This window comes from Sarcophilus harrisii, chromosome 4 (assembly GCF_902635505.1).
Source record: "Sarcophilus harrisii chromosome 4, mSarHar1.11, whole genome shotgun sequence".
NCBI classification, from domain to species: Eukaryota; Metazoa; Chordata; class Mammalia; order Dasyuromorphia; family Dasyuridae; genus Sarcophilus; species Sarcophilus harrisii.
The window spans coordinates 309,036,537-310,067,950 of record NC_045429.1 but is presented as its reverse complement, the minus strand read 5'-3'; the positions used below and the strand labels follow the sequence as shown (position 1 = coordinate 310,067,950).

General features: G+C 34.6%; 5 protein-coding genes, 2 long non-coding RNA genes, 1 other non-coding gene and 1 pseudogene across 8 annotated transcripts in view; 5 read left to right on the top strand and 4 right to left on the bottom strand.

The window, feature by feature from the left end:
- Nucleotides 1-8,424: 8,424 nt before the first annotated feature.
- Nucleotides 8,425-34,052, bottom strand: APOH (apolipoprotein H). The gene is made up of 8 exons (XM_003768575.4): nucleotides 33,948-34,052; nucleotides 23,523-23,699; nucleotides 22,730-22,826; nucleotides 22,092-22,168; nucleotides 18,013-18,201; nucleotides 14,720-14,899; nucleotides 12,246-12,443; nucleotides 8,425-8,544 (listed from the first exon to the last, which is right to left on the bottom strand). The coding sequence occupies exons 1-8, from the start codon at nucleotides 34,009-34,011 to the stop codon at nucleotides 8,489-8,491; spliced, it is 1,038 nt and encodes a 345-aa protein (XP_003768623.1). The 5' UTR covers nucleotides 34,012-34,052; the 3' UTR covers nucleotides 8,425-8,488.
- A 38,294-nt stretch (nucleotides 34,053-72,346) lies between these two features.
- LOC111720557 lies at nucleotides 72,347-87,496 on the top strand. The gene is made up of 3 exons (XR_002770197.2): nucleotides 72,347-72,637; nucleotides 81,438-81,534; nucleotides 86,495-87,496. It is a non-coding gene; the product is annotated as an uncharacterized LOC111720557 (long non-coding RNA).
- A 27,926-nt stretch (nucleotides 87,497-115,422) lies between these two features.
- Nucleotides 115,423-581,923, top strand: PRKCA (protein kinase C alpha). Its single transcript, XM_031965668.1, has 17 exons — nucleotides 115,423-115,595; nucleotides 118,647-118,678; nucleotides 341,839-341,921; nucleotides 450,947-451,058; nucleotides 453,466-453,594; nucleotides 507,327-507,483; nucleotides 509,633-509,767; nucleotides 510,034-510,130; nucleotides 528,754-528,897; nucleotides 532,881-533,054; nucleotides 539,411-539,502; nucleotides 541,586-541,648; nucleotides 543,168-543,306; nucleotides 557,528-557,608; nucleotides 566,474-566,581; nucleotides 568,000-568,140; nucleotides 577,563-581,923. The coding sequence occupies exons 1-17, from the start codon at nucleotides 115,423-115,425 to the stop codon at nucleotides 577,725-577,727; spliced, it is 2,025 nt and encodes a 674-aa protein (XP_031821528.1). The 3' UTR covers nucleotides 577,728-581,923.
- On the top strand, nucleotides 574,353-574,456 carry LOC111720558. The gene has a single exon (XR_002770198.1). It is a non-coding gene; the product is annotated as a U6 spliceosomal RNA (small nuclear RNA).
- A 120,996-nt stretch (nucleotides 581,924-702,919) lies between the features above and the next one.
- LOC111720556 lies at nucleotides 702,920-703,527 on the bottom strand (annotated as a pseudogene).
- Nucleotides 703,528-743,735: 40,208 nt separating this feature from the next.
- On the bottom strand, nucleotides 743,736-780,662 carry LOC116423261. The gene is made up of 3 exons (XR_004233796.1): nucleotides 780,583-780,662; nucleotides 744,820-744,971; nucleotides 743,736-744,174 (listed from the first exon to the last, which is right to left on the bottom strand). It is a non-coding gene; the product is annotated as an uncharacterized LOC116423261 (long non-coding RNA).
- On the top strand, nucleotides 778,648-881,542 carry CACNG4 (calcium voltage-gated channel auxiliary subunit gamma 4). Its single transcript, XM_031965667.1, has 4 exons — nucleotides 778,648-779,838; nucleotides 860,382-860,465; nucleotides 876,805-876,945; nucleotides 880,400-881,542. Exons 1-4 carry the CDS (start codon nucleotides 779,616-779,618, stop codon nucleotides 880,936-880,938), a joined length of 987 nt encoding a protein of 328 aa, XP_031821527.1. The 5' UTR covers nucleotides 778,648-779,615; the 3' UTR covers nucleotides 880,939-881,542.
- An 18,803-nt stretch (nucleotides 881,543-900,345) lies between these two features.
- CACNG1 (calcium voltage-gated channel auxiliary subunit gamma 1) lies at nucleotides 900,346-920,552 on the top strand. Its single transcript, XM_003768573.3, has 5 exons — nucleotides 900,346-900,819; nucleotides 901,168-901,643; nucleotides 914,005-914,079; nucleotides 916,009-916,146; nucleotides 918,843-920,552. The coding sequence occupies exons 2-5, from the start codon at nucleotides 901,409-901,411 to the stop codon at nucleotides 919,067-919,069; spliced, it is 675 nt and encodes a 224-aa protein (XP_003768621.1). The 5' UTR covers nucleotides 900,346-900,819; nucleotides 901,168-901,408; the 3' UTR covers nucleotides 919,070-920,552.
- A 21,124-nt stretch (nucleotides 920,553-941,676) lies between these two features.
- Nucleotides 941,677-1,031,414, bottom strand: part of HELZ (helicase with zinc finger) — a 118,490-nt gene continuing 28,752 nt past the window's right edge. Inside the window, exons 7-18 of the mRNA XM_031968638.1 lie at nucleotides 1,030,677-1,030,860; nucleotides 1,028,186-1,028,414; nucleotides 1,013,711-1,013,915; nucleotides 997,245-997,296; nucleotides 996,282-996,472; nucleotides 994,037-994,244; nucleotides 991,571-991,647; nucleotides 986,387-986,954; nucleotides 985,689-985,923; nucleotides 982,704-983,217; nucleotides 951,758-952,010; nucleotides 941,677-945,908 (exon numbers count right to left, since the gene is read on the bottom strand). Of these exons, the coding sequence (XP_031824498.1) occupies nucleotides 945,577-945,908; nucleotides 951,758-952,010; nucleotides 982,704-983,217; nucleotides 985,689-985,923; nucleotides 986,387-986,954; nucleotides 991,571-991,647; nucleotides 994,037-994,244; nucleotides 996,282-996,472; nucleotides 997,245-997,296; nucleotides 1,013,711-1,013,915; nucleotides 1,028,186-1,028,414; nucleotides 1,030,677-1,030,860 (3,048 nt within the window). The 3' untranslated portion in view covers nucleotides 941,677-945,576. The remainder of the gene's footprint in view (nucleotides 945,909-951,757; nucleotides 952,011-982,703; nucleotides 983,218-985,688; nucleotides 985,924-986,386; nucleotides 986,955-991,570; nucleotides 991,648-994,036; nucleotides 994,245-996,281; nucleotides 996,473-997,244; nucleotides 997,297-1,013,710; nucleotides 1,013,916-1,028,185; nucleotides 1,028,415-1,030,676; nucleotides 1,030,861-1,031,414) is intronic.

Genomic DNA, 1,031,414 nt, shown 5'->3' with positions numbered 1-1,031,414 from the left:
CTGTGTTTTAATTTACTAACTTGAAAACATTATACTGAAAAGAAGCTCATAGGGGAACAGATGGCCAAAGAGATCTGTAATACAGAAAGAAAAGTTAAGACTCCCTTTTTTTTTTTAAGGATTATTTTCAATCTGACCAAAGGCAAACTCAATAAACATTTCTATTAGCTGAATTAATCAAAGACCTTTCCTTCCTCTTAATCTGCTATTTATTCTACTTCAGTAAATAGTGCTTCCTAGATTGGTTATGCCTCTTCAATTACAATCTAGTTACAATCTAGTTAAGCCTCCAATAAGGGGGAAAAATTAATATAGGCAATGTTTTTCTAGAAGTATGATTAAGTACTGATAAGGTTTTCTTCATTCAGAATTTGGAAAGGGTTTCAGATTGGAGGAGTATTGCTTAATCTTTATGAAATATTTGTACAAACAAAACTAATGCAGACAAGATTAGAAGGGAAGCAATAAACTAAGAAAACATTTTTACAGTCAAAAGTTCTGATAAAGGCCTCGTTTCCAAAATATAGAGAGAATTGACTCTAATTTATAAGAAATCAAACCATTCTCCAATTGATAAGTGTTCAAAGGATATGAACAGACAATTCTCAGATGAAGAAATTGAAACTATTTCTAGCCATATGAAATGCTCCAAGTCATTATTAATTAGAGACATGCAAAATTAAGACAACTCTGAGATACCACTACACACCTGTCAGATTGGCTAGAACAGGAAAAGATAATGAGGAATGTTGGAGAGGATGTGGGAAAACTGGGACACTGATACATTGTTGGTGGAATTGTGACTACATCCAGCCATTCTGGAGAGCAAGTTGGAAATATGCTCAAAAAGTTATCAAACTGTGTATACCCTTTGATCCACCAGTGTTACTACTGGGCTTATATCCCAAAGAGATCTTAAAGAAGGGAAAGGGACCTGTATGTGCAAGAATGTTTGTGGCAGCCCTCTTTGTAGTGGCCAGAAACTAGAAACTGAGCAGATGCCCCTCAATTGGAGAATGGCTGAATAAATTGTGGTATATGAATGTTATGGAATATTATTATTCTGTAAGAAATGACAAGCAGGATAATTTCAGAAAGGCCTGGAGAGACTTACATGAACTGATGCTGAGTGAAATGAGCAGCACCAGGAGATCATTATATACTTCCACAACAATACTATATGATGATCAGTTCTGATGGACATGGCTCTCTTCAACAATGAAATGAATCAAATCAGTTCCAATATTTTTGTCCGCCTGCATTTTTGATTTCCTTCACAGGTTAATTGTACATTATTTCAAAGTCCGATTCTTGTGCAGCAAAACAACTGTATGGACATATATACATATATTGTATTTAACATATACTTTAACATATTTAACATATATTGGTCTACCTGCCATCTGGGGGAGGGAGTTGGGGGGAAGTAGGAAAAAAATTGGAACAAAAGGTTTTGCAAATGTCAATGCTGAAAAATTACCCATGCATATATCTTGCAAATAAAAACTATAAATAAAAAAAGAAAAAACTTTATGAAATAGGGAGTGTTTATGTTGGACAGGGAAGAAAAAGGAGGTATGCTTCCATAATGACCAAAGACAATTCCTTAATTTCCATTGGCTAAAATTGTTTTCAGCATTTATGGGAATAAAGAGAAAGTACTATTGAGTCAATGAAATTGACAGGCTGAATACTTGATAAGAAAAGTGAACATTTTAGTATTCCATGGATCTTATTGATTAATTTTTTTTTGATAATTTGTATTGTTAATGCAAGGAAAATGAAAATAAATTGTCCAAAGGCAGAAGTCTATGAACTTTAAATCTTTAAGAAAAGGAGCTTTTCATGGTTCTGATAACTACATTAGAGGGCAACATTAATAAAGGTCAATTATAGGTGAAAAATATGATCTTTGACCCCAGAGCTTTCTTTAGAAAATGTGTTCTAAATTCTGCAAAAATTAGGATGACAAGGGAAATGAATAGCAGGAGTGAAGATGGTAGCAATCTCCATGGTTCAGGTTGGATGAAAATATTTTTCAAATGAAAAGAAGATTCAAAGCAGAATCAAGTAACTTTGAATTCAGTAGTGCATTGGCATTAAAGTAATAAAAAAAAAAAAAGTTGATGTTTAAAACTAATGTTAGCAAGAAGAATGGTATGAAGTATAGCCTATGTTATTCAAGTACTTTTTCTATTTTTGCTGTTCAGTCAATGCTGGTCTCTAATCCAATTCACTTATGTATTACCTCCTTGATATCAAGTTCTTCCCCAAGAATAAAGGACAAACAGGAAATCACTACCACTATCTTCCAGGGAGTCACTTACTCCAAAAACAAGTCTGATTACAGGGGGTGGGGGGAGGGAGGAACAATAAAGGGGGGTAGTAAATTATTAACAAGGAACTTGATCAGTCTCTGGGGGAAAAACTAAATAAACTAATGAATCATTACAGCAATGAATATTATCTAATGGAGTCAGTTCAAAGTAGATATTTTATATCTTCCCATCATCCTTTTTCCAGTTCTATTTTCATGAACAGATGCTATGACTACTCCAATTTTCCCCACAAATTTCACCAGTTTTCTGTTCAGGTCTACATGGTAGAGTTTTAGGAAAAACTCAGCTAAAAACCTGTCGGCTATGATTCTGCCCAAAAGGAAGAGTCTAATTTTACTGGAAACCCATACAATTATTGGTTATGAGGAGCTGGAGATTGTGGACATACATCTAATCCACCAAACCCATTTCTTTTTAAAAGATATCCATTGCTGTGCTGGACAGGCAGAGGGTTTTTAAAGGCTGCCTTTATCATATTCTTTCCTAAAAGGCTTTTGAAATATGTGTTGAATAAGGACATGTTTGACTATTAGGCAATAAGAATGTTAGTAAAATTGTTTTGGGACATTTGGGAATCCTTTGGTCTTAGAAAAATTTAGGACTTCCCTAAAAGTCCACTTGTCCATTTCCCCACCTATTTGTTCAGAGCCACCAGAATCTTTGTGTTTAGATTTTAGGTATTATCAAAATGAATCTCATTAAAATTGAATGTTTGAATTGCAAGATTTGGGTTAGGGAGTAGGGGTGGATATTAGAAGCCATATGTTTGAATCATTCTGTCTTGGAAAGTGGATTAGGTACCAAAAGAATAAGTGACTCTAGATATTGGTAACTTACTATTGTACTAGAATGTCTTTAATGGTTTCATAGGAATATTAGTTTCTATTGAGAATTGGGGGAGGGGAGAGAAGGAAGACCACCTGGAAAAGGGATACTGTTGCTCAGATAAAAAGTGGATAGGAAAACTCCTTTTTTTGGTCTCAGTTATGGTGGCTGATAAAAGATGAGTATATTGTGGGCATAAATACTATACATTATTCAATGTTATTTGAATTTGCTTTAATATTATCACTGCTTGGTGGCAGAGACCCAAAGGAGAACCCATTTTTCTGGGGTATTAATGCTCATCATTATATTGATAGTTTAATATTTATTGGGCTGAATGAATCCATGATGGCAGAGGCCCCACTTTGAGTGAAAGATAATATGAGGGACAAAGGGTAAGAGATAAACTCTGAGAAAATATAGTATCCAACCCATTTAATTAAGTTTTGGAGATTATATGAGATGGGAAGAGCCCAGATGATTTCAGATATAATCTGTAATAAGCTTTTTGACTCATCAAATTTTGAAGAACTTATATTGCCAATGTGGACGTTTAGTTGGTCCTCATTTACCAGACTCACAAATCTAATACTTTCAAGTGTTAGGGACTAGAGCAAGCTATACAGCCTTGGAAGTTTTAAGGGGAGCTGGCTAACCATCTCTTTCTTTGGATCCTTATGATCTTGTGGGACTTATATTTTGGGAAGTCTCTGTTCATAGGAACCAGACTTAAAGAAATCTTGGACAGGTAGCAAAGAATTTCTTTTTCTAAAATGGAACACTATTTAAGTAATTTATTTCCTTCTCTGTTCATCTGGGCAATTTATATTTTTGTATCCATTTTGGTTAGATTATCAGATTTGTTGCCACACAGTTGGACAAAAAAACCTCCTAATTATTGTTTTCCTTCTTCCATCCCTCTTTTTCATTGGTGATAAGTTCACCCTTTTCATTTTTGATGTTGGTGATTTGCTTTTTTTTCCTTTCCTTTTTCTAATCAAATTAATGACTGATCATCTCTAATCCTTTTTATGATTCCATCCTGTGGGGAGTTACCCAGGCCCCAAGGTTTCTAACTTCCCACTTACCTGAGAAAATAGTTCCCTTTTGTTGACATGCTTTCTCTTTTCTTGAATGGTGTGGACAATTTTTTTTTTCTGGAAAGGATTTGAGGGACTAATGGGTAGAACCACTGGGAGGAATTTTGCTTTTTAATAATGAGGGAAATAAAAGAAACTTCTTACAGTTATGGCAAATTAACTTACTTGGAAATAATTTTGAGCCGCTGAATGAAGGTGAGGGTGAGAGAGAGGAATTATTATTAATATAATAATCCATTTTAAATTAAGTTAATTAATTAATTTTAATTTAATTTATCTTTCTCTCTTTCCTAATTCACAGACCAGCCCCTATGACTCAGTTTGCCTCTAAAGGACATAACTGATAGAAGAGATTGCCCAAGAATTTTATTTAGGTGAATTCTAGCCCCAAAACATTAAATCCATGTCCTTATAGCCTTCCATTTATATTTAGGAAGACCCAACTCATGAAAGAGGAAACGAAGCAGAGTAGACTCGGTAGAGATGGATTCTTTTGTCCAAATTGCTGATGGAAGCTGAATTTCATGATCAACCCTTGTTCTTAGCAAGAAGAGCTTTCTGTGAGGCAGCTCAGTGGTACAGTGGAGAGAGCACCAGCCCAGAAGTCAGGAAGACCTAAGTTCAAATTTGACCTCAGACACTTAACAATTCCTCGATGTATGACCCTGGGCAAGTAACTTAACCCTAATTGCCTCAGCAAAAGAAAAAAAAAAGAGCTTACTGCTTTCAGCCCAACTCTTTATTTAAAGCCTACCCTTTCATTAATTGCTCACCAATTAGGGTTGATTTTCACAGAGGCACCCCCTTTTTCAAAGGTATTTAAGTATTTAGCTATCTCATGGTTTTTTCTTTGGTTACTGAGAAAAATTAATAACCATTAATTTATTAATTATCAACTAGCCTGATTAAGAAATTGACTATCAATTTCCCAGAAACTCTGTCTGTAAGGTTTTTTATTCCTCTCAGGAGTACTCATGCAATTATAAAAAAGAGGGTAACTCTTTTCTAGAAGTCTCTAAAAGAACAAATTTGGAACGCCTTCCTAATAGTGTTTTGGAGGAGAGGGATGTCTTGGCTAGTGGACTGACACTTAATGGTTGTTATTATGAGGTGAACCTGATGTTCCTCATACTGCTACTGGCTAACATTGTTTATATTTCAGAAGACTTTTATGAATTCCCTTTTCTATCATTCAGCCACTATTTAGCAGAAAATTCTTTATGTTTGCATTTTGTGCTTCCTCCATTTTCTACCATTGTTTTTACCATTATTTTAGTGGTGAGTAATTCCCTAGAAAATTGTAGAAACCTTAACAGCAATGAGTGGTTTGTGATAGAAATTGTACTAGTTTTGTGTGGGCATCAAGTGGGATGCAGGGGCAAGTGCTGGGAAGAAGCAGTCTGCTTGTTCCTAAGTGTATGTACTATTCCTTCTGCTGCTATAGCCATTGCCAAGCCTTTTCCTCTTTCTTTTTCCTTTCATCCCTTTCCCTCCTTGGAAGGAAAGAAAGAGGGAAGGAAGGAAGGAAGAAAGGAAGGAGGGAAGGAAGGAAGGAAGAAAAGAAGGAAGGAAGGAAGGAAGGAAGGAAGGAAGGAAGGAAGGAAGGAAGGAAGGAAGGAAGGAAGGAGGGAGGGAAGGAAGGAAGGAAGGAAGGAAGGAAGGAAGGAAGGAGGGAGGGAGGAGGGAGGGAAGGAAGGAAGGAAGGAAGGAAGGAAGGAAGGAAGGAAGAAAGGAAGGAAGGAAGAAGAAGGAAGGAAGTAAAGAAGGAAGGAAGGAAAGAAGGAAGGAAGGAAAGAAGGAAGGAAGGAAAGATGGAAGGAAGGAAAGAAGGAAGGAAGGAAAGATGGAAGGAAGGAAGGAAGGAAGGAAAGAAGGAAGGAAAGAGGGAGGGAGAGAGGGAAGGAGGAAGGGAGAGAAGGGAGGTATGGAGGGAAAAAAGGAAAAAAGGAAAGGAGGAAGGAGGGAAGGATGGAGGAAAGGGAGGGAGGGAGGTAAGGAAAGAAGAGGGATAGAAGAAGGAAAGAAGGGAAGGATGGAAGAAGGAAAGAAGGGAAGGATGGGAGGGAGGAAGGAAGGATGGAGGGAAGGAGGGAGAAAGGAAGGAAGAAAGAGAAGGAAGGGAGAGAGGGAGGGAGAGAGAAATGGCACAAGCATTTATTAAGCATCTACTAAACATTGCATTGTGCTAAGTGCTTTGCACATTTAACAACCCTTTAAAATAGGTGATGTTATTATTCCCATTTTACAGCTGAAAAAACTGAGAAATACAGAGGTTAAATAACTGATACAGGGGTTACATGAGGCAACATCTGAGGCCAGATTTGAATTCAGATCTTCTGACTCCAAGCCCAGTGCTCTCTTCACTTCATCTGCATCTAGAAAGTTAGCATTCTGCACATCAGGGAACAGCTCAGACAAGAAGTACTAGGTTGAAGAGCCAGGAGACCCTCTGACTTCCTTGCTACTTGAAATTTTAAAAGGATGCAGCCAAAGAATATAGCTGAGTTCCTATGGAGTTACATTTTTTATCCTTTTTAAATTTGATGTTTATCTGTTAAAAAAATTTTTTTCTCAGTATGTAAGGTGGCATTTATTTTATTTTATGGTTTTATTAAATAAATGTAATTCTTCCCTTGTTATCATGGAATTTTTGTAGAGTGAATGCTGGTGAGCAGGAATTATCCAGATTTTCCCAAGGTTTTGAAGTTTTTCTGACCTTGGAAAGAACTTTTTGAGGAGAAATCTGCTAGATAATTGGAAAAAAAAAAAAAGGGACTTGCACACTGCCTTCCTTGGTCCCCTTTTAATCTGCATGAAATATGAAACCGAGTCTTGCCTCCATGATAGGAATTAGAAAAAGCAAAAAAAAAAAAAAAAAACAGATCTTCTAGCAAAGTGATACATGTAACCAAGGCATGAAGTTGAGGGAGAGCAGTGATCCAATCAGCCATCAGGAAAGGCTGAAGCAGACTGTTGACCATAGCTAAAATATAGAGCTGACCACGAACTACAACTATGGTGGTTAATAAGAGGTGCAAGACCTAGTCCACAGCATATTACAAACCCAACTAACCCCCCAACCCCCCCCCACCCCCGCTCCAACCTTTGCCTCCTCCTGGAACTATCCTGGGAAGCTCTGTTTACCTATTGAAGCACTTTTTTCTCATCCAAGAAGAGAGAAAGAGCTTCAAACCCACCCACTGAAGTCATCACAAGCAGCAAGTGAAAACCTGTTTATTTTAAATGCTTATTTGTATTTCTGTGTTGTTACAGCAACTCTTAAAGAATATGGGCATTAATAATGATTTTAGTCCAAGGCAATAAGTGCTCTGAGATTGGAAGTGGGAACACTAACCCGAAAAAGAAAAGAGATTTTCCTCAGATCAGGCAGAAGTGATGATGAGTCAAATAGAAAATTTCTTCAATTTTACTCATCTCTGAGCCTAGCCATATGCCTGATTGCTCTTAAACTTGGAGAAAAACTTAACCTATAAACAAACCATCAGCAGTGACAGCATGGTGTTCTTTGTTCAAGTACCACTCTGTACTTAGCAGCCAGCCATCTCCATCCTGGTTACATACAAAATGATCCCCAAACTTGTTCAGTCTTATTATAGAGTAGGACTTCTGTGAAGATGACAGAGTAGAGGAATAGAACAAAGAATACAATTTAATTCTATTAAACTCAAACTCTGTCATTGTCCTTTTCAAGAACAAAAGACAAATAGTAACAACAAAGCCAAACTAACTTGGTCTGTTGTTTATAAGTTAATATATCTTAATGATAATTATTTCTGTTACCTCACAGTAATTGAAATATAAACTCTACAAAAGAAAAGAATAATTCATTCAATTTGGATTTAATCAAGGCCTAGCCATCCTATTTACTATTTACTAGATTCATAGAGAATCACACCAAAAAATGAGAGGTAAGGTAATTGCATAGATAATTCAAGTTCCAAGACATTTATGTTTTATTTATCTATGTCTTTGTGCAGTGATGGAATGATGCTGAGGAATTGAACTGAACTGACAAATGGCTCCATACTTTACCACTATGAAAATGATGGTGTTCCAGATGTATGTGTCACTTAATTATGAGGACATTAAGTTATGAGAAGGAAAAATTTGAGAAGAGCTGAAAGAATGCAACAGAGACCTTAGTTTTCTTTCATCTTTAATTTTAAGAGACACAAATATTTCATTTTGAATTTATAAACAACTTCAGCATGGTTGTTTACTTGCTGCATCTGATTTCCAAAAAGCCCAAGAACTGTGTTCTGTTGAAAGAAAAGGAGAAAATGTGATCACCCTAAGTGATATTTGCAGTTCTTAAGAGAGCTTACTAACAAAATCAAACAAATACATAATATACATATATAAATCTATTAAATATATAGCTACATATGTTTAATTTACACAAAATGATTTTGATTCCTGAATGAAGGTATTTTGTTTGAAGTTTAAATAAAGAGAGAAAAAATGTCACAAATGGTTTTATAGTTTCAGGATACAAAATAAGCAGATCTAGATAACTTTGAGAACTAGAACTTAAACATACACATATACACAGGTGTACACACACATACACATGTACATAGTGTCCCAAAATTCTTAGTTCAATTTAAAATTGTAGCTTGCCATAAGACTTTTGGGATACTTTGTGTGTACATAAGCGCATATGTATATATCCACAATTTAGATCTACAATTTCATCAGTGTAAACAAGTCAAAGTGCATAAACTTCATCCACTAATGTAGATTAAGTATTTTTCTGTAATTTACTATATTATAGAGTTGCCTTGGTGCTCTGAGGAATGTCTGTGATCACACAGGGTGTATATAAAAGAGAAAAGACTTGAACCCATTTCTTCCTGATTCAAGGGCAACCTATTAGCTACTACCACATGTTGTCTTTCATCCAGATACATGATCATCATTATAATGATCTGTCTAAAGGCTATGTTAGAAGCCTGAAAAAACTGCATCTATGTAAGCACTATGGATTATTTAAAGGATTCTGTCCATTTCTTATTTTCTTCTTATTATTTCTATTTGGGCTCTTAATGCCTTAGATTTGTCATTCTTAGTTAGATGTAATATCCCTCCCCATCCCACCTCCACCTTAAAGCCATATTATATAATGAATAGTATCAATTCATTCCAAATTAGGCCTTAGATAGATTATTTGTTAATATGATGCTGGAGCTAGTTTTTTCCTAGCTCAAAAGAGTTGATTGTTGATTGTCCAGATTTAAGAAAGTGAGGGAGAAAATGCTAATAATGCAGATTAAAATTAAAAGTGTGTCATGCATATATTTTCCCCCAGATACATGTTTTTTTTTTTACATTTCCCAGCATGCTCATGGTATATTCCAACCTCATGTCTATCTTTCAATAAGAAAATCAAGAAAATGTCCTTACATAAAACTTATTCCTCTTAGCTCTTCCCCTATGTCACCCCCTAGAAAGCAGATTCTAGTACAGAACTGCAACAATAAGAAATGGGCAGAATCCTTTAAAAACCCAAAATATGATTTTTTAAAAGCCATGTTTGTCAAATTTCCAGAAGACATAAAGCTAGGAGAGATTCTGAATGACAAAATCCCAATGATGCTGATTGACTACAACTTTGAGCAAACTTAGAACTAGTAAAATGAAATGTAATACAGATAAATGTATAATCTTGCTTTTTAAAAAATGGCTTCTTTATTAGAACATGGAGGTGATGTGATGATACAGCAAATCAGAAAAAAAAAAAAACTTTGAGAATTTCACTGAACTGAAAACTCAATATTAATTAATAGAATGATATGGCAGTAAAATGCAAACGTGATAGACACAATTCCCCCCAGATTTGTGGTTACATTTGTGAAGGGTATTTTTCAGCAAATAGAAAGGGTCAATGACTTATAGGGGAGGGAAGATGTGAAGAACATTCCTAAAGCCAATGTGTTTTGGACGCAAATCATGAAGACACACTTCTGACTCGAAGCCCAGCTTTCCCAACCATTTCACCAAAAGGGTCTCACAGTATGAGGTTAAATGACATTAACAGAGTCATGTCTAAAACTGAAAAATGATAGTCTCCTTATTCTCTGCTCTATTCAGGTCACATCTGATCTATGGCATTCAGTTTTAGAGGTCACAATGTAGAAAAGATATTTATTTAAAAGTTAAAAAGATTCCAGAGGAAGACAAGATTGCAAAGGGGTATGTGGTGTTTAATCAAAGGAAAGGGGGACATTGAACCTAAAGAAGAGAAGACTTAGGAGGTGTACATGCATCTTCACATATATGAAAATCTATCCTGGATAGATTAAATTTATCTTTGTTCTTAGAGAGAAGAACTTGGGAGTTTTGAGTAGAATTTACAAAAAGTTTTTCTTTTAAAATAAAATTACAAAAAAGGCAAATGTAAGCTTGACAAGAGGAAAACTTTGTAACAGAGCCATCCAAAAATAAAATAAGCTGCCCTGGGAGGAGATAGATTGCCCCTCAATGGAAGCCTTCAAAAGGAGCTGATCACTTGGTAGGTATTTTAGAATCCTTTTTCAGGTATGATTTGGACTACATGACTTTTTGAATCCTTTTCAACTTTGAGATCCTATGATTTTCCATCTTTGAAACAGCAAGCATGTGTTAACAGCAGAGATAGCTCTAAGTGAAGTTTATTTTGTACTTCCTAGGGTAAACAAGAGCAGCAGAGGTAAGAGGAAAGAAGCTCTCACTTCTTTTTCCCTGTCCAGCTGCTTCTCATCACCCGATCTCCCTTACTCCTGTCTTTTTACAAGTCCAGTGGCATATAAAAAACATTTAATAACCAACTCTTTTTAAAAAAATGTAAAAATATAATTTTGATACACTTTTAAGTTTAATATGGATAATTACCATTTTCTTCACTATTATCTTAAATCTAGATAAATCAACAAAACAATAAATTTGTAGCACATGCCCATTTCTTTTTTGTTGTTTGTTTTGTGTTTGTTTTTTTTTCTGAGGCAACTGGGTTAAGTGACTTGCCCAGGAAAGCTAGGAAGTATTAAGTGTCTGAGGTCAGATTTGAACTCAGGTCCTCCTGACTTCAGGGCTGGTGCTCTATCCACTGCCCCACCTAGCTGCCCCACCCATTTCTGAAATGTGAATGTTCACATTAAAAATTTAACAATTCGCTTTGGTTTCAACATTCATTCTCCTATCCAAAGTCCAAATTGCATTTGCTTCCATAAACAGACACATTATATACACTTTCTTAGAATTTGAAGATAGGACTATTAACATGCCAAGGGTCCTTGTCATCCCTATAGGAAGATATAAACAAAGTGCTATGGCTGAAACAACTTATTCCCAAAGGACAAAACCACAAAACTGGATATTTCACGTGTAAAAAACACATCTCCTTGAGACTCTAAAAATCATTCCCATTTTCCTTCTCTCTCCTTTTTCTTGCATACTAAACATGCATTTGTGCACATGTATAAACACAAATATACAAATAGTCATCTTTTTTAAACGTCTTTTTTACTGCACCTTTTAAAGAATTTTAGAAAAGAGATGTTTCTGAAGATTAGCTTGTCTTGGGCCCTAGACCAGGGGTCCTCAAATTATGGCCCACGCAGGCCAGATGCTGCAGCTGAGAACGATTATCCCCCTCACCCAGGGCTATGAAGTTTCTTTATTTAAAGGCCCACAAGACAGTTTTTGTTTTTACTATAGTCTGGCCCTCCAACAGTCTGAGGGACAGTGAACTGGTCCCCTATTTAAAAAGTTTGAGAACCCCTGCCCTAGACCCCAAACATTTGCATTGTTTCCCCTCCCCCGTCCCACTACATACTTACTCCCTTATCCCAAACATTGGATTACAATGAAAATAAGAAAAGAAAAAATAAGTTATCACTAATGTACTATGGTTAGGGAAAAGAAGAAATAAACACTGGATAATTTGTGATTTCTTCCTTAAAGCTTAAATTTTTGAACTCACCTTTGAAGCACTTGGGAATTTCAATATTTCCATCTAGGCACTGAGCATCCTCAGTGTAACTGCATTTCCTTTCTTTATTTTTACAGAAGAAACTAATAACTTCACCATGCAAAATTCCATTCTTAAGATTATCTTGGATGGTCACCTTCTGTCCTTTGTATAACACAGTAGCTTTTTTCACAGGAATTTTACAAGATGCTGGAAGAAATAATATTTGTGAATAATTTTCAGTCAAATTAAAGAAAGTATGGTGAAAATTTCCCTTAGAGAGGTCATATATTATGAGTCAATCCATGAAGTACATTGGAGAAAGTATTGAATTCAGTGTCATTAAGAATTTCAGTAATATTCTTATTATTTTCCTCCAATGAAGTTAACCTTTAGGAAGTCATAGCACCAGAAATACAAAACTTAAAATGGACATAGTGTCTGCATTCAAAGAGCTTATTTACATTTTAGTAGAGAAGTAAGATGTACTAAATAATAACACAAGTTAAAATGTGTTTAATATATAATAAAATACTCAAATGGATCAACTATTCATCAATATGAAAGATTCTTCCAATGATTACATTGCAACTCATAAACACCTTTTTTCTGCTGAAAATAAATGCTCAAGGTCTTTCTTCATTTCTTTTGTCATAATGAACAAAGGCTAGAATACTTTAATTGGCCACTTCCTATCATAAATTTCTTATGGTTTTGTTTAGTAAAAATGCCAAAATTGATATATTTTATCCCTGCCAATAGCATATATATTAACTGATCATTTGACAAGAATCTAACATTTAGAGTAAAAATAATTTAAATTAAAAATTAATTTAATTTTTAGTCATTTCAGTAGTGTTTGACTCTCCATGACCTCATTTAGGGATTTTCTTGGCAGAGATACTAGAGTGATCTGCCTTTTTCTTCTTCCATTCATTTTGCAAAAGAGTAACTGAAGCAAATAGCTAATAAGTGTCTGAGGCTAGATTTGGACTCATAAAGATGAATCTGACTGATTCTAAGCCTAGTGCTCTATCCACTTTGCTACCTATCTGCCCTTAAAATGTATAGAGGATCTAAAAACTGTTTTCTTCTTAATATCTTCTGGATCTTCCCTATCACCCTGCTACCATTATTGCTGATGAGAAAGACTGGAGACATAGAAAATTAAAAGCCAGTTTTAATTTTTGTTTTCATAGGTTGTGATAGCTGACAAAAATTCATCAGTCACCAAACAGCTGGTTTCTCTGTGTTGTGCTCCTTCATAATTAGTTTTACTTTGCTGTCAGAGGGATAATTAAAGACTTTTTAGCATGGAATAACCTCTCAACCCTTATATGAAGCCACAACCTCCAAGACCCATAGTTGTTGTTTAGTCATTTTTCAACTCATTATGCATCCTTTTGGGTTTTCTTGGCAAAAATATTAATTAGAGTGGTCTGCCATTTCCTTTTCCAGCTCATGTTACAGATTAGGAAACTGAGACAAGTGACTTCTCAGGGTCACATAACTAGAAAGTGTCTGATAACTAGAAAGTGTCTGATGCCAGTTTTGAACTCAGGAAGAGTAGTTTTTTTTGACTATAGGTTTGGCACTCTATCCACTGTAATATCTAGCTACCCCTGTACCATAGTACATACAAACGGAGATGAATCTATTGAAAAAGTTATGTGACCACTGTAGGAAACTATTACCAATACTTTCAGGAAAGAGAAGGGTCTTAAGTTCATGCTACATATGGATCAATGAAAGATACTGAGGATGTTTAACATGGAGGAAAGACTTTTAGGAAAAATAACTATGTTCAGATATTTTTAAAAAATTACATAGAAAAAGGAACAAAAAATATTGGCCCCAAGAAGAGAATGAGAAAATATATCTTCTTCTTTTCATTAAATAGGTAGAGATTGAGTACAGAACATATCAGACATAGTCACCATAGTTTTGTGTAACTATTATTCTTTGTTTTAAGGGAAGGATCTGTGAGGGAAGAGAGAGTGAATGAGAGGAACATCTGGAAATGACTGTGATATAAAAAAAAAGTGTATATAAAAATAATATGGATTAGTCTTGTTCTTCTTGGCTTAAGAGAGAAAATACTTCCTAACAATTTGTATGAATTGGGAAAAAAAGGCAAATTTAAAGTTGATATAAGGAAAAACTTTTTCTCTAAGCAAAAGAGAGATGATCAACTGCGGGGAAAGTTTCTTGTTCAATTGTGGGTTGAATAAGTTGAGCTCTGAGGTTCCTACCAACCCTGACTCTGTTTTAATGACTCTGTGTTTATGCTACCAACTCTTATTCCAAGCAAATTTCCTAAATATGAGGCTATCTCATACACTTATGAAATATGAATACTTGTGCATGGGATAGTAACTTTTATGGCATGACTATGGTATGGATCATAGTACCAATAATGAGACATGTAAAGATAATCCTTCAGATAAATTCAAAGAATTCCCATAATGCAAAATACATTTTCATACCTTTACATGTTGGCGATGCAGACCATGTTCCAAATTTTCCACATTCTACTTCTTCTGGTCCATCTAGAACATATGTTTCATGGCAGCCATAAATGGCTTTGTCCTTATAAAAAAGAGCATGATTTGCAGGATAGTTTACAAATCCATTATCTGGTCTTGTTGGAAAAGGACATTTTACCTCTGAAAACATATACCCAGAAAGATTTGTTAAAGAGAAAGAAATAACAAAGCAATTGTGGTTTATAATGAATGATCAGTAGCATCAGTTTTAAATTTAATTCTTTACTATATCCAGCACTATTCTGGCAAATGTTTAACAATCAGCTCTGTGAGAGAAGAAAACTAAGCATGGCACAATTTTACATTTCATCTGCATTATTAGCATTTTTCCATCACTTTCTTATGAATAGCCAATCAACAAGACAATAAATGAAAGCCTGATTTGCTGACTTATGAAGTATGAATGCTTGTATTAGAAATTTGATAATTGACTCTCATGAACCCATGTGAACTGATTCTAGCATAGTGCTGACTACACAGCATTGAAATTTCTGAAAAAGTAATTTAATTTCTTAGTATCTCAGTCTGCCAAATTTAAAAGCAAAAAATAATTTATTTTCTTTCCTCTTCAGGGCCCCTAATGATTTTATTTTAAAAACATTTAAAAATCTGTGATGATTATTAACCATCTGTCAAACCAGTTGAACTTTGAGATAATTACCAGTAATTTTTACAAATTATATATAGCTCCTAACAATCATTGTGGCACTTTTTTTTTCAAAAGAAAATAATCACATCCTGCCTCTCTTGAATGTGAAAATAAAAAATAAGATAGGTCTAAACATATCCCCCCAATATACCCACAACATCATTAGTTAATTTAGAAATAACAGGACAAGAGTTTGCGATACTAGACTCATTCTAAGAGTCCTGCAGTAAAGTACATAGAAAAGTTGTCCTTTTTTGCCCCGCTTCCATCAAGATCAGCCTTCAGCAACATCTGATACACATTTAGCCAATTGGTTTCTTTATTGGCGTTGGTCCTTATAAACACGTCTCATATCTAAAGCTATTTTTGGTCTGAAATCATTAGGTGGTTTTTTTTTTTCACAATAAATTATTACGAAATAGTTTAACTTTTCTTAGACATAAAAACATGTGCTTCAAAGTTCCACCAAGACTTCACTCCATTTCAGTCATACATAGAAATGAACTTAGATAAGATTTCTTCATTTTGTACAAACATTTCACTTCCATAATTAGAAATTCTGACATTCCCTTAACCATAATCTCCTCTCACTCCACCTCTTTCCTACTTCACTCCTCCTCCAGCTGTTCTTAACCCTAATTGAGACATCTAATCCCTTAGTAGTTCCTGAGGCCATTGCCTCAATCTGACATTACTTCCATCTTGCTCTAACTGAAAACCAATAATTAGTCATTTCAGCTCTACATTGTCTTCTCTTGAATTCTTTGGTCCCTTTCTGTTCTGTTCTTGCTAAATTTCAACTATGGATTTACTCTCATTTTATGTCTCCCCTACTCCTGTTCAAGAGCAATTTAACACTGATGAAGAAGGCCTTATGTATTGACTGGATTACCCAATGAATCTCAACTGGCCCTCACTACAGCAATATAATCCTTTATTCCTCCTAAATTGATTCATGGTTCACTCCCCATTGAAGGTATTTCAAACCTTTTCCTTCCCCAAGCTTCTGGCATTTCCCCCAATCCTCTCAGTTGAAAACCTTATTTATTAAAAAAAAATAAAAAAATAAAAAAAAAACAAAAAACAAAACAAACAAACAAAAAAAAAGAAACCTTATTTATTACTTTACTGAGAAAATTGTTTTTTTTCCCACGAGCTCCATGTTCCATTTTTACTTCCAAACCTCTTGATATCATCTCCCATTTTTCCTCCTTTTTTCTATTCTCTGAGAGTTAGCCCTTCCCTTTTCTAAGGTGAATCTCTCTCTGTCTTTACTTGATCCTGTTCTCTCCCTTCTCTACAGATTGTATCTTCAGTTATTAACTATCCCCACATACTTTGAATCTTCCCCTATCAACTAGTTACTTCCCTCTTACTTTCAAACTTGCACAAGCATCCCTTATTCTTAAGAACAAAACAAAACAAAAACATTTCAGTTTAAAAACAAACTGCTAAATGAAGCCAACTATATTCCCTGCCTCCATTTTCTCTCCTTCTACTTCTCAACTCCTTACATCTGGTTTCCAAAGTCATCAACTCAACTGAAATTGCTCTCTTCAAAGTTATCAATGATTCTTAATTATCAGTCTCCCACTTTCCTCCTTCATTATCTATCTGCCATATTTAATGATTCTTAATTATCAGTCTCACACTTTCCTCCTCCATTATCTATCTGCCATATTTAACATTGTTAAACACATTTTTTTTTTCCCTGTACACTACTATTTTCTCTCTGAGTTTTTCTGATTCTAACTTTCTTCTGGTTTGCCTCTTACCTAAATGATTATTCTTTTTCAGTCTTCTTTACTTATTTCTAACTGCATTACTCAAGTTTTTGTCTTGAGCCCCTTTTTCTTCTTCTTCTTCTTTACTCTATCTCAGCCACTTCATTAGTTGTCATAGGTCTAAATATTCTCTCTATGGGGCAGCTAGTTGGTGTAGTGGATAGAGCACCAGTCCTAAAGTCAGGTAGACCTGAGTTCAAATCGGATCTCAGACACTTAACACTTCATGGCTGTGTGACCCTGGCAAGTCACTTAACCCCAACTGCCTCAGCAATATATATATGCAAATTACTTCTAAATCTCCAAATAATTCTATGCAAATTACTTCCAAATCTATATATCCTGCCTTAATCTCTCTCCTCAGCTTCAGTCCTATCAATTGTACATTGGACATTTCAAAAGAATGCCTGGAGACATCTTAAACTCACAGTGTTTTAAACTCCATTGTTTTCCTGATTAAAACCCCTCTCATATATATTAGATGATACCATCATCCTTCTAGGAACTCAAATTCATAACTCTGGATTATCCTGGATTCCTCAACTTCCGTCACTATACATGTCCAATCAGTTGCCAAACTTTTCAGTTTGCCAAATCTATACCATAATATATGGTAGTATATTATGCTACCATAATATACATCTCTTGCAACTGTTTAGGTAGGTGGTGGTGAGTGTTGACAACTAGTTCTCTTAAAATGTATGATATATATTTTATGTATGATATATAATGCCCTAAATATTAAACATTTTAAATATTTTAATCAATTTAATTGTGTTAAAATTAATTGTTGCACTTACCTCGGCATTCTGGTAGTTCAGTCCAATTCCCATGTTCTGTGCATCTGATCGTGTCATTCCCAAACATTGCATAATGGGGCAAACAGTCAAAGACTGCTGTGTCTTGATAGGAGGAACTGTTTTCAACTGATGACTTAAGCAGTTTAAGTGTTGCAAAATTAGGTATGGATGGTGGAGGACAAATTATAGCTGAAAAAAAGAAAGTATAACAATTTTTAAATGATTAATTGAATCTTAAACCCTGATCCTTTCAAAAAAGCAAAACTAGAAATAAAGGGGGAAAAGTAACATGCTGATGTTGAGAGAAAAAAATTTCAAACTGCAAGCTAAAATTGGTTTTTAAAGTACTATAAAAGTTTTAAGATTAATTAAGAGAAATTTTAAAAATACAAACTAGGTTTAATAATGTCCACTGGACAACAACCCTGATGCCTTAGTTTCCTCATCTGTAAAGTGAGTTGGAGAAGGAAATGACAAGCTACTCTAGCAGCTTTGCCAAGAAAACCCCAAATGGAGTCAGGAAGAATCAAATAAATGAGACCTGTTTGTCATGAGCTTTAGTGGAATCAATATAGCAACATTTACCAAATGAAAAAAAAATTTTGAGGACATCATTTAGATACTTTAAGAGAAAAATCCCTTATTCTTAATTCAATGATTTGATGTATTTATGTTAAAACTGAAAGAGCTTTTTTACCCTTAAAAATCCGAATATGTATATTTCACTTTATATAATTTCTAAAACATGTTTTCTTCAAATCACATTATTTCAAAATCATAAAATCTAAGAGTTAGATGAAATTCTATCATCCAATATTTTACCTATTCCTCCAATCTCATGTCATCTACAAAACTTATAAGAATACCACCTATGCTTTCAACAAAGTCAGCAATAAAAATATTGAGTACTACAAAATCAAGGAATGATCCCAGAGCATTCCTTAAGATTTCTTCCAAGACATGAATTCACTGTGTCTTAAAAGTCTAGTCATTTAACCAATTCCCAATTCATGTTAAGTGTATTATTGCATAGTCCACATATCTACATCTTATTCACAAAAATTAATGTGAATAAAATCTTTGAAAAAGCTATGAACAACAGAAACTTTCAGTTCTTCTCTCCCTCTCTTCTTTAGTTGCTATATTTGGCTGCTAATTTCAACATTTAAATGAAACTCTTCTCTCCAAAATTAATGATCTTTTAATTGCCAAATCAGATGGCCTTTTCTCAGTTCTCATTCTCCTTGACCTCTCCATCTTCTAATATGGATGATCACCTTCTTCTCTTTGATATTCTCTTTAGGTTTGGGAGGATGCTTTGTTGCTGTTTTATCATTTTTCAATTGTCATTTGGGGTTTTCCAGGCAAAGATACTGGAGTAGTTTATCATTTCCTTCTCTATTCATTTTACAGATGAAGAAACTGAGGTATATAGGGCTCAGTGACTTACTCAGGGTCACATAACTAATAAGTGCCTGAGGCCAAATTTCAACTCAGGCCTCCTCAGGCCATTGCAGTAGCCTCTGCACCACCTAGCTACATGTTAGGAACACTACTCTTTCCTACTTCTCCACCTAACTATATGACTGCCCCTTCTTACTTTCTTTTATTGTATCTTCAACCAAATCATGTCCATTAAATGTGGTGTCCTGAATCCTGAGTCCTCTTTTCATTTCCCTCTATATTATTTCATTTGGTGATCTCATCAGCTCCCATGGAATCAATTATCATTTCTGATGATTCTCAAATAACCTCTCTGCTAATTTTCATTCTCACCTTTCCACTACTTATTGCATATCTCTACCTGGATGTCCTGTAGACATTTTAAACTTAATATGTCCAAAACTGAATTCATTATTTTTCCTTGAAACTTTCCTCTCTTCCTAACTTCCTTACTATCTTTGAGGATACCACCCTCCTGAGTCACCCAGGCGCAAAACCTAGATATCATCTTCAACTCCTCCCTCTCTTACCCATCATAGCCAATGTTACCAAGGATTGTCAATTTCACCTTTATAATATCTTTCAAATCCATCCTCATCTCTCTGACACTGCCACCAATCTGATGCAGTCCCTCATCATTCCACACCTGGATTGCTGCAAAGCCTTCTAATTAGTCTCTCTGCCCTAAATCCATTCTTCACTCAGTTGCCAAAGTGATTTTCCTAAAGTCCAAGTCTGATCAAGTCACACTCTCCCTTCTTTGCCTTCCCCTCCATCAACTCCCATAGCTACCTATCACTTTTCAGGATCAAATAAGTAAACATCTCTTACATTCAAAATCCTTTAAAATTTGCCCTCCATATCTTTCCAGTCACTTTTATCTTTTGGTGTCTTTGGTATCTTTACCTTCTATCTTTTAACACCCACACCACATACACTTTGATCTAGTGTTACAGACCTTGTTATTCTTCAAAGAAAAGCATTTCCTCTTCTACCTTAAGGCATTTTCACTGAGTTTTTCCCCCATACCTAAAACTTCCTTTCCTTATCTCCTCTTGATTTCAAGTCTCACCTAAATCCTATCTTCTACAGAAAGCCTTTGCCGATTCTCCCTTAATTCTACTGTCTTCTTTTTGTTGTTTATTTCTAATTCATTCTGTATATAGTTTGTTTGTATATAGATAATGCTCTCTTCTCCATTAGAGATCCTGGAGAGAGGGACTCTTTTGTCTTTCTCTGTATCACCATCACTTAGCACAGTGGTTGGCACATGGCAAGCATACTAATGCTTATGATATGCTAGGGTCAGGGTTAGAATAGTTACTTAATATAACTGACAATGTACGAATGAGACTGTCAAATGTTTTGCTTGAAATTAAAATATAGGCAGTCTCCTGATTTATGCAACTATCTCCCCCAAAAAGGAAATGTTTTCATACAATCTCTTTGTCACATATATATTGATCCTTAGGAGTTATATCTTACCTTTCTAAATTCTCACTAATTATCCCATTAGAAATACATTCTAAAATTTTGCCAGGAATCAAAATCCAGGCCTGTTTACAGCTGACCAAAGTTTACCAATTTGAGTTGCCTTAGGTGAGTTGGTCATTTCAAAAATTCAAATGCAGATCATTTTGAAAAGTGAATAGTAAAACTCTAATTGATCTATTTTATAAGTCTGGAATTTAGTATATCAGGTTTTTTGGGTTTTTTAAAACTCCTGAAATTAATGCAGCTTTCTACTTCCCTTAGTTGAGATAGACCTCATCTAACAGAGAATAATAACAGTAATGAAGATGGATTTATATAGTGCTTAAGGTTTGCAAAGCACTTTACATGTGTTATTTATTTTCCCATGGTAGCCTTATGAATTAGGTGCTTTTATTATCATCTTTTTACAAATGAAGACATTTAGACTGAAAGAAGTTGGATGTTTTGTTTGGAATCACACAAGAAATGTTTAAGGAACGGGGGAAATTGGGTCTTTCTGACTCCAAATCTAGCACTCTACCACACCAGTGGTTCTCAAGTTTTTGTTCTCAGCATCTTTATACTATTAAAAATTATTGGGGTAGCTAGGTGGTACAGTGTATAGAGCACCAGCCTTGAAGTCAGCAGGACCTAAGTTCAAATCTGACCTCAGACACTTAACACTTCCTGGCTGTGTGATCCTGGGCAAATCACTTAACCCCAATTGCCTCAGTTATCCACAGTTTTTATGTTGGTTATATTTATAGATATTTATCATATTAAAAATAAAAAATAATTTTGAATTTGTAAACCTTTTAAAAGGGTTCCAGAGGAAACCCAGGATTTTCTGGACCACACTTTGAGAATTCCTGCACTCTACCACCTAAATACTTGAGATGTTCCTCACATCCTAATTTTCCTAATTACATAGCATCAACTCCTATTTTAAAAAAAAACTGTAAAAAAAATTGTAGAAATATTGAAAGTATCAGCCATGATACTTTGGTAGTCACCAGTTCTAACAAACAGTTTCTCTATTCCACACTAAGTAAAAATCCAGATGTACAGAATTTTTTCATTGATGGCTCCAAAGGGATGGTTTTATACTCTTCTGAGCCATGAAGGGAGAATTCAGGAGAACTTTCCCCAAAATAAGTGCTTACGAGAGCAGTTAGGTAAGGGATGGCTCCATTTTCCATCTTCCATGCACTTAACAGAATCAGTTCCATTGAGATAAAACCTGAAAAGGGAGAAATCATTGTATTGTTGATTGAAATAACTTATTACGGAGCATAAATGTTACTGAGACTTTGGAATTACATTCTTATGTTGTTTCAAGGTTTTAATTCTCTCTTCCAGAAAGTAGTAAGTAAATCAAAAATAGGAAAAATTGAGCAATTATGCTTAGATTTGGCCAATCTTCTTATCTCTATTCTGTAGTACAGTAGAGAAACTACAATTTTTTGCATTCAGCAAAGAATCTGTAATCATTATTATCCTGTTTTTAAAAAATACAGCAAAAAAAGAGGCAAAAAAAGAAGCCCAACAGCAAAGGATGATTAACCAAAACTAGACGGTCAGAAGAAATTTAATTCAGAACACTTGATATGTTTTTTCTCTAGTTGAAGGGTATAGAAATGAACTTTTTAACTAATTAATTCCACAAGATTCAAATACTGCCTCTGCTACTTGCCGTTTCTGTGTCTATGAACCTCAATTTCCCCATCTTTAAAATAAGGGAATTGGATAAGATAACCTCTAATGCCCCTTTCAACAAATCTCTCTAGATGAAAAGTCTTACCCTTTATTGCAAGTAAAGTTGATAGAATTAGGGTATTGAAAGGCTGTATAGCTCACAGCTCCATTTTGTAAAATTCCAGCAAAAGGACATACTCTGGCTGTAATTTGAAAATGACAAAAATTAATATATTTTCATGGAATTTTCCCATAAAACAAAGCTAATATATAAGTAATTTTTAAAGTTATTACAAGGTAGATTCAACTGATCAACAAAAGATCATATAACCAAATTATCTGATCACAGAACAATTTATATTGTAACTTTTGAGTTCTTAGTTATTGACCGAGATAGTGTACATGCATTATCTAAAATATTGGACTTTCTCAACTGCCTAATATTTCTGCATTGCATAGACAACCTAAGGAATTATTTTTAGCTCTTAGACGTAATAAGGATGAACAACAATTCAAAAGTTGCAGACCTGTTTCAAGTATATAAACTCTCATTTCATAAGCAAAATGGTATAGTATTGCCTCAGTAACTTTCTGTCTTTTACTCTTTGACATTTAGTTGAATTTAAGGTACTATTTTTTTAAAGTTCTTATTTGTGTTTTCCCCTCCTGTTATTTTGTGTAACAAAATCTTGTCTCTAAGTCAACTATACCTCCATTATTTCCAAATAAACCCTTGTTTCTTTCTTCTAAATTTTTCCCCTAGTTCTTGTTCGTTGTTACTCCTTCAACATTTGTAGCATTAATTGTGTCCTAACATCCCCATAGAAGCCATTATTAATCCTATAAATTCCCCTACATTCCAGTTGGGGAAAGATGATAAAACTAAAGAGTTGACTTACGTTTACATTTCAGGGAGTTGATGGGCCAAAATCCAGTGAGAGGGCATGTAAATCTTCTCATTCCTGTTTGTGCCACATAGCCAGGTTTGCAAGAATACACAATGGTTTCCCCTGGCTCATAGCTGAATTTTAATGGAACAACTATGGAAAATGGTATCTCCGGTGGCCTGGGACAAGCTGAAACAAAGTAAGGAAAGAGGATTTTCATTCTCAAAGAAGACCATATCAAGGAGGGGATTCCGTGACATGCAAGTGAATTGGGTTTAAGGGGAGCTGTGAAAGGTCACCTGCCTCACTTTCCCCTCCAGAGCCATCTGGATCCAGTGGTCAGATACAGATCAGGATGCCTGGAGATGGTCCTGGATGCAACAGGAGACCTTGGTCTTTTTAACTAAAGTCTTCAACAGATCTCCCTTTGACTGAGACTACCTATTCAGTCAAGGATAGGTAGAAATTGCAGTAGAGTCTCCCCTTTCACCTAGACCAAATAAATCTAAATGAATGTATATGTGTGTGTGTGTGTGTGTGTGTGTGTGTGTGTGTATACATATACATATATATATATATATATATATATATATAAAACTAAGAAACTTTTGCTCAGTCATTTTGATTGTTTCCAATTCTTTGTGACCCCATTTGGGATTTTCTTGGCAAACATACTAGAGTGATTTGTCATTTTCTTCTTCAGACGACGAAACTGAGACAAATAGGCTTAAATGACTTGTCCAGGATTACTCAACTAATAACTATCTGAGGCTAGACTGGAACACAGAAAGATGACTTCTCCTGACTCCAGGCTCAGCATTCTAACCATTACACTAGCACCCATTTGCCCTTATCTTCCTAGGAAACTAGGAACATTAAAATGAGAGTAAAATGTGAGTAATTCAAATGAACAATCTTGATTCTAAAAAAGAGATGAGAAAATACACCTCCATTCTTTTGATAGAGAGGACTATGGAAATTGAATGTATGCTATAAGCAGTGAGGAAATAGATGATTTATTTTTTAAAATGGATATGGAAAGATTTAGAACTGATACAGAATGAAGCAAATAGAACCAAGAGAATACTTTTTTTTAACATAATTATAAAAATGAACACAATTAAGGATGTTTATAAACTGTGAAGAATGAAGTAAGCAGAACTAGAAAAAATTATACAATAACAACAAGTATGGTATTGAACAAGCTGTAAATCCATATGATCAACATAATAACCTGAAAAAGAAATATATTATGTCCATAAAAATAAAAAATTTAGAATGCAGACTGAGATACACATGTTTTTGTAAACAATCATTAAGGGATTTATTTTGCTTGATCATTTGTTACAAAAATTCATTTTGTTTTTCCCAAATGGGTTAGAGAAAGAGAAAAATAGAATTCTGCATAAAAAATTATAAAAGAGAGATGGCACCACAATTGTTAAGTGTTGAATGTACTTTCAAATAAGATCAATGTATTATTAGCTTTACTTAATTGTTTTATTTTGTTACAAGAAACAAAGAAAGTAATCTCTAAGTGTAATGTAAAAACAAAACACAGAAAAACAAACAAAAATGGTGATAGAATATTGCACACATTGAAAAGCTTAATCATGATGTAAGATTGTTATTCTTTTTAAATTTCTTTGTTATTAGCATAGGGTTAATACAGAAAACGAAATACAGAAATGACTAATCTAAAATACATATTATAGTATATATAAATACCAAGCTTCACAATCATTCTATTAGCTTTCTTTTACCCAAAGCTCAAAGTTGGAGAGGAAAAAAGAAAAGGGGATGTGAGTTTTTGTTTGCAGCTAAATAATTGAGATATGGAAGGGTTTCCCCATAGGCACAGTGCTTTTAGGGAAGATTTAAAAGTTCTGAGAAACATTTATACCTTCCTTGGGGAAAAAAAAAAAAGAATGTATACTTCAAACATTAAATGAACATTCTTAATTACATCTTTATGTTGTAGTAAGGTCCAAATCCATGATTAGTAAAACAAATCTCACAATATACTAAGTTTAGGAAAGAAAAACAAACTTAATCTAGGAAAAATATCTTAGAAAGCACTATACTTATTTTAACTTATCAATCATTTACTAAGTACCTAGTCTGTGCTAAGCCCTAGGATACTAAGAAAAATTAGTTTCTGTCCTCCAGAAGCTTACAATCTAGTACAGGAGAAAAATAATTAGAGAATTCATCTTCCAATCAACTGAGAAATAATAATGTATACTTAAGTCACATGACACTATGTAAAAGTAATGTAACATGGCTATCACTAAGGAAATTATTTTTGGGGGGGATTTGTTAATTTAAGACAATTTCAAATGCCTTTATCTCATTTGATCAAGGCAACTATTTAAGACTGTAAGTTGCAAAATAGTTGCTATTCTGCATTGGTGGAAGCAATCTTTTCTATGGGAATTCCCTAGATCAATGAAATCACAGATCCAGGCCTATCTTTCCTCCCCTAATCCCCAAAAGTAGATATTTGATATTTAAATCTATATTGTTCTTGAAAATAGGAACTTATAAAGATATATAAAGATGCTTCCAACTAAGCTTAACTACTAACAGAGATCTGGGGATATTAGAGTGTGAGTTCAGGGCAGGAAAGGCAATTATTAGTCTGAGAACTGTTAAAAACCTTCCCTTTGTCCACATAGGTATAGAGGATATTTGGGAACTTCTGTTCAGTGGAACCTGGTAGGAGCCAAGGTCCTATAGCTACATAACTGGAAGCACCTTAACAATATTCATTTAGCTCTTGATCGTAAATTTTCCAGAAAACTGGAAAAAAAAAAGGTAGCAAAATTTAATAAAATTTGCTTCAAGACTCTAAAAGAATTTACTTTTGGATGTCAGTGCTAAAATGAAGGAGATAGGGAAAGATGAGAGAAGTGGTCTTTTAGAATTCGGAACATGGAAGCAGCCAGATTAGAAAGGGAAGAGAGAAACATGAAGGCTTGAACCAGATTTGTGCTGGAACCAGCTCAAACCAGTTGGGAATAGCTAAATATTACATTTTCAGTGTGAGTATTTATACCTTGTAAATCAGTAATGCTACAATTAGAATTTGATTTCTTGTTTTGTTGATTGTAAAGACTTTAAGATATTGATGGAGAAAATGTTAATAATGCAGATTAAATTTGAAAGTGTGTCCTGCTTACATTTTTCTGGCCAGACTATCAATAGTTGAATATTTATCAACATATCCCTACCTGAAACCCAGAGGGAATAACTGAGGAAGATTCCTTTCTTACTGAAAGTTTGTAGGAGACAATCTCCCAGCCTATAACCAGGAGAAGGAGAGAAGGGAAGGGAAAATGAAGAAAGAAAAGGGAGAATTATTAAACTCCTGCTATATGCACAATATTGTGCTAAGTACCTTAAAATATTTTTTTTTGATCCTTACAACAGTTCTGAGATGTAGGCAATATTATTATCACCATTTTACATTTCAAGAATCTGAGGCAGACAGTTTTGCCCAAGTTTACACAACTTGTAACTCTGAGTAAACTGAATTTAAATGAGGCAGAGCTGTGTAAAGTCTCCATATTCACTTTCTCTTCTGGAGCTACTTGGGCCCACTGGCAAGATATAGATCAGGATGACTAGAAATGGCCCCAATAAAGTGGGAAATCTTGGCCTTTTTAAGTTAATATCTTTAACAGATCTCAGTCTGACTGAAGAAATATACATTTAGTGATTAAGGCTAGGTAAGAAATGAGGCAGAGAATGGTTTCTTTTACATAGTTTAAAAAAAAAACAATCTGACAGAGAAGACCCTCAGAATTTCTGGACAAAACAGAAAAAAATGGCTACTTACATTCACTCCAAGCTAATCAGGGCCCAAACAATGACCAAGTAGGGCTTGGTCTAGGATCTGTTGCTTGCCAAACAATGAGAACCAGATCATTTGAATTTAAGGAATGGTCTTAAGAAAGTAATCATGTTCAGCTTCAAGAATGAAAGACAAATAACTTTTGTGAGAAGTAGTAGGAGCTACCTCACTGGCCAGTCAGTCAATTTAGCTCCTCACTTCCTCCCTTTTTCCCTCCCTCTCTCCTTCCATCCCTTCCTTTCTCCCTTTCTAATTTCCTTCCTACTTCCTTCCTTCCTTCTCTTCCTTTCTTTTTATCCTTTCTTTTCTTTCTTCTTTCCTTTCTCTTCCCTCTGTCTATATAGGGTATCATACTCTTACCTGAGGGTCCCCTGCACAAAGGAAAATAAGTCTTAATGACTGAAACCTTGAAAGATATCAGGGTTTAAGGGCTAGGACATGTCTTAAACCTAAATCATTCTGGTTTTCATTGGCTAACAACAGGTCCCTACTTGAACATTGTTTGGGCTCTGATTGACTTAGAATGAATGTAAATAGCAATTTTTTTTTTTTTGTCCAGAAACTCTGAGGATTTTTCCCTCCCAAATTGATTTTTTTTTGACTAGGTAAAAGAGATCATTCTCTGCCTCATTTCTTATCTATCCTTAATCACTGAATGGGCATTGCCTCAGTCAAACTGAGAACTGTTAAAGATCTGAGTTTAAAAAGTCCAAGGTCTCCCTCTGCATCCAGGGCTTTCTTCAAGTCATTCTGATCTATATTTTGCCATTGGACCCAGATGGCTCCAGAGGAGAAAGTGAGGATGATAACCTTACACAGCCCTTCCTCACTTCAATTCACTTGTATATCATGGTGATGGGATGAATCCTGAAACTGTCATTGACTTTTGGGGTGAACCCTGAAATTCTCCTGACAGGAACCCACCCTTTGGGGCAGTTAAGTGGTTTCATTAAGATTGGCCCAGGATCACTCCCTACTTAGCTCAAACTTAAGTGGTCTCATTCTACTGGAAATCTAGGCCTGGGGGCAGTGACAACATTGAAGTAATTTCATTCAATTGAAACTTCAGTTTCAGATTTCCTATTTAAAAGGCAATTTGGGGGTTCATTTCTTTGCAGAGGCCCAAAGTAGGACCATGGTATGCCAAGGAACCTCTCTTTGGCATAGCTGCCTGTCAGGACTCTGCATGCTGTGAAGACATTTTCTTCTCATTGCTAATCCCTCTTTATCTCTCTGTCAGAATTTCTCTGCTAGGACCTTTATCTCTCTGTCAGGACCCTGCCAATGAAAAGTCTGTCTCCTACCAAAAACTGATTTCTTAGTGCCAATAAACTTCCTTTTGCCAGTCTAATATTTTGGGTTTGTGAATTCTTTCATGCTGGACCTGAGCCAACCAAAGAGGGGTTCCCACTACTCTCTGAACTTCCACTAACCTCATCATTTGGTTCTCTGACCGGGAATGACCACATCAATGACATCACCTTCATGATATCATGGTCCTTTTCGAAAACGAAAGACAAACAATTTTCTGAGGAAGAACTTGAATTCTTCCTGACTCTCAGCCCAACCCATTATGATATCTAAATGCCACTAGGTAGATAAGGTATGTAGAATGAAGGGAGCTTATTCAGGGTTACACTTTAAAGGTCTTGCCTAAATCCTAGCCTCTCATACCCCATAATTCAGAGCTCAGTGTGGTAGAGTAGGAAAAAATACCCTGACAACTCTAAATCCTGTGGTAAGTAGATTTCAGAGGATCAAAGCAAAATAGCTATGGCCAGTCAAATTCACAGCAACAGAGCTAGAATTCATATTCATCAGTTAAAATCAGGCAGAAGTTAAACAGGGGGAAACCCAAATAGAGAATATTTACTCACTTTTACAGAGTGTTAAAATTTACAAAGGACTTTTCCCATATCAATTTTGTGAATTTGAAGGAGTATAGTTTCTAGAGGAAATAGCACTAGAGAGCTTCCCCTGCCCTTAGAGTGCTTCTGTTCTAACAATTTGTCAAAGATGGTTTTGGAATCTGTGATCCCAAGGCATGCCATCCCCACCCCCTATCCCTCAACCTTGAAGTGCTAGTATTCTGGCAATCTGTTTGTCAATGATTGTAAAAGTTCTCTGGCCTAAGAATATAATAAGAAGAAAAAATATTTCTTCCTTTAGATGTTAGGGAAGATTTATCAGAGATCCTGAGGCCCTCTGACCTTAGAATGCTATTATTCTAACTATCTGTCTATCAATGATTTTAAAGTCTTCTGGCTTCAGGATAGTTCTAGATTTCCTAGCCAGTGATAACCAAATTCCTGAAACCACTTCTCAGTTCTATCTCGAGGCCATAAAATTAGCATATCAATGATACGAAGAACTGGATAAATATGACTCCTTTCTCTTGGTTCTTTGCTACATTCTTTTGGAACTTAGCCCACTTCAATTGGCATCACATTTCCAATAAATTTTGCCCCTGACTTGGATATGGGTTCAAGCCTGCAAATTTTTTGAGACACCTGGTGATACCAGAATGCAGCCCCCAACCTCTTTGGGTCCCTTCCCAATCTCAACAAGCTGAGCAGTAAAAGTATGAGAATTTTACAAATAAGAAAACTGAAGTCCAAATAGGTTATGTGATCTGTTCTTGATCATATACTAGTGCTTAAACACAGGCCTTCTAGCTCCAAGATCAGTGCAGACCCAGTGTTCCATAGTTAATATGAAGAATTAAGATTAAATTGATAGAATTTGATTTACTCTAAATGACGTAGCTATTCTCAGCAGTACAGTGATCCAATACCGAACTTATGATGAAAAATGCTATCCATCTCCAGAGAAAGAACTGGTGTTGTCTGAATATAGATTTAAGCATGTTTTTTTCTTAACTTTATTTTTCTTGAGGTTTGTTGTTTATTTTTTTTGTTTGTTTGTTTGTTTTTAGTTTGTTTTATTTCACATCATGACTAATATGGCAATGACGCCATATATATAACCTGTATTGAATTGTTTACCTTCTCAATGGGAGAAGGGGGAGAGGAAAGAGGAAAGGAGAGATAGAATTTGGAATTCAAAGTTAAAAACAAATGTTAAAAATTGTTCTTACGTGTAACTAGGGGAAAATAAAATACCAAATAAATTCACCCCATCACCCCCCAAAAATAATTTGTTTGTGGAAGGCAACTTAAAGGTTTAATACCTTCATTTTATAAAAGAGAAAAGAGTTAGCCAGAGAAGTTAAATTGATATGACTTACTTTCTTCTCCCATTTGTAAGAATCTATTATCAGATAATTCCCAGAATATATAGAAAAGAACTCTTTAGCAGCCCCCATTCCCCATCCCCCAGCCTCTGGATATCTTAACCTTTTGAGATTTTTATTAGCATATCTTTAGTGAGTATTTAGACCAAGTCTGTTAGATCAGGCTCCTGATTTCTCCCTCTGAGTTTCTGTTTTTATTTTTCTAGACTCCCTGAGAAATCTTTAAGGATAAATTTATCCTATAAAAGATCTGCTTATAATGAAGATCTTTGCTAAGTTCTCTTCAAGAGTAAGTCCACTATGATATACTCTCTTTCTCTTCCTCATAGTGCCTTCCTTTTAATGGTGCTATTCTCCCTATATGCTTTCTATTTCATATTTACCATTCCTGGTGTCTATTGTATGCCTTCATTTTGTTTGTAACCCCTTCCCTTATATAAATCTACCTTTTGTCAATTTGTCACATGTTCATTTCAAACTAGGTATTGCTGTTCAAGCTACATCAAAATGATTTGCCCAGAGTCATATGGTAAAGGACAAAAGTGGGAATTCAACTCAAAATATTCAAAATTTAGCTGACTTATGGTACTTTTCTATCTGTTATTGATAACCTTTCCCTTATGCATATCTTGTACTGATTTTACATCTTCCTTGAAATATTTTTAAAGTTAGTATTTTATTGTAAGGGAGCAAGAGATATAATAGAATAGTATTCTATTATAAGGTGGGGCAGGGCACCAAGGATGCTCCTCTGTGCTCCTCTTATTATTGGTTAACTGGTGTTTAGGAAGTCTCAGAAATCTAAAGGGGGTAGTAGGAGCAAGAAATGTGAAATTGGCAGCAGTGACCAGGAAACCCATCATACCACACACCTCCAAAACTATCCTCTTCTTCTTACTATCACAGGAGCCTGAAATTCCCTAAGAATTCATTGCTTTAGTTTGAGGGCATGTTCCCAAATAATCCCTCATAAAAATGCATGCATACCTTGGAAGTGTCCCATACTATTCCTTTATCAACTATAAGTACCTCAGCTTGAATTAATTATTTATAAGGTAGAGGAAAACCTTAAAATGATGAATAAACTTTGACTGGAGACAAAGAAGGAAACACACATTACAATATGTAGTTATTGAAAAGAGGGATCAAGCTAAGTGACACAGGAATGAGCTATCATCAGGACTTAAGGGAAAAAAACCAAGGGAACAGAGTAAGTCACAGTGGAAAATGAGAGAAGAACCTAAAATCTATTCTCTATAATTATAGCATTGCCTAGGGCAACTTAAATCCAATTTACTTACATGACATCACATAGTCATCTTGGAGAACAAAGGACAAACAACAACTTCTTGAGTATGAAATGCATCATTGACAAGAAACATAACTTCCTCCCTCCCTTCTTCCCTCTCTCCTTTTCTCCCCATTCCTTTCTCTTCTATGCCTTCCATTCCTTTCATTTTGTCCTCCCTCCCTCCCTCCTCCTTTTTTTTCTTCTCCTCTCCTTCCCTTTCCCTTCTCCTTTCCCTTTCCCTTTCTGCAGATCCTCTGCCCAAAGGAAAATAAATTTTTATTTCTGAAACCTTCCAAGATATCTTGGGATTTATAGTCTAGATTTCTTTCTTAAAGATCATGCCTTAAACTCAAATCACTCATTTCTTATTTATTGGCCAGCAAACAGTCCCAAGCCAAGCCCTACTTGGTCATTTTTTGGGTCCTGATTGCCTCAGAGTGAATGTAAATAGCCATTATTTCTGTTTTGGACAGAAACTCTGAGAGTCCTTCTCAGATTGATTTTTTTTTTTAACTAGGTCCAAAAGGTCCATGTTTTGCTTCATTTCTTTCTTACCTAGTCTTAATCACTGAATGGATATTGCCTCAACCAAACTGAGATCTGTTGAAGACTGTAACTTAAAAAAAAAAAATCAACATCTTTCACTGTATCCAAGGTCACTTTTAGTCCTTTTGATCTTTATCTGGCACTGGACCCAAATGACTTTGGAGGAGAAAGTGAGGCAGGTGATCTTGCACAGTTGTCCCTCACTTAAATCCAATTTACTTGCATATCAAGGCATCATCTCCCTGATATCATGGTCCTCTTCAAGAATGAAAGACAAACAACAACAACAACAACAACAAGCCAGCCTTATCATTAGCTCTTTCATCAGTCTCCCTAATACTTTTACAATAATATCAACAGAAAACAGTCTAAAGATTGAAAGAAAGCTGATTTGGACATCAGAGGTTGTTGTTGTTCAGTAATCTCTGTCTTTGCATGACCCTATGTACTTTGTCCATGATATGTTCTTGGCAAAGATACTGTGATTTGTCATTTCTTTCTTGGTGAGTCCCCATTTTATAGATGAGGAGCCAAGACAAATAAGAGATTAAGTGACTTATCCAGGGTCACACAGCTAGTAACTGCCTGAGGTCATATTTGAACTCAGATATTCCTTACTTTAGGTCCAGTGCTCTATCTATTGCACTTGGCTAGATATCAGAAAAGCTCAGTTCAAATCTTTAGTCTTGACACTTACCTCTGTTAATTTTAACAAATAATTACCTCTCTAGTTTTCCTTATTTGTAAAAGGAGGATATTGATAGCTTCTAAGTACATTTCCAGCTCTAAAATTATGATCCTGTGAATTTTATAGAGAGAGGTAAGAACATCTTTAATACTAGAAGGAAGCCACCTTCCTAAAAATGAGGAATTATTGATGAGGTAAATAAGGTCCTAAGTTTGTATTACCAAAAGAAAACCTTCATCAGAGAGGACAGATTTGGAATGCAATCACTAAGTATAATAATAACAATAAATCATTTGTATAAGTGCTTTTAAAGTTTGTATTTTACAAATATTATCTCATTTTATACTCACAACAACTTTGAAAGGTAAATGCTGTTATCACCCTCATTTTGCAAATGAGAAAACTGAGGCAGAGAGATGTTAAAAGACTTGCCCAGGATCATACAACCAACAATTTTCTGAGACTAGATTTAAATTATCATTAGTTTTAAATTCTAGCATGTCTGTAAATATTTTCTTAAAAAATACTAGTGTTTTAAGGGCTTATTAAGTCATTAATATAGTGAATTTCCATTAGAAAACATGTTTGTTATTATATAAATCTGTATATAACAATTCTCAAATTATATTTACAGCTATATATTATAAAATCCTAATGTTGCATGGAATTCTATGACATGAATACTAGATATATCTCCTAACACCAGTATTATAAAGGGACTTATCAATTTTCTTGAACCTTTGCAAGTACTAAATGGTTGTATGTATTAATTATTTTGCAAATGAAAAAAAAGAAATACTTACTCCGTCCTGCAATCACACAATGGCAAAGAAAGCTCACTAACAGGGCTAACACAGGAGAAATCATGATGACGGATTCTCACACAAGCAATTTTGATTGACTTCTCTCTGTTAAAAAGAAAGATACAAACCAGAAATGCTTAAATATTAACTATTTTCATTTACTTTGTTCTTTGTAAATAGAAGATAAAGTATCAAGATTTGGAACCAACTCAAATGTCTAGTATTCTCCAATGATTTACAGTAGTTTCATTGTGAAATCTTTGTTACTATTTTCTCTGTTTTGGTGACATCTTTGATTTTGACATTAACTATTTATTCTACATATATTCTGATAATTCTCAAATATGCTTATTTAGGACAGATGTTTCATTCTATTTTTTATTTTCATGTTTCTCAGGTTCATGCAAAAGCATCATGCTAGTGTGGGAAAAATGTATATTGTTCTGGTAGTTGAGATCCAGTTTCTAGTTTAGGTTCTACTTCTAACTAGGTCATCTTGATTAAATCACAAAGTTTCTCATTTCTGTAATTGATTAAATGAAAATTGAACTGAATGATCTTCAAAGTCCATCTTAATTTTAAGATCCTACAGGATATCTCTACTTAAACATTTAACTGCCACTTGAAACTTTACATAATAATTACTAATATTTATATATTAACACATACATTTACATATAACTTGTTTTATAGAAATTATCTCATCTTAAACTGATGTTTTTTCCCCACTAAATGATCAACCCTTCCCAATTTTTTTTCCATTTTTGTCAACATATACCCTAGTCTTCCAGGTTCCTTAGGCTTAAAACTCTGGAGTCATCCTTAGCTCCTCTTTCTCCACATATGCATCATTAAATCTCAACAAATTCCTACTGGTCTCTCTTCAACATTTTTGAGAATAAAATTCTGTCTTTTCCTTATTGTTATTTAATAATAATTTAATAATTGATTGTATATATGATTATAAATAACAACTAATGAAATAACTTAATAATAAGAGAGAGGAGAAAAAAAAAAAACATATGTTTAACTGAGGTTTGAGTAGAGTGTTTGCAGTTGGCTCTGCCTGATTCCTTTTCTGGGCACTTTGAGGGATGTAAGAGAAATCCTTTTATTAATCACTGAGCAGGAGTTGTGCATTTTAAAAAGAGAGAGAGTCTACCCCTATCACACTCTTCCTTTGGCCTTGCAAGCAGCTTTGTGTAGCTCAGAAGCTTCCTTAGAAAAGTAGATTAAGAAGAGCTCTCCTTTTGCCCCACTTTGGCCACCCTCAGCTGTGAGAATTTGGCAGCTAAAGGACATCTACCTATGAGAACTTGAGTCCAGGTCTCAAAGCCCTAACTATCTCTGTTTTTGTTTCTGTCTTGAGTTTAAGTAACTATACATAATCCTTGAGATGGATGTGAATAGGCTTGGAGTTGGCTTTAGAAGCTTGAGAACCGGGAAAGGGACCTGTATGTGCACGAATGTTTGTGGCAGCCCTTTTTGTAGTGGCTAGAAACTGGAAACTGAATGGATGTCCATCAGTTGGAGAATGGCTGAATAAATTGTGGTATATGAAAATTATGGAATATTACTGTTCTGTAAGAAATGACCAACAGGATGATTTCAGAAAGGCCTGGAGAGACTTACACGAACTGATGCTGAGTGAAATGAGCAGGACCAGGAGATCATTATATACTTCAACAACAATACTAGATGATGACTAGTCCTGATGGATCAGGCCATCCTCAGCAACAAGATCAACCAAATCATTTCTAATGGAGCAGTAATGAACTGAACTAACTATACCCAGAAAAAGAACTCTGGGAGATGACTAAAAACCATTACATTGAATTCCCAGTCCCTATATTTATGCACACCTGCATCTTTGATTTCCTTCACAAGCTAATTGTACAATAATTCAGAGTCTGATTCTTTTTGTACAGCAAAATAATGTTTTGGTCATGTATACTTATTGTGTATCTAAGTTATATTTTAATATATTTAACATCTACTGGTCATCCTGCCATTTAGGGGAGGGGGTGGGAGGGGTAAGAGGTGAAAAATTGGAACAAGAGGTTTGGCAATTGTTAATGCTGTAAAGTTACCCATGTATATATCCTGTAAATTAAAGGCTTAAAAAAAAAAAAAAAAAAAAAAAAAAAAAAAAAAAGAAGCTTGAGAACCTAAGTGTTCCAGATTCCATGTTAGAGCTACTTGGAGGGAGAAGGAATTTTGTATCAAAGAAGAATACCAACCACTCCCCCAAAAAAGGAAAAACCTAACCTCTGACCTGACTGACCAGGAGACATGACATTAAAGATAATGCAGAGCTGAGGTGAAATCTAACAGTGTTACCATGCTCCCCAAAAGTGCTTCTTGGGTTTTTAAATTGTGTTTATTTTATTCTGAACTTAAGAAATAAACCAAGCATTTTCATAGCATAGTAGAATTTTTTAGAAAAAAAGATAATTGACATGAAACTGCAAATCCACTTGCCTTTCTTTTTAAATATAAAATAAGTTATCATGTAACATTTTTCTTCTAAACCCCCCCCCCATGGAGATGACTACCATCAGACATAAATATGTGTATGTATGTATACACAGACATATGCATACCAAAACATATATATAATTATTGCATACATAGTTCTATTTATCAGTTCTTTCTTTGAATGCAGATAGCATCTTCCTTCATAGGTTCTTTGTACTTAATTTGTATTTATAATTGTTGAAATGACTTGTTTGCTCAGAATTTTTCCTAAAACAATACTGCTATTACTGTATACAATATTCTCTTGGTTCTGCTCATTATTTCATGCAAGTATATCCATGTTTTTCTAAGATCATTGAGTTTATCATTTTTTATAGGGCAGTAGTATTGTATCATGATCATATACCACAACTTGTTCAGCAACTCTCTAATTAATGGGCATTCTGATGAGAAGTTTCTACCTCCTGGGAGAATATAACAATAATTTTTCATGAACCCTGATTTTCTGTCTTTTCTGCCAAAGTATGCTTATGAGCATTTTGCATTTATCATTTTCTTTGTGAGTAGCAAATAAATAGCTGTTCCACACCCAATTCAGTCTTTTGTTCCTAGGAGCAATTATCATTAGATATAGCTAGACAGTGACTTGAAGGAGAAATTGGATGAATTGATAGTGTTGTCTGATAGGCAAATTGTGCTAATGAACCATTCCTAATTCTATCCATTACTTCATGGTTGGACCCCCTCAAAATTTCCTTAAGCAATAGTTGTTTGAGAGATCAGTATTAAAATTCGAGTGGATATCCCTAGATAAATGTTTTTATCATTAGACTCTTTTTTTTTTTTGAAGAGTATCATCTAAACATTAGAAAGAATTCCAATTTTTTTTTTTTACAATGAGTTTGGGATGTATTATTAAATCTAATTTGAATGGTAGATACATATTTTATTTTTAGTGTTCAACAATGAACTAATGCTAACATTAACCTGAGACTAATATTAAATAGTCATTGTAAACTAAAATCTGAAGAAAGTCTTCTGCCATAATGACAATAATATGATTCTCTTGACCAGTCAGGAAATGTAAAAATACTAATTTGAAAAATACTGTGAAGGTATATTCACAGCTAAATAGCTACATTCTGATGTTAAAGATATTGATTCCAAAAATCTAGTATAAATTGCAATATAGATAATTAATGAAATGTGTATTATTATATACATATATGTGTGTATCTGTATATATATATATGTGTGTGTGTGTATATATATAGATAAATACACGTATATGTATATATGTTTAGCTCCCCATAAAATTTCTCTTCCCAGTGCATTTTGTGAGAGATTTTACAAGTATTTCCTTGTCCTAATTTCTAGATGAAATATTGATTATAGGTTCAAGGTCTCTACCTGATTTGTATGTTAGACATCCTATTTCTAGAACTATGTAAGGTCATTAACTTTCTTATTTACTTTACAAGCAAAGACTTTGACCACAAAATTAAACATTTAGTAACATTTTAGGTTGTTTTAAAAGTAGGTTCATGCTTGTTGGGAACTAGATCAATATCTACATGTATTCAAAGAAGAATATATCTACTTTTCTGCCTCTAATAGCAAAGTCTGACAATTGAAAACTATTTGCACATTTATAATTAGATCAAAAAATGGACTTATTTAATGTGCTACCTTTATAAAAATCCACAGGTGACCTTGTCATCACTAATGATATTTTACTGAGATCCATTGCTTAAAACTATAGCATCTTCTATCAAAGACATTGAGGATGTATATTATGATATAGTATTTTTCTAGAAAGGACTACCACAAATTCTTTTTGTCCATCTACCTTTTCATTAGAAAGGACACATATCTCTTATATGTCTTCATCTCTCCATTCACACAGCCTTGGCACAGGTCCTTATCATTACCTCTTTCTTGGATTATTACAATATTTTTACAATAATTACTAATTCATTATTAATAATTATTACAAAAGCCTTCTGGTTTGTCTCCTTATCTCAAGTCCTTTACTCCTCCAGATCATCTTCCACTTTACTGACAAAAAGTTATTTTCCTAAAGTTACTCATAATGTGGTCTCTTTATAATCTTCTTATGATTTAACCCTTATCCCCAAACTATATGTTCTTTGAACTTGGCACTCCATCTTAAGGCTCTAAGCCTTTCTCTGGCTTTGTCTCATGCCTGGGAATAGCTTCTCTGCTCACTTTCACTTACTAGCTTCCCTAGCTTCTTTCAAAATTCAGTCCAAATCCCAGTTCCTGCAGAAGGGCTTTCTCAAAGGCAGTCTCCTTCACCTCCAACTGTTAATACTATCTCTCTCAGATTACCTTGTATTTACATAATTTACCTCTGTACTTTACTTGTATATGACTAATGACCTGCATCTTATATACCTATTAGAATGTAAACTTCTTGAGGGCTGGGACTATGTTTCTTTGAATCTACAGTGTTTTTTTTTAAAAAAAATGGTTTTTTTTTTCTGGTTATACAAGTACATTAATTTTTAAATACACATTTCTTAATGAATCGTGTTGGGAGAGAAAAGTCAGAACAAAAGGGAAAACCATAAAAGAAAAAAAAAAACAAAAAAAAAGTGATGTGTTGATTTACATTCATTATCCATACTTCTCTCTCTGGATACAGATGGCAAATTTGTTGGATTGCCTTAGATCACTGAACCGCTAGGAAGAACCAAGTCTTTCATAGTTGATCACTACACAATCTTGCTGTTACTGTGTACAATATATTCTTGGTTTTGCTTGTTTTGGTCAGCAAATCAATTCTTGTAAATCTTTCCAGGCCTTGCTAAAATTGGCTTGTTAATCAGTTTTTTATAGAACAATAGTATTCTATTCCTTTCATAAACTGTAAATTATGCAGCCATTCCCCAATTGATGGTCATCTATTCATTTTTTAATTCTTAGCCACTACAAAAAAGAGCTGCTCCAAACATTTCTGCACACATGGGTACTTTTTCCTTCTTTATGATTTCCTTGGAATACAGACCCAGTAATCACACTGTTGCATCAAAAGGTATGTACAGTTTTATAGTCCTTTGGGAATAGTTCCAAATCACTCTCCAGACTAGTTGGATCATTCTACAGTGCTTAACACAGTGCCCGGCACATAGCAAGTGCTAAATATATGCTTATTGACTGAGTGCCTCACAAAGAGAAGCTCTCCTTCCTCCCAATTCCAGACACTTGATTTTTTTGGTTTTAACATGCTTTCTCCTTAAGCTTCCCCTCTGCATGTAATGGAGTTAATTCCTCAGTCAAAATATCCTTTGTAAAACCAACATAATGTTATTCCTCAAATTGGGTGCTCTTTTAAAAAAATTTCCTAAGTGATGTCATTCCAGCTTGTCAGTTGCATTGTTTTCCTGAATGGTATCACACATCAGGACACTAAGATAAGTGTAATGGCACATCTTGCTTATATATTAAAATATAACCATGTCATTTAAAATAACTGTTGATATTTTAATATTTGGAAATCTGTCTGCCAAGGGAAAGTCAGGAACTATATAAGCAAAACTACAAAACACTTTCCACACAAATAAAGTCTGATTTAAGCAACTGGAAAAATATCAAGTGCTCTTAGATAGGTCTAGTAAACATAATAAAGATGAAAATACTATCTAAACTAATCTATTTCTTTAATGCTATACCAATCAAACTCCCAAGAAACTATTTTACTGACCTAGGAAAAGTAACAACAAAATTCATCTGGAATAACAAAAAGTCAATAATTTCAAAGGAATTAATGAAAAGAAAAGCAAATGAAGGTGGCCTAGCTGTACCAGATCTAAAACTATATTATTAAGCAGCGGTCATCAAAACCATTTGGTACTGGTTAAGAAATAGATAAGTTGATCAATGGAATAGGTTAGGTTCACAGGACAAAATAGTCAATGACTATAGCAATCTAGTATTCAACAAACCCAAAGATCCCAGCTTTTGGGATAAGAATTCACTATTTGACAAAAACTGCTGGGAAAAATTGGAAACTAGTATGGCAGAAAGTAAGCATAGACCCACACCTAACACCGTATACCAAAATCAGGTCAAAATGGGTTCATGATCTAGATAGCATAAAGAATGATATTATAAACAAACCAGAAGAACATAGGATAGTTTACCTCTCAGATCTGTGGAGGAGGAAGGAATTTGTGGCCAAAGAAGAATCAGAGATCGTTACTGATCACAAAATAGATAATTTTGATTATATTAAGTTTAAAAGTTTCTGTACAAACAAAACTAATGCAGACAATATTGGAAGGGAAGAAATTAACTGGGAAAATATTTTTATAGTCAAAGGTTCTGATAAAGGCCTCATTTCCAAAATATAATTGACTGAAATTTATAATTCAAGCCATTCTCCAATTGATAAATGGATATGAACAGACAATTTTCAAATGAAGAAATTGAAACTTTGTAGTCACATGAAAAGGTGCTCTAAATCACTATTGATCAGAGAAATGCAAACTAAGACAATTCTGAGATACCATTACACACCTGTTTGATTGGCTAATATGACAGGAAACGATAATGACCAATGTTGGAGAGGATGTGGGAAAATTGGGACACTGATACATTGTTGATGGACCTGTGAATGGATCCAATCAGGATCCAACTATTCTGGAGAGCAGTTTGGAACTATGCTCAAAAAATTCTCAAACTGTGCATACCTTTGATCCAACAGTGTTTCTACTGGGATTGTATCCCAAAGAGATCTTAAAGGAGGGAAGAGGACTCACATGTGCAAAAATGTTTGTGGCTGCCTTCTTTGTGGTGGCAAGAAACTAGAAACTGAGTGGATACCCATCAATTGGAGAGTGGCTGAATAAGTTATGGTATATGAATGCTGTGGAATATTATTTTTCTGTAAGTAACAGCCAGCAGGATTATTTTAGAAAGGCTTGGAGAAACCTACGTGAACTGATGCTAAGTGAAATGAACAGAACCAGGAGATCACTATACATGGCAACAAGAAGACTATACAAGGATCAATTCTGATGGATGTGGCTCTCTTCAACAATGAGATGATTCAAACCAGTTCCACTTGTTCAGTGATGAAGAGAGACATCTACACCCAGAGAGAGAACCATGGGAACAGAGTATGGAATACAACATTCTCACTCTCTATGTTGTTATTTGCTTGTATTTTGTTTTCTTTCTCAGTTTTTCTTTTTCTTCCTTCTTGATCTGATTTTTCTTGTGCGGCAAAACAACTATATAAAGATGTATAGATATATTGGATTTAACATGTATTTTAACATATTTAACATGTATTGGACTACCTGCCAGCTAGGGAAGGGGGTGGGGAGAAGGAGGGGAAAATTTGGAACAAAAGGTTTTGCAAGGGGCAATGTTAGAAAAATTACCTATGCATATGTTTTGTAAATAAAAAAATTTAATTGAAAAAAATCAATTCACAACTATAAGATGATTAGATAAATTTTTCTAGAGAAAAAATATGCTTTGGGGAAGGAAACAAGGTATTAGTGAAATATCAATTTAATATAAATCATTCTTGTGAAATGAATTTTTTTTAAAGCTAATGGAGTCCTGAAATGCTTCAAGATTTTAGAGGGAAAAAAGTATTTTAGGACATCAGTGCTTTATCCTTCTCAGACCACAGATGGAATGTTGTTGTACGCAATTCTGCTTGCCACAGTTGAATGAAAAGGACAATGAAAATTGCAGTATATCTATAAGAAAGCAGCTCTGATGGTGAAGGGTACCATGTTATACCAGAATAAATGGAAGGAACTGGGAATTTTTATCCTAATGAAAAGAAGATTGGGGGAAAGTGGAATCAAATATTTGAAGGACTATCATGTGAAAAATAATTACATTTCTTTTATCTAAGTGTAGTGCAAAGATCTAGGAACAATAGGTAAAAATTGCAAAAAGGCAAATCTGTGCTGGATCTCAGGAAAAACTTCCTAACAAGTAAAACTGTCCAAAAGTGAAACAACTCCCTAAAGGTGATGCTTGACACTCACTGGAAGTCAAAAAAAACAAGGACTGAATTTCTATTTGTCTGGTATGTTATTTGGGGGATTAGGTCAGGGATGTGCTGAAGTCAACTTGGTTGGCTAATGAGAGCTGATTATTAAATTTTCCATGAGCATATTTAAACCTGGAAAACTTGCAAATGCTGCAAATCATGCTCTGATTGTTTTGTTGGCTATTTAGGTTTAAGAAGTGATGGAGAGTATGTTACTCCAGATAAAATTAAAAGCATACTCTATATATCTTTATTTTATAAAGTCAGTTTTTAAATATTTACCTTTTCCTCTAACTCCTAGATGCTGTGATTCTGTGAAATAAATATGTAAATGTCAAAAAAATAAAATATAATATAACATGTCCATTGATTTATTGATTCATCTAAGATGTGGGGGACTTCTGTTGCTATATTAATTGAGAGGAGGTAGATCGCCAATTGCCTTACACTATAATCAGATACACTATTATACTTGGTTCATGTGTTAATTTTGCTGAAATTTTTTTTCACATTTTCTTTATTCTTTTTTTATAAGGTATGGGTTATTGAGTGGAGTAGAAGCAATATTGGAAATGAAAGTGATACAAAAACAAACAATTATAATAAAAAATTTTTTCTAAAAGAATGACTATGTCAAAAACCAAGTGATAATGTAAGAAAAGGAGATTAGATCAGGATTTATTGATTAATTTAATAAATCTACCAGTCATCTTGATGAGATGACAGGATATAGACTTTTGTCTGAAGGACACCTATACTATAACTTATTCAGGGAGGATACAGGAAACTGTGTCCTTAGGGGCTTTGGCAACTTTTAAGATAATTGGCAGAGAAGCAAGATCTTGCTGAAATGGCCAACTTTTTTCTTCAGTAGTACATAAAAGTAAGTTTTGATACAATCCAACCCTTTTTCTTTACCTGTGTTTTTTTTTTTTTTTTTAAATTTTTGGACTTCCAGAGATAAGTGCAGCAAATGGAAGGGTTAGAAAGAAGAATTCTCCATTCTCCAACTCTTCTGTGAGCAGAATATGGTAGCTCACAGAAAAAATAAGAGAAGAGTGGCCTCTATATATCCAGGTTAAGATTGAGCATTGCATTCAAGGACCCTAAATTGCTATCTGCTTTCTGCTTTTATTTTTCTTTTTTTTTTTTTTTTTTTTTTTTTTTTGAGAATAGGTCAGAAGCTAGTAATATATTGAGAATGGGAATTTCTAGTTATGGAGATTATCTAGGGATTGCTCTCAAGTTCAAACATTCCTAAATTCTAAAATTTCCAAGAAATCGAGAATTTCTAAGTTTCAGGAGGCCATCTAGGGGAAGAGAGTTTCCTTAACAGTGCATACATTGGAAAAGAAAAGCATCCTTATTAGAGAATTTCCCTAAAGGACAAAAGCTGTGCTGTAAAAGTCCAGGAAATCTGGATCTCATTAATCTTTCATGAAAGATGCTGTAAATTTCTCAAACAGCATAGTCTAAAGTTAATGGCAACTATTTACTCAAAAAGTCTCACACAGTGTCTTTAGTTTCTTAGGGTTCTGTATTTGCACTGGGATATGTGTGATTCCTCAAGGCAACTAGGTTAGTCACGTAGTGACTAACATGGCCTTCAGGAACCCACCAAGTTGAAGAGGCCTTAATTGTACTTGGATGACATTTTTTATGCTCTTAGATGACTAGGCTCAGGGAAACCAGAGCCAATTAGGTCCTGTTTCTTTGTTAGGGAAAACTTATCCCTGACACCAAAGAGAAGCAGGAAGGATGGCCCTAACCCAGTTTGCAGGTGAAAAGCTAGAAGATAGTAGTTCTATCACAATTTGGGGAGAAACCTGAATATAAGCCACACCCAAACTTTATTCATATTTCTCAAAGTTATCTTCCAATAAAATGTGAGCTCCTTAAGAGGAGGAAAATTTTTGCCTTTCTTTTTATCCCTAGTCCTTGGCAGAATGCCAAAAAAAAAAAAAAAAAGTATTTAATAAATGTTTGTTGATTTGACTTGACTTGGAATGGGGATAATGAATAAAAGAGATCTGATCCTTTGGAGTTGAGCCCCATATTAATTCTAGTCTTCCTGTCTTTGGAGGAAAGCTGACCTTAAGCAATGGGCAACTATTGAAATAGGCAAAAAAAAAAAAAAAAAAGATATGAAATATAACAACAATAATAAAATTGTTATGTAAATTTATAAGCTATCATTAAAGTAGCAAATTTATTTTCCTGAATGCTAATATTAACAAGAGAAAAATTAATGACTTATAGAAATCACACAGAGAAAATTGGGAATTATGTTTAATTGTATTGTTATATTTAAAGTTCAATTTGTAATAAAATCAATTGAAGGTACAAAGTGAGGAGATTTGGCTGGAAGGCAATTTGTTTGAAAAATAGCTGAAGGCTTTTTTGCTGAACACAAGCTAACTATGAAGTAACAATGTGATATGTTCTTAAAACTCTAATATAATTTTGAGCCACATTAATGGAACTATAACTTCCTAGGCATTAAATTGTGCTACTCTAATTCTGTGAGAAATAATTCACTTAGACCCCTATTCTATTCCAATCATTATTAATCAATTTCATATGATTCCATAGGGGTAGTGATTATACATTTTGCATATTAGCCCCTAGAGCTGTGATCTGCAGATTTTAAATTCACTTAGACTTTAGCTAACTAGAGGCACTCCACCCTTGTTTTTCTTATCATGGTGACTAAGTCCAGTGTGGCAGAGTATATTCAATTACAGGGGAAAAAATACTTTTAAGAGCATCTATAGGTAAGGGTATGATATCCATATAGGGTATGGATAGGGAGGAAGAGGAAGGGAGAAAGGGAAGGAGGAAGGAAGGGAGGGAGGGAGAAAAAGAGGAAAGGAGAGGAAGGGAGGGAGGGAAAGAAAGAGGGAGAAAGGGAGCAAGGAAGGGAGGGAGGGAAAGAAAAAGGGAGGGAAGGAGAGAGGGAGGGAGGAAGTCTTCCAATTGACCAATTCCAGTTTGTGGGCCAGCTTATTCACAGAGGTTGTTGTTTTCCTTCATTCTCAAAGAGAATGAAGACATCAGGGAGCTGATGCCATAACATGCAACTGAATTGGATGTAAGTGTGGGAGCCTTTTCAAGGTTACTTGCCTCACTTTCCCCTCCAGAGCATCTGAGTCCAGTAGCAAGATATAGATCAAGACAACTAGAGATGGTCTGGATGCAGTAGGAGACTTTGGCCTTTTTAAGCTCAGATCAAATGTAAATAGCAGTCCTTTCTGCTTTGACCAGAAACCTTAAGGATCTTCCCCTCCTAGATTTATTTATTTATTTAGAATTCTCTTTTTGGACTAGGTGAAAGAGGAGATTCTTTGCCTCAATTGCTACCCAGCCTCCATCACTGAATGGGTAAGGCCTCAGTCAAAATCCTGTTGAAGACTTTAGCTAAGACTTTCATTAGAGCAGATCAGGGACCCTCTAATGAAGTACAATTGGCTGAGCTCTGCCTCAGTCTCTTCTACTTTAGTTTGAACAATTTTAATACCCACAATACATTATTATAATATAGAAGCGATGCTGAGTTATATATTGAAGAAAGCAAATTAATACTGCTTCTACCAAAAGATTCAACAATGAACCCAGGGATAGAGAAAATATGCCTTCTAAATACTAATTTAGCTAAGTTCAGAGAGACTTATCCTCAGATTGTTTTCAGAGTAACAACTTTTTCAGCAACAACATTTTTTAGAGACCTATTGCTAATATAAATGTTAATCTGTTGATGAAGAGAAAAAAGAAAAATGATAACTTTATTCTATATTTAAGAGGAATGCAACTTGTACATAATAGATAAGCAATTTCATTTGAAATTATCTTTTTTTATTATGCTATGTTATGGAAATGCTTGTTTTATCCCATAAATTTAAAAAAATATGGGGGAAAAGATAAACTAGACTGTATCTGAAAGAAGGTGGCGAATTTTGTATTTATTATCCTATGAGAAGGAAAAAGACCATGTTATATGATTCCTGACTGCCTTCTTGAAAAATGGCAATAGCTGTTGCCTGTACTTAACCTGGTACAAGATTCTTCATTCTTAAAGGTCATTTGGTGGGACACATAGCTCATAATAAGTAGAAATAAAATTAATGTTAATGTTGATGATTATTTTCCCTTACCCACACTGTTAGTCTGTTAATCAAAAAATATTTATTAAGCAATTACTGTGTTCCAGATACTTTGCTACAAATGTTGGGGATACAAAGAAAGATAAAGGATGGTCTTCACTGTCAAGAAAGTCAGTTTAATGGGGAAGACAACATGTAAACAGCTATGTATAAATAAGTTATGTATGGAATAAAATGGGAATAATCACTAGAGGGAAAAATTAAGAGGGATCAAGCAAGGCTTCCTGTAGAATATGGGTTAACTGGCTCAATAGAGCCATGTCTTTTTCAATTATCACCTCTTCTACTATACACAAGAGAGCCTGTTAAATATGGAACTATGTACTAAACTAAGAACAAGTTTCATCATTGCTTACTCATGCTTAGTAAATTCAAGAGTTCAACACCTATCTCTGGAAAGGTATATTCAAACCAACAAAAACTTGAAAAAGTAATCAACTTTCTCACAGGTACTAGAGACCACACTTATAGCCATAGATGTGAGTTCAAAAACTGTCTTTGCTTTCTAGTAGCTTTGCAATCTTGGATAAGTCATTCCTTTCTGGGTGCCATTTTCTTTTTCAGTCTATTTAAAATGAATTTTGAATATGAATAGATGAAAAATTAGTGGAATAGAACTGTATATTGAGGAGATGTACTTTTACAAGTTAACCTGAGAACTAGAGTGAGACATGAAATAACTTTAGTGAGAATCAATGGAGAAATAAAAAGAAATGTTTTCAGGAAAATATATTTCAGACCACTTTGGCAGGAGGAATTATACAAGGTGTTCTGGGAACAATCACAAATGTGGTAATGACTAGTGATATTTCAGTAATGAGCAACTTCAACAATTTGGATATCTGCCTAAACTCTTTCTCTGCCAACAGCTGTATCATGAATACATGTGACTTGCTTTAATGGTTAGTTTAAACTTTAAAAGATAGAGGAAGTAACAAAGGCAATTGTTATTCTGAAGTTAATGCTGACCAACAAGCTGGGCCTAAAATAGAAATCGTGGGAAATTTGGGAGCAAGTGAATACTCCATCATAGAATCAGGAAAGAAATGGAGAAAAAAAGTGTTTATAAATCTGTTGTATGCTCTTGATTTGAAAAAACATATTCTATAGTATTCAGATAATAAATAGGAAGAATCTCATGGTTTAATTTTTTCAGGTTAAGCCAGAGCGCATTTTTCCAAAAAAAAAAAAAAAAGGCAAACATTCCCCTGATTTTCTAAAACAGGGAAGAGGGTAGAGTCTGCAAATGAGCCAATAAGCTTGACTTTTATTCCTTGGCAACACTCCAGAACATGGCAATTATTTAAGTAATGATTTTTGAACACTTAAAAATGGAAAACATAGACCAAAAGACCACATGGATTCCTCAAGAAGAGATCATGTCCTTTCTGGGAACCTTTACCTGTCCTTTGCAGTCTTTCTTTTTCATTTTCTAAACCATTATGGTATATGTTTTCTGACTACTTTTATCCCCTTAAGACTTACAGGATCAAGGAATTCCTTGTCAAGAAGCAGAAAGGAAGATGTTCCACCACATCAGTGAATCTGTAGGACAACTGTGAAGAATATCAAGAACAACTTAAAGAGACATTAGAAGGTTAATAAAGAATAGTTGCTATAATGACATATGTATTATCCTGTAAGTCCAAATTTTTTACTGCGCCATCCCTGATAAGTAAATGATGCTCTACTCTCTATATAGAAACTATTTACTTAGGTGCAGAAATAAAGAAAAATCTGTCATTAAAGAGAATGATCTTACTATTTTATTGTCATATGCTATACTAAAAAGTTAACTAATAAATAAGTACTTGACTTCCTTTTTTTTTTTTTTTTTTTTTTTTTTTAAAGAACAGTCCAAGTAAGACCAAACTAAAGATGAACAAGTTTGGTACACCAGGGGCGTCAACTTTTCTGTGTTTCATGAATTGTTTGGTAGTGTGGTGAAACTTATATACCCCTTTTCAAAAAACTGCTTTTTAAATGCATTAAATGAAATACATAAGTTGCAAAGAAAACCAATCATATTGAAGTATGATTTTGAAATAAATATATTTAAAAGTTCATGGCCCTCTGGCCAAACACTCCTATTAGATATTTAGTATTCCCAAGTTTCTTCAAAGTGTTAGAAAGGTCTGTCATCTATTTTTATGGATCAGATGAAATAATGTGTGCTACATCATAGTAGAATTAGATGAACACAAAATTGGTTGAATTGTCTGATCTCTAATAATAGGTCAAGGTCAACTTAGAGAGTGGTGTCTACTGTCCATAGCCCAGTGTCAATTTGTTTATAGGTAGCCTAAATGAAGTCACAGAAAGCATTTTTGTCAAATTTTCAGCTGACAATTATCTAATTAACATATCAAAAAAACAATCTAGATGCAAAAAGATATTGCCAGGCTACTATGATGACTTTTTTTCCTTAATCTATAATTTCATTATTGTAGGGAATTCCCAGTGAAAATCAAATTAGCAACTAATCTGAAACTTCTTAAAGAATTCTAAGCAGTAGATGTCAAAGATAAGACTTGTACCCAATTCTTCCTGGCTCCAAGTCCATCTCCATCAACTATGCTACATGATAATCAATTTAGAATGAAATAAATAGGAAGTTCTATACCTGGGTTCTCAAAATGCAATAAATTTCTTAAGTATTAGATAAGAAGCATGTGAAAGACCTATGAAAAACATTGGAAGTTAATAGTCTGCAAGCTTGATACCCAAAATGCTACTGTTTAAAGCTCAGAACATTATAGTGATCAGAATGAGAGAAATAATGCTTATGTCATAGTCCTGGTCAGTACTAATTTTAGTTCTAGATATCACATTTATTCAAGAACATTTATAAATTGTAATGTTTTCAGAGGACAGTAATGACTATAGTAAGAGAAAGATCAGATTATTTGTCAGCACATTTTATGTAGAAGGGATGCTTGGTCAGTTATAAGTTGGGTAAGAAGGACTCAGAACACTCAATTCTTAGAATCTATGGTCTGTAAAATAGTTCAGACTAGATTATTTTTCAGATTCTTTCAGGTTTAGATCTTATGATTTATCTCTCTTAAACAAAAGTACAAGACACTAGTTCAAGATGAAAAACAAAATACAAAAATGCCAACAAAACAGGACAAAAGGAGAATGGCTCCAAGATGCTATAAGAACCAAATGCCAGTTTTCCTAGTGCTTGATCTCTCAATGGCATGGATAGGTAGTTCTATAAGAATTCCCCAATGGGTGAAAAGGGGCCAGATTCTTTATAATCTATTTTCCCAAGCATCTGGAGTTAGTTCTCATGTTTATTATGCCATTGCATAAGAGCAGCTTCCCAATTAGAAAGCTGCATGTGTAGAATACATAGTCCTTGTATTAAATTCTATGAATGCCCCATGACAAATGGATAATCTTTTTTGTCAGTATGACACTTTACTGTGGTTTGTGGAAAAACCATCTTCCAAGCAGATAAAAATTTGCTCTTCTTCCATAGTAATTGTTGTTCAATATTTTATAAGGATCCCCTGTTGTGGCTAGCATATACCTATTAATACCTTATTTTGCAATAATAATAATAGTCTTCCACAAAAAAAGGGAGTACTATCCAAGGCAATTCCAATAAACTTTGGATAGAAAAATGCCATCTGCATCCAGAAAGAAAACTATGGAGATTGAATGTAAATCAACACATGTTATGTTTACTTCTTTTTTCTGTTTTTTTCCTCTCCTTTTTGTTCTGATTTTTCTTTCTCAACATGATTCATAAAGAAATGTGTATTTTAAAAGTTAAAAACATGTATAACTAGAAAAAATAGAACAATAAATAGGAGGAAAACAGAAAAAAAAGGATCACTGAAAACAATTTGCATCTTCTGCTTCTTGCTACCATACAGCCTGCCTTTGAAATTGTCATGAATGATTGCTTTCATAGGTCATTAAGTATAACCTACACTTTGTCCCCCAGACAAGCCTGCCTATGTACACAAAACTGAACCACCTTTGAGACTTTCTCCTTTCTGATCATCTTCTCTTTTCATATCTGATCATTAACTTTGAACTAATTACATTATCCATCCCTGAAAGATTTATAGTCAAACTTAATCTTCCATTCCTGGGCAAGTAATCTTAATCTCTTTGAGCTTGTTTTCTCATCTGAGAAATGAGAATATCAATTTGCCTATTACCAAAAAAAAAAAAAAAAGTAAGCTATCTTAAAATAATATGTAAATACTATTTATCATCATCACTAACAACTAAAGGAATTGAGGATGCTTCATCTAGAGAACAACAACAAAAAAAGAAGCAAGGATGTAAAAGCTGTTTTTTATTTTTCTTCAAATAGATCCATCTTATAGAAAGTACAAGAATTTAGCTCTGTGTTGCTCCAAGGGGCAGATTAGAGATCAAATGGTGGAAAATCACAAGGCAGATTAGGTCAACCTGAAGATCACTGTAGTAGCCAAAGGCACCCAACAAGAGAAGGAGTTGCTAAATGAAATCACTGAAATCTTGAAACAGAGATTGAATACCACCTCATCTGAAATATTGGAAATTCATGTATTGGGTAAAAGGTTGACATGATGACCTCTAGGGTCTTCTCAAAACTCTAAGATTCTATCATTCAAACTCCCCACCCCTTAGTTTTTTTGTTCATTTCATATGAATTAGTCTGTTTCTACTCTCTGAGAGCTCTATGTGCTATATTTCATCCCTCCTTTAAGGGCTTGGAGAAGGGAATGGCATCTCTTATCTCTGTCATTTGCTCAAGCTGCTCTCAATTGTTTCTCCAAGTAAATCTGTTCCATTTAATCACTTAATAGTTAGAGTAACTTTTCCTAAAGAATATTTACTTCAAAGGTATAAGAGTAAACATACAAATATTTCTTTTAATGCCTCAGGGCATAATCTTACTGCTCTCCCTCTTCTACTATCTCAGTTTCCATGCTGAGGAAAGGGCTAAATTCACAGTTTGGTTCAATTCAATTCCTATATAACAAACCTAGTTCAAATCCAAAGCCTCACCTTGAGCTAGTGTCATGTGACCCTGGCTTCTCAGGATTTCTGTTGGCTTGGCTACAACATCTAACCTGCACTGTAACATCTGGCCTGGAGCTCTCAGGTTGAGTACTCCACTCCCTGCACTTAAAACTGAAAAAAGACAAAGGAAATCAGCCAAAACTCAAGGACTATTTCTTAGAACTATGTTGTGATATGGGAGCCACCTGTCAGTGTCTTCTGGAGGTCTAACTCAGACCTGTAGAATGGATCTCTTCATGTCAGAGGAGGAGGAGGAGGAGGAGGAGGAAGAAAAGAAGGAGGAGGAGGAGGAGGAGGAGGAGGAGGAGGAAGAAAAGGAGGAGGAGGAGGAGGAGGAGGAGGAGGAGGAGGAGGAGGAGGAGGAGGAGGAGGATGCAAGGAGACTGAGAGGCAATTGAGTTCTCTGACTTCTCTCCTCTTCCCTCTTGCCTCTAATTTATTTCATTCCCTATCTACAAGGAACATCTGTGTACTTCCTTGTACTTCCTACTTCCTTGTAAGTAAAGGCTGCTTTGCAACTCCTTCAAGAGTTATGATTCACAGCTGTGAAGGCTCTCAGAGAATTGGCCTGCCCCTTCACTTAGGCATGATCCTTAACAGGACCACATGGCCTAGAATAGAGAAAAGCAAAGGGAAATGGCCCTTAGGCCCTGTTCCTTTACCAGATGGTATCACCAGCTGGGAATGACTGAGTCCTTCACTCCTGGATTCTACAATCTCAGTGGGGTTGTTTAAAAATGAAGTCAATTCCAGCTATGTAGTCAAAGGAAAGAGGTTACTCCCAACCATTGAGTAAAATAATGCTTTCAAAAAAAAATTGGGCCCTAAAATAAAATAAAATTGATTTTTAAAAAGAATCATATCTTCTGTGATTTTGATTCTAGTAGATTTAACTCCTTTTTTGGTCATATGTGTTCTTGATAATTCATATAAGTACAATAAAGATATAAAATATAGATATAAATACTTATATGACATACATATAGATATAAATACTTATACAATATAACAATAGTAAAAATGAGCCAATTTTAGAGTCAGAAAAGTATGCATCCTGCCTCTGAGGCATATTGACTGTGTGATTCTAGGCAAGTCACATAAACTCCCAGAGCCCCAGGCAACTCTCTAAGATTCTTAGTTTCCTCATTTCTATTATGAGAGTGTCAAGCAGTGGAATATAGAGGAAAGGATATTAATTTTAGAGTCAGAAGCTCTAGGTTCAAATCCTCTCTTCTTTCTATTATGTAATATCCCAAAAGCCTTAATGCTCTTTGAAGCTATTAAAGCATAAAAATGTGCTAAAACTTTTAGAACTTCTTATATTTTGTATAGTTTTGGGTAAATTACTTAGCTTTTATGGATCTCAGTTACCGCATATAAAAGAAGAATATTAGACTGCATAGCCTTTCTCAACTCTGAGTTCTAATGCCTTCCCTCTCCTATTTACATTATATATTTCATACTATGTATAACGTTATATATAATATACATGTATAGGTATATTCATACATCTGTATATATGTATATAATACATGTGTGTTATATACACACATACACACACATATATACATACACACACAATATTGTTTGCATATATTTATATGCTTGTTGTCTCCTTCATTAGACTGAAAGGTCTTGAGAACATGAATTTTCTTTTGCCTTTTTTTAATATCACCAACACAGTGTAGTACTTAGTAGGCATTTGCTAAATGTTTATTGACTGTCTTACTGATTGGTTAAGTCCTAAAGGTAACACTCTGTATGGAGTTCTGATTTAGAATCAGAAAGACCTACATTCAAATTTTATTTCAGACTCTTATTAGCTGTATGATCCTGAAGAAGTCACTTAATTTCAGTCTATCTTAATTTTTGCATCTATCAAATGAGGATAATAGCATATACTTCCCATGGTTTTTCTGATTATAAAATGAAATAATATCTGTGAAGAACTTTGCAAAACTTAAAGCACCATATAAATATTAACTATCATCATCATTATCTTTTTATAATATACCTTTTCATATTTTTCATTACCTACCAACCCACTAAACCCACACTGAATAGAAACAAATAGATAATAGAGATATACATACATGTACATACATTTTATACACATATGTATTTGTGTGTATGTGTATATGTATATATCTATATACACAAGCAAAGCCAATCAACACACTGGACATTTCTAAGAACACATGTCTATTTTTTGTACTTCAAATTCACCACTTTTCTTTGAAAAAGATAAAATTTCTCATCTATTTTTTTTGAAGTCATGATTAAGTACTGCCTTGTCACTTTTGAGGTATTTCAGAGTTTTTTCTCCTCTACTTCTAATCATATAAATTATTATCTTGCTCTGTTTAGTTCAATCTCTATTAGTTCCCTCCAAAATTATATTTCTTTGAATCGGTCATATCTTCACTTTTTATGGTACAATAAAATTCCATTATATATATATATATATATATATATTTGTTCAGCCATTCTTCTGTGCTACAATATTTATTTTATGCATATAGATTCTTTCCTTCTGTCCTTGACCTCCTTGAGCTATATGCCTAACAGTATTAGCATATATAGTTTAGTGACTTTTTTTGGTATGATTCCATCTTGTTTTCAAGAATGGTTGAACCAACTGACATACAGCTTTGTACCTGTCTTCCCATAGCCTCTCCAATGATTGATATTTTCCTCTTTTTTTCATCTTTTCACACTTTTTCCAGTGTGATGGAGGATAGGTTGGAACCTCAGGTTTTTTTTTATTTAAATTTCTCTTAGTGAAATTAGAACATTTGTTCATATATTTATTGATAGCTTAAATTTCTTCTTTTGAAAATGGTCAGTTCATATCCTTTGATGACTGATTGAAGAATGACTTCACTATATGTATGTACTAAATCTTATCTTGTATATTAGATCTTTAAAGAATTTTTAGATCACATTCCCTTGAATGGGTAGGAACTTCTACAGGGTAGTCAGTTACACTCAGATACAACAGAACATTCCTATTTAATGTGTTTCTGAAAGTTTCCTTCCGTGAACACCAGATGGCAGAAGAGACCCTTCAATCTATGCCTTCGTTAGACAATCTCTAAACTGAGACAACCTAACTAAATTCTTAAAGGCTAATTACCAGGTCATTTCTAGGTGATTCAATTTTTAGCAATTTTAACTCTCAAAGTCTGCACTATCACAGAAGCTTGCAATACTTATTTGTGGAAACGACATCCATGTCATTTATATTTATAAGATAAACATAAAAATACTATTCTAGATTTTGGGATACAAAGAGAAATATAAAATGCTCTAAAGCAATTTGCAATCAATTGGAATTAGGGGGAGGGAAGACAGGCACACAAATAACTAATGTGTAAGAAAGAATGATATAATGTCAAAGAAATACAAGAAAAATATTCAGAAAAAGATGAAAGGGGAGAAACCACTTTTATTAGGGTTAAAGGGGTCATGGAAAACTTTATGGAAGAAATGACATCTGAGTTGGGCCTTGAAAGAAAGAAAGGACATCAACAAATGGAATTGTGGTTGAGAGACTCAGACTTAGCACAATGACTAATTATGCCCCACTAGGTAAAGCCTATGGGGCTGCTGATCTTTTCCAATCTCTGTCCTTTATACTACATATAGTTGACTCTGGATGTATTGCTGTATTCTCAGTGGGGGACTATGTTCTCTGTGCTTTAATTCTACCCCACACCTTGGACTCCTGAGTCAACAATTCTATTTTCGGCTCTAGGCTATGGGGGGGGGGGGGGGGGGGGGGGGAGGAAGTAAAAGTGACAGTACAAACAGAAATCAGATATCAAATATACGATTTTATTCCTTTACAGAAAGGGAATTGCTGAATAATAAAGAATCATAACCCTTTGATTAACCTTTGAAGAACTGTAAAATAATTACAACCTCTGGATAACTTTCATCAAAACATTTTTTAAAATCAGCTTATTCATTAGTTTGTTTATAATTTGCTTTCATTAAACATACTCTGATCAGTGTCTAGTGAAAGCTCCTTGCTTTCTGATGGTTTTTCTATTTGTGGGTCACTTTTCTCTTCATAGACTGTCCACTGATATCTTTGCCAGTGTTGCTAATAATGTTGCAAGTGCTCCAATAGCTTACTTTGCTTAACCCAATTCTGTGTGTGTGTGTGTGTGTGTGTGTGTGTGTGTGTGACTGTGTATGTGTGAGAGAGAGAAAGAGAGAGAGAGAGAGAGAGAGAGATTGAGAGAGAAGGAAATGGTAGTGCCAGTTGCCTTTGGATATTTTGTTTTTTTCCCTTTCTTTTTATCTCTAGAACTTAATGCAGTGTCGGACACTCAGTAGTTGACTTGACTTGATAAAATATTACTTTACCTACATTTTTTCAATCAAGCATCTTCCATCCATACTTCCAAATTGTTTAATGTGGCTTGAAAGATATAATTATAGAAATAATCTTGTTTGATGACTTCTAGATTAAACATCAGTTCAAGTGCAAAAAAAAAGGGAATGTATCTTGCCAGTACTGATCACCACCATTATAGTGAAGATCCAGGAAGAATCCAAGTTGAAGAAAGATTGTCTGTGAATAGTTAGGCCCTTCAAATGCTCCTGTTTGCTGAAGAGATTATGGAGATTGCATTAAGCTCTATGTCATGGCAGAGCTCCTGAAAAAATATTGTAACTACCCAGAAGAGTTTAGCCTGACCATCTTTACAGGAAAATTCAAGTAGATGAAGGATGTCATATTTTAAACAAACTATAGAATTCATTCATCATTGTTTATACATATAGAATACATTAACAAGATGAACCTAGAATTGAACAGGAAGAAGAATAAATGAAAAACAAAACAAAACATAGTTCTTTGCCTTTTTCTGAAAACTGTACAAAATTCTGGGGGTATAAATACAAAAAAATGAGATAGTCCCTTACCTCAAGTAGTTTACATTCTAATGAAGGAAGATGACACATATAAAAGAATACTAGTCAGAGAAGGGAGTTTTGGTCCAGGGAATAAAAGTGATGGGTATGGATTCAAAATACAGTCTTTTTTTTTCAGTTCATAAGGAACTGCTAGTGATTTATTATATCTGAGTTTTTTTAAGATTTTATTTAAGTCCTTCACTTCTTGTTTATCTTATTGTTAAATTTGCTAGTTTTAAGAGGGTCTCATTGAATTATTACATTATATTTTTCTTTCTATTTATCCCTATAAATTCATTAACTTTTTCTTTAAATATTAGATACTATGCCATTCAGTGCATATATGTTAAGTATTGCTATTAATTAATTGTCTATAATGCCTTTTAGCATAATATAATTGCCCTATCTTTTAAAATTGTTTATTTTTACTGAGAGAAGAATTCAGGCTTCTTAGTAGATTTATAGCACACAGAATGCCTACCTGTTGTGCTTTCCTACTATGGATTTGTTCTAGTAGATTGTCAGAGTGCTGTAGTGGTGCTATCTCCTTTTCTAGTTCTAGTCTATAGTGTGACTGTGCTAGGGTGCCTGATCTATTCTTTAGTCTTTTTAGAAGCTAAGCATTCATTTCCTCATTCTATCTCCTTGTGCAGTGAGCTGTAGGGCCTCATGCTGTCCCATTACCCTGAAAGAATAGTGCTAAAGGTCCTACTGATTTTAGGTCTCAGCTTGAAGCATTAGCTTTTTCCTTCTCTGCCTTATCTATGCTCAAAATGCTCACAGGCAATCTTTTTGTGAATGAATGAATTAACAAATGAAAAAGACATTTATTAAGTTCTCACTATGGACCAAACACTGTACCAAATACTGAAGATATAATGGAAAATGAGACAGACCCTGCTCTGAAGAACCTTACACATTGATTAAAGGAGATAACACATAAAACAGAATATAGAAGATAATAGATAGAAAGGCCTGGAAATCTTAAGGGCACAGCAGCAGATTAAATGGCTAGGCCCAAGAGTAATTAGAGTGCTAGATGGGTGAGATGAGATAGTTTAGTAGTCTGGGAAGATGGTAAATTCCAGAAGACTTTGAAATGAAATGACAAGGTCAGATTTGGTGGTACATCCCAGTAATCTCTAGAAAAGTTAAAGCTAATGGATCACTAGGGCTTAAGAATTCTAAGCTACAGTGAGTTAATTTGATTGGGTGTCCATACTGGGATCAGCATCAGTATGGTAAGCTTCTAGGAGAGGACTCCACCAACCTGCTTAAGAAGAGAGGAGCCCATAAAGGTTAAAAAAAAAAATAGAGGATGAAATAAAAAGATGCTTCTTCCTAAATTCATATCTGGCCTCAGGCACTTGTGTGACCGTGGGCAAGTCACTTAACCATATTTACCTGTTTCCTCATCTGTAATGGAGAAGAAAATTGCAAACCACTCCATTATCTTTGTCAAGAAAATCCCAAATGGGAGTAGGAAGAGTCAGACACTATTAAATGACTGAGCAACAACGTGGAGGCACTAGGGAAATAGAAAAGTTCACTAAAAGGAAACTAATTACTGAGAAACTTAAAAAGCAATGAATGTCCCTTAGGACAAATGGACAAATGCAACTTATCCTCCATGTCAGATTGGTAGAGAACTACAATGGAATATTGTATACACTGTCAGACAGGATTGCTATTTTGCTCACTTATTTTGCTTTATCACAAGGAGATGTTTAAAATAAAAATTAAAAGCATCATTAAGTCATATTTTAAAAAATAAAATCTCTGCTAAAAAGAGCTCTACTTAATCTTTTAAATTATGGTAAGCAGAAAAAAAAATAAATTGTGGTAAGTGATATGTAGGGATTTTAAGTGTTGAATTTCATGATTCTGGGAGGCTTAGTTATTTAAATCATAGTTTTGCTGTTGTTGTTTTCTTTTTTTTTGGTAAGACCATCAGGGTTGAATGACTTGTCCAAGGTCACACAGCTAGTACATGTCAGGTGTCTAAGTTTGAATTTGAACTCAGGTCCTCCTAACTACAGGCCTAGCGTTCTATCCACTGTACCACCTAGCTGCCTCACCAAACTTATTTAAACTAATGTTTAAAGTTTGCTGCTTAAAATTTTTTTAACTAATTTTGGATAGAGTCATAGATTTAGAGCTAAAAAAGCTGTTCATAAGCATCTAGACTGCCTAAATCATAATATTTTTTGTAATCTATTTGCCCATGATTGAGGTGTCAGAGTTGTAACTGGGAATTTTTGCCATCAGACAAGAAGCAGTAATCACATCCTGAATTTATAAAGGTTATAAGGAAAGAGCAGTGCAGAAACGTTGTATCACTGGGGAGTCTGCTGTCACCAGGAGGTGGAGAAGTGGCAGAGCAGAGTTGGCATATGTAGGAACTCATCTGAGATATTACCATGAAGGGAGTATAGAAAATGAGAGAATTCTTCTGCCTTTCTGTGTTTCTGCTAGTGCTTAGGATAGTGCCTGACACACAGTAGGAGCTTAATAAAAATTTATTGACTAATTAATACCTTAACTAATTATTGCTAATGAAAAGATTTCTGGCATGGTGGATAGAGAGGAGCCTTGGCTTTAACACACATCAGATATATGAACCTGGGAAAATCATTTACTTTCTCAGTGTCCTGAATGATTTTCTGATATTATTAATTACAAAACAAATGTACATCTGCTTTGATGAGAGGGATTTGAGAATTTCACCAATAAAATCACTGATAAAGACACTGACATTTCTAAGTAAATGCTAAGTTCAGGAGTTATTGAAAAACTGGAAATGCTATGCTATTAGCAAACCCTTGCAAATGTTGGTGCCCTTGGGAAAAACTTGTTTTGAATTGATGCTGTGATTCAGTTCTGTGGCCATGTCAAATAGGATACCTGGACTAACTGAGATAAATAGAGTTCCAATCCTTAAGGGAAAGAGCTGGTGGATAGAATTTACAGGATTGAGCAGGAACACAGCATAAGAAAAAAAAAAAAAGACAATGTTAGAAACTCTATGGTCAATGTGGTCTGAGGCAACACAGTAACTTCTATTTCATCTCACATCATTGGGGAATAGGGTGTTCCACATAAATTAATTATACTGATAATTGAAAATCAGTGCTTTAAACAGCAATTAAAAATTTAAAAACCAATTGTGCATAGGTTCATAGATTTAGAGCTGGGAGAGTTCTGAGATCATTTGGCCCAATCTGAAATGTTTCTAAAATATATCACACACCTCCTTGCCTTATTTATACTGAACAAACCTTTTCTCAAGGTTATCATGACTCAAAGTCACAATTACACACATCAATTGTTATATTATGCTGCAAGACAGTGCTGCCTTTAGAACTATGGAGATGTAAAGAAATGTTTGTCTCTACACTAAATATTCCTCCAATTTCTATAATTTGGGGTTTTTGTGCGTTCATCTATCCATTACCATTTTTTTTACAATTCATCACCTTACCCATAGGTTGTTAACTGTCACTTTTCATTATCAATGTCTCTGCTTCTAGAACTTCTTATAATTTGTTATTTTAATTTATTGTGGGCTAAGAAGCCACTTTATCCAGATTGTCTAAATTGTGTACAAAATATGAATAAATAAGTACCAAGTAAAAAGATAGGTTTCTATATGAATAAAGTAAAAGGACTTTGTGATATCCAGTTTGATGACTCAGAAGTCTTTTTTTTTTTTTTGCCTGATTGAAAAGCCTTAGCTATGTTACAAATAGGTAAGGTTGTCTAATTAGTGTTATGGACAAATGGGATGCTATTGTAGGCAAATGACAGTCTGGAAATTCAAAACCGGCAAAATGCTGGATAATGTCATGAGTCCAGACAAAAGATGATATTACTGAGGTCAGTATCATTAAAGATCAAGTAAAAGACAAAGCCAGGCAGGACAAAATCAAAGTAAACTCAAACAAGAAGTTATCGCAAAAGTATATTTCTATATTACACACGTGTTTACATATAACTACAAATCAGGTTGATATTTGTTGTTGTTATTTAGTCGTGTCTGACTCTGTGATCCCATTTGAGGTTTTCCTTACAAAGATATTAGAGTAGTTTGCCATTTCCTTTTCCAGATCATTTACACATAAGGAAACTGAAATAAGTAGGTTAAGTGACTTGCCCAAGATCACAGCTAGTAAGTGTCTGAGGACAGATTTTGTAATGCCAAAGAAACTGAGCAAGACAGAAGTTAGAGACCAATTCAATAGTTTATTAAATGGAGAGAGATACTGGGATCAGATGGATCTTGGTCCCACGGGTGGATGAGACTATCATCTCAAAGAATCCAGCCCTGAGTATTGGAACAGCAAGCTTTTTTATAGTATAACAAGAACAGTGACATAATGGGGGAGATAGCTAGGTGAGGATAACCTAATGGTGGGGGAGCCCCTAGGATGACACAATGGAGGGATGTTACTGATATTCTAATGACATCTAAAATGGGTAAACCTTTATCCTGTCAAACATTAAGAAGGAATGCCTATAACCTAAAGATATAAAACCTTCATCTCATCAACCATTTAAGAGGAAATGATTATAGCCTGGGGTTTTGGGACAGAGCAACTGAGGTAGACCTTTATCTCATCAAACATTAAGAGGCAAAGGTTATAACCTGAGGCAGAATAACTAAATAGGACAATTGGAGAAACTGGGTCACAACATTAAAAGGGAACTTTGGTACAACAATTTGAAGTCAGGAACATGAGTTTTCCTGTCTTAGGCCCCAAACTCTAACCACTTCATCATCTAGTTGTCCATCAAATTGGCATACTCAGTTTTAAGTAAATTTAATCAACTAAAGTGCAGTCTTATCTTGTTGAGATGGAAAGCTTTCTTCATTAGGTGAAAAAACTTCAGCATCCAGGATTGTTGGCACTGGTATGTTCTCAGATTGGAATGTGAATATCAGAGGTTCTTACTTACATGAACTGATACTAAGTGAAGTGAGTAGAAACAAAAGAACATTATACATAGCAACAACAAAATTATGTGATGAGCAACTATGATGGACTTGGCTCTTTACAACAATGAGGTGATTCAAGCCAATTCTTATAATCATGATGGAAAGAGTCATCCACATCCAGAGAGAGGCCTATGGAGACTGAATGTGGATAAAAGCATCTTTGTTGTTGTTGTTATTGTTTGTTTGCTTGTGTGTGTGTTTTCTTCTTTTGATTTGATTTTTCTTATATAACATGACAAATGTGGAAATATGTTTAGAAAAATTGCACATGTTTAATCTATATTGGATTACATGCTTTCTTGGGGATGGGGAAAGGTGGAAGGGAAGGAGAAAAATTTTGAACACAAAGTTTTGCAAGAGCGAATGTTGAAAACTTTGCATGTATTTTCAAAAATAAAAAGCTATTTTAATTATAAAAAATAAAAATAAAAATGCTTTGGACAAAAAGACCCTTCCTCACTTTTTAGTGCTATCCTACAAAACATTATTCTATGTTTTCTTTCTATATACTTGTGACAGTCATCATGGAAGAGTAGCTTTGTTATCAGAAATATTTGAATTCAAGTCCTGCCTCTAATCCACACTGGCTGTGTAATGACTATGCTATTTATTTAATCTCTTAGTATCCCAGGCAAATAAAACAAACTTAAAATAAATACTGACCTACATTGATACAGATAGTCTCCTGATGGGGAGATTCTATGCCAATGAAATTTACATGTATTTTTAATTTATTTGTGCATATGTTGTTTCCTACCAACAAAATATAATCTCTTTGAAGTGAGAGACTGTTTTCATTTTTTGTTTTAATATACCAGTCACTTACCATAGTGTCTGGCACACAGTAAATGCTTAACAAATACTTGTGGAATTAAATTAAAATGAATTGAATTGAATTGATGGAGCATATTCTGAGGTTAGTAATTCAGGCCCTTGCCTACTTGTCACTGATAGTCTAAATTCTCTTAGTGGCAGGAAGAATCCTGAGATAAGCCTGGAAAACAAAGGGGATGATGAACTAGACTGTGAAATCTGCCACTGATGTGTTTCCACCAACAATGTAAGCAGACATCTGTTTCTGCTATGTCTTCCCCCTTCTCTTATGACTAATTCATCCCTCCAGCTCATTTCCCATAGTCCTACTAGCCTAATCCTAGCCATACACGTGCACCATCATACACAATAAGCACCATTATCCAGCTACTTCCCTTTACACTTTCATCCCTCTTTATCTCCGTTTCATTTCCTGTAGTCTCTCCTCTCCTCTGTCCACCCATTCTACTGTGCTTTGGAAACTGTCTTATTGGTAACAAATTCCTTTTCATTCTGATTTTTTTTCTTCCTGTACACCTTTCATCTACTAATATGAAGTGATATTCAACCTTCCCCTGAAGACTACATATCTTAGCTTCCTTTTTAAATGTAGGCCTTATCTTGCCTTTCTAATACCATCACACAGAACTAGCATACAGAAGCACTTGATTTCAAAGTTGGAAGAGATCTCTCAGTCCATCTTGTCCAACTTGTAACTGAAAATGTAGTCTTCTACCAACCTATTCCTTGCTTCTCACTGTCACTCTCAGACTCTTGTCCCGATACCATTCTTTAACAATCCTTCTTTTTAATTTATTTATTCATTCATTTATTTTTCAATTTATTGGTTTGTTTGTTTATTTTTAGCATTTGTTAAAAATAATTTGAGTTCCAAATTTTCTCTTTCCCCTTCCCCACCACTGAAAAGGCAAGCAATATCATATTAATTATACATTGAAGTCATGCAAAATATATTTTCATATTAACCATGTTGCAAAAAAAAATACAATAAAAAATTAAGAAACATAAAGTAAAATGAAAAATATATGCTTCAATCTGCACTCAGAATTTTCTCTCTGACATAGGTAGCATTTTTCATCAAAGGTTCTTTGGAATTGTCTAGGAATAATGATCCAATATAATGATCCTAAATAATGATCCTAATAATAATGATCATTATTTTGATCAAAGTAGCTGTCTTTCACAGTTGATCATTATTATAATATTACTATTACTCTGTTCTCTTGGTTCTGCTCATTTCACTTTGCATCAGTTCATGTAAGTCTTTCTAGGTTTTTCTGAAATCATCCTGCTTGGTCATTTCTTATAGTGCAATGGTATTCTATAATAATCATACATTACCACAACAACACATCCTTTGAAATCCATACTCTGGTGCTGTGTTATCCCTCCCAATCTTTGTTACTGTCATCTACTGATTACCTTCCTGGTCATTCTTTTACTTTTCTTTATTTTACTGATTGACTCACTTTTGCTCATCTTCCCATGTCTTCCCTTTCAGAGACTTTGATTCACTCACCCCATCTTTTCAGTATGTTAACCTCATATTTTATTGGACTTCTTGACTCCTATGACCTTCACTATCATCATAGTTCAGTCACTCACAAATCACTTGAAATTATTTCACCTCCAAGATCTTGAACTCTGAAATTCCTTAATCACCTATTCCTTTATTTCTTCCATGTATATTCTTTATTCTAATCATAATCCTTGGTGCCTTCATTCTTCCCTACTCTCCTAAGTCTTCAATGCTCTCTGATCTCATTTTCTTCCTTCTTCAGTCTTGACTCTATGGTCAGACATTTCAATAATGCCTTTTTCTCTCCTCTTGAATCCCTTATCCAGTCAACATCTCATCATTTTTCCATTGCGCTAACTCTCAACCCTAGCTAATTCCTTCCACTTGCCTCCTCTATTCCTGCACATGAGTTGCCAAGTGCCATTAAAAGAAATCATGAAATTATACTAACAGGGACAATTAGAAATGTATATTATCTAACTTCAGTGGACTTTCAATGATAGACAGCAATTTTTTTCTATCTTTCATTGATATTCTACTGTACTTCCAAAATGACTACTAAAACCTTCCTTTCCCTTCCTCCAATTCCCAGCTTTACCCATAGTTATTATTATTAGCAGAAAACTTCATCTCCTGTTTGACTAAAATGACTGCAGTCTTGCAACCTGTACTCTCTGAACTTCCACTTTTTATTCTTTTAAAGGTCTCAATGCTTTGGCTAATCCAGAAATTTGCTCTTCATGTCCATGTATATATTTACTTATTTTTCTTGCCTACTCAATGAGCAGGAGAGGATGAAGGGGGAGGGAGAGAATTTGGAATAGAAAAAAATTGAATAAAATTAAAAACACTACAAATTTTTTAATGTTTTCAAAAGCACAAGTCTGCTCATGTCACTTCCTATTTAATACCTTGAAGATCAAATATAAAATCCTCTGTCTGGTTTTTGAAATTCTTCATAATCAAACTTCTTCCTACCTTTCCAGTCTTCTACTTTAGTTCCTTCCCTGTACTCAATCTGGAGTGTCACTGGAATCCTTACTGTTCCTTTAACAACCTCTTGATTCTGTGAATTTTCACCACCTATACCCATACCAAAAATTCTCTCTCCTTGTCTCTGCCTCTTGGTTTCTCTGGTTTTCTCCTTAATGTTAGAATCTTCCTTCTGTTGATTATCACCAATTTATGCTGTGTGTATACATACATATGTACATACAAATGTGTGTATATACATATATGTGTATACATATTTTATACATACATATGTGTGTGTGTGTATTCTTTCTTTGTATCCCTAGTGCAGGGGTAGAGTCATGATTTCCTAAAAGAAGAAAACTATACAATTGAACTCATCTTTGTAACTCATAAGATAGCTTCATAATTTCATAACATAATAGACCTATGAAATGCTAAATCCTGGACTTAATTCATAAAAAGCCATAAGGACTCTTTTCTTCAGTATAAGGAGACTGACCACAAGGTCTGCAGAAACTAGGATTGGGCAGTGGTATTCAAAGTAGAGCATTATAGTACAAAGGGAGAAGTTACACTCCAGCTCAAAGGAAGCCTCAGACTTATACTGGAGTGCCATCAGATCCATACCTGGGTACTGCAGTGGGGACAAGTGCTAACTGGCAGCTTTGTTGCCCACTATCCAATTCTAGGAACACATACCTAGAGCAAAGTAGGAAGGGGACCTGTGCATAGTGGAATGAGGGATCGTTTTTCCTAGGTATGGAGGCCCTGGGCAATAAACCAAGAAAAGAGAAAGTTAGGAAACTAGAAACAGCAATGGTATGGGTCAGACCCTAAGCAGGACTTCACTTCCAGCAGCTAGCCCAGTCTGCAGAAGCATAAGCAAGGCAAGAAACCAAAACCAAAGGAGAACCTAATAGTTCTGCCACTTTGAACCAACAGAGCTTTCCATCTGGATGATAAAGGTAAAGTCTACTCTTGCACAGACCTAGACCAGTTTAGGAACTTGTATCTCTGGTACTTAATACTGTGTCTAGAACATAGTGAGAACTTAATAAATGCTTGTTGACTTGATGCCTTCTCCTTCCCTTTAATCCCAATAGTCCAGATGAAGAAGTTTTACAACTTCTTGCTAAAGTTAATTACTCTAAAGTGAAGTGAGCAGAACAACATTGTACAAAATACGAACATTGTAATGATCAACTGTGAAAGACTTAGCTACTTTAATCAATAAAAGGATCCAAGACAGTTTTAAAGGATTCATCATGAAAAATGCTATTTCTTGACCAACAGGATGATTTCAGAAAGGCCTGGAGAGACTTACACGAACTGATGCTGAGTGAAATGAGCAGGACCAGGAGATCATTATATACTTCAACAACAATACTATATGATGACCAGTTCTGATGGACCAGGCCATCCTCAGCAACGAGATCAACCAAATAATTTCTAATGGAGCAGTAATGAACTGAACTAGCTATGCCCAGAAAAAGAATTCTGGGAGATGACTAAAAACCATTACATTGAATTCCCAATCCCTATATTTATGCACACCTGCATTTTTGATTTCCTTCACAAGCTAATTGTACAATATTTCAGAGTCTGATTCTTTTTGTACAGCAAAATAACGTTTTGGTCATGTATACTTATTGTGTATCTAATTTATATTTTAATATATTTAACATCTACTGGTCATCCTGCCATCTAGGGAGGGGGGGGGGGGGTAAGAGGTGAAAAATTGGAACAAGAGGTTTGGCAATTGTTAATGCTGTAAAGTTACCCATGTATATATCCTGTAAATAAAAGGCTATTAAATAAAAAAAAAAAATGCTATTTCTAGAAAAAGAACTAGTGAACTCTGAGCATACATTTTTCACTTTATTTTTCTTGTTGTTTTTTTTTCCAGTGTTTCTAATATGGAAATGTTTTGTATATCATCTCAAGCAGGGAGAAGATACTGAGGGCATGGAGAGAATTTGGAATTAAATGAATGTTAGAATAAGTAAAGCATAACTATTTTAAAAATAAAATAAAATTAATGTTTCCACATATATACCTTTAATTGCATTTTGTTCAGGTTCCTCTATCTCAGAGATATTCATTATTTAATTTTCTCTCTCTACTAGCCACTTTTTAGGATCATAGTTTTGGAATAGGAAAGGATCTTAGTGGTAACATAACCCATGGCTACCATTTTACAAACTGAAAACTAGAGAGGCTAAATGTTTTACTCAAAGTTACATCCTATATTACATATTATAAATAACAGAGCCTGGATTCAAATTCAGTTCCTTTGACTCCAGATCCAAGGAATTTTCCTTATCTCTCCTTGGCATTTGACACATTGGATCATCACTCTTTCTTTAATAATACCCCAATGGATCCATGACCTCATCAGTCATTATGTTGTCTTGAATGATGCAGATCACATTCCATCCAGATTTATTCCCACCCAATCTGTAGGAATCTTGTCCATGTCTTCACATGAGTTTACCACAGGCAATCCACCTAACATGTTGGAAGCCTTTCTTTTTCTTTCTGGGAGAAGTTTGGAGTCATTAAAGAGGCATTACAATTTCTGAAAAATAATACAACAGGCTTCACATCTTAGTAAGTATTCTACGCAGGTTATTTTGCTATCTGTCCTAACATATCTTAATAATCCTCATTCCTTTACTTTCAACTTCTTGCTCTAGAGCAAAAACCAAAAAATGTTCCCTCCCCCCCAAAAAAAAACAATGTAAAAAGCTATTATTATTTCTGAAAGGGCACCTCAATCACCAAGTACTCAGCTGTACTTGGAACCTCTATAAAAATTGACCATATATTAGTATATAAAAATTTCACATACAAATACATAAAAAGAGAAACATTACATAAATACTATACTGATTACAATACCTTGAAAATTTAACCAATAAAGATCATGGTGGGGGGGAGATTAAAAGTAATGTTAAATTATTGGTGGGTCAAAGATTGGTAATTTCATCAAAGAAAATTAATGAGATATGCCAACAATTTTGAGATATAGTTAAAAAAAAACACATATGAAGAATTTTAAAAATAACTTTAAACACTTTTATAAACAGAAGAAAAGAAATAAATGAATTAAGAAAACTAAAAAGGAAAAAGGGAAAAAGGAAAAAAAAACACAGATAAAAAGCCAAAATAGAAATTCTGAAAAGCAAAGAAGATATCAATAAAATTTAAAGTAGAAAAAAATATTGAATTAGCAAAAAAAAAAAAAAAAAAAAAAAAAGCTAGGAATCTAGCTTTTTTTTTTTTTTTTAATCAAAAACATTTTAAATAGAGAAAAAACATTTTTAAAGTGAGAAAATAAAAAATTTTGGAGCAAAAATAAAAAGAATTCAGAAACTGTGAAAAAAAATGATTTTATTACAAACTATTATGCCCAGTTATATGACAATCAATTAACAACTTAAGCGATAAAATATATTGATTCTTTAAAACCTAGGAACATCTTTATGAACTGATGTAAAATGAAGGGACTAGAACCAGAAGGATCATTTTTTAAAAAGTAAATTATTAATGATATCTCATATTTTTCATATCACACACCTTTCTTCTGTAAACCTTTCTCTTACCCATAGAGGGGCATACCTTATAACAATGAATAAAAGAAAAAAAAAAGTATTAGAAAAGATTCAGCAAAACCAGCGTACACACTAGGGAAAAAAAAATCATCTGGTGCCATATGTAATGTTCCACATCAATAAGAGTTCCTCTTCCATAAAAGATCTGGGGGAAGTGTCTATACATCTATCCATCTATCTTAATGCATTCAGTCAGAGTGTGTGTGTGTATATGTGTATCTTTTTGGAGGCCAAACTTGGCTTTTACAATTTCACAACACTGTTTCAATTCTTTTGTGGGTATTATATCCATTTATATTATTGTTTTCATTTATTATAGTTAGCCTTTCTCAGATTCTCTGTAACCATCATGTTTATACTTTCTTAAAACAGAGTAAAATTCCATTATGTTTAGATACCACAATGTATTTAGTTTTTCTGTTTCCATTTCTTTGCAACTGTAATAAGTGCTGCTATAAATATTTTTGTATACATAAGAGTTTTTTCCACTACCCTCCCTGATCTCTGTGGGGCAAATTTCTAAAAGTATTATCTCTAGATTAAAGCGTATGAATGCTTTAGTCACTTTCTTTGCATAATTACAAATTGCTTTACAAAATGCTTATACCAATTCATAGCTCCACTAATGATGACATAATACTCTTTTCCTCCTACAATTTTTCTAAAATTGACTATTCTTATGGGTGAAGAGGGTTATTTCTATAGTTGTTTAAGTATCTTAGGTATAAAATTCTTATAAGTATATTTGATATGAAGATTTTCCCCAATAGACTACTTATCTTCTTATACTAGATACCTTAATTTTTTTGTTTTTTAATTTCATACAACAAAAATATTTGTTATTTAATATCACATTATGATATATTGCATCATATTTTCATATATTTATATTATTTTGAGAAAAACCACCCCATTATTTTTGCCAAGAAAAAATCCTAAACAGGATCATAAAGAGTTAAACATGATTGAAATGATTGAACATCAACAAAAACAATATTCATTTGAATTTATTGTAGAATGTAGTTTAAAATATTGGTTTAAACCCAATTTCTGCCAAACAATTTTCCAGTTTCCAAACAGATCTTATTAGTCAGTCAGTAAACATTAATTAAGCACCTATTATTATCAAAGAGAGAACTCTTTCCAGATAATGTGTTTTTAAAATATATTGAATTTAAATATTTGTTTCTTCCATTCCTAGTCTGTTCTGTTGATCTACTTTTAAATTTTTTAACCAGTACCAAATGATTTTGATGATTGTCGTTTTATAATATACTTTGAAATCTGGAAGTATGTGTCTGTCTTTTCACAGCAATGATTATTCCTTTTCTAATTTCAAAATTATAAACCTTTTCTAATTTGTGCAAAGTAAGGAGACAATTATTTTCCTCAGTATTCTTTTGTTCCCAAGAAAAGCATATTTACAGTGAGAATAACAAATAAAATCAAATTTGAAAGAAGAGAACCGAAAAGAAAACAAGAAAAAAAAAGGGCAGGAAGGGGAGAAGGGAGGAAGGGAGGAAGAGAGGAAGGAAGGGAAGGAGGGAGGAAGGAAGGGAAGAAGGAAGGAAGAGAGGAAGGAAGGGAGTAAGGGAGGGAGGGAGGGAGTGTAATGCCAAAGAAACTGATCAAGACAGAGGTTAAAGACCAATTCAATAATTTATTAAATGGAGAGAGATACTGGGATCACATGGATCTTGGTCCCACGGGTGGATGAGACTATCATCTTAAAGAATCCAGCCTTGAGTACTGGGACAGCAAGCTTTTTTATAGTATAACAAGAACAGTGACATATTGGGGGAGGTACCTAGGTGGGGATAACCTAATGGTGGGGGAGGCCCCTAGGATGACACAATGGAGGGAGGTTACTGATATTCTAATATCATCTAAACCTTTATCCTGTCAAACATTAAGAAGGAATGTCTATAACCTAAAGATATAAAACCTTCATCCCATCAACCATTTAAGAGGGAATGATTATAGCCTGGAGTTTGGGGGCAGAGCAACTGAGGTAGACCTTTATCTCATCAAACATTAAGAGGGAAAGGTTACAACCTGAGGCAGAATAACTAAATAGGACAATTGGAGAAACTGGGTCAGGACATTAAAAAGGGAACTTTGGCACAACAGGAGGAAGGAAGGGAAGAAGGAAGGAAGAGCAGGGGGAAGGGAGGAAGAGAAGAAAGGGAGGAAGGGAGAGAGAGAAGGAGGGAGGGAGGAAGAGAGGGAGGGAGGGAGGGAGGGAGGAAGAGAGGGAAGGAGGGAGGGAGCAAAAAGAAGGAAGGAACAAGAATTTACTAAGATTTTACTATATGCTAGACATAGTGCTAAATGCTAGAAACATAAACAAACAAATAAAAACAAAAAAAAAGTCTATGCTTCTGAAGAGTTTATATTGTAAAAGAGACAATAAGACATTAAAAGGAACAGAAAAGTGGAGAGATAACAGGACAAAAAGGTACTCCTGTGGAGCTAAAACTGCTGAGAAGGAGATAGAAAAGTATAGATAAGTGAAATAAATCCAGGAGTGAAATGAAAATGACTTGGGCACCTCATGAAATTGTACTGAGACCTAGGACACACCAAAAAGAAAGATCACTGGAGAAAGACATCTCTACTGTGAAAAAGGCTGCTGCTAAGTGGGAAAATATGTATAAAGAAAAGGTAAGTAGGATGGAGAATGAATTCAAGTTGTCCTAGATAAATTGGGTTGGGCTGGCTAGAGGCAAAGAGTAGTCTCTTTAATGAGAGAAAATGACAGTCAACAAAAGATGAGGTCATATATTTATTTGCTACATACATAAAATTGTTGTTTCTTCTTTATTCTTGAAGACTACCAATGACATCAGGAAGGTCATGAGTTGCAAAAGAATTGGATTTAAGTAAGGGAAGACTGTGCAAAGTTATCAGCCCTCACTCTTTCCTCTGGAGCCATGTGGGTCCAGTGGCAAGATATAGATCTGGATGAGTGGAGATGGGCCTAGACATCTTAGTCTTTTTAAGCTAAAGTCTTTCACACATAAGAAATGATTAACACAAAGGCTTGCAAGAAACAAACATTTACAAATTACATTTGCCAGAAACAAACTTAATCAAAGCATCAATTACTATTATTATTCTGTCCCAGAAAGTTCATGTGTAAAACTTCATCAGAACATAAAAAATTCTGGAATCTGCAGAGTAACCATGACTATTTTCATCTTGGTTCTACACTCTCCAAACAATTTCAGGTCCATGTTGAACGAAATGAGGAGAGTTCTTTCAAGACAGTTGTGAAAATCGAGTAAGGCTTCATCTGTTTCCAAGTTTGAGTAGTCTTGAAGGACTTTAAACATTAAGTCAAGGGCATACTTAAGTCTCCTCCCTGCTATCCTCCTAAGGGTAGTATCCTCCCCTTGTTATCCTCCTATGACATCAGTGTCTTTCTGTTTAGGTCAAATATGGGCAACTATGTACTTATTGGTCAAGTTCAATTTCTTGGGTAGTTCCTGCATTTAGAATGTAAGATCCTCAACCAATAAGGATGAGGGTCAGTGTTGGGAGGGGGTATTTGTGTTAGGGATAAAAAAGTGTTGACTCTGCCCCCTACAGTGCCTACTCCCTTTGATTGTCTGCTCAATGGGTGGGATGCCTGATTCTGGCAAGAATGTATAATAAATTTTGTTTTACTTCTAGAGATCTCTCCAGCTTTTTTTATTAAATGCTGTCTGAACCACACAATGTCTCCTGGTAAAATTGAACAAATTTGGGTTTAACTTCTTGTTAATGATTATCTTATCTAAATACTCTAGAAGAGTTAATGGGGACTCCTGCCCTTTCCCAGCAGCCAACTCCAAATGGAAGAATTCCGGGGCTCCTGATCTCTCAAATTGACAACATCTTCAACCTAGACAAGACCTTTTCAGAAAAGATATTTCCCTAAAATCAGAAAAGAGAACAAAACAGCAACCTTAAACTTGGGCTCAAGTATTTCTGAAGGAAACCATGCTTTACATGCTCACAGCTGCATGGACATAGTGGTGGAGAAAAGGACAAGTCCTCTCCCCCCAGTCCTTTATAGGAAGCAATTCCAAGTAGATCTGACCCAGTCCATCTTGCTCAGGAGATAATAATGAAGGTAGGATCATTCTTTTAAATATTCATCGAGTTGTCAGTTCTTCCTAATCAGTGGTTAATAAGGAGGTTTTTCATAACCCCAAATTAACAAGTCCTCTCAGCTCTGTGTCACATGGTAACCCAGGAGTAAAAATGACCGCTTTTTTGAATATTCAGATATGACTCCAATTTTATTTGCATTAAGTAAATGGATAATCAGAGTGAAAATTCTTACTATCCTTAGAGAAGAACAATTGACAGCATACTGCCCTGTAATACATTGCTAGATATGTTTAATTTTGCTGATAAGAAAGACCAATTCTCATCTAAAATTGTTTAGTCTAATCTTCTGAGAAATTCATTATTGCTTCAGGCTTTGTTTATTGTTATTGTTTTAATCTCTAGTCTAATATGCTTGTCCCCTTAATTATATTATGTCTTCCCTCCTGGGAAGGTTTAAAAAAAAATGTTATCTAGTGTCTCTACTGAATCTGTATCCCAAAGAGATCATAAAAAAAGGAAAATAACCCACATGGGCAAAAATGTTTATAGCAGCCCTTTTTGTAGTGGCAAGGAACTGAATGACAAGTGAATGCCCATCGGTTGGGAAATGGCTAAATAAGTTATGGTATATTAATGTAATAGAATATTGTTTTATGAGAAATGATGAGCAGACTGACTCCAGAAAAGCTAGGAAAGACTTAGATGAGCTGATGCTGAGCAAGTGAGTAAAATCAGGGGAACATTGTACCCAGCAACAGGATTATGCGATGATTAGCTGTGAGAGACTTGGATCTTTTCAACAATGAGGATCTTTTCAAGGCAATTCCAATAGGCTTGGGATGAAAAGAGCCATCTGCATTCATATTTTGGTTTTGGTTTTTGCTTGTTTGCTTGGTTTATTTTTCTTTCTCATGTTTCTTTTTTTTCCTTTTTTGATCTGATTTTTCTTGTGCAGCATGACAAATATGGAAATATGTTTAGAAGAACTGCACATTTAATTTATGTAGGATTGCTTATTGTCTAGAGGAAGGAGAGAGGGAGGAAGAGAGAAAAATTTAAAACACAAGGTTTTACAAAGGTGAATGCTGAAAACTCTCTTTGCATGTTTTGGGAAAAATAAAATGTAATTAAAGAAAAAAGAAAGAATGCTATCTGTAATCTTTCCATAAAAATAGAGAAATAAGAGATTTCTCTTGGTCCCATATCCTTTTGGAAATAAGGTCATACACAGCTTAATCTTTGCAAGGCTCTCTATTTTCCTGAAATTCAAACAACTCAGTCCTTATTCTTTTTGGTTACAAGATAATTTGTTTTTTCTTTTGATATTTTTTTACTTAAATGATTTTTTTTTTCGGTTTGAGCAGTACAATTTTATTTATAGTACCCAGTTTCACCTTAGCCTGGATAAAAGGGAATTCATGATCTAAAAAAATGCTCAAACCGTAATAGCCTTCATTTTGCAATGTAATGTTCTGGCTATTTGCCTTACATTAAAAGCAAATTTTCCTGAAAAATGTAAAAATGAATAAAACAATTCAAGATACGACCTGTGGCTACCCCTGGAAAGTATCTTGTACATATTTATTTGGTTTGTATGCTATTCAGTGAAGCCCTAACACCTTCACAAGTTTTTCACAATGGTAAATTTGGTAGGGAAGGCTATCTTTTTGTCATTTATAGAATGACAGATTTAGAGTTAGTAGAAGCATTACGAGCCCCCTAATTCAACTCCATCACCTTATTGATGATAAAATGGAGGTCCAGAATGGGGTGTTGACTTGTCTATGTTCTCACAGGTAGTAAACAGCATTCAAGTTTTATGTTCTTTTAAAATATATATATTTCATTCCCTCCCCAATCACATGTTATAATATAACCCTTTATAAAAAGTTTTGAGTCCCAAATTTTACTTTTTCTCCCCTCCTCACCCCCTAAAACAGTAAATAGCCAATCACATATGGCTTATATATGTGCAATCATATAAAACATTTCCATATTAATCATTTTGTACAGAAGAACTCTCATAAAAGAAAAAGAATGAAAGAAAGAAGATAAAAAAATACACTACAGTCTGTATTCAAACAATATCAGTTCTTTCTGTGGAGGCAGATAGTATGCTTCATTATTAGTTTTTTGGGATTGTCTTGGATAATTGCATTGATGAGAATTGCTAAGTTATTCATAGTTCTTCATCAGTCCCAGTTTGAAAGGGACATCAGAAGTCATCTATTTCAAATTGTAGTTGGATGTGAATACCCTCAACAGCATACCAGAAAAGAATTCATCCAGCTTTGACTCAAAGATTTCCTGTGAGAGAAAACTTATTACTTCTCAGAGTTTCCCATTCCATATTTGGGCAGATTAGTTTTTTATTATACCAAGCCTAAAGTCCTTCCTCCAACTTCTATTCATTGCTCAGTGGTTGTGCTCTGTGGGCATAAGAACAACAAGTCTAATTTCTCTAACAGCCTTTCAAATATTAGAGACACCACATCTCATTCCCCTAACTCCCTCAATCTTCTATTTTATGGGCTAAGCAACCACAATTCTTTTTTTTTTTTTAATTCCCTTTTATTTATTTATTTTTATTATTAAAGCTTATTGTCAAAATTTATGCATGGATATTTTTCAACATTAACCCTTGCAAAACCTTGTGTTTCAATTTTCCCTCTCCTCCCCATATGGCAAGTAATCCAATATGTTAAACTTGGTAGAAATATATATATATATATATTTTTTGGGTTTATTGCAGGGTTAATTTTTTTTTTTTTTATTTAATAGCCTTTTATTTACAGGATATATGCATGGGTAACTTTACAGCATTAACAATTGCCAAACCTCTTGTTCCAATTTTTCACCTCTTACCCCCCCACCCCCTCCCCTAGATGGCAGGATGACCAGTAGATGTTAAATATATTAAAATATAAATTAGATACACAATAAGTATACATGACCAAAACGTTATTTTGCTGTACAAAAAGAATCAGACGGTAGAAATATATGTTAAATTCAATATATGCATACATATTTATATAATTATCTTGCTGCACAAGGAAAATCAAATCAAACAGGAAAAAATGAGAAAAAAATATAATACAAACAAATAACAAAAAGAGTGAATATGCTATGTTGTGAACCACACTCAATTACTACACTCCTCTCTCTGGGTATAGATGGGGCTCTCTTCATCACAAGATCATTGGAACTGGTCTGAATCATCTCATTATTGAAGACAGCCATGTCCATTAGAATTGATCATTGTATAATCTTCTTGTTGCCATGTACAATGATCTCTTGGTTCTGTTCATTTCATTTAGCATCAATTCATGTCAGTCTCTTCAGGCCTCTCTGAACTCATTCTGCTGTCATTTCTTACAGAACAATAATAACTCCATAACATTCATATACCAGAACTTATTCAGTCATTCTCCAACTGATGGGCATCCTCTCAGTTTCCAGTTTCTTGCCATTACAAAAAGGGGTGCCACAAACATTTTTGCACATGCAACCACAATTATTTTACTTAATCCTCATATGGCATGAATTCAAGGTCTCAATGGTCAAGGTTCACCATTCTTGAACAGCAAAAAAAAATTTCAAAAAAGTGATACTGAATTGCTATTTTTCATATGAAAGCTATACTCTAAAATGATAAATAAAACTGATAAATAGAAAACATTTTATATGCACTATACAGCATAGTATCTAAATATTTCAAGGAGAAAAAAAGATACCAAAATTGATATAGATAAGAACCTAGAAAGGATCTTCCTATGAGACTAATTTATCTAAATCAATTAGAGACAAAACAGAAAAAGAAAATTTTAAGACTAATATCCCATTTGATGTGAAAATGTTAAATAAAATGTAAGCAAAAAATGTACAACAGCATATCAAAATGGTTGTTCACTGAGACCACACTATAGCATGAAATCAGGGGTTAGTTCAATATTAGGCAAATTACAAACATAATGTAACCCCATTAATAAAAAATTAAAATTACATGATTATATCAAAAGGTGCAGAAAAATCTTTTGACAAAGTGTAACACCTATTCTTGTTAAAAACAATAAAAATTATTGAAATAAAGAAACTTTTCCTTATCAGGGTAATTGATATCTATCAAAAACCAAGAGTCAATTTATATATAATGGAGAAATGTTGGATGCCTTTCTATAAAATCAAGGGATAGAGCAAGGATGGCCATGATGATCACTAATGTGTGATATATTACTAGAAATGCTTGTTTTAGCATTACTGCAAGAAAAAAAAATTGAAGAAATAATCATAGGTTTAAAAAAAGTTTTTTGTTTTTTGGGTTTTTTTTTTTTTGCAGAAGATAAAGTAATCTACTTAGAAAACCCAAAACATGAAGTAAATCCACACAAATCAGGAATTTTTCCTGGATATTTTGAATGAAACTCAGTAGGAAGAAATAGAAAGAGGAATTCAATTTAAAAGAATAACCATATATAAACTATTTGGAAGTTCACCAACTAAGGCACAAATAGTGAATACATGAATACAACTATGTAACATTCTTTACAGAAATAAAGATATACCTAAATAATTGGAGAGATATTCATTGTTCACAATTAGGCCATGCCAGTATAAGAAAAATAACTTTACTGAAATTTATCCATTTGGTGTCATATTAATTTATCAAAGAATTAGTTTGTTGAGCTAGAAAATATAATAGCAAAATTAATTGGAGCAATAAAAGAACAAGAATCTTAAGGGCAATGATGGGGTTAAAAGTCAGAAAAAAAGAGTCTATCACTACCAGATCTCAAACTATATTACATCACAGTAATTATCAGATCTATTTGATTTTTTTTTAAAGAAGAAGAGATCATTGAAACAGATTAGGTCCACAATATGCAAAAAATAAACATAATAGAATTTGAGGAAAGTCTCATATTCAACAAAATTTCCTGGGAAGATTGTAGAATAATCTGTCACAAAATAGGTTCAGGCCAACATGTCACATCACATACTATAATAATTTCCAAATGGACATATGACCTGCTTATGAAAAGTCACATCATGGACACATTAGAGGAATAAATGAAAGAAATATCTTTGTAACTAGAACGAAGAAAAGGCTCTTGAACAAACAAAAGAGAAAAGACTGGAGGGAATAAAATTGATACTTTTGAGTACATAAAACTGTAAAAGACTTTGTACAAATAAAATTAATGTGGTTAAAATCAGAAGGGAAATGGTTAACTGGGGGAAATTATTTGTAGTAAGTTTCTCTGATAAATGCCTAATATCCAAGATATATTGAGGATTGACTTAAATATATAAGAACAAGAACCAAAAAGATAAATAGTCAAAAGAGATGAATAGGCAATTCTCAAAGGAAGAATTCCAAGCTATCAACAGTCATATAAAAATACTTCAAATTATAATACTGGGAGAAATACAAATTAAAACAAACTCTGAGGTCCCATCTCACACCCATGAGATTGGGAAAAATGACCAAAAAAAAAAAGGAATATAACAATTATTAAAGAGAATGTGAGGGTACAGGCACACTAATGCATTAGTGGAGCTGTGAAGTAGATTAAATCATTCTGGAAAATAACTTGAAACTACATTCTAAAGTTTCTAGACTGTTTATATCTAACCCATAGATATTGCTACTAGGCATCATGATGAATCAGTACCATTCTAGGAAGAAGAAAGTCTTTCCTGTCCATCTAGTTCCTATATTCAGATCCTAGGAAAATTTACTTCATAGACTAAATTATTTTAGACTTAATTCCATAAAATGACAGGAAAAAATAATGATGATTGTTGGAGGGGATGTGGGAAAACTGGGACATTGATTCATTGTTGGTGGAGTTGTGAACGAATCCAACCATTTTGGAGAGTAGTTTTGGAACTATGCTCAAAAAGTTATCAAACTGTGCATACCCTTTGATCCAGCAGTGTTACTACTGGGATTATATCCCAAAGAGATTATAAAGAAGGGAAAGGGACCTGTATGTGCACGAATGTTTGTGGCAGCCCTTTTTGTAGTGGCTAGAAACTGGAAACTGAATGGATGTCCATCAGTTGGAGAATGGCTGAATAAATTGTGGTATATGAAAATTATGGAATATTACTGTTCTGTAAGAAATGACCAACAGGATGATTTCAGAAAGGCCTGGAGAGACTTACACGAACTGATGCTGAGTGAAATGAGCAGGACCAGGAGATCATTATATACTTCAACAACAATACTAGATGATGACCAGTTCTGATGGATCAGGCCATCCTCAGCAACGAGATCAACCAAATCATTTCTAATGGAGCAGTAATGAACTGAACTAGCTATACCCAGAAAAAGAACTCTGGGAGATGACTAAAAACCATTACATTGAATTCCCAATCCCTATATTTATGCACACCTGCATTTTTGATTTCCTTCACAAGCTAATTGTACAATAATTCAGAGTCTGATTCTTTTTGTACAGCAAAATAATGTTTTGGTCATGTATACTTATTATGTATCTAAGTTATATTTTAATATATTTAACATCTACTGGTCATCCTGCCATTTAGGGGAGGGGGTGGGGGGGTAAGAGGTGAAAAATTGGAACAAGAGGTTTGGCAATTGTTAATGCTGTAAAGTTACCCATGTATATATCCTGTAAATAAAAGGCTATTAAATTAAAAAAAAAAAAAAATAGACTTAATTCCAACTGACTGGCTTTCAGTCAACCTAGAATCTCAAAGCCCTTGCTCCTCAAAGGATATTCTCCAGATACTCCAAAGAAATGGATTAGGGCCCTTCAATGGAGGATCACTTCTAGTAAAGTTCAGATTACATTTTAAGGCTCAAGATACAAAGGTGTGGTATTTTAGATTGTAGTTTGTTTTCTAAGGATCCAGGAATATTGAAATTTTCTGTATAATTTGCTTTTACTTGTAAGAAAGAGAATGATTTACCAGAGTAAGGCTAAGTTCCTAAATGAAAATGGGAGCTGGTCCTGACCCAGGTCTCGTGGAAGAAAGGGTTATACCTGAAGCAGAGGATTCTAAAAGGGAAAAAAAAAATTGGCATCATCCTTCTTATTGGATTCTTGGAGGGTGGGGGTTGTTCCGATTATTGGGCCTCAGAATAATCAAAAGGATGTGGAACAAGACAAGTCTTGGTATTAACTCAGACTCCAGAATAGGTTGTATCCAAGAGGCATATGACTTCTTAGTTACTTTGCTATAGATTGCCCTGAACCATAGTAAGGATTGACAATTATACCAGAAGTGTCATAATCTCTTCTGTGACTCTGATGCTCTTGGCACTGCTCCTGATCATTATCAGCACTTTACATTGGAAAATCAACTGTGAACTGCCCCTCACATCCCTCACCAGATGGTCCAGATGGTTAAAATGCTTCCAAAGGTGGGGGTGGATGGGAAGGAAGTGGAGGGAGAGGCTGGGATTTGTGGCCTTAGCTCTCCTCTCTATTTGTTCACTTTAGTACCGAGTTCCTTCATGGACAATTTCATTCCTTGAGGGCTTTTCTTTCTGCTTTTATTTTTTAACATGAACTAAGTTTCTTCTTCTATGGAGCCTATACTGGACATCTTCTGTCCCCAAGATCAAAGTTGTCCAATAAGTCTTAATACCATTTAAGAGGAAGAAAACCTCCCAGAAAACTTCCTGGGCCTTACCATTAAAGACAAGGTGCAATATATACTAAGTCACATATCTTAGGCTAGTTTTCCCCTTAAGAGTCACTGAAATCATTTTTTGATACTTCATTGATCCAGGGAATAAAGATTTGAACCAGTGAGATAGCTTCCCAATTATAAAACCATAGATTAAGTAAAATCTCCTATTTTGATTGCTCCTAATTGATTGAACCTCATTTCTTGGGAGTGTCGGAAGTAGAGGGAATAAGGACTTATGTTGTACCTACAATATACCAGGTATTGTAGGTATTATGTTGAGTTTTGTGCTACAAATTTGTATTTTATATATATGCATTATACATATTTATATTGTAAATATGTTTGACTCTCACAGCAAGCTTGTGAAATAAGTGTTGTTATTTTTCTACCTTTTACGGTTGAAGAAACTGAGTCAAATAGAGGTTGTGTGACTTTTAGAGTCACCTAGTATCTGAGGCCAAATTTGAACTCAAGTTCACCTGACTCCAACCTGACTTTACTACTTCACCTGGATACCTGTGGTGTAGTGTCATTCTTCCAACTTGGAGTCAGGAGAACTGTTATCTTATCTACACTTACTAGCTGTGTAACATTGGACAAATCATACAACCTCCTTAGTTTCAATTTCCTAAAGGCATAACTAATAGTTTCCCTGACCACTCTAGGGAATTGTTAAAAGGTTTGAATAAGGTAATGTATTGTACTGGGGTCTTTTTATGGAATATATGAGGAAGGCACAAGATGTTAAGTTTTTAATGCTAAGGTTTATTCAAGCACATATCCAAAGGATATTCATAGCAAAAAGGAGTTTATAGTCTCTCAGCAGCTTACTGAAGCCCAGCTTTCAGGTCTCACAGAGACAGCTGATAGACTGAACCTCAGTAAAGCAACTTGTACAACATGGAAGTCTTTTTGAGTCTGAGAAGTCTTTGAATAGAAATTTTTAGTTTTATAATTCTTGTCCCCAAGCCACACCAGACCAATTAAATAGTTATAGTTATTTTTGAAGCTGTTTATATACTTTTATGATATGGTAAATTCTGGATGTCTTCTGGGATATATAATGAGAGCAAGTCTTTTGCAAGTCTTTTGTAACTATAAAGTGCAATATCAATTAATCAATAAGTAATTACTAAATACCTGTTTTGTGTTAGGTACTGTGTCTGGCAGAAGACATTATGGGAAGTCCTCCTTCAATATCGAAAGTGTCTCACCACATATATTCTCTATCCAAAAGCTCCAAATGCTTTGGTAATGCTTATTATTTCCTATTGTTGATTTGTATATTTGTGGGGCTCTATCCTACATTTGTGGGAATGAATGGATAATGTTCTATTACAAACCTTCTTTCTATGATGTTTTGTTGTATGATTTAACATTCAACTAGTTATATCTTCTGCCTGACTAGAGGAAAAAGTAATTGCATTGGTGTCAAGTCATAAGATTTCTTTTTGGAGTCATAGACTTGCTTGACAGAGGGATAGGTATTCTGAGGACACCCACATTTGAGAAGAGGTACAAAACTGTTAGCCACAAAAACAAAATCAATTCATTATTTTTTTTTGTTCCAGCACATATACAGTACCTCACACATATCATCATCTCTTATAAGTGTACTTCTTCCATATTTGACATTACTTTATCAAATTATAGCCCCCTATATCTCCATCCCTTCCACTGTCTCAGCCCTCCAAAACTTCTTTCTTCACTAAAAGCTCCCATTGCTCCATCTCTCCATGCTTTCCTAGATCATTACTTCTTCTCTGGACTTAATCTCCTCCCTTGAAAATCTTGATTGTTTAGCCAATTCAACTTTATCCTTGATTGATTTCTTTGTTTCCTTGTCCTATGGACACTTAACCTTTTCCAGTAATTTTGGATTATTCCCATCATTCACCTTCTCTACTCTTTTTGTACTGCTTCAGAACAATGCTAGAGGAAATTATACAAGTATATTGATTAGGCATGTCCTAGTTATTTCCTATGATTCTTTTTACTCTTCCCAGAATGATTTTCTATTGTGCTTCCTTCTGCAATCTTAAAAGACCTTTACTTGACCTTGTCATTCTCCCAAGCTATCAACATATACATCATTCATAAGCAAATTCTTTGATTGACTGTATATGGAAGACCAGTAATCCACATGACCTCCTAAGTATGTAGAAGAGACAATGGCTTAATCCTCTAAATTTAGCTTTGCTTCTATGGCTTTTGCCTACCCAATAATTTACGTGGGAGAAGAGAAATGGTTTTGGAGTAGAGAAAACTAGGGGACTTTGTAACTTCAAAGTCCTTGATAGCCTAGTTGCATGGATGATGACTAGCTATATGTAACTCTTAAGAGAACACAATCAGGAATGGTAGAGAATGCTCATGTTTGGATTATAGCTGGAAAGGACCTTAAGGGTTATATTTTATAACTCCTTCATCTTATACATGAGGAAAGTGGTGTCCAAGGTGACACAGACAATAAATATCAGAGGTCTGATCAGAATTCAGGTTTTCTGATTCAGAAGATTGTGCCACACCACCTTTATAAACAGAGACTGGAGTTTAGAGACCACAAGGCAATTCAAAAAATAGAAGTGAGCCAGCAAGGCACTAGCTATATAGCTAGCAATATTGATGATCTTTGTCCTAAATAGCTTAGTGCTTGGAAAATAGAATGAGGCCTTGTAGCCAAGACTCTAAAGCCAAGGATGAGAATCTCTGTAGCCAGGTCACTCTTTAATGGAAAAAGCAGAAAGGCCTTTTTCTCTGCCCTTCCTCCAGTCATGTAGGAAGTTTTTTTTCTGGTCCTGGTGCTGAAATAAAAGAAAGCCTTGTGTTTTTTTCTAAATAACTGAGGATGGCAGAGACTGCTTTTCTCTTGAGGAAGAGCTAACACTATAGCCAAGAACTTTAGCTAAAGTCAAAAACTAGAAAAAGAGAGAGAAGATTTACAGCCACCTGCCAAGTGGAGTCATGCCTGGCATCATCCAATGGAAACTATGAATTTAGTGGAACAGCAACTGGCAAAGACAATATGACCAATGGAGACAGTCATGCAATGGCCCCACCTGTTAGAGCTTCGTGATGACTTCACCAGAAGATAACAGGGACTTTGCAGCACTAGAGGCATGAATTTTCCATATATTAATGTGCTCTAGTCCCGTAATTTCCCTTTGTGCACTCTTTATGGCATGTTCCATATGTATAACCACCTTTCCTATAGTTACTACGTGTATTTGTATGAATATATTTGGTTTTATGGACTTTTTCTTCTTCTTACTCTACTATATTAGTAAATGTCTTTGCTTGTAACTGGATGACTCTTAAAAGTATTTGTTGTAGTTGTTGAGTTGTTTCAGTTCAGTCTGACTCTCTGTGACCCCATTAGGTGCCTTTTTGGCAAAGATACTGGAGAGTTTTGTCATTTCCCTTTCCCTCTCATTTTACAGATGAGGAATTGAGACTAACAGAATAAGTGACTTGCTTGCAAAAGTACTAAGTATCTCAGGTAGAATTTGAATTCAAGTCCTCCTGATTCTAGCTGGAGTGCTATCCACTGAGCTGTCTAACTTTCCATTAAAGGCAAATTCATTATTAAGGAACTCATAAACTACAGTTTTGATTAAATATGGATCATGAAGAACATAAGGTTAGAGTAGCCTTTTTCTGGGAGACACAACCTGCTACTTGAGGGGTGTACTTCTAAATGTTTCACTAGAAGAAGCTATCTAGGGGCAGCTAGATAGTGCAATGGATGGAACACCAGCCTTTAAGTTAAGAAAACCTGAGTTCAAATCCAGCCTCAGACACTTAGTAGCTGCATGATCCTGAGCAAGTCACTTAACCCCAATTGCCTAGCCAAAAAATAAGGGGGAAAAAAACCTATCTATTCAATGTCTCCATTTTCTCATCTCTCACTCATCTGTCAGCTTCTTCTAGTGTCCTTTTCCAAGACCACTGGGGATGTCCTTATTGCTAACTATGCCAGATATTTTGACCTCTCTGAAGCTTTTGACTTTGTTAATCTCATTTTCTCAGTTATTCTCCTGTATGATTTTTTTGGTAACATCTCTCTCTTGGATTACCTACTACCTGTCCAAATGTATTTTTTAAGTTTCCTTTGCACAATCATGCTCTAATATTGTCCCACCTGTTATGTGTAGTCTGACAGCAGAATTTTGTCCTGGGCTTTTTCCTCTTTTTTATTTGTGACAGATAATTTATACCTTTCCATCTCTCCCATTCACTTTCTCCTAGGACATTGCTCTCTTCACACCTTAATTTAATTTAATTTTTTAGATATTATCCTTTCATATTCAATTCACAATTGTGTTCTCTGTGTATATATATATATGTGTGTGTGTATGTGTGTAAATATATATATACATACATACATACATACATATATACTTTCTCTAATTATCCTAATAATAAGAAAGTTCTTATGAGTTACAAGTATTAACCAAATTGAGACCTTATGATTTCCTTTTCCTGATTATCCTCCTATGCTTCTCCTGAATCTGTACTTCAAGGTCAAATTTTCCATTCAGCTCTATTATTTTCATCAAAATACTTTCACTGACTTTTCCACCTTTTTCACTCCTATTTCACTGACTTTCCACCTTTTCCTCTGAAAGATCATACTTAGTTTTGCTAGGCAGATAATACTTGCTTGTAATCCTAACTCTTTTGCTCTCTGGAATATCATTTTTCAAACCCTGTAGTCATTTAATGTAGCAGCTGCTAAAACTTATATTATTTTGTTTGCAAATTTTTCTCCTTTACCTGGGAGTTCCAGAATTTGGCTATAATATTCCTAGGAGTTTTCATCTTGGGATCTATTTTTGGAAGTAATCAGTGAATTCTTTCAATTTCTATTTTACTCAAGTGTTCTACAATATCAGGACAGTTTTCCTTGATAATTTCTTGCAAGATGATGTCTAGGCAGTTTTTTGGATCATGGCTTTTAGGTAGACCAATAATTTTAAAATTATCTCTCCTTGTCAGTTGTTTTTCCTATGAGATATTTCACATTGTTTTCTATTTTTTTTCATTCTTTTGGTTTTGTTTGAATGTTTCTTGATTTCTTATAAAATTATCAGCTTTCATTTGTTCAAACCTAATTTCTAAGGAATTATTTTCCTCACTGTGCTTTTATATCTCCTTTTCCATTTGACCAACTTTGCTTTTTTAAGGCTTTCTGCTATTTAGCTTTGTACAATTCCTTTTGCATCGCTCTCATTTCTCTTCCCAATTTTTCCTCTACTCCCCTTACTGGATTTTCAATATCCATTTTGAGCTCTTCCATGGACTGAGACCAATTCCTATATTTCCTGGAGACTTTGGATGTAGGAGCTTTGACTTTGTTATCTTTTTCTGAGTATGTGTTTTGATAAAAGAGAGAGAGAAAAAGAAAATGATGTATCTAATGGAAACAATTACAGATATGACCAAATTCTTGCAATTAATGGGGTAATGAAAATAATAATGGTAGTCAGTAGTAGAGTCATGAATAGGTGAACTTATATTAATATAGCAAATACTTATTTGCTGTTTTTCTTAATTCAATGGGCTGCACTGCTATCTATTGAAAGAAAATGTCATCAGCCCATAGTATTTATTTACTTCTAAAAGTTTCCCCTGAGAAACCTTATCCCAACAAAATAACATTCAATAATTTTAATTGAATAAGCCTGACCACAATCAAAGAAACTTAATGTCACATGTTTGGAATAATTGTAGAGCCCTGGAGACCTTTCCATATTATAAACATATTTGCTACTTCGCATTATATTTTCATTTCACAATTGAATTATCTTCTGAAAGTCCTTTTTCAGATGACTAGAGTCTCTTATGTTTATTCTTTTGAACTTTAATAAACCTGTAATAGACTCTACATTTTATATTTATTGTGACCTCTACTTAAACCACTCATGAGCTCTTGATAGTAGCTCCATTTATGGGGTATGGATTTGTTATTGTTAATGCAACACTGAAATAATAATGTTATTCACATTTAACACCTCTGTGGCATATTTTAACAGATTTTTATGATACCTTGCTAAATGATTTACACTAACCCTACTCAAAAAAAGAGAAAGGAAGGAAAGAAAAGAGGAAAAAAAGAAGTTATAAACTAAATCATAACAATTTCCTCTTTTTTCAGTGTTGGTGAAGTTGGAAGGTAAAATTTAATTTCCTTCTGTTCTCTCTCCCCCAGTTCAACTAGCATGACCCAAGTGAACAACAGATTGAGATGACAAGTGCTGGAAAAGATCCCTCCTTTCTCACCAACTACAGCTCTTGCCCACACCCTGCTCTCTACACTTAGCCCTCCATCATGGAAAAATGTCCTTTTCCCAAGAGAAGTAGAAATAAGAAAATTAGTAGCCTACAATACAAAATTATGTATGACTAAAGTAGGATATGATCACAAAAATTGAAATAGAAAGACACTTCTTGCCTCCTCATGCTTCACTATGGGTGATTTTTAGCCAGATAAGCATTCTTTCATTTTTCAGAGACCACTCAAAAATCTAGCAGATGGTGCCATTTGGAAAGGAATTGTTCCATTTTACATATGGTGCTTGTAATCCTGCTACTGTTAATTAAGCTCATAGGTTCATAGATTTCAGTTTGGAAGGACTTGAGAGATCATGTAATCCAACCCACAAGTTTTCATATGAGGAAACTAAACTCAGAGAAAGAAATGGTTTACCTAAGGTCACATGCATACTAACAAAGTCTAGAGTCTAAGTACTAATTGTCATGTGTCAATATTATAAAGTTCAGGGTAGGAATTACAAAGACAAAGGTACAGCTGCCCAGATATTTAATCTTGATATGCTAAGTTCAGTACAAGTTAGATTAAAATGTTAAAGGATGAATTCCTACACTGGCAGTCCAAAGTACTGTCTGTCCTCAAGATCACATTGTAACATGCGTAGCAAATTTTTTTTAAGAACAAATTAAATTTACAAATGAAAGCTTTAGGATTATACCAAATGCATGGAAACAACTTTTTCTACTGGTCAAAATATAGCACTGTTTTTACTTCTGGAAGTGATGTGTAAATAAAAACAGGAATGATATCTAGAGGGATGAAGAAGAATGATCCTGACTATTTAGTTTTTCTTTCTGGTTCAAATTCAATTTAGACTATTCTAAAAAGGTTCAAAAATATTATGGAATATTATTGTTCTATAAGAAATGACCAGTAGGATGATTTCAGAGAGGATTGCAGAGACTTACATGAACTGATGCTAAGTGAAATGAGCAGGACCAGCAGATCATCATGCACTTCAACAACAAAAGATGATCAATTCTGATGCATGGGTAGTTCTCTTCAACACTGAGATGATCCAAATTAGTTCCAATTGTTCAGTAATAAAGAGAACCAGCTACACCCATGGAAAGAACTATGGGAAATGAGGGTGGACCACAACATAACATTTCCACTCTTTCTGTTATTGTCTGTTTGCATTCTTGTTTTCCTTCTCAGATTATTTTTACCTTCTTTCTAAATCTGATTTTTCTTGTGCAGCAAGATAACTGTATAAATATGTATACATATAGTGTATTTAACATATACTTCAACAGATTTAACATGTATTGGACTACCTATCATCTAGGGGAGGAGATGGAGGGAAGGAGGGGAAAGTTGAAACAGAAGGTTTTGCAAGGGTCCATGTTGAAAAATTACCCATGCATATGTTTTGTAAATAAAAAGCTAAAATAAAAAAAAATTTAAAGTTCAAAAAGTATGTAACCATAAACTAGTAGGTTATCTATAACCAAGGGAGTTTTGATCTCTAATCAGATATAGAGGTTAAAAAAATAAAAAGAAAGCTCTAATCTTAACTCAGGTTGGATAGGTGGGTGTGGTGACCATGACAAAATAGTTATCAGCTTATGTTTATCAAGAAAAAATTCTAATCTTTATATTCTATCAGAAAAAAAGCTGAGATGGTTCAGATGATCCTGGAAAGATAGGCCCATAAGAAAGCAGGATGGAGCAATGCTTAACAGACTATCCCGGAGTCACCCAACCACTACTTGGCTGAGACCAATAAGGACAAGCAAAGTATGCTATATCTGAGAGTGACGGGACCAGGGACAAAAGCAAAAAAAGCAATGCTTCAGTGGTAACCACATATACAACAGTCAATATAAAAAGAGAAGAAAGAAGATGATGAAACCAGCAGGGCCCAATAAAACAACTTACTCATTAAGAAAATCCAGTGAAAACAGCCTATCTTAACATGGAGGGTGGGGGTGGGGGAGAGGAGGTAATCCATATCATCAGAGGTGTCAATTGTTTCTGCACACCAGTCCTCACCTATGACCCTATTTTGTTCCATTTCTATATATATTATTCTCCTCACTGATGATGTACATATCTATTCTTTAAATTAAAAGAGGTAATATTCTATTGCAAATATTCTTACTATACTCTTTCATTACATATCTGGGCTTTGCACTAATTGTGTTATCTATCTGACTAGAGAAAACATAAATATATTGGTACAGGATTATGCACTATAACTTTCAGTGAATATGGATATATAGAGAGTATCTTGAACTTGGGATGGGTATTATGGAGGCCCCATGTGAGAGAGGAGGATGGTTTAGATGCTACTAAAGAATAAAAAAATTTGCTGAGTAATTATAATGACCAATGATGAAATCAGAGAAGAGATGGGGATGTTTTACCTCCTCTCCTTCAGCAAAGAAGTAGAAGATTTTATATTTGTATTTCATTCACTTAAAATCACAGTTCTAATTGGATTTCACTATTTTCTTTGTTTTAAGAAAGGTTTACTTGAAGGTAATGGGTTGGATTGCAGGTGAAAGTGATATATCCAGAAAAGATAAAATGTATTTGGAATAAATTTGTGGCAGAAAGATCCCGAGAGAGAACTTGACTTGATGGAAAGATCTCAAGAGCAAACTATGGAGACTGAATGTAGATCAAAGGATAGTATTTTCACCTTTTTGTTGTTGTTTGTTTACTTTTTTTCACATTTTCATCTGATTTTTCTTGCATAGCATGACCAATACAGAAACATGTTTAGAAGAATTGCACATATTTAATCTATATTGGATTGCTTGCTGTCTAGGAGAGAAGGGAGAGAGGGAGAAAAATTTGGAACACAAGGTTTTGCAAAGATGAATGTTGAAAACTATCTTTACATGTATTTGGAAAAATAAAATACTATTTTAAAAATTTATTTGGAAAAAAATGAAATTTCAAAACATAAGAAAATCATCTAATTCAGTTCTTTGAATTATATAAATGAATGTATTTCATGATTACATTTATTTAATAATACATCTTGTTATTATATCTCATATCTAAAAGCAAAGATTGAGGTGCATATTTATCTAGAAAAGAACAAAAGCAAGCACTCTCAATAAATTTCCCCTGAAGGCTACCTAAAATGGTATCTGAAACTGACTGACAAGTGGGATTTACAATATGGCAAACTTCACATTCATAAAAAAAAATGGCCATGCAGATACAGTTCTTTCTGCAATTTATTCAGTCTAGGAGGCAAGTCTATCAACTAACCATTTCAGCATATAATGGGATCTACAGTTTAAAAAAAAAAAAAGTCCTTGAAATTGTCCTTGAAAATATTTGTATTTCTATTCTGTGGATCTCTCTCTCTCTCTCTCTCTCTCTCTCTCTCACACACACACACACACACACACACACACACATCTGTAAAACTAATTTAATTTTAACTAGAACATTTAAACTAGCAATTATATGGACAGTAAGTACTTATAAATCTATAATTATTACAAAACAAGTCATCATAACATATACCTCTATAAGACACTTGTCTAATAATTAGCACCAAATCCTCTCTGAAATTCAGAGATTGGATTGCTTATTTGTTTATTTGTTTGTTTTGGCTTAGAAATGTCAACAAATGTTGATAAGTATGTCTGACAGAAGTAGCACTGATTAATATGTAACCATTTGGCAGTAACTATGTCGGTATTGTCTAAATGTACTGTCTACACATATAAAAATAACTGTTGACCCACAATTAATCAGTAGGGTCTACAATTGGAGTTGTTTTCCCAGGGTAATGATGGATAAGATTTTAGTCATGCCCATGGTGTCATTGGAATTGGGTTGTAAAACTAATGACAGGCACCTGAAAGATGGCCAGGCAGGGTCAAATACACCACTTGTATCTGTGGAATCTTCACTGACACTACCCTAAAATTGACTGTTAACCATTTTAATAAATTAGATTGACACTATGGAAAAGTAACAGAAAAAAATTCATCATGAATTACATAAATTTTAGTGGCTAAAAGAAAATGCTTCTGTAGAATGAATCTTCTGCTAATTGATGGAAAACACATAAAATTGTAACAATGTCAATATATCAGTTACATGCCTGAATGAAAATGTACTTGCTAATTTTGAGCTTAGTACCTCCTCCTCTTCTTCCTCTGATCTAAAGATTGTTTTTTTTTTTAACTTCAATAATGCTAGATGGCTAGTGCAAAACCTTATATGAAAAATGTGTGAAATGTATAATGAGGATTGTATTGCTTGCCTTCTCAATGGGTGGGGGAGGAGCTGAAGGGAGGAAATGAATCTAGAACCAAAAATAAAAATTTAAAAACAAAAAGAAAAATGTGAATAATCCAATTCTAGTGGAAAACAGTTTTGCTATTCCTCTGGGCTAAATTAGGATAGCTTGATTCAAGTTCTGGTCAGCTAGCAGCCTTTGGGCACCTAAAATCTGTTATTCAAATGCTTTGCTGTTATTGTTTAGTCAGGTCCAACCCTATATGATTCATTTGGGATTTTCTTGGCAAAGGTACTGAAGTAGTTTCCTTCACCTCATTTTATGATGAGGAAACTGAGGCAAACAAGGTTAAATAACTTGTTCAAAGTCACCCAGCTCATATTTGAAGCCAGATTTGAACTTAGGAAGTTGAGATTTCCTGATGTCAGCCCTGGTACTACATTCATTGAACCACCTAGCTGTCCACTCAGATTTTTAGGGAAAGAGTTCTTGGTTTCTAATGACAGAAATTGTGGTTACTTTAACTCTCTCTGCCTTAAATATCTTCATTTATTAAAATAGCAATTGAAAAAAATACCTTCAATACTTTCTTCACAAGGTTGCTAGGAGGGACAAATCAGGTGATGCACATAAAGTTCTTATAAAGCTTAAATAAGCATGGACTATCATCATCGTTGTTGTTGATGATGGTTTGTGGAACCCTGCAGGTAATAGGTAAAAGAACAATTAATAATAATAACTAACATTTGTAAAAGCACTTTACAGATCTTAAATCTCATTTGATCATTACAGTTCTGGAAGGTAAGTGCTATAATTATCGTCATTTTATAGATAAGGAAACTGAGTCAGAGGTCAAGTAATTTGCCTACAGTCACACAACTAGTCAGTATTTAGGACCAATTTGAACTCATCTTTCTGACTCCAGGTACAGGACTGTACCACCTAGCTAAATTGGCAGCTTTTCTAACAACATGATAATGGAGGAAGGTAGTTTTATATGCATGAATAATTATTTACAGTTATCATTCATTTTTTTCATTTAAAAAAGAGATTTCTGGGTTTGGATGGGTCATTTGAATAATGTGCAATAGTAATATGTCTGAAACAAATCACTAGGTGACTTAAGAGGGAATTTTTTAAATAAGTAGACAAAGTTAAATTTCTGTATGTAAAAAGCACCCTTATTTTTTTTTAATAAAAATATCATCTTGAGACTCATTTTATGTGGATAATATGTCTGTAATTGATAGCAGTTCTATTTTTTTTCTTTTTAACAAATTGATGTTATATTAAGTAAATATAACCTAGAAAATCAAATAAATTAGTCTACTAATTACAACTGGATTTGGAATCAGAAAATCTGGGTTCAAAAAATCTTCATCTGCAAAATGAGGAGACTGGATTAGTTGATCTCTAAGATCCCCCTCCAATTCAAAATCTTATAAATATGTGATGATGAGTCCTGATTCTATCCCTGAGATCCCTTGAGTAGAGATTTACCAAGTTAAGAAAAATATTGAGACAAATATTCAGATAATTCAAAAGAAGTGGACAAAAGAATCAAAACTATGTGGGGAGAGGAAGTGAAGGGAGGAAGGGGAGACTATGATTGAATTTAGAATATCTTTACCTCAATGATAAAAATGCTATCACCAGAGAGATATGTAAAGGAAAAGAAGATAGACAGGTCATATAATGAGCAGAAGGAATAATTAAGTCCACATAATGTCAATAGGTCTAGAAGAAGGCCTTCAGAATGTTGGGGGTGGGGTATATGGGATGTTTATGAACAGACATGAATGAGTCACATAGTATGAAAACAGGTCAGTGAGCTGCAGATTATACTGTAACAGAACCACTATCAATGTTCCTTCTCCTCTGACACATGGTTTAGGCTATTTTATCCCTGAAAGATAACAAAATGGTTCCCGTAACTTAATTGGTCCAAATGGCTAAGGTTTAAATACTACCTCTAGCATTTGGCCAAACCGAGGTGCTTCAGCTAAGTATACAAAAAGGCTTATTATTCACATGAAGTCAGGGTCCTTCAGATTTGATGAATGTCCCAATTTTGTAAGATACACATATCTTACCCTGCTGATCAGATTTATGGTTCCAGTTCCATTAGAGGTATATGGGAGGATAATAAGAGCATTTCTAAGACAAATGCTGCAGAATCTTTTGAAAATATCCTTTCACCTTTGCCATATAGAAATACCAAATGTGTCTCCCTTGGAAAGGGCTTGAATGCTAGATAAAGCTTCCTTTTTCCTTCTATTATGGGAACAACTAGAAGAATTCCTCTTGGGAGTCTACTTCTAGATCTAATGATGAGGATGAAACAACTACACTGGATCAAACAACTGAAGCTAAATTTTTATTTGTAAACTCTAGTATCATAACCACTTACAACAACTGTATGTAATAGACAAAAGTACTGAAAATTATATGATAGGTATATATTGATGTCTGATTAGGGAACAGTAGTTTTACTCAGAGATTCTATATAATGCCCTTATTCAATGATTTAAAAACATTAAAAATAATATTTCCTTGAGAAAGTATTGATTATATTTTGTGTTCCAGATTTTCAAGAAACAGACTTTTAGCATTATAATTCTTGCCACATTTAAAAAAAAAAAAAACCAATGTAATGGGAAGGGATGAAAAACCCAGTTTTAATGTTTATTTGTGTTTCCCCCCTCCAGGCAATTGGGGTTAAGTGACTTGCCCAAGGTCATAGAGCTGCTAAATGGTAAGTGTCTGAGACTGGATTTGAATTCAGGTCTTCCTGACATGAGGATCAATGCTGTATTCATTGTACTATCTATCTGTCCTTAAAACTCATTTTTATGGCAACAGATTGGCACATGTCAGACCATTGTGGGATGATGAAAAGGGTTCTGGATTTGACAGCTGAAGGCTTGAGTTCAATTTCTGGATCTGCCATATACAATATGGGTGATCCAAAGTGAGTCATTTCATCTTTTTAGGTCAAAGCCTTCTCACCTATAAAAGGAACAGTTGTTCTAATGGTACCCTATTTAAATCTATGATCCTATCATCTTTCCCTCACAAATAATTTAAATTGAGCTAATTTTTTTTGTGAATGCAAAAATCTCACATTACAGCTTAACTCCTAATCTATTCCTTTTGCTAGTGTGTGTATCAAAATTAGGAAAGAAAAAAAAAAGTAATATCTCCATGTGAATACAGATATATAACAAAATGACATATCTTGTGTTGCAAAGTGAAATAATTTGTACACAAAGATGCATTACATATATCAGCAACATTTTTACAAAATAGTTGTGAAAACACGTGTGTGCGTGTGTGTGTGTGTGTGTGTGTGTGTGTGTATGGGGCAAGCTTATTACTCCACTCCCACATTTGTTTCTGAAGGACTTCAATACCATATTTATGCTATGATCTCATCTTACAAACTTCTTTAGTGCCTGGGGCCTCCTTCCTCTGGTATCATTGCCCTTTTACTCATTGGTGAGTTCCTTTCAAGATTCACATTTTATCAAGGGACCCAGGCATGCCAAACTTCCTTTACATCCTGACTGTGCTTCTGATTTTCCAGATTTCAACATTATGCACCCATGATGGGTACCTTTAGCCAACCTCTGGCTTTTCAACTCTCTGTGATTTGTCTTACCACTTTCTTGACAGTGAAGGGTGACTTTCTTTTTGCTTATGTATGTATTCCGAGTGTTTTGCATGGTGTCTGGCACATAGTTAAGTGCATAATACATGCTTTCTGCCTAACTACTTATCATTTTAAATCTATTCTCCCAGCCTCATCTATAAAAGGGACATAATAATTACACCTACTTGTTACAGTTATTTTGAAGATAAAATGAGATATCTTTGCTGTTTATTGATGTTAAATTAATATGTAGATGCTAGTTATCATCATCATCTTTACTATTATATTAATTGGGGAAAACCTTTGCAGATAGATTCTCTCAAAAAATATATCATTTCCAAAATAATAGCAGTTCTTCAATTGTTAAATGGTCAAAGGATAAAAATAGCTAGTTCTCAGGGAAAGAAATACAACTTACCTAAAAAAAAAAAAAAAAAAACTACCTGTAACAAATGAAAAAGAAAATGCTCCAAATCACAAATAACTAGAGAAAAGCAAATTAAATCCACTCTCAGGTTCTACCTTTTGTGTCAGATTATCAAAGTTGGAAAATGAAAATTTTTTTTCAGAAAACAGATATATTGATGGAAGGAAAAAAATAAATGCTTGAAAACTGAAGATAATAATAATAATAAATAGCTTTAAAATAGCTTTCTCATTCTTGAAGTTATATTGCTATTTGGTTTCAATCATAGATTATTCACCTTAGATACACTTTTTTCCTTGCTATTTTTCACCCATGACACCCTGTCTTTTTTTTTTTTTAAGTTCAGAATACATTTTTATTTTATTTTATTTTTTATTTAATAGCCTTTTATTTACAGGTTATATGTATGGGTAACATTACAGTATTAACAATTGCCAAACCTCTTGTTCCAATTTTTCGCCTCTTACCCTCCCCACCCCCTCCCCCAGATGGCAGGATGACCAGTAGATGTTAAATATATTAAAATATAAATTAGATACACAATAAGTATACATGACCAAACTGTTGTTTTGCTGTACAAAAAGAATTAGACTCTGAAATACTGTACAATTAGCTTGTGAAGGAAATCAAAAATGCAGGTGGGTATAAATATAGGGATTGGGAATTCAATGTAATGGTTTTTAGTCATCTCCCAGAGTTCTTTCTCTGGGCGTAGCTGGTTCAGTTCATTACTGCTCCATTGAAAATGATTTGGTTGATCTCATTGCTGAGGATGGCCAGGTCCATCAGAACTGGTCATCAGACAGAAGCAGCTACACCCAAAGAAAGAACACTAGGAAATGAATGTAAACTGCTTGCATTTTTGTTCTTTTTCCCAGGTTATTTATACCTTCTAAAGCCAATTCTCCCTGAGCAACAAGAAAACTGTTCAGTTCTGCACACATATATTGTATCCAAGATCTACTGTAATCTATTTAACATGTATAGGACTGATTGCCATCTTTGGGGAGAGGGCGGAGGGAGGGAGGGGAAAAATCGGAACAGAAGTGAGTGCAAGGGATAATGTTGTAAAAAATTACCCTGACATAGGTTCTGTCAATAAAAAGTTATTAAAAAAAAAAAAAAGAACTGGTCATCATATAGTATTGTTGTTGAAGTATATAATGATGTCCTGGTCCTGCTCGTTTCACTCAGCATCAGTTCCCATGACACCCTGTCTTTTGCCTCTCTTCATTTTCACTTGCTATCACCTATGTCTGGAATGCTCTCATTCCTCATCTCTGTGCCATTTAGTTTCCTTGACTTCTTTGGGACTGTTTTTGCTTTTCTTTGTATTCATAAACATTAATAATTTCATTAATTACCTGACATAGTAAGCGTATAAGTGCTTTTTTGATTGACTGCCTGATGTTGTGGGGTTGTGTTGTTTATTTTATTCATATAAAAATACTAACTCAAAAGGAAATTTAAGTGTGGTAGAAGGAAAAAAAAAACCACTTTCTAACATTGAAAGAAATGCAAAAGAAAGGATGGCCTCAGGAGATTGTTGGTATATCCCTTAATTAAACTTTTCAAGCAAAGTGTTGCTATTATATTTATCTGGTACACTGTAAAAGAGATTATCTGTTAGACTGGATAGATGTCATTGAGTCCCATTCAGCTTTGACATTCTGTGAATTCAAGTTTGGGGGAGCGATCGTGAAGATTTGGCAAATAATTTCTATCTTCACCTATGTCTTTTAGAATATCTAGCTCCATTCAGTATCCTGCTCAGCTGCCACTTCCTACCTGAGATCTCTCTTGATTCTCTTCCTGAACCTTATCCATTTCTCGTAGCATTTAATATCAAGCCCCAATACTTTGTCTATATTTTGTATATAGTATAAAGATACAAGTGGCAAGTTCTAAGTCCCCTACATGGCACACAAGGTAATGTACTGGACCTGGAGTTAAGTAGATATGAGTTTAAATCTGACTTCAGATATTTACTAGCTGTTACTCTGAACAAATCATTTAATCTTTGTTTACCTTAGTTTTCTCAATTCTAAAATTATAATATTAATGTCTACTTCCTGGGGTTGTAAAAATTGAAGGAGATAATATTTGTGAATATATTAGACAGTATCTGGCACATAATAGGTAATTAAGAAATGCTTATTTCTTTCCCGCCCTTCATCACTCCTCTTTCCTCCCTACTTCCTTCCTTCCTTCCTTCCTTCCTTCCTTCCTTCCTTCCTTCCTTCCTTCCTTCCTTCCTTCCTTCCTTCCTTCCTTCCTTTTCTCTTTCCTTCTGCCATACTGAAAAGGTTTGGACAGACCCGAGTATGTATTTTTAAGGAACAACTTAAACAACTATAGAGAGGCATATTACCAGTAAGATGGTCACACAGTGAATTTTTTTTAACCATGGCAACCCATGAAACAAAGCAAAATAAGAATAGTCCTCAGTCCTATGTGGCCTAATTCTGCTTCTACTGAGACGGTATCAAGATGTCAAAAAAGATAACTATGTGACTAATAGATAGAGTGGACCTGAGTCACTAAACCTGAATTCAAATCTGGCCTCAGATTTGTCCTAGATCTGTGACAAGTCAATTAACCTCTGTGTTTCAGTTTCCTCAACTATAAAATAATATTATCTTTTTGCCAGGAATGATTATAAAAATTAAAGGAAATATCTGTAAAGTACTTAGAACAAGGACTGGAACATAGTAGGTAATTGTTTGTTTCCTTCTGTCCACTTTTCTTTCCTTTATTCTTCTTCACTTGCAGCTGATAGTACAGTAAAATTGACCAGACCAATTTAGTAACTCGGGTTTAAGACTGGAATAAAATGGTGCACTTATAGACCATTTAAAGTAAGTAAAAGGACTCTTACTTAGAAGAGAACAAATTTCAGTAGATATCTAAATAACTGAAGTCTCCCATCAGTACTATATTTTGCTTCTATGCCATTCTTGTGATGTTTCCTAACCCTTCACCCCTCCCCAAAACTTCTTCCAAAGCCCAGCAGGAGACAGAGAAAAAGATTTCTCCTTTTCTCCCAAGTGAAAAATGGCACCTCACAGGGGAACGAATCATTCTTCCGGAAACACAGAACCTAGCAAAGAGCAAAGTTAATAGAGTCAAATTGAATTGTAAAAGGGAGTAGACCTAGGGGTCCCATTAAACACCATTCTTAGCGAAGGAGTTGAATACAGGAAAGAAAAATATGAGGACATTATAATATGAGAAAAGACATTGGAAACCCTAAGTGCTGGAGGAGTAAATTGTCTTTGCCATAATCAATTCCTATGTGTTTGCTTATTTGTATTCTTAAATTTCCCACTGATAGTATGAGTATTTGTGGTTACATATGCCATAGGGAGGAAATGTTTCTTACTATTGGTCACGCTATGCCTCTGCTTTGAACCAATGTGGGTAACTGGCTGACCGTTACAGGAACATGTATTGGTTGGGGCTTTTGAATTATAATTTTAGTCTTGAAAACCAATGTTGTACTTCAGCCTGAAGTAGTTATTCCCTTAAAAACCTAGACCATAAATTGAAGTGGTAACTTCAAAGAGAGAACTACATTGTGAAGGTTGTCCAGGATCTCCATCTGGCAGCTTTGTGAGGCTCCAGTGGAAAATTTAGTATTTCTTATTTTCTTTTGTTTTCAGACTGTAATTAGGCAATTAATAATCTGTTATATGTACTTAACAAGTCATACCTATTGTTTTGAGGTAACTTTTGCATAGTTGAATACTAAAGTGCTACTTTCATTGTATCATTATGTCCTCACCATTATGAACAGTATGGATGTCACATCCTTAAGATATCTTAGAAGGTGCAATCTTTAGGATATATATATAGCAATTCACTTACAGAATATTATGAAGGTTCATCCAGTTAATTTGACATTCTTTTCTTTTGAATATATCTAAAACAAACAAAAAACTTAAAAATTCCCTAATCACCTTCAAAACTTAATCCTCTTTTTTTTTCTTTTTTGAGTTTCACACCTTTTTGGGAATTTTCTGAGATTAGAGAGTTTTTAATATTTTATTTGAAAGGGAGAGATTTACTGGGACCAAATGGATCCATGATTTGGTCCCAGGGCTAAATGAGACTATCATCTCCAAGAACCCAGCCTCCAGCCAGAATCCAGCCAGCATCCAGCAGCCAATGCAAGTTCTCAATGACATATTTATACACAGTAGCTAAACAAAGACGGGGGAGGGGGGGGGGAGAGGGGGGGGAGGAGGGAGCAGGGGGGAGGGGTGGAGAGAAGGAATCTCCAGGAAGGAACCATCAACTCGGCTCTGACAGGTTGGGGGATAGGGTCATAAAGTCTAACAAGCTGGGAATGAAGAAAGTGTCTGATTACAGACAGAAAGTCTAGATTCCCCCTTTTGAGTTTACACATTGACAATTTATAACCTTAGAGCAAATAGCCTTGAGTTTTATCAGTCTTCATGAACCAGAGGAGGGGTTTGCAATTAAGGGGACTGAGGCAGAACATTTAGGGAAACTGAGGCAGGACCAATTAGGAAGACTGAGGCAGAACAATTTAGGGGAACTGAGTCAGGACAATAAAAGAAAACTGTGGCACAACATCTAGAAAGATCTAACTGCTCCAGAATTTTGTGTTGGGCCACCCTTTTTTTTTTTCTGAAGCTCATTCCCTTGCTCCCCTTTCTTTTCTTTATTGTCTTTGGATTGGGGTAGCATTCTATAAGCATCAAGATAGTCAGTAGCTAATGAGAATTGTATAAAACATTATTTGCTTTATTTAATTTGTATAACTATTTTTGTGGAGGTAATGTTATCTCTAGGTCAATTGTTTATGTTACACTTGCAATCTTTATTCTGTTCTATTTGAGATTATCCCAATCTTCATGCTCTGGAGGATTATCCTACAAGTATGTCACATAGACTCCACTTAGATTTTTTTTATTTTTGTATGAGTTACTTGGGATGCCCTTGAAAGGAAAATACTTAAATTTCCCCAAATAATCAGTTGGGAGTCTGAACAAATGTGCCAAAATTAATTCAGCTGATTTTCTAAGGAACTACAAATATTTAACTGATAAAAGAATGAAAAGAAAAAAAAGAATACATAGGAAGTAGAAATACTTCTACTTCTTCTTTTTTTTTTATTTAACAGCTTTTTATTTACAGGTTATATGTATGGGTAACTTTACAGCATTAACAATTGCCAAACCTCTTGTTCCAATTTTTCACCTCTTACCCCCTCCCCCCTCCCCCAGATGGCAGGATGACCAGTAGATGTTAAATATATTAATATATAAATTAGATACACAATAAGTATACATGACCAAACTGTTGTTTTGCTGTACAAAAAGAATCAGACTCTGAAATATTGTACAATTAGCCTGTGAAGGAAATCAAAAATGCAGGTGGGCATGAATATAGGGATTGGGAATTCAATGTAATGGTTTTTAGTCATCTCCCAGAGTTCTTTCTCTGGGCGTAGCTGGTTCAGTTCATTACTGTTCCATTAGAAATGATTTGGTTGATCTCGTTGCTGAGGATGGCCTGATCCATCAGAACTGGTCATCATCTAGTATTGTTGTTGAAGTATATAATGATCTCCTGGTCCTGCTCGTTTCACTCAGCATCAGTTCGTGTAAGTCTCTCCAGGCCTTTCTGAAATCATCCTGTTGGTTATTTCTTACAGAACAATAATATTCCATAATATTCATATACCACAATTTATTCAGCCATTCTCCAGCTGATGGGCATCCACTCAGTTTCCAGTTTCTAGCCACTATAAAGAGGGCTGCCACAAATATTTGTGCACATACAGGTCCCTTTCCCTTCTTTATGATCTCTTTGGGATATAAGCCCAGTAATACTTCTACTTCTAAAGCACTCCTTTAGTACTTTACTCCTTTAATATAAGTGAAGAGGTTTCTGAATAAAATCTGATAAAATTATAGGACAGGTAGCCATTAAAAGCTATACCTTTGGTGGCCTTTAAAAGATAGACTTGCTGGTTCTGAAATCAATTGTGATAGGGAGAACTCTGTCAGTTGAAGTCATCCTTGAAAATTAAAAAATGATTGTCCAAAGGGCTATCAAATTGTGCATACCCTTTGCTCCAGCAGTGTCTCTACTGCTGTATCCCAAAAAGATCATTAAAAAAAGGAAAGAACCTACATAGGCAAAAATGTTTATAGCAGACCTTTTTGTAGTGGTGAGGAACTGGACACTGAGTTGATGCCCATCAGTTGGGGAATAGCTGAATAAGTTATTGTATATGAATGATATGAAATATTATTGTTCTATAAGAAATGATCAATAGGGATGATTTCAGAAAGGCCTAGAGAGACTTAACATGAACTGATGCTAAGTGAAGTGAGTAGAACCAAGAGAAGATTGTACACAGCAACAACAAGATTATGGAATGATTAATTCTGATGGATGATCAATTCTAATGGACATGACTCTTTTCCACAATGAGATGAGTCAGGCCAATTCCAATAGATTTGTGATGGAGAGAACCATCTGCATCCAGAAAGAGGACTGAATGTGGATCACAACATAGTATTTTCATCTTTTTTGTTACTGTTTGCTTGCTTTTTGTTTATTTTCTCATTTTTGATCTGCTATTTCTTGTGCAGCATGATAAATGTGGAAATATGTACAGAAGAACTGTACATATTTAACATATATTATATTGCTTGCTGTCCAGGGGGGAAAGGAGGGAGAAAAAATTTGTAACACAAAGTTTTGCAAGGGTGAATGTTGAAAACTATCTTTGCATATATTTTGAAAACAAAATCTATTATTTTTTTTTAATAAAAGAAAGAAAATTTAAAAGTAAGCTTGCCATGGAAGAAGAACCACATTCCTGAGTAATTACTGTTCACATTTTACCTTGTATCTCTTTTAGATTAAGGGTTGGTATAAAAGAGAGAGAAAAAAGTTCTTGCTCCCCTATCAACAACCCATATTGTAGGAAAAGACTTCGCTCAATAGGAGAGGCTATCTCAAAAGAAATCAGACATAGAAGTATAGCTAGAGCTGAGTTGAGTTGTAAAAAAGAGCAGGTCCAGGGAACCCAGCTGAGTGATACCATAACTATGATAAACACATCAGAACCTTGCTAAAGGTGTGGGTTGCCTTGGTAACATTCATTCCCCACTTATGCCTCTGAAGTATTGTAGTCTATATGTGTGCTCCCTCTTTCCAGTATTATAGGTATTCATGGGATACAGGTTTTATTAGGAGAATGTTTTATTATGTTCATTCATCCAATGTCTCTTCAATAAATACCATTGTCTTGAGCTAATTGTGCCATCTAACCATTAAGGATGAATGTAACTTTATAGTTTGGGGTGTGAACACCCACATGGTACCTTTTGACGCCTCTGGGTTCCTTAAGTTCAGAGATAGTCCCTGAAAGGATGAGTTTAAAATAAAGGCGTCGGATAAGTATCCTTTAAGCTTAACTTCTAGTTTTAAATCTATGAATCGTTTGCAGCCAGTAGATGTTTCCATAGACAGCAGAATTTGGTTAAAGGAAGGATTTAGCCCTCCCAGCAGAAAGGGTAGAGTTGAATCTCTCCCTCTCTCCCTCCCTCTCCCCCACACTTTCCTCCTTCCTCTCCCGCTCCTCCTTCTGCTTCTTCTTCCTCTTTGTGGCCTTGCCTTTTGGGAAGAACTTTGATTTTGTCCCCACCTGCCCCTTCCTTTCATCTCTACTTCTTTTTCTTGCCTTAAAAGCAACCTGACCTGCTATTGATGTAGTAAAAGTGGTAAACTTGAGCTTTTGGTCCATGGCAATAATCTGGCAGGTTCATGTATTTGTTCTTCTCCCCTGCTATTTTATGGAGTTATGTAAAATATTAAAAATAATGAGCCCCTAGGTGATCTCTCATTGCCAGGCTAGAAATAAAATTTCTCAGCTGATTAAATTTTAGGTAGCCAAATAGCCACTCACTCCAGTGTTTCATATTCTTCTAATCTAGCTACCCAAACATTTTCCAGCAAAGAATTTCATTCAGAATGAAATTAAAATCATATCATCTTTATCTAGAGAAAAAAAGCCATCATTAAAATAAAAATTGAAAGTAAACAAAATTTCAGAGAATAGCAATATGCTTTAAAATAAGCAATATTTGTTTGTGAAACAGTAACAAAGCAGAGGAGAAACTGGAGAGTGAAGAAAGTCACTAGTTCTGATAGCCTCATAGGCCAGGCTCTTTCCAAGAAGATTCTTCCATAAGTGAATTAGTGATTAAAGAAAGGTTACAATTAGTTAGTCTTATCCTTGTAAAAGAGCAAATGCACCCCAGTTGACTGACTTCCAAAAATAAGAAAAGTCTTTAAACTATAAGCTTGTGAGTTAGCCTAGAATTTTTCATTCTGAAATGGATCAATAAAGAGATGGTTGGCAAACATCTAATAATAGAAACAGTCATTACAAAGAACCAGCTTGATTTCAATAAGAACAGGTCATTTACTAGAATAAACTAATTTGCTTTCTTTTTTGATAAGATTACTAAACTAGTAGAAGATAGAAATATAATGGATATAGTTTTCCTAGATTTTAACAAAGTTTTTGATAAAGCACTTCATACCTATCATTCTTATGGATGAAGCAACATTGATTAGACTATTACACAATTTAAAAGATTCAGAATTGATGGGATGACAGGACTGAAAGAAGAGTTGTTAATGGCTCAAAATCAGTATCTATGCTTGACCCTGTGCTGTTTGATATTTTTATCATTGTCTTGGGAAAAAGTATAGATGATATGCTCATCTTATTTGCAGACAAAACAATTTGTTATTCTGTTGTTGTTTTTAAAGGAACAAAAGCTCCCAAAATAGAGAGGTCATAATCCCAATCTGTACTGCTCTCAACAGATTTCATATAAATAATCAAGTGCTGGTTATTGTGACTTAAGAACATTGAAAGACTGGAGAGTAACCAGAAGAGGCAACCAGGTAGTCTGAGACCAGATCTGAACTTACGAATTTGAATCTTCTTGATTCTCAGTGCTTTATCAACTATACCACATAGTTGTGTTAATGTCTCCTTTTAGCAATTGTCTAACTTTGTTGACTCCATTTCCTTTCCTCTTTCTCACTCCTCAGTTTTCTGTGATCTGCCTTATCTTTGCTCATCATCCAAGTGAAATTTCTCTCTCCAAAGTTATCAAATAAATAGATAAATGAAATAGCAACCAAGTTACTAAGGATTTATTAATTTCTAAATCAGATGATCTTTTCCAAGATCTCAGCCTCTTGCATTTGATTCTATTGATCACTCTTTTCCTGGATACTTTCTTTTCTCTGGATTTTCATGTATATGTAACACCAAATTTGTGTGTGTGTGTGTGTGTGTGTGTGTGTGTGTACACACATGCCCCTTAAGCTCCAGTTTCTTCCTTAAGTTTCATTCCTATATCACCAATTTCTTCTTAGACATTTTGAATTGACAGTCCCAGGGACATCTTAAACATAATATCTCCTAAACTAAATCTTTCTTTTTAGATCCTTCTTTCTTCTGTCTTTTCCTTTTTCTTTTAAAATCCCCAGCATTCTTCCAGTTTCCTTGTTTGATAATTTTGTAAATGCCCTTAACTTTTCATTTGCTTTCATTCTATTGCCAAAGTATATTATCTGCTTTTATATCATTTCATATGTACCAGTCTTCTGACCCTTAGCTCAAGCATTCATCAACTTGTGTTTAGATTATGGCAATTATCTTCCTAATTATTATCCAAGCTTCACGTCTGTTACTACTCCAGTCTATCCTATGTACTATTGCCAAAATAATTTTGTTTAAATACAAATTTGACCACATGACATCTCAGTCAATCCATTCTGGAGACTTCATATTTGCCTCCAGATAAAATATAATCTCTACTATTTAGATGTAGAGCTTTTCAGCTCCACTGGGCATTATTCTCTCTCTTACCGTCTAGACAAATTGGACTTTTTTCTTTCTGTTCCTCACATAGTATTCCATTTTCCATCTCTGCGCCATGGTACTAGTCATCCCAAATGTCCAGAAAGTACTCTTTACTCATCTCTGCCTCATTGAATTTCTCTCCTCTTTTAAGATGCAATTCAGAGTACTATCTTCTATGTGAAATCTTTCCTGGTCCCCCCCAACTACTAATGGTCTTATTTTTGAACTATATTATATTTATTTACATTATGTATAATTATAATTATTCACTTTGAATTCATGATGCACATATTACTAATGGTCTTATTTTTGAACTATATTATATTTATCTACATTATGTATAATTATAATTATTCACTTTGAATTCATGATGCACATATTTATATATGTGCTTGTTATGTTGCAGTATCATTTCCCTTTGGTTAGGATTGTTTTGTTCTTTATACTTGTATCCCTAGGACCAAGCATAGTGCATGATACATGGTAGGGATTTAATAAATTCTTATAGATATGGACAAAAGGTATACTTTGGTCTGGGTTTGCAGGCTTGCATCCTGAAAACTCCATTTTAAGTATTCCTTATGGAGCAAAAATAAATAGCTCATTGTTATTTTAATATTAAAATTTCTGATTTATATATGTCAGCCTTTAATTTTATGTATTAACATTTTAATATATCAGGGTCCATTGGGACTTTGTTCCCTCAGAGTCTTAGTTGCTTTTAATCTTTCCTTTTTTTTTTTCTACCACTTATTGCCTGGGCCTCCCTTTACAGCTATACCTCTGCTTCTCCTCAGGGATGGTCCTGTACAGGCACTTCAGGAAGAGGGAAGGAAAGATAGATCTTTTAACTTTTACTACTTTTATGATGGTTTCAAATGAAGAGAAGGTAGAGAGTAGGATATTTTTCTTCCCCCATGCTCCAAGTGATTTTTTTCCTCATTCTCTAGCCATAACAGATTTTTTTAAAATATATTTTAGCACCTTTTTTCCCCCCTCTGGTTTATTAGGGCTTGTTTCCATTGATTTCCTTGGCTGCACATCTAGACCCATATCTTCACTATTCCCCCCTCCACCTAGAAATTTTCTTCTGCCTATAATTTAATACCCTTTTCCCAGTATACAATTATAAAATTCAGAGATGGAAAAGATCTTAGTTGTTATTTAAATAAATCTCCTAATTTATGCTTGAAAGGACTGAGTTGCTGAGGTAAAATTATTTGCCCAAGGTAAAATAGTAAGTTAGTTGCTGAACTGGAACTGGGAAAAAGTTGTTTTCTGATTCCTAATTCATTCCTCTTTTTATTATAACATATTCTTTTCCTTTGTCTTAGTACCCAGAACTATAAATATTCTGGACAGTGTAAAAGTGGTGTTAATTCCTCTATCCCACTTAAAAAGTAAATGACAAGATGCTCTATCTAGATATTTTGATTAGAGGAGATCATATTACAGTTGTTCACTGTGTGAATTAAACCAGGAATATCACAGTGAATCAATCATAGATTTTAGACTAAGACAAATCCTTTATAGATTTCGATGTTTTTGAAAGCCATTGGATGGATTACAGTGGCATTACATAGGAATTTTTTTTTTGAATTGGTTAATATCACAAGAAACTTGTATAAAATCAGCAAGCTAGTTGGAATAAAGAATTCTGACAAATGTTATGGTCAGAAGACAGCAGTTCTGGCCTGAACTTATTCCCTGAGTAAGAATTGCTTGGTAGGATGGAGGTTGTTAGTCTCCTTTTCTGCCATCCATTTCCTCTTGCTAGAGAACAACATCTTAAACTTCAGAGGACCAAAATGGGGGGGAGGAGGGAGGGAGGGAGATTGTGTTTGTTTTTGTTGTTGGGTTTTCTTTCTTTCTTTCTTTTTTAATGGGCATTCTAGCAGTGTCCCTGTAATAGCAACAGATAGTGGCAGTGTTTCTTTACATTGGGAACTGAGAACAGAATTGATAAGATGAAGAAAAGTAGATGTAAGCCTCCATAATGAACCTAGCAGAAAAACTATGTTATACTTACGGGACAACATATGAAGAATTTAAGCAAAGGATGTTTAGCAGTCAGGAGTTCTAAACTTCTACCTACTTTTCCCCAGACTGTATATATAATTGCGGAAGATTATATCTGCAACTTGTGAGAGGTATTCTATGCCTTCTGTTGGGTTGGCCACATTGTTCAAATGCCAAATGAAATCTTGCCAAAAAGATTATTTTATTGAGAATTCACATATGGCAAGTGTTCATAAGATGGTCAGAAAAAGAGAGACAAGGACACTTTCAAGGTTTATCAAGAACTTTAGAATTGATTGTATGACATGGGAGACATGTCATTTGTATTTGTATTTGACTATTTGTATTTGACCTGTGACAAAGCATTCTGAGCTTGTATTGGTCTACTCAGCCACAGTCAGACATGCTATGCTTCGATTCTAACATAGCGATGTCATTTTGGTCCTCTAAGTAAGGGAAGGACTACATTTTATTCTACTGTCTTAGTAAATAATCCTTTCTGAAAGCTCATTGTCTGATATTTATGTTTTTTAAATTTTTTTAATGTTAATTGATATTTTATGGTTAACTAATATTCAAGGGAGATGTATACTACTTGGAATTCATGAGCTATAGTACTAGAAAACAATTATCCATGAACCTTCAGGTGTATTTCTAGTATTTGGGGGTGATAGTAGTAGATGAGCTTCAGGGACTCATTATACCAGTGTGAATGGGGTTGGGGTTTAGTTTCAGAGCTAACTGTATCTATGTGTGACTTTGGTCTTTCATTACAAAGCTCTGAAAAAGAGAAACTGTAATTAATTCAGAATTCAACAATAAGTTGACTGAGTAATTCTTTCTACAAGGCAAACTTTTAGGTACCCGTAATACAAAGAACAAAACGAAAAGCAATCCCAGCCCTAAAGGCTGCATTTTTCTCTAGTAGTGGAGTGTGTGTGTGTGTGTCAGACACACACACACACATATATATATATATATGCATGCATGTGCCACTTGTGTAAATACGCATGCATGTGCCACTTGTGAACATAAAAAGAAACTAGATAACTTGAGAAAGGGAGAACTCTACCAGCCAGGCAAATTAGGAAAGGCTGAACAGGAGTTGATCCTTTAAAGAGGTTTTGAGAAGCAGATATAAATAAGGAAGGATTACATTCAGGAATATAGGATAACCTGTGCAAAATTATGAAAGTGGGAAATGGAATGCCTAGTTCAATAAATAGATCTATTTGACTGGAATATAGAATGGAAAGATGACTAATGTGAAATAAGAATGGTAAAATAGGCAGGTAGGTGGCACAGTGGATAGAATGCAGGACCTGGAGTCAAAAATATCTGAATTCAAATCTGGCCTCAGAAATTTAAGTCACGTGAATATGCATAAGCATCTATAAAATAGCTGGCAAACCATTCCAGTATCTCTGCTAAGAAAACCTCCAAAAGGGTCATAAAGAGTGGGACCTAACTAGAAAACAGCTAAAAGATATCTTATTCTAGAAATACATTATGAAGGACTTTAAATACCAACCTAAGTAGTTTGTAGTTTTATTCTCAAAGCAAATCTCTCCACCTCTCAGGATCTCTGGAAAATGAGAAGGTTGGATATATTGACCCCCAGAGTCCTTCCCATCTAGCATTTCAGATATTGGGAGCTGCTGTAGATTTGAATAGATAAGGGCTATGGTCACAATAGTGTTTTAGGAAAATCACTTAGGCAATTCTTTGATGGATGAATTGGAAAGAGACTAGAAATAGTAAGACCAAAAACAAAACAACAACAACAACAACAACAACAACAAAAAAAACCCCAAACCAAACCAAAACAACAGCAACATAAAAAATAAAACAAAACAACTAAACAGGGTATTGCAATTGTGCAGGTAAGAGGTGATAAGACCCTGAATTAGAGTGATGACTGTGAGTGAATTGAAGGAGTTGGATGAAAAATAAAATGGAGAGATATTTGGTGGAGAGATAGATTGGAGTTGGGGAGTGGGAATAGAAGATAATGAATTTCATTTTAGATGCATAATGGGTATCTAGATGTAGATGGCCAGCCAGTGATTATGGAATGAAGTTCAGGAGAGATTAATACTGTATGTATATACAAGGTAAACGAAAAGTTTTAAGACATTTAAACTTTACTAGCTTAAGTCTACATTAGGATTTTTGGGATACTCTAGGTAGATTTTGGGGTTACCAAAAGAGAGATAATTGAACTTATAGAGGCTGAGATAATCTCTAAAATCATATGTGTATAGAGAAAAGGGAAACAAAAGGTGGAAAGGGAAACAGGTGAGCCATTCCTAGGATCAAACACAGGAAGAAACAAGGACCGATAAGACTTATGAAGTTGCTGAATGTTTATGCTGGCATGACAACCTTACCATCTTTAGCACTTAAACTCCTAGAGACAATGTCTCAACTTTTCAAGTAGAGCAAGTCCTGCCTATTTCTAGGTCAAAAGATCTCCCTCAGTGACTTGATCCTGGAGAATGAATAGGTATGCACTATCTGACTCTCAATGACCCCAGTTGGGATTTTCATAGCAAAGATATTGGAGGAGTCTGCCATTTCCTTCTCCAACTTATTTAATACATAAGTAAACTGAGACAAACAGGGTTAAAAGAGTTGTTCAGGGTCATATGGCCATTGCTTTCCAGAATGACTGTACCAATTCACAATTCCACCAATCAGTGCAATTAATGTCTTCCTGTAATCCCTCCAACATTTGCTATTTTCCTTTTCTAAAAACAGTTTTGCCAACCTGAGATGGAATCTCAGAGTTGCCTTAATTTGGATTTCTCTAATTATTAGTTATTATTTTCATGTGGCTATTGAGATTTAAAATTTTTGTCTATTATGTCCTTTGACCATTGAGCAATTTATCAACAGCTTTTATTCTTATAAATTTGAATGTCAGCTATACATCTTGGAAATAGGTCTTTTATTAAAGAAACTGGCTGCATAGATTTTCCTTATAGTTAACTGTTTTATTCCCATCTAATCTTCTTGCATTGCATTTGTTTATGTAAAACCTTTTTAAAATTATGTAATTTCTTCAAACCCATTTTCTTATGCTTTTTCTCCATTTGTTTCCCATTCCCTCTTTAAAATTGAGAAGAGGGGTGTGGAATATGAGTGTCAGCACCAAAGCTCTTTGCTTGTTGTAAAGTTTCCACTTCCTTTCCCTATTTTCTTTCTTTTACCTTAATGATAGGCTCTTGCTACTTCCTTCCTTCCTTCCTTCCTTCCTTCCTTCCTTCCTTCCTTCCTTCCTTCCTTCCTTCCTTCCTTCCTTCCTTCCTTTCTTCCTTTCCCTCCCCCTGCCCCATTTCTCTTGAAACCCATTTTCATGATTCCCCTACTGAACTTTAGGTTTGTTTTACTTATGACTAAACTATCCCTATCTCTAATATTTCTCATCCTCTCATTTTTTCTTTCCCCTTTGTCCTATTTTGTTTCCCCATTAAGTGAAATAATTTTATACCAAATTCTTGTGTGTGTGTGTGTGTGTGTGTGTGTGTGTGTTTCTTTTTCTTTGACTAGTTCAGATGAAAGTGAGGTTCAAATGATACTTGCTTTTGTCATCATTTTTATAGACTTTTACTTGCATACTATCCAAGTATATTAGATGACCCATTCTCTCATTCTTAGTATATCCTTTTCCATCTCTTTCCTTTCCTCTTTTAAGATAATAAAAACATAATAATCTTCCCACTCTAGATCAGACCCTTCATTTTATTTTTTGCTGAGGCAATTGGGGTTAAGTGACTTGCCCAGGGTCACACAGCTAGGAAGTGTTAAGTGTCTAAGGTCAAATTTGAACTCAGGTCCTCCTGACTTCAGGGCTGGTGCTCTATCCATTGTGCCAGACCCTTTATTTTATTTGACACTAGGGATCTTAGGGTTCTGAGGGAAGATTTGTATCCTTTCTTTTTGTTCAGTCTTTGTTTTTGAAGAGGACCAATGGCATCACAATTATGGGATAAAATAGGTGAAAGGTGATATCTTGATTTGCCCATGAATTGGCTTTAAGTGAAGCAATGTTGCATAAATTCTTCAGTTTCAACTTCTCTTTCATGGTCATCAAAGTCTAGTGATAACACAAAAACTCAAGATGATTATTAATGGCCCCATGATGTAGTGGATGATCTTGCTGTCTTTGATGCCTGACTAAACTCTTAGTGTTCCATAGCACATGTTTCAGCTGCCTTCATGGCCCTTGGAACAAACTGTTCTCATCCCTTACTCTTCATTAGAATGAAAATATTTTGTCCATATAAAGTAGTTTTTGATTGCTCATTTGCATTTCCACACATGTATGTATATGTGTGTGTGTATATACACACACAGACACACACAGACACTATTGCTGGATTAGTTCCAAGTTCTGGGCACTGAGTCCCCAGAGCCGGCCCCTCTGGGAAACTACAAGCTGTTACATTCCATTCTACAGCGCATGACACATTATAGCTACAATTCTATCTCTTCTTTGAACCCTTAGAGCAATTATCTCCTACTACTTATTTGCCATTTAACTCTTGTTATCTGAGCTGTGACTAAGGGAAGGCATTATAGGCCTCGGAAATAATGTCCAGAATGGAAGGTCTGTTTTTAATATTACTTTTTATACACATGCCACAAAAATATTAGTTGAAGATCTAAGGAGGTGTGTTTAGCCTAAAAAAAGAAAAGATTAAGAATGGATTGATAATTGTTTTAAAATATTTAGAGGGCAATGCTGAGAAAAACTGACTTGTTCTATTTGGTTATAGATACAGAACAAGGAGAAGTGAGTGGAAATTAGAAAGAAGTAGATTTAAGTTCAGTTATAAAGGACATTTCCAAAGGGGAGAAATGTCCAAAAGTAAAACAGAATGTTGGAAAGTGATCAGTTCCTTTCATTGGAGGTCTCCAAATGAATGCTGAATGATTACTGGTTTGGGAATTTGTAAGAGAATTCTTCTTCAATCATTGAGCCACTGAATTTCCTTAACAACTCTGAAATTTCATGACTGATTTAGACAAATTTTCTTCCTCATTGCCAGTAATCCTAATGATGGCATTGGCAATGGATTCTTGTTTGTCATTAGTTTTCTCTAGCTCCTTTTAATTAATCCAGGAGAGAAAGAAGACCTATATTCTTTCAGGATGTGTTTGTCAATCTATACTTTGAATCTGAGGAAATTAATCCAAGTAAAAAATGGAGAAGTCTATTTTCTGCATCTATTTCTATATCATCAAAAAAAAAACTATCAAATTTTCAACAGGAGATTATTTACTATTATTTCCCTGTAGAATCTTTGCACGTAGTTAGTACCCACTATTGTCACACAATTTTATTTGGTGATTTGCAAATGTTGTGGTTCTACCCTGTACCAGGATGTTCTACATTAATTAACATTGGAATGCAAAATTATTTTCTAAATTTAGAATCTGGAATCTTTTATTAAACAAAGGCAGTCTATCAAGATTGTACCTAAATTATCATACATGTAGTATAATAATTAACTGGGATTACTCATTGAAAAATATACACACACTTTAATCACTGTCAAAAGTAGCGATCTTCAAGCCTTTCAATAATGTATTGTCAGTAAAATAAGAAATTTAAAGCATTCATTTTATATGTTTATATTTACTTATTGATGAACTAATGACAGCTCTGTGTTAATAATTATGCATATGACACTATATATACATATATATAGTATACATATATATTTTTTAATATACAGATGAAATAATTGATGTTAGAGTCAATAGACAGCCAGTAGAGTTCATTCAGTGCAGAACTGATCCGGTGACATATTTCTTTGTTGTTGGATTGTGTGAGACTCTTTGAGACCTCATTTGTAGTTTTCTTGGCAAAGATACAGGAGTGGTTTGCCATTTCCTTCTTCAGCTCATTTTACAGATGAAGAAATGGAGGGAAATAGTGTTAATCGACTTGCCCAGTATCACACAGTAAGCAAGTTTCTGAGGCCAGATTTGAATTCTGGAAGATGAATCTTCCTGATTCCAGGTCAGGCATTTTAGCCACTAAAGCACCTATGTACCCCTACAGACATGTTTTAGGAATATCATTTTTTTGCTGTGTGATTGATTGGAGTAGGGAAAGAATTTCAGTAGGGAGACCAATTAAAAGGTTAGTGCAATAATGCCTATTTGAAATGATTCGGGCTTGAATGAAGGAAGTGGCTGTCAGAGTATAGACAAGGGGATGAATAGAAGAGAATGTATAGAGGTAGAATTGAAAGGGTTTGGCAAAATAGGATAGAGTGAGGGAAAGTCAGAAGTCAAGGATGACAGGTTTTAAATTTAACATGAGTTACTGTAAAATTGGAGATATCCTTTAGAGAAATAAGGAAGTTCTTAGAAAGAGTGGGTTTGGGGGAAAGATGAGGGAACATGATCAGTGATGTAAATTAAACGCTATTTATTTCTGTTCATTCTGTGCTACTCATTTTGTCCTTCTGAAAATGAAAAGCAAGATGGGATGACAGCTTTTATTCACCAACCCCAGAGTACTTTCTAGAACATAAAATTCATAAAGGGTGCCTGAGGCAACCTGAAGGTAGACAGGACAAATCCAATAGGGTGAGGAAATTTTGCCTGTGGGTAGTAGTGCTGGTTGCCTAGTCAGGGTTTGGTTATAACTGTCTCCATGGGACTGATGACCATCAGAGGAGACCATCAAGAAGTTGGAACAGAGTAGAAGAGTGTTGGGCAATATGAGTGAAGAAAAGTGTGGAATTGTGTTGGAGACTAACTTTGCAATTAGGTCACAGGGCAAGACCTATCATCTCCTCTTCCAATTAGTTATCCTTTAAAATTATGCCACAGACCTAAGGGTCTGTAGTTTACTGAGAACTCTTACTTTGGAGACTAATTGAGCTAAAGAACCAATGAGATATCTATATCCTTCCTCTTCTTTCCATTTTTTGTATAGTACCCTAATAAATGAGTTGTAGCTGAGAAGTTTAATATTCAATTATTTTAAATGAATACTTTAGCTCTCATATGTATGGTGCATTCTGCAAGAGAACATGAACAAAACTAGAAATTGAAATACCTTGTATGATACTACAGAGAAATACAAACATGAATAATGAACCCTGGTATTGATATGCCAGCTCGACCCATTCTTATATGATAATGAAGGAGGAAGTATTGAAATATTTGCAAGCAGTGTGTATTACTGAGATATTCACATAGAGACAGAAATAGGAGAAAAGGAGAAGGGAATAAGTTTTTTATATAGCACCTACTATGTGCCAGGGAATGTGCTAAGCACTTTATATTTTCTAATTTGATCCTCACAATAACTCAGCAAGTTAGATGTTGACAGAATGAGACAGATGAGCAGGCAAGTACATACACATACACAGAGAAGGATTGAAAGTAGAGTTGCATATCTACTAATCCTGGGAGTATACATTGTCTCAAGAAAGATTGGTATTACTTAGTACGGTGTACTTAGTACGGGGTAGTCAAGTCCAACACACAATTAAGTAAGTAGCTGCGTGATTTTAGACAAGTCCCTCATTCTTTCAAGACCGTAGTTTCCCCATCTCTAACATCGGGGAATTGGAACATAATCTTCAAAGTCCTTCCAAGCCCCAACATAAAAAGCAGAAAACTCTGGAGAAGGAAGAAGGAAAAGCCGAAAGAAATGGAGAAAAGAGGATAAGGATAAGGCAGAGAAAGAAAAAGAGGAGTAAACGAAAAAGACGGATAGATCCGCCCCCCTTCCAGCTCCTTTGCTTCCTCCTCTTCTTCTTTTTCTTCTTCTTCCTCCTCCTTCTACTCCCCCCCCCACTCCCTTCCTCCTCCTCTTGCAAATTCTGTCTGCCCCCACGCCCCCAACCCCACCCCCCTTTCCGGGCTGCGGTGAAAACATGGAGACTCTGAATCCGCCCCATGACTAACTCCTGCACCGCGGAGGAGCTGGGACACACACACACACACACACACACACACACACACACACACACACACTCACTCTCTCTCTCTCTCTCTCACACACACACACACACACTCTCTCTCTCTCTCTCTCTCTCTCTCTCACACTCTGGGCATGCTCAGTCGACGGGGCCGGTTCAGGCTGCTGCCACCACCACCGCCACCAGCAGGAGCAGCAGGAGCAGCAGCAGCAGTAGCAGCAGCTATAGCAGCAGCAGCCCCGCCGCTACCCCGGCCGCCGCTGCTGAGTCGGAAGCCTGTACAGAGCAAACCCGGCTATCAGTTAGAGTGGGGATCGTGAGAGCGCGCGCGCAGAGAGGCTGCTCCGAGTCCGGCACCTGGGGCTCCTCGCAGCCGGAGTAGCAGGAGCAGCAGGAGCGGCGGCACCGGGAACAGCAGCAACAGCAGCAGCAGTCCTAGTCGCGCCGGATCGAACACAGTCAGCTTTTCTACAGCCAGGACCTCCTAGTCCCCCACCTGGCCCCAGGACTCCTGCCCTTCCTTCTTCCCGGGGAGGGGAGGGAAGGTGTCCTGCACCTCTTGTTCCCCTCCAGCTTCCCCAGGGGAGGCAGGTGGTGGCTTGGGGGGGACCATGGCCGACGTTTTCCCGGCCAATGACTCTACCACGTCTCAGGACGTGGCCAACCGTTTTGCCCGCAAAGGGGCGCTAAGGCAGAAGAACGTGCATGAAGTCAAGGACCACAAATTCATCGCCCGCTTCTTCAAGCAGCCCACCTTCTGCAGCCATTGCACTGACTTCATCTGGTAGGCTCACGCCCCAGTTGGGCTGGGGTCGGAAAGAGTGGCGGGCGGGGGAGGGGGGAGGTATGAAGTAAAGGCGGGGCGCGATGGGGGGGGGGAGGGTGGTGGTAGAGAGAGACATTGGCACGGACTCACCAACATACCCCAAGGTACCCGTGGGCAGTTGTACTTTCACACCTATGCACACTCAACGCCCTGGAACTCAGTTGACACGCCCATGCACACGCACTCGCACTCTTGGACTCCTCAGGGAAAGCTGAAAAAACAGTAATGTGTACAGAGAGAGAGAGAGAGAGAGAGAGAGAGAGAGAGAGAAGGAGAGAGAGAGAGAGGCTGATCCGCCCACAGAGCTTAGGTGGCGGAGAAACACCAATGGATACTAAAACTAAAAAATACAAACACACCCACACCTACTCTCATTCACTTTACTGACACCCCCTCCATGCGGTGACAGACCCACTGGAAGGGTCTACACTGACACTGTCTTCTTGGCATTCTCTGAAGCTATGAAATAGAGGCTGGCACTGCCCGGTACTGACATTTACACACACACAAACACACAAATAGATGCTGATAAATTCAAGCTTCTCCTTTACTACACGCGCACATTTGCTCAAGGAGTGGAGCAATAATATGTGGCTATGGGAACCAAGAGAAAAAAAAATTAAGAGCCTAAAGGAGAAGAGTTTTCCCGATCTTGTAGGGAGAACCTCACACAGGAGAAACTGAGGAGTTGCTGCAACTGTGCTGTCACTCATTCCAAGCCTCCTCTTTGCCAGAGGGCGTGTGTTGACTGTGTGTGTGCGCCTTTCCTTTCAGCTTACACTCCACTGAACCTTGTGCCCCCGCCTACTGTAGCTTATAACTGCTGGGCACAGAAAGACTTAGACTTTTTTGAGTAAGCAAGTAGAGAGAAAGAAAGAGCAGCAAACTGTTGCAAGCATGTGGTGGGGGAAGGAGGTGCAATTAAAACAGCAGGCAAAGGGCAGGAGGCATTTAAAATAGATCCTGTCAACACAAGATTAGTATTGAAGGTCTGTAAATGAGAAAGTATTTATCTAAGAAAAATGCTATACAGAATAAAGGCATCTGATAGTTATTTAAAACTAAACAAATAGTCAATTGGACATAAGATTGTTAGGTCGAGGAAAGTAGTTCTTCCTTGCTGGCCCCTTCCAAATTGGTACTTTGTACACCTTTTGCTGCTTCTTCTTCATAAATGTAGATAGTCTGCAATAGTTTACTAAATGTAGTTCCTTAGATCCCAGGCCCTTTTAAAAGGCCTACCTTCAAACTACAACCTAACTCCAGTCAACTGTTTTGTGTAGGCATCTTGTATCCAAGAGGTAAAATTATAGTAGCTCATTGTAAATCTATCATTATTGGATAATTGGCTCAAATTCATGAGTTGGTGCTGTCATCCTTCTAAAAAGAATAGCACTTTTTTATTTTAAAGAAATCTGATCAGAAATTATAAATGAAGTAGTTATACTAATGGGATGAGTAGTTATAGTTGTGAATATATGAAATAATTTAGAGCATCACTGCAAATGAAGACAACAAACACTTTAAGGGGATGCTTTCTATCACCTTTAAATAGGTGTTTTTCACCTACTTCAGGGCTCTTAATGTTTCATTTTTATTAAATTCTTTAAAAATAGAACTCTGGTGCTTAGTTCTTGAGGAAGCTGATAAGTTGAAAGACTGAATTCCAAGATACGTCATTTAGTTTACATGTTTATAGTATCAGAGACCAACGAAACAAAACTCCTCCAGGTTGAGAGGCAAGGTGAGATGGACAATAAATTATCCAGGCAATCAATTCAAGCAATTTCCCTACCCCTAGTGTTACTTCAATTATCTAGATGTTTGTGATAAAACTCTTTAATTTTCTTTTCTTTTTGCATCCATTCATCCTCCCTTCCTCACCTTTCCTTCCTTCCTTCCTTTTTTCCCTCCCCTTCCTCCCCTTCCTTCATTCCTTCTTCTTTCCCTCCCTCCCTCCCTTTTTCTCTCTCTCCCTCCCTTCCTTCCTTCCTTCCTTCCTCCTTCCCTCCCTCCCTTCTCTCCTTCCTTCCTTCCTTCCTTCCCTCCCTCCCTCCCTTCTTTCCTTCCCCCTTTTTCTTCTTTTTGGTTTTATGTCTGGATAATTGCTTCAGTTTCTACCTTCTCTTATACTAGTATAGTCCAGTAATATTTTTTCATTATAATTTAATTTATAATTTCTGCTTTTACCAGAGTTTTTGTTTGTCTTGAAGTAGTGAACTTTAATATTTATATATAGTGTATCATATTAGAAAACATTGTAAACTATTCTGCATTTCCGAACTACTTTTGATTCATTTATTTTGGGAGAGAAATGCTTTGCAACTTAATATCTATTTTTAGTTGCTTTTATCCTGAAACAATTTTACTCTGGATAGATATCTAGTGATTCCTTAAAAAACAAGTTTATATAAGATTAACTGAGTAAATACTAAATGATTACTCATCTCAAATACAAACAACAGATACAATTATTTATTTATAAAGTTGGGCTCTTAAAGTCAAAATTAAATCTTAAGTTTGCTTTCACAAGTTCTAGGCATTGGGAAGTCAGTATATCTTAAATAAACTTTTAGCAGTGTGATAGGTATGGTTAAGCTGTTGTTTATAGAGGGAGAAAAAAGCTATTAACTCTTTACTGATAAAGAATAGAATTACTTTCTGTTCCAGAAGGTATACTTTGGAAACAAACAGTTGTACAGTTTTTAATGTCACAGCTGTAACCTTTTGAAAGCTGAAGATCAACATTAGAAGTATGCAAAGCTGAAAACTGTAACACTGTAAAATGTTTATGTAGTGTAGGCCCAGAGTAGTTTGTGGAAATATTTTTTCAAAATTGAATCTATAGATGTGGCAATCCGAGCATTCAACTCCCTGAAATGTATTTTTGCTTTAAGATCAGAGGACTTTAAATTTGTAAGAATAGTCTGTCCCTTGTTTTCCTTGAATATTATTATCCAACACAAAATTTCCTAAGAGATTTTATTCTTTCTGTTTTTTTTTTTTCAGGGGGTTTGGGAAACAAGGTTTCCAGTGCCAAGGTAAGTGATGTGGTTTTCTTAGCTAGATATGTGTATATTCTGTTGGATTTTGTTTTTAAATCTAGGAGAAATGATGAAACGTAGGCTATGAAATAAGTACATCAGCCAGTCAATGTATATATCATCAACTTTTTCCTTGAAGAAAAATTATATGGCTGTCGAATTGGTATTTGGTTCTTACCAAAAAAATTTACAGAAATCAATAGCTGCTAATTCCATACAGGACAGCATTTCTTCCTCTTTTAAAAAGGAATAAAAAACTTTTTGCATTTTTTTTTATGGAATGTTCTTGTCAGAAACTACTGTCTGTGTGTGGGTGTTTAGGAAAATGGATCCACTTCATATTCATATGGCTTTTCTTTCCTGTACTTCTTTGTTTTTCATCATTATCTGTTTTACCTATGCACTGAGTTGTACTGATTGCAATTCATTTTTGGTGACACAGAGTTCCTGTGTCAAATTTTTAAAAATCCATTTTAAAATTGTATGCACATTTGACAGTGCATTGTTTTTAAATGGATTTTTAAAAAGTTGCCTGTAGGCAACCGATCCCTATCCAGATTCAAGTTTGTTCTTACTAACATAATGCAGCAGCTGGAACTTAAAAAATTATGATGCAGCACTTCTATTTTCCTTAAATACTTATCAAATAATATAATGCCTTTTCATGAAGAAGAAATGCATTCCTTTGGGAATGTGCTTTTGATTAGATAGCATTAAATTCATAAAAATTTTTACTTTTTCCAAGTTTCCATACCCCACAGAGTGTCATTTCTGGTACCTAATAATAATGATAAAAGTAATGAGCCTTTACAAAGAACTTTAAGGTTTGTCAAGCATGATCCAAATATTATCCCATTTGATTGTCAAAAAACCCCTATAAAGCAGGTGCTATTATCTTTTAACAGATAAGGTAATTTAGACTAAGGGGTTTATTTAACTTGTCCAAAGTCACACAGTTAGTAAGTGTCTGAGGAGATATTGCTCTAAGGTCTTCTAGCCTCGAAGCACAATGCCCCACCTGCTATTCAGTTAGTTGCCTTTACCTGATATGAATTATGTATGCTTTAAGGTTTTATTAGCCCACCCTCTGTCTGCTTCCTTTATCAAACATTTCATGGCGTTTTATGAAACAAGAAACCAAATATTCCTATTCAGTATATCAGTTTTTATAAGCTATGTATTAAATGCTTTTGACAATTCAGAAGAGGACAGAGTGTTTTATTAACTTGTTAAATTTAATATACTCTTAAAAAAACAAACAGCATTGTAGAAATTCACAATTTCCTAGATTAATCTTGTTTTTTTGAGAGGTATTTATAGCATAGTGGATAGATAACTGTACTATATATACTTCCTGGGTGACCCTGGACAATTCACTTAACTTTGAAGTGCTTTAGGAAATTCTATAAAACATAAATTTCCAGAGTAACTTCAGAATGGCAATGGTAGAGAGATTTACCTAGATGAATGAAATTATGGAGCTAGAAAAGAAAAATCCCATTTTTTTTTTATTCTTTGATAAATTGATATATTTGCTCAATGATATTAAAATTAATAATACAAAAATTCAAAAATGAAATAGTAAAGATAAAAAATATTTTATCATCTGAAAAGTGTTAATATTATTCTCTTCATTAAGCAAATTATTGAAGGCAGCTATAACAAAACAAATAGTATATTTTCTTTTTTAAAATTTAATTTTTTCATAGTACTATTTTCATTATTAGTTACATTTTTAAAATTCCATGATAAAGTGAGCCCATTTCTTATATTCACTCTATAATACCAGTTTATATTTGAGTATTCCCTTATGTGATTATTCCCTAATATCTTCATTCTCTTACAAGAACATTTTTTTTTTATCCTGATGAATGGGACAGCTAGGTGGTACAGTGGTTAGAGCACCAGCCCTAAAGTCAGAAGGACCTGATTTCAAATCTGGCCTCAGACACTTAACACTTCCTAGCTGTGTGACCCTGGACAAGTTACTTAACCCCAGTTGCCTCAGGGGGAAAAAAAAGTGCTAGCGAATGAATTTTTGGGGGGAATTAACAATTAAGTATACATCTAGGCAATTTTTTTTTAAGAAAGGGGAGAATAACAATTAGGTACTATGCTACTCTCTTGGTGTAGATTAAAGGAAGAAAAGAAGAGACAACCATTTTCTTAAGTCATAGACTCTGACTTTAATATCAGAGTTGTGGCTTTTTTGCATGGAATGATTTGGGAGAATCAAAGTGCTGAACTTAGCCTGTTTTGAATCAGCTGCATCTCATTCAATGAAATGTAATAATAAGTTTCCATGGTATGGACCTGGGATTTAGTTGGATCTCTTGGGCACCTTGTTAAGAGAACAATTAGTGGAGTAGATTATGGACTATTGTAGTCTCTGCTTTTCACGTCTAAACTGAGCATAGCTATCAGAGACTTGCTTTAAAAAAATGCTTTCCTATTTAGAGAAATTCAGTCTGTAGTTTTTGGATCCCTTCTAAGATCCTGAATTCCCTTTATGAGTGTTTAATCTGGGAAATCGAAAAGAACCTCATTAGAATGTTGTTTTATCTATAGGACTGCGTTATAATGCAACTGTAATGCTTGTATTAGGAAATTATTTTGTGTACAAGTGTAGCTTATGGCAAGCTTTATAAATGAAAATCTGGATTGACAAAACAGTTAAATTTGGGAGGAATTACTTGCTTCATACAAATATTCTTTATTTTGATAAGAATTACCACATCAGTTCTTTAAATTAAGAAGTTCTCTCCTGCATTTAAACTAATCTTTGCTTTGAGCATGACTTTTCGGCATGACACCTATAGCATGTAAAGTGAGGCACAATTGTTTTTAATATAGAATTATTAGTCATTTCATCTCCTCACTCTGTGTGGGTCTCTTTCTGTCTCTGTCTCTGTTTCTTTTTCTTACACACACACACACACACACACACACACACAGATACGATTTTAATCATGTTGAGGACTTGTGAATGTAGTATTTTCCTATAGTGATACAGAAAAAACAATTCCTTTCTACCTCTAGCCTTAGCTATGTAGGAACACAGAGGTTAAGTGTGACTTGCTCATGGTAACATAGCCTGTATGTTTCATTCTGAGGACTTAAATCCAGGTCTTCTTGATTCTCAGGTTGTCTATCTATTAAATCACAGTGTTTCTCATATCATTATGTAATTTATATTTTGGGGGAGAATAGTGGCTAGAGAGTAAACCTTGTAGTCAGAAAGACTTGATTCACATTAATTTTCCATGCATGTACTATTTATAAAACCCTGGGGAAGTCACAGCCTTCCAGTGTGCCTGTCAACTTTCTTAAACTTTAAATTGCAGAACAACTAATCAGCCAATCAGCATTATTAAGCTTTTATATTGGGCACTGTGCTAAGCACTAGGAATATAAAGAAAGAGAAATAAAATCTTTACTCTTTGGGAGTTTACAATCTAATAGGGGAGACGAAATTCAAATAACTATATACCAAGATATATACAGGATAAATAGAAGATAATCTCCAAGGAAGGCACTAGCAATAAGGAGAACTAGGAAAAGTTTTTTTAGTAGAATTTGGGATTTCAACTGAGACTTTAAGAAAACCAGGAAGTGGAGACAAAGAAAGATAGAATTCCTAACAGTTAGGAACAGTGGTAAATCTGAGTTGTTGAAGGAAGAATCCTTACTTGGAATTCCTTACATAAGTAAAATCTTAGGTCCATATTCCTATCCCCCCAGTTACGAATACACATTTAAATGTTACATAATACACAATACAACAAATCAATAGTACACATATGAAATATAACCAGTATTTAAATAGAAACTCAGGGATGATCCAATTAATCCCTGTATCCTTGTCCACAAAATGAGGAGACTAAACCATAAAATTTAGTTTTTATTACCCAATGAAAGCTAAACAGTAGTTAAGAGGATAGTAGTTGAAGAAAGAATAGAATTTTAATCCTTAAAACTGACTTCATAATTTATGGCATTTTAGAGAGTAAGCCCATGTAGTAAGGGAGAAGTATTATCTTTCAGAAGCCTGAAATATTCTTTCCTCATTTCCTTTCTTTAAATAATACAAAAGTGGAAGCTGGAAAATTTTTCCATAATTCTAGTTAATAAATTACTCCAATTGGTTTCATAACAATTCAACCTAATGAAATTTACCCAGTATTCTAATTTATATTGTAGCACAGGTGTACAGCACTGAAAACTAATCTCCCCTGTGCAGCTCACACAGGAGGATCCTGTTGTGAGATGCTTACTATGTGAAAAAAGAGAAATGAAGAGCAATTGACTTAGGAAGTAGGGAGTCAGTGAGTTTTAGACACTGATGAAATGAAATATTTTTTTTGAAGTACTTTCCAAAGGTAAACTATGTGCCTCATTAGAATTAAAATCAGCCCTGTAATATGCTCATTTTGTCATATTTTGATTTTGGTACAGTTCAGAAATCTCAGTAGGCTCTTTTATTTATTTATATTACTTAATTCTCCAAACATTTCTGTGAAGCTGGTAAATTATACAAGTAAATGTCCCATCATTCATTGAAGAACAGAGGTATGGTGAAGGTGGATGACTTGTCTAGGAGGGTTATGATGCAGATAGAACTGACGTTTAGGAACCCTGTCACTATACTGTTATATTTGGTCCTAAAGTATCTTAAGAGTAGTTGTCACAACACAGTACTGTATGTTATAATTTATGCTCAAATTACTGGGTTATTTTCTTCTTTCCTCCTGAGCCAGCATGGTTGAAATAATATGATCTGCTTACTCTCATGTTTGGAAAAGGGAATGAGCCAACTCTACTTTCTCCTCTTCAGGGTTAGTAATACCAAAAGCTGTCTCTAGTTACACAGGATAGAAAAAAAAAAAAAAAAAAAACTCTGAAAATATAGCCTGATTATTGGATATGCATAGTTGCAACTTGTAAAGATCACTGCTATCTATTAGTTTGCTTTAGCTGGGAATTGTTATTTTGTCTTTTTTTTATTTCTTTGTCCCCTTATTTAAAATTATAACTATTCATTTAAACAAATATTTATCAGGTATCTAGATGGAGGACAAGCCAAAAGTCCCCACCTTGAAAGAATTTCCATTGTCCAATTAAGGTCCAATTAATTGCTTTGCCAGGGTCCATTTGACTTGGACTTCTTTACATGTCCAAAAGGGGATGTAAACTAACTGCCTCATGTGAAAATCTTTAAGAACAGGTATCCATCTTTCTAGAATATTTTACTTTAGACTTTAGCAAACTGTGGCAATATATGATACTATTCTTTAATTTTTTTTCATTGATTTTTTTTTTGTATCACCAGAATTTCTCTCATTATCCCCCCTCTTCTTTTTCCCAGAGAGCAATCCCATATAACTAAACTATTTTTAAAGAAAAAAAAAGTATAAAGACCTGATCAACACATCAAAATAGTATGAAAATATATACAACGTGTCATACTGCAGCATAACTGTGAACCTACTAGCTCAGCAAAGGTATAGGATGGGAGTTGTTTCTTATTTTTCTTCTTTGGGTTCGTATTTGTTTGTTGCATTTTTTTCCCTCAGTATTTTATTTTTTCCAAATACATGTAAAGATAGATTTCAAATTCATTTTTGCAAGATTTTGAGTTCCAAATCCCCCCCTTCCCTTTTACTTCCTCTTCCCCAAGACAATAAGCAATCTGATATAGATTATACATGTATAGTTATTTTAAACATTTTCCATATTTGTCACGTTGTGAAAGAAAAACCAGAATAAAAATGAAAAACCACAAAAGAAAAAGCAAACAGCAACAACAAAAGAAGATGAAAATAGTATGCTGCTATTTGCATTCACTCTCCATAGCTCTTTCTGTGAATAGGGATGGCATTTTCCATCTCAAGTTTATTGGAATTGTTTTGGATTACTGTATTGCCAAGAAGAGCTAAATCCATCATAATTGATCCCAGTTTGCTCACCTCCCTCAACTTCAGTTCATGTAAGTCTTTCCAGGCTTTTCAGAAATCACCCTGCTCATTATTTTTTATAGAATAATATTCCATTACATTCATATGCCATAACTTTTTAAACCATTCCCTAATTTATGGGCATTCATTCAATTTCCAATTCCTTTCATTACAAAAATATAGCTTTTATAAACATTTTTGTACATGTGTGTCCTTCCCCCTCTTTTATGACCTTTTTGGAATACAGACCCAGTATTGACACTACTGAATCAAAGGGTATGCACAGTTTTATAGCCCTTTGGGGATAGTTCCAAACTGCTCTCCAGAATGACTAGATCAGTGCATAACTCCAATTTGTTAGGATTTTTAATACTCTTTTTATTGTAATGACATTACTTTTATATTGTTTTAGTCGTTGTGTATGTTGTTTTCTTGGCTTTGCTTACTTCTCACTGTTATGTAAATCATGTAAATCTTTCTATGCTTTTCTGTATATATAATATTTATCATTTCTTATAGCAAAGTATTATTCCATGTACCATATTCATTCATTGAATTCATTCATGTACCATGATTAATTTAGTCTTTTCCCAATCAATGGACATCTACTTTGTTTCTAATTCTTCACTACCACAAGAAGTAATTCTTTGAACATCTTGGTGTTTAGAAGAAATTTTCAATTAGCTTCTTGGAATGTAAGCCTAGAAGTACAATCTCTAGTTGAAAGAACAAAAACATTTCATCCTATTTATAAAAATAAATTTGCGTAATTCCAAAGCTTTCCATCAACAATGTGAAGTGAAATACTATGACACTGTATAGAATAGTCCCACAACCCCTCCAATATTTATTATTTCCACATTTTATCATCTTTTGTCAATTTACTAGATATGAGGTAAAATCTTGGGATTATTGTTATTTGTATTTTATTACTAATCATTTGGAATATTCTTTCAAAAGCTTGCTTGCAAACATTTTGCAATTCTTTTGAGAACTGTTCATATCTGTGAACCACATATCCATTGGAGAATAGATTTTGATCTTTTGTATAAATATATTAGTTTATGAATCTTGTTTTGCAAACCCCTATCAGAGAAATTTGATACAAAGATTTCTTCCCTTATCCTGAGGCATTAATTTTGTGTGTGTGAAGACTTTTCAGTTTCATGTAATCAGTATTTATTTTATATTTTGTAATTGTTTCTATCTCCTGTTTGCATCTAATCATATTAGTGCATAGTGTATGATTTGCTTCTTTGCTGATTTTTCAATGGTATGATGTTTAATATCACGGTCACATAACTATTTAGAATTTATTGTGAATTATATTACAAGATGTGCGTCTAACTTTAACTTTTTCCATACTGCTTTCAAGTTTTTCCTGCAGTTTTTTTTTTTTTAAATCAAATATGGAGTTCTTGCTAGCTCTCCCTTTCTAGTTGTTGAGAGGAAAATTCTTTGTTTAGACTTTCACTGATTAAGGGAGTAAAACTTTGGGTAAAGAGAATTAAAAGAAGTTTATTGTAAATGGATCAAGGTAGCAACACCTTGATAGGTTAATCGTTATAAATTAGTGATGGCTAAGAAATGGATCCAACTTTTATTGATAACTTTCATAATGGAAATAAAGATAATTAAGATTGGTCCACATCAGTGAAGAAGTTAGGCCCTTGCATCTCAGTTTCTCCCCAAGGCAGAAGTATGTGACAATTTCCAGATACAAATGGGTAGGGGCGATTTGATTAAGTGACAAGTATCAGGGGACTGCCTCCCCTCAACAAGCATATTTGGAAATGTGTCACTAAGTCAGCAGAACTTTTTTGTCTCCTCCCTCCCACTTAATAGTATTTTATTTTTTTCAATTACAAGTAAAGATAGTTTTCAACATTCATTTTTGTAAGATTTTGAGTTCTAAATTTTTCCTTCCTCCCTCCCTATTCCCCAAGAAAATAAGTAATCTAACATAGATGTACATATTTTTATGTACATGTATAATAATTTTAAACATATTTCCATATTAGTCATGTGTTGTGAAAGAAAAATCAGAAAAAAAAAACATGAGAAGGAAAAAAAAGGTGAAAAACTATGATTCCATCTACATTCAGTCTCTGTAGTTCTTTCTCTAGATATTGGTGGCATTTTTCATCACAAATTTATTGAAATTGTCTTGGATCACTGTATTGCTGAGAACAGCATAACTTTCAATACAGCCTTTTTACACATTGTACTTTATATACCTCCCCACATAGTCTGAGATTCTGATATTGGACTTTTTGCTGTTTCTCAAATACAATATTCTTGTCTCTTGACTCCTGGCATTTTCAGTGAATGTTTGCCATGCATGGAATGCTCTCCCTCATTTCAACCTCCTGGCTTTTCAGGCCTCCTTCAAGTCAAATATAATCCTACTTTCTACAGAGAGTCTTTCTTAATCTCCCTTAATTCTATTGCCATCCCTCTGTTGATTATTTACAATTTATCCTGTATCTAACATGTTCGAATTTATCTGCTTATTGGTTTCTCTATTAGACTGAGCTCCTTAAGAGCAGAGACCATGATTTTTCTTTTTATTCCATTTAGTAAATTGCTGGGCACAAAGTAAGCTTAACTGACTTTTCTGAGTAAACTAGATTTTCTGGTTTAATAAATATGGTTTTGAGTCTCAAAATTTCTGATTTTTTTCTCTTTTTCTGTTGATCAGCCGCATTATTTTCAATCAATACCAGGTTGTTTTATTTTTTTTTTTGAGAAATGTTATTTTTCCTTTGTCTCTATCCCATTTCATTATTTCTCTTGTTTTAAGTTGTTTATTTTTCCAAATTAATTATGTTATTTCATTGAGTTCTGTAGTTTGATTGTTTGGTAGGATTACAAATGTAAATTAACTTTTGCAGGATTGTCATTTTTATTCTATTGAGACAGGCTAATGGTGAGCTTTGTATATTCTTCCAGATATTTAAGTTGTTCATTATTTATTTAAGAATCACTTTATAAATTAAGCTATGCAAGTATTTTGTGTGCTTTGGCAGATTGATCCTTAAATACTTCACACATTTTGTAGCTATTTGTAAGGGAATTTCCCTTCCTATTATTGTTTCTTGGATTTGGGATGTGTGTTTGCATACAAATGGCCATAAGTTGTGTGAACAAATTTTGTCCCCTACAACTATACTGAAACTACTATTTCAATTACTGTTTTTACTTCTTTCCTATGATTTTTTAAATAAGCTATCATGCCATTAGCAAACAAGAATAGTTTTATCTCTTCTTTACTAATCTCGGTACCTGTAATGTCTTTCTTGTCTTTCACTATTGTTAGCCTGTATTGAATAATAGTGGGGGGAATGGGCAATTTTTACTTTTACTCATTTATTTAAAAAGCTTGAAGAAAGAGGTACTCCCAAGTCATTGAACATTTTACAAAGGAGGAGATTTACTTTTCTCTTAACACAACAAGGATATTCAACAGATATAGTGGCATTCATCTTCATCTAAGAAAAAGGAGATTCTTTGCCTCAATTGTTACCTAGCCTTAATACTGAATGGTTACAGCTTCAGTCAAACTAAGATCTGTTGAAGACATTAGTTTAAAAAAGCCAAGGTCTCCCCTTTCATCCAGGACCATCTCTCCAGTTGTTCTGATCTATATTGCCACTGGATCCAGATGGTTCTAGAGGGGAAACTGAGACTGGTGACCTTGCACAGTTCTCCCCCACTTAAATCCAATTCACTTGCATGTCATGTCATCACATGGTCTTCTTCAAGAATGAAGGACAAACAACAACAACAAGAATCTGGACTATCAATCATCTAGGTATGATGGCTCAAATAGTTTCAAGAGTTCACTTAATCTTTGAGATGACAACTATATGCTTTGGGGACATTTTATACCTGCAGACCAGGAAACTGCATCAGAGAAGCTGGGGCCAATAAGGTTTTTGTAGAGGGAGGAAGCTGTTTCAAGGAAGTATATTGAAAGGTTTCCTCTATGCCTATAATTTGTAGGACTTTTGAGTATAAACACGTGTTGTACATTGTCAAAGAACTTTTTCTCACCTAGTGAGATTATTATGTAGCTTTTATTACTATGATGATTATTTTCCTAATGTTGAATCATTATTGCATTCTTTGTACATGTTTAACTTGATCATAATGAATGTGGATAAATTTTGAGTATTTCGAAAATTTTATTAAATTTTAAAAAAATTGATATTTGTTAATAATATTGGTTTGTTGTTTTCCTTCTGTATTTTAATCTTCTCTAATGTTAGAACTATATTTATCAAGATTAGTACTTTCTTTTTCAATTTTTAAAAGAATACCTTTTATAGTACTAGTATTAACTACTCTTTTAAAAGTTTGATGGAATTTTAAAATTCCATTAGGATCCAGAGTTTTTTCTTTATTAGTTCATTTGCTGCTAGATTTATTCATTTTTGGTCACTATTGGTAAATGGTCTTGTTTATTTTAGTGTTTCTCTTTTAAAAAATCTTAGTCAAATAGCCTCTGGAATAGCAGGTTGAAACCAACATTTGACAATGGAAATTCCTTCAAAGTTGTGATTCTTTCTTGTTTGTCCTGTACCTAGGTACCTAGTAAATATTTGTTGAATTAAATTGTGATTATAGTAAATATAGATGAAGAAAATGAACAAAATCATAAAGCCAAGATAAAATAAAGTATAGATAAGTTAAACTTTAAAAGTTCTAATTTCTCCACAATCTCTCTTGATAAGACTTTTTTTCTATTCACACAGTCCCCACTCTAGTTCACATCTTTTTTTTTTTTTAACCTTTTTCTTCCTCCTTCCTAATTGATCTCCTTTTTCTCAAATTTCTTCCCATTAACTTCCAGAGAGATTTTCCTAAACAGTAGTTTTGAGTCTCCTGCTCAGGAAACTTGATTGGTTACTTATTACTTCTAGAATAAAATATAAACTTTTTTATTTGGTTTTTAAAGCTCTTTACAACTTGTTCCTTTATGTCTTTCTAGTCTTCTTACTCTTGATTTTTTTGTATACACTCTGTGGTTTAGTCTGTATACACAGAGGTCTGCTTATTATTCCTTGAACAAGACCCTTCATATTTTGTCTTCTTTCTTTTATATTAATGTGAGCCTGGGATACTTTATTTCCACATCTTCATTTCTTACAATCCTTGGCTTCCTTCTAGTGTCAGATCAAATACCACTTAATTGCTGGAAGCCTGGCCTGGTCTCTTCCTCTTCTAGTGCTTTTCCTTCTGAGGTAATGTGCCCTGTATATATCTTGTCTGGAATAGGATGTGTGGGGTGTTCAAGGAGGACTAGCACCTCTGGAGTGAGGATGTGCCAAGTCCTTTTCAGGACTACTCATTTATTTTTGATATCTACCTGGCCTGCACTTTCACCTGACTTAAAGAAACTGTGGCATGCTCAGTAGCCACACACTGTGATAAATCATCTCAGCAAACAGGCTAACCAAGAGTAACCAAGAAGCATCAAACCTCATCCACAACATCCTGGGCTATTACCAGTCGTTTTGACTTTTGTCTTGCCTCTGAACTTCATAACTCTGGAGGACAGATTGAGGCTGACAACTTGGTGCAACTCGGCTTCACTTAAATTCCATTCACTCATGAGTCAAATCACCCTATGATGTCATTGGTCCCTTTGAAAATGATGGATAAAAAAAATAACGTCTTGAATATTTCTCTTTATGTAAATAGTTTTCTTAGTGATAATGTAAACTCTTTTAAGACTAAAAATTTTTTTCTCCTTTTTTTGCATACCCAGTGCTTAACACAGTGACTGGCTGATAGTAAGCATTTAATAAAAGCTTGTTATCTGATTTATTAAGTGATTGAAGCAAAACCAGTATATAGAAACTATTTTTTTCTGTTATTTTCACTTAACATTATTTGATCTAAACAATTCTAGGCATAACTATAGTCTGTGTTCTTTGTGGTTTTTGGAGTTGTATAGAATTAACCATATATTCCCTTATCTTATGACATTTGTGTTTTCAATTTTTGAAGATTACAAATAGCATCATTTAGAAACACTTTTATGTAAAATATGTCTTTTCTTCTGAGTTATTTCCTTGGGGTATAATACCTAAAATGGAAATACTATGTCAAGTTTTATTGCTCTTATTGCATATTGTTATATCTTCTCCAGAAAGATTGGAGAAACTTATAAGGACACTAAGTATATATAAGAATGTTTCCCCATATTTTCAGTAATGTTAGGTTTTTATTATTTTTTTATATATTTACTTTTTGTATTTTTTTCATTGATAGTGAGGGTGTATGTATATATGTATATACACATTATACATATACACCAGACACATACACACACATATGCAGCTAGGTGACACGGTAGATAAAGTTCTGACCTGGAGTCAGGGAGACCTGAATTCAAATATGGCTTCATATCCTTATTAGCTATGTGATTCTATTCAAGTTATCTAACCCTTTTTGCCTCAGTTATATTAAGTCCAAGCTAGCTCTCTGGAGGCCTCAGGATCAGCCAGAGTCAGGATAAGTAAAAAGTCTTTAGTTTTTAGAGGGAGCAGTGAAAGAAGCAGGCAAACTGCCAGGAGTTTTGTCAAAGACCTCTTCTCAATTCTGGAATCCAGAATCTCCACCTTTTTCCTCCTAATTCTGCCCTCCAAGTGAGTTCTCCCCTCTCTTATCCCACCCTCTAATACTTGCCTAAGGTTATCTTAACATCAAACATTGAGCCAGCACCTATGGTGAGAAGAGCCATTTTTCCAAACATATGCTAATAGAGTATTGTCTCATATGAATAGGTAATTAGCCTTAAGTGCTCCGTTGTTTGATTCAAGTACACCTTTTCATAGTTTCAGCCCTTTACACAGTTACTCATCCATAACATGGACTGGAGAAGGAAATGGCAAACCACTCCAGTCTACTTGATGAGAAAAGTCCAGATGGGGTCACAAAGTCAGTCAGATATGACTGAAAAATGACTCAACAACAAACTATCTAGCTACACACTTACACATACACACACACACACACACACACACACACACACAGAAGCCCAGAAATTGTCTTATGTTTTTGAGTTATCTTTACATGTTTTTGGATAATATACTTTTCTAGTATTGAATTATCTACAAATTTGTTTTCATTTTTATATTGATTTTATTGTATTTAATTAAAATTAATTTTTTAACACATCTAATGATTTTTGTCTTTGAATATCAGTTTATTGCTTCTATAGCTGGGATATGTATTTTCCTGTTTTTATTGACAGTTTGGTTTCAAGGTACAAATTTAGAGGATCATGTTAGTGAGTCAAAATTGTGTGTTTCCCTACATTACCACTAATATGGTCAAAACAGTTTATACCTCTGAAACTTCAACACTTTCATATTCTATCTTTCTCTAGAGAGCCCCCCCCCTCCCCCCACTCAGTTTGCTGCTGTTGGGAAGGTCATTGATGATGGTGGCTCCATTCATAGTATGGGCTATCTTTTCTGGATAGGTCAGTCTCTTGCCAGGACGGACCACCATGTTTCTTGTCTGCCTGACTGACTCATAAAGCATGCCTCCTCACAAATCTCTGCTGGATAAGTAGACTGATAGACCCCTGGACTTGCTCTTTCATGGACAGCTGTAGGTAACTCATCTTAAGTTTGGTGGCTATTACTGTACTTTTTTTTTTAGCTATGGTAGGTATTTCTTTTTTTTTTTTTTTTTTCTTTTTTGAAAGGGCAGAGATCCTTGGTTTAAGATTTGCAAAAGTATCTCTAATTCCACTCTCAGGACTTCAGATCTAAAATTTATCACCTCTGGTCTATTAGTTAATAAACATTTATTACATATCTACTATCTTCCAGGCACTTTACTGAGCACTGGGGAAACGAAAAAAGGCAGAAGACTATCTCTTTTCTCAGAGAACTCAGTTTAGGTGGGGGAGACATTATGTAAACAACTATACTATATAAGAAAAGGATCTGTAAATTGTAAAAATTCAATTGAGGCAAGACTGTAGAATTAAGAGAAATCAAAAAGGCTTCCTATAGAAGGTGAAGTTTCACCTGAAACTTGAAAGAAGCCAGGAAAACCAGAAGATGGGAATGAGGAAGGGGATTTTTGAGGAAAAGCCAGTGAGATGGGAGATGGGGTGTCTTATTCAAGGAACAGTAAGAATGCCAATGTTCCTGGATTTTAGAGAATTTACAAAGTGATATAAGATGTAAGAAGCCTGGGAAAAGGAGGGAGAAGCTACGTTATGAAAGATTTTGAATGCCAAAGAGGATATTATTTTTGATTCTGTAGATGATAGGGACTCGCTGGATTTTCAGCTGAGTTACCTTTCCCTAATTTCCGTGTGCCATCTTCTTAATTTACAGAGATAATTTTGAGAGCCTGATGCCCAAATCTTTCTGTCAGATATTCACTTGAGTGGCTGGGGAAAGGCTACTGTAACTAAACCCTAGGAGAAAATTGTATCTTTGTTTCTTTTGGCCCTTTTCATATGCACATGAGCTACTTAAAACCTCCCTCTCTTTGTGGAGGAAGAAAATGCTTCAATTATGCCTAAAAGGGCCTACTTTTAAAATCTCTTTTTCTCTCTATTTCTTGTGACTTTTGACTTTACTGAAATTTAAAAGGAAAACATTCTCATACTTGTTTATTTTAACAAATAAACAAGATTCTTCATATTTACTTCTTTTGATCCCTATGATGGCTGTTGCCATGTGTGGTGGCAGTAGTAATACAAGTTTTTTTTTCTTCTTTTCTTTTTTCCTGCTGTTACCTAATTACCCCAACAACTTTTATTAAATACTGATTCATTTCCCCGCTGTATTGCTTCTGGTTTGTTATATATTAAATTGGTAATAATATTTTGACTTCATTTCTGTAGTGTCTTTTAGTCTACAGATTAATCATTCAGCTTTACTATCTCATGGTTCAAATAATTTTCATTGATATGTATTAAAAATCTGGCAGGGTGAGGTGACCATTATCATTAATTTCAAAATGTCATTCTATCTCATTTTTCTCTCTGAATTTCATTATAAATTTATCAATATAAATCATCTATCTTCTTCAAATTGAGACTGAGGTGATTTTTTAATCTTATTAAGAATTCTGATACAAAGTACAGTAAAAGACCATGGATCAGTAAATAAAACATGGCTTTTGGCTACTTTATAAGTGCTGCTACCATTAAAACAGATTCATTCACCAATTTAAACAAAGTGGTCAAAGAAAAGAAGACACTTTTTTTGATATGGGATGAAAAAATAAGGTTAGTTTTTAATAACTATGCCTCACCAAGCTAATAGAAATTTACCATTTTATTTTATATTATATATAACCAAGAGCTTAAAACTGATTGCCAAGTAACAAAGAGAATAGGTATCATCTCAGCCCTGCTGATTTGGATATTTACAAATATGTGGCAGGAAGAAAATTTTGTTTCACAGGGACAAATAAGGATAATGCTATGATTAGTAAGTTGGAAGTGACTTAAATTTGTTTATGGAAATTCATTTGAAGAACAGACAGTTTAAAGAAGAACATATCAGAGTTTCAAGAGGCAAATGTTTGGTTTTCCAAAACTTAGATTATTTTGCTAACACAAAAATGCTATTATGAGTATTTTGTTAAACATTTGATCTTTGTTTCTCTTTGATTTCCTTGTAATAAGGTACTAAATATTTTTGATCTTTTTAGTATGATTCCAAATTTTTTTCAAAATGGTGGGACCAATTCAGATCACTCCACTGTGGAGTGTGCCTCTTTTCTCAACTTTCAACAACATTTACTATTCCCATCTTCTATCATATTTGCCATTATACTGAATGTGTGGTAAAATCCCATTCTGTTTTGATTTGCATTCATCTTGTTATTAGTAATCTGGGGCTATCTTTCATATGGTTGTTATACAATACTACTGAGAACTTTTTTCATATATTATAATAGCTTATTGGTTAGGGAATGGCTATTGCAAGCTCTTAATTTTTAATATTTGTTTTCAATGAAATTGAAAAAAAAAGTTTATTTTTTATTTTAACCTGAATTGTCAGTCTTGTCACATTTTAATTTTAGAAGTTTGCAATAGCTATCACTGCTGTAATCATGTCTTCCTGTCTCCCTTCTCCCCCTCCCCCCTTTTAAATCATAAGAAGGTAAAATGGATTTTGCAGTTTTCTGTTTCATACTGGATTATATATTGCATTGATCATATTATAAATAGAAGTGAAGTCTTAAAGACTATCTTCAATTGATCTCTGATTAAAGGGATTGGATAAAATTGGTTCAGGGGAAGCTCTCAGTATTCAAATTTTGACTGATTGTGTCTTTTTTTGGTTACTTCATACATTTCTAAATTTTTATTCTTACTCTTCTCTTTGTAGTCTTCCCGAATGACTCCCAATTACAAGATAGAAACTGTTATATGAAAGTGAAGCTATAGATCTTGAAAGCATTTTCTGAGGATATAACAAGCTCTTTGGTTGTGATTGTTTATAGATTAGGCTAGGCCTGAAAAAACTGCTTAGTTCTAAACTGGAAAATTTAAACAAATAAAATTCTGTTAGGAAATAGCTAATTCTGCCATCAGAGAGTTGATAATATGTATAAAATCAATTAGCTGTTCTTGACTTTTATTACCAATTCAATTCACGGGCACTGACCTGGATTCAGGATCTCACTAGGATTCCATCATGGCAAAAGTCAAGTGTTTAAGGAGCATTTATTATTTAGGAAGGTAAGCAGATAATCTCAGAAAATATAAATCTTCTCCAGATAAATATGTACACTGAGTCCTGAATTCAATAGGAAAAGCAGAACAAGTTGAATTGTCCTTGACGTGCTATATGGAGTTTTGGAATGACCAAAATCTTCTAACTGAAGAATAGCCCTTTATATTAATGATTTGCTTAGGTTATATGATTGTGATTCATGAAAAACTACTGTCTTGGAAGAATTAAAATTGAAGATTATCCAAAGAGTTTGGGAAAGAGAGGTGTGTATATAGGGTATATATAATTAACTACCAGCCAGGAATTGTGTATGATTGGCAGTGAGCTAGTCTTGTCGCATGAGTAAGGTAACCAGAGAATAACCCACCTACCATGAAAGATTTTTAGGAGGAAATAGTAAGAATCACAAGATAAGAAAATTTGGATTAGTCTCAACCTGCATCAAAGAAGTGAAATATATTGATGAAGTCTCATCCAGCCTAATACCAATTCAGTTATGCTGTGGATCAATTCAGACATAGAGTTTCCCTCTTACTGAGACAGACAAAAGAAAAACACTTTTATGTTAGGTATTTTCATTGTCCCCCAATAGTGTTTCAATGATTAGATTCTATTCCTATCTACTTTACCTTTTACCTTGTTCTCAAAAGACTTAAATTTTATCTTTAACTTTATGTTTCGTTATGTTGTAGGATTTATACAGAACAGCTGCCTCTCTGGGTCTATTTTGCCCCCCTTTTTTTCTTTTACAAATTAATTAATGAGGAAAATTGCCTTTTTGAAAGCCAAAAATGAGGTTCATTGGAGTTCTCTTTTATGAGAGCTTTTGCTTCCTCAGTGGAGGTTGGGTTCAGTTATAAAAAAGTTCATTCTCATAACATTTCCGATTTGTTCATAACTCCAAAGACAATTTAATTTTTTAAAAAAACACATTTGTATTGATGCATTTTGTTTTATGTTACTGTAGTTTCTCCTCTGTCCCCCTAGAGAGTCAGAGTCATTCTGTGTTAACAAATAGTATTTTTAAAAGCCTCCTCTTCTCTGTCTCCACCCTCCCTCCCCCAAAGAAAAAGAAGATGGAAAAAAATCAGTATAACTCATCAATATATTGAAAAAATTTTAAACATGCGCAAAGTTTAACCAACACTTGTGAATCTCCAACTTAGGACTAGGGTGGGAGTGTCTTCTCATATCTCTTCTTTCAAGCCATGCTTATTCTTTATACTTTCATAGCATTCACTTTTTATTTTTCTCCTGTTCTTTACACTTACAGTGTTGTAGTCATAGTGTATATTATTTTTTTCATCCTGCATTATTTCAGTGTAGTTTCCTATGTTTCTTTGTATTCATCATGTTCCATAATTTTTTATAGCACAATAATATTCTATTACATTCATGTGTCATTCCCTAGTTGAAAGGCATTTACTTTGTTTCCAATTCTTTGTTATCACAAAAAAGTGTTTCTACAAATATTTTTATGTATATAAACACTTTCTTCTTATTAGTAGCCTTCTTAGAATGTATACCTCATGAAGGGAGCTCTCTCTCTCTCTCTCTCTCTCTCTCACATACACACACTCTCTGACTTTATTGGGAAAGCTTTGGAATGCCCTCAAAGAAGCTCTCCCCTGAGACCTGCTCCAGGAAATCAAGATAAAGTGGTTTCATTCTGTTATCTGGGTGGGACTGTTTGAGCCCAGAACCACTCCTACTTAGCCCTAGCTGGAGATGAGATTTCTATCCAACTCTATTGAATTGGAAATTAGCCTAGAGACATTCAATTCCAAGATTTTCTATTCTGATTCCAGTTCAAACTGCTCCCAGCCCCCACCAATAGCTACCCCCAGCTTCTAGCCAAGGTTTCAATTATAAAATGGGGCAGCTGGGCTCAGTCCTTTGCAACAGAGGACCTCAAAGCAGGAATCATGCCAGGCCAAGGGACCTCCCTTGAGGGACTCTCTGCCTACTTAAAAAGACATTCTCTTTCAGTATTACTCCCTCTTTATCTTTCTCACCTATTTCCCTAACAAGACCTTATTCACCTTTCTGTTGGGATTTCTCTCCTAGAGGATTTCTCCGCTAGATCTTTAACAATAAACTTCTTTTGCCAGTTTAACTTTTTAGGCTCATACAAACAACCTGTGTTGCCAGAAGGGGGTTCCTACAACTCCCTGCCCCAAATCTCATCATTTTTGGCTCCCTCACCGGGAATCAGGAGAGCTGAACCTCATCAAACCTAGTAATGAAATCTGTGGGTCAAAAAGGATAGACATTTTAATTATTTTATTTTCATAACACCTCAACTTTTAAAATTCTAATTAGTTGAATTAGAATATCTTGACTTAGAAACCTGTACTGAATGGCCATTCTATTTAAAATTTGGCTTTTAAAGTTAATATACGTATTTTCCCCATGGATTAGCTCATTTGCTAACATTTGGTTGCTATTGAATATCAATTTTCCAGTAATTAAAAAAAGTACATTAGGTTGTGATGTTATGCCTTTTATCATTGAAATGATAAATCAAATTGCATTTGTCTTTCTCATCAACATTGAAGAAAAGATCTACTTTCCCTCTTTTAGGAATGTGCTTCTTTGATACTTTGCCAAGAATCTCTTGAATATAATGAAGCTTGGGAATCATAATTATAGCATTTACTCATGTTATTTAGAAGGCGAGGGACTTAATAATAAGGGAAATATTGAAATAACTAGAGGGGATATGATAAACTTAAGAAATTTGCTCATATTATCAGAATTTGTATAGACAAAAATAGTAAAGAACATTTATAAATAGATATTAGAATTATGAGACAATGTGGTGTTTTGAATAGAAGGCTGGACTTGGAATAAGCGATTCATGTATTCTAGAACTCCTGCCTTTGGCACATATTAATGGGGTTCACTTATACACTCAGTGTCCCAGGTAATTCTCTAATAATTTTAAGTGATTAATGATTTTCACGCCCAGAATAAAGCTTTATTTTTTTTTAAAATCATATCTTACTTTTTGAGAGTTGTATTTTAATTTATTAAATTTTATTTTCTCTGCTATTATATTGGGGAACTTGGTTCCATCCTTCTCTGTGGAATTTATACTCAAGCTGATAATATAACTCTACAACTATATCTCTAATATCTAGTATAGTCCTCTCCACATAGTACATTTTAATAAATGTTTGTTGAATAGAATTGAATCAATTTGGAAGAACTTCATGAACTTTCTTCTGAGTTAAAGTGGTGCTTCTATCTGGTTTACACATTTACAGAAATGAATTAGGTTATCTCCTGAGTATATAGTTGGGTTTATATAAGAGGTCTTTAGGTAAAACCTTTTACAAATGCCTCATTATACAAGTTCATTAAATTTGCATTCCAGTTCTTAGACAAGTATAATTTCTAATGCTATTTCCCCTCCAATTGAAATCAAGTTTTTCTATTTAAGATTAGATTGGGTTAGTCTGAGTAACATAACATATTTTCCAATTTTTCTTCAGCTTCAGTTGAAGTTGTGACCTTTGAGAAAGATCCAAGGAAATTGCTCACTGAGGGAAAATAATTAGGCACATTGATTTCCTAAAAGATTGAGAACTTGTTTTGCTATTTTGTGCTCTGCTATTCATAGTGAATGAAGCCTTCATGAAAACAAGAAAAACACTACCTGTACATCTATATTTAGGAAATATGAAAACTTTATGCCATTTATTTTTTCCTAAAAAATTGTGACTGAACTGAATTTATGTAAATTAAATCATATTTTTATTTCATTATGGGACCTTAATGTGCAAAATGGTCCTGTTGTGAATCTTTTATAAAACTAATAAATATTTGTAATTTTTTTTTTTTGCATAAAAATCTTCATACACAGGGTTTGCTTAAAGTGTTACACCTATATTTTATGGAGAGAAATCTAAATTCTTTATAGTTTGACGCTTTTTAAATAAAAATTGGAATGTCTCAGCATGGTATTAAGACACCTTGAATTGTTTTTTAAATGAGATTTTAAAATTTAGCTTTATATTTTTACATTAACATATTTCTTAAAAATTATTTTCCTTCCTAAATTCATCACTAATTACGTATGGATTAAATGTGAGGGATTGATGATTACTTTAGATTTTAAAACAAATTCATTTTGAAATCAAGGGCTGATAATTGGCATTCTTTTTTCCCCGTTGCCTAACTGTACAACAAAGCACCCCAACACCTGCTGATATTGAGCTGTGTCTTGGCTTATTTTATACACATTAACTTGAAAAGTAGCATTTTAGAAAAGATTAATTATTGTGCTGGCACTGGAATAGCAACTACTCTAATTTTGCTGAAGCCTAAAATGCAATTTAGATAAAAGGTGAAGGTTGCAGAGATTGAAGTGTAAGTCTTGTTTTCTGGAATTGTAAACTTTCTAGGTTTTTTTTTTCCTCATTTAAAATTATTCTTTCAATATCATTTCTGTTCATATTCCTTATTTTCAAATATCATATGTATATATATATAAAGCCCAGGGCCTTCAGAGAATTGATTTTTCATAGGATTTCTTTCAAGACCTAGCCTAAGTAATTAGGCAACACATTGGAAAAAATATAGGAGTCAGGAAGACCTGAGTTTAATTCTCAGGTTCTATCTGAGACACTTCAATCTCAGACACTTACTAGCTGTCTTGGTCTCTGCCTCACTCTCCTCATTTGTAAAAGGCAAATAATAATGTCCTATAAATATGCTAACTATTATTATTATTAAGAGTACTCTCTACTACTAGGATTGTTTACATGGAACAGTGGAAGAAATATCAGTGGTGTTTCCTAAGGATTCCCTGCAGTCTTTGAATGCCAGATTTGACTCTAGTTTGCATTTATTTGGGACTAATAGAGGCAGTTTTAAAGTCATTGGGGGTTTTAAGTTCCTTGTAAAGAAAGACTTTCTAAAAATCATACCTTTTCATAAATGGATAGGAAACTGCTTCAGGAGATAGTTGTTCTTCTAGAAAGTTTGATGACCACTTTCTGGATATAATATAATAAGGGCACTTTTGGTTAGGTAGATATGGAATGACATAGCTTCTTAGAAAAATTATAAAAAGGGTAGCATGCAGAAAAATATACATATATAATACATCTGTTTTAGCCAAATTCAATGTTAGAGTCTGGGAACACAATTTTATATTCTTGGCCTTGAATACAAAATTAGCTAATAATAAATAGTTCTGATTCTGAGGGCCCTTCTAAGTCTGAAATGATATCACCAAGACCAAATCTTGGCTTTTCCAATAATTAGATGTGACCTTGAGCAAATCACTTCCACTGAGCCCCAGAGGAGGTTTAGTTTTTATCAATAAAATGATTGGACTAGATCTGGTCTTCCTGTTCTATGATTCCTAGAAACTAGTCTTACTAGATTTTATGTCAGGGGGAAAGGAATTTGTTTTGTTTTTTTATTTGCCAATCTGATAAAATTTGTTCATATCACAAAAGAAAAACTTTTAGCTACTAAAGTTAGCCTGGGAAGCTCATCCACCAGAATGTCAGGACTTCGCGCAAGATGGAATTAAGATATACTCCCAATTCTGTTGTTTCTGTTCACTGTGTGACACTCTGGCCTCATTTACTTCTTTTTCAAAAGGGGGAGATTGGGACTAGATCATAGATATTAGATCTAATCTAAATTATTAACATTTTGGTGAATCTATATTTACATATGTTTTTCCTTACTTAGCAGTGTAAAGAAGATAATCTGTATAAATTGCTTAGGTGAAACCATATTTGCCTTGTAATTTTCTTATGAATTAATTCATAGACACCTTATATTGCCTTACATAACCAGGACTGGTTTTATGCATATGTTGACTTGGTAGGTCTTCCCATTGTGCAATATGAACAGCACAAAAATTCTCCTTACCCTTTAAAATACCTCTTCCCAATTTCTTCTTCTTTTCTCTTACCCTATGTTGATGTTTGAAATTTATATATTATTTATATTTTTGGATTAAGAAGTTGAAAATGATGTTAAAAAGTGCAAATCTTATCTTTAAGGTATAACTTTTAACTATTATTAACCATTAAAACCTTGCTATGTCAGGTAGGGATGGTTAGGTGGCACAATGGGTATAGCATCAATCCTAGGACCAAGAAAAGTTTTTTTTTTCATAAGTTCAAATCTGGATTCAGATATTTACTAGCTATGTGACCCTGGAACAAGTAATTTAATTCTGTTTGCTTCAGTTTCTTCATCTGTCAAAAGAGCTGGAGAAGGAAATGGCAAACCACTCTAGTACCTTTGCCGAGAAAACCTTAAATGGAGTCATGAAGACATAACAATGTTAGAATAAGTAGAGGTAAAAATTGGTTGAGGTAGGAGATGGAATGCTATCCTTAAAATCTTCAAGAATATATTCAAAGAATGATAGACCCAAAGCTTGAAAGGTCAGAAGATATTTAGTCAATCTTCCTCATTTTTCAGATGATGAAACTGAGGCCCTGAGGAATTGTGATTTATTGGTAGTCCTGCTAAAAGAAGGATTTGGATATAGGTCCTTTGACTCCAGAGCCTGTTGTTTTAAGGGTACCTTGTTGCATTTTGTAAACAACTTCAAGGCGCAACTTCTTAATGTCCCAATAAATTCTCTTAAGACTGTAACTATAAGCCACAGAATAGTTGTTGTGCCTTAAAGACTAATGAAATATTAGATTTTTCCTCTCCCCCTTAAAAAAAGTTAGGTAATAATTTTCTTGAAAGCAGAGAGCATATTCATTTTTGAAATTGTTGTTTTGCATTTCTTGAATTTGGTACCAGGATTATATGTTTCAGTGGATCTGTTTTCACGAATGTGCTATTTAAACCTTCTCCTTTTTGTCCATGTTTTTATATTTATCTTCCAGAGAGGTTCTATCTGAGGACTAGAGGACTTCCTCTTGGCCTTTAGTGCAGCCTTTAGACTTCTTACCACATACAATGATATTCTTTATACTACTATAGTTTTATGCACTCATCATATATCTCTCTATTATTGTCCTTTTGTTTACCTACAACATTGATTCTTTGGAGAAGATGACATTCCAAAAATCACTTCTATATAGAATTGCATAAGGGAACATTTGGTGGTGATAGTTGTTGTTTGGCCTTTGTACTTGAAGAAGACTAATGACATCACAATGTTGGGGTCAGAGTACAGTATGTTCGATTGGGTCAGATTAGTTCAGTATGAGTTCAAAAGGATCTACCACAGGTTGGTCAAAATAGTTTGTTTGAATATTTGGAATAAAGAAGTCCCTAGGTAGGACTTGAAACCAGGTTTTCTTAGCTTAGTGCATATAACTGCAGCAGAATATATGCTATCTTTTTTTTTTTTTTTTTTTGCTGACACAATTGGGGTTAAGTGACTTGCCCAGGGTCACACAATTAGGATGTGTTAAGTTTCTTAGACCAGATTTGATTCAGGCCCTCCTGACTTCAGGGCTGGTGCTCTATCCATTGTGCCACCTAGCTGCCCCTGTGTGCTGTCTTTTTAAGAGAGACCAAGCTTAGTTCTAATTCTAACATGATATCCAGTAGAAACTGGCTAATGTTTCATTGACTTCTTTTTAGGATTTCAAAATTCAGACTCCATAGATTATTGAGAAAATATAGATAGGGTAGCCTAATCTTTTCCTACAAGTTGAAAGGCACTGGTGGAGTAGATTTATAATTGGATTTCTGGGTGAGAAGGTCTAGGATTCAGGTCCTGTGATTTCATAACTGAGATTTAGTGTGGCAAAAGACAAATGCCACTGTGTTCAATATCAGTAGCTGACTTTGGGTATGTCAGTTAAATTCTCTGTGCTTCTCTGTAAAATGAGGTGATTGACTTAGCCTAAGGTCTCCTCCACTCTCAAATTCTTTTCTCCAGTAGCAGTGTGATTTGATGGGCAAGCTGTGGGGTAGCTTGCATGTTTTACACTTCTGGAGACAATTTGTTATAAGATGGGGGATGAAAATGATGTAATTCATGAAATAGAAGGGCTGTGGAGAGAAAGTGAATCCCAGTGTTTTCCAGGAGCAAGCTGTTCTTTGGGTATTCAGTTTCCTACAAGAATACTTGAGATTAAAAGCTTGTTGACTAGACAGGAACAGAGGTCAAGGAATATTTTGACATTTTGAGAATTTCATTTAGTAGCACATCTTGCCCATGCTTTTCATGAACTGTTGTGCCACAGTTTCCTTTTATTGTCCTGCCTCAGTTTCCCTAATTGTTCTACCTCAGTTTCCCTGAATTGTTCTGTCTCAATCCCCCTGGTTGTAACCCCTTCCTGACTATTATGACTGATACAACTTAGGTCTGACTAGGGTCATAAACTATAAATGTTTAATGTCACATTCTAGTTCAGACATTCTGGTTCCTAATTCCTCCTAAGTTATCAGAATTTATGGTCCTCACCCCACACCCTGTCAAAACCAGATTGATGGTCCGTTCTTGGAAATTCCTGCATTCATCAATGTTTGGACTCTACCCCTTGTCTTTGTCTCCCCTGATCTTAGAGTCATATATATAACTCATTGGAATCTCACATTTGAGGCTGGATTCTTGGATGAAAGTCCAATTCAGCCCTGGAAGCAGAATGGATTCTGCTCTGTCTCCAGACTATCTCTCCCCTCTCAGAAACCCAAATAAAATATTAAAAACTCTCTAATCTCTATCTTGCCTCAATTTCTCCAACATTACAGAACCTAACTTGTTAAACCAGAGATATAAACATTTGGAAGATTTTATATGTTACTAAAAAAAGGCAGGGAGACATATTGAAAGAAAAAGAAAGGGGACCAATATTATAAGAAAGATTGATATTTTAAAATCTATGAAATAGGTTTTTGAAAGCATTCAGCTTTTTTCGGTTTCAAATCCAAACACATTAGGAACATTAAAATGTGTTTGCTTGCTCAATAGTTACTATGTTTGGCTTATTTAATTTAAAAGTATCCCACATTTAGATAATAATTGAAAATATATTAATTGCATTTACTTTTAAATTTCCATTTTGAATGAAGTTATAACCTCATTGAATATTCAGGGATCGGACTTTTATTGGTTTGTAATTTATTTGTGAAAAACAAACAAAAAGGATTGAGCATAAAATACCTGATCTGTATTCTAATATAAAGAAAATTATTTGTTATAGTTTTCACATTTATTTTGGATAAGGAAAACCTGAGTTAAAATCCATCTTCAGACACTTTACTAGCTGTTGTGATTCTGTGCAAGTCATTTAGCCTCTGCCTCAGTTTCTGTATCTGTAAAATAAGCATCATAATAACACTTAACTTTCCAGTGTTGTAAGGATCAAATGATCTGAGTAGGGATGATAATTAAACATATGAGAGTAAAAGTGATCACTACAGGAAGGGGAAAAAGAAGACTCAGGACAAGATCTTGGGGAATTCCCTATGATTTGTTTGACAATTAAGATCTGAGAAGCAGGCTTTGAAAACTAATATTAGAAAGACAAATTAAGTACTCTGTCTATAAAGAAAGACCTTAGTGCTTCATACTTGCTAGTAACATGAATAAATACAGCACTTTTTTTCCTCTAAAAATGTGCCTAAAGTGAAAACAGATTCCCTCATCTATTTTTTAAATGTTAAATTTTGCAGTACCTCAATGTCAATAAGAAAACATTTACTTCTTGCTTCTTTTTTTTGGGGGGGGGGGGAGGGGTTGTGGAGGTGGGGGAGGACCAGCCCAGATTGTCAGAAGCTAGTACAAATACATTTTGTTAAATGGGACTTTATGAGAATTCTAGTTTTTTACCAAGTAGTTTTGTGGGCAAGAAGGTGTTGTTTTCTGTATGCTATTAGAATTCTAAACACAGCCATTTGTTTGTCTAAACCTCACCCACATGACAGTACACACAGTCTTTTTAGTTCTAGTCTTTTAATGTTCTACATGATAAACATTCTCTTTTGTCCATAAGATGAAGAACTAAATTGTGGTTGTGGTAGAGTTATTCTGGTATGTTGGAACATCTGTTTTGTGTGGATGTATGTGGATGTGGATATGTGCTTTGTGAGAATGAAGGGTAAGGAGAACCATGCAAGGGTTCTTTTATTAGTTCTTTTCCTACTTAAAAAATTAATCCATCCATATTTCCTGAGTGCTGACTATACACAGAACCTAGTAGTAGACACTGGGTGTTTTATCAGCTTGTTGATTGGATATACCAGGAAGAGAGTATATAAAATAAACAAAGAGAACACTTTTACCAAGAAACATTTACAAATACAAATTGTTTTTCAGTTGTGTCCAACTCTTCATGATCTCATTTGAAAATTTCATAGCAAAAATACTGGAGTAGTTTGCCATTTCCTTCTCATTTCACAGATGAGGAAACTGAAGCAAGCAGGGTTAATTGACTTGCCCAAGGTCACCTTGCTAGTAAGTGCTTGAGGTAAGATTTGAACTTATGAAGATGAGTTGAAAGATTTTAGGCATGGCATTCTATACACTATGCCCCCTAGAGGCCTAAATAAAGGTTAGCACAGTATAAGTTAAGGAAAGAGGGTGAAAACAGTACTATACTGGATATTATTTTGTCTTTGTGTCTTTGATCACTTCCCCTTTGGGAGCAGCTTTGTTCTTGTTAGTAAAACTAAGGGACTGGATTCATAGTGTATCTAACTGACATTGGATTTGGAATCCCAGGAATTGATTTCAAACCTTGGTTCCCCTGCTTCATGCTTTTGTACCTTTGGTTAAGATACTTCCCTTATCTGGGTTTCAGCTGTCTCCTTTATAAAATGAGGGAATTAGTCAAGGTCCTCTTCAAGGTTCCTTCTAGGCATAATGTTTTGTAATTTGGAGTCCTCTTTGATGGCAGATTAAGAGCTAGGAAGTTCTTTTAAAATGTCATTATTCAGGGTGGGCTTTTTTGTAATAGATTCTATTATTTAGTTTCTTTTTTGTTTTCATAGTCTGGCTTTGTGTTCATTTTATGCGTGCAATTTCTTCTTAAATTTTCCTCATTCAGTCTCACATGGTGACATATGGATGTCTTCTTTTCTCCCATGATGGCTACAGACTTGTAAGAATAATATGAGATAATGAAAAATTATTCCTAAAGATAAATTCATTGGAGCACAGAATCTTGCATACAGCAGAAACTTAATAAATATTTATTGAAATTGACACAGACGTTTTGTAAGTTTCAGGGAAAAAAATCAGTGTTACTATATATTAGCAACTGGACAGAATGAGATAATTATTATTATAATGGTAATAATAAATAGCCAACATTTACTAACATTTATTATGTCCCAGGCACTGTGTTAAGCATTTTGCAATGATTATCTCATTTGATTCTCACAAAAAACCTGAAGCAGGTACTACTATAATCATTTTATAGATGAGGAAATTGAGGCAAACTGAGATTACATGACTTGCTCAGGATCACACAGCTAGTAAATGTCTGAGATCAGATTTGAACTCAAGTTTTTCTGACTTCAGGAAGAGCTGGCTTAACATGATGATAATAATAGTAATAACTGTAACTAGCATTTACATAGTACTTTCTATGTCCCAGGCACTGTGCTAAGTGCTTTACAATTATTAATTCATTTGATCCTCACAAGCATGGGAGATTAGGTATTATTACTATTGTCCCCATTTTACAGTTAGGGGAAACTGAGGTTATATGACTTGCCTAGGATCACATAACTAGTAAGTGTTTGATGCCACATTTGAATTCAGCTCTTCATGGAAGAATTCTTTAGGAAGAGATGCTTTAAAATAAAATTGAATTTCTGGGTTAATCTTTTGTAATAACAAATCAATAGTGACTAAATGTTATATGTTCTGAATTCTTCCTGATCACAGGTTAGTGGTTTTATATATGGTTCACTTTTTATAAATTCAGTATGATTTAAACCTGGTGTTTTTGGTGTTTAGAGTCTTCCACTTGTGCAAAGGCCTTAGATAGTGATCAGTTCCAAATAAAACATCATACTCAGTTTTTATCTTGCATTTGTTCTTATCTTTGTCCTACATTTGTTCTCCTAGAATATATAAATAAATAAATGTATGTGTTGTTGAAATAATGATATTGGCCTTATTCTTATTGCTATATGGTTTAGTAAGGATAGTATAAAATATTATGCATAGAATTCTACCAACTAGGCTAGATATTATGGTTTTGATAACCATTATTCCAGAAAGTGTCTGGGAACAACAAACAAGGAAGAGGCGAAAGGAATTGAGGGAAAAGTTGTCAAGATTTGTTGAAAACATTCTTTAATTATAGATTTTCTTATGGTCTCACGAGCTATGAAGACTTCATTCAGATTTTGTTTACAGGGCAGCATACTGTTGTTTGGCAGGAATCCTAGCTGCACAAATTTGACCTCTAAAATACTTTCCATTCCCATCTCCCACCCTTTTGTCCTTCCTCTCCTCTCCACTCCCACTTTTTTAATCTAGCCTTTGGTTGGAGACATTTATTTATTTATTTGCTGATTTATTTATATTACCATTTCTGTTAAGGTCTATCCAAAATACTCCCACAACGTGTGAGGTGCTCTTGTGTGTTTTAAGTTTATTTAAGCAAAAAGCATTATTAAAAAACTATTAATCTTGTGACAAGCCTACAAAAGCTTAGTTAGCTAACATGCTGCCATTAGCAGAATCCATAAAGAATGCACACTGCTCATGGAGGGGAAAGAAATTGTTTCAGTTTATTTTCACCATACATAGATTTCTTCAATGCTTTACATCATTATTATCTGCAAAATTAGTTTCTATACATTTTTGAAAGTGGAAATTCCTTTTCTTGGATTTCCTATTATAAAACTCTAAATAATTTTTAGCACATTTGAACTAGAAATTGTTATTCCCTCAAATTATTCATAGTAGATTATAGGAAGCCACATCTGTAAAAACATGCACTTTTAATTTCCTGTGTTATATCCTGGAAATATTCTATGATATTATGAAACAAGTACAGTCAAGTCTAACAAACTCTAGATTTGGGAAGTTTTGAGAGGGGAAGCATGTTAATGATTTTTATTCAGTGAAAAGTTGGTTCTATACTAAAATGCTCTTTTTGAGGAGCACCTTATTCTAAAATATCTTCCATTTACTGTGTAAATATCTTTTACTTCAAAGAAGGTGTTGTGCTCCATGAGCAAAGGAGCACAAAGGAACTGTGAAATACACAAATTTAGACATCTCCATCCCAAATGTTCAAATGGACTATTTGTGCCCAACCTATGGTAGAGTCTTTTAAGCTCATATTGGATTGATTAGCCATAGTTGAACATACCGTACCTTCACTCCAATATTGTAATATCATTGGCCCTCTTCAAGTACAAAGGATGACCTATAATAGTAACAACATCTTTTTTTTTTCCTCTCCCCCATTAGAATGTGAACTTTTTAAGGGCAGGGACTGTTTTTGTCCTTTATGTTCCCAGTACTTGCTAATGGTTAATAAATGAGTGTTGAGTGATTCGAATGGAGCATTACTCTTATAACTTAACTGCAAGATTTGAGGTACCTTGTTCAGCTCATCTTTTTTGAGCTGCTTAGATCAATTCCACCCAATTTAACCAGAGTGACTGCTTGTATAGTTTTTATATCCTTGCTTATTTTGTCCCATAAAGTCAGCAGCAGATATGTGCCTGCTATATGCTACATATTCATTTTTTTCTGTGAATAGCCCAACAACATTTTTCATTTGTATTCAGAAGTATGTCAGTTGGGGAAGCTTGGGGGACATGTGAAGTCAAATGTATATAATACACGTTTTGTCTTTGAATAACTCATGGTACCTCATATACCTTGTATAGCCTCAGTATTTCAAACTAATATCATAAGCTGTGTGCATGTTTCCTTCATCAAAATATTTTGAGATTCCTTTTTCAGTGATCATTTATATTCTAGCATGTGTGCATATATGAAATGGAATTATTTTGATGATTTGATCCAGTGTGAAAAGTTTGGAAAAGATTTCATATGGTGAGTTCCAAATTCTCAGACATGAGTTTTAGCACTTTCTGTGGTTTCTATAGTTAAATATATTTCTTAGGTATATATTCTCAAGTCTAAAATATAAAGGCATAGATTTTTACTTGTTTTAATGGATATCACTACAGCACTAAAATAACATTGTTTTTCCCCTATTGAAAGCTAGGAAAATAGATAATTTCTTAAATATACATGTAATATCTTAAATATACACATACACATATATATATCATATGTAACTTTTACATGTATGTATATATTTATGATATTTCTATTTATAAACATTATCTATCTATTTATGTTTATATCAGCACATCATATAAACTAGGTAGCTTTCAGTCAATTCTTTAGTTTAACCTTGAGGAAGACAAAAATGGACTTAAATATTAAATTTCATTATTTGTGAGGGTTTTTTGTTTTTTGTTTTTGATGAGGTGAAGCCTCTGTACATGAGGTTTTATGAGACATACTGAATTCTATATAACAATGATGGGTATCAATCCTTTTCGTCATTAGTCTCAAATGTATTAATGTGACCCAAGTCAAAAAAAGAGAATGGGTTATTTCTTTTCTTAGTTCTGAGGCTTTTTCTCACCTAAAATACTTCTTAGGAAACTGGCATTAGTTTGTCTACTCAGCAATTGAATAGTGACTAAACTGTGACATATCAATGCAATAGAATACCTTTATGCCATGGTAAATGACAGATACACTAAAATCTAGAAAAAATCAAAAGAAAGAATGAGAAAATAAAGAATATGAAAAAAAATACAATGATTAGTTCTACATAGCACATGGTGATAGCAAAAACTTCTTGTGAATAAACAAATAAAAGATGATTAAAGGGAAACATAGAAACATTTGTAATACTACAATTGTTTTGTTACCATTTATAATTCCCTCCTTCATCCAAATAAAAAGTTATTTTATATTGGATTTATTCTGTGCCTAGGAGGTGCTTGATAAATGTTTGTGAAATGTTTCTTGAATTGAAAAGTTTACTGTTATCAAAATGTGTCCTTAGTTATTTTTAAAATGACCTATTGCATTTTATCATTTCATCAGCAAGAGAGAAAAACAGATTAGCAGGGAAATATTTGATTGAGATATAGTTTGCTAAGTTAGAATGTCCTAGAAATGATTCAGAAACCCATTTAAAAATATTTTAACACAATCCTAGTGTTATTGCACTCAACCTGGGTATTTTTTATTTGGAAGATGTAAAAGTAAGGTGGATTTAAAAGCTTTTAAGGGGATGATATGATCATAATCCATATTACATTGACATAAATTATGCAAGATTTAGATCTAAAGCAAAAGTAGACTAGCTCAGTTACTTGAACATAGCAATCTTTTAATAAATGTCAGTTTGAATTGGGAAAAAAAATGTGGATGGTTACTTCCCTTGTAATGAAATCAGACAGTTGATCAGTTATTTATATGGTCCAAACATCCCAAATCATCAGAAGACTTAGAAGATAAATGCTTTTTCTTGTCTTTTGAGTCTCTGATCCTGGGTGGGTAGTTTCTTCCTCTTTTTTGACTAGTTTCCTCTTTTTTTGAAGTCTGTCAAGCTTCCGTTATTGACTCTTCTTTTTGTTAGTGACTGCATAAATTAGTGAAGAAGAGACAATACTAGATGAATAATATAGTGACTTTTGATAATTCTGGGGAGAAATTGAGAGAATTATTTTATAATAGAATTCAATTCAATAAGCATTTATTAAGTGCACATTACATGCAAAACACTATGTTGTATGCTGAAGATAGAAAATATTTCAATTATCTATAAAAATGATCAGTTTGGATTAAAGGATCTTTAGGGTTCCTATTAATTGCTATTCTTTTTAAATATATCACAAAAGAAAATAGGATTTGTTGGTATAACTTGTTCTGGCTTCTCTCATCCTGTTTTTTTTTTTTTTTAAGTGACAATAATCAGTTTACAAATATTTATTAAGCACTTGCTATGTCCCAGGTGTTGTGCTAATGCCGAACTTTTGCAGAAAAACAAAAAACAAAAATAACAACAACAATAAAAAACAACAAGAACAACCAAAAAACAATTCCGTGCTTTCAAGGAGCTAGCTTATAATCTAATGGTGGAGACAATAGGCAAACAATTATATTACCATATATATATAATAAATAAGCAATAATTTCAGAAGAAAGGAGCTAAGATTAAGGACTTCTTCAGAAGGTGGGACTTTAGTTAAGATTTGAAGGGAATCAGGAAAACTTGAAGATTTTGATAAAGAGAGAGAAAATTCCAGGCCAGTGAAAATGCTTGGAATTGAAGGCTAGAGTAAAAGATGGAGTATTTTGTTTGTGGAAAAACAAGGCCCGTGTCACTGGTCCCCATGATGGTACATGATGGTGAGTAAAGTGTAAAAAAAATTGGAAATATAATGAGTCAATTTCTAAAGGGCTTTAAAGGCCAAACAGATGATTTTACCTTTGATTGTGGAAGTAATAATTAGCTGGAGTTTTGTGTGTGTGTGTGTGTGTGTGTGTGTGTGTGTGTATGACATGATCAGGCATGCACTTTAGGAAGTTTTGTTTGAAGCTGAGTGGAGGAGAGTGAACAGAGATTTGAAAAAAGGAGACCAACCAGCAGACTATTGCACTTGTTGAAATGTAGAATAATGAGATTCTGCACCAGTGTGGTAGATGTTTCAGAGAATAAAAAGGGGATATATATGTAAGAGATGCTACCAAGATATAAACACCAGGTCTTGGCAACTGATTAGATTTTGGGAGTGAGTGAGAATGAGAAGTCAAGGTTGTAAATCTGGATGATTGGTAGAATGCGTTAACACTTAACAGTAATAAGAAAATTAGGAAGAGGGGATTTTTTTTGAGGAAAGATAATGAGTTCAGTCTTGGACTTGTGGAATTTAAAATAAAGGACATACCTTTTGAGATATCCAATAGGCAATTGGAGATGTATGACCCAAGGTCAGGAAAAAAGTAAGAGCTGGACAAGTAGATCATGGGAACAGATGAAATTATCAAATTAAATGGAAGGGAAGAGTAAAAAGTATCCAGGATAGGGCCTTGGAGGTACCTCTATAGCAAAGGAGACTGAGAAGAGCAGTCCAGCAGTTAAGAGGTGAATCAGGAAAGAGGTAAAGTAGGGTCATGAAAAGCATGATAGAAGAGGGTGTCAAAGAAAAGAAAGTGATCAGCACGATAAAAGACTGTAGAAAGATCCAAAGGGATGAGGATTAAGAAAAGATCATTGGATATGGCAATTAAGAGATCATTGATAACTTTGGAGAGAGCAGTTTCAGTTTATTCATGAGTTTCAGAAGCCACATTGTTCGTCACTTTTTAAAAACTAATCATTATATATTTATTTTTTCAGATAAGATTAATGTTGATCTTTGACAAAAATCTAGATTTACTAAATCTAAATCTGTTCTCTATTTCCACTGTCAATTCTAATCCCTTCCTTAATTATAAAAATAATCCATCAAGTTTTCTCAATTCTCTGCTCAAGTCCCTCAAGTCTCCATTCTTTAACTCACTTGCCAAACTAATCTTCCTCTCAATGTCGTTGCTCTATTTAGTTGCTGGATTTTAAAGTAGAACTTGAATGACTAAGGATATAGGTGGCTACTGGGTTTTATATTTATCAGATACATGAACATATGTAGAAAGTAAAGGAGTACAGTCAATGGGTAAACAATGTAAATGCCAAACACTCTTCACTAGTAGCCAAGAAAGGACAAATCCTTTTATCTGTTGTTATGTATCTTGGCCTTTTCCTTATTGTGTATAATATGTACAGTAACTAATATATAGTAGGTGTTATATAAATGCTTACTCTCTTCTCCTCTCCCCCAAAAGATAACCAAACATGGGAGTCTGATATTCTGTGACAATGTTTGCTGAATAAGTGGTTCAGGCACTGAGGAATTACACTATTAAGGAAGAGTAATGCTGAGAGCCTTTAAATGGGAATTCTTGGAGTTAGATACAAGTCCCAGTTCTCACTAACTAGTTGGGAGGTTCTGACCAAATCATTTCCCTTTCTCTCTAGTCCTTAGATTTTTCATTTATAATATGAAAGGAGTTAGATTAAATGAACTCTAAGATCCCTTTAACTATAGTACACTGAAGTTCTATCATTGTAATTTAGCAACTCCTTTTATCATAGATTAAAGGTAAACTTTAGCCCAGTGTACTCTGGATAATGATTTTGTATCAGAGGCTGGTTCAAATGAATGTATTTTAAAGATATGCATTTAGTCTGTAAGTTGCCTTTTATGTTGTACATTTTTGGTAAGTTGATTTTCCATATATTTATTTTAAAACTCCTCCAGGAGAGGGCTGTATGCATGCATGCATAGATATGTTTCACCTTGGGTAGATTTACAAGTTGTCAGAAACTACTTGTAAGTGGTTAAATATAAGAATGAAGGAAAAGAAAGAAGAAAGAAAGGAGATGAGCTCTATTTCTGGTTAATTTAGAGCAAGCTATTAATTATCCTGTTTCCATGAAAACTGAGGGCTGGAGGGACAGTTACATGGTGTAGTGAATGAAACATTAGCCTTGATGTCAGGAGGACCTTGAGTTCAAATTCTGCTTTAGATAACTAATACTTATTAGGTTTATGACCCTGGGCAAGTCACTTAACCCTAATTACCTTGCAAAGAAAAAAAAAAGAAAAGAGAGGCATGGCTTCTTAGTTAGGTTTGGATAAAACAACACAGAGCAAGTTCCAGTATAAGTTCTTTCATCATAATATTCATTATAAAGACTATTTCTTTGACTAGTTATCCTTTCCTATATTTGATTCCTCTCTACCTAACTTTTCTCATCTAGTCACTTAATACATTCTGTGAATTCTATCTCTGAAATATCTCTTGAATTTCTGTTCTCTATTTCCACTGTCAATTCTAATCCCTTCCTTAATTATAAAAATAATCCATCAAGTTTTCTCAATTCTCTGCTCAAGTCCCTCAAGTCTCCATTCTTTAACTCACTTGCCAAACTAATCTTCCTCTCAATGTCGTTGCTCTATTCAGAAAAAAAAAAATATTCTGAACTCCTCCACAGCCTGGAACTCCCTGACCTTTCCAACCTTATGACGTATTTTTTTCCTTCAGTATAGTCTACGTTGCAGCCAGATAAGACAACTTGTGGCTTCTTGAACATCCCTTGAACCTTTCCTCTGTTAGCTCACCCTGCCCTAATAATCTTCTCTTCTGACTGTTGAATTCCAATCCATCTTTCAATGCCAATTCATATGCAGGTTTCTCTGATCTCCACATTTAACAATGTTCAACCTTTCACTTCTCATAGAAATTTATTTGCAATTCTGTAATACCCAAATGACTTATTAGTTTGTATCATAGTTATCAGTCAATGCATCATACCTTCCTACTTTAAAGTCTATGAAAACAAGGATTTTGCCCTATAATTTTTTTTTCTCTTCTTCTTCCTTCCAATGCCTAGCCTTAGGTGCTTATACCTTAAGTATTTAATAAATATTTGTTGAATTATCTAAATAGAGAAGGAAATAGCAAGCTGATCTAGAATCTTTGCTTAAGAAAAGTTGGACATGACTTAGCCAACTGAACAAAACCTTAACGATGTAAAAGATAATTGAGTCTAATTGGTTTAATTACATAATGATGCTTAAAATTTTTTCTTTGTCTTCTGTAAGGAAATAAAAAAAATTTCTGTTGATACGTATTTTCTCCCAATTAGAATTTAAGTAGCTCTTAATTTATGAATGTCTGAAATACTTTCATTTATAATACGTACACATATATATGTATAAACATATGTGTGTATATATATTTATATATGTGCAATAATGCCCTTTCCTTTCCTAACAATGCAGACTTTCTCTTCCTCTTTATTTTCTGCAAGTAGATACTTTCTATAACCACATTTCATCCTACTGTCTATCAGAACTCTTAATATTGCTTTTCTTTTCCTTATCTCCTTTTCTATTTCTTACATCAATCTTGTGTCAGGGAGAGGTAGGTATATGGAACTAGGGAGGACAGGAAGAGGAAGGAAAAGCAAAAACCACCTCCAGCATTCCTTTATGATCACTTCTCCACAAAACACAGAAACAACAAACTCTCACTGGTCAGCTAGTCTAACCCATACTTTAGGGCTGGGCTGAAACAGAAGATATTTAATTCTTTTTTCTATGGAACAACCTTCTTTTGGAGCTTGCCCCCTCAGTAGTCTGTATTGTGGATGATAGGAGGAGGGAAGATAACTATGTCTAAATGCTTCTGTTCAGAACTCCTGCTTTATTCTTCCTCTCTCCTATACTGTCTCCACCATTCCTCCAGCTTTTACTCACTGAAATATCCTCAGCATATCCCAGTATTGTACAATTTCAGCAATTTAGTTTGCAGACATCAGGGCAGTACCTAATATTGGAGAAACTAGAGGGAAAATCCTATCCTGTCATTCCTTACATTTTGACTTTTTAATAGTGAGGTCTATCGTATAAGATGAGGCTTATTATGTGAAGGGAGAAAAGGTAGGAAGGAAAATTCCATCCCATTACTATTCTTACTGTCTTGTAAATCATTCCCTTTGCCTCTGCTTATTATTACCAACTAGTATTCACTTTAATGGACCCATTTTCTCACCACTCTTCCTATGAGAAACTATTTCAGGGCACAGAAATGCTGTTCAGTAACCTGAAGTCAGAGAAAATCCTGTTACTGTTTAACAAATGCTGAGGAGTCTTTTAGTAGCTGCCCTGATGTTCTATGGAGAATGTATTGGCACCCCTAGTTGGAATTTTTGATAACATTTTATAATACTAAATATAAAATGGTGGTTGTTTCTATATGGCAGTTACCTCATTTATAAACTGAGATAAGGTAGAATCATATGGCCTCTGATAGCCCTTCCAATCTTATGATCCTGGTGTAAAGGGGACCAAAATATGGAATGTGTTCAGAGTTGTCATTTCTGGTTCCAATCAAAGATGTTTATGGGCTCAGTAATTGGGTATATATGAGATAATGACTTTTCTGGTTGCTTTTATCTGTAAGTTATCACAGGATTGAAAAAGCTTGGTGTTGATATGCCCTGATAAATCTTGGATAGTTCCTGACTTCAATACCTTTCTCTGAGATGGTGACAGAGGAGTCAGGTATAACATCATTTAAAAAAAGAGATTTATTTTGGCTCACTTTCTTTCTTTGACTCTTTTTGTGGGGTGTGTGTGTGTGTTAAGTAGAGATCTACTTTCACACAAGAAGCCCCTGGACTTCTTGTAAAGGGAAGAATGAATAGATAGAGCTCTTTTTCCTCCTCCCATGGAAACTCATATGGATCATGGACTTAACTAGGAGAGTTTGTGTCTGAACACTTGACTGCCTTTTCTGCTTTATGTTTTCTTGTTAAGTGATTAAATATTGTTCTTGAAGTTGGACTAGTTTGGGAATCTAATCAGCATCTATTTCTAGACAACCAACTTGTAAATAATATATTTGGATCATAATTCATTTATAAATTGAGGACTGCTGGAAGAGTATATAGACTCTAGATAATTTTGAAAGCTTGGTCTTCATAATGCCCTTGTATGCTAGACATATATAATTCCTATCTAGAAGACTGAATAAATCAAAATATATGGCTTGCTGAAGATGATGAATACTCATACCTGGGAGTTCTCATTCCTGTCTTAATCTGAAAAGACATGTTTGAATCATGGCCTGTGTGGTGTTGAAACTGTAAGGTATCTTAGAGATCATAGGATCAGAGGATTTAGAATTGATGGACAAGTTGAAAATTAGAGGGAAAGAAAGTAACTTGCTCACGTTCACAAAGTAAATAGTTAAAATTTTTCTTGTGTGTGATTTAGAATTCCAGATTTTCCCCATAAAACTATATAATACTAGAGCTAAAGCTAGCTCCAGTAAGTGACTTGCTGGAAGTCAAAATGGATAGTAAGTTGGCAAAACTGAGACTTGAAATCAGGTCTTCTGACTCTAAAACAAACACTCTTCTAATTTTCCCATTTTGCCTCTCCTCTTTTCACCACCTACAATTGCTCTATTCTGGGCCTTTGGTTTCTTTGGGAATTGGGTGTCTTTTCATCACCTTTATTCCATTTTTACCTTTGGTATTTAACTTTCCCTTTCTTTAGATAGAAGCATACTTTGAAAAAAATGCTATTATTGGTACTGTCTTGGCATAATAATAATAATAAATAGTGAGGTGGTTTCTGATAAGAACTTTAGATAGCACTTTAAGGTTTGCAAAGCACTTTATGTGTTATCTTATTTGATTCTCAAAACAACCCTAGACATAGGTGTTATTATCTTCATTTTATGGATGAAAAAAATGGAAACTGGCCAATCACATACGCAGAATTCAAAGTGAGTCTTCCTGATTCCATATTTAGCACTCTATTCACTGCACTACCTGTCTCCTAACCATGCTTCTTAATAGGAATTAGCATTATGTAGTGCGTAGAGTTCTGGATGTGGAATCAGCAGATGTGGCTCCAAATCTCAGCTTTGTCACATGCTATCCATTTTGATGTTGAGTAAATTGCTTTCAGGGCCTTGGTTTCTTCATTTGTAAAATGATGAGGTTGCATCAGATGATAGTTGATATCCCTTCTAGTTCTCAAGCTTTGATTGTCTGACCTCATTGCATGGTAAGTTATAGAACATCTTTTCAGAATGATTTAGTACAAGAAAATTAATCTTGGCTATGAACCATTTTCTGGCTATTATAAACACAGATAGCCACCCAGCATCACTTTGTTAAATTGTTATTCTAGAAGAGAGGAGGAGAAGAGCAAAGGATGAACTAATGAACATCTGCTAGGGTCATTTTACCCCTTCTATTAGTTTCCTGACTTCTAGGATTATGTTCATTTGCAGAACTGTGTAATGAGGCACATCTGCTAGTCTAGGGATATAGCCACCCCATTTTACTTCCCACCCCCAGTCACTTTAAATGAAGTCTTTTCCTAAGTTTTCACCAGAACAAAATTTTCTAATTGATATGAAATGTATCAAGTTTTGGTAGTTTTCTGAGGTTACTGAGAAAGAAAAAAACAGCATATTTTGTGATATGGACAATAACCCTCCTTTCTCCCCTTCCCCCCCAAAAAAAAGATGTTTTTGTAATTTTAATTGCCTCTTCCTGGCAGAAACTTCATACAGCTGTTTCTCAGAGACCCTGAAGAAGTTATTTATGGTAAGCAATTTGTGTAGTTAGCAACAGATTTCAATAGGCTACCATATTTTCACATTTGGAATTGTATTTCTGACTTTTAAGACTATATATATATATATATATATATATATATATATATATACATACATTTTGTAATTCTTGGTGCAGATGCTTTGTTTTATGGTTTGTAGGCTGGTCTTGCAAACCATTTACAGTTGAAATGTTGTAAAGGGCTTAATTTCTCTTTCTGATAATTCTCAGACATTGAATACCATCCAAATCTTTCTTTCTCATAGTCCCATTTAACTCTAGTTAATTTGTGATTTTTACAAAACCTTTTCCTTGAATAAAATATTAACAAACTATTAATTAACTTACTTGACAAAAACTGATTCTCAAAGATATATTTTGATGGTAGCTTAATTTTAATTTTCTGCCTGTGCTCAACATGTGTTGGAATGAAAGTAATATACTCCATTGGCATGCTTTTGTCAAAAGAATAAAAGGAAGAATCAATAATATCTTGGCTTGACTTCTCATGGTAACCTTATGTAGATGAGATGAGCGTCCCAAAGTATGAGCAAGCACAAATGCATTGTAATCTGCATTATTGGAAGAAATACGCTAATGGAAACAATCAAAATTTAAGTATTATACTTAATAGTTCATAATAGAAATATATGTGATTTCTTATAGCTTTTGCTACAACTTAAAAATATAGCTAAAAAAGTAAGCTCAGTTCCTTTCCTATTCACTTTCTGTATTTAGTTTTTTATTAAATAGATATTTTGATATCTACTATGAGTTCTGGGTATTGATAGATAAAAATTTAGATAACACCGTAGAGGGAGACACAAAATTTAAATAATTATAATAGCTAGCATATATATAGTGTTTTATGGTTTGAAAAGCATTTTTATTAATATTATCTCATTTTATTCTTACATTCTCCCTCTTGGAACATACTAATGTGACAATTGCTTAATGATTACAATATACATGTATATGTGGGATTTTTACAAAATTACAAAACACTTTCCACATAAATTATCTCATGTAAGCCTCAAGAGCAGGTAGTTCAACTATTATTTCCCCCATTTTATAGTTAATGAACTTAGGGTTGAGAGATGTTGATTGATGTGGTCAATGTGACACTGCTAGGAAATTGCAGTCTAGAACTCAGGTCTTCCAAGTCCTAGGGTCTTTCCACAATCTATGCTATCTTACTTTTTTATTTTGGTACTAGTGGTATTATGAGATGAATCAATCAGTGAAGAAGTATTTACTAAGTGTTTAGAGTAGAAACTTTTAAAACAAATTGTTGATTTATTTCATTGATTCACTATTCTCTGTGAGTACCTTTTTTTTCAGTTGTCCAGCAGTGAGTGACAATATTTCATGAAAGATTACCTGAAGGGATTGAAATGGTTTATGGAAACAACTTTGTATTAGCATAGACTTTCTAACTAAAAAGTCACTGAAAATATGCTAAAATAACCAAATGCTAAGAGCTTTGTTCATGAACCTTTCAAATGCATTTCATCATATAACCTGGGTAAAAGGCAACAACCTACACACAAATCATCATTTTTATTTTGTGAATTTAAACTGTTAGTTATAACTATATGTTTGCTTTCCCAGTTCCAAAGATTAACCATACATATCTTTTTTGAATGACAGTATGGATTAGTTTTATGTTACATATGCCTTCATTTTCTCATGTGTTGGATGCATTAACTCTTTTGTAGAGATGACTTAAAAATAATAGTTAAACTTCAGAAACAAAATAAACAAGACAGAAGGTTTGAATTAGTCTGGCAATCAAAACTGGCCTTTTGGTTATTATGTATGATTTCAGTAATAGGCAAAAAATCACAAAGACTTGTAAGAATGGCTTGTTTGTGAGTGAATTGGCTATTAGTGTCATACTAGAAAATCCTTGTGTTGGAACTTTTGGATTTACTTTATCAGAACTTGGCACAAATATTGGTTTCTGTTTTAAATAGGAGGCTCCTGTAGTTAGCATGAACTCAGGACTTCGACAAAAATTGTTTCAGTAGAAATATACAGTGTAAGAACAATTCCATAATAATGAAAGGGATATAAACAACATTTAGAAGATATGGAAAAGAATGGAAATATTAGACTTTGGTGTTGAATTCTTTGTGTTCACTGAAAAATAAAGAATAAAACCTCACAGTTTCATAATTCTAGATTTCTGTTCAACAGTCTTTGGGGGTGGATCCAAGACAAAGGCCCATTTTAATTCTTAGGCTTTAAGACATGAGTTTTTGATAATTTTTTATGTTTGGTAGTCTGGTAAACCCTATGAACCTCTTAGAATTTTTATAAATGGATAAAATAAAATGCACAGGTTATAAAGGAAACAAATGATATTTAATTATAATTATCTAAATATTTTTTTAAAGAGTCCAAAGCCCCCAGATCAATAACTTCTATTCTATAGTTTGAAGGAGTCATCCAATTCAACTCTTTCATTTGACTAATAATGAAAAAGATGGGACCCAAAAAAGGCCTTATGTAACTGGTAGATGATTTCAGTTCCAAACTCAGTTTACTTCTTACTATACCGACTATTAATTTACATAGTTCAAGATAAAGATGATTATTTTGCCTTCTCCTTTTCAACAACATAATATGACGGCATTTATATTGGGCTAGGGATGCTTTTTTGGGAATGCAATTATTTATTGTTTTTATTTTTTTTAAAAAAAGGGAAAGAACATTGGAATTGGAGTCAGACAATCCAGGTTTCAGTCCTTGATTCTTAATTTGCTATGCAACCTGGATCATGACCTCCCTGAGCCTAATTTTTTTCCTTTTAATAATGTTTTATTTTTTCACCAGTTAAATGTAAAAATGATTTTTTAAAAATACATTAAAAATTTGTTTCAGTTCCAAATTTTCTCTTTCTCTTCTTCCCTTCTCCTCTCCTTGAGACAGTAACAGTTTTATATAGATTATACCTCTTCAGTAATACAAAACATATTATCATATCAATTGTGTTGTGAAGGAAGACAGACTATAAAGGGAAAAATCCCTTGGAAAAATAGAGAATGTTTAGTATGCTTCAGTCTGCTTTTGGACTCCATCAAATTCTTTCTTTGGTGGTGAATATCATTTTTCAGCATGAGTCCTTTGGAACTGTCTTGAATCATTGCATTGCTGAGAATAACTAAGTCATTCACCACTGATCATGGTACAAAATGCTATTATAATGTATAGTGTTCTTCTGGTTCTGCTCACTTCATTTTGTTTCAGTTCATATAAGTCTTTCTAGTTTTTTTCCTCCTGAAATCCACTAGCTAATTACTTCTTATTATACTACTTATTATATATATGATTATATATAATCATACTGAGACTAGCTTTAAATGACCAAGCTATACAGCATCCAGGTCTATCTCCAGTTGTCTTGATCTATATCTTGCCACTGGACCTAGTTAGTTCTGGAGGAGAAAGTAAGGCAGTCGATCTTGCACAGTCTCTTACTTAAATCCAATGCACTTCCATCTTCAACTCTCTGATGTCATGGTCCTCTTCAAGAATAAAGGACAAACAACAATAACCATTACAATCACATACAATAACTTGTTTAGCCATTCATCAATTGATGGTCATCTCCTCAATTTCCAATTCTTTGCCACTATAAAAAACCACTATAAATATCTTTTGTATAATTGGTCCCTCCCTTTATTTCTTTGAAATACAAACCTAGTAGTGGTGTTACTAGATCAAAGATATGCACAGTTTTATATTTATTTGGGCAAAGTTCCAAATTACTCTCCAAAATGGTTAGATCAGTTCACAACTCTATCAACAATCTCAATTTTTCCACATCTCCTCCAACATTTATTATTTTCCTTTTTCAACATATTAGATGATCTGATAGGTATAAGATATTGCAGAGTTTCTTGTCTCTAATTTGCATTTCTCTGATTAAGAGTGATTTAGAATATTTTTTCAAATATTGTACATAGCTTTGATTTCTTCATCTGAAAACTGCCTGTTCATGTCCTTTAACAATTTATCAATTGGGAAATGACTTGTATTCTTATAAATTTGAATCAGTTTTCTATGTATTTTAGAAATGAGACTGTTTTTTTCATATACAAATTGAGAATAGTGATTTTACTGCCTATTTCACCTGTAGTTGTGAGGAAATTATAAGTTATTGTTATAGACAAGTAGAGGGAAGATAGAGTTACCTGAAGATGGAGAGTGACCCTTGGAATTTTCAACAATTAATAGGAGCCAATGGGAAACATCACGAGAATCAAGATATTAAGCAGTCATGCAGAAGGGAGGAATGAGAATCTTGTTAAGGAATATCAGTGAATCCTATTTCCAAAAATTGTAATGTGAATGGCAGAAGTTAAGAAGTATGGAGAGAGGAAGGGGGGAGAGAGTCTCCTATTAAAGTGAGTGGTTCTGCAGGGATGAAGAATTTAAGTTTCAAGATAAGAATTAGTTACTTTGTGATTTATTTTTATCTCTAATATATCTGTGGTAGTATTCTTTGATTCTACTGATAAGCTGTGTTGTTACAAATCAGGGTAAAAAAAAACCTCTCAGTTGAACTTTGGAGGTTCTCTATTTCTTTTTCCCAGAGTTTTTGCATTTTTGCTTTGTTGGTCCTCTTCTTCCCAGGCTTTACATCAGGATCCCTGCTAACTATCTATTTTTTATTCTGATTTAGGGAAGTTCTGTATAGTAACTGTTATATGGTAGGCTTGGATGATTTTTAATTGGGTAAATGGCTCTCAGTACCAATTTACTATACACGTAGTATCTAAGAACTAACTAACTATTCAACTGTTTTACCCATCATGATAATCTTTAACTTTTCATGGACATCATTCTTTAGGCACACATTCTAATCTGGATCAGATTTTTAAAAGATGAATTTTGAGTGCCTTTGTGCTTTTTCTTCCTCTGGAATAGAAGACAGAATTGTATAATAAGTAAGCACGTGGCTTCCATGTATATTAGTATTTACTTGTATTTTATATGTAGCTATACACAGCATTTATATTAGAAATAGGCTATATTCTGAGATGAATTTTGCACATCCGTAATTAAAGGAAAATATTAATGATGTGTAGTATTTTAGAAACATTATTAGACACAAAGTTTGCATATTTCAATTTTAAATAGTAATCTTATATAAAGAACTGTTCCAATAACAGAGGAATTGTAAGTAGCAGTGGCTACAAATAATCCACAAGGTATTTTCTCATGTTTAGCATAATATTTATTTTTGGGGAGTTTAAGATTGAATTTGACCCTGTTATCTTTTTAAAAAATAACAGTTTTTCTTCATTTTGCAGGTATAGTCTGACTTTTACTTATTAAAAAAAAGTTTTGTTACTGTTTTCTTTAAAGGAACCTGTAAATAACTGTGCCTATTAACTAGAGTTATGTGTTCAAGTGGAGGGAGGATTTAAAGAGTTTTTAAATTTACTACAAAAAAAAAGATTTCTAGTGGTTTTTTTTTTTTAAATACTATGTTTTAAGGAATTCAAAGTAACTATAGGGAAATATAGATGATCATCTAAGTTAGAAGGATATGTTTTTAATAATTGCATTTAGTTGAAAGCTAACTTGTCAAAAGCTTGAATGCTTGTTTCATCTCTCGTGTATTAGGCATAATGCATTCTCAAAAATACCAATTATATTATATGATAATGAAATTTTTTGTAAATAAAAAGAGAATTAAGGAAATTGATTGAAAATAATGATAAAATTTATATTATTCACCTATATGATATAATAAAATTGGAAGCACGTTATCGATTAATGGTGTCCTTAGTTCCAAGCCACATCACTGAAGGACAATTCATATATGCATACACATACATAAACACATATTTTACATATAGATGTATATGTATATATGATATACAATTATATAACAATCTCATATGATACATGTCATGTAAATATAGTATATATTTTTTCTATGTAATATATATTCTAGATGCTATGTTCTATATATTATAGGAACATAAGAAACACACCAACTTGAAACACAAGTAGAGAAAATAAGAAATAAATTGATGAACTATTAAAATCTTAAGAAGGAAATGTTAAAGACCATGAGAAAATTAAGAAGCTTTGCCTACTTTTCTGAAGCAAGCTTCACAATTTATATCTAATAACTAAATAGATAATAAAAATAACTCCAACATCTAAATGTTAATCAAAGGGGAAAAGGAGATATTTAAACTAGAATTTCATAAAGCTCTTTTAAAAATTGACAGCATGAATCCAACTAGCAAACCTGTTATACCATCACAGAATAATTTTCAAGAGTTAATATCTGTTGTAACCATCATAAACAAATTAAGTCATACAGTATTTTATAAAATATATGAAAAATTTCAGAACCTGTAATAATACTTGTTAACACAATAAGACCCAAAGGGGAAAAGGTGGAACTAACGTGATATACCTCTAAAGTCATGTCAAACACTTCTATGGAAAAAGTAACTTCAGAGAGCCATTAAATATATATCGAAAGGCATTGGAAGACTATATTAAGATTTAGTTAAAGGGCAGTTACATGACTCGGTGGATAAAACAGTGATCTTGGAGTTAGGAGGACCTTAGTTCAAATCTTGTAGCAGACATAACACTTGCTAGTGTGTGACCCTGAGCAAGTCATTTAACCCTAATTGCCTCATTTCCTCCCTGCAAAAAATAACTATCTGGTACATGTTTTCTATTAGAAAATTTTGATGCCATAATATGTGCTAAAGACAACAATAAAGAAACATGCAGATTGGAATTGAGGAAATAAAACCATACCAGAAATTCTAGGTATCAGTAATCAAAAATTGAAAATAAAAGACAAAAGGATGATGATTCAACAAATAAAAGTAGCATCAAGATCAAAATAAAGAATTCAACATCAATAGTGTCTTGAGAAGCAAAGAACCTGAAAGGAGTAGAGAGAAAATAAAAATTTATTTAGTGCCTACTATGTTCTAGGCCCTGAAGTAAGTTCTTTTACAAGTACCATCTCATTGGATCCTCACAATTCTGCAAGGTAAGTGCTATTATTAGCCCCTTTTACAGTTGAGGGAAATGTGGCAAACACAGGTTAAGTGACTTCTCCAGCGTTAGAGTAAATTTCTCTGGCTGAATTTGCACTCTTCTTCCTGATTCTGGATCCAGCATGGCATTCATGTACCATACAAAATAAAAAGATGAGAAAAATTTCTGGTCATTTATAGGCAGCAAAGACAAAAAAGAAAATTTGCATATTATGACAGAATGGTTTCATCAATGAATACGACTTGAATTCTAGTTTCTCTGCAAAACTGGGAAGTAGTTTCAGATAAGCTCCATGATATTAACTTGAAAATTTTGCAGTAGTACATGAATTATTAGCGAAATAGTTAACCATTTTCCCCTCTGATGCAAACTTTGCCTTATCTTTCTTAACAGAAAATATCATGTATTTATTAATCATGGATGATAACACAAGGGACCCCTCCAAATCTAGGCTAGAGACATTGCATACTTTATATAAAATATTTACAGCTTATATTGCTCAAAAGTTAATATATATCAAAACCTCAATATTTTCCCTGAGAAGTAAAAGTATGCTAGAAAAGTCCCAAGAGTTTAATGGGGAACCTAGTATAAATGTAGTAATTATTAAATAACTACTTGAAAAATGTTCTAACATTTATGCCCTTTATTATTGCAAAACCTTCATCATTCATAACTTACCCATATACTACAAACAAAATCCATGCATAGTTAGAATGAGTACTTTTGATAGCCACATAGAAAAGTGTTATTTATAAGATTTTGCCAACACAAAAATATTAACTAAATTGATTTTTTAAGTGACATTTTCTATAGAGACATTTTGAATTCTTTATAGTTTGACTAGTCTGAAACCCGTTATCTCTTGTGAATAGAGCTGAGCATGGTTTTCAAAACAGGGGAGTTTTTCCAAAATATTTCCTTAGTCAGTATACATATATGACTTCAAGCAATATGGTTCTGCGGAAAAAAAAAAAATAATTATTTCATCAGATATGAACTTTGTATAGTGACATTATAATGTCATTTGGATTTGATAAGTATACAGTTTTTCATGTTATCTGGAAAGAAGAGACTGTTTGAGATTGAATTCAGGAGTTAAACAGAACTAAGGAATGAAGGCAATAATCATTTATATCTTGTTCTTTATATATGACCCATTGAGCATAAGGCTATCAAGGAGAAAACTGATGTTGGGTGTTCTAAGAAACTGACTGGTTTCCTAAATTTAAAGTTTAATGGGAAGAACATATTTAGAATAATTAACACCTACACTGTATCATTCTTAACTTATTTTTTGTCATGGTATAATGAACCATGATAGATCTAAAAGGTGTCTAAACAAAACTATTACAAATTACAAAACATTTCTCATGTAAAACAGCGGTAGAGAAATTGACACAAAAATACTTCTGCAACAAATAGTCCTCAACTTCACAAATTTGACAAAAAATATATAGTTTTAGATTTGTTAAATAAGGCCACAATGTTTATCTCAAGATGGAGCCCATTACATAATATCCAAGAGTGGAATTCAAAAGTCTTTTCAAAAAGTGATAACTTAACTCTAATTGCCTCAGAAAAAAAAAGTGACATCTTGATTAATTCAATTAACAATATGCCTACTAAGAAAACTTGAACAAATGGCTGTATCATATAGATTGGTTATTGAAAGATATTTGTGACAGTCATTTGAAGTCAAATAATTTTCCCCCAGAAATTATAGAAAGGTTATCTTTAAAGATCCAGAATGTATTGAAGGTTTTGAATGACGTAGCAGAAATTTAATTAGACAGAATTTAGACTATACCCCTTATTTACAGATGAGAAAAATGAGATTTAGAGAGGAGAAGAAAATGCTTCAAAGTCATACAGCTGGTTTTTCTTGGTTTTGTGTATCTATCTATCTATCTATCTATATCTATATATCTATCTGTGACTATTCTCTCAAGACAGTTAGATTTTGCATAGTGGACTAACTTAATAACTATTCACATATACAAACATTAATAGAATGTAATAGAAATTTTGGATCAGATGATAACTGTACTCACATATATAAATAATTATTTAATAACTTGTTCAAGGACAGAGACAATGTCTTTATTTATTTCTCGAAGTCTTGGCAATGTAATAACAATGTAATAGTCCTGAATGAAAAGGAGACCATAAACATTTACTTATTTGGTTGGTTGGTTCTTTAAAAATGTTTTATTAATGCTTTTTGTTTTAACATTACACTCATTTCTGGATAACTTCCTTTCCTTCTCTTTTCTCCCTGCCCTATGTCACATAGTTAAAGAACCCTTCTCTCTAACTAGGAAAAACAATTAAACAAGATGATTGGTTACTTCTTTATTTTACTCCATGATAACAAGAGGAAATATTAAGAAATTATGAAAAAAGAGGTTGGTTAAACCAAAAGACATTAAGAAAACTGCATTGTAATTAAATTACTAGAATGCTTTAATAAAGCATTCTGTGACCTCTGGTCTGAATAATTTTCAAGGAAGGGTTGATATGTGCTCTTTTGGCAAATTTAGGTTCATAAACTTGGGAATATTGGTACTGAAACAGATGACTTTTGTAAAGAGCTTTTAAAGGGCTCCATTATTTCCCATAACTTGTCTTGGCTTAGTGCTTAGGGTGTGCCTCCGTAAAGGTAATTCAATAAATATTTACCATTAGTGATATCCTTGACTGTTAATAGCTAAATGGATTGAATTTTTCCTTATTATCTTTGGGAAAGACAAGGGATCAATATACATTACACTAGGTATTAGTTAAAGATAGACTTACTAAAACCTAACCTATTCTTTGAGGCCCAGTTCAGGAGTCACCTTTTCTTAGAAAATGTCTTTTTTTCACTTTTGCCTTATCAGTTTCCACAGCTCATGTATTATCTTTTTTTTGATCTCCCTTCTCTCTTCTCCCTAATTCTTAGTGTTTTCTGACTCTTAAAATTATGTTTTTGTATTATTTTGCTTATGTTTTATGTTTATTTATTTATTTGCTGTTGTAACTCTTCAGTAGACCTCCTTGAAGTCAGGATCAGTTTCACTTTGTCTTTGTATTCCCATCACCTAGTACTATATACTATGCATTTGTTGTTTCTATCCTTTATGATTTTTCATGACACCATTTGGGATCTTCTTGGTAAGGACACTACTGTTTTACCAATTCTTTCTCAGTTCATTTTACAGTTGAGGAAACAGAATTAAGTGAGTTGCTGAGGATAACATAGTTAAAATTATCTGAGGCCAAATTTTAATTTAGGGAGATGGGTCTTCCTGATTCAAGGCCTGGAGGTCTTTCCATTGCACCATCCAGCCAACTATTCTATGCATAGCAGATACTTATTGTTGACCTGAACTCTTTCTTCTCTAAATTCCTGTTGTTCTTTTTAATCACTTCCAGGGAACTTCCTTTACACACACACACATATGATTGCTTGTCCATTGCTGGAACAATAATAAGCATTTCCAAGGACTCAACTCAAGTTTCTTTAAGAGTTTACTTCCAAGTAATAGTGATGATGATAATGATAATAATAATAAATAGCAAATAGCTTTATATAATGGCTTTAAACTGAATTAAGGTTCTTAGCATACCCTATATAGTGTTTTAAAGTTTGCCAATCTCTTTACATATATTATTCTACTTGATTTAATATACTCTCCATAAAACCTATTGAAAGGTCTGGCTCTTTCCCTTTTAATATCTTTTCTCTTTTTTATCTCCTATTTTCCTCAAGAAGCTATAATTTAGAACAAAAACATTCCCTTTTTGTTTGTGGCATTCATTGAGCAAACACTTATAGAATTACAGACTTTTAGCGCTAGAAGGGATTTTAGAGATCTCTTCATTTTATATGCAAGGAAACTGAGGTTTGGAGATAGTCCTGTTTTTATTTTTATTTTTTTATTTTTTTTTAAATAGCCTTTTATTTAGAGGATATATGCATGGGTAACTTTACAACATTAACAATTGCCAAACCTCTTGTTCCAATTTTTTACCTCTTACCCCCCCACCCCCTCCCCCAGATGACAGGATGACCAGTAGATGTTAAATACATTAAAATACAAATTAGGTACACAATAAGTATACATGACCAAAACGTTATTTTGCTGTACAAAAAGAATCAGACTCTGAAATATTGTACAATTAGCTAGTGAAGGAAATCAAAAATGCATGTGTGCATAAATATAGGGATTGGGAATTCAATGTAATGGTTTTTAGTCATCTCCCAGAGTTCTTTTTCTGGGCATAGCTGGTTCAGTTCATTACTGTTCCATTGGAAATGATTTGGTTGATCTCCTTGCTGAGGATGGCCAGGTCCATCAGAACTGGTCATCATATAGTATTGTTGTTGAAGTATATAATGATCTCCTGGTCCTGCTCGTTTCACTCAGCATCAGTTCGTGTAAGTCTCTCCAGGCCTTTCTGAAATCATCCTGTTGGTCATTTCTTACAGAACAGTAATATTCCATAATATTCATATACCACAATTTATTCAGCCATTCTCCAACTGATGGACATCCATTCAGTTTCCAGTTTCTAGCCACTACAAAAAGGGCTGCCACAAACATTCGTGCACATACAGGTCCCTTTCCCTTCTTTATAATCTCTTTGGGATATAATCCCAGTAGTAACACTGCTGGATCAAAGGGTATGCACAGTTTGATAACTTTTTGAGCATAGTTCCAAACTACTCTCCAAAATGGTTGGATTCGTTCACAACTCCACCAACAATGCATCAATGTCCCAGTTTTCCCGCATCCCCTCCAACAATCATCATTATTTTTTCCTGTCATCTTAGCCAATCTGACAGGTGTGTAGTGGTATCTTAGAGTTGTCTTAATTTGCATTTCTCTGATTAATAATGACTTGGAGCATCTTTTCATATGACTAGAAATAGTTTCAATTTCTTCATCTGAGAATTGTCTGTTCATATCCTTTGACCATTTTTCAATTGGAGAATGGCTTGATTTTTTATAAATTAGAGTTAATTCTCTATATATTTTGGAAATGAGGCCTTTATCAGAACCTTTGACTGTAAAAATATTTTCCCAGTTTATTGCTTCCCTTCTAATCTTGTCTGCATTAGTTTTGTTTGTACAAAAACTTTTCAGTTTGGTATAATTGAAATTTTCTATTTTGTGATCAGTAATGATCTCTAGTTCTTCTTTGGTCATAAAGACCTTCCCCTTCCACAGGTCTGAGAGGTAAACTATCCTGTGTTCCTCTAATTTATTAATAATTTCATTCTTTATGCCTAGGTCATGAACCCATTTTGACCTTATCTTGGTGTACGGTGTTAAGTATGGATCAATGCCTAGTTTCTGCCATATTAGTTTCCAATTTTCCCAGCAATTTTTATCAAACAGTAAGTTCTTATCCCAAAAGCTGGGATCTTTGGGTTTGTCAAAGACTAGGTTGCTATATTTGTTGGATAGTCCTGTTTTTAATTTTAAAAATTGGATTGGAGGGTGGGTATAAATCAAATCTTTTTTTTCCAGAATAATTTTTAAAAGGTGTGTGTTGGGATATGTTTACTGCTGTGTGGCCATTTACTGATTCTTTAATATGGGGTATGGCCTTTGGTAGCAAAAAAAAAACCCCTCCCCAGTTTTATAGATACCTTCTATCCCTAATGTTCAATTGATGTGGTGACTTGCTGGTACTGCTGGCTTCTGGATGTGTCTCCTGACCTCCTTTAGCATTCATTCAGGTCTATATATATATATATAAACGCATATGCATTTGTATATATATATATACATGTGTATGTATGTGTGAGTACACACACACATGGTTTCTAATATGTGTTTTTTTCTATTACATATGTAGATCCAAGAGAGAATTTGGAAGTCAATCCCAATCTCACATTTTAAGATTGGGAAACAGACTCCAAGGGATTAAGTGAGTTCTTCAAGAACACATTGTTAGCTTCTAGTGAGCAGTAACCTGTTATAATTTAGAGTAGCCTATTATATATTTCTGTTTCCCTCCATGCCTTTACTTAGCAGTGAAGGAGTGGAATATTTCCGTGCTAAACAAACACAGTTTACGTAGCACCCTTTGTATAAACCAAGAGGGGAATGAACATACTTCTTAGTATCATTAGAATCATTTTTGTAATCCAGATATATCTTATCTCACTGCCAGCTTCCCATAGGAATTTTTATTGTCTTTTTTTTTTTTTTTTTTTACTTTAGAAACAGTATATTTATTAATAATTACAGAGATTTAGAGCTGGAAAGAACTTTAGACTTTGGTGTTAAGAACCAACTTACAGGTTGTTTGGAATTTATTTCCTTGTGACCTATTAGTCTAGAAATTGAAATACTTTCTTATATCTTTGTTATATCCTTTTTGAGGGGTCATAAATGAATGAGAACATTTTTTTAGGAAGTTTGGATCATTGAAGCAATCATTTATATTCAGTCTATCTAATTAATAAACAATTATCTGTTTCCTGTGGAATTTTGCTTTAAAGACTTAATTTGATAATCATGTATACATTCACTTAACTGATTAGTTTGATTAAAGAATTTATCTTGTTTTTTGGCCATTCTTCTATCAGGATAGTCTAGTCATTTTTGTATTACTGTAGAGTACACTCTCTGATGCAACTTCCAAATACTTTAATGTTGATGGATAATGATACAAGATAAGAGTTGGTTACTAAGAAGAGACTGATTATCCTAACTTCCTGAGATTGTTGTCAACTCACTTTCCCTTTCTTAGGGAATTTAATTTATATTTATAAGAGATTATGCTGGAACAATTTATATACCCTTTGGCTTTTGAAAAGAACAGTGTTATAGGATTTAGCTTTGGAATGGACTTTAAAAATCATGCAAACCAGAGTCCTCAAATTACTGAGGAAGAAACTGAGTTCCAGAGGGAATAAGTGACACGCCCAGAGTCACACAGGTAGTAACAAAAGTGAAATTTGAACTCCTTTACACTGACTTTAAATAATATGTTTTTGCCATTACACTGTATTTAAAAATGCATTGGCCTGAACTGTTGCTAGAAAAATTTCTAGTTGTCACACATAAAGTTAAGGTTTTATTATTTATGTTAAATAATGATAAGACAGCTAAAATGACACTAATTAGAATCCTTGGATATTCCAAGATACATTGCAGTTGTAGGATTTATATTTAACCATGGAAATGTTGTATGAATGTACGTATGTATATCTTTTTAGAATGGTAGGTTGAGTTAATCTTACCATGCTGTTTCTCATCTATGAGATGAGAATCATAAATACGATTAATGACCTGAGAAGGAAAGTTTAAAGTGATTAGTCAGTTTAAGTGATAAGAAATGTAAAGTATTTTCAAGTGTTAAAATGTTGAATACATTTAACTTATTATATTTTAATGATTGTTAGCCATTGTCACTTATGAAGTGAGCATATATGACACTTAAGCAAGGAAGGCACATATTCAGGTTTGTGAAATACAATGTAATAAGAGAAAGAAAGATGCCTAATTTGTAAACACACACACACACACACACACACACACACACACACGTTTTTGAGGCAGTTTCATTTCCCAAAATTCTGATTAGTCTAATTATATTTTTGCTTTTACAAAAACTTATTAACATGTATATGACAGACAGCATTTCAGGTGTGTGACCAGGAGGAAGAGTGCGGAGTGGTGAGTAAGCCTTCATGGAAATCAAATGAGAGGGAATGGTGTATTTGAAGGCAATGGGAATAGGAATTGGGCTATTTCTGTTCTGGGATTAGATCTTCCACAAAGCCAAGTTACTTCACCTTTCTGAGTCTGTTTTCTCATCTATAAAAGAAAAGGATTGCAATAGATAATCTCTCAGGTCCCTTATACTTCCAAGATTTTACCATATTATATATAATTCATGAGATGGCTAATGAAAATTTGTGTAGTGTTTTAAAACACTTTGAGCATTAGTCACTAGCAGAGTTGGAAAAAAAAATGCATTATGGATGAATTTTTGACCTCCCAGGCAGTCACTGTGCTTATGAGTACTTTAAATGTAATATTCAGCTTAAATAAATATCTGGGATTTAGGTCAAAGGTTTAGCACTCTCTCTTTTAAAGTGTTTAGAGGAGCTAAACACTGTACAAAACACTACAAAGATAAAGTGCCTGCCCTAAAAGCTTGCACTCAAAGTGGAATGCTTTAACCTTCAATTAAAGTTAGTTTGAGAATTCTTTTCCTTTTAGCTTCTAGAACACTGTTGTTCCCATAGGAAGAAATCATCTGATGGCTAGTGAAATAGGCATAAAGAAGAAATACTATTCCTTCCTCCCACTTAAATTCTGTAATATGATTTTTCTCTTGAGACCATTCCATTTGAGACAGAAGATAAATTTTACTTTTTGCAATTGCTGGATGCATCAGGCAGTTTGCAGACTACTTAGGAAAGTGCTAGAAAATAATTAGCTCAAATGTAGATGCTGTAGGAAAGTTGTACCAGTATACTTGATTGCTGTTCTCCAGCTTGGGATTATCAGTAAATTATATTATCCTTTGCTTCTTGCCTGCTTCTCAATTTTAATTTTCATGTCCATTCATTCATTCCTTCATTCACCTACCATTTATTCAATGCCTACTGATTGTTAGATATTTTGGTAGCTGTTGTGGATGAAAAACCTCTTTGAGGATCCCTGTCCTCAGAACTCCTCATTCTGTTTGAGAGGAAGCAAAATATTTTAAGAAATCATCTTGAAATATTCATACAATATTAAAGTAATATTGGGCAGAAGGGCATTAAAAATTGGTGACTTCAGGGTAGGTCTCTTGCAGAAGGTATCACATTCTGAGTACTTTTTTCTAATATTTGAGTCAGGAAGTTCTTCATGTAAGGGGTTCTGTGTTCTTTGGTCCGTCTCCTCGTACATTTCTTGTGTTTTTTCCATCTTAATCTTATTCCAAAACCCATTCTTCACTGTCGATATGACATCAATCATCCTGTTTCTCGCCCCTTTCATGACTACAGTTCTTGAGAAAGGCACTTGCAATTGGTACCTCCATTTCCTTTGTGTTCCCTCTCTCTTTGACTTCACACTAGTTGTTTGAAATGCCTGTAATGCTCTCTCTCCTCACCATTCGCCTTAGTTTTCCTGGTTCAACTCAGAGGCCTTCTGTAGGAACCTTTTATTCTTTTCCTCCCCCAGTTGCTGATTCCTTCCCCTTTTGGATTACTTTTCATCTATTCTATGTCTTATAATTACCTAGTTATTTTCAGGCTGTCTCTCCAATTAAAATGTTAGCTCTTTTAAAGCAGGGACTATTTTTGCCTTTCTTTCTATCTCCACAACTTATCCTAGAACATAAGAAATGCTTAAATGTTTGCTAACTGACTTACTGAACTCTAATCCTTTTACCCTTCTGTACTTTTTTAGGACATTACCTTGTTCTTGTTTTTATTAACTACTCTGTCACATTTGACACAGATGACTATAGTTTCCTTCAAGATGTTGTCTCTTTTCTGGATTTTCTTTTTTTTTTTTTTTTTTCAAATCAAAGCTATTTTTAGCTTTGAAAAATAAGCATGAAATATTCTTTTACTATGACGTGTAAAACTTGAAAAGAAAATATTTTAAATTAATTTTTTATATCTTGTCTACCAATCTATCAGGCCTATATGTTATTAGAGTCTACATTACCAGTTATAGGAAACATAGTTCTAACAATCATGTATGATTGTCTGAGGTATAGGAATTTAAGCCAAAAAGACAAAGACCTATCATTCTTTCTGAATGGTTGAGATGGGACACATACTTTTCTTTGGTTATGTGTGATTAGAGAAGAGAGGAGTGAAGTTGCTATATTATTGATATGTTTGTATTATAATTTATCATATTATCTGAATTATGTCTACAATATCTGTGGAATCCCAGTATCTTGAGGCTTTATACTATGTTATTACCCTGTTCTTTGAATTTTTTAAAAAATAATTTTTGTTATATGTGAATTTGACAAATACCAACAAATATGAGTATTTCCACATATAAAGAGGAACAGTAAAAGACCTTGTAAAACTAAATTGCCATTATGTAGTTTTTTAAAAGATATGATAAATTCAGTATTTTAGTTCCAAATTGTCCTATTTCTCTAGTTCCTCCTGAACATTCTTCTACTTTTTCTATAAATTTAAAAAATGACTCACTTATGTTATCGTTCCTTTTGTGCATCACTACTGATAAACTTATATGTTCCTACTGTCTTCCTCCCAGTTACAAATAAAACATTCTCAAAGCAAATGAGCTCCATTTAAATCTAAGTTGTTTTTCTTTATTGTAGATATTGTACAAAATAGTTCTCTTTGTTCATCTCATGCAGCATCATGTCTTTCCAGTTTTTTCTGTATCTTTTTTTTTTTTGTCATTTCTTATAAAACTATAGTAATAATATTCCATTGCATTCATAAACTATCATTTGTTTATCAGTTTACATCCAGGTACCTTTTTAGTTTCCAGTGCTTTGTACAACAAAAAAAGTTTTTTATGAATATCTTCTTTTTTTATATATTTCTGGGTAATGAACTTAGTAGTACTATCACCAAATAAAAGAATATGCATAAGTTAATGACATTTTTGGGCATAGTTCCCAAATTGCTTTTCAGAATGGCTGATCCAATGTATAATTTCACTAACAAGATATTAGTTGTACTGGATATTCCTATATCCTCTATAACAATTGTCATTTTTTTTTTTTTTTTTTTTTTAGATCTTTGACAGTTTAGGGAATGTGAGGCAGAATCTCAAAGTTATTTTAAATTGCAATTCTCATATATTTGGAGTTGTTCCTTCTTGTGGTTGTTGGAGAACTGATTGTTCCCAACTTTTAAACATTTATCTGATAGGGAAATGGCTTTTGTTTGTTTAAATTTGAATCAGTTCTCTAGATGCCTTTGATATTAAACTAAGTTAGAGAAATGTGTTTTGTTTTGATTGTTGATTTGGTTATTTTCCAATTAGCTGTTTCCCTTCTATTTGTCATATTGATTTTTCAATATTATATGATAAAAACGGTAGTTTTTAGTTACTCTGTTCATATCTATAGTAAATAGTGTGCTGGGTCTGGAGACAGGAAGACCAAAATTCAAATCCAGCCTAAATTACTTACTTTGGCACATAATTTAACTTTTGCCTCCCTCAATTTCTACAACTGTAAAATGGGAATAACAAATTATGTAATATTTGTACTAAGTACAAATGCACTTTGTACATTGCCTAATATATATTAGCTATTATATAATATTTTCCTCCTAATAAATTTTAGTTGGAATTGTTAAAGGCTTTTACAAGAAATCAGGGGAAAAGCAAAAAAGTTAATTTTCAGCACTATTATTTAATTTAGTATAATTCTAGAAATTATATTTGCATTATATAACAATAAGAAGGAAAAGAAGTTACAGAAACAATCATAGGCAAAGAAAAACAAAATTTCTCCATTTTGAAGATATGACGCTCTTTTAAAAAAAAGAAAAAGAAACCCTAAAATTCCAACTAAAATTTATTAGGAGGAAAATATTATATAGTACCTAATATGTATTAGGCAATGTACAAAGTGCATTTGTACTTAGTACAAATATTACATAATTTATTATTCCCATTTTACAGTTGTAGAAATTGAGGCAGGCAAAAGTTAAATTATGTGCCAAAGTAATTTATTTTTGGAATTTTAGGGTTTCTTTTTCTTTTTTTTTAAAGAGCATCATATCATCTTCAAAATGGAGTAATTTTGTTTTTCTTTGCCTATGATTTTCTATAACTTCTTTTCCTCATTGTTATATAATGCAAATATAATTTCTAGAATTATACTAAATAATAATGCTGAAAATTAACATTTTTGCTTTTCCCCTTATTTTCTTGAAATTGGATCTTTATTTTTTATATATTCTTTTTTTTTTTCATTTTTGATGTTGGTAATTTGGTTTTCATTTCTTTCTCAGATTAGTTAATCTATTTTATTATTGCATACCTAGTTCTTAGCATCCTTATTGTTCGTTTTTTTTTTTTGGGGGGGGGAGTGATAATTATGTTTATAGGAATACATTTTCTTTACAGAAATATTTTGTCTACATCTCAAAAGTTTTGCTGTTATCTCCTTTGTCATTTTCTTTGATTCAATTATCAATGTCTGTCTTCTGTGTTTTATTTTTTGATGTAATTTGTTTACATAATTTACTTCCACTTCAATTGGAGTTTTTTTTTTTTCTAAAAGCTCCTTATTAATTGTAATTTTGTTGCATTGTAGTTTGTAAAGGGTTACTATTTTTTTTATTTCTTTCCATCTTTTCCTTCCTTCCCTCCTTCCCTCCCTTCCTCCTTCCCTCTTTTTCTCCCTCCCTCCTTTCCTTCCTTCCCTCCCTCCTTTCCCTCCCTCCCTCCCTCCCCCCTCTCTCCCTTCCTTCCTTCCTTCCTTCCTTCCTTCCTTCCTTCCTTCCTTCCTTCCTTCCTTCCTTCCTTCCTTCTTTCCTTCCTTCCCTCCATCCTTCCGTCCATCCTTCCCTCCCTCCTTCCCTTCCTGTGGTATTAAGTGACTTGCCCAGGGTAATCCAGCTAGAAAGTGTTAAGTGGCTAAGGTCAGATTTGAACAAAGGTCCTCCTGACTTCAGAGCTGGTGCTCTCCACTACACCAACTATTTGCCCCTTTTTTCATTTCTTTGTCAAGTTTTTTTATGCCTAGCTTATGGTCATTTTTTTTATAAAGGTACTATGAATTGCTGAGCATTACATATACTTTCTCTTATTCTTATTTAATAATTACCAGACATTTAATATATTCAGCTTAAAAAAAAATCTTATCAAGGTTTTCAACTTCTTTTTTATCTTTTTTAAAGCTTTATCTAGTAAAAGGAAGTACACATTGAAATCCCTAATATTATGGCTTTATTTTCTCCCTATAGTTCATTTCTTTTATCTACCAAGATGCCATTTTGTTCAGTGCACATACATACATGCACATATATAATTTGATATTATTTCATTTGGGGGGGGGTGTGTACATTTAAGAATAATTCACTTTCTCTGTTTATTTTTTCTATTGCCTTATCTAAGGTCATGAATGCTATTCCTAATTTGGGGGGTTTAATAACACATAAGAAATTCAGCTTCTTCCCTTCATTTTAACTCTGTGAATCTTTCACTTGTGCTTCTTGTAAACAAGATACTGTTGGAATTATTTCTTATCCATTTTGCTAGCCTTTTTTGTGGGTGTAAGGTCATCCCATTTACATTCACAGTTATGATAGCTAATTGTGTATTGCTCTCCATCACATATCACTATACTTGCCGCCACCCCCCCCCCTTTGTCCTTTGTCTTGAGTAAAAGAGAACTTCTTTGTTTAGCTATTAAAATCCTTCAGTACCTGTCCCCAAACTCTCTTTCAGTTTCATTGTGCTTCACTTTTCTTCTTGTTCTCTTTAATCTAGCTAAACTATCTTTCTGTTTTTTGAAACACAGCACTCCATTGTCATCTCTGTGTTTTTGTACTGGCAATTTTCTAAGCCTAGGATGTTACCCTTTGCTCACTTTTACACACTTGTCTTTACTGAAGTCACAGTTCAAGCACCAACTTCTACATGAAATCTTTAGTGAACCAATTGATAGTGCTTTTATTGATAATTACTTAACAGCATCTCATAAAATGTTATTTTGACACACTCTCAATCTGCATTTTTTTAATATTTTCTCTATCACTTTCTTTAGTCTAGACAATAAAACACCACCACCAAATAAAGCCCTTATTTGTAGCTTTTGGCAATTTCTGAAATATACATACACCCAATATTTAACAGTTAGCTCTCCTAAGCCCATACAAGCTGCACTCTGTATATATCTGTAAGTAACTCTAATTTTGCATTTATTCACTTTACATATATAATATTCACATATATGATATGTAAAATATATATACAAATATATTATACATGTGTCTAAAACATACCATAAGCTAAAAGTTGATTGTTTCATTCTTTGAATTTTTATCTATAGTGCCTAGCCTAGTGCTTACATAGACTGTTCTTAAGAAATATTTAGTTGATTAACTGATCTTGCTTTTGGCTGAGAATGAACTGTATATGCTCATTAACTGAAAGAAAAATATTTGGATTCCTCAAAGCTGCTGACGTTCTCCTCACATACCCAGTTTTGATTGAGTGTTTGGTGTCTCTTATTTTTAGGGTCTCCATTAATGTCTCCATTGTGTGAAACGTGAAAACTGAAACAGAGCTTCCAATGGAATCTTAGGGCTTTTAAGCAATGGTATCTTAAAAGTCCTTTTTTATTCTTGAGTTATATAGGCCAAAAAAGAAATCCACTGTGAGAAAAGATAGGTGGGTGTGAGGCGGGAAGAGGAGAGGGGGAGGTAGGGAACCTAATTGCAATGTAAAAAGATCTTCTAAGTAAAGCACCTGAGTGTATTTGCAGCTATGCTTTTTCAGGTAGTGGAGGGAGTCTTCTTACAGTCAGCCTTGTTAAGTGTGATGTAACACATTTGAGACATGGTACTTATTTTCCATTTGTGAATAGGTTGTAGCATTAATAGGGGTCCCAGCTTATTATCAAGTCAGTAGTTATTCTTGAATTGCACTGAATTCCCTGGGAGAAGGCAAGTCCTTAGATACATTTTGTGTTCCTCTGGTAGTGGTGTGAGTGTGTGGTGGCCGGATGAGCAGCTGTTGGGTCAGCAAGATACTAAAAATAAACATAAATAAATTATTCTGCTATAAGATCAAAGTTTATGATCCTGTAGTAGATGGAAGGAGCGTAGATGGTACAATGAATAGAGCAATAGGCTTGGAATCAGGAAGACTCATCTTTCTGAGTTCAAATGTAGTTTCAGACACTTACTAGCTGTGTGACTAAGCAAATAGTTTAACCCTCTTTGCTCAGTTTCTTCATCTGTAAAGTGAGCAGAAGAAGGAAATGGCAAACCACTCCAGTCTCTTTGGTAAGAAAACTGCAAATGGGATCATGAAGAATCAGACATGGCTGAAATGGAACAACAACCAGTTGAAGTTGACTTGTCTTCTTTCAAGTCCTTTAATTATGTACCTATCTTATGACACTCACTGCTGTCTTCTAGTAGAGCCATATATATTCCTTATCTCCTCAACTTGACTCTAAGTTCTCTGAGAGCTAAGATTGTGCCTTGTGTAACTCTCTTTCTCTTAAAGGGATGCACATATTGGATGGGCACTTTATAGATGCTTACTATTTCATTGACTACATTTGATAATCATTCTTGGAAAGAAGCTAGCAAGATTTTGCCACAGTGGCAGTTTCCTTTTCTTCTTGGGATATAATTGACTATTTTGAGCTGTCCTTAGTATAATTAGGACATCAAGGATCTAACAGTTGAGGATCTGCTTATCGTATTTGGTTAGAGTTTTGGTCTCAGAGTCAGGAAATCGTTTGCTTGTTTTAAATGTGTATGACTCTTCATGACCCTATTTTGGGATTTTCTTGGCAAAGATACCGTATTGGTTTGCCATTTCTTTCTCCAGTTCCTTTTATAGATGAGGAAACTGAGGTAAACAGGGTTCAATGACTTGCTGAGAGTGCAACAGTTAGTAAATGTCTGAGGGTAGATTTGAACTTTGGTTTTCCTGAATCCAAGGTCATACCGGGCCACCTAGCTGCCTCCAGGAATCTGGAAAATTTGGATTTAAATTCTGACACTTCCTGGTGTATGACTGGTCAAACTATTTAAACTCTCTGAGCTTCTCATCATTAAAATGGGAATTAAAGTCTATAACCACTTTCCTCTCAGGATTGTTGTGAAGGTCAAATGTGACATATGAAATGTTTCACAAGTTTTAGAATATCATATACATATCAATCAATTTTATTAATAGTAATAAATGCTAAACAAATTTTCTTGCTGCTATATTTGTTATTTATTTTAATTCTATGAGATCCTTTCTCAGCTTCAAAATTTAGAAATAAAATCTTTTACCAGAAATTCCATAACAAGATTCATAAATTATTAAATTTCCTAACTATTCCAGGTGTGTATTTGGTAGTAGAAGTAATATATTCTGAAGTGGAGCATTTTATATAATTTTAACAAGATGCTAACATCAGCAGTATATCATACCTTGTCAGGTATTTCAGCTAAGCAAGACTACGCTATTGTGATTATAAATAAAATTGTTGTATGGATAATCTACTTCACTAGATAGGAAATTCTAAATAATTGAATAGAAAGTTTTGTTGGCAACACTCAGTAAAATAAAAATTGTTTTGACAGAATGTCAGTGAGAAGTGCCTTTGGATTCTAGTGTCCCCATTGAATTTGTGTTTATAGAGTGAAGGTATTTTCAAACCACTTCTCCATCTCACTATGAGATTTAGGATATTTTCTCTGTTAAGTAAATCACGGAGTTAAAAGTATTTTATAGGGTACATTTAAGTAATCTGCTTTTAACCTATGATAGACATTTGAAAATTTCAATGAATATTATACACTAGCAAAAATAACTTGTTACAATGTCGTTGATTTCATTTTTATAACACACTTTCAAGGGATATATTAAACAGCTGGGTAGTTATTATTGCTAGGAGGAATTATTGTATTAAACTAATCAAACTCTCTGGTAAAAGGGATATGTCCTAGATTTAAAATTTGAAATCCTTTCATTAGGAGCAGGTCAAGCAGATATGCACATTGTGGTGGAGCTTAATCATTTTTGATGGCTCACTTTTATCATTTTCCTCCCATTTGTATAATTGCTTGTGTTCACCACTTTTCTGGGTTACTTTGCTTAATTTGTACTACAGGTATCCTTTTCTTTACAAAGTAGATGTATTTTATCTCATTTAATCAAAGTAATTTTTATTTTCCCAAGGACATATGACAAAGTGAGATGATTCTTATAGACTACGTAGGAAAGAGTTAAAATTCCTGGAGAATGATAGATTTTGAAGTGTTTTTGCAAACACTTTGAGGTTTTTTTTCTCCCCAATATTTTGAAACACACCGTTTTTAGCAATCCCCCCCCCCCCTTCCTTCATCCTCATCTGTTGCCTGCTCTTTTCTTCCTTCTATGTTTTTCTCTAGTTCACAGGAATTTTTCTTATCATTGAGAATTCCTCAACTCCATACTTAAAGGTTATTGGGCTTAATTTCCTGCCTATTCTTTTGCTTTTTATATTTATGATGTCAGATATAAACATCACTTTGTCAATAGAAATCTATTTCTAAAACTTGATATGATTTCACTTGATAATGTCTTCAAAATTGGGATCTCAGGTTCAGTAAAATAAGTTGCTTTTCTAAGTTAAAAAACCAGCCCTCTAAGTTAGATGTTTTATAAAATGTATTGGCTAAACATAGCAAATCCCTCTATTGAGCAATTTCCCTTCAACTTGTGCTAAAGCTGGGATGGAGAATTCTTTTAAATTTCAATCAAATTTCAATACTAAAGGCTTTTTCCTTCTAAAACTGCTTGATAGAATGCAAAGCTGTTTTTGAGCCATTCTATTCCAAAACAAGCCACCCACCCAAAATAATTACCTTTTTATCATTAAGGTGTTAATTTCAAACATGGAAAATAAAAAATAATTCACTTCATGTGGATTATAATTCTCTTAACATCTTTCTGTCACAGTGTAACCTTGGTATGAAATCAATTGCCCCCATGTGAATTTTTGCTTCATACAGAACTGAATATATTCTCTATCCTTACTTATATGCCCTGTCTGCTCACTTACCTAATCAGTTTAAGCTCTTTTCTCTTAGACCATTAATTCTATTTCACCAGAAGAAAGACAGCTTGATAAGAGCATTATGTCCCAGAGCTCTAAAAAGATATTACCATGCTGTTTTCTTTGTTGGGGGAAAAAAAAAAAAAAACATGATTAAGCAGAAACTTCACCTTTTTGCTTTTTTTTTTTTTTTTTTTTTTTTTTTTTTTTTTTGCATTATTTTTGGTGTGTTTTCAAAATGTATTGAGGGTGTAAACAGAATTTCCATCTTATTCTCATTGTGCTTCATGACTGTTCTTTTAATTATTTCCACCTTTATAAATATTTCATTTAGTTTTGCTAATAAGAACTTTTAAAATTTATTAGCTCATTATTTGTACTAAAAGTTAAAGGTAATAAAATGAATAAGGATCAAACAGATTCTTCATGGATAAATAGGATTTCTTGAAATTATATTAAACATTTTTAAGCACCTATGATTTTAAATTCAGAATAAGTACATCTTATAAATTATATTTATTAGCCATAATGGTACCACATATTTTTGAGAATATATAATATAGGTTGATAGATATGTATAATTCAGTAGTTTCATTAGAATTAGAATTACAATTGGAATCATTTCCACTTCTACTCTTTATGAGTTGCCAACATCCATTCATTTAAAGCAACTGTAGGGTATTGTAGGAAAAGATTAAAATAGTGAGGTTTTTTTCCTAGTGATTTATCAGCAAGTTTTTAGGATTTTCAAAAGTGTTTTATGCATTGTCACTACTGGTCCACTACTGAAAGATTTCTTAACTTACACTTCATACTTTAATAAAGTGTGCCTTTGGTATTTTAGAGGAAAAAAAAAACTGATATTATATGAATTTCATTTTAATTCTAACACTTACAAAGAGTTAACCTCATAGCTAGGCAGAATAGGTGGCTGCTTAGATGTCTAATTTGATGGTTGCAAGACAGTCTTAGTTATCTCTCTGAAAAAAAAAAAAAACCCACCCCACTTCCTTATTAATGTATGAAATTCTGCCATTACTTATTTGTTCCTTTGTGGTAACTGCTGTCCTTGTGAAAAGTTTAGATCACTAAAAATTTCTTTATATTTGCCTTTGTAATTATTATAACATTTAAACAAAGCATGTTTCTTAGGCTGTTAAAATTATTTTGTGCTCTCTAAGATTATAAAAAAGGGTGGGGTCTAGTCTTTTAGGGTGATTTTGGGTCTAGTCTTGTTCTTAGGAGAGTGGATTTTCAACCTTCCCTGTGTAGCTACCTTGCCATGTGAATCATAGTAAATCATATCTTATATTTAAAATTTGAAGATTGGGCCACATGATCATTGTTGAGAATCCCTAGTCTATTATGGTAGGTAGATAGGGAGGATGCTAGCACAAAATGAAAAAAGTTACCATGGATTATGTAAACATGAATAATAGTTTATAAAAACTTTCTTGAAATCATATCTACTACTCAGAATAATGATGATGATAATAATAACAATAAAAATAGCATTTACATAGTACTTAATATGTGCCGTACACTATGGTCTAAGTGCTTCACAAGTATTGTCTCATTTGATTCTCACAACAATCCTGTGAGACTATTCTTTTTCATTTGAGACAACTGAGTCAAACAGAAGCAAAATGATTTGTTTATGGTCAAACATCAATTAAGTGTGTGAAGCCCAATTTGAACGGAGGCATTCCTGTCTCTATAGAGTTCTATCTATTGTGCAGTCTAGCTGTGACTGTGATATTGCTCAAGCATTTACTGAAAATAAATTTTCTATTAAATCTTGAATTCATGGTAGTAGGACAGATAATTTGTAAGCAGAAGAAGCAGGATTATTAGAAATGGCATACCATTTAATATAAAGACTAAAGGTTAGAGATTTTAGAGGAGAACTGATGTAATAGGAAAAGAACTAGACTAAGACTCAAGTTCCAATTCAGCATTTGTCATTTAACTTATCTGAAACTGTATCTTCATCTTCATCTATAAAATGGGGATGGTACTTGAACTATGTATCTTATAAGCTTTTTGTTATTTCCAAATAAGATGTATATGAAAATTCTATGTAATTTTAAAATTCCATATAAATACCAGCTATTAATAACTGTTATTTCATGATACTCATTTCCCCCCTTTCCTTCCCCCAAGGATTAGAGATAGAAATGGTCCTGGAACAAGTTGCTTAACTACTAGTTTTTGATATTTAATGTCTGGTCAGTTCTTGTACTGTAGATAAAATAACTGTTCGATATTATCAAAAAGTATTGGATGCAAATTTATCTTCTGTAAAATTCATCCCTGAAAATATCTTTGGGGCACTTTCTATAGCAGATAAGACAATGGAGATCCATTCTTTATCCTATTCCCACATGGTTTTCATTTTTTCTACTTAAGGTATCTATATTTTGAAAGCTTTTTATTGTCCCTAACTTAGAAACTTAAAAGTATTTGGTATGGTGATATCTATTAAAACATTATTCTTTCTTTTTTTAAATTAAAGCTTTTTATTTTTAAAACATTTGCATGAAAAATTCTTCAACATTAGCCCTTGCAAACCCCTGTGTTCCAATTTTCCCCCACCTCTTCTTCCATGCCTTCCCCTAGATGGCAACTGCAATATATATTAAATATGGTAGAAATATATATTAAATCCAATATATGTATACATATTTATATAATTATCATGCCGCACAAGAAAAAAAGAGAAGCAAAATAAAATGCAAGCAAACAACAAAAAGAGTGAAAATGCTATGTGTTGACCCACACTCAGTTCCCACAGTCCTTTTTCTGGGTATAGATAGCTCTCTTCATCACTGAACAATTAGAACTTGTCCCGTCTATCGGGACTCAGTTATTCGTGGGGAACCGAGGGGGACCCAGCCTGAAAGAGAAGCGGGAAGGAGGAGGGAGACAGCATACGGTTGAAGCAAGTCTCATTTATTGCTGGAAACAGCTCAAGTTATATAGGGTGGAGCTAGGTGTGATACTTGAGGACAAAAGCTGGCAGGGGAGAGTGAAGCTATGTGCGTTGCTTGGGAGAAAAGGTATGGGAGGGGGCTACAGGAGGGAACAGATGTTCCGGGAGGAGAAGGAAGGACATCCTGTGGTTATTGTTCTTATCTGAGTTTCCAGGGTCATTACGCCAGGAGACATCTCTGTGGCTGACACAATACCATAGATATATGTTCTGAAGTGCGGGGTTGTTCCGCTTTCCTGGCCATTTGGCCGCCATCTGTTGCTTGATGCAAGGTCTGCAGTCTGGTAATTTTCCATGACTGTGGTCCGGTCACCAACAAGAACTGATTTGAATCATCTCATTGTTGAAGAGAGCCGTATCCATCAGAATTAATTGTCATATAATCTTGTTGTTGCCATGTATAATGATCTCCTGATTCTGTTCATTTCACTTAACATCAGTTTATATAACTCTCTCCAGACCTCTCTGTAATCATCCTGTTGGTTGTAAAACATTATTCTTTAAAAATTTGTGAATTAATTTTATGGCAGGACAGTTGTAGACAATAGTTCTGTTATTTTATTTTTTACTCGGGAAATAATTCTATTTGATAAGAACTATTAGAAAAATTGGAAGGCACTTTGGCAGAAATAAGACTAGACTGTTATGATCCTTACAAGGTGCTAAGTCACTGGAATTGATAGGCACTTTGAGAGATTCAAAAGTCAGGCTTCAGTCAAGAGATTTACAAGTTGGGAGAGATTTACAAGTCAGAATTCAGTTGGGAGATTCACAAATCCAGGAGATTCACAAGTCAGAAGGACAAGCCCACTAAAGGACAAGCCCACTAGAGGAGGAGCCCACTAGAGGAGGCAAGACAGATTCATTCCAACTTCTACTTTTCTGCTGGCTGGAGGCTTTGGAGTCAGAGAAAGCTAGAGGTTGAAGTTGGCAGAAGCAAAGGACAAGCAACAGGAGCTCTTGGAACCAAGGAGAGAGATAGGCCTCTAAGAAAGTTAACTGGGCTATTTTGGAAGAGACAATAAAGGACTGGATTTTAATCCCTGGCTTTATTTGAGGTGATTATTATCCTGAACTGAAACAAAGGCTGCCTCCAGAAGTCCCCAAGAAACCTGCTCCCAGAGAATGATTATACTTAAGAGAAGAGAACATTACATTTTGGCACCTGAACATGGGACCAAGAACCTTCATCTGTGACCCAGAAATTAGGGTGAGTACAACAAGGAAACTTTGTTAAAGAGCTAAAGTAATATTTCAGCTGAAATGGGACAGATGTTTAGAAAACAGCCTTCTCTTCAAGGAAAATGTGTATAGAACATTGTCAGAGTCATGAAAAGCCAAGGTTTGATTATAATTTGGGAACAGAGATCACTGAATTTTTAGAAACTGTACAGTACACATTTCCTTGGTTCTCTATAGAAAAAGAATTGGAGTGGAAATTAGTAGGAGGGCAATTTTGTCAATCCTATAATGATAATGGACCTGACTCAATTTCCAAAGACACACTTAATACATTAATTTAATACAACTAGCTTTAGGAAATTATATAAGTGTTAGAATAAGGAAAAAGAAAGAACAGGAAGGGGAGGTGCCAAATAAACTAGGTCAAAAAATGAAAGACAGGATGTATCTGATTTTATAAATGCATACCCTGTAATTGAAGAGATTGACACTTCAGGTCAAAAAAGGAGAAGATACAATCCTTTTGATCTGGAAAAAATTAAGGATTTGAAAAAGGGTTGCACTCTTTATGGTGCTACATCATCTTATGTTAAGATGTTACTAGATAATTTGGCTTATGAAATCCTGACCCCTAGTGATTGGAAATCCATCGCAAGGATATGTTTAGAACCTGGACAAAATTTATTGTGGCTTTTGGAATATCATAAATCATGTAGGATTCAAGTCAGATGCAATAGGCAAACAGGAGTTAATGTACAAATCACTTTTGACCAACTAGTAGGTGAAGGTCAGTATGGAGAGAATTCAGAACAGATTAATTATCCCATAACAGTGGATGAGCAAATTTCTAAGGCTGCAATAAAAGCTTGGGGTTCCCTCCCCGGACAAAAAGATGAAGTTAAAACCTTCACAAAAATAGAGCAAGGTCTTAATGAACTCTTTTCAGATTTTGTGGGACATTTGCAAACAGCTGTCACAAGAACCATTGGAGAAAATTCAGCTACAGAAATAATGACCAGACATCTGGCTAAGGAAAATGCTAATGAGGTTTGCAAAAGAATTATATGGAGACTACACAAAGATGCTCCTTTAGAGGAAATCATAAGACGCTGTGCCACAGTGGGCACAAATACTTATTATACCCAGACTATGATGAACATGGGAAGACAGGGTCCCTCTTGGCAAGGGACTTCTAGAGAAAATTGTTGGATGTTTTCAGTTTGGAAAACTAGGACATCTGAGAGACCAGTGTAGATATAGAGATAGAGTGAGATGACAGGCTGAGAGAGAACCCAAAACCCCATGTCCAAAATGAAACCAATGCTTCCACTGAGCCTCTGAAAGTAGATTAACCCAGGGAAATGAGAGGTAGGGCCGAGCCCCAATATATCACACAAAAGACAAATGGGGCATAATGGCAGCTGAGTATACACCCAGAGAGTCTTTAGAAGATCAGGACTCTGATGTGATCAACCAGCAAAAAAGCAAGCAGATGGCAGAAAGGGATTACAACTTGGGAGAATACAGGCTTTTTAAATCAACAGGGCAGTGTCCACTGCAAACAGCCCCAATGTAATTGCCAAATGATGAGAAGAAAACCCCAAAGTGGCAAATAGAAGGGAATTAGATAGGTTAACTGCCTGAGAGTGAGGGTTTGCTTGAATTCCTACAGATGGAGAAGGAAACAGATGAGTGGCAATGAGCATCTGGAGAGAGACAGAAAAGGAGAATAACTTCAAAACAAAGGAGAAGACCTAAGAAACATCTGACACTGAAAGAGCATGACTGATAATGAGACTGTTGCAGGACTTGAAAACTAGCAGGAATCATTGAATTCCCTAACACAAGATAAGACTGTTGCAGGACTTGAAAACCAGCAGGAATCATTGGATTCCCTAATACAAGATGAGACTATTGCAGGACTTCAAAGCTTGCAGGAATAATTGGATTCCTGGCACATGAACTAATGGACAATGGATTCCTTTTCGACTATTTGTAGGACTTATGGACATATATAAATTCTCATGTTGATTCATATTTTTTGCTACATCACTACTAGCCTGTGTTATATTGCTATCTGCTTGTGTAATTTATGTAATTATCTGTAATACCTCCCATATTGATGGATTTATGTATACCTGTTTCAAGTGAGCCCCTTTGGAAACCTGCTAATCTGATTTGATTTCCCAATTCCTTTGGTGTTTTCATCTCCCTTCCTGAGAAGTCAGGGAGGGTGTAACCACCTCCTTTTTATGGTGTTTTCACTTCTTTTTTGAGCAATCAGGGAAGGTGTGATCACCTTCCTTCTTGGGGTTCTCACCTCCTTCAGAAGTCAGTGAGGTCATGACCACCAATGTTCAAAATCAAAAGAAAGCCGGAAATGTTATGATTCTTACAAAGTACTAAGTCACTGGAATTGATAGGCACTTCAAGAGATTCACAAGTCAGGATTCATTTGGGAGATTCACAAGTTTGGGAGATTCACAAGTCAGGATTCGCCGGAAAGGTTATGATTCTTACAAAGTACTAAGTCACTGGAATTGATAGGCACTTCAAGAGATTCACAAGTCTGGGAGATTCACAAGTCAGGATTCAGTCAGGAGATTCACAAGGCCAGGAGATTCACAAGTCAGAAGGTCAAGCCCACTAGAGGAGGAACCCACTCTTGGAGGCAAGACAGGTTCATTCCAACTTCTACCTTTCTGCTGGCTGGAGGCTTTGGAATCAAAGAACACTAGAAGCTGAAGTTGGCAGAAACAAAGGACAAGCAACAGGAGTTCCTGGAACCAAGGAGAGGCATAGACCTCTAAGAAAGTGAACCGAGCTATTTTGGAAGAGACAATAAAGGATTGGACTTTAATCCCTGGCTGCATTTGAGGTGATTATTACTCTGAACTAAAACAAAGGCTGCCTCCAGAAATCCCCCTCCCCCCCAGAAACCTGCTCCCAGAAAACGATTATACTTAGGAGAACATTACTCTAGACAAATATCGTATACCATATTCTACAATAAATTAAAAAACATATATTACTTGAATACTAAAGATTATGCTATTTAAAAATTAAAAGATAAACATCATATAAAAGATAAACATCATACAGCATTCAAAGCTGTAGTTTTTTTTTTTTTTTTAACCACATAATGAAAAGAGACAATTACAAATAACAAAATAAATAACTTTGGTTACATGAAACTGAAACACTTTTGCACAATCAAAATTAATTCATTCAGGATGTCAATCAAGGAAAAAATCTTTATTTCAAATATCTCTGTGATAAAGTTTTGGTATCCAAGATACCAAGTGACAACTAACAGAAATATGCAAGACCAAATTCCACTCTACAATACAAAAGTGATCAAAGGATATGAACCAATAAATCTCAAAAGAATAATTGCAAACTATTAACAACCATAATGAAAGAATCTCCCAAATCACTAATACTAAGAGAAATGGAAATCAAAACAACCCTGAAATTTGACCTCACACCCAACAAATTGTCAAAGATAATAAAAGAAGGCAATAATTAAAGTTGAAGAAAGTAAAGAGAAAGAACCATTAATACACCCAAATGTTGGTGGATTAGGGCAATCATTCTGAAAAACAATTTAGAATGATGCAAATAAAATGACTAAAATATCTATGTCCTTTGACTCTGAGATTTCATTGCTTATCATGTACACCAAGGAGATTAACTGACAAAAAGACAAATGTCCTTTACCAAAATGTTTATAACAGAAGTTTTGTTGTAGAAAAGAACTAGAACCAAAGTAGATGTTAATTCATTGGCTTAAAAAAAAAAGGTGATACATAAATGTAGTGGAATATTGCTGTACTTGATTAGAAATAAAGAACAAAATAAATACAGAGAAGCAGCAAAAGACTTACATGAACTGATACAAGTAAACAAAAATAGGAAGACAATATATAATTAAATTATTTCTTCTTGATTTATTTTCCAGATTACTGGTTTTTCTTCAAAGATAATTTACATTTTCTTCTACTTTTCAGTCTTTTGACTTTGTGTTATTAATTCTTGATGTCTCATGGAGTGCTTGACTTCTATTTAAGGAGTTGTTTTCTTGAGTATGATTTTATATCTCTAAGTGGATAATTTTTTTTTTTAATAATTTTCCCTTTTTTTTTTTTTTTTTTTTTTTTTAATTATAGTAGCACTTTATGGTGAAGTTTTTTTTTTTTTTTTTAATTTCTCATTTTTTCAGCCTACTTTTTGATTTTGACTTTTATGTTAGTGTTGGATTCTGTTTGTTCTGGGGGTTGAAAGGATTGTCTGGCCTGAGTGTTTGTCTTTTTATTTCTTATGGCTTTCAAAGTTCATTCTGGAGTTCTTCAAGTTTTAGTGCTTCCAAAATGGGTTGGGAGAAGTATATTTACTGTCTTCCTTATCTGAGCTCTATGTTTAGGAACAGATTTTGGTCTATTGACTTGTATGTAGTTAAATTTCAACAGATTGTTACTGGATTCAGACACTGTTAGCCTCTTACAATATTTTACAATGAAAGATTAAAAACCACAGAATAATTGAAGATGAATATTTCACAGTTTTAAATAACAAGCCTAATAATTGCTACCTGTATTCAAAGTCCAGATTTTTTTATCTTCACAAAAGAGGTGATAAAAGAGTTTGAGGAATACCTCTTCTCTTTTCAGTTTTTCAGAAAGAATAAAGTTTTCCTTTAAAAAAAGTGAATGGTTTTGACATTCAGACGAAGATTGATAAAAGCATTTTTTTTAGTGCTTTAAGATTGCCAAGCACTTTACAAATGTTATCTCACATCATTCTCACAACAAATCTGATAGATAGATGTCATTGTTATCCTCATTTTATAGTTGAGGAAACTGAGACAGACAGAAATTATGTGATTTTTCATATGTTGACAGGCATAGCTTGTAAGTGTTTGAACTCAGATCTTCCTAATTCAAATTCCAATACTGTATTCTCTGTGCAACAGAAAAATGACCACTGAACACTTGAAGTTAAGTAATACATATGAGATTTTTCCCCCTAAAAGGGGAAGTATTTGCATTTTTTGAGTAAGAAGTTATTATTTGTTTTCCAAGGATTGATGATTTGGATCACTTAGTAACTTTTAATGATTGGCCATTCAAAGATAATTATTAAAAGGAAAGATAAATACTGGTGCTAGGTGAGTTCTTCTTGAGGCAAATACTTTGTTAATCTGTCACTTGTAAAATCTATTAACTATTGTTTCTGATGATTCATTTGGAGACAAATGATAACTGCCAAAAGGAATTTAAAAAGCATTGCTAAAAACTATGAAGTCTTGGGAAACAAACTATATATCTTAGTAGCGCTCAGGCTATTTGCCCTTGCTTTCAATCACAGAGTAGGGACCCAAAAGGGAAAGAGTTTGGGAAATGAAGTAGTTAAAAAAATAGTATTTGAGAACATGATTTGGATTTGTGGACCATAACTTAAAAATATAAAAATGATGCATATCTGGCCAGGGATGGACCCTACCTAATAAGGTCTGGCAAAAAAGGAAGTATTCATCTGGACTCTTACAAATTATTTTTTTTTAATTTATAATTGAAGCAGAAAGGAGAAAAATTCTTATGGATATCTATCTAACTAGAAAGTGGTTCTCTTTTCTTAGGACACTTTTATAATCTTAAAGTTATTGAGGACCCCAAAGAACTTTTGTTTATATAGATCATATCTGTCGATATTTATCATGTTACAAATTAAAACTGATAATTTACAAAATCATCTAAGATATCAATAAATCCAATAACATGGTTAGGGGAAATTAACTATATTTTCTAAAACAAAGAAAAATAGAAAAGTGATATTTTACATTTTTGTAAATCTGTTCGATGTCTTAGTATAAGTTGGCTTTCCAAAATTTCTTCTGTATTCAGTCTGTTATGATATATTGTTTTGGTTGAAGTTTATGAAAAAATATAGCCTCATACAGATATGCAGTTAGAAAAAAGAAGGATGTTTTAATAGGTAAATAGTATTTTATTTTAATGAAAATAGTTTGACCTCTTGCACTTCCTAAAAGAATCTTGGGGATTCCTAGGGTTCCATGGATGACCCTATTATGACTACTGAACAAAAACATAATACAAAATAGTTTCATTGTGGAAGGAAGAATAACAATACATAGAAAGAAAGGAATTCTTAGGAGGTAAAACCAAGAAAAACCTAGCAATGATTCAGACAGATTTCTCAATATAAATGCACAAAATATAAGTAAAATTTGAATTGCTGTCACTGAAACTTTATGAGATCCCATGCTTGATGTATTCCTTTGGAGAGGTTTACCATTTTTTCCCTAAGGAACAACATAGATCAAAAAGGAAGATACTATTTTAAGAAGAAATATGAAGAATGTCAGGAACCATAGCATTAAACATCATGAAGAGCATTTGGGTGAAGATAATGGATTGAGAAACAGAAACACTATTATTATTTGAGGATTTTACGGATTACCTGGAGAAATAGGAAATGAGGATTTCATAATGAGCTTGGTAGAGAAACATAGCATATATTGTGATGAGGGACATCACTTATCTCATCCTGTATTGGAATTCTTTCTCTGCCAAAAACAGAGTAGTTAGTAACTTCATGACTTAATGATATATTTTTTTTTCTATAGAGATTAGAGGGGGCAACTGGGGGAATCAGATTCTGGATCGGATTTTTTTCCTTTAACAAGGAAAAATGGTTATTAAAGTGGGAAATAATGGGAATTTAGGAATGGAGGAACTACACCATTTTAGAAAAACTTGGAACATGCATCTCAGATACTTGGAGAGCAGCTTTTGAAGGGTTCTTCATAGTTAGCATTTATAGAAACCCATGCCTTAAATTCTACAGGGCAAATCAGTTCAGGAGAGAGGAAAAACTATAGAATGAAATTTTATTTCTCTTGCTATTCTTCTTGGAGGGAGAGAGAAACAGGAGGAAGGTGGTCAAGATTATAGTGCAGATAGGTGGATGGTTGAACACAAAAAGAATATATATGCCCTGTGTTGAGGGACATTTTTTTTTATTATAATAAATTTTTATTGACAGAACCCATGCCAGGGTAATTTTTTACAACATTATCCCTTGCACTCACTGCTGTTCCAATTTTTTCCCTCTCTCCCTCCACCCTCTCCCCTAGATGGCAAGCAGTCCTATATATGTTAAATATGTTGCAGTATATCCTAGATACAATATATGTGTTCAGAACTGAACAGTTCTCTTGTTGCACAGGGAGAATTGGATTCAGAAGGTAGAAATAACCCAGGAAGAAAAACAAAAATGCAAACAGTTTACATTCATTTCCCAGTGTTCTTTCTTTGGGTGTAGCTGCTTCTGTCCATTCTTGATCAACTGAAACTGAGTTAGGTTTCTTTGTCAAAGAAATCCACTTCCATCAGAATACATCCTTTGAAGGACATTTTAATCAGTGTTCATAGAATCATAAATTTACATCTGGAAGGTATGCCAGAGGATATCTAGCCCCACATTCTCATTTTACAGATGAAGAAACCGATGTTCAGAGAAATTAATGAACTGCAGGTTTATCAAATTTACAGATGACATAGAGCTAGGAAGGATGATTAATATATTGAGTGTCAAAGAGTCAGGAATGGGAAAGGTCCTGATTTGCCAGAATGTGGAACTGAATTTAAGAAGATGAAACGCTACAAATCTCACACTTTGATTCATAAAATCAATTTCACAGAGAGAGTAGATGGGAGACTCACGATTGAAGTTCTTTGGAAAAGATCTTATGATTTTTGTAGATTTAGTGTTAATTATGATTCAGTGTGATTAATCAGTGCATTAGTATAGGTACAGTATTCAGGACATAAAAAGATTTATTCCTTATCTGCTTTATCCTGATTACAACTCATCTGGGCTACCCTGGTCAGTTTTGAGTGCCATGTTTTAGGAAGGGTGTTGGTGACTGGAAAGCATCTAGAATATGGACACCAAGATGTTGAAAGGTTATCAAGATCATGTCAAATAAGAATCAGCTTAAGGAACTAGGGATATTGAACTGAGAGAAAGGAACACAGAGGGAAGATGTGGCATTATTTCTTTTTCTATTTTCAAGTATTTGAAAAGAAGAATTTGGGTTTTTCTTTATTTTTTTCTGCCTCACAAAAAAAAAAACAAAACAATTAGGAGACATGAATGCAAATTGTAGAAAGACAGATTTAGGGAAGATAAAGAAAAACTTCCTAAAAATGAGATCTATTCAATTATGGAATATATTGCCTCATGGAGTGAGTTTTCTCTTGATAAAGAGGATAACCATTTGAAATGTAAAGGGAATTTTATTTAGTTGAACTAAATTGATGAGGTTTGGCACAGGACAGGGAGTTATGGGAACCCCCTTCTGGCCGGCGCAGGTCCTTCGTAAATGAACTGACAAACCCGGAAAGTTAGACTGCCAAAAGAAGTTTATTGGCACTTGGCATTGGGAAGTTAGCCTTTGCTAAGAAGACTGACTTCCAAGTGGCAAGGTCCTGGCAGAAAAGTAAAAGGTTTAGCAGAAAAAAAAGTTTCTAGCAGAGAAATCCCAATAGAGAGGTAAAGAAGGGTAAGGTCCTGTTAGGGAAATGTGTGAGAAAGACAAAGAAAGGTTAAAGCTGAAAAGAAAATGTCTTTTCAGTGGACTATGCCAAGGGAAGTTCCTTGGCCAGGCAGGATTCTTGCTTTTGCCCTCTCTGCAAGGAATGAGCCCCAAGTTGCCTCTTTTTGTAATTGAAACTTTGGCTAGAGGCTGGGGGAGCAGTTCGAGTTGAAATCAGACAGATTTTCAGAATTGAATAGAAATTTTCCATTTGAATGAGTGTCCTTGGACTAATCTCAAATTGTAGATTTCAATAGAGATCGAAATGTAGATCTCCAGCTTGGACTAAGTAGGAGTAGTCTTGGACTCCACTAGTCCCACCGAGATAACAGAATGAAACCACTTTATCTTTATCTCCCCCCCCCCCCCCCCCCTTTTTTTTTCCAGTCTTTCAGGGGAGAGCTTCTCTGAGGGAGTTTCTCAAGTGTTCTCCCCAAAGTCCAAAAGAGAGAGAGTGAGAGTTTCGGGGTTTCCCTTGTCAAAATGACCTGTGAAGTTCCTCTAACTTTTAGATTCTGTGATCCTGCCCAATAGTGAAGATTTTATTTTCATTTTCAGTTTTTTTTTTTTTTTTTTTTTTTTTAGCATTATCTGACTGTTCACGACCACATTGGTAGTTTGCTTGCTTGTTTGTTTTCTATTTGGGCAAAGTTACTGGAGTGGTTTGCCATTTTTGTCTCCACTTCATTTTTACAGATGACAAAACTATGGGGAACTGGTTAAGTGACTTCCCCAGGGCCACATAGTTAATAAGGTGTGAGAATTGAGGGTTCAGAGATCCCCTGGTCAATGTCGCAGATTCTTTGTGAAAGAATTCACAAACCTGAAGTAGCAAAAGTGGTTTTTATATGCTAAGAAGACAGCTTTCTTAGTAAGCAAAATCCTGTTAGGATATTTTTGCAAAAGTCTGGGCACATAGGCTTTGATTCCATGGAGCCAGGAGCCAATTTCCAGATGAATGAGGGACTAATTTTGAACTCAGTAGAGGACACTGACCAAGTCTCAGGCCGAGATTTCCAATTGAATGAGATTACTTATCTGGGAGTTTCCCCTATATGAGGGTGGGGCTCCTTCCAGAGGCTGGGAGGGTTTGAGACCCAGGACCACCCTCCCCCCAAAGATTCTTTTCCAACCTTTCTCCCCACAAAGATTAAAGAGACAGTTTATATCATATCTGTAGCCATATTTGAACTCCGGAAGATGAGTCTTTGTGATTTTAGACTTAATTTGTGGTTTTAGTTAACTTTACTAACCAAAGGGGCAAAAAACAGAAACAAGGAAATATAAAATTGCATCTTATTGAAATTATGTGTTTTTGTGTTTTTTGTTTAGTGTTAAACTTAATAGACACCAAATATAAATATTTCCCTATGCAAAGTGGAACAGAAAAAGAAGATTGCACATAAGAGTAAATTATAGATTATTTGCTTTCTCTTTTGAGTCAATAACCAATCAAATGTATCTTTCAGATCCCTTCAAGCTTATCTGTTTCCTTCACTCATTCTGTTTCCTTCTGTGCATTGAATTTTTTTTTTTTTTGCTACAGTGATCCATTCTTTTTTTTTTTCTTTTGACTTCTGTCATACTAACCCCCTCTCTTCCCAGTTTTCCATTTAAAAAACAAAGATAGAAAATTCTTATTACAAACATGCATAGTAAAACAAAAACAAATTACCATAAAGGCTGTATTTGAAAATGTGTGTATTCAGACTGCATTTGCATTTTGTGTAGGATGAACTCCTTTCTAATATGAGTGAATCATTATTGACCCGATAAAGGATGTTATTCTGTGAAAAGGCTACTTTGTACCTAGTAAAGTATGTAAAACTTATTTGTACAGATTGCTGAGCAGCCAGGAGAGACCATGAGCTTGTCCTTGGGGCATCAAATACCCAAATGTTTTTTCCCACCTACTAATTTGCATCAACCAGTAGAAAAAGGTTTAGATTTCTTTTTAAATTGGGGAACTTAATCCCAGAAGTATTGTAATGGAACTTTGCTTTGTTATGGCCTTATTTGCCAAAATGAAGATTAATGAAAATACACTCAAGAGTTACCATATTTGAGAGTAAGGTCTCTCATCCAGGGGACCCTGTTCTTCATTAGGAAAATTTGTCAAAAGGGAAGACTTTTGGAATGACTGCTCTTTCCTGAATGCTGTTATGCCTAAGAGCTGAATTATGATAATTTCTGCTAGCTTTAGGTGGTGATCCCTATTTTTTAGAAATGCATAGCAGTGTTACCTTTGAAGATTAGAGTTGAGCATGAAGCTGGAAGTGGTAGAGACTGCAGCTTCCTTTTGGGGACCAAGATCAGGGATCTCCTTGGAATTGTGTGCTCACTCTCTGAAGAAAAGACACAATTTAGCAGCAGGGCAATCTTCCCAGCACAGATGCCAGGCACAATTGGGAACAGGTCAAGGCTTCATGGGAAGTAGAAAAATCTTGAGTTGTTTCTTTCTTAGAGGCATCTTGTAATGCCAGAGAAACTGAGGCAAGATAGAGATTAGAGACTTTTAATATTTTATTTGAAAGGGAGAGATTTACTGGGACCAAATGGACCCATGGTTTGGTCCCAGGACTGAATGAGACTATCATGTCCAAGAATCCAGCATCCAGCAGGGAATGTGAGATTCCCATGAAATATATATACATGCGTTTCCAAGCTATCAATCAGTTTCTGACAGGGTAGAGGGAGGCACTGGACATTTTGATAAGTTGGGATCAAGAAGAGCAATGACAGATTGGAGGGAGGCATGGGACATTCTGATAAGTAGGGAAGGTCTGGGGACATGATGTCTAAGATAGAAGATCTTCTTCCTTAGCTGGATCATGATGATTAGGAGGGAGTGGTGGTGTTGCAGGATTGAGCAGAACAATTAGGAACTGAGGCAGAACAATTCAGGGAAACTGAGGCAGGACAATAAAAGGGAACTGTGGCACAACATTCTTTACATATGTTCTCTAATATGTACCTAATTACCACTGTACTATGTTTAAAACTTTTTCACTGATGTGTATTTATAAGACACTATATCCCAGATTTATGGGAGGTGGAAATGTTATTATAGCATCTTAATAAATTATTTTATTTTGAGCTAATTGTATTTGCTGGCTTATTTTTAAGCTTATCATTGAAGGTTTATGAGTTGTGTGATTAGAAGTTTGGTACTTGCAGGTAACCCAAGTAATAGCTTTTCTTTGGGGACCCTAACCCACAAGTTCTAAGTGCAAATTGAGGTAATATTCCAGAGGAGTGGCAGTCTATGTTTTTCACTTTCTGAAACAGATTGAGTTATTACTTTAAAAAAAAATCCCTTTTTGTATGTGTGACTATACCCCTTATATTAATAGAGAAAAATATAAAGCTGTTGATTTAGTAGGTTTATGTATAAATGCAGACTTAAGTTCCAAAGAAAATCTACTCTGATATTCTATGCAACTAAACATTTCATCTGCTCTTGCATTTACATGTTTATCTTAAGGTGTTCAAAAAACACATTTTAAAGGCTATTTAAAATAAATGTATCATTTTAAATCCTGCTTGAACAGATATATGACAGGAATTTATTGACATAGTTTTCTAAACTTCATTTTTAAATCTCAAATTCATATTCTGCAACTAGCAGAAGTCTGTTAAACTGCTAACCCATGCTTAGAAGTCTCATTTTCTTTTTTTTAAGTGCAATTTTGTTGAATTAGTTTAAATTTTTTTTATTTATATTTTTGTCTTTTCAACACTTTTGTTTCTTAATATAACCCTTTTAAAACCATTGTTCATCAAAATTAACTAATGTATCTTTAATGTGTATATAGTACATGCAGGATACCTATATGTTCCTCCCTTTTCAAATAAGAGAGAGAAGTAGATTCTCATATTTATTCCTTAGAGTCTGGCTTGGTCATTGTAATTCACGATATTCGGTTTCAATTTTTTTTCCAATTTTTTTTTTCATTCAGATTTTTGGACTCCTCTTCCAACTTAATTCATTTTGCATCAGTTCTTTTCCGTATTTGTTTCTTAATATTTCATTATACCATGAATCACAACATGTCTGATCATTCCCCAAATAAAGGATAGCTATTTGTGTCCCATTCTTTGCCATTGCAAAAAAAAAAAAAAAAAAAAAGTACCACAAGAAATTTTCTGTTATATAGGGGACTTTATTTTAATCTTTGATTTGTTGGAGTATATCCTTACTAAGGATCAGGAACTGAGTGTGGACCACAACATAGCATCCTCACTCTGTTTTGTTTGCCTGCATTTTGTTTTCTTTTTCATTTTTTTTGCTTCCTTCTTGATCTTATTTTTCTTGTGCAACTTGAAACTGTATAAATATGTATACATGTATTGTATTTAACATATCTAACATGTATTGGACTACCTGCCAGCTAGATGAGGGGGTGGGGGAAAGGAGGGGAAAATTTGGAATAAAAGGTTTTGTAAGGTTCAATGTTGAAAAATTACCCATGCATATGTTTTGTCAATAAAAAGCTTTAATAAAAATAAATAAATAATTTTTTTAAAGGAAGGGAAAAAATGGTTGGATCAATTCATGTATCTACCAACAATATATGATGCTGTTTAATTTTTTTAAAAAAACCTTTCTTATGAAAGTTCATGTAGTCATTTTCATGATAATTAAAGAATTTTAATATATTTAGTTGGCATCTTATTTGTTTATTTTTGTAAAGGAAGTATTAAGAAATGCTCTTACAGGGGCAGCTAGGTGGTGCAGTAGATAGAGCACCAGCCCTGAAGTCAGGAGGACTTGAGTTCAAATCTGCCTTCAGACACTTAATATTTCCCAGCTGTGTGACTCTGGGCAAGTCACTTAACCCCAATTGCCTCAGCCAAAAAAAAAAAAAAAAAGAAAAGAAAGAAAAAGAAAGAAAGAAAATAAATGCTCCTACAATCTTCAATTGGTTATGAAGAAATTCCTGAATTAATTTGAAAGGATTATAGAGTCTTAGATGAAGGCAATTAGCACTGCCCAGTAACCTGTCATCAATGTATTGACTAGCTGCAATTACAACTATAATCCTTGAACCTGTATTTAAAAAAAAAAAAAAAAAAAAAAAAGCAAACCAACTACATTTGAGTAGAGGCAGCTCTCACAGTATAGTGAATTATAGAGGAAGAATCCTGAGATTGCTTCTTTTGCTTTTTAAACAAGGTGGGTGGGGAAGGAGATTTCTATTCCCTTTCGTCCCCTCTCCAGAAATGGCACCTTGCAGCAGGATCACATGAGTTTGTCCATGTCTCAAAAATAAACAATGGCATATTTACAATTATGTGCCATTTTCTCCTCTCATTCATTAATATGGTTGAGAGATTCTGAGATTTTTTTTTAAGGGAGTCAAGCCTACTGGGAGTCCAGCTTTGTAGTAGAATTGAGTGAGCTAGGAAGAGCTGTTGGCAGATTGGTACTTGGAGCTGGCATTTTCTTCAGGAAATGGCAGATCCCAGAGGAAGACTTCTGCTGATTACAGGGTGTGGGTCCCAGTTTTTTTTCAAAAGTGCATAGCAATACTGTTAAGCACAGGAGCCAGTTGAACAAGTAAGCAGTGAAAGCACCATGTAGGAGATAATTTGAGATTTAGATGGGCAGAGTGCACTGAATCTTGGGTTGTTATTCTTTGGGAGAACCTGACCTGGAAATTTGAGTTGGGAATCTAATCTAGAAAGGGGCACTATTTAATAACCACTAGATCATAAATTGGATAAAGGACTAGACCTATAACTTCATTGATATAGGAACTCTCAGGTGAGAAAATTCCTTTCATCAGTTCAGGTTAACAGCTCCTTTACATCTTATAGTCATAGAGTCATTTAGTTGACTTGACCACGGTCATACAGCCACTATGAGAAGAATTTGAACTTAAGTCTTCTAAGCTTGAGGGCTAACTCTCTATCCATTTTTTTTTTTTATATTGACTCCCCAAGCTCTCAGTTTCTCTGCTAAATTGTAAACTTCTTGAAGACAGAGATATTGTTATTCACCAAGATGAAATGAAGGATTTACTCAAACAAATGGCTTTCATTTGTCAGTAATAGAATTCATTGAGTCTACAATAATTCTCTAGAAAACTACAATTGATCATATTTTCACACAGTTTTCAGGAGGAATTGAGGGAATTGAATGGAATGAAATCAACAGTTTTATATTAAAATACACAATAATGTAAAAATATGACATTCCTTTGGCTTATATATTTCTTGGTTTTTTTTCTCCTCACATATAATAGGTAATTGATTTCTAATCCTTCACCCGTCTACCCTTGAAGATAATGTAAATAGAAAATATGTCTGGAAAATAAGATTTTTTTTGCTTCATATTTTATTATGAGTTTTTGGTTTCTGTATACTTTCACTTATTAAATTGATTTGCTGATACTTGAAAACTGGGGAGAATAAAACAAATCAAATTTTAAAAAGTAAATTTGATCTTTATAAAAAGTGTTAACCTACTAAAGCATGGTGTGTGTTATTGGAGAAACTTTTTAGAATGATACCAGTTTCAACCAACAGAAGCCATAGTATACTTGAAGATTGTTCACTTTAAGAGAACCTAATATGTGAAACCTAGACTTACACAAAAGACAATGAAAGAGTGATTATCCATTTTACAAAGTGATTCTTTACTCTAGAAAAAAGACCACACTGCATGTTTACTTTAGATTGGTCTTTAAAGATCCTTTCCAACTCAAAATTGTAGTCTTCTGATTAAGTAATTGTTTACCCAGTGGGAAATAAACAGGATTTTATTGACAACAAAATTAGTTGAACATATTTTAAGAATAAAGATCAATTCTATTCAACAAATATTTATTAAGGGCTTAATGTATATAGAGCACTATGCTAGGCAATAGGTGATGAGCAATGTAAAGAGCACAGATGTTCTCTCTTGTTAAATTTCACAGTCATGTATTTTAGAATATGTACATCATGGGATGAGACACAGTGTATTGGAGAAATTTATGGTGGTAAAGCACTTATGTATTTCTATATCTGTAGCAGATTCTTCATCCTGGACATATGGACTTACAAAAATCTTTTCCTTCACATAAGCCATCATAGGAGCTCCCACTTTTAGCTAAGATTTATCTCTCTTTTGAATTGCAAGATTGCTATTTAGTGGAATACTAAAGTACATCTTCCCATTGTTGAAGAATACATGGACAGTTGAATGGCTAAGTAGTAGTATGGCTAGAGTGTCATACCTGGAATCAGGAAGATTCATTTTCTTGAATTCAAATCTGCCTTTAGATACTAGCTATGTGTTCCTGGGTAAGTCACTTTGATCCTGTTTGCTTCAGTTTCCTCATTTGTAAAATGAGCTGGAGAAGTAAATGGCAAATCAGTCTAGAATCTTTGCCAAGAAAACCCCAAAAGGGTTATGAAGAGTCAGATATGATAAAAAAAAATGACTGAAATGAGTATTTAGCATTATAAATAATGTCAGTGCATCAAATAGTATAGAGGAGTATCAATGTTGGCATGAAACAAGCATTGAAAGAATTCTGTCATAAATCATTTTTATTTAGTTAATGGCACTAATGTACTTCTCTGATATCAGCATGATAAGGGAAAATCTTCATGCCTATGATCCTCTCTGTTCTCATTCATTTCTACCTTTTAGCTTACCTGGCTTCCATTAGATCTCACTTATAATGTCACTCTCTGCAAGAATCTTAGTGCCTTTTCTGTAAAACTGCTCCTAGTTTATGCTGTCTTGTTTATAGGTAGCTATTCACAAATTGTTTTCTCCATTAGACTGTGAGCTATTTGAGAGCAAGGACTCTGTTTTTCTTTTTTCTTTTCTTTTCTATCTTCAGTTAAGCTTAGTGCCTGGAACATAATAGGCACTTAATAATTGCCTGTTGACTAATTAGCCAATTACACATTAATAGCTTCCTTGGGATGTCATGTAGATGATGTACTGAATCGTTTGGAGCATTTTTCTGACTTAAAAGAAATTTTGGTTTTGAAATTTTGCCTTTCTTTCTTTCTTCTTCTTCTTCTTTTTTTTTTTTGGTGAGGCATTGGGGTTAAGTGCCTTGCCCAGGGTCACATAGCTAGGAAATCGTTCATGTCTGAGGCCAGATTTGAACTTGGGTCCTCCTGATGTCAGAGCTGGTGCTCTATCCACCATACCACCTAGTTACCCCATTGAATACTTTCAAAGTTAGCATTTCTTGCTCTAGTTGTTTTGATTCCTTGATCTCACCTTCTCTTGAAGGTAAAATTAATTAGTCATTATCAAATGACTATTTCTTATACCTTTAGATGCAGATGTATAACTCTGCTTTAGATACATTAGGATTACATCATTAAGAATTTTTCTAAATATGCTTGGAAAATAATGGAAGTATTAAACCTGAGCTCGACTGTTAAAGTTGAAAGGAAACTCTAACCCAAGTCCCTCACTTTATAAAATATCAGAGAGGTTAGAACTGCTTGTCCAAGATCACAAAACTGTTTACTAGTGGAAACAGAATTAGAAATCATAGTATTTTGTGCTCTTTCTGCTGGACAATGTCTGTCTAAAAATGCTTGGAGAATGAGTTTTTCTGTATTGTGACTTTTTTCTAGGTATAGCTAAGGGTTTTTTTGTTTAGTTGTTCAGTTATGTTCAACTCTATGTTTCCAAGGACTATAGCACACCAGGCCCTTCTATCTTCCACTATCTCTTGAAGTCTGTCCAAGATCATGTTCATTGTTCCCATGACACTATCCATTTCATAATCTGCCACCTGCTTTTCCTTTTGTTTTCAATCTTTAACCAATATCAGAATCTTTTCCAATGAGTCCCATCTTCTCATTCTGTGGGCAAAGTATTTAAACTTCAGCTTCATATTTAACATTCCAGTGAGTCATCTCAATTGATTTCTTCAGGTATTGGCTGACTTGAACTCCTTGCTATTCAAAGGACTCTCCAAAGTCTTCTCCAGCACTACAATTTGAAAATATTGATTCTGTGGTGCTCAGATAGTTCAACTTTTACAGCCATATAAAAAACTTTTAAGAATTAAAAAAAAAAAAACTTTGATATGGAACTTTTTCCAGAATATTGTCATACTTATTTGAAGCTTTAAATAGAATGTCTTGAATGTAATTTAACTTTTTATGAATCAGTCATATTATGAATATCATTATGCTCTAGAAGAATTTTTGCAAGGCCTGTTGAAGGTTATAGCTCTCTTTTGCTTGTGTGCTAAATGATTCCAGGGTGCTATGCATTTTAAGTTCTTGAATCTTTTTAAAAAATAGATTGTCTTTTGTTTTTGCTATCAAACTGTAATTTCTCTATTACTAGTATGCATACTTTTAACAGGCCCTTTCTTTACTTCTAGATTGTACTTTCTAATTTTGTCATTTTGGAAACCAGGTAAACAAGTAAAGAACTATTTGTGAAATAATAGTAATTATATCATTAGGAAGGCTTTGTTTCACATTTTGATTGTTCAGATGTCATTTTTGCTTGTTTTCTATTTCATCACTCTGTTCTACATGAACTGTATCCTCCCCGCCCCCCCTCTATTTTTCTAATTAGCCCCTGAAGTATTTTACTTAAATAAAATTAAGGCTTAGCTCAATTAGTTGAAAATAAAGGTCCTTATAAATATTTATAAAAGGCATACATTGTTGCATACAAATTTAAAGCATGGTAAGTCATAAAATCATTCATCAAGGAAACTAGAATCAAATTATATTTTAACTTTTATTCAAACTAGCATTTATATATGACTTCTAAGGTTTTCAAAGCACTTTGCAAATATTCTCATTCTATCCCCAAGAAATAGATGCTATTATTTCCCCCATTTTATAGATGAGTAAAGTGAGATACACATGACTTGCCAGAGTCCCATAGCTAGTAAATACATGAAGTAGGATTTCAAGTCAAGTTATTCTGACTCCCAGTCCAGCAGTCTATCCACTGTGTCACCAAGCTGCTTACTACCCTTTCCATTTTGCCTACAAAAATAAAGCATCTCTTATTACGTTTGGTTTCTTCCTTACCTTTTTCCTTCTATAGTTGAAAAAAATTGTAGAAGGAACCAAAACTTCTGTGCTGACCTATTTTGTTCTTAAGAGATGACATGTCATCACAGCTAGAACAAGGCATATTTTGTCTATAAAGCTATTGGAACCAGACAAATGTTTTCCTTCAAAAAAGATTCCAGAACTTTGAGGCTTGTTTAGCAAGATTATCAATAAAAGAAAAAAAAAAAAAGACTCTTAAGGTTTGTCCTGTTTGGGCCTGTCAAGTTCCTACTTTTTATCAGGTTTGCTAACTCTTCATTGCCAATTTTTAGTCACATATGAACTTTGAAATCTAGGTTCTTGTGTAGTCATTTTTTCTATTGATCCAATTAACTCATATAATTTGACTATTGTGGTCTTCAACTTTGTCCTTAATGATCCAGCTGAAGACCTATTATATTATTTCTCAAAGTCTATTTAGTTGCAAACAAGTATACTATATCATACTAATCATTGATAGTATTCTTTAATACTGATAACAGGAATATAACAAGTTATGGACATATGCAAATATCCTTTTTCCTCATTTGAACTAAAGTCACCTCAAACCTGAAGAGTCCAAAATTGAATTCATCAACTCTTCCCCCAAACCTGTATTTAATCTATCTGTATCTGCAAATTTCATTATAGAGTTGTAGGATTTAATATTGGAAGAGTCTTTAGAAAATTTAGTCAAACAATTACATTTTACAGATGAAGAAGCCAAGATCCCAAGAGATTATGTGATAATATAGGTATAAAATTACTTGGGAAAATTTGGAGAAGGCACCCAATAATTTTCCAGAGTTTTTTTAGAGATATTTGAATACACACATACATATAAATGTGTGTGTGTGTGTGTGTGCATGTGTGCATAATTCAGGTATGAATTAAGTGACATGTCCAGGATGACATAACTAGTATCAGAAACCAGGAGAATTCAGATCTTCCTGTCCCCGTATCCAGCATTCTATCTACTGCACCAAACACTTGGCTGCCTCTGCAGCTTTTTTTCTTCTTCTTTTCCCCACTTACATGTAAAACATGTAGGGTTTTTTTGGGGGGAGGGGGAGTTCACATGTACATTCATTTTTTACACTTTTCTATATGAATTATATTGGGAGGGTAGAGTCAGAACAAAGGGGGGAAATCACAAGAAAAAAAGACAAGAAAAAAAAGTGAACATAGCATGTATTGATTTACATTCAGTTTCCATAGTTCTCTCTCTGAGTGTGGACAGTATTTTTCATCTAAAGTTTATTGGAATTGCCTTGGATCACTGAACCCTGTGAGAAGAACCAAGTCTATCATAGTTGCTCATCACATAATCTTGCTATTGCTGTGTTCAGTTTTTCTGGTTCCACATGTTTCACTCAGCATCACTTCATGTAAATCTTTCCAGGCCTTTGTAAAATCAGCCTGTGCTTCATTTTTATAGAACAATAATGTTCCATTATATTCATATACCATAACTTAGCCATTCCACAATTGATGGGCATCTGCTCATTTTATATTTCTTTGTCACAACATAAAGAGCTACCAAAAAATAGTTTTGCACACACAGATTCTTTTCCCTCTTTTATGATTTCTTTGGCTTACAGAGCCAGTAGTGACATTGCTGGATCCAAGGATATGCACAATTTGATAATTCTTTGGGCATAATTCTCCAGAATGGTTGGATCATTTCACAACTCCACCAACTATGCATTAGTGTTCCAGTTTTCCCACATCCCCTCCAACATTTATCATCATCTTTTCCTGTTGTCCTACTAAATCTGCTAGGTGTGAGATAATACCTCAGAGTTGTTTTATTTTGCATTTCCCTAATCAATAGGTCTCTCCAACTGTTAAAACTATGAAGTATATGACTTGTTTTGCTGCTAGCCCAGAAATTTAGTTACAGGAATTTTTACTTTATTCACAATTAAAGCATCTCATTCCAATTAAATTCATAAATTTAAGAACTTATAAAGTTCATATTTGCCTATATAAGTATCTACAAAGAAGTGTTTATATAAACCTTTCTTCATTCCATTGTCTTTGTAGAATTTTAAAAATGATTATTATAACGCTAACACTAACCATCAACACAACAAATTGAACTTAATTTGTAGCAATTGAAATGGAAATAAATAAATTTTTGGATATAAAATAGCAGAACTTTAAAGTCATCTCTTCTCCAAATCTCCAATATAATTTTTTTTTTGGATTTTTTTTCATTTATTTGCCATTTGGCTCCTAGTGAATACTTTTTTTTTTTTCTGGTTTTGTTTTTTCCCATCTAAATATCTTTTCCTATTTCTTCATATATTAATATCTATGTGTGTGTGTGTGTATCATATCATACTCTCCCCATTACACCATGACAATTCAATCATTTCTCCATTGTGAGATATTTAAATTGTTTCCAATTTCTTGCAATTCTAAATAATATTGCTTCAAAATATTTAAATTGATAGTTCTTTCAAAAATCTTTCTTGGATTATGATTATTTTATAACTTCTATTAGATGTCAATCTTGCTTTCAAAAAATTATGTTGGGGCATATGGTAGATAGCACACCAGCCCTGAAGTCAGGAGGACCAGAGTTCAAATCTGGACTCAGACATGAGTTGTGTGACCCTGGGCAAGTCACTTAACCCCAGTTGCTTCAGGGGGGAAAATCATGTTAAGATGTAAATCAATCTTTAAAGAATTAGTATAACCAGTTTTTTTTTCTTTTTAATAACTGGCAACATTAAGTTTGGTTAGTTAAATTATTTTTGTTAATTTGATATGTGTGAGGGAGGTCTTCAAAGTTGTTCTAATTTGTACTTTTTAAATATTAGTAAGATTGAACATTTTCCCCAAATAGTTAAGAATTTGTATTTTCTTTTTTCAAAATTTGTACATTCATATCATTTGACCATGATGGACTCAGGAGTTACCTTCATAAATTTTAACATTTCCTTATATATTTTAGATGTCAAGATTTTACCTTTACTTAACATAAATATTTCTCTATTTGTTCTTTTTTATTGTTCTTTTTTGTTGGACAAATATTTTATTTTGTTATAATTTAGGATATCTTTTTCTTAATAATCGTTTCCCTTTTTTTAGTAAAAAGAAAAGTCAATTGAAATGTAAATATCTTTAGGAAAACTCCCAAGCAAAGGGGTGGAGCTCTGGAACTAGCTGGGTACACAGGAAACCTCAGCTTGAACCACAAGAACTTTCACCTCCTGGACAGCAGACAGTGGGGGAGTTGGGTATCTGAGTCAGTGAAAACTGAGGCAACCTCTCCTCATAAGGAATGCCACATCCATCTGTGCTGCAAAGACTTAGCCCTGCCTGGGTGAGAAGGAACCAGTATACTGACTGAGTGAAGAAGCCATAGGGCAGGAAAGCTGTTGGCTGCAGGCACTAACTGGAGGGTGGAGTTCTTGGTTTGGGTTCCAGGTCAGAAGACAGAACTGAAGAGAAACCAGAGGCACTATTCTTACCCACCCCAGGACTAGAGGTGATTACACCCAATTCTCATTAAAAAAAAAAAAAAAAAAAGACCAGACAAAGAAGAAAGAACCTGACTAAAGAGTTACTATGGGAATAGGGAATACCAGGGTTTTTTTTTATAGAGGAGGACATTGAAGTCAAAATAATCTCCCCTACCCCAAAGAGTAACATTACATGGCTACTTGCCCAGAAATAATTCATAAAAGAAAACTTTAAAAATCAAATGAGAAAAATTGAGGAAGGACTTTAAGAAAAACCTACCCAAGAAAAACAAGATGATAAAAAGTAAGTCAACCAAGTAGAAGGGAAGAACCAGAGTCTTAAAGAAGAAAAAATGATTCTTTGAAAACTAAAATTAGGTAAAGGGAAATCAGTGAAGATATAAGAGACCAAGGAATGGCAAAAAAAAAAAAAAAAAAAAATTAACAAAATGAAAAAATTAAAGAGAATGTGAAACATAAGAAAAACAACAGATCTGGAGAACAAATCAAGAAAAAAAAAACCATAAGAATAATTGGAAAACCTGAAATCTGTAAACAAAAAAAAAAAGAACCTTGAAATCATAAAGGAAGAAATAGTCAAAGGAAATTGTTTTGAAGTAATAGAATAAGAGGGAAAAGTAGGAAGAGAAAAAAAATCCACCTATCAACAACTCAAAGAGATCCTACAAGGAAAACACATATGAACATATTTGTTAATTTCAAAACCCCCAGATCAAAGAGAAAATTTTACAAGAAACAAACAACAACAAAAACCAATTCAAATGTTCTGGAGTTACAATTAGAATTGAAGAGGTTTTAGCAACAGCTTCAATAAAAGATAACAGGTCTTGGAATATTATGTATTGACAATCAAAAGAACCAGTCCTACAGCTGAAAATATTACACCCAACAAGACTAAGTATAATAACGGGAAAAAATGAACATTCAGTGATCTTGTAACTTTTTAAGATTTTTGTCTCAAAAAATTTGAATTCAGTAGGAAATTTAACATATAAGAGTCAACATCAAAAGCTAATTTCAGGGGATTCAATAAGGGCAAATTATATAAGTGGAAATGTAAACTATATATCTAAGATTGACTTCAGTAATTGGGTAATCCAAAAGAAAGGGTAGAGTAGAACTGGGTGTGATGTGGTTGCAAAATGCAAAATTGTCTAAGAAAAAGTAAAAATTGTAATTATGCTCTACACATGTATACATGCTATACACAAACATACACATGTGGTGCAGAGGAAAAACTGACATAGAGGAATTACATGGGAGAGGAAGGCTAGTAATTCTGAAAATTTATTTACATCGGGAATAGATTAATAGAGAACAATACAATATATACCCAAAAAAAAGGTATAGTACCCTCCAAAATCTACAAAGAAATAAGGGGGAGAGGTAATAGGATAAGGTGGGCTATAGAAGAGTGTATAGATTTATACCGGTTGGATAAGGAGTGGAAATTAATGGGAAAGGGATAAAGAGAGAGGGAAAAGGTAAGAAAGAAGATAAGGAAGGGATCTATGTATTGGAGGGAGTTAAGTAATAACGAGACAAGTAAAGGTATAGAACTAAAATAGAAAAGTTATCAGGGATAGGAAATGAGAGATACACAAACAAAATATCAATGATCAGGAGTTGAATTTATTAGGAAAAAAAGTAGGCTAGTAATCATTGATCCTAAAGTCAAACTTTAAAATTCAGTAAGAGAAATCTACATTATATGTCAGCCATATTAATGTTTTAGATGCATGTCTGTGTATGTTTTATATACATATGTGTGTGTATATTATACATATAGATGCATATATATAGACATGTATGTGTATGTATGGGGTTTTATGTGTATGTATAGATATTTATATGGGTATGTATACAAAAATATATTCATGCCTAATTGCAGCCTGCTTGAGGGAGATGGGGGTAGGAGAAAGAAAGAGGGGAAAAAAGGAATAAAATTAAAAGTACATCATGGAGAACAAAAGAAAACCTACAAAGAAACAAAGAAAAAATGGGCATTTATAAGTAAATTACATATGTTTCCAAAAATATGTTATTATATATGCTTTCTTGAAATGGAAATGTATTGTATTGTTACATATTTTGAATTCTCTCCAATGTTCTGCTGGGCATATAAAAATGTTTTTGTCCCTCTTTTTCTATCTTCCTTTTTCTATTTTATTTTTGTATTTACATCTTAAATAAGCAACTTTTTTTTTTTAAAGAAAGGAATCTTTGTCTGGTTTTTATTTTTATGTAGATTTATAAAGGAGCAAGATTTTCTTTATGTTTGGTTGACTATCTGGTATTTTTATTCCATTGATCTATTTCTTGTTTTGTTTTGTTTTTATAGATTGTTTATACTTGCCTAATTAAAATGTAATCACTATGAAGCATTATGTTTTCACAGACTGATAAAATTTCTTATAAGATGATAGAGTCATTTTCTTTTCTACTTGAGTAAACCTGGAAGAGATTAATGTGAACATTCAATGATTCAATATAGGATTTGGTTGCATGGAGTTGTTTTGCTTTGTTTTGTTAAGTTTAAGCAAATAATTATGAGGCAAAATGTGAAATAGGAGAATGAGAGTATGAAAGGAAATAGGCTTACATAATAAGAAGAAAAACCTTGACAAAATTTGATGAATTTAAATTAGCAGCTCTGTTTTGTTCTCCTGGAAAATAAGGTTTCTAGTTTATCCCCACCCCTGCTTCTTTCAGTATTTCTAATGCGTATCTTTTGTGAGTAAGAAAAATTACCATTGACTCATTCAGTGTCAAAAATCTGGGGCTCCTATGATCTCTAAGACCTTCTAGTCCAATGCTCTCAGTTTATAAATGAGACAACTGAGGACCAGGGAGGTTAAGTTTCCAAGGTCACACAGATTTGAAGCCAGCTCTTTTGTCTTCAAGGCCTTTTTTCTTTCCATCATAACATTTGGGTGCTTAATACTTAAAAGAAAACCTTATGAATTGGGAGAAACTTCTGGCTAAAGATACTCAAGAAAACCTTCCCAGCAAGCAAAGTTGTAGATAAATTCATTATTCAAGTTGTTAAATTATTTGAGAGGATTATTTAGGATCTCTCCCCCCCCCCCACCCCCCCATGTCTGCCTTTATGTAATAACAATTTTCACTTCAAATGATCTTTTCAGGTTCTTACCCACCTCCCTCTTTTCTGTGTTTAGATAATTATGGTGTCAGGGGGGGAAAAGTAAAATCTTTTGAAAACATTGCTTTCAAGATGCCAAAAGCAAAGCATATGTAGCAGCTGCAATTTGCAAATAATGTGAAAGTTTAGCAAATTTTTAATGCTGAGGACACAAAATCTGATAAAAAAAAAAAAAAGAAACAAGAGTGGTTCTGTTTTTGTTTTTTTCCAGAGAAAGAAAGAAAACAGCTTGCTACTTTAGAGACATTCAGGCAGAAATACCTGGGATGATAGCCAAGAATGCCTAGACTTGGAACCTGAGCTAAGGAAAAACCCTGGTCACTAGTGGATTAACAATAATAACAACACAAAACCTTAGTGAGAACTGGGAGGACAGATGAGAAATACAGGTTTAGAAGGGAGGTGTTACATAGGAACACATGGGTGAGATACAGTAAAACTTCTTTGCTATATAAATACCTGAAGCGACCTTTTCAAAATATATTTTTAGTTCAAAATTTTAGAAATTTAATACTTTGATATTCAAGAGCTTTATGCATCTTTTATCTACCTCTGAATTCTCTAATTCAGTTCAGTGCTCCAGTTAAGTTCTTGAGTAGCTGCCTCTTTTTAAAGACAGCCTTTAAACAAGAGAGTCTAGAAACCTCCAAGATCTGTATTCCTTTTCTAGTAAAGTAACTATTTTGCAAAAAGCCTTGTTTAGTTCATCTCAGAATAACAGGTATGAATTGAGAAGGACCTGGTATTTATAAAATGCCATATTACCACAACATCTCCATTTTACAAATGACTGAATTAATAAAACTAAATTGAAAGAATGATTAGTTTCCCCAAAACTTGATGAAAACTATGATTAAGAATAGAATTAAGGTATTTTGATCCCTAATCCAGTGCTTTTTATACTAAACCATGTGTTTGGATTTCTTTTTCTCTCATGGCAGTACTAGAACTTATTTCATGTATATAGTATTAGAAATTTTGCTTTTAAATTATTATAGATGAATGGATAATGGCCATTGGAAAGAAGTTCATCATAACAAATAAGGAAATCTAGAAAATAGTTTTCTTTATTTATTGTAAGATGTCACTTACAAAGAGATAATGATAAAAAGTTGTATTCAAAGACCCCAGCTTTTGGGATAAGAATTCACTATTTGATAAAAAATGCTGGGAAAATTGGAAACTAGTGTGACAGAAACTAGGCATTGACCCACACTTAACACCGAATACCAAGATAAGGTCAAAATGGGTTCATGATCTAGACCTAAAGAATGAGATTATAAATAAATTAGAAGAACAATAGGATAATTTACCTCTCAATCCTGTGGAGGAGAAAGGAATTTGTGACCAAAGAAGAACTAGAGATCATTATTGATCACAAAATAGAAAATTTTGATTATATTAAGTTAAAAAGTTTTTGTACAGACAAGATTAGAAGGGAAGCAATAAACTGGGAAACATTTTTACATTCAGAGGTTCTGATAAAGGCCTCATTTCCAAAATATATAGAGAAATTGACTCAAATTTATAAGAAATTAAGCTATTCTCTAATTGATAAATGATCAAAGGATATGAACAGACAATTTTCAGATGAAGGAATTGAAACTATTTCTAGTCATATGAAAAGGTGTTCCAAATCATTCTCTGCAAATCAGAGAAATGCAAATTAAGACAACTCTGAGAAACCACTACACCTCTCAGTTTGGCTAAGATGACAGGAAAAGATAATGACGATTGTTGGAGAGGATATGGGAAAACAGGGACACTGATAGATTATTGGTGGAATTGTGAATGAATCCAACCATTTTGGAGAGCAATTTGGAACTATGCTCAAAAAGTTATCAAACTGTGCATATCCTTTGATCCAGCAGTGTTTCTGGGCTTATATCCCAAAGAGATCTTAAAGAAGGAAAAGAGGCTCACATGTGCAAAAATGTTTATAGCAGCCCTTTTTATAGTGGCTAGAAACTGGAAATTGAATGGATGCCCATCAATTGGAGAATGGCTGAATAAATTGTGGCATATGAATGTTATGGAATATTATTATTCTATAAGAAATGACCAGCAGGATGATTTCAGAGAAGCTTAAAGAGGTTTATATGAATTGATGCTAAGTAAAGTAAGCAGAATCAGGAGATCATTATACACAGCAACAATATACACAGCAACAACAAGACATCTATCTGATGGATGTGGATCTCTTCAACAATAAGATGATTCAGACCAGTTCCAATTGTTCAGTAAAGAAGAGAATTAGCTACCCCCAGGGAGAGAACTATGGGGAAATGAGTGTGGACCACAACAAAACACTTCTACTCTTTCTGTTATTGTTTGCTTGCATTTTTGTTTTCCTTCTCAGGTTTTTTTTCTTTCTTTCTAGATCCGATTTTTCTTGTGCAGCAAGATGTTTGTGATTAAAATGTAGTGTTATTTTTGGTTTTCTAGGAGTCTTGGAGCAGTCTTCATTTCATTAGGATAATCACCATGAGAATAGCCAGGTGTTAAAGTCTTTCAAATCCTTTATTATCTCCTTCACAATCTAGTTTCCTTACTTGGGGCCCAGGGTAGCTTTCTCAGAGGCCTTCCAGTCTTGGTTTCAGAGGAGAAGCTAAGGAGGAGAGCCCTGCCACCACGGAGTGTGAGATGGGATGAATGAATCTCTCTAAGTCACAGTCACAGCCACCACAAAGGTAGACAATGGAATGAATGTGACTCTCAGTCCCAGGGCTTGTGCTTCAGGCTCCAGCCACCATGAAGGTAGACAATGGAATGAATGTGGCTGAATTTGTCCCAACTTATATGTTCCCTTATAATTACATTATTATAGGTGTGAATCTTGTAGAACTGTATTAAGTACTAAGTATATGTACTGAACTAGGGAACTATTAAGCACCATGCTAAACTAGATAGCCATTGTATTTATCACTTCCAATGACTTAGAACCTTGTAAGAATCCTTGTTTCAAGTACACAGTTCTGGCCCATAACAGCAAGATAACCATATATATATATATATATATATATATACACACACACATATATATTAGATTTAACATATTTAATATGTATTGGACTACCTGCCATCTAGGGGAGGAGGTGAGGGGAAGGAGGGGAAAAGTTGAAACAGAAGGTTTTGCAAGGGTCAATGTTGAAAAATTACCTGTGCATATGTTTTGTAAATAAAAAGTTATAATAATAAAATAAAATAAATCAATGATAAAGTTGGATCAATTTTGTGAAACAGACATACCTCAGAGTCTATCCTTTAAACCTGTCCTCTCATTTTAATGACCTAGAAAAAATAACAACAAAGTTCATATGGAAAAACAAAAGGTCAAGAATTTCAAGGGAATTAATGAAAAAAAAATCAAATGATGGTGGCTTAGCTGTACCAGATCTAAAATTATATTATAGAGCAGCAGTTACCAAAACTATTTGGTATTGGCTAAGGAATAGATTAGTTGATCAGTGGAATAGAGTAGGTTCAAGGGATAAAACAGTCAACAAATATAGCAACCTAGTCTTTGACAAACCCAAAGATCCCAGCTTTTGGGATAAGAACTTACTGTTTGATAAAAATTGCTGGGAAAATTGGAAACTAATATGGCAGAAACTAGGCATTGATCCATACTTAACGCCGTACACCAAGATAAGGTCAAAATGGGTTCATGACCTAGGCATAAAGAATGAAATCATTAATAAATTAGAGGAACATAGGATAGTTTACATCTCAGACCTGTGGAAGGGGAAGGTCTTTATGACCAAAGCAGAACTAGAGATCATTACTGACCACAAAATAGAAAATTTTGATTATACCAAACTGAAAAGTTTTTGTACAAACAAATCTAATGCAGACAAGATTAGAAGGGAACCAATAAACTGGGAAAATATTTTTACAGTCAAAGGTTCTGATAAAGGCCTCATTTCCAAAATATATAGAGAATTAACTCTAATTTATAAAAAATCAAGCCATTCTCCAATTGAAAAATGGTCAAAGGATATGAACAGACAATTCTCAGATGAAGAAATTGAAACTATTTCTAGTCATATGAAAAGATGCTCCAAGTCATTATTAATCAGAGAAATGCAAATTAAGACAACTCTAAGATACCACTACACACCAGTCAGAGTGGCTAAGATGACAGGAAAAAATAATGATGATTGTTGGAGGGGATGTGGGAAAACTGGGACATTGATTCATTGTTGGTGGAGTTGTGAACGAATCCAACCATTTTGGAGAGTAGTTTGGAACTATGCTCAAAAGTTATCAAACTGTGCATACCCTTTGATCCAGCAGTGTTACTACTGGGATTATATCCCAAAGAGATTATAAAGAAGGAAAGGGACCTGTATGTCACGAATGTTTGTGGCAGCCCTTTTGTAGTGGCTAGAAACTGAAACTGAATGGATGTCCATCAGTTGGAGAATGGCTGAATAAATTGTGGTATATGAAAATTATGGAATATTACTGTTCTGTAAGAAATGACCAACAGGATGATTTCAGAAAGGCCTGGAGAGACTTACACGAACTGATGCTGAGTGAAATGAGCAGGACCAGGAGATCATTATATACTTCAACAACAATACTAGATGATGACCAGTTCTGATGGATCAGGCCATCCTCAGCAACAAGATCAACCAAATCATTTCTAATGGAGCAGTAATGAACTGAACCAGCTATACCCAGAAAAAGAACTCTGGGAGATGACTAAAAACCATTACATTGAATTCCCAATCCCTATATTTATGCACACCTGCATTTTTGATTTCCTTCACAAGCTAATTGTACAATAATTCAGAGTCTGATTCTTTTTGTACAGCAAAATAATGTTTTGGTCATGTATACTTATTATGTATCTAAGTTATATTTTAATATATTTAACATCTACTGGTAAAAAAAAAAAAAAAAAAAAAAATAATAAACCTGTCCTCTCCCCTCCTAAGTGACTTCATCATTTCTAGTGGATTTAATTATCATATAAAGGTTGTTGATTCTCAGATATATTTATTTAGCCCTAGCCTTTCATTCTTCTATATTTTTCCCATTTGTCTACCTATTAAACATTTCAAATGAAGTGAACTATAAGTATTACATACTCAATGTGTTCAAAATGAATTATGTTTTCTCTCCCAAATCCACAGCTCTTCTAAGCTTCTTTATTTCTACATAGACTATCACTTTCCTGTTAGGTTTGTAGCCTGAGTATTATCAGACTTCTCATCAATCCTCACCCTATATATACATATACGTACAGTTGACAAATTTTGTAGTTTGTATTTCCATGACATCTTTCTCATCTATCCATTCATATGGCCTATCATCCTATTTCAGTCTTTCATTAACTCTGGTGTGGAAACTGCAGTAGCCTTTTCTTGATCTCTTTGTCACAAGTCTCTCCCCATTCCAATTTATCTTCTGTAGTAAAATGACTTCCCTAAAGCTCAACCTTGACCATGTCACACTCCTACTGAGATAATGCTATTAGCTTTTAGAATAAAATTTGAACTCCCCCATTTAGCTTTTAAAACCCTTTATGTCATGGCCCCCATCTCCTCATCCAACCATGCTATGCATGTGTTAGTAAACAACACTCTTCTCAAATGTTATGCTATTGTCAGGCAGCCCTCTTACTGTTCTTCACATCCTATTTCCTATCTTATAGATATCCTTTTTTGTACAGTTATTTTAATGCTCTTTCCATTTGGTTGGTTGTCCTTTGAAAATAGGAACTGTCTTGCTTTTCTTTGCATCCTTAGATTTTAGCCTAATACTTGACACATAATAGGAACTTAATAAATGCTTGACTACTTAATTATTCTTTAGCAGTTTCCGTGGGGCATCAAGCCCATAGTTATCTGATTGAATTGAATCATTTGGAGCATTTTACTGGATTTTATTTGTAGTTTAAATGCAATCAGTAATTGCTTATTGAATGACTGACTTATGTTTTTGCAGACTGTCCTCCAGATCTGGAATATACCTTACCTTTGTCTATTAGAATTACTTATTATTCTACAGATGGCTCTTGTTACCTTCTGCATGAAGCCTCTCCTCTCCCCCAGAATTCCCCAACCCAATTTTTTCCTCTCAGCTAGACTATATTATTCTTGAACTCTGTGACAGTTGTATTTTAGTCTTTGGAAATAAACTTTAGCCTGGTGCTGGCTCATGGTAGGCATTTATTAAATGCCTGTTGATTGATTAGTTTTAATGATTACATTTTCTATTCAGTACCTAATGTTTGTTGGATGAATATGAAACACTGAACAAGACTGAGTTCATTAGGTACTGTTATAATAGTGGTAATAAAGTGAGGCACAGGCAATTAGAGATCAAGATAGTGAAATAAAGAGCTAATTGTATGTTGTGGACTAAGTGTGTTTTCAAATGATTCTTTTTAAAGGATTCCAGAATGAAATCATTATTTTCCCATTTCCTACAGAATATGACAAAATCAACATTTGTTATTAATGTTTGTGGATTATTGCTAACAAATAATATATTTTTATACTTTTTTTTATTTTATCCTGATCTGAATTTTTGGTAAATAGCATTAAAAATTTATTAGCTTTGACAATCAAGAAGCAAGATGGTTCAGTGTTTGGGAGTATGACCATGTAAAAAATTATGTGATCTTGGGCAAAATGGGGAGCACATATAAATCACAGATCTAGACCTCTTTCTTGGGTAAAAACAACAATGACCAAAAAAAAAAAAAACAAAAACAAAAAACCAAAACCCACAACATGCCGAAAGATGGATAGTTGATCTAGATTCTCACAGTCAACCATGAAGCTAGCAATAGAATTTTAGCTTCCTGGGCTTTCACTAATAAGGTTAAAAATAAATTGTAAATGGATTGTGTGACCAACCTAAAATTCAGATATATCTAAAATCATATTAAAAGTGAATTTTAATCCAGGTGATGTATATTGGATTTAAGAGTTTCTTTTCTCTTTCTGACTCCTTCATTATACAGGGAGAACAAAACTGGAAATATCTATTGATTGAATGACACCAAATTGTGTACTTAGAAAATGATTGGCTCATTCTATGTAATAATAATGTATTTATTAATTATTTTTGAAAATTGTGGTTGTTCTGTGTGTATATGTACTTGTATTCATGTGGGGGAGTGTGTGCACTTGTGTAATGTGGAACATTAACAGCCCATAGTGGGTGCTGACTCTTTTGAATTTAAGATTTGGTTAGAGGGGGTGGGGGAAATCACAAATTATGTGTCATGTCAAGAATAGCAGTTTCTCATGACTATGACTCACAATTTATACCTGTTCACTGCATGTTCTCCATTTGACTTTATGGTTCTCATGTTTTTTTGTTTTTTTTTAACCATAAGATCACAGAATTAAAGTGATAACATCATAAAATGCATATAGTCCTACTCCCTCACTTTACAAATGAGGAAATTGAAGCTGAGAGGTGAATGGATTTACCCAAGTTTACCTAAAGAAGAACTAGGATACAAATCCAGGTTCTGGATCTCTAAATTCCAGATGCTTATGGATGTACAAAGATAATTTGTTAAAGTAGAAATATATTCTAAGTAATTGTACATATTTCAAAGGTTACATTTATATATTTGCTATATTTTCAAGTAAATCACTTAGTTTATTCATGTCAAAAACTAAGAACTAAGTGTTTATTGGTAAATACTGACAAGTCATCCAGCTCTATAATTTCTTTGTGCTATTTGTGACACAAATCAAAAACTGTGAGCAGGGGATTTCTAGTCTTGAGATGCCAAGAATATTCTGTTTCCTATATTTTCCTGAAATGTTTTTGGGCTAGGGGTTTAATTTAGGAGTTTTAAATGTTTGTGTAAGTTGTGACACTGAACACTTGTATCTGTAAATGGACTATGGATGTAGAAAATAGAGGAGAGAAAGAATGGTGAATCTGCCCTTACTTTGGAAAACACTTTCTTTTTAGTAGGAGAAACACTATTGTCAAAAACCAATGTTTAATTGAACACCTAATGTATGGAGAAAGTGTATGGAGTAGAATGCTTTTGAAAAACCATTGCTTGTTAATTGAAAATTTGAGAGAAAAAGAAAGATCATAGGGCTTAGAAGTGAATGAAACCTTTGAGATCAGCTCACTCCTTTTGCAGATGACTATAAGTCTATATTTTACAAGAAAACTTTTAAAAAATGACATGACTTACCTACAGTCTCCCAAATTACAAGAAAAAATGGGAATTATTGTTAGTTAAAATATGTAATGCATTTTATACCTAGCAAATTACTTTTTCACCAAATTATGTCAGTCTTGGCTGAAAAATTTTTATCTCTTAGAAATATAGCATCACAGAATTTTAGATTTGGAAGGGACTTTTATGGTCATTTAATTCAACCTGAAGAACTCCACTAAAATGTAATCCTCAAGTGATCATTTAGCATTCTTCACTTGCATATCTCCAAGTGAGGGAGAACCCAATAAGCACATTTCATTTTCTGATAGTTCTAATTGTTAGGAAATTTTCCCTGTTATTAAACTCAAATTTGTGCTTTGGATTTTTCACCCTATATACCTGGTCCCTCCCCTCTGCAGCCAAATAGAACAAGACTAAACCTTTTCCTATATGGTAACCCTTTAGGTATTTGAAGATATCTGTCATAAGTCTCCTGTAATTTCTCTTCTATCTTATCTTTATCTCATCCTTAAATTGCTCATCATATAGTAAATACTCAAGACCCTTCAACATCTTGATTATCTGCTTCTGTATGTTTTTCATCTTATCAACAGCATCCTAAATGTCTTGCCATTGACTGCACATGCATTGCATATATCAGGTTGCTTGCCTTATTGATGGAAATGGGGGAGGGGAAGGAGAGTGAGAGAGAATTAGGAACATAAGAATTTTTAAGAATGAATGGTAACATGTTTTACATGTAATTGGAGAAAAATAAAGTGTTAAATTATATCTCCCTGTTTTATTTAGGCTAGAAATGTAGTTGCCTTTCATAGGTATGATTCCACTGCTGATAGAGATGGAAGTTTTTACATGCTATGTTTAGTAGTTAGTCCCTCCTTAGGCAGCCTGATGGCCTGTTACTCTCAGGTTTCACCATTTTGGAACTAAGTTTAATGTGAACACTGCATCAATTTTAGTCTTAATAATCCACTAACTTTACTTTCCCCACTAGCAGATACTACAGGAATATACTACTACATCCAGCCAGATTTAGACTTGTTATATGGGCTCGAGTTCTATCTTCACTATTTAATACTAGTTACGTTCAGCTTAGTTTAACCTGTTTGAACCTGTTTTCTCATGTATACGTCAGATAATAATATGTAAATTACCAACCTAGGAAATTTTCAAGATTCTTATTCATAGTCTATATCAAAGTTTATATCAAATGTGAATTGCTATGATTTTATTGACCAAATCTAAATATTTATGTGATTCCACAAATTCTTGATAGATTTTATTGATAGGGATTGTCCCTGTCACAATGTAGATTGCAACTCCTATCCATCCATTTATTCTGCAAAATCACCCTCAAATTGTACTGGGGTCTCTCTGATTTTGTGTGGATAACAATGGAAGGTGCTAACCATCCTTTAGTTGTTTTTGTTTGTTTGTTTGTTTGTTTAACTATGTATGTGACTGGTCCATATATTTTTCTTATGATAGCTGTATGTGATTTGTATACATTTCTATGTATTTCTGGCTGAAACCTCTACAAGAGCAGCAGATGCTTCTCTATTGACTTAGGATATCTGCATAGTCTTAGAAATTTCAATAGCAATCCTTAATGGGTAAGAAGAACAATTATTTCAGTATTTCTTATAACTATATGTATCTTTTGGTCTTTGTTTTTCCTCTTAGACACCTGACTTCAAGTTATTATCTTGGGGATTTCCTGTTATCAGATTAGCAACAGACACACAATGGGCTTTGGAAATTTGTAATAATAGATAAAGGCAGAGGTTTTCACCTTTATGTCTGATCCTTTAACTTTCTGATAAAGCCTATGGATCTCTTCACAGAATAATGTTTTGTTTTCTACATTCATAATTGAAAGGCATACTAAATTTCACTTGAATGTTAGTGAAACTAAAGATGTAATTTCAGGACCTCCACCCCTACCCCATTTATATTCAGAGATCCCTGTAATCAATCCACAGACCCCATAGATTTCAGGTTAAGAATTTTTGCCTTAGTGATGTTTTGCTCCTTCTCCCATCAAAATTTTGTATTGTATAATGCTCAAAAACTTATTCTCTCTGCTTTATGTTATCTCTGTTGAATACTTTGATCTTGAAAAGCCATAGTTCTATTTTCTTTTTCTTAAGAAGCCTCAAAAAGCCAAGATGTACTCTCTTCTGCTTTACTATGCATATCTGTTATTCTGAAGCCTTTGCATAATGGTAGTTCTTATAAAATGCTGTGGTGATAATGAGTCCATTGTGTAGTTCTCCCATGGTGAAATTGATGAGAATTGGGAGTTTAGAGTTGTGATTAAAATTTTCTACTTAGTTGTTCCAACACAATGTGCTAGAATAAGATGCGAAAGGTTACTTCCTGAATGTTTAATGTTACCTGACATTTGAATGCGTGCAGGTAAAACCTGCTGAATGAGCAAGCTAAGATTCATTTTGCTGACTGACATTGGATTTAGAGGAAGCTTGGAAACATTTTCCCCTTTCATTTTGCTATTAGGTTGACAGTGGGTGGGGGTGGGGCAGGAACGAGTGAAATCCTGAGTTATGATGGAGCATGATTTCTAAGACAGTTATTAAATGAGCTGGTTTACTTATTGTGGTGACTCTGGTGAGTACAGGGTTATGGCAGCCTTTAACATATGTTAGATTTTTGTGTATTGTTGGAAAGGGGAGGAAAAGAATGGGGAATAAACTCAAGATGAGGGAGGCCACTAGAAATGAGATACAGCAGAAAGAACAGACTGGAGTGAGAAAACCTGGGTTCCAAACTTAAGCTCTGCTGTGTGGTTATCTGTATGATTCTGGGATTGTCAGTTTTTTTCTGTCTTACTTTAGAGAGTTGGATAATAACCTCTAAGGTCTCATTCAGCCCTAAATCTATGGTGCTTTGCTATCCAACAAACTGAGGTTGCACCCGGACTGAAAGAGAACTTATGACTACTTGATGCAGGAAGTAAAATACTTTTTAAAAAAATTCTTAGAAACTTCAATAGCAATCCTAAAATGGGTAAGAAGAACAATTATTTCAGTATTTCTTATAACTATATATATCTTTTGGTCTTTGTTCACTTCTACATGAAGCATCCATTTCCTCTGTAAAATTATCCTCAAATTGTACTGGGGTCTCTTTGATTTTGGGTGGATAACAATGGAAGAGGCTAACCATACTTTAGTTGGTTTTTTTGTTTGTTTTGTTTGTTTCATTTCTATATTATAAATATTATGTCATTCTCACTCCATAAAATTTCATACAACAAAATCAAACAGTAAAGTAAAACTAATAATATCATGTAAGTTTATGTGACAATTTATACCTGTAGCATCCAGCTATTTCTTTATTTTAAAAAATAACAGAAATTAATTTTCTTTCCTATCCCCATCTAAAAATATAAAAGCAAAATTCTTGGAACAAACATGCATAGTCAATCAGAACAAGTTTCCTGAAAGGTAGTATATTCCCCCAAAATATGTTCCTTAATTGGTAGAGCAAATGGTGCAGTGGATAGAATACCAGATCTGGAGAAAGGTCCGAATTTGTTCATTTTTATACTATTGATATTATAGTATATATTGTTCTTTTGGTTCTGGCTAACTCTGAATTAGTTCATTTAAATCTATGTCTTTTAAAATCATCCTGCATGAGGAAACTCCCTCTATCAATTCAGGTCACACCCTCTCTGCAATTTATGGATTTTCCTAGGTCACATACCTAGTATATGACATAATAGGGTCTTTAATGCTAGTCTTCCTGCCTTAAGAGATCACCTTTCACTTTGAAGACTTTAGTTAATTAGAATAAGAGACCTTCTGTTATTTAATAACATATACAGGCTAGCACTAATACAGTCATTAGGGACAGATGCTGGGGGGGGGGGGGTGTAAAGATATACAAAAGATTATAATATCACTATATTGTAATTATATAGGTGATGTAATGGTGGAGAAACTGAGGCAAAATAGAGATTAGAGAGTTTTTAATATTTTATTTGGATTTCTGAGAGGGAGAGTGTGTGCTGGGGACATGTTGCCCCCAATGCTGATGTCCAAACCATCCAGCAGCAAATGTGAGGTCAATGACATATATATGACTCTAAGCTACGTAGACAAAGGGTGGAGGGGGGGGGGGAGAGAGGGAGGGGAAGGGAGGTGGAGTCCAAACTCTGGTGAGTGGGAATCTCTAGGCAGGGACCATCAATCTGGTTTTGACAGGTTGGGGGTAGGACCATAAATTCTTACAAATTGGGAGGACTTAGGTGTCCAACTAGAGCCAGGAAGTCTGAAACTTAGAGTTATAAACAATGCCAATTAGGTATCTGAGATAGGACATCTAGAGTCTTATCTTCTGGAATGTCAGATCTCCAAAACCCTAATTATCTCAGTTCTAATGAGCAGAAAAGGGGCAACCTTTTTTTATAATGAGCAACCAGGGAAACTGAGGCAGGACAATAAAAGGGAACTATGGCACAACAGTGGGAGCTATATACCTTCTACTTTTTCTTGATATTTATTATAGTTAGATTTCACTGATTTATAAAATTTTAGGGGTTGGGCTATAGGGCTTGTGGCTACAGAGTAAACTTGTACAATTTGTACTACTCTAGGCCAAGGTTAACTCTCATTTTGCCACCACTGTTCTTTGACATTAAATAAAATTGGTTTATGGAGCATGTTTTATGATTCTCTTTTACTGTTTTCACTCATGATTTTTTCTGGTTAGATTTTGGCCTGCTGTTCTTCTGACATATTTCAAGAAACATATCACATTTTAAGAGTCTGACTATTTTATCATGTGTTCATCTAATGTTTGTACTGCCCCAATAGCTCTTTTCTAAAATTTCATTTCTAGTGTAACAATTTTATAGTCTCTGTATATATAATTGGATATACACGCTATCAGATTTTATTATATGTTCATGGATAGTGACATCCATTGAGAAAAAAGCTAAGAAAAAACTTTGCCTGGAGTAGTATAAAATTGTGCATGGTGTACTTTATTTTCCAAATTATATTTTCTTAAGATTTTCTCAAATTCTATACTCTGGGGTGTTCCTAGTCATTATAAAAATGATCATATTCATACTTTTGCCTGCCTAGTCATCTCAGGCTGCAATTGCAAAATGGGTCATAAAAATAATTTACAGAAGAGCTAAAGATCTCTGAGCCAATAAGTATCCAAAGAGGAGAAAGGAAGGATGTACTCTTTTTAAAACAAACATTTTTATAAAGGGGGGAAAAATTCAAGCAGATGTTTTTCTGAAGTATCAAAAAAAACCATTAATGGATAAGAGGAATTGTAAGTTCAATGAATTATAGAACCCTTTCTCTTTGTGGTGAATTTGTGCTTACCATCTTTTAAAGATTTTATTTTAACAGAATGGTTCATCCTCAGTCTACTGTCTCATAAACAGTGACTAAAGACAATTTAACAGCATTTTTGTTTTTTAGGTAAAATCTTAAACAAACAAGCAAAACCGTAAAATTCTTAATTTTAAATGGTGATTCCCAATCATCAAGAGTCAAGTAATAGCACCATTCTAGAAAAGTTCTAGAAAAGTTATATTATCAGAAATCACCCATGTTGGAGGCAGCCTGCAAAGAACATTATTTTTGAAGTCAGAGGACCTGCTCTCTACAATGTACTTTGATCTATCTATTCTCATGGCCCTTATAGACAGTCATAGTGGTCTAGCTCTCTCATCATCAGGATCCGTTCTCTTCACCTTAAAGGCTGCCTAATTAGCATTTTAGAACCTGAGTCTGCCCCTTCCCCATTATCATTCAACCAGTCTTATATTCTCCACTCTTGCTTCCATGGTTTGAGTTCAAATCTTGGCCATGCTTAAACCCCTTAACTAAGTGTCAAGGCAAGAGTGGATCACCGTGACCCCCTTTTATTCCCTTTGTAAGATCCCCTTGTGTGGCCAAATCCATGGCTCCACTCTTTACCCATGAATCAACCTTTCTGAAAATGTTCTTTCTTCTGTCTGAACTGTTTCTAGCCATGAATATGTGCTGAATAAACCTGATTATTTTGCCTGTCTCTTATTCGCATTTTAAGCAGCTTCCTACTTAATAATCAATAAGCATTTATTAAGTACCTATTATATTCTAGGCACTGAGCTCAAGTACCTCATGGAAATTCTTCATGATGTGCCTGACCTTTGGCTCTCTTTCAGATAATTCTATGCTCTTCTGATCATCTTAAGCACAAGCACTCCTTTCAATAATTAATATTTATGTGACTATGGGCAAAACAGTCATTCTCCCTCAGCCTTAGTTTCCTCATCTGTAAAATGAAAGTTGTGGATTAGATGGTCTCTCAGGTCTTTTATAGTTCTCAATCTTGATTTTCTTTCCCTATGATCTACCTTCACATTGAACATCAAATAGAGCCAGTAATAAGAAGCCAACCCAGGGACTATTAGTACATTCATTTGAGTAAACAGGTCTGTTCAGGGGAGGAAAAACAGTGTTCTTAATGCATCTGAAGGATAAAACTTCACTGCTGATGACCACTACTAAAATCTGAACTGAGAGTAAAAAATTATTTCCAATTTGGGAAGCAGATCAGCCAAAAATTATTAATATATGTCTTTCTCATATTTCTCCCTATGCATCTCAGTGGCACTGAACTTCACCAAGCTTGTTATAATACCCATGAGTTATGTCTTGCTATACAGTAAAATATGGAAATATAGCTTTCAAGATAGTACATGAGAGGAAACTCTTCAATCCTAATTCCTAATTCTTTTTGAAGCGGATTGTGGTCCCTTTAAGAAACTGTATTTCCTATTGATCTGTGATCCCTTTCAGATTCTCAGCCCCTCCTGGGGAAGGCATATCCTCCCTAGATAAGTTATCTTCCCAGGATGCCAGGGCCTTTGATTTAATTAGAAATCCTGGTCAAAAAGCACCCCTTTGAAGTGTTGTTAAGTCCGATAGGAGATCTGGGCTGTCCTGCTCAGGTTGTCATAGCCCCCACTGGGTCTGATCTACTCAGGCTATCCTAGCCCCTACTGGGTTTGACCTGCTCAGGTTGTCCCAGTTCCCACCAAAACACCCAATATAATAGTTTCCATCAACTAAAGTCTTTGCAGATGAACCTTGGTAGCTCCCTTTACTGCCAGGACCTTCTGTCCACTGAAAACTACATTCTCAGTGCAAAACTCCATTTTCCATAGATCTGCCACTATAGAAGTCAGTGTTTTGGTAAACTGATCTGAAGTTTATTGTTAAACTTTCATTTTGTAACTAATATTCGGGAATGAGTGAATTCTTTCACTCCAAAAACCTGTAGCCGATTTATAGGGGATTCTTAACAACTCTCTTATAGCCACTAATTTAGACCACTCAAACAGCATCATTTCTAGGTTGTCAAATTCATTTTCAATAAACTTAAAAAGTCCTCAAAGAACAATTCTTTCAAGGAATCTAAACTTTTTGAGGTTAAAAAAATCGATATTTAAACACAGTAATAGGAACAAAGGTGCATACTCACCTCATTTTATTCATTTATTTAGTGATTGCAAAAAAAAATAGATCTTTGGCTTTCCTACTTCCCCACTTTTTGATAGTTTGTTATTTTGTCACAGTTCTTATTTCTGAATTGATACTTTCAATTGGAATGATAATTTAGAGGAATTTATGATACCTAGATTTTTATACTATACCATTTAGGCAAATAGAGGAGGGGAAAATGCATAAAGGGCATTCAGAAAAACAAAAACAATATGTCTTTAATTATAGATTGATAGTGTCCAAGACTGATAAGAAACGTAATAGTCTTATGAAGTCAGCAAACATTTATTAAGTGCTTATTGTGTGCCAAAGCACTGTTCCAAGTGCTACATATGTGAAAAAAAGGCAAAAACATACCCTCCCCTATAGGAGTTCACAGTCTAATGGGAGAGACAATATGTAAATAATGATGCCTAAATTATACATATATAATATGTAATAAAATGGAGATAATCCCAGAGGGAAGGCACTGAAATTATATGGGGTCTGGGAAAGACTTCTTACAATAGGTGAAATTTTGAATGAATCCTAAAGTAAGCCAGGGAAAGCAGGAGGTAGAGAGAAGGAGGGAGAGCATTTCAGACCTGGGTGACAGTAAAAAAAAATCAGATTTAAAAGATGGAGTGTCTTGTGTTAGGCAGTGCTATTGGTGAAGAGTTTGTGGAAGAGATTAAGATATAAATAATCCTGAAAAATAGGAAGGAGTCATTTTATGAAACATTTAAAAAGCAAAAGAGAGGATTTTAAAGTTTTGATTTTGGGAGATGATAGGAGCCATGGGAGTTATTGAAGAGAGGGTATTTGTCCTTCATTTTCAAAGAGGACATCACTATGTTAAAATTGAGTTACAGTGTGGCCTACTGTGGCTAATCAGACCGATGAGATTAGATTCAGGGACCCAAAATGATGAAATTAGGGTTCCTGGTGGTCAGGGAGTTAAATGATGAGGTTAGTAGCAGGTTCCGGGTTCAGAGAGCTAATTGAAGAGGTTTGGCTCCCCTAAATCCCCTTTGGATTTGGCACAAGATAGGGAGTTTTGGGAACTCCCTTCTGGCAGCGTAGAGATCCTGCGTAAAGGAATTTATGAACCCGAAAAGCTAGACTGATAAAAAGAAGTTTATTATTTATTATTGGGAAGCCAGCCTTTGCTGGGTATGAATAGAAAGGCTGAATTCCTTAGTGGTAAGTTCTCAACAGGGGAGTAAAGTAGTGGAGGCATCCTGGAAGAGAGCTAGAGAATTTCTAACAGAGAAATCCCAACAGAGAGGTATAAAGTTTTATGAAAGAAATAGGTGAGGGAGATAAAGAGAGGGTAATGCTGAAAGAGAATATTATTTCAGGGGGCAGAGGTTTCCTTGGCAGAGCATGGTATAGCATGGCATGATATGGCATAGCATGGCATGTTAGGTCCTCTGCAAGGACTGAAGTTAAAACTGGCTCATTTTATAAGCCAAGGCTTCAAGCCTTGGCTTCGGGGCTGGTCAATGCAGCTTGAGCTGGAATTGAATAGAATTGAATGAGTCTTTCTTTAATTCAATAGGGTTGGAATTCTCCAGCTCTGGACTCAATTAGCCCCACCTACCTAACAGAATGAAGCTGTTTGTCCTTGGGCAGGGTCTTTTACAGAGGTCAGGATTCAAGGAGAATTTGTCCGGCAAGGAGTTTCAAGTGCTTTACCTCATGGCTCATTCCCAAAGTCAGAGAAAGAGAAAGAATTTCGGGGCTCCCCTCATCAAGATCACTAAGAGCTTGGAATGCTCTGCCACAGGTTGGACACAAATAGTTCATATGAACATTTGGGGTAGCTTCTCTAGTTTTGTATATTTTGCATTTCCTTTGTGCTAATTCAATTCTGATTTGCTGCTAGAGCACAGAACCTTTTCTGATGAGGGTATGCCATGCTGGATGATCCTGTGCCAATATCTCTCATGTCATACAATCAGTTCTTTAGAGATGCTTTTGGCATCCAACGATGTGACCAGCTCAACAGATTTGTGCTCCCTGAACTGGAATCAGAATTCTTGGCAGTTTAGTTCAAGAAAGGACCTTAGTATCTGATATCCTGCCAGGTGATCTTCAGAATCCTCCTAAGACAATTCAAATGGAAGCTTTTCAGTTTCCTGGCATGGAGTTGGTATATTGTCCAAGTTTCACAGGAATATGACAACGAGGTCAGCCCAATGGTTCTGTACACCTTCAGGTCTGTAGTCAGTCCAGTACCTCTTTTCTCCCACACTTTTCTTTGAAGCCTCCCATATGCTGGCAATGCATATGTCAATCTTATTATCAATGTGGACATCCCTGGAAATTATACTGCCAGAGTGACATGATTAGATATGTATTTTCTGAAGTTCACCTAGATAGTTTAATAAAAGATGAACTACAGAGTTAGGAGAGACTTGAATTAGACAGAACAACCAGAAGGCTATTATAATACTTTAGGTTGTGAGGTTACAAGGCTTGCACCAGGGTGGTTGCATTGTCTGGGAGAAAAGGGGGAGTATAAGAGAAATGTTGCCAAATTAGAAGATATAGAATTTAATTACAGATTGGAAATATGATGATGGGACAGAATGAGGAGTTAGGGATGACATGACACCTAGGTTGTGGTCCTGGATGACTAGGAGAATAGTGGTACTCTCTACAGACATGTCGAAATTAGGAAGAATGAATGAACTTAATGAATTAACAAATTTATTGATTGTCTACTATGTATCAGATATTATACTAAGGGTTATACAGAATGAAACAATCCAGTTTCAAAGAGCTTACATTCTAATAGAGGACACAAGAAGTACATTTAAAATATACAAACATGAAGATAAAGTGTATATTTGTGACTAGCCAGTACAAAGATACAAAGATAAGAGATAGTTTTCTTTGAACAAAAACTTCAAATTTATCATATTAGAGGCAGTTCCCAGTTACCAAATGCTCTGTATTCCAGAAGTTTGATAATTTGGACACTTTTAATATAGAGGCAGTATTCTTTTTTTGTCTCTTCTAAATAATATATTTAAAAAATTATATGCAAAGCACTTTTTAACATTCATTTATGAAACATTTTGAATTCCCAATTCTCTTCTTTTTGAGTTCCTAATTCTCTTCTTCCCTCTCTCTCCTCCCATCCCCCTAAGAGAGCAAGTAGTTTGAAATGATTTATACATGTTCAGGCATATGAAACATATTTCCATGTTAGTCATGTTGCAAAATAAAATAAAGAAAAAACCCACAAAAAAGCAAAAAAACAAACAAAAAAGAAAAACAAAAAACAAAAACCAATATGCTTTGATTTGTATTCAGACATTCATCAGTTCTTTTCTCTGGAGGTGGATTGCAGTTTTTATTATAAGCTATTCAGAATTGTCTAGTAGGATTTTTTTTATTTCTGAGAATAGATGTCATTCACAGTTGGTCATTGTACAATATTGTTACTGTGCATGATATTTTCTTGGTTCTGTTCATTGCACTTTACATGAAACCTTATCTAATCCAACCTATAGCTGAAATGAAACCACATTGGAATATATGCTTAAAGACTTCCAATGAGGGGGAATCCATGACCTCTTGAAGAAGTTTATTCCATCTTTTCAATTCAATTTAATTCAGTTCTTTTTAATTCAATAAGCATTAATTGAGCACTTAATATATACTATGTGCTGTATATATCAGCACAGAAAAAGAAATACTTCCTACCCCAAAAAAAGCTTAGAATCTATTGAAAGGAACACATGCTCTTAGAATTAAACACAAAATATATACAAAGTAATATTTTTCAGGATAAAAGTCTAGTGTGAAGGACAATAGTGTAATAGTGTAAAAGGACAAAACAGACGATTAGAGTTTAGTGGGAGAGGGATACTAGAGACATGAGGCATACATTAGTGGATAAGAGAGACAAGAGAATTATCTTTAGAGAAGGGACTTTGGCTTGGGCAACATTGTATTGTCACACCCTTCAAAGAAACAGTGGTATTATTGACTTGGGACTGATTCCCTGAGCAAGAGTCAAAAAATATTTGCATCGGGTTGAAAGAAGTGGGGGAGGAAGTGTACATGCTTCACTTGGCAGGGAAAATGAGAATAATCTGTCTTGTTCAAGGAAGAGTTTGGGAGATTGGAAGAACCTTGGGGGTCTGGTAAGGCATCTGTGAAGTAGTCACCCTCCTATCAATTTTGGAGAGTTCTAATATTAGGAATTTTTCCTGAGATTAAGGATGAATTTGCCTTTTTGCAAATTTGCCTCTGATTGCTTTTGAATCGTCCTTTTGGATCATTTTAAAAACAATATTAGCAACAACATTCTAATCCCTCTTCTACAAGGTAGCATGTAAAATACCTGAAGATAGCTATCAAGTTCCTCCCACCCCCCAGCTATATATCCCCAGTTTCTTCAAATGATCCTCACACTATATAGACTGGACATACTTCATTATCATGGTTTCTTCTGGATTCTTTCCATTTTTATCCATATCCTTCTTAAACTATGAAAATCAGAATTCAACACAGTATCCCAGATTTGGTTGAACAAATACAGAATGATTACTCTCTCCGTATTCTTGGAAGTTGTACATCTTAATGCAGACGAAAATTACATTAGCTCCTATGGCTGATATTTCACCTTGCTATCTGTGGTAAGCCCATAATCAACAGACCTTTTGCAAATTGTTGTCTACCCATGCCTCTTCTATTATTTTTTTTTTTTTTTTGATCTGTTATACTATCTAGAGTCAGCCTAATGCTCTAGTCTATAAAGATCTTTTTTGGATCCTAATTAAATGTTCATTAACTACTTCCTTAATGGTCCATTCTAATATTTCCCCAGAGACTTCTGTATTATTTATAGATTATATTCTCTCCTCTTTCTTGAAAATGGGGATATTTTGTTCTTTTAGTCTTATGATTTCTCTTCCATTCACCATTTTATTTCAATGGCATTTACAGTGGCTCATTGAACACATCTATAGCATCTTTCCCCTACCTGCTAGTGCTCTCTCAAAAATACTTTGTATCCCTTTTTATGTGTTTTTTTTTTAATGTCCTTGTATGTTTGTGTTGTCTCTGTTAGAATATAAGCTCCTTGGAGTTAGGGATGGTTTCGCTTTTGTCTTTGTATACTCAGCATAGTGCCTAGCACATATTACATACTTAATAAATGCTTGTTTATTGATTGATTGATTGCATTACATGTTACATTTGTTTAGTCATTTTCCAGTTCAGAACTCATCTTCTTTCCATTTTTTTTTCTTTTATAAATGATTTGCCACATGTACACGTCGTGTGATATGTGTGTGCATGTGTGTGACTGTGTGTGTGTGAGAATAGTTGTATTAAGCATATAGGACTACAAGGACATCTAGTAAAGATAGGGTTGAGGAAATCCCAGAAAGGAGCCTAAGTTCAAGGAAATTGGGCTAGGGTTGTAAAGAATAGAGGATAAACTAGTTCAGAGAATTTAGATGGAGGTAAGAAAAAAGCATTGGAGTTGCTCTTGCAGTTATCTGTAACCAAGAGGATGGACCTGGACTCAGAGAGAAAAGAACATCATATTTCCTGTGAATAAGGAGGCTAAAAAAGTAGCTCAGCTTTGGACTGAGTGGAAAATAAGAATAAATTAGGTAGCAAAGGAATGACCCAAAGGATTGTATTACAAAAGGAATCAGGATACCAGAGTTAGAGCTGGAAAAGTCTGAGTGATATTTTAAGTGGTATCAGTCTAATTAAGTAATGTGAGATGATGAACCTGTAACTTACTTATTCAGAAGATAGCTTGCCACTGAAATTCCCACATTTTGAAGTAAAATATTTAGAACTTTAAAATGGCTTGATTATATATATTGTCCTTCAGTGGATAGTACTATTTAGTACTAGGGGTGAGTGGGGGTGGGATTTGTGTGGAATGTCAGGAAAAGTCAAATTAGAAGACGTTTAGGGTAATAATCCTTTAGGAAAATTACCCCTATCCCAACCCAGTGGTGACTTAGAAAGTTGCCCAATATAGCAACTGTGTTTGATCTTTATGTGATCTTGGGCAAATATTTTCATGTCTCTGATCCTCAGTTTACTTCTGTGTAATGTGTAATGAAACACATTAAATAGCTCCTTCATCTCACTGAAATCTTTTATATGATATCAAAATGTCATTTCTATTCAGTGAGTGTAAAGTTCTGAATTTTTTTAATTTTATGAATGTGTATCTTCAGATATCTGCAGAAGATATAGAGACTGAAAACTTTAAGCCTGAATCCAAAAGTCAAATTGCATTAGTGGATGAAAGAAAAACATGTTGAGTATAGTGGTATTGAGAATAAAACTGTGGCTGATATATTTAGATACTGCCATCCTGATATCAAAATTAAAATTTTAAAATTTCTTCAAATCAAAGAACATCTATGAAAAACCTGCCTTCAATAAACAAATCTGAAAAGTATCCTAACAAATCCAAAAAGTGTTAAGAAAATGCAAGATCCATCATTCTAAGGCAGCTATAGAAAGATGAATACATTCTTACCAAAAAGAGGAAGAAGAGTGATAGACATTCTTAGAACACATAGTAATAGGTTTTAAAAAATCCACAAAAATACTTTTGGAACAAGCAGAAATTATTTCACTATTTAATTGATTTAAAATATTCTGAATTAGTAAACATTTCTATATGCTTAAAATGTTAGAAGCAAAGTTAATAATTTGCATATAATTAGGATAGAAAAATTGAATTGCATATGAAATTGTCAATATTATATACAATTTACTTTTCTTTTAAGATGTCTTTTAAAAGTCTTGCTTGTCTATGATTCCTTTTGGTCTTCTGTTTTCAATTGTGTATTCAGAAAATGTTTCAAAACCCTCTTATTTCTTTTCCTTTTCTTTAAAAAAAGTAACAGTTATATGCCCTCCAACAGAGGTTCTTCTTCAAATCTCATTGAAAAATAAATCTTTAAGATTTTTGCATAGTCATGCAAAGTAGATCATTATATTGGCCATGCCATTTTTATGTTATGTCTTGAATTTTCTTTTCTGTCTGGAAGTGGAGAGCATGCAGTCCTCTGGAAGTATGTTTGGTCATTGTATTGATCATAGTTTTTAAGTTTTTGAAAGCTGATAAGTATTTACAAAATTGTTATTGTATACATTATTCTTTTTATTCTGCTCACTTTATGCCAGATCATACAAGTCTTCCAAGTTTTTCTGAAACTATCCCTATTTCCTATAGTGCAACATTATTATTCCATTACATACTTTGTTCCTCCATTCCCTAGCTGATGGACACTTCCTTAGTTTTCAGTTCTATACCACTACAAAAATGTAATTTTTGTACATATGGTCCTTTTCTACTTTCTTTGATCTCTTTGGGTTATTGACTTGGTAGTATTGATGGGTCAAAGGGAATGTGAAGGTTAATGTTTTTTTTTTTTAATACAGTTCTAAATTGCTTTTCAGAATGACTGAACCAGTTAATAGCTCCATCAACAACATAGTTTTATATTTGTTTTTTTAATACCCCTCTAAATAGTTGTCATCATTGTTTTACTTATGCATATAATCAAGTAATTTTAATTTACATTATCTAAATATTAGTGATTTGGATTTTTTATATGGTTGTTGATAATTAGTATTCCTTTGAAATCCACCAGTTTATAGCCCTTGATCATATATCTGTTGGAGAAAGGCTCTTATTTTTATAACTTTAAAACTGTTCCTAAAGTTTATATATCTCAGATATTAAATCTTTATCAGAAAAACTTGCTGCAAAGATTTCTCCATCTCCCTCTCCCAGTAACTGCAATTTCTTTTTCTTTTTTAATTAACTCTTTCTTTTCTAATTTTAACAGTATTTGTTTTATTTGTGTAAAAGCTTTAAAATTTTATATGATCAAAATTGTCCATTTTAGTTTTTTTTTTTTTTTTTTTAATTCTCTTTGACCCTTGTTTGGTTGTGAATTTTTACCTTGTCCATATTGGTGAAAGATATTCTTTACTTATTTTATTTTTGAACTCTTTTTTTTTTTTTGTAAGTTATTTATTTATTTAGAACTTACCTTTGTATTATATTTCCTAAGCACTTTCAAAGCCTGATAACAGATACACACATTGGATTTTAAAATGGTTTAGCTCTTGGATTTAGCATTTGAAAGAATTGCAATCCAAGAATGTAATCCAAAGTCTCTCTATGCATTACAACTACATTAACTCAAACAATGATAGGCTGACAAGAGAAATGTAAAAGAAGTGGTTGAGTTATGGATTTGTTTATGGAAATGGAGGGGTTGGGATACAATAGCATTTCAAGACTTGGTGTTTGCCACCACAGATTACTGGAAGATAATTAAGGAGCCCAGATTTAATGATTTAGGTAGATTATTCAAGGAAACAATAAAAATTGCAACACATCCTTAAAGGTTGTGAAAACAATATTAATGTATATTTAGCAAGATATGACATCAGATGCTCATTATCTTTTATAAACTAAGAGATAAATTACCATATTACAGATATAGTCCTCAAAATATCCTTGAGAACTCAACCACTAAACTGTACTGGAATCAGAGCATTACTACAGGAACTGTTGCCCACAATTACCTGTACATAATATTGCTCTATAACTGTTGTCCTGCTTTTTAGAATTTCTTAAATTGGGGTGACAAAACGTACCATGCTTTCTAGAGCCCCCACGCCGGGGTGATTAAAATATACCTTCCTAGTGGAGAAGTAATGAGGTGGGACTCCTGAGGATGGTGGAAAAATAGTCATTTATTTCAAGGGTTTTCCCCTTTTTATAATGTAACTATAACAACACTACACATATGGGACCACATAAACAACTTGCTATTGTATGTACTTTGCCACCAGGTATCATTCTGCTTCAATCTCCACACAGGTTGTCACTGCCCCCTGACTTCTCAGGAAGGCCAGAGCCGTTAGGGGAAATAGGAACCTGAAGCAGACTTTGTTAGCAGGTTCCCTCTAGGCTGAAGGGTCTTATACCTCTCCCAGGGTTTCCCCACTGACTGTGACCCTCTACATATAACAATTTAAGAATTATTTTTTATACCAAATGCTAATTATTTCTAAGTTGTATGGGACAAAAAAAAATTCAAAATATTGAAAAGCAACAGAACAAAATAAAATCCTTTTGGAATAGAATTGAGATACCTATCTCCTCCATATTCTGTAATAGGAGTTAAATTTTACCTAGGATACTTTCAGTGAGTCTACAGTCCGGCTTCTTAAACTGTGATTTAAGATTCCATATGGTATCTCACAATTGAATATGGTGATTGCAAGTTATGATTTACTCTCAGTAAATGTTTGATCTGTATACTCATTTTATATAGCTATATACTTTGGGTTGCCTAAAACATTTCTTGGGTGAAAGGGTAGAAAAACATTAAGAATTCCTGGTTGTTAGAACAACACATACAGTTAGGTCAATAGCCATTTCTGAAGTCTTTTATCTCCTGATTGCTGTTTGATCATCTGTACTTAAGGAAAGAAACAGAGCAGAGAAGGTAGTCAGAGGTCCAAGTCTAAAGCTTGTATGTTCAAAACCATCATAATTGCTATTGAACAAATATTGAAATTAAAAATAATGTGTGTGTGTGCGTGTATGAATGAATGAGAGAGACAGACAAATAAATCAGTGAGATAGAGAGAGAGAGAGAGAGAGAGAGAGAGAGACATAGAAACATAGACACAGACCTAGAGATACACACAGAGAAAGGAAACTATAAGTTCTGAAGAAAGGAAAAACAAAAAGACAGAATCATTCCTTTTATTTTATTTTTACTTTTTAAATTTTATTTTCAGTTCCATTTTCTTTCCTTCTTTTTTTCTTCTCCCTAACCCTTGGAGAAGGTAAAAAATATAAAATCCAAAAGAAACATGGAATCATGTAAAACAAATTTCTGCATTAACTATATTCAGAGGAGCAAAAAAAGAAAAGGAAAGAATGAAAAAAATTGTATACTACAGTCTGCATTCTCAGTCCATTAGTTCTTTATCTAGTGGTGGGTAAGATTTTTCATCATGAACTGTTTGGATCATTGTGTTGATCAGAATTATTAGGAATCATTCCTTTTAATTGAATTTTCCTGCTTTAGTGATCAATACCCTTTATTGATGTGTTCTTTTTTTTTTTTTTACATCATTTTAGTTGACCCAGTATCTTTCTATTTTCAGTTTTCATAGTCATTTCATATATCTAATAGTATTTTTAAAAGACAAAAAAAGGATAAAAGTTAGGATAGTCATTCAGTACATTAAAGAAAACATGTGCAATGTGTAACACCTGTGGATTTCCCACCTCCACAAAGGGGTAAGTGGGGGTGGGGTCCTGTGATTTCTTCATTTTATTCATGCTTGATCTTTAAAAGTTTTGTTATATTAACCTTTGATTTTTTTTATAGATCTCTCCAGACATTTCTATATTCATCATATACATTGTTTTTCAAAGTATAGTAATACTGGATTCCATTCACATGTCATGATTTGTTTAGCCATTCCCCATTTGATAGATAACCATTCTTTGTTTCCAATTGTTAGCTATTATAAATTGTGCTGCTATAAATATTTTGGTGTATATGTGAAGTTGTTTTTTTTTTTTTTTTTTTTTCCCTTTTTAATAGCCTCTTTACAGTGTAAGTCCAATAATGGAGTCTCTGGTTTGAAAGCTCTGGACATTTTAGTCACTTTATTTGCATAATTCCAAATTGTTTTTTTCTGAGTTGTTAAACCATTTCACAGCTCGAGCAACAATATATTACTGTGCTTATAATTCCATAGCTCCTTCAGCATTGATTATTGCCATATTTTGTCATTTTTGTCAATTTTGCAAAGTTTGAGGTGAAACTTCAGGGTTATTTTGATTTGCATTTTTCTTACTATGTGTAATTTGATGGATCCTTTCATGTGATTATGAATACTTTGTAAATTTTTTTTTGAGAGGTGTTCATATCCTTTGACCAGTTATTTATTGGAGAATGATTATTGTATGTATATATATGTATATTTATATAAAATGTATGTGTTATATTTTAACACATTTAACATATATTGAATTGCTTGTCATCTAGGGGAGGGGGTGAGGGGAAGGGGGAGAAAATCTGAAACACAAGGCTATGCAAGGGTCAATGTTGTCAAATATCCATGCATATGTTTTGAAAATAAAAAGCTTTATTAAAAAAGAAATGTATATTTAAAAAGTTAATATACGTGTATAACCAGAAAAAATAAAAAATAATAAAAATGTATGTGTGTATATCTTGGCTACAAAACCCTTATGAAAGAAATGTGTGTGTGTGTGTGTGTGTGTGTGTGTGTACGTGTGTGTGTGTGTGTGTATCTATCATTTCCATTCTCCCCCATTTATGTAGCACTTCCCTTTTAATTCTAGACAATACATTATATTTTAGTACTTGCCCTTTGCTACTGTCATGGGGGCCAAGGAATTGTTGCTATCCTAAAGTAGTATCAAGCCTTTTGGCTCGGGCCTATTTACTACTCAATCCCTCCTGGAAAGAGCTATAGTAAAAATATCATCCTAAAGGGCTTGTTACCAAGAATAATACTTATGTTATCAGAAGAAGATCAACTTTTGGCATATTTTATGGGAATCTCAGCCACAAATTGGTAGATTTTGTTAGGGAGACTATTTATTTGAAAACTACAACAATAAAAAATAACAACAAAAAGAAATCAGTGACTTTTGTGCAATTAAAGAGAAATTAAAATCTGTGTACCAGAATGAATAATTATTGCATCTAATTTTCAGCAGACCCAGAAGATTAAAAATATTAATAAATTAAATTCTAAAATGCAGTGTTATTTTATGTGTAGTTGGAGTTGTTATTTATTTATTTTTTTGCTAGGGGGGAGTGAGATAACAAATCTGGGATATGTAACTTGCAAATTGAATTGTCTAAGACCTGCTGTGATGTTTCAGAACCTCCCTTTTAAAAAATGGACATCAATGCAAGAAGCACACATACTGTGTTCTTTAGAAGAACGGATTAGTTCAAAAGTTGTCCTAGGAATCATGCTAATTTTTCTGTTCAAAAACATTTCAAACTAACACTTACCCTTCTAGATGTCTTTTTTTCCTAACTGCAACCTTTGAACCTCCCCCTCTCCAACCTCTTTTCCATTCACACTGACTATTCATAAGCATTATAATTGACTAGAAGACACCTTTCCTTGTACAAATCAGTGGATGTTTAATAATGATACTTGATTATTATTCACAAGATGGAAATAGTTCTGAAGAATTTCACCTTTATCTATAGGTAGATCTGTTCTTAAATACTCCTAAAAATGCAGGTATTCTTTTTTTGGTTCCTCCAGGGAAAACATTTTTATTAATATATTCTAGTATTACACAAAATACAAGTTTTTCAAATTCAGTACTTCCTGGTGGAATTTTAGACCTTGCTCACTGTTGGCTAGGTGGTTCTTAGCAAATCACTTAATCTCTCACAGTTTCTTAATTTCCAAAATGGAAGGTGATTACATCTACCATACAGAATGGGGGGATTAAAAAAGATAATCCTTGTAACTATGTGCTTGTTTACTATTTTTATTTTTATTCTTCATACAATTTTCTTTATTTTAATTTGAAATTTTCTGAAGCAATTAATTTCAATGAGATGTTAAAGAGAATTACAAATGGAAATAATATTTTTAAAGCTAGAACAGATTTTCATAAGAGATCATTACATTGCCTCAAACTGAGATGTTATATCCTGCCTGGTTCTGAGTTTTATGTGAGTCTTTGCTAATTTTATTTTAGTTTTTTAATTATTTTAAGAGAGTGGACAGACAGCTATCTTTGGTTTCTGAATGAATTGTGTTCCAATTTGCCCATATTAGAAATGACTACTGTTAAATCATTTAACCACTCAGTCCTCTAGGTAATTCTCTCATTATAGTTGCAGAAAAGAGGAAAAGGTATTGAGTGATAATTTATAGTGATTTTCTTTTACTAATAAAGTACCAGGCCAAATCCCTCTTCCTGTTCCTTTTCAACTTCTTAGTGAGCCTGAGAAGCAAATCGCTGAAATATTTTCATTGCTTTATTTCAGAAGATGTCTGCTGTCTCTGTGATGTTAAACTGCTAAATTGTGTCCAGCTGTCCCTTCTCGTGGAACACATAGAGCTCATTTATACTTTCTACTGGATCTTCTAGCATCCAGTGATCTTTCTAATACTGAATAAATATTCTTTAGTAATAGGAATGAGGCACAAAGTAGTTGTCTCAGTCTCAAAATTAAGGTTAGAGATTTTTAGTGCTTAAATAGAATGTTATATTTCTGTTAAAGTTTGTAATGGAATGATTCAATTTCTGTTCTATTGGAAAGAAAGATGAATTTCCACTTATAGATAGTAATGTCAGAATGAAAGGATGGAGAAATCCTGGCTAAATTTTCTCTTCATTAGCAATTGTCTCTTGAAAAACTCAAGCATTTTGGTGGGATAATTGAATGCACTTTGTGATTTAGTGCCTATTTTAAATGTGGCTGAATTCCAGTCTTTTGGCTTTAAAACTCTTCTTTTAAACTATTATTATCATTAGTTTGGAGGAGGAAGGGAATGTGTTATTTCTACCTCCTTTAAAAAAAATGTCGATTCCTTTCACTTTTCCTGTCAGCTGTCAGCTTTAAATGAACATTTCAAGTTTTCTTTGACTTGTATCGAAATAAAGGCCAAATGATGAAGGTTGGTAGCAATTAATTGGAGTTTTTTATTAATTGTCCCCAAGCAATCTCAAGTTCTAATATAGAAATCTAAAAATATAAGAAAAAGAGATGGTTTTTCCTGTATTTAAGTATATTGATTCCTTAAATAGTAGATTTCTTTTAAAAAAATAGAACTGAATTAAAGATGTTCATTCTTTGTGTCTTTACCCACTTTAATAAGACTAATATTTGACTCTAACAAGGCAGTTTATTTGATTGTATTCTCTAAAAATTCTTGGGGAAAAGAAATTTCACTAACCCCATATACAAATAGTAAAAAGATGACATAAAGCAAAAGACCTTGTCTTTTCCAGATTATACTTCTGATTTTCCAGATATTCTCTCCCATGCCTTAGAAACCTTATACTGGAAGTTCACTTCACCTGGATTTCTCACACTGGTGCCTTCTGTCTCTGCATTTTTGACTATGATTGTCTGGTTCTTTCTAGCACTTGCATTTAGAATAAAACTTTCAGGTTAGTCAACTCTCCAGGTTGTGCTGATGACTCTGTAGACTTTCTCTACTTCTTCCTTCTTCCAATGAAATTTAAACCCCTTAAGGGCAGAGATTCATTTTGCTTGTATTTGTATATACTTATACCTATATACATATGAATGAACACACACAGATGTCTGTATGTATAGTACCAGGCAAATAAATCTATAGTATATATACATACACACACACATATATATATATATATATATATATATACTGTAGATTTATATATGTTATGTGAACTCAAAACTTGTTAAATATATATGCAAACAAACTTAAAAGATCAGATAAACCAGATGTGTGTGTGTGTGTGTGTGTGTGTGTGTATATATATATATATATATATATATATATATATATATATATATTTTTTTTTTTTTTTTTTTCCCCATTCAAAATAAGAAAAAGAACATGGCAAAATGTCATTCTGGCATGAGTTCTTTGAAAGAATTTGGGGATTTCAGCACCATCAGGTACAGTCTTTCCTCTCCAAATGTCCCATTTGGTCCTGGAAAGTAGAAGCATCTTCAGATTTTACTGCTTCTGTGTCCTTCTTGAGGTTATTCAAGTCACCATTCTGACTTTGGATCACCATATCCATAAACCCAGTCAGCATCTTTGAAGGCTTTATCCTAGGAATATTATAAATTTTGTTTTTCTTTCTTACTTAGTATCTATGAAACATTATTTGGAGGTATCCAAAAAAGCATTTGATGATGTGTGGTTTGACCACATTATATGGTCTAGGAATCATCTACATTGATGAATATGAACTCAACTCCTAAGATTGAAGAGAATAATTGAAATAATTTAGTGTTGTCATTTCAATTATATATATTTTTCATTATTCTTATTGTTCTTTACTAATTTTTATCTTTGGATAAGTGTAGAGGGGCTGAAACTCTGAATCAGACAAGAGAGCGCTTAAGGTTATCTATTCTATATGAGACAATGGCTCTATTACCATATATTTGGATGATGGCTCTCCTCACCATTGGTGCTTGCTGAATGTTTGTAGTAAGATAATCTTAGGCAAGAATTGGAGGGCGAAGGGAGAGAAGTGAGAGGGAGTTGGTGGCAGGAAGAGGAGGAGAGAGGCTGGAGACTCCAGACTCCAGAATCCAGGATATAGCTTTGGCAAGCCGCATGGCAGCTTGCCTGCCTCCTTCATTTCTCCCCCTAAAGACCAAGGACTTTGAGTTATCTTGACTCTGGCTGACCCTGACCCTCCAGGCAGCTAGCCCATACTTTGTAGATAAGTTGCTACTCTCCATAGTTATGTATATGGAACTGATTCAGGGATAACTCTCCATATCAAAAACAAGTCTTTTCCTGTCAGGTAAAATGTTATATTTTACTGTTTATGAAATTATTCAGTTCTCACTATGTCTTCCACCTCTAATTTATTTTTTAAAGCAAAGTATTCATATTATCAAGGCATTACACTTCTTTGAATTCTCTAAAACATCCTTCTTTCTAAATTGTTTGTCTGTTTATTTCTTCCTATTCTCTTTTCATTATCTTTGCCCTGAAGTCACCAAGTATCAGAGTATTTATTGATTTTCAGAGGTCTGACCAAAGCCTTTGGCATACCTAAATGGCATGATGGATAGAGGATTGGTCCCAGAGTTAGGAAAACCCGAGTTCAGATGTGACCTTGAGCACTTATTAGCTGGGTGATCCTTGGCCAATCAGTTAATCCATTTCCCTCAATTTTCTTATTTGTAAAATGACCCAGAAAATGAAATGGCAGACCATTCTACTATTATTGCCAAGAAAACCCTAATTTGAGTCACAAAGAGTCAAAAGAACTGAAATTACTAAACAACAGCATCCTTAAGGTCTTTGTAAAATTCTTCTACAACTCAATACAACTTAATGTATAAACTGTAATTAATTTTATAGTGGTCTTTTTGCAGTTATTATTAGGACTGTGATACATGACAATCAAGTGTCCCATGAAATGTGTTTCTTTTTGATTTTGGAGGTGCAACTCCCTCTCCCTCACACCAACTCTTAACTTTACTTCTCCAAGGAGTACTTGTGAACTATCCTTTAATTTATTTATCTATAACTTTTTCCTCTGATTTACTTATGGAAAAATGATAAGATTAATATGATTTAGCTTCTCTAGCTATATGTCAATTTGTTTGTCTTTGGACAAAGATTTCACAAGTCACAAAGATTTAGTCTGACAAGTCAAATGAAGTTTAATTGATGATCTAAAACTTCAATTCTTAGTATCCTCCATTCATTTTCTCACCACTGTTACACCATCAGTGATGAAGTAGTTTTAGAATGCTTACAAAGTGATGTCAGTTGCCTAATTTAGCATGGTACTTAGCAAATTCTCTAGCTCACTAATGTATTTAAGTACTCATTGGAGTTCAACTTTTGGGAGATTCACAAGTCAGTATTCATTATGAGATTCACAAGTCAGAAACCCACAATCCCACTCTCTCGGAGGAGGAGTCAACCTTTGAATTCACACCTCTAAAAGAGCATAAAAAGGAGCTGAGTTTGTGAAGTGGGTCAGTTCAGAAGAAGGTCACTCTTGGAGGCGGAACCAGATTCATTCATCCCATCTCACACCACCGTGGTGGCAGGCTCTCCTTCTTCGCTTCTCCACTGAAAGATAGGCCTCTAAAAAAGCTACCCGGGCTGAAGGAAAAAGATAAGACTTGGAAGGAGAAAATAAACATTTTGATTTTATCAACTGGCTTTATTTGGGGGGATTGTTACTTGGAACCAAAACTAAGGCTGCCTCCAGAAAACCTCCCCAAAAAACCTGCCCAGAGAGAATGATCATATTATAAAAAAGATGAGAACACCACAAAGTAGAATGCAGTTGGACAGGACAAAGGGTTCCCCCACTCATACCATGACCACAATTACCAATTCATCACCAAGTGGTGATTCTCTCAATATTTACTTAGGCTCATTTTCAGAAAGATTTGTCCCTTTCTAGGACCACACTCAAGCTTCTCCTGCATGGTAGAATCTTCTAGAGTTTACTAAATAGCTTTTGAGAACCCAGGATTACAGAGAAGGAAGTTGAAGGAAACTCACTTTTTATCCATCTTATAATGCTCATATCAAATAATGCTGCTCTTGTGAAGTACTTCCTAGGCTAAAGTCCAAGAAAATTTGACATTTGTGTAATCCCTTTTTAAAAGGAAACAAAGTACAAAGTAGAATAATAATACGTTGTAAAACAGGAAGAGTTTTCTCTTCCCCAAGTTTGACAAGTTTCCCTTTAGATTTATAAACTTATTTCCCTTTACCTGTATCTCCATCCACCTGCCATTCAGCCAAGTACTTTATAATGTACTTATCATGTAACATTGAGCATTATTATAGCAAATTAATTGTATTTTTCATCTTCTCCTTTTAATACATTGTAAGCTCCAAGATGCAGTTTAGAGCATTAAACTTAATATCTTTTTCAGTGCATTTCAATTATTTTGATAATGAGAGAATGGTAACTGGGGCTAACTTTGTTGTCATTCTCTATCTTTTAAAAATATTTCCCCCCAGTTACATTTAAAACAATTACTTAGATCTACTCTTAAAAAAACAAAAACAAAAAAAAACCTCAAGACAAATAAAGTTGAGAGACAGAAACACAGAATGAGAGAGAGAGAGAGAGAAGAGAGGGAGGAGTAGAGAGAGAGAGAGAGAGAGCATGCTTCAATTTGTATTCAGACACAATTCTTTCTCTGAGTCTGGAAAGAATTTTTCATAAGTCCTAAAGAGTAGTCATGAATTGTTTATTGCTAAGAATATCAGTCATTCAAAGCCAATCATTTTAATATTGCTATTACTTTGGACATAGTACATTTTGCTTTGCTTTTATTCATGGAGCCTCTGAGAAGAGAGATACTATAAATATTTTTATGTATTTAGATTCTTTTCCTTTTAAAAAAAATCTCTTTTGGGATTCATGCTGAGTAGTGGTATTATTAGGTAAAAGATATGCATAATTTTATATCCATTGAGCATAGTTTATATCTTTTAATCATTTATCTATTGGGACATAGCTTTTATTTTTTATAAATTTAACTCAGTTCCCTATGTATTAGAGAAATGAGACTTTATCAGAGAAACTTGCTTTAAAATTTTTTAAAATTACTATTGCTGACTGTATTTCCCCCTATTTATTCTATTTTCTCTCTACTTTCACCTTATTCTCCTCAAAAGTGTTTTGCTACTGACCACTCTGTTCCCCAATATGCCCTCTTTTCTCACTCTCTCCCCTTCTTATATCCCCTTCCTCTCCTACTTTTCTACAAAGTAGGAGTGGGTAATTATTTTCTTTTTGAGTCAGTTCTGATGAGAGTAAGATTCTTTATTCATCTTTTCCTCTTCCTCGTCCACTCTACTTTAAAAGCTTTTTCTTGCTTCTTTTATGGCAGATAATTTATAGTATTCCACTTCTCTTTTTCCTCTTTTCCCCAGTGCATCTCTCTTTCACCCCTTAATTTTTATTTTTTTAGATATTATCACTTCATATTCAACTCACACTTGTATTCTCTGTTTATAGATACTTCTGTCATAATAATGAGAAAGTTCTAAAAAGTTACAACCTCCTTAAGTCCCTTATATCACTTTCCTGATTATCTCCTTATGCTTCTTCTGAGTCCTGTATTTTAAAATCAAATTTTCTATTCAGCTGTAAGCTTAAAAATCCTGTATTTCATTGAATTTACACCTTTCCCCTGAAGGATTACATTTGGTTTTGTTGGATAGGTAATTCTTACTTGTGATTCTAGCTCCATTGCTCTTTGGAATATCTTATTCCAAGCCCTTTGACCCTTTAAATATAGAAGCTCATAAATCTTCTGTTACCCTGACTGTAGCTTCATTTACAATTATGTTGGATATATTTTTTTTTGGAATGCTTTCCATATTTCCTCCTTGATCTGGGAATTCCAGAATTTGGTTATAATATTCCTGCGAGTTTTCATTGTGTGATCTCTTTTCATTTTGTGACTTCTTTTAGGAGGTGATTGGTGTAGTCTTTCAATTTCTATTGTACCTCTGGTTCTAGACTATCAAGACAATTTTCCTTGATAATTTCTTGAAAGATGATGTCATTGCTCACTTTTTGTTCATCATGACTTTCAAGTAGACCAATAATTTTAAAATTATCTCTCCTGGATCTATTTTCCAGGTCAGTTTTGTATCTCCTTTCCCACTTCGGAAATTTTGCTTTTTAAGGCATTCTTCTCCTCATTAGCTTTTTGCAGTTCTTTTTGCACCACTCTCAGTTCTCTTCCTAATTTTTCCCCGATAGCTCTTATTTGATTTTCAAAATCTCTTTTGAGCTCTTCCATAGTCTGAGACCAATTCTCATTTTTCTTGTCTATAGGAAGTTTGACTTTATCTTCTTCTCAGTGTGTGTTTTGGTATTCCTTGTTGCCAATCATACTTTCTGTGGTCAGAATCTTTTTCTGATGCCTGCTCATTTTCCTAGCCTGTTACTTGGTTTTTAATTCTTTGTTAAAGTAGACTTTGTTTCCAGGGCGGGGAGGGTGCAGTTACACAAGACCAATGTTCAGAGATGCTACTAGTGACTTGACCCCAAGTACTCTTTTCTGCCCTGGAACTGTTAGGGATGTCACTGCCTATCTATAGCTATAAGATCTAGTGCAAAGGCATTAGAGTCCTTTATCAGTGCTAGTAAAAAGACCTCCTATGAGCTGAGGCCTTGGGAAACTGCCCATCTACTCTTGATATACGGGTTTCCCAAATCCCTCTCACCCTACTGACAAATCTTTCCTGCTGAACTTCCAAGTTATCTTTGGTGTCTCTGGGTTGAGGGGTCTAGAAACTGTCAATGCTGCTGCTGATTGAAAGGTCCTTAAGCACATTCCTGCTTTGCTGGCATTAGTGCCTGGACTGGAGCCAGGGTCAGGACTGAATTAGCACTACCTGCCCTGGGACTACGTGCTGGGTTTCAGACCTTTGCTGCTAACCTTTTAAGTCGTCATCAGCTGGAAAATTGTTCTATTCAATCTTTTTGTATGTTCTATCACTCAAAAAAAAAAAAATTTGAGTCATTATTTAAAGGAAGTTGGAGTGATTTGGGGGGAAAGTGTGGTGAGTTTCTGCCTTTACTCTCCAATCTTGGCTTCACCTCCCTAGTCTTTACTCTTTTTCCAATATGGCACTCTCTCTCCCTTCCTCTATGACTTTATGTTTACCATCACCCATGCTTTGAATGTGCTCTCCTTCTTGCCTAACTATCTTTTATAGAGATCTTTAAATTTTGTTATTTCACTAGAATTTCAGCATTTTGAGATTAGAGATTGTTCTGCATGGAATATATATGTATAGGAATATATAGAAAGATATGTTTTCCTAGGAACTAGAACAATGCCTTAATATATACTTATTGGTTAGTTTATTAAAAATGAGGCCCAAGTTGGTGGTTTGTTACTCATATGAACCTAAGCTTCTATTATTGGTAGTAACCCCATGAGTTCTTTTACAACTTATCAACATTATTAGAAAAACAGGCCAAAGTATGTGACCTCCTAACCATGAAGTGACATTATCTTTACAAAGAATATTGACTGGTAAGAAAGCTTTCAAGATAATCATTATATGTGGCTTCTAGATATTTCCTATTACTTTTATAATGAATAGCACAGACCTGTTTTGTTTTCTTTAGTTTTTTCTTTTATGTTGTGTGGAATTGAATTTAGTATGTTTTGCTCTGCTGCCTATCTGGAATTATTTCCAGAATATTTATTGAAATATTGGGGTATTTTCAGAATTGTAGTTTTTATATCATCTTCTAATAGTTCGGTCTCATATGATTTATGTTATTTTTTCTTCTATTTTCTCCTTTTTAGTTGTTGAGTCTATGAGTATTTTTTATGCTTTGGTTGAGTACTTGTAGTAAATCTTTCAGTTAGTTGCGATTTTTGTTATTGATGAGTTCTACACTGATAGAATTATCTAAATAAGATTAGAGATTCTTTCAGGAAAGGAACCTTATCTTATTTAGATTTTTGTTTCCCCCAGGCCTAGTATGGTGCATTGCTCATAATAGAAAATTATATAATACGTAATAATTATGTAAACATAATTATAAGTATCATGGAATACTAGAAAAGAAATAACTAAAAAATCTGGGATCTAATCTTGTCTCTAACACTTACTGATATCACTTTCTTGATCAAATTACTGGAATTCTCTGAGCTAAACATCTGCAAAATGGGATAATAATGACTATAATTATTTCATTGGGTTACAAAATAAATGCCTTCAAGCCTTTAATGTAAAATAAAGCCGGGAATTATTTTCTCCACTATTCCACAAATTTTATCAGGGACTGTTTCTTATCTAAACTTTACACCTCTCCCAAAGACATGGAAAAGTCAAATATGTGCTTAATTAATTCAGCGTTTCTTAACTTCCCCCTCCCCCCCCCCCCCCCCCCCCCCCCCCCCCCCGTATATGGAGTATACATATGCTTACATATGTATACAGTATATGCTTAATTAATTTAAAAGTTCTTCACTTTTTTTACGTCATATACTCTTTGATGGTTTAGTGAAGGCTATGGATGTCTCAAGAATGACCTTAATGTGTAAAATAAAATGCTTATGACAATAAAGGAAACTAATGATAACAAAATGCAATTATGAATATATCTAAAAAAAATTTTCTCAGACACTAGGTTAAGAACCACTGATTTAATGAATGAAATTGCTGAAAAAATTGAGGCTAACATTTAATTCCATTTTTTTTTTTCAAAATTTTACTGGGTAAAAGAATTGTTTCTTAAAGGGTTTTGTAGTTGTAATTACAATGTTTGTTGGATCATGGAATAAATTAGAGTTCATTTTAACTGTATTCAGGTGTTAAGTTACCAAGAGAAACTTATTTAATTTAGGTTCTAAATTTTCCCTTTCCTATTTTTCTCTGAATTCCTAAGATAATTGTCTTACTTTGGACAAAGAAGTATTAAAGTGCATTCTGTTTTAAAATTCATTTGAAAAATATCTCACTATTGCTCAGGAAAGTTATCTTTTAATATTAATGGTTAATATCATCTTTATACTTTAGTTTCTCAAATATAACTTGGTGAATTAGCTAGCAAACATTAATATTTGCAGTGTGTCTGGCTCTGTTGAGCATTAATGGAGGAAGTAGTATGGGAGAAGAGATATGAGTGTAGGATCCATGGCTTCTGTCTTTAAGAAATTTACAATCTCAGTAGGAGTTATAAGAGGAAGAAACAGGAAACAATTAGAAATTGATACAATCCAATGTATAATTTTAAGCGTATGTTACATACTGGAAACAATGGGAATTCAGAGGAATGAGAAAAGGGTCATGTGGGGGTAGAAGTTATGATTCATAGTTCACAAAAAACATTGTAATTGGTGTTATGTGAAACCAAGAGCCATTCTTCATATTGATTTTATTTTCAGTAGTTTTATTTGCTTATTAATAGTGACAAGTAGGAATTGTTGATTTTGGTTGCAGCAGCCTTTCCTTTTGGAATAGTTCCTAAAGCTGCTTCTATAGAATCATTGCAAAATGTACAGTGACTTTTGAACTTCATTTCCCTCCCCTTACCTTATGAACTCTTAGACATAAATCTACAAGTGTCTGATCTACTAGATTAAAGGTCATTTTCAAGAGTTAAAGAGTTTTACATTGTTACATACTTGGTAGAAAGACTGACAAAGAGTTCTATGCTTAACTTTTCAAAATTAAGGGTAAAATAGTTACATAAGACCAATGTAAGCAAGAAAGAAAGGACTGATACAATCTTAAGACCTGAATAGAGATTCATGACAAGTGCTTTTATTTTTTAATTCTTGACATTTTGTGAAAAAATAATTAGATACTCTACCAAACAGCCTTTGCAGTTCCTTCCAATTCTAAATCATTAATCATATGATCCATTATAAGTGGAGGGTGAAACTTTCTTCATATAAATATCAGAAAGTTAGGCAAAATACCGTTTTCTTTGGCTATACTTATTTTTTTTGGAAGGGGGAATGGTGGAAATAGACACAAACATTACAGAGAGAGAGAGAAGAGAGAGAGAGAGAGAGAGAGAGAGAGAGAGAGAGAGAGAGAAAGCGCTGACTTTTTTTTTAGTGGAACGTTTCCTGAATATTATTATCTTCAGTATCATGAAAACAACATTTATAGTCCCAGCCAGACTGGTTGACTTCCAGTTCCTAAATTTGACATTGTCTCCTGCCTGTGCAACATCCTCCCATCAATCCCTGGTGCCTGGCATTCACTCCATAGTCATTGCTTCCTCTTAAAATTCCTAGCATACCTAGTTCCAGCTTAGCTCCATGTACCTTTCTATACAAGCTTTTGGGTTCCTGTAGGTAATAGTTCACCTATTGTATATTCCCTACACCTTCCCCCTCCTCTCCCTACTTATGAATTCCTTGAAGTCGGACACTTTTTTTCATTCTTATCTATCAGTGAAGACTTTCACAAGTGGTGCCTTGTATAACATAGACAGTTACGTGTTAATTTGTTTTGAATTGCATAAAGTTCTGACCTCAACATTTATATCAGTTTTCTGAAGGAAAAATAATAGACCTTTCTCCTCTCACTTATAGTCATTGTTTTTGAAAAATTGTTATATTTTCTATTGCAGTAATAAATATTATTTTTCAAGTTTCTAAGTCCTTCTCTTTTCCAGTGACTATAGCATTCTTATGGAGAAATAATGGATCTCATTTGAGAGGTCTTTTATCTTTCACATGCATTTGATATATACATTTTCATTTTTTGCCCCCTTTCCTGAAATGGATAATTGACAGGTCATTAGAAAGCACTGTCTTTTTTAAAAGCTGAAGAACACAGGTTCTAAAAGGCTGGGCAGGGATTTGTGCATTGATGTCATAGCTGTCAGAACCATAGATGATTGTAAGGAGGATATTCTCAATTATGTATTATTACAATTGACACTGACACTAATTCACTTTATATGCTCTTTGTGTAGATGGGATGATGACACACAGCATAATACCAATTTGCTAAAAGAGGTGTCCTTATCAAAATAGTCTATCAAAGACAACCTTAGTTCAGATGACTCTTTTTGAGGGATAAACTTAATTTATACCCCAAAAGAAGAATTTTTTAGTAGGCAATAGATTTCATTCATATATTTCAGTGTTTAAAGGCCTAATTGTGTGAGTTTGTTACATAAATTTCCCAGACTCATATGATATCGGAGCTGGGAGGAAATATTAAATATATCTCTAGGCTTTTGATTATATGTAATCACTTATCTTTGGATATTTTGTACACTTGTGTGAACTTTTGACATTTTAGTAAATTCTTATTAGATAATCTGCTGTTTGAAGAAGAGTTTTATTTTTTCTTGGGGAATGTTAAAAGTTAAAACATATTCCCTAATTTTTTTTTAAGATTGCATCCTGATAGGGGGTAATAAAACGATAATGATAATTCCAATAAGAAGTGACATTTATATAGAACTTTACTGCAAAGCATTTTATGTATATTGTTTCATTTGAGCTTCCCAGACACCCTGTGAGGGCAGGTATAATATAGCAATATGTAAGTGAATAAGAAAAGAATAAAAAAGCATCACATAAGATTATTTTTCACTGAGAAAGCAGTAACTGGTGGAAGTATTAGGGAAGGTTCTATGGAGGAGGCGGTCTCATGTCCATCTATATTATAATTATCCTGAGGGCAAGCATGGTCTTTTTATGTTTTGTTTTACTTAATACAGTATTCTGCTCACAGGAGATTATTAAATGTTTATTGACTTATTGAAAATGATGAGGAAGTGTAGGCCCACGCATCATATACGTAATTAGTGGGACATATAATTATCTAATTATGTGCCTTTGTAGTAACATAATCTTTTTGAATCCCTACACATCAGGAATTTAAATTAATATGAAGGGTGTCAAGCATTTTAAAATTATATCATAATCTTTTGTAATTAGACAATATGAACAATGGATAATACCGTTGGTTGAGTTTGTGTGGATATTGCTTGTTGAAGGTTTATTTGGTTTGTCGTGGATGGAACCTATTTTATAGGTTCTATCTAAAGATAAACCAATATTAGATATATTTGAGAAGTTCACTGACATATATTCATAATCATCCTTCATTTTTCCCTGTAGAGTTTATTTAGATTGTATTTCTGTAAATTTATTATCATTCAAAGATTTTTAAACAATTCTTTCTTCTTCTTCCCTTCCTTCCTTCCTTCCTTCCTTGCTTCCTTCCTTCCTTCCTTCCTCTCTCCCTCCCTCTCTCTTTTCTTTCTTTCTTTCTTTCTTTCTTTCTTTCTTTCTTTCTTTCTTTCTTTCTTTCTTTCTTTCTTTCTTTCTTTCTTTCTTTCTTTTCTTTCTTCCTTACTTTTTTTCTTCCTTTCTTTCTTCTCCTCTTCGCCTTTTCCTCCTCTTCCTCTTTTCTTTTCCTCCTCTTCCTTCTCCCTCTTCTTCTTTCTCCTTCTTTTTCTGTCCTTTCATTAAGTCTCCTACGCAACTTTGGTCTCTGAGCTCCAGTTATTTTATGATGATAATACTCTTTTTTTTTAAATTTAAGCTTTTTATTTTTAAAATATATATATGGATAATTTTCAACATTCACTCTTGCAAAACCTTATGTTTCAAATTTTTTACCTCCCTTTTCCTCACTCCTTTCTTTAGATGTGCAATTCTTCTATACATATAATAATCTTTTAAAGGTTGAATTTGTCAGTTGTATAGTGGACAGCAATAACCAAATAGTGCAATGCCAGTCAGAGTGATGATTAAAGATTCAGGAGATGTCTTACAGAAGATGCAGGAGATATTAAAACTATTGTGAAGGCCAAGTAGGAAAACTGTGATGCTGGTGAAATTAGCTCTGGTGATAGCATTGGTTGGGTTGGCAACTTAGTTAGCATGATGCAACTGTTTCTAAGCAGCTAAAAGAAATAGGCAGAGTAGCATAAGGTTGTATGTGGGTGCTACTTAAAAAGAATGATCTGTCTGACATTGAGGTTAGCAGAGTGAGTGATATTCCTTTGTGATGTAGCACCACAAGAAGGTGTAATAATAAGAAATAAACCAGAAAAAAAGCACATATTTGAAAAGATTCAGTGCACTTAGTATTGACCACAAAATTGACAGGTAGCATTTATGTTTAATTATGTGATACTACTATATGAGAACAAAATAGATTTTACCAGTTAAAGGGAAAGGATTAATAATGCATTTTGTTTGTCAAGAGTGACCTTAGTTACATAGCCCATAACAATGTAGGGCCAATCAGAGTAGGGGAATTGTATAGATATAACTTCATCCCTAAGACTGACTTAGATGAATTATAAAAGATGAAATCAAGGATGTACTACAATATCTAAATGACTAAAATAAAATCTTCATCTGGTAACAAAACAAATAATAAAATCACCAATGTCTCAAACATTTATTAAAAGTAGATAGACAGATTTAGGCTGGAATTCTGAAAAGTCTTTTTGAATTTGATGGTATGTATTCAACTAGCATAGCAATTATATCAAAAGAGAATTTTTGTTAAAAGCAGGATGAGTTAGAGGGATATCTATGCTAAACATGTGAAGAATTTACCTAGTAGGATGGGCTGATTAGCATGATTTGTTCTAAGGATATAAAAGTGACTAAAGCAGATTCTGTGGCATCTGAGACACCAAGATCATCCAGTATATTCTGAACCATTATCAGTCATCTTGATTTTTGTCTTGCCATTGAACTTAAATGATGTAAGAAGAGAGAGTAAAGCTGATGACTTTATGTAATCCTGCCTTACTTACATCAAGACATCACTGGTAATATCATTGATCCTCTTCAAAAATGAAGGATGAACAACTTGACTACAGTAAATAGTATCATCTTGGGGAAAAAACCAATGAGTCTTTTTACTTGTACCTCATCAGTATGCTTCTCTGACTGGATGGTTGTATTATAAATTCCTTTGTTTAATGAGAATGGGCAGGACAGACATTTAAGATATCTCCATTTCCCACCAGGCTGTACTCACTTTGGACTTCTCCACCATAACTCTACTCTCTCTACATTCTTTTCAGCTTTCTTTTTTATGTTATTTCCCTCATTAGATTATAAGCTACTTGGACAGGGGAGGAGCAGGGAGTGTCTCATTTATTTATGTATTTCTGATTTTAATTCTTAGCACAGTGCCTGGAACATAATAGGCACTTAACAAATATTTATTGAGTACTGATTATTGATCACAACTTCCCAGAGATGTAAACATGATAACTTGTTATCAGTTCACTAATTATTGAACTTGATTATCCCAAAGTACCATAACTTTATACTATCTTGACTTGTTATTGACAAATGTTTGATGCATTTTTATATGTATGACATGTTCAATAAATATATAAAACATAGCCAAGTATAGCCATAATGCTAGTATATTTGATATCCACTGTAAAGAATAATTGATATAAAATGTTGGTATCTTTAAGGGAATTAGTTTAAGTCTATTAGAGTTTTTCTTAGCCTTAAAATCAAGAGTGGAATGGATGATGTACCCATCATTTATATACTGATTGTTTATTTGGTTGTGTAAATGCAGAGGTTTATGATGGCACTATAGGATCGGGTTATTTTCATTAGAAATTAAAGAATGATAACCCTTAAAAGCCCTGAATTTAGTGATTATTGTATATTATGCAAGAAAAAGGTAAAAACTGTACATTATTATGAGCTATAAAATTTAGCGTCTGCAGAATACTCAACAAGACATTACTTATTGACTGGAATTCTTTATCAGAAGCTTTCTATCATTTTGTATTACTAGGTAACAATTTCCCTTAATAAAAACACAGACCTTAAATATACCCTTAAGAACTTATCCTCTAAGTTATTTTGGAACTGTAGCATTGTTGCACACTGAATTGTTGCCTATAATTATTCAGACATAATATTGATCCATAAAAACTTAAGAATGATGTTTTAATTAATGCCATCATGCCAAATATTCATAATCTCCAAGCCATGTGGAATAAAAAGCTTTAATTCCTAAGAGAAGAGTCAAAAATTATATGACAACATCCTGAGGTACATGTTCCTATTATTTTATTTTGTACTAGAGTTGTACTGAGTAAACCTTTCAGTGAGTATTCAGAGATGAGCTTCTAATATTTCCATCTAATTACCAAAATCAGTTATTTTATTTGTTGATAGCATTCATAGAAAATGAAATGTAAGAGAATGATCTCAGTAAAATGATTTATCCCATTCCATTGAACTAGATGCAAAGAATGCTTTTTTAAAATTAAAATAATAAACTCAGATTTATATTATAATTTAAAGTTTTTACAATGTTTTATATTCATTTTCTTAATTTTGTCAGTTATTTTGCAAAGTAACACCTATTATCCCCAGCTTACATAAGAAGAAATTGAGTCTCATTGCTGGTAAGAATCTAAGGCAGGAAACAGACCTTGTTTTTTCCTAGCTCTAAAACCAAGCCTCTGTCACAGTGTCTTTCTACAAATATTTATTTATTAATTGACTGCTGTAGGGAATATTCAGTTGGGTTTGGAAAAGAGAAGAATTCAAAGTTCTTGTTTCCTTTCTGTAGTTTATAAGTAAAACTCTAGGAACTTAAGTTTGGTATATTGTATCAAACTCTATTTTGAATATATTCATTATATTCCTCCTATAAACTATCCTTACATAGCGAAATATATTTATGAGGAAATAGACTCTATACTTTGATGCTAGAATAAAAAATTACAGAAACACAGAATTTCACCCTCATCAATCAGTTGGAGGTGAGTAGTTAAATTCCTGTTTTCTACTAAGATTTGTTTGAGTGGGAAGCAAAATGTTCAAAAGTTTATAAGTGACTGAGAAAGCTGTTTTAGAAGGAGCAATGACGAAACTTTTGTTATTTTCAATTGTGTCAGAGTTTTTGTGACTCCATTTGGGTTTTTCTTAGTAAAGATACTAGAATAGCTTACCATTTCCTTCTCCAGCTTATTTTACCAACTTATTAAGTGGCTTGGCCAGGGACACACATCTAGGAAGTATCTGAGGTCACATTTGAACTCAGTTCTTCCTGTTTTCAGACCCAGCACATCTACTCTTATGACAAGGCTATTGAAGGTAAAAAGGAAGGCTGAAAAATGATTGACCAGTCATCTGCAGAGCAGTGTTCAATGGATTTAATGCTCTGCCAAGATGCTTTAAATCTTAAGCAAAGGAAATTTAATAAACAAATGACTATGAATATTCAACTTACTGCTAATTTTTTGATGTTTGAACATTCATTTCACTGGATAAGACAGTGGTGCATTTCTGAGCTACCTACTGCAGTATGCAAGAAATATGCCTAAGGGTATTATAAGATGAATAATTTAATTAATAAATACTTATTTAATAATTTATTTAATATGTAAGGCACTATCCTAGGCACTGAGATACAAAGATGAAAATGACAAGACCTTGTCATAAAAGTTATAGTCTATTAGAGGAGAAATGATACTTGACACAAGTAATCATTATACAGGATAGAATGCAATAACAACTGAGGTATTATATGAAAAGAGGAGTGAGGAGAGAATAATTTTAGTTGGATAATGGTGAGGAAAGAGGTCGTATGTGAATTTTAATTTTAAGTTAAAGGATTTTAGAAGTAGTATATATTAGGGAAAGAATTTCAGGTATCATAGGAATTGACATCTCCAAACAACTGATATATCAAGGAAAGAGGAAAGAGTCACAAACCTTATTTCAAGGTTTCTGAAGTTCTATGATTGTGAAGGTAGTGGTGTCATTTGATAATTATGAAAATGGAAGGAGGGACAGGACTAAAGTTACAAGTAATGTTGAGGGTTTTTTTAAAATTATTATTACTATTATATTGATTTTAAAGTGCCAGAAAGGTATTCATATGGAAATATTCAGAATGTTTTTAGTGATATGAAAGCTGGAGCTTAGTTGATATTAAACAGAGACAGATGAAAGTAATTTTCAAAGAGGTGATAATTGAAGCTAGTGGAATGGATGGAATCACTAAGAGAATTTGTGGAAAGTAGAGAAAATAGTGGACAGAGTTTTTCAACCTAGTGAATGGGATAAAGAAGTGGCCCAGGAATGGTCATGATGTAACTAAAAGAAAAAGAATATTTTGATAAAAGAGATTATCAGAAAAAATTGTTGGTGGTGGTGATTGTTGGGGTCAAATGCAATAAAAAAGTTGAGATGAGAAGTAAGAAAAGGCTACAGGACTTTAAAAATTAGGTCAGTGACAGCTTTGGGGAAAGGTTAATTACAATAGAATTGTAAGGCCTTAAACTAGATTGCATAGTTATAACCTGTGTGCATGGTGAAGTAGTAGAACCAGCAAGTATAGACTATTTTATAAAAAAACAATAAATGAGATAAAAGAGAAAGCATGATTTTGTTAGAAATGATAAGGTCAAATCAAAGGATTTTTAGTATATTGGAGAGCTGAGCTTTTTCAGCCATTAAGGATGAAACCAATAGTGACAGGTAAAAGAGAAAAATAAGAAGAAAAACAAAAAAAGGTCAGTTAGGGAGACATTGATAGAGGAAATTCCTGGAAGAAACTGGTGAGAATGGGGTCATCAGTCTAGGAGAAAAAAAATATAACTCAAAACCTATGTCCTCATCAATTTTCTTTTCTTTCCCCCCATTCCAGTCTAGGTACCTTTGCATTGATTGTTCCCCTTGTCTTTGAAGAACTCACTAGTTACCTTTCTCTATGAGTCTTTGTTTATTTTCTATGTTCAGCTTTAAGCAACACCTGTATGAGGGTTTTCCCCCCAAAGTACTTTGTACAACATCCATCTATCATTTATCTATATGTATGTATGTATATATAATGCAAGCTGCTGGAGGGAACAATTGTTTTCACCCTGTATTTGCTGTAGATAATAGATGGTAAGTTAGAAGAATCTCAATAAATGCTTGATTCACAGATTTAGATCTGGAAGGGACCATTGAAGCCTTATGTCAAATCCTATATTTTACGATTGAAGTAACTGAGGCCCAGAGAAATTTAATGATAGTTCTCCTACCTCTAGCTCTACAAATCCCCAAAAGCTAGAACTTGAATAAGGTCAAGACCTAATGTGTTTTCTATGTTGTTTTGCTCATCTTTGGAAATATGAACTGCATACAAGCAGGTGTTTTTAAAAAATGCTGGAGTATGTGAGTGGAATTATCAGCTATACCTGTTCACAGGTAGGTGGGGGAAGGGGTTTTTGGAAAATTGTCTCTCAGTTGTCATTCAAGAAGGGATGGAAGAACCCATGTTTATTTGCAGGGAAGGTAAAGGAGAAAAGACCTCTCTCTTAACATCTTCCCATCAGTATTCCCTTATGCTCTATCCCTATTTTCATATTCCTTCCTACTCTTGGCATTCATCACTGGCCACCCATGCTGTGCTACATGAGTTCTTGCTGCCAAACATGTCTAGAAAATTGTTTTACTATCAACAAAATAACTGAATTATACATAATACAATATCACCTTTTTTCCAAAACCTTTTACATATCAGTGTGAGTGCACCTTTGATGTCTAAAAATTTAGAAGCCAAAAAAGAAAAAAGAAAGAAAAAGAAATTTAGAAGCCAAATGTTTAACTATAGACATGTTTTTAAAAGCCCTGCATAATTGAAACTATAATTTGACATGAAATAGAGTCAATACTTATTTGGAAAGTACCATGATTGGAAGGATTTCCTATGGACTTGCCTTTTCAAAGGACAATTTATACTCAATTTGTGTAATGCTGTTACTGAATTGCCAAATAAATCTTATTTCTTCAGTAGAATGCCTTTGGTAATTATCACAGTGATCTATAAAGAATTCAGAAGGGCTGCATGAAAGGGCCAATTTACAGACACTTGCTCAAATTGTAATGACTAACTTGGCTCAAAGGTTGGTTCTAACATCTTGATGTCTGAGATTAATTCATTAAGGGACAATATTGCAGAGGACAAAATGTAGAAAAGCAAATATACAACCATGATGTGTTTGTATCAAAGGTCATTTGAAAATGATTCATAGGCTTTTTTTTTCTTGCAAAGATCAAGGATTGACTTTTTTGTTATTGTTGACTTACTGTATTTTTTTAACTAAAGCTTTTTTATTTTCAAAACATATGGATAGATAATTTTAAACATTCACCCTTAAAAAGCCTTGTGTTCCAATTTTTTTCCCTTCCTTATCCCCCTCTCCTCTAGATGGCAAGTAATCCAATATATGTTAAACATGTGCAATTCTTGTATACCTATACCCACAATTATCATGTTGCACAAGAAAAATCAGATCAAAAAGGGAAAAAAAATGGGGTAAAAAAACGAAATATAAGCAAACAAGAACAAAAGAAGTAAAAATACTATGTTGTAATTCAGTCAGTCCCCAAAGTCCTCTTTCTGAGTGCAGATGGCTCTCTTCATCACAAAACCATTGGAACTGGTCTGAATCACCTCACTGTTGAAAAGAGACATGTCTGTTAGAACTGATCATCATATAATCTTTCTATTTCTGTGTACGATGTTCTCTTGGTTTTTCACTTAACAATTGTTCATGGAAGTCTCTACAGGCCTCTCTAAAATCATCCTGCTGATCATTTCTTATAGAACAATAACATTGCATAATATTCATATACCATAATTTATTTAGCCATTCTCCAATTTACAGGCAGCCTGTTAAGGACCATGCCTAAATGAAGGGGCAGGTCAATTCTCTGAGAGCCTCCACAGCTGTGAATCATAACACTTAAAAGGAGTTGCAAAGTAGCCTTCACTAATGCAGATAGATGTTCCTTTTGGATTGGGAATGAAATAAATTGGAGGCAAGAGAGAAGAGGAGAGAAGTCAGAGAATACAGCTGCTTCTCAGTCTCCTTATATCATCATCATCATCATTATCATCATCTTCGTCATCCTCTCACACAAAGAGATCCATTCTACAGGTCTGAGTTAAACCTTCAGCATCCACTGGCAGGTGGTTCCCGTATTATAATACAATATCAAAATCACAGGATTAGGGAACTCAGAGTTTCATTCTAAATATGTTGAGGACTAGGGAGATGGAGCACCTTGCCTAAGGTCCCACAGGAAGTATGAAATGGAGAGATTTGAACTCAAGTCTTCTAAAAGCAAGGATAAATTGCATAGTAACAGAGAGCCACAAAAAAAGACAAGGGAGAAGGACAAGAGTGAAGAAGGCAGGGGACTCATGAGCATGGTCAAGGATGGAGTGTCTATTTCAAGTCCTCTCAGCCCTTACATACCTTAGTATGATTACATCATTACAGCACATTAAGTATGTGCCAACTAGAGAACCATTATATCATCACATCACACTGAGCAAATGCTAACTATAAGTACCCTAATATTGATATGTAAATGCCTCTCTTTACTGTAAGTCTCCTTTGCTTCAGGTAGAATACAAGTGGTCACACCCTCCTTGACAGTCTTAGGAAGGGTGAAAACACCAAAGGGAAGTGGGGAAACAAACCAGACATTGTCAACATGTTCCCTCTGGTCTTATACCTTACCCAGAGCTCCCCCATTATCTGTGGCTCTCTACAGCAGCCCCTCAGTTTCCAGTTTCTTGCCACTACAAAAAGGGATGGTACAAACATTTTTTCACATGTGGGTCCTTTTCCCCTTTTTTATGACCTCTTTGGGATCCAAGTTCAGTAGAGACATTGATAGATTAAAGGGTATGCACAGTTTGATAGCCCTTTGGGAATAGTTCCAAATTGTTCTCCAGAATTGTTGGATTAGTTTACAACTCCACCAATAATGTATTATTGTCCCAGTTTTCTCACATCTCCTCTCACATTCATCATTATGTTTTCCTGTCATCTCAGCCAATCTGAGAAGTATGTAGTAGTACCTCAGAGTTGTCTTAATTTGCATTTCTCTAATCGATAGTGATTTAGAGTATTTTTTTCATATAACTATAAATGGTTTTAATGTCTTCATCTGAAAATTTTCTGATCATATCCTTTGACATTTATAAATTGGAGAATGGCTTGAATTCTTATAAATTTGAGTTAATTCTCTATATATTTTAGAAAAGAGGGCTTTGTCAGAATCCTTGCATATAAAATTTCCCCCCAGTTTATTGCTTCCTTTCTAATCTTTTTCATTTTGGTTTTGTTTGTACAAAAATTTTTTAACTTAATATAATCAAAAAAATATTTTGCATTCTAGTTCTTTGTTGGCCACAAATGTCTTCCTTCTCCACAGATCTGAGAGGTAGACTATTCTTTGTTCTTCTAATTTGTTTTTAGTATTATTCTTTATGTCTAAATCATGAATCTATTTTGACCTTATCTTAATATAGAATGTTAGGTATAGATCAATGCCTAGTTTCTACCATACTAATTTTCAATTTTCTCAGCATTTTTTTTTTTTTGGTCAAATAGGGAGTTATTATCCCAGAAGCTGGGGTGTGGGGGTTTATCAAACACTATATTTCTATAGTCATTGACTATTGTGTCTTGTGAACCTAACCTACTTTATTGATTAACTACTTTATTTCTTAGCCAGTAACAAATAGTTTTGAATATTACTGCTTTATAATACACTTATATATTGTTTTTGAATATTATTGTTTTATAATACAAGTTTTATGTCTGGTACAGGTAGATCACCTTCATTTGCATTTTTTCCCCTATTGAATCCATTGAAATTATTGACTTTTTGTTCTTTCAGATGAACTTTTAAAATTTTTATCTAGTCTGTGAAAATAGTAGATTGATTTAGGTAGAACTGTCATTTTTATTTTATTAGCTCAGTCTATCCATGAGCACTTGATATTCTTCCAGTTGATTAGATCTGACTTGTTTTATTTGGAAAGTGTTCATATATTCCTGACTTTTTCTTGGCAGGTAGACTCCCAAATATTTTATATTATCTGTAGTAATTTAAAATGGAATTTCTCTTAGTATTTCTTGCTGCCAGACTTTGTTGATAACATAGAAATGCTCATGGCTTATGCGGATTTATTTTATATCCTGCAACTATACTAAAATTTTTAATTGTTTCTAGTAGTTTTTTAGTTGATTCTCTAAGTGTACTTATTATCTGCAGAGAGTGATAATGTTCCTTATTACCTTTAATTTTTTTTTCTAATTCTAATTTTTTCTAATTTCTTTAATTTCTTTTTCTTCTTTTATTGCTAACATTTGTAAATTAATGTTGAATAGTAATGGTGATAATGGGCAACCTTATTTCATCCCTGATCTTATTGAGAATGGTTCCAGTTTATCCCCATTATATATAATGTTTTCTGATGGTTTTAAATAGATACTTGTGATTACTTTAAGGAAAACATCATCTATTCCTATACTCTAGCGTTTTTAATAGGAATGAGTGTTGGATTTTGTCAAATGATTTTTCTGTATCTTTTGAGACAATCATATGATTTTTATTAGTTTGGTTATTGATATAGGCAATTATGCTAATAGTTTTCTTAATATTGAAGCAGCCCTGAACTCCTGGTATAAATCATACTTGGTCATAGTATATTTTCCTGGGTGTAACTTGTAATCTCTAATATTTAATTAAGATTTTTGCATCAGTATTCATTAGGAAATTGATCTATAATTTTCTTTCTCTGTTTTGACTCTCCTGATTTATGACATCATATTTGTGTCATAAAAGGAATTTGGTAGGACTCTTCCTTTCCCTATTTTTCCAGATAGTTTGCATGGTGTTGGAATTAATTTTTCTTTAAATGCTTGGTAGAATTCACATGTAAATCCATCTGGCCCTGGAGATTTTTTCTTAGGGAGTTGATTAATAGCTTGTTCAATTTCTTTTTCCAAAATGGGACTATTTACGTAATTTATTTCCTCCTCTGTTAATCTGGGCAATCCATAATTTTGTAGGTATTCATCCATTTCACTTAGATTGTTAGATTTATTGGCATATAGTTGGGCAAAATAGTTCGTAATTATTGCTCTAATTTCCTCTTTATTAATGGAAAGTTCACCCTTTTCATTTTTATACTAACAATTTGATTTTCTTTTCTTTTTCTAATCAAACTAACTAAAGGTTTATCTTTTTTTTTTTCATGAAACCAACTCTTAATTTTATTAGTTCAATTTTTTTTTTACTTTTAATTTTATTAATCTTTTATTTTCAGAATTTCAAATTTGTTATTTAATTGGAGGGTTTTGATTTGCTCTTTTTCTAGCTATTTCAGTTGTATGCTCAATTCATTGACCTCTTTTTCATGCAACTAAGCTTCTAGAAATATAAAACTCCTAAGAACTCCTTTGGCTGCATCCCCTAACTTTGGTATGTTGTCTTATTATTGTTGTATTCTCTTAGATGAATTTCTTGATTATATCTTCAATTTGTTGTTTCACCCACTCATTTTTTAGGATTAGATTATTTAGTTTCCAATCAAAGGAATGATTTTAAATGTGAAGATGTTAGACAAAGGATAAGACAATTTCTACCAGCTGTCTTCACTGTCTGGAATGCAATACAAAAGATCAAAGAATTAAAGAGATAGAAGAGATCTTAAGAGGCCAGCTAGTTGAGCTCTTTCATCTAATTTTTCCCCCCCTGAGGCAATTGGGGTTAAAGTGACTGGCCCAGGGTCACACAGCTAGGAAGTGTTGTGTTTGAGGCTAGATTTGAACTCGGATCCTCCTGACTTCAGGACTGGTGATTATCTACTCCGCTACCACATAGCTCTCCCCTTTCATCCAATTTTAAAATTTTTATTTTGTAAATTTTGTATTTAAACATCATCAAACCAAAAGAGGATCTCTTTAAAAAAAAAAAAGTGTTTCTCCAAATATATATAAAATCTCTTCACATATACAGTAAATTTTACCTGCAGCTTTGAAAGCATTCTTACTTGACTTTGATTCTTTCTGACTGTCCTTCTGTTTCATTTACATTTTAAAAAAAGATTCCTCAGTAGAACATAGTGACTCATACCCATAATCCTTGCTACTAGCTAGGAGACTGGAGCTGGTGGATTACTTGAGTTTGCAAATTCTTAGGTGCAGTAGGGTTAAAGTCAATAGGGTGTTTCCACTAAGTCAGGCACCAATATGTTGGGTCCCTGAGAATGAAAGTTTGTCCAAGATAAGCAAACCAACCTAGTTTGGGAATTGAGTTGGGTGAAACTTCCATTTCTATTATTAATGGTAATAGTCTTATCAGTTTATTGTACTTCTAGATTTAAAGAGATAGGAAGACCAAGCCCTAAAAAACAAAAGATATTTCAACCATCATTTCATTTTCCATTTTGCTATTATACCTCTTATTACTTTTGTATTGTACTCTACTTTCTGATGCTGGGGAAAAGGAAAAAAAAAAGAAAAACAAATATAAAGAATGAAGCAAAACAAATTCCGATATCAGTCATGTGAGAAAATATATATCTTATTCTGTGTTATGAATTTATTACTTTTTTTTCAAGAGATGGGAAATATGCTTAATTACCTGTTCTTTGGAGTCACCTAACATTTTCATTTTAAAGATGAGGAAACTGAGTGTCATGTAACTTAAAGAATTTGCTCAGTTATCCAGGTCACCTTCAGCTTTTAAAATATATATGTAATCATAGACTTGGAGCTGGAACAAACTTCCTTAGTATTCTACAGAATGAGAAACAAAGCTTATTGAATAACCCATATCAGAGATACAAAGTTTAGCATGTACTTGTTCTCTTTGTCTTGTGGATTAGATATTTCCTGCTGTTAGTGGACAAGTTTCTTGAGAAAATGCAGTAATATATCTTCTTTTGAGATTGAACTCAATGATTATGTCTTCTATGAGACTTCTACAATTGCAATACTTTCAATTTTCTCTTAATAAAGTGCTTGTACTTATTTACATACTTATTGTATCACCTTTTTTCCTCTCCTTTTCCCATTCTATTCTCCACATACTAGAAGGCAAACAAAATTATTTTGTACCCTAGGGGCAAGCCAGTGGCAAGGAATGCCTAATACCTACTTAGTTTGTACTATTTCTTTATGATAATGCTGTATTAGTTTTCTAGATATTATTCAAAGCTCTAATCTACAACATGGTCCCCTACCTCACATAGGTTTTTTGGTTTGACAGCCTTACTAATTTATCATTTCAAACGAATTTTAACCTGGGATCTGTGAATTTTTTTTTAATGTCTGACAATTGTAATTTTTTTGTTTAGTGAAACAATCAGGGCTAAGTAACTATATTTCAATATAGTTGGTTTTCTTTGTAATTATATGCATTTTATTTTATGAATTTAAAAACATTCTTTAGAGAAGGGAGCCAAAGAGTTCACCAGACTGGCAAAGGAGACCTTGACACATAAGAAAGATTTAAACCTCCTTATTTAGAGTTTAGCTTCTTAAACTGTGGTGTACATATAGGGTCACATAACTAAATGCTAGAGTCACAAAACTATGATTTATTATCAGTAAATGTTTGATTTGTATACCTATTTTACATATCTTTATCCCTGGAGTCACATAAACATTTCTTGTGCTAAAAGGGGTCATAAGTGAAAAATGTTAAAAAAAAAAAAAAAAAAAAAAAAAAAAAAAAAAACAAATAAAAAAAAGAAAAAAGCCAACCTTATTTAGAGTACCCTTTGCCACCTGACTGGAAGAGGGAAAATTTGAAGAAAATTGGCAATAAATTGGGGTACACTAGGGACAGAGGAGAAAAAGGTGAAAGGAGTATATTCAAGGCCTGAGTAGCAAGGTAGGATGATAGTGTAATGCTGGAGAAACTGAAGCAAGATAGAGATTAGAGAGTTTTTAATATTTTATTTGAAAGAGAGAGATTGTGCTGTAGTCATGCTTCCCCCAGGGCTGTCCAAATCATCCAACAGCATGAATTATATATACAGGTGGCTCAGCTATAGGGGTAGACAGAGGCAGGAGCAAAGTCAGAGCACTGAGAGGGGGAACTGACTATCCATCTGGTTCTGACAGGATGGGGGGAGGCACATTCTGATAAGATGGGATCAAGAAGAACAATGACAGGATTGGGGGGGGGGTAGGACTATAAATTCTAATAAACTGGGAGTTAAGACCAGCTTAGAGGCAGGAAGTCTAGACTTCCCCTTATCTTGAGCTTACACATAGATAATGTATAACTTTAGAGTAAGTAGCCCTGAGTTATATCAGTCTTAATGAACCAGAGAAGGGGGTGTTGCAACTAAAAGGATTGAGGCAGAACTAATTGTTCTGGGAAACTGAGGCAAGACACTTAGGGAAACTGAGGCAGGACAATAAAAAGGAACTGTGGCACAACAATAGCATAAAACTTAAATAATGGGGCATTTTTTTCTGATTAAAAAATGAAAAAAAATTAGCATCACAGTTAAACACACTTTTATAAATGACATTTTATATAATGCCCCATAGATATTGAAAAACTGAGTTTATTTCAATATTAGTAGTTTAAAAAAATTAGTGTTGTCAGTTTTTTTAGGAATTATACTTAGGATTATACTTCAGAAATCATTTAATGTATACTAAATCATTTGTTCCTTTTTTGGATGATATGCAGCCTGGTAAGGATAAGTTATCTCAGAATTACCAAACTTTTTTTTCCTCCTTTATTTCCTTCAAGTTTTCATTGATTTCAGAACATTCTACTTGGTTTATAGTTTTTTTTTCCTATAATAGTATGTAATTTCCTTCATTGGAAACTAACCTGTCCCCCCCCCCCCCCCTCTGTAAATCCTTCAAACAAATGAGTTTATATCTGGGTTGTATGTCAGAGGAGTAAAAGTCAAGATTTCTTATAAATAGATGCTAAGGCCTAGAATTCCTCCTCAAAGAACAGCTTTCTAAGTATCAGAATAGGATATTTCTGATATTGTGTGCTGAAACAGGAAAGGATTTTAAAATGAACTGGTTCAGGTATTCCATTAGAAATGTATTTGTATATTTAGAGGTAATTTTCTTTCTACTCAGTTATGATTTGATAGTGTAGAACAGAGGTATCAAATTGGTAGCTGGGGGGATGCTGGCCAGGACCAGATTAAAATATTATTGGAAAATAGTGAACATAATAGATAAAAACCACAATAAAACATAGATAATATTAAAATGTGGTTTTCTGAGTCAATATGCATCCCACAGGGAGCCTTACAGCTTAGAGGAGTGACACTGAGAAATTGCAATGGTAATTTTAACAATTGAAAAATTATTCTTCCCATCAAAAGAAAGTTAAAAGAAGCCCTCTTTTTTGAAAGGGAAAGAATATATCAGAGCTTTAATTTATTATTGTTAATTAGTTTTGTTTATCATTCATATTAATTAGGCTCTATTGAAGGCAACCATCAAAAGCAAATATACCTTCTCTTAGAATTACAGAATTTCAAAACTACAAAGCACCTTTGGAAACTATTTAGATCAAAGGTTCTTAGTAATTTTTTTGTCACAGACTGCTTTGGTTGTCTGGTGCAGAGTATAGTCTCCTGTCTCTGGGTGTTTTAGAATAAATAAATTCTGGGGGCAGAGCCTAGAAAGAAGAGTAGAAGTGAGTACTCAACTCCAAATTTTAAATAATGCCTTCAAAATAATCCTATCTTAGAAGGAAAATGAATGAGACTTAAATGGACTGTGTAAGGAAAAATCCCCAAGACCAGATGGATTTGCAAGTGAATTGTACCAAACATTTAAGGAACATTTAACCTTGATATTATATAAACTATTTTTAAAAATAAGTAAACTATGAATTTTACCAGATTCCTTTTATGATACAGATGCGGTTTTAATACCTAAACCAAAGAAAGTAAAAATAGAGAAAGAAAACTGTAGATCAGACTATCAAAGTGAAATTTAAAAATAAAATATTAGTAGGGAAATTATAGCACTATATCACAAAGATCATACAATATGACCAGTGGGACTACTGGTTCACTATTAGGAAAACTGTTAGCATAATTGCCTATAACAATAAAAAAAAAATCATATGATTATATCAATTGATGTAGACAACTGACAGCATAGGAATCAATGAAGCCTTTCTTAAAATGCTGTTTTATCTATTTAATACCATCAGTGTCATCTGTAATAGAAATAAGCTAAAATATTTCCCAATAAGATCAGGGGTGAAGCAAGGATGTCATCCATTATCACCATTATTATCAATACTGTATTAAAAATGCTAGGTAAAAATAAATAAATAAATAAATGAAAAAGAAATTTGAAGAAATAATATTGGCAGTGAGGAAGAAGAACTGTTACTCTTTTTAGATGACATGATGCTAGACTTGGAGAATCTTTGAGAGTCAACTAAAAATTAGTTGAAACACTGAACAACTTTAACAAAGTTGCATAATATAAAACAGAAAATTGTTGTATAGAAAGTTGGCCACAGAGGAGAACTTGAATTTAAAACCTGTCACTATTACTACCTTTGTGATCAAGTTAACTTCTTCAGACCAAGTAATCTCTTCAGGCCTTGGAATCCTTAGCTCTCTAAGGCTTAGCTGAAATACCAGTTCCAACACAATGCCTTTCATGATCAATGTCTCCCTCATCTATCCACTTACCCTAATTTCCTTTTCATTTATTGTCTACAAATTTTGTATTCAGAGAGCAAATGTTTTATTGCATATAAAAACCTGGTCTTGAATTCAGGAATGCTTGAGTTCAAGTTCTGTCTCAAACATATAGTAGTTATTGGGATCTTGGACAAGTCACTTAACTTCTAATGTTCCAGAACACTCTATAATTCTATAGATTACACCAATAGGAATTGCTTAAACTAATGAAATAAAAAAATATATATTTTGGGTTTTTTTGTATTTCTTTATGTGTGTATATATATATTTAATACTTATTGTTTCCTCAATAAAATGTAAGCTTCTTGAGGGCAGTGACTTTTTTAGTTTATGATTTCACCTTTCACGGATCCTGACATATAGTAGATGCTTAATAAATATTTATTTAATTGAGTTTCTAATTGATGAAAAAGACAATCCATCTCTGTCTACCTCTCCATATATTTTTCAAAATTTTCCAGGAGCCAGGATATTAAAGTTTGGAAAAAGTGCAGTTCAATTGGTCAATCCTAATACCATGGTTTAATTAATGTCCGTTACTGAAGCTCTTTTTCTGGTCAAGCTTGCACCTTGTCAGAAGAGAATAAAATCTATCCCATGATTTAATGTAGAAGGTTGACAGAAGGAAATTTGAAGACAGGAGAAATGAAAATTTAATTGTATTTATGCAAAGAGACTGCTCTTAGGAGTGGGGCTTTGGCCCCAGGCTTCTAATGAAGTCACGATCAGTTTTAATTGCCATCATTTGAAAATTCATAGCAGTTTCTGTGTCACTAATGAGTAGTTTTCAGAATACTTATTTTTTCTTCCCATAACTATGTTCATTTATTTACGGCTTTTTTTTTTCTTATTGGAAGGAAAATTACAGTGTGCTCAATTATACCGAAATTCCTTAAGGTCTATTCTGTATGTTCTTTCATCCTATTCTTGTATAATATGAATATTGTCCTTCCCTGCATTATAGTTAGATATTTGTTAGTGGCTAGGTATTTGTTAGTGGCTAATACATTTGATGTGGTTCTGCTTTTTATTCTTTCTATCCTTTCATAATTCAGTTCTTTTTCATCCTACCCCCCACCTTAATGGTTAGCTATCTGATTTTAATACAATTTGAAACACATAAAAAGGACCCCAAATACCATCTAAGGTTAACTATCCTAAATGTCCATTTCTTATTCTGTGAATAGCTTTCTTCCCCTTCACATCATCTCTGTTGGGATAAGATCAATTTAAAAATGCAAAAACAGATAATTAAAGAATTGATCTTTTCTCCAAGAGAGTACTAAGGGGACTTAAAAGCTGGTATCACTAACAGAGTACTTTTACCCCTGCAAAAAATAAAAAAGTGGATTGTCCCTTTTCTTCATAGTAATGCCTCTGGTCTTTAAGGGTCTTTTTTTTTTTTTCTGGATAAGAGATTAATAGTTATGGGTCACGACCAAATTCAAACCAGGAAATTTTAGTTTAAGGCCCATTGCTGGGTTGGGCTTTGTGTGGATATCACCAAGGTAGAAGTGCACTTTCCAAAGTCAAAGTTTCAACTCCCTTAGTAGGAGAAACTTGATGTCCCACCAAAATCCAATGAAAACCAGAAGTAACTATTATAGATGGTTCTTTGCCATCCATTTAGTCTGATGGGCTGGCCACATTGAATGCGTAAGTTTTACCTAAAAGACTATTTTACGAAGAACTCACACAAGGCAAACTTTCAAATAGATGTCAGAAGAAATGATTCAAAAATACTTTCAAGATCTCAGAAAAATATTGGAATTTTTTTGTGTAATATGGGAAAGATAGGCAGAGGACCTCCTAGCTTGATTTATATGCCTGCATGAAAGAAGCCACTACGAGCAAAGCAGAATTGTAATAGCTCAAAATAAACATGATATGTGCAAATTTAGAGAAATCTTCACTCCTGGTTTATATTGATCTGATCAGCCACAGTTAGAGACACTATACCTTGACCTCAACATTTTGATGTCATTTTGGTTTTCTCTGAGCAAGGAACAACTATAACTGAGTTCTTAGATTTCTGATTTTTCTTGACCTGTGGGAGTTCTATTATCCTTTTCTTTTCTTTTCTTTTCTTTTTTAAAGAAACTTATAATAGACAGGATTCTTGATCAGATATTAAAGGATACTAAAAGTTCATCCATGTTTGTCTTTGCCTACAGGGAAATTATTTGATTTTCATTGCTCCCTGTGGAAGTCCCTAATCCTAACCCATCAAGATAATAATTAAATTACACTGAAAATAGCTCATAACAGTTGAACCTTTACTAGCTAGAATAATTGGGCAGTGCGTCATTCTGTATGGATAAATTATATAAATAGTGGAACATTGTCAAAACCTTTAAGCAACAAAATTTAGTAAAAATCAAAATACACTGTTTTGGATAGAAATCTTTCCAAAATATTGTACACATTTTCCTGCCTCCCAAATAGAATATACTGACTATAATTTGACCTTTTCTTAATGACTCAGGGTCATTATTCTGACTCTTTTATTTAGCTTTTAAAGCCTTTCACAACCTGGTCCTGATCTATCTTTATAGTGTATTTATCCTTTATCCTTACTATCTGTCATTTTTCCCATATTTTATTCCCCTTCTTAGACTCTTTCATGCTGATATCACAAGGCATGCATATTTTAAAAAACAATTACTGATTGTACTATGTGGCTTTTCTGACAAATGGCCATTTTTGCTTTGGTTATTTATGATAAATAACTCAAAAATTCCAGCTTCATTGATAACTGTATATTCATTTCTACCAAATATGTCTTAAATGAGCATATAATGTTTGATATACTATTTATTTAACTCTTTTGAGCTCTTCAGTATGAGAAGATAATGAAGATAAAAAGAGGGAGGAATAAATAATGTCTGTGCCATTGAGAGGCTATAAAAGATAAAACTCATGTGAAATAAACAAACAAAATGGCATAAGTACAAAATAACATAGAGATCAGAACTTTTAAGTGTTTGATGTTGGACTTTGGTTTAATCAGACTGATCTGAGGAATTAAGTGAGGCTTCTTTCAGTTAGGTGAGTTTTGCAGTGATTCTTGAAAAGAGAAATGAGTGTATTTTGATGGGGAAGTAGAGATTATTCCATACAGTGGAAATGGATGTGCAAAGATTTATTTGAGGAGTTTTTAAGTTTGATACATGACTGCTAGGGAAATGGTATCTTGAGCCCAAAATACTTCTCTTCCTAAGTTCAAAACTGACCTCTGACACTTACTAGCTGAGTGACCCTGAGCAAATTACTTAACCCTCTTTGCCTCAGATGTAAAATAAATTGTAGATGATAATGGTAATATCTTTGCTAAGAAAACCCCAAATAGGGTCACAAAGAATTAGATATGACTGAAAATAATCAAACAACAACTTAAATTGAGTATAATATGTGGAAAAGAATGTGCCTAGGTTTCTTCGTTATATTCTGCATGCAACAGGACTTTTGCTAATTCACCCATAGAAATTACTATTCAAGTTGAGATATTGGTATTATTCTTTAGGCATCTTGGGGACATAATAAGCCTTCAGCTTGCTACTTGATTTATTACTTTATTAATTTACTCACGTTGGATTTAGAGGCAATCAAGCTACATGTTCTGATAATGCCTCATAAATTATCATGAATAAAGATAATATCAAATTTATTGGTTAACTCTGGACTTTATCAAGACTAGAGATACCTTTTTTCTATAAACTATGTTTTATCTTTTCATCCTAAATCCTAGTCTCATATAGATTTAGAAAAACATCAATGTTACTGCTTAAATGACTTAAAAGAAATAGATATTATAAAGAAATAAATCATTATTTTAATATTAAATCAGCAAAGAGAAAGGTCACAGGCAGTCTCTTCTCATCTACTATTAATGACTTTTTAATTCTGAAATCACATTAAAATAATTCAGTTCTTTCTGGGATGGTAGTTAAATTCTGTTCTCAGGAGGAATTTTTCAAAGAATAAAAGAAAATTTTTTTTTTCAAAATGCTTTTTCATATTTTCTCCACAACAGTTAATTTACTCATTGTCTCAAAAAAAAAAAGTTATTTTATTTTTTCCTCTGTATACTCTACAGTTTTTCAGTCATAAAAGCTAGTCTCTTTTCAAGATTCTTATTCCTTCTTCCTTTAAAAAAAAAAACCAAAAACTTTAGAATATTCTGTGGGAGGGAGTGTTTAAATTGAGGATACAGTGGCTTTTCAAGTAGATTATTCTGGCAAATGTTTGGAGGATGACCTGAAGGGAGTGAGACTAGCTAGAAGGCAGTGTGGTATAAATGGAAAGAATGTTGGATGTGGAATCAGGCCAGAAATGGATTTGAATTCCACCTCTCACAGTAGCTGTATAACTACTGGATAGTCATTCTCTTTGCCTCTGGTTCTTCCTTTGTAAAATGTACCTAAAAATACCTTTCTTACAGGATTATTATGGGGATCAAATGAAGATAATGCATGTTAACATTTTTGTGAACCTTTAATTCAGAAGTGGTTAAATTTGGGGGGGTAACTTTCATATCATCATTATCCTCAATCAGTGTTATATGTAGTAAAATTATGCAGAGAAATGCATAGAGAAGAGGTTTGGATGGGATTTCTACGTAAATAAAACATTTGTTATTGCTAATAATTATCATGAGGATAATGCTGTTATGGTCATTTAGACAAGAAGACCTTTTTATGTTTGCTGCCTCTTTTACAAATGTTTTCAGTCATGTCTGATTCTTTATGACCCCATTTGGGATTTTCTTGGCAAAGGTATAGGAATGGTTTGCCATTTCCTTCTCCAGCTCACTTTACAGATGAGGAACTGAGGCAAATAGGGTTAAGTGACTTGTACAGGGTTAGATAGCTAGTGTCTAAGGTCAGATTTGAACTCAGGAAGATGAATCTTTCTGGTTCGAAGTACAGTGTTTTTATACAATGCGCCATCTATCTGCCCACTTCCTGCTTCTAATTCCTTGTCTCTCTATTTCTCAATCCTTTGCACAACATTCTCAGCTGGAACTATTTTCTTCAAAATTCACAGAATCATAAGATTATAAATTTAGAGCTGGAATGGGCCTAAGGAAATTAGAGACCGTTTAATTCAACTTTTTCATTTTACAGATGAGGAAACTGAGGTCAGAGGTTTAGGGATTTGCCCAGGATCACAAAATTAGGATTTTGAACCCAGTTATTTTTTATTCCAAATCCAGCATCATATTCATTATTCAATGCTGCTTTTTTATAGCCAATTCAATTTTTTTTTTCTCTTTCATCTCTCTCTTGTAACATTTGTCACTGGGTTTTTGTGACACTTCTCCATTTTACTTTTTCCCCCTCCCATCTGTTCTTTGCTGATTCATCATCTATATCCTGCGCCCTCAGTGTGATTGCCAAATCTCTGTCCTGGACCCTCATATTTTCTACCTTGATACCTTTTGTCTTGGTGATATACATGGCTCTGATAGATTCTTTAGGACATAGCTTGATGAATTTCAGTGTTAAGTATTCTATAATCCAAATCTGGGAGATAGAATCTTGCTCTTTATATTCCTTCTCCCCCATTCATTTATACTTTTTGATGTCATGCTATCATATGTTTCAACTTATAGCCTCTTCTTTATTCAACCCCCACATATTTAGTCATTCCTGCATCTCATTCATATCTCTTTTCCAGCGAGGTACTTAATTCCAAGATGTTATTGAATATTGAAGAAGTTGACCTAGAGGTTTTATACTCTGCACTCTTTAGTTTGTTTCAGGACACTTCTTTCAACTTCTACTTCTGTGAGGGTCATTTCAAGATATTGGAAAAATTTTCCCTTTTTGCTGACTGAACCCATTTTCCACTAGTTTGTCTTTGATCTGATTCTCTTCTTTTGATCCATGTTCTTTTTTCTCACCCACCATTCCAGAGTCCAGGGGCAAAATACAAAAGCATTATTATTTCCCCCATCAAGTGATATTTGTTATTACTTGAGTTCTCCCATCCAAACCTCTTCTAAATTGTCATTTCTCTGCATAATCTTACTACATATAACATTGATTGAGGATAATGTTGATATGAAAGTTCCCCCCAAATTTAATCACTTCTGAATTAAACACCAAGAAGAAAGCATATTTCCATATTCAAATAGGACAGAAGAAAAGACATGTAAAAACATACACTTTTATTATAGATCAGATTGCTTTCATGTATATAATAAATTTAACGTTACCTTCAAACTTGTCTGGCTTTTCTGTTTCCATTTGAATTTCCTCTATCTTTTCTGTGTTCATTTTAAAAGATGCTTTAATGACCTTATTTCTTTTTCCCCCTTTTCATGGCAATATTATCAAAAACTCCTCTCCCTCTGTTCCCCCAATTAAAAAAAGAAAGATAAAAACAGTTCTTATAACAAATAAAGTTAGTCAAACAAACCAAACCACAGATTTATCATGTTCAAAAGTGTGTCTCATTCTGTATCTTGAGTCTACTCTTCTTCCTAGAAGTAGATAGAATGCTCAGTTTTGTGTTTGGTCATCCCATTGAAATATTACTTCACTCTTCCTTTTTACTTTTTAATAATTTTTCTAATTATACCTTTTAGTCTTTCATATCTTGGTCCCATTGTGATATTTGCTCTTTGATTTGTTATTGTCTCTCAATGGGAATTTTCAAAAAACAAAAATCAAATAATAAAAACTGCTTCTCTTTTCATTTATGTCCTTATTTAGTCCTAGCTACATGAAAAAAAAAATACTTTTTAGTCATTTATTACCAACTGAAAGTATTTTAGTTCAAGAACCTCTGGGTTCTTTGCAATTAATAAGAATTCTTTCCCTAACATTTGAATATAAGTGGATGTGTGTCTGTGTGGATGTGTGTATTTGAAAAAAAAATACCTTTTTTTTCCTTTGATTTCTTATAACTACAGAATAATCTATTGATTTTCCTGAGAAATTTTAAGGATTTAAAAGGTTTTTTTGTTTGTTTGTTTGGTTGGTTGGTTGTTTTTCATTTTGATGTTTTAATTCTAATTTTGTCTTTCCTGGTGCTTCAGTGCTTCAAGCTGGAAGTTTCTTTTTATAATTTATCTGTGAATTCTCTCACTTTGAATTTTGCCTCTTAAGTTTTCTGGGTATTTTTTGTTTGTTTTTGTGGAGTAGGCTCTTCACTTGAATCCTAATTTCCCTCCAGAAATCCTACAGTATTTATATTATATTTTGTAATCCTTTGAAGTAAAGTGGGTTTTTTTTGGGGAGGGAGTGGTAGAACTCTTATTTTCTTCTAATTTTGATTCCTTTATCTTCCTTAAAAAGCTTTTACCATCTTTACTAATTACTCTGTCAATTTTTCTGTGCCGTCTGTACTGCTAGTCCTTTTTCTTCAAAAGACACAGACCTATCCTGGTCCTGATTCTCTCAGACTCCTAGGACTGAGAGAGTCTGTTTCTTCTAAAGGGTGGGAATGGCTATTGAGAATGCTGCTCCAGCATGATTTTGGCTTCTTATAGTAGTCAGTATGCTTCACCAATTCCATTTTTCTGGAATCCCCTGTCTATGCTGTAATTGACTTAAATACTTGGCCTGCTTACCTGGGATTGCTCAAGAACAGGTGAGTGAATCTGTAGGGTGAGGGAGAATGAGAAGTCAAGGAAGATTCTGACTGTGAGAACAGTGAGAGGCTGGGGGCAGAAATAAAATGAATGGATAAGTAGATTGTCAGGAGTTTTTGTTTTTTTTTTTCCCTATGAGATTTAACTTGACATTTCTTTTACTTTAGCCTTTTCTTGACTTTTCTTAGGGTTTGGTGAGTTTTTTTGTTTTTTTTGCATATGGTGAGCTTTTAACTTGTATTTGCTATGGTTCAACCAGAAAGGTGTTGGCAATAATTTAGATGTGAGATGATTCACAAGGATAGTAATGCTGCTGAGGAGAGACATGGACTTCTACAAAAGATGTTTCAAAGTTAGAAGTGACAGAATGTGACAACAGATTGAGAGAAAATGAGAAATTGAGGATAAGACCTAGGTTTTGAGCCCAAATGACTTAAAATGGGTGGTACCCTGTCAGTTTAGGGAAGTTAGGAAGAGAAGAGTTTTGAAGGGAATTTTTGGACATGCTGATTGTAAGATTAATATTGGATATACAGGTGAGATATCTAATAGTCATTTGGAGATGGAAATGGAGACTGGAAATTTGAAGACTTGTTAGGGCTGAACAAATCTGTGGAAATGACAGTTGAAATCTTTGGTGCCAATAAAATCACCAAGGGAAATAGTATAAAGGGACAAGAGAAAATTGTTAAACACCAAGATATGGGGGATCCCTGCCCCTTGTTAGTAGGTGTGAACTGAATGAAAGAAAATGAGAAGTAGTCAGACAAGTACAAGGAAAACCAAGAGAAAGTAATGCTAAAAAAAAAAAAAAAAACTAGATAGAAGAGAATATCCAGAATAGGGAGATTGATGATATCAAAGGCTGCAGAAAAATCAAGAATAAGAATTGAAAAAAAAAATTGATTTTGGCAATTAGACATTATTAATAACATTGAAAATAGCAGTTTCCATTGAGTGATGAAATCAGAAGCCAGACTGCAGAGTGAAAGTGTGAAAATGAGTAAGAAGAATTTATGATTTTTGTAGGTTTGTTTTATATATTGCTACGGAAGTTATTGTTTCAATTTTAAAATATTTTTCAATGATAAAATATGGTGTCACTTATGGAAAGTCCTCTTTGCATATGTGTGTGTGTGTGTGTGTGTGTGTGTGTGTGTATGTTCCCTTAAATTTTATTCTTTTATCATTGCTATAGTTATTTCTAGAACTATCATGAAATAATGGCTATAGTAGGTATCCCTAGTCTCAATGGACAATCCCTGGTGTTTCTTTTTCCATTACAGATAACTCTAGTTATTTGTTTTAGAAATATACTATCTATCAAGATAACAATAGGTTCATTTATTCCTATGCTTTCTATTTTTTTTTTTTTAACACAAAGGTATTTACTTTTTGTCCAAAAAAAAATATCTGCAACTATGGTATGAAGGACACCTGTTTTATATAGACTAATCTGGTCCTTTAAGAGTATACAGAGGCTTTTTGGCTTCCTTTCTGTGTGAGACATAAAAGGGCTAGCTTAGGGGAATCAGAAACTTTATCTAACCTTTTGCTGCCTTTCTGGGAATGCTTTCCCTGTTGTGTAGATTTTGTAGGAGAAACTCAATGTTGTTTTAGTCTAACTTATTGATTCTTTTCACCCTCAATTAATAAACTTTTTGCTTATAATTTTTGTGTTCTTGATGTGATATGTTGTATTTTAATCTTTGACCCTAAATTATTTGGCTTGTCTACCATTGGCATGCCCTAGAATAATTGAGTATCCATCAGAAGTACTTTTGCAATGGAAACTTGGTTAAATTATTTTTTTTTCCCAAATGAAAGAAGAATAATATGGAATTAAAGGAAATTGCAGAATATCCAGAAATAGAATCTTGGTTTCCTTTATCAAAAGATTGTTTGAGATATAAAGTACAGTGATGTAAAGGGAAAGGACCAATTGACCTTATTGAAGTGGGTTGTAGTCCCTTTAAGAAACTGTATTTCCCTGTCAATAAAAAGTTATTATAATAATAAAAAAGAAAGAAAGAAAAGAAAACTAACTAAATAAATAAATACAGGGTATTGACAGCAAGACAGGCCTTTATTCTGAACCAAAAAAAAAAAAAAAAAGAAACTGTATTTCCTATTAATCTGTGATTCTTTTCAGATTCCCAGCCCCTCCTGGCTGAGGCATATCTCCCAGACAAGCTGTCTTTCCTGGATCCCAGAGCCTTTGATTCACAAATCCTGCTCAAAAAGCATCCCTTTAAATTCCATAGGAGATCCAGACTTGTCCCAGCCCCCACTGGATCTGAGCTAACTTAGGGTCTCCCAGCCCTCACTGGTTCTGATCTGCTCAGCTTCCCAACTCCCACCAAAGACACTCAATATAATAAGCTTCCATCAACTGAAATCTTTGCAGATGGACCTCGGTAGCTCACTCAGCTGCCAGGACGTTCTGTCCACTGAAAACTGCATTCTCAGTGCAAAACTTCATTTTCTATAGATCTGCCACTATAGAAGTCAGTGTTTTGGTAAACTGATTGCTAGCTAACAATAAACTTTCATTTTGCAACTAATATTCGGGAATGAGTGAATTCTTTCACTCCTAAAACCTGCAGCTGATTTCATGGGGATTCTTAATAACTCTCTTATAGCCACTAACCTCTAGACCACCAGGAATCTAACCACTCTAAATCTCATCATTATGAACTGTTATGATATTGAAAGTTGTATTGCCAGGGCAAGTTAATTGTAAATAAATTTTTCTTATTTATTAGACTACTAGAGGGAGAGGTAAATGAGCTTCAAATTTTTAAAGTTCATGACAAGAAGTGTTTAATGAATTTGTTAATTACCCGGGTGTAGAGAGAAATACCTGTGGGAGTTGGAACAAGATAATTGTCCTAGAGGTTTTCTGGAAAAGTAAGCTGAATCCAGGAACAATTTAAAAGCAAAGAAAAACCAGAATGAAGAAGATGGGAATATATGGCAGGAGTAAAAGAACTTTGTGTATATTTCTTTTTACTACCCTTTTGATTTTTACTTCCAGGAGAATAAATAACTCTATGCTGAGAAATTTGAGCTGTCACAAGCAAAATTTAAATAACAGTGCAATGAATTAACAAAAGAATGACTAATGAGGGTATTGTTTAATGGAGGCAATTCATTTGCAGGATTCCATCTTCTAGGGGGAGCTTAAAGATAAAATAAGCCCCCCCCCAAAAAAAAAATTCAGCTTAATCATTTGGAGGTTCCAGATAAGAACTGCTTTTTATCACTTTTCAGGTCAATAAAATGATAGAAATAAATGCTCTCTTTGACCAGTTTATAGATGGAGTACAGGAAATAAATTAGGGTGATAATCTTTGGTGGAATGAATATATATTCAGGAATTTGTCCTTCTTTTGTGTTTGATAAAGTTGACAATTGAAACAGGACAAATTTGGTTAGAATTCACATCATTCCCAACAATGGCTGCACCACATCAGTATAAGGTATTTGCATAAACCTAATTTATTCTAGTTTTCTATTCTCTTTTCCTAGCAGTTTTTGTTAAAGAGTGTTTGGGGGTTTGTCAAACACTATGCTACTAAGCGTCTTTGTGTCACTAAATTATATACTTAATTTGTTCCATCTCTATTTTGGTAATTTATTACTTTATAGTATACCTTGAAATTTGCCCTATTAGGTACTCTTTTTTTTGTCCCTATTTTTAATCATTATTTTCCTAAAAATCTTGACCTTTTGTTCCTGTAGATAAATGTTATGTTTTCTCTACTTTTTAAAAGTAATTCATTAGGAGTTTGTTTTGTGTGGCTCAGAATGGTGAGTGATCATCATTTAATAAAATGCTGGAGATATCTCTAGGAGCAAAACAAAAATTTATTGCATATTCTCAGAAGTGTGTGTCCCTCTAGCAAGCAATTGAAAAGAGGAGGTGCTTTTTGGGACAGGTTTACACTTTAAATAGTCCCTAATGCAAACACCCCTCCCACCACAGAACATCATTCTCATTGGCTGAGAGTCTTATATTCTAAATACAGGAACATCCCACGAAATTGAACTTGGCCAATAGTAGTTGCCCATATTTGATTGAAGTAGGGAGAAAATGATGTCATGGGAGGAAAGCAGGAAGGGGACTTAGGTATGCCTTTGAGTCAATGATCGAGGACCTTCAGACCTACTCCAACTCTAAAGTAGATGAATTTTCACTTGATTTGCACAACTATTTTGAGAGATCTCACCCCATCAACTTCAGTTTGTTATGATACTGAAGAATTAAAGTACTTTAATTTCATATTGTAATTTTTATTATATTGACTTGCATTTTCATGACAGTGTTTTGTAGATATGGTCTTGTATAGACCACATAGATTCAGATTCCCAAGTATTTTACATGTTTCATAGTTACTTTGAAAATTCTCATTGATTCCTAATAGAATTTTGGGGGATAATATGTAGAAATATTAATAATTTATAGATTTATTTTGTGTCTTTCAACTTTGCTGAAGTTATTTCAATTAATTTCAAGTTTACTCTCCATAGTTCTCTAAATATACTATTATATTGAAAGGCATAAACTCAGTCAAGAACTCTCATAACAATGGACTGTGTCCTAAGTGTGACTTGAAACTTTTCAGTAACAAGTTGAGCTATAGCTAAAAGCTGCAGGTGTTAGACCATTTCCTTCCTGTCCCCCTCCACATCTTAATTAGCACTTAAGTACTCAGTGAGTAAAGAGTTTGTTATTTTCTAGTACTCTTTTGTTTCTGGGATAGATTTATATTTAGGATATAAGCCTGGACTCCCTGAGAATAGGAGAAAAGGCTAGGGTTAGGTCTGGTTTGGGTCCATATAATCTTGTGTTTTGCACTTTGCACTCTTCTACTGATACCTTGTTTTGGGAGTGGCTCTTTTTCATGAGATCATAATAAATCTTTTTTTTCCCCTTTTTTACTTTGAGAATCTCTGATTTTAATTTGGGTGAAGGTTGCTGTACCATACAATATGGGGGGCTCATTCTGGGATATTTCCTGTTTGTGAGGAGGTCTCTCTCATACCAAATCTTTGGGCAGGTGCCTTCTAAAGAGTTCTCTGGTGGGCTTAATTTGCTTGACACTATCTTTCAGTCAATTAACTTGAGTTAGTCAATAGTATTTTTAAGTAGGCCTAATTTGCATGATGAAAAGCCTTCTGAAGGCTTATAGAAAAAGCTGCAAAAGGAAAAAAAAAATTCTCTCTGGGATTTTCTGTGCTTTTCCCTCTTGGAGAGGCTGGTGAAATCTGTCCTGGATAGCTGCTGGTGGAATCTGTCCCTGGCTGGCCTGGATTTTTCTGGGGTTTGCTCTGATGCCCCAACATCTTTGACATGTCCCACCCCCATTTCTGGCATGGATAATGATCTAGTCATTGGGCCACACACCTGTATCTGGACACGTGGGTCCAAATTTCTCCAACCCTCTCCCCCAGGGTTCTAAAGTTTGCCAAATTCTTAAAGCCCTGTAGATGTACTTGAAAGGGCAGTTTTCTGCCACCTTAAAATGTGGAACTGTGTGTGTTTAAATTGGAATTCTGATTCTGAAATTGTATGCAATAATTAGAACTAACTAGTGCATGCTAAAATTATGAACTTGCTTATTCTGATATGACTTTCTATATCATGGCGGGATATAGCTTTCCTCTTAAAGCTATATCCCGTTGTAAATTTAGGGAGATTCTGAGAACAGTGGTTTGTCTTTATTCCTTTGAATGTGGTTAATACCTGAACATGTTTTGATACAGATTTGTTACTGAGCATCTTAAAAGTAAAATGATTTCTGTAATATTGAATTTAAAGCCCATCTACTTGATTTGAAGATAAGTTGTGAACTTTTTAGGATGAATGTCTTACTGTGACCAGTGTAGGATTATAGTCCTTACTTATTTAGGATATGTGAACCTTGAGAGCTAATTCACTTTAAGTTTTGATTAATGATACTTGTTATTAGAGATAAAATTGCTTGGGTCTATAACTGATATTATTTGGAGTTTTGAATTCAGGTCTGATGATCATCAAGTTAGTAATCCACCATCTGAAATGAATATGCCATAAGCTACTCAGAGGAATCTGATGCTGAATTGTTATAGGTAGATATTAGTGAATTGAGAGGACAACCTTGGCCTCTGCTTAAGTTGGGATCCTTCTGACTCAGTTCCCCAGTGATGTTCCTTTAAATAAGAACCCACTTAATTATTCCTGAATCTGGCTATAAGATGGAATTGTTAATCTAAGGAAGGATGCTTTTTCTTGTCATGTATGTGCCCTTAAACTGAGGCCTGAAGAACCAGTTTTTGATTATAATCATGCCCCTCCTTTTTCCTTTTATAGCAAATTTTTATAATCAGGGCAAGTGTTCAGTAGAAGCTATGAACATAATTCAAGTATATAAGATGTTGCAGTTTCCTCTCTGAAAATATGTGGTCATTATATCCTAAATAAGTAGGTGAATATTTGGCCTACTTATCTGTTACTAGATAAATTTCTGTGTGTTTCTTTTAGCATTTCTGTTGCTGCTGACTTCTAGGGTGTCTTTATGTGTGAAGAATTACTCATTCTAATTACTGGGGACACAAATGGTTTGGGTGATAGATGGCTCCAGATGAGAGTTAGGAGTACAGAATTTATATGCTGAATAGGTTTATTAGACTCCAGGCCATGGTCAAAATAATTACTAACCAGACAACAAAGGCACTGTGTTTGTTATCAGACCAGGGCACTTAGATTAGGGAAGCAATACTCCAGCATAAATTGGTATTAGACTTCTTGTTGGCTGAAGAAGGTAGAGTTTGTGAGAAATTAATTTTTTGCTTTGTGAAAATTGATGATAATGGACAGGTAGTGAAGTAAATTGCCAAAGATATCAGAAAATTGGCCCATCTTCCATTCTAGACCTGATCCTCACTGATGTGATCTATGGTGTAGGGTTTGTCACCAAATGATGGCAGACACCAAAAGTTGGGATTTGGTCATGTGAAGGTAAGGGGAATAGGTTACAGATAAAGTGAAGGGATATAATAGACACCAGGAATGGTAAATATAATAAAATAGAATTGGGAAAGCATATGAAAGACAAGTTCCTCAGTGGAACTCACAATTTTCTGGTATTAAGGGAGTACCCCATGAGGTTGGAGCATTCCCTTAGCTGGCAGGCTAAATCCTGAAAGGTATTCAGCACCCTAAAAATGTTAGGAGGAAAAATGGGGTTGGAAAGTATAGTGGAGTTAAGGGAGATAATATGTGGCATAGGGGAAAGAAAAAGATACAACACGGCAGAGTGCAGTAGTGGGCTGACCCAAAGGAAGGTTACAGCCATGAGATGGCCCACAAATAGGTTTTATAAGGAAAAAATTAACCTCAGGGACATGACTGGGATTTCCACAGAGGATGAGTCTCAAGAGCTTGACATAACTTGGACTTCTGACACTGCATTACTTTTAGAGAGTGGGACCAAGGAAATAAACTGATCTCTATTATCAGAGCCTTTTTCCTGCTTGCCTAAAGGATTAATTTTTATCAATTCCTCTACTAACCTTGATTGATGACCTCTTGATGATCTTGGTCTGGAAACAGCTGGTGGAAGCAGGTTTTTTGATTCCTACTGATAGCTTTATGTGGAGTCATACTACTCCCTGTTTTGCCTCCTCTGTGTGATAAACCTTATCACAAGGGTAATACAGACATCACTGGTCAAGATAGTAAAGATTGAACAACCTGAAGGAGAGGTCCAGATGGACTTGGAGTTTTAAAAGAACAAAGATGGATGCCAGTTTAAAAAAAAAAAAAAAAAAAAAAAAAAAAAAAAGGACAAACCAGGTCTAGAGAGTTTGGAGGCTGAAAACAAAATAGTTGAGGAAATGTTATAAAGAATGGTGTAAGAGGTCTTCAGACATTAATAGAGGAGGATAAACTAAATGAAGACCTCTCTTAAGAATATGTCTTGACCTGTGCCCTAATGTCACTTAACAATAACAAGTTGAGCTATAGTTAAAAGGTGCAGGTGTTCTGAACATTTCCCTCATGCTCTCTCCCTTAATTAGCATTTAAGTACTTAATGGGCAAAGAGTTTGTTATTTACTAGACAATGGGAGAAAAGGGGAGGGGTGGGAGTTGGGAAGACTTCTGGTTAGGATCTATATAATCTTGTGCTTTGTGATTTGGGCTTTGCACTTCTCTACTGACATCTTGTCTTTTGGGAGTTGCCTTTTCTCATGAGATCATATTAAATCCATTTTTGCTTTTTTTACCTTGAGAGTTTCTGATTTTAATTTGGGTAAAGTTCACTGTCCCACACAATTATCATCTGTGAAAAAATAATAATTCTCTTCCAAATTTATTTGTTTATTGCTCCAGTTTTCTTGTCTTATTTCTATAGATCTAATTTCTAGCACTATATAAAATAATAGTGATGATAAAGATCATTGTTTTACTTCAATCTTATTGGAAAAGATTCTAATTTGTCCCCATTAGATAGAATAATGATTTTTAGTTTTAGTCGTTTACTACTATCATGTTAAGGAAAGGTCCATTTGTTCCTAATTTCATTATATTTTGCTCAATTTATTTTGAATCCTTTCTTAAAATGAGGCAAGAAGGTAGAACCATTTATAGCACCTCTACCCGAAGTCAAGAAGTACTGAGTTCACATATGGCCTCAGAGTCTTACTACTTTACTTACTAATTAATTTCTATGAATTTATAGCATCAATTTCCCATTAATAATAGTCAGATATCATATCTGACTTTCCTAAAATTCTAATCAGTTTCTTAACTTCTCCTTTGGTAATTCAAAGACTTAAGATCCCTGATTAACACAGTGTCCAATCATGATTCCAGAAGACAGATGAAGGATGTTACCTACATATTCACAGAATTGTTAGACTTTGTGTTTGAAATGAAACATTTTTGGGAGGGATATGACCAGTTCAGAAATTTATATTGCAAGTTAATATTTTGCTTATCAAAAATTATTACTAGGATAAAATCTTCTGTTGTTACTTCTTTATTCTCCTTTCTCTTTGTTCTATATTTCTTATTCTAATTCTAATTTCATTTTTAAACATGTATTTTAATTATTTTCTTCTAGCTACTTTTGGAGTTTTTGTGACCAAGTCATTCTTTTTTGCTTAGGCTGTGCTTGTACTTGCTTTGCAGTTATCTTGGGTACTTCTTTGGCCTTTCTTAACCCAAAGTATTTTTTCCCTCTAAAATTTTCTTTTCTCTCCAGCCTCAATTCTTTCATGGTATTTTGTGCCTATGCCTGGTTTCTTTCCTTCCCTCCCTTTTTAAAAGTCCTATTTGGTTTTTTCCCCTCCATGGTCTAGATTATACAGCTACTTATTATCTAGGAAGCTTATTGGATAAGAACATGTATTACTGAAATTTGGCCTCTTATCCTTTAGTGTGACCTCTTGGGATTGGCTTTGAACTGTTACTGTTCTGACAGACCTTTGTATTACACTGCTTGTGTGTGTGTGTGTGTGTGTGTGTGTGTGTGTGTATATTTCTCAATTTCAGTTTTTTTTTTCATAACCATTTTTCTTTTTCACAACAAAATTCCTGGTAGAAGCATGGTTTTATATGTGACTGAAATGATTTATAAATCTAAAGACATTGTCCAGCCAATCATTTTCTTCCAACAAATGTGACTACTTTTATCAAAAAAAATTTTTGATTTTCATATCAATGTATAGATTTTTTCAATAGGTTAGAAAACATGAATAAAAGAGAGATCCATAAAATAATGAATATGTGCCTAACTTTTCCTTATAGGATTAGTTTGAGGATATTGTTCAATAAGAACCCTGTTTTGAAGCAAGTAATTTTGAACCCCCACTTATACCTATTTCTTTTTTTAACCTTCTAATCTGTTAGATGAGATAAAAATGCCTATTTATTTCATGTTCTTATAGTTTTTTAATTCAATGAAATGGAATTAAAGATAGATGAACTCAGTTCCCCCTTCTCTTCCCCTTCCCCCTCCCCTAGTGTTTGTTTAGTTTTCTAAAAATATTTCATTTGTTGGTTCTTTCTAAGAACTGACTCACAGCTAAAAATATTTTAAACAGGTTCTCCTTAGATTTGGATACCATAAATATGTGTCAAGGTATTTTATAACCACTTTCCAGTCTATTTCATGCAACACTGCTGTAATTCAATTTTACAGCTTGTATGTAAAATGTTAAGAGGAAAATACATATACAAATAGAAACATCAGTATTTTCCCCAAAAAGATAATTTAAATCACCTTCTTAGAAATGTAGAGAATAAAATAAATTCCATTTCCTTGTGTTTCTTATGCACTGGGTTAAAAAATAAAGTTTTATCATTACATAACACAATATAGAGATATACAGAGATATAGGAAGGCCCTTTCACCTTTTTCATGGACCCTCTTCTCATGTAAAAGATAGTCATGAGCTAGACACAGATAGTTTGAGTTGTTCATTGTTGAAGGGAATGTTCATTTTGAAATCCCAAATCAGGGTGTATGTCCTATGAGGGTAGACATAATTTTTGTTCTTTAATAAAGAAACATTGTCTTTTTTAGTATCTTTTTGTATTAGCAACAGTAATACTAAAATTAATAATATTTTTAAAGTAGTTTGAGTGAGTCATAATTTTGATTTAATACCTATGTGATTTTAGGAAAGTTACTTAACTTCGTGGGGTATTTTCAGTTTCTTCCATTAAAATAATGGTACTGAATAAGGTGATCCTTAAGCTGTGTTTTAACTCTAAATATGCAATCATATGACATATTAAATATACCTCATTCATTCTTAAAAATGAATGGTGAAGGAGATTAGTTAACAGTAACTCTAAAACTCCAGTGCATTTTTAAAAATCTCATTGACATGGGCATTCATTTGATTGTTGCTAATTGGGATTCTACTATATCTGTCCATCCTATGTGACTCTTGTATACATTTTCCCAAAATTTCAAAATCTGATCTTAGGATTTTTTCTCATATTACATAGAAATGTAATTATATATTTTATAATTTTCAAAAGATCATTAAATTTAGAGTGTTGTAGCAATTTCATTTAGTTAAGAGATGACTCATAATCGACCCCTGTTTTTGGCAGGTTGAGAAAGTACATGTAGAGAGAAGGTTTTGTCTTGGTAATAGGACAGGATGTCAGAGTGATGTGAGATGAGGGGGTTGGAAAAAGATGGAGTGAAACAACTTCTATAGGAATATAGAGTTCCAAGAGGCAGAACCCTGGAGAACCCATAGTAAAATATTTGGCCCAAGAAGGCTAGTGATCCTCTTCTTCCTTGGGCAACTAAATTGGAGATAGAGTGGTATAAATCATTTACCAAAATTAGACTTTCTCTTTCAGTCTTCTCTCAGTTGCTAGCTTCTTTGATCTCTTCCATTCTCTTCTTTTCACTGGGAAAATATAGAAATTACCATCTTTTCATTGTTTACTCATGACATTAGAAGAGATGTAAGATGTATGGTTGTGAGAATTGGACTATATGGAAACCTGAATGTTACAGAATTGGCACTTTTGAATTATGATATGGGAGAGGACTTTTGAAAGTCCCATACATAGCAAGGAGGTCAAAACAGTCAATACTTAAAGAAATTAATTCATGCCATTCACTGGAAGGTCAAATACTGAAGCTAAAGCTTAAATACTTTTTCCATATAAGGAGAAGATGGGACTCTTGGGAAGAGATCCTGGTGTTGGGAAAGATTGAAGGCAAAAGAAAATGGGAATGATAAAGAATAAGATGGATAGATAATATCATGCAAATAATGGACATGAACTTGCACAGACTTTGAGAGATAATGAAGAATAGAGAGCCTATAAGCTCTGGTCCTTGGGGTCACAAAGCGTCAGATATGACTGGAGAACTACAAACAAAAAGCATACATTCCTATCTATTCCCCTGTGCAGTCACCTTTCCAGTTTGTGATTCCATCTTACAAAATACACCTCTTCATCTGTTGATGAAATGAGGATTTCCATGGTATTTAATTTCTGTTTTTTCACCTTCACTTCAGCTAATTGGTTCTTACTAATGCACTTTTATTGTCAATGTGTTTTCATTCTGTTATAAAATTAATAGTTTTTGATCTTATATTTTTAAGATGTCTAGAAGTCCATGATATTGATGATGGTGGTAAAGGAGAACAAGTGCAGTTTTCTACTAATTTGCTTTTTGGCAAAAAACACCATGTTTTGTTGTTTGTAAAAACAAAAACAAAAACAAAAAAATACATTTCATATATTTGACCTTAAGGAAATTTCAAAAGACAGAAAAAGGGAATCGGTATTGCTGAGCTTGAAATGTTTCTAAAGCAGGGTGTTTTTGTCCTCCCACCCACATACCCTGGAAATCCCATAATTAGCATGACTGCATTCTTTGGCTGATGTACTAAAAACCACCACCAAAATGTACTTGTACATTATGTATGTCTTTTTCCTAAATAAAATGTTTGTCATTCCTTAGATTTATTAAGGAGGCTGCTAACTGTGACCTTTTTTTTCCCTCCTGAGACCAAATTCCTTCCCAATATCAAAGAAACACATTGAAACAAAATACAAGAATACAAGGCCTATTACAAAAATAAATATTTTTTAAAAGATTATGACTGCTTCAGAATGATGAAATCTACCTTTATTCCAAAGCACTGGATATCTAGTATGTCAAAACCAAAGCTAAAATATCATTCCAGACCCCAGAAACTAAAGAAAATTCTTCCTGAGCACATAATTTGGAAAGGATTCCCTCTTCTCCCCTTTTTTCTTGTTTGGGCGAGGTTATTATTTTGACCAAAGTGATTTGACTTTACTAAATTTATCCCTTACAATATAATGAAAAAAATTTTAAAGTGTTTGCTATATTTAAAGTTTTTTTCCCCCAATACTATTCCAGATTTTCTTTTTTTTTTTTTAATTTGATTTTTATGGATTTTTTTTACACTGACTAAAATTTCCTGTGTCCTTACAACTCCCTATTCCTAAAGTATTATCCCAAAGAATTTTGAGAGACAGAGAAAAGAGAGAGGTGACCAAGGAGAGAGAGGAGAGTGAGAGAGAGAGAGAAAGAAGAGAGTGAGAGAGAAGAGAGGAGAGAGAGAGAGAAAGAGAGAGAGAGAGAGAGAGAGAGAGAGAGAGAGAGAGAGAGAGAGAAAGAAAGAAAAACAGACAGAGATAGAGACAGAGAAGGGAGGTAGAGAAGAGAGAGAAAGGAAAAGAAACCCATCACTGTCAATCAAAACATCAAAAAAAGACTTCCCCTATGGTCTGTTTTGTACCTTTACCACCAAGTGTGTCTTGGAGGTATCTTAAAAATCTCTTTGGGGATCAAGCTTGATAATTGTAATCTTGCCAATTTCAATTTTGTCCTGTTGTAGTAGTTACTATCCTTCCTTTTAGTTTGCTAGAGTCCTGTATATTGTTTTTCTAGTTCTTTTTTTACTTTTACTTTGCATCTGCTCACATTAGTCTTTCTATACTTCTCTGTTTGTCATAGTCATTATTTCTTATAGAACAGAAGTTTTCAATTTCATTCATGTACTATTTGTTGAGCCATCTCCCAATCAATGGACTTCTAATTGTTTATAGAAAGGATTTCTGATTAGTTTCTCTTAGCTACAGTTACAAATTAGGATTGTATCAGCAAGATTCAAGTGGGGGAAAAACACATTGCTATTTATATGGTTTTGATATGAAGTCTTTCATTAGATATAATCCTTGAATTCCTTATGAAATCATAATTTTAGCTGGCTCTGCTTCATAGTACTGAGGGAGAGAATATTTAGAAAGAACTGTTCCCTGATTGCGGAAGCTACTTCCACTTTCTATTCAAAGACTGTTTCTGTATCTAAAAATGAACTTAAGACCCATCTGTTTGCTGATGCATTAGAAAAACCCTTAAAAATGGGAGTGTCATATTCTATAAAGCTTCCTATGTTTTAATGTTATATTGCATGATTTTTATGGTTTTATTTCTTCTTATAATAAAGTAGGATATAGTTATTTGAAAACAAGCAAATTGTCTTCCATGTCAACTGTTGGGTAAAATTTGGTTTTATATTTCTACTTAACCTGTTCTTATCAACTTCCATCTCTAAACATAAAAGTTGAATGTGAGGTTTAAAGAAAGCAATTAATTCACTTTGAAATTGCCTTTCATCTTGTGCTTTGCATCTATGATCAGGTTTTACTGGCCTCTAATTTCCTTTAAGCCTAAGGTAATGTTTCCTTCCTTATGAAAACTTTCCTAATTCCGTGAATAGTTACCTTTCCTTCCCCCAGTTATCTTGTATTTGTTTTGAACCTAACTACTTTTGTTCACTTTTCTTTTAATTATATTGTAACTTCCTTGAGAGTAAGAACTTTGTATTTCTTGCACCTAACAATGTACGTGGCATATAGTAGTTACTAAATGCTTGATCAATTTGTTTGGTTAGAAAAGCTTAAATACAATAAGTGTTAAATTCGTACTTAGTGTAAAGCAATTAGAGAGCTGCAAAGATACAAACCATCCTCAAAGCACACAGTCTAATGAGAGTGGGGTAAGGAATGATGGGCACACAGACACACACACACACACACACACACACAAATAGTGTGATACAAAGTTTGAGTTCAAAGGAGTAATCTAAATAAAGTGCTCTGAGAAATAGAAGAAATATTCACTTTATTTCAGTATAAAAATTCTTGAAGGCAATGGAATCTCTGCTTAATCTTAAAGGAAAAAAAAGGCTTACAATGAGCAGAGTACATTATGAGCATAGAGGATATTGAGATTTGGGATCACATTCTTTGGATAATGACTTCTGCACATAAGTAGGAGTGGTAGAGGGTATTAAAAAATTAAAGAAACAAGTTTAATTTGGTTGGGACATGGAATGTTTTAAAAACAAGAGGGAGATGATGTTAAGATGACTAGGAATCATTTTATGCAGGATCTTATATGCTTATTTAAGGTATTTCCATTTTATATATCATCAATGAATTGCTGATTGAAGTTTTAGAACAGAGAAGTGACATTACATTATTTGGGGACTTTTGGAAGATTCACAAAAGAGTGAAGAGACTGGAAGCAAGAAAACTAGTTAGCATATGCTATCATAGTTTGGAGGCTTGGTGATAGAATAAAGAGAAAATAAAAATGAACTATTTGTTTCTTAGATTTGATTGGATTGTACTGGATTGGATTCTTGAATCTCTGGAGTTTATTGAGTAGGGAATTAACTGTGATAGCCTCCTTGAGGATAAATTGAAATGAATGGAGACTTGAGACAGGAAGGTATTAGAATTAAGAATTCTAGATTAGAATTAAGAATTATAATTAAGAATTAAGAATTAGAATTAAGGAATTAGGATGGTATTAGAGTGGTCCAAATAACAGATATTAAAGGCCTTGACTCAGGAACAGGGAACAGGTAAATGAGATACTATAGAGATAAAACTATAAGAATTAGAAGTAGAGTGAGTAGAAGTAGAATGTGTAGAGTGAGGGAGTAAGTAGGCAAGCATGATACCAATGTTGTAAATTTGAGTGACTGGAAAAATGGTGGAATTCTCACATTAATTGGGAAATTTAGAAGGTTCAATTTTTTTGGTCAGAGAAAGACAATATAATGACATTAATGATGCAAATCATAATATATCCTTACTTGCTGATTCTTTGTGATTAACAAAAATAAAAAGAGGAGATAAGTAGAGGAAAATAGGTCACCCACTGGAGCCAGTGTTGGACTTAAGAGTCCAAGAGTCTTGAGTTCAAATTCTGCTTTAAAAACTTTCCTAGCTGTGTGGTCTCTCAGCCCGAGTTTCCTCATCTATAAAATGGGGATAATAATAGCAATTATCTTCTGGGGTTATTGTGTCATAAAATTCTTTGCCAACCTTAAAGTACTTCTTAAGTGCTGTTACTTGGCAGTCACTCTTTTAAAATCATAACTTTGCCTTAGAGAGGTGTCTGCATCAACCAAGAGTTTGGGGGATAGAGAGGAGGAAGAGGCTACAATTAAGTTTTTAGCCTTAATAGCTTAAAATTACCCAAAGGGGAGCAGCTAGATGGTGCAGTGAATGGAGCACCAGCCCTGAAGTCAGGAGGACCTGAGTTCAAATCTGCATCCAGACACTTAACACTTCCTAGCTGTGTGACCCTGGGCAAGTCACTTAACCTAATTTCCTCAGCAAATAATAATAATAATAATAAAAACAATAATAATAATAAAACTACCCAAAAGCTTCTGGGACAAACACACACACACACACATGCGCACGCACACACACACACACACACACACACATATGCAAACAGATATCTTAAATGTATGCTCGTGCTTTTCTCAAATAGAATCTAAACTCTGAAAGCATAAACTGTTTCATTGCTGTTTTTGTACTCAATAGCACATACCATGATTATAAAATACTAGATATTATAAGGTGACCTATATGACTTAGGGAAAACAGAAGTAATTTTTCTTGCTGACCTATTACCTAAGCTTTTTTGAAGCTAGTTATATTTTTTCCACTCGGTGATAAATTTACTACTTTTACAATTTATAGTTTCTTTTGTTTGCTTTGAAATTACCTCTTTTAAACTTCTGCCTCCTAATTCTTGCACACTGCTATTTGGTGAAGAAATCTGTATTCATTCTCTCTTTACTCTCTATAACAGCTTTCTGTGTTGTGTGGTATTGTAAAAATAGTATTGGAGATTCCAAGGATTGTATATTAAAAAATTTCATATGAAGTTGATAATCTTGAAAGGTCCTCATCTTTAGCACTCTCAGTATGACAGTATTGTATGTGTGTGTGTAATTTACATCACCAAGGAAACATTAATATGTATGTTATATTGTTATAAATTATTTGCTGTTTGTACTCATCAGAAATAATGGCAAAACAAAAAAGGAAAGCATTGTTCTATTAGAAAGGCAGTTATATAGTGGGTTTTAGAAGCCAGAAGATTTGAATTCAAATGCCAGCCTGCCACTTGCTATCTATATGAAACTGGGCTATGGAAGGGAGAGTGAGGCTGAAGACTTTGTGTGATTCTGCCTGGCTTAAATAAATTTCAAGTGCAAGTCAAGACATCACCTCATGTTATCATTTTCCCCTTCCAAAATGAATGACAAACAACAACAATTTGAGCAAGCTGATTAACTTTTGGGCTTCAGCTGATTCATCTGTAAAACTAAGAGGCTAGGGATTGAATAAATAAACCCTAAGGTTCCTATCTACTCTGTAGTATGCTGATTATATTTCAGAGTAAAGATTTACTACAGAGATCATCTACCACTTCATCCATTTTATAGATCAGTAAGACATGATGTAAATTGACTTACTCAAAGAAATACAGCTAGTTTTCAATAAATTAGAATCTGAGAATTTCCACACTTTGGCTTAATTTTAGGAGGTATAGATCCTTTCCCCCTTTTCCATAAATATATTTATTTTGTTTAGAGAAATCCATACACATAGTTAAAATACATTGAAATGTTCCATTTTCACAATATATGTAAATATATGTATGTCCCCGTAAGTGATAGATAAAAAAATTCCATGCTGAAGTAAATGGTGAATCATCTCCAACACTCTGGATCTGACATAAACAATAGATACTGTAATATGTTGAGAATCTTTAAATAAATGTACTAAATGCAAGTAATTCTGTAATATGAGTTGGATATCCATTATAAAGTTTCATCAATAATATAAAATTCCACTTTATACAAAATTACAGGTTGAATATGCATTTGCACAAACAACTATGAGAGTAAACTGAGTCACTAGTGGGAAGAAAAGCAACTAGTTATAAATTGCTCCTATTCCTTTTTTAAATTTAAGGAAAATGAGGTCAAAAGAAAGAAAATGACTGTGCTCAAGTGAAGTATAATGATTTATTCAATATTTAGTGATGAGGTCTTAGTGAGAAAAAGCCTAATAAGATAAGATAAGATTATAATACTTCATAAGGCAAGTAGGGAAGGGCATTGAGGGGATCAGTCCCACCTTAGGGACTCCTATCCTCCTCCCCCACCTTGGGAAACTCCATCTTATTGTATCCAATCAGAAATGTATCTATCCATCTAATCTTTGCTAAGCCACCCATGGTTCCCTCATCCATACTTCACCTCCTCCCCTGTGCCTGATGATGTCCTTCTCTTTGTTTTTTTTTTTTTAATAATAGCTTTTTATTTTTCAAAATACATATAAAGATAGTTTTCAACATTCACCCTTGCAAAACCTTGTGCTCCAAATTTTTCTCTCCCCCCTCCCCCCACGGTCCCCTAGATAGTAATTCAACATAGATTAAACATGTACAATTCTTCTAAACAGATTTCCACATTTATCATGTATAATTAATTATTTTAAGGTGCTAAGTCCATTTTAGAGTTAGCCCATCAATCACTATTCCCTTTGAGATTAGTCAGCTAAACTTCTCTGTGGATTTAGCCTGCCTGTTAATGGCATACTCTCACTTCATAATGGCATATTCCTTTCTCCTCCTTCAAAGTTCCACTGGGGAACTTGTCTTTTTTCTTGTTTTTAATTTTTTTCTTTTCTTTTTAAATTTATTTTTTTAACACACAATCCCTTATGAATCATATTGAGAGAGAAAAATCAGAGCAAAAGGCGGGGGAAAAAAAAAAAAACCAATGGGAGAAATAAAATAAAAAAAAAAAAAGAAAGAAAAAAGAAATGAACATAGCATGTACTGATTTACATTCATTCTCCTTAGTTCTATGCACAATTTTATAGCCTTTTGGAAATGGTTCCAGATTGCTTTCCAGAATGGTTGGATCATTTCACAACTCCACCAACTAGCGTTTCAATTTTCCCACATCCCCTCCAACATTGCTCATTATCTTTTCCTGCCATCTTAGCCATTCTGAGAGGTATGAAGTAGTATCTCAGAGGTGTTTTAATTTTCATTTCTCTAATCAATAGTGATTTAGAACATTTTTTACATTACTATAGATAGCTTTAATTTTGTTATCTGAAAATTGTCAGTTCATATCTGTTGACTATCAATTGGGGAATGATTTGCATTCTTATAAAACTGACACATTTCTTTACATATTTTAGAAATGAGACCTTTATCAGAAATACTAGCTGAAAAGATATTTTTTTCCTAGCTTTGTACTTCCCTTTTAATCTTATCTATGTTGGTTTTGTTTGTGTAAAAAATTTTTAATTTAATGTAATCAAAGTTATCCATTTTACCATTCATAATTTTCTCTAGTTGTTCTTTAGTCAAAAAGTCTTCCCTTCTCCAAAGATCTGATAGATAAATTATCCCTTGTTCTCCTAATTTGCTTATGGCATCAACCTTTTTGTCCAAATCGTGTATTCATTTTGATCTTATTTTGTATGTGGGCTATGAGATGTAGGGGGTATGCTGAATTTTTGACATATTACTTTCCAGTTCCCCAGCAACTTTTGTGAAATACTGAGTTCTTATCCTAGAAACTGGAGTTTTGGGGTTTATTAAACACTAGATTGCTATAGGTCTTGATTACTGTGTCGTGTGTATTTGATCTAGTCCAGTGATCAATTACTCTGTTTCTTAATAAGTACCAACTGGTTTTGATGACTGCTGTTTTATAATATAGTTTTAGATTTGGTACTGCTAAACCACCATCCTTTATATTTTATTTCATTAATTCCCTTGATATACTTGATCTTTTGTTCTTTCAGATGAATTTTGTTATTATTTTTTCTAGTTCTATAAAAATAATAATTTGGTCGTTTGGTTAATATGGCACTGAGTAAGTCAATTTAGGCAGAATTGTTATTTTTATTATATTAGTTGGCCCAGCCATGAACAACTGATATTTTTCCACTTGTTTAGATATGACTTTGTCTAAATTTCTTTTTTTTTAATAATAAATAAAAAATATAAATGTCTTTATTTGTGTGAGAAGTGTTTTGTAATTGTCTTCATACAGTTTCTAGGTTTGTCTGAGCAGATTGACCTCCAACTAATTTATTTTGTCTATAGTAATTTTAAATAGCATTTTTTCCCCATCTCTTACTGATGGGCTTTGTCAGTGATATATAGAAATGTTGATGATTTTGCTAAAGCTATGAATTGTTTCCAGTAGATTTTTGGATGATTTTCTAGATATATCATCATATCATCTGCAAAGAGCAATAGCTTTAATTTCCTTTTCGCCTATTCTAATTCCTGTATTTCTATTTCTTTTCTTACTGCTAAAGCCAACATTTCAAGTACAATGTTGAATAATAATGGTGATAATGGGCACCCTTGTTTCACCCCTAATCTTATTGGGAATGTGTCCAGCTTCTCTCCATTATAAATAAGGCTTGCTATAGGTTTAAGATAGTTACTCCTTATTATTTTAAGGCAAATTCCCTTTATTCCTATGATCTCTAGTGTTTTGAATAGGGATGGCTGCTGTATTTTGTCACAAGCCTTTTCTGCATTTATTGAAACTATCAAATTATTTCTGTTGGTTTTGTTATCTATATAGCTGATTATAGTGATAGTTTCCCTATTATTGAATCAGCCTTGCATTCCTGGTATAAACCCCACTTGGCTATAGTGTATTATCCTGTTGATAAAAGTTGCTGTAATCTCTTGGTTAATGTTTTATTTAAAATTTGTGCATCAATATTCATTAGGGAGATTGGGCTGTAATTTTCTTTCTCTTTTCACTCTTCCTGGTTTAGGTAACACTGCCATATTTGAGTCACAGAAGGAATTTGTCAGGACTCCTTCTTTACCTGTTTTTCCAGAGAGTTTATTGGAATATTGGAATTAACTGAAATTTGGTAGAGTTCACTTGTCTATCCATCTGACTTTGGAGATATTTTCTTGAGAGTTTGTTAATGATTTGTCCAATATCTTTTCCTAAAATGGAACTATTAAGTAGTTTATTTCCTCTTCTGTTAACCTGGGAAATTTATATTTGTGTAAATATTCATCCATTTGGCTAGATTGTCAGGCTTGCTTCCATACAATTGGACAAAATAGTTCCCAATTATTGCTTTAATTCTTTTTCATTGGTGGTAAGTTCATCTTTTTGATGCTGGGTGATTTGGTTTTTTCTTTCCTTTTTCTGATCAAATCAAGCAAAGTTTTATTTATTTTGTTGGGTTTTTTTTTTTCTCATAAAACTAAATCTTAGTTTTACTTATTAGTTCAATAGTTTTCTTAGTTTCTATTTTATTAATCTTTCCTTTGACTTTCAAGATTTCTAATTTGGCATGTAATTGGAGATTTTTAATTTGTTCTTGTAGCTTTTTTAGTTGCATGCCTAATTCATTCATCTCCTCTTTCTCTATTTTATTTATGTAGTTATTTAGAGATATAAAATTTCCCCTAAGAACTGCTTTGGCTGTATCCCATAAGTTTTGGCATGTTACCTCATTATTGTTATTCACTTGAATGAAATTTTGGATTGTTTCTGTGATTTGTTGTTTGACCCACTCATTCTTTAGAATTAGATTATTTAATTTCCAGTTGGTTTTTAGTGTATCTTTCCCTTAAGCTTTATTGAATATAATTTTTATTGCATTGTTGTCTGAAAAGGAAGCATTGACTATTTCTGCCTTTCTGCATTTGATTGTGAGGTTTTTATGCCCTAATACATGGTTTTATGTCCTAATTCATTTTTGTGTAGGTGCCATGTACTGCTGAGAAAAAGGGATATTCCTTTCTGTCCCTATTCAGTTTTCTCTAGGGGGTTGTCATAGTTATGTTTTCTAGGATCCTATTAACCTCCCTATTTTCTTTCTTGTTTATTATGTGGTTAGATTTGTCTGATTCTGAGAGGGGAGGGCTGAGGTTCTCCACTAGAATAGTTTTGATGTCTATTTCTTCCTGTAACTGGCTTAAAATCGTCTCTAGATATTTGGGTGCTCTACCATTTGGTACATACACATTTATTATCTTTACCACATCATTATTTATGTTACCCCATTATCAAGATTACTTTCTTTCATTTTCTCTTGTAATGAGATCTATTTTTTACTTTTGCTTTATCTGAGATCAGAATTACTCCCCCTGCTTTTATTATTTCAGCTGAAGCATAATCAAATGTGTTCTAGCCTTTTACCTTTACTCAGTATGTGACTTTCTGTGTCAAATGTGTTTCTTGTAAACAACATATTGTAGGATTCTGTTTTTAATCTACATTGTTATTCATTTCCATTTTATGGGACTGTTCATCCCATTCACATTCACAGATATGATTACTAGCTCTGTATTTCTTTCCATCCTATTTTCTCTCCTGTATATGCTTTTGTTCTCTTTCTACCCTGTCCTTAGTTGTATCGCTATATGTTAAACATGTTAAAAATATATGTTAGATCCAGTATGTATAAACATATTTATGCAATTCTGTTGCTGCAGAAGAAAAATCAAATAAAAAAAAAAAAGAAAGTAAATAAGTAAGAAAACAAAATGCAAGCAAATAACACTAAAAAGAGTGAGAATGCTATGTTGTGATCCATATTCAGTTCCTATAGTCCTCTCTCTGAGTGTATATGGCTCTCTTCATCACAATAATAATCTTGTGATTATTGAAACTGGCATCAATCATCTCATTGTTGGAAAGAGTCATGTTTATCAGAATTGATTGTCATATAATATTGATGTTGTTGTATACAGTGATCTCCTGGTTCTGCTCATTTAACTTAGCATTGGTTCATGTAATTCTCTCCAGGCCTTTCTAAAATTATCTTCCTGATCATTTCTTATAGGACAATAATATTTCATAAAATTCATATACCATAACTTATTCAGCCATTCTCCAAGGGATGGGCATCTACTCAGTTTCCAGTTTCTTGCTACTACGAAAAGGGCTGCCACAATTTTCTTGCACATGTGGGTCCCTTTCCTTTCTTTAAGATCTCTTTGGTATATAGGCCCAATAGAAATACTGCTGAGTTAAAGGGTATGCACAGTTTGATAACTTTTTGAGCATAGTTTCACATTGCTTTCCAGAATGGCTGGATTGTTATAGTTATTGACTATTTTGTCCTGTGATCCTAATGTATTCCACTGATCAACTACTCTATTTCTTAACCAGTTCCAAATAGTTTTAATGACTGCAGCTTTATAATATAGTTTTAGGTCTGGCACAGCTCTACCGCCTTCATTAGCATTTTTTTTCATCAATTCCCTTAAAAATTCCTGACCTTTTGTTCTTCCAGATGAACTTTGTTACTATTTTTTTCTAGAGCGGTAAAATAATTTTGGGGGAGTTTGATTGATATGGCACTAAATAAGTAGATTAATTTAAGTAGTATTGTCATTTTTATTATATTTGTTTGATTTACCCACGAGCACTTGATATTTTTCCAAATGATTAAATCTGACTTTATTTGTGTGGGAAGTGTCTTGTAGTTGTGTTCATATAGTTCCTGACTTTTCCTTGGCAGACAGATTCCCAAATATTTTATACTATTGACAATTATTTTGAATAGAATTTCTTTTTGTGTCTCTTCCTGCTGGACTTTGTTGGGAATATATAAAAAATACTGATGATTTATGTGGATTTATTTTGTATCCTTCAATGTTGATAAAGTTGTGAATTGTTTCCTAATAATAATAATAGTTTTCCTAACCTTGAACCAGCCCTACTTTCCTGGTATAAATACTACTTGATAATAGTGTATTATCCTGGTTATGACTTTATGTAATCTTGTTGCTAATATTTTATTTAAGATTTTTGCATCAATATTCATTAGGGAAATTGGTTTATAATTTTCTTTCTCTGTGTTCACCCTTTCTGGTTTAGCTATCAGCACCATATCTATATCATAAAAGGAATTTGGTAGGACTCCTTCTTTCCCTATTTTTTCAAATAGTTTATATAGTATTGGAATTAATTGTTCTTTGAATGTTGGGTAGAATTTACATGTAAATCCATCTGGCCGTGGTGATTTTTTCTTAGGGAATTGATTAATAACTTATTCTATTTCTTTTTCTAAAGTAAGACTATTTAAATAATTTATTTCCTCTTTCGTTAAACTGGGCAATCTATATTTTTGTAGATATTCCTCCATTTCATTTAGACATCAAATTGATTAGCAGATAGTTGGACAAAATAACTCCTAATTATTACTCTGATTTCCTCTTCATTGGTGGAAAATTCTCCCTTTTCATTTTTGAGACTAATAATTTGATTTTCTTCTTTCCTTTTATTAATCAAATTAATTAAAAGTTTATCTATTTTCGTGTTGGGTTTTTTTTTTTTTTTTTGGGGGGGGGGGTTTCACTCATTTTTTTTTTTAAACTAGAGGTATGCTCAATTCAAAGGAGTGACAGGATTCTTCCAGGGCTCAGTGGTTTGCAATTTTCCTTTTGTAGCAAACCTGCCAAACCATCTGCTTGCAAACAGGACAGAGTAGCCTAAGAGATTCATAGAAGATTCCCAAGTGCATAGAAGCTGCAATGCTCTGTCTCCCTGCCCCAGCTTCTTGCTCTGTCTCCCTGTGCTGAAGTCTGGACTTGGCATAATGTCTCCATCCCTGTTTGAAACAGACCTGTTCTGAAGTTCTTCCATGGTGTCTTCTGGGAATGTATTGTACTCCAAATATTTGTGGGTTCTTTGACTCCAAAATCAGTTTAGAGGTTTTATCTGCTGTTGGTTTGAGCAAGGTCAGAGAATGTCACAGAAAGTTGTGTCTGCTCCCAGCCGTCTTGGCTCTGTCACCCTGCTGTTTCAACAGATGGAGTTCTTAAGAGTTACAGATTTCATTTTCCCATCTAGGGAAGTAAACATTTTGATCTTCAAATAATATATATTTTTCTTGTTTACCTTTCTATGCTTTTCTTGAGTAAATTATGTGTTTATTTTTGTTTGTTTTTTTTTTCCAATAGAAATTATTGAAAGTATCTTACTTCATTGAAGTTCCATCTCTTCCCATGAAAGCTGATTTTGAATCCCTCTGGGTAGTTAATTCTTGTTTGTAACACTAGATTCTTTGCCTTCTGGAATATGGTATTCCAGGCCCTCCAAACCTTTATTGTACAAGCTGCCAGATCCTTGATAATTCTGCCTGTTGCCCCTTGATATTTGAATTGTTTTTGTCTGGTAGCTTGCAGTATTTTTTCCTTGACATTGTAATTTTGGAGTTTTGCAACAATATTTTCTGGAATTTTCCTTTTGAAATCTCTTTGTAGAGGTGATCATGGATTCTTTCAATCAATATTTCACCCTCTGTTTCTAGAATACTGGGGCAATTCTTCTTAATGATCTCTTGTGGAATGCTATTCAGGCTCCTTTTCTTTTGGTAATGGCCTTCAGGTAGGCATATATTTAAAAATTGTTTCTTCTGGATCTATTTTCCAGGTTCATTGTTTTTCCAGTGAGTTTTTTCTTCCATTTTTTCATCTTTTTAGTATGTTTGACTGATTCTTGCTGTCTCATGTTATGGGCCAGAAATATAAAATTGAAACAAGGATTCTTACAAGGTGTTAAGTCAGTGGAATTGATGAGACAATAGTGATCTAGTTTAGCATAGTGATTAATAGTTCTCCAAGTTCAGTATGATTGATTTAATCTTACAACAAATAATGGTTTCCTAGTGATATAATGATAGATTTATACTCAGTGTAGAGCATATAAACTGAGAGAAATTCAGCCAAGGGAGGCAGAGACAGATTCATTCCATCATCCATCTTTATGGTGGCTGGAGGCTAAAGCACAAACCCTTGGTGTCACTTCATCTCACACCAATGTGGTGACCAATCCTCCTGCACTTTCTCCAGTGAAACCAAGTCCATGCTGAGGGCCACAAGAAAGCTAGCTGAGTACCAGATGAAGGAGAAAATAAAGACTTTTGGACTTTAACACCTGGTGATTAATCTACTAAAAAGAAGACTGCTCCAAGACCTCCAGAAAATCAAGGAGAATACTTCATTTTGTCACTTGAACTGGGACTAAGAACCTTCATCTGTAACCCAGAAATTAGGATAAGTACAAAAATGGACAAGAAGGAAACTTTGTAAAGGGCTAAACTAGTGCTTCAGCTGAAATGGGACAAATGTTTTGAAAACAGCCTTCTTTTCCACATCACGGAAAATGTGTTGAAAACATAGTTAAACTCATTAAAAGCCAAGGTTTGATTGTAACTTGGGAGCAGATCATTGAACTTTTGGAAACGTTAAAATACACATCCCCTTGATTCTCTAAGGAAAAAGAATTAGCTCTAGATGATTGGAAATTAGTAGTACAACTAAGTAAATATTACAATGATAATGGTACCATTTTAATTCATAAAGAAACATTTTATACATATAACTTAATACAATTGGCTTTAGGAAATTATTCAAGTATTAGAATAAGAAAAAAGAAGAAAGAGGAGGAGGGGGAGGTTACAGACAAACTAGGTAAAAAGGATGAAAAATTAGACAAGAATTGAGTCAAGTACAATTTTGATGAAATTAAGGAGTGTGGTGCTTCACATCAGGAGCCATTAGGGCATTTCCCATCCACCTCAATTAACCTTCATGGGTAGAGGGAGAAGGAGGAGGGAGAGGGGCAGTAACACCATCAGCTCCACCCATGCAGGAGCTTTGTTCACTTCCTATGACACGATTACAAAAAGCACTAGTTAAAGCTTAAAAAGAAGGACAGGATATATCTGATTTCATAGATCCATACCCTGTGATTGAAGAATTTGATTCTTCAGGTCAAGCCAGGAGAAGATACACTCCTTTAGATCTAGAAATTATTAAAGATTTTTAAAAAGGGGTTACTTTGTCTTATGTTAAGATGATATAAGAGAATTTGGCTTATGAAATTTTAACCCCTAGTGATTGGAAATCTATAGCAAGGACATGTTTAGAACGTGGACAAAACTTGTTGTGTCTTTTGGAGTATAGTAAACTATGTAGAATACAAGCCCAACGAAATAGACAAACTGGAGTTAATATACAGATCACCTTTAACCAATTAGCAGGTAAAGGTCAGTATGCAGATACTTCAATATAGATTAATTACCGTTTGATAGCATATGAGCAAATTGCTACTGCTGTTATCAAAGCATGGGGCTTCCTCCCAGAAAAAGGTAGAAGGGAAGCCTTCATGAAAATAGAGCAAGGTCCAAATGAACTCTTTGCTGATTTTGTGTGATGTCTGCAAACAAACAGCTGTCATACGAACAATTGGAGAAAAAGCAGCTACAGGAATAATGATCAAACAACATGCTAGAGAAAATGCTAGTGAGATTTGTAGAAGAATTATTCTGGCACTACACAAGGATGCTCCTTTAGAGGAAATCATAAAACACTGTTCTTTAGTGGGCACAAATGCCTTTTATACCCAAGCTATGATACAAAATATTGGAAGACAGGATCCCTTTTGGGACTTCTAGAGAGACTCATCAATGCTTTCAGTGTGGTAAAGTATGGCATCTGAAAGCTCAATGTAGGCATAAAGATAGAGTGAGAAAATAGGGTGAGAGAAGACCCCAAGACCTTATATTCAAAATGCAATAACGGCTTCCACTGGGACTCAGATTGTATATTGACACAGGGAAATTAGAGGGGGGGCCCAGCTCCAACACTTCAAACAAAAAATAGGTGGGGTATGATGGCAGCTGAGATTACATACAGAGATTCTATAGAACTTCAATACTCTTACATGATCGATCAGCCAAAAAGCAATCAGATAGGAGAAAGGGATTACAATTGGGGAGAATACAGGTTTTTTAACCCAACAGAAGGGCAGTGTCCAGTGCAAATAGCTCTAATGTAATTGCCAGGTGATGAGGAGAGATCTAGAAAGTGGTGAATGGAAGGGACTAGATAGGTTAATTGCTTGGGGAGAAAGGGTTTGCTTTTATTTCTACAGATGAAGGAATCAGATTGGTGCCAACAAACACCTGGAGAGAGACAAAAAAAGAGAAAAACCTTGAAACAAAGGAGAAGACCTAAGAAATATCTGACACTGAAAGAGCATGGCTGATAATGAGACTGTTACAGAACTTCAAAACCCACACGAATCATTGGATTCCAAAAGATAAAAAATTGTTGATAAGACTGATGTAGGACTTCAAAATCTGTAGGAATCATTGTATTGCACACAAAATGAGACTATTGCAGGACTTCAAAACTTGTAGAAATCACTGAATTCTCAGATGCATGAAGTAATGGACAATAAATTGGTTTTGGACTATTTCTAGGACTTATGGACATGTATAATTCCTCATGTTGATTCATGTTTTTTGTTATATCACTACTAGCCTGTGTTACTATATGCTTATGTAATACCTCTCATGTTGATGGATTTATGTTTACCTGTTTCAAGTGAGACCTTTCAGAAACCCGTTAATGTGGTTTGATTCCCCATTTTCTTTTGGTTTTCATCTCTCTTCCTGAGACATCAGGGAGGGCATGATCACCTCCTTTTTTGGTGTTTTCACCCTTTTGGGGGGAGTCAGGAAAGGCATGATCACCTCCTTTTTGGGTTCTCTACTCCCTGAAAAGTCAGGGAGGGCATGACCTCCTGTGTTCTAAAACAAAAGAAAGTGGGAGATGTTATGGGCCAGAACTTTGAACTTGAGACAATAAAGACTTTTGGACTTTAAAACCTGGCTATTCTTGTGGTGATTAATCTATTGAAAAGAAGGCTGCTCCAAGAATGCCAAAAAATCAACGTGAATACTACAGTCTTACAAAGTCATTAGTTTCCATATACTCTCTTCTAATTTTTAATGTGTGATTTTCTTCAGTTAGCTTTTGTATCTATTTTCCATTTGGTTAATCCTACTGTTGAAGGAGTTGTTTTCTTCAGACCATTTTTTTTTTCTTTCATTTTCCAAGCTGTTGAATCTTTCATATGCATACCTCTCATTTCCTCTCTTTCTTTTTTTTCTTATATCTCTCTTGTTTGTTTTATGAGCACTTCCTAGAAGCCTCTTTGGGCTTGAAGCCAATTTGTATCATTCTCTGAGATTTCTTCTGTGGATATTTTATCCCAGTCTGACTTGGTGTTTTGCATTTCCCCGTGACCATAGTAGCTTTCTATGGTCAAGGTTCTTTTTTGTTTCTTGCTCATTTTCTTTACTTTTTTTTTTTTTTTGGGGGGGGGTGGTATTTATTCTTTTTTATTTTTATGGTTTAAAATTTGCTCCTGGGGTAAAGAGGGTTCTGGCCCAAGCTTCCTGTGCAGCTTTGAACCTTGGCTTTGAGAACAGAGGCCCCTTTGTTTTTACAGGGGGTAGCTTTGCTTGGTCTTTTCAGGAAACAACCTGGTTTTCCCAGAGTTTGCCTTCTGAGCTGGAATTTGAAGCTGTCTCACTGACTTGCTCCTCTACTGAGCTAGGACTGAGTGTCTCAGCTGCTGAATTGCTGTGATTTCCCAAAGTCATCTGATTAGGACTGAACATCCTTTTTACCACAGTGATACTGACCCTTCTTGAAGTTTTTCCAGTCAATCTTGAGGTGAAGAATGTTTTCATTCCATCCAACTCAGTTCAGAGGCTTGCTTTCATGTGGTTTTCAAGGTAAACTAAGAGATCCCAAGTAGCTTCCTGAATTTACTCTGCCATCTTGTCTCCACTGCTCTGAAAGTAACATCTTTCCTTGTTAAATGGTAAAATCTTTTCCCATGCTAATTATATGCTTTCCTGAATCTACTTCATATTTACCCCTCCTGTTGTATATTTTACTTCTTCATTTTGTCTGTAACCTATACTCACAAATAAAGTTTCCTTTTGGCAAAGGGAATTCTATAACGAATTCTTCACAAGTGCCTTGAACCTTGTATTTCAAACTAGGAATTATTTCCCCAACCTTTTGAATAGGATCGCCTGAATCAGACATGAGAGTTTGGAGAGAGAGTTTCATTTTAAAGTGACAAATGACAAAAATTAATGTAATGAAGAAATACGTCAGCATGTGCCATCTTATGTTTGGATGTTTCACATATATTTCCAATTCTAAATTCTTCTCCTTGATTCAGTCTCCATTTGTACTTGACAGGACCTCCTCAATTTGGTTATCTTGTTATTTAACATATGTTAACTTATACTTACTATAAATATGTACATAAGATATCTATTTAAAATTTGCCATCATTCTAACTTTCTATTCCAGAAATAAAATATTTCTTTTTCTCATAATATACTTACTAAGTTCTCTTTCTTACTTCTGGACTGGTTGACTCTTTCCTTTTTCATAGTGTTAGAGCAGGAAGCCCTAATTTAGAAACATTCCTTCTACTTGTGATTTCTGTTACCCTTGACTTAGATTTCTAAGGCCTCAAATTTTGCATCACTGAATTGAGGTGTTTGGATAAGGTGAAATGTTTAATGTTCTTGATGGATCCCACATTTTATTAAAATAACATTATGAGAATTTTTATTTGTCATATAGGACACACAAAATAAAGAAACCTTAGGTGTCATCTGCTTAAATTCTTTGATTTTACAAATGAGGAAACACTAACCTAGAGAGGTGAGATAGATTCATTCAAGTTCATAACAACAAATAAATGGGAGTGTAGAAAGTTATGTTGATTCAGTCACCCATTTTGTCCAGCCTTACTTATCCACCAGTGTTAGGAGACTTCCTGGGAGGAGTGGAGGAAGGAGACATCATCTCTACAAATTCTTGTTATCATGCTTTTTGTCATATACCCTTACTTACAAATTCTTACTACTATGGCCAGGAACAGAGATTCTAGGGCTCTCAACCTCTTTTATTGAGGTGAACCTCTATGAATGTTCTTAAAGTTACTTATAAAAACTGTCTCCATCTTAAAACCATTGCTGATCTTTAGTGAAAGGCTTTAAATGTGTTGTCATCTTGGATTACTTATGATAAAATCCTTTTAATTCTCTTTGCACAGTTTTGCCTCCTTAATCAGGGTGAAATCCCAAATGAATTTTCCTTTCTACAGCAGAATTTTACTCCAAGTGAAGTATTCTTTCTACTTCCCTTTCTCACTAATCCCTTTTAGAATGTAAATTACTTGCAAGCTAGGATTGCTTGTTTCCCTGTTTTACTTATCACAATGCCTGTCACACAGCATACTTAATAAATATTTATTGATTTTTCACTGCAGATAGTGACTTCTCCTTGCTTACTGTGTATGAAATAGAAATTTCCTAATCTAGAATTCTCACTCTTACATTATCTTACCCTCTCTGTAACATCTAACTATATTCTTATTTTGTCCTTATCCAAAACTTCTACCTTAGTTTTGCTTCCTCCTTGTTTCTCCCTTCCTAAATTTGACACATCCCATTCTCATTACAGAGTGTGCTCAGAGAACTTTTTCTCCTCTACAAATCCATTTCTTATATTCTAAGGAAAATTTGCTTAAAGCTTACCTCTTCAAGAGAGCTTTTGATTATTGTTTGTATCTGATTTTTTTATTTTTAAAATTTCAAATAAGGTTTCTTTTTCAGAATCACTTTTTCCACCCCATAACAAGTTTCTTATCACACTGAAAAGATTCCCCACCATGTAGTCGTCATATCAATTCCAATGTTTCGCTTTAAAAAATTGGGAAGGGTGAGTTACATCCTCCATAGGTTCTGTATTGTTACATAATGAAACACATTGTTCTAAGCAATTCAGTGGAAGAGTTTATTAATATAGCAACATGTATCAGAACACACTTTTGTTTGTTTTTAAACTAGGTATTTTGCAGCAGACATTGATAGATAATATTGGAAATAGTGACATATTCAGTATTTCTAGTGTAAATAAATTGGAACAAAGTTGAACTAGAATGGATGAAAATATATCAAAGAAATGATTGGAATTTTAGGCTTTAGTCCATTTGTTTCAGGCATGCATTACAAGTGACACAAAAAAAGTTCTTGTTTAGGTATGAATAAAACTAACTACTTTACTGATTGGGCAGCTAAGTGACCATGTATTTAGAATGCCTACTAGGCTTGGAATCAGAAAGATTCATCTTCCTGAATTCAAATCCATTTCCAGACATATATTACCTGGGCAAATCATTCAATCCTGTTTGCCACAATTTCCTCATCTGTGAAATGAGATGGAGGAGGAAATGGCAAACCATTCCAGTATCTTTGCCAAGAAAACCCCAAATGGGGTCACAGAGAGTCAGAAATGATTGAAAAACAACACTTTATTACTACAGAGTACAATTCTGAAGTCTTAGCACAAGAATTCATAATAGAAAGGGTCATGGGACTAGCAAAATGGTGGATTAGTTACTTTCTCCAGATCCCTTTTAACATCTCTAACCATACATCTTAATATCAATTATGTGCCATACTTAGAATAATTGAAGTCAAAGAAAATGAACTTTAGGAAGTTAAATCCTTATGAATCAATAACTATAGAACTCTTATTTTTAAATCTTTCAGTTAGCCATCCTTCTACCTGTCATGGAAGATAGAGAAATTGACTTGAATCTGAAAGTCTTGAGTTCAAACTTGGCATCTGAACCTTACTGAGCCTGGACAAGTCAATTAATCTCCATTTATTTCAGTTTCTTCTTCTATAAAAAGGTGACAACAATAGTAGTACCTATTTCAGAGTTAATGTAAAGATAAAATGAGATGATATTTATAAACTATTTTTCAAACCTTAAAGAGCTATATAAATTCTAGCTATTGCTACTATTAGTAGTATTACTACATTCTGCAGAGACTGTAAGGAAATACTTCTTATTCTCTCCTCATCCTTCAACAAGCAATGGACATTGCCATGTGGTATGGAGAGGAAGGAGGAGTCTGATATGAGATCAGAATATTTGGTTTACCAACATTACTTTCAGATTCAAGACTCTTAATTGATTCCATTATATATTCTTTATTTATCTCATGGTTAATCGGTTTTTTTTCCCCTTAAACAAGGAGAGAGCAACATTAAATTTGATGTAAAAATAAAGATTAGCACCAGGGAAATGAAGATGAAGGTAGAGTAACAGGAAAAGTAAAGGTGGGAAAGGAGAATTAAAGCACCAGAGCCAAGACCCAATTACAACTACTTTTCCATATATGAATCAATGTAATTTGGAGGCAAAATACTAAAAATTTACATATATGAGGGAGAGAGAAGTGGAAAGTAGCATGAAATAGTTGTTATACTTCTACCAAATCCTTAGGCCAACAACTAAGTCATAATGATTTTAAGTTTCTTAGCAGTAACATAACTATAGGAGAATGGTAAGGATGGCAGAAGAGATTGAATCTAGGAGACTCAATCCTACAAGAAAGAATGTCCTATTGCAGAATACTTCCATATTGTAATATAATGTGTGTGCTTGTGGTGGGTTCAGCTTGCAGAAAGCTGATAGCTACCTTCTAGAAGAAAGTATTTTGTCTTTGTGGACAATGATCTAGCTCAGGAGGAAAATTATCTTCCTAGTGTTATTAGGCCCCCATTGTGTTCAAAAATACATGACCTTAGTGATGTGTTGTGATGGCTTTTAGGAAGGGAAATGATCAAAGTCCAAGTTCCCTTATAAATTATTAGCTTCACTTAGCAGTAGCATATCTAAAACTATATTATAAAGTGAGGATCTAAAAAACAATTTATACTGACTAAAAAATAGTATGCCAGATTAGTGGAATAAATTAGGTGAACAAATCACAGTAGTTAATAACTATAGTTATTCTACTGTTTGATAAATCCAAAGACTCTAGTTTGGAAAACTAAGAAATATTATGATGAAAACTAGATATAGACCAATATTTCACACTCTATACCAAGATAAGTCAAAATGGGTACATGATTTAGATATAAAGAATGACACTGGGAACAGCTAGGTAGCTCAGTGGATAGAGCACAAGTCTTGAAGTCAGGAGGGCCTAAGTTCAAATCTGGCCTCAAACAGTTAACACTTCCTAGCTATGTGACCCTGGGCAAGTCACTTAACCCCAATTGCCTGAGCAAAAAATAAAATAAAATAAAATGAAGAATGATACCTTAAACAAATTAGGAGAGCAAGGAATAGTTTACTTGTCAGACTTATGGAGAAGGGAAGGATTTATAACCAAACAAGAGATACAAAACATTATGAAATGGCTAATTTTTATTATACTAACTGAAGAAACTTTTGCAAAACAAAGCCAATGCAGCCAAGATTAGAAGGAAAGCAAAAAGCTGGAACAGTGGTTTACTGTCAATGTTTCTAATAAAGGTTTCATATTTAAAATATAGAGAACTGAGTCAAATTTATAAGAATACAAGTCATTCCTCAATTGATAAATAATCAAAGAATATAAACAGGCAGTTTTCGGGGAAAAAAATTAAAACAATCTATAGTCATTGATTAGAGAAATTCAAATTAAAACAACTCTGACATACTATTTCATAGCTTTCAGAGGGGCTAATATGATAGAAAAGGAAAGTGATAAATGTTGGAAAGAATGTGGAAAAAATGGAACATTAATGCATTGTTAGTAGAATTGTGAACTGATCTAACCATTCTGTAATGGTTAATAATTTGGAACTATGTCACAAGAGCTATAAAAACTGTGAATATTTGATGAAGCAATAGTATTATTAGGTTTGTATCCCAAAGAGATTAAAAAGGGGGAAATGATCCATATATACAAAAGTATTTGTTGCAGCTCTTTTTGTGGTGGCCAAAAATTGGAAATCAAGAGAATGTTCATTAATAGGAGAATGGCTGAACAAACAAGAGTAGGCAGATATCAGAAAAACCTGGAAAGATTTACATGAACTGATACTTAGTGAAGTGAGCAGCACCAAGAGAACATTGTACACAGTAATAAAATTATGTGATGATTTACTGTGATAGACCTAGCTCCTCTCAGCAATGCAATTATCTTAGATAATTCTGAAAGGCTTGGGACAAAAAAATGCTATCCACATCCCATGCCAGAATTCAGGAAGGCAGAAGATAATTCCTAAATGCTTCTGTAAGAAAGAGAGAGTTAATTTAATTTTATGATAAATAGAAACATAATAGACTTCATTCATCATTTGGTCGTAGTTATTCAAATGAATTTACTTTTCTAAGTTTCTTTTGACTCTTGTGTTTGAATTTTAAAGTTTTTAATCAAACCAAATGAATACTTTTTTGAAACAACAATGTTGCAAAGACAAATAATTTAGAAAAACTTAAGAATGTTGATTAATAAATATGATTCATTACTCCAGAGGACAGTTAATGAAGCATTCTCTAGACACATAATTCCAGTCTGAAAGGGTAAAGTCAAGATGAAAAATGAATGAGATTTTTAAAAGATAGGGATAATGTAAGGTATTTGTTTTGCTCAATTATGACTACATACATACATACATATATATTTAATAAAGCTTTTTATTTTCAAGACATATGTATAGATAATTTGATGATAATGACCCTTGCTTAGCTTTGTGTTTCAGATTTTCTCCTCCTTCTACCCACCCCCCCTCCCCTAGATGGCAAGCAATTCAATATCTGTTAAATTTGTTAAAATATATGTTAAATTCAATATGTTTAATCATATTTATACAATTCTGTTGCACACATACAAAAAAAGGATCAAAAAAAGAAACTAAATGAGTAAGAAAACAAACTACAAGCGAACAACAACAAAAAGAGGGAGAATATTATGTTGTGATCCACACTCAGTTCCCACAGTCCTCTCTCTGGGTGCAGATGGCTCTCTTCTTCACAAGATCATTGGAACTGGCATCAATCGTCTTATTATTGGAAAAAGTCATGTTCATCCGAATTGATTGTCATATAATATTGATGTTGCCATGTACAATGATCTCCTGGTTCTGCTCAATTCACTTAGCATCAGTTCATGTAAGTCTCTCCAGGCCTTTCTAAAATTATTCTCCTGATTTTTTGTTATAGAGCAATAATATTCCATAACATTCATGTACCATAACTTATTCAGTCATTCTTCAGCTGATTCATCCACTTGGATTTTAGTTTCTTGCCATTATGAAAAGGGTTGCCACAAACATTTTCACATATATATTAATATTTTGTTTTTAAATTATTGGAAATAGAGGAGTGAGTGGAATATACATTCTTAATAATTAAAAAATCACAGAATTTTTAGTCAGTTCTCTTCTTTTCATCAAAAATTCTAGAAAGTCTTCTGATTTTTTTCAAGATCCTTTCCCTTCTCCTCATAAGTTTTAATCAGTAAATGATTATTGTTTGTAAGCTTTCTATCTTTTGGAATATTGTATTTCCAGGTTTTCTCTCCTTTATTTTACCTCTAGTTGTACTTTAACTCTTAAACTTTAACTCTTAAACTTTAACTCTTAAAGGCTTAGTTTGCCTTTCTTTGTTTATTGAACTTTTTTTTCTTTCTGACTTTTTTTTTCAGTGTTTTTTCATTGTCTTGGGAGCTCTGAATTTTAATTGTATCCTTCTTAGGAGTTTTAGGTTATTCTCCTCATCCCTGAGATAATAATTGTATAAGAATACTTTACTTTGATTTTCCCCCCTTTAGATGTAGTATTGTTCCATTTTGTTGTCTTTTAGAGAGGAAGGAACAGGGAAAGGGAAAAGGAAAGGATGCTGGGATATTGGGGATATTTTTCACAATTTCATCATACAAAAGTAATAAAATGCATTATACAATTTTTTGGTTTGGTCATGTTTTTCAGGAACAGTAATGATTCTTGAATTCTCTCTGAGATATGCTTTATAGGTCAATTGATAGATGATATTTTTAATTTTTTTCTATTTTAAAAATATTTTTTACTTTGTTCTAATATTTCTTGTTGTCTCTGGGTGGCATTGAATTCTGATTGCCCAATTTAATTTTTTTTAAGTGTCTCCTATTTATGTAAGATTTTTTACCTTCTGTTCTATGCTATTTATTCTCTTGGGTTTTTTTCCTCCATAGCTCTTATTTCCATTCTAATTCTATTTTTACCCCTTCCTTTATTTATTTCATCTATTTTTGTAATCTTTTGGCCAAACCATTCTTCTCCCCCCCCCCCCCCCCCACATGAAAATTGTATTTCATCTGGCTTTATTTCAACTTCTCTTAACGTATAGCTATTTCCTCCCTTCCCCTCATTTGTTCATATTTCATCTTAGTATGTCCCATCTCCCGGCACATATATATGCTTTGACTTGTCCTGGCTTCTCTTTTGCTTATTGACATATCTAGCTTCTAGTCATTCTCTTTTCTAATTCTGGGGCTTGATGGATATATTCATACTGATTTCTAATTATTTTAAGAAATTTGGAAGAGCTGGGATCCTCTACAACTTTTCACACCTCCTTTTCATCGTAGTAGTCGTTGCCCTCCTCCTCCTCCTCCTCCTCCTCCTCCTCCTCTTTCTCCTCCTCCTCCCTCTCTCTTTCTCTCTGTCTCTTCCTTCCTTCTTCTTTCTTCTTCTATTAAGTGACTTGTCCAGGGTCTCACAATTGGGATTTGTTAAAGTGTCTGAGATCAGATTTGAACTCAAGTCCTCCTAACTTCAGGGCTAGTGCTCTATCCACTGCGCCACCTAGCTGCCCCCATAATCTTCTTAATGAGAAATGTGAGGTGAATCATATTGATGGTGAGTCATATTGATAGGACAGTGTTTTGATAACTAATACCTGGGGGTGCTTAGTCTTGATAGCTTGATCACTTCTTCATTAGAAGCAGGTTGTACAAGTATGGGGATGAGGGGGATGATAGCTGAAGTTATAAAGGCCCTATGGTGCCTTGATTGTCTAGTTGCTGCACTCTTTGACTTAGCAGCGGGATTAAAATATGAAAGAGAACACTTGAAAATTAAGAGGTCATCAGGTCTAGTGGTGGAAGTTGGGGGGTAGGAAATGGATACACACTAGCACCATAGAGCCATGTGATTTCTTGGTAATAAATGGGAGAAAGGTTTTTTTGTAATACTCATGCAACAATATAATAGATGCTCTAATGGGTTTGATTCATCATGGCATTTGAGGGGACTTGTCATATTGACTTCTCTTTTTAAGAACTGAGAAGCAATCATGCCAGATCCTGTCTGACTACACTATTTGTTTCAGTAAAAAATTAAATGTAGTGTAAGAGCTACTCAGGGGCAGCTAGATGGTACAGTAGATAGAGAGTCAGGCCTGGAGTCAGGAAGACATCCTCCTAATTTCAAATCTGGTCTCAAATAATTACTAGTTGTGGGGCCCAGAGCAAGTTATTTAATCTTATTTTACTCAGTTTCCTCATCTATCAAATGAGTAGAAGAAGGAAATGGCAAACCATTGTAGTATTTCTGCCAAGAAAGCCCAAATGAGATCACAAAGTGTCAGACATGATAGAACAACAAAAGAAAACTCTCAGAAACTAAATGTATGAGCATGGTTTTTCTTTACTGAGGTGCAAAGTATATAATACCTAATTAAATAGGAAGGATATATAGTCAGTACAACATTCTATATCTTTCTTTCCTTCTTTGACAGGAATTCTTAACCTGGAGTCTACCTGCAAAAATCTATGCATAAATTTCAGAGAGTATTTGAATTTGGATATAAATATATATATATATTTTCACTTCCTTCTGACTGAAATTTATTTTTCCTTCAGTTATGAATATAATCAATAAATCACAATAGTATTATACTTCATCAGACTATCAAAGGGATCCGTGACACAAAAGAAGACACATGATGATACCACATGAAGGAAGCCTGTAAATCAAGGAGCTCCATTCACATCTGAATAGAAATAAAGAGTAGGAAGGGCACTCATTTTCTTCAGTAGTCTTACTGTATCAGGAGACATACAGTTTGAGTTATGTTATATGCATTTGGAGATGAAAAATTAGAGGTCAGCAGAAAGGTAAGGGACTAGATTAGTAGATTTAAGTATTACCATTGTAGAGTTTATAATGAAATCCATGGGAGCTGAGATACCAAAGGCAAATAGTATAGAGAGAAAAGAGAAGAAGAACCTGCAGAGACCACTATATGAAACTCTCTATTATTGGATGTGACCTGGTTGAATATTCAGCAAAGGATACTAAGGAAAGCACTGATAGGTTAAGTGAGTATTAATAACTTTTGAGAGATCAATTTTATTTGAACAAATGACATACCTAAAGTTCTAAGTCCATCCACTGTGTCTCCAGGCTTAAGACTAGTAAACACAAACATTAAGTAACCAAGAGACTTAAGCTATTTCTGTGGTAGGTTTAGGATTATCATATGAATTAGTAGGACCAATAAATGTAAGATTTCCCAATTTTATACCTCACCATATTTGCTCCACTTCAGTGTTTTCAGAATACCCTTATGTTTTTGTGAATATAGTTAATTCAGATGAATGCTAAACTTGGAAATCAGTAAAACATGAACAAATTTTTGCCTGGGTATCTTCCTAGTTGGAGGTGATAAATAAAGTCTTAGGTATCCATACATTACATTAAATTACATGGACTCAAAAAGCATATTTTTACTTGAGTTATTTCAGCCCCGATCTAATAGAGTAGTAACAGGCTTTTTTTGTTTGTTTGTTCTAATTAGTACCAGACAAATGGATGAGGCTTCATATATACATGTTGAATTTTAATATCCCCAATTAATAATTATGATTTGTGAAGTTCATTTTCACTCTATCTTCTCTCCTCTTGCACTCTACTTTTTCTTTTTCTTCTCTTTTATTTCTCCCTCCCTCTTTCTCTTTCTTTTTTTCTTTTTTCTTTCCTACATCCCCAAATCTTTCTCTCTACATCTGTATCTTCTTCCACCTCCTCTGTACCACAGATTACACATTTGTTCCTCCTTTGGGAATAACTGTGCCAGATAAAGATATTATGCAATAATTACAAAATTCACAGAATCATAGAAATTCTCAAGTATTTAGAAGACATTAAATCCATTCTCTTCATTCTGTAGAGGGGAGAAAGCAAGGTTGACTTTATTGAATCCTTGTTTGCTTGGGAGTGCAAGTGTATTTTATATTCTCTAATGTCTTAAAATTTTACTTAGAATATTTTGTGTCACTGATTCTAATATATGTAAGTGTGTATGTAACATAGACATATATATTTTATTTTTAGGTTTAAGTAATCCTTTTAATAAATCAATCAACAAGCATTTAATGAGTATCTACGATGAGTCAATAATTGTTCTAAATCCTGGTGATACCAGACCAAAAATGAAGCAATTCCTGCCCTCAGGTAGTTTACTTTCTATCCAGAGAGTATTATTTCTGAAAGTATCTATCTACTCAGAGAATAGACAATATATACACATGCTTACATACATCCACACTGAATATATAAATATATACACATTATAAATATACATACATTATAAAATACATATATATATATATATATATATATATATATATATATATATATATATATATATAGAATAAATGCAAAATCAATACCAGGTAGTATAGAGTGAGAGGATATTAATTAGGAAGGACTAGAATATGGCTTCAGTTAAGTTTTAAAGAAAAAATAAGATTCTAAGAGGCAGAGATGAGAAAAGCACTCCAGGCAAGAGAAAAATCCATAGTGAGACATGGAGATGGAACATCATGTGTGAAGGGGAAAAGTCCAATAAGTATGGACTATAGTTAGTGAAGAGAGAGGTGGGGGTGGGGGTGGGGAGGGAAGAGAGAAGGCTTGAAGATATATGTGAAATTGAATCAATATATTTTCTAATATCTTTTACTTAGTATATTCAAGGTACTATAACATGATGAAATCATATTTAACATTCATATAGCACTTTAAGGCTTGTATTCACTTTATATATGTATTATTTCATTTAATCCTCACAACCTTTTGAGGTAGATGCTGTTATTTTATAGATGACATTTTATACATGTGGAGCTGAGGCTAGATTAAATGGCTTTCTCTGAGTCATACAATATTAGAGAAATAATTTGAAGTGAAGTTTTCAAGTCTTCAAGTCCAGCATTCTGTTCACCATGCTCTCTAGATGAATAAATATAGAGTAAATAGACATGTGAAGAAAGGAAAAGACATAGATAGCTTGTACTTGAATTCTATGTCTTGAATTTCTGATCCCTTAGTATTTCATGCAGCATCTTGCCTGACAGGCACTTAATAAATATTTATCTAATTGAATTCATGAATCCAATACAAAGTAGGGAACTGTTATAGTTTACAAGGCATAAAGACAGTAATGCTTAGTGAGTGAACCAATGTCCCTGATAAATTTAGGAGCTCTAAACACTTTGCTTTGTGATCCTATAGGCCATCTAAACTACCACTATCATTTAACACTTAAGAAAACTGAGTTCTAAGGAAGTTATGTTACTTGCTCATTGGCAGTAAACATTAAAGTTGACATTTATTACCAGTGTTCTGCAGAGAAAACATGCTAGAAAGAGGTAATTCTTTAACCAAAAATTCTAGAACAAGGAAAGTATTCATTTAGTCGTTTCTCCATACTATCTAGCAAAATTATTTAAGCAATAATCTAAACATAATTTTAGAAAACGGGACAAATCCAGTTATGAAATTTCAAATGAACGAATGAATGCAAAACCATTTTTGTGCCTAACATTGGGCTAAATATTGTTGAAATAGATACAAGTAAGACTGACTCTGACCTCGAGAAACTTATATTCTGATAGGGGGACACAATAGATAAAGGTGGGAAATGGAAGGAAGTTTCTATGGGCTAGAATTCTGAAAAACTTGTTTAAGACATATTGTTATCCTTATCTAATAGGTGGAAAGGAACTGAATTATCCTCAATATGAAATAGTGAAAACTTCAACAAATAGTTCAACAAATTCAAGGCCACTTTAAGTCATGGTCAGGTAATAAGACTGATAGCATTCTAAGTGCTGGGGTCTTCACTAGCAGAATCCACTTTTTCTTAGATGTAAAGGAATTTGAATCTTACTAGGCTGGCAGCTACAATGACTATATTGTAGAGAGTATCATAGACCTTAGACTTATCTCCAGGGCAACAGTTCAGTTGATTCATCTGGTAAGGATTATTTGTGATAAATTTAGAGGGTTTCTTTTTTCCTTGTTGTCTCCTTGTGCTGGAGTTTATTTTTAGTACTTATGCTTTTGTCTGTTTGTATAGAGATAAATTCACCCCTGAAGTCTTTGTTTGCACCTGCTTACAGAAATAAAAGCTTTTATGGGACAGGTCTAAAGTAAAATGTCATTTCCTTTCCTACCTGTTCTAGAACATTGCATTTTGAAAGATCCAGATGAGTTTCTGCAAAGAATAAACCACATTGAGTTGAAACAGAGGCAAACTTGAACTTTCTCATCCAGTAGAACACATTACAAGGCAGAACATGTTTCTCTACCTGAATTTGCCTTCTGGTTACCTTGCTTTGGATGCCAAAATTCCATTGGATAAAAGGTGAAATGAATGAATGGTGTCTTTTTGTTTTTGTTTCCAAGAGTGCTAAAGTAGCTTTATTCGCATTGGTACATCTTACTGGAATCTTTTTTTCCTCCCTGAAGCCATTGAGGTTAAGTGACTTGCCCAGAGTCACACAATCTTATTGGAATCGTTAGAAGTTTGGAGCCTAAGTTCAGGGGTTAAAAAAATGATGAAGAAAATAGAATTTTTTTTTTCCTACAAAAAAAGGAATATAATCAATAGTTCAGAATTGTAGTTTGTTTGAATTTTACAAACTAGATTCCATATTGAGGAATTCTCAATAATCATGTATTTTTTGGCTCATTCTTCCTCCCAGAGTTTCTCCTGGATACAGTAATGATTGGTTCATTTTGCCAGCATCATTCAAAGTTTATCTTGAGAATATTAGAATTTTTCTTATTTATAGGATTTATTACAAAGGGAAAAAGAAATTTCAGCTATATACAATACCATACCAAATGCAATAATTTGATGAGCAAGGGGCAGATTTAATTTTATCAAAAATGCACATATAAGCAAAGTCTAATATTCTGAGAAGAAACTTGGAATTGATTCTTACTTCTGATACTCATTAACTAAGGATTCAAGGTAACTTATTTAATCTCTCAGCATCCCTCATTTACCTCTTAGGAAACTCACAAAGTCTATAAGTTTAAAAAAATATATTTTTATGGTATATTTTGGTTTTTTAATATTGTATAACTTTCCTTATATATATCCCTTCCTTTTCCATCAAGACAGTTATCTCTTATAATAAAAGATGTTTAAAAAAGAGAGAGGGGAGAAATCTGATTAATACATTGAAAACATCTGATATTAAATATCATGTTTCATACCTCAATACTCCCTACTTGTGTAAACAAGTAAAAGAAGCTATGTTGAAGACTGAGTTACAGTTGAGATTTTGATCTGTATTTGTGGTGGGGGTTTCTGTTTCTGGAATTCACTACAATGGTGAAATCATAGGTTTAGATTTTTTAAAAAAACTAATTTTTTTTTTTTTTTTTTTTTACTTTTTAGACAACAATAAACTTCCTAAATTCCAAATCTTAGAATCAGAGTTTTAGAATTATAGAATGCCTTCAGTGAAAGGGACTTAAAGGGTCATCACATCATATGCTCTCAAATTGATGAACAGGAATCACTTAAATCCAAATCTCTGCCTTGACTTTGAAGAGATAGGATCATTGAAACCTTATCATCCATGTACACTGCATATAAATCCTCAAATATAAATCCAAGAAAATGTGGATAAGAGGATATTCAATTTTTTTTATGCATACATCCTTATTATTATTATTTTAAACAAAGAAAATCTAAGCTGAAGATCCAGAAATTCATTTGCTGTTTAACCAGAGACTCAGTGACTAAACCTCAGTGAAAATTAACATTATTTTTAAGTTATTTCATCATTTCTGATTTCCTAACTTTTCATTCCTATTCCTGCTAATCCAACAAATTTTCCCAGAGGCAAAACCAAAATGCCTTCAAGAACTGATAAAAAGCAAAGTGTTTGAGTTTAATTTCATACCAACCCAGAGCAACCCTATGCATTGGAAAGAGTGCTCCATTTGGAATTGGAGTAGTTGGGTTTAAATTATACCTCTCTACCTTGTGTGATCATGGACAAGGTGTGTTTTTGGACATTTCCTTATCTGTAAAATTAAGGTAGAGCAGGGGATAGAGTACTTGTCCAGGAGTCAGGAAGTCAGTCTTCCTGAATTTGAACTTAACCTCAGACACTTATTAGCTAAGTGACCCTGGGCAAGTCACTAAATTCTGTTTGCTTTAGTTTCCTTATCTGTAGAATGTATTGGAGAAAGAAATGGCAAACCACTTCAGTGTTTCTGACTAAAAAAAATTCCAGAGTCACAGAGTGTTGGACCAGACTGGAAATGACTTGATACTGTAAAGCTGGAGAAACTGAGGCAAGATAGAGATTATAGAGTATTTAATAATTTATTTGAAAGGGAGAGATTTACTGGCACCAAATGGATCCATGGTTTGGTCCCAGGGCTGAATGAGATTATTGTCTCCAAGAATCTAGGAAACAATGCGAGTTCTCAATGATATATATATATATATATATATATATATATATATATATATATATATATATCTCAGATATAGGGGATAGACCAAGGCAGGGGTGGAGTCAGGGTACTGAGAGTGGGAACATGGGATTAACAATCTGGTTCTGACTGGGTGAGGGGAGCTATGAGGACATCTGATAATTGGGATTACAAAATGGGGAGAGGCACCCAACATTCTGATGATGTCTAAGATAGAAGGTCTTTATCCTTATCTGGATCATCAAGATAAGGAGGGAAGAGCAATGTTGCAGGATTGAGCAGAACAATTCAGGAAAACTGAGGCAGGACAATTTAGGGAAACTGAGGCAAAACAATTAGGGAAACTGAATCAGGACAATAAAAGAGAACTGGCACAACAATACAACAATGACAAAAAATGAAACAATTGGAAAAGATAGTCTCTTCAAGCTCTAAATCTTTCATAATATCATCCATGCTATTCAGTCTCTCCCATTCTTGATTATTTTCTTCTCTGATTTCTGTGACTTTGCATTCTCATTGTTCTTCTAAATCTATAACCATTGCTCTTTTTTTTTTTTTTTTTTTTTTTTTTACTGGTACCTCTAAGTTTATATTCCCTTAGACTTTGATCTACAATGTCTTCTTTACCTTCTCTTGTTTGGTGATCTTATATTTTTTCTTGGGTTCAATAGTCATCTGTTTTCAGCTATTTCCAAAATTCATATCTGTACTTTGGATTTTTTCCCATATTTCCAGTTTTACACTATTAGATCATTAGTTACTTGAGAGCAGAATTTGATATGTATCTCTTCTTCTAATTTATACTCTATGCACAATGCTTGACTCATAACAATAAGTGAGGAAAACCCCAAGGAGATCCAAAATGAGTATATAATTGATGAGGTCTCGATTTAGGGAACCAAAATGAGATTAGGGTTTCTGGTGGTCAGGGAGTTAAATGATAAGGTCTAGTGGCAGGTTCAAGGAACCAAATGGAGAGATTTGGCTCCCCTGCACCCCCTTGGGATTTGGTGCAAGGGTAGGGAGTTTTGGGGGAACTCCCTTCTGGCGGTGGAGAGATTCTCTGTAAAGGAATTTACAGACACGAAAACCTAGATTGATAAAAAAAGGTTTATTACAAGAATTGGGAAGTAAGGTTTGAAATCCTGACAGAGAGGCATGAAGTCTGGTGAGGGAAATAGGTGAGGGTAAAGAGAAGGTGGCACTGGAAAAGAATATTCCAATAGACAGAGGCTCCTTGGCATAGTTGGCATGTTTGGAACCTCTGCAAAGAGAGGATTTTAGATTGGCTCTTTTATAAGCCTTGGCTACAAGCTGGGAGTTGCTCTTGATGGGGCTGGGTACAGCTTGAGTTGAATTGAATAGAAGATCTTCATTTGAATAGAGTTGGAATTATTTAGCTCTGGACTCAACCAGCCCCACCTAGATAAACTACTTTATCTGATTCCCTGGGGCGGTCTCTCACTGAGGCTGGGTTGAAGGAGATTTTCTCCTTCTAGGATTTTTAGAGCTTCAGGGTCCCCTCTTCACAATGAAGCAGGAATTAAGATATATCTGAGGACAATATTATTGGTACAACAGTAATTGGTATAACTATATATATATATATATATATATATATATATATATAAATTAATTATATATATAATATATATATTATATATATTAATTAATTATATATATTAATTAATTAAGGAACTAGAAACAAAGTCGGTGTCTATCATTTTGAAGAATGGCTTAAAAAGTGATATATATATCATTATATATATATATATATCATACATATATATATATATATCACTATATATATATATATCACATATATATATCACATATATATATATCACTATATATATATATCACATATATATATATCACTATATATATATATCACATATATATATATATCACATATATATATATATATATATATCACTTTTTAAGCCATTCTTCAAAATGATAGACACCGACTTTGTTTCTAGTTCCTTAATTACCACTACACCATTGATCTCAACATTTAGGGATATTTCTATCTTTTATTCCCTTGTATTTTGATCCCCTACTTGTGGGATCTCTGGAATCCCACTACATAAATAGTAGTGATTTTTCTTGCAAAATTCCCAATTGCTTCCTAAAGTTATTGGATCAATTCACAAATTCCAACAATAGGGCATTAGTTATCAGTGAGGCACAAGGGTCCAACATTACCACAGCATCCCTATCTACCTTCTTTCATTTTGTTCTCTTTACCATGTATTCTAAGATAGCCATCATCTAAAGGTATAACCTATAAAAATTATCCTTCTTGGTTTTTCTTAAATATCAAAAGGGCAAAAAAAAATTGATAAACATATAGAGCTCTCTAATTGAATATTTATAAATGCAGATGAGATTACTGTTTCATAACTTATAGTATGGTTCCCTAAGTAGATATATTTCTATCTAAAATGAACTTAAACAGAGAGTCAGATTTCTTTTGTGCAGCTTAAGCTACATTTTGTAGTTCCTAAGTTATGTGTGCAGAATAGAATCCAGGTTGGCATTACTAATTCCCATTTGTATTTCATGACCATCATTGCCCTTCCTTTTTTTTTTTTTTTTTTAAAGAAATATGTTCTAGAATGATGTGACTGAAAAATCAGAAGGTAGAGAATAACAGAGGCTTCATTACTTAGGAAAGAAAATGAGCGGACATTAATAGGATCAACAATTAGATAATGCTTTTGTAGGATGTATAAAATTCATTTTTTCCTCCATTATTCTATTTCTTCTTCATAAGATCAGTTTTAGAGGTATAGAGAATATTAGGAGTCATTTAAGTTATTCCCTTCCTTGTTTTGCATCTCCTTCTGTACCCATTAAATCATGTGAATATAATGGAGATCTTTGAACTCAAGGAATTGATGGGGTATGGGGTTTGAGTCCCCCAAATATTTTGAGATTTCAGGCTGGTGTGAGGTTTCTTAAAAGAATTTGTAGGCTTGGACCATCTCCAAATCAAGAGGCAAAGATTTTTATGCTACTGATAGCCAAATAAGTTACTGGAGAACTTCCTTCCATAAAACTAGCAGTTCCTAATGAACCTGTTATTGTGATGCTTAGTAGTATAACCTCAGGGATTAATGGCTATAACCTGACCTCTGATTGGACACTGTGTCTATGGGCTTATGATAATTTTGTCAATGCAAGGAATTCCACTTGGAATTCAAGGAGGGCCCATTGCTACAAGACCCTTTTATAGACCACAAAAGGGCCCACTTAAGGACAAAATGATCCTATCATTCCTCCTCCTTGCTTGTCTCCTGGAATAGGTTAGCCTTCTGATTGTCTACAATAATTTATGCCCTCTTCTGTTAATGTTACTCTCTATGGCTCACCTAGCTACTAAAGCCCTGGGGTATTTTCCCTGGGGGCTTATTCACCCCAACAGAATGAATTCTTTTTTGTTGAATCCCTAGTTCCTAACAGATTGCCTTGTACCATATGTTAACAAAAATTTCTTAGGCACTCTGGAAAGGACTGGGGAGACAAAGAAAGTGAAAAACAATGGCCTTTGTTTTTCAAAGGAGTTCAGAGTCTAATGTTGTCCAATTGTTCATTTTTTTCAGTCATGTCCAACTCTTTGTGATCCCATCTGGGATTTTCTTGGCAAAAATAGTGGAATGGTTTGTCATTTCCTTCTCCAGCTCATTTTATAGAAGAGGAAACTGAGGCAAACAAGTTTAAGTGGCTTACTCAAGGTGATATAGCTTATAAGCTTCTTAGGTGGGATTTGAACTCAAGAAGATGAACCTTCCTGACTCTAGGCCCAACTGTCTATCCACTATACCACTCTTCAGAATTTAACAAGGAAAATAATATAAAAACAAGTGTTTGCAAACAGCATAAATTGGAGATGATCTCTGAGGTAAAGCACTAAGAAAATTAAGGAAAACTGAGAAGAGTTTCTTGAAGAATATAGGACTTCAGCTGAGGCTTGAAGAAAATCAAGTGTTTATTAAATGTTTATTCAAGTGAATATTACTAAAGATTTCATATTGTGAAGAATATTCATAAGTAATATGGATTAGCTTAACTGGATTGGTTTTAAATTCCCTAATGTTCAGATGGAGAAGTTTGGGAATGTTTGAGAGGATAATCTTGTAAAGCAGGGAATATTGGGGGAGAACAGACTTGGAAGGGGACGTGGCATATTCGTTCCTGGGGTTTTTAATTAATATTTTGGGTCCTGCTAGCTGGGAAGAGAGACAAAGAAAGGAAGAGAAGAATACATTCAATATGAAATGCTGTGAATTGTGAATTAGGAGTGCTGATAGTACTGAGGTTTGGAAGGGATCCCAAAAGTTTGGGGGTCACAGATGGATGTTGTGAGGTGTTTCAAAAGAATTTGCAGGCTTGAACTTATATCCAATACAAAAGGCAAAATTTATTGTAATTGTATACCAATAAATATATTGGTCTAAATTCCAAGCGAATTTAGCAAATAAACAGAAACAAGGAGACCCATTTATCTATTTCTTCATGTTCATTGATATGCTCATTTTGTGGCCCAGAGATAAAACCAAGGAGTGGTCTCTGAAATTTGGTAATCACTTATAGTGTACTTTCGTGAGCCCCCAAGTTGAGGTACCAAAATGTACTATGCTTTCAAGAGCCCCCATGACAAGGTGCCAAAATATACCATACAGACCTACTCTCTGGAGGATATTGGGACCAGCCTGAGTCCTTGGTCTTAGTGGAGGAGTGATGAAACAAAGACCCATGAGGACGGTCAAAGATGGAGTTCTTTTATTTCAAGTCCTTTCAGCCCCTAAATATCTGAGAACAATTACATTACTACAGCACACTGAGCATATGCTGTCAGCACCCTGCTATTTAATATGTAAATGCCTCTTTTATTGTATCTCCATTTCAAGTGGAACAGTTTGTCATACCCCTTCCCTCTCCCCTACCCCCAATTTCTCAGGAAGGGGGAGATGTCCAGTGAGGAGATGAGAGCCAAACCAGACAATGTCAGCAGGTTTTCTTTGGGCTGAAGGGTCTTATATCTCATCGAGAGTTCTCCCACTGTTTGTGGCTCTCTACAATCACTGACCAACAAACAGACAGTAATGTTTATTGACAGACAGATTGTTAGAACAGCAGTATTCTTAGGTGGAGGGGGGAACCTCAGGGTCACAGATTCCAAAGTCAGAGGACTTTAGAGTCACTGAGAGGTTGTTAGAATAGAAGCCCCCTAAGGTCAGGAAACCTTTAAATTATTGCTGTCTCTCCTAGGAGTTATATTATATCAACAGGAAGAGAAGGACACATTTCAATATGAAATGCTTTGAATTGTGAATAAGGTTTACTGTCTGGATTTTGCCTGTCTTGGTAAACTGATCATGAAACTTGGCATGGAATCAATGTGTTGTATTGTGGGGGGGGGGGGGGGGGGGGGGGGGGGGGGGGGGGGGGGGGGGGGAGGAGAAAGGATGAGTTTGGTAGTTCATTTATGCATGATTACTCATTATAGCATATTTTTAGGACCAATTTACAACTTATTTGTATTATTAAACTCCCCTTGGATTTTTAATTTGACTCAAGAAACTCTTATAGGGCCAGAATAGATGTCTTAAAATTCTTAGCTGTTTCCAAAGCTTATGTCCTGGCATAATTTCAGCACATTAATTTTTTTGTCCTTGACTGGCATGCAAATTTTATTTATTTTTGATAGTATTTTATTTTTTCCAAATATATGCAAAGATAGTTTTCAACATTCACATTTGTATTCCAAATTTTTCTTCTCCAAGATAGCAAGCAATCTGATGTAGCTTAAATGTATACAATTCTTCTAAATAGATTTCCATGTTATGCTGTGCAAGAAAAATCAGATGAAAAGGGGGTAAACACAAGAAAGGAAAAAACAAACAAACAACAATAAAAAGGTAAAAATATACCTTTATCCATATTCAGGCTTCATAGTTCTCTCACTGGATACAGTTAGCATTTTCCATCTGATGTCTATTGGAATGGAGTGAAATTTAAAAAGAATAAATAACAAGAGTCTTAAATGAACAGTCTATTTGAATGAATAAGAAAAGGACCACATAATGTGAACTTGTTATTGTGTTATAATAATGGAAAATACCTTTCCTCTCCCATCTTGTTCATATTGTGTTCAATACTATAAAATTACCTGATAGATAAACCAGGATCTAATGTAGTGAGATTTTTGAGGGAAAGGAGGAAAAATTAATACAGTCTTCTCTATGGAGTAGGCACTGAAATATTTATTGAATTTATTTCAGTTTTGAAACTAATTTTAAATTTATCTTTTGGATACTTGTTATTGTTTTTACAATGAATGTGGTTACAATAGTAATTTCTATAGCATCATAAGATTCAAAAAAGTATTTTCTTTAGAAAGGAATTAGCATAAGTAATATTATTTTCATTTTTAAAGATTATGAAAATAATTCAAAGAAGTGACTTGTTAAGGTCACATGATTACACATTTTGCATTCTGGATATGAACTCCAGCATTTTGATTCCAGATCCATTATAATGTGTCCACAACGGTACAAAGTATTGAAGACCTAGATTCTGGTTCTAATTCTGATACTTATGGGCTGTGTGTTATCTTGGGAAAGTCATACAGAGTTCCAGAATTATAGATTTCCAGCTGAAAGAGACTTTAGTGATTATATGGTTCAATTCTTATGGGAAATGAAATTCCATTACATTCATCTGCCAGAATCAGTGCAGCTATTCCCCAGTTGATGAACATCTATTTTGTTTCTAGTTCTTTTTAACAAAAAAAAAAAATGTTCTTTTATAAATATTTTTGTACATATGAGTTCTTTCCCTCTGTCCTTGACCTCCTTACAACCAATGCTTAAAAGTAGTGTTTGTTGCTGGGTCAAGTGGTATAAGAAACTTAGTAACCATTTGGTTATGGTTTCAAATTTTTTCTGGAATAGTTGAATCAATCAGCTTCATCAATAGTATGCTTATCTGTTCTGACTTCTATCACCTCCACCCAATTATTATTATTTTCCTCGTCATTTTTGTCCATCTGAGATATATATATATATATATATATATATATATATATATATGTATGATAGGACCATAGAATTGTTTTAATTTCAACCAGTCAACTAGCATTTATTAATGGCCCTATGCAATAAGCATTGTGCAAGGGATTAAAAAAAAAAAGACAAGGCAGTCTTTCACTCAAGAAGTATTTGCATTACTCTTTTTATTAGTAAAATGGTACATTTAAAAAATATGCTTGTTGATAGCTTCAGCTTTTTCATGTAAGAATGACCATTTATTTCCTTTAACTATAAAGTTTCCTGTTTTTATATATACTGTTATATAATAAATGACAATGATAATATATTAGAATGATATATAAATCAAAATAGTATTATATGGAAAGTATTATGTATGTGTATCAATTTTATAGATGTTGAATTTTAGAATGTATTAGATTTGTTAAACATTACTCAAAATTAATATTTATCTTATTATAACTGCATTTAGGCAGTTTTTATAAAGATACTGATAAAGACACAGTTTATAGTGAAAGATTCCTATCCTGCTAAAAATTCACAGATTTTATTTTTTTTCCAAAATTCTATTTGAGTTTGTTTTCTTTATCTTTTAGTTAGCTTTGTCAGTGTCTGAAAGAGATCTACTAAACTTCCCATCAATTAGTACTTTGGGGCCTATTTCCTCCCCCATTTTAACTTCTTTTTCCATTGGATATGTAGAAGGTATGCTAATGTGTGTGTGTATATATGTGTGTGTGTGTGTATATACACGCACACAAACATTATATATATATATATATATATATATATATATATATATATATAATATTTCACAATTGTGGTATCTTTAAGCATATGTCTTTGCTTATCTTGCTTTATTATATTTATTTGTACCATTACTTTGTCAGAGGTCATGATTGCCAACCTTGCTTGAATTTACCTGTTGTGCAATGTCTTATGCTATCTTCTCAAGTTAAGTATATGAATCTACAAGTTTAAAATGTATTTCTAATAAACATTTTTATAAACATTATTCTTATAAATGTTTTTTGTTTCTACTTTATGATAAATTCTCCCTCTTCCATGAGTGAATTTTCCAATTCAAATTCATGATTGCGATTGTGATACTTTTTTGGGGTTATATCCTATTGTAATGTTTCTTTGCTTCTTGCACTCTCTCCTTTTAATAGGAAAAAAGGTGGTGAAAGAAGGGAATTAACAACAGATCTGGCTCTCAGTAATTGCTATGGCTTAATGCTACTCCTAGATATCGCAGTGTGATAGGTTAGGCAGAGTTAAAGCAAGTAACAAAGGGGAAAAGAAAAATAAAACTTAAAATGAGATTAATTAAACCCCAAAAGAGAATCAACATCAAAATTTCTGTCCAAATCTCAGTAAGAGAAAAGAAGATAGGATAAAAAATGAATTGTACTTTTGAAGTAACCAAAATTTAAGAATTCAACAATAGGAAATTAAATGTCAAAATCCAGTTCATTGTAACTCTTTTCCCAAAATAACAAAATGTTGAATTTAAAGTTGTAAAAAATTAAATAAAATGAATAAAAAGAAACTTAAGAAATAAAAATTCAGAAAGAAAACACAAATAACTTGTTTTGTAAAATTGGCATTTCTATGCAACAAAATGCAAGAAATTCTGCTTTTCATAAAAAAGCATGAAGAAATAGAATGATTTTTAAGGTCCTAAGCCATAAAAGAAAATGAATTAAAATATCCCATATTGTAATGCCGGAGAAACTGAACAAGACAGAGATTAGAGACCAACTTAATAGTTTATTAAATGGAGAGATATACTGGGACCAAATGGATCCATCGTTGGTCCCAGGGCTGAATGAGACTATTGACTCAAAGAATCCAACCCTGAGTATCAGGACAGTAAGATTTTTATAGGATAACAAGAACAATGACATAATGGGGGAGGTACCTAGATGGGGATAACCTAATGGGGGGAGGCACCTAGGATGACACAATAGAGGGCGGTACTGGAGAGGTTACTGATATTCTAATGATGTGTAAAATGGATATACCTTTATCATGTCAAACATTAAAAAGGAATGATTATAGCCTAGAGATATAAAACCTTTATCTCTTCAACCATTTAAGAGGGAATGATTATAGTCTGGGGTTTTGGGGCAGAGCAACTGAGGTATATCTCTCTCTCATCATGATAAGTCTCATCAAACATTAAGAGGGAAAGGTTATAACCTGAGGCAGAGTAACTAAATAGGACAATTAGGGAAAAGAGGTCAGGACATTAAAAGGGAACTTTAGCACAACAATATGAGATTCTCATTTAGCACTCTTATCACCAGTGTGGATTGGTTGCAAGTGAGGAAGGAAGTTAGCTACTGCATTCTGATTGACCATCCCCTTTTACTGTTTATATCATTGATCTTTTCTAGATATTTCCTTCCTCTTCCCACTTTGGTGACTTATTCTCTAAATAAGTCTTAGAGAGTATTCTCTAAATATTTCTGTTTGTTTTATACCTTGCAAAAAGTTTGTTTTACCATGCGTGGAAGGAAATAATATGGAAAGCCTTTATGAATGTCCTTAGCACAACCATATAAAACCACATAGCTATTTTTTAAGAGCCCTGGTTTTAGTCCAAGAGAAGGATAGAGATCTAGATCTGTGTGGCTTGACTTTTCTCTCTTTGGGGAAATTTATATAGTATTAAAATCTTCTCTCTGAGATAGCTCCTAAGCCTCTGCAAGGGAGTTGGAGCAGGGGGAAAATACTGCTTGCTCTTGACAATTTAGACAGAAAGGATCTGTCCTTTCTGTCCCTTTGGCTTTCATCTGTGTACCTTGTCCTTACTACCTTGCAATTCTCTTTTCAAAAATAATGAAGCACCCAGATCAGAAGGAGTTATGATCAATTGAATTTTATCTAGCTGGAAAATTCAAACTAATTATAACTTTAAAGAACAAAGGTAAGGTTTAGAATAGGAACTCCTCTCAACTAGGCAGGGTAGGGATGAAAGGGAGAAGAGGGACAGATAAGGGGGATGAAGATAAGGGAGAAGAAGGAGTAGAAAAAAGGAAGAAGGGAAAGAGAGACAGAGAGAGAGGGAAGGAAGGAAGGAAGCAAAGAAGGAAGGAAGAAAGGAAAAAGATGAAGGGAGAGAGGGAGGGAGAAAGTATCAAGTGGGGGAGAAAATGTCATCATTCTTCTTGGCCAAATATTGCAATCTCTAATTTCTTGTCTCAGCCCCAGAGGTCTTCATAGATTAGAGCCTTTATCCTAATATCTTTCCCACAACCCAAAAGGGAAATCCAATCTTTCTGATTTCCACAAAGATTTTTCCAAAATCTGAAACCTCTGAGTCCATTTCTCACAATTTACAAATTACTTTTTTCTTCTTAGTGTAATGCTGAAGAAACTGAGCAAGACAGAGGTTAGAGACCAATTTAATAGTTTATTCAATGGAAAGACATCAAAAGGGAACTGTGGCACAACACTAGGACAAGAAGAAAACACTAAGGGAGTAGCAGGCTGTCTTCTGGCTATAGGTCATAATAAGCCAAAAAAAATTATGTTCCAACTAGCAGAACTTTGTTCTCATTGTACATTTTTGTTTGTCACAGAGATTCCAGAGGTTACCATAATTTGCCTGTTTCATTTAGAGGGACTTAAAAGTAATTTTTCACAAGTTAAATGTAGATAACTCCTAAGTCTTTGTTTTTAGCCCTGAGTTCTCCCCAGTCTTTGGTGCCCATTTATAATTGGTAGTCTTTTTTACCTTGTTGCCCTGTCAGTTCTTCTGTCTCTTTTCAAAAACTGAGCTAACAGTTCATGTTGTTGTTGTTGTTGAGTCATTTTCAGTTATGCCTATCTTTTGGGAAAAGATACTGAACTGGTTTGCCATTTCCTTCTCGAGGTCATTTTACATCTGAGGCAACTGAGGCAAACAGCGTTAAATGACTTGCCCAGAGCCATACAGCCAATAAGTGTATGAGATCAGATTTGTACTCAGAAAGATCAGATTTCCTGACTCCAGGCAGGGTGCTTTATCTACTGCAGCCCCTAACAAATCTATACTTTTCCACTAAATAAACATTTCTCTGACTTCCCTATTTCATGTAATGATACCAATGGACTCCCAATATAGAATCTGCCAATTCTTAATTCCATACCTTCATAGTTTTTCATGTACAAGTAGTTACCCTCACTTGTCATTGTTATCACCACCTGGAAAAAAACGTACATTAAAAAGACCAAAGTCACCCAGTGTAACTGTGGCCTTGGCCAATTGTCTTGATTTTTGTTTAAATCATTAGACTGCTATGACTGGGGAAGAGAGTAAGACTGATAACTTTGCCTAGCTCAGCCTCATTTAAATCCAATTCACATGCAAGTCACCCTCATGATGTCATTGGTACTCTTTGAGAATGAAAGATGAATAATATTACCTTCCTTCTTCCCTACCTCTTAATTTTTTTTGTTTTTTCTCTTCTCCTATATCCTACTTACTCCTTCTTTTTCTGAAATAAATAGGGCATTTTATCTTCCACTTTCTTTGCTCTTTCCCCCTTTACCCTGATTCTTTATCTTGTTCTTTTCACTGCCTTCCTTGTTCTCTTCTCTTCCTTTCACTTTCTCTTATCTTCTCCTCCTTTCCTTTTCTTCCTTCTTTCACACTCACTCTGTCCTGTCCTGTTTTATCCCATTTCAGGTCCTCATTACCAATGGCTACTTTTCCCCTCATGTATCTCCCCCTTCAATTCATTCTATGTATTTCTTGTAGAAAAATTTTCCTAAAGCATAGCTGTGATCCTGTGTGTATGTGTGTGTGTGTGATTACTTAATTGGTAATCTGGTACAATCTATGAAATTCCTTTTCAAATAATTTTAAGTCCATAGAATAAAATATGTGAGATTACAAGGGATGCCAGTTATATTGAAACATTTATTTTTAAAAAATTTATGAAATGAAAATTTATTTTTCAAAAGTTTAAAAAGATTAAGAACTTTTAGTTTATAGAATAATGTCTAAATTCTTTAAATTAGTATTCAAGGTCTTCCAAATTCTGGCTCTAGTCTCCTATTACAGTCTTCTCTTTCACTCTCTTATATGAGTCTTCTCTTCTAGCTAAGCTGATTTCTTTGCCATTCATCAAATAAATCTTCATTGTTTTGCCCTAGTACTTTTTGTATATTCTATTATTCTCATCTAAAATGCCCTCTTTATCTGGTAATAATAATAGCTACCATTTATATAGTTTAAAGGTTTGCAAAATGCTCTATATCCATTATCTCACAGTATCCCTGTGAGGGAACTACTGCTAGCCATGAAATAATTAGGAGGATGCTAGAATTTTAAAAATTTTTATTTGTTTTTTTCCTGAACTTAAGAAATGAAACAAGTATTTCCATAATATAGTAGAATAGAAAAAAGATGGTTGTATATGAAACTGAAAATCTATTATATACAACTTGTTGTTTCTTTTAAATATATAATAAAGTTATATTACTTTCTTTTTTTTTCTTCCCTTGTCTTTTCTACTTTAGAGATGGCTACCATTAGGCACAAATGTGTGCAGTGTGTATATATGTATGTAAAATCTTTCTATACATATTTCTGTTTTTCAATTCTTTCTCTGGGTGAAGATAGCATCTTCTTTTATATGTCCTTTGTAGTTAATTTGGGTATTTATAGTCAATATGACTTAGTCACTTAAAAGTTTTTCTTGAAACACTCTTCGTTGCTCTTCATTATTTTGTGTAACACCATCCATGTTTTCTAAGATCATTGAGCTCATCATTTCTTTTTTTTTCACATAGCTTTTTATTGATACAACATATGCATGGGTAATTTTTCAACATTGACCTTTGCAAAAACTTCTGTTCCAACTTTTCCCCTCCTTCCCTCCACTCTCTCCCCTAGATGGCAGGTAGTCTCATACATGTTAAATATGTTAAAGTATATGTTAAATATATATATAGATATTTACATAGTTATTTTGCTGCACAAGAAAAATCGGATTTAGAAAAAAGGTAAAAATAACCTGAGAAGAAAAACAAAAGTGCAAGCAAACAATAACAGAAAGAATGGAAATGCTATGTTGTGGTCTACACTCATTTCTCAGTGTTCTTTCACTGGGTGTCACTGGTTCTGTCCATTTCTAATCAATTGGAACTGATTTGGATCCTCTCATTCAGAACTGATCCTCATATAATGTTGTTGAAGTGTATAATGATCTCCTGATTCTGCTCATTTCACTTAGCATCAGTTCATGTAAGTCTCTCCAAACCTCTCTGTATTAATCCTGCTGGTCATTTCTTATAGAACAATAATATTCCATAACATTCATATACTACAATTTATTCAGCCATTCTCCAATTCATGGGCATCCTTTCAATTTCCAATTTCTAGCCACTATGAAAAGGGCTGCCACAAACATTTTTGCACATACACCTGTATGTACCCTTTCCCTTCTTTACTATGTCTTTGGGATATAAGCCCAGTAGTAATACTGCTGGATCAAAGGGGTTGCACAGTTTGATAACTTTTTGAGTATAGTTCCAAATTGCTCTCCAGAATTGTTGGATCCATTCACAACTCCTCTAACAATGCATCAGTGTCCCAGTTTTCCCACATTCCCTGCAACATTTGTCATTATCTTTTCCTGTCATCTTGAGCTCATCATTTCTTATACCACAGTAGTGTTTCATCATAATCATAAGGCATTAGATTAGGAAAGGGTTCTTATAGCAGATGTGATTTTAGTTAAGCCTTGAAGGTGAAGTTAAGCCTGAAGAAAATCAGAAGGTAAAGGAGAGAGAACATTCCATGCATGGGGAACTGTCAATGAAAATGCCTGGAGTTAGGAAATAGAATGTCTTGGTCAAAGAAAAGCAAGAAAGGCAAGTACAGTTAGATCAAAGAGAATGTATGTGGAGATTATGGATGAGAGATAGGAGGTACAAGATTTAAGAAGACTGGAAAGATGGGGAGTTTATGCATGGATGTAGATGACAAGTAGAACATTTTGTATTGGATTGTGGAAGTGATTGGAAGCCACTAAAGATTATTGACTATGGGAGTGACATGGTCACACCTATACTTTAGAAAGGTCACTTTGATAGTTGATGAAAAGATGAACTGAAATGTAAAGAGATTTGTAACATGGAGATCAATGAAAAGGATATTACAATATCCCATGTTTATGGTGATGAAGGCCTGCATTGTGATGGTGGCAATGTCAGAAGAAAGGAGGCATGCTTGAGAGATATTACAAAGATGAAATCAACAGGCTTTGGCAACTGTCATGCAGGGTGAGCATGAGAAATCACCGATAACACTTAAGTTTTAAGCCTATGGGACATGGAAGATACTGGTGCCCACAATAGTAATAGGGAAGTTTGGAAGAATAGAGGATCTGAAGAGAAAGAATATGAATTTAGTTTTAGATATATTGCATTTTAAAATGTCCATAACACATCTAATTCAAAATGTCTAGTGGGTAGTGGGAAATGTATCTGGAGGACCACAGAGATTTTAGGACCAAATTTGTAGATTTTTAGAATCATCAGCAAGGTGATAATAATTGGATCCATGAATAATGATGAGATAACCAAGTAAAGTAGTATAGAGGGAGAAAGAAGAGGAGCTAGGACAGAGCCTATGAGATGCTGATGATAAGTTGCCATCTCCTTAATGAAGATCCAGCAAAAGATACTGAGTAGAAATGTAAAAGGTAGGAGGAAAGTGTTGTCACAAAACCTAGAGAGAAGAGAGTATCAAGAAGAGGGTAATAAATAGGTTTAACTCTTCTGTGGCTGACATTCCCAAGATAAAATTGAAATAGTGTTTACTCCAAGAAGTGCACTTCTACTATGTCTCATTGCTTATCAAACGTTGACCCCCTTCTTCAGATTCCTGTGCAAACCTTACTTCTTCCCAAAACATGGTGATTATTGACCTATGGTATGATTTTGATTCTGTATAATGTTTTCCCTCCTTTTTATTTTTCTTCATTTCCTTTGAAATTCACATATTTTGTTTTTCTAAATACATTTGAAATTATTTTGTTTATCTCTACAAAGTAACCCTTTGCTAATTTGACAAAGTATTAATTCTTTTAATTAATTCTGTTAATATTACTTTTTATGACATTGCCCTGTTCCAGTCATTAGCACCAAATATGACCAATTATTTAAACTGTCGATAATTTTATTTAATAGGATTTTGAAATTGTATCTATACAGGCTTTGAGTGTGTTTTAGAAGGTTAACTTCAGATATTTTTTCAAGTTGTAATTATTCTGAAAGGGACTTCTTTTTCTATCATTTCTTCTTGGATTTTGTTATTATCTATAGGATTTGATGGTTGTGTTCTGCAACTTTACTGAAGTTATTAATTGTTTAATTTTTTGCAGAATTTCTAGAATTTACTATGTAGAAATAGAAATGATTTTTGTCTCTTCTTTGCCTAGATTGTAAGGTCATTGAGAGCAGGCACTCTCTTTTGTGTCTTTTTGTATCCCCAGTGCTGAACACAGTTCACATAGTTGGCATTTAATAATTATTAATAATTAATATGCTCATGTATGTATTTATTTTCTCATTGCTATTGCTAGTATTTTCTGAGCTGTGTCAAGTAACAGCAAAGAATAGCAGCATCCTAGTTTTATTCTTATGTTTATTGGTGACATTTCTAGTGTTTTTCCCAATTGCAGATAATGCTAGCTAATTTTAGGTATTTTTTTCTAATCATATTAAAATTATCCTTTAGTTCCTGCTATAAAAGTCAATGAAGTCATTCTAAAGAATAAAATGGCTTAAGAGAATAAGGCTGAAATCATTGAAATAATTTTTGGGTAATTCAAATAAAAAACAACCACCACAAACCAGTGTTGAAAGAGTTTGGATAAGTTGCTACACCATGCAAACCAGGCATCTGTGTCCAACTGAATTATTGTTGTATCCCTGCTGAATATCTTTTCCATGTTATTGTAAAGTAAAGCTTTTGTTAATTATTAGATGATCTGTAAATATCTCATTTCATTCCATTTCCAAAATTAAATCATCTGATATGCTAGTCAGCATAGATTCAGAATTTAATCTTTGAAAAGATTTTTGTTCAAATAAATATTGTACTTTGTTAAAACCTCTTCCTGCATTCATTAATATAATAATGTATTTTTATTTCAATGTGGTTACTTATGCTAATTATTTTCTAGGTTTTGAGCCATCATTGCTTTCCTAATATAAATAAAGATTGCTCATATTTAAGCAGTTTGGTCATATTAATGAAAACTTTTTACTAGAACTTAAGAAAATTGATTCGTAATATTCACTATTACCATCCATCTGTTATAATTCTCTTTCTTTGTTTTGTCACTTCTTATTTTTAGGTCCCAATATAAGCACTACATGAATGATATATAAAAAAGAATTATGGAAATTTAGAAGAAAATAAAATTCAGTATGATAAAGTGGAAAATACTTTGAATCTGGAGTGTGTTGAGCTTAGTCAAGTCTCTTAAATTCTCTTAGTCTTCTAGTCAAATAAGAAGAATTAGTCTTCTTATTTGCAGGATATTGGATTTTTTTTGAAAGTTTTTTTTTGAAATCTTCTGATTTCAAACTTCTTTACCTAGTGACATTTATAGTTTATTAGCAGCAAAAAGTGTTACTTGGTTTTGAAGTAGGTGATTGCCCCAATGCTTTCTAGGATATGTAGATTTCCCTTTAATTGGTCAATATCAAACACAAATAAGTAGATTCTAATTTTATGAAACATTCTGTTCACATTTTAAAATTTGGTAGTGCAAAATATTGTATATTGTTAACAATTATATAGCAGATATTTGGTAATCATTTTGAGATAGCATATCAAAACAATGTTTATTGTGATTTTTGAACTTGGTCAAATTTTAGCTATCTTATGCTTTACAAAGGAATAAATCAATTAATATTTATTTATTAAGTGTCTCCTATATTCCAAATATTGTGCTAAGCAGTAGGGATTTTAAAAAAATAGTTCTTGCCATCTTGGAATTCACAATCTAATGGTGGAGACAATATGCAAATAAGTACATATACAAAGCAAGCTTTATACAGATAACTATAGAAATGTCATTAGAATTAAAAGGGGTTGGGCAAGGCTTCTTGTAGAAGATGTTATTTTAATTGGGACTTAGAGGTCAGTAGTGAGAATAGAAAACGATAGTGTTCCAGGCGTGGGGAACAGCCAAAGAAAATCTTAGAGCTGAGAGATGGAATGTTTTGTTCATGGAACAGCAAGGAAACTAGTATTACTGATGGATGTACTGATATACATCAGAGACCATGGTAGAAGATAATGATTAGGTAGGAGAGGTCTAAGTTATGAAGGATTTTGAATGCCAAGAAAGCATTTTGTATTTATTTTCTGATGGCAAGCTTCTGGAGTTTTTTGAGTAGGAGAGTGACATGACTTGACCAGACTTGTGCTAAAATCACATTAGTGATTGAATGGAGGATAGATTGGAGTAAGGAAAGATTTGTCAGGCAGATCTACCAGTAAGTTATTGCAGTCATCAAGGTATGAGGTGATGAGGGAGTGCATAAGAGTGACAAATGTCAAAGGAGAAAATGGGAAGTATTTGAGAGATGTTGTAAAGGTGAAATCTAAAGCCTTGGCAAGAGCTTGGATATGGATAATGAAAGTGAGGTGTCCAGATAACTTAAGGTTGTGAGCCTTGGAGAATAAGAGGAGCTCTTTATAGCAATAGAGAAGTTAGATTTGGGGTAAGAATTTAGGGGGAAAGATAATGGGTTCAGTTTTGGATACATTGAGTTTAAGATGTCTACTGGATATTCAGTACAAGATGTTTGGAAGTCAGTTGGAGATATAAGATTAGATATCACCAGAGAGATTGGGTTAAGAAAGATAGATTTGAGAATTACCAACATATAGTAATTTTATCTTTTGGAGCTGTTGGGATCACCAGATGGAGTATTGTAGAGAGAAAAGCAAAGTTCTGAGAGAGCTCCGCACCTATAGTTAATGAAGATCTAGCAAAGGAGACAGAAAAGGATCAGTCAGATAAGTAGGAGGAAAACCAGGAGAGATGATATCCTGGAAACCTAGAGAGAAAGGAGTATCAGGAAGGAGAGAATAATCAATTTGTGTCAGAGGCTACAGAGAGGTTAAGGAACATGAGTATTGAGAAAATTTATTTGAATTTGGCAACTAAAATCATTAGTAACATTTGAGAAAGTAGTTATGTTAAAATGATATGGTTGAAAGCCAGATTTTAAAGGATGAAGAAGATAGTGAGAAGAGAGAAGCAGGGAGGACAGGGAAATTGTGTCATCAAGAGAGAGTCATGTTTCAGTAAGAGCTAGTAGATGGAAGGAGTGGGAGAGGAATAGATTTAAGATGGAGGAAAGTTTGTTGTATATGGAATTCTTCAGAGGGCATATCTGGAATAAGACATTGACAATAGGTGACCCATTAAGTACCTTCCAACTTTGAGATTCTTCAAAGATGTTGTATCATTAAAAAAAAAATGAATCTAGCCATATTGTGAACTTTTAATGTGCATATTCCTCCTCTCTATCCATAATTGACATTTATATACATAATCTGTATGTAACTTATAGTCCTAGAAAATTTGTAGGTCTTTAATAGGTTAAATGACCTCTCATTTGGAATGTATCAGAGGTAGAGTTTGACCTTGTCCTCCAATCATACCTTTTGGAAAATAGCATGGAACATAACATGCTTTCGTTTTATATTGCTGGGTTGGTGACAATGACTTCCTTAAGTACAAGAAGTGTAACTCTTTTATTTGTAAGATACATGTGTTATTTTGTTGTTGTTCAGTCATTTTAGTCATATCCTACTATCCATGACCCCATTTGAGGTTTTCTTGGTAAAGCCACTGGAGTGATTTGCCATCTCCTTCTTCAGCTAATTTTACAGTGGAGAAAACTGAGGGAAACAGAATTAAGTTACTTGTCCAGGGTCATACAGCTAGTAAATATCTGAGGCCAGTTTTGAATTGAGGTCTTCCTGACTCCAATCCAACACTCTATTCATTGACCCACTTAGCTACTTATTACAAGGTATATACATATATCTACACACCCACACCCACATGTATATATTTGTGGGTATGGGTGGACATACACACATGTAGAGAGATTATGATGATAACTCATTTACAAAGCACTTAAAACTTTGCAGTTAAATTATCTGATTTGAGCCTCAGAATAACCATTATGGCATAGATATTATGTTTATTATTTTTATGAATTTATTGGTGAGGAAACTAAGGCTCAGATGTATTACCTAACTTGTTTATGGTGATAGCTAATGTTATACAATCACTGAAGTTTAAAATTTATTGAAGTTGGAGATACATCTATATTTAATTCAGTAGTGAATACTACAAGTCTTTGAATGAATGCCATATGATTACTTTTTAAAGCATTCCATTTATAGTCGAATTAAATTTGTTTGAGCAAGTGAAAACCTTCTCTAATTGTGGTTTTATTTTCTCTTTACCAGTTTGCTGTTTTGTTGTTCACAAGAGGTGCCATGAATTTGTCACTTTCTCTTGTCCGGGTGCAGATAAAGGGCCTGACACTGATGTAAGTATGTGCAGTTGTCTGCTGGCTTATATGCTCTTTGTCTGACAATTTTTACAATGTTTCTTTGGCCATTTTTGCAGTGATGATACTTTTATATAACATTAGGTTGTATCAAGTAATAGGTTAATGACACAGTTTAAAATGACTGTCATTTTGGTGCATAAGTTACTATGTAGAGTTTGTCCTATTCTTTGAAATACATGTAATTTCCCCTGTAAACATATTGATAAGTCATAAATGAAACATAAATCTGGCATCATTTCACTTCAAATGGCTTATTGAATAATGAGTCTTTTATTGCACTCCATAGATGTAATAAAATGTTGCTTGTTTGTTTCCTGTGATGCTTGATGCCTTTTCATTATGCATTATAAATTCCCCTGTTGAATAAAATAATTTAACATCTGTTAATAAGAACAGTACTTTCAGAAGCTTTCTTTGTCTGAACATATAATGTAGTTTATTTATGCCCTAATTTTACTCTGTCTTTACCATTGTCTTCTTGCTTTTCTCAGTTGTTCTAGAAATGGAATATATTGGTCAAAATATAAAAACATAATGGGAATATTAACATCTAAAAAGTGTTAGAGAAAGAGTATAAAAATAAAAGTGACAGAATGGATTTAAGGAGTTTAAAAACAAAAAACCCAGGTGTTGCAATAGCGTTGTACTCATTTGTTGCCCAACTCCCTGAACAGGCCTTAGTTAGCATAAGAGAAGGTTGAAAAAGATGAGATGGAATAGGCTACTAGACAACTCATTGGAAGATGAATCCTCTGAGATGCTTCTCTGTAACCATTTCCTCTGTCATGGTTCATGGGTATTTATTTTGTGCTATGTTAAATTTTATGACAAGTCAAAACCAAACACAAAAGATTCTTAAATGCCTCGTCACTTATTTCCATTCTTTTGATTAAAATGGATTGATAATCTCTTTTCAAATATTCAGTTCAAATCTTTTTTGAACTATGTGGTTGAAATGAATCATTATTTTGCCACTTTTTCCTCTCAAGCTTTCACCTTTTTTCAATTATCTTTTCATTCTAGTTATGGCTAATTATTTTTCAAGAAAAACAAATTTTCAAGAAAAAAGAAAAAGCATTTGGAAGTTCTTTCTTCTGTTTTCACATAAACAGTGATAGAATTTAATGGTGACCTGCTGAGAAGGGGCTACAGTACAGAATACACAACAGATGAGACTATGTAGAATGCTGGACTATTAGCCTTGTCCTTTTGGTCTCATAGTCTCATAAAACTTTCATTTGGCCTTTTTCTACTCTTTTTTTTCCTTTCTTGTTTTATGCTAAACATTTGCAGCTAAAGGGCTAAGAAGAAGAATGTGTTGAAATATTATTTATCCTACAAATCCTACATCTCTTCTACCCCTTTACTTATTTATTATTTACCTATCAATTTCTGGTCTTTTCTTCCTTTCATTTTTCTCTATCCTTTTTTACTTCTTTTTTCCTCTTTTATTTCTCACTTTTTTTTTCTCCCTGATACTGGAAATGCATAGTTTCCATGATCATGGTGGTAGGAAAAGAAAGAGAGAAATAGATATATCTCACTGAGTTTATGTGAGATTCCCTTTCTTTTTATCTCCTTCAAATATTTCTTAATTTCTTTAATAATAATTTAAAAAGAAATCTGTTATTCAGTTTTTTGAATTATCTGTGTTCTTGTTCTCTTAATCATTTATTCATTTAATAAGCATTTGTTAAGTGCCTAATATATGCCAGGCACTTGCTAGGAATTAAGAATACAAAAACAAACACAAAAAAGAAATACTTTGTGCCTTTTAAGTTTACATGCTATCAGGTAATACAGTATGTACATAGAAGAAATACATACAAAATATAAACAAGTTAATTTCTAATGAGGGGCTGGGAAGGATTAAAAGCAAGATGAGCTTTCTGTGGAAGGTGGCATTTGATCTGATAGTTGAAGGAAGCTATTGTATTGTTTTGTGTTTTTTTTTTTTTTTAATATAAAAGATGAGGCAACTCAAAAGATGATGGTACCTGATATTGCAAACCTGGTAATCTAGAACTATGATTGTATCTTCAACAGAAATAGGCAAGTTAGGAAGAAGAAAGAATTAGAGGTAGCTAGAAGAGAATGACTTCTCTTTTCAGCATGTAGTAGTTCTATTAAATCTCTTCATATTTTCTAAGTCATTCTTGATTGTAGAGCTTAAAACTAGATATAAAGGTAATGAAAATTGGAGTAGTACCAAATAGAATGGGATGTATTTTGTGTGTGGCCTTTGGTTTTGATGTGCTCTTATTTTTACTTCCTTCTCAAGGAAGTACTTGTAGTCAAGGACTTTTTAAAGCATCTTAATAAAAGAGCAAATTGATAGTAGTGAACAGTTACACTTGCATTTACTTCTTTCAAAAAGAAGTTGATAGAAAATTTCTTTATGTTCAATAAAATTACTTTACATGTAGCTAGTTTTTATCTGTCATACAGTGAAGCTGAAATGTTTTAAGGAATACATTTTTTGCCTTTTAATCCTCTGAGTTAAAAGATCTATGGGTGTGTGTGTGTGTGTGTGTGTGTGTATTTACAGTAAATGGATCAGGTTCCTCTTTCTCTAACTAAACATTAATTTTACTTGTCATGTGAATTTCTTCAGAGACTCATAAGAAGGCATGAATTGGTTGCCTTGCAATACAGATAATGTTGCTGAGGAGTATTTTTTAGATATTTCAAGATGAGAGGCACTAAGGGGTTTCTCTTTTTTTTTTTTTTTTTTGTCCTCTTCAGTTCAAGATGGAGAGGACCTTGGAGACCATTTAGTGCACTCCATTCATTTTACAAGTGAGGAAACTGAATCCCAAAGAAAATAAACATCTGTGATTTGTGAAACAAATGTGTGTTCTGCTTTTTGTAGGAAAATGATAGTATTTATTTCTTGTTTCATTTACTCCATAGTTATTAAGTGCCTCCTATGTATATGGCATAATGATAGATGTTGAAGGCCATTTGCCTTCATGTTAACTGCAATTTAGCAAGTCAGTTGGGAGGTAAAATGCATAAACATGAAAAGTTAAAGAATACTAATATTTTGTATTACACTCAAGGCAGCTTGTGCTTTCATGTAGCACTTATTACTTTCAAAAGTATTAAATGTCCCAATTATTTTGATAGGAATAAATTCTATTTATATTAATTTATTTGATCCTCACAACAGTAGTGAATGTCATAAGTCAATCTATGATTAAATGACAAATGAGCAACAGAGACACCAACGTGCCATCAAATGATGGAGACATTGGTAGAGGTAGAACTAGGAAACTTGAATTCAGTTATCAGCTCTAATGTTTAATTTAGTGATCCTAGGCAAGCTATTTAACTTTGACATATCTTAATTTATTTTGTAAAATAGAGCTGCAAACACCTCTCTCATTACCTCATAGATACGTTGTAAGCAATAGATGACAAAAATCTTAAACTGCTTTTTAAGTATTGAGATATTATTCTTCTTACTTATGCAGTATTATTTTACACAAATAACATCTGACTGAGTCAGGAGAGTACTGAAATTTATACCTGAAACTTATTGGTTAAAAGGTTTTTGAATGAGGTATGAGCAGGTATTTAAATATCTCTAAACCTCCTTTTCTTCATTTGTAGGGATGGTAGCCATTCCTTATAAACAAAAAGAAAGAAAAAACAATGTTTAGCAAAGCCAACAATGCCATGTTTAATCCCCATTATTCTCAATCGCTGTGAAGAAAGGAAGATATTCTCATATTTCTTCTTCAGAGTCAAGCGTAGTTATTAGACATACAATGATTTTTATTAAAATCCATTGTCTAATCTATGAGCATCTACTTTGTGAATTCTTTTCTTCTATAGAAAAATGCTGTCATAACTATTTTGGTTTATATTGTACTTTTCCTTCAATCCTTGACTTCCTTTTTTTAAGAGCAGTAAAATCTCTTGATCAGTGGAAGTAAACATTTTAGCCAATTTCTCATCATAATGACAAATTGCTTTTCAGAATGGTTAAACAAATTCATCACTTTATAACAGTGTATTAATATGTCAGTCTTCTCACAATACCTCTTAGGTGTGAAGTGAAAATCCAGAGTTGTTTTGACTGGCATTCCTCTTATTATTAGTCTTTCTTATTTATTCATTGAGGTTTGACTTTTGGTCTTTATATATATGGTTTTTTTTTGTTTGTTTGTTTGTTTTTGTACACAGATACGTCATCCCTTTTGTTTTTTGACACACTTTAATTTTATTATTTACAGGACAGAACATTGAACCCAAATGTAATTAATATCTCATTTATTCATTGGAATTTGGTTTGAACTTACAGATACAGACAGTGTGTCTTTTTGTCTATTTTGGTTGCTTGAATTTGCAAAATTTTGTACTTCATAGAATAATTTTAGAATAATAAGAATGATTTTGTGAAGGAAGAGAGTCATAACTCTACGTGAAGATTTGGATAAAACTTGCTTTTTATAGTTTAAATTCACTTAATTAAAAATTAAAAATCAAAAATGCCTCTTTATTGCTAAATCTCCTCTATACTGAATTACATAGTGGAAGAACTATTTCCTATAGGAGAAGGGCCTATTATTATATTGCAGTTAAATGATTATAGCAAAGAGTTAAAAGTACTCTTAAAATCTTATTTTTTCAATTATATAGTAGTGATAGGCAGAGGGTAAACTGATGGGAAGTGTTCTGTGCCATTTTTCTTCATTGTAGATAGTTTTTAAGTGGCTCTTTGTTTAATGTGTATAGTTTCAGACTTCTGGATAAGAATAGCTGAGTGAAAGATGAAAGGGGAAGGAAAAAAGGGCAAGTGCTGTCTTTTGCAACTATGGATAGAATAGTTCTTTGATCAAACAAGGTGTTAAAAGGATGATTAAAAATAAACAATTTTGATCTTGAAACATATATAAATTTCATACAAACAAAATCAATTTGGTCAAAATTAGAAGGTAAAAGCTCTTTGTCATTTTTCTAATGAAGGTCTGATGTTCAAGATATAAATCGGGGAACTGATTTAAATACCTAAGATCATGAGCCATTCCCCCATAGAAAAATGGTAAAAGGAGATTAAAAAAAAAAAAAACTGTCTTCAAAAAGAAAAAAAAATAAAACTATTAATAATCATATGAAAAATTGTTTCAAATCACTGATAAGAAAAATACTAATTAAAACAATTTTGAGGGTTTTTTTAAACCTCATTCCTATTAGATTGACAAAGATTACAAAAAAAAAAAAAAAAGAAATGATAGTTTTTAAAAGAGAAGTGGGAAAATAGACACCCTAATTCATTGTTGGTAGAGTTGTGAAATTGTCCAGCAAATCTGGAAAGCAATTTGGAACTATACCCCTAAAGTACTAAAATGTCCTTTAATTCAGTGATAAAATACTGTTATACTTATTCTCTAGAGAATTTTAAAAGGGGGTATAAGGAGAAGCAGTACTTTTGGTTGTTCCCATAAATTGGAGATTGAATGAAAAATTTGAAAATGAATGAAAAAATAACCAAAGAAATCATGAAAATCCATAAGAAATGACCAAAAAAAAAAAAATAATGATTCAGAAGAAAAAAGAAACCTGTTGGTGGTACTTTCATGAACTGATATAAATTGTAGTGTGCATAACCAACAGTTTTAAGAACTAATATACTTCCCTGTTCTAAACTATATGTGGTAAGTGAATTCCAATTGTTTTTCTCCAGGCCACTGAGGAATGATAGAGCATTATACCAATATATAGACTGATGATGCTTGTGATTATAAACTTAATGTGTCATCTGTATAACTAGAACCTCTTCCATTGATGAATAGCATTAGAAGGTTCCATTCATTCACATTGGATATTTTAGATTTTAATAAATATGAAGTATTCATATTATAACAATTGCCCCTTAAATATTGCTTTTCAAGGTGTTTTTATTTAAGCATTTATCTGATCCTCGTATCAGTCCTGTGAAATGAGTATGTATAGGTCTTGTCATCCCTATTTTATAGAATAGGATACTGAAGTCTCAGAAGTTATTTACTTGTTCATATTTATGAAATAGTAAGTTCCAATGACAGAATTTGAGATCTTTTTGATTGGTGGTCCACCATTCAATCCATAAGCCATATTGCTTATTAAATGCCTACCATGTGGAAGCCTCTCCTTGGACTGGCAGTATAGTCAATTGGAAATCTTTGCTTGTCCTCAAGAAGTTTGCAAAGAAATTTAAACTTCTTGATCAAACTAATAGGTAATTACTACAAAGAGAAAACAAATGCAAAATTTCAGGAAAAAGTATAGGAGAGAGATTAGAACATAAAATTAGTAGTTAAGTCATATTTTTGATTCCTTTCTCCATACTTACCTTTCAGTATAACCATTAATTAAGTATCTTCCCATAATTTTCTCCTTTGTAAACCTAGATGAAAGATGATGTGGAATAGTAGTAGATGAGGGCTAATCTTGCAGTCAGGGAGACAGAATCAGAATATGAACATTAGAAAGGATTTCAATTACCAGGCTTGTTTCTGACCAAAGTAATCCCTGCTATGACATACTTGAAAGTTTTTATCCAGTCTTTATTTGAATATCAACTAGGTGAGGAGACCCACCTATTTCTATTTCAAGGAAGCCCATTGTACTTTTGAACAGCTCCAATTGTTAGGAAGTTGGAGTTTTTTTGCTTCTTCTTCCCTTCCCCCCCCCCCCCCCCACTTTCTCCAGCATCAAGCCTCAATCAACTTCCACTTTTTGCTCCTATTTCTGTCCTCTGGAGCCAAATAGAATTCTAATCCCCCTTTCACATTACAATTCCTTAAATAGCTGAACATAAGTACTACTTCTCCTGTGAGTCTTCTCTTTTTCAGAATAAAATATAACCTATTCTTGTTTTGGATTCATCACTTATTGATTAGACATTTTGAACATAGGCATCTATAGCATAGATGCCTTCTCAAACTCAGGATATTCAATACAGAACTTACTATCTCTCTGTCCCTTCCTCCCTATATATATCCCTCCTTCAAACCTATCTATTGCTGTCGAGGTTATCACATCTTTACAATCATCCATATTTGCAACCTTGGTTTCATCTTCCACTCCCCACTTTCCCATCCCACATAACTTGTCAGCTGCCATATCTTGTCATTTATATCTCCAAAATAACTCTTATACACTGTTCTTCTCTCACATAGCCATCACCTTGCTTCATGGCTTAATCATCTTTTATAATAGCCTGCTAATGGACTTCCAGCTCTAAGCTACTTCTTACTCAACTCTTACTCAACTCCACAGAGCCATTAAAATGATTTTCTTAAAGTGTAGGTCTGACAATGGCCTCTCTCCACTTGATAAATGCCAGTGACTTCTTATATTCCCTAGGCTGGAAGAGAAACTCTTCCATTTGGCATTTAAAGCTCTTAACAATCCGGCTTCTTCTGACCTCTTTTGTCTCCTTACACATTGCTCTCCTCCCTTAAATCTAGAGTTTAGTAATACTTGTCTATTCTATACTTGAGGCTATTTCTCATGCATGATCTTCCAGCTTCTTTTTTTGTACCTTTCCATTGCAATTATTATTGTTCTCTATCCCCCATGATTAAAATATTCTCTTTTCTCATGTCAACTTCTTGGAGACTTTGATTTCCTTTAAGACAACCCAAATATCACCTTCCACAAGAGGATTTGCCTGGGCTCTTAAACTCCTAGAATCTTTTCATTTATGGTTATTTTTTGTGTGTTTTGTATGTATCTTGTATATACATATTATCCCTCTGGTAGAATATAAACTCCTTGTGGATACACTGCTTTTTGTCTTAATATCCCTAGTTTAATCCTTAGCACATTGTTGCTATTCAGTGGTGTCTTGCTCTTCCTTACCTCATTTGGGGTTTTCTTGGCCAAGATACTGGAGTGGTTTGCCACTTCATTCTCTAACTCATTTTACAGATAAGAAAACTGAGGCAAACCAAATTGAGTGATTTTACCAGTCACACAGCTAGTAAGTGTCAGAGGACAGATTTGAACTCAGGTCTTTGTGATTCCAGGTCTGGCATTTTATCCATCATATCACCTAGGTGCCTAGGCACTTAAATGGTGCTTAGTCAATTCTTGTTACTTAGTTGATTGATTAGTTGACTTATGACCCTTTACCTTCCTTGTTGCCTTCTTCTGGTCACTCTACAATTTATCAATGTCTTTTTAAAATTGTGGCATTCATATTACTGAGCATATTATTAAAGACAAACCAGACTACAGAGAGACTATATCCTATCCTTTGTGGAAACTGTGCCTTTCAGTGCAAGTTAACCCAGACTATATTACCTTTTTCTGGCTACTGTATCACACTGCTGAGTTACAAAAGCCTTAAATTCATTAAAACCCCTTGATCTTTTTTTTTTTTTTTTAAGAACATCTGTTGTTTAATCATGTCTCTCCCGTTTTGTATATATGAAGTTGAGTTTTCTTTTTTGTACATAATTGTAAAAAATGGTTTAAATTCTGTCTCTGATACATAACATGGGCTTAAAATTTAACTTCCTAAGGACTCAGGAAACTATATAAAACTATATTATTGAAGACTTAGCAATCTATATTAGTAGGTATAAGTTTCTACAGTTTCTTAATCAGGTCTAAATTTCCACTTTACTCCCCTTCTTCTCCCCCACCACCTCACTGGAGATGATTGCCAGATGTGTGCAAAATTTATCCATATTATGACAGATTCTAAAGGAAATAGCATTCTAGTCCTTGAAAAGTTTATAATTTTCATAGGATTTTTGTGGGAAAGGAAAATGACTTGATATACAAAAATGATGATACTGACATCAACATTGTTTTTCCATGTTGTATAACATGTTTGCAATAAATAGACTTGAAAAGTCAGTTTGTACATTTCTTGTTATCTGCATTTACAGTTCCCAAGCCTTTGAAAGCAAAATGCAGAACCAAAAAATGCTCTTCTTCACCCACTCCCCTTCCACCCACCAACAACAAAAAGAACACTTTGGGATGCTTTTTCAAGGGTTCCCATGGGGTAATAATAAGAGTGTGCAATTTTCATACTTGAAAATGATATTTCCTGTGGAGGAGAGGGATTTTAGGTTTCTAGATATTAAGCTGTATCATGACTCACTTGTTCTTAAATAGGTTGTTCTCCAATTTACTAAAATAAATCACAAAAGACTGAGGTAGTTTAAGCTAGCAGAGGATTTCATACAACTGATTTTAAAATTAGAAAGGCAAGGCTTCTCTCTATTGCCTTTGCCAAGATTTTAGGGCTTAGTAGTATTTAGATAATTTATTTTAATCTATTTTTAAAAATTAAAAATCAGTGATTTAGAATAATTTCTACTGGAAATAATGGAAAAGAAAATGGCATTTTGGAAATGGGGAATACAAATCATGTAGAAATACCATGCCTATTTTAGGTTTCAAGGAATGCTTAAAATATATTCTTAGATCGATCTCTCGATCTCTCTCTCTCTCTCTCTCTCTCTTTCTTTCCCCTTATATAAGTAAGTTTCATTTTGTATGAATTGTGTATTATATAATATAAATTGTATTTTATAAATATGAAAATTATAGATAATAAAATTATTTTATAAATTATTTCAATAGAATAGATTCTATATTGAAAATTATACTTCCATATATCTATATTTTATTTAATACTTAAACAACTTGAAGAGATTAAATAAGTAATTTTCACAAAAAAGCCTTCTTTACTTGTGAGATATAAATTAGTTGATATAAAAACTTTTTAAAACGACAACTTCCAGGATAATTCCTAGTTTCAGTTTATATTTAACTTTGTTCTAATATTTGGCCTAGAATTTAGAAAGGATCTTAATGATGATGGTCATTTTACAGACGAGGAAACTGACTCCTGGAGTGGTTAAGTAACTTTCTTAAGGTCGAATAAGTGGTTCCTGATATAACTAGTTTTCAAATATAGCTTCTTTGCCATCAGATCTGATATTCTTCCTCTTGTACTCTCATCTAGTTTTTATAAATGAAAACAACAGAGACCAAGGCAGTAGCCTCCTCTGCTTAAAAACCTTTAGTTTTACCTCTAAACAAATATGAATTCCTTAGCCTGACATTTCATTATCTGTCTCCAAAGTAATTTTCCAGTTTTACATTTCTATACTTTCCTTAGGCATGACAAATTGGATTATTCTTTATGTGCCTTTATACATACCATTCCCCATGTTTGGAATGGAATCCCCTCCACATTTCTTTCTTTCCTTTTTTCCCCTAAATTCTTCCAACCTTTCAAGATGCATCTCAGTTCTCATGTATTCTTTGAAACTTTACCTGATTTCCAGGTTTTTGTTTTATTTTATTTTTTTTGGTTTGTTTTTGTCATGTAAATCATATCCAAATCTTCATGGCCTCATTTGGGGTCTTTTTGGCAATGATAATGGAGTAGTTTACTTTTCTTTCTCCAATTCATTTTCCCCCCTGAGGCAATTGGGGTTAAGTGACTTGTCCAGGGTCACACAGCTAGGAAGTGGTAAGTATTTGAGTCACATTTGAACTCAGGTCCTCCTGACTTCAGGGCTGGTGTTCTATCTACTGAGCTGTCTATTTTGCCCTGCTCCCTCCCGTTAAAATGAGCTGCCCCTCATTTTACAGAAGCAAACAATGAAGCAAATAGGATTATGTAATCTACCCAGAGACACATAGATAGGAAGTGTCTGAGGCTGGATTTGAACTCAGGAAGATAGTCTTCCTGATTCCATGCCTGATGCTCCATGTATTACCACCTAGCTGATTTTCTTCACCCAAAAGTAATTTAACTTATTCAGCTCTCTTATAATACCATATCCCTCTAACATTATATTTAGGTATGTGTTGATAATCCTTTTCTGATACCTTATTATGACATGGAGATGTCTCAGTATGGAAAGAGTATACAACCCAAGAATACACAAACCTTTTGTGTACTCACTAATCAGTAAGCTTTTTGAAGGTAGTAATCATAGCTTTAGACCATATTATGTTGATACACACACACACACACACACACACACAAACACACATGCAGATGCACACACATATATAGAAGTTCTGTCCCCTGTAGTTTTGTGTTATATGTGGTAATTTGCCTAATGAATGTTTGTTGAATTAAAATGATAATAATTGTACCAATATTTATTTAGCACCTATTATGTTCCAAGCACCATACTAAGTATTAGATAAGTAGTATAATTATTAATAACCACATTTTATAGAGAGGGAAATAGGTTCCGTGACTTGCTTAAGGTCATACTGTTATAAAGTGAAAAACTAGGTCTAACGCCTTCAGGTTCAATATCCATTCATTCTAGTAATCTGCTTCAGTTTTTACTCCTGACATATTTCTATCCTTTTCTTGTCAAAATGCTGTTTCAGTTGTGAAAAATATCCTTGATACTTCTTTCTCAGTGTACTTGTGGGTTTAACTAAGATTATGTATGTAAAGAGTTTGTAAACTTTAAAGTGTTATGGCAGTATCACTTGTTAATGTTATTTTTATTGCTTGAGCAATCTCCCAGTTATCCCTGACTTTGAGGAGATAATAGTCTGCTTAGGCCCTGTGACAAATGGGATTTCATGGGATCACAGAGCTGGAAAGAAACATAGAGATCATTGCATACATTCCTCTGATTTTACAGATGTGAAAGAAAAAATCTTTACAAGAAAGATTAATTGACTTACCCAGGGAAATTGACAAAAGGGAGGATGTCCACAGAGAAGGGTGAATGAAATGGTGAGAAGTCTGAAAATAGTGTTGTAAACAGAGGAACATTTGATGGAATGAGAAAATTTTCTCCAAGAGAAGGGGGGAAAAAAAAACAGGGAGGGGGCATGGCTTGAGGAAAGTTACTTTTAAATAGGAGAGAGAGGCAGCTAGGTGGCACAGTGATTAGAGCATCACCCCTGAAGTCAGGAGGACCTGAGTTAAAATCTGGTCTCATACACTTAACACTTCCTAGCTGTGTGATCCTGGGCAAGTTACTTAACCCCAATTGCCTCAGCAAAAATAAATAGATAAATAGATAGATAGACAGAAAGAGCATTTATTAAGTGTTTGCTATGTGCCAGGTACTATGTATACTAAGTTCTGGGAACCTAAATACAAGCAAAAAGAAAAAGAATCCCTGCCCTCTAGGGGTTTACATTCTTTTTTAAAAATAGTATTTTATTTTTCCAAACACATGCAAAGATAGTTTATAACATTCCCTTCTGCAAAACTTTGTGTTCCAAATTTTTCTACCTCCCACTACCCTTTTCCCTTTTCCAAGACAGTAAAAGTCCAATATAGGTTAAACATGTGATTCTTCTAAATATATTTAAGAGCTTATATTCTAATGTGGGGAAATATAACTTAAAAGAGACCCAAAAGGCAAGGGAAGGAGGAAGGATGGCACTTAGTGGGGTTCTTTAAATACTGAAGAACTATTATAGAAAAGGGATTAGATATTCAATATGCCTTTAGAGTGCAGAATTATACCTTTAGAGGCATGACAAAAGTATAGAGAATAGATTTTAGATTCAATATAACAAAGAGCTTTTAAATAATCAGAACATTATGAAAATGAAAGCTGTTAATTTCTGGGCATTTGAAGTGCTCAAAGATTGGATAATCACCTTAAATAATTTAAAGAAGAATGTTATCTTGGGTGGAAGTTTGAACTAGGTGACCTCTAAGTTCCCTTTCAACTATGAATCTATATTTTTTGTTTATGTCTATATGCAATTATGTAAAAACACATATGTTTGTGTATATAAACAAATATTTTTAGAAACTCGATGTCTAGTGAGATTCTACTTGACTTAAATATCAGAAATACACATGGTCCCTATTTTTATTTTATTGACATGTTGTTTTAAATGATATTACTTTTGAACTAAACCATGCTGTTTCCCCATCAATGTGTGGTTACTTAATAGAGGATAAACAAAACAGCCTTTGTGGGGGTGTCATTTAATTGAGATGCCCAACTTCTGTGCTTGTGACAAGGTTGCACATTATCCACAACTCTGTTTTTGAGAAATACTTCAAACATTTTGACCTCTTGCTAAGCATTTATATTCTCTGTTGTTGATCATGATATAAAATATAAAATAGCCAGAAGGCTTGGCTTCAGTGCACATCAATTAGGTGACCACATTCTTCTTTTGTTCACTTGTTAATTTAGAGAGGAGTCGAAGAATAAAGAACATTTTAACAATGCCTTGGTATGTATGTAGGTGAAATAACTTTATCTACAGGTGAAGGGGGAACACCTTCCAAATAGTTATTGAGGTTGACATACCAATTATTTTTTTTTCTTAAGCAAGAAATCTGTCTATTTATTCTTAAGCAGAGGATAAAAGGAAAGAATCCTAGATGGAAATTTTGCATTTTAGTGAGAAGCAACATGAATAGTTCAATTTTTTAAATCTATTATTTCTACCATAGCCATATGAGAGAAAGACAAATGCAAAGAGACTATGAACATTGACCTAATCTAGAGCAGTAAAGAAAAAAAAAAACTTCCTTTCTCTCACATAATGCTTGTTGTATTATATTGTCTTATAATAAATAAAATCATAAATAAAGAAATGTTTTAAATGGTGATGGTATATTTTAAAAGAAGCTTCCGAGAGCTACTAATATCTTCTTTTTTTAAATAAGAGAAAATAAGCATGAAACTCTAGAGTTTATTTTCAATTTTAGGTTTTATCTTTTAAATAAACATGACTTACTTTCTATATTTTGGGGCCTTTAGCTATCTGCAAAAAGCTTAAGCTGACTACTGGCTAGCTTCTAAAGAGAGTTGATGAACCTGTTAACCTAATTTTAAACCTCCTTAAAATTGTCAGATGCAGGGTATTTATAGTATTCTGAATCAGTACCACAAAATTCACAATATGAATTTTAAAATAGTTACATAATTAGAGAATATGTTGACAAAAGAGGCTATGTAACTCCTCAAAATCCTATATCCAGAATGAATGTTTTAAGTTTAATTTGGTATATATTCTGCTTTGGTAATTATTTCTTTTTTTGAAAAAATTATTTTTTTTTGATGGCTTTTATTTTTACATCACCTTCATTTCCCAATCTTTCACAGTCACAGAAGGCTGGAAATAGGCGATGGTAGGGGATTTTACAAGAGGGTGAGGATTATTGAATAATAAAAGTTGCACTGGAGATAAACCCTGTGTTTGATTATTTGGTGACCAGTCTTCCCACCATCTGATTATTGAGTGAAGTCATTTCATGGCCCTTTTGGGGCATGGCTCACCCTCTTTAGAAACCACTGATATAAATGATGATTATCTGGGGTGAAAGGGTGTAGAAAGAGTGTATCTTTTACCAGAGAAAGAAGTACCTTCACCTTAGGTGTCAAGGATTTTGTGTCTATTCCTACTATGCCAACTTCCCAAACTTCCAGGAAGCTCAGGTAGCCATATCTCCTTCCCATTTTGGTTCAATTCAATTCAACAAATATATATATTAAATAGTTACGGTATGCAAGGCATCATTCTAGTTGCTGAAGATACAAAGACAAAAACAGAAAGAGTCTTTCCTCTGTAAAAGTTTATATCTTAATGAGAATATATGGCATCTATTACAAATATGCAAATAATTATAACAAAAATAACTCACTAATTTATAGGCTTTCAATTTTGCAAAACATTTTTCATAATGTGATCGCATTTGAATACAGATTTGTGTTAAATGATTCCAAGATAGAAAACCGGTTGAAGGTATAAGGAAAGACATTGTGTAGAGGATGACTGATTAGAATGGTTCTAGCTAGAATGGTTCTGTTAGTGGAGAGGCAGAGGAATTGGCTTTAAGGTTTTCTGCTAGGCAACTTTACAGCAAATTACTTCTCCCCCAATCTTCATTCACAATTAGATGATTAGATGATCATTCTTGGTTTTCATTACAACTATATTGAAACACTCATGGTTTATGAATATTCTTTATTTCCTGCTTCTTTATGGAAATTATTATTCATCTCAGTTAGTGTCTTCATAGATTATTTGGGGAAGATAATTTCCCACATCAGTCCTATGAATGACAAGCTATAGTCTGTGAATGAGAAATGACCTATTCTAATACCTTCCTTATTAAAAAGGCAAGCAGGACTTAGAGGGGCACCTGTTTCATCCATACACTCAGTAATTTATTTTAAATTCTACCTTCTCTTTCGTTAAAAATCCATTTACATCTTATATTGATTTCTACATTGCTAATATGGCTCAGGCTTAATTTAGAAGACTAGTATTTAGAACAAAGTTTCTTAAATTGTGAATGATGTAACTGAATATGGTTACATGTAACTGAGAAATGTGGTAACAGTTAAATGATATCAAATATTTCTCCAAGATTAAATTCTCCATATAAAATCAAAAAAGTATATCTATCTCAGTAGTATGCAAATTTGTTTTCATCTTTAATAATAATTATTTGTGTGCCAAAGAACTACTTTAAAATAAATTTCATGATTTATTATCAGTAAATGTTTGATTTATATATCTATTATATATATGTATATATTATTTATAGAAGACAGTCAATAATAATAGGTTATTCAGATAAACTTATTCCTTCTAAAGTGTTAGCCATGACTCCTTTCATGTAATGTATATATGATATATACATTATTTTTATACCTGTGTAATGCGTGATGCTGGCTAAAATATTTGTGTTTTCTTAAAAAAAATCTCTTATGGAGGGGCACTGATAGAATTTCAAGTGCTGTGGGCTATATACAAGGAGGAGATAGTTCCAATTAGGACAGTCTTTTACAAAAGATCAGAGGGAGAGATATCTCAGAGTTCATCTAATTAAGCAGTTCTACACTAAGAATCTATTCTATAACATATCCCAAATGTTTCATTTGATCTCTACTTAAAAGTTCATTGAAGGTGAATCTAATATTTTTTTTTTTTTGAATCTAATATTTGCTACCAGTTTATTCTACCTTTAGATAGTTCCAGTTGTTAAAAATGTTTCCATGCATTGGACCTTGCATTTAAAGACAGCAAGGTGGCACCATGCATAGAATTCTAGGCTGGAGTCCAGGATCTGACTTTAAATTTTGTCTCATACATCCTAGCTTTGTAATCCTTGCAACTCACTTAATCTCTTTCAGTCTTATTTTTTTCCTTTGGATAATGAGGGGCCTGGACTTAATAGCCTATAAGGAGTTGTCTTTTTTTTTTTTCCCCATCTCTAAATCTGCGATCCTAAGGTCTCATGTCCTGAATTGTAGCTCTTTGCAACCTATCTTTTGTTCCCTCAAAACACAACACATAAGTAAATGTTTATTGTGCCTAGCTAAAAGATAGTAACCAGTTTTTAAAGTGTATGGCAACAGACATGCTAGAGGATTAACATTATCTGAAAGGTGAGCAAACAAGAGCAGTTCAGTATCATAATCAAATAAAACAAGCTGTTTAAGGACAAAAATCTCATTAATATGCTACAAGAAATTAAGAATGAATAAATAGTAAATAATACATATAAATGACTACAATCAATATTATCTTTAATAAAGTCAAATCAGTTCTTTCTGAAATTGTCTGGACGAAGAACTAACTGAATCTTAGAAAAAAGAGTTTTGGGCCCTGTTGGAAGATTTCCAGATCTGTAACCCATAACTTCTCTGGCAATGAGACAGATAATCCCAGGACCTTAGTGTTAGAAACACAAACTCTTGTTTATCTCCCTGTCCCACCTCATTTTTAGGATTTTCCTCTGTCTTCTCTCCTACTGGGAGGAGGAATTATCCATCTTCCCATTCTTTTACTGCCTTCCCGTTTGGAACTAGACCACGTAGTCACTTTCATCTAATCTTTGTAGAGAATATATGGGTAAGTTTGGGGATTCTAAAACATAGAGAAGACAAACTAACTGTGACTCTAGAATTTCCCTTATCCCTTCTGTCAACAGCTAGGTCATACACAGCTGTTCTTTGTGGGCTCTGAGGGAACCTTTACTGTAATCTCTTTCACTGATGAGCTAGAAAGGCAGTTAGATCCTTTTTATTATGGATATAAGACTTGCTTTCCTATCTAAAATTCATTGTGGGGAGATTTTTTTGGGAAGGGAGTTGGTAATGGACACTACTCATTACCAAAAATCAGACTGTCAAAGAAATCTCTTTGTAATAAAAGTTACATGCTAAGCTCTCCATGAGTATTACTAATTATATATGAGCCCTTCAAAAGAATGTCTCAGAAAGGGTTAGACTGGCTTTAAAATTTCTTCAGATTTTAAGATTCTATGATCCTTGACATATCGTGCCACAAACATTTGGCCCCAAATGATGAACTCAAAACCTCTCTCTTCCCCTAATTTCTGTTATTTTAATTATGTCATCATCATGCCCAATTCAATCAGATTAAAAATCTCAGCATTACCTCTGATTGTTCCTTTTCCCTCATTCCAAATATTTGATCACTTAATATCTTTGATTGTTTTTGCCTACCCAATGCCTTGTTCATTCTCCTCTCAATTCATCCTGCAACTGTATAACTTCAGACTTTTCACTTTTCATCTGGACTCTTATAGTAGTCTTTTTATCTGTCCTCTTCATAATACGTTTTACACCATAGCACATGAGTCATCATATCTGTGACTGGCTCTGATCAAACATCTTCCCCTGTTCCATTACTATCTAGCAAATAAAGTATAAGCTTCTGATTCAGGCATTGAAAGTGAAAACTCGATTACATCCCACTCATCCAGTTTTCTTAGTTCATGCTGCTCTTATTCACATATTGCATTTTCTAGTTACACTGAAGTACTCCACTGCCTTCTCTGGTCTTTATACCTTTGCTCCTGCACGTGCATGCAAAGGACTCCTTGCTTTTCATCTATTTTTGTTGAATGCTATCTCTTCCTTTAAAACTTGGTGTTAAAGAAGGACTAATGCCTCTGGTATGAAGGCTTGCCAAGCACTTTTTCAGGGCTGTTCATTCATCTTTAGTGTCCAGCTTTCACCCAATTCTCATCTATGACTCACAAAATTATAGCATGCACATTGCTCATACCAGGGTAAAACCATCTTGGCAGACTAAATCATTTTAAAGGTAACCAACAGACTTCAAACCCATTGGTGAGTTAGAAGGGATGTCTACGCCAAAAATGTAAAGATTTTCCCTGGCAGAATGGGTGAATGAGAATAATTCAACATCCATGAAAGAGGCTGATGTAGGTATTGTAGAGCACTTAGAACTTAGTCAGATGTAGAAGATGCCAAAGTCATCCACTGCATCCTGGATCACCTCTAGTCATCATCTTTACTTTTGTCTTGGTACAGGACTTCTATGACTTGGGAGGAAAAAGTGAGGTTATTGACTTTGTACAATTCCAACCCATTTAAATCCATTACACACAAGTCAAGGCATTACTCTGTGACATCCTATGACTCTGTGACTCCTCCATGACTGGGTCTCCTGACTCTCCATGAAGTCCTGATTCCCATCCAATAAAAAAATACCTCTTCCTTCTTTTATATTTTATAACACTTTACCTTATCTCTTATATTTATTCTATTCTCCCTTATATTTATGCACATATCTACACTTGAATCTTTTTTCTACCTATTAATATCTATGAGATCTTGGGCAAAATACTTGACTTATTTGGGTATAGTTCCCTTATTTCTAATTTAAGTATTTTGTGCTATATGACTTTAAAGATTCCAAGCTTTAAATCTATGATTTTAAACTTTGTATTACAAAGCACATTGCTTTGTACATAGAAGATAGCTCATTGACTGAATGAATTATTCTAAAACAAATGTTTATGTTTTTTATAAGAATTGAAAATCAACCCTTAGATTCATTTAGTAGTGTTAAGAATGTTTACAACCAAATAAGCCCAGAAGCCCTAGAAGTGAAGTATAAATTAAAGAAACACATGGAAGGAACATTTTATACCACACTGGCTTCCATTCATCAAGAAATATCTTTCTCATTTGAAGGATCTGAATATTTTATAAATCTAACTGCCTTATAAACAACCTCTTATTTAATGTTGTTGTTCATCCATATTCTCTTTGTGACCCCATTTGAGATTTTTTTGGCATAACTACTGGAGTGGTTTGCCATTTCCTTCTCCAGTTCATTTTACAGATGAAGAAACTGAAACAAACTGGATTAAGTGACTTGCCCAGAGTCACACAGCTGGCAAATATCATAGGCTGGATTAAATTTAGGTATTCCTGACTCCAAGTCTAATACACTATCCACTGTTCATAAACAAAACAAAATGAAACCCTCATAACAAAACAAAGCAAGTCAGTTTCAAGATTTGGCCTAAAAATTAGAGTCAGAATACTAGCCCTGTTGGTTAGTTATGAAAATAATATACAAAGCTAAATAAACTAAATTATATGTTGTAGAGGACATGTCAATGAAAACAGGGACTATGGAAACATCTAGTCCAATTCATTCATTTTATAGGTGGGCAAACTGAAGCTGAGAGAGACACAGACAGAGAAACAGGGATACTGAGATAGACAAACAAAGACACACACAGAGACATAAGGAATGGAAGAGAGAAAATGATGTAAGTTCAAAAATCTAGCTAGTAGGATAATTAAAACTGGAAACCAGGTTTCCTTTTTGTCAATCTAATTCCTTTCTCTACCAAATTATCTCTTCTACTAATAGAGAAAGTATTGTTCTACAAACATAAAGCTTGAAATGCATAATTGAAACTTTAAAAAAAATCTCTCAAATGAAGATAAAAATTTTTGATTTTCTCTATTTCCTTTGATGGTTGTAAGGAAAAGTTATTTGTAAATCTTAGGACTCTATAAAAATGCTATGTTGCATAACATTGAATGCAGACATAGAAGACATACTTGGAAAACTTATGGCTAGCCACTGATAATATAATGATTAATGGGAAGCTAATATAATAGCTGGGAAAACTGAAGTTCAAAAAAATCATGACAAACCAAAGGAATGATCTTAAATGAAATTTAACATGAATAAAGTTTACACTTAGATTTAAAAAATAATCTGTGTAAGAATCCTGTCTTAACAGTGGAAAAGAGAAGGATATGGTTGCCACACACACAAAAAAAGAAAGCAATTTTAGTCTGCATTAGTGGAATTAGAGTAATACAACTAAAGGGCAGCTAGATGGCACAGCTTAGATGGGTAGATTGTTGGGTTTAGAATCAGAAGGACTCTTAGGATCATAGCCCTAGTGATCCCTGAGTCTGGTAGTTCCTAATATACTCCTTTAGTGATCTAGTAGAATCTATGGACATCATCTCAGAATCATGTTTTTAAATGAATAGAATAAAAAATATAGGATTACAAAGAAAAATAATCACAATGAAATAGTTACCTATATCTATCTGTATAGACATGGATGAAATAATGAAGAGCAAAATGAACAGAACCAAAGAGATCATTGTTTATAGTAATAGCAATATTGTTTCAAGAACAACTTTGGGTGATTATGTCATTCTGACAATTATAAATACCCAGATTAGTTGTTTTCCCAAATTATATGTAAATACAGCCTGCAATATAAAGTTTTAGAGAGCACTGGTTTACAAATTTAAGCTGGGAAATGTAAATCATATTGGCTGCTATCAACAGAATCAAACAAGATAAAATTTTATCTCAATCAGGGCAAAGCATGCAACACACTACAAATGATGGTACTGAAAAGAGCTGTGAATAATGTAGATAACTTTTCTTTAGTTCTTCTTAATAAATATACTATTACAGAAAAAAGAAGTTAATTATAATTTTACAAGTAGTTCAAACTTCTTGAGTTTTTAAACAAACAAATCTAGCCACTTTTCCTTCTTATTTTTAGCACTAATTAGCTCTAGCTCTAGCTCTAGCTCTTCTTTTTCAACCTTCCCCTCTTTCTCTTCCTTTTATAAGAAAGAGGACAACAACCACAAAGCATTTATATATCCCTTTAAAATTTACAAATTATGTTAAAATTATCTCATTTGATCCTCATAACAACCATAGGAGATAGGGTCTATTAGAATCCTCATTGCATGGATGAGAAAACAAGGCAAAGGTTAGATAACTTGGTGAGAGTCACATGTTGCACTCTCTCTCTCTTGTTTTTCTCTTGTTCTCTCTCACTCTCTCTATTTCTCTTCTCTCTCTCTTGAGTTTTCTGTTTCCTTCTTGCCTACTCTCTTTTTCCCCTCCATTTCTATTTCACTCCATCTTCTTTTCTATCTCTCAAACCCAAAAGAGTCTCATACTTAAAGGAGAAATGCCTTCTTTATTTCAATGCTTCCCTACCAAAATCTGTCAACTCTTTGGACATGTGGGAGGAATGAGAGTTAGGGATTGAGGATGCCCTGACACTAAAATTATGAATCTGGGTACCTGGAAGGATGGTGATTAACCTTGAGATGAATGAACAAATTTGGTAAAGGGATAAGTTTAGAAAGAAATATAAAGTAATGAGATAACCCATTAATGCCTGCTCTTCCTGTATGACTCCCAAATTATAAGTTTGAATGAGGTTCTTATTTATCAGAATGGGTTTCTAAATGCCCCAAATTACAGTATTCTTACTCTGTATATTGATTGCTGTCACTGTGAAGTATTCAGGCCCAGGCTATTGAATTTTCCAATAGCACCTACTGTGATTGTTATTGAGTAGAGCAGCAAAAATGGATAAAGGAAATTGGGTGAGGTAGTGGAGGAAATTAGGAGATTTCAAAACCAAAGAAACTGGTGGAGTAGGCTAATGGGTGAAGAAAAATAAGTCTCATTTGAATGTGATTGTAAATAAGTACTCTTACCTGTCTATCTTTAGAACCTAATCCTATACCTGGATATAGGAGGTACAAAATAAATGCTTGCATTGAGAAAGAAAGTTGAAGGAGTTAAAATAATTTCTCCATTGCCTTCAGCACTCTTTCCACTGCATAATGTTGCATTGGACAAATGAAAGGGAATATTAACCTGTAAAAGTGGAAGTGGTAGAACAAATAATAGAATGGAAGTGAAATGATGGAATATTCTGAACTTAGAATTCCAGTTTCTTACTGTACTTTTCATTTGCCTTTCCAGGTAAAATGGGGTTGGAAAAGTCGTCATGTTTTCAGATCAATTATCCTAAGATAAAATCCCTCATGATTCATCCATACTGAGTGATAAAGTGAGGACCATATAATCACACAGTGCTTCTTTCATATCTTTGAAATTGTCATTGGTTCTCAAGTTGTAGTTCATGTTTTGGTGAGTGTCTAGGTAAAATCCCTCTGTGGTAATATTCCCAGTTTTGAGTTTTGAGCTCTGAGTTCCTATGCCTCATGGTGAGTTAAAAACTTGCCTATGTATATGTTAATGTCTATAGACATTATAGGAGGATTCAGCTCCATGAGGCTAGTGAATGTTTCCTTTTTGAATTTACTATGAGAGTGAGATTGGCAATCTGATGGAATTTATAGTTCAGCCTCACTGCTGCCAAGTGAACATTTTTTCTTTTGCTTTTATCTACCATTCCAGCTTGAAGACATGCTGAGAATGAACTGAGTCAAAGTAGAAGTGGAATTCTTTATGTCATTTCTGAACATAGATGTAAATAATGCTGATGACGTCTTTTGATTTGGGAAGATGAAGCCAGGATCATTCACTTTTAGTAGTTATTAGAAAATTAATATTTTTCCTTGTCTCTTCTTTTGAATTGTTTACTTTGCAGTGAGCACATTTTAATTAGAAGACTTGAATTTCAATCTCAATTGTTTTGAAACTAGTAAAAACTGTTAAAACTCAAGAGGAGGGCATTCTTTATACTTTTTTTTGATGAGAGAGATGAGAAGAATGGCAGATGTATGAATATATTTAAATTTAGCCGGAAGACATTAGTATATCAATCTTGTTAATATATGCCAATTTGAATGACAGAATGAGCATCAGCTGTTTGGTGGTAAATATTAAGTATTAATGAAATTTTTTCAGGTTCCTAGAAAAAAGAAAATCCTTAAAATGTTTGGGCAGTAGGAAATCCTGACAGAAGAATTTTATTCAGTAGTGGATAAAGCTGTACCCCCAAAAACAAAATAGAGTATTGTTGTAGCATGTGCCTTGTTTTCATATGGAAACAAGGCACATGCTACAACAATCTAAAACAATACTACAACAATCTGACTTTCAACTTCCATTAGTAAGAAAATGAAAAGTATTTTCTTGGTATTCTTTGTTCAAGAAAAAGCGAGAGATGCCTTCAACAAAAAGATTTCTTTCCAAACACCAGAGAAGAGTATTTTAATCCATTTACCTGAACTGCTCCTTCAATATTCCACTATGTGTGCCATAAACATTAGACAGGGTTGCCAGAAATACTCTTTAAACATGTTTAAATTTCTTTGCAACTATAGTCTTTAAAATGTTAATATTATGCTCAGTGTTCATAGAAGAAACATTGATATAAAGAGTTAAAGGCCAACCTAGAAACCTAGGTTTTGCATGCTACATCTAATTGTGGGTAAAAAATTAAAAAAAAAATTTAGATTTTTTCCAAGGAATATGAGAAACCTCAATGGCAAACCTCCCAGTATCATAAGCTTAATTGATTACTCAGATTTTTGTTGGTAATTAGAATTTTTTTAGTAACAGTGTTCTGCAGAACTACTTTTTGTTGGGGCTTTTACTACTGGGGGGAGAAACTTGAGGAAACCTACCATCACATAAACCAATGACTTTTTAATGAATTTATCTTTGCAATGGGAAATCAACAAAACCATTTATTTATTTATTATTTTGTATATGTGTGTGTGTGTTGTGTGTGTGTGTGTGTGTATAATTTTTATTAAATATATTTATTATACATTTACTATTTTAATTGGAATTTGGTTTTATAGTCAGCCACATTATGACCATTCCTATCCTTGGCCCCTTCCATTTTAATTGCATTAAGAAAGCACTGAGTTGTATCATGAGTTTTGCATGGATTATATGAATAAGGCTTAACTATAGGGAGTAGAATACTGTGGAATCACCTTCTAATATTGTCAGAGACAAAATTAATATCTGTGTTGTAGGATAAGCATGTTATATCAAATAATTAATGTGTAGTTGCTTTATGGCATATGTGCCAGTTCACACAATAATACTCAAATCCATTTAATAGCAACTCACATTTTAATGGATTCTGTGTAATTAGTTGGATATTAGGCTTCCTGACCAGAGGGAAGAAGGGCCTGATAAATGATAATACCAAATTGCAGTTTATATGCTTTTCTAATGCTTTTTTATTTTTATATCAATATGAATTGGTTTTAAAGTTTCTTAGAGGAATAAGTGAAATGTATGAATAACTTGGCATATTCTTGTTTAGTAACAATATGTTTTTAATTTCTAATCTTCTGCAGCGATTGTTATAGTTTGGGGCCCATAATATAAATTGGAGAGGTTTGATTTCCCCAGAAGTGAGCTTTGTTCAACCTTATGAGTCTAGAAGCTAAACAATGCTTAGTTTCTATCAAGAGAACTCAGTGAAACATCTCTTATTCCTTAGGTGGATTTTACTCCTACATCATTTAGTTCCCTTCCCTGTGCACAATGTTCCATTTCTAAATACATCAGAGTAAATTTCCAAGAGGATAAAACCAGATTTTTTTTTGTTTGTTGGCAAGAAGTTTTTGCTAATAGTCCAATCCTGGTAAGGGTTTGAAACCCTTATCCCAGTATCATTGCCTTGTGTCTCTCACCTTCATCTTCATTTAGAATTAACTGAGTACCTAAATTTTCAGGGGAAAAATTTTTTAAAAAGAATACTTCCATTATAAGTTAGGTGTTTTACTCTTCTGCTCACTATAAAGCAGTAGTCCTCTATCATGAGTTTATTTTTTTTAATTAATATTACATGTATAATTATTTGTTCATTTCTTCTCAGGTTTGTTCAAGTTTTTCATTTGTTGTTAATACTATCATTTTATTGATTTTTTTTTTCCTCCCAGTTTCCCCTGCTTCAGAATGGAATTGGCCTGGTCTTGTATGCCAGAAGCCTCATGTTCTTTTCTTAATTTTCTAGCTTTGACACTTATTCTTGTAGGTCTTTACAATGGGCCCTGACATTTCCCTTTTATATAAAGCAGGAGTCTATATTACTGCCTTTTGACAGATATTGTGAGGATGGATTCCCCTGAACTGTTCAACAATTGCAAGTTGAATTGGTTTGAAGGCATGGCTTTTCCTGAGTTATGAATCTATGTGGTAAAAGAGATATTTTCTTTTATCTGAAATATGAATCTACAAAGGCAGCCATTCCTGTTCTCAAGAAACTCACAGTCTAATTGGGGAGACAATATGCAAACAACATTTACATGCAGAATAACTAAGAAAATTAACAAAGAGAAGGCATTAGAATTGAGAGAGTTGAGAGTGGGAAAAGGCTTTCAATAAAATATGAGATTTTAGCAGGGACTTGAAACTGGCATAGTCAGACTTGTTCTTTGGGAAGATGGCGTTAGTAGCAGTTGGAATGGGGTAAGAAGAAATGTATGGCAGGCACATCAATCAGCAGGTTATTGCTGTAGTCCGGTAGGGTCTATGCTAGGGTAATGTAGAGTTAGAGAAGAAAATGAAGCAAATAGGTGAGATTGCAAGATAAACACAATTCCATTGTCTGTGAAAAGACTGGTTTCACCCATGGATACCTTTAGAAAAGCCTTCAGAAAAAGTTCAAGGTAAGAACAACTTTGTTCAGGTGAGGGCAGAAAGTGTTTTCTTTTTCTCAAACCTCAGTCATTCTATCTTACAGTAGAACTAATCACCAAGTTGGAGACATGACATCCAGCAGTCAAAATTTTTAGAGTTAATGGTTTGAGAGAGGGAGTAAAGACACCTTCTATACACAGCCATAATCACAGAAATATGGCTTTCATTTCATTCAGCTGCAAAGAATGCATAATCTCTCAGCCCAGAATTTGCTTTAGATTCAAGAACACTAGTCCTATAAGTTACAAGTTGCCCTTCAAAGATACTGCCAAAAGGAGTGAAAGGTGAGTGAGTGAGTGTCTACATGTATGCCCCTCAGATATGCTTCCCTACCTGTACTCTAAGTTTGGGTTGTATATTTTGTGTGAGGATATAATCCAGATTTTATATGTAGTATATTTTGTAACTAAAATACTTTGCCATTTTAGCAAAGGCCTTTACTTTGAGTTAGCTTTCTATACAGGCTGATTAACTAAAGTAAATTAATTAGGAATTGTGGGTAATTGGATTGGGGTATAGTTTTAGGAAACCCATGGGCTATTTTAATATCTGTGGGAATCATCACCTTGCTTTGAACCCAACCAACAAACCTGTAAATTGACAAATTTAGGAGATGCACTAGCATAGTTACATGTAGATCTCCCAACAGAATAGCCAGTCCTGTACCCTGAATTCATTATTTACATTTAATCAAGCAATAAACATTTATTAAATACTGGCTGTGTCCTGGACACTAGAAAACTATCTCTGCCCTCAAGGAGCTTCCATTCTAATGGATTTAGTAGATTGTAGTTCATTCTTTATAGATAAGATTGACATCTATGTCTTTGTTCTTCAAGTAGGTCAATGTAAGATTTCCTGGCTTTCCCTTCCATCCTTTTTCAGGGATCTGTGTGTTTATCAGGATATTTTCATTACTTTGTAAATTCTGACTGGCCAGAATTTTAATGATCCACTTCTGAACTTAATCACCAAATAGGACCTCTTCTTGTCTGTTTTTAATTAGTTTTCTCTTTGGTAGAATTGAATCCCCTTCAGGAGTGTTATAGGGCTTGGAGTATGAGTCACAATTTGTTCTTCTACATCCTTTTGCCCATCCAAGGTATTTAGTCTGGCACTCATTAGTCTAGTCGATCATACCTTTCAATGTGGGCAGGGATACCAGTGATTTCTTCATTGTTGGCTTGTGCCCTTGGCAAAGAGAGCAACTGTGGCATTTTTCCCCTAGGTTCCCTGTGGAAAAAACGGACTATTGTCTGCCGGGAAAGCAGTTTTTGGTGGCAAAGACATTTTTGTGACAGCAAAGGGAATTCATTCCATTATAGAGGCTGTTGGAAATGATAGTACTGACAAACAGGCTTTTCCAGTGTTGAAAATTGTTGCTTGTTGCTTGAAGATTAGTGTAATCTGCAGTGCAGAATCAAGGCCTTTGTAAAGCTGTCCCCTTCCCTCTTGCTGTTTCTTTTCCTTCTGTTTGGCCTTGCCCCATCACTACCAGTCTAATTCCTCTAAGAATGGATATTGTTATTCTTTGGTAAAGCTTGTTCTCGCGAAACCTCATCAAGCACAGCCAAGTTCATTAGAGGCAAAGGAATAACGTCACCAAGCATTGTGTATATGGGAGTTTATTGGGCAGTGGCATTCTTATGAACCAGAGTTTTTTCCCTGTCAGACCCTAAAATGGAGAAATTAAGTGACTTGCCTCAGTTCACACAACCAGAAAGTTAGCTGAAGCTGTTTTTAAACTCATCTTCCTTACTCCATTCCCAGTGCCTCATCCTGTTTATTATGTAGTTGTTTCATTTCATAGAGTGAAACCTTTGAAATAATGAAGATCAAAAAATGGAATTAAAAGACCATCCATGAATGACATCCACATGAAATTAGCCATCAGTATGTTAATAAATAAAAATTGGAGTTTATTATAGAAATGAAGAGTTGAATTGAGAAGAGTTCTACTTAATAGTACATGTATATCTGACAGAGATAATTAAAACTGTTCAGTATGCCATTTTTTGGTTTCAAAATTTACCATCTACCAAATACTTAGGAGGGCAGCTAAGTGGTGCCATAATACACTGGGGGCTGGGCCTCAGGAACTAACTTAGTAATATGACCCTGGGTAAGTCACCATGTTTTCCTTAGTTTCCTCATCTGTCAATTGAATTGGAAAAGGAAATAAAAAACCACTCTAGTATCCTTGACAAGAAACCTCAAGTGGACTCAGGAAATGATTCAAATAAATCTGAACAACAAAAATACTTAAGATCAAAGGATTAGAATTTTATACCAGATGCTGAGTGAGGTGAGCAGAGCCAGGAGAACATTGTGCACAGTAACAATAGGATTATGTGATGATCATCTGTGATGGACTTGGCTCTTCTCAGCAATCTACTGATTCAAACTTGGGGTGGAATATGTTCCAATAGACTTGGGATGGAAAATGCCGTTTACACCTAGACAAAGAACTATGAAGACTGAATGTGGATCAAAGCGTGGTATTTTTGCCTTTTTGTTGTTGTTTGTTTGCTTGTTTTTTTCCCCTTTCTTATGTTTTTTTTTTTTTTCTTTTGATCCGAATTTTTTTTTTTTTTTTTTGCTCAACACGATAATATGGAAATATGTGAAGAAGAATTGCACTTATTTGACCTATATCAGATTGTTTGCCATCTTGGTGAGGGGAGTAAAGGGAGAAAAATCTGTAACACAAAGTTTTGAGAAGGTAAAAGTTGAAAACTATCTTTGCATGTATTAGCAAAAATAAAATACCATAAAAATAACAAAAAAAAAAGAAAAAAAGGATGTGAGCAAGCAAAAAGAAAAAAAAAAAAGAATTTTATACCAGAAACTATTTTGCATAGATTTATAAACAACCAATCTGCATATTAACCAATATCTTTGAGAATTGAACAAATCTATCGAAATGAAACTGGAGTATTACTGAAGATAATTGGTGGTACCAAGCTGTGCTTTTAGGAAGGTAATAGAAATTCACTTATGCTTCACCCATAATCAACTGAACATAATACATGATTTGTGACTATATTTGTGATGACTTATTGACAAATCTCAGGATTTACCACTTTGGCATAATTCAGAAACCTTGAGTGTTCTTTTAGTCCTTTTACCAGTCCCAAAACAGTGGCAGAATGGCAGGGTACTATGTCAATTGAAGGAAAGACAGATCCCAAATCACTTATTGTTAGTTTTCCTTTTGAAGTAAGCAGTGTGTATTCTGTCAATGGACTTCCTCTGTTGAGGTGGGAAAATTGATGGGGAGTGCTCTTTAAACCCTGGAGTCAGGAATACTCATCTTTCTGAGTTTAAATCTAGCTCTAGACATTTTCCAGCTGTCTTGGGCAAGTCACTTAACCTGTTTGCCTCAGTTTTTTTCATCTGTCAAATGAATTGGAGAAGGAAATGTCAAACCACTTCAATATCTCTGCTATGAAAAACCCAAATGTGGTCATGAAGACTCAGATGTGACTGAAAATACCTGCAATCTCTAGCTCGAGATTCAACATTTTTCCCACTCAACTACACTACTTGAAATTGTCCAAAAATTGATTTTTGTGCATCTTTACAAATATCTTTTTCCCTTGATGTTTAACTCCTTACTATGTTCAATATTCTGTATTCTAAAATTTGCTGATTAATCTTTATAAATTACAGAGCCAGCTGTGTCTGATTATCGAATTTCAATTTAGAAAGTAGATTAAATAAACTTGCACATTTGTGATTATTACATCTGTATTTTATAATCTTCCCTACTATAAAATATGAAGTTGGGAGTGAAGAATTAGAAAATAACACTAATTTTATAGACTCAAGGGAGTACTTTTATAGATTCCTCAGGCTATGATTTATTATTACCAACAATAATAATTCATAATTATCTAGAGCTTTGCTATTTACAAGTTACTTGACCTCTTGTGTATGGTTCTTCTCCATTAGGATTAAATTATAGTATAGGAGAATTTAAGCTAAATATAATGATGAATTATCTTTCCATAAAAGGTTTTAAATAGTGGAAAGGGTGGTTAAGGGTGGGGGCGCTATCTTTGGAGGGCTTTATTAATCAAGAGTGTCATGTGAAATGGTTTATGTATGGTTCTGCATAAAGATGAAAAACTTCTCAATATTTCTTCTTCCACAAATCAAATTTCATTTAGATAAGGCCTGTGCAACACTATTCTTTAGGAAAACCATTCCATTTTCAGGTTTCTGTGGGTATTTCCATTGCTTTGAAAAATTCATTCACTTAATAAGCATTTATTGAGTGCTTACTGTGCACTAATAATTTGTGCTGAATATTACAGGTACAAAGACAAAAAGAAGATAGAAGAAACAATAAGCACATAAATAAGTTTGTACAAGATATATACAAAGTAAATACATTTTTTGTTGGGGAATGAAATTAGAATATTAAGTGGAAAGCTATCAGTAAAAGCTCCTGAAGGTGGTGGTACTAAGCTGTGCTTTTAGGAAGGTAATAGAAATGCACTCAACCATAATATATGATGCAACAGATTTCACAGAATAGGAAGAATTTTTTTAGGAATGAGGGATAAGTATAGAATGGGAAGATAAATGTCAAGGATATGGACAAAGTATTGAGGAGGGAGATAATTGTCAGGAGTGGAAGATAAGTGTCAAAGAATTGAGGTAAAAACTGAGTGAAGAAATAATTATCAGGAACAGGAAATAGCATCAAGGATTTGGATAAGTATCAGAGATGTGGAGATGGATAAGGAATGGAGGAGAGGAAAGGACAGAGAAGGAAGACAGTGTCCAAAATAAAATGTTAATAACAGAGAGACAAGTGTTAGAGATGGATGATAAATTTCAAGGATAGGAAAAATATCAGAACAGAATGAAGCAAACACATCTAGAAAAATTGTACAATGAATCCAATAATGTAGATTTTTAAAAGCCTAAAACACAGTACAGTATTATTATGAAAAGCAAACTTATTCCAAAACTTCTGATGAGAAAATGCACCTTCCCTTTATTGATGGTTAGGAAATTAGAGGGGTGGAACTGGGGATGTACACTGTCAGATTCAGTTGACTTGGTGGGTTGTGCTGAAGGTCTTTCATTCCTTCTTCCCTCTCATCTCTCCCTCCTCTCTCTCATCTCTCCTTCCTTTTCTATTTTCCTTACACAAACTCATTTCCCCCCAAAATCTTCCAGTCTTTCCAACTTTCTTATTACTGTCAGTGATATCACCATCTTCTCACACACCTAGAGTTCTCAACATTAGTCTCATCCTTGATTTCTCATTTTCAGTCAGGCTATAATTCCAGTATTTCCATTACAACATCTCTTATATATATGACCCCTTTTCTTCACCTATATAGTTGCCACAACAAACCATGTCCTGATTATTTCACACTTTTTTATTGCTATAGACTTATGCTTTTTCTTCCTGCCTTAAGTCTCTCCTCACATCAGTTTATTCTTCATGCGGTTGCCAGAATTATTTTCCTAAAGCAAAGTTCTTACTATGTCCCTCCCTCACCCCTTCTCATTAACCTCTAGTGATTCCCTGTTGTGTCCAGGCTCAAATATAAAGTCTATTCTTTACAATTTGGCCCCATTTTACCTTGCCAGTATTGTATTGCCTTATGCTTTACTCTCATCTATACACTTTCTAATTCAATTATATTTTATTTATTGTTCCTCACATACAATTTGCATCACCCTAACTTTGAACAGATTTTCCCTTATGCTAGAATACTCTGTCTCCTCATCTTTGCCCCCTTTTTTTTCCTTCTAGGTAGCTAGATGGTGCAATGAATATCAGGAAGACCTGAGTTCAAATCCTACCTTTTAGATATTTAGTTAGCTGTATAGACTCTGGGCAATCCACTTAACCTTTCTATGCCTAAAGTTCTTCATCTATAAAATAGGGATAATACTAACATATAACTCACAGAGTTCTTTTTAGGAGTAAATGAACATGCAAATTTTAAAAACCTTAACACATGTAGACATAGCTTAATCACATAACATGTAAACCTTATGTAAATGTACAATTGGCTCAAAAACTACTTTCTTCAGGAGACATTTCTGAATCCCCTAGTTGTGATAGCCTCTCCATCTAAAGGAATAAGTATAAAGACAAAGTCTGATCCCAAAGAAAAGATATGAATTGATATCTCCCTGTATTCCTTTCCAGAGATAGGATGTTCACAGGTTTGAAACATTTCAAATACTGTTCAGTGTTTTTTTACATATTGATCAATTTTTGCTGAATTTTTTTCTCTTTCACTTTTTGTTTTACATTTAAATAAATATCCCTTGTTTTTCTCTATCACTTTTTCTTTTATATTTGAAAAAATATTCCTGATTCTCTGGGAAGAAAACAGATTCAGGGAAAATTTAGGCAATGTAAAACAAATTATATGAATATAATTTTTCTTTTTAAGTGACATTGACATTAGAAATCTCATACATGATTGACTAGTAAGGGTGAGAAATAATTTTGACATTTTTCTACAGCTCTTCTCATGTTGTGGTGGAAAGAAAACTGAACTGGGTATCAAGAGACCTGAGTTTCTTTTGACATTAGATAAATCACTAAATCTCTGTCAGTTCCTTCCTAATAATGTGGAACATAGACTAGATATCAGCATCTGCTAATGGAACTTCATAATTTCTCATCTAGATCATTGTCTATTAAAATTAAGATTTAAAAAAATTAAGTGTAACTGGCTGGCATCACCAATTTATTGTCAAAATTCAATTTTTCTACATTGCTTCTAACTTTTAAAGTCTGTGGAATATATTGACATAAAGATTGGATGACAACAAATGTTAAAAGTTTTCTCTCTTGGGAACCCCAGAAAAGCAAATTTCTGAATCTGCCCCCAGTGGCAGCCTGAATGCTGCTATTTTAGCTCTGATGAGGAGGCAGTTTGAAAAAAACCTTCAAAAATAAATACTCTGATTCATCATTGTTGTTAAAGTTTTCCAATTCTCAGAGCCAACATGGAGCAGCTGAAACAAAGGGCAGTATTCAGTGGAGGATCAGCCCATAATCACTTAGCTGGGAAGCATTGGTGAGAAGACTATTTGGTGAGGAGGTGGAGAGGAAGCAAGTTTAATGCAAAACCTGGAATAGCACTGACCTTGAAAATGTAGTATGGACAACAAGGTTGAGTGAAGAGTGGAACTAGAAATCTAAGTATTGATTTTTTTTTTTTTTTGAAGAGAGACAAATTTCAATACTGAGGAACTAGGAAATATGTGAATTAAACAGAATTTTTTGTTACTACTGTTTTACTTTTTTTTGGTCAATTTATCAAGCATCCAAAATATGAAGGGAGTCCTAATGTTTAGGTTAGTTGTAGTTTGTGCTGTTGTCTTAAAAAGCATATCTATTTTGATAATTATTGCCATATTATCTAGGTATATTGTTTCTCTTCTTACTTGTCTTTTGCCTGACATAGAGATTATTTATTCTCTCTACTAATCAGGTACTAGAGACCAATTGATTATAAGGACTCTCACACTATAGGCTATTTTGCCATATCCATCCTTCCATTTATCTATTCATGATGTTGCAAATATCTGCAAATATACAGTGTAGAGATGTATGGAGAGAAAGGTATGATCCCTATTCTCAGGAAACTAATGGTTTGGGGGGAAATGAATTATGAATAATAACAATAATAAATATTTAGAACTTACCGTGTGCTAAGTGCTGCATATACTAAACAGAAATGGACAACTTGTACTTTCAATAATCTTGCAATTCTAATGGAAGATTCAGGGATGAGGAATTCTGGGTAGAAAGTTATAGAAATAGTGTGTAGAGTCACAGGGGAAAGGGCTGACACACTTTTTCAAGTGGTAGTGTTTGTATTGATTTGATTGTATCTATGGAAGTAGAAAGTAGATGTGGAAATATGGAAGGGGGAATAGGGAGACTTGTTAATAAAGGCTTGGTATATAAAAAGGAATAAAATGGGTTTCTTGTGGATTCGTCAATTTATTCTTGTCTGTAAGTTGAAGTTCATTCTGAATTTCTAGTGAAACATGTTTCCTGTAGTGTTCCTGGACTTCTGATACAATTTGTCATGGTCTAGGATTAAACAATTTACACCTTTGTCTAGAGAAGAATTCATTGTCCTATAATGTAGGGTAAAGTTTTCTCCTGAAAGTTTACAAACTACTGGAAGGCAAGAACTGTCTTCTTTCATCTTTGTACCTTTGGTATCAAGCATATAATAAAAATTCTATTCTAACAAATAGAATAATAATGGTACTAGTGACTATAAGTCACAGGAAGGTATTGATGAACAGTGCAGGGTAACCATAAGAAATAATGTCATCCCTAATTTTATTCTAGGAAATGAGAAAATCAAGGAGTTATTAAAATTTGAAGAGACAAAAGCTGAATGATCTAAGACACTGAAACTTTTCACTTAGTGCAAACTCTAGAAATTCTATCTAAAACTGAAATGGATGACAGGGGTAACAGTAATGACTTAAATGGTTTTGAAAAGAAAATATAACTTTTATCTAGCACTTTATGGTTTGTAAATTGTTCCTCATAACAATCCTTTGATTCCCCTTTAATAGTTGAGGAAATTGATGTTCAATGAAGTTAAGGGACTGCCCAAGATCACATATGTAGTATTTCTCTGAAGCTGGATTCAAACTTAGATATTTCTGAATCCAAGTCCATCACTCAATGCACTGCATGATTGGGTCACCTTTGAAAAAAAGAAATGGGCCTAATTAACACCGAAATTTTGAAAACCCAATTTTTTTGAGTTTGACAGCATGAATCCATCTGACAGAACAACTTCACCAAAGCAAAGTAATTTTTTTTCTTAAAAAAAAAAAAAGCTGGCATTTGCTATAATCACCATGAATGAAGTCATTATTCCATAATATTTGACAGAAAGTGTAAAAATATTTCAAGTTTTGCTTACAAGAGTACAGGCAGCAGATACTGCCATGGAAAAACCATGGAAGAAAGAATGGAACTCTAAATCCATACATCAAACACTCCCATAGCCAAAGTGACTCGAGAGAGCAAAATAATTATTGGAAAGGAATTGTAAGATTAAATCAGTATCTCATTGGTTATACACAGTAGAAAACCAGAAAGTCATATCACCCAATTAAAGGATTTATAATTCTATGTAATCATCACTCAGAGTAACTTCTGCAATGGAAACTGTCTCTCCTGAAGAGTCTTATGTTTTGTAGCCCTGAGATATTGTTACTTGTTATCCATTGGTACAAGTCAGTATGTGTCAGAAGAAAGTATTGAATACAGGTATTTTTTTTTTCTCAGTAGTTTTTTAATTTTTTCCAAATACACCTAAAGATAGTTTTCACCATTAGTTGTTATTAAGACTTTGTTTTCCAAATTTTTCTTCCTCCGTTACCTCCCCAAGACAACAAGCAATCTGCTATAGATTAGATATTTGCACTCCTTTTAAACATAATTCCATATCTGTCATGTAGTGCAAGAAAAATCAAAGTGAAAAAGCCATGAGAAACAAAAACAAGCAAACAAAAAAAGTGAAAACAGTATGCTTCAAACTACAATAAGTCTCTATTGTTCTCTCTCTGGATGTGGATGGCATTATCCACCCCAAGTCTGTTGAAATTATCTTGAATCGTCACATTAACGATCCATCCCACTTGATTATCACATAATCTTGCTCTTACTGTGGAGAATGTTCTCTTGTAAACACAGATATTTCTGACTCTAAACCTACTACTCTTCCATATCACATTGCCCTTCATTTTTATTATTGTTATGATGAACACATAGTTATAGCTGCATGTGTGTGCGCATATATATGAATATTCTATATTACATATGAACATGATAAATAATTAAGAGGCTAGTTGTTACTAAATAAGAAAGCAAAAGTTTCCTCACATTATGACACACATTTCTGTGACTGTTGCAGAATAAAATATGCACAGTGCAAATTTGTAATTAAGTTTTAAAAATACTTATAATTCCATTAATTGTTACTAGAATATGATTTGAAGCAGTGCCAACTAGATGTCACAGTATTAAACTTGTATTGTTAATTCATAAAGCATTCCTTTGGTCCAGTTGCAGTTTTTAAGGAACATTCTGTAAATACTTGTTCTTTGAGAAATTAACATAAAAATTATTTGGGGGAATTAAGAAAGACTTCGCATAGAAGCTGGTATCTTGTTTGTTCCCTCAGGAAAACTAGAGGTTTTATAAAGTAGAGTTTGTATATTCCAGTCATCAAGAACAGATGGCATGCCCTAGCTGAGGACTAGTTTATCTGGACCATAGAGTATGTGAATAAGCATAAGGTGTTATAAGGCTGGAAAGGTAATTTGAATCCAAGTTATAAAAGATGTTAAATGTCAAACAGTAGTTTATATTTGGTCCTAAAATTAAATGGACTAATTAGAGTTTTTTGAGTAGAAGATTGACATGGTAATGCTTTCATTTAGTTAATGATTTGGAGGTTTTGTGGAGGATCAAATGGAGAGAATTAAGACTTGAGGCAGGAATACCAATTAAAAGGGTATTACAGTCATCAGTGAGTATGTGTTTAAGCATATGCTACATATTAAGCCTTGTGTGAAATGCCAGATCAGAGTGATGAGGGCTATGTTTCATGAGTGGAGAGAAAGCACTTTTCAGTGACGTTGATGTGATATTAGGGCTAGAAATAACAAGATTTGGCAACCTCTAGGATATAGGAAATAATGAAGAGTAAAGAATTGAGAATGACACCAAGAGTTTAAATCTATGTAACTGACAGGTTAATGGTGCCCTTGACCAGTAGTTTAGTTCAGAAAATGGGTAATTTAAATGGTAATTGGTGTATTTAGCTATATTTAGTGGGTATAGAAATACAAATTCTAATTTAGTTTATGACATTTAAAAATCTAGATAAATTTAAGTTTTTTGGCTTTTCTATGTTGATATTTCTTTATACTTGATATACCATTTTTTCTTATTGCTTGTATACAATTGAATTCAGAATGTAAAAGTCAAATCAGTAAGATATTTTAAAAGTGATTGACTAGAAAACTGTAATCTCTATTAAATACCTTAGGATGAAGCTTAGAGCAAAATGCTTCTGTGTCACCTGCAGGCACACATATGAAAAATGAATTGAGCTGTAATATTTTAGAGGTATTTTAGAAGCCTCAAATTTCTATAATTGCTTCTCTTCTGTAATTAACACAATGTTTCAAAAAAGCTTTGCTTTTTAAAGTATCATTTGCTAACTTCTGGTTTTTGGAACACCACATTCTGACCCATGCTTATTGGATGAGATGCAGACATCTTAGTCTGAAAGGTAAGACCAGAGATGTGTTGGTAAATACTTAACAAATTGAATCCCTGAAGGGGGGAGAATTATAGTCTGCAATTTTAAATTTAATCTGCATTGTCAACATTTTCTTTTTCATTTATTTAAGTCAAGAAATTGATAAAACAGTAAATCAAGCCCTGATTTGCAGCATTTGCCAATTTCCAAGATTTGAATACACGCAATGAAAATTTAACAATTGGCTCCCAAGTCATAGAGCGGGCTTCAGCACACTTCCCTAAAGCCCATGCAATTTGACTTCAACCTACTTCCCCTCTCCCTCTCATCCCACCCCCTCAAATTCCCCTTTATAGCTCAATTTCAGTATACCTATTCCTCAATATCACCTTGAACATTCTTGTCTTTCTGTCTCCTTACATTATATATTAATGCCTATAATATAAAAATTCCCCATCTTTGCACCTTAAAGTCCTTTTCATTTAAGACCCACTTAGCTAAAATTCCCCCCTAAAGCTGACCATAATACCTAAGCAAAAGTGATTTCTCTCTTCCAGTTTTCATACAATCTTTTGCCTGACTAATTTGCAAGCTTCAAAAAACAAATGTAAAACTTGAGGGGGTGTCTTTTCATGTTTCTTCCTTGGGACAAAGCTTGAGTTGTTATAATTTTACCCTGTAAAGTTTTCGTTGTTTTGTTGTTCTTCCCCAATTACATTGTTGTAATAATTGTATATATTGTTTTTGCAGTTCTGCACAATTCACTTTACATTATTTAATAGCAATCTTCACATACCTTCCTATATTCTTCCTATATTCATGCCTTCATTAGAGATCTTCTCTATTCCTTCTTTTCATTGTTTCCCTCAATTATTTTTTTTCTCTAAATAAATTTGGAGCATTTTTGTCTAGCTTTAGAAAGTATCCCTTTGGTACTTTGTTACAATGATAATTATAGTGATATAATACAATAGTAGTTATAATAATTATCAAATAACAACAAACCTGAAGTAATTTAGATAGCATTGCCATTTTTTTTTTCTTTTGGCAATGATTCAGTTGTGATCACTGTGTATTCCTCCAGTTAAATTTTCTAATTTATTTGAGGAGGATTTGTTATTATGAAATATACCTTGGGTGTGATTTGGTACATGCATTCCCAGATATTTTCTAATTATTTTAAATGGAATTTTCCTTACTATTTTTCTTGAATTTGGTTATAATTGTATAGAAATGTTGTTATTTTGAATTTGGTTTTGTTGGTTTATTGTTGCTTTTAGTTTGTGTCTTGATATTTGAAGTTATGTATTTGTATCCTGATTCTGTAGTTCTAGTCCCAGATGCTTTGCTGCATTTACAGCCTTTTCTAACATGATCATCAACAAACAGGAATAGAGCTGTGTCATTTTTGAATTTTATATATCTTAGTCATATTTGATCCTGACTGTAGTTCTTGGTACTTTAACACTTTATTTCTGGATGCTTGCAATAACTTTATTTTATTTTATTTTATTTGTAATATTTGGGGTTTTGTTTTGATATTCCTAGACATTTTCATTTTGGTGCTTCTTTAAGGAGGTAATATGTGAATTATTCTTATCTTTACCTTCTGGTTTTAATATAGAAATCTTTTTTTTTTTTTGATTTATCAAAAAGTGTTTCTCAGATTTCTTATTTGGCAATGAGTTTCATTTGGTTCTCTTATGATCCTTCCTTGATCTTTTTGTAGTTCTCAGATTTTATTTCCCTAAATTTTCTTCTTTTTAAAATTTTTTTGACTTTATTCTATTTTTTCTTGTTTTCCTAGGAATCACTGAGATGTGTTCCTCCATTCTCTTTTTTTAGGCAGCAGGTTTAAATCTATTTTCTGGACTAAAATAATTCTGCTTTCTTTTTTTCCCTCCCAAACTCATATCTCATTTCTAATTTTATTTTTATTTTTTCCTTAATTTCTTCCAGCAAACCTTGTAATCCTTCTGGATAACCTATCTTTTCTCTAGACTCTGCTTATAGTTGTTGATCATTCTTTTTTTTTTTCCCTGAGTTTAACTCTGGGGGTTTCTAATAAACTATAATGTTTCTCTATAATATTCATTTTGTCTTCTGTTTAATCATATCTCACCCTTAGTTTTTGGTTTTTGATTTTGTAGTTGGACCAGTACTATCTGACACTGTTAGATGGGTTGAGTAGACCTTGTTTTATCTTCTTATTATAGGTTATATAATATTGAACTACTCTTTACTCCAATCATTTAATTCTTTTTCTCTTACTTTCCTGATGGATATCTAGTGGTTAATATAACTTTGGACAGTTTTTGCTTTTTTCTACTTACAATGTTCCCTGTTTGAAATTGATTTCATTGCCTGTTTTCACAGCCTTGACAATTTCTATTGTGATGATGGAAATTATAGTGACCTCAGGTCTCCTTTAAAGCCCATCATCTGGTATCTAGATGTTATCATCATCTCTTTTTACTTATTTTGGCTCCAGGTGCCATAAGAAGTATATGACCAGGTTTCATCTCATTTTGCATTCATCTATAGTCCCTTTTTCTGTCTCCTGCTTCTATTCTAACATGCTAGCGCCAACATTAGTGTTTAGAATCATAATTATTAGAATTCATGCTGACTTGTTCTCTCTTTTCCCAGTCACCCACTTAAAGCCTTGTTGGGCATCAAGTCTTTGAGATCTCACTCTGGATCAGAGAACTGTTGAGAGTTTCCATAAAGGACAGTTATATATATATATATATATATATATATATATATATATATATATATATATATTAAATAGCCGTGTGCTCCTGAAAAATGAACATCTCCTTTACACCAAGTGATTCATTCACTCATTCAACAGCCTATTGTTTCCAGGTTTATTATTTATATCTCACATTACCTGGAAAAGGAAATGGCACTAGAGAAAGAAGTGGCAAACTGGTGTCTCTGCCAAGAAAACTCCCAAATGTGTTCATGAAGAGTCAGGCATGAGTGGACAACATAACTCATATTACTCTACACATTCTATCTTCCAATTAACTGGTTTCCTGTTGTTCCCTGTGTACAACATTCTTTTATCCCCTACCTCTGTTCTTTTCCATGGATTGGGTTATATCTAGAATTCATTCTTTCCTCTGTTTGTCCTAGAAATCCTAGCTCTCTTCAAAGCTAAGCTCAAATAACATCTTCTATAGGTAGGTTCTAGTTGCTAAAGCCCTCTTCCATTAAATTACTCTGAGTGTGTAGGTATTTATGTGTGTGTATGTGTTTATATATCTATAGACAGATAAACAAATCGATAGATATACATATGTATATGCATATATACATATATATGTTATAAAATACAATTATATAAATATTGCTCCTACTATGAATGGTTGATTATTGAATGGATTTGAAGTCTCATGGTACACATTGCTGCTAAGGGATCTTGTCTTGGGAGAAGCTAGCAACAAGGGTCAAACAGTCTTTATGCCCTTCAGTTAAAGTGACATCTTCCCTTCAAGATATTGATACTTTTCCTTTTTTCCTTAACAGCCTCTCTCTCTAGCTTCAAAAGGGAAGGTTATATTTATGCATATTAATGATCTAACACTAATATTTTTCTAAGGAGTATAAAATCATCACATGACCATTATTTTCCTCTACTTTGCTTCACAGATATAATTTCAAATACCTACTTTGAAGAGATTAGCAGTGTTTTGTGTTTCATTTTGTAAACTTGGCAAATGATTTAAAATGCCATGAAATGCTTCCTTTTAAATATTGTTCCCATTTCAGTTTCCAATTACATCCAAGAAATTTCTAAGCAGCATTGTAACTGCATGGCTTGTTTTCTCCTTTAATATTCTTTGAAAGGATATGTAAGCTTTTGGAGAGCTACTCCATCCAGACTTTTCTCATTTGAGTCAGCAAAAAGCATTTTGGATTTTTTCCCTTTTTTTCACTTCCATTACCACAGTTAGTAAACTGCTATTTTGAACAACCATTTTAGTTTTTTCCTTCATGGAAAAACTTTCAAAAATGCACACCACACCCTATTTTCTATACCCAAATGTTTCTTAAGGTAAGGCTTTGTGTAGTCTAAAAATTCAAAAAGACTGTTTTTATTCTCTTAGCTACAAACATATTGCTAATCTTTCATTTCCAATACTAGATTTAGGGGTTGTTGTTTTTTTTCTCAATCATTTTGCGAAATTATTTTTATCACTTTCCCCCAGAATAGGAAGTTGTATGAGAAGGAAGGAATTAACTCATCTCTCTTCAAAGGTAAATCTACAGACAGTTGTTGAGTCTGATTGAGGTAATAATCATTTGCTTATTTGCTCATTCATGTGAAAGATAATTTCTTTTTTAAAAAAATTAATAGTATTTTGTATTTCCAAATACATGCAACAACATTCATCTTTGCAAATCCTTGTTTCTAATTTTTTCTCCTTCTCTCTCTCCCACCACCCTTCCCAAGGCAGCAAGCAATCTCTTATAGGTTAAACATGTTTAATTCTTCTAAGCATATTTCCATATTCATTATGTTGCTCAAGAAAAATCAGATCAAATGGGGGAAAAACATGAGAAAAGAAAAAAAAATCAAACAGGAACAACAAAAGGCGAAAATACTATGCATTTATCCACATTCAGTCTCCATAGTTCTTTCTGGATGTGGATGGCATTTTCTATCACAAGTCTATGGAATTGCCTTAAATCATCTCTTTGTTGAAAAGAGCCAAGTACATCACAGTTGATCACATAATCTTGTGGCTACTATATTCAGTGTTCTTTTGGTTCTGCTCAGAAAGATAATTTCTTAGGGACAGATTATCTGTTAGTATTCAGGCCCCTTGAACTTTGATCTGGAAACAATGTTTCATCAGTGGTTGGAATGCTGAATTTTGAGTCTCTCCTGGGACTAAATTCTATATTTGTCATTTATTGCCTTATGTCATCATGGGCATTTAATTCAAATAATTATCTTTATTTTTTCATTGGTAAAATAAGGTTAATTATCCTTGTATTGTCAGCCTCACAAGGTTGTTGCAAAAAAAGTTCTTTGAAATCCTTAATGTTTTACATCAGAATAACTTGTTACTAACAAAGGTATATCTGTTTAATCTGTTAGTATTAACTATCCCCAGAAGAGCATTTATTAAGCATTTGTCTCTAGATGATATTGTATTACTTAAATATTCACCCCAGAAGGGTCTATGATCTTGTTGAATTGTTTATTCTCTCAGTGCATATAACACCTAACCTGTTCATGTCCACCCATTCCATGGGACAGTGACTGGCACTGATTTGATAAATGCTTTTTGATGGACTGAATCATTAAGTTTGTCACAGGGTTTGCCCCACCATGCTGAGTGACAGTCTCTTTTTCATTTATATCAGAATACCAGTTAAATAATACCTATGGTCTGTCCCTCAATTTTCTCTCACTCTCTGAAGTGAGCAGATTCAAGAGAACATTTTACACAGTAATATCAAGATTATATAGTGATCAATTGTGATGGATTTGGCTCTTCTCAGAAATGTTGCAGTCCAAGACAGTTTCAATAGCCTTGGGATAGAAAGAGTCATTCACATCCAGAGAGAGAACTATGGAGATTGAATATAGATCAAAGGATAGTATTGTTATCTTTTTTGTTTGCTTGGTATTTTTTTCCTTAATCATGCTTTTTCTCACCTGATTTTTCTTGTACAACAAGACAAATATAGAATTATCTTTAAAAAAAAAAAAAAAAACTGCATGTATTTAACCTGTATTAGATTGCTTGCTGTTTTGGGTAGGGAGAAAAAATTGGACCACAGGGTCTTGCAGGAATGAATATTGAAGACTACTTTTAAATGTATTTGGAAAAATAAAATACTATTAATTTTTTTAAATTCTCTCATTCTCACTGTGGTGAAAATAGACCTGTTTGTTCCCACTGTGTACTTCTCCATTGTCATTTTTGTGATCGTCATTTTTAGTTCTTTAAATATTATAGAATTCCATGACTTTACCACAGCAGTAGTAAAAGTATAGCACTCAAAAAACAACTTTGCAGATTTCTGGAAGTAATCCTACATACTCTTTTTTTTTTTTTTTTCCTTTTCAATGTTATATCTAACTCATCCAGTTGTAGTTCTTGTCCAAAATATACGTATATACACATCTGAATATATGTTAGACTAGTTGTATATAATCTAATAAATCTATTTAGGAACTCCAGGATCTCACTGACCTGGCTCTTTCTGCTAGTGGTACAATTAAAAACTCATCTTGTGTGGGTATCCAGGACGAAATATTAATAACTTAGTGGCCACACTTAATTAGCCTTTGTAACCTTTAGTTAGCTGAAACCATCTTATTTGATTTTAATTATAGAAGGATAATTTGGAGCAGGAGAACCTTAGTTCAAATACTGGATCTGCTATCACAGTATTTCTGTGACCTTGGGAGAAGAAAAACACTCAATCCACCCACAAATGCCAACACTAACACCATCTGCCAAAAAAACTGCTACCAATTAGGCAGGCAAGCTAGCCTAAGTGAAGCAGACACAAAACATCCTGAAAGCAGTTTAGGAAGTGCTATGAAAAAGGTAAGTCAAAGTATCACTCCTTGGATCAATTAGAAATCTCCTCCACCCCCACCTTGCTTGACTACCAGTCCTGTTTCCAACCTGACTGCCACCTAAACACACACACACACACACACACACACACACATACACCATTGATCAGAGGAGCAATCTTTGTATAGATTTCATATGGCATCTGCCTCTACAGGTGCTACAATCCTTCCTGCCTCCTCCTCCATTATAGCTATTGAAGACTTGGAAAGGAAAATTCTCATCACCAAATTCTTTAATACTTTATTGTTTAATGTCAGAAATGGGTGAGTGTATATGTTTTATCAATGGAAATGACATTAAAGAATCATCATATGATTCATATGCTTTGTTGCTTAAACCTAAAAATTACTCACTAGGCTTTTCCATCTGATTTGTACTTGAGACCTTAGAAAAGAAACTCTTGCTTTTCTGTTTCCTATGCATTTTCACTGCTTCACTTCCAAAAGCTGCTTAACCTCTCTGTTGTTTAACCCTTCAATTACCTCATTAAAAAATGAAAGGGTTGTACTAGATGACTTCTGAGGTTTCATCCAGCTCCCAATCTGACATCCTATAGTAAATTAACAAACATTTATTGTCACTTTTATGAGCCACTGCGTCACAGGCACTATGACAAATATTGAGGATGAAAACAGAAAAATGAAGTAATCCTTGAACTCAAGGAGCTTATAGGGGAAGCAAAATGTACACTATCTATAAAAGTCAATATTAGGCAACATTTTGGCAGGCCTGAGGAAGGCCTTGGAGTCAGGAAAGGTCTCATTCTAGGTAGCATTTGAGTTGTGCTTCAAAGGGATTTGGGAAATCTTAAGAGGCAAAAGTGAAAAGTGAGAACATCCTAAGCATAGGATCTAGTTTGTGCAAAGATTTGGGGGCCTGAAATGAAATGTGGTATGTGAGGAACAGCAAAAAAAGGTCAGTTTGGTTGGAGCTTAGAGTACGTGACTGGAAATTATAATAGCATGGTAGAATAGCAAAAAAGATCATTGCACAACAAACTGAAAATCTATTATGTACAACATCCTATTGTTTTTAAATATACAATAAAGTTATCATGTAATTTTTTTCTTCCATCACTCCACCCCCATTGTCCTAGAAATAAGAAATAGTATATAATAAACAAGCCTAGAAAGGTAGGTTAATCTATAAAGGGTTTTTAATCTATGAAGGAAACCAGTTTATATGTGATCTTAAAGGCTATAAATAGAAAGCCACTGGAACTTCTTGATATGGATAATAACATGACCCATTATATAAAGAATGTTTTGGAAAGGGGAGAGATGAGATGAGACAGGAAGACTTGAGGAAGAAAAATAATAGAGTGGATAGAGTGTTAGACTTCAGTGAGGAAGCCCTGGGTTTAAATCACAATTCAGTTCCTTACCAGCTGTGTGACTTTGAACAAGTTAATTATCTTCTTTGGGCCTCATGAGGTTCCTCATTTATAAAATAAGTTGGTTGGAGTAGATAGCTTCTAAGATATCTTCCAGCTCTGAATCTGTGATTTTATAATCAAGTAGAAGATGAATGCACTAGGCTAGCTGAGAAAAGATTATATGAATTCATAAAGATGATTTACTAAGACATAGAGTAGTATGTGTATTGGCCACTGTTAAAATCAGACACTTGCAGTTTTGCATGAGAATGATTAATGTGACTAAATGTGAAGACCTCATTAGCACCCTGCATACTTTAGAATCAGCTGGAATCAGGAGAAGCAAAAGTCCTTGGTCTTTATTCTTGGTTTTTAGGGGTAAAAGTGAAAGGAATGGACACAGCATCTCTATAACTTTCCTTCTCCACCTCCACCGCCCAAGTCCTTCCCACAATTCTCTGTATACACCAAAAAATTGAACCAGCACAGAATAGTGGGAAGGGCCATTTTCCAAGCATATGCTTATAGAGTATTATCCAATCAGTAATTAGCCTTAAATGCTTGGTTGTCCAATCTCAGTGCATCAACTCAAGAGTTTCAGCCCTTTACAACTAAGAAATTCACCTTAAATGCTAGTAGCTGCAAATTTCTATTATATACATTCAGTCATATACATAAAATGTATGTTTGAGTTTCACCTTCATTCTAGCTGTCATAGCCACTAGTGTGGATAGAAGTTTAGAAACTTCTATTTTTAATATTTACAACCATTTCTCTCTCCTCTTTCTGTTAATAAGTGCATAAGACATAAAACTGCCTAAAGGAAGCCTGGAGGAACATAGGGAACTTAAATCAAATTATTGATGGTTTTGAAACTTAATGATTTCTATTATAGTTTTTAATATGTAAATACTACTGTGGAAAATATGTTGACAATTCCTTTTGGAGGAGAGTATACTCTCCCAAATGATCACAGGTCAACTTAATAATGGATTAGAAGGACAGCTGTGTGGTATAGAGTATAATCTTTCTCTTGATCAATTAGGTCATCCATTCTAGGTCAATGCAATTTATTCCATAAAGACAGACACTATTAAAGATTAGATTTTTTTTTCCCTTATTTACTCTTGGTTTTGTTTTGTTTTTACCAGCTGAGAATAGTTGTGGCATAGTTAGACAAGATATATAGATATACGTAGAGTACTTTTTTAGGGAACTTAAGTAAAATTGGATTGGTTCCCCCCCCCCCAAAAAAAAAAGACCTAAGCAAAAAGACATCTGAGTAATTACTTTAAAAATTTATAAAGATTTGATGAATTCTCAAAATTGCTAAACTGACTTTTTATTTTTTTTTATTTTTATTTTTTAACTAGAGATCATTACTGATCACAAAATATAAACTGACTTTTTAAAAAAGTTTACCAGCCATTGAGTCCATCAGCAAATATTAGTGTATTTCTCTTTTAGCAAAAAGTTGCTGATTTTAACAAAAAGGAATGAGAATTAGGGGTGTTATTCTATATTTTCTCTGCCTATCTTACTGGATTGTTGTAGGGATAGTGTTTGATAATTATAAAGTTTCAAATAAATGTGTATTAAAAGTAATATAACTTGAATTTTCATTTCTAGCTTGATATCCTCAAATTGGTAGCCGTCTTCAAGGAAAAATGGTTGTTGTTATGTTATCTGGTCATGTGGATATCAACAATTTAGATAATATAAATTATAATACAAATAAATTAAATCAATGGCATGGAAAGAACTCCTCAAAATTCCTGATTCGCCATTGAAATGGTTTAATTCTGGAAAAAATGAAGACAAAATATTCGAAGGATTAATATTTAGTAACATTACTGGTTTGAGTGTTGCACACTACAGTCTGGTAGGTGATGTAGGATATAGCAACGGAATGATAGGAGGTTACTTCATTTTTAGAGCTAGACTACCTCAGTCTTTCTAAATCCAATTCAGCAACAGATCTGTGATATAATAAATGTTGCTGCCTATTCATTGGGATAAATAACCTCCTGTGGATTCTCCTCCTGGAGTATTCCTCCTTTTTTTTCTGTAAGTAATCCACTGGGTATATATTCGGTATGCTGATAAATTGAATGAAAACAACTGGGACACAGGACTTATCCATTAATAATCCTTCTATTGTAGATGTCATCCTAGTTATTAGTGCTCAGTACTGATAAAATTATTGGCAAAATTTTGTCAATCAGTGTGAAACATTCCATATTTTTATGCTAGTGCCTTTTCTCCATGGATTATCCTCTATTTATCTTTTACATAGCTTATTTGTACATATATGTTTTTAGCATTGTTTCCCTCATTAGAAGCATGAGCTTCTTGAGATCAAGAGCCATTTTTTGCCTTCTTCCTATCCTCAGTATTTAGCACAATGCCAGGGACATAGTAAGTACTTAATAAATGCATAGTGATTGCCTCTCTGTTTTTCTTGTACTTTGTAAATACTAAATGTAACTCTAGATTGCATTTATTTAGAATTGAGAAAAGTAGCTTTGGGGTTTGTATAACATGAGACTTTTTTTTTTTTTTTTTAACAGCTTTTTATTTACAAGATATATGCATGGGTAATTTTTCAGCATTGACAATTGCAAAACCTTTTGTTCCAACTTTTCCCCTCCTTCCCCTCACCCCTTCCCCCAGATGGCAGGTTGACCAATACATGTTAAATATGTTAAAGTATAAATTAAATACATATATGTATACATGTCCATATAATTATTTTGCTGTACAAAAAGAATCAGGCTTTGAAATAGTGTACAATTAATTAGCCTATGAAGGAAATAAAAAATGCAGGTGGACAAAAATAGAGGGATTGGGAATTCTATGTAGTGGTTCATATTCATCTCCCAGAGTTCTTTCCCTGGGTGTAGCTGGTTCAATTCATTACTGCTCTATTGGAACTGATTTGGTTCATCTCATTGTTGAAGAGGCCCACGTCCATCACAATTGATCATCATAGAGTACTGTTGTTGAAGTACATAATGATCTCCTGGTCCTGCTCATCTCACTCAGCATCAGTTCATGTAATTTTATTTATTCAGCCATTCTCCAATTGATGGGCATCCACTCAGTTTCCAGTTTCTGACCACTACAAAGAGGGCTGCCATAAAATGAGACTTAAAATGAGAACTGAACGAGATGAGGTGAAATCTTTCAAGACAGTTGTGAAAATCAAGTAAGGCTTCATCTATTTCAGAGTTGGAGTAGGCCTGAAGGACTCTGAACCTTGATTCAAGGGCATACCTACGTCCCCTTCCTGCTAACCTCCCATGACGTCATTTTCTCCCTATTTCAGTTAAATAAGGGCAAACTATGTACTTATTGGTCAAGTTCATTTTCTTGGGTAATTCCTGCATTTAGAATGTAAGATCCTCAACCAATGAGGATGAGGGTCAGTGGTGGGAGGAAGTATTTGCGTTAGGGATTAAAAGTGTTAACCCTGCCCCAGAAAGTGCTTCTTCCCTTTGACTGTCTGCTGGACTGGTGGGACCCCCTTCTCGGGAGAATGTATAATTGACTTTGCTTTTCCCCATGACATCTCTCCAGCTTTTTTTATTAAATGGTGACCCCTCACCATTTCTGAACCACACAGAACTGTCTCAATTAGAATGATTTACTTTATGAAGTATGGTTTTCCTAAACTAAAAATTTTAAGCTAAGGATGCATGGCCATTTATTGGTGTGTTATAGATTGAATAATTGATCTGGTACAGTTTAGTTGAAGTGACTATTGTGGGCCTTTTTAATTCTGAAGAACTGGACTCTGCCTTCAGGAGATCAGTCATAGTTCCAAAAGAATCTTGTAGCATCATTCAAAGTTAGTTCCACTTCCCTCCCCCTTTGTTGGTATATTAGATCACCCTTTCCTGCTTCACCCAGCTTTTCCAGTAAGTTTTCCCATTACTGACTCAGCCTAACCCTGCTGAGGTTTAAAGAAATAATGAGATCATTGCCTGAGGCAGTTTGCTTGCACATTGTGAGAGTTGCTCTTTTTCTTAAAACATATCATTTTAAATGATTCTTAAGTCAGTTAAATCAGGCTGACAATTATTTGCTGAGTAGTGACAGAGGAGACAAACTGAAATGATAACTCTCACTTGCTATTTAAATGATTCAATCAAAATTAATGAAATATCTTTTGTGTACCCACTAACTGAAGCTTAAAATACAGGTACAGAGCTTATTAGATGTACCATAATGAAAAAATCCAGCTTCACTAGCAGTGTATGAAAGTATAATTGAGTAAAACTAGATGCTGCTTTGACTTTTACTTATGATTCTAGTGGCCCCATATAGACAGCACATTGACAGGAGGTTTGAAAATATCTTTTTCGCTGTTGAAAGAAAGTTACTTCCACAAGAGAAAACAACCTTTATGTTGTCATTCAGCATGGTGAACTAGATTTATTTTTAAGGCTTTATCCATAGGCATTCTTTATTTTACTTCAGAAGAAATATGTTAGTTATGCTGCTGCTAGCCAAACCCTGAAGCCATTGTCCTGAGGAACAAGGGATACCTGTCAACTTCTTCCTGCACTTCCTGTACTCTTCACCATAACCAACAATACCACATATAACTGCTACAAAGAGGCAGATAAGCCAGTAACAATGTACTTGGAGGGAGAGGGAGAGATAGATAGATAGATAGATAGGGAGAGAGAGAGAGGGAAGGAGGGAGGGAGGAAGGAAGGAAAAAAAGAAGGAAGAAAAGAAACAAAGAAAAAAATTGATACAGCAAGCAATTATAATACATGCTAAGCACTGGGGATAGAGAAAGGAGTGTATAATAGTGGTCACAATTAGGCAAATGAGGTTTGATGATATACTAATGTGGGTCCCCTGTTCTAATCATACTATTTATGGACTGACAAAATCTTGATTGCTTTTATATCTCATTAAGGTTTTCTATTTGTAACCTTCCTTAATATTAGTGAGACTCAAAAACATGTCTATTAGTGATCCAAGGGGTTTGGGAAAGATTTAAAAGGATTTGTTGTATAAAAATATTTAAATTTTATCAGAAAATTTCCTTTAATTTTTTTCCCCTGGAATAGATTGCACAAAGTTGAAGTGAAGTCCTCTTTTCAGTGAGCTTTTGGGAAAGGGATAGGATGCTAATAAAAGTTTAAAAAACAGTCCTCAGAGAAAGGATTCCCTGGCATAGCCTGCTGCACTAAAAATGTCCTTACCAATAATTATACTTTGTGGTAAGAAATATTTAGTGAAATTATGTCAGTAACCAGAAGCAGTCTATGTGTTATGGGCATTTATGTCATGTCAAGAGAACATTGCCTCAAAATATGTCCCATAATGCTAGATTACCCACCCATACACATGCCATGGAAGACCTAGACACCATATGTATAAGATGAGAAGGCATGGATGTGTTGTGATATAGATCATTAAATGGCGTTTTCACATCCATGAAATCCCAGATCCATTGAGATATGGAATTGTGTGCTGAATGCCAAAAACTATTTGCTTCCTTTGTCTTGAATGGTATATTAAGCACAATTTACTGCTAAAATGAAACAAGGTGTAATGGTGTGCATCTTTAATCCTTGCTGCTAAGAGAAGCTGGTGGACCACTTAGAGCTAAAAAGTTCTGAGCTACAGGGGATGAAGGGAATCAGTATGTCTGCACTAAGTCTAGCAGAAATATAGAGAGCTGAAGACTTCTGGGAACCAAGATGGCAGAATAAGCAGTAAATCAAATCAATGTTACATCTTTCATATTCACCTCCAAACAAATATGAAATAGAACCCCAAAACAAATCCTGAAACAGTAGAAACAGCAAAAAGATGAGGTAAAACCAAGTAACTTGGAAAATCAGCAACAAAAGCTTGTCTCTCTCAAGTAAAGGGGGAGCTTTGTCCAAGACAAGAAGCATTTGAGCAAACCATCTACAAGCCTCATCTCAACAAATAGATCCTGAGCTCCAGTTTGGTGGAGCAAGTGAATGCCAGCAGCAGGACACCCCGCAAGCCTCCTACTCTAGCTCCAAGAATCATTACATACTTCAGTGTAGCCTTGGGCAAACTGGCATCCTCCAACAGCATGCTTAAACACAGACAGGGCAATCAGTTAGAATTCAATTCTATGGATACCTAAGCAAAAAGGCAGTCACCAGACACCAGAGATATAGTTGCTTGAGTAGCCCTGGGGAAATGCAGAAACATTCCACCAGCCTCTGTACATTCCAGATAATAGCACTAAAACACCTGCTCAATACCAGGTAAGCTGCAAGACCTGTATGGCCTCCAGTAACATCAGTCATCTACTCCAACCTCTCCGAGCAGCACCAGACACTGGTTACAGTGGGTTTCAGGGTAGCAACCAGTACAACACCACAATGCCCCTTCACTCTGGGAACAGAGTTCAAATTTAAAAAAAAAGAAAAAAGGTTAAAAAAAAAAAAAAAAAAGATAAGCAAACAACAACAAAAAGATTCTGACCATAGAAAGTTTTTGTAGTGAGAGGGAAGTTCAAGACACAAACTGAGAAGAAGATGACAATGTCAAAACACGTATGGACAAAACCCCAAAGAAAAATCAGAAGTGGTTTCAAGCCCAGAAGGAATTTATGGAAGAGATCCTTTTTAAACTCAAAAAAGATTTTAAAAAACCACTGAAGAAAAAAAAAAAAAAACTTTTTAAAATGTATAATCGGCCAAATGAAAAGGAAGTAAAAAAGCCAATTATGAAAAACAGCCCCTAAAATGTTAGAATTGGGCAAGTGCAAGCTAACGACTCTTTTGAGACATCAAGAATCAATCAAAGAAATTCAAAAGAATGAAAAAGTAGAAGAAAATGTAAAATACCCTATTGGAAAAAACAACTGACCTAGAAAACAGAGACAATATCAGAATCATTGGACTGTCTGAAAGCCATAATCAAAAGGAAAACCTGGACAGTATCTTTTGAAAAATTATCAAGGAAAACTGCCCTGATATTTTAGAACCAGAGGGAAAAAATGGCATTGAGAAAATCCACGAATCATTTCAGTAAAGAGATGCCAAATCAAAACATTACATTACATTACAGAACATTACAACCAAATCACAGAACTATCAGGTCAATGAAAAAATACATCAAGTGTCCAGAAAGAAACAAGTTTAAATATTGGGGAGCTACAATCAATATTACACAAGACTTAGCAGTGCAACATTAAAAACTAGAGGTTATAGAACAAAACATTCCCGAAGGCAAAGGAGCTTGGATAGTAAACAACTCGGTGAAATTGAGCCTAATACTCAAAGGAAAAAAAAATAGTCATTCAATGAAATAGAAGGATTTCAAGTTTTTGTAAGAAGACCAGAATTGAAACAAAAGGTAGGAGAAGCCTTCAAAGGTAAAAAGAGGAAAAAAACTCCCCAAAACATAAGAGATTCAATGGATCTGAACTACTTACATCCCTACATAGGAAGAGACTACTTGTAGTTCCTAAAAGTCATACAACTAGTTGTACAGCTAGAAGGGATACACACACACACACACACACACACACACACACGATATAAATATAAGGTAAATTTCAGGGAATTTCATAAAAAAAGCATAAGGGATGAGTAAAAGGAGTACATTGGGTACAGAAGGAATGGAGAGGTAGAATGGAATAAAATATTTCACACAAAGAAGCACAAAAACCTATTACAGTAGAGCCAAAAATCAGGAAGTGGGCAACAAGGATTGCTTGAACCTTACTTTTGTCAGTATTTGCTCAAAGAAGGAACAATATGCACAAACAATTAAATAGAGACATCTATTTTTTTAAACAAGAAAGTAAGAACAGAAGTGACAGAAGAGAGGGTGGACTGGTAGAGTAGGGTGGACAGAAATAAAACACTGTCTAAAAGGGAAAGGATGAAAAGAGAAAGTGACAAGCAGGAGAGAAAATAGAAGAGAGGGAAATACACAGTAATCATAACTGTGAATGTGAATGAGATGAAATATCCCATAAAAAAAGAAACAGCAAAATGGATCAACAATCAAAATCCCACAATATGTTGTTTACAAGAAACACACTTGAAGCAAAGACATACGAGCATAAAGGAAAGGAGCTGGAATCGAATCTATTACGCTTTAATTGAAGTTTTTTTTTGTTTTGTTTTGTTTTGTTTTTTATAAAAAAAAGCAGGAGTAATAATCCTGATCTCAGGCAAAGCAAAAGCAAAAATAAACCTAGTTAAAAGAGATAAGGAAGGAAACTATCTTGCTAAAATGCATGATAGACAATGAAGTGATATTAATACTAAAATATATGTGCATCAAGTAGTATAACATCCAAATTCCTTTTTAAATTATTTAAAAATTAAATTAACCCTTGCAAAACCTTGTGTTACAAAATTTTCTCCCTCCCTTTCTCCCACCTCCTCCCCTAGATGGCTAGTAATCCAATATATAACATCCAAATTCTTAAAGCAGTTAAGTGAATTATAGATTCATGACCAAACGAGAGATAGAGACCATTTTGAAAAATAAAGTAGCTAATTTTGATTATTAAATTAAAAAGCTTTTAGACAAAAAAATCCAATGCAGCTAAGATTAAAAGGAAAACAGAATGCTGGAAAACAGACTTTATAGTATATAGAGACCTATATAAGGTCTCATTTCTCAAATATATATAGAATATATAAAGAACTGAGTCAAATTTATAAGAATAGACACCATTCCCCAATTGATAGTCAAAGGATATGAACCAATGAAAAAATCAGTTATCTACAAGCATATGAGGAAGTACTATACTTTTGATCAGAGAATTGGAAATTATTACAATTGTCATGTGAAAATAAAATGATAATATGAAAAAGGATTTGGGAAAATGAGTGGAGTTGTGAACTGATCCAACCATTCTGGAAAGCAATTTGTAATTATGCTCAAGGGGCAATCAAACTATGCATACCCTTTGATCCTGTAATACCAATATTAAGTCTGTATCCCAAAGAGATCTCAAAAAAAGAGAAAGGACCTACAAATGCAAAAAATATTTATAGCAGTCCTTTTCAGGGTGGCAAGATATTGGAAACTGAAAACATGCCTATCAATGGGGTAATGGCTGAACAAGCTGTGGTATATAAATGGAATGGGATACTGTTATGCAATAAAGAATCATGAACAGGTTGATTTCAGAAAAACCTGCAAGACTTGTATGAGTCAATGCAAAGTGAAGTGAAAACATTGAACACAGTATCAGTAACATTGTGGGATGTGGGATGCTTCAGGTCTTCTCAGCAACACAAGTACAAAGGACTCACAAAGAAAAATAAAGAACTGATAGGTTCTGAATGCAGATTGAAGCATACTTTTTTCAACTATTTTACTCCTTTTCATGTTTTTTTTTTTCATTTTTATATGTCTTTTCTTTCACAACTGTGATTAATATGGAAATATATTTTACATGATAGTACATGTATAATCTAAATCAAATTGCCTAACATTTTCAGAAGATAGGAGAGGAGAAAAAGATGGAGAAAAATTCGGAACTCTAAATCATGTAAAAACTTCTGATTCATGCCCCAAATAGCCATATTCATTTTGGATTTCTTTGATTTCTCTGGCTACACTAATTTTGATTTTTCCAATTGTATCTTCAATTTATTTGCCTTTTCTATAATACTTTGTATATTGTCTTTCCCCATTGGATTATAAGCCTCCTAAAGACAAGGGATCATCCTTCTTCTTTTTTTTTTTTTTTCATTTGTTTCCTAGGGCTTGACTATGATGCCTGATAAAAAGTAGATAATTTATAAATGTTTATTGATAAGTGATTATTGATATGTCTATTGTGAATTCTCAAGAGTAGATAATAAAGGAAAGAAAAAGAGCAATGGCAGCTAAGTGACACAGTGGATAGAGAGCTGGGCCTGACATCAGGAAGACCTGTGTTCAAATCTAGCTTCAGATCCTGGGCAAGTAACTTAACTCTGTTTGCCTCCGTTTCTTTATCTGAAAAATGAACTAGAGGAGGAAATGCCAAACTACTCTAGTATCTTTGCCAAGAAAACTCCAAGTAGCATCTTCTTTTACAACATGACTAATATAGTAATATGTTTTACATGATTGAACATGTTTAACATATTATATTGCTTACTGTTTATGGGAGAGAGAAGGTAAGAATGGAGGGAAAAAATTTGGAATTAAAAAATTAAATGAATGTTAAAATTGTTTTTACATGACATTGTGCATCAATATTATTTTTAAAATAAAAATGAGTATGTTAGACTGAAAAAAAGCAAATCTCAAATGGAATCATGAAAAATTGGACATGCCTGAACAACAACAACATTATGAGGAAAGAATAGAGTGCATATAGATTCTGTTTCATTTTATTTTATTTTGAGGCTAGTTCTCCCTATATTGCCTTGATAAGAAGCACAGCAGCAAGTACAGAAGCTTTAAGCTAGCTTTTAATAATGTAGCTGTAATTTGGAGCTTAGAAAATTGGATCAGGAAGGAAGTCATTGATGAAGAAAAACAAAGACTCCACAGAAGCCTCTTATTTCTGTAAAGACATTTTTTCCAAGGTTCAAACACTTAAGAAAATGATTGTTTTGTGGGTTATATTTTAACTTGGTAGAATGATCTTGTGATTTTTTTTTTTTGAAAAAAAATAAGATGATTTAAATACTCACAATATTTTAAATCAAGTGATTCAAAACAATGCATCTCTTATTAATGGGGGAAAGGAGAAACATAAAGAATGTGGACAAGAATGTCCTTACCTGCGGCATGCTAAAAACAGTATAGAATGTACCTAAACAAAATTGGATAGGTGGCATTGGCACTATCAACACCATGATGCTTTCCTTCCTACTTGACTTTCTAACAAACTTCTAGTAAAGTATAATATGGTGGTGGCAACAGGCTTGGGACATTTTACCAGGTAATAAATATTATTATATTTACATTATCATAGCACGGCCAATTCTACCTATTGCAATCTCTCTTACATGAGTTATAGTTTGGCTGTCAGTTAATAGTATTATCTGCTTGTCTTTCTCTCTGTCATTTCTAAAGCTGTTACTTCCAAATGTACGCAGATGTTCTCAGTGTTTTTAGTGTAATGGCATATTGAATTAACTACACTTTCTTGTATAGTCTTAATCCATTTAAAAATTTATTCTCTACTGGATAATATAGTGGATGGACTATTTGATTTTTGATCTGGAGCACCTAGGCTTAGATACTACCTTTGACACTTAATAGAGATGAAAAAGTGAGCAAGTTATAATTTCTCAGAACCCCCTGCACAAAAGGACCTAGCAATATCTATAGCAGTGATCACACAAGGCTTTTGTAAAACACAAATGAGATAATATATTTAGAGCACTTTACCAACTGTAAAACTTTTTAAAATGTCATTTGTTGTTATTATTGCCCATATTTTTGATTGAGATAATACTCACCATGGATTCTATGAGAAATAATTAAGGAATTAATTAATAAGGTACCCAAATTAGAAATAATTTTTAATTTTTTCCTATCTTCACCATTTTAATTACCCAGAATAGGAAGATTTGTCTTTTTTTCCTAAACTTTACCAAGTACAAAATGTTTTTTTTTCTTTGCAAACAAAATAATTGAATACTACACTGAATAAGGTGATATCAAAAAGATAATATTAAGGGCAACTAAGTGACACAATAGATAGAGCACCAGCCCTAAAGTCAAGAGGACCCGAGTTCAAATATGACCTCAGACACTTAATACTTCCTAGCTGTGTGACCCTGAACAAGTCACAATCCCAACTGCCTTAGAAAAACAACAATAATAATAATAGTACTAGATTAGATAACTTTAATTTATAACTTTCCATATAGGAGGGACTAGCTTCTGCTTCTTTTTGTATACTTAGGTGTTAATTGCCTAGAACATAATAATAAATTAATAATGCTTAATAAACAATAATACATTTATAATTAATAATAAATCATTATAGTTATGTTATGCTCAATAATTGCCATTTTAATAAATGATCATAAATGAAGTGGGTGTTCATAAATGATTAATATAGCATAGTGGAAAGAGCCCCAGACATCGTCAGATGAGCTGATTTCAATCAATTTTGGCTTCAGTGCCCTCTATTTGTATGAATTTTTGTTGTTCAGTTGTTTCAGTCCTTCCTGACTCTCTGACCCATTTTGGAGTTGTCTTGACAAATACATTGCAGTGGCTTTCTACTTCCTTTCCCAGTTCATTTTACAGATGAGGTACTGATGCAAACAGAGGTCAGTGACTTCCTCAGGGTCACTCAGAGATTCTCAGAGGCCAGAATTGAAGAAGATAAATTTTCTTGATTCTAAGACCATTGCAATATGCACCTCACTTCCCTATGCTGTATTACAAGGGCAAATTACCCTGTCTTCATCTTAGTCTTTTTATAATTACAATAAGAAATAACAGTTTATTAAAATGGTTATTTTTTAGCTTTTAGTTGGATACTTCCAAACCAGTATGATGGTTAGATTTTGAGTCCTCAGATGACATTCATAAATGCTTAAAGAAGGCATGCTACTCTTATGAGATGAATATGGACCTAATAATTTAACAAAGGAAAGATAAAATAAAAGGGGGAATGACAGACCAATATCCTTAATGAATATCAAGTCAAAAATTTTAATACAATCTTTTGTGAAAATGTATTTTCCATGAAATCATTCATTATGATCAAGTTACATTTATTCCAGGGATTCAAGGATGGTTCAACATTAGGCATATGATTGTTCATATTAAAAAAATCCAAATTTGCAGTATTATCTTAATAAATGCATAAAAAATAAAACTTGACATAGTACTTACATTCATTTGTATTTATAACAACAACAATAACCATACAGGAATAGAAAGATCTCTTTTAACATAATAAAATTATATATTTATAAACATCAGATGCAATGGGATATAATAAGCATTTAGGTAGGCCAATGGCTAGCACATGGCACTTTGAATAAGGAAGATTTAAGTTAAAATTAGCCTCAGATGCTTAATAGCTGTGTGACGTGAGCAAGTCACACAAAATTGTTGTGGAGATAAATGTTTTAACAAGTAAAGCATTTTGAAAACTTTAAAGAATTATTTAACTGCTAAGTGGCATTATGATTATGATGATGCATTGTATGTTTCCCCAATAAATATAGAAAAAATGCATGAATATCCTTTCTTTCTACTATTGCTTGGTAGTTCTAGAATATTCAAAATAAGACAAGAGAAAAAATTAAAGGCATAAATATAAACATGGATGAAAAAAAAAACTATCCCAATTGGCAGATAACATGATGATTTACTTTTTAAAAAGTCTAGAGAATTAATAAAGAAACTAATTGAAGTAAGGAATAATTATCACTAAGATGAAAAAAAGTGATGAAATAAATATGGGCCTTGAAACTGTAATTTGAAATGATTGGATTCCCAAGTGTTAAAGTCCATGGTTCTTCCTTTAGCATGTAATTTGTTTTTATCTAGAAATATTTTAAAATTAATTTTTGCACTATTTCTGGGCCTGGTTATATTCTCACTTTTGTTATTCAGAGAAGAGAAAAATGATATCCTTGTACAATATGATCAGGCTTGAAAATTCATTTGATTTGGTTGTCTAGCAAATCAATGTATAAATTAATGTTTTCAGGACTTCAATAGAGAACATGTATAGTAGCAAAGAGATAATGTAATTTTTATTCTATTGAGTTATGAACCCAAGTCAATCTCCTTGTTTACAGCTGTGCTTCTTATAAAAGATCCCTATTGTTTCAAAAATCATTCTTAAGTTTTTATTACCAGTGGGAACTGATCATATTGCTATTTTGATGTAATGTTCTTTTTGGTTTTCTGGAGGTCTTGGAGCAGCTTTCTTTTCAGTTCAGTAATCACCACAAGAATAGCCAAGTGTTAAAATCCAAAAGTCTTTATTGTCTCCTACCCCTGGGGCTCAGCTAGCTTTCTCTAGGCCTTCAGACAGGACTTGGTTTCAGTGGAGAAAATGCAGGAGGACAGGCCACCACGATGGTGTGAAATGAAGTGAGTCTGAATTTGTTCTTCAGCCTCCAGTCACCACAAAGGTAGACCATGAAATGAATCTGTCTCTGCCTCCTTTGGCTGAGTTTTTCTCCGTTTATATGCTCTATAATGAGTATAAACCAATCATTATATCACTAGGAAACCATTATTTGTTGTAAGATTAAATCAATTATACTGAACTTAGAGAACTATTAATAACCATGCTAAAATAGATAACCATTGTCTCTTCAATTCCACTGAGTTAGCACCTTGTAAGAATCCTTGTTTCAAGTTCAGAGTTCTGACCCATAACATTTTGATATAATCTTTCTATAGTTATTTGACTCTTATTTCCAATCAGTTTCTTAGACTTTAATCCTTCTTCTACAACATCTCTCATATACATCCCTTTCTCTTCATTTGTGACTTGAATTATACAATAGTTTTCTAATTGGACTGTCCCTTCTTTGAGTTTCTCTCTTCAGACTAATCCTCAAATAGATCTGATCATGTCCACTCAAAATTTTTCAGTTTTCCTTTTATGTCTAGGATGAAATACAAAATCCAAAGGTTTTGCCACTTAAACCAAACATAATAAATCCTACTTACCTTTCCAGCATTATTTTATAGTATTCTTCTTCACATCCTCTCCATTCCAATCAGACTGGTCTCCACTGGTATTGTATTTCCTTTATTGACATTGTAGAGGAATGTATTTTCAAACAATTTATAGTTAAGGACTAGTCTTTCTGAAAGGAAGAGAAATAAAAGAAAACAATGTCATGAAAAATCCAAAGTGACTAGCAGCATCAAATCCATCTGAGAAGTCAGAAGGGTGTTGTGCCGGACCATAGAGGGGATGAAAGGGAATAATAAGTAAAGCTGAATAAGTTGATGCCAGTTTTTTTTTAAAATGCCAGCCAGTTTATATCTTCTCTGAGATAATAGGGAACCACTGGAATTTATTGAATGGGTTATTGAATGACCTGTCCTTTGGGAAAATGCCTTTGATATTTGTTTTGGAGGAGGGATTGGAGTGGGTTTAGAGTTGAGGCAAAGGGACCAATTAAGCACTGCTGAACATATTCTATTAGCAATAAAGACATCTCAGTTTTCCCTAGATCCTGATGAAGTAAATATTCTGCTTCATTTGCGCTATTGAGTGTATAACAAACTTAGTTTATTACTTTTCCACTTGAAGATAAAAGGATCATAGCTTCCTTTGTGAAGCAGGGAGCCTCTATTCAGTTATCCCCTTCTGAAACATGTCACAATTTTCAATTCTATGGCCTTTCACTTCCAATTAGTATCAATTCTTCCTCTTGCAATATGTCATTTTGACATATCCTCTATGCAGAGCTCAGATATCAATAATTTTTCCCTTTAGTTTCATAGTCAACTTCTAATTACCTACACTAAACCTACCTTTTTAGATGGGGTGAAATGAAATAGATAGCAGGGTTTTTGTATACCCTACTGAAGGATCAGTCTGAGTGGAAAATTCTTCATCTCTCATATTTGTTACCAAGTCAGCCAATTATCTTTGTTAATGTATTTAACCCCTCTCCCTCCATAAAAGAATAACATAAAATAAAAGCAATAAAAGCACCCTAAGTCCGCAAAGAGAGATGATTGAGATTGCTGTGGTTCTAGAAACAGTCCTAACAGGAATGTTCTGCTAGAAATTTCTTAACTATATGAGACGTCAATAAACCGGAAGAATCAAGTTCATTCCCTCTCAAGTTCCCTTTCTGCATCTCTAACTGCTAGCCAGAGGCTTCTATTTGCATATTTCATAGGTATCTCATATTTAAAATGTCCAGGAAAGAACTTAGTATTTTTTACCTCTAAGCCTATTCTATCCAGTGCTCTAGTTAGTCACCCAGGCTTATAAGCAAGGAGTAATTCCTGACTTTTTTTTACAGTCTCATCCCATCCTAACATCCAGTAAGTTGCTAAGTCTTGTCATTCCCTTTTCTCAACATCTCTGAGATCTATCCCCTTCTTTCCACACACATGATCACCACTCTAATTCCAACCCTGTTCATCTCTCACCTGAACTATTGCAATCACCTCCTAATTGGTCTCTTTAACCATTCCCTCCCATCCTGACTTGAAATTAGTTCCAAATGGATACTTGAAGCACACAGGTCTGAACTTGCCATTTCCCTGATCTAAGACCTTTAGTACTTCCCCATTTCCTTCCTTTTATTTAATGATCTTCACAATCTGGGATACATTTCTTGGATCCTAGTCACAAACTTAATGCTCCATCCTAAGCAATCCTATTTGCTACTCTGAGGATACAAGATTCCATGTCTGCTTTCTCTGAAATGCTTTCTCTCCTGACCTCTGTATTTTGGAATTCGTAGGTGCTTTTTAAGGCTCATCTCAAAGGGTAAAATGTTCAAATAACCTTTCCTAATTCTACTACTTGCTAGGCCAAACCCTACCCACCATTACTTTTAATTTATTTTATTTGTCGATATGATTGATTCTGTATTCGGGTCAGGGAGGTAGGGCAGTGGATGGTTCTAGACCTGGAGTTAGTAAGACCTGAATTCAGTTCCAGCCTGATACTTACTAAGTCTTTGATCTTAGTCAAAACATTTGGACTCTCTTTGTCTCAAGTGCCCCTTCTATGAAACGGGGATAATGATAGCTCTTACCTCTCAAGGTTGTTATAAAGATTTGTTTAGAGAATATTTATAAACAGCAAGATGCCTGACATATAGCAAGTATTTTAAAAATAATGGCTATTTGCTATTATTATTATTTCTTGTATTTATCATTTAGGAACATGTTATTTCTCTCCTTTCTTAGAAAATTGTAGCTCCTTGAGAGTAAGGACTATTTTGTCTGTTTCCCCAGCACCTATTTTGTTGTCTGGTTTATTTATTTTTATATCTAAATCATCTCTAGCTTTATCTCTGTCTCTTTATACATAGACATATGAATGTATACATATATGTGTGTGTGTGTATGTATGTGTGTTTAGCCTGAATTTTTTATTTAATTGATATTGGAACATGCCTCATGAGAAACTACCTCTACCTCTGGTTATATAGACCTGCACTGCATGTTTTAGTGTTGAGATTTTGTGCAAATAAATCATGTTTCATTTTAAAATATTTTTGTTCTTTCCTTCTGTCATAGCCATGAAAATCTATCACATGAAGCCTGTAAGATGTAAAATATAGACAGCAAAGTATTTTTCTTTTTTCCTCCTTCAGATGTGTCCTTCACTTAGGACATTACTTACATACAATATCCAAATGGATAAATAAATATTGAAGAAACTCAATTATTACAGTGAGCAAAGTACATCCCTATAGTAATTAGAGTTGTTATACTTTCCTAACTTAAAACAGCCAGTGAAAACTGGCAGCATAAAAACTCCTTGCAATAGATTGTCTGTGCTTGAAGTCTTATGAAATAAATATTGAATGTTAGTAATACTTTAGCTCACTATGAATGATGCTCTACAATATTTGGTGGTGGAAAGTAATTAAAATATTATCTTGTAAAACTGTTATGCAGAAGAAAACATTATTGATGTCCCTCTGCTTTAAATATTTTGAAAACATTCCAAAATGAATTTTTGCTATGTTTGTGATCAAAACAGTTACATCACAGCAACTGTATATTTGTACAGTTTAAAGTTTTGACAAGTTATTTAATCAGATTCTTGTAATTCTTGTTCTTCAGTTTTAAACTAGATTGGTCATTGGTTTATCTCCGTCTTTTTCTTCCATGAAAACTCAGGTAATGTCTTCTGTGTCCAGACAGCTTTTTCTTATTATTTTTATATTGAAGAAATAACTAATGAAATATAATAACATGCCTTTTGGGATGTTATTTGCAATGCCCCAGAGAATACATAGTCAATTGTGCTCCCCCTTCCCCTCCTGAAGCAATTGGAGTTAAGTGACTTGCTCAGGGTCACAGAGCTAGGAAGTGTTAAGTATCTGAGGCTATATTTGAACTCAGGTCCTCCTAACGTCAAGGCTGGTTTTATATCCTGCGCCACCTAGCTGCCCCTCAATTGTGCTTTTTTAAAGAGTTTTTTGCTCCATAATTTTTGTGCTTCCTTTTCTATTTGGCCAATATTGTTTGTTTGTTTTTTTTTAACATATTGTTTTCTTCAGTATTTTTGTATGCCCCCCCCTTTTTTTTTTTTACCAAGCTATTAAGTCTCATCTCATAATTTTTCTTGCATCATTCTCAATTCTTTTCACAGTTTTTTTTTTTTTTCTTTTCCATTCATCTCTTTCTTTACTTCTTCCAGAAAATCTTTTAGGGTTGGGTTCAATTAGCATTTTTCTTTGAATTTGTTGTTGTTGTTATTGCTGTTTTCACATTGTTATCTCCTTCTGAGTTCTTATCTTGGTCTTCCTTGAAACTGGAATAGGTTTTTATAGTCAAATTCCTTTGTTGTTAGTTGCTCATTTTCCCAATATACTTCTTGATTTGGAACTTTATGTTAATATTGGACTCACTCACCTAGAAGTGGGGAAACACTATCCCAAGCTTCAGGGTTTTTTATGCTGCTGTTTTCAGAGTTGGTTCTGAAATTTGAAAGTTTTCAATGCTTCCAAGGTGGCATTTTCCTGGGAGAAGTGTGGTCTCTGCTCTTCTGGTTTTTACTTTGGTCTTTACCCAGGAATAGCCCTTTGTTCTTTATAGACACGAATGCTAGACCTCCTCTTTGCCTTGGAACTATGACTGGGATCCCTGTTCCTTTATGACCAACCACCAAAACTTCTCACTATCCTAGAACTGTGACTCAGAACTGTGAATGGGCAATATAGTTGACAAATCAGAAGTAAATTTATCAAGGAATCTGATTTAAAAAAAAAAAAAACACTTTATCAAACCTGACTAGTGATTGGGAGGTTATTTTGCTAATTAATATTCCTAGAAGAAAATATTTTGTGGCTCTAATGTCCCTTAAATTGACAATATCATTTCCATTCCTTCTATTTTAGATATTCTGTCACAATAGTTTCGGTTAGTTTTTCTATAGGTTTTTTCCAGGGAAAGAGTACTTGTCGCTTACCTCCTTAAAAAAGTAATTAGTTCATAGCATATTATTGCCCTGTGATTTGACAATCTTTTATTAGTCCATTTGAAATTAGGTCTATATGTCTTCAAACTAGTCAGTGATCTGATTATTATTTTTTTAATGGACCAGAACTAGCATCTTCAACTGTTTGCAAATATTCTGGTATTTAGATTCAGGTTTTCATCAGCTGGACAATTAAATTAATGTAAAATTTATAAATTCATCTTGGAAGTTTAAAATGCACATCTAAGAGTCTGTCCTGGAAACTGGACACATGAGTCCTTAAAAGTTCGGAGACTTGCATTCCTATCTAAATTAACCTCACTTGTTCTTAAACCTTTAAACCCTTAAAAGGAGAAATAGCATACATATACTATATCTTGCTTTCACTCTGAGGTTTTTCACCCAGATTATTTCCAGATCTTTGATAACAGAGAGTAGGAATGAGACATAAATCAATAAACTGTCATTCCTTAACTGCTAATTAGGATCTGGAGAATGCTAGTAGAATGTTTGCTAGAAAAGCGCATGAGAGATGGCATTAGAGATGTCTGCCAAGGTAAATGCAGATTTGAGTTCTAACATCCTCAATCCCTATGTATCTATATATTGTCTTTCCAATTTCATCAATATGAGAGAATATCTTTTTAAGTGAAATATTTATTGAAAATTCTCCTACTTTTTGTTATATGCTGTAAAGGCAGTTTATTAGAGGTTTTTCAGTTATGAGTTTGGTGCAGTTACAAACTCTTATTTGTGAAGCACAGTCATGGTTAACTTATATGACATATGGAAATAGAACATTCCACATAAGCGTATTTTCTATGTTCTTGAAACTTGTCCTTAAATTCCCAAAGTTTGTAATTTACACATTTTTAAAATAATCCTTAAAATGTGTAATGTATTTCAATCTCCTTAAACAAAGCTAAATATGTATATTTTGGTTTGTAAAATGATAGTTTTTGAGCATTTTATATAATTATATTTATCCCTATCCCCAAAGAATCCTTCTTTATAATAAAAAAATTAATCAAAACCAAATGATAGCTTATGCCATATTCTACATCTGCAATTATTCTCTCTCCTGCAAACAAGATTGATCTTTAAATTTGAGTTTGAGTTTGTCTATCTTTTAGTATCATATGTCTGTTTTTGCCAGGTTTTACAAGAGGGATGTTTCACACCCTAAATCCCTAATTAATTTAACTAATAAATATGATATCCATCTGAGATTGTCCCTTTATTGGAGTTATAGACTCAATCAAATGTATAATCTAGGCATCTCTATTTAGTCAATGAGAGGTATAAACTCAGTATGAGGTGTGAAATGTTTCCAGACATTGATGAAAGAAAATCAAAAATGTATTGGGATTGTTTAAAAGAATCAGACACACTTTTCGGGCTGTGGATATTGAAAAAAAAAAAAGTCAACTCGTTGTAAACATTCTAGCAACTGCTTGTTGAAAGCTTAGAGAAGTTTACCTTTGGGCAGGAGAAGATGAACAAGCCCACAGGATTTCTTCCTTCTCCCAAAGATCATGTAAGATATTATCCTGATGTCATTGGTCCACTTTGAGAATGAAGGATGAACAACAATGTCATTCCACATCTGAAAGAGGACAAACTAAAGAGAGTGAAGAAAGGCAGTTTCAGGGAGGTGTCATTGTCCTGAAAAGAAGGAATGTTTCTGTCTTTCTCCTTTGTGTCACCTAATACTTATTGCTTCCTGTTTCTAGCTAGCTTTCCTTACTTTCAGAATTGTTGTATGTGATATGCTTGTTTCTGGGAAAACAGTTAACTACAGTTATTAAAATTATTTATAAAGTAAGAGTATGCAAATAGACATTGAATGAGGACCTGAGGCACATTTGAAAAAAGTAAATGTGCTTTACTACAGTCTTTCTGACAGCTGTTTTAGCTTTTTTTGTTTTGTTTTGTTTTGTTTTGTTTTGTTTTTGTTTTTGCTTTCACATTTTCTGGTTGAATTGCTGATGATAGAGATTTTTAGATAAATGACTTCTGGAAAAATTGAGTGTTACTAGGAGCATAAATATAATTTTTAGAAAATCAATTCTTTGGAATTATTTCAAGACAGAACTCTTTATACATACATACATATATATATATATAGAGAGAGAGAGAGAGAGAGAGAGAGAGAGAGAGAGAAAGTACATAAAATGATGACTATTTTGAAGTACAAATTGGCTTTTTTTCTACATTAGAGCTTATTTTTATTCACAGTTTTAATTTTAAACATTAATTATTAAATTTTGAAATACTTTGGCCAAGGAGGAGATTCTAGTTTTCCTCCAACTCTCACATGTAGATTGACAAAAAGAATAGCAGGGAAGTGTTAGTTTCCTTAGGGGAGATTTTCTCAAACTATTGGATCTTTCTTTGATAAATTTAAAAAATGAGTTCATTGATTAAAATCAGAGGTTATAAAATTTTACTGAAAATATGCTATTAAAAACAATGTCACTGAATGTCCGAAGGAAAAAAAAACAACAGAATTTCTTGATTTCTACTATATGTTTAGGCAGGTTTTTCGAATAAAATTAAAATCCATAAAAAAAAAATCCTAGCTTCAAATAAGTTATATGCTTGAGATACCTCTTACTCCTTAAATGAAGAAATAATAGTATATTCTAATTATCTCTGTTTGTCCTTCCCTTACATTTTCTATGGATCTAAGCCTAGACTTTACACTTGTATAGTAATTGAGATTTGTCTTTAGCAAATTACCACATTTGGGAACTACTTTCCCCTGTATTTCATTGTCCCTTTCATGATATGCTAACTAAGACTTGGGACTTTCCATTTGATATTCCTCTGCTACTTCAAGATTATATGGAAATCTCCACATCGAATCTCCCTGGTCTTTATACCTTATCTCTTCCTTATCTAGGCTTTCTGTGTATTCCAAAGTGACAGTTATCTAACCTGCAGTTACCTATGTTCAATCCAGGATGTACTCTTCTCTAAGAAAGGACTCTGTCTCAAGTAAACCTGAAATAAGTCTGTTAACAAATCACATAGGAGATTTAGGATTGTTGCTCTCACTCTCTAGTCCCAAAGAATATTTCTTTAAAACAACAACAACAACAACAACAACAACTTGGGAGATGGTTAATTACTAGGATTCCTAAAAAGAGAATGAAAGTTTCTTTCTAGAATAGTTATTCAATAACATGAAATGCTAAGCCATCACTTTTATTACATATAAATGGGAAGTAGGGAAGATTCCTAAAAAAAATTATAGGACTGGTAGAGATAGATGTCCCTTTCCACTGTTTGAGGAGCAACTCACTTCTTCTGAACAGCCCAGTCAAAGCTTGGGTTTTCAAGGTCTGAGAGCCTATCATAGTCATCTCCTATTCCAGAAGAGGCTCAGTTGCTAGAAATACTTCTTGCTGCCACTTAACATCTGAGAATTTCCAACCTCTTAAATTGATGAAGTAGACATCAAGGCTAGAAATGCCTATCTCTAGTGATTGCTCTTTAGTCATCTGGTCTCAGGGAAAGAAAATACAATGCCAAAGCTCACAGAAAATTGAGGTCTGGTCTTCAGCTTATCTAGGCAAACTCATATTCTGATGCCTGTGAATGGAGCTGCCGTTGCTGCTGGGAGGAAGGAAGAAGGGAGAAAAATTGCCTCTCCTACAACAGGAAGTTCAATGGAGAACTGGTTGAGTCCCAAATGATATGTTCAGGCATTCTGGGTTTGATAGTAATAATTTTTATAACTTTAATTAGAAGAAATGGCCTTTTGATATCAATTGATCCTATGATAAATTTAAAGAAAGCACCACTTTTTTTTTTTTTTTTAAACTGTTGGACTGCCTGGAGTTAGAGAGCTCTGAAATATGAATTCATCATAGAAGCTGATTGTATTCCACAGTACGAAAAACACTTTTTAATCACCCCAAGGATCTGGTTAATTCAAAGTACCTTTTCTGACAACCAAATGGATCTCATTGAGAATATTTTTACTTTGGACATCTCTACCAAGTTTTTCTCACAAGTCAGCAACTGTTCTCTTTAAATTTATTTCTTAAGTCCATGTTCCCTCTAGAATCTCTATTTATGCACAAATGATTATCCCTTATTATTACCAATTTCTACAATCATTTTGCATCTCATTTTTTCTTTGTGCTAGTGGGGAATATAGAAAATTCCCTATCCCTTCTCCAAAGAAACTTCCTTGAGGTAAGAGAAATAATATGTGTACACGTAGGATGATTAGCATACAGGGGATGAATTTTTACTTGTAAAGTGGTAGAAACAGAAAGTCACAATTTTGTTGCTGTTGTCATATCTTTTTTTTTTATTATTTATGTTAAATTCTTGTTGGCACGGTTTAGAATTTTCTTGACAAATATACTAGAATAACTTGGCATTTACTGTTCCAATTCATTTTACAAATGAGGAAACTAAGGCAAATAGTTAAGTGATTTGCTCAGGATCACACTGCTAGAAAGGTGTCTGAGGCCAGATTTGAACTCAGGAAGATGAGTCTTTCTGATTCTAGGCCCAACATTTATTCACTGCATGAATTCAAATTTCACCTCTGATTTTAATTGTCTCATATGTAAGATGATCTAGATGACCTCCATGGTCTCTTCTAGCTCCATATTTATGATGTTATAATCTCATGTTCATAAAATGCAATGTTTGATGTGTGCTTATTTCTCCATAAATTGTCTTTATAAGTAGCTTATGTGATTCTAATTTTTGGCCTCTTTTCATAGAGAAATCCAGGGATTTTCTTTTTTTTATAATCAAAAATGAGCTGGAGACTGTACTAGAAAAGTAGATAAATGGCAAACATGATATATTTATTTTGTGAATCTTTTTGCATCCCTAGTCATCTGGCAGAGCTCTGGCAGAGCCTTTCCAATATAGTATTCAGCTCATTAAATTTGGTAGGAGGGGAGGAGGAGTGGAAAAGAATGAAAAGCATTAAGGAAATCACCCCAAATATTGTGGTCTCTTGATAAGCTTTTTAAGTTAAGTCTTACCAACCAACTCATACTGACCTAGAGAAGAAAAATAAAATATTTTCCTATAAGTTTAAGTAGATATGTTGATGGCATTCCCTCAAATACCTTAACCTTTTAGTCCCTTGATCTGCTCAACTCCTACAAACTACTGCTCTACTTAATCTCAGATACATATCTGATCACCCATAAGCACTCTATTTTTTTTTCATTAAAAAATTTCAATTCAGTTTTATTTTTTTAATAATTGGTTATTTAATTTTTTTCTTCCATTCCATTCCCTCCCCCATACACATTAGAAAAAGAGGAAAAAGGGGGCAGGTAGGTGGCACAGTAGATAGAGCACCATCCTTGAAGTCAGGAGGATCTTAGGCATTTAATACTTCCTTGCTGTGTGACCCTGGGCAAGTTACTTAACCCTAATTCCTCTCAACAGGGAGGGAAGAAGAAGAAGAAAAAACTCTTTGTAAGCAAATGTACATAAAAACCCCCGAAATTCCCATATTGGCTATTTTTAAAAATTCACCTGTTATTCTGCGTATTAGACATACTTCAGACACAAAATCATCTTGTTGTTAGAATCAGAATCCTCATATCTTAGACCAAATCATGGCAACTCAAGGACCCAGCCCAGGAAACAAAGACCCAGATGTCACATCTAGTGTAGCCATGACCTAATCTGCAGGAAGTATCTTTAAGAAGCTTAATCCTGTCTTCTTCACTAACATCTGATAGAGACTGGATGGAACCTCTGCCATTTATTCATAGGACCCAAATAAACCCTATTATATATCTATTCTGTGGCTAACAAACACATCTCTTACTCCTTCAATTCCAGATATACTGGAAAAAAATCCCTCTTTTCTCATCATTTCTATTTCTCAAATTCTCATTTATCATTCTGATATTACCATTCTGATATTCCTTTCAAGTCCTGTTTTAGTTCTGCCAATCTCTTCCAATGTGCTCTCCGGAATTCCTTTATCATTAATAAGATTCTCATCATTTTAGACTTCTCATATCCTTCCATCTTTCAGGACCCACTAACTTAGGACTGATATTCAGACCTGAAACTAAAGTCTGAGCTTAAAGACATCAGTTTGGGTATACTTTGTGTTTAGTTTTTACCAAATGTAGTTAATAGACCTCCCTCCTGCTTGCAAAAGGTACTTAATATGCAAGATTGGTATCAGCTACGGGGCAGTTTTTACTTCACCTATCTCATAAAATAAATAAGATTGAAAAGGCTTGCAGGCATGAATCAGAAAAATAAAGGAAATATTAAATAATTAGTCCACTGGATTCATTAGTTTTTGCTTAGAAGAAAAAAGATATTTCAAGACTACTGAACCTCTACTTTTTTTTCTTTTAGGTATGCGTAGAACATTTCCTTATTGTATACAGCCAGGGGATTTTATTTTTAATGTTTTAAGGTGAATTTTTATTGAACAATGAGTACTTTTTAATCACCAAACTGAAGAAATAGACTTAATTTTGAAAAGTTAATAACTACACTTTAATTAAAAATATAAACTTTTAAAAATCAGACATAGAATGCCAATTATTTTGGAGACATTAGCTTATGCCTGCGCACATCCTGAATCCCTTGCTTGCATAATTATATTCTCTACTGACTTGGGGCCTATATCATCTGTGCAACTCACTGCAATATCATGGAAAGTTGGCAAGATCCAAAATCTCATGAAATGACTTTATTCCTTCAACATCAAGATAATTTTCTTCTTGAATATGAATGTATTTAAGAATTTCTACCTCTGTGAGGCTATTCCTTGAGCTCAGGAACTCAAACTTGGGATTAGCCAAGAGGTAACCCCCAAGTCTGTAGCTGTTCCTTTTGAGAATCAATAATTTCTGATTTTTTCCCAGAAAAGGAAATACAAGTAGAAGACAACCAGGTACTGAAGGTCCAGAATCTCTGAGTTTAGATAATTCTGGTCAAGTATAGTCCACTTATTACCATGTAGCTCCCAAATTTCCAACCATTTTAGAGGCAATCCCAGGTATCATGCCCTCTTCCATTAGAAGTCCCTTTCTGAAAAAAGTACAGTTCCTCTTACATCATCAAGTTGATTGGAGGATGTTGATCATCACTGATTTATTTTTAGCAAAGGTCAAATTTTCTGGAATCTTCTCATTTCCCCCATAAATGCCTGAGAGAAACTCCAGTGAAGGGAATAGGAATACCATGGAAGACCTGTTGCCAGATTCCCTTATTGCCTGATGGTTTCAGAGTTTAGTATGGTGATTAATAGTTCTGTTAAGTTCAATATGATTGATTTAATCTTACAACAAATAATGGTTTCCTAGTGATATAATGATTGGTTTATACTCAGTGTGGAGCATATAAGCAGGGACTGAGAGCCAAGAAGAAAGCGGATTGGAGGCAGGAGCTCAAGCTCTCAGAGCCAAGGAAAGAGAGATTCAATTCCATCTTCCTTAGCCTTGTGGTAGCTGGCCTGTCCTCTTGCATTTTCTCCACTGAAACCAAGTCCCCTTTGAAGGCCAGGAGAAAGCTAGCTGAGCCCCAGGCAAAGGAGACAATAAAGAATTTTGGATTTTAACACATGGCTATTCTTGTGATGATTAATCTGCTGAAAGGAAGGTTGCTCCAAGACCTCTAGAAAACCACCAAGAACATTACAATTTGGTTTCCTTGGCATTGACAATATAATTCCCAAGATCCAAGAAAACAATTTCCCAATGTTAAGGATGGGGAAGAATTAAAATTTTAATTAAAATCAAGTAATGCTTTTCTACTGCAGACAAGACTGCATTTCTTGTGCATTGCAGCAATATTGTGTAGATAAAATTGAGCCACAGAATTACTTATGAAGACTTACTGATTCACATTGATTAATACAGAACTAATACTGAAACCTTAATAACATTCTTATCAAGGGAATTAATATTTATGCAAATGTATGTTAAAGACGATTTTCAAATCTACTACCTCCAATTCCAATACTGTGTAGTCTCCTTGAAAGTTAGTGAGCCTACGGCTGTTTTGGAAAGTAGCAGAGAAGAGATTTAGAGGAATTTAACACAATTGTTGGACATAATTATTAATCAGTTCATTCGATAAACATTCATTAAGCACCTATGATCTGCCGGATATTGTTCTAAATGCTGGAGATACAAAAAAAGGCAAAAAACAGCTCTCATGGAACTTATTATGATATGTACAAATTATTAGGGGAATTTTAATCATCACTCATCCTATGTAAAGACAGAACTTTGTAAACAATAAGTTATTTATCCTTTGAGTATCCCTGTATTATAATCACTTTTACATGTGATTTCTTTTAAAAAATTTTTTTTTTGTTTATAGTTTGTGAAATAAAATAAGCATTTTCATAGTATAGTAGAACAATAAAAAGATGATTGCTCATGAAATTATAATTCTATTATGTACAACTTATTATTCCTTTTAAATATATAATAAATTTATTATGTAAATTTCTTTTTCTTCCCTCCCACACCTTAAAGAAACCATTAGACACAAATATGTATGTAAATATGTAAAATCATTCTATATATACTTCTGTTTATTAGTTCTTTCTCCAGATGCAGATGTCATCTTCCTTCATATATTCTTTATAATTAATTTTGGTATTTATAATAGTAAATATGACTAAGTCACTCAAAGCTGTTCTTAAAACTGTACTGCTATTATTGTATACAACATTCTCTTGGTTTTTCATTGGAGGGGGAAAATTGCTACAAAGTTTGCAACAAATTCAGAACAGGAAGGGGTTTATTTGGAGAATTCTGATGTATGTGGCTTCCCTCACTATTTATAACTGCATATAAGTTACCCATATTCATACCTAAGTCTTTGGTGTAATAAAGATATGAGCTTTCAATGCTACTGATGGATGTACTAGGGACTGTTCCTGCTTTGCCATTTGTTTTCTTTTTTAACGCTTTGTAATTAGTTGGCAGGTGCTCAGCTGATCATTCATCCCTTAGGGCTTGCTGAGTGTAATTTTACTGTCTAGTAGGCACTTGCTGGCATATTTTCCACTTTGTACCTTTTCCACTGATTGTTGTTCCTTTGAGCTGAATAAATGCAAGTTTAAAAAAAGCAAGCAAGAGAGCGCAGAGAAAGTCAGAACTATAATTTGGTTGTTTAAGGTTCAATTGGTCATGTTTTTCCTATTCCCTCCTGTCTTCTCCAAACTGTTTTTAAACCCAGGCTTTGTTCTGCATCATGCCCCTGTGACATTAAATCAGCTCCCACACTTTTTTCCCCTGTTCATTTCAGTGGAATCAGTATTATCAAAGATAGGAAATGTGATAAGGGAAAAACATTTTGTGCTTGAAGATTTTTCGTTTCCTCACATACTTTCAAGGCATTTTTGGAGTAGAAATATGAAGATATAGATTTTCTTTTGCTTTGCTTTTTAAGAAAAGAAAAAGGACCAAGGATTTAAGAAAGAGTGCATCTTAGCTATCCTTTTGTAATGAAAGATGTATCAGTATTGACTCTGCTGTGCCTGACACAAAGATCCTGGTAAAACTTTGTTTGAACACTAGAACATTTACAGTGTTTCCCTTACTATCCTGGTGACATACCTGTTTTCCAAGAATCAGAATATCCAAGTTCACAATAATTTCTTGCCAGAAGATTGAACATAAAAAGTCTCAATGGAGATGCCCTACTAAGGTATGGGAAGTTTGTAATCCATATCTATGGAAGAAGTACCCATACTGATAAAATCATCGATTCTTAAAGTCTGTAATCATTCAAACTAATAAACTAGTATTATTCTTTATAAACCTATCCCTTCTTAGATCAGTATAAAATGATTTCCAAGAGCCCAACTGAACTGACAAAAATTAACTCCTAAATCTTCTGATACTAAGGACCAACTCATGGTCCTGTGCTGGTCCCACTGAAGTATAAACAAATCATGAGATCCCTCTGTCTTTATTGTAGTTTTTTAACTCCAGGGATCTTCCTGGAAGATATGGGAGAATATAGTTGAATCTCTAAAGGAAGCCTAAAGAATTTTGGTGAGGTGTTAGTCATATATATTCAACATGAGCAGACGGATTGTGTTACTCTTCTAATTCTCATTCTGTTTGTCAACAAGTTTTTGTAACTCCAAACTGACCTGGAAGAAAAAGAAAAGAGCTATCTCTCCCTCACAGTTTTGATCCTTTAACATTGTGTTCCTTCATTTAGAATTTTTAATTGATTTTTTGTTTTACATTACTCTCCTTTATGAATATCTTCTAATCCTTCAAGTCCTGTGTTAAAAAATTTAAAAGATAAGGAATATCTTTAGATTTTTATTAGCCTATTATCATTTTAGAGAGTATGGTTGTAACCTTCCTATGGGTGCATTTAGTACATTTTGTTTCAGCTTCTATGAGCTGATATCTGAAGTCTTGCGATGATTTCACTTGTCTAGTTTCCTAGCAACTTATTTCCTACAAATAAAGCCTTCCATTAATGAACCCTCATTTCCTCAATAGTGACATATAAAAATGAACTGCTCATGAGAGTTTTTGACTCTCATATTATTTGGGCTTAAAATTAAACAATAGTATATAAAGCCCCGGGCAGTTTTTAAGATATATGAACTGAATGAAATTGTCTTGGGTTATATACATCTCTTAGATCTCTTAGATTTAGAATCCTAGATTTGAAAGCCCTGGTGAGAAGGTACGGAAATTCCTCAGGGCCACATAGGTTAGGAAGTAAATGGCAGAGTCGTATTTAGGAACATTGTCCCATACTGACTCCCATTAATAAAGGGCTGATTGATAGTATAGTGGCAGTTCTGGCAAGTGTAATTAATTTTCATTACCATCTGTATGAGTAAGCTACTTAGTTTTTTTTTTTTTTAAAGCTACTTAGTTTTTTTTTACACATCAATTTTCCCTCTTTGTAACATGATCTTTATGATACTACACTCCAATGTTAAGAGAAGATGGGAGTTCAAATCCTGCTCCAGATACTATGTGACTTTGAACAAATCACTAATCTCTCTGGGTAAATTTTCCTCATCTTTAAAAGGAGAGGGCTAGATCAGATGCCTCCAGGTCCCTTCCAGCTCTAAATCTGGAGTCATTTATTCCTTTGTGGGGTGATACTATCCAGGTAAGGACTGACGCAAGTACTAATGACACATGTGCCATCTAGTGGCCCAATAAGGGGATTTACACTGTGGACATAGTAGAGCACTGCAGTCAAAATCAAGACAGTGTCTTTTGGATGAAATCATCTCTGAAGCCATGTGAATCATTTTAGAAGAAAGAAACCAATGTGGTCCTCTAGTTTTTAATTTTCTTGTCCTTAATCTTCTTGTTCCTCCTTCCCACTTAAATCCTGTCTTTTTTTTTCCCTTCAGTTTTCCATTTTAAAATGTTCTTTTACAAAACTGAATGATAGACAAACTGAGATATTTTGACAAAAATAACCTGGGAATTCCATTATTGAAGACCCTGACTAGAAAAGAACTGACAATGCCAGATTTTAGTAGGCAGAATTAGAAATTGCCAATAGGAACCCAATCTTGCACATAATAATTCTTGTCTGGTCTGGTAATTTGTATTATGTAATATGTAAGCATTTGTTTTTGTTGTAGATTTTCTTCATAAAAACATTTTTAGTGTTTAGGAGCAGTGATTTTATTCGTATTCCAGTGGAATGTACATCCATTGAAGGCAGGACCTATTTCAATTTTGTTCTGGTCTGCCCAATACTCAGCAATAAGAAGCTACTTTGGTTTATTGAGAAGACATAGTCAAATCTATGCTTAGGGAAATCATTTTGGCAGCAGTGATCTGGGTGTGGTGGAGGGAGTCTCTATTGGGGAGAAACTTGAGGCAAAATGACCAAAATGACCAAATAACTTTTCCAATAATTTAGATAAGAAGTATTGTGAGCTTAGTGTGTAAAGTTTTGGTTATGTAGAGAGAAGGGGTTGGATGCCAGAGATGTTGTGGAGATTTTGATGGCAATATTTGACAACTGATTGAATAGATAGTGTGAAGGACTATGAACAGTTGCGAATAATGCTAAACTTAGGAGCCTGGGAAATTGAAAAAATGGTTGCCTTCAGTAGAAGTCTCAGAGATTGGGGTTGGGGGGTTGGAAGGAAAGGCAAATTGATATGTTTTGCAGTTTTTGCAAATTGAATTTAAGATGCCCCAGCATCCATTTTGAAAAGCCTTATAGGTATTTGGTGATAGGGAATTGGAAGGTTAGAGGAGAGATTAGGGGTGTAAATATAGATCTGACAGCATAGAAATGAAAACAAAAACTATGTTATATGACAGAATATGATATTTGTGTTCAGAACTCTAGCCTTCTAATTAATGTTAATGAATGGGTGTTGAGAAGTAAAGAGAGTAAAGTAAGAATGCCCTCCTATTTATGACCTAAAAAGCAGTAGAATTTGGGAATTCCACCCCCACAAATGACACTTCTGTGCTCATAATTTATCTCATTCTTTCTCAGACATCTGTTATGGATACAGATCTTTCTTTTACACTCACTTTTGGCATACACCCAAAGACAAGTCGATAACTAGCATTGAGCACCACAAAACATACCCTGAGGCAAGCAGTACCAAAACTGCCCACAAATCAATTTTAAAACTCAAAAATACTTCAGGGAGGAAAAAAAAAAACAGAAAAAATACTTTGGGGAAAGGAAACCAGATTTCAAGCCCTCATAGGACTCCCCCAAAAAATAAAAATAAAAAGATTATTAACTTTCTTTGTGTCATGGACCTTTTGGCAGTTTGGGCAAACTCATAGACCCCTCCTCAGAATGTTTGTTGCCTATATTCATAATTGAACAAAATGATATCAAATTAGAGATTAGACAAGATAAATGGTGTAATTTTCTTTTATTATTATTAATTCATCCAAGTCATGGACTTTCTCCAGGTTCAGAACTCCATCCCTGGGGGATGGGAAAGAAATAGAGATTTTGTCCACAGTTAGAGTTGGTGGACTAAGGAGTTCCCCTATGATGGGACTGGAAGCAGGTAACTTTCTATTTTCCTTGGAGGCTATTAGTCATCTTGACCTATATCTTGCCACTGGACTCCAAATGACTGGAGAGAAAGTGTGGCTGATGATTTTGCTCAGCCCTGCTTCACTTAAATTCAATTCACTTGCAAGTCAAAACATTAGTCTCCTGATGTCATTAGTCGTCTTTAAAATCAAAGAACAAACAGCAATGACAAAAACAATACTATTTTAGTTTTTCTTGTTAACTAAATGCTAACCTTATGTATTTCTACATAAAGAAAGTTGAAAATGTTGTGATTACTTTCTAAATACTGGTGCCCTGGGCCAGTCCTGTTATCTAATAATATATGCAAAGCATTTTATAAACTTTAAAGCATAAATGAATTGTAATTATTGTTAATATTATAATTATGGTTGCCCCACAAACTAGAAGGGCAAATAGATGGTACAATGGATAGAGAGCAAGGCCTATAGTTAGGAAGATGAGACTTCAAATGTGGCCTTAGACATTTACTAGCAGTTTGACTCTGAGTAAATTATTATTTGCTTCAGTTTCCTCATCTACAAAATGATCCAGAGGAGGAAATGGCAAATCACTCCAGTATCTCTGCCAAGAAAACCTCAAGTGAAATCACAATGAGGTAGATATAACTTAAAAGACTGAATTTAAAAGACTGAATTAATTTTCATAGCAGAATAGTGATTTTAACTTAAATGCCCACCTTTGCCCTGTAGAGTCAGCTTTTCCCCTTTCAATCTCATGTTCCTAGTGAAGGAGATGGGACAGAAGAGGAACAAGTTATGTTGTTCCATTATTAAAGTGAACCAAAATAAAGGAAGTATATGTGTGAAGTGTTTTGAGGCTATTGATGAAATCAGATGTGTTTAATGTAAAAGAGTTTATTGATTAGACTTGGACCACAACTCATCTCTCTTCTGTTACTAAAGTTGTTGTCCAGCCTTTCTTTGCCTTACTTCACATAGTCTTATTACTTTTCATAAATAAAACCACTATAGTTTGTGCAGTGGATTTACAATGAAAGGGCTTTGATCTCCTCTTCCCACCCTCAATTTAACTAGATGTCCTGTGTACCTTCTGGATTTTGAATTTTCTATAGAGAAATAGAATTTAATTGCTCCTGCTATCTTGTTTCTGTAAAATTATTTCTTGATTTTATCCAGAAGATGATAAACAGTATGTGTAACAACTGGGGAGGAAAATCAAAAGATGTGGATTCAGCCGATTGATTTTTAATTAAAAATATTAATTGAGTAGTGCATTTCATCTGGAGACAGAATAATTTAGAACTGTAGATTAACCCTATTCCTTGAACTCTGTCTTAGAGTTAAATAATATTCTTACTTAACTATTTTTTTTTTTTATATGGCCAGAGATGGGTGAGAAAGGACTCAGAGGCAAGAATAATTGAAGTCTAGATTAAACAATTAAAGGTTGAAATGTCAGGAGTTAGTCAGAATTAGATTTTAAAAATATATTTTATCAGGATAGCTTTAACTTCTAATTAATGTTATGTCTCTCTAAAGTTATTTTACATGTTTTAAAATAATATATTTATTTTTAAAGGAGCTTATTGTTGTTATCAGTAAGTACAAAATCCATTATTTCATTTTGCTTCACTTTTCGAAATGTTTATTTTCAATCAAATGTAAAATGTTTTAAGGTTCTTGAGTGATATAATTTTGAGGTCAGGTTTTCTTAGAATATCTTAAGTGGAATATAACAAACTCCTTGGGAGATTCCATTTTTTTTATTATAATAATTTTTTATTGACAGAACCCATGCCAGGGTAATTTTTTACAACATTATCCCTTGCACTCACTTCTGTTCCGATTTTTCCCCTCTCTCCCTCCACCCCCTCCCCTAGATGGCAAGCAGTCCTATATATGTTGAATATGTCACAGTATATCCTAGATACAATATATGTGTGCAGAACCAAACAGTTCTCTTGTTGCACAGGAAGAATTGGATTCAGAAGGTAAAAGTAACCTGGGAAGAAAGACAAAAATGCAAACAGTTTACATTCATTTCCCAGTGTTCTTTCTTTGGGTGTAGCTGCTTCGGTCCATCATTGATCAATTGAAACTGAATTAGGTCTCTTTGTCAAAGAAATCCACTTCCATCAGAATACATCTTCATACAGTATCATTGTTGAAATATATAATGATCTCCTGGTTCTGCTCATTTCACTTAGCATCAGTTCATGTAAGTCTCTCCAAGTCTTTCTGTATTCTTCCTGCTGGTAATTTCTTACAGAACAATAATATTCCATAACATTCACATACCACAATTTACCCAATCATTCTCCAATTGATGGGCATCCATTCATTTTCCAGTTTCTAGCCACTACAAACTGGGCTGCCACAAACATTTTGGCACATACAGGTCCCTTTCCCTTCTTTAGTAGGGAGATTCCATTTTTAGGCATTTGGGTTAAAAAAGCTAAGAAAAATATCTGTGAGTCTGTACTATCTGTTGGTTTCAGGGAGAAAACAAGTCCTGACTTTTTAAACTACCAGGATTGTGCCTGAAGCATGTCAAAGATTCGTTTGTCAAGTGTCAAGAACACACTATTTTATTAGAATTGCTAAGGACCAAATGATTCTACTTGCATACTTTTTTGTTTAACCAGATGGACTTCCCAACAAAGATCATCTTATTTCAGCCTCACAATTCTTTTTTTGGGGAAAAAAGGCTTAAAGATGAATTGTTAGGTCTTCAAAATCAGAAAATTGCATTTTCTGGATAAGCAGCTAGAGCAAGGATTCGTAACCTTTTTTTTGTGTTATTAACCTCCTTTCGACAGTGAAAACTGTTCTCAGAATAATATTTTTCAAGGCAAAAAAAAAAAATACCTAGGAAACTGCTATATTGAAACAAAGATTTTTTTTTCCTATTCAAGTTTGCAGATCCCATGGAATCTTTCTCTGAACCCTGAAAATCCACAGCCCCTAGGGCCTAGAACTCCCAACCTCAAGAATTGCTAAGATCACTTCCATCTTTTGGATTTTGTGACCTCTTAATGCAAGAATAAGGGACTAATTATTTCCCAGGCTTCTGTTCTATTTTTGAACAAATGGCCTTTTCATTGAATGGTTTTTATAAGATGCAGTTTCATAAGATAATGACAGTAGCTCTTCTGGCCATGATATTCTTACAAGAAATGGATGACTTGAAAGGCTGTGATTGTAAGAATCATTTTATGCCATTGTCAAAGCTAAAACGTTTAGTAACTCCAAATTCTCTAATGTTTATCTCTCTAAACCAGTGTGCTTTAGAATTGAGGTGATGGCTGTTTCATCAGTGGAAAGAGGTTTGGGAAGATTTGTTTTTCCATAAGTTCCTCCCTTACTCTGTCCCTGTTTGAAGCAGTTGTTGTTCTGTTCTGAATCACATACTGCATTTATAATGTGATTTAATTTTGAGGTCTGGATTCCTTGTGGTATTTCTTATTTCCCTGATGACTGTTCTCTCAACAGTGGTGCACTTTTACTCGGCTTCCAGGCATGCAATTAGCTGTGATGGGTCAAATTTTGCAGTTCTCAATCCAGCAAAACTCTTAGTAACTACATAGGTTTTTTGCAAAAGCCCAAATTAAATAAAATTTTTCCTTCTTTGGGCTACAGTTCCTGCTAACTAGGATTTTTGTTATCACCAAAAGTCCATTTCTCTCATCTTTCCCCCTTGCATCTCTAAGACATTATTTGAAAAGAATTATTGTATGTAGAGTTAATCAGCAAAGTCAGTTCCATGCAAGTGTGTGTGTATATATATATATATATATATATTTTTTTTTTAAATTCTCTTTACAATTATGAGCTTAATCTTCAAATAACATTTAATGATGTATGAAACTGAGCTTACATGCAATTTGGCTTTTAAAATGTATATTAAATTTAATGAGTAAAAATGATATTTTTACCCCTGAATTTCTTTTTTTTTTCCTATTTATTTTTAAAGTGTGTTTGTTTGTTTTTATATTTGTTTGTTTTTGGTGCATTTCTTTTGGTATCTATGTCACTTTGTACTTTCTTAACTATTTCCCCCACTCTTATAGAATCCCTCTTTGGAAACAATGAGTATAGTCAAGAGAAGTAAAACATCACCCATATTTGAAAATATGTGCTCATTCAGTACCTCTGAATCCATTACCTCTATGCTAAGAGGTAAGGAGGCACACTTCATCTTATAAAGTCATTAATTGATTCATCGTTGCATTGATCACAGTTTTGGAGTTTATGTAAACTGTTTTTCTAGTTAGTCTTATTTAACTCTAAATCAGGTCATATAATTTTTCTCAAGTTTCTCTAAATTACTATTTCTCATTAGTGGGCTAATGTTCTAAAATATTTACAGAACAAAATTTAAGGTTTCCCCCAAAAGACTATTTCTAATATGGTGCTGCAAAATAAAGGGCTATTATGAATATTTTCACATTTCCCTCAAACTATACATAGTTTAGGCCTTGGTCCAAATTTTTTTCTATAGCTCACAGTTCAACTCACAGAACATTAGTGTTCCTTCCCTTTTAGAATAAATACGTTTTTCAAGTCTTTTCTCATCTTTGTGAATTTGATAGGTATTGAGAGGGAATTTCAGAGTTTGAAACATTCCTGTGGTTTTTATCAGAATTATTTCATGCAAGGATTTTTTTTTTTTTTTACTAAGTTGCTGTTTCCTTTTAAATTCTAGCTGCACTGATGTTGGCTATACAAATAGTTTTCAATTTTATGTAATTGAAAAAGCCAGTTTTAATTATCATAGTCATCTTTATGCCTTGTTTACATAAGAATTTTTATTCTCTCCTCAGTTATAAAAAAATATTGCCATGTTCTTCCTCCTAATTATTCATAAGATATTTTGTATTTATATGTCCTCATTTGTAAATTATTGTGCTATATAGTATAAGTGGGTTATCTAAATCTAATTTTCCAAATTTTAAGCCTAAATCTATTGTACATATTTCCCAGATTTTGTTCTTACTTGTTGAGTTTATCATTGTTACTATGTTTCACTGCTTCTGTCTTTTTTGTTTGTTTGTTTGTTTTACCTAACTCTTGCTATTAATTACTTTTTCTATTTTTAAACATGGCCAACTAGTTTTGAACATTACTGCTTTACAGTGGAATTTGAGTGGTTAAAGCCCCTTTTTTGCTGCTTTTTTTTTTTATTATTTCTTTTTAGATTCTTCACTTTTTGTTCTTCCATATGAATCTTGATATTAGTTTGTCTGGATTTTTATATGATACCCTGGTAGTTTTATAGTTTTGTTACTAAACTTGTAAATTAATTTAAGTAGAATTATTATTTTAATTACCTTGTCACCATAGGTAATTTATATCCTTCCAATTATTTAAGCATTTACCGGAATGTTTTGTAGTTGTATTCATAAAAGTTCTGAGTATGTTGATAAATTGATTCAAATATTTTATAGATTCTGATATTATCTGAATATATTTTTATGTCTTTCTCTTGCTTGGTTTTATAACCTAATTTATAGAAATACTAATGTTTTGTTGGTTTATTTTACATTATTTTACAAGATATTTTCTTGTAGTTAGTGCTTTAAATAATTTTAATTGAATTAGGATTCTCTCAGCAGTTAATTGAATTTAGGATTCTCTAAAAAAAAAGTTATACACCTGCAAATAAGATAGTTTCATTTCCTCTCTTCCTAAGCTTAATCTTTCAATTTCTTTTTCTTCTCTTATAATTAATATTTCTCGAACTATGTCAAATAAAAGTACTGGGAGTAAACTTCACTATTTTAGGCCTGATCTTAATGGAAAACTCTTAAATGTTTCTTCTTTATAGAAAATGCTATTTCTTGGTTTCATATACTTTTTTTCTTGTATTAAGAAAAAAGTGCTTATTTCCATGTTTTTTAGTGTTTTAAAAGCTCTAAAATTTTGAACAGAACTTGTCAGCCATGATTTTATAGCTCAGCAAATTTACAAAGTACAGTAGTCAAAAGTGCTGAACTTAAAACCAGGAGTTATGTGGGTTTGAATCCTCCTTCCAGAATATATGTTTCTGTATGGATATGGATCTACATATAAAGACATATGCAGCTGATATATCAATGAACAATTTACTTAATACATCTCAAAGTGCCCTCATTTGTTAAAAAAAAAAAAGGCAATGATGATATTACCTAATTGCAGAGTTTTTATGAAGAACAAATAAGATAATATAAATAAAAGAAAAATACAAATTTCAACAATTATTATTACAAGTACTGAATTGATATTCAAGCTAACTCAATCTAACTAGTCCATTCAGGCTTTCATACTTTTTTTAAAAAATAAGTTGAATAAATTGTCTTCTTACTTTACCAGTAGCTTAGCCATAGCATGGTTACAGAGAGAAATTTGTAATTGAGGTACATAAATTGCATTAGAAAATGATGTTTTTCTTTAGCTGTCTGCTGTAAGTTTTTTTTTATAAGAATAAAATTAAGAGTTGCTTTGAAACATGGCTTATGTATGAGCACAGAAATATGTGCTGAAACCCATCACAAGTTACATACCATTTCTGTTGATTTATAGCATAACTCCATGCTACTTAATTTATACCAATTGATTTGGAAGGTGGTAAAATGCCAAAACATGCAAAAAAGGCATTCCTGCTTAATGTTTCTAAATGATATTTTGAAAACACAATATTAGATGAAACAATATTGCCAGTGATGGTTCTATAAACAGAAGATTCTCCAATGATATTTATAAGTGGGGCTTAAATACTAATTTCTCTTCATCTCTTACCATTCTGTCAAATGATGTGATAGCAGGTTTTAATGATGCTAAAGTAAGGTTTGGTTATAAATTACCAGATACTGAAATATTATTTTGCTATGGGCAACATTTTATGGCTATAGATCATTTACATCATAGATCATATGTCCATCATACAAATGAATATAGATTTTGAGATATATCTGTCATACTTAAATAAGTATTCATACTAATTTTCATTTGGAGAATATTAAGTTAACAAAGGCCTGTGATTTAAAGCTAAAAGGAAACTTATAAAAAATTTTAATCCAATCGCCTGTTTCACAAGTTAAGTTATTAGGGCTAAGATTTGAACTGTTGTCCTATGATTTCAAATTTACTCCTTTTCTTCCTTGTTAAATTGTCTCTAATGCTCTTTAGCATGTGTGCAGAAAAAATGCAATTACAGGCCACTTCTACTAATTTATGGCATTGTTAATGAAGGATTTGCTAGTTACTGAGACTGTACTTTGTACACAATTTTAAAAAATATAATTTAGAAATGCATTTGTCAAATTAAGGATAGTGAGTCTATTTGTCTTTAGCTAAGTTATATGGAAATTCAAAAGATAAGTATCTTAATTTGTGGTATTGTGAATCTTTAAAAAATGCTTTTCCTTAGTTAAACAGTTGAAGGAAATTATCCATTCTAAGTTTAAATGATCATAATTTTTGTTTGTTTTTTTAGTTACAGACATTTTAAAACTACAGAGCCTGTACAATCATGTCTCTTCATTTTGATTCTTCTGTAGACATATATGCAGTACTTACAGTCTATTCTTTTGAAATTAACATCATCAACTTATGAATTACACTGATGTACATAAGGGTAGATTGTAGAAAGTGTGTTTGTATTTTAAGAATGAAATCAACAATCTTATCCTCAATTCTAATTCGCATTTATGTTGATGTAGATGACTAAAACAGCTGCCTTCTTCACCTCAATAATTAGGACATCAGCAACCCATGAAACATATTTTACACAATTAAACAAGACTCCCTCACAAAGAGAGAATCTTGAAGCCTATTGCTGGTTTACCTAAAAATTGAAACAAAAATAATAAAGTAATAGTAGTAAGGAAGCAAAAATTATATGCAAAATCACAAACTGTAGATGAAGATGTATATTAATCACTGCCAGCAAAGCTCTTCAACCTGTTAAACTCCAAATAAAATCATGTGCTAGATGTAGAATAATTGCAGGTAAATTCATAATAAGAAAGAATAACCCTTAGGTAAGTTTATGAATTAGTAAAAGAGAACTTTAATATTTAGATGACTCATTCAATCTCTCTGTTCTTCTATCCTCATTTTTATGTGATATATTGAGTCCAAAGTCACCGAAGTACTGGACACTCACTCAGCTACTGAAGGGACTCTACTTAAATATCTCTTCTCCTCAGATTTCCACAAGAAATAGCAAATGCAGGATCTGCCCACTATGAATACAACTTAGAATAAAGAAGGAATTGAGAGTACTGAAAATGGGAGAATATAAGTGGCTACCTTGCAACTTGGAATCAGCACCAAGCTAAGACTGATTCTTTACCTTAGAGTTTACTCAGAGCATAAATCTAAGCCTGTAAACTTATTGTCTCCAAATCCGAAGAGATTGAAGAGCCTTTAGCCTTCCTGTCTATCCTCAGTGATTTGCAGCAGTAGAAAAAAAGGAGGGAGAATAAAGTGAGAAAGGAGGAAATAGAAGAAAAAGACTGAAACCTCAAAGATAACCAAGAGGAAAAAGCCTCAACAAAAGTTCAATACACTAAATGAATTAGCATACCCTAAAAGCCAGAAGGAAAAATGAATAAATCCAAAGAGAAACTAAAGCACAATTAATAAACATTATACCATGAAGAAAAGTAAATAATGTCTATGGAAAGGAAATCCTTTAGGTTCTTCCATAGATTGTGGAATCACAAAAATAAATCTCAGAATGGTTCAAAAATAACTAAAACTCAAAAAAGAATAATTTAGGAATAAATATAGGTCAGGAATAAGTGTTCTTAACACAAAAACAAAGTGATTAATGCAGAACTGAAAACAATTAGCAGAGTATGAAAATATTGAAAAATTACTTTTAAAATATGTAAAAAAGATGAATTACATTTAGAACCCCCAAATGTAGAATTTAGGCAAAAGAAAGCCAAAGATAATCATTAAAAGTACAAATGGATTTTATACAGTCCTTAAGAGTCAATGAAAAGATCCTGTTCCCTGTAAAAAACATAGCATCTCAAAAGACTTAAATCAAATCATGCATGGATTAAAAAAAGTTATGTAAGAAAATTGTTTTAAACTGAAAATGGGCAAAGCACCAATCAAGAAAATCCATAGATTAATGCTGCAATAAACAAATAACATTTGAGCACTTCAAATAAAGTATAAAAAATGTAGTGATGAAATTAAGAAAATTTAATGATGACAAATTATGTTATCAGTTTGTAGAAAATTCTTTAAATATAAATAAAGACAATTAAAATCACATAGGATTATTCTAAAATTACAAGAAATTGGAGAAGAAAATGGAATATTATATTCTCAAAGACAATGGATCTCAAACATTCAAACAAAAATGAAACTTCTTATAAAACTTACAGGAATTATCAACAGAGAAAAAACAATAAACCTGGAGTAGATTTTTGATTGACAAACACCCCTTACAAAAGAATATGAAATGTAAATAAGTTCAATTATTAAGAAAAGATTAAACAAGAAAACTAATTATTTTATGGTTTTATATATGTATATTTAATGGAACCAAAAAGAGAAAGACTGATCTATGGAAAGAAAGAACAAGAGGGACAATTAAGGTATAAAAAGATCTAAAAAGCAAATGCTTTCAAGGGAACTTGCAAACTCAGGAAAAGCAAGGGTAGTATAAATTAAATTACTTAACATCCCCTTCCCTCAGGTAAATCAACGCCTTTTGTGTGAGGAACTAACAGTGGATAATTGCAGAAATGGGAGAGAAGAAGGAACTTTAAATGTGACTAGAATAAATAATTTAGTAAAACAAATAAATGACAAAATATATTTTCAGTTTGTTGCATCAAGAAACATCTCAAAGGAGATGTGTTCCCAAAGAAGGGACACAATTTTTCTTTCTCATTCTCCATGGTATAGGATATAGAATCATAAAATGTTAATATAAAAAGGGACCTTACAAAAATCTAGTCCAAGTCCTCAATTTTATGAATGAAAAAACTGACATACATAAATGGAAAATGACTTTTCTAGGGTCACAGAGCTAGTTAGTGGCAGAAGTAGTACTAATTTATTAGGCTAGTTAATAGTTTAAACTAACACATTTATCATATTGAAGTTCATGGCTTCTGTACTTACTTAACTTTGCATCAAATAATAACCAAAAATTTATTTTTTTACATACATTTAAAAAAAAAAGACAAATGTTTTTGGAAAGAAATAAAAATACCATAATGAAAGGTAATATAATTAGGAACAAATTAATTTTTTCTGAGGTTTAAAAGAGAACTTTCTATAACAAGGCTATCTGGAGAAAATCAAGTTTCTCCATTTATATTTCTGAGTAATCTTGATATATTTATTTTTTTAAAGCTTCTGAAAAGAATAATGAGAGAATAATATGAAATGCTAATACTCAGTATTTTATTGATAAAATGAGTACCTAAGTTTAAAAAAAGTAGATGAATGTTAAAAGAACTTGCATCATAAGTGTGATGGATAAAGAAGAATTAACTTATTTTTAAAATGGATAATCTGGTCAATGTCCTTTTTCTATGCTTTGCTAGATATGACTTGCTTTTCCTCATGATGGTTAACTGTATGTGGTTTTTTTTTTTTTTCTAAAGTTTTAGGTTCATTTTAAGATAGAGTTTTGTTTTTTTAGAAAAGTAACAGCTAGATTCTCTTCCAAGTGTTTCATGTTGTTAATTTACTTAATCTTGATCCATAACATCAAATGATGCCATTGTCACATCTTAAAATTAAAACTGAAAATGAATGTAATAATGAACTAAGAGAAATGGATCAAGGAAAATGAATTGTAGTTTGCTTTCTTATTTTAACTTTTCAGATGTATTAATTTTATGGGATGTCTGAGGGAGAAATATGACTTATTTGAACAGAAAATATATTTCATCATAGATATGTTGTATGTGTGTATGATCCATAAAAAGTTTACACTGATGAAGTTAGACTTAGATTTTCAAAGTATATGCCACAAGACCAAATCTAGTGATGAACATCTGGATCATTTTTCCAAGAACTAGTTAAACTAAAAAGAGGATCACTGAAAGGTTGCTTTAAGCTGAAGAAATTTCTTTTAACCACAATTTTATAGGTCTATAGAGCACATATTACCAAAAAGAGTACATATATGAATGAAATCATGGTTCTCTGATGTTTTGAAGTATATGTTTGTATGTGTCCAAAGCAGGGAGCCATATTATTAACAATAAGAAGGGGAGGGAGGGGGGAAACCACTTATAAAGAGCATATTTGGAACAAACATTCATTGATTTTCCATGAGAACACAACCAATATGTGTTCCTGTCATAATTAAAAATCTATTCCCATTTCTCCCTTGTTTCCCAATTTGGGGTAATAATAGTCTGCTGCCTGGCATCCAAAAAGAATGAACCAGATGATCTTTTAAAGTCTCTTCCAATTCTGATATTAAAATAAGACAGTGTAATGTTTGAGAAGAATCAGAGCCTGATTTTATCTTTAATCATAGAAAAATTTAACTTCAAGCCTATAAGTCAACATTAAAATTTCTCTTAGATTCAGTCAGTAAACATTTATTAAATATTTACTCTGTGCTATACATGATGTTAATTGTTGGTGGTGAAAACATAGATAAAAAACAATATTTGTCCTCAAACAGCTCACATTATGATGAAGGAAGAAAACATGAAAACAATAATCTACAAATATGATATATAAAAAGTAGAGAGATATAAAGATATATAATATATAAAGTAGAGGGTATATAAAAAGTTAGAGATGCCACGGTAAGTACTATTATTCACAAGGACATAAATGGATAAATAATTTTCAGTGGGACATTTTGTAATGAAAAATTTTCTCCAAATGGACACAGTATATAGTTGTTATTATTTTTTTAAGCTTTAGGCATCTACCAGTTTCATGATTCTCTAATAAAGATTAGAATCAAATAAGTAATAAAAGTCTCTAGTGTTGAGACATGGCTTATGCTTCACAATAAAATGATTTTTGACTCAAGGGATTATATGTTTTGGAAAATGTTCAAGATTCACACATAATAATATGATGTATACATACCTGGATTCAATAAAGCTTGGCAAGGAACCAGATAACTTTTGCTCAGCACCAATGGATCCTAAAACGAGAATGTTTTGCTATAATCCCTTTCTTAATTTCCAGAATGTATAGATCCAAGTTCTAAGTTCTAAAAAAATCAATAATTGTAATTTCAATATAATTGACTTCCTTTGTAATCTCAAGCATTTTAAGGAAGAGAGGGAGAAAGAGAAAGAAAGAGACAGGGAGAAAGAGAGAGGCAGAGAGAAAGAGAGAGAGAGAGAAACAGAGAGCAAGGAGAAGAAGAAGAAAAAAAAGAAGATCAACAAAATTGACATGTATTTTTTATGTCCTTTGAGCTCTGTAAGACTGGCATATGGCATCTTCTCATATCTCCTCTTTGGGAATCATGCAGTTTGAAACTTTTACTGAATTCATTATGAAATTACTGAGTGGCCTAAGAGGAGTGTAATGGGAATCAGGCCAAATGAAATTGCTCCTAGACATCACAATCTGCTCCTTAGCAGCTTAGAAAATGAAGCCTAACCTGCAGACAAACAAGACTTAGCTTTTGATTTACAAAATAACTCTGTAAGGGAACAGGAACTTCACATATCAAAGGCAATAAATTCTGAACAGCCAGTAACCAAGATCTATCAATAAACCAGTGGTCTAGGAGTTATGAAAGAAGGAACGATAGAAATAAAGAGAAAGTACAGACCTCTCCCTTTCCACATTGCAGCTCCTTTGATGTGTTGAGATTGAACCAAACCAATCAATAACTTTTTTATTTCAACCAGCAAAATCAGCTATGTAAAGGTTTGTAGATTCTTTATTAGTGTCATAAATAATATGCTGGCAAAATGATAAACAAGGCTGTCAGTTATTTTATAACCTGACCCTTGTTTGTTGATGGGGTTTCTCTTCTCTTGACATTTTCATAACTTCTCTTGGACCCTCCCTTCTTTTAAAACCAGGCTATCATTGATAAAGATTGCCTACTTTGTTGTCAATTACTTAGTTCCTGGCCTGTTCCTAACTCATTTTGATGCCCAAAGATATCCTATTGCATGTTCCTCACTTTCAGACCAGGAAAAAAGGTGTGAAGAAATGAAATTACCTATCAAAGATCACACAGGTAGGTAAGTAGAAGTGAAGAGTTAGGATTTCAGCTTGCCTGTAAGTTTAGTATATCTATGTGAGTGCTTTTACTACTGATTATACCACCTTCCCAGGGAGTAATAAGGGAAGTTAGCATTAGGACTTCATGACATTATTTGAAAGAATTGGTTCCAACTAAATAGAACTTTTATTTTCCTCCTGGGAGCAGGGAATGTTGAGTTTTAGAAAAACACTGTAGAATGACTGGCAATTTCACATCAGCTATTTTCCTCATGGGAAGTTTTACAAAATATCCATTAAGTCTTGGGCATATTTGTCATTAGAGGGGCATAATGTACTTCATAGATTATAAGCATTGTCTTTATCCAAGAAATAGAAGGTTTCATCTATTCTTCAGTGCCAGAGAGCAATTAGTTAGCAAAGTGAGGATTGGGGGCACAGGATTCTGAAACCAAGCACAGAAGCCAACTAATATCTTCTGAAATTAGATGAGTAGAAAAATTTCTGCTCAAAAGTCTCAAGGCAAAAATCTATTGAAAAGATGTTTTTAAATGAAATTGGTTGTTGTCATCTTTGATCACCTTTGTGTAAAATGCTTTATATTTTTCTTGCTTTTCTTCCTGTCAGTCCAATAGGTCATAAAGAGACTTAGAGATAATTTGTTTTGCCACATAAATTTAATGTCACAAATGACATGGTTATTACTTTAATGTAGGGTGAAGCATCTCAGAATACTGATTTCTTGTAACTTTTCCCCATATCAGTGTAATTGTGAAGCAGTCATTTAAATAGCTATAATTCCAACATATATAATACAGTTTCATAAACGAGTCTGTCTAACTGTAAGCAGCAAGAGAGGGATAATGCAGTCTTCAGTTAATATGCCTCCCTTGTTTAACTATGTTTCCATATTATTTTAATAGAAAAAAGCAGAATTATCCATTTTACTTCTTCACAAATCAGTTAAAAATATAATGAAACAGACTCAAACTAAAAAGCTAATGTGTTCACATATTCATTTAGTAGAAATAGCTATTTTCTTGAAAATATCAGAAATTCACTTTTTTCTGTAAAGAATCCCAGAACTACAACATTCTAAAAGAGGAAATTGGAAGGGTAATGGATACAAAATTCATTCTGAAATTCTTAGATTGTGAGAATTCTTAATCTCCCTCTTGTCCTTTTATTAGATTTTTTCTGCCCTAGGTTTATCATATTAATAACACTGACAGAACTCCAGGGATTGAGATAATTATCTAGTCAGGTAAGACTAAAACCTGTCCTCCTTGTTTGAGTGAAATAAGATGAGATTGAGACAGATAGTTGATGGGAATGAAAGTAGGAGAAGTGTTAGGAAGTTTAAAATTGTTACCAGGATAGTGACCACCTAAATTATCTTCCATAAAATATGCTATCTGCTGAATAAAGTCTGAATTCCTTTGTCCAGCATTTTAAGGCTTCTGAGATTTGGACATACCTATCACTCCAGTTTCATCTTCCCTTGGTGAAATAGGTTACTTGCTATTCTTTGATTTCTCCAATATCCTCTGAAAAAACACTTTATACCTTTTCTACCTGCTTTTCCATATCCTCGGAATGTTCTATCCTTCAAGTACCATCTGTTTAATTGCTATCCTTTTTCCATGGCCAAACGCAAATTATATATTTTTTTTTATTTGTTTTCTCTGATTCCACCACCAGGCAATGAACCTTCTTTTCTCAGGACTCCTCCTATAGCATTTCAACTATACATCTCTTTTCACATTTTTCTTGTTAGAATTATTTCTGAACATATCTGCCGTAGTAGACTATAAGCTCTGTAAAGTTAGGGACTGCTATAACCTATTTTTTTTCATAGACATTTAGTAAATATGGCCACTTAACTTCTATTTTTCTTCATAGACATTTAGTAAATATGGCCACTTGACTTCATCTTCTATCTTCAGGGGAAACAAGTAAATATTTCAATTATTGAAAGTCAGTATTTTCTAGATCAGTGGTTCTCAAAGTGTGGTCTAGAGTATCCTGGGGATCTTGGAAACCCTTTTAGAGTGTCTACAAATTCAAAATTAGTTTTTATTTGTAATATGGTAAATATCTATAAATATAGTCCACAAAAGCAAAAACTTTTCAGACAGATGCTTACTAATTTTTAATAGTAAGAAGATCCTGAGAACAAAAGTTTAAGAACTATTATCCTGGTTCAAAATATTACTATAGTCTGCCTTGTTTATTATGCTATCAGTTCAAGAAGAAGTGTTTGAAACATTTGTTCTAACAGAAGCCTTGACTTTCTTAATTACACATTCCATGGTTTGGAAGGGGAAAAAAAATTCATCTTGCATTTAACAAAATATCCTTTAGGCATGGAATTTGCCTTCCACCACATAATCTGAAAATAGCTCTAAAGTTTCATGGTCAGACTTTTCCCTCTGGTAATAGCATAAAAATAAGCTTTTATCCATTAATCAGGGCAAATTTAGCTCCAGTCTCTTTCATTAAGTCAATTTTGGTCTGTGATATTCCTTCTAAGAATCATTAACCTCTTACAATCTACCTATGCAACCATATTGTCATATTTGTATCCCAGTCTCATCGTTAAACTAATTGTTGCTCTAGAAAGGAAACTTTCTTGAATTAATCCTTGGATTAGTTAAAACTTGGAGTTTAACAGTTCGAAGTTCAAAGTTGGTAAAGCTTTTAACATGACATTTAGTTCATACCAAGTAATCTTGACTATGGGATTCAGAACAAAACAATTTTGGGTTTTGAGAAAATATGAAATAATATTTCCTATGATTTCCTTTAATCTTTATAGTTCATTTATAATTCTATATAGATAGAATCATAGACTACTTAAGATATTTTCATTCTAAGCTGATCAAAACTAAGATTTTTTTCAGTGAAGAACATATGTTTTTTCTTCAGGGACTTTTAGTTTTTGTTTTCCTCACAATCTCTGGTAAGCAAGAGTCTATTTTCTTTTTAAAACCTAGAATTTTTTTAGCTTATACCCATCCCTTATCTTAGCTAATGAACTTTCAAGCATGTGAGCCTTTTGCTCCTTACAAGAGGGAGTGTCCCTCTCTCTTTTTAAGCTGGTTTCCTTTGAAAAGCATTTAAGTGTGTGCTGCAGGTGCTATCTGGCTATAGAAGAACGGTGAGTAAGCAAGTACCGCAGTGAAGAAAGTGTATCCTCATCATCAAACATTTATTGATCACCAATAAGATGGACTTCTTAGAATAAAAGATGCATGAGCTGTGAAGTATGTGCTTGCATTAGTACTTCCTTTTGGAGAATTCACCAAAAGCACAGATGATGGATTAAAAACCTGTAGCCTATATGTAAGCTTCAACTCTGACCACTCAAAACTCCTTGAAGAAATATTCGTATGATCTAAAATGACTGGAGGTCAATGATGTTCAGAAGTATTTTGTTATATTAAAACTTAGGAGGAATTTGCAGTTAGTTTTCTTTACTATTTCTTCCCTTCTCACCTCATTCACTCCCCCCATTATCACTGCAAGAAAAATTATATAAAGAAGTATCCATAAGTTATTAAAAATCTATTTATATCATTCCAGCTTCTTGACATTTATTAATGGATTTTTGTTTTTTTTTTTATTGTAATCAATGTATATTTACTAACTGTTAAAATTTTCCTTTTTTGTATTCAGATTTCCATGTATCATTATAGTTTAGATGTTTATTATATGGTTAATGATAAAGATATGCATCATATTTATAGATGACACATGTTAGAAGATTCTGAATTGTTGGTTAATTTCCACATTTTTTTATACTTTAGCAAATAGCACTTCTAGCAATCATTCAGAAGTATTTACTAAGTATCTACTGTGTGCTAGGTGTAGAATTTAGGCATGGGAAATACGAATACAAAATTGAAACAGTCCTTACTTTCAATAAGCTTGCATTCTATTTTAAGAGATATATACTTACATATGTATTTATATATATATAAGATAAGTACAAGGTAATTTAAGTATTACTTTTCATTAACAGTTGATGAAATCATGAAAGGCTTCGTTTAGTGCTTGAAATGACTTTTTAAAAAATTTATTTTGATAGTATATCATTTTCCCAATTACATGTAAAGATGATTTTCAACATTCATTTTTGTAAGATTTTTGAGTTCCAAATTTTTTCCTACTTCCCCAACACAGCAAGCAATCTGATTTAGGTTATACATACACACACACACACACACACACACACACATATATATAAAATCACTTTTAACATTTCTATACTAGTTGTGAGTTATGCTGTGAAAGAAAAATAAAAGAACAAAAGGGGAAAATCTCAATAACAAAATACAAAAAAAGTGAAAATGGTATACTTCAGTCCATATTCAGTCTTTTCTTTCTCTGGCTGCAAGTGGCATTTTCCATCCAAAATATACTGGAATTGTTTTGGATCACTGTATTGCTGAGAAGAGAAGTCTATTATAGATGATCATCACATCATCTTGCTGTTTTTCTAGTTCTGCTCACTTCACATAGCATCACTTCATGTAAATCCAGACTTTTCTTAAATAAGCCTTCTCATCATTCCTTATAGCACAATAATATTTCATTACATTCATATACTACAATTTATTCAGCTATTCCCAAATTCAGGGGTTTCCTCTCAATTTCTAGCTCCTTGCTACCATTAAAAAGAGCTAGTACAAACATTTTTGCTTATGTGGATCCTTTCCCCTCTTTTATGATCTCATTGGGATACAGATCCAGTAGTGGCTGGATCAAAGGTTATGAAGAATTTTATAGCTGTTTTGGCTGAACCGAATCTTTAAGGAGTAAGGTATTCCATGAGGAGGTGGTGAGGAAGGAAAGCATTATAGGCATGGGAGTGAGTAGTATAAAGGCATAGCATGAGAAATTAATATATGGTGACATGTAGATTACTGAAAGGAGAATAATTTCTAATGACACTAGAAATATAGACTGGAGGCAAGTTGGGAAGGACTTTAAAAGCAAAACATAAGTTTATATTTTATCCTAGATTCAATAGGGAGATGAAGTTCATTGAGTATCAGAATAAGGAGGTTAGACTTCTGCTTAAGGAAAATCACTTAGGCAGTTATGATAAAGATTATTTGAAATAGGGAGTGACTTGATACAGGAAAATTTAATTTGGAGGCTATTGTAATAATCTTGGTGAAAGGGGTTGAGGGCCTGAACTAAGGCATTTATTCTGTGAGCAGTGAAAAAGGAACAGATAAGGGAGATACTGTGGAAACTGAAATGATAAGATTTTGCAACTGATTGGATATGTAGGTTAGGGAGAATAAGAAGTTGAATATGACACCATAATTTGAGAGATTGGAAGGATGCTGCTATCTTTGAGAAAAGTAGGAAAGTTCAAAAGAGAAGTGAGTTTTACAGAAAAGAATGAAGAACACTTAAACAAACTGTGATACATGAATATAATAGAATATTACTGTTGATAAGAAATTATGAACATGATGAAGCATGGAAAGATTTACTTTCAATAATAGTGAAATAAGCAAAGACAAAAAAACCAATAAGAGCAAGCCCAAACCATAGCATATTCAATGATTTTATCAGTGTTAATGGAAAGAACAATGCACATGAAAAACAAAAAGTGAATACTATAAGCATAACTCAAAAGAAGAGATATGAAAAGATAGCCTCAGCTCACTCCTTTGCAAAAAATGATATCCACAAATATTTTATATTGCATTTTTAAAGTATTTACAGTGTATTCATCACTTATCATGATTTTGAGAGCCAGGGTGTTTAAAAATACTAAATTTTGGATGGGATGCCTTTGTGGAGTCAAAGGAGGAACAATGAAGGAAACCATAGTGATATATTTATTTATTTATTTATTTTGCTGGGAGCAATTGGGGTAAGTGACTTGCCCAGAGTCACATAGCTGGGAAGTGTTAAGTGTCTGAGGCCAGATTTGAACTCACAGTCTTCCTGACTTCAGAGCTGAGATAGAGATCCACTGCACCATCTAGCTGCCCCAACCATAGTGATATTTAAAAAGCCATCAATAAAACGTATTTTCAAAGATAATAAGTTCTGTTTGGACATATTAAATTTAAAATGTCTATATTGTGGATTGTCCAATAGAAAATTGATGATGGAGTCAGATAAATAGATCTGGGAATCATCTACAAAGAAATGATAATTAAATTGATAAACACTGACAAGTCATCAAATGAAAGTATATGTAGAGGGAAAAAAACTTCCACAAAATCTTGGGGTATACCCTCATTCAGGCAGTTTGATATAGATGATGAACCAGCAAAGTAAGCTGAGAAGGAGCAGTTAGCTATGTAGGAGGACAATGAGAAGAGAGTAATTTCATCAAACACAGAGAAGAGAGTACCTGGTGAGAAAATGTTATCCCCACTGTCAAATGTTGCTACAGCAACACCAAATGAGAATTTTAAAAAGATGACAATGGTGTATGGGGATGTGTGGGAAAAGGCTATTAGGTTTTATCAATTAAGAGATCATTGGTAAATTTGGAAAGAAGCATTTCATCTGAGTGATGAGGCTGAATCCAGAATGTCAAAGGCTAAGAAGCAGATGAGAGAAGAGGTAATGTATGCAATGAGTATAGACAGTATTTTCAGGGAGTTTAGCTATGAAAGAAGGAAGAAATGACTTAAGCAATGATTTAAGATTAAAAGTGTAGTAAATTCAGGTTTGTTTTTAGTCTGCAGGTAAAGGACCATTAGATAAAAAAGATTAAAGATTAGAGAGGACAGATGGGATGATTAGGGCTATAATGTAGAAAAAATGAGAGGTTTAAGTGCACATGTATGTCGACTGGCCTTTGTAAGGAAGGTCATTATCAGACCAAAAAAGGGGAAGAAAGGAGAGGATGATATCAAGGGATTTTAAAATGAAGAAGGCAAAATATCTTTGTATAAGTATTTTCCTTTAGGAGTATATCTTTTATATTCCCCAAAGGGAAATAATTGTTGTTACATGTCTCCAGATTGATGCACATGAAAATTGAAATGATATAAGTTGCCACCAGCATAGCTACACCAATTTTGAAGACCTTAAGGACTTTCCATTTAAATTTGTGTAGTCATTATATGTGTAATTTTTTTTTTTGTTTGTTTACTTGAATTCACATAAACTCTTCCCATACTTCTCTTTACTCACATCAGCTAAGAGTGACTGAACAGATAGGTTTAAAGATGAGAGTAGTTCATAACAATTAGGATTGGTTAAAAGTGTATGGACTACTTTAAAAAGTAATGAGTTTCTCCTCCTGGCAGGTTTTCAGACTGATAACCAATTATACTCATAATGGGTGGACTAGATGACCATTATGGTACCTTCAAATTCTGTGATTCAAACAAGGGTGGTATCATGCTGCCAAATCATTTAATCTAAGGAAAACTAGATACCATAAGCAAAGTTTTCCAACTAGAGATAACTAGGAAAGAAGAACAGCATCCTGGAGCCAAGAAATTACTTGACAGAGAAATCACTGACAGCAAGAAACAGGAGATAAGAACTATCATAACCTTAATTTTCATGCCTAGAGCCCTGTGGTCTTGGAACTATTCTTCTGAATGTGCTTTTCAAGGTTATGCAATTCATTTCTGGCAGGGCTAATCTACAGCTGACTTTCAATGTAAAGACAACTCATTTAGTTTGGTTTCCTTTCTTGTGGTTCATCTTTCATTGAATCTATAACCCATTCAAACATTGATTTAATAGACATACTACTTTTTTTTAATAAATAACATCTTTCCTAGAGTTGTTGTGAGGATCAAATGAGATGATGTTTTTTTAAAGTAATTAGCAAAGTGCTTGATATATAGAGGGTACTTTATAAATGTTAGTTATTATTATACCTTCCTAATACCAAAGTATGTGCTGATTCACTGTTTCAAGTCATTGAAATAGTTCAGAACTGACACCTACTCTCTTCTTAAAGTCCTAAATTAATGTTAGTATTAACTTGAACTGAATCCCCAACAAGTTGCAAAATAAATTCCCAGAATTATGCAGCAAAATGATTTTTTCTTACCATTGTTGCTATCCCTTGTAGAGCAAGCCCTGATAAATAAGTGATTAGCAGGAAATTTTGGCCTAATGAGTAGGGAATTTTTAGGGAGGCACAGAGTAAGAACAAAAGTTTGATCTGAGCCAGTTAAGACCTGATTGACTCTAAAATCTTTCTGGGAATGAAAACCAGCTGGGCTCGAACTTAGAAGCATGTTCCAACTACTTTCAGAATTAGTTACTTTCTCCTTGGATGGGGGCCAGTTTCATAGGCTGGCAACTTCCATTAGTAGTACAGCTCAGCTTTGAGCTCTGCACTTCAATGTAACAGTGCTAGCAAAGGGTCATCATTCTCTTAGGAAGTATCTGATGAGGGGAAGCTTTAGTAGCATACAAGATGTTGATTAGTTAGTTTGGAAATAGCTGAAAAAGCAATGACCACTCACAGTGGGGAGATGTAATACTGACTGGGCCATCCCAAACAGATTGGTCTAGAAAAGAAATGGGGGCTGAGATGTGGAGGATTCTGACAAAGGAGTTAGAAAAAGTGAGATTAGGAAACAAGAAGCAGAGTCAACATGGAAACAATGTTTTAAAAGCTTAAGACATTTCTTGTCTTGACTTCAGAAATTTTCACTGGCTATCCACCAGGCTCTCCTAACCTTCACCTCCTGGTTTCTTTTGCTTCCTTCCAGTCACAACTAAAATTTCACATCCAAAAGAAGGCTTTCTCAATCCTTCCTAAAGCTAGTGTCTTGATTCTATTGGTTATTTCAAAATTATTATATGTGTAGCTTGTTTGTTATATAGCTGTTTACATGTTGTTTTTCCTTTAGATTGTGAGCTCCTTGAGAAAAGAGACTTGTGTCCCTGCCCTTTGTCTTTCTTTCTATCCTTAGCAACTATTATAGTAGCTGGCACTATGAATGTATTTGTAGCATGGATGCACGATAGGAAAACTGTATGCAATTGCTTTCATTTAAGGAAGATTGATTAGAATACCCAAGCTTGTGTGATGTACTTTTTTGTCTCCATGCTGCCCACACCCACCTTTACTTTTACTGATTACCTGACCTATGGAAACCTCCTAACATCACTACCAAAATCTGCCTTTATCAAAATTTAAATTGGATTTTGCTAGTTGAAAAAGTTATTCCCCAATAGTGGTCCAACATGGATGGAATGACAGCTTAGAGTTGTCTTAATTTGTCTAATTTTAATTGCTTGCCAAAATAGCATGTTACTTAGAGAATTTTAGAGTTGGGCAGAACATAGCTAATCTAATTCGGATGAGAAAAAGAGAGACCAAGAAAGGGAAAAAGGATTGTTGAGGTTTTTTTCCTAGTGGTCTGTTTTACTTCTCTGACTACTCATCTAATGGAATCTGTGTATAAACTTTAGATGTTCATGTCAGGTTTCATGTATTTAGTATAATAAGCCACTGGAAAGGGTTGAAGTTTAGGGCTAGTAATGGAGTACACATTATTGTTCACATTCTATTTAGAGAGTCTTGATGGATTATTAAACTATAGCAACTCTCAGAGATTAAATACTGAATTTTAGGAGTTGTAATCTGTAGCAATGGAAGGAACACCCTTGCCAATAAAATTTCAACTTCTTGTAGAAAAATTTAATCAATTATGTATATTTTTTATTTTCCCCATTCTGTTGTATTTCTTTTATTATATTTTATTCTACAAATCTTTATAAAAACTTTTATATATTCAAACTATTTTATACATTCAACTGTTAAAATATGTACTAGCTTAATAAAGTTAAAGTCTAAAACTTCAATGGTTCAATATCAACATAATAGCACCTTTAAGTCATTTGAGCACATTTAAGTCATAAGAGGGAGAAGGAAAGGGAGAGAGAGAGAGTGAATCCTCCATTAAGCATTTCTTATGTAAAAAGCCTTGTAATAAGTGATAGGGATGCTAATAAAAGTAAATAAAACAATATTTACTCTTAAGAGATTTCTATTCCAATGTCAGAAGACATCTCATAAAGACAAGCTACACAGTTGAAGGAGGGCTGAGGATGTGTAAAGAAAAGTCTGTAAAGTGATCATGATCTGGGTTCTTTGTGCATGGTCCAAGCAAAGGAGTCCTCAGGGAAGATATTTTTCTGGGCCATGAAAGCAGGTTAGTAAGAAAATATATAAATTGCAGCACTGAATATAAAAAAGGCTGTATCAGTTGGGCAGGGTACAAATGCAAATAGTACTGCATAGTAAAAAAACAAAAGCAAAAAAATGAACATGAAGAATACAAAGTATGGGAAGACATATGTACTTCTACAAGGTCAAGTAAAAGAGAACTAAGAAAACATTATATATTGTTGCCATAATGATGGAAATGGAAAAAGTAACATTATAGAATCAAATGTGAATGCTATTTCAGTATGCTTTGTCTGCTGGTTGAATTTAGGACATCAAAACTTTGTAGATTTTTTTTGTCTATTTTGTTTGCCTTTTAAAACCAATTTTCTCAAAAAGATATTTGAAAACCATCAATTCTGTTAAAAGTCCTTCCCCCCCCTTTACTTATATAATTTCCTTCCTTTTTTTTGAATGCTATCTAGATAGATATGTTAATTATGATATAAAAATAAAATATATTAACTCTTTCTCTCTCTATATATATATATACATATATATACACACACACATATATATATATATGACCATTACATATATATAGCATCACCTAAATTTCCTCATGTTTCTACTCCTCCCAAAGAGCCATCTATTTTTTTCAAAGGAAGAAGAGGGGAAAATGCCAAATATATGTAATGTTTCACACTCATGTGTCATGACTTCTGCAAAGAGTGAAAGGAAATGATCTCACATATTTTCTTTATGACTAAACTTGGTGGCAAAAAAAGGAAGGAAGGAAGAAGGAAACTACCTCATCCCCCTTGCTTCTTTTCTAATGTTAGTTGCATTGTCTTGTGTATGTGAAAACTTTTTTTAAAAATTTAAAATTAAATTTTATTTTAATTTAAGATCTGCAGTCCCTCTCCATTGAGAAACTAAGGAAACAAAATTTTAATTAATTTTGTAGTCAAAATCATTCATGTAATCTTCTTTGATCTTTTAAATACTATTTTATTTTTCCAAATACATGCCAAGCTAGTTTTCAATATTCTCTTGTGCAAAACCTTTTATTTCAAATTTTTTCTCTCTCCCTTCCTCCCCCTCCAAGATAGCAAATAATTTGATATAGGTTAAACATGCTGCATAAGAAATATATCAAAAGGGGGAAAAACCATGAGAAAGGAAAAAACAACCAAGCAAACAATAGTAACAAAAGGTAAAAATACTATGCTTTGATCCACATTCAATCTCCATAGTCATCTCTCTCTAGATTAGAGGGCACTTTCCATCACAAGTCTATTGGAATTGTCTTGGATCACCTCATTATTGAAAAGAACCAAATCCATCACAGTTCTTCTTAAACTATGATCATTATATAATCTTGTAAATTGTACAATTGTATATACAATGTTTTCTTGGATCTTATCACTTCACTTGGCATCAGTTCATTTAAGTCTTTCCAGGTTTTTCTGAAATCAACTGCTCATTTTATGATCTTTCTATCTCTTTTCTATCTCTTTTTTACTCATAAACTCTATCCATAGACCTGAATGGTAATTACTTCCTTACTCCTCTAATTTCTTTATGATATGATATTTTAAACTAAGCCAATTATATATTTGGAGTCTATCTTGGTCTAATTTCTTCCTGATTTCTTTCCAGTTTTCCCAATAGTTTTTCTCACATGGTGAACACTTATCCCAGTAGATTTGATATACTGAATACTAGGCTGCTAGGTCTGTTTGCCTTTCTATATATTGTATATTTAACAGGTTCTTCTGATCATGCTATTTTTTAAACTGGTTCTAAAAGACAATTCTAATCTTGAGAACTATCTGTTTATATCCGTTGACCATGTCTCTATATTTAGGTGGCATATAATCTATCTCATATCAAAAAATAAAGAAGGCCAAACTACCAAAAATTATTTTATAGAACCAAAAATAATAACAAAATTCATCTGGAAGAACAAAAGGTTAAGAAGGAATCAGGAAGGAGGGGGGAGTATGAAGGAAAGCAGCCTAGCAGTGTGTCTATCTCAAATATCTGAAGACTTTCCCTGGCAGAATGACTGATAAGAATAATTTGTTCTAACGGCCATGAAAGTGGCTAAAGCAGGTATTTTGGAATGCTTAGAACTTGATCAGGCATTAAAGACACCAAGTTCATCCATTGCATCCTGGACCATTTCCAGTTGTCTTGATTTTTGTTCTGACATTAAACTTCAATGACTTTGGATGAGGGAGTGAAGCTGATAATTTTGCACAACTGCATCATTTAAATCTAATTCATGCACAAATCAAGACAAGACTGATGATGCTATTGGTCCTCTTTGAAAACAAAGAATGGACAAAAACCACCAATGTGGTTCCAAAGTGGTAATCATCAAAAAGGGAAATTAGATGGCACAGTGGATAGAGTTCTGCACCTAGTGTCAGGAAGAGTCATATTTCTGAGTTCAAATCCATCTTCAGACATTTACTAGAAGTGTGACCTTGGGCAAGTCACTTAATCCTGTTTGCCTCAGTTTCCTTATTTGTAAAGTGAACTAGAGAAGGAAATTATAAACCATTCCAGTATCTTTGCCAAGAAAATCCCAAAAAGTAAGAGGAGAATGAAACATATATTTAGAAATGAAGATGATATAAAAATAAAAGACATCAATAACAATTTTTTTAAATAAAATTTTTAATGTATTGAACAACTTGGATTTTGGTGGCAATAGATTAATCCAGATGGTTCAGAGATTACTTGAGGGTAAGAGTTTTATTTGGCAGTCAAAGTTTCAGAATTTATTTCTAAGGGAATTTGACAGAATGACAGCCCTGGAAGGCTCCCCACAGAATGTGGAGACCAGGAACACATGGAATATAATAAATAATTTGCCCAATTTCTTGCCAACTTCTCACCAATCTTGCCACCTACAATACCTAAATTTCCTTAGTCCTATATATCCATTTAAGGTGTAAGTCATTGTCATCATTCCTAATGAAGTGGGGAACCATAGACTTTTTTTTTTTTAAACCAGGATAATAACTGAGTTTATTCTTTAGAAGACAGATGACTTCTCATTGAAGCTATTGTCTTCTGCTTGGATCAAGAAAATTGGAACCTGCTATTTTTGCAGAGCTCTGAGTAAAAAAGGGTTCCAGGGCTGTACTCCGGACTCTGGTCCAGAATTTTACACAGTATAGTGTTGATTGCTTTTATTTTTCCCCTGTAACTCTAAAATCCTTACCTACAGGAACCATAAAAATGCTGAATTGCTCAGACAAGTGAAGCTTTATTAGAAGCTTATGAAAAATGAAGTATTATGCCTGACCACAGCTTGGGGCAATGTTCCACATGTCAAAACTGAGGTATCTTTTCTGGGCTAGTATGGAAGATGTCTGGAAATGCTTACCTTTATGCTTCTAATTAATTGCAAGAATTCCAGATGGATATTTTTCTTAATATGGTTTATCAGCTGTTTATATCTTGCTTCTAGAGAGTTGTTTGCTGTTTTGCCATGACATTTCCCCAGCACATTGTGAATAGATTTTTTTATGTTTCCAGCACATTGCTCAGGAGAAACCACTCTATCCTTAAAGTATTTAACAATATAGTTGACAACTGTGTCTTTTTTGGAAGGCGAGATGCAGACAATAGCAATGCATCTGACCATTATTCTTAGAAACTTTGCCTGATAGCCTGGTAAACTAGAAATAAAAATCTGCTTGGTTTCTTTTTAATAGGTAGTACAAGTGCATGCCATAGCTTTCCTCTAAGAACAAATAATCTCATTAGGAAGGTGTTAATTCTCTCAAGCCTCAAGGTGATATTTAGAAGGTATTCTAATAAGGCACCCAAGAAATCTAACTTATTAGTTTTAAGTCACACATTTGTCAACATCTGTTTTGTTGTGAACTGAGTGTTCTTATGTGCTAAGTTCTTATTTGCCAGTAATTACAAAAGTGACCCAACAGTATTTTAGCATTTACATAATCCATGATCTCTTTGGTGTCCAGCAATTGCAGCTCTTTCATAACATCTCATATTAGAGATTGTTCCAAAAGTCTTAATGTAGCTAAATTCCACTAAGATTTTGGAAACCCTTTGTTGAATGTGATTCTCAGGGACTTTTTGGAACACTCCTCCGATGGCTTAAACATCCATCCATTGGCTTAAAAACTTTGCTTTGGTTCCATTGCATTTCATGGGTAATCTATGTAGCACAAAGCCTGTTTTGTCTCTTACCTTCTCCAGTTACTACATGATTAGCCTACCCAGGCATCTATGTATTTAATGATATGTTCTATATAACTTCATGTCCTCATAACACTTAGATAGGCATGTACTTAGAGAATAAGTCATCTCCTTAACTAACTTCTTTCATCTTCTTTGTTTTTTATGTTTGAGAGTACATATATGTGGCTAGACTAATCTCTTTCTTTTAAATGATAATATCTGTGTCAATATAAGGCACGTGATTATGCATTCTCTTGTCATCCTAGTCATATACAGGGTGTTTCAAAAGTCTTAGATCAGTATTAAGCTATTTAAAGCACTAAGACTTTGGGGCCACCCTTTATAAATAGCATGTTTAAGATACCTCATAATACTTTAAAAGTGAATTCCTGGGAATGTTTAAGACAGAATGCTGTTTTAACTGTCAACATCAGTAAATTATAGGATCATAGGAATTAGGGCAAGAAGTTGTAACTCAAGTCACTCAAGTAATGAACTGCCAAATTAGGATTTGAACTAATTTCTTCTGTCCAAATCCATTGTGTTTTTTCCTGTTTTTCCCCCCTATTATATCACACTGTCTACCTCTTTATTATTACTATCTCTGTTAAAAATTTAGGACTTAATTTATTTGAAGGAAATTAGGCTTTATGATCTGACTTTAATCTCCCATCCAATTCTAGAATCCCTCATACAGTATTTCTTGTAGATGATCATCTATTCTTTGTTGGGCTATACTTTCCTAGAGGGATTTTACTATCTAATAAGGCAATTGGTATCTTTTGGGGAGAGTTTTAGTTATTCATTATTCTGCAGAAACTATGTTCCCTTGTAGATTTATACAAATATTTGAGCACATCTGTCAGACCTCTTCCTAAGTCATCCCTCCTCCCAGGTAAACATAATCAGGTTCTTCAAGTGTTTGCTTTCTTAGCATTAAGGTTGCCTTTCTTCTGATACTCAGTAGTTTGTTTTTATAACTCTTAGAATATAGTACATAAAATTGAACACAAAATTCCAAATGTGGTTTGACTAGTACAGAGTATAATTTCTATCTTTCCCTAGAACTACTCAGTAATCCAAGATTTAGTATGTCAGAGTAGTTGAAGCCCCTCATCACTATACTAGTTTCCCTCTGCCCATTTTGCAATTTGTATTAAGAAAACACTTTCAGAATCTTCAACTTTGCCAAGCAGTCTGAGAAATTGTTGTTATTTCATTTCAGTCATGTTTGATTGTGTGACCCTATTTGGGGTTTTCTTGGCAATGATACTGGAGTGGTTTGCCATTTCCTACTCTAGCTCATTATATAGATAAGAAAATTGAGGTTAATGGGGTTAAGTGATTTACCAAGGATGACACAACTAGTAAGTGCCAGATTTGAACTCAGGAAAATGAATCTTTTTGATTGTGCAGCCCCAGGAGTCTATCCATTGTGCCACATAACTTCCCACTCTATAGGATATTACAATATTATTTGTGTTTCTCTCTCTTTTTATTCTAATCCAAATTCAAATCCATCTATCATACTTTCACAGTCTATGGCACGGTGTGTGTGTGTTTGTAATACATACATATATATACATACACATATGTGTGTGTCCATTTATTTGTGTATATATTCTTTTTTTCTGATGAATTTTATCTTGTCATTTCAATTATCCCACCCACAGAATAAATCCTTCATGTGACAAAGAAAAATAATTAAGTAATAATATTCAATATAGTGAGCACAACTGACAATGTATATTGTCCTTGTAGACCTATACCGGTCTGTAAAGCTGGGAGTGGTGATGGTGGTGGTGTATCATTATCTGTTCCTTGGGAACTCTTTTGGACCTTGATTATTCATAATTTAGCTTCCCTTTAGAGAGATTTCCATGTACATTGTTGTGTTCTTTGTAAATATCACTCTTATAGGTTCTTATCTTACTTTATTTAAATTCATATACATTTTCCTGTTTCTCTGAATTCCTCCTAATCACCATTTCTTATTATGCAATAATATTCCATCATCAATCAATTGATCAGCAAGATTTTTTTTTAATATCTATTTTTGCCAATCATGGTGCTGAGTGATTAAATAGTCCCTGCTCTAAAAGAGTTTGCTTTTTAGCTGAACAAATGAACGAGCATTGATGAAACACTTAGTAAATCCAAAGCACTGGGCTCACAAAATGCAAAGTATGATAGTTCCTACCCTCAGAGAGCTCACTTTCTAATGGTGGAGATGACACAAAAAAATTGAAAGGTCCCATAATCCACAGGAGAAAGTAGAAAAGCACATTGAGAGACAAAAAAAAAATCAAGGTGATTTCAGGCAAGAAGATTGTAGTAGGAGCTGGGGGAAGGGTGGATTTGAGGGAAGACTCTTAAGTAAAAGTTATTTGAGCTGAGCTTTAAAGGAAACTGAAGATCCTAGTAGGTAGCAGTGATGAGGAAATATATTCTAGCTATGAAGGATGAAAAGTTCAAAAGCATGGAATTGGGAGATGGAATGTCTATCATAGTAGTCTAAATTAGAAATGATAAGGGCCTGAACAAGGGTAGTGGATTTTGTGAGTATAGAGCATAGGATGGATACAAGAAATATTTTGGATAGTGAATCAATAAGTCTTGCAAATTGGTTGAATATTGGGAAAGGAGCCAGATTGCAAACCTGAGTAACTGGAAGGATGGTGGTACCCTCATTAGGAAAGGTGAAATTTGGAAAAGGTGATTTTGGAGCAGGCCAAATACTTATTTGAACAGGTTGAGTTTGAGATGCCTATAGGACATCTACATGGAAATGTCCAGTAAAATGTTGGTAATGCAGAATTGTGTAGCTCAAGAGAAAGAGGAGGGAGATATAGAAAGAATTGAATCAATCATTTGTGTAGAAAAGATAATTGAATTCATGAGAACTGATTAGATTAATGTTAGAGAAAATATAGAAATATAATACAGAACATTAGGAAATAACTCCAAGTTAGAAAGATGTACATGGATTGTGAATCAGCAAAGTACATAATCTCAAGGGGTATGAGATCCAAGAAAGAACAGTGTCCAGAGACTAATGTAATAGGATATAGAATAAGAGATGATGACAAGAGAGTTGTAAGAAATAAAGAAGGGAGTAAAGTAAAATATATAGAGGTATATTGCCTTCATTTTCTTAGTACCACATGAGCCAATGTGCTATTCTTAGATCAGAAGTCCAAGTATTGATTTCTGGAGGTCCATAAACTTGAATGGGGAAAAAAATTCCAATTTTGTTTTCCCTAATCTCTGACAAAATTTTCTTCAATTATGAATTTAGGCAAGAAATAATTTTCTGAGACAAGATCCATAAGCTTCACCAGACTGTAAAGAGGTAGGGCATGATACACACACAAAAACTTAAGACTCCTTGGTTTGCAGGGTGAAGAAGGGGGTGGGATGAACGGCTTTAGGAAAGAAGAAAAAGTTTGTAATAGGAATATGATAAAGACCAGTTATGAGGGATAGCGGCAGCGATGGAATAAATGAATTGCCTTGTGCCAATGAAGGCCCAGTTGAGATGAGACAGTCCAAATCTGTTACTAACCATATTATGAGACTTTTTCTACCATCATTTAGTAGCATGTGATTAGGTGGAGAAGAGGTTTGACTTCATTGTCTTTCATAGCCATTATTCAATCCATTACCCAGTCTTTTATTTTTTTTTTGTCTAGTCTTCTTAAGACTACTTCCACAGCATCTTTTACATCTATATCCTTCTCACATTTCAGGTCTTCTCAAAGGTCACTACTCTTTTTTAAGTCTTTGTCACTTCTCTCCTAAATTATAGCAATATCTTCCTAATTGGTCTTCAAGCCTTAAAACTCTCCTGTCTTCTACTAATCCTTCATATAGATGCTAAAGTAGTAACTCTAATGTATACATCTGAGCACATTGCTCTCTTTTCTTAAAATCTATATTGGTAGAGAGAGTTTCTATATTGGTTAAATCACAATTTTAGACCAAACAAACAAAATCATTAATTAATGACCAAATATATGTCATTTTAGTTAAGTTACAAGAAATTGCATGTTGAGGCAGATTGTGGACTGTGTATGCAATATTATTTTCATTTGCTGGAATAGGTCAACTGTTATGAATGGACATAATGGAACATGCCTACAAAGAAAGGGAAAAATAAAATAGAAGCATTTAATAAATAGTACAATGAAATCTGAAAAATTGAACTTACCACAATAGTATTCTGAAGAAGGAAAAGAAAGTAAGTGATAACACTTTAGCAAATAATGGATTTGTGTGAAAGTGGCACATTGTTCACTTGATTATGTTCAAAAAGAGGAAAGTAAATATAATTTCATTAAATTGGATGGTACTTGTGTTTTTTTTTTTTTTTTTCTCATTAGGACCCCAGAAGTAAGCACAAGTTTAAAATCCACACATATGGAAGCCCTACTTTTTGTGATCACTGTGGCTCACTGCTTTATGGACTTCTACATCAAGGAATGAAATGTGACAGTAAGTTTTCCTTTTATATACAAGGTATTTCTTGGATAATGAAGTCACAAAACAATGAATTTTTCAAGAGAAATTATTTTATTTGCTGGTTGTATGTTTCCCTGAGAATATTAAGTTATAAAGAGCATATTTATTAAGTGGTTAAGATATTCAATGGAGCAGCTAGATGATTCAATGGATGGAGCACTGGGCTTGGAATCAAGAAGATTCCATATTTGAACTTTATAAGTTCAAATATGACCTCAGTCACACTTAGCTGTGTGACCCTGGACAAGTCATAACTCTATTTGTCTCTGTTCCTCATCTCTAAAATGAGCTGCAAAGGAAATAGCAAACCACTCTAGTATCTTTTCCAAGAAAACCCCAAATGGGATCATGAAGAATCAGATATGACTGAAACAACCTAAAAACAATAGAATATGCAAAGATAATACTGATCAAGAAGGGACTAAAAAAATAGAGCTCACCATATTGATAATAAATGTAGTATGGTCACCTGATAGACTTCCACCCTACTGCTGCTCAGAACCACTGAGTTGAAGCAATCCACCAGGTTCATCTTTCCCCATAGTAGGGATTACAAGTGTACGTCTTTATTCTTGGCTTTTAATGTTTTCCTACTGGTTCAAGCTACTTGGAACATGCCAGAAATAATTAGCAAATCACAAAATTAAAAATATATATTCTCTGCTGAGATACAGATGCAGAATGTTTTCTGAGATAAGCAGGATCCTTTGCACTTTACTGATAAGGCTGAGCCTTTTTCCTATATATTTAAATTTCTATTTTTTGACATTGTTAATATAGAAAGTGAGCTCTTGGTGTAAACCAAACTGAAAAGGGCAGAAACTCTGGTGCTTTGGACTTAAAATTTATTAAATTAATTTGTTAAATTTGTATTTATATATATGAAGATTTATTTATATATTTATATATGAATTTTTTTTAAGCCAAATAATAGATCTTTCTCAGAAAACATGATATCGTATTTGAAAACAAATCAAAAACATCTGTGATTCAGGAATATGATAGTCCTTCCAGGTTGTCTCTCCACCAGCATAGATCTCAACCCCTTTATGCCTTTGTAGATGGGTACATTAGTTGCTAAGTCCTCTGTTCCCCCAATATTAATCTCCTCATGATAAGTTTTCTAATCATGAACCTCTCAAAGCTTAGTTGGGCTAGCCATCATAAAGATTTTTCCCAACTTTGTACTGCTTACCAGAGATTTTATTTCATGTTTCCTCCAAAATTTGATGAAGTTTTTGAGGAAGCTTCATAGCAGAGTTTTAAACCTTGGATGCTAATTTGAGAGTAAACTTCATTATGTGTATATCCACATATTTAACAATTTTAAATTCCACATTTCTTTTCAGTTGAATTCTCCAAATAGTTATTATATGTTTTCAGGTATGATACTGATTCAAAGACTGAAAAGCTGTAATATATAATGAAAATGTAAAGAAAAATGTAATATTCTTTGTCCTCAAGGAAGTTATAGTCTATGAAAAAATATTACATGTACAAACACAAAAATATATGATACAAGGTGGAATGTGATGGGGCAAAGTAGAATCTCAGAAGGAAAGAAAAAGTATACTTAAAAATTCATGGAGAGTAAGATCATTTTCACCTAGGACACATTTGGGAAATTTTCATAATGCTAGTTTCTCCTAATCTTTTTGAAGGAAATGAAAGATGGAAGTAGATTGTATAAATGCACAAAGGAGAGAAAGTACATGGTTATAGAAGATTACATAACATTAATTCTTTTTGACTAAAATGTAAAAGATACATTATCTGAAGGAGAATAATTTAAAGTTAGAATAGAAAGGTAAGCTCAAACTAGATCGTGGAGGATTTGAAATGTCAAATTAATAATTTTTCATTGATGGAATTAGGGTGGGATTCCATAGCAGGAAATATTCTCCTTTTAAATAATTTGAATGTCATTTACATAGTTACATATATTATTAATCTGTCTGTACTCTTTATTCTGCTACCCAAGTTAGTTTTGTACTCCTAACAGCTATCAATGTTGATAGTCCATAAAATAGTGTCCAATTGAAAATTAAGATTATTTTATGAGATAATACTAGAGGAGTTTAAATCACAAACCTGACATTTGGTGTCCTGTGAGTTCCAATTATTAACTCTTCCTAGGATTCATAGCAGTATTTTTTTTTTGTAAACTCCAAAAATATATTGGGCATATATTATAAGATTTATCACACAGATGATTCCAGGAATTATAAAAGATTCTTCCTACAAGTCTGTTATATGAACAAAGACATTAAAACAATTTTCAAGTTGGAAGAAAACTAATTTGTCACTTCTATTCAGAAATGAGAACACTGTGAATATTGTAATAATGCTCCTCATATATATTTCTTTCTTAAATTTACAGCCTGTGATATGAATGTTCACAAACAATGTGTAATAAATGTTCCAAGCCTCTGTGGAATGGACCATACAGAAAAAAGAGGACGAATTTATCTGAAAGCAGAAGTCACAGCTGAAAAACTACATGTCACAGGTAAGACATAGGCAGAATTGCCTATAACTTAATGGGGATATGTGATCAGCACATTTGTCTTTCAGTTTTGTTTATGAATTAAAATATTTTCCAAAAGGGATATTGGACATATTCTACTCATTAATTTAATATTTCAGAAGTAGTGATAATTAACACATATTTGTGGAATTAAATTGAAATGAATCAAATCGAATTGAGTTCACTCAAAATCAAGAAAGATTTCCCCATGCCTGGAATGCACTCCTTATCTCTACCTCTGGGAATCCTTAACTCTCTTATGGGCTCAATTCAATTGCCACCTACTACTTAAGACCTTTCTTGATATTCCCATTTGTTATTGTCTCCTCTAAAATTACTTTGTATTTACTTTCCACATATTTTGTAATTATTTTCTTGCTTGTTCTCCCAGTAGACTGAAGTTACTTCTTTGAGAGCAGGGTTTGTTGTATGCCCATGTGGTAGGTTCCTAATAGATGCTTACTGATTTTAATTAAAAAAAGGAAAAATTGTGTGAACCAATTGCTAAAGTCCCTGCAGAGGAAACTTTTCTTAGAAAAACCTGAACTTTCTGATGGTTATGCATCAAAATTGCAATTTAGTAAATAGACTTTAGGACATTAAGAAATGAAATATATATACAAATACATACATACATATATATGCACACACACATGTGTATATGTATATTCTTTAACAAATACTATTTCATGTGATATTACAGAGATTCTCAAACACATGGATTGTATAGGATAATAGAGATAATTTAATCAGAGGAGGCCTAGATTCTATTCCTACCTCTCCCACTAAGTAGTTAGATGACAGTGTGAAGTCACCTCACTAGGTTTTTGCTTCCTCTGCTATAAAATGAGAGGCTTGTACCAAGGAACACCAAAGCTCCTTTTAGGTTGGAAACCCTATGGATCTGTGATGTGCTAATAATAATCATAATCATACCAACAACATTAACAAAGAAGATTTCTTATTTCATTGCTGTAAGGATTTCCTGAGAGGAATCTGAAAATTTGCCTGAAAGATTTGTGTGGGGCACCAAGAGGCTGAGAGATTTCAATGGCCACACAGCCAGCACTTGTTGCACTTGCCACTTAAACACAGGGCTCCCTGACTACAATTCCACCAATGTCTTTTTACTCTATACTACCTTTACATAGATTTTTTTTTTTCCCTCTTGTCCATTAGTAGCAGATCTCTTTTATGTTTTGGACACCTTTATTTTTCTCACAGCCGGCCCATGTGAACTTTTGACTTTGTTTCCAAAGAGAATTTGATCCAGTGGAGAACTAAAGACACTGCTTTCATGAAATACACTCTGTGCTCAAGGCACATGTCTATTGAACAGTGAGTGTACTTTGGTTAATAGCTTCTTTAATATTTGAACGTCTCAAAAGACCTGTAAGTACACTGTGTGTGTTTCCTTTTTACTCTCAGCCCTCTCTCCATCTGAGTAGATTGTTTTAGGAGTTAGTATGACCTAAAATTTTCACCCCCCAATAGCCAGCTTTCTGATAATACATCTATCTACACTTACTTAAGCCTGGCCTTAGACTACCTTAAGCCCATCCTCAAAGCCTACATGGACTACCTCAGTTTTTCCTCTACTAGCATAATGTTCAGACACCCAAGGTCACCCCAATCATCACTATGAAACATTGAAGGGGATATTGAGTCAATTGCCTCCCAGCTCTGTTATCTTTGCCATGGATTGAGGGCAGGAGGAAATTGGGTACATCTTCTTGGTAAAGCCTTACTAGGAGAGAAACAACTCCCTTTACACTTAAAAGTAGTTTTTCATGCACAACAAGAGAGTTGGAAGGGTTAACAGAAGTTTTAATCACAAAGCTTCAGGTAAGATAGTTCATATCTAGCCTAGTCTCAGCAGAGAGACCCTGCTTTGGATTTCATGACCCTTGTGCTGGTTTCTCTTCCTACCTCTTGTAGGCACAGTTTAAGTGATGCACTTAAACTCTAGTTAGTACTTTAACATTTTAGATCTTTTTAAATGCAAATTGTGAGATATTAACACCATTGGAGGGACTCTTATCGCTTCAGGGAGCAAAGATTTAAGTGAAACTAAGAATGCTAAAATTCAAAATGAACATCAGATAAAATAATTTATCTAACTATTCAAGTGGACAGCATCTATAGAAACCTAAATAAAGGTCATTTGGGTCCCAAATGTATTTTTTAGAGGTAGGTGGACAGTCCATGAGGACAACTAGGTGGTTCAGCCGTTAGAGCACCAATTCTGGAGTTAGGAGATCCTGAATTCAAATCCAGCCTCAGATGCTGAAGTGTGAAATCCTGGGCCAGTCACTTAACTCTGTTTGTCTCAGTTTCCTTACCAACAAAATAAGCTGGAGAAGAAAATGGCAAACAACTCCAGGATCTTTGCCAAGAAAACTCCCAATGGCATCATAAGGAGTTAGATATAGCTGAAAGGACTCAACAACAAAACAGTTCATGTGAAGGGACTTCTCATTCCTTTTTTGTATATAAGCGTATCTCACACTGTTATTTTTTGGAATAACTTCTATCATGCAGAGAACTAATAATACTGGGGCAACCTAATCTGTCACTGGGTTTCTATGCTCTAAAAGAATTATCAGTTTCACTTTCTTTTGGAATAACCAACAGTTGATACTACAATGGAAAATAATCAGTTCAGAGTTCCTGGGACTGTGTCTCAGGTTATTTCTAGCTAGAAAAGTATACTTTCTTCCCATGATAACTGCTTTCCTCACACTTTCCCTCACACTGCCCATAGTTGATTTGACCTTGGTACTGTCACTGTCTCATATCCCACTTCATTTCAAACCATTTTGGGACTAAACCCACAAGGGCTGCAACTGAGAAGATAGATGGTCCTTCAAGAGATGAATCATGAGTGCATGAAAAACTACATGGGCCTGGGGCAGTGTGAGGGGAAATATTTCTAATTGCAGCTCTGATTGATCCTTTTTCTAAAATTTTTTCACTTGTGAATTTCATGTTAGCTGAGAGAACCAATAGTCTCTCTGATCTTGTAGACAAATAAATTGTCTTGTATAGAGAAGCATGAGTTAAAAATTCTGAGCTTTCTGAGCCTGCCCAGACCTAACAAACTATTTTTGACTGCTCATGCTTTTATCCCTTCTATTTTCTAAATCCTGAAGTGTAAAACACTTCAAAATACATTATCTGCTACTTTATTAGGGTCAATTTGCTGTACCTTGGATCAGCCCTGATTAAAGAAAGCAGGTATAAATGGAAAAGTAATAGAAAAAGTCCGTGGTAATGGGACTCCGGTCCTGCAGGAGTGAATGCTAGTTGACTACACATTTTTGTTAATTGTCTTGGCATCCAAAAGCTTTGGATTATTGTTGGCGTGGTTACAAACATCACAGGTGGATTGTCAAGCTCTAATTCCATGGTTCATGTGGTATCCCACAGGCAGACAAAAGACACAAATGATGAAGCAAATGAACTATTTAGTTTTCATCTCTTTTTGGTTATGTTTCTGAATATGGGGTGAAGTGGGTGGGAGAACTGCACACACTGGACTTTCTACTCATTTCCACTCATCATAATAACAGCAACCTTATGGTGCTATCTGAATTTTCTAATCTTGTCTATTACTGCCAAGGGCCTTGACAGTTTTTCAGAATCATATCAAAGTGAACAGATGGATTAGGACTGCATATATAACTGAGAGAAATTGTGAGGCATATTTCAAAGGTCAAAATCCATATTGAATGTACTAATGTTATCTATGGTGAAAGCTAATTTATGACCTGAAATCATCTTAAAGGAAGATAGTTTTCATTCATTAGGTTGTCCATGCACTTTTAAAACAGGAAAAAAAAAGCTAATGTTATTTTTAGGACAACCACTAGAGTTTGTAGTGGGAAGAATATCTACCACAATCCCCTCTCTCTGTGCCCAATCGTGCACTGGCCTGGCTTTTCCCTGTTCAGATAAAGTTAGATTTTCTTTAAAAGACATTGAAAGTGCTTTAGAGACTTGATTAGTTCAGGGAAGTAAGACTCAGGCTATTGATATAAATTCCTGGTTGTCAGAATGAAAGCTAACATAGGGAGTGGTCAGGCAGGATCTTCCTGGAGCTTCAAGCAGAAAGATGAGCTGCATGACAAAATAGGATACCTTGTTTATCTGGATCAAGTTTGTTACCTCAATAAATATTCTTACCCTGTTCTGAATGCCCTTCTTTTGATCTCCTTAAGTAAACTTCCTTTGGTTTGCTGTTAGATTGTATCTATAATTTTTTTGAATATCAGACTGGTTTATTTTCCCAGTTGACCACTTCCCTTCTCATCTCATTAATTTTATTCATGAAAAAAATTTTCAATTTCATGCATTAACATTATCTATTTTATTATTTATAGTCACTTCTTTTTTGGTTAAGGATTCACTCCTTGCCTGTAGCTGGGAAATTGTACAATTGACTTTTCTTTATTTGTTGATACGGAGCTTTAATATTGAAGAAAAATATCAATTTATAATTTTATTGTGAAATGTGATATAGAATTTTGATCCAAAACTAATTCTTCAAGACTACTTTTGAATTGTTCCATCTATTCTTATCATATAGGGAGTTCTTTTCCACGTAATTAATGTTAGAGTTTTCTAAAACACTGGGTTATTGAATTCAGTTATTTTTGATTCTTCCTTATCAAGTCTTTTTTAATGATCTGTTTTTCTGTTGGTTTGTTTGTTTTTAGAACTAGCACTACATGGTTTTGATGTTTATTCTTCATATTATAGTTTGATGTCTGGTCATCCCCTCCCCCCCTTCATTCCTAACTTTTTTCATTATTTTTCTTGTTAGTCTACATGAATGGTGTCAACCTTGAATAGAAATAGGGGCCACTAAGCCATACATAGAGATCCTTGGGGTGACTTAATTAGTTTTAAAATGCAATTTAATCTGTTTTATTATATTTTATATATTTTAAAAATTATTTCCCAATTATAGTTTTTGGGGGTGAGGCAATCAGGGTTAAGTGATTTGCCCAGGTAACAGAGCTAGTAAGTGTCAACTGTTAGAGGCTGAACTCTGGTACTGATTCTAGGATCTGTGTTTTATCCACTGTATTACTTACTTACCTCCCACACCCCTAAATTACATTTTAAAGTGTTTGAAGGCCATGTGTTTGGTTCTTCTGGTCTATCTATGTCTTTTATTCCTGCAGATTAATTTATTCTTATCTTCTCTAGTTCTGCAAAATGAATCTTTGATAGTTTGGTATTGATTGGAGCTAAATCCATAAGTTAACTTGGATAGTATTGTCATTTTTGCTATATTAAGACTCACAACCATAAGAACTAATCATCCAATTATTTAAATTGTTCTTTATTTCTTTAATTAATTATTAATACTAATAATTAGTATTAAATACTAATACCTACAAGTATTTAGGTAAATTAACTGCACGATATTGTATGGATTTTGTAGTTATCTTAAATGAGATTTCCCTTTCTATTATTGTCTCTTAATTTCGTTATTACTATGTAGAAATGCTGTTAATTTTGGTAGTTTATGACATATCCTGCAACTTGATTGAAACTATTCATTATCCCACTACATGGATGATTGGGAGGAATTCACTCTATAAACCATAAAGCCATTATTACTATTACTATAATTACCTAGTACTAATCTTGGTTTTGCCATTCCAATTTGCTTCCTCCCCATGTCATGCATACTCTGAGGATTGTTTGTAGAAAAAATAATTGGAACTTTCAGTCAAGTTCAACAATTAACCAAGCACTGGTTTGAAGTCAGAATACTTGAGTTTGAATCACTTATTATTAGATCCCTTGTTATACTCAAGTTTATAAGAAGACTAAGCTTGATCCTGGAAAAGAGTTGAGAAAATTAAACTCTCTCTTTTCATTGAAGAATTTCAGAATTGTGAATGTGAAATATTGGATGTACTGTCAGATATAGTCCGTGGGTTTGCTAGCTTCACTAAGCTTTCCCCCTCTTCTTCTTTATATTTTTATTAGAAAGAATGGCTAAGTAGATATGGAGGAATTGATATATTTTTACATGTGTGTAATAATAAAAAAGATAGTGACAAAAAATAAGATAATCTTTAAGAAAAACAAAAAAAAAAAAGAATGTGATAACCAGTTGAAGCTGCCAGGAAGAAGAATTGGACTTATTTGGAGATAACTTACTAACATGGGATCTTGGGTTGAGATCAAATATATATGATGTGGCTGTTCTAATCCATTTGCTTGAGAAACATCTCTGTCGTGGGCGCAAAATAGCACTGAATTTAGAGTCAGAGAACAGGCATTCTAATTCTGGCTCATCAATTCCATCCCTAGGAGATTTCATTAAGTAACATCTCTCTCTGCTCCACTTCCCTTGTTTGTAAAGTGAGAGCAATGGAGTAGATAATCTCTAAAGCCTAATCTAGCTATAAATTGTATGATTCCTCAACTTTATCTATCCAGCACAGGAATTTTATCATTTTCTTTTTAGTTAAAAAAAATTCAGCTTAAATAATTTGTTCTACTGCATTAAAAGGATTCTTGTTTTCAGATAATTCTTACTTCTTACTTCTCCAAGTGTTTCTGCATCCTAGTGAAAAGCTCCATCTTTAGTGAAAATGACAGATAATCATAAGTAGTTATTCTGCATCTCAAACCTGATTTTTTTTGGTGGCTCTGGAACTAATACATGGACTTGAAATTCAGCTTTGCTAATAGTAATTATCTTGCTTCTAAACCTAGTTGACCCACTTGATTTGCTGACCTTTTCTACAGAGAATGATAAAGCTGACTGAATAGGACTTGCAATAACTTAACCTGCTAGTGGATGAGTACCTATGCCTTGGTGTTCCATATTATGAGTTAATAGCTGCCTGGGGAAGCAAAATGCCTCTTACTCTGTGAGTCACTTAGGAACTTGTCAATGACTCTTTTTTCCCATATGACCCTGGACAAAATTAATAAATAAGCACAAAAACATTTATGCAGCATTGCACTGTGGATATGAAGATAATAAAAAATTAAGTCCCTGCCCTAAAGAAGTTTACATTCTAAAGGGAAAGAGGGGAGAAAAGGCAAAGGAAAGGAGTTTTGTTCTAAGGAAGTAGGAAAAGGTAAGAGCAATGTGGAATGTCAAGAGTAAATAGCTGGATTGTATATGAAGTTGAAACATGATTTGGACTAGCTGACATATATATATATAGACTACATGATCTACTGTGCACACAGTCACCCATCAGTCAGTTTAGGCATTAGAATAGACATTCCAAACCCAAATGGATTCAGAAAAAAAAAACAAACAAAAACAAAACAGTTATGGAGGTCCAGTTCTCAAGTCCTTTGTGCAGATTGCTGGGCCAAATGGTGAGAAATGAGTCAATAATACCAGGCAAAAGGTGAAGTGAACTGGGTAAATTGTTTGATAGGATATAAAATTAAAACATGGTGAAAGCCAATATATATGTACACACACATACATACATACATACATGTATACACACATTTGTGTGTGTGTGTGTGTGTATCTACCACTGGTGGCAGCAATATAAAATTTTTATAATATGTAAATGCAGGTGAATACATATAGCATATACATATGCATATATTTATAGGGGGAGATGTGGCTACTGTTAAACCATCCAAATGTTATAGGCTTATAGATTCTTGAGGTCAGGGACCCTATTCCATCTATTCAGGTATCTTGCTTAGTATTTAGTACAATGTTTGTCTTATCAGGTATGCTTTGTACATTTGTAGATCACTCGACTATAGCTTGCAATATCAGTGATTGTTTCTTTCTGTGGTTGCCTGATGTCTCTGTACCCTTGACTCACTGAATGGGTTTGTCATTGCTGCTGATATTTCCTGGCAGTCCAGAGTTGATCATCATTGTTTAAGGGAAAAAGAGTAGGAAGGGTTTGAATTTCCTTATTTTTTTTTCTGGATGAACTGAACTGTTTGCTAAATCCTTTAGATATTCTATCATAGTTTGTTACTTAGCTATTCAGAAGTAGATTCTTGAGTCAAACTTGCTCTCCAGCTCTATTGTATTAATATACATATTTTCATATGCTTTACTTTTCAGTGAAACTGATCTTTACGCAACCTCCATGGAATGCATTCCCTTCTCACTCCATTTCATGTAATCCCTAGATTATTTCAGTAATCCAAAATGCCATCTCCAATAATCTCAAATAATCTCAGATGCCACCTCCTAAACAAGGATTTTCCTGATCTGCCAATTGTAAGAACTCTCCCCCCTCAAGAATTCATATTTGTTTTGCATATATTATATATTTCATTATAATTTTATTTGTTTTTCTTCCTCTTTCTGTCTCTTACCCCCATAAAAATGTGATATCCCTGAGACAAGGAAATTTTTCCTTTTTAATTTTTTTTTTTAAGATTGAATCCCTAGCACCTAGCATAGTGTAGCACATAATAGGTATTTGATACATGCTTATTGGATGAGTGATGGAAATGAAAGTAATTGTGGTATTTGTGTATGTGTAATATATGAACTTAGATTTGGTTACAAAAATAATTAGAAAAAGAACTAAATATATCTTGTTCATGACAAAGTATATTTACACTTAAATGAGTTATTAGAAACTGCATCAATTTCCTAATGTCAGTTCTATTCTCTAACAAAGTTAAATGAGATTATAGATATTTTCTCCTTTGGAGTTCAATTGCAAAAATGTTTCATTCACTTGGTAGAAAATGAAGAAAAAACAAAAGGTAAAGTAGCCTCCTTATGACCACATGACCTCATAAGTGCTAATCATCCATTCTCATTCCCAGGTCGTTGTTATTCTCAACAGGTTTTATTTATCTTTTCTCTGACCTGTGGCATAAGCAACCTTAGGTAACCTTATAGGCCTCATTTTTCCCCTATGTAAATTGAGGAGAATGGACTAGATGATCTAAAAGGGCCTTTCTAGCTCTGACATTCTATGATCTGGCCAGATAGAATTTCCAATGTGTAGCTAGATGGTCAAAAGTCAGGTAATAGGGAGACAGAAAGAAAAATGAAGGGCAAGCTAGAAAACCTATTATTCAATCATTTATTTGCTTATTCCTATAATTGATACTTACCAAGTATCCTCTATAGGGCAAATATTGAGATATAACAGTAAATAAGACTTGCTTCCTCCTAAGAACAGCATGTTTTTGTTTTGTTTTGTTTTTAAGTTTAATTGTGGTTTCTTCTTTGACACAAACCACTTCATTAATTCCTTTTTAGGCAGGGATACTGCTAAAGTGTTTATAAGTGTTTACACCTTAAAATTTCTAGCATTTTGGATGCTGAGAATACTTTATTTGATGCATTCTGTTTGAAAGTTGCTACCATTTCCAGAGTTCAGATAATGGGGAGGATGGGAATGGCAATGAGGATTCTGATTTAATCGTTTTTTCTTCTATAGAAAATAGGTTAGCTTAAATAATACTAATGGTTAAAACTGTCTTCTATTTGGCTTGAATCAAGGGATCACATACTGAAGTTATTCTCATCTGATTCTATAACATCAAGTTATTTCATTTTTTCTCTGTTTAGGGAGGTGTTACTCAATTGCAAAAGTTAGCTTAACCTAAGTGACCTTGGATGACCCTTAAATACCTATCTTCATGTCAGCAATTGCCTGTTTTTTTTTTCCTTGCTGCAAAATGTCACCATTATGATATGTAGAAAAGTCTGTGCCCCCTCCAAGCTTCCTGATGTTTCTCTTTTCTTTTGACTGAGATATAATAATCTCCAGAGTGCTGAAGCTCATCAAGGCAGTTTTGCAGAAATACTTTCTTAACTGGCTGGTAGTCTAATGAAAAGCTTTGAGTACTTTGAACTGCCAATCAGAATGTGGTCTTTAATTTACAATACTCCAAAGTGCAAAACATAAATGGACAATGAAATCCTAAGTGGAAAATGCAGGGGGGGAAACAAGGTTTTATTTGATAGTGTATGAGTAAGCCAGAGATGGAGCCAGTATTCATTCTATTGGCTTATCTTTCTTACTAAGCAACTCTGCTAGTCCTGCTTCTTTCCTGCTGACAAGAAGTGCTTATTTGAGTGTATGTCCTAAAAGGAATCAATGGGAGACTAACAGCAAGGAGGCTAACTGTTTCACTTTGACACTATTATGTCCTTTTCTATTTATGAGAACTTAAATTTATGATTACTTCCCCCATATATGTGCACAGGGTCATTTGTGAAGAAAATAAGGTGAGTTTTACTGAAATATCTTAAATCAATAACAGTTTATGGAAAGATTTATTAAACTAGAAAACTCATAGGACCATAGTTTTCAGGTCTAAAGGATCTTAGAGATCATCTAGGTCACCCCCTTTTTATATATAATTAGAAATTCATTCCAGAGATTTGCTAAAGGTCACAAATAGTAAATAATAAGTCTAAATCCAGTATTATTTCCATTGTTCTATGCTACATCTAAAATAATTGAAAGTAATTATCATATTTCTCCATATGTTGTGGGTTGACTAGGGGCCCATACATCAATTGAGTGCTTCCACTTCATTTGGAGAGACTAGAGGTCAATAGAGAAGCTGGGGCAGAATAGGTAGATTTGAGAACCATTAGCACTGAGATGGTAATTAAATTCTTGGGAGTTAATGAGATTCCTAAGATGCTTACAGTTATAGAACATGAATTAGGAGGGGAACAAGCAAATGAAACAGAGAAGGAATGGCCATGCAGGCAGGAGGAGAATCAGGAGAGTGATATCCCCAAAACGTAGAGACAAGAAAATATTAAGAAGGAGATAGTAATTAATAGTATCAAAGATTTCAAAGAGGTCAAGGAAAATGAGGGTTGAGAAAAGGCCACTGGATTTAGCAACTAACAGATCAATGATACCTTTTGTGAATGCCTATTTCAGTGGAATGATATCAGAAGCCTGATTGTAAAGAGTTAAGAAGCGAGTCAGAGGAGAGAAAGTGGAGGTTCCTATTATAGATGACCTTTTAAAAAAGCTGAGCTATAAAAGGCAGAAAAGATATAGAACATTAGTTAATAGGGATGGAAAGATCAAATGAGAGGGTTTTTTTTTTTTTTTTTTTCCAGGATGGGGGAGATAGGGCCCTGTAGCTAGTATTTATTGAAAATAAATAAAAGAAATGAGGAAACAATACAATTACTCTTTGCATATTATGTGATGGTATACTTAAAGACCATGGGGAATCAACTAAACAACTAATAGAACAATTAAGAATTTTAGCAATGTTGCAGCATATAAAACAAAACCATATAAATCATCAGCGGTTCTATATATTACCAAGAAAAACTGGTACGAAAAGATAGAAATAGAAATACTATTTAAAATCACAGTAGACACCATAAAATACTTGGGAGTTTACCTTCCAAGACAAACTCGAGGATCATATGAACACAATTAAAAGTAAGTAAGACAGATCTAAATAATTGGAGAAGTACTAATTGTTCACGGATTGACTGAGCTAATAATAATAATTCATACTAGGTTAATGTACTTATTGAGTATAATACCAATTCAGCTACCAAATATTTATTTCATATGGATAGAAAAAAACTAAAGTTCATCTGGAAGAACAAAAGGTCAACAATATCAAGGGTATCTATCTCTTTATCTATCTGATGGTGGTCTATAGTACCAGATTTTAAAATCATATTACAAAATGATAATCATCAAAATAATCTGGTACTGGCTAAGAAATATATTAGTGGTCCACCAGTTGAATAGATACCTAATACACAGTGGTAAATGACCAACGTAACCTAATGTATTGAGCAGAGTGGGGAGAAGGTAGGATGAGATGGAATCTCCTGAAAAATATAGAGAGGTTAGTCTTAGTAAGGAGTAAGGTCACTTCATCCTATGAAAGAGAAGAGAAGGAAGGCAAATTGGCAGAAGAGTGATAAGAGATGAGGATGAGGGAGCTTATGGTGAATGTCCTGTTTTTTCTGTAAAATATGAGTCAAGTTTCTCATTTGAAAGAGATCTAAAACTGATCTTTGTCATTTATTAAGAAAACAGAAAGAAGTGTTCACTATTTGTTGCTCCTTAAGTGGATATGAAGTAGCTACTCCATTAATTTGATAAAATTTCAGAAAATTTAGCTTGGAGGCTTAAAAACTTTGGTAATTTTTTGTTTTTGTTTTTAAGTGTGTCAGTTTTGGAAAGAGATTTGTCCCTAACAATTAAAAATGGGCCAGCATAGAGAAATTACCCAGATCTTGAGAGAGATTATGTCTTTGACGTTTCCCTTGTACTTCTTAAAAATTACATGGTGAAATGGATTGCTCTCTCTCCTTTCTTAACTCCATTGGTAATGGGGTCTGCTATGGAGTATCTGATTGAGTGGAAAATTCTATGCTAATTAGAGTCAGATAAAAAAGTGAATATTGGTAGCCAAGTGTTTTCTTATAAAGAGAAAACCATTTAGGGAGTCTAGCAAAGTGACCTCCCCAGCATAGATGTTATACTCAGAGGTAGCAGCATGAGAACACCATTAAAAATGAACAGCAATATTCAGGACCCTGCAGTGCTAGAGGTATTTGTTGTGTTGGCCATGTGGATATATGCCTCTCCTCTTGTGTATTCTCTGTGTGTGTCCACATCTGTCTCTGATTCTTTTTTTCATTTGTGAGAGAGTAGGTCTGAGTTTTATGAGGATAATGTTTTAGTATTCTTATGAAACCATCTTTGCAAATGCCTTTAATTTGAACTGCGTCCTTTAACCAACTATTGAAGGTAAACACATTGGTGGGGGCTTTTGAAATTTAGTTTTAAGAATGTGGACCTACTAATTACCCTCAACCTGGAGTAGTCATCTACTAATTACCCTCCTACAGGGCTATTTGAGACATCCTTTCTAAAAGACAGTACATATAAACACATTCTTGTCTTTTTCTTTTCTGATTTCTTTCTAGGTTGCAAGTTTGTTGCCATATCTACCCTCTACTAAATGTAACACCACTGTAATCAATATGATATCATATATGTACTATATATTCAATAAAAATTTAGTCATAATTGGAGTACAGCCTTGATACCTGATGGGTCCATTATTCTATTCTTTTGCCCTGCTCCCCCTTCCTGCCTTTAAACTGTAAATTATGAAAATTATATAGTTATTTTATTCTATTTATGAAGCCACATAACTGGTAGAATATGTAAAAAGAGATGTGAATCAATAAAGGAAGAGCATAGATTATTGTAATTTCTTATGCCATATCTGTAATTCCATTTATTGACCTTTGTAGGTCAGTTTAAAGTCAGATGGGTGCTAAATATCAGGATATTCACCTAGGAAGTCCATATGTTTCTAATTCTCTTTGCTATAGTTTTAGTCCAACTTTCTTTTTTGTATGCCATCATTAGCTGTGGGAGGATAGCTTGGGAAATGGGAGAATGCTATTTTTGCCCCTCTTTTCCCACAGTCACTATCATTTTCTTTTTTTGGGGGGGGGTTAGCTATTGAGCTCACACAACTAGTTAGGTATCAGAGGCTGCAACTAAACTAAGGTCCTCCTGACTATAGCACCAGTACTCTATCTACTGTGTAACTTAACTGTCCCTTAGTCTTTTCCTTCAATTTAAAAAAAAGGGGGGGAAACTACTTTTGTATCAGAGCCAGAAATCAACTGTAACCTTCTCTTCCTATTTATGACTGATTAAATTATTTCCAAGTTTCCAGTTTCTTGTAGGAGAGCCAAACTAATCAACCAGAAGGTCTTAGGTGAGCTTTTAACTCCATGAATTATGGTAGTATAATTTTCTTGAAGGAACAATATCCCTCAGAAGAGGGGAAGCAAATTATTATAAAGGTCTTTTCCAAGATTATCCCATTAGCATAAAAATAAATAAACATTGACAGAGCAGGTCATTCTTGTGTAGGATTTTAAGTGCTTCTAATTATAGAATTATCATTTAAGCATAGAACTAATTGCTATGAAATTGTTGCAGGAAACTTGATCTGCTAGAAAGAGCTACAATTACTGAAGAATTGGCTAAAAAATTGCAAATTTGTCTCTCTAAGCACTCAGACTTTCCAGTCTAAATCTTCACAGGGAATAAGGGGTTGGATTTGGGGAGTGAGGCAAATAGAGGAGAAAATGAATGCCAAATGAGGTTGTTGTTTTTTTTTTAATCCTTAAAGAACACACTAAAAACCTATTGTCCCAAATGGAAATTATTTTATAAATATTAACCATAATTCTTACTCTGTATTCAAAGACTTTTAGTTTCCTCATTGGGTTAGATTATATAGTTTACTGTGTGTTTCACCTGCAAACAAGTAGATGAAGACATCATCTAAAAGTTATTTTCAGTGTTAATTTATTGTGACACAAACAGCGAAAGATCTGGTAGACATAGTACCCAAGCTCCCAAAATTAATGAGGTGATATTATTTGGATCAATTATTGCCATTAAAATTATTTTTAATTTTTTTCTTTTTTATTAAGAACTTGCCATCAACAAACATTAATATTAATATAAGATTGTATTGAAACTATGAACTAATGTTACATTTTAAAAGTATGTTAACTATAACACAGTAGTAACAGAATGACCAATTTTATTTGCCAAATTTCTTCATTTTATTTTGTGTACTTTTTTGTTGATGTTCTCTTCATTCTTTTTGTGTCACTATAAACTAAATAGCCATCTCTTATAATAAATATGTACAATCAAACAAAATAATTCAGTGTAGTGGCTACATCTGAAAAAGATGATCATATTCTATACTTTATCACATTTCTGCCAATGTGATAATGTTTTATCAACAAATTCCTAAAGTAATGCGTGGTTATTGCACTGATTATAGAGTTCTTACAGAACATCTTCACATTAATTTATCATCAGTTAAATTGTTCTGTTATTTTTGCTCTTTTCACTTTATGCAAGTTCAAATAAGTTTTCTCAGATTTTTTCAAAATTCATCATATTTATTCTTAGGGTGCAATAATATTCTGTTGCATTCATAAGCATCCACCTTGTGTCCAGGACATTGTTAGAACAATAAAAAAAAAGTGGCATTATAAATGTTTGTTTGAATGAGTCTTTTCCTTTGTTTTTTATCATTCTTAGGGTATTTGCCAAATAGAGACATGAACACATTTTAGTGACAGCTTATAGATTCATTTTTTTCCTTAGAACTAATTTCTCTTCAGTTGATTCAAAGCTCCAACAATGGAGCAGTTTTCCTGTTCTCTAACAATTTCTATTTTCATTTTTTATCAACTTTGCTAGTCTGATACATGTGACAAAGAAGTTTAGTTATTTTCATTTATATAAATCTAATTATTAGTAATTTAGATCATCTTTCATATTATTGCAATAACTTGCATTTCTTTTGAGAGATAATATTTACAAAAAAGTGTTTAACACAATGCCAAGCATAGAGTAGGCACTATGTGATATTCTTTTCATTCCTTTCTTCTCTTTTTCTACATTTATCCCTTAGTTTCTTTATCCAGTCTTGTAACATCTAAATTTCTACAAATTTATCAAATAATAGTGATGACAGTGGATATCTTTGCTTTATCTTGCTTCTTATTAGAAAGATATCTAATGCTAGTTCTTGGTTTTAGATAGATATTGTTTAAAATAATAATGTCTTAAATATAGATATATCTTGTAATTTGTCAAAAATATTTCATCTATTGTTATACCCATATTTTTAAGGTTATTACTAATATGCTCTATTACAACTATCGTTTTCCCAGTATTAAACAATCCTTGTGTTTCTGGTATAAATTCAAACTTGTATAAATTCAAACAGTCTTTTTAATATGTTACTTCTTTGTTGATATTTTATTAAACTTTTTTAGCACCAGCTCAGTCAAGCAATCACCTGTTAGGAGAACTGCATCTTCCGAACTTCTCTAGGTTACTCTACTGAGTCAGAGATCGCACAAGCTATTTAGTGCCTGCCTTCTCACTCACCCTCAAAAAGGAGATCCAAGAAAGCCCCCGGCTTCCTGAGCCATCTTATGGTGTGCTAATATTCATAGGCTTCGGGTTGTCCTTTACTTAACAGAGGAGCTCATTTAGGTTTCTTATTGCTTTTGTTAAATCTCAGAGAAATCGTCAACTTTTCATTGGTTTTTCTGAAGGGAGTAAGCCTTTCTTTGCTGGAATTATCCACATATTCACTTTGTTGAAAATCCATATGAATTCTAGAAGAATCAATCCATTGACTTCCTTGGGAGGGCTATTTTTCCCATTTTCCTTAACACTTTAATGGCAAATTTGTGGCTAATGAAAGAATGGCCATGATCTCTTCTATTATTTTGGGATCACAGTTTCTAGAACCATTTAGGGGAAGGAACAGATGGAGATAAAACTTTCCTCTAAAGCAGAGGTTCCTAACGTAGAGTATGTAAACTTGTTTTAATTTTTTACAGCTATTTCAATATAATTATTTTCCTTTGTAATTATGTAAACTATATTTTTTGCATTTAAAAGCATTATACTGGTCTTTAAACTTCACCAGATTATCAAAAGGGTCCACAACAAAAAAAGATTAGGGACCCCTGCTCTAAAATTTTCCAAGGGAGCTGAATTTTTGGATGGCTGTGGTAGGTGATATTGATGGGACAGAGAAGGGTTGAGTTGTTAATGTAGAAGAAACAGAGGTTTGCTGGAGAGATGAAAATCTCAAGACTTAGCTACTGCTTCCCTTCTGGCAGTTGATGACTCTTACTTTTCCAAAAGACTGACAGGAATTTCTCTTTTTTAATTCACTCTAGTATGGCCAAGCAAGGAGAAAATACTTGTTCTTTAACTGCATTTTGGGATTTCGTCCTGGAGAGTGCCTTGGGTACCAACTTGGGGGTGAAGATCTCATTTATATAACTGGAAACCAAAAAAAAAAAAAAAAAAAAGTCATGCAAGGGAAGGTGTGTATAAATTGGAAATTATAAATTCTTCTTTGTGGTATTATAACCAACCATTCATTCTGTTCTCATTACTTCTTTCAGATATATAGTCCTCTTGGACTTCATTGTTACTTATTTTAATAAGCCCCAAGAGAGCATAAATCTTATCCCAGCCCCTTTTCCTTACTCAGAGTTTCTGCCTTCTAACAGATACTGATTAAAAAACAACCACCATCACAACAAAAAGTTAAACAAAAAGTAGGGTAGGAAATAAGAAAATGTCTGCATTGGTATTCCATAGACAATAGAACAGGAGCTCCCACAGTGCTTATTTTTAGAAGACTATGAAACTAATCTGGTCTTAGTGTTGTAGTTGTTCAGATGACATTTATTAAGTTATTTTCTTATATTGACACAGCAGTACCACTCATCCTCCTACTGCTAGACCCACAGAGAGGGGCTCTGGCCCCAGCAAGAGAATTTAGCCTGAACCTTCATTTATTTTTAATTGCCAGCACCCACTATGCATTTTGTTTTTACATTCTCTGTAGGTGGTAGTGAGCAAGTTAGGGCAGGATCAACACAAAGACAAATAAGTAACTTCCAGGGCAATATTTAAGCATGTACAGAGACATGTGGGTTTTATAAAGCTCAAGGATGTTTTATCCAGGTCAGCATGTTATTGGTCTGTGCCAGTTAAAAGATGTAGCCAAGTGTGAGAAAACTATCAGCCTACAGTTGTCCAATATAATTGGCCAAGACATTAATCATCTCTCTTATTTGGGTGATGTAAGTGAGGGAAAAAAGAGAAAGAGTATTTACTTAAGGCCTACTATGTGCCTAGGCACTGTGTTCCAAAAAGAGCATTTCATTCAATCCTCACAATAACCCTGGGATTTAGGTACTATTTTTAATCCCATTTTACAGTTGAGGAAATCGAGGTCAAAAGAGGTTAAGTGACTTGCCAAGGATCATATAGCTAATAAGTGTCCAAGACTGGATTTTAACTTGTGCCTTCCTGACTCCAGACTTAGTGCTCTGTTACCTAATTGCCTTTATAAAAACGGGATGCTGAGTCCTGAGCTGAACTAAAGTAATGCTTATATAGAATGGGGTCATGGTGATGCTATCAGGTTAAAACTAGTATCTATTGAATGGGTTGCCATTTTGAATGAATAGAAAGTGAGTGAAGGACCTTAGAAAAATAGAGAAAATATTGAAGACCAAGGAATAAGCAAAACATTACTGCCTGTGTCTCAATCAGTTTGGCAATCATCCTTAGTTCTCAAGAGCTACTCTGTCTGGACACTTTTTAGCTTCTGGGCATGGATATATTTGTTCTTATCATCCTTGAGGCTTTGCTTTCATCATGAATTTGCAAGCATTACAACAAGCATTTTGTGATTTTGTTAGCAAATCCTCTGTGGTTCTTCTTAGCATCTCTCCCAGGTAAATGCCTGCTTTGTGACTGACATGTAGAAGGGGAAAAGGAAAATGAGGTAAATTTTATTTGTGAATCACTGGTTTAGGTCCCACTGTCAGAGAAATGATGCATATTGCCAGTTCTGTGTTTGAATTGTGAGTGTGAATTCTGTTCATCTAGTGATTATATTCTGACATGAAAATGCATTTTTTCTACTTTTTAATACTTAGGGATGTAAAGGCACCATTTAAAAAATCTGTTCTAGAAATCATGAATGCCTGTCAGTAGGGTGGACTACTTCTTGGGATATGTAAATAGAGCCTTTCTAATCCTGTAGTATCATTTCTTACTTATGACTGCTCTGCAGAATTGAAGATTGCCTTGGCATGTTAGCTAAATGATATGTGCTTTGTGGAATTAATGCTATTTGGCCAACAGACCCTTTGATTTTTTTTTAAATTGAACGTGTGATGGGAATTACTTGCTCTCAAATTTTGGCCACCTTCAATACCTCAAGTCTAGCTTCCTGTTTCTTATTAGAATACAAAATCCTTAGCCTTCCATTGAAGGCACTCCACACTCCTTTTCAGCCTTGTCTTCCACTGGTTCTTTCTTTTTAATGTTCCAGCAAAATTGGACTGCTGTTTTCCAATCTCACCCCATCTTTATCTTTTTCTATAATTCTATATAGGCCCTTCTCTCTTCCTGCAATATACTCCTTTCATTTTCTGTTGAAATATTTTCTCTTTCTTCAAATCCCAAACTCCTTTACCACTTTATTCCACAAAAACTTCCCTGATCTCCCTAATTTAAAGGGATCTCTTCCTTCTTAATTTTTCTTAGATAATTTATTTAATCTGGATCTCTCCTTTGTCTCTATCATTATCTTTAAAAACTTTTGAATTCTGAACTCAACAGTTCTTAACAAATACAAACATTTTCAAATGATAATAACAAAAGAGGACATATAAGAAACTCTTAGCTTCTGTCATGTGCCATTTTAAAAAAGGAAATATGCATCATTTAACAAAATAGTAACCAAATTATTCTATTTGTATCTTTTAGATACCTATTTTTCCAATGTATTCAAAAAAGTATTATTGCTGATCATTTTTTCATTTGTAGTACTGCCAGTAACCTCCCTCTCCTGATTCCCACTAGAAGCTATTCCTTGTAACAATTACCTATATTCAAGGGGAAAAAATAAAAATATTGACTGTATCCGAGAATTCGTCTATTTCTGTATCTCTTTGTTTATCATCCCTCTCCCAAGAAATGGGAGTTATATTTCATGATCTTAGTCTTTTGAAGTCATGATTGGTTGCTGCTTGGTCAGAGTTCTAAGGTCTTTCAAAATTGTTTTTCTTAACATAATTATAATAGCAATACCTTAAAATATCCTGATTTTGTTAATTTTACTCTTTATTGGCTATATAAGTCTTTCTAGGTTTCTCTGATTCTATCCCTTTCATCATTTTTTATGGGAGAATAAAATTCAATTACATTCACAAACCAGTTTGATTCTTCAAGTAGTGGCCAACTTTTTTTTTTTTTTTTTAAATTTTCTACAACAGGAAATGATACTATAAATATCCTTGTCCATAATGTTCCTTGATCTACTTCTTTCTGTCCTTGATCTACTTTGGATACATGACTAGTGGCAATATTGCTAGGTCAAAGGATATGTAGAGTTTAGTCATTTTGAGGAGATGGGGGTGGAGTTATAGTTCCAAATTATTTTTCCAAATGGTTGAAACAATTCATGACTCCACCAATAGTGTGCTTGTCCTCACTCATTCTCTTCAGCACTTTGGTCATCTTTGACAATATGATTGATATATGTCCTTTGGATTAGTTATTGATTTTTTTTCAGTTAGTTGGTATTAGCTGGCATTTATACAGTTTAAAACTAGCCATGTCTTTTGACTACTTATCTAGTTGGGGAATGTTTGTTATTCTTATAGGATTTTATTGATTTTTTATAACTTAGATATTCAACCTTTTATCAAAGAAAATATTTTTTCTCAGTTAATTAGTTCCCTGCTAAGTATACTGATTTTGCTTATTCAGAAATTAGTCAAGTTTATATTATTATTGTGTTGAGTTCTTTCAGTTGTATTTGACTCTTTGTGACCCCGGGTGGGGTTTTCATGGCAAAGATCCTGGAGTGGTTAGCCAATTTCTTCTCCAGCCCATTTTACAGATGAGGAAACTGAGGCCAACAGAGTTAAGTGATTTGCCTAGGATCACACAGCTAGTTTTTGAGGCCACATTTGAACTCAGGTTTTCCTGACTCCCGGCTCCAGGTTCTATCCATCAAGCCAATTAACTGCCAATTACAGTTGTCTATAATAATTTATGATCACCTTTATCCTTATTTTATGTTCTCTTCCATGCCATTGTTGTGGAAAGTATCTCCTCACTTTTATGATATGAAATCATAGTTGTATCTTCAGACTTTTGTTACTGTTTTTCCATTTCTATAAAAAATAATTCCTTAGTAGCTTGATATCTCATTAAATTTGCAAATTAGTGACAGCAGCATGGGATTATTGTGAGGATCAAATGAGATAACCCATGTAAAGTACTTTGCAATTCTCAAAATACTAGATATTAATAGCTATTTTAATTTTTATTATATTGGCGTAGCTCAATGACGACTAATTAGTTCCTCTCCGGTTTTTGTCTTCCTTTATTCCTATTAAAATAGTGTTTTATAGTTGTATTCACAGGTCCTAAGGGTATAGTATTAGCTGGACTATAAGATATTTTATACATTCTGTGATTATTATGAATGAGATTTTTTTTCTATCTTTTTCTTATATATCTTAACACATACTTATTTGTGTATCTGTTACGTCTCACTTGTTAGACTAATGTGTTGAGGAAAGGATCTTTTTTTTCTATTTTTTTATGTTCTTAATTTTTCTACATTTTCTAAATTTTTAATCTTTGCATTCTTAATCCCTCAAGCTGTAAAGAGCAGACACTATATACTTTAAAATAGGTTTATTGAATTCAATTGAATTTAGGCAAACAAAAAACAGAGTGACATTAGTTGATTCTTAGTGACCAGATTTCTCTGCTGATTTTGACTGATAGACTTGAGGAAACCAAAAGAAAATGATATGGCCACTACAATGTGAATGTCCAGACTTTCTGGCTCTTCTTGAAATGAATGAGCAGCTTTGGCAAGTAAAATTCTCTTGACTCCTTGCATCACTGGTTATTTAGTGTTTGTCAACAGTTTCAAGAGTCTCATAATAAAAAAGAGGGAATGGCCCAAATATAACAAAGTAGAACACCAGGGGAAAGAGGTATCTTTCCCACAGTGAGGTCTATAAAAAGAAAGGAATGAATATTTATAAAGCACCTACTATGTGCCAAGGACTATGGCAAGTGCTTTACAAATATTATCTCATTTGATCCACAGAACAACCCTGGGAGGTAGATTCTATTGTAATCTTTATTTTACAGTTGAGGAAACTGAGTCAGTCAGCGGTTAAGTGACTTGCTCAGAGATGCATGGGTAGTAAATGTATAAGACTGGATTTAAACTGGTCTCCTTAACATTAGGCTCACTTCTCTATTCATTGCCCTACCTAGCTGTCTCTGTAACATTCTAAAGGATAGCCATCAGTGTCATCACCTTACTGTATGTGATCAGGGCTGAGGGTGTCTGTGATGAATCAAGGGCCACTACTCAACTGAGTTTCCCTTTTTCCCCAACTTGATGAAACTATGGAATGTAAGGGGTCTAGTGATGAGGTGTCTAGTAATGAGATATTGATTAGAATGACTTTGGCAGGTCCCTGAGACAATATGAGATGGTAAGTTTTTAGTGGGAATTTAAAGGAGTGTTAAGATTTTCTTACTCCTTTAGGAAGAATTAAGTAGTTCTTCAGCAACATTTGATAGAATCATAAGGCACTACCCATTGGCTGAGCCAAGCTTCTGCAACACTCCTGGTGACATTTAAAAAGCAAGACAGACACACTCTCTAAACTTCAATCAAGACAAGAAACAGGACTATGAAATCTTATAGCCTGAAAGAGAGGAAGCTTCAGAAAAAGAACCAAACTCTTGAGGGAGAATTTTGTCTTACCTCTTGGGGGAAGGGATTTTCTTTCTCTTCATCCAAATTCAAAAGGCATGGAGTTTTATAGTAGAGCCACTCCCTAGTAGAAAACAATACATCGACCAGGGAGCAAGCTTCCAAAGCACAGAACATGCCCATCAGAAATACTATGGCAAAGAGGAAGAAACTGAACATTCTATGAGAAAACAAAAGAAATAGAGGCCTTGCAGCATCAAAAATAAGAGTTTTCTTGGCCACATATATTCCCTAAGAGCATGCCTCTTGAATAATAGAAACTATGTATGTATGCATCTACTCTTTCCACTAATGCTGTGTTTGAGAAAATACACTCTTAATTAATGAGGGGTAGAAATGTTTTGCAACTACTGTTTTATGATGCCATTTCAGAAAATGATTTTGTTTTGAGCTAATTGTGTCCTCTGGCTGGCAATTAAATGTAAAAACATTGAAATGATAGGTATTTTTTTTTTTTTTTGAGAAAAAGCTTTAGGACAGCAAACAATAGAGTACCTTGAACCTGTGGTTCACTCAAAACTCAGTCTGAAAATGGGCTCATCAATTGGTTGGATTATTCTTGGGAAAGTGAGTGTTTTTTTGAGTTGGGAGGAGACATGAGTTGCAGAAGCAAGATACATATGTATAGAAATATAAGTGTTTCGATAGGATCAACCAGGGTTTCCCACACTCATTATGTTGATTAGATTTGGTTCTCCCTTCCCTTATGCCAAAAAGGAAAGAAGCTGTCCCCAAGGGAAGATTAGCCCAAAACCTAAGACTCAAGCCATGTCTTCATTGATTTGCCTTCTTGGTGTCCTTAAAGCATAAGAAGACCCAGCCATGTGGAATAGCTGCCCTTCTGACTTGGAAAACTTCTCAAGGGCATACAAGTCATCATATTCTGTACTGCTAAACAGACTACTTTTTGGCAGTGGATGAGGGTTTTTCTAAGCTAAGAGCTACAATATCATTTTAAAATATCCTTTCTATGCTGTGGATTTTTTTAATTGTTAATTGTTTAATATAGAAAGGAAATGAGATATTCAAAAAATATCTCATTTCACTTTTGTATTAAACTTAAACTAACAGGTAACTTTGATCTTCTAATTAGTGATAAAGGAATTTACTATATGGTCTTATCAACCAAAACTTTTATGTACTCCCTGAAATGCAGCTGTCTCTATACACCACCACCAGAAGAGAGCTTCCTTAGGTACTGTTTTTAATGACAAATGTATAGTTCTCTTTAGTCCATTACCTATATGAAAGGTCAATAGAGTGCTGGACTTAGAATCAGAGGAGAATTGGACTCAAATTATTCATCTTATCAAAACCTTCCTTTGCAGACTCAGTCTTTTCAATCCCTGGGAATATTAATTGAGTCATCTTTGATGTTTTGAATCTCCCACCATAAGGACTAGCCCAGTTGATTGTTGTCTGAATTCAAACTAGCCAGCTTAGTCCACTGTATCCACTAACTTTTCCTAGACACCAGACAATGCGTCACTCTCAGAATGTAAGAATTTCATCTGGGTCATCTTACCATCTGTCTACTGCTATTCCCTAAGCCACTCCATCCGCCTTCAACTTCTTGTACTGGGCAACATAATCAATTCAATCCTCTTCTAAAAAGGACATGTCAATTGACTGCCTTTTGTGTCAACTCACCATCTCTATAACCCCTCCAGACCAAAACTCTTGTCCCTGGCCACTGCTGCCTTTTATGTGGCTGTCTTTCCTTATTAGACAGAAACTCCTCAAGGACAGGGACTGTCTCTCTTTTTATATTTTTATTCTAAGTCCTTAGCACAATGCCTGGCATTTAAGCACTTAATATGTGCTACTTTTCCTTCATTCTTTTAGGGCTGTGTGACTATAGACAAACCTCTTCGTCTTTCTAGGCCTCCGTTTTCTTCTCTGTAAAGTGGGGAAAATACCACCTATAGTGTCTCTTTGTTTCTTATAGTGTTGCTTCCAGTTCTCAGATGAGATAATTTATGTAGAGTGCCTTTTGCAAAGTGCTTAAAGTGCTAGATCTCTGTCAGCTATGATTAATTGATTTGATGAGACTGTGTCTCCTGAAGGGCGAACTTCTTTTCCCCACCCCCTAACCAATAACAAAAACAACAAAAAGTTGTGTGAAGCCTATTTTTGTCCCTATCTTCCAGGCTGATGTGAATGTATGTGATTCTATTAGTAACTGCCTCGGAACCAGTCCTGATTTAATTTAATTTAATATAATCACCTTGGTTATTTTCAGTTCTACTTCCTCTATTTTAAGCACAAAGGCAAGGGAAGTAATCAGAGATGGGGAAAGGGGAGGGGTAGGAGATACCTCTTGGCTCATCACCCGGTTATATGAGCAGAACCTGCTGACAAAGAGGTGGATCAACAAGACCTACTTGTTTCCCTAGCTGTGTTCAACTGTGGTGTCATTCTTTTGTGACTCTCAAGAAGAGTACATCATTTGAAGAAGGGGTGGGGGTAAGGTTAAATGTCAAGAAATACTAATAATCTAGTTTGAAATATAAATAGCACAGGTCTCTGATGGCAGGAGGAAGGAAGCCGAATAATGACACCTTTCATTTTCTTTCTCCTTTGAACAAATGGCATTTTTCCTTTTGTTCTTCCCTTTCACTATTTTACTCCACCATGAAGCCTCTTTTTGGCTTTTTTGTGTTCTCTGGTAGGAGGAAAAAATGTGGTAAGTAACTGAAAAGTGGGCATTGAGGAAACAATTTTGTGCACAAGTGTGCCAGACAGCAGTTCCTGCAGCAAGACACAGAAGCAAGGATCTGATGTGGTGATTAGTATTTAGAGAAAGAGTGAAAAAATAACTTCAGCATAAATGTCTCTATTCAAATCAATAAGCATTTATTAAAGACGTGCTTATGTGCTTATTAAGCACTGAAGTAGGAAGTATGAAGATGAGGATGACATAATCCTCACCTTTAAGGAGTTTACTTATGAAGAGAGGGGGAAATAGATATATAGGAGTAAGTATGAAAAAATATGGTGGAAGGGGGTAGCAAAGGAGAAACCAGATTCTTTAGGAAATTTTAAAAGAGATCAATTTCAAGTGGAGAGATCCTAGATGGCTTAATCAACGAGATGGTACACGAGGTCAGACAAAAAGGGAGGAAAGGAAAGAGGAATGAAAAAAGGGAGGAAGGAAGGAAGGAAAAGAATGAAAGTGGGAGAAAGAGAAGGAAGAAAAGGGGTAGGGAGGGAAGGAGGAGAAAAAAAGGAAGAAAAAGAAAGAGGAAGTATATTTCATTAAGTGTTTACTAAATGTGCTAAGACCGGGGATACACGGGGCAAGATTGGTCTCAAGAAGCTCACATTCTAAATGGGGGACACACACACACACAAAAAAAAAGTTTAGCAGCAGGATAGGTAGAAAAGCTCAGAAATCCTAATTTTCCTCAGCGAGGACCTACAGGGTCTTTAGGTTACATAGAACACACGATTAATTGTGCCTATACAATGTATAGAGAAAAGGTGCCCCCAGTGGTGGCAAGTCTTTCCATTTTCTGACCATCCCAGATGGGTTCCACTGATTGAGAGGTGGAGGGTGTTTATTCTTAGCATAAGAGTATTTGTCTTTGCAAATTCATGGGGATAGAGTAGTGCTAAACAAGATTAGGGCAAGATAGCATAGTTCAGGTGGGCTGAAATGGAAAGTGCCCCAAAGGAGGTGATTTAGAACAAAGCTTCTTAAACTATGATTCCTGATCCCTGGTACATAATTGAATTGGGGGGGTCACAAAAAATTTGGGAACAATAAAAGACATCAATTATTCCACCAAGATTTAATTCTTATGTAAAATTAACAAATTAAAACTTGCTTTTGTCTTCAAAAAATAAAATTATATGTATATCAGACTTGTTTTAGGATAAATTTCTTCATGATTTATTATCAATAAATGTTTGATACATATTTTATATATCCACATACTCAAGATCACATAAAAATTTCTTAGCCCAAAAGCGGTCATGAGTGGAAAAAGTTTAAGAAGCTCTGATTTAGAATATGTTTGGAAAGGCACTTTGGAGTGCAATCTAATGAAAAATCAACTTTTATTTCTTCAAATCTAGTAGAGAATTATCCCCAGAATTGTGGCAAGAGTATCTTCAGGGGTTTTTTCTGGATCTGATTTTATTGACACAGTGTTTCATATATGATCTCAAAACATACATAGGTCAAGTAGCATTAAAAAAAAGCTCCATAATTCTGAATCTTTACTGACACTGACCAGAGTCTCATAACTCATTATTTAATAAAAAAAGAATGTCTCCTATCTATACCTAATTCCTTTTTTTTTTTTTCACTCTTTTATTTTCATGGCTCTCTCTCAGAATAGTGATCTCAAATTCATCCCATCATCAAGCAGAATTAAAACCAACAAAAAAATTAAGTAAATCAACAAGGTTTACTTTACTCAATTCTGTTTTCTTTTTTTTTTTGATACTATTTTATTATATAGATTTTAAAATTGAATTTTCTTCTTAAAGGAAGAAAAAATATTTTGTCATTTCAGATTATCAATGGTTGTAAAATATACTGACAGAGAGCAGATCAACAATTTGAAAAGAAAATACTACTCTCTATAACCATATGGCCTAACAAATATGCTAGAATTAGGCAAAATACCTAGCTCTAGTATTTACATGCTATGTGATTTGAGACAAGTAACTTCATCCCATCATCGGTATTCCCATCTGTAAAACAGGGATAGTAATGTTTCACTTCCTATCATGTACTAATTCATAACACAAAATTTGTATTGAAAACTCTTTTGGCTACTCCTTAATTACTGTTTCTGTTTCATTTCAAGAGCCTGCGTCTAAAATAAAATAAAAAATGGAAAAAGCTGGGGAGGACACAGATAATACAAATAATAGATTTTTCTGAATTTCCCACAAAAAAAAATAGTTTTTCATTATTAAATGAAAGTGCCTTGAGGGGAAAAAAATTGTATTTGCTAACAATTTACTTAATAGGTACTATTGATCGCTCTAAATTATATATATTAAATTATATCATTATTTAGGATTATACTTTGTAACTGGCTTATCTCACTAGGCCTAAAAGGATCCAAGTCTCTTACTGAGGCAAAAATACCTGCCTTCAATAGTTTTCAAGCTAAAGTCATTTCCTTATTATAATGTTGTTTTTTTTTAAATCATGTTAAGAAACTTCTTCCTGAAAATAAAAAATAATTGGTGTTTATCCATAGGCATTCATGACTGCCCATACCCCAAGACAAGATAACTTTCTCTCCAGGCCAAAATGCAAGGATAATTCTTAAATTTCCTTAATAGAATATCAGTGTTTTCTGTGTGGTATATGGTATCTAAAGTTCATAATTCTTGCTTTTATCCAAAGTACAGACTATTTGCCTACATGTACTGAAGAGTGTTTGGCTAATAACTGAGTGAAATATAACACCCGCTGAAAAACCACTTAAAACTACCGAAATTTTTAGAGAATCTAATGGCTGCCTTCATTGTTTGTTCATACAATATTCCTTGAGCTTTTTCCTTGAATTAAGCAAAATCATAGAATGCTAAAGTTAGAAGGAACCTTGGGGAATTGCTTAATTCAAAGGTTCTTAGACTGAAGTCCATGAATTTCTTTTAAAAAATATTTTGATAATTATGTTTAAATATAATTTTTCTGCTTTAATACTATGTTTATAACAGGGATCTATAGACTTCAAAAAGTTCTCCTTTTTCTCCTCTACCTCCAACCCTATCATTCATTAGCATAGGAACTAAACTCACCTTAAATTCAGTATCAATTAGCTAATTAGTGATATGAACTCAATTTGAATTTTGAAATAGTTCTTAATCACCCAGTATGTGTAATCCACTGTACATGTGCTAATTAGATAATACATGTGAACATATCATATTCTGAGAGATGAATGAGATCTTGCTCTCACAAAGTTTATAATCTAATAAATTGAATCATCAGCAAAAAGTGAATGAACTCTATTTTTGTCAATCAGCGTAGTTCTCATGTTTCCATATTTTGCATTTTTTACCATATTTCGCAGTACCTGCTGTTGTTCAATCATTTTCACTCATATATGACCCTTTGTGACACCATTTGAAGTTTTCTTGGTAAAGATACTGGAGTAATTTGTTATTTCCTTCTCCAGCTCATTGTTCAGATGAGGAAACTGAGACAAACAGGATTAAGTGGCTTGCCCCGGGTCACAACAGCAAGAAGTATCTGAAACCAGATTTGAACTCAGGAAGAATATTCCTGATTCCAGCAGGTCCACTCAACCATCCTGGTTAGCTGTCTTCCTGCTTCTAACTCAGGGTTCTTTCCATGCTGCCATATCTTGATGTTTCTTTATAGTTCTCAAAACTATAGTCAGTGATAAAGGATTTATCTAATATGGTGCTCCACTGCATACAGATTGAATATAATTAGGCCTCATGGAAAGCGCTCAAAAAATATCTATTATTTTTGGATTATATATGCAATCATTTTAATCTTTTTTTTCAACTAGGGATCTAATTTGAGAAGTATTATTATTTTTGTCATAAGCCCATTTGTCATATAACAGAATTTCCATACCCTCCTGGAACATTATTATTTTATTATGCTAATATAAAGTTTTATTCTCTGCTGATTTTTTAATGATAATGGAGCTTATATGGCCCTCTTCCAAGGTTCAAACAGCAATCTCTTTCTTTATCTATATCACATATGACATCCTTAAGTCCTTCTTCTGTCACTTTTATTACTCTATAACATTTGATAAGTGTATTCTATTTCAAGTTGATTATTCTATTAGTCCCTCCTAGATTTGTTAAGATAGAAGTTGCTTTCTTATCACCAGCCATTGAGGCATGCCAATAAAATAAAAAGTAGAATTAATGTTTTTGAATCTATATGAAATAATAACATCAACAATAATCTTTTACATGATCTTTTTTTTTTTAATTTGAACTCATTTTTTTTTAATGCTTTAATAAATTTCATTTGGTCTTCACTACAGTTCTTTGGGATTGTGTAATATGATTTCTTATGATCATGGTTCCAGATTGGAATATCTAATTTTTAGTGGGGATGGGGTAATCATTATTAGTCAGTCATCAAGTATTTATTAAATAGCTACTATATAACAGGCACTGTGCTAAGTGCCAGGGATACAAAGAAAGATAAAAAATAGTCCCTGATCTCAAGAAGCACTCAGTGTACTTGGGAGACAACCATATCTAAAAAAAACATAAAAAATAAATTGGGGAAAATCAACAGATTTCTAAGCATTAAGGGGAGATCAAGAAAAGCTTTTTTTTAGCTAGGACTTGAAAGATTCCTGGGAAAGCAGGAGGCACTGAGGAGGAGAGAGAGAAGTTCAGGACAGAATTACAGCAAGTGAAAATTGGAGTTGTGACAAAGAAGCCATTATCACTGGATCACAGTGTGTGGAAGAGTATAAGGAGTAAGAAGACTGAAAATGTAAGAAGCAGCATAGTTATAAAGGACTTTTAAAAGCTAGTGTATTTTATATTTGATTAGGGAGACTGTCTCTTCCTTCTACTTCATTGCTCTCTTATTGTGAGTTGTTGTTGTGGGATGTTTTGTTTGTCCTTCATTCTAGAAGAGGATCATGACATCTGGGAGATGATTCATGAAATGGAAATGAATTAGATTTAAGTAAAGGAGGGCTGTGCAAAGTCATCTTGCCTCATTTTCCCCTCCAGAGCCTTCTAGGAACAGTGGCTAGATACAGATCAAGATGACTGGAGATGGATCTGGGTGAAATGGAAACCTTGATCTTTTTAAGCTAAGGTCTTCAATAGGTCTCAGTTCTACTGAGACCCATTCAGTGGTTAAGGATTGGTAGCAATAAAAGGAATCTCCTGTTTTACCTAATCAAAAAAAAAAAAATCTAAATAAATAGATAAACGATCCCTCCTATCTTCCCTCCACATAGAGTATCATATCCTTACCATATCTATATGACAAATGTTCTCAAAGCACATTTTTTCCCACTCTTGCACCTTTGAACTCTCCCAAAATATCTTGGGCTTTACTGGTTAGATTTCTTTCACTCTGATTCTAATTTGCTACCAATACATTGTTTGAGTTTTGATTGACTCAGATTGAATGTAGGTAGCAATCATTTCTACTTTGGCCAGAAACCCTGGTTCTACTAGCCAGGGTGCTGCTGGGACATTTAGGCAAATCAGTGATTTTCATTAGTATTGTTATTTTTTTTCTGTTTATTATTTTTCTTAAAATGTGTCACATCTCAAATGTGGTCTGTTTAACTCAGATAGTAGAATTTACTTCTATAATAGCAGCAAGACACCTCTTTATATAAGGTCTTTGTCCCCAGATTAGTAGTCATTCTATATATTTTATGAGGTTTTGTATTTTTTTTTCCTAAATACCAGTGATAGAATATATATTTATATATAATAGTCTTCAGAGGAATGGTCAATAAAAAGAGCATTTGTAATATGTTATCCATGTAAGTTGGAGGCATATCATATAAATATGATCAAAGCATCTAATGTTTAGAAAAGATAGATTATATTCCTTTTTAGACATTGCATGATTTTCCATGGATGATATTTTATTAGGTTTTGTTGTAATCTTATGGTTCCCCCAAATGGACACTTTATGTACTACATTTAAAATATTTGTAGGAATTTTGAAACTTTCCAATTAACTATAATTTATGTGAGCTAATATTAGTCAGTAAGAATAGAGTGCTTATTATGAACCTAATATAATGTGTGTGCATTGCATATATATGTGTGTCTCTTGTAGGGGAAGAACATATAGAAGAATATTACATTCTTGCCCTTAGGATAAATGACATTACAGTTAAAAGAAACTGATACACATTGAGGGTTGTATGTTAATTTGAAGGCGAATAGGATTTAGGTAGATTATAGATGGGATAGAGAGATATTCCAAGTGGAGGAAATGAAGAGAAAGACATGAAACATAGAAATGGACATGATTTCTTAGAATTCCTAGTTTCTTCCAAATTACAACAGCAATAATAATATCAATATTACATGAATTAGTATTATAATAATTAATATCATTAATAATAGCTTTTATATGCCATGTCAAAGCTTGCAAAGTGCTTTATAAAGATGATTACATTTAATTTTCACAAAAACTCTGTAATGTGGTTGCTATTATTATCCCATTTTACATGTAAGGAAAGTGAGTCAGATAATGTTGAGTAACTTGCTCCAAGGTACCACAACTAGTCACTGACTCAGAATTTATTCTAGGTCTAGAACTCTATCCATTGTGCCACTTAATAACCCTGAAAATTATCTCGATTGTCAGCTTCTACCTAAAGGTTTTCCTGATCCTTTCAAATTACCAGTGTTTCCTCTCCTTTTGTGTAGAATTCAGTTTCAGTGTTGTATGTCTTCATCCCAACTCTGACTTTCTGAACAAGTTGAGTTTCCACAGTAAGAATAGACAGTTACATCTTTCCCACCTCGGTTTTAGGGACATGCCGCAAGTGTTATAGTATTTTCATAGAGTAGTTTGTGCCCAAGCCCCTGTTGTGGTAGTTTCTCCTGACCTTCAGTCGCCATTGATTAACATCCCATTATGATTTAACCAACAAATCTAAATTACTTAAGGGATATTTAACAGAAGTATAAACTTATCTCCTGGAACTAGGACTCACTCTCCGCTCTACCATATCTATCTTTTGAAAAAGTGGTATCCAACTTAAAGTAGTTGCAACAAAGTATTTGACCTTTGCTTAAGGTCAAATTAAGTTTGATTAATTAATTAAATTCCAATTTAATTGGACACCATTTAAGTTCCAATGGACAAAGTTTCTCCTTTCCTTTCAAAAGCCAGCCTCTCAACACTGATCTGCTGCTGTATTTGAGTCACACAGGGTACATAGAGCTTTGCCCCTCACTATGTGTGGCTGCCCGCAACTCTGACATGGGCTCAATTCCTGGACCTTAGTGCTTCTTAATCTCACTGGGTCTCCTCGCCTGATGGAAGGGAAAATTCACATGACCACAAAAGAAGCAATACCCACGCTTTTTCTCATACTTCTGTCTACTTGAGAAAGGACCAAAGTCACTTCTCCATTTTGGTACCCACTCCTCATGCAAATGGAGACAGGAAGGAAAAAGAAGAGTTTGAGTTATAGTATCTTGTATATACATGCTCAATTATGGTTCAGAAGCCAATCCAAAAACCTTCCTAAACCACACCATAATTGGACCAGATAGTCACAATATAGTTGCATCTACTCTAAATTCCTTAGGGAAGATCGCATCAGGCTTATCAAGCTGTATATGCTCATAAATACTAGGCTCTCAATGACCTGTATCCTGTGACATATATCTGTACATATGATGTTTCCCTTACAGAATCTAAGCAGGGATTGTTTCACTTTTGTATTGTATCCCTAGTGCCCAATACAGGCACAAAGCAGATGCTTCATAAGTGCTTATTGATTGATGGATGGATGGATGGAAATATAGATAGATGGATGAAATGCTTAGAGACTTGTAAGACCAGCCTCACTGATGTGTATGATTTCTTCTCTAACATTTTAGCTTAACACTAGGCCAGTCACTTAGCTTCTCTGGCTATAGAATGGGAATAATATTTGCATCATCTATCTAGATTATTAAAAAGAAATGCTTCATAAAACCTTAATGCATTCTGTAAATATGAGCTTTTATAATAGTGGGAAATAAAATTAGATTGTCAGGGAAGAACCAGAGTGTGGAATCTTATAATCAGGCAGAGAAATTTAATATCATTAAAACAGCATTTCTATAGGAAATTCAAATCTTTAGAAATTAAATATATATCATCATAAAAAAATCTTAACTCCTATTTCAGCTTGTAAGATAAGAAAATGAACTTTCTTATTGCTAAGAAATGGTATCTCTTATTAAATCAGCCTGTTAAATATAAGTTCAAGTAAGTTCAACAATATCAATTGTTGAATTCTGGAAGTCTCTCTTCTTTTCTGATACCAGAATCATTTTGATCACTGATAATATGTCAAAAAAGGATCTCTAAAGCTTTCTCTCATAGCAGGCCCCTCAATAGACATGGGGATGGTTTTATTACAAGTGTCAGATTAAAGCCTGGCAATCATAGAGATTCCATTAGGTTCCATTACTACCCCATGATACCCACAACTAATATTCCTAGTTTAGGCCCTGAGGAAGACTACGTTACTTAGGACTTTGAACTACGGTTTTCTTCTACTAGACTGAGACTGCTTTCCTTATGGTCTAACCCAACAAACCCTCTACATCAAGAGTTCCTTAACATTTTTTTTGTGTCATGACTCCCTTTGGCAGGCTCATAAAGCCTATAAACTAAGGATTTTTTTTAAATCTACAAAATTAAATTATATTTATACATGTGCCTCTTGGAGATCCATGGACCTTAGACTAAAAATCCCTATTCTGCGTGAGCCCCAGGTTCATGCAAGAGTTTGATTATCTTTGAATACTTTCCAGCCACCTCCATATTCTCAGTGATTGTTTTTCTGCCTTCCAGAGACAGTACTCTGGAGTTTCTAATTCTGTTGTCTTTGGAAACCCACTATCCTCATTGGTAACTCCTTCTGGCCCATCATTTCAGGAAATTCCCAACAATGCTTTACTTCATTCTGTATTCTCTGTCATCCCCTCCACACTTTAGCCAGGAAAGAACACTTTGGTTCTAAAACTTAATAGGAATGGCTAAGTAGATCTATAGACAAATAGATTGACATGATCTTTCCTTTCTTCTCCCACTCTTCCCAAATAGAAGGACCTTGAACTCTGTCATTATTTCTAGATAGGATTTATCAGTCCGTTTCCCTATGATCCCTCCCATTTTGCCATCTCTGTAAATTTTATGTATTCTTTCCATAGTTATCACTTCCCAATGTGCTTTGTCTTCCCCTTTTAGAATATAAATTCCTTGAAGGCAAGGGCTATGTTTACTTGTTGCTTTTATAACCCCAAAGCTTGATAGAGGGTTTGGTACATAGTAAGGTTTAATAGTTTTTTAAATCATTCATTTATTTATGTTAAAGTAGAATCATTCAGTCTCAGGAAAGATGAATTTTTATAATAATTAAAGACCCGTTTATTCCAGAAAATGATGAAATAACACTATTATCAGAGTTCTACAAAATTCCTCTCCTCTCTCCAAGGAACAATTGCTTTTTGTACTCCCTGCCTAACCCTCTTTGAATCTTTTCCATCTGACCATGACCTTCTTGACACTGTCTGATACTGGATCCTGCCTAGACTTAACACTGTAGTCCTGACTTACTGATGCAGCCCTGTCATCACCTTGCAGCCATGACAACACCGGTTTATCTGACCTGGATTCTGCCAACTTCTGTTCTACCAATCATGATCCAAGATGATTTAATAGCCTTTATTTGTGCCACTGTACCCGGTAGCATATTCCCCATGCCTAGCTACTACAGAGCAATTAAATCAACTTAGATTCTCACATAAAAGGCTCTTTTTTTATTGCTAGACAGCTTGACCCACCCTCCTCCCCTCACTATTAACTCTTTTAAGGATATATGATAAATCCTGTTCTGGAAGCAATCTGCTCTTTCACTTTCTCAAAGAATGTTTGCTGAGAGATTCTGCTTACCAATTTGTGGTGCAGAATAGCCTTATAACAACATAAGGAGAACTGACAGATGCTTATACACACATTCCTACTGGCAGAAATATCAAAGAAAGCCTGAAAGTTAAGGGCAAAAACAAAGTTAAGGACAACATGTTCTTCGTAAAGTAACAGGAAAAATGTAATTTAAAGAAAACAGGAGAACTTCACAGTCTGGCCCAATGCAACTATGTTAATCTCGGATTTTTTTTTTTTCCATCTGGTTCCACCCGACTGCCTTTTGAGATGTGGCCAAACATTACAGCTCAATCCTTGAACCAGTCTTCTGTGAAGTAGGAAAAAGAAAAAGGCTTAGCACGCCAAGCATTTTACTATTGGGAGATTTGGAAATGCAATCTCAACTAATCATTAAAGTTCAACTAGTCTCATGAGACACTAAAGACTCATCTTTTAGCTCTTCATTTCCTTAAAATAATCTACCTACTTCTTTAGATTATCAAATAATCAAATCTGCCTTTCTTTTACCTCTTTCCTTTAATCCATTTGACTTTGTTATTACTAGGACAGGATGGAATAAATTAGATTGTTAGGGCCAGAAGTTGTTAGGTTGGTAGCAACAGAATATACATAGCCAAGAAGTTAATTGAAATAATTGATATAGAGCTGCAAATGACCTCAGAGGGCATCTAGTTCAACAGTCAGCCAGTCAAAAAGCATTTATTAAGTACATATCATGTACCAGGCACTGTGCTATGTGCTAGGAATACAAACACAAGCAGAAAAAAAAATCAGACTTTACCCTCAAGGGGATTACATTTTAATTGGTCATGGAAGGGAACAATACATAAAAGCAACCTTTAAAAATAGAAAGGGGGACAGGACAAAAGTAACTGGCTCAAGGAGGGCATGGTAGAAAAAGTAGAGAAAGAGAATAATGTAGAAAAAAATGAGACATAACTAGCCTAGGGTACCCTCTTTAAAAGGGTGACAAGACTCTTCTGAGAGCAGGGAGAGGAGACAGAAACAGAGGACACCTCTGAACCTCCCAGTTTTGACAGGAGGAAGAGTCAACAGGGACAAGATATTTTCAATGTGTGAATTCCAGAAGTGGAGCAAGCTTCCAGGATGAAGAGTTTCTGGAGCATGGCAGAGAAAGTCTGGAGTACAGTCTAATCCCCTCATTTTTATGATTAAAGGCATGTAATTAACATAAATATGAAAGAAAATTCAGCATATGAGTCCCAAAGTATGGTCCCAATTGGAGGGTATTAGCAGGAAGAGATTTCTGAATAAAAAGACTGGATATCAGTTTTTGGGGGTTCAGACAAAATGAGTATGGATGGAATTAGGTAGGAACCTCAGGAGTATAAATATATTTATAGAAGCATTGGCTCTTATATAATAGAACCAAGAGAACAATTTACACGATGGCTATACTGTTGAAAAGGGAAACAACTTTAAGAACTCATCCATGCAATGGTCCTGGCAAAGATAATTAAAAATGGAAAAGCTCAGTGTTGTTATGTTGCATGAAAGGAGGCATACTAATTTACTGCTGTTTAAGCCAGGAATTGTTCTGTTTTGAAGAGCAATGTGAAATTATACAATAAAAGATCCAACAATATCAATTCCATTTTAATCTCCAGTATTAGTGATCTGACTAACAATAATGATAATTATCATAGCTGGCATTTATCTTTATAAAGCTATTTAAAGCTTCAAGATTTGTGTGGCAGTTTACATGTTTTATTTTATCTTCATAGAAACCCTGAAAGGTAGGTGCTATTATTTTCCCCATTTCACAGATGCAGGAACTGAGGCCCAAAGAGATTGTGTAACTTGCGTTATACAATTAGGAGGGATCTGAGTCCAGGTTTGAACTAGATGATGAATTTAGAAAAATATTGGAATACATATTAAATTATGTCAAATGAAGAAAGGAGAACCAAAAGAACAATCTATACATTGACTACAACTATTTAGCTGATGACAAACATTAAATACCAACCAACTCAAATATAGTGGGTGACTCTGATACTTAAGACTCTCCTCTCTTATGACACATCATTAATAATTTCTCCTTTATGTTTTTCTCATCTGCCTTTAGGGATTTCATTTAGTTTTTTGTTTGTTTATTTTGACAAAATAGAATTTGTCATTAAAAAAAAAAAAAGAGGCTGTTGTCATTGTCCAAAACTTTGAACTGAATCAAAGGAAGAGAAACAGGAAAAAAAAACGGGGGGGGGGGGGGGGAAGGGGAGAGGGAGAGGGATAGATTCCAAATTAAATCCAAGATGAGATTTTGATGTTTGGCCGAATAGCTTGATGTAGAGTCAGAGAACCTAAACCCAGTTCTGCCATTTCTTATCTGCCTGACCTAGGGGAAAACATTTATTCATTCAGACTCCTTTTCCATTAAAATGAAGTAGTTAGATTAAAGATCTCTAAAATAGCTTCTAGCTCTCCATCTGTGATCCTGTGGTAGAAACAAGCCAAATGCATATCAGGGCATAACACTGTTAGACCATCCATTTGAGGACAGAGACTAGCTGTCTTCTGTCTGGTGTCATATGTCTTGCTGGGTGCAAGTGAACAGGGTTTTTGGCTGATGTGTTCTGGGAGCTATAAAGATTGTAGGTAGTAGTAGCAATTGCTTGTGGCATAAAGGCCAGGCTTCCCTAAAATTCTATTAATGGAAGTTAGAGAAAACGTTAAGAACATAAACCAATTCCTGTTTCTGTTCTATTAGGTTGCATTGTATTGTAATAGTTTTGTTATCTTTTTCCTGGGGAGTGAGAGATTTCATGTGTCCTGAAAGCACATGGTGTCCCAAGATACATATGCTATTCATTCAGTCAATAATTTTACTGCTATATTGGGGAAAATTAAGAACAATACAGAATACAGGAGTATTCAAGTGATTTTATGAGATCTGTGTTTTCTTTGATATAAAATATGCACATAAATGGCAGAATCATTCTATTTAATTTCATACTAACTTCCCTTTTAATTTATAGTTGTTAGTGAGTTGTTTTTTTTTTTTTTTTTTTTTTAATTTGCTATTTGTACCACTTTCAACATGTTTGTAAGAGGAGAAACAAAACAGGAACTGATTGATATCCTCTCAGGGCCTGAATAGACATAGCCTTCAACATAGCCCCATAAAACATCATCAACAGTTGGTAGCAGATTTTTTTTGGGGGTGATTTAGTGAAATGCAGTTCTGGACCTAGATTATTCCTAACATGGTCTCTTTCCAGGAATATGTCAACATTAAAAATTATGCTCCTTTTATAGGTTCTTCTATACTACTAAGATCTATGATGATGATGATAATAATAATAGATGATATTTATTTTGCACTTTAATGATTGCAATGCTTCAATACTCTCCTCATCATTGAAAGTCATCACTCTTCCCACACCATACTAAGATGGTTTTCATAAACTTTTGCAAAAAATCAATCAATTAATCCATCAATCATCCCCTGCTGGACATTGTTTTGACAAAGAACTTTTCTTGAACATACCTAGGCTGATAACAGAATCATAGTCTATCACCATTCCCATATTCAAGGCTTTTCCAGCTTGGGGTGTATCTGCTAGAACTTGGCTCTGTATTGATGACAACTCTTTTCTAGCTGACCATCTGATTGACTACAGCTGTGTGAAAGGACGGTAACTCATTGGTACTTTTCAAACTTTAAAGCCTGTGTATCAATAGAGAAAGTCCTTACTTAGAGATGTAGGCTGAACAGAGGACATAATGGAAGATGGAAACAAAATTCATGCTTTATAGAGTGAGCAAAAGAGTACAGTGAGGAGAGTTGTACTTGGGATTAAGAAGACATGAGTTCATGAATTAAGAGAAATGAAATAATACCATATTTTCATAAGCACTAAATTCACATATAAATTTTCTAGGAAATCCATCTATTTTACTGGAGGTTTTTGGTGGAAAGGTGATTTATTAATTTATTACTAAATAGTTAATATTTCATGATTCTTGTTGTCTAGTTTCATTCTTTGTGGAGAGAAAAGTAAAATATTGAATTAAATGTAAAATACAATCTTATATGCTGATAGGCAAGGAATTATCAAAACATAATGCCTTTAAATACTGTTTATTTTAAACACTCATGGTGTTTTTGCCTGTTATTCTAATGTTTCTTGCTGCAGATAACTGTGGCCAAAGAAGCCTTCTTTTCTTTCCTGTAGTGGTAGACATTTGTAAGGAATATAATACCTCAGAATTTGGATAGCACTTTTGCATAACAGATAAAGTATTGTACTTAACAATCCAGAAAACTTGGGTTTGAGGCCACTTCTGCCCCATTATTCCAAGAGATCCAGAACTATCGAATTATCAAGTCCAAAAAAAGACTAAAAACTCCTAGAAAAAAAAATTTAGTAATTGTATCAATAGAGAAAGTCCTTACTTAGAGATGAGGGCTGAACATAGAACATAAGTGGAAGACTGAAACAAAATTCATGCCTTATAGAGTGAGCAAAAGGGTACAGTGTGGAGAATTGTACTTGGGATTAAGAAGACATGAATTCAAATTCAAACATAGGCATTCACTAATTGTTTGAACCTGGAAGACTCACTCAGCCTCCATCTTCCTGAATTTTCTCAGTTCTGACATTTTTTCACAGGGATGTTGGGAGATCAAAATGTGATAATATTTACTAAACATATTTGGAAACCTTAAAGCACTATGTAAGTACTAGATATTATTGTTAGGACTACAAGAGACCTCAGAGGTCATGTGAGGAAATTGAGAAAAATTAAACCCTGCATTATACAGATAGTAAGTAGTAAACTTGGTATTTGACTATAGGTCATTTGACTCTAAATTCAGTTTCATTTCTACTATTTCAAAATTAGATTTTTTTTTACTCCAATACAGACTTTTAGAACTTGAAGGTACATTAGAAACAATTTACTCCAGTAAACTTCATTATTTAAGTAATTGTCCTAAGTCACAGAGCACAGAGGACTTAAGACTTGAATCCAGATGTTCTTATTCAGACTCGATATTCTTTCTACTCCATCAGGCTGTTATTCTGGTTCAGTGACTGGTTCTATTCATTACCCCATCCTGAGAATAAAAATGTAAACCCATGTTGAAGCATGTGAGAGATAGCAGAAGAACCATAGATACTACTTTGTGTTCAACTCAATTTAGAATTAAAGGAAGATTTCCTCCAAGTGTCTTGCAAGTAGTGAGTGTCCCTTTTATCTTCCACACTATCTCCTTATTCTGGAGATTCTGAGGTAATAGTGCCCAGAAAGATGATTCAACATCAAATCATCAGCATCAAACAAATATGCTATTTTAGCTCACAAGATACAATTATTCTGCAAGTGGAATTCATTTTCAAATAGTTATGATTGCTTTGTCTCTGCCAAGCCCCAGCCCTTGTCTTATATAATCATTTTCCAATATATTGTTTGAGTAGATATTATGTAAAAATTTCATGATATTTTATCAAGAAATTATGTAACTCTTCAGCCTTGATCTGGTTTTACTTTAATCTGGCTTTGACAGCTGATAATTGCAAAGTAAAATATCTTACCAAAAGAAAAAAAAATGTGATTAGTACGCTATGTCTGCATCATAATTAGAAAACTGGGCAGTTTCTCCATTCTAAACAGCCAACAACATAAATCAGAGATATTTTTGTCTACAAATGTGACATCTTTGTCACACTTGGGTTCCAGAATATTTGTCAATGGCTTTCAGGTACAAGGAGAATGTGTGTTTTTAAAAAATCTTAAAAATTCTGTTGAGGATTTGTTATTCTTCAATGAATAATTGTTACAAATTTGTTGCAATTTTTTTTCTTACTTTCTCTTTGGACAATAAAGAGAGAAAATAAATGCTTGGCAACTGAAAAAAATTAATTAAACCAAAATGAAACAAAAGCTTTACTGATCCTTTTGGTTTTTACATCATCTTGATTTCCCAATTTATCTATTCCTTTTCACTTTTATCATATAGAGTAATCTCTTCTATCAACAAAAAAGGGATATAAAAGTAGTTCAGCAAAATTAATACACATCAACCAAGTCTGTCATGTTATATGTGGTATCATATAACCATAATTACCCATTTCTGAAAAGGAGGGAAGGAGATACATTCTATCTCTTCTTTGTAGTCAAGCTTAGTTATTAAATTTTCACAGTAGTTTCTCTCATTATTTTTATTTGATGGTAATAGTGGTTTTCTTCAAATGACATTGTTTTAGTCATCACATACATACAAATGTATGTGTATGCATATATATTTTTGTTTTCCTCTCCTTCCATCCCTTCTCTTCCCCCCCTCTCTTTCCCCTCCTTCCCCTCCAGGAATGCCTTAAATGCCTTTCTTTTTCATTGCTGTTTTAGGCTCACAGTATGCACACCATTTGGGTCTGCAGATTGAATTCTTTTCCCTTTTTGGAATATATTCTTCTATTCTTTTTTTGTAACTTTTTATGAATGAGGAATAGTCCTGTTATTCAGATGTCCTTTCCTTCATATTTGGAGCTCTTCCTGCCTATTGGCAAAATTTGTTGTTCTTCATTGACTTTGTTACATTTAAACATTTCATATGCTAGAAATAATTTTTGTGATAATCTGTTGGACTCTTTTGATTGAAGTTTTTTGTAGACTAAAAATTCAAAATGCTCTGTGCTTTCCTGTATTTTTCCAAATTATTATATTCAGGTATTTTGAGTTTTTCTTTTGTCATTTTCTGGGAGACCTACTGAATTACCTATTCTCAAGATTTCATGCAGGATAAAGGTAAGAATAGTTTGGGAGCAGCATCTCTTTAGCTGCAAGAAGGTCGCTGCTCTTAGGAACCTTGAGGGATGAGATTAGTCCCAGCTACTATTCAGTCTCCTTTTATTTAGGTCCAGTGTAGCTGCCTTCCTCAGATATTCCACTCAATTCTTCCCTCAACTGTATTCCTTCCATGCTCTGGAAGACAACCCTTTTTGCTCTGGAATCACCATTTTCAGGTATCACTTAATCATTTGGTGAATGTCTCACTTGGCCCCCAGCATCTAGACGTGTGCTAGCCAAGTTTTTCTCTACTTCTTACCAGATTCTTCATCTTCTGCTTCTTTCATGGTAGTATGGGGAACAAGAGTTTTCAGAATTAACCCAGACCTATGCCTTTGGCACCAATCTGCAAATATGTTTGGAATGTTTGGAAGCTGTTGGGAGAGGAATACTGGATATCGTGATATTAATATTCATAAAGTTTTACCTTGTCCAAAAATTCCATATCCTATTGTTAATTATGAGACAATAATTCATTTTTTAAAGAGATTGAGGATTGGAGATTTTCGAAGAAAGTGGCTAATCAGTAGATTAGATCTTGCTTCTCTGTAGCAAAAATGTGTTTTTACAAAACAAAAAGGAAGAGAGAAAAAAGTGGTAGACTGTTAGCATTGACTTTTGCAGGGCCTGATTATAATTATTAAGCTTATAGTAGATTAAACAAAGGAGAGGTACCACAGTGAACTGGAAGAGACCTTAGGGTTCATCTTATTTATAATATTTATGCCATTTTATTTATTTTATTCTATCAAGTCATCTAGATTTTTGGTCTCAAAGGCATTCTCATTTCTTTCTCACTCACTCCGCTAATCCATCAGTTTCCAACTCTTATTGATTTTTACCTCTGAAATATTTATTACATCTTACTCTTTCATTCACACTCTATAGACTCAGAATAGTATTATAACTTGTGTAGATTACTGTAGTAATCCCTAACTAGACTTCCAAACCCCAGTCTTTCTTCTCTTCAATTCATTCTCCACCTCATCTCTTGGACAAGAGACCATTATCTGGAAAACAACCCTTTTTGCTCTGGAATCACCATTTTCAGGTATCACTTAATCATTTGGTGAGTGTCTCACTTGGCCCCCAGCATCTAGACGTGTGCTAGCCAAGTTTTTCTCTACTTCTTACCAGATGTCTCATGCTTGTCCTTCCCACCTACCTCATCCTCAGCTCTCCTACTGTAGAACCTCCTAGAAAAGATTGTGTCCCTTATCTTGTCTATATGTCCCCTATATCTTGTCTAACTTTAGGAAGGGACCCTTTACTTTTTTTTTTTATTTCTGATCACTTAGTACTTGGCAAAACAGCTTTGAAAGTTACATGTATAATTTATTATGTATTTAAAATGTAAAACAAAATGGCCATTATAAAGATTGACAGTTTCTTGTACAAAATTTTCTTTCAGTTCTACTTGGTCTATGGATATGTTCATTTTATTTGGTTTTTTTTAAATTTAGAATAAGTACTTTAAAAGAAAAAGCAATAATTGGCATATAGGAAACATTTAATAAATGTCTTTTTATATTCACTTGCCAAATTGATATTTTTAAAAACTAGGAATGCTAAAAATAAGTTAAAACCACGTCACTCTCCTTTTAATGTTTAGTGTTTTAGTGTTTCCCTTCTTATTGCCTCTAATATAAAATTTATCTTTGAGATGGCCCTTGTTCTTATACATTTGTATCACATCTCTAGATAACTTATATATCAGATTTTTAGTGGGGAAAGTTCCTACAAAGATTTTTATTAAATAGTGAGGCAATTTAGACAATTCCAATACACTCAAATTAGCCCAGGCTTTGGCATATGATGCCATATGATGGAGAGAGATCTCCATATGATGGAGAGAGCCATCTACATCAAGAAAGATGACTATAGGGACTGAATATGGATCACAACATAATGTTTTCAAAATTTTTGTTATTGTTTGTTTGCAATTTTTTCTTTCTCATTTTTTTCCTTTTTGATCTGATTTTTCTTGCATAGTATGATAAATGTAGAAATATGTTTAGAAGAATTGCACATGTTTAACCTATATTGGATTACTTGCTGCCTAGGGGAAGCGGGAAGAAAGGGGAGGGAGAAAAATTTGGAACACAAGATTTTGCAAGGATGAATGTTGAAAACTATATTTGCATATATTTTGAAAATAAAAAGCTATTATTATTAAATATAAACATAAAAATATTTTGATTAAATAGATTGATTTTATTCATGCAAATCTTTTTGATTTTATAAAATCAAAATTGTCCATATTTTTCCTTTAATACTCCTTTAAAACTCTTTTGTTTAGTTAAAAATTCTTCCCATCCATAATTATGAAAAGTATCTCCTATCTTCTTCCTATAATTTGTTTATGATGAGAACTTTTATATCTATTTCACATATCCATGAACCATCTTTTGTCATATGGTGTGAAATGCTGGTTAAAACCAAATTTTTGCCAGACTATTTTCCAGTTTTCCTAGAAGTTTTTGTTGAAAAGTTTGTCCTTCACTCAGAACATGAAATCTTTGGCTTTATTAAATTTATGCTAGTATAATTTGTGTGTTTGCTTCTGGATTTTGTGTTTCTAATTTATCCCAAAGATCAACTTTCCAGTTTTCTATTAGTATCAAGTAATTTTTATGATTATGATTTAGTAATATAGTAGAGAGATTTGGTGCTGCTAGGATCCCTTTCTTTCTACCCTCCCCCGTTTTCTTCCCCCTTAATACTGTTGAGCTATGTTCCTCCAAATGAACTTTATTGTTATATTTGCTAGTTCTATAAAATGTCTTAGATATTTCATGTCATAACATTGAATAAAGAAATAAATATACATAGGTAGGATTGTCATTTTCTTCTAGTGGCATGTCACAAGCATGAACATTTAATATTGTTTCAATTATTCAGGTCCATCTTTATTTCTTAATGAGTGTTCTTTTATTATAATCACATAAGTTCTATATGTATCTTATCATATAGATGCCCAAATATTTTATGCCTTGTGTAATTCTTTATGGGTTTTCCTTTCTATCTCTCCCATGGTTTTGTTAGCATAATAATTCATATATAGTATTATTTCCTGTTATTTTGTTGAAGTTTTCAATTTTTTTAGTTGAATTCTTAGATTTCTAAAAATTGAAGGTAATCACCACAAAACATTCTTGGCCTATATCAAGAATGAAATTCAACAACATTAAACTGAGATATTTTCTCCAAGCATGATAGCAGATTATTAGCAAAGCATGAACCTGTTAATAAAGTGGGTCAAAAGGCTACCTCAGACCACTTCAGAAAACCCAGAAGAGGAGTCACAGCTTCTTTTTATAAGTATAGAATAAAGAACAAAACAGGGTAAGTGAGGAAATATTGCAGTTAGTTATAGAGTTGGCAACATCATGAGAATGAGAATATGATTAATTACATTAAGAAGAGTGGACCACATGGGGCCAGCAAACACTCCATTCTGTCTTAGAGAAATGCTTGATTAATTCATCAGAACCATCTGCATCCTAAGCTTTTTGATAGTGGACTAACGATAGCAGACTCTCTGGCTCCTACAAAGGAGATAAGACACTTTTTAATTGAACTAGGATGAACAGTGTAATTTGTGAAAATGTACCAGCCTATTTTGTAGACTGTCACAGATAGCAAACAGATGTCATGGAGTTTTTGAGGAGCTGAAGTTATGAGGAATAAGTTTCCTTGACATAAAGTGATTTACAGGTGGTGCTGAAATAAAATTTTTCTTTGAATTAAAATGTTTTATGAGAACACTGGATTTCTAAACTTAGCTCAGACTTTTCCTTTAATTAAAAGTGATCAATAGGAAAACTAAATTTTTTCAACTAACTTGAGAAAGGAAGGCTGAACTTTTGAGTTCACGAGCTTCTTCACTGAGAGACAGAGAAAAGGCTTATATTGTTAGAATAGTTATAGAATAGAATCAAGTGCAAAGAGGATTCAAATATGAAATATGAAATCAATGTTTGATTTTCTTCTTATAATTAATCCCTCAATTTCTTTTTCTTGCCTAAGTTCTATGTAGAACTGTAATTACCATTATCTATGTCTACTCTACTGTTCATTTTTTCCTCATCAAACCCAGACCTCATTTACTGATTTTTATGCTTTCTCTTTCTTTTTAATCCCCTCTTTAAAGTCTGTTTTATAAATTTGAATTTTGTTTTCCTTGAACTCATCAACTCAACTCTCCCTCTTAAAATCTACTCTTTCTTTTCTCTGATTTTGCTTATTTGTCTGTTGAGATAAATGAGCTATTTCCAATCTCCATAGCTTTCACTTCACTTATAATTCTTCATTTCTTCCAGGTATTCCTGTAGCCATTATGTAGTCCCCCCCCCCCCCCACCCTACCCTCTCCCACCCACCCCCACCCCCCTGAGATGCTGCTTATGGTTCTTGCTATTTTATTCTCTTCTTCTGGATTTACCTCTTGGCATCTTTTAACCTATAACATTTCTTCCTAGTGTTCCTTGGCTTCTTCTGTTTAATTCTACCTCCACCCTAAATTCTTGATTTAAAACTCCATGAAAGGGCCAAGTTCTGGCCCTTCCTAAACTTTTGAATGGAGTACTAAGGCCCTGGTTTGTTCTTCAGCTTGATTTCCTGGAATTTTGTCGTATTGTTCTCTGCCTTCCCTGTTGTATTTGTGCTCAAAATACTAGCAAGTGGCTCCTTGGATAGTCAGTGTATAGAGCATTGTAATTTCCTTGGTCTTTGGAGGTATCTCATGTTGGAGTGCTACAGATGTTCGGCTCCCTACAACTTCCCTGTCTAAACACACCAAGTTTTTAACTGCCATCATCTCCTCTTTAGGTACCAAATAATCCAGGCTTCCAGGTGCTCCCAGAGCATCCCTAGGCAGTACACTTGCAGAATTTTGGTTTATCTATGCTCACTGGTTTTTCTGATGTGACCTCTTTCGTAATATATACAGGCTTCTATTTTTTTAGGAAGTCCTTGGATTAGATGAAGACACTGTTTCTCTGAATTTTTCTTACCATCATTTGATCTGCTGCCCTTTTAAAATATTTGTTGGCATATATGTAGGAGATTTGGGCTCTGCTATGACCTTTCAAGTCATCATCTTATCCACAAGTCCCTAGAGGAAATATTTTTTATGAGCTTTTGCTTTACTCTGTGTAATTCTACTCTTGTTTCAATGTCCAAATGGAAAAAAAAATCCTTTTTGATGTTTCATTGGTCTCAGGCCAAGTCTTATATACTTTTTTGCACATTTTTTCTATAGTTTCTCATTTTATTAGAAAAGTGTAAGAATTTTGCCTACTCTTTCATAGAGTTAGTCAGTGGAGATTATTTCATTAAAAATCTTTTTATTATTTTATGAGATTAAATATAAAGAAGAAAGACCTAATCAAATTGGAACCTTATTTCAGCAAATAATTATACATTTTATTAGATGACTGATATGTCATGGATATTATTCAACAAACTTGATTGCTAGGCCAGCTCTTTTTCTGGGACACCACAACTTTATGCATCTGTATGTTACAGTATAAAAAAATATTGAACTTAAGAAACATTTTTAAACCATCTGCTATGTGCAAGGGGCGAAATAGACAAAGATTAAATAGTTCCTGACCTCAAAAACTTTATGTTCTATTTGGGGGGTGGGGGTGGAGGTGGAGGTGCTGTAATAACTCATATAGAGATAAGCAAATGCAATGTAATTTCAAGAAGGACAGAGCAAGAGGGCCTTATGTTCAATGTGGCTCCTGAGAAGTGCTTTGAACAGAAGTAGGGATTCCAAGGGGTGAATGTGGAAGGGGCAGTGCATTCCATTTGTTTGGGGTGAACTGTACAATGGCATAAACAACTAAAGATGAATTGTCAGTCTTTGAGAATCGCTAATAATCTGTTGATTGTCACATATTGGAGAAAGACTAAGTAATTTGTCCCTATATATGAAGTTAGTCAATAGCAGGGCTGGTAATCGAACAGAAACTTCTATACCTTGATTAACAGGTGGTATTTTCTGTGTTTGTGCTTGGAATATCATTCATGAAAAACCAATTCAAATGTCACCTCAACTACGAAGCCTTTATTGTCTCATCCCTGATCCTCAGACTGTCTATAGCCACCCTTTGACTTGGATCTGAGAGAGTATTTTGTTTTCCCACTCTCTATTGTACTAATGAAACAATGTGTGTGTAATTATGTATGTCCTGTTTTTCTGCTATATCATACTTGCTTAAAAAGAACAGGGACTATGTCTTATCTAATTATTCTGTTTCTCCTAACACCATATAGTAGTAAATACTTATAGAATTAGAACTGGTTATGCCTCCTGAGCAGAATAAATCTAATCCTTTTGATTAAGCTTAAATCCTCCTTCTCTTTCCATCATCATCATCATCATCATCATTCACAGTTATACCATCCAAATTAAGTTGAAAAAAGTTCTGAACTAGAATCACTAAATATAGCTCACCTGAGGATTGAATATAATCTGTCCATATGAATACTATTTTCAAAGCAGTTACATAAAATCTTGTTAGTTGGCAGTGCAATTTCTTTAAGGATCCAAAATCATATCTTAGGCATCAAGGAAATAGTTATAAATAATAGATAAAGTAGTGGAAAACTTTAAAGATGCAAATTAAGGCTAAGTGTCTGTCAGGAACACTGGAGTGCAGCAAACTCCAATCAATCAATAACAAGTAGTACTTATTAAGCACCTCTCAAGTGTCAGGTCTTATACTAGGAAATAAAGATGCCAAAACAAAAAATAAAAAGGTCCTCATCCTTAAAGAGTTTACATTCAATTAGAGGAGAGATATATACACATATAAGCAATACAGAACACCCCAAATAAAACATAGCTGGGGAGGGGGATTAAAGGAAGACAAGGTAAAAGGTAGAATGTGTGCTGAGCTTTGAAGGAAATTAGGGGTTCCTAGAGGCAAAAGTAAAAAGCGGTCCTTTTAAGCAAAGGGGAGAGTCTATGCAAAGGCTGTGAAACAGGATGAATAGGATATGTGATAAGCAACAAGAAGCCAAGTAAGCTGAACAAAAGAGTGCATGAAGGCAAGAAAATAAGGCAAGAAAGAAGTGTTGCAGCCATCTTAGGAAGGGTTAGAAGTAACCGAGGAGCTCATATTTGATTTGAGAGGTAATCCAGAGTCATTGGAAATTATTAAGCAGAGGAATGACATGGTCACACTTATATTTTAGGCTATTTGCTGGCTATGTGGCTAATAGATCGGAAAGAGGAGAGGTGTGAAGACTAATTAGAATGCTATTGCAGTAATCCAGGTGAGAGGAGATGTGGCTTAAATGAAGTGGATGGCTCATCTAAACAGATGGTAAAGATGCTGTGGAAATAGAACTTGCCAGAACTAGAACTTGATTGGATATCTGGGGTGAGGGAAAGTAAGGAGCCACCTACTATGTGCCTAGCACTGTACTATGTGTGGGGGATACAAAGACAAAAACACAGTTCCTGATCTCAAGGAGCTTGTATTCTTTTGGCATGAGAGAACATGTACACAGATGAATGAATAAAATAAAATAAATAAAAACTGTATACAACATAATTGCATAAGATTGATGAAAACGGAGCATCAGAACCTGAGAACAGCAGAAATTCCTTCTAGGAGGTGGCATTTGAGCTGTCTTTTTAAGAGAGCCAGAATTATAAAAATCAAGAGTGAGGGGGATGACATTCCAAGAATGAAGCAAAGATACAGTGATAGGAGACAGCATATGTGAACGGAAAACAATCAGGTTGGTTGAGATTTAGACTGCATAAGGGAAAGGGCAAACTGGAACTTGTAGATATTCAGGAAAAGAGAGATGAATATGGAGTCAGAATATTTAGGTCCAGATCTTCATCTGGGCCTGGACTGAAGAAAATCTAAGTTTAAATCTAGCATCAGACACTTACTTGGATTCTGCCTTTGGGAAAGTCACCTAACATCTGCCTCAGTTTCCTAAAACATGGCACCTATTTCTCAGAATTGACAGGATCAAATAAATTAATCATTGGAAAGTACTTAGTACAGTACCTGACACATAGTGGATAATATATAAATGCCAATCTTTGTAGTTGCTGTTACCACTAGATTCTATAATAGCTTTAAAATGAAATTGGATCAGCTGATAACCAGGTAGCACAAGTCCCTTAGTTAGCAAGTGTCTGAGGCCAGATTCTAAACTCTAAATTCCTGACTCTGGGTTTAGTGTTTGATCCCCTGCACCACCCAGATGAGCACTAGCTTTCTTTCCTGCTCTCCAATGATCCACTGATACTAATAGAAATAGACCAACTCTTTGGAGACACAGGGTCTATTTAATGGACCAGAAGAGGTGTGTTGAATTGTTGAATTGCTATGCCTCTTAAAGTTCATAAAGCTCCAGAAGTTGGGCAGTATTCTTATTTAGAATAGTAAAATCAGGGAATATTAGTTATCAAGAGACCTTAGCGGCCCCTTCATTTTACAGATGAAGAAAATGAGACTCAATAAAGAGTCTCATTTGGGTTTACCCAAATGACTTTCTCAACAAGTGGTTCGAATTTATATATAATAGCAGCAATAATGATGACTCTGATTTATGTAGCACTTTGGAATTTATAAAATGTTTTTCTCACTACCCAATTAGTAGTACAAATATCATAATTTTAATAAATTTTATAGATCAGGAAACTGAGGCACAAAGAAATTATGTAACTTGCCTCTAGTTCACTACTAGTAAGTAGTACTAATACTACTAAATACTACTTGTAAGACAGAATTCTGAACCCAGGTTTTCAGACTGTCAATACTGTCTATATTACATTACATTATTCTCTATACCATATATGGACACAAAAAGGTACTGGGATGTTGACAAGGGTGAAAATTTCTTATAAAGAGGTAAATCTACACTGACTTCACTAAGCTGTAGTAGATAGGTCCTAGAGGGTTTCCTAAAGTACAAAGAGGATTGGGTGACTTCCTTAGGGTCATACAGCTAGTAAGGGAACAAGTAGAACATGAAATTAGGTCTTTCTGATTCTAAGTGCAACACTCCATTCAAGATACTTTATGTAAAACTGGTTTCATAGTTGTTCTTAGCTATTTGAATGATTTGTCTAGTTAATTCTGAGAAGGAATGAGACTCTGGTTTTCTATACCAGTAGTTCCTAGGGTGGGATATATGGGAAGAAAATATTGGAACTTCTATTTGAATCTCTTGGAAAATGGAAATGATGGGAAAATTTAAACAAAAGTTTTGCATAATTTTTGGATGGGAATTTAGAAATATTTTTGAAAGGGGCTCTGTATAGACTTCATCACACTGTTAAAGGAATCTTAATACACAAAAAGGAAAAACCCTCTGAGGAGTTTGCTTAGAACATTAAGGAATTCAGGGATTTGCCCAAAGTTTCCCCCCCACCCTCTCTCTCTGTCTCTCTCTCTCCTTTCTTTTTCTTTTCTCTCTCTCCTCTCACACACACATAAATACAAACACAATTTTACAATTTAAAAAACTTTGTCATCTTGATTTTTTTCAATGTATCCTGCATATATTTTATAAGTATACAGTTATTTGTTGCAACTAGGTAGCACAGAAGTATAAAGTGTCCAAACTGGAGTCAGGAAGACTCATCTTCCTGAATTCAAATATGGCCTAAGATAACTTACTAAATATTTATCTCTGGGCAAGTCAATTAACTCTCTTTGCCTCCCATCTATAAAATGAACTGGAGTAGGAAATGACAAAACACTCCAGCATTTTTGTCAAGAAAACCATAAATGGTCACAAAGAATCAAACATGATTGGGAAAAGACTGAACAAAAAGTTATTTACATATCTATAATGTGAGGTCCTTGAGAACAGGACTATGTCCTTTTTTTTTTTTTTTTTTTTTTTGTATTCCCAATGTGTAGTACAGTTCCCATTGTTTACTGAATGACTGATATACTATATATTAGTAACATTATGGACCAGAGTTCTAGGTCTAGAGTCATAAAGATCTGAGTTCAAATCCAGCCTTAGGTACTTCCTGCACATCTGACAATGGGCAAGTCATTTAAGCACTGAGACTATGAAATGCTTTCTACATCACAGAGTTGCAGTAAAAATCAAATGAGATTATATATTCAGTATACTTCATCATATTGTTTTTGCTATTATTATTGCTATTATCTTTAAGTTTAAGAATTTGGGACTTTCATTAACCAACATGGACTCAAGCAGTTTATTCCTTTGATGAATGATATATAAAGCTGTTTTGTTTTGTTTTTTTTTAAGCTTCTGAGTGCCAGCATTAGATTTAATCCATGTGTGTGCCCAACTGGCAGATGAATCTTCAGTCTGTGACATCTGAAGCTATGAAATTAAAAAGTACAGAATGAACTTTGGTTTTTAAAAGTAAAATGTGATGACATTGTTTCTTAGGAGATTTCTTTTTTTTATAGTGATTTGAGGAAATGTGTCAGTGTTCTAATGTTTGTCCCAAACAAGTGAGTTATAATCAATTATTACACTGATGTCACTGTTTTTCAATTTTAAGGTAGATTTTAATTCTGAAAATAATGCAGGATAAATTGGGATTATTGACCTAGTTTTATTAGTTGAATGGAAAGTTTGTAAATATATTTTTGAGTTAAATAGAATTATCACTGAAAAAATAATAAAAATATTGATTCTATGTAGTATTTTGTTTCACAAAGTGTTTTATATATATTTTTCATTTGACACTGAAAACAATCCCATGGAGAAGTAGGTACTTATAGTATCTCATTTTACAAAAAGATGAAATAAGATTGATAGAAGTGAAGGACTTGCTTAGGATCACACAGCTAGTAAGTATTTGAGAGGCAATTTCATCTCATTTCATCTTCATTATTAAAGTATTTTAAAGCAGTATTTTTTATTATGACTTACCTACCAGCCTAATAATAATAATTAATAATTATGTAATTAATAATAGTAGCTTACATAAAGGTCTTAAACGTTTATAAAGCAATGTGCAAATATTATCTCATTTGGTTCTATGAGGTAGGTACTATTATTATCCCTGTTATTCAGATGAAGAATCTGAAGTATAAAAAGGTTAAGTGATTTACCCATTAATGGTAAATAGGCTGATTTAATTCAGATATTCCCAATTCCAGGTTTTGCCCTCTATCTACTGCACCATCTAGCTGGCTAGAGTTATGGCTGGAGATTCCTAGATTTATAGAGCATGAGTACTTAATTCCTTCAGCACGTAGCAGCCACTGAACTTAACACATAGTTAATAAAAATAATTATTAAAAGTACAAATTTTCTCCTGGGTGACATGATCCCTCCCCACTCCATCCCACCCTTAAGACTTCACCTCTATATGAGTTCTTCCCTAACTTTCTCTCCCAACCAATCCTACTCCACTAGCAGCAGCCTTATATTACCTCAAGGTCTCTCCCCTTAGAATTTTTATTCTGAGGTCCAGTCTTTTTTCTGAGGTTATTCCTTTATTTCCAATTATATCTGTCCCCTCTTAAATATTGATTTGATAGTGTTTTTGTACTTTTTTGCCCTTGAGTCCATTTTGTGGTGCTCAATCATATAGAACTTCTAATTACAGCTCTCTGGGCAAAGGAAGAGAGATTCTGGATTTGAGGATATAGTGGGGATATAGAGGGGAGAAGAGAGTCTGGTTTTTATATGTGACCAAGCTCTCATTGTGGAATTTAATAGTACATTTTTAAAGATTTGTCATATTTGTTACCCACTCCCAAGCTCTACATTAACTTGACATTTCTTCCATTTGACTTGGATTACCATCATCAGGTTTGTGTATACAATAGTCAACATCTTTTTATTAATATTTTTCCTTGTTCCTTTTTATATAGTACGAGATGCAAAAAACTTAATCCCTATGGATCCAAATGGACTTTCAGATCCCTATGTGAAGCTGAAACTTATCCCTGACCCTAAGAATGAAAGTAAACAAAAAACCAAAACAATCCGCTCCACACTAAACCCACAGTGGAATGAGTCATTCACATTGTAAGTAGCAACCTCTTCTCTTCTTCTCTAAGTAAAAGAGACCATTCTTTACTTTATTTCTTACCTACCTTTAATCATTGATTGGGCTTTACTTCAGTTGTCTGAGACCTAGGAAAGACTTTAGCTTAAAATAACCAAGGTCTCCCTCCACATCTAGGGATGTCCTAATCTGTAACTTGCTATTGGACCCACATGGCTTTGGAAGAGAGTGAGTCTGGTCCATTCTCTCTTAAATCCAGTTCTCTTGCAAGTCATGGCATCCCCTTCCTAATGTCATGGTCCTTTTCAAAAATGAAGGACAAATAATAGAAGTAGGTGTCAGTTGGGGAAACAACTGACCAGTTCCAGTTGAGCAGTTAAGCTCTTTCTTTCCTTCCTTCCTTCCTTCCTTCCTTCCTTCCTTCCTTCCTTCCTTCCTTCCCTCTCTTTCTACCTTCCTTCTCTTCCTTCCTTCCTTTCCTTCCTTCTCTCTCTTCCTTCCTTCTCTCCCTCCCTCCTCCCTTCCTTCCTTTTCTTCCTTCCTTCCTTCCTTCCTTCCTTCCTTCCTTCCTTCCTTCCTTCCCTCTCTTTCTACCTTCCTTCTCTTCCTTCCTTCCTTTCCTTCCTTCTCTCTCTTCCTTCCTTCTCTCCCTCCTTCCCTCCCTTCCTCCCTCCCTTCCTTCCTTCCTTCCTTCCTTCCTTCTTTCCTTCCTTCCCTCTCTTTCTACCTTCCTTCTCTTCCTTCCTTCCTTTCCTTCCTTCTCTCTCTTCCTTCCTTCTCTCCTCCCTCCCTCCCTCCCTTCCTTCCTTCCTTCCTTCCTTCCTTCCTTCCTTCCTTCCTTCCTTCTTTCCTTCCTTCTTTCCTTCCGTCCTTCCTTCCTTCCTTCCTTCCTATCTTCCTTCCTTCCTTTCCTTCCTTCTCTCTCTTCCTTCCTTCTCTCCCTCCCTCCCTCCCTCCCTTCCTCCCTCCCTCCTTTCCTTCCTTCCTTCCGTCCTTCTTGCTTGCTTGCTTTCCTTTCCTTTCTTTACTTCCTTCCTTCCTTTCTCTGAGGTTTTTCCAAGATTATTCCTTCCTTCATTTCCAACTGTATTTGTTTCCTGTTTTAAGTATTTATTTGAGAGTTTTTGTACTTTTTGCCCCTGAGTTCATTTTGTGGTGTTCAACTCAAATAGAACTCCTAGTTACAGCAATCTTCTCAGGGGGAAAAAATACAGTTTGCTTCCTTCTTTCCTTTCTTCCTTCTCTTCCTTTCCTTTTTCGCTCCCTTCTTTCCCTCTGTACACATAAGGAATCATAGACTTACCTGCAAGTGCTCTGCCCAAAGGAATATAAATTTTGATCATGAAACCTTGGAAGATATCTTGGAGTTTATGGGCTAGATTTCTTTCTTAAGGACCATGCCTTAAGCCCAAATCACTCTGGCTTTCATTAATTAACCAGCAATAGGTACCAGCCCAAACTTCACTTAGTCATTGTTTGAGTCTTGATAGCTCAGAGTAAGTGTAAGTAGTAAATTTTTTTCTGTTTTGGACAGAAACCCTGAGTGTCTTCCCCTCCTAGACTGATTTTTTTTTTTTTACTAAGTAAAAGAGATCACTCTTTGCCTCATTTTTTACCTAACCTTAATCACTGAGTGGGCATTGTCTCAATTAAACCGAGTCCTGGGAAAGACCTTAACTTAAAAAGGCTAAGGCCATTTCCAGTTGTCCTAATCTTGCCACTGGAACCAGAAGGCTCTGGAAGAAAAAGTGTGACTGGTGACTTTGCACAGCTCTTCCTCAATTAAATCCATTTCATTTGGAAGTCATGGCATCATCTTCCTGATGTCTTGGTCCTTTTAAAAAACAAAGGATAAACAACAATAACAGAAACCTCTTCTTCTCTAATAATGTATACTTCCTCTTTGTGCTCTATTCCTGTTCTTTATGAGGTACATTTATTATTAAACCACCATGATATTTAGGTTATCCCTATCGTTTTCTGTCTGTGACTCTTATCAGGTTAACGGATAAATGGAATGTCAATATTTTCTTCTGTATTCTCCAAAGAGAAAAACTACTATTTCCTGAGAAGTTATACAGTGAAGTTGGGGGTATCATTGGGACCATTTTCTCCCTAATTCATGCTGAGACAATGAGAATGTGATTTTTTTTCTCTTGTTCTTTCTAGCAAATTAAAACCTACAGATAAAGATAGACGGTTATCTGTTGAGATCTGGGACTGGGATCGAACAACAAGAAATGATTTTATGGGTTCACTTTCATTTGGGGTATCCGAGCTTATGAAAATGCCGGCAAGTGGATGGTAAGACTTCATCTAGTCTAATACATCTGCAAATAAAATAATTTGGTTTAACACTTTGCATACACGAAGAATTAGAATAATTCTTTTCAAAAAGAATCAAAAAACTTCTCCAAAAGTGACTAGACAGAACCTTTTTGGTTATGCTATATCTGATTAAGCACTCTATTTATCAGTTTAGTCACTGGTTGAAGGAAAGGCTTTACATAAACTATTGTTGTTGATTTGAGAATAAATGAACTTACAATTTTCTCCCATTTCTTTGAAAGGTATAAGTTGCTTAATCAAGAAGAAGGTGAATACTACAATGTGCCCATTCCAGAAGGGGATGAAGAAGGAAATATGGAACTGAGACAGAAGTTTGAAGTAAGGATGAGAAGGAAATAGCTTGAATTACCCTTCCTCTGACTAAGCAACTAAGCAACAGACAATTAATCTGTACTTTCCAATGCTCAAAAATGTTCATTAGTTATTTGCTTTAAAGCATAGATGCTATATTATTAAATCAGAAATATGAAATATTTCTAGTGCTCAGCTTGCAATCAGGAAGATATGAATTTAAATCCTGCCTCTGATAATTAGTAATTTTGATTACAGACTAGTCACTTTGCTGTTATATACCTTAGGGAACTGCTTAGGTCCTAATGGGTTGTAATTTATTCTGGTAAAGGGAATGTCCACAATCAGGGTTCTTTATGTTCACAAAATCACATTTTCTTCTTCTAAGAGTATGTTTCTTTGCAAGTTCTATTCTTTACTGTCATTAATCATTTGAATAATGATAACTGAAAAATTTTTATAATAGACTAGGATAAAAGAAGACTGGTTGTCTTGTGTATATACAAAAAAAGGCAGGGAGGTGAAATCATAGTGCATAAAAGAAATGGGTCTTGAGTTAAGAAGTCCCGAGTTCAAATATGACCTCATACACTTACTAACTATATGATCCTAGACAAGTCACTTTACCCTCTTCACCTCAGTTTCTTCATCTGTAAAATGAGCTGCAGAAGGAAATGGCAAACTATTCCAGTATCTTTGCCAAGAAAACCTCAAAAGTGGTCACAAAGATTGGATATGACTGAATAGAAACATTAAAAAAAAACACCTTAAGTATTCAGATTTTATAAGGAAGTAGTTGTTCTCTACCATAAGGGAGTAAAGAAATACTTTGTGCCTCTAATCTTGAGAAGAAAAACTACAAAATATAATAGGTATATGACTATTTTAATAGAGGCTCTTCTAAGCAAATGTCACCTTACCTTTTCAATGTTCTTGTTCAGGTTTCCTGTCTGGGACCCTCAAGTTAGTCTTTAAGGGAAGCACACAGCTTCTGTTGATTTCTGATTTCATCTCAATCAAAAAATTCTTTTTAATTTCTAATCTCATTGTAGGTGTCTATTTATTTTCTTTCCTTTCTTCTAATTTTTTATCAAACTTTGGTGTGGAATAGGGGCTAATATTAAATAGACTCTTGTTCTTTAAACTGTAATTTTGTGACCAGGTCAACTCTTTTTTTTCTAGTTCTCTCTTTACCTCACATTTTAGCTTCATTAGTAATTATTATAATTATCAATAATCAACTCTTCTGGCTAATGTCTTTTTACATCTTCTTACTCTTCATGTAATAAACTAGGATGTTAATAAATTCCCTGATATAAAAGAGAATCTATATACAGAGTTATAGACAAAAATAAATATTTTATATGTATACACATATGGATCTGTACATATACACATATATTCATATATGCATACTCATGTGTGTGTATATATATATATATGTATATATATATATGTATATAGATGTGTATATAAGTGTGTATACATATATATCGTTTTCATGAAGCCTAGACATGTAAAATCCTGCAGCTAAATGATGCAGCAGATAGAGTTTTGGACCTGGAATCAAAACAACAACAACAACAAAATCCAGGTTCAAATTCTTTCTTGCTTACTGGCTGTGTGATCCTGGACAAGTTACTTATCCTCTCCCAGTCTCAATTTTCACACCTGTAAAATGAGGAAAATAGTAGCACCTACCTCACAGGGTTGTTGTGAGGAACAAATGATATAACGTGTAATGTGCTTTTCAAATCTTAAAGTGCTGTATAAATTTCAATATTGTTGTTGTTATTTCCCTTTTCTAGTCATTTTTTCTCCCACATGTCAGATTTAAATCCTGTCCCTCCACCAAATAAATAAATATAGTCTGATTCCAATAAACTCTTAAGAAACTTGGAATAAGGAATTAGCCAAATTATTTAGTTCTCCTGAAAAATTATTGGATTAGATATTACTCGAAATAAATGGGCCCATCAAATGAGCTTCAGAAATCTATAATTTAGTGGTTGTGTTGTACACTCTTTTTATAAAATTTTTTGACCTGTTTGGGTGTTTCAAATAAGAAGATATTTTCTGACATTTTTGTAAAATAAAAATTATCTCCTAAGATGGTTATGAAAATGTTTGCTAGTTTGCTACTCAATTTGGATTGGCTGTATATGTTTAAACATGCTCCTTTGTTACTAAAAATGATCCTTTCAAAATGAATTTGCCAATAAAAAGATCTCAGCAATCTTATTTTAAAGTATAAAGGGAAAGTACATAACCTGAATTCTAACCCAAAAGGATGAGTTACTGTTGTTTGAACATATTATTTTAAGGCATTATTGATATTCATATATTATAGTGGTTACAGTTCAAGTAGACATTCTATTTCTTTCCTCTATATAATTCTTAAGCTGTTTTTCAATTTAAATTTATTCTATAAAAATTTTGCTTTCTGTACTATATAGCCCTACATCTGTCCTTCTTAACTTTAACATACCATAAAGTAATCTCAATTTTTCCATGTTTCAAAAGGCATACATTCTTGATACTGAGTAGAAAAACATGGAAGAAACTATTCTGCATAATGTGAAAACAGTGCTTTCTGCTAGCTTTTGACCCCCAAAACTTCATTAAAACCCACCTTCAAAATATTGGACAGTTTGGGAACATCATGTTCTGTTGGTGTTTTAGGATGGCTCTTCCTCCACTATTCACTTTTTCTATTCAAAGTCTCATACCTCCTATATTCATCATGTGTATGGTTCTTGTACAGTTTTGAAACAAAAGTCTGTCTGTTCATACATATTTCAAAGCATTTGTCTTGATTGTATATAATAAAATAGAAGTGAATCTCTACTTAACTTTATACCCTTCTTCAGGCAGCATTTTTGTACTAAGTTGCCAGAATTGAGAAAGTGAGAATTAGGTCTCTATTTATTTTATATTATTAAAAAAGGTCCCGTGGTCCTTCTTGAATCAGTTTGATTCATTGTAGATTTATTTATTCATAGTCACATTTCTTGACAGAATGGAACTTGGCTGTCTCATTTAATTTAAAAGAGCTATTCAAAATCTTCTCTTGTGTAGTCTAAATATACCCACTTCTTTCAATTGATCTTTCTATAACATAGATGCTAGGTTCTTTGCTCCCCTGATTGCCATTCTCTGAATTTTCCTCAGCTTAGCAATATTTTTTCCTTAAACTGTGCCACTTAACACTGAACACTGCACTCCAAATAACATCTGACCTGACAGAGTACAGAGAGACCATTGCCTCCTTAGTCCTGGAAGCATTGCCACTCAGTGTAGCCTCAGATTTCTAGACTGACACATCACACTGCTGCCTTCTTAACCTTGACATTCACTGAACCCACTTGGAACTTTTTCAAACTCCTCTCTTAACCACAAAACCCAGTCCTGTACTTGAGAAGTAATACTACATTTATTGCTAACAAATTTCACTTTATTAAATTCAACCCAGTAGCATAATTAGTCAAGGTCCTTTTTGATTCTGATTCTTCCATCCATTTTTTTAGCTAATCCTCTCAGCTTGGTGTCCTTTGGAAATGTGATGAATATACTATCTGTGCCTTTATATAACTCATTGATAAAAATGGTAAACAACATAGGAAAAAAAAGCACTGATTCCTGAAGTACTTCTGCAGGCTTTCCACATTGGTATTAAAGCATTAATCACCATTCTTTGAGTTCTTTCATTCAGCTTTCTGAATCTAATTCTGTTATTGCTTATTATATGTTTCTTCATGATATGAAAAAGAATGGCACGAGACACTTGATCAAAGATTTTGCTAAAACCTAAGTAAACCAAATTACTTTTATGTACCAGTGTAGTAATCTTGTCAAAAAAAAAAAAAAAAAAAAAGATTACTCTAGTGTGATCTGTTCTTGACAATGCTATGTTAGTCCTTTGAAAACACTACTTCCCTTTCTAGATATTTATTAACTATCTTTTTAATAATCTATTCTAAAATTTCCTTAAGAACCAAAATTAAGATCCCATCATTCCTCATTTGAACTTTAATTCATGGGTTTCTATCTTCCTCTGAATCCTTTGAAATCTGCTTTCTTAAAATTTAACATGCATTTTACACTATGTGCACATTTCTTTTTTTTATCATGTTGTTGTTATTCAATTGTTCAGTCATGTCCTACTCTTTGTGATTTTATATGGGGTTTTCTTGACAAAGATACTGGAATGATTTTCCATTTCCTTCTCCAGTGTATCTTTATCACATTCTAGACTGCAGAGTGGTTATTTCCTCCCAGAGTTCTCATATGTCTGCCTCAGTAACTATTTCTTCCCTACTAATAAGAATTAGAACCAAAACAGAATTCCCCCTTGTTGTTTTCCCTGTCTTTGAAAGTATTAAATTATCAGTAAGGCAAATCAAGAAATTGTTAACTATTCTACTTTTGGAAAAGAGAAACACAGAGATGGAGAAATAGCGTGGATAATTGAAATCCCCTCACCATTATTGGTATCCTACAGTTATTCATCAATAAGTCATTATTGAATGTTCACTTTGTAAAGTGCTATGAGGGAAAATAAAAGAATAATTTGGGGAGCTCTTGATCTCAAAAACAAAGAACAGCTGTCCTGGACAGCTTTTTCAAAACATGGACCTCGCTCCCTTTCTCCCTTTCTTCCGTCCATCAACTGTGCCCTCAAAGATAGTGTAATACTACCTGAAGACTAGAAAAGAAGGTTTACTTGCATTCCATGACACTGCAAATTCAGGACATTTACTAAACTTGAGCATGGATGTCTTTAGGATTCTTACAGAGAAAATCTCCAAATACCTAGAATATGATTAAGTCCTGAAAAGCTAGGAAGAGCATTATTGAACCAATGCTTTCTACTATATTAAATAATTAATATTCTTTTTATTTAAAGCTTCAGAAAGTTCCTGAGATTTTGATATTATTTCACTCTTTCAGTGACTACTGAAATTCATCTTTGTGGATGAAGAAATACTTACTGACAAATCTTATGATACACATGTGCGTTATTGACTTTCTGGCCTATAATCTTCTGGTTTGTTAGTCCAAGTGTTGCAAATGGTCAGTTCTAAAAAACCAGACTATAGGACTCTATTCCAGAAAATCAACAAATCTCATATGAAAGCTTTACCTTTATCATATAGTAAAGTTTTGGAATAGACCAGAGACTTGTTACATCAAATGTGAGAAGTTGTCTTACCTAAAGGAACATTTTATGTTCCTTCACTTAGCAATCAAACTCATTACCTCATACCAATACCATAGACATTCCTTTAAAAATATTTTAAAATATCATTGATATCTTTTGTCTTCCCATCATCATCATTTCCTAATATTTTCCCCTTATCCCTTATTTAGGGAATAATTCCTGATAATAATGAATAAAAAAGAAAGAAGATAATCAGTTCAGCAAAAATGAACAGCAAAGCAACAAAATAGAATAGGACATGGTATCCTACACCCATTGTCTCCTAAGTCTGCCCCCCCCCCAAAAAAAAAACAGATTTGTTCTAGGTTTCAATTTCTAAAATTCAGTTTCAATTTTAAAAATTCTTTCTATTTTCATTGTTATAGTTATTCTGTGTTTGCATGTGTGTGTATTTGTGTACACTTATGTATGTATGCATGCATGTGTATATGGCTCTGTTTACCTCACTTTGTTCATATAAATTTTCTCATGCTTCTATGTGTTCCTTACAGTCTTTATTTCTTACAGTATTATAATTTTTAATTGCATTCTTGGATTACAATTTATTTAGCCATCCTCAAATTGAAGGGCATTTACTTTAATTCCAGTCCTTTGCTCCAATAACAAAACAGAAATAATGTTTCTTTAAATATTGTGGGGAGGTGAGCTTTCTTTTTATCTTTATCCTCCTTGGAGTATATACCTAATAGTGGGAGTTTCTGGGTCAAATGATATATGTGCTTACTTTCTCAGAATAATTTTAAAGGATTGTTGGTCCTGTTCATACCTCCACTAGTGATTCTTGTCTTTGGTTCCCTTATATGTGATCTAGTGTCCTTGTGTATCTTTACTGATATTATGAATTTATATTTTGCCTTATCTGATGATGTCATTTTGGTTCACCAGATGCACAGTATATTTTGTTCCAGCCTGATATTTTGATTCTGTACATATCTTTACATTTTAGATATATCTCTTGTATACAACAGATTGTTGGATATTTTCCCCCTTATTCATTCTGTTGAGATATAGTTTGGCTAATGGATAGAGAGTTGGTATAATCAATAGAAGTAGGCTTTGGAGTCAAGTTGATTGGGATTTGTGTCTCACTTCTGACATCTACTGGCAGTATGTTCTTGGGCAAGTAACATAATCTTAAATTGCCCCGAGGCAATTTCCTAAAATTACAAATTGTGCATCTGTATTGCTAGGGGAAGCTTCCTTCCTTCCTTCCTTCCTTCCCTTCCTTCCCTTCCTTCCCTTCCTTCCCTTTCCTTCCGTTCCCTTCCCTTCCCTTCCCTTTCCTTCCTTTCCCTTTCCTTCCGTTCCCTTCCTTCCCTTCCTTCCCTTCCTTCCCTTTCCTTCCGTTCCCTTCCCTTCCCTTCCCTTCCCTTCCCTTCCTTCCCTTCCCTTCCCTTCCCTTCCTTCCCTTCCCTTCCTTCCTTCCCTTCCTTCCCTTCCTTCCCTTCCCGTCCCTTCCCTTCCTTCCCTTCCCTCCCTTCCTTCTCTTCTGTTCCCTTCCCTCCCTTCCTTCCTTCCGTTCCCTTCCCTTCCTTCCCTTCCTTCCCTTCCTTCCCTTCCCTTCCCTTCCTTCCCTTCCCTTCCCTTCCTTCCCTTCCTTCCCTTCCTTCCCTTCCTTCCCTTCCTTCCTTCCTTCTCTTCCCTTCCTTCCCTTCCTTCCTTCCTTCCCTTCCTTCCTTCCTTCCTTCCCTTCCTTCCTTCCTTCTTCCCTTCCTTCCCTTCCTTCCTTCCCTTCCCTTCCTTCCCTTCCTTCTCTTCCCTTCCCTTCCTTCCTTCCTTCTCTTCCCTTCCTTCCTTCCTTCCTTCTTTCCTTCCTTCCTTTCCTTCCCTTCCTTCCTTCCTTTCCTTCTTCTTCCTTCCCTTTCCTTCCTTTCTTCCCTTCCCTTCCTTCCTCTTTCCTTCCTTCCCTTCCTTCCCTTCTTTCCCTTCCCTTCCTTCCTTCCCTTCCTTCCTTTCTTTCCCTTCCTTCCCTTCCTTTCCTTTCTTCCCTTCCTTCCCTTCCTTTCCTTTCTTCCCTTCCTTCCCTTCCTTTCCTTCTTTTCCTTCCTTCTTTTATTTTTAGGGGAAGCGTTCATCAAAAACTCTGTATCAATGAAATTTCCAAGCTAGGTTTTTTAAATCCATTCAATCTTTCTTTTCACTTTAACATTAAAAAATGGATTGTTAAATCCACTCAAATTGAATGTCATAGTTGTTACACTTGGGTTTTCCTCTATTTCTTTTGTATTTTTTTCTCCTCTTTTAAATCAATAATTTGATCTTAGTTTTTTTTTTTTTTGCATTTCTTTGATGTTAATCTATTCCCACAGACTCATCTTTCTCTTCCCTCCACTCCTATTTGCTTTCTCTATCTCAAGTTCTTTGAATGTACTTTGTTTACTTTGTTAAAACTTTATTTAGTAATGTATTTTCCCCTCTTTTTTCCTTTTTCTTTCCCTACTTGCTTAAGTGATTATTTCAAACTCTTCTCATTCCTTTTCCTTTCTAGACTCTTATTTTTAATAAATTTCTTTTATAACATTCTTTCCCAAGAAATTTTCCTTTGCTTTGTTCTCTTCATTATTTTTTCTCTGAATTTCCTTTTCTCATGCAGACACTATATCCTTATTTGCCCTTTCTTCATTCTTTTTGTATCCTACCTCAGGGTTAATGCTTCTAAAGTACCAATTTTGAGCTCCTTCTTCTAACCAATTTCTGTTATTATCTTTGTAAGGCTGGTTTTGTCCTTTTTTTTTTCTGCTGTGTCTCCTTAAAAATATGAATTTGTAGGGACACAATGACAGATAGAAGCAGTGCTATATGATAGGAATTATCTACCCATGTCAAATCAGACCTGATCTAGCCTTGTCTCATCCATTTAGATTTGTTCTACTGTCTTCGTCAGTAGGGTATTAAATTACAATTTGCTCTTCTTAAATGTATCAAAGTATCCTTTATACTTAATTGTCTCAGAGGACCAAAATAGGTTCATTCTGATCACCTGAGTACAAAAATGCCACAAAACTTTGCTCCCCAAAGTTTGACTGATAAATAACCACAAGCAGCACAGGAACAGGAAGAATGCACTCTACCAAACCAGGGATATGACCTTCTTCACTATTCTTTTCCTACTCTGAATGTCTCTCTCATTCTGTGAGTAGACAAACCTTCTTTTTTTTAACCATTAAAGTTTTATTTTATTCCAGATCAATCCAGTCACTAGTCTGAGTCAACCTTGGTTTACAAACTGTCATCTCACATTTGATATTATGTCCCTTCTACTTTTGGGGGTCTTGGTTTTCCTTAACACCTCACACATCCATTTTCCTGGGCAATATGGTACTCATAGAAACACAACACTCTCAAAGAAGCTTTTTTCTCTTACCAGACTAAACTTTTCTCACTATATAGTACACACTCACATTCTTCACTCTCACCTCATATATTCAATCCACTGCTAAATGTCAGTGTTTCTTCCTTCAAAACTTATCTCATCACCAGCAAACAGAGGGAATAGATATGGAAGCAGTGTCAGATTTTATATTCTTGGGTTCAAAGATTACTGCAAACGCTAACTGCAGTTACTGAAATTAAAACATGGTTGTTTCTTAGAAAGTTATGGAAATTTTGGACGTCATGATAAAAAGCAGAGATATCACCTTGCTGATAAAGATCTGCATAGTCAAAACTTTGCTTTTCCCGGGAGCTTTGTAAAACTATGAGAGTTGAACTATAAGGAAAGCTGAGTCACAGAATTGATGCTTTCAAATTTGGTGTTGGAGAAGACTTTTGAGAGTCCCTTGGACATGAAAGTGATTAAATCAGTCGATATTTAAAGAAATTAATTCAAACTCTTCATTAGAAGGTCCACTACTGAAGATGAAGTTTAAGTATTTTGACCACATGGTGAACAGATAGGACTCATTGGAAAAAACCTTGATGCTGGAAAAGATTGAAAGCAAAAGAGGACAGCAGACAATGAGATGGGTCATGGAAGCAACAAAATGAGTTTGGACAGATTTTGGATAATGGTAGAGGATAGAAGGAACTGGTATGCTATGATCATGGAGTCAAAAAGAATTGGATATATTGAAAAGACAATGCCAACAAACTTCAAGCCATCTCTTTTATACATATCCTTCTTTTCATCACTGAGCCACAACCTTAGACCAGGGCTTTATCACTTCTCACCTGAAATATCACTATTGCAATACCTTTCTAAAAAATCTGCCTGCCTCAAGCCTCTCCCCATTACAATCCATCTTCCAATAAGCTGCCTACTCAAACTTCATTTTGGGCATTTAGAACTCTATATTCTGAATAATAATTCCATAGAAGTATTTACCAGAATGAATGACTGAATAAAGTATTTATTAATCCAGTTACTGTAGACACTGTCTTAAGTACTGGGTATCTTAAGTACTGCCCTTCAGAAGCATACATTTTAATTGGGGGGTAGGAGGAAGAGGAACCAAATGAATAGGGCAATTGTCACCAGAATAGGGACAATTTGGTCCTAGAAATAATGGACATAGTGAGTGGGGCAATAGGGAAATAGAATGGTATCCCCTAACAAGGGCGTATGACCAGAATTGACTTGATCTGGCTCCACAAGTGCGAAGAAAAGAAAGGTAAGACAGAAATATGTCAGGTGGTAAGGCTATGAACAAGATGGTTAGAGTTCTAGTAGGGGGTAGAGTGAACCATAATCGAGGCTTTCCTTAGAAAGGAAAAGGAAAGGAAAGGAAAGAAAAAAAAAGTAGGTCAATTGAAGCAGTCACTAATTAGGACAGCAGGATTCTAGGGTGGAAGTTCCTCCAGGACATAGTCTGTTATGGGCAGCAAGAGAGGTTGGAGGCCAGAATGCAAGGATGTGACAGTAAAGGTTGCAAAGCACCGGTGAGGATCCAGCTGAGAATCGATAGCATTAGTTCCGGCTTTAACTAATCGGCCTAGTTTTGTTTCTTTTAACATAAGCATCTAGCTGCATGGGAGCTATACTAGAAACTTAAAAGGTAGGGATACAGCAGACTGTCAAGGAGGTGAAGAGGTCTAGAGTCCTGACCAGATCTTCTCCATGGAAACTAATCAAGAAGTCTAGATTTTGTAGGAAGGCATTCAAAACTGGAAGGGAACTAATGGAAGATGAGAATAAGGAGAGGTCCAGTAACCAGAGGCCTAAATGAGGACAAAGACCGGGATCCATAGATGTGAGGGAATGGAACAGGAGGAAGATAGAGAGATTCTGGCCACAGATGGGAATTTTGTAGTTAAAGATCCTGGCTTGCTCTTTCTTACTACACCACCATTTTGGAAACTCAGATATCTTATGTGAGTTGAATAGAATCTTGAAAAAGTATTCTCGCCCAGGGACCTCGGGGCATAACTTCTCTATTAATTCATTTAAAATAGCCATGAAATTGAGAAGAAAAAGCCATTTTTTCCAAGATTGGTCAGATGTGTTGGTCAGAGCATTAATGAAGGATTAAAATCTGTTGTGATTTCACAAATTTGCTGTATTTTCTTTTCCCCTTATTCCTCTCTAAGAGATGCACTGCCTTTTCTCCTTTCATTACTTAAATGACATACAGTCAGGTAATACTCTAAGGCTTCCCTCATAACGTGTGCATTATTGTAGTAAGTGGCCTGAGTAATTAACTTGCTATTCATTTCCCAAGATCTCCGTAGCTGGGCTCAGTCCACATCAGCTTTATCCCCAAATATATATTGTTTTCATTTTCACTGTGTGGTTTGTCAGGAATTACATTCATGCCAATGAGAATTATGTCTGACAGCATGCAAGTGGGAGAAAGGGAAAGTCCTTACTGATTCTGTCCCACTGAGAGAACAATTGAAAGAAAAGGATCATGTCAACTAGCTTATTATAATAACAAGAGATTGTGAAGAAAGAGCAGTGCATAAGGATTGTCTTTGCTGTTTGACTTGAGATCCTGACTCAACTGACTCTCGCAAAGGAAATGGCATGACAGTATATTGGAAAAAGTGAGACTCTTGAAGTCATTTCAGGAGCACAGGACCTAGATTCTAGTCCTAGCTTTGCCTCCAATTAGCCCTGTAACTTTTATCACATGATTTGAGGTTTCTGGCCCTCAGTGTTACCATCAGTAACATAAACAATTGAATTAACTATCTTCTAAATTCATCTTTCAACTCTGACAGATTGTCATTGGATGTAATAACAAACAAACTTTTCTTTATTGTTATGAAATTGGGCTCAGAGTATTCTCTATAGGGACTCTCCTGTCATCGTGTTCTCCGTGAGATTAATCTAGTCTTGATGCCAATGTATAATTCATAAATCATTATTTATAAATAAATCATTAAATTTATAAATGATTCTATTAAGGAGCATGAAATACAAGTGATTACTTTCCTGAAACACATAATTCAAAATATGTGTATTAGATATATATGCACCAATCAGCCATAAATATCCTGTATTGTTTGGGGCAATATGTCATTTGATCTTTAAAGTATTTCTTCTGTCTTCCTCACTTCCAGTTAAACCATATCAGTAGCATCTGCTTATAGGAGATGCAGAAGGAGGCAGGAAAAAACCCTGCTGTTATTCATATTTTGGACATAGAGTCATAGAATTGTCTGCATTGGATAAGATTTTATAAGCTATTTATTCCAAAATCCCTATTCCTGTGCATAACAAGAGAAAATCATCACAAACAGATATAACTTTGTAAAATGGATGAACAACAACATATATAGACACACACACACACATAGTTATGTATACCTACAAATTGCATGTTTTCTTCCCCATTAGAGTGTATGCTCCTTGAAGGCAGAAACTGTTTTTTACTTTTTTTCCTGGCATATAGTAGTCACTTAAGAGATACTTGCTGAATGCCTGATAGTCAAGTGACTAGTGGTCCCAAGCATTCAACAATAGGGTAAATAGAAAGGTCCAGGGGTCCTTAGGGAATATTGACAAGTCATATGACAATTCCTTTGGCTCTGGAGATACATAGCAGAGTACATAATATGCTTTCAAAAAGGATTCTAAATAGAATATAAACTCCCCAAGGGTAGAAACTATTTATTTATTTTTGTCTATACATTCCAATGCTTTGCATAAAACTGGTCCTTTGTTTGCTAGATTGAATTGTTCTTGTATTTTAAGATCCTTTCCAGCTCTGTCAATTTTTTTGTTTAAGTGCATGATTCTTGGTGTTCACTAAGATCTGTTGTGACTATTAGTGATGCACACTGCAGTAGAAGTGATTTCTCCAACTAAGTCTAGTTCTCAGTCCTATAAGGTCATAGTGCCACTTTATCCCATATTAAACCCATACTGATACTTCTTATTCCCAACCTTCCACGACACTAGCCACCAAAAACAGTTGTGTTTCTCACTAAGTTGCAAAGAAGTAAACAGATAATTCAAGGAATCAAAACACAACCCTTAAGGAATAATCTGTCTTTTGATCCAAAATACAATCTCTGTCCTCACCTGAAACCTTTCTATAGGAATAGTAGAAACGGAAATTTTTTTAACTTGATAAATGCATTTCCAATACATTTAGCAAGTGTCTCTTCTACTCTCCCACCTCATCCCATTACTTTCACTTAGTAGCACACATAAAAGGTCCTATTTACATATTGGAATTCAAAATAATAAGGGATAACAGCTAAAATTTCCACAGGGCTTTAATATTTGTAAATGACTGTTATGTATCTTATCTCATTTGAGTTAGCATATACTATAAACTTAATCATTTTCATTTTACAGATGCTAAAATTAAGCCTCAGAAAAGCTAACAGATCTTCCTATGCTTATGTGGATGATCTAGGCCTTTTTTTACTCCAATACCACATTTACTACTGTAATAACTCCTGTAGCAACTCATTTCCTCCTATTCTGTATATAGCAAAAAGGGGAACATATAAAATATATTACACTGTAAATAAAAGTTATCAGATAGAAGATATCTTTTATCTGGGGGGAAATATATTATTCTTTTGGTTAGACCTGGTATGTAGATATGCAGAAATATTTATAGTTTCTTATAATAATTGTGGTAATATAACTGATGTAATGCAATGCTTAAATGTTTGAAATTTTTACTTAAATTATTTCATTTAAATTGTACAACAGCCATAAAAATTGACAGGCATTATAGTCCCCATTTTATAGCTTAAGAAACAAATTCGGAGAGGTTCAATGATTTCTCCATGCTCACCTAGCTAGCAAATGTGAAAGGCAGAATTTTATAAATCTTCCTGACTTGACACAGAGATGTTGTACCAACTCACACTTCTTGCTCTGAAGTGCATAACAATGAAGTAGCAAGGGAATTAAATGACTATTCAATGAACAACATGATTTAGTGATGGCTCATCACTCCTATACATGCTGGCCTTCTAGCTACCATTGATAATAAATTCATGCTGATGAGAAGTTCATCCAACTGTTCTTGAGACCTGGGAACCCTGAATTACTCCATTTGAATCTTTCCTGTTGATCTTCTGCAGGTTATAAGAAAATAAAATTATTCCATATCAAAGGTTTTTTGGATCATTCCCTCCATTGGCTTTTGGTGGGCAAAAAAAATATAGCATGTTTAATGTTTGAGTATGGCACACAGAATTCCATGTTTCCTAAGAAACTCATTAGTTGTTCCTGTAGGAAGGAATTACAAGATCCCAGCTTAAGTCATCTTTTTCTTGCTGTCTGATCTTCAGGGAATAATTCCACATTATTTTTAAGACATAAGATGCTAAAAACCTGCAGTTATCCGAATGGACTTTTTTTTTCTCCCTTCAGTAGAATTATGTTTCACAGGGAATTCTCTAGTCTTCCAATTTGTATGTTACCCATATTCTAGTTCCAGATTTATAAATGAGCCAAGGATTGTGGGTCCTTTATAGCCTGAGATTACTTTATCTCAGAAAAATACCAGAACTGAATTTTTTAGGAACCCCCCTCCAAAACTACTATCTATTTACTTTGTATTTACTTTATCATACAACATAAATTTATTTCAGAGAAGGGATTCATTTCATTTTTATCTTTGTATTTCTTGGTTCTAATACAGTGTCTTAGAGTAGAAAAGAAGAAATGCAGCAGGGTATGGGACAGGGTGTGTGTGTGTGTGTGTGTGTGTATATTTCTATATATATATATATATATGTATATATATAGTGTATAGTATATATAAGCCTGTGGTGTGACAGGCACAGTGCTAAGTGCTTTACAAATATTATCCCATTTGATCCTCACAACAAATCTAGTAGGTATGTGTTGTTGTTGTTGTCATTATTATTATTATTATCATCATCATCATCAGATAAATTATCAATCTGTCTGATACAAGCAGAAGTTGTGAGTTGTTCAGGGTCAACAACAAGTAAGTATGAGATCACATTTGAATGGAAGTCTCCCTAGCTCTAGGTGCAGAACTCTATTCACTGTACTATCAAGGTGCCACTTAATAAATACTCATAGAGTGAATTTACATTATGACATCAATCTTCTACGCTTTAGTTGGTTATATAATTGAATATAACTAGAGGAGAGACAATTGATTTTAAAACCTGATTGTCACATTGAATGAACAAATGAAACTGCATTTATTAAGTCCTTATATGTGCAAAGTAACTGAACTTTGAGCATATGATATAAAAACTATGCTTCCTGCTTTTAAGTAGCTTACATTCTAATAAGAGAAGACATGACTTGTAAGAGATTTCAACTATAAGTCAGATGGAAAGTCCCAAATCCTTAGCATGCATTTCCAAAGCATATGGTAATTACATGCTCTTTCATGTTATTTCCATCAAGCTTTTCCTAGTCTTTTTCTGCTTTTTCATGTTATTTCCATCATGATTTTCTTAGGATTCCTCATCTGTCAGTTACATTTTATCTTCTTGCCATAGCTGATATTTAACTATTGATTGATCTGGGCCATGGACTTTGACAGCAAGAACTTTCTTTTCTAGGTTTTCAGTTGTTGAACAGGTCAATCAATGTTACTCAATAAACATTTGCTATTTACCAAGCACTGTACCAAGTATTATGGATACAAATACAAAAAAGAAAGAAAAATGAACATTGTTTTCCAGGAGCCAACAAAATCATGAAGGAATGGGGCCTGCAACTTTTACAGAGAAAATTATTAGGTCAGATCTCCTCCACAAATGTAACTTTGATGGACTATGACTGCTTGAGTCAAGCCCAAAATCATGTCTTGGAGAATGCTTTTGATCTAAAGTCTCTTAATCTTATTTGTTAATGGCAACTGGCTTGATGCTGGTATTGATGACATGGCCAGTTTTTAAGAAGGTTTGTTCTTTTCAGTGATGGTGAATAAGGGCCAAACACTTAGTAGAAAAGAGTGTTCTGTTTTTCTTGGCTATCCAATGCATGGCAAAAAGCAGGTAGGGAAATTTTGATACTTGTTTCTTTAAAAATTATAAATAAAGGAGCACTGAGTCCCAAAGTTTCACAACTCAGGACCAGCAATGAATGATATATAAACATCAGTTACTATTATCAGTAATAAATTTTTGAGTCACCAGAGCAAATGATAAAAGGAAGACCAATGGGACTCCACTTTCATCAATAAACATAAATTTCTTCTTATTTGAATTAGTTAATTTACTTCTTAGCTCATGGTAGTCATAAAATCAATCATATACATATGATCCCCAAACAAGACAATTAGCTTTTCACCCCAAAAAAAAAACAAAACAAAAAAAAGAAAAAAAACCTGTATTCTATGGTTATAGACTTTGTTCCTACATCTGCTTGCTAACCCATCATACTCTTATATTGCCCCTTGGATCTTTCCTCCTCATGAGAGCTGCTCAAAAACCTCAAGGTCATTCTTAATATTTCACACTCATTTGAGACATATGGCCAATTTTTGTTAAATCTCTTTCTTCTCCTCCAGTCACCTTTCATCTATTCTCTCTGTCTGTCTTTCTATGTGTCTGTCTCTGTCTCTCTCTGTGTCTTTATGTCTCTCTCTGTCTCTGTCTTTCTGTCTCTCAGTGTCACATTTTCTCTCTTTCTCTGTCTCTCTCTCTCTCTCTCTTTCTCTGTCTCTCTCTCTCTCTCTCTCTCTCTGTATGTGTGTGTGTGTGTGGGGGGGGGGTTATCAAGCAACAGAGTTTGGATAGTTCAATGTAATGCCATTACTAGAGGTTGGAGGAGTAGTGTCCACACTTCATACCCTGGTTCACAACTTAGCACAGAGAAAGAAATGTTAGAGTTAGAGATGGAAAGACGTGGGTTCAAATCTCACCTGACATTAGCTTTGTGGCTGTTGGTGTCACTTAAATCTTCCAGTGCTCAGATAAGTAAATAAGCTACAGATGGATTACCATCTGCATTGGTAAAGAAAATTCTTAAACCTGTGAAATTACTGGTCTTTGATATTTGGCAATACTCTCCTCAAAGAGCTAAGGACAAATAACTATTTGATTACAAAAAGAATTAACAATTTAAATGTTAAATAAAATCTACAAAATGAATTTTCCCCCCTGACATCCCTAATAAGTCTTGTTAAGAGCAGATTAGAATTATGATATTGGAAACATTGACAACTTTATAAGAAATCCCAGGAACAGGGATAGAGCACTGGGCCTGGAATCAGGAAAATTTATCTTCCGGAGTTCAAATCTGTCTTCAGACACTTGTTAACTGTGTGACCCTGGGCTAATCACTTAATCCTGTTTACCTCAATTCCTCATCTGTAAAGTGAAGTCAATAGCAAACCACTACAGAATTTTTGCCAAGAAAACATCAAATGGGGTCATGAAGAGTCAGACATGACTGAACACACTGCTCATTTAGAAGGTCCTGCAGGAGGTTTTTTTTCTTTCTTTCTTTTCTTTTCTTTTTCTTTTTTTTTTTTTTTTTTAACACTTCTTTGTCACCAATTCATGAATAATTTTTCTAGGTTCATGAATCTGGCAGCTATTTGCACTTACAGTCTGCTTCTTTACCTGAGAGCATGGTATTTTTGAGCTTGTTCCTATCTCTTTAATTGGTCTATGATGATTCAATTACTCTGACTCCCTAGTGCTTCAATGACTTTTTGTGGAGAATTCATCCCCCTATATCCAGCTTCCCTAGTGATTAGGAGATCTTAATCTTAGTTCATGTCAGATTTTTCTTGCCTCCCACAGTGATACCTCATTACATTTTGCCTTTGTCTTTGGAATGTAGCAGAACTGATATAATGATCCTAATTTAACTGTGGTTTAGCAAGCAAAAGAATCAAGAGGTTGATTTCTCTAGAATCTATCTTGTTCTTGCTTTCTTAAAACTGAACTATTATAGGGGGTAGCTAGATGGTGCAGTGGATAGCCTACCTACCCTGAAGTCTGGAGGATCTGATCGTTGGTACTTACTAACTGTATAAATCTGGGCAAGACACTTAAGTCCAATTGTCTCGCAAAAACAAAACCAAAAAAACTTTAAGCTGTTTGCATTTTGGAATCTAAGTACTTTTTAGTCTCATAGGATTCTTTTTACATTGTACAGAACCAATGAAATTATTTAGTTCAATTGCAGAATTATAATTTACTTGAGTTATCATTCACTGAAATATATATATATATACACACATATTTTTGTGTATGTGTATATCATTATTCTTCTTATCACTGTTAACATACAGTGGTTGAAATTGGACAATGGCCATAAATCATCCACGTAGTCTGACTTTAAGCAGTGCTTTTCCAAGTGATAAGTTCTCCCCTTTCCAAATGGCACCAACTGTCAGAATGTTCCTTATGCAGATTGAACTTCAAATATAAAAATATGTCAATAAGAAAAATTGTAGTGTACTTTTCTATTTCCTTAATTATGAAAAGGAATATGGCCTTATGATTAGAGAACCAGACTGGAAACCAAGAAAACCTGGGTTAAAGGCTCTCCTTCTCCTCTGTCTGACATAAAATGAATGAATAGACCTGGGCAAATCACTTAACTTCCCAGTGTTTGAGGCAGCTCTCCAGAAAAAAATCTGATCTGTATTGATTGAGGGAGCTTTCACACTCAAGAGATTTTTTATAACAATGAAATCATAAATTCAGGACCTTTATTTTCTTCTTTTATTTTGAGAAGGGGGAAGAGCATGATTTTTTTTTCCCTAAGAAGAAATTTCTTTGGGTCAAAACAAGAGTAGCCTGTATTTGAGAGGATAATTGTGTGATGGATTATTTTTATTGTTTGAATGCTTAAAAAGAGATATATTTGCATAATTTTCTGATTGGAAAGTAGAACTATTTATATAACTTTTTAGAAGAAGAGGGTCTTTGTGGGCAATGTAGCCATTGGCATCTGACCTGATATCAATTCCTCTCTCTCTGTAATCCTATTTTCTCTTCTCAAATCAATCAGCCTTAGTTAAAATGTCTTTTTATTAGAAGAGGATTAATTTTCTTGCATTTGATTTTTATTTAGAAAGCCAAGCTTGGCCCTGCTGGTAACAAGGTGATCAGTCCATCAGATGACAGAAAATCCAATGTACCATCCAACAACCTTGACAGAGTGAAACTTACAGACTTTAATTTTCTCATGGTCCTGGGGAAGGGTAGTTTTGGAAAGGTAAGTAGACTGTATTCTTCTAATACTGGGGATATAAATGACAATAGAAAATGGGGGGAATAAACAGCTTTTCTTCCATTCTCCTCAGAAATGTATACTTTCAAGATAGAAAAGGATATAAAATTATAGCACAGAAAAGGATAGACAAGTTTACAACCACTCCATTTTTCCTAGTATCCCAAATATTTCCTAGACCCTTAGCTAATTTCATTACATAAGAACATTACCAAAGCACTCTATATAATCCAGTTTTGTTCATCACTTTTAAGCAAATTTAACAGCCAAAAAAATCTATTTGTAATAAAATTATTAAGATGTCTTCAGTCAGAGTTTTCTATTTGTTATCTCATGAATAATGAGTCAAAAGCTAAACAAAATATAACAGAATTATCTTTTTGTGGAAAATGCATTAGAAAAGTCTCCAGTTTATGGATAAAATGCTATATATGAGAACAAATCAGAGTAAAAACCTGCTATAATTAGTGGATTATCAAGTTAAGCAAAAGTTGAGCAAGAGTTAAGGAAATTTCTGGAGGTCCAAGTTGTTATGTTCCATTGGAAGAGGATCCTTTCCTTAGGTTTGTAAATGTTATGACTCTCTGCACTCTCACTTGATAAGCTTATCAACTTCCTAATGATCATCTCTCTGCAGATGATTACCAAGTCTGTATATTTTTGCCCTCATTGCTCTTCTTAGCCAAAGCCATACATTTCCAATTTCTATGGGATATTTTAAACTCAATGTCTGATGAGCATCTCAGATTGAACATGTACAAAACTAAACTCATTATATTTTCCTCAACATTCACTCTTATTTTGAACTCCCCTCTTTCTGGTGAGAACATTACAATCTTTTCAGTTATCTAGGTTTGCAAACTTGGATTATTCCTTGATTCCTCACTCTCTCTGATCCACAACAATGTGGTTTAGGAAAAAGGACACTGAAATAAGTTAGGAAACCCTAAGTTCAAATCCTGCCATAGATGCTACTTATTAGCTGTTGACTGTGTGTAAGTCATTTAACTAAGAAAGACCATTTATAGAAAGTGAGATTTTTAGCTAAGACTTGAAGGAAGCCTGAGAACTCAGAAAGCAGAGACAAGGAAAGCATTCTAAGCATGCAAAAGCATGGGTTTGGGAGATGCAATGTTATACATGAGGAATTAGAATGGTGTCATTGAATTGTAGACAACATACAAGGAAGCAAGGCACAAGAACATTGGAAAGATATGCAGGTGTCAAATGAGAACTTTAAAAGACAGATAGAATTTTATTTTTGTTCTTGCACATGATAGGAATTACCTGAACACAGCATCCTCATCTATAAAAAGAGGGAGGTGTATCAGATAGCTGTCCTTTCTACTGTCCCTTCCAAGTTTATAGCTATGATCCAATTAGCAATGTCCCATCTCCATTTAGAAGTCTATGTAATACTAGGAAAATTCTGCTTCTCCATTTATCAACTTAGAGATCACCATTCCTTTAATGGAAATAAGATTTTTAGAAAGTTAAAAATGTTCAAGATGGTTATTTTTGAGTGGATGTTTTATACTCTGATGATTTATTCAGATCTTACATGCTCACTTAGACTTCTAAAAATTGTTTTGGTATATTCTTGAATGAAAAAGTGAGTTAGATCAGTAAAAGTTACATTTTTCCCGTCCAGTCCATGACAAATACCTTCTCAATAGCAATGGTTAGTAGAATTTTTTTTTACTAGTCTTTTTACAGTAGTTCTTTCAATTTTAAAATGCCTAAACAACATTGTATAAGAATCAATAACTACCTTCTCAATTTCCAGTTTTAAAAATCTTGGCTTATTTTGAGTATTAATTACCAGTAGTTTTTACCTCAAAATTATTTTTAGCTTTTGAACTTTGCTTTTTATGTGACAGAACCTAATTAATTGTGGATTTGAAGAATTCGAGGATAACAACTGCTACAGTATCTCTAGCTATCATTTTTTGTGTATTCTACTACTTTGTAGGATTAATATTAATTAATAGGAAATGAACATTTCCTTGGAGTAATAACAATTCTTTAAAAATATCAAAATAGAGCAATAAAATGCTCATTTTCATGTACCCCAAACCCAGGACTGAAGTACAGACTGAAAACTAAAGGTTGGGAAACCTTTATCTGATTTCATCAGGGTCAGCAGTAAGTAGAACATATAACTGACAATGTCATCATCACAACAACTATTATTATATAATTATTATATATATTCTAACATATAGTTATATATTATGTAATTATTATAATTATGTAATTATGATAATAATGAGCTTTTGCTTATATTACCCTTTAAGGTTTGAAAATAACATTTCAAATATCTCCATTTATCTTCCTAACAACCCTGGGAAGTAGGTGCTATTTTTATCTTAATTGTTCAGATAAGCAAACTAAAACACCCTCTCCCAGAGTTCCACAGCTATTTAGTTTCTGAAGCTTGATTGGACACAGTTCTTCCTGACTCCAGTTCCATCACTGTGTCCATGGCACCATCTAGCTGCCCCTAAAAATAAGACTTTATCAGTTAATTTTTTTGTCTAATCAACAAGCATTTATGAGATTCTTACTACTATGGATACAAAGAAAAGCAAAAATTTAACTGGGAAAGCCACAGTCCCCAGGTTTTTTTTTTTTTTCAAACTACTATGTACAAACAAGATATATGCTAGATAAATTGAAGTTAATTTCAGAGAGAATGCACTAACATTAAGGAGAAGATTTACTACAGAAAATAGGATTGTAGTTAAGATTCAAAGCCAACCTAATAAGAGGCAGAGATGAAGAGAAAGCTTTTTACACATAATGGACAATCTGGGAAAATGCAAGAAGTCAGAAAATGCAGTGCTGTGCACAAGCAATAGCAAACAGGCTTGGTATCATTGATTGTAGAATATTTAAGGGGGAGGAAAATGTAAGAAGGCTGCAATTATCTAGAGGTACTGTGATATAATAATATAACAGGCTTTTAAAGCCAAACAGAGGATTTTATATTTAATCCTGAAGCAGGGAAGTTTATTGAATAGGGGAAATGACATGATCAAGCCTATGCATCAGGACCCAGCTTCATAAACTGTGAATCCCAACTCCATATAGGGTCTTATAACTGAATGTGGGAATTAAAAAATTATGTTTTATTATCAGTAAATGTTTGATTTGTATACCTGTTTTATATACTGGAGATCATGTAAAAATTTCATAGATGAAAGGGAAAAGTGAGTGGGAAAAAGTTTAAGAATACTTACTCTAAGAAAATCACTTTGACAGCTGGGTAAAAAGTGAACTAGAATGAGAAGAGATTTGAGACAGGAAGATCAGTCTATAGACTATTTCAATAGTTTAGGTTTAAAGTATAAAGAGGCTGTACCAGGAGAGCACCAATACAGAGAGCGTCAGAGGACTCAAGGGAGCATATGGGAGAAATGTTATAAACATAGAATCAAGAAGAGACAGGATTCAGCAACAGGTTGGATGTGGAGATGAAACTGAGGATCAAAGCTATATTATAATGTTTTCAGTAGAACTTTCAGAACTTCAATAAATTTTTAGTCAAGTAACAGTTGATTTAGCTAAATATAGCTTCTGTGTTAATTATGCTGCTGACCTGAAATCTCAGTACCTTTTTGCAAGAGCTTTAGTCCCCAGAGCCAGTTAATTTTCTATTTTTTCCTCAGTAATATTTTATTTTACAATTACATGTAAAGATAACTTTCAACATTGATTTTGTAAGATTTTGAGTTCCAAATTTCCATTTTACCCTTCCTACCTCAGTAACACAGATATTGACTCAAAAGACCAGATACTTTAGAATTCTATCATTTATATAGTGATAGAAGTAAAAACTTGTTCTTAACTTTAGACCAACTGCAAAATTTTTTAATCAAATCCACTGCTCTGTTGCAATTTGAAGCTCTTAAAAGTTACTGTTCTTTTTCAAAAGAATGTTCAAGTTATCAATTTTTCATGTTTAGGTGATGTTGGCTGACCGGAAGGGAACAGAAGAACTATATGCCATCAAAATTTTGAAAAAAGATGTGGTGATACAAGATGATGATGTTGAATGCACAATGGTAGAGAAGAGAGTATTAGCACTCCTAGACAAGCCTCCTTTCTTAACACAACTACACTCCTGTTTCCAGACAGTGGTAAGTCTTTCTTAACTTTTTATGCTTTCTCAAATAGTTCTCCTTTGCTACAGTAAGACAATAGTTATTTGATTCGACATCTGAGTCCTCTGGACTCTTTGTACTTAGTTGCAAAAACAAATAAAACTGGAAACTAAATGAGTACTTTCAGATTACAATATTTCTTGGTTTCTCCATGGTGGCAAAAATATATAGTCTGGCACAAATCCTCACTACTGGGCTTTAATTTCATGAATGGTTGTTATGTATTATGGAAAACTTTCTTGGTTATCAGAGGACTAGGAGAATGTAGGATGCTCTAAACATCCTTATTATACACTTATAGTGTAATCAAATAAGGGCATTACTATTCTTTATAGCAGTAACCAGTGACAAGAACCAATAGCACAGGAACTAAGATTCAGAACTTCCCCATTCTACCAGTCTCCTATTCATCTCCTAGAAATACCTAGAAATAGTTTATAAGTGTCCTGTAAGCATTCCCAAACAAGCCATTTCCATTCTCTTGTCAGTTTGTAACTCTATTTGAGATATGTCAAGCTATAGTTTACTAGTTCAAACTTAGGAGTGAGGAAATATGTGTTCACAAGCCTAGCAAGTTTACCAGTAGTCCTTTGCTTTTAATTTCAAAATCTTAAGAGAGAGAATCATAACCAGATTGTAATAAAGCCTGAGGTTAAAATGAAAGATAATATTCACCATTCTCCAGCCACTGTGTGTCAGTCTTATCTTGATTGTAAGCCATGTTTCTCTAATCCTTGTTTCAGTATAGTTCTTGGCGTTGCCATCCATCATTGCTAATCTCATTTCTGTAAGGGAAGTATTTGCACAATTTGTGTTAGGTGGGATCAGCAGGGAATGGAACCTACTATGTTTAAAAAATAGATCCCTGTGTGCTTCATCTCTACATCCCTGAAGAAATCACATAAATTTTGTTACACTCATTAAGCTAAGGAAATGATATATAAAGCACAGAAAGAAACATGAAATTAAAGCATATAAAAAACAAATTGAATATGATGTGCTGAAGGCTTCTTCTTGGCAGTAAACATTGATGACATCATCTTTGTCTTCCTCCCAGCCCTGTACACACTGTACATCACTTTAATGATGAACTTCAGTGAAATGATGGTGTTGTCAAGAATAAAATCATATTCAGCTTCTACCTCTGTAGGATTTAGTTTTAGCTATTCTACTACAGAACCATCTAATTTGTCTTACCCACCACTAACTTCTCCCACCATTCTGTACAGTGTGTTGATAACTATTCAGACATCTATGACTGGTTCTGTGCAGCCTTTTATAAATGTTGGTGACATAAAAGAGAGAATATAATTTAGTGCACCAGTGACTAGATACTTCTCAGGCAATGCAAACTTTTCTGTAAAGCCTCATGTCCTCGTGGAATGTTAGTCAAAGTAAATTAATGTCTAGTATTATAGGTCAATAAAGAAATAGAATCATCAGATCTTTGAGGCTAAGAATTGATGTCTTTATAAGTGATAAAAGAATAAAGTAAAACATCACTCTTTCACGGGATCCATAGCTCATAGTTCCTCTGTGCCTCAGTTGCCTCATCTGAAGAATGCAGGAGGCCTCTAGCAAAACTGAACCCAAATCCCCTATGAAACCTCTAGCAAAGATTTAAAAGGGCACCAGGTAAAACACAGTATTTAAATACAACCATAAACCTATATGTGCTCTGGTGGGAGAGGGAGGGATGCCAAAGGGGTTTGTTGCCAACAGTCTTGGCCCCAGCCTGTGGAAACTGAAGCAAAGGATACATATTGATTCTATCAGGTTACTGTGCAGGAGAATGAGATGAGTGCTTGGGGCCCTAAATTGGCCTGAAGCCGGCAATATCTTTAATATCTTGTTAGAACCAGAATAAGAGTTGAAGCAAGCTCTCTTTTTAGGCATCTACCCAAGGGAAAGAGATAGACACAATAGCCAGGGTAGGGAAGGTTCAGGAGTCTTATAATGGGTATGATCCCCATATTCAATGTATGCACCAAGAGATCCAGGTGATAGGGATGAGGCAGAGGTAGCTCGGAGTTCTGGAAGAGAGAAAAAAAAAAAAACTCAGTATAATCTCCAATAATAAGTCACTCTTTCCTCAGCAGGAAACAAAGACATGGAGAGATGGCCACAGTCAACAGCTGTAGAAAGCCACTAAGAGACAAAAACAGAAGCATGGATTGTAGCAGAGAGCTGAATTTTTCCCTAGATGGAACCCAGCTCTCTGCCCAAGGCTAAGATTACATAAAAAAAGTGGGGAGGATGATCAGGAGCTAACTAGCTCATCAAAAACATACAAAAACTACAGAACTGCTAGACTGCAGCATGGTCAAAACAAGGCAGGGCCTGTCCACTAATCCAAGAATTCAAGAAGAACCAGAGTCTTCTTAAAGGATTCAGTAAGGAACCATTTCTAGAAATATGAATAAACAGAAGAAAATTATGCACCTGATGAAGAAATATTATAGCTACAAAGCCCAAAAAGATAAATTTAGAAGATGGTAATTCCACAAAAAGTAGTGTCAGGGAAGGGGAAAATAACAGCTACCATTTATATAACTATTAGATTTGCAAAGTGCTTTACATTTCTTATTCCACTGGATCACTTCAACAGTTGTAGAAGAGTCTAATTCTATGCCCATTTTCCAAAGAGAGAAAATGAAGAATAGAGAAATAAAGTGACTTGCCTGGTGTCACATAACATAAATATTTTAGATAAAATTTGAACTCAGAAACTCATTAAAAATAGATAAAATTAGATTTTGTGAGGGAAAAAAATTGGGAAGGAAATAAATGTTTTATAATAAAAGGTAGAAAAAATAATTTGATTAGTGCTCTCCATGAAAAAAAAAATTTAAACTCATTGTTCAAAGCCAAAATAGTAAAAAATTTAGGAGATTTAGAAGAGTTAGGGTTAGGGTTAGGGTGCTCGAATTTAGGGTTAGGGTTAGGAGAATTTAGAAAATTTAGGAGATACCTACATTCTAAAACAACAAAACTGCAAACAATATGAATTTTCAGTTGATGAAATTAAAGCCATCTATAAGCACATGAAAAAATGATTTAAATGACTGTTGACTAGAGAAATGCAAATTAAAACAACTCTGGGGTACTATCTCACACCTTTCAGGTTGGTTAAGATAATAAGAAAATATAATGATAAATGTTGGAGGGGATGTGGAGAGACTGGAATACTAATGCATTGTTAGTGGAGTTGTGAAATGATCCAACTATTCTGGAGAACTATGCCCAACGGGCTATAAAACTGTGCATAACCTTTAACCCAGAAGTGCCATTACTGGGTCTGTATCTCAAGGAAATCATAAAGTAGGGAAAAGAACCCACATGTGCAAAAATGTATGTAGCACTTCTTTTTGTGATAACAAAGAATTGGAAAATGAGTAGATGCACGTCAGCTGGGGAATGTTGTGGTATGTGAAGATCAAGACTATTATTGGTCTATAAAAAATGATGAACAGTCTGATTTTAGAAAGACCTGGAAAGATTTACATGAATTGATACAGAACCAGGAATACATTGTATATATTTACAACAAAAATGTATGATGATCATCTATGAAAGACTTGGTTCTTCTCAGTGGTTCTGTGAGCCAAAGCAGTCCCAATAAACTTTGGATAGAAAATGCCATATGCATCCAGAAAAAGAATTATGGAGACTGAATATAAATCAACATATGCTATGTTCACTTCTTTTTTCTGTTTTGTTTTGTTTTTTATCTCTCCCATGGTTTTTCCTTTTTGGTCTGATTTCTGTCCCCCAATATGATTCATAAAGCAATGTGTATTAAAATAAATAAATTCTTTAAAAAACTGACCTAGAAAAAATAGGTCAGTGAGAGATAATTTGAAAAACACTAGACTCCTTGAAAACCATGATCAACAAATCTGATTGGATATCATATTTGAAGGAATCACAAAAGAAACCTAACTAGGTTTTTTAAAGCCAAAGGGCAAAATCAAAAATAAAAAGAATCCATTAGAAGCTACCTAAAAGAAATCCTGAGACAGCTGTGTAAAGCTGGGCAAGTTTCTTAGACTCTCCAAGCCTCAGTTTCATTCATATCTATTAAATAGGGTTGATAATGATAGTGCCTACCTCATAGGGTTCTTCTGGTACGTCTAATAAAAAGATATGTAGAAAGCACTTTGCAAACCTTAAAGGACTATCCAAATGCTATCTGTTATTCTTCAGTACTTATCACAGTGCCTGCATAAAAAAAAGTGCCTATTAAATACTTAACTGACTGACTGAAATCATTCATAGTAAAGGATCCATGAAAAGCGCTTAATACATTGACTTGACTGACAGATCAAGTGCAAATCTAAGAAAACTGGAAGAAGGTAAGAACTAGTAATCATGCTTTGAGAAAAATGGAATGAGATCACTTCAGTTATAAATTTTAATATTGACCCCATTCTTTTTTCCCTTTCTTTTCTGTGTAAATTAAAAGAAAGAAAAACATCAATGCAGTTGGAATTAAAAGAGAAATACATGTTAACTGGGGAAAATTTTTTCTTTTTTTAAAATTTTCCTTTTTTTCCCCTCAATAGTATTTATTTTTCCAAATACATGTAGAGATAGTTTTCAACATTCATTAGTGTTTCAAAATTTTCTCCCTCCCCCATTCCCAAGAAAGCAAGCAATCTGATAAATGTATGCAATCCTTTTGAACATATTTCCATATTTCTCATATTGTGCAAGAAAAAATCAAACCAAAGGGGGGAAAACATGAGAAAGAAAAAGCAAACAAACAAACAAATAAAAAAGGGTGAAAATACTGTGTTTCAATTCACATTTGGTCTCCATAGACTGATTTTTCTTTGGATATGGATCACATTTTCTATCCTAAGTCTATTGGAATTGTCTTGAATCATGGTATTGCTAAGAAGAGCCAAGTCCATCACAGTTGATCATCACACATTTTTGCTGTTACTATGTACAATGTTCTCCTGTTTTTATCCACTTACCTCAGCATCAGTTCATATAAATCTTTTCAGGCTTTTCCAAAATCAGCCTCCTCATCATTTCTTAGAGAACAATAATATTCCATTATATTTATATACTATAACTTATTCAGCCATTCCCCAATTGATGGGCATCCATTCAATTTTTAGTCCCTTGACACTAAAAAGTGCTGCTATAAATGTTTTTGCACATGTGAGTCCTTTCCCCTCATTTATAATCTCTTTGGGATTCAGAAAATATCCCAGTAGTGACACTGCTAGATCAAAGGGCTACACAGTTTTGTAGCCCTTTGGGCATAGTTCCAAATTGTTCTCCAGAATGATTGGATTATTTCACAACTCCACCAAAAATGCATTAGTGTGGCAAAAATCTTTTGCAGCTTCCATATCTATTAAACATTTGACATCCTAATATATAGGGAAATGATATAAATTTGTAAGAATATTATCATAATTGTCCAATAATTTGAACAGGCAGGTTTTAACATAGAAAACATGGAAATATGCTCCTAATTACCAATAGTAAGAGAAAATTAAATGGAAAATAACTGCTGTTCCACTTCACAACCTTCAGTGTTTGACATACTAAGCACTTAAATACTTGTTGGTCAATTGGTCACATTGGCACATATGACCAAAAGAAAAATGGTAAGTATTGGAAGGGCAGTGTAAGACAGAACCTATGTGAATTTTACTTACTCCAGAAAACAATTTGGAATTATACTTCAAAGGTGACTGAATTATACAAACCCTTTGATCCAGTAATACCAGTAGTAAACATATGTGTCAATAGGTCAAAGCCTTTTTGTTGTAGCAAAGAATTAGAAATAAATTGGTTTTCTATCAATTGGGAATTTATAAACAAATGATGAAATGTGAATTTAAAAGATTATTAAATCATTATAATATTATTACATTAAGTAAAATGATGTAAAAAATGTAAAAGAACTTTTATAAATGGTTAGTATAATTTCCAATTATGACTCTTGTAGACTAATGATGAAACATGCCACTTCATGGCAAAAAGATGTTGGAATAAAATATAAAATATGATATGCATTTTCAGAAGCAGTTTATGTGTTAGTTTGTTTGCCAAATCGTATTTTCTATTGTTGGGGAGGAATTATGAGATGGAAGAGGGTTTGGTATCTAGTAATAGTTAAAAAAAAAAAAAAAGGAAAAAATATTAATGGAACATTTCTAAAAAGATACCAAAGAGAGCAGAAGAAAGTAGAAAAGGGCAAATAGAGCAGTTTTACTAAATTTAATAAATACTTTAAAAACTGTAACAGATGTAGTTTCATATACAATCTTTTTTCTCTGCTTTTCTTTTGGCTAATACTTGGTTCCTAGGATCGTCTTTATTTTGTCATGGAATATGTCAATGGTGGAGATCTCATGTACCACATTCAGCAAGTAGGAAAATTTAAGGAGCCACAGGCAGTGTGAGTATTGTTTTATTTCTGCCATTTTAGTTTAAATGTACAAAAGGAGAAACCCCTTATTGATGTTCTCTTGATTGCCTTTTTTAGCTATCAAAATCCTTTGTTTTCCTCTTGGAAAACAATGGAAGAAAAATAATCAGCACTAACTTACTTTATATTTAGATTTAATAAGCCAAAATAACAAACCAAGAAGTGGATTTTGTGTAATTTGAGAACAATATGTAAGATCCATTCAGTTCATTGTTTTAAAAAAATATTAAGGGGCAAATTGCCATTACCAAAAAGTATATAATACATTAAAAAATAATTATTGGGAGTTTTTTCAAGCAAGAGAAATTCTAACTAACTCTCAAATAAAACCTAGTATGTATTATGTTATGATCTTGTATTGGTAGAGGGGATGCCCACATTGATCATACCACCTGTGTGACCTAGCTCAACTCCCATAACCTTGATGAATCTCTTAATTTCCTCATCTGTAAAAGGAGTTGGATAGATGTTCAAAAAGGCCCCTTTGAGCTATAAATGCATGATCTTATGATCTTTCTGTCTTTAAATCTACAATCCTATAATACTTTGAAAATACAGAACCAAATGACTATTGGAAGGTACAATATAAGATTATTCAGGCAATGCATTTCAGATACATGTTATGAAAATTTTCTCACTTTTGATTTTTATCTTTAAAAGGAAAGACATATCTATTCTCATTCTACCTGTATATGTGTGTGACATAAAACTTTAACACATACAAAGATCAAAAGTTAATGCCATGGCAACTTGATCCACCAGAGGGAAAATTTCAGAATTGCTGAGGACAGTTCTGAAATAATACTTAAAAGCTTCTGGGATCTTTTCCTTTTATTAAATTCAAACTAATGAAAAACATTTATTTTAGTGATCCTTTCCCCCCCCCCCCCCTTTTTTGCCCTATTTTGACTGTTCACAACTTTTGAAAGCTGACTTAGATTCTGTCTGCAGAGATTCCTGAATACCTTGGAGATTTTAACCCATCTTTCAGCATTTCACCTACATGTCACAAAATTTACTAATTTGGAAGTAACATTTTAGAGCTATCAAATTATTCTAAATGGGATGATAGTTCGGTGAGAATTCGTACAGAGCCCATTTTAGTTCAGACTTTCAGGAATGATGACAATCATTTGTTTCATTGCACACTATATTCTATGTTGGGAAAAGGAATTAGTTGTAATCCAATTCACCACTGTGTTTCCCTAAAATGACACTGAATGTAAAGTGGTAATTTTTTCCCCTTAATATCATATGGAGGGGGCAGCTAGGTGGTCCAGTGGATGGAGCACTAGACTTGGAATCAAGAGGACCTGAGTTCAAATCCAATCTCAGACACTTAACACTTCCTAGCTGTGTGACCCTGCCAAGTTATTCAACTTCAATTGCCTCACCTATTTACATATGGATGTATATTTATATGTGTGTATGTATATACACATACTTATATGTATCATATGTTAAACAATTTGCATCAAAGAAAACCTCTTTGAAGGCTTTTAAAGAATCTATGTGGAGGTACTTTATGAAAAAGTAACATCTTTTTTACTGAAATAGGAAAGTATCCATTGATCTCAAACTCCCTTTCAGCACCAACGTTCTATTTTTCTATGAGCACATAACAGGCTTTCTAAAAGAGAGGTACCATAAGAGAAAGGTTAGAACACTCAGGTTTGAATCCTGACTTCAACATTAGTGTGATCCTTGGCAAGTAGAATCACCTCTTTGAATCTCAGTTTCCTCATCTGTAAAATTATACCTGCATTCCCTACCTCCCATTATGAGGAAAGCACTTTGTAAACCTTAAGAGAAAATCAAAATGGGGATATCTTGATTGTCCATTAATTTTCTGTGGGGTATGAAATTGAGGGGAAGGTTTAATTTGTTGAATAAATAACAGATTGTGCATGGCTTGTTCTAGTCAATACCAGATGTCAGAATTACTTTTATGTTCTTTGATGTTTTGAGTTTGGAACATCTGAAATGGAAGAAAGGAAGGATAAAGAAGGAGCAAGTAGAATGTCATGGATATCAAGTAATATTTCTTTTCCAGGTTCTATGCAGCAGAGATTTCAATTGGATTATTCTTCCTTCATAAACAAGGGATCATTTATAGGTAAGACCTGGAGCTCTTTTTCTCAGCTATTCATTTAGTAATTACACTACATGTTAGAAGATAGATTATTTTGTAATTTATATACTGAAATACAAAACAGATAAAAATCAGAAAGTAGGACATAGGAGGCAGAGTTTTAGCTCTTGCCCTGAAAACTTCTTGTCTTGTGATTTCAGGGTAAACATTGCACTTCTCAGATTCTCAGCTTCTTTATCTGTAAAATGGACACAATAGCTGCACTCTCCCATGTGCATTTTGTAGATGGCAACCTGCTATTTAAATGTAGCTATTATTAACAGGAATCCCCTCTGAGCTTCCTTTCATTTTGACTTCAGTGAAGAAAGAACCATCTTTGGTTGAATTTCTCAGTTTTGGAGACTTCCTATTTTATTTTTACATTCATAAGAAAACATGTTTGTGCCCACCAACAATGCCTTTCTCTTTTTTCTTTGAAATGAGGTCACAACAAACACTGAAAATCAAAAATATTGTTTTCAATTGTATGTGTTTCTGTAGAGGGGCAGTATAATAGAGAGTAATAGTGTTGTCAAACTCAACTAGAAAATGGGGCCATTAATCTGTTCATAAAGATTCATAAAGTTATCTTTTGACTTATTTTAAAGCATAATATTATTTATATTTTATTGAATTTTTATTTATTGTCAAATGTTTTCCAATTGGGACAGTTAGGTGACACAGCAAATGATATACCAGACCTGGAATGAGAATCAAATCTGGCCTCAGACATTTCCTAATTATGTGACCCTGAGCAAGTCACTTAATACTATATGCCTCCAGTTTCCTCATCTTTAAAATGAGCTGAAGAAGGAAATGGTGAACCATTACAGTATCTTTGCTACGAAAACCCCAAATGGGCTTATAAAGACTCAAGCACAACTGAAGTGACTGAAATGACTTAATAACAACAATTTTCCCAATTATTTGTTAATCTGGTTTAAGCCACATTTGGGAGTGATGTAGACTGCTTATGACCCAGAGACCATGTGGTTGAAATCTTAAAGCCAGGAAGATTTGGGTTTCAGTCCTGCCTCTGACATACTGACTCTTGACATGCCATTTATCCTCTCAATGCTCTTAGCTGTTCTCTAAGATGTTTAAATTGTAGAGAAGGTGCTGACCTACATTAGTAGAGGAATTTTCCCTTTATCAATAAAATCACAGGTCCAGTTTTTAATCCCTTCCAATAGCAGAATATAGGGTTGTTGGGAGGTCTATATTTGAATGTTGTTGATTCTGATTCTGCATATTAATTAAATACAAGAAAATTCAACAACCACAAAGTGATTATTTCCAAAAATAACTTTAAAAATTAATTGTCATCTTGAATTCCCTGAGAGGACACATGTTCCCTATTTTCTTGTACAAAATAGAGTGGGGCACAACCTCTTATTATGGCGGAGTACTTACTCACCAGACCATTTCAATGATATCCAAATGATACAAAGGAAATCTGAGTTTACTCTGGAATTAAACACTGATACTAATCTACTCCTTTCAGAGATTTGAAATTAGACAATGTCATGTTGGATTCAGAAGGACACATCAAGATTGCTGATTTTGGAATGTGTAAAGAGCATATGTTAGATGGAGTCACAACCAGGACCTTCTGTGGAACTCCAGATTACATTGCTCCAGAGGTAAGGATTTAAAGTTGCAGTCCAATTCTCAGGTATGAGGAGCAAATGTACATTTAAGATTTTCTAAATTTGAAAGTTTGAGTTTTTTATCTTTGATATCCATTCATTCAACCAGCAGTTCACACATTTATCCTCATCCAAGCCTATTGAAATATTTAGCTTTCTCTGAAGCATGTCTCATGTTTCCCCCTGCTATGTGGTTTCTGGTTTTTCTTGGTTCTACAGATGGTTACCTCTATTCATTACTACTTTTACCTTGCCTCCCAAAATGATTTTTTATTTATTGTGTATTTTTATTTTCATTTTATTGTATTTTATTTATTCTATATTTTTCCCGTCAGTAAAATCTAAGTCCTTGCACAGCAGAAACTGTTTCATTTTAGTCTGTGTATTTCTACTGTTTAGCACATACTGCTTAGCTTGGTACATGATAATATTTTTATTAAATGTTTGCCGAATTGAATTGAAATGAATTCATTTTGGTCAGCATGCATTAAATCTAATATCCACAAAGTAATTTGCTAGACACTGGTAGAAACACAAAGAGAAATGAGACATGACTTCTATCCTCAAGGGGTTTACAGTCTAATTGGGAAGAAAAGATACATGTCCAAAGAACTAAAAGTAGAATATGGCATGTGTTTTAAAAAGGCATGACCTACAGTGTTATGAACATTTGGAAAGAAATTCCTTCTGCTGCCAGTAGAGGTAGGATTGTAAAATAATTCCTAGTCACTTTGAGTGACCTACATAATGCCAGGCTCGGGCTTCTAATTCTTAATTTTCATTTTGATTTCCAAATGCTCTCCCTCCTTTGGGCCTCTCTGTGACTCACTGAGACAACAAGCAATATGATACCCACTATATAGATGAAATCATACAAAACATATTTCTGTATTAGATGGAGAGGGAGAGCAAAAAAATAAAGAAAACATACAAAATATATGCTTCAGTATGCACTCAGCATTCATCAGTTCTCTCTCTGGAGGATTTTATAAGCTTGTGATCTTAATCACTTATTAGAAATTACGTATTTCACCACAGTCTCAGAATACCCTTTAGTTAACATCCTAGATCCACTCTCAAAACAGACACAGTGTGGGTCAGAATCCTGGCTTGTCTTTGTAAACATCTTCTTATCCTGCCAGTTCAACAGATGACCAAGAGGCCATTAAGCCGAGTCATATTCAAAAAACAACTGTCCTTTAATGTACTAGACAAGTTAATTGTCCAGCTTTTACCTGAATAACTCTCCCAAGAAATAACTCTTCACCTCAGAAGGCCAATCTATTTCATTTTGGGTTCTTTTTTAATTATTAGAAAAGTTTTTCCTGTCCTCAAGCCTAAATTTCATTCTTTCAGCAATTTCCAATTATTATTTTTCATTCTGCCCTATGGGACCAAATAGAACCAGTCTGATCCTTCCATATGACATCTTTTTTAAGTCCTAGAAGACTGCTGTCATGTCCTTCAACCGTATCAGAAAGAACTCTAACATGACTTGAGTGGGTATTTCTTCTCAAGGAAGAAATGCTTCAGTATCATACCAGTTTGAACAATCAAGCATTTCATATTTGAAACCTATGAAGCATCACAGTATAAAAAGTATAAGCTCTTAGAGCAGTGTTTATTTTGAAACCATCCAATTCTTGACAGGTGTTAAGCAGAATGTGATTATAAGCTAAGTAATCTTCATTTAACATAGACCAGATGCTGTTTGAATACAAACAAACAAATAACTGTCAGCAGAGAAGGCCGCATTTTTAGGAACAAAGATGTCTCTGGGGTTCATCTTCATTAAGAATGAGTTTGGACTGGTTAAAATATTAACTTTCCAAATACAATAATGCATTCAACTGCCATCATCAGAGAATAAGGTGTTTTACTCAAGTGAATTGTCTACACAACTAAAATCCCATCTCTTTAAATTCCAAAACTGTGTGTTTAGCCATTCTTGAGAAATTTTTCTAAAATACATCACATATTTGCTTTCTTAAAGAAAGAAATATGTTAAATATCAGCTATTATAACATGTTCTAAATACAATTTTACACTTAAGTTATTCCATCAAAGGTTATTTAGCACTAAGTGATCTTAGACTGCTATGCATGTGTATACTTTTTCTACAGTTTTTTGTGTCCTTTCTCATTATCAGGCTCCCAGTCTTCAGTCAATTCCCATTTCCCTTCTGATTTGCTGTTTCTAATCTTTTACGATCTGGGAAACTAGATAATCAAATGTTAAAGTTTGGTCTAAATTAAGAATGTAGTAAAGCTGGAATATCTGGAGGACTTAGGTAAGCTTCCGTGTATGGACTTGGCAGATTTTTGGGGTGCTCAGAGGTCTTCCTTCCTCTATTATTTAGGTATGTTTCAGATAGTTAGCACTACTAGGTATATGACTTCAAAATAATTGAAATGTTGCTACGTTTGCCTAGAGTTGCTTTATATAAAAACAAACAAACCAGAACCATTGTAGATGATTTTTAAAGGAAAGCTAATTTTTAACTCTTTGAAAGTGGAAAAGAATACTATAGATTTATCTTAAAATACATCATTTTATAGTCTAGTGAAGGTTAGAATACCCACAATCAAGGTTTTAGAATTTGCACAAAGATTGAAATAATCTCATCCTCTTTATAAGTAGATCTGGCAGGCAGAAGCAAAGTAATTATCTCATATAGAATTTTCATTAATAGTGTTGGCCAAGGCATAAATATTTATGACTATTTGTTTTAAAGCCTTGAAATTGATTAACAGTGTAGCATCTCCTTAACCAGTCAAGAGGGGCCAAGACAGATGGTTGTCACAAATAGATACATGGTTGGTGGTGAGATGGGAGCATAAGAGGCACTAATCAGGAAATTATTCCAGAATTTGATGTTATTCCTTTTCTTGACACAGAAAATTCTTTAGGGGTCATCAAAGTCTTCTTGAGGTGAATGAAAAGAATTTTCATCATTGATCTTAAGATAGATACTATCTTACTTTCAGGGTATTTTTGGCAAACACCAATAGTGTGTCTAGAAAGAAAAAACTGGATGACCTATTTTTACTTAAAAAACTGGTCGTTATCCAACTCAAGGAAAATAAGAAATGAAAATTCTGAATCCTGTTATCAAACACTCTTTCTTATAAAGTAAAAAGGAAAGAGGGAGCAGATCAAGAAATAGTATTTGCCTCCATTTGGGGTTACACTAAGTCAACAAACATTTATTAAGTGTTTAACCTATGCAGAGCATTGTATTAGTCCCTGAGGATACAAAGAAAAGCAGAAGCACCCTCTGCTTTCCTGGGAACTCACATTCTAATGGGGTTGGGGGAAGTATGTTTTAAAAAAAGAAGAAGAAACTAAGTGTATAAAACTTATAAACCTGAATGGACAAAGTGCTAATATCTTGAGTCACTAAAAAAGGTTTCTTGCAGAAGGTAGATTTTGAGCTGGGCCTGGAAAACTTAAGCGACAAAGGTGAGAGGGCAAAGCATTCCAGGTGTGGGGGATAGTAGGATGTAAAGTGACTTGCCTAGGTTCATACAGAAAATAAGCCACAGAATTTGAATAAGATTGAGTATTTAAGAAACCTTTTGAAATTATACCATTTGAGACCTCTTCCACAGTTAATATGATCTAGGAAAAATAAGGGAAATCCCAAATTATAAGAGTTAATATGTGTAAGTAACAACTTCCTAATAAGAAGAGACTTTTCATCCTGGAATAGCTAAGTAAGAGAGTGTGTCGAAAATATCCTTCTTGGAATATTATTTAGAAGGTTCATCTGAATGAATGCTTGAATCCTAGTACCTCTGTGGTCTGATTCAGCTGATCCATATTTTTTTTTTAATTTGGTTAGATTGTAAGTTCCCTAAAGACTTGTTTGTTTGGTTTTTTAAAATTTTATCTTTATATCACTGGTACAGAGCAATACTTAGTATCTAGTTGGTACTTAAATGTTTGTTGGATTAGATTTGATTGAATTGTTTATTTTCTTTTGAATCAGAGAAGGCTTAATAGGAGATATTTACTCTGAACACTTTCCTAGAAGTTCTTGTGATTTGAAGGTTGGGGGTGATGAGGTGCAAATGATGATGTTAGTGGTATTGAAGAGATGCAAGAATTGGGGTGGGGAATCCCCTCTGGTCAAGAGCAGGTCCAATGTGAAAGAATTCACAAACCCAAAATGAGTATGGCAAAAGGGAATTTTATTGTTCACTAAGAAAGAAGCTTTCTTAGTGGGCAAAACTCCTCATTAGGAATTTGGCAAAGGTGGATTGACAAATCATGATTATATGGGCTATATCTTGGCCTGGAGCTGGGAGATCAGACAGAGATCTCCACTTGAATAATTGGAAGTTTGAACTGCCGAGAGTTGTTTGTGGCAATTCAATGGAGGCCAAGATCTCCAAATGAATAACTGGGCGTTTGCAGGCTTTTCCCAGGATCTGGGACTTCCTGAAGGGGTTACATATCCAGTCCCCCAAAAAAGATCTCAGTTTATGTCATCCCCCCTTGGGGCTCTTCCAGAGGAGAGTTTGGACCATTTCAGGGTTCATCAGGGGGAGGACAGGCTAAAAATAGCTTAGTATACAAATCCTTAATCATCTGTGGTCTATTACAAAACTTCTTTTTATAAATATCTAAAATTACTGTGAGTTCTCCCAACTTTGAGAAACTCTTTATTACTCTGAAGATGTTATATGTATGATGATACTTTTAACTCTCTCAATTCATTTCTTTATAGCACTGGTATTCCTTTTGTGCAAATTCTCGGTTAATATTTAAATAGTTACCACCTGACAAACAGGAGCTCACAAAAAGCAAATTCACAAGTAGAGGTAAAAAATATTTGCTCTCAATAAGAGTCTGCCTATAAAAATCCCAAAGACAACATTGACAAGTTTTTGAATTGTATACAATTAGGATTAAATATATTTTTGAACAGAAACTTAAGGAACCAAAATATTTCAGTTGAATTCAGAATAACTCAATTCCATAGGTGTTCTTTGTGATGTTATATATTACATATATACATATACATATATCACATGTTATATATTACATATAAATCAAGAGTGTACACATATAAGTCAAATTTGTTGGAATTCGTTTTCAAATTTCTAAACATCTGAAGCAAGTTTCACATCAAAGCAGTCTATACCCAAAAACCAAACAAACATCAAAAATCACTTTAATTCAGTGGAAGTTTATTGAATTTTCATCAGCACAGACAAGGCTTTATTTTTATCCAAATATTTTTTAAAATCACCTTAGTTTATTTATATTTGTGGATTTAGGACATGAGAAATTATTTAAACAGAGAGATTTTAAATATATATAATAAACACACATGTGTGTGTGTATATATATATATATATATATTACATATATATGCACTACATATACATATATAAATGGTCCAATCCATATGCATTATTATTAGCAGGGTAAAGTTTCCAAAAAGAAGATGACTATCTCTTACCTAAGAATTTTAAGATAACACTCTTATACTATTCACTCAAGCCTCCATTCTGATGGGTTTATCCCAGTGTTAAAAACCAATGAGTATCAGCCAATTATATTTAACCATTTCTCCCAGAAAAGAAAAGAAGTTACATTTAGTTATTTCTATTTTCTCAAAATCTTTTTTCTAACTATCAGTTAACAGACATTACAGAATGCCAGTTTAACTGTCATTCGCCAAGGTTACATTGCCTCTTAAAAACACAATAAGAATATCCGTAATCTCTATGGGAAAAGCTATTGAAGCTGGTGTTTTAGATACTTATATGTATGTATGTATATATGATAAAAGTCAGCAAGGTGTAATGAAGGAGTGTGAGATACATGACCTACAAATCATAAGTGATCCACAATACATCTGAGGGTGGCTCAAACCAGATTAAAATGTAATTGGGGAATATTTGCCAAAACAAATAAAATATTAATTATTAATATTAATATGTGTTTTTTAAGTTGGTATGTAGCCCATAGGGATTTTTTTTTAGAGATTAGTAGCCCCTGTTTTCATTTGAGTTTGGCATCATCTGTATATGGAGAGCCATCCTAGATTCAAATCTTTCCTCTGCCACATATTTATTTTATAATCTTAAGTCATTTAAAACTATATATTGCTAAGAGTGGGAGTATCCTCATCAAGAGATCCCTAAAACAATGAAATCACAGTTTCAGACCTATCTACATATGGATATGTATGTAGTGCCAGCTTTAATACTCTTGTTCCCCCCTCCCCCCCAAAATGATACTAGCATTTTTGTTTAACTGTCAGTTGTGAGGAGGCAGTAAGAATACTGACTAAGGCAGTTTGTCAGTTTAGGAAGACTGTTAAGTGTAGTGGCTGGAGACATTTTTTGTGGACAGAAAAAAACCCCAAAGATAACTTTTCCTAGATTCTTAGTGATTTGACTGCTAGAGAGAAATTTCCTGAGAGAACTACATTTAACTTTCATATGAAAAGATATTATAAAGAGAATTCTTGAAAGACAATGACTGCCATCCCAAAAAAGCAGAGTGCTTTGAAAGTGTTTTCATATTAAGAAATGAACAGTTTGAAAAATGAGCAATTGCAGGTGATGGTTAGAGGTGACTCCATGTATTGATGAAATATTTAAAATATGTGTCTTCATACTGTTATAATTATAGTTTAATATAAAATCCATATATATAGCTTTTAACATATAACTATGTTACTAGTTTAAATATCCAGTATCATTGATATTTATTCACCCATTTAAGAGAATTTGATACATGTTTCTCTGGTTTATTTAATATTTAATAAACTAGTGTGGGAACTCAGAGTAAAGTGATTATTGAGAATTATTGTATGTTTCTACTAACATATGATGTAGCAAAACATATACCTTGATTACCTTACAGACTGAAATGAGAATTACTTAAGAAAATGAATCTGTAGCAATTAAAGGGATAAGCACCTCACCTAGACTACCTACACTGTGATTATTCCTATATATAAGGGGTTTGCAGATTTTCTTTTCTTCTCTGTAGGCATTTTCTATCTCATTGTAAACATATTGTAATTCACATAATCATAAATGCACTGATCAGTGCCTTAATCAATATTAATCAATATTGATGAATGACTTTTACTTTTTTATTTGCTGTGTTCACTACAAATAATCATTGTTCTATTGCTTATTACTATGTATGTTTGATTTTAATCAATAGTTGCATTGTTAGTTTGCAATATATAATTGTATTTTATAAACTAAGTAAAAATTGAGACTAGTATGTTTAAAAAGTATTTTTTGTTAATAAAAAAGCATAAAAACTTATTTTGATTTTATGAATAAATCCTGACAGAGTATAATAAAGTTGTTTTAAAAAATCTGAAAAAGAGCTGAAGAAATAAAGTGAACATTACAAGGGGGAAAACTCAGAGAAATTACTAGATTGGTATTTTGCGTATTGCTAGACCCAGTTGATTATTCAAAAATTCCTGATTCAGTGACAATAGTGGTTAATATATGAAAATTGATTTCTAAAACACCCTCTGAGGAGAAGGTATTAATTTAAACATTAGAAAATTTTATGAGACAAAAAAGCATTTCCCATTAGAAAAATGCAAAAGCATGCAGAAATCAGAGAAAGATGCCTGTGTTAATAGTTCTGAATATAGATTTCCAAAACAACAAAAATACTGTAGACTCATATTAAGAATCTTCTGAGAACAGGTTCTCTTCTGGGGAACAATCAGAAGTTTGGAATGATCATGCTATGGAATTTCTAATTGGCTGGGTAGCATCTGAACTAAACAAAAATGTATAATTCAGTAGAAAGTATTGTAGGACTTCCTTTTTTAATTGCAATTCTCTCAGAAAAGAAAAACCTGAAATCACCTATCAAGCATATTTGCAAATGTTAGTGTGACCCAACTAATTGATTTAAATGCTGAAATGGTATTTGCTAGGTATATCAGTATTCTTGAGCATAAAAGAATTGATATACAAGACTGTGACACAAGATAGTCTACTTTTAGTGAATTGCTACACCCTGAAAAACTACACACACACACACACACACACACACAACACACACACCACACATACACACACCTGGGGATGGGGTAGGGGGAGAAAGGAGAAGAAAAAGAGAGAGTGAGAATGTATTTAATGGTTACTAAATTCGAGACATTGTGCTAAACGCTGGGAATACAAATACAAACTGAAAAGATAGTTCTTGTTCTCAAGAATCCTATATTCTCCTATGTTATACATAAAAGGAGGCTAGAATGAAAAGTAGGGGTATATTTTCTAGGGAAAGTTAAAAGACTTTTGGAAGGAGATGAAAAAGTTCAGAAACAGTCCAGAGTAGAGCAAAGAGTCAATTGAGCGTAGATGGCCCAGCTTCCTCAGGAAATTGTGATCTAGGCAGAATTTACCAATCAGAGAAGGGTGCCCTAAGGCTGGAAATGTTTCCTCTAAAATGAGAAGGCCTCTGTGCAGATTAGGAGGAAAAGTCAGGAGAGGAGCTGGGAAGGAAAGATCTAAATTTTAATCAATGTGTGTATTCCCTCCATCTACAAGGTTTACAACCTCTCTGTAGCCAATAATCTCTGTAAATTATACTGTGGCAGTAAGGATTCCAGAGACTGCATTTTTTAACAAAGTATTAGAATCCTGAACTTATAATCAATAGTTAATACAGCTTCTTCCATTCAGCAAGCATTTATTGAATATCTACAGTGAGCTAACTGTTGTACTAGCTGCTAAGAATACAGAGATGAAAAACTAAATAGCCCCTGCCTCAATGAGTTTACATTCTATTTTAATGCCTCCTTTATAATGTAGTGTCTTTAATTCTATTGACCCATTCATACTTCTGGTGATATTATACTTCCATAAAAACAAATGGTATCCAGCACATTTCTCTCACTATAACCCAAAAGGCCTCAACATAAGTGTCATCCTTGGCTCTTATTGTAATGGGGCTCTACTATACTGCTTTTTCTAATTTCTCATAATCAAAATACAATCACTTGTCCCTAATAGAAGAAAACTTATGAATAACATGTTTTCTTCTAATGATTAGGCCTGACTCGCTTATTTGCACTTTGCAAACCGATTTTATTTTGATGAAGAATATAACCTTTACAGGTTATCTGAGAGTCCAAGATATAAGAGATCCCTTAATTTTAGAGCAGGTACAATGTGGTCATTAGATTTCATTAGTTGACCATTTTGATTTGTGTTGGAAACCATGTGTGATTTTATTTTATATCATTGCAATCTGGTCTGATCTTTAGAAACTTTACTTAGATTATCCTTGCAAAAGTCATACTTTTCTATAAAGTAAAAATAACTGTTGGGAGGGAAAAGGTAGTAATTGCATGTAGATTTCAGAGCATGATTGAGTTTATTTTTAAGTAATTTTAAAATGACATTAATTTCTTATTTTCTTTAGGAAAAAGGAGTTTTCTTCCCTACATGCTTACAGATTGAGCCATAATTTTTGCTTAGTCGTATGTACTTTTCAGGTTTTATCTGCTAATCCAACATAGTCCAATAAATAGCTATTCAATCCCTCCTGTGCATATGATATCTTGATGGGCTCTGGAGATACAAAAACGAAACTGACAAACAAAAAATGGCCCAACCACAAGCTTGCATTCTGATGAAGGAAAAACAAAATGTAATCAAATAACTATATACAGGATAATTTAAGGCAGGAGAAAGAACTCACAACTAGGACAACCAGGAAAGGTGGCCCTCAGAAGGTGGCCCATGAGCGAAAGATTGAAGGAAGCGAGGGATTCGAAAAAGTGGAGGTGAGAAGGGAAAGTAGTATTAGAACCTTTTCTATTTATTTTTATTTAAAAATGGTAAAAAAAAAAAGTTAAGCTTTGACAAAAGTTCATATTTCATATTAATTTATTTTTAATTTGTAAAAAGGTGGAGAGATTAAGCTTTGTCAGTATTTTAAACCAGGTTTTATATAACATACGACACTTAAAATATTCTGAGAGAATAAGAAGGAAATGATAGGGGCACTCTCATTCCTTCATGATAATAAGTCGGCATTTATAGGCATGTTTTGTTAGACTGATCAATGCTATTGCTAAGACAAATAGACCTCTGATATGTAACATTGATTTTTCAAGAGCTCAGAAATGGGGGAAGGGAACAGAATGGAATATTCATTAGCGGTATATGGGGAAGGAAGATGAAGATCAAATTATAACCATGTTGAATTTGGAGGGGAAATCTCATATACTGGTCACTTTCCATATCAGTGGAAATTCTGATGCAGACATAGAAGCAGAATTTCCAAAGTTTTGAAGTTTTCCAGAATTCAGGATTCATTTCCTTAATTTGAGCAGGTTGTTTTGATTCTTGAAATACTCACTAATTACATTGAAATTCAATTATTAATACATTTAAAAAATAAGTTCATAGAACCAAGGTTGAGAACTCATTTGCTAAATCAAGTAATCTATCAGAAAGTAATTTAGTACCTACTAATTACTGTGTTGGGCATCATAATGATATGTTTAAGTGGACCATCATGTGCCATTAAAAAAGTGATGCTTTAAGAGAGGCAGCAATGATATGGACAGACTCAGGAACAATACTTACCAATTCTCTAGATGAGTATAAGATATAAGTTTATAATTAACAAGCCAAGAGGTAAAGATATTCTCACAGATATGATTACAATTTGATGAAATAGGATTCTTAACAAGAATATAGCAATGGAAAAGTTTACTTTTTTTCAAAAAGAGTAATACTTGATAAAGCAATTAACAGAGTATTATTTATGAATATATAAACTAGTATAGAAATTTACCAATATGAAAAGGAGGAATAGAAAATATTTGGGTGAGATGGAAAACATTGGAAAAAAATTTTTTTTTCAGATCTAGAAAGATTCAAATGAGTGTTCATCTTATCTAAGACCTTAAGTATTTGCCTATTTCTGTCCCCTTTATACTGAGTGAAACTCTAGAATGTACTTAGAGTAATCTTCTGTTAACTACAGGATCAAATACAAAATCCTCTGTTTGGATTTTTTTTTAACTTTTTCTACCCTTCCACTCCCTTCAGTGTATTATCCTTGTTAAAATATTTGAATATTTGATTTTTTTCCTAATTACACATAAAAAAAAACTTACAATTTTGAGTTCCAAATTCTCTCTCCCCCTTCTTCACCTCCCCCATCATTGAAAAAGCAAGCAATTTAGTAAATATTATATATGTACAGTCATGCAAAACATATTTCCATATTAGTCGTGTTTCAAAAGAAATTGTATATGATTCTTCTTACTGTTCTTTGAATATAACACCATATTCCAACTCTGCACCTTCCACTGACTGTCCCCCATACGTAAAAAGCTTTCCTTCCCTACCTCTATCTCCTGGATTCTTTCAAGATTCATCATAAATCCTACCTTCTAAAGAAGTCCTCTCTCCCTTCTACTCTGTCCTCCCACTAATGCCTTTCCTCAGACATTACCTTCTATTTACTATTTATATACTGTGCTTGTGTACACTACATAATATGATACATACATAGTAAATGGAAGATAATATACATATACTTTTTTGCATATTGTACTCCCTCCATTAAAATGTAAGCTCCTTGAGGAAAGGGGCTGTTTTAGTCTTTATAATATCCCCATTGCTTAGAATGATGCTTGCCACATAGTAAGTGCTTAAATGTTTCTTAATGAATTAATTAGTTTTTTTTTTCTTTGTAGAGAGCTTTGGACTGGTTAGATCCATATATTTATAACAGCTAAACTTGGAATAAAAGTACATTTTCTTTTTTAAACGTTGCTATGGTTATATTAAACCTTGTCTTTCATACTCAGAAACCTTTTTCAAAAATGAATTATATGACATAATCTACCTCTTCCTGAGGACACCCTTAGAAATCTGGTATGACCATGAAAATTATATCTTACATTTGCTATTCAACATTCTCATTACCAGTCAGGTTTTAGAATGTTTTGTCTCAGTCTCACAGGTGCAAGCTTACAGTGACCTTCTTGAATAAGGTGGAAAGAGATGGAGAGCAACAATTTGTTTAATAAAACTTGTCACATTTTATTTTTTTAAGTGTTAAACTCATGAAACACTGTGTATTATTGTGTGGTGACCATCAAGAGAACAGCCCCAAGCTAAGAAATTCAGTCCTATTAGATTTGTTAAGGAATAATGAATTCCATTGCCATTAGTCTCTTAAATAAGTTTCATTTTCATAAGGTTAATTTACATGTTCTAATTGCAAATTTACCAATGACAAAGAAAAGCACTTATAAGTAAGTCAAACATTGTCTTAACATTATCCTGCAGTCTTTCTAGTAGAGCAAGAATGTGGGGGATCTCATTGATAGTGAAATGATACAGAAAAAAGAGATTACAATCAAATTTGGTTCATAGATGATTAAAATAGAACCTGCTGCTCTGTCACAAGAAGTGGACATCTTTTTCGTTGTTGGTTTCCGTACTTGTTAATTTCCTCTTAAAGAAATAAGGGTTAACAAAATAGAATCTGAAATTTATTCTTTTTTTTTTTTCTTCTTACATCTGTCTGGTTAAGCCTTTATTATTTCATTTTTCTCTAATTCTACACAGAAATACTTTGAATCAATTATTTAAACAGATATAGACTATATATAGAGAAAGTGATGTAATTATAGTAAGACTTCTTGAATCCATCCTTTGGACATTTGGGGAATATTAGGAAGGTTAATAATACTTGATAAGATTAAAAACTTTTTACATGTAATTGGAGAAAATAATACTAAGAATAAATCAAGGAACTAACTTCAAAAATAACACAATGGATGCATTGAGACTAATAGTACTATTTTTCTCTTTGCATAGAATACATGAAGAGATTGAATCCCTTGCTTTGTGTTTTGTTTTGTTTTTTTCATAATACCTAAGAACTTAAGTGTCACTTCTAATATTAAAGCAATTATTTTGGGAGATTACACATTGATTCTCATTATGTTGGATTCCTTCTTCATATATAGCCATCTGTTTTTGGCATCTCTCTCTCTCCTGTCTCTCTTTCTCTCCTGTCTCTCTCTCTCTCTCTCTCTCTCTCTCTCTCTCTCTCTCTCTCTCTCTCTCTCTCTCGTCTCTTATCTCTCTCTCTCTCTCTCCTTGTCTCTCATCTCTCTCTCTCTCCTTGTTTCTCTCTCTCTCTCTCTTTCTCTCTCTCTCTCTCTCTCTTTTTTTTCTCTTTCTCCTTTTTTCCTTCCTTCCTTCTTCTCTGCCTTTCTCCCTCCCTCTCTTTTCGCCCCAATACTTTGAAAATGAGTTTGATTTTTGGAAAAAGCAAAATGTCATTCAGAGAGAAATCTGTAATACATAACTAAGATAACTAATGTCATTTATGTTCAAAGAGGAGGTGTCAAAAATAACAAACAAGATTTCCTTATGGGGCACATGAACTAGTGTTGTGGGTGTTGTGCCAATTTCCTTATATTGTCCTGCCTCAGTCCCTAATTGTTCTACCTCAGTTTCTCTGAATTTTTCTGCCTCAATCCCCTGGTTGCAACCCCTCTCCCTGACCATTAGGACTGAGATAATTAGGGTTGGGAACCCTGACCATTAGCATTCCATAGAGCCATAAATTGCAGATGAGTTACTAGGAGATATGCTTACATATTTCTAAGTTCCAGACTTTTTGTCTCTAGGTGACTACCCCCTTCACTCCCAGTTTATCAGAATTTATGGTTCTCACTCCCCACCCTGTCAGAACCAGATTGATGGTCCGTTTCAGAAAATTCCCGCCATTTACCAGTATTCTATCCTTTGCCTTTGTCTCCCCTGATCTTAGAGCCATATATAAATCACTGGAATCTCACATTTGATGCTGATACTGAATACTTTAAGACATCAGCCCTGCGACCAAAATTTCTCCCTCTCAGAAACCCAAATAAAATATTAAAAATTCTCTAATCTCTATCTTGCCTCAGTTTCTCCAGCATTACAAGGGCAGTTCCCAAAGAATTCCAAACATGGTCTAAACAAAGATGGGATCAGTGCAAAAAATGTATGAACCTTAAAGGAGTCTACTAGAAAGGCAGTATTGCTTTATGCAAGTAAATTCAAAAACAGCCACAACAAAACCAATCTCATGACATAACAGTTGCATCTCTAATGTGTGTGTGCTGCAATGGTTTTCTGTACAAATTACTGATTAACAACTAAATTACCAATTTGTCTCCACACAGATCATTGCTTATCAGCCGTATGGAAAATCTGTGGACTGGTGGGCCTATGGTGTCCTCTTATATGAAATGTTAGCTGGACAGGTAATGATTCATTACATTAAGTAATTGATTTTATATGGTATGCTAAAAAAATATTTCCATATTGCAGATAATTACACAATTTCCTATGAAATAGCAGCAGGACATAGCTATTCTGGATTGAGACTGATAAGTGACTGACTTGTATGATTTCTTTTTAAGAACAGAAATTTCCTTTACTATAAATAAAATAGAGGCAGCATGAAGTGGTATGGGGGTTCTTCACTATTTTTTGTCATAATCCCTTGGACAGTCTGTTCAAGCTTATAAATCCTTTCTTAGAATAATGTTTTTAAATGTGTAATATAAAATACATAGGATTACAAAGGAAATAAATTGTATCAAAATACAATTTGTGGAAGAATCCTAGAGAGTTAATGCCAGCTTAGCTAAAATTGGCAAGTAGAAAAAGAGAAATGAATGATAACTCAGCATAGCTCTTTACTAATAGACTCCTCTTTCTGACTGTGTACTTACTTTTCTAGAGAAATGTTCTATTGAAGACCTACTATGTGTTAATTTACTTATAGCAAGTTGTTTCTCTGTGGTGTGAAGACCTGGCTTTGTGAGGCATAACTGGGTCACAAGGATCATTTCCTTCATTTTTTTTTTTTTTTTTTTTTTTTTGGCTTTTTCAGTAGAAATGCTTATCTCAGGATGAGTACCTGAAATTAAAGGAGGTTCTCACAAATAGGAAAAAATTGAAACCACCAGGTCTTGTATCAGTGTATTAGCTATGGAAAGTCTGCACCAAAGTAATCCTTGCTTCCTCTGCCATACAATTTGACCATGTGAATCATGCAATGCTTTACCCTTCAATAGCTCTGCTGAACATGAAAACCTAAATAATTCTGATTGTTCTCTATGACACAGCTTGAATATTAAAAGTCCTGGACCCCAGAAAACAAGCTCATTGTTCTTTAGGAATCACATTTGCATAAACTAACAAATGATGCTATTTGACTAGGGGAAAAAAGGAAGAAGAAAAGACCAAAGGTCCTTTAACAAATGGATTAAATCTTTATTGGCCAGAAAAGTACTGCTATGATGCTACACCCAAATTGTCCATTTTCCTTTTTTTTAAAAATCACTTTCACTTGATATTTTTCCAAGATTTTTTCACAATAAGAATTTTTAAGGAGTATTTAAAATGCACTTCTTTAAGGTTGTCATCTTAATAGATAGCAGATTTACACAAGTCACTTAAAATCTCTGACTCTTAGTTAACTCATCTGTAAAATGGGCATCATAATAATTACCCCCACACACACACAAAATTAATGTATTTCAAAATAAGGAAACATATGTCAAATGTTTTGCAAAACTTAAAACACTAAATAAATTCTAGCTATTATCTTAAATATTGTCATAATTATTGAACTAATATTTTCAATATTTCTATAAAACTGTCCTTTTTATTCAGTCCCTGCTTCAGTCTCTGTACAAGAGAATACTCAATTCATCCTAGGCAATGAATCCTCACTTGGATTTTTTTTTAAGTTTTCTTTTTAATTATTTCTTTCTCAAAGTAGAGTTGATTTTACATATTGGTTATAGCAATAGTGGAGAATATTTTCCATCCCTACATCCCAATGTATGCTGCCTCTGGCACTGAGCCACCTGGGAGCATTTTGTTACCAATTAACTACTAATATTCTTTAGCCTGAGGTGCCCGCTGTAGCCAGTCCAGCTAGTCCCCCACAGTAGGACTAGAAGTTACTCTACCCAAGTAGAGGTTTCCAGGGGGAGTAGAGGGGCACCTAGGTGGTACAGTGGATAGAGCATCAGATCTGAAGTCAGGAGGACCTGAGTTCAAATCTGGTCTCAGACACTTAACACTTCCTGGCTGTGTGATCCTGGGCAAGTCACTTAACCCCAATTGCCTCAGGAAAAAAAAAAGAAATAGAGTATGAATTAGCTCCATACCTGACAACTTCTGCTATGCAGCAGCAACAGTAGGGACTTTTTAAGGCGGCTTATAATTGGAGGCAGGTGAGACTCCAGCTGGCCACCGCAACTTTGACACTACTAGATGCAGAAGTAGTGCTACAACCAGAGCACAGGGCAAAGTGACAATTTAGACTCTTAAATATCATTTTGCTCTATTTGGTGATGATGGTGATGGTAGTGATGGTGGTGATGATGATGATGATAAACTAAATTTATAAAATAGGTCATCTTTTACCCTATGACCATCTGAGACATAATCAACACTTTTTAAGCATCTACAATGTGCCAGACACTGCTAGGTTCTGAGCTACAAAAGACAAAAATGAATTAATTCCTTTTCTTGAAGCTTCCATTCTACCGAGAGAGGTACTATGTATAACAATACCACTAACAGCAGCAGCAGCAGCACTAATAACTGGCATTTATATATAGTTCTTAAAATTTTGAAAGGTGCTTTAGGTACATAATCTTATTTGTTTCTTGCTACTACTCTGAACTATTGCTCTAAAATTTTGCTACTATTACTCTAAAATCTTAAAAGTGAGGAAATTGAGACAGAGAAGTTAATTGATTTTCATAAATCAATATAGTAAATATCTGAGGTATAATTGAAACTCAAGTCTTCCTTACTTTTAAGTCTACCTTTCTCACCACTGGGCATCTAACTGCCCCTGTCATTCATCTATGATCTCATTGATTTATTTCCTCTAACAATGCAGATCTCAACCCATCTATTTCCTCCCACCTCATGCAACTGTCATCCATATACTCCCTATAAAAAATCCATCTACCATATTGAAGACCTTTCTTAGTTTCTCCTGAAACAAGGATGTTGGTAGAATTCTGCAACAAACAACAAACTACTTACCCATATTTTCTATTAGGGATTCCTTGTGATCCTTCACTCTTTTTCTGCTTTGGAATTATTTGCTGTTTATATGCAGAAACTTTTTCATACTCATCAAGTAACTCCCCATTGTTTTCTCTGTGATGTTCACTTTGAATTCTTTGGAGGAATTTTTACTCCATGGTTCATAAGGATAAGCAAGAATATTAATATTGAAAAATGGGCCTTTATTTCATGGAAAATTTGGGGGTCATTCATGGAACTTTGTAATTTCTTAAAAGTAATCAAGCCTATTCTCCTTTTGTTCAAGGGTGTGTGTGTATGTGTGTGTGCGCGCCCGTGCATGCGTGCCCATGGACAAGCTATTTAGTAAATCCATTCAAATATATGTAGAAATCTAAGCAAAAGACATCCTTCCAATTGATATTTTTCGTGTAGATAAATGACCAAACTCCTTTGAGTGATAACATCTCCTCCAGGAGGCTCTGTAGTATTCTGGGGTTTAATATCTGGAGGACCACAATATCCACAACCAATCCCTCCTTGACTTGAATTTAGAATATAATTTCCTCTATCATAGAGGTATACATTTTGGACAGTATAAATGTTCCTGTTCTATGCCTTGCCTCATGTTTATTATTATCATAAGGAGAGGGTTATTTCTATAATTATATCTTCCAAGGAATCTTGAATGATTTTGATTGTAGGAGCAGGAGATACCTTAATGTAAAAGATTCTGTAAAATGGCATTTTATTCTACAAAATCAAATTAGCATTTGTAAACAAAAAGGATTTAATAAAATGGGATCTTATAGTTACTAAATCTTTCCATTAATGGTGAAATCATAGTGAATGTCATTTGCAAAAATCTGCATGTTCCCTAATAATGACTTTATCAAGAATAGTCTCAATTGGTATATAAATCAGGGCTTTTCAAACGTTTTCCACTCACAACCCCTTTTTGCCCAAGAAATTTTACATGACCCTAGATATTTAGTAACTAAAACAGGTATACAAATCAAACATTTGATGATAATAAATCATAAAGAAATTTATTTTTAAAATATTATATATATATATATATATATATAAAGAAATTTACCATTTATTTAAGATGAAAACAAATCTGCATCCTAATGAGATGAATTGCTTGTTTATTTTAACATAAAGAATTAAGCTTGATGGAACATTTGATACTTTTTGCTTTTGTCAATTTTTTTGCTAACCCCACATTCAGTTAAGTGACCCCATATGGGGTCTTGATCCACAACTTAAGAAGCTTTGGTTTGAATGACTCATAAAAGATTTTGTATAAATAAGAGAGGAAGCATATGGGTTTTTAATTATTGGTATCAATCACTATCAGTATTAATTCTTTTCCCACATCTTAAGTTTCTTCTCTTATTTGGAATAAGGGAATATTCTCATATACCTTCTATAAGAATGTCCTCATAATTATGCTGCTTCCAGAACAGTTTTCCTCTAGATATTTTTCATCCCAGCAGCTTTTCCTGTTTTGTTATCTTTAGTGTCCTTTTTACCTCCTTTATGAGCATCTCAAGGATTGATATTATAATTCAACTATAGTTTTTCCATTGTCCTTGATGGAAAAACAATTTTTAATCTTATTTTTAAATTTTTTTTTTCTCATTTTTCTTTCTGTAGCTATCCCCCTTTTATTTCATCTTCGAATGCCTTTGGGATGATTTTATTTAGTTAAATATCTTGCCAAATTTTCTTTAAATTGGCTTTACACTCCATTGCTTCTCTCTGCTTTCTGAAACAACACTGGTCATAGAGGTATAGAATAAATATATGAAACTTTAAAAAATGTAATTTTTAAAATAAAAGTTTAAAAATGTAATAACTGGGGGAAATGCTAGCATTTGGAGAATCAGTGGGAAACATATAGGAACTAGTGTCTGAGCTGTGTTTTAAAAATACTCGGGGATTTGGGAAGGAAGAGAAATGAAGTATGGCCAGTGCAAAAGCACAGAAATATATGATAGCTTCCATATACAAAGGACAAATAGAAGTTCTGATCAACTAACCATAGAGAATAAGAAGAGGATTAATATATAATTAAATTGGAAACAAAGATTCATGACAAGTTATAACTATCCTACAAACAATAAGGAACTATCTATACTTAAAAATCACTTTTGCTGCAGAGTGGAGGATGAACTGGGGAGAAATGGGAAAAGATTTGAGGCAGAGAAAACAAATAGGCAGCCATTGCAATATTGAGATCCACAGCTAAAGTGGTGATTTGAGAATAAAAAAAAAAAGAGAGAGATCAGATGTAAGAAATGTTGTAGAGGTAGAAATAGCAAGATTTATCAAAGGATTTGATATGTGGGTTAAAAGCTACTGAGGAATTGAAAATTTTAAAGTTGTAAGTATAGAAGAGTAGAAGAATGAAAGGACTTGAGGGAAATTTGATAATCAGTTTTGTTTTAAGGGTGTTTCAGTTTAAGATATTTTAAATGGATATAGTTTTAATAGCATTTGGTTGATGTGGAGGATGGAGATTAGGAGAATCAGATTAGCTCTATAGATTTATGAATCATCTTTATAGAGATGATAATTGAATATATGTAAACTAATGGTCATAGAGAGAGAATAGAGAGAAGAGGATGTCCTAGGACAGAACATTGAGGTACATTCATGGTTTTTTTGTTTGTTTTATTTTGTTTTGCTGAGGCAATTGGGGTTCAGTGACTTGCCCAGGGTCACACAGATTTGAACTCAGGTCCTCCTGACTTCAGGGCTGGTACTCTATCCATTGCACCACCTAGCTGCCCTGTACATTCATGTTTAAGGGATCAATAAGGGAACCCATGAAAGAGTCATCAAACAAATAGGGGGGGAGGGAAGAGAGAAAATGGAGTCATGAAGACCCAGAGAAGAATGAGCTATAGCAGAAAGATAGTCAATACTGCCACATGAAAGGGACATTGAGGATAGGGAGTAATATCTTTAGATTGAACTTTCAAGACCACTGATAACTTTGGAGAGAGCAGTTTCAGTTGAATGATAAGATTGGAAGTCAAATTACTATGAATTAAGGAGTAAGTGAGAAAGTAACAATTAGAAGATGGAATATCATTTGTGAGGAACCACAGTGAGGACTAGTTTGATTCAGCATAATTTATTGAGAGTGTAAAGTATAAGAATACAGGAAAGATGAGATTGAGCAAAATTGTGAAGTTTTAAATGTCAAATAAGATTTTACATTTGATTTTGGAGAATAAGAAGGTGACAGTCAGATCTGCTCTTCAAAAATCACTTTGGCAGCTGAGAAGAAAATGAGCTGAAACAGAAAGAGATTTGTAACAACATGATGAATTAGATTGTTATTGTAATTGTCCACACAAAAGGTGAGTGATAGCTGTGGACAGATGTTGTGAGAATAAAAATTACAAGATTTTGAAAAGAGATTGGATATATGGATATATGAAAGATACCAATGTTAACAAGCCTGTACACTTGAAAGGATGATGTTTCTTCAATAGTAGTAGGAAAGTTAGTAAGAAGGATGACTTTAAGGGAGAAGAGAATATTACATGGATGGGAAAAGAAGCCATAATCACCTGTCATCTCTCTCTCCCTAATCTAGAAAGCAGTAAGAATATTATTTTTAACCTAACATTTGCCATTTCAGAAATGATTGGGTATATTAAATGCTAATCAGTATGAGGCTTACCTTTAACCACTCTAAGTCAAGAAGCACATGACACAGGCAGGTGCCCTTCACAAAAAAATGTTCTCCAAAGGAATGTCATTCCTTAAATCTAGAAGATAAGTGAGGGAGTGGGGCACAGATACCTGATCTATTGATCAGATTTATTGTTGATGTTGAGTTTTTTCATGGCTTTATCCCAAGAAAAATAACTGAGAAAAGTTGAGTCTGCTCTCTGTCACAGCCCTTGATTTTATTAACTATAGATTTCTATCATGTGAACTAATCCAATATGTGATTATTATTATTATTATTATTATTATTATTATTATCATTATACATGGTCTTATATTCTGCCCCCTGCATTGAAATAGTCTGTGTGTCTCTGTGCCTTGCAGAGTAAAAATTAGATACTAGGATAGATTAATTGATGCCCCAGTGTGCTGATGAGAAAAGTATAGAGGAGACATTCTTGACACTTCATCTTGTCCTAAGTTTTATTTATATGTAATGACTATTCAGAGAGTAGTGCCTCTTACCATTTAATATAGAAAGTGGAAATTCCTGCTCACTCTTTAGGCTGGCCATGCACTTCAGTCTCATCTCACACTGACAGGTCTAGTTTCCCAGTGAAGATTACATTCACACTCTCTCAGAGGCAATGTTATTGTGAATCCAATCTCCTTACTGGTTTTTATAGCTTTCCCACTGCCACTAGTGTATTTCCTTTTGTACATACTTAGTTACTCACAATTGACACATTTAACTCTTAAACTTAGCCCTTTATTACTTAACACTAAAGCAAATAATAATAATAATGCCATCATAGATCATTAAAAAGAGATTCAGGAATAATAGAAACATATGTACTCATATCTGTGGGAAAAAATGCACACATACTTACAGATACTTGATGGGGAAGCCCATGGGAGAGGAAAACCTAGGTATTCAAAGTAAGTCACAACTCTGAACTACAGACTTTGATGGCATTAGTTCATTTAGAAATTTTAACAACTGCTTATCTGCTAATTATTCCACTTCTAATCCTCTAGTTGGGCAAATCCTGTCCTCTTTATTCTCAAATCAATGAATTATTTAAAAGTTCTTTCAACTAACAATCAACATTAAAGTGACATTAAGAAATCATTACTATTTAAACTAGAGAAATGCATAGCTCAACAAGCTGGCTGTCTCAGGGGAAAGCATACAACCATATTCACTAACCAAGATGTTATATTGTCCAATTATATATAAACACTTCTTTGTGAACAACAAAGCAACTATAAATCCTATCCTTCCTTTATTCCTCTTTTCCTTTGCTTTCACAAAGGGCAACAAAGAACAATAAGCCCTTCTCAAAGACCATCTCTCTCAATACCCTATGTCACTGATGATATAAAAGTTTCCTCTATGAAATCAAGTCCTTCCTTATTCATCCCCTTGTCTTCCAAATAGTCACATGATTTTTCATTTTGTGATTTGACATTAGTAAAATAAATGACTTTATTTTTTGGAGAGAATCAGTCTTTTGGTTTGATATAAAATTCTCAGTAAGGAAGCTTTGTCCATGCCAATTGCATTTGCTTTGATATTTTTGGATGTGTTCTTTTAGCCTTTTTGTGTCATAGATCATTTTTGGCCACCCAGTGAAACCTATAGACCCGTTCTCAGAGTAATATTTTTAAATGCATAAAATTAAATACATCTTGAAGCCAGATCTTCTGGACTTAGATTCCAATCCTTGATTGACTCTACCCCACTTTTTTCTTAACCTTTATTAGCAATTGATGATGATGATGATGATGATGATGATGATGATGATGATAGCAGCAAGATAATTTTAACTATGAAAAATTCAGGGTTAGAATAAGAGAGCAGGGATCATGGCAAGTCAGTATAGGAGTCCTTGATTGGCCATTCCTTAAGATATCCCTTAAATAAGAACATGTAATTATCTATATGTACCTCTTAATTCAATTGAAAGTATTCCTGTTCTAAAAATGAGGTGAATAGAGAGGGTTCCTCCCTACTGTAACCTAAATTTTATCATAATTAGTTTGTTTGACATGTGGTTACAAGATAAATGAATTAATTATATTTTATTTGCAAATCATTAAAAAGTATTAACCAAAAATGGTTTTCCCTGCAGACTGTTTTTGGTTGCCTGGGGTAAGATAATTAAAGAGACAAAAGGGAAAAATTCTGTACACTATCAATCTAATTAAAGATAATCAAATAAACCCTTAAGCTAAGTAGAGGTAACTTTGAAGCCTGTGATGTGAATAGAAGCACACTGAGCTCTTCCCTGTCAAAGGAGCCATTTGTTAACAATGTTAATAAATTAATTATTCTAAATCTTTTCACATCTTTGCTGCTTTCTGTTGAATAGCCTCCATTTGATGGTGAAGATGAGGATGAACTCTTCCAGTCCATAATGGAACACAATGTTTCCTATCCAAAATCATTGTCCAAGGAGGCTGTTTCCATCTGCAAAGGAGTAAGTAGAACTTGTTTACTTAGCAGAAGCTGCTTATGATCATAACCTAAAGGAAGTAGCTATACTGAATTGTTTCAACCCAAACCAACATTTGTCAACTGAAGGATCCCTACTCCTCTTCTACCACTGTTCTGGATTAGAACCTGAAATGTTTGACACTTAAGTTTAATGGTGATTATTATAAATGTTTCAGAGTGCAGTATAATTACCAGTTATTATTATTATTAGCTTCTACTCACCATTCTCTTTATGTCTTCATTCCCTGAAGCTTCTTCTATACTCCTGAACTCAAGCAGTTTTTATATAGCAGTATAACTGGATTCTCTCTATAGGGGGAAAAAAAGCATACTTTTAAAAAATTTTATTTGCAATGCTAACACTTTCTAGACAATAAAACCAGAAATGAAGCTGTGATTTATTGTAATTGTCTTTTTCCAAAGTGCAAATGCTCACAATGAAAATTTGACATTCTCACAAATCTGTTAAAGGTGACTCTAGCATACCCTTGATTAGAATCCTATGAAATAAACCCTCTATTGTTACTTAGCTAATTTTGTTCATTAATTAGTTTGACTTCAGAAATATTTCTTCATATAAATTTCCCCATACTAGTTTACAGATGAATTAGAAATACAATCACAGTCAGTGGGGTGGAACAGGTACATTTTGATAAACCCCTAGGTGTGTTCATTCATTCTTTCAATACCATGTGTAGAGTATCTCTAGGTGGGTGGTTCTACAAGCAATACAGAGAGAAAGATGCAACAACTATCAGATTATTGGTAGCAAGGATTGAATATTATTCAACTTATCCAGTAATAATGATAAATTGAATTGAATTAGTAGTAACCTCTGCCCTAAAGAAGTCTCAAGACTATTGTTATATCAAAGCTTCACAGTGGGACAGATTAATAGAAATCTCTGCAAATTTTTTTTACATATGATCATACAATTCTGGAGATTTTGGTCCAGCTTAAAAATAAGCAATACATACATAGAAACAAGCATACACATGCCAACACCACAGATATTACAAACAAATTGCTTAGAGTATCATAGTGCTTTGAAAAACAAGCTCTTGTTAACTAATTCTGGTACAACCAGTGTTAGGATGGCCAAGGATATGGTGGCAGGGAGCCATGAGTGCCAGAAGATAGAAGGAAAATGAAAAGAAAAAGTTGAAAATAAAAAGAAATTTGATAAAATTGATGCTAGAGGCAAATTACCATTTAAATCTTCCATGACATTTCCCAGAACTTGCCCTGTATTATTATCATCATGAAAATTATGATGGAAATAACATTATAGTACAAATTCATTTATTTATTCAATTTGGGAGAAGGAGGGAATGGAATAAAGAAAAGGAAAGTTTATTTACTAGAATTCCCCTTTTCTCTTTTACTTTTTTTGTTGTCTAGCTAATGACAAAGCACCCTGCAAAACGCCTGGGCTGTGGATCTGAGGGAGAAAGGGACATCAGAGAACATGCATTTTTCAGAAGAATTGACTGGGAGAAATTGGAGAACAGAGAGATCCAACCACCATTTAAACCTAAAGTGGTAAGTAAAGAAAGAAAAGCTTATTTTTTGGGGGGGAGGGGAAGCATGAGTGTGAAGTCACATTTCCCTGGACAGAAGTAAAAGATGATTTAGCACAGCCCCAGAACAAAGAAAATAACCAGCGTTTTCTTCTGCCCTATTTCCTTCTGCAGACTCACCCAATTTTATTATATGGTTTCATGTAATCAAAATTGCTATTCACTTTAAGATGGAAAAATTGATCTGGCTCCAAATATTGTTTTATGGTCCTATTGTTCTTATATAGAAAAATGACTTGAGTCAAGCAAGGATTGATTTAACTCCCATAATCTCATATTGAACATGAGATTTAATACTATGGCTTGCCTATTGATAGGTAAGAGTGATATTTCTGACCATTTTTAAAGTGTTCAGTATGATCAGAAAAACAAGTCCTGACTAGAACCATTTTTTTGGTTCCCACCTAATAAATCCCCAAATTTACCATAATTATATCATAATGTCCTCATATCTTACTTTCTCATTCATTCCTGAACATACTTACTTCAGCTGTTATTTCCAGACTTAACATCTTAATTAGTTTTGTGTGTGCTAGTTATTCCATTAACTAGTTTTCTGACTACTGGCTTCAAATTATATTTGATTTTGAGTTTCTTTTATTTAACACACTTTTTATTTTCACCAAATAACCCTTCCCAAATAATATGAAGACATCTGGATCATCTCTCCATCAATATTTCTAGTAGAGTATCTATTACTTTGGTATTGTCTCTGAAGGCTCATAGCCAAAAGACTTCCTCTCAAAATGGAGAATTTAGTTGTTTTGTGTGGTAATCACTAATTGAGCATTGTCTCAGTCAAACTGAGGACTGTTAAAGACCTTCACTTAAAAAGGCCAAGGATGATCTCTGATCATACTGATTTATGTCTGACCACTGGACCTAGATGGTTCTGGAGGAGAAACTGAGGCAGGTGACCCTCCATAGCCTTACTTAAATGCAATATACTTGCATGTCATGGCCTCATTTCCCTGTCATGGTCCTCTTAGAGAAAGAAAGACAAACAAAGAATAATTACCTCTCTACCAGCTAACAGCTCATTTTCCTTATTTAATTCTCATTCTGAGCTCATAAACAGAGATATGTTCTGAGATTTCTACATTAATTACCAAGACTACAACATGTTTCTTATTACTGAAACAATTTGTTCTGAATCCCCAACCAAATTATTAAATATTTGTTTTGTTAGCTATACTTTTTCCTTCATAAACATTTTCTCATCTTTTCAAATCCATTATTTCTTAGCCTTAAGTAAAAATATCAGGATTACTAACTTTACTATTTATTAACAGCATAAAAAACAATAAAGCAAAGACATAATAATCTATACCATATCACCTTTGAGAAAGTTCACAAAGTTAAAGTTAAAGTACTTTAACTGCTGACTTCTCAATTCTGGAAATATAGTCCCACTACTCACATCTCTCAAGATACCAATTAAATTTTTTCTCAAAAATTCATATTTCTTCACAAGATAAGAATTAGGGTTAGTTCTTTAAGTCCTTTTTCCAGTCAACATAGTTAAATCTCTACAGAATGACAAACTCAGGCAACTTCTGACAGGAAACAAGGGGGATTAAAGGGAATAAGCATTTATTAAGTATCTACCATGTGCCAGGCACTGTGCTAAACACTTCGCAAATATCTTACTTGATTTTCACAACAACCCTGCTAGGTAGATGTCATTATCTGCATCTTAACAGGTAGGAAATTAGGGATAAACAGAGGTTAAGTGACTTGACCAGATTATACAGCAGATGTTTAAGATAGGATTTGAAGTCAAGTCTTCCTGATTTCAGGCCCATTTCTCAAATGACCTTGCCACCTTGCCATCTCTAGAAAAGACCACAAAGCTGTCTCATTCTTAGAAAATGTCAGTTAAGCCTTTCATAATCCAAGAATCCATTGCCTTTTTTTTTTTCATTGCCTTTTAAAGATACATTAACCATAGTTATATTTTCTAAAGGAGAGAATATTGAAGTTACATGTTTATGCACTTTTTAAAATAAAGCCATTTTTAAAAATGTAGACTAGAAACTATTTCAACAGCTTCATTTTACAGATGCTGAATCTGAAATCCAAAGAGTAGAAATGACTAATTCAGTGACAGAATTCTTCTTATCATCCCTAATTCAGCCAGTAGATTCCAATAAATTAAAATCTGATTTGAGTAAAGATATCAACTGAAATGCCTCAATACTTAAAATTTCACAAATAATACCAGTATCTAAAATTCATTGAGAAAATTCCTAAATGCCTAGACCCTGAAAAGTACAAATAAAGTTATTCCAGGAATCAAAATTTTCCTTACTGCAAATATGCTTTGTTCTCTATGGCTATGTTTTTTGTTTGTTTGTTTGTTTGTTTATTTGTTTTTTGCTGAGGCAATTGGGGTAAAGTGACTTGCCCAGGATCACACAGCTAGGAAGTGTTAAGTGTCTGAGGTCAGATTTGAACTCAGGTCCTCCTGACTTCAGGGCTGATTCTCTATCCACTGTGCCACCTAGCTGTTGGCTAGATTGTTTGGCTAGATTGTTTTTTTTTTTTTTTAAATTATTTCTTGTCAATAGACTGTTCATTTTCAGAAATTGGAGATATAAGCATTCATTTATTCTTTTGTGAAATATCATTCTAAAAAAATATTATCTTGGAAATAGACTATTTTATACTTTTTGTCATTTAAATTCTTATGTTAGGTTATTACTGTAGTAAGCTAGTTAAAATTCTTTTTAAAATAGACTATAATCTGAGAAGGATATTTATCCTTTCATTTGATCCACAAAGAAAAAAAATGGAGTGTGGTATTTTATATTTAAATTGTGTTAAATCATTTGCCAAGGTGAGGAATAATTTCATAATTGTAAAAGAAAAATTATTTATGATTACTATCCATGTTTACTACTTATAGTAGTGAAAGGGTCTCCTAGAAGCATTCAGAAGTATTTTTAAGTTAATATAAAAAAATTACTTCAAAAAATATCCTGTAATTGAGAGACTTCTAAGTTGCTGCAAGCCAATTTGCTTCTATGAACAACCTTTCTTGCAAAATATGCAAAAATTATTTTTCAGGTGGAATCATAAAGAACACATTTAAAAAAAAAAAAAACTTTGGTTCTTATGCCATTGTGAAAGTATGGTGAAAAAATTGTTTTCCTTTTTTTCTCAGTTGGATTTTCCATTCCATTTGAAACACTTAAAAGTATTTCACAATGTACTTCATAGTGAAAATGTGTTTCTTTTTGGCTTTCTTATACTTTGAAGAAGTTGAAATTGTCTTAGTTAAGAATGTGCTCTTTTAAATATTTAGACATATAGTTGGGAAGTAACTAATTTTGAGGAAGAGAATTTTTAGCAGGCTTTTGACTGATAAAGTTGACCAAGAATGTTAGGTCTTCAGTTTGTAGAAAGTGGGAACTACTTGCAAAGAGATGATAATTGTGGCATGGAAGTAAATAGAATGACAAAAGAGAGAGACAAAGAAGGGAAGGAAGAAGGACAAGAAGGAAAGAGAAGAAGAAGGAAACAAGAGAAGGAGGAGGAGAGAGAGAGAGAGAAGTCTAGAAGACCTTTTGTTCTTTTGATTATAGACGATAATAGTGACATAGGCTGGTGATTCAGTGGTTAAGATGATAGACATGGAGTCCCCAGACCTGACTTTAAATTCTGCTTCTAGCTATGTCATCCTGGACAAACCAATTAATTTCTATTTACCTCAGTTTTCTCATCTAAAAAATGGAAATAATAATAGCACCTACTTCCTAGGATTGTAGGATTGTTGTGAAATCAAATGAAATATTTGTAAAGCATTTCGCAAAACTTAAAGCATTATATAAATGCTAGTGATGATAATGATGATGTTTGTGGTGATAATAGTGGTGGTGGTAGTGGCAATAGTGGTATAAATTCTGAAGATTGGAAAGGATTTATAGAGACAACACTGACTGGATGTCCTGAAAATCTAATATGTCAAATTGAGCCTGGATTCAATTTAGAGGTCATCTATGCTTGTATAACAATGATAATGATAAAAATTTATATTTACACACAGTTTTGCAATTCACAAAGCACTTTTCCTCATAACTCTGAGGCATCTAGTACAATTATTATAATCTCCAATTTCAGAAAATAGTAATGATAGCTCATTTATATAGAACATTTTAAAAAGTATTTTCTTTTCAATGGCATTGTGAAATAATTACTACAAGTATTCCATCCCCATTTTTTATAGGTGAGGAAATTTAGGCTTAAAGAGATTAAGCAACTTGTCCACAGTCTCATACTTTGTAACTATTGGAGCTAATCCTGGTATAATGCCATGGTACATTATCACATTCAAGTGGTTTTCCAATCTACTGAAGCCATTCCTTACAAATTTTTATATTTGTCTACAGTATTGGGGAAATGATTTTTTTTAAATAATCAATATAAAGATGTAGCATTTATGTTGCACTAGAAAGCTGTCCAGGAAGACTTGGGTTCAAATCCTACCTCTGATATATACTGATTATATGACAACTGAGCAAGTTACTTATCTAGGTAGCTCTTTCAGATTACAAGTTGCCAGGTACCAATTTACACTAATAAAGGGACTGTCCTCACCTATGAGTTCCCTATGTTAGTAAAATCAGAGCTTCAGTTTCTAATCCTATTTTTGCTATACTAGAATTCCCAAGTATTGAGTCATATAAATGCCCATGAATTGCCAAGTCCAATTCATTGCAAGATTCTTTCTCATCATGCAACTGCACAAGTCCATCCATCTAGGCAAAAGGGCCTACTATTCCCCAAACCTATTAAAGTACAAAGAAGTAAGAAGTTTAAAGTATAAAGAAAGAACTTGTGATTTTATTTCATATTACCAGGTTTAACTAATCAGTAAGTATTTATTAAGCTTCTATTGTGTGCTGAGTACTATGCCAAGCACTGAAAAAACAAAGATTAAAAACCATCCTTACCCTCAAGAGGCTCACACTCTTTTTTCGTAGGTGAGAAGTCTAATTCTTTGCCCACAAATGTACATGTGGCTTTCAGACCTATATAAATTGAGCTTTCCGAAGATGAAGCCTTAACCCCTGTATTCACAGGAAAATTTATGAATAAACTTTTCTGCAGAATAGAGAATTTCCATTTACTGGAATAGTTCATCAATGTTTCATGCTGGCAAAGCAATGGAAGAAAACTGTTATGATGTTATTATTGTTGCTTTTATTTTAAAACATTTCCATTTCCAAGTATGTGTCCCATAGGCAGAATTTTTAATAACAGATGACTTTCATTTAGTGTTTTTTAAGTTTGTGGGGCAGTTTATACACATTGTTCCACTTGAACCACTTAACAACCCTATTAGGCATTATAAGTATTATTACTCCAGTTTTATAGATGAGGAAATGGAGGTTGTGAGGCATTGACCATAGTCTCACAGTTAGTAAATGTCCAAACAGAATTAGGACCCAGCACTTCTTGACTTAAAATCCATTACAGCATCCATGGGGAGATTTTTGTAAGTGGTGATTATACCAGTCCAGTTCAGTTCTTAATCTCTACAGTTGATAGATAACCCTTCTCCAAATATTCTACTGTATCCATTCTTGTTCCCCAGAAATTCTGTACCAAAATGCACTGGCTTCATTGGGCTTCAAAGTCTTCGGTGAGCACATTTTCAGAGCCATGGATGAACAAATCAGCAAACTAACTTCTCCCTTTTTAACACTTGTTTTGTGTTTCTGCTTGTGTTGGTAATGAAACAACAGAGTGCTGTTGACACAATCTTCCCCGAGAATGCTGATCTTCCGAGATGGGAGTTAACAGAGGACAGAACTACCATTCAGTGCCCCAAAGGTTCTGCTTAGTAGTTCAGAAGTGTTGATATTCCATCCCAGAAAATCAAAGCCATATGTATGCTAGCTTGAACTAGGGGCCAGTCAGGTAAACTGAAGTGAATGAAGGTAGCTTCATGAGTGTCCTTGAGTTTTCCATAGTGAACTCTCCACAGAACTAGCATCAGTAGTGCAAATACCAATACATTCACCTAGTGTAATACTTCAAATGCTAGTTGGCAAAAAAAAAAAAAAAAAAAAAAAACAGACAGTCAAGCAGGCCAAAGCAAGTTCCTAATGTGAAGTAAATGAAAATGTGCATTTAAAAGTAGATCATCCTTTTGTAAATACTGCCAGAGTGCTTGCTTGGACAACACATCTACTAAAATTGGAATGATACAGAGATTAGCATGTGCCCTGTGCAAGGGTGACACACAAATTCTTGAAGCATGAATACTGCCACAGACAAATATATCAAGCTATGTCAAATAACACGAAAGACTGTTCTCTGCCTTTTATAGTTCCTGTTTATAGTCAATTTGAAATAAATTTTTCCTCTTTATTTTCTCAATGTCCTTTCTGTTTTTTCCCCCCTGTGATTAGTTTTCTTTATTTCAAACTGCTCTTATTCATCCTGTATTCCCATTCAATTTTCAGGGAAGATATGTCTCCAAATATCAAATGTTATTTGTAATTTAGTATAATTTAGTAATAAACACCCAAGTAAAGATGGAAACATGTATTGCCTCTTTCCAATGACTTGTGAAATATAGAATATATCAGGTCCATCCCACAGAATGAAAGGAAAGCTATTGTCTGCAGGCCACAGACACTATCAATCTCCCCAACAAGACTTTGGGTCTAATTAAATAGGTACTAGAGGTGAAATCCTGCTGAAATACACTGAATTTAGTTCAATTTAATTCAAAAAAATTTATTCAGTTTGTTATCCAGTTTATGTCATATCCAAAATGACCCCATTTTGGTTTGTCAGACTAGACATTACTAATTCTTGTTTGGTCTCTTTCATTAACAGTTTTATCAAACAGATTGGAACCTTCACAGAACCTTTCCCAGACTAAGGAATTGCTAACACAAGGGAAATACATTCTTTTATTATCATTATTGTTATTATTATTGGTCTAGGCCTTAGATTTCATCTTCTAAGAAGACTCTCAGTATAGAATCTCCCTCTGTTTATACAGATTGGCAATTCTTCTGTAATTTAGAATTTTAGAATTGTTGCTTGGGGTCTCAAGAGGCTATGTGACTTGCCTGTGAGTCAATAGAAAGCATGTGTCAAAGGAAAGAGTTCCAACTCACATTAATCCATCTATAAGGCCAACATTCTATGTACAATGTAAACATCAGAAAATATTCCATTCATAAGATAAATATTTCATTCACACAGGGAGCAACATTGTGACTCACTGACACCCATCCCTTGACTACAGAGAGAAACTTGGTGAAAAGTAAACAAAAAATACAATAAAATAAAATGTAGAAGGTCAAGATAGCTTTGATTAACTCAGAGTAGGCTTACACCCTATGACCCAGTTTGTTTTAGATCTCTGTTCCATTTTTCTATTCAAAGCAAGTTGGCAGACAACATTTGCATCATGCATGACAACAGAAATAGTGCTTACACATTTGTGGATGAGGAGATGTGTATAGGCAGTTAGAATATGTATATAATCTAGGAAATATTTGCTTGGGCTTTCATTTGCTACCTCGATTTAAAGGAGTGCCAGCTGTTTCTTTTCATGTGTGTGCTAATGGACTGCCTGAGCTCTGACATAGCTGCCTCAGACGCTTGAGCTAGCTACCTTCCATGGACAGCTAATAAGGTTGCACGTGAAATAATTCTTGTAATAAGATTTCTGTGTATATCCTGAAGAATAGAGGTAAGAAATCCAGGGTCCACAATGGTTTTATTCATAACTCTTCAATATCTGTATCTTTCCTTATCCTCTCAGCTCAGATCTATATTAGTCCTATGGAGGGTACTTAGACCACAAATGATGGTTGTAGTCTACCTTGGACTAGAAGGATAGAAGAAAGAGGGAGAAAAGTAGAGAAATTTGATCATATTACTAATGAAAATAACAAAAATCATGATTATATAGACACAGGAAAAGTCTTTTACAAAATCAAAAAAAAATTATGAAGTACAACAACAACAAAATATTAGGATTACTTCTGCATGTAGAGGGATTTGCCTTGACAAGGACACATAATGTTTAATAAATGTGTTAAACTGACCAAAAAAAAAAAAAAGTGGGAGAGACCATTGAAACATTTTTTAAATACATAGAAGACAACAAAAGGAAATATTTATAAGGAAGCATACAAACTTGAATGTAGCTTTCTGCCCTATTTATTATAATACGTGCCTTTATAAGTAAGGAATGACCTTAAAAGTCACCCAGGTTCAGAATTAAGCTTTGATTCAATGTTGTTAAATCTTTCTAACTAAACCCCAGGCTATTCAAAAGTCAGTTTTTGCAGACTTACCTTTCAGAGTGTTTGCTTTTTAAATTTTGTTTGGGTAGTTAAGTTACAACATGGCTATCTTGTGAGCAGAAAATGTTTTGTAAATGCAATATCCAAGAAGAAAATATGATGCTATGAAATTTTGTCATGGATTAAAAATCTAGAAACCTGGGAGTAGGAGGTGATTCCAGACAATTGGGATAGAACTTCCTTCTCTTTGGGAACAAACATTGAAAAATATTTTCCCAAAATATCCTCTGGGGGATGCAACTGCTGCCCACCACAGTATTCATTTGACTTTACCATCTTTGAGTCTGAATTGGAAGTCTCTTCATCGAGGTGGTCTTTAGCCCAAACAGCAAAATAAATGAACCAGTGATAGAAAGGATAGTGATTTAAACAAATCAGTGAAGCATGTCTATTTTTTTAAACAAAACTCAGCAAGAACAGTAAATAACTCTTGAACAATCCTGTCAATATTTCTGGTTAATTGTTAAACTAAAAGTTTCACCTAGGCCAAATCAGAAATGCAAATTCCTAAAAATCAACCAGTTGACCAAATAGTCTGCACAAAGTAAGACAGATACTCAATTAATAGTACTTAGAGCGGCTCATCTCAACATAGGACAGTTGTTTTCTCTTCCAACCTACAACAGTACTCTCAAAGAAGCAATAACTAATCTTCACTACCCTTGGAGGTAGTGTAATAGAGCCTGTGTGAGGCACTGGTAATATCTAAAAGGGTTACTTTATTATTATTGCTTATTTCCCACAGCGCATCTCTCCTTGATGTTTCTATTATGTTATCCTTGGAAGCTTCTAAAGATGAAATATTTTATGTAATAAAAATGAATTTGTGTGTGTGTGTGTGGGTGTGTGTGTGTGTGTGTGTTATTTCCTTTTGACTGTGTAGGACTTTAAACACCAGCAATCCTGCTTTTCCTCCCAAATCCTTCCTATTTAATGAGTCCTGGCTTTCAAAGGCCATATTCTCTAATCTCAAATGCTCCCCCTCAAAGAGATTTCTTATGTTTATATTCTCCATTGACTTCTCTTTTTCTCTCTTTTTTCACAGTGTGGCAAAGGAGCAGAAAACTTTGACAAATTCTTTACCCGAGGACAGCCAGTGTTAACACCACCTGATCAACTGGTCATTGCTAACATAGACCAAGCCGATTTTGAAGGGTTCTCTTATGTCAACCCACAGTTTGTGCACCCCATCTTGCAGAGTGCGGTATGAAATTGACCGACAGGAACAAAAAAACCCAATTCCCTGGTCCCACCCACAGTGTTCCTTAATTCCTAACATTTTAAGGTCTCACTCTTGTTGCTTATTCCAGTTGGAGACCTGAAAATTGTAGGGTTAGAAGTCTAAATGTGATCAACCATTCAGGATCTCACTTTCAACCAAGAAACATTGTCTTAGTGAAAGTTGATATAGTACTGAGTTTAGCGTTTTAGGAGCTGGTTGTCTGTCACTCTTACAAAGAAAACAATTTCTTAACCCATTTTGGTACGTTTTGATATATTTTCTTTAACTTTCACCTGTCAATTTTCATCAGTAGAATTCCTCACTATAGAGTTCAGGTTAGAATCCTATCATTATCTGATAGGCTGAGGAATTGAACAGTCTTTGGAATGGAAGCATGGAAAGCACCTAAAGTAAGCACTGTGTTAGGGAAGGGGGTGTCTCAGTGAACCAGGTATTACCATAGTCTTTACTAGTTAATTTTTAAAAATTGCTAGAAAAGACCAAGGAAGAACTGGAGCATGCAGATGATGACACAGTTGCAAGCTAAACATTCCCAAACATAGGCTGTTCATAACCTAATCACAGCCTATCAGTTCTCAGTTTTTAAAAGACCAAAAAGAAAGAAAAGAAAAATCAGACAAATATGTCATGAATCCATCATATCATGTCTGGCTGGTTTGATAACTAGTTTTAAATTGCATTTCTATTAAGAGGCCAAATATTTTAAGGACAATGCTAAGGTAGCATATAAAATCATTTCAAATCAAAAGTAACAATTCCATATTTATGTTCATGTTAATCTCTGAGAGATTATTCTGAGATCCAGGGTGCCATTGTTAATTATGCCACTATTCAAGAGCATTGTTAGCCAATCTCACAAAACACAATATTTTGCTACTGACTTTATTAACTTAGGAAGAAACTGAGCTGTAACCCTTTTTCCCCTTTTGTACTTATTTATTTGATAGGTTGCAGTGTTGTTTATGAAAGTACTATGTACAATAACTTAATCAAGTATTGAACTAGAGAGTCCATCCCTAAAGTTGGGAAACTTTATCCTTTTGAGTTTACTTAGAGAGAAAACAAAAAAGACTTCATTTCCATTTCCATTTCCCATTAAATGACTTACCTGGAGATGTAGAATCAGTTAGCCTGGATTAAAATCAGTTCCCCCAAACATTTAATTTCTAGAAGGAATTTACTATGTTTTGCATCTGCATCATGCAATAAAATTTGCATGTTTATAATAAATCTTAATCTATACTGTTTATATAATCTTATGCAGTATAAAGAGAGTATTATAATAATTTTATAAGGCACACTTTGTGTTATATTTGTGAAGGTTCTCATTTCCAAGCAACTTCCCCCTTGTTTAGATTCTAGTTTCATGTTCTACTGCCATGATTCTTTTTTCCCTTGAAGCATCTCCTATTGACTGTCACTGGTATCAAGTATATTCACTTTTTAACATAGATCAACTATCCAAAATGAATGACTATTTTTCATGATTTAGTTTGGCTTGTGTTATATCTGTCTGCTCCTACTTATAAAATGCATACACATACATAAAGCAACAGAAGATTTTATTTTTGAGATGACATACTTATCTTCTTAATGCAATCTTCTCCTTGTTGGCTCATGCACAGTATTTCCTATTAAAGTTAATGAAAAGTGATCATTTCCAATACCATAATTTATGCCGACTCAGACTTTCTTTCAGCACCTTGGGCCTTGTTTGTATGAGTGATTTGTAGGGAAAAGAAAGACAGAAAGGTTTCCTTCTCAAGAGGCAGGGAATACCAGAAGCATGTTGTCTGTGCTGCTATTTGTGAAACAAGCTGCTGTGTATTTTCTCAGCATGTAACATGCTGTCATGAGAAGAATATTTGCCATATGAGATTTAATATTGTATCAATCCTAACAGCAAAAGGGTCCCCCAATTGTGCCAAAAATACTCCATTCCAGAATGCAGGTTTCATCATGGCTGCTGGTAGAAGAGCATGAATGTTGTAGTGTATCATCCAAAGACAAGGTAGTCAAAGGACTTTTTAAATGTCTGATGACTCAAAAATATGAGCTAGAACTATTCATTGGCTCTTGTAGAGATTGTTAGATTTTCCTCTGTTTTTAAAAGCATGTCTCCCAGCCAAACCTCTTTATGCTTACACTACACACACACACACACACACACACACACACACACACACCCCATACACAATTTTTAAAGAAGAAATATTTAGGCTAACATTTGGCCTGTTAAGCGCTCTCTATGATGTTCCTATATGCTTGGACTCTACAGTGCCTGGCAGGGGTAAAAAGAAAATCAGGAAGAGAGAAAAGCAGAACCCCAGAAAGTGTGGTTCTATGGCAATCAGCCGCAGTTTCAGGCATTTGTCACACCAAGGCTTCAGAATTCGAAAGGGACTATAGAGGATTCATACTAGGGTTCTGAGAGTCTATGTACTTACGGCTCTTCACAGAGTTGACTTAATTTATTCTTGTTTGAAGTGTTAGATTTCAGGGTCTATATCTAGAGTAAAAACTGATTAAAGAGCAAAAATCAAAGAAGTAGCTAAGGATGAGACAAGTTCTTAGAACCATTAATTGTTCTCAAGTCATATCATACAGACAGTTCCTGATTAAATACCATTCTTTTCAGAAAACAGGCCTAGAACCATGTTTGGAAGGGGGTCTTTTGATTCCCATACAGATTTTCACATAGATTTTCTTAGGAAATAATCCTTGTAAAGTTTAGATCCAAAAAGATTGCAAGCTAAGGGTGAATCCCTTTGCTCAGAATAAGGGGATTTTAGGCATAGCAAATTTGTTGAAAATAGTTTTTAAAGACAATGGTATAGAAGTCAATTGGAACAAGGTTGTTGGGTGGGGTTGACATTAAAGAACTTATGCTGTATTGAAATCTTATATGCTGAGGACAGATGTTAGAACCTGTCCTGGAATGGCTCTTTGAGAGAGTAACTCATAAAAATAAAGAATTCTATAGGCAGTTGTTAAGAGATCTCTGACCTACAGTATTATATGAATACCAATATAAAATTACATGAAAGAATTATTAAAAATAATCTAGAATCAGAACGTTTCAATTAAGCTAAAACTCATGAAAGTAAATAGAATTCTTTGGAAGATGAATTTAATTCGGGAAATATTAAGTCCTTACTATGTGCCAGACATGCAAGACAAAAATAAGATGGCTTCTGCTCTCAAAGAGTTCACAGTCAAAACTCCCTTGAAAGAAATGATTACCCCATACCAATGACTGGTGCAATAGTAACTTGTAGAGCCTAGAAACTTATGATTGGGAGCATTACATCCACTTGATGGGCTCTGACTCATTTTTCTCTCAGGAAGCAAATGCCTTAGGAAAATTTAAAAGCTATTTGAGTTAGATTTTTTTCTCCCAGACAATATCGAATAGTTGTAGACCTTAAGAGTTTTAATTCTGATTTCCTGGGATTTTTTCTCCTGACTTCTTTCTTCACAGAAGTTAATAAGTGTTTGGACTGAGAAAAATTACACAACTGAGTCCTAGATATTAGTGCCAGGTTAAAGTCAAATAAGAAAATGAGAATGGATGCAAAAAATAATAAAAGTGATTTAAGTAACCCATTAATAATGATATGCTTTTTTCTTAGTGCATGCAAAAAAAAAATAAAAGTGGTATAAGTAAATCATTAAAAATGAAATACTTTTTTCTTAGTGCCTTTATTCTGCAATCTCTGTAAAATAATGCAAAATCTAACAAAACCTTTTTGATTGGACTTACTATTTAAATTAGTCATTTAGAATAACATCACATCAGTTTTCAGTCATCAGTCTTCAAGGAAACTATTCAAAGAGTAGGAGAGACAGTGATCAAATTTAATTAGACTGAAAGAGTATTTATTGAGTTCCAGCCATATACTTCTTACTGGCAGCAAAAAGGGATTCTGGAACCATCTCAGTAGAAGAAGAGTCCTCCACATAAAAAGTGATGGGACAAAAACAGGATAGGACAGAATGAAAATGAGATATACATACTCTTGCATACTCTGGAAGTTCAAAGACCAGAGACATTAGTGGAGATATGATGGTCATTGCTGAAGAGGAAAAATTTGAACTGGATTCTAAAGTATTAGAATATTTATTATATGGCATTTTAAGGAAGAAACTCCAGTTGTTTTAAATAAACATTAGTTGGCCTTTATCAGTGCAAATGTGAAATTCTAATAGTGCCCCCAAAAAGTACTTTGAAAGATTTTTTCTCCTTAAGAAGGGAAAATTTCTCACATGCTATAAATCATGTCTCCATTATTCCTCTCCCCCAACTTTCTAATTTTAAACCATAAATATTTCTCTCTGTGAACTAGGATAACAGTTTCAATACATATAGACCAGACATCAGTGGAATCCTTCCCATTTTTGTCCCTCTTGGCTGTGGCTTCCTACAGAGAGCCCTAGGAGTTAAACTTCGATGGGAAAAACCTAAATTCACCTAACTAGTCATACAAATCTCATTTTAATCAGCCTTAGAAATCAACACACGCGCGCATGCGCGCGCGCACACATACACACACACACACACACACACACACACACACACATTGGGACAAAATGGGACATTTTGTGCTTTTTTTCTTTCTTGTTACCAAAATAAAAGGTGTAATTATATGTTTTTTTCTTTATACTCTCAGGAAGGCAAATAATTTCTCTCATCTGGCAGTGTTTAATCTTATATGTGTTCTGTGAACAAGTCACTCATATATTGGATAATTTTCTCATTGCTGAGATCACGATGATATCTAAAATGCCAGTTTCCTTAGCTAAGGCACCTCAAAGTCACAGAAATGGAAGTGAAGTCCTGGGCTTTTAAAAGAGATAAAGTGACTTCTGAGCACAGTACATCAGAAGTATGGAAGTCATCTGGTAATAGTGATAAGGACAGAAAGAGGAAAAGAATTAAAGGAAAATTTGACAGGATTTGGTTATTAGTGGCTGTACACTAATTTGCCAATGAATTACCAGAAACAGTTAAAGACCATATATATAAACTGATGCATTTGTTCAGAACTGGTCATAACCAATGTTAGACTTCTCTTTGCCTTTCTGGAGACTTTGGGGGAGAAAAAGAAAACTTGGTCCTGTGACATAACGCTCAGAAGGAGAAAACTAATGAGATCATATGTGGATGAAGATAATCTTAAACAAATTATTGAGTATGGTTTGTGAAATTCCATAATGCCAGAAACTTTGGGGAGAGGGGAGGAATTGAAACTTTGAAATGAACTCTGACATCAGTATATCTAGTCTGTGTGATTTTATATCTGTTAACAACTGTTTTCAGTAAAACTCAATACTCAAACGGCCTTACAATAACCCTGCACTAAAATGCAAAATGTTCAGAAGAAATTTTTTAGCCTTCAAGAAAAAAAAATTTATTAAATTGATATGGGATGGCTGCATATACTGGGCTGTTTGTACTTTTTTATATACAACTTTAATAGCTAATTCTGCTAAGACCATTTTTTTTAGAAAATACCATCACTGATAATGCTTCATAAAAATAAGCACACAGACCCTGGAGGAAGATTTAGCTGCTGTAATCCAGAGTTTTAAGGGCATAAAATGGCATCTGTGAAAAACAATGGCACCAATTTTTTTTTACTTCTCTTGAGATATGTGCCATTTTGAAAACATTGGAAGTCCTGGTGGGATTCCTTAGTAGCCCATACTCTTCTCTGTAGCCATAAAAGAGATGCTGAAGATAAAAATATATAAAATCCTGGAATTCTTCATTTATTTTACTATTTCAATTGGAAATTTTAATCAGTTATAAGTCATGTGATTCCCTGAGCCTCCTGGACAGCTTTCCTTGGACATGCTTAGATGTCTCCACTGCTAGTTTCAGTGCAAGCCCTTAACTTACTTACCTTGCCTTGCCTTGCTTATTTTTGTCATCACAGACCCAATAACCCTCTCCTCCATGTTCAGAATCATTTCTATGTAATTTCCATAAAAAAGAATGAGCAGCATACCTGCCCATTGGTTATTTTTTACATAACTGATAGCATGGACAAAAACTGATTTTCAGAAAAAAAAAATGCATTAATTAAACTTAATTAGAGCTCTTTCTAAAATAAGCCAAGAAAAGTTGAATGCTGCATTTTTTTCTGGTTAACAATTTTGCAGAAATTAACTTTGTTTGCATCATGTCACTTTAAGAGTATGCCTGTAGATAATCAATGATTGTGAGGTGTGTGGGGTTTTTTTTTCCCCTTCATGAAAGAATTTGGTTCTTTACCAGGATTAGGAGTGGGGGGAGGTGATAATAAACTACAAAATCACTTGGAATGGTGGCAGTAATTCCTCTGGGTCTAAATATTTTGCTAAAAATTGAAATCATGACCTTTATTTTAGGATCTTTTTAGCAAAAGACTCACTTTTGAGGGCAGTTGAACATTGCTTTTGTGATGTTAATTTTGTAACAAAAAAAATACCATTTGAAAAGTACTAATCTGGAAAATTACCAGAAAATCCCCAAATTTATATTTGTAATAAGGATGTTGTTTTATTTTATCAGTAAACAACTACCAAGAAACATAAAGGCCATTTGAATGTCAAACATATCTACAATTAAAAAAAAAAAACACAAGAATGATGTATAAATTACTGGCATTGATTTTCTTACTTCTTAAAACCTTTACTCCTTGTTTGCATGATCCGCTTTGTTAAATATATTAATTGTAGTTTGAAAGCAAGTGTGTATGAATAAAGATAATGATCATTCCCTGGTCTCTGGGGTCTTCTTTACATATTTAGAGAATTTTTTCTTCTTTTTGGTAAAAAACACATTTTACAATAGTTCTGGATAGAAAGACAGAAAGTGGAATTTTCTTATTCAAGAGGAATGCTACAATTATCTTCCATATTTTGACTTTCCCCATTGAGGTTTCCATGTGTTGCAGGTTGGCATAAGAAATTAAATGGGAATTTGGGGGGAGTTTTGAGAAAATTGCAGATGACACAGAAAACCCAGCAGACAACACAGAGTTTATGACCAAATACTTAACCCAAGTTTTACAATTAGGCAGAATGAACAACCTGTAAAAGAAAAAGAAAAAATTTGGACTTCTTCTCTGGTATGAAGAGGAGGCCAAAAAAATTTTGTGGATTTTCCAGAATGCAGGGCACTAATCCCTATGATATGGAAGGCATAATTATTTCAATTTCATCAATTCTTTGTGGTCATTTCATCTTAGAGTGCCTATGGCCCCAGATCACTGTTTGGATTTATATTTCTCTCTAAAAAGAAATAACCATCCAACACTAGAGCAGGAAGGGATGACAAACATCATCTAGCCCAACAAAAAAAATTTTTTTTAACAATTGTAAAATACTCAAGGTCATCCTATACACAGTTGGGACTATATCTTTAACTACAGATTTTAAACCTGGGAACAATAATTATAGGGATTTACTAGATAAGGGCAAACTAAGACCCCAGGACAGCTGACAGATACCAAGGTCGTGAGGATAAGTTAGAATAGCAGAGTGAGGCAGAAGAGAAGTTTAACTCAAACCACCATAATTATTTTTTCCTTCTAATTCACTGCCAGACTGAGTTGTTTCTGTCTTCAAAGGAATTGCTGATGCTTTGGATGCCCTGTAAATTCAGTACACTGGTTTTTCTACCTTAATTAAGAGCAAGAAGAACAATTACTCTAGCAATAAGAACAGAAGCATAGTATAAGCTACCAACTTAGTTGAGACTGCTGTTGATTCCAGCATGTATGTGAAGGTGTATACATTAGTGAGCAAAATAAATATCTAGAAAAAAAGAGATTATTATCAAAATCAATGATCATTTTTGAATACCTATTATTAGGTAGAAGCATTGCTGATTCAAAAATGTATCAGACGCCATCTCTGCAATTAGTCTTAAGTCTAATCAGGGAGATAAGTAGAGCTAGACTTGGCAATATTTGAACTTTGGGGGCACAAAAAATAGATGAATTCCCTTTGATTTTCATTAAATAATGACAAGATAATAAATTTAATTACTTAAAATTATTTTTAGATCTATAACTTCTTGTATATCTTTTTGTTAGATTTGTATGCATCTTAAAGAGGAACATTGAAGTCTTCAATTGTTACAGTTTTGCTATTTCTTCTTTTAGCTTGATAAAATTTGCCTTTATACACTTGGATGTTTTGCCATTTGATGTGTGCATGTCTTTTGTCTTAATTGTCTTTAAGTGTAATGTAGTTCTACTGCTTTTCTTTTTCAATCTTGTCTAGTTTTATTGTTTGCTTGTCTGAAATCATGATCACCACTCCTGTTGTTTTGAGTTCACTTGAGTCACAATAAATTCTGCTCCAGCCTTTTATTTGAACTCTGAATCTTTCTTTTTCATTTATGCTTTATGAAAACCACGTTATTGAATTTTGCTTTCTGATTCATTCTATTATCCTCTTGCCTTATATAGCTGAGCTAATTTTTTTCATGTTCTTAGTTAATTGTTATTTCCTTCCATGCTATCCTGTTGTATTTTTTCCTTTCTTTGACATTTGTCTCCCTATTTACCAAAGAGATTGGTGCTAATGCTCTATAATTGAAAAGATCTGCTTTGATTCTATCTCTTTTTTGCTTTCCTTTCACCTACTTATTAATCACAGTTTTGGTTCTTTCTTCAAGATCCCACCTAGAAAGTTTAAATTTGTTGTTTATATCTATTCTCTCCTCATTACTACCCTCCCTCTTCACTTTCCATTTCCTAGTTTCCATGTCAAATATCCTATATTTCACCAAATTCTTTATAGATATGTGTAAATATGTTCAGCGCTTCATTACCTGTTTCATTCAGGAAGAAAATTAGTACCCAATTCTGTTTCAATTCTACAAACCCTTTCTGTGTTTGTATATACTTCTTCTCCCACATCCTATTATGAGAAATAATAATTCCCCACATTTTCCTCTTTATTTCTTCCCATTGTGGTAGTTGTTTTAGTGAATTAGGCACGTCCAATTCTGTGAGCCCATTTGGAGTCTTTGGCAAAGATACTGGAGTAGTCTGCCATTTCCTTCTCCAGGTCATTTTACAGATGAGGAAACTGAGGCAAACAGGGTGAAGTGACTCACTCAAGGTCATATGGTTAGTAAATATCTGAGGTCAGATTTGAACTCAGAAAGTGAGTCTTCTGCCTCCAGGCTCTTCAGTACATCCATTGTGTCACCTAATTGCCTACACTATTCTTTACTAGTGTATATCTTTTCCCTATATTTTCTTTCCTTTCTTATGACCATCTAAACAAATTAGGGCTACCTCCCAGTGCCTCTGTTTGTCCTTTTAACTTTCTCTATGACCCTTGAAGACAGTAAGTCCTGAAAAGGCCCTCAATTCTGCCCCTCATATTATCATATCAAACCCTTCATCATTTTATTATCTATATGTCTTTATGTTCATTTCTATTTGTTTAACCTTTCTAGTTTCCCTTAGGTACTATTTCTACATTTCAAAGTCTCTATTCAATTCTCTTCATCAGAAATGCTTGAAAGCATTTCTACTCCTTAAGATTCATTTTTTTTCCTTTTGTAGTACTACATTCAATTTTGTAGGAACACATATTCTTGATCATAAGCCTTTTTCTTATGCCTATTGGAATATTGTATTCCACAATATCTCATATATAGTGGTAGCTGCTTAGTCTTGATGACACTTAAGTAGTTAGGTGGCACAGTAAATAGAGTGCTGGGCCTGAAATCAGGAAGATCTGAGTTCAATTCTGCTTTCAGACATTTAGCTGTGTAACCTTGGACAAGAAAGCTAATCTCTGTTTTTCTCAGTTTCCTCAACTGTAAAATGGTGATAATAACAGTATCTTAAAGTTTGTTGTAAAAATCAAATGAGATAATATTTGTAAAGTTCCTGATATTTGATAAACACTATATAAAGGGTTATTCCTTCCTCATCCCTACCTTGTATGCTCTTGAATGTAGTTCCTCAGAACTTCAATGATTTCTTTCTGGAAGCTTGTGTTAATTTTTTTTTTTTTTACTTGGAAGCTCTAGATATTACTAGGAGTTTTCTTTTTTCTTTTGGTGATTTTATTTTTTCCAGAAGGTAATGAGTGGATTCTTTTTATTTTCACTTTACCCTCTGGTAAGCTTTCAATTTTGAAATATTCTATCTAGGTTGTTGAGGCGAGGGAGACAGCATCACTTTTTTCATTTGATCCAGTGATTCTTAAATGATCTCTCTTTGCTTTTTTAGATCAATTGTTTTTGATAATAGATTCCTTATATTTTTATTCTATTTTGAAATTTTCTTTTTTTTTCTTTTAATGTTTCTTATATTCCTATGGAATTACTGAGTTCTGTTTGGTCAATGCTAACTTGAAGGGAATCTGTCTCTTGGATAAGGTATACTTTTCTTTGGTTCTAAACAGTAAATCCTCCTTCCAGTTCTTTTTTTTTTTTTCCCTATAACTCTCACTATATTTATAATTACATTTTTTATCTCTTGCATCATTTCTTCCAGGGCACTTATCAAGTCCTTATGGCAAGCCCCATTTTTTATCTGACATTTGATTTGTCACTGTGGTTAAGTTATTCTTTTGTTCTGACAGAGGTCTCTCAAGAAATTACTGTCTCAAGTATATATTCACCAGTCAGGAAGATAAGTCTAGAGTTATTCTGAGGTAGCCAAAGCAACTGGTGAAGAAGTAGAGCAGTAAGGAAAGTGAAGTGAGCTGAGAATGAAATGAAGATATCAATAAAGAAAAAATAAATAAATTTAAGTAAAAGATATCTTTAATTTTCTGAATGATTATTACATGGAAAAGAAAAAAAACATTTTGTGTAGCTCCAAAGGATATATTAGGGATAAAATGGAAGAAATTACAGGCAAGCACATTTCTGCTAACTATAATAAAGAATAGTTAGGGTTTTCCAACCATGGAATGGGCTGCTTTAAGAAGTTAATTACCCCCAATGTTAACCTTTTCTGTAGCAAGCATTTAAACAGGTGCTCAGCAAAACAGTTCTTTTGAAAATTGAATGAGAGATTGCGCAAAATAGTTACAACAAAAGAAGCTACTAAGAAGGTTACTATGGCTACATCACTATGGAAAATGAAAAAAGGTGAACTGAAAATGGGACTGGAGTGAATTTAATCATCAAGAAATTCAAGAAAGGAATCATTGCTGATTTTTTTCCTCTTACTTTCTCATTTTGAATCATTTGTCAAAGTTTCCTACCTCCACAGCATACAGCCTTCATCATAGTTTAAACCTTCATTGCCTCTTGCTTAAACTATTGCAATTGCTTCCTTAACTGGCTTCCCTGCTTTTATTCTATCTCCTCTTTGATTCATCCTGCACACAGAATCTAAACTGATTTGGAGCAAATAGGTCATATAGTGAATAAAGTCAGGATGACTTGAGAATAAATCTGACTTTAGATATTTATTAGCTTTGAGATTTGGAGGAAATTATTTACCTATTTAGCTTCAATTTTCTCATCTGTAAAATGGGAATAATAATAGTAGCTGCCTCACAGGATTGTTGTAAGAATCAGATGACATGATATATATATATATATATATATATATATATATATATATATATATATATATGACTTTGCAAACTATATAAATGCTAGCTATTATAATTTCTAAAATACATAACTAACTACATTCTTTTACTCAAAAATACTTAGTAGCTTCTTTTTGCCTCTAAAATTAAATGCAAAATCTTCAGTCTTTCCTTTGGAGGTTTTGTAATATAACTCCAACTTACTTTTTCCATTTTATTTCATATTGATGTATTAAAGGAATACCCTTGAAATGATTAATTCCATTTTGAATTTGAAGTAAGCATTCCTTCTATAAGTTCATAAGTACATACATACCTTGGCTGTAAGTGTGAGGGTAACCTAATTGCTAGTAATGAACATTTTCTGATTACCTTCACCAAATGGTTTTCTGTAGTAGCCAAATCATTTTTTCATGAGGTATTTATTCAAAATATAACATCCATGCATTATTATGTTACACTAAATCTTGTATAATCACCCTTGGGAGTGATATCAGTTTATTGGTACATCGACACATTCAGTTGTCTGGGTATTTTAAGTGACATAATGGATAGAATTCTGTGCCTAGAGTCAGGAAGACTCATCTTTCTGAATTCAAATCTAGCCTCAGACACTTATTAGCATGTGTTGCCCTGGACAAGTTACATAACCCTGTTTACCTCACTTCCTCATTTATAAAAATGAGCTAAAGAAAGAAATGGCAAACCACTCTGGTATCTTTGCCAAAGAAACTTCAAATTGGGTCCAAAAAAAAAAAAAAAAAAAAAGCAGACGACTGAAAAATGACTGAACAACATAAAGCCTTGGCCATCAATTGCATTAGTTAAAACTGGATTGGTTGAGTTCATCTTCAGAACAGACTAGAAGAAGTTTAGGTTACAAGTTTGGTCCTAAAAGAATGACCTGGTACTTAAGTAACAATTAAGTTTAAGTTCAAACAAAACAGAATTTTTAAAAAATCTTCAAGTGGAAATGACCTGAGTTTTGAGAAGAAGTCACACTTTGGAGTATCCAGTTTCCTAGATTCCGGAGGGGATTTCACTATTGCCTCTCCAGAAACAGAACTAGCCATGGCTGCCCATAGATACTGAATCTGTATGCCCAGCTCTAACTCTCCAAACCCTTTACCCTTGGTGCTCCATTCCACCATCATTTCCACGATCTTAGGAACAGATTGCTATGGGAAGTTTCACAGAACCCAGGTCTCCTTAACTCTAAGACCAATCCTTTATCTGCTGTGCATATTGACTGACCCTCATAGATTATCCTTGTATAAAACTGTCTCATCTTAACCTCCTGGGTCCAACTTTATGATGTGAACAATGCTAGAATCATTTATTGATTAGAACACTAAGTTTCTAAGGCATAACAGGCTTCCTGTGCAGAAAATGGAAGTGAGGTTGTATGTGTATATGTCCATATTCTTGCCCAATGCTTCAAGCTCAGAAATGCATCACTCTATTAAGGACAATTTATAACGAAAGTCAGTAAGTCAACAAAGGAGAAATGACTTAAGACCAAACAAGGAGAAAAGTAGAAAATCATATTAAAGAGTCAGAAAGTAATTTTTGAGTTAACTACAGTGCTACATCATTTTGTTTCACTAAAGCAGGAAATCATATATTTCCTCAGTATTGATTGTACTCTTAAGATCTCTCTGCTATATATTCCTGAATCACAGACAACACATGAGTAAACATGTTCTGGCCCCCTGCATGTTCTGATGTTTGTCCCACACATGTTTCTTCCAGGATCAGCTTGAAATCTCCATCATCAATCAGCTGTGGAGTAAAAAAATTTCCCTAAGAATTAAATATCTAAATATATGATTTTACATGATCCTATTTGACCAGATAACTTTATGGTTTCATACAATGTGGATATTCTCCTGTAAATTTATCTCAGCCCACCCATCTGTTTCCAACTCTATGTTATGTGAAATACAAGTATGATACTGTCAATTTTATCAATAAGTAAAACACATTAACTTATTATCATATATCAACACATCTGGATACATCTGGGGAGCTAGTTTTTTAGGACTGAAACTAGAAAGAGAACTGGGAATGTTCATGAATAGTACATTTTTAATTGAATAGAATTTCTTATTTAATTGCTGGGTGAGGATAGATATAAAAAGGGAAAGTTTGGAGTACAGAGCACTGTGGCTTTGTGGCTAATGAACTGGGGTGTAGATGTTCAAGTATGGACCAGTATTTGGGCACTGGATATCTGGGAAGGACATATAAAGAAAAAGATTAAGTAATGAATTGAACCAGCTACACCCAGCAAAAGAACTCTGGGAGATGACTATGAACCACTACATAGAATTCCCAATCCCTCTATCTTTGTCCACCTGCATTTTTTATTTCCTTCACAAGCCAATTGTGCACTATTTCAAAGTCCATTTCTTTTTGTACAGAAAAATAACTGTATGGACATATATGCATATATTGTATTTAACTTATATTCTAATGTATTTAACATGTATTGGCCAACCTGCCATCTGGGGGAAGGAGTAGGGGAAAGGAGGGGAAAAGTTGTAACAAAAGGACTTGCAACTGTCAATGATGAAAAATTACCCATGCATATATCTTGTAAATAAAAAGCTATAATAAAAAAAGGAAAAGAAAAAGATTAGGTAGAGAAAGGTAGATGAAGCAAGAAAGAAAATATATCTTGTCTGCTTCACAATATTGATTTTGCTTCCATAGCAAAGGAGTGACATTGAGGGGAGCAGCCAGAAAAAGCACACATATCCTAATAATTCAAGACTCTCTCTCCTAAAATCCTGAAATTAGGCAGAGAGAATAAAATTAATCCACAGATCAGAATTTAAGAAGTTTGAATTCTAATTTTATCTCTTTTATCAATTATGTGACTGTGAACAAGTCACTTCACTTTTACCAACCTCAGTTTTCTTCTCTGTAATGACCTTTTCTACCTATGTCACAAAACTCATGTTTTCAAAATATCTGCTCAGTGATGCTGTATGACTGGCGAATCGGGATCACTGGAAACTCAAAACATGATGAGGGTACATATCGTAGGTGTTAGGAAGTAGCATCCTATTGCATCACAGACATCTAGTTAGTTGGTTAATTAGCTTTTGTTTATCAAGTGCTATCTCCAGTCATCCTGATTTATACTTTGCTACAGATGGCTTTGAAGGAGAGAGTGAGACTGGTAACTTTGCAGTCTACCTTACTTAAGTCTAACTCACTTGTATATCATGGCATCACCTCCCTGATGTCATAGTCCTTTTCCAGAAAAAAAAGGACAAACAGCATCAACAAATCAAATGCCTATTGTGAGCTATGCTTGTATTAAAAGCAGAAAAAATAGTCCCAATTTTCAAGATACTCACTGTCTGATGGAAAAGACAACATGATAAAAACTATGTATAAACAAAACACATATGAAATAAATTGAGGGTATTCTTAGATAAAAGGCTTCTTGCAGAAGGTGGACCTTGAAGGGAACCAGGAAAACTAGGAGACAGAGAGAAGAAGAGACAGAGTCCTGAGCATGGGAGACAATCACTGAAAACATTCTCAATCAGGAAATGGAGTGTCTTGTTCAAGGAACAGCAAAGAGATTAGTATCACTGAGTCACAGAGCATGAAGAGGGGAATAAGTTGTAAGAAGAGTGTAAATATAAGAAGGGCCAATTTATGAAGGGCTTTTCAAAGCCCCCAAAAGAAAATTGTATATTTGATCCTGCAAACAATAGCGCATCATTGAAATTTATTAAGTAGGGTAACGATATTGTCAATGTTGCATTTTGGGAAGATAAAGTTTATACCTGAGTGGAGGATGGAGAAGAATGAGGAGAAACTTGGAGCAGAGAGATCAAGAAGACTACTGCTGCAATACTCCAGGCTTGAAATGGTGAAGGCTTGCAACAGGCAATGTCAGAGAAAAGAGGGTGAATATAAGAGATGTTATGAAAGTGGAAACAATAAGATTTGACCACTGATTAGCCGGGGAGCTGAGTGTGAGAGAGAGGAGTCAAATATGATACCTGAGTTGTAAGCCTGGGTGAATTGGAAGATTGTGGTAACCTCAACAGTAACAAGGAAGTTTAGAAAAGGGAAGGATTTCAGGGGATTTGATTCCAATTTGGTATGAATAAAAAAGCAATTGAGGATATGAAATAAAAGAAACATAAGACCTGAAATGGAAGTGGGTCACTCATATAAGGAGAGGGGAAGAGCAAATGAGAAATTCAAGTTCTGCATTGCTCTTTGTGAAATGTAAAACACTCAGAGGAAGAGCCACTTTGGAGTAAAGAAGGAAGAATTGGATTAAAGAATTGTCCAGATTGAAAAAGTATTGATGCTTTGTGAGCAGCAATGGAGAACAGTGCCTAAACTCATGAGATGACATATTCAGAGCCATGACTGATATTTTTCAATGCCAAGAATAAATGGCACAAAGTATCACTTGCAATGAATAACATGAAATGTGGCTCCACATGTAATGTGAAGGAGAGGAGCTCACTTGGGAAGCAGATATTGTTGTTTTCTATTTGCTCAAGGTGCTAAGTTCAATTATTTCTAACTGTTTTTAGTTTGCAAGAACTATCAGCTGATAGTTCAGTTTGAACACTCTCAAGCAAAGTCTCAGTTATTTTGCCCCAGTTATAATTCTGGATGAATCTACTTTGCCCAAATATTATAAAAATCAAATGAGATAATGCATTTTAAGATTGTCATAAACTTTTAAAGGACCATATAAATGTAAGTTTTTGTTGTTATGTGGAGGGAGGAAGAGGTAAGTAGGAGAGTCTCTTGCATTCCAAAAAATATCCAAAGTAATGATGGCAACCTTCAGAGAGTCACTTCTTGTTAACTGTTTGACCTAGGCAAGTCACACAATATCTGTTGTCTCAAATGTAAGAGAGGGATGATAATAAGAACGCCTACTACACAGAAAAACATGTAGTTACCTTCTGGGGACTTGACTTATCAGAATAGGTTTGAATCAGAGTTTGAAAGAGGACACTTATCCAATATATAATTGTTCCACAATTGTACGCTATACAATAATCCTATGAATTCAGATGGGATTGGACCTTTCTTCATACTAGAGATTTCCAAATGATATGTAATTGTACCCATCTTTTTTTTTTTTAACAAAACACTATTATGCTTCTTACTTTTTCTTAGCTGACACTTTGTTTAAATAAAATTAAGTATATGATTTTATTTAGCACAAATCTTAAATATGCAATAAGATATACACAAGCATTCATTGATTACTAAACTTATGATTTTATATTCATAACATATATTGATGATAAAAAGTATCAGAATGGACTTATTTTCAGCATACATTTTCTCAAAATGTGGTATCATTGATTATATTGCTAGTTATGTTTTTTCAACAAATAATTATAATTGACAATTATAATTATATTTTTTAAAACATCTGTAGCAAAAAACCTCACTTTGTGCAAATAAGATACTATGAATATTAGCAAAATTATATTACTTTGTCTAATAAAGCAGAGAAGTCTGTGTTCAGCCATATCCAAATTATAAGATTTTTAGTTTCAAATGCTTATTTCAAACCTTTTATGACAAAACAAGTCTATTAACGTTTTTCCAGATAAAGACCAAATATATCATTTTTTTTTGTCCATGACAAATGGGTTCCTTATATATTCATATTTTAGAAAAATCTAAGTCTTTGAAATAAAATGAGAATTGCTTCTGTAGACTAGTCAAGTGGTTAATAAGATTGTCTTTTCTTTCTTTTATTTTATTTGCAAGGCAGGGGGTTTTTAAATTAGGAAACATCAAAAATGTTATTTTATAAATTTATTATCTGAACCTCTAATTTTTTATAAAAAATTCATTTTAGCTTTTTGGTTCTGAATATTAATTTGAGGTTTTTATATTTATTTATTTAAAGTCCTTGGTTTTTGAAAAAAAAAATCCAACAATATTTTAAACCTAAAGATTGAGGTCAAGGGAATTAAAATGAAGGCAAATTGCTATTGTCTACCACAGTTGAGGTCCCCATGCTGCAATTGTGGCAGCTTTCCATAAGAACCATTTCTCTAACCATGATTGCCAGGATTACAATATCTGTGTTGTTTGTTGAGGGACAAGAGGAAGGAGGGAAGGAGGATTATGTACTTCTCCCTCAAAAGAAGGAGAATGGAAGAGATGTTAGGCAACATAAATCGAATAAATTTGATATTTAAAGATTACTGATGTGTCAGAGAAGTTCACATATTTTGGAAGCTGGAAAGGATCTTTAAGATCATATATTCCAACTTTTTATTTTAAAGAATAGGAATCAGTATCTCAGGAATATTGGGGAGTTAGAGGGGGTAGGAGGAAAGAGGAGGAAAGAGGGGAAATGGCATTTGTTCATGGTGACAGCCAGCTACTGACAGACTGAGACAAGAAGCCAACTCTTCCATCTCCCAGCCCAGTCTTATTCTCATTATACCACACTGCTTACATTAATAGTACTTTTAACTTGCTTGAGAAAAGACAAAAGCATGTCTGAAACTTATACGGTTGAACGCTAATTGTAAGATGATAACTTTATTACAATATTTAAAAGAAATAGCAAGTTATACATAACATATCTGCAATTCCATGTACAATCATCTTTTTTTTCCCCTATTCTACTGTCATGGAAATGCATATATTATTTCTTAATTTCAGAATAAGAATTATATAGGTAATGCTCCACAAATGCTTTCCCTTTGCTGATTATCCCCAATTTGTTTCATATTAACTTACATATACACAATTATTTGCATGTTGTCTCCCCATTAGATTGCAAGTTTCATGAGAGAAGGGACTATCTTTTATCTTTATATCATCAGTGCTTAGCACAGTAACTGGCATATAGAACACTTAATCAATTCTTGTTGACTAAATGCTATAAACATTTTAACATGAAAATTGGAATATAATAGCATTGTATAGCTCCATAGTTAGTATTCCATATTATGGATAGAAGACACATCCTTTGGATTCTGACTAAAACATATAAGTACAAAGAAAAAGCTCCCTTTGGGGAAACTGGTGTTATATCTGGGACAGTCTCTTGCCTCATACATGTCAAACAAGAAGATCATGGAAGTCAGCATTCCTTCATCTACATTTCCATCAGCACCTTTGTAATACTGAGTTATAAGGTATTAAGACTTAAAAACTCAAAATGAGCAGAACCAGGAGATTATGGTACATGGCAACAGCAAGATTATACAATAATCAATTCTGATGGATATGACTATTTCCAACAATGAAAGGATTGAGGCCAGTTCCAATGATCTTGTGATGAAGAGAACTATCTATATACCCAGAGAGAGGATTGTGGGAATTGAATGTGGATCACAACACAGCATTTTCATCTTTTTGTTGTTGTTTTCTTGCATTTTGTTTTCTTATTTTTTTCCTTTTTGATCTGATTTTTCTTGTAAAGCAAGATAATTGTATAAATAAGTATACAAAAATTGGACTTAACATATCTTTTAACATGTTTAACAAATATTGGATTACATGGGGAGTGGGGGGAAGGAAGGGAAAATTTGGAACACAAGGTTTTGCAACAGTCAATGTTGAAAAATTATCCATGCATATGTTTTGAAAATAAAAAGCTTTCATTTTAAAAAAAAAAAGACAAAACTCTTCAGGTAAATTTGTTTGTTTCCTTCTACTGCATCCAATCTGATTCTGAGGCTTTGGGCTAGTTACCTGGGAAACAGACTTTTGATGGCTGTATTACTCTAGCTGCTAGAATTATTGTTCATAGTATTCAAAAATACCATGATGTACTTGACAAATAAAAGACAGATTAATTTGAGGAAATGAAATGGGTAATCTGTTTTTGTTGTTGTTGTTCTTGTTTTTCAGTCATTTCAGTAACATCTGATTCTTAATGAACCCATTTACAGCTCTCATGGCAAAGATACTGGAGTAGTTTGTTATTTCTTTCTCAAGGAATCTGTTAAGATATTTTGTCTTTATCTTGTATAGATTCATTTTTGCTTTAGTTTGTCTCTAATACTTTAAAACATTTTTATAATTTAAAAAGTATCATCCTTTTCTCTCTTCACCCAAATGAGATAAAAACAAAAACAAAAACAAAATCCTCATGTTATAGTCAAGCAAGGTAGTTCCTACATTGGCTATCTTCAAAAATGCATAATTTAGTCTTCATAGTAAGTCATCACTCTTCTGTTGGGAGATGAGGAGTATTCTTCATCATCAATCCGCAATAATTATGAAGTCTTAAACTATTTAGATTAGTTCAGTTTCACAGTATTGATTTTATAGTATAAATCTGCTCACTTGACTTTGAATCTGTTCAGACATGTCATCTCAGGTTTCTGTGAAACTATCTCTTTCTTTCCTTCTTACAGAAAAATAGGATGAATGCCTTTGTGTCCATCTTCATGCAACTGTCACTTGTGGCTCCAAAGATCTGTAGCATCTGCAATAGCCACACTCCAGTAAATAGTCTCAGTATATGGGCTAAATCAAGTTGAGGATAACAGACAGGTCTCAAATCTGTCAATGAGTTAGGGAGATGTTTTCCTTGTTAAGGACTATGCCTAAGTGTGAAAGGGCAGATCAGTTCTCTGGAAAGTCCCCCCAGCTATGAATTATAACACACTTGAAGAAATTGCAAGGCAGCCTTTACTAATGCAGATGTTGCTTGTGAATTGGGAATGAAATAAATTGGAGGCAAGAGGGAAGAGGAGAGAAGTCAGAGAATGCAACTGCTTCTCAGTTTTCTTGTATCACATGAAGGGATCTATTCTGCTGGTCAGAATTAGATCCCCAGTAGCCACTAGTAGGTGGCTCCTATAACACCCAGCAACACTAGCAAGTTGCACCTGTAACACTTCCTCACCTATTTCCTTAACTAGACTTTAACCTTACTTCCAATCCCCATAATAAACCTGTTTTATCAATCTAGGTTTTGGGGGTCTATAAATTCCTTTACAGAGGACCTCTGTGCCACCAGAAAGGGAATCCTCAGAACTCCCTCCCTTGTGCCGCCACTAGACATCATTTAACTCCCTAACCATCAGAAACACTAATTTCATTTGGGTACCCCAAATCTAAACCTCATCAATAAGCATCTAGTATTTTTGTGGGTTTTTTTAAGGTTGTAAAGCATTTTACCTTTATTGTTGCATTTGATCTTCATAATTCTTTAGGAGGTAGATGTTATTATTATCCCCATCATACTGAAGAGATTGAGAGAAATTAAGAGATGAGACATCATACCAAAATTTGTGGGATGCAGCCAAAGCGGTAATAAGAGGGAATTTTATATTCTTAGAGGCTTACGTGAATAAAACAGAGAAAGAAAAGATTAATGAATTGGGCTTGCAACTAAAAAAACTAAAAAAAGACCAAATTAAAAACCCCCAATCAAATACTAAATTTGAAATTCTAAAATTAAAAGGAGAAATTAAAAATATTGAAAGTAAAAAAAACTATTGAACTAATTAATAAAAACCAAAGTTGTTTCTATGAAAAGCCAATAAAAAAAGTTTGGTAACTGATTAGAAAAGGAGGAGGAAAAATGAAATTAGTAGTCTTAAAAATGAAAAGGAAAACTTTCCACCAATGAAAAAATTAGAGAAAAATAAGGAGTTATTTTGCCCCTTTATCCAATAAATTTGAAACCTAAGTGAAATGGATATACCTCCAAAAAATAATTAGGATAAAGGAGGAAGAAATTTTTGAATAGTCCCATTTCAGAAAAGAAAAGAACAGGCAATTAAACAACTCCCAAGAAAAACCCCAGGACCAGATGGATTTACGTGAATTTACCAAACAAAGAACAATTGGCCCCAATGATATAAATTATTTGATAAAATAGGGAATGAAGGAGTCCTACCAAATTCCTTCTAGACACAGACATGGAAATAACCAAACCAGGTAGGTTAAAACAGAGAAAGAAAATTAGACCAATCTCCCTAATGAATATTGATGCTAAAATCTTAAATAAGATATTGAAAAGACTAAGAAAATCATCTCCAGGATAATACACTATGATCAATGGTTTTATACCAGGAATCAGGGCTAGTTCAATATTAGGAAAAACTATCAATATAATTGGCCACGTTAATAACCAAATTAAAAAAACCATATGATCATCTCAATAGATGAGAAAAAAGCATTTGCAAAATCCAACATCCATTCCTATTAAAACACTTGAGATATAGGAATAAATGGACTTTTCCTTTAAAATAATCAGCAGATCTATTTAAAAACCATAGTGTATTTATGTAATGGACAACCAACCATTTCCAATAAGATCTAGGAAAAAGGTTCCCATTCCACCGTTACTATTTAATATTGTATTAGAAATTATCTTTTAATAAGCTGAGAAAGAGATTAAAGGAATAAGAATAGGCAAAGGAAACCAAATTATCCTCTTTTCCAATATGATTATACTTAGAAACCCAAAATTTACTAAAAAGTTATTAGAAATAATCCAATATGAAAATTATGGAATATTACTGTTCAAGAAATAAAAGGATATTTGAAAGGCCTGGAGACTTAAGAACTGATGCTGAGGAAATAGCAGGACCAGGAATCATTATATACTTCAAAAAATACGATGATGACCATTCTGATGATCAGGCCATCCTCAGCAACGATCAACCAAATATTTCTAATGGACATAATAAATGAAATATACCCAGAAAAAAAACTCTGGAGATGACTAAAAAAACCATTACATTGAATTCAACCCTATATTTTGCAACCTGATTTTGATTTCCTTACAAGCTAATTGTACAATAATTCAAGTCTGATTCTTTTGTACACAAATAATTTTTTAATGATACTTATTTTGTATCTAATTTATTTTAATATTTTAAATCTACTGTCATCCCCATTTAGGGAGGGGGGTTTGGGGTAAGAGGGAAAAATTGGAAAAGAGGTTTGGCAATTTTAATGCTGTAAATTACCATGTATATATCCTGTAAATAAAAGGTATTAAATAAAAAAAAAAAAAAAAATAACACAACTTTAGAAATTGTGGTTATAAAATAAACCCAATAAGTCATCAGCATTTTATATATCACTAACAAAATCCAGGTAATTAAAGAAAATTCCATTTAAAGATCTTATTAAAAAGTTACAGTAGTTACGATAATAAAAATATTTAGAATCATCTGCCAAAAAATCAGAAACTTTAGAGCTAAATTAAAGACCACTTTTCACACAAATTAAGTCTGATCTAACCAATTGAAAAAATTAAATGTTTTGGATAGGGAAAGCAAATATAATAAAGATGAAAATTACCAAACAATCATTTATTTAGCCCAACCCAATCAGACCCCAAAAACATTTTAAAATAAAAAATAAAAAAAATTCATATGGAAAAACAAAAGGTCAAGAATTTCAAAATTAATGAAAAAAAATGAAGGTTTAGCAAGATCTAAAATTTTTATAACAGCATTACCAAAACCATATGGTATTGGCTAAGGAATAATTAGTTGACGTAATATTAGTTCAAGGGATAAACAGTCAACAAAATAAAACCTAGTCTTTGACAAACCCAAAGACCCCACTTTTGGATAAGAACTTACTGTTTGATAAAAATTGTTTGGGAAAATTGGAAACAATAGGCAGAAACTAGGCATTGATCCACACTTAAAGGACACCAAGATAACAAAATGGGTTCATGACCAGGATAAAGAATAAATTATTAATAAATTAGAGGAACACAGGATGTTTATTTGATCTAAGGGGGAAGGAATTTATGACCAAAGAAGAACTAGAGATCATTACATCACAAAATAGAAAATTTATTATAAAACTGAAAAGTTTTGACAAACAAAACTAATGCAGACAAGATTAGAAGGGAAGCAATAAACTGGGAAAATATTTTACAGTCAAAGGTTCTGATAAAGGCCTATTTCCAAAATATAGAGAATTAACCTAATTCAAAAAAAGCCTTCTTAATTGAAAAATGGCAAAGGATATGAACAACCTAGGTGAAGAAATTGAAACTATTTCTAGTCATATGAAAAAGATGCTCCAAGTCATTATTAATCAGAGAAATGCAAATTAAAAACTCTAAGATACACTACACACCTGCGATTGGCTAAGATGACAGGAAAAAATAATGATGATTGTTGGAGGGATGGGAAAATGGGACATTGATGCATTGTTTGGAGTTTGAACGAATAAATTCGGTAGTTTGGAACTATGTTCAAAAAGTTATCAAACTTTCTACCTTTGATCCACAGTGTTATTACTGGGCATATCCCAAAGAGATTATAAAGAATGTAAAAGGGACCTGTATGTGCAGAATGTTTGTAAAGTTTCTTTTTATGGTAAAATGGGAAACTGAGGATGCCCATCAGTTGAGAATGGCTGAATAAATTGTGGTATATGAATATTATGGAATATTATTGTTCTTAAGAAATGACCCAACAAATGTTTCAGAAAGGCCTGGAGACTTTACAACTGATGCTGAGTGAAATGAGAGGACCAGGGGATCTTATATACTTCCAACAATATTATGATGACCATTTATGACCTGGCCATCCTTGGAAGGATCAACAAATCCCAATGGAGAGTAATGAACTGAAAGCACGCCGAGAAAGAACTCTGGGTGATGATTAAAACATTACATTAATTCCCAATCCCTATATTTATGCCACCTGCATTTTGATTTCCTTCAAGTAATTGTACAATATTTCAGAGTAGATTCTTTTGTACAGCAAAATAATGGTTTGGTTGTATACTTTTGTGTATCTAATTTATATTTAATAATTTAAATCTACTGGTCATCCTGCCATGGGGAGGGTGGGGGTAAGAGGTGAAAAATTGGAACAAGAGGTTTGGCAATTGTTAATACTGTAAAGTTACCCATGCATATAACCTGTAAATAAAAGGCTATGAAATAAAAAAAAGAAAAGAAAAAAAAGAGAGAAATTAAGAGAAATAAAGTAAGATCATAGTCTAAGGTAGGACTGAACTCAAATCTTCCTGATTTCAAGGCCAGTACTTTATCTACTACACCATCTAGATCTCTCCCACAGACCTGAGGTCCTATTCTTTATGCCTATGTTTTGACTCAAGGGATGTGACTAGTTATATACTAGGTCACTCTTGCCCTGCAGCTAACTTGATCAAGAAGGATATTTCAGTCTCCCCAGAAACATTGTGAATAAAATTCTTGATTCTAAAAATTGGTTTCTTTGGGTCTCTAAAGAACCCTGGCTCTCTCTTATCCTTGTTCTTAAGTCTCTAAAGAAGCCTCAAGCATCTGATTATACTTCTCTAAAGACACACATGCATATATCAGATGAACATACCAAAGGCTGGTTAATCATACTAATTGAAGCTTTGGAAAAGGCTGCTCTTCGAATCTAATCTGGTTTCCATTTTTCATGTTATTATTTTAGTTCTGTCAACATCTTCTTTCCCCTTATTTAGAGGACTGGATACCAGAAGCCAGGAGCATCCAGATTTAGGATGGGCCAAGATTCAAAGGAGGGAGGCATATTGAGGAAACATTTCTCTTATTCATCTAGGATTCAGTCCCTTGGAAAGGGATGACTCAGGAAAAAAATTGGACACGGCGGGATATCATGTTGCTATTGTTATTTATCCTTCCTCAAAAAGGACCATAACATCAGAGGTAATGCTATGACATGCAGGTGAATTGGATTTAAGTGATGGAGGACTAGGCAAAGTCAGCTGTCTCACATTCCCCTCCAGAATCATCTGGGTCCAATGGTTAGATATAAATCAGGACAACTGAAGATGGCCCTGGATGCAATGGAAGACTTTGGCCTTTTTTAAGCTAAGATCTTCAGCTCTTAGTTTGACTGAGGCGGGGCAATCATACATGATACAAGACCTTCTAAAGCAATCTTTTTCCAGGGAGGGCCCGGTATTCATGGAGTAATCAAAGTTTTGACTCTAAGCATTAGTTCTACACGAGGTTTTCTAGCTTTTTTGTGCCGTGGACACCTCCACAGAAATGAAGGATTGAGCGATGGCAGACTGGGGTGAGAGGCAATGGGGGAGTGTCTCAGGGTGCCTTCAAATGGGCCAGTCTATAGAACTACTTCCTGCTCTCCCTTGCTTGAAGAGTGAGGGCAGGCATCCTCTTGCGTCCCTTCACTGTTAGTCCCTATTTCCCCAAGCCCCGCAGTTTCGATACAGGCAATCTGTATCGAAATCCCTTTACCCAGGGATGCGAATTGAAGTAGCTGGAGTGGCAGCGGAGACTTGTTGAACTTCGGAGAATTATAATAATAGTACCAAGCTGCCAGCGCTAGCCTGAGGCACTGAAGTTGAGGAGTATCCGCAGGGCAAGATGGGGGGAGAAATAGAAAAGGTAAGAACAAAAAGGGAAGCTGGTCAGGATAGCGGAGATCTGAGTAGCTCGAACTCAGGGAATTCTGCTTCAGCTTCTTTACCTGCTCTCCTTCGGAGGACAGAATCTTGACTTCTTTCATTTTCAAGGGCTTGGAGTATAAATAAAGAGAATTCAGGAAAAGCAACCTGTGCAGAATGGGGGGAATAGCACCATCCACCGTCCAGTCTTTCGCCCAGGAATCATAATACTCTCTTCCCATCACTACTCAGAAAAGGGATGAGCACATGGACGTCTGAGATGAGGCAACGGAGGTACACTCAAATAGACAGGTTCACTGGCTTATGCCCTGCAGAACTGAAGGAGGAAGATCTGCCGATTATCAGAATAACTGAGGGAAAGGGAAAATTCCTCCATCTGCTGGGGACTGAAGGATCATTTGTGATTGTCCGGCAGAACTAAATCGACTAACATTTGAGGAAAAGGAAACCACTTCATTTCTCCACCTGGACTTTGGAATAGAGCAGGTGTTCTTTTTGTCACCACTAGGCCACCTGGTAAGACCAGGTGTGTGGCTAAAAACAAAAGCCTCAGGCCTCAGGAGTGACTTCAGAGAGAGCTGAGGATGTCTCAAGTCTCTCCCCATCCTGGCCCTCCCAAAATAGTTAAGAAAGGAGAAATTGGAACTATCCTATTCTTGGTCACTCCCACCCCCAAATTCATCGAGGACAATAGGTTCCTTTGGTTTTCATACGTAATAAAATGACACTGGACTGAGAAGTTGGCAGCCTTTTATTTAGCTTTGAACTAGAAACTGTGAACTGAAACCAAGTTATCACTTTATCAGAAAAATCAGATTGGGTTGTTGATTTTTGCTCTCAAAGAGGACCAAAATGACATCAATATGTGAGAGTAGAGTTACAGTATGTCCAACTGTGGCTGATCATTCCAACAGGGACCTGGAACTCTCTGCCAAGGTCTAACACAAATAGTCCATTTGAACATTTGGGGTGGATTCCCTAACTTTGCACATTCAATTCTACTTTGTTTATAAAGCACAGCACCTTCTCTGATGAGGGCACCTCATGCTGGGCAGTCCTGTGCCAATGTCTCCCATATCATGCAATCAGTTCTAAAGTTCTTAAGAGAGACCTTGAAAATTCCCTTGTATCCCTTTTTCTGACCACCGCTTGGGTATTTGCCCAATGTGAATTCTCCCTAAAATAGTCTTTTTAGTCAATTGTACATTTGACATTTTAACAACGTGGTCAGACCAATAGAATTTTATTCTCTACAGTAGAGTTTGAATGCTTGGCAGTTTAGCTTGAGAAAGGACTGATGTCTGGTACCTTATCTTGCCAGATGATCTTCAGAATCTTTCTAAAAATTCAAATTATAGTGACTCGTTTTCCTGGCATGGGGCTGGCATAATGTCCAGGTTGCACAGGCATACAACAGTGAGGTCAGCACAACAACTCTCAGTTTAGTAGTCAATATAAAAATTAGATGCTGTTTAGAGTTAACCTGAACTCCAGGTAATTAAATCCAGCAGTTCTCAAGGATCCCAGAATATCCCTCAAGACCTTTTCAGAGAGGATTTGTAAAGTTTTTCATTATTTTCATAATAAAAACAATGTCTTGACTACTACTACTACTATTACAACATTTTTTTTGATTAATGAAAGACGAGATTCTTTGCCTGAATCACTTCCTAATCTTAATCAATGAATGGGGCATTGCCTCCTATGTCAAACAGGTCAAATTGAGACCTATTGAAGACCTTGGCTTAAAAAGATCAACATCTCCCATTGCATCCAAAGCTATCTCCAGTTGTCCTGATCTATATTTGACCACTGCATCCAGATGGCTCTGAAAGGGAAAATGAGGCAGGTGACCTAGCACAGACCTCTCTCACTTAAATCCAATTCACTTGCATGTCATGGCATCATTTCTCCGATGTCATGGTCCATTTTGAGAAGAAAGGACATACAAAACAACAATAAGATGAAAAACTGGGACAAACAGGGATTAAGTCACTTAAGTGGCTTTCCCATTCTAATAAATGCCTGAGAATGGATTTGAAATCAGTTCTTCCTAACTGCAAGCCCAGTGCTCTATCCACTGTACCACCTAACTTCCACAGAAGCAGTATAATGTAGTACAAAAATTTGAAACAAGAGACACCTACTTATGGTTGAGCTCTGGGTTGTCTCCCACTGATAGTTTTCAGTAGCATAACGCTGAACAAACCATGATCTCTTTGAGTTTCAGTTTCTTTAGCTGAAAAAGCAGAATAATATATATTTTTTTAATTTAATAGCCTTTTATTTACAGGATATATGCATGGGTAACTTTACAGCATTAACAATTGCCAAACCTCTTGTTCCAATGTTTCACCTCTTACCCCCCCACCCCCTCCCCTAGATGGCAGGATGACCAGTAGATGTTAAATATATTAAAATATAAATTAGATACACAATAAGTATACATGACCAAAATGTTATTTTGCTGTACAAAAAGAATCAGACTCTGAAATATTATACAATTAGCTTGTGAAGGAAATCAAAAATGCAGGTGTGCATAAATATAGGGATTGGGAATTCAATCTAATGGTTTTTAGTCATCTTCCAGAGTTCTTTTTCTGGGCATAGCTGGTTCAGTTCATTACTGCTCCATTAGAAATGATTTGGTTGATCTCGTTGCTGAGGATGGCCTGGTCCATCAGAACTGGTCATCATATAGTATTGTTGTTGAAGTATATAATGATCTCCTGGTCCAAGCAGAATAATATTAATGTAGGTTTTTCATGGTTCACTGTATGGATGCTATTTATAAAGTATATAAAGTGCTTTGCAAGCCTTAAGGTTTGTTTAAGTATCTGCTATTGTCATTTAAATGCTTTTCACTAGCCCAGCTACCCAGGGGGTTATTAACTACTGCAGCTTCCTTCAAGAACATCTCTATGTTATTTCCAATAACTGTGTTGTTACCTTCTTAAAGCATCTGTAAGTCCTACTGTGGAATCCCCCTCTAACTTCTATATAGACCAGCAGTCATAGAATCCACCATATTAGTTTCTGCAGTGAAAACTGTACTCGGGCACCAATGAGAGCCTGAAAATGGATTCTCTACTTCTGACTTGTCCTTTATGGTGCACTCTCTCGGCTGCTATGGTGCACTTTATGGTGTACCTTTATGTTAGCACTCTCTCTGCTGATATGGAACATCATCATCACTTAACAGTAGACCATGAAGCAACAGCTAAGATTGCTAGAGATGAAGATGGGTCTGTTGTCCTCTGTTTTTCTGGGATATGTTTCATTGTGTGAGTATAACTTGCTCTTACATATTTCTAGAGGTTAGTCATTACCTGGTTTTTGTCTAATCACACTTCTCACCTTGGTGATATCAACTAGACAGAACAAGCTTCAAACCAGTGGATGGCCAAAGCCAAACAAAGCAGGCTCAAGACAGGAGAGTAAAGAGTTCAACCAAAAGTTTAATTTCAAAGTGAAGAAAACAGCTTGCAAGTAAGGACCCGTGTGCCAGAATTCCACCCCAATGGGGGGAATTTGCCTTTGTGTGGGAAGATCACAATACATATACCAAAGGCTGCTTATTGAGCTGGAGCCCTGACAGTGAGGAGGAACAACAACAACATGACAAGTTTGATTCATAATAGGACTTCATGACCAGAAACAATTCTGGGATTTTATTGTGATTGAGATCATCCAGAGGATGTGCGCAAAGGATTGTTGTTATGTCAAGCTCAGGACAAAGCTTGCTTACTAGAACCTCTGGAACACAGGGTATTTTCTAACATCTTGACACTGATTTACTGTAATCTGTTCTTTGGTCTGAATTTAATCCCCTACTCACAGCCTCAGAACATGAGGAAATATATTTCAAACTCTTTGCTAACACAGCAATCTACATTCCATTCAGCTTATGTTTACTTAATTGAGAACCATTAGTTTTGAGGGAAAATCATACTTACCTTTACATGAGGCTTTATAATTGCAATGTACTATATCTATATCTATTTTTCTTTCTTTCTTTCTTTTTCTATCTCTCTTTCTATCTATCTATCATCTGGAATGAGAGGACAAAGCCCTGTATTTAGAGTGAAAGAACATGGGTTTCTGTCTCCTCCTCATACTAACTATATTGTTGTCCATTCCTGTCCAACAGTTCATGATTTGGGGCTTTCTTGGCAAATATACTGCAGAGGCCAAATTTGAACTTGGGAAGATGACTTCCTGAGTTCAGGTCCAGCATTCTATCTATTGTATCATCTAGCTGCTCCCATGTAAACTTGGGTAAATTAGTTTTTTAAGCCTCAGTTTCCTCAGTTCCAAAATGAAAAGTTGGACTAGATGACCTTCTAAAGTTCTTTCTAGCCCCAAGTTTATGATTTATTAAGGGCTTATCATGTTGTATCAGACATTGTGCTAAGCACTAGGAATACAAATATAAAGTAAGAAACTCCTGCCCTCAATGAGCTTACAGTCTAGTGGGAGAATACAGTATATAATGGAATACTGGAAAGCAAAAGGAAAGGTCACCTAGTAAGGGCATGTTCTGGAATATGGGGAAGTACCATGAAAATATGAGCTCCTAACAAGACAAAAAGCTCACCTATCAGATATACAGGTTCTAAAAAGTAAAGTCTAACTTCCCTGTTTTGTGGAGATCAGAGTTGGACAAATAATGAGGTGATAGTAGGAAGTCTGGGCAAAGGATGGTCAAGTTTACAAGTTGAAGGAGAGTTTCTCATGTTACCTTCAGGACAGCACCCAATGTTCTCACCCATATCCCTGAGTTCCTGTGGACCTCATTAACCTCTTAACTCATGTTTCTAGTACCTGGTAGCTGTCCAGCAGGGTAGCTGTCCAGCAGGACTTAATCCCTGGTTTACCTGGACCTAATTGTACTCACTTTCTCCTTCTTGTCCTCTTGACCAGTGGTATCAAACTCAAATAGACAAGAACTGCTAAACCACACACCTTGGTTCCTGCAGGATGTATGTTGCTAATTTTAAAGTGCAATGTTATTTGTGCTTTGTCAAATTTTTATTTATTTTGTTACAAGATTTTCCAGTTACATTTTAATCTGGTCTGGGCAACACTTGGGAATACTGTGGACCACATGTGGCCAATGAAATGAGTGTTTGACAACTCTGACCTTTTACAATCCACCTTATATAGCAAGCCTTCCCCTTCCCACTTAATTCAGCCTTCACTGTTAGTTATTTTGTATTTATTCTGCACGTTGCTTTTGGAGCAGCTAGATGGCTCAGTGGATAGAGTGACTTGGTGAATAGAGTGCCAGGCCTGGGTCAGGAAAACCCGAGTTCAAATGTGACCTCAGAAACATACAAGTTGTGTGATTCTATACAAGATACTTACCCCTGTTTGCCTTAGTTTCCTCATCTGTCAAGGGAGTTGGAGAAGGAAATGACACACCACTTCAGTATTTTTTGACAAAAAAATCCCAAATAGGTTCACAAAGAGTCAGACATGATTGTAGCTACTAAAAAACAACAAAAACTTTGCTTTGTATGATTTGTTTGCATGTTATTTTCCTCATTAGCCTGTAAGCTTCCTAAAGGCAGACATTGTCTTTTGCCTTTTTTAATTCCTAGCATTTAGCTAGAAGAAAATCCAAAGGAGGCACTTAACAAATGCTTATTGATTCATTGATGTCTTTGCGATTTAAATGAGGTCACCTACCTCACTTTCCCCTCCAGAACCTTCTGGGTCCAGTTGCCAAATATAGATCAGAACAACTAGATACAGTGGGAGACTTTGGCCTTTTTAAGCTAAGGTCTTCAACAGGTCTCAGTTTGAAAGTGATCTAAATAAATAAATAAACCTGGAAGGGAAAAACCCAATAGACACATGTCAGACAAATGAACACCACAAAAGCACAGATTAAAACTTTATTCAAATCAGCCAAGTGTATGTTGACTATTAATACAACTTGATGATACTTGTTGGCTTTCAAGATCAATTAATACCAGAATGGCTTCCCATGTTTTGTGCTTCCTGTTTCTATGGAGGAAAAAAATAGCAAAGACATTCCAATTTACTGATTTACCTCTTTCTTCTTTATCTAAAAGTCTTTCTCAGCTGATCTCTTGCCATCATCAAAGAAAGTTACATTTTGAATGGTTGGGAGGGGGAGATGAAGTTGAATTGAATTAGACAAGTCTAACATTAATGAACTACTAATGAACCCACAGGAGGTGGGCACAGTAACATACCCGTTTCATTAAAGGGTCCTTGTGCTCTGCATCTGAGCATTCAGATTGGTCTAAATACAGGCTTTCAGGAGCCTGGCCTCTAATGAGAAGGATTAGGCTCTGTGCTGGGGCAGTTTTAGTACACCCAGAATTTCCCATACTCAGCAAATGAGTCTGATGAGTCCCAAACATATGTGGGCTCCCCAAAAAGTTTAAGCTCTTAGGGTTTATTAGAATCAGATCTTCAAAAACCAAAGTCCCCATGTCTATCATTGAGGAAATGGAGCCATATCCATTAGTCCATATCCTATTGTCCTGCCTCAGTCTCCCTAAATTGTTCTGCTTCATTTTCACAATTCTTCTGCCTTAATCCCCTTGGTTTGCAGCCCCCCTCCTGATCATTGGGACTGGTATAACTTAGGGCTAGTTACTCTAAGATTATAAATTGTAAATGGATAAATTCAAGATAAGAGGGAGTTACTCTTTGATCCAGCAGTGTTTCTACTGGGCTTATGCTCCAAAGAGATACTAAAGAAGGGAAAGGGACCTGCATGTGCCAAAATGTTTATGGCAGCCCTGTTTGTAATGGCTAGAAACTGGAAAATGAATAGATGCCCATCAATTGGAGAATGGTTGAGTAAATTGTAGTATATGAATGTTATGGAATATTATTGTTCTATAAGAAATGACCAGCAGGATGAATACAGAGAGGCTTGGAGAGACTTACATGAACTGATACTGAGTGAAATGAGCAGAACCAGGAGATCATTATATACTTCAACAACAATACTATATGATGACCAGTTCTGATGGACCTGGCCATTCTCAGCAAGGAGATCAACCAAATCATTTCCAATGAAGCAGTAATGAACTGAACCAGCTACGCCCAGAGAAAGAACTCTGGGTGATGACTAAAAACCATTACATTGAACTCCCAATCTCTATATTTATGCCCACCTGCATTTTTTATTTCCTTCACAAGCTAATTGTACAATATTTCAGAGTCTGATTCTTTTTGTACAGCAAAATAACAGTTTGGTCATGTATACTTATTGTGTATCTAATTTATATTTTAATATATTTAACATCTACTGGTCATCCTGCCATGTGGGGGAGAGGGTGGGGGGGGTAAGAGGTGAAAAATTGGAACAAGAGGTTTGGCAATTGTTAATGCTGTAAAGTTACCCATGCAAATAACCTGTAAATAAAAGGCTATTAAATAAATAAAAAAAAGAAATGAGTGCAAGGGATAATGTTGTAAAAAAAAAAAATTACCCAGGCATGAGCTCTGTCAATAAAAAGTTATAATTTTTTTAAAAAGAGAGAAAAAAAAAAAAGATAAGGGGGAGTTCAGACTTCCTGGCTCCTAACTCCTCCTAAATAAGTCATCAAGAATTTATGGTCCTACCCCCCCAACCTGTCAGAACCAGATTGATGGTCCCTGCCTGGAGATTACTGTTCACCAGAGTTTGGACTTACCCTCCTCCTCCCATTTGTTTAGCTACCTGAGCTAAGAGCTTATACACATACACACACACACACACACACACACATACACACGTCACTGAGAACTCACATTCGCTGCTGGATGCTTTGGATATCAGCCTTGGGAGCCATATGCCCCCAGCACAATCTTTCCCTCTCAGAAATGCAAATAAAATATTAAAAACTCTCTAATCTCTATCTTGCCTCAGTTTCTCTGGCATTACATCACAAAGGGTCTGCTCTGCTTTGGACCCAAGAATGCTTTTTGAACTGGGTTCAATCCTGAATAATGTATACCCAAAGAGACAAAGGAAGAAAGTGTCAGGGCTGGCTATTATTATACCTAACCAAGAAATTAAACCTCAAAACCATCTAAATATAAAGTAGTTTGTATGATTGTTAACTGGGAACTTGATTCACTTTGACTCTGCATTATCTAAATAATTCCCATAACATATCTACTAGTAAAACAGTACAAACTTGGACCAAATCCTATTTCTATGATGAAAAAGCACCTTCCTTGCTTCCAGCCAACATCATTCATGGGACCCAAGACCTCTGGATCTCCAGAGCTTATAAGATACCTCCAAGCTTGATCATGTTCACCTTGAAATTGAGGTATAGTCATCTAATCATGTAAGGAAATGAATACAGAGTGCATAAAGAAAGAAAGGGAAGAATGAAAAAAAGAAAAGGAAAGAAGGAAGAAAAAAGAAAGAAAGAGAGGAAGAAAGAAAGAAAGAGAGAGAGAAGGAGGGAAGGAGGGAGGGAAGGAGGAAGAGAGGAAGAGAGGCAAGGAAAAGAGGAAGAGAGAGAGAGGAAAGAAAAAAGAAGGAAGGAAGGAAGGAAGGAAGGAAGGAAGGAAGGAAGGAAGGAAGGAAGGAAGGAAAAGAAAACTATTAAAAAAGAAATAGTAGAGTCCATCCTTCCATTCTTCTTCATGCCTAGCCTAGAAAGAGTCTAGATACAGAGTTCATTACTTATTACAGAGGAGAGGGAGAGGAAGAGGAAAAAGTTGTCTCTTCTTTTAACTGAAACAGCATTTCACTACTCTGTCATTGTCAAGGGTCAGGGATGTTGTTCAGTCATTTCAGTACTGTCCAACTCTTTATGACCCCATTTGGGATTTTCTTAACAAAGATATTGGAATAGTTTGTCATTACCTTTTCCACCTCATTTTACAGACAAGGAACCTGAGGCAAATGGGGTAAGTGACTTGCCCAGAGTCACACAAGTAGAAAGTGTCTGAGGCTAGATTTGAACTCAGGAAGAGAAGTCTTCCTGATTTCAAGATCTGTACTTTATCCACTGCCCCTTGTCATACCAAAACACAAATTTTTTTTGGTGCTGAGTCACTACATGTCTCCAACATAGTTACCTAGAAACAAGAAGAACAACTCTGAACATTTTCTGTGGAATGGTCTTCATTACTCTACATATGAGATAAGATCCTTGACCATTTCAGAGTCATAGATTTAAAACTGGAAACAGCAAATCTAACCATTCACATGAGAAAACTGAAGCTCAGAAAATTGAAACTACTTGCCAAGATCACATAGGTAGCAAATAGAAGAGGTGAGATTTAATTGAGTACTTCAACAGCAACATGGCACAGTGGTTAAAGTACAGGACTTGGAGTAAAGAAGTGCCAAATTCAAATCTCACTTTAGATATATTTTAACTGTGAACCTGAACAATTCAGTTAATCTCTCTGTGCCTTAATTTCTACATCTGTAAAATGGAAATGAATTAATATCTGTAAAATGGAGATGAATAGAAATGAATTAACAAAAGTTTTAATTAAAATTAAAATTACAAAACCTTGTGTTCCAATTTTTTTCTCCAATCCTTCCCCCATCCCTTTCCCTAAGTATTCCAGTATATGTTAAACATGTGCATGAATTAATAAATGTAATAAAGAGCTTTGAAAATCGTACCTTTTACATAGTGTTTTATACATTTATAATTGGTTACATTTTAAGTTCCAAACTAGTTCCCACCCTTCCTCTCCACACTGTCCTAAAGAAGGCCACCATTTCAAATAGATTTATAAATACATGTAAAACCATACTATGAGTACTTCTATTTATCAGTTCTTTCTCTGGAGGTGGATAGCATCTTCCTTCTTAGTTCCTTTATAATTGATTTGGGAATTTATAGTACTCAGAATAACTTGGTTGTTCACAATTATTCTTTGAACAATATTGCTTTTATTGTAGACAACATTCTCTTAATTCTGCTCACTTTATATTATTATTACTATTCAAAATTGAGTGCTCTAGAAAAATTATAATATGCCACTTTTCTAGGCTTTGTTCTAGTCCCAGTTCTGCTACCTAATACCTTTAGGCATAACAGATGAATAGCTGTTTGTCAGCCACTTCTTCTCGGTGGCCCTCAGTTTCCTCATTTATAAAAAGAAGAGTTAGACTTCATGCTATTTGAGAGTCTTTTGAAGTCTAAGAGTGTGTGATTCTAGGATGCTAGATAGCATATAAAGGACTAAATTTTCTCCCCTCTCTTGACTACACCCATCATCAATCAAAGTGTGATATTATGGATAGAGCATTAAATTTAGAATCACAAGACCAGCGTTAAAATCCCTGATGTTCCACTTAACTACTTCTGTGATCTTGGGCAATTAATTTAACTTCTCTTAGTCTGTTTCTTCCTCTGCAAAATGAAAGGATTGGATGATAGGATTGCTAAGGTCCCTTTTACCTCTAGAACTATAATTGTCAGATTCCATGAAAAAGGGAGTGATGCAGTTTCCTGCATCAGTGATGATTTACAGTGTGTGAGGGGAGATTTCCCAGTAGATCCAGAGCTGGCAGACTAGTCAACCTTGGATTCTTGCCTTTGTATTTTTCACCTGAATGATCCAGAATGCTTTGGCTCTGAGATGCTCTGAGGTAGGTCCATAATTTCTTGAAGAAAAAAAAAGACCCTTTTTTTGGGCAAATCCAGTACTCTTTTTATTATATTGCATTCCTTGACTCTACATTTTTCTGCAATCTGTCAAGAAAAAATTCAACACAAGGGGAAAGTAGGATCTTCTTATCTTCACACAGAACTGTTTGGATCTGTGGAACTTTAAATGTTGCAGCTAATTCCTGCCCATCCTTCCTGTCATATAATCCTACCTTTTGTTGACTTGATATTTAAAATCTCTTCACAGCTTAGCTGAAACCTACCTTTCCAGTCTTACTCATCATTACTCACTTTCATATGCTTTCCACTCCAACCAAGATGGATGACCAGCTGTTCTCAGAGTTTTTCCACTACCTCTTCACATTTATGTGAGCTATTCCTCATGCCTGAAACTTATGTCCTCAATATCTTTACCTATTGAAACCTTCTTTCTCTTAAACGCCCAGCTCAGTTGCTGCTTCCATGAAGGCTTCCCTGATCCTAAAGTTAAATATATTCTCTTCCTCTTCAGATATTCCAAGAGCAATTTGTCTTGATCTTTCCTTAACCCCATCACATTCTACCTCGCTATACTTATCTATGTGACCCAGAGCAATTCATTTAACCTAAGATTCAGAGTTTTTCTCAGTAAAATTAGAGGGTGGACACAATGAAGTGATTTTGAGGTCACTTATACCTTTAATCTGTGATCCTAAATTTACAGCAACAAACTGGAAGGATTGCTGCTGATCTTCCTCAGCAATCATCACCTTGCCTTTCTTGCTTCTTACTCCTCATCTTTTCCATTTAAAAACCCAAATGATCTTGGGGAGCTGAGGGAAATGACAGTGCCTTAGATCCATTCAGAACTTTGTGACTTGTTGAAAGGCAGGCTCCAAGATCATTTGAGGGTAAGTTATTAGGAATTTGTTGAAGTTAAAAATTTTTTTCCAATTTATAAAAGTTTGGGGCAGGGATACTGATTATATTAGCAGAAGGAAGTGAGTTGAAAGAAAAGATTTAATCTTAGCATTGGGAGAACTCTGACTTTCTTCTGTGATATCTTGGCAGGGTTTGGTAGTCCAGAAATTCAGCTATATTTAAAGAGATATATCAACCTGATCTTATCATGGAGAGGCTTTCTACTCACTGCACCCTAGTAGATGAAAGCTAAAGTGGCCAGAAGATGAACTTGAATAGATAAGACCCAGAAATCAGTAACAGAAACTTAGTGTAGACAATGTACCTAGAGGATAGAAATATGACAATATCACAAGAAAATATCATCAACTTTATAGAATCAGAGGTAAAAATGGCCCTTACAGTGAATATGTCCTTGCCACATGTATATCCTACATTTGTTCCTTTCACACATAATTTTGTCACAGTATCTTCTGATTTGTAACTTTTCAAGCATGTTCCCTTGTCAAATGTATTTCTTATATAATGTATCTTCTGTGTGTGTTCCTTTGTCACATATAATCTCTATGAAGGTGCCCTTACACATTTTCCATGTATGTCTTTACTATCTAATGATGTGTATTAATGGGAGAATAGTTTATGAGGAAAACATTGTATTGATACTTTTTCTGTGATATTAATTTATTGCCTTTGTTTCAGAACAAATTATGCTCTCTGGTGAAAAAGAATACAATAGTGAACTCATGAATTATAGTTTTGAGTGAACATAGACCCAAGGAGGACTTTAAATCTGATATAGTTTTTCTGGGGGACTACATTCAAGAGGGGTTGCTCTAGAGGCTATTTGTTATATGATAGTAGATTGTAAGTTTTCTGTAAGTAAGCAGAGATGCATCATTTTTCATCCATGTAATCTGTCAATCATATTATCCCTTCATCGACCACAGATTTTCTTCTACCTCTCACCTTGTCTAACTCACTTTAGGTCACTAACATACATAGGATGTTCTTAATTTGTTAAACTGAATTGCATTAAAATGGAGAAGGGATTGAGAGACATGGAATTTGGCAAAGCTTTTTCAGAGCTCATGCCAAGCTAGGCAGATAATAAAGACACTAGTGATGGATGTGAAAATGAAAGCTAGCTAATTTCTAGCTCGGTGGAACTGAGCCATTTAGAGGGAAGCAATTCTAGTAAAAATTGCAGTTCTCTGAAAATGAGTAAGTACATTCCCCCTGTCATTCTCTTTCATCTCCCTTATCTCTCCCTTATCCATATTGAAATATTTCATTTGAGCAATGGGGTTCTCCCAAGGTTCCCCACAACTTGTGGTATGATGAAAAGAGCCCCCAATTTGTAGTCAGAAGACCTGGGTTCAAATCTCTGCTTGGCTACTCACTGCCCATGTAACCTTGCAGAAGTCCTAAATAGCTCTTGATCTCATTTTTCACATCTGAAAAATGAAGAAGATGGACTAGATAGTCTCCAAGGTCCCTTCCAGCTTTCAGCTCTGAGCTTATGAACTGTTTTTGCCCAAGGCAGAAATATTTCTTTTTTTCAGAAACATTTCTAGTTATAGTTCTGGGGTAAGCCAAAGCAACTGGCAATGATAATCAAACACTGGTTCCCTTTGAACTGACAGATTCCAATATCTTGACTGCAATTTCTTTCTACACCCAGTGGCCCTTCAGTTCATGCAGGATACATTTCAGTCTCCTTGAAAAATGTTGTAAGTGCAGAGATTTAATCTGCCAAGAGACTTGTGACATATGCTTCGGTACATGTTCTGTAGAATTAGCAGATGTTGCTATTAAGCCTAATAGCATTCCAGGGGGAGTTACCTGAGCTAACAAGGCAAAGGGAGCAGACCTCTAATTTCCTTTCTAAAAGTTGCTCAGGTCTCCTGGGAGTTTGAATTACAATGATTTTTGGAGGGGTGGTACAGTGAATAGGGACAATTTATGCCTCAGTTTCTTTAAGCATTATTTCCAAGGTCACCAAGTAATTCATTCTTTCAAAGGCAAGGAAGGAAGCCTGGATGGAGAATTGTTCCAAGAACTCCTAAGCAAAATATACTGCTGCTCCAGGAATTCAAGACTAATGTAAGTACTTTAAGGAAAGGAACTATTTTTTTTCTTTGTATTCAATATATCTAGCATATAAAACACATTTCTTAAAAAATTATTTTATTTTCAATCCATGGAACAAAACAAGCATTTCCATAACAGATTCCAATAAAAAAAAGTGCACATGAAGCTGCAAAACTACCATGTACAACTTATTTGTTGTACCATTTGTACTAAGTACAAATGCTTATCAAGTTTATTCAATTCCCACCCCATCTATTTCATTCTTGTCTCAGAAATAGAATAATAGCTTATCAGGGTAGGAGAAGAATTTAGAAAAACTAGCTTAACTCTAATTCACCCATTTTACAGAATAAAGAAACTGAGACCCAGAGAAGAGAAATTTGTCCAAAGATACCCACAAAAATAAAATAGTACCGTGCCTTTTCCTTTTCATGATTGTAGGCAGACACTCTATTGTCTGGATTTAATTCAGGAACACCTGAATTAAATAATTAAATCACATATCATACTTTCTTTTTCCCCTGGACCTCTTTTTTTCCCTCACCCAATGATTATTCTGGCTCCCACTGCCTGAAGATCAAGTATATTACTTTTCACCTCTTCCTAAGATTCTCTATTACTCTTAAGGAAGTTGGGGAGGCATACCTAGTCACTGGGTCATTCTCACCAAATGTATTCCCTGAGTTTTAGGGTCTCCAGCAACCAGTTTCATTTAATCATTTAATAGTCACATTTTATAAGAAATAGTTACTTCATAGGTATAACAAGAAAAAACATACAGACATCCCTCCAACACCTGAGATACATAATTCCCTTCCCCCCCCCATACATTATTTCGGTCTCTGAGAAGGTGGATACAGTTCAAAACTAGCTGCTATATAGCATCAATCCTATGAAGTTTCAATCTAAGTACCCTTCCTTTCTTCCCCAGGTTGTTTAACAGCACCAAAGTCTCTCAATGCTTCCCTGCTGAGGAATTCCAACCCGAGATTATAGCAACATGGCCTGAAGAATCCACTGTCTACCCCTAGAATCAAAAAAGGAGGATGAAACCAAAATCCCAAACTAATTCTTGGGGCCAGAGGGACGAAAAAGGGAGGGTGAAGTCACTTTTCCCCACCCCCCAGCTTATGCATCTATAAACAACACCTTTACCCCACACACAGCTGGAGAGACTGGAGTCTTTCTGGAGCTGGCAATTTTAAAAATGCAGCTAGTTCCAGCTATAAAGCCAATAAAAAATTTTTATTCCCACCCATGTGGTAGGAGAACAAAGACTGTCTTCTCCCAGAAGCAGATCTCTGGTGTCTCTCACATGAGTACTTCAATCATAGATGGTCTGGGCATTCACAAAGCCTTTTACAAATTTTTGGTTCCTAGTTTATTTTGAGATACTCCCAGTTCCAATGCACTAGGGACTCATTAGGGAGAATGCTTAAGATGAGCTAACTTTATAAAGTTAGAAAATGCAGGGAAAGGTATAGAGCTGAAAATAGTAGAGAGGAGATCAAGCTCAGGTTGATGATTGTAAGTGTGGTTGGAGTCCTAGAATCTGGAATCTAGAATAAAGAGGACACTACATGGCAGTTTTTAATGGAGCAGGGCTATGGAGAGATTCTTTGATAAACTTGCAAGGATAATGGTCTATTTCTCTAAGGAAAGTCATGTTCAGGGGACTGAAGCAATATTGAAAAATCATTGAAGATATTCAAAGCCAGTTTCTGAGTTTCCTTCTCCACAAAATAAACACTTTGTTCTTCTTAACTCAGGGTCCATGAATTTAGATGAGAAAAAATGTTATCTTTATTTTTTACTAACCTCTAATTGAAATTTAGTATTCCCTTCAATTATTTAAAAAGATTATTCTGAAGGAGAAAAAAAATGCCTGTAAGTTTCATCAGATTGCCTGAGATTGCATGATATAAAAAAGGGCAAACCCCCTCTGCTCTAATATTTAGTGATACTGACTGAGTTCCTGTACCAAGGAAGAATGCAATAATAGTTCACATTGCTGTAGTATTTTTGAAGAACATATTCAATGCTTTGTATTATAGTTCTTTCTTGCTTTTGTTCAATCATGTCCAATTCCACATGATCCCATTTGAGGTTTTCTTATCAAAGATACTGGAGTGCTTTGTCATTTCCTTCTCCAGCTCATTTTACAGATAAGCAACTGAGACAAACAGGGCTTATGTGACTTGCCCAAGATCACACAACTAATAAGTGTCTGAGGTCAGATTGGAGCTTGGAAGATGAGTCTTCCTGACTCCAGGCCCTGCACAGTATCTGCTGAGCCATTTATTTGCCCCTTTCTTACTTAGTCACAGTGTTTTAATTTTTTGTGCAAAGGAAGAACCAGACCACAGAAATACAACTATGTTATAATCATGTTCTTTACTGAACTGTGAAAGGAATATTAGATTTATAGTCTTATAATTGGATTAAGAATATAAAGGACAAATTGAGGATTGTACAAAGTCAAAAGACAAATGCATGGTATACAATGCTGGCAACATTAGTATAAAATTAGGAGATTAATGAAGGATTAATTAGGATACAATGAGAACAATGTGAATGAAGTATTCTGGGAACAAGAATAGCAAGTTGAGTTAATACTTTGATCTTTCCATTGTTCTGCCTAAAATATCAAAGAAACAGCCAGATGATGATAGATAAAGGGCTTGGTCTAGAGTTAAAAAGACTTCAATTCAAGTTGAACCTCCTCAGACACTCATCAGCTATATGACACTGGGCAAGTCACTTAACTTCTTTTTGCCTTAGTTTCTTCATCTATAAAATGGGGATAATAATAGCACCTACTCCCCAGGTTGCTATGAAGATAAAATGAAATAATTTTTTAATTGCTTAGCACAAGGCCTTACACATAGTAGGTGCTTTGCAGATTAGGGCAACTATGAGCTAGTGTATAGAGCACCAAGCCTGGAGTCAGATATGACAAATGTAATCTCGAATATTTACTAGCTGTATAATCCTGGAAAAGTCCCTTAACCCAGTTTTCTTCAGTTTCCTCATTTGTAAAAAAATAGCTAGAGAAGGAAATGATAAACCATGACAAAATCTCTGTCAAGAAAACCGCAAATGGAATCACAAAGAGTGACTGAAAAATGACTGAATAATAACAACAAATGTAAATTTAAGCTATTATTGCTGATGTGAATTCTATAAATTTCTATGAATCATGGCACAGGTAGATGAAATAATTGGGTTTTTTTGTAGCTAAACAAATGCATATTCATCCTTTTGATTCACTGAAAACTCCATGATGTAATTCTAGTTACATAAGATGTACTTCATACTATTCCCATATGATTTTGATCTCTTCTGCTAGTTGTCTAAATTTTGATATGTAGCTTGGAGATTATGACTATTTGGTATAAATAGGGATTTCTATTAAAATGTTATTCTTAAATATTTATGGATTGATATTATATACCATATAATATATTATCATAGTATTTATATATGTATATATTGGTGATTATGGGCAGAATTTCAATCTGTGATAATGGCCTTGTTTCAGTATAGTTTATTGGTTGAGGTCTCCAGAATTTTTTGAGGTCTGTATCTGTAGTATGGGGATGTGTTTTCTATTAGTCCATAAAAATTGGACTAAGTTTCTACTATTGCCTTGTATAATCTACATTGATCACCAAGACCAGGCTCCTTAAGGATGCTTCTATAATTTCTTCTGGAAGTGAATTGGTCCTGAAATGCCAGAAACCCTTTTGTTTCATTAAATAAAACCTCAACTAAACCATTGGTTTGTCACTTCTTTGTTGGCTAAGTACATGAAAATGTTATGGAGGGTGACATCTTTTGATTCCACTCTTGGAACTTAGCCATTTTGTAGGCTCCAAATAGAGATAAGCCACTTTCAGTAACATTTGACAAATCCATTGGTTGCTTCTGTTATTCTCACAATACTCCCTCCTCCCCATCACCCAATATAGCATGGATAATTGATTAGGCTGAAAAAAGGCTTATAGTTAGGATTTATGCCCTTTATCTACATTCTTTGATTTCTATACTATGTTGTAATGGTTTAGATTATCTCTATTCTTTTGCCAATGTTCTGTTAAAAGGAAAGAGAGTTGACAGTGAATATATAAAAATTGCATGTATATATGTGACTATGACATAAGTGTATGTGTGGTTATATGATAGCATGGGAGAATAGATTATTCTATGGCTAAATAAGCTAAATAATTTAGGTAGATAATATACCCATGTAAGCTATAGATTTTATAGATAAAATGGATTTTATTTATATATATGTAGAAAGAGAGAGATAATACAGATAGATATATAGATAATATAGATTATTGTATAGCTTATTTAGGTACATTATCTATCTAAATAATTTAGATATAGAATAGTCTATTCTTTCATGTTGTGATATGATAGAAAAATCACTAGATTTAGGGGAAAAGGCCAAGGTTCAAGAATTCTGACTCCAATACTTGTCAGATGTGTGTGACATCAGGCAAATCACTCCCCTCATAGATTAAATTTTCTCATATATAAAATGGGGTTGCAAAACTTTTTGTACTTGCCTTATGATAACAGAGTTGTTATTAGTAACAAATCTTCTAAGCCTTAAAACTCTTTAGATATGGGTTATTATTGAGATATTTGAACAGCTAGATGGAGCCATAGTGCACAGAATGCTGGGCCTGGAGTCAGGAAGTTCTAATCTGGCCTCAGACACTTACTACTTAATGTGATCCTGGGCAAATCACTTAATCCTGTTTGACTCTGTTTCTTCATCTGTAAAATGAGTTTGACCATTTTTGGACAAATTTTTTGATGAATTTTTAGATTTTTAGATGAAAAAATCAAAGCCATTTTTAATCATGTGAAAAAATACTCTAAATCACTGTTGATTACATTTGGGTTTTTTTTTTTTGGGGGGGGGGGGACAATTGGGGTTAAATGACTTGCCCAAAGTCACAGAGTTAATCACTATTGATTTGAGAAATGTAAGATAAGACAACCCTGTGGTACCACTTCACACCTCTCAAATCGACAGGAAAAGATAATGATAAATATGAGAGGGGATGGGGGAAAACTGGAATATAATTACATTATTGGTGGAGCTATGAATTGATCTAACCATTCTGGAGAGCAATTTGGAACTTTTCCCAAAGGGTATAAAATCATGCATACCCTTTGATCCAACAGTGTCTCTACTGTGCCTGTATCCCAAAGAGATCATAAAAAAGGAAAAGAACCCACATATGCAAAAATGTTTGTAGCAACCTTTTTTGTAGTGGCAAGAAACTGGAAACTGTGTAGATGCCCATCAGTTGGGAATGGCTGAATAAGTTATGGTATATGAATGCAATGGAATATTATTGTTCTCTAAGAAATGATGGGTCGGTTGATTTAACATGATTATGTGATGATCAGTTATGATGGACTTGCTCTTCTCAACAATAAGATGATTCAAGGCAATTCCAATAAACTTGTGATATAAAGTGCCACTCATATCCAGAGAGAGATCTATGGAGACTGAATGTGGATCAAAGCATAGTATTTTCACTTTTTTGCTACTTATTTGCTTGGTATTTTTTCCTTTCTTGAGGTTTTTCACTTTTGATCTGATTTTTCTTGTGCAACATGACGAATATGGCAATATGTTTGGAAAAATTGCATGTTTAACCTATATCAGATTGCTTGCTGTCTTGGTGAGGAGGAAGGATGAGAGAGGGAGAAAAACTTGGAACACAAGGTTTTGCAAAGGTTTCAACATTCGTTGAAAACTATCTCTGCATGTATTTGGAAAAATAAAATACTATTGGAAAAAAAGAGCTAGAGAAGGAAATGATAAATACTCCAGTATCTTTGCCAAGAAACCCTCAGATGGGGTAAAACAAAAAGTCAGACATCACTGAAATGACTGAACAGCAATAATTAGGACATAAATACCTTGCTCTATTTAACATGCTCCTTCTCAACAACTAACTGTACAAGAGAAGAAAGAATACTAACTTATAGTCAGAAGATCTGAGTTCAAATTCTATCTTTACCACTTATTACCTGTGACCTTGGACAACTCCCATTTTTCTCATTTGTAAAATGAAAACAACAACCCTTTTAGTATTTACCACAGAGGATTGTAGGGAAAAAAACTTGGTAAAGTTTACATCTTTTTGCATAAATGTGAGTTTATTATGTTATGGGCATTTTGCTCTATCTAGCATTTTGAGAATTAAGTGTAGAATAGCTGAAAATGAAATAGATTAAAAATCAGATTTTGGTTCAAAATACATCTCTTCCACTTACTATCTGTAACCTTCCCCTGTGTGAGTCTTAGATTCCTCATCTACAGAAATAAGAGCTTGGATTAGATAATATATAAGGTTCTTTCTAGAAGCAAATGGGTTTCTATGAACCTCCAGTAAAGGAACTGAAACCACTCTCACTTGATCTAAGGCCTTTGTAAACCTGGCAAATTGTTTCTTCAGCTTTGTTCTTGATGTCTATAACTGTGGCATTCAGAGGGACAGTGCAGTTAGTTTTTCAAGTAACCTCTGGTGTCTAATCAGTTTTAGCTATTTACTTAGCCAAAAACAAAACAAAACAAAAATAAAACTATGGTTAGAGCTGAGAAAGACTGGCTGTGAATTGTGCATACACCTGGTGGTATCCAATCAGTGGTTAAAAACCCAGTCTTACTTTGGATCTGTTTCTATGCTTAACTTTGAGAGCTAAGAAAGATAACCAGACTCTATTCCCAGAAGCTTTAGATCATGGGGGAAAAGTTATGAATCCTTAACATTTAATTGATGACTGACAAGTTTCCTCTCTCAGTAAAGTTGGCCCCAGGCAGTTATCTCTGAATCTTATATGGAGAAGACTCAGAATTTGATTTCCTGAAACTATATCATCAGCCTCTCTATTCTTGAGGAAAAAATGATTTTTTTGCCTGTCTGTAGAAAATTTCCAAAGGGCAGTTCAGGGCTGGGCAGAGTGAAATATGCTGAGGGCAGTAAAGAAAGGAAACTCTTCAGCTAAGGCTAATGGCACCTGCTTTGGACACTTCTTTCTACTTTATAAAGAAATAACACTTTCAACTCTACCTTGAGAAGCAGTTATAAATTGAGTGAAAAAAGTACAAAGGATATGTCTCACATCCCTCATTTTAAATCAACGTAACCAATAAGGTGTGTTATGCTCCTGAAACCTTTATAAAATGAATAAGACTCTGAATTACAGAATCAATAAAACATTCACTAGTTATGAACTAGGTCTAGATGCCTTTATCAAATCAATCAGTCAATTACAAACTAGGTATGAAATGTCATTGGTAATTTTGGAGAAAGTTTCAGCTGAATAATGATGCTGAAAGCCAGACTGTAGAGAATTCAGAAGCGTGTGAGAGAAAGGAAGCCAAGGTACCCATTACAAACAGCCTTCTGGAGGAGTTTAGTCAAAAAGGCAAAAGAGAAATGGGCCGATAGTTAATGAAGATAGTTGGACCAAGTGATGGTTTTTTAATTAGCTGGAAGCAGATTGGTGGGGACTCATGAGCAACAACACTAGAATATTCCCAACCCTCAGGCTTATTCATAAAACCCTGAAAAAGAATGTAGTTAGCAGGATTCTGTAATATTAATCTAGCAGTAATAATCTAGCAGTTTGCAAGAGTAAGATCCACACACCCTCTCCTCCAATCCAATGTACCCCCCAGTCTTTGACACACAAATCAAGGAGTCAACAAGATGAGAAATATGCAGATTGAAAGTTCTTGGGACCCTACATGGTCTGTCTTTGAATTTTGGTCTGTCCCAAACCCTTAGTTGACCCATTGCTAGAGAATGAGTTTGGCTAAACCTGTTGGAGTTTAAAATATAACAACAGATCGTTGAAATTATAGGATTAGGGAAAGAACCCGAGTGATCTAATCTAACCTCTTTGTTTTAAATGTAAGAAATATGAGCCCTTGAGGTGGTAAGTGATTTGTTCAATTTAAAAGCTAAAGTATCAGTAGCAGAATTTGCATCCAAGTCTTTGATAGAAAGTCTAGCACTCTTGCCACTATATTCCTATTATTGTCGTTGTCACTGAGACTTCTCTGGTTCAGTATGAGAGCTGAAAACAGATTATTTACTTCTTTTTTTTTTTTTGCCTTCTGCATTCTCCCTCTACTCCCATCCCCAACTCTCAAAAGTACTACCTTCTTCCCCTTTAACACTTAATTGTGCTCTCCAACCAACCTCTCTGATTACCAGAGCATAGAGGTGAGTGCAGGCAATCATGTTGTTCTTATAATTTATTTAACATTGTGGTCGTGCCTAGGGAAGTGTGTCATTAATGACTTAATTAGGAAAATTATTTTCTCCTTATAAGCTAGTAATGGGTAATGATCATTAGTAGTTATTTCCTGCTAATTATCCCAGGTACTTCATGCAGTTGCTGTACAAAAAACTATACTGCCCTTTTTTTTTCTTTCTTAGATCAGACCTCCAAAATTATGTGCTGTGTTTCATTTTTAAAGTTAGGAGCTATCAGAACTTAAGGGAAAGTCCAGTGGTTGGATAATCTATGGAAGCCTATTCTTTGCAGTCCACTCTGAGCTCAAAAGAACTAGAGATGGAAGATGCTACAAATCTTCTCACCTTTACCTTAAAGTGTGCCTCTACTAATCACCTGGTGAAACAATTATGTTGTTTGTTCTTCCTTCTCGAAGATGACCATGACATCAGGGAGGTGACACCACAGCACACAGATAAATTGGATTTAAGCGAGGGAGGGCTGGGCAAAGTCACCTGCCTCACTTTCCTCTCCAGATTCACCTGGGTCCAATGGCTAGATATAGATCAGAATGACTGCGAATGGCTCAGAATGCAGTGGGAGACCTTGTCCTTTTGAAGCTAAGGTCTTCAACAGGTCTCAATTTGACTAAGACCATACACATTCAATGATAAAACTAGGTAGCAATTGAAGCAAAGAATCCCCTCTTTCACCTAGTCCAAAAAAAAATGGTAGAGTAGAAAGTTCTGGGACTTGGAGTCAAAAAGGCCTCAATGTGAATACTGTCTTGTTCAGTTTAGATATGTGATCATGGACACATCACTTGATCTTTTAGTTTAAATTTCCTCATCTGTAAAATGGGGATAATAATAGCACCTCTCTTACTAAATCGTGTGAAGATCAAATGAAATAACCATTTAATAAAACACTTTACAAACCTTAAATCACTCTATTAATTCTGGCTATTATTATTATATGTTATATCATGATATCTCATATATATATGTGTGTGTGTGTATAAACATATATATATATATATATATATATATATATATATATATATATATATGTTATATAACAAAGCTCTAAATTGAGTACTCCTCTGGTACCTATCCAGGTGAAGGATGGGTGGGAGGAGGATAGAGAAAGGAAGACAAGGCAGGGGAGAAACATCAGAAATAGTTTCCCATTTTTCCCTTTTACATACAGAAAAAGGTCCTGTCTCTGACATATGTCAATAATAGCTTTGTATCAGGTCCTGGTTTTCTGGGTGTCTAGAGAAGTGATTAGTGGCTAAACAAAGGTGTCATCTGTTATTTCTGCTTCCAGGTTTATACTTTGGATTCTTTCAGCATTAAAATTCATTGAGGAGGGTGAAGGAAATAGGAGAAGAGAGGCTGACTCACTCCACAGCTGATTTATTAGATGATTTCTCAAAGGGATCAGAGTCTGCTCTCTTTGCCTTGGCTGTATTTGGAAAACATTCCCATAGTCCAGAGACCCATTCCTCTGAACAGCTGGTCATTAGCTCATAAGGTTCCTCATGGTAACACAAAGAACAAAGGTGTCATTACAGTTATTTATGGCCTGAATTTTCTAATTTAACTCTTGACTTTCCTGAGCCATTCTCCACACTCTACGGCATGATCTCTAACTCTGATTTATGTTCTGAGCCTTTTGTTCTGTACTTTATACATTAGGAGGTCTTACACGTAGATGTATGACCAAAATGGAACAGCAGTCAATCTCTAGTGTGTAGATAAATGTATTTTTTGGCAAATAGTGACAGTTTATATTCACAAAGAAAAGATACATGCAGTTTTTAAAAGATAGCAAAGTATATCCTACTATAAATTACAGAGAATATCTGAGCAGCTACACCTCCTAATATTATAAAGAAATTCTGGCAGCTATAGTTTATCTTATCCTGTCACAGAGTCTCAGTTTCTTTGTATGTTAACTGGGAATGATCCACTATCTCAGAGAGCTGTTGTGAAGTTTTAATGAGATAATACAAGTAAAATGAACAAGGATTATTAAGCACCTCTTATGTACCAGGCATTCTGCCAAAACAACACAAGTAAATTGCTTTGCAAGCTTTAGCACTATATAAATTATTATTATAGGCAATAATATAAATATATTATTATACAGTAGGAAAGCTAGGTGATACAACAGATAGAATGCCAGGCCTAGAATCAGAAAGTCATCTTCTTAAGTTCAGATTTAGTCTCAGACACTTACTAGCTGTGTGATTCTGAGGAACTTCTGCCTTACTCAGTATTTTCAACTTTAAAATGGAGATAATAATACTGATTCCCAACTTGCAGGCTTGTTATGAAGATAAAATGTGATTTCTTTTCCCCATTGAATTTGCAAGTCTTTAAAATCTATATAAATGCTAGCTATTTTTTTTTATTATCCCCCTATTTCTAGTATTCTAGGATTTGGTAAAACATATTAACCTCAGTGAGAAGCAGTATGGTATAATAGGTGGTATAATAGAGTTCTGGGCTAAAACTCCAGAATACCTGAATTAAAATCATGCCTGATACTTACTAGCTACATTACTATTGGCATACCATTCAATCTCTGAGGCTCAGGCAATTTCCTAAAACTGTTATACGCAACCTATAATCAGAGTCACTTGAGGGAGCTCCCATATCAACAACCTCAGAGGTTCTTGGTGTGGAAATATATCACACTCAAAGTATAATAGATATATCCACAGGGCAATAACATTGTGTATATACCCTCCATCTAGCAATACCACTACTAGATCTGTATTCCAAAGAAATCATAAAAAAAGGAAAAGGACCTATATGTATAAAAATATTTATAGCAGCTCTTTTTGTGATGGCAAAGAATTGGAAATTGAAGGGACACCTATAAATTGGGAAATGGCTAAGTTGTAGTATATTAATGTAATGGAATACATTTTAAGAAACACATAAGAAATTCTATAAGAAACTATGAACAGGCAGATTTCAGAAAAGCCTGGAAAGACTCACACGAGTTGATGCTGAATGAAGTGACTAGAAGCAGAAGAACATTGTACACAATAACAACAATGATGATCAACTACGATCCAGGAGAGCATTGTATACAATAACAGCAATGATGATCAACTATGATTGCTTTAACTCTTCTCAGCAATACAATGATCCAAGAAAATTCCAAAAGACAGGATGAAAAATGCTAGCTATATTTAGAGAAAGAACTGGCAGAGAAAAAACACCAGACTAGCAGTCAGAAGAATCTGGTTCAAATCTTAGCTCTATCCTGACAATATTGGTGGCCTTTGATAAATCATATATCTGAGCCTAAGTTTCTTCATTTGCAAAATGAGGGTGGGAATATTTGTAATACCTTTGATGAACTTTGTAAACTATAAAGAACCATCATTGCAGATCATTGCAGATAATTGTTTTCTTCACTTTCAGCCTTCAGTTTTTTAGAGAAAAGAATCCTTTTCCTTTCTGTCTATCTACCAGATTTGGTAGTAAAATCTCAGCTGGGGCCAGTGACCAGAGTTTCTTTTATTCTGGTTCATGTGATATGTCTAAAGCTACTCCGGAGAAACATAAATCTGGCTAGATTTTGCTGGACCCTCCTGACAGAGATGAGAATGAAACTATTCACTTTGTAATCTAATTGTTGATTCTTTTCTTCCTATCTAATCCCAACTTTACTCTACACACTTCTATCCCCAGTTAAGTCCTTTATACTCTTCACCCAATCCCTGAGTTAGAGAAGGAAAGACCCTGGTCTCATTCTCTTTAGATGTTAGTGTATTTATCTGTAAAATGAGAATGTTGAACTACATAATGAAGTCTAAAAACCTTCCCAACTCCCCCAAAATTGTCTGATTCTATGATCCTAGGAACTTTTTTTTTTTTTGATCCTAGGAACTTAGAGACCAAGATGATTCTGTCCATATTTTAAATGATAACCTATACCCAACTCCCTCCTCCCAATATAGCAAAGTCAGTGAAAGTCATAAATTGAGCACCTAATTATTTGATGCAAATCTTGTAGGGGGTGAAGAAAGGGGTATTGAAGAGGGGAAAAAAAAGAGTACAAAGACTGTGGTCTCTGCCCCCAGGGAGTATCTAGTGTAATGGAGAAGAGAGGATATATACATAAAAAAAGCTACCAATATACCTGTCAGATTGGCTAAAATGACAGGAAAAAATAATGATGAATGTTGGGGGGATGTGGAAAAACTGGGACACTGATGCATTGTTGGTGGAGTTGTGAACAGATCCAACCATTCTGGACAGCAATCTGGAATTATGCCCAAAAAGTTATCAAACTGTGCATACCCTTTGATCCAGCAGTGCTACTACTGGCCTTATACCCCAAAGAGATACTAAAGAAGGGAAAGGGACCTGTATATGCCTAAATGTTTGTGGCAGTCCTGTTTGTAGTGACTAGAAACTGGAAAATGAATGGATGCCCATCAATTGGAGAATGGTTAGGTAAATTGTGGTGTATGAATATTATGGAATATTATTGTTCTGTAAGAAATGACCAGCAGGATGAATACAGAGAGGCTTGGAGAGACTTACATGAACTGATGCTAAGTGAAATGAGCAGGACCAGGAGATCATTATATACTTCAACAATGATACTATATGAGGATGTATTCTGATGGAAGTGGATTTCTTTGACAAAGAGACCTAACTCAGTTTCAATTGATCAATGATGGACAGAAGCAGCTACACCCAAAAAAAGAACACTGGGAAATGAATGTAAACTGTTTGCATTTTTGTTTTTCTTCCCCGATTATTTTTACCTTCTGAATCCTGTGCAACAAGAGAACTGTTCAGTTCTGCATACATATATTGTAACTAATATTTAACATGTATAGGACTGCTTGCTATCTGGGGGAGGGAATGGAGGGAGGGAAGGGAAAAGTCGGAACAGAAGTGAGTGCAAGGGATAATGTTGTAAAAAAATTACCCAGGCATGGACTCTGTCAATAAAAAATTATAATTATTTTAAAAAATGATAAGATCATTAATAAAATATTGTATATTAAAAAAAGCTACCAACAATATATACAAATACACAAAGGAAATGTGATTACATTGTGATACATGTGATACATGGGGGGAAGGAAGGGAAAAATTGGAACAAAAGCTTTGACAATTGTCAATGCTATAAAATTACCCATGCATATAATTTGTAAATAAAAAACTATAAATAAAAAAAAACCCTCAGGTCAAAACCCACTTCCTCCAGGAAGCTTTTCCTTATTGATTCTTGGGTTACTTGATGCTCTCTCAACCCTCATAGATTCCATCTGCAGCACATTACTGTGCACCGATGAATCTCTTGAATTTTTTCTTGATTCTGACAGGCATTTTTTTGCTTCCATTTGAAATTTAGAGATTTTCAGGCAGTTGGAATATGCAGTGGATAAAGCATTGGACTATAATAAATCAGGAATAATAATAGTAATCATAATAATAATAGCTAGCTTTTATATAGTGTTTTAAGGTTTGCAAAATGACTTTAGAGATATCTCATTTTAGTTAGTTGCTATTATTATCCCCATTTTTACAGTGGAGGAAACTGAAATAAAAAGAGCTAAGAATCTGAGAGTAGATTTGTTGAACTCAGGTCTTCATTCCAAGTGATATCTGTTGTTATCTCTCTCTTTTTCTCTCTCTTTCTCTCCATATATGTGTGTATGTGTGCATATACATATATAGACATCTATATTTATATATACATATACATATATATATATATATTTCCTTCTTTTTTTCAATTTCTCTGTGCTGGTTTAGTATTTTGATTAAAATAAGATTCTGTGCTCTTTGCTGGGGTAGGGAACACCTTTTCCCTAGAGCTCTTGGAAGGCATTAATTATGGTTCCTGAACCTCAAGGAGGTTGGTGAGCTGTTCATTTTACAGATCAGTAAACTTGTTCAAGGTTGGATGGTGAGTCATGACTGGTGATTCAGACAGGATGAGGCTCCTCAGTCTTTCCCATCTACCATCCAGTGCTGATCTCTTTCCCTCCCTTCCTCTCTCCTCATTCAGAAACCCCAGAGGTAAACATCTGTGAACAGAACAAAATGAGAACTTTCTCATTCGCAGAAAATGTAGTTTCATTGACAATGAGTCATACTGTCTTCAGGTTGAAGCCTCAGTTCTGCCCTGCCCTGGCATGCTCTGAGCTGAGTTGGCTGAGTTCCACGCCTAGAGCTCAGCAAGACAAGAGTCAGACTGTTTCTGGGTGATGGTGTTTAGGGAGGTTTATTCAGCTTAAGCTATAACTTTCATAGCCAGACCAGGAACTCCCAAAAGTTACTTTTGCTATTCCCCCCCTAACTGACTGCCCCAATCTCCAAACACAATTACTCAAATAGTCCCATAAAAGACATATTTAACTATCCAGTGTGGAGTTGGCTTACTGCTTTTATTCTGTTGTTTGAATGTATATAAATTCAATAGTTAGTTTTCAAATGAAACCTCTCACAGAACAGGAGCTGCCTATTAAGCTCACTTTAAAAAAAATTGTTTTCACATTTTTATTTAAAGTTTTGAATTTCAAATTCTTTCCTTCCTTCTCTCTTTTCCCTCACTCTTCCTTGCTAATGGTCAGCAATCAGATAAGGTTATATATGTACAATAATGTAAAACCTTTCCATAGTAGTCATTTACAAGAAGAATTTGAATAAAAGAAAAAATGAAATAAATAGCATGAAGTGAAAAACAGCATATTTCAGTCTGTATATCAGTTAACTTTATAACAATATCAGTTCTTTCTCTGGAGCTATCCACCTTCTTCATTCTTTGAGATTGTCTTGGATCACTGTATTGCTTGAAATATCTGTCATTCCAAACCCAAAGATCCCAACTTTTGGGATAAGAATTCACTATTTGACAAAAACTGACGGGAAAACTAGAAATTAGTATGTCAGAAACCAGGCATGGACCCACACACTTAACACTGTACCTCAAAATAAGATAAAAATGGGTTCATAATTTAGGCATTAAAAAATGAGATTATAAATAAATTAGAGGAACATAGGATAGTTTACCTCTCAAACTTGTGGAGGAGGAAGGAATTTGTGACCAAAGAAGAACTAGAGATCATTATTGATCACAAAATAGAAAATTTTGATTATATCAAGTTAGAAAGCTTTTGCACAAACAAAATTAACGCAAACAAGATTAGAAGGGAAGCAATAAACTGGGAAAACATTTTTACAGTTAAAGATTCTGATAAAGGCCTCATTTCCAAAATATATAGAGAATTGGCTCTAGTTTGTAAGAAATCAAGCCATTCTAAATAAATAAATGGTAAATGTTCAAAGGATATGAACAGACAATTTTCAGATGATGAAATTAAAACTTTTTCTACTCATATGAAAGGGTGTTCCAAATCACTATTGATCAGAGAAATGCAAATTAAGACAACTCTGAGATACCACTACACACCTATCATATTAGCTAAGATGACAGAAAAAAATAATGATGAATGTGGAGGGGAAGAGGGAAAACCGGGATATGGATGCATTGTTGGTGGAGTTGTAAATGGATCCAACCATTCTGGAATTATGCTCAAAAAGTTATCAAACTGTGCATACCCTTTGATCCAGCAGTGCTACTATTGGGCTTAAATCCCAAAGAAATACTAAAGAAGGGACAAGGACTTGTATGTGCCAAAATGTTTGTGGTAGCCCTGTTTATAGTGGCTAGAAACTGGAAAATGAACGGATGCCCATCAATTGGAGAATGGTTGGGTAAATTGTGGTACATGAATGTTATGGAATATTATTGTTCTATAAGAAATGACTAGCAGGATGAATACAGAGAGGCTTGGAGAGACTTACATGAATTGATGCAAAGTGAAATGAGCAGAACCAGAAAATCATTATATACTTCAACAACAATATTGTATGAGGATGTATTCTGATGGAAGTGAATATCTTCGACAAAGAGAAGATCTAATTCAGTTCCAACTGATCAATAATGGACAGAAAATCAGCTACACCCAGAGAAGGAACACTGGGAAATGAATGTGGACTAGTTGCATTTTTGTTTTTCTCCCTAGGTTATTTTTACCTTCTGAATCTGATTTTTCTTGTGCAACAACAGAACTGTATGGATCTACACACATACATTATATCTAAGATAGGCTTTAACATCTTTAACATGTATGAGACTGCCTGCCATCTAGGGGAGAGGGTGGAGGGAGGGAAGGAAAAGTTGGAAAAGTGAGTGCAAGGGACAATGTCAAAAAATTACCCATGCATATGTTCTGTCAATAAAAAAGCTATAATTTAATAAAAAATAAGTAAAATATCTGTCATTCACAGTTCATTGAACAATATTGCTGTTATTATGTACAATATTCTCCTAGTTCACTTCACTATGCATCAGTTCATGTGTCCTTCCAGGTTTTTCTGAAATCATTCTGCTTGTCATTTCTTATAGCACAATAATATTCCATTATAATCAAATACCACAACTTGTTTAGCCATTCTCTAATTTATGGGCATCACTTTGATTTCAAATTTCAAATTTGCACCACAGAAAGAAGTATGAAATTCACTTTCTATAGGACTAGGCAGAATGAAATGAAATTGGATGCTCCACAAATTTTTTTTCATGACAATGATGATGATAAATGACAGATTCTCAAATATTTCATGTACTTTTACTTGTATTTTTCCTTCTATTTGGTATTTAAAGCTTTTTTACAATCTGTCCTTTCTTACCTTTCGAGTCTTCTCATTTATTTTACCCCATAGGCACCTTATGGTATGGTCATCCTGACCTAAATGCTACTCCTCACACATGACACTGCATCTCCCATCTCCATGTCTTTTGCAGTGAATGTTGGACTTTCTTTGGTATGTTCTTCACTGTTGAGATCCCTGAATTCCTTTGACACAAAATTAAAATACCTCTTTCGGTATGAGCCTTTCCTAGTCCTCCTAGCTGATAATGGCTTAGCCCTCTTTGCCTCTGTGCCTCTTTGTTTTCTAGATGCTTTGTAAAGACCAAATGCGTGAGTAACAAAAACATATTGATGGATTTGGTTCATTCCTGGAGGGACCTGAACAAGAGTAGGGTTAAACTCTTGTTCTCATTTGGTTTTGGCTTTCACATTTATGGTCTTTCCAAAGGTGAAGGGAGAATTCAAGATAGAATGTAGGTATAGAATAGCTATTTATTTCTTCTACATGGAAGAAATACTTTTCACAAAACTCACAAGTGCAAATTGACTAGAACAAATAGATAAACTTAAATAGCAGCAATTGTGGAGACCCAGTTAACATCCTGGTTACTTTAGAATAAGCTGGAGTCAGGATAAGCAAAAATCTTTGGTGTTTATTCTTGGTTGAAATGAAAGGAATGGACACAGGAATCTCCTCTTCCTTTCCCGGCCAGGAATCACATTGGGTCATCTTACTCCACCCTCTAATCCCTCCTCCAAATCTCTCTATACACCAACAGATGAAGCCAGCAAAGGATAGTGGGGTGGGCCATTTTCCAAGCATATGCTAATAGAGTATTGGGTTAATAAGTAATTAGCCTTAAGTGCATGAACTCAAGAGTTTCAGCCCTTTACAGCAGTAATTGCTGAAAAGATTACCACCTTTCACCTTAGGTCTGCTACCAACTTTCTTCTCCAGGTCTACATTCTGTGGCAAGCCAAGTCAAAGGCTGGGATTCATCCTCTTGCTGATAGATAATCTCTTTAAAAAGCACTGACATAGCTGCCAAACAATTGATCCCAATTAGCTCCAGCTGAGGAACCCAGAATCTTGGGACCTCTTAACTTCACAAGATAAGTCCCAGAGCTGGGTTCATCTCCAAATCACCAGCAATCATCTTTATTCATGAAGCAGCTCTAATCCTAGGTTCAGGCTCACCCAGACAAAACATACAGATTAGCTTCAGAGGGAAACGCACTAGCTCCTTTCTCCACCTCTGCAGAGAGGAATCCTAACAATCCTGACTCATTCAGCTGAGGGATGCCCTGAGTGGGCCACTCTCAATGGATCAATAGTCAATGATATCTGATGAAGCTTTGACACAACTTTTCTCCTGCTTTAACTACTTTGAGGGAGAGGACTGAAGGAGTACTCAGTGTTTGCTGCATCATCCAAAACTGACAAATCCTTGATAAATGAACAAATGTTTCTCTAGAGATGAATAAAGCATAGGCTTGGCACATTCTTTTAGCCAATCACTCAATTTTCTTAATTTTTTTCTTAATTACATGTAAAAACAACTCAACATTCATCTTTAAAATTTTTGATTTCCAAATGTTCTCCTGCCACTACTCCCTTCTTGAAAAGATAAGCCATTTAATATAGATTATATAAGTGAAACCATATAAGCCATGTAGAAAAAGAAAACCGAGAAAAATTAAGAAAAAAATTAAAGCATGCTTTGACCTGTATTCAGACTCCATCAATTCTTTCTCTGGAATGGATAGCATTTTTTATCACAAGTCATTTGGAATTATATTGGATTATTGTATTGCTAAGAAAAGCTGCCATTCACAGTTGATCATCATACAATATTGCTATTAAATGCTATAAAATAATGTTTTCCTAGTTCTGCTCATTTCACTTTGCATCAGTTTATATATGTCTTTTCAAGTATTTTTGAAAGTTTTAAGCATATCATTTCTTATAGCATAATAGTATTCCATCACAATCATACATCACAACTTGTTTAGTCATCTCCCAAATGATAGATATGCTCTCAGTTTCCAATTGTTGGACATCACCAAAAAAGATGCCATAAATATTTTTATTTAGTTTCTTTTCCTTTTTCTCTGTTTTCTTTAGATGCAGATCTAATAGTAATATAGCTGGGTCAAAAGGTACAAAGGCTCAGAACTTTTATGGATTAAGCTATAACTGTAGGAGATGGGAGAAAGAAAAAGTTATTGTTTACTTCCATTACATGGATTTTATGTGGGATTACATATGGTCTTCTCCTTTAGAATAAAAGTTTCTTAAAGGGAGAAATTGTTTTGTTTTTAATTTTTGTACTCCCAGAATATAATAGACACTTAAATGCTTGATTAATCATTTTAATTTTTGTTAAAGAAATTTATGCAGTAGGGACAGCTAGTTAGTTCAGTGGATGGAGCACCAGGTGGGAGTCAGGAGGACCTGAGTTCAAGTCTAGCTTCGGATACTTACCAGCAGTGTGACCCTAGGCAAGTCACCTAACCTGTTTGCCTCAGTTGCTCATCTGTAAAATGAGCTAGAGAAATAAATGGCAAACTACTTCAGTATTTTTGCCAAGAAAAGCTTAAATGGGGTCATGGAGAATTGGAAATAACTGAAATAACTCAACAAAAATAAGACATCTCTTTTAGACTGCAAATTCCTTGGGGTCTTTGAATTTGCCTTTTTTCATATTTTTTTTTACCATACATATGTGTGTGTGTGTGTGTGTGTGTGTGTGTGTGTATACTTAATGTTTGTTGATTTGAATTAAATCTGAAAAGCATAGAGAAGGAAGAACTCTCAAAAGGCTTTCTAATCTATCCCCTTGTCTCTAGGAAGGACTGTCTATAGGCTCTTTAGGCAACTAGTGTCATTGCCTCAGAGAAAGAGAATGTACATTTCTTGAAAACAGGGACTAATTTAATTTCTCTGTTAGCACCCAAGTACCTACATAGTCTATAAATTTCTGGTTTCTCTTATTTCTTTATCTTAATCCTTATTTCCAGTGTATTTCTTACCATTTTCATCCATTTTTTACATCTGCATTGTCCCACTGAGATCATCATAGGATTTTTACACTTTTTTTTTAATCTGCTGCAATTGATAATGACAGATGACCTATAATTATTTTCATGGTTGCTTTTTTACTAACACTGATCTTGAATTGGTTATATCAGATGTTTCATGGAATGATGTTTTCTTTTGCCTTTGGACATATAATAAAACCACTTCCTGCACCTTTCATCTTTACCTCTGTAAAGGACTGAAACTCTGAGTTGATGCACTGAAGATGGACAACCAAGCACTTAAGGCTAACTAAGGATTGGATAATACTCTATTAGCATATGCTTGGAAAATGGCCCTCCCACTATTCTGTGCTGGTTCAATATTTTGATGTATACAGAGAATTGTGGAAAGAATTAGGGGATGGAGTAAGACAAATCAGGGTCACTTTGGTGGTAGAGGAAGAGAAGGAAGGTCCTGCATCCATCCTGTTCTCTTCTACCCATAAAGACCAAGGACTTTTGCTTATCCTGACTCCGGGATGGAGGGAGGAGGAGGAGTGGGAAGGGCAGTGATATCACCAGTACCTCCCCCCCAGTAATCACCCCCTCCTATGGCTAGATTGCAAAAGGTACTACTTAAAGCCACAGAAGAAGGGCAGTATTTAGCTGATTTGAAAATAGGAATGTATCCTCTTCAGGTCAAGAAAGGAGAAGATACACTCCTTTTGATATTGAAATCCTCAAAGACCTGAAAAAAGCTTGCACTCTTTATGGGGCTACATCAGCTTATGTTAAGATATTATTTCAGAATATGGCTTATGAAGTCTTAACCCCTAGGGACTGGAAATCTATAGCAAGGACATGCTTAGAACCTGAACAAAACTTGTGGCTTTCTGAATATTGTGAGCTCTGTAGAATACAAGCCCAACGAAATAGTCATAGTGGAGTTAATCCTCCAGTCACCTATGACCAACTAATAGGTATAGGTTCTTATGCAGAAATTTCAGTACAGATTAATTACCCCATAGCAGCATATGAACAAATTGCTTCTGCTGCTATCAAAGCATGGAGTTTTCTTCCAAGTCAAAACAACAAGGGTAAGGCCTTCACAAAAATTGCACAAGGGACAAATGAACCCTTTGCTGATTTTGTGCAGACAGCTATCATACAATGCAGTAACAGACATTATGATAAGACAACTTGCTACAGAAAATGCTAATGAGATTTGTAGAAGAATTATACTAGGAGTATACAAGGACGCTCCTTTAAATGAGATCATAAGACGCTGTGCCACAGTGGGCACAAATGCCTTTTATAGCCAGGCTATGATGCAGGCTTCCCAAGATCCAAACATGGGAAGACAGAGTCCCTTTTGGCAAGGGACTTCCATAGAGACTTGTCAATGCTTTCAATGTGGTAAAGTAGGGCATCTGAAAGCTCAATGTTAGCATAGAGACAGAGTGAGAAAACAATGTAAGAGAACAAGACCCAGCACCCCATGTCCAAAATGCAACAGAGGCTTCCATTGGGCATCAGAATGTAGACTGATTCAGGGAAATGAGATCAGGGGCCCAGCCCCAGGGCCCAAGGCAAAAAATACTTAGGGTATGATGGCAGCCAATGATACATCCAGAGAGTACCTAGAAGTTTAGTACCCAGACATGACCAATTAGCCAGGAAGCAATCTGATGGGAGAAAGGGATTACAAAATCAATCAGCTAGGAAGCAACCTGATGGGAGAAAGGGATTACAATTGGGGAGAATAGAGTTGTAGGAAGCTGGGACAACTGAGATACCCCCTGAAGAGGTGAAATCTGTTCCTCTCCAGCCTATGGATCCCTTGCCTCCAGGCACAGTAGGCTTGACCATTTTACCTCCTGAGAGTACTTACAAAACAGGCTCCATCCATACACTGATGTGGGAAACTGGGGAATGTGTAGATGATATCCCAGTCACTAATACAGATAGATAACATGTGACTTATCAACCAGGGGAAGTAGTAGTGTCAGGTTTACTGATACAGACTCCTAATAAGCAATCTGGTGATAGTTGCCCAGATTCTGACTTCAAGCAACAAAATCCAGGAATATACTAGACAGCAGCTGTGACAGCAACCCTAAATGCACCTAATATATAGGCATATATTATATGGCATGCCTATAATGCCTATAAATGGCATTAGAAGGACTGGTAGATACTGGTGCTGATTGTACAGTCATTAGAGGTGCCAACTGGCCCAGTCACTGGCCAAAAATTAAGGCAGACATCTACATGTCTGGCGTAGGAGGATCAATAGCAGCTGAAGTTAGTGCTACCCCTTTGAGATGGACTTTTGAAGGCGAAACAGGAGTTTTTACTCCTTTTATAGTTGAAAAAATCCCCATCAATCTGTGGGAAAGAGACATTTTACAACAATTAGGATTACAAATGAGTACTTTGGTTTTTTAGGCAGGGCTGCTGTTGAAGGCCTGCCTGCATTTTCACCTGTTCCTATTCAATGGAAAAGTGATACACCAGTGTGGATAGAACAGTGGCCCTTAGGTAGCAATAAAATTCAGGCCTTATTAGATATAGTACAGAAGCAACTTGACCAAGGACACTTACAACCTTCTCTAAGTCCTTGGAATCCCCCAGTATTTGTTGTAAGAAAGAAATCTGGAAAATGGAGGATATTGACTGATTTAAGAAAGGTAAATGAACAGATGGAAACTATGGGACTTCTTCAGCCTGGACTTCTATTTCCTATTCAATTGCCTAGAGAATGGCCTCTTTGGATTATAGACATTAAGGATTGTTTCTATTCTGTCCCTCTAGATAAGGAGGATATGAAAAGATTTGCCTTTTCAGTGCTGGGCCCTATAAAAGATATGAATGGACAGTTTTGCCACAGGGAATGAAAAACAGCCTTACTATGTATCAAATGTATGTTGCTGCTGCTCTTACTCCAGTAAGAAAAGCATTTCCAAAAGTAATGTGATTACATTACATGGATGATATATTGGGATGTGCACCTGAGGAACAAATTAGAAAAACTAAGGAACTACAAATTGCACATAACTCCAGAAAAAATTCAAAGACATGCTCCTTTTCAATATTTAGGATATGAAATATACCCTAAGGTGCTTACAGTACAAAAACTTTCCTTAATAACAGAGAAGCTAAACACCTCAAATGACTTTCAGAAATTGATAAGAGATATCCAATCGATGCATCCAGTGTTCCGCTTGATTATCTATCAGTTGCAACCATTATATGACATTTTAAGGGAAGATAGTGCTTTAAACTCACCACGTCAGCTTACAAAAGAAGCTCAAGAGGCTTTGAGAGAAGTTGAAATGGCTTTATCAGTGTGGTTGAAAGAGTCACTCAAAAACCCTTGGAAATATCAGTTTTTGCTACACAAGAGGCACCCAGCAGTCCTTCATCAAAGAGGCAGTGTGATAGAGTGGGTGAACTTCCCAGCACAACCAGAACAAAGCCTTACTCCTTACCCAGTGCATGTGGATAGAATTTTATTAAAGGTCATTAAGCAAGCAGTACAATTATCTGGGATAAGACCTGACAAGATATACACCTTTTATACTAATGCATAAATTAATGTATGCTGTGAAATAATCCCAGAGTATCAAGTTTTATTGGCCACAGCTCCAAATTTTACACATGGGTCTCCATTAAAGATAACCAGACTATTACAAAATTGGCAATGGATTCTTGAAGAAAAGGTTTCTAAAGTTCCTCTTAAAGGACCAACTATCTTTACAGATGCATCCAAACATAATATTTGTGCTGTATACTCTCGTGACTTAACTATAAAGAGAGTAGTCAAAACTCCTTTTCAATCCACTCAGCAGAATGAATTGTATGCAATCATTCTAGCTCTTATTTATTATCCAGGAAATATAAATATAATATCTGATTCAGCCTATTCAGTTAGGTGTGGTACAAAGAATTGCCACAGCCAAAATAAAAGTTGTAGCCTCTAATATATATCAGCTCTTTAAGGAACTTCAAGAGCAAGTGAGAAAGCATCCAGGTAAGATTTATATTTTGCATGTCCACTCTCATAGTGGACTTCCAGGTCTTATTTTTGATGGTAATTCAAAGGCAGATAGCCTTCTAACTACACTGGCCAATACTCCTTTATTTCAAGAAGTCCAAGAATCTCATTTTGAATATCATCAGACTGCTATGTTTTCTGTTTACAATTTGGAATAACAAGAGAGGAAGCTAGGAGCATAGTAAAAGCCTGTACAGCTTGCCTTCCCTTCCACGCTCCTACACTGCCTCCAGGGAAGAATGCTCTTGGTTTGAGACCCAACGAAATCTGGCAAATGGATGTGACTCATTATAAATCTTTTGGTTGTCTGTCTTTTATCCACATTGTGGTAGACACCTTTTCAGGATTCACTTTTGCAATACCAGCAGCAAAAGAGACAGCCCAAGTGGTCACTGAATTACTCATCCAAGCATTTGCAATTACGGGTGTGCCACAAACAATAAAAACAGATAATGAACCTGCATATACTTTTAAATATTTTGTATACTTTTGTGCATAGTATAAGATTTTACACACTACTGGCATACCCTTTAATCATCAAGGACAGGCAATAGTAGAGGGGAGAAACAGACATTAAGATGCTCCTCCAAAAACAAAAGAAAGGGAGAGCCACAAGTAACCCTAGAGAACTTCTAAATCTAGCTCTTTATACTATTAACTTCTTGATTTTTGACAAAGATGCACTGGCTCCGGCAGACAGGTTTTATAATCCACCGGAAGGGCAGTGTCCAGTGCAAGTGGCTCCACTATCTTTAGATAATCACCAGGTGATGTGAAGAGACCCAGAAAGTGGTGAATAGAAGGGACCAGATAAGTTAACAGCTTGGGGGAGAAGGTTTGCTTGTATCTCTACAGATGGAGAAGGAATCAGATGGGTGCCAAAGAGCCGTATTCACCTTGTCCATCAGAGAGAGATGGAGCAGACTCTTGAAACAAAGTAGAAGACCCAAGAAAGATGAGGTGGTTCCGTCGCTGACTGTGCCCACCATTGAATGAGCATGGCAGTTATGGCGTTTGACTCATGGACATCAAAAATTGTTGGAGAGAGAAAGGAATTGGAGAGAGATCTTTGTAGAGTTTTGCACATTTTTCAGTCAGTTTATTGTTGTAAATTGAGAGGTTGAGACAGGCAGGCAGACATTAATCTCTCCTCTTACTCCATAGTCCCAAGTACAGCCCCCAAGCTGTTTGGTTACTGTGGTCCTTGGTTCTTTCTTCACTGTCTTTCCTCTCTGAATCTCCAGCTGATTTTAAATCTCTAGCCAAACTACTTTCCTTTCTGATGTTTGTTATGATTCACCAGGCATTAGACTATAAATGCTGATATGCTTAGCTGGGACTCAGATTCTAACCCCAATGTTTTGTACTACCAATTTAAGCTCTGCTTACAAATGCCCCATCTTTCTTTTATTATCATTCTTTTTTATTTTTTAGCATTATACTGCTCCTGATCTTTGCTCTAATATGGTGATAATATGACTATACATAGATGGTTCAGCAAGTGACATTTATCAATAAGATTCTCTTCATGTCAAAATATAATTAATTTCAATTTTTGGATATGATTTGGTGCTTATCATATGTAGCACCTACTGATTCTTTTCTTGAAGAAAGTTTTACTGATACAGAGAAGATGGTGTAGTGGATAGATTGCTGGGCCTGGAGTGAGGAAGACCTGAGTTCAAATTATATGACTTGAGGATCAAATTAGATAATCACTAAAAAGCACTTAGCACAGTACCTGGTATATAGTAAGCGTTATATAAATATTAACTGTTATTATTATTAGAGATCCATATGCACTTTCACAAATTCCTACCCTGATGTTTCATTGCAATGTGGAAGTAAATCTGGATTCTTCATGGTTATTTTTTAAAATTCAATTTTATTTTATTTTTAATTCCAGATTCTCTTCATTTTCTTTTACTTTCCACCACCCAGTGAGAAAACAAGAAATACAAAATCCATTACAAATATGAAGTCATGCAAAACAAATTTCTGCATTTTAAAAAATAAGAAAAAGTAAGAGTGAAAAAAAAAACCCAATCTGCATTCTTAGTCCATGTTCTTTATCTGGATAGATAGAATTTTGCAACATGAATCTTTTGGAATTATAAAATGGATCATTGTGTTAATCAGTTACTAAGTCTTTCACAGTTGATTATCTGTGTTATATCGGTGTTACTATGTAAATTGTTTTCCTGGCTCTGCTCACTTCACTTAAAAATGTGGATACAAAAAGAGTCAAAAGATAATCCCTACACTCAAAGAATTCACAATCTAATGGGGAAGAAAATAAGCAAATAAATATGTACAAACAAACTATATATAGGATAGAAAGGAACTAATTTTAAAAGGGAAGGCACTAGAATTAAGTGGGCTTGGGAAAGGCTTCCATAGAAGATGAAATTTTATTTGGACATGCCAGAAAAGTCAGGAAAGCCAATAAGCAGAGATGAAGAAGAAAACCATTCTAAGCTTGGAAAACAGCCAGAGAAAAATGCCCAAAGTCACCCAATCATCTACCATATAATTTTGTTTGCCACTACATGTACAGGTTATACATGCAATAGAAATTACTCAATCTCTACTTTTTTAAACAGTGAGTAAGGGCAGATAGAAATTACATTGATATTGTTTATAATAATTTCATACCATTATAAAGAGAATGTCCCTGGGAGGAACTAAGCTCCTTGACTCTGTTCTCCTGGGGATCTCATCTTCCCCCTGACCAAACTGAACTGCCAGAGTTTATACCTGTCAGGAGCTAAGACACTTTCCTGTGAGGTGTGGGACATAGAAGTCTCCAAAATATTGGAAATATACTTTTTCCAAAATATTGGAAAAATAGACAGAGGACAATAGGGAGGCTTGTGGTGAGTATGAGCAGGCTGCAATATGTACCAAATGAAGAACTGCAGCAAATAGAAATAAAGTATCAAGAAAATGTGAAGCTAAAAAAGTAGCTAAGTTGTTCAGGTAGTGAGGGCTAGAGATAATAGGTAGATAGCCCTACTGCTCCACTGGTATCCCTGAAATGGGAGGAGAGAGGATAGAATCAATATGGAGTAGTGAAAGGAAGAAATATAGCCCAGATTCCCACTAAAATTCCTCCACAAAGATTTAGAAAATGTCCTAGACTTAATTCTGATTGGAAGAACCAAGGGAAAAACACATTGAATAATTTTTTTTTTCTAGTCCAGGGCAACATAGAGAAACAGAGAAGTCTACAGACACTGAGGATAGGTAGTGGTAGGAGTGTACCCAGAAACTGAAATGGCTGAGAGTATGCACCAGGGCAGAAGAAGATCCTAAGGATTTCTGAAGTATGATCTGGATGAAGGAACAGATGCCATCTAGAAACTTTGTTGTCCATTGCCCTGTTCTGGGTCATAAATCTAGGATGCAGAAGGACAATCATAAGAAAAGGACCTAAAAGGTTCTGGTCAAGGTACAAGATCATAATGTAAAAATCTAGCTGTGTTTCTGAACCCAAAAATTCATCCTCTAGCCCAAGGTAGATGCTTATAGGGGAATAATAGGAATAATAGGAGTATCAGACCAAAGGGGAACCAGCCACTAGTTCTGACTTCAAATGAGACTCTGAGAACAGAAGCTCAGACCAAATATCCTCCCTCATGCTCCTTCTCTACCCCTCCCTCGCCCCGTGTTCAGAGCCTATCACTAACATAAAGGTCAAAGTTAAGGAGCAATTTAGAAGAGTGGTCAAAAAAGCAAACAAAAAAAAATTCCACCATAAAACATTATTGTGGCAACATGGAAGCTCAACAAACACAGATGAAGAGAGTGACTCAGAAATAAGTCCAAGCAAAACTTTAAAGAAAAATACAGTTTGTGTCTAACAAAGATTCTGGAGAGTTAAAGTAAAAACTTCTGGTAACTCCTAGAAGAGCTAAAAAAAATTTTTTTAAATGGCAAAAAATTATTTTGAAAACCAAATGAGAATGATAGAGGGGAAAATGGAAGGAAAATGAAAGCTGAGAGTGGGGAGATATGAAAAGAAAATTAGCAGCTGGAAAAAGGTGCTAAATCATAATGAAGAAAATTAATAATTGAAAATTAGAATTGGACAAATGTAAACTAATGACCCATGAGACATAAAAAATAAAATAAAATAGTGTCAAAAGGCTGAAACAATAGGAGAAAATATGATGCCTAATAGGAAAAAACTGACCAAGAAAGTAGATACCTAATAGGAAAAAAACTGACCAAGAAAGTATCTCTCTATCAAAGAGAGATAATTTAAGAATTAATAGATTACCCCAAACCCTTAAATAAAATAGGCTAGACATCATATTTTAATAAGCCCATAAAGGTAAACTACTTAGAATTAGAGGACAAAGTAGAAAGAACCCACCTATTACTTCCTCAAAGGAAACCCAAAATGAAAACTCCCAAGAATATTATAGTCAAAATTTAGCATTGAAGGTCACGGAGAAAAATATTTAAGCCATGTCAAGAGAACTTTAAAAAAGTTCTATAAGGTAAACTTAAGGGAGAATGTAGACAAGAGTGGAATAGGAAGTTTGGCCAGTTGTAACCTGCATTGTTAGTGGGAATATCCACATCAAGGAGGTACTTGGCCCATTTGAGTGTTTTAAATATCTCTAGATCTTACCAAAGTGCCTGGCACATAGTAGATATTTGATACATTTTTGTTAATATAATGTTAATAAATAGTTATTAAATTAAGGTGAAACTCAGAAGAAGATATTGAACTCTGTCAAGTTCATAGATGAATGCATTCTCTTGGCCAACCCTGTGGCTGGCATTATCCAGAGTAAGATTTCTTCCACAGAAAGTGATTTTGTGAAATTCCTGAGAAATAAGTGACTTCTAAGATCTTTCTGGACCCTAAAGTGCGACTGAGTAAACTTTACTTTTCAAGGAAAGTAGAGAATGATAAGACTTGATTCACTGGAAACTGGGGAGAAGTATTTTTCTCTACTTAGTATTGTCTCTTCACAGTCAAAATCTACTGTTGGAGTGGGGGACAGACATGATAATGTTTTCAGATCAGTGAAATTCTTCCCCAAAGGGTAAGTGTAGGGGCAATGAATAGAGCTTTCAGAGATAACACATTTCACCTCAATTTAAAGAAAGCCTTAATTAATTACAGCAGAATGGGCTACTTCTGAGCATAGCTCTATGTTCACCTCTTGCTTACACAATATTTTGTATTTACCTAATTGTCTTTTTCATTAGCATATGTTTCTTGAAGCCAGTGAGTGAAATGGGAACTGGGGACTTCTCAGAATAATAACTTCAGGTAATTCCAGACTTAACACCAAGTGTCTGTTTAACCATTAGGCTCTGGGAAAAGAGCAAGGACTTCCTCTTGCAGCAGAAAACATTTAAGAGATAACCCTTTGACCTTTACTCAACTGCTTAGGGAAGAACCTGACTAATTATTTAATGGTCTAGAGATCTCCACGAAGTCTCTAACCTGGCCATCCTTATCTGATTGATTACTTATCTGAATAAAATAGACCAATATTTCAGAAACCTTCAACCTTTGAAGCAAAACAGACCCCTTTTTCTTGGATAACATTTTGAAACATTTATTGCTTAACCAAGACCATGGTATCACAAAAAGCCAACCTGTATTCCAAAGACAAATAAGGATAAAGGTCGAGTTTGGCAAAGATTAAAAGATGGGTGGATGAATAGTTTCTGTAAGATCTTGACTATATGACTATGTTCCTTGCTATTGTAAAATTGGCCTCCTTTCTTTGAGCTCTCAGAGGAAGAACCACCCGCTTCTCATGAGATTCTAATAAAACTTCTAATCTTTACTTTGAGAGATCTCTGAGTAGTCATTTTGAGTCAAGGGTCCCGTGCTATCCCACACACCAGGTACTGTTTTTGATTTACTTTCTTTTTCCAGGTCTTGGCACAGTGCCTGGCACATAATAAAAATATTTTAACAAATACTTTCACTTCCCCCCACCCCAAATGGCTTGGAAACTTTTTAAATTTTTCAAAAGTATTTTATTTTCCAAATACATGTAAAGATAGTTTTCAACATTTGTTTTTGTATGATTTGTATCAGTTTAAAAATTTTCTCCCTCCCTCCCTCCCTTACCTGTTCCTTCCCTCAAACAACAAGTAATCTGATATAAGTTAAATATGTATAATTCTTTTAAACATTGAGAATTGTTCAAATGGAGGTTGGATAGTTGCTTTGAGAGGGAGCTGATTTCTTTTCAGGTTAGTGTGGAATTTGATGAACTCTGAGGTCTTTCAACTCGAGATTCTAGAAGATATAAATTTCCCAGAAGCCCTTGCTCCTTCTGATCAGTCTTAATATCACAGTGATTCTTTCTTGATGTTGGGAATATGCCAGATCAGGAATGAGTACCTATAGACAGAAAGCACTGACTGCTGAGTAAGGTGTTTAATATCTGTGAACTTAAACCCCTGAGTGTTACCAGGAGTACTGGTTCTACTAGGAAACAGGTATCATCCTGCCCCAGAACTGGATCCCTGAGCTCAAGACTTCCATGATCCTTGGATCAGCTGTTTCCTTGCTGGTTGCAATCAGCATGGCTCTGCCAATTCAGAAGAACAAAAGATTTCAGAAAATACTTATAGAGAGATGTCTAAGTAACAGCAAGAGAAGTGTAGAGAAATCTGACTTTTGCAGAAAACATCCCCCTTTTAGAAGGATATTACTCATCAAATCTCTCCTAGAATGACATTTGAAGGACACCTTGTCCAATTCTTTAATTTTGCAGTTAAGGAAATAAATTCATAAATATAAAGTGACAACCCAAATCATATAGCTAATTAGTAGCATGACTAGGATTAGAACCCAGGTCTCCTAATTCTCAGGCTAGTACTTTTTCAGTCATATGTCATGTTATTCTTATTTTTCAGTTGTGTCCAAATCTTCATGAGCCCTATTTGGGGTTTCCTTGACAAAAACACTGGAGTGGATTGCCATTTCTTTCTCCAGCTCATATTACAGATAAAGAAACTGAGGCCAACAGAATTAAGAGACTTGCCCACAATCACACAGCTAGTCAATGTCTGAGGACAGGATTGATCTCCAGAACTGGAACTTTATCCACTGAACCACCTAGCTGCTCTTATGCATTGTGGTCAGGCACTGAATTAGTTAAGAGCCCAAAGCCATACAATACATTGAGTTTTTCTTACTTGTTAAATTTTTAATATGAGCATTTTATACACCACCAAAATCTGCAAACAGTATAAATCAGCGCTTGATTTATTGTTTGGTTGATTGTTTAAACTTAAGAAAGTAATGGAGACAATGTTAACAATGAAGATTAAATTTTAAAAAGTGTTTACTCTTTGAGGTACTGGGGGGAGAACTGGTTATTAAACATTTATCATCACATCACTAGAGTTTTCCATTTTTTCCCCAAGGCTGTAATTAGAATAAATGAGTTATTCTACAATAACTGCTATCTTTGTAGAAGTTTTGAGTTTGCAAGACATTTTATTCATATTAGGAATATTTAAATTCAAGACCTAAAAAGGTCATTACATCCCTCCCTACACTTCTCTAAGACTTCTCCGACTGTGATAAAACCTCTTCTCCCCAAGCTGTGCTTATTTAAGAATTCTTATTTGTTCTTTAATCCCCTGTGATTTGCCAGAACCAGTTTACCCAGTGAACAGTCTATTGATAGAATGAATAAGTTTCTTTGAGTAATGTACCAGATAAGCAAACAGACTTGAACTACCTCTTCCTCTTAAAAGATAGCATATTTTAAAAAGGTAAGTGATTGAACCCCATCAGTGACAGTCACCAAATATTTCTTGGCTAGGATTTATCTCTCATGTATTCCAAAGTCATCAAGAATATCTCGTTCTTCAGATCAAGAGGAAGCCATACTCTTTTTTTTTTTACTTCCCTTGGGGGAGGATTCTCCCAGAGGGCAATTGTCTGATGGTCTTTGAGGCAGCCTCCCCCAAGGAGGGAGGGGGAGAAGTAGAGAAGGAAAGAGAAAGTAAAGGAGGAAGAAAGATAGGAAACAAGAAAGGGAGAGAGGAAGGAAACAAGAGAGGGAAGGAGGAAACAAGGGAGAAAGAAAAGAAGGAAACAAGGGAGGGAGGGAAGGAGGAAGGAAATGAAGGGGAGAGAGGGAGGGAAGAAGGAAGAAAGGAAGAAAGGAAGGAAGGATGGAAGGAAGGAAAGAGGGAGGAAGGGAGGGAGGAAGGAAAGAAAAAAGGAAGGAAGGGAGGAAGGAAGGGAGGGAGGAAGGAAGAGAAGAAGGAAGGAAGGGAGGGAGGGAGGAAAGAAGGAAAGAAGGAACAAAGGAAGAAAGAAAGGGAGGAAGGGAGGAAGAGAGGGAGGAAAAGAGAGAGAGAGGGAAGGAGGGAAGAAGAGAGAGAAGGAGGGAGGGAGGAAGAGATGAAAAGAGGAAAGAGATTGAGGGAGAGAAAAATTTCCAAAGAAAAGTTAGCACAGGTCAGTCTTAATAAAAATGATACATATTATTTTCTTTATTTCCGGATCATTTCAACAATAACATTAAAGAAACTGAGAATCATTTCCTATATAATGAATAGGCAGAGCTCCTTTTGCAGTCTGAAGAGAAAAATAGATAATATCCTATTTGTTTTATTTTCCAAAAATTTTTTCAACCATATAAACCATTGATAAAAAAGGCAAAGTATTATACAAATAAAAATAAATGTAGTTGATTAACTTCCCCTATTTTAAAACTTATTACAAAAATTTCCAACAGTTCATTTGACCTTGATAAAAATCTAGAAGAAAAGATACTTTTCTTTCATTCAAGAAAACAGAGACTTTTCCCTTTCAAATAAGAAAGAAAATTATTCCTTTCAATCAAAAGTAAAGATAGATGATATTTGAAATAAAAATAGAAGTACTTAAATCAGAAAGAAATATGCATAAAATGGCCTTAGTTGAACATTTAAATTTAGGGTTATTAATAAATTTTATAAGGTAAAATGAATAAAAGGTTTAACAACAACAAAAAAAAAGAACTGGGGCTAAATGCATAGGGTTGTAAAAATCAATCATTTAAATCATCATTTTAAAGCTTAGAGATCATCTAGTCCAACAATGGTCTCTTTTTTTTGTGGTTGTTCAGTCATTTTCCACTCATATCCAACTATTTGTGACCACATTGGGGGTTTTCTTGGCAGAGATAATGGAGTGATTTGCTATTTCCTCCTTTAGCTCATTTTACAGGTGAGAAATCTGAGGCAAACCGGGTTAAGTGACTTGCCCAGAGTGACCCACTAGTGAGGGATGTCTGAGGCTGGATTTAATCTTAAGTTTTCTTGACTCCAGGTCTGGCACTCATCCACTGGACCATCTAGCTGCATGATAATAATCCTACTTGCCTACAGAAGACTGACTTGCAGCATATTGTGGTTGGTCAGTTGTTTCAGACTTTTTACATCCCCATTTGGGATTTTCTTGGCAAAGATATGCAATAGTTTGCCATTTCCTTTTCCAGATCATTTTACAGATGAGGAAACTAAGGCAAGCAAGATTAAGTGATTTGTCCAGGATCACACAGCTAGTATGCATCTGAATCCAAATTCGAATTTAGGAAGGACTGATATTCTGTCTACTGCATACCAGGTCAGGAAACTTGAAAACCAAAGAAAGATTTGGCAAAGCCACACAGAGTCCAGATTCAAACCCAGGGTATTTGACTTTAAATCCATCATTCTTTCTTCTGTAGTGCAGACAAGTCAGAGACATTGAGAAGAATGTTACTGAGAGACACATAGGTCCTCCCCACTCCCAAGTTTTTGTCTTGGGTTTTGTTCTGATACTTAAAACAGTTTCCTTGCTTGTAATGTTAGGAAAGGAAGCAGTTTTTCATTATAAAATGCATTATGTCCAAACTACTCAGGTGATATTTGCATGCAGAATTACTATTCTAAGAAAGGGACCTTGGTTTTCAGAACTTACCTTTCTAACTATAGGAATAGGCAGGCAGATGTTGCAGTGTCCAGGTCTGTAGTTAGAAAGAGCAGGAGGTCTATAATAAGGAAGACCAGAGTTCAAATCTAACTGCAGACACTTACTGTCTGACTCTAGGCATATCTATTTGCCTCAATTTTCTCAACTATAAAGTGGGAATAATAATGACACCTAACTCACAGGGTTGTCATGAGAATTAAATTAAATTAAATATTTGCAAAGTCCTGTTAAAAATGCAACTTGATTGTTGTTTGTCTCATTTCCTTCTACCTTGAGAAGAGAGTACAACCCTCTTAGGATTGTTGAGAGGAGAGAATGAGATAAGATTTGTAAAGCATTTGGCACTATGCCTAGCAGATAGTGGGCACTTAATAAATGCTTTTCCCTTCCTATTTGAAGGAAAGAAGGGGAGGGTAAAACAATTTGACCATGATCTACTATACATATAAATTATTTGTTAGTAGTTGTAGTTATAGGTAATAATAGTAATAGTTGTAGACTACTAACCCACAAGGATTCTGAATTAATTTTCCAGTGGTGGGCATGGCTTTGCCCCAAGCTATTAGCCACATAGTTGAATATATACTTTAGTAAACAATAATAATTCACATTTCTTAGAACTTAACTTAGAACTTATAAGTATATAAAGTATTTCCCTCACAATAACTCTGCAGATTAGGAAGAATATGATTATTTGTGAGACCTATTTTATTTTTAATATTTAACTTTTTCAAATACATGCAAATACAATTTTCAACATTCACCTTTGCAAAACCTTGTGTTCCAACATTTTCTCCTGCTCTCCCTCTCTCCCCTCCTAAGACAGCAAGCAATCTGATATAGGTTAAACACGTGTAATTATTCTAAACATGCTGCACAAGAAAAAGCAGGTGGTCACCATTTTATAACTGAGGAAACTGAGGCTTACTCATTGTCACAGAATTTCAAAGCTGGAAAGAATGTCAAAAGCCATCTATTTCAACTCATATCTGAGCAGAAACATTTCTACATTGTCCAAAGTCATCTTCTGACCTCTATGTTAAAATTGCTAATGAAAAGGAACCTACCATCACCTTTGACAATCCATTCCCCTACTTCAGCCTGTATCTTCAACTGGCTTTTGGAAAATAGTATTATTCAAAAACAGTAGTTGCAAAAAAAAATCATTTCTAAATAATGCTCTTCAAATATGCTCACCCTAAATATACAAAGTTCTTGAGAAAAGTGGACTCAAACATCTAATACAATGGCACTGAGACACATATGTAGGGAATAAACATGGACAAAAGGCAAAGTCACAAGTTTTATTCTCCTTGTGAAGTCTTCATAAACTGTCCTTTGTGTGTAGATCTCTGAAGAGCCTTTTTGAAATCCATAGTCGGCCTTCTCTTTGCCTTGAAGGCTCTTACTCCCTGAAGATATCATTGTTCTCAAGTAACTATCTTTCCATATCTGTCTACAGGATTTTTATTGTTACTGCAGTTCTAATGGTCACTGTTCCTGTCATAGGACCTCTCACAAATTCATTTTTTTGTGATTCCCTTTCAGGGTCCTGACTGCTGCTCCAATTCAATTGTACTGGCCTAATGCTCTACCTTTGTGATTCTGAACGAGGTTGCTTTTGTATCCATAGAGATAGGTATGATGCTTTCAGCCAATTACAAAATAATTCCCATGTAGCATCATCTTCCTTTATCCAGTGATCAAAGTACTTCATCCTCTCGTTCAAATAAACTAGTTCACCTGGTTTATTAATAAAAATAACAGCTAGCATTTATGTAATGCTTTAACAGTTACAAAGTCCTTCTTTATTTATTTATTTATTTTTTTTTTGCAAAACAATTGGGATTAAGTGACGGCAGTATTAAGTGTCTGAGGCTAGATTTGAATGCAGGCCTTATGATTTCAGGATCAGTGCTCCATCAACTGTACCCTCTAGCTGCCCTCAAGTGCTTTTCCTTTATTATCTGATTCTCACAATTCCCATAAGGGTAAGCACTATTATTCTCATTTTACAGATGAGAAAAGTGAAATTAAATGGTTGCTCAGAGTGATCCAGCTAACATCTGAATCAGGATCTCAACTCAGATCTTCCTTATTTTAAATCCAGATTTAACTCTATTATGCCATCCTTCATTGATTTGATAGATCTATTTGGATCTTCAGTGATCCAAATTACATTAATTGAAATTACACTTGCAAGGATGATGCCACAAAAATCATAAATAATATTACATATTAAGATTCTTTTGGTAATAACAAGGGATCTAACTTCACTGTGAAAGCTTTTTTCACTCTTCACTTTCTGATAACCATGACCAGAAAAGGTCCAAGGCTAATTTTAAGCAAACAAGTCATCTGGGAAAAAAGCATTTGCCTCTCTCAATAGGGCTTGAAAATGCTCCTCAAACTATTCCTCAGACTATATTTTGGTCTATTTAGAGATTTTTAGCCTTCATTCTAACATATGTAGTTGACTTTTCACAAAATGTCCACATGTCCTGCAATAAAGATATTTCTAACATTAAAAATATGCATTTAAAAGTAATAATCAGAAATATTCTTCATATTTCCCCCCTCTCTTTTTCAGTGTATTCACGATTCTGTGTATGTCCCTCTCTGTGTCACTGCTTTGTCTGTCTTTATTTGTCTCTGTCTCTGTCTCCCTCCATTCCTTTCCCTTCCTCCTCCCACCCTCTCCCTCCTTTCCCCTCCCCCTTCTTCTCTTTCTCTCTGTCTCTCTCTGTGTCTTTCTCTCTGTCTCTGTCTCTCTTCTCTCTCTCTCCGCCCCCTCCTTCCCTCCATGCCTCCCTCAGTCTCTTTCCCTCCCTCCTTTTCTCCCCCTCCTTCCCTTTCTCTCTCCCTCCCCTTCTTTCCCTTCCTCTCTCTGTCTCTCTCTGTCTCTCTCTCTCTCTGTCTCACTCTGTCTCTCTCTCTCTCTCTCCCTCCCTTTCTCTCTCTCTCTCTCTCTCTGTCTCTCTGTCTCTCTGTCTCTCTCTTCTCTCTCTGTCTCTGTCTCTCTCTCTCTCTCTCTCTCTCACACACACACACACACACACACACACACACACACACACACACTCCTTTCCCTTCCCTCCCATCTTATCAATATGGTGGTACCCTAGGCCATCATGTAAACTCCCATGTTCTGGTTCTAGCTTTGCCACTGACTAACCGTGTGATCTTGGCCAAGTCACTAAATTTCTCTGACCTATTTTCACCATATATGGTTCATATTTTAATTCCCCTCCAGCTCAATACTGCCATCAACCTAGTGTCACCTTTAAAGAGCCATTCTGCTCAGTAAAAAAGCACAGTCACCATCTAGTGGCCAAATTGAAAAACTACTCTGATATTGAAGGTGGGGAATTAAAAGTTTAATTTCTAAACTTATTAAACATCTTTAAATCTGGGCCCCAATCAAAAGAATCCGAAACAAACTTTTCACTTTTGGGGATCTGTATGACATGGATATCTGTAGTGGGAACAGGGCTCTCCTGTCTTGAACCTTCCTTATAGAGGGTTATTTGAATGACATTTATAGAAGTACTTCCAAGGGGACCTGGTTTCAGTCTTCTGATATTTTGGAGAATTATACTATAATAGTAGATCACAGAAGATACATAAACACATGAAAAAAGCACTCATTAATCATGCTGAAATGGTGTAGGAAGGGCAGGAGAGAGGAAATTTGGAATTGAAAACTTTTTCTCACCGATATTTAACAAAAACATAAAGTTAAATCAAAATGACTGCATTGGTTCTTTGGGATAGAATAACAGAATATGAGAGATGGAAGAAACTTTGAAAGTCAAGTCTGATCCGTATTGAACCAATTCTATGATATCCCAAACAAATAGTCATCTGGCCTAACTCACTCTCTCTTTCTAAATGTTTTTTTTTTTAACTTATGTGGAGCAAAATCTATATCTCCATAACTGTGACCCATTCATTTCTCCTGATTCTACCTCAAAAAGTCAAGCAGAAACCAGTTAATCCCTTTTTCACATGACCACCCTTTAATACCTGGAAACAGGGAATTTAAAGGCAATGATAGTCCCACACTGTTCTCTGCTCTGGAAAAAAAACACATAAAAATAATGTGGTCACCTCGTAGCTATCACTGGCTAATGTGACTGAAAAGTAAAATGACAAATGTTGAAGGGGGTGGGAAAAATTGGGACACTAATGTACTATTGGGGGAATTGTGAACTAGCCCAACCATTTTGAAGAACAAAAGGACTATAAATCTATATTAATCCTTTGACCTAGCAATATCACTAGTAGATCTGTATCTTAGAGGAATGTGTACAAAAATATTTATAGCAGCTCTTTTTGTGGTGGCAAAGAATCAGAAGTTGAAGGGAAGCCCATCAATTAGTTTAATAACTAAACAAATTGTGGCTATATGATTGTGATGGAATACTATGACAAGCATCATGATTTCAGAAAAACTTGGGGAGTCTTTTATGAACTGATGCAAAATGAAGTGACCAAAACCAAGAAAACGTTGAATATATTAACAACAATATTGTAAGGATGATCAATTGTGAAAAACTTAGCTACTCTGATCAAGAACAGTTAGATGGCAAAATGGATAGAGTACCAGTCCTAGAATCTGCAAGACCCATCTTCCTGAGTTCAAATTCAACCTCAAACATTCTCAAGAATAATCAGACAAGAATATGAGATAATTTTAAAAAGATAATGTTGATAAACTCCTCTACAAGATTTAAACCTATTGCAAAGTGGTGATCATTATTTTATGGTAGTAGCAGAACATTTCTTTTGTAATTGGAAAAATCGTATGCAAAAATCAGATTTAACCTTTACTAAAGGCTAAAAAATCACCCGAAGTGACTTTGGAGAGTCTTTACTTTTCTGAACCACAGGGTTTTTTTTTTTTAATCTATACACTGAAAAAATAATAGCTTTACTGTTTTTATAATGGCTCACATTCACTTGAAGGTTTATGAAATACCTTAACATAATACATAAAAACCAGCTGTGACAGTCGCTTTGCAGTTTACTTCATTTCAAAACTACTTCCAATTATAAGGAAAGATTTATTTAAAAGGAGTTTTTAAATTTTAACCTGTGGATGCCTTTAACTTTATCATCCTCAGTATGATCCTAAATCTGTGTGGGCATCAAAAAAGACAAGATAAATTGTTTTTGAAGCATTTCCCAAAGTACGAGAGAGTTGTTTTTTCCTCATAAGAAAACAGAAAAAGAATTATATCTTATATGTATTGAATGAATGAATTAAATCTTATATGTATTGAATTAATAAATATACTTACTTTACTTTTTATTTCCACTTAAAGTTATATTTCATATAAAAACATATAAATAGACGTTTCCATTTTGACTTTTTCCCATATAAAATTTACTTCAATGGCACATTATAATATAATGCATAATTTAAATGCCAGTTGCTAGTTGGATAGTTAAATGACCTGTAGTAGTGTGCTGGGCCTAGAGTCAAGAGACCTTGAATTCAAATCTGACTTGAGAAATATTACTGTGTAACTCTGGGCAAGTCCCTTAACTCTGTTTGCCTCAGTTTTCTCATCTCTTAAATGAACTGGAGAAGAAAATGGCAAACCACTCCAGTATCTTTATCAAGAAAATCCCAAATAGGGTCACAAAAAATCATACATAACTGAACACAACTGAACAACAACAAAATTGAAGCTCAATCTGAATGTTCACTAAGAATGTATTTTGTATTTTATTGCATCATACATTGCAACTAATAAGGCAAGAAACTGACATGGGTATTTCCATAAGCAAACTATGAATGATAAAATTATTATTATGGTTTAATATCTACTAATTTTACTATACATTTTTATGTAAGAAAGTCTTAAGGACTATGAATTCACTTTGAGTAAAATTTAAAAACCATATTTTTATGATAAAAGACATTTTAGATGGTCAAAGTGCTGATATTAGGTATTTATTATAAAGAGAATCATGAATTTTATTTTTCTGATAAAATCAGAAAAATTGATGAAGATTTATTTCCATTTTTTCAATAGTCAAATTCTGTCTTTACTACTTACTACCTGAGTGATCTTGGAAGGTCTCTTGATTTCTCTGGGTCTCAGTTTCCTCTAAAAAAACAAGGGATTTATGCCATATGAGCCTTAGCATCTCTTTTCAGCTTTAACTGAAACTTTATAACTAAAGCTATAACTTTATGAGTCTCTCACATCCTATCTAATCAATTTTACCTCTAAAATTTTCCTCCTATTCATTTCTTTGTTTTAAATTTTAAAAAATTATTTTTTAGATTATATATTTACATTTATTTTTAACATTTTCATATGAAGCACGCTGGGAGAGAAAAAAATCAGAATAAAAGGAAAAACCAAGAGAAAGAAAAAAAAAACAGAAAAAAAAAAGAGGTGAAAATAATACACTTTGATCTACATTCTCTTTCCATACTTCTTTCTCTGAATGTGGATGGAATTTTCTATCCAAAGTTTATTGGAATTGCTTTGGATCACTGAATTCCTAAGAAGAGCTAAGTCTATCATAGAGGATCATCACACAATCTTTCTGTTGCTATGTATGTTATTCTGGTTCTATTCGCTTCATTCAGCATCAGTTCATGTACCACTTTTCTTTTCTCCTCCCACTGTGCCATCCTCATTTAGTTCCTCCTCAGTTCTAAGCCAGACTAATTTTAATTAGTTTTAAGTCTTCTACCTTTCACACAAATAACAAAACAATCTTCCTAATACATTATTGTTCTTCTTTCCTCTATTCAAACTCTTTTAGTTCTTTCCTATTGCATAGTAAACTCCTTATCTTTTAAAGATTTGACTTCAATATACCTTTTCATCTTTATTTCCTATTCTGCATTATAATCAAACCAAACCATTCACTTATCTTCATGATCATTCTGTCCCCTGTCTTTTCCAGTGCTAAAATGGGTTGACTGATCCTATTAGAACCTGGTGAATTTATTACCTGTTCACTCCCTCCTCCTTTCCTGCCTCTTGGTGCTTTTGTTTACCTTTGGAAGTTTCTTCTTTACTTGTAAAATGGAGATAGTGATAGTACCTATTTGTAAAGTACTTTCTTTCCATTCCTTAAAGCCCTACTTTTATTATTATTTATTATTATTCCAACTTTATTTAATTGGTTTGATATTCTTTTATGATGGCATTTGTTACCTCTATCTCAAAAGACAAAAGCCATTGATTTTGCTTAGGCAGGTTAAAAAAAAAAAGGCAAATATTGAATGAAATGAAGGTGAGGGAGAGAGGCAAGAGGGATAATTAATAGTAAAAGTCAAAGCAAACTAGAGAGAAAACAAAGGTTGAAACCTGACGGTAGGGGAATAAAAATCTTTCAGGGGTCAGAAGTCTTCTCTCGCCAAGACATCAAGCAATCTGATATAGATTATGTCACTTTAACAAATGTATAATCATTTTTGATGTATTTCCATATTAGTCATATTGCTGAGAAGCTCTAAGTCTATCATGATTGATCATTACATAATCTTGTTGTTACTGTGTATAATATTCTCCTGGTGCTGCTTGCTTCACTCAGCATCAGTTCATATAAGTCTTTCCAGACTTTTCTGATAGCAGCCTGCTCATCATTTCTTATAGAATAATAATATTCTGTTATATTTGTATACCGTAATTTACTCAGCCATTTTCCAATTGATGGTTATATACTCAATTTCCAGTTCTTAAAAAAATAGTTTTTAATGGTTCTACACAAACTTGACAGGAAGTATCTAGTGGAATGATCCAAGGGTCATTGCTTGCTTCCACACTATTTAATATTTTTGTCAAAGAATTAGACAAAAGCATAAATAGCATGCTATTAAATTTGCAGATAACATAAAGTTGGGAAGGATATCTCATAGAATTTCCCACCCAGCTATACTTTTTTGGACTTTTGTCATGCTCTAGAAATCTTTCTTCGTGCAAGATCACAACAGCCATGGAATTCAAATCAGGCCCGGCCCTTGCTTTTAGCATGCAGTAGGTCCTTTATAAATGTTTAGTGACAAAATCAGAATCCTAAAATAAATTGAGGTTAGATTAGAATTTCATAAAACAAAATTCATTAAGGATAAATACAATCTTTAGACATGGATTAAAAAATCATTCTCATTTAGAATAGAATGGGGAAGGGATTTTGTACCCCAATTTGACTAAAAGAAGACCTAGGGATTTTAAGTACCTGGAGGATTATTCTAAATCAGCAGTGTGATGTTATAACCAAAAAGGATAATGCAAACTTGGACTGCATTAAGAGAGCCACAATTTCCATGATTAAGGAGGTCAATCTCTCAGCATTTATATCACTCAAATCACACTTCATGGATTGTGTTTAGTTCTAGAAATCTTGGTTTAAGAAGGTATTTGTTTGCAACATGGCTAATATGGAAATATGTTTTACATGATTTTATATGCATAATCTATATCAAATTTCTAGCTTTCTCAATTGTGGGAAAGAAAATTGAGAAAAAATTTGAAATTCAAATTTTTAAAAAACTTATTAAAAATTTACATGTACTTGAAAAAGGGAAAGAAAAAATATTTAAAAGAGGGCTATTTCTAAGGTAGAAAACAGCCAGAGGACAACTATCATCATCCTTAAATCCATGGCATATAAGAAGCAATAGAAGAAAACAGGTGTACTGAGACTGAAGAAGAAAAGACTTAGGAAGATACGGATGCCTGGTTTAAGTATTTGAAAGCATTTTGTTTGAAGAAGGATAGTTTTTTTCTTTTTTTGGCCACAAGAGAACAATGAAGGCAGAAGGCAAATTTGAATTTAATGTCTGAAAAAGCTTCTTAACGTTAAGAGGTGTCCAAAAGTAGATTAGGATGCTTCAAAAAGTGGTAGAAGCTAAATGACCAACCACACGTTAAGATTAATTAACTAAATATGCAATTTATTTATTAATTTAATTTGTATTATTTTGAACTTAAATACCAAAAGAAGGAACATTTCCACATAAGAAGATTATATATAAATTTAAGAAGGATTATATATAAAACCATGATACTTTCAATACTATCATGCTCCTCTGTCTTTTTTCTGTATTTTCTTCTGTTCTTTTCTATGCATTTAAAAAAATTTTCAGTAGTTCTTTTTCTTTTTAACAAAAGTATTGCTAAATCTTCATGACAATGACCGTATCTAAAATGTATTATCTCTTTATGTACTTTGAGATGATAACCTCTTGGACAGATGATAGATAGATAATATGCTTCATCATAGGTGCTCCGGATACATGGTTGTTCATGGCATTTGAGCAAAGTTAAGTATTTTGAAGTTGTTTTTCTCAGTGTTGTCCTTGTATAAATTGCTCTCCTAATTCATCAAACTTCATTCTACATCATTTCAAACAAATCAGGATTACACATAATAATCTCTTTCATTTCTTACACTATACAATATGCCATATGACATTTTTTATATCTACATACCACATTTGGACCACCATTGCCCAGTTGATTAACATCTACTTAGATTGAAATCCTGTCTCAGATACTTACTTTTTGTGTGACCCTGGCAAAACATCCATAAAATGGGGTATTAAGAATACCTACCTCACAGGATTACGTTATATTATGGAGATCCAATGAGATAATGTATATAAAATATTTTGTGAGCCTTAAATACTAATTATTCTTTCTTTTTTCCCCTTTTAGTTTCTTTCGAGATCAGGAAGTTTGTTTTGCTTGCAACTATTCCCTTCCTGGTATTATATTTCCTCTTAACTCCATCCCCATTTGTTTGATACATTTCTATGCCAACTATTTGTGTGTATATGTGTGTGCATACAACTCTCTTTTGACAGTTTCAAATAAGAATGAATATATATATATATATATATAATTATGAGAAATAGAACTTCCATCCTTTTTTTCTTCTTCCTAATCTGACATTCCTTTTGTCCTATATTCTTTTTTTCCCTTTTAAAATCCTCAGAACAAAATTAACCTACCACCAGCACCATCCCGTCTCCTACCTCTACCTTCAGGTCTTCTGTTTTTCTTATTTAATTCCCTCAATTCTCTTGGAAAGCTTTAAGGTTCTAAAATTCCATTTCTTCCTTCTCTCCATATTAGGATGTCAGCACTGCATCATCATACAGCTTCTTTTAATTGCTCAAATAAATTTAATTCTCTAGGTTTCCTTGTATCCTTTTGTTTGTATTTCAAAATTTCTACCCAGCTCTGAAGTGTTTGAAAATCAACTCTTCAAATAAAGGTCAATTTCTACCCCCACCTCCCACCCCTGTATTCAATATTGCAAGGTAAGATGTCCTTGGTTGTGAACCTATATATTTTTTTCTTTTGGAATTTCATATTCAATATCTCCTTTTATTTATAATAAAAACTATCAGTTCTTTTGTGACTGCCTCTGATTGTGGTCTGCCACAAATTACTGACCACTGATAGAATCCTGATTGTTTCCTTAATATTTGAATTGCTTCTTTTGAGAAGTTTGCAGTATATTTTTTCTTTGATGAGAGAGCTCTGGATTTTGACTATGTCCTCTGTGGGGCTTTTTCTTTAAAAATTTCTTTCAGGAGATGATCAGTGAATTGTTTGCTCTCTGATTCTAGTAGATCTGGGCATTTTTTCAGTTATGATTTCTTAAAATATGTTATCTAGGCATTTTTAAAATCATGGTTTTCAGAGAATCCGATGATACTTAAATTATCTCTCTTTGACCTGTTTTCCAGATCATTTGTTTTTTATATTAGGTACTATTAAAATGTGTATTGGTTCAGTCTTAGTGACCCCTTTGTTTCTAGGGAACACATAGTCACATGTGTTTTCATCCCATTTCCCTTAATCTCTAATCTCATTTTCCTATGATATGTCAAAAGGAGAGGAGCTGAGAAGCAATGAACCATGGGGGGGAATATTAATTGTATATATTGCAGTGAATCAAATGTAACAAAAACAATTTTACCTAAAATAATTTGCATATTTAGTATTATACTAATCAAAGTACTAAAATGGAACTTTATAGACCTGAAAAAAAAATCACAGAATTCATTTGGAAGAATAAAAGGAATACATTCTTAAGGGAAAGAGTGAAAACAGCATGAATGAAGATAGAATTGCATTTTCAGAACTCTAATTATATGCTAAAACAATAATAACCAAAATCTGTTTGGTGTATGGATTCCAAAAGTAAATCAATAAAACACATAAGAAACAATAATATTAAACAATCTGATAGTCAATAAAACCAATGACATATTATTTAGGGGGGAAACTTCTTATGGATAAGAACTGCTGGGGAAACTAGAAAATTAGGCAGAAATTAGGATTAGACCAACATTTATACCATATTCCGTAATAAACTCAAAATGAAAATATAGTCTGAATCTTAAACATTGTACCATAAAAGAATTAGGATAGAACAAGAGAATGCCCTCTCTATGTCTTTGGTTTAGAAGGAGAATTCTTAACCAAAGAAAGAATAGAGGTAAATTCAAAACAAAACAGATAATTTCAATTATATAAAATTCAAAAGATTTTGCAATGTAATTAGGATAAGAAGGCAAATTGTTAGGGGGAAAAAGGCTTTGTATCATATATCTTCTATATGAGTTTAATATTCAAGGTATAAAGTACAATAATTAACTGAAATTTATAAGACAAAAAGCCATTCCCCAATAGAGAAGCAGACAATAGATATAAATAAGAAGTTTTTTTAAAAAAAATTTCAGACTATTAACCACATAGAGGATTCTTCAAATCATTAATAATAGAAATTCCAATCAAAACAACTCTAAGGTTTCATTTCACATAGATTAAGATTGGCAATATTAGCAAAAGATTGGAAGAGTCGATCTGGAAAGGGTTATGCACATATAGATATATGACTTCCTTATTGCTAGAGTTTTGAATTTAACCATTCTGGAAAGCAATTTAGCATTCCAGTGAGAAAGTGATTATAATGTTCATTCCCTTTGAGCCACAGATCTATCCAAGTGCTACTCTGACCATTTAAAACCTGCAAATTCTCCTCTTCCATATTCCATAGAAATAATTTTTAAAATTAAAAAAAAAATAAGTTATTTGTACAAAGATATTTACAGCTTGTTATAGTAGAAAATGGGAATTACCCAAACCTGAGAATCAGGGAATAGCTGCGCAAACTACAGTATATATGCTAAGAATCCTATAGAATCTATTTGTTTTTGAAAAATGACACCATGCAGATATGAGTACCTCCAGAACTCTGTCTCTGAAAGGAAATAAATGAGAAAACAAGGACAAGATCACCCATGCACTTTACTCCTAGTTTTATATAAAACAGATGCAGGTATGCATATTATGGCAAGTTGAAAGGAAATGTGGAGAAAAGGAAATAGAGCATAATATTCATTAGATTTCTTTTTTTTCCCCTATGAAGCTGCTATGAAGTTCATCTCTAGTGGGGGGGAAGTGGGGGAGGGAAGGAAACACTAGAAGCAGCATATGGAGAATAGAAATTTAGCCCCCAGAGAAAAGGATAAAGTAAATGTAGCTTCTTGTCTCAGTGACACAAAAGGAATCTCAAAAGGACGTTCACAGTCCTCTATAAAAAGTTGTCTTCCAGGTGACAGGGACCCTACTATAGGAAATAACCATACCAATGTATTCTATGCCATTCTAGCCATTTTCCTATAAGACCCTTACGTGTCTTCCTTTAGTGGAACTCCGAATCTTGGCAGCTTGAATAAAGAGATTTAGTCCTTTTCTGAGCTCCAGCTGCTCTCCTGTTTGCTGAAGCTTAACAATGAAGATGCACAATCTAGTCAGATTGCCTCAGACTGAGGAATAGAGGGGTAGGGGTGGGGGTTGAAAAGAGATGGAGAGATCTCCTGGTCTTCTTGAAGCTTTGTACTGTACATAAAAATACTAATTAAACAACTCCTACATTTCAGGAGTCTGTTCAAGTAGAGCTCTTAATTTTGATTAAAAAGATAAGAAGTGGGCACCCAGAATTCAAGATTAGTCCACTGCTTTAGATCAGATGAATAGTACTAAAGAAGCTAAGACAAATCTCACCAATTGTTGGTTGGGGAATGCATTTAATAATAACTATCCCAATAATTCTATATTCTAATAATTCTCCATTCCCACGTTCCATGAGAAGATTTAGAATACAACAGCTTGCATTTTTTCATATAGCAGATACTTGACAAATGCCTGGTGAATCTATTAAATTGGATTAAATTGTAGCTACCTAGAAAGTAAAAAAAAAAAAATCTTTCCAGTGAAAAACATAGTTGCTATAGTTAAAATACATAACTAGAATTTTAAAAAAAAAGTTCTCTAGTAAAAAAATCCTGTCAAAATACCATGCATTTTATTTGCAATTTTTGCTTTCCTTTGCTAAGTTCTCAGAGAAAGGAATGTGCCTGCAGAGTCTCACTTTGGCACCTGTTTCCAAGATCATTACTGCCTCCTCTTTTTAAGTTTCTTTTCTATCTCAAGGCTTAGATGTCCAGAATATTTTTCTAAAGAAAAAAGTTCTTAAACGTTTTGTGTATCATGGACCCCTTTGGCAATCTGGTGAATCCTATAGACTCATTTTCAGAAGAATTTAAAAAATTTTTCTAAATTGATTTTTCTAATATTCACCTAAATTTATCTAAATGGATAGAACCTTCAGCAGGAAAATGGCTGGTCTTGGTGATCAGAACTCATTGGAAAGGGAAAAAGCAGGTTGCGGGGAAATAAATACTCATTGGTTCCAATTCTTTGTCTAACAGTTAATAGTTCTATCTGGAGCAAGTTATCTTAGGCTTGGCCCTTCCAAGCCTCAGTCTCATCATCTGTAAAATAAGAAAGATTAAATTAAATGTTCTTTACATTCTCATTCTATATGCAATGCTCAGAGAGTAGAAAATTTAATTTTGGGTTTTTTTTTAGGTCTGCCAATTCCACATAGGTTCCATATGCAAAGAACTGGCATGGATAATCACACATACTTATAGGCATTTCCCACTAGCCATAAATTACATTCAACTCCAGATTCTGGGATCATTATCTCTTCTCTAAGTAGCGTCTTTTCTGGTTCACTTTCTCCTTTCTGTCTTTCTGCTCAATAATCACTACATTCCTGTCACTACAACACTCAGGGTCTGGGCTTAACCACCATATCAAACCATGATTTACAATATCAAGAGCATGACTGGATGTCCTTATCACCTGGGAGGCAACTGGCCATTTCCAATAGCTGCACAAATATATCTTTCTCTCCTAGCCATCTGCCTTCTCCCAGGAGTCCCAAACTTGGCAGGGAAACCAGACATTTCTAGGGCTAAGTGCTTAGCAAGCAGAGAGGATTGAGTCCTATTGTTCATTGTGGCCCCTTCCCTGCAACTACACAAATTTGCTCCCAAAATAGATGCCTCAGTCTCAATTCATGGCTTTGCTTATCCTGGAAGGTCACCATCCTTACATTTCTATGGCCATTACTTCCTTTTAGTCCCAAGTCCCAGTTTCTTTCTCTACAAAGCCTTCCCTCACTGATGACTCATATTATCGACAATCGTTCTGTTTATATAATGTTTCTTTTACACTTATAAACTCTGTACATTCTGGGTCAGGTTTCCAACATTAGCCATTTGGAACACCTAGCATGGTACATCACATGCCAGAAAAAATAAATGTTTGTTGGATTAAATACAGCTATTCATCTGGACCTTTAAAAGGCACCTGGCAGAAAAATAGCCATCACACAAGCCAGTACACTCTATTTGCAAGTCAAACGTGGGGCTGCACAAAGGTTAAAATCTAGTGACTTAAAATTATATGTAAAATATGTACAGCTTGACTAGATCTGATATATTCTCTGCTAGACAATCTTCAGTTCTTCCTAATTTATAACAGAGGATAGTCAGGTGGCAGAACAAATAGAGTGCTGAGTCTGGAGTCAGGAAAACCTGAGTTCAAATTTGGCCTAGATTCTTACTAAACGTGAACCCCTGTTTGCCTGTTTCCTCATCTGTAAAATGTGCTGGAGAAGGAAATGGCAAACAGTTCTCTAGTATCTTTGCCAAGAAAATCCCCAATGGGACCATGACAAGTCAGATCAACACAACAAAAAGTGTAACAGAAAGGGAGGAAGTTCTGGACTATTAAAAACTGCTAGGTTGGAGCCATCATGCTGAAAGTACTGGGTTTGGAGTCAGGAGTATATCAAATATCCTATAAAACACTTTCTCGCTGTATGACCCTGGTCAAGTCACTTAAACTCTGTTTGCCTCAGTCAATTGTAAAACTCAACTGTAAAATAGAGTATCTCAAAGGGTTGTTGTGAGGGTCCAATGAGATATTTATAAGTGCTTATCACAATGCCTGACATGCCTATAGAAATGCTTATTCTCCCTAAAAGCTGATACAATAAGAAGGGATAGGGAACTATGAATGAAAGCCTAGGAATGTATAATCTCACAAGATCAATTAGCAAAGAGGTAAATAACATAGCATCAAACAAAGACTTGGGATCAGAAGGGACTTGTAGCAGTCATTGAGTTTCAATTTCCTTCATTTTGCAGATGAGAAAAGTAGGACACAGAGGGTTAAAGGGGCTTACCCAGGGTCATAAATCTAGTGAGTATCAGGGGCGGGACATCACAATAACTCCCAAGGAAGTTGCTACATTAAGAATTTTAATATTAGAAAGTCACTATAATGGTTTAGGCAACAGAAAACAGAATCAGGAAGAACTGAAACTGAATCTGACATTTATAGTGTGACCCTGAACAAGTCACTAAATTTCTTCCAGCCTCAGTTTCCCCCTATATAAAATTGGGAATGATAACAATGCCTTCTTTATAGGGATACTGTGAGGTTCCAAGAAAATCACACATGTAAAACACTTTGCAAATATTAAAGCATCATATAAATATTTGCTTTTTATTATCTTGGAGGATTTTTTCCCATTATATATCTATATCTATATATATTTTTTTAAATAACTTTTTATTGACAGAACCCATGCCAGGGTAATTTTTTACAGTATTAATTTTAAAATCAGAAACAGAAGTGAGTACAAGGGATAATACTGATAGAGTGTCTTGTTTTAGGACCAGTAAGAAGGCCATCATTAATAGAAAGCAAAAGATATGGTGAAGCAAAAAGTGATGAAGACTCAGAGTAGGAAGAAGCCAGAATGTGAAGGGCTTTGAACATCAGACATAGGATTTTTCTAGTTTTACCTAGTTGTGAGAGGGGAGTCTCCAGAGTTTATTAAATGGGGCTTGGGGTGAGATGGTGACATAGATCTATGTTTTAAGAACGTTAATTTGTTTTTTGTTTGTTTGTTTGTTTGTTTTTTAATTTCTTTTATTTTATTATTAAAGCTTTTTATTTACAAAACATATGCATGGGTAATTTTTCTTTTTCTTTTTTTTTTTATTTAATAGCCTTTTATTTACAGGTTATATGTATGGGTAACTTTACAGCATTAACAATTGCCAAACCTCTTGTTAAGAATGTTAATTTGACAGATAAATGGAGGATGGATTGCAGTTGAAGGGAGATAAAGCAGAGGCTAAATAGTAGGCTGTTGCAATAGTCCAGGTGTGAGGTGGACGAGTCTACAAAGAATGGTGGTAGAGTCTGAGGAGAGAAGAGAGCATATATAATAGGGGTCCTGCTGGTGGAAATAATAGGACCTGACAACTAGATTTGGGAAGTAAGAAAGAGTTAGGAGTTAAGGATGATGCCTTTGTAATTGGGAAGATATGATCTTTGACAGGAGCAGGGAAATTTGGAAAAAGGAAGAGCTTGGGGAAAAGATAATTAGTTCAGGTTTTTATATGTTGAATTCAATGTCAATGGGACTAAGAAATCAAAGGAAAAAATCAGAATGTAATATTTTAAAAATTTGGAATTCAAGGCAAAAACCTTGCACTTGGGTCTTCCTGAGGTGGGCATCTAGGTGGTACTGTAGATAGAGAACCAGGTAAGGAGTCAGGAAGACCTGAGTTTGAATTTACTAGCTATGAGACCCTGCACAAGTCACTTAACTTCTATTTGATTCATGTGTAAAATGGAGGTGTTAATTAGCATCTCCCTTACAGAGTTGTTAGGAAAATGAAGTGAGATAACAATTATAAAGTGCTTAGCATTTTCTCAAAACATAGAAATGCTACATAAATGTTAACCCTTATTATTGTTATTAAGTTATTTTCAGTCATATCCAACTCTCCATTACACCATTTGTGGGTTCTTGATGAAGATACTGTCTCTTCTGAATTTCTATCGTTTGTTGGCCTTTGTGTGTCATCTGTGGCTTCTGCTAAACTACCCCAAAATTGCTATTTAATTTCTTATGCCAATCCACAAAATATTGAAAACCATGATGGTAAATGTCAAGATGTAGAGGGGATTATTATTATTATTGTGGTTGTTATAGTATTCTTGACACCAAAGCTAGCAAGCTGTGAATCATATCTTATAGATTTATTTAGAATACATAATGACATTTATAAGAAAGAGTCTAAGTAATCCATATAGTTACATTCAATACATTTTGCTTTCTTCAAAGTTTTCATCTGATGTCTTGTCATGTGGCTTATTATGGCATCAGAGATATTCCTAGGTTCTTAAAGGCTATGTCTAAGGAATGCATGCTATGGCATATCCTGACTCCTGATATGCTGAGAAAGCATTGGACTATATGATGGGCTGTATGCCTATTTTGTAAGGACCAGCAAATCAAAGAGAAAACTGGGATATACTATTCCAAAAAAACAAAGACTATTGATTGAAGCCCTAAAATATATTCTGCAAAGCTAAGTATAGTCATTGAAGCACAAAATTGGATGTTCAGAAAAAGGGAATAATTCAGATTATTATATTGAGTGACAGTAAGAAGGCAAAAGGAGAGTAAATGGGGTGATGAATCTAAGAAAAAATATAATATGAAAAATCAAGAGGAACCTAAGTGGGAGAAGTAAATGATTATTTCGGGAAGAAAAAAAATCTCATTCTCTCATTAGCAAATCAATTTCATAGGTGATGGCATAATACATGGAGAGTTATTTCTGAATTTGGAGAGGAAGAGGCAGGGGAGAGAGGAAAATATTAGTCAGGTTTTCAAAAGGAGAGGTGTAAGAGAGGCTTTCAGTTTTTTCCTTTGTCTTTGTGACGGAAGAGAGTAAACATTGGTGGGAAGATCACAGAGGGATGAATGACAGTTTAGTTTCATCAACAGAAATAAAATGATCTGACAAAATGCATAGAAGTGGGAAAGGTTAAGGAAAAATGATCTCCTAGTGAGCTCTTCTGGAGGAGGACATTGGCACTTCAGAATATTAGCTTCTGAAAGTTTGGGTTTCATGTTATAGTACTAACTTCCTCTAGGGAAGTGGAAGAAGATGGGACATGCACTAGGGGTTGTAGATGTGAGCTGACGAGACAAGGAAAGCTCAGAGACTTACCAAAGATGAACTGATTGCAAGTGAAGGGTATTGCTGCCATGGTCTGATTATAATTATGACCACTTGGAGATCTGTCTGGAATACTGATGTAATCCATTTAAGAAATGACTTGTCTATAGAGTAGTTGTTGTTTGCCTGCAGGCATCTATTTTCACCTCACTTTATTTTGAGACCTCTTAAATGGATTCATTTTCCTCTTTCTCCCTTTCCTTCTCTTCACTACCTCTTTGCTGACTGCAGAGCTTATACCACTTATCTTCTTAAATTTCCTGATTTTCTATACTTTCTGAATTTTTACGAGAGAGAGAGGAATGGGGCTTTTTTGCTCCTTTTTATGGTCCAGTCTGATTGGTCTCAAAGGTTTTCCCTTTGTTCTCCCTCTGCCCCAACTCCTGAATTTTCCATTCCTTTATAACAAACATTCTGAATTCAATAACAATCAGAATTCTTTATCTGGAGACTAAAACCCATTTTAAAAAAGGAGAACCTTTGAGACCAGTCACCCTGGACCTTAAAAAGGAAAAAAATTGGGTGCCCCCCCTGTCTCGCTGTCTCTTTCTCTGTGTCTCTTTCTCTTTCTCTCCTTCTTTCCCTCCCTTCCACTTTCTCTTTTTTTCCCTAACAAATGGGGCTTCAATAACATTATAACACTGTATAAATGATGAAAGAATAGTCAAAGATCAGGATCCATTTTTCTGGTCTTCACAGCTTCTTGGGGGAAAATAACATTACCTATAATAGTTCATAAAGTAACCTGAAAGAGGGGGAAAAGTAAGGAAGAAGGCAGAATGGGAGAAAATTAATTAAAAAGAGGCATTACAAAAAGTGTAGGCATGTGGAGAAACAGTAATAAACTCTTATCTGAACTTGGAGGGAGAGGAAAGTAGAAAGGATAAGAGAGAGGAGAAAGGGAAAGGAGAGAGAAGCTGAATCATTCCTCTCTCTTCATTCAAAACTCAATCCTATCTTCTACAGAAGGCTCTTTTCTGCTCCTTACAGCTGCTAATGCCTTTCCCTTTGAGATAATCTTTCATAGAGATTCATATTTTCATTCATATAGATTTATTGGCTGACTAACAGAATGAGAGATCAGAAAGTGAAGACATAGCTTTTGACTAGGAGTTTCGCTGAGAAGAGTAGGAGAAATATACAATGATAATTGGAAGGATAATTTTGTTGAAGGTTTGTGAGTTGTTTTTTTAATGATGTAGGTAGAGAAACTTTTGACATAAGTATAAGTCAACTGAAAGTATCAAATAATATTAGAGAAATTATCCCACTCCTACACAATATTGGAAGTAAAGTATGTCTTCTGGTCTGAGGAAATGGAGGCAGGGGAACCCTAAGAGAGTATGTGATTAATCAATATATCTAAGTTAATGGAGGTGACATGTTAAACTGGGACAGTAATGCTTCTCCCCTAAAAAAGCATCAGTGATAACTAAAGCAAAAGGAAAATAATGGCTATCTAAAAGAGAGCCAATAAAAGCTACTTGCCACTCTTGCATGGAACTCATGGCCATACTGATGATAGAATGGAGGCTGAGAAAGTTGGTAACATGAATGGTTCAAGGTAATGGTTGAAATCACTACTTCTTCATGGGATAAAGGAATAAGATGATTTCATGTATGCTGAAGCATGATATATTTGCTTCCATGGCCAAAGCAAAGGTATATGCAACAAGGAATAAAACTGGAACTCAGAAAGCTGTTGTGGAGAGTAGTGAAAGGTAGTGAAAATGATATTTTTAAAGGAAGAAAATAATAGAGATTCATGGTTCATATATAATCTTCTTTTCTATTACTTTTTCTATAAAAAATGCTTGTGTTAATTAATGTCCCTCAAATTTATAATAACAAAAAATCAAAAAGTAAAACTAAGTGAATTTAAAAGACTACTAGACTAGCAGTCTGAAGAGAGTTCTGATTTCAAATCCCATCTCAGACATTTATCATTTCCATGATCACAGCAAAGTCATTTAACATCATTCAACACCAGTTTATTTCTTTGTAAATGAGAGATAATATTAGTGCTTACCTCAAAAGATTGGTATACGTTTCAAAGCATTTTGGAACCTTAAAATGTGTAGCAGATATGCTTTACAGCTTTCCCATTGCCAGTTTGTTGCTCTTGCTACTTGAGATTCTAGGGTAGACAGTGGCTATGTAGGATGTCTTTTCTCTATTGTTGTCAGCTTAAACCTGCACTAATTTGTTCCTCTTGTTAGGTGCAAGTGATTAGTTCTGTTTAACAATATAATACCAATCAGTTTTTACAAAAGGTTTATTTGCTTTGAAAATACAACAAGGACAATGTCCAATATTTTCCCAACTCCTTGGGAGGGGATACTCTTCCCTATACTACCTCAGCCTCTGAGATACAGTAGTAGTCTACTGGGTAGTAGTAATACTACTACAATAGTAGTAGACATAAGTTCATGTCTAAAGGCAGCATTATTGTCACAAAAGTCTTTGACTCAGCTACTGCTAGGTAGTCACTTCTTACTCCTTGGGGAATTAATGTTTTGCTGGGGAGAAACCTGCCCTCTTGAGCTCTGGTGTAGTGAAGGAGGATCTTCTTGGAGACATCAATGCTATGCTGACTATAAAGTTTAATTCTGTCATATTCTCGCCTCCTTTTATTGATCATTATGAACAAAGCTATATAATCTCCTAAGAGCTCTGAGACAAAGAGAAATAGAATTTGAAGTTGATAATCCTTTTTTTTAATGCCTGTACAATCAATCAAAAAGCTTTCCCTTCATCACTTAGTTGGCCAAGTGAAACCAGTTTATAAAATGTCTGTGCATGTTTAGTCTTTAAGACACTTCAATTCTACTTTATTGTGACTATGAAACAGGTTGTCTAACATCTCCACATGGGGAGATGCCATTAGCGATAGTGTATGCATATACCAGAACCCTATTAAAAATTTTATATAAATATGAACTATTATTGTTATATCTTCTCTCAATACTACTAAAGAGATCTACACATAAGAGATATGCTTCTTAAGAGATGTTTGCTACATTGCAGTGAATTGGATTATCTGGTCTTAGAAAACAACCTCCTTTCTTTTTCTTTTTTCCATATAACCCATGATTAAGCTCATGGAAACTACCTCCTCCTCAACCTATGACTAGGTGTTGGAAGACATTTATCTCTATTCCTAACTAGGACAAGTCACTACCTCCTTGAGTCCCAGTTTATTTATAAAATGGAGAAAATAATCACAGAATTATAGAGCTAGAAGGACCCTAGAGATCAGTAAATCCCCACTCAGCCCCTCAACTTCCCATTTTATTACAGGTAAGGAAGCAAAAGTCTCAAGGGTGGCAGTGATTTGGCTAAGATTATACAACTAGTGAATCCATATCAGAGGAACTGACTAGAATCCAAGTTTTCTAAATTTTTGTCTAGTACTCCACAGAGGAACAGCATAATATAATGAATAGATTACTAAACCTGACATCATAAAGAGCTTAGTTCAAATTCTATTCCTAATTACTATTTTCTTTGTAAAGATAAGTCACTTAAACTCTATGATTCTCAGTGTTCTTATCTATAAAATAAATATAACATTAACCATAGGCAGGAAGGTGGCACAAGGGATAGAGTTCTGGCATGGAGTCAAGAAGACCTGAATTTAAAAATGGCTTCAGACATTTACTAGTTGTATGACTTTGGACAAGTCACTTTACTCTATTGGTCTCATAGTCATAAGAATATCTGCCTCTCACTTTGTTGGAAGGATCAAATGAGATAATATTTGTAAAATGTTTAGCATAGTGCTTGGTACATAATAGATGCTAATAAATATTTCTATCCTTCTTTCCTTCCTTCCTTCCTTCCTTCCTTCCTTCCTTCCTTCCTTCCTTCCTTCCTTCCTTCCTTCCTTCCTTCCTTCCTTCCTTCCTTCTTTCTGTCCCTAGCTATCTCACAGAATTGAGAGGACTGAAGGTAGATAATAATAATCTATATTTCTTTAACATTCTAAAGTTTGGAAAATGCTTTCTATATGTTACCACATTGGTCCTTGCAATTGTATAAAGTAGATGTTACTTTTTCTGTTGCTGTTATTACTGCTGCTACCACTATTAGTAGCTGATATTATGGTATTAATTAATACTAAATGGTAGCAGCAACAGCGGTACTAGTTAACATTTATATAATATTTTAATATTTGCAAAGAAGTTTATATATTATCTCATTTGATCCTCACAACAACCTTGATAAGTCATTGTTATTATTATAATAGAGCTAATATATTATTATCATGTTATAGGTTTCAAGAGAAGTGGTAGATGTGAAAGATCTTTGAAAAACATAAAGTTCATATAGAAGGGGAAAATATTATTAGCAAATGATCTATGTTGTGGCTAACCAGATCATAACCAAACAACCAAATATAGGTGAAGACATCCCAACAGAGAGAAAATTAGGAGAAACAATGGAAGGGAAGAAGAGACTGTTCAAAATCTCAAAGCAAGTTAGCATTACCTTTGGAATGATGAGTAAGTTTTCTGTCTCCCAGAATAAATCTCTGTTCCAGCTTTGGTGAATTCACTTGACATTTCATCCAAGAAAAGAATAGGCAGTCAGTTAATAGCTGTAAAACTCTATGGGAGCAGAAGATGGCAGGCAAGTTCTCTGAGCAAAGATGGAGGGATTCCTCAGATGTCTGGAGGCAAAGACAGAAGAGGAAATCTGGTTTAAGGAACTAACAGAAATTTTTTCCATCATTCTTTACTTGGGAAAATTTTTCCTATCTGGCCTCAGCCGTCTAAGCTGCAGTAAACTGGCTATAGAAGAGAGCATTTTAAAGAGACACACATGTCCATAGACACTGAAATGTATATTTGTACACATACAAAGTTATACATGCAGAGCTATAATTAATATGGGAAAAACTGAACTTTGCTGAAATGTAAAGGATTCTGACAGCTTTTGCTAGTTAGTAAAAATAATTGCTGAAATAAGAATGGCATCCTTCTTCCTAAAATAAATGGCATATTTATTTTCTCTTCATAGCAGTAGGTATCCCCAGTCTGGTCCCACTCTCCTCATCTTTGAAATTCAATTTTCCTGCTGTTTGATATGGGGAGGGGGAAAGTGGTGTGCAGATTTGCTATTTACACACACACACACACACACACACACACACACACCTCAATCATAATAATGGTTTCCAGATTTTTCTAGACATCTGCTACACTCATATAATCAAATAAAACCCAAGTTTCCTAATGCTTGACAATCTTCACTGTTTCCTATTGTGGCTCTCCTATTCTGTTCTTTGGGGAACAGGGACCAAAGAAGGTGAAAATACTTATTTTCCTAGATTCCCCACTGTCTCCACAACAATAGGCTTTCAGTGGACAGCTACAAGCTTCTATGCTCAAAGTAGTCATACTTTTCAATGAGAACACAGTATCTCAAAGCTGGAAAGGACCTCAAAGAGCAAAAAAATCTTTCCTATATATTATATTTGAACTCAGGAGACTTAGGTTCAAAGTCTGGCTCTGCCACTCACTGTCTTCTGACTTTCTTTCTACCTCCAAATATATTCTACTTCTAAATAAATTCTCTCCCCTTCTCTTCTTCCCCCCTTTTCCCCTTCCCTTCTTCCTTCCTTTCCTTCTTTGGAGGCATTGGGGTTAAATGACTTATCCAGGGTTAACTAGTTAATTAGGCTTAACTAATAATCCTCTGAGATCAGATTTGAACTCAGGTCTTCCTTACCCCAGGGCCACCTAGCTGCCCACAAATATATCATTCTATAATCTCATGAAGAAACTGAAGAGTGAACAAAGATGCCACTTGCTCAAAGTCACTCAGCTGGTTGATAGTAGAGCCAATACCAAATCCTAGGTGTACTGACCTATAGTCCAGTACCCATTTCATTGCATCATGTTCTCCTATAACCCTAACCAAAGTTCATAAGGCAAATAAGAGTACAAAACTGGGAAAATAGCCCCCAAGCTACTGACTAAATTTAATATGAATGAATCCAATTTATTCAAGAAATATTTATTGGGTTCCCATTATGTTCAAGGTATTGTATTAAGTCCTGGGGGAAATAAAACAAGTGGAAAAGATGAGGCATGCCTTCAAAGATTATAATGAGTCAGAGAATTCAGATATATCTAGAAATTAGAAAACAAAAATGACTAAGAATATTGATATACAAGATAAGTAAGGACAATGTAAAAAGAGTACCTTTTTGTACCTAATGGATACATCACCTGATTCAGAGTAACTATGTCTTTGAGTTCTAAAAGGATGAACGGGGTGATTGCTGTTAATAATATTAATGATATTTGAAAGATGGAAATGAGAATGATACCACTAGATTGGAGAGGACACAAAGTTGTTCTAATTTTCAAAAAAGAAGAGAGCACTACGTTTCTAAATATCAACGAAATTGTTTGATTCATGGAGAAATTCTTGAATGAATTGTTTAAGAGAGATTTGATGAGCATGTAGAAAGAGAAGCAAATTCTATAAAGAATCAGCAAGGCTTTGTCAATAATAAGTCAAATGAGTAGAAAAGGGGAATGTTGTAAGAGTTCCGGATCTGGAATCAGAAGACATCTTCCTGAGTTCAAATATAGCCTAAGACACTTACTGATGGTATAATCCTGGGCAAGTCACTTAACCTTGTTTGCCTTAATTTCCTCATCTATAAAATGAGTTGGAGAAGGAAATGGCAAATGACTTTAATATCTTTGCCAAGAAAACTCCAAATGGGGTCATAAAAAATTAGACATATCTGAAAAACAACAAAGATTTTAGCAAAGTTTTTGATAAAGTATCTAATACTAATCTTGTAAAGAAGAGAGAAGTGGGATTAGATGATAAAACACTAAATGGATTCAAAAGTGGTTAACTGGCCTGGATCAAAAAATGTTTATTTGTAACTGGTCCAATGTCAATGTGTCTTACAGTCTCTAATGGAGTACCTCAGGGATCTGTCCTTGGCCCAGGGTTATTCAATATTTTTTATCAGTGGCTAAGATGAAGGCACAGATAAGGTGCTCATCAAATTTGCAAGATACAAAGCTGGGAAAGAAAACAAACACAGCAGACTCTAGTGTCAGCATCTAAAAGAATTTTGATAGGCTAAGGCATTGAACCCAATCTAATAAGATAAAATTCAATAGGGATAAATATTGAATATAACAATATTGACTTCACAAGCATAAGAGGGGGAGATATGGTTAGACATCATTAGTAGTATTTTATTTTTCCAATTATTTTTCCAATTTTCACTTTTGTAACATTTTCAGTTCCAAATTTTTTCTCTCCCTCCTTTCCTTACCTTACCACTCCCTAAGACAGAAGGCAATCTGATATAGGTTATACATGTACAATCATTTTAACCTTATTTCTATATTAGTCGTGTTGTGAAAGAAAAATCAAAACAAAAGGGGGAAGCACAAGAAAGAAAAAACAAAAAAAAAGTGAAAATGGTATGCTTTGATTCATATTTTATCTTTCTTTCTCTGGATGTGAATGGCATTTTCTATCCCAAGTCTATTGAAATTTTCTTGGATTACTGTATTACTGAGAAGAACTAAATCTAGACAGCATTTTCTTGAAAAGAACTGGATGTTTCAGTAGACTCAAAGCTTAATAGAACTAAGTAGAGTGATATAGCAGCCTCCCAAAAAAGCTATTATTTGGGGCTGTATTTAAGATATAATTTCCAGAAATTGGGAGGTGTTCATATTACTCTTCTCTGCTCTCAACAGATTGTGTCTAGAGAAAAATTGCACTTCAGGGCAAATATAGATCAGTGAAAAACAAATAAGATTTCAGGCAAAATAGAGGCCCTCCTGGAGCAGCTGAAGAAGACTCATCCCAAGATTGAAGTTAAGTCATATAAAGTATAAACACTTCCAGGCTAGCTCTGCAATAAAATATGCAGAGATCCTTGAGGCTTTTTGGGTTCCGAATCACTTGATTCTTGGAAGATTGAGGGAACTTCTACTGATGAGGAGCGCCAGTTCCAACTGTGCTGCCCTAGCCAGAGATGCTGCCCTAGGCAAGAAGGAACAGTAGTGGGGCTGGAAAGCTGCTGGCTGTGGGCACTTAGAGGAGGTAGAATTCTTGGTTATGAAAAGGAAGTCAACCAACTAGAAAAGAAAATCCAAAGTCTTAAGGAAGAAAATGGGTCTTTGAAAATTAGAACTGGGGAAGGGGAAGCCAGTGAAATTATGAGAGACCAAGAAATAATAAAATATAAAAACTGAAAAACTATAAGAGAATGGGAGATAGAAAAGTTTACAAGCAACAATAGTAAAAAAAAAAAAAAAAAAAAAAATTCAAATATGCTAGAGTATAATGGGCCAGAACTCTGTACTTAAAACAAGGATTCTTACAAGGTGTTAAGTCAGTGGAGTTAATAAAGACAATGGTTATCTAGTTTAGCATGGAGCTTAATAGTTCTCTAAGTTCAGTATGATTGGTTTAATCTTACAACAACTAATGGTTTCCTAGTGATCATTATATCACTAAGTTTTTACTCAGTGTAGAGCATATAAGTAGGGACTACGAGCCAGATTAATTGAGAGCCAGAGAAGACAAAGGACTGAAGGTGGGAGCTCAAGCTCTCATAGCCAAGGAGAAAGATTCATTCCATGTTTGGTCAGGCTCTTGGTGGCTTTCCTGGGGGCCCAAGAGACTTGGAAACTCAGAGTAGATTCATTAACTTCATTTCACATGACCATGGTGGCAGGGCTCTCCTCCTTAGCTTCTCCACTGAAACCAAGACTCTGAAAGCCTCTCCAGAAAGCTGGTCTGGGCCCAAAGCAAGGAAACTAGATTGTGAAGGAGATAATAAAAGATTTGGATCTTGACATCTGGTCATTCTTGTGGTGATTACTCAACTTAAACGAAGATTGGTCCCAAGACCTCCAGAAAACCAACCAAGAGCACTATACTGGACCTACAGTTAAGGTCACACAAAACTTATCAGTGGCTACAATAAAAGAAGCAAGTCCTGAAATATTATATATTGACAATCAAAAGAAGTAAGGTTGCAACTAAAAAATATTACACCCAACAAAATTAATATCATCTTGAATGAAAAAAAAATGGATAGTCAATGAATTGCCAGATTTTCAGGATTTTGTTGCAAATAAACTGAATTCAATAGAAAATTTAACATATAAGAGCCAACATCAAAGAATAATCTCAGGGGATTCAATAAGGACTAACAGTTTCTGTTTTATATGTGGAAACATAAAACATATATCTAAAATTGTCATTAGTAATTGGATAGTCCAAAAGGAACACTGGGCTAGAGCTGAGTATGATGTGATGATAAAAAGCAAAATAGTGAAGGAAAAGTTAAAAACAGTAATTATCCTATATAAATGAAGTGCAAGAGAAATAACTGACATGAAAGATTTAAAAGGGGGAGGAGGGTGGATAGTTCTGAAATCCTACTTATATTGGGAATGAGTTGAAGAGGGAACAATACATATATAGATAGATATAGATATATAGATATAGATACCAAGAGAGGTATAGCACCTTCTAAAATCTATAAAGAAATAAGAAGAGTAGGGAATAGGATAAGGTAGGGTATAGAAGGGCAAACAGATTAATGGGAGTGAGATAGGGTACATAGAGTATTGGGAAAGGATATATAGATGGGGGAAGAATAAAGGAAGGAAAGTTAGTAATAGCAAGGCAAGTAAGTGAGAGAAAATAAAGTAGAAGAGTTAGTAGGGATAGGCAACAAGAGATAAAGGAGATATATTATATATATATAAATGCAGATATATGTATATAATATGTATATGTATATTATAAGGAGAAGAAAAGAGAAAAAAATAAAGTAAAAAGTACACAACAGAGAATAAAAGAAAACCTACAAGGAAACAAATAAAAGATAGAGAGTTTTGAATGCAATGTGTATTTTTTTAATTATATATTATTATATGACAATGTTTTTTTTCTGCTTTTTTATTTTGTTTTTTCCCCAATTTTCAATTTAAGTTTTAAATTTAAAAAAAAATAACACAAATAAATAAATAAAGATGAGATGAAATCAGATTTACATTCATTTCTGGCTCTATGATTCAATGACTCATAATTCTATGAACTCTAACACAAAGAAGAATAAAATATGTGAGATTGCGATAAGTGTCCTAAAATTGATGTGAACTAAGAAATATAATGGGTAGTAGAAGATGAGAGGAAAAAAGCACTTTCGGCAGGGCAATTATGGAGAAAGACAGTATCTGAGTTGATGAAGAGAATGGAATAAAATAGACAAAGATGGGACAGGATAGCATTCCAAATGAAGAAAATTATATGGCCAAAGTTAGAGAGGGAAGAAACCACAAAACACATTCAAAGAATTTTGTGAAATAAGAGTTCTTGAATGACTACCATGTAAGAAGAGACTTAAGAAATGTATTAGACATTTCTTACACTCAAAAGCACTATAATTTTATTCTCAATGCAACATTTGTCCACAAAAATCAGACAATAAGAGATACCTAAGACACAGAGCTGGAACGGAACTTTCAGATCAAAGATCTATCTTGATTCTCTTGACAAGAAAATTAAAGATTGAAAAACCAAATGATTTGTACAAAATCAATCAAATAGTAAGAAGCAAAAGCAGTGTTGGAATGCAAAATCTCTGACTCCAAAATCCTTTCCATCAAACAGTGTAACAGAAAATTAATTTCCCTCATTTTATAAAGGAAAAAAACTCAGGCCCTGAGACAAAAAATGACTTGCTTAAGATCCTGAAGGTTTTAAATAGCATAGTTGGGATTCATTAAAAATTGAGTATTTCCTATATCTCACCTTTCAATAAAGCCTTTCAATAAAGACAAGAAAAAATAAACTACTCAATGAACTATGAGGAAAAGGAAGAGGCCCAAATGGGCTACCATTATGGAAGAAGACGTCATGAAGAAAGGAGATGGGGGTGATCAGATAAATCTTGAGAAATTAGGAATAGAGTTTATAAGACACGTGAAGTGTTGGAATAGTTGTGTTTCACAACCCATTCCCAACTAAAAACTTAAAAAAAAAAAGTTTGATGAATATAAAGTACCTAAAGCTGAATCCACAAGATAAGAAGAATAAAATTAATATGTTATACCCCACTGCAGAGGGAATTGGAGGTCAGTGATGGATGGGCATCTCTGTCTACAGCAGCTTCCAGTTCTGAATGGTTACTGGGAAAGCGCTGGAATGAATTCCTTGCTCCCAGCTAGAGAGCTGGGATTTTACCTTGATGAGAAAGAGACTGCCAAAACAGGGAATAGAAACTGAGAGATCCATCACAAAGATTACAGACAGCCTTATGAGAGAGGGAACAAGATTCAGTAAAGTTTATTGAAGCAAAATAGTTTATTGTAACACATTGTAGTGTGGATGTTAAGATGATTGATACTTGTTGGTGAGGTATTTGGTTCTAGTTCATCGTGCAAAGTCTTCCTTTTCCTTTCCTTATTCTACAGTTCCTAGAAAGAAGAAGGAGTCTCTCTCTCTCTCTCTCTCTCTCTCTCTCTCTCTCTCTCTCTCTCTCTCTCTTTCTCTCTCTCTCTCTCTCTCTCTCTCGGATGTTTGAAGGTTTTTTCCTTAATTCCCATTCTGTTAAAATCGTGGCTAGTTATTAAACTATGTATTGGGGCTTAGATCTAAAATTAAAGGAAGCAGTTGGGAAATCCAGAGAGGAAAAGATTTAAATGATCATTTCACCAACATCTGCCATTTAGAAGCTCAAATTCAAAGAGAAATGGAATTGATTGATTGATTTTTAACAGCTTTCTGGAGCAAAGAGAATGCTTCTACAGAGGTTAAGTTAGAATTAAGTTAGGCAACAATCAAAGAGGTAATTGATTGGGCTAATTAGTCTACTGCATTTATTCCTTTGCTATGTAAACTACATTTCCAAAAGGGAATGGTGAAAAAAAAATAAGCTCTGTCCAAGGGAGAAGTGAATCTGGGGGTAGTAGCTTTGTCTATATAAACATGGAGGAGAATAAAGTGACTGACTTCTCTGTTTGCCTGCTCATCAACATAGCAGTAGTTTTACACATACAAAGTAATTGTGAAAGGAAAGGCACCAGTAACTAAAGGAATTAGAACTGGCCCCATTTAAGAATGTATCATAAAGGGAATCTCAAAAAGGAACTAAAAATTCTGAGAGGTAGAGATGGGGAGAAAGTATAATCCAAGCAGAGGATAAAAACTACGAAGCTAAGAAAATGCTGAACTGATATGGGAAGCCAAGGATATAATAATAATGATGATGATGATAGTTAGCATTTATCTAGTTTTTACTATGTGCTCTGGCGATGTGTTAATCTTCATAATTATCATCTCATTTCGTTCTCATAATTCTGGGAAATAAGTGCTGTTATTATATATCCCCATTTTACAGATGAGGAAATTGAGGCAAACAGATTTTGTGACTTTCCTGGAGTCAAATTCTATTACTAATATTAATAATGATAACAATAGCTAAAATTTAAATAGCACTTACTTTGTGTCAAGTATTGTGCTAAGTGTTGTTGCTGTTGAGACATTTATTTGGGGTTTTCTTGGCAAAGCCACTGAAGTGGTTTACCATTTCCTTCTCCAGCTCATTTTACAGATGAGAAAACTGAGGCAAACAGGATGACTTGCCCAGGATCACATAGCTAGGAAGTATCTGAAGCTGAATTTTTTACCCAGGTTCATTTGGCTCCAGGATGGGCACTTTATCCATTGCACCACCTAACTACCATTTCAATAAATGTTTTACAATTATTATATCATTTGATCCTTACAACAACCCTGTAAGGACCAGGAGATCATTATATACTTCAACAACAATACTAGATGATGACCAGTTCTGATGGATCAGGCCATCCTCAGCAACGAGATCAACCAAATCATTTCTAATGGAGCAGTAATGAACTGAACCAGCTATGCCCAGAAAAAGAACTCTGGGAGATGACTAAAAACCATTACATTGAATTCCCAATCCCTATATTTATACACACCTGCATTTTTGATTTGCTTCACAAGCTAATTGTACAATAATTCAGAGTCTGATTCTTTTTGTACAGCAAAATAATGGTTTGGTCATGTATACTTATTGTGTATCTAAGTTATATTTTAATATATTTAACATCTACTGGTCATCCTGCCATTTAGGGGAGGGGGTGGGGGGGTAAGAGGTGAAAAATTGGAACAAGAGGTTTGGCAATTGTTAATGCTGTAAAGTTACCCATGTATATATCCTGTAAATAAAAGGCTATTAAATAAAAAAATAAAAAAAAAAAACAAAAAAAAAAAAACCACACAACAACCCTGTAAGTGTATGTTCTGTTATTATTTCCATTTTGCAGATGAGGAAACTGAGGCAAACAGAGATTATGTCACTTGCTCAAAGTCACAAAGCTAGTAAATCTCTGAGATCAGATTTTAACTCATGTATTCCTGATTCCAGGCTGGCACTCTATTTATTATACCATCTTGCTGCCAAAGATGGCCAAAAAAATGTTTCACAGCTGGGGAGGAAATTTATTTTAAGCTATATTAAGAGAGAAAGAAGGATCAAAAAAGGATCTCTGCCTGGGTAGATAGAGCAATGATAAGTGACAACAAAATGTAGGCATTGCTGCTTAATTCTCATTTTGCTTCTCTGCCTGGGAGAGTGACCTTTGCACTAGGAGTGACAGAAGAAAAATGACTAATAGGGAGTTGATACCCAAGAGAAGTCAGGGAGAGCGCCTAGATTCCTGAATGGATTAAAATCCTGCATGAATTGTATGACAGATATATGAACTATAATCATCCTTAGTTCATTTCATAATGGTCACTAAGGTGTGGTTACTAAGCCACTGTTGGTGATATTTGAAAAATCATGGAAAACAAGACATTCCACAAGATTGGATAAGGGCAAAGATTGTCATGATTTTTTTTTAAAGGAAAGAGAAAAGACCTCACAAACTCAAAGTCAGAGAGCTTGATTTCAATTCCTGGGAAAACTATAGAAAGAATGGATGATGATCTTAGATGACTATCATTTAGAAAGGCAAGTGATTATAAAGAACAAGCATGACATCATCAAAAACAGGTCATTGCAGACTAATCTCATTTTCTTTTTTTGGATTCAGAGTGCTGAATGAAACATACAGTTAGGTCCCAATTAATGTGAATAATGAATCCCCTGAAGTGATCATATTATTTGAATCTACATTGCATATTTCCGTTGGGCTGGAACCAATTACCATATTTTTACATAATTATAACTTTGAATAGTGCAAAGTTGAATGCACAGTTACTTCAGGGGATTCATTATTCACAGTAATCTAACTTTAAATATTTTTTTATGTAGACATTGAAGGAATTTGTTTTGCTTGACTATGCATATTTGTTACATGAAATTTCCTTTTTTTTTTTAAAGAAAGAGGGAATGCTAAAATGTGAAATAATGCCTATCCTCTAACTTCTATTTTGTTACAAGAGACCTCATGAAATTCAAGTAATTTGTAAATGTTTGTAATGTAAAACAAAGCACATCAATAAAAATATTTTTTAAAAAAGAATATGGAACTATAGCTTAGATGATAAGAGATAAAATTAATATAACCCTTTAAAATTTACAAAGTGCTTGATATATTTTATTATTTGTTACTCACAATACTCCTATGAGGTAGGTGCTATTATCATCCTCATTTTACAAATGAAGAAACTGAGCCTGAGAAAACTTAAGTGTCTTGTCCAGAACCACTCATTCATACAACTAATTTTGAGTTAGGACTTGCAAGTAGGTCTTCCCAACTTTGTCAGCTGACTATCTGCTCTGCCATGATGCTTCTCATAAACTTAAGAGATCATTTTAATAACACATAATATGATTATGTTAATAGTTGTAGAAAAACAAATTTGACAATTTGTACTTAAAAACATAAAAACTTAGAGCATAATAAATGAATCTGGACTGCTGTCCATTTTTTAAAAACATAAAAACTTAAGAGAACTGTTGAGCTCAGTTCTGGGCATTTCAGACATTGATAAGCTGGAGAATGTCTAGAGTAGGACAACAAAGATTATGAAGGGCATTGAGTCCATGTCATATAGGATAACCTTTAACATGATAAATAGTAACTCTTTTGAATAACAAAGGGCTAGCATTATCTGTTATGGTGAAATGTTAAGAGGACTTTCCAATAAGATCAGGAGTAAAACAAGAATGCACATTGTATCATTATTCTTTTAATTCTAAAAATGCTAAAATAATAATAAGGAAATAGGCATAGACAAAGAGAACACAAATTTGCTTTTTATAAGCTTTCTATTTTCAAAACATATACATAGAGAGTTTTCAGTGTTCATCCTTGCAAAACCTTGTGTTGCAAATTTTTTCTCCTTCCCTTCTCCCTCCTTCCTCTTCTAGATGCCAAGTAATCCAATATATGTTAAACATGTGCAACTCTTCTATACATATTTCCACAATTTTCATGCTGCACAAGAAACCTCAAATCAAAAAGGAAAAAAAATGAGAAAGAAAACAAAATGCAAGCAAACAATGGTAAAATGGTAAAAAAAAAAATGTAAAATTGATTTTAAAAAACTATGTTTTGATCTACACTCATTCTCTACAATCTCTCTGGGTGCAGACGGCTCACTCCATCACAAGACTATTGGAATCACCTCGCTGTTGAAAAGTCACATTCATCCGAATTGATTATTGTATAATCTTGTTGCTGTGTACAATGTTCTCTTGGTTCTATTCATTTCACTTTGCATCAGAGAACATAAAATTGTTGTGGTGGTTTTATTGTGTGTGTGTGTGTGTGAGAGAGAGAGAGAGAGAGAGAGATAGACAGACAGACAGAGACAGAGAAATAGAGAGAAAGAGACAGAGAGACAGATAAAGAATTTAAGTAAATTTATAAGAACTTGGAATAAAGTAGATAAATAAGAAGAAAAAAATTCATGTGGACTTCCAGCAAACTAGGATAAGCAAAGCGAATCAGAGAGATATAGTACTATCTTAAAAGATATAGGGGATAAAAATAAATATAAAATAAATAAAGGAAAAGTTTAGCAAATAAGAACTTTAAATGTGAATAGATTAAATAATACAATAACACAAAAGGGAGGGGTAGAATAAAAAAGAAAATTAAACTCAATGATTACTGATATAAAAGTATATCTAAAAAATAAAAATATGTACAAAATGAAAATGAAAAGCTGGGGAAAAAATTCATCAAGCATTCAGTAATTCCAAAATAGGAATTATGCTACTAGAAGTGGGGGAAAGTCACAACATCCACTGATAAAGTAACAAAAATACATCCGACTTAAGAGAATCACAGATGATGAATTGGTAACAGTATTCCACATATAGGCAATAAAGGGTATAGAACTTAAATTCATAAAGAAAAATTTGAATTGCAAAATAACAGATTGCTATATCTATTACGTATTTATAATATGTATATCTACATATTTATATCTACATATAACATATATTGTTACTACATATAACTATATTCAATAACTGAGTGATCTTACTGTTCCAATATCAGATATAAATTTAATAGAAAGATTTAAAAAAAACCTGAAAATAGAACTAAATAAAATATTAAGGAAGTTAGAACTGAAAAACTCACAGTATCTCAGAGTAGCAATATTAAATAATCTATATATTATAAATGTTAAGAAGCACAAATACTAAACACATCCTTTTTTTCTCAACAGTATTTTATTTTTCCAACTACATGTAAAAATAACTTTCAACATTCATTTTTGTAAGATTTTGAGTTCCAAATTTTTTCTCCCTTTCTCTCTTACCTCTCCCTTCCCCAAGATAACAATCTAGCATAGGTTATGCATATATAATCATTTTAAACATATTTCCATATTAGTTATGTTGTGAAAGAAAAATCAGAACAAAAAGGAAAAACCATGAGAAAGAAAAAGCAAACAAAACAAAAAGGTGAAAATAATATGCTTCAATTTGCATTCATCTCCATATTTTCTCTCTAAAACACTTTTTTAAATATCATATGCATTCTTTAAATATAAAAACATAATAAAAACTGTAACTAATATAGGTAACACAAGCAAAAACTACTAATTCAAATGAAGATTTAATAATTACATCCCCAATAATGAATTGGTCAAAGAACAATTAAGAAAGCTCAGAGGAAAAAAAAAAATAGTCTTCAAAATATACATTAATAAAATAGAAAAGTAAGTTGTAAATGAAGTATGTAATTTTAAATATTAGAAAATAAACAAACAGACCTAAAATAAACACACAAAAAAATCTCAAAAATTAGAGAAAGATAATTTTTTTTAAAAAATTAGAACATTGAGGGATAAAATATAGTTCTTTGAAAAGATTCACAAAATTGATACGTTTTTAGCTAACATGCTCAAAAGGGGAGGAAAATAAAATTGCTAATATAAAAATTATAAGGCAAAAATCACAACAAAGGAAAGAAAAAGACTTATCAGAACTCACTATATACAATTATACACAAAAATGATATTTTAAAAAGAAACAATATTGATTATAAAAATTTCAAATAACAAAATGCAAAAAATATTAATCAAATTTTAGGAAATCAAAAAGAGAAAAAAACCTAATCCAAACAGATTTACATATAAGTCAATTCTATCAAATGTTTAAAGATTAATTGATACATATGCTATACAAATTATTCTTAAAAATTGAAAAGGAAAATATTTTAATTCAATTATGAGACAAATATAATCCTAATACTTAAGCCAAGAAAGGAAAAAAAATTAAGAGCACTATATACCAATATCACTAATGAAAATTTGTTTAAAATATTTCAATAAAATAAAAAAGACTACAGAATATACTTTTTAAAATTATTCATTATAGAGAAGTTAAATTTATAACAGAAATGCAAGGACTGTTCAACATTAGGAAAAGAATTGAATAATCATGTTTAAAACATAAATGCCCCAAAGCAAATATTAATATTATTAGACATGAAAGGGGGAAAAGGAAAGTATTAGATGATTTTTTTTAATAAGTAAAGAAGAAAGATAACAACATCTTCTTCCCCTACTGTCATTTGTTTGGAAAGTTCTAGCAATACCAATAAAAAAAAAAAAGAAAGGAATTAAAGGCATAAAATGCTAGCAAAGAGGAAACATAATTATACACATTTAGTGATGAAATGACAGTTTATTTAGAAAAGCCTAGATAATTAGCAAACTGAGAAAATTAATAGCTTCAGTAACTAACAGGACACAAATTAAGTTCATCAAAAATCATGACAATATTAAAATTAAGGAGGAAGTAATAGAAAGACCAAATCTTTCTTGCTCAAGATTTACATAAATATATATGAATGTCTTCCAAGACATAAATAGAGTTACAAAATGTCCTAAAGAATGAATAAAACAATTGAAGGATTAATCTTTGGTTTTGGCCATTATAAGGCAGCAAAATTGTGATACTACCTAAATCTACTCCCAGATTTAGTTCTATACTTATCAAACTACTGGGATAGGAATCATTATGTTGTGAAAGAAAAATTAATTTGGAAGGGCAAAAAGTCCAGAATTTCAAAGGAAAAAATAAAAAAGTATAAATGAATGGGTAATATCACATCCTGACCTCTAATTACAAAGCAGCAATCATCAAATAACTATTTGGTACTAGTTGCAAAATACAAAAGTAAATCAAAGGAATGGGCAAAGTGGATAAAATGTTGGGCCTGGAGTTCAAATATGAGTTCATCATTCTGAATTCAAATCTAACCTCAGACACTTGCCAGCTATGTTATACTGGGCAAATCACTTAACCCTGTGCTTCAGTTTCCTCATCTGCAAAATGAGCTGAAGAAGGAAATGACAAAACATTTCAGTAGCTTTGCTGAGAAAACATCAATTGGGGTCAGAAAGAATCAAACACAACTGAAATGACTGAACAACAATGTGCAAGATTAATGGAACAATAAAACTCAATAACCCAGGATCCAGTAAATGGAAGTACATCAGTTACTTTAGGTAAGAAGACTTTATTTGACAAGAACTGCTGAGAAATTGCAAAGCAGCTTGGCAGAAATTAAGTTTAGACCAATATCTTATACCATATGCCACAATAAACTCGAAATAGATCTGTAACTTGAATATAAAATGTCACAACATAAAAAAGATTAGAAGAGAACCAAATCTGAATACAACTATGACATATATGTATATAAATATATATACATACATACATACATACACACATTATATATATATATACAAGTTTACAATATAATACATATAACAATTATATCAAGGGAAGACTTACTGACCAAACAAGAGGAATAAGTAGTTATGAAAGATAAAATAGTTAATTTTGATTACATGGAATTAAAGAAATCAATGAAGAAAATCAATGCAGTCTAATAAGGGTCTAATATAGATAGGAAATTAACACAAATATATAAGAACAACAGTACTTCCCTAATGAATAAGTGGTCAAAGAATATGAAAGACAGATCTCAAAAGAATAGCAAAATACTGGTAATCCCATAAAAGATTCCTCCAAATCAATAATAATAAGAAAAACACAAGTGAGAAAAGACAGAATGTTGGAGGAGTTCTATAAAGATAGAAATAACAGTATACTATGGTTGGAGATGCAAATTGATTAAACTATTCTAGAAAAAAAATTGCAATTATACATTTTAAAAGTGTCTAAAATGTCTATACTTCTCAACCCCAAAATCACTGCTAGGCATATATTGCAAAAGAGATCAAAGACATAGGAGTCTCACATATCAAAAAATTTAGAACATTTTGTATGGTAGCAAGGAAATGGAACCAAAGTTGGGTCCATTATTTGGCAAATAGTTAAATAAATTATGGCACAGAAACATGGCCAAATATTACTTGCCATTGTAAATTATGAATATTCAGAATACCAAAAAGCATGAAAAGATTTATACAAACTAGTGCAGAATGAAATAAGCAGAACCAGGAAAGCAATATACATGATGATTACAGCAATGTAAAAAAAAAAAAGAGAGAAAAAAATCAAGTCAAACATTATGATGAACCATAATCACAATAATCAAGATTGCCCCAAGGAAAGAGCTGAAAAAATGCATCTTTTTTCTTTATTGCAAACTGTGTATTTATAGTCAAACAGAATTAATGTATTGGCTGGTTTTGCTGGACTGCTTTTTTTCTTTCTTTCTTTTATATTCTTTGCATAGGAAAGAGGAAGATGTATTTAGAAATGAAGATTATATAAGAATAAAAAATATAACCCCCACAAAAAGTTTTTAAGCTCTCTAAGCAATTCACAAAAGGCTCTAAAATTGTGTATACCCTTTAACTTAGCAATACCACTACTAGGTCTGTATCCAAAAGAGATTAAAAAAAAAAAAAAAAAAAAAAAAAAAAAAAAAGGAAAAGGGCCTATCAGTACAAAACTTTCTATAATGATTTATTTTTGTTGTGACAAAGATTTGGAAATTGTGGGGACACCCATAATACAATTGTGCTTATAAAAAATAATAAGTAAGATATTTTCAGAAAAACCCTGTGCAAAGAAAAGTAAATAGAACCAGGAAAACATTGTATACAGTGACATCAATATTATACAATGATCAACTGTAAATGACTTAACTATTCTTAGCAATACACAGATCCAAGGCAATTCCAAAGGACTTATACAAAATACCATCTTTAACACATCCTAACTGTGTGACCCTGGGCAAGTCATTTAACCCCAGTTGTCTCAGGGAAAAAAAATATTATCCACCCCAGAAAAAGAATTGATGGCATCTGAAAGCAGATTGAAACCTACTACTTTTTACTGTGTGTGTGTGTGTGTGTGTGTGTTTCTGTGTTGGGTTATTATTTTTGCTCTGTGCTTTTTTCCACAAAATCAATGAATATGGTAATATGTTTTATATGATCATACACTATAAAAATTGTTTTCTGTCTCAAGAAGAGGGAAGGGCAGGAGAGAGAGAATTTGGAACACATTTTTTTTAATGTAAAAAATGTTTTAACAATTGAAAATGGAAAAAAAAATTAAGCTCTCTAAAACTGAGTTTCAACCAACCTTTCCAGACTTATATTAGCTTCAATTCTCTATCCTTTACACCAGAGCATATCCCAGATTTGGATAATATACTCTTTTCATCACCATCTCTCAGAATCCTTAGTTTACTTCAAGACTCAGTGAGCCACCTCTAGTGTTACTTAATCTGAGATTTCCTCATCTTTCCAGTTTGTATCATTCTTCAAAATGCTCTCTCTTTATTATCTGCATATGAGATGTGTTTCCTCTGCAGAATATGTACTCCCTGAAGACTGGTATAGCACCAGACATAATCTTCCAGAATTAATGAATACAACAGCTTTCTAGGGGAGGGGCAGAATTTATCTTGAGGGGTTTTGTTCTAAAGAAGCACCCTCTTTTTGAGAATCCTTGAGATTTTGAGATCTCTTAGAGATGGATGGCGTAGAGACAGAAAAGCCTCTTCTAGGGAGATCACATACACCCTGCAGACACTGGCATCAGCCACCAGAATTCAGCATCCAAAGAGAATCACAAGCCAACAGAGAAACACCAGAAAGTGCAAGTGGCTGCACAAACAAGAAGCTAAGAGCATCTTCTCTTTCTCTCTCTTTTTGCACATGGAAATTGCTTTCTTTTAGATGTTTCTATCTATATTACAGGAGTCATTCCTTGTACACTATTTTTTTAAGACATCAATTCATATAAAATGTTTTTTCCATTGAGTTGCGGAGTATGAAAGTAAATTCCTTCTGAGTGTACTGAGGTACTCAGATCTAAGGGGATTCATGTTTCACAAAATAGATAAATTAGAAGCTCACTCCCCATTGGTAATCAAGTCAGTCTTTCATTTTTATTAGTTGCCGTCACTTGGTGTACCTCCCTGCCAAGTTGCCTTGGCAAACTGTAATGCTAGACAGTTCTCCCACCATCTAGAGAGAAAATACTGAGGGAAGAGGACTAGAAAAGGAAATCCCACCCTATCCACCCCAGAGGGTGGAGACAGGACAGTCTGGAGATTTTCGACTTTCTCTCCTTTCTTATTAAAAGGGACAGAAGAGAAAGAGCCAGAGGCCTGACACCTACAAACTACACAGAGACTATTTGGTTTTTTATATTTTTATATTCTCCAATCCCTAGCACAATATCTTGTACATAGCAGGTGTCTAATACATGTTTGTTGATCAAATTGATTAAAATTTAATGAAGTCAATGTGACCTTACTCAAGCATCTAATTTAGCATTGGATGGCATTCTTTTTTACATTATTCCCTGCACCATCCCCCTCACTCTTAGAAATACCCCTGAATTCCCTGTATGGAGGCCGGGCAAAAATGACATTATTGTGTATTCTTTTGGGAATCTTTTCTTGAATCAGCAGCTGAGATAAAAGATATGAGAACAAGGAGTTTCAAAGATCTCTTTTTTATACATCTCCCAAACCCCTGGCTCCTTATTAAAGAAAGATTCAGATAGAAGTTTCCAAGGCAGCAGACCCCAACAATTAAAGCCCCAAAGACGGAGTGAGGTGCAAATGAATTGGGAATGAATTGAAGGTGGAGGTAGTGTTGGTAAAAATTCAAAGTAATTTCATATCTTTAGATGTATTCTTATTCTTTTCTTGGCAAGATTTACAGATTTGGACTACAAAGACTCATCCCATGAAACACCTTCTTTCTCTTCCCTCCCCCCCAGGCTTCCTTTGCTCCCAATATTGTTTGTATAAAGCACAGCCTGCTAAAGTTGCCTTCCAGAGCTGTCTAGACTCAGTATCAGTGGCAACATCAAAGAAATTTATTCTTTTCATACTCTTATCTGTTTGTGTCTAAACCCAAAATGATTACTTTTTCCTAAATGAATAGTTCTTTTTTTTTTCTTATAAAACAGAAAAATGAGCAACTATTCACACCTGATCAGGCTAAACCCCATGGCAATTATGTGTATTGTTTGTTCTTTTTTCTTTTCTTTTCTTTTCTTTTTTTTGGAAGAAAAACTCCTTTTCTTCCATGAGAATTTGCTGCTGAATAATTTACTTTAGGCTTATGGCCTGCAGTGCCTCAGGAATAATAACAAGACTGGTAAATGTCTCTTCCCTTACCTCATAGGAATTAGGGGTTAATGGCATTCAGGGTGGATTAGCTATGGGAGAGAACAGGAATAATAGGACATGATCTTATGTTTGCAACTGACAGGAAAAAGGAGGAGCCACTCCTGAAACTTTAGCTTGGGAGTCCCAAACTGAAACAATACCAATCATAAAAGGTGATCTAAAATTCATCTGCCTGTGGTGAATCATAATTTTACACCAAGAAGATAATATCAAAGTATGATGAGCCATGAGTAGGTAGCAAAAATGGTGGAGACAACAGGTAGGAGAGGAAAGAAATGGGAAGTAAAATCTTGGGATATCATATCTGTTTCCAAGGCTCCCACAAACCAGAATTATAAATAAGGTAGAAGTTGGCAGAGAACATTTAAAACACTAATAAGATTACCCCCTGAGGCAAGCAGGGTTCCTCTCTAAGTGGAGACCCCCTCAGTCCCTGGCTCCAGGATCCTAAAATCCTCCCCATGGTGATGAGATCCTGAATGATGGTTTGGACTGAAAAAAAAACTAATGATTGATCGATCCCTGAGGCAAGAAGGGAGGAAGCTTGGAGAGAGATCAGTTTAGTATAGAGGATAGGTCTCAGGAGTCTGACATAACTTGGATTTCAGACTGGACAATCTCCCCAGAGAATGGGAGCATGGATCTAAACTGATCTCTATCAGAGCCTTCTCCCAGTTTGGCTCAGGATCTCTATTACAGCCTTCTTCCTGCTTGCCTCATTCTTTAGTTTCTCTCTGTCCAAAACATCATTTAGAATCTCATCACCTCTATCAAAAAAGTAAGAAATATAAAACCTGTTACAAACATAATATAGCCAAGCAAACTAAATTCTTCGTTAATCATGACCAAAAAAAAAAAAAAAAAAAAATCTCCATCTGCACTCTGAGTCTCTCATTTTTCTGTCTGGAAGTGGGCAGCATGCTTTATCAAGAATCCTATGGAATTGTGGCCAATCATTGTATTGATCAGAATCCCTAAGAAATATATAAAGTTTTGATTTAAAAAAAAAAACACCAATTAGATTGCGATCCAAGAAAATTCCAAAGGACCCATGATGAAAAAATGCTATCTCCCGTCAGAGAGAGAACTGAATGTAAATCAAAGCATACTTTTGGCTTTTTTCTTTTTTGTTGTTTGCATTTTCTTTTGTAACATGATTAATGTGGAAATATATTTTGCATGACTTAACATGTATAATTGATGTTAAATTGCTTGCCTTCTCAAGGTGAGATAAGAAGGAAGGAGAAAGAGAATTTGGAAATCAAAAAAATTTAAATGAATGTTAAAACTTTTTTACATATAATTGGGAAATATTTAATGAAATAAATAAAAAAACTTTTAAAAATTCAAAAAGAAGAAGAAATAGTCATTGGCCTCATAGAACTTTATATCTAGTAAAGTGAGTAAGAATCAAACACATAACTATGAAGCACAATATCATAAGTGAAGTTCAGAATTATAATTGTGACTCTTCTTTGCCCAAAAGAGACAATTTTGTGGAGAGGCAATCTTATAATTCATGCTGCATCCATAGAAGGAAATAAGACTCATGATAAAATGTAATACTACATATTCATGTAAGAGACTTCAGTTTGTTGCAGAAACTTGAAGAAACTCCACACATATGGGTAGAGAGGAAAGAAGGTAATGAGAAAGAAAGACATTAGAATGGTTGATTGGTGACCTCAGAGACACAGACATATATGGGAACTAACCTCAGAATGCCCCTTGTCCTTCAAGGCTTGCAATTCTCAAAATTACTAAGAATGAACTCTGTCTAGGTGAGATCATTCATTCTTTCCTGAGTTGAGCTGAGATCTTATCCTTGCTCTCTGATGAAAAGTTAATTTATTTTTGTTAATTTTGTGCTGTATTCTAATCTGTAGAATTTCTTTGATTTCTGTTTGTTATTTTATTTGGATAAATAGGTATGTTTACTCTATGCTTTTTGTAATGCTATTTTCTGTAATTAGCCTTTGGTAGGAAGGAGCTAAGCTGTTGAGTATAAGCAAAAAGCTAATTTCTCCTTTTTAAGCATGAAGAAAAGTGAATTTTAGGGGTGATAAATAAATATAATTAAAGCTCAATAAGCTTCTTGGAAATAGTAACGGTCACTCTGCCTCCCAATTATGGTACATGTCTGGCTAAAGTGAACCAAGCTATAGACTATAACTAACTATCTGTATCGCTAATGAGCTACATCTATACATATTAGGCAGGCCCCCGAACTTTCTTCTATATGGATTTCCGTACACAGGCCGGAGGAGATGGAGACCTTTCAATGGTACTTTCTGTTTAGAAGTGTGGAGCATTCACAAAACAATATTTCTGCATTCTGGAAGAAATGGAGATGTTGGGGGGGATTGATATAATCATATTTCATGGTTGACAAACAGCTTACACACCTTCCCTCATTCAAGTGTTATGCCAGCCCTGATGATGAGGTAAAATAAGTCAGGCAATAATCCCAATTTTACAGATAAGAAAATCAACTCCCAGGAGGAAAGTACATTCCCCAAGGTCTCCAAGCTAGATAAAAAAGTCAGTCTCATGATAAGGCAGATCATGATAAATGAAGCCCCATGCTAACATATGTTGACTATGCAATCTCAGGCATGTCACATAATTTCTATGTCCCAAGAAACTCAAAATTGCTAGGGAGTTACTGAATTACATAGCAATTGGCAGAAGATGATCCAAAATAAGAACTCCAACTACCAATGAAATCCCAAGTTTGAGTTTTTTTTAAATGTAATGCAAAATATTTTAAATGGTTCAAAACAGAAAAGATAGGGCTGGATTGGTTAATGAGGGGATACTTCATAAATATGATTTTTGAATTTTATCCTTAAAGAATGGGTAGGAATTCAATTATGGCAAGTAGGCAGTACAATGGATAGAACATTGGGCCCAGAGTTGGAAGGATCTGGGTTTAAATCTGACCTCTCACAGTGTGACCCTATGCAAGTATTTAACCCTATTTAAATAAATAAATCATAAATCTCTCATAAATCATAAATCATAAATAAGAAATGGCAAATCACTTTAATGTCTCGTCCAAGAAGACCCCCAAATGAGAGCTAACAAGAGGAACAAATTAGGGAAGACAGAGCATTAACTTGAATTTTGACATGTTGAGTGCCAGGTAAAACCATTTCTAGATAACTGAGTGCATGGATCTAAAGCCTGGAAGAAAGTCAGGGGTGTATATAAGGAACTGAGAATCATCAGCATGGAGATGATTGCTGAAGTTGTTGTTCACTCGTTTTAGTAATGTCTGACTCTTTGTGACCCATTTGAGATTTCTTGGAAAAGATACTAGAATGATTTGCCATTTCCTTCTCTAGCTCATTTTACAAATGAGGAAACTGAGGCAAACAGAGTAAAGTGAGTTCTCCAGGATCACACAGCTAATAAAAGTCGGAGGCTAAATTTGAATTTGAATTTCCCTGAGTCTAGGCACTACAATCTATCCACTTAGCTACCCAATTGTTAAAGACATCAAAGTAAATGAAATTACCAAGATTGAAAACATACAAAAAAGAAGAGAGATGACCAAAGACTTTTAATTCCAACAAAAACAAAATCTACATGGACATTATGAATGAATCAGCTTAGAACACCATTTTCTTGGGTTTAGAATTTCATGACTTACCATACTCAACTTGTCCTTAAGATATTATACTGAGGTATTTTTGAGCTACCAATCCAAATACCTACTAACAACTACAATATGCCAGGCACTATGCTAAGCTCTGGAAACAAAAAGAGTCAAGAACCCTCAATGATCTAATAAATGACATCCAAACAAGTATACAAAGGAAGCTTTATACAGGTTAAATGGGAAATAATTAATGTATGGAAGGAGCTGAAATTAAGAAGGCCTAAGGGAGGCTTCCCATACAAGGTGGAATTTTAAATGTGATTTAAAGGAAGCCAGGGAGGTCAATAGTCAGAGTCAAGGAAGGAGAGCCTTGGCCAAGCATAGGGGACGGCCTGGAGCCCTGAAAAGGAATGTCTTATTAGTGTAACATCCAGAAGACCAATGTCACTTGATCAAAGATTCAGGGGACTAATCTGTGAAGGACTTTGAATGTCAAACAAAGAATTATGTATTTGCTCCTGAAGACACTGAGAAACCTCTGAAGTTTATTGTGTGAGTGTGGAGGTGGGGGACTGGTAGGGAAGGAGGGGTTAGGGTATGACATAGTCAGACCCAGGTTTTGGGAAAAATCAATTTAGTGGCTAACCAGAGGCTGGATTGGAGCCACGAAAGACATGAAGGAGGCAGACTCACCAGCAGGATATTGCAAAAATCAAGGCATGAAGTGATAAGGGCCTCCAGTAAGCAGTGTCAAATGAGAGAAAGGGCATATTTAGGAGATACTGAAGATCTGAGTTCAAATGTGGCTTTTGGCACTTACCAGCTGTTTGACCCTAGGCGATTTCTGCCTGCCTCTGCTTCCTCATCTGTAAAATGGGGATGATAGTGATGCGGTTTGAGTGGTCTAGATTTCTGGTGATCTAGAGGTTAGTGGCAATAAGAGAGTTGTTAAGAATCACCTTTAAACTGGCTGCAGGTTTAAAGTGAAAGAATTCACTCATTCCTGAATTATTAATTGCAAAATGAAAGTTTATTGTTGTATAGAAATCAGTTTACCAAGAGACTGACTTCTATAGTGGCAGATCTATGGAAAATGGAGTTTTGCACTGAGAATGCAGTTCTCAATGGACAGAAGGATTCTGATAGCTGAGTGAGCTATCTGGGTCCATCTGCAAAAAACTTTCGATGAAGGAAGCTGTTATATTGGGTGTCTTGGTAGGGCTGGGACAGCCCAAGCAGGTCAGACCCAGTGGGGGCTGGGAGAGCCCAAGCAGGTCAGATCCCGCCTGGATCTCCTAAGGGGTGCTTTTTAACCAGAATTTCTAATTGAATCAAAGGCCCTGGCATCCAGGAAAGATAACTTTCTAGGGGGATACGCCTTCTCCAGGAGGAGCTGACAATCTGAGAGGGATCACAGATCAATAGGAAATAATTTCTTAAAGGGACAACAACCTGCTTCAATAGCTCCTGGGTTATTTTAAGAATCAAATGAGATAATATTTGTAAAGTGTTTAGCACAGTGTTTGGCACATAGTAGGCTACTTGATAAATGGCTCTTCTTCCCTTTCTCCCTCCTTTCCTTTTTTCCTCTCTTCCTTCCTTCCTTCCTTCCTTCCTTCCTTCCTTCCTTCCTTCCTTCCTTCCTTCCTTCCTCTTTACTTCCTTTCATTCCTTTCTCTTTCCCTTCCTCCCTCCTTCCTTCCCTGTCTTTTTCTCTCTTTCTTCCTCCCTTGTTTCCTCCCTCCCTCTCTCCTTCCTTTTCTTTCTTTTTTCTCTCCCTCCTTCCCTTCTCTTCCTCTCTCCCTTCCTTCTTTCCCTCTCTTCCTCTCTCCTCTCCCTCCCTCCCTCTTTGTTTCCCTCCCTCCTTCCCTCCCTCCCTTCCTCCCTTCCTTTATCCTTCCCTCCCTTCCTTCATCCTTTCTTCCCTTCTTTACTTTCTTCCTTCCTTCCTTCCTCCCTTCCTCCCTTCCTTCGGTCCTTTCCTTCTCCCTACAATATATCCAGTTAAGAATTGTTTAGCATTTGGCTGAACAGCTCTAGTGATAAGGAACTTAGCACTTCCTGGGGGCTCCCATTCGACTGACTCTTAAATAGCTTTACTAATTAAGAAGGTTTTCCATAAATCTCAAGCTCAAGTCTGTCTCTTTGAAACTCCTACCCATTGCTTCTAGTTCTGCCCTCTGGAGCCAACAAGAAAAAAAAATCCTCTTATTCTTTCTTCCATTCCTTAAACACAGGCTTTCTGGGGCTTTAATCAGATCCCTCAGTTTTCCCCTCTATATACTCTCTTCATCATCAATCACATCTATTCAAATATCTCTAGGTCTTTGGAAATACACCTATCTATATGTCTAGCCATGACCTCTCTCCTGAACTTCCAGACTATTTCCTCCTCTTGACTGCTGGACATTTTAATTCAATAAATGTTTGTTGATTGATTGATCAATTTCCTCCAGTCTTCCCTTGGCTGTATTTTAATCTCTGTTGATTCTGGCTCATGTGTGAAATGATTTAAATCTTGACTGAGAGAGGCTGGAGTATGAAGCTGATTTTTCATCTCTTCCTTTTGAATGTAAAAATTGTCCTTTAGTTCTAAGATTCTGGATTGCTTTCTGGTGAAAGCAAATAGAAAATAAATCAATTTTTATAAAACTAATTAGCAGAGAGGATGCTGACGTGTTTTGCCAACTGTATCTATTCTTTCCCCACCCCTTCCTGTACAAGAAGGTCAAGATATTTGAAGCCACTGTCCTTGTCAGCAAAAATTACTGGTGGTAAGGACCCTGTGAGGTGTACAGGTGTTTATCCCTCTACCACCTAGCCTCCACCTGCTGGACAGCACCTGTTCTTTCTGTTAATAAATATTTATGAATGTTTTGATTTGGTTGTCATGAATTTCTGTGCAGTGAGAAGGGGTCTAGTCCCAAAAGGAAAGACTTCTGGACAGTAAGAAGATTCCACATTATTGTCTGAGTCTGAGGATGAAGCAAAAAGAAAGAAACCTTTATCTGGAATAGAATTTACCAATAACCCAAGCCATGAGGGTAGAGTGCTGTGTCTTTATTACCAGAAAGAAGTCTAAATAACTATAGGGCAGTCCTAAATCATCAAATGACCTAAAAATTTATCAAATCCAATTCCTCATTTTACAGGTGTGGAAACTGAAATCCAGAGAGAGTGATTGGTTTGTCCAAGACCACAAAGATAGTAAATAGCTAAGCCAGATTTTGAAATTCTGATTTCAGAACTAGTTAAAGAACCCATTGAGCCAAGCTACCATCTCAATTGCAAATGTTAAGAATCATAGAAGTATTAGCAGGAGAAATGATGGTCTTCTGACTCATAGTTTAGCATTTTTTCTATAATAAAAAACATCCCTTAAAATTGTAAATATATGTATATATATATACGTATATGTATGTATACATATGATATTTTATAGTTCTATCCTAGAATTGAGACCAAGATATCCTGATTCCTACTTTGATGTGTTTTACATTGACCCATGTCATTTCTGAGAGAGTACCCAGCCCTAGTAAAAAAAAAAATTGTTATTATTGTTCTATAAGAAATGATAAATTGGATGATTTCAAAAATTTCTAGAAAAGCTTACATGAATTGATGCTGAGTGAAGTGAGCATAACCAAGAGATCATTGTACATAGTAACAAAAAGATTAGGGGATGATCAACTGTGACGAACTTGACTCTTCTCAACAATATGGTAATATAAGGAGATTCCAATAAACTTGGGATGGAAATGTAATGTGGGAGAAACTGAGGCAAGATAGAAATTAGAGAGTTTTAGTATTTTATTTATTGGAGAGCTTAATTAATTGACTGGATCGGACTCTTGTCTTCAGGTATCCAGTATGAAATGTAAGATTCCAGAAATTCTTTATAGGACTTTAGTGATAAGGGAGAACAAAGACAGAAGGGGGTGGGAGAGCAGAGAGAGCAATGGACATTTTGATAAGTTGGGAATGTCTGGAGACATGATGTCTAAAATAGAAGATCTTCCCCTTATCTGGGGTTAAACATTTATAATTTATAACCTTAGAATATCTAGCCCTACCAGGGGGACTGAGGCAGAACAATTCAGGGAAAATGAGGAAGAACAACTTAGAGAAACTGAAGCAGAACAATAAAAGGAAACTATGGCACAACAGAAAATGCCATCTGCACCCAGAGAACTATAAAAACTGAATGTGTATTGGAGCATAGCATTTTCATGTTTATTTATTTATTTGTTTCTTTTCAAGTCTTTGTTCCTTTTGGTCTGATTTTTCTTGAACAACATGACAAATATGAAAATACTTTTAAAAGAATGACATATTTAACTATATCAGATTGCTTGCTATCCTGGATTAGGGGAAGCTAAGAAAGAGAGAGAGAAAAATTTGGAACACGATGTCTTACAGAAATCAATGAAATGTTGAAACTTACCTTTGCATGTGTTTGGAAAAATAAAATACCATTGAAAATTTATATACATATATTATATATATTGTATATATATATATATATACACATATATATGTGTGTATATACATGTATACATACATATATATATATATGTATATACAATAACATTGTTTATCCTTATTTCAGAAACCTTGACAATGCCAAAGCACAAGAGATTCTGGGATTGGGATGGGGCCTTGGGGAACAAAGGCATTCGATTTGGAGTCTTTCAAATGAACAGATAAGTAGATAATTGAGAGCTCTAGCTTTGCAGAGATCACCTAAGTTAGAAATGAATGTGGATGAGCACCAGCGAGGGCCAGAAGGATAAAACAAAGAAGGGAAAGAGTGATTCACCATTATAGTAAAAGGGAAAGAAGTTAATAAGTTTTCCCTAATCAAAGGTGGCTACAATCTTATGAAGCACCCATGTTGCTTAAGAGGAAAGAGACTTAGGCAGATGGTATCCCAGGGTCCACCATTTGGACCCTTAAGTGTTTTTAGAGATTGGGGGTGAGGGGTAAAGGAACTGGAAATAATTAATTTCTGGATTTGAAGTTCTGAGTTTATTCTCCATCTTGGGGCCATGGGGGCAAACCAGGGTTAAGAAATACTTTGGGTTTCCGGATATGTGTACCTTCTTCTGAGAATGACCGGCTACAGCCCTGGCAGTTTGGCTTGGAATAGGACCCGAGAGACTTCTGAGTGATGGTTGGTGTGATAAAGCAATCATCCCCATCCAGACATTTTCCTTTCCCTCTTTTCTTAACAGAGAATGAAGCAACTTCTATTAAGCTCTCTGAATTTTTCCTCTCTTCTTCCCATGAGACAGAAGAAATTAAAAACAGAAGTCTTTTATTTTTTTATGTTCTGGAGTTAACAGCATATACTGCTGACTGTTCTCTATCCAAACAAAATGTTACCCTTCCTTTATTCATTATCCTTTCTTTGATGTTGTTTTATTCTACTTTATAGAAAATAAAAGCTGGCTCTGGCTAAGGGGATATTTGGGCAAGGCAGTGGAAGATAGAGAAAAGGATGGGTGAGAGGCAAAGGGAGGAAGAGAGAGAGAGAGAGAAAAAAAGGAGGAAGAGGAGTAGAGAGGGAGGGAAGGAGAGAGAGAGAGAGAGAGCTTAGATATGCATGCAGAGAGTGCAACGGAAGAACAGACAGTGCATCCATGTGGAAGTTGCAAATCTAATGGAAATTCATTGCAATAGTATTCCTTGCAATCAGAATTGACAAAACCAGGGACCAGACAGGGACCAACTCAAATTCAGCTGTCACTATTAATTGCAATCATAATAAAAGATTAAAATGGCCTTCAAAAATAATAAAACCATAAATTCCAATAACAGGAAAGTAAAACCCTAAAAGAAAAAAAAAAAAAACAATACAAACTTTCCAAAATTAATTCCCAAGGATGGAACATCACATGTAATTTGGTTCAAATGAAAAGTGTTCCAGGGGGTGAAGCCCATCTTTATAACAAACACCCAGAAGAAGTTCCCCCAGTAAAGCTGAGAAACTACTTAGCTAAACTCAAAAATATATAAGAGTTAAGGTTGTTTTCAGATGTAAAATCCCACCTATATGCATAAATGCTTGATTGATCAAATTAAGTTTCATTATAGAGACTCAAGCCCAAGACATAGAATCCTCCTTTCCAGGTCTTGGCTTCCTTTGTCTCAAGGGATTATCACTTAAATCTAGGAATCAATTTACATTTATGTTATTAATTTCTCTCTTCATAAACTCCCTTGCTTGTGTCGGCCAGCTTGTACTTGTTTAAGAGTAGTATTTCCTGTCTTGCCTACCCCTCCAAGAAATCACAATTTTATTGATATAAACAGTACACATTTCCAATCAGTATTCCTTTAATCCTCTCTGAAACACTGAAAAAAGAAAGTCCTTGACTCTAGAATTGAGCATTATTAATGGTAATAATAGCATTTACAGTGTCATTACTGATGCTTTTTAGGGTTCGGACAGCCTTTGCTCTGGATATATTTGCATGAGCCACAACTGATTCCATGTCTGTACTTCCACACTTATTTTGTCAACTTCTTCCTCTTCACTTCCTTCTTGTACAGTTGGAGTTTATGATTTTCCTGAGCGTTTGACTGGTTCACCCTGAATTCATTTTCAGCGGCTGTGTTAGCTGTGCCTGACGAAAGATCTTCAATCTTGTCTTTTCCAAAGATTATGTATCTGAAGTTGGGTTCTCACAGACATTTGGCTTTGTGATGACAAAGAGGATGTTCTTAGATTTTTGGATAGTGGCTCCAGTACTTATTTGAATCTTAGTTCAGACAAAGCCTTTCTCTAGATCCAGCTCTGTTTTGTTTCACTGACAGGCTCTTCATGAATCAGCTGCTGATACCCACCGTGTGGCTGCCCAGGTAGAATCCTGTTCCCAAAGTTCTGATACTGTCATTGTCAGATTCTGTTTCAGATCCTGTCAGCTTGGCTATGTGGCAACTCTAACTCTGGGGCTAGTATAGTTTCTAACATTTCACTGAGCATTATGTGGGTGCAAGATGTTTGTAAAAAGAGCATACCTACTGTCTCCTTGGACCTCCATTGCATGTGTAATTTTCACATAGATTCATTTTTCCTTTCTTCCTATGCCTCAGGCTGAAACAGAGATGCATCCTTCTGTTTCTCTAACGCCAAACTTTTCACAAAGCTCTACCTATGTTACCATTGATCACACTATGAATTTTCTTTTATGTAATGGAAATAAGACAATAACAAGAAATGGACAGTGATCAAAGGGAAAGGGAACATTTCATTTGAGTAGAAAGCAGTCAGAAGAAAAATTTCCTGCTTTTAATTCCTTCCTTCTTGTGGGAAGGAGGGAGAGTCAAAACTCAGAGGAACTGAACAATTGATGGGAGTTGTTGCTTTCCCTAGTGAAGACAATGGGGGGAAAGAGAATTTCTCAGGAGGTATTTGCCTTGTCTCATCAACCATCACTCTCAGAAGTCTCTCAGGTCCCATTGCTGGCAGTAACTTGTCAAAGTCTCAAAATGAAGGAATAGAGAAAACTACACATTCAGAAACCTAGGGTGTTAATCCTTGCCTGCCCAAATGGAACCAAAATAGAGAACAAACTCCTGAATTCTTCAACTTTGGAACTCTCCAACTATGAGATAACTTCTAGTTTCTTTCTGCCAGAAAATTTCCAAAATATTCTCAGATGTCCAGGTTAAAAAAAAAAAAGTCCTCCAAAGACATTGCTGAGACAGAATCAAATCTATCCCATAGGGTCCTACAGGGCATATCATTGAAAAGGACCGTAGTATTTGACAGAAGGTAAAATTTCAAGATCTCAAAGTGTCTAGAGGCTCAGGATACCATCCTTACAGAAAAGAACAAGAGATGTGAGTTTCTCCCAGGGCAAGGGCTCTTTATCAGAGCCTCCTTACCCTACACCTTACTAAGTTCAGAATTTGTTTCTGCTCTTTTTTTTTTTTTTTTTTTTTTTGGTATATCCACCATTAAGCACAGTGCCTTCTAGATAATAAGTGCTCAATAAATATTTGTTGACTGACTGACAATATTTAGAGCAAAGGGTCCCCATTTGAGAAAAGAATGCTGAATTTAGAACCAGAAGGTCTGCGTCTGAGCTGTAACCAGCTGTGTGACTCTGAGGGAAAAAAAAACTCATTTAATCACTCCCAAACCTCTGTTATGTCTTCTATAAAGTAGAGGTAATCTTTTGCCTCTCTATATCACAGAGTTGTGAAGTTAAAATGATATAATAAATATGAAAGCACTTTGAAAACTATAAACTGCTAGGTTAATGTAAAAATTTAGTATCTTTTTGGTTTGTAGCTGCCTGGAAATTGATCCTATGATAATTTTCCCAAGTGTGTTGCGGGGTGTAGAAATTATTTGTTTGTAGGCATTGTAAAAAGTAGAAAGGGAGTAAGATAGGAAGGAAAGCACTGAACCTGGAGGCAGAAGACATATATTTAAATCTCTTTCTGTTTCTGCTACATGACCTTGAACACATGGTTTAACCTCAATGAGCCTGTTCCCTCAGTTATAAAATGAAGGTAAAAATACTTGAACTGCCTCACTCATAAAGGGATCGAATGAGATAAAGATATAAAGTACTCAGTGACTATAACATGCTACAAACATGTAACTTTTGTTATCATATAATGAATGACTGCATTTATTTTTAGGCAGATGTTTTAAAATCATAAACTTAATATTCTCCATAAAGTCTTACTCCAATTGATGACTCACCAAGGAATAGAGAGAGGGCTCTCTGGCTTCTCAAAGTCTGAGCCACTGGAGAGTGAAAGCTCTAGGAGGTTCTATCATGCTAAAAGAAAAGGGGGGAGCTTTGATTGCAGTGACATTCACACATTACTCTACTTTCTGAGAGAGTATTTTGTGTAACAGTGGAGTCAAAATCACCCCCCATCATTTTAACTTTTTATTTTAACATATCTCAATAAATCAGTCAATCAAAAGACCTTAAGACTAAGTACGAAAAGTCCTTCAAACCAGAATGAGGAAATACAAGAATCCTAACTGGATAGGCCAGTAGGGGAAACTTGACCACCTCCCAAGTATCATCTATAAATTATTGATCAAATTGGGAAGGATGAGAATTCCAGAACTTTAAGCAAGTGTGGAAGTCCTAACTGAAATCCCTAAGAAGGAACTGCCTGTGGGGAATAAAGAAAGTAAGATGGGGGGCCCTTAGTTTGGGCATTAGCCAGGCCTTCTTCCCTCCCTACCTGACTTTGACTAGTGAAAGATCTTCTGGCTCCATTGGTATCTAAATGGCATTTCCAGATGAATTGGTGATAGTGTGGCCATTTCCAAAAATCAAGAACAGAACGAATTTATGGCTCTACAAGACAGGAGACACCATTCCTCATCATCATGAGCTGAGATGTGGTGATTTGGGGAAAGTCGCATCATTTCTACATGAGAAAAAGTTAGGGGAAAAGTTTAGATGCAACTCTAATCTGCTTGCAAAACTGCTTGTGAATGTAAATGCTCAATATGAGCATTTACATTTCAAAAATCAGATTGGGAAAAAGGAAAAGAACATTTATTCTTTATATTTTATATATAATATTTATAGCAGTTCTCTTTGTAGTGGAAAAGAACTGGAAATTTCAGGGATGCTCATTATTTGGGGAATGACTGAACAAGTTGTGATATGTGATTGTGATGGAATATTGCTGTGCTAGAAGAAATAATGAGCTCAATGATTTTAGAAAAATATGGAAATACTTGCATAAAATAATGAAGAGCAAAATGAGCAAAACCAAGAGATCATTGTATCCAATAATAGCAATGTTGTTTTAAGAATGACTGAGTAATTATAAATGTCCAAATTAACCCTAAAGAAAATATGAAGAAAAATGCTGTCTATATCCAGAGAAAGAACTGATAAATATAAATATACATAGAATGGTTTTAAATTTATATACGTCTTTGTGTATAATGATATAGCCATCTCTAGAGTCAGTGGTACAGAGAGAAGAAGGGAAAAAAAATCTGTATGATAACTATATATTTAAAATAAATAGAAAATTATACATAATTGATTTACAGTTTCACATGTAATGTGTTATGGAAATGTTCATTTTATTCCACAAATTAAAAATAAAATAAATAAATATGGAAAAAATCAGCACTTCAAATCGAGGCTTAATTTTGTGGGTTGTCCAGACTAAAGAAAATATTAATGTCAATTTAACTTTAAAATGTAAATGTGCTTTTTTTTCTTGAGACCGCTACAGTTAAATTTATGAAAAGACCCCTGAAAAGATTATATTATGATTATCCCCTACATTACTTTAAGAAAAGGAAAATATTTCAGGTGAAGTGATGACTGAAAATTTCAGCACTGAAATGGGAGACGGAGAGAACCTCCCTTTTTAGCCTGAGGTATTTTGGTGCCACTGCTGAGAACAAGACTGATGGGCTTTGATATTGCTGCAGTTGGCCCACTAGCTATGAACAGCTAAGGCACTGGAGCTGCTGTTAGTCTTGCCTGCTTTTGAAAGATTCCCTGAACAACATACATTTCCCATAAAACCTTGCAAATGAAGCTACAGATACTATCATTCCTTGGACAAGCATAGTTTTCATTGGGTATTTTGAGTGCTGGAATTAGAATCAGAAAGATCTTGCCTCAAATATTCATTAATGATGTGATCCTGGTAAAGTCACTTAGCTTCTGTCTGCCTCAGTTTCTTAAGAACACCTACCTCCTAGGACAGGATAAATGAGAGAATATTTGTAAAGCACTCTTTAGGAGCTCTATAAAGGGTAACTATTATTGTTATTATTGGTGTTGTGGTTGTTACTTTAATCAGGAGTTTTATCACAACTCTAATTTCTTTGCTTTATATTCTCTCAGTCAATCACTCAACAAACATTTATTAAGCTCTTACTATGTGTGAGGCACTATGCTAAATGCTAGAGATACAAAGGAAGGTAAAAAAAAGTCTGAATTTAGGGTATAATACAATCTACAATGAGAAGGAAGGAAGGATGCCATCCTGTCAAAGAGCAATAGAACATGATTTTTGATCTGGGAGAAACCTGTATCTTTGGTTCTTATCTGTAACAATCCTGAGCTTGAGGATACTCAGAGATCATGAGATCTTGTCTTCTTTGTGGAGGGTATTTCATCATACTAGAGCCCTCACATGAAGAAGGCGTATGTGTGACTGTTGTCTACATACCCTCCTTCTAGGACTTCTGGTGATCTTTTCCAACACCATGTTGATTTATATTGTTTGCTATTCCACTACTTGTGTGTACAATTCATGTTTGTTACACCACATCGAGCCTACACTGACTGTGGGGAGAGTCATCCCTAATAGCCTCTGCGTTATTGCTATGTGCTTGTGTAATACCTCCCATGCTGATGGGTTTGTGCATAATAAGACCCTTCAGCCCAGAAACCCGCTAGCAACCCCCACTTCCCTTTGGTGCTTTTCATCTCCCTTCCTGAGATATCAGGGAGGGCTTGATCATCTCCTTTTTAGTGCTTTCACCACCTTTCCTGAGAAGTCAGGAAGGCTGTGATCACCTCCCCTTGGGGGCTCTGATTTCCCTGAGGAGTCAGGGATGGCATGACCACCTGTGTTGTAAAATAAAAGGAAGCGGGAGATGTAATGGGCTGAGTTTTGAGTTGATGCACTGAGGTCCCAAGTACGTGAGGCTAAATAGTAATTGGGCTATACTCTTTTAATATACATGATTGGATAAAGAATGATCCCTGCCCACTCTCTGTGCAAGTCCTGATGTGTTGTATAGGAAATGACGATTTTGGTGGGTGGAGGCAGAGAGAAAGACAGGAAGAGAAGCTGGGAGAGATTGAGCCTGGGTTCGATACTCCTAGCTGCTGGTCGTGTGGCTGCTGATCTAGCTAGCTTCTTGACTCAGCTGCACGCATTGCTATTGCCCATTCTCTTCCACCTCCGATCTTTCTTCACTGAGAATAAAGACTGACGATTTTCCCCTAACCTGAATTCCTGACTCCGACTGATTTTAAAATATGTGATCTTCACAATGAGATCTTGTCTTCTTTGTGGAGGGTATTTCATCATACTAGAGCCCTCACATTTTCCTATATCTCTGTGAGCTGTTTATTTTTAATTCATCAGAGAGCTTAGTATTTACTATAATGAAGTCATAGAATACTAGTAGAATATGTACTCTATGTATTTGTATACACATACATAAGTATACATATATATATGTATATATATAATATATATATATATATATATATATATATATATACACATGTGTGGGTGTTTAAATCCTTTCACAAATATAATGGGTGACTGACCATTGAGGGTCCAGTCCTTGATATCAGTTTATTAAACTGTGGGTTGTTACTCCAAATAGAGTTTCTTAATTGAATGTGAAGGTTACAAAAATATTTGATTTGACTATTTAATATACCCAGAATATATTTTATTTATTTATTTATTTACTAAGTAAAAATATTTATTTAATATACCCACATAAAAATTTCTCGGGCAAAAGGGGTTCATGAATGGAAAACATTAAAGAGCATGAGCCAATATAATCTTTCTGATGAATTATATAGAAATATGCCATATTCTCTGCTTGCTGCATATCCAACTCATAGAACTTTGGTGAGTCTGCTTCTGTGTATATGTAGTAAAGGAATGATCCTTAAGAATACCCACTCTTCTTAAATCCAATTCAATTGCATGTCATGACTTTATCTCCCTAAGGTCCTTCAAGAATGAAATATAGGACTTCTGGGGGTGGAATCAAGATGGTGGAGAGCAGACATAATTCTCTGTAACCTCCTTTAAAACCTTCTCTCAAACCAACAGCAGATTTAGCCTCTAAACTGGTTTTGAAGCAAAGAATCCACAAATATTTGGAGTACAAAACATTTCTAAAAGAAGATACCTTGGAAGAACTTCAGAAGAGGTCTGTTTCAATCGGGCAGAAGGACAGTCTATGGAACCCAGACAGCAGCATAGGGAGACCGGGGCAAGAAGCTGGAGCAGAGACCTGATATTTTAGAATCAAAAGGTAAAATAGCCATTGAAAGAATCTACCAATCACCTCCTGAAAGAGACCCAAAAATTAAATCCCAAAGGAATATCATGGCTAAATTTCAGAACTATCATACCAAGGAAAAGATACTGCAAACCACCAGAAAGAAACAATTTAAATACTTAGGAGCCACAATTAGGATTACCCAGGACCTAGCAGCTTTTACCTTAAAGGATCAAAGGGCCTGGAATCTGATATTCTGAAAGACAAAGAAACTTAGATTATAACCAAGAATAAGCTATCCAGCTAAAATGAGCATTATTTTTCAGGGAAGAAAATGGACATTCAATGATATAGGTGAATTTCACTCAAGGTAAGCACAAAAAAAGTAAAAAGGAAAGAACTCTTGAGTTATGGGTATACTTAGAGAATGCAGGTATAATTTGATTTTATTATGATAATATAAAAAAATAGAGATGGAAAGGGAATCATACTGGAAGAAGAGGGGAAAGAAGGAAAAATAAGGGAAATTACATCTCAAGAAGAGGCAAAGAAAACCATTATAACTGAGAGAAAGAAGGGAGGGGGATGAGCGTTGTGTGAATCTTACTCTCATCTGATTTGGCTCTAAGAGAGAATATCAAACATATTTGGTATCATAAAGAAACTTGTCTCACCTTATAGGGAAGTAGGAGTGAAAGGAGGGAAAGAAAGGGAAAGACTAATAGAAGGGAAAGCAGAAAAATTAGGGGAAAGGTATAAAAAAGGGTGAGGGGCTCTAAAGGGGCAGGACTGTTTGAGGAAGGTAGTCATCAAAAGCAAAATACTGGGGAGGAGGGAAGAGGGATGTAAAAGATAAAAATGTAACCTGAGGTAAATAAGATGGCAGGAAATACAGAATTAGTTATTTTAACTGTGAATGTGAATGGGATAAACTTCCCCATAAAACGGAAGTAGATTAAAACCAGAATCCTACAATATGTTCTTTACAAGAAACACATTTAAATCATAGTGATACATACAGAGTGAAGGTAAAGGGCTGGAACAGAATATATTATGCTTCAGAAAAAAAAGCAGGGGTAGCAATCCTGATCTCAGACCAAGTAAAAGCAAAAATAAATCTAATTAAAAGACATAAGGAAGCAAACTGTATCTTACTACTAAAGGGTACCATAGATAACAAAGCAATATCAATACTAAGTGGTATAGCATGGAAATTCCTAGAGAAAAAGTTGAGAGATGCAAGAAGAAATAGATAGCAAAACTATACTAGTGAGGGATCTCAACCTTGCTCTCTCAGAACTAGATAAATCAAAACACAAAATAAATAAGAAAGAAGTTAAGAAGATAAACAAAATGTTAGAAAAGTTAGATATGGTTGATCTTTGGAGAAAATTAAATGGAGACAGTAAGGAGTTTACTTTTTCTCAGTGATTCATGGAACTTATACAAAAATTGACCATGTGTTAGGCTAGGGGTCCTCAAACTTTTTAAATAGGGGGCCAGTTCATTGTCCCTCAGACTGTTGGAGGGCTGGACTATAGTAAAAACAAAAACTTTGTTTTGTGGGCCTTTAAATAAAGAAACTTCATAGCCCTGAGTGAGGGGGATAAACGTCCTCAGCTGCTGCATCTGGCCCATGGGCCGTAGTTTGAAGACCCCTGTTAAGGGCATTGAATTGGGGTTTTTTAATTTGTTTGTTTTCTAACTTTTTTAGTTGCAAGGCCAATTCATTGATTTTCTTTTTATTTTATTCACGTAAGCATCTAGAGATATAAATGCAGAAAGGCAGAAATAGTAAATACATTTTTTTTCAGATCATGATGCAATAAAAATCACATGCAATATAAGGTCAAGAGAAAATTGGCCAAAAAAGTAATTGAAACTAAAGAATCTCATACTGAAGAATGAATGGGTGAAACAGTAATTCATAGACACAATTGATAATTTCATCCAAGAGAATGACAATAATGAGACAACATATCAAAATTTGTGGGATGCAGCCAAAGTGGTAATAAGGGGAAATTTTATATCTCTAGATGTACCTACTTCACTGGTTGTAAAGTTCAATGAGATAATATTTGTAAAGTACTTAGTCCAATTCCTGGTACATAGTAGTAGGTACTTAATAAATGCTTATGCCTTTGCCCTTCTCTTCAATGACTAAGCACCTCTGTAAGACTCATAAGTTGTAAAGAAAGTGCTAAATTTCATTGCTAGAAAGATTTTTTCTCATGAAGGAGTTCCTTGTTCCAAAGAAATCACAGATTTATTTGATATCCCTATTCAAGGGCTATGCTGGGACCACTGTAGAATGTCAGAAAACTGAATGTCAAATTTTCAGTGTGAGTATTTACACTTCAGAATCAGCTACAGACTGAGACTTGATTTATTGTTTTGTTAACTGTATAAACTCAAGAAAGTGATGGAGAAAATGTTAATAATCTAAATTTTATCTAAAATGAGTTTTTTGGAGAGTCAGGTCTTAAACATTTACCAGCAAACCATTACCTATCACCTACAGAAAGCACAGCATTAGTGAGTCAAGAGACCTGAGGGTTGAAATCTAGCATGGTATAGACTCTTTTTCCTGAGTTCAAATTTAGGCTCAGTCACTTACTAGCTGTGTGACTCTGTAAAGTCACTTAAGCCTTGTTGCCTAAGTTTTCTCATCTTTAAAATTAGTTGGAAAGGGAAATGGCAAACCACTAAAGTATATTTGCAAAAAAAAAATACCCACCACCCAAAACATAACCAAATACAGTTATGAAGAGTTGTACATGACTAAAAAAAAAATAACTAAAACAAGACATCAGTTCTAGTGTTGATTCTGCTACTAAATAACTGTGAAACTTTGAGTAACTTGAATAAGGGGATAGGACTCGGTGATCTCAAAGGTTCCTCCAAAATCTAATGTTCTTTAGTTTTAAAGTTTGAGATCTTCTAGTTGTGTGAGCTTAGACAAATCATTTAAACTTTCTGGTCTTCACTTTTCTCATCTGTGAAATAGGAAGACAAAAACCTGTCCTACATTTAGTTGCTATGAAATGAGATAAAGGTGAAATAACTGAGGAACTAAGCATTTAGGAAAATGAATAAGTAGGAATATGTGTTATTGTTATCTTGTTTTTAAAATGTGAACTAGCCTATGTTAATACATAAAATCTATAATTCATAAAAGAACATAAGAATCATAAGCATAAATAAGTCTTTTATAGGATAAAAAATATATATCTAAAAACAAAAGCTAATATTATTTTTAAAGGGGAAACACTAAACTCTTTCCCAATAAACACAGGAATAAAGAGAGCATCCCTTCTCCTCCGGTCCCCTACCTGCTATCCCAAACTAGCAGGGCTCATTCAAAATTTTTATAGCTACAATAACAAAATATTCTTTTTTTTCAAGTATTTTTATTAAAGCTTTTTATTTTCAAAACATATACAGGGGCAGCTAGGTGGCATGGTGGATAGAGCACCAGCCCTGAAGTCAGGATGATCTGAGTTCAAATCTGGTCTCAGACACTTAATACTTCCTAGCTATGTGACCTTGGGCAAGTCAATTAAGGCCAATTGCCTCAGCAAAAACAAACCAAAAAATAACCCAAAACATGTACATAATTTTCAACACTCACTCTTACAAAAACCTTGTGTTCTAAGAATTTTTCCCTCTCTTCCCTCCACCCGTTCCCCTAGATAGCAAGTAATCCAATATATGTTAAACATGTGCAATTCTTCTCTCTATATATATATATTTCTACAATTATCATGCTGCACAAGAAAAATTGGATCAAAAAGGAAAAAATGAGAAAGAAAACAAAATGAAAACAAACAACAACAAAAAGTAAAAATACTGTGTTGTGAACCACACTCAGTCCACACAATCCTCTTTCTCTGTGAAGGTGGCTCTCTTCATCACAAGACCATTGAAATTGTCCTGAATCATCTCGCTGTTGAAAAAAGCCATTTCCATCAGAATTAATCATTGTATAATCTTGCAATGTTCTGGTTCTATTCACTTCATTTAGCATCAGTCCATGTAAATATCTCCAGATCTCTCTGAAATCATCCTGATAATAATTTCTAATACAACAATAATATTCCATAACAGTCATATACCATAACTTGTTCAGCCATTCTCCAAATGAGGAGCATCCATTCAGTTTCCAATTCCTTTTCCCTATTCACGATTTCTTTGGGATACAGGCCCAATAGAGACACTGCTGGATCAAAGGATATGCACAGTTTTATAGTCCTTTGGGCATAGTTCCAAATTGCTCTCCAGAATGGTTGAATCAATTTACAGCTTTACCAACAATGTATTAGTATCCCACTTTTCCTACATCCCTTTCAACATTCATCACTACCTTTTCCTATCATCTTAGCCAATCTGAGAGGTATATAGTGGTACCTCAGAGTTGTCTTAAATTGCATTTCTCTGATCAATAGTGATTTAGAGCATTTTTCATATGACTAGAAATGGTTTTAATTTCTTCATCTGAAAGTTGTTCATATTTTTTGATCATGTATCTATTGGAGAATGACTTGAATTCTTATAAATTTGAGCCAGTTCTCTATATATTTTAGAAATCAGGCTTTATCAGAATCCTTAAATGTAAAATTTTCTTCCCAATTTATTGCTTCCCTTCTAATCTTGTCTGCATTGGTTTTTGTTTGTACAAAACCTTTTTAATTTAATATAATCAAAATTATCCATTTTGAATTCCATAATGTACTCTAGTTATTCTTTGGCCACAAATTCCTTCCTTTTCCACAGATTTGAGAGGTAAACTATCGTATGTTCTTCTAATTTGCTTATCGTATCACTCTTTATGTCTAAATCATGAATCTATTTTGACCTTATCTTGGTATAGGGTGTTAGGTGTGGGTCAATGTCTGATTTCTGTCATACTAATTTCCTATTTTCCCAACAATTTTTGTCAAATAGTGAGTTCTTATCCTAGAAGTTGGGGCCTTTGGGTTTATTAAACACTAGATTGCTATAGTCATTGATTATTGTGTCTTATGAGCTCAACTACCGCATTAATCAACTACTCTATTTTTTAGCCAGTATCAAATGATTTTGATACTTTATAATATGCCACTACTTTATAACATAGTTTTAGTTCTGGTACAGCTGGGCCACCATCCTTTGCATTTTTTCCATTAATTCCCTTGAAATTCCTGATCTTAACAAAATGTTCTTTAAAGAAATAAAAATTAGAACATAGAACTCAAAAATGTTAAAAAAAAAATGTAAAAAAATCGTTTTGAATGTAACTGGGAGAAAATGTTAAATAAATAAATCAAATAGAAAGGAAAAAAGATTGACAAATAACAAGAGGAATATGTAGTGTTTCTGGCTATATTAATAATTGAGAAGTACCCTTACCAATTTACAGATTTAGTGCTATGCCAATCAAACTACAAAGGGGATATTTTATAAAACCAGACAAAACTATAACAAAATTAATTTGCAAGAACAAAAGGACTAGAATCTCAAGAGAAATAAGGCCAAAAGTAAAAATAAAATGGAAACCAGATATTTAGAGCTCCAATTATTAAATAAACTAGTAATAATCCAAAACATTTGCTACTGGTTTAAAAAAATCAGTAAAGGAGGAATTAAAAACAGTAGAACTCAATAACCCAAGGTTCAATAAAGCTAAGGGTACAAATTACTTGAGGAATAATTCTCTATTAGACAAGAAATGCTGGGGAAAACTGGAAAGCAGATTGTTAGGAATTAAATTTAAACCAATATCTTATACCACATAGTCAGTTTTGCTGTAATGCAACATAAATGTTCCTAAAAATCTGTGGACTATATAAAATCTCAAAATAAAATTACAGAATTTATGGGGAACATAAGTGGACAACATTTAAAAACTCTATCCAGTAACAAAAATTTTAAAAGATAGGAATCTAATAAAAATGGTAGCATAATTTTATGTATACTAAATGATTAAGATATACATAAATAGTGCAATGATGGTTTCATCCTCAGCCTCAGGCTGCTATTCAGCCTACACCTAGGTTTCCATATCTGGAGAAGGCATAAAGACTGGGACAAGTATGGACCAGGCCTACTGCACCAGAAGATATGCAATAAGAATTGTTTTTTACCCTGAAATAAAATCTGAATTTTGGAGTGGGCTTTTCAGATTCAGTCCCACTTAAACCCCCTGCAACTTGGTCATACTGTCAAAGGAGGAGTATTTGTGAGATCCCCTTGAGACCAAGAACTGCAGATTATGGTACAGCTACTTCTGTGAGATACCCTGATGGTTGAATTTCCTTCATAGATAGCATTTTCATCCGGGGTTTTTTCCTCTGGGTTAAATGGACTGAAGGGACACTTTAGAGATCTCCCTGTCTTCCCTCTTTCCCAGACTTTTGAGGCCCTCACTTTTTGCTTACCCTATAATATTACTTCATCCAATACTCCCACTGCCCCCATCTCCAAGTAGCTCACACAGAATTCTGGGTCAAGGAATATGACTGCCACTGGGCTTTCCCCATAGGATTCAGACATCTCCGCTTCCCATAGGTCCCACTGAATGCTGGCATCCCAACCATCCCCATCCCCCTTCCATGATGAAATTGCACAAATGAAATTTTCATTTATGCTCCAAACTGTTCCCTAACATATCAATCATGTTAGAACAAATTTGAGTTTTCAAAATAAGAATTATAGTAGAACTGTCTCTACCATAAATTCAAAATGAATATGTGACCTGAATTTTAAATGTCATATCACTATCCAGAAAGTCAGTTAGGCAAAAGACCAAAGTGATTACAAAAAACAAAATATGTAATTTCAATTACATGAAATTGAAAATTTTTACATGAAAAACATTAGTACAATTTGAAAAAGAACAGAAGTTGTCATTTGGAAGGAAAATTTTGCAACACATATTTCCATTTGATAAGAGATTAATTAAGTCTCTTAATAAGAGACATATCCAAAATATAGGAACAAAGTTCCCAGTATTGACTAAAAGTTATTTCCTAATGAATGCAAGCAAAAGATATGAGCAAAGAGTTCTCAAAAAATTAAATACTATTAAAATCATCATCTTTCACTAAGATAAATGCAAATCAGAATAATTCAGATTTAACTCTCATACAACAAATTAACAAAAATAACCCCCCCAAAAAAGAATAATCAGTATCAGAAGGGTTATGGAAATATAAGCACAATAATAAACTGTTGGCGAAATTGTAAAGTGTTCCTATTATTCCTAATAACAATTTGGAATAATAATGATGCTACCTGTAGGTCCCAATGGTACTTATCTACAAGGGGCTTCTGCCCTGAGCTCAAGGAGACCAAGTTCAATTTGGAGGCTTGAGTCCAAAGTGAAAATCAGCTCATTAAACCCAGGGAAATATATATAAATCAAGGGAAAATCTCTTTAATTTTAGTTTTGCCTCATGTCTCCGGTCTCCCCAATAGGGATTAATAGGTAATCTTTCATGAAAATGTATGCAATGTACAAAGTAGTAAAGATGAGGTACAAACCAGCTATTAATGCATTGACAAATATTTAAATCATGTAATGTTCTTCTCCCTGGGAGTAGGAAGGATTCCTGAGAGACCCATGGGACAGCTGAATAGATTTTATTTGAACCTCACTAAGAATGGCCTTCTCGAGATTGCCATTTGGTTGTCTGAGTTCAGCAAAAGAATTACAAAGCAAAAGCAGCAAAGTAGGGAATAACATCAAATTTTAGCCTTTCCTAGGACACATTCCAGCTGCCATGTACATGTAGCTGCTGCTGAGAAGGAGAGGAGAAATTGTCTATCACTTTATTCTTCCTATAAACATTAGAAGTCTAAAGGTAAGGTTGTCTGAGTTCTAAGTCATGTACTCAAGGAAGGAGACGGATAAAAGGAAAAAAAGAAAGAGGAGAAATAGGAACAGAGATAGAAACAGAGAACATGGATACATAGGTATTTGGTCTCTTCTTTTTAGGTACAATGCAGCACTTCCTGGCTAGTTCTCAGTCTTATTCAGTAGAGCATCCTTCATCATGAAGATCAAAGAACCAATCTTAGAAGCCCTTAGAAGCATGCTTTTTAATATCGAGCAAGAGCACACATATCAACAGAAGTGTCCCAATAGATCAGACAGAAGAAAGCAGAGTACAGGCTTCCACTCCACAGGAAGCACCTCAAGAAAGTTTCTCTATTTCCATTCCATTAAGACAGTGACTGAACTGTCTGTGTCTTTGACCCAGAGACCCCACTTTTAGTTATATACTAAAATGTTAAAGCTAGAAAAGTCCCTTTTGCACCAAAATATTTTTAGTAACATTTTTGCAGTGGTACAGAATTGGAAACAAAGGAGATGTCATTGGTGAGGGAATGGTTAAAAAACTGAAGCATATGAATATAAGCGAATATTACTGTGCTTTAAGCAAAGATGGATCTAAATAAAATGGAGGAATACAGAAAGACATAACAGAGGGCAGTAAGTAAAGTTAGAAAAACAGTATAATGTCTACAATAATGAAAATAGAAATAACTACAACAAAGAAATTAAATCATGTGCCTTTATTCAGGCTTGAATAAGAGGCAAAGATAAAAAAAAATGTATTTCCCTCCCTCTTTCTCATAGTGGGGAATCCAGAATATTGCATACATTGTCAGACCCACTTGATGAACTATTTTTTCTCTCCTTTATTCTTTATAACCCTTAAGGCAATAAGAGAAGATCAATATATTTGGAAATAAAGGTGATGTAAAAATAAAATAATAAAAACTAAAATGAAGAAACTAGATCATCTCTGAGTTCCCTTACAACTCTAACATTTTGTGAACCTGTGATTCTTAATCTCCTAATGACATGGCCACTCTTTAGGTAGGAGCCTGAACCTGGGAACTATGAACTTTTTAAAAATTTCAATAATTATATTTTAGTATAATTGATTTCCTTTATAACCAAATGTTTTTTTTATTTTATGCATTTTAAAACTATTTGGACAAGAAGTTCAATGACTTCATCAGATTATCAAAGGGATAACCCCCAAACTTTAAGGACCCCTGGTTTAGAAGTTCACCACCCAGTATTACTATTAAAAATCTAAGGGACAATCACTGAGAATCAAGAATTGACTGCCAGTGTGGTCATCATGAATTCAGAATTAATCCAGGAGCCCCAATATAGAAAGGCAGTGACAATAAATTGCAGCTGTAGTTTGTGGTATTATTTGCCCATTTCCTGCTACCTGGTAACTGCTTTTATGCCTGCCCTGTCAAGTCCTTTTCTCTCATACTCATACTGGTCTTTAGTCTTTAATAAGTCCTGCAAAATGGGGTGGCATCTGGGCTTGAGGAAGGAAGAAATGAGTTGATCTGGCTTCCTGAAAATCTACCCTTTGACTTTTGGAAAGCTGTCTTCTGTTCCTGACCCCTCATATTCCATTCCCTAATCTAAAATTGGCTTGGATTCTTCACCTTAAATAAATTTTTATCCAAGCTGCAAGCTAACAGAGAGTCATGTTTGTAATTTTTCTAGCTATGTCATATAGTTAGTTTTCAAATGACTGAGTACAGGAAGGGAGGCAGGGATTTCTGACTCATTGCATTTTTTTCTTATTCTTTTTTTAAATTTCTTATTTATTTTTAACTTTTTTTTCAATTTTGAGTTCCAAATTTTCTCCCTCTGTCCAACTCCTTCCCATACCCAATGAGAAGGCAAGAAATGACATCAACAATACATATGAAATCATGTAAAGCATATTTCCACATTAGCTAAATTGCAAAAAAAAAAAATCAAGAAAAATAAAGTGAGAAAATTATACTTCAATTTATACTCAAAATTCATCTGTTCATCATTTTTTCATCACGGGTTCTTTGGAATTGTCTTAGATCACTATATTGATCAGAATAATCAAGTCTTTCACACTTAATTGCCATCACAACATTGATATTAATGTGTATAACGATTTCCCAGTTCTTCTCACTTTACTTTGCATTAATTCATATAGCTCTTGCCATGTTTCTTCTGAAAAAATATTCATCATCATTTCTTATAACATAATAGCACTCCATCACAATATAAGCTACAACTTGTTCAGCCATTCCCCAACTGACAAGCATCCCATTGGTTTTCAATTCTTTGCCACCACAAAAAAGAGTTGTTATACACATTTTTATACATATAACTCCTTTTCCTTTCTCTTTGATATAGGTCCTCAAATTTTTAAAATAGGGAGCCAGTTCACTGTCCCTCAGACTCTTGGAGGGCGGGACTATAGTAAAAACAAAAACTTTGTTTTGTGGGCCTTTAAATAAAGAAACTTCATAGCCCTGGGTGAGGGGGATAATCGTCCTCAGCTGCCACATCTGGCCCCGCAGGCCGTAGTTTGAGGTCTATATCTTATTTAATAAAACAACAATTGTTTTCCCTCATCCCTTCTATCATTTGTCATTTCTGATAGATTTGAGCTGGTACTTCAAAATTGTTTTAATTTTCATTTCTCTAATAGCAATCTAAAGCATTTTCATATGGCCACAGATAACTTTGATTTCTTTGCCAAAAAAAGTGCAATGTTTCTTTGATTATTTATCATTGGGAAATGACTCATATTCTTACAAATTTAACAAAATTCTCTAAATAGTTGAGATACAAGATCTTTATCCAAAAAACTGTTAATAAACATTTTCCCCAATTTTCTGCATTTCTTCTAATCTTGTCTGCACTAATTTTATTTGTGCAAAGGCTTTTTAACTTAATGTAATAAAAAGTATTAATTTTATATTTTACAATGTTCTATATTTCTTATGAATTCTTCTCCTATCCATAAAGTCTGAGACATGTTCAATGTTTTCTAATTTATTTATGATATCTCCTTTTATACTAGGTCATGTATCCATTTTGACCTTATCTTGGTAAATGGTGTAAGATATTAGTCTATTCCCAATTTGTCAGACTACTTTCCAGTTTTCCCAACAATTTTTACCAACCAGTGAATTTTTAATCCCCAAAGTTTAAATTTTTACATTTGTTTAACAAAAGTTTACTATAATAATTTACTACCACTCTGTTTCACTGATCCACCCTTCTGTTCCTAATAGTTTAAGATCTGGAATTGCTAAACCTCCTTCCTTTAAATTTTTTTCATTAAGTCATTTAATATTCTTGACCTTTTATTCTTTCAAGTGAATTTCATTATTGTTTTTTCTAATTTAATAAAATAATTTTGGTAGCTTAATTGGTATAGCATTGAATAAGTAAAATAAGTAAAATTATCATTTTTATTATATTGAATCTGCCTACCCATAAACAATTAATATTTATCCACTTATTTAAATCTGACTTTAATCATATAAAAATTATTTTATAATTATATTCATGTATTTCCTGAGTTTATCTTGACAGGTATATTTCCAGGGTTGTTGTTGGTTTGTTTTTTTTTACACTGTCTATAGGTATTTTCTTTATACCTCCTTTTCTATTTGACTTATTCTGCTGTTTTTAACTCAGGGAATTTTTGTGCTTTTACCATTAGGCCAATTCTGATTTTTAAAAATGTTATTTTCTTCAGTTTTTTTTGTTCTTCTTTTAAGAAGCTATTAATTTTCTTTTCATGATCTTCTTAGATCACTGTCATTTCTTTTTTCAATTTTTCTTCTATGGTATTTATATCTCTTTTTTAAAACTCTTCCAGAAATTCTCTTTTAAAAAACTTATTTGTTTATCACTAAATATGAAATAAGGGAAAAAATAAAAAAGGAAAGACAGAGAAAGGAAAATAAAATTTTAAAAAATCAAAATATTGGTATTTTCCTAGCAGAATGTCAGGGAGGATTCAAAATATGTAACAATAAATTTCCATTTCAAGAAAGCATATATATAGATACAATATATATTGTATATTCATTACTGTCCATTTTTTCTTTGCTTCCTTATAGTTTATTCTTTTGTACTCTGATCCACTTTTTACTTTATTCTTTTTTTTTCTTCCAGGATTTCTTATTGGGCTTGGATACAATCAATAATTATTTTCAAGACTTTGCTTATAGCTATTTTCACATTATTGTCTACTGAGTTTGTATGTTGGTCTTCTCTGCCACATAGTAGCTTTTTATCATCAAGTTCTTTTGTTGTTCTTGTTTTGCTCATTTTCCCAGTCTATTTCTCAACTTTGAACTTTTTATTAAAGTTAGAGTTTGTTTACCCAGGTTGAAATGGTACTATCTTAAACTTTTCATGCTACTATTTTCAGAGCTTACTCTGAGGGTCTGCATATTTAGGATGATTCTAAGGTGGTACGGTCCAGAGATGTAATCACTGATCTATTCAGTCATTATTTAGGAATGTCTCCTGCTTCCCTGTAGATGGAAGCACTAGGATTACCAGTACCATCATTTCTAATCTGAGAGCTTCCAAAGTTGCTGTGACTCCATATGTGCACTTCAGTAGACCTCCAACCCATTGTTATAGACCTCTCCTACCAAGTTCATAAGTTTTCTTTGGAAGAAAAATGTCTTCTGTTAACTGCCATTTCAAACTCGATTTGAGGCATCATTTTAAGATTGCTTGGAGGAGAATGTTGGGAAAGTTCAGCTGAGTTGTTGTTTCCAATCTACCATATTGGCCCCATCCCTCTTGCATTTCTTTTCTCAGTTGTTGGCCACACCAAAGGACTGAAATGATTTTGTCTGCAGATGGCAAATTGCTATACTTGTCTCTGGCTAGAGGAGGAGACTAGCCAATTGAGAGCAGCGGATGTTCTTAATTACATCAGACATTATTGGTCCTGCCTGTGAATAAGTAATTATGATAGGGATTACACAAATCCCTGTTGCACAGGAAAGCTGAAGCAGAGCCATGCAGACTCATAAAATAATACATAATAAAGAGTTATGAAACCTGGTAAAATAAAATTTAGAATCAATTAATTCTCTTGAGTCTAGAGTTCATTTGAAGCACATTGATTATCTCATTTATGGAAAAGAAATCTGTTTCCTCTGAGTGACCACTGTTTCATTTATGTAACTTCAAGTCATTTCCCTCCCTCTACCTTGTTTGTTTCCCTCTCTCCCAGAGGATAAACTAGTCACTTTTCTTATATCTGAGGGCCACTGTGCCCAGACAGGGAAAAAGGGATGTCAGTCAAATCAATATAATTTCAAATTTCAGGAAAAAGACATATGGAAGGGTGGCTTAGAAGGGTACTCAGCTTGATTTGGTTTTAGACTGAAAAGACTTGAATTCAAATTCTGGCTCAAAAGCTCTATATGACTTTGAACAAATCACTTAATCTCACTGGATCTCACGTTCTTTATGTATACAATTAGATAATGTCTAAAGTCTCTTTCCATCTCTAATCTATGATCTTTCATTGATGCAGTCAATCAATTAGATGCAAACTATATGAGCCCCAAGAGTCCCGTAAAAAGACTGGGAATTATATCCATGTCAGGAACATAGTGAGCATCTAATACTAAATGGAGCCATGAAAAATCATGCTTTTCAGATGCCCCAAAGGAAACAAAGAGAGGTGACATGGAGCTCAGGTGGCAGGCTGTGAAGAAATGGATTCACTTGAATGATCCCTCTTTTATATTTCCTTTGTGGTTTGACTTTAATGAAAATTTATGCTTGGCAATAACTCTAAATGAGACATGAGAGTAGTAGGTAGATGCTTGAGTAGTCTTGTTCTAGTGATGGTAGCTATAAAAGAATGGAATATGGAATGAAGAGAAGCAAGTTAAGTTAGAAAGAGGCAATGGAGTGTTTGTCATTACCTAAGGTCCAGCTTCTTAAACTATAGGTCACAACCTCATATGGGATCTTGTAATTTGTATGTGATAGTCATAAAATTATGATTTATTATCAGTAAATATTTGATTTGTATACCTACTTTATACTTATATGCCCAGGATTGTGTAAAAATTTCTCAGGCAAAAAAAGGGTCACCAATACAAAAGGTGTAAGAAGCTCTGCCCTAAGGGATCTTGGGACTTCAGAGATTAAAGAAGGAGCAGGAAGATGATATAGGAGTTAATGGGTTTGACTAGTACCAGAAGAATATAAGGGACAACTACTAAAAGCAGAGTCTGGCTGAATGCCAGTAACTTCCATCTACAGGACATTTATCCTTGAGTTAGGTCCTCAAAGTGTAATCCAAAGAGTTGTTGGGGTCTCTGAAACCCTTTCAGAGGGTCTACATTCAAAATTATTTTTTATTTCTAATATAGTAAATAGCTATAAATATAACCCATGTGAACAAAAATTCTTTGAACATCCTCGATAGTTTTTTAACAACATGAAAATACTGAGAACAAAAGTTTGAGAACTACTGAAGACTGTAGCAAAGCAAAAAGCAGCTCTGAAAATCAGGAGGTCTAATGAAAAAAGGGGATAGCATTGCAAATAGTCAACTTCAAGGAGAGAAATGCAAAGCATAGGAAAGGCACTGAGTAGAAGGTAGTTTTCTGTGCAAAGGATCTAGGATTTTATCTACACAGAGGACTCTTGGCTTAAGAACTTTCTCAATTAATAAGAATTGCAACTCTCTAGAACTTAAATTTTAGTCACTTGGTCAAAGTCAAAGTTTGTGAAGTTGCAGAGGCAGGATTTGAACCCAGAATTCTATCTATAGCTCCATCTTGCCTCTGTGGTTCTCTGATTGAAATAAAAAGTAAACAAAGATGTTGAAAATTATCTAGATGAAGATTATCCAGGATTGTCTCCAGGGATATGTTAATAAAATTTAATAATAGGCTTTCCAAGACTTACATGAACTAATGCTAAGTGAAGTGAACAGAACCAGGAGAACATTGTACACAGTGAAAGCAACATTGTATAGCAATCAACTATCATTTGCATGTAATTAGAAAAAGTAAATACCCTTTTGTGGAAAAAAAAAAAAGGATTTTCCAGGAAAAAAATATACGTAACACATTTTAAAGTTCATCAGCATTATTAACGTTTTCTCCATCATTTTCTTAAATCTGGACATTCAACAAAACAATAAATCTAACTCTGATTTGTAGTTCTTGCTTATTTTTGAGGTATAAATACTTAACACTGAAAATCTAACAATCAACTCTTAAAGCCAGTTTAGGCTGGTTGAAGCACATCCGTCTCTCTCCTATATTCCTCGAATATAAGTATCCAAGGTACTATGTGAAAAACAGCCACCAAAACTAAGAGCATATTCTCCAAGGAATGGTAAGACACTCACTGGTTTGGTCAATCAAATTGATTCTATTTACTTAAATCAATAAGTGAACTCTGTTGCTTTACTCGATCTACTTAATCTACTTAACTGTTCAATTACTTAATAGAGAAGGGGAAAGCCCCTGCTCTGATTCCCACATTAATTAAATTCCCTAAGATGTACACTAGGGAATACCTGACCCAAAAATTAATTCAAACTATTCAAAATAACCTTATCACTTGCAGAGCAGCAGAAATTATGGTAGTGGATTAGAGGTTCAAGAGTAAAGAGTTTGAGGAGTTAAAATTAGGCTAATTGGCAATTGAAGGATATGGTGGAGGGGTAGGGCGGGGCATGAAGAGGGCCAAACCTATAATAAGACTGAATGAAATTGGATCCCTTATAAATCTTCATTTGGACCCTTCAGGACTATATGGAATAATTAATGCTACTGAAATGATTTGATAAGAAACATCATGGGAACTGAAAGGTACAACTTCACCATAGTCCTATCCAGTTCCTTTAATTCCCAGCTTAATTTACAAAGAAGTAAGGGTATCATAAGAAATAAAAGGATTTTTTTTTTACTATAACTCAAATTGAAGTTTAAACTAGGGTACTGGCAACAAAGGGCAACGAGGTGGTACAGTGAATAGAGCATTTGGCTGTAGTTAGGAATACTCATCTTCATGAGTTGAAATCCAGCATCAGACTTGATCTTGAGCAAGTCACTTAATCCTGTTTGCCTCAGTTTACACATCTGTAAAATGAGCTAGAGAAGGAAATGGCAAACTACTCCAGTAACAAGAAAAGCCCAAATGTAGTTATGGAGAGTAAGGCATGATTGAAACAAAACCAACAACAAAAGAGCTCAATTAAAAAGATAGATTTAAATGCTTAAGGTCTTCTCTAGCCTAGTTAGCTGGTAATGGCTGACTGGTATATTAAATCCAAATTATAAAAGAGCTAACTAGCTAATAGATACCCAATAGCTCTTATTGAGATTAAATAGCAGCTTAAGATCAGCAAAGAATGAATCTGGAGCAAAGAAAAAAGCAACTTTGAGAGATTCAATGAGAGAGGAGAGTTGAATTACTAGTCTAGTTGCAGCAGAGATACTAACAGAGTAAAAACGACCAGCTTTGTGGAGATGCCAGCTGAGAGCTTCCAAGAACAACACAGCAGACAGTAGAGAAATAGAAGACCCCCGCTAAGCTGAAAACCAAGTTGCATTGCTGGAGGACATTAGTGGCTCTATGAGGGAACTAGAACAGGACAAGAGGCAGGTAAAGGGACTGGCGTGTTAGCAGCATGAGCTGCCCTATGCACATTACTTATCACCTACAAATGCATTCCCTGAACCTGAATCTTTAGCCACACTTACTCCTATTATGCCTCATCTTTCTTATTTGTAGCTTCATAGCCTGTGGAAAATATATCCTTCTATGCTGAGTAGGACTCTCTTGTTAATTATTTTTTGTCATTTAATTACATGTTTTATGTGTGTGTTTTTGTATTTGTTGTTTGTTTTTGCATTGAACCATTGTGTCCTTTTCTTGGCAGATAAAAGAAAGCTATTAGAACGAGCTTATGAATTATAGTTTTGAGTAGATATTGACCCACAAGGTGCTTGAGATCTAGAATTGTTCAAAATTCCATGCATGAGGACACTTCTGGGTACAACAGAAAAAAAAAAAAAGCAGATTAAATGTTTTTTTTTAATAATGTATTTAAGATGGAAATAGGGAAAAAGAAAAAAGTATTAATTTATGACTTGTAATATTCAGCAAGAGGTAGGATGGAAGAGTCAGGAAGATCTGGGTTTAAGCCTTAAATCCAGCTTTGTCACTCACATATATTGGCTGAATGACATCAGATAGATCACTTCAGGGATCCAGGAAAGAATGCAAGGCTATATAAATTGCAAAGTATTAACCTTCATACAAGCCTCTAGGAGGTGCCATAGTGCATAGTGCCACACCTGGAGTCAAATCTGATCTTAGACATTAGCTGTGTGAACCTGGGCAAGTCACTTAGCTTCATCTATAAAATGAGCCAAGAAAACCCCAAATGGAGTCACAGACAGTCAGACATCACAGAAAAATATCTTAACAACATTAATCTGCATCCTCACTAGGAATTCCTTACACCAAAGAAATCACAAACAAAACAAAATTTTTTTAAAGTTACTTCTATACTATTGATTTAAATTTCAAACCAAATTTCAAAGTGCAATAAACAAGCATTTTTCATGACTGACTTCAGATTTATATCTGCTTCCCTCTGAAAGGACTTGATGGTTTTGAAAAGACTTCTGGATTTGGAGCCAAGGATTTGGGTTCAAATCTCAGCTGTATACTTGCTATTGGTATGAACTTTTGACTTTTAATGACTTTGTTGAAATGCATTAACTGTTAGTCTGTGCATTGGTGCAATGAGATTATAGGTAAAGATCTATGAGGGTAGACAATGCTCAATTTTTCTGGAACTGTTCATTTATCAAATAATGGATTTGGACCAAATAACTTCTATGATTCCTTCCAGCTCTGATATGAATCTATAAATATTTGATTCTAAGATTGTACAACAAGGGAAATAATGCATGTATGAACTTTTGGAATCAGGCATTTCCTATTTTTCACAACTCAGCTTTAACCTTAAAGTTGAATCATTAAGAGAATGTGTGACTTTCAGTGACTTTGTTGAAACACATTCATTGTGAGCCTGTGCATTGGTGCTGTGAGATTCTGGGTGAATGTAAAGGGTCACAGTCAGTGGGGGAATTCTGGGTGAGCCTTCAGCCCAAAGGGAATCTGCTAACAAAGTCTGCTTCAGCTGTCCATCTCCCCTAAGGGCTCTCAGTCTTCCTGAGAAATCAGGGGTGGTGACAATCTATATTGTGATTGAAGCAGAGTAATACCAGGTGGCAAAGTACATACAATAGCAAGTTGTTTATATGGTCCCATGTGTGCAGTATATACTTGTCACATGCCCAGTGTTTTTGTTACTTAAGGGCATGAGGGTATAAAAGGGGAAAAAAACCTTGTAATAAATGGACTCCATTTCTCCACCATCCTTAGGAGTCCCACCTCATCACTTCTCCACTAAGACGGTATATTTTAATCACCCTGGGGTGGGGCTCTAGAAAGTATGGTACATTTTGTCACCCCAAACTTGGGGGCTCTAGAAAGCAGGACACAACAGGTGAAGTTCCACGAAGGTAGACAACATTCAAGTATCACAAGTGTTGTTGTTCATGTCCAATTCTTTATGACCTCATTTGAAGCTTTTTTGGCAGAGATACTGGAGTGCTTTGCCGTTTCTTTCTACAGCTTATTTCACAATAGAGAAAACCAAGCTAAACTGGGATCAGTAACCTGTCCATACACAGCTGTTACATATAGCCAGATTTGAACTCATACAGATGACTATCCTAGCTCAATATTTTCTCTAATGCTCTAACTAACTAGGAGAATTAATTATTCACATACATGTAAGTCTGCAGCTTCCTGACCCTTCAGTCTCATGGGCAGCCACAGATGGTGGTGCGGCATAAGATATGATGCATTCTCCCATCAAAAGCCTAGAACTCCGAGTTCCTGTCCTTTTATCTGATTGCTGTTGCTGAGCAGATTCGCAAGCACTGAGGGGAGCCTTAGAGGCAGCCAGTCAGTCAGTAAGGGATTGGACTGTGGAAAACTCCAGTCTCCACCATTGACAACAAAGAGAAAGTTTGTTTAATTATGATCAGGAGAGCTTTACATACTTTGCATATGTGCATTAGATAAAGTCAAGCTTTTCCTAAAGGAAGCTACCTTTTAAACCAGTTATTGAGGTACAAAAGAATTTCCCAGAATGCATCAATCAGTGATCAAACATGGATTCGCTTCTGTCAGCTAGGTCCCAGCCCTAGACCATCCTCACATTTGCCTAGTGGTCAGAGAGAAGTAGAGCTGTCAAAGTTCTGACAAATGATTCTTAAAAGGGCAAATCCCCCCCAGGGGATCTCTAATTGCTAGTGAGGATTTTAAAGCTAAGGGACAACAAATCCCCATGATACAAATACAAACCTTAAAATTTGCTTGAGAATTCAAGAAATGAATTGTACCAGAACCAAAGCCTCATCACAAACAAAACCATTATTCACAATTACCTGGATATGACACAAAAACATCATTAACCTATATTTAGAGGCATTGTTGACATGCTCATCTTTCTGTTATAAATATGCAATACTTATCATTTAAAAAGGTGAGATGTGACTAAAATGGTGTGCAAATTAATTGGGACAAAGTAAAATAATTGAATCTATTGACATATAATAAACTTACAATTCTCTTCATTCTATTTTAATATATATCATGTGCTTTTATTGCAATAACATGCTTTATTTGATGTACCATTGAATTCACACAATTTAACATACATGCTTCACTATGAAATCACACTTATATCACACTGTATCCATTATGTATCCATTGGGGAGGAGCCTATTTTTTTTTTCCAAATTTGACCTTGGTTATAAGATAAGGATTTTCAATGGAGGGGAAATCAGCTGATTTCCCAAGACAATTAAACCTGTTTGGCTCTATCTCTTGAATAAAATTTCTTTATCTTTCATGACCTACTACATATAGTATTCTATCTTCATTTGAAAATTTCTGTCATTCAAAACAATTTTGTTTCTTTTTATAGCAATATATTTATTAGAATTCATCATTCCTTGAAAGTATTAAGATTTGGGGGCTTCCTGGAAGTTAAAAAAAATCCCTATAATGCTGGAAAGTTTTTTTAAAAATCTCTAAAATAATCTGGAAGTTTTAAAAAAATCTCTAAAATAATCTGATGAAGATGCTTAGGTCCATGGTTCACATAGACTTTTGAATAACTTTGAATGAAAAAGTGATTTTTATCACTTAAAAAAAATTCTAGTCTTCAGCATTCCAGTCTTTTGTGTCAACCATAGTGGTTATATTTCTTTTTCTCCTTCCCTCTTTTCTTTACTTCCTTCTTTCTTTTTTTCTACCCTCCCTCCTTTCTCTTCTTTCTCCCTCCCTCCCTTCCTAACTTTATTCCCTCTTTCTTTTGTTTTTCCCTCTCTCCCTTCTTCCTTCCTTCTCTTTATTTCTTCCTTTCTTTTTTCTATAAAGGGATATTATTTTCCTTTTTATTTCTTTATCCTATGGCATTCCTCTCCTACTAAATAACTCCTTGAACTTGTTTACATCCCATAAAAGGATCATTTGTATGACTATCTTTATGCTTTTTTTCTTTAATATTTTATTCTTGGCCTATTTTGTGGATTTTAGATTAGATTCTGGATTTTCAAGGGTCTTTTTAAAAAATAGATGCTACTAAGGCTCTTAAACTTTTTTCCTCATCAAATTTTAATTTCCTATTCAGTTTAATCTGTTTGTTTTTTTTTTTTTTGGTCTCGTCTAGTCTTAAGAGTGATTTTTTAAATTGCTCTGCACTGATTGGCAACGTATATATTGCCAAGTAACTTGAAACCTTAGGGTAATATGGACAAAGACCAATGTGAAACCCCAATCTGCAACTAGTGGCATTCATTTTCAATTTTGTGGATATAGTCCTGGTATATAATGAAAATCTTCATGTTTTTAGTCTGTTTCATGAAGACTTGTGATGTGCTTAGTTTGGTGATCACTGCTTTCTGTACTGAAGCATTTTTGGCATATGAGATATTTATTTTTTTGATTTATTCCAAAGTATACCTTTTCTTGTTTTCTTGTTGTATACAAAAATAAAGGCACACATACCTCTTGATCTGATATATTTCATGTCAAATTGATCATCATCATGGTCTCTAATAAAAATAGTGTCCAATTTGATGCCATCTCATCTTTTTTATTAGATTCATAGAAGCAATCTCAACACACTAGATACCAATCAATGACCAGAGCCCAGCTGAACAATATTTCAATGTACTTTGTACAAGGCTCAGGACACAGAGTGTCATTTCCATACTATGTCATCAACCTCTCACAACTTTGTTCTGCTCTGTTTCACTTAAATCCAATTCCCCTGCAAGTCAAGACATCACTCTTGTGATGTTATTGGTACAAGGATGAAGGAGGAACAGTGACACAACAAGCCATTGGTTTGGGCTTGGTGGGGTAGGGCATTTCTTATTATCTCATTCTTTTTTTCAAATGGGAGTCAAATAAAGATGGTTCTGGGACAAGTCACTTTTACTACTACTATTCCTTTCGTTATAATTAAATGTTCTGCAGGCTATTACCAAAATTATTACTGCTCTTATGACATTAGATACTGAAACTACAGGTACAAATCCTATTTTTGGAGCGTCTTAAGTAAAATAATTTTTTTTCAAAAATTAAATATGTATTATTGCAATTCTTTTTGCTTAGGTAGCCTGAGGTTCAATTCTACACATTTACATAAGATTCTCTTTATTGGTGAAGAGAATGATGAAAATTTAGAAAAGCTTTGCAGCTTCTTTGGGTTTCAAGCTTCAAGAAAAGATGCATGTGGTTCTGAGCTTTTGTCATGGAGAGATTCCTGGAGGGAGAGAAAGACTTTGGAAATAAACAATCACATAGAAGCACTGATGCTTTGAGCCATGCCCAATTTGCTGCACTAGAAATTTTAGGGAATTTTGCTTTGGCTGAGATTGAAAACTGTCTCTTACTTGAGTTAAGCTAGCTTGCTCGTAGTGGGAGAGCTCATTCATTCTGTGTATTATCTGGCTTAGTCTAAAATATACAATATCTCTAATTATGGCTTTCTATTGGTTTGGATAAATGTATTTATTCACTTTTCATTATTATAATGGTCTTTGTATAACTGACATTTGAGAGGTGGGGAATCAAGATTTCAAATATAACTTGGGGCACTGCTCTGTTGAAGGAATAGTGATCAGAAAAAGCAGTGTGAATCTAATTATTTTTTCTAGGCTAACAATATTTAGGGGATTTTATAGATATAATTGTATTCTACTATCACCTCTCTGAGGAAAGTAAAACAGACAAGACTCATCAACCTAATCTCCTCCTACTCTCTTGTTTGAAATCAAAATTTATCTGGGAGAAAAGTGGGCAAGATTCTAGAGATATCTATTTGCATAATCTACACAGGCACTACATATATTTTACACTTGCATATTGAGTTAATATTTTTCTCTGAAGCAAAGCCACCTGTAGCCCTATGCTTGATTACAAAACATGAAGTGAATTTTATTCCTGCTTTCTTATAACTATTGTGAGACTTTTTCCTCACTTCTATTTTAACATAATAATAAGTTCTGTCAACTTTTTTCTCAAAATATTGATTAGTACACAAACTAATTATATTATACATTTTGAAACTGGATATTCTCCCCAGAACATCCTTATACTACATGACCACTGGGCCAAATCCAGGGGCTCATTATACCATTGCTATTCCTTCACCTCTTCAGAAAAAATACATACAGAGCATTTTCATCAATAGTCCACTAAAAAGTCCCATTATACTTAGAAATAGCCTCACCCATCCATATGAGATACCCAAGATATAATATATACCTAAGTCACTATGAAATGAAGAAATGATCTCATTTTCTAAGAAACGCTTTTTCAGAAGGGCTTATGAAATGAATTAAATGCTTCATCAGCTTTCTGACTCTTAATCTATTCTAGCAGCTCTTCCTGATGTTTTAGATTAAGAAATAATGGAAATTGTTCCTTAAATAATCAATTTTTACACTTTACATAATTATGAAACAATGACAATCTCAGACTACAATGACACTGTCCCTTTTTCCCATTAGCTGCTTTGCTTACAGTCTATCTAGTCAGTGTAATATGGTGGACAATAGAAAGGGGATTTTTCTTTGAATTTAGAAGATCCAGGTTCAAGTCCTGCCTCTAAGCCTTGTTCTTAACAGGTCATTTACCCTTTCAGTGTCCTCAGCTCTTTAACAAAGATTAGAGGTTGTGAAATAACTGCCAATGAGGAAATCATAGAATATGAGAATTGGAAGGATCTTCAATGGTCATTTAGTCTGATCCATATAGAAAAGCAATTCCCACTATAATATACCTGCAGATTGGTCATCTATTATCTTTACATGAAGAAGGTGGAACATATTACCCCATATGTTGGCTTGTCCATGGAACTAATTGTCAGAAAAGTTTACTTGCAATTTGTCTTAAATTAGCCTCTTTGTCATTTCTACCCATTGCCCCAGTTCTGTCTTATGGTTTAAAACAGAATAAGTCAATCTCTTCTCCAAATAACAGCCCTTCAAATCTTGAACACACTCATCATGTTCTTCTTCTCTAGGTGACATGTGCCTAATTCTTTCAATTGATCCTCATGGGATATGAACTTAAGATTCATCACCATCAAGACTGTCTACCTCTGGATATTTCAACTTATCGATGTCCTTCTTGAGCTGTGGTACATTAGGATGATCTGTTCTTCTTATTTGCTGCTTAAATATGGTCATTTGTGTGTGGACAATACTGAAGATGAGGTCTGATGAGAGCAGAGTGCAGTGAAATTACCTACTTCTGGAAATCATCCCTCTCAGTGCAACACAAGCTCACATGGGTTGCCACATCACACTTCTGACTTACATTGAGCTTGTGGACCACTCAAAAGGCTAGATCTTTTTGAGAACAGTCATTATTAGCCTGATGAGAGGTTCTGCAGTTTCAAAGTGACTGAATTGTTGTATTCACTTTGTTCTAGGTCTTCTGCACTGGATATTCCACTTATGTGTGGGTTAAATGCTACAACTGAGTTACTGGATTCAAAGCTATAATGATATCACTAATAGTACCAAAAGAATCAAAGGAAATGGAAAGGAACCATATGTGCAAAAATATTTGTAATAGTTTTTTTGTGGTGTCAAAGAATTGGAGACTGAGAGGGTGTCCATCAAATAAGGAATGGCTAAACAAAGTATAATGTATAGATGTGATGAAATAGTATTTGTGCTATAATAAATGATGGAGAGAATGGCTTCAGAAAAACCTGGAAAGACTTGTGAATTAATGCAAAGTGAAGGAATACAGAACTTGGAGAATAATTTATACAATTAATAGCAATATTACAAAAATAATCAACTTTTAAAAACCTAACAACTCTTATAAACACAATGACCAGTCACACTTCCTAAAGATTCATGAAAAAAAATCTCTAGATAAAGAGCTGATGGACTCACAATGCAGATTAAAACATTTTCTTCTTTTTTTCTTTCTTTTTTTTGGATATGGCTTATGAGGGAATTTGTGTTTTACATGACCATACTTACTTGTAGTTGGTTTAATTTTTCCTGCCTTCTCAATGATTATGAGACAGAATTTAGAACTGAAAATAAAATAAAACTGAATTATTGGAGAAAAATAAAATTTAAATTAAATTTTTAAAAAGTTTTGTTTGTTGTCATTAGCTTTTCTACCCATTTTCAGCTCCTTTTAAATTTCAGCATTTCTGATATTATTTTTAAAGGATCACAATACCTAGTCTTGAATCTATCTTCTGTAATTTCTTTTTAAAATCTAAATTGGTTGGGGAGTTCCCTATGCATTCACATCAGCAGTCTTGTCAAAAAGTCCTTCTTCTCTTTCTCTATCATGAATGTAAAAGGAAGTGGTCATTTCCCCTCAGGGTTTTACCTTAATAAATCTAAGCTGATTTGAATGGTCAAATAAATCATAGCTGTCAAACCCATTTGTTTATAGATGTAGTCATAGCTATTGTTCTGATTGATCTATTTTTATCTATATTGATATAACTAAAGAGCTTCATCTCTCGTACACATGCACAAAGCCTTCTAGCTTTCAGAAATGACTGACTCCAATTACTGGCCAGGTAAGCTACCTTGTAATGACACTTCGCAAGATTATATAAGTTTCTACTTTTAGAATCACATACTTTCATGTGTCTACATAAATTGAAGATAGAAAACAAAATATAGTTAATGAATATAATGGAATATTGTTTTGCCACATGAGAAATGACAAATGCAGAAAATTCATGTGTACTTGAGAAGGGTTGTATGAACTGATACAAAATAAACAGAATTAGAAGAAAAAATAATAAAATCCCACACTGATTTAATAGAAATAGAACTCAGATCAGTGTAATCAATGGTCAAAACAATTTTAGAGGCCTGATTGTAAAGTATGTCTACCAACTAGTATCCCATAATCAGATATAACAAATGTATTTGACTGACCTATATTTAAAAAAAAGAGGGTTTTCTTGGAGGAGAAAGGGTGTCTTTGGAAAGTAAGTTGACACTAATATTTTTTTTAATTTAAAATATATATGTGTAATTTTTAAAAGAAAAATAATCATGTAGTACTAGTAGCATTTTTGTGAGAGTGAAAGTTGGAACAAAATGGATGCATTTCATTTGGGGGTTGGCTAAACAAATGGTGATATATGAGATAATAAAACATTATTGTATCATGAGAAACAATGAATATAAGGAAAAGAACATGAAAAACAATGAATATATGTTTCAAGCCAATATTGGGATTTTTATTCCAACTTTGGATTGATGGTGAAAATGCCAAATGTGATGTGAGGCAAAAGGAGCAGAAATGAAAAAGAACTCTAGAAAGGAAAGAGTCTTCATTCTTCTCTGAAAGGAAATATGCATGGTTCCAGTCTCACTGGGAAAGAGAGATAAATAGAATTTGGAAGCTGCAGACACACAGAAGAAGCTAGCTCCTCAATGTATCCTTGATTTCCAGCTTGCTTCCCCATTGTCTTTGGGTAATTTCCCTTTGGATGAATTTAGGGCCTATTTTTGTATTTTCTCATATATTCTAATCTGCATGATTTCTCTGATAATTGTTTTCTATCTGCTTGGAAAATGGGTTTATTTACTATTTGTCATAGTCTTTTGTGTAACTAGAGTTTGGGGTAAAGGATTTAAGCCAATGGATGTGAGTTTGGAATAACCATTATCTTTAAGAGAGACAGTTTTAAACTTGTTTTAAGTTTTAAACTTGATAATGCACCATCCCAGAGTTAGGAGGGCTGAGTTCAAATATGGCCTAAGATGCTTACTTGTTAAATAACCCTAGGTAAATCATATAATCCTATTTATTGCAGATCCTCATCTGTAAAATAATCTGTAAAAAGAAATGTAAACCTCTCCAGTAACTCTGACAAGGGAACCCCAAATGAGGACAGATACAACTGAAAAATGACTGAAATTTACTTGGACTAGCAATATCTAGGGTGAGGGGAGCAGGATGATCTAATTTTAGTCCTGTATCCCTCTGGAGATTGGAGAAAAATGTTCCTCCCTCTTGGTTTTGTGGTCTTGCCTATCCCCAACATTCCCTTCACCTAGCTGTATTGCTGGCTCTCCTCTTCTCCACAGGGATGGTCCAGATTTCAGATAAGAATTGATAATGTCTCCCATAAGCTGAACTTGGACAATTTATACATATCTTCTCATGGAACACACATCTTACATGACAAAACATGGAAAGGCTTTTATGAGCTAAAGCAGAATAAAGTAATTAGAACTCAGAAAACAATATACATAATGACAACAATGTTATAAATGGAAAAAAATACTAAAAGACAGATTAACTCTAATCAATTAAGTGATCAATCTCAGTCCTAAATGGCTAGTGTTGAAGCAAACTTCCCTCCCCTTAGTAAAAAGATAGCCGACTACAAAGTAGAATATGATATATGTATTCTGCTTAAAATTTTTTCTGTGTTACCCAGTATGGTTCAATGTTAAGCATGAAATAGAGCTTAAGAGGAAGTGATTGTAGCATTAAAAAAAATTTAATAAAACTTTTACTTAAAAGAATTAAATGCAGCCTCAGAAAGGCCTAAGGTTGGTCCACATTTTTAACCCTATCACAGCCAGTTCAAAGGAAACTTAATTAAAATTCACAATTACCTTTGGGGGTTACCATGACTAAGCCATAATGCATTTCACCTTCTTTCTCTCCATGGCTAGCAAGGTTTTAATCACAATGAATATCATTTCTGATCTTTAATAAAAATTAACATTTCCTTCCTGTGGACCAAAACATCATTTCTTTCTTTTATAATTTTAGGGACAAATAGTCCCCTAAGGTATCATTTCCCCCTATCACCATCATTGTTTTTCTCTTGGTACAATAAGGCTCTGTTTTAATAAAACATGATATAAAAGAAATACAAATTTATAAAACAAATAGATGAAAGGGGTCATCACTTACATTATAAAAGGAATCTTTTATGAATCTCTCATTTGATCCTTATAGTAACACTATGAGATAGCTGATATAATTATCCTTTTTTTAGAATTGAGGAAATTGAAGCTGAGATTTTTAAGAAACCTGTCTAGGGTCTCATGTTTAGTAAGTATCTTAGGTTGGATAGGGTAGCTAGAAGGCTCAAAGTATAGAGCACTGGGCTTGGAGTCAAAAAGTCCTGAATTCAAATCTGACCTCAGACACTTACCTGGGTGACTCTGGGCTAATCAAGTGACTCCTTTTGCCTTAGTTTTTTCATCTGTAAAACAAGATGGAGAAGGCACTGGTAAGCTACTTTAGTGTATCTATCAAGAATAGCCCCAAAGAACTCATGAAGAATTGAACAGTGGAACTCAAGTCTTCTTGACTTTCATGCCCAGAACTTTTTTTCACTGTCAAGAAAAGATTTTCTCTAAATTTCCTTCAAGTCACAAGCTTCCTAGTACATTTTAAATATAACAGGTTGGTCATATCAGCAGTCAAAGCCAAAGGTCAGTTGGCTGTCAATCACTTATCAATCTATCTTTTACTGTTATATGTCAGCCTCTTTTTTCTTGGAGTATCATCAGCACATCCCCCCATCTGCTTGTACCTCCTATTCCTTCAATATCTACTATTGCTCCAGCCACTAATCTGAGTTCATGATTCAATAGATACATTAATTAGAAAAATTTTAAATGTGGCAAAAAATTATTTTTAAAGACATTTACCATTTTTACCAGAAAAAAAAAAAACATTCCAACCATCCAAAGCAAAATGCTTCCATCAGGTTAGAGTTCCTCCCAGAGAGTGAAGGCCAACCAAAAAAACTGGTACCTTATATAGAATTCCTAGCCTCCAGTAAAGTGAAAATGCGACATAGGTAATAAATGCACACAGCAGATCATCAGTCCAAAAGCATTTATCAAGTATATCAAGGGGTGGTTTCTCTAACTTTGTGCATCTCGCATTTCTTTCGAACTAATTCAATTCAGTTTTGTTCATAGAGCACAGTGCCTTCCCTGAGGGCACGCCATGCTAGCAGTACTCCCATGTAGCTCCCATGTCATACTGTGTGTGTGTGCGTGTGAGAGAGTAAGGAAGACTTGTATGTAGAGGCTAGGTAATGAAAAAGCTTTAAATGCTGGATAATTTTATATTTGTTCTTGGAAGAAATAAGGAGCCATTAGAACGCAATGAGCCCTCATAGGGGTGAGATGGTCAGATTTCTCCTTTAGAAAGGCAACTATTGTCTACATTGAGACTGGGGAGTCACTGTATATTTTGGTAATTCGATCAATATTGTGCCTACTATATGCAAGTATCGACTGTACTAAACACTTTATATAAATATCATATCACTTGATCCTTACACGTGAGGGAGATGCTATTTTGATCCCCTTTTTACAGTTGAGGAAACTGAGGCAAAAACAGAGATTTAAATGACTTGCCCAACACCCATAGCAGTAAGTAATAGTAAATGTTTGAGGTTAGATTTGAATTCATGTCTTCCTGATTCCAGGATCCACTGCACTTCTAGTTGCCTTGGTCAACAGAGCAGCAGGATTATTGATTTCCACTCCAGAGTTTCCCTCATGCACCTACCTCCCACAATTCCAGCGCTGAAAAAGGACCCTCTTTAAAAGCCCCAGAGGCTAACACCCACAGAACACCACCTGACTGTCACAAATCTAGTGTTGACAACTACATAGGGACAGGTGCAGCTGCATATTATTCTTGGCTGCTGTTTCTCTGTCTCCCTGTCTTGCAAAACTCTTCATCACATCCACAATTCAAACAATCCAGGTCACATGAAAAACAAAGTAAATTGGAAACTATCCAGATCTTGTAGTCCTTATGGGAAACATGACCTTCTATGGTTACAGAACTTACAAAATATGGTGTAGTTTATATAGTTTTACAGGTAGTGTCATAGTGTAGAAAGAATACTGAACTCAGAATTATAAGACCTGGGTTACTAATGTTAATAGACAAATTTATGTAGCACCTTAAGATGAAAATACTTTACACACATGATCTCATTTGATCTTCACAACACTTTGAGGAAGATTCAATTATTTTCCTTATTTTTAAATGAGGAAACCTAGGCTAGGAGGCTAATTGACTTGCCCAGGCTCACACAGCTGTGGCAGGATCCAAACTTTCTGATTCCAAGTCCAATGCCCCATATACTGTACCATGGACAGTTGCTTGAGCCAGCTCTCACTAACTCCCTATGCTATCCTGTATAAATCATTTTACTTAGTGGAACCTGTCTTACAAAATAATTACTGTGGATCGGTGAAGATCATAACCAGAACAGGGTAGTTAGAGCTGTTTTCCCCCTTGGGGACATTCTTTATTTTCCCACCACTACCATCATCTACTTAGTATATCCCTCTAAATAGTAGTCTGAGACCTCAGACACTTGGCTTATTCAGCAAGGTCAGATTAGTCAGTGCTGTACCTAGGAGAGTATCCTTATGATGAGTAACAGTGTGATCAGTGAAAACTGAAATAACTGAGGAAACAAAGGTTTGGATTTCTAACCATATCGATTTATTAAGCAATGCATGTCAGTTGCATCACAAAATAGGACCAGGATTTCTCAGCTTGGCACTAAACCCCACATATGGGGGAGACGTTTTTATTCATTAATATAAAACACTCAACAGGATAAAAACTTAAAAAAATCTGATTTCTAAGTGGAACAAATATTAGAAGCTTTCTGAGTTGGGGAGGGTAAAGCAATTTCATGAAATCAGAAAAAGAGGTGTCCCACTCCTCCCCACACACAGTGGTCTGAATTCAATGGAAGGAATGAAGAAATTGCAACTTGTTGACCAGTACAAAGCTAATTTTCAGGTTGCATATAATTGTAAGAAAATTCCTTGCATAAATATTCAGTTGACTGGATTTCTGGTTAATAACTTAGGTCTCAGTTAAGGATCTCTAAGCAACAGATAGAAGTGATCCAGTTTCTCATCCATGAAAGACTAGGTTCAAACAAAGCAATAAATTTTTCTCACAATTCTTATAAATGAATGAAATTTTCTCCCAACAGAGAAATTAGGCTAGACTCATATTTGAACAGAAAGGGAATTGATCAAGATCCAGAACTGAATCACAAGACAGTCAGTGTGGTTCACTCAATTCCAAGAGCAAAGAAAAAAAGCAACATCACAGGGGTCATATGACTTTAGAGTTGGAAGGATCATACTATTTAGAACTAGAGAGAACTTTAAAAACTCATCTAAACTACAATCCTTTTTTCCTACCACTACCAATTTACAAAGAAATTGAGACTCAAAAAAATTAGGTGACTTTACCAAAGTTACAAAGATTTTTACAAAATATTTACCTACTACATCTTGTAAAATATGAATATGTTCTACCTACTACAATCCAGAAAATTCTGCCTGCTTCCCTACGTCCAGTATCACTATTTGTTGTCAATCATCATTAGATAAATCTACAACATATGACTATCAATGAAAACTTTGTTTAATGATTGTTTAATGACTACTAGCAGCACAACCAACCTTTGACATTAGTGGAAAGAAGAAAACTGGGTAGTTTTCTCCATAAGTATGGCCCTATAATCATTACCAAAATTCTACAAGTAAAAAATTCCTGAATATTGTCATGCAGCCAGATAATCCTGTGTATCCCTAAAACCCTTTTCAGCTCTAAAATTCGACAACATACCTATCATGCAAAATGAAGTACACCTGCAAAGCATTACCATTCATTAATATAACATATTCTTCATATTCTCTTTTATCTTTTTTAATTCAATTAAAATTTCAGCTCCTAATTCTTTCCCTTCCTTCTTCCCCTCCCGCATCCACTGAGTTGCAAGAAAAACAAAATCTATTATAAATATGTTGAGTTATGCAAATCAATTCCATATTCCAAAAAATAAAAAGGAAGAAAAGAAAATATGTTTGAAACTACATTCTGAGTCTTTCAGCTCTTTGTGAAGAGGTGAATAAAAGGTTGCATCATGAATCCTTTGGAACTGTGGTTGGTCGTATTGATCAGTTAATAAATCTTTTAGTGTTGATTATCTTTACAACACTGTTGTGACTGCACAAGTTCTATCTCTGCTCACTTCAATCTGCATCAGTTCATGTAAGTTTCTCAAGTTTTCTGAAACCATTCTCATTATCATTTCTTACAGTACAATAGTATTTCATCACAATCATATACCACAACTTGCTCAGTCAACCCACCCTGTTTCCAACTCTTTGCTACCACAAAAAGAGCTGCTATATTTTTTATGCATGGGTCTTTTTCCTCTTTATCTGATCTCTTTGAAATATAGATCTAATAATGTTATCATTGGATCAAGAAACATGCACATTTTTATAAGCTTTGTGGGCATAATGGCAAATTGCTTTCCAGAATGGTTGGAGCAGTCCGCAGAATCATACATAGTACATTAAAATACTTGTTTACTCATATCCCCTCCAGCACCTGAATTTTCCTTTTTTTTTTTGTCAATTTAGCCAATCATGTTAGGTGTGAAATAATACCTCTGATTTGTTTTAATTTGCATTTCTCTAATTACTAGTAGTTTAAAACATTTTTCCATATGGCTATTAATAACTTGCATTTCTTCCTCCGTAGAATGCCTACTCATAGTCTTTGACCATTTATCAATTGGGTGATTTATATTCTCTTATACTTCTATTTGAACAGACTCTCTTTGTAACTGCTGCCAGAGTTAGTTGGCTTTTTTTCCACTTATTTTTCTCTGTTAGTAGAAAGCAGAACTGGTTCCAGCCACAGCAACAGATTAATTTCTCCAAGTGTAATTTTATTTTCATTAGCTATTCAGTGTGACAGTAATGTTTTGTCTTCAGGTCAGATGATTTACACAACAGTAGCTCAGGTTGCTGACTACAAACAATTCCCTTTTCCCTGCTCAAAGAGTTAACACTAACATGTGGTGCAACTGGGGACAACTGTCCTATACAGAGAGAAGAAAACCTAAGTAATTGCTTTTCCAGACCTGCCATCTTGCCACCACAAAGCATTAAACTTTCTAATACTTAGAAACATGGTAGTAGGCGACACACCTATGAAAAGTGAGAAAATCTGCATTCATTGTCAATTTCTTTCTCCATGACTCCTTAGCCAGGGCTTCCTCGGGACAGATAGTAGCTCAAATATTATTTTCAATCACTTTCTTTTTCAGATGGTAGAGAAGTGGGGAGAATGTTTACTCTAAGACCTCTAAGTAAAATACTATAATAGCCAATGGTTTTTCAATATAATCAGTCATTCAAGAATTGTTCAAAAATTTAATAGTTTTGACCATTAATTTGTCCAATGGTTTTGACTTTTATGTTTTATACAATGGTGATAACAATCGAAAACTTATATGGAATCTAATCATTTGAAAACATAATATAATTCAAAGAAGAAAAAGTTGATTATCTGTGGTTCATGTAATACCACTTTATCTGTGCTTCTTTTCTGGAGCCAGACTTGACAAAAGGAACTGCTCTCAGATTCCTGGAAATTCTTTAAATTTGGATTATATTAAATTGTTCTATTGTATCCACTTAATGTCAAATTATATATGTATCATAGCCTTAGAACCTCTTCTGATAAAGTCTCAAATGGAGGTAAAAATTATTTGCAGAGAGACTTGGGAGTGATATGTTGCTGAGAAAAGTGGGACTTTTCAACCTTCTCTAACCAGCACAGTCACTGCTATTCAAATATGACAGGGAAGTATAATAGAGAGATTTAAAACTGTTCTCTCATCACAGAATCTCTCAGATCCTTTGCATTTGAGGAAGTAGAGTCCTAGAGATTTTTTTCCTAGACAGAGGAATATGACAAAAATCTAAGCACTAAAATGAGTTTCTAACCATGAGTTGTATGAGAGTTTAAACTGAAAAATTCAGACAAGATCATCAAAAAGAAAGTAGTCAACATAAAAAGAATTTAAAAAGAGACCTAATCTCACCTTGTTATCTGTTGCTTTCTGGTATAACCTGGCATATAGAAATAGCTGCATAGTCATTGACTATGAGTATTTACTGAGAAAAATGAAATTCTTTTCTGAGAAAATGGAATCTAGCACCTCCTCTAAAGACTAGAAGTAAGGTATAGTAAGAGTCTGAAAAAGCAGACTATAAGAAATGTAGCTCTCCTTAGAAGAGAAGGATTTACTGACCAGAGTAGTACTCAATGGATGGTGGAGGTAGCTGAAAGAGCTGATTAACAGTCATAACCCTTCTTGCAGGGGAAAGGCTTTCTAACCACATCATTACTGGTAGATATTGGAAAGGATGTTAGGTAATTTCACAGATAGCTAGAAAGCTGATGATCAGCTAAAGGGGGGATGTAACACTTGGTAAGAATGAGGAAAGAGCAAGTTCAGTGGAGAGCAGCATGATACTCTCACCAAAAGATCTTGCAGACTTGCAGTTTGGGAATTGTAAGTTGTCCCTCTGTGTTATATACACACATTCCTTAGGTGTGTACACCTATAATAATACTAGTTTAGCATAATTCTATAATGCATTATATCTGGTTTATGAAATCCTATCTGTAATGCATAATATAATGTGGTCTTCACATGATTTTCAACAAAGTTTTGACTGCAGAGTTAGCCTTAACTGTACATAATATTTAATAACAATGAACATTTATATAGTTTTTTTAAGGTTTGCAAATCATTTTACAAACATTTTCTCATTTTATCTAACAATAATCCTGGGGGAGAGAAGGAACGTGCTATTATCTCCTTTTACAAATGAGAAAAACTGAAGCAGACAATGTTTAATAAGTACCTTTAAAGTCACACAACTTGTAGATGTTTGAAGTCAAAGTTGAACTGAAGTTCTCCCAACTCTAGGTTCAGCTATTCTATCTACCATATGACTTAGTTGCCTATAACAATAACTTATATTTACATATCTTTAAAACTTGTAAAGTAGTATATCATAACTAATGTGGGGACACTCCAGGGCTGTGTGACCAGACCATTCAGGAGAAGCACAACTCAGTGCAGCATTGTTGGATTCATCTGGCCTCCTGAAACTGGGGTTAGTGAATTCTTCATTTCCCATCCTTTCCTTTCCTTGTTTCTCATCAAAGGGAATGTTCTCATCTTCCAAAAATGTATCTCCATCTAAGAGTTGATTTACTTTCTTTTTATGCATCTAAAAAGTCAAGTTTGGAGCGGTGAGGAGTGGTTAACCATTGAAGCCCACCTGTGTGTTAGAAAGAAACTATAGTGAAATGAGAGAAATCTAAAATGTAGGCATTATTTTTTCAGAGTAGAGCCTCTGGACCGAACCAAAGAAAATTATTGATTCATATTTATTGTTTCCCAAACTAGAAAGAGAGTAAGACTGTTACTGGGACTATTCTTTCTAGGCAAGGAATGAGTTAACTATTCCACATGGTACAGACTGTGACTCGTTAACTTGCATTGGAAAGCAGAGTCATTGCCACCTTCCTGCTTATTTTTTGCCATAGGAAAAATACCTAGGAAATGACTGGAAAGAAAGTTGAGCCCCAAAAGAAGAGACTCAGAGAGAGACAAAGAGTAGTAAGAAGCCCCTGGCAACCCGGCTCATCAGCACAATATAGCCCCACACCACCAGACCACCTGCTAAATACATAAGGATGTGTCTGTTTGTTAGGACTTTGAAAACTTCAAATGCTATCCTTTTCAGTGAATTGAGGCTTGTGAGAAATTTATCAAAGGAAAGCAGCAACTCCTTTAAGCAAAGACTTTATTGTCTGTTCACCAAAAGACCATGCCTCAAAGCCATTCCCCTTTCCTCAAGTTATTTAGAGATAAAAGAACTCTGTTAGGAATTTAGTAACTATTCATGGTTTATCCTACTTACCTGTACAATTTATTGTAGCTTAGCTCTTTTGCATTACATGCCAAAAGCTGCTGGGAAGATCTCTTCCAAATTGTGACAATGCTCATCTCATTTTAAACAAAAGTATTTTGATAGTACTGTTCCTGGGATTATAGACAACAGAATTCTTCATCCTATATGAAAATAAAAAATTTAGCCTTATGGTTCTATATTCACCATGTGTTCAAATCATTCATTGACCTAAATACCTGGGAACTAGAAAATTAAAATATCCATTGATGGGTTCCAGAGTTGGGATCTCTTCTGCTGAGAAGAGAAATGCTTGCGAGTTGTTACATCTTTGCTGTTGCATCCTACTGAGAAGGTTTTGTCAATGCAATCAGTACAATTTCTGTTGTTGCTGTTGAGTCATTTCAGTCATGTCTTTATGATCCTATTTTGGGATCTTCTTGGCAAAGATACTGGAGGTTTGCCATTTCTTTCTCCAATCATTTTACAGAGAAGAACTAAGGCAAACAGGGTTAAGTAATTTGCCCAGGATCACACAACTAGTGTCTGAGGCTGGATTTGAATTAGTAATAGTACAATATCACATAAATATTAATATTTAGAGAATCCTTTGTCAATAGGAAATCCTTTATTGATTTGGATTTCACATAGGACATCTTTCTTTATGCTGGCAAATGAACACTTTTAGAGAATGTGTGTGTGTGTGTGTGTGTGTGTGTGAGATCCTAGTGCAGAAGAAAGAAATATTAATGAAAGGAGAGAGAAAAATCTAAAAGGTAGCTATTCTGCTGCTTTATATATCCCTATTTGATAGTTCTCTTGAAGTTAATAATCAGCAGAGATCTGAATAATTTCTGAAGTCAGATATGTCATAGAATCTTATAAATATAGTCCCCTTTTGTGCCCTTTACTTAAGGGTCTCCAGCTAGCTAGCCCAGATTTTAGATTCTTTGTGAGTCAGGATCATCTCCGAAATGTAGATCATGAATTCTCATCAACTTATTTATTTCACTAGTCGGAGGATACACCTAGGTCCTAACAAAGTCATGTAACAAAATAGCAATGGAATAAAATAAAAACAAAACATTCCTCCCACAAAAGAACTACATTAGTAACTCAGGTTCTGCTTGTGGTTTATCTAGTGTGATATAGTCCATGAATATATCTCATTGTGTTCCAATTCCAAGACCAAGTCATTGGACTATCCTGAATTAATATCAACTGAGAATGGTGACATTATCACAATTGGATTAAAATGAGGAAAAGTGATTAGAAAGTCAAGTACTGGAATAGTTCACAGTGCAAGTGCCATGCTTCGGGTCTTATACAGCAAATTCTCTTCATGAAATAAGGGAAGAGGGAATCCCATTGACAGTTTAAGATTAGCCTGATGGGCATTTAAGGGAACTGATGAAAAGAGTAAAGATATTACAAGGGCTAGGATTCCCTGATCACTAGTATAAGGAAAATGGAAGCAAATTAACTTTGTATAGTCACCAACTAAAGAGACAAGAGTGAAAGCATTTTTGGCTTTTAGAGATCACACTCTGACGTTAGAAGGATAATTTATGAATTTAGCAATAGCACAGAGGAAAGGAATGATACTGATGGGGTAAAGGACATGTGAGAATTATGGCCTTTAATCTAGAAGTCTCTTTGGAATATATATGAAAACTAGTTAAGTCAGTGAGATAAGGAAAGGTAATGGGAATAGGAATAGAAATGAATTAAGAATCTACCTCAGTATTAAAAGAAGTTTACACTTATTCTGTTACTATCTATTTGGGAGGCCACTAGGGTAAACAGGCTGTAGAACCACCAAGAAGCTTAGAACGTTATGGAAGAAATTTATTTTATTTTAATTTCATTTCCAAATTCTCTCCCTCCTTCTACCACCTCCTTCATTCATTGAAAAGACAAGAAATGACAATATCTATTATGCATATGAAGTCATGCAAAACATATTTTCACATTAGTCATGTTGCAAAAAAAAAGTAAAGAAAGAAAGAAAGAAAAAAATTATGCTTCAATCTGCACTCAAAGTTCATCAGCTCTCTCTCTGGAGGTGGATAGCATTTTTTATCATGAGTTTTTTGGAATTGTCATGGATCACTGCGTTTTTTTTTATTTTTTCAAATTATATTTATTTAAATTTTATTTATTTATTCATTTATTTATAACATTCACATTTTTACATTTTGAGTTCCAAATTTTTTCTTTCCAACTCCTACTCTACCCATTGAGAAAGCAAACAATATGATACTCATATACATGTGAAGTCATGTAAAACATATCATGAATTACTTTATTGATCAGAGTAGCTAAGTCTTTCACAGTTGATTATCATAACTATATTGCTGTTACTGTGTATAATGTTCTCCCAGTTCTGCTCCCTTCAATTTCCATCAGCCATATGATGCTAACCAGGTTTTTCTGAAACTATCCCTTTTATCATTTCTTTCAACACAACAGTATTCCATCATAGTCATACACCACAACCTGTACAGTCATTCCTGTTAATGGGCATCTCCTCAATTTCTAATTCTTTGTCACCATGAATATTTCTGTATGTATGAATCTTTTTCCTTTTTCTTTGTGGTTGGATCAGTATTGCTGGTCAAATAGTATGCACAGTTTTATAGCCCTTTGGGCATGGTTTATGGGAGAAATTTAAATAGCAAAGTAATGAATCATTGGGAAAAATTATTGGTGAGGACATGGTCTAATGGGGCATTACAGAGAGCTCTTCTTTCAGAGATCTTACAGTTTATATTTTCAAGCCAGTTGAGACAATTAGAAGCCTAAGGTAAAACTATACTTTTCCCCTTTCCTAAGATGGGGGGTTTTGCATCCCTGACCCTATAGAGATAGAAAGGAAGGGGTGAAATTCCTAAAAGAGATGGGTTTGGTAAACTGGATTTATGTCACTCTGTCATGGATTCCCCCACTCCATGACCAGTCTTTTTTTTGGGGGGGGGGAGGGGGAGAATTTTTTTTTATTATATTATTGGTCTTGGAATTGGAACACAATGAGATATATTTATGGACCATATCACACTAGATAATATATTATATAATAAAAAACCTTGGAACCTTGTTTTATATGTAAAACATATGTATGGGTAATTTTTCAACACAGACCCTTGCAAAAACTGCTGTTTCAACTTTTCCTCTCCTTCCCTCCACTCCCTTCCCTAGATGGCAGGTAGTCCCATATGTTAAAGTATATATTAAATACAATATATGTATACATATTTATACAGTTATCTTGCTGCACAAGAAAGATCAGATTTAGAAAGAAGGTAAAAATAACCTGAGAAGAAAAAACAAAAATACAAGTAAACAATAACAGAAAGAGTGGAAATGTTATGTTGTGGTCCATACTCATTTCTCAGTGTTCTTTCTCTGGATCCATGACCAATCTTTTGGGGAAACAATTGGATCCCACTTACCAGCCAAGGTCTCACTATAATGACATCAAGCTTTAGCTATGAGGTTCCCATGCTATACCGCAGAACAAATTTGGAAGATCGATGAGTTGAACAGGAGTTTTGCATGTCCTTACTGGCTATTCAAGCAAATACAATTATATCAACAAATATAGGTGTCCATTAAAATAGCTGCTTAGAGTATAACAGGAGGAGGCATGAATCCATTCAGTGGCTAGAAGGTTGTGACATCTTTTCCTAAACTGAGATTTGTGTGTAGCTCTTGAACAAGTTTGATAAAAGAAATGATTGAAGGAAGGTCAGTCCAGGTGGGGTTGATGCATAGGTATCAACTGCATGACAAAGCTGTAAGAGATCCTTGAGGATCTCTTGAGGAAGAGAGCATAACTATAATGATTCCTCTGGACCACTTAGTAGTCTTGAATTACTAAGTCTTTGAACCCAGACATGAGGACTTCCTGGGATAATTTCTTCCAAGGCAAAGACTAAGGTTTCCTCAAGGTATGTATCACCCTAACTATTGGAACCAGATTAGACAAAAAAAAATCATATCCTCAAATCATGGGGAACTAAAAAGAGAGTGATCATCAAATATGTAAAAGATTGTTGAATATACAAATTACCATTATGTCTTAGGACCCTGGTCCATAAGAACATATCAATTTCCACTGAGAGTGTTGTAGAAAAGGATATCCTTACTAATGTGGAAGTGAATAGAACTCGCCTGAAATTAAGGTTATAATCATAGTAGATAATCAGAATAAGTGTACTGAGGGAATAGACATTAGGAGATCTTGGGAGTCGATACTTTTAGAAATGTTTACAGCAATCTCTTTTCTGGTTTTTATGGATAAAACCAAATGAAAATGTCTGAGTCAGTGAAAATTGGATGAGCCATCTTGCATAGTTAAGATCAGAAAATATTCAAGGAAGGGTCTTGGTGATGGAGTTAAAGAGAGCTGAAAAATTTTATTATATTAATACCCTTCATAACAACCCTGAATGACCAGTGAAAATATGAGTGATATCTGGTGACTGAGAAGGAATTACAGAGAGCTGAATATAGTTATTATAACAATTGCTGGGACTGCTCCAACTTTGTCAAGATAGTACACTTAATAACTGACCTATGGATACCTTCAAAATCATGGTGACTTTTATCCCTTGAGTGTTAATTTACTTCATGAACAGGTTGCAACTTTGCCAGAGGCTAATGCCTCCATTGCCAGTCCTGATGTCTTCTCTACTATTCCACTGGGTCTCTGCCTGTGAGACCTGAATCTTAAGAATTTCAATTTGCAATTACCCTGGCATAGGTTTTGTCAATAAAAAGTTATTTAAAAAAATTCAATTTGCCTGATTCGTTGATGGTTCCTTTTGTTTTGGCAGGAACATAAAGCAATTGTACCTCAGCTATCATTATCCTAGTAACAAGGATAGCTATAGGGATGGAACCTTAACAAGTCCTCCTAATAGCCTAAGTTATGAGCTACATGCCTGACCTGTAAGAAAGTTTTGAGGAACAAGGTATGTAAGATCTTCATCTATTTTGCTTCCTACATGGTAGCCATGGGGACTACTGAATGGTCTGGAACTTGGAAAGAATGAACTTTTCTCTTTTGGGTCAATTCAATGAAAGAATTATTCTGCTATCTCCCACCACATATTTGTAGAACATCTTAGGGCTTATCATAAATATCATATTTCTTTTGAATTGAACAAAAATGTCAACAAATTTAGGAGAACAGCAGAAATTAAGGAATAGATTAAGTACCAATCTGTATATGGAGTCATAATGCCATATTATAGCATGGGACTACGTGGTCCCTTTAACTAAGCTTAAGGCATTTCTTTTCAACAGTGCTCCTTGCACAAATCAAAACACCTACATATGAAAATTCAATCTGGCAGGATCTTATGTGATTCTAGACCTGCTTCTGATTAATTCATTATCTTGTCACCCTCCCTACCTTATATCAGGGAAAAAGGTTTTCCCGTACTACAATTGAGAGCTATTTGGCATATTGGCATCACAGTGCTTGTCAAATCTGTCATCATGGTAGTGACCATCAAAGCTTTTACAGAAAATAGCCTTTTTCCTTATTATACCCCTATACCATTTACTATTATCAGGACACCTGTTTCACAATAAAGGAGGTCTGTGATTAGACTCACCACCATTATACTAGCTGTTCTCTCAAATAACATACAATTTGTAAAGCACCAGGAACCTAACAAATGCTTACTTTCTCCCAACGCTCATTCTTTCTCATCTTACCATACCTTCCTCAGAGGGCTGGTATATAAAACACTAGAATGGACTCTTCTAGAACAGCTTCATTATCATAATTCCTTAGTATTAAGATTAGAGTTCCACTTCCCAGAAGTTATGTCTATAAGGAAATGGTTCTCCACTACTATAATTTTTTCGATCTGACTTCCAGGAAAACTCAATAAGGATCTACTGCTTAAATATATAATTCTGATTAAGCCCCCCATCCCCTACTTGAGTCTTTATATTCCATCCTACATAAAGTTGCATCAGAGGACTGGGGGAAATGGCTCAGATCTCCATTAATTGGCAGATTTCTTTTCCTCTGTAATGGTTTTGATAGCTCTTTCTCAGAAAGCATTTAGGGGTGTTGGGGAGCGTCTTGCTTCTTAACAACAAAGAGAAGGTAAACAATATCTTTGTATTGCTATGATGAATATACTTAGAAGAAATACTATGCCTTAGCTGACTTACTGACAATCCTGAGTTCCTAAGTGAAAACGAGAAAAAAAAAGGAACAGATATTCAATAGAGGCTTCTAAAGGGGCAAATATTTGACTTCATACATGTTATCTCCATGGGCTCCTGAAAGGGGAAGATTCTACAGTGGTCTATAGAATGCTGAGTGGGTGATAGGACAAGTCTCATTAATGAGTTAGAACCTGGAACATATTGTATATAAGATGATTATAACCTCTTAGATATCTTGTCATAGATAATACTAACCATGCTACCACGGTGGGGGATTAGTGACTATGCCAGAAGTATCATCACTTGTTCTGTAACCTGAATGTTTCTGGTACTCTCCCTTTCATAAGTTGCTCCTGATGTCATCCCCATGATGTAAACTTCATTTTTTCAGTTCCTATTACAGTGTTTGTTATCTTAAAGGGTTTTTTTTATTTGAAATAAGCCTTTCTTCTCATATCTCTGAGGTCAAAGTTGTTTGGTAATCACCTTAAGGTTATTGAATCATAAAAAAGTCCACTAGAAGATTTTTAACTTGACACCAATGGATGAGGGATGGTAGAAGCAATATTTATTTCATGGCCTAGTCTATCCTTAAAGGGGCAGGGAAAATGTCTTTGAGAATTGAAGATTGACATACAAAAGACATAATCTATGAGAAGACAGAGCTCAAATTTGACAGAATCCCCACTGAATTGTGAGTTGATATGTCTTTCTCACAGGTACCATCACTGTAACAAATGCAAAGGCAGATAGGAACTTCCACCTAAATTAGTGCTTTTTATCCTTATTGAATATCCTATTTTATTATTGAATACATTTATTTTTATTGGATTTTATATGGTCCATGAATGTTTATTGTGTTTCGATATCAAGCATGAACTACTGAAGTAGCCTTAGTCAGGTCTGATCTGAAATACCTGGATTCAAATCTTGCATCTAACACTAATTAAGTGATAGCTTGAAAAACTCTTATCTGCACCTATTTACTACTCCACATCAGCTTAACAAAATAGATGGAAAATATATGTTTCATAGATTTTAACATGTAACTAGAGATGAAGATTAGTTGTGGGGGAAAGAAAATAATGTAAATTTTAAATATGTTGAATTTATGGTACTGGTGGAATATCCAGATATTAATGTCATTAGTTCTCTGGAATCCTGCTTGGCCATTATGCTGGTAAGAACACAATACTATTTCATTATATTTATATAGCATAACTTATTCATTCACTCCCAAATAATGGGCACTCCCTTAGATTCTCATTCTTTTTTTACCTCAAAAAGAGGTATAAATATTTATGTATATTCTTAGAGTTTATTTTGCCCAAGACTCATTCCTCTCCTAATCTGCCTTCCCTCTAATGGCCCCTCTCCATTTCTCTTTCTCTGTATTCCTGTCAAGTAAAAGCAGTTTCTGTATGCAATTCTGTATTTGTTTTGGAGTCATCCTCTCTCTTCACATTTGTTTTTTGATTATCTGCCACTGTAACAATTTTCTGTGGTTGATGTTCTTTTGTGTTTCCCCCTTCTTGCAGACTGCTCCCAAAGAAGTCTGATCCAGGACAAAATGTGATTTCTGTTCCCTAGCCTGAGCTCTGCAAGTTCCTGATCTAGATTTGGATCTGTCCAAGAGTAGACTGTTGCTGGACTACATGCCTATTAGCCAGCTGGAAAGCTTTGTTGCTTCAAAGTGGCAGAATTGTAGGCTCCACTTTGGTCTGAGTTTCCTATAGTGATTATTCCTATGCAGACTGGAGTTGTAACTAGAAGTGAGACCCTGGTTGGGGTTTTAGCTACTAGGTAGCAGCTTCTGAACTTCTTCATTTTTTCAGTTCACCACCCAGGGCTTCCAGACCTGGAAAAAGAAATCCCAGTGTTGCACCATGCACAGATTCCCTTCTCACTCCACTCTAGATCTGAAACCCAGGGCTCCTCAGTGGACAACAAAGGTGTCAGTTGACACCTGTTTTTATTGCTGTGCCCCACTATGGGTTTAGGGGTACCTCAACATAGATCTGGGGTTTCCTTTTCTCTTAGTGTGGAGCCTTTCCCTGAGTGCTGGGGTATTCCATAAATTGTATGTTCCTGTCCCAGCCCCTGAACTCAGTATGTACAGACTTTTTCTGTCTATATCCCCATGTTGAATAAAGGACCAAATAAAGGATTCATTGTGACTTTTTCTTGATTTCACCATCAGGACTTAGACTGGTGAATGTTACAGATTTGTTGGAACAGTTGAGGATAGGACCTCAGCTGCACTGCTTCCTTCTATTCTTCCATCTTGCCTTCCAGACAATTAACTTAAAGGGAAAACAGTTAACAAAATGATCTTAAGTAAAAACCTCAACAAGTTCCTCTCCCTTTCCCCAGAGTAGAGGGAAAATAAACAATAAAATTTAAAGACTTAACAGAATTTTAGAAAATTAAAAATAATGAGTTTCCGAAGATATAGGAATCAAAAGGAATACATAGAAAATTCATTGCTTAATTTGATTTTTTAAAAACCAAATTGCTATATGAAAAATAAAAGGTGAATTTACAATAAGGAGAAATTATTTTATCCAATTATGTTCAAGCAAAATTGATAATTTAAATAGATAAATGTTTTAAATATAAAATGCCCAGTTTAACAGAAAAAGAAAAGTTTAAATGATCCAATCTCACAAAAAAGAAATTGAACAAACCATAAAGAAACTATCAATGAAAAAAACCTAGAACCAGATGGATTTATAAGTGTTTTTTCAAAAGCTCAAAGAATAATTAATAGAAAGATTACATCAATTACTTGTAAAAATAGACAGAGAAGACATGTTAATAAATTTCTTATATGTGACAAAATGTGTCACATTGATACATAATCTGTAAAAAGCAGATATTTGACAGAAAAGGAAAAATGTAGATAAATGTGACATTAATATTGATAGAAAAATATTTAATTAAATATTAGCAAAAAAGGCTATGGGAAAATATGAAAAAGGTTATAAAAACTTAACAGGCTATATTTGTATAACAAGTACAGTCAGTTCATTATAGAGAGCCTATAAACCATAGATCATATTAATAGAAAATTAAAATTACAATCATATCAACAGATGCAGAAAAATATTTTGATAAAATACAATATCTATTTATATTTTTTGAAAATCTTAAGGGGTAGAATAATAATAGTATCTATCTGAAATCAAGAATTAGAACCTACAAGGAGAAATACTAAAAGCCTTTCCATTACGTTGGGATAAAACAAGGATGTCCATTATCACTACTCTTTTATATATATATATATATATATATATATATATATATAGTTCTAGAAATGTTAATTATAGCAATAAAGCAAGAAAGTAAAATTGAGAGAATACATATAGGCAAAATAAAATAATTACTTTTGTAGATTATATGATGATAGAGAAACTCAGAGAACCAATTTAAAAATTATTTGAAACAATGACTTCAATAAAATAACAGAATATAAAGTAAATCATGCAAATCATCTAATTTTTTTGTTATATTTATAACACAACACAGTGGGAACATATTTATTAAATTCCATTTATGAATATAGAAAACTAAAAAAAAATGTTTAAAATATCTGGAAGTCAGAGGCAGCTAGGTGGTACAGTGGATGGAGCACCAGCACTGAAATCAGGAGGATCTGAGTTCAAATCTGGTCTCAGACACTTAATACTACCTAGCTGTGTGACCCTGGGCAAGTGACATAACCCCAATTGCCTCAGCAAAAAAAAAAAAAAAAAAAAAAAAAAGAAAGAAAGAAAAAAACTCTGCAAATTCACCTACCAAGTCAAACAGGAATTAAAATTCTATAAGTTCAAAACATTCTTTATTTTTAAAGATAAGGAACATTTAAACAATTGGGTTGATGTGAGTTGCTTGTGTTTAGACTATGCTTATCTTTAAAAAAAAAAAAAGCAATACTGCTTAAATTAATTGATAGAGTCAGGGTCATACCCAAATTACCAAAATTAAAATAATAATTTTTAAAATTATATGGGGGAAATAAAAGGCTAAGAATCTCAAGGGAAATAATTTTTTTTAAGTTAAAAGTAATAGAGCCTAACAGTACCAAATTTTCAACTACATTGTAAAATAGTAATTGTTGAAAACTATTTATTATTAGGTTAAAAAATAGAAAAGTTGATCAAATTAAATGCCCAAGACATAGAAACAAATTAAATACCCACTATCAAACCAGCAGGATAGAATTTGATAAATCCAAAGACTCCAACTCCTAAATACAAATTTGTTTCCTGAATTCAGTGAACTGACCTTTTAAAATTACAAAGTGTGGGGACAGTTACATGGAGCACTGGGTAAATCACTGATCCTGAAGTGAGGAGGAGCAGAGTTCAAATCCAGCCTCAACAATTATACCTTTGTGACTCTGGGCAATTGCCTCACCAAAAACAAATAAGTAAATGAAATAAAAATTACCAAGTGGCTTAGTCTATCATTCTTCATCTTCTTGATTCGCTTCCTTTTTGATTCACTCTAGGGACTAATTCACACCTATAGTGACTTCATTTTATAATTCATTTAATATTTTGTTACTTGGTCCTTTTGTGAATTGAGTCTGAAAAGACAAACTCCTCCCTCCACAAATAAAAAAGATGCTTTATTCTGCCAAAGTAAGGCCAGATAATACTCGACCAGTAATACTGCCATATTATAAGCAGCAAAGCTATCTAGAAATAGGTTGAGTTTTGACAGGGACTTAAAGCAGGGATTTAAAGTCCCTCCTTCTTCCCAGGGGATAGAGCCTGAGCCAAAGGGAACTATTACTATTCCCCTTTCCTTTTCCAGATGTAACAGGAATAATGTATGTAATAAAGAATAAAAAGGAACAAGGGAATTTTCCTCCCATGGGTGATATAAATTATGGGAAATTAGTGTAGTTAGCTGCTGCTTATATTCTGGTCTCTTTTCAAGTTTTGAATAGATTGATCTCTTGGGGTGAGATTTATAGCATTTTTATGGGAGGTAGGTAGAAAAAAGGGATACCAGGTGAGCATTTAGAAAAAAAGGATTCAACATGACCTGAACAATCCACACAAAAGGCATTCCTTTCTCTTCCTTTCTCCCTAACTTAGATTCACAAAATATCTCTAATTTAAGGGAGTAAGCTTCACTTCAAGTTAAAATCCTTTCTTTATACTACTTTTCTTATTTTTGACTTTAACTTAGCTAAAGAAAACTATAGAGATGTAACTAAAAAGATTTGTAATATCCCACTGAAAGAAATCATCATTCTATCTTTTCCCATATTGTGCCCTAAGTTAGGGGCTGGATGTATCTTTCACTTTTACCTGAAGTGCTGTTTCCTGAAATCTTTGACAATATTAAATATACAAGATTTAGAGCACAGTGTTTAGAATCTTGGATTTGGAATCAGGAAGACATCTTCCTGAATTTGGATCTGATTTCTGACATTTACTAGTTATGTAAGTCATTTAACCCTGAATACCTGTTTCCTCTCCTGTCAAATGAGCTGGAGAGGGAAGTGGCAAACTGCTCCAGTGTCTTTTGCCAAGAAAATCCCAATTGGGATCATAAAGAGTCAACACAACTAAAATTCCTGAATGACAACAATAAAAGTATATTTAAGTGTTTATTAATCACTAAATATTTAAGAAAGTAAGAAGGCAGAAGAGAAGGTCAAAAACTTAAAGTTTAGGAAGCACATTGTTCCCACCTAGATTAAGGTCAAGAAAAAGAAGATTGGACAGTTCTCAAACTGTAAAATACAATTCAGACAGCATAGAATAGAACAAATATCTCCAAACTCTTTTCTTGGCTGGTAAAAGAGAAGGAACAGAGAAGTTATTTTTCCAAAAGAGAGATACATTCTCCACCACCACCATCATACACACATAGATTTGTCACAGTCTTTCCCTCTCACTGGTTCTGTGGATGGTGTTTCTCCTCTCTGTGGGTGAACATAATTCTTCACACTCTGGACAGAGCTGATAAGAGTTGCCAAAAGCAGGATTGCATGAAAAGTTGAGGAAGCACAGACAAAAAGAGTGATGGGTTCAGTTTCAACAGTTTTACAAGACTCAGACAGTTAACCAAAGGAGGTTAACTTCACCAATATGATAAAGGATGCAGAGACTTCCATTTTAGGCAATCCAGGAATTCTCCAAAGATACCTCAAGGGTACCTTTATTTTAGGAAAACTGGACATACCCAGAGAAGCCCAGGTTACAATTTCCCCTGTTTGAAATTTGCCATCCCCAAAATAGGTCCACTATTCTCTATAGTCTAGTTTCTTAAATTGTGGCTTACAACCCCATGTAGGGTTTTTTAATTTAATATGAAGGTCATGAAATTATGATTTATTATAAGAAAATGTTTGACTGATACTTGTTTTATATACCTATATACCTGGAGTCATGTAAAAATTCTTCAGGCAAAAAGGGATCATGAATGAAAAAATCTTAAGTTCTGCTCTATAGGAGCTGAAATAAACTATAAACCTAATTCTTTTTCCATCCCCAGAGACTAAAATGGCACAAAGTGGGATGTTTTAGGGGAATAAATTTATATATTTGTTGTTATATCTTCTGAAGCAAATATTTCTGTATAAAAGCTATTAGTGGCAAATGGAACTGAGGTTTAGGGAACTGGCCCCTACAAGTGAGGAAACACTATCAGTAGGGGCTATAGCCATTTGCAGAGAACTCTGATACCCCCTACCAGTACCCTTTAAGAGTACTGGAGAATGCTGGAAAAAAAGAGAAAAAATATAATCTACCAAGCATTCAGGTAATGGGAGCCAGGATAGTCTGTGTTACATAAGCAAAATACATTGACTAAGGACCAATTAATACTCAGAGATTCATGGGGACTGTGAGTGACTAAAATCCATTTGGCCAGGCTATATCAGGTGTCAGAATAGCACCCTGCTGAAAGCCAAGTGTAAGCAAGAAGGCTCCAGATGTTGAAAGCAGTTAGACCTTTTCTACATCAAAATCCTCTGTTCAACAAAGAAAAGGACACTCTCCAACAGCTAGAAGGCAAAGTCAGTCTTCTTTTAGAATATTTTCAAAATTCTAATTCTATTACATTTTAGAAATTTAAACTTTAGTTTCAGAATTTTAAAAAAATAACTTAAAATATATTTTAACCACACCAAGTGGTGATGACAAATACAGTCAGTCTGAACTATTGAACATTGAATTATCCAGATTATCCATCACGTCCATCATCCACCAAATTATGGTCCTTAGTCAATGTATATGTATATATTTCTCTATCTGCGTGTCCTCATCTCTGTCTCTGCTATCTCTTTTTTTGTCTCTGTCTCTCCTCTCTTTCTCCTGCCCTCTCTCTATCTCCATGTATGTCTCTCTGTCTATCTCTGATTCTGTTTCTCTCTCTTTCTGTCTCTCTTTCTCTCTTTTTTTCTTCTTCCATCTCTCTTTTTCCCACTCCCACCCAACTCTATCAGGATTTCCTAGAATTATCTCTCCTACAGATAAATGTCTTCTCTTTTCAAGCCCTGGCAAGGCTTTCAAGGGAAAGGAAAGAGATGGACTCTTTTCAACTTATTCCACTACCATCTCAAATGAGATAATATTTGCAAAGTACTTAGCACAATGCCTTATCTCTTTCTCTATCAAATAAACTATCATGTCATTTACTGTTTGGTTCTTGAATTGCCAGCCAGAAATATCACACTGGCAGCATTAATTGTGATTGTTTGGGTATAAACTACAATACTTTAAATCAACTTGTCTCCTGGGGTTTTGTCCTCCTTCTGTCCCCAATTTCATTGCTAGCATTCAACAAAGCAAGCAGTGCACACATTCCAAAGGCCTTTTAGATTTTAATATATAAATACACTCAAGAAAATACTTAAAACAATATAGTTTACAGAAATAGTCATTTTAGAAGCAGCTATAGTCAGCCACTATAAGTAAAGGTATGGAGGGAAAGGGTTGAGGAGCAGTACACTGATATCACCTCAATCTAATTTTCCATTTAGAGAAATAAGTAAAATAAGAGAGCAACACAGACCTTCTGTGCCATCGACCACTGCCTGGGAAGGCAACAGGGATAGGGAAGTGGTAGAGAAATTTATGGCAGGACAAGTCTCACCCATAACACTGAACCCAAACATGAGTGATTATTGACCAGCTCTGAGATTCTCTCCCTAGTTCTCAGTTCCAATCTCTCTCAGTGGGCAATGGTGATGACTGAAAATATTCAGCTCAACTAGGGATGGCAGAGTTTGGAATACAGAGTCCTATTTGCTATTCCTTCTCACATATCTGCCAGATTATAGTCTATATGTCTTCCTGCTTTTTTTTTTAACCTTCTAGCCTCCTTCAAATCAGGGTCAAGTTTTTTTAAAGTACTCTGTGTAGTTTACCCTCAGATAAAATTCGAAACGCCCTGAAGCTTAGAGAGAACTGGAGAAGAGACCTGCTCACCGGGAGACAGCTCTGCTCAACCTCACCACCACCCTCCGTTCCATGACTCCATGTCCAATCTTTTTTCAAGGAACTCTACAAAGGTTGACCTGTGAATTCATTGCCCATCGCCCCATTTTCAATTATCTCATCCAAAAAAAAGAACAAAACCATTTTTCTACAATGGTCCTCAACAATTTAGAGATGGATTTTTGGAAAAGAAGGGGAAAGGGAACAAGTATTTATTAAGCACCTACTATGTGCCAGGCACTGTGCTCAATGCTTTACAAAAATTATCTCGTTTGATACTCATCATGACCCTAGAAAGAAGGTTTCATTATTTTTTTTTATTTTACTATTGAGAAAACTCAGGCAAATGAAGATTAATGGACTTGCTCAGGTATACAACTAATCTAAGTCTTCCTGACTGCAGGATGAGATTTAGTTCATGAGCTGAATCAACAACAAAAGAATCACTTCTTCTTATGACTCCTATACAATGTTTTGAAAGAATATTCTGATAACAATAATTAATAATAATGATTAACATTATGTACATACTATGTTCCAGGCACTGAGGTAAGTGTTGGAAAAGCAAATATGAAAAAGAAAGATAATCGCTGACCTCAAGGAGGTTACAGTCTAAAGGAAAATAACACACAAAAGGAAGTTGACTAGTAACTGAATGAATAATATGATTATTCAAATCAACTATGAAGAGCTTATAAAAGAAAATGTGACTCAATTCCAGAGAAAAAACTGATATATGGAAGTATAATTTATATGGTTATACATACAGACACAAACACTGCATAACAGTATAACAGACACAGACACACTTTTTCTTTTTTTAAATGTATGAAATAAATCATTCCCATAACATAGTATAATAAAAAGATAATTGCAAATCTATTGTATAACAATACAACCTGTTATTCCTTTTAAATATATAACAAAGTTTTTTGTGTAAATTTCTTTTTCCTTTTTTTGTTGCCTTTTTCCAACCCTAGAAATGATTACCATTAGACACAAATAGGTATATATGTACAGCTATTCTACACATATTTATCAGTTCTTTCTTTGGATGCAGATAGCATCTTTCTTCATATGTCCTTTATTTTTAATTTGTATATTTATAATAGTCAAAATGACTTAGTTACTCAAGGTCATTCTTTTTTTTTTAAATTGCTAAAAGAGGGAAAAGGACCTAAATGTGTAAAAAAATGATCGTAGGAACTCTTTTTGTAGAGGGTAGGAACTGAAAATTGAGTGGATAACCATCATTTGGTGCATAATTGAATAAGTTATGGCATATGAAAGTAATGGAATATTATTGTTCCATAAAAAATGATGAACAGGTTGATTTTAGAAAGGCCTAGAAAGATTTTCATAAAATGATGCTAAGCAAAACAAGCAGAACCAGGAAAACATTGTACACAGCAACAGGATTGTGCAATGCTCAAATATGATAGAATTGGTTCTTCTTAGTGGTTCGGTGAGCCATAGCAATCCCAATAAACTTTGGATGGAAAATGACAACCGTATCCAGAGAAAGAACTATGGAGACTGAATGTACAATGTAGATGAAAAAGATCACGTTTTTTATCTCATGATTTTCCCCTTTTCTTCTGATTGTTCTCTACCAACATGCTTCACATGGAAATATGTAAAAAATGAATGCATGTGTACAACCCCCCAAAAAAGTTTTTACAGGTAACTGGAAAAAAAATAAAAAATTTTAAAACTAAATAAACAAAACTAATTTTGCTGTACCATATACAATATTTTCTTGATTCTGCTCACTTCAGTCTTTCTCATTGAATGTAAGTTTTTCCATGCCTTTCTAATATCACTGAATTCATCATTTCTTATAGCACTGTAATATTCCATCACAACCACATACCACAACTTGTATAGTCAATCTCCAATTTATGGGGATCCCTGAAATTTCCAGTTCTTTGCCACCACATCCCATTAGCATTCAAAGTTCTAATTACTATTTTTGAATTTCCCTCCATCTTATTTCAACTCATTGTTTTCTTTCTCAGCCTCTCTTTTTATCCTGTCCTTTTTATTTTATCCTCTCCCCTACCCCCACTTTCCATCCCACCAAACCCTCTAAGACCATCCCTCCTACCATCCATCTTCTAGTTCCAGTCCACATATCCTTCCAAAGTCTCTCCCCATCCTCTCCTTCTACCTTCACAAATACCAACCTAAAGATGCTTCAGAAAGTGCCTCCCCAGCCCTGTGCCCCAGTTTTTCTGCCTCTTTATTTGCTCAGAAGACTTTCTACACCTTTCCAGATATGCATGTGGTTTCTTCCTCAACCCATAAAATGTGTGTGTGTGTGTGTGTGTCTCAAATGTTGGCCTTCTCTAATGAAGGGATGGGAAGAAAGGAGAAAGAAAACTTGAAATTTAAAATGTAATAATTGATTATTTTAAAGGAAGTTAACAAAGGAGGGAAAGTACACAGACAGAGATTTTATGGATAAATCAAGGAGAGAATAAGAAATGAAGAGGTGACTGGTCTGGATGACCTTCTTAAGTGGAGACCCAGGAAGAATCTTTCCCACCCTCCATTCAAAGAGAAGGACCTTAAGAACAGAGAGTATTGATGAAATATACATTCCAAGACTAAAGTGATCTTGTAGAATAATGACATCCCTGGGGCATAATGGAGAAATCTGGAAGAATGCAGTCAGATGAGAAATGCACTGTCCTTTTATGCCCACCTTTTCCCCTTGATCTCTAGTGGGGAATGGACTAACACTCTCTGGGGGGGTGGGCCAGGCATCTGTGTTCCTCTGCTTCTCCCATTTTTCCTCTTGGAATTTTCCCTAAGCACAGTTCTGGTTTGACTTAGACATGAATTTGCCCAAATTATTTTCTTAGGAAATCTCTGGGCAGGAAAAGATAATGATGAATGTTAGAGGGAATGTGGGAAAACTAGGATACTGATACATTGTTGGTGGAGTTGTGAATGAATCCAACCATTCTGGAGAGCGATTTGGAACTATGCTCAAAAAATTATCAAACTGCATACCCTTTGATCCAGCAGTGTTACTACTGGGATTATACCCCAAAGAGATCTTAAAGAAGGGAAAGGGCCCGGTATGTGCCAAAATGTTTGTGGCAGCCCTGTTTGTAGTGGCTAGAAACTGGAAAATGAATGGATGCCCATCAATGGGAGAATGGCTGAATAAACTGTGGTAAATGAATGTTATGGAATATTATTGTTCTGTAAGAAACGATCATCAGGATGACTTCAGAAATGCCTGAAGAGACTTATACACATCAACAACAAGATTATGCAATGATCAATTCTCATGGACATAGCTCTTTCAGCAACAAAGTGATTCAGGCCAAACCTCATGGATTTTTGATGGAGAAAGCTATCTCTCACCCAGAGAGGACTGTGGGGACTGAGTGTAGATCAAAACATAGTATTTTTTTATTTTTTATTGTTGTTTGCTTGCTTTTGGGCTTTTTTCCTCAATTTTTTTCCTTTTTGATCTGATTTTTCTTGTGCAACATGACAATTGTAGAAATATATAGAGAGAGGAATTGCACATGTCTAACATATATTGGATTACTTGCTGTCTAAAGGAATGGATGAGGGAGAGAGGGAAGGGAAGGAGTAAAAAATTTGGAACACAAGGTTTTGCAAGGGTTAATGTTGAAAACTATGCATGTATTTTGAAAATAAAAAGATTTTAAAAAGAAATCTCTGGAAATCATAGAATGTCACAACTAAAAGGATACTTAAAAGTCATCTAATGCAATCTCCTTCATTTACAGAGCAGGAAACTGGGTCTCAGAGAGATAAAATGTTTTAGGTAATATTTAAATCCAGATGCTCTGATCCCAAATCTAGTGTTCCTTCCAGGCTATCATCTGCCTCCTTCTTTCCCCATGTCATACAGAAAGTCAGCAATGGGGCCAAGGCTTGAAAACTGTCAGACCTCCTCACTCCACCACACTCTAAGGTTGCCTTTTCCATTTTCACTCATCAAACATCAATAGATTTTCAAAGATTCTTTCACTGACCTGAAGTCACTAGAACCCTCTACTTTGAGCCTGAAAGAGAGAAATTAACCCCTAAAAAAAGTTGAGGTTGGAAGATTATATTTTTCTTGAGGGCAAAGGAGAGATGAAACCACTAGAACTGCTGCAGAATACACCAATATTTTACAAGATAAAATTTCAGCGTGATGCTTCTGCACTTTCTTCTCTGTCAAAAATACAGTATTTTCTGATGCTTTGATATCCATGTTTACAGACAATGGATAGACTCACCCTGTATTCCAATGAAGATGCCTCTTCATGTTTTTCTGAAGATTTTAAGTCCTTAAGAGTTTTGTCTTCATAGACAAAGTAAAGTAGATAATTAAAGCAATTGTCTAAATGATTTAGGAAATTAGACAAAGGATTCCCTGGATTGAGAAAAGAAAATACAGACCAAAAGAGCATATTTTCAATTTGTGTTTGACTGTGTTTGAACTCTACATTTTCTCCACGGCAACTCAGATTTCTGGAATAGGGTTTGAAAAACCCTTAGAAAGGCCCAGCACTCCCATATGCCTCTAGCAAAGATCTAAACAGATCACCACAGGGAAGAATAATCAATAAGACAAAAGAGAAACAAGAAGGGGAAAAATATTCAGTAAATACCTATCTATTATATTCTACACACTGTGTTAAGCACTTAATACATATTTTCTCATTTGACCCTCACAAGAGCCCCATGAGTTCTATTCTGATTTCCATTTTACAGTTGAGGAAACTGAGGCAGGTATAAGTCAAGTGGCTTTCTTAGGTCACATAGCATTGCATAGCATGCAAAGGAACAGAAAACACAGAAATCTTTGAATTCTATAAGAGAAGTGGAGCAGGAAGATGAAGAAACTAGTCCTCTAATAAATGATTCTGAACAGGCAATGTGCCAGAGTTGCCTGACCCAAACTGAAACCTAAAACTGGTGAATGCCTGAGGGAGGGTTTGAGTCCAGTCTGATCTCACACACCTAAAATATGCTGACATTCAGGCTAGGAAGCCCCACAAGGGAAGAGGAAGCTAGTATGAGCACTGGTACTGAGGACTTGAACCTCCATGGAATCTTTTCATCTCCTGTTGGAATAATATTCAGGACTTCAAACCCTCTTACCAGTACCCATGTTAACTTCCTCCTCTTCTTGTGGGTCACAGACATATCAGAGTAGTACAATCCCTGAAGCTTTGGGAACCACAGTAAGTGGCAAGGACAGTTTGGTCATCAGTGTCACATTTGTGAGACTTTTTAGGAGAACAGAGAACAGCATGATCTCCAACATCTTATTCAAATCTATCAGGGCAAACAGCAGGAATGGACCCAATTCCCATTTGGAGAATGTGCCAGGAGAAGGAGAAAGACTTTTGCTGGCCAATTCAGTACTTGTCCAAGAAGAGATTGAAGCAAAAGCCAGTGATAATTGCAGAGAGTGGGGTCTACTCCCAGCCAGGATAGTAGGGTCAGCATAATCAATACTGAAATGGAGATAGGATAAAATAGGACCTTTCCATCCCATTGGAGAGTGCATGAGGTGGTAGAACCTAACCCTATCACAAAGTCCAAATCCAGAAACTAACTTAGGGATATGAATCAACAAGGGGGGAAAAAACCATCAAACACAGTGGAAAACAAAGAGTTGAATACAGAAGTGAATAATTTCACAAGTATTGGTAAGGCCTGAGGGGAAAAAATAGCTTACCACAAGGATTATAAGAGTAAATGGAAGAAATGAAGCAAAATAATTCAAAATGAAATTGGAGTGATTGAGGGGAAAAAATGAAAGAATAATGAGTACCACTGAAAACTTACCAAAAACATGGAATCCCTGAAAAATAGACTGGAATATACAGAATCTAATAACTCTATGAGATAAGAAATATTAGAACTAAAGTCAAAAGATTGAAAAATTAGGAAAATAGAAAATATCTGCTACCAAAAACCAACAAACCTGGAAAACTGAGGGTGACTTATTTAAGGATCACAGACTCCCTGAAAACCATGATAAAAACAACAACAACAACAAACCCAGATAACATTTCAAGAAGTCCAGAAAAAAACTACCTATGTCTTTAGAAAAAGTATGAAAAATATTGTAAAAAAGTGAAAAGAGTTTCACAGTGTGAAAATATCAGAAATTGTTTAATCATTGTCTGGGGGAAAAAAATTTCAAAATGAAAACTGCCAGCAATATCCTAGTCAAAGTTTAAAAGCCAGAGTTTTTAAATCAAACAAATGAGTATTAGAAACATCCAAAAAGGAAGTGTTTAAGTTCAAAAAATTTAGAATCCATTTCACACTAGACTATGCTACAAACTCCACTGACAGAAAATTTTTTTCCATACCATATTGGAAAAATGAAAACAAGAATACCTTATCCAGCCAAACTGAATTGAATTCTGGGTGTAAGAGAGGAGGAGATATTGTGAGAGGAGTAAGCATTTAGTGGAAAAGAGAACTTTGAATCAATCCTGATGAAATTACTAGAGCTGAGTAAAATATTTTAAATGCAAACAAAGAGTAAAAAGAAAACTAGAAAGGTTAGTATAATTTTGTTTTGTTTTATTTTTACATTTGATCAATTGGTAGGGTTTAAATGGCAATGAATGATAAAGTACTTACATTTTAATAGTGGAAAGGGAGACAAGCATCTCTTCAGGATAACACTATCTTCAAGACTTATCGAGAAAGAAAACAAATTCAAATATGAGAGATTGATTTTATTCTGCTTGTTAAATTTTAAGGAAGAAAAACAGAGGAGAAGGAAAGGCATATATAGAGAGAAACAAAAAAAGAAATAGAACTCAAACTTAGGGATGATTTGTAGCAAAAAGTTGACTTAAAGATTCTGGTCACCAGCTCTTCCCCTCAGTTCTGGAATAATCAGGAATTCATCCTTGAGCATGGTGAATCTATATCCAACCAGTCTTGACTCCTGAGAGAGGCATGAAGGAACATGAAGCTAGGATGCTCATGGGAAAATGAGAAGTTCAAAATGCTCCATATTCTCCAAAATTAAAAAAAAAAGAAAAAGAAAAAAAGAAAGCTCTTCTCTGGCTAAGGGATGGGGAGGGTGGAATAGAACAGAGATCCAAAGCTAAAACAGAGACTTTTCTCCAAAAGGAATTCTTTCTCAAGGATTTTTGCTAGAACACATTTGCTTTACTTTCTGGACTCCCCTTCTCCTTTCTAGCTAAGTCTATGTTTTTGTGGTTGTTTGTTCTTCATTCTCAAAGAGGACCAGTGACATCCGGAGGGTGATATGTTAACTTGTGTTAATTGAATTTAAGTAAAGCAGATTTGTCCAAAATCATCAGCCTCACTCTGTGGCAAGGAATAAGTTAAGATGACTAGTGATGGCTCAGTCCATGCTTTTGTATATGGCCCAGAGGACATAGTCTTTTGGATGAGACCTCCTATCTAGCCTTATTTCACTTCACCTAATGACTTCCAGAGGCTTTGCACGTTAAGGCCTTTGTTTCTAAATCATTTTTTTCTAAGATATTACTTATACTTATCATAAAGTTCCTTTCATTTTCTGTTTTCTTAACCCATAATGTCTTTGTTTTTAGTAGTGGTTTTATTCTATTTACTTATATCTCAAATATAAGTTCTTAGATTGGCACTTTATATAGCTAAATTCAGATTAGCATGAATAATTAATTCCATGAAGTGGTCAAATTATATGAATTCTTACTCCACATTTTTGTTGGACTGGATAGTTCAAACTTTAATTGGTGCACTCATTTCTGGGGATTTGTAACTAGTAATAATCAGGATCTAGATGTAGAAATGATAGGATCTGATCCTTCTTGAATTTTTAAGTGGACTAGGCATATCTTGTTAAATCAAGTCACCTCTGTAATTTGTATGTTCTAGTTCTGAATGGAGTAACTAGGTTTAGGCCATGCTCTCCACCATACTCCCCATGTCCTGGTAACCCAACTTGGGTACTGACCGAAATTCCAGCTTTGTCTTTTTCTTAACCAATCATCAGTCAGGAATTCTAACTTTTGTGTGGCTCTTAGACACCCCCAATTGAATGTCAAATATTGTACTGGTCTCAGACCTTCTTGGAGGTTCATCTTCCCTACTCCCAGGATAGGCTAACCAGGATTACTGCCACCCATGAGAAGCTAGCTCTGTCTCTGACAAGAATTCTGGCATTAGAACTCTTGCAGGATCTCCCATTGTGCACACAATCACCCAGTCTCTCTAAAGTAACATGCCATTTCTCTCTGCCTCAATAACCCATTGACTCTCTAGGAATGAAATCCCATTGGATTCATTTACCAAGAGTACCATTGCATTCCAAACCTCACCCTCCCAACCCTTCACATTCTTACACAAAGATCTGTTGGTATTTACTAAAGGTTCTACTGGCTTCAGATGTCCTCAGGCATATATATTCCCTCTCAGAATGTCCTTGGGTTTTGAGCTGTTTTCTTACAGATGTCCCATATTAGGTGGAAGAGAATCTTGATATTCCCCTTTGGTTCCGTGGATCATTTTGCCCTCTGGTTATTTCTCTAAATTGACACAACTTCTATCTCTTGTCTCTGAATTCTCCTTAAAGTATTCTCTTCTGTTGGAAGTTCCTAACCTTTTTGTGTGCATTAGACTCATTTTGGTAATCTGGTAAAGCCTGTGAACCCTTCCTCAGAATAATGTTTGTTTATATGTTTAAATTTCAAAATTGAGGGAAAATACTAAATTTCAATTAGAGGTTAATGAAATTAAAGATGTAATTTTTTTCTCATCTATGGACCCTTTGAAATCTATTCACAGACCTCTTAAAGGTATGTAAGAGGTCTATTCATTAGTAACAACTGGTCCAACCACATTATCAGTTGGAAACAAAGTCAAATTAGTCCCGACCTTTGGAGACAAGATAACTTTGGAAACTGGGTAAGAGATTTTTTTTAAAAGCTTTTTTATTGTCAAAACATATGCACGGATAATTCTTCAACATTGACCCTTGCATAGCCTTGTGTTTCAGATTTTCCCCTCCTTTCCGCCATCTCCTCCCCTAGATGGCAAACAATCCAATATATGTTATAATGTTAAAATACATGTTAAATCCAATATGTGTAAAGATATCTATACAATTCTCTTTGCTGCAGTGTTTCTACTGGGATTATATCCCAAAGAGATCTTAAAGGAGGGAAAGGGGCCTAAATGTGCAAAAATGTTTGTGGCAGCCCTGTTTGTAGTGGCAAGAAACTAGAAACTGAGTGGATGTCCATCAATTGGAGAATGGCTGAATAAATTATGGTTTATGAATGTTATGGAATATTATTGTTCTGTAAGAAACAACCAATAGGATGATTGCAGAGAAGCCTGGAGAGACCTACATGAACTAATGCTAAGTGAAATGAACAGAACCTGATGGGTATGGCTCTCTTCAACATTGAGATGATTCAAACCAGTTCAACTTGTTCAGTGATAAAGAGAGCCATTTACGCCCTGAGAACTATGGGAACAGAGTGTGGAATACAACATAGCATTCTTACTCTCCCTGTTGTTATTTGCTTTTATTTTGTTTTCTTTCTCAGTTTTTCCTTTTCCTTCCTTCTTGATCTGATTTTGCTTGTGCAGCAAAATAACTGTATAAATATGTATACATATATTGGATTTAACATGTATTTCAACATATTTAAAATGTGAATTTTAAATTTACATAAATCCCCGCCATCTAGGGGAGGGGGAACAAAAGGCTTTGCAATGGTCAAAGTTAGAAAAATTATCCATGCATATCTTGATAAATAAATTTTTAAAAAAATTCTTTTGCTGCACAAGAAAAATCATATCAAAAAGGGAAGTAAATGAGTAAGAAAACAAAATGCAAGCAAACAATAACAAAGAGTGAGAATGTTATTTTGTGATCCATATTCAACTCCTACAGTCCTCTCTCTGGGTGTAGAGGGCTCTCTTCCTCACAAGATCATTGGAACTGGTATCAGAGATTGATTGTTTAATGGAATTCTGCTTTAAACTCTTATTTTTTTCAGCTCTTAATGAGGTCAAGAGTAGAAATTTTGCGACATAAACCAGTTAGTTTGGGAAAATAGATCAGACTAATATTAGTCAATAGCTTTTTGTTGGTCAAGGCATTCTAGATCTTCAGACTTACCAGTATATTAGTCCCTACGACTAAGTCTGTACTAAAAGAAGCTACATTTTCCCATCAATGATTTGTAATTGATTTAATGGATTTTGCTGTATTTTGGATAATAAAAGCTCACATTTATGAAACACTTTAGGGTTATAAAGCACTTTTCATCCATTAACTTATTTGATCTTCTCAACAGCCTTTTGAGGCAGGCAGGCTGGGTATGCTTATAAATTTTCTCTGCTTTATAAATTGAAGACTGAACTTTAAAGAAGTTAAATCACTTAGCCAGTATCACACAACTAGTTAGTGGGCAACAGGACCCCTAATGGCAATATTCCAATCATACCACATTATGAATATGAGCAAATTCTATGGCAATGCAGATACAGAAACTTTCTGTTACATAAGAACACAACCATTCCTTGAAATTCTATCATTTTGTCTTTAAGGACACAATATCTAGAACAGTGACTTGTACAGAATAAGTGCCTAATAAATGCTAATTGGATTGGATTGGTTTTGTGTGATGACCGCATATTTTAAAATCAGCCGGAGTCAGGAATTCAGGTTAGGGGGAAATCGTCAATCTTTATTCTCAGTGAAGAAAGATCGGAGGTGGAAGAGAATCAGCAATAGCAATGTGTACAGCTGAGTCAAGAAGCTAGCTAGACCAGAAGCCATGAGACCAGCAGCCACCAGAACAGAACCGCGCCAGCAGTCTCTCTCAGCCTCTCTTCCTTCCCCTGTGCCTCCACCCATCAAAATTGTCATTTCCTATACAACACATCAGGATTTGCACAGAGAGTGGGTGGGGGCCATTCTTTCTCCAAGCATATATATTAATAGAGTATAGTCCAATTACTATTTAGCCTCACATGCTTGGGACCTCAGTGCATCAACTCAAGCCTCAGTCCATTACAGTTTTGGAAATCACCTTTGCTCTCCTAACCCTGTTGAACAATAAATTAGGACCTCAGAATCCTGAAGGGATAATTCTAGACGTAGTTTCTAGACCCCAATGAAGACCTCAAGTACCTTGTGCTTCCATTTCCTTATCAGTAATATGAGGATATTAGACTAGTTGGAGGGTGCTCTTAACTGAGGCATATATGGTAAGAATAAAAGGAGTTAGTGAATTTGGATAGGAAAAATCATTATTTTCATTAACTTCAAATGAATTTTGTTATTTCCTTCAATTATTTAAAAACATATAACAGGTTGCAAAAATCAGAGAAGGGATTCATAGTTTTCACTCTAATGAGAATAAGTTTGCTGTCTTGATGTATCTTACTCCATTCTATTTTAAACCTCCATTTTTTGTTATATATTACTATATTTTATATATATATATATATATATATATATATATATGTTTTATAATATATTTAAGTGGTCAGTTTGTCAATAAAGTGCATATTCTTCACATTTATTACATGTGTCCATCAGATTTGGTAAAAAAACAAAAAACAAAAGAATTATTTGACAAACAACCAATAATGATGTATGTGTTACCTAGATTTGGTAAACAATTGATAATGACATATACCTCCAAATCTGGTAAACAATTGCTAAACACTTGTTAAAGACTAGTTTTGATTGATAGTTTCCTATTGATGATAATTGAGTGCAAATGATGAGACTGAAGAGAGCAATCGGCACCAAATGATGGGGTTTGGTGCCAAATGTTGGGGTTCAGTCATGTGACAAATTCATAATAGCCTTTCTCTTTGCCAAAAGATATTATTTATGAGAAGAGGTTGCAGACAAAATGAAAAGGTGAAATAGATACCAGAAGTGGAATATATGAAATAGATTTGGGAGAACATATAGTTAGTAACAAAAGGGATTTTGACAATTAACAAGTGGAAAAGTTGAGTTCCTTAGTGGAATGCATAATTAACCAGGAGAAAGGGTATATATCATGAGGTGGGAGTACAACATTGATTGGCAGGCTAAAACTGCAGAGAAGTTTAGTACCCTAAAAGAGTTAGTTAGCTATAAGAGAAAGACATCATAAGGCATGGTGGAGAATGAAAGGAAAGATACCATAAGGCATGGGGGAGGGAGGAGGAGAAAAATACCATGAGACGGAAAGTCTGGCAGACTAACCCATAAAAGATTCAGCAAAGATGGCATAAACCATAGCTACATTTATAAAGGAAATTTAACCTCAGGTATTTGACATGAGAATTTGGCTTTCTTTTGGATATTGGTGGGATTACCCATGTAAGATTAATCTAGATTCAAAATTTGCATTCAACAGGCATAGTCTTAAAGAGAGTAGGTATGAGTTTATTACTGCTCAGAACCTTGATTTAAGTAAGATATAAGGAAAGAGCATAAACTCAAAGCATAAAAGTAATACAAAATTAACAAACACAGTAGCCTCTATAACAAACAAACAACATACAACATACATCATCACGACTCTGAGGAAGCATCACCATCTGAATTCCTTGGCTAAGAGTACTCATGGTCACAGCTATTCAAAGTCTTGATTGGGAATCATTGCTAGGCAAGTTTGTACAAGACTTTCTAGCCCAAATTCTCCAAGGTCCTTTTGACTAAGGGGTTTTTATAGGCAGAGAACAAAGAAGGCACTATACTAAGTATAGATATAAGACTCTTGAGACCCAGCATCCTACCAGGTACAGGATGCTCCATCACAAGAGGCCCACCAAGGAGAATATTTGTTCATTCCTTTAAGAGGACTGTGTTTCCTCAAAGAACTGGCCAGGTTTTTGGAGTAAACACAAGTTTGCAGTAAAGGATGTTCATTGATTAAGCACAATAAATGATGACTTTCCTTTCTTTATGCTTTCCTGGCAGTCTATCAGATAACTGCAAGCACATTATCATGTTCTCAGCAAAAAGAAGTTACACAAAAGACATGGCTGAGATTTAAGATTCCTTACTCACTAGGATTCCTTACAATCCAAGACTTGTCAGTAGTCTTCCTTTTTTGCCTCAGGGAGAAACCTTATCAGCATATCAGGCTTTCTCTGCCAACTCCATCTAGTGATGCAGGACCTCATCATTGGCTTAGATAATCAATAAATAATCATAATTTGAATATAATAAATAAAAATTCATAACTAAAAGTATAAAAAACCATCAGAGACTGTATTCTTCAGCCTGATTTTAGATGAGACTGAAATAGAATAAGGCATTCCCCTCACTTAAGACTCAAGCATACCTCATCTTTGATTGAGGGTAATACCGAATGATGGTAGAAATAATAGACTTGCCAGGCAAATACCTTGAAGAGAGACACAAGGCTTATTGGGCAGAAAAAGAACTTTGTCATGAAGTACAAATATGAGACACATTTAATAGGAAGCATGAGATTTGGTGGTTTGCTCCTAATGGATCAAATAAATAGAAAAAACAATTACAATTTTATTAAGAATTGAAAACACAATTCCAAGTTTTAAAAATACAGAAGTATTGTTCCTCTTTGCCTCCAGTCACCATTTCAGAAAACTCTGGAGAATTTCCCTAAAAGCAGTAAAAGCTCAATGGTATTCTCTCCCACAATTTCACCCCAGGCTAAGCCTTTTCTACTTCGCCCAGAGCCTAATCTGCCTGCTATTAGATTGGAGTTCTTAACCTTTTTTGTGTTGATTCAGGGGAGTGCTAAAGTCATTTCTAGCTCTCAGGCTCTCTACTGGTTGTTAAATTTTAAATGTTAACATTTAACATATAATGTTAAATGTTAACATTTAACAAATAATGTTAAATGGTTAAATGTTAAAGTATTTATATAATCAGTAAATGTTACAAGTCAGAGCTGGATTTATTGTTTTCTTGATTGTCTAGACTTAAAGTAATGGAGAAAATATTAATAATACAGATTAAATTTAAGAGTATGTCATTTAAGTTTTTTCCCCCAAACAATTGATTGTTAATCACTAACCTACACACTTCTATGACTCACGGGCCCCCTTTGACAGGTTAGTAAAACATTTGAACCCCTTTTCAGAATATCGTTTTTAAATGTGTAAAATAACATATATGAAATGAAGACTTTGATTGTGATAAAGATATATTTTCCCATCCAAATTTATGATCTCTTGAAATCTATCCATGAATCCCTTAGGAAGAGAGGGGATGGACTTCCCTAACATCATAGCAACTGTCAAATATATTAAATAATAGGCAGGGATGGATGAAAAACATGGAGGTAAAGGTGGAAGTAGAAAGAGACTCTCTGGCAAGACTCTCTAAAGCTCTTCTAGATCTAAATCCATCATCTTTCCAGTTCTAAATATATAATCTTTTTCCTCAGAGAATTTAGAATAATAGTAACGACAAAAACAACAATAATAACATTTATACAGCATCTACTGTGTACCAGACACTGTGCTAAGTGCTTTATAACTATTATCTTATTTGATCTTCACAACTATGATGAGAGTTAGATACTATTATTATTTTATAGATAACTGAGACAAACATAGATTAAGTGACTTACTCAGATCACATGACCATTTGGAAGGTATATCATATGCTCCAGAAAATAACTCTTTTCCCCTCCTTTTAAAAAAAAATCATTTTTTATTCTTCAAAATACATGAAAAAAATAGTTTTCAATATTAACCTTTGTAAAACCTTGTGTTCCAAATATTTCTCCCCCACCCCCCACTTATCCTTTCCCCTAGACAGGCAGCAATCTGATATAGATTAAACATGTACAATTCTTCTAAACATATTTCCAAATTCATCATACTGTGCTAGAAAAATCATTTCAAAAGGGAAAAAATGAGAAAGAAAAAAACAAGCAAGCAAACAAACAACAACAAAGGTGAAAACACTGCTTTGATCCATATTCACTTTGCATTTGTCTCTGGATAGAAATGCACTTTCCATCACAAGTCTATTGGAATTGACTTGAATCACCTCATTGTTGAAAAAAGCAAGGTCCATCACAGTTGATCATCACATAATCTTGTTGTTGCTGTGTACAGTGTTCTCTGGGTTTTACTCACTTCACTTAACATCAGTTCATTAAAGTTTTTCTATGCTTTTTCTGAAATCAGCCTGCTCATCATTTCTTGTATAACAACAATTACAATATTACAATAACAATAAACATTACATTCATGTATTATAATTAGCCATTCCCCAACAGTTAGGCATCCATTCAGTTCCCAGTTCCTTACCACTAAGAGGCCTGCCACAAACAATTTTGCATATATAGGTTCTCTTCCCTTTGTTATGATCTCTTCGGTATGCAGACCCATTAGAGCAGTGCTGTATGAAAAGGTATGTACAGTTTTATAGCCTTTTAGGCATAGTTCCAAATTGTTCCCCAGAATGGTTGGATCAATTCACAACTTCACCAACAATATATTAATATCACAGTTTTCCCAAATCCCCTCCAACACTTGTCATTATCTTTCCAGGAAAGAATTGTTAAAAGAGAACTTAACAAAGGCAAATGAAACTAAGTCCCTTAGTTAATCCAGCATTTAGATAATATTACTTAGTGTCACATGCTAAGTCAATAGAATGTGAGCTTGAGATACATTTTTATTTTGTCTTTTTTATATGCATTAGATGCTTAATAAAGGCATGTTGGATAGATTTTTGGAATTCTATCTAAAAAAAAAATAACTTTTTCCAGCATACCTAGATTCTTGGAAGTAATTTGTACATGCTTGAACTAATTTCCCCTAAGTCAAAGAAAAGAGATTGAAACCTAGCTGAGAATCCTCTGAGTTGCAATCTTAAAAAAAAAATTCTCTCAGAAGTCTAGACTTGGACTACTACAATTTTTTAATCAAATAATAGACTTTGATGGCACCTGGAATTTTAAACAAGAAAGATAAGGCAAAAGGGAGGGGACGGGGGAAGTTAACTAATAAAGAGAGTCTCCAAGCCCAATCTTTCCATGAAGGAACAAAGAATAAAAAATAGAGTTATTGGATGTCATAACCTTACTATAAGGACTGAAGAAAAGCTCTAAAAGAAGATTCCCCAGCTCGATTATCTACCCCATGCTTATTTGGTAACATGTTCTATATTATCTTTCTATTTCTTGATTATAAACAATCATGACCAACTAAAAATTTGGAAATATGAATCTCTAACCTAATTAAATTCTGCATATCCATCCTCCTGGCCCAAAATTACACATCTGCATATTTCCAACCCAAATGTTAGGATTTTTCAACTCTGAGAGATCACCTCACACCCATCAGATTGAACTCATATGACAGAAAAGGAAAATAACAACTGCTGGAGGGTGTGACATTTTAAAAGTTCAAGAGACATAGTTTCTGGGTAATTGATCATTTATTGATAATGTATCATTATGTTAATTAAAAGAATGGTCATTTGGCTATTTCTTTGACCAAAGATGACTCATGGTGGTGGATTCACAATTTATTGAAAGAGTGGGTTTTCCTGAGAGTGACAATCAATTCTGATTGGTTAATAATTAATAAGAGAATTAATATTACAATGAGGGTTGAACCCACTCCAATAACGGGCGGGGGGATGTAACCTTGATTATGTTATTTATTTCAAAATTTCCTAACCTTAGGCAATCTAATCAAAAAATTCTCCCACTCAAATAGAATAGGGAAGAATTCATTTGTTGTTGCACTTTATCCAACATGCCATCCAGATGGTTTTAATTTGGACGTTCCTAAAATATCGAATGTAGAAAAACCCAAGCAAACCAGGACAATACATTTCCAGGCTAAAGTCCCCCCACAAAAACATTATTGTAACCAGATTCAGGTTATTAAATTAAGGGGGATTCAAGCAAAATCTCAATGCAAAAGATAGGCAGTAGAAGTGGGAATCAAAGGAAAATCTGGATTGTACAGTAAGAAAAGAAAAGAATCATTTTCAAAGAATCAGCGCTTCCTCGTTTCTTTCTAGGGAAGGGAGAAAGGGAGGAAGAAGAGGAGAAAAAGAACAAGTACAACAAGAACAACAAGAAAAAGAAGGAAGAAGAGAAAGGAAGTGTCCAGCAACTTTGCTCTACAATCATACCTGCTAGTTACACCAATATGTAAGTTCTGACTCTGAAATTAGATTGTAAACTCTTAGAAAGACGAGTCTGAGGTCTCTTTGCTTTATTACCACCTCATACAGAATGAGGAACAGGCAAATGTTTGTTGATGGTGATAATTTAATGGTATCTATAAAATATTAAAGACTAAAGACTGGTCTCTGGTACATTACATAGACCTGTTATGAAGGATTTGGAGAAAGAAAAAATCATATAGGATGAGAAGGTATGGAAGAATTGCAATTGGCCCTAATGGAGGGATTGTCCACATGTATAAAATAATGGAGAGGATTACAAGAGTATTCATAAAGGTAAGAGGGCTTGCCTAAGCTTATCCATATTTCCTATATAATTGTTGCAGAATCCGAAAGTTAAAGGAATAATAAAAATTGTAGGTTAGTCTGGGAAGGTTTCCTTGAAGAGATTTACAGCTAGATTTTTAAGAGGGAACATAAATTGAAAGGAACTACAAAGGTCTTTACCCCAGTGGGGGTAATGTTATTAGCAAAGCCATCTAATTAGGAAAGGAAATTTAGGCAGAAGGGGGAGGGTGAGAAAAGAATCAAGGAGTAATTGATAACAGAGCTGAACTGGAACAAAAACTCCTACATTGATGAGAGAAAGTATGAAGGAAATGAGAGAAGGAAGGACTCTAGAAATCTATCAATCAATAAACATTTATTAAGTGCTTACCACTACAGGTGCTGAGATTCCATCTCTCAGCTCTGGACATGCTTTTTGGATTCTCCATACCAGAAACTCTTTTCCTCTTCCTCTCCATCTATTGACCTCCCTGGCTTTCTCTAAGTCTCATACTTTTTACAGTAAGCCTTCCCCAACCCCTGTTAATTCTAGTGCTTTCCCCCTGCTATTTCCTATTTATCCTAAATTTAGTTTACTTTGTATTTGTTTATATGTTGTCTCCTTCATTAGATTGTAAGGTCCTTGGGAATAGGGCCTACATTTTCTCTTTTTGTATCCTCAGTGACTGGCACATAGTAGATGATTAATAAATGTTTTATTGTTGTTGTTGAGCTAGGTGGAGCAGTGGATAGAGTTGGCTCTAGAGGAGTCAGGCAGACCTGAATTCAAATACAGACTGACATTTACTAGTTGACTTGGGGCATATCTCTTAAGCTGTTTACCTTGGTTTCTTTATTTGAAAAATAGGGATAATAATAGCACAGCTCCTAGGAGTCTTGTAAAGATCAAATGAGCTAATAATTGTAAAGCATTTAGCATAGTGCCTGCCATGTAGACATCATATAAATGTTAATTATTATTATTTTTAATAGGTGATTTATGATGAAGTATAGCATTATAAAGGGCCTAGGTTTAAAAATGGATGGGGATATCCAGCCATTGAGTTCACCCTCCTCTTTTTTACACATAAGGAAATGGGTCCGGACTTTTGAAATGACTTGTCCAAGATCACATAATTATCACATGAGCTTTTGAGTCTGTTTTCTAATCCCAGAGCTCTTTCCATTTAGCACACTCAATAAAACCCTACAGTTCCAATGACAGCTGAGTTTTCGTCATTGAAAATAGATGCATTTACCTTTTTTTTTTTTAAAGCATTGTTATAACGGTTGTAACCCACTCTTCTGCATATTGGGCTTTAAAGGAATGCCTGTTCTGCCTTCCCCTCGTTCTGACTCTATTCCACTGATGTACTCCTCTGTCCTATATAAATTATGAGGACCTCTTTGCAGCCCATGAGCCACCCCTATATGGAAGAGACAAAGAACTATGTGTATTGCAAGGTGGAGGTTGGGGGAGAGCTTGAGAATAGAGTAGAAGAGACAGTATCCCCAGGGGCAGAGGGGGTTGCTCTTTCCTACTTTGCTCCCCAAGTCGTTGTCTCTAGGCAGCAAGCAGACAAATACTGCCTGGTTTCAGAGATAGATGACTTGCTTAGCCCACGAAGTTGCTACATCTGTGAGGTTTCATCTGGAGAAGCAGAATAGCGCTCCTCCCCTCCCATTCTCAAGCCTCCCCACCCCCCACCCCCCACTACCATCACTCCTCCCTGCCGGATCACCGGGAGGGAGGCTACGGTGAGTTGACTAGTTGTCTTTCAACTGTCACAAGCATAACAGGGGAGAGGGAAACAGCAAAACTGACTGACAGTGACATAGAGGAGGCACACCCCTCTTCACTGCCAGCCGCTCGGCTAAAATGAGGACTGACTGTTTCACAGAATACATTTTCTCTCCTAGGCCCCCAGTGGAGCGTGGAGCGGCTGTCCAGCTCACTAGGAGGGAGGTGGCTGATGGAAGGGCTAGGAAAAGGTTTTCTTTTAGGTCCGCTGTCAGCTCCCACTCCCTCCCCTTTCTCTGCTTTAATACAGTCAATGAACCAGAAGAGTGAGTTTGAGGAGGGGGGAAAGAGAGGAGAGAATCAACAATAATAGGAAGGAGATAAATCGAGACCCGTAAGGGGGGAGGAAGAAATAGAGGAAGACAGAGGGGAGAAGAAAACAGAAGCGGAGGGTAGGAAAGGAAAGAAGGAGGGGTAAACAGGGGAATATAGCGAAAGAAAAACGAGAGGAGGGGAGGGAAAAGAAGAGAAGAGGAGGGGAGAGAAGAGGAGGGGAGGGAAGAAAAGGAGAGGGGAGGAGCCCCCTGGCCGCCAGCAGTCAGCCAGCCCCGCACGCCCAAGCCTTAGACTCTGAGCATCCGAGCATCGGGAGTTTGAGCCCAAGCAGCGCTTGGGGGTTGAGCTGGGAGGGGGCGGTGCTGGTCCCCGGGAGAAGGAGAAGGGAAGGCAAAGCACGCGGAGCAGCGGAGTTGGTCAAGGGTCCGGAGGGTCGGTCCTGTTGGACTCGGCCTCGAGGAGGAGAGCTTGCTCTCTGCCCTTTTCCCAGGGCACCTCAATCGCACCCCCACCCTAAGCCTCATTCAGTGTTCTTCCCCCGCACGACCTCCTAGCGCCAGGAGAGGGAGGTAGCGTCGCGGGGAGGGGGTTCGGGGCAGACTATGAGGCGCCCACCATGGTGCGATGCGACCGCGGGCTTCAGATGCTGCTGACCACGGCTGGAGCCTTCGCCGCCTTTTCCCTTATGGCCATCGCCATCGGTACCGACTACTGGCTCTACTCCAGCGCGCACATCTGCAACGGGACCAACCTGACCATGGACGAAGGCGGCCCGCCCCGACAAGGAGCCCGAGGCGACCTCACGCATTCCGGCCTGTGGCGGGTCTGCTGCATCGAAGGTATGTCCCGCCCCCCCCCCCCTCACCTCCTTCCCGGGGCCAGGGGTGGGGGGGCAGAGGGGCCATGAGGAGGCGTGGAGGGGAAGCAGCTGCCCCTTGAGCCCCAGGGAAGGAGGGATTGAATGGAGCGGCACACAAAGAGGATGGGTGCCCCCAAGTAAACCAAGTCTTTTCGTTGTCCAGAGGTGGACCCACCTCTGCTCTCCCAGGTGGACCAAACCTCTCTTCTCTGGTCACCCCCTCCTACCTAGATGTGTCCCACTCCCCTTCTTCCTACCCCCCTTTTCTCCCGACCCCCCACAACAAACACACGCTAGCCAGAGGGCTCCTGATGTGGTCAAGTCGGGAGGTTCCGAGCGAAGGGGTCGGGGTGAAGACGAAAAGAAGGGGTGGGGTGGAAGGAAGAAGAAGAGAGAGGAAAAAGGGAAGGGAAGGAGGAAAAGGAGAAAGGGAAGGAGAGAGAAGGAGGGAGGGGGGATAGGGGAAGGGGAGAAGGTTGCTTGGCAACCAGTGTCTGTGCAACTGCTATGGGAACGGGCAATCGTCGGGAGGGGCGGATAGGGACGAGGACGGGGGGCTGGGAAAGCTAGGGGCCTCCGGTCATTCTTTGCTCCAGCCGTTCTCTGGGGCAGACTCTCTCGAGGAGGGTGCAGCCAGGAGGGCAGCTGGGAGCTATGGTGTCAATGGCACGGGCGGCGACGACTCTGTTCTCAGGGGCTGGACGCGTGCTGACCAGGTACTAACCACGGAGCCGCACGTCTGCTGGAGCCCTTAGCCACTTCTCAGGGGAGGGTGGGTGTCCTGAAGGCCGGAGTATAAGAAGCACTCCCAGAACTCAGAATCGGGAAGCAAACGCTCCCGCCCCTTATAGCCTCGTGGCCCAACCCGGGGACACTGGGTGATTGTGACCGTGATGGTGGCGGTGACCACGTCTCTCGCCGGTGGTATCAGAAAGCAGGCCGTGCCAGAAGGACCGAATCAAAGCGAACACTCACGTGCTTAAATCCTGAAAAGCAGGAATAGAACTGTCTGTAGTGGGTCCTCTGCTTGGGACAGGGGGATTCTTCAGAAGTCAAAACTGAAGCTCATTTTTCTCCCCAGGCCTGAAACTGTGATTGGGGGAGGGGGGTCAAGTCAGGTGGCAAACAGCTGAACATAGTGAGGGAGGTGAGGTAGGCAGAGAGAAACCCGGGGAGCTCCCCTGGCCCCTTCAGTGTGTTAGCTGGCCTTCACTGCCACGCAGTCTCTGGACCAACTCAGCAGCAGCAACTTGAAAGAAACAGGTGGCAGTTTGCAAACAGCATAGGACGGGACATCCTAGCAAATTATAGCAGTGAAGCCGGCTTCCTCCACGGAAGACTGGCAGGACTGGCAGGACTGGCAAGACTGTGGCTTCATCGTCCCAAATGGAAGGGCTTTAAGCATTGTCAAAGAGAATTTTGACTGCCTTTCTAGTCTGTTTCAGAATCTATGTGATGGCTTAGGAAGTTCTTCTATCTAACCTGAAATTCTTCCTGCAATATAAGCAAGCATATAAAGCCTTTCAGAGTGTGGCTTGATGGAAAGGTGGGGGAGTGGGGGTGGGAAATGACTAAGGATTCTCAAGGGAGAAGCAGTTGTGTGACTTTGGGCCAGTCATTTTCTCGGTCTCTGTCTCTCTGTGGGTGTGTCTGTGTGCGTGTTCGTTTCTGTCCTTGTCCCCCTCCCTCTGTCTCTGTCTGTCTCTCTGAGTTTCTTTCTGTCTGTCTCTGCTTCTTTCTCTTTCTGTCTCTCTCTGTCCCTCTCTCTTTTTCTCTGCCCCTACAATGAAAGAATTAGCCTAGATGATTCTTGTGAGGTCCTGTTCAACTTTCAGTCTAGGAATCTATTATCAGGCAATCTAGTCTGGAAAATCCAATAAAGAGGAGACTGACATTGCAAAGTTGATTCTGTTTTCAACAAACATTTATTAAAGCAGGCTAGCCCAGTGACAAGAATGCTGGATTTAGGGTCAGCAGAGGCCTGTCTTTGAATCTCAGGTTTTGCCACTCAGACTTTTGTATAATGGGGTAAGTAACAACTTCTCTGGGCCTCAGCTTCCTCCTCTGCACAATGAGGAAGTTGGATTAGATGATCTCTAAGGTTCTTCCCAACTCTTAAATCTCTCATACCTACCCAACAGGAGTGTTTAAGGCACTAAAGTAGAGAGTGTTTTCCTCTTTAAGGATGAGCTAGAGCTGTCAGTTCCAACTTCTTCTGAATTCTTTGAAATTATTTTCTCATCTCTAATCCTGTCATCTCCTACTCTTCTCCACCTACTTCTTTTTCCATTCCTCCTCCCTCTTCTCCCCTCTCCCACAACTTACGTATTTAAAATGCACTTGATAACTTGCTGCTTAATGCCAGGGCTAAATGGAGTCTTCAGGTAATATTAAATGTGAAATCAATAGTCCCTCAAAGACTTGGATAAACAACAAAGAAGTGGGATCAGGAGATTCTCCCCCTCCTTCCTCTCTTTTGAAAAATACCATTCCTTTTATGAAATTGCTCAGTTCTTGAACACCTACTCTTGTAATCCAGAAAAGACACCCACGTCACTACCTTCAACTAGCACCTGAAATCTAAACACATGAAATATCCCCATTATCCTCATACTTTTTAAATACCTTCATGGCAAAAACAAATCTCAAAAGCTATACTCACCCCACCAAGAAAAGAAGGATACATGGGATCTCAGATGTGGAACTGAAAGAGACCTTACAGACAATCTAAGCTAGCTCCCTTATTATACAGATGAATAAACTGAAGTCTGGAAAGGTTAAGTGATTTGCCCAAACAGTGGCAATTAGAATTAAACTCAGCTGAGTTTGACCAATAAGTCGTATGCATCTGGACATCTAGGTAACACAGTGGTTAAAACCCTGAATTTAGAACCAAGAAAGAATTTTCCTCCATTCAAATCTGATCCCAGACATTTCCCAGCTGAATGACTCTGGGAAAGTCACTTAACCCTATTCACTTCTTGTTTTCCCATCTGTAAAATGAGATGGAGAAGGAAAAAGAAAAATATTCCAGTATTTTTTCCAAGAAAACCCTAAGTGGATTCATGAAAAGTCAGATACAATTAAATATAACTAGATAAGAAAAATATAAATGGATAAGTGGTACATTGGATAGAGTGCTGGGCCTGAAGCAGAAGACCTAATTTCAAGATTAGCTTCATACAGTTAGTATTTGTGTGATCTTGAGGATGTCACTTTGTTTCTGTTTTCCTCATCTGAAAAATGGGAATAACACTTCACAAAATTGTTATGAGACTCAAATGAGATAGTATTTGTAAAGTGCTTAACCCAATATCTGCTAAATAGTGGTCACTATGTAAAGGCTTATTCCATTCCAGGTCCTGTAATGGAGATTTAACTGTCTTTTCATTGTAATATGTATGTCAAGCAGTAACATACAGATGAACTCTAACAAATGATTCTCACAGCTGATAAGAAAATGATAAGTTCTTGAGATGGGCTAAATCCACTGGAATTTTTATGGTAATACCTCAGTTTCATAGCTCACCTTCTAGTTAAGGAAAGGATAGGGGAAAGCACTTATGAAGTTCCTTCTGTGTGCCAGGTACTTGGCAAATATTTATTTGGGAATATAATATGAATCATCTTTACAATAGCAGGGACTATGGGGAAAGGAAGTCCCACAAAATAAAGATTGAAAATAACTCCCATAGTCTGATTAGTGTTTCCAGAATATTGTAGCTCGTGCCTTTATTTCTCCACACAATTAAGATTGATACGTCCTAGTATTTCCCAGGCAATTTCGGAGTTTTTAATATTTGATGTCCATTGGGACAACACTTAAGTTGAGGTGACAAAATAAACACAGAAAAAGAGAATGGTGAATTACCTTTCTGGGCTTTAATCTAGCTAACTAGGCTATGCTATTTCTCTGCCATAGAGCCACCTGTCTAAAGAAACAAGAGTCAGATTTTGGGAGAAGGAAACATTTGGAGATCGGAATGATCATGCAGGTTAGCCATCTTTGAAAGTGCTTTTCAGAATTCCTCATTTTCCCAGTGATCACTGGGCTGATAATTTCTGTTATTTCCCAGCATTTTATAAAGACCTATCTAAGAAGTCGATGTGCCCACAGCCAGAGGTTTCAACTTGTCTGTAATGTTGATGGTGCCATGAACAAAAAACATAAATCAGAGAATGGGGAAAAGGGGAAAGAAAGGGGAAGGGAGACCCACTAGAGCTTTTTCTCTCACATTAACCCTGGTTTGTGGTAATCTGTTTCAAAGATAATGGATTTAAGGCATTAAATTAAAATTAATTATCATTAAAAAGAAACATTTCTAATTCAGAAATATTGCATGAAACAGCAAATGAAATATCTAACCCTATTACTTTAGGTGGGGTTCTTAAAGATTTTCAAGCAATTTACCAATAAATAATAGGCTCCATTCTTGAGTTATTTTTAACTAGTAGATCCAGCCGCTCTCAAAGAGAGTCTACCATTAAATATATTTAAGGCTCTGGGAAATTTATTAGGGTTATATTTTAGAGTAATTAAAATGAGCAACATCAATAAGGAATGGACTCAGATCAAAGGTTGTGTATAGGTTGGGGGGAAAGAGAATCATAACCTTCAGTATAACTTTAATAGTTTCTAAAAGTTTCTATTGTTTCTTCCCTTGGGCTTAGGTGAAAATGAGTAGTAGGCTGTGAGGGTATAAAATTTCCTTGGGATAGACTGGCCACATAGCCCAGAAAAATGCTTGGGTTTTTCCCAATTTCAGTAAACATACTCAGACAAGATTCCCTAAAATGTCTTTATATTATACCCAACCCCCACCTCAGATTGGCCTAGTTCTCTGGAAACCATGCCCCATATTCTTTGGTGTGACATCTAGCACAATGATAGACAGATAAAGGAACATTATCACATATTCTTTGAGTACCTACTATGTACCAGGCATTGTTCAAGATACTGGGGAGATAAGCACAAAGAAATAATCCCTATTCACCATGAGCCTACGTGCTAATGAAAGAAATAATATACAGACAAAAATATATACAACATAGGTATAAATGAGTAAATATAAATATATCCAAAGTGACTAAATACAAGACCATTTGGGAGAGAAGACACCAGCAGGTGAGGGGTTCAAGAAAGATTTCTTGCAGGAAAAAGTTACATCTTAAAGGAAGAAAGGAATTCTGTAAGGTAAAAATAGAAAAGTGCATTCCAGGAAAATTGGGACAACTACTGTAAAGGGATGGAGTATTGTGTATAAGGAACAGAAAAAAGGCTAACTTGCTGAGATTGTGGGGCAAGGAGTAATGTCCAATATGACTGGAAAGATAGGTTGTAGGTGTGTTGTGAAGGGTTTTAAAATATAAATGGAAGAGTTTATATTGATCCCAGAGGCAACAGGAAGTTACTGGAATTGATTGAAATAGGAGCCTGACATGGTCAGCTTTAAAAAAAAAAAAAAAAAATTACACTGCAAGCAGTGTATACTATGAAGTGAAATAGGGAGAGATTTGAATCTGGAAGACCAACTGTCAAGCAGTTGTAATAATTTAGGTAAGCAATGATGAGGGTCTGAACTAAGATGGCAGCAATGGAAGTAAAGAGAAGGGGTCAAACAGCAAGAGATGGTGTGGGAGCAGAAATGACAAGATTTGGCAACTGTTCAGATATGTGGAGTGAGGAATGAATTAAGATATTGAGAAAAAATGTTTAATAAAAAAATGACATCAATAACTACAACATTTAATGCATAGGATGCCATATAAGGAATGGACTTTGGAGGTCATTAAAAGCCAGCCATACAATTTTACAAATGGTTGTCTTGCCCATATTCCAATATTTCAAGTATCCATAATCTGAGCATACAACCATATAAATAACACTTTCATGCTTGTACCCATTCATCTTGCACACTAACCTCTGGTGTTAAGCTTCTAAATTTAGTTAAGTTGGTCGTTGAATAACAGACAAAATCCATTACTGGAGAAAAAGCTCAAGCCCTTTCCATCCTGGGCCATTGGCTCTTAGGACAGTACCCAATGTGTATTAGACACATGAAAGAGATCTGGATGTTTGAATCTAGGCTCTCCCACATAAAGGCAGTTAAATAATGCAGTGGATAGAGCATATAAGGACTTCTTAATTTTTTCCACTAGTGACTCCTTTTTGCCTGAGAAATTTTTACACAACCATGAGTATATAGAAATATTAAATAGGTATATAATCAAACATTTACTGATAATAAATCATAATTTCATTACCCCCACATTCAGTTATACAACCCCAGATGGGGTCAAGACCCACAGTCTAAGAAGCTTTGACCTCCCAGAACCCAAGATTCCTATGTTGGACTTTAGTGGAAGACAATTTAGGACAAACATTTAGAGTCATAAGATCATAGATTTAAAATTAAAATTAATCCAACCCTTTCATTTTATACATCAGGAAATTGAAACCTGAAGAGGTAAATTGACTTGCTGAAAATCACACTAGAAGGAAGTATGGACTTCAAATACAATATTCTTTCTATTGTACCACACAGCATCTCTGACTAATGTTTGTATTAAATTAAATTAACAATATTGCACAAAGCACTAAAAAAAGAAACAAATGACTGGACAAAAGACAGATTTTGTTGTTGATGTTGTTCAATCATTTTCAGTTGTGTGTGAGTCTTTCTGACTCATTTGGGGTTTTCATGGCAAAGATACTGGAGTTCTCTTGCTCACTTTTCAGATGAAAAAATTTAGGCAAACAGGGTTAAGTAATTTGCATAGGTCCCACAGCTAGTAAGGCTAGAATTGAACTCAGGAAGATTATTCCTGATTCCAGGCTCAGCATTTTCTCCAAAGATCAAATGTAAGCATGAAGCAACAGCAAGGAAAAAGAGAGGACTCTACCCTCTGTGCCATCGGAGCCCCACAAAGAAAGCAATAGGTCAAAAGCAAGGACAGAAGAGGGAAAAAATTTACCACTCTGATTGGTCAATGATAAATTCACAAGTCCTCCTACTTTCTTAAGCCCAGGTGCTAACAATGCAGGTGCAGCAACAGACTCAGCCCTAAATCCCCAACACTAAGACAACAGCCAACTATTTAGTTCTAAACTAATTGTTCTAGAGAAATACTGGAGTGGAAGAAGTCTGCTTCTGTTCCTCTGCCAAAATCAATCATTTAATAGAGAGCATTTATAGAGTGCTTTAAGGTCTGAAAAATGCTTTACACATGTCATCTCGTTTGATCTTCATTTATAAACATGGGGATAGCCTTGGCAAACAATATGGCATCCAGCATTATCAAAAGCTTTAAGGAGAAGGTGAGGACAATGTCCTGCCAACTCATTCATCAAATGAAATCAATGCATATTTACAAAATGCTGCTTACTGACTCTGGGCCAATGGTACAAAGAAGAATCATGGAATTCTGAGTGGGAAAAGAGCGTTTAGTACAAACTTAATTTATGCAGAAATCTCTTTTACAGTATCTCTGATGGAGAAGATAACCTGAACCTTAATATAGGATTAATTGAAGTCCTAAGTTAATACTAATTGATCAATCAGGACAAAAAGTATCACTCAGTTTCTGACTGAACATCCCCAGTGATGAGCATTTCACTCTTCCATGGGGGTCTTTCTATCATACATTCCCAAATATTAGAAAACTCTTCCAGATAGCTTGTTGAAGTCTTCCTCCCTGAAGTCTTTATCCATTTTTTGGTCCTATTTCTGCTACTATAACTCCAGGATAAACATAACCTCATTTCTTAAGCACTTTATATACTTGGAGACTGGAGATCTCAGTCATGTCTTGCTTTTAAATTTTCTTCAGGCAGAATAGTTCCCTCAATAATTTTTCCATATAGCATAATTTCTAGATTCATGGGTGGGTTACCTATGCTAAGGAGAGCTTACTCCTGTATACAACAGACTTTGAATCACTGCTCTCTGAACAATGGGGCGAGGGAGAAGGGCTGTAACCCAGTCACAATAGGAGAGGAAGTTATCTTCTTATTTTTCTAGCAACTAAGAACCTGTTCTTACAATGAATAAGATATTCCAGATGTGCTCTGACCATTGTACAATAAAGTAAAACTGATATTATCACCTGTGTCCTTTAAGATTCTACTCTTCTGACAATACATTCTAATTTAGTCTTTTTTTATTAGCACTGAGTCCTTTTCAATTGTTCATGATCCCATTTGGTATTTTCTTGACAAAGATCTTGGAATGGCTTGCCATATTCTTTCAGGAAACTGAGGTAAACAGGGTTAATGACAAGCCAGATTTGAATTCATGAAGATAAAGTCTGCACTCCAGATCCAATACTCTATGTACTATGCAATACACTAGCTGACCAATTGATCTTTAGGGTTCAGTAAATTAAGATCTTTTCAGGGGATGTAGGAAAACTGGGACACTGATGCATTGTTGGTGGAGTTGTGATATGATCCAACCATTCTGGAGAACAATTTGGAACTATCTCAAAAAGTTATCAAACACTGCATACCCTTTGACCCAGCAATGTTACTACTGGTTTGTATTCCAAGAAAATCGTAAAACAGGGAAAAGCACTCACATGTGCAAAAATGTTTGTAGCAGCTCTTTTTGTGGTAACAAAGAATTGGAAAACGAGATGGCCATTAATTGGAGAATGGCCACATAAATTATAGTATATGAAGATTATGAAATATCATTGTTCTGTAAAAAATGATGAATAAGCTGATTTTAGAAAGGCCTAGAAACATTCACACAAACTGATGCTGAGTGAAACAAGCAGAACCAGGAATATATTGTATGCAATAACAGCAAGAATGTGCAATCATCAACTATTAAAACCTTGGTTCTTGTCAGTGATTCAGTGATCCAAAACAATCCCAATAGACTTGGGACAGAAAATGCCATCTGTTACCAGAAAAAGAACTATGGAGATCAAATGTAAATCAACATATGTTATGTTCACTTCTTTTTTTGGTTTTTTTTTCCTCTCCCATGGTTTTTCCCTTTTGCTCTGATTTTTCTCTCTAAAAAAGATTCATAAAGCAATGTGAATTAAAAACAAATTTTAAAAAAAGATCTTTTCAGAAAGATCTTTTTTTAAAAAAATTAATTCGCTAGGTTCATCAATCTTTCTACAATAATTTTAAGTCAGAGAACATGAGTTCAAATTGTGACTGCCAGTAACCATACTACCTAAGAGGCACAGTGGATAGAATGCTAGCCCTAAAGTTGAGAAAACTTGAATTCAAATCCCATTTTGGATACTTCCTTAAACATAGGACTATGCTGTGGTATGTTTAGCCTTTCTGAGTCTCAGTTTCCTCATCTCTAAAAAGGATATGTTGTATTGGAACTCTTTGAGACTGAGTTTTCTAATCTGTAAAATGGGGATAATGATACATGTGGTACCTACTTGAGAGAGCTGTTTTGAGGGTCAAATAAACTAATACATTTAAGTGCTTTACCTACAGTTAAAAGTCATCTCAGAGGTACTTAGGGATGAGAAGTCTTAGGGAGTTAGAAAGACATGGGTTCAAGAACTATCTCTGATACTGTTTAATTGTATGATCATAGGCAAGTTTCTTTTTTAAAAAATAATAACTTTTCAATCAAAACATATGCAAAGATAGTTTTCAACATTGCAAAACTTTGTGTTCCAAATTTTTTCTTCCTCCCTTCCCCCACCCCTCCCCTAGACAGCAAATCAAAAGAACAAAGGAGAGTCTACCTAGCAGATCCATGGAGAAGGAAGTAATTTATGGCCAAGAAAACTAGAGTACATTATGAAATGCAAAATGGATAGCTTTGATTATATTAAGTTAAAAAGTTTTTGTACAAGTAAAACCAATGAAAACAAGATTAAAAGGGAAGCAGAAAACTGGGAAAAGATTTTTATATTCAAGAGTTCTGATGAAGGTCTAAAATATATAGACAATTGACTCAAATTTATAAGAATACAAGCCATTCTTTTTGATAACTTTTTGAGCATAGTTCCAAATTGTTCTCAGAATGGTTGGATTTGTTCACAATTCCACCAACAATGTATTAGTGTCCCAGTTTTCCCACATGCCCTCCAACATTCATCATTATCTTTTCCTCTCATTTCAGCAATCTGAGAGGTGTGTAGTGGTACCTCAAATTTGTCTTAATTTTCATTTCTCTGATCAATAGTGATTTAGTGCATTTTTTCATATGACTAGAAATGGTTTTAATGTCTTCATTTGAAAATTGTCTATTCATATCATTTGATCATTTATCATTGCAGAATGGCTCGTATTCTTACAAATATATATATTATTCTTGGCCATAAATTCTTTCCTTCTCCATGGATCTGAGAGGTAGACTATCTTTTGTTCTTCTGATTTGTTTATAGTATCACTCTTTATGTCTAAATCATAAATCCATTTCAATCTTATCTTGGTATAGGGTATTAAGTATTGTTCAATGCATAGGCAAAATTCTTAACCTCTCAGTGCTCCCTGCTGTGCCCAAGCTTGGGACTTGCCTTACACAAATTGTGAACCTGGGATCTGTAAGCTTGTGTTTTTTTAATTGATAATTGTACTTAAATATGATTGGCTTCCTCTGCAATCTTATTTATTTTATTTTATGCATTTAAGAATATTTTTTCTGAGGTGGGGTGCATAGGCTTTACCAGACTACCAAAGGAGCGCATAACAAAAAAAAAGAATACAAATCTCTGCTGTAGATTAAGACCTTGAAGCTTTTTCTAGAAAAAGGAAGGAAGGAAAGGAGAGAAGGAGGGAGGATGGAAAGAAAGAAGGAAGAAGGAAAGAAGGAAGGAAGTTTCGAAAGGAGGCAGGGAGGGAGGAAGAGTGGAAAGAAGGAAGAAAGGAAGGAAAAGAAAGGAAAGGAAAGGAAAGGGAAAGAAAGGGAAGGGAAGGGAAGGGAAGGGAAGGGAAAAGAAGGGAAGGGAAGGGAAAGGAAAGAGGTAGGGAGATAAGGAGGAAGGAAGAGGGGAAAAGAAAAAAGGAAGGAGGGAGGGGAGGGAGAGAAAGAAGGAGGCGGAATAAGGAAGGGAAGAAGGGAGAGAGGGAGAAAGGGAAGAAAGGAGGGAGGAAGAAAAGAAGGAAGGGAAGAAGGAAATTTTAATAACATTGTGTAATTCCCTTGGAAAAGAAAACTTTTTTGCCTCTCCCTGCAGAAAGAGATATTTTCATCCTCTAAGGATAGCTATGGTGCAAACTCCTTGGCACCATCTTTCTAGAAAAAGGGATCTGAGTTCAAACCTTCACTTAGTCATTTAGTGGCTGAATAATCTTAAACAAATTACTGGGCCTCAGTTTCCTCATCTGCAAAATGGAAATATATTAACTCTGACCTCAGGCCCCTTCCAATTGATAGGCTCTCAAGTCACTCTAGCTCTAGTAGCCTCATAGGATTGAAGTCTTGGAATTCCACAAATGGATTACATTTTCTGCTTGATTTTCATGAGGTTCGGTGCAGAGCAGGGAGTTGTGGGAACCCCCTTCTGGCAAGCACAGGTCCTTTGTAAATGAATTTATGGACCAGAAAATTTTAAATGGCAAAAGAAGTGTATTATTAGAATTGAGAAGTCAGCTTTTGCAGGCTGACTTCCTTAGTGGCAGGGTCCCAACAGAGAAGTAAAGATGTAGCAGAGAAATCCTCTAGCAGAGAAAGTTTCTACCAGAGAAATCCTGACAGAGAGGTGAATAGGGTCCTGTTAGGGAGTAGGTAAGAGAGATAAAGAGGGAGTAATGCTGAAAAGAGAATGTCTTTTCAGCAGGCAAAGGATCGCAGTTATGCCAAGGAGAGAGAGAGAGATTCCTAGGCATAATTCCTGCTTTTTAGGTCCTCTGCAAGAGATTGAGTTGAAGGAAGCTTGTTATATGGGTTGCTCTTGGTGGGGGCTGGAACCAGTTTGAGTTGAAATCAAAATAGAGAATTTTCAAATTGAGAGTATCCCTGGACTAATCGCCAACTCAATAGTGGTAAATAGCAGTGGTCCTGGACTCAACTAGTCCCACCCAAATAACAGAATAAAACCACTTTATCTTGATTCCATGGGACGGGTTTCTCAGGAGAGAGCTTCTCTGAAGGAGTTTCCCAAGCTTTCCTCCCAAAGTCTAAGAGAGAGAGAGAGAGACAGTGTGTGTGTGTGTGTTTCGGGGCTCCCTTTGCCAATTTGAGCATCATGTAAATCAAACACTTCTGATTGTATTGATTTTCATGATGCCATTAGTGATATGCCTTTTTTTTCTTCATCTAATTTCTACCCATCTTCCAAATTGTACCTCAAATTTCAAGACCATCCCCACTCTTCTCTTTCTAATTGTAGACATGTTTAGTAGATCCATGTCATCCAATCCAGGAATTTATAAAGAGTGTTCCAAAGTTTTGGTGTAGTTTTAAGTTATTAAAGGTTAAAACTGCACTCAGACACCTCGGATATTTATTCAGAGGTTTACCTCTCTTCAATTGGATTGTAAAATCCTTGAAAATAGGACCCTGGGAAGTAGAAAAGCCTTTGTGATCATTTGTTTTCATTCTCTTATTTTTACAGATAAGGAGCCAAGAAAGGCATATGACTTTATTTGGAGCGAGGAATGCTGTTTTGTAGTTTTAAGTTGTGATCACATTTGGGATTTTCTTGGCAATGATACTGAAGCTGTTTGTCAGTTCCTTCTTTTACAATTCATTTTACAGATGAGGAAACTGAGGCAAACAATGTCAAATGACTTGCCCAGAGTCACTTAGCTAGCAAGTGTCGGGGACTGGATTTGAGGTCAGGTTTTCCTGACTCCACGCTGAGCACTCTGTCCTTTGTGCCACTTGGGCAACAAGGAATATCTGAGGTCAAATCCTGCCTAAGACTCTTGTGGTGCTAGACAAATCATTTACCTTCTTCTCAACCTCAGTTTCTTCATTTGTAATGAGAAAAAAATAATAGATTCTACTTCACAGGCTTGTTATGAGGTTTAAATGAGATAACATATAAAAACAAAACATAATTGTGTCTTGTAAATGCTAACTATTATTATAATTCAAATCTAGATCTTTAGTCCTCAGACCTGATGTTCTTTTCACATATAACACTGCTTGACATCTTTCATGGTATTAAGCATAAAATAAGTGCTCAATAAATTCCTGTTGATTGACTGGTAGTAATTCAATCTGCCGTGCCATTCTTCCAGCTGAGGATAAATCTGTGTCAAGAGATGGAAAAAAAATTCCTACACTGATGTCCAGACTTGGTAGCTGAGAAAATTCAGTTGTCAAAAAATTTTCAAGAATCCTCAACCTCTGTAGATATCATCCTTAACCCCCTGATCTCAGGGAAAACGAAAGTGTGTCCAGCGATTTCCAAAGCTTACCTTACATTAGCTGCTTTTCAGAATGGGAAAAACTTTTACTAAAGCAATCATTTGTCAGACCAAATCCAAAGAAGGTGTCACCAAGGTCAGTTCAGCCTTCCTCCTGGTTTACAGACCTCAGGGGTCTGAAAATATAGGCAACTGAGGGATCGCCCAGTAACATTCAATCCTGTTAAGAGCATTAAGCTGCTTCATTCAATTCCCAAAGGCAGAATTTCCAAGTGGCTGCTAGCGAAACATTAAATAGAAACCTTGACAGATCACAATTAGGATGTGAAATAGGATCTAGCCTGAAGGTGTATTGCCCCTGGAGCAATGAAACCCACTATACAATGTATTATCTACACCCATTTGCTGGCTCAATAAGGAACAATGATCGTTACAATCTGCCATAGGCTAAAGCTACGTGGTCACCCAGAGAAGCTACAGAGCAGTGTAAGGATTAAAGAGAAGAATGGCAGTAACTGAATAGCACTTCTCTGGTGTGAGAGCAATAATGAAGCTTGTAATTCTATAGAGCCTTAACATGCTCCAAGAACTTTTCTCACAATAACTATGTGAAATATGTAGTGTACTATGAGCTATAAGCCCCATTTTATAGATAAGGAAAACTGAGGCTTTGAGAAGTTAAAAGCTCAAGATCATACAATTAGTTATAACTGTCAGTGATAAGGGATTATGTAAAATTATCTCAAAATCTGATTGCCTGAAGAAGTGCATCAATATTGTATGTCGATTTCATGATGGTATCTGGTTTCTAGTTAATGAATGATGCTCTTCCATTTTCCCAATGTCTGAGACAGGATTTAAACTCGGAACTCTTGGTCCAATGATCTATCTATGATATGACAAAGTATTCAACAAGTGTTGAACAGATGTTAAGTACTTCATACATACACAATTCTAGCACTAGATTTGGAAAACAGACACAGATTTTTTAAAAAATGAAAGTCCCATGTATACTTATATTGTATTTAATTTATACTTTAACATATTTAACATGTATTGGTCAACCTGCCATCTGGGGGAGGGGAAAAATTGGAATAAAAGGTTTGGCAATGGTCAATGCTGTAAAATTACCCATGCACATAACTTGTAAATAAAAAGCTATAATAAAAAAAAAATGAAAGTCCCAACCTCATAAAGCTTTTATTATAGAAAGGGAATTAAGAGGGACACAGTCATGATGCAAATGACTAGGACTATGGTAAATATATTAAAATAGGACTAGTTCCAAGGGAGGAGATATTTTAAAAGGCTGGAGAGACTTCTGAACCACAGTAACAGTTGAATTGAGTTTTAGAAACTGAATAGGCTTTTAAAGGTGGCAATTTTGGGGAAATCATACCAGAGCTATAAGCAAAGGCATGGAGATGGAAAGGCCAGGGAGAGTTTGTGGAAAACTGTAAATAGCCCAGTTTGAATGAAATGTAACTTGCATTCCAGGGATGGAAAGAATGTAACCTTCATCCAAGGAAACAGAGAGAGATGATGGGTTCATAGACTTCAAGCTGGAAGAAGGCTTGGAGATAACCCATTTCAGCTTTTTCATTTAATAGAACTGAAACTCATAAAAGGAAAGCAGAGCAGCTAGATAGGGCTTTTCAGGTAAGGAAACTGAGGCCCAGAGAAGTTATGTGATTTGAACTTAAGGATATGCAGGTCATGAGTAACAGAGTAGCGATTTGAACTCAGGCCCCCAGAATCCAAATCCAGTATTTTCTATGGCACCATGTTGTCCCCACACTAGTCTTGATTGATTGACTGAGGAATTGTGGCTTTTTTTGATAAACCACAGGGAGATGTTGAAGGTTTTTATATAGGAGAGTATCATTATCAACACTGTATTTTAGGAGGATAATGATTGTTCTTGTTGTTAACAATAGCTAGTATTTTATATAATGCTTTGTAGATTGCAAAGTTCTTTGTGTGAAATAGTTCAAGCTCCTTCAATATTTTAGTGAAGCTGTGACCTCATTGCTGTGGGTTATTCTTTCTTTAGTACAGTTTACAATCTATTCATGTCTTCTCATTCTGAGCAAATCTTTTCCACATCTATCTATAAATCCATCCCCCCTCCCCATCTCCCAACACAATGGAAGGATTCATTTGGTTCTTTTAATGTTTTATGGATACTCTCTATCTTGGACAGGCACTGCAGATATTGAACTAAACCCAAATTGAAAGAGTGAATTATGCTTTAACACAGTGGAAAAGTGGGAAAGTTATTGTGAAGATCAAATGCAATAGTATATATAAAGACAATATATAAAAATCACTATGTAACTCTTAAAGTTCTATGTATATATTATAGCAATTAGTAATAGTATTGCATATAATGCTTGTTGATATATATATATATATATATATATATATATATATATACTTTACCCTACTTCTTGCCAGAACATTATCAGTGCTTGCATTCTGCAAACTTTCTTAAATCTACAATGCATTTTCCCATTACCCTTTGGGTGATCTGCTACCATGATTCTTCTGAGATTATGGCATCTCATGACTTGCAAGCATATAACATCGATGGAGAAATTATGACATTAAGAAGATGAGTTTTTGAGGCAGGAAGCAGCTTAGAATGATTAAAAAGTAAAACACTATTTCCACAATGTGATCAGCTCAGCTCTCCTGCTAGTTTTACACATTTTTACATATGCAGAATCTATATAAGTTATTTGTTTCCAATGGGCTATCAATTGAATGCCATAACCTGGGTGATGTGCATTCTTCATTTCTTTGGTTTTTCTTTTTTCCTTGTAGCATTGCTAAACTGATCTGTTTTGAGTGATTGTAGAGCATATTGAGGGGGTATCAACAGTATTCTAGGACCTGATGTTGTCAGCACAATGTCATCTGCAAATAGTAACATCTGGAGGACCTGTTGGAAAGAATCCTTCCATTTGGACTTTGGACAGAATATTCATGACTTACCTTTAGTAAGCATCTCTCTCCCAATTTTATGCCTCACTTGATGCTGACATTCAAAGGGTCATAGAAGAAAAAAACATCTCCATGGAATCCTGTATAATCTTACCATATGGATGAGAGATTCCATGTTTAAAGAGAGTCCCTAAGGATGTATCTTGCTCTGCCTATTCAAATGGGACTTTGTAGGTACAAATATTAGTACCTCTACTTTATAGATAAGGAAATTGAAACTTGATAAATTGCATGATTTACCTATGATCATAGGGAGAGTAAATGTTGCAATCAAATTCTGTTCTCCCTAACTTCAGGTCTAAAAGAGGAAGAAACTGAAGGCATTTTCAATATCATCTCTGCTTTCATCTCTGACCCTAGCTAGTCTTTAGACAACTCACCGAATTTTCTTTCCCATAGGTATCATATGGATATACTCATATCTGTCCTGCCTATTTCATATAATCTTAGAGTTGAAAGGAACCCCATATACATCCTTCAATCCACTGATAAAAAAAACAATCTTCTCTACAATACATCTGATGTTTTTATTCAGCCTTTCTTGGAAGACCTCCAATGTGGAAGAACACATTATCTTCTGAAGTTCCCATTTCCTTTATTGATGGCTCTCATTGTCTAATCTTCTAAAGAGCTCAGATTCAATGATTTAGTGCACAGCTTTTTAAACTATAGTTCAAGACCCCATGTGGGTCTTGCAACTGAATATGGATGTCATAAAATAATGATTTATTATCAGTAAATGTTTGATTTGTATATCTATTTTATATACTTATATACCTGAGGTCCCATAAAAATCTCTTAGGTGAAAAGGAGTAATGAGTAGAAAAAGTATCAGAAGCTCTGATTTAGAGATCAAAAAGATCTCATAGATCAGAGCTTCTTAATTTGGGATCCATTCCCTTTCATAGGAGTCCATGGATAGATTTTAAAGAATTTGACAGCTAGAACTGGGGAAGAAGTTACATTTTAATTTTCAGTATATTTCCAAAAAAAAATTATTGAAAAAGGGTGCAGAAGCTTAACCAAATTGCTAAAGGAAGTCAATGACTAAGAATCCTATTTGAGATAATTTAGCTCAACTTCTTCATTTTGCTGAGGAGGAAATAGATTGGTAAGGCAGTTTGCTCAAGGTCTTGCAGCTCATTAGTAGAAGAGCTTGTACTAGAACCAGATTCTAACTCCAAATTCTTTGTTCTTTCTACTACACCAAGTTAGAGGAATTCTATGGAACAGCTTAAGTGTTCTACAAATGTGAGGGAGTATTCGTGACAGTGATTTTAGGTGGATTTTTCCTGGTTGACACTTTGCATCCACCTCTTCAGTTTTTTGATCTGCGTCATCTCAGTTTGACATCAAAATAAAACAAACCGAATAGCAAGCAGAGGTACGTTGTCCATTTGGAGGAATTTTAAGGGAAGAAAGTACGTTGTCCCTAGATATCTTCCCCACCTGATCACTGCTATTCAGAACCCTTTAACAAGAGATAAAAATCTTTCCTTCAACACTATGACTGTGATGTCACAGATCCCCCTGGAAGTCTAGTGAAGCTATAGACCCCTTTACATAATAATGCTTTTAGATGCATAAAATGAAAGAAATAGGATTACCAAGGAAACCCATTATATCAAAATAAATTTTTGATTTTTTCCCATCCAAATTCATAGATCTCCTGAAATCTACCCACAGATCCCAGAATGCCTGAATTAGAACTTTTATTGAGAAGACTTTGATGAGGAAAGAAACATTTAATTAAGCATTTACTATCTATGGCATGTAATTGGCTCAGTGGATCAAGCATCAGTTCTGGAATCAGGAAGACTAGCTAAGCAAGTTACTTAACCTGTTTGTCTTGTCTGCTGGACCAAACCAGCTTCTAATCTGTGGATGGCCAGAACCAAACAGAGCAGCAACAGAAGAGTCAGGAATCAAACAGAAATTTAATTTCAAAATAAGAGAAATGGCCTTAAGGGCAGTCAGACACGTGTCACCTCCACCTCATCCTCCGTGGGAGAACTCACTTTAGTAAGGGGACATCTCAATACTTATACCAAAGTCTACATGAATGTGACAAATTTGATTCATAGCAGGATTTCATGACCAAAATTTGTCCAAACTTAGAGAGAACCTGGTGCTGGTCAAAGCAATGCAATAATTATGTGATTTTGCAAGAAAATGAGATCATCCAGCAGGTAAGCACAAAAGTTTGTTGCTATGCCAAGTTCAAGGCACAGCTTGCTTTCTGGGCCTTAGTTCTGAAAAAAACAGTATATCTCCTAATATCTTGACAGCTTTAATTCACTGGAGAAGAAAAGATCAAATCACTCTAGTATCTTTGCCAAGAAAACCTCATGGATATTATGGTACATAAAGAGTTAGATATGACTAAACAAAAACAATGTGCCAGGCACTGTGCTAAGCACTTGAGTCACACAGTATGTATCTGAGACTGAATTTGAACTTAGATATAAGGGTCTTTATGATACAAGGATTAGGTCTCTATTGACTACCTACTTAACTCTAAAAGAACAGGACAATACACTCAAGAAATATTTATTAAGCATTTTTTGTGTGCTAGGGCTAAGTGCTAGCTATATAAAGAAAGGCAAAAATATATTCTTTTCCCTCATGATTATCTTCTAATGGAGAAGAAAACATATAAATCACTGGTTATACACAAGATGTATCCAATAAATGGAAGTCAGTCTGAGAGGAAGTCCCACAACTGGTAGGATGAGGAGTACAGAACTAGGATAAACCACCTGGGATCTGAGCTGAGTTTTGAAGTCTGTAAAATTAAGTGGTAAAGATTAGAGGGCAGAACATTCCAGGTGTAAGGATCAGTTGGTAAAAAGGCATGGAGACTGGAAATGACAGTGACATGTTCAGGGAATTGTAGTGTTGCTGGAACACTTAATCAAAGAACTTCTGAACCTCAGTCCCTTCCTTTATAAAATGAGAGGGTTGGATTTAATTATCTCTTACATTCCAGCTCTGACATTATGTGTTCATCTAATTCCACCTAAAATAACAGAAAAGAAAAATTAAAGGAGATAACCCATTTCATTTTTTCAAGAGTCAGATCTAACTGCTATGGACACATGACTTTCACCACGTGCCTTTTGAGAATTTTTTACATTTTTAACTGCTTTCCCAGGACCCACTACTTTATTGCTTGAAGCTTGATCAGTCATCAGGTATCATGTTCAGTCAGCAAATCCTTGTTGAATATCTACTATGTCTTAGGCATGACTCCATTGCTAACAAAGATTCAGAATTAAGAGAGGGATAGAGTCTTTGTTCTCAAGAGGATGCGTGTCCTTTTGGATAGGAAAAAAAATGTTTTATTCTGTTTTCCCACCCTCAGATGGGATGAGTCTTAAGTCCAGTTGCATCACATTCAATTCAATTCAGATCAAGAAACATTGATTAAATACCTACTGTGTGCTAAGACACTATGGTATGCCCTGGAATACAAAGACAAAACCCCAGACTCAAGGATCTTACTTCTACCGTGTTTAGAAAAGTCCAAATACTGCTACATTTCTTGCCAATTACTGCCAAAGCTGTATAGCTCTCGCCTTGAGAGTCTCTCATGGTGTGAATGTTTTTCTTAAAGCTAACTGCCTCTGGGCATCTGTCAGACCATGAGCTATGTCCTCCCCAGAGACATGTACAGGTTAATAGAGCTTATGATCTCTCTATCAAGCACCATGATTATATAGAAATATTATAAAAATAGTCATGGTCTCTCCCTTCAACATGTTTATATTTCGTTTGACACATGAGACAATTAGAAAACAAGAGACCAAATGCATAATAATGGAGGGCATAGTACAGACAGTAGCAGCCTGGCATAGTAATAAAAGTATTGCATGCTTATAGAGGCAATTGGTAGATGTGAATCCCATCTTTGCTACTCCCTTCCTACATAATCTTAAGCAATTCACTTTTCTTTGCTGAATCTCAATTTTCTTTTCTGTAAAATGCTGGAGTTGAACTAAATGATCTCTACTAAGGAACTTTACAGCTCTAACTCTTAGGGATTCTATAAGTAGTTTTGAGTGTTTATATTTTGGCATTTTCCTTCCTTCTCTATATCTCTAAGGATTCTTTGCCATACGAGGGAATTACTGGGTGGAAGGAAGGGGAAGTGTCGAGAATAGGAATTCTTTTTCTACCTCTAGATAACCACGTCTTTAATCTTGACCCTGACCTCCACTGCCCACCTGGGGGAGATGACAGCCAAAGAAAGAGGTACTCCTGTGTGCCCCTCTGCTTTCTCTGGGAAAGTGATTAAAGAACATTTGGGGACTAGTGGGCTCCCTTCCAGTGGACTGTGAGCTCATTGGACAAGGCTGTGGCACTGGTTTATAATTAAAATGCATCGGGGGAGGGGGTGAATGAAAGCTTCAATTAGCCAGTCTGACCCTGCTTCCGGCCCTCCTTCCCTCTGAAAAGCTCAGATAACAAGCTCCCATTTATGATTAGGAGTGCTGGGCTATTCTAGGGCTCACATCTGAGCCCTTCATTGAAGACATTTTCTCATTTTATCCAGTTTGGCTTGTCATACAAAGGGGCTCTGATTCTCCATGATGTCCACCTCCTCTGGTATGAAAAAATGGATTTTGTTGTTTTCCCTGTCTCCAAATTCCTGGGGGCAAGTCCAAGTCCAGGTGTCATGTCTTTGGAGAAGTACAGCATCTGCTTAGCCTTCTTAGAGCTGGGGCTTAGTTGTTCTGTCTCCTGGCCTTTCTGTCCCTTGTCTTAGTGAATATGGTTCCTAGAAATTAACCCCCTTAGGCTAGACTCTACCCAAAGTGTTCTGTTCTTATAGATTTGTAAATAAAAGAGACTTCAGAAGCAATCCTTTTATTTTATTTATGAGGAAACTGAGGCCCTGAGTTTAAATGGTTTGCCAAAGGTCACACAAGAACTAAGTAATAGAGGCGCAATTTGATCCAACACTCTTGTCCTATAAGGATTTTTAATCTCTCAAGGATCAGGGTTGCTACTGCCGTAGCCCACTTTCCCATGTCCAATGCTTTCATTCCTAACAGACAACCTAACAAGAATCTTACTGTCTCATTATTGCTGAATTTATTTAATAAAGTCCAATGACTCTCTATCACCTCCAAGAATAAACTAGAAAATTCTCTGGTATTCAAAGATCCCCATGACCCATTTTCTCCCTTTCCCACTTCACTTATCCCACATACTCAGTGACTTTATGACTTACTTCTGCTATTGACACTCCAAATCCCAATTCCAGGTATTTCCTCTGGCTTTCTCTCATGCCTCCTCATCCCTGCCTCTGGACTTCCCTGGCATCCTTCAGGTTCCAACTAAAATACCATTTGCTACAAGAAATCTTTTCCCCATGTCCCTTAATGTAAAGGCCTATCCTCTGAGATAACTCCCATACATGTGTGTATCTCATTGTTTGTGTGTTGTCTTCCCTATTAGACCATAACATCCTTGAGACCACGGACAGTCTGTTACCTTTCTTTTGTTTCCCCAATGTTTGACACAGTGCCTGGAACGCAGTACATGTTTAACAAATGCTTATTGACCCTTCTTCCCCATACCCAATATACACATATAACAAGAAAGGTCTCACCATAGCTGAATTTCTCCTGCAGGCCACATATATTTTTCTTTTCCTTTATGTTCTTTCCTTTTTACTTCTCTGAAACATTGTAATAACTATTTGTTCAAGACAGTCTTTTGAAAGCACTTGTAAGCCTTCAATAGGAAGCAGCATTATTTTAACTTTCAGTCTGGATATGCCAGGACTGATCCCTAAGATGGTGAGGATTCAACTAAATAGACAATTATCTGAAGTCATAGATCAGAGGTTTCTAAGGAATGTAAAAATAATTTTTAAAAATCATCAGGCTCAGCTTCCTGCCTTAGGGCAAATGAATATCTCTATCCTGGGGAGATAGTGGCCTTTTTTTCCTCTCAAAGATATTCAGAAGGAGTTATATAGTCGTTCAGCCATCTCTCTCAGTGTTTCTCTTAATGTCTTATCAAGTTTTTGGAAGTTTTCTCTTACATTTAGCCATTATTCTGGAACAAGTCTGGTAATAAACTCTGAAAGCTAGAGTTCTGGAAATGCAGTAAGGAATACATGAGTTTAAAGTCCTGTCTCAGACATTACCAGCTCTATAATCTTGAGTCTCAATTTCTTTATCTTTAAAATATGCAGGTGAAAAGATTGGAATTAATTGCTAGATGATGTCTTGAGTCTCATCCATCTCTGTATCTGTGATCTATAGTTAGCCTACAAAGTATAATCTTAAGAAGAGCAACCACCCTTTACTCCTTTGTGTACCCCTACAGCCTAGCTCAGTGCTTGTTGATTGATTGAATGGATGCTTAATAAATATTTATTATGAAAAGAGTGAGTGTATTAGAACATGATAGGTACCATCACCCAAGTTCAGGCCAGAAGTCTGATAAATGATCTTCTCTCTTCAGATCTATTCCACACAGATGCCAAAGAGATGTTCCTAAAAATGCGTCTCTGAGCCATGTCAGTTGCCTGCTCACAAAACACCAATGCCCCACTATTGCTTCTAGGATTGGACAAGTGCAGACTCTCCTGCACAGAATTTAAAGCCTTTCCAATTTGGTTCCTGCCTTCCTTACTTTCCTTTTGTTCCCTCTATTTCCCAGTCAGATTGGACTGCTTGATCTTCAAGCAAACCTACCCATCTTTAATCTCCATTCTTTTGCACAAGAAAAGGCAATAAATTCTACCCCATGCCTAGCATTCATTGTTGCCTCATTTCTGCTTCTTTAAATTCCTAATTTCCTTCAAATCTCAGTTCAAAAGTCATGAGCCACTTCTACATGAGACCTTTTCTGATCTCTCTAGCAGACAAGTGCCACCATCCCCTCTCTCCCAAATTACTTTGTACTCACTTTACATATGTATTCTGCTTATTTCTATATTTCTACCTGGAGACTTTTGGTTTTGTCTTTGTATTATCAGCATCTAGCACTGGGTCTGACATGTAGCAAGCAGCTAAGTGATACAATGGATGGAGTGCTGGACTTAAGTCAGGAAGATGCATCTACCTAAATTCAAACCTAGCCTCAGGCAGAGCCTGGATTAGTTGGTTAACTGTTTTTCTCAGTTTCTTCATCTGTAAAAAAGATCCAGAGAAGGAAATGCCAAACCACTCCTGTGTCTCTGCCAAGAAAACACATGGTTTTCAGTCAGACAGGACTGAAACAACTCAACAACAACAAAAACACACTTAATAAAGGCTCGTTGATTGGTTGAATAGTGTTTGATAAATATTTGTTGAGGTAATATTAAGTATGTAAGTATCCTAAGAGTAGAATGATAATTTATCCTGCATAGAGGATAAAATTATGGAATATCTTTTTACTGGGGGAGTTATTGCATAATGAACTGCAAATATTCAAAACCAAATCCCCAAAAGTAAGTGTAAAATATAGTCCCTGTCCTCAAAGAACTTACAATTCAAGTGGGAAGATAAGACATAAAAATGGAAGCAAAAACCAAAAATGCAAGATGATACATGTCAAGAATCAAGTTATTGGCACATTCTGAATCTTGTAGAAGTCCAGAAGAAGGTAAGATAACCTTTAGTTGGGGTGATTAGAGAAGGTTCCATGAAGGAGGTAAAACTTTTGAAAGTAGGATGAATAAAGCTATACTTAATAGTGATCATATTAATGAGGCTGACAGAAATAAGAGTATAGAGGAAAGATTCCCTGTAGGAGATCAGTTTTAAGATAGAACTATGTCAGCCAAGAAGTGCAAAATTATTCTGGGCAAGATCTGACTTTTAAGAAGAATTTTTTAAAATTATCATAAATTTAAGAGCTGTAATGAAATAAAACATTATAATTGTTGACATTTCTTTAATGCTTTAACATTTATAGAGAACATTACCACATACAAGGTGTCCCAAAAGTCTTAGTGTGGTTTTAAATTATTTCATTGGGTATTCACAACAACCTTAAAGTAGGTACTACAATTTTCCCCATTTTACATATGAGAAAACTGAGGCTCGTAGAGATGGAATGATTTATGTATGATCATAGAACTAATGAGAGTTTGAAATGGGATTTGGACAGAGGTCTTCTTTACTCCTCTGTAAGATACTGGCTCTCTAAACAAGCAAAACAAGGGACAACATTTCTTAGAAGAATTTAATCATATATTTTATGGTCTAAGTAAACATGTATTTAAATTATTTGCATTTATCAGATGATAGTGTTGCCATTGGAAATTTAGTATATTAAGTTCTTCCTATAAACTTGAATTCCCATTCTAAGAGGACATGACATGTTTAAGAATCTATATTTGAAACAATCAAAACCCTTTGGTAAGTCTCCAATCTGTCACTATCTTTGTCTCTCTTTGTTTCCCTGTCTCTGTCTTTCTTTCTGTGTCTGTGTGTATGTTTGTATGTTTTTCTCTTTCCTTCTTTCTTTCCTCTCTCTCTCTTCCCATTCCTTCCTTCCTTCCCTCCCTCCTTCCTCTTCTTTCTTTCTTTCTCTCTCTTTCTTTGTCTTTTCTTCTTTGTCTTCTTTCTTCTTCTTCTCTTTTTCTTCTTTTTCCTTTTCTTCTTCTCTCTTTCTCTCTCCTCTCTTTTTCTGTCTCTCATTTTTACTCAGCCTTTCTAGGCTTCAATTTACTGGTCTTTAAAAAGCATCTTTCCATTTATCAATAGATTCTGACTCCTCTGGGTTGCTTAGTTAAAAGACTTAGTCCAATCAAGAAACCTGTATTAAGCATCTACTTGTGCCAGGAATTGTACTGAAGATATAAAGAAAGGCAAAAATAACTTTCTGCCTCCAAGAAGCTCATAGAATAATAAGGAAGATATCGTGCAAATAGCTATGCACAAACATACACATATAGGATAAATGAGATAATCAACAGAGGGGAGGTGCCACGATTAGGGGAAATATGGAAAGGCTACTAGTACAGTCAGCATCAGCCAACTCCTCCACTAATATTGTATAAGGGTTCCAGGAGGGATTATTCTAGATCAGGGATCTGCTATGGCCTGGGGAATCAAATCCTAACTGCCCCTGTTTTTGTACCCCTGACCTTTCTTAACCTCTGAGAAAAACAAAAAGAGGCGTGGAGCCTGCTGGCCCCTGGTATAGTGATTCCTGAGGGACTCTTCCAACCCTAAGGTTCCGTGATCCTGTAAAATGCTAAATGTTCAAACCATGGGTAGGGATTATAAGCTTGCTCTTGCAAGCATTGGAAGGAAGCACAAGGGCCTTTAACTAGGCTGGCTCCTTGCTCTGAAAGGAAGGCTCCCATAGAGTTGAGTATCCTCATGAAAGTTGAGCAGATGTAGCACCTTCATGCTTGATTGCCAGTACATTGCTTTCTTTTTGAGTAAAGAAAACCTAGACACGGAAACAAAATAACCCAGTCTGTTCTTCCGGTAATTGTGAGATCTTCAAGCATGCAACCAAAAGACAATCTGCTGCTGTGGCTTTGTCTTCTGGTATTCCACCCATCCTGGTTTCATATCCAGAATATTGTGTTTAGTGCTAGACCTCAAAGTTTAGAAAGGTTGTGAAGGCAAAGATCACCTAGAAGATGGTAAAGGGCCTTGAGCCTATGCCTTATGAAGACCGGAGGGGGAAATAAAATAACCTAGAAGTAAAGACTCAGGAATGATATAACTTCAGATTTCAAGTCTATGAAAAGTTGACCTGTGGAAGAGGAAGGAAGTTTATTCTTTCTGTCTCCAGTTGGTAGGACCAGGAACAAAGACTAGAAGTACTCTGTCATAGTAAAAACAAGTACAAATAAAAAACAATTACCATTAACTTGTGGCAAGTTGCTAAATCACATGAAAACTGAAGCCTTGGAGAGAGAGTGCACAAGATAGTCTGTCTCACAAAAATTCAACTCTAAATATCTTAAGGATATCTTCTGGGGCATAGGTCATAAAAATTAAGCAAGTTAGCCTAATTGCAAATGCAGAGTTGGCCAAGAAATCTTCAGGAATCTGTGATAATCAGAAAGACATAGTATAGAAAAGTAATATAGAATAGAGGTCATGAAGTTCAAATGCATAGACATTAACTGTCAGAAGGTAAATAAGCAAATCTTTCTTTAATATAACTAGAGATGGTCATGTGCAGGTTGGATGTATCAGTAAAGAGAGCAGCTTTGCTATTATAAAAACTGAGGTCTTTCAGACCAGCACTGGAACCAGGGAAGGAGATTACCCTAGATGCTGAAAAAAGTTAGCATCTCTAGTGGCTTATGGGTTTATCCTACCTGACTCATAAGATCCCATCCCAAGATAACATTAAAGATTGAGAAGATGGAAAGCACTGTTTTGGGTGACAACGAACCACAAATGACCATGATTTCCCCATCATTTTATAAGAAATATTTAGGAGTAATACCATTGCATCCTTTGAAATGGTTTGGATTTGAAAGAGTTAAATGACAAATGCTACTTGTATCTGGACTACAACAGAATGAATATCATAGTGTTGCTGGTTTCCAAAGAAAAATAGACCTTTCTGATTTGACCAGATCCAGATAATAAATTTAACGTCAGCGAGTGTTGGAACCAGTACTAGTCTGAGTAAGATATAAATTTGATTCTGCAAACAAACTGAGATCCCAAAGCTATGTACTTTAATGAGTTATTCAAACTACACAGATGCTACAGGAGATAAAAGCAAGTACTAACAATGAATGTCACAAGACTGACACATCAGTCTCAGAAAAAATCCTGAAGTATTTGACTTGGTTAGTTCTCTAATACCAAAAGTATAGAAGAATCATTCTAGGCAAACACTCAACAAGACAGATGTTTTCTTACAACATGAGTAGGAGGTAGAATATGCCCAGTGAGCAAGCTTTAAAGTTCATCTCATTGATTCCCAAGCTAGAAACACACAACTGAAGGCAAATAGAGTTAAGTGACTTGTCCAGGGTCACAGAGCTAGGAATTGTCTGAGACCAGATTTTAATTCAAGAAGATGCATCTTCTTGATTTTGGGCCCAGAGTTCCATCCACTGTGTCACTTAGCTGCCCATTCAGCAAGAAATTTGTCTTTCTTTGAAAAACTGGGAGAACTAAAGAAAGAATAATAATCATATCAGATTGACTACAGGAAAATAGCTTGATGCATCCCTTGCCAAATGCTAGTTTGGGTTCTTTCAAGTGTGTGGGTCAGAGTGTCTCAATGAAATATGAGCATTGATCCAGAGATGATAATTTCTGAAGTTGGTCATATCCTTAGAACCTTTGAGATCTATGCAATTTTCTAGTATACTTTCATTTTTATCCCAAGTTTATGAAAAACTCTGCTTCTCTTTCTGAACCACTAAATGGATGCTTTCATGTTTACATGGCCAAAGAGAATAAGAAACTGAAAGACCAAAAAAGTCAATTTGCCTTAAAATCAATAAAGTCTTTTGTAGACCAATGGGTAGACAAACGCATACAGATATTCAAAGACTTGGTCAACTGCCAACTGCAAAATTCTCATTTTACAAATCATGTGCGAGGGTCAGCCTAGGCAGACCCAAACAAATCTTTTATCCTGCACTCCTGTGTCAGATTGAAGGGCATATATCAAGAGCCTTTCAGTCACCAGAAATCAACTGCATTTGCCATCAGAAAATTGAATTACATCCATCATTAACCCATAAACAAGCTTGAGTTCTTGGTTTCCAAGTGAGTTGTCACTGAGAAATTCAGAGACTGTGTATAGAGAAAAGGTATAAGTAGAACTGACAACAACTGACCAGAGACTTGGAAATCTTCTATATGGGTCGGTGAGGACCTTAGAGCTATTAAGATTATAATTAATTAATATTACTGTCTCAAGATGGCTGCAGATGTCACCAAGAAGTGTGGTGTTTGTATCTATTGTGAGTGAAGAAAAGTACTTCCAATTCATACCACCTCCTGATGCAGAATATAACCACTAGCAAACCCTTAGAACTTAAATAATAATTGCAAACTTTTACATAGCATTAACTATGAGTCTATTTGCTGCTAAGTGCTTTACAATTATTATCTCATTTGATCCTCACTTCAATCCTGGGAGACAGATACTACTATTATTCCCTTTTTACAAGTGATGAAACTTAGACAGAGGTTAAGTGGAATTGCTCAGGGTCATGCACCTAATGAGGGCCTGGGTTTGGATTTGGACTCAAGTTTTCCTGACTCTGAGCCTAGTAAGAACATAATGTAAAGAAGTAAAGAACATAATGCATATTCTGAGAATGACTGATCACTCCTCAGGCTATACTTAATCAGGAATTAAAAAGCTTCCATCAAGGCTAAAGGATTATGTCAGATTATGTCAGAAGAACTATTCAATATATGGACTTTGCCTGGTATCAAAAACCCTAAAACATGAATTTATATATATATACACATACATACATATATATACATATACATATATATATATATATATATAAATAAACTCATATGTATAGGCAAAAGTCATGCCTACATATTGATGTATTTTGGAGCCTTCAAGGACAGAGAGGCTTCAGATATTCACCAAGTTCATCTCTTGACTGAGAGTGTTGAAGAAAGTTTACTATGACCTCCCTATGACTTAGTTTCAAAGATTACTGATAGAAACAAATAGCTGTACAATGCCTGTATTCATTATCAAGACCTTAAATAAGGAGAAAAAAATTTTGTTAAGAAATCCTGGCATTCATGGGAATACAAGTTAGTAAATCTATAGAAAGCTGCTCTACATCTTGTTATGGACACAGGAAACAAACAACCACTTATTGTCTAAGTTAATTGAATTTCCTGATGAGCAGGAAGAAACTGCTGGGCACTTATCTCTGTAGATTTTAGGGAAAAGAGACCACCTACCAGTTGGGCAAAGACTGTTTTCACCAGAGAGTAGCTCAGAAACAGAGGTTCCAAGTGAAGAAGACTTGAGTATTCCAGTACCTAACAACCAGGTTTGCATGTAATTGCATTTTTTTATTGAGGTGCATGGTAGTTTATGAATATTTGCATACCATAGAGCCATTTGCTTATTTTTATGCCAAATTTGGTCCTTAATCTATTTGTTGCTATTAATACATGTGCTATTGTTATGTAGACCCACTATGTTATTATTACATTGATTTCTATGTATATTTACTTGTATAGTATTATAACATATTCATGTAATATGTCCCACACATGATTTACCCTTGTAGTCACTACAGAGTTATCCAGTTTTGAATATACACAATATCTTGCCTATAGTTTGCTGAAGAGAGCAAATGTTTTAATTGGGGAGAGGGGAGAGGGGAGAGGGAGAGAAGGGATGAGGAAGAATGTAAAAGAATTGGTCTTTCATAATTAATCAACGGGTATTTATTACGTAGTTGTACTAGGGCTAATCACAGAAAGGATGCCAGATAATGAAGGGTTAAACTAGCTATTAAAAATTTACCCATGCGATTTGATCCCATTTTAGGCTGCCGATGAGCTTCTTGAGTGAATCAGAAAGGAAATAGCCCATTAAATTAAGAATGACAAGTTATGCCTCTGGATAACCATTAAAATTCAGTTCATCGAGTTCAGAAGATAGCCTCATAGAGGAATCCAGCCCTTGACTGGATAGATTAAAGATACATGGAGCTAGAGAGAGAGAAGCTGTAAGAAACCATATACATCTGGGACAACTTAGGCAAATACAGTCACCAAGAATAAGGTTGATTGGGTCAATCAGGTATAAGATGTGGTGTATCAGGAACAGAATCAATGCTGCTTAAGCCTGATCACAATTTAGGGCTACAACACCCTCAGAAATATTCCATTATTTCTTTTATCCCTTGATCTCATTCTTGTTCAACTATGTCCAACTCTTCATGACCCCATTTGAGGGGTTCTTGGCAAAGATACTGGAGTGTCATTTCTTTCTCCAGTTTATTGGAAACTAAGATAAATAGGGTTAAGTGACTTGCTCAGGGTCACACAGGAAGAGTTTGAGATTGGATTTGAACTTGGTAAGATAAATCTTTTGGGTTCCAAGTCCAGTGCTTTATCTACTGTATCCCAGTTGACTTCCTTCATAAGAATCTAATTTTCCTCAGGTTGTAAAGAAAGTCTGTTTACCTTTCTTTGTTTTTATAAATAGTATTTGTCTTTATAAATAGCATTAACAACAGGTCTTTGTCAATCTGGTTGTTCTTGTTGGAAGTTTACTTGGGAGAGAGTTAATGGGAGCTGGGGGAACATCCTTGGAGAAAAATAAATTTGATTTAAAGTGTTGTCCTATCTCTAGCTGGGAACTTTAAAAAGATAACAGGTTAAAAAGATAAGAATTCCAGACCCTTAATACTACTTTCCAGAAATGAGAAGGAGAATTTATAATGGGAAACATATTTGGGCAGAGAGACAATAGGAGAGTGAGGGGTAAATAGGAGGAACAACCCAAATCATTGTAACATCCCTCCACTGCTACAAAAAGAGCAGATTGAACCATCTGTCATTCTTGGAAGCCTTGAATGTTGAAGGGGGAAGGGATTAGGTCAAGGAATGGATCTGGATTTACAGGACCTAGTTTTGAATCCTGGTTGTGCCAATTACTGCTTTGTAGGAAGAACACTTTTAGCACAAATTACTGTATTAAGTTTTGATTCAAAGTCTTGACAAAATGCATTTCTTTCTTTTTTTAAAGGAACTCACAAGTTACTAAGGGAAAAAAAACACCAACTCAGTTTCAGTGACTATTAATTTGTTCTCAAAATTATAAGAGGTGGGCTGACTAATTATAAATAACGTTAATAATTAAGGACCTGTGATTTTGAAGTGGGTATGATATATGATTTTTAGTGTAGGTATTGTTGATGTTGTCATTCAATCATGTCTGATTCTTCATGACCCCATTTGTGGTTTTCTTGGCAGAAATGTTGGAGTGGTTTGTCACTTCCTTCTCCAGCTCATTTTACAGATGAGCAAACTGAGGCAAATAGGGTTAAGTTAACTTACTCAGAGTCATAAAGCTAATAAATATCTGAAGCTGATTTGAACTCAAGACCCCAAATGGGATCTTGCAGCACCAGACATGGCTAAAAAAAATCACAATGTGCTAAGTGCTGTGGCTGGGGGAGGTAGAGGAGAGTGTTGGAGTAAAAAAGTAGCCCCTGCTCTGGAGGCACTACTTCTTTAAGGGTAGCACAATAGAAGTAGGTTCTTGGCATTGTGTGGGAAGGGTGCTAGACCCCCTTACCTAAATTGACTACTCAGAGACATTTTCAGATACAAACAGGAAGCATTTATTTGGTCCTTGCAAGGAGAGGTCTAACAGACCAGCTGAGCAGACCCAGAACCTTTCAGCTCCCATCTCCCAGCATTCTGTCTGGCCCTGGTAAGCCAGAAATAGTGGATTGTTAAATAGGAAAAGACTTTGGGTTCTAGGAAAAGACTCAGGGTCTGACCTTTTCTACCCTCTGAGAATAGGGATCACTTGACTTCCTGAAATTTAGGCCTAAGGACTGACCTACTCTATCTCATAGACTTTTTGAGAACTCTTTACCTGGTCCCATTGAGCATCAATGTCTCTTCACATAATGTCAACATAGCTTATTTGAAGAGTTTCCAGCTTGATAGGACTTGGTCTGCTAACATAGCCTTTGGGAACCCAGGGTCACAGAGCCATAGAGAAGGGATCTTATTTAGCAAGCTCTTCCTTTTACAATGAGGGAAGCAAGGTCCAGAGATGTTAAGTGAATGACCAAGATCAAAGAATCACAAATTTACAGTCAGGAGAGGTCTTAGAGAAGCCCAACCACTTCTTTCATAGATAAGGAAACTGAGGCCTAGAAAATGAAATTATTTGTCCGGGCTAACATAGCCAGAACGCATCTCTTAGAGAGGTCTTTATGACTCTAAGTCCAATGCTAATACTCCATCCATTACAGCTCACTATCTCTCATGGGCCACTTTCTGAAAAACAGGACTAATGACAACTGAGCTGGTGGGCAACACAGTAGATAGAATGCCGGGTCAGAAAGACTCATCAATTCTGATGGACCTGGCCATCCTCAGCAATGAGATCAACCAAATCATTTCCAATGGAGCAGTAATGAACTGAACCAGCTACGCCCAGTGAAAGAACTCTGGGAAATGACTAAAAACCATTACATTGAATTCCCAATCCCTATATTTTTGCTCACCTGCATTTTGGATTTCCTTCACAGGCTAATTGTACAATATTTCAGAGTCTGATTCTTTTTGCACAGCAAAATAACGGTTTGGTCATGTATATTTATTGTGTATCTAATTTATATTTTAATATATTTAACATCTACTGGTCATCCTGCCATCTGGGGGAGAGGGTAGGGGGAAAGAGGGGAAAAATTGGAACAAGAGGTTTGGCAATCGTCAATGCTGTAAAGTTACCCATACATACAACCTATAAATAAAAGGCTATTAAATTAAAAAAACAAAACAAAAAAAAGACTCATCTTCCTGAATTCAAATCCAGCCTCAGATACTTAACTAGCTATATGACTCTGAGCAAGTCACTTCACCCCTTTTCCCTCAGTTTCCTCATCTGTAAAATGATTTAGAGAAGACAATGGTAAAGCACTTCAGTACCTTTGCCGAGAAAACCCCAAATGGGGTCGCAAAGGATGACTGGACACTAACAACAACAATCTCAAAACTGGTATAATGACCGATGGAAAATACTTTCTTGTTCTAAAAAGTTCAGCACTCCAAACACTTGATATTGTAATGTTTCCTCATATTTGGCTGGACCAACTCGCTGGGTTAAAACCTCTGACTACTTCTTCCTCACTAGTCTCTTCCAAGCCAGTAGTATGTATTTGAAAAAGGTATTTGGCACATGTTTCTCTTCACATGGCACCATCATGCAGATCTGTTTAATAGATGCACGATTTAACAGTTTAAGTATGTTCTGAATCATTGGAAGCACTCTGGAAAATTTTTTGCAAACAGTTTCCATTGCTCTCCACTGAGAGGCCGAAGTCCCCCCTGGTTCTAAATGTCTTAACCTTAGAACAACTCCAGGGGGGGTCAAGCTGTGGGCCATGGGATTTACTTTCATCAGATTAAAACCAATCAGCTCTTTTAAAAAGATTCAGAAACATAGAGGAAAAAGCTTGTTGGCCCAGGGAGAAAGGTGGAAAAGAAGGGAAAGAAGGGGAGGCAGAGGAGAGACAGACAGAGACAGAGAGAGGAACAGACAGACAGAAATCTCTTCCTTTAGCACAGATCTAGTGATATGAGAATTGTGCAGTGCATTTGCCCTCATCAGGGATCCTACCTTCCCCCAGCGCTCATTCTGAATCGGTGAAAAGGAAAGAGCATTCAAAGAAGCTGCTTTGAGTCCCCTCAATACTCTGCTCAAATCTGCCTTCTGCAAGACACCTTTCCCTGTAATTTCCCTTAACCCCCAGAGCTTTTCCTTTGAAATTTCCTTCCATTTCTTTACACTGTATCTAACTGATATATATTATTTACTGAAGTTTCTCTCATTATAGAATGTGAACTCCTTAAGGTGGGGCAGCAATGTGTTTGCCATTTTTTGTGTCCTGAGCATTTAGCACAATATCTGGCACAAAGGCTTGTTGACCGACTTGACTATTAATTAGGTGTTAAATTCAATTGCTTCTACCTGCTGTAGGAGTAAAAGAACTGGCAGGATCCTTTGCTAGATTACCTAGCATTATGTTACCTACATAAGATTACCTACTTATGTTGTTGTCTGTCCCTCATGAGAGCAGAGAGGAGATGCCATGACATGCAAGGAAATTGGATTTGAGGGAGGGAGGGCTTTGAAAAGTCACCTGCCTCATTTTCCCCTCCAGAGCCATCTGGATTCAGTGGCCAAATATAGTCATTTAATCTATCTCAGACCCGGTTTCCTCTTCAGTAGAAACAGGGGATTAGAGGAGATGACCTCCAAGATAATCCATCTATGATCCTCAGAACTGTTTTCTGAGATCCTGTAAGGAAAAATCTGGCAGACCAGTGTTCTTATGAAATCCATCACTTGTGCAGAGCTGAAATCTTTTCCATACCAGCAGAGAGAGTGCCAGGAAAGCAGCTCCCTTCCTTTCCCTATTCTTCAACTTGTTGGGATGTTTGAAAACAAGCTAATCAGACTGACCTTTCAGACTTCTGAAATCATGACTCCTTGTCAACAAACAAAGCACTTAGGATTGGGCTGGCTGAGAAATGTCTGAAGGGAATTCTGCTAAAAAAAAAAAACCTTGCCCTCGGTTTTGAAATCCTTCACATTTCAATACCAAATACAAGCTTCAATCTGGTCCAGTTTGAGTCCTCAGTAAGAGATCTAAATATGGTGAATAGACATGCCTGTCAGCACATGAAATGCAATTAAAAACCTTGAAAGCCCCGGAGGCTGCTCACTACACCTTAGGATTTCAGTTTTCTTGAAAAAATTGGCTTCAAATTTCTAGTGATTTCAAGGTCTGATTGACTCCCTTTTTCAATCTGGGCTGGAGTCCTGGAGTCAAGGCTGTTGAGCAGTGAGTGGGGGTTTTACATCCACTAAGAGCATTCTAATCATTTATTAATGAACACTGGCAGCATCCCTGGGAATTAGCTCTCAGTGGGAGGCTCTGGCTCAGAGGGGTCAAGGAGTCCAGTCTGCTGGCACACATTCTTGCTGAAATGTTTTCTCTGGCATTTGCTTTGTGCCTGTTGCCTTCCTCCCTGTTAACCCTCAAATGATTCTGAGTTTTTTCAAAGCAAGTGTGCCTTCAGAGCAAAGGCAGTTCTCCTAGCAGTCACACCCATCCTAGATGTGCATTGTTCTAGTTATACATAGTCCCAACCACAAGTATCAGATTTCTATCACTAGAAAAAAATAGCTCTCTCCCTTACCCCCCACTATACACACACTCACACAATCATTTAATAGAATAAATAAGGCTGAAGGAGTCAGTGGATATAGTTCTCTAATCTAGCTTCCTCTTGTTCCTGGAGCATATATCACATAATGTACTGGGGGCATGTAGCAGGAAAGACACCATCAAAATAAACTTATTTTTAGAACAAATTCTGTTAAACTATAAGGTGGAAAAATGTTCTCCTCCTCCTCTTTTCCTTCAACTTCACTTTCATCTCCTCCTCCTCTTCCTCCTCCTCCTCCTTCTCCTCTTCCTCCTTCTTCTTCTCTTTCTCCTCCTTCTCTTCCTCCTCCTCCTCTTCTTTGTCCTTCTCCTCTTTCTTCTCCTTCTCCTCCTCCTTTTCCTTCTTCTTTTTCTTCTTCTACTTCTACTTCTTCTTTCTTCTTCTCCTCTTCCTCCTCCTCCTTCATCTTCACCTTCTCTTTTTCCTTCTCTTCCTCCTTCTTCTTCTCCTTCACTTTCTCTCTTCCTTCCTTCTTCTTCTTCTTCTCCTCTTCCTCCTTCTCTTTCTCCTCCTCCTCATCCTCCTTCTCCTTCTCCTCTTCCTCCCTCTCTTCCTCCTCTTCCTCCTCCCTAGAATTTCATTTAACAAGAAAACTCCTGTTATAAAACTCTTTAAATCAACACAATTTGGCAGCTTGTCTGCACTTTAGAGATTAGAGGTGCCTGGGACACTGAGAGATTAAATAGCCTGTCCATGATCATATAACTAGTATATATTACAGAAAGTACTGAAGCTAGGTTTTCCTGATTCCAAGACTCTCTAGTCACCATACTAAACTATCTCCCAATATTTTTTTTACTTTAACAAGTTATTCTTGCTGTACTTTATCTTCTACCTCCATGTGTTTTTATCAGCTATTTCACATGCCAGAAATGTTTTCCGTACTCACCTTTATCTCCTTTCTGACTTCCTTCCAGACTCAGATTGAATCCCATCCTTCCTACTTCCATCTCCACCTGCAGAAGTACTTTTCCTCCCAAATTACTTCCATTTGTTCATGCTGTATGCATATTACATGTACAATTTATTGCATGTGATCTCCCACCTTAGAGTGTATGCTCATAAAGGGCAAAGAATAATGTTTAGCTCATAGTATTCTGATAAATGCTTGTTGACTAACTGCTAGCTGGGTCCTAAGTTCAGTTTCTTCTACTTGCTAAGGTAGTGCTGTCAGTACTCTCTAAATTTTTCTGCTTGAGCTCAAAGCCCTAGTTGCCCTGTCCTAGTTATGGTTCTGCAAAGTTCCCATCTCTATCCATTTCCTAAGCTGTTGTTTCATTGACATCTTTAAGATATTTGGCCAGCACTTTTACTGGACAAAAAGGCCTGAGTTCAAATCCAGCCTCAGAAATTTGCTAGCTATGTGACCTGGGCAAGCCACCTGACCTCAGTTTCTTCATCTTTTAAGTGAGGATATTCATAGCATCTATCTTCAGAGTTGTGAGGATAAAATAAGATAATATTTGTAAAGCACTTTGCAAATCTTAAAAGTGCTATAACATACTAGCTATCCTCCTCATTATTATTATAGAGGGACTGAGGTAAGGCAAGTAAAAACTAATATATTTGTAAGTAGCTGGTTACAATTCAAATAGGAAGAATTAAGATAGTTTGGAGGGGGAAAGGATACATTTTAGAAGGATCATGGACACAGACCATGGCTATTTTATGGGGATGGAAACTTTTCTCCCTGAATTATCCCCAAAAAATCTGTCAAGGTGAGCATGGCCTTTGAGGGCAATGGTGCCACTGTCCATTAGACTCTAAAATCTCTCTTTAGCAAATCACTCTCTCTCCTCTTGAAAGGCCAGTTTCAAATGAAGCTGTTCCACAGTATCTAAAAGCATAGCATCTATGACTCAGAGCCTTTAATTGTAAAATATTCATGGCCACAGAGTTGCCCTGCATCCTGGCATTCACTCACTCTTCTGACAGGAGAAGGGGAAATTAACTTGACCTGTTTTATCTTCCTGATATTCCTCTACTTTTTACAAATCATGCTCCCCGGCTCTTATTCATGGGTGTTGAAGAGAAAGGATCAGTTCAAGAAGAGAAGGCAGGTTCTGTGAAATTCGGGAATCAGGAGTAGCTGGCAAGAAAAATATTCCTAATGAATAATGAAAGCTTTAATATCACACTCTGGCTTTTTCCCAGGCTTTGCTCAGTGCTGAACTTTCAGCTGAAATTAAGCAAGCAAAGCTTTCCGTACAAGTTCCTATTTGATCCCAATTCCTGTCCTGTGAGAAAATTACTCTAGATATTAGTGTTACCATTTTACAAATGGGGAAATTAAGGCTCAGAGAGACTAAAGTGTCTTGCTCACTATTACAGTGCTGATTTGTCAAAGATATGGTAAAAATCCAAGTCTCTCCTGATTCTGTCTTGAACTCTATTTCAAACTATAAATCAAGTCAATAAGGACTTATTAAGCCCTTGATTGGAAATTGTTCAGTCATTTCAGTCATGTGCAACTATTTGTGGCCACATTTGGGGTTTTCTTGGCATAGATACTGGAGTGAATTGCCAGTTCCTTCTCCAGCTCATTTTACAGATGAGGAAACTGAGGCAAACAGGATTAAGTGACTTACCCAGAGTCACACAGCTAGTAAGTAAGTAAATTCATGAAACCATTCTGTGAGATTATCAGTGCAGGTAACATCCCCAATTTTAGAAGCCCAAGAATCCTAGTTCTATTCAATTATTTAAAATCAGATTATCTTTTACAAAGGGATTCTTATTCCAAAAGTACAGCAAGAACAAACTACAAACATTTTCTCCCCAACTCCTGTGGGGGAAGTGTAATTGCTACTGACACCAGCTCAGTCTCTAAAGAAGAGAGGGGGATTAGGCTCATGGCTTAACTCGGTTCCTATATAGAATTAGTCCCATCAAGTTCAAGTCCAAAGCCCCACCTTGGGCTTGTGAGCCTGATTTCTCACTTTCCCTGCTGGGCTAGCTGCAAATACAGCCTGCAATCCTATGTTCCAAGAGTCTTATAGCCCAATTCCAGGTCCTGTACCTGGCTCCCTAAAGTAAATTGGACAAACAAAAGAGATCTCAATCCCAGGTGTATTTTTCCTATCCACATGACTTGTGAGAAGAAGGAGGTGACTCTCAGACATTCCCCCCTTTTACCATTTGATGCCAACTGTTGTGAATGAATGAATGAATCCCTCACTTGTGGATGTACCAGAAAGAAAGGGAGACCATCCTATTCGTGTAATTTTAGACAGCAGATGAGGTGAAGGAAATATGCTCTATCATCAGTCTTCTGGAAACAAGAATTAGATACTGCACTTAATGTTTTTTTGGTATTTTTTTCATTTGCATTATTACAATTAAAATTCCAGGTTCTAATTTCTTCACTCTGAATCAGTTTATTCAAGTCTTCTTATGTTACTCTGAATTCTTCATAGTCATCATTTCTTATAGCATAATAATATTCCATTACACTCTCATATCACTAATGTTCTGACTGAGCCATTTCCACACTATTATTACCTGCAGAAGAAGGTAAGAGAAGGGATATATAGTGACATATGAGAAATTTTTATCACTCTGATGACAGAGACAAGTAGAAGGTCACTTCTAGTGGGGCACGTGGGCATACTTGATCAACCCCAGACACTAAACTCTTTATTGAAACAAATAATTTTGAGAATCAATACAACACTTAAACTTTCAGAAATAGACTTTCCATTGATTTTAGGTGTTCCTCATTGTGCTCAAGTCTTGGGCCCTAAGGGAATGAGTGAGCCAGATGAACGGTGTTAATGATTTAAAGTGAATGTCTAGTTCTTAAGTCAGGGAGCCTTGGAATAGAAACAGGATAAATTCAGGGAGACCTATTTTTCAGTGAATCCTATATAAAGCGGTGTCAAGAATGGTGTATAGATCTTCAGAGATGACAGACTGTTTATTTCTCTGTAGGCTGTTGTTATTGGAGAGATAGATGTGGTTGGGTTGAGTAATATAAAGATAGCTGGCCCATTTGTGGCGATGGATAGATATATGATTTGGGATCTGGCCCATCTGATCTCCAAGGGAGACTTTATTTCTGCCTTTCTGAGAAGCAAAAAGAAGGCAGTGCTTACACCTCTAGTAGTCTAGTAGAAAAGGAGAAGGCAGCATCCAGTATTGTTGTGGCTGGGTGGTCTCTCCTTTATTGTCCTATCTTCAAGAGGGGTGTCAAGTTAGAATTACATCCCTCTACCATACATCAAATATGACTAGTTTACAATAAAGGGGTCAGAATAAAAGGCACTTACCCTCATCACTCTCAAGGGAAGAATATCACTTAGCTTATTGTTACCAATTTAACCTCCTCCTACCAAATGCTAGTCATACAAAATGCCTTCATGAATAGCTCTCTATCAAAGTAATCAGTAAACAGAAATTAGAGTTGTGCCAATTAAAAGAGAACAAAGAATACATAAAAGTAAATGAGTTCTTCATTTAGGAGTGAGATAAGATCTCAGCTCAAGCAAGGAAAGAATGATTTCACCAAAGGGATTCTGCTTCTTAGTAAATTCTAGAGTTGCAGGTTCTGGAAATCAAGGGACATGATTGAAACTCGCTTGCCCTCATGCCTGTGGATTTGTCTGCCATTCAAAAGTTCACATTTGCCTCTCTTTACCAGTTTTCCCAACTTCTTTCTCTCTATAGTGTCTGCCCTTCCTCCCCCCAAACAGGTATACACCCATTGCATTAGCTGTCTTGAACAATTAAAAGTTATGTCTCTCTTTATGGTACTTGGTTATCAAACTTGCTGTCCTTTAGGAAAACGTCCTGAGGCTTAGGAAGAATTAAGGTTACAACCTGGGTATATCTTATGGATGGGGACCTAGAGATCTGCATCTATCAATGTACAATTATCCCTTCCATATCACAACTTTCCCCATCTCTACTTTCATATATCATGGGTCAGTATAAGAAATTAAATGGGATTTGGGGGAAGTTTTGCAGAAGCTGCAGATGACATGTGAAAGCAAGCAACTGACACAGAAAAGGTGGGGAAATTTAGAAATTCATAAAATATATCCATAGTGTTATATATTATTAGTTTAAATTTTACAATAAGGTTCTATAAGCACTCCACACACAAAAAAGCCCAAAATATTCAGATTTCTTCTCAGGTACAAAGGGAGAAGCAAAAAATTTTATATGGATTTTCCAGATTGCAGGGGTACCACATCCCTATCACCTGCAATGGGGAAGCCATAACTGTATATCCTTTCTGAGTATCTATTTTTAATAAAACCAGAAGGAGAAGAGAGGAAGCTTTTGGCTAGGGTTCTTAACCTGGAGTCTGTGAACTTATTTTTTCAAATATTTTAATAACTACATTTCAATGTAATTGGCTTCCTGTATAATTCTCTATGATTTTTGTTCATTTAAAAACATTATTCTGACAAGGAATCCCTAGGCTTCACCAGACCTGCCAAAGGGATCCATGGCATAAAAGGCTTGATTGGTTCATTTATAGGCAATGGAGACCCACTGATTTGTTTACTGAAGCTGAATTTCATAAATGGAGGAAAGTAATGGAGGATGCTCTAGACAATCAGGATAGAACTCTATCTCTCTTTCATAGACTGGTTAAGGTAGGAATCAGTCAGACTTGTCCCTTTAAGGACTAACTAGTTCCCTACCTATCCTGTACTGTTCCCAAGACAGACCCTGGGAACGGGGGACGAGGTGGGAGGTATAGAAGAGATAGAAGGTTGTTATCTGAAGGAGTTCAGGGTTCTTGATGGGTTGTATTATATTATTCAGATGACTAAGCCCCCATTTTCTTAGGAACATCCTGCTTCCTCTGGGACCATTAAAGTCAGGCTTTTAAAAGGTGCTTCTCCTGATTAGAAGCTGTCCCTTGCTGTGGGCCTTTCCCCATCTGTTACTGCTCAGATTTGGATGGATGTGCTTTTGATGTTTGAAAATAAGATGGGCCTCCTTGATTGTTAAGCAGATCAGAGGTTTTCTGCTTTCCAGTATTGTCCCTATCAGTCTAACCAGTGTTGCTATGGAAATAACACCTAGCATCCCTCAACCAATGACATCACAGAACTGGGACTACAAACTGTTCAACTATGCCCTTGATTTCAGCCCCTCCTGACTTCTCCAGCAAATTGCCTCCACTATCATCCTCTCTCTTTCTTTTTTTTTATTTTCAATGTCTTCCTTGCTACCACTTCTCTCACTGTCACCTATAAACACTTCCAAGTCTCCCCTATACTTAAAGTATCTCCACTTGATCCAACCAACCCCTGCCAGCTTTAGTGTTCTATCTTACTTCCCCTTAAAGGCTAAATTCCTTGAAAAAGCCATCTATACTTCCTGCTTCTGCTTCCTCTTCTCTCTTCTCAATCCTCTGTAATACGGCTTCCAGTTCCATCATTTAAATGAAACTGCCTTCTCCAGAGGAGCCAGTGATCTCTTAATTGCTAAATTTAATGGTTTTTTCTCAGTCCTCATCCTCCTTGACACACTGTTGATCACTTTTAATGACAGGTTCTCTTAAGGACAAGTAATAAAAATTCTCCTTTCTCCTATATGTCCAATTGCTTCTTCTCAGTCTCTTTTGCTCAATCTTCCTAGGTCATGTCCCGGTAACCATGGGTATCCCCCAAGGTTACTTTTCATAATATACAATATCACTTGATGAACTCATTAATTTCCACAAGTTCAGTTATTATCTCCCTCCATCATATCAAACAGCTGAAGTAAGCCTCATTTTAGTTCCTCAATCATAACATTCCATATCCTATCTCAATGCTTTTGCATGTCTCAAGTAAATTTAATAAAAGTAGATTGAGGTCACACTTCAAACAAAATCAATTTATTAACAGTGATGGATATAAACAATTAAGAAAGTGGATCAGATTAACCATGTCAGTGACTCCCAATGAAAAGAGAGGAATTTCTTTATTGACACACAAGAAAGAAGGGTTCTTGGAATCATGGAATATTATAATTGGCTATATTAAGAAACATGGCATTCAGGTGAAGCTAAATACACCCCCCCTTTTGTTTGTTTTATTTTGTTTTTCAATAGTATTTTATTTTTCCAAATAACATAGTTTTTGACATTCATTTTTAAAGATTTCATGGCACAATTTTTTCTTCCTCCTTCCTTTATCCTCCCTCCCCAAGACAGCAAGCAATCTGATATAGGTTAAATATGGGCAATCCTTTTAAATATATTTCCATATTTGCCATATTGTGCAAGAAAATCAGACCAAAAGGGAGGGGCATTACAAGGAAGAAAAAACAAACAAACAAAAGGATAAAATATTATGCTTTAATTCACATTCAGTTTTCTCTAGATGCAATTGGCATTTTTCATCTTAAGTCTTTTGTAATTGCCTGCATTGCTGGGAAGAGCCAAGTCCACCACAGGTGATCATCACATTATCTTGTTGTTGTTGTTGTATGCAATGTTCTCCTAGTTCTGCTCATTTCACTTAACATCGGTTCATGTAAGTCTTTCCAGGCTTTTCTGAAATCAACCTACTCATCATTTCTTATAGAACAAAAATATTCCATTACTTTTATATACCATAACTTACTCAGTCATTCCCCAACTGATGGGCATCCACTCAAAGTCTAATTCTTTGCTACTAATAAAAGAGCGGCTACAAACATTTTTGCATATAGGAGTCCTTTTCACTCTTTTGGGAATCATTCCAGGTTGCTTTCCAGAATGGATGGATCATTTCACCACTCCTCCAACAATGCATTAGTGTTTTAGTTACATCCCCTCTGACATTTATCATTATCTTTTCCTTGTCATCTTAGCCAATCTGAGAGAACAGACACCTTTTTGACAATTAAGAAATGGGACCTGGTCCATCTGCATCTTGCAATCTTTACTAAGGGATCAAAACTACCAAATTTACTGTCTTCTTGGAAGAAATAAAATCTCCACTAATTGTAAAAAGATTGGCAAGGACAGGGGGAATCTATATTTTGGGGATGGTACCAAGTTAACTTTTAGGGTTTAAAGATAATAAGCCAATATTCAGGGACTAAAGATATGGTGGATAATTTTTCTTTTAATTATACCTTAAAACTAACTCAGAGAAAAACCTAAATTTCTGATTTCAACTCAAGAACATAGATGCAAACTCAGTTTTAAAATTAATACAGCATAGAATCAATTACATTGCAGAATCAATAAAGTAGAAATCAATAGAGTAGAAACTTGAAGTAATATTAATTTTGATCTCTTCATGCACTGGCTGTCCTCCATTCCCTCATCTTTTCCTCTTAACTTCACTGACTTCTTTTGGGACGCAGTTCTAATTCTTCCTTCTGTAGGATTATTTCTGCAGCTAGTGTCTTTCCTTTTGCTTCCTTCGTATTCTCAATGCTTATATAGTGTTTGACACAGAATAAGTGCTTAATAAATGTTTGTTGACTGACTTTTGGGAAGGATTTTGCAGAGAATTCCAGGAGAAATGCTGAAAAGAATAAGGAAGACATGTTTGAAATTCATGTGGCATCCTCTATCTTGGAGCTTATGGGGACATGTCAGGTGTCTTGACCCCCATCCCCGATTCCTCCCTTCTGAGAGACTACGATAAGCAGTTAGTTGATTTGCATTCTTTTAGGCTAAAAAAGATATTTGTTACTCTGGAAAGGACAATTATTGGTGAGATAATCCTAATATCCCTCAGAGACAATGCCTTCTCCTTTGCCTCCTAGTGAGAAATAGGTATTTCTCTTCAAACTGAGCAATTCCTCTACGGTCTATCTCTTTCTCAAAAGAAGTGAGGGGATCTAATCAGAAAAGCTACTTTCTTTTTCTGTTTTCAAAAGTTCCTGGTGTTGGCTGTAATATATTCAATAAACTATCCCCCTTTGCCCCCTCGGCTCTCTCCCCCTTGTTATTTTACTATTTTCTCCCCTTTATAGAAAAAAAAAAATCAGTGGTTACTAATCAACCTTTCTTGCATAATCAATGCTAACATCAGGCTTAAAGTTTGGAGAAACCAATCTGTCTGGGAAAAGCATCCAGCAAAAGGTATATAGGGAAATGGCAGTAATGATTTCTCCCTCAGGAGACTCCAAGCCTTTTTTGGTCACTCTTGGTGATTGTGCTCATTAGTCAGATCAAAGCCAATGTACAAGAGAAAGTGTAAACAGAGAGACTGATAAGCTGAAACACATTTTAAAATTCCCTAGACTAGAGAAGACACTGGCAAAAGAGATCAAAGTCAGCCTAGAATGAAGGTGGGAGAGGGGGGTTGTCTTCTGCATTTGCCAGAAGGATCCTCGTCTGAATTCCTTTGTTGATGTACACATCATTATCCCCATATACTTACTTGCCCTTGTGTCAGCTCACTGGCAGGTGAGGACATTTCCAGATTGAAGTACTTCCCTTACCTCTTTCTCTCACCTTCTGACTTATACCTTTACATTACTATCTCCTTACATCTGCAACACTGTATTAAACATGGAGGCTTCCTCCCATGGAGTTAGATTCTATTCCAAGAGGAGCTAACCTAAACTTTAAACCCTTATTTGACTTACATCAGTATTAATTATCTCAATAGGTGTCCAGCTCTACAAGGAAGGAAAGACAGGAGACCTTGACTAAGAAAGTAGTTATGAATTTGGTTGATAAAATGGGAGACTGGTATGAATTGATAAGAGGAAGACTGATGGCTCTCATTTAGGATGTCTTTCAGCACCCTGGATAGTGAATAATATGAAAAGAGGAAGGAAGAGGCCTTTGCCCAGAGAGGCCTTCCTCAATTCTCTTGTATTCTGATTTTATGGAATTTAAGGACTGTCTGACGTGGGGCCATGGTCCTCAAATTTGTTCAGTTTTGACTGTAGGCCCAGGTAACTGCTTATTAAGTGGAGGCAGGTTCAGATCTTCAGGAGTCTACCAGCCATAATAAAGTCAGGTAACTCTCATCCCTGTGATTCCTATTCAATTTAAACATGGAAACCCTATGGGGGTAGGAAGTTTGGAAGAAGTTAATGCATGGTGGGAAAAGACTAGTTTCTGGAAAACGTGGTGGGACAACTAGGATTGTGTGTGATTATCATAGGCATAAATCAAATTGAGAACATATGCATTGGATTTGTCAAATTTGTGAGGGGTGGTCTCAATATGTGCTGTTGTGTTCTCAACCCAGACCATTACAGAGAGGAGAGCTAATGAAAGCCACTTGATTTGTCCAAACTACCTCAAATTGTAAGCATTGGGGGGAAGAGAAGGAGAGGGTTATTACTCAGATTTCCATATTGAAAATGGACATGAACTTTAAAAGGGTAGAAAGAGCCCAGGAATGAGTCAAACCTGAACCCAATGGTGCTTAGAATCCTCCTTGAAAAAGTCACCACTGATTTATGGAGGGTCATGTCCCCATTGATTCCCTTCCCTTCCTTTGCCTCCCCTCCCGTACCCCATTCCTTTACTGTCAACTTTAGGTACTTGGATGCCTCCTTGTAAGTATTTGGATTCTTTGAACATTTTAGTGCCCAGATGATTCTATCCACAATGGTTCTGGCATAAACCCTGGTCCACTATCCTCACCCAGTCTCAGGGGAGTGGGTTTGGCTTGGCTAATCTGGTCAGCATAGGGATGGGAATTACCTGCCTCTATTTGTTCCCTGGCCTTATTTAGCATAGTGCTTGACCACAGTAAGTGCTTAATAAATGTTCTTTTTTTTCCTTCTTCCTTTCTTTGGGTTTGCTGAAACTAGCTCAAAGAGGAACCCATTGTTAAAGTTTCAATGTGAGTGTATACACCTAAGTAATCAGCAAATGTTCACATCTAAAATTTAATAATCAGCTTTTGTTTGCACTGCTGTTGTGTCCAATATACTAAGGTGGCTGAGGAGGAAGGGGAAAGATTCATTCTCAGGTTTAATGTCTCCCTCCTGATATTCCCTAATGAGGGTACATTATAATTAACTAAAATTCCAATATAGTCTCTGGTGGGGGGGTGGGAATCATTCTTACTCCAGCTTTGTTAGGAGTCACAGGTGTGATACTAAAGCGTGTAGCCTCCTTATCCCTAAGAGAAGTGCAAGACATGCCTTTCAGCCTCATGTTCACCTCTTACCCTGTAAGTTTTGGTCATCTCCCTGATGGTCCAGGAGGAGGGGGTGGGGATGATGGACTCTGACCATATGAGAAAAATACAGATGACTCTATCACAACTTGAGGAAGGGAAAGGATCAGTAAGAGATCAAGGAAGGAAATGCCTAATTAGCAGCCTCTAACATTCCTGCCAGATCTAAATCTGTGACCCTTCTGCACAGAAGTGATAGTCAAGGGATGAGGAAATACTGAATGGGACAGTAAATATGGGCAAGGGAGATAGCATCTCAGGTCAAGGAACAAGTTGTGAGCAAAGGGATTATAAATCTTTAGTGTCTGCTTTCAGATAGCATTTTTAGAGGTATTTTGGAGCACAGATGCTTTTCAAGTCCTGCAAAAACTGGCTTTAGGCTCCTGGTTGCAGTTTTCTTGAAAAAGATAATTTCAATTGACCTCCAGTTCCATGTGACCTTTGGAATAGTTTTTATCTTGGCAAGAGTTCTGACTTTTGTTAGTACCAATGCCAGATATCTAGGTCATTTATCACTAGGCATAAAATATGGTCTCAGTCTTGACTGGTATGGGACAGGCACAATAGGACTGAGACCAAGGGGTCTTAGATGTTACTTCTTCTGTCCAGCATGGTATTAATGATTTAAAGAGTGTGCATAGTCCTTAGTCATAGAGACCCTAAATGGAATAGACTAAATGCATTAAGGGCTGTTTCCTGGTGAGTAAAACAGAGGCAAAAAGGACATGTAGCTCTTTGGATCCAACAGACTCTTCATTCCTATGCCAGCTGTTTTTGATCAATAAGAATCCTGGTGAGCAAGGGACCAATAGAGCTGTACCTGGTCATACATATCCTAACACAGCGACTGTATTTTGTAAAAGGATTTGTTTCTTTGTCCATTTGTTTTTTAATCTTGAACATCCTGAATCTGGGGTTTGTGTGCACCCACCATAAGACATCTTTGATCCTCAGAACACTTCAAGGAGGGAGCAGGAAAGAGGAATGGCCTTAAAAGAGAATACAAGCATGGAGAACTTATATAAGTGGGTGTCTGTGATATCATCCCAAGTGGAGGTCTTAACTCAGTTTCTATGAACTTATTTGTTTATTTTTAATTGATAACTGTATTTCAATATAATTTGTTTCCTTTGTAGTCTGATATATTTTATTTTATGAATTTAAAATCATTCTTCAGAGAAGGGATCCACAGGCTTTACCAGATCTTTCCAAAGGGGTACATTATGCAAAAAAAAATAAAAGTGAAAAACCCCTGACTTTGATTCTCTACTCTAACAGCATCCTAAGGGTTAATGTTTCAGGGCCTGATAAAACAAAAGATTCCACTCCACATCCTCTGAAATCGATATTACATTTTCAAGCAAACTGTTTTTTTCATTAAATGAGATAATATAATTTTATATTATAAAAAAACTAATCTAAACTAAATCTAGCTAGCATCATAAAATATCATCATGGGCAGTGGAGTAGAGCACTGGGTCTGGAATCAGAAAGTACTGAGTTCAAATCCACACTTAAATGGTTTTATGATCCTTGGCAAGTCACTTAGCTTCTATTCACTTCATTTTCTTCATCTGAAAAAATGAGAATAATACTAACATTCATCTCCCAGGATGGTTGTGAAGATCATCGAAGGTAATATGTGCCTAACACAGTGCCCAGTACACAGTAAGAACTATGTAAATGTTAGCTATTATCAGAGGTACAATAGTAGACACTATTGATATTTTTCCCCTCCAATCTCTCCTGAAAGAATGAAAGAAAGGAAGGAAAGAAGGAAGGAAGGAAGGAAGAAAGGAAGGAAGGAAAGAAGGAAGAAAGGAAGGAAGGGAGGGAGGGAGGGAGGGAGGAAGGAAGGAAGGAAGGAAGGAAGGAAGGAAGAAAGGAAGGAAGGAAGGAAGGAAGGAAGGAAGGATAGATAGATCAACTCATGTATCATATAAGCATGGTATAGCAGCATTTCCATATTGATCACATCCATCCATCCATTTTATTATTCTGAGTATTAAACTATCATACCTGTCATGAGGTGGCCAGAGTTCTTTTATCATGACTTCAATTATCTGGAATCATGGTTGATTTTTGACCTACTTACTAGCACTTCTTTTTGTTTCCAGGAAAAATTTGATTTGCTAGGAATGTTTTGTGTCCTTCTTCTGTATACTTAATTCTGTTTTCCCAGTTTTTATCTTTATTAGGCATTTCCAAAGTTATCTATCACCTTCTTAAACTCATATATGGGAAGGTTCCACTCCTGAGGTCAGCTCTTTGTACTGCAACTTCTTGAGTCACAGTCAGAGCTATTAGTCCTTGTTCTTGAAGATCTGCTTGGTTCAGGAGATGGTCATTTCTTTCCATCCATCTTCTGAATTGTATCCATTATGTGTCTCTTGCTTCTGGCAGGAAATGGAGACAAGTGTTAACCGTTAAAATAAATGAGGATGCAAGCTTGGGCTGTCAACCTATGTAGCCTCAAAAGACTGACTGTGGGCTTTAATTTAGATGGATTAAAGAAGGTTGCTTCCTTTCTCTAAATGGTCTTTAAATGGGTATGTGAAAAGGACAGCACCTGATGGTGGGTATAATAGATTAAAAGTCACATGGAAAATTTAGATAAAATTAGTGATGTCAAAACACTGACTACCTTCTTAATTAATTGATTAATATGCTGCTGCATCACACATTTCCAATGCCCAGATTACGTCCATCTGAGCCCCATTAGTTTCATTTCTCAAACAAAACTGCATTTTCAGGTTTCTTCTGAGTTCTGAATTTCTTTGGTTTATTCTTTGGGAACTGTAATATGGCTCTTCCATTAACTTTAATCCTGCTCAAGGATGACTTACTTAACTACTAGTGATAATAGCTCCCTTTTGTTCTTGTACTATTTCTCCTTCGCTATGGCCAGAGTCAGATCACTCCCAGGAAGGGAAAAGAGGCTCCTGACCCCTGCTCCCTAAAGCACTGTGTCAGTGATGGAAAAGAACCATCCTTTTGCAAGGGAAAATCCAATCCCCAAATACAAATTTCCAGAAAGATACGAGGCAAAAATTATCTGTCAACTGGGAGTTAAATAGGCTGGAAACAGCAAGATGTTTTGTACCTGAAAGAAGAGTGGCCAAAAGATAAAGACCAACTTTTAAGGATTATAAGAGGTTTGGAACAAAAAGAGATATGGAATTCATATAGTTCAGTAATTGCTAATTATTTTTGTGTCATGGACTGCTTTAGCAGTCTTTTGAAGACTAAAAACTTTTCAGTATAATATTTATAAATACATAAAATAAAACACTAGAATTATGAAAAAACCTAATCATATTGAAATACATTTATCATTTTTTTTTAAGTTTATGGACCTCAGGTTAAAAATCCCTTTATCTAAACCAACTTCTTCCCAGAAGAGGAAACTAAGGGTTAGAGAAATTAAGTAACAGAAACTAGGTCTCCTTTTGACTAAATTCAGAGCTCTTGCTGCCATGCTGTATTCACTTGTCTATGGACAGTATCAGAAGTGATTTGTAGCCTTGTCTTGGCAAACAATGGAAAACTTGTGAGTCTTTTTGGAATTCCATTCACATATGTGTCAAGTGCCCCATGGGAGCAGGAGATTCATGAGGAGACACTGATTGGGAGAAGGATTGTTTCCAAGCCCCTGAATGTTTTGATGCCATATGAAGGGCAGGAGGCCCTAGCTGGGATGTCCAAGAAGCTGGGACCTTGAGGAAGAAGGAGAATTAGTGAATCTGTGCCATGTCTCTGTTAAGACCAAAAGAAGCTGAGTGTAATAGGCATTATATACTAATACTTAAGATTGTTTTCTTAAGCAATTTCAAGGAACACCTGAGAGAATTGCTGAGAGATGGGTCTTGGGAAAGAGCCCCAGGAGCTCTCCACAAGGAGGCTTCTTTCTGAGGGATGCTCTCTGGATAAAGAGAAAGCCAGAAACTATAATAGGGGGTGAAATAATCAGAGAACCGGCTGTTGAGAACTGTACTGAAAGGAGAGAGTTCTAGATAGAACATGTGGATAGACAGAGTCCCAGGAGCAGCAGCTAACACCCTAGTAAAGAAGTCCTTAGTATGGTTAGGAGCAGAGTGAAAAAGTCACAACTGAGGGAGGTTTCTAGGATAAGGGAGGGCTTTCCTAGCTAGACATTTCCAGTCCTCCTCTCCTTAAACCAGTCACCCTGAAGGGCCAGAGGGAGATCCTTTCCCCTTTGTTACATCCCTCCTGAAGAGCTGAGAGGGAAGACCCCTATGTTGTAAAAAGATGGTGACTTTAGACAAAGGATCTGGAATCAAGAGACCAAGTAGAGCAAGACATTCAACCTCCTCATGCCTCAGACCTTTCATCTCTAAAATGGAGCTAATAAACTTTTACTACCTGAGAAGTAGCATGGCTTAGCAGTGGAAGCCAACCTTGGAGCATCAAGGCCTGGATTCAAGTTCTGCTTTTGATATATATTCTCTGTGTGACTGTGACCAAGTCATTTAACTTCTCAGTTACAGGAGAATTGCTGTTCTGTATAGTAGAGAGTGTTTTCACAGTTTTCAGCAGCAATGAAATCATCAGTTTCTACCACAAAAGAGAAGGGAACAAATATTTATTAAGCACCTACTATGTGCCAGGCACTATGCTAAGCACTTTATAAATGTAAACTTATTTGACAGTATTCATATTTCTATCTCATATAGATGTTTTAATAATAGTGCTTTGCAACTGTTCAAATGAGTTGTTGGTAGTGGCGTCATTATAATTATGTAAAAAAATTTTCTAGGGCAAAAGGCAGGAAAGTACCTTGGCAGAGTTAGGTAGGGGTCCTGATCAGTCACCAAGAGGCTCTGAACTGTATCCCAGCCCTAAGATTCTGACTAAAGGGGGAGTCTGAAGAAAGAATTACACAGAGAACTGTTTTGCTTTCAAGTGTCAGGACACTTTTCTGTACTTTACCAAAATTCCATTTCCCTGTCTGAGTCAAAGAAAAGCTATTCACACTTCTGGATAAGATGGTGACTTGAAAGGCTGCAAAGAGCCCCAGCCTCTTCATATATACTCCAACAAAGATCTTAAAAGAACATTGAGATTGAATAATGATCAAGAAGATCAAAAAGGAACAGAAACAAACCTTTCTGTTCAGTAGAACAGAGCTGCACAAGAATACTGGCCGGGGAGGGAAGTTGATTTCAAGCCCTGATTAATAGCCCCAAATCCAGATATCCCAGGGGGTCCAGAAGTTCACTGACATTGAACCTGCGTGTCCAGGGGTGCTGAAAACATATAGACCCTCTGAACAGGAATGCTCCAGGGAAAGGGGAAATCAACAGAAGCTTTGGTAATCAATAACTGAAGCCCATGAGATCTGGGCTCTGGCCTCTCAGGATAAAAGTATGGGGCACAGCCAGTCCTTTGTAAGTCACAGTGCAGGTAGATAGAGTCCAATTATGCATTCCAGTGAAGATTGACAGCAAGAAACAAGAACAGCTCAGTACCTGGGGGTGGGGAATGGATGCTGAGAGGTCTTATAGACTCCCTGAGATGAACAATCTCCCATTTCCATCTGGGACCATAGCAAGGGACAGAACCAATCAAGATTATGCAAGGAGAAAGAGACAGAGATGAACCAAGTCTAGCCTCACACAGGGAGGCCAGAACACTGATAAAAAAGCCAGAGATGGAAGCAAAAGTATAGGGGATCTGGTATCAACCTACCCCATTCAGATATAAGGTGACAGCAGCATCCAAACAAGCAAGCTTCCAGATCAAAGAAAAGATATTACAAAAAAATCAAAAAAGAGAAAAAATTCAAATAATAAAGAACCATAGTCATAAATCATCCCTCCCACCTTCATCCTGGGCTAGCCCATGTCTGCCTCTGGAAGCTAAATAGTGATAAGGTGCTTAAATTCGAGGTGAAGACACATCTGTAGTAACCCACTGCCTTTTAACAGTCACAGAGGAAATTAAGAAAGGCAAGATTAAGGCATAAGGAGGTTTTATTGTCTTTTAGGAAAAAAGGGAATTTACCTTCTTAAATGTCAATAAGACACTTTATCAGCCATATGACCCTAGATAATTATTTGAAATGTTCCTGAAGGAAAGAATTAAAACTCAATTTTTAAAAAATTAAAATAAAAAAACTAAACTAGTATATATATAGATATAGATATAGATATATATTTAAAAATGCAGTAGGAAAGAATTGGATGGAAATTATTGTTTCATAATTGTATAACAGAAGAGGATAGGGACTGAACCTATAATTTCATTGGCACAGAGAACTCCTACCAATGCAGGTCAGTACCTCCTCTGAAATTTAGTCTCACAAATTGTCTAAGGCACTAAAATACCCAAAAGTTGACTGAGACACTCTGAAGTTGACTTGCCCAGTCAGTATGTGGCAGCTGAAGTGGGGAGGAGATGTAGTTTGCAGTGTAGAAGAGCTTGAGGCAGAGAGACCAATTAGAAGGCTATGGCAATAGTCTAAGCAGGAGGGGATGAAAGCCTGAACTACGATTGTGGTTGTGTGAGTGGACATAAAGGGACATAGACAAGCTATGTTGTAAGGCAGAAATAACAAGATTTGGTAGTGATTTAGAGGTGAACATCAAAGGGAGGGAAGGAAAGGAATTATGATTTTGAGCCTGGATGACTGGGAAAATATTGGTGCCCTTGACAGTAATAGGGAAGTAGAGAAGTAAGGATAATTTGGAAGGGAGAGATAATGAGGTCTGTTTTGGACACATTGAGTTTGAGGTATCTATCAGACATCCTGGATAATGAATAAAATATTGAGTCTGGAGTCAGGAAGACCTTAGCTCAAAGATGGCCTCACACATTTCTTAGCTGTGTGATTTTGGGCAAATCACTTACTCTGTTTGCCTCAGTTTCCTCATCTGTAAAATGAGCTGAAGAAAGAATTGGCAAGCCACTTTAGTATCTTTGCCAAGAAAAACCCAAATGGAGTCACAAAGAGTCAGACAGGACTGAAAAATTACTAAATGACAAAATCAGACATCCTATAAAAAGATATCCAAAAGGCAATAGATGATGTGGAACTAGAGTTCAGCAGGGATACTAAGGTCAGATTGGGAATTATCTTCATAGAGATGATAATTGAACCCATTGAAGCTGATGACATCTCCAAGACAGCACAAAGAGCAGTGGATAGGTAGAAGGATAAATAGAAGAGCAGTGTCACAAAAATTCAGAGAGGAGAGAATTTACAAAAAAGAGAAGGCAATTTACAGTGTCAAATTCTGCAGATAATATTAGAAGGATAAGGATTGAGAACTTCCTATTAGGTCTAGCAAATCATTGGTAACTTTGGAGAAGGCAGTTTCAGTTGAATGATGGACCTGGGTACCAGGTTGTGGGTTGTAGATGAAAGGCAATGAAGACATCTAGTGTAAACTGCTTTCTCAAGGAATAGACAGGAAAGGGACTAAGATTTCAGAATGAAAAATAACAAGAATGGTAGGACCAAATTTTAGTTTCTGTTTTTAAAAGTTTGGGGGAGATATGCGTGTTTTTCTAAGTCACATAGAAGGAGAGCCAGTAAATAGGGAAAGATTGAAGGTAAGAGAGAGAGTGGGGAAAATATGTTGGATAAAACTGAGAGCTGGGAAATCAGAATCAAATCTTCATCTAAGACTAGAATAAAAGAGGAGATAGTAGGGGAAGCTAATCCAATGAGATGAGATAAGATGAGATGAGATAAGGAAGAGGAAGGAAGAGGGATCTTTCAGCAAATGGTCTCCATGTAGTATGATACAATTACATCAATGAAGTAAGATGCGAAATCCTTAGATAGGAGAGTGGGGGAAAGGATGCCACAGGAGGCTTGAGGAGAAAAATGGAATGTTTACCTTGCTTTGGTAAACACTTCTTTGAAATTGTTATTGTATATACAAACATAAATTCGTAGTGCACTCCATCAGCTTGGTTTAAAATGTTTCTCTAGTTCTACATAATAGCACATGAGAGCAAAGGAGAAACATGATGATAGTGATGGTAGAGTTGGGGTTTGGCAAAGTATGATCATTGATAAGACAAGAGACTAAATGATTTGATATTCAAAGATAAAATTGATTGAGGTCAAGATAAAGAAAGAAGATGTGTGTCACCAGGGCAATGATGATGTCCTGAGAGAGAATTCTGTAGTAGAAGAAAGAAGGCATAAAGAGAATAATGAAAAGCATTCAAGATCATGGTATAGGGAAATGTGGAATGATAAAAATTATGATTAAACAAAGGAAATTTAAAGTTTATAAACAAGAAAAGTTCAACACTTTGGGTAATGTCAAGGATATGATCATCTATGTGTATATCTTATGTGGAACAGAAGAGTATAACATGAGAAGTGATTAGACTGAGGAAACAGAAATAAAATTAATAAGGTATTTGAGGAATCATCATATGTTGAAATCCCCTAGAATGAGGACAGGGGATGAGAAGGAAAGAAAGACTATGAGTCAAGTTGAGCACATTTTATTATTATTGTTCTGGGCATTGATAGGTAATAGCCTTAAGGATATGGATTAAATGGCAAATTTTGGTGGTGTGAAATTCAAAGGGGGAAAAGTGGTTTGGTGAGAAAATCTGGCATTGAGATCAAGAAGTGAAGATGGGGGATGAGAGAAAGGGTAGGCTGTACTTGAAAGGGAAGTAAAGGATCTCAAAGATGGAAAGATAAAAGGAAATGTATTCATTGCAGAGGGGACATTCCAGAGGACACAGTGGAAGGAGTAGGTAGATCTGGAGTGGGACTTTGGAGGGTAAAGGTGAGGTTGAAGTGGATAAAAAGGAAGAAGCAGTGAATTGTGGATGAGGAGATCTCAGATCAAATCTAGCTTCAGACATTTCCAAATTGTGTGACCCTTGCCAAGACACATAACCTCTGTCTGCTTTAGTTTCTTTATCTGTAAGGCAGATATAATAATAGTACCTGCCTTCCAGGATTATTGTGAAGATTAAATGAGATATTTGTGACATATTTTGTAAAACTTAACTGTTATTCAGTCATTTCAGTCATGTTCAATTAAATTATAACTATTATTATTTTCATGATGATGATGAACATGACTTGTTCATTGGCAACCAGAATCACTGGCATGAGTTGACTATCAAAGGACAGAATATTATCTATTGTAGCATGTGTGTAGGCACAATATGAATAGATGGAGAGATTTGAAGAAGGCAAAAATTAGATTGTAAAGTCTTCCCTTGAGGTTCAACCTGGTGGCAGATAAGTGATACTTTGTTTTATGAGGTCCAAGGAGACCAGCCTCAGAATAGGCAAGAGCAAGCAGAGGTATGGAAGTCTGATTAAGAAGGCTAGCTGGCTTGGCCTGAGGGTCAAGAGGTAGAATAGATCTTATCCACAGAGAATATCAGATGACAGGTCTTAGAGCGTGGTCCCACTGAAGCTGTAGGTGAACAATGAAGCCCTGTGTGCATGTCCAGAACAGGAGCCTGATGAATCTGATGGTGTGGAGTAGGTGGGCATTTATTCATTTGGTTCACTAATACCTGGAAGGTTTTGTTTTATTGTTGTTTTAAGTAGTAATTTGTCCATAATATAAAAGGAATCAAATAAGACTTTTGTTATCTGACTTTGCATCAAATTAGCAGGGATAATTTGATGTTTTGGAAGTCATAAAGTCACAGGTCTGACTAGAATTGGAGTCAGGAAGATATAAGTTCAAATAAGACACTTTATCAGTCATATGATCCTAGATAATTATTTGAAATTTTCCTGAAGCATGGAAAAGCGATGAGTGGGGGGAGAGAGGGGAGAGGAAAAGGGGAAGGAATACACTAACCTGATGAAATTACAAGCCATGGGGATTGGAGTAGTAGTAAGGTGCAAGTTGGGAAGAGGAAGATGGTGGCTATTATATCCTGGGGTTGGATTGGAACATTAACCTATTTAATAGAACTTTCTTTCTTACCTCCATTCCTTCATCAGGAAAGCTGTTTTCCAATTTTCCAGTTGATCCTTCACCTCCTGTTTTTCCACATGAAGTTAGAGAGAGAGAGAGAGAGAGAGAGAGAGAGAGAGAGAGAGAGAGAGAGAGAGAGAATATGGAGGAAATTTAAAACAAAACATAAAACCAACATCACCAACAATTTTTGTCCTTCCACCATTACAGCTCTAAGCAGCCAGTTTTAGGGTAAATTGTCATCTAATTGCTGATATTCTGAGTCTATTCTATATAAACTGCTGTTATATAATCTTGACGACCATAGTCAAGGGAATGTGTTTATCAAATGTACTATAAGAGGGAAGAAGCCAAAAGCCTTGGAGAAACAGCAATCATTTTTCTCTCATCACAAGGCTGTTGTGGCTAGGCTAGGGGCTGGAACTGAAGAGAGAGCCTATTATTTTTCATAACCTTCTGAAGTAAGTACGAGTCCCAATCATACCCTAGATATAGAGAGATACATATAAGCCATGAGCCAGAAAGTAATACTGTGGGGGGAAACAGTCATCACTTTAGCTGAAGTGCACGTTGGAGAGACCAGCTTTTCTCTTGGCTGCCTACCAGTACAGCCTATAAGACGGGGAACAATCATACCTGCACCACTTTTAGTGAGAATGCAGCTAGCTAGTTGTCCTTGTTTGGGGTGAGAGGGCTCTTGGTCTTGCTCACACACTTCCCCTAGAGGCTAACTAGGAAAGGGTTCATTGTTGGAGATAAGGAATGACTGATGTCAATATAAATGACCACAAATAATAATAACAATAAAAACAAGAGGGAAAAAAATCTTTATTTTCTGTTGTGGAGAGAACAATAACTGAGCATTTAGGATTCCTGAAGCAAGATTAGGAAGGAGCAGCAGGAAGGAGGAAGGGAGAGTAATAATGAACTATAGGGAATTCTCTCTGGCTCCTTTCAATTATAAATCTCAGCAGGAAGTCTGGAAAACCCCAGGCTGTGTGGAACAGAATGTTGGAAGAGGCTAAAAGTCTGTCTACAATGTTATTGAAGAATTCACCAAGTGAATCAAAGGAAAGGGGAGGGGAGGGAAAGAGCAAGACTGGCTTTAGGGGATGCCCAGCAGAGACTGATGACATGACCCATTCCCTGGAGTGTAGGAAATGATCTAGGTATCCTCCCAGGTTACCACCTCTCTTCTGATTTTATCTTCTTCCATGCTCTACCTGGATCCCATGGCCAATTATATCAATTATTCTCATAATTACTTGAGAATCACTTGTCTTCGGTCTTCCTATGTTTTTGGGGGATGCCAGCCCTGGGTAGTCTCCATTATCCATTTCCTTCATTCAAACTGATTTTGCCCATTATAAATTTACATCTTGTCTGGGCTCTTAATGTTGTTCATATTTTTAGTTGTTCATTTAATCCTTATCCAGGTCCTTTTTTCATTTCATTGACTCCCTATTGTGGTCTCCACAGAGTCTTCATCCAACTTTTTCTATTCTCTTACCCCTGACTTCCTTCTATGCTATTACCCTCTCAAGCTACTGTTCATTTGATTGTCAAATTGTTAGAAACATAATCTATTTTCTTAACCCAGATGTTCTCATACTTTTTTTGGTTCATAGCAGATTTAGTGTCTCATTAACTTTTTTCAATTGTGTATATGTATATATATGCTCGTACACATATACACATGTATGAAGCATATATTTAGTATGTGTGTATATTTGCATTACATGTATATACATATATAATTTAATAAGTATTTTTCTAACAACTTAGCACACATTTGGGAAAAAATACACACAAATTGAAAAAAAACATTTCAAATTATGCAGTTGTATCCAACTCTTTATGAGCCCATTTGGGGTTTTCTTAGCAAAGATATTAGAATAGTTTGCCATTTCCTTCGTCAGCTCACTTTGCAGATGGGGAAACTGAGGCAAACAGGATTTAGTGACTTGCCCAGAGTCATATAGCTATTAAGTGTCTGAGGCCAGATTTTTTTGAACTCAGGAAGATGTCTTCCTAACTCCAGGCTCACCACCACACCATCTAGTTGTCCTGTTTCATCCTTAGTTCTGTGCTTATCTTTCTATGGGCCTTCTTGCTTGGTTATTTCATGTTTCCTATGGATTCAGCTAGCAAATGTTTATTTCTATCTTTGATCTATCCAATCTATATATCAGTCTAGATATCCTAGAGAAACTTCAGATTCAACATGTGAAAAACTGAATTCCTCTTAAATGTCTAGTTCTTCCCTGCCTCCCAGTTTATGGGCAGAATCAATCCTTTGAATTTCTGTGATAATGGAGCATAATGAAGTGAGATAAATGGAAAAACTAGTAGCCTGCTGTCAGAGAATCTGAATACAAATCTTGTCTCTGATCCTGAGCTGGGAGCAATATCCCCAAGCCCTCATTCACAAGCAAGTGAGGCAATTTTTCCTTTTAGAAGACACTGACACCATCCTTGAGATTTAATTAGTTCAAAAAACTAAACACTCAAGCTATTGACATCACTTCCTGGTCACCTGAGTATGAAACAGCCACAAGGAACTGCAGGTACTCTCTGATACTTGGTTAATAAACCATGATAGGCAACTCAGGCAAAGTGAATCAACTTGATTCATTGTCAGTCAATTGATAACTGTCATTAATGTTCATCCTTGATGATGAGCCTTTTCTTACTCTAATGGTATAAATCTCCTTTTACTGAAAATTGAATGATCTACAATTACCTCATTCCTTTCTAATAATAAAAAACTTAAATTACCAGCCAATATGTGTGTGTCTATTTATTTATTTGTTAAAAATACTAGAAAATTGAAACTAAAAACGTGTGTGTATGTATGTATGTATGTATGTATATATATACACACATTTCCCTCTCTCACGGGCTATACACATACACACACACACACACACCTTATCATTTTAATGAAAGATACATTTGTGTGTTTTTAACAGAAATAGGTATTTTGTCAAAAGTCTTTCTGTATCTGTTGATATAATGGTTTAATTTTGGTTAATTTGTAATTAAAATGTTATATTTGTTAATTAACTTTATAATTTCCCCAATATTAAATCAATTCTGCACTCAGGATGTAAATCCAATAATCTTTGTGATATATTATTTTATTCACTTTGCTGAGATTTCACTGAACATTTTTGTATTTCTGTTCATTAGGGATATTGACCTTTAGTTTCTTTATGTTTTGACTCTCCATTGTTTCTCTATCAAGAAAATATCTGTCATAGAAAGAATTTGATAAGATTCCTTTCTTTTTGCTATTTTTGCTAACACTTTATGTAATAATAGAATTAAATGCTCTTTAAATGACAGATAGAATTCACTTGTGAATCTATCTGGTCTTGAATTTCTTTTGGTTTGGGGAGAAGGGAAAAAGCATTTCAATTACTATCTCTGAAATTGGATTCCTAAAATTCTTTCTTTCTTATTCTGTTAATATGGGGCTTTTTTGTTTTGTAAATATCCATTCATTCCATTTAAGTTGGTTTTTTATTGGTATACAGGCAAAATACTTTCTATAATATTCTTTATTTCTTTATTTTGGTATTAATTCTCCTTTTTCATTTTTGATACTGGTAATTTGCTTTTCTTACTTTTCTGTAATCATTTTAGCTATTGGTTTATTCACTTTTTAAAATTCCTAGTTTTATTTAAAATTTTTGCCTTCAATTTTGTTAACTTCTTTGATTTTTAATATTTCTATTTTGTTATTTATTTGGAGTGTTTAAAAAATTGATTAGTTTTTAGTATTTTTAGTTAAATTCCCAAATCACTGATATGTTCTTTTTTTGGGGTTTTTTGTTGTTTTTTTTTTTTTTGGTTAATGAAAGTGTTAAATACTTTTATTAATAGCTTTGACTGAGCCCAAAAATGTTGGTATATTATCTTATTGCTATCATTATTTTTAGTGAAATTGTTAATCATTTCTTTGATTTCTATGACTGACATACCAATACTTAAGATTAAGTTATTTAATCTCCAGTTGGTTTTTTAATGCTTTTCAGCCTTTCATTTAATATATATCTTAACTTATTGAAATTTAATTACTTTTTATTGCATTATAGTTATAAAAGCTTTACTATTTCTAATTCATTAATTTACATGCTCTTTTTGAAAAGATACCATACACATCTGAAATATGCATACTTCTGTTTCCATACAATAATTACCATAGATCTGTCATTTGAGTTTTCTAAAATTTTATTTGTTTTTAATTTCTTTTATTTGTTGTTGTCTTTAGAATTACCTTGGACTAATAGGAATAAATTGAGGTTCTCCACTATTACAGTTTTATTATATGTTTCTCCTATAAATTCACTAGATTTTTTCTTTAAGTATTTTAAAGCTGTGCCATTTAGTGTATACATGTCAAATATGAAAACCATTTTATTGTCTATGTTCTGTTCCACAAAAAATGAGGTTTCCTTTTTTAATCTCTTTCAAGTAAATTTATTTTTATGATTGCCATGACTGAAATCATTAATGCAATCCCTGCATCTTTGAATTCAGCTGAATCATGATAGATTTTACACTAACTCCTTCTCTTAACTTTGAATCTTTATGTTTCAATATGTTTCTTGTAAACAACATATTTTTGGACTTTGCTTTCTAATCTATTCTATCTTCCATTTTATGGGTGAATTCATCCAATTTACATTCACTGTTTATTTCCCTTTATCCCATTCTCTCATGCCTTTTCTTTTCTATATACTTTATTCCTTGTTTGTTTCAAATTGTTACCCTTTCCTTTTTTCCTTTTTAATTTTTTCCTCAGTATTTTCTCTCCAAACATGGCACTTGTGTTGCTTATGAGTAAACCCTCACTGAATCTGTTCTCTCTTCTATGCTCCTCTTCCCTTCTTTTATTTATATTCTGTTGAGTTCAATATATTCCTACACTAGATTCTTTGTGTTTGTGTGTCTTGCTGTCATTTGAGCAGTTTAGAGGAAAGTTAAGTTCCACACACACACACACTTTAATATATATATATTATGTATTAGTCTACATATTATACATATAATATATAGTCCTACTTGAACATTTTGATTTTATGTGTAAATAAATTCCCCCATATTTCCTCCCATTTCCCCTAATGTGTTTTTCTATCCCTTCTCTTTTCTTTTTTCTTGCAGCATCTTTAAAATATACCAAAATTATTTATAGCTTGCTATCTTGAATGACTATTTCTTTTACTCTTTGTGACATAAGGATTCAGAAGAAATCCTTTATTATCTCCTCTCCATTAAAATATAAACAGTTAATCCTTATAAAATACACTATAATTGTTCACTTGCAGTTTCTTTCTTTTTTTTTTTTTTTTTTCATCTTCAATCTTAAAATTCCTTTTCAATTCCAGTTTTTTCATCAGGAGTGTTTGAAGATTCTCTATTTTATTGAAGATTTTTTTTCTTATAAGGTTATTCTCAGTTTGCTTGGCTAAATCATTCTTGGTCACAAATCGATATCTTTTGCCTTTTTGGAATATCTAATTCCATGCTCTCACTTTTTTATAGAGATAATTGTTAGGATTGAGTAGCGTGCCCAGGGTTATACAGCTAGTAAGTGTTTGAGGCCAAACTTAAACTCAAAAAGATGAGTATTCACCTCTGGAATGAGGGCTTGTGGAGCCCTTTTTAAGGGCTGCTCATTTGGCTCTGGTATCCACCTGGCACTCAACTCTCATCTACGGCTCTAAGAAACTCTAGAATACATAGTAACTGTACTCCAGTAAACTGTTTCAGTAGATAGAGATAAACCAGTTTGAGGGTAAATAATCAATCTCAAACCTGTTAGTGAAGGATATCTACCTCAAACATGTGAAGACTTTCCCTGATGGAAAGGGCAGAAGAAAACATTATATTCCAATAACCATAAAGACTGATGAAGCAGGTGCTGTAAATTGTGGGGGTATTTAGAGCTTGGTCATGAAAGATGCCAAAGTCATCCCCTGTATCCTGGGTCACTGACTTTTGTCTTGCTGGACTTGGAAGATTCTGGAAGAGAGAATGAGACTGATGCAATTCTGCGTCCCTTAAATCCAATACACTGGCAAGTCAGTACATCACCTCATGATGTCATTGGTCCTCTTTGAAAAGAAGGCAAACAATTGCTAGGTCTTATGCAATCCTGATTGTCATTCCTTGACATTTAAATTCTTTTTTTTCTGGCTGCTTGCGGTATTTTTTCTTTTATCTGGAAGCTCTGGATTTTGGCAATGACATACCAGGGAGTTTATGTTTGAGAGGTTTTTTCAGATAATTGTTTATACTTTTTTATATAACCATTCATTCAAAAAACATGGTGATAAGTCTGGGGATACAAAACCAAAAATTAAAAACAGTTCCTGATTTCAAGGAGCTTATATTGTATTTGGGGAAACCACATTTACACATTTATATTTACTGGTTAATAAAATTGTGCATATAAAATAAACACAAAATAATTTATCAGCAGGGGAGGATAGGATTCAAATAGGAAAGTAATATTCAGTAATCCTGAAGAGGTAAATTCGTGATACTATGGGATCTGTGCTTTAAGAATGGCACTTACATAGAGATATATAGGAGAAGGGGATATTTGAGACAGGAAGAATTCCAGAGGGCACCTGGTTCAGAGACAACTGGAATTGAGATCAAGTAGAGTTGCAGATAGAAAGTAATGTGAGCTATCAAGTCTAAGTTCTGTTCTCCAGAAAGAAGGCTTTGGGTAGAATTTAGTGCTTTAAAGCTGTACCTTTAGGGCAGCTAAGTAGCTCTGGAGTCAGAAGAATCTCAGTTTAAATCTGACTTTAGACCTTAAATCTGACATTTACTAGCTGTATAATCCTGAGCAAGTCACTTACCTCAAACTGCCTTGAAAAAATAAGTAAAATTGTACCTTTTAGGGAACTATGACAGTTCTTAACAATGTCTTGCACATAACGTATCTTGATAGATAATTTTATTATTTTGTTGATTTGCTTGTGTAAAAGATATTTCTTCAATACTCAAACACTTTTGAGACTGATTACAACTGGAGGCCAAGATGAGCCAGAGAGAGAGCTGAAGTTGAGAACCATCATTCCCTCAAGAGTTGAATTCTTCCTAAGATAGCATGCAGTCCACACCAAGTTCACTCAGTCAATCTCAAAGGCTCTGAGGCAGCTGAAGTCCAGATCCTGATGACAGTCAATCAGAATAACAACCCAGATAAACCCCTGTGCCAGCTATAGGAAGTAGTTGGTACTGAGCCAAAGCTTAGCTTAGCCCTGAATACAAGGGATTTCAACATAAGGGGAAAGAAGTATGAAGGAAGATATTTTAATCCTAGTGGAGCCAGTAGTCTAGAATTCTCTAAAAGCAACATTTAAACATTTGGATATGGCTCACTGCTCAGAAAGCCTTTCCAGAAATTCACTAGGTGGTCTGGTAAAGTGAGGCAATTTTCATGGGGGAGGATTTTCACTGGCTTCAAATACCACTTTCTGTACAAAAAGAAAAGGGGAAAAAAAACCTTAACTCAAAAGTTACTGATGATCTCATTCACCAAATCCCATGATTTCTTCTCAATCTTTTTCCTCACTGATCTTTCTGTGACCTCTTTCTTGGGAGCGATCTCCTAATCCATGACTCCACAGAGTTAGGCAATTTTTCTCCTTAAACTATGAAGAGACTGTTGTTGAGACTTAGACATCTCAGAGGACTAAAGGTTCATACTGTTGACATCACTTTCTGGTTGCCCAAATACAAAGCATTCATGAGGAAATGCAAATACTCTATGATGTTCTTAATTTCATTCATTCCCATCTTTTCATGCAGATTGTCCCCACTATCTCCTCTCACTCTATTGTCTTCATTCTCTCCCTATCTATTAGAACTTCCTCTGCTACCCTCCCATCTTTAAAAAAGAAACAAAAAACAAAAAAACCTCAATCTTGTCATTTCCTCTAACTATTCCCTTTCATGACTAAATTCCTTAAGAAAGATTTTTAAATTTGTTGCCTCCACTTCTCTTTGAAATCTGCAAACTGTTTTTTTGATCTCATCATTCAATTGAAACTGCACTCTCCAAAGTTGTTCATTATCCCTTAACTGCCAAATCTAATGGATTCTTAAACATTATCATCCATTTTGATCTTTCTACAGCCATTGACACTGATGATCACCCTCTTTTCAATATTTTCTTTTCTCTAGGTTTTTGTGACATTATTCTCTCCTTTTTCTCTTCTTATATCTGATTGCTGGATCTTCATCCAGGTTATGTCCACCAACCATGATTATTCCCCAAGCTTCTGTCCTGGGTCCTGATCTCTTCTCTCTATCTTTTCTTTCTATAATATTTTAATAGGTCTTCTCATCAGCTCCCATGGTTTCAATGATCATCTCTATATAAATGATTCCCAGCTTTATATCTCTCCGCTGATCTGCAGTCTCACATCACCAACTAGCTCCTAGATTCTTTAACAGAATGTCCTATAACCACCCTAAACTCAACATATCCAAAATAGAATTTATCTTTCCCCCACAAAACATCTCCTCTTTCCAATTCCTCTGTTACTATCAAAAACACTATCATTCCCCCAATCACCTAGGCTCACAGTCTGAGTGTCATCACTTTCTCCCTTGCTTTCACTTCAGTATCTAATCTGTTTCCAAGTCTTGTTGTTTTTACCTTGATGACATCTCTCATCTATCTCTACCATCTTATAGACATGATGCTCATGTAAATCTTTGTCACCTCATGCCAGGATTATTGCAGTAGCCTTCTTACTGGCTCCTTGCCACTGGTTTCTCCCTATTCCAATACATTCTCCCCTCAGTTGCCAAAATGTTCTTCCAAAACATGGGTCCCACTATGGCATCTCCATACTTAATGAGCCCCATTGACTCTTTATTACAGTCAGAATCAAATATGAAATCCTCTGTTTGGCATTTACAACCTTTTACAACTTGGCTTCTTTCTACTTATTCAGTCTTCTTTTACTTCCTTGAACACAACATTTGTATCTCCCAAATTAGAGGCTTTTCAGTGTCTCTTTTCCACTCCTGGAATGCTTTTTCTTCTTCCTTTTTGAATCCTCCAGGAAGCCTTTCCTAGTTTCTCTTACTTCAAGTACCTTCCTTGTAAGGGAATTTTAATTTAGTTCCATTTACACCATAGGTATGCTTGTGTGCATAATTATTTGCATATTGAATTAAAATATGTAAGATCTTTGAGTGCAGGGACCATGATTTCTTTACATCTACCAGCCTAATACTATGCCTGCCACTTAGTAAGTGCTTAAATGTTTCTTGATCAATTATATGTTTACGAGAGAAATTCTTCCACATTGGGCAAAATCATTTGGGCATGGCAGCCCAGAGAAAAATCAAGAAACAGTTCAATTGCTCCAAGGGAAGAAAGCTTGATCCTTGGGAGAGGGATACCAGTCAGTCAATTAATTAGCATTTATTAAGCACCTACTAAGTACCTGGAAGAGTGCTAAACACCACATCAGCAAGTCCCTTTAGGTAGTGATGAGGAAGTATATCACTCCACTATGGTATACCATAGGCCAGTTGAGGCCCATAAATCACATAAAGTGGTCTCCAGATTTCCATATGGAAGGTTTTCTCCCCCATGTTAGTTAGCCTCGGAAAAGTTCTGATTATCTTACCTTAGTTATGGCACTACTACTTACATATAAGCTTGACTGTTCTCTGTCTTAGACTAAGGATTTTCCAGAATAGTTTTCTTTCTCTTTGAGAAAAGTGCCTATGACCAGACAATCATGTTCAGTTGAAAGGAGTTTAGGAAATTAAGTAACTTAGAATTTCTACATGTGAAATCAGTTAGCACCCAAGCAAATAGGAAACCCAGGCTGCTACCATCGTTCATGTTGGCATTTGGCTGTTTTTGCATTATTCAATCATCCCCATCTGGCCCTCAGAATAAGAGCAAACACGGCTGGGTACAGCTCTGCCTCAGGAAGCAACATCAGCCAGGACAGGAATAATTCTCTTTATCTCTCTTCATCTAGAGACAAGGCAGGGCCAAAAAGTGACTAGAAACTGGGGACCAGAAGGTAAAATGTTAAGATTGCTACTGTGCTACTGTGATCTCTTCCCCACCCCCAACATACTAACACACACCATCAGAGATCTGTCAAAACGCCTATAATAAAAGGCTAATAAAAATTTGGAAATGTTTTTTTAAAAATCTAAATCTGAGGGTACAGAGCCCATCAGTCCTGTAAATATTTCTCATGGAAAAAGATTAAGTACTTAGAACACTGGATTGGGAAGTTACAAATCTTATGTCTATTACTACATTTATTGAGCTATTCCCATGTAAGTTAAAATAAGTCACTCTCCTTACCTGAGCCTCAGTTGCACTCTAACAAATATGGTATATAGCTTCCTTCAATTAATTCAATAGACAGGTAAGTACTTGCTGTGTACAAAGCACTGGGTTATCTAACAAGGGAGATATAACAATTAATAAGACATGATATTGCCTTCAAGAAATATGCAATCTGAGGACAGTGAGGTAGCGCAGTGGATAGAGCACCAGCCTTAAAGTCAGGAGGACCTGGATTCAAATCTGATCTCAGACACTTAGCACTTCCTGGCTGTGTGACCCTGAGCAAGTCACTTAACCCCAATTGCCTCAGCAAAAAAAAAAGAAAAAAAATATACACACACACACACACACACACACACACACACACACAAACACACAATCTATTGAATGAGATAAAACATTTCTATCAACAAAAAGACTACTCCAAAACCCCAGAATCATTGGATTTAGAATTAAAAAGAATTAGAAAGGATCTCAGTGGTCTTCTGCACTAAATCTACCTGAAAAGAATTACCAATATTTTGCCTTTGATTATGGAGGTCTATTTGGCTGACAGTGGAAAACAAAAGGGACCAATATCCATTCCTTCCTCTTACCACTACACTTGGAATGTGAACATTATTGACCCTAATCCAAACATTCCATTTCTCCTCCCACTAGGCATGACCTACTTCTGAAAGATATTCCTCTTTTAATGCAGCCCAATATCATATCAGCTTTTTTTCACTGTCATATAAAACAGCTGACTTCTGTTGAGTTTACAGACTTTTTTTCTCCCTAGCAACCTGGAGTGTAGAAAGGCATTCTACATGTGCTTTTACCTTCTCTTCTAAGATAGATCAGCCTGCACTTGGAACACAAATAACAGTCATTTGGCTGGGACAAAAATACAAACACTGAGCACAGTTTTTCCTTCTCTGTAATAGTTGAGCTTTTGAGCTTTGATTTTTTAAAACTATTTATGAGTCTTTACACCTTAATCATAAGCATCTGGTTAAAACTTTTACAACCAATTATCACCTCTTAATAACTTGATAATCTCACTCAAACTCCTTTCCTTAGTTTCAATAAAATCTTCACAGTCACCCCCACCACCCCTTCAGTCTTTCACCAATTTCCTGTTTCAATAATTTCTTTCACCCCTCTCCAACTATTCCATTTACTTCTATTTATTTATCCTTCTTAATCTGGGAATTACCTTTGTCAGATTTTTCTTGGTTCTACCTCCAGGTTATACTCCCTAATCCTCCATAATCCTTTTACATTCTTCTTAATTATCCCTGCTCCTGCTGCTCTATTAAGAGGAAAGTAGAATCTGGATCAGTATCTGAGTCCAGGATAGTTCTCCTTCAAACTTCTATATCTCCCCAAAGTTTTCCTCCTCAAATTCAATGTCTAATTTTCCTCACTGATCCAAATCCCTCCAAGTCTCCCATATTATTTCTTCCTCATTCAGCTCACATCCATCTCTCTCCTGTTCTTTCTTCCACAGAAACCAGAAGTAGAAATATAGAATATGTAGGGAACTAACAATATGAATACATAAGACTAAGAAGCATTGTCCAATGGATAAATTGGCCAGATAGAAACAAACATTTCTCAAAAGAATTGCAAACTATTTAACAAATATAATAAAAGAAGTACAAATTATAACAACCCTAAGGCTTCATGCCATACCTCATAAAATGTTAAAGATGAATATACTTGACAGTGGAGGAGCTGTAGAAAAAGATACATTAATACACTGTTATTAGACTATTCATTGGTTCAGTCCTTTTAGAAAGAAGTTTGGAATCATTCTTAGAAAGTGACTCAAATGATTTTGCCTTTTGACCAGAGATTCAATTGCTAGGCATATAATCCAATGAGTTCAAAGACAGAAAGAAAAAGTCCTTTATATGTCAACACATTCATTTACAACAAATTTTCAAAGCAGCAAGGAATTGGAAACTAAATACTTGTTCTTCAACTGAAAGATGGCTAAGCTAAATGAGTGTAATGGAATATTCCTGAGTCATAATATAAGGTAAATATGAAAAATTCAAGAAGCATGGGAAAACATATAAAATTGATACAAAAATAAAATAATCAGATGAGGAACACATTATACATACAATGCAAGGAATAATGACATTAACCAAGGCAAAAAGATTTGAATAACTATGGTCAAATACAGGACATAAAATTTGTAAAGGGAAATAATGAAAAATAAAGCTAGATAACTGAGTGGGAGCCAGAATGGAGGTAATTTTTCTTGTTTTGTCTTTGTGTCCCCAGTATCTAGTAGATACTATATATAGTAAAATAAACTTGGAGTCAGAAAGACCTAAATTCTAATCCTGCCCTAGCATCATCCCATAATCCGTATAACCTTCTCCCAAGTACTTAACTTCTTAGTGTCCCTAGGATACTCTAAAACTGAAAGTTTCAAAGAAAATGTCAGTCTGCACTGGAGGAGGAGACCCTTTTCAGTGATGAAATCATATTTGATTTAAAAGCAACAACAATCTGTGAGAAGAGCACCAAACCTGGAGTCAGAAGGACCTGAGTTCAAATGCAGCCTCCTATACTTACTTTCAGATTTACTGAATACTACTGGAGTCCAATGGAACTGACCTAATAGCAATTCATTTAGTGTTAGTAAATATTTAGCAATCAGCTTGGTGGGAGAGGGGAGGCAGGACACATTTTTAAGTTTATTGGTATTATTAACATTTTCTCTCGGCTTCCTTAAATCTAGACAATCAAGAAAACAATGGCTCCAACACTGATTTTTATATCCTCTCTTCTACCTGTAGACTCCTTGAGGACAAGAATTATTTTTCATTTTTTTAAATTCCAACTTAACACCTTGTACATAGTAGCTGATTAATAAATTCTAGTTGAATTGACTAGATTGAATTACATCAGAATTCAACTTGAATATATAGTGAAGCTTTATTCGTTCAGTTGGCCATGTCCTTTCACTAATTCAGAACCATTATGTCACTTAGAATAATCAAATCCTACATTATTCTAGTCCAACTCCTCATTCTACACATAAAGAAAATTAGATAGAAGAAATCACTTGTTCAAGGAGGCTGGTTTTCAATCAATAAGCATTTACCATGTACTAGGCACTGTATTTGATCCTAGAGATTCAAAGACAGAAATGAAATAGAATCTGCTCTCTCCCTGCTTCTAATCTAGCAAGAGAAGATAATGTGTATATGTAGTTGATATAAACACAAAATAGATATACTTTGTTTATATAATATATATTTGTATGTGTATTTGTAAGCATATATTTTGTATACTCATGTATGTTATATATACAAAATAGATCCAGAAAAAATACAAGATAATTTTGCAAGAAAGGTACTAGCAGCTGCTGATGGGTTCAGGCATGGGATCATGCAGAAAATGATATGTGAGATAAACTTCAAAAAATTTAATGAGTTTGAAAGGTGGAGGTGATGAGGGCATGCATTCCAGGTCTACAGAATAGCCAGTGCTGTCCCAATAGAGATGGAAGATGGAGTGTTAAATATGAAGAGCAATTAGAAGACCAGTTTATCTCTGTCTATTTGTCATAAATGTGAGGGAAGGGGAATAATAGGTAATAAAACTGGAAAAGTAGGGTGGAGTCAATTTGGGAAGAATTTTAAATGTCAAATTGAGTCACTAATATATGACCTTAGATGAAATGAAAAGAAGCATAATCTATTGGATAGAATTAAACTCAGAGCAAGAAACATCCGGATTCAGGTATTGCCTCTGATGCATACTGGCTGTGTGACTTTATGCAAATCATTTATCTTTCAATTTTCTAGGGAACTTTTAAAAGATATAAACTGCAAAGAAGATGCAAAGAAGAAACTGCATTAGTAGAGTTCTTTATAAAAATGATATCGCAAATCCAGTACATAATCTATCCTTAGAGGTAACAAATAGCCATTGAAGTTTATAGATTTGGAAGTAAAATGCCAAGATCTGCACTTGAAGAAAATAGGAACAGGGAAGAAGATTGGAGTGAGAAAAGAGTCCAGGCAAGTTCACCAATAATTGTTAACAATAATCTGGATGAAAGGGTAAGGGTCTGAACTAGAATGGTATCCAGTATCCTTTAGAATGCCAAAAATCCTCTATTACTCACTAAAACCCCCATTGCCTGTAAGTTGGGTGATCCCCAAGATGGACACTATTTAATGATCTTATAATAAATAATAAATATTTCATTTATTAAATAACAGTAAATGAAATTAGTTATTAAAACAGAGAGAGAACATGGGAAAAGCTGAAAACTCTGGACTGTTTCCCAATCTTCATATTTAAGTTATTGAACAACAGGATCTTAGAATGTTATAATTAAAGGGACTTTCAAGATTATTTAGTCCAAAACCTTCATTTTACAGTGGAGAGAAATATAGAAAGCTCAGGGTGAAGAAAGATTTTTCAGAGGTGTTTAAGAAAACATAACTCATCAGAAAAGAGGATCCTTGAAGTGCTTTTTTTTAAAACGCACTGAAGGGAACAGAAGGCCAAAAAGAATCACAGAGGAGCAGAACACCTTTGAAGGCTAGAAGTTAAATTTATTATATAATTGAAAAGAAAAGTGAGCTGTACACAATAGAAAGCCACCGTTCCATGTGCAGTTCTTTTTCTGTTCCACTGTGTATGAAAATTCTCTTCTTATTCACTGTTTGTTAAATTTAGAATGAAAATTGTTTTTTTAAAGAGCTCATAATTTTACTTTTTGATAGAAGAGTAATCTGTTTCTACAGGCCAGTGAAATTTTCAACTTATTTATAGGATTAACAATAGCTAGTATTTATAAAGCATCTCAGGTTTGCAAGCACTTTACAAATACTTCATGAGGTGTGTACCATTGTTATCCACATTCTACAGATGTTATCCTCATATCTGCAGATAGAGGTAAATTACTTGCCCAGAAGCATACAATTATAAGTATCTGAAGGCTGGATTTGAATTCAAATCTTCGTGATCCAGACCCAAGAGCTCCAATCACTCTCCCACCTTGCTGCCTTGGATGATAATGCTGTGCTATCATTACCAAGACTTGTTCGTAAAAAAAATGTGATAATCTTAGAAGTGCACATTTCCTTTCTCAAAACCACATTTTGATTTTTGCAGTCTGTGCAGGAGTTCCGTTACCAAGTCCCTGGGAGTTGTTTATACTGAACCAGGAAATAGAAACGGATGTTTTGATTTGGAAACTCTGTATTCTCCCAGTCTTTAACCCCATTCACTGTTTCTTAGCCTTTCTGATAACAGTTTTTGAACTGGATAGAATTAAAGATCTTGGTGGTGAATTTAGTCCTGAGATTCCTGTTACTGATACTTACTGACTGCCTAGACTATTTAGCTCAGATGCTTTAGATTATGATTATTGTTGTCATTATTATTATTGGAATGTATACAGTGCTTTAAAATCTCAGTCTTTTACATATATTATCTCATTTGTACCAATTGGAGGAAATATTATTGTTCCCATTTGACAGATGACTCTACTAAAACTCAGAAAAGATAAATGACTTGCCCAACATCACACAGCTAGTGTTGGAAGTAGGATTTGAACTTGGGTCTTCTAGATTCTGAAGTCAAATATTTTTAATTCCCTTCATCATTTTGCTTCTGAGAGGTAGTGTTGTATAGTATAGAGAATTGTCCTTGAAGCCAGGAAAACAATGGTTAAAGACCTATCTCTACACACACTAGGAAAAACACCTAATGTCTCAGCTGTCCAGGCAATTTTCCAAGACTAGACACTGAAGAGAAGGTGTCAAATTGTACTTGTAAGGAGTCTAGCTACCCACGAGTTTCCTCACACAAAGAGCAAGTAGAAAAGGGAAAAAGAAGGGGCAAGAGGTATGAAGGAGGGATACAAGGCAGGATTTGGTAGGAAATAGGCATGGGTAGTGAAGTGCTCCTGTCCAACCAGATCTCCTGGCCCTTTCTCCTCTGGCCAGCCAGGGTCTCCAATCAACAGAAGGAGAAGAACATACAGGAATACCTATTACCTACATTTCTCAATATATCTTTCCCTTCTCCCTCTTAACCAAAAGCAATCCCTTATAGCTAAGAATAAAAAAGAGGAAAGAAAATAGAGTTCAGCAAAACTAACCAATATCAACAAAGTCTTGTATTATATTTAGTATTCAGTACTCACGGTCCCTGAACTATTCAAGAAAGATAGGAAGGTCCAGTCTTTTATTTCTTCTTCAAGTTCAGATTTATTCATGATAATTTCACAGTATTCAAATTGATTATTTGTTGTTATTCTTTCAATTTACAATGCTGTAGTAGTGTTTGTTGTTTTCTTGGTTTTCCTTAATTTACTTAGAATCAGTTCATACATGGCTTCCCATGCTTCTATGTATTCATCATTTCTCACAGAATGGTGATAATCCATTATGTTCATATTCCACAGCCTTTTTTAACCATTCCCCAATTACTTGGCACCTACTTGCTTTCCAGTTCTTCTTTTTTATCACAAAATGTGCTGCTTTTATCACTGTTCTCCTAGAGTAAATGCCTAGCAATAGAATCTCTGGGACATACATATGTAGACATTTTAGTCATTTTCTTGCATAATTTCAAATTGCTTTCCAGAATAGTTGGATCAATTCACAGCCCTGCCAATAGCATGCTAATGTACCTATCTTCCCACCATCCCTCCAACATTGAATATTTTTCATCTTTGCCAATTTGTTGAGTGTGAGGTAAAAATTCAGAACTGTTCTGATTCATACTTCTCTTATTAATAGCAATTTGGAGGAAACTTTCATAGTTTTGTTAATGGTTTGCACTTCTTTTGAGGACTGTTGTTTGTCCATATCTGGGTATCTATTGGGGAATGTTTTTTGTACTTATATAATGTTATTACTTCCTTACATATCTTTTTAAATTTTTTTTAGTTGTTAAGTAGTATTTTATTTTCCCCTATCATATCAAGAAAATTTTTAGCATTCATTTTTACAAAATATTAAGTTCCAAGTTTTCTTTCTCCTTACCTCCCCTCCTCTTTTCTGAAGATGGTAGGCAGTTTGATATAGTTTATACATATGTTATGATGTAAAATATATTTCCATGAGTCACAATTGTGAAAGAAAAAACTGATCAAAAGGGAAAAAAACATGAGAAAGAATAAAAGAAGGTTAAAAAATGCTTCAATTTGTATTCAGAGTTCATCAGTTCTTTATCTGGATAATGGATAGCATTTTCCTTCATGCTTCCTTTATATCTGTCTTCGATCATTGTGTCTAAGAAGAGCTGAATCATTCATAGTTGATCATCACTAGTCTTTGTACTAGTGATTTTGTACTAGTCTTTCCAGGTTTTCTGAAATCTATATTCAACTAATTGTTTATATTATTCATACTTTGAGTCAATACTGATGAGAGTAAGGTTCAAGTGATTGTCATCACTGACCCTCCAATCTTTCCCTCCATTGTAATAGGTCTTTTGTGTCTCTTCATGTGAAACAATTTGCATTACTCTATCTCTTCCCTCCTTCTGTACCCAGTGTACTCCTCTTTCTTATTCCTTAATTTTTTTGTCATTCCCTCAAATTCACTTTATACTTCTTTGTCTATGTATATCTCTTCAAACTATACTTTTAGTGATGCAGTTTTTAATAATTATAAGTATAGTCTTCTCGTGTAGGAATGTAAACAGTTTAGCTCTATTAAATCTTTTATAGTTTCTTTCCCTTTTTACTTGTTTATGCTTCTCTTTTGGTCTTGATACTGTAGGTCAAGTTTTTGGTTTAGTTCTGGTCATCTTTTGAAATTCTTCTATTTCATTAAATGACCATTTCTCCCTTGATGAAAATTCTCAATTTTGCTGGTTAAGTGATTCTTGGTTATAACTTGGTCCTAGTTCCTTTACCTTACCTTATCATGTTTCATTACCACTAATCTTTTAATCTTTCAGCATCCAAGAGTCCTGTATAATCTAGATTGTGATTCTCCAATATTTGTGTCCTGGACTGTGCTCCCTCTTTACCTGAGTGGACCGGGTCCCTCCCTGATGATCTTCCATGTTTCCTAGGCTAAAAGATTATTTCACCCCATTTCCTTGCTGATTCCACTGTTCTAGGAACTGTCTTAGAACAGTATTTTATGTTTGCCGGGGGGTGAACATGAGACAGTTACAGCGACTCAGTATTTACTCTGCCATCTTGATCATGAATATCAGATCCCTATTAGAAATTTTTTATGTGAAGTTTCTTCCCCAATTGACCACTTCTCTTTTTCCCTACTTACATTTATTTTATTTCATTGTACAGAATCTTTTCCATTTTGTTTAATTGAAGGCATTTATTTTATCTTTTGTGATCACTCCTGAGTTCCATCTATAGAGAGCAGTCAATTTTTCATTAAAAAAATTCTATTTCACATAAAAAATAGTCCCAAATCTCACTAGCTATCTGCTAAATTATGTCACAAAGTATTTAGTGTCCACTCTGTGCCCGGTTATGATCTAGTTGAATAGAAAAATGTTTTTCAAGATGCCCACCAGCATAACAACATAAGGTGCTATGTTAGTTAATGAAGATACAGAGACAAAAACAAAAGTCCCTATCCCGAAGATTACCTTTTATTAGGAGGAATAATAGACACTAATAGCTAACATTTTATAGCACTTTTGTTGTTAAGTCATTTCAGTCACGTCCAACTCTTTGTGTCTCCATTTTGGGTTTTTTGGCAGAGATACTGAAATAGTGTGCCATTTCCTTCTCTATTATATAACACTTACTATGTGACAGACACTGTGTAAGCATTTAACAAATATTATTTCATTTAATCTTCACAACGACCCTTAGGAGGAACCTGCTATTATCCCCATTTTATAGTTGAGAAAATTGAGGCAGAGGTGAAGTGATTTGCCCATAGTCATATAGCTAATAAGTGCCTAAGGCTGGATTTGAATACAGGTCTTGTGGACTGCAGGCCCAGTGCTCTACCCACTATATTACCTAGCTACTTATGCACACATCCATATGTGTGTATGTATAAATACACCTACATACATATATGCTATATATATATATATACACAAAATGTTTGGTTTTGTGCTTTAAGGTTTGCAATGCAGTTTACAGGTCAAGACTCTATCTAGTGTGCTCTAGTTGCCTGGTGAATTCTCTGTGGTAAGAAACTCTCAGTAAGGGCATTACTTTTATCCATGCATATCAGAAAGTGCCCCCCTTTATAAAGTCCTTGAGGGTTTCCAGGAAGATTGAAGTTCACATGACTCATCTATTAAACAACTATCAGGGGTCAGAGATATTCCCTCCTTCAAGACAAGCTCATAACTAGCCACCTTGCTGCATTTGGGGTGAGGAGAGCACTGGCAGCTGGGGTGGTCATGAATGGCTTCATGGAGGTGAAATTAAAGCTGAATTTGAAAGAAGCTAGAGATCACCAAAAGGCAAGGTAAAGAGATTCAATCGAAGGCACGAGGGTCAAATAGCCCCCACGAAGGCATGAAAAGGAAAAGTGGAATCATGAACACCGAGGGTAATTCTCAGGATTAGGAAGTGAGAACACTTCTGTTGTGGTCTTTTCCAACTGCCCAATTTGCTTCTCCATTAAATCCAACAACATCCCTGCCTGACGGTGAGCCCTGAAACTCTCTGAGTCCGGCAGCTTTTGGCCACGTAGAAAATATGGATGGTTTCAAACAATTCAACTCTCTGCTTATCAAATGACTCTGAGAGTCACTTAGAATCTGTGAAAGCCTATGGGGCCTGAACAAAAGAAGGGAATAAGACTGGTGAGGTCAGCTGAAACCCGATAATTGGGAAATCAGGGCGGAAAGAGAGATGTGCTCATTAGCTGCCTCTCCCAATTATGGCAAACTCTAAGTGCCTCTCGGAGCTGTGCCGAGAGAGATCAGATTCCATTAAAGATCTCACCTAGTCCACACGGGGGTCAGTACTCTGGCTAGATGGATTACTGGCTAGTTAAGGTCAATATGGACTGTCTTACAGAAGCTATTGAAGACGGGTGGCCCTTTGTGGTCGATAAACCTAAGCAAGTATCACGTTTGGCAAAAGGAGGATGAAACACTGTTGTGGCCATTCATTGTCTGACCCATGTTGCATCTTGCTGGGAAAGTGAGGGTCAAGGTTCTCAGTGAGCTGATTAAATTTTTACAAAGATCTATTCGTAAATGTAAAATGCTGGGGCCAATGCAAAACATCCTCACTCATCTGGCTTATGTTCATTATCATGATAGAACTCTGGGCTACAGATTGAGGCAACTATGGGAATGGGGGTGAGAACTGTGCAAAATATAATGTATTCTGGTATTTATTCAACATAATTCAGCAAGCATGTATTAAGCCCCTGAGCTATATATGTTACATACTGAACTAGTGCTGGAGATAGCATTACAGAAACAAAAAAAAAAATCAAGTAGTCCCTGTCCTCCAGAAGCATATATATCATATACTATATACTATAAGAAAATAATAATTTATTAGCAATACATTATATCTGCATAAGACTATGTAGTTCACAAACTACTTTCACATCTGTCATCTCATTTATTTTTTGTGCTCCCTCCTGTCAGGTAGATAGGATATTACCATTTTACAAATGAGGAAAGGAACCCTAAACCCAAAGACTTTTACATTATTTCCCCTAATTTACATTATAATAAGTTGTGATAGTCTGCTTTATCTCCACAAGCATTTATTAAGTTCTTCCTTTGTCCTGAGCCCCACAAGAGGTGCTAAGAACACAAAGACAAAATATAAATTGTCACTGCCTTCAGCTTTAATTTCTATCACACTATGTTCACATATAAGTATGACACAGTATGTTCACATATAAGCATAATTTATGGTGCTGTTGAGCAAGGAAGATTGAAGGGAGCATTGTTGATGTGAGGGCTTAGTAAGCCCTTTCTAGGGCTGCTTATCCTAAACCTTTGGTGTCCACTTGTCACCCAACTTACCTGTGGTTCCAAGAAGCTGTCTCATGGACAGTGGTCATAAATTCTTCCATATTCCATAGATCTTACAGGCACACTATTCTTTATTCTCCTAATTTGTTTAGATATCACCTTTTATGACCAAATCATGTATTTTTTTTTGACCTTTTCTTGATACACAGTTTAAGATATTGGTCTGTACCTAGTTTTTGACATAGTGTTTTCCAATTTACTCAGTGGTTTTTGTCAGTTAGTGAGTTATCTTAAAGACTGGGGGCTTTGGGTTTATCAAACACTAGGTTATTATGATCATTTGCCACTGTGTCTTATGTGCCTAATTTATTTAGGGATCTAATAGTTATCAAACTGATTTGCTTTAAAATATAGTCTGGGGTCTGGTACTGCTAGACCACCTTCCTTTGCATTTTTCTTATTTCTTCCCTTGATATGCTTGATTTCTTGTTCTCCCAGATGAATTTGGTTATCTTTTCTAGCTCTATGAAATGCTTTTTTGTTAATTTGATTGACATGGAACTGAATAAGTAAATTAGTTTAGGCAACATTATCAAATTTTTTATTATATTGTCTCCATTTACTCATGACAATTGATGTTTTTTCCAATCGTTTAGCTCTAAACAGAAATATTTAAAACAGTCCTTTTTGTGTAGTGGCAAAGATCTGGAAGCTGAGGGGGTACTCATCAATTAAGGAATAGCTGAATATAAATGACAGCATATGAACATAATAAAATATGATTATGCTGTAAGAATGATGAAAAGGACAGTTTCAAAGGAACCAGAGAAGAATTATATAAACTAATGCAGCATGAAGTGAGGAGAACCAGGCGAACTATTTATATAATGATATACCACTGTAAAGACAATTTTTTTTAAAACCTAAGAACACTGAACAACCATAAAATCCAGAGGACCAGTGCTACCCACCTCCTAACAGGGAGGTATTGGTCTCAGACTACAAAATGACACATATTTCTGGACTCGGTCAATGTGGAAATTTTTTTGCTCAACTATGAATATTTGTTACAAAGGTTTCACCATTCCCAAATTCCCCCTCCCCAGGTGTGAAGGAAGAGTAAATAGATTGTTACCAATAGAAAGAAATAATATTTAATTTTAAAAATTTACCCCACCTTATCTTTAAAAAAAAAAAAGAGGGGGGGAGGAATTGGGTCTGTGTTTCATGTCATTCAACTGAAGTTGAAATTGAATTGAAGTTGAATTCAGTTCTTTTTCAAAGTTTGACAACAGTAATTCTCTCTCTCTCTCTCTCTCTCTCTCTCTCTCTCTCTCTCTCTCTCTCTGTCTCCTTTTCCCTCTTCCTCCCTCACCATCTCGCTCTCTTTTATTTTTTGCCTCTAAAACTCTAGTCAAATTGCACTGGCAAAATCTAAATTGAGTTTATAAAAATTCAATATTTTACATCTCTTGCTCTTTTAGGTTTGCCCCTTCTCTTCCAGTCTCCCTACATTCATTTCAAATAAGCAAAATTGGCACAGATTTAATAGCTCTCTGGTTTAATTATTTCAAACATATAACAAGAAAATCCCAAATATTGTTTAAAGAGAGAACAGTTATACAGCAACACTGTATGATGATCAACTATCATAGACAGCACTTCACAGCATCACAAATTGATTAATCCAGAACAATTCCAAGGGTCTTATGATGGAAAATGTTGATGACATCCAGAGAAAGAACTACGGAGTCTGAATGCAGATAAAAGTATACTATCTTCACAGATTTTTTTTTCTTTCTCATAGTTTTCTCCTTTTGTTCTGAACCTTCTTTTACAATGTGACTAGTGTGGAAATATCTTTAACATAATTGAATATGTGAAACCTATATCAGATTGTTTGCTGTCCTGGAAAAAGTAGAGGAAAAGGAGAGAAGGAGCAAAATTTGGAACTCAAAATCTTACAAAGATAAATGTTGAAAACTATCAACATATAATTGGAAAAAAATACTATTAAGCAAAGAGAGAGAGAGAGGGAGAGAGAGAGAGAGAGAGAGAGAGAGAGAGAGAGAGAGAGAGAGAGAGAGAGAGAGAGAGGTAACATTTACAGATGTCAGATGCTCAGTCTGCCACTAAGAGAGATTTCTCCTTCCTTTCACCCCATTCTCTGTTGGGATGAATAAAAGTCAGACATGAGAGTTAATTATGAGAGGAATGGACTTCTGCTCCAAGGAAAGCTCTGGAGAAACACTAAATTAATCTTATCAACAAATACTTGTAGCTTCATGTTCTGATGGATGCCAAAAGTCACTGAACCCATTCCACTTATTATAATAACATTTATATGACACTTTAATGTTTGCAAATCACAAATATATTATTTTATAATATATACTTAGCACTGTCTCAGGTGCTTAGGGCATCTCTTGAGCCAATCAGGAATAGTAGACAGCCAGCCTGGGTTGGAAAAATTGAACATAAAGCTCCCAGAAGAGCCCTGTCCCGGACCCATTGAAGTGTGGTCTCAGATACATGCTAATTGTGTGATCCTGGGGAAATCATTTATTAAATTAACTTGTTAACTTGTTACTTGTTTACAACTTATTACATTTGTTTGCAACAGTTCCTTGTCTTTAAAATGATTTAGAGAAGGAAATGCCAAACCACTCCATTATCTTTTCTAGAAAACCCTAAAAAGAGTCATGAATAGTCTGAGATGAATGAGGTATTGGATTGATTAATCATACATCACCACGACCACTACTCCCTTCTCACCATCCCCTATTTATAAGGAAGATCCAAAGTCAACACTACATCTCTGATTAATAACCGCTTGGGATCTGACCAGAGGAGTAGATGCTAGGTATTTTTATGGTTGGCAAAATGCATTTGTGCTTTTTCTGGAGCAGGTTTTACTTAAAACACACACAAATTACTGAGACATTCATTCACTCTGCAGCATATTAAAATGACCTCTTTCTGTTCTTTTTAGGGATCTATAAAGGTCATTGTTTCCGGATCAACCACTTTCCAGAAGACAATGATTATGACCATGACAGCTCAGAATATCTTCTGCGTAAGTACAAAAATCCAATTCTGTTGAGGGGGAGGGATGTGGGAAGAGGCAGTTTGGAGGAAAGATATACCAACTTTTCAGTTCAATCCAATTAAAAAAACATTTATAAAGTCCTTGCTATACGAAGACATTGGACCAAGCACTTGAGATAAAAAGACAAAACTCTTAACATCTATAAGGGAAAGGGGTAGAGATACATTTCTAATATGTACAAAGTAATATGATTTCATTAAGGTGCCAGTTTCAGAGTGCAAGTAACTAATGGCATAGGAAAAATCTCATGTAGGAGGGGGTATGTGAGCTGCGCTTTAAAGAAGCCAGGGATCCTAACTCTTCTTCCAAGATGTAGGAAAGGGCATTGCTGGCTTGAATGGATTTGAAGAGTGGATTTGACTCCCACTTTCTCAATTTAGCAGCCATATAGCCTTGGACAAGTTGATTAATCTCCTTGTTTCCATTTTCTTATCTGTGAAATGAAAGATCAGATTAACATACATTTAGAATGAGCAAGAAGCAAATTTAATTCTATCTAGTTCAAACCCTTCATTTTACTCTTGAGAAAACTGAGGTCTAGACAAATGGACTTGCTCACACTAGCAGTGAGGAGCAGAGCCATGATTAGAACCCAAGAATCTGAGTTCCAAACTCAGCCATCTTTCAATGGTCTCTAAGGTTCCTTCCAGTTCCTAAATCATGATTTTTTTCATGTGATAAATCCAGGTTCCAGTGTGGTCATGTCTTAAAGTCTATCTCTTTTATACTCCCCCATTATTTTTCTGTTTTGGAAAAGCATAGTTTATAAAAATTTATTTGTACTGACAGTGAGATGTTAAGGGATCAGGGGTTACTGAAGTCAAGTGACTGGGTTATATGCCTCCCTAATTAGAAAAGTCAGTCTTGCACATGCCAGGGCCTACAACCAATCAATCAAACAAACATTTATTAAGTATCTGCTCTCTACCAGGTACTTGCCACCCTGCCACCCAGAGGCAACTGGGTGACTCTGTGCTGGCCATTGGGTGTGTAGAGTCAGGAAAACCTGAGTTCAAACAAAGCCTCAGATGCCAGCTGCACAGTCACTTGATTTCTGTTTGTCTAAATTCACTGGAGAAGGAAATGGCAAAACACTCCAATATCTTTGCCAAGAAAACCCCATGGACAGTACGGCCATAAAGAATCGGATGTGACTGAACAATTGAACAGTAACAACAAACCTGCCCTCAAAGAGCTTATAATCAATCTAGCCAGGAGAAACAATTCATAAATATAGACAAATGAGAGGTAGTGGAGATCAACGCATACTGGAAGATATAAATTCCCATAGCAGCTAAGACTGACACCATCCTGCTCTCCCCCATTGTCCAGTGGCTGAGCATTCATCATCTTCTCTGCACATTCAAGAGAGAAATGGAATAAGTATCACTCTTGCCATCTTTGCCATAACTGCCTCTACTACAATCAAGAGTAAGGTGGGAAAGAAGACTTAGTAAGGAAAATTGTCTTCTCAAGCAAATTAACTTTCCTATTGTTCCACACCTGGAGCAGATCCACAGAAATTCATTCTGTCGGGGATCCAATCAAGGATGGTGACCCAAGAGAAGGGAAGAATTGAGAGGCCTCAGCAATAGATTGGAATAGGGAGTGAGATGTAATGAGGATTTTAAAAATGACTCCTAGGTTGTGAGCCTGAGGACCTGGCAGGATGGTACTGCCCTCTGGAATAAGGTAGGAAGCAGGGAAGATTTGGAGAGAAAGATAATGAGTTAATTTTGGACGTGTTTAATTTAAGATGTCTACAAGACATTCAGTTTGAGGTATCTGAAGGGCAGTTGGGGACACCTGTTTGGAGAACAGCAAAGAGGTGGGGCAGAATTGGTCGATTTGAAAATCCTCAACATAAAAATGGTAATTTAATCCATGACCTGATGAGGTCACCAAATGAAATCATACAGAGGAAGAATAGAAGAGGTCAGCTCTCTTCTCTTCAAGTTCAAGTCAGAACTGTGAGGAACACCCACATAAGAATGAGGACCAGAAAGAAGGAATAATGTTCTATTCCAGTCTCCGTACACTGTTATATAAGTATATAAAAAGGGTAGAGTTAGGGATCTTCATTGACCGAGGAAATTCCCACATAAGGAAATTCCCTCTACCAATGGAGAACAGCACTTTCTCAGTTACTTCTTCCCTATTCTGCAAAGGAGATTTGCCTAAAAAAGGAAGAAGAGATAAATAATGACATACAAACAACTAATACACGTGGGAAGAACCAAACTCATGTCTCTGAAATGAGCTCTGAAATCAGCTCTATCCACTCTGCCGTGCTACTTCTCATAAATATATACAATTAAATTTCTATATGTGTAAAACTAGTGGATGAGAGGGAAGTCCTGAAAGCTGGGATGATGGAGAAAGGTATTCTGTAGGTGTGGCAATTAGGCAGAGAAGTGAGAAAGAGCCTGTGCATAAAAAATGAGAAATGGAATGCCTTGAGGGAAGAAGTGCAAGAATGCCTGTTTGACTAGGGTAGCCAAGTGGCTTAGTGGGTAGAGCATTGGGTCTGGAATCAGGAACACCTGAATTCAAATCAGACCTCAGACATTTATTTTATTAGCTGTGTGATTCTGGACAATCATTTTACCTCTGTTTGCCTTAATCTACTAGAGAAAGAAATAGCAAACCACTCTAACCAAGAAAACCCTATGGACAGTATGGCCCAAGGAGTCATGAAGAGTTGGACACAACTAAATAACTGAACAATAAATTGACTGGACCAAAAAGAGCAAACAATTTGGATCAATAGGTTGGAACCAGGTTGGAAAGACTTCTAAGTGTCAAACAGAGGAGTTTGTATTTGTTCTTAAAGACAACAGGAAGACAAATAAGTTTACTGAGCAAGACAACAAAATGGTCAAATATGAACTTTTAGGGGTGTCACTTAAACAACTATGTAGAGGATAGATTGAGGTAAACAACTAGCCTTTCCTCTGTTAGTTATTTCCAAGTTATCTTATATATATATCTTGTTTATAAAGAGTTGTGGGAATGTTGTCTGCCCCATTAAATTGTCAGCTCTTTGAGAGCAGGGATTGTCTTTTACATTTCTTTGTAAATGGCAATTAAATCCATGAGCTGATTAGTATTTATTAAGTATTTTCTTTGGGCTAGGGACTGTGGTAAGTTCTGAGGATAGGAGAAGAGGTAAAAGACAGTTCCTGTCCTTAAGAGTGACAGAGAATGAGATGAAAGAAGATTGGGAACATAGGAAAGAGCTTTGAATGCCAAGCAAAGGATTTTGTATTTGCTCTTGAAAGCAACAGGAAACTACTGGATTTTCCTGAGTAGAGAGATGACAGGGTGGGATCTGTGATTTAAATAAATGATTAGTGACTGGGTGGGAATGGAGAGAAACTTGAGGCAAACAGACCCACCAATATACCAAGTATGTGAGGTCTGTGGCAATGTTGGAGGAGAGAGAAGAGGGCATATTTAAGAGATATTGCAAAGATGACAATCCTTGGCAAAGCTTGAATAGGAGGGAAGTTGAAAGGATGGTATTGCCCTCTATTAGTGATAGGAAAGATAGGAGATGGGGAGGGTTTAGGGGACAAGATAATGAGTTCAGTTTTGGACATGAGGAGTTTAAGATAACTACTGAACATCTAGTTCAAGATAATTGAAAAATAGTTGATGATGTGAGATTGGAGATCAACAGAGACACCGGGGCAGGACTGGTAGATTTGAAAATTGTCAACTATAGATAGTAATTAAATCTGTGGGACCTTTACCAAATGAAGTAATATTGGGGAGAACAGAAGAGGATCCAGGACAGAACCCTGTGGGACATTTACATTTAGAAGGAGTGATCTGGAAGAGAATCCAGCAAAGGGGACTGAGAAAAAGTAGTCAGATAAGTAGAAGAACCAGAAAACCTAGAAAGAAGAGAGCATCTGGGAGTAGTGATCAAAGGCTTCAGAGAAATCTAGGAGAATGAGGGATTGGATCATTGACTTAATACTTCCTAGCTGTGTGACCCTGGGCAAGTCACTTAACTCCAATTGCCTCAGCAAAAAAAAATAATAATAATAATAACAGATCATTGATAACTTTAGAGAGAACAGTTTGAATCCCTAGCACTTAGTATGATGACTGGCACATAAGAGGCATTTTATAAATGTTTATTGACAAATGGACAACGCCATCTTAGTTTTGCCTTGGAATGTGATGAGGAAGTCCACTCTGTTTTCTTTTAGCATTGATAGTACCAGGGCCTTGACAGTTTACTATATTTTTAAAGCATCAGCTGAGTGAGTAGGCTACTTCTATCCAACTAGCTGTGTTCCTGAGTCTTTACCCATCTATGTGGTTGCTTTGAGAGGTTGGCATCTTTTTTCCCAGAGTATTGTTGTTTGTCCTTCATTCTCAAAAAGGGCCATGACTTCAAGGAAGTGATGCTATGACATTCAAGGGAATTGGATTTAAGTTGAGGGAGGGCTGTGCAAAGTTACTTACTTCACTTCCCCCTCCAGAGCCATCTGGGGTCCAGTGGCCAGATAGAGATCAGGATGATTGGAGATGATCCAGGATGCAATGGGAGACTTTGGCCTTTTTAAGCTAAGGTCTTTAATGGGTCTCATTTTGACTGAGGGTGCACTTCATTAAGGCTAGATAGCAATTGAGGCAAAAAATCTCCTCTTTCACCTAGTCCAAAAAAAAAAGAAAAGAAAAAGAAAAGGAAAGAAGGAAGGAAGGAGGGAGGGAAAGAAGGAAGGAAAGAATGAAGGAAGAGAGGAAGAGGAAGTAAGAGAGGGAGGGAGGTAAAAAAAAAAAGGAGGGAGTGAGGAAGAAGGAAGGAAGGAAGGAAGGAAGGGAGAGAAGCAGGAAAGCATGGGCTATCTAATCCCCTGTTTTCTGTAACTTATGATGCATTCTGATCCAACCTGTAGACACTATCCTACTGCTTGCCTTATCTTTTATCATTAAAATAGAATTTTAGAAGGTCACAGGAGGAGGGGAGCACACCAGCAGAGAAAGAATCTAGAAATTAAGGAAAACATGGTAACATCTAAAAGTCATGTTGCTGTCTTCACAACAAAATGTCCACACACATGTAGTCTCTCTCTCAGCAGCATACCTTAGGGTAGAGTAGATTCAGCCTCATTTATGGAGAATCAATACTAGGCCCCTTTGAGCAAAAGTAATTGAGCAAAAAACAACAAAACAAAACAAAACAAAACAAAAAGCCCTCTGCACCTGCTTAGGGGTAATTTTTCCAAAAAGGGAAAAAATGAATTTTTGCAATGAATCATCTAGTGACATAGAATGTTAGTATTGTTCCCATGGAGCCCTGGGACAGGGCAGCTCCGACCAGACAACCAACCTCTATGAGCCCCAGAAATGTGAACAATCAGGTCAGCCTTGCAGCTTCTGGCTCAGTCTCCTTCCTTTTTTCTCCCCTCTCACTCTCACCAATAAACATTTATGGAGGGTCTGAAAGACCAGGAAAAGATGAGTCATGTTCCTTCTATCCTCAGGCCTCAAATAGCTTATCTTAGGTTCCTACGGTTTCCAAATCATTCTATCAATCACCCTTCTTCTGGGCCCATCTTATGCCATCCTCCAGGCTCAGTCACTACCCACACCCACTTACTGGGAGGGAAGGACATCCAGCACTCCAGTGGTAGGAGGTTCGGAACACTGAATCTAGCTTGACCTCTTGAATTGGCTTTGGTGATATACTAGCCAATATTTCAAACAATGTATTTCCCTTCCCCTAGGGAATATTCTAAAACAAAATTCCCATTTTTTTTAACCTGAATAAAATCTTTCTTTGCTTCCTTTTCCTTCCCTTTTAGTTCTGGAATTGCCCCCCTTCACTCTATTTTCTTTCCTCTGGGTGAACATTTTAAAAGAAGCCCCACCTTTGCAACTCCAACCTTCTTTTACTTTTTCTTTCTTTTTAAAATAATGAAACTAAATTTGATTTCTCCTTATCTCTGATTTGAGAATCACCCCTTTGCTCAAGTTACACCCCCATTTTATATCACATTATACTTATTCTATAGTGCAATAGAGAGATGCAGCTCTGAGAGCTAAGTTCTTCAGGAAAAAGACTGAAAGTTATTGGATACTCACTCAGTTCCCAGAGAGTTCCAGCATCATGGAGGAAGGGAGGTGGAGAAATGAAAAGGAGGACTTACAGAAGTGATTTCTCTACTATCCCCAGTAAAATACAGTGACAGCAACCTAGCAATCCCTGCTCATTTGAGAAGGAAATAGTCTCCTTAAATAGTCTCTTTGGGGAAAATGAATCTTACAAAAAAAAAAAAAAAAAAAAAAGGGGACTTAAGGGCAAGATGGGAGAAAGGGAGAGGGATCAGAGGATTGGATTTGTCCAAATACCTCAGCTCTTTTTGTGGTTGATGTTGGTTAGTAAGAGCTTATTTCCCAATGGGGATCCATTTTTTTCCATCCCTCAGAAGTAGAAATAGGAAAGTTTACTTGGCATGTAATCAAGATTTGTAAACTGAGTAACATACTTCAGTCTGTAGTTCAGAAAGACAAGAATTACCACTCAGGGTGACACCCACTGCAGTTGGACAGCCTAATTTTTTGATTCCTTCTTCTTTTCTCTTTTTATTAGCCATCTTAGAATCCTAGAGTCATCAGATTTGAGGGATGAGTGATTATCTGGGCCAACCTCTTCATTTGACAGCAATCTTTTGATTCTTCTACTGTAAAATGAAAGGATTGGTCCAAACAATCTCTCAATTTCCATCTAATATTCCTGGCTGTTCAGGGTTATAGGAACAAGACTGGAGGGGTGATTGGTCTGATATATTTGTGGTGACTAAAAGAGTTAGGGCAGGAGAGTGTATACCTGGCAGGTTTCCCAGTACTTCAATCCAGGTCATTTGGAATTCATCTTCTTGTATATCCTGTTTCCTCACATTCAGGAAAAGTTATAATTTACTGAACTGATTGTCTATGAATAAAGTATTCTTGAAGTGGTGTTCCATACATGCCCATGTATATCTGAATGTCATTACATATTGTACACTGTCCAAGGATATATTCCTTATATATTCATATTATATATATACATATATATAATATGTCCTATGCATGATAGTGTTCATTAGGAATCCAGGAAACTACCCCATTTCCTATAATATTAGGTTCAGCAGTAAGTGAACAAGCAATTATTAAATACCTGCTATGTGCCAGACATTGTATTAAGCAGTGGAAGATCATTTTGCAAAACAGTCATTAAAATATTATGACAAAACCCTGTCTAACATCAGGCAAATTATTCAAAATGTTTCCCTAACAACTGTCCATGTATAACAGTAATGTCCCTACGGAACTATGGTCTTTCACCTGATACCCTGTTTTCACAAAAAAATAATTAATAACAGGTAAAACATGACTATATTTTTGCCAGCCAGCTATAAATGACTCAGTGATCAAATCCCCTTCATTTACCTTTATTTTCTACTTAAAAGGTAACAAGATACTACTGGATTTTTATTGTAATTTTCTATCACATAGTGCACAAAAGAAAATCCTCTAAGTATCTCCAGTTGCTCATGGTGGAATAACAATTCAAAAATGAGGTGGGAGTGACTGTTCCTTATAAAGCGAGGAATTTTTTCTGGAGGGGGGAAGCATTTCTTTCCAAAACTAGCTTCATTCTCCTATTAGCTAGCCTGCTATCAATACCATCAGGATCCAGGGCTTTCTTCCAACTTCCAGATATTGCACAGGCTTCAGCTCTGTCTGGTGGTGCTCACCCAACTTTAAAATGTCCAAATCTATCCAATTTAATGAATTGTTTTGATATGATTATTTTGACGTGCCACTCTTAGTACAGCCAAAACCTTAGAGCAAAGCCAATAATGATTGCTGGTGTTTATATAGTGCTTTAAAAGTTTATAAAGCACTTCCTTCACAGCCACTCTGTAAGGAAGATAGGCTGTGTAAAAATGATTGTCTTTTTCTTTATGTGGAGGAGATTGATCTGACTACTCTTGAATAAATGTTAAAAGTGGTAAGGAACAAGAAAAAAAAAGTGAGGTGTTAGCATTTTACTCCTTTTAGACTTTGAATGGTTCTATTCACAGTTTGTAAAAAGAGTAAAACCTTGAGTGGCTCAGACCCTAAGTGATATATTTGCACATTTTAAAGGGTTCATTCCTTTCACTTTTTTATGGGTCAGTGTAAAGGAAATGTGAAAAAGTGTTCACACATATTTGCTCCTTTAAGAGGTGTGAAGTTCCTGTCAACTTGGCATTAAGGTTCAGCCTTGCCCCCAGTGGCTTTTAAAAGCACAAACAAGCTATGAGAACAGAGTATTATTCCCTGACAGTGAAGAAGGGAGCTACTCAGCTTTTGAAAGGGAATTTTGTTTTTTCCCTTGTATCTTTTGGGGGAAAGACAGAGGGAGGGAGATTTCTCTACTTACTCTACTTAAATGGTTCTTAGAGCAAAGTAGCTCATAGAACAGTCTCAGAGAATCCAGATGAATTCTAGAGAAATGCAAGCCCAAAGTCCACAGAGAAGTTACATCTTGAGGGAACAACATGAAAAAATTACTAAAAAAAAAAATCATAGGGATCTACAGTGGATCATTTTGGCCATTTGTATTGCCTTAAGGTGCTCGTTTCTAATATGTGTGTATGTGTGTGTGTGCACGCACTTCCTACTGATGCTATGTATTATACTCCCCGTGTCTGATAGTAATATTTTGTTGCAATTATTCTTTATTCTTATTCTTTTATTCTTGTAATTATTCTTTATAATTATTCTTATAATTATTCTTTTAATGTCTTTTTTAATTGTACCAACTGGATGAATTTAATGGTAGAATACACCAGTGGGGACTGCTTGTTTGGAGTACATATCTGCTGAGTAACTCAGATCTGGGTTAGTTTTTCAACACAAGCTGTAAGTTTGAATTAGGTTGTACTACATTTGAATGAAAACACAAACTTAGAGAAATGAAGCAACTTACCCAATGTCACATTGCTAATAAAGCTTTTGAACCAAGATCTCTTGGTGCCATATCAAGAGCTCTTTTAACCACTCCATCTTCATTGCCTCTCCTAATATTCCAAATAACAGAAAAAAATCCCCCAAATGATAAACTGACTGATTGTGTTCCTTTGAGATCAGAAGATACTGTCCAAGCAATTAAATGAAAGATTCTTCTATCACGTGGTAAATGATTCTGTTAACAGTAGAACAGAGAGAGAGAAAAATAATTAGAAGAACCTAACTTTGAATCCTGTTTCTGACGATACCTAGCTATACAACCATGATCTAGGCAAAATATACACTCAGTTCTGATAGACTGAGGACTAAGAAGAGAGATAGTTCATTCTTTCCTCCCCTTTCTTTTCCTCTCTTCCCTCTGGAGCAACCAGGATTTTAAAAATTTTTTCTACTCACGAATCCTTTTCACCTGAGAAGTTTTTATGTGATCCCAGATATGTAGGTATATAAAATAGGTCTACAAATCAATTATAAATTTAATTTTGTGACTCCCACATTCAGTTTCACAACCTCATATAGGGTCATTACCCACAGTTTAAGAAGCTTTGAACTAAACTATTTGCTTTCTTCTGAGGCTAGGAAAACTTGTTTTTATCCTAAATGCATACTTTCTTATTCATTAAATGTTATATAACTGGTGATCAACAGAAAACCAAAATTTCTTGCATTTTTACTAAATGATCATATATAGAAATAGTTTTGTGGGGGGTTGGAAGGAAGGGACTGGAAAGGAAGAGGGAAAAGAGAAGAATGGGAAGAAGAAGAGGGAGAGGGAGAGAAACAAGGGTAGTAGAAGTTGGAGTGAGTGGGAGGAGAGGGGAGAAGGGAAATGAGAGAAGAAAAGAGGAAAAGTTAAGAGAAAAAAGAAGATAGGAGAGAGAGGAGGGAGGGAAGAAGAAGAGAGAAGAGGGAGAAGGGAATTAAAAGTGGGAGGGAAAATTGAAGTGGGAGGAAAGAGAAAGGGAGGGAGGTAGAAAGAAGAAGGGAGAAGGAAGAAGAAGAAAGAGAAGGAGAGAGAAAAAGAATACCCATTTTAGAGATGAAACAGTATCAAGTAGGGAAACAAATTAAGCTATCACAAGCCTGGTGAAAAGTACCCAAATTATCCAAACTCAAGATATTTCCAGAAACTTTCCTTTTCTTTATTCAATCAAAGGAAATTATGCCAGAAGCAGCCTGCAATTTGGAAATGAACAGCCACTTTTGGTCAGATAGTTTGCTCCTTTCACAGGCTTCTTTAATCAGTGAACAGGTGCAGCCTCAGTCAAACTGAGACCTGTTGAAAACCCTAGCTTAAAAAGATCTCCTTTTTCATTCAGGGTCATCTCCAGCCCTCTTGAATTATATCTGACTACTGGATCCAGATGGCTCAGAAGGGGAAAGTGAGACAGGTGACCTTGCCCAGCCCTCCCTCCCTTAAATCCAATTCACTTGCATGTCATGGAGACCTCTCTGATACCATTGTCTTCTTCAAGAAGGAAGGACAAATAGCAGCAATCAAAAGAAATCTATGTACCAGAAGAGTCAGATAATGATGGGGAAGCTCTTACCCAAAGGAGAAAAAATGAAGTTTCCCCAGAGATATACTTAAACAGCACCCAAACCTGAGGCAAGCTATCTCTGCCAAAAAAAAAAAAAACCAAATGAGGTCATAAAGAGGCAGATGCAACTGTAAAAATGACTTAATGACAACAAAAAATATCTTGCTTGCCATCTGGTTGTTAGAATAGAAGCATAGATTTTTAAGCTAAAAGATATATTGGAAGATTTCTAATCCACCTTCTTCATCTTATGGGTGAAACAGTCAAAACCCAAGGGAATGAAATAGTGTGGCCATGTTCTCTTGAGGTAGTAAATGGCAGAATTGCAATTCAAACCTTGAGTCACTCCAATTTCAAAACCAAGGTGCTTTCCTCCAGGAGTAACATTTGGAAGCTATTATTAGTCACATTTCCAATCTGACATAGAGAATCAGGGTAATGATTTCAAAAAAGCCTAGAAAGACTTACATGAACCGCTGCTGAGTGGGGTAACTAGAAGCAAGAAACAATAAACATCTGGGTTTACTGTTTGGTCATGATTTTCAGGAAATCTAATGATTTTCAAATGATTTCTCATTCTATTTTCTAAGCTAGTTGTTTTTCATAGTAGATACCTCATTTCTTGTTTTCTCTTTCTGGTTATCCCATTTTTTTAGAAGTGTCACAATTTGATTATTTCTTTTCTAAGCTTTTTTTTTTTTTAATATTTTCATTCCTTAATTATTGTTTTAGCTCTTTTGGAAACCTTTCAGGTTTTTCTCCCTGCTCAATAATAAGATTATATGATGATCAACTGTGATGGACATGGCTCTTTTCAACAATGAAGTGATTCAGGCCAATTCCAATAGAATTGCAATGAGAGAGCCATCTGCATCTAGAGAGAGGACTAGGAAGACTGAATGTGGATCACAGCATAGTATTTTCACATTTGTTGTTGTCGTTGTTGTTTGCTTGTTTTTTTCCTTTCTCATTTTTTCCCTTTCTGATCTGATTTTTCTTGTGTAGTATGACAAATGTGGGAATATGTTGATAAGAATTGAACATTTTTAACCTATATTGGATTAGTTGCTGTTCAGGGTAGGGAGGAGGGAAAGAGGAAGGAAGAGAGAAAAAATTGGGACACAAAGTTTTGCAATGGTGAATGTTTAAAACTATCTTTGCATGTATTTAAAATAAAAGGCCATTATTATTAAAAAGAGAGAGGAAATTAAATTAAATCATTTTCTATCCAGAAAATTATAGGTTGGTCCATCTATCCCCTGAACAATTCCTTCCTCTCACTCCAAAGCAAGTTATTAGTCCTGCTGACTTCTTTTTGCTTGGTTGATTGATTTCCCCAAACTCTGCCTTTCAAAAACAAACATACAAACCAGCCCAGTTGCCTGAAAAGAACTTTCAAAAATACCCCCTCCAATACATTTTTTCCTCATCCACTTTTTCCTAAGATTCTATAGGTATGAGCTTGGTTATTTCTTCTTCTGGAGATAGAGAGATGAGCTCTAGCACATCTCAGAGGCAGCAAAGCTCCCTCTCCCTTTTTTTCTGCAGTTCCAAACTACAGCTCTCACCCCTGGAACTCCTGCTCCCTCCCCACACCCCTATCTGCTGGGTTCCCTGGAAGTATTTTTCTCCCTTGCCTTTCTAGCATAAGTGTGACACCTCCCCAGAGGGCAACTAAGGAGGAAATCTCTATGCATTTGTAAGAAAGCCAATAGTAGATCTCTCAGCCAAGTCCAGGTACTCTGAAGTACACTTCAGGAAAATTAAGAAGAGTACAATATGAAATAAAGATTTAACAGAATCAAAAACAAACATCAGAGAAGTACTGTAACCAGTCCAAGACTACATCAGAAACAACACAAAAGCTGCAGATGTTTCAGATGCCACTTAATGATTGCAAAAATTGGTGTGATATCCAGGGAGGGCTGGCCCAGGTTTCATCAAGAGGTAGAGTGCAAAGCCCCACACCTTCCTGGGAGACCAAAACTGGCTGAAGCCAGCAGTTTCTAGGAAATGGGGTCTGAAACCAGTGTGATCAGGGAGTAGGCTCTACTCCAAGAGAAACAGTAATTGTGTCTACTGACTTCATATTCCCTGCTTCTTCTGGGATTAAGGAAACCTTAGTCTTTATTTTTAAATGTGCATTTTCTCTTCCAAGCTTTTAAATGCAATATAACTATTGATAATTGTCCATCAAAATATCTGCTTTATTTTTGCAAAAAGCGCATGGTGAGGAATGAGGAAGAGTGGAAGAAGGAGGAGAGGAAAAAAAGGGAGATGGAGAGAGGGAAAGAAGAGGAAAAAGGAGAGGGAAAGAGGAATGTGTAAAGAGCAGAGGTAAATCACAGCTCTGTATTCAGCTCTTAGTCCAAAAACAGGACTACTAAAGCATCAGGTCCTGGCCTCTAATAGCTTACCAATCAGGGACTATAGTAAGGAAAATAACTGGGACTCAGTCATCCCATCTGAAATTGCCATAAGCTAATAGCATCTTAACTATTGCTGGACCTAAGTGTCCTTCCACTCTAAGATTGCAATGGAACATGAGATTTAGATAACCACACTATCCAAAAATGTGTGTGAGAGAGAAGAGGCTGGTCCTGGTAAAGTCCAAATGTAGGAAATAAAGCTGAAGGCTTGAGTAAATAGCAAAAAAAAAAAAAAAAAAAATAAAAATTCCTAGATGGCAGGGATAGCAGGGAGAAAAACCTGAAAGATTTCCAAAAGAGCTAAAACAATAATTAAGGAATGAAAATATTTAAAAAAAAAAAAAGCTTAGAAAAGAAATAATCAAATTGTGACACTTCTAAAAAATGGGATAACCAGAAAGAGAAAACAAGAAATGAGGTATCTACTATGAAAAACAACTAGCTTAGAAAATAGAATGAGAAATCATTTGAAAATCATTAGATTTCCTGAAAATCATGACCAAACAGTAAACCCAGATGTTTAGTACATTGCCTGTTCAGCCATTTTTTAGTCATACCTTCTCTTCATTACCCCATTTGGGGTTTTCTTGGAAAATATATTTTCCTCTTGGGGGCCGCTAGGTGGAACAGTGGATAGAGCACCAACCCTGTGAAGTCAGGAGGACCTGAGTTCAGATCTGGTCTCAGATACTTAACACTTCCTAGCTGTGTGACCCTGGGCAAGTCACATAATGCCAATTGCCTCAGGGGAAAAAAAAGATATTTTCCTCTCCAGTTCATTTTACAGGTGAGGAAACCAAGGCAAACAAAGTTAGGTGACATCCCCAAGGTCACACAACTAGTAAGTGTTGGGCCAACTTTGAATCCAGACCTTCTGGTCTCTAGGCCCAGTGTTTATCCACTGTACCACCAAGGTATTCTATTACTCAAACAAAACACTCCTGAATAAGCTGGCTCCTTATATTTCATTGGCTCCAGAAACTTCCTCTACCTAGAAGATCATTCATCTCTGGAACTCAGGAACTCACACTGACAAATTACTTCTGCTCCCGGGCCCCCTGCCTCTGATTGGACTCATTAATTATTCATGTTTAGGCCATGCCAATGTAATAAAAGTTATACCACCTAAATTAGTTTACAGTTTTAGTGCCGTTTGAATTAAATTACCAAGGGGTAAATTTATAGAACTAAAAAAATAATAATCCAAAGAAAAAAGATCAAGAATCACAAGAGAAATATTTTTTTAAAGTAGGCATGAAAGGACCCTTGCTGCATCAGCTTACTGTATTATAAAAAATAATTAATGGAACAATTTGGTACTGCTTAAAAGAGGAGAAAAGTTGATAACTGAAACAAGTTAAGTGCATAAGACCTAGAATTGAACATAATAGTGTCTAGTATTTAATAAACATAAGGATAAGTGCTCAATTTTTGACAAAAACTATAGAGAAAATTGGAAAGAAGTCCAGCAGATAATAAGTTTAGACCAACAATTCACACCATATACCATAATAAGCTTCAAATGGAGACATGACTTGAATATAAAAGGTCTTATTAACATATTAGAGAAGAGAAAATAACTTTCACAATTATGTCTAGGGAAAGAATTTTTAACTAAAGGCATAGAGGTGATCCTAGAAAGTTAAATGAATAATTTCAACTGCATAAAATTGAAAACCTTTTTCATAAGTGTAAAAACTATAGCCTAGGGAACTGGGGAAGGGGAGAAATTTTCTCCCCTTAAATTTCTCCCCTTTCTCTTAAATTTCTCCCCTTTCATTCTTTGGTTCATTACATATTTAGTCAAGAAGGCACAAGGAAAATCTTTTAAAGCTTAGGTTTGGCTCACATCTCCCACAGAAGGGATTAATTATATCTTCTTTTAAAAGGTATTATATACACAAAGTAGATTGGATCAAGGACTGCTATTTATTTCTTTCACCATAAAGAATTGTTTAAAACACAAAAGACTCATATATTTGTACATATTGGCAAATACTTAAAACATGAAATCATAACCCATGACCCCTTTATTACTCTTCTGGGAAGTTAATATTTAAAATATTGGGCTATTCAGGGAGGACTAGCACCTCTGGTGTGAGGGCCTGCTGAGCCTTTTTAAGGGTTGCTCATCTACCTTTGGTGTCTATCTGTCACCCATCTCCACCTGTGGCTCCAAGGAGCTGTGTCATGCACAGTGGCCACACCACAGTAAATCATCTCAGCAGATGAGTTAAATCAGATTGAGAGTCACCAATAGTTGATAAGTTAGGGGGATGTCTAACCCAAGCGTGCGTTGATGAGAACAATTTGCTACAAAGATCATAAAGACAATTGAAGCAAGAACTGTGGGGGATTTAGAGCTTGATCAGACATTGAAGATGCTATCTCCTTATTTTATATCTTGCCATTGGATTTTGATGACCGTGAAAGAGAAAATGAGGTTGACCACTTCATGCAACTTTTCTTCACTTAAATCATCACCCTGATGGCAAATCAAGACATCACCCTGAAATGTCATTGATGCTCTTTGAAATGAAGAGCAAAAACAACAACTTAAAATATGAACTACTGTAGAACTATTGAACAGGGATTTCATTTTCACCTCAATGCTTCACTCTCGGAAAACCCACATTTGCCCCATATCTTCTCACCAGTTATACATGTTTAACTTAGACTTTTCCTCCTATTGATTGTCATGTTCTCCTTTCAAAAGATTGGATGGTATGATGAAAGGAATATAATGTGTTTCTTACTATATAGATGAGGCTAGTTCTTTTCCAAACCAAGGAGAATGGGTGAACTATGTTATCTAATATCTTCAACTTCAAAACATTTGAGTCATGGTTAGCCATACTTTGCTTGTGTACTTACCTAGTATCTTCCTACAAGTCCCAGATAGATGATTAAAGTTTTTTTTTTTAATGGAACCTTAATGAGTAGAAAGGAAAAGCAATCATCTTCTGCTTTCCCTCTTAGTTTTCCTGCCAACAATGTTAATAAGGTTACAGATCTTTTTCAATGCATATTGGGTAATTACCCCCTTGCATTTTTATACTACTTATTGCCAACACATTTTTTAATATATTATCTTATTTTATCCCTAAACACCCAAGGTAGGTATGATGACCTCCCATTTAATATATGGGGAAACTGGGACCCTGGTGAAAAATTCTGACTCAAAGAATAGTCGCTGGAGCCAAAGCATCTCTATGGATCTCAACTTTACTCCAGGTCTGGGAAAAAAAATCCCTTTAATTCATGTCTCTTCTTTCTTCTTTTACTTCCTGACTTTTCTCTCATCCTTTCTTGCAGGTATTGTTAGGGCTTCCAGTGTGTTTCCTATCCTCAGCACTGTTTTTCTTTTGCTGGGAGGTCTCTGCATTGGTGCCGGGAGAATTTACAGCAGCAAGAACAACATCATCCTTAGTGCAGGCATCCTATTTGTTGCCGCAGGTAAATATATTCTCTCCATCTGTTCCTTTTCCCCACTGAGAGAAAGCTGGGAAAGTACAGGGACAGGCAGAGCCAACCTGCACCTTTTTGTGGCTTCTCAGCTCACTTAGTTAAAATAAGACCAACATCTTTTTATACTGAACACTTCCATAATGTTCCCTAGCTCACCCTATCCTCCCAGTACAAAATCCCATAAAAACCTAACAAAAAAATTACATCACAGTACTCAAACATGTTCTCATCTATTGCATGTATTAATCCCAGGTTATGAGCTTTATGACCTATGGGGAAATCCCTTTCTATTCTTAGGACTCAGTTTTTTCATCAGTTAAAAGAAGTTGGATTTCCATGAGTTCTGGGGTCCATTTCAGCACTAATATTCTAATGTCCTGCTATTTTAACATCCAGGTTCCACCATATTTTTCTGGGTTTATCACTCTCCTTCACACACTGAACTATTTACTGTTCCCAATACACAATTATTTCATTTCTAATCTCAATGCTCCTTCCTTACCACTTCCTCTTAGAATCCCTAACTTCTCTATAGGTATAGATTCTATCTGTCTATTCCCTCCCTTTGCTTCTCTCCCTTACTGCTGGAAAACACTTGGAATATTTTTAATACTTACTTATTTCTATACACATATTCCCCCCACTAAAATACAAATGTCTTTATTTAGGCTTGAAGTTGTGTCATTATTATCTTTGTATCTGCTGAACTTAACAGAATACGTGGAACACAATTGGCACTAAATAAATGTTTGTTAAAATAATAAATATATCCTGAGGACCCCTCTCACATTCTAGGATTCTATTCTATTTCACTGAACTTCATAACTCTTCCAATCAAGATATAAAGAAGGTATTGAGTGTTCAAAAACTCACTCAATAAATAATTGATTCCTCATTTATTGAGACTAAGATCCAGGAGAACTGAAATTATTTATCAAGATCTTAAGGCTGGTTGGTGGCTGAGTTAGTACTATACATCTCCTGATTTCCAGATCCATGTCCCTTGCCTAAACCACTCTATAGCAGAGGTTTAATCCATCCTATAATTTCATGTGGGTGGGTCTTGGTCAGTGGGTTGGAGGTGGGATTGGGGTGAGGTAGAGAATGAGAAAAGAAAAATTAATGTTCAATTATGTCCTTTTGAAAACAATTTTTCTCCCTTTCTTATAACTTGATGGTAGCTTCTTGAACACCCTTCCTCACCCTTCTTTCCTTCCTCTTCTATTTTCTCTACCTTTTCCTTCTCTCCTTTCCTCTCCCCCTATAACCCAAAGCAATAAGTGGACAAAAGTGTATGGTCAGGATTAAGAAATGAAGTCACCACTGAGTAATATGACCACAATTGAGGCTATATAATCTTTTGCAGAAAGACTTTAGTTTGTGTAGAGGAATGTATGGTCGATGTTACCAGTATGATTAATTTTGAGGAATATGATCAAGAATAGGAATGTGGTCAGAGCTGGTGAAAAAGTCAGTAATTATTCATAGTAGATAACCAGCCTCAGGGCCAGGGACAAAATTATATATATATAATGTATATATAATACATAATATATATAATACATATATATATAAAATACACATGTATATAATACACACGTATATATAATACACACATATATATAATGTATATATAATAATATATAATATGTATATATAATAATATATAATATGAAGTTTAAATGAGATGTGGTTGCTAGCTTTATGAAGCTAAGAGTTAATAAGGGATATAATACATACATCAATAAACTATAACATAAAAATAATACATAATAAGGGGTTAGAGCAAAGTACTATCTAAATCTGAAGGGGAAATGGTCATTATTTACCAAAAAGATACAGAAAAGCTTCATGGAGGAGCTAGGCTTTAAACAAGTAGGGGGAAGAGGTGAGAGGAGTTAAAACATGATGATGAATGAAGTTGGGAAAGAATCTTGAGTGCAGACAGAGAAAAGGATTGAGGGCAACACCTTAAAGTAAGAACACTCACTGTAAGGAACTAAAAAATGCTGAGGAGACAGGATTGGAGACACTTGAAAGACAAATCAATTAGAAAGGAGGAAGGAGATATAGTGTGTTTCCCTTTAGGAAACAGAGGTGAGATTACCAGAGAGGATTTAAAAATGCCAGTTGTTGCATAGAAGTCAAAAAGGATGAGGAGAGGGAAAACATCCATTGTGTTTAGTGATGAGGGGACCTCTGAGAAAGCAATGTACATGAAGTAATAGGGATAAAAGCTAGATTTAAAGGCATCCAGGAGAGAGTGGGTGATGAGGAAGTAAAGACATCAGGTATAGACAGCTTGAGTATCTAAAAGTAAAGTAGAAGGGTTGCCAAATAGCTGTAATGATCCACCTGAAAATGCTATAAGAATATAAAGCTCGTGGCTTCTCCAGCTCTAATGAGCAACCCAAGATATAGAGGCACCAAATTAAAATGGGTCTTAGATATTAACAGGTCAAAAGAATAGTGAAGTCATGGGCAAGAAATACTAAAGTACTAGCTAAAGAATCATTAAAATATCAGACTACAGAAGGATAGCTGAATTTGGAGGCAACAACAGCCAGAGTGAAGGAAATGAATGAGGGAATGAAAGAAAGGATCAAGGGATGAACAATTAGGATAAGAGTGAAGGACAAGTTGAGCATTAAGATACGAGATTGCCTTAGAGAATAAACTTTCTAAGCTTAGGATCTTGAAGGTAGCAGAGTTTGAAGAGATCATCAGATCTAAGGTATATAGCCATATCACTTTCAACTAGGGTAAAACAACAGATTCTGGATATATTAGTGCAGAATATGGGAACAAAACTGGACAGATTCATGCATATGGCTAAGAAGTATTGTGGTGCCCTAACTGTGAAGGCTGGAGAGATTTAACCTATGAAGAGGAATTTAGCTCAGGGGCATCCAGACTAAATAATGGCATGGCTAGAGAGATGGGGACCAATCAGGAGGCTTATAAGAAAATGTCCTTGGAAAGTGAAAATATATAATAGAATATGATACTTACTGTAGAAAGAACTTTGTAATTTATTGAGGACTCATCTTACAGGTAAGGAAACTAAGGCTCAAAGAAGAAAAGAGACTTGCCTTCCTTTTCCCACCTCCAAAATCATACACATGGTATAAGTATCAAAGGAAGGCCAATAATATAAGTACCCAAGATTCTTGGTGGTTTAGTAAGCAAATATGATATGCTAATTAAGGGTGTAAGAAGGAGAAGGAAAGGGAGACAGAGAACAGATAAACTATGTCTATGTGGGACATTTTGGGACATGCCAAAAAGGACAGGATGCTAAAATCCATGTTTCCTCTGGGCTAGTCTAGAACCTCTCTTGCTCATCCAAATGATTCCTCCCTCATTACTTCCCAAATCATCTTAATTGTCCAATTTCTAGTTTCCAACATTTGGAATTCTTCCTTTCTTCTTTCCCTTTCAGGTCTGAGTAACATCATTGGAATCATTGTTTATATCTCCAGCAATGCAGGCGACCCAAGTGACAAGAGAGATGAAGACAAAAAAAACCATTATAACTATGGTTGGTCTTTTTACTTTGGCGCTCTGTCTTTTATTGTGGCTGAGACCATAGGCGTCCTGGCTGTAAACATTTACATTGAGAAAAATAAAGAGTTAAGATTTAAGACCAAACGGGAGTTCCTTAAGACTTCTTCCTCTTCCCCTTATGCCAGAATGCCAAGTTACAGGTATAGAAGGAGGAGGTCCAGGTCTAGTTCCCAGTCCACAGAGGCTTCTCCTTCCAGGGATGTCTCCCCTGTCAGCATGAAGATCTCAAGTTCCATCCCCATGGGGGAGATCTCCATGTACACCCTATCCAGGGAACCCCTGAAAGTGACCACGGCAGCAAGCTACAATCCAGAGCAAGAGGCTGGCTTCCTCCAAGTTCACAACTTCCTGCAAAAGGAGCTGAAGGAAGGATTTCACGTCAGCATGATTAATCGGCGAACCACGCCTGTGTGAGGAGAGTGCAAGATCTCCTTCCCCCTAAAAATAATTTTCATCTCCTTATTACAATGGATCTTTTGATCAAACAGGAAGATTCTTAAAAGAACAAACAGACCAAAAGAGAAAAAAGAAAAAAAAAAGAAAAGAAAAGAAAAAAACTCTACATGAAACAAAAAATTTTTCCTGATCTCCAAAACACATCAAGTGCTGGTTTTTACAAATAAGGACCTGGGGATATTGGAATATGAACAGCAATCAGAAGCTGAAGGCTGATTTTAAGCAAGGAGGTTGTTCAAATGCCTTAAGGTTTAGTCAGCCTCAGAAGAAGGCAAAAGTACTTACCTGAGCCTTCAAGGGTAACTCAATCTTATTGATTCTGGAACACAAAATTGAGCCATTATCTCCTTTTGAAAACATAACTTTATAGACAAATGGGATTTCCATGGACCTATATTTAATAGCACCCAGAACCACTGAAAAGTCTCCACTTTACATAATGGAGGGCTATTGCAGAAATCACTTTTGCTCCTCAGAACAGTGTTTCACTTGCTTTCTGTGATGGAGAAGAGAAAACCAAAGCTGTTCTCTCAGTCTCTCTCTCTCTCTCTCTCTCTCTCTCTCTCTCTCTCTCTCTCTCTCTGTGTGTGTGTGTGTGTGTGTGTGTGTGTGTCTCTCTCCCTCTCTCTCTGTCTCTCTGTCTCTCTCTGTCTCTCTGTCTCTCTCTCTCTCTCTGTCTCTCTTTCTTCTCTCTCTCTCTTTCTTCTCTCTCTCTTCTTTCTCTCTGTCTCCTTTTGTCTCTGTCACTGTCTCTGGCTCTGGCTCTTTTGCTGTTTCTCTCTCTCTTTTTCTCTCTTTCTCTCCCTCTTTTCCTCTCTTCTTTTTCTCTCTCGCAAGTGGACTTGGGTTGAAAAATTATGAGCAGATGACAAAAGAACAGTAACAAGCTTATATGTATGTAGAACACCAACTCTATTAAGGGAGGTTAGGAACAATGGTGAACTGGCCTGGAGCTCCATAGGCACTGAGTGACTGAATTTGGAGACCTAGAGAACTTTTGGAGAGCAACAGACTGGGCCACCAGGATGGAAATAAGAAACTGAATGTTCGAATGGAAATATTCCAAGCAGCCTTTGCAAAGGTGACTTCAGGCCTCAGTTTCGGGGCACAGCTATAGATGAAAAGAGCTATCCAGAGAAAAGGTGAAAGAAAGAACATGGGGCAGGATCATGGATCCCACCTCTTTGCCTCTCTCTGCAGGCCAAAGCAGAGCTAATCTTAGTGGATATCTGCAGTGCTTCTTTTTGGATCTAGCCAGCATTTGGCATAGAGAATGTTTGTCCAGATATGTGAATCTAGAGTTAATATATTAATGATGCTATGAGAAATACAGAGAACACAAACCCAATCAGTAGGTTTATTAAACATGTTTTATTACAAATACATGCCAGGGGAACAAGTTATGTCCATTCCTTTTTTTTGTATCCCCAGAACCTAACACAGTGCGTGGTACAGAGTAGGCACTTAATAGATGCTTGTTGATTGATTGGTTCCCTTTAAAAACTCATATCATTATAATCTATTTTGTTAAAATCTGAGAGGACTAAATGGAGGAAGTTTGAAGAAATGAGCAGAGACACTCATTGTTTCTGGCTCTGAAAATGAAAAGACTTAATACTTTATTTTACTTTTCAGACTACAACCAAGGTGGGGGAACATTTTCCTACAACCTTTACTTTTCCTAATTCCTCTTTTTTTCCCTTGAAGGAAGAAGGAAAAGTAGAGTATCTCCAAGTTCAAAAGAAAGACGTGGATCTTTCCCACTTTTTATATAAATATGCCTTTGTGCTTTCTAAAAATAAATTGTTTCCTACTTTTTTGAGACAATGCAACCTGACCTGCCATCTCTGAACACAGTAGATGTGCTTCAAAACATCCATCAAATTCTTACCTCAGCTACTGGCTCACAACTCCCAATGACTCATATGACTCGGCTCTTTGGGAGTAAGGAGGCACAGAATTTGGTCCATTCTGTCTCATTATGACATCACACTCATACCATCCTCCTTTGCACCTGCTAGAGTAAGTCCCTTTCTAGGTGCAATTCCTCCAGCTTATTGTTCCCTGTGTTAGTAAGAAAAACAGTAGATAATTAGTTTCCCCTCTGTGTTTTGCTGTAATCCTTTCCTTCCAAGTTGAAGTTGGCATTTGTATGATAGTATCTCTGATCATTTGCTGCAACAACAAAAAAAGAAGGGTGAGGGTTTTGTCTTGAAAAAAGCCTTTTCTCAGCTATGGGGCCAACTTCACCAACACCATCTTATCCAGATCAGATAAGGATCCTCTGTGCCGAGAATCCAGTTCTGATCTATTAGACTCTCACCTTCTATCAATTTTCCCATGCTTCTGCTCTGAGGGTCAAGAGAGCCAGGATGCCCTGACATTGTTTTAGATTGGCCATCTCCAAATTCTGTACTCTGAAGCAGCTAAAGTGTTATGGAAAAAGGTCTACCCCTCTGCATAGGTCCAGGCAAAGAACACGTGTCTGGCTGTTGAGGAATGAAGGGGTAGAGTGAGGGGCTAACGAAGAGGAGAACAATGGTAAGAAGCATAAGAATCTCTGAGCCTTTGGCCCTCAGATGCTCTATTCCCCTCCTTTCCTGCCCATCTCTAAGGCATGACCTGTCTGTCTCTTGCCACTAACTCCTTCCTTGCTGGATTTCAGTCTAGGTTTAGAAAGTGGCCCCCAGCAAGGGAGAAGAGCTGGTTTACTCTTCCTTGTTAGTCTGGGCTCCCCTGGAGGAGCCAGAGTAGACTGTGGTGCTCTAACCCTCTTGGAGGGGGAGACTTGTTTTTCCTCATCCTTCCTTCTGACCCTGATCAATTCATGTGTGTTCTACCCATTTAGCACCATGTGAATCTTGTATCGACTATTGTTTCCCAGTTGTTGGTTTTGTCTTTTTAAAAATAATAATAAAAAACATTTTTCAAATGTTTTCTTTCTGGTGTGGAGACAAAAAAAATCAGGTGTCTGTGGTTGTTGGTAACCCCCAAAACAAGAAGGAACCCTTACTTCTCTGGGGAAGATGGGGCAATTGGGATAGGAGAGGGAGAGGGTGAGGACTGGATTGGTTCACTAAGGTGGGGGGTGGAACAGTGAATAAAGTCAAAGATTAATTATCAGGTCTGGCCTGAAACAAATCCACTGTGACTCTGCATCTAATTTGTTATTTGTAATATGGGAGTCCAGGTGGTTCAGTGGATAACATGCCAGGCTTGGAGTGAAGAAGACCCATCATCCTGAGTTCAATTTTTGGCCTCAGACACAATCTGTGTGACTCTGGGCAAAGTCACTTAATCTTGTTTGCCTCAGTTTTCTCATCTGTAAAATGAGCTAGAGAAGAAAATAGCAAACTGCTCCAATATCCTTGCCAAGAAAACCCCAAAAAAGGTCAGAAATGACTGAACAACAACAAAAACAATAAAATGAGGTTAGTAATAGCACTTACATTTCAGGGTTGTTGTGAGAATATAAGATTACATTTGTGAGGTGCTTAGCAGAGTACCTGGCACATATAATAGCTGGTTAATAAATGTTTTTTTTTTTAATTCCTAACTTCTCTCAGCTTCATTTTTCCCATTTGTAAAATGGGGACAATAATAGCACCCACATCAAAGGACTATTGTGAATATCAAACAAGATAATACATGTAAAGTACCGGAAAACCTTAAAGTGCTCCATAAATACTAGCTATTATTCACTCAATAAGCATCTGTTTATTAAGTACAGATGTGCTCAGCAGGATGAAAGGAATCAGGAATGGAAAAATTAGAACAAAACAATCCTTGCTCTTGAGGAATAATATTCTACTGAAGTTAAGCTAGAGATATACAAATAAGTAAATGTAAGATATATTCCAAGCAAATTTAAAGTCAAAAGGAACAAGGAAGGTCTCTTTCTGACTGGTAGATGAAGAAAGGACTCGGGTAGGAGGCTGCACTTGAACTAATCTTTTCTTGTAGGAAGCTGGGATTTCTAAAAGACATGAGTGAAAGCAAAGAGACTAGAAAGTATACACAATAAAAGACCCAGTTTGTTTGTATTATAAATTATGTTCAGGAGAGTATAGACAAGGAAGGCTGACTAGGAGATAGGCTGTCAGGAGATAGGAGAAGGAGATCTATGTTAACAGATAGGAGAAACTAGATGGAGCAGGGGATAGAGTGCTAAGCTTGGAGCCAGGAAGACTCACTATCCTGAGTTCAAATATGACCCCAAACTATTCCTACCTGTGTGATACTGGACAACTCTCTTAATTCTGCTTCAGTTTCCTCATTTGTAAAATGAACCAGAGAAGGAAATAGCAAACCATTTCAATCAGTATCTCTGCCAAAAAAAAAAAAAAACCACCTCCAAATGAGGTCACAAAGAAGACTGTAGCTTTGGGAATAAAAGTTTTCTTCTATGAGGCCCCATACACTATTGTCAAATGACAGAATTATCATAGCTAACATTTATATAACACATTAAGGTTTCCAAAACACTTTACATAGTATTTCATCTGATCCTCACAACAACTCTATGAGGTAGATGCAATTGTTGTCCTCATTTTACTGATGAGGAAACTGGGGCTGAGAGAGGTTAAGTGACTCGTCCAGGAATATGCAGCTATTAAGTATCTGAGACAGGATTCTCCCCCAGACCACCCTCACTCCCAAGTTTAACATTGTAACTAGGATACCACTTCTCTGATACTTCTATTCATTGTAGGAGTGTGTGAGTGAAGCCATGAGCCCTCTAGTGACAAAGAAAAATAGCTGCAGCTTCTCCAAAATACTGTTTGTCATTCATTCCATGAAAGATGAAAGTGAATTGGATTTAAGTGAGGAAGGGCTATGCAAACTCACCAGCCTCATTTTCTTCCCCAGAGTCACCTGAGTCCATTGGCAAGACATAGATCAGGATAGATACAGAATAGATCAGGCTATTGGTTTCAGTGTTCCAAGGATGGAAGGTTTCCTTCAGTTAAAATAGCTACTTTGTCCATGGCCCCCAGTTTATAGATTGCAATCTTATGGGGTCTCATGATTCTAAAATATAATCATGGAAGGAACCTCAGACATCAACGAGTCCATTTATTTTATAAATGAGAAAACTGAGATCCAGGGAGTTGAAGTGACTTCAATACACAAGTTGTCATTGTTTAGTTGTTCCAGTTGTAACTGACTTTTCATGACAAAAGATATTGGAGTGGTTTGCCATTTCCTTCTCCAGCTCATTTTACAGATGAGGAAACTGAGGCAAACAGGGTTAAGAGTTAAATGATTTGCCCAGAGTTAAACAACTGATTAAGTGTCTGAAACAAAATTTGAATTCAGTAAAATGTTCAGCCTTGACACTAAGCCTCAAATGAAAGGTTTGAATTCAAGCACATTAGAAAGTATGAAGAAAAAATGATTGATAGCTAGATAGATAGATGGATAGACAGACACCCTTCTTCCTTTGGTTGGACTTAATCTTCTTGTCCCTCAATTTTGTTCCTTGTATGTAATAAACCTTGTATGTGATAATGGCCATTTAGTATTTGTAAATAATAGGTTAAATAGCAGAGAAATGAAAGTGAGTCAGCTACTTCAGTTGGTGACCAAGAAGGGACAAAAATCTGTGTTTCTCTCTCCCATGTTTCCATGAAGAGTAAAGGGAAATTCAGAAAGTAAATGATTGACTGGCAAAAATGACTTTAGTTACTGGAGAGTCAGAGTGAGAGCTTCTTACCAGCCCCAGAGTCTGCTGGTCATTGTCACCTCTCAGCTTGAAACTAACCACTGGCTCATTCCACTCACTTTGAGATAATAAATCTTCCAAGACCTTTCTCTTTAGTGTTCTTTTCCCTTGCATCTTGCCCAGCAGGAAAGGATTTATTTGCTCTGCCTATTCGCTAAAGGGTCTGTCACATCCCACCATGCAGCCTGGAGCTCAACCCTCTAGAAGCTCCCCTCATTCCCCAGGGTATCACCTGTTGCTAGATTAGTGTCTATAGAAGTCCAGTTCTATTAGCCTTCCTTAGAGTGGATGGAGACATCGGTAAACCAAGCAAAATGATGAATTCCAGGAAACAGGAACATAAGTGGGAGTCCACTGGGGCCAGGAGACAAGGTCAAGATATTCAGAGCTTGGAATGGAAGTCACAGTCTTTGTCATAGTCTCCACCTGATCATGAAGGAACCAAGATAAGAATGATTTTAATGGACCATTGCCATTTAGTAATAAAAGCCTCCTATGCCTTACTTATCTAATTAGACCATTTTTCATCAGCCAATTCCTGATAGGCAACTCTGGACAAAAGGTCCCTTTAAAAGATCATATGTTGTCTGCAACTAGGGCTAAGTGAGACTCATGCAACTACTTTTGAAAAGCAATGTAATGAACGGTTTTTCTGGGAAATTTGGAGCTCTGGATGCCTCACAGTGCCTTATTCTGGATACTTCTTTGTGTCTCCTAAGATTCTGCTCAGCCTGTTCTTTATGGACAGAGATATCCAAGAAACATGAGTCTTGAAGGGTCATAATGGCCCAAGGGTTGGGGAGGAGTGGGATGAGTGCCCTAAAATCTGAAGAGCACACTAAATCAATGTGTTTTCTTGTTATATTATAGGAAAGGGAATATTAATAGTTTATTCCAGAATATGTCACCCACTTGTATTCCCCAAAACTTGATTGAGCAGCTATAACCTGAATTTTCTTAGAATTGATTTTCCACTCCTTAATAATAATGGGCCCATTTGATCTAAGGCTTCTACTACTCTGCCCCCAGGATCTGATCTAGTCAACAACATAATGATTTCAAACACACAGCTTAAAGCCATAACACTCCCAAATGCCATAAAAGCCAGATGAGAATGTAATTGGGTTATATTTAACAAAATAAATAAAAATGCAATAAAATATGGACAATTCTAATATTGATTTTCTGAGTCAATATCCATATATATGGGTTAGTGGTCCCAGTTTCTATTTGAGTTTGACATCATTGTTGTACAACAGTGCCTTCAGGAGAAAGGCCTCTCTTTCAATTTACTTTTCATCATAATATGGTGTAATGGGCTGAGGCTTGAGTTGATGCACTGAGGTCCCAAGCACATGAGGCTAAATAGTAATTGGACTATACTCCATTAATATATATATGCTTGGAGCAAGAATGGTCCCCACCCATTCTCTGTGCAAGTCCTGATGTGTTGTATAGGAAATGACGATTTGGGTGGGTGGAGGCAGAGGGGCAGGAAGAGAGACGGAAAGAGACGGCTGGCTGGGTTTGGTTCTAGTGGCTGCTGGTCTCGTGGCTTCTGGTCTGGCTAGCTTCTTGACTCAGCTGCACACATTGCTATTGCCGATTCCCTTCTACCTCGGATCTTTCTTCATCCCTACTGAGAATAAAAGATTGAAGATTTTCCCCTAAGCTGAATTCCTGACTCCGGCTGATTTTAAAATATGCGGTCATCACAATATGGTACAATGAAGGATAATTCACATAGAACTGTGGAAGAATCTTGAAAATAAGCTGGATTCCTTTTTAGGTGAAAATGAATTGCTTTTTATTTGTCTTAGCCTCGGGAATAAAGGAAAAAAAAACATTGGTAAGGTCAAATAAACTCAGACAATTCACTCTGGGCCTGGGCTATCTGGTGTATGATAATGACAAGGTCAGAAATAGCTGTCATAATGGAAATGATGAATCCTGAAGTTCATTGTAAGCTGCCAGGAGTCATTTAACTTCCTGATCAGCAATACAGTGTTGTTGTGAGGGGAGCTGGTATAACAAACACGCTGTCTTTATCTCTATCAGTAGAGAAGATACATTTTCCCCCTCCCTGGGGACTTAATATTGCTGTATATTAACTCTATTAGATGGTTTGGACAACTCCAAATTGCTAAAATGACCCACTCATGCATCTTCCCTCCAAAAGTCTGTGCTCTGTAGCTTTCCCAGAAAGCTCCAAATAAGACAGGGGCTCTAGAAGATGCCTTTGGATAGAACTGAAGAGTCCCTGGTGTCCTTGTGCTGAATTTCCTTGTACAATTTTACTAGCACCTTCCTAAACTGGCTATGAATTGCTTTCTTATCAACTCCTTGTTTCAAGAGCCATACCCTAAGCTCCCTCCAGAAGAAGGAATCATCGCCAGATAGCCATTTAGCAGGAGCTTAGATTCTATGATTTTTCTATCCATTCTCATTCCCAAGACACCCATTCACACTGCCAACAATACTTACCTAAGCCACAGCTATCTGGACGATTTGTTCAATGTTTACCAATTCATCACCTTACACCTAGATAGTAACAGAGTAAACAAAGCTGAAGCCTTTTTGGTGAGACTCTACCCAGAAACTGGAACCTAATTGACCTGAAGCCAGGCTGATCATAGTGTGTGGCAGGTGATGGATCAGGACCATATATATTCAAACTATCAAACCCATTTCCTTTAGGAACCTCACTTTCTTCTTTGCACATCCCTATCACACACCTGGTTGCAATGGGAATTTATATTTATTTATATTTATGGGTAAAGGTGAAAATAATTCCTCATCTCAGTCAACTAAAAAGGGACAAAAAGAGTCCTTATCTGGAGACTGTAACTGATTTAGATGACTACAGCAAAAAATCCTCAAAAGCTCCCTAAGCCTATGAAACTCAGCTATAGAGCCTCAAAATTGTGTCCATTAGATCATGGCCTCATTAGCCATTGTTCCAGTAATTCTCCAGGTTTCTGTTTGAACATCTCAAGAAATCTGTCCAGTACCTTACTCACAAGTAGCCACCTTCTATTCCCTTAGTGAAGGAAATCACCCTTCTTCCTAAAACAATAGTAAAATCAATCTGGAGCCTTATTTTTTTTTTTAACCACTAGTGGAAGTTTCTAAGTCTTCTCATTTCCATTCACATTCTCTTGTCTCACGGCTCCAATATTAATTTGATGCACTGGAATCTCTGTATTTAAGACCTTTCTGTGGTTTTCTAGCTATGACATTCCCAGTGGGAATGGGTGGCCATTGGGTGACCCCAGTTCCATTAGCTTCCCCTATGCTTTCATTACGCAATGATTAAGAACTAAAACCTCTACCTGTAGTTGCTAAATGTGAAAGGGACCAATTCACTTTCAGTCTTCTTATGTTGGCAGTATAACTTCTGCAGGATGATCAACAACCAAGAAAATGCTGGACTTGATGCTTTCTTGACAGATTCTTCCATCACTCACAACTAATCATTCCACCTGAGGAAGGCTGTTCCTTGTTCTATTGAAAAGACTTCCCTTATACAACCAGAAAGGTGAGATCACACCACATTTAATTATCTAATCACCCTTCCTATGTATCTTCAGCACCCTCCTCCCAACTCAACCATGATGTGAGTTACAAGGCTCTTCTCATCTCAGCTCAATTACTGATTATTCTAATACTAAGGACAGACCAATTAATTCAGGTTTGATGAAATGAAGCATGAGGTCATTGAACAGTTAACAAAAGGAGGTTTACTTAGCTCTAATATAGCAAGGATATGCAACAAGGATAAGGTAACACTTAGCTTCTATAAATGTAATCCCTTCCCTTTCTCAATATCCATATGGAAACACTTCTGTTCAACGGGGCAGGGTGTGGTGACTCACCACCTGGTCTTCTGGCATCCACTGAGTCTGAAGGGCAGAACTGAGGCAGAGTAAAGTGCTCATAACCAGGAGAAAGAGTTATATAATAACAACATTTTAAAGAAAAATAACTCTGAAAGACTCCACTCTGGTCAATGTAATGACCAACCACAATTCCAGAAGGCTGATGAGGAAGTATACAAATGACTTACTGACAGATACATGATGGAATCAAGACAAATAAGACATTCTTTTTTTTATCATGGACAATGTGGAAAGTTCTTTTGCTTAAATATATTTGATTCAAGGACTTTGGGTTTGGGGTTTTTTCCCATTATTTCTTGCAGCACAATGATATTCCATTAATTCATATACTATAATTTATTTAATTATTTCCTTAATTGATGAGCAAAATCTGTTTTTAGTTATCTGCTAGCAAAAAAAAATGCCATCGTCTTTTTGTACACACCATGTTGCTCATTTCTCTCTGCCTTTTATTTCTTTGGCATTTAAACCTACTAGTCATATCATTGGGTCAAAGGCCATGCAGTTTAGTAATTTGGGGGGAGGAAGAGAACATAGTTCTAAATAGCTTTTCAGAATAATCAAGCCACTTTACAACTCCATAAAGAATGCATTAGTATATCTGTCTTCTCCCAGATTCTATAATTATAATCATTTTCCTTTTTGATAAGAGGTGAAACATCAGAGTTGTTTTAAGTTGTATTTTTCTTATTACTTGTGATTTGGAGAATTTTTTATGTGAATGTTGATAGCTTGCTTCTCTTCTCTTGAGAACTTTTCATTTAATTTGACTTTATTGGGAAATGAATATTGTTATATATTTGTTCATATATATGTGTGTGTATATATATATATGTCTTAGGAGACTTTTATTGAAATTAACTTTTCTTTCTAAAATTTCATTTATTTTAGGAATCAGCTTTTCTATTTTTTAAACTGTCACCAAATAGTTTTGATGATTACTACTTTTAAAGCATACTTTGGGATCCAGCACTGCTAGGCCCCCTTTCATCTCAGTTTGTTTCAATATTTCATTTCAGATTCCCAATCTTTTATTCCTCTAGGTGAATTTTGCTATTATTGTTTTGCAGTCCCATAAAATAGCCCCTTGGCAGTTTGAATGGTATAGCATGAATCTGTAAATTAAATTAAACCTGTGAAAGGTAAGCATTGTCACTTTCATTGTGTTGGCATGGCATAACCACAATTAACAATTAGTATTTCTATAAATACCTGTCTTTATTTCTCTAAAGATTCTCTAAAGATATAACTTCTGTTGTGTCTTAATAGGTGGACTCCCAGCATTTTATATATATTTTTGTGCATAAGAATGTTTTTTTCTTCCCCTTTTTAATTAATACTTTGTCACTTCATTTATTTTTTTTGCTTGATCTACCTTAAGGCAATCCACTTACCACATACTCTCTTCTCAACACTTTCTTTCTTTTCTTTTTTTCTTTTTTTTTTTTTCTGAGGCAATTGGGGTTAAGTGACTTGCCCAGGTCACACAGCTAGGAAGTGGTTTTAGAATTTTCCTTATTGATTATTTTTTTCTTCTTTTTATTTAGTTGTCTAATTTTCCCTTCCTTTTTCCTGTCAGTTAATTAAAATCCACCCCTTCTCTTCCTCATTGACTTATGTTAGGGTTGGGTTTTTTTAAATTTTTTCTTTTTTCTAAAAAAAAAAAAATTTGATTTTTTAAACTTGTTCTCTTCTAAACTTTTATTCTTTCATTCATGATCTTTATATTTACGGATTTCTCTTTTATTCTCTTCATTTCTTTGTCATTAGGGAAGCAACATCCTGCTATGGTTTCATGTTCTTTTGAGAATCCACAGGGTCCTCTATGTCATCAAGTGTGAGTTCCATTTTATTTGACTTTCAAATATTTGTTTAGAAAAATCACTTAGCTATATTAGTAGCTAATTTTCTCCTGTTTTAATAGCTTCCTTGTTTATTTATCTGCTTGTGTTCTACATTTTTAAGTCCTTTTTCTTCCTCCTAAGATATTTGGTAAGTTTAGTATTTTTCTCCTTGTTTTCCCCTATCACTCATACTGTGACTCTTTCCCCTTTGATGACATACCTTGAGGGCTGAACTTCAAAGCTATCTCAGCCTTCTCCAAGGTTAGGGAATTCACCTTTAATTTGTCTCAGTCCCTACCCCAAGAGTCTTTTGGGAAAACAAGATTAGATGCCAGTCCCTTTTCCTTTAGATCTGGCACAACCTCATAAGCAGGCATGTTCGTGCTCCCTGTTCTTTACTTCTCAGGGTAAACATTGTCCTACTCTCTTCTGCCCCCTACACAATGTGTGCTATAGCCCCAAGCCGAGCAAATCCTATACCTCACCCCCACAAATGGATGTGCAGGGTTGAAGTTTGATAATTGTTGCCACAAAATAGTGAATGAGGGCAGAGGCAGAATGTGCCAGTAAGGGCTGGAACACTATCAAAATTGTCACATAGATTACAGAGCCTGAGCTAGTAGATCAAGCTGTTTACCAGTGTTGAGGGTGGTAGAAGATGAGAAGGGATGCTGATTAAGCAAGAGAGAGATTAACATTCTCAGCTATTAATTTATGAAGCTGTTACTTTGTTAGGTTTCTTGGCTTGAAAAGAAAGCTATATTTACTTTTCCTCTGGCACACAATTAGGCAATTTTCTAGAGTTAGCAAAGACTGGAGAGAATGTCTAGTCTTCCATTTTGTTGGATACATGACAGAGAAGTTTTTCTCTAGTTATTTTGAATGGAATTTCTTTTTCTTTCTCTTTCTGTTGAGTTTTAAGTAACATAGAGATTGGCTGATAATTTTTAATAGTATTTTTTCAATTATATGTAAAGACAATTTTTAACATCCATCTGTACAAAATTTTGAGTTCCCAATTTTTCTCCTTCCCTCCTCCATCTTCCCTCTCCCTAAAATGATAAGCAATTTGATATGTTATGTATGTAAAATCAAGTAAAATATATTTCTATTTTAGTTATAGTTATCAAAGAAGAAATAATCCAAAAAGGAAAAACCATCCCCCCAAAAGTTAAAATAGTATGATTCCATTTGCATTCAGAGTCCGTGGGTTCTTTCTCAGGATATGGATAGCATTTTCCATCATGAGTTTTTTTATTAATTGTCTTGTTCATTGTATTGCTGCAAATAGCTAAGTCATTCAAGGTTGATCATCATACAATGTTGCCATTATTGTATATAATACCTCCTGTTTCTGCTCATTTTGCTTCCATCAGTTCAAATTAGTCTTTCCAGGCTTTTCTGAAATCTGCCTGATCATCATTTCTTATTGCAATATTATTCTATTACATTCAAATACCACAGTTTGTGCAATCATTCTTCAATTGATGAACATCCCCTCAATTTTCAATATTTTGATTGATGATTTTTTGTGGATTTATTTTATATCCTATTACTTAATTAAGGTTATTTATTAATCTCATTCACTTTTCATCTGCAAAAGTGATAATTTTGTTTCATGTTTGCTTCTTCTTAGTCCCTCAATTTTTTTCTTTAGTCATTGCAATAGCTAATATTTCCAGAACTATATCAAATTAATAATGGAAGTAAAGTACATCCTTGCTTTATCCTTGATCATTAGAAAGGCCATTAACAACTCTCTACTAGAGTATTCTCACACTATTGCTTGGATCTCTATGAGTATTATTTACCATATTAAAGAAAGGTCCATTTAGTTCCATTTTTTAAAATATTAGCATAATGAAGTTTAGTATTGTCAAAAAAAAAACCCTTATGATTCTATTAATGTGATCATGTGACTTTTTCCAAATTTAATCTAATTATTTTTCTATTAACAAATATTTGTTTTCTTTTTCCTCCATCTTCTTCCCCTAACTGACCAGTAAGAGGAACAGAAAAATAAAGTCTTCATAACAAATATACATAGTCAAACAATACAAATGTCCACATTGATCATATCAAAAAATATATTTCTTTCTTTTCATTCATATATTATACTTTGCTTAGATATTACCTAATAGGTAGCTGCTCCCTTAGTTTCCAATTTGTTAATACTACAAAAAGAACTATATATTTATGAGCACTTTTCTGCTTAATTTGCTCTCTGGAGTATATTAGTAGTATTTATGAATAAAAAGAGTATACATAATTTAGTACTTTTTTAGGGAAACAAATCGGTTCCAGAATGGCTGGAGCAATTTATAGCTTCACTAATGATGCTGGGTTTGTTTTATTTTATTTTTTGCCACAGCCCCTCCAACATTTGTCATTTGTGAATCAATCAATATAATCATATGATTTTTTTGTCATCAAAATGTTCTGTTTATGGTTTTATTAATATTTAATCAACTTTGGTTTTCTGGTATAAAGCCAATCTAATCATGGTATATAATTTTTAATATGTTTATATAAACTTCATGCTAATATTTTATTCATTGTTTTTGTATCAATATTCATTAGAGAAGTAGCCTATAATTTTCTTTCTCTGCTTTATCCCACCTTGGTTTACATATAAAGAATATATTTATTTTGTGGAATAAATTTGGTAAGTTGCTATTCCCCTTATTCTTGAAAATAATTTCTGTAACATTATGATTATGTATTTTTAAGTGATAGATCCACCATTCATATTATGAATGTCCATCAGAGGATGAGTTAAAGATTATAGGTAGCCTATTACAAACCACACTGTTTAAGAGAAAGTTGTACTTGCAAAGAAAAACTATATATAGTAAACATATATAGTAAGTGTATCTAAAGTACACCAGCAAATTGATAGGACAATCATTTTGGAAACCCCATGCCTGGTTATTCCTGTTCTACAAATCACCCTTTTCTAAACCTTATCTAAGCAACAGAGAAATAAATGTGTTTTTAAGATGGTTTTATAAAAATAACCTTAGCATATAATTCAACAAATGAGACTATTTTTCACTTATAGAGAAAATCAGGTCTTCTCAGTTTTCTGACTTCAAGGTCATAATCACAATAGTACTAGAAGCCCAATGTGGAACCAAGGTAATAATTCAATAATAACTCCAATAATTAGGAGGCATATAAGGGGAGTTTCCTCAACCGGGGGAGCTGCTTATGGAAAGAATATCAGTAGAATATCAATTCCAAATATTTATTAAGTAGTGCTCAAATGTGCCAAGAACTGTGAGATAAAGCCAATTAAGTAGACATAAACTCAAAATAAATACCCCTAGAGGGGATGTTGTCAACCTGGCTCCCAAGTAAGCAGATGAATTGGCTAAAATGATAGCAATAACCCATTTCCCAGATAGACCCAGTGGGTACATTAGCAGAGTGAAAATCTGTGGATAGAATGTTCTTATGCTTAAGCACACCAATATATACTATCTGTTACAACAGGAAGCAACTAAAGGATATGGTATACTACAACTGCATATATAAAACTGTGATCATTAGTAAAAAGACCTCAGGAGAAAATCACATTCAGGGAAAGTCACATTCAAGTCTGGCATATTGATTATGTAGGGAACTCCCTCCTTTTCCTTCCCCTGTGAAATCCTATAAGTAATATATTTCAACTGTTTGACACCTACTTGGGAATATTAGACCCCCATTCAATAGACTAAGCTAACCACAAAGCAATGTTGAATAAAATGAGCTATTTATTACAAAGTTTTCTGCTTGAAATATAGCCAGACGTGGGTTCCCACTTTAGAAGTCAAGTGGTCTAGCAATGGGTAACAGAATCTGGTATTAAATGAGTTCCAGATAAACGCTATCATCCCTAATCAACAAGTTTTATTGAAAAGATGAAGGAGCTCCTAAAGGGGTATATGAAGAGTCTTACTCCCACAAAGGATCTGATACTAAGGTAAGGAATCTCCAACTTCAATAACTGCCCAATAATAAAACCAGTCTTTACATGGGGCTAACCAGACTTACACTGCTTCTCCCAGTAATGCAGTAAATGCACCTAAATAGCAAAACTTTGGTTTTAAGCACAGATACTTTAAAAATCACTATAGATGGAGAAAAGTTATAGTAGTGAAATAAGAAAAACATTGCTGCTATAATGATCTAAGGGGAAATTTTTCCCATTTACTTCCCTCTTACCAGGTGATTTTCACTCTCCAGATTTTCTATATCGTGGGACATTGTTGAAATAGAGGAAGAATGCCCATCATTCCTACTGGATGTTTTTAAAGGTCACCAGAAGGACCATTTCAAAAGGTACCCTGATAGTGGTGGAATGTCTCAATAGTTTATGAACAGAATGACCTGCAAATCACAATAATGTAAGCATGAGATAAAGCAATTTGCCAGTGAGGGAGTTAGTAATTGATTTTCAAGGAAAAGAAAGGGAAATTATTGATATTACATCACCCTTAATCCCACTGTCATATGCAATAATAATCCTAATAGCCCATTTATAGATATCAACATAGATGGCATTCCCTGAGTACCATCATAGAACTGATTACATTGGGATTTTGACTATGTTGACAGGATATTCTATAAATTCCATCCTTAAAACACTTTTGCCCTTTGGAACAGCCCAGCTATGTGAACTTGATCTGCACACTTAGAACCATTACCCAGTTTTGTGCCTCTCTGAAGAAAATTACATTTACTTAGTCAGTGAAACATTTCAGGATTGTACCTCTGCCACTATAGTATAATTTCTTAAACTGTGGGTCATACCCCATATGGAGTCTTGTAACTGAATGTGAGTGGGGCAAAAATACGTAAAAAATCAGTAAATGTTTAATTTGTGTACTTGTTTTATTTGTCTACATACCCAGATTCAATTAAAAATTTCTTAGGCAAAAAGGGGTTGCAAATGGAAAAAGTTTAAGTAGCCATAAACTATGCCATAGAGGCAGGACCACTCAGTGGCTCTCCCAAGAATAATAGTCAGCTGTTGTATAAGATAATAAGGTGGGAATTGGGGGGAGGAGGAGGCACAATGCTCACAGGTCTTGGCCAGATTGAATGAGGGTATCTAACATCAGAATGGCCTAGAGAAATTAAAACTATTCTAATTAGTCATGTGTTGGGTCTCAGCATACCAAGGGAGAGTCAAAAATAGAGAATTTAATTGATTCTAAACCAAAGAATATTGTTGGCTTTTTAAAATCACACCATGGAACTTCTCCAAGCTAGAGTTTGGAACATATTACTAATATGAATGAAATCTTGAATAAAAATAGATGTTCTTATGAGTCATTAACCTATTGCGTTGGATGCTGATGAACTGATGGCTAATAACTGTTGATTCTTCAACACATGCATAGTCACATTTTTAGGAACTGCACAATTATTCAATATCAAGTGGTTATTAAAGTCAAGTCATTATATCTTGGGACCTAATTCCTTATGGAAGGACAGTGGCAATCAGCTAAAGAAACATAGAATTGGTAGCATCCTGAAAACCACAGTCAGCTGCTTTTCCTCATTACTATTTTCAAGTATTTTGCACCCTGGTTGGTGGCTACTTAGGTTCAACTCCTAAGAAGACATCAGAATTAACTGACAAATTAGCTATTTTCTTCACTTCTGTCTCCTAATTATTTAAAGAATAGAATCTTCTGCTGGGAAGAATGGAAAGAACAATATATTAACTTTATAACCATCTATTATAAATATTGCTATAGAGGGTAGGTTAATGAGATGCAGTAATGATTCACTAACTTTTCTGTTCTCTCTATCAGTACAGAACCCTAAAAGGAGACTCTTCTTGAAGACTGCCTGAATGAATGAGCTGTTTTGGTTGACTAGCCTAAAGATGAAATACACCAATATTTCCAAGAATTGACATTGTAGACAAGCAAGCAACATAAATTTATCTAGCCCTTCATTGTATTATAGATAAAACTGCACATGAACATATATTTTAACCAATTCCCTACCTTCAATTATTCTCATTTTTTAAACTGCTTTTTAATTTGTATTTATTGTTTTGATCAGCTAGGTGGCACAGTGAATAAAGTGTGTGTCAGGAAGACCCATCTTCATGTGTTAAAATCTGATTTCTGACACTTACCAGGTGTGTGACCCTGAACAAGTCTCTTAAACCTATTTGCCTTAGTTTCCTCATCTGTAAAATGAGCTGAAGGAAGGGAATGGCAAACCACTTTAGAATATTTACCCAGAAAACCCCAAATGAGATCACAAAGAGTTGGACACAACTGAACAACAACAACAAAGCAGATGCTAAATGGTGGAACGTGCATAATTCAAAAGGGAGCCCACGATTTTGCCATTCTCTGAACCAATAGAGCTTTCCAGCTAGCTGATAAGGATATAATCACAACAGGAATCTTACAGATCTCAGATCAAGGTGGGACAGTACTAGATTTTTTGTTCAAAATCAGATCACTTTGTGAACACAAAAATCTTGTAGTCCCAGGAATGACATGGGATTCAGTGTTCCCAGAAAGCAGCAATGGGACCAGCTCAGACTTTCCCTCCAGGAGTGTGACAGAATCCAGTCCCAACATGAAATCTGAAGTCAGGAAGTAAGCTGGTGGAATGGGTTAACAAAAAAAGAGCCTCACGATAATGAGCTGTTATGATGGCAAAGATGCTCCAAATATGAATGCAGAAGAGAATGACTCTCAAAGACATACAAGTAATATGTCTTGGAGAAAAATTCAGATCGAACACAAACTCAAAAGTAAAAATCTGCAATGATTAGAATTTGGTGTAGAGAAAGCAGTTCCCAGTATCAGAGAAGGATAGACAATGCTAATAACAACAATGGGAATACCTACATAGTACAGTGGGTAGAGTCCTGGGCCTGGAATCAGATAGACATGAATTATTATTATTATCCCAGTAGCAGCATCTACTTAGCTGTTTCCAAATCATGCCATCTGCACTCTAGCCCTTTTTCTCCTCCTCCCAGAACATGGACTCTGTAACCAAGATCCTGAATTCCAGTTCCTAAGTCTTTGCCTTATCTGGCTATATGACACTGCCAAACTCCTTTCCAACTCTGTTGGAACTTGATGTATTATTTATCCTATTAGAGTGTAAACTCCTTGAGATTAGGGCAATAACTAGTTTGGGGGGATCAGAGCTTTTCCTAGAATGCCAACATTTAGACAATATGAAAGTAATGGTGAGCTTCTCCCAATCTGGCTTTCCCCACTGAGACAGTGTCCTTGCCAGCCCACCCTGCTTTGTCTCCTTGTACTTAGTGGTCAGTCCTGTAGCAATATAGAAATGTTGAGTATCCCAGGATGCATTTCTCCCCATCCCCTGTACCTGCCCACTTTGTCCCAAGTGCAAAATTCCCATTATAGCTCTACAGCTAGGTAGCACAGTTAATATACCATGAATTCAGAGTCAGGAAGTCCTGGTTTCAAATTTATTCTCTAACACCTTCTAGCTGTGTCCCTCTGTCTACCAGAGCTCCCCCACCCCTGCAAAATGGGGACAAATAATAGCACTCACCCGTGGGGGTTGTTGTGACATTCAAATGAATTGTAGTTGTAAAGTGCTAGGAGGAGGAGGAGAACAACGAAGAAGAGGAAGGGGGAAGGAGGAAGAGGAGAAAGAGGAGGAAGTAGAGGAAGAGAAAGGGAGGAGAAAGAAGAGGAGGGACAAGGAAGGAGAAGGAAAAGGAAGAGGTAGAGGAAGGGGAAGGGAGGAGGAGGAAATAGAGGATGGGGGGTGGGGGGAGAAGATGAGAGGGAAGAAGAATTGGGAGGGGAGAGAAGGAGAGACAACTAGAGCTTCCTCTTTTCCCTGAAACAGAGATCAATTTTCCCTAAAAGGTAACAAAGCTATCCTGTGGACCTGATTGGCCCCCGCTTTGATGTAGTTTCATCTAAACGCACAAGTCCCACTTACTTACTCTTGGAGTTGATGAATGTCTGAAGACCATGGGAAATACCAACCCCCTGCCAACCAGACGGGTTTCCATATAGAAAAGGCGGTTCTATAAAAGCTAAATGCTACTGCTTCCCTGTTGCATATCCTTACCGGGTCAGAGAAAAGTAAATCTCTTTTTGTTAGCAGTTCAGTGTTACAAGTGCCTCATTTTGGCCCCAGATGCACCATCAAGTAGGAGAGCGCTAGCTTCTGGCTCGTCCCAAAGACCCCGATAACTTTGGGCAGAATTCTGAAGCTCTCTTGCTTTCACACTTCTGCAGGACGAGGTGAGTCTTTCTCATGTCTCTGCACCACCTCTCACCCCAGTGACAGAGGGACAGAGCAATGAGACACGCTTAGAATCCAAAAAGACCATCTCTTCCTTCGCTCCATCTGGGTAAGTAGTTTTATCCACCATCCTCAGGCAAATATCATCTTCCTCCCCCACCTCTTAGCAGTCAGACTCTCAAGTAACCATCTGACATCCCTCCCTAACTTCACACACAATATTTGAGATGACTTTCCTGCCCCACCCCACTCAGCTATTCGGTAATGACTGCGCCCGAAGGCTCCCCGGTGAGAAGGGGTGGGGTTCACTGCTCTGGAGACCGCTTTCCTCCCCTCAGGGAGCCAGGGGGACTTCCAGCTCCAACTTGGAAGCACGATGCTGTAACCTGAGCAGCAGCCTACCCTGAATTTACTCGATGGGTGCATTAATAGAAGCCTTTCTCACTGCCCCTGACAGGACTTAGCAGCTGTGCTTGCTTCCCAGTCGCCTAAATGCTTCAGCCTCCCGGCTGGTCTGCCCTTGCTCCTTGAGACTGACATTTCAAAGTGCTTAGACTCAGTAAGGCACCAGTCCTACACCCCACACCCTGACCTGGCCCAGCTGCCACCCTTCACCAGCCACCTTCTCAGCCAGCTCTAAGCCAGGAGGGAAAGAGCTCCCCAGAATTCAGCCTGCTGGACCCCATTTTTTGGTGATCATGACGGAGGTCAAGGCACTGAAAGTCCGGTTGACTCTCTGCTTCATCCTGGTGGGCGTCTGCTTGTTGATGGCCGCAGTGGTGACCGATTACTGGGCAGTTCTGAGCCCCAGGGTGGAGCAGTACAATGCCACCTGCGAGATAGCCCACTTCGGTCTCTGGAGGCTCTGCACCAAACGGATCTACATGAGCAACACCAATGACAAGAGCTGTGGACCCATCAACCTGCCAGGGGGTAATGTGCCTGTTTCTTGTTTTCTTTCCCACTTCCGACTCTGTTTCTCCAAAAAGTTGCGTGTGGAAAAGAACAGGTGATGTGTCAATGTGTCTGGGCTTCCCAGCCCTCGAGACAATCTCTTCTCTATTCCAATCCCCAAGATCTTAAATTGCAACTGTCTGTAATGATGGTGTTGCCTTCCATGTTTAGGGCGTACATATAACACATTTGTCTTTAGTTATTTTTGCCTTCTTAAGGCAGAGGTTATTAGCCCAGAAGAAAAGGAGAGATAGGCAAGATAAAGGACTAGCCAAAAGAGCAAAGAACAAGGATTTCCACCGCTTCTCAAGAGGCTTTGCATCTGAAACACTATGCTAGATCTTCAACCAGGGGTTCTTAATTTTTCTTTGTGTCATGAATCCCTTCTGGTAATCTATGGCCCCTTTCTTGGAAGGTTTATTAAATTCATAAAATAAAATACATATATTACAAAAGATACTAATATTAAAAGATAGCAAAAATGTTTATATAAATTCCACATTATCATAAAGTATGGTCCTTATGATATATTATTGCAATACCTTTGCTTATGTTTTATTTATTCTTTTGCATTAAAACTAATTAAGGAAATTGGTCAAAAAAAATAGCAAAATATTTTTTAAAACAAGTTCATGGATCCCAGGTTAAGAACTCTTCCCTTAGAATCACAAAACAATAGAACATGAGAGCTAAAAGAAATTAAAGATATCATGGGTTTTAAATTCAACAAGTTGTTTTTTTTTAATTTATAGCACTGAACTATATGTCCTACTACCAAAATCACAAATTAAGGAAATAAGTATTTATTAAGAACTTACTATGTGTCAGGCATGATATTGTGTTTTACAAATATCTCATTTGATCCTCATAACATTCCTGGGATGGAGGGGTGAGGAGGAGGTTTGATGCTATTATTAGTGCCACTTTACAATTGGTGAAACTGAGGCAGAGGTTAAGTGATCAAAGAACTGCATGATATAACTCCAGAAGGATGGGAGGCAGGAAATATGGCTGGATTTGAAATCTGAAGACCTGGATTCAAATCCTACAACTCTGCTTACCTAGCACCTGGATAACTTCGAACAAATCGCTAAATCCCTCTGGGTCTCAGTTTTCTCCACTGAAAATTGGGGTGGTACTAAATGACCACTAAAGGTCCCTTCCACTTCTAAGATTCAAAGATTCCATGCTCCTGCCATTTACCTCCAAAACACCAATGTGGTTTTGGGCGCATCTTCATTCCCGAGATGGGACAAGAACAACATCTAGTTTCACAAACTGATCATTGGTTTGGGAATCAGTTCTAGAAACAGAACTTTAGACCCATATAAGATGTCATTATAGAACACCCAGGCTTTCTTAAAGCACCACATTCGGAATAAAAAGTCTAACATTATCCTCTCATCTCCACTCCAACCCCATTTGCTTCAAGAAATGTCTGCCTTATCTGATTCTATTGAATACATTTAAAAGTCAGGAATTTTACAAGAAAACAAACTCTCAAGAGGAATAGTGCAGGGACACGAGGAGGAATCTTGATGGACACTAGCATGTGGGTATATGGGTGTCACATAGCAGAGATGCCCAGGTCTCCTTGGTTGCCTGCTAAATGTGGCCCCATAAACATATCACTCACTTTACCAACTCTCTTGGGCTGGGGATGAATAGGCAGGGCAGCTTCTCCAGAGACTAAGTATAGGCAGAAAAAGTTTGGTTTTACCTACCTTACCCCTGGGAAACCTGCCTTTTAAAGTTCAATGATTTTTTTCCAGTAAGGGAATGGTCCAGACAAGGAAGAAACAAAAATACTTAGAGAGCTGAGCCACAGGGCAGTGGAATATGACCTGTCCCAGGAGCCGTGCCTTGAATATAGTCCATGTAGCTGCACTATATTTCTGGAACCTCTCCTCCCAACTTGGTCAAAGCTTAGCACTGATTCTGCCAGTGGCATTGAGCACCTGCTCCATTTTTTCCTCCATTCAGCCTAAGTACCAGTCCCTGGCAAAGCCTATACTCATCAATAACCTCAGCATGACTCCACCTAGTTACCCAGTTTCTCTTTTCTTTTGGAAAAATGCTCTATTTCGTTTTCAACTTCCTATCCTTCTTATCTTGACCCATCTCCCTGAATTTCTCCAATGCCAAGTGGGAGCAGCCCTAGATCATCAGCAAATAGCATCATCCATTTGTGGCTTGCCTTTGAAATCCAGAAATATCCTTCCTTTATCCGGACCTGAACAGGTTTTCCTAATGGGGAGGACAAGATTTCAGAATGAGATTTCAAAGAGATCCTACCTGGGTGTCAGAGGGAGAGAAAAGGGAGGGGAAGATGAAATTAACCTCTCGAGACTTCTTCCAAACATAGAATTGTTAAGCCTGAGAAGTTGGAAATTTCCTCAGTTGGTATTCCCAAGGCCTTTAAAAAAAAAAAAAAAAAAGCATAAATATTCTGCAAATGACAATAACAGTACAGATCAGAGCAATTCAAATTCCCCCTGATCAGGCACTCCCTTCTCAAACATATATATTTTCTCACCCCATTCCTCAGCCTCTGGTGAAGGTGCTCTTATGTGTTTTTCTTCCTGATTGAAAAGTTCAGTAGATGTAGGGGAAAGAAACAATTTTTCAATACCTCTTTACCTAGAAAGATCAATTCCACCTACTCCAAATGGAAATGCTGTTACTCTAAGTGTTGTTTCCCCCATTATAAGTATGATCTCCTGGAGAGCAAGGATTGTCTCTATTTGTAGCTCCAGTGCTTGGCACAAGTATTTAATTAATTAATGTTTCTCCTCTATTTATTCACTTCCTTCTTAGTGTCTCCTGTCATCAATCATGATTAATTGGAAGGGACTATCTTGGAGCCAATATTGAGGAAACCAAAACTTCCAGGGGCTAGTGTGTAAGTCTAGTTCTGAAGGAGGCAATGACTGGTGTGGATAACTTCTGAATGAATTTAGAAGTATGGACCAGAGTGGGGAAACATTTCAATTAAATTTAACTCTAAAAATTATTTACTAAATTCCTCCTATGTACAAGACACCATGCTAAGTATTACCCCAATTTTTTTTGATGGCACAATCCTTGCCTCCAAAAGGTTTAGATTTTAGATACTGGGTATATACAAATAAGCATAATACAAATTAGATAAATACAAGGTATGGTATGATGTGGGCAAAGTAGAAGTGCAGATAAAAATGTTCTCTGAAAATTAGAGGAGGGAAGAAATATTTTCAGCTAGAGGAATTTGCTCAGAATTCTAGCAGCTCTTCCCATTGTGAACCATGCCTCCAACATCCTGGCAGAGATGGACTTAACTTTTTTATTAAAGCTTTTTATTTTCAGAACTTATACATGGATAATTTTTCAACATTGACCCTTGCAAAACCTCGTGCTCCAATTTTCTCCCTCCTTCCCCCTCAACCTTCCTCTAGATGGCAAGTAATCCAATGTATGTTAAATATGGTAAAATATATGTTAAATCCAATATATGTATACATATTTATACAATTATCTTGCTGCACTAGAAAAATCAAATCAAAAAGAAAAAATGAGAAAAAATAAAATGCAAGCAAATAACAACAAAAAGTGGGAAAACGCTATGTTATGATCCACACTCAGTCCCCACAGTTTTCTTTCTCTGGGGATAGATGGCTCTCTTTCTCACAAGATCATTAGAACTGGCCTGAATCAAGAGATGATGGACTTATGATGTAAAATAAGAGCTACATTTTTTGGCAGGGCCAATAAGGGAACTGCTTTACTATGATTATTTGTTACAGGGGTTTTGTTTGTCTTTTTTTCCCTCACAAGGAATGTCATGAGTGTGTGGGGAGAGAAAAATGAATATATTTTATTTTTACTTTTTAAATTTTTTTTCCTGGTTATGCATGACATTCTTTTTTTATACACATTTCTTTATGAATATGTTGGGAAAGAAAAAACAAAAGGGAAAAACAACAAGAAGGGGAAAAAAAAAACAAGAAAAGGGGGAGGAAAGTAAACACATTCATTGAAAAAAATTAAAAAGAATTCCTAGTTGTCTGGCATCATGGGGGTTTATCTGAGGCCATTAACAATAGGTTAACCATAGAGGTTGAACACTTTGGTATCCTGAAGAACTATGGTTTCACTAGGTTAGATTTTCCTTCCATCAAAACAAATCACAACTCTTTCATATCTCAGTGGTCATCACTGTCTTCGGTTGCTATGTCCAATAATTCATGACCAACCCTCTGGTGATAAGTATCTCTGCAATCATTTAATCTAGTTTTTGGACAACCAATATGTTATCCTTCACCAAGCCAGTGCTCTACTGGTATAGCCCTATAAACTCCACATCACCTCTGTGCCATGAAAAGGCATGAGAACCTGGTATCTACAGAGCTAGGATGTGAGTTAGCATCTTTGTCTCTCCCTAAAGCAGAATTCCCAACTTGTTTTACATAATTTGTAGTGTAATTTTTTTTAATAAAATAAGGCTTTTGATAGCCAGTATTCTATCAATCATCATCCCAAGAATCAGCATTTATTTGTTTATTCAATTCAATGATAAAATCATATCTCCAAGGCATTGCCAGATCTAGAATGTCCTTTTAAATCCTTAATCAACAAATATTGATTAAGTACTTACAATGTGCCAGATATGGGAAATACAAAGAAAGAGAAAAACAGGGTCTCTGACCTTAAGGACCCCAAATTCTAATAAGACAGACATTCAAATAACTATGATTAATGACAAGATAAGCAGAGTGGAAGTAGAAAGTAAGCTTAGAGGGCCCAGCAGTACTTCCAACAAAATGTGGGATTTGAGGTGAGCTGTGAATGAAGTAAAGAAGGGCAGTAGGTGGGGGGCAAAGAAAGAACGTGTTCCAGACATGGCGGCAGTGCAGGTCAATGCAAAGGACCCCCAAAATGGAGATAGAACGTTTTGAGGAAAAACAATTGATTCTAGATTTCAGAGTCTGTGAAAGGGGACAAAATGCAAGACTAAAAATGCAGGAAGGGATTAGTTTGTAAAAGAATCTAAAATAGGGGCACAGTGGATAGAGCAGCAGCCCTGAATTCAGGAGGATCTCAGTTCAAATCTGGCCTCAGACACTTGATGCTTCCTAGCTGTGTGACCCTGGGCAAGTTACTTAAGCCCAATTGTCTCAGCAAAAAGAAAAAAAAAGAGTCTAAAATAAACAGATAATTTTGATCCTAGAAGCAATGAAGAACCACTGGAACTCACTAGAGAAAGGGGTCAATGAGGAGGCAGGGAAATGACATGGTCAGAATTTTGCCTAGGAAACCCATTTTGGTAGCTGAGTAGAGAACAAACTAAAGATAATGTTAGGAAAGAGTTCTTTCATGGCACTTCTTGCCTCAAAGTAACTCTCTAAGGATCCAATCTGTGAGTTTGAGTGAAAGTTAGAGAAAGCATATAAAAGGGAATGTTGTACTGGAAGGGCTTCATCCAGGATGTATTTGGACTCCTTATGTGTTTTCAGGGACTCATTGGAGATATTCTCAATCCAGGACTCTTCTTGGTTATCCCACAATTTTGGAGACCCACTAGAGAAAAATTAGTATTTTTTTCTTTTCTTTTTCTCTATAATTGGATAGTCAATTTTCTAGTGAGTTTTCTAAAAGTCAGACCAATTTCTTTGAGATAATTTGAAACAATTTTTACATAGTTGAATGCTTACATATTAATATCTGGGTTTTTTTTTTTTGCTGTACTCATTAGGAGAATGGAAGCTGATATGAATATATATGCATATATAATGAGAATTGTTCTTCCACATGTAACATGAAGGTATCATTATATAAGTTGAAAGGAGTCAAAATAGGCATTTTTAGCCTCTTAAAAATTAATATTTTATCTTTTTGCCAATTAAATGTATAACATTTTAAAAGATTTGGGTGTTTTTTTTTTATTTTGAGTTCCAGATTTTTTCCATCCCTCTTTCTGTCCCTTCCCCCTCTGTCGAAAAGGCAAACAATTTGATATTGATTGTACATGTGCAGTCATGCAAAACATTTCCATATATATCATTTTGTTAACACATAGACCAAAAAACGAAAAACGAAAATAAGAAAAATAAAGAAAGTTTTAAAAAGTATTCTTTGATCTGTATTCAGACTCCATCAGTTCTTTTTCTGGAGATCATCAGTCTTTTGCAGATAAGAGATATGATTATCTCTCCTGGATCTATTTTTCAGATTCGTTATTTTTCCAATGAAATATTTCACACTTTTTTCTTTTTTTCTTCTTTTGACTTTGTTGTATTGTTTTGTTGTATTGTTGTAATGTATAAACATTACATAGATAGGGACATTACAGAATCTATTTTACTCTCTGGTTTTAAAATATCAAAGCAGTTTTCCTTGATAATTTCTTGGAATTTGATGTCCAGGCTCTTTTAAAAAAAAAATCATGGCTTTTGGATAGTCAATAGTTTTCAAATTATCTCTTCTGGATCTATTTTTCAGGTCAGTTTTTACATGAGACATTTCTTATTTTTTTTATTCTTTTAACTTTGTTGTGTTGTTTCTTGATGTCTCATAGAGTTATTAGCTTCCACTTGTTCAATTCTAATTTTTAAGGACTAATTTTCTTCAGTGAACTTTAGTACTTTTTACAAAATTTGTAAAATTTGGCCAATTTTACCTTTCAAGGAGTCTTTTCTCCAAAGAATTTTTGTACATTTTTTTCCATTTGACCAATTCTGCATTTTAAAGTGTTCTTCTCTTTATTGGATTGTGTGTGTTTGTGTGTGTATGTGTGTTTGTGTGTGTGTGTGCGCGTGTGTGTATCTTTTACCATCTGGTCTATTTTGTTTCTTAAGATAATATTTTCTTCAGTACTTTTTATGCCTCCTTTATGAAGTTGTAGATTCTATTTTTATTATTTTTTAGCATCACTATAATGTCTTTTCTCAATTTTTCTCTTATTCCTTTTATTTGATTTTTAAAACTCCTTTTTGAACTTTTTCTAGGAATTCTTTTTGGACTTGAAACCAATTCACATTTGTTTTTCAAACTTTATATGTAGCCATTTTGACTTTGTTGCTCTCTTCTGAGTTTGTGTTTTGATCATTTCTGTCACCATAATAACTTTGTATGGTCAGCATCTTTTTTTGTTATTTTTTCATTTTTCAACCTATTTCTTGACTTTTAATTCTATATTAAAGTAAGGTTCTGCTGCCAGAGAGGAGGGGACAATGTCCCAAACTTCAGAGGGTTTTGTGCAGCTAGTTATGGGAATCTATAAGCTTTCAGTTCTTCCAAGGTGATATGGTCTAAGAAGATATATGTTTATCAAACTTCTGGCCCATCCTTTGTTCTGTGTGTGATCAAAAGCACATTTTTATGTCTTCAGACTATGAGACGTATTCCTGCTCCCTAGGGCCACAAACTGTAGTGTGCTAGTGTAGACTGTGACTCAGGATTGAACTGGGGTCTGTGGGCCCTGCATCCAGTGTCAGCAAAGAGACCTCATTAATCTCCTCCTGATTAGTTGTCTGTCTGACCCACTATGCCATCAGATCCAAGATGATTCAGTCACTATCAAACTGTTGTGGAATTGCCAGGATGCAACCTACTCTGGCACAACCAGTATTCTACTCTTACCTCATTGCCAACCTTCTAAATTATTTTGGGGTAGAAAATTGTTTCACCCTGTCCTTTTGTGGACTCTGATGCTCCAGAATTTGTTTTGAAGTATTATGTAAAGATTGGAGGGGAATCTGGGAGAGCTCAGGCAAGTCGCTGCCCCCTTGTCCCATTCTCCACCCAACCTTCTCCGGGGGAGATTTTAACTCCTACTGGGAGAAGAACCAAGAGTTTGGGACCAGAAGATTGGCCACTTTGCCTTTTCCAGGGAGAAGAATAACAGACTCAAATTTTATCTATCTGCTTCCTTAAACTATTGTTTTTCTAGAGGATATGGTTTTTAGGTTTAAGCCAATTTTTATTTGCTATTCATTAAAAGAGGAAGCAAGACCCCAAGCATTATATCTAAGCCTTGATCCTCTTCCCACCAAATACCAGTTTCACAATGAATACACATGGCTATTGGTAAAGCAACCCATTTATTCTAACTAACTATTTATTAAAAGGAAGGGAGGTTAGAGATCATATTTCTCCCCTTTCTTCTTGCAAGTGAAGAATGGTGATGAGACAGACAGACACAGACAGACAGACAGAGAGATGATAGATTCCATTTCGTAGAGTTCTCACACAACTCTCCTTAGAGATGATGTCTATCAAAATAGAGGTAGAGGCAATGGTAACAAGGCATTGTAGCCTGGTATCCAATGTTTATTCACTATTTGTTCTCTCCCATTCCTAAAGGAGAAAGAAAAGGTGATGCTGTTGAAAAGATCCAAGGAACACAGGAGGCAGGAGGGAAGTGAGCCCACACCACTGCTGTTACTACTGCTGTTTCCTTGCCTTTGTATTCAGTGGGAGAGAAGACAAAACTTTAAGCGAAAGACTGTAGCCAAAGTATATAGAAACCACATGGAACACATACAGAGCAGTTATATCTGTCCCTGTTTCTGAGAACAAAAACTGTTAACTCTGTACTTTACTGACATTTGGTTTCCTCTTATACTTGTGTTTTTCCAAGAGAGTGATGAACTATTTTCCCAATACTTGTTTTCTTTAAGAGACTATTTTGCTTTTTATTTTGTCATTTGTTTTAACAGAAATTGACTTCTCTAAAATATTATTGATTAAAAGTATAGGGGCAGAGATGTTAAAGCATACAAGAGAAATAAATAGGATGTTTTATGTTGTCATATATGTATGTACACATAAGCATATATATACATACATGGATGTGTATATGCACACATTTATATGCTTTTTAGATACTTTTAGATAAATATGAGAGATGGAGATAGATTTTTCTCTCTACTTGCTAGGACTTTTCCCAACTAAGGGTTCAAGATGAACTAAAGAGATTTTAATGATTCATATTTTATAATTTTATAAAAGCAGCAAAGAAGGAAGCCTCCTTTATTTGAAATGAAACCAGCAGATAACTGGAGATTGAGTCTGGTCTTCTAATTGGTACCCAACATACTATATTTCCTTTTCTAACAATAGGTAGCCCATCCCCACCCCACTTCCAAGGGAAAGAGAAAGTTTTGAGAGAGAAGCTATCTTTTTCTTTTTTCTATCCTACACAGAGTTAAACTCCACTGCTGGATAAGCATATAGATAAAAGATTAGTAGAGTAGCTAAATACAGTATATTGAGGTAACTCTTCACTTTGTGTCTGTGTCTGTGTGTGTGTGTGTGTGTGTGTGTGTGTGTGTGTGTGCTGGAGCTGGAGTCAGGAAGATCCGAGTCCATTTTATTTAATAACTGTATGATCTCAAACTGCATAAAGCTACATCTCATACCCCATACCAAAATAAGGTCAAAATGGGTACATGATTTGGGTGTAAAGAGTGATGCCATAAGCAAATTAGAAGAACAAATGATAATTTACCTATCAGATCTTTGGAGAAGGAAGGAATTTATGACCAAAAAAGAACTAGAGAACATTATGAAATATAAATTAGACAACTTTGATTACATTAAATTAAATTACAAAAATTACATTTTTCACAAACAAACCAACAGAAACAAGATTAAAAAGAAGTACAAAGCTGAGGAAAAAATTTTACAGCCAATGTTTCTGATAAAGGTCTCATTTCTAAAATATATAAAGAACTGTATCAAATTTATAAGAATATAAGTCATTCCCAATTGTTAAATGGTCAAAGAATATGAACAGTCAATTTTCAGATAACAAAATTAAAACCATTTATAGGCATATGAAAAAATGCTCTAAATCACTAAATTAAAGAAATGCAAATTAAAACAACTCTGAGATACTACCTTACACCTCTCAGATTGGCTAAGATGGCAAGAAAAAATCATGATAAATATTGGAGAGGATGTGGGAAAACTAGGACACTGATGCATTGTTGGTAGAGTTGTGAACTAATACAACCATTTTGGAAAGCAATTTGGAACTACGCCCAAAGGGCTATAAAACTGTGCATACTGTGTATACCATAAATACCACTGTGTGTCTGTATCCTAAAGAAATCATAAAGGAGGGAAAAGGACCCATGTGTGCAAAAATGTTTGTAGTAGCTCTTTTTAAGGTAGCAAAGATGAAAAATGTCCACCAATTAGGGAATGGCTGAATAAGCTGTGGTATATGAAGGTAATGGAATATTATTGTTCTATTAAAAAAAATAACAAACAAGCTGATTTTAGGAAGTCAGGAAAGATTTACATGAACTGATGCTGAGTGAAATAAGTGAAATAACCAGAAATACATTATATACAGCAAAAACAGCAAGATTGTGCAATGATTAATCATGAAAGACTTGATTCTTCTCACTAGTTCAGTGATCCAAGGTAATCCCAACAGACTTTGGATAGAAAATGCCATCTGCATCCAGAAAAAAACTATGGAGACTGAAGATAAATCAACACATGCTATGTTCATCCAGAAAAGAACTATGCTATGTTCATTTCTGTTTTCTGTTTTTTTTTTTTCTCTCCTGTGGGTTTTTTCCCTTTTGTTCTGATTTTTCTCTCTTAACATGGTTCATAAAGAAATGTGTATTTAAAAAGTTAACATGCATGTATGACTAGGAAAAAAAGAAAATAATAAAAAGAAAAAATAGCTGTGTGATCCTGGGCAAGTCACTTAATCCTCATTGCCTTAGTTCTTCATCTGAAAAATGAGATGGAGGAAAAAAGTGGCAAACCACTCCAATATCTTTGCCAAGAAAAGTCCAAAAAGGGACATGAGGCTGACATAACAAAACAATGAAACAATCACAATTACAACAGCTAGATGGCATAGTGGATCAAGAACTTCTGAGTCCAAATCAAACCAAGTCACTTCATCTCTGTTTGCCTCAGTTTTTTCAACTACAAAATGGGAATAAAAGCAGCAACTTTCTTGAAGGTTTATTGTGACAATCGAATAATATTTGTTAAGTGCTTACTACAGTGTCTAGCACATAGTAAGCACTTATATAAATGTTTATTCCCTTCCCCTAGTCAATCAAAATCTTAATGTGTGGGAACAGAAAACCCTTTGAGAATAAACAGTTTTAAACTGCTATTTTATAGCTCTTCAGTGGTTCTTATCAAGCCAACAGAGGCTTTAGTTTGACTGTGGAGAAGTTATTCAAAGGAATTAATGCACTGTGACCACTGATGGCCTTTGAAATCAAACTTGCTAAGAGCTGTATGAAATTAGGTCAATGGTCATATTTGGCTCTACACTGAGAGCCTTCACCCCCTGATCAGAGCTTTGTTCTAACTTTAACTTTGTCTCAAAAGTTAAGAGGGAGAGAGGAGAGGGATTGCTGGCAGATTTGAAGCTCGACCAATTTTCAACAATTTTTAAAGGACTCTGCCCTCGTCCATAACTATATGTACTATACAAGACATTTGAACTCTCTACATCTTGGCTTTTCAAGTCATTTGTGTTAGTCTAAACTCCGACTTTGCTCTGTCCTGATGATCAATAAATTCATTATTTGTTTCCTGAAGGTTATCAAATATTTTACTCAACACTATCAAGTCATCAAATATATATTAAGCACCTACTGTGTACTAGGCATTGTACAAAGCACTGGGGATACAAAGAAAGGAAAATATACCATTCCTGCTTACCCTGCACCCTACCAAGGAGTTCACATTTTAAGGGACCAGACAACATGCAAACAGACATGCACAAAGTAAATATATACAGAATAAATTAAAGATGATCACAGAGGGAAGGCACTAGTATTGAGGGGAACTGAGAAAAGATTCCTAAAAAATGTGGGATTTTAGCTGGAACTTGAAGGAAGCTAAGAGATGGTATATGTATAGCACTTTGAAAAACTTAAAATCATATGTGTATATAAAAAACTATATATATGTAAAAATTATATATTTGAAACACTATAAAATTATGTACATATATACATAAAGGTATGCATACACATATGCACGTACATATCACATATATGACATATACCTTCTCATCTCAGTAAATAAGTTGTTTTCAAAACATGTGGATCTGATAATTATTTTATACATATATGCATGTATGTGATGTTTCATGTATAATTATGTTTATATATTTCATAATGATTATATTATATATGTCATTTTCAAGTAAAAGATGCAGATGTTTTTAAGAACAAGCTATTCTTGTTCCTAGCTTCTTAGGCTCCCTAACAATATCCAAATAAAGACCATCCCAATTTTTCATTTACCATTTTTCTGCTCAAGTTCTGAGTCCTTCCCAGAGCATTTCAGTTCTTCTCTTCCTTTTTTACAGAACAGAACTGTTCATATTTTAGGCATTTTAACCCAGGAGAGAGCTCAGAAATCTTTGAAGTCACCACCCAAAAAGGTAAGCCCATGCTGGGAAAATGGATCTGAATATGTTTTCCAGATGGACTCTGTATTGGACAAAAATGCTAAGTCCTTTGTCTGAAAGGGCTGACTTTCCAGCTGATAGTTTATGTCAGAGCAGTCAAAGTGTCTTCTCCTTTCATTCTCTGTTGTTGAAGCCCTGTCAGGTGTCCCTTAAAGACAAAAGGTCCTAAAGAGTTGTGGATAAAAGAGTATTTTTTTGAATTCTAAGCCTGATAAAAGGAACTCATACACACACGTGTGTGTATATATATATATGTATGTTTACATACACACACATATATATATACATACATGTGTGTGTGTGTAATCTGCCCCCCCCCCCAAAAAAAAAGTCTGGAAGATGTGTATACAACTTTGTGTAAGGAATAATTAAAATAAGTCAGGCTTCCTAAATATCTCTGTCTCTGTCTCTCTCTCTCTGTCACTATCTCTCTGTGTCTCTGTCTCTCTCTCTGTCTGTCTCTTTTTCTCTCTGTCTCTGTCTCTCTATCTGTCTCTCTTTCTCTGGGTGTGTGCATGTCTCTCTGTCTCTGTCTGTCTCTCTGTGTCACTATCTCTCTGTGTCTCTCTGTCTCTCTCTTTCTCTATGTGTGTGTCTGTCTCTCTGTCTCTTCTCTGTCTGTCTCTGTTTCTGTGTGTGTGTGTGTGTGTCTGTCTCTCTCTCTCTGTTTCTTTGTCTCTCTGTGTCACTGTCTCTATCTCTGTCTGTGTCTGTCTCTGTCTCTTCTCTGTCTGTCTCTGTTTCTGTGTGTGTGTGTGTGTGTGTGTCTGTCTCTCTCTCTCTGTTTCTTTGTCTCTCTGTGTCACTGTCTCTATCTCTGTCTGTGTCTGTCTCTGTCTCTTCTCTGTCTGTCTCTGTTTCTGTCTCTCTCTCTCTCTCTCTCTCTCTGCCTCTCTCTCTCTGTCTCTCCGTGTGTCTCTGTCTCTCTCTGTGTCACTGTCTCCATCTCTCTGTCTGTCTCTGTTTCTGTCTCTCTCCTGTATTCAGTTCCCTGAAGCAGTAGTTTACAATAATAATATTCTTTAAGAATGAGTGTGGGCAAATAAGTGACTAGTGGATAGAGTGCCAAGCCTGGAGTCAAAAAGACTCCTCTTCCTGAGTTCAAATCTGAACTGAGAAACTACCTGTGTGACCCTGAGCAAACCACTTAATCTTGTTTACCTCAGTTTCCTTATCTGTAAAAATACAAATACAGGATAGATGGAAAAGAAAATGTCAAACCATTCCAGTGTCTTTGCCAAGAAATGGGCTCATGAAGAGTTGGGCACGACTGGACAACAATTACAAAGCAGATGCTGAGTGTGACAGAACATGTGTAACCCATACGAGGGAGGTTGAGGTGATGGAGAGTTCTGAGCTGCAGTAGGGATAAAGCTTAGGGGTGTCTCCACTATGTCTGGCACCAATACCATAAGCCACAGGAGGCCTCTTGTCTGCAGCAGGAAAGGACAACGGATCCAAGTTTGAAATGAAGTAGGTCAAAGCTTTCATTTTGATCAGCAGTGGAATGAAATCCGTGAGCGATCATTGCTTTTTTAGCCTCGATAAGTTATGAAGAAGATCCAGTCTCAAAAACGAACAAAAATAACATGTAGTTACCTTAAAGCTAAAGATACTCTAGACCAGTATCTTACTTTGGGTGCTCATTAATGTGCCAGATATTAGCTCTTTTCTAAGAGAATCTGTGGCTTCTAATTCAGGGAATCAACCAACTTCTCCATCTTCTTGTTTAGGAGCCATATCCCACTCAGTCATACTAATCCAAGAGAGGTCCCCTCATCCTCTGGGAGCAGACAGATTTTACCAACTTGTTTTGGTGGCACAGACTAGATGGAACAAAACTTTTGATAGTCTGAAAAGGGACAAGCTGACTCTTCTCTGCCCTTATTGATATCTTGGTAGAATACAGCATCTCTGCAGCAGCCATCTCCATCTTCAGCATCGGTTTCACAATCATGGGGACCATTTTCATCCTTCTGTCCTTCAGGAAAAAGAGGGATTACCTTCTGAAGCCAGCAGCTCTGTTCTATGCTTTTTCAGGTAGGATGTTTGGGTAAGGCTCAGGGCAGGGTAGGGTGGGGTACAGAAACAGAGACCTTGCCTTATCCCCTGGAAATCACCATCCAGCGTGTCTTAAATTTAAGTGGAATGGTGGGGACGACAGAAATTCTAAAATCAGCTATGGGCCTCATTTTTCTCAGTAAAAAGAGGAATTAGACTAAATGCCTTTTAAGGTTCCTCCCAGCTCCAAAACTACGATCATATTATTTTAGTGCAGAGAGAAAATCGGGATAGGGAACACCCTTGTTCCACTTGGATTCATTGGAGATATATGTAAGGTCTTGTTTCTTTTGGAAATTTTGCTTCCTTCTTTTGTTCTTAAGGAAAGAATTGTCAGTCTTATCGAAATCACTGCTCAAGAGGAACAAATAATCTATCAATCAACATGCACTTCTTAAGTACTTACTTTATATCGGGCAGGCAGTTAGATGCTACAGTGGAAAGAGTCAGGAAGACCCTTCTTCCTAAGTTCAAATCTGGCCTCAGGCACATACTAGTTGTGTGCCCTGGGTGAATCACTTAACCCTGCTTGCCTCAGTTTTCCTCATCTGTAAAATGTGCTGCAGAAAGAAATGGCAAACCACTCCAGTATCTTTGCCAAGAAAACCCAAGATGGGGTCATGCAGAGTCAGACACGACTAGACAACAACATATACCAAACACTATGCTAAGCTCTAAAGTACTCCCCCCCCAAAAAAAGTACAAAAACACAATCTTGGTCCTCAAGCTCATATTCTAATGGTAGAAGACAGACCTATATAAATAAGATACATACAGTATAAATGGGAGGTAATCTGAGAGGAAAGGATCTAGCGCTGGAGGGAACAGGGAGGGGACCAAGAAGGTTTCTTGCAGAAATTGAGATTTGAGCTGAGCTTTGAAGGAAACCTGGGAAATTAATAAGGAGAGAGAACATTCCAGACATGGCAGACAATCAGTAAAAAGCCAAAGAGTTGAGATATGAAGTGTTTAGGAACAGCAATAAGGACAGTGTCGGTAGATCATAGCGCATGTGGAGAGGAGTAAAGTACAAGACTGGAAAGGGAGGAAGGGACCAAGTATGGAAGGGCTTTAAAGCCAAACAAGATTTCATACTGGATTCTGGCAGGGGCAGCTAGATGGCATTGTAGATAGAGCACTGGCTCTGGATTCAGGAGGACCTGAGTTAAAATGCCAAACTAGATCTAATGACTGGCTGTGAGGATCTGGGCAACTCATTAACCCCAATTGAGCCTCACTCTCTCTCTCTCTCCTTTTATATATTCTACTTCTGTCTATATATCTTATCTATCTTATATCTCTCATCTCATCTCTTTTTTATCTCTATTATTATCTTTCATATATATATATTATATATATACTTATATTATTGATATATATATATACTTTATGATCTTATATATATATATTGTATTATATATATATATCTCTTATTTACTATATATATATTATATACTATCTGATATATATATTGTGCTTTAGTATATTTATATCTTGTATACTTATATACTTGATATACTTGTTCTTGTGTCTATATATATTATATATATATGTGATCTATCTTGATTATATATCTGTATATTTCTTCATTTTACTTGTTATATTTATCATACTATATATATATATATATATTATATATATCTTATATTATGTTGATTGATAATATATATATATATATTGATATATATATATCTCTGCTATATTATACTTTTGTCTTTTCTTCTTTTTCTCTCTTCTGTCTCTCTCTCTCTCTCTCTCTCTTCTATTCTCTCTCTCTTTTGTGTGTATCTCTTCTATTTTATCTATCTATTCTCTCTCTCTCTGTCTTTCTCTCTCTCTGTCTGTCTCTCTCTCTGTGTCTATCTCTCTCTCTGTGTCTGTCTGTCTCTCTGTCTCTGTCTCTCTGTCTCTGTCTCTCTGTCTTTCTCTCTCTCTGTCTTTCTCTCTCTGTCTTTCTCTCTCTCTCTCTCTCTCTCTCTCTCTCTCTCTCTCTCTCTCTCTCTCTCTCTCCATACACACACAGAGCTCCATATTGGATTCTAGAGACAATAGGAAACCACTGGAGTTGATTGAATAGGGGGTGACATGGCCAGGTTTGAACTTCATGAAGATCAATTTGACAGCTGAGTACAGGAAAGGAGAGACTCCAGGCATGGAGACCCATTAAGAAGGCTATTGTCACAGTTTAATCTTTAGGTGATAAGGATCTGGGCAGCTCTAGGAGGGAGGAAAAAGGCATACGTATAAGCGATATTGTGAAGGTAGAGATGGCAAGACTTGACAATAGATCAGATAAGTAGAGTTATTGTAAGAAAGGAAGCAGATAAGGCACTGAGGTTGTGAGAATGGGTGACTGGGAGGATGGTGATACCCTCAACAGTTATGTAGAAGTTGGCAAGGTTAGGACGAACATATATAGTAATTTTGGCTGATTATGAAATCCATGTGAGTCGATCGGTTCCCCAATGAGGTAGCTAGCTAGTTATCAGAAGCAGGTTTAAGTCCCCCTATTGGTTTAATGGTATGATCCTGAGTGACTCATCTTCCCTCTCTGAGACTCAGTTTCCCCATCTTTAAAAGGAAGATGACCTCCAAGGTCCCTGACCGCTCAAAATCTCCCAGGTGGATGAGGAACAGACTGGAAGCTCAGCATGACATCTCACTTGTCCTTCCAGGTCTCTGTATCATCGTCTCTGTGGAAGTCATGCGGCAGTCAGTGAAGCGGATGATAGACAGCGAGGAGACCGTCTGGATAGAATACTACTACTCCTGGTCCTTCGCCTGTGCCTGCACCTCCTTCATCCTCCTTTTCATCTGTGGCATTGCTCTCCTACTTATATCCCTGCCCCGCATGCCCCAGAATCCCTGGGAGTCTTGTATGGATGCTGAGCCTGAGCATTAGTTTGATGTCATCCTTTTCCGATGACCTGGGATGAGGACTAAGGAAGTAGCAGCCTCCAAGGTGCTCCTGTTCTCTCTCGCTCTCTCTGGAAGCCAAATGGCTAAAACCAAGAGAGGCAAAAAATGGGAACGTGGATATGGCAGCATCACCCCCATCTCCATCAATAATAAGTGGTCCTCCTTTCAAAGGGATCACATTTCCCCTTATCTGAGACATTTTTCCATCTATTCCAGCCCCATTCTTTATTCCCTCCTCCATCCTACCTCCTCCCCTCCCCTCTACTCACCATCATATAGAATGGTGTCTGGATTTGTGACATTCTCCCCAATTCCTGTCACTATATTAAACCTACAGACTGCTACAATTTGTCTGTGCTCCTATTTGAATGGTGACAAACTCTCTGCTCTAATCTAGTAGCAGAATAGGAGCCCCGAGCCCCATCAGCTGATTTTCTACACTCCAAGCAGTGCCTGTAGATAAGGAGTTTGGGGGAATGCACTTGACTCCTAGATGTTGCAGTTTGGGTTCATAATTGTTCTTGTATACAATCTCAAACTGGTTTCAGGTTGTCCTTTATAAAATGCTCTATTCTTATAATTTACCCCTTTACTTTATTATTTCAGTTTTTTCTTCTAATGCTCTGTGTGTGCAAGTCCCCAGAAAGAAGTCCCTAGAGCAATGGATAGAGATTTGCTTGCAGCAATAGCCAACCCCTCCTCTATGTAGGGTCAAGGTGCACAGTGGGCTATTTGGAATTCAATCTAAAGTGAAGGCCTCCTTTTTGCCCTAATGTTCATCATAATCCCCAAGGAGCATTTCCAATTGGGGAGAAATGAAGTGTGGATTCAAATAAAATTTCTGTGAAAATGTTAATCCTTCTGTGCCTTCACTGGAAATTCACTTGAATCTGTAGCCATAACCATGGATCCATAAGCGTAGCTCTTGACCAAGTCAACCTTAATGGGGTAAAACTATGGAAGCAGAGGGATGTCCCAAGTATGGTACTAAGAACATTTCTGGGAGCAGCGGAGGATCTCCCTTACAGAAACTACTTGGGAGTTCAAAATTTCCATTTAAACCCTTCATTTGAGGAATGTTCTTTGGGAAAAACCAGGAATCAGCTTTTGTCTGGCTAGACAGAGTGTTAAAAATAAGAATCAGGCTATTTCTGGGCTTAAGGTCTGTCTTTGTCCAAGAGTGATGTGTCTCTCGGTGCTAAGCCAAAATTTAAACAACTAGGTCATAGGCTTCTGAGAGTTGACATTGAACTCTGCTATTCCTGACAATTAGGGAAGGATAGTAACCGCTCTCTATTTTCCATCCCCCTACAATAGCTCTCTGGCTAACAATTTGACTTGAAAATGGTTTTTCTGCGCAAGAGAAAAGGGACTAATTTGAATAAGCAAATCAGGAACCCACTAACTAGGGCACTAATGTTGGAAATAGAGATCCTATTCAGAGCTTCCAGTTGACATATCAGTGCCTCAGGACATTCTGTCTCAGTTTATCCATTTGTAAACTGGAAAAAAGAATATTTGTTTTACTGTAATCCCACCCATATTCAACACACACCCTTCCACCTAAGGTAACTATAAGTAAGAGACTTTTCCATGGATTTGGGGACTTGGTGCTAGGATGGATTTTTAAGGCTGTCAAACTTAGAAGCAGAGTTGAAGTCATAAACATCTGGATTCAAATCCTGACTCAGAAACTTCAAGCTGCATGAGTATGCACAAGTCATGTAACTTCTGTGAGCCTCAGTTTCCTCATTTGTAAATGAGACTAACAACAGCTGTAATAATTTCCCCACAAGGTAGTTGTAAAAGCTCAAATGAGCTAATATAGGATGTCTCAAAAGTCCTTATGCATCTTTAAGAACTTGTTTTTACAATTGCCTCAAGACTTTTGGGACACACTATGTTGTTTTTTTAAACTACATAGATATGGTGTTTTTTCAGTTGTTCTTCAACTGTTTCAGTCATTTCTGATTCTTTGTTGAGCAAATTTAGGGTTTTCTTAATAAAGGTCCTGGAATGGTTTACCAATTCCTTCTCCAACTCAATTTTACACATGAGAAACTGAGGCAAACAGGGTTAAGTGACTTGCTGAGGGTCAAACAATTAATAAATGTTTTAGTTCAGGTTTGAATTCAAAAAGATGAGCTTTCCTGATACCAAGCCCACCATTCTATTCACTGCTTCATGTAGCTGCCCATAGATGTTGTTTACTACTAACTAATGAATAAACATCTATTAAGTACTTATTATGTCCTAAGTCCTAAGTGCAGAGGATACAAAGGGGAAGAAAAGGAGAAGGGACTCAGTCTTTTTATAGGTTTACCTATTGGTACCTACTATGTGTCAGGCACATAAGGTAATACAATGATAGATTGTCAGGCCTTGATTCAGGAAAACTCATCTTAGGTCTTCTTGAATCCAGATCCAGTGCTCAATGCATTCTACTACTTAGCTGACTAAGAAAAATAAAAAGGAAAAAACCCCACAAAATCATCAAGGAGTTTACATACTAATGGAAGACACAACATGTGAAGTATTAGGGACATTTATATCTTAAGAGAGGAATAGTGAGAACTTCAGCTGGTATATCTGGATGGTACAAGAAACAAAATCTATTTTATCTTAGCAACACAAATCAGTATTTTGGAGGTAGATAAAACTGTTTAAACCATTTTAGGTTGCACCAAACCTCTAAACATTTGAACTGATGAGGTATTTCCAACAAATGGCTAAAATTTCACCTGAACAGAAATAAACAAGAGCAATTCAAATTCAGACTTATATCCTTCACCAACATGCGACAGGAAATCTGCCTTTGCAGGTGTTAAAGTCCTCATAAAGTAGCAAGTTGAGTGATATTACATCAGGCCTCTCTGCCAAGAAGAATTCATTCATACATCATAGTGAAAAAGAAAAGGAATGTTAGAAAAATAGATATTGACATGCTAGAAAATAAACAGTAATGACCATATAAACATTCACATGGTTTGGTTTTTTTTCCCCCAAAATGTCAGTGACCAGTTTACCAGGAAGGATGTTGGTTAATCAGTGGATCCAAATAAAGAAAAGATTATCTCAATGTAGAACTTCATTGAGGATGTATTCAGTTGTTTGTTTGTTTTTTTTTTTTTTTGGTTTGTTTGTTTTTTGGGGGGGAAGGGATTGGTTTTGTATAAATGACCAGACAGATGCAAATTTATTAATAAAACAGTTGTGTCTTTTTCTTAGGGTACAGAACTAGAGTTGGAAATGGATTCTAACTCTGCCCCTTATCCCTACTTCACGCAAATTAAACAATAATCATACCTTGTCTTACATGATAACATCACTTCCAAATTCCTTTTTTAACTTCATCAAAACCAAGACAAATAAACAAAAAAGGCCTGAAACTTTAATGTCAAGAGAGGCAAATTATTTGTCTAAGGATAGATGTTAGCTGGGATAAAATTAGAATCCCTAGTTATTCTGACTTTTAATATAAGCATCTTCCACTAAACTATATTATCTCTACTAACTTTTCTTTTGCTTCCCTGTTTAAAAACAAAAGCATTCTGGGCACATGCAAATGATATTATAAAAGGTAAGGCACTCTTTGGAGAAGAGATACAAAGAATTTTCAAGTGATGCTAAGACCCCTCTTGAAATTTGAACAATGATGTAAAGTCAAACTTTTTGTTTAACTAACACAAAATGGAGTTTTTTTTTTTACCATTGGCTATTTAAAATAGTCTCCATCTCACACTCATATGTACCACTGTAGCTTCTTTTTATTTTTGTCAAAATGTTAATAAAATCCATGAAGAACTTGTCTACTGAAACTATTGATTTCCTACTCATAATGCAGTGAGTGATCTCTTCCTACTCTCCTCTGCCAACTCTACCATGTTCTTTAAATTTTTTTTAACTAACTAATTTTTAAAGTTATCAAGCATTTTTCCCTCCCTCATACTCCACCTGGGGGAAAAAAAATACAAAATTCTTATAACAAGTAAATGCAGTCGAGCAAATTCCCATATTGGCCACATCAAAAAATGTGTGCCTCATTCTTCATATTGAGTCCATTACCTCCTAGTCAGGAGGTAGGCTGCATTTTTCATTATGCATCCACTGAAATCACAGTTGATCAATGCTTTGATCAGAAAGCAATTGTCTCTTGCTACTGAAGACTCACTAAATGGTAGTTACAGGACTCAAAGATGATTAGGCAGTCACATCACAGAGGACTGTTCCTGCATTATAAGCAAAGTTAATTAAGGTGATTGTCATTAGGAAAGTTACTTTCTGTGCTCTAGACTTAGATCCTAATAGGAATTTCACTTGAATAGAACAAGTTTGCCCCAACCTTTTTAATGACTGGGTCCAGGCCTGCACGTTAATAAGATGGAATGAGCTCAGATGAATGCAAAGTCTTTCATTTAGAGGATTAGATGGGACTGATTAGAGAGAAATTGGTCTGGACTCCAAGTTCAATATGTGACCACCAAAAATAACAGAAGTAACATTATCTGTGGCTTCATTAAGAAGGGTTACTTTTAGGAATGAGGAGGTAATGTTCCCCCTGTTTTCTGCCATGGTCATAGAATATAAGGGCAGTATGTTCCATTCTGGGCACCAGTCTGGGAAGAATACAGATGAACCAATGGGTGTCTAGAAGAAGGTGGAATGGTGAAGGGTCTTAACTCTATATCATGTGAGCATCTGTTGAAGGAGTAAGATGGTTTAACCCAACAAAGGAAAGGCTCAGGGTACCATGATAACGATCTTCATGAATTCAAAGGATTGTGATAGGGGAAAAGGGTTAGGTTGGTTCTGTTTGGCCTTAGAGTGGATAATGAGTAGAATTTGCAAGAAGTAAATTGGTCTTCGAAGAAAATCCTAATAATAAGAGGCATCCAAAAGTGAAATGAGTTGCCTTGGAAGAGATAGAATGTTTCTCCTAATTGAAGGTCTTTAAGCAAAAGACAGGTGGCACAGTGGAGAGAGTACTGGACCTGGAATTAGGAAGACTCATCTTCATGAGTTCAAATCTGGCCTCAGACATTTCTTAGCTGTGTGATCCTGGGAAAGTTACTTCACCCTGTTTGCCTCAGTTTCTCACCTATAAAATGAGCTGGAGAAGGAAATGGCAAATCACTCCACTATCTTTGCCAAGAAACCTCAAATGGGGTCACAAAGATTCCCACAACTGAAAAACAATTCAACAACAACCATAAAGCAAAAAGTCACTTCAGTCTCTGAAATTCTATTACTCATCCAATATATATCTAGGTCTGGGCTCCCAAAGAAAAGCATAAGCTTTTTCTGATAACCTTCAAAATACTGCTTCTTCTTTGACTCCAACCATAGAAAGCCATTCAACTATGTATTTCAGTAAAAGGAAATCTAAATCATGGATTTGCAGATTCAAAAGCAAGCCCAGCCTAAATCTGGGAAGGCAGCAGGGTTGGCCATCTACTCACACACAGAGATCAAGAGAATGTTTCAAAACCTTCATATTGCTGAAAGAGGCAGGCAATCAAAAATTTATAATAAAAATCTTTGAATACAAAAAATGAGAAAAATCAAAGAAGCAAAGCAGAGATATAACAGTAAGTGAAATGTCCAAAATAACAGACAAAATAAACATAAAACAGAAAGGAAATTGTCTACTTTGAGCACAGCTCTATGCTGGTGATATGCAGATTAAGTAAAATATGATACATGCCTCAAGGAGCTTACAATCTAATAAGAGAATAAAACATCCTTCCTTGCATTATTATTAATTTTTTTTGTTTATAAGCATATAGACAGGATAGTAATAAAATTAAGCAAGAAATTTAGAAATAAATGGAGATCTCTGACCATCATCTTGAAAGGAGAGGAATGACTAGACAGACCAAGAAAGTTATCATGAAGGAGGAGGCTCTCTTTGAGTTAAGAAGGGAGAAATTCAATGGGCAGAGATGATGACAAGGAAGAAATTATTCTAGGTCCAAAGGATGACATACACAAATACACAGAATTTAGGAAATCTATTCAAGAAGGGAGATAAGTGACTAACTCATTTTAACTACAAGCATAGAGTAAGTTGAAAAGGAAGAGTAAAGCCAAATTTTGGAGGACCCTGGATATTAGGATGATTATACTTTAGCTGGAAAGTAATGAGAAGTCACTGAAATAATATAATGTAATTTGATAAGTGAATTAGAAATATACTCAGGCAGAAGAATAGATTAGAAAGAGAAGGGGAAAAAAAACAACAGATAGTTGGAGTTAAAGTTTAGATTCACCTGAGCTCTCCCAAATTCCCATCCACATAACATTCAAATAACGCCTTAAAACAAATTCAACAAAAGACCAGGAAAAAAGACAACTTAGAAGTTTGGTAGAAAAGGTCTGTGTCACTGGAGTGAAAGTGCAACAGTCTAGCACAGGCTGTGCTTTTAAGCAAGCCAACAGAAGTTTTTGGAGGAAACCAAATCAAAAATAGGAGTTTCAGGAGTTCTTAGATCTTTGATAGTAAGGGAATTAGACAGCTGATTAAAGAAGATTGCATATACCCTTTGCTGGCACAGGAGCAGGACATTTGCACTACTCACATGCAGTACGGGGTCACAGTCCCAAGGAGGAGCAGGGATCATTTTCAAAGTTCCAGAGTGGAGAAGAATATGGTCACTCACAGGCCAGAACAAAGGACAGGAAAGCTGTGATCAAACCTCTCCTTGGATCATACCATCTTGCTAAAACAAAAAACTTACAGACCCTCAGAAATAGCTATAAAAACAGTAGCATGAGAAAGGTTTGAAGCTTGGGATAATGGGTCTTCAACCCTAGTTAACCCAAGCCCAACCTAACACAAAGTTAAAAGTCAAGAAGTAGACTGGAAAATGAGCGACAACAACAAAAAGATCTTGGCCATAGAAAATTACTACGGTGATGGGGAAGATAAAATACAAACTCAGAAGACAACAATGTCAAACAGATATATCCAAAGTCTCAAAGGAAAATGTGAATTGGTCTCAGACCCAAAAAAGAATCCCTGAAATACTGAACTTTTGGAACAAAGGATTATAAAAACCAAATAAGAAAGGTAGAGGAAAAATTGAGGGGGGAATGAGAATGATTCAAGAAAATCCTAAAAAAAAAAAAAAAAAAGTCAACAGCTTTTCTGAAGAAAAAAACCTTAAAAAACAAAATAGGGGATAAGGATTCTGGGAAAGCAAAGTTGGTTGGTAAATTTCAAGCTCTCCAGATTTCCCTCACAAATTCATGCCTCAGGGTGAATACTCCTCCAGGGTGACTGGAGAAAAATCAAGAAGACTTGGGGCAAAACAAGGGTCCTCCAGATACAATTGGAGAAGATCTGAAGAAAGACCCTTGTGAAGTGTAAACATCTCCAGGTTAGTTCCACAGAAACACCAAATGGGAGCCCAGGGCTGGAATTTCAACAGTAACTACAGAAACTTTCATCTCCCAGACAATGTGTGGAGTCAGGGCCTGAGTCTGGGAAGACTGAGTGAACCTCAACTGATTAGGAATGTCAGATCCTGCTGTGCTGCAGGGACATGGTCCTGGGCAAGAAGGAACCAGCACATCTAGTGAGTGCAGAGGCAGTGGGGCAGGGATACTGCTGGCTGTGGGTATTTCTAGGAAGGTAAAGCTTTGGATTTGGGATTCCAGGTCAGAGAGGGGAGTGCTGAAGTGAAGCTAAAGGCACCATCTCCCCACCCCAAGATTAGAGGTGCTTACACTGATAACTCTAATTTAAAAAAAAAAAATGAACCAGCAAAGAAGAATCCCACTATAAAAACTTACTATGGAAACAGGGAAGAGGGAAGTGAATAAGGAAGCAAAAAAAACTTCTACTCAAAAGAGTAATGTGAAATGGCTCCTTTTAAGTTCATAGAAGATCTTTAAAAAGAATTTAAAAATCAAATGAGAGACAAAGAAAAAAATAAAAATAAAAACCATCCAAGAAAAACAAGATTACAGGGAGTTAAACAACTAGAAAGAGAGATAGAGTCTCAGAAAAATAACTCTTTGAAAATTCTCTGAAAAGTCTCAGAGAAAATAAATAACTCTTTGAAAATTAGAATCGGACAAGGGGAAGCCAGTAAAGCTATGAAAGACCAAGAAGACCATGATGGGATGATGTTTAAAAAAAGTGATGAGGAAAAAGATGCACAAAAGATCACAAAAAGATTATAAAGAATGAAAAAATAGAATAGAATATAAAACATCTTTTAAGAAAAACAATAGATCTGCAGAACAGATCAAGAAAAGAAAATATAGGAATTGGACTCCTGAAAGTTGTGACCAAAAAAAGAACTGTGGCACAATAATACAAGAAATAATGCAAGAAAATTGTCTTGAAATGATAGAACATGAGGGTAAAGTAGAAATAGAAAATATATATATGTATGTGTGTGTGTGTGTGTGTGTGTGTGTGTGTGTATGTGTGTATCAATCACCACCTCAATGAGATTCTTTGTGAAAAACACATAGGAGTAATATTATTGCCAAATTACAAAACCTCCAGATTAAAGAGAAAATTTTGCAAGAAACAAGGAAAATACAATTCAAATACACTGGAGCCACAATTAGAATTGTACAGAACTTAGCAGCCACAATATCTACTGATAATCAAAAGAACTAGGTCTACAGCCAAAAATATCACATTCAAGAAAATTATCTATAATATTAAATGAACAGAAAATGGACAATGAACTAGTAGATTTTGAGGATTTTCTATCAAACAAACCCGAATTTAATAGAAAAGTTAATCTATAAGAGCCAATATGTAAAGATCAATTTCAAGGAAATCAATATGGACAAATTAATTTTTTAACATGGAAAACATATACCATATGTGTAAGACTGACATCAACAATAGGGTCACTCAAAAGAAAGATTGGGGTATAGTGCCTTAAAATGTAGAATTGAACATATGGAAAAAGAGAAATAAAAAGTCACTGAAGAGAAAGATCCTTAAAAAGTAGAATTAGCCAAAAGGAAAAAGAAATGCAAAAGTTCACTGAAGAAAATTATTCTTTAAAAATTAGAATTGCCCCTATAGAAGCTAATGAATCCATGAGATATTAAGAAGCAATAAAACAAAGTCAAAAAAGGGGGACAAAATAGAAGAAAATGTGAGATATTTCATTGGGAAAAACAAAACAAAACAAAACAACAACTGACCTGGGAAATATATGACAATTTGAGAATTATTGCATTACCTGAAAGCCATGATTTAACAAAAGAAGAAGAAGTAGTAGGAAGAGGAGGAGAAGGAGGAGGAGGAGGAGAACCTGGACATCATCTTTCAAGAAGTTATCAAAAACAACTACCTTGATATTCTAGAACCACAGAATAAAATAAAAATTGAAGATATTCAGTGATCACCTCCTGAAAGAGATCTCCAAAATGAAAATTGCTGGGAATATTATAGCCAAATTATAGAGTTCCTATATCAAGGAGAAAATATTTCAAGCATCCAGAAAAAAAACAATTTAAATATTGTGAAGTCACACAAGATTTAGCAGCTTCCATGTTAAAGAAAAAGAAGACTTGGAATATAATATTCTGGAAGGCAAAGGAACTGAGATTAAAACTAAAAATCACCCATGCAGCAAAATTGAATGTAATCCTTGAGAATAAAAAGGTTTTAAAGCATTCCTGATGAGAAGAGGAGAGCTGAACAAAAAATTTGACTTTCATATACAAGACTTAAGAGAAGCATGAAAAGGTAAACAGACAAGAGAAATCATAAGGCTTTCAATAAGGTTAAACTGCTTACATTTTTATATAGAAGGTGATACTCATAACTCCTAAACACTTTCTCATTACCGGAACAGATAAAAGGAGTACATATAAGCAGAGGGCATGGATGTGACTATGATGGGATGATGTTTAAAAAAAGTGATGAGGAAAAAGATGCACAAAGAGAAAGGAGAAGGGAAAGATAGAATGGGACGAATTATTTCACTTAAAAGAGGTGTAAAAGAGCTTTTACAGTGGAAAAGAAATGGGGGATGGTGGTAATTCCTGAAAGTTAATCTCATAGGAATAGACTCAAAGAAGAAATAACATACACTCAGTTGAATATAGAAATCTATTTTAGCCTACCAGAATGTAGAAAGGGAGGAATGCAGAAGGGAGAGCAGGTGGGGGGAGCCAGTGGTTAGAAGCAAAACACTTTTGAAGAGAAACAGAGTAAAAGGAAAGACACAGAAGGATAAACAGGAGAAAAAGCAGAATGAAATAGGAAATACACAATTAGTAATATAACTCTGAATGTGAATGAAATGAACTTATCCACAAAATAGAAGTGAATAGCAGTTTAGATTAAAGACCAGAATTCTACAATATGTTGCTGTCAAGAAACAGTTAAAATAAGGGGCTGGAACAGAGTTTATGCTTCAATTAAAGAAAAGAAAAGCAGGGATGGTGATCATTACCTCAGATAAAGCAAAAGCAAAACATATAATTAAAAGCTGTAAGCAGGGAAACTATATTTTGATAAAAGTTACTAGACAATAAAACTATATTAATGGGGTCCTCAACTTTTCCCCAATTAAAAACTAGATAAATCTAGCCAAAAAAGTAAAGAAGAAAGAAGATGAATATTTTAGAAAAGTTAGCTATGCTTGATCTCTGGAGAAAAATGAATGGGAATTGAAATGTTTTATACCTTTTTCTCAGCAGTATATGGCACTTTCACAAAAATTGACCATATGTTAGAACAAACTACCAAAAATGCTCTAAAGCACTTTCGATCAGAGAAATGCAAATGCAAATGCAAATGCAAATGCAAATGCAAATTAAAACAACTCTGAGGAGCTACCTCACACATAAAGTGGCTAATATTTAAAAAAAAAAGAAAGAAAGAAAAAAGAAAATCTTGGATGTTGGAGGGAATGTGGCACTTAGCATCAACTAACAACATTTTACAAAGTTACATTGTAGGTTAAACTACTCTGTCTTGGTGTTTTAAAATGTCTTCATCAATCCCAAATAATCCCAAATAATTTCAAAATAATGTAATCAAAATAAAATAACACCAAAACAAATAAAAGGAAAGGGGAGAAAATAACTTTTTCCCTTCAAAGAAAAAAGATCTAACCACTACACACCTGTCAGATTGGCTAAGATAGTGACGAATGTTGGGAAAACTGGGACACATGCATTGTTGGTGGAGTTTTGAATGGATCCATCCAGTCTGGAGAGCAATTTGGAACTATACTCAAAAAGTTATAAAACTGTGCATACCCTTTGATCCAGCAGTGTTATACTGGCTTATACCCCAAAGAGATACTAAAGAAGGGAAAGGGCCCTGTATGTGCCAAAATGTTTGTGGCAGCCCTATTTGTAGTGGCTAGAAACTGGAAAATGAATGGAGCCATTGGAGAATGGCTGAATAAATTATGGTGTATGAAAGTTATGGAATATTATCATTCTGTAAGAAATGACCAGCAGGATGAATACAGAAAGGCCTGGAGAGACTTACATGAACTGATGCTGAGTGAAATGAGCAGGACCAGGAGATCATTATACACTTCAACAACAATACTGTATGAGGATGTATTCTGATGGAAGTGGATTTCTTCAACAAAGAGATCTAATTCAGTTTCAATTGATCAATGATGGACAGAATCAGCTACACCTAGAGAAGGAACACTGGGAAATGAGTGTGATCTGTTTGTATTTTTGTTTTTCTTCTCAGGTTATTTGTACCTTCTGAATCCAATTCTTCCTGTGCAACAAGAGAACTGTTTGGTTCTGCACACATATATTGTGTCTAGGATATACTATAACATATTTAACATGTATAAGACTGCCTACCATCTAGGGGAGGGGGTGGAGGGAGGGAAGGAAAAAGTTGGAACAGAAGTGAGTGCAAGGAGCAATGTTGTAAAAATTACCCATGCATATGTTCTGTCAATAAAAAGCTATAATTAAAAAAAAAAGATCTAGTTTCAGATGATGCATGGTTGCTATCATCCCTCCCCTTTCTGGTGACAAAGTAATTGATATGTTTTAAATTTTACTTGTGAATTCATGCAAAATGGGTTTCCAAATTAGCCTTATCATCAAAAAAAGGAAAATAAAGTGAAAAGGGTATAATTCAATTTGCATTCAAAGTTCAACAGTTCTTTCTCTGAAGATGGAAAGCATTTTTCATGAATTCTTTGGAATTGTCTTGGATCATTGTATTGATCAGAATAGCTAAATCTTTCACACTTTATCATTATTACAATATTGTTGTTTCTACGCAAATGCTCTTTTAGTTTCACTCATTTCAATTTGCTTCAGTTCATATAGGTCTTCCCATATTTTTCCAAAACCTTCCTCCTCATCACTTCTTTTAGTATGATAGTATTTCATAGCATTCAGCCATTTCCCAATTGATGGGCATTTTCCCAAATTTGAACTGTCACTAAATAAATATTTGCTATAAATATTTTTTGCACATACAGATCATTTTCCTTTTCCTTTGATTTTTTTTTTTTTTTTTTTTTTTTTTTTTTGCAATACAAACCTAGTAGCATTATTGCTAGATATATGTGAGGGACTGGGGACCTTCTTCTCTCTGAGATATGGCATGGAGCCTGTATGCCACATCAGCTTGGGTAGGGTGGGACACAGGGAAGTAAAAGGGGCATGGCCCTGAGATGGGAGGTTGTATTTTGAAAGAATTATAGGAACTTTGTAGGTTCCTTAAAGTGGTGAGGGGTGTGTCCTCTTGTTAGATCTCCTCCTTGGGTGCAACATCACTTCACATGCCTCCCTTCTGTGGCTCCACCTACGGCAGTGCTGAGTGGGCTGAGCACAGGTAATCTGGGAAAAGAGGAAGCATAAATAGACAGCTCTGAGTGGAACTTACTCTCTTGCTTCCTGTTACCCCTATTGATATGATGACTGAATAAAAACAGTTTGTTTGCATCTCCCAATTGGCTCATCTCTGTGTGTATCCGATGGGGCACCAAAGATTGGTAGTTATGGTTCTGGTGGCTCGCTCTATTTAGGGAGAAGTGTGCTTGGACAGTCCAGCACAGATATATGCACAGTTTTATGTCTTTTGGGGCATAATGCTAAATTATTCTCCAGGATGTTTGGACTGTTTATAACTCCAGTGAGAGTGTATTAGCATACTAATTTCTTCACATCTCTTCCATCATTTGTCATTTCTAATAGGTATGAGGTGTTTTTATTTTTTTTTCTAACTGATATAGATTGAGCATTTTTTTTCATGACAGTAAATAGCTTTGATTTTTCTTGAAAATTGCGTATTCAAATCCCTTGCCAATTTAGTAATTGGGCAATGGCTCTTACTTTTTACAAATTTGGCTTAGCTTTTCAATTGTGTAATGAACTGCATATTTGAGAAAAAGAAACTTCTATCAAAGAAATTTGCAGCAAAAAAAAAAAAAATGTCTATGGTGCCTTTTATCAAAATACACTTTTCCTAATTATTTCTTCTAATTAGGTTTATTTTTGCTTTTGCTTGGAGATCATGATTATTATCCTTACCTTTTTTATTTCAATAAAGGTATAATAGATTCTGCTACATTTCTTAAACCGTGTATGTATCTTTATTTCAAGTATGTCTCTTATATACAACATATTGTTATATTTCTAATCCAGTCTGCTATTCACTTCCATTTTATAGAGATCCTATCCCTTTCACATTTTTATAAGTACTAATTGTATAGTTTCCTCATTCTATTTTCTTTTCCTTTTAATCTGTTTTTCCTCAAAAGTCTGTTTTATTTCTGACCACTGTCTCCCTTTATCTGCCCTTCCTTTAAGACTTTCCTCTTTCTTTTATCCATATTTCCATCTCCCATTTACAATTGAACACACACATATAACACAAACATATGTGAGTTCATTTTCCTCTGAACTAATTCTGATGAAAGTGAGGTTCAAGCATTGGCTGATAATCTATTTCCCCCTCCACTGTAAAAGCTTTTACTTATATACTTATGTGAAGCAGTTTTCCCAATTCTATTTCTTCCTTTCCTTTTGTCTCCAACCAACCTTCTTTCTCCTCTCTTCATTTTTTTGAGATCATTCAAACATAATTGACTCACAGTCATGCCCACTGTCTAGGGAGTCTTTCTAACTGCCCTAATCATAATAAAATTCTTAGGAGTTACAAATATCATCTTCCCATCTAAGAACATAAGCAGTTGAACTTAATTGAATCCCTTAGTATTTTTCTTGCCTGTTTACTTTTTCATGCTTCTCTTGAACCTTGTATTTGAAAGTCAAATTTTCTACTCAGATCTTGTCTTTTCATCAGAAGATTGAAAATCTTCTATTTAACTGAATATCCATTTTTCCCCTTGAAGGATAATACTCCATTTTGTTAGATAGGTAATTCTTGGTTTTAATCTTAATACTTGTGTCTTCCAGAATATTATATTCTAAGTCCTCCATTTCTCCAATGTGAAAGCTGCTAAATCACAGTATTTGAAGTTTCTTTCTAATGCTTGCAATATTCCTCTTCAACATTGGAGCTTTAGAAGTCAGTTACATAATATTCCTGGGAGTTTTAATTTTGGGATCTCTTTGTACATTTCTCCATTTGGTCAATTTTGCTTTCTAATAAGTTCCTCTCTACAGTGGATTTTTTTTTCTTCTTTTACTATTTGGCTTATTTTGTTTTTTAAGCTCTATTTTGCTAAGTATTTTTTGTGTCTCCTTTATCAAACTATTAACTCGGAAATGATTTCATGATTTTTTTTGCATAACTCACTCATTTTTTTTTCCCAATTTTTCCTTTGTGTTTTTTTGTTTTTTTAAATTTGAGCTCTTCCAGGGATTACTTTTGGGTCTGAAGCCAAATCGCATTTTTCTTTGAGACTTTGGATAGAACAGTTTTAACTCTGCTGTCTTCTCAGTTTGTATTTTGATCTTCTTTGTTACTGAGTAACTTTCTGTGGTCAGATTCTTTTTTGTTGTTTATTCATTTTTGCAGCTTCTTCACTTTTAACTTTATGTGAAAAATAGGCTCTGTTGCTAAGGAGCTGGGGTATTTTCCCAAGTTTCAGGTTTTTCATACTGCTATTCTCCAAGCTAGTTCTGGGAGTCTAAGTTATATATATATATAATTTAGTGTGAACACTCCTCTCTTGGCCTGTGCTCTGTTCTGTGAGTAGCCACCTTATCAGTTACCTCATTCTCGTACTGTCTATGGATCTCAGCTCCAGAATTTGCTACCATTGATTCATTTCCCCCTGAAGGAAGATCTGTCTTCCCTATGGCATGCTGCTAGCTTGCTGGGGTATGGCCTGTACTGGGTTGTTTTCCATTCTCACCCCAGTAAGACAGAACTTTGCTGCTGACTCAAGTTTCCTTGAGCTAGAAAATTCTTCACCCCATCCTTTTGTTGGTTCTCTTGCTCCATTAATTTTAAATTTGTTTGGATGGGAATTTGAAAAAGTTCAGGCAAGTCCCTACCTTTCCTTGACCATCTTGACTCTACCATATAACATTTATTTAATGACAAAAATCTTTAAAAGACTTGGAAACTCTGATGAACAAAATGACCAACCACACTTCCAAAGGACTCAATGAAACACGTTACCCACCTCAAGATGGGTGATAGACTGACACATATTTTGTTGGACCTGGACAGTTTGGGAATTTGTTTTACTTGACTTTACATGTTTGTTATCCATTTTGTTTTTCTTGCTTTTTCAATGTAGGACAACAGGAGAAAGATATATCTTCTTTTGAAAATAAAATGATAAAAAATACAAATAGATGGAACATAAATCACATTATTTACCCAAACCCCAAAGTTAAAAACCTTTTTGAGACTGTTGAATAGATATTTCACATTCATCTCAGACCTGCACTAAGAAACTCACATTAATTATTATAGAGGACTGGTAATGTCCAGATCTCCTAGATTCTCATCAAATTACTTTTCTTCTAGACTTTCAGGGCACTCTTTTTGACTTCTTCCCTAAAGAGAATGCTGTTAGACAAATCCTCTAAAGGTGATTGGCACCCAATCTAAAGTTTAGGGATTTTCAACCCTGGATTAGCTATGAGGTAACTGCTAAAGTTATAAATGTCAGTTCGTCAATATACTTAGTTGTTGACCTGTGCTCAGAAAAGTATGCAGTCTACACACCTGTCAGATTGGCTAAGATGACAGGAAAAAATAATGATTGTTGGAGGGGATGCGGGAAAACTGGGACATTGATGCATTGTTGGTGGAGTTGTGAACGAATCCAACCATTCTGGAGAGTAGTTTGGACCTATGCTCAAAAAGTTATCAAACTGTGCATACCCTTTGATCCAGCAGTGTTACTACTGGGCTTATATCCCAAAGAGATTATAAAGAAGGGAAAGGGACCTGTATGTGCACGAATGTTTGTGGCAGCCCTCTTTGTAGTGTCTAGAAACTGGAAACTGAGTGGATGCCCATCAGTGGAGAATGGCTGAATAAATTGTGGTATATGAATATTATGGAATATTACTGTTCTGTAAGAAATGACCAACAGGATAATTTCAGAAAGGCCTGGAGAGACTTACACAAACTGATGCTGAGTGAAATGAGCAGGACCAGGAGATCATTATATACTTCAACAACAATACTATATGATGACCAGTTCTGATGGACCTGGCCATCCTCAGCAACGAGATCAACCAAATCATTTCCAATGGAGCAGTAATGAACTGAACCAGCTACGCCCAGAGAAAGAACTCTGGGAGATGACTAAAAACCATTACATTGAATTCCCAATCCCTATATTTATGCACACCTGCATTTTTGATTTCCTTCACAAGCTAATTGTACAATATTTCAGAGTCTGATTCTTTTTGTACCAAAATAACGGTTTTCATGTATACTTATTGTGTATCTAATTTATATTTTAATATATTTAACATCTACTGGTCATCCTGCCATCTGGGGGAGGGGGTAAGGGGTAAGAGGTGAAAAATTGGAACAAGAGGTTTGGCAATTGTTAATGCTGTAAAGTTAACCATGCATATAACCTGTAAATAAAAGGCTATTAAATTAAAAAAAAAAAAAAAGAAAGAAAAAAAAGAAAAGTATGCAGAAAGGTAGAAATACTGCAAGATCTAAGGAACTTCAGGGTCAATAAAATGTACACTACTGGCAGAGGAGGTGAAACAATCCTTTCTTCTATCTTCAGGCCTTTGTAAGAAGTCCAAAGTAAAGAGAATTTATGGAGATGTGCCTGAAAAATGGTGGGAAAGGCTAGAGTTATTTGCATACCTCACTCCAACAGACCAAAGAGAGGAGGTTCCTCTGACCAGAGTGCCTTCTGCTCCCATTCTCAGTCAACTAGCAAGTTGACCGTTTCCTTTTTGCTAACTACTGTGCACATCTAGTTCCACAGCTGGCAGCTCTTTCTTGCAAAGTGTTAGCCTCTGTTCTATTAAAATGAGTAGGGACTTCATCAAATTCAGGGTCCTTTAAACAAGGTTCTGATTCTCCCTTCTACAATTAGTATCCTGTTCCTCCCTCCTCCCAGAAATACAAAGTATTTCATACACAGACACAGACACACACGCACATCCACACATTTTAAAATTTACTTTTTCATGTATGTTCCCTTCCCTCCTCTCCAATTACAGAACATATAAATTCTTTGAGGGTAGGTTATATCACATTTATATTTTTTACCCCCTGTAGCTTGCACAATGTTGGACATAGAGTAAGCTTTTTAATATTTGCTGGTTGTTCATCAAAGTTCTTAACTTTTCTTCTGGCTACACGGACAAATATCACCAGTGTTGGAGTAGCACACGTTCTTGTAGGTTATTTCAATCTAATATATCCTATTGAGTTGGAAATGTAAATCACTTTGCAAGCCTTAAAGCTTGCAAATTAATTAAATGTTAGTCATTATTATTGTTGATAGAATACAACACACATATGGTTTTCAAATTCTAAGAAAAAGGTTGTGATTTAAGAAATCAGGACAATGCTAAAAAATTTAAGCATCAATAGCTATTGTAGTCTAGGGATTCTTAGAGTACTTATATCATCATGAATTAATGGCAAGTTTTTATGTAGTTTCAATGTATTTCAGATATTCCTGATTTAGCAATTTAAATACATCCCACTTTTTAATTCTAGACCGCTTATCCACTAAACCAAGCTCTCTATTCATCCTCATGCTTTCCCTGAACATCATTACACAAATATTTTATTTGAGTGCTTTTGACAAATGGTGATTGTTTTATCAATTATTTTACTTATTATCAATTATTTCCCCATTAATACCAGTCTTATAAAAAAGATACAAAGGGCATAAAATATATCAAATTTGTTTTTTCCCCTCTGAAAATCACTCATTCTAGGGCCAATTCTTGATGTTCTCTTGATGTTTTTATATACGAAGTCTTTTTCTTAATTTTTCTTTAAAATTTTAAATAGATTTATGTCATCTTGTAGCAATTTATCCCATAGAAAATGAGATGCTTTTTTAAAGAACCCTAATTCGTTTGCAAAGAATGGGAGTTATTGTCCTGATCATAAACATTTTATTCTGTTTACTTTTACTTGTCTATTACATTCAAGTTAGATTTATGGAGCCCATTTAATCAAATGTCAAGAATAAAATAGTCATGACACATAAAGCATTCTATAAATTGCACTATGGCAGATTCGGATAATTATCTCTTCCAAAAAACAAAACGAGATAGGTTTTAAGACAGGTCTTATAGACTCTTACTCTGAGCCATTTTGTGCACAGATTGCATCATTTTCTTAGTCAACAATAAATCCTTGTCAACATTTCACTGTCAAGTACACATACAGATACACACACACATATACATTTATGTGAGGATGTATGTTAATTTATAAATTATGTAAGAAATCTTGGTCCAAGAAAACAACCTCTTGATAATCTAAGCAGCTAATCTAAGGAGACTCTTGCCAAACACAGGAAAGAGGCTCTAGGGGTCAGACATGATTGAAAAAAACCTTCAGATGAAATAATTTAATAACAGCAATTCATTCTCACATTCAAAACATCTATGTTAAATATTTATGTGGAAGATGCTTATTGTCTACTTTAAAGTTTTCAAATTTCCAACAGTTAGAAGGTCAACAAGACTTTTTGATAGTGTTGTGTTCCTAGGATTTAAGGAAAGTCATAAACTAATGCAAAAAAAGCAAGATGCATAGCATCTTGGCTAAATTTTCTGCTGAGTTTTATTAAAACAGATTTTTATTTAAATCCAAGTACTCTCGTTGGTTTCTGAGAGAAGCCTGAATTCTGAGCAATCTGCAAGGATGTAGAAAAATGAAATTTGTTCACATATAATACACAGATAATCATGACATTATTAAAAAGGTATTTTATTATAAATACATTTGAAATGTAGCAGGAAAATACATTTTGTGTTATCATTAAACTTTAAAAACAAAACAAAAAAGACTGCACCAAGACAATAATTACACTGTAGGTACTGTAAGCCCCATTATCTGAAAGCATTTCATGAAGAATCAAAGTGGCTGAAATTAATTAATCTAAAAATTAAGCTGAAAAAAGTTCTACAGAGTAGCTTTAAGGTCATTATTACCAAACATCAAAATTGCTTTCACTTTTTAAAGATAAATTTTTTGGGGGGGTCTTGGAGCCATTCAAGTGAAGTACTAATTAACCTCAGGGATAAAACAAAAGTATATAGATGTATTTGCTACAAGTAAAGCATGATTAGATACCTTCAAAATTAGTAAATGTTTTCCTTTTAGGACACAGGAACTTACCACTTTTGTTTTCATACGATCAATCACAAAGCTTTATTATTCTTTTTCCACACACAACTCAATATAATCCTGCTATGCACAAAGTAGCATGGTTTGGGCTAAACAATTCTGGATAAGTGATATTTTTTCAAGGTGTTCATTTTTCAAATTGCCATGTTTGATAACATATTTGCTTGAGTATCAGAAAAATGAACACCTTATAATACAATCTACTACCTTCATAACTTTGACAAGGGGTATTTCAAGCACCTATTTGCCTGGGATACTAGATCTCCAAAAATTCCAAGTCAGATGCTTAACACTAAAAGAAAAAACACTATAATCTTATAATCTGGCTTTATTAGAAGCAAATGAGTCTTGGAACCTCATTTGCATATAATTAAATCCAGCTAATCTAGGGAGAACCTTGCCAAACACAGGAAAGAGGTTCTAGGTATCGGACATATTGGAGAAAACCTTCAGCACAGATGAAATAATTTAATAATTATTCCATTTCCAATATTTAGAGGTTCCTCATACAAGACATTTTATACAGCAAAGCAGTAAAAATAAACTGTAAATCCACATTGGTGAGCCAAGATAAACTAAACATTAAACATATAAATAAGTATTTCATACTGAAGATTACTAATCAGCTTGAATGAGAAATCTTGCTCTTAAAAGGACTACATTGTTCACTGTTTCCCTTAAGTCTTTTACTTTAAAACAACCAATCTGCTTAGCATTTCAGGAATTCTAAAGTCAAATTAAAAACCTGAAGAAATACCTCTAACACTATCAAAATTTCACTGCTGGGTAAATGTTAGTTAAAAAAAAAAAAAAAAAAAAACAACAAAAGTCTTAAAACAGGTAAGGCACCTCATTTGATTACATTACAGTTTCCTTCTCATCACACCTTAACTTATTCATGGTGTGTGGATGGCATGTTCCCCAAATTTATATATGTATGAAAACATCATTTAGCAATGTCATTATTAAACTATCTGCCATATTTTTTCTATTTTGTGAATGATCCACATATAGGATCACCTAATCCAATACTTGTTTGTGTGTGTCTTGGGAGTGCAAAATATTTTAATATTAGCCTGAGAAAAACATAAAAACTAAACTCTAAAATGTAATTTACTCAATTATCTGTTATTTGGGATAATCCATTTCTATAGTGCCAAGAATAATTAGGCACTTAAAATGCTTTTCTGCTGATGCTTCTCCTCTCTTGTAGATAAATCAGAATCTAAGTGTACTTCATTACCAGGCAACCACATCTACACTGTATTTTTGCATCCTTTTCCCTCTCCTGTCTTAGAAAAATGTACTGACAAGAGTGTGCCTAAACGAAACTTATCCTGAAACTGTAAGAGTTTACAAACTATTGTCTAAGAGCCAAGTGTATGAAGTGGCACCAGGCCAGAAAATATAATCAGTTTAAAGGTCTCTGTTCGTAGTATGAGAATTATGGAAACACTGTGATCCAATAGCCTTGTGTTGCCATACTCTGAAAATGCAATGTAGAAAAAAAGGTACTCAACATTCTCTTTAAGTTTCAAAATTTTCTCTTAAAGATAGATTTATAAACAAGGACTTAGGTTTTACTAGATGATCTATTCTAGAAACTTTGCCATGTGGTCTTAATCCTTATTTTTTCAAAAACAAGAGCAATAAGATTATTTTGGTCTGATTGTTTTTTCTTCTTTTGTATTTTGATAAGAAAAAAGGCAGAATTTATTTTAGAAATCAATCCATCTTGAGACTAAAATTTAAATTAGCTTTTCCCGGCCCACCCCCCTATTAAGTATTTCTGAATATGAGGTCTCTTTCAACTCTGAAAATTCTGTGATTCCTGCCCAGTCAAATGCATAATGAAGAAACAAAAGGGACAATGGATCATTCTTTGTGTAGGAGGTAGAAACTCTTAAAGAGTGTTCCAAACAATGTCACTTGGATAAATGAATAAAGTCATATATTGGAACTTATTGATTTTATGCCAGTTTTTGTATCAAAACAAACCCTGTTCAGAAAATTGCAAATAAAGATAAGTCTGATGGTCTAACACCCCTCAGACACCTGAAACTACTGAAATATGCATAGTTCAAGTTATCATAATTCTTTCATTTATGACAGAGTCCATACCAGTTCACTTTTCTAAATTCAGCATCATTTCTGACAAAGAAAATTCCATCACCACAGCATCAATCTGTCTCTTTAAATTTCATTTTCAGATTATGCCAGAATATAATATTGGGTATAACAACAAAGAAAATCCATTTAATTTGCATTCTGATTTAGAAACGATAAGTGTGTCATTGTTTAAATGTTTTAAACAAGAGATGACATCAGTGAATTTTACTAAATTGAAGAAGAGCCTCAGAATTGCTATGAAGCAGGGATGAAGGCAGCAAACGGAAGTTTAGCAGCATGCAATAGAATCATAGCAAATATGCATCTATTCTTGATTAAAGAAATAGAAGAATTCTAATAAAAGGAACAATTTTTCTAAGTTAGCATTACTCTTGCTCCTTTCTCTTTAATGAAGACATATGTGATGCCACTATGATAGATTTTTTTTTTAAATAAAAATTGTGGCTAGTTCATTTTCATTACTCATGGTTTCTAGAGATGGTTCATAACTAAATCATATAAGATGATGAAAGGTGAAAAACTTGACTCTGAAATCTTTAAGGTGCAAGATGGGAATATATAAGGTAGTAATAGATATGGAAGTTTTCTGTATTATTAAAGGTCAACTTAAAAAGGACTAGATGTCCAAAACAAGAGGACAAAATATTTTCTAAGGGTTAAGGTGTGTGTGTGTGTGTGTGTGTGTGTGTGTGTTTGTGTGTGTGTGAGATAAATGTACTAGATATCATTTTAAGGCAGAAAATTACATTCTTTGATTCATTAAAATTTTTTACTTTGTCTTTTTTTCTGAGAGTCTCCTATCAATTCCAATATGAAACAACGTCATGTAATGGGTGTCTATCCTTTGAAGTACTATTTAGTAAGTTTAGTTTACTTAACAGTAATAAAAATACAAGAATTCACCCTGAAATTTTCTGTCCATTCCCTGACAAGCCTCCACTATAGGAAACAAAAGAAAATTCACATAAGCCTATAATTTTGCTCCTGAGATACATAGAAAATATTAAAATAGGAAGTCAACGTGGCTATAATAACTCAGTATTAAGGCTGAGATGCTAATTATACCCAAAGCTAGGAAATTCCAATAACTTTTTCAGCAAATTCTAACAGGGAAATGTTCCCATAAATAGGTCTTTTGAGTTTATGATGTTGTAACTGATTATGTGTATAGAGTAAAATTTTTTTATGTTATTAAATCTGCGATTCTTTCAGAAAAGCAATTAATGCTTATATTGAATCTGAATGTGTTCTAAACCCTCTGATGCAAAAGCAGCACAAAGCACTTTGTTAGACAAACACAAAAAGGGATAGAATAAAGCATATCTATGAGAAAAAATAAATTTAAATAGTTATGAACTATTTTATTAATTGTTTCTCCCACCAAGAAAATCTTCCTGCAACAATCTGAAAAAGGAAAGAAATGGAGGAAAAAAGCCTCAAAAGATACTTAAAAAATATATATGTATGCATATTCATACATATGTGTGTGTGTTTAAGAGTGATAATGAATTTTATACTTGCAAAAATTCATGTTTAGATTAAGAAAAAAATTTCACATGAACATTTTATTTCACAAAACTAATTGTCAAAAAAAGACATTTCAGGGTTTTAAAATTTTCATGCAGAAGTAAAATTAAAAAGTAAAACGAATAAAAATTTTTCCTTCAGAGTGTTACAAAGAACAGAAGAAGTACAAAGACAAACAAACAATTTACCTCATTTGAGAAGACTCTGCCCTGGAAAGACAATGAACTTAATAGTACTTGGTACTATTGAAGAAATATATCAGGATATTCTTGCCCTTAATTGAAGTCTAAGAGCTGAAAGACTCTTATTCAACCATGTTTGTATTACTTATCAAACACCAGACAAACAGAATCAACAACATTTAGAGAACAAAGTCACATATCACCTCCAAAACTTCTCTGGCTTTGTTTTTACTTATTAAAAATGTTTGCTCAAAAAAAAATTTTTTAAAGCTACTCTGTACCCAATAATATAAACTACTAAAAAGTGTGGTAGGAAAATAAGCATTAAATAGTGATGATAAAAGTTAAAGAGTAAGCTTGTTAAAGATTAAAATAAACTTTCAGTGCAGATCCCTGGAAAAAAAAAAAAAAAAAAAAAAAACAGATGGAAACAGCATCCTTGGCCTTGGAAACAAACTGAAAATCAAGTATCTGCTACTGAAAAACATTTGTACTATAGAATATTGTATTATGTGTGCTTGAGATGTATGCATACATATGTGTATTTATATATATATATACATATATATTTGTATACATACATATACACATATGTGTTTATATATATACATATTGCATTTCTGAAATAGCACTTTGAATGGATTTGTCACCTCAACTTTTACAATAACTTCTTTATCACAAGTTTGATTATCAGTATATTTGCATAAGTTGGTAAGATATGCATATAGTCTCCTCCAGGGAACTAGTTAGCTAAGTCACAAATAAACAAAAATTAGCAACTGATTTTTTTTTAATGTTCAAGTATGGTAAACAGAATAAAGAGATTACTCCAAGAGCTGAAGACCCTGAAGTTACAGTGCTATCTTAGTATTATGGAAATGCATTGAAATCTATCTAACGCATTGTAGTCTTGCACATTTTATAAGGACATCATCACAGGCTAGAAAGTTCACATTCACAAATAACTGCAGACCAGGAATATAAAAATTCCACATTTTAAAATTCTTTTTATATTTTGGAAATGTTCATCATATTTGACAAGGGCTGTTTTTATTCTTTTATTTTTGGTTACATTATTGTTCATAAGAAATAAATTATATGGCTATCTCTTCTCAATTTGGCTCATAAATGGAAAATGTATTGTACCTTATTGGGCTGGTATTTCAAATGTGACTTAAAGTGATCCTTCAAAATTGTGCAGGCCACTGAGTATGAGTTGGTTATCTATTATTTGCAAGGTGAAATTATACTCACTAATGTAGTTTACTGTCTTTCAACTAAAGGAACTCTAAAAATTGGTAAAAATCACATAAATTTTTAATTAAACTGAATTCTAGTCAAATGAGAGAAAATTATTTTAACCCTTACTTCTTCCTAATTCAACTTCATAAATGTGTTTCTATAACAAAGGATGGCCAATTTAAAAATATGCAAACAATTTTTGAATGATTTGCCACGTGGGCAAAGTTGACTTTTAATACTTCCCATTCTCATCTTCTTAGACAAAAAAAAAAAAAAAAAAAAAAAAAAAAAAATTTAAAATTTAGGCTTTGATAAATACATGCATCACTTCAAAAGGGTGAATGGACAGTGTACAAGACCACAATGTCTAAGAGTTAAAGTTTTTCTTTGGGTTTTGTCCAAAATTCATGTAAAATATTTTATAGGCTGTGAAAACCTTAAGATATCTATTTCGATTTTTTTTTTTTTTTAAGGATAAATTCATGGAGTGTTTATGAAGAACTAATTCACATGAAAACAAAAGGGTCATTTTTTGCCATAGTGAAGAGTTAGCTAAATCAGGATACAACTTTGGCAAACATCATATCTCTTCTTCAATGATGTTCCTCAAATAAGTTAGCAAATATTTGAATTTCCATGTATAATGTAAAATTTTAATGTAAACATCAAATAATGTACCAAAAGTTTTACTGGAGGAGGGAAAAAAGTGGCACAATTCTTTATACCACTGGGATGAGGGCAGAGGGGAGCCAAATTACAAACATTTATACAAGCAAAGTTGGGGAAAAGACCCAGGTATTTTTCTAAACTCACGCATTTTTTTTTAAAATAATTATTAATTCTACTAAGCACCAATACCTAAAAATTATTTTCAGCTTCATGATTCATTTTTTAAAAATCTATCAAATTAACATTAAAAACAAGCCTGAAATACTAGCTTGTCCAAAAATAAGAGGGCATTAATTATACCAATGCTTTTTTGCATATTTTTTAAAAAAACAGTGGTATACTCAATGTGTCTGCAAAGAATACTTTTACCTCTATCCTACAGTGGATGGAGATTACAATACCACATCATACAGAATCTAAAACTATAAAAGTCTTAGAATGCAGCATCCTTTCACAAAAAAACTGATAAAACTGAAAAGTATTTAGAAGATGCTGCCCCTTTATTTAAAAAAATTAAAATGAATTTAAGCAAAAATAACATACATTTGTACATCAACTGGCCATTTCTGGTACAGAAACCCAGCATTGTATACTAATGTTATTGAATAAATGTAAATGCTACTTACAATTTTTTTTTCTTTTTAAATACAATTTAGACAATTTTTTTCTTTTTTTCTTTTTTTATAGTTGCACAATTAACTTTTTAGCTGCTAGCTTAATGCAACATATATGTAACATTACACAAATTTAAAAATATTTGTTGTTCTACATAAAAGTTGTCAAAATTCTGACCCACATTGAAAATGCAAAATAATGGGATAAAGTTTAAAAAATTAGTTTCAAGTCTAGCAGCAAAAGCAATAAGTGAGGATATATTTACTAATATAAACAAAGGAATAGTTGCAACTACAGATGAAGCCCAACTATATTAATCCTATTGACACAAACAAAAAAGGAAACAGATTCTCTCTTTTAAAAAACTGATTATTTAAAATAGGAATAAAAGCCATTGCTACCTGATGAGCTACCTAAACTAAGTTCCTGAAACAGAGACAAAGGGTCACTCTTCTTTTTTGTCTGTTCAGGTGGAGGTTTGGGCTTTGGAGGTGCCCGCAGAGCACTTGCGTAGGACATAATAGGCTTGTTCCCCCCAGAACTTGGCTGGCTGTTGCCGTTTGATTCCACAATCTGCTTGTTGGGCATTAGGGGTGGGAACTGGCCTAGATGCTGCAACATGCTGTAGTTGAAGGAATTGGACAGCTGAAGGTTTTCAGATTTCAGGTTATCCTCAGAGGATTTCAAGGGCTTTGATGGGGCTGAAACCAAAGAAGAAACAGAAATAATTTAATAGTAGGTCCTCAAATTATCTAATTTCATGTATTCTTGGAAATTTGTAACAGTATAAAGGATTATCTCTTATTACATAATGCAGAAGAACTGATAAAAATGGAAAAAATATAATGTCGAAGCAGCTACGCAAAAACCAGCACATTCATACACTGTTGTTGGAGCTATCAATTGGTCCCATCAAATAGTCCATACTACTGTTAGGACTATATTCTAAAGAGGTCAAAGGGGGGAAAAAAACACCAACTTGAATAGCTAGACTTTTTTTGTAGTAGAAAAGAACTAAAAAAAAAAAAAAAAAGAAAAGAAAAACTAGATGCTAACTGAGGACAGTGTCTGAATATAATTCATGGAATATTGAATTACATGTAATATTAATTACAATAATATAATCCAGTAATATTACTGGGTCACAAGAAACAAGAAATATAAAGAATTCAGAAAAACACAGACATACAAACTGATGCAAAACCAGGAAAATAATTTATGTCTCCTAGATGCCATGATCTTCAGAAACTCTTCAAGATAAAATCTATCCTAAAACTCACACATCATCAGCACACTCTGCCCTTGGGGACCCTTCCTCCCTCTGATCAAAGAGGGTAGAAGCTAGATACTGGAGAGTTTCTTCCTGATCCTCTAACTTAGGATATTAAACTCAACATTTCCTAACCAGCTGCCCTCCTGGATCACATAATTTTCAGAAACTCATCATCCTGCAAGATGAAGTCAACCCTGAAACTCACAATTCCTCAGATTACTTCCAACCCCTCTGTGTTCAAGTAACCTTCCCTCTCCATCAGCTTCTTTTGATAAGTCATCTTCCTCCATTAGATAGCTTTCTTTGTATCCTCAGTATTTAGCACAATACTCGGTACATGGGAGGCACTTAATAAAGGTTTATTGGCCATACGCAGTGACAACAACAATATAAATGGAAAAAACAAAAATAAATGTTGTAGAATTATAAAGACACAGGAGTACAATTAGGAAAATGTTTCCCTTACTTTACAGAAGTAGGGATAATGAATGTGAATTAATCCATGTAAATTCAGACATGTATAATATGCCGGTTGGTTTTGCTAAAATCCCCTTTTTTTTCCTATTAAAATGTTTGTCACAAGGAACAATTTACTGGATAGGCAGTTTTACTTTTGATGGTGAAAAGGGTATATATATCTAGAAATAAAGGCAATTCTAGGGCCTAGCAAAATGATAAGTGCTTAATAAGCATGTATTGAATTGAATGCCAAAACCCATCACTAAACCATTTCAAAATCCCTACCAATTGCTGTAATTTCCTGGTCTGTCTGACTAGCCAACTTTTTTTCACATCACATCTCTAATATGTGCCCTCTAATTCCAATGAAGTCACTTTCCTTACATTATGACTTGCAGGTATGTTCATTCCTTGATTTCCTTTACATTCTATGTTGCTACCCCAACCTGGGATATCTACATCTCCCTTCTCTATCTATTGAAATTCTTTAAGCTCTAATTTCTTCATAAGAGAGAGAGAGCATAGTTCAATAGATAAGGCACTGAATTTGGAGCCAGGAAAACCCCAATTCTAAACTACATAGAAACTTAGTAGCTATATGATCCTGGGCAAATCACTTAAAACTCTTCAGGCTTAAGTTTTCTTATTTATAAATGAGAGGGCTGCATTTCACATCCTTTCCTGTGAGCCACATTACTAATGGATCTAAAGAGGCATGCACTAATTTCTCACATTTCCACAATATCAGCCAATACTTTTGTAAGCAAAGAAGTTATACTATAGATCTGGGGTAGTTTGAATTAATTTTATCCCAGTATGGATTGATCTAAGACCCAGTTATGAGCTCTTCATATAAGGAGAATATCAACAAAGTTCTACGATTCTGGTAGGGGAGTTACTTAAGTCTCTGGAGAACATTATGGCTCATTGTTTTAAACATCCTTGCTGTTGATATTTACAAGTTTTTATCTATGAAATTGGATTTCAATTGCCTTGGGAACTACTTTCACCTGAATATATATATGAACAGAATTTTTTTAATGGATTGTTTATTTTTCTTTGATATTCTGAGTGATCCATTCTACCTGGCATAGAACCGAAAAGGGGACAGATTTTAAGGTCTCTTCCAGCTCCAAATGGTCCTATAATCCTATGATTTAGTCTGAAATGGAGTATTTAAAATCATTTAGTCCAACCTCAAAATTTTATAATGGAGGAAATCAAGGTCCAAATTCTTGCCCAAAGTCACAGAAATAGCATGTAGGAGAACTGTGAAGTTATATATTATCTTCTTACTCCTAATCCAATGTTTTTTCCTAAATACCACAATACTTCTTGCCTAATTACTCCAACCCTTATTGCTCCCCTATTTCACAGAATTCTTTGTTGATGAATCAGAGAGAGATAGAAGAAATATATAATAAATAGTCTGTACCAACTAATTTATATTCTCATATTAATCACTGCTGTTTCATGGATGTTACATCAACTTGACTGTCAGCTTTTTAAAAAGGGAAAACCTATAGTACTGAGCACTTCATGTGTTCAAAATGTTATGTCCTAGCTCACCTTTTTCAGAATCAATAAGGTCTGAGATTTTTTTCCTACATCTTTAGTAACTTCCCTGGCTTCCATACCTTGTACATAGAATCTTCAATGCCTTCACAAAATTATCACCTATAGCATGGATCTTTTCTACATATATTTAATCAAATCCAATGCTCTCTTGATATTTGTTCTTTTTAGTATCATTTCTACCTCCTTTTAAAGTACATTTGTGACTGTGACTAATGTTATACTTCAAGTGTGATGTCATTCATTAAAAAAAAAAGTGTTTTAATGGATTTTCCAAATCTTTACCATTTCTCTTCTGTTTGTGGCAGTCCTTTTCCATTTTCATTATTTAATTCTCAAATGAATGAATTTGCTTAGTTGCTAGGCCACATTTCTTTAAATTAGTTTTACCCTCAACTACTTCTATTTTGAAATAATACTGATTATATTGTGTCTTAATTCTTTTTTTTTTTTTAAGAAAGTACTCAAAATATAAAGGTATAAGGCTTCTAGCTAATTTAGAAATCTTTTGGCCTCTTTTCCCTGACTCAGGCTTTCTTATATATTTCTTCTCATACTCACTTTTTCCCTGAAGGCATTTAGTGTTAAAGTATAAGCAGATTTGATTTAAAAGATCATCTTCTCCAATTCTTTGTAGAATTTCTTTACCACTTCATTTTTAGCAACTGATACTGGTACATAAACTGCAATTATTTTAAAAGGGTTCTTTTTTCCCAAAATATTTTCAATAGTATTGTAATATACATTAACCAAATATTCCATGAAATGCTGTTTTTTAATTGTCTCTGAGTTTATATATGTAAAATATATATAAACTTACTCTGTCAATTACTTTCTGTGCATTCTACTTCAGCTTCATTATTTCTTCTGATTTTATTGATATTGCTATAATTTAGTTCCTGAATCAATACTAAAGTTTACTGACAGTCTAAAAAGTATTTAACTCTTAGCAGTCTTTCTCTGCCACTTCTGCCACCATTTTACTACATCATTGCTGAAGAAGACCACACAAGGGAGAAAGGTAATTTTTAAAATGTAACCTACATGGATTGTCATAAATAAACAAACAAACAAAAAAAATCACCTTTGAAGGATCCTAACATAAGCAAAAACCAATACTACTTATACTAGTCCATAAGCATGACAGTTAACATTTTCATCTATTAAATAAAGTAGACTCACCATTCTCTCTAAACTTAACTTGAATTACTGTATTATATTTAACAAATAAGATATCATTCTTTTTAAATATTGTTTTTAGGAAGGCTTTTTCACCTTAGGTTAATTCTAAACTAGCAAGATTTGACATTATAGTGATTCTTTTCTTAAAACTTCCATCTGAATTTAAATAGAATGCAACCTTAGCACTATACATGTACAGATACAAGGATTAGGGTTCTCTGCTCATTTTCTCAAAATCTATTTTATTTGCCTATATGGCAACAGTAAAGTTGCCAAATGTCCCTGGGACCAGCACTCTCTTAGGTAACTTGGAGGTTCAAAAGAAAAAGAAGACATATGGACATGAAACAAAACATATCTGAAACATCACATCATGGCTCCTGCCACATCAGTTCACCCTTCTTAGTCTTTTTCCTCATCTATAAAATGAAGGTGCTGGATTATATGTTTCCTATAGCCCCTTCCCCTCTAAGATTCTATGTTTCTACAATTTAAAAGCCAGTTAAAATAGCTAAGTATGGAATTTTGAATCCAGGTTTCTCCTGATTTCAAGTCGAGTGTATTTTTTACTATACCTGCCTTTCATATGTAAATGGTTCTATTCACCTTTAAAAGCTTAATTTTAGACTTTACAAGGCACAACTCCTCCAAGTAGCTATTAATATTTTCATTCTATTGCATCCCTATTCATTAATATGTTATTCTCAACAATGATTCCAACAGAAAAGTATGCTTTAGGACATGACTGACTTTGAATTAAGATTATAATACATTTAATTTAGTATTTATAACTAAGGAATTTTATGACTGTCTTCTGACAATGAAAATAAAAATTTTATTAGACAAGGCAATAAAATGAAATGAAAGATATTTGGTGCTTGTTTTGTTTTTTAACTTATCAAGTCAAATCAGAATCTTAAAGTTTCTGTTGAAAGATCACTACAATATATATTGAAACAGAATAGCTATAATGACAAAAATTTTAAAATAAATTCTAAGCCATTACTACTTCCAATGTTATAAAAATATGCTTGCATTATAAATTCTCATAAAAAGGTCAGTAACAATTATATCTTATTTGCAGAAAAACAAAATTAATTTTATATTCAAAAACTAAGAAATTCCAGCATAGAAATTTACCTGAAAAATAACAGGTTTGATTTTATAAGTATCTCTAGGTTATAAGTAAAAAAACATTAGAAGCTCAAACAAAGCAATTCTCTCTCTCTCTTTTTTTTTTTTAACACTGACTATTTAAAAGAGAGAAAAAAGAATACTGATATTTTAAGGCTCATGGGAAAATGCCAAATGATTTTTGGATTACCACATCCAATTAACAGATTGTCAAAATATGGGAAACATACATATACCAGGTTTTTCTATGTCCCAAACTTGTTACCTTGCATTATTATTGTTCAGTTGTTTCAGTTGTGTCCAACTCTTCATAACTCCTTTTGGGGTTTTCTTGGCAAAAGTACTAGAAAAGTTTGCCACTTCCTTCTCTAGTTTATTTTACAGATGAGAAACTGAGGCAAACAGGATTAAGTGGCTTGCCTAGACTCACAGAGTGGTTAAGTATCTCAGATTATATTTGAATGCAGGAAGATGAATCCAGGTCTGCCACTTTATCTGCTTCTCCACCTTTCTGTTATAAAAATAATTGTTTTGTAATAATAATGGAATATACCATTTTATCTTTAGCTAATTTTTATTATTTATTTTTAGTTATATTATGTGTTACTTACTAATTTTTACTTGTATTATGTGTAAGTCTCCCTTACAAATACTTTCCTAGGACTTACTCACTTGATCTACTGAATAACAGGTCACAAAAGGTTTCAGCTTCAAAGGAAAAACTGGCCTGTTTTGTATTTATTCCATGTTCATCCCAGACATATGTCCTACTTAAGCAGATGCTTTATTTCTCTAAAGCATAACTAACCAGACTAGATACTGTCCAAAAATAGTGACTTAAAGCACTGGGAAAAGAGATAAAAAGAGAAGACTAGGAAAGCCAAGAAAACATGGAGGTCTAAGGGAAGCTGAAAAGTTTTGCCTTACCTAACAATTCTCTGGGCGGGGCTGTTCTGCTGGATCCATTGCATGGAATGTTCTGATGTGGAGCAGATGAGGTGGTATTTACCCACAACTCCGGTGATGAATAGTTGAAAGAAGATTGATTATTATGGTCCTGATGCTCTTTACCCTGAGCATGACTATCTTGAGGAGTGTTTAACTCTTCAGAACAAGGCGGTACTGAACTAGATGAAATTCTTCTTTGGTACAATGGCCTGCCTGGTCCTCGTGGTTCATACTGCATGAAGAAGGACATTTTATAAATTAATACAATGCATTTCCCTCTTTTTTTTCCTTTTATGTTCACTACTTTCTTTTCAGCACCCAAATTTTCTATATGGCATGTCTTAAAAGATTTGCTAAGCTTTTGGAACATTTTGCATTAGGAAGCAATTCTTTTTTTTTTTTTTTTTTTAGATAGTTGATTTTTTTTTAATAATACTTTTTATTTTTCAAAATACATGAAAAGATAGTTTTCAACATTCACCCTTGCAAAAAAACAAAAACAAAACAAAAAAATGCAAAAAAAACCAAACCTTGTTCCATGTTATATTTCTCCCTAGTAATCCAAAATAGGCTAAACACATGCAATTCAGGAAACAATTCTTTAAGAACACTGTTTTTCCAGAAATAAAGGACTAAATCAAAGATAACTTTGGTAAAATAAAGTACTTAAGTTATCAAAATATATGGATTCTATCACAGGCTCTTTAACTTTATAGCCTTTTGTGATCTCAGTCACATCATTTAACTTTTGAGACCACAGTTTTCTCAGCTATAAAATGAAGGGGCTGGATGTGTGAAGCTCTCTAAGACTTCTTCTAGGACTAAAATTCTTATGAGTCTATGCAAAAGCAAAGAGTAAGAGTAAAGGAATACATTTGCACGTTTATGTTCTAGGAACATTTCAACTCAATAAGAATAAAGAAACACATCTGAACATTTTGATCCTAGAGACATTTCCATTCAATAAGCTCAATCAATGGTTAAATCTTACTGATTCCCTCTCCATAAAATTTCACTGATACATTACTTTCTTTCCATTCAAATAGCCACTATTTTAGTTCGTGCCTCTCATCATCTCTGACCTGGACTATTGACTCTTTTTCATATCTTAATTGAGTTCTCTGTCTCAATCTCTCTCCCTCTAATCCAATACACCTGCTAATATGACTCAGTCACTCTTCCTGTTCAGTAGTTTCAATGGAACCTTTTGTCCTCTATGATAAAATTTTTAAAAGCATGCTTTTTGAGGTTTATTATACATCTATACTTTACCTTTACATTATTCTCATCATGCATTCTATGGTTTTGACTTTGCTATTCTCACACACATTCCTATACCTAATGATGATATGCCTTGATCCATCCTTGATGCCTGAATTGTACTCCCCTCTACCTCCCAGGTTCCTTAACAATTTAGCTCAAGTGCTACCTCCTATATGAAGTCTTTTCTCTCCCTCTTCTTCTCCCAAATTATTTTATATTTATTTTATATATACTTATATGTATATTTACATATTATTTTCTAGATAGAATGTAAAACACCTTAAGAGCAGGGACTGTTTCAGTTTTGTTTTTGTGTTCTTAGCGTCTAACAGAGTCCTAACTGTTTTTTTGGATGGTGGTTTCAATGGAATATGTATACACATGTACATATGTTTACATATACACAGACATGCATATATATGTGAGGAATTTTACACATATACACATAAAACAAACATCAAAGTCAACAGAGAGGTGAAGAAAATTTCAAAACATCATAAAATTAGATAAAAATCCTAAAGTATTCAAAAGATGTTCTTGTAATGAAGAGCCCAACAACCTCTTTAAATGATTTATTCCAGTGTATTACCCTAATTTTATATTCTGCTATGTATATATCTACTGTACTCAACAAATTTAATGTCACCTTTCCCTTACCTCCTCACCTCAATGAATTCCTGTGGCTAATATATTTTAGGATCAAACAGACTTTTGTATGTCAAATTTAAATGCTTTACAACCTAAAATAACCTCATCTTACCAGTCTTCTTACCCCTTTACTCACAAACTTTATTTCACACCCACTCATACCCATATACTCCCTGAAATCCAGGGATGGTGCCTTCTTAGGTGCCTATCCCCTGCACCAAACAATACATTGCCCAACTCTGGATATTTTCATAAGTTGTCATCATACCTGGAATTCTCTCTCTTCTCACTTCCAACACTTGGCTTTGCTGATTTCATTCAAGTGCTAGCTAAAATCCCACTTATTGCAAGAAGCTTTTAAATCTTCTTTCATGCTAGTATCTCTCCCCTGTGATTTCCCATTTATCCTGTACACAGGTTTTTTGTTGTATGTATGTATAACATCCTTGGAAGGAGGGGCTGTTTTTATTTTGATTTTGCTGAGACAATTGGGGTTAAGTGACTTGCCCAGGGTCACACAGCTAGGTGTGTCTGAGACTAGATTTGAACTCAGGTCCTCCTGACATCAGGGCTAGTGCTCTATCCATTACGGCAACTAGCTACCCTGCAAGGGCTGGGTTTTTTTCCCCTTGTATCCCCAGTGCTTAGCACAAGGTCTGGCTATTATAAGAGGCACTTAATAAATACCCAACTTGATGATTGACCAAGCCAACAAAATTCTCGATTTTAACTTAAACCTATTTTATGTTATCTGTTTCTCAAAGACACAGAAAACATTTAATAAGTTTCTCACTAATAAAAAAAAATCTTCATATATTTGAAGATAATATTTGTTTTCTTTTTCTTTATCTTAAGCTTAATATCCCAGTTCCTCTAAAAGCCTGTTGGAGAATCTGCTATTCCTTTAATTTATTTGTTGCCTTCTCTTAACCATTTCCTTCTTAAATAACTCCATTTCTGAGGAGGGTGACATGAACTAGTAAACAGAGTACTCCAGTAGAGAGCTCATTCCATGTATGGGGGTTAGATTACTTCTTGAACTCACAGAATCATGTTGACTTCAATAACACAAAAAGTCTACACTACCGAATTAAATTCAGTTTGTGGTCCACCATGATACCCAAAGCTTTTTCTTTTATACATATACCTAGCCAAAACTCCACCATTATTTATTTGTTATTCTTTTGTCTATACATTTTTTGTCTATTCACTTTACAGAGAAGTGAGGGACTAAAAGCACATATTTTGTCAGGAAAGGCTGCTTTATTGATTTAAATTTTTCTTTGTTACAAAGAAGAAAAGACAGGAAGGGTTATATTAGGTGAAAAAATTCTAATAAAAAGAGACAAATAGAAATTACTAATTAAGGAAAAATATAAATGAAACAGCACTAATAGCAAACAAGAAAAGAGGGAGGGCAATGAATAAAAAGTGGGTCTCAGTGTTAGGAAGATCTGGGTTCAAGTCTTACCTCTGATACATATTGCTGTGTGATCCTGGGTAACTATCAGTGCACCAGGACAACTAACCCAATAAATTGCTAAGAAGATATGATTCTGTATTGGTAGAGGAATTTTTTCATTCAGAATTTCCTAGGCAGTTGAATAACACAATAGACAGCATTGCATCTTAAATTAAGAGACCATGAATTAAAAACTAAACCCCTAATATTTACTACTTATGTGACATTAGGAAATATCCTTAAACCTGTCTGCCTCAGTTTCCTCATCTGTAAGACAAGAGTAACAGCAGCATCTATCTCACAAAGTTATGAGAATGAGATATTTGTAAAGATCTTAACAAAACTTAAAATTCTATATAAATGCTATTATCATTACTATTATCACTGTTACTACAGAAATCATAGGCCTGCTCCAAAAATGGCAAACAAATATGCCACGCTGAACAAGTCCCTGATTTTATCCTGCTTTATATGATACTTTCTCTCAAAGTCTTCATTCTTCTTGAGAATCAAACTCTCTTAATTTTATTTTAAATTAGCACATTCTTAATTCTTTTACCTAGGTCATTGCCAAAATTATTGAATTTCTTGAAATTGCATGATCCAATTCAAAGATAATCATAAAATGATTAAGCTCTAGGAAATTTCTGAGATAATATGTAATACACAGCACACACACCCCCCTAAAATAAATATCAAGTTGTTATGAGCCAGAACTTGAACAAAGTGTTAACTCACTGGAATTGATAGAAACAATGCTTAAGTTTACAGCTTTGAGAGTTCACACATTAGAGTTCACAAGTCTGGGAGATTCACAAAATTACACCTCCCACAATCCCACTCTCAGAGCAGGAGTGAACCTTTAAGTTTACACCTCTAAAAGAGCATAAAAGGAGCTAAGTGAGTCAGTGAATCAGTTGAAGAGATTGAGAAGTTAGAGACTGCAGTCGGGCAGAACTGGGGATTCGGAAGGGAGAGGCTGAAGCTGGCAGAAGCAGAGGCAAAGGACTAGCAACAAGAGCTGTCAGAACTAAGGAAAGCTTACCAAGCCATTTTGGAAGAGACAATAAAGAACTGAACTTTTAACTCCTGGCTGCATTTGAGGTGATTATTGATTTGAACTGAAATTAAGGCTACCTCCAGAGGTCTCCCAAGAAACCTGCTCCAGGAGAACCATTATATTTTAGAAAAGAAGAACACCACATTTTGGCACCCAAACAGAGAACAGGGAATAAGGAAGAAGAGAACACTACATCAAGTTTTGCTTTTTATCATTAATATTAATATATATATTAGGTGCTAGGCTATCATTGCTTACTAAGGATTCATGTGATTAAAAATCTACCTATGGATACCAGAAAACAAATACTTGTCATTCTTTTACTAAGGATAGATTATAAAAATTTCAAAATTAAAAGAAACAAGCCATATAAAGTATCCCAATTAGTAGTGTCAACAAGCAAATACCAACTTTTTTGTGGTTCCTAGTCAAATGTACCCACTGCTTCTCAAGTCCTTTATAGAAAGGAAATATTTTACATCAAAAAGTAAATGAAGACTGATATAAGAACAGGTAACAAGTTTAACCAACTATGGCATAAAAAATGCAATACATCTAAACTAAAAGATAATATATTCAGACAACAGGAAAACTGGTGATATATAACAGGGTTCATAAAAGAAAGTCTCTAATAATGAAAATATTGACAAAGTTAAGTGCTTTGATGAACCATGAAATTTCATTTCAAAAAATGTCCTGCTTTCATCTTCCAAGTTGTTGCTATTGTTGGGTTTTATGTAAAATGCATAATAATGACCAACATGATGCTTTAAAACAGGAGTCCTCAAACTTTTTAAATAGGGGGCCAGTTCACTGTCCCTCAGACTGTTGAAGGACTAGACTATAGTAAAAACAAAAACTTTGTTTTGTGGGCCTTTAAATAAAGAAACTTCATAGCCCTAGTGTGAGGGGGATAAACGTCCTCAGCTGCTGCATCTGGCCCGCAACTGTTGTTTGAGGACCCCCTGCTTAAAACAAGGGTTCTTCATTTTTTGTGTGTCATTCATTAACTTTGCTAGCTTGCTCTAGTTAAATCAAATCAAAAAGCATTTATTAAGCTCACCAACCCTTATTTTAAGTACTGAGGATACAAAGAAAGGCAATATTTAATGAAAACTATGAATCCCTTTTCAGGACAATTTTTTTCAATGAAAAATGCATTTTAAAATGAATTTATGGACTTCAGGCTAAGAAGCCCTGCTTTAAATTTTCAGTAACTAGACAGATATGACATGGAAAATTAGGGAAAAAAAAGTCAAAGTACAGTTTAGATGCTATAAAGAGACATGAAGAAATGCATATTTGGGAGGAAATAATTCTTGAGAGTAATTCAATAGAGAAGCTGCATTCTGCCAGTCTAATCAGTATATGTTCATCATCTCTCCAGTGGTGAAAATTTTATCACTTCTACTGCAATAGCCTCCTAATTGGTTTCTGTTTCCAGTCCACACAAATGACTTTCTTAAAGTACAAGTCTGACTATATCTCTCCCTGCTCAAGAAACTCCAATGTCCCTAAGATAAAATATGAATTCTGTTTAGTAAAGCCCCTCACAACGAGACTCCAACTTGCCTTTCCCTCATTCATTCTACCTTCCAGTAAACTATGTTTATACTATTTTCACCTTACATTATATTTCCCTTGTCTATAGTGCCTTTCTTTTAGCATGCATGAAATATTATCCCTTGCTAATTTCATCTCTCAATATTATTAGTTTCTTTCTAGGATCAACCTAAAGGTTAAGATCTACACCTACATCTACGTGTATAGGAGATTTTCTCACTGAAAACTATATGGTGGCTACTTTGTTTATAGCTTGCATTTGGCTCCCTTAGAATAGTCTGTTTTTTTTCCAAATGGAATGTATGCTCATTGAGGAAAGGGTCTTTTTCTGTATCTGTATCCCTAGCATACAGTAGACATTTAATAAATGCTCATTCAATGAATACAAAGTAATGTTACATTTACATATATTTTCTCATAATTAGCTTAATATCTTATTTTAGTTTTTTAAAAAATTCATAGAATCACAGATCCCACAGATAAAGAGAAAGCTAGAATCCTTAGAGCATAGTGATGTGAAGCATATCCAAATTAAGTACTGCATCCTTTCTTCATTACTTCAAATATCTGTGCCATTCCTGTTTTTCCAATATAGACAGGGACCCCTTTGTTGTTAGTCAGTTACATGTATGATTTACTACAGAAATAGAAATTAAATCCCCCAGATATTGATTCAATATCCTTTTCAGGAATAATCAATCAAAGGAGAGAACTACGACTAGACTCTAGCTCTTTTAAATTGTTCTTGAGATCAGAAAACATCTTATTTCCTTTTACTTTTTTTTGAAAAGTGAAGAGTATTCTTTTTTTAATATTATTTTTTGAGAGAGGGAAGGGGGAGGCAATAGGGGTTAAGAGACTTGCCCAAGGTCACAGAGCTAGGAAATGTTTGTTAAGTGTCTGAGGCCACATTTGAACTCAGGTCCTCCTGAGAACCTATGCTCCATCCACTGTGCCACCTAACTGCTCCAAGGTAGTTTTTTAAAGAAGAGAATATTTTTCACACAGGAATCACATTTGTTTCAACTTCAAAATGTATGTTTTAAACATTTTATGAAGTGCTGTAATTGTTACCACAACTCTGACATTAATCGAGATATATCAAATATGCCTATCAATGAATAAAAATAATTCACAAATATCACAGTAATTGTTATCTAAATCTTTAAAGATGCAAGGAAGAAATCTTTAGTCATTTCAAACATTAAAGCTTTACATCTGAAATTTAATAATGATGACCTATGGGCCATAGATAGGTAAGAGTTAAATGACAAGAAAAATGATCTTTCACCATAACAATAAAAAATGTTCAACATTAACTGCACTGACAATGTATTATGGGTAATTATAGCCTGTAATTGCAGCAGCTATGGGTTTTCTTAACAGAATCCAAAAAGCAATGTAAAATTATGCAATAGCATTAACGAAAAGTTTAATAAAACTCCTTTCACCCTTTCCAAAACTATAGCTTATTTTCATATTTTGTTCAAGATAACGCATTCTTGAAAATAAATGAATTACCTGATGGCATTATTACTTTTTTTTTTAACTTAAACAGAACATAGAAAAAATTGATTTGATTTATCCACATGTGCAAGTGCTTAAAATTTATAAAAACTGCTTTCAAGAAACCTGAAGAAAAGGAAAAAAAGCATCACTCAAATAAGAGGTAATAGAGTACAGTATTAGCTATCACTATTAACATCATGAATGAACAAATTATATTAGAGGGGAAATATGCTAGGTTCATTGTTATGGTATTTTGAACTACTGCAAACCCAACTGAATTTATTCTCCTTGAAATATAAAATAGCTCTGTTCTTAAAGACTAACTCTCTAAAAAGCATCCCTTAAAAAGAAAAATTATCAGTTTTGATAGTTCAAAAGAAGTTCACAGATAGATCTATCCATAGCTATTTAAAATTTACCTCTAAAGAACAATAAAGTCCCCCCCCCCAAAAAAAAATTGGGTTTTGTCAATTTGATGGCAGGAGTTTTAAAGTTTATTTTTAAAGTACTTTAAGAACAAAGCATTGACTATGTTTATATTATAGTTCATTTTCTACTATTCAAATCTCTAATGAAATCTAGAAATCAAGATCTTGAGTAATTTAGAAAAGTGCTAAGATTTCTATGATTAGTTTTCTGATTAGAAAAAGTAAATTGGAAATAAAGAGTTTCCATTAAAGATATATTTACATATAAGAATATGGTACAAAGGATGCAAAATTACAGGCAAAATCAGTATAATGTTCACATTTATTATGGGTTCTAATCCTGGCTCTACCTAATTATGTGTGACTTTATGCAAATCTTTTCCTTGGGATACAGTTTTCCTACCAATAAAACATAGAGACTGGATTAGATGATCTCTTCAAATGCCCTCTGGTTTTAAATTCCTTGATCTTCTGATCTCTTTCAACTACAAATTTCTATGCTCTTCCATGATCTATAATCAAAATTTTTCCTAAATAGGATAATCTTTTTATATACAGAGGTGGGGCTCCCATTTAAAAGAATGTGTGCAAGAAGTGGAGACCCATTTATTGAGGAATGGCAAAAAAAAGTTATGGTATATGAGAGCAATGGAATACTATTATTCTATAAAAAATGATGAACCAGCTTGATTTTAGAAAAGCCTACATGAACTGATGTAAGTGAAGCAAGCAGAAGCAGGGAAATATTGTACACAGCAATAAGACTGTGTGAGAATCAACTATAAGAGAGTTGGGTCTTAATAATTCAGCAATCCAAAGCAATTTCAATAAACTTTGGTTGGAAAATGCCACTGGCATCAAGAAATACAATTATGGAGAATGAATATGAATCTACACATAGTGTTTTCATGCATTTTTTTCCCCAGGCTTTTTTTCCCCCTCTCATGATTTTTCCCTTTTGTTCTGATTTCTCTCTCTCTCTCAACTTGACCCATATGGAAATATGCAAAAACTGTATATACATGCAGAACCCTAAGCATAAATGCACCAAATAGCATAGTATCTAAATTGTTGAAAGAAAAGTTTGATGAATTACAAGAAGAAAAAACAGTAAAAATATAGCAGTAGATTTGAATTCTGCCCTTTGAAACCATGATATATCAATTCAGAACATTAAAAAAAAGTAGTTAATGACCTGAATAGACATTGAGAAAGTTACATATGACAAATCTCTGGAGAACATTAAATAAGAATAGAAAGACATATACCTTTTTCTAAGCTGTGTATAATAGCATTTTCACAAAAATAACCATATATTTAGGACATGAAAATCTCACAAATGAAGAAAAGCAATATTAAATGTATCTTTTAACTGATCATAATATGATAAAAATTACATTCAAAAAAGGGCTTTTGTACAGTTAGATGGCATGGTGATTAGAGTACCACTCTGGACTCAAAAAACCCTGAGTTTAAATCTGGCCTCAGACATTTACCACTTTTTAGCTGTGTGACCCTGGGCAAGTCACTTAACCCCAAATGCCTTTGGGAACAAAACAAACAAAAAGAGCCTCTAAGACAGTGGTTCTCAAACTTTTGTTTTCAGTATCTTTATCCTATTAAAAATTATTGAGGACCTCTCCAAAGCGTTTTTGTTTATCTGGATTATATTTATAGGCATTTACCATATTGGAAATAAAAACTATTTCTGAATTTGTAGACCCTCTAAAAGGGTTTCAGAGATCCCCAGGATTCTCTAGAGTCCCAAGGGTCTTCAAACTTTTTAAATAGGGGGCCAGTTTACTGTCCGTCAGACTGTTGGAGGGCCGGACTATAGTAAAAACAAAACTTTGTTTTATGGGCCTTTAAATCATAGCCCTGGGTGAGGGGGATAAACATCCTCAGCTGCTGCATCTGGCTCGCGGGCCATAGTTTGAGGACCCCTGTGTCTAGACCATACTTTGAGAACCACTGCTTTAAGAAAAAGATTAAAAATTAATTGTAGGGTACTACATCTCACGAAGAGGCAAAGGAAACCTATTATATCTGAGAGAAAGAATGGAGGGGGATGAATATAGTATGTATCTTACTGTCATCAGAATTGGCTTAAAGAAAAAAATTTTAGACATATTTGATTTATGGTGAAACTTTTCCCACCTCATTGAAAAGTGGTAGGGGAAAAGTGAAAAGGTAAGGAATAAGCTAAGTGGAAGGGAATACTGAAATTGTGAGGAAAATAAGATAGGGGGAGGAACTCTAAGGTGGGGGGAGGGATACTAAAAAGGGAGGGCTATGAGAAGAAAGTGGTGCTCACAAGTTTAATACTGGGGAGGGAGGTAAGGGGAAAGGAAGGGAGAAAAGCATAAACAGGGGTTAACAAGATGGCAAGTAATAGAGAATTGGTAATTTTAACCATAATGGGGTAAACTCCCCGTAAAGAGGAAGCAGTTAGCAGAATGGATTAAAAGCCAGAATCCTACAATATGTTGTTTCCAGGAAACACACCTGAAGCAGGGAGATACATACAGAGTAAAGGTAAAAGGTTGAAGAAGAATCTACTATGCTTCGGGTAAAGTAAAAAAAGCAGGGGGTAGCCATCCTGATCTCAGATCAAGCAAAAGCAAAAGTTGATCTAATTAAAAAAGATAAGGAAGGAAACTATATCTTGCAAAAGGGTAGCATAGATAATGAAGCAATATCAATATTAAACATATATGCACCAAGTGGTGCAGCATCTAAATTCTTAAAAGAGAAATTGAGAGAACTGAAAGAAGAAATAGACAGCAAAACTATAATAGTGGGAGATCTCAATTTTGCACTCTCAGAATTAGACAAATCAAACCACAAAATAAGTAAGAAAGAAGTCAAAAAGGTAAATAGAATACTAGAAAAGTTAGATAGGATAGATCTCTGGAGAAAACTAAATGGAGACAGAAAGGAGTACACTTTCTTCTCAGCAGTTCATGGAACCTATACAAAAATTGACCACATATTAAGCCAAAAACCTCAAACTCAAATGCAGTTAGGCAGAAATAGTAAATGCATCCTTTTCAGACCACAATGCAATGAAAATTACAGTCAATAAAAAGCCAGAGGAAAATAGACCAAAAAATAATTGGAAACTAAATAATCTCATACTAAAGAATGATCGGGTGAAACAGCAAATCATAGACATAATTAATAACTTCGCCCAAGAAAATGACAATAATGAAATGTCATAACAAAATGTGTGGGATGCAGCCAAAGCAGTAATAAGGGGAAATGTCATATCTCTGGAGGCCTATTTGCATAAAATAGAAAAAGAGAAGGTCAATGAATTGGGCTTGCAACTAAAAATACTAGAAAAGGAACAAATTTAAAAAACCCCAGTCAAACACTAAACTTGAAATTCTAAAAATAAAAGGAGAGATCAATAAAATTGAAAGTAAAAAAAAAAACTATTGAATTAATTAATAAAACTGAATTGGTTCTATGAAAAAAAACCAACAAAATAGACAAACCCTTAGTAAATCTAATTTAAAAAAGAAAAGAGGAAAATCAAATTGTTAGTCTTAAAAATGAAAAGGGAGAACTCTCCAATAACAAAGAGGAAATTAGAGCAATAATTAGGAGTTACTTTGCCCAACTTTATGCCAATAAATTTGACAACTTAAATGAAATGGAAGAATACCTTCAAAAATGGGTTTACCCCAGATTAACAGAAGAAGAAATAAAATGACTAAACAGTCCCATTTTAGAAAAAGAAATAGAACAAGCTATTAACCAACTCCCTAAGAAAAAATCCCCAGGACCAGATGGATTTACATGTGAATTCTACCAAACATTTTAAAGAACAATTAACTCCAATGCTATATAAACTATTTGAAAAAATAGGGATTGAAGGAGTCCTACCAAATTCCTTTTATGACACAGACATGGTACTGATACTTAAACCAGGTAGGTTGAAAACAGAGAAAGAAAATTATAGACCAATCTCCCTAATGAATATTGATGCTAAAATCTTAAATAAAATATTAGCAAAAAGATTACAGAAAATCATCCCCAGGATAATACACTATGACCAAATAGGATTTATACCAGGAATACAGGGCTGGTTCGATATTAGGAAAACTATTAGCATAATTGACTATATCAATAACCAAATTAACAAAAACCATATGATCATTTCAATAGATGCAGAAAAAGCATTTGATAAAATCCAACATCTATTCCTAATGAAAACACTTGAGAAGATAGGAATAAATGGACTTTTCCTTAAAATACTCAGGAGCATATATTTAAAACTGTCAATAAGCATCATATGCAATGGGGGAAAACTGGAACCTTTCCCAGTAAGATCTGGAGTGAAACAAGGTTGCCCACTATCACATTATTCAATACTGTATTAGAAATGCTAGCCTTGGCAATAAGAGTCGAGAAAGAGATTAAAGGAATTAGAGTAGGTAACGAGGAAACCAAACTATCAGTCTTTGCAGATGATATGATGGTATACTTAGAGAACCCCAGAGATTCTACTAAAAAGCTATTAGAAATAATTCATAACTTTAGCAAAGTTTCAGGATACAAAATAAATCCACATAAATCCTCAGCATTTTTATACATCATCAACAAAATCCAACAACAAGAGATACAAAGAGAAATTCCATTCAAAATAACCATCGATAGCATAAAATATTTGGTAATCTATCTACCAAAAGAAATTCATATAAATGAACAAAATTGCAAAACACTTTCCACACAAATAAAGTCAGATTTAATTAATTGGAAAAATATTAAGTGCGTGTGGATAGGCCGAGCGAATATAATAAAGATGACAATATTCCCTAAACTAATCTATTTATTTAGTGCTATACCAGACTCCCAAGAAAATATTTTAATGATCTAGGAAAAATAACAACAAAATTCATATGGAAGAACAAAAGGTCGAGAATCTCAAGGGAATTAATGAAAAAAAAAAATCAAATGAAGGTGGCTTAGCTGTACCTGATCTAAAACTATTTTATAAAGCAGCAGCCACCAAAACCATTTGGTATTGGGTAGGAAATAGATTTGTTGATCAGTGGAACAGGTTAGGTTCACAAGACAGAATAGTCAACTATAGGAATCTAGTGTTTGACAAACCCAAAGATCCCAATTTTGTGGATAAGAATTCATTATTTGACAAAAACTGCTGGGAAAACTGGAAATTAGTATGGCAGAAATTAGGCATGGACCCACACTTAACACCGTATACCAAGATAAAATCAAAAAGGGTCCGTGGTTTAGGAAATTACTTGGGGCCAATTAATGTCAATTTTAAATATTTTATTTACACAGGAAGAATGGAGAATGCTGAGACAGGCTGCTCTTAAAGAATGGGATCATAGACATTCCCCCAGTGGAGGGAGTATCACTGACCAAAAATTCCTCCAACTGGTGCCTAACAGGACCATCATATCTTATCCCACAGGCAACACCTAGAGGATTTGAGAGAACTAATTGTTACAGGAGTCAGAAATGCAGTACTCAGAACACAAAATCTTGAGAGCCTTTTCAGTGACACAAGGAAAGGTGGAATCTCCTGCAGAATATTTGAATAAACTAAAAGAAAATATGAAAAAATATTCTGGTCTGGATCCAGATGCTGTAGAAACTGAAGCAATTTTGAAATTATATTTTGTAACAAACGCCTGGCCAGACATTAGTAGAAACTTGAAGATGTTAGAGAGGTGGAATCATAATCACTTGCTACTTTTCTAGAGGAAGCAACTAAACTAAACTAAAGTTTATACCAAAGGGATGAGGATGAGAAAGAGAAACAGAAGGCTAGGATTCTAATGCAAGCTGTAAGAGATGTAAATGGTATAGGAGACAAAGAGAAGCATGGATAAAGGAATCAGTTCCGACCACTGAGCCACAGCTGAGCCTCTGCTGATAAGGGACCTTCAAGGAAAAGAACTTTCAGGGACAGGAGTAAGGAAGGCAGAGCCCCGATCAAAGGTTGGCAATGTCAGGCAGAAGGTGAGAGTGTCCACAAAGAAAGAGGAAACAACAAGTATACTTCCTCATAGAAGCAGGTGAAGATTAGGAAAGTCAAGAGTTCTTCAGCACCCACCCGGAACCCTTAGTAAAATTAAGGATGAGGCCAAAAGAGGAGGAACAATGTTTCCTCATAGACATGTGAGCTGCTCATATCTCAATCATACAGCTCCCTCCTGGGGTTAATTAGCTGAAGAAACATTGATTATCTCAAGAGTTAAAGGAGAAAGTTTTCTAGACCCCTTAACCAAAAGATGTAAAATCAGAATGGGGGTTCAGGAAATATTCTGTGAACTACTTCTGGTTCCCAAAGCTGGAATGAATTTACTGGGAAGGGATATAATTACTCATCTAGGAATAGCTTTGATACCAAGAGGGGTAAATATATGTCCCAGCAAAATGGCAAAGCTCTGAGAGTGGAATTAATAGAAATCTTCCCAGATGTCTAGGCGAAATTCAATAACCCAGGCAGAGTTGACATTACCCCTATAAAAATTACTCTTTGAGACCCAAAGAAGGTGGTAAGAATTAGGCAATATTCTATTTCTAATGAAGGTGGAAGTGGGGTGGAAACCTGTCATACAGGGGATCCTGAAGAATAAACTTATTGAGCCCTGTATTTCACCTTTCAATACCTCATCCTACCAGTCCAAATAAAAGATGGCACATTCAGATTAATACAAGATCTAAGAGAAACTAATAAAATAGTCCTGCCTTCTCATTCTGTTGTACCGGACCCATCTACCATCCTGGAAAAGATCCCCAGTTCCAGTAAAAGATTTAGTTTGCTGGACCTTAAAGATGCATTCTGGAGCTGCCCCTTAGAGGACAGCAGAAAGGCTTTTGCATTTGAATGGGAGGACCTCCATACTATATATAGGAAGGAGCAGTTTCAATGGTGTGTTCTCCCACAGGGCTACACAGAATCCCCAAATTTGTTTGGCCAGGTATTGGAAAAATTCCTAGAAAACTTCATTCCAATTACAATTTGTAATTCCAAAGTATTACAATATGTAAACAATCTGTTGATTACTGAGGATAAGAGGGAAAATACCAGTAAAAGTACTATTAACTTACTGAACTTTTAGGGGAATCAGGATCCAGAGTTTCAAAGGAAAAAAAACTTTAATTTGTGGAGAGGGAGGTTAAATATTCTAGGTACTTGATCAGTGAAGGGAGTAAGAAATTGGATCTGGCTAGAATCGAAAGTATCATACATACTCCATTACAAAATACAAAAAAAAGGAGCTGAGGAAGTTCCTGGGCTTAGTAGGATACTGTAGAACCTGGATCAACTCCTCTGCTATCACTAAGCTTCTGTATCAATATTTGTGGGAATAGAGTCCCAATTATATCAATTGGGACTCTGAGGGGGTGAAGGGGAGGACATAGTTTTGAAAAACTGAAACAAATGCTTATGTCACCCCCAGTTCTAGCTCTCCCAATTTAGAAAAACCCTGTGAATATGACTGATGGTGGGATTGCATTAGGGGTTCTGGCCCAGATAAGAGGAGACTAAAGGAGACCTGTGGCTTTTCTATCTAAGCTATTATATCTTGTAGCAAGGGTTTGGCCCATACGTATACAAGCAGTTGCAGTCATAGCTACTCTAGTGGAAGAAAGTAGAAAACTCACTTCAGGAGAAGGAAGTCTCATTGTTAGTGTTCCCTATCAGGTTAGAAATATACTAAATCAGAAGGTAGGCAGGTGGCTGATTGATTGCAGGATTCTGAAATATGAGGCTATATTATTAGAAAGGAATGATTTGGTGGTATCCCAAGATCATAACTTAAATCCAGCATCATTCCTGACTTTCAAACCCAAATTATAGCCCAGATAGTATGGAATTAGTAGAACACCAAACTAGGGTAAGGGCAGATCTGCAAGAGTCCCATTGCCAGGAGGGCTTAATTGGTTCATTGATGGATCATTAGAGTAGTAAATGGGAAGAGAAAGAATGGATTTGCAATTATTGATGAGGATATGATCTCTGTTGTGAGATCTGGAGGGTTACCAGCCATCTGGTCAGCACAGACCTGTGAGCTATATGCACTCAAATAGACCTTGGGACTATTAAAACGAAAAGTGTTATGGGCCAGAACTTGAAACAAGACTGATAGAAACAAGCAAACAATGCTTATGTACTTAGTTCACACCTTTAAGAGAGTTCACACATTAGAGTTCATACCTTTAAGAGAGGATATATAAGGAGGAGCTCCCACAAGCCCACTAGAGACCCCAGGAAATTCATGTTAGGATTCAGTTCCGGAGATTCACAAGTCAGGATTCAGTGGAGAAGATTCCCAAGTTTAAGAGAAGCCCCCAAGCCCACTCTCTCGGAGGCGGAGTCAGAGTCATTCCAACTTCAACCTTTGTGCTGGTTGAAGACATTAGGAGTGAGAGACTAAAGCTGGCAGAGGCAGAGGCAGAGGCAAAGGACTAGCAACAAGAGCTCTTGGAATCAAGGAAAGCTTACCGGAATATTTTGGAAGAGACAATAAAGGACTGGACTTTAACAGCTGTCTGCATTTGAGATGATTATTACTTGGAACTGAAACAAAGGTTGTTTCCAGAAGCTCCCCAAGAAACCTGCTTCCAGAGAACAATATATTTTAGAGAAGAGAACATTACAGAAAAGGATGGAAACATTTATATGGATTCCAAATACGCATAGAGAGTGGTTCACATATTTGAAAAATTTGAGAGAGAGGATTAGTGAATAGTAAAGGGAGAGAACTAGTACATCATACCTTAATCTGAGAGATATTGGAGAGCATACTAAAATCCAGGAATATAGCCATAATACATGTGAGAGGGTACCAGGACAGTAACTCTTTTGAAGCCCGAGGCAACTGAGTAGCAGATGGAGAAGCAGGAGAGGTTGAGGGGAGGAATGAAAATCCAGGTATGTTTGCACTGATTCCAATATTTTCCCCTAGTCTGCTTCTCCTACCTTCCCAGAGGAAGAAACTGAAAAAGCTCTGTCCCTTATAGCACTTGAATGGACAGATGGACTTTGGTTCCTACCAGATGGCAGAGAGGTACTGACCAAAGCAAGCATGAGACAGGACCTACAAAACTCCCAAGGACCCACTGGGATGTTCAGAACCTATGCGAACTCCTGGATTATATATCTTGAGCCATCAAATGGTGGATAGTTGTCTGGTTTGTCGAAGGACAAACAAGATTGCTCAGCCCCATGCACCTCAAGGTGGCTGGCTGCCTGGTATAAGACCTTTTCAGAGCATACAGGTGGATTTTACTGAACTTTCACCTGTAGGACCTCTCAAATATCTGCTGCTGATAGTGGACCATCTGACTTCCTGGGTAGAGACCTTCTCCTTGTCCAAAGCAACTACACCTCAGTAGTGATCAAGACTTTATTAGAGCAAATTATCCCTAGAAATGGAATAGTAGAGGACAGACTCGGAGCAGGGAACTCATTTCACAGCCAAGATTCTGAGAGACTTAGCCAAAGCACTAGAAATCACTTGGGATTTTCATACCCCCAGCACCCTCCGTTCTCTGGTAAGGTTGAGCAGATGAATCAGGAAATCAAAAGACAATTAACTAAATCAGCAATGAAAACTTACTTACCATGGACTAAATGTCTGCCTCTGGCTTTAAAAAGAATCAGAACCAAACCTCGACAGGATATTGAGTTATCACCCTTTGAGCTATTATATGGCTATCCCTCCTTCACTCCTTCTCTCTCTGCACGACAAACCTGGGATCCTATATTTGATACCAAAGACTTATTCCTAAGAAGGTATTTTAGAGTTCACCTACAAGAACTACAGCAGAAAGGGTTGATTTCCTAAACTCCCACTTTGGGTTTTCCCATACACAAATTCCAAGTTGGAGATTGGGTACATATAAAAGTATGGAAAGAAGAAAAATTAACCCCAGGCTGGGATGGCCCCTTTCAGGTTTTATTAATTTCAGACATAGCCATCAGCACCCAGGAAGGTGGTTGGACTCACCACACTCGTGTAAAAGGACCTGCTCCCTCCCCTGAAACCCGAGGTGACCTGAAATTTCACCTTTGGAGAAGACATAGTGGTTGGAAATTCTCAGGAAGGGGAGGTCAGTCCTTGTGGTCTCACGTTGCTGATTTTGTTTGTGTTTAATCTCTCTATTTGTGAAGAGGCCACATCCTTTTCTAAGGGATCCATTCTGTCTTTCCTCCAGAAGTGTAATTCCAGGGCTATACCAAGGGGGTTTCCTTAGCCTTTTTACTCCTCTTTACATCTTCTGTCTGTCTAGTCCCCATCCCTTGGTTGCCCCAATAGAATAGCTCTGAACTCTTGATAAAGACTATAGCCTCACCCTTTACCCTTTCTAACTTTTGGATTTGTGGAGGGCCTTATGCTGAGTCAGTGGCCTTAGGTGCCAATTCCGCTGACGTCCAACCTGACTCCTCAGCCATGGAGCAGTAGTATATAAAGGAACTGGATTTTGGTCCAAGCAAGAGGAACATTCTTGGCCAATAGCAATTCAGCAGAAGGAAGTTTACTGTCTGATTCAGACAAGTATATAGACGAGGTATAGAACTAGGAGGAAGTGAATGTGAGTGGACTTTTACTCAGAGACCCCACTGTGAAGAGGAGGGATTCCCTAATTGTGCTATTGATTGTACCAGATATGTTGGGAGGTGGAGTTCAGAAGAAATTGTGGGTCAGAATGGTCGAAAGTTGCTTTGTACACATACGGGATTCTATCGACCACATACCGACCAAAGTTGCCGCCTTAAGGCTAATCAAATCGGAGACTGTATTGAGGATGGCATGGGAGATAACCTGTGGTATTGCATAAGTCAGAATAGTACTCAGCCTGGGACAAAAAAAACTAAATTAAGATGGAAGTGGGAAAATGACAAAAAGGAATGAAAAATGTTCAAAGACTTCTGAAGCATCAATAATAGGACTGATTATTGGACAACTGGTAAAGGGACAAGACAAATAAAACACTTATAATTATATATGGAAAGAGGAACCACAGTTATGGTGGTATAACTACACGTTTATGGGAGGAGGACCACCAGGCCCCAATGACTTATACTTTTACCCGAGAGCTTATGGAGAAAGGTTGTTCTGCAAAGATGCTCCAGCTCCAAAAGGTCATTATTGGATATGTGGGCTAACAGCCTATACACATCTCCCGGTAAATTGGCCAGGAAGTTGTTATATCGGTCTGATTAGACCCAGGTTCTTTTTTCTTCCAGATTCAGGAAAGAGTCATTTGAGTGTTCAATTGTATGATAGCCTAGAAAGGGAAAAGCAAAGTCTGGAAACCTCCATTACACAAACTGGGGATGCAAATGGCTGGGGAGACCTGGCCACCTGAAAGAATTATCCAAACTTATGGTCTGGCAACCTGGGCCCAAGATGGGAGCTAGGGCTACAGAACTCCTATTTACATGTTGAAGAGGATAATTAGACTCTAAGCAGTTATAGAGATTATAACTAATCAAACAGCCAGAGCACTAGATTCTTTAACTGATCAAGCCACCCAGATTAGAGAAGCAATTTCACAACACAGACTAGTGTTGGACTACTTATTAGCTGAGGAGGGAGGGATATGCAAAGAAACTGAATCTAACTAGCTGTTGTATTAAAATTGATGATAATAGATAAATAGTGAAAGAAATTACCAAGGATATTAAGAAATTGGCACATGTTCCAGTGCAAACTTGGAATTCTCCTTTTAACACTTCATGGTGGTCCTGGTTTAATGGGAGTTGGTAGAAACAGATTCTCTGCTTCGTTTTGGTGGCCTTGAGTGGAACCATTTTACTACTTATCTGCTTACCCTGCTTATTCAGTTAATAACTCAAGTACCTCAAAATAGCCTTAACAAGATGGTGACCATCACTTCGAACCAAACAAGGATGTTAATCTTGAAAGGTGGACTCCCCTCAATGTTATGGGACAAGAGGATCCTAAGGGTGACAGTCAGATAGATCAACAGTGTGAGTTAATCTTATGAAAATATGAAGAAATTTAATCTAAATTAGGAGGGACTGAATGGAAAATTTGATATTTCTTCAAAAATGAATTATAAATTAATTAAGCGATGGGATCAGATTCCTATTTTCCCCTGCCTTTCCTCATTGGCAAATAGTTTCCAGGATATGGGGAAGGGGAACAGGTCTGGGAGGTTGTGGAGCACAATAACTCAACCCTTATTTCTCATACTTTGAAAGCACATGTCTCAGGGTGAGTAAGGAATGTCTTTGTTTAAATTTGAATCTATGGGTTGCTTCCCCATTCACTGTAGTTTTCTTGCTTAGAATGTAAGGTCACATTTTCAGTCAGTGAGAATGAGCCAGTGGGGAGGGTTGCTATTGCATCAGGAAAATTATATAGTGTCCTTTGTATCTGTGCTCAGAGCCCTCATTTTCACCTCTCCATATGATGAGAATAACTGCCCACTTCTCATGAGAATTGAATAAACTTTCTCCTTACACCTTGAGAGACCTCTGAGATTTATTGAGTGATTTGCATACCACACAATGATAAGTAGCACCTATTTAAAACCAATAGCAAGCAGTATCTATAATGGAAATAAGCTAGAAGCCTTTCCAAGAAAATTCATGGGGAAGTCAGAAAGCCTATTATCACTATGTCTATTCAATATTGTACTAGGAACGTGAAGCCACAGAAATAAGAAAAATGAATTTAAAAAATTAATATTTTTAAAGATGACATAATGTTCAACTGAAAATTAATAAACTCAAGAAATGTATAATAAATCCACATATCATCAGTATTTTTGTATTTCAAACAAAAGCATTAGAAAGAGAAATATCATTTAAAACATAAAATACTTGGGAGTCTACCTGTCAAAACACATGTAGGAACTATATATATGTGTGTGTGTGTGTGTGTATAGATAGAGATAGAAATATATACACATAATTATAAAATACTTTACACAAATGAGACAGAACTAAATACCTGGAGAAATAAGAAAATCTTGTAATAAAAATTACAATATTACCTAAATTAATTTACTTATTCAGTACCATAACAATCAAATTCTTTACAGAGCTAGAAAAAAAAATAACAAAATTCATCTGGAGAAACAAAGGTCAAGAATACCAAATGGGACCTCATAAGACCAAATTTCAAAATGTACTAAAAAGATGTAATTATCAAAACAATTAGTAACTAGGTAGAAATAAAAGTTAATTCGTGGAATAAATTAGGCACACAAAAAACAGTAGCAGATGAGCATAATAATTAAGTTTTTAATAAACCTAAAGATTACAGCTAAAGCAGCAAGAGCTCACTATTCAGTAAAAACCATTAGGAAAACTGGAGAGTAGTCTAGAAGAAACTAGGAATAAAGCAACATCTCATACTCTATATAAAGATAAACAAAAACAATTCAGGAAACTAGAAGAAAAAATCTTTGAGGGGCAGCTAGGTGGCACAATGGAGAGAGCACCAGCCCTTAAGTCAGGAGGACCTGAGTTCAAATCTGGCCTTGGACAGTTAACACTTCCTAGCTGTGTGACCCTGGGCAAGTCACTTAACCCCAATTGCTCAGCAAAAAAACAAAACAAACAAACAAACAAAAAAAAAAAAAACATAGCTTTGGAACAAGAAGTAAGATCTGATAAAGTCTTATTTCTTAGATATATAGGGAACTATATATAGATATATAGGTAATACCTAGCAACAAGCACTATCTCTCTATAAAGTTCCCTAATTTAATCATAGGAAGAAATACATCAAAAACACAGTACCATTTTTAACCAAGCCAGATTAAACACTCTCCAAAGGGTTCTGAATAGTTATCTCTAAACAGAAAAACACAAAATTCCACAATGTATTTAACAAATCCCCTATATTCACATTAATGTTAACATGCTTCACATTTAAATAATAGTTAGAACATGTCATTGGGGGGAAAAAAAACCCTGTATTTTGCTACTAATTCCTTTATTTCCCAATTATATCTGCCTTTATACTTAGTTTAAAACCTCATTATCTGGTCAGTTATTTGAATGTCTTTAATGTATCACCTGCAGTTTTAAGGAACTATAGTAGACTAACACTTCCTTTCCTGTTTCCTTTGGCTTTTTCTTTACTTCCCAAGTTTCAGTTATTTCAGAGCTGTAAACCTGGACTTAGAAACTGCTACTTTTTCTATCAGTGAACAGAACAATCAAACAGCTTTGGGTGTATAATCTTCAAATCTTCACTTTCTCACAGATATTCACAACTAAAGGATTTTTCTAAAATGTCAGGTTTTTTTTTTTTTTCTTCTTTCAGAGGCAGCTAGGTGGCACAGTAGCTAGAGTGCTGAGCCTTAGAGTCAAGAAGGCTTCCCTTCAAATATAGCCTAAAACACTTGGCTGCATGACCTTGGACCTTCTCTATTAGCTTCATTTTCCTCAATGATATGAGAGCTTCTTTCTTATAAGGTGGTTTTGATCATCAAATGAGATATCTGTAAGCTTAACATAATGCTTGGTACATGGTAATTACTATATAAATGCATATTCCCTTCCCCTTTGTATGAATCTGACAGCCCTTTAGATGCTTAATTTGCTGTCCAGGTAACTAAGCTGTTCATGTGTATATAGATATATACACGCACATATATATATATATATATATATATATATATATATATACACACACACACACACACACACATATATATATATTCTACAAGTAATAAATGTTATAAGCATCTCATAACTAAATTATTTTTATTTTCATACTGCATATGCAAAATACAAACAAAAGTGATACTAATGTAGGCATGGACAGCTAGATGAAGCAGTAGATAGAATAAAGTGAGGAGTGGGAGTGGAAAAGGGGAGCCACCCTTGGAGTCAGGAAGAACTTAATTCCAATCTCAGCAATGCCCCTTACTAGATGTGTGACCCTGAACAAGTCAATTAGCCACTATGCCTCAATTTTCTCATCTGTAAAATGGGGGGGGGGGGGGGGGGGGAGGGGCGGGGAGAGGGGGGAAGAAGGGGAGGAGAAGATGATGTGGGAGAAGAGAGGACATGCATTTAGCAAAAAACAAAAAACCCTCAGAGATAGGGGGAAAAAAAAACAAACTACCTTTCAGGGTTATTGTGAGAACAAAATTAAGATGTTTGTAAAATACTTAAAAAACCTTAAGAACAATATAAATGCTAGTAATTATCACTGTTGTTATTATTAATTGGATATACATATACACCCACATATATATGTATATAAGTTATGAGTGAAGTCATTAAGGGACACATCATGAATTAGTATTTTCTGCATATTTCTATTTTAAAGGATCATCTGAGAAGCAGCATTGGAACAGTGACTAGTGAGACTGCATAGAAGTTTAGAAGCTCTGGATTTCAAGTCCTATCTCTAAGACATTTTGGTTATATGATCCTAGGCAAATTAGCAAATTTTTCAAGGGATTCATTCTCTAACACTAGAAAGAGCTGCAAAATAGATGCAAGGCTGTATTTACACAGGGGGCTTTCACTGGGAATTCTCTAAATTAGTGAAATCATATGTAAACAAAACAATAACAAAAAAAAAAATCACCTGTCAGTTTAAGAATTTATAATTTAATTACAGATATTAGCACACTAAGATATTGATTAAAGCCACTCTGTTGTGGCTTTAACAGAGAATAGAACAACCTGTTAATATGTAGAATTATTATAATAGTACAATTATTAATAAAAGAATAACAGGTAGAAATTTAAATCTAGTTATTATTAATATGTGTAACCAAAGCAAAACATCTTTCTTGAATAAATAAAAATCTCAGTAATAAACCAGTAAATACTGAAAAGTGCAACCAGAACCATAATTCATTAGTTTGCTAATCGCTCCTGCTGTATCTTTGCTGATTTATGATTTAATACTATCATCCATATAGTTACACAGTAAATATCTGATACTAAGAAATTAATCTTCCAGTATAGTTATCAAAAGTAGTAGCTAGAATCTCACTATTTCTCATGGCAGATCATGTAGAATATAAAATTTATCTGAAATCTTCTGTTTCCAATTTTCATTGTGAAACATTTTACATAAAACACATGGAAAAATCTTCCAAGAGTTATTAGATAAAGACTGCAAAAAAAGAATAGAAGATTTTAAGAAGGTTAAGGTATGTAATAAGAGCAAAAATTTCAAAGACCTTATATAATGAGCAATTGTTTCATTCCTGGGATAGCAAGTAAAAATGGATTTATTCCAGATAGATAAGATGAATTATTATTTTTAGAAATTTCTAACATAAAAAAGGAACTTCTATAATAATACTGTTGTTCACACAATGAAGAAAATAGAACTTTTTAGCCAGTTCCTAACATATAAGCAAACCACTTATGATTTGTAACTCAAGAATTACCAAGAAATATTTCCAAGCAAAACCTATTATGAAAGACAAAAACTATTTAGTGTAAGTAAAAACATATGGCAGCTTAATTAAAAAATAACCTCCCTCTTTAAGTAGAAGAATTAGCTCAAGAAAAAACTGCTGCCTCATAACATGTGCAAATGTGAAACTAAAAGATTCTTTCCCAAACAAGTAACTTCTAAGCTATGATACCAAGAAAACTTTTAACTTCACAACTTTATAAGATGCATATGATGAGATTTACTGAAAATTTAATTTGTTTTATTATTCTGTGTTTTTTAAAGTAGAATTTATTTTAAAAAGTAGATGATCATCTTAAACATAATTTCATTACTCATGAAAAATTATTTTAAATACGATACCAACCAGTTAAAAATTATTTTAAATAAGATACCATAAGATAACAACTCCAAAATCTGCAATATTCCAGTAAACATTCTGATTAACACTTTTTTTTAGTAGTACAAGCTATATCAAATGTAAGTTAAGCATTAAGATTAAAGTGATCTACTGATTTTTCTTGTGCAGCAAGATAACTGTATAAATATGTATATATATATATTGGATTTAACATATATTTTAACATGTTTAACATATATTGGATTATTTGCCATCTAGATGAAGGAGTAGGGTAACAGAGATGCACATGTGTTTTGTAAATAAAAAGCTTTAAGGAAAAAAAGAAAAAAAAAGATTAAAGTGATCTAATATCCTTAATGAAATTAATTTCATTCTAAGTATACACTAAGATCAATTGCTTTATGTAAAAGAGAGAGAGCTACTATATTCTGTTAACAAAAATCTAGGCAACAATAGTATATAGAAAGATAAACTCCAGAAAACGTCTCTTCCATAAATTAGTCAACCTTAAAATATAATTTAATAACAGTCATTAGTAAAATATGCAAGATCTCTCCCAATGTCCCAGTAGAAAGTTCCCTCTTCATCAAACACTAGAATCAAAGAGAATATAATAGAGAGTGATTTTAGAGGATTGTCACATAATAAGAGAAAGCAGAGCTCTTGACAAATAATCTTTTTTTTTTTTGGGGGGGGGGGGTTGGTGAAGTATTCTGTGAAGTACAAATTAAATTAAAAAGACTAGAGAAGCAGCTGTTATGAAAACACTTGAGAAGAGATGAGAAGACTTGGAACATCTGCAGTAGTGAACCAGACAGAAGTTTAGTGAAATTAGGATTGCCTTGCTGCAATAAAAGCCCAGGTAAAATCAGAGAACACAAATTTATGAGGGATCCAATTCAGAGTGGCATTTCCTCCAACTTCACACAGCAATACTCGAATAGGAAAAAAGGAACAGATGTTGGGAATAATCTAGGAATAAATACACTCTATATTCCTCTTTTTTTTCAAGCTTCTCCTTTCATCTCTCCTCTACTCTTTTCAATTGAGGACCTTAAATAATCTTTCCTGAAGACAACAAAAGGCTACCATTCTTTCTTCCATTATTACAGTCTCAAGTAAAAAGATGGCCCTTCCACTAAAAAAGGCCAAATCCTTTCTATGTAACTAATCTTTCTCCTATCCTACTTTGTCTTCTCCAACAAATTGCCCCCACAATCATCACCCTTTTTCTAATCTTCAATACCTCCCTATTTAGTTGCTTCTTTTCTACTTCCTACAATCATGTACAAGTTTCCCCCATCCATTTTTAAAAAGGGAGGTCTTCCTTAAACTATTATCCTATATTATTTCTCTTTCTTAGACAAATTCATAGAAAAAGTTGTCTATGCTCACTCATCGTATCCACATCTTCACTCTCTTAAATTTTAACTTTAGAACTTGTGATCTATTCCTGTGACAAGGAAACTGATATCCTGGCACTAATCTCAGAATTACTTGTATGAATTATTATTTATGCAGAGGAAAGGCAGAATTGCCCCTTAAACCTTCTGTTAAATCTTTGGAGAAGGGAGGAATTTATGACCAAACAAGAAATAGAGAACATTATGAAATGCAAAATGAATAATTTTCATTACTTTAAATTGAAAAGGTTTTGCACAAACAAAACCAATGCAACCAAGATGAGAAGGGAAGCAGAAAACTGAGAAACAATTTTTACAGCCAGTGTTTGATAAAAGCCTCCTTTATAAGATATACAAAGAACTGACTATTTATAAAAATAAGCCATTCCTCCAACTGATAAATGGTCAAAAGATATGAACAATTTTCAGAAGAAGTTAAAGCCATCTATAGACATATGAAAAAATGCTCTAAATCACTACTGATTAGAGAAATGCAAATTAAAACACTTCTGAGGTAGCATCTATCAGATTGGCTAAAACAATAAGAAAAGATAATGATAGGTGTTGAAGGGGACATGGAAAAACTGGGACAGTAATGCATTGTTGGTGGAGTTTTGAAGTAACCCAGCCATTCTGGAGAACGAATTGAAACTATGTCCAAAGGGCTGTAAAAACTGTGTATAGTTTTTGTGCAGCAGTGCCATTACTGAATCTATATCCCAAAAAAATCATAAAAAAAGGAAAAAGGAACCACATGTGCAAAAATGTTTGTAAGAGCTCTTTATGTGGTGGCAAACAATTGGAAAATGAATGGATGGTCATCAATTGGGTAATGGTACATGAATAATGTATGGTACATGAAAGTAATGGAATATTATTGTTCTATAAAAAATGAAGAAAGGGCTGAATTTAGAAATTTAGAATTTAGAAAAGCCTGATAATATTACATGAACGGATGCTGAATGAAGCAAGTAAAACCAGAAAACTATCGTACACAGAAACAGCAAGACTGCATGATAATTAATTTTGAGAGACTTGGTTCTTCTGAGCAATTCAGTAATCCAAGGCAATTCCAATAAACTTTGGATGGAAAATGCTATCCACATTCAGAGAGAGAACTATGGAGAATGAATGTGGACTAATGCATACTAATTTCACCCTTTCCCCCCCCTATTTTTTTCCTCATGATTTTTCCCTTTTGTTCTGATTTTTCTCTCCCAACATGACTCATATGAAAATATGGGGGAAAAAATGAATGTACATGTATGACCTTAAAAAAAAAAAAAGGAAAGAAAAAACAGATGAGTCTTCAATTGTAGAATAAGTTTTAATCACATTTCTTATAAATCTAGATACTATTATAGATGTGTTATGTCTTCAGGACAAAGTTATATTTATGAGAAATTAAAATTTATTATAGAAGTATATTCCAGGGCATCCAGATAGTGCAGTAGATAGAGCACTGGCCCTGGAGTCAGAAGGACCTCAGTTCAAATCCAGTTTCAGACACTTTTAACAAGCAGTAGTTAAGTGACCCTGAACAAGTCACTTAACCCCAAGTGCCTCCCCCTCCAAAAAAAAGAAAAAAAAAAAAAACCAGGGGAGAGAGAGAGAGGAGAGAAGAGAGGAGAGAAGAGAGGAGAGGAGGGGAAGGGAGGGGAGGAGAGGAGAGAGGAAAGGAGAGGGAGAGGGAGAGGGAGAAGGAGAGGGACAGGGAGAAGGACAGGGAGAGGGAGAGAGAGAGGGAGAGGGAGAGGGAGAGGGAAAGAGGGAGAGGGAGAGGGAAAGAGGGAGATATTCCCACCCACCCCCTGCTCCCCATTCCAGACTAGTATTTTTCTATATCCAGTACTCAATGTCATCTTGTCTGGGATCTACATTATTAAAATTCCTGAAACAAATCCACACCTGAGTAAGGGACTAAGACTGGGTACTCTTCATCAGCTGGGATGTTAAATAATTATATCAGATGTTTGTATTCGGCAATAGAGTTAAGCTGTTTTTGTTATTTCATGAAAAGTAATAGAGGATGTTAAGTCTTATTTGGTATGCAAATCCAGGAAGCTTCTTGTATATTTTTTGATGTTTCATACTTGTTCTTAAAATTTCTATTACCCATAAGGTTAAAATCCTCCTGTATCTGTTTAATAAAACCAGACATTACTATTTAAAAGTCTAGTTCATTTTCATAAAAGTCGATATCTGCAATCTATACTTTCTAAAAAATCTAATAAGTGGTGATTACTATGAGTATGGATTCCCTAATCAGTGATGTTTGTAATATGTTCTAAGATGTGTCACCTCAGCTGAAAACATCTGAAAGAAATCAGGATATATTGATGAAATCATCATTAACATTGCTAGATCCGTTTACTTGCTGGAGACCTACTCTGTGCTAAACTGGTCAACTACCTGAATCAGACTAACCTCAACTCTCTCTTGACCTGAAAAACCACCAAAAAGGAATTCTTCTAAAATTCTGCCTAGAGAGTACTCAAAGTGTGCAGAAAGGGCATCTGAAACCTCTTCAGCAGAAGTCTTTAAAAGGTGTTAGTATTAATGGAATTAGAGATTCCAATTCCAGTTTCAACTGAAACATTTAACTGTTCCTTGCTGTTTTTAAATAAAACTTCCATCTATGATATTTTCTATTTCTATGCAAATATCTTCCAAATTTATATATTTAGCCTTAATATTTCCACCAAGGAGAGGGTGAGAGAAATGCAAGGACTAGTAACAAACACCTGGTACCCGAGCCCAGACAGACAGAAGGCAAACATGCAGAGATAAACATCTGAGCAGAAGGCCCCAATACCTTTCCTCTAACATTCTTCTTAACTTTCTATTAGTTTTTAACTGAAACTGCTCTTTCCAATTATCAGTAAATTACCCACAATTCCTTTATTACCTACCCTACTTTTTCTCAGAATTCTCAGGATTACTGATTTTGCTGATCATCTCTTCTCCTGATCTCCTTTCTAATATTTTCAAACAATTAAGCATCTTAAGCTGGATGCTTTATAGACATCTTAAATTCAATAATATTCAAAACTTAACTTATTATTTTACTCCTTAGATCTCTCCCTCTTTATAACTTCCTTTTTACTGTCAAGCATAATTCTCCAAATCATCCAAACTTACACTCTCTATCACCCTTAGCTCCTCAGTCTCAGTCCCAATCATTAGTCAATCCTGTCATTTCTACCTTCACCATATTTCCTCTATTTTCCTCTTCTCTGACCTTGTCACCATCCTGATATAGGCCTTCATCACCTTACTCCTAGAGTAGTGCAGTAAATTTCTAGTTATTCTCCTGTCTAATGTCTCTCTGTACTTTAGTCCATACTCCCCATAGCTATCAAAATTGAGGGGCAAAGGTATTCTCTCTTAGCACCAGAGGTCTTAAGCCAAGCCACCAATCTAGTGGCAGTGGTGGCAGTCTCTGTGTATATCCATTCTTCTGTTTTCACAAAAGTTTTGGGGTTTGGAGGGAGGGGGTTAGTGACAAGGGAGGGAGTAAGAGGCCCCAGAGCATCAAGCTAAAGGGCAGCTTGGAGTGGAGAGGGCAGGAGTAGAGAGAGACACACATAGAAACACAAAGACAGAGGGACAGAGAGATAGAAAATAGTACTATACAGGTAACGTTAACATAGGCATGTTTTTGGAATGAGGATTTCTTCCAGAATTCTTTACATAAAGTCAGATTTGTATAATGCAACGTTATATAAAGCAAGAATTGTCTGTATGTACAAAATATTAAATATAAAGTAGTTCTGTAAAGAAGTAATTAGAAATCATGGAGGATTAGGAAAGACTTCATAAAGAACATGGTACTTCTTAAGAAGAAGATGAGCAACTTCTTAAGGAAAGAAAAAGACTTTATAAAGCAGAGAAAAAGAAAAGTACATTTTGGGTATAAGGAACCATCAATAAGGGGTATAGGAAAGAAGATAAAAGTGTCATGTGTGAGGAAGAAAGAGAATTCCAGTTTAGCTGGACTGCAGAGTACAGGAAGGGAGAGTAATACCCAATGAAGCTGGAAAGACAAGTGGAGGACAGATTGTATTAAAAATGTATAAAGTACTTTATATTTAAATAGCTATAAAAATATTAAAATTATCACTATAAAACTGGAAACTAGCACATATATGTATGTGTATACATATTTTATACTGAACAGCATAAATATTTCAAGACAGAAATTCAATTTACCACAAGCATTTTCATTTAACTTATCATTAACCACCAGAATCCATAAACCATTAATAAAAGTAGGAATAGATGAGTCCTAAATAAAGAAATGGTTAACAAAACAAACAGAACACTATAAGCCAACTACTATAAAGAAATCTCAAGTTTTAGAAAGCTCAAATTTCTTAGATTTAAGAGTTATGATATGAAATGGAAAAAAAAAAAAAAAGCAAATAGTAAAAAATGTTTTTCCACACTAGAAAAGGAAAGAGCACTCAAAGGAGTAGCAACTACACATTATCTAATATATAGTTCCAGAATATAGCAATCAAAGGTTTTGGGAGGCTTTATAGTTCAAATATTATAATTACAACACAATTCTGAAGGATCCTAAGGAAAGAGAACAGAAAATTAGAAAAGTCTAATAACTAGCAAAAGTTAATCAACATCTACCAAAAAATACACACACACACACACACACACACACACACACACACACACACACACATGTCTGTGAACTTGTTTTAATCCAATAGTAACTTTCTACCATCACACTCATGAATAATTATCCTTCCAAAATCACATAAACAAGTGAACAATGAAGAATGGAAGAGAGGATAGAATATAACTATACCTCTTCTAAGCTGTGGAGCGAAGAAGCAGATACCACACGAGATGACAGTGGGTGAAATGGCTCCTGACCAACCACATGTTGATTCTGAATTTGTATAAAAGAGTTCTGTTGTGGTCTGTGGGGTAATGGTGGTAGGCCATAGTGAAAGCCCTGTCCCATTAAGTGATTCTGATGTAAATTAGCAAAGGTCCAGGATCCATCTGGTGGCAGGTATTTCAAAGGAGGAGGGGTAAGGTTTTCAGATGGTATTGAAAATGAGGGATTATATATTTGGGGTGGCAGATGCTGCTGAAATGCTGGATTGCTGGCCATTTCAATGTCTCTAATGTTGTCGTTGAAGTTAGAAAATTGGCCACTATGATTTGAATTAGATGAAGAAGAAGGGTTTGCTGGTGGGCTTCTAGTTTGAATTTGTCTATATTGCAAAAGTCTTGACTGAGGTGGTGGCATTTCAGTTAGCTCCCGTGTTTCACTTTGATCATGATGAGCCAGCTCTCTGAGTAAGTCTTGAAACCTGATGAAAAAGGATAAATTATACCAAGGGAGAAACAAAAACTCTTTTGCACATTAAATATTTCAAGCATTAAACAGTATAAATATGGTCTCACAAACATAATAATACAAATGAAATCATAGTAGTAGATTTAGATTTAAATCTATTCAAAAAATAATGCACTAATTGGAAAAATTAATTGTACTTTGGATAAAAGTTTTGGATAAAATACATTAAAAGTGATTCCAAATCTGAAGGACAGGCTCTTCATCTTTAATATTTTTCTTAATCATTTTTTTGAGTCATTACTACAGTAGATAGAGACGATATTGTGCAATAAACTAAATACTGGGAAGACACACATTCAAATTCTGTCTCTGATACTATTAGTAATAGGACCCTTGGCAAGTTACTTATTTTAATATGTCACAGGTTAGCTCCTTAATAAACTAAATCAATAAGTAAGTTGTTGGACTGAGCTCCACATAAGGGCCCTTTCTTCTCTGAAGAAAACAGATGGTAGATCAGACCCAAGGGAGAGGAAGAAAAACTGCCTATCATTCATATGACTTTAACACATAAAACCATCCAATTCAAAAAGTATTTTTTAAACTCCTATTATCTTTAAGAGGGGGCACAGTGGATAGTATAGTGGGTCTAGGGTCAGAAAAACTAATCTTCTTGAGTTCCAATCTTGTCTCAGATACTTACTAGTAATGTGATAATAGAATCTGAGGTTTGACATCATTCCTCATTCCCCTAGAACTAAACAGAGTTTAACAATAACATAAAGTCCAAAATCAAGAAGAGACCGGAAAAATGAGCAAGCAAAAAGAGAACTTGATCATTAAAACAAACAAACAAAAAAAAAAACCCTACTATGGTTATAGAGAAGCTCAAGATTTAAACATAAAAGACAATAACTTGAAAACATCTATAAGCAAAACCTCAAAGAAAAAAGAAGATTTGATACAAGCCCAACAAGAACTAGTTAAAGAAAGAGTTGAAATGATTTTTAAAATCAAATGAAAATCATCAAAGAAAGATATGAGAATTAATGGCTTGATAAAAGAGATGTGAAACCTTGCTGAAAATAATAATTCAATGAAAATTAGAATTGACTCAGTGAGACATCAAAAAATGACAAAAATAAAGTCAAAAGACTGAGGGGAAAAAATGTGAAATACCTCTTAGGAAAAACAACTGACCTAGAAAATAAGCTGAGGAGAAGTAATTCAAGAATCATTGGAATGCTCTGAAGACCCATGAACAAACAAAAAAATCCTGTATATCATATTTTAAGAAATTATAAAATAAAACTGACCAGTTCTAATATTAGAATAAAAGATCAAGTTAAAGACTGCAAAAAAAAATTCACCATTAACCCTCAAAAGAAACTCCAAAATGAGAATTCAAAAGAATAAAACAGCCAAAATCCAAAACTATCAGGTCAAAGAGAAAAATAACAATAAGTAGTTTCATTTGGAAGAAATGTAGAGCCCGAAAAGGGGAGTACTGTGAAATAAACCTAGCAAAGATAGGATAGAATCAGATATTTAAAAGGCTTTTAATGATAAGCTGAATAGTTTTTATTTTATCCCACAGGCAATAAGGAGTACTGGAGATTTTAAGCAAAGGAATGACATGCTAAGTCTTTTGCTCTTTGGGATATTATTTAGGCAAAAGTGTGGATAAGGGTTAATAGGAGAAGGAATGAGAGCTGGGAATCTAATTACAAAGTTGTTATAGAAATGAGAGCCATTTAAGTGGAAAGAAGGGAAGAGATGAAAGAGATATTGTGGGGGTGCATCAAGATTTGAAAACTCTCTAGCTGTTATGATCCTGAAGTCACTTAACTCCAATTGCCTCATCTAAAATAAATAAATAAAAAGATTTAAAAACTCTTTGGATCTAATCAGGTACAGAAGAAACGGCCTAGCTCTGGAAAGAAAGGATTCCTCACTGGAAACCTTAATATTAGTGAAATCTTTTCCTTTTTTTGGAGGTGGGGATGGGGAGAGATAATTGGAGTTATGTGACTTACCCAAGCTCACAAGTATCTAAGCAAATGTCTGAGGCTGAATTTGAACTCAGATTATCCTGACTCAAGGCTGGTGCTGTACCCACTGTGCCACCTAAGCCATATTTATGTAATCTTGATACAAATTCCGTTACAAAAATATTTTTCAGTTCTAACTCTACATGACACTATTTGGGATCTTTTTGGCAAAGATGCTGAAATGGTTTGTCATTTCCTTCTCCAGCTCATTTTATAGAAGAAACTGAGGCACACAGGGTTACACAGTAAATGTGTGAGGCTGGATCTGAACTCAGGAAGATGAATCCTGATTCACAGAGATCTATTGACCACACCACCACCATCACCCCACAAGAATATTTCCACTCAAAATAAAAGGATTAGATTTTCAGAGATCAAGGAAATCTGGGTAGAATTTTTGTTTCAGAAGCTACTTTAAAGAATGTTCAAATACCTTGAATGTGTTGCTTCTGCTTCATCTTCTGCATTACTGGCAAGTTTCCAGTTTGCTCTAACTGGCTGTTGATGTAATCCTGCAGGTTGCTGGGGAAGATGCTGCAGGTGAGGATGGTGATAGTGTGGATATGGAAGACTGCTTTGACTGAGATAGGCATTATGCTCACTCCACTGCTGTATTCTTGCTTGTTGTTGCCTTAATGTTTCTAAGGCCACATTCCCATGCATACGTTCTGGTTAAAAAAAATAAAATAAAATGTGTAACCATAGACATAGTTGACTGGAGGGTTTTGGTTTTTGTTTTTTTTAAGTTTTGGTGCCAATTATCAGGATTTCCCCACAAAGACCTAGTAACAGCTATCATTAATTCTGGGAAGAATACAAGAGATGCCTAGACTTGACAATGTGTAAGAGTATTTTAGTGAATGAAATCACTCATTTAAAATTTTCATTTGGCACAAACTGTATATACACTAATGTTCCAGATTATTAAAAGCTAATAATTAACATAATCTCAATTATTTGGTTAAGTAATCTATTCTAAACAGGAAAAAAAAAAAATCAAACAAACAAAAAAAAGCTTCTCCTTAAAGTAATGTGCAGAATATGTATATTATATGAAGTACCTTATTTAGATTATTTATCTTTTCACTTTCAGTAGTGAGAGATAGAGAGGAAAATAAAAATAAAACTTACCTAAAGCTTCTCCTAATGGTAATCCTGGAGGACTTTCTTCAATAAAATTATTCAAGTGAGTGGGGGGTATCATCGTGTTGTGTTGTGCAATGGATCTCAGAGAGTTAGCTTCTTGCAGCATCGAAGGGGGGTGCTGTTCAGATACTACTGCATCTACAGCAGGAGAATGTGGTCGATGAGAGACTGCATTATTGAAGAAGGAATGACTGGGACCTATTTGATATGTAGGAGAAAGTTGAGAGGGTTGCTGCTGAGTTTGTTGATTCAAGTGGTTATGCTGCTGGACTGCTTGGTTTGGTTGAGGTGTTATTTGAGTCAGTTGCTCAGGGAAATGATTTTGCTGCTGATTTAAACTTGAGGGCTGTTGAACTGGAAATGGTTGTCTTGGTAGCTGGGATAAGTGCTGATAATGTCGATGAGGGACTGCATATTGTGTGTGGGGAGCCGTAAGATGAAGGTTTAGGTGTCTTGGGTTGAGATTATCTTTGCGATGAAATTTGGGATTGGGATAAGCAACACCAGGGCGAGTTTCTGGACTTCGGTTTTGTGGATTTGAATCTAAATCATTCTAAAAAGAATAAAAAGAAATGTCTTAATTATATTAGTAACAATACTTTAAGGTCTTAAAGTGAAACTATTCACTTTAAGACAATTAGATATAGTGATGACTTTCGGAAGAAATTAGAGTACCATTGTAGAGAAAAAAAATGGCACAGTTGAGCTCCAATGCAAAATAAATAGGTTGATCTTGTTCTTCTCTCATATACCACATAAATGGCTTATCAGAACATTCAATTATTTTAACATTCAAAATCTAAATCCTCTCATTTACCAAAAATGTGTTTTTGTTGTCAATGTCTAATGTTAAATATTAGAATAATTCATTCTGGTACTCTTAGACTAATAGGATAATTAGTACATATCCACTTAAAAAATTGAGCCTATTAATGAAAAGCAGAGAGGAATTAAATTAAAACATTACAATTATATAAAATAGTACTTGTTAGGACTGGCCAAATACTTTTAATGGAATTCAAGAAAGTATGTATTCCTTTACTGGCTTAATTTATCAACTATAGAAACTGGATAGAAAAGTATCTTAGATAAAGAGAATATTGGTAAGAAAGATATTATATTATGACATTTTTATTTTCACTTTTAATTCACATTATAACTCACTATAAAAAAAAATTTACACACTGAAGAAACTTGATAAACTACTTTGTGGGCCTCAAAGTCTTAAAAACATGAATTCCATAATCAAACAAGACATAGAAGAGAAAGATAAAATAGGTCAATTCTATTACATAAACAAATCAATATAACTAAAGAAAAGCAGTCAATTAGGAAAAAATACATTTGCATCTATTATCTCAGATAAAATTCTATCTAAAATTTTATATATTTACACACACACACACGAAAGGAGATGATGGAGGAAGGAAGGAAGAGACAGAGAGGGAGAGACAGAGACAGAAAGGGAGATGAAGAAGAAGAGAGGAGAGAGAGGAGAGAGAGAGAGAGAGAGAGAGAGAGAGAGAGAGAGAGAGGGAGGAAGAAGAAGAAGGAGAGGAAGAAAGATGGTTGGTGAGGAATAAGTGAGGGTGAAGGAGAGAGAAACACCAATCAACATTCCCCAATTGTCGTTTTTCTAAAGAATTGCAAACTATTGATAATCATAAATGAAAGATTGCTCAATATCACTTATAGGAAAAATTAAAATTAAAACAAAACTGAGGATTTACTTGTACCCAGAAAATTGGTAAATATGACAAAAGATGAGAATGATCTATATGAGCTATGGAAAAACAACCAACAAATATTTAAAGTGCCTACTATGTAGCAAAGAAGGGAAAAGCCAGAAGGAAAAATCCCACATAATGTATCAAAATATTTATAGCAGCATTTTTTGCAGTAGCAAAAAAAAAAATGGGGAAAAAATTAGATTTCCCCACTGACTCAGGAATAACTAAAGAAGTCATGATACATTAATGTAATGGAATATTATTAGTAGTATTACTACAAACATGAAAAATACAGAAAAGCACAAGAGAACACAGGAAGTGATGCAAAGTGTTAGAAAACAAAAACAACTATAACAATGTCAATAGAAAAACAACAAAATACCCAAATTTAAATACTATGTATAAATGATCAAGCTTATCCACAAAGAAGGAAAAAGATTTTATTCCCTCCTTTTTTATGAGAGGTGGGAGATAACTAGTGATAAATATTATATATACATACATACATACATTTATATATGTATATATATAAAATCTATATATACTGTCAAACTAGGTCCATATGTTGATTAATTTTGCTTATTTTTTTTTCTTTTTTTAAAAATTACTGCCAGAAAGGATAGTTCTCCAGGGAGTAATGAAATTAAGAAATAGTCATCCAAAAACAAGAGATATTAAAACTGAAAATGAAAAGATAGGTTCTATAAAATACAGCACATACTTTGGAAAGGGGCATGAAAACAAAGCAGAACCAGAGACATGCTCAGTACTGGTGGTATCCTGAAATTTATATCTCCTCATTTCTCATCCAGACATACTCATTATGGACTCCTTTCCTTTCCCCACCATGCCTAATATTCCCTTTACTTCCCAACTCTGGTCAAAAGATGTGAACAGATAATTTTCAAATAAAGAAATTAAAGCCCTCTATAGTCATGTAAAAAATGTTCTAAATCGCTATTGGATTAGAGAAATGCAAATTAAAACACCTCTGAGATACCACCTCACACCTTTCAGATTAGCTAACATGACAGGAAAAGATAATGATAAATATTGGAGGGGATATGGAAAAACTAAGATGCTAAAGCATTGTTGGTGAAATTGGGAACTGATCCAGCAATTCTGCAGAGTAATCTGGAATTATGTCCAAAGGGCCATCAAACCGTGCATATCCTTTGATCCAGCAGTGCCAAGAGATCATAAAAGAGAGGGGAAAGAACCCACATACAAAAATGTTTGTAGCAATTTTTTGTGGTGGCAAGGAATAAGAAATTTAGTGGATGCCCTTCAATTGGGGAATGGCTGAATAAGTTATGGTATATGAATGGAATGCAATATTATAAGAAATGATGAATAGGCTGATTTCAGAAAAGCCTGGAAAGACTTACATGAACTGATGCTGAGTGAAGTAATCAGAATCAGGAGAACATTGTAAACAGTAACAGCAAAATTGAGGAATGATCAACTATGATAGACTTAATTCTTCTTAGCAATACAGTGATCCAAGACAATTCTAAAAGACTTGGAATGTAAAATGCCATCTGCATCCAGAGAAAGAACTATGGAGATTGAATTTGGATCAGAGCATACTATTTTTACCTTACTTGTTTTGTTTTTTTCTTTCTCATGGTTTTCCCTTTTTTCCCCCCAAATTTTCTTTCCCAATATGACTCATGTAGAAATATGCTAAAAATAATTATACATATTATATATATATATATAACTTATATTAGATTGCTTGCTCTCTTGGAGAAGGGAATCTTGGTTACAGTAAGGGAGGGAAAGGAGAAAAAAAATTGGAATTCAAAATCTTAGACAAATAAATGTTGAAAACTACCTTTACAAATAATCGGAAAAATAAAATACTATTTTAAAAAGGCATCTGTCCTGGGTATTCTTCTCTTCTCTATTTTGATTAATGATTGCATCCCCTTCAATAGATTCAATCCTCCCCTTTATGCAGATGGATCTCAAATCTAACTACCCAAATTTAACCTTTCTCCTGATCTCCAATCAACTGCCTAATCTAGTAAGACACATCAAAGCGACTGTCTTGTGAACAACTGAAATTCAACATGTTCAAAATTTAAATCATTATGTTAGCTTAAAATTCTGCTCCATACATCCTTGCTAGCTTCCCTATTACTGTGGAGAGTACTACCATATTACACTGACCCAGCCAGATTTAAGCATCATATTCTACTTGTCATTCTCCCTCGCCATATTTAGCCAATCTCTGGCCAAATCTTGTAATTTCTACCTTTATGATATCTACCATATATATTTCTCTCTTCTGACACTGCCACCACTGGTACAAAGTCCATTTGTACCATTTACAAAGTATATCACCTCTCACATAAGCAATTAGCCTACTGGTTGACTTCCCAATTTCAAATTTCTCCCCACTTTACTCCAACCATCCACTTGGCTGCCCAAGTTATTTTCCACAAGTGTAGGTCTGGCTGTATCCACTTCCCCCTGTCACTACAAAATAAATTCCAGTGACTTGCTTATCTCCTATATTAAATATAAAATCCTCGGTTTGGCATTGAAAATTCTTTATAACATGACCCCTTCCTTTATTTTCAATCTTCTTAATATTTCACTTCCTCCTACATACTCTATGATCCAGATACACTGGCCTAATTTTTATTCTTTATACACCAAAGAATATCTACTTTACCCATGTCTTTGCATTGTTTATCTTCCATCCCCAGATTTCTCTCCCTTCTAATCTCAGGTTTTGGTTTTTTTTTTTTTTTTTTCCCTCTAGCATCTGTAAAACTCAGCCTCAATCCTTCCTTCTACAGGAGGTCTTACTCAGTTCTCCTAGCTGTTAGTTCCTTTCCTTCTGGGATTACCACTGTACTTACTTATAAGATGCAGAATGTAAGCATACATGTAATAGAATGTAACTTCTGTTGAGGACAGGGATTGTTTTTGTCTATCTTCATCTTTTACTTGTCACATAGTAAGCACTTAATGCTTTTTGATTGACTAAAATGTATTCCCTTCAAAGAATTATTTTTCCACTCTCTCCCTTAGAATCATCCTCCATTTCCCAAAGTGATGCTTAACAATATATTTGATCACATATGGCTATAAAAGAGGTGAGAAATTAACATATGTAATTAGGTTTAATTATGATCAGAATTTTTATACTAAGAATACTATACCCTCATGCTCTATGTTGTCATGGAAAATTCTGATATTTACAAATGTAATCCTAAAGGATAAAAGACAGAAAGATTACAAAGCCAACCAAAAACAATTTTTTAAAAAAGGTGAAAGATGACACCCTCTAGAAAAGAGTATATTAAATTCTAATGTAACAATGATTTGAAAATGCTAAAGAATAATATAAAGGATAAATGAATGCTCACATAAGATATTATAATAGCTAAAAGCAAAATCCATTTATTCAATATAAACCACATACCTGTTTTGATTCTAGAGGCTTTTTCTCTGGAGTACGAATTTTATTTATTTCAGGTCCAGGATTAGTATCACTTTTACCTTAAAAAAAAAAAAGGCACTGAAACCAATTTTTTCATTTATATGTGAAATGAAATTACTTCTGATTACTCATAAATTTCAAGATTGGTTTCATATTCCCACTTCAATTTGGTTCTCTTCATTTTTTAAAAAGTTGTACTTTCTTTGCTGAATTACAAGAGAAAGTAAATTTTTAATTAAAGCAAATCTCATTATCAAACTCTGAATCATCAAGAAGTGTAATATTTAAATATAAAGCTGTACCAGGCAAAATAACAATAATTTCCCCAAACCTACAACACATTCATTACTTTGATTCCTTCTGAACAGAATTTTAGCCCCTTTGTAAATGTATTTTATTTTAATAATTCCAAATAATAGGGACATCTGACAACAAAATATTTATTATATATCTTAAAGTCAATACAAACTATATTAAGCAATAATAATTATAAATTTAAAAGTAAATGGATACCAATAAATGAAATGAATATGCTAATTTAAATTACAAACCTCAAAAAGTCCAAATTTCTTAAGTATGTCTAACAAGTTTTTTAAAATGTGAATCTTACCTGATGGTCGTTTTACCTCATTAAAAAATCTTGAATTTCTTGAGCCTGTGATTTTATTAGTTAACTAGTAAACTTTCTAGATTATAAGGTACCTTGTTTCACAACAAGAAGTATCTAACAGACAAAAGCAAGGCACTGAGAGATTTAGAGCCTTGCAAAAAGTCACTGTCAATAAGTGTCAGTCATGAAAACCTGAGATTTGAAAGTAAGGGGAAATCTACAAATTTAAATATGAATTTTCACCTCCATCAATATCCCAAAATTCTGTAGGAGAAATTACTTTGTACTTTTTACACAATACAGTTATATTTCTTATGACTAGATTATTTGAAAATTTTATATTAAAGAATCCTATAATAATGAAAGGTTTTACTGTTCAATTTTTATTTTTTGTTAATTCAAGGTATTTAGTTATGTTTTCTTCTTGGAACTTTAAACAATGACTTAAAGAGAATCAAATTTGTATATGGGTACTTACAGATGAGCACAAAATTATACAATTTTAGAACTACAAAATATTTGAAAGATCATTTAATCAAATTTCCTTGTTTTACACACAGGAAACTGAGGCACAAAGAACTTAAGCAACTAGAAGCCAGGTCTCTTTCAATTCAAGGAAAAAATATCATGAGGGAGATGGACAACCTTTGTACTTTTGTCACCTTTTGTTCCAGCTTTGTTTCTTACTCAGAAGGATTCTTCTAAACAAAAACTTCCTGTCAAGTTGTCAATAAGTCAAACTTACACTGGTTTATTATGCTGTATCTCTATATATATCATATATATATTATCTTTTATATCTTTTATAAGATTTAGGGGAATTTTGGCATGGTCTTTGGTCAACTAAAATTTCTCTCATCATTTCATCTCAGAATAACTTATATGATGAAAAGTTCCTTTCTATCTTCCCAACTCAATTTCATAATTTTGCAAGGAGCAAGCAACAAAAAGATGATTATCAACTTTGGTGCTAAGATAACATATCATTTAAATATGCAATTCAATAACAAATCAATTACCACATTTTTTTTTTAAATTAAGAAACCCCTTAACGGAAATATAATTTCATGTGAAGTTGGCCTTGAACTTTGTCTTAAATGTATTTCCTCATAACTCAATTTTAATTAAAACCAATTACCTTAGGAAAACAACTACATAATAAGAGTCAATGAATAGCTAATAGCTAACTTTTTTTAAATGAGTGGGGATTTCTTCTGAGTCCACTTTAGATACCCTACAGATATATTACAGATATATTCTTAAATTACTGTTATATATGAGATTACATATATAAATGTAAATGTGTGTGTGTGTGTATGTGTATGTATGAAATTTAATAGCAACTATAATAAAGCAATGCAGATTTCCTAACTTTTAAAAGAACAAGGAACTTTCATTTTTTATTTCAAGAACTGTTCTAGATATCACTATAAAGACTGGGCACATGGACAAGCCCACAAAATAATGGACTATGTGTAGAGCAAAGCATTTTATAATGGGGTTTTATGGTAATTTCAAAAATCAGGGTAAAAAATAAAATGGATGTTTCTTCTTTCTTTTCAGAAATGACCATGCCCTGATTAAAATAACTATCTTAAATCAATTATTGTCATATAACTCTAAGAAATTATCTAAAAGAAGAATTTGGTTTTTCTGCCTCAAATTTTAAATGCTGAATATTGAAAGCATTTAAAATGTAAACATTAAATATTCTATCAGAAGATAGTTTCTACCTAGCATAATTAATGGGATTCTTTAAAAGAATTTTCTAGTTGGTAGTTATTGACATGCTCAGCCCATATTCTACTTATGATTTGAGTATGGCAAAAACAACTCACCATTTCGATTTTGTTCATGTTGATCCTTTTCCTGATGCTGAATTTGCTGTTGCCCTATACTAACTGGTGAATGATGTCCAAGGCCATATGGTATAGGAGACCCCCGTCCATGTGTCTGCAACAGGTTCATATTATATGCCATCGCTGCCTGATGTGTAATGATTCGAGGGTCAACTGCAAACCTACCCTGGTACCCTGTCCATGGTACCTATGTAATTAGAAGAATTAAAATTATTAAATCTATTTTAAAAGATTGCAGAAGACAAACTATTCCAGGGGTATTGGTAAGGATAAGAAATATTGGGGTGAATGTCACTTCTAGTAATGAAGATAACTACAAAGTTCTCAGTCAAAATTTAATGAATGGCCAGTATACATGTCATCATAAAGAATAGCATAATATATTTATTGGACAAGAAATTATATGGCCCATATACCACTCATATATAGATGAAAACTGGAAATCTATAAGCTTAGAGAGGAACTGAGGTGTTTAAAATTTATCTTTACTATCATTCTATATTTTGGAATAACTTCTCATCAGAATATATGCAAAAATAACCATGAAAAAATGTTATCTCATAATTGCAGGTACTCATTAGGTTGTGTATCATTTATGAGAAAAAAATTTCATCTCCAAAGCAATAATCTAATCTATACATGAATGTATATGTAAATAAAATTTAAAACTCACTTCTAGTATGTAAAATTCAAATCCATTATTCCTTCTAGAGGTATTAGTGGTGTCGCCAACCATGATACATGTTAGGTTACAAAATCTGAAAACTTATTTTAAAAGATTTTGACATGTCCCTGTATATTAACACAAAATGAATAAAGAGAAACCTAAGCAACAAGAGCTCATTTTACTAAAACCTAACTGTAAATTTTGTATAACAAAAGCTTTTCTGACTTAGTAAAAAGAATCCTAGTCCTAAGAGACTTATTATTTAACACAAATGATGTTTACTATTGTCAAACTGTCTGATAAGAAAAAACTCAGTTGAATTCTAAAGTTTGCAGTTATTGTGTATAAACTGTGTATTACATGATGACAGTTATTCTCGTTAGATCCTAAAGTATGACATCTGGCCAACTTGACAAAAATGTTTGTGTCTGAGCGACTTTATTTTTTTTCAGGGAGGAAGTATAGAACAAGAATAGAGAACAATGGGAGAATAATTCAGCAATACTTTCTCATGATAAATCACAGAAACTACTTGAACTTAAAGGTACTTGCTATAAATGAAAGAAAATATATTCTTTTGGCTAAATCTCTAGATCTGGCCATATGGCAGTTGGAACAGTAAGTCAACTAAAATTATTAAAATATGCTAAATTTCAAAGGAAAGTGAATTTTTTAAAAAATGTATTGGGAAAGGTTTGCTATTCTACTAAATCTCTTAAGAGATTTCCTTCAGATATAGCATAAGGTTCCATACAAAGGGTAGAATTATGCTTTCAAATAGCTATAAGACATAATTGTGGTATTACTGAAATAAATTTAAATAAGGTAGAATCTGAAGTCTCTTCAGAAAATAATGCTTTCTCAAATGATCTTTATTCCTTAGGAGTTTTTATTATATCAAAGAAATATAAATCTCCACCTATGAAGTTCTATTGAAGCAAACAAAAACATTACTTTCTAAAACAGGAGACCAAATCACAGGTTTCACTAGCCTCTAGTCAAATCAAATACGGTAAAAAGGTGTTTTACCAGACCCTCTTCTTCAAAAATGACTCACTTCCCTCATTCCTCTAAATATGCTAATAACAAATTATAAACAAAAAACAACTTCTTTTATGCCATGTTAAATGACTAAAAGCTCAAAATTTCATCCCAACAACCTCATCTTAGTGAGAAGACAACACTGGATCCTCCAAGGACAATCCAGGAAATTGAGAAGTGGCACTTTCTACAAAGATAGAAAACTTGGGGGTATCAGGTGGGAGTCTATTAATCAAATAACTAACCAAGCTAACTTCAAAGAAGTTAGACCAGAATGTTGTCTTAGAGACATTGAATTGTTTTGGTCCCAACAATTTATAACTAAGGCAATTAAGGGTTATAATCTGTATGACAAAGTGAATACCCATATGGATGAAATCATGGCTTTTATGTAGTATTAAAATAGCAATATAACTAAAGTATGAGCCTGATTGAGCATGGTTCAGGACTGTTTCTATTTTGATGTGAATTAGTATTTACTTCAATAAATAGCAAATATCTAAAATTTGTACTTACAGGTAAAGGCACGGACATAACCACATTTCCTCCATAGACAGCAGGTACATAAAGAATACTAGTCCCAGTGTGCGGATCTATCCTTTGAACAGGACTAGGAGACTTTCCCATATTTGGGTGAGGTCCAAGAGGGGAAGGAGGTGTATATGCTCTAATAGGATTGCCAATGAGTACTGAAGGATTGGGTTGAACTAAAAATAAAGAGATGAGAAAACAAATATTGGTTTAAAAAAAATTATGAATAAAAAATCACCTAAAAAAAACTAATGAGCAATAATACATTTTAGACACTGCATATTACATCTATGATTTGTCAGCTTGCCACTACAAAGTTCTACATATATTATAAAGTTCATTGTAACCATCTTTAAACAAGACTAGCATATCAATATTACTATTCCTATTTAGAGAGAAGAAGGATTTTTTTTTTTAAGCGAAATAGTTATTAAGGAAAATGTCTTTCCTCAAATAAGTTAAAAAACTTTTCTAAGCAAACTTTAATTTATAAAAATAAATCCATAGAGAAAATAGAATTTCAAGATTCATTATCTCACCCCCAATATGCTTTGTTATAATTTTAATTAAGTATACTCTGAAACTGATGAAACATGGAAGACATGAAATATTTCAGAAATAAACAAAAAACCCTTTAAGTCTTTAAAGTAAAAAGAAAAAGATTTGAATGAACTGATTTCTAATTTTTCAAAACACTCATCTTTCCAGGCCCTGACACTTCATTAGTGGTTTCTCACAAAACTCATGGTAAGACTTTTTAAAACTTTTTTTTTTAAACTTCCTCTTTTTTTTTTTCAAAATAATGAAAAATACAAGTACCCAAAAGATCAAGTATGCTGCTCAAATCAACTAGTAAGTCTATTCCTAAGGTCTATTTTAAATACCCTGAAATTCAAAGCACATTCATATAAAAACAAAATTTTAAAAAATATCACAACAGTCACTCACCAATTCCTTCATTCTGGAAGTGTTCATTTTGGTTATGATGGTGGACTTTTCCCTTTAAAAAAAATTATGCCTTAATTAAATTTAATTTTGGCAAAAATGTACTTCCTTAATCATGTATAAACTGAAAATATGTAGTGATCTTTAAAGACAGAAAAACATGAAAGTACGTTAAAATAATTAAGAGATTTCTTTAAGCTAGCATTTTTTTCTGTTCTAAACATTAAGCCTAATGAAAGTCACTTCTTTGGGGCCTCAGTTTGCTTATTTGTGAAATGAAGGGGTTGAACTTCTAAGATGCCTTCTAGCTATACTATTACATGTATTATAAAGGTATGCCTATAAAAGCAGAGATTAATTAACTTAGAGGTATGAAAAAATATTCAGTTTCCTTAAAACTTCTTTTACAACAAGTACTGCAAGAAGAGAAGATGGTACATAAAAATATTCCTTGGCTGCAAAATATCAGCCTCTAACATTTCATGATGAGAACCTGGAACCTCAAAAATAATATAAACTAAGAAGTTTATTTTTACTATCTTCTGACAGTAGTAGTTCATAGTTTTTTAAAGTATAAACTGGACAAAGTTAAGGACCACATTTCACATTTGTTTTTTATTGTTATTGCTGTTCAATCATTTTAGTTTTGTCCAACTCTTCGTGACCCCACTTTGGAGTTTTCTTGGCAAAGATGCTGGAGTTGTTTGGCATTTCCTTATCCAGTTCATTTTTACAGATGATGAATGAGGCAAACAGACTGAAGTGATTTGCCTAGAATCACACAGTAAATGTTTGAGGCCACATCTGAACTTATAAAGATAAGTCTTCCTGAGTTCTAAGCCCAATGCTCAATCCATTGTACTACCTAAATGCCCACATCTGTTTATCCGATTTATAATTAGTGTTTTCAAATCAATTATAAAATGAACTGAGAGAAAACAAATCTAGTAACCACTCAAAATGGAAAAGAATTAAACCACAAAAGAAATAAACTTCATTATAGTCTCCTATTTCAAAATATATGGCAATGCAACCTGAAAAAACCAGGAGGAAGGGGGAAAAGAGCTTTAAATAATGACAATTTATCTTGTAAGCAAATATACATATGCCTAATTAATACAGAACATTGTAATTATTAAGCTAGATAACGCTAGTAATAAGGGAGAAAATTGCTTACTTGGGTGACATTTTCAGGTTACCTCAAAAACAATAGAACAACAATACTTTAAGGAATTATACTTTCAATCTTTTGCTTTTTTTTCCTGGTCTTATTAGTTTCTAAACCTACAAAAATCTGTTTAGAAAAACTTTAAAACTTTGATGAGGAAAGGGATGGAGGGAAAGGACAATAATAGATTAGGAAACTATTTTATTCTGATTTTTTATTTGATTTTTCTGACCTTTCAAGTTTCTAAAAGTAACCCAAAGATGATAATTTTGTAAGTGAACAAGCTATATATATAATTAAAACAAGCATTTATTAAACATTTGATGGTCTGACCACTAGTTGCTAGAGATTTAAAGATATAAATGTTACCCTTAAGACACTTAATATTAATTGAAGAAATAAAACATGAGAACATACAAAATATGGAAATATGTAGTCATTTTAGTGGAGAGGTACAAGCAGTTGGGGGATGAGGAAAATCTTCATGCAGAAGGTAGTGTTTGACCAGAATTTTGACAAAAGCTAAGGGACTCTTTAAGAGATACAGGTGAGGACAGCAAAAGCTCTGAAATGGAAGAAGAGAAAAGAGTACTTGACAGCTCAATAGATAAAGAGGAAGTAAAGCATGATAAACCACTCCTGTACATTAAGTTAAGTTGAAATAAGGTTGTTAAGGGCTTTAAATATCAAAAGGATTTGAATTTGACCTCAGAGGCAACTGAAAAACATTAGAAATTTACTGAACAAATGAGCTACATGGTCAGACCTGTGTTTTAGGAAGATCACTGGCAAGTTAGTGTAGAGGTGGATTACATAGGGAAGAAACTTGAGGCAGGTTATAAAAGTAATGGAATAAGGGCTGGAATTTAGTATAATGATTGTGTTAGTAAAGAAAAGATAATTGTTGCCAAGAGATATTGTAAAGACCAAGATGACAATTTATCAAATGAAGAGATGGTGATGATAACTCAAATCAGGTTGTGCTCTTGAAAGATATAAAAAAATTTGAAGAGGGATGGGTTTTGGGAGAAAGAGAGTTGAGTTCTGTTTTGAAAGTGTTGAGTTTGAAATAGCCATGGGACAATCAGTTAAAAAGTTGGTGATTCAGATTGGAATTCAAAAGAAAATTAGATATACAGAACTGGGAATCATTTGTATGGAGAGGATAACTGAATTAAGAGGATCTGATGAGAGCACCAAGTAAAACTGTGAAAACAGAAGAAAGGAAATAGGACAGAACCTTAAGGAAATATCCAGTTAGCAGGAACAACATGAATGATGATGAAGAAAAGGAGACTGGAAAAGACTAACCAGAAAGCAGAAAAATTAAGATGTCCAAAAAAACCTAAAAAGAAGATATTCACGAAGAAAAGGTGGTTAACTGTGTCAAATGCAAGAGAGGAGTCAAGCAGTATGCCAAGAAATCATTGCTAAATTTTGAAGAGAGCAATTTCTGTTATTAATATGTGCCTAAGTGAATAAAGTGTCATAGAGAGATTTGAAAAGAATACCAAAAATAAGCACTTAAAATGATCGTTTTCTTTAAAATGTTATTTTTATAATCTCTAGCTCTCCCCCCAAAAAATTTCCCCCCATAGCTTCAAAATTCAAGTACACTACAAATTAAGGAATTGAGAACTTACATGAATTGGTGCAAAGTGAACAAACTACACAGTAACAGAAATATTGCAAAGACAATCAACTGTGAAAAATTGAGCAACTCTAGAGAGGATTCTGGGGAAATGGCAGAGAAGGTCAGAAAATTCCAAGCTTTCCATATTCCTCCCATAAACAAGACAAAACTGCACCCCAGGGTGAACATGACGGAGGTAAAGGTCTAAAAACAAACAGATGTTGGGGGCAGAGCAGTGGTCCTCCCTGGACCATAAGAGAAAATCTGAAGAAAGGCAACAGAAAGGAGGTTTGGCTCTTGTGAAGTATAAATACCTCTAGATTAGTTCTGTTGAAACAATAAACAGGAAGTCCTGAGGTTAGCTGCCTAGGAAGATAGCCTCTACTCCAGCCAAAGAAACTTTCATTTCCCAGACAGCATGGGGAATCTGGCTGATAGGTTGATAAAGTTGAGACACTGCTCTGGGTAAGAACAGTGGGGCAGGAATAGCTGAGACCATGAAATAATAAAACAAAACAGAAAGAAGGAAAAAATAGAAGAGATTTTGAGATATAAGAAAAACAATCTAGAGATGTAGTGAAGAGAAAACAAAAGTAATTGGATTACCCAAAGACCATGACCAAAAAAAGTATTTTGACACAACACTAAAAAAATAAATAAATAAATAAAATTGTCCTGAAGTGTTAAATAAGAGGGGAAAGTAGAAATAGGAAAAAAAAAAAAAATCCACCAATTACCACTTGAAAGAGATCCTATAAAAAAAAATCTACAAAAACATCATTGCTAAATTTTGAAGCCCCAAAATCAAAGAGAAAGTCTTATAAGCAATAACAAAAAAATGAATTCAAATATGCTGGATCTACATTTCTATCAGTGACTATAATAAAGGATCACAAATCTTGGAATACTATATTCTGAAAATCAAAAAAAACTAGTTATGGCAGAAATCAGCAAAATTAACCATAATCCTGAACCCCTTACCCCAAAAAAAGATATTCAATGAATTGTCCAACTTTCAGAATTTTATTGCAAAAATACATGAACTTAATAGAAAATCTGACTTATAACAGTCAAGAGAAATACAAAATGAGCATCAAAGATTATTTTCCAGGGACTCAATAAGAACAAACTATTTGCTTTATACATGGAAATGTAAACATCTCTCTAAGCTGTCACTAGTAATCAAGTAGTTCAAAATAAAGATTGGGACAGAGCTGATATGATTCTAAAAGGCAAAACTGTGTAGAAAAAGGTAAAAACAGTAATTTTTTTTTTTGCATACAAATGAGATGCAAAAGCAAGAATTAACACAGAGAAAATAGACTGGAGAGAAGGGCTGGGAGTTCTGGCCCTACTCACATCTGGAATGGATTAAAAATGAAACAATACATAAATGTACCTCAGAGGGTATATAAAATTCTTCCGAATTTATAAAGGGAGAAACAAGATAAGGGGAGATATAGAAGAGTATACAGATTAACAGGAATAAGATAAAGTATATAGATTAATGAGAATGGGATAAAGGGGTGGGGGATAGAGTGGGAGAGAAGATAAGGAAAGGACCTATGGTGGAAGAAGGTCAAATAACAGCAAAGAAGCTAATTGGTAGAAGTAAAGTAGAAGAGTCAAGCAGAGACAGGAAACAAGATATACCAGCAAATACAGTAACAATGATCAGGAGTATACTTTATTAGGAAAAAAAAAACAGGGGTAGTAATCACTGATTTCAGAGAAAGTTAAAATAAATTCAATCAAAGGAGAAAAAAATAAAGAAATTACATTACATTTCAGCCATATTAATATTGTTTTAAACATTTTAAAACAACTAGATAATATAAGATTGGAATACAGCTGAGGCACAGGAATGACAGAAAAATATGGAAAGACTTGAACCTAAAATGGATGCCTTCAAAGAAATAGAAAACCAACAAGTGCAGGACAACCTTACATTGATGTATGTAAATGTATATGTCCATATATATATATGATTATAAGTATCTATATATATATATATATATATGTTGTGTATGTGTATGTATGTATATATGTATGTATAACTGCTCATGCAGGAGAAAGAAGAGAAGAAAGGGGAAAAAAGGATAAAGTAAAAAAGTATACAACAGAGAATAAAAGAAAACCTCCAAGGAAACAAAGAAAAGATGGGAAGTTTTGAATACAATGTATTCTATTACTATATATGTTTTCTTAAAATGAAAATATATTGCTACATATTCTGAATCTTTTCTTATGTCTACTATACACATGAAAATGTTGGGTTTGTTTTATTTTGTGTTCTTTTTCCTATTTTTGTATTTAAGGTTTAAGTTTTAAAAAGGAAAAAAATTAAATTAAATTTTTAAGAAGATTTAGCTACTCTGATCAATACAATGACTTAACTATTCCATAGGACTCATAATGAAAAAATGCTATTCATCTTCAGGGAGAGAAAATTCTGAGTATAAACCAAATCACTTTCATTATTTCTTTTTTGCAACATAGCTAATGTGGAATTGTTTTGCATGACTTCATATATGAAAAAAAATAGGTAAATGATAAAAACCAACAACAAAAATTAAGGAGGAATCATATATGTCTAATATTTATCCTTTAATATGCTATTCATTCATAGTGGCTCAAAGATCCAAGAAAAAAACATAATTAACTTTTAGCCAAAACATCAATGTCATGATGTTTCAATTGTGCAAAAATCAAACTTCCAGAAATCTGAAGTGTCTTGAGTAGAGCTGAATTCAAAAGTTATTAAAGGAAAAAAAAAAAAATCTCTAGCAACAAAGATGCAAACCCCTGAGCAGCAATAACCAACAATAAAAACATGAAGAGACAAAAGACATCTGATGTGCTATAACTGATCTGTTTTCATAACAAAAGCAAAGATGTGCCTTTTGTCTATCAAAGCCTACAAAAACCAAGTTGCTCAGTAAAAGGATCAGGAAAAGGAAAGAGGAAAAAAAATATCAGAAAAGAAAGGTATAAGAGAACAAATCTAGTAATGATTCAAAGTAGTGACAATAATTAGAACTGTTTATGGGAATAGTGAGCCAAAAGCCTATTTTAAAATATATTCTACCAATATTGTATAACTTTGAATTGGGGAACTAGGTAGGTAAAAAAAAAAAAAAAACTTAAACAGCAGATTCCCTGGGATACTCCACTGGAGATCACTTGCTTATACTGATAATAAATCATGAACTAGTTGTCCAAGCAGTTCTAAATCTGATTGTATTACTCTCTAATGCAAATTTCTCCATTTTCTACATAATGAATTTTTTTTTTCAATGTTTTCCTTTCTGTATAATGCCAGAATTTTCCCAGGAATTTAAATCAGATTTGCTGACCTGTAGTTGATTCTCTTTTTTGAAAAAGGGAACATTTAATCTTTTTCAATCATACAGTAACTCTCCTATTTTTTATCATCTTTCAAATATCAGTGACAGTAATCACTTATGCTATGTGGGAATTATAGGAATTGAATGGACCATCATGTGACCCAGTTCTAAAGCTAACTCATTCCCCTTCTATTCAATTATGGATCTAACCCAATTTAGCCAATTTTTAACCAATTTTAAGAAAATTTTAACCAATCATAGGAATTATGAGAAAACTTTATTATAATGTTTGAACCTAAAATGCTGCATGGCTGGTAGGTTAGACAACCTCTACTTGTAGCTTAGAGACCCTTACCTAAGGACCTTGATTTTTTAAATCAAACATGAGTCAGCAATGTAATGTGGTAACTAAAAAAAACACCATTTTTTTTCTTGGGCTGCATTAACCAAGATATGGCTTCTGGGTGTGGAGAGGTATTCTACTGTGGTCAGACCTCATCTGAAATCTTTTGTTCAGTTCTGGAGAAATGAATGAAATCTGTACTAGCTAATTTAGGCTTGTCAGGGAAAACTTCTCTAACAATGAAAACTATCTTAAAGTGAGAGTTGTTAGGTTTCCCCTTTGTCAAGGTCTTTAAATAGTGTCTAGGTGATGATTTGTCAGTTATGTCATAACTGTGTTATATTCTCTGAAGTGGTTTCATTATACAAATTTGCACTATTTTAGCTTTCCTTACATATAATAGAAACAAATGGTTCCACATTAATAGAAATACGCAAAGAAAATTACTATAATATGAAAACTTAATGAAATTCATTATTCTTGTTAATGAGGGCCTAGGTATAGTGAGAATTCCTTTCTTGTTTGGGTTGGATTTTATGACTTTTGAGGTCTGTCCCACCCTTATCGTAATAACTCTTATCATAATAACTCTGTGATTTTATGGACCTTTGGAGGGGATAAGGGAAAACTGGGACACTAATACATTGTTGGTAGACAATGATCAGCAGACAAATTCCAGAAAGACCTGGAGAGACTTACATGACTTAATGCTAAGTGAACTGAGTGGAACCAAGAGAGCACTGTACACAACAACAACAGAATTGTGTGATGATCAGTTGTGATGGACTTGGCTCTTTTTGATAGGGAAGTGATACAGGACAATTCCAATGGTTTTATGATGGAGAGAGTCATCCATATTCAGAGAACTATGGGAACTGAATATGGACCACAACATAGTGTTTTTACCTTTTTTGTTGTTTGTTTGCTTTTTTTCCTTCTCATTTTTTCCCCTTTTGATTTTTCTTGTACAGCATGATAACTGTGGAAATATGTTTGGAAGAACTGCATATATTTAACCTAAATTGGATTATTTGCTGTCTAGGGAAGGAGAGAAAGGGGAAAGGAAGGAGAAAAAAATTGAAACACAAGGTTTTGCGAGGGTGAATGTTGAAAACTATCTTTGCATGTATTTTGAAAAATACAAAGCTATTATTTTTTAAAAAATAAAATTTAAAAAAAGAAGAAAGATGATTATAGGAAATAGCACTTAATCTGAGTTTTGAAGGACCTTAGGGAGTCTAAGAAGTTGAAGGAAGTGTATTCCTTGAGGCTTGAGGGAGAATCTATATGAAGGCACTGAGTTTGGAGGTGGAATATTACGGGTGAACAGGAATATGCTGGTAAATGTTTAACAATCAATCCCCTCACTCACACCCCAAAAGTACACATGACACACTTCCATTTAATTTGTCTTATCTTTTCACAATCTATTGGTTTTCTACTTCTTCCTCTCCCTTCCAATATCAAGCCCTGTTCTTCATCCATACTGTGACCTCCAATCTCTCAATCTTATAGTTTTCTTCCAGCCCATCACCTCATGTACCAGTCACATTCTTCTTTTTCCATGTTGACCCCTCAGTGAACCAGTTCAAATCTACTCTTGAGTCCCTTGCCTCCTTATATCATCAAATGTGTCATGTCAAGTCTCAGCCTTGGATCACACCTACCTCTGTTCCTATATGCTGCTGCTACTGAACAAAGAGAAATTCTTCAATTACCTATCTGACATCTCAAACTGGATGTCACACAGAATCTTCAATTCAACACATTCAAAACTGAATTCATCATTCCTTTCCAAATCTTCCATTTTTTCAAACTTTTCTATTATTTTCAAAGGCACCATCCTCCTTCTAGTAACCCAGCCCCAAAACCTAGATGTCATTCTTGACCCCTTACTATCTATCACAGTCCTCCCCCATCCAATCTATTGCCAAAGCCCCTACCTCCCAGGATTGTTGGGGGAATAAAGTGAAATCATATTTGTAAAGTGTGTTGCCATTTTTAAAGTTCCATATAAATGCTATTATTATTATTAAGCATTTATTAAGCACCTATTATCTGCCAAGCACCTATTATCTTCTAGCATACTAGAAAGTGAATATAAAGACAAAAAAGGAAACAATCCCTTTCCTCAAGAAGCTCCATATCTTAAGCAATAAAGGATGATCTAAAACCAAGAGATTAAAAAGTAAATACTTGGGAAAACAAATAAACAGCCTTAAGTAAAAAAGCAAATAAACTTATCCAAGTAATTAAAACTTGGGGGAGAGGGGGCAAGATAACAGAATAAAAAATCAATTCAATGAAGCAATAAAACAAAGTTAAAATTTTTAAAAAATGGAACAAATGTGATACTATCAAAAACAAGTTAACTTAAAAATAGATAAGAGGAGATCATTTCACAATTGTTGGATTCCCTTAAAATTGTAAGCAAACCAAATAAACCTAGATACTACATTCCAAGAAAGCATAAGAGAGAAATGGTCAAAACTATTAGAGCCAAAAGGCAAAGGGAAAAGAGAAAGAATTCACTGATCACTTTCTGAAAGAAATTCCAATTGAAAACAATCAAATCACAAGCAGCCAAATATCTAAAAAGCACAAAAGCAACTGAAAGAAAATCTTGGAATATGATATTGCCAAAAGCAAAAATATTTAAATTAAACAATAACGTATCTTGCAAAACTGAGCATAATATATGGGGGTTTAATTTATAAAAGAATTTTAACAAAAGACTTCTTTAAAAACCACTAAGAAAACTAGAGATGGGTACAATCTTTGAAATAAACAAGAAAGCAAGGAAAATTTTGAAAGAGACCTAGAGTTGAAGAATTCAAGGAGTTAAATGATGATCAAATTATTTATACCCTGATGGAGGAAAAGAGATCATTGTTCCTTTAAAATTCTACTGCTTCCTAGAACCAAAGAAGACAAAATTCAGGACATTTCAGGTCCCACAGACTTCTCAAATTCAACATGTTCATAACAAAACTCATTACCTTTCCTCTAAAACTCATAGGTCTTCTTAATTTCCTTCTTTCTGTCAAGGTTACCATCTGTTATGATTCTTACAAGGCGCTAAGTCACTGGAACTGCTAAGACTTTGGGAGATTCACAAGTCCAAGAGATTCACAAGTTAGGAGATTCACAAGTCAGAAGGACAAGCTCACTAATCCACAAGCCCACTCTCAGAGGCAGAGGCAGATTCATTCCATATATCACCTGTGTGCGGGCTGGAGGCTGGAGATTCAGAGAGAGAGCGAGAGGCTGAAGCTGGCAGAGGCAAAAGACTAGTGGCAAGAGCTCTTGGAACTAAGGAGAGAGATAGGCCTCTAAGAAAGCTAATTGGGCTATTTTGAAAGAGACAATAAAGGACTGGACTTTAACTCCTGACTGCATTAGGTGATTTTGTTGAACTGGAACTAAGGCTGCCTCCAGAAGCTCCCCAAGAAATCTGCTCCCAGAGAACAATATATAATTTAGAGAAGAGAACACAACAACCATCACCTTTACAGTGATTCTGATTTCCAACTACATCATCATCCTTGATGACTTACTCTCCCTCCTTTCACATAGCTAATCAACTTACAGATCTTGCTCCTACTTCCACTACATCTCTCAAATTCATTTCTTTTTCTCTGTTCACACAGCTACCACATTTTCCAGGTCCACAGCATCTGTTGCCTAGATTATTTTAATAGTCTCCTTGTTGACTTCCCTCCTTCAAGTATCTACCCACTTCAATTAACTCTCCACATCACTGTTAAAGAGATATTCCTAAAGCATAGGTTTGACCATGTCACACTCATGCCCAATAAATTCTAGTGACTTGGATTTTTGTTATCTCTAGGATCAGTTACAATCTCCTCTTTAGCACTTAAAGCCCTCCAAAACCTGGCTCAGTTTATCTTTCCAAACTTATCCTATATTACTATCCTTCATGCATTCGATAATCCACTCAAACTATCCTTCTTGCTATCTTTTACACATAAGAAAAGACAATGTATAAACTGCATTAATATACTTATAATATTGAGACCAAAAGAATAGTACCCAAGATGCTAGAAGAATCCAATATATCAAATGGTCATAAGAGGACAAATCATAAAAGATGGGAAAGTATAAGTAGGCTGCAAACTGCACTTGAGGTGAAAGTACTCACACCAATGCAATCACAAATCCACATAAGTACAATAGAAATATGAAGAGGAAGAGAAGCAAAAGATGAAAAAGAATCTTTAATTAGGTAACATATTAGAAGACTAAATATATAACTGGAGAAAAACAATTGGGTTACCCTTAAGCTAAATAAACATATTGTGTTTTTTCAGAAAGCTGAATTTTAAAATTATCTCACTACAATAGGAGTTTCAAACTTATTCTTGCCTCCATGATATTCACTAACTTCTGCCCTTAACCTCTCATTACTCTAATCATTTCTACTATCTCTATTTTCACCCTACTCTCCAATAATGATGTGGTCCTTTTGCTTATCTTTCTTGTCTTCTCTAGTGGAACCCATTTAACCATCATCATCGTCGCCCTCTTAATCATTAATCACTCCCTATATACTAGTTCTTTATCTGCCTCTTACAAACATGACTAAATCTCCAGCCTTAAAAACAAACAAACAAACAAAAAAACTATTCTACCTGGTATCCTACTATAGTATCCTACCATGCTCTCTAATTATCATCCTATATTGTTTTTCTCCACCTTGTCAATTAACTATATTAAACTATAAAAGCTATGTTCACAATCATTATCTCCACTTATTTCCTCAGTCTCTTTTTAATTGTTTATAATTTGACTTTTGACTCCTTTAAACTAAAATTTTTTTAAAATTATCAGTGGTTTTTAAAATGCCAATTTTAACAGCCTTTACTCAAACTTCACCTTTCTTGACTGGCATCTCTATAACTTCTCACACTATTGATCACCTCCTCCTCTCTGGGTTTTTGTGAATGTCTTCTCTTGATTCTGTCCTCCTGAGAATCTGACCACACCTTCTCAATCTTCTTTCCTGAATCTTTATTCCCAAAATGTCCACCAACAACAATTTTTTTTTTCCTCAATACTTTACTTGGTGATCTGATCAACTCCTTAATTTTAAGCAAAAAACAATTCAGTTAATTATTCTCATCAACATTAAGGCCATCAGAGCTCTCAAAATGTATCTTTTGGTGATTAGAAAATTTAATGATCCTAGTAGCTTCTAAAGTGTTAGATCCCTATTTTTACTTAAGGTTTCTCATTTTTAAATCATCAGTGAAAAATTATTTCAGAATAATATGACTTCTTGAAGAGAGCAAAGCTATTCAACTTCTAAACAATTCTAATTTCATGAATTTATTTTCATTAAGCATCATTAAGTATGATGATCATTTTTCTATATTCCAATCAGTGTTACTTTTCTGATTGCTGGTAAGTAGAAAACTGCCTAGAATAATAGATATCCACAGCTACATCTGCAGAACACCCTGTGAGTTAGCATCAGTGTTTAGAATAAGAAAAGTTATTAGAAAAAATTTAAAAAAAAACATTTTTAAAGACTACAATGTTATAAAAATAGTAGTGAACACAAGAGGCATAATAAAAGAAGTAACAGTGAAATCTAAATAATGAATGGATCATTTTAAAACTGATAAAAATCTAAGTGAAAGAAAATAATGATGATTAAACAAGTTAACAAAATTTCTGGGAAGCAGTTAAAACAATCCTTAGAGCATATATTTACAAAGCTGGATCAGGTGGGGGTGAGAGTAGTGGTAGAGAAAAAGATTAATGAACTGAACATAAAATTTAAAAATTAAACAATGAAAAGACCAAAAGAAGAAATCTTGAAAATTGAAAGGAAAAAGATAAAAATAAAATAAAATAAGAACTATCTGGGATTAAAGAGAGAGACAGGCATTTACTAAGTACCAGGCACTAGACTAAGTGCTTTCCAAATATTTCCTTTTAATCCTCACAAATCATCCTGAGAGGTAGATGCTATTATTATACTCATTTTACAGTTTTAAAAGGTAAATAAAAAGTAAGTTGCTTGTCTAGGATCATAGAGTTATTAAGTGTCTATGATTACATTAGAACTCAGGTCTTCCAGATTCTAACTAGACTCAGCATTCTATCCACTATATCCTATAGCTCCCTATAGGATTAAAAGTCAAACAAAAAGCTGAATCTTTTAAAAGACTGACAAAATCACTAATCTGATACAAAAGAAAGAGGATATCAAATTACCAAAATAAAAAATGAACAAAGGAAAAGTCACACCAAAGGAAAAATTAAAATTATCATAACTTATGTACAAAATTACACGCCAATAAAACTGAAAAATTTTTAAATATTATCTAAAAAATATAAACTATACAAATTAAAAAATAAAATATATTAATCAAATTTCAGAAATCAAACTAGCCATAAATAAACTATGAGAGGAAGGAAAACACCCAAAATTGAAAGATTTATGGGTAAATTCTATCAAGCAATATCAATCCTACACAGTCACTTATTAAATGCTTACTATGTGCTAGATACTGAAAATGTTAAAAAAAAAAAAAAAAAAAAAAAAAAGATAAAATGTAAAGGGCTGAAATGAAACTGTTAAAAGGTGTGCTTGAATCAGGCAACTGAGGACTTAAGGCTAATTACCTATTTGACAATGATTCTATTACCTTATGTTTGGAAAAATGGCCCTTCTCACTGTTCCCAGCTGGCTCGATGTTTGATGTGTACAGATAATTGTAGGTAAGGATTAAGGGGTGGGGTGAGAGAGACAAGAGAACTTCATTTTGCAGCAGGACCAGGAGAAGGGAAGTTGGTGGCAAGCTTGTGGCAGTTTGTCAGTCTCTTTCACTTATTCCCTTGAAGTACAAAGATTTTTGCTTATCCTGACTCTGGCTGCTCCTGAGGCCTCTAGGGAGTTAGTCCAGACTTTATAGTAAAACAGTCTCTAGTCTCAACAAGTTTACATTCTAATGAAAGAGACAAAAATGTAAATAAGTACATATAAGATATATGTAAGGAAGACTGAAGGTAATCTCAGTAGGAAAGATACTAGCAATTGGGAGAACGAGGAAGGACTACTGCAGAAAATGCTAAATGGATGTCTAATTTGAAATGTCCAACAAGAAGTCTGTAATGTGGGGCTGGAACTCAGGACAGAAATTAGGCCTGAGCTAATGAAAGTACCAAATTAATATAAAACATAGAAAAAGGAAAATACTAACCAGTACAGGAACATTCACAGAAAATAGGCACGATGTGATTGATGAATTAGCAAAGGTAATTGAGAAGAAGCAGAAATGCAGAAAAGGAGAACCAAGAGACAGTAGGTATGAAAATCCAGAGAGGAGCATATATCCAAAAAGAGAAGGTATTGCTAGTACTAAATGAATCTTTAAATTCCATTATAACATTGAAGATGAACATTTTAATATTTTATGTGAAATTCTGTCACAAGGAAAATATTGGTGTCATTAGCTTGGTGTCATTTCTGCCAACTTTCACATTTTTTCTTATTTTGGGGGCTATGGAATTTTCTTATTTTGGGGGCTATGGAATATGTACCATAATATACTCAAATTATGGACCATAAAATCTTAAAAGAGTGAAGAATATTCATCTTTCACATCTCATCAACTTGAAAATTAGGTGCATATAATTTTTAAAAAATGTTCTGAATACTATTTACAATTAGAAATCAATGGTAGATAGCAATAACAATAAAGTAATGATTTTCTAAATAGTAAAAAAATCATTTTAGAGAAAGCTGCTGTGGGCTTTGTTGTATTTTGAATAGTGAACCATGTTGTAGAACAACAGAAGTGATTCTATTAATCACCTTTCAATCAATTATTAATTCAGCAAATATGAATGTCTACTATGTAAAAGGCACTATATTACATGCTATGGAAATTACAAAGCTATAGAATACAAACTGATTGCTCCTAAAGAAATTGCAATTTAATTTAAACATGAAGACATGATTCATTTTTATGAAGAAGATAGAAATTACAAAAAAGCAAATTTACATCATAAGATGATCTGATGAAAACAAATTCTAGAACATAAGATCAGTGCTTAATTTAGCCCTAAGTCTCACAGCATCTGTTTCTAAAAGTTATTGTGCACAGTACATTTAAGAGATGTTTATTCACAAAATTATCTAAAAATCACAAAATTATGTTACAATTATGTTGTAAGGCAAAAGGAATTGTCCAAGGATTAAGTTTAAGTGACACCATGGGTCACACTTCTAAGAAGTATAAGAACCTTATTTCTTTTTAACTCAAAGACCAGCATACTCTCCAGTATTCCACACTACCCCTATTTCTATGGTTAATGACTTAAAACAGAATTATTTAGAAAATTCATTAAGTCAGAAGGTTATCATTCTCTAAAACTAGAAAAACAAGGCAGTACTATAACTAAAATAGTTCCCCAATCACTAAGAAAACCCAGTATTCTATTGACACATTAGTTCTTTATTCAGTCTTCTATCAATTTAACTGAAAATTAAATAATATAATTTGTGTCTCTGAAAGAGCTGTGATTTTGTTAGCTTGAACATGCTCTTCCCATTGATGCAACAGAAAGTCCTCCTGAGTAACTGTAGCCAGAAAATCACTTTCTTAACTGAAAAGTCTCTCCAAATTCAGATAAGATACATAATTTGTCTTTGGGCCAATTACCCAATTACAATTGGGCTGTGATGGTAGAACATGCTACAGTTTTCATTCTACCCTTAGACTTTGGAATCTCCAAGTGACCTCCATAACTCTCTTTGAAGCATCAAAATAGGACTTCAATGGAAAACTAAACAATAATCGTTTTGTTAAACAAATCACTACTCTCTGTGTATAGTATTTCTTTCAAAAATAATATTCAAACAGACTCAATTGCTATTGTATTAGATGCAAGTAAATTAGAAATCCTTCATATTAAATGTCACAAATAATATTTTTTCTATGATGACTGACTTACATCAATAGTTTTAATCTTTGATAAACGATAATCACTTTAAAAAAAAAAACCTAGAGTAAATACTAAAAATGCCATTCCTATAACTTCCTTATTTAATTTATAATTGCAAGTATTTTATTACAGGAGTACTTGTAAAATATATCAATTGTACATTTCTAGGCAGTTAATCTAAAACAGCATAAGTAGTCTATCTACAAGACCTATTTTTGTTGAAACAAATATAGTCCAAGTGCAATTATAACAATCTTTAAAAAGATAGGATTCTTGACGAAAGGCAGCTTGGAAACAATGCAGAATACTATTTGAACTCTATACCCTGATTTCATGTCCTGCCTTTGCCACATCCTGCTTGCTTATGGTCTAAGAGTCATACAGTCTCTCCACCACTTAGATTTCTTCTCTGTAAAATGAGGAAGTGACTTCTGACATTCTTGTTAATAATTTTAAATCTATGATTCTGTGATATCCATGTTCTAAAACTGCATGAAATATTCCCTGAAATTATGACCCATCAACAAAGACTTGTAAATATACTAAGATTATTATTATAAATTTACTATAAGAATTCTTTAAATAAACTTGATAGGACATTAAAATTACATTATATATCCAAAACCACTAAAATGGAAACCTATTAGTCATAGAAATGGGAGTCATGAGGATACCTTAAGTAGTTAGTAATTAAATCACTTTTGATGAAGTGCATTTAAAAGGTAGCAATAAAAAACATAGCTAAATAGCACCATGATGTGATAATCTAAACAAACCTGTTATACAAATTCCAACAGGACTGTACTTACTGGAAATTTTGAACTTAAATTTCTATATAAGCCATTGAATGTGATTACTGTCTAATACTAATAAATACTTTATTATTTACTACTAAATAATATTAAATACTAAAAAATACTAAATACTAATAAAACTTTATTTTTCAAGAGCTACAATTTTTCAATTCCACCTCTTGAATTTTATCAATAAAAGTTTTACCTTGGGTGGTGATTGCTGCTGTTTGCTGGTATTTCCCAAATGTTGCTGTCTTAGAGCCCGAGGGATAAATTCAGGAGCAAGTGGATTCAACACATATGTTTTCTTTAGCTCCAAAGCCTCTAACTGTGTTTTGATCTGTTCAAAAGTGATACCATGTAGGCTTTTGTTGTCATGACACAAGGCAATAAACCGCTCCCAAAATTTCCTATAGAAAAGATTTTTAAAAATCAAGTTATCACTGGAAAGGAAGAGATCATGAACATGAATAAAAGAAAATAAAGGGACTTCAGAATTGCTTTCCTTGAAAATACTTAGAAATAGCTTAAACACCTGTTAGCCTAGAATTCTAAGTGTACTATTTTCTATCATGTTATAAAACATTCACAAATCCTCTCTGATAATTATCAAGTCTACTGTAGTACTTTATACAGAGCAGATATTCAAAAAGTGTTTGCTTAATAAAATAGCTTAGAATAGCCAACTTTTATTATATATGATAATAGAGAGAAAATGTCATATGAAGTCTTTTTTTAATTATTTCAAAATTTTATCTTTGTAATGAACCTCTTCTTGCAATATGCTTACTTTTACATTTATGTCTAACTTTACTTGAATTAAAGGAGTTGGTAAACCAAAATGTGAGAACAAATAATCAACCTAGAATTCAAAACTGGTTCAAATAAACCATACTGGGATTATTTTTTTAAATGACTAAAAATTATATTTGATTTTTCCTTTATTTTATAGATCTTTTCTAGAACACCAGCTTTTGAAAACATTAATTTCTTAATTCTCAACTTTCTAAAATGAGAATTACTAAACAACATACATTTAAAACAAAAGCATTAAATTAATAATCTGAAAGATCAGAAGAAGTTAAAGTGTAACAATATAGGAACTTAAAAACATTAAAAGAGAAAACTCTTAGAGATTATTTAGAATAGTCTATTAAACTCATGGGTCACAAGAATGAACCTGAAAAGTTTAAAAAGTATATTTTATATCCTCCAACTAAATGCTACAAAACAAAGAAGAGGACCATTTAAGAAGTTTTTTTTTAAGTCTATGTGGTCATTATTAAAAATATTTACTGAGTTTCAAAAAAGATTATGCTAAAAAAAAAAAAAGGAATATGAAAATAGTTTCTTCCATAAACAAGATAACTTGAGGAAACATAAATAGAAAAATGTATCATAACAGAACAGAAATAAAGGTGGCCATTCAAAATAAATTTTGCAACATTTAATCCTCATTTTGGACTAATTATAAGGTACAAATGCATATTCTTCCATGTTCTTTATTGTTAAAAATTTATGAACATTCACAATGTTCAAATAAATAAAAATAAGTCTATACACAAATAATTTAAAAATATACCTCTCATCAAGAAATAAGAAATTTAGTTAGATACATTTCAACAATCTTAAGATTGCTTTATATATTGCTAGTAAATAAAAGTTGAAAAGCATTGCATAAGAAATAAAATTACTTTCTTATTCCTATAGTTTACAGTTTGAAATTAGGGCTAAAATTTGGAACTATGCTCAAAAAGTTATCAAACTGTGCATACCCTTTGATCCACCAGTATTACTACTGGGCTTATATCCAAAGAGATCATAAAGAAGGGAAAGGGATGGGAAAGGGATCTGTATGTGCACGAATGTTTGTGGCAGCCTTCTTTGTAGTGGCCAGAAACTGGAAACTGAGTAGATGCCCATCAATTGGAGAATGGCTGAATAAATTGTGGTATATGAATATTATGGAATATTATTGTTCTGTAAGAAATGACCAACAGGATGATTTCAGAAAGGCCTGGAGAGACTTACATGAACTGAGTGAAATGAGCAGGGCCAGATCATCATATACTTCAACAACAATACTATATGGTGACCAATTCTGATGGACCTGGCCATCTTCAGCAATGAGATGAACCAAATTGGTTCCAATGGAGCAGAAATGAACTGAACCAGCTACGCCCAGAGAAAGAACTCTGGGAGATGACTAAGAACCATTACACTGAATTCCCAATCCTCATATTTTTGCCTGCCTGCATTTTGGATTTCCTTCACAGGCTAATTGTACAATATTTCAGAGTCCGATTCTTTTTGTACAGCAAAATAATGGTTTGGTCATGTATACTTATTATGTATCTAATTTATACTTTAATGTATTTAACATCTACTGGTCATCCTGCCATCTAGAGGAGGGGTCGGGGGAAGGAGGGGAAAAATTGGAACAAAAGGTTTGGCAATTGTCAATGCTGTAAAATTACCCATACATATACCTTGTAAATAAAAAGCTACTTTAAAAAAATGAAATTAGGGCTAAGATTAACAGCATTCCAGGCCTAACAATGCATAAATAGCTCTTCTCTTTTAAAAATTATTCCCCCCCAAAAATGGCCATAAATTCCAACATATGTATTCCAACATATAAAAAAAACCAGTTATTTATTTCCTTCCAACCCCCTCCCCAAATAGCCAGGTATTAACTGTCATTTCTTGTTCTATGAAATAAGGAAAACCTCTTTCATTTTTATAACATTCATTTCATACATTAATATCAAACTCCAATAATTTGTTTCCCTTTCTAATTTAAATAAATCAAATGTTTGCATGCATTTTATTCTTAAGTCACTTTTTAAAATGTTACACATTGCTCTGCTTATGTTCACTCTTCATTTGCTCTAGTGATACCAGCGCACTAATATCAAGTAGTTTTTTTATTTCAAAAAAAGCCAATAAATTGGATCTTTTCTTTGTAAAATGGGAAGATCTACATTCATTACCTATTCTGAAAGATTTAGTAGGTTAAGTTAAGCATTTTAAAGACAACTTTAAATTTACATTTTTCTTATAAACTTATTTAATGAGTACCTTCTAGTTACTTATATAGTTTTTTCTATACTTTTATGTACTTCCGATCAAACTTTATGCCAATTTATCTTTGAAAAGATCCTGCTTGTGGTATGAAATGTGGAGGAAATTTTTTATTTTTTCCCCTCTATGTTTACTGTGCTTAGTTAAAACAGTCACAAAAAATTTTTTTTATATTCTTATGAGATTTCTTTTGGAACATATTGCCAAAGACCTTGATCTCCAGATTACTAAATGAAAGAATTACTGTTGATAAAGTGCTATGTTTAAAAACAAAAATGATATCAGAGTAGAAGGCCAGGCAATGTAATGATGCACAGAGTTTCAAAGGCAGATTTATAAAGCACATGCAGAGATATCTGGATACTAGGCAAAAGTTGCTAACTTGATGAAAGGCTAACACCAAACCTATGCTTTCTCAAAATTAAATAAATTGCTATAAAATCAATTCAGTCTATTATTGGTTGAAGAGATTACTTTCATGTGTTTCTATGTTGCTGCATTTTAAATTTTTTAAAAAGAATATAATGTTATCAATCACAATATCCAGTAATTAAAAATGAAAATTTTGTTTCTCAAGATAAGAAACTATAAAGAATCACATACAACACTAAGGCAGTAACTAGCCATTCTTGCATTCAGCAATGAATGAGTAATTTCACTGTAAATTTAAAACACTTTCTGGGAAATCATGCCAGCTTATTAAAATATTACTGTATCATTCCTTTCCTCATCCCATACAATTCTGTGTGTGTGTGTGTGTGTGTGTGTGTGTGTTGAAGCAATTGGGATTAAGTGACTTGCCCAGGATCACACAACTAGGAAGCATCTGAGACCATATTTGAACTAGGGTCCTCCCGACTCCAGGACTGGTGCTCTATCTACTGCGCCACCTAGCTGCCCCCACCCCATACAATTATTGCAACTAATTACTATAGATGTGATTTCTCAAACTATTCAACTTTTTATTTTTTTAAAGAAGTGTGGAAGGGTGGAAATTGAAAGGAACTGCATTAAGCTATAGCCCTCTATGAACATTCCAATTTCAGAATAATAAAGATTCACTTAACAATAACAACAAACAAAAAAATATATAGGTCATGTTTAGACTAGTACTCATTAAACATGATTGATATTTATATGTGCTGTATCAATTAGCACTAAATATTGAAAGTGAGGGGAATTGATAATTTCAAAGAAATCATTATCCAAATCCTATTTTAAAATGCTGAAATTAATGACGAAAATAATACTTTATATTTACATATAATTCTTTTTAGTTACAATGTACTTTTCTATTTAATATTACTTCCAGCTTGAAAGAATCAGAGGGAAGAGGAATTCAATTAATTAAAAAGGTGAAAGAAAGTATGTAGTTGGTTTAGAGTGGCACTAAGACTCCTGAAGAACAGCAGAGGTTAAATTTGGAGAGAAGAAATTTGGAGACATTGAGATAAATGCAAAGGAGATAATCCTAGTCCAGATCCTACTTACAACTTCAGTGATAAAAAGTTATAGAAAAGGAGCAAGAGAAGTAATAGAATTAAGAAGTAAGAATTTGAAAGAAACTCAAGGTGAAATAAAAGAAAAGCAATAGCTGCCAAATCAAACTAAGAAAAGGTAAGCAAAACAGACTGATAATTAAAACAAATTGTTAAATTAGTAGGTAAAAAGAAAATGGTGAAATAAGAAATTAGTGCCAACTGGAAAGATAGCTGCATGTATGGTTATCAAGTTGTCAGATGTAAAGAGGTGATAAAGGATTTTTTTTCTAAGATAAACACACACAAGTAGTTAAAAAAAAAAACCTGAGAATTTCAACTAGAACAAAAAGAGTAAATTTTGTAGTGACTTAAAATGAGTACATAAAATATATATTTCTGCTACAGTCAAATTATCTGTTAAATTCTAAGCAGAGGAAGATCAGAAAAATATCTTTCCAGAAGCTATTCTGAAATACTAAATCATAAAAAATAACAAACTAAAGGAGTACTCACTAATTGGAAAACAACTGAATAAAATGTGGCAGATAAAGGTAAGGGAATATTTGTGTGCTGTAAGAAATGATGGATTCAGAGAAATCTGGGAGGACTCATTGAACTGAAGCAAAATAAAGTAAGCTACCAAGAAAATAATTTATATAATCACTGCAACATTGTAAAGAAAAATAATTTTAAAAGACTTAAGAACTCCGAACAAAACAATAAGCAGCCATGAGGAGAACTGATGAAAATCACTATCTAACAGAGGTAGGTTGTTTATTTATGCTTATTTATTACAAAGTACTATAAAAAGGAGGGATTTTCAAAAGCAATCTCTCCCCATAAAGAAAATATGAGGGTCATTATAGTATTTTTAAAATCCACAAAACAGAAAAAGACCAAGGAAAAAGCTCTGAAACTAACAGATTGAATTTGTTATAGTCTGTTAAAAATGCAAACTATTTGTGGTTTCATGTACAATTGTCTTTTCCTGTTCTGTGTATAGAACAATGGTCATGTTCTTTAATAGTTTTCAAGTTTCGAAAAACAAAATAAGCAGAAGCTGAAGTTTGGAGAGGGAGAAGGGGAAATATTTGACCATATCAAAAACACTGATGAGTGGAATGATATCAAAGGGAAGAAAAAGGTCAACTATATATTTGGAGGTAATAAACATCACAATAAATTAAGTCCCTTCCTCAAGAAAATGGAACTAGACCCTTTCAGAAGGAAAGAGCTGCTGATGTTCCAAGGAAGAATACAACAGAAAGACAAAAACATCCAGAATGTGTCAGAGAAAGAAGAGTAGTGGTGGGAAAACTGGTGATTCCCTGCACCAGGGATACTAAGAAAACTTTGATAACAAAAGAAATTTATTGTCTTCCTAGGGATCAGGGCATATTTCCAAGATATATCAAAAATGGATGATTATTAGTCACTTCTGGAAAATGTCTAGATTAATTTTAATACTTTAAGAAGTATTACTAAGGATCATGAAGTCATGTGCAAAAAAAATGAAGAAACACAGACTATACTTTCCTTATTGTAGTCCATTTAAGACAAAGGATCTAGAAGATAGAAAATAATTTGGAAAGTAAACAGCTGGATAAGAAAAGTAGAGTTTGAGAATGGGACCTATATTCCTGAATCACAGTCTAAAATCAAGTTTTGAGAGCAGCTAGGTGGTGCAGTGGATAGAGCATAAGCCCTGAAGTCAGGAGGACCTGAGTTCAAATCAGGTCTCAGACACTTAAATACTTCCTAGCTGTATGACCCTGGGCAAATCACTTAACCCCAATAGGAAGGAAGGAAGGGAGTGAGGGAAGGAAGGAGGGAGGAAAGAGGGGAAGAAAAGAGGAAGGGAGGAAGGATCAAGGTATGACATACTTCTTGCCAAAGTTAGGATATCTCTACCAGAAACTTTTAAGAATGCATTTGCGGTTTATCTTACAAGTCTAATCATAAGGGCTTTAAAATAAATTAGAATGGATAGAAGAGTCAGACTCATGTATATTCCAGCAAGCTATATAACAGAGTAGCTACAAGGAAAAAACAGTTGAGACAACCAGAAATTTGCAGGAAAAAAAATATACCAGAAAGGCACAGTATTACCATCTGAAATACCTAAACATAAGTGCTTATTGAGTCGGTAACATAAAAGGCCTACAAGTTCTAATGAAAGAAGGCAAATCTGATCTGATAGGTATCACTGAAATTTGATGGGATAAAATGGTAGAATTAAACTCATGAATGGAATATGACTCTAGAAGGGTACACTTTATTTAAAAGATACAGGATAGGTAAAAGGTAGGAATATTAGTATTGTTGTACTGGCATAATCATCTAAGAAACAAAGTAGAAGAGCATCAAGGAGAGCATATGAGTAAAGATCTGATGCAATTTTGTCATTGAGGTGTTAGGATTCTTACAAAGTGATGTCAGTTGTCTAATTTTAGCATCATGCTTAGTAGTTCTTTAGTTCAGAGTTCACGTCTTTCACACTTTAAGAGTTCACACATTAGCATTCAAGATTCATAAGTCAGGATTCAGTCGGGAGATTCACAAGTCAGGAACCCACAATCCCACTCTCTCAGAGGAGGAGTCAACCTTTGAGTTCACACCTCTAAAGGAGCATATAAAAGGACAAGTACTAGAGATTTTTGAGAGATGGAGCAAGCAGGAGTCAGTTGGGGAGATTGAGAGCCAGATTTCAGGAAGGAGATTCAGAGCCAGGACTCAGAGGGAGCTAGAGGCTGAAGCTGAAGCTGGAAGAGACAAAGGACTAGTGGCAAGAGCTCTCGGAACAGAGGAAAGCTTACCAGACTATTTTGGAGGAGACAATAAAGGATTGAACTTTTAACAGCTGGGCTGCATTTGAGGTGATTATTACTTTGAACTGAAACTAAGGCTGACTCCAGAAGCCCACAAGAAATCTGCTCCCAGAGAACCATCATATTTGAGAAAAGAGAACATTACATTGATGAATAATACATACCTTTGGACAAAACATCTAAATAGACAGAGTTTGTGATCAGATCACATGCCTGAAAGAGGTATGACGAAATAATTTTAGACAACAAACTATTCTAGACATCTGAGACAGCTCTTTCTGTCGAGATTAAATCACCCAGAAACTTCTTTTGTTTGCTTTAATAATTTCATCCTTCAAAAGTTAAAAAAACTAACAAGATATCCTATACTGAATCTGATTCTCAATAACAGGAAAGAACTGGTTAATGAGAATCTTATGAAGAAATGATCATTCCTAACAATTTATTACAGAGAAGAAAGGAAGCATATTCTGACATGCATCCAGACTTTGGAAAAACAGATTCCAAAGATTTCAAAAGAAGCAAAGGTGTGATGGCATGGACTAAAATTTTACAGAAGTCAACCTAGAAGGGATGGTATACCTTAAGAATAAAATTTCAAAGATTCATAAGGAAAGTGAAGAGACTGGTGGGGTTTGCACTAATTTGGATTTAGAAAAGTTATATACTAAAGACGTAAGCAAAGGCAGATAGCAAAGGATGAATATAAGAATGACAGTCCTATAAAAATAGATTTAAGAGTGTTAAAATAAGCAGAGGCTAGTGCAGGATATGAAAGACAACAAAAAAGAATTTGTTCTGTATTTTTGTGAGAAAGAGAAAGTCATGAAAGGACTTATGATAAATGACAAAAAGGAGAACAAAAAGCTGGTTGATTCTTATTTTGCTATTGTTTTCTCTGCCAAAGAGAATGACATTTTCAGCCTTACATTAGAAAGGGCAGAATAAAAATTAATAACAGAGAGTTGATACCAAAGATAAATAAGAGAGAAACAAAGCACCTAGATGTTCAAAATAAATGTAGTCTCAAATAAACTGTATCCTTAGATACTAAAAGAAATTGGCATGTAAAGTTTCTAAGTATAAATGACATTTCAAAAGTTTATAGAGAATGAGAGAGGGATCATAAGACTAGTAAAGATCACATATCCTGACTGTTTAAAAATTGGAATGGGCAAGAACAGTCTCCCCAAAATCCCAAGATCAGGGACCTTGCCTTTATTCCTGGGAAAATTCCATAATGAATCATTAAGGAGAAAGCTAATAAATATCTAGAAAAAGCAGCAGAAATTAGAAAGAACCAGCACAGCTTCATTAACTATTAACAGACTAACTTCAATGATCATCATCATCATCATCAATATGATTAATTTAGCATGTTAAGGACTGCACAATACTTTACATTAAGTTAATTCGTTTGATCTGCACAACAATCCTATGAGATAGGCTCTATTGTTTCAATTTTGTAGTAAGAAAACTAAACTAAAATAGGTTAAGTAACTTGCTCAGGATCACACAGCTAAGTTTATGAGGTAGAATTTGAACTTGGGTCCTCCTAACTCCAAGATTAGTTGTCTATCTAGAGTACTAGTTCACTACTGTTTTGAGATTACTAAACGAGGGAGATACTGTAAAGACAGTCTATTTAGATTTAAAAAATATTGATAATATAATTGATACCATCTGGGAAAGATGGAGAAATGAGGATTAAATGATAATCAAGTCATCAACCAATATGCATTCTTAAGCACCTACTATGAGCCAAGTAGTGCTATGCTAGGAACAAAGGATACAAAAACAAAATTTAAAGATTTTTTTTATTTTTAAGTCATTTACAATGAAGCAAGGGAGATAACATGTACATACATACATATTTATATAAAGAATAGAGACAATATAACTTAGAGGTGAAGATACAAAGAAGAAAGCTATCATTAAGAAGATGACATTTTAGCTGAGCCCTAGAAAAAACGAAGGATTTTAAGTGTGAAGGAGGATAACATTCTCAGCATGGGAGGTATTCATTACAAAGGCATGGGAACAAGAGATGGAGTGTTGTGTATGAAGGAACAGTAAATATGACCATTTGAATATACCACAATATATATGATGAGAACTAATGTGAAAACGTAGATTGGGTGTATGCCAAAAGGAAAAGATTATATTTGAACTTGAAATTACTGAGTTCATTTTTTAAAAATTAGATGGATTTGGAAATGATCAAATGATTGAACACAAGAGCAGTTAATGATTCAGTGCCATTTAGCAAAAGGTCTCTAGTTGAATGCCTCAAGGATTTCTCCTTTGTCTGGTACCAGAAAACTAGAAAATTATCTGCAGATAGAGCACACCCATGTATAAATAAATCTAATTTTTTTTTAGAATTATATTTGATTATGCATGATTTTTTTTTTCTGGAATGCATTTTACTTCCTAATTATGCTTTATTTGGGTTAAAAATTACTGTGTAGCACCTGAAAACAAATCAGTTCGGTAATCGCCTCGGAAGAAGTTTGGTTACAAGGACAAAAGGAATGATAATGATAAGAACAACAGAAAATGTTATCAACATCCAAAAAGATCTCTTCAGGCTAAAGTATTGGCTAAATTTAATAAGATGAAATTCTTAATAATAGGTGTAAAGTCTTACAGACAGCCAAAAGCAACAGGGACCTAATATAAGATTTAAAACTGAGTCTAATTATGATTATATAATTTTAGGAAGTCATTCATCTTCCTTATAACAAAGAATATTTAGTACATGAAATAAAATGAAAAATTAAACATGAATGAAAATATCATTATAGGAAAAGGTATAACTATTAGAAAATGTAGGGTAGGTAAGTTGCTGGAAATCATTTGGCTATTCACCTTTTTAATAACTATTTCTAAATCTTGTTTATGAATGTTTTGTGGCTCCTGATGCATGATGCTCTACTTTAGACATAAGCTTGAATACATTTTATGATAAATCAAATGGCAGGTACTCTGTAAGATCCAAATAACAAGATCAGATTAACCAACTCATTAAGGAGAATTTTGTCTACACTTTCATAATTAATTCTAATCATTTTCTTTCAATGCACTTTTGTCCCTAGGGATAAAAAGTAAAAACCTAAATTTCACAAAATATATCAATGACAGTGGAAACAGTATCTATGTCGATATTTTTATTTACTGCTATTCACAATTCAACCTTAATTAAGGTAAAAGGACAGTATGATGTAATAGAGAGAGCAGAATTTATTTTATTTATTTATTTTTTATTTTGTGGGTGTTTTTCCTCAAACCCACCCTTGCTGACCTGCTATAACCCCATAGTTTGGTTTTCGTTTGTTTTATTTTAGTTTTTTTTTTTTCATTTTTTCCCCTCAAAGAGAGCAGAGTTTTAAATCGGGAAGACTTGAGTTCAAGTTCTGTTCCAAATACATGCAAGCTGTCTAATTCTGGGCAAGTCACTGAAACCCTCAGTGTCCTAGATTAAGCAGTGACAGTCTACCACAGAATTGGTAATGTTTCCTTACCTAGGAATCCCCTGTACCAATAAACAACATATCTATCTTGGTTTCCTTTAATTACATATCTATAAATAGAATTTTTAAATCATGAATTGGCTAATGGTGCATTTTTACTAGATAGTTCTATATTTTTGTTTTAAGCCCCAATGGGGAAAGCTGGTATAAATGGCTAGGGAGAAAGGAGAGAGAGAAAACATATGCTACTTCCAAAAAGAAGTGTTTCCTCCCTGGTGTTATCCTTATTCCGCATTTATCAGTCACCTGAAAGCAACATCTCATTGCTTCTTAGGGCATACTAGGAATGAGAAAAGCACCTTCTGGGAGACACTCCCAGCATGACTACCCCCCAGATGGGACTGCCTTCCCACTCCTCTTTCTCTACCTAATTTTTTCTGGGGACTATGAGAAGCCATGTGGTATGATATATGATCAGCTTCAAAGTCAGGAAGAACTGCACTTATATCTTGTATCTGATGCATTTGGAGCTATAATCCTAACAACTCTCTTAAAACTATAAACTGCACAATAATCATGTATAGACTTAAAGTTAGGGGGACTCAAATATCATCTAGTCCAATCCTTTAACAGATGAGGAAATTGAGTCAGAGAAGACAAATGATTTGTCTATAGTTGTACAGTTGTACAGTGACTATCTGAAACAGGATTTCAACCCAACGAATTCCTGACTCCAAATATTGTGCCCTATCCTTTATTCTCCTTCAGCTTATTCTTTGGGTAGGCATATGGGTAGAAGTTTCTTCACATAATCACATAAGCCAACTAGTATTTATTAAAAATCTATGTGCTATGCATTATCCGGATCACTGGAGATACAAAGAAAGGTGAAAACAAAAATAACCATGTCCCTGCTCTCAGGAAATTCAAAGTCTAATTGGAAAGACAACATGCAAACTGTATAAACAAGTGACATACAAAATAAACTGTAGGTAATATCAGAGGAAAAAAACTATTACTAAATACTGGGAAAGTCTTCTTGAAAAGATGTTAGCTAAATCTTAAGGGAAGCCAAGATGCAGAGATGAGGAGAGAAAGAATTTTAAGCAGGGAGAAACAATGGATTGTTGTGTGTAAAGAACAACAGAGAGATCAGTGTCACTGGAAAGGAGTGGGGTATAAGAAGAATGAAAAGACAACAAAAGGCCAGGTTAAAAAGGGCTTTGAAAACCAGAGAATTTCATTCTGATACTGGGGATTATATGGAAACACTGGAGTTTAATGTGTTGGGTGGAAGCGGAGACAACTTGGCCAGACCTGAGCTTTGGGAAGATCAATTTGACAATAAAAACAGAGGATAGCTTGGAACGATAAAGAGTTGAGGCAGGGAAACTTAATTAGCAGGCTATTGCAATTGTGCAAAAATAAAATGATAAAGACCTGCACCAGAATAATAGCAATATCAGAAGAGAGAAGGGAATGCACTAGAATGATAGAAAGGTTATAAAAGACAAGACTTGACCATTGACTGGATATAGAGAATAGCGAAGAACTGAGGCTATGACACTTGGTATGTGAGCCTGGGTGCCTGGATAGATGATGGTACCCTCAGCATTGATAGGAAAATTACAAAGAGGAAAAGATTTAAAGAAAAAAGATAGTAAGTTCAGTTTTGGACATGTTGAGTTTAAAATGTCTATAGAACATCCAGTTTGAGATGTTTAAAAGGCATCTGGAGTAATGGATTTGAAGGTCAGGAAAGAAGTTTGGGTTGGACAAGTAGATCTGAGAATCATCTGCACAGAGATAATAAGTGAATCCATGAGAAATGACGAGATTACCAACTAAACTTAAAACAGAAATCTTATGGGTCTCCACTGTGAGTAAACATGGCAGGGATAAAGACCAAAGGAGACAGAGAGTAACTTGTCAGACAGGTAGGAGAACCCCCAGGAGAAAACAGTGTCATGAAAACCTAGAGAGAAAATATCATAGTGAAGAAGATGATGAATAGAGAGATTAAGAAGAATAGGGAAGGGCAGGTAGATGGCGTGGTGGACAGAGTTCCAGCCCTGAAGTCAGGAGGGCCTGAATTCAAATCTGGTTTCAGAAACTTAACACTTTGTAGCTGTGTGACCCTGGACGGGAGAAGGGAGAAAGGAAGAGGAAGGAAGAGGAAGAAAGAGGAAGAAAGAGGAAGAAGGAGGAAGAAGGAGGAAGAAAGAGGAAGGAGGAAGAAAGAGGAAGGAGGAAGAGGAGGAGGAGGAGGAGGACTGAGAAAAAGGTCATTAGATTTAGCAATTAATCATTTGTAATATTGAAGAAAAAAGTTTCAGATGACTGATGAGATCAGAAGCTAGACTGCAAAGAGTTAAGAAAAGAATGAGACAAAAGGAAATGGCAGCACCTGTTGTAGACAGCCTTCTTAAGGAGTTAAGCCATAAAAGACATGAGAAAAGATTGCGCATGGCTGTAAATAGATGAGAAAAGGGCAGTAGATAGGGAAGAATTGAAGATTAGTGAAAGTATACAGATGTTAGAGGGAACAAATGTGCTGAAAAATGTGAGATGAATGGAACTGCCTCTATACAAGTAGAGGAGTTATCATTAGAGGGCCAAACAAACAAATAATAGGTAGGGCTAGCAATAGCTCTGCTAAAATAATTGTTTTATTCTTAAATGGCCCAAGTAGATTCCCTTTACATAGAACTAAAAGCCTTCTGGACATATGCAAAAAAATAAACTTTTGCTACATTTACTTCACAATGCACTCTTGACTTTACAGGGGTTTCCATCCAAATAAAGCTGTTTATCTTAACAGTACTATACAATACTAAAAACAATAAAAGGCAGACAGGTGGTATAATGGATAGAGAGCTAGAATTGTAGTCAAGAAAACAAGTTCAAATATGGCCTCAATCATTTGCTGATTATGTGATCTCCAAAAAATCACTTAACCTCAGTTTCCTTGACTGCAAAATGATGATAATAAGAGCATCTACCTCTCGAGATTATTGTGGGAACAAAATAAGAAATGATTTGCAAATCAAAAAGCATAAATAAAATGTTAGCTACTGTTATTATTATTGACAATAAAATAAATAGTTATCCAAGAAATATTTCAAAGTTACTTAAGACCTTGTTTCTGATCCTGAATTCACTTTGATAAGTACTATAAAATTTATAAAACTTTAAGTAAATCTTAGCACATTTTTTTTCATGGAAAAGTAATCTTTTTATAATTCTTTCAGTATGAATTACACATACAAACAAATGAGCCTTTTTAAGTGTCAAAAATTCAAGCCCAATAATATTAATTTCTGAATTTTAACATTGGAATAAATGGTATAAAGCATATTAAAAAAATGTTGAGTGTCTGTTTTGATAATGTTTTCACATTAAGACAAAGAGCTTTTTACAATTTAAGTTTGACCAAGATATTGATAACAAGGTTTAAAAGAGCTATAAGCAGAAACAAAAAGATGACAGATCATTTAGTTTGGAAAGATGATAGGGACTCTTGAAAGAGTACAAATAACTGAATGCAAAGAATAGGCATGGCAGAAAATGACTAAGAAAAGAAATTCATCACATCCATTATCTAAAAGTGTCAAAAGTTATTTAAAACTGTTTAAGGACTATATTCACAGACATATACAAGATATTAAATAAGTCAAGAAAATAAACTTTATGTTATTGCTCAAAATTTATTAAAACTAATCATTCAAATGCCAGGAAGTCATAATATAAAGGCATTCTTGCATTTCTTCCCAATCTTTTCAGTCAACAATACATACACACATACTCAAAATACCTGCATCTTCCAATAGAGCACAGCGCAATAGGATCACCCACCACAGCTACCAAGGACTGTGCTCTTGTTATGGCGGTGTTGAGAAGTTTGTAGTTGGACAAAAAACCATAATCCAAATCCTCTGTTGAATCTTCTAACAGTTGCTCTTTCCTTTTAATTGGGGTTTGTTTATGTTTGCAAGTGTGCCGGGTACGTACTGTACTCAGAAACAAAACCCTAAACTGCTTTCCTAAAGAAATTAAGAACATTTTACATGTAATGTTATTAATTAGTAATAAAACTAAAAGATCATATTTTCACAAAGTCCTAGAAACTAAGAAGTTGAAATCAGCCCCAAAGATCACCTTATACAATCTTTCACCCAATGCAAGAGCTCCTACAGCAATCCTGACAACTGATCAACTAGACTCAGCTTAAATATTTTATATTATCTCACAAAACAATCCTTTCCACAGTTGTATAATTCTAGTTGTTGGCCAAAGCTATCAAAAAGTTTTGGGGTTTTTTTTGGCATGTTTAGTAAAATCTCTTCTTATAATTTAAAATTTAGGATTTTAAGATTTGAAAGATCTCAAAGACTACCTAGTCTATTTCTTGCCTTTCAGATAACAACTTTCAAATATTTGAAGGTACCTATTAAGTCTCTAACTCTTTTCTTCTCCAAGATAGACATTCTCAATTCCTCTAAGAATTCCACAAGTCAATCTCTAGATTCCTCACCATCCCTCCTGCCTTCCTCTAGACCTTCTGTAATTAGCCCTTAAAATAATATGCCTAAAATTGAAAAAAAAAAAAAAAAAAAAAAACAAACACAAAACTATGATGTGATGTGAGCAGCACAGAAAGCAATGGGGACCTTTGATAATCACTTTATTACTATCATAATATAAGATTATCTTCTTTAACAATCACATCACACTGATCATTTTTTAAAAATTAAAAATATGAGGAAGCATAGGATAGTAGAAACAATTTCCCAATTTTGAAATCAGGAAGGCCTGAGTTCAAGTCTTCCTCAAGACAAATGTATTATTTTCTTTATATTTTGGGCAATTCTCTAAGAATATAAATTGTAGAGAGGGTGTTGACTCTCTTTAACAATGAAATCACATCTCTATACTAAATCTCAAAATAAACAAAAAAACAATAAAATGAAACTGAACATTTATAATAAACAACTTTGGCCCCAGAGAATATTTGAGAACAGACATCTCCTCCTTTTATTACAGAAGTGGGAGATTACAAATATTATATATATATTCTCAAAGTTTGACAATCATGTTTTTTTTTTTCCCTGAACTATTTTTTCTTCTTTCTTTTTTAATATTAGAAATGACTCAATGGCTAGGCAAAGAGAGAGAAGGCTAATTTGCAAATGAATGTAATATAAAAGCAAACAATATGAATCAAAGTAAAATGTAAGATAAATAAATATAATGGTATCACAGAAACAGTTCTAATGAGTTCCTACTATATGGAAAACTAATTGATTATTTAAAATGCATTTTAAGTGTCATTTCTCAGGTACAAGACATTCTTGTTAACCCTATTTTATGAGTATTTATCTTCCCAGAGCAAATTAGAACTCTTATTACTGGTCAGAAATATAGTCAGAGATTTTTCATTGTAATATACACTTGGAATCTCAAAAATGAAGCAGAAACAGGCAGTTTATCATAAAATGAAGATTAATATCACAAATGTCTTTCAGAAAAGTAAAGAGGAAAATAAATATCCTACTAATTCAGTATCAGATATAAAGACCACCCACCAAAACATTTCAAATAGAATGTAAATATTACTGGTATCCTGAAGTAACAAATTTTTAAATGAAAAACCTCACATTGTAATAGTCAAAAAAGAAACTAATTATAAGAACAATTTATGCTGTACTTTTTTTTTTTGCTATCTTTTGTCTAGCATACAGAAAAACAGACACCACTATAAATAAAAGATTACATTTGTTATTATTTAATTATATAGCATATAATTGATTAATTTAAAACATAAAATATTTTATTTATATTTTTTTCATATAAGTGATTGTGATGAACATTTCTGCACAATATCATAAAGCATTTAAATTAACCCAGGACCAATCTTTAATATACAGAATAGGCATGAAATGCTTATATAATTGCTTATTTATAAATTTAAAAAAAAATTTTTTTGATCAAGACAGTGGCTAAAAAACCCCTGATAAGGAGTTTCCTCCAAAAAAAAGGTTTCTGTACTTTGTCTTTCCCTTATAGTCTCAGAGAGCTACCTGAGGGCACTGAGAATTTAATTCTTTCACTCAGGATCCCACAGACCTGATGTGGCAGAAGCAACACCTGAACATTGGGCTACCTCTCTCCAAAGTCAGCTTTCTATCCACTATATTATGTGCTTCTCTATTCCAAAAATTACCAAGATATAAATACAAAGTTTTCAAAAAGCATTTTGAAATATTTACATTTGAATGACTTCAGGAAATTTAACTGTTACTTACCCTGCACATTGAGCACTCTTTCCACATTGACATCAGATAATCTCTTTTTTCGAAGTTCTGCCCGGATCCTGAACACCTGATCAGCATAAGGAGTGACTACACCTATACTTCCATCATCTAATTTTCCCCAAGCTACAGGCCACTTTCTCCTTAACTCTTCCACCCGTTCCACCACTTCAAATACCTTAAAAAAAAAGTTTTACAATTACAACTAAAATACTTTCAATGAAAGCCATCTAAAAATTCCATTCTAGATTACATGATCATTTCACATCTTGGATAATACCCTACACAAAAAGTTTGCTGATTTTAATAAAAATAGTTTAAACAATAAATCCCTTATATAAAAGCTACTTTTAAAATTTCCTATTAATTCAGTAGGTTTCTTAATGAAGGTTATTTTTTTGGTCAAGGATTTATAAACAATTTATTAACAAAATTTGGTTCTACATTGGTGATTTGATGGAAATTTATAAATGCTTCTGGCTCAAGTACTATTTTCAGAAACAAAGTTCATTTTTAAAAGAACTATTAGTTACTCTGATTTAGGCAAACAACAAAAAACAAAACATGAACATTTCCACATATAAAGAAGAAGAAAAAATAATGTTATTTAAGCCTGTGAATCTCTTCATGAATAATTTGGTTTTTGTTACAAGAAGTGGGTTTTAAGTATGCTAAGCTCAACAGGTTAATTCCAAAGCTTTTGGAATTAACTTTTCTATATGTCAACATTTA

Bases quoted from the DNA above. Each gene is read 5' to 3' on its own strand.
- APOH (XM_003768575.4), bottom strand. From the start codon at position 34,011: ATGATTTCTCCTGTGTTAGCCCTGTTAGTGAGCTTTCTTTGCCATTGT. The intron at 23,700-33,947 runs GTAAGTATTTCT...ACTTTGTTTCAG, and splicing joins TTGTGTGATTGCAGGACGGA to CTTGTCCCAGGCCACCGGAG. The intron at 22,169-22,729 runs GTAAGACTTTTC...CTCCCTTTTCAG, and splicing joins AACTTTACTTGCAATAAAGG to GTTTTATCTCAATGGAACTG.
- PRKCA (XM_031965668.1), top strand. From the start codon at position 115,423: ATGGCCGACGTTTTCCCGGCCAATGACTCTACCACGTCTCAGGACGTG. The intron at 118,679-341,838 runs GTAAGTGATGTG...TCTCTTTACCAG, and splicing joins ACAAGGTTTCCAGTGCCAAG to TTTGCTGTTTTGTTGTTCAC. The intron at 543,307-557,527 runs GTAAGGATTTAA...GTCTCCACACAG, and splicing joins CAGATTACATTGCTCCAGAG to ATCATTGCTTATCAGCCGTA.
- CACNG4 (XM_031965667.1), top strand. From the start codon at position 779,616: ATGGTGCGATGCGACCGCGGGCTTCAGATGCTGCTGACCACGGCTGGA. The intron at 779,839-860,381 runs GTATGTCCCGCC...TGTTCTTTTTAG, and splicing joins GCGGGTCTGCTGCATCGAAG to GGATCTATAAAGGTCATTGT. The intron at 860,466-876,804 runs GTAAGTACAAAA...CCTTTCTTGCAG, and splicing joins CAGCTCAGAATATCTTCTGC to GTATTGTTAGGGCTTCCAGT.
- CACNG1 (XM_003768573.3), top strand. From the start codon at position 901,409: ATGACGGAGGTCAAGGCACTGAAAGTCCGGTTGACTCTCTGCTTCATC. The intron at 901,644-914,004 runs GTAATGTGCCTG...CCTTTTTTACAG, and splicing joins ACCCATCAACCTGCCAGGGG to AACAGAACTGTTCATATTTT. The intron at 916,147-918,842 runs GTAGGATGTTTG...TTGTCCTTCCAG, and splicing joins TCTGTTCTATGCTTTTTCAG to GTCTCTGTATCATCGTCTCT.